This window comes from Megalobrama amblycephala, linkage group LG7, assembly GCF_018812025.1.
Source record: "Megalobrama amblycephala isolate DHTTF-2021 linkage group LG7, ASM1881202v1, whole genome shotgun sequence".
Classification (NCBI taxonomy): Eukaryota; Metazoa; Chordata; class Actinopteri; order Cypriniformes; family Xenocyprididae; genus Megalobrama; species Megalobrama amblycephala.
The window spans coordinates 37,884,161-39,011,660 of record NC_063050.1 but is presented as its reverse complement, the minus strand read 5'-3'; the positions used below and the strand labels follow the sequence as shown (position 1 = coordinate 39,011,660).

General features: G+C 36.6%; 33 protein-coding genes and 8 long non-coding RNA genes across 99 annotated transcripts in view; 15 read left to right on the top strand and 26 right to left on the bottom strand.

Annotated features, from left to right (window-relative positions):
• Nucleotides 1–36,345: 36,345 nt before the first annotated feature.
• Nucleotides 36,346–41,315, bottom strand: LOC125272527. Its single transcript, XR_007185868.1, has 5 exons — nucleotides 40,866–41,315; nucleotides 40,373–40,430; nucleotides 39,929–40,005; nucleotides 38,814–38,857; nucleotides 36,346–36,540 (listed from the first exon to the last, which is right to left on the bottom strand). It is a non-coding gene; the product is annotated as an uncharacterized LOC125272527 (long non-coding RNA).
• A 104,959-nt stretch (nucleotides 41,316–146,274) lies between these two features.
• Nucleotides 146,275–153,095, bottom strand: LOC125271458. Of its 2 annotated transcripts, XR_007185626.1 has the most exons (6): nucleotides 152,232–153,095; nucleotides 151,932–152,101; nucleotides 151,715–151,810; nucleotides 151,312–151,476; nucleotides 146,868–146,911; nucleotides 146,275–146,691 (listed from the first exon to the last, which is right to left on the bottom strand). XR_007185626.1 is itself a non-coding variant. In XM_048195516.1 (5 exons), the coding sequence occupies exons 1-5, from the start codon at nucleotides 152,266–152,268 to the stop codon at nucleotides 146,578–146,580; spliced, it is 747 nt and encodes a 248-aa protein (XP_048051473.1). In that variant the 5' UTR covers nucleotides 152,269–153,095; the 3' UTR covers nucleotides 146,275–146,577. The 2 variants fall into 2 exon arrangements, 1 of the variants encoding a protein (XP_048051473.1); XM_048195516.1 differs by having other exon boundaries at nucleotides 151,715–152,101.
• Nucleotides 153,096–177,003: 23,908 nt separating this feature from the next.
• Nucleotides 177,004–178,960, bottom strand: LOC125271457. The gene is made up of 5 exons (XM_048195515.1): nucleotides 178,923–178,960; nucleotides 178,393–178,779; nucleotides 178,000–178,152; nucleotides 177,762–177,811; nucleotides 177,004–177,666 (listed from the first exon to the last, which is right to left on the bottom strand). The coding sequence occupies exons 1-5, from the start codon at nucleotides 178,957–178,959 to the stop codon at nucleotides 177,541–177,543; spliced, it is 753 nt and encodes a 250-aa protein (XP_048051472.1). The 5' UTR covers nucleotide 178,960; the 3' UTR covers nucleotides 177,004–177,540.
• Nucleotides 178,961–189,404: 10,444 nt separating this feature from the next.
• LOC125272525 lies at nucleotides 189,405–210,606 on the bottom strand. 2 transcript variants are annotated; one of them, XM_048197413.1, is made up of 5 exons: nucleotides 210,448–210,606; nucleotides 195,925–196,311; nucleotides 195,547–195,699; nucleotides 190,506–190,549; nucleotides 189,405–190,418 (listed from the first exon to the last, which is right to left on the bottom strand). In XM_048197413.1, exons 1-5 carry the CDS (start codon nucleotides 210,542–210,544, stop codon nucleotides 190,305–190,307), a joined length of 795 nt encoding a protein of 264 aa, XP_048053370.1. In that variant the 5' UTR covers nucleotides 210,545–210,606; the 3' UTR covers nucleotides 189,405–190,304. The 2 variants fall into 2 exon arrangements, with proteins under 2 accessions (XP_048053370.1, XP_048053369.1); XM_048197412.1 differs by lacking the exon at nucleotides 210,448–210,606 and adding an exon at nucleotides 196,455–196,599.
• Nucleotides 202,742–210,410, top strand: LOC125272526. Its single transcript, XR_007185867.1, has 4 exons — nucleotides 202,742–202,800; nucleotides 207,720–207,829; nucleotides 209,571–209,669; nucleotides 210,153–210,410. It is a non-coding gene; the product is annotated as an uncharacterized LOC125272526 (long non-coding RNA).
• Nucleotides 210,607–225,231: 14,625 nt separating the features above from the next.
• Nucleotides 225,232–226,817, bottom strand: LOC125272523. Its single transcript, XM_048197411.1, has 4 exons — nucleotides 226,437–226,817; nucleotides 226,053–226,205; nucleotides 225,792–225,841; nucleotides 225,232–225,696 (listed from the first exon to the last, which is right to left on the bottom strand). The coding sequence occupies exons 1-4, from the start codon at nucleotides 226,774–226,776 to the stop codon at nucleotides 225,568–225,570; spliced, it is 672 nt and encodes a 223-aa protein (XP_048053368.1). The 5' UTR covers nucleotides 226,777–226,817; the 3' UTR covers nucleotides 225,232–225,567.
• An 11,870-nt stretch (nucleotides 226,818–238,687) lies between these two features.
• Nucleotides 238,688–244,831, bottom strand: LOC125272524. Its single transcript, XR_007185866.1, has 3 exons — nucleotides 244,686–244,831; nucleotides 239,044–239,087; nucleotides 238,688–238,950 (listed from the first exon to the last, which is right to left on the bottom strand). It is a non-coding gene; the product is annotated as an uncharacterized LOC125272524 (long non-coding RNA).
• A 5,417-nt stretch (nucleotides 244,832–250,248) lies between these two features.
• LOC125272520 lies at nucleotides 250,249–255,349 on the bottom strand. Of its 2 annotated transcripts, none has more exons than XM_048197406.1 (6): nucleotides 255,298–255,349; nucleotides 252,253–252,639; nucleotides 251,824–251,976; nucleotides 251,544–251,593; nucleotides 251,337–251,444; nucleotides 250,249–251,005 (listed from the first exon to the last, which is right to left on the bottom strand). In XM_048197406.1, the coding sequence occupies exons 2-6, from the start codon at nucleotides 252,590–252,592 to the stop codon at nucleotides 250,955–250,957; spliced, it is 702 nt and encodes a 233-aa protein (XP_048053363.1). In that variant the 5' UTR covers nucleotides 252,593–252,639; nucleotides 255,298–255,349; the 3' UTR covers nucleotides 250,249–250,954. The 2 variants fall into 2 exon arrangements, with proteins under 2 accessions (XP_048053363.1, XP_048053362.1); XM_048197405.1 differs by lacking the exon at nucleotides 255,298–255,349 and adding an exon at nucleotides 252,783–253,565.
• A 17,463-nt stretch (nucleotides 255,350–272,812) lies between these two features.
• On the bottom strand, nucleotides 272,813–275,217 carry LOC125273156. The gene is made up of 5 exons (XM_048198421.1): nucleotides 275,181–275,217; nucleotides 274,700–275,068; nucleotides 274,075–274,224; nucleotides 273,750–273,793; nucleotides 272,813–273,632 (listed from the first exon to the last, which is right to left on the bottom strand). The coding sequence occupies exons 1-5, from the start codon at nucleotides 275,215–275,217 to the stop codon at nucleotides 273,519–273,521; spliced, it is 714 nt and encodes a 237-aa protein (XP_048054378.1). The 3' UTR covers nucleotides 272,813–273,518.
• Nucleotides 275,218–284,677: 9,460 nt separating this feature from the next.
• On the bottom strand, nucleotides 284,678–286,976 carry LOC125272521. 2 transcript variants are annotated; one of them, XM_048197408.1, is made up of 5 exons: nucleotides 286,890–286,976; nucleotides 286,364–286,750; nucleotides 286,077–286,232; nucleotides 285,048–285,091; nucleotides 284,678–284,931 (listed from the first exon to the last, which is right to left on the bottom strand). In XM_048197408.1, exons 1-5 carry the CDS (start codon nucleotides 286,924–286,926, stop codon nucleotides 284,818–284,820), a joined length of 738 nt encoding a protein of 245 aa, XP_048053365.1. In that variant the 5' UTR covers nucleotides 286,927–286,976; the 3' UTR covers nucleotides 284,678–284,817. The 2 variants fall into 2 exon arrangements, with proteins under 2 accessions (XP_048053365.1, XP_048053364.1); XM_048197407.1 differs by lacking the exons at nucleotides 284,678–284,931; nucleotides 285,048–285,091 and having other exon boundaries at nucleotides 285,826–286,232.
• Nucleotides 286,977–294,730: 7,754 nt separating this feature from the next.
• Nucleotides 294,731–304,275, bottom strand: LOC125272518. Of its 2 annotated transcripts, none has more exons than XM_048197403.1 (5): nucleotides 304,182–304,275; nucleotides 297,522–297,908; nucleotides 295,557–295,709; nucleotides 295,351–295,400; nucleotides 294,731–295,248 (listed from the first exon to the last, which is right to left on the bottom strand). In XM_048197403.1, exons 1-5 carry the CDS (start codon nucleotides 304,258–304,260, stop codon nucleotides 295,120–295,122), a joined length of 798 nt encoding a protein of 265 aa, XP_048053360.1. In that variant the 5' UTR covers nucleotides 304,261–304,275; the 3' UTR covers nucleotides 294,731–295,119. The 2 variants fall into 2 exon arrangements, with proteins under 2 accessions (XP_048053360.1, XP_048053361.1); XM_048197404.1 differs by having other exon boundaries at nucleotides 304,008–304,264.
• Nucleotides 304,276–309,306: 5,031 nt separating this feature from the next.
• LOC125272522 lies at nucleotides 309,307–311,604 on the bottom strand. Its single transcript, XM_048197410.1, has 5 exons — nucleotides 311,354–311,604; nucleotides 310,861–311,244; nucleotides 310,131–310,298; nucleotides 309,762–309,802; nucleotides 309,307–309,557 (listed from the first exon to the last, which is right to left on the bottom strand). The coding sequence occupies exons 1-5, from the start codon at nucleotides 311,391–311,393 to the stop codon at nucleotides 309,426–309,428; spliced, it is 765 nt and encodes a 254-aa protein (XP_048053367.1). The 5' UTR covers nucleotides 311,394–311,604; the 3' UTR covers nucleotides 309,307–309,425.
• Nucleotides 311,605–315,609: 4,005 nt separating this feature from the next.
• On the bottom strand, nucleotides 315,610–318,144 carry LOC125271456. Its single transcript, XM_048195514.1, has 5 exons — nucleotides 317,108–318,144; nucleotides 316,597–316,980; nucleotides 316,328–316,483; nucleotides 316,031–316,074; nucleotides 315,610–315,910 (listed from the first exon to the last, which is right to left on the bottom strand). Exons 1-5 carry the CDS (start codon nucleotides 317,181–317,183, stop codon nucleotides 315,797–315,799), a joined length of 774 nt encoding a protein of 257 aa, XP_048051471.1. The 5' UTR covers nucleotides 317,184–318,144; the 3' UTR covers nucleotides 315,610–315,796.
• A 3,167-nt stretch (nucleotides 318,145–321,311) lies between these two features.
• Nucleotides 321,312–325,225, bottom strand: LOC125272517. 5 transcript variants are annotated; one of them, XR_007185865.1, is made up of 7 exons: nucleotides 325,010–325,224; nucleotides 323,571–323,661; nucleotides 323,323–323,393; nucleotides 322,786–323,166; nucleotides 322,487–322,647; nucleotides 321,809–321,852; nucleotides 321,312–321,716 (listed from the first exon to the last, which is right to left on the bottom strand). XR_007185865.1 is itself a non-coding variant. In XM_048197401.1 (7 exons), exons 1-6 carry the CDS (start codon nucleotides 325,147–325,149, stop codon nucleotides 321,820–321,822), a joined length of 906 nt encoding a protein of 301 aa, XP_048053358.1. In that variant the 5' UTR covers nucleotides 325,150–325,225; the 3' UTR covers nucleotides 321,312–321,716; nucleotides 321,809–321,819. The 5 variants fall into 5 exon arrangements, 2 of the variants coding, with proteins under 2 accessions (XP_048053358.1, XP_048053359.1); XR_007185864.1 differs by having other exon boundaries at nucleotides 323,571–323,614; XM_048197401.1 differs by having other exon boundaries at nucleotides 323,294–323,393; nucleotides 325,010–325,225.
• A 4,061-nt stretch (nucleotides 325,226–329,286) lies between these two features.
• LOC125272516 (piggyBac transposable element-derived protein 4-like) lies at nucleotides 329,287–340,233 on the top strand. 4 transcript variants are annotated; one of them, XM_048197395.1, is made up of 5 exons: nucleotides 329,504–329,697; nucleotides 330,049–330,436; nucleotides 335,627–335,820; nucleotides 338,033–339,262; nucleotides 339,591–340,233. In XM_048197395.1, the coding sequence occupies exons 1-5, from the start codon at nucleotides 329,651–329,653 to the stop codon at nucleotides 340,027–340,029; spliced, it is 2,298 nt and encodes a 765-aa protein (XP_048053352.1). In that variant the 5' UTR covers nucleotides 329,504–329,650; the 3' UTR covers nucleotides 340,030–340,233. The 4 variants fall into 4 exon arrangements, with proteins under 4 accessions (XP_048053357.1, XP_048053352.1, XP_048053355.1 ...); XM_048197400.1 differs by lacking the exon at nucleotides 330,049–330,436 and having other exon boundaries at nucleotides 329,287–329,697; XM_048197398.1 differs by lacking the exons at nucleotides 329,504–329,697; nucleotides 330,049–330,436 and adding an exon at nucleotides 332,374–334,039.
• A 1,844-nt stretch (nucleotides 340,234–342,077) lies between these two features.
• LOC125272514 (E3 ubiquitin-protein ligase TRIM39-like) lies at nucleotides 342,078–360,937 on the top strand. Of its 7 annotated transcripts, none has more exons than XM_048197388.1 (10): nucleotides 342,078–342,433; nucleotides 344,634–344,789; nucleotides 346,619–346,782; nucleotides 348,126–348,367; nucleotides 356,853–357,403; nucleotides 357,520–357,615; nucleotides 358,913–359,146; nucleotides 359,229–359,367; nucleotides 359,501–359,527; nucleotides 359,657–360,937. In XM_048197388.1, the coding sequence occupies exons 1-10, from the start codon at nucleotides 342,158–342,160 to the stop codon at nucleotides 360,202–360,204; spliced, it is 2,433 nt and encodes an 810-aa protein (XP_048053345.1). In that variant the 5' UTR covers nucleotides 342,078–342,157; the 3' UTR covers nucleotides 360,205–360,937. The 7 variants fall into 7 exon arrangements, with proteins under 7 accessions (XP_048053345.1, XP_048053344.1, XP_048053348.1 ...); XM_048197387.1 differs by having other exon boundaries at nucleotides 342,079–342,433; nucleotides 346,580–346,782; nucleotides 359,657–360,935; XM_048197385.1 differs by having other exon boundaries at nucleotides 342,080–342,433; nucleotides 346,577–346,782; nucleotides 359,657–360,933.
• Nucleotides 360,938–361,672: 735 nt separating this feature from the next.
• LOC125272515 (piggyBac transposable element-derived protein 4-like) lies at nucleotides 361,673–368,452 on the top strand. 2 transcript variants are annotated; one of them, XM_048197394.1, is made up of 4 exons: nucleotides 361,673–361,799; nucleotides 362,078–362,266; nucleotides 363,594–364,829; nucleotides 367,865–368,452. In XM_048197394.1, exons 2-4 carry the CDS (start codon nucleotides 362,112–362,114, stop codon nucleotides 368,349–368,351), a joined length of 1,878 nt encoding a protein of 625 aa, XP_048053351.1. In that variant the 5' UTR covers nucleotides 361,673–361,799; nucleotides 362,078–362,111; the 3' UTR covers nucleotides 368,352–368,452. The 2 variants fall into 2 exon arrangements, with proteins under 2 accessions (XP_048053351.1, XP_048053350.1); XM_048197393.1 differs by having other exon boundaries at nucleotides 361,718–361,992.
• Nucleotides 368,453–371,065: 2,613 nt separating this feature from the next.
• stim2a (tromal interaction molecule 2a) lies at nucleotides 371,066–399,590 on the bottom strand. 5 transcript variants are annotated; one of them, XM_048197379.1, is made up of 15 exons: nucleotides 398,880–399,590; nucleotides 398,112–398,242; nucleotides 395,955–396,069; nucleotides 395,763–395,874; nucleotides 394,693–394,808; nucleotides 394,062–394,239; nucleotides 391,783–391,960; nucleotides 391,539–391,700; nucleotides 391,250–391,350; nucleotides 390,813–391,051; nucleotides 386,725–386,908; nucleotides 373,480–379,162; nucleotides 371,957–372,106; nucleotides 371,671–371,708; nucleotides 371,066–371,554 (listed from the first exon to the last, which is right to left on the bottom strand). In XM_048197379.1, the coding sequence occupies exons 1-12, from the start codon at nucleotides 398,995–398,997 to the stop codon at nucleotides 377,806–377,808; spliced, it is 2,991 nt and encodes a 996-aa protein (XP_048053336.1). In that variant the 5' UTR covers nucleotides 398,998–399,590; the 3' UTR covers nucleotides 371,066–371,554; nucleotides 371,671–371,708; nucleotides 371,957–372,106; nucleotides 373,480–377,805. The 5 variants fall into 5 exon arrangements, with proteins under 5 accessions (XP_048053336.1, XP_048053335.1, XP_048053334.1 ...); XM_048197378.1 differs by having other exon boundaries at nucleotides 371,957–373,857; nucleotides 373,968–379,162; XM_048197377.1 differs by having other exon boundaries at nucleotides 371,957–379,162.
• A 4,336-nt stretch (nucleotides 399,591–403,926) lies between these two features.
• rbpja (recombination signal binding protein for immunoglobulin kappa J region a) lies at nucleotides 403,927–414,486 on the bottom strand. 2 transcript variants are annotated; one of them, XM_048197383.1, is made up of 11 exons: nucleotides 414,352–414,486; nucleotides 413,481–413,519; nucleotides 413,288–413,383; nucleotides 412,571–412,736; nucleotides 412,304–412,478; nucleotides 412,071–412,208; nucleotides 410,705–410,817; nucleotides 410,357–410,497; nucleotides 409,918–410,073; nucleotides 409,640–409,743; nucleotides 403,927–408,265 (listed from the first exon to the last, which is right to left on the bottom strand). In XM_048197383.1, exons 1-11 carry the CDS (start codon nucleotides 414,369–414,371, stop codon nucleotides 407,920–407,922), a joined length of 1,494 nt encoding a protein of 497 aa, XP_048053340.1. In that variant the 5' UTR covers nucleotides 414,372–414,486; the 3' UTR covers nucleotides 403,927–407,919. The 2 variants fall into 2 exon arrangements, with proteins under 2 accessions (XP_048053340.1, XP_048053341.1); XM_048197384.1 differs by having other exon boundaries at nucleotides 414,265–414,359.
• Nucleotides 414,487–414,490: 4 nt separating this feature from the next.
• On the top strand, nucleotides 414,491–427,960 carry LOC125272513. Its single transcript, XR_007185862.1, has 4 exons — nucleotides 414,491–414,744; nucleotides 422,465–422,585; nucleotides 426,602–426,778; nucleotides 427,837–427,960. It is a non-coding gene; the product is annotated as an uncharacterized LOC125272513 (long non-coding RNA).
• On the bottom strand, nucleotides 421,517–429,541 carry slc34a2a (solute carrier family 34 member 2a). The gene is made up of 13 exons (XM_048197382.1): nucleotides 429,152–429,541; nucleotides 428,013–428,076; nucleotides 427,804–427,914; nucleotides 427,298–427,426; nucleotides 426,596–426,739; nucleotides 426,188–426,299; nucleotides 425,232–425,427; nucleotides 424,903–424,998; nucleotides 424,703–424,790; nucleotides 424,412–424,579; nucleotides 424,160–424,276; nucleotides 423,342–423,466; nucleotides 421,517–422,865 (listed from the first exon to the last, which is right to left on the bottom strand). Exons 2-13 carry the CDS (start codon nucleotides 428,071–428,073, stop codon nucleotides 422,323–422,325), a joined length of 1,890 nt encoding a protein of 629 aa, XP_048053339.1. The 5' UTR covers nucleotides 428,074–428,076; nucleotides 429,152–429,541; the 3' UTR covers nucleotides 421,517–422,322.
• A 4,010-nt stretch (nucleotides 429,542–433,551) lies between these two features.
• LOC125272507 (OCIA domain-containing protein 1) lies at nucleotides 433,552–437,374 on the top strand. Its single transcript, XM_048197375.1, has 8 exons — nucleotides 433,552–433,711; nucleotides 434,067–434,151; nucleotides 434,243–434,296; nucleotides 434,371–434,418; nucleotides 434,515–434,644; nucleotides 434,726–434,862; nucleotides 436,068–436,187; nucleotides 437,269–437,374. Exons 1-8 carry the CDS (start codon nucleotides 433,565–433,567, stop codon nucleotides 437,304–437,306), a joined length of 759 nt encoding a protein of 252 aa, XP_048053332.1. The 5' UTR covers nucleotides 433,552–433,564; the 3' UTR covers nucleotides 437,307–437,374.
• A 546-nt stretch (nucleotides 437,375–437,920) lies between these two features.
• Nucleotides 437,921–446,258, bottom strand: chic2 (cysteine-rich hydrophobic domain 2). The gene is given in 7 exon segments (XM_048197376.1): nucleotides 437,921–439,382; nucleotides 441,991–442,032; nucleotides 442,034–442,051; nucleotides 442,135–442,191; nucleotides 442,994–443,149; nucleotides 444,440–444,494; nucleotides 445,911–446,258. Coding segments are annotated over 7 exon segments (513 nt in total). The 5' UTR covers nucleotides 446,045–446,258; the 3' UTR covers nucleotides 437,921–439,331.
• A 1,306-nt stretch (nucleotides 446,259–447,564) lies between these two features.
• Nucleotides 447,565–463,079, bottom strand: fip1l1b (FIP1 like 1b (S. cerevisiae)). Of its 6 annotated transcripts, none has more exons than XM_048197370.1 (17): nucleotides 462,781–463,079; nucleotides 461,832–461,889; nucleotides 459,689–459,785; nucleotides 457,161–457,267; nucleotides 456,805–456,869; nucleotides 456,577–456,684; nucleotides 456,362–456,492; nucleotides 455,287–455,402; nucleotides 455,054–455,107; nucleotides 453,299–453,398; nucleotides 453,039–453,192; nucleotides 451,465–451,491; nucleotides 451,201–451,255; nucleotides 450,447–450,505; nucleotides 450,105–450,285; nucleotides 448,800–448,946; nucleotides 447,565–447,893 (listed from the first exon to the last, which is right to left on the bottom strand). In XM_048197370.1, exons 1-17 carry the CDS (start codon nucleotides 462,857–462,859, stop codon nucleotides 447,755–447,757), a joined length of 1,677 nt encoding a protein of 558 aa, XP_048053327.1. In that variant the 5' UTR covers nucleotides 462,860–463,079; the 3' UTR covers nucleotides 447,565–447,754. The 6 variants fall into 6 exon arrangements, with proteins under 6 accessions (XP_048053327.1, XP_048053331.1, XP_048053326.1 ...); XM_048197374.1 differs by having other exon boundaries at nucleotides 450,447–450,502; XM_048197369.1 differs by having other exon boundaries at nucleotides 447,565–447,896; nucleotides 462,781–463,078.
• A 5,843-nt stretch (nucleotides 463,080–468,922) lies between these two features.
• Nucleotides 468,923–471,278, bottom strand: LOC125271455 (D(1) dopamine receptor). The gene has a single exon (XM_048195513.1). The coding sequence runs from the start codon at nucleotides 470,962–470,964 to the stop codon at nucleotides 469,780–469,782; it is 1,185 nt and encodes a 394-aa protein (XP_048051470.1). The 5' UTR covers nucleotides 470,965–471,278; the 3' UTR covers nucleotides 468,923–469,779.
• A 3,327-nt stretch (nucleotides 471,279–474,605) lies between these two features.
• On the bottom strand, nucleotides 474,606–490,716 carry crmp1 (collapsin response mediator protein 1). Of its 2 annotated transcripts, none has more exons than XM_048197367.1 (14): nucleotides 489,795–490,716; nucleotides 487,153–487,241; nucleotides 484,454–484,638; nucleotides 483,682–483,846; nucleotides 482,115–482,176; nucleotides 481,927–482,007; nucleotides 481,764–481,832; nucleotides 481,530–481,650; nucleotides 480,938–481,094; nucleotides 478,320–478,461; nucleotides 478,070–478,240; nucleotides 476,653–476,832; nucleotides 476,203–476,368; nucleotides 474,606–476,062 (listed from the first exon to the last, which is right to left on the bottom strand). In XM_048197367.1, exons 1-14 carry the CDS (start codon nucleotides 490,146–490,148, stop codon nucleotides 475,971–475,973), a joined length of 2,034 nt encoding a protein of 677 aa, XP_048053324.1. In that variant the 5' UTR covers nucleotides 490,149–490,716; the 3' UTR covers nucleotides 474,606–475,970. The 2 variants fall into 2 exon arrangements, with proteins under 2 accessions (XP_048053324.1, XP_048053325.1); XM_048197368.1 differs by lacking the exon at nucleotides 489,795–490,716 and adding an exon at nucleotides 488,103–488,612.
• Nucleotides 490,717–492,448: 1,732 nt separating this feature from the next.
• wfs1a (Wolfram syndrome 1a (wolframin)) lies at nucleotides 492,449–505,109 on the top strand. Of its 2 annotated transcripts, XM_048197359.1 has the most exons (11): nucleotides 492,449–492,597; nucleotides 494,030–494,251; nucleotides 494,450–494,602; nucleotides 495,417–495,493; nucleotides 496,583–496,727; nucleotides 496,866–497,039; nucleotides 497,591–497,668; nucleotides 497,845–497,948; nucleotides 500,823–500,960; nucleotides 501,113–501,801; nucleotides 502,731–505,109. In XM_048197359.1, exons 2-11 carry the CDS (start codon nucleotides 494,035–494,037, stop codon nucleotides 503,908–503,910), a joined length of 2,955 nt encoding a protein of 984 aa, XP_048053316.1. In that variant the 5' UTR covers nucleotides 492,449–492,597; nucleotides 494,030–494,034; the 3' UTR covers nucleotides 503,911–505,109. The 2 variants fall into 2 exon arrangements, with proteins under 2 accessions (XP_048053316.1, XP_048053315.1); XM_048197358.1 differs by having other exon boundaries at nucleotides 494,030–494,602.
• Nucleotides 501,707–523,701, bottom strand: ppp2r2ca (protein phosphatase 2, regulatory subunit B, gamma a). 3 transcript variants are annotated; one of them, XM_048197365.1, is made up of 10 exons: nucleotides 523,621–523,701; nucleotides 520,932–521,151; nucleotides 518,694–518,791; nucleotides 517,817–517,991; nucleotides 517,346–517,458; nucleotides 516,460–516,637; nucleotides 513,617–513,781; nucleotides 512,483–512,652; nucleotides 511,104–511,195; nucleotides 509,438–510,873 (listed from the first exon to the last, which is right to left on the bottom strand). In XM_048197365.1, the coding sequence occupies exons 2-10, from the start codon at nucleotides 520,993–520,995 to the stop codon at nucleotides 510,582–510,584; spliced, it is 1,347 nt and encodes a 448-aa protein (XP_048053322.1). In that variant the 5' UTR covers nucleotides 520,996–521,151; nucleotides 523,621–523,701; the 3' UTR covers nucleotides 509,438–510,581. The 3 variants fall into 3 exon arrangements, with proteins under 3 accessions (XP_048053323.1, XP_048053322.1, XP_048053321.1); XM_048197366.1 differs by lacking the exons at nucleotides 509,438–510,873; nucleotides 523,621–523,701 and adding an exon at nucleotides 501,707–501,826 and having other exon boundaries at nucleotides 520,932–521,793; XM_048197364.1 differs by lacking the exon at nucleotides 523,621–523,701 and having other exon boundaries at nucleotides 520,932–521,823.
• On the top strand, nucleotides 521,883–539,814 carry pde5aa (phosphodiesterase 5A, cGMP-specific, a). Of its 5 annotated transcripts, none has more exons than XM_048197363.1 (22): nucleotides 521,883–522,011; nucleotides 526,962–527,351; nucleotides 528,283–528,895; nucleotides 530,975–531,064; nucleotides 531,310–531,378; nucleotides 531,594–531,683; nucleotides 532,029–532,166; nucleotides 532,975–533,036; nucleotides 534,022–534,106; nucleotides 534,371–534,437; nucleotides 534,975–535,150; nucleotides 535,354–535,404; nucleotides 535,704–535,850; nucleotides 535,960–536,085; nucleotides 536,290–536,384; nucleotides 536,639–536,726; nucleotides 537,161–537,261; nucleotides 537,725–537,802; nucleotides 538,127–538,190; nucleotides 538,325–538,399; nucleotides 538,586–538,669; nucleotides 538,807–539,814. In XM_048197363.1, the coding sequence occupies exons 2-22, from the start codon at nucleotides 527,023–527,025 to the stop codon at nucleotides 538,954–538,956; spliced, it is 2,778 nt and encodes a 925-aa protein (XP_048053320.1). In that variant the 5' UTR covers nucleotides 521,883–522,011; nucleotides 526,962–527,022; the 3' UTR covers nucleotides 538,957–539,814. The 5 variants fall into 5 exon arrangements, 4 of the variants coding, with proteins under 4 accessions (XP_048053320.1, XP_048053317.1, XP_048053318.1 ...); XM_048197360.1 differs by having other exon boundaries at nucleotides 534,371–534,449; XM_048197361.1 differs by lacking the exon at nucleotides 521,883–522,011 and adding an exon at nucleotides 522,349–523,109 and having other exon boundaries at nucleotides 534,371–534,449.
• Nucleotides 539,815–540,732: 918 nt separating this feature from the next.
• On the bottom strand, nucleotides 540,733–543,131 carry cxcl8a (chemokine (C-X-C motif) ligand 8a). The gene is made up of 5 exons (XM_048197357.1): nucleotides 543,098–543,131; nucleotides 541,548–541,721; nucleotides 541,268–541,400; nucleotides 541,052–541,138; nucleotides 540,733–540,945 (listed from the first exon to the last, which is right to left on the bottom strand). The coding sequence occupies exons 1-5, from the start codon at nucleotides 543,114–543,116 to the stop codon at nucleotides 540,933–540,935; spliced, it is 426 nt and encodes a 141-aa protein (XP_048053314.1). The 5' UTR covers nucleotides 543,117–543,131; the 3' UTR covers nucleotides 540,733–540,932.
• Nucleotides 542,774–610,425, top strand: camk2d2 (calcium/calmodulin-dependent protein kinase (CaM kinase) II delta 2). Of its 13 annotated transcripts, none has more exons than XM_048197344.1 (23): nucleotides 542,774–542,982; nucleotides 566,943–567,075; nucleotides 569,510–569,604; nucleotides 582,503–582,562; nucleotides 582,662–582,716; nucleotides 587,555–587,620; nucleotides 588,129–588,201; nucleotides 588,643–588,745; nucleotides 589,701–589,784; nucleotides 590,950–591,044; nucleotides 591,244–591,366; nucleotides 591,489–591,572; nucleotides 593,022–593,064; nucleotides 594,728–594,768; nucleotides 596,910–596,969; nucleotides 599,883–599,927; nucleotides 600,021–600,069; nucleotides 600,391–600,489; nucleotides 602,255–602,275; nucleotides 605,088–605,163; nucleotides 605,440–605,534; nucleotides 605,623–605,851; nucleotides 608,883–610,425. In XM_048197344.1, the coding sequence occupies exons 2-23, from the start codon at nucleotides 567,014–567,016 to the stop codon at nucleotides 608,890–608,892; spliced, it is 1,668 nt and encodes a 555-aa protein (XP_048053301.1). In that variant the 5' UTR covers nucleotides 542,774–542,982; nucleotides 566,943–567,013; the 3' UTR covers nucleotides 608,893–610,425. The 13 variants fall into 13 exon arrangements, with proteins under 13 accessions (XP_048053301.1, XP_048053302.1, XP_048053305.1 ...); XM_048197345.1 differs by having other exon boundaries at nucleotides 542,774–543,001; XM_048197347.1 differs by lacking the exon at nucleotides 542,774–542,982 and having other exon boundaries at nucleotides 566,710–567,075; nucleotides 608,922–610,425.
• Nucleotides 610,426–612,422: 1,997 nt separating this feature from the next.
• On the bottom strand, nucleotides 612,423–698,336 carry ank2a (ankyrin 2a, neuronal). Its single transcript, XM_048197342.1, is given in 51 exon segments — nucleotides 612,423–613,388; nucleotides 615,051–615,224; nucleotides 616,827–616,991; nucleotides 617,279–617,362; nucleotides 617,841–617,930; nucleotides 618,629–621,898; nucleotides 622,258–622,330; nucleotides 622,456–622,657; nucleotides 622,796–622,936; nucleotides 623,049–623,180; nucleotides 623,255–623,332; nucleotides 624,093–625,538; nucleotides 625,541–630,466; nucleotides 632,670–632,691; nucleotides 632,810–632,842; nucleotides 632,981–633,103; nucleotides 633,325–633,450; nucleotides 633,537–633,765; nucleotides 633,848–633,944; nucleotides 634,289–634,481; nucleotides 634,970–635,181; nucleotides 636,031–636,185; nucleotides 636,637–636,735; nucleotides 638,856–639,080; nucleotides 640,938–640,973; nucleotides 641,314–641,417; nucleotides 641,890–641,974; nucleotides 642,140–642,263; nucleotides 644,939–645,011; nucleotides 645,112–645,210; nucleotides 645,291–645,389; nucleotides 645,737–645,835; nucleotides 645,972–646,070; nucleotides 650,411–650,608; nucleotides 650,701–650,799; nucleotides 651,043–651,141; nucleotides 653,071–653,268; nucleotides 653,391–653,489; nucleotides 653,899–653,997; nucleotides 654,400–654,498; nucleotides 656,460–656,657; nucleotides 657,484–657,582; nucleotides 657,848–657,946; nucleotides 660,054–660,152; nucleotides 661,522–661,545; nucleotides 663,626–663,811; nucleotides 664,580–664,678; nucleotides 664,791–664,889; nucleotides 666,899–666,997; nucleotides 669,948–670,049; nucleotides 697,442–698,336. Coding segments are annotated over 51 exon segments (15,360 nt in total). The 5' UTR covers nucleotides 697,565–698,336; the 3' UTR covers nucleotides 612,423–613,259.
• Nucleotides 698,337–699,063: 727 nt separating this feature from the next.
• LOC125272494 (histone PARylation factor 1) lies at nucleotides 699,064–709,339 on the bottom strand. The gene is made up of 8 exons (XM_048197341.1): nucleotides 709,180–709,339; nucleotides 707,579–707,750; nucleotides 706,981–707,167; nucleotides 704,992–705,090; nucleotides 704,584–704,734; nucleotides 703,750–703,837; nucleotides 703,386–703,558; nucleotides 699,064–699,995 (listed from the first exon to the last, which is right to left on the bottom strand). The coding sequence occupies exons 1-8, from the start codon at nucleotides 709,255–709,257 to the stop codon at nucleotides 699,861–699,863; spliced, it is 1,083 nt and encodes a 360-aa protein (XP_048053298.1). The 5' UTR covers nucleotides 709,258–709,339; the 3' UTR covers nucleotides 699,064–699,860.
• Nucleotides 709,340–710,046: 707 nt separating this feature from the next.
• On the top strand, nucleotides 710,047–717,875 carry LOC125272493 (protein MGARP-like). Of its 2 annotated transcripts, XM_048197339.1 has the most exons (5): nucleotides 710,051–710,223; nucleotides 712,898–713,001; nucleotides 713,114–713,186; nucleotides 713,657–713,665; nucleotides 716,080–717,875. In XM_048197339.1, the coding sequence occupies exons 1-5, from the start codon at nucleotides 710,148–710,150 to the stop codon at nucleotides 716,397–716,399; spliced, it is 582 nt and encodes a 193-aa protein (XP_048053296.1). In that variant the 5' UTR covers nucleotides 710,051–710,147; the 3' UTR covers nucleotides 716,400–717,875. The 2 variants fall into 2 exon arrangements, with proteins under 2 accessions (XP_048053297.1, XP_048053296.1); XM_048197340.1 differs by lacking the exon at nucleotides 713,657–713,665 and having other exon boundaries at nucleotides 710,047–710,223.
• Nucleotides 717,876–719,696: 1,821 nt separating this feature from the next.
• LOC125271453 lies at nucleotides 719,697–720,690 on the top strand. Its single transcript, XM_048195512.1, has 2 exons — nucleotides 719,697–720,396; nucleotides 720,557–720,690. The coding sequence occupies exons 1-2, from the start codon at nucleotides 719,697–719,699 to the stop codon at nucleotides 720,598–720,600; spliced, it is 744 nt and encodes a 247-aa protein (XP_048051469.1). The 3' UTR covers nucleotides 720,601–720,690.
• LOC125271454 lies at nucleotides 720,029–720,581 on the bottom strand. Its single transcript, XR_007185625.1, has 3 exons — nucleotides 720,446–720,581; nucleotides 720,291–720,369; nucleotides 720,029–720,165 (listed from the first exon to the last, which is right to left on the bottom strand). It is a non-coding gene; the product is annotated as an uncharacterized LOC125271454 (long non-coding RNA).
• A 2,689-nt stretch (nucleotides 720,691–723,379) lies between the features above and the next one.
• Nucleotides 723,380–749,927, top strand: elf2b (E74-like factor 2b (ets domain transcription factor)). 6 transcript variants are annotated; one of them, XM_048197334.1, is made up of 9 exons: nucleotides 723,380–723,670; nucleotides 735,295–735,415; nucleotides 737,857–738,061; nucleotides 744,383–744,496; nucleotides 744,587–744,763; nucleotides 744,861–744,941; nucleotides 745,738–745,927; nucleotides 746,075–746,437; nucleotides 748,156–749,927. In XM_048197334.1, the coding sequence occupies exons 2-9, from the start codon at nucleotides 735,341–735,343 to the stop codon at nucleotides 748,832–748,834; spliced, it is 1,884 nt and encodes a 627-aa protein (XP_048053291.1). In that variant the 5' UTR covers nucleotides 723,380–723,670; nucleotides 735,295–735,340; the 3' UTR covers nucleotides 748,835–749,927. The 6 variants fall into 6 exon arrangements, with proteins under 6 accessions (XP_048053291.1, XP_048053292.1, XP_048053293.1 ...); XM_048197335.1 differs by lacking the exon at nucleotides 723,380–723,670 and adding an exon at nucleotides 731,818–732,732; XM_048197336.1 differs by lacking the exon at nucleotides 723,380–723,670 and adding an exon at nucleotides 732,721–732,860.
• A 4,450-nt stretch (nucleotides 749,928–754,377) lies between these two features.
• noctb (nocturnin b) lies at nucleotides 754,378–769,011 on the bottom strand. 2 transcript variants are annotated; one of them, XM_048197332.1, is made up of 3 exons: nucleotides 768,820–769,011; nucleotides 758,410–758,679; nucleotides 754,378–755,497 (listed from the first exon to the last, which is right to left on the bottom strand). In XM_048197332.1, exons 2-3 carry the CDS (start codon nucleotides 758,669–758,671, stop codon nucleotides 754,638–754,640), a joined length of 1,122 nt encoding a protein of 373 aa, XP_048053289.1. In that variant the 5' UTR covers nucleotides 758,672–758,679; nucleotides 768,820–769,011; the 3' UTR covers nucleotides 754,378–754,637. The 2 variants fall into 2 exon arrangements, with proteins under 2 accessions (XP_048053289.1, XP_048053287.1); XM_048197330.1 differs by lacking the exon at nucleotides 768,820–769,011 and adding an exon at nucleotides 759,973–760,182.
• Nucleotides 768,196–828,783, top strand: LOC125272490. Its single transcript, XR_007185856.1, has 3 exons — nucleotides 768,196–768,247; nucleotides 768,681–768,783; nucleotides 828,063–828,783. It is a non-coding gene; the product is annotated as an uncharacterized LOC125272490 (long non-coding RNA).
• A 64,402-nt stretch (nucleotides 828,784–893,185) lies between these two features.
• Nucleotides 893,186–939,020, top strand: LOC125272489. The gene is made up of 4 exons (XR_007185855.1): nucleotides 893,186–893,294; nucleotides 893,365–893,535; nucleotides 938,141–938,529; nucleotides 938,628–939,020. It is a non-coding gene; the product is annotated as an uncharacterized LOC125272489 (long non-coding RNA).
• A 175,269-nt stretch (nucleotides 939,021–1,114,289) lies between these two features.
• LOC125272487 overlaps nucleotides 1,114,290–1,127,500 on the top strand; it is an 84,803-nt gene continuing 71,592 nt past the window's right edge. Inside the window, exons 1-2 of one of the 3 annotated variants that reach the window (XR_007185853.1) lie at nucleotides 1,114,290–1,114,597; nucleotides 1,115,444–1,115,601. This is a non-coding gene — a long non-coding RNA (uncharacterized LOC125272487). The remainder of the gene's footprint in view (nucleotides 1,114,598–1,115,443; nucleotides 1,115,602–1,127,500) is intronic. The other 2 variants (XR_007185852.1, XR_007185854.1) reach the window with 2 other exon arrangements.

Genomic DNA, 1,127,500 nt, shown 5'->3' with positions numbered 1-1,127,500 from the left:
GGATGCACAACCACAGAGAGCTTCAAATAATAAACTCTCTATGTTGTGGCTTTTGCTGCAGCAGGGATCAGTGAAGTCATCACCCTTATGTTCTCTAACATTCAAAGCTTTCTTTTGTGATTTCATATGGCAGGTTTTAGGCTGTTTTAACAATTCTAGATTGCCGTTTTAACCTTTTGCAATCACCAGCTGCAGTACAAAAAACATATAAAAACAAACTTTAATTTTGATAAACTGCATAACATTTATTTGGGTAGTCAGCTTGTAGCTAAGCGATACTGACACAGTACACAGAGATGCATTATGAATCATGGATTGAGATAAATCTCTCTTCAGATGTAACATTTATAGCTCAAGCTCTTCACAAAACAACATATTAAAGTTAATTAACCTCAGATGATTACAGCAGAATAAGAGTCACGAGGCAGACCAGATTCATGAAAATCAATAGTTTATCCATTTTGGATGGAGTTAGGCTTCAGTTCCAGGGTATATTTATATTGCTGCATTTTTGAAGATTATGTTAAAATGGAGCCATGCTCGCTAAAAATCAATAGCTATTAAATGCCTGCAATCGGCCTCCATCAAAAGAGAAAGCTTACATTTGTCAAGCCAAATTTAGCCTCTGTATCTGCTTCATACTATGCTGAAGTACTATAATAGCCTACAAAGTGCTTTGTATATTAAAAGAAGTGGTGATAGTTCATATTTCATTAATGAAACAAATAATTTAAATGCCTTTTAAGTAAAAACAATGTTCTAGGTACAGTAGTTTTTTTTAAGCAAAAAACAAAAAACAAAAAAAACAAAAAAACAACAGAGTTATAGAAAGGTAAAGAAGGGTACAAAATGTAATGCTCATATTAAGCTCATACATGAAACTCCAGAGTGCTGTGCTGATAGAGCCATTACATGCAATCTGCAAGCGATCACATCATTACCACATGGCACAAGCTGATTTGCCTCTGCTGATCCTGTTTGCTCAACATTTGGTTTGGTTTGCTTTGCATAATGCTGTAAGCTAGTCCTGCAGTGCGCTATCAGAGTTCCTCTGAAATCCTACACCTCCCCCAACTCCACTTGCCTAGATCTGCTGCAGGATTTATGCAGCAGCATATCTTACATGCTCACAGCAGTGTGTCTGTGTATCTATTAGTAGTAGCAAGTCCATACTTGCTCTGCAGCAGCAATAAACAGCAGCAGCAGCATAGCAGATCTAGTCCGTGATCTATGTTCCATATTCAATAACATGCTAAAACTATTCAGAGTTTTCAGGATTAACAAACAATTAGATTAAAAAATAAATAAATTGATTTTTCGATTAATTAATTTTTATTTATTTATTTATTTATTTATTTATTTTTGTGTGTGTGGTCGATTCAGTATCAATTCCCAAATGCCACGAATCAGTATTTTTTCAGTATTTATTTCCACAGACATTGAACACAATATTGATGTTAATCTTATTACTAGTATTCTCCACTAGTTGTTATCCTCTTATATACCTTGTGCGATGTTACAACAGGGACACATCATTCATTCAGTGCTTAACATGGCAGATGCAGGTGCACCTTTCAGACATTCTTTACAGTTGAAAGAACTGTCACTGTCTGTAACACAGTTCGTAAATATGGGAAGAAGGAGGCGGGAACCGGCGAACATTCAACGTAACTTTAATTCAAAATAAACAAATACAAAACTAAAGTAATGCCGGCAGACCCTCGCGGACGTCTGCCGGCCACACAAACATAATAAAACATAAAATAATATCCAGGCTTGGTCCTCTCTCGTCCTTCACGGTCGTCGCTCCTCCTTTTATGCTTCCGGAGCTCCTCCGTGAGAGACTCGAGGCGGCCGTTCCCTCACGGCTCTCGCCCGCCCTGCTTGTCACATACCCCCATCGCCCCTCGCAGGCCGGGCGGTACTCCCGAGACTGCGCTCTACTCCCCCCCGGGGCCTGTCTTGGCGGCCGCAGCACCTGGGGGTAAGGACTGACGAGACGAGAGAAAGGAGAGGGAAGCAAGGGGAGTGACAGGACGAGAGAGGGGAGAGAGGAAAAAGAGAAAAAAAAAAATAAAAAATTCTTGGTCCGGTTCCCAGACACACTGCCGCTCGGTCCTCAGCCAGCCAAGAGGCTCTTCCTCGCGGTGCCATGCGGTGGCACTGGACGCTCGGTGGACGGCCCGATCCTCGACCGCCTCCTGGCGGCCGGCGATGGCTCCTCTGGCTGAGGGCAGCCGGCAGCGAGTCCCCCGTCCCCTGCTCCTCCCCTTCATGGGGACGGCAGCAGGCTCCGGCCCACGGCGGACGGCGGCGACTCCTCCGCTCCCTCCAGGACGGCAGCCACCCCACCTCGTCCCAGGAGCACGGCATCCGGGTCTCCGTCCCACCTTTCACAAGGCTCCAGTACCACCGCCTCGGGCAGCCTCTCGCGGTCTTCACACTCCCACGCTGCCCGAACTCCGCAGCACTGCGATCCCCCTCAGCAGCGAGGGCTCTCCGACAGCATGTCCCTCCTTCCTCCCGGGTTTCGGCACCAATGTAACACAGTTTGTAAATATGGGAAGAAGGAGGCAGGAACCGGTGAACATTCAACGTAACTTTAATTCAAAATAAACAAATACAAAACGAAAGTAATGCCGGCAGACCCTCGCGGACATCTGCCGGCCACACAAACATAATAAAACATAAAATAATATCCAGGCCTGGTCCTCTCTCGTCCTTCACGGTCGTCGCTCCTCCTTTTATGCCTCCGGAGCTCCTCCGTGAGAGACTTGCAGGTGATGCTCATTATCACTCGCGCCACCGGCCTCGCGCTGTTCCCTCACGGCTCTCGCCCGCCCTGCTCGTCACACTGTCCCAATCAGGCCAGTGCTGCATACAGTAGTCATGAAATTTTATCATTTGTATCTTGGCAATTTAAACATTTAAGCACAAAAAGATGCAAAAGAGAACTCAATTCTGTACGCGTGCTCTGCGTGAGAAGTTTTGTGCGCACACAGAAAGCTGCATGTCTCAGACAGTGTGCAAATAATATAATAAGTTCTCTTTCACACCAGGTGTGTTCAACATCGGCTGTGTCTGGATGCAACCGATCGGCGAGAGCAGCCGCGTGCAGGCGGGGAGGAGCTGAAAACGGAGACGTGAAGTCGGACATTTTCTGCTTCTCATAATGACACTCACACGATGTTTGCATACTTTATCACAGGTGAAGTGAAATAAATGCAATATTTGACTAATACACTGATGTTTCAGAGACATTTTCATTCAATACTTTATGTACTGCTTACACCATCTGTTTTTACAAGAATAAAGTTGAACATAAGCATATACTATATAAAACCAAATGTAATGGAGTCTACATTTTTTATCAGTTTTATTTTGATAAACATGACACAAAATAACATCACGACTACATTAGTGGAACTGAAGGCATGAGAATAAACACGAAACACACGTGATCGCTGTCATGCGGTGAATCCGGCCAAATGTGGAACAGCTGTGTCGTCATCAGAGCTCGTGCAGCTCCTCTTGAGAAACTGCACTAGCTGACTCAGGCGGCCGATCTCGAATCGCTCTAGCGGTACTTTGAAGCCATGGCGTCAGCGCTGTCTCAAGTCGGACAAAATTTCTTACTGGCATGCACTGCTTCAAGTCAGCCGCCGATCAGTCTGTACGGCGCTGCATCAAGTCAAACAAGCCTATTGTTTTGTTCCTGTTTGCCATGTGCTTCCATGTCATGTGATTCCCTTGTTTGTGTCATGTGATCCTGCCATGTGCTCCCTTGTCATGTGTCTTATGTTTTCATCAGGGGCACGTTCAAGCTCAAACCGGTGCGCAACGTTTTGCTACGGTTTCCGTGTTAAACGACATGTTTGCTGGAAACGGTGTGCAACAGGTTTAAGATGTTTTCTCTTGTTTAGTGGGTGTGTCAGAAATGTTAGCCCAATCAGCATCACCATGCATATAAACCACGCCGTATTAAATAAACAGCTCGTAAATGTAAATAACATTAAAATAAATTCACAAGAGCATATTATTAGAGCAAGTATATTGTTTGCACGTTTATTTACATTACTGGCAAAATAACTTCAATAATAAGAGCACAAGTATAGACCTGGAACTTCTTTAAGTCCGTCTAAATATCATTTAGTAATTGGAATGTCTTCTGGTCCGTATTCTTAGGAAGGTGGGCTAGACACTGATTGTAACATAATTAAATATTATACTTATATATTTTGCTATTGTATTGTGGATACTTTCATAAACTTTCATAAACATAAAGACAAATGTTGGATCACAATAATTAGGAACCACAGTTTCCACAAATCCCTTCACTCGACTGGGATGTTCTCTTTTATTCTGGATGGCAAGGGCAGTGACTGTAACATCGAGCGTATTGCAGTATTAAACATGTATTTATACCGATTTAATCAGGCTCCGAAAATTCTTCAAAAAGAACACAACGAATGGCCTTCTCAGCTGCCATAGTTGCATCTCTTGCGTCATCAGAACATTTTTTTGATTTTGAATTCATTTAAATAAACTGCACTTGGGTTCTCTACAGCTTGCCTCCAGTGGACTAATGTTGCAGGATGTGTATATCAGTATATTGGATCCATGCATGAAACGAACCAGAGAATTTCGACATTAAAGAAGGTGGAGCGTTAGAGCTTTTTTGAAAATTGCTTAAAAGGAAACAAGAAACTGTTTAAACTGTGGATAAAGAAGTGTATTCTATCAAGTTACAGTCAGTGAGTATGTATTTTGAAGTGCACTTACAGAGAACGAGCCTAAATGCCCGTCTGATTGGCTGCGATTTGATTGGTTTTGTCGCATCTTGTAGTTGTGACAAGTTTGGTGTGGACAGACAAATTGCATATCGCTAGACATGGTGTAACTGTGATTGTGTGATGGTGAGTCATTTAGGTGACCTTGAGTACATTCTGAGTACTTGTGTGATTGCATGTGATTTGTGATAAAACCCAGAACATTCCTTTTAACAATTTTATTCAATGATACATTCATTTATAAATTGGACTGGACAGATTTATTTGTTTGTTTCTCCCACTTCTCCAACCCTTTCTAAAGTTTTAATTAATTGTTGTACAGCATTTGAAATCTAAAGAAAATCTCTAAAAGCACATCATCTCAATAAAACAGTCCCTGAAGCATTCTTGAGACTGACAGCAGTCTGATCTCAATAAAGAGCAGCATAAACAAACCTCAGAGAAAGAGTGGGATAGGAAGCCAACAACATCAAAGCGCGAATGACAACATACTGTGGTTTCAATAACATCAGCCTCAGACAGTGACATCAAACCACTTGTGAGTACATGACAGTCTCAATCACTTTGAAACACAAAATGGCATGTTTCCTGTTTTTTCTACTGAATGGTGCCATATGATCAATTATGCTAAAAGCCATAAAAGCTACAACTATAAAGTAAAAGAGTTAACTCTGTAATGAGAAATTTCTCTCTTTGGTTTTCTCACAGTACTTGTCTATATGTGTGTGTGTGCTGTTCTGTATAAAAAAAAAACAACCTCCAGCCTGGCACATCGTTGTGTTCATTCTGAATGTGTTAATTCACACTCATTTTCACTTGCTGACTACAGTACGTAGCAAAGGGGGGAAGGAGGGCTAAGCCTATGAAAACCCATGTGATGGATGGCAAGGGAGGTGAGGTGAGGTGAGGAGGGGTAGGTGGAGAGAAGAGGTAAAAGGAAGGAAATTCTCTCTTGCTCTGTTGATCCTCCCAGAAGAGGTGAAGGTGTCAGTATTGACAGAAATGCCTTTTTCATCTCTCTGCTGACTACAGAGCACAAAGCAATTAGAGCTGTCAGTCATTATTTAGGGCACTATACTTAAATAATCAGCCAATAACTGCAAAACCTCCTAAGAGGCGTGTCAGTAAGGTTTTCCCTCCATGGTTCATTTCAGGATCTGTATTAAACTCATAATTTCAAAGCACATCCATAATAAATTAACACCACAAAGTAAATTAAAGTAATGAGTTCCATGCAAACGCTCTCAGCCTGTATGGTCTCTGTGGATGCTAGCACATTATGCCTCTGTTTCTTTTTAGAAAGGACCCTTTCCCCCATTTTGAAATGGTCAATTATCCACAAACCAGCAATTCTCTAAAATGATACCAGTAGCCATTGACTTTCATACACCTGCATCAGCAAGAGAACCTACTGTGGGACGAACATGCAGGCCTGTGCATTTTCACTTTGATTAGCCGAGAGCCCACTGGTGCTTCACTGCCATGAGAGTTCGAGTTCCTGGAAAAACGGTTAGTTGCATTTCTAAAGCCCAATTGCAATCTAATGTCATTGGGGTTCAAATACAGAATCTCAGCAGTGGGACACAGCTTGTTAGGCTACTGCAATGTTCAAGCGCGCTGTTCTCCACTTCTATTATTTTACTCAAGAACTAGACTCTGTAACATTTGCATGAAGTCTCTGTTTGTAAATGTCAAAGATGGAATAAATTGGGTCCACTATGCTTTTGGTTCGGCGAATAATAGTGTTCTATTACTTCTCCCTATGTGTCAATATAAGAATGCATTGTATGAAAAGAGCTTTCATTTAACTAGCAGTCTGGATTGAGAAGTGATGGGTGACACTTAATAATAACTGCACACTATATCACTGTATGGAATGTACTGAGTTGAGTTTTAGAATGCACTGATTTTTGTTTTTGATTTGAGATATTCTATTATCAAACCATATACATTTCTAACTCTATGAATACTATTTATACTGTTTGCATGTGCTAAAATATATTATTTTACTACTATAAATTATACAGCGGGTAAAATAAGTATTGAATATGTTAATTTTTTTTTTTTATTATTATACAAAGTTCCAATGCAGCAATTCACATAAAATTTTGACCAGACGTTGGTATTAGCTCAAGAAATCAATACAAATAAGGAAATCATAACACTACAATCCATAAAAAAAACTTATGTGTAATGAAGTGAAATGACATGGGGAAAAAAGTATTGAACACACTAAGAAAAAGCAGTACACTAAGGCAAGGCAAGTCAAGAAAGCAACAGATTTCATTAAGTAGTTCTACCTCCTACCTGTGCAAATTAGAATCAGTTGGGTTAGTGTTAGGTTAGAAAAAGGCTTACCCACCTCTGAATGCAAGTATTGGACATCTCATGATAGGTAGAGGCAAAGAGCTCTCCCAAGACTTTCACAACAAGATTTTTGCTGTAAGACAATGGTACTGGTTACAGAAGGATTTTCCAACTCCTAAATGTTCCTGTAAGTACCATTGGGGCCATTTTCCACAACTGAAAGGAACATCATTCCACCATCATGCAAATGAGCTCCTCGCAAGATTTCTAATCAGGGAGTCAGAAGGTTAGTCAGAAGAGTAGCCCAAGGACCACTCGGAAAGAGGTCCAGAAAGACTTGGAGGCAGCAGGTACAGTACAGTTGTCACAGAGAAAACAAAAGGAAATGCACTACACCACCACAGCCTTCATGCACGCTCACCACAGAAAGCTCCATTATTGACGAAAAGGCATGTTGAAGCTCATTTGAAGTTTTCTACACAACATTTGGAAAGGTCTGAACTACTGGGAGAATTTAGTGTGGTCAAATGAGACAAAAATCGAACTTTTGGCAACAATACCACATGCCATGTTTGGAGAAGAAATGGCTTTGCATATGATCGTAAAAATACCATAACAACAGTGATGTTTTCGAGGTAGAAGCATCATGGTATGGGGCTGTTTCTCTTCTCATGGTACTGGCAGTATCAATATTACTGAAGGGAAGATGAATGGAGCCATGTACTGGGAATTCTTGAGATGAATTTGTTGCCTTCCACCAGGATGATGAAGATGAGACTTTGGTGGATCTTTGACCAGGACAACAATCCAAAACACACTGCAAAGGAGAGTTTGAATTGGTTCCAGAAGAAGAAAATAAAGTTGTTAGAATGTCACAGTAAATCACCAGACCTAAACCCAACAGAGCATATGTCTGAAGGAACTGAAGATCAAAATTCACAAGAGACCCCCAGAATATTTGTGATTTAATGTTTGGTCATACAAGATGTGGCTTGAAGCTGTCATTGCAAAAAAGACTTTTCCACCAACTATTAAATACAATTTCAGTTAGTGTGTTCAATACTTTTTTCCTGAGTCATTTCCCTTTATTACACATAGCTTTTTCATGGATTGTAAAATTATGATTTCTTTGTCTATGTAGATTTCTTAAGTTAATATTGATGTCAGTTCAAAATTTTATGTGAATTGAAAAATGTGTTTGGAAAAAAAACTCATTCATTCATTCAGCACTGAACTGCATACTACTGTACACCCAAAGCACTTTACAATAATTTCAGGGGGTCTCTCCTCAACCACCTCCAGTGTGCAGCATCCACTTGGATGATGCGACAGCAGCCACAGTACAACAGCATCAGTGTGCTCAACACATACCAGGTGGAGAGAGAGAGTGATAGAGCCAATTCAGTGGATAGGTATTATTAGGGGGCCATGATTGATAAGGGCCTGTGGAGGGAATTTGGCCAGGATACCAGGGTTACACCCCTACTCTTTTATGAGAAGTGCAATGTGACTTTTAATGACCATGGAGAGTCAGGACCTCGGTTGTACGTCTTATCCGAATGAAGGGTTGTCAGAGAAATCAGACACAAATACGATTTGGCATTATGAGTGTTGCCATAGAAACAAATTATTTCTAAGTTTGAGAATCTGAACAGATTTTCAGTTCTCCGCATTCACATCAACCAGTCGCAGCCTTTGCTTGGTTTCACCCATTTTACTTGAAATGGGCCTCGCAACAGAAGGGGCCTCTGTCCGCTTGTGCTCAAAAAAGAGCCCCACCCCCAACCATCACAGAAATTAACGGGGGCTTGGGGTAAAACTATTTGTACCAAAAGGTCTTCTGAATAAGGGGTAAGAAATGTTGTGTATTGTTATTGTTGTATGTATTGTGGATGTTGTGTATAGCGATTGTTAATTGTATTGCGATTGTATGGCGAGGCCAAAGACCAATTTTCACCCAACGCTGGACAATAAAGTTCAACTAACTAACTAAAAATATCCCTATGAGTTCTTGATTTTAATAGATATAGAGGATATAGAGTGCTGTTTTCCCGAATATCAGCACGATTGCAAATGTGATAGCCTATTGATTTTTTACAACAGTTCAATAAACAAGAAGTTAATGTTAGGTGACTTTCATTTTAGACTTAGAGCAAAAACAAACAAGATTCTATTTCACAACAAATCCTCAGTAGAGCCATCATTGCGCATCTCAGAGCAACTGAATGAGTCAGTGTTTTGAATGATTTGTTTGACAAAATGATTGAATGAATCACTCAATGATTTGCTGCCACCTACTAGCAGTTTCAGTTTCATTATTTTTTTTTTTTTCAAAGTTTCTTTTTCTATATTTATATCTCGTGTCCGCGGGTGATAAAATCATACCTGTGGTCCACCATGCTGTAAGAAAGACTGTCTTTACTTCCAGATGTCAACTGAACATGATGTTATGAGATCGCTGGATAAGGATAAACTTGTCAGAGCTTTTGCAGCACTCTATTATCCATTACCTCAAACTGTTTGTTTGAAATGGGCCTCTGGATTGTAAAGGCCACCTCTGACATCAACTATGTAATTCCAAGAAAACAGGATATATCAGAGACAGGATTCAAATCTGGATGACCCACACGATTGTCATGTCTTAATGCGTCAGGGCCTGCTCTACTCACTGAACCCGCGTAAGTTTACATGATACGTGTAAGAGAGAAACAGTACATCCTATGAAACAATACCACAGGAGGTGTGTTGTCTCTCTTAATGCAATATGATATAACAAGACACACTACCGCTCGTCTCTACAACAGTATCAAGTTTAGCAAATGATTATTGTCTGTTTTCACTCCACCTCATACTCTCACTATTGCACACACACTAACACACACTGTTCTCCTCCCTCTCCAGATCACATAGGTGATGATGCATCACTTAAGTCACTTTCCCTCAACGAGTGTTTTCATTTATTTATGGAGATATAAATAAATATACACATTTATTTATTGATATAAGCTGGAGAAACACTCATTTCTCATTTACAGAGATCAGTGAATCAAACGCGCCAGGAACAGGAACGTCGCCAAGTGACCAACCAATAGTGGTCAAGAGTTCGGGCCCCTGGCACGGCCCAATCCATCATGATCACAGAGGAGGCAGAAGGTAGAGGGGGAGAAAATGTGGGGAAGAAGGAGAACTGGAAGAGGCAGAGATGAGTAATAAGGGAGTCAATGGTGTTGTGTTACTCAGGAGAGAATCTTTAATAGCATGTGTGTTAGTGTCATCGATTCAGCAAGTGTGTGTGTGTGTGTGTGTGTGTGTGGATACAATGAATCTGAATTTCAATGTAATTTTTTCCATTAAAAATACATGTCTTATGCAAAAGTATAAAAAGAATTTTACCGGTAAATCATTGTGATTTCTTGTGTTGCATCAGTTTTGCCTCTCTTACCGTTATTTATTCCTGTTACGGTTTTCTTTCATCTATGTCTCATATAACAGCATCTAAATGAGAATCCTGCCATCATTTAATCACCCTCATGTCATTCCAAACCTGTATGACTTTCATCTGTAGGGCACAAAAGGTGAATTTTTGAAGAATATTCTGGTCTCTCTTTTAAGTATAATGGAAATGAATGGGGACTGTGACTCTCAAGCTCCAAATTGACAAAACAGCACCACAAAATTATCATAAAAGGAGTTCATATGATCTACTGCAGAAAGGATTTTTTTCTGAAAAATGCTTAGTTTTGGTCTGTCGCTTACACAAAGATATCTTATGGCTTCAGAATATATCACATGAGTCATATGAACCTCTTTTATCATACTTTTATGGTGTTTTTGTCATTTTGGAGCTTGACAGCCCAAGTTTCATTATATGGAATTAGAGTGGACAGAATTTCTATCTATTTAATTATTTAAATGAATGATTGATTGATTGATTGATTGATTGATTGATTGATTGATTGATTGATTGAATGAATGAATGAATGATACAGGTTTGGAATAAAATGGGAGCTGTAAAGCTGTTCATTTTTGAAAGCACTATCACTTAAACTGAAAATATGGCAAGAAAACAGTGGCAATCCTCACAGCCTTCTTGACTCATTATGCGCACTATACAAGTTAGGGAGTTAATTTGTAAAATGGTCATTTGGATTACTATTGTATTACATATTAATGAAGTTTGGCCAGAGCTGTGCCCAACCTATAAAAGAGGACCTTCAAGTGAAATTACAAGTGACCATGAGGGAAGAAACCTTTTACTCCTGAGGGGAAAAAAAGCAGACTTGTTAAGCTGTAGAACCGTTTCTTTTTCTCATTCTCTTTCACTAACTCTTCACTTGCTCATTAGAAGTTATGCAGCAGAGATGTGACCAAGGCATTCATCATTTAAACATCATTACCATAATTTGCTATTTTGTCTTTTCGAGGGCAAAGTAAGTCCAAGACTTAAACCTACTGCAGAGGCACTTCATGCTATTTTAAATTCATTGCTCTAAAATGGCTACACAGTCTCCCACTTCAGCGATTTAACGAATACATGATTGAATATGTCTATAATTCAGTCAATCATTCTGTCAATCAGTCAGTTGTTTTGTCAGTTCATTTGGTATTCCTGAACAACCATTGCCTTTGTGAGGTTGTCCAGTTCATCGTACCTCTGGCTAAAATAAGCCAAAGTAGCAGAAAACTAAAAACAAGAGAATTTTCCCCCCTTAATTTTCATCATTTATCACTGTTAGATATTTGAACAAACCAAATTAGTTCATATCTGGTGTGTAACTCATTCATTTGTGTACAGAAATGAACAATACTTCTAACCACCTAATTCCAGTCCGAGAACGGTTAGTAATCATGCCATGCTGAACCAACCTCAAGTGGAAATATAACTGGAACTGTTCCTTACCTTTCTCAGAAACATTTGCCATAATTGTGGAAATTGGCTATAGTCATATTGTCTTTAGAAAAATTTAATTTGAAGTTATGTTTTATATGCACTAATTTTGAAACCAAATAACCCAATTAACCTTCAGAAATGCACTTTGAATTTATTTCCCTAGTTTACATTTTAAATTTGAAATTGAATTTAATATTTAGTGACAGGGTAAGCGTGAAGATTACTTGAGTACTACCCATACTGGATCTCTATCAAACCACCCATGAGCACTAAACAGCAGGGTACTTCTTTATTATTAATTTATTTTATTATTTATGCCTTTTATTAATTATTTACTTGGGTGTCCAAGCTGGGTTTATGCCACAGTGAAATAAATATACTGCCGTGGTGATGAATTATGTGTAATAGAGATGTGGTCACATATTCCTTGAAGGAAAAGTTCCTTTGAATCCCTGTGAACTGCTCTTTAGATACAGCCATGTTCAAAAGTGTAAGGAACATAAAACGTGCAGGAGCGACCAGTTAATGCAAGACTCCTTCAGACTATTAATCTTCCTCCCCTCTACATATCTCTCTCTCTCTTTCTTATCTACACAAATCTACCCCTCTCTTAGACATACTTTCTTTCATCTAGCAAAGGGGCAGGACTGCAGAAGGGCCAGATGGCACTGATCCACCAAGTGCTAGAATGTACCAATCATTTGCAAAAAAACGATGAGCAAAAAAATTTCTTTATATATATATATATATATATATATACACACACACACACACACACACAGAGATAAACCTTTGACCTTTGAATGATAGTGTGTATATAACATTCAAATGTTTGGGGTCAGTACTGTTTCTTTAGCACCAAATCAGCATATTAGAATGATTTCTGAAGGATTATGTGACACTGAAGACTGGAGTAATGATGCAAAAAAAATCAGCATTGCATCACATGTATAAATTGCATTAATTTAAAATCTATTAAAATAGAAAAAATGTTTTTTTTTTTTTTTTTTTTAATGCTGTAATATTTTTTCAATATTTTGAACAAACACGGCCTTTGTGAGTATAAGAGACTTCTTTCAAAACATTTAAAACTAAATCTTACTGACCCCAAACTTTTGTATAGTTTCCTGTTAAATGTTGCCATATAATATAATATAATATAATATAATATAATATAATAATTTTTCACATTTTTGGAAAATTGTAAAAAATTGGCATGTTTCGGAAATGTCACACCCCTTATTATTAAAACCGCAAGTTTCAACACACTATGAAGCAAGTCAACCAGCCATCATCCTTTTTTTGTGTATGCCTTGGGCGGGAATTATTTAAATGCGGGATATTGTGGTGTGCACATTCTCTGATGAAAACTCAACAACTCCCTTTAGAAAGTACTTTGTGCTTTATAACTTTCCAGACCTTTTTCATGTGTAAATAGCAACATCACACACAATATAAAGTTGGAAATGTAAAAGAGGACCCATTAAACAAGCTGAAAAAACAAGATCCAGAGCAGGGTTAGCACCGCTTTTGTGGGGTTAATTACTAATCGCGAGGCCAAAGGTATACAGTGTAAAACAATGTACAAGTTGTTTAGCAACAGACAACCAATCATAAACAGCCTCTGTGCACCTTATTAAATATTAATTCACTTTGTACAGTCACAGAAACGTTCGTGCTGTGTTTGGTCTCCATGCCTAAGGGAAACTAAATTATTATTATTGCTTTATGCTTAAGACAACCAGGGCTGGTCCATGTGCCGTCTTTTCCAGAGAGGAACAAGCAGTTATTAAAACAAGTAGTGAACTCATCACATGCTGTTTTTGTCCAAGCAATGTTATTGACCTCATAAATATGGAAATGAGAATGTTAACACAAGATTTACAAATACAGGATTTACAAATGTAGAGTGAGAGATCTCAAAACCTGAATACCTAGCATTGATTTTTAAGTCAGGATAAAGTATAAACAGTGTGAAATGTAGATCAAGATAAACAAGGATTTTGAATGGAATTTCAAGTGTGAGTTAACACAAGTCCTTCCTATTTTAGGCAGATTCAATCAATTGGACATTTCTGGCCTAGCTGCAGATCTAGCACCTTTTTTGCTCTGACTCACTCTAAATGTCTTGCTACCTGCACACCCAGCACTTATTTTTTTATATACCAGCCTCTTCACTTTCCCTCTTTCCTTTCATTTTCATTTCTTTCACTCTAGAAATGTATCTTTTTGTCCCTCTAGAGGAATTTGCTGCAGCTCTCATGCTCTCCGTGTCTCACTAGCCTTGCCCCCAAGATCTCGCTCCCCTTCCCGTTTTCTGTCATCATAACCCAGATATCAGCGCTGTACTGAAGTAAGCCTCAAACCTCAATATGACACAAGGTTTAGATCACTTCCCTCTCTGCAATCACACAAACACACACACACACACACACACACACACACACACACACACACACACGCACACACACCTCAGTAAATGTAGGGCTCTTTCATGGGTCCAGTGGTTTACTGCAGCATCACCTCAATTCATCCTTTCCCTTGATCACCCTTTCTTTGCTGCACTCTCACCTTCTCTCTCTCTCTCTCTCTCTCTCTTTGGCTCCATCCTTCCTGTCTTATCTTTTCCATCTTTGAAATGCCCTGGCATTTCACTCTCCTTATCACTACCTCTATCTCTATCACACCCTTTGCTTATTTCTGCAGTATGATTCCATTTCGGCCTCCTCGGTGGACTGTCAATTCAACCTCTCTGTTCCTCTTTCTGCTGAGTTCTGCTTTCTCTCTCTCTCAGTCTCTCTTCTTCTCCTTCAAATCTTACCAACTGCTTTCCAATAGCCAACAGCTATATAACTTATTCAGTAGCACTCACTCACTCACACACACACACACACACACACACACACACACACACACACACACACACACATCCTGATATCCTGAGCAACTTTCATGTTATGGATTTGACTGTCAGTGATTCCCATAGGCTGATGCAGGCCTTGGGCGATTTCACACAGAGAACAACAATATTAACCTGGTAAGTGTTAGGAAGAAACTAACTAAAGTAGCAATACTACAAACTTAAAGAAATAGTTTACCCAAAAATAATTATCTTCATTTTTGTGCAAATATGTATTTTTTATTCATTAATTACATTCACACACACAAAACACGAAACACACGTGATCTTTGTCATGCGGTGAATCCGGCCAACCGTGAAACAGCTATGTCGTCATGTCGTCACACTGGCTGACTCAGGCGGCTGATCTCGAATTGCTCTTGCGGTACTTTGAAGCCATACGTCAAAGGCCCTGTCCCTAAATGGCGCGCTTCATGTGGACTTTCGGTCTCGTGGACTTAAATTGCGCGTGCTCACCGAGTCTACGAGCCCTTAGGCCGTCCCATTCAGCATTTTAACGCTCTGAAGTGTGCTCAGCAGTGCCCCCTTTGTACCCTTGAAGCGGTCTTCCACGAAGCCCGCATAGATGCAGGCTCCACACACTTTAACTACCCAGGAATCCTTGCGAAATGCCAATCAGACAATACGGATGGGAGGAGATTTCGCTCAAGAGCAATTGATGACATGGCTGAGAAAAAAATATTTAAGTGTAGGTATCATTACGGTTTTTATGACCTAGGTGTACATTTTACCAGTTGTTACCTACAGTTTATACAAACATTATGGTCATCGACCAGTGGTTGATATCTCAAACATAATAATAGCGCGTTGAATAATACGATCGCATTATGAATCATTAAATAAATAGAACCGAATGTCAGGGCTTTACTGAGTCATATGTAAACCTAGTATTTATATTTAAACCTGTAAATTCATCTGAAACTCACGCACATGTTTATTATGTGTTAAAATTGTAATCTTAGTTCAAATGGAATATTATGTATTATTACAACTGTATACATTATTTAAATAAGCATGTATATATTGTCTAATGCCCAGGTGGCATAAGCAAAAGCAGGCTGTGTAGTTGACATGGAGATAATATTTTGCAAAAGAAAAGAAACCTGTTCTCGATGCTAAATATTATCCCCGAACCTGCAGCTCCTGTCAAAAAACAACCAGACCGTTATTTCCGGCGTGACGATCGAGTCTGTCCCAAAAATACCTCTCGCACTAGGTCTGCACTACATGACGTCACCAAAGTGTGGACTCTGAGGAAGTCCACAAGTCCGGAGTGTGCCATTTGGGACAGGGCCACAGTCACATGGCGTCGGCACTGTCTTAAGTCGGACAAAATGTCTTACCAGCATGCACTGCTTCAAGTCAGCCGCCCATCGGTCTGTGCGGCGCTGCATCAAGTCAAAGAGTACAGAACCCAAGAGGCGACATTTTGATACTTTTTAGGTAACACCCACTAGATGGCGTTCCGGTAGCGTGGCCACCATTATGGGGTGAAAATACTAACTGGACCATAGAATCCTTCACATCTTACGCACCCAAAATCTGCGAATTTCACTGCCAAATCATAAGCGCAATAGAACAGTTTTTTAAAATTAAGTCACCAGTAAATTGTATGGCTCCTACAGTAAATGTTGTATTGTCTTATATATATGTTTTATTTTACCAGTTGTGGAATCCAACCATTCAACCATCTGAGGTAACGTAGTTAGCCTACTTTATTGAGTATTTCCATTTTATGCACCTTTACACATTTAAAGTAAATTAATAATTAATAAATTTAAGATCATCATGTTTGTAGCGAACAATATATTTCACACCTAGTGGAATAATAGTAATAATAGTATTTAGGTCTGAATTGAAATAGTCTATATTGTACATTTTAATGGATCATGCTACAAACATAATGATCTTATAATACATGATGCATTGCTGTGTCCGTTATCCCATAATTCCCACTTTTGGACACTTTCGCTTTAACGGACATTAGACAACACTGCAAAAACAAGCTGTTATATTCATATATCATATTTATTGTCCAACATTCCCATTTTTTCTGATGCATGTCCTTAATTTAATTTCATATGTTGGTAATAATTCACTGTTTATAAGCCTTTTAAAGAATTTTAACTCAAACTGACTGGGTTTCTAGAGAGCAAAGGTTTTGTGAAAAATGTGGAAGACTTAAACACAAAGTTTGTAAAATAAACTATTAAAAGGATTTCATGATCACTAGTGAATTTATTCTGTGTTTTCATCATTCAGGTTGGATTTCAGTTTTAACATATGTTTTGTTTTAATAAAGCAGCTGATATTGCCATAGAAACTAGTGGACTGGCGACTCACTTTCACCACAAAATGGCAGAAACGCAGGGTTGCTGCGGGGTGCCGGTGTTGCAATGGAACGTTTTATTGAGTGTCTCTTCTTGTTAGTGTATATTCTTTGATCAATTTGAACAAGCCTTGCGTTTGTTCATTTTGTCACATTTCCTCCTTTGTTCGGTTTTTCCTGCCATTAATTAGTTGTCAGTTATAGATTGATTTGCGTTTCAATTCAGGTGTGTCTTATTAATTATCTTGTTAAGTTCCCTTTGTTTGCCATGTATATATACCCTGTGTTTTCCCTTGGTCTCTGTCGGTTCTCTTTTGTGTATGGATATGGTTTTTCTTATGTTTCTCCTGGATAGCCGTTTTTAAAGTCTACCTTTCTGCATTCCTTGTCGTCATGAGTGTTTATCCACCATGTCTCGATACACACAGATAGCAAAGTGTGCTGTTCAGGTCTACCTGCTCTCGTGCGCTATCAACACCCGGGGGACAACGGCGTAAATGAGTGGTCATATTCAAGCATATGGAACTCGCATTGAACAAGTTTACAAAGAGTGACTGTTTTGTCCAAATTTTTGTTCTAAAATTAGCTGTTGTTATAATTGCAAAAGAACCAAAAACTACAAAGATATTGACCAAGCAAATAAATATGGCAAACATCAGGATAAAAGTGGATATTTACTTTTCCACACACATACACATAGATTTAGATGCACACAGAAACTTGCTGCCAGTGTTTCCTTTTTCAATAACCTTATAAATCTTACTTAAAAGCTATAGTGTCGAGGTGGTAACGTTGCTGTTTTTGAAGTAGTTAAATTTATATCACAACATCGCTAAAAGTAGAGGCTACTGCCAAACAAAGATGAGAGCTGCACAGATTCAGGTAATTCACACACGCTTAATCAAGATTCATTTTAGGGAATTCCCTTCTCTCAAATTGTTCATTTAAACAAGCTGGTTTTATAAAAATTGCAAATCATTGTGCTGCATCTAATATATTATGTTTATTTCAGTAATTTCACTAAATATTTACTCAAATGCTGTGGTTTGTCATATTTTTGGGCAACTTTGGTGTTTTTTTTTTTGTTTTTTTTTATGTGTTATTGGTGGTATTCACTATAATTGATCTGTTGTCTTTCATGGCTATACTGAACTATTTTATCCGATAATTATATTCAACCAAATATAGTTTAACTTCTTTAAATTATTAGTAGCTTGAAAAGCTACAGATTCAAAGTAGCTTCCCCAACATTGAAACCTGTCTTCATCACTAACACAAATCTCCAGTGAATCACACAAACACATGTTTGTGTGTTTCAGGCTGCGAGATTAAATTATGCTTAAATTATCTGATCTTCTCGCTTCGGATCTTATCATTTAGCCCAGTGATCTGTGGAACATGACTGCCTGGCTAGTGATAAGTTCTGATGAGTCTGGGAATTGAATATGGGTTTGACCCCAGTCTACAAACAGACATCCACAGGATCTGTCTTTTCATGGCTGGAACTGTCCCTATCATCACTTCTGTTCTCTGATGTTTTAATCTATTTGTGTCTGATAAGAGTGTAAATTTAACTGCCCTCCCACGTCTCTCTGTACCTGTTTACACAGAGTAATATTAGATATGTTACAAAACTGTGACAACATTTTAGGCTGTATATGCATGTTGATGTTGCAAAGGCTATTCAAAGCAAAGGAACAGTTCATACAAAATTCTGTCATTTGTGCGATCTCACCCCACATACATACAAAAATTTAAAAAAAATAACTTTTTGATGATATTCTAATTATATGACCAGCACCTTTATATTTGAATTTATAAAGTTTTATATATGGATATTTTTCTTACAAAAACACATCCCTTCGCTTCAAAAGGCCTTTATTAACCCCTTGGAGCCGTATGGATGACTTTTTTTATGGATGGATGCATTTTTTCTGTCTTCAGAATGTGGGTTACCATTCACAACCATTATAAACCTTGGAGGACTAAGGATATTTTGAAATATATCTTGGATTGTGTTGGTCTGAAATAATATTGCAATATAAACCTAGGATGGCTTGAGGGTGAGTAAATCATGGGATAATTTTCATTTTTGGGTGAACTATCCCTTTAAGCCTAGTCCCAGTCTAAAATGCAAGTTTGAGATGTTTTAACTGAAAGCAGCTTGCACTGACATACTGTTTCTTAAAATATTCAGTCATTGTTTTGTCTCAAGATGCACACCAGTAACGTTTATAAAAGCTACTAAAATGTCCTAATTGAACTAAGGTCTAATCCTGGCTTAATCTAAGCCCTGTCTATGAAACCAGGCCTTAGTATTTCAACTTTAAGTCAGCAATAAATGAAAATTCACACTTTCTATTTTCTAAATGCATAATTTGTTAAATATTTTGACCTCAAAATGTCATATCTTGAACCTTCCAGGGAAAACGACAAACTTCTCTCTGATGAAGTATGCAGGAATTCTCTAAATATTTTGTCAACTTAAACTCAAACTCTGCAAGCTCACTTCTCAAAAACCAATAAAAAAATCAATAGAATTAAACCATTTTTGAATGAATTTTTGATTAAATGAAATCCCCTTTTTGGATAATCCGTTACACTTGGTTGTACGTCACAGTACAGAAGAATAGATCTGTACCTACTTCCGAGTCATCTTAAACTTATTTCAGTTAGTTGCAAAGGCAACATTTCTAATTTTCGTTTAAGTTTTGTAAACCTAACTTTTGAAACTACATGCATTATTGATAAGGCAATCCCAGAATGCATCATGGCAAGCTCAGAGAAAATTTTCATCCAACATACAGCAGTCAAATGGAAATATTGATTATGAAAATGTCATTCAGTACTGAAAAGTATTGATAGAAAATATTTGTGAAATTCATTGAGGCATGTAGCTCAATCATTCCTTCTCCATACTGCTTATCCTCTGTAGGGTCGGAAGAGGACTAAAGCCTATTCCAGGATCTATGGGCAACACCCTGGGCAGGTGGCCAATGCATAACAGGGCTAACAACACACACAGATATAAACACATACTCTCACCTACAAGCAATTTTTTTCTCTCTTCTATTCACTTATACTTCATGGGAGAAACCAGAGCACCTGGGGGAAACCCATGTTGACACAGGGAATACATGCAAACTGCACAAAAAAAAAAAATGCCTCTTGGCTCAGCTGGGACTCAAACCAGGGACTCTTGCTGTGAAACAGTGAGCTACCGTGCCAGCCCATGGAGTTCAATCAATTCCAATTAAATACATGAACTGCTCTATTTATCAAATGTAGGCCCTTGAATAAAAGTGTTTGCCAGATGCCTAAATGCAAATAAAAAGTATATTGCAGAACTGAGCCATTAGCTTAGAAACTCTAATGGAATCAACTGACGTTTAGTCAAGTCTCTCATGTGCTTCATATGGGGATCACGTTCGTGACAGTTAACTGAGTTGGTGTCTATGAAGAGTATTTCAGATCAGTCTCTTATGAGGATTCATTTTAGTCAAGATGCTACCTTAGAAGGTTGCTGCCTATGTATTTAGTTGACAGCGAGACAGCTCACTAGGGTTTTGAAAAGAGAAATAGATGTAAAAACAGTGTGTGCCTCTGCTGAACTCTCTAAGTATCTGTGTTGGCTGTGAAAAGTGTCTCATACATCAAGATTTCCTTTACTGAACTAAGAAGACTTGCTGTTTTATGATATGCGCAACCCAGACTCACTGGACAAACACGCCTCTGGCGACATTTCTACAAAATGACTGTCACGATTCCTGCCGGTTCCTGGACTTCAATTCCCATAATCCTCCCTGCCAGTCACATGCACACATTCCACACCAATTATCAATTGCCACATACAGCTGAAGCACATTATCTGGACTATTTAAGACTCACTCACACACCACCTCATTGCGAAGTCTTGTTAACCTGTGTTACAATTTCGAGTGTTATCCTCCTGTCTGTTACCGATCCCGTCTGTTACGATTCTCCGCCGCCTGCCTTCGGACTGTTTATTGTATCCTGACTTGTGAATGATATCTGCCTATCCTGACTATGATTCTGCCTGTCCCATGCTGTTCCTGTTTGTTCCTGTTTTGACCTTGCCTGTACGACCACGCTCACTTTTAATAAAGCACTGCAAATGGATCCCTGCCTGAGTCCCGTTTCGTTACAATGATATTGAGTTGCTTCTTGCGCGTTCTGCAACACATTTAAAGTGAAATGTCCAGTAAGTGCCATTAAAAACGCATTCATTTTTATCCAAAGCAGATGAACGTCACATTTTATTTTGTTGTTGTACGTACAGAGGCAGTTTCGGAAAAGAAATGTCTATTGAGTGGTGCTAAAAGGCTGCTGTTCACATTTGAAAATAACGTACCGCATACACTAAACCCTACCCTAAACTGATATTGTTAACAAAAGCAAATGTGAGATTTATAAAAATAAAAATAACATTTGCTGCAACCATGCCATTTTAGTTTCCTTCTACAGGTCTTTATTTATAACACATTTCACAGGATTCATACCTAAGTGCTTTGCATCACAAGTGCAAAGTTGTACCAGGTGAGCTACCGAGAAACATTATTTTACAAATCCAGAAAAAGCATTTTGAGTAGTATAAGGAACAATAGGAAAATATATATTTTTTTTATTATTTGATATTTTGTAATCAATTTGTGTGAAAAGAAATAAAAGGTGTTAATGTAATACTGCCACTAGTGCTAATTTTGGCATATAACCCTATTCGGATGCTAACTGTTTCTCATGGGGACGTCTGTAAAAATAAATTTGCCTAACACCTCAGTGATAAAACTCATGCATTCAGATGGCAATTTACACATGGTGGAGGAGCAAGTTCTGTGATCTTATTAACTTGGAAACGCACTGCACACATAGTCAGCCACATGCTTGTCAACTGTAAACAAAATGCCAGTTATCGCTTTATTGACAATTAATAAATTTATATTTAATTTAATAGGAAAAAATAATCTGGTAATTATTTAATATTTTATATAATACACCCCATTTAAAAATAGGAAAATGGATGCACTATAATTTAAATAGTTTTCTGTCTTGCATTTTAACTCTCAAAATGATGGATGTCATTTTAATGACATGAAAATCAGCAGAAATAAATTAAAAGTAAAATCAAGGTAAACATTTGACCTGGCTACTTGTTTAACTATTAAAATGGTTAGCTGTGCATGCCCTAATTTATGTAAATGTATCTAATAAATATTTTTAAAAACAATATTGCATACCATATTAATGGCCCATTACAAAAGTTTGTGATTTTGTTCTCTTTTTTCCTTTTTCTTCTTAACAGCTTCCACTCACTGTATTGGAGCAGTGATGTATACACTCTTAGAAGAAAACGTTCTACATAGAATCTGAAATTAAAGGGTTAGTTCACCCAGAAATGAAAATTCTGTCATTTATTACTCACCCACATCCGTAAGACCTTCGTTCATCTTTGGAAAAAACTAATTAAGATCTTTCTGATGAAGTCTGAGAGCTTTCTGTCCCTCCATAAAGATCAAATGCAACTACCACTTTCAAGGTCCAAAAGGGTAGGAATGACATCATTATGTGACTCCAGTGGTTTAACCTCAATTTTATATTTTATTTTTTCAATTTTTAATCTTAACCAGACTCGTGCATCAAATCAACGCACAAGCACGAGTATTCACGAGAGCACCATGACACATGCCGTGCTATTATTTGGTAAATAAAGTGATAAATTGTGTTTTTTTTTTTTTTTTTGAAAAAAAGCACTCAAACAAAGCACTCACGTTGCTTCATAAAATTGAGTTTAAGCCACTGGAGTCACATGGATTACTTTAATGATGCTTTCCTAACTTTCTGGACCTCAGAGTGGTAGTCGATTTCTATGGAGGAACAGAAACCTCTCAGACTTCATCAAAAAGATCTTAATTTGTGTTCTGAAGATGAAAGAAGATCTTACGGATGACACGAGGATGAGTAATAAATGACAGAATTTTCATTTTTGGGTGAACTAACCCTTTAAAGGGTTACATAATGGAATTGTGTAATTAAATTGTATGAATTACACATCTTGCAAACATACTTCATCTTTAGAAAAAAAAAAATGAAATAACCCAGTAAACACAAAAGTATTATCCATTCATTTAAGATATTTCTCCTTATAAAACCTTTTTGGCATAAAGGTTCTTTAAATTTGAGTCAAGAACCTTAGGCTTATATATAGAACCCCACTGAACCTTTTAGCAAGTTTCCAGCATTTCAGTATTGAAAGTGTCCATATTTAAAATGAATGTACATTACAGCAAAGTGCAACATTTAATGATGCTTGAAAGTGGACAAAACAGATTTACAAAATGATTTTGGATTGATCTATTCTTGTAAACTCAGGGATGTGGATTAAAATGGCAGTTAAATTATACACACACACACACAAAACTTGGTGTTTGTCAAAAAAAAAAAAAAAAAAAAAAATCAGTAGATAATTTGGCTGGGAATTTGTACGGATGGTGGGAGAAAAACACTGAAATTCTGGATTCGGATGCCAATAAAATCACTCAATAGCCCCTGTAAATGTAAAAATTACCTTAAAAACATATGAGAAGCAATTACCATCTAAATAGGGCTTATGATATGTGTGTGTATGGGTGTGTCCGAGGCAAGCAGTATGGGCACATGTAGCCTCCTCATCCATCTCTTACACCAAAGCTATGACTGACAGCTGTCGTACTCTCATCCGCGGGGGGCTGATAAATCAGGCTGCCCTAAAAGGAACAGCCCTAGCATGATGAGCGAGTGTGTATGTGTGTGAGAGAGAGACTGAGGGATAGTCAGCATCACATTGAGGGTAGATGCGTAGGTGATTGACAGCATGCCCCCACCCGCGCTAGCTGATTCAGCTTGGTCTGGTCACACCACCCGCACCCAAGCCTTGGTTTCCCACTCAAAATAAATCTGTTTGCTCGCCAACTGACTGAGATTTAATTCACCCAATAGAGGGATGAATCACAAGACAAGATCCACTCCTCCATCTCCTCCCTCCCCAGGTCCCTCGATCCTCTTCTCTCCTCTTCTGCAGCACTGACAATTGCTCAAGGTGATGGATTTAAATAGTCTTCTGTCTCTCCCTCCCTCCCTCTCTCTCTCTCCTCTTCTCATCTCTCTCTTCAGTCCCATGGAGACCCTTTTCATGACAGAAATGAAGAGAGACTTCTTCCTCTCCCATTCGCTCACATCATTCACACACACACACACACACACACACACACACACACACACACACACAGTAACTCTAACACAGTAATGATTATTACTGTGCCAAGACAAAAAAGGACTATTATTACTGCTAATTAAAGGAATATAGTTCAACAGAATGTTTTTTTTTTCAGTGAAACATGAAATGTGATTTTTTTTATATTATAAATATTATATATAATAATAAATATCATGTAAATATAATATAAATTAATAATAGTGAAAGTGAATCAGAACTGTGCCTGTCAAGCTACAGCATTATCTAAATCGCAGCCTTTGAAATTTCCATGTCCAGAAAGGTAATAAAAACATCATCAAAGTAGTCCATGTGACATCAGTGGGTTAGTTAGAATTTGTTAAAGCATCAAAAAAACATTTTGGTCCAAAAATAACAAAAACTACGACTTTATTCAGCATTGTCTTCTCTTCCGGAATCCTTTCCATTGAATTGATTCCATTGAATTGATTCCATTGAACTGATTCCATTGAATCCTTTCATCTGTTGGTGTTGGTAATGCACTTTTACGTCGCCGTGGTTGTTTTTGAAAAACAAATCATGAAAGCGATTGTGAACATATGGATTGGTTGGATCAACCATTTTGTTCAAAAGACTTGACTAGTTTATGAATCGGATATTGTTACTTCTCTCATTAATACCCATGAACATGCTATGGAGAAAAATGGCAGATTTCAAGATTTTCATTTAATGATGACCAAAATTTCAGGCAGCTCTTCACAAAAATCTACTGAAATATACTGCAAAAGATTTTTCTTTCATATAAGAAAATCCATTTCAACCATAATAATACCTAAAATCAAGTAATAGGGCATCTCTCCTCAACAAGCCACATTTTTTAAAACAATCAGACTAACAATTTTCAGCTGTCAGACAATAAAATGAGCAAAAAGGAACCTAAATATCATAGACACTTGAGGGGCTCTTTTGACTTGGGCCAGTACACATTTATCAATTCACATGGGCGCATGGGCAGAACTGAAAACCAAGTTTACTTTCAATGCTCTCCATATATCAAATACACCTGCACACACACAGCCAAACTTTTCACTCCACCCATAAAACCCGTAATGCAAATGAATAGCGCATCTCCCCTGAGTCCCTGACCTTCCATCCAGTTGATTCAATCAGGAGTTCAGTGCCAAAAGGACAAAAGCAACTCCATTAGCATCGGCTAAACGCATGCTGCATTCATCAGCACCATCTAATACAAACTATTACTGTGATAAATCCACACAGACACTCAAGTCTGCACCACTTTATAATCAATTCTAATATACCAGTAACTGGGCAGCGTGTCGGTCCCTATCATGTAGTACGCCATGCAGTATGCCAAACAGAAGTTAAAGCTGATATTACTCAGGCCTGCTAATTCTGTCGTGGTTTCTAAAAAAGTTTGTGCAAATCAATTATTGTTAGTGTGAAATTGCTCATTTAGAATTAGCAGAGATAATAAGCAATCTGTGTTTTGGGTTTATTTTAAAAGTTTGTTTGGTCTAAAAACTGAAAACATCTCCTCTTAATGGGTTTTCCAAATTTAGGCAGCGAAGTTCATAAACATCCCTTTTAGAAGTCCAGTGATATAAACAGACTGTTGATTCGAGCTGTAATTATCACTTTTAATGTTGACTGAGAACTTCAAAAGATGCAAAAAATTAAAACTAAACTGTTTTCCCCTGGCCCTTTTTTTTGGTCAACAAATATTTAATGTTAATTACTTAAAGTAGTGTACTAGTTTTCCTTAAAAAAAAAAAAAAAAAAAAAATTATTTTCCAGCCTCATTTATTTTTAAGGAACGTGACTTCGCAGTCTGAACCACTGAGTGGAACCGTAACCAACAGAATATTTTCATTCTATGAATAAACCTCACAAAATGTACCTTTTATTCGTTTTAAGAATCACTAGGAATTGCAGACTCTGGGTGCTTCTCAATATCCCTCGTTTCCTCGCTCCTCTGTCCTCCATCCTACGACCCGGAAACTGATCAAGCTCAGTCATCTTGAAGGATATCTCAATTCTCTAATTGCACCGCGAGGAGGCGAGGAATGAGGAGTGAGGAAGCTTCCTGAGGACTCATGAGCGAGAATACACAGGTGTATCATTTGCGGAAGTCTTTCTCGCCGAGAAACGTGATGCACGCATAAATTCTCCTCCCCCTTCATATCTGTCATAATAATTTAAACATATGCTTTACTTTTGCATTTTAAATAAACTTTACATCTCACATATTTCAACAGGCATCTTGCTTTATTAATATTTATTATAATTTTTAAATAACCAAACTTTAACAACTTATGGGTAGATCCCTCCAGTGCACCAGATGACGTTTTGAAGTGGCGCTAAAGGGAGCGAGGATATCATTTCACTTGATTCAATTCCTCTGTCCTCGCGTCTTTTCCTTGTGTCCTTCCCTCGCTAAGACGTGAGGAAAGGAAGCGAGGAAAGGAAACGAGGATGCACAAATAAAAATTGAGAAGCACCCCATCTGTTGTTTTGCACTGCTTTCATCTCAGAGTAAAAAAAAAAAAATATTGCGAATATTTCTTAAAGGGTTAGTTCACACAAAAATGAAAATTATGTCATTTATTACTCACCCTCGTGTCGTTCTACACCAGTAAGACCTTTGTTCATCTTCAGAACACAAATTACAGTTTTTCTCGATTGCTTAAACACATTTCTTGAAACTATGCCTCATATTCTCAAAACAGTAAACACAAATCCATAACGTCTCGCCTAATTCCCCAAACATCCTATTTTAAGGTCAAAATGAAGCTCTACACTCGAAACCATTCACTCTTGCTGAAAAAACAAACTTTGCCCTCAGACATCACACACAAGCCCTCAAAAACACACACTACCACATAGTCTTACACACTGGTGAGATAAATTCAAAACAATACTACAAAAACCAAAAACCAGTATTAAGTTGTGTTGCTTGTGGTTCTCCCCCTCAAGGAACTTTTCACATGATGAACACATGTATACATTTGCACATTATTTATTCCTTAATGTCCTGTACAGTACAATACACCAAACAAAAATATTCTGCCCCAGCACCACATCTTTGCTCTGGGATATGCCAGAGAATCTCATCAACATCACAGGCTCTACTGGCCCTAGCCAGGCAGCAGGGGGTAAAATCCTCTTGCATGCCGGATCCACCCCTGGCACGCATCAACTGAAATGTCTAGTCAGTCTTCTTCCAATCCATCGTCTCTGTGTCCAACAAAAACAGAAGTACTGATTACTGTATCTGTAACACATCCTTTTTACAAAATGGAAGCAGACAGAAACTCTATCTGTAAGAGTACACTGAGGTACACCTACCTGTTTTCCTCTCTGAAGATTCTTATGATCGAGGCGACGGTGAAGGAACTTAAGTTTGGCTGAACTCATTGCCCAGCCTCCCTCATAGTCATACCATGGACAAGGACATGGTCAACTAGTGGCACGAATTTCATCTGAGACTCCTTGTCTCCTAGCCCCTCATCCTCACCCTCGTCCTACTCCTCTTCCCTCACCTCTTCCTCCACTCCTTACTGCTCTTGCTCATCCTCCTCCTCCTCTCTGATGTCCTCGACATTTTCAGTCACGTCTCTCTGGATCCATTGATCCAAAACTGAATGAACTGACTCTGGCTCTTTTATCTCTCTATTGAAGGTTCTGATTGGTGTGTGATAAATTTGGACTCTTAGTGTTTCCACGTGGGTAACTTTATGCTAATTGAGCTCAAGCTATGCTGACTTGAGTGAACAATATTGAATGCTAGTGCTTTCTAAATGACAACATGGTGTAGGCAATGAGAAATGAAGGGATTTGTGTCTAGAGTTTTGCAGTGACAGTTCAACAAATCTGACTCGTGTGTCAAAAAGGGGAATAGTGTTTATAGTTTAGGGAAATGGGTTTGCTTTTTGATAAATGGCATTATGGTTTTGAAATTTTAGTTCAAAAGCCTGGTTATAGTGTTTAATCAATCGAGAAAAACTAAGATATTTTTGATAAAATCTGATGGCTCAGTGAGGCTTCCATTGCCAGGAGGACAATTAACATTTTCAGATGCCCAGAAAGGTACTAAAACATATTTAAAACAGTTCATGCGAGTACAGTGGTTCAACCTTAACATCATGAAGCGACGAGAATACATTTTGTGCACCAAAAAAAATAAAAAAAATAATGACTTTTCAATAATATTTAGAGATAGCCAATTTCAAAACACTGCTTCGAAGCTTTACAAATCTTTTGTTTCGAATCAGTGGTTCGGATTGCGTATCAAACCGCAAATGTCACGTGAACTATTGAAATTCCGAAACACTAATGACGTAACGAAGCCTTGTTTACTGAAATCATGTGACTTTGGAACTCCGAACCAATGATTCGAAACAAATTATTCGTAAAGCTTCGCCATCACTAGATATTTTCGAAAAGTCGTTATTTTGTTTTTTTGGTGCACAAAAAGCATTCTTGTTGCTTTATAACATTAAGGTTGAACCACTGTAGTCACAGTAACTGTTTTAAATATGTCTTTAGTAGCTTTCTGGCCATCTGAAAGTGTTAATTATCTTGCTGGCAATAGTGGCCTCACAGAGCCATCGGATTTCATCAAAAATATCTTAATTTCTGTTTGTGTCCGATGATGAACAAAGGTCTTGCAGGTGTGGAACGGCATGAGGGCGAGTAATAAATGACAGAACTAACCCTTTAATGGGTGAACTAACCCTTTAATGTGACTGTTTCTTGCAATCTGAATGTAAATTTATTTATTGTAATTTGTAACTTTATATCCTGCAGTGTCTCTATATATTTCATAATGTCAGTTTATTTATTTATTTTTCACTCTTGCTGCAGAAACAGGCTTCCATTGTTAGTAGCACAGAAATTACATGCCTCAGCTTTATATTCTGCATTTCGAATTCTACCTACAGTCTCTTTCTGTCTTTCTCTGTCTTTATAAACACTGACACACAAAGAGAGAGAAGAGCAAAGGGACAGTGTCTGCATTTAACAACAATTTTCCTTGCTGCCATTTGTGTCCACTCAAGGACAAAAATACACATTTGCGGACGAGTTTATGTGTGTTGAGGGGAATGCTGGGACTTGTCAGTGTGACCAAGTAAAAGTGTCTTGACTGCTTTCTCTCTCCCACCCCCCACCATGCACGGCACTCATCTACTAAGGCAAAAATATCACAGGCTAAACTTGCACTGTCATACTAAAGCACTCAAAACCACACATACAAGTAAAGCTAAATACAATGTCATGCTATATGAACACCAGAGAGTAGAGACATTGTGAGATAAGGTATCCGTAGAATCAGTTGATCGGTGTCAGTCATACAGCGCAAGAACAGTTCACTGTCATATAATTATATAATGTGAATGTCTTTGAGCTCCATGCATCACCATTTGACCTCAGATTGATGTGACAGGTGCTGTCCCACCTCCCCGCCCCCAGTGCTCTGGATTTATTGGGCTCTCTCCGGAGCCATTCACCTCTCTGACAAGGGCTTGATCCTCATTCTCAGTGTGATAGATTCAGATCTCGATTTACTATTGCCAAGAAGCAAACATGCCTCATTGGCCAAATGAGCTTCCACCACATGCCAAGGAGATTACTTACAAAGGGTAAAATTGTTGTGATACGTTTACTTGGTGACACACACACACACACACACACAGAGAGAGAGATAGAAAGAGTAACCAATATAGATTGTTTTAGCACAAACATCTGAAGAAAGGCTAAACATTTCTCTGAGAAGCGAAAATGCCATGAGGAATTAAGACTTGTTTTCAGGAAATTTATTCTGCATAGACCTCACAAAATTTAGCTTACTCATTTTTTTGTAAAATCAAATAATTTAAATTTTATAATAATAATTGAATTTTTAATTTATTTAATCATTTAATTTTATAATTAAAAACAAATTCACTTAAATATATGCAGTGGTGTTTCGAATTTAAGTGCCAAAAAGGAATTCGCTAACAGTGAAGTGCATGCCCTGTCTGCTTTTTTTAGCACTCAATTCGATAAAAGGAATTATGCAAATGAGGTAATGAGTGCAAATGCATGCACAAATTTTGTGATGAATCAGGGCTCTAGACAGCGAATAAAATGGTCGCAAATGCAAATGCAAAAAAAATGCATGACAATAATTGGAAATCTCGGGAAAACAGATATAATCTTGTTAGTGTGTGCAAACGTGTTTACCGCACACATAAACACAGCATTAGTTTGGATGTCAGATTTGCAGAAAAAATTACTCTTATGAACCCATTATTTGAAATGACCCAGTCTAAAAGATTCATGAAACAGCCTCAAAACTCACAAGTGCGATAATGATTTGAATTAGACTCATTCTTTTTAGTGACTGGCCGTTACAGTCGGCATGAAACGAAAGTTGGGATAGTCTTTTCTTCCTTATGGTGATGTATATCCGAGTGAAACGGCTTCTCGAACAAAAACAAAAACTTAATTTTGTCCATCAGAAATTTATTGGATCATCATGGTTTGCTATTGCTAAAAAAATAATAATAATAATGTGCACAGATAATACTGTAAGAGAAACATTGTTCAGGTGACATGTTGGAAGTGGAACTATAAACGACTTTTTCCTTCTACGCATAAATCTCTCAAAATGTACTTTTTTTTCTTTTTAAGAATCACTAGAACTGCACACCCTGTCTGTTGTTTAGTACTCAATTTGATGCACATCAGATAATGAGTGCAAATGTAGGCAAAAGTTTTGTGTCACTTTGACAAAAATGGTCATAAGTACAAAAAAAAAAAAAAATTGTGTGACAATAATTGAAAACCTAGTCTGTTTGGGTGACATGAATCATGATCAACACATTTTAGCACTACAATGGAACAAACTTAGAAAACAGCAAATACAAATAGAAAAAATGTCCTAATTTATATGACTTATTTGTCATAGTCAGTTTACTATACTACTAGGTAACCGCTGCTAAAAAAAAAAAAAGAAGCTCAAATAACTGTTAAAAATTTTGCCTCTCTCTCTTTAAAACACCCCTCCCACACACATATACACAGTCGCTCTCACACACTGTCACTTTCCTCTAACCTTCTTCTAAAATAATGTTATCTGTTGCAAGGCGGCAGCCGGCACCCAATCTGCATGTAAATGTCAAGTCATTTTGCACTTTAATGAGAAGGACAGAGAATATCCTCTTTCCAAGCATGTCACGGCTGAGGGGCGTTCGTCAAACGCTTTCATCGATCTCAACCAGTGTGAGCGGCAGTGCGACATGCTAGGGTCAAACCCTGTCACACACATTCATCACACGAAACATACACACCAGTCAGAAAAAAGACGCTTGTCCTTAATCTTGCGGGTTTGGAGAACACAGATGAAACATTTAATAAACGTTAATGAATGAAGGTGGCGCTAATAAGGAACATCAAATATGTGTGAGACCCAAAAACAGCCAAATATGTTTAAGTTTATAAAAAAAGAGACATGCCTGTGAACATATATCAGCCCAAAAAGAAGAGACTTCAGAGATGTGTGAAGATAGTAGGCTATGTATGAAAAAATTCACACCAGGAAAGGCTTCAAATTTGAAGGTTTTAATTTTAGAGTGGAATGAAAATAGATTGGGCTGAAATGATGTGATAATTTGAAAAACATTTGAAGAGATGTTGATGAAAGAAGCTGTGCCCACATCCTTTCCTGATGTTTCTCTCTCTCTCTCTCTCTCTCCCCCTCTCTCTTTCTCCGCAAGTCTGTACATATTAATTTATAAGCTTGTCAATTTAACATGCTAATTTAGTGTGATTAATTAATGCATTTAATCATAGCCCCTTGAACGGCACATATAATGCATTTTTCTACGATATGAGCAAATCAAACCTGAAGTATCACCTTCCTATTTCCGTACATTCACAGTCAGCACCCCAGCTGCTACAACATGCAGCAAGTGAACCACACTTACTGAGAACAGACTGCAAAGAACAAGTCAGAAGTCGATCACATGGTCACGTTATTGCAAAGACAGCTGGATGAAGCACAAGAGTGGAACAGAATGTACGCATTTTCAAAAGTTTGTCTATCTACCTATCTATCTAATCATGTGACACTGAAGACCAATAGCTGCTGAAAATTCAGTTTCGCCATCATAGAAATGTTAAAATATATTTTTCTCAGTCGCTTTGGTGCATTTCTCAAATCATCGTTAAAATTTGCAAAACAGTAAGTTCATTTCTTGAAAAGAAAACACCACCACAAATTGGATTACCTGCAAAAGTGTGTAACTTTCTCAGAATCTTTAGCTCATCTCTCAAAAGCAAGTTTTTATATCAATATCAGTGCCAGTAAAATGACAAGACCTTGTGTCATTGTTCACAAAAAGATAGTCAAAATGTTTAGTCATGTTGTCAATATAACAGTGTACTCTCAATATTTTCAGATGTAAACCTTGACTACAATTTTGATTGAAAATTCACAAGACTGCACTTCTGTATTGCATTTATCAATTTTAACAGTACAAATTGATACATTACAGTATTTAGGAGAATTATTGCAAGAGACTGGACAAGGTTCACATTTACGCTTTTAAAGTTGGTCTCAACAATTACAATTTAATTGCGATATATAAAAGAAACAGACAAGACTATGCATACACTGTATACATGCAAACGTGTATCTGAGTGATAGTATGTATCTGTATAAAGTTTATGTTGTCTACTATATACTGCAAATGTAATATGCTACTGTAAGTGTAAAAATGCTACTGTAAGATGAACCTGTACACCCTTAAAAATAAAGGTTCTTCAATGGTTCAAAACTTTCAAATGCTTCAAACTTTCTTCTTCATGTCAAGAACATTTTTATTTTTATTTTGTGGGTTCTACAGTCTAACTAAACGGTTCTTTGTTGATTAAAGATGTTCTTGGTGTTTAATTATAGGTTCTTCAGAGTAGTATATTGGTACTTCAAGGCATTGTCCATTAGGTTACAGTAAGTATACAGTATTAGAGTACAGTGCACATTATTGAAATACATACCTGTTCTATGAAATTGAGAAAACGGTTGTTCTACCAACTTTCGGATGCACCTTTCAACACGCCTCGCCTCGGTCATTGTAAGGTCATGATTGATAACATGGTCTTCTATAGCAAGGCTCGACAATAAGGACTGCCCGATGGCCCGGGGCCAGTGTGAACGACGCTCAGGACAGTAGATGGAACGGTCACTTGCCCGATCGGGCCAGTGCTGTAGGTTGTGCGATATATATCGGTTATGATATCATAATTGTTGATTTAACGATCTGAAATTATCGAGTATGTCCCTCACTTTACAAAAACCAAACAAAACACCCATTCAGTGTACGCATGCACTACGTGACATAGTCTAGTAGTAGGTTAGACTAGTGCTCTTGCATAATTAGAGTGCACGATTTCACTGCATGATTTAGTCTACTAAAATGCCTTTAGAATACCCTCATAATTCAGGATAAGCAAAATTGCCCCTGTATATCTTTTATATTTATATAATTTAATATAGAAATTATATTAAACAAAGAGCGCCATTTTTCTCCAAATATCAACATGATTACAAATGTGATACTGATTTTATACAGCGTACAGTTTAATAAACAAGAACTTAATATCAAGTGACTTACATTTTAGACACCAAATCGCCTGTTTCGCTGTATTTCGCCAACGAAAATAGTTCCAAAGTCCACGGCAATGTTTTGAGTCTCTGAGCAACACTTCCTGAATGAATCAGCCGTTTGAATGAATCGGTTGAATCTCAATGACTCACTCATTAACATGGACTTGCTGCCACCTACTGGCGGGTTTAATTTCACGTTAAAAATGTCTTTTCATTTTTAAATAATTTAAAATAACAGTATTTAACTTTTTATATTTTTAAAATTTCAAAAAATTATTTATACATCTCTAACTGCTCTTGACTGATATACTTTAATAAAGTTTAATCTATAGTTATATAGTCAGCTATACATTAGATAATTTCTGTACCTGAAAATCTTCTGTTTAAACCTACATGAAAAACTTGAAAAGCACCATTTATTTCATTTATATGTTTGTTCTGTTGTATTTATTTGTTTCTATTTTATTACTTACCGTTTATTTGTCTAACAATATTTAAAATTTAAGTGAGTTAATCTAGTAGCTTTTGGTGTCATAACCATATTTATTAAGGTTGCATGTATCAAAAACAATAAAACTTTATAAAAACAATAACTAGACTTATTTTATAGGCCCATTTTCTTTTCTTTTACTTTATTCATTTTTTTTGTTGTGGGGCAAGTGAAAATTTTGGCAGGGCAAGTAGAAAAAATCCTTAGCGTTGAGCCTTGTATAGTGCTCCTTATTTCATCAGAAACATGCCTACATCCTTTGTCTTATCTACCTCTTCCTCTGCTTTGCCTCCCTACTCTTCCATAACACATCCTTACTCCTCTTTATCTTCCTGGCTGTTGACCCTGTTTGTTTCCTTGTTGCTCTTCCATTGTAAGAAATTGTAACGCTTTGTTATGCTCTGTCTATGCTTTCCAACTGAAGATTCATGACATGCATCTCTGAGCTGTTTTAGAGAACTGGTTGGGTCATTGGTTGATCTATTTCTTTACATTCCCCTGACTACATTAGTGAAATTCAGGATTCACCTGTACAAGTCATCAAATCTTACCGTCCCTGATGAATGATTTTCAATGGTGGTGTATGTCAATAAATGATATGGGGAAAAACAAACAATATTTTCAGTTGTAAATTTATATTTTCAGTTGTATTCATCTGTAATGTCTTAATTAGGGGATTTTCAGAACAAACACTGATATTGCAATTACATTTATTAATCAACTGCCCCACTATAAAATTAATCTGATTCACATTTTTACAGTTTTTCTCAGTTGCTCTGGCACATTTCTCCGATCAGAACTGAAATTCTCAAAACTACTTGTTCAACCACATCATCTAGTCACTTTGCACATCATAAAAGCAGTTTCTCATTCTTCTGAACAAATTGCAAATGCTTTAGTACATTCAAGCAATTGATTAACTACAATTGTCTGCTATTTCCTACATTATCAATTGCTAATGTCATGTACTATAGCTCAAAATGTTTTATATGGTTCTCTGTTGAATGATCTTACCCCTCAAAACATCTAGTCATTAGTTCATCGCACAAGTCATTAAATGCAAAATGGTTGACCTAGTTATCATAATGTCAAGTATATTATATATACATTTCTATTAGACTTTTGTAAATGTGTCCTGAATTGATGAATTTTGCAGGTGAATCCTTAATTTCATTAATGTAATCAGGGAAATGTAAAGCATTAGATCAACCAATGACACAACCAGTTCTCTAAAGCAGCTAAAAGATGCATGTCATGAATCTTCAACTGGAAAGCATATATAGACAGAGCACAACACAAGAGTTACAATTTCTGATAATGGAAGTACAGGGTCAACAGCTGGGAAGAAGAAGAGGAGTAAGGATGTGTGGTAGAAGGGTACACTGTTAGACTTTTTATTGTATTTTTGCGGTAACTTACTGGCAGCACTATTGCCAGTAAGTTACTGTAACTGCCCCTTTACAGTAGCTTAACTGTAAATGTGTTTTACAGTATGATGCCTTTACCGCAATTTAATTTTACAGTATGATGCCCTTACCGGAATTTCATTTTACAGTAAGATACCCTTACCGCAATTTAATTTTACAGTATGATGCCCTTACCGCAACTTATTTTTACAGTATAATAATATTACAGTAATTTTACTGTAATTTATTTTAGTTTTATTTTACATGTATGCTACAGAATTTAATAAATTCCAAATAAGTGACTTGAGTCCATGTATATCAATATATTTTTTATTCACTGTCACAATAAATTACATCCATTTTATTTATCATGATGCAACATAAAAAAAGAGACCTAGATTCATAACAAATCAAAGCAGAAATCATGACAATGCACAATAAAAAGCATGAACAAAACCTCCCAGTTGGTCTTAGCTGGTCTCCATACTGGTAAACAACTGATGGCGGATCTGAAACAAAACAAGAAAATGTGTGAGAAATGGTCATGAGTTTATTTAATCTAAATATGTTCATGAACAGATGAGGTAACAACTTGTGCAACAGCAGTTATTCCCAGTAGTGTACTGTTTGAATAGTATAGCTTTAAAATCCATTCCTCTAAAATAAAAAAAAAACAACAACAAATGTAATAAAGGCATCATAAAAATAATAAATCGAGTTGATTAGACCACTCAGTTGATTAGTTTTAAGACGCCTTTTTAGACATTTTTTTTTTATCTTTTAAGTTTCAGAGGAATGGATTTGGGATGGATGGAAAGAAACCTCTTAGGTTTCATAAAAAATGTGCTCCTCAAAATCAAAATCAAAAATCATGTATGAGCAAAGATATCACATTTAGTTTTAGTCATATGATTATTCAGGGCTCGACATTAAGGACTGCCCAATGGCCCGGGGCCAGTTTTAACAACGCACGGGACAGTAGACTGAAAGGTCACTTGCCCAATCGGGCCAGTGCTGTAGGGTGTGCGATATCAGTGTTTCCCATACATTAACTAGACTGTGGCGGCCCGCCACATTCTAATTTGTCCCGCCACAATCTCAAAATGAAACGGAAATTAGGCTTGTCGCGATATTAAAATAACCGCCTGATAATTGCGCTCTTTCATATGGCAAAAGTGGGAGTCATAGAGCAAAAGAAATAGACTAGCACCAATTAAGTTTTCGTGCACTATATTCAAACTCATCTGAAGCCATTTCATAGCTTCATGTGAGGGATAGAAGAATATGTGCATCGTTAAATTTAAGTTCACGGAAACTCGTCTTCCCTCCGCTGCAGCTGTCAATCATTCTCACAGCACGTCGTGTTCGGTAACGGCAGTCAGCAGCACGCACGGTAAAACTCTCCAATATAATATATTCCCATTATAATACTTGATATGTAGTTAAAGGACTGTGGATTTGCATAAAATGACTTTATCTTGCTAGAGTTTATTGCTGTTTCTGAATGATCATCATACTGGCTACAGGGTGTCTGTTAGATCGCACAACACAAGGACTATGAATTCGCGTTACACGCACGCTAACTGGAATTTAAAAGGGAGAAGAAACATATGATTAATAAACTGTTAACTTAGATGTAGATATAAACAGGGATTCTCTTTGTGCCGTGAACTTTTCAATGTGCAGCGCAACTGCGCACTGCGATTCCATATTGCTTCAAGCACATCATTCTGCACCCGGGATGTGCATTAGCAGTTTTTTTGCTGCTGTTTTGAAGCGTTTCATATTATCCTGGTTTTGCACACTGAAAGATTATTAATAGCCTATTTTGTTCTGTCGTATCTATAGCTTGTTGCCCCATTAAAAATCTACACAATACATTTAAAATGAATGTCTTTTAATCTTACATTAATATAAATACATATAATTTTTACATATAAATATAAAGCTAATATATATATATATATATATATATTTTTTTTTTTTTTCATTTTGTAATACAAATAGTAATTTTAAACTTTTTATTAACATTTTGTCAGTGTATCAAATCATGAATCGGATCGCGGTTCAAACCCACCAAACGGCTGAAATCACGTGACTTTGGCGCTCTGAACTGCAGATTCGACACACAGATTCATAATGCTCTGATGCTTCCTGAAGCAGTGTTGTGAAATCGGCCATCACTATATAAGTCGTTATTTTGTTTTGTTTTTGGCGCACCAAAAAACGATTAATGTTTATATTTAATGTTGAACGATGTCTTTAGTACCTTTCTGAAAGTGCAATTACGTTGCTGCCTATGAGTGGTTCAGAAACCCTCAGATTTCATCAAAATTATCTTAATTTGTGTTCCAAAGATATCGCCGGCTAAAAAGTAATTAGTAATTTGAGTAGTTTTTGAGAAGAGTAATTTGTACTTTTACTCAAGTACTTTTTGACACCAGTACTCTTACTTGTAATTGAGTATTATTTCAGCAATGTAAAAGTACTTGTCCTGAAGAATCTCAGCACCAAACGCTAGAGATTACATCGCATCTGGTAACAAGAGTACACATAATTTTAAGAACTCTAATGATATCTTTACCCCCTGATATTGCATTGGTGATATAATTCAAACATATTAGAGGCATAGAGTATGAGCAGTGAGTAAGCTGGCCAAATTTCTGTCGAAAATAACTTACATGCTTAAAGCTGTCGACCCCCTGAACCACAGTCAGCATTTATAAATAAAAAGTAAAAAATAAAAAAATACATACATGTGTACAAATAAATAAATAAATACCTTTGAGTGGAACAGTATGGCGTCTGTCTCACTAGCAAACATAACTACAAACAGACAGAGAGAAATACAACAAAATAGATTAATGACCATGATATCCTGTTATCATAATAGTTAAAGGGATAGTTCACCCAAAAATGAAAATTTGATGTTTATCTGCTTACCCTCAGGGCATCCAAGATGTAGGTGACTTTGTTTCTTCAGTAGAACACAAATGATGATTTTTAACTGTTGCCGTCTGTCAGCGGTATAAAGCTTGTGAATGGTAACACAATCTGTAAGAGTAAAAAAAACACGCACAGACAAATCCAAATTAAACCCTGCGGCTCGTGACGACACAATGATGTCCTAAGACACGAAAAAATCGGTTTGTGTGAGAAACCGAACAGTATTTATATCTTTTTTTACCTCTAATACACCACTATGTCCAACTGCGTTCAGCACTCGGTTAGTGAGGTCTGATCGCGCTCTGACAACGGCAGTGATGTCTCGCGCTTATACTTCAATGAGTGCTACACATTACTTCCATTGTCAGAGCGCAGTCAGACCTCACTAAGTGAGTGCTGAACGCAGTTGGACATAGTGGTGTTTTAGAGGTAAAAAATTATATAAATAGTGTTCGGTTTCTCGCAGAAACCGATCGTTTCGTGTCTTAGGACATCAATGTGTCGTCACGAGCCGCAGGGTTTAATTTGGATTTGTCTGTGCGTGTTTTTCGACTCTTATAGATTGTGTTACCATTGACACGCATTATACCGCTGACAGACGGTGACGGTTGGAGTTAAAAATCATCATTTGTGTTCTACTGAAGAAACAAAGTCAACTACATCTTGGATACCTTGGGGGTAAGCAGATAAACATCAAATTTTCATTTTTGGGAGAACTATCCCTTTAAATAAATGATTACAACTACAAGCATTATAACATTATACTTGTCACCTATGTTACCTCATTTAGCTGATTATTTAGCCTAAAGGCCTTTCAAGGACAATCTCACTGAAACAACCTGGGGTTAATGATTTTAAAATGTGAGACTTCTTTTTTTAAAAACATGTAAAAATCTTACAGACCCACAACTTTTCAACAGTAGTGTACTGAATGTTTGAGGTTTTGCTTACTATAGTCATCTGTTTCGTGGCCTTTGACAGGAGGTCGCTCAGCTCTGGGGTGCAGGAGGCCATCAGCATGGAAGGATCTACGAACACAACATGCAATTTGTCACAGAGCCAACAATATTTAGTATAAAATGCCAGGTTTATTACAAGGAACCAAGCTAGAGCAGAGGTGGAAAGAATAATATGCATCATATTAAAAAAAAAAAAAAAAAAAAAGAATATATATATATATATATATCTTAAGATAACAAAATTTATATTTTTAGATTTAGAATTCAGTATTGTTCATGTAGAGTGTCAGTTAAGTTTGGATGTCAAAAAGTTCTTAACTAATATATTTAAAATATATAATTTTGCAAAATAAAATTGTAGATGCATGGTGATATAGGTTAGATATATTGTGAAATAAATGCATTTTAAAGAATTTAATGAGCTTTCTCAGTTCACCTGTTTCCTCCTCCTCTGTCAGCTTCCTCTTTGTTGTAGAGGGGGTTTTCTGTCACCCCTGAAATTGCAGAACATTATTTATCCATATTTGTTTACCATTAGAGATGAAAACATGTTTGAAATAGTTTCAGTTCATTTTCGCGCTCCATGTAAGTGACGTCACCGATTAACGGTACATCAACTTTTAGGTTAAATAAATTAGTTTACTATCATCCATTAACAATTTGCCAGCAAAACCTTTACAAAACTATTATAACATCACATCTACACATAAAGATGCGATTAAAAGCCCAAACTTTCATTAAACAAGGGCTCAAAATATAGAGTTAGTTAGCCAACCGCTTCTGACGGTTGAGATGCTAACGGACTTTTTCGAAGACACTAAATAATTTCTTTGAAGTAAATATTCAACAGAAGTGTGTCGATTACAAATAAGAAAGGTATCAGGAACAGTTATATATATTATTTGTGTGATTTTTTTGACTAAACTTACCTAAAATCAGTGAAAACAACAGCGAGACGGAGTCTTGATGCTTGACGTTTCCCCGTTTCCATGGTAACTCAGATCCGCTCCAGTGTTTGCTATTTTATAGTCTCGTGTAATCTCGCGATATCTCTTCAGACCGCAAAAAAATGAAAATGAGCATATAATTTCTATTTTCTGAAATATTGACGTACCAACAAACTGACACAGAAGTGGAAAATAGGCATAATAGGGCACATTTTATACATTATTATTATTATTATTATTATTATTATATATGGTTAAACACTTGTTTTTTTAAGGTATAGTTTACGAGCTTATTTCAGCATTGATTTATAGGTGATTTTCTAAACCTATTTCAACCATTTTACATTTAATAATTTATCACTGTTGAAACATCAACTGATGTTGCTTCAACCACATTTCAACGTTGAAGGTCGGTCATGTGCCGGCTGGGTATACAGTATATGGTTGGCAGCAACTAATACTTTCTTGTTAAACACTTGTTAGGCACTTTATTTAAACTTTTCAAATATTTTCTTAATTTTTATTAAATATAAATGCCTTTCTGATTTGTGATGGGAAAAGGGGTAAGAGCGAGTTTGGCGAATCGAACCCGGTTTGATCACATTAAAAACAATTTTCACACACCACACGTTCTACGGCCTATGCCACTACGGACGTTAGAATAAATTGCGTCTTTTTAGTATTTAACTGAAAACATTCGAAGGCTAAATTATAACCTGCGTACAATAAATTGGACATATGTTGGTATTTTAAGCATGAAATGGGGTAAATTTCCAGTTTGGGCTGACACATGACAACTTACCAGCGTAAAAACTATATAAGTTTACGCTCATTTTCTTCACTCCCCTGCCACTGAGAAGCAGCCATCTTGTTTGAATTATTTTTCTGAAAGCTCCAAGCTGGTCACATGATCAGCTGCTAGCATTCTGATTGGAGGATCTCAAAAAAATTAATTTACAGTAGCACTACTGCTTTTGAGTAAACACTGTAAATTCACTGTAAATTCACATATACAGTAAGTTACTGTAAATATAATAAAAAATACCCATAATGCATTGCATATTACAGTAGTTAACCGTAAATAACCTATATGGTATTTTACTGGGATTTTTTGCGGTAAGTAACTGTAAAATTACAGCAAAGTCTAACAGTGTAGGAAGGCAAAACAGAGGAAGAGGTCGATAAGGAAATGGGCATAGGCACGTTTCTAGTGAAATGAGGCCCACTATGAGGCCCCACTATTGTGGGGAAAAACCTTTTCCTCAATCATTCAAGCATTTCGTAGACATAACAGTATTTCAGCAATGTGCACTGCACTCTAATATGGTATGCATGCTATAATCTTAATATTACATTAGCATTTTTACACTTATAGCATATTACACTTGCTTTACACTTACAGTATAGTAGGCTAAATGAACTTTATACAGATACATACTATATCACACACATACACATTAATACATATATATAGTGTATGTAAATATAGTCTTGTCTTTTATTTATCACAAGGACATTTTACAGTAATTTGTTCACTGTCATAAAAACCATAGCCATAGTTTAGGCTGCATCTGAAATATTCATCACTGTTATATTGACAACATGGCTAAGCATTTTGACTATCTTGTTCGAGAACAATGACACAAGGACTTATCTTTCTGACAGCACTGACATGTTCATTGACATAAATACTTGCTTTTGAGAGATGAACTAAGGATTCTGAGCAAGTTCCAGGCTTTTGCAGGTAATCCAATATGTTGTGCTGTTTGTATGAATTATTTCGAGAAATGAAAATACAGTTTTGCAAATTTTAAGGATGATATGAGAAATGTGCCAAAACAACAGAAAAACTGTAAACACAAATTTTTTTGATTGACAAGTTCATGCTTATTAAACATCTAACAGCCATTTCATGCCGCTGTACCAGGGGTTATTGTAGAATTTTAGTCTCAGCCTCCTGTCTAAATATGAGATGTTGCTGCCCAGAGGAATATTTCTTACTTTAAAGGTGCCCTCAAATGAAAAATTTAATTTATCTTGGCATAGTTAAATAACAAGAGTTCAGTACATGGAAATGACATACAGTGAGTCTCAAACTCATTTTTTCCTCCTTCTTATATAAATCTCATTTGTTTAAAAGACCTCCGAAGAACAGGCGAATCTCAACATAACACCGACTGTTACGTAACAGTCGGGGTGTACGCCCGCAATATTTGCATATGCCAGCCCATGTTCCCAACATTATGAAAGGCATTAGACAAGGGCGGGCACTCGGGCAGTAACGTCTGGAGCTGCACAGCCGAATCGACTTAGGTAAGCAAGCAAGAACAATAGCGAAAAATGGCAGATGGAGTGATAATAACTGACATGATCTGTGATATCATGATATTTTTAGTGATATTTGTGAATTGTCTTTCTAAATGTTTCGTTAGCATGTTGCTAATGTACTGTTAAATGTGGTTAAAGTTACCATCGTTTCTTACTGTATTCACGGAGACAAGAGCCGTCGCTATTTTCATTTTTAAACACTTCAGTCTGTATAATTCATAAACACATCTTCATTCTTTATAAATCTCTCCAACAGTGTAGCATTAGCCGTTAGCCACGGATCACAGCCTCAAACTCATTCAAAATCAAATATAAACAATATAACAGTATACAATACTCACATAATCCGACGCATGCATGCCGAACACTTTGTAAAGATTCATTTGAGGGTTATATTAGCTGTGTCAACTTTGTTTATGCACTGTTCAAGGCAAGCGCGATCTCCGTGGGCAGAGAGCGTCAGCATTTAAAGGGGCCGCACAGCATAAATCGGCTCATATTTAATGATGCCCCAAAATAGGCAGTTAAAAAAATTAATTTAAAACAATCTATGGGGTATTTTGAGCTGAAACTTCACAGACACATTCAGGGGACACCTTAGACTTATATAACATCTTGTAAAAAAAAACGTTCGATGGCACCTTTAAGCATGAGAAGTCACAAGTTCATCTTGCTCAACTGACATTTTTTAATAAACCAATTAAAATGGCATCTGTTTGTCAGATGTATATCAGTGATGGCTACATATTTGGATGTACTTTCTTTTGTGATTTAACTGAAATGATGCTGCTCATGCCTAAGCTTACCCGCCCCTCACCAGACGGAATGATAATCCCTAATCTAATAAACTTTAAACTTTTTAAAGACTGATAAGAGGACTCAGAGTGAAATAACCTAAGATAGTTTTAGCTGCTGTTTTCAGCAAACATGAAGTGAGATCGCATAGTCAGATTTTTAAGGGTGCTGACAGCTGTGTTAATCGAAGATTTAGGGGGGGGCTGCAAAGAAAGACAGTCCTCCTAAATAAGGTCTAGAATTGCCTAAGGGTAGCACTTTTTCCCTCATCTTCCTCCGTGATTACCTGCAGAGGTTACGCCATGCCTTCCCCTCCTCTTACGAGTGTGCCTGGAATGCAAGTTAGGCTTGACGCAGAGGATTATAAGAGGCACGGCAGAGACTAAGGTAGAACTTGGGGAAAAGTGCATGTGTTGGATTTTTTTTCCCCTCTTTCTCCTCTCCTATCTCTATCTTCCTCTTAGTCACTCTCTCTGTGTGGTGGGGGCCGAGCGTTGGATGTGCTGAGTTAGCTTACGGTAACGGGGCAGAGGAGTCTCAAAGGACCCAAGCTGTGAGGTCAGGACTCTCACTCAAACAAACGGCAGAACGCTGCATCATTACCTCTGCTAATGCTGAGCCGGTTGAAAGCCCTCCTCCTCACACAACTACAACTGCAGCATCATTTCTATACTGAAATTGTATAAAAGCCCCTTCTATACCACCTGCACAAGCAGTGTGTAACACTGCAGCAGAGTAAAGCCCTGTTCTCTCCGTCTGCAGTGTCTGTCGCCAGTGGCTGGCGGTGAGGTCGCGAGTGGAAGTTCCCACTACTGATTGCCAATAGTAATGTTTGTGAATGACATTTATGGATGTTATTCAATGTTGTAGACAATAAATCATTTTTTTGCCAAAAAAATGCTTACTAATGCTTAGTATTAAAAATGAACGAGAAATAGTGAGTGCTCTTCATCATTGTGGCTATTTATCTGTGGCGAAAGCACAAGTGCCAGTCTATCTGGGTTCACAAAACCATTCAGAATTTCTATTCATCAAAGAATCCAGGAAAAATGTAAACATTTAGAATGACTTAAAATTATATATGTATTATATAATTTAAATCATCAAAATGATTTAAAACGCATAAAGAGTTTTCCATTTTTAGTTGTAAACGGCTCCTAAAGTATACCAATAATTTGCTTAAAATGTCTGGATTCAGTCACAGAAAGGTGCGAGAAAGGCCTAATGGAGCCTATGCAATGCAAAGGAGCATCAGTCAGTTGGCGTGACAATCACATAGTATTGATAAATGGGTAACACTTTAGATTACATTTGACATAAACCCAGTTGTGAAGCGCAACGTGAAGCATGACGTAAGCGCACCAATAAACTCTCACAAAACGTCACGCGGATGTCGGATTTCATTATATTTTATTTTATTATTATTTTTTAATAATGCTCACAACAAAATACAAACAATAACAAATAATCACAATGAGAAACAAAAAAGACAGGAGAATAGAGACAGTTTCACAGCACGCTTATGTCACAATTCATGTTGCACTTCACAGCAACATTTCTGGGTGTACTTTATTTTCTTTTAAAGGTGCCCTAGAACTTCTTTTTAAAAGATGTAATATAAGTCTAAGGTGTCCCCTGAATGTGTCTGTGAAGTTTCAGCTCAAAATACCCCATAGATTTTTTTAATTCATTTTTTTAACTGTCTATTTTGGGGCATCATTAACTCTGCACCGATATAGGTTGCGGCCCCTTTAATTCTCATGCTCCCCCTCCCCCGGAGCCCGCGCTTGCCTTGAACAGCATAAACACAGTTTACACAGCTAATATAACCCTCAAAATGGATCTTTACAAGATGTTCGTCATGCATGCTGCTCATGTAAGTATAGTATTTATTTGGATGTATTACATTTGATTCTGAATGAGTTTGAGGCTATGCTGCGTGGCTAAAGCTAACATTACACACTGTTTGAGAGATTTATAAAGAATGAAGTTGTGTTTATGCATTATACAGACTGTGTTTAAAAATGAAAATAGCGACAACTCTTGTCTCTGTGAATTCAGTAAGAAACGATGGTAACTTTAACCACATTTAACAGTACATTAGCAACATGCTAACGAAACATTTAGAAAGACAATTCACAAATATCACTAAAAATATCATGTTATCATGGATCATGTCAGTTATTATTGCTCCATCTGCCATTTTTCGCTATTGTTCTTGCTTGCTTACCCAGTCTGATGATTCAGCTGTGCACATCCAGACGTCCTGCCCTTCTCTAATGGCTTGATCATGGGCTGGCATATGCAAATATTGGGGGCGTACACCCAATATAAATTCAATATTTAATTATAGGGCACCTTTAATACATAATACAGAATAAGACATAGGATTCCTTCTTAAGATTCATCAGTGGAAATAATGAAAATAGAAAAAGAGGAACGAGTAGGAAGAAGAAGAGAAACAAAGAAAGGGACAAAACTTGCTACTTTTAGTATTAACTTTAGTATTTGAAATGAAAAGTTAATTTTAAAAAAATTTATAAGAAGTGCAGTAAATCTTTTTGAATTAAGTTGTTTTTTTCAAATAAAGGTTTCAGAGTCAGTGATATTAGATTGTGTATGTGTATTTATTGTACTTACCCAGTAACTCCATGGAACAAGAGGGTAACAAGCACCAAATGAATTTACAGGCCGCAGATGTCACATTTACCCTGCAACTTCATAAAACAAGAGGGTAACAAGCATCACTTACCCTGTAACTACATGGAACAAAAATATATTTCCCCAGTATTTTTTTTTTTTTTTTTTAAGTTGTGATAGTTTTAATTTTACTTGCATTGAAACACGAAGACCAAACTTAATCAGTGCACTTTTACTATCAAAAAATTATAACAATAATAATAATACTGTATGAATGCACTGATATGTTCCTCGTAATTAAAAAAAAAGCCTTTATGTATTGGTACACTATTATTACAAAAAGCTACACAATGTACTGTATGTTCTCGCTAATTGCTCCCAAAGTAAGTACACCTTGTTACCCCTTTATTCCCCAAACTTTACATATTTTTTCCCTTATACCTGCATTATAGGTACACTATAATTACCGAAAGGTACACTGTGTAAATTCACTTTAATTACGCAGTTCTTTCCGGGCTGTAATCTAAGCGTTACCAATAAATGTATAAGAAACAATAATAAAGTTTTTTTTTTCTTGTTTCTGCCAACATATTCACTGCTCTGACCACAAAAGAATGATAACATTTTATTTTTAGTTAATGCAAAAATATATACAGTTTGTAATAATTTTTTTGTTCACTAAAATATTTTTTCTTTCTTTATAGAAAGACAATTTGCAACATGCTGGAAATAATAAAACTATAATGTAATTCTATAAATTCATAAACACAAAAAAAGACATACAAAAAGGAAAAACTAAGACATACAATGCAAAACATTACTAATTAGTTTGTAGTTTTCAACACATTCTTACTGATGCTTTCAAGATTATCACAGCTGCAATTTTCTGCAATTTTGCAACCCTGCTAGATACCATTATATTGGTTACAAATCAGTAATTAAAAGGGTTAGTTCACCCAAAAATGAAATTTCTGTCATTAAAGGTGCAATAAATAATATTTTTTGCAGTAAAATATCCAAAAACCACTAGGCCAGTGTTATATATTTTGTTCACTTGAGTACTTACAATATCCCAAATGTTTCCAACTATTTGTAAATCGTGATAAAATTGCAATTTTAACCAAGGCTCCGGGACGTGTGAGGAGTCGCCTGTCAACTGCGTCATACCCGCGTTACCCTCGGTTTCCAGTTTTATTTTGTAGAAACCATGGAAACACCAAAGACGCTTTAAAATTGTACACGTTTTAATAGACAAGGGAACATCTGTTTTGATATATTTATAGACAGAAAATGAGTTGTTATATAGCTCAACACGTTTAGTCTTATTATTTAAATCAATTTTACATACTACAGTAACGTTAATAATCTCATCCATGAACATGAGTTCTTCCTGACTCCAATCCCTATTCTTTTGCACCGTCCATTGAGATGGAGACCACATGTCCCAAGATTCCGCTCTAAAACTTGCCGTCATCAAGTTACGCCTTTGTTTTGAATAGGCTTCTAGCAACCTCTAGTGGACAAAATTATTACATATTGTACCTTTAATTACTCACCCTGATGTCATTCCACACCCGTAAGACCTTCGTTCACCTTCGGAACACAAATTAAGATATTTTGTGATATTTTCTTTGATGAAGAAAAGTTGTAAAAACATTGTTAAAATATTCAACGTGACTACAGTGGTTCAACCTTAATGTTATGAAGCGACAAATACTTTTTTGTGCACAAAACCAAAACAAAAATAACGACTTTATTCATCAAAAATATCTTAATTTGTGTTCTGAAGATGGATGAAGGTCTTACGGGTTTGGAACGACACAAGGGTGAATAAATGACAGAAATTTCATTTTTGGGTGAACTAACCCTTTAGGTTCACTTAAGTTTGCAGTGCATAAAAATTGATATGCAAGACCACTGAATGTACAATTTTCAATAGCAATGCATCTGAAAGAACAAATAACAGTTCCATCACTACTGGCCCCTAATGTTGATCCCTGAAGTGCATTCTAACTATAATTTAGTCTCAGAGGTAACATTTATTAAATGAAATAGGTAAAGATAATAAAGTTAAAATCCACTCTAAAATCTAAATGCAAGCATGCAGTCTTTTTACAGTCCAGTTATAATTTCCCTTATCTGCATCATGGCTTGCACACAGTGTGGAATTTAAATGATCAGTTTACATTTATAATTCTGTCAGCATGTGTTCAGTGCATCTCTCTGTTTGACATATAGCCTGCAAAGCTTAGTGACAGACCACTTTATGATTCACACTTCTAAATCCAAACAAATCTGCATCAGTCCCCTGGTCTGGGCTTTAATAATTCAGAGAAATAAATTAGCAGAAAGATTCACTCCATATGTTGAAGCCTGTCATGCTGTTAGAAGTCACACAGAGAGACCACTTCCTGTCAGTGTTCTGGGGTTGTGTTGGAAAGATGTAAAGACAAGCAAACTCTCACACATACTCACAAAGGAGCACAGCAATCACTGCTGACGACAGGTATTAATCCGAGGGCTGACTGAGTCATATAAATGAACTATTAAAACACAGAAATTTATAGCATCATATACACAACCATTCTAATTTCAAAACTGAGGTGGCATTAAGCCATAAAAGAAGAAAATTAAGGGACTTATGAAGTTTATAGCTCATGTTTGTTAGCTTTGAGGCCATCTATTTGAGAATACATTTCTAAAACTTGGTAAAATAAACTTTTAGCACTCCTGCAGAGGCATTTAAAATGTACAAAAATATCCATGACTCATGTTGTACGTAGGAGACAGACATTTCTATCCAATAAAGTGCTGTCAAGGAAGATAATGTGCTCTTGCTCTAATACCATCTAGAACTAATATCAACTACACTGAAACAATTTGGATTTTCTTTGATACAATTTTCACTCAGTAAATTTCACAAATAATTACACAGACATGGCAAGTAACACAAAGTGGAACTACTTAAATAGTATTTTTGGTAATACTTTATTTTAGGGTCTTTTAACTAGTTAGCATCCATATTACTAGAATATTGGCTACTTATTAGTACTTATTAAGCACATATTAAAGGATTAGTCCACTTTCAAATAAAATTTTTCCTAATAATTTACTCACCCCCATGTCATCCAAGATGTTCATGTCTTTCTTTCTTCAGTCGAAAAGAAATGAAGGTTTTTGATGAAAACATTCCAGGATTATTCTCCTTATAGTGTACTTCAATGGCCTCTAAACGGTTGAAGGTCAAAATTACAGTTTCAGTGCAGCTTCAAAGGGCTTCAAACGATACCAGATGAGGAATAAGGGTCTTATCTAGCAAAACGATCGGTCATTTTCGAAAAAATACAACTGTATATGCTTTATAAACACAAATGATCACCTTGCACGTGTTTCCACTTTCCGTATTCTTCAAAAAACTTATGCTGCATGTCCTATGCCTTCCCTATTATACTTATGGAAAAAAACGGAACTGGTGCCGCGTTCCATAAATTGAATAGGGAAGGTGTAGGACATGCAGCCTAAGCTTTTTGAAGAATACGGAAAGTGGAAGCACGTGCAAGGCAATCATTTGTGTTTATAAAGCATGGAGGCCACTGAAGTCCCTATAAGGAGAATAATCCTGGAATGTTTTCATCAAAAACCTTAATTTCTTTTCGGCTGAAGAAAGAAAGACATGAACATCTTGGATGACAAGGGGGTGAGTAAATTTTCAGGAAAATTTTATTTTAAAGTGGACTAATCCTTTAATGCCTTATTCTGCATGACCATATTCTTAATCCTACCCAATACCTAAACTTAACAACTACCTTACTAACTATTGATAAGCAGTAAATTAGGAGTTTATTGAGAGAAAAGTCGTAGTTAATAGTGAATATGTGTTCTATATACTAAGACATACATACTCCAATAATATTTGTTTTATTTACAATTTATATATAAAAAAAAATGTTGCAGCGTATATCAAAAACAATTAGTGAATAATGCTTTAACATTTTTTTTTATGTCAAGGACCCCCAAATACGATGATCCCTAATATAAAGACTTCAAGCAGATCTTGCCCCCCACTGACTACCATACTAGGGGAAAAAATACCATGGTAGACAATGGGGGGGGTGAGATCTGCTTAGTTACAAACATTCTTCCAAATTTCTTCCTTTGTGTACAGCAGAACAAAGAAATTTATGCAAGTTTGGAACAACTTGAGGGTAAGTAAATGATGACAGAATTTTCATTGGGTGAACTAACCCTTTAATAGCATTTTATTGATAAGAATGGAGTGTAAGTGGGATTGATCTTGATGGAAGTAGATATGCTATGCTCCTGCTGATGCATGTGCAAAATTACAGGGATTACGATACATGCTGTTGCTACAAGGTAAAGTAGGGAGAACCCAATGTAGCGAATCTAAACAGGTGGTGCTAGGGAGGAGGAGGGCTAAAGAAATTTCGCAAGGCATACAGTATTGAGCTGGACCAGGCTGGGATGGAAATAAATAAGGTTGTGTAGATAGTAAGGAGAGATCGACTGGCTGTGCTGCCGACTTAGAAGAACCAATCAACGAGCCAAGTACATTTGGATATGGGGCGGTCAGTATGGTTTCTACATTAGTTAGAGGTGAGTGGTGCAGTCAATTGTTTTTGTCTGTTCTGATGATTCAAATAATTTGTTATGTGAGTTCTGTTATTTGTACTGTTATTGTATTTGTATTGTGTAGTGGACATCTTCGGTTTCAATAGCGAAGATACTACGATATGTGTTCTAAAATAGGCTCAAAATATTAAACATGTTTTGATATCTTCTGACTGGATGGAATCATAGTCTGAAGCTAAAAAAAAAAAAAAAAATCAGAGACTTTGTCCATCATACACTATGCGATTTTCTGTGAAATTTGTCAACGCCACTGCCCAAAATCTGCAGACTGGCACAGACTTTCAGCAACTATTGTCAACTCATCTAGCCTGCAAACATCTGAGCAAAAGTCATGTGAATTCTAGCCTTAAAGGGATAATTTACCAAAAAAAAAAATGAAAATTCTGTCATCATTTACTCACCTTCAAGTTGTTCCAAACCTGTATGAATTTCTTTTTTCTGCTCAACACAAAAGAAGATATTTTGAAGAAAGTTTGTAACCAGGATGCTTTGGGCCACCATTGACTCCCATAGTAGGAAAATAAAATACTATGGAAGTCAGTGGTGGCCCAAAGCGGCTGGGTTACAAATTTTCTTCAAAATATCTTCCTTTGTTTTCAACAGAACAAAGAAATTTATACAGGTTTGGAACAACCTAAGTGTGAGTAAATGACAGAATTTTCATTTTTGGGTTAACTATCTCTTTAAGTTAGAGAAAACTGCATTCGTCAAAACCTTTTTATGGGGTCTTTAATGTTGTTTTATATCTATGTGGTGTTTTAATATACTTTAAGACAAAACATTTGCAAATTCATAAGTCAACACCATTGCTGAGTCTTTAAAACAGCAGTGATCTAAAGACAGTGTCAAAAATGTGGTTTGAAATCGCTGGTGTTTGTGACATCACAAACTACCTTGTAACCAATCACGTCAACGTGCCAGCGGACTTTAGCATATCATTAACATCCTGGTTTATTTTTCTGTTGATATGAAAAATCTGGTAGATTTAGCAATATAGTGGGTGTATTACGTTGCTATCATGGACTTTATGCCTTTTTCCACTGATGTTCTAAGCTGTTCAAAGCGTTTCTAAGGATACTGATTTTTAGAAGCAGCTGTCTGAAATGAAGAACAGGAATATGGTTTGTGTAACATTAGCAAAACATTAGCATCATCCATTGTGCAGAGTTTACCTCAGTAAGATGATCGAGTGGATCTCTGAGCTTGTGCAAGTGAGTGGGGGCGGGTCTAATTATCATATTCATGGATCCACATATACTAAATGAAGCAAGGGTGTACAGTTACATTCTATTTTAAGGCATGAAGATTTTTTTTTCCCCCACAGGAAAACGCTTAAATATGTCATTTTTGTGATCAAAGATGAGTTTTAAAGAGATAAAATTATTGAGGTGGACTTTAAGAAAAGGAAAAGAGACAAAAAATTAGAGAAAAGACATGAAAGCAAATAAACAACTATACCAAAACAACCCAATGTGATGTATGGAGTGACAGAGGGCTGGAAGGACGAATGATTGGAAGGAGGATGGATTGAGTGATCAAGATGAAAGCGAGGCCTTTGAAAGCCAGCTGCTCACAAAGACTCATCGCATTGGATTTTTAATTCTGTTAATGATGGGGTGTCATCATGGTAGGAAAAAAAACTCTAATTAAAAATCTGCACAAGATGCTTTAAAGAGTGGGCGTCCTCACTCATTGTTAAAAACTCTATTATATCAAAGAAATATCATTTTGCAACATTTAATAAAGGAGATCTTAAACATGAGTGAAAAGGTTAATAACAGGCTGCATTAATGGGATTCATTCAAGTGTGGCTTAATTGCAAGCTGTGTTCAATAAACTATTAATCAGACATTATGCTGAATGAAGCTTCTCCATCTGCAACATACTAATTGAGTAGGAGGCATCCCCTGACCCTTGGCCATGGATACTGAACCTCTGGATGGATGGGCTTGTCTTCTTCTTGTTGTGTGGTTCAATAAAGTATCAGTGACTGCAACTGCAACTGTTAGCTTCTGCTAGTATTTTCACTATGTTTTAGGAAGGAGACTATTGTTTCTGTGTGTGTAACTACAGATGAACATCTGCTTAGAGTGCTTGTGTGCAGTACGGATAAAAATAAGCCTAGATGATTCAGTTGTTTCTGTTCCTGAATATTCGTTTTGCTAGCGAAGGCACAGTGAGAGAAAAAGAGTAAAGCCTTGTTAATGGCACATGCAATTAAGCAAATGTAGGAAAATTTGTAGGTTGCGTGTTTTTAATCAGTAACACCAACACATAAAAACGCTCACAAAAATTGCAGTCTTGTTTAAATTAAAAAATAAATGCAACCCACAATTGTGTGTATAATATATCAAATGACATCAAAGACATTTTATATTATAAAAGGTTTCTTTTTCAAATAAATTATGCCCTTTTGAACTTTCTATTCATTAAAGGGTTGGTTCACTCAAAATGAAAATTCTGTCATTAATTACTCACCCTCATGTCGTTCCACACCTGAAAGACCTTCGTTCATCTTCAGAACACAAATTAAGATATTTTTGATGAAATCCAAGAGGTATACAACTCATCCATAGACGGTAAAATGATATAATGATATAATCAGCACTTTCAATGTCCAGAAAGGTACTAAAGACAGTGGTCGAGAAATACTTTTTGTGCGCAAAAACAAAACAAAAATAACGACTCAATTCAACTATATATTCTCTTCTGTGTCATTCTCATACGTTGTTTATGCCCAGTGCTTCCAGGTTCTACGTCAGAATGCCGAATTATTATTGGCCGTCTCCTGCCACATGCGGCTCATGTGATCAACTTTGGCCAATACTGAGCCGTCATTCGGACATAAACATGGAAGACTTCACTGTGCTTACTGCATCAACTGCATAGGATAATGACAGAGAAGAGAAGAGATTGTTGAATAAAGTCGTTATTTTTGTTTTGTTTTTCCCACAAAAAGTATTCTCGTTGCTTCGTAAAATTAGGTTGAACCACTGCAGTCACGTCGACTGTCTTTAGTACCTTTCTGGGCCTTGAAAGTGTTGATTATATTGCTGTCTATGGACGAGTCATATACCTCTTAGATTAAATAAAAAATATTTGTGTTCTGAAGATGAACGAAGGTCTTACAGGTGTGGAAAGACATAAGAGTGAGTAATTAATGACAGAAATTTAATTTTTGGGTGAAGTAACCCTTTAAAAAATGTTGTTTTCAAAATTGATAATAATAACAAATCCCAGCAAGCAATAGCCGTCATTTCACCGTCTCGGTTAACTAAAGACCCGATATAGTCCGGCTATGTGTAACCCACTTTTAGCCGAAATAATCTTTCATTTGGTTACATGTCGTTTTTGCCAAAATAACTTGCAATATGTATGATATTGCATTATGTAAGCAAAGTCAAAAGTGATTACAAAGTGTTTGGTTTCATATCTTTGACGTTATATTGCGTAGGCTGTGCATAGCCATGATTTAGCTCGTAGTCAGACTGGCTATTTGTAGCCCACCTACAGTCAATCCTGATTTGTTGTAGTTTTTGGACAGGAAGTGCTTGAGATGGTTGATATCTCATCATGTTCGCAATGTCAATGATTTCTAGAAGATGTAAGTGGCATTTCATGACATGGTCTATATGTAGTCACGATTTAGCTCTGAATTGGATAGGCTATGTGCAGTCTGTTTTTAGTCCACGCGGCGAAATCAAGGCAATCCATAGTCTATTTTTTATGGCTTGGCTATATATATATATATATATATATATGAATTATAATTATATACACCACACAAATATATGTCTGTAATTAATTTTAAGTTAAATAAAAATGTACAATTATCAACCACTAGATGGCAACTGTGGCTCTACTGAGACAAGACCACTGGCAACGCGAAACTTGAACGTTAGCTCTCAATCACTGTTGCCAGATCTCGCGATAAATTTTTCCGCATTTTACAACTGTTGGAGAGCAAGCAACAGCAAATGTTAAAGCTAATTTCCTTCTTTTGGTCTTGTAAGTATCTGTGTTTTTCATTTTGACATGCGTTCATTATTTATGTAGGCCTAAATCATGTGTTATTATCATGCGTAAAAATATGAGTTTTTGATTTGGCAAGGCAAGTTTATTTTGTATAGCTCATTTCAACATTTTTTAAGGTAATTCAAAATGCTTTACATAAAACATGGAATTTATGGAACCGACAATGAATCAGGTTGTTTTATGAACCAAAAAACATTGTTAGCTTTTTTTATTTAGGCCTAACTTTTTTTGTCAATGTTTTATATTTTTATTATGTTAAGTTGTAATTTTTTAAAATGTTTATTTGTATTGTATTTGTAAAATTTAATTTTTTTTTTTTTTTTATCATTGTGAATTATCTTGAGTTCTTTTTCTAAATAAAACCTTTTATATTTAATGGATATATTTGGACGGATTGTCATTTGAGAACCTGTTATATTTAGTGAAAAGAATCCTTTAGCCATTATTTTGTTGTCTATTACATGTATAGATGTAGTCATTCATTAGCTGTATATTTGATAACTAGTATATTTTTGGGTTATGGTTAGACGTCTAGATTTTCACTGACAGCCCAAATTTTGCTTTGTTTTAGCCTAGACGGCCGGGCTATGTTTTGACGGCTATTAGATGTCTATTAGGCATAAAATTGCTTGCTCGGATGTTTCTTGAGCACTAAATTAACATAGATTGATTCCTATAGGATCTTGTGACACTGAAAACTGCGTAATTGTCACTGCTGAATATTCAGCATCACAGAAATAATTACCTTTTCAAATATACTAATATAGAAAAGAGTTCTTTTTTTAATTGTTATATTTCACAATATTACTGTTTTTACTGTATTTTCAAATAAATGAGCATAAGACTCTACAAAAACTTACCAAATCCACACCTTTTGAATGGTAGTGTATATAAATAAATTCATATATATAATCTTATAATAAGTTCATATAATAATAAGTTCTTGCATCCACTGGGATTCAAACTCTCTACTGTTGTGAGTGCAGTGTTGCATGTTCATAGATACTGCCTAAGCATTCAAAATACTTTGACAGCAAGGCAGCTCACTAAGTTTTGGAAAAGACCTTTTTGTTCTATACGTGTGTGCGTGTATTTTAAAGATTTGAAAGTATGTATCGTTTGAAGGAATTGCTGATGATGCAACTGAAATTGCTTAACAGCATGAAAGCATCAGATCTGATCTCTATCGGATGCATCCTGCCTATCTGTCAGTCATCAGGGACATCCAGAATGAGCTCAGTTCTCATTCATCAGCACAGTCTTTTTGTCCATCTGTTGTCTCATTGTTGCCTGACTCACTTTCCCCACGACACCCCCCATTGTTCAGTCATGTCACCTTCAGTTGGGGAGCGCAAAACCCGATTTTGCCTTGAGCAAAACTTGTGCTGACGTGCAAATGCAGCCTCAACCCACTTCTTAAAAGAACCGCTCTGCTTCAGGGACAGAGTGTCACGGCACTCTGTTAACTGCAGGTGTTTCTAACTAATCTGACAGTCTGCGGACATTAACAAGCTGGGTTACCCTAATTCTAAACATCAGATGACCAAAAGCAAGCCTAGTCTGATCCGTGACACAGTGGGCAGAGCACTTGCTCATGCATAACAGTTGTTGTGCTTGCAGGGATGCAGGTGTGAGTCTGGCCCGTGTCATGTCCCGTTCTCATTTTTCCTACCTATTTTGCCGTCGCAATAATTAAAAAAAAAAACACACTCATGGCAACCACATAAAGCACTTTTACCATTATAAAATATAAAACATTCTAAAACAATTTTAATAGTTATTTATTTGTCCTTTACAGAGTATAATGCAGCTTATCAGGCTTATACATATTTGTGTGTTGTGGAAATGTGCTGTACAATATCCAGTGGTAAGGGGGAAAGAACAACAAAGCAAACACAAACAAACTCATTTTGTCAGGGTGCACAGCTTCCATGGACACACTGTCAATGCTAATGTATAAATCAGCAAATAAATAGACAGAGCCAAGTCCTTGTCTTTCACATCAAAAGACATCTGTCAAGCTTCAACACAAGCTTCAGGAGCACAATATTGTCAGAGAATATTAATAATGACTTAAATGTTGGTCTGCACCCCACACAAAGATATCATGCTTCTGTGTGAGAAACTTATAAAGCAAAAGAGTTTTATACACTACATTTTTCACCTACGCTGTTGCTGCTTTGACCCACAAACGCATTTTGAGTTTAATGCCCTGCAAGAAAAAGACTCAGCTTTCTAATGATATAATTATGTTTTGTTGAGATCGTATAATGATTATGTTGAGAATAATCATTTAACTTGTCTTTGGGAAAATGGCCTCTAAAGATTCCAAACCATGTCTTGACAACTAGATTTATTTACACATTTTACACATATTACAGCTTTTATTTAAAATATATTTTTGTAACAATGTAAATGTAACAGTTTTTCTGAGTTTTTTTGGGAAATGCAGCCCAATATACCAGCCTCAACGATCGTGTAAACAATAACATGGAGACTGAACTGCTAGCTTTGCTGACTTTGTGGTCCTTTTTAGCAGCCATCGTGCAGTTAAACTCTACATTTTAAAATACCGCAGCTGCCTATATGCACAAGAGAAAACTGTTTACACTTGTACGCGCATACCCAGTGTGTATGAACGGTCATGTGACATGTGACTATACTGGTGTAAACAGGGCCTTAGTTTGCATTCATTAGATTTGTGTTTTCCTTTGTTCAGTTTTCCCATTTCTCCTTTCTCCATCTACCGATATTTGATAATACGATATATCACGATAATGAATATGCACAATATTGTTATCGTGGGCACTTCAAAATACCGTGAATAATTATTTATAACGAATTATTAAAATTTTTATAATACTTTTTAAGAATACCCATCAACCATACAAAATGCACAACACCGCTGTATGCTACTTCAAAGGAACACGCACACTCAACAAGCCCAATGTGCATGAGAAACACATGGCGGAACAAGTGAAGGAGACTGAATGAAACTGCACATTCACTCTCTGACAGCAGAGGGTGCTAATGGAACTGCAGAAATGCAGCGGTTACCCCTGAAACCCCATAAACAAAGCAGCTGCACAACTGAACAGTATTTAAAATAATTCAAATAGCCATTCAGTTTTTTGAATTCGCAATTTTGTTCATCACAGCACCAAATACTTAATACTTAAAGAATTAATAAGCTATTTTCAAACTTAAACATGTTTATATTTTAATCTGGACTACAACATGCCCTATAAGGATTGAAAATGTTCTGGTTATTTTTTATTGTTAAGTTAGTGACATAAGGCTCCATTAGTTAACATGTTAATTCATTATTACCAAACTGACAATGAAAAAAACGTATAAAGCATTTATTAATCTTTGTTAATGTTAATTTAGATAATGTTAAAGTTTAATAACATTACTAAAATCAAAAGTTGTAACTATCATTTAATGGACATGAGCAAAAACTATAAATGATCAATTGTCAGTATTTTTGAAATAACATTTACAACAACAACAAAAAAAATTTGCAACTTATTTCAATATCATGATAAATAATCGCAACATGAAAATTTGCTACCGTCACATGCCTATATGGTAACTAATATGATTATGTCTCAGTTCAGCTGTATATCATTAATTATCCTCATTTGCCTTAGTACTTAAGTTCCTGTGTTTTCAGTGATTTTGATCCAGTCTCGTCTATGTATGTGACGTTTACATGACTATTGCAGTTGTGTTTGCTGACCACCATCTGTTATACTACTACCTTGTGGGTTATAATTAAAGACTGTGTTTATATTCTCTCTTCATCATTGTGTCTTCTTCTTGCATGATAACGTCATTTTTGTTCAATCTCTTTTGTAAAGTCATAGAAATGCATCTGCTAAACGCTATCTTAAAAGTCACTTAACTATTGGATCAAATAAATGTATATACACACTTTTGTTCTAGTTTCCATTCATTTCCATTTCCATGAATTAATTCAGTGCAGCTTAAAGGTCCCGTTTTTCGTGGTTTTTTGAAGCTTTGATTGTGTTTATAGTGTGCAATATAACATGTGTTCATGTTTCGCGTGTAAAAAAACACAGTATTTTTCACATAATTTACTTATCTGTATACCGCTGTTTCCACTGTCATAAAAACGGGCTGATGACTTCCTTGTTCTATGAAGTCCCTCCTTCAGAAATACGTAACGAGTTCTGATTGTGCCAGCGGTTCCTGTGTTGTGATTCGACAGCAGCTTAGCGCTCCTTGCCCGGAAAGGTCACGCCTCTTACCATAACGTGGAGATGCATGCGCTCAGTGTTATTGTAAACATGTCTTTAATTTTACCCTATCAATTTGAGCCGGAATCAGACCCGGTGATTGGACTGCAGGATGAAAATAACAGCGTTTTCGACAACATGGTGACAAACACACTCTACAAACGCAACTCTTGTGTATTCCTGTGGGCGGAGGTTAGTCAAAAAACTGTTTTAGTGACGTCATTAAAGAAGGAAGTAGAGGGATGTAGTCCAAACTGGCCGTTCGATGTAGGCGAGTTCTGTTAAATAAAATATCTCGCTTGGCATTGAACTTTGAGCTTTAAAATTTTACAGATTTTATTTATACTCTAACAACAACATTACACACTAACTAAAGTTTGAAACATGGGATCACGAAGAACGGGACCTTTAAACACCGGTTCCTTCCTATTCGGTTGTTAAGTCTGAAGTCACGTAGCAGCGCTTCCAGGACCAAACGCTCTATCTCATACCACAAGAAAACAACAAATGGTGCTAATATACACACACAATGTGGTGTAATACTTCCAAAAAATTATAATCATAACCTTTATCTCCAAATCCCAGATGGCCAGACAGTGATTCATCTTCTATAAATTGTTAAAATATTAATACCTGTGACGCTGTGAGCACGGAGACTGTTGTGTAGACTGTAAGTATTTTAAATGTTTAACTTTAAAATGTTAAATGTTTAATATGAATAAATATCACTCATAAACGGCCATGGAGATGCCATTCTCAAGTGAAACGAGTTGAGGCTTGGACCCAGAAAAGGCGTTCCTTACGTCATGACTTAACGAGCGGATATAATTCTCCTCCTATATAATATAGGAAATATCAGAGAGGTCAGGGAAAGAAAAACCGCACACACCTACACACACCTTCCTGTGTTATAAGCAGATTTTCAGTTTCTCACAGAGAAGGAAATGGTGCAGAAATTAATAGAATAGTATCTGCTCCTAATACAGATGATATGCAATCCAGAGTGAAACAATGACACACCTCCATAAACATTACAGAGTATGTATGTGTGTGTGTGTGTGTGTGTGTGTGTGTGTGTGTGTGTGTGTGTGTGTGTGTCAAGTGCTGAACATGCCTTGTGGGCATAAACAGATTGGCGAGAGTGAGTTGATAGAGAGGGAGTTGGTGGAGGAGTGGAAACTGATTTTCTACATCTTTGTGAAGCAGCAAGTTACTGAAAGACACTGAATTCTGATCTATAATGGAAAAGTGGAACATTTGGAAAATAATGTGTAGGTATTGAAGCCTTCCCTCAGATAGCCTGCCCAGCAGCACAGAAATAAACTATGTGTCATACTGCCAAATATTCAAATGCGAGATCACATCAGTCCAGCTTACATTTTCTTTGTTCATATAAGAACCTATAAACACTTAAACGTCCATAAACAAGCACCCACACCATCCCCACACATCTCTCCATCCAAGTATGCATACTCCCAGATGCACAGAATGCAAAAAGCAGTACATCAAAAAAGTAGTACTCAGTATTCATGATGCAGTAGACAAACAACACCCAGATGACCTACAGCATCTGTTGAGATTCTGAAGTGTGGCTATTCCATGAGATAGCAGAAAAATGTAATAAAAAGTACTATAAGCTGTCACTAGGGCTGCACCCTTTCAAACAGTACACCTTTGTGTCTTATTTATCCCTAAAAGGTACATATTAGTACCTTAATGGTGGGGTAAGTAGATCTCCAAAAACTCTGTTGGACATTGTTGATATTTGAAATCAACCCAAACAAACACACCCTTCTCTTCATTGCTCCACCTCCAAAACTCACCCTCCAATCCTAACCACTCTGCTCAGAGTCAGTCTCGAACCCCGGCCCAATCACTGCTGGCAGGCGAGGCGCGTGCACTAATAATGACGGTAAACACAGCATTCTCTAGTGGCCGTCAGTGTGCAGTGGTTTACCTGCACAACTCTCACTATCTGGCCTCTAGTGCAGATAATAGACGAATGACAAGGAAGCACAAAAAAATGAATCAAAGTGTTTGTTGTTAGTCGTCAACAGCGCAGCAGCTCCAGACAGTCAATGACACTCAAACCCAGTGTTACTCACAGGTGAAGCGGAATCAGAGCAGCCTCCGCATCTATTTTTTGCTGAGCGCACATTCTACAAGATAAGACATTTGTCAGACGCTTAGGCTCTGTTGTGCAATGAATTCTCCACCATGGTCTTGTCAGTCATCTCGTCACTTACTCTCATCATGTGATCAGTGAACTGTGGGCTGCGTTCAGCCCCGACAAACCTTTGCAAAAGGTTTTTTTAAACAGAAACGGTGGTGCGTTGAACACCCTGTTCTGATGACGCAAGAGTTGCAACTATGGCAGCTGAGAAGGCCATTCTTTGTGTTCTTTTTGAAGAATTGATATGCTATATTTTTACTATAAAACTCTTATGGCACACGTCTTCTAATATCTTCAATTGTTGCATATACTAAGATGCAGCGGACACATTTGTAAATGACTATACTTGCTGATTGGGCTTACATTTTTGACACACCCACCAAACAAGAGAAAATGTATCTCAAACCCCGTTGCACACCGTTTCCAGCAAATATGTCGTTCAATACGGAAACCGTAGCAAAACGTTGCGCACCGGTTTGAGCTTGAACATGCCCCTAGTTCCTGCTTCACTACGAACAGTGCCGCAGCTCTTGTTGGATGAGCTGGATGGGATTGAAGTGACCGTTATCAAACTGAATTAAATGTTTTGAGTGGTTTTTCTATAAAACGCAACATGACATTGGAGGCGTAATGTAATTGTAGCAGTTGCATACTCAGTCCTAATTTCACCCTCACACTCTGTCATGGCAATATCGCGAGACAGCTTTTCACTTCGACAAGAAATCTCGTCACATTTTAATCTTGCGAGATCTTGTGGCATGAGATCTTGTGGCACCCCTATGTGTGTATATATATATATATATATATATATATATATATATATATATATATATATATATATATATATATATATATATATATATATATATACAGTACAGTCCAAAAGTTTGGAAGCACTAAGATTTTTAATGTTTTTAAAAGAAGTTTCGTCTGCTCACCAAGGCTACATTTATTTAATTAAAAATACAGTAAAAAACAGTAATATTGTGAAATATTATTACAATTTAAAATAACTGTTTTCTATTTGAATATATTTCACAAAGTAATTTATTCCTGTGATGGCAAAGCTGAATTTTCAGCATCATTACTCCAGTCTTCAGTGTCACATGATCCTTCAGAAATCATTCTAATATGCTGATCTACTGCTCAAGAAACATTTAATGTGTACAATTGTACAAAATATTTGTGTACAATATTTTTTTTTCAGGATTATTTGATGAATAGAAAGTTCAAAAGAACAGTGTTTATCTGAAATCTAATCTTTTGTAACATTATAAATGTCTTTACTGCCACTTTTGATTGATTTAATGCATCCTTGCTGAATAAAAGTATTCATTTCTTTAATTTCTTTTCAAAAAAATAAAAATAAAAATTCTTACTGACCCCAAACTTTTGAACGGTAGTGTATAATGCTACAGAAGCTTTGTATTTCAGATAAATGCTGTTCTTTTGAACTTTCTATTCATCAAGGAATCCTGAAAAAAAAAAAAGTACACAACTGTTTTCAACATTGAAAATAATCATAAATGTTTATTGAGCAGCAAATCAGCATATTAGAATGATTTCTGAAGGATCATGTGACACTGAAGACTGGAGTAACGATGCTGAAAATTCAGCTTTGCATCACAGGAATAAATTACTTTGTCAAATATATTTAAATAGTACACAGTTATTTTAAATTGTAATAATATTTCACAATATTACTGTTTTTTACTGTATTTTTAATTAAATAAATGTAGCCTTGGTGAGCAGACGAAACTTCATTTAAAAACATTAAAAATCTTAGTGGTTCCAAACTTTTGGACTGTACTGTATATATATATATATATATATATATATACACATGTGTAGCCTACACACACATGCACATAAGATTCAATTATAATTTCTGCTGGCCAAAACATTTTTGCTGTTTCATTAATTATTCCCCCATATACTCACACATAGGCACAGTTGTGCATGTTCTCAAGGGGAAGTGAAGTGCACCGTTATTCACATTAAATCTGACAGGATGGACACTCACTGGGCAGCAGGAGGGGATTCTGGATAGAGTTATTGTAGAGAGAAAGAAAATACTATTGAACTTTAAATATTCATGAATTCACCTTGAATGAACACAAGCAAATAAAAAAAGCACTCTCTCTTTCTATCTTCCTCGTTCTTATCTCTCGCTTTTCACCCATTCATTCTTCCTGCCCAGTCAAGTGTTATAAATATGCCCTTGTGTTCCTATACAGAAAGCAATGGGCTACTTATGATACCATTTAAATAAACAGAGGTAATTAATAGTTATCACTGGCATTTCTTATGCAGTAAAGGGCCTGACAACAAAATGATTAACTTGTCATCTGTCAAAAACAGACAGCATTTCCCATGTTATACTTGCTTTTATACAACCCAGACACATGGAGGTATAATCAGCAAAATCCACCTGACTAAAACTCCTACACAACATATGGAGGGTATTTCAATTACACTTAAGAATACCAAACAAGCATAATGTGTTGCAAATTGATATCTCAAGATGAGCTAAAAGTGTTCCACCATTAACAATATGAATAAAAATATCTGTGAATTCTATACAGATGTAGAGGCAATGTGATTTTCAAAACATGCCATTCATCAACATTAATTAGCTGATTAAAATTTCCTGCCTGGGTTTCAGTGTGGATGTGACATAAACTGATTCTCCACCCACTTTCTTCAGCCTATTGGGAGCTCCACATCATGTGGGTGTATTGCGTGGACTGAGAGCGCTGATGTGTGTTTCTGAGATGAATATATCTCTATATAATATAACATCTTAATTCAGTGGTTCTCAGAGTGTGGAACCCCAGAGTGTGTTGTGGTCTTATACGGGTTGCAATCGGAGACTGAAACAGTTCACAAATCTTGTTCTCTTCAACACATTCAAAACTGGCATGTTGAAGATACACTTGGAACCAGTGGAGTTTGTGCCAAGTTACTTCTGGTGTCTTTTTCAGCTAAAAGTTTTTATTATTATTATTATTATTATTATTATTGAACAAACAGTCAATATTGAGTTTTCATTATTGACTTGATTTTTTGTAATTACTTGACAGAAAACGTGGCATATCTAATGTTGAAAGTAAAGGCATTTAATGTTTTTAAATAAATAATGCTGTTAATAATATAAATGCTGTTGTCTCTTTTGGATGCTAAAAATCAAATAATAATTTATGGTTAAGTTTAGGGATAGGCTTTGGGAAAGAATCATCAATAAATGGCTATGGGATCAATCAACCAACCTAACTACACTTGGCCTAAACATATTTTATTCTAATTTTAAACATATTTGGCATGCTCTGCCAACACTGTAAAATAATAATAATAATAATAATTCAAACAAACATTATTGGAGTACATTTACAAGAAAATATGATTTAGAGGAATCTCACATTTACTGTAATTCAATGTTTCTTTGTAATTATTTGTGAAATTTACAAGCAATTTCTGAGTGAAAATTGTTTCAAAGTAAATCCTAAAACATTTTTTATTGTAGGCAATTTAATCAAATTCAATGGGTGAAATATGCATACCAGTTGCATGTAAAATTAAGTATAAAGAGCACAGCAAATGAAAGCATGAAATATGTTACAGATATGCCACAGTTGACTGAACACATTTAAATACATAAATGTGGGCCATTTGTATGCTCTCCCAAGAAAGATCCTATTTGTCTTCTAACACTTTTTTATTCTTTTTTTTGTTTCTCTCTTCAAGACAGGCCTCTTCGCAAACTGCCACGTCAACACAAAGTGTGGTAACAGAGAGAGACGTTCGCTGTCTGTTTGGATCTTTGAGCTCCGCCAACAAACCAGCACTTAGCATACTGTTGTCTTGACAGGGCACACAGATACACTGTTCGTCAGTGGTCCACCAGCCGGCCATGACCCAGCAGTTGTGCTCTGGTGACAAGCTAACAGCTGCTGCCAGGGCTCAGAAAGACATGCTGTAGTTAAAGCAGATCATTCCAATCATAATTCCAGAACAGAGAATATCAGGTAATTATGTGTGCAACACCACACAAAACTACTGACGATGATGAGAAAAAAGAATCTTAAAGGACGAAAAGTATAGGAAAGAAATAAACTTAAAGAATTCAACACAGCATCACCTTTGTGAAATGCGTTAAAGGTGATATGTGATCTTTTTCTTCACAAACTGATGATAAGCAAAAAATCTTAAAGGTTCCAGAGGGATAAGCTATTCTAAAAAAAAGTAGGAGAAAAAAATAAACTTATTAAACAATAAAACACAACATCACCTTTGTTAAAAGTGTGAATTTTTTCCTGATGTTAAACACTGCTTTGCTTGCCTACTGGTGCCTATTTTTACTTAAAGCTGCAATCAGCCATTTTTCCTTTTTAAAAAGTTTTACCTCCAAAAAGTTTTAATTGCAACCAGAGGTGTGAAGACTACCTGAAAACCATACTTAAGTAAAAGTACAGATACCTTACAATGAAAATGACTCCACTACAAGTTACTAGACACCAGTTTCAATACCACTTGAGTAAAAGTCTTACCCACGCTTTCACAGACAAGGATTAAAGGGGCATCCTCAAGCCATCCTAGTTCTATATGACTTTCTTCTTTCAGCCAAACACAATCAGAGTTGAAAAAACGTTAAAGGTGCCCTAGAACTTTTTAAAAAAAGATGTAATATAAGTCTAAGGTGTCCCCTGAATGTGTCTGTGAAGTTTCAGCTCAAAATACCCCATAGATTTTTTTTTATTCATTTTTTTAACTGCCTATTTTGGGGCATAATTAGAAATGAGCCGATTCAGGGTGTGTGGCCCTTTAAATCTCGTGCTCCACGCCCCAAGAGCTCCTGCTTGCCTTAAACAACATAAAAAAAGTTCAAACAGCTAATATAACCCTCAAAATGGATCTTTACAAAGTGTTCGTCATGCAGCATGTCTAATCGCGTAAGTACAGTGTTTATTTTTATGTTTACATTGACTCTGAATGAGTTTGAGGCTGTGCTCCGTGGCTAACGGCTAATGCTACACTGTTGGAGAGATTTATAAAGAATGAAGTTGTGTTTATGAATTATACAGACTGCAAGTGTTTAAAAATGAAAATAGCGACGGCTCTTGTCTCCATGAATACAGTAAGAAACGTTGGTAACTTTAACCACATTTAACAGTACATTAGCAACATGCTAACGAAACATTTAGAAAGACAATTTACAAATATCACTAAAAATATCATGTTATCATGAATCATGTCAGTTCCATCTGCCATTTTTTGCTATTGTCCTTGCTTGCTTACCTAGTCTGTTGATTCAGCTGTGCACATCCAGACGTTAATACTGGCTGCCCTTGTGTAATGCCTTTCATAATGTTGGGAACATGGGCTGGCATATGCAAATATTGGGAGCGTACACCCCGACTGTTACGTAACAGTCGGTGTTATGTTGAGATTCGCCTGTTCTTCAGAGGTCTTTTAAACAAATGAGATTTATATAAGAAGGAGGAAACAATGGAGTTTGAGACTCACTGTATGTCTTTTCCATGTACTGAACTCTTGTTATTTAACTATGCCGAGGTCAATTCAGTTTTTGAATCTAGGGCACCTTTAACTTCTGCGATGTAGTACACAATGACATGACGTCCAACATTGCGCCATTATATACTACGCTATGTCCTGCTTTATAATGCGAAGTAGGCTACATCATGTCTTTGGGCCTGTTTACACCTCACTTCATGTGTTTCAAGACCAGGTCTAAATGCCCTCTGAAATGCATTCAAGACGGATATAAATCTGATCGCTCAAACCACTTCAGGAGGTGGTCTGGGACACATTCCAGTCAAAAGTGAACAGGGCTAAATGCATCTGGTTGTTGAAACCACATGTGTAAATTTAACTCCTTCCAAAAATACTAAAAATAAATGTGTGAGAGTGTGTTATAGGCTAAATAACATGTTATAGTCAGATATGACAGCGCTACTGCAGCACACGTCGCACACTGACTTTTAAATTAGCTGATGATCAATAAAATGCAGCTCATATTTGTTGCTTTCGGTGACGTGAACTTTATGAAATCTGCATTAGCACGGGAATTGAAGATCGGATTTATATCACATTTATGTGGCCAAGTGTAAATGCAATAATTTTTATAAATCAGATATATCAGCTATCCGATCAGAGAAAACGCATGAAGTGACCAGGTGTAAACAGGTCCATTGTGTGCTATGCGGAAGTACTTTGGCTTCATCATCGGCTGCAGCCATGTCCTCATCCTAAAACCCTTCGTAACTGGCACAGATTTAAAGAAAATTACAGTCTTTGGCAAATAAATAAATGATGGACAGTTACACAAGTATTACCAACATTTTATAATGTAAGAATTATGTTACCCCTCAAATGACAAAGGAATTTATAGTGTCAATTAATTATTGAGTCCACAAACTCATTCTCTCAAATGGCTTGGGTGTGTAGAGCATTTGCAGCTCATGTGGACTGTATGCTGCTTGACATAGGGTGTCGTGGGGATTCGTACACAGTGCGAATTCTGATGGTCGGAAGATCGTATGTCCATGAAAATTCACTTTAAAGAAAGGCTTACTACAAAACAAAACTTAATGAAGTGGTCAAAATCATGTCTGACCCACTCTATGTCTCCAGATGTATTGCGCATCTTATGATGTATTCTATCTTACTCATGCTGTTCACTTGTCTTAATCAAATAGATGAAAAAATAACATTATAATAGGCATATTTAAACATAAATATTGTAACGATCACCGTCTGTTCCTGTCACTCCCCGGACTACACTTCCCACAATTCTCCCTGTCAGTCACATGTTCACTTCACACCAATCACCTGTTGCCACATCCACCCTAGCACACCACACTGATTACCACACCCAGCTGCAGCTCATTAACAGGACTATAAAGGACTTCCAAACACACCACCTCACCGCGAAGTATTGTTTAACTGTTGTTGCAATTTCTGAGCGTTTCTATCCTGTCTGCCTGCTTGTTATCGTTCCTGCCTGTTTCTTGTTTTTGACCCGTTGCTGCCTGTCCTGATCCTTGCCTCGTATACTGTTCTGTGAGTGATATCTGCCTGCCTTTTGACCTACCGCCTGTACCCTGACTACGACCCTGCCTGTCCTTTGCTGCTTCCGTTTGTTCCTGATTGACTCTGCCTGTACGACCATTCTCAATGTAAATAAAACGCTGCACTTGGATCTCCAGCCTGAGTCTCCATTCGTTACAGAATACTTCGCCGACTACGATCCAGCAGCTTCTACGAGTGTGTCCAGCCTCAGCATGGACCCAGCCATATGTCTTGTCAGCCTTCATCAAGGTAACTGTACCCTGGAGGCACATATTCAAAAGTTTCTGGATATTGCCCACCTATCTGATCTACCTGACTGTGCCCTCATTGACTTTTTTATTTATGGATTAAACAAACCACTTAAGGACTATGTATTCACCAATGGTCCACGAGGGTCGTTCGTGGAGTTCTTGGACTTTGCCCTGCTCACAGCTGGTTCAACTTTTACTGTGGGGGTCGCAGAGGAACGCGACACCACGCTGAACCACATAATGGCGGCCGCTACAGACTGTGCACATAAAATGGCGGATGCTACAACGCCCCATCATGTCTCCGCTGATCGCCCAGAGCAACGTCACGCCTTCGCTGATCGCCCAGAGCAACGTCACGCCTTCGCTGAATGCCCAGAGCAACGTCACGCCTTTGCTGATCGCCCAGAGCAACGTCACGCCTTCGCAGATCGCCCAGAGCAATGTCACGTCGCCGCTGATCGCCCAGAGCCACGTCACGTCTCTGGATCAGTCAGAGAACGGCGAGGATTACGTTCCAGTGTGGTTGATCCACCGCTGATTTCAACGCGTGCGGCTGGAATTCCTAAGCATCAGTCGGCCGCTTCGCTCTCAAGCCCGGTGGCCGCTTCGCCCTCAAGTCAGCCGGCCGCTTCGCTCTCAAGCCCGGCGGCCGCTTCGCTCTCAAGCCCGGCGGCCGCTTCGCACTCAAGCCCGGCGGCCGCTTCGCACTCAAGCCCGGCGGTCGCAACGCTCTCAAGCTCGCCGGTCGCAACGCTCTCAAGCTCGCCGGTCGCAACGCTCTCAAGCTCGCCGGTCGCTTCGCAAGCAAGTTCGCCTGTTGCAACGCTCTCAAGCTCGCCGGTTGCAACGCTCTCAAGCTCGCCGGTTGCAACGCTCTCAAGCTCGCCGGTTGCAACGCTCTCAAGCTCGCCGGTTGCAACGCTCTCAAGCTCGCCGGTTGCAACGCTCTCAAGCTCGCCGGTTGCAACGCTCTCAAGCTCGCCGGTTGCAACGTTCTCAAGTTCGCCGGTTGCGACGCGTTCAGACGCTCTGGACACGATGGACAAAAGGGCTGCTTTGCCAGTGCCCTCGGGCAAGATGGCCACCCCTGCGGTGCGTAAGGATGCAGGGGGCGTTCCAGCCACTGAGTCCGCTCCAGAATCCGCTCCAACCAGTGAACCATCGCCTCACCCTCAGAAGAGGAGGAGGAGGAGGAGGAAGAAGGCGTCCTTCTCTCCTCAAGACCCAGACGCCCTTCAAGAGGCCGCTGTGGGCCTGGAGACCATTCCAGAGGTCTCTCCTGCTCCGCCCAAGCGCCTTGCCCTGCCGGCGCCACCTGTGCTCCTCGCCCTGCCGGCGCCACCTGAGCTCCTCGCCCTGCCGGCGCCACCTGAGCTCCTCGCCCTGCCGGCGCCACTTGAGCTCCTCGCCCTGCCGGCGCCGCCCAAACGCCTTGCCCTGCCGCCGTCATCCAAGCTCCTTGCCCATCAACCCCCTACATACTCCGTTGATTTCCCCAAGAACTTTTTGGGGGGGGCAGTATACCTAGGGGTGGGGAGCTTGTGGGTGGGGACCCTGCTCAACCATGGCCTTTAAGGGCCTCTGAACTACTATGGCCATTCATGGACTGTAGGCCACTAGGGCCATGTATGGACTCTGTCCTGCCGTGGCCGTCCAAGCCACCTGACCTGCCGTGGCTGTCCGAACCACCTGACCTGCCGTGGCCGCCCGAGCCACCTGACCTGCCGTGGCTGTCCGAACCACCTGACCTGCCGTGGTTGCCTGAACCACCCGACCTGCCGTGGCCGCCCAGGCCACCTGACCTGCCGTGGCCGCCCGAGCCACCTGACCCACCGTGGCTGCCTGAGTCCCTGGGGCTGCATTGGAGATCCCGTTCCCGGCTGCTGTTAGATCTCCAATGCACCCACCCCCCCCTCCCTAGCTGTTCCTTTACGTCGCGAGGACGCGCCTTCCGGGAGGGGGGCGTTATGTAACGATCACCGTCTGTTCCTGTCACTCCCCGGACTACACTTCCCACAATTCTCCCTGTCAGTCACATGTTCACTTCACACCAATCACCTGTTGCCACATCCACCCTAGCACACCACACTGATTACCACACCCAGCTGCAGCTCATTAACAGGACTATAAAGGACTTCCAAACACACCACCTCACCGCGAAGTATTGTTTAACTGTTGTTGCAATTTCTGAGCGTTTCTATCCTGTCTGCCTGCTTGTTATCGTTCCTGCCTGTTTCTTGTTTTTGACCCGTTGCTGCCTGTCCTGATCCTTGCCTCGTATACTGTTCTGTGAGTGATATCTGCCTGCCTTTTGACCTACCGCCTGTACCCTGCCTGTCCTTTGCTGCTTCCGTTTGTTCCTGATTGACTCTGCCTGTACGACCATTCTCAATGTAAATAAAACGCTGCACTTGGATCTCCAGCCTGAGTCTCCATTCGTTACAAATATGAAACTAAATATGTTTTCTTTAATGGCTACCAACATGTATAGTACAGATACATTTCATGTCGTGATCAAGAGCGGATCATGAGTCGAGTCGTATCAAGTATAATTAATTTTTTTAACCTGATAACTGGAGCTCCTGGGCGATCCGCTGTAAAATATTACCTCGGTCGACCCTGTCATGGTACACACTGCTTGACACGCTAGAGGCCTATTCAAAACAAAGGCGCAGCTTGATGACGGCAAGTTTGAGCGAGGAATCGTGGGACATGTGGTCTTCACATCACAGCCGGTGGAAAATAATAGGGATAGGACTCGGGAAGAAATCATGGATGCGATTATTAATGTTATTGTAGTATGAAGCAGAGCAGGACCGAGTGTTGTGGGAACTGAACGAGGCCGCTGGAGCGATTGCGCAACACAAGCCGTGATCAGCGGAACTTTTATTATGTCACAGTCGCTGGCACCGCTTCCGCTATTCCAGTCATGAGTATGAGGTAACGCAGCTCTGTTTATCATATTAGATACATTTGGGTGTGTTGAAAATGATGTTATAACGTTACTCTCTGCGTTCGCTCGGTGGCTGCTATGAGACACTTGTTACACACAGCAGTAAACTAGATCGATTTTAGAATATCATATTAAATACAGGATGGCTTGTGTTGATAAATTTCATGCAATTAATTTTAAAACGTATTGTATGAGGGAGAAAATTCTGTATTACTGTAACTAAAAATAAAGCAGCATCTGATTATGCTATGTTAGCTACTTGACAAAATAGTGTTTTTCTCTGAGGCATGGTAAAGCATGGTACTCGCAAAAAATCAAGAAAATTAGATTTAAACAATAAGACCAAACGTGTTGAGCTATATAACAATAATTGGTCCCACTTTATATTAAGTGGCCTTAACTACTATGTACTTACATCAAAAAATAAGTACAATGTACTTATTGGGTTCATATTGAATTGCAAAACATTTTTGCAGCTATTGAGGTGGGATACGGGTAAGGTTAGGGAAAGCTTTGGTGGTATGGGTAGGTTTAAGGGTAGGGGTAAGGGTTAAGGGATGGGTCAACAGTGTAATTATAAATGTAATTACAGAAATTAATTACAGATGTAATTACATGCAGGTGTTTTTAAAATATAAGTACAATGTAAAAACGTGTATGTACACAATAAGTGCATTGTATTAAATGATTAATTTAAATGTAAGTACATAGTAGTTAAGGCCACTTAATATAAAGTGGGTCCCAATAATTCGTTTTCTGTCTATAAACATAACCAAACAGTTGTTCCCTTGCCTATTAAAACATGTAATATATTAAAGCGTCTTTGGTGTTTCCATGGTTTTTACAAAATAAAACAGGAAACCGAGGGTAACGCGGGTTTGACACAATTGACAGGCAACTCTTCACACGTCCCGGAGACTTGGTTAAAATTGCAATTTTCTCACGATTTACAAATAGTTGGAAACATTTGGGATATTGTAAGTACTCAAGTGAACAATATATATAACACTGGTCTAGTGGTTTTTGGATATTTTACTGCATATATATATATATATATATATATATATATATATATATATATATATATATATATATATATATTTTTTTTTTTTTTTTTTTTTTTATATATATATTTAAGGACTATAGCTGCCATACCCAGCAAAATAGCTTACTCCTGGCAGCATTCAAGGGATTTTTTTTGCCCTTTAGATAGTGAGGTATAATTGAGAACATGATTACATGAACTAGCAATTTGCTGACTCACCCCTTCAGATACCCAGGAATAAAAACATTCATCATTCATTAAACATAATTCAGCTGATGCAGGTTGAAGAAATGTTTGTTTCGTACTGAGCAACAGACTAGCAAATTACATTTTCTATATTCCTTTCATATTCTCTCTCTGTCTCTCTCTCTCTATGTATCTCCTCGTTCTTGTAGCTTTGTGAAGGCAACAAGTTGAAGGGTAATTACCTCTTCATTATGTAGAGGAGAGAGAAAAGAGAGGAAAAAGATGTAGCAGTCTGTCAGCTGTCCTGGTCTGAAAGGTCAAAGTGGGAGAAGGCAGTGGGAGAGAAAGGCCAGCAGTGACGTGTCCCATTCAAAAACACACAGCACGTCACAAGTCTTCATCACTACAGAGACAGCTCACTGCACTGCTCTAACCAAACTGCAATTGCAATTCAAATTCAATCACTCTGAATGGCATCTTTCAGGCGAGTTAAATCGTCTGTGCCATTGTTCTCACAGTCATTCTAATGTGATGGGTGAGTGACTATTTAGAGAGAAGGTCAATAAAAATGCCCTGTTTTTACAATAATGAGGGGGGGGGGACGTAGGGTATTATTACTTTAAAAACAAAAGATTTTTCTTATTATGATTTCAGTATCCAAGAGTCTGCCAATACTTGATTTATCTTATGCAAACAAAGCATTGATAATTACTCTAATGAGGTTAAACTGCGCTGATAATCATAACGTCGGAGTTATAAGATATCTTTATCTTGTTGAAAAAGACTAAATGTAATTAATCTAAACATACAGAGCACTCTTATGATGTAAAAGTAGATCATCCAAATTTCTTCATAATCTTCTATGAATGTATTTAATTAACTCAATAAATCAAATGTTGTAGTTTTATTCAGGCAAAGCCAAGCTAGTAGAAAATTGGATGAAAAAAGATTCAGTTTGAAGCTAAACTAAAAACAACTGAGAGTGCCAAAAGATGCAGCTGTTATGATTTTAGCAGAGGTAAAATAGGTCACGGAGAGTTTATCTCTCTCTTACACTATCAACCATGTATCAGGAATGTCTCAGATCAGTATCTGCTGAACTAAATTAAAAATGGGCGCTTTGTGCCGTCAAGAGTATATGTGTTTCTCTGAGTGTGAAAAAGATTTTTGATTTTATTTCCTTTCAAAAAACCATAAAATGAAATGTAAAAAATGTTTTTTTTTTTTTTAAATGTAGTGAATAATATTTGCTTAATATAAATGTAATACTATATAAAAAAGTTTTTTATATTTTTTTGCATTTTGCATTGTTGTACTGTAGTATACCCACAATTACAGGTGGACCTGAAACAATTTTTAAAGGATTAGTTTACTTTCAAATGAAAATTGCCCCAAGCTTTACTCACCCTCAAGCCATCCTAGGTGTATATGACTTTCTTCTTTATGATGAACACAATCGGAAATATATTAATAAATATCCTGATGCATCCGAGCTTTATAATGGCAGTGAGTGGGAACAATGAGTATGAGCTGAAGAAAGTGCTTCCATCCACATCCATCCATTATAAACATATTCCACATGACTCCGGGGGGTTAAAGTCCTTCTGAAGTGATGCATTTGTGTGAAAAAAATATCCATATTTAATAAGTTATGAAGTAAAATACCTAGCTTGCACCAGACCGCCTTCCGTATTCAACTTACGAAGAAAGTATAAATCTCTCACAGTTCAAAAAGCTTACACAACATCCTACGCCTTCCCTATTCAACTTATGGAAAAAGCTTAACTGACATGACGCCAGTTTACACTTTCTTCGTAAATTGAATATGGATGTGGATGGAGGCACTTTCTTCAGCTCAAACTCGTTGGTATCGCTCACTGCCATTATAAAGCTCGGATGTGTCAGGATAAAATATCTCCGATTGTGTTCATCAGAAAGAAGAAAGTCATATACACCTAGGATGGCTTGAGGGTTAGTAAAGCTTGGGGTAATTTTCAATTGAACCCTTTGAGCGGTACGGTCCCACATATGGGATTTTTATTTAAGTGCCCCTGGGCGTACGGTCCCACATATGGGATTTCGAACGTTCAGCGACGTCACATAACTGCCAGATTCAAACTGCGCTTTCGCGCTTTTACTGTGAGACGGACGCGCGCAGCTCTTGTCATATATCACAACTATGCAGTGTTTTCAGCCACATAACGTTTCTTTTAAGGTTTCAGACATTTAAATATGCATAAGCACCATTAAAACAATATATTTAGAGTTTATAAAATACACACTGATGTCAGACATCAGTGGAAGGAGCAATAACAATCCATTCATATACAATTTGCCGACATTTATTCATATCAGACACACATAATGGGCCCAAGTAACTATAAAGTTTACTCTATTATTCTTCCAGTTCACCAGCCACTTACTTGCATATATTTCGGGAGAAAATGATGAATTCACCTGCTATAAATCCGACTGACAGGACTCTGCGAACTGCGGGGCAAACTAAGATGGCGGCGCCCATCTCGCGTTATAGATCAAGATAAAGATCATTTATAAAGGATTTTAAACGACAAAACACACTCCCTTACACATATTTGAGGATCGGAATATCAGATAGTTGATAACATGGAAAGCAAGTTTGTGAATATTTTAAATAAACAAGGAAAAACAAAATAATAGCGATCCACCTGTCATACAGTGTTATTGTGGCTGAGCTCAGCGCTCGTGACACGCATGACGCGTCGCTATGGAAACATTAAAGGCAAACGTTCTAAAATAACGGTCGCCTTAAAAAAACTCACTCTGGGGGGACAGTTAGAATATTTTAAACTCACGCTTGAAAGGGTTAAGAAATCAACAAAATTCTTTTTCCAGTGGTTTTGCTATAATTACAATGAAAAGGCTGTTTCCTTGCTTTTTAGCAGCTGCCGTCTTCACAAGAACCAACCTGTTCCAGCAATTTATTTGGCTGACCTGCATTTCCATGGGACTAAATCAAACAAATGTTCAGTTTCACTTACTCATACCCTCCAGATTTCAAAACATCAAAGCAGTCACTTTAATCAAACTAAAAATATTAAATTTGATTAATAAGTAAATACAGAATACAGATGAAAAGAGATCTAAGGTGTATATTCTGTCAATAATTTGTTTGAGAGTTTTATTTGGCCTCATAGTTTTACCCTTATCTCCTAAATCAATCCTGCTATGTCGTCTTCAGTCACTGGCAAGTAGAGGATCGAGAGACCTAGTGATATATCTGTTCCAGATGTCTACAAAGTATCTTCTGCAGAGGTTGTAGAGCTGTTGGTGGATCCATCACTGTCAACCACACAGAATGCCACAGCACTCTTCTTCTGTATGATGAATCCTGAAGAAAACTCTAGCATTCTAGACATGCTGCTGTTAACCAGTGAATGTAACAATTTTTATATCCTTATGGTCTCTTTTGTTTGTAAAAAGGTAATTTGTTCTTCTGAAACAAACTGGTTGCGGCCCTAACTGTGAACACGTTCTGGACAGTAAATATAAATCGCTTCGAATCGAAAGCCATAGATCCTTACGGAGTTCTGTCATTAATCTGTCTGTACCTTGAGGCCTGCCAGGGAATGGTCCTGGGTTGCAACAAGCATTTGAGCCATGATGTATGTTTCTGTGAGAGCAAGTAAATCACAAACAATTTCAGGCACTTCTGCTTCTCAAGATTCAGTGCTGCACAACTGACAGGTTTACAGGAAAATCATCAAATTTTAATTTTCATGTATTCTTTCTGACCATCCTGGAAATGTCAAATACATTTCTCACAATGTTGTTCTTCTCAATGTCAAAAAAAAAAAAAAAAAAAAAAAAAAAAGAGAGAGAGAATTATTTTCTTTTAGGTTTATATATGGTAGGGGTCAAATTTACTCTGATTGGATTCAATACAATTCACCAAATATTACACTATATAAAAAAAGAAAAATCAGGAAAAACAGTAAAACTTTAATATTATGCTTCTCATACATTAAAATGAAAAATTAACATATATTTTAACATTTTTGTTTACAAGCTGTGAATATTATAAACAATATTGTAACTACTTTTTTAATATTAAAAATATTAAACTCCCAACCAAACAAAAAAAATGTATGCCTTCAATTTAGTCTAAGCTTCTTTGATTAAAAGAGACTGTCAAATGCATAAACGTAAATAAAATGTGGTTCAGAAATTGACTTTGGGTCTGTGCATTTGCCTTTAATACGGTGGCCCAGTAGTGCACAACACAACGAAATTAAAAAAGCAAACATAAGTTCACAACACAATGGAAACAAGCCACAACACAACAAAATAAAGCCACAACACAACGGAATAAGCCACAACACAATGGAATTAAACCACAACACAACGAAATATGCCACAACACAACGGAATCAAGCCACAACACAACGGAATTAAACCACAACACAACGGAATAAGCCACAACACAACGGAATTAAACCACAACACAACGGAATAAGCCACAACACAACGGAATCAAGCCACAACACAACGAAATAAAGCCACAACACAACGGAATTAAACCACAACACAACGGAATCAAGCCACAACACAACGGAAATGCTCCCGACCACTTGGGGGCTCTCAGAGCTAGGTCAAGTCAAGTCAAATTTATTTATATAGCGCTTTTACAATTGGTAATTGTTTCAAAGCAGCTTTACATATTAGAAGCACAGAAAAAAGGGAAGTGGTTAAAAATAAGCTGTACAAACAAGCGTGGTAATATGTAACATATACAAGATGGTGCTACATTAAGCCAATGTCGGCTGACTCCCAGGGGTGGAAAAAACCCCCTAGGAGAAAAACCCAGCGTGCTAACACTGGGAAAAAAGTCCTAGGAGGGAAAAAACCCCTTGGAAGATATATATAATATATGTAAATGGATATGGAGATCAAAATCTGAATTATACATTTTTATTATAGAGATTAAAAATAGATTATATATAAATATATGTAAGCGGATACGGGGATTAAAAATCTGAATTATAGATGCAGCCAGAACTGGATCTGTAGGCCCATTGTCTCCTGGGCTACGTTGTAGTCAGGTCCAGACACAGGTTCTCCATCTGATCTGGATACGGCCTGGATCCAGCACCCGGCAAACCTCAGGATAAGCAGAGAGACAGATATTAGCGTAGATGCCATTCTTATTCTGATGTACAGGTATATCTAGTGTTATAGGAAATGTTCTCGGTTCCGGCCGACCTAATTATTGCAGCGTAACAATCCTTTAACGGATTTGAAAAATGTTAATGTATTGATAATGTGTTATGTGTATGCAAGAGCAAAGAGATGTGTTTTTAGTCTAGATTTAAACTGACAGAGTGTGTCTGCTTCCCGAACAATGCTAGGAAGATTGTTCCAGAGTTTAGGTGCTAAATAGGAAAAGGATCTGCCGCCTTCAGTTGATTTTGATATTCTGGGTATTATCAACTGGCCTGAATTCTGAGATCGCAATAAACGTGAAGGACTATAATGCATTAAGAGCTCACTTAGGTACTGGGGAGCTAAACCATTTAGAGCTTTATAAGTAAGTAGCAAGATTTTAAAATCTATACGATGTTTAATAGGGAGCCAATGTAATGTTGACAGAACTGGACTAATATGGTCATACTTTCTGGTTCTAGTAAGAACTCTAGCTGCCGCATTTTGGACCAACTGTAGTCTGTTTAAAAGCCGAGCAGAACAACCACCCAGTAGAGCGTTACAATAATCTAGTCTTGAGGTCATGAATGCATGAACCAACTGTTCCGCATTTGTCATTGAGAGCATATGTCGTAATTTAGATATATTTTTTAGATGGAAGAAGGCGGTTTTACAGATACTAGAAACATGACTTTCAAATGAAAGATTGGTATCGAAGAGCACACCCAGGTTCCTAACTGAGGACGAAGGTTTAATGGAGCACCCGTCAAGCGTTAGGGAGTATTCAAGGTTTTTTCGTGAGGAAGTTTTTGGTCCAAAGATTAGGATATCAGTTTTTTCTGAATTTAATAATAAGAAATTTCTTGTCATCCAGTTTTTAATGTCAGCTATGCATTCTGTTAGTTTTGTGAATTTGTAGGTTTCGTCAGGGCGCGAGGAAATATAGAGCTGAGTATCATCAGCGTAGCAGTGAAAACTAACACCATGCTTCCTAATTATCTCTCCTAAGGGCAGCATGTACAGAGTGAAAAGCAACGGTCCTAGTACTGAGCCTTGTGGTACTCCATATTGAACTTGTGAGCGATACGACATCTCTTCATTAACTACTACAGACTGATAACGGTCAGATAAGTACGATTTGAACCATGCCAAAGCAATTCCACTAATGCCAATATAGTTTTCAAGTCTTTTTAAAAGAATGTTGTGATCGATAGTGTCAAAAGCAGCACTGAGATCTAATAACACTAATAGAGAAATACAGCCACGATCGGATGATAAGAGTAGATCATTTGTAACTCTAACGAGAGCAGTCTCAGTACTATGGTATGGTCTAAATCCTGACTGGAAATCCTCACAGATTCCATTTCTTTCTAAAAAGGAGCACAGTTGTGTTGAAACTGCCTTTTCTAGTATCTTTGACAGAAAAGGTAGATTCGAGATTGGCCTGTAATTTACTAAATCTCTCGGATCTAGTTGAGGTTTTTTAATAAGAGGTTTAATAATAGCCTGCTTAAAGGTTTTTGGCACGTATCCTAGTGTTAAGGATGAATTAATTATATCAAGAAGTGGACCTACGACCTCTGGAAGCATTTCTTTCAGTAGTTTAGTCGGCATTGGGTCTAACATACATGTCGTTGATTTTGATGATTTGATAAGTTTAGATAATTCTTCCTCTCCTATAGCGGCGAATGATTCTAGTTTTACCTCAGGGACACTACAGTGCACTGTCTGAAGCGAAACTGTGGACGGTTGCATGTTTTTAATTTTCTCTCTAATATTATCAATCTTGCAAGTAAAGAAGTTCATAAAGTCATTACTGCTGTGCTCTATGGAAACGTCAGCAGTTGAATCTCTGTTTCTAGTTAATTTAGCCACTGTGTCAAATAAATACCTAGGATTATGTTTGTTTTCTATTAAGAGATTTGAAAAATAAGTAGATCTAGCATTTCTTATAGCCGTTCTGTACTCAATCATTTTTTCTTTCCACGAAAGGCGAAAAACTTCTAGTTTTGTTTTCTTCCAACTACGTTCAGTTTTTCTAACAGCTCGTTTTAGAGCCCGAGTGTGCTCATCATACCACGGCGTTGGATTAGTTTCCTTAATCTTCTTTAGACGTAAAGGAGCGACTGCATCTAATGTGCTGGAAAAGAGAGAGCCAATAGTTTCTGTTGCAGCATCGAGTTCTTCTAAGTTGTCAGGTATACTAAGGCGATGAAACTGCTCAGGGAGATTATTTATAAAGCAATCTTTAGTGGTAGACGTGATGGTTCTACAATATTTATGGCTGGGTGGTGGTTTTGTAGCCTTGGCTAATTGTATTATACACGACACTAAATAATGATCTGATATATCATCGCTCTGCTGTAGAATTTCAACAGCATCAATATCAATTCCATGCGACAGTATTAGATCTAAGGTATGATTATGACAATGAGTGGGTCCTGACACGTGTTGTCTAACTCCAATAGAGTTTAAAATGTCTGCAAATGCCAATCCAAATGCGTCTTTATTATTATCTACATGGATATTAAAATCACCAACAACAAGGACTTTATCCGCAGCCAGTACTAACTCTGATAGAAAATCAGCAAATTCTTTGATAAAGTCAGTATGGTGTCCTGGTGGCCTGTATACAGTAGCCAGCACAAATGTCAACTTACATAATGTTACATAAAGCACCATCACTTCAAAGGAGTTATATTTGAAATTCTTTTGAATGATTCTGAATATATTACTATAAATTACAGCAACACCTCCCCCTTTGCCTTTCTGTCGAGGATTGTGTCGATAATCATAACCTTGAGGACTAGATTCATTTAAAGTAATGTAATCGTCTGGTTTTAGCCAGGTTTCTGTCAAACACAGCAAGTCTAGTTTATTGTCTGTGATAATTTCATTTACAATAAGTGCTTTTGAAGAAATAGATCTAATATTCAGTAACCCAAGCTTTATCATTTGTTTATCTGATTTATCTGTGATTTTCATTTTTTGAACATCAATTAAATTTTTACCCTTAAAAGGTTTCGGAAGTTTTTTGTATTTACTAGTTCGAGGTACAGACACAGTCTCTATGTGATAATATCTAGGTGAAAGAGTTTCTATGTGCTGTGAATTATTTGAGTTCTGTGACGTGAGGCGGCTAGCAGACGGTCGGTTTAGCCAGTTTGTCTGCGTCCTGATCTGGGCCCTGGTTTGTCATGTTTCAGCTCTAAGACTATTTGCCAAATTTCTAGAGAGAAGAGCAGCACCATCCCGGGAGGGATGAATACCATCTCTTTTCAACAGATCAGGTCTGCCCCAAAAGCTTTTCCAATTGTCTATGAAACCTATATTATTCTGCGGACACCACTTAGACAGCCAGCCATTGAGTGATGATAACCTGCTAACTATCTCATCACTCCGACGAACAGGAAGAGGGCCAGAACAAATTACTTCTGCTGACATTGAATTTGCGAGTTCACACACCTCTTTAATGTTAATTTTAGTGATCTCCGACTGGCGAAGTCGAACATCATTTGTGCCGACGTGGATAATGATTTTAGAATATTTACGTTTAGCATTAGCCAGCACTTTTAAATTTGCTTTGATGTCAGGTGCTCTGGCCCCCGGCAAACATGTGACTATGGTGGCTGGTGTCTCTATTTTCACGTTCCGTGTAATAGAATCGCCAATAACTAGGGCACTTTCAACAGGATTCTCAGTGGGTGCGTCACTGAGTGGGGAGAACCTGTTTGATGTTTTAATCGGAACGGAAGAGTGGTGTTTGTTCTTGCCATTATGCCGCCTCACAGTCACCCAGTTAGCCTGCTGCATGGCTTCTACAACCGGAACCGAATGTGCAGTGTTTACTAGGCTAGTCGCATCCAAAGCAGTATCTAAGGCCCTTTCATTCTCACTATCCTCAATTAAAGTTTGGATGCGTGTCTCTAATTCTGAGATTCTCTCTGTCAGCCTGACAATATCCCTGCATTTATCACATGTGTAAGGCTCACTGCTGACAGAAAGAGCTAAGCTGTACATGTTGCATTTAATACACATGATAATCGTCGGACATGACTGACCGTGTGTTTGATGAACGCCGTCCGAAAAACTGCAACGCACACGGGACTCGCTGGCTGGATGTCTCGGTCGCTTGCCGGTGCCTGGGGCAAGGGTGATGTGCGGGACGCTGTACCTCGCGGTGGATCGATGAATGCCGGGCAGCAACGTCTCCACAGCTTCCCGATCTGGCGAGGACAGATCAGAATAACATACATCTGATAAATCCGCCATTAAATCGACAAGGAAGGTTGGTTTAGAGGAAAAAAGAAAGTAGACGGTAGCTAGCAGGCTATGGCTAACACTAGGTGATTACGCTGGTGGATTGCTAGTAATAAATCGTTCCGTTTAGTAATACTATGCAATAGGTTAAGTAATCTAGTGAAAAATAAGAAAGTTATATTATGTGAATAGGAATAAAGAGAAGGATTTAGGATAAACTCCACGAAGCTCCGAGCGTAGGTCAGACAGCAGGCAGGCAGCAGACAGTTGACGTCCAATAATATAGGTAATATTACTATTCCTTGCCACTGTTCTATAAAGTCGACAGTTTTACAAAGATATCAATACCATGATTAGTTTTAAGTATGTAAGCATTGTATATCGACATGGTATATTAATTAAAAATCAACTACGTTCACAATAGCTTCATATTTATACTTGTGAATGATTTGACGCGATACCACGGCGCATGATAAAGGGAACATCCACCAATTCCACCAAGTGGTTAAAACGTATAATTTGTATTCATTAAAATTACTTTTAACATTTAAAAACAGACATGTTCAAATTCCAAAGGTTGTTAGTTCCTGTTGGTAAGACTGACAAGCTTTGGAATTTGAATATGTCTGTTTTTAAATGTTAAAAGTAATTTTAATGAATACAAATTATACGTTTTAACCACTTAGTGGGATTGGCAGACGTTCCCTTCATCATGCGCCGTGGTAGCGCGTCAAATCATTCACAAGTATAGGCCTAAATATGAAGCTATTTTGCACGTAGGTGATATTGAATTAATATTTCATGTCGATATGCAGTGGTTACATACTGTTTAAACTAATCGTGGTATTGATATTACTGCCGACTCTATAGAACAGTGGCAAGGAAAACTAACTTTACCGAGCTCTGAGAGCCCCCTAGTGGTCGGGAGCATTTCCGTTGTGTTGTGGCTCGATTTCGTTGTGTTGTGGCTTTATTCCGTTGTGTTGTGGCTCGATTCTGTTGTGTTGTGTCTCGATTTCTTTGTGTTGTGAACTTATGTTTGCTTTTTTAATTTCGTTGTGTTGTGCACTACTGGGCCACCGTACTTTAACCATGAAATATTTTGGTCAAACTGTACGCGCATTAAACAACTCATCAGAGTGTCGACACTTTGCCAACCTATGACCCTAAATGAGAAAAAGTCACAAAATTTCAAGAAAAACCTAAAGGTTAAGGGATTAAATCTTGGGCAAATACTTTTTGCTCCCATTTTTACAAATAATATGTTCTTCTTCTAAAAAAATAGAAAGAAAGAAAAAAAGAAAAAAGCTGTGATATGGCTGGGCCCCCAGAGACCTCAAAATAGCACACCTCTCCTCAACAAGATTCAGAGTTATAGCACAAATAATGTTATGTTAAAAAATAATGTGTTATATGCACCAACATTTCATTCTTAAATTTAGGAGTTTGTTCCAAACTAATTATTTACAGTGTTAATCTCCAGAAATTATACTGATACCACCAAATGCAATTGGCACAGCATGAATAAAATGTTTCACTTACAGTACCTAGTTATTTTCCATTATGAAGCTGATCAATAACATCAAGAAGATCAATAACATCCTGTTCATTTCAGTATACCGATTTTTTGGACTGACAAAATGCTGTTCTTTGGAAAAATTTGCTGGTTAAAAATAGGTGGTTTATTGGAAATTCATCTTATTAAATTCAGTTTGTTGCTCCCAGCTCCCACCTCAACTGGGTTTGCCACATATACTTTCAGAACTCAAAAAATGCCATTAAAAATGTGATTGTGACAAGTTTAAGTCTCCCCCATGTAGCCCACAGACCTGAAGAACCTGTTCAGATGAGTGATAAATGTGGAAAGTTGTCTGTCAAAACAAAATGTGAAAAGAGTATTTTGTTGTTTTAGTGCTGATTTATTTTTATTTAGTAGACATTATAGTCTTTTACATATATTAAAAATTCTACAGTTATAACAGCAGAAAATGTGTCAACAATGCCAAGATCATGAGATCTATTCCCAGGGAATGTGTAATTCGAAAGCACTGAGTTGCTTTGCAAGTGACTGTCAAATGCATAAATGTAAATGCATTAGAATTAAAATGTCATTTACTGTAAACTCTGTTAACAAACTAAACTTTGTCATACATTTGTCATACTTGTATCTTTTATTTGGATGTATTTTCTATTATTCTGTTACTAATGGCATGCAGAAATATTTTTTTTTTCATCCTATTAGTCAATAAATCCTAATGCAACACCTTTTGCAACACCTCTGAGTGTGTTTTTAGGAACTGTGAGGATTTCTGTGAGGCTTATGGTGATGTCTGGCTTATGAGCTGATTTTGATTCCCAAGGGCCATCTCCTTGCAATAGTGTGTAAATTGTAGAATTTGTGTTCTGAAAAAGCTTTTTCACATGATCAGCATCCAATCTGTGATGTGCACTTGACTCTGACTAGCATAGTTGTGAAATGCCTGGCAGTAAAGTCTGTATGATGCAAAAGAAATTGGTAAGCTTGTACAATGTACGTTTTTTGCAGTGATCAACTGATGTCAGATGATGTGTTTTATGGTAGGCCTACTGGGATTTTATAAAGGAGATCTGGTGGCTTTTAAAAATCTGAAATTTGATGGAAACTTTGTTACACAAGTTCCCAGGTCTATATTTGTTGGGTTTTTTTAGGGATGTGTTAAAAATACTTCATAAAGTGACTAAATAACGTCTCGGGTTACATATGAAACCCGGTTCCCCGAGAAAGGAAGGAGACGCTGCGTTATGGTGTTGATGCTATGGGAACGCTTCCATGTGAGCTGAAGCACATATCTAAACATGCCAGTCTTCATTTTCCAAACATATGGACGTTGTGACCATAAATAGATGCCTGAAATACGTGTCAGATTCTATTTGTCTGAAGAAGCCATCAGGCATCAGTCTCATACATCCTGAAAAGTGAAGCTGCGGGCTCTTTGATCGCCCCCTGGTGGCTGGATGCAGTACAGGTCATAAACCCGCCCTCTCAATGCAGTCGAATGAGACTTCAGTGAAAACTTAAAAATAAATTCTGCTTCAAATAAAACTTTCTGAAAGATTGTTTTGGTCATTTAAGGTAGTTGTTATCACGCTGATATATATTCAATTGTTCGTTTTTGTGATAATTTAGATTTTAGCTAGCTATTTGATGCTATAAAAACAGGGCGTGTGGTCATGATTCGCATTTGCTTGACAGCTTGTCTGAGGACTGTCGGAGCTTTGAGGGGAGATTGAAGATGTATAACTAACTATTAATTTTCGATTTCTTTGTTATTTAACACCAACAAAATGAGCTATTCAGCAGTAAACTGTCCTAACCGACCTACAGGATCTGAAGGATAACTGAACTTTTTGTGGGCTTCATAAGCCAATTAATAAATGTTATTAGTTAAGATAACACACTTAATGTTAACCATGTCGGGAAAAAGCAGGTGATTGTTATCTGGCAGAACTTATTATTTTTATGGGTATAAAATAATAATTAGCAGGACAAAACTAATGATAGCCTACTCTAATTACAGCAATCGATCTCCTGTAACGTTAGTTAAACTTGATTTAAAATGGCAGGACCGTTTCTGACGATTTAGAGTTGTTTCTAGTGGCATATTATATTGAGTTTATCTACTGAATTTGCTGTTTCAAAAATATTATTGCTCTAGAAACAGAATAGCCTATTATTTTATAGGTAGAATTTTAAATTGTGTATAATTTTTATAGTCTATTTAAAATACATGAATGATGACGCAGTCGTCTGGGCGGAAGTTTGATACCGCGACTCCGCCTCTGGGCTCCACTGACGATTCCTTCTGCGCATGCCCAGGCTCCAAACTTCTTTTTTTTTTTGACGTATTGCGTAATGTGTCAGCGTCCATTCATCGGCCCATTTTGGCTTCAGTTCATTACAATGGAAGGAAGCGGCGTCGCGTCGTCCATCTTTTTTTACAGTCTATGGGCATGACCAGCACGATGCAATGCAGTATCTCGTTCCCTTTTCGAGGAACTAGATTACATACAGAACCTGAGACATTCCCCTTCGTGAACTGAACTTCGAAGTGAACTTCAATGCTGCATCATGGTGTTGACACTATGGGAACTTCAATACCAACTCAGCCATGCCTTGGGAAAAAGCTTGCTCACAAGGCTGTGTATAAGCACAAATGATCGTTGAACGCAGACCGGACTTGTGTAAGTCCCACCCATGTGTAAATATCGAATATTCCAGCTGTTTTTTTTTTCCATCCCTGAATGAATTCTTGAATTCTTGTTTATTTTTCTTTTCAAAAAATGAAAAGACAAATAAACCTAAAAAGGAGCCATTTTCTACGGAGCCCCGGACATGACATGCAGGAAAAAGATTTACTATTTTGTTCCCACGATTTATAAATCATGTGCATGATTGATAAATCGAGGGAATGAAATAGTAAATAGTAAATCATTTTAGCATGTTTTAGTAAATCGTGCGCATGATTTAGTAAATCGAGGGAACAAATTAGTAAATCGTGCGCACAATTTAATTTGTTTTCTTGCATGTCATGTCATTTTTAATATTAAATCAAAAAATGACTGAACGAATGATACACAGATTAAAACCGCCATGCTGCCTCAATAGCAGACGGACCCGAGTCATGAGGTACAGGTGGTCGACCTTCATCCCTCAAGAAAAGGGCCAAGTGGGATCAGAGCTTGCGGACAGTGAACCGATCACATGTTCACAGGCTGTTATGGTGTCACACACTTCCTATAACTCAACCCTGGCATTGTACAGGTGTCACTGTGCCATATATTCAAGATTGGCGTGTTTAGACACTGGCTCATACAGAAGCTTTCCCATAGCATCAATGCCATGATGCAGCGTCAAAGGTCACTTCAAAGGGAAGCTTAAGTTTTTTTTAATTTCTGCACTTTTATTTTAAGGTTCCTGTAAAAATTGATTAAATAGTCTGTCGAGCTGTGCATTATGCAGAATCCCTGAAATAGATTATAGCTTGTATTCTAGCCTCACATTTGTGCATGTCAAAACAACAATTAAACAAAATGCTTTGAATCACAGTTTGGATGTCATAAATGATGTGCTTTTGAAATAAATAATGTAAAAATATGTCTGACAGAGCTTTAAATCTCTGTCAGACATAACATTAGATTTGTCTGCCTTGTGTCTTTTTAATAATAAGATCCTAGCATATTAATCCAAATCCATAATTACGACTGATTCCTTAATTTAGTGTGGAGAAACAACATTTTCTAGTGTGCTAAAAAGGTGTTGAGATTTTTAACTGCCTATGTTAACCAGATAGTTGGCAGTGGATCAGGCATGAAATGGACTAGCAATGTATGTTTCTACTCTGCATTGGCAGTCAGCTGTACTATAGCAAGTAAAGTGTTACTTGTCTGAGCTGTGTATCATCGTACCCCAGAATAGACTTTCCATTTGTTGAACAGAAGGTTTGCAACTGTCCTTGCAATTTCTTCAGTCAAGATAATCTCATCGCAGATGAACAAAATTGATTACCAAATGCCAGCACAACAATACATGTTGTAATATTTCAAAATTGATAGTTTTCACCAATGGCCTCAATGTGATGCTGTATTCTTTCCCATTACATTATACAGCATTGAAGAAACAAGTCCCCTTCAGCATCTCAATGTGAGGTTCTGTATATCTAGACTGAAACTGTGGCAATGACCTTGTAATCCAGAGACAAGCTCCCTCAGTGATAGTGTCCAGTCTATTTATACTTTCGGATGTTTGTTGTGCTGGAAATAGTGACCTTGACCTTAGACGTGTTAGGACTCTTTTGAAGAATATAGCAAGTGTCCACAGACCCAACACTGCTCTCTTTTGTTAAGAAAATCGAAAAATAAATATAGTCCACTGTACATATTGCATTTACAGTAGATACAAGGTCCACATGTTTGTATGGTTTTGCAAGAAACAAAGACAAAAACATTTTTTCTGTGTATTAACTTGCACAAATTAATTTTCACTGCAAGACTAGTAATGTGCACTTGCAGAGTAAACAGGCAATTTGAATTTCATGTGGACTGGTATTTTCTGAATAACTAGTATTTTTGATACCTTGCCACAGTGGCAGTAGAAGTGGCAGTTTAGCCACAAAATTTTAAATATTTCAACGCATCCAAAGCTCAAATTGGATCCAAAAATTTGCTCATACACATTTATTCGGGACCCCGTACAACACAGCTCACAAGCCTCCGCACCCTTCTCAATTGGAAATTGGTCTGTTGTTTGTCATAGATAGTGAAAAAGCAGCTTTGTTTGTTTTTTCTCAGACAATGAAAATATTCCCACAATTTTGTTCCTGAATGAATCAGCATTTTCAATGAATTAGGATGGATAAATAAATCAGTGCCTCAATGCCTTAAAAATAATGAGGCCACCATATTGCCATAACTATGGTGGCCCAGTAGTGCACATTTAAAAACAGACATGTTCAAATTCCAAAGATTGTTAGTTCCTGTTGGTAAGACTGACAATGTTAAATGTTAAAAGTAATTTTAATGAATACAAATTATACGTTTTAACCACTTGGTGGGATTGGCAGACGTTCCCTTCATCATGCGCCGTGGTAGCGCGTCAAATCATTCCCAAGTATAAATATGAAGCTATTTTGCACATAGGTGATATTGAATTAATATTTCATGTCGATATGCAGTGGTTACATACTGTTTAAACTAATCGTGGTATTGATATTACTGCCAACTCTATAGAACAGTGGCAAGGAAAACTAACTTTACCGAGCTCTGAGAGCCCCCTAGTGGTCGGGAGCATTTCCGTTGCGTTGTGGCTTGATTTCGTTGTGTTGTGGCTCGATTTCGTTGTGTTGTGGCTTTATTCCGTTGTGTTGTCGCTCGATTTCCTTGTGTTGTGGCTTTATTCCGTTGTGTTGTGGCTTTATTCCATTGTGTTGTGGCTCGATTCTGTTGTGTTGTGGCTCGATTTCCTTGTGTTGTGGCTTTATTCCGTTGTGTTGTGGCTTTATTCCGTTGTGTTGTGGCTTTATTCCGTTGTGTTGTGGCTCGATTCTGTTGTGTTGTGGCTCGATTTCCTTGTGTTGTGGCTTTATTCCGTTGTGTTGTGGCTTTATTTCGTTGTGTTGTGGCTCGATTCTGTTGTGTTGTGGCTCGATTTCCTTGTGTTGTGGCTTTATTCCGTTGTGTTGTGGCTTTATTCCGTTGTGTTGTGGCTCGATTCTGTTGTGTTGTGGCTCGATTTCCTTGTCTTGTGGCTTTATTCCCTTGTGTTGTCGCTTTATTCCGTTGTGTTGTGGCTTTATTCCGTTGTGTTGTGGCTTTATTCCGTTGTGTTGTGGCTTTATTTTGTTGTGTTGTGGCTCGATTCTGTTGTGTTGTGGCTCGATTTCCTTGTGTTGTGGCTTTATTCCGTTGTGTTGTGGCTTTATTCCGTTGTGTTGTGGCTTTATTTCGTTGTGTTGTGGCTTTATTCCGTTGTGTTGTGGCTCGATTCTGTTGTGTTGTGGCTTTATTCCGTTGTGTTGTGGCTTTATTCCGTTGTGTTGTGGCTTTATTCCGTTGTGTTGTGGCTTTATTTCGTTGTGTTGTGGCTTTATTCCGTTGTGTTGTGGCTCGATTCTGTTGTGTTGTGGCTCGATTTCCTTGTGTTGTGGCTTTATTCCGTTGTGTTGTGGCTCGATTCTGTTGTGTTGTGGCTCGATTTCCTTGTCTTGTGGCTTTATTCCCTTGTGTTGTCGCTTTATTCCGTTGTGTTGTGGCTTTATTCCGTTGTGTTGTGGCTTTATTCCGTTGTGTTGTGGCTTTATTTTGTTGTGTTGTGGCTCGATTCTGTTGTGTTGTGGCTCGATTTCCTTGTGTTGTGGCTTTATTCCGTTGTGTTGTGGCTTTATTCCGTTGTGTTGTGGCTTTATTTCGTTGTGTTGTGGCTTTATTCCGTTGTGTTGTGGCTCGATTCTGTTGTGTTGTGGCTTTATTCCGTTGTGTTGTGGCTTTATTCCGTTGTGTTGTGGCTTTATTCCGTTGTGTTGTGGCTTTATTTCGTTGTGTTGTGGCTTTATTCCGTTGTGTTGTGGCTCGATTCTGTTGTGTTGTGGCTCGATTTCCTTGTGTTGTGGCTTTATTCCGTTGTGTTGTGGCTCGATTCTGTTGTGTTGTGGCTTTATTCCGTTGTGTTGTGGCTTTATTTCGTTGTGTTGTGGCTTTATTCCGTTGTGTTGTGGCTTTATTTCGTTGTGTTGTGGCTTTATTCCGTTGTGTTGTGGCTTTATTCCGTTGTGTTGTGGCTTTATTCCGTTGTGTTGTGGCTCAATTCTCTTGTGTTGTGGCTCGATTTCCTTGTGTTGTGGCTTTATTCCGTTGTGTTGTGGCTCGATTCTGTTGTGTTGTGGCTTTATTCCGTTGTGTTGTGGCTTTATTTCGTTGTGTTGTGGCTTTATTCCGTTGTGTTGTGGCTCGATTTCCTTGTGTTGTGGCTTTATTCCGTTGTGTTGTGGCTTTATTCCTTTGTGTTGTGGCTTTATTCTGTTATGTTGTGGCTCGATTTCCTTGTGTTGTGGCTTTATTCCGTTGTGTTGTGGCTTTATTCCTTTGTGTTGTGGCTTTATTTCGTTGTGTTGTGGCTTTATTCCGTTGTGTTGTGGCTTTATTCCGTTGTGTTGTGGCTTTATTCCGTTGTGTTGTGGCTCGATTTCGTTGTGTTGTGAACTTGTGTTTGCTTTTTTAATTTCGTTGTGTTGTGCACTACTGGGCCACCGTATATAACAATGTAAACTGCAGAAAGAGTCACAGAAGTGAAAATACCTAGTGCTGTTTTACTGTAATGAGCACACTTGAAATACTGATGAATCAGATTTTAAAACAAGAATTGTTCATTTGGTTATCAGCTTCTAAATCTTTATTATCAATATTACTTCTTAATTATATGCTGTATCTGACAACATTTCCATATTGGTTTTCTCAATTCTCACATTTCCATAATTAATGACCCTTTCACAACAAAAAGGGTGGCTTCTGGCATAAGACAAGAGATGACCAGATGCTGAGAGGGCTGCTGTGAACTGACACCACAAGTCCCTGGAAAACCTGGTTCTAATGACCTCGTCTTGATGGCCCAATTTGACAAGCTCCAAGTGCAATGCCATTGAGACAGTGAGTAAATGTTCTTGTTGACATTATCTTCACCATTAGCTTGATATTGTCAGGCACTCCAATGTCCCCTCTCTCCCTCAGCAGGAGCCAATGAGGCATCTTCTTCCAAGCACTGGGGGTCCTTGTCTTAGCATCACATAGTACTTCACTGTTTTGGTTTAAAAAAAAAAAAGAACATTTGAAGCACTTAAAGGATTAATTCACTTTCAAACGGAAATTACCCCAAGCTTTACTCACTTTATTTTACAAAAAGCACAACATTTTGTTTTTATTCTGAGTGTACACAAAGAAAAGAAGATATTTCACAGATTAAAATGGTGTATAACTCTTAATTGCACGTGCAACATTGACAGAGTATTTTGAGTCTCTTTCACATTGGTAAGAAAAAAACTGAGGTGGTATAGCCGGTGATACCTCCGACTCGAGGGAGTTAAGCCATCATATGACATTCTTCTTTCTGATGAACGCAAATATTAATAAATATCCTGACGTATCCGAGCTTTACACAGTAATGGCAGTAAGCATTACCAAATGAGTATGAGCTGAAGAAAGTGTCTCCATCCACATCCATCCATCATAAACATATTCCACACAGCTCCAGGGGGGTTAATAAAGGCCTTCTGAAACAAAACGATGCATTTGTGTAAAAAACTTTTACTTCATAACTATTTTTTACACAAATGCATCGCTTCACTTCAGAAGGCCTTTATTAACCCAAACCACCCCCCACCCCCAGACCCATGTGGAATATGTTTATGATGGATGGATGTGGATGGAGACACTTTCTTCAGCTCATACTTCTTTGGTAACGCTTTCTGCCATTATAAAGCTTGGATGCGTCAGAATATTTATTAATAAATCTCTGATTGTGTTCATCAGAAAGAAGAAAGTCATATACACCTAGGATGGCTAGAGAATGAGCAAAGCTTGGGGTAATTTTCATTTGAAAGTGAACTAATCCTTTAAATATCGATAATGTTTGTTCACATCATGGCTCTCACTAAATATATCTATCAATGTTTTTCTCATGTATTCTTGTTCTGTTACCTCCTTTTTTCTTTTATTCCTTCTTTTTCTTCAATCCCTCTCTCCAATAGGCTTTGTGTATGTGAGGCCACCAGGACTGTGCAGATAGAAGAAGCACAATGCTGACCGAGGCCGAGTCATCCATTCATCCTGTCACACAGCAGCAAGCAGACCACTATACCACGGCTCTGCTGTTTACTCTATCTCTCCACCCGATGGTGCAGCTTGAACGTTACAGGTTGAGCAGACGACCTTGTGAGACTCGAAACATCGAACAATGCCAGCACACCCACCAAACACCTTCCTACACACATGCACAAAAACCCTTCAGTGCATTATTTATGCAGGACACCATAGTGGATTAACCGAACACACACCATTCCGGCTTCATGAAAAGACCAGGCCGAAACAAATTCCCTATCACACAAACACACTCAACCTCACCAATACAACAGCAAAAAAGCATATCACACACTCTCTGGCACACAAATAAAAAAAATAAAAAAAGAAAGAAAGAAAAAAAAGGTTTTAAGGGAATGTTCCCCCAAAAATGGAAACTCGCCCTCATGTCGCTCCAAACCTGTATGGCATTCTCTCTTCTGCAGAACACAAAAGAAGATATTTTGAAGAACTGTTTGTGTCTATACAATGAAAGTCAGAGGGATCCAAAACAACTATTGACTTTCATTGTATACACAAACACACATTTGAGACATTATTCAAAATATCTTTATTTTTTGTGTTCTGCAGAAAAAGAAAGTGGTTTGTAACAACATGAGTAAGTCATGACAGAATGCTCAATTTTGAGTAAAGCATCCCTTTAAACTGTTATTTGGCCCTGGCTCTAGATCCCATGGAATCAAAATATACCCTTTTTATGGAATATTGTAGTGTTTATTGTAAATGATTTATCCATGCTCATCTTTTTTTTATGTACCCTTGGAATTTTAAACAAAAACTTTAGGTGTGTTAGACTTCATGCAGCGCTGACATTTTTCGAAATTTTTCGAAATATCTTCTCAGATATCTTCTCATCTTCACAGAATAAAGGAATTTATACAGGTTTGGAATGACATGAGGGTGAGTAAATGATGACAGAATGCTTATTTTTGGGTGAACAATACCTTTAAATTATTATTTGTCCCTTGCTGTAGTATATATATATATATATATATATATATATATATATATATATATATATATATATATATACATTTTTTTTTGTTTTGTTTTTTTTTTGGAATATTGCAGTTTTTATTATGTTTTAACCATGCTCATAATTATTGTTATTTTAATTCTGAATCTTAAACAAAAATTTCAGCCCCCAGTTTCACAAACAAGGCTTAAAGGGATAGTAATGAAAATTCTGTCATTAATTACTCACCCTCATATCGTTCCATATGCGTACGACTTTTGTTCATCTTCAGAACACATATAAAGATTTTTTTTTTTTTTTTTTGATGAAATCATTCTGTCCCTCCATTGACAGCTATGCAACTACCAATTGAGTGGTTTAGTCCAAATGTTCTAAAGAGACTCGATCACTTTATATGATGAACAGATTGAATTTAGGCTTTTATTAACATATGATTGTACACATATATAAAAATTCATCAACACATTTGGTAAATGGAAGCTCAAGCATGTTCACTTGATGTGCGAGAACTAATTAGGTTCATTCTTGTGTGTTGTGCAGTACGTTTGAGCTTCCGAAAGAGGTCTGTTCTTGAGCATCAAACACATTCGTTTGAGCTTCTGTTTATGTTCACTGATCAATGTTTATATGTGAATAAAGGATCTTATCAGATGGATATGGATTAATTTTACAATCTCTTTATGAGCTTTGTGAAGCCTCAAAGTGGTAGTTGCGTAGCTGTCAATGGAGCTCTCAAAGCTCTCGGATTTCATCAAAAAGATCTTATTTTGTGTTCCGAAGATGAATGAAAGTCTTACGGGTTTGGAACAACATGAGAGTGAAAAATTAATAACAGAGTTTTCATTTTTAGGTGAACTATCCCTTTAAGCCTAGTCCCAGACTAAAATGCCTGTCTAAGCTGTTTTAAATGAAAGCACTTGACATATCTTAAAATATGTCAGTGCCGTTGTTTTGTCTCAAGATGCACACCAGTAATGTTTATTTTATTTTATTTTATTTATTTATTTTCTAAGGCACAAAAGCTACTTAAATGTCCTAATTAAACTAAGGCCTACTTGTGGCTTAATCTAAGCCCTGTCTGTGAAATCAGGCCTAGGTGATTTTAACAAAAAAAGAAAGTCATACAGGTTTGAAATGACATGGGAGTGAGTAAATAATGACATAAAACTCATTTTTGAGTGAACTATCACTTTAAATACTCCAGCAGAGCACCAACCCTCCCCCACTTGCTCCCTTGGCCTTCTACTACAATTAGCAAACCATGATTGGTTTTAGATTTAAAGAGGAGTGACACCATAATGCACTTATTTTAAGAGCTAAGGGGGCTTTGCAACGCAAGTATATGCGCACATATTCTGTCAAAATCCCCTAACCCCAGATGTCCGTGATTTCAGCGCATCATATTGAATGTTAAACGGACCTCTAACGACCTGCTCCCCGAGGGACGTTTGACACCAGTCCGTGCATGTGTGTGCGTGTTGGCGAGAGTGTGTGTGTGTGTGTGTGTGTGTGTGTGTGTGTGTGTGTATGGGGTTGTGCCAGAGGGGTTTTACACTGGGTTCACCCACTCAACCACTTAAGACAATGAATAAATAAAGCTTCTGCCTCTCTCACGCACTCTCATCTTAGATCCTCTTTTCATTTAATCCAACAGTGATTCAGGGAACGAGCAAGAGAGAGAAAAGGAGAGGGAGATTTCATTCATGCATTTTTCATGCATTTCTTTTTGTCTTTATCAGCTGAATGGCTCTTTGCTAACAGTAAGAGAAAACCTTCCTTTGTCTCCCATGGCTCTGCGCATACGCGATTTTGCCTGACTGAACGTTGTGACACATTACACACACAGCCACGTCTTGCTATTACAAAAGAGGCATTTAGTGACTTTCGCAACAGACATTTACATCTTTCTCGTTACTTGTACTACGCTGTTTGTATTTGACCTTTATCTTTTTTATTTCCATGCAATCTTTGAAAAGGAAATTGAAATGTCTTCTGTTTTTCTTTTGTTCAGTATTTATTTTTATTTTTTTTACACGTCCTCCCTGCAGCCTGTAGTGACGTACTGCATTTAATCCAATACATAGTGGACACTTTTTTACACCCTAACCTTAAAGGTTAGGGTGTAATGTATCTTTATTGGTTAGTATCTGTTGTTGCATTATGTTGTCGATAAGCACTGTGATTGACATGAATAATAAAATCTTTAGACTTGAGTTTGCTCTAAACAGGTTTGAGAAATTAAAAGCATGCGTCCACTACGTATTGAATTTACTGCAGTACGTTATCACGCTACAGGCTGCAGCAAGGACAGTCCTGGTTTATTTGGCCCTTGTTATAGTCTCCATGAAACAAAATTGGCCATTTGTTGTTTTTCTTTTGTTTTTTTGAATATTATAGTGTTTATTATAAATTATTTATCCATGCTTATCATTATTTTTTAATTCATGTGCCCTTGTTATCTTAAAGCTAGCTTGAGTGTGCAGTTTCATAGAGGCTAGCAATAGCAAGATAGCTCTGAAAGCATACGATACATAGAGTGCTTTCCAAAGCCATGCCTCTTCCAAAATACATGAATGAGCACAACCAGAGCAGAGTCTGTAAAGTGTCACTAGAGTCTGTTGAAATACCTCATGTCTCAAAGCACATAAAATTACAATAATAATGAACTTAACTTCTATAGAGAAAATCAATGGAGTTTTTACTACTGGATTGAATGCAATGAACTTTTTTTTATCCTTATACTTCCACAGAATATATATATAGCCTGTACATTTTTATTATTTAGACAACTTCCATCATTAATTGCTATCAGGATGTGAAAATTTTCAACCAGTATAACAAAAAGTGTTTACTACCCTGACCTGAGACAGCAGTCACACCACGTCACAGTGAAGCATGCCATCGAAGTACCACAAGAGCGATTAAAGAGCAGTCAGCTTGCTCATTCTGCGCAGCTTCTCCAGCTGTTTCACGACATAGCTGTTTCATGATTGTCTGGATTCACTGATGACAATGATGACATTCAGAGAACATTCAAATTAAACTTTTCCATAATGTTCGCAAAATGATTAAATGGAATTTTCCCCTTTGAAGTGTAAATTCGACATGGTGTCTGGAGTTGATGCTATGGGGAATGCCGTTAGCATGACCGGTGTCTGAACATGTGTAACAAACACGCCAATCTATTGGCCAACAGCAGTCTATGACTTCATGAGCTGAGCATCCATGAGTAAAAAAGGGCGCCTGCAAAATACGTCATCTGCTTTTTTTGTCTTCAGGAACCGTTTGTTTTGAACACGTAGACAGCAAAATGGTGAGCGGATCTAAGATTTTTTGTTAGTGTGTTACTCCATGTAGGCGCTTCCTTACACCAGAGGACTCACTCACACAAGCTGTCTTGGCCTGGGGCACGCACATGCAGCTCTCAAGGGAGCTGGATATGCCCACTGTGACAAGTTCATAACAAAGCTCCAATCACATTTGTCTCTCTTTTTTCGAGGGGGGAGGGATAGTTGCCTGAGCCTCACGGATCTGGCCCTGCTTCTGTTGAGGCAGCAGGGCAGCTTGCATGAGGCTCACAAGCTGAGCAGGCCATGGAATTCAGGGAAGAGGTGAACATTTTCCAAAATTCTCAGGCGAGTTCAAGCGATCTGTTTGATTTAGAAGCATGCTAAGTGGGTTTATCTGATCATGCAGAAAACATGTTGCTAGCGTCATCCGGTTCTGAGGTTGGAGAACTGCATGATGATGTTTTGACTGAGTCTGGTTCTCCCACCAGTCCTGCGTACAGGGATCTACTGGATATAATGTCCCATGCCATGCACAGGAAGTTTCCCCTGGTTGCGTGAAAAACAGGAAGTTGCTCATGGTCGCTTGGACATGCACTTCCTAGTGGGACATGAACATCCTTCCCCTGTGAGCCTACCATTTCTTCCACACCTTCATACTGAGGTAGAGAAGTCTTGAAAGAAACCATACTCGGCTCACATCTTTCCTTTCTAGCATTTGAGCTATTCAGGGACTGGGCACGGTATGTGAAGATGCTCCCTGTGGAGGAACCACTAGCAGGGTATCTTTAACAGGGTGAGGCATCTTCACTTAAGGCTCCGTCCTTGCCTTCAAAGCCATGTCAAACCACCTCGTGGCTTGTGGGGAAGGTGTATGTGGCAGCGGGCCAGGCAGGTGGTGCTCCAGGTCGATGTGCTCAAGGACTTGGACCAGGGACAATGATTGTCTCCTGAGGTGGTGGAACTGCGCCAGACCATGGACCTGGCTCTCTGAGCCACCAAACAAACTGCCATTGGCCATTCTATAGTGGTCTTGGTGGTTATGGAGAGGTGCCTGTGGTTAAACCTCACGGGGATCAAGGAGAAAGATAAGTCTTTCCTACTGGGTGCCCCAATCTCGCCTTTGTTTTTGTCTTGTTTTTTGACACCTCCGCTGAGATGGTGGTCAAGAGATTCAAGGAGGCAAGGACGCAATCCACTGTCTTCAGGAGATTCATCCCCTGTAAGGCCGAGTCCAGACCCTCTGCCTCCTCTAAGCCTTCTGACCCATTACCGGGAGGTTCCTTGAGACAAGAACAGAAGGCTGGCATTGCTGCTCATACCCAGTCATGTCCGAGGAGCAGGGAGCATAAGCGTCATGCTGCTAAGAAGTGGAGGCAGGATTGATGTGTTTGGTACACGTGTTCAGACACCTGTCACACTGAGGGCGTTCTCCATAGTGTCAACTCCAGATGCTGCATCTTGTTCCCCTGAAAAGTCTGTGTATTAGACAAATATTGCACCTAATCAACTTTACCTGTGATAAAGTAAAATCACTACGGGAAGCAGAAAGTGTTCAACTTGATGTCCCTGTTTTCATCTTCTTCCCTGACTGCAAACGACAAGTCTCATAGCCGAAGTTAAAGACCTTAACTTTGCCTCCCCCTCAAAATGACATCTCTTCTTTGATGACATGTGCACTTGCACAAGGGTGGGACAATAATCCTTCCCTTTAGGCTGCCTGTCACTTACTTTAACACAATTATCAAATGAAGATCCAAAAGTCCAATAAAAATCCAATAGACAAAATCAAGTCCCATCCTACATTTTTTCTCATTCGGGAAGCCAGTCAGACATACATGACAATAGGAAAGAAAAAAAGATCCCAACTTCTGTTTTGTGCTGATGTTAACTTGTACTCTGACTGCAGGAACTCTGGGACTAAAAGTCCACTAATTAGTCCTGAGATCCAGTGAGGTGAATAAAAACAAACACGGATGCTCTATTTTCTGTCTTTAATAGAGCTGTGTGAGGATACAAGCTCTGCATTACGTTGTGGTTGAGCCATGTGTTAAACCATTTGAGATCTGCACAAATGTTCCTGACTTATTTTATAAAATATGCTATGAGAGACGAGTCGGCATGGGGCATTTGAAACAGTCACAAGCATTAAGCACAATGTATTTTTCAACAACATGTCTGGACAAAAGCACAGGGAGTTGTCACAATAACTCTCCTATTATTAATTATCTCCGCTTGTCTCAGATTTAACCTGAGGCTCTGGTCAGAGGTCTACTTGCACGCAAGCACAAACACACAGCTGAGCCCCAGGAGATGGCAGCATGCGTGTGTATGGGCCAATAATTGATCCACTGCCTGAGGAAATGTTCACATGTCTAACTTTCTTGATTTTCTTCTCAATATCTTCTTTTTTCAGCCAAGATAAACCATTATTCTCTCTCCCTACCCCTTACTTATGATCCTTTTCTCTCACCCCTCATGTTGTTATCTCTCCTTCATCGGTAAGACATAATGTGACACGGCCGTTCTTAATTAAATTATCAGAATGCAAAATTACACATCAAATTGGATTCATGTCTAACATGCCCAAAAGCCTAGAATACACACACTCACTCACACACGCGCGTACATTATCTCCCTGAACATCGTTCCCCTGCGCAAAGTGTCTACACTTGTGAGGCCTGACCTTAAAGACATGAGCTAGAGAGAACGCTCTAATTTTGGTAGCGAGGAAAAAGGGCAATCGAACAAGAATAAAAAACACCACAGGGAGCCCGAAGCATGAGAAAATTGAAATGACGATTAGGAAGAGGATAAGAGGCTCATTTTGTCTTTTTATTTCACCCTTTATCCTCTGTTCTTTCATCTTTACTTTTTGTTTATCTAATTTATATGTTTATACACATTTATGGTTCCTGTAGCTCGTGGAGTGTGCATAACACTATAGCAAAGCCAAAATTATAGAATCAGTAGAGCAGGAAATAGTCTATATATCAAAATGTAGGGGAAGATTATCTCTTTAAGAACAGTTATATGCTAAATTGTAGCATATTTAGATATGCCTTTAGCATGTACAGGATAATGATGCATCATATTATTAAGGAAAATGAAAGCTAATTTAGTTAGCAAATTGTCATCTGAATTTTTACAGAATTATCTGTAATTTTTGATTATTTTTTTGATAAAATTTTTTTTTTAAAATATAATATAATGAAACAAATATGAATTTATGTATTTTGTCAATTTAGTTGAATAATTAATGAATGACAAATTAGATGCAGGTAAATAAAAACATCTGATCTGATTACACTATATTCTATCTTAAATACAGGCCTATTTTAATTGATGGCATGTCAATACTAATAGACTATGAATTCAGATTTAAAGATTCCACTGGAAAGGTCTATAGATTGTGATGAACAATGAAGATGTTTGAATTAAATATTAAATATAATACAATAAATGAAAAAATGTATCATCATAATTATGAGCATTATATGTCGTTACATAAATAAACACATACTACATAATACAAAACTTTATTAATTAATAATATTAAAACAGAATTTGTTATAGAACAAATCTACATGAATTACTGTCTACAAATCCCCCACATTAAAAATACTTCTAATATCCAGCATACAATTTTGATTGTTTAACCTGTTCAAATGGAATAAATCTCACAAATGTGATGTTCAGATGAAAAGTCAAGATTAATAAGAGCATAAATATTCAATAAATGCGTTGTGTTGAGATTAAGTCACATCTTTGGTTACTTCATACCTCATTTTACATTCTATCTTGAATTAAAATGTCAGTTGCTCAAGGAAAAGGCATATGCTTTATGCATAAATCATTTTAGAATTTCAGTAACCGTTATGATATTTGGATTTGTGTAGAAGCTTTGATTTAACATAAGCCAATATATGACCTGTTTGACCATTCTGCATTATGAATAGAGGGTATGCATTGATGTCACTTTCCCGCCGGAACACACCCCCTTAGTCAGACTGAGTGGCAAAAGAGCCTGCTGCATGACTGGATTTAATAGGGGAAATTGCGAAAACACGTGTAAAACCAACAATTAAACCAAAGGTTGTACTCAATGTGTACCTATTACAACTTACCAAAGATCCAGTAATCCATGGATATTGACATGCAGCCAGGAATTGTGTTTCCAGACATTTATATGTGCCTGATTTCGACGCCGGGAAATATATAAAGCAAAGTTGCCTGTGAGCGCTTTATATAAATACAATATAGGTAGGTCTAAATATGGGTGATCACTTATATCAATGTTATATATATCATCCAGTCCTAAAACTTTTTTCAGTGTTTATTTAAAAACACCCAATTATGCAGAATATAAGATGGTAAATATTTAGTTGATGACTTGTCAATACAATATATAACAATACAATATATAGGGTATGATTTTGACCCAAAATTCAACATAGTGACAAAATGATAACTGCAAATCCACGTTTCGCTCACTGGACTCCAGTTGTTTCTGTGAATTGCAGTGATCCATTTGCTTCTCCTTTTTTTTAGATTTCATATCAAATATATTTGTACAGTCAATAGCAAAGCTCTTTCCTATTTTGAATGTGTTTTGTGTGTTTTTTACAGCATTTACACTTAAAACCAATGCTGCCACTCAGTCTTTTTGCCACTCAGTGGGCGTAACCGCAGACACTCCAGCCAAAGGTGACGTCATGTGCGTACCCCCTATATATACATGCTTGTGTGTGAAAGAACACACACCAATTCCATGCATCTCCTATGTCAGGTTGGTTTTTAAAGGTCTTGTATAGGCACAGCATAGCTATAGGAGAAATGATGGAAAAAACACATACATAACCAACAACTGCAATTATTATAACCAAACCAAACAACAGAAGCAGGCAACTGGCGGAGTGCCATGTACAAATTAAGTCGACATATAATTAAATTGAACTACTTTGTTTCTTGTGTTGCCATAGCACGAAGCATAAAGCTAGTTTGTGGTACCTTCAGGCTTTAGATGAGCTGACCTAGAAAACGGAAAGCATCCTTAGTGACTGGGTGAGTGTGTGCTCACTGTTTTCCCCTTAAAAGCTCAAATTTTGAGCTGCTGACATAAACAGAGCTGGTTCAATCTCAGGTAGGCGATCAAAATCCTCTCTATCACTAATGTGTACTGGAGCATGGTGCCAAATCCCACACTGCTTTAATTCAATTAGTGTACTGAAAGTCACTTTGGATGAAATGTGTCTGTAAAATGGTTTTGCAGACTATCTGAACAAAACATAGAGATTTACAATGTGTATTCCACAGAATTGAGTTTGCATTCACAAGCGAACTGTTATGTGAATTTTCAGTTACACTTTATTTCGATAGTCCACATTAGATGTTTTACTGACTATAAGTAACTTTGCAACTACATGTCAGCTAACTTACATTAAAGTATTAATAGACTGTTGGGTTAGAATAATTTGACATGTTCTTGCAAAGTTCTTTATAGTCTGACCATCAAAATAAAGTGCTAGCAGATATTAAGCATACAGTCTACTAATACTGTAATTACTAGTTGACACATGTTCCATAGTGAGGCATCAGTAGTGTGTAAATTGTGTACTTTCCTTCTCATTATACATCCTTTAGGCTGTGCTCTCTTACTCTTATTCCCCCACTCATGATGTGTGTGTCCTAAGATAACATGATGCCCACCTATGAAGGAAAATGGAAAAAAACAACACCCACACAGTGACCTGGATGTAATGTCAGAAACTAATGGAAAATGTACTAAAACTTGGTATTTAATGAGTGTTTTCACTTTGAATAGTCTACAATATGGGTCAAAATGAAGTACTTAATTACTGCTCATCCAATAGCCATTCTTATCCAAGCTCGATAAAACACATCCTTCATGTGCGAAAGCATCTGCTCAATGAGAGAACAAACTCCTGTCACAGCCCTTTTAATAGTTCCTCATGTCTCAACACCTCAGGTCTGATTGTCACTTTTCCTCAAAGAACAAATTAAACTTGAGTTAAAACTTGAGTTCAATTTGCCAGATATGTTCACTCAGTGCTGGAGTTTTGAATTACGAACTGTGAAATAACACATGATTTCAAAGCAATATTTAAAATTCTGTTATTTTAGTTTTAAAAAAAGTAAATAGTTGTTTGTTTTAAAATAAAATTCTAAATGGTTTTGGATCAGTGGGTAGTTATGATTCATTAAAAATGGTATTTGTTGTATTATACAAGAATTATCTCATATGTCCTACAGCAATGAAATGGTGCCTAATTATAGATTATAATGTATTATTAAGATATGGCTACTTTCTTATTAAGTGCTGCTGTGGTGCAGTCATTTGCAACATGGTCACCAATAAGTCAAAATTAGAAGAGATTTATTCCTCTTTTAATATTTTATTTCTTAATGCTTTTATAAAACGGTTACCACACAATACAAATATTAAAGCCAAAAATATGTATTAATGCAACTTTCATGAAGTAAACTTTCACTAAAATCCTTCCTTCCGCCGGAAAAAATAGTCCCTGACCGTGAACAGCAACAGAAGTTACATTATTACGTCATTAGATAACAGCAAAGACTGTCTTTATGAGTGTGTCAGTCAGTAGCGAAGATTTTTACATTAAAAAGACTGAATTGTTATGAACACGGAACAACTGACAAATGTTTTGACTAGCGCTGTCAGTCATGGGAAAACCCCTTAACTGTTAAAAGGACAAGATAATACATCAGATTTTTTTATTACAAACATAGGACTGACCTGAAGGAAAATGCTAAATCTGAATGCAGGTAATAAACTCGCTTACTCAATCTTTTTCTCACAATACTCTTCTACATAATACAGTAAGCTTCAATGAACAATATCAATGGACTACTTGCACTGAGTCTCGTGAAGCACATCCGGTTTGAAATATTACGGCTCAGTTGTTTCCGGTTATATATATTTTCAATGCGCCGTTATCACATAGATAACTAAACCCCTCTTAAAACGAGAGTCCTCGGGATGATTTTAAATTCCAGACATATTCAGAGACAAGAGAAGAGATTCTGATGATTACCGTGTACAGACCTTTCCAAACTCAACTGAACTTTAAGTTTTAATCCAACATAAACTGTGATTCTTTCACCACAGGGTGTCAGCGCTCTACTAGTGATTGCGACGCTGCAGTGTGAGACGTGATAAATAAGATCAGAATGAACATAATATTTTAGTCTCTATTCTGTGCCATTTTTTCTGACAACTATTTATGTAATTCACACATTTATGCCAAAAATCCTAATATTCAAGGTAGTTGCGCTGTCATTGCGTTATTCTTTAAGATTAATTAATAACACCGTTAAAGCAGTTATCACATTCATTCAACTATTTCAAACACTGGAATAAAAGAGCACCAATGCAAGCAATCGGCAGCTGCAGATGCTTGACAGTTTTAACTTTTTTTTTGTTTGTCTTGCCATCGTGATAATGCGTTGTCACCCGTAAAACAATGCACTTCCTTAAGTGTGTTTATCAGTCAAATTCATTTAAATGTAAATTTAACAGGTATGAAATATGATGACTAAGAGAAAAACACTGCTAATGAGAAGACGAGCACTTGACGGCGGAAGGTTATATTTATTTATTATTCAGAATGCGCATTTGGAAGGGAAATATATTAATAAACATTTCAGCAGGTTGAAGATAATTAATGTTAATGCAGAGAATATGATTAATTGTTTAAAAAACATTTCGCAGCCCTAAAATGTAGTAATAATCTGCGTTTTCACAAGAAGCTCTCTGTATATAAGTGCGCTGAACGCTGACCGGAAACGCTCGAGCCGTAATAAGTAGAAAGCGGAAGTAGCTGTGCAAGTAGTCCATTGCGAACATACAGTTTACGTTGCTAAGAGTGGTTGCTAGGGTGTTGTGTAGTGATACACAAAACCGTTGGGTGAAGCGGTCATGTTTTATCGTGACGAAAACACAGCTATTGACCAATCAGAATCAAGGACAGGAACTAACCGTTTTATAATTGACAATATTGAAATATTGAAGTATTTATTATAAATGATTTATCTGTGCATGTTTTTTTTTTTTTTTTTTTTTTTAATTCATGTGCCTTTGTAATCTTTAATCAAAATAACTTTCCCTCCCACTTGCAGCGACATCTCTGACGTCTAAAGATGTGTTTGCTGATGCGAGGGCAGGACAGCCTGCCACTCACATGACATCACAGCAATAACAATCCACAACGATCCAATTCCCGTTGGACAAAATCAAGTCCCGCCCTACATGTTTTCTTGTTTGAGAAGCCATTTCACTCAGATATAGATTACAATAGGGAAGAAAAGACTATCAAAACTTCTGTTTCATGTCAACTTTAAGAAAATACTAAAGTTTAGTTAGGGCTAAGTACTATAAATGAAGCATTTTCCCATGCGTCGCTGTTAGATTATTCAAGCTACAAACATTGTATTTTATTTGTAGCAGTGTTAGTCATTCTACAGAAGCATATCCACATGGAGAAACTCAGAGTTTGAATGTACATTTATAGGTCATTGGATCTAGTGAAAATGCTACTCAAGTTAAAACGCTGCTTCTATTTTGACAGCAGCCCTTTCAACCCCTACAGCACTGGATGTATAAGATCACTGTCCTCTACAATCCTTCTCTTTCAGGCTTTTGAGTGTCTTTTTCCACTATATCTTTATCCAAGACTGAATCAGAGATCAGGTCAGTTGAACTTTTCTGTGTTTGAGATGGATGTGAATTTTATATTTAGAACAGCTGTTAGGCATCAAACGCAGACGTGGTTATTTCATATACAGGTGCTGGTCATATAATTAGAATATCGTGAAAAAGTTCATTTTTTTTATTGTAAATTATTTTTAAAAATGAAACTTTCATATATTCTAGATTCCCTACATGTAAAGTAAAACATTTCAAAAGTTTTCTTTTTAGATTTTGATGATTAGAGCATACAGCTCATGAAAGTCCAAAATCCAGTATCTCAAAATATTAGAATATTTCCTAAGATCAATCAAAAAATGGATTTTCAAAACAGAAAAGTTCAAGTTCTTTGTTCATTTGTGCACTCAATACTTGGTCGGCAGCACATATTACAGCAAATGACTTGCTCTAGCACAAATTACAGCATCAGTGAAGTGTGGCATGGAAGTGATCAGCCTGTGGCACTGCTGAGGCACTATTGAGCCTTCAGATCATCTGTATATTGTTGGATCAACTGTTTCTCATCTTTCTCTTGAAAATATCCCATAGATTCAGGGGTCAGGCATGTTGGCTGGCCAATAAAGCACAGTAATATCATAGTCAGCAAACCACTTGGAAGTGGTTTTTGCACTGTGGGCAGGTGCTAAAGTCCTGCTGGAAAAGGAAATCAGCATCTCCATAAAGCTTGTCAGCGGATGGAAGCATAAAGTGCTCCAAAATCTCCTGGAAGATGGCTGCATTGACTTTGCACTTGATAAAACACAATGGACCAACACCAGCAGACGTCACGGCCCCCCAAATCATTACTAACTTCAGAAACTTCCCACTAGACTTCAAGCAGCTTGAATTCTGTGCCTCTCCAGTCTTCCTTCAGACTCTGGGACCATGATTTCAACATGAAATGCAAAATTTACTTGGTAACACTTTACAATAAGGTTCATTAGTTAACATTAGTTAACTACATTAGTTAACAGGAAATAATAATGAACTGCACTTCTACAGCATTTATTAATCTTTGTTAATGTTAATTTAAACATTTACTAATACATTATTAAAATCTTGTTAACATTAGTTAATGCACTATGAACTAACATGAACAAACAATGAACAACTGTATTTTCATTAACTAACGTTAACGGAGATTAGTAAATACAGTAACAAATGTATTGCTCATGGTTAGTTCATGTTAGTTAATACATTAACTAATGTTTAACTAATGAACCTTATTGTAAAGTGTTACCATTTACTTTTATCTGAAAAGAGGACTTTTGACCTCTGTTCACTGTCCAGTTCTTTTTCTCCTTAGCCCAGGTAAGATGATGTTGTTTCTGTTTCAGAAGTGGCTTGGTAGTGCTTTTCCTGAAGATGTCTGAGTGTGGTGACTCTTGATGCGCTGACTCCGGCTTCATTCTACTCATTGTGAAGCTATCCCAAGTGTTTGAATCGGCTTTACTTGACAGTATTCTCAAGCTTGTGGTCATCCCTGTTGCTTGTGCACCTTTGCCTACCCAATTTCTTCCTTCTAGTCAACTTTGCAATTAATATGCTTTGATACATCACTCTGTAAACAGCCACCCCATTCAGTAATGACTATCTGTGACTTACTCTCTTTGTGGAGGGTGTCAATGATTGTCTCCTGGACCACTGCCAAGTCAGCAGTCTTCCCCATTAGTGTGGTTTCAAAGAACAAGAGATACCCGGAATTTATACTGTAGGGATGGTCATTTAATGAAACTCAAATGTAAATATTCTAATATTTTGAGATACTGGATTTTGGACTTTCATGAGCTGTACGCTCTAATCATCAAAATAAAAAAAATAAAAAATAAAACTTTTGAAATGTTTTACTTTACATGTAAGGAATCTAGAATATATGAAAGTTTCATTTTTAAAAATAATTTACAATAAAAAAATGAACTTTTTCACGATATTCTAATTATATGACCAGCACCTGTATGACAATGAGACACCTTATACAAGAATGTATGGTTGTGTTCATGCGATTATCTGACAAATGACAGTCTTGTAATATTATTTCCCATCAGAGCTAAAACACACAGTGACAGCAGAGGAGAAAAGTGTCGCCAAGCCTGACAACATGTAATTGCCCGTTACTTCATCTCTTTTTTTGTATTATGCATGTATGTCTTTTGCAACACTGTCATAAAATGCTAACATCAACATGTCCAAAGAGTGCAAAGTGTGCATGTGAATGGCTGATTAGTTGGTCAAAAATAGCACCACACACACACACACAAACATACTTGTAAATGTGGTTTACTCGTATGTGGTTTATCCATCTACACTGACCTTACTCCTAAACCTACCCATCACAGAAAACTTTTGGTATTTGAATTAAAAAAAACAAAAGTGTCCTCATAAACCAAGTTTGCATTGTAAAACCAGTATCATTATACACATTTTTCAGTCTTTTCAGCTTGATAATAATCATTAAAGCTCATGGAACTACCCACAAAATACACTTTTTAAGATACATTGAATTAATTAAGTAAATCAATAAAATATATTTTTATTGGTTGGACAACAAAAATAATACAAAACAAAATGAATGAATAAACAAAATAAAGTAAATAAATAATTTAAATAAATATTATAACTATTTAAATACATACATATTATTTTTAATTGTACATTTTACTTTTTTTTTAAAATAATTTTTACATTTTAATTATTATTTTTTAGTATTAGCATTTTTGATAATGTCATTCCATATTACTGCACAGTTAAAAAATAATGGCAAGAATGACATGATGCAATCAGCGTTTGTGCCCTGCACCCATCCACCCACACCCCCCACACACCCACACCCACACACGCGCACACATGCTCACACACACACACACACACCCGCATGCTCACACACAGCATGACATCGACAGCAGCTGGCACAACCAAGGAGGAAATCATCTGTTCCTCGACTGACCGACATCGACATTGTCTATGTTTGACTACTCTGTTTTTAAGCTTGAAGAATGTCTGATATCTACTCACGTGGAAACAGAAATTAATGCCGCAAGGAAAAATAAACTTCACGCCAAATCCAAATTAAGGTCATGCTATTTTATTGCTGTTGTTTTTAGGTTTGCGTGTGTGTTTCTTGTGTCAAACTGAAGATGATATTCATTTCCCTCAGAGTCCATAGTGGCCCACAACAAATGCCACATAGAACTAATTTTTGTACATATTTTTTAAAACACGCTGATACATTTTTAGTAGGAGTTGCCTGTGGCCCATTCTGCATTGCATGGAAGTTTTACATTGTGACCCTTAGGGGTCATCCCACCTTCCAGACTCAGAGATCTAGGATGAAACTGCATACTTCCCTACTATATAGTAGGCGAAAAACAGTATGTGACAAAAGAAGTGTCAGAATTTACAGGACTCATAAAAGAGTATGCAAAAAGTACCCAGATGGCCTTCTACTTCCGGCGAGATTCTGAGGTGTGCATATGATGGACACTTCACTATCCCATGAGGCCACGGTATAGGGTTTGTGAATGGCAGTGAAGTGACGCAACAGGTCACATTATAATGGCAACATGGCAAATGTAGTACATCCGGATTACATTCATACTACACACATTCATATTAAACAGAATGTACTTTTTTAGCGGTCACAAAAGAAAAAAAAAAAATATTAAAAATATGTAGCTACTCAAGAGAGAATGTGGACGCAGCCACAGTTTCAGTGCAATGAAAAATGGACTCCCGAATGATCACTCAATGATTCATTCAAAAATGCTGATTCACTCAGGAACGAAACACCATACTGTGTTTTTTTATTGAGCTGTTGTATAAAGCTAAACAGTTGTATTCAATAAACACAAGTATAATTATATGATTGATAGTTTGTTGATCTTTATCATCTTTAAGTGGATATGGTGGATCTTTAATGTCATATTTTATGGAATGTTTTTGTTAATATTTTGAATTTGATTTCATTTTTTATTTTCTGTTTTGTCATTTTTATTAGTTTTGTTAGTTTAAATATGTCTATAGTATTAATTATCATATAGCATTAATTATTAATTTTATTCAGTTTCTATTAGTAATTTTTATTTATTTATTTGTTGATTTAGTTATTTTATAACTTCGACTTAAAATGAAACTGAGAAATGTTTCATTGGCAACTAGCTGAAATAAAAATTATTATTATTTTTTTTTTTACATTTTATTTCAGCTAACGATTAATTTATTTTACATAACGGATTTTTTTTATGGTTTTAGTTTTAGTTAATAAAAGTTTTCATTGCAGGAGATATTGTGCAGATGAGACAAATGATTGAATGGACTTAATGGTCTAAATGTCTTGTTATCACCCACACCTTATTTGCCCTTTTAATTCAACTACAAACAGATTTACTGCAATAACCCTCTAATAACTCTATAATCCAGTTTTCTCTGTCAGACTTGTATTTCTGCAAAGTGCGGAATGGATTTTTTGTTGGACTGGACAGTAAAACACTGTTGTTAAACTCCATGAGCGCCACCTACTGGTCATAGAGAGAGTGCCCTTGAATTTTTGACATTTTTTTATAGGGCCAGAAACACATATATATATATCCACATATATGCACAATAAACAACAACAACAACAATAAATGAATATGCTCCTCCCATGTATGTTCTTTTGCCACTTATCTTTAATGACTGGCCAAACACAGTTAAGGACACTGAATCAACTGAATCACAACATGAATTGATATGACACATTTATTTGATATATGACCTTCACAAATGTGCTTTAAAATATGAGTTGAATGTGGAGTTTAAAATGTTTTAGACATTTTAGGAAAAGCAAATCCACACTGCCCCCCTCAGGCCACTAATAAAACTAAATACACTGACGGCTCTGACCACCATCAGTCTCTTTCAGAAATAGCAGATCATGGACAAGTAAAAATATACATTGCCATACTATAAACATCACTATTCATTACAGTGACAAAAATAAACAGAAACATTCCTTTTGACACATTATTATTAAATGGCATGGAACTGAACATTATTTGAGTGTTCATGTGAGATGCATTGCCAAAGTAAAAATGAAAGCAAATAAAACAAATGAAATCTGCTCTTTTTGCTTCATTCTGAGAGATGCAGTAAATGTGATTCTTCCTCGTCCATCAGAGAGTCTAAAGAAAGACCGCGCTGTAAATCAAGCTTTTGCTGCATGTAAACAAACCAATTTCACCACAAACTCACCACATAAGCATTTATACACACCAGCCTCTTTCTTTCTTCTGTTTCATGTTCACACAAGCACTAAACTGAATGGAAACATTTGTGGTTAAGATTTTTATCTCTTTAACTGGAAACAAAGCAAGACCCTTCCTCAAGAAAAGACACAGACAGTGCACTTCAGTAAAACTCCTTTGAAGAACAACTCTGATGCTTTGAATATTTAAAATTTGTTTTGATTTCAATTAGATTAAAACTGTTCAAAACACAATTACAAAAAGGCAGATCTAACATGCACCAGTTCAAAGAAAAATAAGAAAATAAGAGGAAAAACCTTTACAGTTATAAGATAGTTTTAAGATAAAATATATAGTTTGAATGTTTACTTGTTGCTAACTGTCATCTAAACACACTAACCCACTCAAACACATTATGCTTCATCCGACATGGAGTATGTTTTGGGGAAAATGTTAATTAGGCTAGCTGTAAAATTGAATCAGATAAACATTGCAATTATTTGGATTAAGAATAAGTTTAACATACTGATAGCACACGTACATCTCTGGAGACATCTGTTTGATGTCTGTGTTTACATCTGGAAGACATATTTTTTATAGTGTTTGCTCATCTGCAATACGTCTAGAGGACGTTTCCTGTCAGATGTCAAATAAGACGATGTTTATGATTTAGAATATGTAAAACTGACATCTTAAAGATGTCTATCAAGATGTTTGTAAACAGCAGATGCTTTCCAGATGAAGTGATCTTTAACAGACATCTTGCAGACGTATGTGTGCTATCTTTATACTAAACACCGCTTCATGCAGGAAACCCACTTCTACAATACATCCTGTTATTCGGGTCATCATTGTGTGTCCACACAGGCTGTACTAAAACACTTTTAACAGAGGAAAACAACATTGTACTGCACTGAGGACCTGGGGTGCGTTTCCCATACAACTGCTGGAACTACTATAGTACGATGCATTGTTGAACAAATCAACTAGCTAGTCACGACTGTTTCCCACAAACTATATTGTCACAAACCTGTCGTTCAGCCATGCTGGGGTGTGTTTCCCAAAGCGAACTATGGTCCGCAAGTTCCGTCGTTACCAATAGAGTTCAATGGGACTTACGACCACAGTTGGCTAACGATGCTTTCGGGAAACACACCCCTGGTGAATGATGTCACGCAGGTGGTGGAGTAGGCCCCATAACTTCTTTTTGAAATGAATCCGTTTGAGATTGAATTAATGCTAGATTTTGCTATACGGACATGTCATCTGATGACTACTTCTCATTTTTCTCATTTATTTTGCTTTATTTCCAGATTCAATCATAGGCTCGTTCTTACGTATGGGTAGACCAGGTACAGTTGGTACACTTTTTGCTTTCACCGTTACCACACCAAAATTATGGGACTGAAAAGAAGTGAAACGAAGTGATTTTTCATATGACATTTCTTTTACTTGTCTACTAAAATATTATTAATTATTAACATCCATAAGTAGGTCATATTTTTCACAATTAGCTCATAAACACAAGAAGCTTTTTTGTTCCAACTGTACCCATGTCGAAAACAGTCAGGTACAGTTGAAACAGTACCCTAGTACAGTTGAGACACCCATCCGGAATGCTGTAAAGCTGCCTAACCAATTCACTACAAATGTAAAATACCTTTAAAAATGAGAATTTAACAGTTTTTATTTCCATTTAGTATTTTATTTTATTATTTTGTTTAGTTAAAAGTAGTCCATTTGTAAAACATTGTGCAGTAATGGCAAACAGTGATACAATATTTAATTTTAGGCCATAAATGTAATATTAACAGTTGAAAAGTTGAGTAACAGTAAAAAACATTGAACAATTGCAAACAGCAATAATAAAACAGATGAAATCTATTAATTTTAATAGATTAATAGATCTTAATAGAACTTACATCGTGCAACTAAACTGCATGGGCCACAATAGGATTCTATGGTGTGGGTATGTGTCTCAACTGTACCCCGCTGACCACCTTGAACATTTCTCTAGATTTTACGATGACCTTGTATGACACAAAGTCATGCAATATGTCAGTGTTTAGAGCACAAAATAAGGTTTACGAAAATGTAAGTTAACTTTAACAGTCACGTAAGGATGAGAAGCTATTCAATGTGGAAGCGACGTGGTGAAGTGAAAAATGTCCTTAGAAAAAAACTTTCGCCGATATCTTCGGACTGGAGAAGCGCATGTACTTCAAATTTCACACAATTGAAGAGGGCGCTAATATGCATGTGCTAAGAAAATTTCACAGATCAGACTTGTTGCGAACGCAAGTTATTTAAGGTCGTTCAACTGTACCCTATAACCAACTGTACCTGATCTGCCCTACTAGAGCACGTACCCATGCGCACTCTTCAAAAACGGTTCTTAAAATCGGACGACAAACTACAATATGTAAATGACATTTGTATATATTCAAAATAAAAGATACACATTATACTTAATGTCAGCTTGCTTATTTTGCTCAAGATAACGATTTATTAAATCCACATGTCATAAAAACAAGAAACTAGCCTATGATTCTAACCACAGCTCGACAGCTGTTGTTCCAACTTGTTTGTGAATATTCGTTTGAACTATGGTTTTGGGAAACACCAAATCGTTGAACTATTAACGATGGAAATTGTGATGTTAATTGGCTAATGATTCATTTAAATAAGTTATTACTCCACCTGTGTGACATCATTCACCAATGTGACAGGGTTGCAACAATACGGTTTCAGGAAACAGTCGTGACTAGCAAGTAGTTGATTTATTCAAAGATGCATCGTAGGCTATGCATCGTTGTACGGGAAACGCGTACCAGGGGTGCGTTGCACGAACAACGATGTAGGCCTAACTCGCTGCTGAACTATTATAGTACGATGCATCGTAGATCAAATCAACTAGCTAGTCACAACTGTTTCCCGAAACCGTATTGTCGCAAACCTGTCGTTCAGGCATGCTGGTGAATGACGTCACGCAGGTGGTGAGTAAAGGTGCGTTCACGCGGCCTCGTATCCTGTAGTGACGAGATTCTAGCTTGTTAAATGCGTTCACGTCCTCATAGAGCTCGTAATTACAGCTTGTAAAGCTGGGAGTTTTCTGAAAGCTCCCAGATGTACCACCTCACCGCTGTAGATTCATAGGTGTTGATAGTGCTGCCATGGAAACGCATAATTCCCAGTCCAAGGACGTGAACAGCTCCTTATGCCGCGTTCCAGGCAACCCGTAACCCGTGTTTTTACGACCTTCTACCCGTGAAAGTGCACTGGAACAGCAGTCAAAGCCGTGACTTCCCACCCGTGAACTCGTACTAGATCGATGTACTCCCAGTTACGGGTTCTGACGTCACATAGCCTGCGAAACATCAATGGCAGCCCCTACGGATGCGGTGTTTGTGCAAGTGCACGGTAAAATAAAAGGTATAACCGCTTCTCTTGCCTTATGCGCCGTTTTCCTCCTCCGTTTCCCTCAAATAAGCAAGGAGTAAGCACCTTTGGCGATAGAAATAATTGTTAATGAGCATAAGCCCCGTACGGTCCGCCATGTTGGTTTGTAAACACTTTTAGGCATTTTGGCGTGACTTTACTGGAACGCTACAAAGTCGTGAGTCGTGATTTGAAGTCGTGACTTACGGGCTCAAAAACCTGCCTGGAACGTGTTGTCATCTCAAGATTCCGGTAAATACAAGGTGGTGTGAACGCAGCATAACAGCTTCTTTAAATGAATCCGTTTGAGATCGAATTAATGCTAGATTTTTTGCTATAAATTACGGACATGGCATTAGAGGACTAATTCTCATTTTCCTCAGTTATTTTGCTTTATTTGCAGATTAGAATCAAATGCTTGTTCTGACGTACTAGAGCACGTACACACGAAAACGGTGCTTTAAATCTCTTGACAAACTAAAATATATAAATGACATTTGTAAAAGATATACACTGTACTGTGCTTTTTTTGCTGAAGATAATGATTTATTAAGTCCACATGTCATAAAAACAAGAAACTATGCTTCTAACCACAGCTCGAGAGCTGTCGTTCCAACCACAGAAGTTTGCGAATAGTTGAACTCTGGTTTCGGGAAACACCAAATCGTTGAACTATGTTAGTAACGATGGAACTTGCGATGTTGTCTAATGATGCTTTTGGGAAACGCACCCCAGAGTAGCAACAGAGTAAGAGTGACAGTAAGAGTAACAGCTCATTTAACAAACAAAAAAAAAGTTGTCAATGTGTGAAAAAAAAAATTAAAGTATCCAGTCACTTTTTATATCAGGTGTGTTTAACTTGTACTTGTACCATGTACTTAAAATAAAAATAAATAAAGTTAGGCAAAATGTTTATTTGTATTAAACACACTTTTGCTTCTGTTGAGGTAGGATTCGGGTAAGTTTAGGGATAAGTTTCATGGTATGGGTAGGTTTAAGGGTTGGTTAAGGTGGAATGGAAAGATCAATTATAATTATAGATGTAATTACAGATATTAATTACAGCTGTATTTACATGCAGGTATTTTTAAATTTAAGTACATGTAAAAACATGTTTAAACAATAAGAATATTGTATCACATTATTAATTTAAATGTTAGTACATAGGCTAGTAGTTGAAGACACTTAAAGTGTGACCAAATATGCAAAGTATGGAATTACATATCTTTTATACTGAGATGCAACGAAAGGACCTTGTATCATTACAGTGATGTTACATGATATTGACCTTTATCATATTTGGAAAGTTTCAGAAAGCACCTCAGTTCTATTTGAGTTCTATTGCCGTGTCTGTTCTGACCTGAGCATATGTACTGAAGTCTGAACACTGCACTCGCTTTGTCTTGCGTTGTTTTTGTCTCCTGGTTTTCACATCTAAAGATGCATAACACACCTCTTCATCTTCACCCTGGAATGAAAGAAAATATAAATTAATGAAGTTGCTTTCTGAAACATACATATATTATATTTATATGTCTTTAATGAATGTTTGTGTTTGCATTGTTCATACCTCAATGGTATTTCTACCTCTTGAAATTGTCTTTTTGATCTGTCCGCAGCATCTACAATGGATTGTTTAAATTAGAACATCACTGGTTTAGTTTATGCAATTACATTTCAATTTCTACTTTACTATCAATTTTTTATTTATTTATTTATTTTTTTTTGCAGGCTTTGCTTAAAGTACTTCTAATTGACAAAGCTTGTTTATCTGCATATTAAAGTAAAACTGTGGTAGTGCAAAAGAAGAGTGTGAAACAGTGAATGAATACCTGTAGTTTTCCTTTGACAGAGGCAGTACAGACAGATCGAGGAGAGGAGAACAGACACCGGACACACACTGAACAGCAGCGTCCAGCAGAGAACACAGTCTGATACACGAGGAGTGGAGGTGATGTTCAGTCCAGAACATGGAAGTTACTTCCTCTATATAAAATAAACATATCATTATTATTATTATTATTATTATTATTATTATTATTACAGTCATGAGGTGTGGAAGGTTCAGAACAAGAAGTCCATTGCTCAATATAAAATAAATATAAATGTATAAATGAATGTTTGTACAAATATTATGTTCATCTTTGCATTCTTCAGTGAGAAAGTGCTCCAGAATTACACAAGCAATAATGATACAATAATAACTAGCAGAAATGTTTTCTTACCTGCAAAAGAGAGACGAATTGTTCGGTTTCCATAAGAGTATACTTCATATCGGTTGGGCCTGCCTTGTTTATCTTCATATACTTTATTCTCTACTTCTGCACAGTAATACAGTCCCAGATCAGAGACACTGATGTTAGTAATATGTAGATCATAAGAATTACTGGAGCGGTTGTAGTCAGAGCTGAAACGCTGAAGTGTCCCCAGGTCCAAACTTCACTTACAATTTATTATGAGAGAGGGTTGATTTTCATGAGAGCAGTTTCTTATCCATACAAAGCGGAAACCAAAAGTTAAAGAGCGATCACAGTAGAGAGTGATGTTGTCTCCTGGTCTGACTTTCATCTCCACTTCTGCTCCATAGATTATGTTCTGACTGAACAACAAAACACCTGTAAAAGAGCAAAATAACTTAATAAAGCACTTAAATATATAAAAAAAATTCACAGTAATATTGAAATAATATTATATAAAATATTCACAGTAATATTGAAATTTACGCTCAAAAAACTCTCAAAACAGTTTAAAACTTTCTCAAACCCATTTTTTCTTACACATGAGCACGACGAGAGCAAGTCTTGACCTCTCCATCTCTGTGAGTGACTGTGAATAACTGACACTGGTGAGGGTCTTACAGACGGCAGCTCTCATCTCATTGGTTCACGTCAATGGAAAATCTTTTCTAAAATGTTTCACGTCACAGAGGGGTTGGTCATTAAATTAGGTTATCATGTGTATGTACAAAGAGAAGTATAAACCAATCATTGGTTATCCCTATAGACTTTTTTACTCTAATTTGCTCTGATTGGTTTACAAAAATGGAAATCATCATCAAACAGATATGAAGAGGAGGTAATACTTTTGTTTGTCTGATATGATAGATATGTTTAGTATCAAATAATTTTGATGCATACATGCAGATAATCATCTTCATTTGAGAAATGTTGTTCTTTACATTTCAGTTAGTCAAATTTTTTTTTAATGAAAGTTCAGCTATAAAACTCATGATGTTCTGTGTTGTAGTGGGTACAAACCAGCAACGAGTAAACATGTCAAAACAGGAAACCACAACTCTTATATTCAGACTACTTAATGCTTATGCCTTCACATTTGCTGCTGTGACATGTTGTCAAACTCTCACATCACTCTTACTTGATCACTGGTCAACAAGAAAGAATGTTTCCATTAGACCTATGTGTGGTTTTGGGTGTTGGTTAGAGTTCACACATTTGCATGAAGGAAGCTTGCTCAGCTTGTCTATACTGTGGTTATACTGACACTGACAGCTGTCTATTGAGCTGAAATTCGCTGTATTATATTCTAAAATAGAAACAGTAACACATGTTAATTTAAAAAATAAAATAAAATAATGATGCACATGGAGTGTGTGTGTGTGTGTGTGTGTGTGTGTGTGTGTGTGTGTGTGTGTGTGTGTGTGTGTGTGTGTGTGTGTGTGTGTGTGTGTGTGTGCGTGCGTGTGTGTGTGAGTGAGTGACAGACACATTTTTGGGGCTTCTAGTAAAAAAAATATATATATCAAAAAAACACAAGTTAAGTTCAACACTACTGGAATCAGATTATGGTTCACAAGGGGGAGTATTATGCATAAGTCCTGTTCCTTTTACAAAGTACACACTAAAAATGCTGGGCTAAAAGCAACCCAAGTTGGCTTGAAAATGGACAAACCCAGCGGTTGGGTTAAAAGTTTGCCCAACCTGCTGGGTCGTTTTATTTTAATCAACCATTGTTTAAAAAATACTCTATTGCTTGTTTAAAATGAACCCAAAGTATGTTGGAAATTAACATTTATTAATATATTTAACTTATTTTTATTAAAAATTATCCAAAATCAATTTTTGAGCAAGTACATAACCAGCCAGTGTTTAAAACTATCTCCTTACCTTAACCCGATTCACAATGGAAAGCTTGTAATAATGTTTTCTAATTCGAGTGGAACTGGTAGGATTCCGTGGGAAATTCGAGCATGGCAGCCGTTCGTCTTTGCGTCATTACGTCACGTCTGTTTACATAAAGAACGAGTCCCAGCTAGTAGGCTATATCATGTGAGGATGCTGCAAGTGGCAGATCATTTATAGCCTTTTCTCACAGCAGCTGGAATAATTAAACTTATCAATTTTGATGGCGGATTTTATGGTACGACAAATAAATGTTAGAGATTAAACTGTACACAAAATTGAAATCTACAGGTAACGCTAATAAACACTAAATACATGTAGTCACACAATGCTGATGTTGTTAACATTAACAATTTGAGAACAAAGTATAACAATAATAATAATTTGCATGGTTTGATGTGAAGTATACTTTAAATTTACTCTATGAACAGCTTCTTTAAAAGTTTATTACTTATTAGACATGGAAACTTTGGAAGCCTTGTCTAGAGGCTCACAGATATTTGCACATTATTAAAAATGATATAAACATTTAATTTAAATAAATGTGAAGTTGTTATATATGAAATAAATATTGTTAAATGAGGTCTGGACTCTATTGCAGCTTTCATTGGCCAAGGACTGCCAAAGAGGACGTTTGACTGACATGTAATGCAACCAATCAGTTTGTTTTGTTCCGTGTCAGCTTTAGGGGCATGAAAATGTGAAGTCGATGTCACTTCAATAACAGACTGGCAGTGTTGCCAAGTCAGCGGTTTTCCCACGGGATTGGGCTACTTTTACACTGTTGCCGCGGGTTGTTTTCATGTCCGCAGGTTGAATCGACCCCAAATAAAATGATATTTAGTCCCTGTAATGCAAATTTTACCAGGCCTGCCAAAAACATGGATTTTACCTTCCCGAGGACGCAATTTTTTTCCGTGGGACCTTAAAGCTAAAGAAGCTGAGGGTAAAGGTGATGGACTGGCCTAGCATGTCTCCAGACCTAAACCCTATTGAGCATCTGTGGGGCATCCTCAAATGGAAGGTAGAGGAGCGCAAGGTCTCTAACATCCACCAGCTCCGTGATATCGTCATGGAGGAGTGGAAGAGGACTCCAGTGGCAACCTGTGAAGCTCTGGTGAACTCCATGCCCAAGAGGGTTAAAGCCGTGCTGGAAAATAATGGTGGCCACACAAAATATTGACACTTTGGGCCCAATTTGGACATTTTCACTTAGGGGTGTACTCACTTTTGTGGCCAGCGGTTTAGACATTAATGGCTGTGTGCTGAGTTATTTTGACAGCAAATTTACACTGTTGTACAGGCTTTACACTCACTACTTTACATTGTAGCAAAGTGTCATTTCTTCAGTGTTGTCAAATGAAAAGATACAGTAAAATATTTACAAAAATGTGAGGGGTGTACTCACTTCTGTGAGATACTGTATTTATGGAGATGAGATATAAAAACCTGAAACACCGCTGCGCAGCTACATTTGAAATAACTGACTTGCCCATGGAAAAAACTCAATACGTGAACGGCCCCATATACATCAGACATCTAGCCAATCTAGGCGTGACATCTGAGGCTGAGACTAATGCCCATGTGGCTTTTACTTACTCAAACAGAAAGTACATATACGCCATCTTTCAGGATGAACATGTCTGTTGTTCAGTGTTCAGCAGTGGGAGCTGTCCAATGTGCTGAATTTATACTGGTCCTCCATACTTTACTGGTGAATTATTCTTCTTTAAAATCTGAGATATGACAAGGAAATATACATATTTCATTGTTTATAGAGAATCTATACTATTTCCCATATTGTCGTAAACTATGCAGTCAGTATTTGTTTGTTTGTTTGTTTGTTTGTTTGAGTGATGCCATAACAAAAAACATTTGAATTATAGGCTACACAAATTTGTTTACAAAAAAAATGACTATTCTAGTATTGCTAAATGAATGAATGAATGAATAAATAAATAGTGCGCAGGAACAATATGGAAAGGATAGAATCGTTTCATTTACTCAGTTGAACAGTAGTTTGTATGATTAGTGGGATATATTCTTCCCATGCCTTCCCTTCTCCCTCCATTTGAATCTGGTGCATGCAAAACTTTTTTTGTTCGTTACATAAGCTCAGTGAGCGCACTCGATACAGAGGAGGGGCCGTTTAATGCTATAGATTTAAATGAGTAAAACTGAGAACTACAGACGTACAAAGTCAGCATGAAACAGAAGTTGCAATAGTATTTTCTTCACTATTGTGACGTATATCCAAGTAAAACGGATGGGTGAAAATGTAGGGCAGGACTTGATTTTGTCCATTGGGAATTGATTGGATCATTGGATGTTTGTGGTTGATCTTACGTGAGTGACAGGTTGCCCCATCTTCACACCAGAAAACAGAGATGCTGCCACAAGTCGGAGTGGAAGGTATTTTGACTAAAGATTATGCGGGTGCATGAATTTAAAAAAACAAAATTATAATAATGTGTAAATCATTTATAATACATAGTACTGCAATATATATATAAAAAACATTGTCAATTTTTATTTCAATGTCACTAAGTTTTTTTGTTTGTTTGTTTGTTTGTTTGTTTTTTTAAATTGGTATGGTTAATTTTTTTTTTTTCATGTTATATCTTTGTATGTCTAAGGTTAAATAGCTCTTATTCTTACATTTTGCAATAGGCAAAGTCAAAATCAAAATACGATTAAAAGGGGAAAGCAAAGAATTGTAACAAACCCAGAATCAACACTGGCTTGACTTTTCGGTGAAGGCGAGATCTGCGAGATTTAAAAGGTTTTAAGATGACCCAGAGATATATCAATTATGTTACAAATTTATTTTTTTGCTTAAATTTGGCTTTGGATCAGGCAAATCTTAAACCTTTTTATCATCAGACAGATGATACTGAGGACAGTGTGTGATTTAATATTGTCAGACACAATTTTGTGTTTATTATTGCCAAATGCAAGCTGAATATGTCTTTTGAAAAAAAATAAAATAATAATAATCAATTTTTAATTATGTATGCAAGGTGCTAATTGCAGATGTGGCTCTTCTTAATACATTCCTTAATATTCAGGAAGGACAAAAACAACTTTGTCATTCAGAAATTCTAATTACATTCACTATATTCCATAATTGTAAGGTCAGCATTTGATGTGACAAGATTATGTACATTTTTCATTAACTGAACAATGTCTAGTATACATTTCCTTATCGTTCTTAAAGAAGCTTCCCCATTAAATGTATAAAAAAATTTAAAAAAAAAAACTATTAGATGTCCTTACCACTGGAATTGCATATAGAAAAATGCATGAACATGGCAATTACATTACATTCATTACAATATATATATATATTTTTCTGTATAGTTATTTTATTACTCTTAAAACTTTTCAGCCTGTTTTAATTGAAAGTTTAATAAGCAACTTTGCCTCAATAAATATTTGTATGAAAAAAAAATGTATCATTATTGTTTTGTTTTTTTCTGTGAAATGAACTTCCCTTTCGAAAGGGAACTCAGGCTGTGTCTGAATGCTAGGGGAACCTTGCATTTCTGGTAGCTCTGGGGTATTTTATCAGACAGTAGCCCTTAGCAGGCCTCACTGTGGTAAGCCCTCATTAGTGTGGATGTGGTAGCAATGAGACATGCTCCGAATAGTTGGCCCTAGTAGGCCTTCTTGTGAGTAGTCACCAGCATTTTGGGTCTTGTGACAGCTAGCAGAGGCGTTTGGCTGGTAGTCAGGCCCTGGTAGGTCTTCCTGTTAGCTAGCCCCAATCTCTTGGGGATTTTTTAGCAGCTAGCTAGACTTGCTGTTAGAAAAGTAGGCCTTAGCAGGCCGCTTGCGAGTGAGTCCCCAATGGTGCGCTAGCAGCAAGACTTGCCACTGATTGTGGCCTTAGCAGGCCCCCTGCAGGCGAGTCCCCTCTGGGTATTTAGAGCAACGTCTTGCTATCAGGTCATTGGCCTTAGCGGGCCTCCCTGGAGATGTGCTCCATCAGTGTGGTTGCTCCATTTAGCTGTGTTGAACTGGCTGCCATAGGTTTGCTTTCAGAGAGTAGTCCTTAGCAGGCCTCTCTGAGGGCGAGTCCCCAGCAATGTGGGTAACTGGCAGCTACTGAGAAAAAAGTTTTGGTCAGCTAGTGAATTTTGATATTAGGTGGATGGCCCTAGCAGGCCTCCTTGTGTATTAGAAGTCCTCCCTGTGGGTGAACCCCAGTGTTGCAGGCCTTTGGGCAGCTAGCTAGTCTTGCTATCAGGTAGTTGGCCTTAACATGCCTTCCTGTGTATTATCAGGACTCCCTGTGTGTGAGCCCCAGTGTTGCAAGCTTTAGACCTCTAGCTATCAGGATGTTGGCCTTTATGGCAAGCTAGCATCGATCTTTTTCAGCCAGTGTGTTTGAGTGGTTGACCTTAGGGGCCCCCTGGAACCGAAATTCCCATGATGCGGGTATTCTCTGCCAGTTAACCCTTAAATGCATACCTCGGGTCTTTAGTGACCCGGGACGTCATTCACTACTCTCCTCTTCGTTCATTTTTTAAAGTTAGACATCAACCTTCCTGGTATTCCTCAATTAATTAATTATAAAGAATATAACAAGAAAAAAAATCATAAAATTATAAAATAATGCCTATTTTTGTATTCATTTTTTGTAAAAATTGTATAGGTTCACAAACGACCCGAGGTGTGTATGAGTGTATGTATATTTTTCTGCACAACAATAATTTAATCTTAGATGACGGAATACATGCAATTCACCTTTATTCCACAAGGTGGCAATGTCTGATACACAATGCTGAAGTGACGACTCATTTAGACAGAAAACGAAATAATAATAACAACATGAAATGGCTCAACAATTTACTGAAAAACAAGTACTGAATGCAATCAAATATGACTGTAACTGTTACTGGATGGATCTGGTGAAGCTGTTAGCGATCGAAATATTGATTTTAAAGATTTTGAAAATTATATAGTTTTGAGAATACGTTTGAGATGGCGAATGGGCTCATATTCGTGACCTCAAACATAAAACTAGCCCATTATTTGCTGAATTTACTGTGAAATGAGCTCTGACAAGGACAGTGATGATGGCATAAAACATCTGCTCAAACGGAGCCCTTTCAAGCTCCAAAAGGTAACAAAATACGAATTTATTTTATTCTTCTGTAATTGTTTCTCTAATATCAGAGGAGTTTTATATTATCGCGACAGGTAGAGATCCTTCCGTGTTAGATATTGATCCGGGTCGATAAAGACCCGAATATGTAAGAATGATTGGCGAAACAGTCATGCATTTAAGGGTTAAGAGTTGATACCAGGTAGCTGGCCGCTGTAGGCCGGCCTGACGCGAGTCCCCTGCATTTAGGTATCGGTCAGCACATTACTACGTGTCGCTGACTTGGCTATTCCTGTTCACCTTCGTTTCCTAGCCTATAGCCTGGTCGACCTCATAGGTTGAGCTTGGGACTTCTCTCTTTCTGAGAGTAGATTTGAGTACTTAGCTCCCTAAGCTGGTCATAGGTCGAAGGCTTCTCTTGAGGCCTCCCGGTTAGATCAGGCCCCTAGGCTGTGAGCATTCCTTCACAATGGTCAATATAATATAGGGAGTTTGTTAACCTGTTACAGTCTGGTAGTGTATCAAACACACAATGAGGAAGATAATAGTTAAATAAGTCTTTACTTGATAATCCAACGGGAGAATACAGAATCCAGGCAGGAACATACACCACAGAAGTACAAACGCTATATCCACAAACATTAAATGAGACCCGACAATGAACTAAAGACAAACAGGAACTTATATACACAGATGAATTAACTAGAATGACAAACAGCTGTGATGAATGTGATTAGTGTCCATGGTAATGGATAGTGGCGGGAAATTAGAACAAAGGAGCACGTGACAAAATGAAAATCCAAAACAGACAGAACATGACGTGACTGTGACATAACCTCAAAGTCGCATTTTAAAAGAAAATCTATACCACCAACTTTTTCAAAAAATAAGATTTGTAATTATATACCATAGCTTATCTTTATGCTTAATATAATTTTTAATCCAGTTTAACTTGAAAATTGTATTAGAAGTAGCAAAATCAAGCACGTTCAATCCTCCTTGATCATAAGAATTACATAAAATATTTCTATTTAAATAGGGAAGCTTGTTTTTCCATATGAAATTGAATAATGTTGAATCATTTTTTTTTTTTTTTTAAGAAAAGATTTTTGTACATCTTATACTTTCGCAGTATAGACCCCTCAGATTTGGACAAAAGAACCGTACCTTTGAGTGACAAATCCCTCATGAGCCACATATCAAATTTCTTTTTAATTTTCAACATAAGGGGATGGAAGTTAGATTGCACTATTTCTGACTGATTTTTACAGATATTGATACCAAGACAAGTTACCTTCTCCCTAACTGGTATACCTTCAAATTCGGTTAAAGGAATACTATTGTCTTTAAGTGGAAAGAGAGTAATTTTTTTTTTTACATTTAAAGATAAACCTGAAGCTTCAGAATATATATTGAGACACTTTATAACTTTTTTAACCTGTGATATATCTTTCAAAAAAATTGTTGTATCATCAGCAAGCTGACAACATTGAATTTCTTTTTCCCTAATTTTGATGCCTTGAAAAGATATATTTGGTATATTTTATTGATTGATTCCTTATATATAATACTAAAGTAACCAAATTACGATCAGAAAATATTGAAGGTTCTATTTTGGCTTCTTCCACACTGTCTAGTAATTCATTTGAAATAAGCCAAAAGTCAATCCTGGATCTTTCAGATAAATCTTTGTTATTCCAAGTGAACTGGATGTCATCTGGATTTTTTAGTCTCCATACGTCACAACAGTTTAAATGCAGTCAGAGATTATTAAATTCTCCATAAGTGCCTCTTGAGGATCTTTGAGGTTGACAGTCTTTGGTGGGGGTCATTATGCAGTTCCAGTCACCTCCAAAAATTAGTTTAGCATTATTGAAGGAATTTGATAAAGCATTTATCTGTTCTTCAATTTTTTATTCAAAGTTTGTTATGATCATATATATTACCCAAAATGAAAATATCCTCCATAAATTCAATAACTAAAATAATTCATCTTCCTGAATCATGAACTTTTTTCCCTGAAAGGAGCCCTTTAATATGGCAACACCAGCTGATTTACTATTTCCATAAGCCATCCAGATATTATCTCCCCAATGATTTTTCCAGAAATTAAAATCTGAAGCGTGTTTCTTGTAGGAGGTAAAAATCTGCCTTTAAAGTTTTCACAAAATAAAAATCCTCAGCTTTCCTCTTAATCTGTTCTTGTATACCCCTCACATTAAGTGAAAAAAGTGACAAAGACAAGTTGAAAAATTAGAACAAAAAACTGACTCAGAAAAAAAAAAAAATTCTACACATTTTAAATACTAATTTGAACAAGCAAACATGAGTTTATAATTCTCTGACCTTTTAACTTTCAAACATGAGGTATAACAGCTGTAAGGACTTAGCCTATTTATTAGCTCAATTTAATTGTTACAGGGAATAAGAATTGAATCAACTGTAAATGATTCACTGTAAATGTTTCAGAATTAATATTTAACACTTCATCAATTATTCGTCCAGCGAAAATTGAGGTTAGAGTATTTTACCAATTCTGGATAAAATATTATTCTGCGGCCAACAGTAACAATATTTTATTATGATTATTGTTATTATTGTAATTATTATATTATAAGCAAGAGGTAACTTGATCTTTGAGTTTAAGACAGTAATTTGATACACAGCACAAGAAACTCGTATATGTGAAAATCAAAACAAGATTTATTGACTACTTCTAATGATTACAGGAAACTAAGGCTAAACACACACACACACACACACATACATACATGCACACACATTCGCGGAGTTGATGAGTTATGAAAAGTCCCAAGTTCAGTGCTAACTTAACTCATAACCTGAGGAAAATCACAAAAGCAGAGCTTTGGCTTGATTCTTTAGGTTTAAAGGAGTTTCACCAGTTTCCAGCAAGAGAGAGAGAAGTTTGCTTGTACCTGCGTTTGCTGTGACAGCTGAGGTAATCGGGTTGTTCCGTGACTCGTGTACAGCGGAATCCCGTTCTGGATTGGCTGTCTTTCAGGTGACGTCTTCTCGGGAAAGCCCTGTGGGTTGCGCGGAAGCTTTGAAGGATGCTGCTGGCTGGTGTGGTGCGCTGTTCTGAGCGTCTGGCTTGAGCGGCTCTCTTCTTGGGAGACTTTGGTCAGATATTTCACAGAGGGTTGCGGAGTCTGGATGTGACGGCTGTCGAATGATCAGCGGCGCAGCTCGTGGTTGAAATCGGGTGTTAGATGGAAAATCAGCCCCGGTCAATCAGTTATCAATGACCCATGCGACTTTTCCGCCGTGGTCAAAGTAGCGGTGTTTCGGCTACCGGCTTCTGACCGATTTCGAGCGATTTCTGACCGACTTCTGGCTTCCAGCTTCTGACCTTAGCTTGTTCGGACAGCATAGTTTTAAGGGAGCGATCCTCCAATGAGACGTTGCTACGGAGATTAGACACGCCTCGTCTATTGTCTATTGATCACATCGCGTGATATCGGCAGAACATTCTCCTGTTTTATTAACAACTTTATAAAGTTTCTTAATATTTTCCTGATACTGAATTTCAATGTTTCATTCACACAGAATTACACAGAATTATAAATTCTGCATTTAGAACTCAAACATGGCACACTTCTTACACACATATTACTAGACTGACCTAATTAAAACAATGATTACAATAATGCATTTGAAGAAAACCCACATATTGAATACATTGAATAGACATGTTAGTAATTACCTCATGGCATGTATTATTCTGTATATAGTTAATACTTTAAGTAATCGACAATTGTCCCTTTGAGATTCAAGATTGAGTCCTTAAGCATAGTTTAAACTTTGACCGGAGTCACGAGTGACCGGGTCACGGTGGACGGTCAACACAAGGGAGGTATTGATAGGACAGATTCGTCTTTAAATCCGTTGATGGGTATTTTCCTGTTCCGTCCGATAATACAAGAGGGTTTTGTGAGAGAATCAATAGATTTAATGTGATCAGATCCACGTGATGGGTTCTGATTAGTTTATTGCTGATGAGCTAAGAAGTCCTTTAGACAGAGTCCTTTGTTAAAAGAAGTCACGTCATCACTCCGGTTAAGGCTAGGTGTTTCCTGTCAGAAATGGATCTTTTGGACCAAAATGAAGCTTTGTTCAATCATGTTGTGTCCCCATTGATAAAGTCATTGGTAGGTTCTGTCGAGCAATGCCCGACAACAGCACATCACTAGATGTAATTTAGAATACATCAAGTCTGATCCATCATTACATTCTAATTTCTTTACCCTCAATGATGACTTTGGCTCTGACGAACAAGGCTTTTTTCCCTTGCTTTTGTGCCTCTTCAATCTGTGGCCACAGTTTAGTGCGTGTCTCTTTGTCCTTTGTAGTTAAGTCTTTGCCGAACTTTACCTTGTTTGTTTTGAGGAATTCCAAATTCTTTGCACATTTCCATACCTTTTCTTTGTAAATCTTGTTATCACCGACCGAATTGTGCCATCCTCTCTCTGTCAGATCCTATGGCTTACTTCAATTTGGCAACGAAAACTCTCTTCGGGGTCTTGAATGACTGCGTTGCAGATGTCAATCACACGCTTTTAAAAGTCTTCTACTTCCTGCTCTGGTAGGCCATACAGCCTCAGGTTCCATCTTCTGTGATAACGTTCCATCTCATTCAATCTGTCTTCCAGGCCTGTTATTTTCTTCTGATGATCATCACTTGCCTTCTTAACCATTATTTCTGTTTTCATGTCTAGCACTTTGTTGAAGAGAAATGATTCCTTTAAAGTCAGCATGAAATCAAAATTGACCCTATTTACTTTGTGAGCACATATTACTAGTCTTGTGGTGAACAATTAATCTGTGCAAGTTAATACACAGAAAAAAATTGTTTGTCGTGGTAATCTTTAATCAAAATCTGAAAAGCTATTTCCGGTCTGGAATGGTGTTCCTTCTCTGATGACGTCAGTTTGACGGCTTTTATTTTTTCAGCCACAAGCCTCACGATGTTATCTTGCAATTCTGAGAGTGTAGGTTCAGCTTTCCCTGTCTTTGCGATCAAATTTAACGTTTAAGGTGAGAAAATCATTTATTATTCCTTAGCTTTGAATATTGCGAACTATTCCGTCCGCCATACCCTGGCCTGCCTGTATACAGTCCCTTCAGACAATAAGTGGATGACATGTTATCTGGGTGCCCCTTATATACTTTTGGGTTGCATGGTTATGATGTCATTGGCTGTCGCTGTCAAATATGATATTGCAGAGATTGGATATGTGTTTCAGACACCTGTTCCCGCATGGGACGTTTCCCCTAGTGATCAGATGCTGCATCTCGTTCCCTGTTCTCAGGGAACTATGGTTACATGCATAACCTAAGACGTCTTAAAGTTAAATCGCCTTAAAGTTGTCCAAATGAAGTCCTTAGCAATGCATATCCACTTACAAAAATACATATTTTTTTGATATATTTACAGAAGGAAATGTACAAAATATCTTCATGGAACATGATCTTTAATATCCTAATAATTTTTGGCATAACAACAAAAAATCGATAATTTTGACCCATACAGTGTATTGTTGGCTGAGGCTACAAATATACCCGTGCGACTTGTGACTGGTTTTGTAGTCCAGGGTCACATATGGCTGTTTGATTATCAACACTCTTTAAAATATCTTTTGTGTTCAACTGAAGAAAGAAACTCATACAGGTTTGGAACATGAGGGTGAGTAAATGATGACAGAGTTTTCATTTTTTGGGTGAACTACCCCTTGAAAGTAGGCCACACTGAAATCAACATTATCCTCATAGGAAACACTCAATTTAATATGAACAAAGTAACAGTGAATCACTGAAAGTGCCAGGAACCGCCTTATACATGACATTAGAAAATACAACTGACATGAATGTGGTTAACAATACTGTAAAAGAACATATTTTTGAGCACTTTTGTGCACCTCAAACTGTACAGTATCTGTTTATATTGTATTTTTAAAAGTATCTTTAACCCTTAAATGCATGACTGTTTCGCCAATCATTCTTACATATTCGGGTCTTTATCGACCCGGATCTATATCTAACACGGCAGGATCTCTACCTGTCGCGATAATATAAAACTCCTCTGATATTAGAGTAACAATTACAGAAGAATAAAATAAATCATATTTTGTTACCTTTTGGAGATTGAAAGGGCTCAGTTTGAGCAGATGTTTTATGCCATCACCATTGTCCTCGTCAGAGCTCATTTCCCAGTAAATTCAGCAAATAATGGGCTAGTTTTATGTTTGAGGTCACGAATAGGAGCCCATTCGCGATCTCAAACGTATTCTCAAAACTATATAATTTTCAACATATTCAAAATCAATATTTCGATCGCTAACAGCTTCACCAGATCTATCCAATAACAGTTACAGTCATATTTGATTGCGTTCAGTGCTTGCTCTGCAGTAAATCGCTGAGCCATTTCATGTTTTTCTTATTATTTCGTTTTCTGTCTGAATGAGTCTTCACTTCAACATTGTGAATCAGACATTGCCACCTTGTGGAATAAAGGCGAATTGCACTTATTCCATCATCTAAGATTCAATTATTGTTTAGCAGAAAAAATATACGTACACTCATACACACCTCGGGTCGTTAGTGACCCTATATCATTTTTACAAAAAATTAATAAAAAAAATGCATTCTTTTATAATTTTATGATTTTTTTTTCTTGTTATATTCTTTATAATGAATTGATTGAGGAATACCAAGAAGGTTGATGTCTAACTTTAAAAATGAACGAGGAGGAGGGTAGTGAATGATGTCCCGGGTCACTAAAGACCCGAGGTATGCATTTAAGGGTTAAATACGAGATAATAAAACATTGGTAACACTCTGCAATAAGCTCTCATTTGTTTCATTTAGTCATTTAGCAAACGCTTTTCTCCAAAGTGACTTACAAATGAGAATAGTAGAATCAATTAAATCAACATGAGTACAAAAGTATGTAAGTGCTGTGTGAAGTCACAGTTTCATCTGTAAAGTGCTCGTAGCAAGGAATTTTTTTTTTAAATACACAAATAGATGGAAAAAGAATAGAAATCGAAAAAAAGAAGATTAAGATAGATAAGTAAGTGCTACTATTACTGGGTCAACTGTTGATGAAAAAGATATGTCTTTAGCATTTTTTGAAAATGGCTAAAGACTCAACTGCTAGGATAGAGCGTGGTAGATCATTCCACCAGCCAGGAACAGACCCGGAGAAGGTCCGTAAGAGTGATTTTGTGCCCCTTTGTGATGGCACCACAAGGCGCCGTTCACTTGCAGAACGCAAGTTTCTGGAGGGCGCATAAGTCTGAAGTAGTGAGTTAAGGCATAGCGGTGCAGAGCAAGCGGTCGTTCTGTAGGCAAACATCAGAGCCTTGAATTGGATGCGAGCAGCTATTGGCAACCAATGCAGACTGATGAAGTGTGTGACATGCGCTCTCTTCGGTTCGTTGAAGACCAGTCTTGCTGCAGAATTCTGGATCAGTTGTAGAGGCTTGACAGTGCATGCTGGAAGGCCAACCAAGAGAGCATTACAATAGTCCAGTCTGGATAGAACAAGAGCTTGGACAAGAATTTGTGTGGAATGGTCCGATAGCAAGGGTCTAATCTTCCTGATGTTGTACAAGGCAAATCTGCTAACACTAGTTAACGTGACAATGGAGATGAGCTAAAGTGCTGAGTGTCATTATGGGTTTCCTGTTTTGCATCTTTCAACTACATGGCTATTGTTTTCATTGGCCACAAGAATTAACTCTACTTTTATATATTTGTATATCAATGCATTTACTGTTAGGTGTTTATTACCCTGGGTCCTGAAATGTTGCACTTACACTTATATAATCACTTGCTTGTGGTTTCCTGTTTTAGCATGTCTAAAGTGTGTTTCAGAATTGGGAGGAGAACCTACTTTACTTCTTTGAAATGCAGCCCTTCTGCAAGACTGAACTGAATTATGAGTGAATTGAAGTGAATATTAAAACAGAACAAAAGTGTTTCAGCACCACAAACAGCTCAGTAATAACCACATCTAAACATAATACTAATACTTTGTTTACTGTGTTTGAGAATAATTACATGGTGGTACAAGGACTTTATGTGGACACACATTGGAAATAGATCATTTGAAAATGAACTAAATTGAAAACAAATATTTTTAACTTGATAAAAATATAAACTTTAACTTAAAAAAAAAACCCTGTAAAATGAAAAGGCTAAAACAACGTAAGCATTCACAAGAAGACAGTCACAAAGACCACTGGAAACATTTGTGGTTTGGACTTTTACCTCAGAAAAACAAACAGAAGGCCAAACTCTCTTTATTGCCATGACGACCTGTAAATATCACTGAATTCACACATGAAAACCACTTCTTACATCCTGTGGCATCAAAAAGCCACTGTTGCATTTTGTGATATAACACCTCCATGCAACGTCTTACAGTATATTCTGTATCAATCTGCTCAAGCAAATTACGTCTCTGCTCTGCCACTGAAGACCAATAACTGTTCAACACTATTCAAGTTTTTAAGCATAAATGGTTTAATTCAGCATTGTTTTCTTCTTGAATATTGAGCATTGCGTAACATGAATACTTACAATTATGTGGGGAAAAAAAATAATTTGAGCACACGTGTGATTTATTTTATTCAGTCTATCACTCATAAAAGCATTTCCTGACTTCTGTGTCCTTATCATGATTTGGTCCTGATGAAATGGTTTGTGGGTAAGTGTTTATGACGTCATTAGGACTAGACCAGTATGGACTATTATTAGCCACTAGATGGAGCCATTGAATTTTCACAGGCAGAATTTCATATTCACAGACACTCTCATAGCCTAATCATATTAGACATTCTGTTTAAACATTTGATAAACTTGTGTTCATTGAACTGACTGAACTTTATTTGACAATTTACACCCACATTTATTTTGAGATAAATATTCATATGATCTACAGATAAAAACAGAGACACAAAACTATATGTGTTTACTTTTATACCAGCTACTTGGAACATCTAAATAATAATACTTTTCTTTACTTTTAACATAATTCTTAACACACATGGAAAATAATTCATGTTAATATTATAAAGAATATAAAATGTAAAACCCTAAAGTAGCATTGGATCAAATAGGGGCTTAAACGCATTCCCAAAAAAATGGAAAAAACTATGCAATGCTTGAACTATGCTTTATTGTGATTAGTGCAAAAAAGTATATACAAAAAAGCATGGCGTAAGCAGTTATACGGGCTCTACTAGCAACAGCTGAGAGTGTTTGAATGAGGAAGTAGAATCACATCTTGGCATAGGGATATGAAGATGTCAGCAGTCTAAGAGACTTCAGTGTGGAGGCAGATCTTTCCAGTTTTACTCGTCTCACACTGATGTTTCTACACAGAATCTGCCTGAAATGATTTAGAGGGAAGAAGACAGAACAATCTAAACTAGTGAAATACCACATCAACCTAGTAAAACTTTGAAATATGATGCTTAATGGCATCAAGTAATAATATAGAATAGTTGAAGAACAATAGCTTTGAGTGTCTCAGCACTCATTTCAGAGCCTAAAAAAAAAAAAGAAAAGTCTGAAAAATGCCAAAATGATGGCAGTCCATCATGTAGATAGAATACAAACACTTTAAATGTAGTTTCAAACGTATGTTCGGGAGGAGCCTAAACATTCAGTCCTGTCAATCATCATTACGAGCGTATATAAGCAGCAGTCCCTGCGTCATCCCAGCAACAATTCTTTCAGCATCCCTCCTCCTCCTCCCCATCTCCTCCTCTATTTCTCTTATTCTCCCTCTACGCAGTACTGTTATAGGAGGGTTCAAATCAGAGCCTCCTTCGAGGTCAGCAAGCCAAGTTTGTTTTACCATTACCCATTCAGACCGAATGGGCAGGCGAACTTGTGAAACATACATTTGCTTTGTATTCTTGTGCTTTTAAACAGACATTGCAGCACTGTCACAAATTCATAACCAGAGGTGTAAAGTACTTGAGTAATTTTACTTGATTACTGTACTTAAGTATTATTTTTGGGGATTTTTACTTTACTTGAGTACATTTAAAAATCAATACTTTTACTTTTACTTGATTACATTTTTTGAGAAAAAAGAGTACTTTTTACTCCTTACAATTTTATTTACAGTCAAAAAGTACTTAATTTTTGGAGATCACTTCATTCTATTTTCCTTTGCTATTACCAAACCAATTGAATTGCGCTGATGACCAGTTTAATTTAAAGGTTATTTATTCAATGAGATTTATTTTCACATTCCATGAAATTGGTCAGACATGTTTATTGGTCCTTTGGAAGTGACGTCATGTTGCATCAATTACCACAATGCACAGCAGCTTGACCTCAAAGAATATACACTAACAAGAAGCGACACTCAACACAATGTTCCATTGCAACACCTGCGCCCAGCAGTGGCCTTGCATTTCCGCCATTTTGGGGTGAAGGCGACTTGGCAGTCCACTAGTTTCTATGGCAATATCAGCTGCTTTGTTTAAAAAAAAAAAAAAAAAAAACTTTTTCACAAAACCTTTTTGCTCTCAGTCAGTTTGGGTTAAAATTCTTTAAAAGATCTAGTATTAGTATTAGACTTATAAACACTGAATTAATACCGACATATGAAATTAAATTATGACATGCATCAGAAAAATTGAGAATGTTGGACAATAAATATATTAATATAACAGCTTGATTTTGCAGTGTTGTCTAATGTCCATTGAAGCAAAAGTTTCCAAAAGTGGGAATAATGCAATAACGGACACAGCAATGCATCATGTATTATAAGATCATGATGTTTGTAGAGTGATCCATTAAAACGTACAATATAGCTTATTTCAATTCAGACCTATATATTATTACTAATACTCCACTAGGTCTGAAATATACTGATCGCTGTAAATATGATGATCTTAAATGTATTAATTATTAATTTATTATTAATAAATGTGTAAAGTTTCATAAAATGGAAATACTCAATAAAGTAGGCTAACTACGTTACCTCAGATGGATGAATGGTTGGATTCCACAACTGGTAAAATAAAGCATATATAAGACAATACAACATTTACTGTGGGAGCCAGACAATTTACCGGTGACTTAATTTAAAAAACTGTTCTATTGCGCTTCTGATTTGGCAGTGAAATTCGCCGATTTTGGCTGCGTAAGATGTGAAGGATTCAATGCTCCAGTTAGTATTTTTTACCCCATAATGGCGGCCACGCTACCGGAGCGCCATCTAATGACTGTTGCCTAAAAAGTATCAGAGTGTCACCTCTTGGGTTCTATACTCTTTGTTGACCTGGAAATTATAACAGTCAGTGGAAGAAAATGGAGGAAGTCAAAAATCAGCCACAGAATCAAGAGCACCCGTGGCCAACAGTTCATCTGAAGATGAAGATTTTTTCGCTTTTTTGAAACCGACAACACATGAAGCCAGCAAAGAGTTGGACGGATATCTGGCCTGTGTTTCAGACACCAGTGTTTCAGGCACTGCAGGATTGATTTTTAGGCCCAAAAGAGCTAGGCTTGACACTCACAATATTGAAAATCAGCTTCTGCTTAAGTTAAATCTGAGGTTTTGCAACTTTGAGTAGCATGTTGCATACTGGCATTAATCATACAATTAATCAAACAGTTCTAAAGGAGGATAAAACTTTGTATGTGGTTCATTCACTTCATGTTTTTAAAGATTAAAAGCTTAAAGGTGCCCTAGAACCCCTTTTCAAAAGATGTAATATAAGTCTAAGGTGTCCCCTGAACGTGTCTGAAGTTTCAGCTCAAAATACCCCATAGATTTTTTTAATTAATTTTTTTAACTGCCTATTTTGAGCCATTATTACATATGCACCAATTAAGCGTACGTCCCCTTTAAATCTCCCGCTCCCCTGCTAAACAAATGAGATTTATATAAGAAGGAGGAAACAATGGAGTTTGAGACTCACTGTATGTAATTTCCATGTACTGAACTCTTGTTATTTAACTATGCCAAGATAAATTCAATTTTTCATTCGATGGCACCTTTAAACAAGAATCTCTAGTTTTCATTCTTGCTGTTACTTTTACTTTTTTAATACTCAAGTACAATTTTAATGTAGTACTTTTTTACTTTTACTCAAGTATGATTCTGGCCAGATACTTTTACTTTTAATTGAGTAAAATTTTCACTCAGTACTTGTACTTTCACTTGAGTAACATTTTTGAGTACTTTTTACACCTCTGTTCATAACAATGACAACAAAAATAAATAAACAGTTTAATATTCCTCCAGTTTTAAAAGATGTTTAAAGAGGAACCTTTAAAGTTAAAATATGTGCTTCTGACAGTGCAAGAGGTTTAAAACTCCTGTATGCTTTATGATTTTGTGAATGAAAAATATAGAGTTGAAGTAAGAATTTTTCAAATACCTTAAACATTTTGAATGCCACCACAACATACATCGTGCTCACATTTATTGCTTGTTGGAAAAAGCAATCAAAAAATTGTTTGTTTATTTGTTTGTTTTGTTTTAAAGATTAAGGGATTTTGTTTTATTGACCAACATGCATACAAGCAACATGAACAACAGTAGAAATACTTACTAAGCCAAGACAGACAGACGAGTTCTTCTGTTTCCATACTGGTACTGTGAGACTATGACGCCATGTACATCATTTACTTTTCTTTCATCTATTGCACGGTAGTATATTCCCTCATCAGAGACACTGACATTCTCTATATGTAGATCATAGGAGTTATTGGAGCTGTTGAACACAAAACTGAAATGTGGAAACTATTTGAGGGAACATCCAGTTGGTGTCCAAATCTATGGTGGACGTTGAATGAATGAGACATTTATATAGTGCATGTACTACTGTACACCCAAAGCACTTTACAATTATATCAGGGTCTCTCCTCAACCACCTCCAGAGTGCAGCATCCACCTGGATGATGAGACAGCAGCCACAGTGCATTTTTACAGTGATTTTTACAGTATGTACAGTATAGTGTCCCCATCACTACTGGGGCATTAGGACCCACACAGACCACTGGATGAGCCCTCCCCTGCTGGCCTCACTAACATATCTTCCAGCAGTTTTCTCCCATACAGCTGCTGCAGGCTCAAACCTGCTTAGCTTCAATGGGCAACCAGTCTTGGGCTACAGGGTAATATGGCTGTGGCAGCGTTATCGGGGGCACTCATTAAATCCCATAATGCACTGCAATAACAAGTACACAACACTCATCCTGCATTCCATTCGGAAGGGCTCATCCCTATATGCCCTAATCCCTTCAAAGGGTTTACCCTCTGGAGTGAAGAGCTTCGAAGGGATGAAGGGTGTAGGGGTCAAAAAACTATTTTTTTGGAACGCACTTCAGCGTCATCTTAATGAGACAATCAAGGAGGCGCCTTCGTCTTTTATCCCCTGGTTTACTCTTTGTATTACTCAGTGGTGGAAAGAGTACTGAAAATTTGTACTTAAGTACTGTTACATTGCTGAAATAATACTCAATTACAAGTAAGAGTAGTGGTGTCAAAAAAGTACTTGAGTAAAAGTACAAATTACTCTTCTCAAAAACTACTCAAAGTACAAAATTACAAATGACTTATATTGAATAAATTATCAAAAAATATTCAATCAAATCATAGATCTAAGTAGAAAATAGCTACTTTAAACAAAGCACTTTCACCTTATTCATGAAGTGCATGAATTAGTGGTCACAATACTGGAACTTCTAACTTCAATACAATACCTTAAAAATGATCAGTATTCAGTATCATTGTAAATACCATGGGGGAAACCACCACATACTGTATACCATAGATATTTTAATATCTAACTTTTTTGTCCATCCATTTTGTCAAGGCAATCATTATTTTCAAGCTTTAAAAAGCACAAGACTCGTAACAGTAATCAATTTAAATGGAGTGGTTTAATTCAAGTCTTCTGAAGAGACCTGTCCACTTTATATGATGAACAGATTTCGAATTACCATTACAATAATCTCACCTTTAATATTGGCTCACGCTGTGTATTTTGTGTCTTTACAATAGGGTAACTCTGTTGCAGTAGCTCACACGCAGCACAAGAAAGCTTGATTTCAAACTGAATTAAATTTACAAAAAAGACAAATAAACAGTCAGTTTATAAAATAAGAAAAAAAAAAAATGACCTAAATTCAGTTGAGGTATTCGAAATATGACAACACTGAATTTATATATGCAGTGTATCTTAAAGGGTTAGTTCACCGAAAAATGAAAATAATGTCATTAATTATTCACCCTCATGTCGTTTCACACCATAAGACCTTCGTTCATATTCATAACACAAATTAAGATATTTTTGATGAAATCCGAGAGCTTTCTGACCCTCCATAGACAGCAACATTATTACCACATTCAAGGTCCAGAAAGGTAGTAAAGACATTGTTAACCCTTTAACACGTACGATCACACCGGTGTGATCAGTCTTGGCTGGCCCCAGGAGCGTAAGATCACACCGGTGTGATTAGAACGTTCAGTGCATTACGTGATCAACTGCCAAATTCAAATGGCGCTAAACCGGAGACGGACGCGCGCAGCGCTTTTCATATATCACATATATGCAGTGTTTTCAACCAAATAATGTTCATTTCAGGTTTCAGACATTTAAATACACATGAGAGTTTGTAAAATACACAATGATGTCTATAGAAGCGGAAATAACAACCCTTTCCATTATAACTTGACAACACGTTTAATTCATATCAGATACACATTGTGAAAGTAACTTAAAAGCTTACTCTATTCTTCCCCAGTTCACCGGCACACTTACTTTCACGTATTTCGGGAGAAGTGGATAAATTCACGGGTTGTAAATCCAACAGATCCGATTCTCTGCGCGGTGCAAACTAACATGGCGGCGCCCATCGCTCATATGGCTCAACTAACGTACGCGATCGTTATAAAGCTGTTTAAACAGCAAAACACATCCACTTGCACATATTTGACAATCGGAATATTAGATATTTCATGCTATAGTTAACAAATTTGTGAATATTTTGAATAAAAAAGGAAAAATTAAATGAAAGCAGATCATCATTCATACAGTGCTGCGGTGTGTCACGTAACAAGCAATGACGCGTCACCATGGAAACCATAAAGTGATACGTTCTAAATAACGGTCGCCTTAAAAAACTCACGCTGGGGGGTCAGCCAGAATATTTGAAACTTATGTGCGAAAGGGTTAAAATAGTCCATGAGACTACAGTGGTTCAACCTTAATGTTATGAAGCGACAAGAATACTTTTTGTGCGCAAAAAATAAAATAAAATAATGACTTTATTCAACAATTTCTTCTCGTCCATGTCAGTCTCTGCATACTGCTGACATAGTAAACACAGTGCAGCACTTCCAGGTTCTACGTCAGAACGTTGGCTCATTATTGCCTGGATTCTGCATCAGCGTCACATGATGTGGTGCTCACATGAACAGCATCAGAGAGTGACAAGAAGAGAGGAAATTGTTGAATAAAATTGTTATTTTTGTTTTTTGCACAGAAATATTATTCTGTGGACAGGACAGGCATTCAGATAAACAGTTAACGTAATGATACATCAGAGCAGACATGAGCCAATAACCTTGTTTTACACTGATGTGTTTTCTGTTTAGCTTTTTTATTTGTGAGGCTTTAAAAAGTTTTTGAATAGTTTGATTAGTTTGCTTTGTTGTAATTCTGTGACTACAGGCTACTGCATAGTGTTGACAACTTGAAACAAACCTCTACAAATGTATCTGTGGCCTAATAAAAAGCTATAGCCTGGTGTGAATATTCTTGTCATGCTTAATTTCTTGATTACTTTGATATTTTCATTGTTTATCACCACAGTAAGACTTACATAGGCTACCCTTTATCAACACCAAACTACAAATATTTTCTGTTTTCTCATATTTTACTGGATATCATGACAAATTATCATTATAGTCCAACAAGTAAATGCACACTTGATGTTATTTGTCACATATTTTTGTTGCAAAGCAACATCAAATTTTTTTTTTTTGTTGAGTTTTTCACTTTCAACTGTTTTTCCAGCAAATTTCTTAACGTGTAAATATTTGTACATACAAAAAGATTCAACAACTGAGACATAAACTGAACAAATTTCACAGGCGTTTGATCAACAGAGTATCTGAAAGTCTGATGTGGCACCAGCTGCTTTACAGAGCATCTAATCCTCATGGACAGCACCAGATTTGCAGCTCTTGCTGTGAGATGTTTCTCCACTCTTCCATCAAGGCATTTCACGTTCTCAAACATGTCTGGTGGGACTTATGGTCACATGTGGTTTGGCACTGGAAGGACAATCAGCTGTCCTTCTGTCTCCCTGTAGCACTGTCTCAGGCATCTTTGTGTGTGTGTGTGTGTGTGATGGAGGGATTCCGACCGCTGTTTTGACTCCTTTACGCATTTTAGAAACATTGCAGTTTATTGCTCTGTTGTCATCTGCAGTCCTCATACCTCCTGCAGCAGGACTAAGGCACATTCACACGGGTGATCAGAGACCCTGGGCATCTTTATTCTGGTGTTTTTCAGAGTCAGTAGAGAGGTCTCTTTAGTGTCCTAAGTTATTGTAACTGACCTTGATTGACCTATAGGTGCATGTGAAATAATTGAACAACATGACAAACATTGTTAAAACCTTTTCTAAATATCTGTAATGCTTATTTGGATTGTACAAAATTATCTTTAAAATATTATCCTGAAAATTGCCTCTTTTTTTTTTTTGCAGATTTTTCATCTTTTCTTTAATTTTTTAACACAAATTCAGTTGTATATAAATATTACATTAATACATTAAATGTTATGACAAGTACAGAAGTAATTACTCTATGAATGTAACTCAAAGTGAAAAGACATTTAAAAATTCAAAACAATGTGTGAAAAGAAGCAATGCTAAATGTGAGGTTCTGAGGTAAATATTAAAACAGGGCCTTGGCACTCGGGAACAGCCTTCATGGATGTCCGGATCACACACTGCCAGAGCTATCCAAGACTTCAGCTCTCACATTCAATCTGAAACAGACAGTGACTTTACAAGATGATGAGTGTAATGTGGAAACTGTCAGACACAGACGAGGACACAGATGAGGTTAGTGCAACAGTGTTTATTAACAGAGGTTTCAGACACAGGTGATAACACAGGTAGAGAATCTTGAAACGTAGAACTGACAACTGGTGTAATATAGATAACTTTCCTTGGCAGACGAAGATGATGGCACAGGTGATGACGAAGGACTCAGGATTGGAGACGAAGATGATGAAGACAACAGGTAGGTACAATGTTCAGGTAAGACGAGGTCAAGTGACGTGTAGGAATCGGTGCAAGACCAGACAATGAGTGAATGGGACTGGCGTGCTTATATGTGGCTCTGGTGATGATGCACAGGTGTTCAGTATTCCGGTAATTTGTGAACGAGTGGGCGTGGCGTAAGTGTTCGTGTCAGAAGGTGCAGATTGTGTAGCCGTGACAGAAACATCACAAAAGCAAAACAAAACCATATGACATTGGTGATAATAACAAGTATAACATCATCTTGTAAAGTAGCTGTCTATTTTTTCTGTGCATTTGTGCTGTATTACCTCACAGAATAAATTATATGATTACAGTATTTCACAATTGCTAAAACACATTTCTTGAAACCATCACTAATTTTTTCAAAACATTAAACACAAATCCAATCTTCAAACTAATTTCACAAAACCTCTGACTCTTATGGCAAAATCAAACAAAGCTTTCAGATCATACACACATTAAGCAATATATAAACACTACAGATCATTCATTAGACACTACATTAAAAAAATGGAAAACACAACATCCAGAACATGAGGTTACAGAAAAAAAAAGTATATTGTAACACAGTAAACACATTTTGCCATTACATAAAATGTATAGAAATCACAAGTAATGTGAATGTAAAGTATGTATGTACTGCAAGTACAGTATTATATTCAATATTATATAGTATTGAATGTCTGTGTATACAGTACTTACATACTGTAAAAATACAGCAATCTAAATGCAAATGACTAAAAGGTCAAAGAAAACTCTAAATGAAAAGCATGATACAGTACACACACACACACACACACACACAAAAAAGTTCAGAGTCAGTGAGAGATTCATTCTGTTTCAGCATCACGTCTTCATGTTGGGTCCGACCTAAATCAAGTCAAGTCACCTTTATTTCAATTGCAATTTATACTACACAGATACTAGTCTAGTCTAGTCTAGTATAGTATAGTATAGTCAAAGCAGCTTTACAGTGATAACAGGTACATGATGATCAGTAATGCAAAGAGGTTTCATTTTGGCTGTACAGCTCTAAAAGAAAATAGTGTCATTGTTCAGCTGAAGTCAGTTCAGTGTTGATTCACTTACATTGTAAAGACCATCAATTATTATGTATATGACTGTAATTATTTTCCTCTATAAAGCAGTTCTGCAGAAAACAGTGATGTCATCATCTAGGCTAGCTTAGTTCAGTTCTCATCCTATAATGTCAGTGCTGTCAGATCAATAATATTGTTGAATATTATTGAATATTGTTGAGGACATTTTCCACATCACAGGCAATGTTGTCTCTTGCCAGGCAAAGGGAAAAACCTGTGCGGGACAGTGTGTTTAACTTTTGCCACATGTATTTACCATTTTGCAACACAGTGCGGAATGTGTTTTAGTGAGTAAGAATGTGTTTAGAGTTTTGCAAAAAGAGTGGATGAGATTTGCAAACAGTGTCTTAACTACCTGAACTTGTTTAAGGTTTTGCCTACAAAGTGACTGATTTGACAAATGGGTTTAGGCCACTGAGCATTGGGTTCAGAGAATGGGGTTTAGTGTTTTAGCAATTGTGAAATACTGTATTATCAGATTTCTTTTTTTTAATTATTTGACTGCTTTTGAAATTGTTTTAAATCAGGTAAATCAGGTTGTTTGAGTATGTGTTATGTTTGACACATTTCAGGGTTTTGTGCTGCAATATCCTGCCTTGTCAAACTTTAAATAAAACGAAACTAAACTATAATTTTTTTTTATCATAATTATAATATTTTAAACAAAAATAACATTTTTTAAGTAGCTGCTGGCATGAAGACTGTCATCAAAACAAAGCTCCAAAGATTTATATTCCAAAGGAACATTTTATTACCTTTTCGAAATAATCCATTAAACCGATGCGATTTGAGGAGCGTGTACTAATATTTTCAGTTCCATTCGCTTGCGCGTTGCCTCAAGGACACGCCCACAATAGGAGGATATCATGAATATTCACGTAAGCGCCACCCAGTGGAACAGAATATTTCAGGAACCGAATATATTGTAACACCTGTTAAAGGTTTGAATATTTAAATTGTTGGTGTACTCTAACGGAATGTGATTTTACAAGTAGCGAAGTAGATTAGGCTACTTAGCTTAATTTGTACTTAAGTACAAGTAAAATTACAGATTTAAAAATGTACTCAAAAAAGTACAAAAACCCGAAAAAGCTACTTAATTACAGTAACGTGAGTAGTTGTAATTCGTTACTTCCACCTCTGGTAACATTAACAATATCAGCTACTGCCGGTCTTTTACTTTAAATATAATGTATATTGTGTCTATGTATTTAAAACATTTGAATGGACTGATAAAGGAAGCTGTAAAGTATTTTTAAGTACAATGTAATTTTGACCATAATAATTTATCAAATTTAACTTGTATAAATATTGCAGTAGCATAGAAAAATACTAGGCCTATATATACATATAGGTAAAATCGAACTCCTAACCTCCTGTACCTATTCTGTGACGTCAAACAACTTCCCTGTGCAAAGGATCATGGGGGCCCAAAGTGTCCATCAGTTTTACCCTTCGAAATCCTTCATTCCGAAGGGCCCTTTGAAGTGGCCAGTTTTGAGCACTTCTGTTTGGAACAACACTTCAGTATGGTGGCCGTGATTATTTTCACTGCAGAGTGCCCTTCGGAGGGCAACCAATCTTGGGCTACAGGGTGAAATGGCTGTGGCAACATTATCAAGTGCAGTCATTCAATCCCATAATGCACTGCAATAACAAGTGCACAACTAATGTACACTCAATGGCTAGAGAATACCCATAATGCACTGTGAGGGACATGCCAAATGAATTCCCGCATCTCTCCAGAAGATGGCGCCCACAGCTGAATCATCCATCCAGCCATTTTCCAAACTGTGTGTATAGCTGACACACCAAACCAACACTCAACAGCCGACGGCCAAGTAGCACGTCCATTCTGCACCTGTATAAGTTGAAATGTTTACATTCACTCCTTCAAGTAAACTATATTAGTGGACTAATGTAGGGATTAGTGAATGAGGGTATAGGGGGCAATTTCGAACACAGCCCTAGTTTCCTAGTGTATGCCTGTTTGTTACCATGGTAACCTATTGTGTCCACCTGCCCCTTATTAATTCACTCATTTATGTATTTATACTTTTGTTTAGTTACTTGTTATTGTCTGTTATGGTGCTCTACATTTGTGTTCTTCTTCAGCTCTTTGCGTCATATTACTGAGAAGTATAGTTTTGTAAATAAAGTTCTGCCCTGATCTCGCAGTACAATTGTCACAACTGTCTGCTGGAACATCAGAACTCTATTGCATGTCTGCAAAATGTAGTTACTCACACAAAACATTTAATTCATGCTTCAAAACCTAGTTAATGTGTCAGTAAATTGGCCAGCACTTGAAAAAAACTGTATTTGACTGCACCTGAAAGCCACTAGATGGAGACATTGACTTTTGCTTTCCTTTTATAATTATTTCTTATTCAACTGACTGTTTTTAATTTAATAAAAACGAAAGGGTGTCTTTGTTTAATTCTGCACAGTAATCTAAACTGGATTATTCTATTAAATCTGTTATGAAACATGAAATTATAAATAAATATATGAAATAATAAAGTTTTTTTCAACTGTTTACATACAAAATCCTGTCACACAGTTACTAAAACCTGAAACTCAAACACCAGAACACACACCAAATCTGCAAAACCTACACTACACTAATTCTCAGCCTTGACTCCGTTTTCAATTTCATAAAGCACTTTGGCTAAACAAAGCACACAATTCTCTATGTGACACAAAAATCTAACAGGAAGTATCTTGATTTCCTTTTTCAAACACAACCATAGTTTTTGTCCAACTACACATGGTTAATGAATTTCTCTTCTTTCGTACTGTGTAATACTGTATTCAAAACCACAAATGCTTACAGTAAAATAATAGTTTGGTTTCAATCTTGCTTTCATGTTTACCGTGAATTTTTCAACATCTCTCTGCCAATTACTTTCCATCTTGTACAGAAACATACGAGTACATGAAAGAAGAGCTTTAAGTTTTGAAAAACTGTGTATATGATATATCAAAAAAATAGAATATTATGGCAAAGGTGTATGCAACGTCAGACAAATGTTTGCTTTTGAGATGTTTGCGATATTTTGAATGCAGTGCTTCATTTTACAAGAGATGTGAGGCATTTTGCCTTTTGTGTGTGCAATTATTGGATTTGTGTGTAAAGTTTTGAAAAAAAAGAGGCAAAATTTTGAAAATGTGTTTAAGCAGTTGAAAAAAACCTCTAAATTGTAAAATAAACTGTCACGACAACTCTTCACTCATATTTATTTTATTTTTTTTATTTTATTGTTGCAATGCAACAAAACTTATTTGGTGAAAATAATATTGTTTATTTTTGTTTTATACTTTATTACATGTGTGCATTAGCTTTATGCACATGGAATAGATCACATTTTAGTTCAACTGAAAATTTGTGGTTCTGTCATTTTGTGCATTTCTGTTGATAGAGTCCAGTGGAAACATTTGTGGTTGGTACTTACAGCTGCCCACAAGAAGAGAGAAAAATAAAAAAGAAAGAATGAGCTGTAGACAAATGTACACAGGAAACCCATTCTAACATCCTGTTGATAGTGTGAGAATGTAAAGTTTAAAAGATTTTTCTCATCCCTTCTACGACAAAGAAAGTAATTATGATTTTGGACCGAGAAGGAAAACAGATCTGCATTTAAGTTGTTGTCACTCACTTTAATGTTTTACTGATCAGTCTAAATTTAGCTTTTATACCACAGAAGGACATATTTACAAAAAAAAAAAAAAAAAAAAAAAAAAAAAACTGACTAATAAACAGTTATTAATTGTAATTTGCTATTATTGTTTTTTTTCTTAATATGTTTGATCCAATAAACAATTAATGTTGTTTTTAAAAAAATCAATGTTATTTCATTACAAAAATACAATTTGCAACCAGAAAATGTGCAAATAAAATGTAATAGCAATACCTTTTTTTATATTTATGTATCATAATTGTATTTGTAAGTGTACAATTATATAAAAATGTGCTGCTAGTTAGTTAGGTGTGTGCATGTGTAAATGTGGTTAAAGCAGGCTTGAGAAAAAGCGAGTTCAGAAATCATAACTGATGTTGCTGAGTACAAAAAGAGCACTAGAAAGCAGGAAGTTTTCAGTACGTTGTTTAAACTGAGCAGTAGAATCACATCTTGGCATAGGGATATGAAGATGTCAGCAGTCTATAAGAGACTTCAGTGTGGAGGCAGATCTTTCCAGTTTTTCTCGTCTCACACTGATGTTTCTCTGTAGGATCCCCCTGAAATAAATAGGAGATGCACATGAAACAAATTAAACTATTGTCTTTGACATGGCAAAGCTTAAAAAACAAGTAACATACTTGTTTATGTTAACATATAACATAAACATATAACAAATAAACAATAACATATACAGTAGATACAATTTCCTTAAAACAAGTAACAATATAGATACCTTAATAACATTTGCGGTGAGTATCTCTGCAGTCTGCTCAGAATCTAAAGATCAAGTGAAAATATGACAGTACAGTGAGAAAATAATGCAAGTCTGAACATAGTAACTTTAAGCATGTATGTGCTCTTAAATACATAAAAAAATTTAAATACATAAAAATGCAGTACCATAAACATAAATGCTACTGTATAATTGTAATACAGTTTAGTCATTTTTTACTATATAAACAACATTAAATATGTGAAACAGTTCAGAATCAGCTTCTCAAAAAAGCTCACATTAAGGCAGCTACACAATAAAAATTTTCGGTAACACTTTATTTTACGATGTAATTGTAACATGTCACATGTAATTACTATAGTAATACCAGTAAGTTATGCATAATTACACACAACTAACTCTAAACCAAACCCTAATTCTAACCCTAAGGGCGTATTCATTCACATCCGTCATTGCCTAAAAGAGTTAGTGAAACGGCCAAATTAAACTGAAGTGCAGCAACAGCTTTCTTTTCAAGTGAAATTAGCTCTCACCAACTACTTAAATATTTTCTCATTTCAGTAATGCGTATGAATGAATTTCACTAAGGTTGATCAATATTTTCACTAGTGTTTGTAAGAGGCTTTTCAATAATTATGGCCTATACGGCCCCTCATATTTTAGGTCCCTGAGTCGGGAGGCTGTTCTAGTATTTTGGTGATGGTGTTTGGAGCACGAAGCATGGATTGTCAGTTGTTGTGAACATTCACCTCACTGTGTGTGTGTGTGGTATAAGAATAATCACATAAAATACACTCCGAAACAAGAAGAATAAGTCCATCTACTGGCACCTTCTCCATTTTTTTTTCTTTCTTGTTGTTATGGAAACGACAGGTCTCGCTACTCGCTTGTCATTGGTCAGCTGTCAAAAAGGCACTTGACATTTTTTTTTCTTTTTCTTTTTTTTCCATAAAAGTTTAACTTTTTTCAACTTGAAAAGACACTCTGAGCTGCAAAAAAAGCCAAGCCAGAAAGCTTGAAGTAGTTTTAAAAGCTTGACGTTTGAAGGTTTTCAGTTTGGAGTAGTTTTAAAAGTTTGGCGGTTTTAAAGGTCCAGTCACAGTGTAATATTTAGGAGGATCTGTTGACAGAAATGCAATATACATAACTAACCGTTATGAACCGTTATGTTTTTATTACCTTAGTATGAGCCATTTCTATCTACATACCAGTGGTGGATAAAGTATCCTATACTTGAAAGCCATACTTGAGTAAAAGTATAGATATCTTACCAGAAAATGACTTTGGTAGAAGTTAAAGTCACTGTGCAGAATATTACTTGAGTAAAAGTTTTAAAGTATGTGAAATCTTTTGTACTTAAGTATGAAAAGTATTTTTTTAATATATTAAATGTACTTATATTGAAAGGAAAAGTAAAAGTACATGTAAATGTAAAATACAAAAGGAGCAAAAAAAAAAAAAAAAAAATTGTATACACAGTTTGAGCAGCAAGATTGTGTTCCATTTTAATGCTTACATTTAGTTTTCCTTGAATTAAAAAAAATGGCAAAATGTTTATTGTAAGTTTAAAATATAAAAAGTACTAATATTTTAATTATACATTGATCATTCATGTTAATTCATAGTGCATTATAATGTAAGAGACAACTTTAAACTGTTAAGATGTAAATGTTGAAAATATTTATTTAACTTCTTTTATTAACCTTATTTAATGTTACAAATAGACTTTTATTGTAAAGTGTTACCATTTCATATAAATCCAAACAGTCATGCTTAGAAACTGCCATCTTTACACACAAAGGCACAACATAGATCTATTAGCCTATATGTGTACTATCACACATTATTTGCCTTTATTTTAGAAAACTTGATTAATGATTATCAAGTCAAAATGTGTAAAAAGAACTGAATTCGAATACATTTCTGATTTGTTATGTTTCAGTCACTGTATGATGAGGATGCAATTTAAATATGCAACTTCGCTGGATAACGAATGTGTAACAGCGAACAAATGGATATAAACTAATGCAAATGAATGATAATGCTTTAAACAGATGGTGTTTTTGTCACATTGTTTTAACCACTTGAGGTACTAATGTTATAGCATCCTCTCAGCCTCAACGGCAAACATACTGCTGTTCTCCACTAATACAGCATCTAGTCAACAAACTAATTACTTTATAATGATATGAAAACATGTACTGTAGTGTACACTGTATAACATACCGTTTTTGAAGTGTCCCGTTCTGTGCAGTGCGCAGCCTCATGTCACGTGTCAAAACAAACTCTACAAGGCATCAGTGATAGCTTATTTTGCCTCTAGAGGCTGCTCTCGTACTGTATAATAGAGTACCTCAGGGATAACGCGTTTTTGTAGGCCAACCCGGAAGTTAGTGGCGCACGGGTTCCCTCGAATCGCAAGCCTATACATTTTTCCCATAGACTTTTGAAAAATCGCAAAAAAATAAGCTGTGTTTAACAAAGAGTTATGACACTTACACTTTTTGTCTATCAAGATAATCTTTACAAGTTAACACAACATTTTATACATTTTGAAGCCTAAATAAAGTCCTCAGATATAAAAGGCTAACAGTAGGCTATAAACGGACTACAGCACAACATGGTCGTGGATCAACGTCACCACCACCAAGCTTCCTCAAACTTTATTTAAAAAAACAACTTTATTTAAAAACATGCGTGCTGATTATGATCTGTGCTGTGTATAAATACTTATCCACTTTTTTCATGAGAAATGCTGTCCAAATGTCCTGTTTGTCATGATGACATCTAAAGTCCCTTTCAGCAACTTAGCAAATAAGTTAAAATAATGTTAAAATAGAGACAAGGCATTTAAAATCCTTTTTGGAGGTAGATTAGTGCCATTTGGTGATAGTAAAAAGAAAAACTTATGCAATGCGATGTTGTTACCACTAGATTCCTATAGCGCGCTATATAAAGTGGCTTATAAATTCTCTTGTGGTTTATGGACACAAACACTTATTTTTTATTAAGTATTGGATTTGGATTTATACTTAGACATTCTCAAAGACTACTTTTTGTCAAGGTTTAGATTATTAGTATTATTTTTTTTTTTTTATAAATGTTGATTTGAAGTGTCGGTTTTTGCATCAATTTGACTACAGTCAAACCTGAACACAGAGGAGGACATTTTGTCACACATAACATTAAAAATGTAATAAAAAATATAACAAAAATGAACAGGTGTGTTTTATACAGCTTAATAAATCTGGGTTTGATTTGATTTCAACCTCTTATTTGAGTTTTGACTCAATTTTACCATATTGTTATAGCCACACTGGTTCATTTGTGTGTGTATAATGGTGTGTTGTGAGCGTGTTTGTCTGTGAATGTGTGTAAGTGAGTGTGTGTTAGAGTGGGTGTTTCTGTTTTGTACTCTCTGTGTTTTAGGGGGGGTTGGGTGTGTCTATTTTGCACTCTTGGCATTTTAGAGTGTCACCCCTTCAGTGCTGTGCACTTTTTTTCTGCACAGTGTCTGATTTGTAGTTTGTACCAACAACAGATTCTCTGAGTTTTCGTATGTTTTCGCATTTCCCATTCATTTCCTATGTCGTCATTTTTGACAGAAAAAAGGTAAGTGTGACTATTTTTTATGACCCTTTAACATGTCCGAATCATGTCCTTGATTTTTTTGTGTTCATAATGCTAATGCCACAAAAGTCACCAAGTGTCATCTCATTCCAATGAAGCTACGATTTTTAATATTTCAAAATATAAAATTTTTTGTTAAAAAATGACCAAAGAGGGCCAGAGAGGGTCATGCTGTTTGCTATGGTGTTCTGTGTGATAGGGTATTGTTATGTGGTTGCTAGGGTGTTCTAGACAATTGCTAGAGTGCTGCTATGTGGTTGCTAGCGTGTTCTGTGTGGTTGCTGGGTAGTTGCTAGGGTGTTCTGGATAGTTGCTAGGGTGTTGCTTTGCTCTTGCTAAGGTACTCAGGTAATTGGGTGTTGCTATGTGGTTGCTGGGTAGTTGCTAGAGTACTCAGGTAATTGCTAGGGTATTGCTATGTGGTTGCTAGGGTATTCTGGGTGTTGCTATGGTGTTTCTATGCGGTTGCTAGAGTAATCTGGCTGTTGCTAGGATGTTGCTATGTGGTTGCTGAGGTGTTGCTATGCGGTTTCTGAAGTATTTAGGATGGTTGCTTGGGTGTTGTTATGTGGTAGCTAGGGTACTCAGGGTGGTTACTAGTGTTTTGCTATGTGGTTGCTAAGGTATTCTAGGTGGTTGCTAGGATGTTGCTAAGCTACTCAGGGTGGTTGCTAGTGTGTAGATAGATGGATTTAAAACAAATGTTTGCACACATTTATACATTGTTTGCAGCTTTGATTGCTGAACAAAGACATTGGGTTTTATATTGAGAAAATCATAAAAGTGTCAAGGATATGAACAGTGAATGAGATACCTGCAGTTTTTCTCTGACAGAGGCAGTACACACAGATGGAGGACAGGAGTGAGGAGAGGAGAACACACACCGGACACACACTGAACAGCAGCATCCAGCAGAGAACACAGTCTGATACATGAGGAGTGGAGGTGATGTTCAGTCCAGAACATGAAGTTGCTTCCTCTATTTAAAATAAACAAAATTATTATTATTATTATTATTATTATTATTATTATTATTATTACAGTCATGAGGTGTGGAAGGTTCAGAACAAGAAGTCCATTGCTCAATATAAAATAAATATAAATATATCAATGAATGTTTGTACAAATATTATGTTCATCTTGCTTCTTCAGTGAGAAAGTGCTCCAGAATTACACAAGCAATAATACAATAATAACTAGCAGAAATGTTTTCTTACCTGCAAAAGAGAGACGAGTTGTTTGGTTTCCATAATAGTATACTTCATATCGGTTGGTCCTGCCTTGTTTATCTTCATATACTTTATTCTCTACTTCTGCACAGTAATACAGTCCCAGATCAGAGACACTGATGTTAGTAATATGTAGATCATAAGAATTACTGGAGCGGTTGTAGTCAGAGCTGAGATGCTGAAGTGTCCCCAGGTACAAACTTACTATATTTATTATTAGAGAGGGTTGATTTTCATGAGAGCAGTTTCTTATCCATAAAAAGCGGAAACCAAAAGTTAAAGAGCAATCACAGTAGAGAGTGACGTTGTCTCCTGGTCTGACTTTCATCTCCACTTCTGCTCCAGAGATTCTGTTCTGACTGAACAACAAAACACCTGTAAAAGAGCAAAATAATTATAAAGCACTTAAATTTGAAATATGTATTACCATACAAAAATATTCACAGTAATATTAACATTTAGGTTCGAAAAACTGAAAACTTTCTCAAACCCATTTTTTTCTTACACATGAGCACGACGAGAGCAAGTCTTGACCTCTCCATCTCTGTGAGTGACTGTGAATAACTGACACTGGTGAGGGTCTTACAGACGGCAGCTCTCACCTGATTGGTTCACGTCAATGGAAAATCTTTTCTAAAATGTTTCACGTCACAGAGGGGTTGGTCAATAAATTATCATGTGTATGTATAAAGAGTAGTATAAACCAATCATTGGTTACCCTATAGACTTTTTTTACTCTTATTTGCTCTGATTGGTTTACAAAAATGAAAATCATCATCAAACAGATATGAAGAGGGGGTAAAACTTTTGTTTGTCTGATAGATATGTTTAGTATCAAATCATTTTGATGTATACATGCAGATAATCATCTTCATTTGAGAAATTGTGTGCTTTACATTTCAATTAAGTTTTTTATATTTATTTTTTATTTTTTATTTTTTTTTATATCAAAGTTCATCTGTAAAACTCATGATGTTCTCTGTTGTAGTGGGTACAAACCAGCAATGTGTAAACATGTCAAAACAGGAAACCACAACTCTTATATTCAGACTACTTAAAGCTTACACCTTCACATTTGCTGCAGTAACATGTCGTCAAACTCTCACTTCACATCTCTTACTTGATCACTGGTCAACAAGCACAAATGTTTCCATTAGTCTGTGTGGTTTTGTGAGTTGGTTAGAGTTCACACATTTGCACGAAGGAAGTTTGCTCAGCTTGTCTATACTGTGGTTATACTGACACTGACAGCTGTCCATTGAGCTGAAATTAGCTGCATTATATTCTAAAACAGAAACAGTAACACATGTGAAAATCAATACTTCATATGATAAATCAACTACACAATACACAAAAGTAAGGTGGGAGTCGGGACTTGATTTTGTCCATCAGGAATTGATTGGATGGTTGTGCTATTGCTGTGATGTCATGTGAGTGACAGGTTGTCCCGCCCTCACACCAGTAAACACCATCAGAGAAGAGAAGAGATGTCGCTGCAAGAGGGAGGGGAAATTATTTTGATTCAAGTGTGTGTGTGTGTGTGTGTGTGTATCACAAATAAAGTAAATTTACTCTATGATCAGCTTCCTAATAAGTATATTACTTTTTAGGAAACAAAGCTTTGTCCAGAGGTGCACAGATATTTGCACATTATTGAAAATGATATAAATAGCTGAACATGTTTTGAATAAATGTGATGTAAGTTGTTAAATATGAAATAAATATTGTTAAAGGATCTAATGCACATGTGGCTTTTTCTAATACTTACTCAAACAGTAAGTAGAATTAGTATAACCACATATTTTTTCATCATTCAGAATGAACATGTCTGTTGTTCAGTACGTTCAGCAGTGGGAGCTGTCCAATGTGCTGAATTTCTACTAGTCCTGCATTGGTCACTAGATGGAGTGAAAATGCTACTTAAGTTAAAACGCTGTATGTATAAGATCACTGTCCTCTACACTTCTTCTCTTTCAGGCTTTTGAGTGTTTTTCCCTATATCTTTATCCAAGACTGAATCAGAGATTCCCATATCAGTCAAACTTTTCTGTGTTTGAGATGAATGTGAATGGTATATTTAGAACAGCTGTTAGGCATCAAACGTAGACATGGTTATTTCAGAAATTACAACAAGACTGCTATTATTTTTAGGATTGCGTGTGTGTTTCTTGTGTCAAACTGAAGATAATATTAATTTCCAGTGAAAAGTCCATAGTGGCCCACAACAAATGCCACATAGAACTCATTTGTGTACATATTTTTTAAAACGCGCTGCTACATTTTTAGTACAGTAGGAGTTGCCTGTGGCCCATTTTGCATGTTATACATTGTGACCCTTTGGAGGCATCCCACCTTCCAGTCTCAAAGTTCTAGGCTGTGTCTGAAATCACATATTTCCCTATAGTAGGCGAAAAACAGTATGTGACACTTTACTATCCCATGAGGCCACGGATGGCAGTGAAGTGACCCAACTGACACTTGTAGGTCACATTATAATGGCAACACGGCGAATGTAGTATGTCCAGATGACAGTCATAGCCATACTACACAGATTCATAGCCTACTATAAAATGTACTTTTTTAGCGGTCGCAAAGTAAGTACTTGTTCAAAATAAGTACCTACTTAAGAGAGTATGTGGACACAGCCACAGTCTCAGCGCAATGAAAAATGGACTCCTGACTCACTGATCACTCAATTATTCATTCAAAAATGCTGATTGATTCAGGAATCATACTGTGCACATACTGTGCTTGTTTATTTAGCTGTTGTACAGTGCTCAGTGTAAATGAGTACACCCCCTTTGAAAAGTAACATTTTAAACATTATCTCAATGAACACAAAAAACAATTTCCAAAATGTTGATAAGACTAAGTTTATTATAACATCTGTTTAACTTAACATGAAAGTAAGGTTAATAATATAACTTAGATTACACTTTTTTTCAGTTTACTCAAATTAGAGTGATGCAAAAGTGAGTACACCCCACAACAAAAACTACTACATCTAGTACTTTGTATGGCCTCCATGATTTTTAATGACAGATCAGGAGCCACTGAATCACTGTCACCCTGTTCTTCTTCAGAAATCCAACAGTGGCCTTAGATGTGTGTTTAGGATCATTGTCATGTTGGAAAAGTGCATGACGACCAAGGGTATGGAGTGATGCATCTTCTCTTTCAGTATAGAGCAGTACATCTGTGAATTCTTGATGCCATCAATGAAATACAGCTCCCTGACACCAGCAGCACTCATGCAGCCCCACATAAGGACACTGCCACCACCATGTTTCACTGTAGGCACCATGCATTTTTCTTTGTATTCCTCACCTTTGCGACGCCATACAGTTTTGAAGCCATCAGTTCCAAAAACATTTATCTTGATCTCATCACTCCTGAGTAAAGAGTCCCAGTAGTCTTCATCTTTGTCAGCATGGGCCCTGGCAAACTCTAGGCAGGCTTTTTTGTGCCTGGGCTTTAGGAAAGGCTTCTTTCGTGGACGGCACCCATGCATGCCATTCCTCTGCAGTGTACGCCATATTGTGTCATGGGAAATAATCACCCCAGTTTGGCTTTCTACTTCTTTAGATAAATGCAGTGAACTTACATGCTGAATTTCTTCAACCCTTCTCATCAGAAGATGCTCCTGTCGAGGTGTTAACTTCCGTGGATGACCTGGATGTGTCTGTGAGATGGTTGCAGTTCCATCTTTTAAAATTTTTGTACCACTTTTGCTACAGTATTCTGACTGATAAATAAAGCTTTACTGATCTTCACCTTTCTGGTATAACGAAATTATTTTCTTTCTCAGGTCTGGTGACATTTCTCTTCCATGAGGTGCCATTGCTGACAGCATGAAATGGGAAGGGGTTTTAACACCATTTTATAGTCAACTGTCTGCTGGACACCTGTGTAATGAATAATTAAACTCACCTGTGGTTGAATTCTTGTTAAAATAGACATTTGTAGTCTAAAATTTAGCTTTGCTCCAGAGACTTTCAGTGGGGTGTACTAATTTTTGCATCACCCTAATTTCAGTAAAACTGAAAATTTTGTTCTCTAAGTTATAACATGAAAGTAAGGTTAATAATATAAGTTAAACAGATGTTATATAAAACTTAGTCTTGTCAACATTTTGGAAATTGTTTTCGTGTTCATTGAGACATTGTTTTTTAAGATATGAAAAAAGAAATGTGAAGTCCGCACACTAAAAATAACTGCTCCAATAAAAAAATGTATTAAATAATGCAACGTTTTCTTCTTCATCAGGCACAAACATGTGGCATACATTCAACTCTTTATAGACATCAGGTGTTCAGCTTAATCAACCTGGTGATTAAAGAAACTACTAAGCAACTTGAATCAATGAAACAGGTTTTCAAGAAGATGGAGATTCAGCTTGGTGAAATGGTGACAAAAAGTAAGTTGACAGAATTGAAAAGAGATCTTGAACGTTTACGTGCTGAACTTTCGAAAGAGATCAGAGCAATCAAGTGTACAAAGTTTGCAAGAGACAATGATGATTATCAGCAAGGAAAGGTATATTTTTGGAAGGATGGACAACCTGAGTCTAACACGGTCCACTGCAGTGGTTCCGCAACTGGCGGTTTTCGGAGGTGTCGTCAACCTACTTAAATGTCCTAATTTAACTAATGCATAATCCTGGGTTACACTAAGACCTATTTATTTCAAGCAAGAATTGAGCAATAGGATCAATATACTGTACAGCAATCCTACATCTACAAGTTTAAAAACACAGACCAAGTGATATGATTAGACTTATACTTACTGTGATATATCCAGCCCATTTCTGTATGGTTGGAGAAATTGAATCCAAAACTGCTGATTACACTATTATCATTTGAAAAGTCACAACAGTAGATTGTGATGAATGAGTCCAATAGCTGACATCATGTAAAACTGATTAAATCTTCATTCATTCTTTAAACTTTTTTACAGGTGGAAAAAAAAAGTTGCATGAAGCATGTCACAACAAACAAAAACTCCATGCAAAAAGACTGCACTGAAGTAGTGCATCACATTTAAAATTTACATCAATACGCCATTAGATGGCGGCAAAACTTTACAGGTAAATGAGGATGTTATGAAAAATTCCCATAGCTGTAAAAAGGACAAATATAAGATCGCTTTCCTCAGCAGGCATTCAAACGGACTTTTATAATGGATATAATTTTATGGACATCGACTTGAAGAATGAATGTTATGCAGACACATGGTAATAGCCTACTTGTTCAGGCGATCCCTCTCTCTCTCTCTCTCTCTCTCTCTCTCTCTCTCTCTCTCGCTTTCTCTCTCTCTAATACTGTACGAAATGCAATGAGTTTCAATGGAGGGACTCAACATTCCTTCATTTCTAGTTCTAAAGTGACGTTTTAGAATTAGTAATGGAGGCTTGGTCTTGGTCCGACTGTCAACTTGAGATTTGAATCCGTGGCGGAAGGAAGTGCTGCACAAAAGAGGGTTGTAAAGACACTCCTTTGTTGTTTTTATTTGTTTACAAACTCGTGCCGTCAAACTGCTGTATAAACGCAATATCACACTCGTAGCCATGCGATATGGCTGTATCAGCACGCTGTGATATATATAAAGACATTTTTAATATTTTTGATATATTTTTTCTAGTGGGTGCAGGACAGGATAGTTCATTCACTTCATACAGTGCGGACTACCAGTAAAATTGATACAAATTTGGAACCAAAACTTATTCAGACACTTTGACCTGATGTCACGAATCTGGTCTATGAACTTCTGTTCACTCACACCAGAGGTTTCCCGCTTATCACATGGACTCTTGCACTACACTAACTTTTGTACTTCACCCATACAGTTTCCATGATCCATTGCACCGATGACACACAGCTGTATGCACTGATTACACAGCTGATTCCCATCAGACATGCTACAAAAGCCTTGGCTACATAAGCCATGGACTTCCTCTTTCTTACTACCTAGTACTGTCTGCGCATATCCCTATGTTAGTGATAGAAATGTTACGGAGCTCTCTCCTAGTTTTTGTGTAACGTTCTAGTCCTGGTCTAGTCTTTGTTGTGTTGTGTCGTTGCCTGTTTTCCTGTTTGCCTTTGATTCTCTTGCCTTGTCGTTTGCTCGTCTAGACTACTGGATACTGTTTGCCGATCGAAGACCCACGCCAGTCCTAGGATTATTCTTTGCCTTACCTGAGATGTACTTGTGTCGTTATCTGACCCTTGCTCATTTTCTGACCATGATTCTGTAATAAAGCCTTGCACATGGATAAGCAGCTTCTGTAGCCAGGACAGGACAACAGTTCATAAGTGGGTACCATAGACACCTCTAGAGGGTCTGCAGCGGTTCAATCCGTAACAGAATACTCGGCCCCACAAGGATCCAGCGGCTTTTCCAAGGAACATTGGCCAGGTATGAATGCAGTGATTTTGCTGCTAGCACTCAAGCAGGGCACACAATCACATTGAAGGTACATTGTGAAATATTTTGTTTTGGCTAATGGCTCAGAATTACTGGACTCTGCTAATAGACTTTTTCTGTGATGTCCTTAATCAGCCTTTAAAATCAAGAGTGATTCATGAGGGTCTTCGTTCGTCACTGAGTAGTTTTTCGATTATGTTTTGTGGACTGTTGGTTCAGTGTTCACCGTGGGTGTGTCGCAGAGGAACGCGATCCTGCACTCACTAGTGTGATGGCAGCCACGCTAGAGCACGCTCACAAAATGGCAGCCACAAGTCACAGCTGATCTTCGTGAGTCAAGTCAAATCATGGCTGATCTTCATGAGTCCAGTCAAGTCACACCAGATCATCCAGAGCCTCGTCAAGTCTCAGCAGATCTTCGTGAGCCAAGTCAAGTCTCAGTTGATCTTCGTGAGCCTCGTCAAGTCCCAGTTGATCTTCAGGAGTCCAGTCCCATCTCAGCAGATCATCCAGAGCCTCGTCACGTCTCCTCAGATGAGCCACACCTGAGCCCTCAGCCGAGATGGCTGCCACTCACTTTAGCCTTTTTATTCCTGAACTGAATCCCCTGTCTGAAGTACTTCCCATAATGGTTCCCATAATTTTGGTGTGTTTGGGCTGCATACACCACCACAGAACTCCCAGAGGTGGCGGTGTCCATTATGATGTCTCCAGGAGGGACGGCTGATGCTGCAGAACCTCCTGAGGTAGTGGCGCTCACTGCTGTGCTTCACAAAGCAGTGGTGCTCGCTTCAGCCCCTTGCGTGGTGGTGGCACCCAGCAATACACTTTCAGCCTGTCATGTCACGGTCAAAGGAACCGTTGCTGAACTCTCCCTGTATTCTGATGGTACTACTGTAGAACCTCCAGAGGTGGCGGCATCTGCTGCAGATCCTCTAGAGGTGTCAGTGGTACCCACTTATGAACTCTTGTCCTGTCCTGGCTACAGAAGCCGCTTATGATCTCCTGCCTTGCTCTGAACCGGCCATGGAGGCCAGTTATGAACTTTTGCCCTGTCCCAACCCAGCCAAGGAGGCTGACTTTGAACTCTCAGCTAGGGCTGCACAACAATTAATCGCGATTAATCGTTTGCAAAATAAAAGTCATAATTATGTATATATAAATACATGCATACATGTATAAATTTAAGAAAAAAAATATTTTTATATATAAAATATTTATATGTAATATAAAGTATATATATATATATATATATATATATATATATATATATATATATAAATATGTATATTTTTACATGTATATATTTCTTAAATTTATACATTTATATGCATGTATTTATATATATATACATAATAATTATACACAGAACACACACATATATTACGTAAACACAGACTTTTATTTTGCAAATGATTAATCGTGATTAATCGTTGTGCAGCCCTACTCTCAGCCTTGTCTGTCACTTCCAATGCAGTCTGAATATCATGACTGTTTTGCTACAGCTACAAGGGCCATTCATGAAGTCTCTTCCCTACCTGTCACTGCCATGGAGACCTTAAATGAGCTTTTTGTTTGCTCTGTTAATCCTGTCATTTCCAAGGAGATTTTGAACCGTCTGTCCAGCCAGTCCAATTCACATCAATGCTTGTGATTCTGATTTGTGTGTCAATGTGTCTGATGTTCATGTCTGTCCAGTTTCCACCAATCACCCTGTGGGTGAACTGTCTGCTAGTTAAGTCCCAGTTAACGTATCTAATGTTATACCAGCTGCCAATTCTGTTTCAGTCTATGAGCCAGATTTTGAACTGTCTGTCTAGGTTCAGTCATTGAGCATGTTTATGGTCTGTCCGTCTGTCAAGTTACATTTAAAGTCCCCCTGTAGTCAATTATTTTATCACTTAAAACTCATCTTTGATCACCAAAATTCAAGTAAAAAAATGTCATACCTTCAAATAGCTTAAATGTAACTCTACACTCTTGCCTCATTTAATATACATGTATCAATGAATATGCAAAATTAGTCCCACCTCCACTCGCTCACGCCAGCTCGGAGAGTATACTGTTGCTGTAGTGATGAGCAATTTGTTGTTTGAGTTGTGGATATTTAAGAAAAAAGCTTGCTTCGCTTCGTATATTCAGTTTAACAGCTGTGCAACTGAACTGCTCGTATTTTCTGACGCTTAAATTGTGTTTAAAATTATGAATTGGTAAAATGCCTTTGCAAAACGGTCTGAATCCACTTGCATTCGTAAATTGGACTGCTCTCTCACTGAATCAGCTGAAGCGATTTCTCAGTAAAACAGACAGTATTGAGAGGACAAGCAGCCGTTTTCCTCTGTGAACATGCACTAAATGGATGTTTGACAATTTTGTTGCTTTTTGGAGTTTTCAGAAAAAAAAAAAAAAACACATTCAGATGAAATCCTGCAGCCGCCCGTGCCTTCTCCGTACATGAAATAAATGCACATCCTTGAATGAGCGTGGATTTCCAGCGTATTTACTTGAACTTATCAGGTAGGCTAATATCTATGGTTTGATTCATTCTAGAGGTGGCCAAAATCAGAATTTTTAATGGACTGAATAGCTCTCTCAGAACTTGACGTGCGATTCCAAACTGACTGACATATATGCACATGAATCACAGTCACACGCACACGCTCAGAGCAATATTGTTTTAGCTATGTTTTACAGTCTTAAAATATTTCGAAGGACAAAAAAATGAACTTTAGTGGCTTTACTTCAAGTCAGCTGTCACTTTACTTTGGCGCGAGCCCCTACGCGATCGCACACGTGGCACAGCCCTTGCGACGGTTCTGTCATTAATATGAATTAATATGATTAGCCTTTCGCTTGACTACGTTATCAAACAGCTAATAATGTGTTGCTAATGTTACACACACTGTTTCCCGTTCTTCATCTCAGACAGTCAGACAGCTGCCTTCAAACAATCTGTTCAATCCTGCTCTGTTCAATCCGTAACACTTGACCATGTTTTGCTTGTGTTATCTGACATAATTAAGATTTTTTTTTTTTTTTTTTCTGACACAGTTTAACTCTGAGATATATTTTATTACCCTTGTTTAAACTATAGTGAATAAACCGTATTAATGAATGAAATGCCAAGGTGTCTGAATAAATTTTGGTATTTCAGTTTAATTTAACAATTCATTAATTTTATGTAACGGAAATAACTTTAAGGTTTTAGTTTTAGTTAATAATAATTTAGTAGTTAATAATAACCCTGATTTTTGTTCCAAATTCTTGAATTCATTGAAGGAGATATTTGTGTGCAGTATTAAGTGCAGATGAGATACTTAATAATATATAGAATAAATAAATGATTGAATGGACTTAATGGTCTAAATGTCTCTTTATCACCCACACCTTATTTGCTCTTTTAATTCAACTACAAACAGAGTTACTGCAATAACCCTCTAATAATTCTATAATCCAGTTTTCTCTGTCAGACTTGTATTTCTGCAAAGTGTGGAAAAGATTTTTTGTTGAACTGGACAGTAAAACACTGTTGTAGAAACTCCATGAGCGCCACCTACTGGTTATAGAGAGAGTGCCCATGACTTTTTGACATTTCTTTTTATAGGGCCAGAAAACACATGCATACCCATACCACTTACACAATAAACAACAATAATAAATGAATATGCTCCTCCCACTTATGTTCTTTTGCCACTTATTTTTAATATATCTTTAATGATTTGCCAAACACAGTTAGGGACACTGAATCAATTGAATCACAACATGAATTGATATGACACATTTATTTACTATATGACCTTTGCATAAAAAAGTGCTTTAAAATGTTAGTCAAATGAATGTGGAGTGTAATAAGCATTTAAAATGTTAAGACATTTTGCAAAAAGCAAATCCACACTGCCCCCCTCAGGCCACTAATAAAACTAAACACACTGACGGCTCTGACCACCATCAGTCTCTTTCAGAAATAACAGATCATGGACAAGTAAAAATATACATTGCCATACTATAAACATCACTATCCATTATAAACAGTGACAAAAATGTACAGATAAAAGATTCCTTTTGACACATTATTATTAAATGGCATGGAACTGAACATCATTTGAGTGGTCATGTGAGATGCATTGTCAAAGTAAAAAGGAAAGTAAATAAAACTGAAACCTGCTCTTTGTGCTTCATTCTGAGAGATGCAGTAAATGTGAAACTTCCTTATCCATCAGAGAGTCTAAAGAAAGACTGCGCTGTAAATCAAGCTTTTGCTGCATGTACACAAACCAATTTCACCACAAACTCACCACATAAGCATTTATACACACCAGCCTCTTTCTTACTTCTGTCTCATGTTCACACAAGCATTAATTGGAAACATTTATGGTTAAGATTGTTACCTCTTTAACTGGAAACAAAGCAAGACCCTTCCTCAAGAAAAGACACAGACAGTGCCTTCAGTAAAACTCCTTTGAAGAACAACTCTGATGCTTTAAATATTTACATTTGTTTTGATTTCAATTCGATTTTAACTATTCAAAATAATTAAAAGCACAATTAGAAAAAATACAGACCTAACATGCACTAGTTCAATACAAGAGGAAAAACAAGAACATATCTTACTACAGAGAAGCAACTAAAGTGGGCATTTCTCTTTTACCTTTAAAGTTATAAAATAGATAGTTTTAAGATGAGATATCTTGTTCGAATGTTTGCTTGTTGCCAACTGTTATCCAAAAACAACCTACTCAAACACATTATGCTTCATCTGCCATGAAGTATGTTTTGTGAAAATTAATTAGTCTAGCTGTAAAATTGAATCAGATAAACATTGCAATCATTCCGTTAAAGAATAAGTTTAATATAAATACCTTAATCTAAATACCGCTTCATACAGGAAACCCACTACATCCTGTTATGTGTGGAAAAGAAGTTAAAGTATCCAGTCACTTTTGGGTGTATTTAACTATGTACTTACATAAAAAATAAATAATAAATAAAAAATAAAAAAATATGTTAAGCAAAATGTTTATTTGTATTAAAAACACTTTTGCTTCTGTTGAGGTGGGATTCGGGTAAGTTTAGGGATAAGTTTCATGGTATGGGTAGATTTAAGGGATGGTTAAGGTGGAATGGAAGGATCAGTTATATTTATAGATGTAATTACAGATATTAATTACAGCTGTATTTACATGCAGGTATTTTTAAATTTAAGTACTTGTAAAAACATGTTTAAACAATAAGAACATTGTATCACATTATTAATTTAAATGTTAATACATAGGCTAGTAGTTAAAGACTCTTAATATAAAGTGGGACCAAATATCCAAGTATGGAATTACATATCTTTTATACTGAGATGCAACGAAAGTACCTTGTATCATTACGTGATGTTACATGATAATGACCTTTATCATATTTGGAAAGTTTCAGAAAGAACCTCAGTTCTATTTTAGTTCTATTCCGTGTCTGTTCTGACCTGAGCATATGTACTGAAGTCTGAACTCTGCACTCGCTTTGTCTTGCGTTGTTTTTGTCTCCTGGTTTTCACGTCTAAAGATGCATAACACACCTCTTCATCTTCACCCTGGAATGAAGGAAAATTCATGAATTAATGAAGTTGCTTTCTGAAACACACATATATTATATTAATATTATGTCTTTAATGAATGTGCATGTTTGCATTGTTCATACCTCAATGGTATTTCTACCTCTCGAATGGACTTTTTGATCTGCTGCTAAGATGGCAGCGGCCTCATCAAAGCCACTGGAAGGCAAGCCTGCAACCTTTAGCTAAAAAAGCATATCAGCTAATGCTAGCACTCCGCCTCTGGCGGTACACAGGGAAGGAGACCAGAGGCTGTTTTTTGAATGGATGTCAATGGATGAGAGGCTTCACTATGTTGATAAAACAGCTTTTGTGGGGAAATAGCTAATCATTTAATTAATTGACAGCCTGTTTGCTAATTTTCAGCATGTTTTACACTAAACAATACTTTCGTTGGGAACTATATTTAGATTTTAGTTTGATAAAAATTAGGGATGCACCGATACCATTTTTAAGGACCAAGTACGAGCACCGATACTTTTTTCTAGTACTCGCCGATACCGATGCCTACACATTTATTAATCTCTCTCTCTCTCTCTCTCTCTCTCTCTTTTTTGGTGATGTTGCAGTTTTCCAAGCACAACACAGTGAGACTAATGAATGTAGGACAGCTTTTTTATTATTACTCTAATGAAAAAAGTAATAATTTTTATGTGCTTTTTATTTATATTTTTATGTGTCACAAACTTAAAAGAACAAAAATTTCACAGTGTCCAGTAACCTTCAAAGGGCATAATTACCAATATATATAATTGTTGTTATATAAAAAGAAATTTACAAACAAATTACAAACAATACAACAAATACTATAGAGATACAAATTAAATAAACTTGTTTTTCAGATACAGTAGGTTTATTTACCATGTACACATTTATTTAACATATTTTGTTGTTTTATTAACATCAATGACAAATATAGGCTATGGTCCCGTTAACACACAAGCCGACGGTCGGCCGTGGGGCAGTTTTTGTTCATCGGCCGACTAAGTTTTCTCAGTGTGTTCCGCACCGTTGGCTGAAGTTGGTCCTCGTCTGCTTTTTTTCGGCCGATTCGACATGTTGAATCAGCGTCGGAGCTCGTCGGTCCGTCGGGCCATCAGATCATTCTGATTGGCTGTTCAGCTACTGCCACCTGCTGGTACAGAAAGGCTCATCGGCTTTCACCTTGGTTATCGGCTGCCAAGCGTTGGTTTGGTGTGTCAGGCCAACTTTGGATACAGACGCTACTGACGCGAGCCAACCCCGCAGTCTGCTTTCTTCGTTACTAGTTCTTCGGCGTCGACTTGGTGTGTTCCTGCCTTAAGACCGAATCCATGGATACTGACAAATATCCTGTTTTCACCCAAATGTTTACATCCACTTAAGCCATAACCAATTGTATTTACGTGAGATACTCCACAAGATGGACATTTTGACAACTATGTGTGCATTTGACCATTCAGGCGCAAGGAGAACTGATCGCGCGCACTGGGGTCGCGCGCAAGAAAGAGAGAGAGCGCATGCGAGAGAGTGCACTTCTGGTCTGTGTCACTCAACGTGATACCGCCTATCCCACCTTCACTAATTGATAATGAACTGTGATCGATGTACGCCCCCAATATTTGCATATGCCAGCTCATATTCAAGGCATTAGACAAGCTAGTATTAATGTCTGGAGCAGCACAGCTGAATCAACAGACTTTATGCAGGTAAGCAAGCAAGGACAATAGCGAAAAATGGCAGATGGAGCAATAATAACTGACATGATCCATGATAACATGATATTTTTAGTGATATTTGTAAATTGTCTTTCTAAATGTTTCGTTAGCATGTTGCTAACGTAGTTAAATGTGGTTAAAGTTACCATCGTTTCTTACTGTATTCACGGAGACAAGACTGTCGTTATTTTCATTTTTAAACACTTGCAGTCTGTATAATTCATAAACACAACTTCATTCTTTATAAATCTCTCCAACAGTGTAGCATTAGCTCGTTCAAACTATCAAACTCATTCAGAATCAAATGTAAACATCCAAATAAATACTATATTCACATGATCCGAAGCATGCATGCAGCATGCATGACAAACATTTTATAACCCATTTGCAATCCATTTGAGGGTTATATTAGCTGTGTGAACTTTGTAAAGGCACTGTATTATAGTCGAGAGCTCAGGGGGCAGGGAGCACGAGGATTTAAAGGGGCCGCAGCCTGAATTGGTGCATTTATAATGATGCCCCAAAATAGGCAGTTAAAAAAATTTATTTAAAAAAATCTATGGGGTATTTTGAGTTGAAACTTCACAGACACATTCACGGGACACCTTAGACTTTTACATCTTGTGAAAGTTACACCTATTACATCTTGTGAAAGAACGTTCTAGGGCACCTTTAAAGGGACACACAAAAACTGAGCGTTTTTGCTCACCCTCAAGTTACAAATTTAACATGCTATAAAAAACTGATCTGTAGGGTATTTTGAGCTAAAACTTCACATCATTCTCACATCAGAGACTTATTTTACATCTTGTAAAAGTGGCATTATTCCACAATTTAAAACTGTGGTAGTGCAAAAGAAGAGTGTCAATAAGTGAATGATACCTGTAGTTTTCCTTTGACAGAGGCAGAACAGACAGATCGAGGAGAGGAAAACACACACTGGACACAAACCGGACACACACTGAACAGCAGCGTCTAGCAGAGAACACAGTCTGATACATGAGGAGTGGAGGTGATGTTCAGTCCAGAACATGGAGTTACTTCCTCTATATAAAATAAACATATTATTATTAATATTATTATTACAGTCATGATGTGTGGAAGGTTCAGAACAAGAAGTCCATTGCTCAGTATAAAATAAACACTTCAAATTGTCAGGCCCTGTCTCGTCCATTTTTATTTACCTTATTTTCTATGCCTGCACAGTAATACAGTCCCTGATCAGACACACTGATGTTAGTAATATGTAGATCATAAGAATTACTGGAGCGGTTGTGGACAGAGCTGAAACGCTGAAATGTCCCCAGGTCCAAACTTACTGCATTTATTATGAGAGAGGGTTGATTTTCATGAGAGCAGTTTCTTATCCATACAAAGCGGGAACCAGTAAAAGAGCGATCACAGTAGAGAGTGATGTTGTCTCCTGGTCTGACTTTCATCTCCACTTCTACTCCATATATTCTGATCTGACTGAACAACAAAACACCTGTAAAAGTGTGAAATAACTTAATAAAGCACTTAAATTTGAAATATGTACTACCATTCAAAAATATTCACAGTAATATTGACATTTAGGTTGAAAAAAACCTCTCAAAACAGCTGAAAACTTTCTCAAACCCATTTTTTCTTATACATGAGCACGACGAGAGCAAGTCTTGACCTCTCCATCTCTGTGAGTGACTGTGAATAACTGACACTGGTGAGGGTCTTACAGACGGCAGCTCTCATCTGATTGGTTCACGTCAATGGAAAATCTTTTCTAAAATGTTTCACGTCACAGAGGGGTTGGTCATTAAATTAGGTTATCATGTGTACGTACAAAGAGTAAGAGCAGTATTAACTAATCATTGATTACCCTATAGACTTTTTTACTCTAATTTGCTCTGATTGGTTTACAAAAATGAAATCATCATCAAATAATAGAAATGAAGAGGTGGTAAAACGTTTGTTTGTCTTATGGATATGATAGATATGTTTAGTATCAAATAATTTTGATTCAAGCAGATAATCATCTTCACTTGAGAAATGTTATGCTTTACATTTCAATTGGTCAATTTTTTTATTTAGTCAAAGTTTAGCTGTAAAATTCATGATGTTCTCTGTTGTAGTGGGTACAAACCAGCAACGTGTAAACATGTCAAAACAGGAAACCACAACTCTTATATTCAGACTACCTTCACATTGTCAAACTCTCACTTCATCTCTTACTTGATCACTGGTCAACAAGCACAAATGTTTCCATTAGCCTATGTGTGGTTTTGTGAGTTGGTTAGAGTTCACACATTTGCACGAAGGAAGCTTGCTCAGCTTGTTATACTGACACTGACAGCTGTCCATTGAGCTGAAATTAGCTGCATTATATTCTAAAACAGAAACAGTAACACATGTGAAGATCAATACTTCATATGATAAATCAGCTACACAATACACAAATTTGGTGCTGCTTTTTATAACAACCATTAAAGTTGTCATGAAACGGAAGTTGTGTTCATCTGTTTTCAAGTGAAATATCTTCTCAAACAAGAAAAATTTAGGAAATGTAAGGTGGGACTTGTTTGTCCATCAGGAATTGATTGGACGGTTGTTGTTTGCTATTGTTGTGATACCCCACCCTTATGCCAGTAAACACCATCAGAAAAGAGATGTATGCGTATGCGTCCTGTTCCTTTTACAAAGTACACACAAAAATGCTGTTTTGAAATCTACAGGTAACGCTAATACACACTAAATACACAGTCGCACAATGCTGATGTTGTTAACATTAACAATTTGAGAACAAAGTATAACAATTATAATAATTTGCATGGTTTTATGTGATATGAGCTGAGCAATTGTTAGATTTAATCACCAGCGCGATTTATTGTAATGCTTTTTTCCCAGTTGGTCAGAACAAAAGTGGCAGATTTGTTACTTACTTTCTCAGATGACATTTTCCAGTGAAAATTCTTATTTTGGTCATAGCTACTTCCAAGACTACAATCTGTGATTCTGAAGTATCTGTACAGTATCCACCATTGCAGTGACTGACAGCCACACATTCTCCTCAAAGCATTAGATTAATCCGCGCTGAGGAGCCGTGCCGATGCACAACCCACGTAAAGATGATAATTCTGCAAATAACTGCAATTGCAGGTTTCAAACAGAGATGGCGACAAAGAGGCAAAACTTACGGGATGCAGCTTTAATAAGTCTAATGAATAATAATTAAAGCTGCAGTCCATGATTTTTGGCCCTTTAGTGGTTAATAAACAGAATCTTGCAGAAGAACATAGTAGTCGGAGCTACTTTTATGGCGAGTCACGCAGTTACTGTGATACTCTGCGGCGGGTCCTACCAGTCCGGTCTGAAATAGTCAGATTATAAACACTTATTATAAGTGTACCGTAATGAATCAGGGTAAGACAAAAATGCGTTTGGAAAATGGATTCATGTTGTACATTCTCATTATACAATTTTTGCACATTTTTGAACACAAAAAAGTTGCGGACAGCAGCTTTAAACAATAAATATTTATTCAATTTTGATTATTATTGTTGCCTCTAGTAATTGTGTGTCTGATTTTGGGTTCATTCTAAGCCAGCCATATAGTAATTTTTAAACAGTAGTTTAAAAACTGCCCAGCACGTTAGGCAAACATTTAACCCAACTGCCAGGTTTGTCCATTTTCAACCCAACTTGAGTTGTTTTTAACCCAGCATTTTTTAAGAGTGTAGTGTTCAAAGCCCTGCATTGAAGCTGACTAGTTTTCCCAGTTTTTTTTTTTTTTTTTTTTTTTTTTTTTAGCAAACCTCCCAAATAAAGTATACTTTAAATTCTCTATGATTTTTACTCTATGAGCAGCTTCTTAAAAAGTATATTACTTATTAGACATGGAAACAAAGCTTTGTCCAGAGGCACACAGATATTTGCACATTATTGAAAATGATATAAAAAGCTGAACATGTTTTGAATAAATGTGATGTAATTGTTAAATATAAAATAAATAATGTTAAAGGAGCTAATGCACATGTGGCTTTTCCTTATACTTAAACAGAAAGTACAACCACATATACTTCATTATTCAGAATGAACATGTCTGTTGTTCAGCACTTTCAGCAGTGGGAGCTGTCCAATGTGCTGAATTTATACTGGTCCTCCATACATTTACTGGTGAATTATTCCTCTTAAAAATCAAACTGGTTAGATATGACAAGGAAATATACATATTTCATTGTTTAAAGGGAGTCTATATATACTATTTATTATATTATATCTATTATTATATTTATTTATACTGTAAAATCTGGCAGTACGTTTTGGAAGATCACTTTTAGTCCAGCTCTGAAGACGGACATTTCAGGATAAGAGATGGACTAAAAGTGAACTCCCACACCTTACTGCCAGATTTTGGAAGATAAATTCTTCAAACAATGGAACAAGAGGATGTGGTGTTGGTCCTTCAGGAGTCACTCTCAAGCTGTCTGTCTATAAGGTCTATAAAAACCCAGTCTTCATGTATTTTATAACACTTCAGCTTGTGATTCTTATTAAGAGCGGGTCATTTCTTAGGATTCTTTAGCTAACCTAAGTCTCTGAAATCCTGACACCTTGCACTTCTGGAGACTCCAGGTTGGTTGCAGTTCTGGAAAATGGTGGCGCTGGGGACTAAAGGGTTCCTGATGGTTTCGCACTTAATTCTTCACCTTAATTCTTAATTATTTTGCAGTAAACATGTGTCTTTTCTTTTCCACCTGTTTTTGTATGACCCCGCTGACCCAATGAGCATTTTGCTGTCCCTTGGTCATGCTTTAACTTTGCAATTTCTAGTACTGCATTAGTATTGCGTCCTTCTCATGAGTATTTAATAATTTTTGACTTTTCAGTCTGAGTTAAATCTCTTTTTTGGCTCATTTTGCCTGTAAAAGAAAACCTGCCTAATAATTCTGCACACCTGAATATAAGGCATTTTTCATTTCCAGCCTTCATAAACAATTATATATCACTTAAAAATGATTAAAAAACTATATTAATAGTAGTTATTAAGATTGATGTGGATTGGAATTGGTAAAATGTGCTTGGAAAAAAAATATGATCAGAAAATCAACTTGCCTAATAATTCTGCACACAGTGTATATCCACACATACACAATAAACAACAACAATAATAAAGGAATATGTTCCTCCCACATATGTTCTTTTGCCACTTATCTTTAATATATATTTAAAGGTGCCCTAGAACTGAAAATTGAATTTACCTCAGCATAGTTAAATAATTAGAGTTCTGTACATGGAAATGGCATACAGTGAGTCTCAAAGAGACTTGTGTCTCAAAGAGACCAGTGAGTCTTGTTCCTCCATCTTATGTAAATTTGATTTGTACAAAAGGCCTCTGAAGAACATGCGAATCTCAACATAACACCGACTGTGGCACAACAGTCGGGATCATTAATATGTACGCCCCCAACTTTTGCAAATGCCAGCTCATGTTCAAGGCATTACAGAAGCCAGTATTAAAGGGTTAGTTCACCCAAAACTATATATTTTTTTGGCACTCCAAAAATATTCTTGTCACTTTATAATATTAACATTGAATCACTGTACTCACATGAACTGATTTAAATATGTTTTTATTACCTTTATGGATCTTGAGAGAGGAAGTGTCATTGCTTCCTATGCAGGCCTCACTGAGTCATCGGATTTCAACAAAAATATCTTAATTTGAGTTCCGAAGATTAACGAAGGTCTTACGGGTGTGGAACGGCATGAGGGTGAGTAATAAATTACAGAATTTTCATTTTTGGGTGAACTAACCCTTTAAAGTCTGGAGCTGCACAGCCTAATCAACAGACTTAATGCAGGTAAGCAAGCAAGGACAACAGCAAAAAATGGCAGATGGAGCAATAATAACTGACATGATCCATGATAACATGATATTTTTAGTGATATTTGTAAATTGTCTTTCTAAATGTTTTGTTAGCATGTTGCATGTTGTAAGTTACTGTTAAATGTGGTTAAAGTTACCATCGTTTCTTACTGTATTCACGAAGACCAGAGCCATGTTGTTATTTTAATTATTAAACACTTGCAGTCTGTATTATTCATAAACACAAATTAATTCTTTATAAATCTCTCGAACTGTGTAATGTTAGCTTTAGCCCCGTTAGCATACTATCAAACTCATTCAGAATCAAATGTAAACATACAAACAAATACTATACTTACGTGATCTAATATGTTGCATGACGAACACTTTGTAAAGATCCATTTTGAAGGTTATATTAGCTGTGTGAACTTTGTTTATGCAATGTATTATAGAGTTGCGAGCTTGGGGGCGGGGAGCGTGAGCATTTAAAGGGGAAACGCACTGAATCGGCGATTTTTAATTATGCCCCAAAATAGGCATTCAGGGCTCTCAAGTGTCACGCATTGAGCGTGACAGTCACTCATTTCGGTCTTTTGTCACGCACTCCCGCCACACATTGTATTTCTCACGCAGAAAAACTATTTATCATATATTTAATATGCCGCAGCGCCCAAAATGTATCTGGCCGCGCCGCTCTCTCTATGGAACCGGGCAGGAATCAAGCGCGCCTCGAACCTGCCACTTATCAGCCAATCAAAAAAAAGAAAGAGGCTACACAATAGCCAATCAGAAAATAGCACTATTGTATCTGGGTAAGATTTAACGCAACAACCAATGAAAAAAAAGCATATCCTGGAATTGTTCACCATCATCCACGTTCACCCACAGAGGAAACCACTGGAGCTCTGAGCATCACTTTGAGCACAGAGTAAGTCATGATCTCCTGTTTTATTGTTACAACAAATTCACAACTTGTTTGACACAAACAATGACAACTTGACTGCTGTTAGATAATCAGATAATCAGCTTCAGTTTTTCATGAGTGTGAACTTAGACAACAGTTTTACAGCCTGTTCATTGAAACTTGCTCAGAACAAGTAGTCTAGCCCTAGTTATATTTTGCTATCACACGATGACTGACATTTTGTTACATTAAACATCTCTCTCTCCAAATAGTTTTAATAATTTTATTAGCACTAAATAAATTCAAGTGTATTGCATCGTCAATGTTATAGGTCACTTTTTAAATCATGTCACATTTTATATCCAGGCCATGGATCAGTGTTTCCCATACATTGACTAGACTGTAGCAGCCTGCCACATTCTAATTGGTCCTGCCACAGTCTCAAAATATGAATAAGGATATGACGCGATATTTAAATTACCGTCTGATAATTGTGCTCCTTTATATGGCAAAAGTGGGAGTCATAGAGCAAAATAAGTAGACTAGCACCAATTAAGTTTTCGTGCACTATATTCAAAGTCATCTGAAGCCATTCCATAGCTTTTTTTTTTTTCTTCCAAGAATTAGGCTAGAATACTTTTTGCTGCTGAATTATATACTCACCTAGTTTACTTATGTATTTATTGGTCAGCTTATGATTATATATTTTTATTCATTTGTTATTTTTATCTATAATGAAGTGGTGTGTTTAGTGCATTCTGGATTGGTTAACATATCAAAGAGTGACCATTAGTTCCACAAATACAGTCACAGGCTCCCACTAATAAATTAATTCAACAAAGGTAACCTATTTTGCTACATATTTTTAATGGTTTAAATGTGTACTCTACATGTTTGACAACTTACGAACTCTCATTTAGCCTACTATATGTTGTTTACATGACTAATGTGCCCAACCATCAGCAATAAATAAATTACTTTTAGAGCACAAAATTGTTTACAAGAGAACAAATTTCTTTATTGATCTAGTCACTTAATTTTGCTCTTAGAATGCACTAGATTCATGCATTTAAATTTAAAATGTACAAAATTTTCCTCGGGGGGGGGGGGGGGGGGGGTCTACAAAATCAGTCTACAGTCTCACAAAATCCTGTGGGAAACACTGTGGATGCATTAATCATTGCATCTATCTTTCAAAGGTGTCAGGTAAAAGGCAACTAATAAGCATCATCTCATTCACCCTGAGGCCAGGTTACAGGATGCTGGCCCAGAGAAGGTGGCGAAAGTTTTTTTTTTTTATGGGGGGTGGGGGGAGATGTCACTCTTGCCTGTCTCCAAAACTTGAGAGCCCTGGGCATTTTGAGCTGAAACGCCATAGACACATTCAGGGGACACCTTAGACTTATATTACATATTGTGAAATAGGGTTCTAGGGCACCTTTAATGATTTTGCTAAACACAGTTAAGGACAATCAATGGCAACATGATCGATATGACACATTTATTTGCTATATGACATATGACACATTTGCTATATGAATGTGGAGTTTAAAATGTTTTTGACATTTTAGGAAAAGCAAATCCACACTGCCCCCCTCAGGCCACTAATAAAACTAAATACACTGACAGCTCAGACCACCATGAGTCTCTTTCAGAAATAACAGATCATGAACAAGTAAAAATATACATTGCCATACTATAAACATCACCATGTATTACAGTGACAAAAATGTACAGAAACATTCCTTTTGACACATTATTATTAAATGGCATGGCACCGAACATTATTTGAGTGTTCGTGTGAGATGCATTTTCAAAGTAAAAATGAAAGCAAATAAAACAAATGAAACCTGCTCTTTTTGCTTCATTCTGAGAGATGCAGTAAATGTGATTCTTCCTCGTCCATCAGAGAGTCTAAAGAAAGACCGCCGCTGTAAATCAAGCTTTTGCTGCATGTAAACAAACCAATTTCACCACAAACTCACCACATAAGCATTTATACACACCAGCCTCTTTCTTACTTCTGTCTCACACAAGCATTAAACTGAATGGAAACATTTGTGGTTAAGATTGTCACCTCTTTAACTGGAAACAAAGCAAGACCCTTCCTCAAGAAAAGACACAGACAGTGTGCTTCAGTAAAACTCCTTTGAAGAACAACTCTGATGCTTTAAATATTTAAATTTGTTTTGATTTCAATTAGATTTTAATCTGTTCAAAATAATTAAAAGCACAATTAGAAAAAAGGCAGACATAACATACACCAGTTCAAAGAAAAATAAGAAAACAAGAGGAAAAACAAGAATGTATCTTACTACAGAGAAACAACTAAAATGGGCATTTCTCTTTTACCTTTACAGTTATAAGACAGATAGTTTTAAGATGAAATATATAGTTTGAATGTTTACTTGTTGCTAACTGTCATCCAAACACACTAACCTACTCAAACACATTATGCTTCATCCGCCATGGAGTAAAATTTAATTAGACTAGCTGTAAAATTGAATCAGATAAACGTTGCAATCGTTCGGATTAAGAATAAGTTTAACATACTGATAGCACACGTACATCTCGGAGACATCTGTTTGATGTCTGTGTTTACGTCTGGAAGACATTTTTTTTTGAGTGTTTGCTCATCTGCAATACGTCTATAGGATGTTTCCTGTCAGATGTCAAATAGACAATGTTTATGATTTAGAATATATGTAAAACTGACATCTTAAAGATGTCTATAATATGTTTGTAAACAGCAGATGCTTTCCAGATGAAGTGATCTTTAACAGACATCTTGCAGACATATGTGTGCTATCTTTAAACTAAACACCGCTTCATGCAGGAAACCCACTTCTACATCCTGTTATTCAGGTCATCATTGTGTGTCCACACAGGCTGTACTAAAACACTTTTAACAGAGGAAAACAACATTGTACTGCACTGAGGACCTGGGGTGCGTTTCCCATACAACTGCTGAACTACTATAGTACGATGCATTGTTGAACAAATCAACTAGCTAGTCACGACTGTTTCCCGAAACCATATTGTTGCAAATCTGTCGTTCAGCCTTGCTGGTGAATGATGTCACGCAGGTGGTGGAGTAATAACTTCTAAATGAATCTGTTTGAGATTGAATTAATGATAGATTTTTTGCTATAAATTATGGACATGTCATCTGATGACTAGGCCTACTTCTCATTTTTCTCATTTATTTTGCTTTATTCCAGATTCAATCATAGGCTGGTTCTGACGTAGGCCTACTACAGCATGTACGCACATGCACACACTTCAAAAACGGTGAAAAAACTGTTAAATCGGACGACAAACTACAATATGTAAATGACATTTGTATATACTGTATTTGAAATAAAAGATATACATTGTACTTAATGTCAGCTTGCTTATTTTGTTCAAGATGACCATTTATTAAATCCACATGTCATAAAAACAAGAAACTAGCCTATGATTCTAACCACAGCTTGACAGCTGTTGTTCCAACCACACAGGGTTGCGTTTCCCAAAGCGAACTATGGTCGCAAGTTCCGTCGTTACCAATAGAGTTCAATGGGACTTGCGACCATGGTTCACCAACGATGCTTTCGGGAAACTCACCCCAGGTTTGTGAATATTCGTTTGAACTATGGTTTGGGAAACACCAAATCGTTGAACTATTAACGACGGAAATTGTGATGTTAATTGGCTAATGATTCATTTAAATAAGTTATTACTCCACCTGTGTGACATTATTCACCAATGTGACAGGGTTGCGACAATACGGTTTCAGGAAACAGTCGTGACTAGCTAGTTGATTTGTTCAAATATGCAACGTATGCATCGTTGTACGGGAAACGCATACCAGGGGTGCGTTTCCCAAACAACGATGTAGGCCTAACTCGCTGCTGAACTACTATAGTACGATGCATCGTTGAACAAATCAACTAGCTAGTCACGACTGTTTCCCGAAACCGTATTATCGCAAACCTGTCGTTCAACCACGTTGGTGAATGACGTCACGCAGGTGGTGAGTAAAGGTGCGTTCACGCGGCCTCGTAATTGCTGTAGTTATGAGATTCTAGCTTGTTAAATGCGTTCACGTCCTCATAGAGCTCGTAATTACAGCTTGTAAGTTTTCTGAAAGCTCCCAGATTTACCACGTGGCCGCTGTAGATTCATAGGTGTTGATAGTGCTGCCATAGAAACGCATAATTCCCAGTCCAAAGACGTGAACAGCTCCGAATATAATGTCACGTGTTGTCATCTCAAGATTCCGGTAAATATGAGGTGGCGTGAACGCAGCAAAATAACTTCTTTAAATGAATCCGTTTGAGATCGAATTAATGCTAGACTTTTTGCTATAAATTACGGACATGGCATTAGAGGACTAATTCTCATTTTCCTCAGTTATTTTGCTTTATTTGCAGATTAAATCAAATGCTTGTTCTGACGTACTAGAGCACGTATGCACATGCGCACTCTCCAAACACGGTGCTTTAAATCTCTTGACAAACTAAAATATATAAATTACATTTGTATCTATTTGAAATAAAAGATATACACTGCACTTAATGTCAGCTTGCTTATTTTGCTGAAGATAATGATTTATTAAGTCCACATGTCATAAAAACAAGAAACTATGCTTCTAACCAAAGCTCGACAGCTGTCGTTCCAACCACACAAGTTTGCGATGCAGTTTGCGAATGTTCGCTTGAACTATGGTTTCGGGAAACACCAAATTTGGTCGTTGAACTACTAACGATGCTTTTGGGAAACGCACCCCAGAGTAGCAACAGATTAACAACAGTAAGAGTGACAGTAAGAGTAACAGCTCATTTAACAAACAAACAAAAAGTTATCAATGTTATCAAAAGTTTAAGTATCCAGTCACTTTTTATATTAGGTGTGTTTAACTTGTACTATGTACTTACATAAAAAATAAATAAATTTAAATAAATAAAAACACACTTTTGCTTCTGTTGAGGTGGGATTCGGGTAAGTTTAGGGATAGGTTTCATGGTATGGGTAAGTTTAAGGGTTGGTTAAGGTGGAACGGAAAGATCAATTGTAATTATAGATGTAAATACAGCTGTATTTACATGGAGGTATTTTTCAATTTAAGTACTTGTAAAAACATGTTTACACAATAAGGACACTGAATCACATTATTAATTTAAATTTAGTACATAGGCTAGTAGTTAAAGACACTTAATGTAAAGTGTGACCAAATATGCAAGTATGGAATTACATATCTTTTATACTGAGATGCAATGAAAGTACCTTGTATTATTATGTGATGTTACATGATAATGACCTTTATCATATTTGGAAAGTTTCAGAAAGCACCTCAGTTCTATTTTAGTTCTATTCCGTGTCTGTTCTGACCTGAGCATATGTACTGAAGTCTGAACTCTGCACTCGCTTTGTCTTGCGTTTTTGTCTCCCGGTTTTCACGTCTAATGATGCATAACACACCTCTTCATCCTCACCCTGGAATGAAAGAAAATATGAATTAATGAAGTTGCTTTCTGAAACATATATATTTATATGTCATTAATGAATGTGTGTGTTTGCATTGTTCATACCTCAATGGTATTTCTACCTCTTGAATGGTCTTTTTGATCTGTCGCAGCATCTATAATGGATTGTTTAAATTAGAACATCACTGGTTTAGTTTATGCAATTACATTTCAATTTCTACATTACTATCAAATTTTGTTTGCAGGCTTTGCTTAAAGTACTCTAATTAACAAAGCTGTTTATCTGCATATTAAAGTAAAACTGTGGTAGTGCAAAAGAAGTGTGTGAAACAGTAAATAATACCTGTATTTTTCCTCTGACAGAGGCAGTACAGACAGATCGAGGAGAGGAGAACACACACCGGACACACACTGAACAGCAGCGTCCAGCAGAGAACACAGTCTGATACACGAGGAGTGGAGGTGATGTTCAGTCCAGAACATGAAGTTACTTCCTCTATATAAAATAAACATATTATTATTATTATTATTATTATTATTATTATTATTATTACAGTCATGAGGTGTGGAAGGTTCAGAACAAGTCCATTGCTCAATATAAAATAAATATAAATGTATCAATGAATGTTTGTTCAAATATTTTTATGTTCATTGTGCTTCTTTAGTGAGAAAGTGCTCCAGAATTACATATGATACAATATTGATACAATAATAACTAGCAGAAATGTTTTCTTACCTGCAAAAGAGAGACGAGTTGTTCGGTTTCCATAATAGCACACTTTAGATTGGTAGCCCCTGCCTCGTCCATCTTCATATGCTTTATTCTCTACTTCTGCACAGTAATACAGTCCCAGATCAGAGACACTGATGTTAGTAATATGTAGATCATAAGAATTACTGGAGCGGTTGTAGTCAGAGCTGAAACGCTGAAGTGTCCCCAGGTCCAAACTTACTACACTTATTATGAGAGAGGGTTGATTTTCATGAGAGCAGTTTCTTATCCATACAAAGAGAGAACCAAGAGTTGCAGGGCGATCACAGTAGAGAGTGATGTTGTCTCCTGGTCTGACTTTCATCTCCACTTCTGCTCCAGAGATTCTGTTCTGACTGAACAACAAAACACCTGTAAAAGAGCAAAATAACTTAATAAAGCACTTAAATTTGAAATATGTGCTACCATTCAAAAATATTCACAGTAATATTGAAATTTACGTTAAAAAAAATCTCAAAACAGTATAAAACTTTCTCGAAACCATTTTTTCTTACACATGAGCACGACGAGAGCAGGTCTTGACCTCTCCATCTCTGTGAGTGACTGTGAATAACTGACACTGGTGAGGGTCTTACAGACGTCAGCTCTCATTTGATTGGTTCACGTCAATGGAAAATCTTTTTTAAAATGTCTCACGTCACAGAGGGGTTGGTTAATAAATTAGGTTATCATGTGTATGTATAAAGAGTAAGAGCAGTATTAACTAATCATTGATTACCCTATAGACTTTTTTACTCTAATTTGTTCTGATTGGTTTACAAAAATGGAAATCATCATCAAACAGATATGAAGAGGAGGTAATACATTTGTTTGTCTGATAGATATGTTTAGTATCAAATCATTTTGATGTATACATGCAGATAATCATCTTCACTTGAGAAATGTTGTGCTTTACATTTCAGTTTAGCTGTAAAACTCATGATGTTCTCTGTTGTAGTGGGTACAAACCAGCAACGTGTAAACATGTCAAAACAGGAAACCACAACTCTTATATTCAGACTTCTTAATGCTTATGCCTTCACATTTGCTGCTGTGACATGTTGTCAAACTCTCACTTCATCTCTTACTTGATCACTGGTCAACAAGCACAAATGTTTCCATTAGTCTATGTGTGGTTTTGTGAGTTGGTTAGAGTTCACACATTTGCATGAAGGAAGTTTGCTCAGCTTGTCTATACTGTGGTTATACTGACACTGACCGTTGTTCATTGAGCTGAAATTAGCTGCATTATATTCTAAAACAGAAACAGTAACAAATGTTAACTTAAAAAATAAAATAAAATAATGATGCACATGGTGTGCGTGTGTGTGCGTGCATGTGTGCGTACATACATTCGTTTGTTCGTTTGTGAGTGAGTGAGTGAGTGAGTGAGTGAGTGACAGACACCTTTTTGGGGCTTCTAGTGAAAAAATATATATCAATAAACCACAGGTAAAGTTTAATACTCAACTGGAGTCAAATTATGGTTCACAGGGGGAGACATTCAAGCACACACACTTTTAGCTCCACAAATTGCTACCTAAAGGAGAGAGCAATGTTGGAACGGCTAATGGGAGTATGAAAACAACATGTATTTTATTATTAAAGCACAGTGAAGTATTATGCATATGTCCTGTTCCTTTTACAAAGTACACACTAAAAAATGCTGGGCCTAAAGCAAACGAAGTTGGGTTGAAAATGGACAAACCTAGAGGTTGGGTTAAAAGTTTGCCCAACCTGCTGGGTGGTTTTATTTAACTCAACTATTGTTTAAAAAAGACTGTATTGCTTACTTAAAATGAACCCAAAGTACGTTGGAAATTAACATTTATTAATATATTTAATAAATTAACATTTATTAAAGCTGCTGTCTATAACATTTTTTTTGGTTAAAAATTATCCAAAATCAATTTTTGAGCAAGTACATCTCCTTACCTTAGCCCGATTCACAACGGAAAGCTTGTAAAAATGTTTTCTAATTCGAGTGGAACTAGAAGGATTCTGTGGGAAATTCGAGCAGGCAGCCGTTCGTCTTTGCGTTATTACGTCACGTCTGTTTACATAAAGAACGAGTCCCAGCTAGTAGGCTATATCATGTGAGGATGCTGCAGGTGGCGGATCATTTATAGCCTTTTCTCACAGCAGCTGGAATAATTAAACTTATCATTTTGATGACAAATTTTATGGTACGACAAATAAATGTTAGAGATTAAACTGTACAGAAATTGAAATCTACAGGTAACGCTAATAAACACTAAATACATGTAGTCACACAATGCTGATGTTGTTAACATTAACAATTTTAGAACAAAGTATAACAATAATAATAATTTGCATGGTTTGATGTGAAGTATACTTTAAATTGACTCTATGAACAGCTTCTTTAAAAGTGTATTACTTATTAGACATGAAAACTTTGGAAGCTTTGTCCAGAGGCTCACAGATATTTGCACATTATTAAAAATTATATAAAAATTTGAATTTAAATAAATGTGAAGTTGTTATATATGAAATAAATATTGTTAAAGGAGCTAATGCACATGTAGTCTCATGAAGCCAGACCTTCAGACAGACGGCAGAAGGTCTGGACTCTATTGCAGCTTTCATTGGCCAAGGACCACCAAAGAGGACGTTTTGACTGAAATGTAATGCAACCAATCACAGTTTGTTTTGTTCCGTGTCAGCTTTAGGGGCATGAAAATGTGAAGTCGATGGGTGCTTCTCAATATCCCTCCTCGTTTCCTCACTTCTGGCTGCAGACCATGAGCGAGTGGAGCTCCACTCTCAAACAGGAAATACGTCACCTCCACTTGAATAATTTTGTCTCAGCATAACAATTTATAAAATTACTACTTAGCAGATTGTGTTTTACTAACATCTACACCTACCTCAACCCTAAACCTAACCTTACAATAATGCAAATACATTAATTAAATGATGCAATATTGATGTGCGCATGCCCAGTGGCCATAGCTGTAGCTAGCTCCACTAGTGGAGGTGACGTATTTCCTGTTGAAGAGTGGAGCTCCACTCGCCCCTTAAGTCTGGAGCCAGACCCTATTGTCGCTCCTCCGTCCTCCATTCTATGACCCGAAAACCGATCGAGCTCAGCCATCTTGAAGGACATCTCAATTCTCTAATTGCACCACAAGGAGGTGAGGAACAAGGAGTGAGGAGGCTTCCCGAGGAGTTAAGAGCAAGGATACACAGGTGCATCCTTTGTGGAAGTCTTTCTCTCGAGAAACCTGACGCACGCATAAATTCTCCTCCCCCTTCACATCTGTCACAATAATTTAAATGTATGCTTTAATGTATGCAGTTTAAATAAACTTTACATCTCACGTATTTCAACGGGGCATCTTGCTTTATTAATATTTATTATATATTTTTTTAAATAACCAAACATTAACAACATATGGGCAGATCCCTCCAGTGCAGCTGATGACGCTTTGAAGTTACGGTAAAAGGAGCGAGGATATATCATTTCACTTGATTCAATTCATCCATCCTCGCTTTTTTTCCTTGTGTCCTTCCCTCGCATCCTGAAGGGGTGGAGCTAAGATGCGAGGAAAGGAAACGAGGATGCACAAATAAGAATTGAGAAGCACCCAATGTCACTTCAATAACAGACCGGCAGTGTTGCCAAGTCAGCGGTTTTCCCCTGGAATTGGACTACTTTTACACTGTTGACCCCAAATAACGTGATATCTAGTCCCTGTAATGCAAATTTTACCAGGCGCCGGAATGCAATTTTTACTGTGGGACCCCTAAAGCTAAAGAAGCTGAGGGTAAAGGTGATGGACTGGCCAAGCATGTCTCCAGACCTAAACCCTATTGAGCATCTGTGGGGCATCCTCAAACAGAAGGTGGAGAAGCGCAAGGTCTCTAACATCCACCAGCTCCGTGATATCGTCATGGAGGAGTGGAAGAGGACTACAGTGGCAACCTGTGAAGCTCTGGTGAACTCCATGCCCAAGAGGGTTAAGGCAGTGCTGGAAAATAATGGTGGCCACACAAAATATTGACACTTTGGGCCCAATTTGGATATTTTCATTTAGGGGTGTACTCACTTTTGTGGCCAGCGGTTTAGACATTAATGGCTGTGTGTTGAGTTATTTTGAGGGGACAGCAAATTTACACTGTTATACAAGCTGTACACTCACTACTTTACATTGTAGCAATGTATCATTTCTTCAGTGTTGTCACAGTGTTGTCTCACTTCTGTGAGATAGTGTATTTATGGAGATGAGATATAAAAACCCATAACCCTGCCGCACGGCTACATTTGAAATAACTGACCTGCAGAAAAGACGCAATATGTGAACGGCCCCATATACATCAGACATTTAGCCAACGGTCAGTGGGCATGACATCTGAGGCTGAGACTAATGCACATGTGGCTTTTCCTAATACTTACTCAAACAGAAAGTACATAAACGTCATCTTTCAGAATGAACATGTCTGTTGTTCAGTACGTTCAGCAGTGGGAGCTGTCCAATGTGCTGAATTTATACTGGCCCTCCATACATTATTATGAATTGTTCTTCTTAAAAATCAATCTGATTAGATATGACAAGGAAATATACATATTTCATTGTTTAAAGAGAATCTATACTATTTCCCATATGGTCTTAAACCATGCAGTCAGTATTTATTTGTTTGATGTTTGTTTGAGTGATGCTATAACAAATTACTTCCTCTGCATTATTTGATGCTGCAGTGAATCACATCCAGGTACAATAATATAAAAGCACATTCCACTAAACCAGGGAATTTATATTATAATAATGACAAGCACAAAGAAACAAAGATAAATGCTTACAACTTTAGTATTATTTGTTTGGTTAAACCCATTATAAAGGGTCATGATGACTGACTGATCACTTTACATGTTGTATGTATTGAGAATACATGCAGTCTGACCCAACCTGTTGTACCACTACAGTCTGAAGTGTGAGCTCATTACAAAACTCCATTTGACCAACATCTCTATTAGACCGTGATTAAAAATCTTTTTGTACCAGAATGGTAATAGGTGTATCCCATACTGAAGTAAAAGACTGTGAATTTAAAGGATGACTGAGAACAGAATGAAGAAGCCCAAGGGAATGTAGCGTCTGAACATCTAATGATGTTTGAGTGAGTGAGTTCGTATGACTAGTATGCATGTTTGGAGACCTCAGGTGAAAGTGATTTCACCAAGTACAACATGTTCCTTGATCAACGTCAATGAGGTGCTTCTACGTCACTGTTATTCACCTATCATTTCACTCTGATAAGTTTAGGACTATGTTTTCAAACAGGAATGTTGTTCCGGGAACATGTCTTCTTACTTGGCAAAATCACAGTGACTGGGTACCTGAAGAGGACAGCCTGGCTGTATTTGCTAAGAAAAGAGGTTCATGTTTTTCTTTTACATTTAAACTCTCCTTCACCTGTTGTTGTATGACTTTCCTATGTGTTGTCATACTCCTGACCTTTCATCTAGCATATGTTTAATCTGTATTATAATGATACTGATTGTAAAACTAAGAATATGGTGATAATTATATTTAAATAAAATGTTATCATCAGAAAATTAAAAACTTCCACAACCAAATGCATCTGTTTTTGGAGTAAATTTGTGCGTGTGTATTAGTAGGTCTGGTATTAGTGGGTTTTCGCAGTAAAAAAAAAAAAATAAAATAAAATAAAATAGACCAGTTTGAACAATTATTAGCCACTAGATGGAGCCATTGAATTTTCACAGGCAGAATTTCATATTCACATGCACTCTCATTGCATAAGCATTTTAGACATTCTGTTTAAACATTTGACAAACTTGTGTTCATTGAACTGACTGAACTTTATTTGACAATTTACACCCACATGTATTTTGAGATAAATATTCATATGATCTACAGATAAAAACAGAGACACAAAACTATATGCGTTTACTTTTATACCAGCTGGAACATCTAAATAATAAAGCTGAACACATTTTTCTTTTAACATAATCTTAACACACATGGGAAATAATTCATGTTAATATTATAAAGAAAATAAAATGTAAAACCCTAAAGTAGCATTTGATCAAATAGGGGCTTAAAAGCATTCCCAAAAAAATTGGAAAGAACTATGCAATGCTTGAACTATGCTTTATTGTGATTAGTGCAAAAAGTATATACAAAAATGCATGCCGTAAGCAGCTATATGGGCCCTACTAGCAACAGCTGAGAGTGTTTGAATGAGGAAGTAGAATCACATCTTGGCATAGGGATGTTCAGATGTCAGCAGTCTATAAGAGACTTCAGTGTGGAGGCAGATCTTTCCAGTTTTTCTCGTCTCACACTGATGTTTCTTCACAGAATCTGCCTGAAATGATTAGAGGGAGGAAGAGTGAACAACCTAAACTAGTGAAATACCACATCAACCTAGTAAAACTTTGAAATATGAAGCTTAATGGCATCAATTAATAATATAGAATAGTTACCTGAAGAACATTAGCTTTGAGTATCTCAGCATTCATTTCAGAGCCTAAAAACACATGAAAAGTCTGAAAAATGCATAGTCTGTCATGTAGATAGAATACAAACACTTTAAATGTAGTTTCAAATGTAGGTGCAGGAAGAGCCTAAACATTCAGTCCTGTCAATCATCATTACGAGCGTATATAAGCAGCAGTCACTGCGTCCTCCCAGCGACAATTCTTCCAGCATCCCTCCTCCTCCCCATCTCCTCCTCTTTTTCTCTTATTCTCCCTCTACGCAGTACTGTTATAGGGGGGTTTAACTCGAGTCTCGGGTTCGAGCCTCCTTCGTGGACTGCAAGCCAAGTTTGTTTTACCATTATCCATTCAAACTGAATGGGCAGGTGAACTTGTGAAACATACATTTACTTTGTATTCTTGTGCTTTTAAACAGACATTGCAGCACTTTCACAAATTCATAACAACAACAAATAAATAAATGAACAGTTTAATATTCATTCAGGTAATAAATTGGATGTTTTTTACAATTGAGAGGCAGTACACAGAGGCAGTACACACAGATGGAGGACAGGAGTGAGGAGAGGAGAACACACACCAGACACACACTGAACAGCAGAAAACACAGTCTGATTCAGAAATGGGGGATCTGGTGGTGGAGTCAGAGAAAGACACTGCCTCTAAATAAAACATAAGCATCAACATGCAAATGAAGTGTTACACACTGTATGTTTTAAGCACAGCAACATTCCTCCATGCAGTTTTAAAAGAGGTTAATTGAACCTTTAAAGTTCAAATATGTGCTTCTGACAGTGCAAGAGGTTGAAAATTCCTGTATGCTTTATGATTTTATGAATGAAGTTGAAGTAAGAATTCTCAAATACCTTAAACCTTTTGAATGCCACCACAACATGAATGGTGCTCAAATTTATTGCTCGTTAGGAAAAGCAATTTTAAAAAAAAATTGTTTGTTTATTTTTTATTTTGTTTTAAAGATTAAGGGATTTTGTTTTATTGACCAACATGCATACAAGCAACATGAACAACAGTATAAATATTTTCTCACCCAAGACAGATAGACGAGTTCTTCTGTTTCCATACTGGTACTGTGAGATTATGACGCCATGTACATCATTTACTTTTCTTTCGTCTGTTGCACAGTAATAATTCCCTCATCAGAGACACTGACATTCTCTATATGTAGATCATAGGAGTTACTGGAGCTGTTGAACACAAAACTGAACGTGGAAACGTCCCCTGGAACAGTAACATATCTGAAGGATCTATTACAGTTTTTCGACCATGAATGTGTGATGCAAATGGAAAGGCACAGTCAGAGTAGAGAGTGATGATGTCTCCTGCTTTAACTTTCATGTCCACTTCTGTCCCAAACACTCTTTGGTATTCACTGAACAAAACACCTGCAAAAGCAAATACAACTTCAAAGGACTATTAAAAAAAAAAAAGACATTTATATAGCGCTTTACTATGTACTACTGTATACCCAAAGCACTTTACAATCATATCAGGGGTATCATGGGGATTATTAGGAGGCCATGATTGATACAGTTATTACACCCCTACTCTTTTACGAGAAGTGCCATGGGACTTTTAATGACCACAGAGAGTCAGGACCTTGTTTAATGTTGGTGATTTTTACAGTATAGTGTCAATACTGGGGCATTAGTACCACACAGAGCACAGGATGAGCACCCCTGCTGGCCTCACTAACATCTCTTCCAGCAGTTTTCTCCCATACGGGTACTGCAGGCTCAAACCTGCTTAGCTTCAGTGGGAAACCAGTCTTGGGCTACAGGGTGATATGGCTGTGGCAACGTTATCGAGTGCACTCATTCAATCCCATAATGCACTGCAATAACATCCCTCCTGCTTTTACTCTCACGTCCACTTCTGTCCCAAACACTCTCTGGTGTTCACAGAACAAAAAAAAAAAAAAAAACATCATATTAACATAATATGAAATAAAATAATAAACATAATATAAAAAATAACATAATGTTAAAAAAAAAAAATAACAACGTAAAAATACATACACAGAAGTATAATGACTGTAACTCTTGCTTGCTCCATCTCAGTGACTGATAAATGTGAGGGTCTTTAGTGCGGATGTCAGCTCTTATCTGATTGGCTGACTGTGGTGGGAGGTGTTACTGCTGAAGTGCTTTGACCAAAACCACCAATCGATCCATTCCATTTATCTGCTCTATGCATGCAGCTCAAACACTGCACATAATAATGCATATACATAATCCTAAAGTTATTGTTTTCTGTGTTTCTACCAGCTCTTATCGTCAAGACAAGGACTTACCTTACTTGTTTGAAATGATAATAATAATGATAATAATAATAATATGTGTGTTGGGTTTATGTTCTGTTGCGATTTTCTTATTTTGATTTTAACTTTGTTATGTCCTCTGTGTTCCTGTGTTAATTTCCTGTCTTGCTTAGTTGAGCTGGGTCTGAAATTTCCCCCATACCCTTAAATAGGGCACTATTTGAGGGAACATCCAGTTGTAGTGGTGTCCAAATCCATGGTGGACGTTGAATGAATGAGGCATTTATATACTGCATTACTATGTACTACTGTACACCCAAAGCACTTTACAATCATATCAGGGGTCTTTCCTCAACCACCTCCAGAGTGCAGCATCCACCTGGATGATGAGACAACAGCCACAGTGCAGCGACTATAGGTGGAGAGAGACAGTGATGGAGCCAATTCAGTGGATGGGGATTATTATTAGGAGGCCATGATTGATAAGGGCCAGTGGAGGGAATTTGGCCGGGACACCAGGGTTACACCCTCTACTCTTTTACGAGAAGTGCCATGGGACTTTTAATGACCACAGAGAGTCAGGACCTTGTTTAATGTTGGTGATTTTTACGGTATAGTGTCAATACTGGGGCATTAGTACCACACAGAGCACATGATGAGCACCCCTGCTGGCCTCACTAACATCTCTTCCAGCAGTTTTCTCCCATACAGGTACTGCAGGCTCAAACCTGCTTAGCTTCAGTGGGAAACCAGTCTTGGGCTACAGGGTGATATGGCTGTGGCAACGTTATCGAGTGCACTCATTCAATCCCATAATGCACTGCAATAACAAGTGCACAACTAATGTACCCTCAATGGCTAGAGAATACCCATAATGCACTGTGAGGGACGTGTCAAATGAATTCCCACATCTCTCCAGAAGATGGCGCCCACAGCTGAATGATCCATCCAGCCATTTTCCAAACTGTGTGTACAGCGTAATATCATACAGGTACAAAATAAAGGTTTATACATGACATTTCCATGACAGAGTTCAAGATAAATCTTTTCATTACTGGAGCTGCCAGTTAGCTAAGTGTCTAATGATTTTTAAACAGCAAGTACAAACTACTCAAAAGCAGCCGCCCTCCCTGCACACTCAGTGTCTGAATTCACTCACTTGTTTTCATTCACTCCTTAAAGTAAACTGTGTTAGTTGACTAATGTAGGGATTAGTGAATGAGGGTATAGGAGGTGATTTTGAACACAGCCCATAGTGTATGCCTTTTTTTTTTTTTTACCATGGTAACCTATTGTTTCCACCTGCCCCTTATTAATTCACTCATTTATGTATTTATACTTCTGTTTAGTTACTTGTTATTGTCTGTTATGGTGCTCTACATTTGTGTTCTTCTTCAGCTCTTTGCGTCATATTACTGAGAAGTATTGTTTTGTAAATAAAGTTCTGCCCTGATCTCACTGTGCAATTGTCACAACTGTCTGCTGGAACATCAGAACTCTGTTGCATGTCTGCAAAATATAGTTACTCACACAAAACATTTAATTCATGCTTAAAAACCTAGTTAATGTGTCAGTAAATTGGCCAGCACTTGAAAAAAAAAAAAAAACTGTATTTGACTGCACCTGAAAGGTTCAGAGTATTAGCCACTAGATGGAGCCATTGAGTTTTGCTTTCATTTTATAATTATTTCTTATTCAACTGAAATCTGTTATGAAACATGAAATTATAAATAAAAATATGAAATAATACAGGTTTTTTTTTTCAACTGTTTACACACAAAATCCTTACAGTTTCCAAAACCTGAAACTCAAACACCAGAACCACACACCAAATCTGCAAAACCTACACTACACTAATTCTTTGGCCTTTAATGAGTTTTCAATTTCATAAAACACTTTGACAAAACACAACACACAATTCTCGATGTAACACAAAAATCTAATAGGAAGTATCTTGATTTCCTTTTTTAAACATAACCATTGTTTCTGTCCAACTACACATGAATGATGTTTTTCTTTCATAATGTGTAAAACTGTATTCACAACCACAAATGCTTACAGTAAAAAAAAAAATAATAATAATAGTTTGGTTTCAATCTTGCTTTCATGTTTACCATGAATTTTTCAACATCTCTCTGCCAATTACTTTCAATCTTGTACAGAAATGTAGGAGCTCCTGAAAGAAGAGCTTTAAGGTTTGAATAACTGTGTGTGTATGATATATCCAAAAATAGAATATTATGGCAAAGGTGTTTGCAATGTAAGACATTTTTTAATGTTTTTGAGACACGTTTGTGATATTTTGAATGGAGTGCTTCATTTTTCATTTTTCTTTCAATTTGTGCATTTCTGTTGATAGAGTCCAGTGGAAACATTTGTGGTTGGTACTTATAGCTGCCCACAGGAAGAGAGAAAAAGAAAAAAGAAAGAATGAGCTGTAGGCAAACGTACACAGGAAACCCATTCGAACATCCTGTTGATAGTGTGAGAACAGAGAATGTAAAGTTTATTTTTCTCATCCCTTCTATGACAAAGAAAGTAATTATGATTCTGGACTGAAAAGGAAAACAGATCTGCATTTAAGTTGTTGTCACTCATTTTAAATGTTTTACTGATCAGTCTAAATGTAGCTTTTATACCACAGAAGGACATATTTACAAAAAAAAAACAAAAAACACACACACACAAACTGGCTAATAAACAGTTATTAATTGTAATTAGGTATAATTGTTTTTTCTTGATATGTTAAATCCAATAAACAATTTTGAATTAATGTTGTTTTTAAAACATCAATGTTATTTCATTACAAAAATATAATTTGCAACCAGAAAATGTGCAAATAAAATGTATTAGCAATACTTTAAAAAATACTTTATTTCATTAGTATTTTATTTAAACATTTGAAAAAAAATATATATTTTTTATTTTTATGTATCATGCGTAATTGTATTTGTAAATAATTGTACAATTATATAAATGTGCTGCTAGTTAGTTAGGTGTGTGCATGTGTAAATGTGGTTAAAGCAGGCTTGAGAAAAAGCGAGTTCAGAAATCATACCTGATGTTGCTGATTACAAAAAGAGAGCAATAAAAAGCAGGAAGTTTTCAGTACATTGTTTAAACTGAGCAGGAGAATCACATCTTGGCATAGGGATATGAAGATGTCAGCAGTCTATAAGAGACTTCAGTGTGGAGGCAGATCTTTCCAGTTTTATTCTTCTCACACTGATGTTTCACTGTAGGATCCCTCTGAAATGAATGTGACATGCACAAGAATTAAACTAAACTATTGTCTTTGGTATGGCAAAGCTTAAAAAACAACAACAATATAGATACCTTAATAACATTTGCGGTGAGTATCTCTCCAATCTGCTCAGAATCTAAAGATCAAGTGAAAATATGACAGTACAGTGAGAAAATAATGCAAGTCTGAACATAGTAACTTTAATCATGTATGTGCTCTTAAATACATAAAAAAATAATTAAATACATAAAAATGCAGTACCATTTAAACATAAATGCTACTGTATAATTGTAATACAGTCATGTTTTACTATATAAACAACATTAAATATGTGAAACAGTTCAGAATCAGCTTCTCAAAAAAGCTCACATTACGGCAGCTACACAACAACAATTTTCAGTAACACTTTATTTTACAATTGTAACATGTCATATGTAATTATAGTAATAACAGTAAGTTATGCACAATTACATACAACTAACTCTAAACCAAACCCTAATTCTAACCCTAATGGCGTATTCATTCACATCCGCCATTGCCTAAAAGAGTTTGTGAGACGCGCCAAATTAAACAAAAGTGTGACCACAGCTTCCTTTTCAAGTGAAATTAGCTCTCACCAACTACTTAAATATTTTCTCATTTCAGTAATGCATATGAATGAATCTCACTAAGATTGATCAATATTTTCCCTAGTGTTTGTAAGAGGCTTTTCAGTAATGTGTATGAATGATTTTCACTAGTGTTTGTAAGAATCTTTTCAATAATTATGGTCTATACGGCCCCTCATATTTTAGGCCCCGGAGTCGGGAGGCTGTTCTAGTATTTTGGTGATGGTGTTTGGAGCACGGAGCGTGGATTGTCAGTTGTTGTGAACATTCACCTCACTGTGTGCGTCCGTGCGCGTGTGTGTGTGTGTGCGTGCGTGCGTGCGTATGTGTGTGTGTGTGTGTGTGTGTGTGTGTGTGTGTGTGTGTGTGTGTGTGTGTGTGTGTGTTTAAGAATAATCACTCTCTTTTTTTTTTCTTTTTTTCCATAAAAGTTGAACTTTTTTCAACTTGAAAAGACACTCTGAGCTGCAGAAAAAGCCTAGCCGGAAAGCTTGAAGTAGTTTTTTAATACATTAAATGTACTTATATTGAAAGTAAAAGCACAAGTAAATGTAAAATACAAAAGGAGCAAAAAAAAAAAAAAAATTTGAATAAAAAAATGGCAAAATGTTTATTGTAAATTTTAAATATAAAAAGTACTAATATATGAATTATATATATAGTAGGCTATAAACGGACTACAGCACACCATGGTCGTGGATCAACTTCACCACCACCAAGTTTCCTCAAACTTTATTTAAAAAAACAACTTTATTTAAAAACATGCGCGCTGATTATGATCTGAGCTGTGTATGAATACTTGTCCACTTTTTCATGAGAAATGCTGTCCAAATGTCATGTTTGTCATGATGACGTCTAAAGTCCCCGCCAAAGGAAGTAGTCCTTTTAGCAACTTGTTAGCAACCGCCATTTTTAAGACACAATGGTTTAAAAAAAAAATCACAAGCAGGTTATAACTGGTGAGTTTTATGTCATAGATCAAAACGTGAAAATAGGCTTTGTTAACTACAGACCTTATTTCAGGCGATTTAGCAAAAACCCATTCAAAAAACCCATAGACTTTACGGCGATGGAGCTGGAAGTCCTAAAATGCTAACTTGCTTCCGGGTTTTGCCTACAAAAACACATCATCCCTGAGGTACTCTATGACAGCGCAATCTTCTTGGCCGCTCCAGCAACGGACACAAACCGGAAAATGAAATCAACCATTGTTGTGCGAGCACTTGTTTGTATGCTTGCTTGCAGTCTGTGTTCTTACGACTTTATTTTGTAGCAAGTGAAATGCCTTGGGAAAATGTATCGGAGTAAAAGTATACATTTTATTTAGGAAATGTATTGGAGTAAAAGTTAACAGAAATATAAAAACTCAAGTAAACAACCCCTGCTACATTCACACCATTAAATGTTAAGTCGCCATTTTGTGCTAGCATGAGCGTGTTTTGTCATTATGTTGTTGTCCTTCTTTATTGGTGTTTTTTTTTTTTGTTGTTTTTTTTTTTGCTTGACTGGCTACTCTGGTGTCTCAGATGATGACATCTTTGTCCTGTATCAGCCACCGTAGCTTCTCTGTGCTTCGAAAGGGAAGGGTGAGCGGTGGACTGAAGGTCTGTTTACGCGGCCCATTTCCTCTAGTTACGAGATTCTAGCATGTAAAAAGCGTTCACGTCCTCGTAAAGCTCGTAATTACAGCTTGTAAGCTGAGAGTTTTCTGAAAGCTCCCAGATGTAGCTACCACGTGGCCGCTGTCCCACCTGACCGCTGTAGATTCATAGGTGTTGATAGTGGTGCCATGGAAACGCATAATTCCCAGTCCAAGGACGTGAACAGAATATAACGTCACGTGTTTTAATCTCAAGAATTCGGTAAATACGAGGTGGAGTGAACGCAGCATGAGCCATTGTTGCAATTCACAAACTAACCGCTAGATGCCGCTAAAATTTACACACTGCACCTACCCTCTGGCCCTCTTCTTTTAGGAGTCACACTTGCCTTCTTTATGGTCAAAAGAGACTGAAGCCTTGAAAAGTAACATTTTTGTTTTCAGGAAAACCAATGTAATATATTTTTATTCAATAATATTTCTTGATTATTATATAAAATTTTGAGGGTATTTTATGATACTATGCAATATTTATTAGCTATTTTCCCCATTGAAAATAATAAAAAAATCTAACATATTTTTTAAATTATTTTTCAGTTAAAGCAGTATTTCAGTATTTAAAGCAGTTAAAATAGAGACAAGGCATTTAAAATCCATTTTTTTGAAGGTAGATTAGTGCCATTTGGTGAGAGTAAGTCGCTTTGGAGAATTCACATTTGTAAGTCACTTAGGACAAAAGCATCTGCTAAATGACTAAATGTAAAAGTAAATATAGTAAAAAAAAAAAAAAAAAAAAGAAAAACTTATGCAATGCGATGTTGTAACCACTAGATACCTACAGAACTCTATATAAAGTGGCTTATAAATTCTCTTGTGGTTTATGGACACAAACACTTATTTTTATTAAGTATTGGATTTGGATTTATACTTAGACAAAGACTATGTTTTGTCAAGGTTTAGATTTTTTTTTTTTTTTTTTTGTGTCAGTTTTTGCATTAATTTGACTACAGTCAAACCTGAACACAGAGGAGGACATTTTGTCACACATAACATCAAAATTCAATAAAAAAATATAACAAAAATGAACAGGTGTGTTTTATAACAGCTTAAAGAATTAGTTCACTTTCAAATTAAAATTTCCTGATAATTTACTCACCCCTGTGTCATCCAAGATGTTCATGTCCTTCTTTCTTCAGTCGAAAAGAAATTGAGGTTTTTGATGAAAACATTCCAGGATTTTTCTCCATATAGTGGACTTCAATGGCCTCCAAACAGTTGAAGGTCAAAATTACAGTTTCAGTGCAGCTTCAAAGGGCTTTAAACGATACCAGACGAGGAATAAGGGTCTTATCTAGAGAAACCATCACTCATTTTCTAAAAAAAAATAAATAAATTAAAAAATAAATTTAAAAAATTATACATTTTAACCATAAATGTTCATCTTGAACTAGCTCTCTTCTTCTTCTTCTTCTTCTTCTCTATTAGAATTCCAAAAGTGTCAAAGTGCCCTCCTCAGGTCAAAGTTTGAACTAAATTGCCATAAAATATGCTAGTGCAAGTATATAACAATTAGTTCAAACTTTGACCTGTGGAGGGCAGTAATACATTTAGCAGTGTCTACACTGCCAGAATTCTAAAAGAGAAGAAGAAGAAGGGAGCTAGTTGAGCTTTGTTCAGATGAGCATTTATGGTTAAAACGTATATAATTTTTAATTTTTTTTAGAAAATAAGTGATGGTTTCTGTAGAGAAGACCCTTATTCCTCATCTGGGATTGTGTAGAACGCGTTGAAGCTGCAATGAAACTGTAATTTTGACCTTCAACCATTTGGTGGCCATTGACGTCCAATATAAGGAGAAAAATCCTGAAATGTTTTCATCAAAAACCTTAATTTCTTTTTGACTGAAAAGAGAAGGACATGGACATCTTGGGTGACATGGAGGTGAGTAAATTATCAGGAAATTTTATTTGAAAGTGAACTAATCCTTTAATAAATGTGGGTCTAATCTGATTTCAACCTCTTATTTGAGTTTTGGCTCAATTTTACCATATTGTTACAGCCACACTGGTTCATTTGTGTGTGTATAATGGTGTGTTGTGAGCGTGTTTGTCTGTGAATGTGTGTAAGTGAGTGTGTGTTTGAGTGGGTGTTTCTGTTTTGTACTCTCTGTTTTAGAGTATAACCTCTTTCTTCTGTTCATTTTTTTACTGCTTTGTAGCTGATTTTTTTATTTTATTTCACACATTTGTATAAACTTGCTCTGTCTAGTGATGCTAGTTCATATATATAAAGAGGGCCAAAAGGGGCCATGCTGTTTGCTATGGTGTTCCATGTGGTTTCAAGGCAGTAGCTACAAGTTTGCTATGGTGTTCTGTGTGATTGCTAGGGTATTGTTATTTGGTTGCTAGGGTGTTCTAGACAATTGCTAGAGTGCTGCTATGTGGTTCCTAGGGTGTTCTGGGTGGTTGCTATGGTGTTTCTATGCGGTTGCTAGGGAAACCTGGATGTTGCTAGGATGTTGCTATGTTGTTGCTGAGGTGTTGCTATACAGTTTCTGAGGTATTTAGGATGATTGCTTGGGTGTTGTTATGTGGTTGCTAGGGTATTCTGGGTGTTTGCTTGGGTGTTGCTATGTGGTAGCTAGGGTACTCAGGGTGGTTACTAGTGTTTTGCTATGTGGTTGCTAAGGTATTCTGGGTGGTTGCTAAGATGCTGCTATGCAGTTGCGAAGGTATTCTAGGTGGTTGCTAAGGTGTTGCTAAGGTACGCAGGGTGCTGGTTGCTAGTGTGTAGATAGATGGATTTAAAACAAATGTTTGCACGCATTTATAATTTGTTTGCAGCTTTGATTGCTGAACAAAGACATTAGGTTTTACATTGAGAAAATCATAAAAGTGTCAAGGATATGAACAGCGAATGAGATACCTGCAGTTTTTCTCTGACAGAGGCAGTACACACAGATGGAGGACAGGAGAACACACACCGGACACACACTGAACAGCAGTGTCCAGCAGAGAACACAGTCTGATACACGAGGAGTGGAGGTGATGTTCAGTCCAGAACATGGAGTTACTTCCTCTATATAAAATAAACATATTATTATTATTATTATTATTACAGTCATGAGGTGTGGGAAGTTCAGAACAAAAAGTCCATTGCTCAATATAAAATAAATATAAATGTATCAATGAATGTTTGTACAAATATGTTTATGTTCATTGCGCTTCTTTAGTGAGAAAGTGCTCCAGAATTACATATGATACAATAATGATACAATAATAATTAGCAGAAATGTTTTCTTACCTGCAAAAGAGACACGAGTTGTTCGGTTTCCATAATAGCACACTTTAGATTGGTAGCCCCTGCCTCGTCCATCTTCATATGCTTTATTCTCTACTTCGGCACAGTAATACACTCCCAGATCAGAGGCACTGATGTTAGTAATATGTAGATCATAAGAATTACTGGAGCGGTTGTAGTCAGAGCTGAAACGCTGAAGTGTCCCCAGGTCCAAACTTACTACACTTATTATGAGAGAGGGTTGATTTTCATGAGAGCAGTTTCTGATCCATACAAAGAGAGAACCAAGAGTTGCAGGGCGATCATAGTAGAGAGTGATGTTGTCTCCTGGTCTGACTTTCATCTCCACTTCTGCTCCAGAGATTCTGTTCTGACTGAACAACAAAACACCTGTAAAAGTGCAAAATAACTTAATAAAGCACTTAAATTTGAAATATGTATTACCATACAAAAATATTCACAGTAATATTGACATTTACATTCAAAAAACTCTCAAAACTGTTTAAAACTTTCTCGAAACCATTTTTTCTTACACATGAGCATGACGAGAGCAAGTCTTGACCTCTCCATCTCTGTGAGTGACTGTGAATAACTGACACTGGTGAGGGTCTTACAGACGTCAGCTCTCATCTGATTGGTTCACATTAAATTAGGTTATCATGTGTACGTACAAAGAGTAGTATAAACCAATCATTGGTTACCCTATAGACTTTTTTTACTCTAATTTGCTCTGATTGGTTTACGAATCTGAAATCATCATCATCAAATAACAGAAATGAAGAGGGGGTAAAACTTTTGTTTGTCGGATAGGTATGATAGATGTGTTTAGTATCAAATAATTTTGATGTATTCAGATGCTGGTCATATAATTAGAATATCATCAAAAAGTTGATTTATTTCACTAATTCCATTCAGAAAGTGAAACTTTTACACACAGACTGATATATTTCAAATGTTTATTTCTTTTAATTTTGATGATTATAACTGACAACTAAGGAAAATCCCAAATTCAGTATCTCAGGAAATTAGAATATTACTTAAGATCAATACAAAGAAAGGATTTTTAGAAATCAAGTATGAACATGAAAAGTATGAGCATGTACAGCACTGAATACTTAGTTGGGGCTCCTTTTGCCTGAATTACTGCAGCAATGCGGCATGGCATGGAGTCGATCAGTCTGTGGCACTGCTCAGGTGTTATGAGAGCCCAGGTTGCTCTGATAGTAGCCTTCAGCTCTTCTGCATTGTTGGGTCTGGCATATCGCATCTTCCTCTGAGAATCCAAAGACTGTTAGTTAAGGAGTTAAGGTCAGGCGAGTTTGCTGGCCAATTAAGAACAGGGATACCATGGTGCTTAAACCAGGTACTGGTAGCTTTGGCACTGTGTGCAGGTGCCAAGTCCTGTTGGGAAATGAAATCTGCATCTCCATAATGTTGGTCAGCAGCAGGAAGCATGAAGTGCTCTAAAACTTCCTGGTATATGGCTGCGTTGACCTTGGACCTCAGAAAACACAGTGGACCAACACCAGCAGATGACATGGCACCCCAAACCATCACTGACTGTGAAAACTTTACACTGGACCTCAAGCAACGTGGATTGTGTGCCTCTCCTCTCTTCCTCCAGACTCTGGGACCCTGATTTCCAAAGGAAATGCAAAATTTACTTTCATCAGAGAAAATAACTTTGGACCACTCAGCAGCAGTCCAGTCCTTTTTGTCTTTAGCCCAGGCAAGACGCTTCTGACACTGTCTGTTGTTCAAGAGTGGACTTGACACAAGGAATGCGACAGCTGAAACCCATGTCTTGCATACGTCTGTGCGTAGTGGTTCTTGAAGCACTGACTCCAGCTGCAGTCCAGTCTTTGTGAATCTCCCCCACATTTTTGAATGGGTTTTGTTTCACAATCCTCTCCAGGGTGCGGTTATCCCTATTGCTTGTACACTTTTTTCTACCACATCTTTTCCTTCTCTTCACCTCTCTATTAATGTGCTTGGACACAGAGCTCTGTGAACAGCCAGCCTCTTTTGCAATGACCTTTTGTGTCTTGCCCTCCTTGTGCAAGGTGTCAATGGTCGTCTTTTGGACAACTGTCAAGTCAGCAGTCTTCCCCGTGATTGTGTAGCCTACAGAACTAGACTGAGAGACCATTTAAAGGCCTTTGCAGGTGTTTTGAGTTAATTAGCTGATTAGAGTGTGGCACCAGTTGTCTTCAATATTGAACCTTTTCACAATATTCTAATTTTCTGAGATGCTGAATTTGGGATTTTCCTTAGTTGTCAGTTATAATCATCAAAATTAAAAGAAATAAACATTTGAAATATATCAGTCTGTGTGTAATGAATGAATATAATATACAAGTTTCACTTTTTGAATGGAATTAGTGAAATAAATCAACTTTTTGATGATATTCTAATTATATGACCAGCACCTGTATATGCAGATAATCATCTTCATTTGAGACATTGTGTGCTTTACATTTCAATTAAGTTTTTTTTATTTTTATTTTTTTATGAAACTTCAGCTGTAAAACTCATGATGTTCTCTGTTGTAGTGGGTAAAAACCAGTAACGTGTAAACATGTCAAAACAGGAAACCACAACTCTTATATTGAGACTACTTAATGCTTACACCTTCACATTTGCTGCAGTGACATGTTGTCAAACTCTCACTTCACATCTCTTACTTGATCACTGGTCAACAAGCACAAATGTTTCCATTAGACTATGTGTGGTTTTGTGTCTTGGTTAAAGTTCACACATTTGCACATTTTGAAGGAAGTTTGCTCAGCTTGTCTATACTGTGGTTATACTGACTATAGCTGACACTATAGCTGTCCATTGAGCTGAAATTAGCTGCATTATATTCTAAAACAGAAACAGTAACACATGTGAAGATCAATACTTCATATGATAAATCAACTACACAATACACAAAAGTAAGTCGGGAGTTGGGACTTGATTTTGTCCATCAGGAATTGATTGGATGGTTGTGCTATTGCTGTGATGTCATGTGAGTGACAGGTTGTCCCGCCCTCACACCAGTAAACACCATCAGAGAAGAGATGTCGCTGCAAGAGGGAGGGGGAATTATTTTGATTCAAGTGTGTGTGTGTATTACAAATAAAGTAAATTTACTCTATGATCAGCTTCCTAATAAGTATATTACTTATATTACAACAATTATTGTGGTTGTATATTTTGTGTACTTGTTGAAATTTATATAAAAAATAGGCAACATTTTATAATAAGGTTTTTATTTGTTAACATTGATGTATTATCTAAAATGAACTAACAATGTGCAATACATTACTGTAATTATTCATCTTTAAGTTAAAATACAGCTGTTTGTTGGTTGTTTACTTCAGTGCATTTACTAATGTTAACCAATACAACTTTTGATTTTAATAATGTATTAGTAAATGTTGAAATTAACATTAACAAAGATTACTAAATGCTGTAGAAGTGCAGTTCATTATTAATTAATGTTAACTAATGCAGTTAAATTATGTTAATGAAACCTTATTGTAAAGAATTACCAAAAAATATCTTCTGATTTAAAACAGAACAAGATCAGGTCAGATACCTAAATACTTGAAATGTGGAGATCAAATATACCACCACAGTGAATTTCTTTTGAGGTCTGGTAAAACATAACATACAAAAATACTTTAGCTATAAGCTCTTATGTATGCACGATTAATCAAAAGAACGCGATCTTATTCCTAAATGACAACGATTCTATTAAACCTTTGAAATTACGATCATACTGGAATTTTAAACCTGCTTTTACATTGCTGATGTAAGCTATATGTTTTAAACAGCTTCACAAAGTGTTTTCAACAACACACTATTGCTACTTCTGAGTTGCAAACATTAAATAATAATGCAAGTATTGCAATAACAATTTATAGTCCGAATATACACTGATTTCAGCGATTCCATGTGCAGCAAATAAGATTCCACATTGCATTTTCATGGAACCGTCATAGTCCTGGTCTAGATTTGTTGTGTTGTCTCGTTGCCTGTTTTCCTGTTTGCCTTTAATTCTCTTGCCTTGTCGTTTGCTCCTTGCCTAGACTACTGGATACTGTTTGCAGATCGAAGACCCACGCCACCTTGCCTGAGATGTACCTGTGTCGTTATTTGACCCTTGCTCGTTTTCTGACCATAATTCTGTAATAAAGCCTTGCACATGGATCCATACGTCTCCTGCTCTGTTCAGTCTGTAACAGAATACTCGGCCCCACAAGGATCCTTGGCTTTTCCAAGGAACATTGGCCAGGTATGAATGCAGCGATTTTGGTGCTAGCGCTCAAGCAGGGGACACAATCACTCGAAGGTTACATTGTGGAATATATTGCTTTGGCTAATGGCTCAGAATTACTGGACTCTATGTTAATAGACTTTTTCTGTGATGGCCTTAATCAGCCTTTAAAGGTGACCTATTATGCAAAATTCACTTTTGCATGGTGTTGGGACATAAATGTGTGTTGGCAGTGTGTGTACACAACCACCCTAGTGATAAAAATCCACCCACTCCTTTTTTTTTAATCCCCATTAATCATAAGCAGTGTCTCAGAACAAGCCGTTTCTAGATCCCTGGCAGTGTGACGTCACAACAGCCACAGGCCCCGCCCACGAATGTTGTCAGACACTGCCGTTTGAACACAGAACCGCCCTAAACGCGTTCACAGCGAGTCCGCCATTGCTGCACTGACGAGAATGTCTTCCAAGTGTTTTAGGTGTTCTGTAGCTGGATGTATTAATCATAGCTCTCTCCATTTACTCAAGGTGGATTAACTTTTTTTTTTTTTTTTTCCAGGAAAATGCTCCCTCAGTTCCGCCGAAATTCGTTTATGTCTGCTTCTGTGGCGTCCTCCCACAGGTTAAAGGTGCTAAAGAGCATGTTTTGTTTTATACATTTTTGCAATATTACTTGAAACTGTCTTTACTAACTGATAAAAGACTATATATTAGGTGCACTGAAAGTAATAATATTAATATACATCATCTGTGCATGAGGTAGGGCCTTAAAAACATCAGATTACGATGGTCGTGTAAACGATTGGCCCTCTGGCTTGTCAATCACTGCCATGACGTTCCTTGTGAGAGACGAGCGTGGCTGCGCGCTCCAGTAACTTTCCACACTCTATAGGCGCCGCATGCAATGTTTTTGTCAGGAGACAGGAGTAACAACTGCAGATTATGAGTTACCTGCGGTGAGTCCGACATAATGAATCCACTAAATGCCGGTGGTAAACACTCGTGTTCCAATACTCGTGCACGAGTTTTGGGAGGCGTTCCCTTGAAATGAGCTGTGAAGGAGGGGGGCTGTTCTTACGCATGCGCTCATTTCAAAAACTCACTAACAGTCTTTGGATTCTCACAGTGCGTTCCAAACGGGATATATCGCCCTCCGAAGGGCACTTCGGAGTGAAAATAATCATGGCCGCCATATTGAAGGGTCGTTCCAAACCAAAGTGCTCAAAACTGGCCACTTCAAAGGGCCCTTCGGAATGAAGGATTTCGAAGGGAACAACTGATGGACACTTCGGGCCCCCATGATCCTTTGCACAGGGAAGTTGTTTGACGTCACAGAATGGGTACAGGAGGTTAGGAGTTCGATTTTAACTATAAAGGTATGTATAATATTTTTCTGTACTACTGTAATATTTAAACGAGTTAGATTTGGTACATTATTATGGTCAAAATGACATTGTACTTAAAAAAAAAAATACTTTACAGCTCATTTATCAGTCCATTCAAATGTTTCAAATACATAGATACAATATAGCCTACATGCGGTAAACCTAAAATAAATAAATAAATAAATAAATAAATAATAACGTTAAACAAAAGGCGCAGCTTGCACAATTTATCCTCCTTGATTGTCTCGTTAAGATGACGCTGAAGTGCGTTCCAAAAGAACAGTTTTTTTTTACCCCTACACCCTTCATCCCTTCGAAGCTCTCACTCCGGAGGGTAAACCCTCTGAAGGGATTAGGGCATAGGGATGAGCCCTTCCGAATGGAACGCAGGGTGTGTCGACGAAAAAAATCCTCTCTATCACGTTTAAGAGATTTTAAACAAACACTGTTAATAGCTACACATGTAGTTAACCAAATGAAACAATACACATTTTAATGCTACAAAAGTGTACACATCGAGAGTGTTGACTCCATACACACCCTTGAATGAGCGTGAATTTGCAGCGTATTTACTTGAATATCTATGGTTTGATTCATTCCAGAGGTGGCCAAAATCAGAATTTATAATGGACTGAATAGCTCTCAGAACTTGACGTGCGATTTCACACTGACTGACATATATGCACATGAATCACGGTATTAAAATATTTCAAAGGACAAAAACATGAACTTGTGTGGCTTTACTTCAAGTCAGCTGTCACTTTGGCACGAGCCCCTATGCGCTTGCACACTTGGCACAGCCCTTGCGAAGGTTCTGTCATTAACCCTTTCGCACGTAAGTTTCAAATATTCTGGCTGACCCCCCAGCGTGAGTTTTTTAAGGCGACCGTTATTTAGAACTTATCGCTTTATGGTTTCCATGGTGACGCGTCATTGCTTGTTACGTGACACACCGCAGCACTGTATGAATGATGATCTGCTTTCATTTAATTTTTCCTTTTTTATTCAAAATATTCATAAATTTGTTGACTATAGCATGAAATATCTAATATTCCGATTGCCAAATATGTGCAAGTGGATGTGTTTTGCTGTTTAAACACCTTTATAACGATCGCGTTAGTTGAGCCATATGAGCGATGGGCGCCGCCATGTTAGTTTGCACCGCGCAGATAATCGGATCTGTTGGATTCACAACCCGTGAATTTATCCACTTCTCCCGAAATACATGAAAGTAAGTGAGTCGGTGAACTGGGGAAGAATAGAGTAAGCTTTAAAGTTACTTTCACAATGTGTATCTGATATGAATTAAACGTGTTGTCAAGTTATAATGAAAAGGGTTGTTATTTCCGCTTCTATAGACATCATTGTGTATTTTACAAACTCTAAATATATTGTTTTGTTAGTACTCATGTGTATTTAAATGTCTGAAACCTGAAATGAACATTATTTGGTTGAAAACACTGCATATATGTGATATATGAAAAGCGCTGCGCGCGTCCGTCTATGGTTTAGCGCCAGTTAAAGCGCGCACGCACATTTGAATTTGGCAGTTGATCACGTAATGCACTGAACGTTCTAATCACACCGGTGTGTACGCTCCTGGGGCCAGCCAAGACTGATCACACCGGTGTGATCTTACGCATCAAAGGGTTAATTCATCTGAATTAATATGATTAGCCTTTTGCTTAACTACGTTGTCAAACAGCTAATGTTCTTCATCTCAGACAGAGTCAGACAGCTGCCTTTTACAATCTGTCCAATCCTGCTCTGTTCAATCCGTAACACCTGACCATGTTTTGCTTGTGTTATCTGACATAATTAAGATTATTTTTTTTCTGACACAGTTTAACTCTGAGATATATTTTATTACCCTTTTTTAAACTATAGTGAATAAACTGTATTAATGAATGAAATGCTCAAGGTGTCTGAATAAATGTTGGTATTTCAGTATAATTTAACAATTAATTTTATGTAACGGAAATATATTTATGGTTTTAGTTTTAGTTAATAATAATTTAGTAGTTAATAATAACCCTGATTTTGGTTCCAAATTCTTGAATTCACTGAAGGAGATATTTGTGTGCAGTATTGAGTGCAGATGAGATACTTAATAATATATAGAATAAATAAATGATTGAATGGACTTAATGGTCTAAATGTCTCTTTATCACCCACACCTTATTTGCTCTTTTAATTCAACTACAAACAGAGTTACTGCAATAACCCTCTAATAATTCTATAATCCAGTTTTATCTGTCAGACTTGCATTTCTGCAAAGTGTGGAAAGGATTTTTTGTTGAACTGGACAGTAAAACACTGTTGTAGACACTCCATGAGCGCCACCTACTGGTCATGGAGAGAGTGCCCATGACTTTTTGACATTTCTTTTTATAGGGCCAGAAAACAAATACATACCCATACCGACTTACTTACACAATAAACAACAATAATAAATGAATATGCTCCTCCCACTTATGTTCTTTTGCCACTTATTTTTAATATATCTTTAATGATTTGCCAAACACAGTTAGGGACACTGAATCAACTGAATCACAACATGAATTGATATGACACATTTATTTACTATATGACCTTCACATAAAAAAAAGTGCTTTAAAATGTTAGTCAAATGAATGTGGAGTGTAATAAGCATTTAAAATGTAATGAAATTTTGCAAAAAGCAAATCCACACTGCCCCCCTCAGGCCACTAATAAAACTAAACACACTGACGGCTCTGACCATCATGAGTCTCTTTCAGAAATAACAGATCATGGACAAGTAAAAATATACATACTATAAACATCACTATCCATTATAAACAGTGACAAAAATGTGCAGATAAAAGATTCCTTTTGACACATTATTATTAAATGGCATGGCACTGAACATTATTTGAGTGGTCATGTGAGATGCATTGTCAACGTAAAAAGGAAAATAAATAAAACTGAAACCTGCTCTTTGTGCTTCATTCTGAGAGATGCAGTAAATGTGATTCTTCCTCATCCATCAGAGAGTCTAAAGAACAACCGCCGCTGTAAATCAAGCTTTTGCTGCATATACACACACCAATTTCACCACAAACTCACCACATAAGCATTTATACACACCAGCCTCTTTCTTACTTCTGTCTCATGTTCACACAAGCACTAAACTGAATGGAAACATTTGTGGTTAAGATTATCTCTTTAACTGGAAACAAAGCATGACCCTTTCTTAAGAAAAGACACAGGCATTGCACTTCAGTAAAACTCCTTTGAAGAGCAACTCTGATGCTTAAAATATTTAAATTTGATTTGATTTCAATTATATTTTAACTGTTCAAAATAATTAAAAGCACAATTAGAAAAAAGGCAGACCTGAAATGCACCAGTTCAAAGAAAAATAAGAAAACAAGAGGAAAAACAAGAATATATCTTCTAAACATATATATATATATATATATATATATATATATATATATATAAACATATATATAAACATAACATATATCAACTAAAGTGGGCATGGGGTGCGTTTCCCATACAATGACGTAACTCGCTGCTTCACTAACATAGTATGATGCATTGATGAACAAATCAACTAGCTAGTTACAACTGTATTGTCACAAACCTGTCATTCAGCCACGTGAATAATGTCACGCATGTGGTAATAAGTAATAATTTCTTTAAATTAATCCGTTTGAGATCAAATTAATGCTAGATGTTTTTCTGTAAATTACGGACATGGCATCTGAGGACTAATTCTCATTTTTTTTTGCTTTATTTCCAGATTCAATAATAGGCTCGTTCTTATGTATGCACATGCGCACTCTTCAAAAACGGTGCATAAAATCTCTTGACAAACTAAAATATGTAAATGTCATTTGTTTATATTTTAAATAAAAGATACACATTGTACTTAATGTCAGCTTGCTTATTGTGCTCAAGATAACTATTTCTTAAGTCCACATGTCAAAAAAAAAAAAAAAAAAAAAAAAAAAAACTATGCTTCTAACCACAGCTCGACAGTTGTCGTTCAACCACACAAGTTTGCGATGATGCAGTTTGCGAATGTTCGTTTGAACTGTGGTTTCAGGAAACACCAAATCGTCCAACTATGTTAGTAACGATAGAACTTGCAGTGTTAGTTGGCTAACGATGCTTTTGGGAAATGCACCCCAGAGTAGCAACAGAGTAACAACAATAAGAGTGACAGCTCATTAAAAAAAAAGTTACAAATGTGTGGAAAAGAAGTTAAAGTATCCAGTCAATTTTGATATGAGAGTGAGTAAATGATGACAGAATTTTCATTTTTGGGTGAACTATCCCTTTAATGTTAATAATATATTTATTATTGTTGTCTTCATTTCTTACAGGTCCATCTAATCTGTTCATTTTATGTAATTATTTAAGTATTTATATTAACATTGTCCATTCTATACATTTACAAACACAAATGTTTGTTACAATCTTCGTTCAAACAATTTGTTATATCTTAAAGTTCCTCGAGTTCGAACAGAGCTAGGTAAAAAAGGTTTTAAATATAATGCTTCCACTGTTTGGAATACCTTACAAAATGTCTTAAAGCTGACTGTGCTTCCATCACTAAATGAGTTTAAGTTACTTTTAACAGATTATGTGTTTTATCCTTTGGTGAATTGCTGTTGTGATCATTGATTGTTTTTTGTTTTTGTTTTTTTTTTGTTTTTCTTTTTTGTGTCTTGATGTGTATTTGTATGTCTATGTTATTGCTGCTGCTTTCTTGGCCAGGTCACTCTTGTAAAAGAGATTTTAATCTCAATGAGTTTTTTTAACCTGGTTAAATAAAGAAATGAAAATGAATGAAATGAAAAATTTACATTTATTTTTTTAAAACGATACTGTTTATCATTAGTTATTTTAACCGAGGGGCCCCCAAATGAAATTCTGCTTAGAGCCCCATCAAAGCTAGGGCCGGTCCTGGTAACGATAGAACTTGCGGTGTTAGTTGGCTAACAATGCTTTTGGGAAACGCACCCAAGAGTAGCAACAGAGTAACAACAGCTCATTAAAAAAAAAAAAGTTATAAATGTGTGGCAATGAAGTTAAAGTATCCAGTCACTTTTGAGTGTATTTAACTAAGTACTTACATAAATTTTTTTTTTTAAAAAATCAGCCAAATGATTATTTGTATTAAACACACTTTTTCTTCTGTTGAGGTGGGATTCGGGTAAGTTTAGGGATAGGTTTCATGGTATGGGTAGGTTTAAGGGTTGGTTAAGGTGGAATGGAAGGATCAATTATAATTATAGATGTAATTACAGATATTAATTACAACTGTATTTACATGCAGGTATTTTTAAATTTAAGTACTTGTAAAAACATGTCTACACAATAAGGACATTGTATCACATTATTAATTTAAATGGCTAGTAGTTAAAGACTCTTAATATAAAGTGGGACCAAATATACAAGTATGGAATTACATATCTTTTACATTGAGATGTAACAAAAGGACCTTGTATCATTACATGTGATGTTACAAGACCTTTATCATATTTGGAAAGTTTCAGAAAGCACCTCAGTTCTATTTTAGCTCTATTGCGTGTCTGTTCTGACCTGAGCATATGTACTGAAGTCTGAACTCTGCACACGCTTTGTCTTGCATTTTTTTTGTCTCCTGGTCTTCAAGTCTAAAGATACATAACACACCTCTTCATCTTCACCCTGGAATGACAGAAAATATGAATTAATGAAGTTGCTTTCTGAAACATATATTATATGTATATGTCTTTAATTAATGTGTGTTTGCATTGTTCATACCTCAATGGTATTTCTACCTCTCAAATGGACTTTTTGATCTGTCGCAGCATCTATAATGGATTGTTTAAATTAGAGCATCACATACATAAATGGTTTAGAGTTTATGCAAAGGTTCAGTGTGTTACATTTTAATTTCTACATTACCATCCAATTTTGTTTGCAGCTTTACTTACCCAAAGTACTCTAATTGACAAAACTGTTTATCTGTATATTAAAGGGGTGGTTCATTGCGATTTCACTTTTTTAACTTTAGTTAGTGTGTAATGTTGCTGCTTGAGCATAAACAGTATCTGCAAAGTTACAGCACTGAAAGGTCAAGGCAAACGAATATATTGTCTTTTAAAGAATTTCTCTGTTTTTCTGTTTAAGGACTACAATAAACGGCTGGTTGGGACTACAACAAGCTTCTTCCTCAGTTGGTGGCATCACTAACCCTAGAATTTACATAAATCCTGCCCCCAAGAACACGCAACAAAGGGGTGAGGCCATGTTATTGCATTAGTCAAGCTGCAACCTCCCCTGGTTTCTCTTGAAGCCAAGTGACTTAAACTGTGATTCATCGACTGGCCACTAGGGACAGGCTCCAAAAGAGAGCAGAATCTCATTGAGCCCCATGTTAAAATGGCCAACTTTACAGCAGAAAAAAACATGTTTACAGCCTGGATCAAATTGTGGTTTTGGTCTATACAGTTAATTTTGCCCTTCATGACAACTCTAGGGGGGTGATTTTTTTTATAACTCAACCGTTTAAATTATATTAAGCCTTAAAGTTTTCCATAATTAAGGGCGTGGTCACTTTGGTTACAGGTCTGCCGCTGCTGTCTGTGAGCCGTCACCTCAGCTAATCCCAGCCGCTGAATTTGGCATATCTGCCACGTGTGTGCTTTTTTCGGGATTATTTTATACAATTATAAAATAATAATATATACAATTATAAAATAATATGGCTTATGAACCATAATATGGTTCAGTAACCAGGCACCTCAGTTCCATCCACGTCCCGCCTCTTTGCCCATTTTCAGTTATCCGGGAGTGACGTGCGGTGACGCGCTGCTAAGATGGCAGCGGCCTCAACAAAGCCACTTGAAGGCAAGCCTGCAACCTTTAGCCAAAAAAGTAAACCGGCTAAATGCTAGCACTCCGCCTCTGGCGGTACGCAGGGAAGGAGACCAGAGGCTGTTTTTTGAATGGATGTCAATGGATGAGAGGCTTCACTATGCTGATAAAACAGCTTTTGTGGAGAAATAGCTAATCATTTAATTAATTGACAGCCTGTTTGCTAATTTTATCGGTGCATCCAAAATAAAAATTAATTTTTTTAAGAGAAGGCAGACTAGGGAATGTTGTGACTGATGTCACTGCCATTACACGATAGGCTGAGAGGTGCTGCACGTGATTAAGTAGCTGTTACGCTTTCTCCAATGGTAAGAGATACAGACCCTCTCATCTCCCTATAATATACAATCTCTGGCCTCATTTTCGCTTCAAAAATGCTCTTCAGAAATCTACGGGTGACGTCACAGACACTACGTCCATATTTTTTTACAGTCTCTGATTACAGTACGTAACACAAATGCAATAGCATGTCATAAAAGCAAGAATACAAAATGTCACGTTATAACCGTAATTAAACTAAACTATACCTGTTCTATCTTCATGAAGCATAAATTCTCTGGGTCTGTAAGCATCTTACAATAGTTCCAACATGAGTGATTTATAGATTATGATGACAGAATATGCTAATGACTTTGAGATAGTTAACTCCACATCAGCTACATAAATTCATCAAATAACCGTTCAGAAACGTCCTGTTGCATTCAAAATGTTGTCACTTCTTCTTGAGTGTCTCTATCATTGTCTGACTCCGTTTTGAACATAAAAGGCTGAACAGTGACATTTTCAGTGAGTCTGCATGAGGTCATTGGAGCTGTTAAGTGCTAACACAAGCTCTTGAAACTCTGACGAGCTCATTTGCATTTAAAGGGACACAAAAACTGAGTGCTTTTGCTCACCCTCAAAAGTGACAAATTTAACATGCTATAAAAAAAAAAAAAAGATCTGTGGGGAATTTTGAGCTGAAACGTCACATACACACTCTGGGGACATCAGAGACTTATTTTACATCTTGTAAAAGTGGCATTATACCACAATTTAAAACTGTGGTAGTGCAAAAGAAGAGTGTCAATAAGTGAATGAATACCTGTAGTTTTCCTTTGACAGAGGCAGTACACACAGATGGAGGAGAGGAAAACACACACTGGACACACACTGAACAGCAGCGTCCAGCAGAGAACACAGTCTGATACACGAGGAGTGGAGGTGATGTTCAGTCCAGAACATGAAGTTACTTCCTCTATATAAAATAAACAATATTATTATTATTATTATTATTATTATAGTCATTAGTTGCGGAAGGTTCAGAACAAGTCCATTGCTCAATATAAAATAAATATAAATGTATCAATGAATGTTTGTACAAATATTATGTTCATCTTGCTTCTTCAGTGAGAAAGTGCTCCAGAATTACACAAGCAATAATACAATAATAACTAGCAGAAATGTTTTCTTACCTGCAAAAGAGAGACGAGTTGTTCGCTTTCCATTATAGTACACTTCATGTTGATAGCCCCTGCCTTTATCATCTTCATTTACTTAACTTTTTATGTCTGCACAGTAATACAGTCCCAGATCAGAGACACTGATGTTAGTAATATGTAGATCATAAGAATTACTCGAGTGGTTTTGGACAGAGCTTAAATGCTGAAATATCTCCTTGTCCAATTTCATTATATCTATTTCCAGAGACGGTTGATTTTCATGAGAGCAGTTTCTTATCCATACAAAGCGGGAACCAGTTAAAGAGTGATCACAGTAGAGAGTGATGTTGTCTCCTGGTCTGACATTCATCTCCACTTCTGCTCCATATATTCTGATCTGACTGAACAACAAAACACCTGTAAAAGTGTGAAATAACTTAATAAAGCACTTAAATTTGAAATATGTACTACCATTCAAAAATATTCACAGTAATATTGACATTTAGGTCAAAAAAACTCTCAAAACAGCTGAAAACTTTCTTAAACCCTTTTTTTCTTACACATGAGCACGACGAGAGCAAGTCTTGACCTCTCCATCTCTGTGAGTGACTGTGAATAACTGACACTGGTGAGGGTCTTACAGACGGCAGCTCTCATCTGATTGGTTCACGTCAATGGAAAATCTTTTCTAAAATGTTTCACGTCACAGGAGGTGATCGTTAAATTAGGTTATCATGTGTACGTATAAAGAGTAAGAGCAGTATTAACTAATCATTGATTACCCTATAGACATTTTTACTCTAATTTGCTCTGATTGGTTTACAAATATGAAATCATCATCATCAAATAACAGAAATGAAGAGGGGGTAAAACTTTTGTTTGTCTTATAGATATGATAGATATGTTTAGTATCAAATAATTTTGATTCAAGCAGATAATAATCTTCACTTGAGAAATTTTATGCTTTACATTTCAATTGGTCAATTTTTTATTTAGTCAAAGTTTAGCTGTAAAATTCATGATGTTCTCTGTTGTAGTGGGTACAAACCAGCAACGTGTAAACATGTCAAAACAGGAAACCACAACTCTTATATTCAGACTACCGTCACATCGTCAAACTCTCACTTCTTACTTGATCACTGGTCAACAAGCACAAATGTTTCCATTAGCCTATGTTTGGTTTTGTGAGTTGGTTAGAGTTCACACATTTGCACGAAGGAAGTTTGCTCAGTTTGTCTATACTGCTAAAATTAGCTGCATTATATTCTAAAACAGAAACAGTAACACATGTGAAGATCAATACTTCATATGATAAATCAATTACACAATACACAAATTGTGTGATGCTTTTTATAACAACCATTAAAGTTGTCATGAAACGGAAGTTGTGTTCATCTTTCCTGTTTTCAAGTGAAATATCTTCTCAAACAAGAAAAATTTAGGAAATGTAAGGTGGGACTTGAGTTTGTCCATCAGGAATTGATTGGACGGTTGTTGTTTGCTATTGCTGTGATGTCATATGAGTGACAGGTTGTCCCGCCCTCATGCCAGTAAACACCATCAGAAAAGAGATGTATGTGTATGTCCTGTTAAAAACAAACAAACAAACAAACAAACAAACAAAAAAAAAAAAAACATTTAACCCAACTGCTGAGTTTTCCATTTTCAACCCAACTTGAATTGTTTTTAACCCAGCAACCCAGCACATGGAAACAAAGCTTTGATAAAATAAATAAATAATGTTAAAGGTGCTAATGCACATGTGGCTTTTCCTTATACTTACTCAAACAAAAAGTACAACCACATATACTTCATCTTTCAGAATGAACACATCTGTTGTTCAGTACTTTCAGCAGTGGGAGCTGTCCAAGTTGCAATAGTATTTTCTTCACTATTGTGACATATATCCAAATAAAACAGATGGGTGAAAATGTAGGGTGGGACTTGATTTTGTCCATTAGGAATTGATTGGATCATTGGATGGTTGTGGTCATCAGAGAAGAGAAGAGATGCTGCTACAAGTGGGAGTGGAAGTTGTTTTGATTAAAGATTATGAGGGTGAATGAATTAAAATAAATAAATAAATAATGTGCACAGATAAATCATTTATAATAAATAAATAGTACTGCAATATATATAAAATAAAACATTGTAAATTTTGATTTCAATGTTACTAGGTTTTTTTTATTAGTTAATTTTTTATTTTTTTTTTCATGATTTTTGCAGCGGCTGCTGCATCATTTTATTTTGGGGTTCAAGCGCGTAGCGCTGAAACCCTATTGTAGTTGTTAAATTTTCCATGGATCAGCATTCTCCCCTAAAAGTGATTGGACAGAACAAACCGTAAATCGTAGAGACTTGAAACTTTGAGGGCTGGTAGTACTCCTAGTGTCTCAAGTGCTCAAGTGTCTAATATCGATGGAATCCTTGGCTCAAGGCGGACAAGATGTATGTCTCGGATTCGCTCGTTACCCTGGCAAAATTTTGGGGTATTTTCGGAACCAAATCAGTGCAGAAGTGTCTGAATGTCAAAAGTTATTAAAAAAAAGTCAAAATTTTGGTCGCCAAGGGGCGCCAAAACGTACGATGTGGGCAGAGTCACTCCGACTAAAATGGATATAATGCAAGAAAGAAATTAGATATTTGCACCAAACTCGGTTCACGTGTGTAAGGGCTCAATCTTTGGTCACGATAAAAAAAAATCGATTGTACACTAGGTGGTGCTATAACTTGAAAAGAACATGAAAACTATGCAACCGTTAGTCCGATTGACTTGAAATTTGGCATGCAGTGTCTTGGTCCAAGGGGGCATGATGGTCTATGAGGACATTGGCGAATCTCAAAAAACATGGCCACCATCGGCCAATGAAGTTTGAGCACCTATTAGACAAGGTTAACGGAGGCCGATCGGAACGAAACTCGGTGGGCATGTTCGAGTCATGGCCCTAAAGGTCTGTAAGAATCAAAGATCCACACAATATGCATATCATTTGATAGATCTCCTCATGCTGAACAACTTTGCCTCTAGAAAAAATGCTGTCAATCAAATCGTTCATTAATTATTCGCAAATATGTGAAAAACCTACTTTTGCAAACTAGTCCTAGGTTTTTTGCCCAATCGGAACGAAACCAGTGCAGGACAATTCTATGGACTGTCTAGATCAATAATTATCAAATACAAATTACAAAATACTATTTTCTAACAAGCTAGACTGACACGCAAAATAAAAGCAGCGTTGCAAACTGGCAACGTATCCTGTGGGATACAAACATTTGAGAGGCTGTGGAGCGAGTCAGGGAAAGTTTAGGTCTCATTTTTTGGTTTCATGTTGAAAGGGTGTTTGTTGTGAATATTTAGATATATTGACTTTGTTCATACATTTTTTGTTTACTTTACAGACAGTATTTAAAAACAGCATGACCCCCTGTAGTGGGAAATCTACTCACCTTCTGATAAAAGTTTACATATTTCACATATTTACAATATTTGGAGGGGACTTACATGTTTAAAAAGTTGTTGTTGAGCGTTAGCTTATTACGTTTATGTTGAAATTTTATTAATTTAATTTATAAATTTTTCATAATCTGCCTGTAAATGTTTGTACCCCACAGGATACGTTGCCAGTTTAGGGGTATAAATCAGCTGAAAACAGAATGCTTGTTTGGCAATGCGTATTACAACATTATAGCCAGATTTTAAAAACATTTATTCTCTCATAACTTAAAGCAAACATTCTTTGTAAAATTCTGTTGAACAATAAGAATAAGGCCTATTTGTGAATATATATTAGCCTACTTTATCATAATTCATATGCAAATTTCTAGGGTCTATAATTGATCAATATCGCCAAAACTTTGCTGAAATACCTGTCGTACACAATCTACTTCATGACTTCTGTCCTCTGATTGGTAGTTCATAATTTTTTTCAAGTAACCTCTTTTTTACTCATAAATCTTTAATATTTTTTATAAAGTAAATGTAAGATAAACATTTTCTGGAATGAAGCAACATGGCTTTACTTGATTTTTCATGCCTCTTTTTTTATGTTAAAAATAAAAATATATATTTTTACATTGTTTTCACGTTAATGTAAATATCAAATATGACACAACAGGCTTTTGGGGAACATTTGTTTGTCCATCTCTCAATTATCATTGATTTGCATATATCTATCTATCCCGGTGCGAGAGGATGAATATACAGTTTGTACAGTATAAAAATCATTATGTCTACCCCTATGGAGAGTCCCCACAAAGATAGCGATCCAGGTGTGTGTGTGTGTGTGTGTGTGTGTGTGTGTATCATACAAAAAAAAAAAAAAATACAAACTTGTGTATAAATATATGTGCATATTTTTTGTTGTTGCGTTGTTGTTGAGCATCACATTTATACATCATGCTTTTATAGCTAATAGGCCTATATGCAATTTTTTGCAAATCAATGATAATTGGGAGATGGACAAATAAATGTTCCCCAAAAGCCTGTTGTGTCATATTTGGCATTTACATTAACATGTAACAATGTAAAAAGTAGTTTATTAGTATTTTAAATAGTATTTTTTAACATTAAAAAATGGTTTATGAATATGAATAATCAAATTGCTTCAGTACAGTAAATTTTTGTCTTACATTTACTTTATATGAACTATCAATCAGAGTACAGAAGGCATGAAGGAGACTGTGCTGAAGGGTTTTCAGCAAAGTTTTGTTCATATTGATAATTTATTTGCCCAAGAATTTTGCGCATTAAATATGATACAGTAGATAAATATATTAATAAATAGGCATTATACTTATTGTTCAACAGAATTTTAAGAAGAATGTTTGCTTTAAGTTATTAGAAAATAAATATTTTAAAATTTGCATTGCCAAATAAGCATTATTTTTTCAATTAATTTATACTGCCAAAGGGGTGACGTATCCTGGAGATACGAATATTAAAATAAATAAAAGTCTTTTTTTTAAAAAGAAATCATGAAAATGTGTTATTTATGACCTAATTAGATGGAAAATAGCAATAAATTATTTTTTTCTGATTTCTATTTGCCCTTTTAGGGGCTAGTATGAAATTTATCTTTCTTGCATTAACCTAAATGAGTTTTCAATATAAATGTTTTTGGAAATATTGTTTATCACTTATTCATAAATATTGTTTATCACTTATTTTTCATCTGAATATGTTACAAAGAATGTTTATTATAAGTTATTAGAGAATAAAATGTTTTGAAATATTTTAAAATGCTGTAAAAGGCATTGCCAAACAAGAATTCTGTTTTCAGCTGATTTATACCCCTAAACTGGCAACGTATCCTGTGGGATACAAACATTAAAATCTAAATTAAAAGTCATATTTTGAAAAAAATGATTAAGTTGTATCATTTGTGTCCCAATAAGATGGAAAATAGCAATAAATTAATTTTCTGATGTCTCTTTATGGTCTTGCCATTTTTAGGGTTAATAGATATGACCATGGAATATATGTATTGCAAAATCATTGCTTTTCATGCCGTTTCATTTATGTTTTGCAATTCTTTATTTTTGTTTGCAAAACTTCATTTTTTTTTCTCCCAATACTTTATTTTCTTTTGCAATTCTTTATTTTTGTTTGCAAAAAGCACATTTATTTTCCTCAATACTTTAATTTTCATTTGCAAAACTTTATTTTCTTTTGCAAAACGTATTTTTTTTGCATATATATGTGGTATTATTTTGACTCCATATTCTGTACCAGTCGAGAAAGTTCCGAGATCTGTGAAAGAATGACTGTTGTGTCTCGGTCTACAATTCTGCGTTGCTTGGGCACTGGAGACTTGCATGGGGTTTCAGGGAGACATTGAAATTCTTCCTCCGCCAGCATAAATTCGTCCGGTTCGGCATCTTGTATAAGATAGTCATGTAAATTTTCTGTAATTTTCAGCTAGCTTTGTTAGCAGTGTTAGCATTTACGCTATGATCAGACTTTCCAGCCTTCTTTCCAGCACTTTTCCTTTTTTCAGACCCACCCATTGTGGTATCCGATGACTCATATTGTCAGAGTAAGCTATCTTTCAAAGTCTTCTTTGCAACAAAAATTTTGTAAATTAAAATTTTGGGGAATGCAGAGCTCGTTAAAACACGTGCGATCAAGGAGCCATCTTGGAACCTCCTCCAGCGGCCTCATTTTCGCCTCAAAACTGCTCTTCAGAAATCTACGGGTGACGTCACAGACACTACGTCCATATTTTTTCACAGTCTATGGATTCGAGTGATTCGAGCTCTCCGCGATAGCTAATAAAACAAGTTGTTCTCCAGCATACAAATGCCTCCTTCTCTAAAACAAACTACATTAGTAGTTTTGAAATATGTATTACCATACAAAAATATTCACAGTAATATTGAAATTTATGTTCAAAAAACTCTCACCCCATTTTACACATTATCTTACACATGAGCGCAACAAGAGCAAGTCTTGACCTCTCCATCTCTGTGAGTGACTGTGAATAACTGACACTGGTGAGGGTCTTACAGACGGCAGCTCTCATCTGATTGGTTCACGTCAATGGAAAATCTTTTCTAAAATGTCTCATGTCACAGAGGAGTTGGTAAATAAATTGTTATCATGTGTACAGTACATACAAAGAGTAGTATAAACCAAGTATAAATCAATATTTTTTATTAATTTGCTCTGATTGGTTTACAAAACTGGAAATCATCATCATACAGAAATGAAGAGGAGGAAATACTTGTGTTTCATATCAATATGTTAGATATGTTTAGTATCAAATAATTTTGATGCACACATGCAGATAATCAACATTCACTTGAGAAATTTTGTGCTTTACATTTCAATTGGTCAAGTTTTTTTTATCAAAGTTCAGCTGTAATATTAATGATGTTCTCTGTTGTAGTGGGTACAAACCAGCAACATGTAAACATGTCAAAACAGGAAACCACAAAACTTATATTCAGACTACTTAATGCTTATGCCTTCACATTTGCTGCAGTGACATGTTGTCAAACTCTCACTTCACATCTCTTACTTGATCACTGGTCAACAAGCACAAATGTTTCCATTAGTCTATGTGTGGTTTTGTGAGTTGGTTAGAGTTCACACATTTGCACAAAGGAAGTTTGCTCAGCTTGTCTGTACTGTGGTTATACTGACACTGACAGCTGTCCATTGAGCTGAAATTAGCTGCATTATATTCTAAAACAGAAACGGTTACACATGTGAAGATCAATACTTCATATGATAAATTAACTACACAATACACAAAAGTAAGTGGAGTCAGGACTTGAGTTTGTCCATCAGGAATTGATTGGATGGTTGTGCTATTGCTGTGATGTCATGTGAGTGACAGGTTGTCCCGCCCTCACACCAGTAAACACATCGTCAGAGAAGAGAAGAGATGTCGCTGCAAGAGGGAGGGGAAATTATTTTAATTCAAGATGAATTTAAAAAAAAAAGTGTGTGTGTATCACAAATAAAGTAAATTTACTTTATGATCAGCTTTGTAATAAGTATATTACTTATTAGACATGGAAACAAAGCTTTGTCCAGAGGTGCACAGATATTTGCACATTATTAAAAATTATATAAAAATCTGAACATGTTTTGAATAAATGTGATGCAAGTTATTAAATATGAAATGCATATTGTTAAAGGTGCTAATGCACATGTGGCTTTTTCTATACTCAAACAGAAAGTAGAACCACATATACTTCATCCTTTGTTCAGTACGTTCTGCAGTGGGAGCTGTCCAATGTACTGAATTTATACTGGTCCTCTATAGATCTCTAGATGGAGTGAAAATGCTACTACTGTAAGTTAAAACGTTGCTTCTATTTTTACAGCAGCCCTTTCAACCCCTACAGCACTGGATGAGATCACTGTCCACTGCACTAATTCTCTTTCAGGCTTTTGAGTGTCTTTTCCACTATATCTTTATTCAAGACTGAATTAGAGATTCCCAGATCAGGTCAGTTGAACTTTTCTGTGTTTGAGATGGATGTGAATGGTATATTTAGAACAGCTGTTTGGCATCAAACACAGACGTGGTTATTTCATATATGACAATGAGACACCTTATACAAGAATGTATGGCTGTGTTCATGTGATTATCCAACAAATGACAGTCCTGTAATATTATTTCCCATCAGAGCTAAAACACACAGCGACAGCAGAGGAGAAAAGTGTCGCCAAGCCTGACAACATCTAACTGCCTGTGATCTCCTTTTTTTTTCTTTTTTTTTTTTTTTTGTATTATGCATGTATGTCTTTTGCAACACTGTCATAAAATGCTAACATCAACATGTCCAAAGAGTGCAAAGTGTGCATGTGAATGGCTGATTAGTTGGTCAAAAATAGCACCACACACACACACACACACACACACATGCACACCCGCATGCTCACACACAGCATGACATCGACAGCAGCTGGCACAACCAAGGAGGAAATCATCTGTTCCTCGACTGACCGACATCGACATTGTCTATGTTTGACTACTCTGTTTTTAAGCTGGAAGAATGTCTGATATCTACTCACGTGGAAACAGAAATGAATGCCACAAGGAAAAATAAACTTCATGCCAAATCCAAAATAAGGTTATGCTATTTTATTGCTGTTGTTTTTGGGTTTGCGTGTGTGTTTCTTGTGTCAAACTGAAGATAATGTTCATTTCCCTCAGAGTCCATAGTGACCCACAACAAATGCCACATAGAACTCAAGAGAGTATGTGGACGCAGGCACAGTTTCAGTGCAATGAAAAATGGACTCCCGAATGATCACTCAATGATTCAATCAGTGCTTGTTTATTAAACTATATATTGTTATATAAAGCAGTTGTATTCAATAAACACAAGTATAATTATATGATTGATAGTTTGTTGATTTTTATTATCTTTAAGTGGATATGGTGGATCTTTAATGTCATATATTTTATGCAGTGTTATTTTATCATTAATATACTATAGTTTTTTTTTATAATTTGAATTCGATTTCATTTTTTATTTTGTTTTGTTATTTTTATTAGTTTTGCTACTTTAAATGTCTGTATAGCATTAATTATTGATTTTCTTCAGTTTATTAATATTTTTTATTTATTTATTTGTTGATTTAGTTATTTTATAACTATGACTTAAACTAAATGAATTTTTTTTTTTTACATTTTATTTCAGCTAATGATTATTTTACATAACGGACATATTTTTATGGTTTTAGTTTTAGTTAATAAAAGTTTAATAATAGGTTAGTAGTTAATAATAACCCTGATTTTTTGTTCCAAATTCCTGAAAATTAATTGCAGGAGATATTGTGCAGATGAGATACTTTAGTTATAGAATAAATAAATGACTTAATGGTCTAAATGTCTCGTTATCACCCACACTTTATTTGCCCTTTTAATTCAACTACAAACAGAGTTACTGCAATAACCCTCTAATAACTCTATAATCCAGTTTTCTCTGTCAGACTTGCATTTCTGCAAAGTGTGGAAAGGATTTTTTGTTGGACTGGACATTTCTTTTTATAGGTCCAGAAATACATATATATCCACACATATACACAATAAATAACAACAATAATAAATTAATATGTTCCTCCCACATATGTTCTTTTGCCACACTTCTTTAATATATATTTAAAGGTGCCCTAGAATTGAAAATTGAATTTACCTCAGCATAGTTAAATAATTAGAGTTCTGTACATGGAAATGACATACAGTGAGTCTCAAACACCATTGTTTCCTCCTTATTATGTAAATTTGATTTGTGCAAAAGACCTCTGAAGAACAGGCGAATCTCAACATAACACCGACTGTGATGCAACAGTCGGGATCATTAATATGTACACCCCCAACATTTGCATATGCCAGCCCATGTTCAAGGCATTAGACAAGCCAGTATTAAAGGGTTAGTTCACCCAAAAATGAAAATTCTGCCATTTATTACTTACCCTCGTGCCATTCCACCCGTAAGACCTTTGTTAATCTTCAGAATACAAATTAAGATATTTTATTTGAACTCCGATGGCTCCATGAGGCCTCCATAGGGAGCAATGACATTTCCTCTCTCAAGATCCATAAAGGTACTAAAAACATATTTAAATCGGTTCATGTGAGTACTCAATATTAATATTATTAAGCGACGAGAATATTTTTGGTGCACCAAAAAAAACAAAATAATGACTTATTGTCACAGACACACCAGGCTCCACCATCAACCAATCACAGCGAACTCTATCACCGGAATACTGATCACATGCACCTGCACGTCATTTAAGTTCTCATTACCAGCAGTATAAAGGACTCTCATTCAGTCATGCTCATGTCCAGTCTTGTTAGAATCTGACCTGTATGCTCTCCCCATGGACCTCGCTGGTATTCCTACCTGTGTCTCCGGTTGCTACTTGTCTTCTATGTGTTACATTGTTAGATGTGCATGAAGTCCCTCAGTGTTTCGCTGTGCTGGAATATCTACTATTGTGCTCCGTCTCTTCTTCTACAAGACAAAGGACAGTATTACCATTCCATTCATCTCCATTGCACTGAAGAGTTTCCATATACTCACCTGCTTGTTGTTGTTTCAACTGGTTGTGTAAATAAACGTCTATTTTTATACATCTTGTGTTCCGGCACTTCTGTGATTGTAACACTTATTTAGTGATGGCCGATTTCAAAACAATGCTTCAGGAAGCATCGGAGCACAATGAATCAGTGTATCGAATCTGCTGTTCGGAGCGCCAAAGTCACGTGATTTCAGCCGTTGGCAGTTTGACACGCAATCTGAATCATGATTCGATACACTGATTCATTTGTGCTCCGAAGCTTCCTGAAGCAGTGTTTTGAAATCGGCCATCACTAAATAAGTTGTTATTTTGTTTTTTTTGGTGCACCAAAAATATTCTAATATAACCCTCAAAAGATCCATTTTGAGGGTTATATTAGCTGTGTGAACTTTGTTTATGCAATGTATTATAGAGTTGCGAGCTCAGGGGCGGGGAGCGCAAGCATTTAAAGGGGACACATGCTGAATCGGTGCATTTTTAATTATGCCCCAAAATTAAAGTTAAAAAATGAATAATAAAAAAATGTATGGGGTATTTTGAGCTGAAACTTCATAGACACATTCAGGGGACACCTTAGACTTATATTACATCTTGTGAAATAGGGTTCTAGAACATTTAATTATTGCTAAACACAGTTAAGGACAACTCAATGGCAACATGAATTGATATGACACATTTATTTGCTATATGACACATTTGCTATTTGCTTCACATAAAAAATGTGCTTTAAAATATGAGTCAAATGAATGTGGAATTTAAAATGTTTTAGACATTTTAGGAAAAGCAAATCCACACTGCCCCCCTCAGGCCACTAATAAAACTAAACACACTGACGGCTCTGACCATCATGAGTCTCTTTCAGAAATAACAGATCATGGACAAGTAAAATATACATTGCCATACTATAAACATCACTATCCATTATATACAGTGACAAAAATGTACAGAAACATTCCTTTTGACACATTATTAAATGACATGGCACCGAACATTATTTGAGTGTTCATGTGAGATGCATTGCCAAAGTAAAAATGAAAGCAAAACAAATGAAACCTGCTCTTTTTGCTTCATTCTGAGAGATGCAGTAAATGTGATTCTTCCTCATCCATCAGAGAGTCTAAAGAAAGACTGCGCTGTAAATCAAGCTTTTGCTGCATGTACACAAACCAATTTCACCACAAACTCACCACATAAGCATTTATACACACCAACCTCTTCTGTCTCATGTTCACACAAGCACTAAACTGAATGGAAACATTTGTGGTTAAGCTTGTTATGTCTTTAAACAAAGCAAGACCCTTCCTCAAGAAAAGACACAGGCATTGCACTTCAGTAAAACTCCTTTTAAGAACAACTCTGATGTTTTAAATATTTAAATTTGTTTTGATTTAACTTTTCAAAATAATTAAAAGCAAAATAAGAAAAAAGGCAGTCATAACATACTCCAGTTCAAAGAAAAATAAGAAAACAAGAGGAAAAACAAGAATGTATCTTACTACAGAGAAACAACTAAAATGGGCTTTCTCTTTTACCTTTACAGTTATAAGATGAAATATATAGTTTGAATGTTTACTTGTTGCTAACTGTCATCCAAGCACACTAACCTACTCAAACACATTATGCTTCATCCGCCATGGAGTATGTTTTTGGCAAAATTTAGTAGTTGTACAATTGAAACAAATAAATGTTGCAATTATTCGGATTAAGAATAAGTTTAATAAACTGATAGCACATGTACATCTCGGAGATGTCTATTTGATGTCTATTTGATGTGTTTACGTCTGGAAGACATATTTTTTAGAGTGTTTGCTCATCTGCAATACGTCTATAGGACGTTTCCTGTCAGATGTCAAATAGATGTTTAGAAGATGTCTTTAAGATTTAGAATATATGTAAAACTGACATCTTAAAGATGTCTATCAGATGTTTGTAAACAGCAGATGCTTTCCAGACGAAGTGATCTTTAACAGACATCTTGCAGACATATGTGTGCTATCTTTATACTAAACACCGCTTCATGCAGGAAACCCACTTCTACATCCTGTTATTCGGGTCATCAGTGTGTCCACACAGGCTGTACTAAAACACTTTTAACAGAGGAAAACAACATTGTACTGCACTGAGGACCTGGGGTGCGTTTCCCATACAACGACGTAACTCGCTGCTTCACTAACATAGTACGATGCATCGATGAACAAATCAACTAGCTAGTCACGACTGTTTCCCGAAACCATATTGTCACAAACCTGTCGTTCAGCCACGCTGGCGAATGATGTCATGTAGGTGGTGGAGTAATAACTTCTAAATGAATCCGTTTGAGATTGAATTAATGCTATATTTTTTGCTTTTTTTTTTTTTTTTTTTTTTTTTTTTTTGCTATAAATTACGGACATGTCATCTGATGACTACTTCTCATTTTTCTCGTTTATTTTGCTTTATTTCCAGGTTCAATCATAGGCTCGTTCTTACGTACTAGAGCACGTACGCACATGCGCACTCTTCAAAAGCGGTGCTTAAAATCGGACGACAAACTACAATATGTAAATTACATTTGTATATATTCAAAATAAAAGATATACATTGTACTTAATGTCAGCTTGCTTATTTTGTTCAAGATGACCATTTATTAAATCCACATCATAAAAACAAGAATCTAGCCTATGATTCTAACCACAGCTCGACAGCTGTTGTTCCAACCACACAAGTTTGTGAATAATCGTTGAACTACAGTTGTGAACCATGTGAACCACTTGCAGAATCTGTGAAAATGTGAAAAAATTTTAACAAAATAAGAGAGATCATACAAAATGAATGTTATTTTTTGTCCAGTACTGTCCTGAGTAAGATATTTTACATAAAAGATGTTTATAGTCCACAAGAAAAAAAAAAAAAAAGCTGAATTTATTCAAATGGCCCCATTCAAAAGTATATGAACCATTGGTTCTTAATGCTGTGTGTGGTTACCTGGATGATCTACGACTGTTTGTTTGTTTTGTGATGGTTGTTCATGAGTCTCTTGTTTGTCCTGAGCAGTTAAACTGAGCTCTGTTCTTCAGAAAAATCCTCCAGGTCCTGCAGATTCTTCAGTTTTTAAGCATTTTTTTTGCATATTTGAACCCTTTCCAGCAGTGACTGTATGATTTTCAGATCCATTTTATCACACTGAGGACAACTGAGGGACTCAAACACAACTATTAAAAAAGGTTCAAACATTCACTGATGCTCCAGAAGAAAACACGATGCATTAAGAGCCGGGGGGTGAAAACTGAAGCTTTTTTTTTTGGACTATATATAAACATCTTTTATGTAAAATATCTTACTCAGGACAGTACTAAACAAAAAATAACATGTATTTTGTATGATCTCTCTCATTTTGTTAAAATTTTTCACAGATTCTGCAAGTGGTTCACACACTTTTTCTTACAACTGTATGTTATTAACGACGGAACTTGAGATGTTAGTTGGCAAATGATTCATTTAAAGGTGCCCTAGATTCAAAAATTGAATTTACCTCGGCATAGTTAAATAACAAGAATTCAGTACATAGAAAAGACATACAGTGAGTCTCAAACTCCATTGTTTCCTCCTTCTTATATAAATCTTATTTGTTTAAAAGACCTCCGAAGAACAGACGAATCTCAACATAACACCGACTGTTACGTAACTGTCGGGGTGTACGCCCCAATATTTGCATATGCCAGCCCATGTTCCCAACATTATGAAAGGCATTAGACAAGGGCAGCCAGTATTAACGTCTGGAGCAGCACAGCCGAATCATCAGACTAGGTAAGCAAGCATGGACAATAGCGAAAAATGGCAGATGGAGCAATAATAACTGACATGATTCATGATAACATGATATTTTTAGTGATATTTGTAAATTGTCTTTCTAAATGTTTCGTTAGCATGTTGCTAATGTACTGTTAAATGTGGTTAAAGTTACCATCGTTTCTTACTGTATTCATGGAGACAAGAGAGCCATCGCTATTTTCATTTTTAAACACTTGCAGTCTGTATAATGCATAAACACAACTTCATTCTTTATAAATCTCTCCAACAGTGTAGCATTAGCCGTTAGCCACGGAGCATAGCCTCAAACTCATTCAGAATCAATGTAAACATCAAAATAAACACTGTACTTACACGATTCGACATGCTGCATGACAAACACTTTGTAAAGATCCATTTTGAGGGTTATATTAGCTGTTTGAACTTTTTTTATGTTGTTTAAGGCAAGCGCGAGCTCTTGCCTTATGGCGTGGAGCACCAGATTTAAAGGGCCACACATCCTGAATCGGCTCATTTCTAATTATGCCCCAAAATAGGCAGTTAAAAAAATGAATTAAAAAAAATCTATGGGGTATTTTGAGCTGAAACATCACAGACACATTCAGTGGACACCTTAGACTTATATTACATCTTTTAAAAAAAGTTCTAGGGCACCTTTAAAGGTGCTCTAAGCGATCCTGGGTGGCGTCCTGTTGACGTTCGAAGTGTTGTCAAACAAAATGGAGGTTAGCTAGACCCTCCCTCCTCCTCCTCCTCCTCCTCCTCCCCCTCCCCTCCATGCTTCCTGAAACAGTCATGAACGCGCATTTAAAATCATTCTTGTCAGTTATTGGCTGGAGCGTGTTTATTATGTTTCGTGGACCAGGCTGCACCAGGTAGTTTTTGTTGCCGTTTTTGGAGCTTGTGGCAACTACAGAGACCACGTTTTTTTACAGTGTGTTCAGGGGACAGGCAGCTAGCGGATAGTGAGGAGATGTTTGCTATATGTGACAAAACCATTACCATTTCATGGTATGGGTAAGTTTGAGGGTTGGTTAAGGTGAAATGGAAATATCAATTATAATTATAGATATTAATTACAGCTGTATTTACATGCAGGTATTTTCAAATATAAGTACATGTAAAAACATGTCTACACAATAAGGACACTGAATCACATTATAAATTTAAATGTTAGTACATAGGCTAGTAGTTAAAGACACTTAATATAAAATGGGACCAAATATCCAAGTAGGGAATTAAATATATTTTACATTGAGATGTAGTATCATTAAGTGATGTTACATGATAATGACCTTTATCGTATTTGGAAAGTTTCAGAAAGCACCTCAGTTCTATTTTAGTTCTATTCCGTGTCTGTTCTGACCTGAGCATATGTACTGAAGTCTGAACTCTGCACTCGCTTTGTCTTGCGTTGTTTTTGTCTCCTGGTTTTCACGTCTAAAGATGCATAACACACCTCTTCATCCTCACCCTGGAATGAAAGAAAATTCATGAATTAATGAAGTTGCTTTCTGAAACATATATTTATATGTCTTTAATGAATGTGTGTGTTTGCATTGTTCATACCTCAATGGCATTTATACCTCTCAAATTGTCTTTTTGATCTGTCGCAGCATCTACAATGGATTGTTTAAATTAGAACATCACATACATAAATGGTTTAGAGTTTATGCAAAGGTTAAGTGTTACATTTCAATTTTGACACTACTATCAAGTTTTGTTTGCAGATTTGCTTATCAAAGGACTCTAATTGGCAAAGCTGTTTATCTTTACGTTAAATTAAAACTGTGGTAGTGCAAGAGAAGAGTGTGAATTAGTGAATGATACCTGTATTTTTCCTCTGACAGAGGCAGTACAGACAGATCGAGGAGAGGAGAACACACACCGGACACACACTGAACAGCAGCGTCCAGCAGAGAACACAGTCTGATACACGAGGAGTGGAGGTGATGTTCAGTCCAGAACATGAAGTTACTTCCTCTATATAAAATTAACATATTATTATTATTATTATTATTATTATTATTACAGTCATGAGGTGTGGAAGGTTCAGAACAAGTCCATTGCTCAATATAAAATAAATATAAATGTATCAATGATTGTTTGTTCAAATATTTTTATGTTCATTGTGCTTCTTCAGTGAGAAAGTGCTCCAGAATTACATATGATACAATAATGATACAATAATAAATAGCAGAAATGTTTTCTTACCTGCAAAAGAGAGACGAGTTGTTCGGTTTCCATAATAGTACGCTTTATATCGGGTGCTCCTGCCTTGTTCATCTTCATATACTTTATTTTCTTCTTCTGCACAGTAATACAGTCCCAGATCAGAGACACTGATGTTAGTAATATGTAGATCATAAGAATTACTGGAGCGGTTGTGGACAGAGCTGAAACGCCGAAATGTCCCCAGGCCCAAACTTACTACACTTATTATGAGAGAGGGTTGATTTTCATGAGAGCAGTTTCTGATCCATAAAAAGCGGAAACCAAAAGTTAAAGAGCGATCACAGTAGAGAGTGATGTTGTCTCCTGGTCTGACTTTCATCTCCACTTCTGCTCCAGAGATTTTGTTCTGACTGAACAACAAAACACCTGTAAAAGTGCAAAATAACTTATTAAAGCACTTACATTTGAAATATGTATTACCATACAAAAATATTCACAGTAATTTTGAAATTTACGTAAAAAAAAACACTTTAAAAACAGCTGAAAACTTTCTCAAACCCATTTTTTCTTACACATGAGCACGACGAGAGCAAGTCTTGACCTCTCCATCTCTGTGAGTGACTGTGAATAACTGACACTGGTGAGGGTCTTACAGACGGCAGCTCTCATCTGATTGGTTCACGTCAATGGAAAATCTTTTCTAAAATGTTTCACGTCACAGGAGGTGTTCATTAAATTAGGTTATCATGTGTACGTACAAAGAGTAGTATTAACCAATCATTGGTTACCCTATAGACTTTTTTACTCTAATTTGCTCTGATTGGTTTACAAAAATGGATCATCAAACAGATATGAAGAGGAGGTAATACTTTTGTTTGTCAGATAGATATGTTTAGTATCAAATAATTGTGATGCATACATGCAGATAATCATCTTCATTTGAGAAATTTTGTGCTTTACATTTCAGTTGGTCAAGTTTTTTTAATCAAAGTTTAGCTGTAAAACTCATGATGTTCTCTGTTGTAGTGGGTACAAACCGTGTAAACATGTCAAAACAGGAAACCACAACTCTTATATTCAGACTACTTAATGCTTACGCCTTCACATTTGCTGCTGTGACATGCTGTCAAACTCTCACTTCACATCTCTTACTTGATCACTGGTCAACAAGCACAAATGTTTCCATTAGACTATGTGTGGTTTTGTGTGTTGGTTAGAGTTCACACATTTGCATGAAGGAAGTTTGCTCAGCTTGTCTATACTGTGGTTATGCTGACACTGACAGCTGTCCATTGAGCTGAAATTAGCTGCATTATATTCTAAAATAGAAACAGTAACACATGTGAAGATCAATACTTCATGATAAATCAGCTACACAATACACAAAAGTGTGTGATGCTTTTTATAATAACCATTAAAGTTGTCATGAAACTGAAGTTGTGTTCATCTTTCCTGTTTCCAAGTGAAATATCTTCTCAAAAAAGTAAAATGTAAGGAAATGTAAGTTGTGACTTGAGTTTGTCCATCAGGAATTGATTGGATGTTTGTGGTTTGCTATTACTGTGATGTCATGTGAGTGACAAGTTGTCCCGCCCTCACGCCAGTGAACACATCATCAGAGAAGAGAAGAAATGTCGCTGAAAGTGGGAGGGGAAATAATTTTGATTCAAGATTATGAGAGCATGTTAATTTAAAAAATAATGATGCACATGGTGCGTCTGAGCGTGCGTGTGTGACTGAGTGAGTGAGTGAGTGAGTGAGTGGCACCTTTTTTGGGGCTTCTAGTGAAAAAATATATATCAATAAACCACAGGTAAAGTTCAACACTCTACTGGAATCAGATTATGGTTCAAAAGGGGGAGACATATTCAAGCACACACACTTTTAGCTCCACAACTTGCTACCTAAAGGAGAGAGCCATGTTGGAACGGCTAATGGGAGTATGAAAACAACATGTATTTTATTATTAAAGCAGACTGAAGCAGAGTCATGTTCCTTTTACAAAGTACACACTAAAAAAATGCTGGGCTAAAAGCAAACCAAGTTGGGTTGAAAATGGACAATCCTAGAGGTTGGGTTAAAAGTTTGCCCAACCTGCTGGGTAGTTTTATTTAACTCAACCATTGTTTAAAAAAATACTGTATTGCTTACTTAAAATGAACCCAAAGTATGTTGGAAATTAACATTTATTAATATATTAAATGAACATTTATTAAAGCTGCTGTCTATAACTTTTTTTGGTTAAAAATTATCCAAAATCAATTTTTGAGCAAGTACATAACCAGCCAGTGTTCAAAACTATCTCATAACCTTAGCCCGATTCACAACGGTAAGCTTGTAAAAATACTAGTAGGATTCTGTGCGAAATTCAAGCATGCAGCCGTTCGTCTTTGCGTCATTACGTCACGTCTGTTTACATAAAGAACGAGTCCCAGCTAGTAGGCTATATCATGTGAGGATGCTGCAGGTGGCGGATCATTTATAGCCTTTTCTCACAGCAGCTGGAATAATTAAACTTATCATTTTGATGGCGGATTTTATGGTATGACAAATTAATGTTAGAGATTAGACTGTACAGAAATTAAAATCTACAGGTAATGCTAACACACACTAAATACACGTAGTCACACAATGCTGATGTTATTAATAATATTTGAGAACAAAGTATAACAATAATAATAATTTGCATGGTTTGATGTGAAGTATACTTTAAATTGACTCTATGAGCAGCTTCTTTAAAAGTGTATTACTTATTAGACATGGAAACTTTGTCTAGAGCCTCACAGATATTTGCACATTATTAAAGATTATATAAAAATATTAAATATATATTGTTAAAGGAACTAATTGTTATGGACAGAAGATTAGGAGACAACAGGTTTGCACGTAGAAGGTGGTTTATTAACAGAGCAGTTGAAACACAGATGAACAGGTAAGTGGATGATATAATGAGTCTTTGCAGTGAGGAAACTGGAATACTGATATAGTCCTCTGTCTTACAGGTTGATGGATCGTGGATGGCAGAAATCTGGGTAGTAGACTCACAGAGACAGTAGGTGAACTCACACACAGATACAATGGCACGAAGACTGGGGAAGCACACTGGAGTAGATAAGGTAGGCTAAGTAACCATAAGGTAGGCTAAGTAACCACAAGGTATTGGAGCAAAACATGGATAGTCCTTCGTATGAACAAGAACGGACACACATACTGAGGAGAGTGGAGTGATAAAGTAGTGCTGTGGTGATGAGCGGATGAATTGCAGGTGCGGGTGATTACTGATCAGGAGATGTGATGAGGAAGTGAGTGCAGGTGTAGGCCAGGGAGGATAATGGGAGATTGAGTCCAGAGCTGACGGGAACTGTAACACTAATGCACATGTAAGGTGTGTTCGACATCGGCTGCGGCTGGATGCAACCGATCGGCGAGAGTAGCCGTGTGCAGGCGGGGAGGAGCTGAAAACGGAGACATGAAGTCGGACACTTTCTGCTTCCTGTAGTGACGCTCGCGCTGCGTTTGCATACTTTATCACAGCTGAAGTGAAATAAATGCAATATTTGACTAATACACTGATGTTTCAGAGACATTTTCATTCAATACTTTATGTACTGCTTACAGCGTCTGTTTTTACAAGAATAAAGTTCAACATAAGCATATATTATTTAAATGCCAATGTAGTGGGGTCTACGTTTTTTATCAGTTTTGTTTTGATAAACATGACACAATATAACATCGCGACTACATGAAAAGAGCTTTAACTGTCATAAAAACAGATTTTTGAGCATTACTGGAACTGAAGGTGTGACAATAAACACGAAACACACGTGATCTTTGTCATGCGGTGAATCCGGCCAATCGTGAAACAGCTGTGTCGTCATCAGAGCTCGTGCAGCTCCTCTTGAGAAACTGCGCTGGCTGCCTCAGGTGGCTGATCTCGAATCGCTCTCGTGGTACTTTGAAGCTATACGTCACAGTCACATGGTGTCGGCGCTGTCTCAAGTCGGACAAAATTTCTTACCGGCATGCACTGCTTCAAGTCAGCCGCCGATCGGTCTGTGCGGCGCTGCATGAGCTCGAACACACCTGTAGTCTCACATAGCCAGACCTTCAGACTGACGGCAGAAGGTCTGTAATGCAACCAATCACAGTTCGTTTTGTTCCGCTCCAGCTTTAGGGGTGTGAAAATGTGAAGTCGATGTCCCTTCAATAAGAGACCGGCAGTGTTGCCAAGTCCGCGGTTTTCCCGTGGAATTGGGCTACTTTTACACTGTTGCCGCGGGTTGTTTTTCATGTCTGCGGGTTGAATCGACCCCGAATAATGTGATATTTAGTCCCTGTAATGCGAATTTTACCAGAGGAGCCCTGCCAAAAACGCAGGTTTTACCTCCCGGAACGCGATTTTTACCGTGGGATAAGTGTGCCTTATGCTGCGTTCACACCGAACGCGTCTGGGGCGTCAAATTCGCGCCAGACGCGTCTAGTTGGACGCTTGAACATTTTTAAGTCAGACGCTTCAGACGCGCGTAAAATTCGCTCAATTCGCGCGTCTAAACAAAGTGCGTTCAGACGCGAATTCGCGTCATGGGAGGGGCTTTCATCTCTTTCTGCACAGATCCTCTGAATAAACACATAATCTCGTCAGTTGGAAACCTGTAGCGGCAATTTAACTCGGTTATGCCGGCCGACTTTTGCTAGCTAGAAGGTGGGCTAGTATCAACGGCTAAAATCATGCAAAAAGTTTTACATCTAACCAGATTGTCCGATTTCTTCGCTTATTCTCTTCCAGGCAAGGTCCTTTTTTTCCTGTCTCGATAAAAATATAATGAGACATCATAGAGCTCAGGGTGGCCACACACACAGCGACATCTTTGTTCTGGTCTCCACCACTGATCACATCATAAACACGTTACCAAAGCAGAGTCCCTGATTGGTTAACGCGCCGCGAATTTACGCCAAAGTTCAGATTTTTCAACTCGGGCGTTTGGGCGTCAGACGCTCAATTCGCGCGTCAGCCGCGTGAACGCTCAATTCGCGCCGCGCTATTCGCGCGTCAACGGCCGACTCGCGCCGCGCTAGACGCTTGATTCGCGCCGCAGGACACCTAGACGCGCGTTTACATTGACTTAACATGTAAATCAGACGCCTCAGACGCCCCAGACGCGTTCGGTGTGAACGCAGCATTAGGGGCAGTTCACATATCGCGTCTAAAAATGCGTGGAAAGTTTCCAAAGCGCTTGCGCTCCCTTGGCGTCTGTCGTTGCTATGCAACCATGAACTGCGCTCTCCATGAGGAGCAGGACGTTTCAACAAAGGATAAATTGATTTCTAGCCCTTGTATTAGCTTTACTACTAGATATATTTATGGAGATGAGATATAAAAACCCGAAACCCTGCCGCACGCCTACATTTGAAATAATTGACTTGCCCGCGGAAAAGACGCGATATGTGAACGGCCCCATATACATCAGACATTTAGCCAACAGTTGGTGGGCATGACGTCTGAGGCTGAGACTAATGCACATGTGGCTTTTCCTAATACTTACTCAAACATAAAGTACATATACTTCATCATTCAGAATGAACATGTCTGTTGTTCAGTGTTCAGCAGTGGGAGCTGTCCAATGTGCTGAATTTATACTGGTCCTTCATACATTTACTGGTGAATTATTCTTCTGGTTAGATATGACTTTGTTTAATGAGAGTCTATACTATTTCCCTGATGGTCTTAAACCAGTCGGTATTTGTTTGTTTGTTTGAGTGATGCCATAACAAAACATTTTAATTATACACAAATTTATTTTCAAAAAAAAAAAAAAAAGACCATTCTGGTATTGCTAAATAAATGAATGAACAAATAGCCTAAATAGTGCGCAGGAGCAATATGAAAAGGATAGAATCATGTCATCTACTCTGTATTCTTCCCATGCCTTCCCTTCTCCCTCCATTCAAATCTGGTGCATGCAAAATTACTTCTTACATCCTGTGGCATCAAAAAGCCACTGTTGCATTTCACTGTTGCATTGCATTCCTGTATCAATCTGTTCAAGCAAATTATGTCTCTGCTCCGCCACTGAAGACCAATAACTGTTCAACACTATTCAAGTTTTTAAGCATAAATGGTTTAATTCAGCATTGTTTTCATCTTATCTCTTGAGCATTGCGTAACATGAATAATTACAATTATGAGGGGGAAAAAAACTAATTTGAGCACACATGTGATTCATTTTCAGTCTATCACTCATAAAAGCATTTCCTGACTTCTGTGTCCTTATGATTTTGTCCTGATGAAATGGTTTGTGGGTAAGTGTTTATGACGTCATTAGGACTAGACCAGTTTGAACTATTATTAGCCACTAGATGGAGCCATTGAATTTTCACAGGCAGAATTTCATATTCACAGACACTCTCATAGCCTAATCATATTAGACAATCTGTTTAAACATTTGACAAACTTGTGTTCATTGAACTGACTGAACTTTATTTGACAATTTACACCCACATGTATTTTGAGATAAATACTCATATGATCTACAGATAAAAACAGAGACACAAAACTGTATGCGTTTACTTTTAAACCAGCTTCTTGCAACATCTAAACAATAAAGCTGAATAACACATTTCTTTTCTTTTAACATAATCTTAACACACACAGAAAATAATTTATGTTAATATTATAAAGAAAATAAAATGTAAAACCCTAAAGTAGCATTTGATCAAATAGGGGCTTAAAAGCATTCCCAAAAAAAATGGAGAAAAACTATGCAATGCTTGAACTATGCTTTATTGTGATTAGTGCAAAAAGTATATATACAAAAAAAACAAAAACAAAAAAAAAGGCTGTAAGCAGCTATACAGGCCCTACTAGCAACAGCTGAGAGTGTTTGAATGAGGAAGTAGAATCACATCTTGGCATAGGGATGTGAAGATGTCAGCAGTCTATAAGAGACTTCAGTCTGGAGGCAGATCTTTCCAGTTTTTCTCGTCTCACACTGATGTTTCTTCACAGAATCTGCCTGAAATGATTCAAAGGGAGGAAGAGAGAACAACCTAAACTAGTGAAATATCACATCAACCTATAAATCTCTGAAATAGTGAAGATTATTAGTTATTATAGTGAAGAAACAACAACAAAATAAATACACAGTTTAATATTCCTCCATGCAGTTTTAAATGAGGTTTAAAGAGTGCGGATGTCAGCTCTTATCTGATTGGCTGACTGTGGTGGGAGGTGTTACTGCTGAAGTGCTTTGACCAAAACCACCAATCGATCCATTCCATTTATCTGCTCTATGAATGCAGCTCAAACACTGCACATAATAATGCATATACATAATCCTAAAGTTGTGGTTTTCTGTGTTTCTACCAGCTCTTATCGTCAAGACAAGGACTTACCTTACTTATTTGAAATGATGATAATAATAATAATAATAATAATAATAATAATAATAATAATAATAATAATAATATGTGTGTTGGGTTTATGTTCTGTTGTGATTTTCTTATTTTGATTTTAACTTTGTTCTGTTCTCTGTGTTCCTGTGTTAATTTCCTGTCTTGCTTAGTTGAGCTGGGTCTGAAATTTCCCCCATACCCTTAAATAGGGCACTATTTGAGGGAACATCCAGTTGTAGTGGTGTCCAAATCCATGGTGGATATTGAATGAATGAGGCATTTATATACTGCATTACTATGTAGGGGAGAGCGGGGTTGGTTGGCACACTTTTCACTCTCTGTCACATACTGGGGGCTGGTTGGCACATGCAATGGGGTTGGTTGGCACAGATGCTATAGTTACAAAGAATGAGGTGACAAATGTAAAAAACTTGAAAATTTAATTCAAAACAGAAAAACATTCAACAGAATTTCAGCCCATTTTCTCCATAGATTGTATTTAATTGAACTAAACAACAGTTTGTATGTGTGTGTGTATGCGTGGCACTGAAGACAAACTTCTCCAGGCCGGCTATTCCTATAAAACTCAAAACAAACCAGATCGTATATTTATTTGAACTAAACAGCAGTTTGTAGGCTACGTGTGGAGTGTGTGTGTGTGCATGTGTAGTATTAGGAGTAACAGAAATAATGCAGTCTCAAAACAAAAAATAGTTCTCCCCACTAAATATATTGTAGAACTGTGATAGATAGAGATATATAAAATGTAAGGATTCCAGTTTATAGAGATAGGAATCATCTATATTTTGACAGGAAATTTACAAGTTTCTGATGAGCTATACTATGTGGCTAACATCATGTCAGTAAAGAGGTGTGGATGGGGTTGGTTGACACAGTCTTTCCTCTCTCCGTTGTTCTTAAATATTTTCTGACCATTTTGACTTCTAAAAGAAAATTATTTCATACATAAGTTAGTTCATTATATTATATTGCATTATATTCATTATGTTTTAATATGTAAAATACATAAATTAATAATTTTTTTAACCAAATGGCTATGTGTCAACCAACCCCCAAATCAGTGTGTCAACCAACCCCATCCACACCTCTTTACTGACATGATGTTAGCCACATAGTATAGCTCATCAGAAACTTGTAAATTTCCTGTCAAAATATAGATGATTCCTATCTCTATAAACGGAAATCCTTACATTTTATATATCTCTATCTATCACAGTTCTACAATATATTTAGTGGGGAGAACTTTTTTTTTGTTTTGAGACTCTAAAATAGAAAAGTTGTCTCACCTCAATAGTTAGTGACAGTTGAATGATTTCAGTAAATGGGTGTGGTCTGGTCAAGAGGGCAGTCATTTTAATGTTATAGATTTTTGTGGCAGCGCCCTCTAGTGTACTTGGATTTAACTGCGTGCCAACCAACCCTTGACCCAACCAGCCCCGCTCTCCCCTTTGTCACTAGCCTGGGTGCCAGCCCGAACCCCGCCCACAACATTTTTTGGACGGGAAGTTCGGTCTGGACTCGATCCATTGTGGAGTAATTATGCTCGGCTCCCAGAAGGCCGAGCCAATCAAATTGCCAGGGCGGGCTTTAATCGATGATAGACAGGCTATCTGCGGTTACGTAACCACCCACGTCATCAAAGAGCGCTTGGGTTGAATTGGTTTTCACCAACGATGACTGCAGCTGGAGAAGTAAGATGTTTAGATTCCGCTATCACGTCGGTAATAAAAGAAATCGACAGCGCATTAATTTTAAAAGACGAACAAAGAACCGCAATCAAGGCATTTGTCGATGGGAAAGATGTGTTTGCCGTCCTTCCAACGGAATTCGGCAAAAAGCTGCGTTCACGTCACCTCGTATTTACCGGAATCTTGAAATGACAACACGTGACGTTATATTCGGAGCTGTTCACGTCCTTTTGGTCCTTGAACTGGGAATTATGCGTTTCCATGGCAGCACTGTCAACGCCTAAATGAATCTACAGCTGTCAGGTGGTACAGCGCGGCCACGTGGTATATCTGGGAGCTTTCAGAAAACTCCCAGCTTACAAGCTGTAATTACGAGCTCTACGAGGACGTGAACGCTTTTTACAAGCTAGAATCTCGTAACTACAGGAATTACGAGGCCACGTGAACGCACCTAAAGTTTAAGTACAAGTTCAACATACGTCACTTACTGCGTTGCTCTGATTGGTTGTAGGTCTATCCAATTGAGTGCAGAGTTTTTTTTTTTTTACTGGTTCGGTTAAGACACGCCCCATAATTCAAGTGCAATGGAGCAGTATCAGACTCACATTCTGCCTAGAATATGAGTATGACGAAGTCAGGCTACTTTGTCACCTCATTCTTTGTAACTATAGCATCTGTGCCAACCAACCCCATTGCAGGTGCCAACCAGCCCCATACTGGGGGCTGGTTGGCACAAGTGCACAACATGAATTAATTATGAATTTTGAAGGAAATGGGAATCATTCGAGAACATTAAATATGTCTGTTGATTAGTTGAGATCATAACCTTTCAGTTGATACTGGTTAGACTATTTTCACATATAGCATGACTGAGAAATATGACAGAGAGTGAAAAGTGTGCCAACCAACCCCGCTCTCCCCTACAAACTACTCAAAAGCAGAAGCCCTCCCTGCACACTCAGTGTCTGAATTCACTCACTTGTTTCCATTAACTCCTTAAAGTAAACTGTATTAGTGACTAATGTAGGGATTAGTGAATGAGGGTATAGGAGGTGATTTTGAACACAGCCCTAGTTTCCTAGTGTATGCCTTTTTTTTTTTTTTTTTTTTTTACAACCTATTGTTTCCACCTGTCCCTTATTAATTCACTCATTTATGTATTTATACTTCTGTTTAGTTACTTGTTATTGTCTGTTATGGTGCTCTACATTTGTGTTCTTCTTCAGCTCTTTGCGTCATATTACTGAGAAGTATAGTTTTGTAAATAAAGTTCTGCCCTTATCTCACTGTGCAATTGTCACAACTGTCTGCTGGAACATCAGAACTCTGTTGCATGTCTGCAAAATAGTTACTCACGCAAAACATTTAATTCATGCTTCAAAACCTAGTTAATGTGTCAGTAAATTGGCCAGCAGCACTTGAAAAAAACTGTATTTGACTGCACCTGAAAGGTTCAGAGTATTAGCCACTAGATGGAGACATTGAGTTTTGCTTTCCTTTTATAATTATTTCTTATTCAACTGACTGTTTTTAATTTAATAAATGCAAAACGGTGTCTTTGTTAAATTCTGCACAGTAATCTAAACTGGATTAATTCTATAAAATCTGTTATGAAACATGAAATTATAAATAAAAATATGAAATAATACAGTTTTTTTTTCAATGGTTTACACACAAAATCCTTACTTGTCACAGTTTCCAAAACCTGACACTCAAACACCAGAACCACACACCAAATCTGCAAAACCTACACTACACTAATTCTTTGGCCTTTGATGAGTTTTCAATTTCATAAAACACTTTGGCAAAACGCAACACATCTTGATTTCCTTTTTCAAACATAACCATTGTTTCTGTCCAACTACACATGATTGATGTATTTATTTTCTTTCATAATGTGTAATACTGTATTCACAACCACACTTTATTACAAAAAAAAAAAAAAAAATAGTTTGGTTTCAATCTTGCTTTCATGTTTACCATTGGCAAACATGTTTTTTCATGTTTGCCAATTACTTTCAATATTGTACAGAAATGTACATAGGAGCTCATGAAAGAAGAGCTTTAGGTTTTGAATAACTGTGTATATATGATATCCAAAAATAGAATATTATGGCAAAGGTGTTTGCAATGTAAGACAAATTTTTGTTTTTGAGATGTGTTTGTGATATTTGAATGCAGTGCTTCATTTTACAAGAGATGTGAGGCATTTTGCCTTTTGTGTGTGCAATTATTGGATTTGTGTGTAAAGTTTTGAAAAGAAAAAGAGGCAAAGTTTTGAAAATGTGTGTAAGCAGTTGAAAAAAAAACTGTGAATTGTCACGACAACAGCAACTATCTCTTCAGTCATTTTTATATATTATTTTATTGTTGCAATGCAACAAAACTTATTTGGTGAAAATAATATTGTTTATTTTTATATTCATACTTTATTACATGTGTGCATTAGCTTTATGCACATGGAATAGATCACATTTTAATTCTACTGTTTTAGGTATTAATTTATATTAATTAAACTATTTTTGGTTCTGTCAATTTGTGCATTTCTGTTGATAGAGTCCAGTGGAAACATTTGTGGTTGATACTTATAGCTGCCCAGAAGAAGAGAGAAAAAGAAAAAAGAAAGAATGAGTGGAAGACAAACATACACAGGAAACCCATTCGAACATCCTGTTGATAGTGTGAGAACAGAGAATGTAAAGTTTATTTTTCTCATCCCTTCTATGACAAAGAAAGTAATTGATTCTGGAGTGAAAAGGAAAACAGATCTGCATTTAAGTTGTTGTTACTCACTTTAACGTTTTACTGATCAGTCTAAATTTTGCTTTTATACCACAGAAGGACATATTTACAAAAATAAAAAATAAAAAAATAAAACACAAACAAACAAAACACACAAAGTGGCTAATAAACAGTTATTAATTGTAATTAAGTATAATTGTTTTTTGTTTTTTAATCCAATAAACAATTTTAAATTAATGTTGTTTTTTTTAAAAAATCAATGTTATTTCATTACAAAAATATAATTTGCAACCAGAAAATGTGCAAATAAAATGTAATAGCGATACTTTTTAAAAATATTTTATTTAATTAGTATTTTATTTAAACATTCGAAAAAATATTTTTTATATTTATATATCATAATTGTATTTGTAAATGTACAATTATAAAAAAAAAAAAAGTGCTGCTAGTTAGTTGGATGTGTGCATGTGTAAATGTGGTTAAAGCAGGCTTGAAAAAAAGCAAGTTCAGAAATCATAACTGATGTTGTTGAGTACAAAAAGAGAGCAATAGAAAGCAGGAAGTTTTCAGTACGTTGCTTAAACTGAGCAGTAGAATCACATCTTGGCATAGGGATATGAAGATGTCAGCAGTCTATAAGAGACTTCAGTGTGGAGGCAGATCTTTCCAGTTTTTCTCGTCTCACACTGATGTTTCACTGTAGGATCCCCCTGAAATGAATATGACATGCAAATGAAACAAATTAAACTATTGTCTTTGACATGGTAAAGCTTAAAAAACAAAACAAGTAACAATATAGATACCTTAATAACATTTGCGGTGAGTATCTCTGCAATCTGCTCAGAATCTAAAGATCAAGTGAAAATATGCCAGTACAGTGAGAAAATAATGCAAGTCTGAACATAGTAACTTTAATCATGTATGTGCTCTTAAATACATAAAAAAATAATTAAATACATAAAAATGCAGTACCATTTAAACATAAATGCTACTGTATAATTTTAATACAGTTTAGTCATTTTTTACTATATAAACAACATTAAATATGTGAAACAGTTCAGAATCAGCTTCTCAAAAAAGCTCACATTGAGGCAGCTACACAATAACAATTTTCGGTAACACTTTATTTTACAATTGTAACATGTCACATGTAATTATAGTAATAACAGTAAGTTATGCATAATTACATGCAACTAACTCTAAACCAAACCCTAATGCTAACCCTAAGGGCGTATTCATTCACATCCGCCATTGCCTAAAAGAGTTTGTGAGACGCGCCAAATTAAACAAAAGTGTGGCCACAGCTTCCTTTTCAAGTGAAATTAGCTCTCACCAACTACTTAAATATTTTCTCATTTCAGTAATGCGTATAAATGAATTTCACTAAAGTTGATCAATATTTTCACTAGTGTTTGTAAGAGTCTTTTCAATTATGACCCCTCATATTTTAGGCCCCTGAGTCGGGAGGCTGTTCTAGTATTTTGGTGATGGTGTTTGGAGCACAGAGCATGGATTGTCAGTTGTTGTGAACATTCACCTCACTGTGTGTGTGTGTGTGTGTGTGTGTGTGTGTGTGTGTGTGTGTGTGTGTGTGTGTGTGTGTGTGTGTGTGTGTGTGTGCGTGTGTGGTTTAAGAATAATCACTCTACAACTAGCCTACCCGGCTACGGATAAGCCTTAGTTGTTCTAGTTATTTGTTTTTGTGGTGTGAGCTGTGGTTGTTTAGCTTATTCAAGCTATACATTTGTCTGGCCTTGAGTGTTTTATCTGATTACTGTGAACTTAATAAACATTTTGTATACTGATACCTATGTCTCTGCCCTTCATGTTAATGAACCTGTGTGTCTGATTCTATCAAATATTCAGTTCCCCTTATTTTAAAGGGGTGGCATAGTCAGCATTAATAAATTTTTTCTTAAAGGTTTTGGTGTTTAGTGTAAATGATTCACTTCCTGTAGCCGCGCTACACTCTGAAACTAGTACGATAAGTCCATCTAATGGCACCTTCTCCATTTTTTTTCCCTTGTTGTTATGGAAACGACAGGTCTTGCTACTCGCTTGTCATTGGTCAGCTGTCAAAAAGGCGCTTGACATAGGGCTTTTCTTTTCTTTTTTCATAAAAGTTTAACTTTTTTCAACTTGAAAAGACGCTCTGAGCTGCAGAAAAAGACGCCGTCGGTGGCGTTTAAAAAATCGCTCAGTACTTTTTTGAAAACATGATTTATTACATAGGATAATAATGTAAAACAGACGCTTAAAAAACACGCCAGTTGTGAACATATAGCCTAACCCTATAGTAAGTGCATGTTGTTAACCCTTTCAGACCTGAAGGCTTTTTTAGAGTTTTTTTTTCTGAGCGACACACAAAAGTAAAGACTCATAACTCCAAAACTGTAGCAAGGAGAGTCAAAAGGTAGGTATCATTTGATAGAACACTTTTTAAATTTTAAGAAAATATAAATTACATTACATTTGGATGATAAAAGACAAAAAATATATACAATTATTTAAAATAATTTTTCTTTTTTTATTATTTGACATGGAATAACTCAGGAACACAAGTGAACATTTGGTGATGCTCTCCTACATGTGAGCTGCATATGGTTCGAATTTCATGGTAATAGCATAAAGTTATTTAATAAATTGTTATTCAATTTTTTCCACAGCCAGGTAGAAACGGGCTGCCACAGCCAACAGGTGGTAAACTCCGGTTTAGAGTTTTTCAAAATGGTTAGATGCATTAAAAAGATTTCTACAAATTATTCCACGTTGAAAAACGAACATGGATGGGTCCAAGAACAATGGATACACACTGCATCCCTGAAAGATGAGAGACATGTTTTTAGCCAAGTATGTTAAATCATTCCGTGAGTAATATCTTGTGATCAGCGCAATATATTATGTTGATTGTGGGTTCATTCTAATCGTGAGAATCTGCTTTAAAAATTGATGTGCAATTTTCTATGATCATTTTTCATGAAGTTATGAGCATGTGAAATATACATATTTGTATTCAGTTAGCGGCTGTGCTGTTTTTGTTTTAAATGCATATTACTCAGACTCATTAAAGGGTGAAAACAACGAAAAGCAGAAGCATGTTGGAGGCTTGATATGAAAGTTTAAAGTCTCTGGTTTGTGCTACCTATATGGAGTTTTTATTGACTCTTAAAAAGAGACGCAAATGGGAGCGCCAACGCTCCATCCGGTCTTGAAGGGTTAATTAATATTTCATTCTCATTACTTTTAACTAGATTGAAAGGTTTGTAAACAAAAGTAGTTTTAAAGTCCCCTTGAAACCAAAATGTAAGTTTTATAGCTTTAAGTACAAATATGTTAGCCTTAATGTTATGAATAAGCTGGTGTGTTCCAAAACATTGATAAAATTTGCATTTAGGAGATATAAACACTCAAAACTTACAGTCTCACACTTCCGCTAAAATGGATCACGGACATCACATCGCACTTCAGCATGAAATCGAAGCTGAAATCGGTCATTTGTTCACACATTTACTAGCTTCTACATGGTGAAAGGCACATAGTGCACTATATAGAGATTAGGGAAACAATTCAGACAGTGTAAATATGCTTTCCATTGACGCGAATTAAGTCAGTTTTCGCGTTAGTATAATGTGAACCGCCACAGTGGGAGCACAGTCTGCTCTGGCCCATGGACACGAGAGCACAGAGTGGATCATATCCGCGAGTCGGCTCAAACCACAAAAGGTATCGGACCCATTTGAATTGTGCACAGAATGCTATATTTTAAACTGATATAGAGGAGAATAGGAGGATAAACGGAGATATTAGATATTTAGATATTAAAAGGAGGCAGAGGTTTTACTGAGTTTAATGGCTCTGGCCGAGCTGTGATATAAACAAAACGCTATTGGCCTTTTTAAATAAAGGGGCGGGGCTGTTCGATATATCGCCCTGTCTTCCTGTTTCAGTAGAAATTACGTCAACACATTGAATGATGCTGCGCATTCCAAGACACTTCAGCGGGCCTTTAAAAGCTTGAAGTTTGAAGGTTTTCAGTTTGGAGTAGTATTAAAAGTTTGACAGTTTTAAAGGCCCAGTCACAGTGTAATATTTAGGAGGATCTGTTGGCAGAAATGCAATATAATATACGTAATTAACCGTTATGTTTTTATTACTTTAGAATGAGCCATTTCTATCTACATACCAGTGGTGTATAAAGTAGCCTATACTTGAAAGCCACACTTGAGTAAAAGCATAGATATCTTACCAGAAAATGACTTTGGTTGAAGTTAAAGTCACTGTTTTGAATATTACTTGAGTAAAAGTTTTAAAGTGTGTGATATTTTTTGTACTTAAGTGTGAAAAGTATTTTTATATATTAAATGTACTTAAGTATTAAAAGTAAAAGTACAAGTAAATGTAAAATACAAAAGGAGCAAAAAAAAAAATATATATATATATATAAAATAAATTTATAAATATATAAAAAAAAAAAAAATATATATATATATATATACATTTATTTAATTAAAAATACAGTAAAAAAACAGTAATATTGTGAAATATTATTACAATTTAAAATAACTGTGTACTATTTAAATATATTTGACAAAGTAATTTATTCCTGTGATGCAAAGCTGAATTTTCAGCATCGTTACTCCAGTCTTCAGTCACATGATCCTTCAGAAATCATTCTAATATGCAAACTTTTGGACTGTACTGTATATATATATATTTAAAAAATTGCTCTATACAGTTTGAGCAGCAAGATTGTTTTACTATAAGGTATCTTACATTTTGTTTTTCTTGAATGAAAAAAAATGGCAAAATGTTTATTTTAAGTTTTTAATATAAAAAATACTAATATATTAATTATACATTGATCATTCATGTAAGAGACAACTTTAAAATGTTCATATGTAAATGTTGAAATTTACTTTTTGAACAATACTTTTATTAACTTTATTTAATGTTAAGGCATAGCATAGATCTATTAGCCTATATGTGTACTATTACACATTATTTGCCTCTATTTTAGAAAACTTGATGATTATCGAGTCAAAATGTGTAAAAAGAACTGAAATCAAATACATTTCTGTTTCTGTCACTGCATGATGAGGATACAGTTTAAATATGCAACTTTGCTGGATAACGAATGCGTAACAGCGAACAAATGGATATAAACTAATGCAAATGAATGATAATGCTTTAAACAGATGGTGTTTTTGTCACATTGTTTTAACCGCTTGAGGTATTACTAATGTTAGCATCCTCTCAGCCTCGAAGGCAAACATACTACTGTTCTCCACTAATGCAGAATCCTATTCTACTTACAGAAAAAAACGAAACTGGCGCTTCACGTTCAATCTGTAAGTTATAGGGAAGGCGTAGGACATACAGTGCAAGCTTTTTTGAAGAATACAGAAAGTGGAAGCACATGCAAGGCGATCATTTGTGTTTATAAAGCATATACAGTTGTATTTTTTTCGAAAATGACAGATCGTTTCGCTAGATAAGACCCTTATTCCTTGTCTGGTATCGTTTAAAGCCCTTTGAAGCTGCACTGAAAATGTAATTTTGACCTTCAACCATTTGGAGGCCATTGAAGTACACTATAAGGAGAATAATCCTGGAATGTTTTCATCAAAAACCTTAATTTCTTTTCGACTGAAGAAAGAACAACATGAACATCTTGGATGACATGGGGGTGAGTAAATTATCAGGAAAATTTTATTTGAAAGTGAACTAATCCTTTAAGGCCATGCTGTTTGCTATGGTGTTCTGTGTGGTTTCAAGGCAGTGGCTACAAGGTTGCTATGGTGTTCTGTGTAATTGCTAGGGTATTGTTATGTGGTTGCTAGGGTGTTCTAGACAATTGCTAGAGTGCTTCTATGTGGTTGCTAGGGTGTTCTGGATAGTTGCTAGGGTATTTCTAAGGTACTCAGGTAATTGCTAGGGTGTTGCTATGTGGTTTATAGGGTATTCTGGGTGGTTGCTATGGTGTTTATATGCAGTTGCTAGGGTAATCTGGCTGTTGCTAAGATGTTGCTATGTGGTTGCTGTGGTGTTGCTATGTGGTTACTGAGGTATTTAGGATGGTTGCTTGGGTGTTGTTATGTGGTTGCTAGGGTATTCTGGGTGGTTGCTAGGGTGGTATTTGGTTGCTAGAGTATTCTGGGTGGTTGCTAGGGTGTTGTTATGCAGTGGCTAGGGTAGTCAATGTGGTTGCTAGGGTACTCGGGGTGGTTGCTAGGATGTTGCTCTGCGGTTGCTAAGGTACTCAGGGTGGTTGGTAGTGTGTAGATAGATGGATTTAAAACAAATAGTTGCACATATTTATAATTTGTTTGCAGCTTTGATTGCTGAACAAAGACATTAGGAAAATATTGAAACTAAACTAATATATAATTTCTATATATTGAGAAAATCATAAAAGTGTCAAGGATATGAACAGCAAATGAAATACCTGTAGTTTTCCTTTGACAGAGGCAGTACACACAGATCGAGGAGAGAAGAACACACACCGGACACACACTGAACAGCAGCGTCCAGCAGAGAACACAGTCTGATACACGAGGAGTGGAGGTGATGTTCAGTCCAGAACATGAAGTTACTTCCTCTATATAAAATAAACATATCATTATTATTATTATTATTATTATTATTATTATTATTATTATTACAGTCATGAGGTGTGGAAGGTTCAGAACAAGAAATCCATTGCTCAATATAAAATAAATATAAATGAATGTTTGTTCAAATATTTTTATGTTCACTGCGCTTCTTCAGTGAGAAAGTGCTCCAGAATTACATATGACACAATAATGATATAATAATAACTAGCAGAAATGTTTTCTTACCTGCAAAAGAGAGACTAGTTGTTCGGTTTCCGTAACAGTACACTTTATATCGGTTGATCCTGCCTTGTTCATCTGTTTTTACCTTATTCTCTTCTTCTGCACAGTAATACAGTCCCAGTAAGAATTACTGGAGCAATTGTGGACAGAGCTGAAACGCTGAAATGTCCCCAAGTCCAAATTCATTACATTTATTATGAGAGAGGGTTGATTTTCATGAGAGCAGTTTCTGATCCATACAAAGCGGGAACCAGTAAAAGAGCGATCACAGTAGAGAGTGATGTTGTCTCCTGGTCTGACTTTCATCTCCACTTCTGCTCCAGAGATTCTGTTCTGACTGAACAACAAAACACCTGTAAAAGAGCAAAATAACTTAATAAAGCACTTAAATTTGAAATATGTATTACCATACAAAAGTATTCACAGTAATATTAACATTTAGGTTAGAAAACTCTCAAAACATCTGAAAACTTTCTCAAACCCATTTTTTCTTACACATGAGCACGACGAGAGCAAGTCTTGACCTCTCCATCTCTGTGAGTGACTGTGAATAACTGACACTGGTGAGGGTCTTACAGACGGCAGCTCTCATCTGATTGGTTCATATCAATGGAAAATCTTTTCTAAAATGTTTCACGTCACAGAGGGGTTGGTCATTAAATTAGGTTATCATGTGTACATACAAAGAGTAGTATAAAACAATCATTGGTTACCCTATAGACTTTTTTACTCTAATTTGCTCTGATTGGTTTACAAAAAGGGAAATCATCATCAAACAGATATGAAAAGGGGGTAATACTTTTGTTTGTCTGATAGATATGTTTAGTATCAAATCATTTTGATGTATACATGCAGATAATCATCTTCACTTGAGAAATTTTGTGCTTTACATTTCAATTAAGTTTTTTTTTTTTTTTTTTTTTTTTTATCAAAGTTCAGCTGTAAAACTCATGATGTTCTCTGTAGTGGGTACAAACCAGCGACATGTAAACATGTCAAAACAGGAAACCACAACTCTTATATTCAGACCATTTAATGAATACACCTTCACATTTGCTGATGTGACATGTTGTCAAACTCTCACTTCATCTCTTACTTGATCACTGGTCAACAAGCACAAATGTTTCCATTAGCCTATGTGTGGTTTTGTGAGTTGGTTAGAGTTCACACATTTGCATGAAGGAAGTTTGCTCAGCTTGTCTATACTGTGGTTAAACTGACACTGACAGCTGTCCATTGAGCTGAAATTAGCTGTATTATATTCTAAAACAGAAACTGTAACACATGTGAAGATCAATACTTCATATGATAAATCAACTACACAATACACGAAAGTAAGTTGGGAGTCGGGACTTGATTTTGTTCATCAGGAATTGATTGGATGATTGTGGTTTGCTGTGATGTCATGTGAGTGACAGGTTGTCCCGCCCTCACACCAGTAAACACCATCAGAGAAGAGAAGAGACGTCGCTGCAAGAGGGAGGGGGAATTATTTTGATTCAAGATGAATTTAAAAAAAAAAAAAATGTGTGTGTGTATCACAAATAAAGTAAATTTACTTAATTTAATTATCAGCTTCCTGATAAGTGTATTAATTATTAGACATGGAAACAAAGCTTTGTCCAGAGGCACACAGATATTTGCACATTATTAAAAATTATATAAAAATCATAAAAAATTATAAACAAAAATGTGATGTAAGTTGTTAAGTATGACATAAATATTGTTAAAGGAGCTAATGCACATGTGGCTTTTTCTAATACTCAAACAGAAAGTAGAACCACATATACTCCATCTTTCAGAATGAACATGTCTGTTGTTCAGTACGTTCAGCAGTGGGAGCTGTCCAATGTGCTGAATTTATACTGGTCCTGCATTGGTCACTAGATGGAGTGAAAATACTACTCAAGTTACAATGCTGTATGTATAAGATCACTGTCCTCTACACTCCTTCTCTTTCAGGCTTTTGAGTGTCTTTTCCACTATATCTTTATCCAAGACTGAATTACAGATTCCCAGATCAGGTCAGTTGAACTTTTCTGTGTTTGAGATGAATGTGAATGGTATATTTGGAACAGCTGTTAGGCATCAAACACAGATGTGGTTATTTCAATGACAATGAGACACCTTATACAAGAATGTATGGCTGTGTTCATGTGATTATCCAACAAATGACAGTCCTGTAATATTATTTCCCATCAGAGCTAAAACACACAGTGACAGCAGAGGAGAAAAGTGTCGCCAAGCCTGACAACATGTAATTGCCCGTTACTTCATCTTTTGCAACACTGTCATAAAATGCTAACATCAACATGTCCAAAGAGTGCAAAGTGTGCATGTGAATGACTGATTAGTTGGTCAAAAATAGCAACACACACACACACACACACCTACACACACACACACACACACACACACACACACACACACACACACACACACACACACACACAAACATACTTGTAAATGTGGTTTACTTGTATGTGGTTTATCCATCTACACTGATCCTACCCCTAAACCTACCCATCACAGAAAACTTTTGATATATTTTGAATAAAAAAAAAACACAGAAAGTGTCCTCATAAACCAGGTTTACATTGTAAAACCAGTATCATTATACACATTTTTCAGTCTTTTCAGCTTAATAATAATCATTAAAGGTCATGAAACTACCCACAAAATACCCTTTTTAAGATACATTGAATGAAGTAAATCAATAAAATGTCTTTTTTTTTTTGATTAGACAACAAAAAAATACAAAACAAAATGAATAAATAAACAAAATAAAGTAAATAAATAATTTAAATATATTTTTTAATTATTTAAATACATATATATATTTTTAAATTGTACATTTTAATTATTATCTTTTAGTATTAGCATTTTTGTTCATGTCATTCCATGCTACTGCACAGTTAAAAAAAATAATGGCAATAATGACCCGTTTGTGCCCCGCACCCACACACACACATGCACGCTCACACACAGCACGACATCGACAGCAGCTGGCACAACCAAGGAAGAAATCATCTGTTCCTCGACTGACCGACATCGACATTGTCTAGCTGGAAGAATGTCTGATATCTACTCACGTGGAAACAGAAATTAATGCCACAAGGAAAAAACCTCACTCCAAATCCAAATTAAGGTCATGCTATTTTATTGCTGTTGTTTTTAGGTTTGCGTGTGTGTTTCTTGTGTCAAACTGAAGATGATATTCATTTCCCTCAGAGTCCATAGTATCCCACAACAAATGCCACATAGAACTCATTTGTGTACATATTTTTTTTAAATGCGCTGCTACATTTTTAGTTGGAGTTGGAGTTTAAGATTTACATTGTGGCCCTTTGGGGTCATCCCATCTTTCAGACTCAAATCACATACTTTACTACTATATAGTGGGCAAAAAACAGTATGCGACAAAAGAAGTGTGTCCAAATACACAGTACTCATAAAAGAGTAGGTAAACTACCAGTGAGATTCTGAAGTGCACATATGATGGTCACTTTACTATCCCATGAGGCCACGGGACAGGAATAGCAGTGTGAATTTGTGAATGGCAGTGAAGTGACCCAACTGACACTGGTAGGTCACATTATAATGACAACATGGCGAATGTAGTACATCCGGATGACATTCATAGTCATACTACACAGATTCATACTATATAAAATGTACTTTTTTAGCGGTCGCAAAGTAAGTACTTCTTACTCAAGACAGTTTGTGGATACAGTCTCAGTGCAATGAAAAATGGACTCCCGACTGATCACTCAATGATTCATTCAGGAATGAAACATCATACTGTGCTTGTTTATTGAGCTGTTGTATAAAGCAAAACAGTTATATTCAATATAACTTCATGATTGATAGTTTGTTGATTTTTATTATCTTTCACGAGTTCACACTTACAAATAAGTCAGATAAAATAAATCGTATACGTATTTGGCATGCTGTCCGGGAAGAGGGCTCCGAGCTCGGTAATTGGCCCAAACACAAAATACCCCCTCTCCCCTATTTTAGGTTAGGAAGTAACCAAGTGAGTGTGAGGAGACAGGGTGGTGGAGGGATGCTGAAAACTGTCGAGGATTCATGGGTGAGTTGACTGTGGTTATATATAGGCCTGTATTCATTCTGATTGGGTAGATATGTTGATTACTGATTGTTGACAGCAGGTTGAGATGATGTGATAATTGGATTGCTTATTTGACTCTGTTCCTCCTGAACTTTGTTAATAAAACTTAATTTATAAATGGATATGGTGGATCTTTAATGTCATATATTTTATGCAGTGTTATTTTATTACTGATATACTATTATAGTTTTTGTTAATATTTTGAATTCAATTTTATTTTTTTATTTTTTGTCATTTTTATTAGTTTTGTTAGTTTAAATATGTAGTATTAATTATCATTATATTATAATATTAATTATTAATTTTATTCCGTTTTTATTAGTCGTTTTTTATTTATTTTTTAGTTGTTTAGTTTTGATTTAGTTATTTTAGAATTTTGACTTAAACTAAATGAAACAGAAATATTTCATTGGCAGCTAGCAGCTATCTGAAATATATATATATAATGTAATGATAAAATAATGATAAAATAATATATAATGTAATATAATATATAATGATAAAAGTTTAATAATAGGTTAGTAGTTAATAATAATCCTGATTTTGATTCCAAATTCTTGAAAATTTGTTGCCGGAGATACTGTGCAGATGAGATACTTTAGTTATAGAATAAATAAATGACTTAATGGTCTAAATGTCTCGTTATCACCCACACCTTATTTGCTCTTTTAATTCAACTACAAACAGAGTTACTGCAATAACCCTCTAATAACTCTATAATCCAGTTTTCTCTGTCAGACTTGCATTTCTGCAAAGTGTGGAAAGGATTTTTTGTTGGACTGGACAGTAAAATACTGTTGTAGAAACTCCATGAGTGCCACCTACTGGTCATAGAGAGAGTGTTCATGAATTTTTGACATTTCTTTTTATAGGTCCAGAAACACATATATATCCACATATATACACAATAAACAACAACAACAAGAATAATAATAATAAATGAATATGCTCCTCCCAAATATGTTCTTTTGCCACTTATCTTTAATATATCTTTAATGATTTGCCAAACACAGTTAAGGACAACTCAGTGGCAACATGAATTGATATGACATGTTTATTTGCTATATGACCTTCACATAAAAATGTGCTTTAAAATATGAATCAAATGAATGTGGAGTGTAACAAGCATTTAAAAGATTTCAGACATTTTGCAAAAATCAAATCCACACTGCCACCCTCAGGCCACTAATAAAACTAAACACACTGACAGCTCTGACCACCATGAGTCTCTTTCAGAAATAACAGATCATGGACATGTAAAAATATACATTGCCATACTATAAACATCACTATCCATTATATACAGTGACAAAAATGTACAGATAAAAGAAACATTCCTCTTGACACATTATTATTAATTGGCATGGCACTGATATCTTTAGTCTCATTTGAACATCATTTGAGTGGTTATGTGGGATTGCCAAAGTAAAAAGTAATGTAAAAAACAAAACAAATTCAAACCAGCTCTTTGTGCTTCATTCTGAGGGATGCTGATGCAGTAAATGTGTTACTTCCAAGTCTAAAGATAGACCGCCGCTGTAAATCAAGCTTTTGCTGCATGTACACAAACCAATTTCACCACAAACTCACCACATAAGCATTTTCACACTCCAACCTCTTTCTTTCTTCTGTCTCATGTTCACACAAGCACTAAACTGAATGGAAACATTTGTGGCTAAGACTGTTACCGCTTTAACTGGAAACAAAGCAAGACCCTTCCTCAAGAAAAGACACAGACAGAGCGCTTCAGTAAAAGTCCTTTGAAGCTTTGAAAATGTGTTTTGATTTCAATTTTAACTGTTCAAAAGAATTAAAAGCACAATTAGAAAAAAGGACATTGCTAGGACATTGCTACATTGTATCAAAATTACAATGATACAATTACAATTGTAACAAAGGACATTGTATCAAATTATTAATTTAAATTTTAGTACATAGGCTAGTAAAAGACACAATATAATGTGGGACCAAGTATCCAAGTATAAAATTACATATCTTTAACACTAAGATGTAACAAAAGTACCTTGTATCATTATGTGATGTTACATGATAATGACCTTTATCATATTTGGAAAGTTTCAGAAAGCACCTCAGTTCTATTTTAGCTCTATTGCGTGTCTGTTCTGACCTGAGCATATGTACTGAAGTCTGAACTCTGCACTCGCTTTGTCTTGCGTTGTTTTTGTCTCCTGGTCTTCACATCTAAAGATGCATAACACACCTCTTCATCTTCACCCTGGAATGAAAGAAAATTCATGAATTAATGAAGTTGCTTTCTGAAACATACATATATTTATATGTATTCAATGAATGTGTGTGTTTACATTGTTCATACCTCAATGGTATTTCTACCTCTCGAATTAACTTTTTGATCTGCCGCAGCATCTATAATGGATTGTTTAAATAAGAAAATCACATACATAAATGGTTTAGAGTTTATGCAATGGTTAAGTGTTACATTTAAATTTTTACATTACTATCAAATTTTGTTTGCAAATTTTCTGTTTTGTTTGTTTGATTTTCCAAAGTACTCTAATTGAAAAAGCTGTTTTTCTGCATATTAGAGTAAAACTGTGGTAGTGCAAAAGAAGAGTGTGAAACAGTGAATGAGATACCTGTAGTTTTCCTCTGATAGAGGCAGTACAGACAGATCGAGGAGAGGAGAACACACACCGGACACACACTGAACAGCAGCGTCCAGCAGAGAACACAGTCTGATACACGAGGAGTGGAGGTGATGTTCAGTCCAGAACATGGAGTTACTTCCTCTATATAAAATAAACATAAACATCAATGAATGATGATTTTATTATTATTATTATTATTATTATTATGCTCATATTTTTTTCTTCATTAAGATATAGGTAAAGCATACAATCATGAGGTGTGGCAGGTTCAGAACAAGAAACTCAATGAAAAATAATCACAAATGTATCAATGAATGTTAGTAAAAATATTATTTTATGTTCATCTTGCTTCTTCAGTGAGAAAGTGCTCCAGAATTACACAAGCTACAACAATAACTAAGAGAAATGTCTAGTTACCTGCAAAAGAGAGACGAGTGGTTCGGTTTCCATTATAGTACACTTTAGATGAGGAGATGATGCCATTTGCATCTTTATCTACCTTATTCTCTACTTCTCCACAGTAATACAGTCCCAGATCAGAGACACTGATGTTAGTAATATGTAGATCATAAGAATTACTGGAGCGGTTTTGGACAGAGCTGAAACGCTGAAATATCTCCTTGTTCCATTTCGTAAAATCTATTTCAAGAGAGGGTTGATTTTCATGAGAGCAGTTTCTTATCCATACAATGAGGGAACCAAGAGTTGAAGAGCGATCACAGTAGAGAGTGATGTTGTCTCCTGGTCTGACTTTCATCTCCACTTCTGCTCCAGAGACTCTGTTCTGACTGAACAACAAAACACCTGTAAAAGTGTGAAATAACTTAATAAAGCACTTCAATTTGAAATATGTATTACCATACAAAAATATTCACAGTAATAATGACATTTATATTTGAAAAATGCTCTAAACAGCTTAAAACTTTCTCAAAACCTTCTTTTCTTACACATGAGGGCGACGAGAGCCAGTCTTGACCTCTCCATCTCTGTGAGTGACTGTGAATAACTGACACTGGTGAGGGTCTTACAGACGGCAGCTCTCACCTGATTGGTTCACGTCAATGGAAAATCTTTTCTAAAATGTTTCACGTCACAGAGGGGTTGGTCAATAAATTAGGTTATCATGTGTACATACAAAGAGTAGTATAAACCAATGATTGGTTATCCTATAGACTTTTTTACTCTAATTTGCTCTGATTGGTTTACAAAAATGGAAATCATCATCAAACTGATATGAAGAGGAGGTAATACTTTTGTTTGTCTGATAGATATGTTTAGTATCAAATCATTTTGATGTATACATGCAGATAATCATCTTCACTTGAGAAATTTTGTGCTTTACATTTCAATTAAGTTTTTTTTTTTTTTAATCAAAGTTCAGCTGTAAAACTCATGATGTTCTCTGTTGTAGTGGGTACAAACCAGCAACGTGTAAACATGTCAAAACAGGAAACCACAACTCTTATATTCAGACCATTTAATGTATACACCTTCACATTTGTTGCTGTGACATGTTGTCAAACTCTCTCTTCATCTCTTACTTGATCACTGGTCAACAAGCACAAATGTTTCCATTAGACTATGTGTGGTTTTGTGAGTTGGTTAGAGTTCACACATTTGCATGAAGGAAGTTTGCTCAGCTTGTCTATACTGTGGTTATATTGACACTGACGGCTGTCCATTGAGCTGAAATTAGCTGCATTATATTCTAAAGTGTGTGTGTGTGTGTGCATGTGTGCGTGTGTGTGTGTGTGTGTGTGTGTGTGTTGAGGACAAATTTGTATAATGACATGGGTATTGCACTGGCATTACTATATAAACATGAAATATGAGGACATTTCATGAGACCTCATATTTAAAATAGCTTTAAAAACATACTAAACAATGTTTTATTAAAGGACAAAGACAGTAAGTTGAGGACATTTTGGCCTGTCCTCACTTCTGAGACCACTTTAAAGGCCTGTTTAAGGGTCAAGACTTGGTTTTAAGGGTAGGTTTAGGGTAATGGTTCAGGTTTGGAACTTATTTGTGATGGGCAAAGTTAGCTGTGTGTGTGACAGACAGACTTTTTGGGGCCCTAGTGAAAAAATAGATTAAACATTCAGGTAAAGTTCAACACTCTACTAGAGTCAGAGCATGGTTCACAAGAGGAGACATTCAAGTACACACACTTTTAGCTCCACAACTTGCTAACTATAAAGGAGAGAACAAGAAAGACCAGTCCCTATGGGTCAAATAGGCATGGCAGTATGAAAACAACAGGTATTTTATTATTAAAGGGGAGTGAAGTATCATGCATATGTCCTGTTGCTTTTACAAAATAAAGTAGTTTCCAAAATATTGAAGCCCTGACAAGTTTCCCCATTTTTTTTTAGCAAACCTCATGAATAAAGTCAATTTACTCTAATAGCAGCTTCTTAATAAGTATTACTTATTAGACATGGAAATAAAGCTTTGTCCAGAGGCGCACAGATATTTGCACATTATTAAAAATGATATAAAAAGCTGAACATGTTTTGTGATGTAGGTTATTATGAACTGCATTTTTTTTTTTTACTATTTCATAGCGTTTCCTGAGGTGAACTTATCATGTTAGTTAATATTTTACATCCAAAAATTTTATAATTTAATAATTGTATACATAATTTAGAAAATTTAGAAAAATTTAGTATAATTTAGAAAATAAAGGCTATTTTTCTACACTGCCTTCTGGTCTGAACGCTCTGTTTGAAGAGGCACGTCTTCTGTGAGACGTCAGTGTAAACGCCCACTGCTGTGATTGGCTGACATGTTTGGAAATCTTACATGTAGAACTGGTGCTGCCAGGCAGTTAGAGATTGAACCCCCACTCTGAAAACTTTACCACATTTTTACTATTAGGGCCCAAAGCTGTTAAGATTAACTAATTATGAAAAGTGTTGATTATAGCACTATATTTAGGTCTACTCCCGCATGAAAACTTGCAGTGATTAGCATTGTAGCCGATGATCATGCGATGGCAGGCAGAGCTGGTCCTTCCTATAAGTGAACTAAGCAGCTGCTTAGGGCCCCCAAACTATGGTCCGACCATAGACCCTGACTGTGACCTGTAACACTACCCAATTCTGACTGACCTGGGCTGTGTTTCCCAAAAGCATTGTAAGCCTAAGTTGATTGTAGAACAATTGAAATACTGAATTAAAATGACTGAACTGTTACGCCCCCGGTCTAGGTCAGGACCGCAACATAAATGACATGGCTGTTTAAGTACTAATTTTTATTTTCTTAGTTGATCTTTTGATCAATCTTTTCATGCGGTAGCAGTTTTGGAGAGTACAAACAATGTCATAACGAAGAAATAAACATAAAAGAAACAAGCAAGTTATCAGGGATGAGCAAATGCCAAAACGATAAACAAACAATACTCTTCCCATTAAAGGATTAGTTCACTTTCAAATGAAAATTTCCTGATAATTTACTCACCCCCATGTCATCCAAACATTTTAACCATAAATGCTCATCTTGAACTAGCTCTCTTCTTCTCTATTTGAATTCCAGCAGTGTAGACACTGCTAAGTGTATTACTGCCCTCCACAGGTCAAAGTTTGAACTAATTGTTATACTTGCACTAGTATATTGTATATGACAATTTAGTTCAAACTTTGACCTGAGGGGGGCAGTAATACACTTAGCAGTGTCTACACTGCTGGAATTCTAATAGAGAAGAAGAAGAAGAAGAAGAAGAAGAAGAAGAAGAAGAAGAGAGCTAGTTTAAGATAAGCATTTATGGTTAAAATGTATAAAATTTAAAAAAAAAAAAAAAAATTAGAAAATGAGTGATGGTTTCTCTAGATAAGACCCTTATTCCTCGTCTGGGATCGTGTAGAACGCTTTGAAGCTGCAATGAAACTGTAATTTTGACCTTCAGCCGTTTGGAGGCCATTGAAGTCCACTATATGGAGAAAAATCCTGGAATGTTTTCATCAAAAACCTTAATTTCTTTTCGACTAAAGAAAGAAATGAACATCTTGGATGACATGGGGGTGAGTAAATTATCAGAAAATTTTAATTTGAAAGTGAACTAATCCTTTAAAGAAACTAACTTCCCTGTGCATCAAAAAAAAAAAAAAAAATACAACAATATAACCTCACTCCTTGTCTACCCAAAAACAGGACAAAAAAAATGCAAAAATAAATAAGGCACACACCCCCTAGGGCCTAAAGCTTCACACGTGGCTTACAAACATGAACATTGGAACATTAAAGTTCAAGATAAGGCTCTCACAACACATGTGGCTAACAGCACTCTGTTAGAATATAGACTTGAGATCTAACAGCATTTTCACTAGAGCTTAACACACAGACTTAACACATGGGCAAACATGATCAATCAAAGAGAGAAATACAGAGCAATGATCATAGCCAGCGTCAAAGAGAAAAGCAATCAGAGAGAAAGCGAGAGCAAGAGTGAGAGCGCCCTCCAGCGGAATTTATAGTACAGGTCTCGTCTCTGGTCCAACCACCGGCAGTCTCTCATTAAGCCTTGGACCAATCCTGTTAGAGAGGAGACAACAGGAACATATCCACAGCATACAATACATCATAGACGTAACAGAACAACATCAAAAAAAAAATGAATAACACATGCATGCGCCGTACGCGTCTTTCCCATGGTCTTTCCGCGCTCATGGGCAAAGGAGTTTCTCTGAAAGGCTTGCGCGAGACTGAACGGAACGCGGGAAATGAAGAATACAAGGGCCTTAACCGCTCGAAATTGTAATGGACTGGAGCTCACGTTCACTTTGGGAACACGGGAGCACCGCGATGCGACCGTAAAAGGCACTTTCACTTTCACGATCAAAGTGCACGCCACTGACAAGCATTGTAAATGCAGTATTACAGTATACACATACCAATTAAACGCACAGATCTCCTCTCGTGCGTCCTCCACTGGATGAGGCAATATCACTTTAGTTTCTGTTTCAGATATCTCTTTTACAGATGCCATCATGCCATCAATGCTTTTGCCTTTCAAGATGTAATTACCGAAATCAAAACAGTCCATAAACTATAAATCCTCACGAAAACTTCAGTCAAGCCAGCTCGCGCTTCAACCTGAGAGATCAGCCTCCTTACCTTAAAGTGTCAAATTTCTCGGTTTCTGAATGGACGGTTTGGCTTCATTGACAAACGCTAAAGTTCGGGCATGATTTATATACCATCAACCTGTCCTAAAACGTTAGCAAGCTTTGATCGATGGTTTGGAGATCGTGTGTTTCTCCGTTCGAGAGCGCATTTCCTGTTTACATCCGTGACAAAACAGCTGATTATTTACGAACGGAAGCTCACAAAAACGTGAAAATGGTCTCATTTGAAAGAAAATATCCTAAGCTAAAAGATGACTAATTGAAGCAGCCCTTATCAAAAGTGCGGGGGTCGACTTCTATCTTTTCAAAACAGCGGGGGTCCTGACCCCCCTGTCCCCCGTGCCAACGGCGCCCCTGATCAAAGGTGAACATTGTTACGAACCCCACCTTCAAAGAGCTCGCTAGGGAAGGGGGTAAGCAACAAAAGGACACGCGAGACAAAAAGAAACAATTTATCCGTTTATTGATGCCGCAGCACTCGCGTATCACAGGCAACTGTTCAGGTGGTATAAAAACAGCTCTCTGAAACAATGAACATAAAATAAAAAAAAACACACAGATCAACAAAAAGACAAAATAAAACAAAACAAACAGCTTCATAACATCAGCGGGCCATAAGGACGCACACAGAGCTCGTCAGGCACAACTGGCCGTCCGCGTCAGCTTACCACACGAGCCCTCTCTCAAGTGTGCGCCACGCTCACGTAGAGCTAAAGACAGTGGCAGTGGCAGTTACACGACAGGTGTTGTAGTCATAGGGAATTCCCAAGTGCGCACCACGCTCACATAAAGACGGTGGCGGTGGCGGTGGCGGCCTGGCGTCTGGAGTTATGATGGAGGCAGCACAAGTTCGACACTCAACAGCACACACCCGCGTCTAAACGCTCCCGTCTTATATTGAACCCAGCGCGTCGTAAATTAATGAGGCGCAGGTGCACATGGGCGGAGCTTACCCTCGGGGGAAGAGAAAGACACAAATTAATATAAAGAAAGAATACACACCACACTAAATAAAAAATAGGCTACAAAGGCTTTGGCCGTAACAACATGTCTAAAGGTTTGAATCCGCCTAGTAGACAAAAACAGTTTTTGCTGTTTTAAAATTTACAAAGCCCTGATGTCATTGGAACTTGCTTCTGCACTCTCATAAATGCTTCTATAATTACAAACAGTGCAAAATACAGTAAATACAGTTAGAGACTCATAACAGGAGTTTTGGAAAGAGTCCAGATAAACTCATGCTGTGTGATCGACAGCTTCAGCTATTATAAAGAGACTGTTCTTTGATCGCTGTCTGTATATCTGTAATCACAATTAAAAACATAAATACTCAGTACATATGATGTGATCTGTAATAACAGACAAATCAAGTAACCATGTAATAAAAACAATTACTCACACTTGTGTGGTGGGACATTACTGTCAGATCCAATATAGTCAGCATAGCATTGTCTTTTATTTTCAATCTTGCTGAAAATCCTGCATCGAATTGTACATTGTTTGTAAACAAATCCGTGGTAAAATGAAGTGAACAAAGGACCAAGTTCTTACTGACGTGGTCTGGAACTTAAAAATAAAGCCTTTCCTAATGTTGGGATCAGAAAAAAAGGCAATAAAGACTTATGGTTACGCTGTTATGGCGGTCATCTGCTCTGCTGTGGGGGTCTTCAGTCCTGTCAACGAGGCTGTGGTGGTCTTCTGCTCCACCATGGCAATCTTCAAGCTCATGTACTTGGCTGTGGTGGTCCTCTGCTCTGCCATGGGGGTCTTTAGTCCCATCTGACCTGCTGTGGTGGTCTTCTGCTCCACCTTGGGGGTCTTCAGTCCTGTCTGCACTGCTGTGGTGATCTTTTGCCCAGCCTGTGCCACCCTGGTCACCTGACCAACCTGCTCCACCCTGGCTACCTGCTCTGCCTCCACCTCCAGTCCCTGCTCTGTTCCATGGACTGTCCCATCCCCACTCTACCTCCCTCCTGGATTCCTGTGTCTGTTTTAGGAACGTCTGGAATACGCTCCTTAAGGTGGGGGGGTAATGTCATAATTACCAGCAGGAGTGCCTTTGAGAGCCACCAGGGGGCACACCATCACAGACTTTTTCCATTCCATCAAAGACTATATCGCCCATAATCCTCTGCCCTGTTTCATCATCACTGATTGTCTACAGCTATTACTCATTAGCCTCATTACCTGTCTATAAAAGCCTGGTTCACTCGGTCATTTATTGCAAGGTTTTGCCTAGTGTTACACTGCATCACTGAGCTTTATTTCATGTACCTTTTTATTCATGTATTTCATGTATCGTCTTTGGATTACCCCTCAATAAACACCACTTCAGCCTTCGCATCTCAGAGCAGTGGCATGACACAAAACCAGAGTGTCAGGTAAGATATTTAATTGAAACAATAGATAGCCATGTACATCTCTAATAGTTCAATGTAAATCATTATTGTAAAGGGTGATGTCTTTATGGATTGTTGTAGCGATTTTTTTATTTATTTAATTTTTTTTTGAGCAAAATGTGCAGTTCAAAAGTGCTGCTAAAAAATGAACCCAATAATATAGGAAAACAAGCATTAGACAGTTGATAAGAATAATAAGAATATTTTGGACATTTCAAAAGATTTTACAAACGCACACTGCCCCCTGAGGTCACTAGTAAAACTAAACACACTGATTGCTCTAACCACTAAATTGAGTCTCTTTCAGCCATAATCATTTCAAGGACATGTAGAATTATATTTTAAATCATTTCCATTACATACAGTGACAAAAAACTGTTCAGTAAAATGTAAATGCACCAAGAGCTGTCCTTTGGGTTCAACAACAGATTATCTACCCAGTGTTAGTTAATGTCAAAGTTGTTCTTTTTTTTTACTTCAGTAGATACATTTAATCCATTAATTGTGTAAGATAGCACTCTGGAGTTTAGTGACTTAAATGTGGGTATTAAAGTGTCAATATTTTTCTCTCATCTTGTAACTGGAATGTGTGAAGTCCATCTCAGAGCCTTAACTTCTGAAACTCACAGTCTGTGCTTCATTCTTAGATACACAGTAAATGTGATACTTTCTTATCCATCATCAAAGAGTCTAAAAAAAGCCTGCTGCTGTAAACCAAGCTTTTGCAGTCACTGCATGCAAACAAACTCACCACAAACTCACCACATAGGCATTTACACTGACAAACTAACCCCTATCTTCCTACTTCTGTCTCATATGCACACAAGCACTAAACTGGATGGAAACATTTGAGGTTAAGATGGTTATCTTTTAACTGAGAAAAAGACAAGACCCTTTCTTGAGACAAAAAGAACAAGGCAGTAAAGCTTCTTTGAAGAACAACTATGGGGGTTCAAATGAAACACTTCAAATGTATATTTTCAGTTTCATTTTAAATGTACTAAAGCAGGGGTTCTCAACCTTTTGCAAGCTGGGCCCCCCCAAAGCTAATTCATTGCATTTGGGGCCCCAGTGCGTGCGAGCATTTCACAAAAACTAAAGGAAAGCTTTAACTGTAGCCTGTATTCTGACTAGTTTATTTGTTTATATATATACAGGGTGCAATTTGTGAAAAAACCAGAGGGGAGGATGTTTTGAATTTATTTTTTTATTCTTTTTTTTTAAATTTGTTAAAAACCACAGTGCTATATACTATTTTTTGGCAGCTGTTACAGAAACATTATTTTTTTTTTAAATCTTCTGATTTAACCTTAAAATTTAAAGTAGGGCCTAGGCTTGCTAGGGGGGTACGGGGGCATGCTCCCCCGAGAAAATTTAGATTTCCCTGGTGTACATATGTGCATTTTAAGAGGTTTCAAGGCCAACAAATTGGATAACAATAGCTTTAAAACCATGTCAACATATATCGATGCATGCACAGTTTTGAGGCAGCTTTAATCGCATGTTTGGCAATTTCATTACTTCACTTACAACAGAACAACGACCATCATTGCTCGTAGTTTCTTTTGCGCTTTATTTAAGCTATAATAAAGTAATTATGCAGCGCGCGCCGGCGCATTTGCGCATGCAATTCTTGAGTGCGCTCCACTAGCACAGTATAATGCTGATTAGACAGTCGTGCTCATTTTTCTGAGTTTTACAGACATAGCCTGACAAAATCTCATCTAACCGCAATTCACTGTTGTTCAACTGAAGCTCCCTCCCTCGTTTGACTTGAGCCTGGCACTGAGAAAAAGTCGGAATGCGCGTCTGAAAAGTGTCCAGTTTGTTGTGGTGGTAGTTCTATATAAACACAGCGTTTTACTTGGCGATGTTTGAAAAAAAGATTTTTATTTTTGGTATTTTATATGCTCTGTTGGTGGTTTGTGGAGTAGCATTACCCCACCGCAGTCCCGGCGCCATGGGCGGGCATTGGGGGGCCTGGCCCGCCCTGTGAGTCACTAGTGCCCGCCCTGGACGAATCAACTCCAAGTTCCACCAACCACCAGTCCTTGCTTTTTTTTTTTTATCAATAGGCTACTATTATCAAAAGTTATCGTTTTGTATATACATAACTCCTGGATAAAAATAAAAATGTGTTTGGTCTGATTTAAAAAAAAAAAAATTTTAAACGGATTTGATTGGTTTGTCGATAGTGAGCGCGGAAAGGTTTGGTTGTGTGCTAAGCATAGCGCTGCCGCTTAACGTTAGCTGTCATTTTTTAAACAACTATGCTGGGCCATCTTGTGTGACAGTGACTGAGGATATACAGCGTTTCTTTGATCAAAGACCACCAAAGTTGGCAGGAGAGATCAGCGAGGTAATGCTAGGCGAAAGCCCGAGTGTTGCTTTGAGACTGACGCGCTTCTGCTGTGATCTTTGTTTGAACTCTTTTCGCTGCTAAAACAGAACAAAAACAGTCAATATTGCGTCTAAAATGTAAGTAAATTCATATTACTTGTTTATAGAACTGCCATATGAAATCGGTGTCACATTTTCAATCGTGATGGTATTATTCGGCACTCTTGGTCGTGTGATGTTGCTTAACTGTATCATGTCATAAATATAAAAACTTCACATTTTGATTTTTTACTGCAGTATTCAGCCGCGGCTCGTCTGTATGGGCAGGTGGGGCAGAGCCCAACAAAATATTCATCCAAACATAGACCTATATACACTGAATTAATAAAAAATTATAAATGTGTTCAGCATTCTGCAACAAATATTTTTTTCAGATTTTCTAGTCGTAAAGTGAGCAGAATATATTAAAATGTAGCACAAGGATTCGGCAGGCATGAATCATGATAAGCGGGGCAGCCGGTCTCAGAGCCCTCCCAGCTCTACAGCGCCACACAGATTTCCAATGTAAATCTGTGGTGTAAAATGGAACTGCAGCACCTTCTCGTAGAGAGCAGATTTCTGGCTGCCCCGCTTATTTCCGTGTGACGTTACCTCCGTCTATGGTTACCTCACGTAAACCTCGCTCGAGACCAAGATGACATCAGTCCGCTTCACATGTGTTTGTATCAGGTCAGTAACTAGATGGCATGTCTGTTCTTCCTATGTGGAGTAGCGTATTAAATGAATGAGAGTATAAACCTTAATTTAAACGTGCTCATGTAAATATCTTTTATATATAATTTAGTAGTTCTTTTGTGTTTGTTTTATGTTTTTCTGAGAATAGACAATTCCTACATACCTTGTAACATCCTAAAACACCATTCGGACACAATAAATGCTACATCGAGGCAATTCAGATTTTATGCGTTTGTTTGTACTAAAGTCTGTCAAACATCATTAGAGCGCCACCCTCGGGCTGAATAACGCAAGGACATTCGAATTCTGCCAAAGTGTGTCTGATGTGTTCAGCGATTAGGATATAAAGCTTACAAATGTTTATCATAAGTTAGCGCTAAGACCCAGAATCTGCCCTACCTAAATTTATGGCCAGCAGACGCTACTGGCAGGATGTTAACTGAGTTTCTTTGTTTCTGCTGCGCTCATTTGTTTCGATTTCTCCTCGAGAGGCAGCGCGAGCGCATCAACAGCGCAACGTTTTGTTAGCGTCAGTACAATACATCAGCCTATATATTATTATGCACTATCGATAATATGCTTTATCGATAATATAGATATTATTATGCACTAAGCCACTTAGACTAAATGAATGCAGAAGCATTATCGCGTTTTGGTGATTCCCTAGTCATTTTTTTGTTATTGGCGTTTTAATCAGGCCAGGCAATTAAAATTCTCTTTCACTTGCCCTTTAAAAAAATCTACTTGTCCCGGGCAATGTCGAGCCCTGCGACGTGTGTTTAGTTCTTCCTCGTTTTTTTTTTTTTTGGTCCATTTAATTCATAATTAATGTTATTATGCAGTGAGTTTGATCTCATTTGTGCCCCCCTGAAAAAAATGTAATGCCCGTCCGTGAATTTGTGTCTGGCGCCGGGTCTGCCCCACCGGGGATAAAATATTTCACCAGAGGGAGGGATACATAGACCAAGGGGGGAAATTCCCCCCATCCCCTCCTACAAATCGCACCCTGTGTGTATATAGGCTATATATATATATATATATATATATATATATATATATATATATATATATATATATATATATATATATATATAATATACGACCTCACGTTTTATACGTTTGCAGCCTATACGTTTTATACGTTTGGTTCGATTTTCGGCATTTTTCGCATCCGTAGCAAATATTTTGAGGGGTTTTTGACAATTGATCCACCAAATGACAAATATGAAAAAACGAATACGACAGTTTCGGACTCAGTCAGGTGCAAGGAGGACCTTAACCTTTTGAGGCTTGCGCAGGAGAAATCAAACAAATGAGCGCCGTTTTCCAAGATCTGGATCCGCAGCACACACAAATAAACTAAACTGACATACTGCAGTTAAATTTCAATATTTATAACATTATATATTATTTTATATTTATAACATTTGAATACAGTTCAGCAACATACATCACACGACCTGACGACCAAGAGAGCTGACAAATGACCATCACCTCACGATTGAAAATGTTACACTGATAGGACAGTTCAACAAACAAGTTAATATATTAAGTCACTTACATTTTAGACGAAATAATTACTGTTTTGGTCTATTTTAGCAGCGAAAATAGATCCGACGAATCCAAACAAAGATCACAACATAGCGCATCTCACAGCAACACTCAATCGTGTTTTGAATGATTCAGTGTTTTGAACAAATCGTTTGAGTCAAAGATTCAATGACCCATTCACAAACATCTGTCTCATTCTTAATGAATTGGCCGTTTGAACGAATCGTGAATGAACGACTCAATGACTCGCTTAATAAAACCGCTTATCACCTGCATTTGCGCTCACTATCGACAAACCAATCAAATTTGTTTTTCAAACTTTTTTTTTTTAATCAGTCCAAACACATTTTAATTTTTATTCAGGAGTTATGTATATACAAAACTATAACTTTTTATGACAGTAGTTTAGTGATAAAAAAAATTTTGCAAATTTTTTTTCAGGTTTTTTTCCTCCCATCTAGTAGCCACTCGCGCCCCCCCGGTTGAGAACCACTGTACTAAAGAATCAAAGGTTCAATTAGCAAAAGACATACTTAACATGCACCAGTCTGAAAGAAAAACAAAAAAGATAAACAGGAACTGTATCTTACTGCAGAGGAACTAAAATGGGCATGTTAGACACACTAAGATTTTCATATCAATACTTGGTTTACGTTTTACAACCCACTTCACATGGTACCTGACTGCTTGTCACCAGCTGTTATCCAAATACACTCTCCTGCTCAGCAGACCCAGAATGCTTCTCTCTCATTCAGAATGAAGATTGTTTCAGGGACATTTGTGGTCACCCATTTTAAGAGAAGTATACATACCTTAAACTAAACAGCACTTCATACAGGAAACCCACTTCTACATCCTGTTATGAAGGTCATTACTGTGTGTCCACAAAGACTGTATGGAAACATAATGACGTACTTTTTTAAAAGGAAATTGGGTTTTTATTTGCCAATTCTTGACTTTAAAGAACTGAAGAATAAAGAAAGAAGCATTATAATTCTTGCTAAATATTTTATCTATGATTTAATAACAGACAAATATATCAACCAACAGACATGCTATGACTATGAAGTTCCAATGATCATGGCACCTGCAACTTTGTGATGTATTCATTCTCTGACCTGAGCGTAAGTACTGAAGTCAGAAATTTGCACTCTTTTATTGTGCCATTTTTGTGTCCTGGTCATCAAGTCTAAAAATGCATAACACATGAAGAGGTGTGTTATGCATCTAACAGCCTTAAAGTTGGCATGAAACAGAAGTTGCGATAGTATTTTCTTCCCTTATTATAGTGTATATCTGAGTGAAATTGCTTCTCAAACAAGAAACAATGTAGAGCGGGACTTGATTTTGTCCATCGGGAATTGATTGGATGGTTGTGGTTTGCTATTGCTGTGATGTCACGTGAGTGTCAGATTGTCCCGCCCTTGCACTTGTGAACACGTCATTAGAAAAGGTATTAGTTTTGTTGTAAGAGTGAGGGGAAATTATTTTGATTACAGATAACAAAGGCACATAAATTAAAAATTTTAAATAATCATTGGCATGGATAAATCATTTATCATAAACACTGCAATATTTCCTAAAAATAAATTTTGATTTCATGGTAACTTTAAGCGTGTATGTTTGTGTATGTCGTACCTCAGCAATATTTCTACTTTTTTTTTTTTTTTCCTGACAGCTAAAGGTGAAGGCTGACCAGAGACCTCATAAGCAAGAGAAATAGCCTCGACTATACACTTGCTAACTGTCTGTTTGGACTCGGGGAGAACCTTTTTTGACAATCCAAAACAGACAAACAACTGATCAGTTTGTTTTCCTCCACAGGGCAGCTCTGTGGACATAGGTATCCAGCGCCCTCACTGGACAAACAAGATTCAGCTTTTCATGGTCCACTTCTGAGAAAGGAGGAGGACAGAAAGTTTGCAACAGATAGACCATAGTACACTGGTCGGCACCTTAGGGACACAGCCCGGTTTAGGGTAAAGAAATGCCTTGACCATCCCCGGTGTGAACTCAAGACATTTAGGGCCTGAAGGTCTCCTACTCTTTTAAGGGACGAAAGGCTAGAAGGAATATAGTTTTCAGGGTCAGAAACTTTTCTGTAACTGTATCAAGAGGCTCGAAGGGAGCTACAGATAAGCCTTCTAAAACAATCGCCAAGTCCCAGGCAGGAACCCTGGTACGAGTTGCAGGCCTCAGCCTCAAAGTGCCTTAAAGGAAATGTGTTATTAGAGGGTTCCTCCCCACAGATGCACCATCCAAAGGGACATGGTAAGCTGAGATAGCTGCCACCTACACCTTCAGTGTGGAAGGGGATAGCCCTGCTGATAAATGATCTTGCAGGAACTCCAGCACTGGACCAACTGGGCAGTTAAGTGGATCCCATTGTCACATTCCGCACCAAGAAGTGAAAACTTTCCACTTCAGGGCATAAAGTTTCTTCGTGGATGGAGCACTAGAGTAAAGTATGGTCTATGAGTTTTACCAGGTCTACCAGAGTCTATGAGTTGGGCCCCCTCAGAGGCCAAACCCACAGGTACCACATCTCTGGGCGGGGGTGAAAGATAGTGCCTCCCACCTGAGACAGAAGGTCCCTGCTAACCGGAATCTCCGAGGGAGAGCCATAGAGGAGAAACACTAGGTTTAAAAACCATATTTGGCTCATCCAGTACGGCGCTACTAGCAGTAGACTTATTCCTTCCCGTCGGATCTTCTCCAGAACTCCTGGGAGCAGAACAATTAGGGGAAAGCATAAAGACGTAGCCTCTGCCATCTCTGTACTATAGCGTGTGGTACAGAGGGGCTGGGTGTGTGAGGGAGAACCAGGACAGTGCGTGGTATCCTGAGATGTAAACAGATCCACTTCCGCTTGGCTGTAAACATCCCATATATGCTTCACCGCCTCGGGGTGAAGTCTCCATTCCCCTGGCCTCAGCTTCTGTCTTGACAGGATATCAGCTCCTACGTTTTGGCACCCTGGAATATATATGACTCTAAGGGAGAGCATTTTTCCTAGGGACCACAGGAGGATCTGGTGCGCCAGTCATGCATAGTGGACGCAAACGCAGACCCCCCTGGTGATTTATGTAAGAGACCACCGATGTGTTGTCTGTACGAACAAGCACATGATGCCCTCTCAGATCTAGGGGGAAGTGCTTCAAAACCATGAAGATTGCCATCATCTCCAGGCAATTTATGTGCCACAAAAGATTGTGATTCCTCCACAGACCCTGAGCTGAGCGACCTTCCATTACTGTTCCCCAGCCTGTGAGAGAGTCATCTGTCATGAGAGTGACTCGACAACATTGAACTCCTAACACAGGACCCTGGGACAGGAACCAAGGTTTCCTCCATATAACCAAGGTGCGGAGACATCTCAGGGAAAACCCTTTGGTCCTGAGCCACCACTGCAAGGCTCTCATGTACAGCAGCTCAAAAGGTATCACGTTGGACGCAGCTGCCATCAGACCCAGTAGTCTCTGAAACTGCCACCAAGAAAGGTGGTCCTCTGTACTGGAGAAAGCACACTCTTCTTGGTGTTCAGTCTCAAGCCCAATTTCTGCATTTGAGTGAGAAAGACATTTCGATGCCGTGCTAATATTAGCACTAATATTACTGGCTAACTGGCTAATATTAGCACAAATACTGGCAGGAAACAACCAATTTGACTGCTTTCCGACCCTCTTCAGAGGGTGCAAGCCTGACTATTGAGTCATGAACTTGCTGGCAACCACTGTGCCCCGAAGCACAGAGGGTGGCGGGGTTGGCAGAACGGCCCTCTGAGGGCAACGAAGTGGGGCGGGCACTATACTGAGGTGTACACCGCTCCACTCTGCCGGGTGCTGCCCTCAGAGGCCTGACACCTAAGGCCCAAAGCCTTCTTCGCTTGAACGGTCCTCTGATCCGGCTTCTGCTTAGAAGGCTTCAGCTAAGAGTGTCGTCCCAACCCCCAAGATTTTTATGGCTGAGCACGAGATATGACACTCTCCTTCTGTTGCGATCTATATGACGAGCTTGATGGCAGGGGCTTCTGGGCATGAGGTTGGGGACAGTGAGGGAGGTACCATTTAAATGCCTCTGCTTGCTTTTTAGCCTCCTGAAACCTCTCGATGACCGTATTTACAGTGTCACCAAAGAGGCCAGAGGGCAATAGCAGGGCATCTAAAAGGAAGGTCTTGTTTGTTTCCTTTATATTAGATAGATTTAGCCATAGATGTCTCTCTGTGGCCACTAGGGCTGCCATAGACCTCCCAATTGCTCTGGGGGTCTCCTTGGTGGCCCTGAGAGACAAATCTGTAGCCTGACACAGTTCTCGAACTGCATCAGGCCCAACCACCTCGCCACCATCCAGGTCCTTTAGCACAGCGGCCCACTAGGGGTCCTCAGTGATCCTCCAAGATAACTTAAAATTAATTTAAATAATACAATTCATTGATTTAATTATTAATACATTACATAAAAAAAAAAAAGCTAAATTCAATTAATTAAAAAATAAATTTAAAACAAGGCACCACTTCTCTCGTACATATTCTGTGATTGTTTCGGATCAGCCCAGGCCATTTCTCATCATGCTGCTGTAAAATACAGACTAAACGGTGGCTCAAAATGCAAACTCTCTCAGTTGGAAAAAGAAAAGTGTCGCTAAAAAGGTTTTGATGGATGACAATTCTGTGGTTTCCTGATGAAAATTTTGATGAAAGCCGACAGCACAAATGCTTTGAGACATTGAACTAACAGTGATTTGTAGTTGATGACCACAAGATCATGCAGGCATGTGTTTCTGAAATTGGCCAGTGATTGGTAAACACCCATTTTAGTTTTGCATGTGCACTTCTCAGTAGTCTAATCAATTCCTCCTCATAAGAGAGAAAACACAGGTGCGTCCTACACAGTAGTGTTGTTTGTTGAATGACCTGACTTCTCTGGGTTTCAAACAAAGTTGCATTATTATTATTATTATTATTATTATTATTAAGGTCTTATTATTTCTATGTTATTTTGTTTGTTTGTGCTTGCTATTTGTATTTCATTTATTGTTACTGAATCTAATAAGATTTTTTTTTTTAAATGTTATTAAAGTATTTGAATAAACCATCCATTTTTCTAAATTCTTAAATAGTGCATGCATCTTGATTTAGTAATATTTATTAGGATATATTTATTTATTAGTGCAAGTGACATGAACAGGAGCAAGAATATCATGCTTTACACAAAGCCCATGTATTGCATCTATTACTCAATGCTTGCAGATTACCTTGACTTCTTTCCTTTAATAGGAATGAAGGCAGAGGAGAATGGACAATAATAAAAAAAAAAAGAGAAGCACCCTCTTGATAAATGTAACATTGATAATACATTGAGTTGTAGTCGATAGGATCATCACCTGACCTGGGACTTGATGCTGTCCTGTACCTTATCTCCTGCTCCCTAATTACTGCTTAATCAGGTAATCATTCATATTCCTGAATCTGTATTAAATTTGAGGAATGCAACTAATCTCCTTTCTGTTTAGCCTGTTTCCACTGAAACACATTTTTTTTTAAGAAATAAAAGAAAAACAACATCTTGTGTTTGAGAAAATGAATGCCATTGCTATTTTGTGATATTTAAACAGATTAAGGTCTACATAAGGTGAATCTGCAAAAAAAAAAAAGAAAAACAGTTCTTTCATTATACAAGATTTGTATAATGTAAAACTTGTTACTTGAATGCTAGTTTCACAGAAAATATACTGAGATTTGGCCATAGTTCAGAGATATTTATTCCTCTCCAACACACCTGCCTGGAAGTTTCAACTGATCCTAATGACCTTGATTAGCTGCTTCATGTGTGTTTAATCAGAGCTGGAGATAAACTTGGGTGGAAAGATTGGACACTTTCCTATTGTGTTATTGAAGTGTTGATAAATTAAATATATATAATTTAACAGTATTATAAATATAGTTATAATATTCTCTGTTTAGTAATGTATAAAAAGTTAATTATATTGTGTTTAGCATATTAACATTGTTGACTGTGACTATGTATGGCAACTGAATTGACTTGTTCTTAATTAACATCATGCTTTCTTTTTCAGATTTCAGAGAACCCAAAGGAAAAGAGGCAGTTGTCTGATGCAAGCCAGATTTTGAAAACTTTGGACCACTTGTAGTTGATGACATAAGACTTCTGAAAGTAGTGTTATTTTTAAAGGTTAAAATACTTGTGTCCTTTTTGCCCCACTCTTAAAGAATTTAATTTTCTATCTCTTTGTCACTGAGTGTGTTAAACTGTCAAATAAATTAATTTAAAAAACCTGACTCAATTGCTGGAAAGGTGTCATTTATGTTTTAAAAGGTTTTCCCAAACCTTTGAAATGGTCAGAAATTTGTTGATGTACCATTGAAGTGTAGCTGAAATATTAATGTTGTTCAGAACATTATTTTATGTTGACATTTCAGTTCAATCAACATCACATTAACATTGATCAAACAATATTACAAATTATTATTGTTCATTTCAATATTGATTTAACAGCAGTGATGTAGAATCAACACCACAGTGTAATGCTGATTCGGTGACGTTAATCATTTTTGTTCATTTCAATATTGATTCAACAGCAGTGATGTAGAATCATAGTCTAATGTTGATTCAACAATATTGATGATTTTTTGTTAATGTCAATACTGATTCAATATCAGAGATGTAGAATCAATCATAGTGTAATGTTGATTCTATAGCAATACTTTTTTTTTTGTTCACCATTGTTTCAACATTAAATGTGGGTGCAAATGTGAAATTGAATCAACATCACCTCATAATGTTGATTCAATGATATTATCATTGATTTATTTTTGAAATCTCAACATTGTTTCAACATTAACTGAGGGTGCAAAAGTGATGTTGAAAAAATATCACTTCATAATGTTGAATCAATAATATTACCATTGATTTATGGTTGAAATCTCAACATTATTTCAACAGTGCCAAAGATGTGTTGAAAAAAACATAACTTTAATGTTTAATCAATATTATTACCATTGATTTGTGGTTAAAATATCAGTATTATCAGCTTCAACATTAACTGAGGGTGCAAGAGTGATGCTAAAGCAACATCACTTTGTAACGTTAATTCAGTGTAATTGACGTTGACGCATCAACACTGACTCAGCATTGTTTTAATGTGACCATGCTATCTGGGTTAAGAATGAATGATATTGTTGGCCAGAAATGGATTACAGTTTCCAGTGGGGTTTTTTTTCTTTTTCTTTTTCTTTTTCATTTTTTCTTCAGCAATTATTCAATAATACTCAAATCTCTCAGTCTAAAAGGTATTATCTGGATGATATCTTATATGTTGTATATTTAATTATATCTGCAAGGTGCTAATGCAGATATGACTTTTCTTAATACTTCCTTAATATTTAGGAAGGACAAAAACATCTTCATCATTCAGAAATTCTTCTGCAGATGTGGTTCAGTGGGTTCAGCACTGGGAGCTGTCCAATGTGCTGAATTTCTTCTCACCAAAAATCTTTTCTAATTACATTCACTATATTCCAGAATTGTAAGGTGTGTGATATGACAATTAACTGTGATATTCCCATTAACTGAACAATGTCTGATATACATTTCCTTATCAGTCTTAAACCAGTAACCCATTAAATGTGAAAAGCCATTAGATGTCCTTACCATTGGAAATGCATATAGAAAAAATCATGAACATGGCAATTACATTACATTCATTACATTAATAATTCACATCTTTCTTTCTTTTTTTTTATCTTTCTGTGTATTTTCCCACAGTAAAAAGAAAAATCAGCTTGTTTGAAAGTTTAATGAGCAAATTTGCCTCACGAAATATTTGTATCAAAAACAATTGTTTGTTTGGTTGTTTATTTGTTTTGTTTTTGTTTTTTGTTTTGTTTTTTGTTTTTTTTCTGTGAAATGAACTTTTTTAATAAACTAGTCTAGAATTGTTTACCGCATCTCAATGTACCTGCTACTTCAGTTAATTGTCACATTAATTCTCTAGAATTCCATTGTAAACAATAACAAAAACATCAACTAAAATTTCAAACAGCAACCTCAGGAAAATAAACTACTCTGGGCAAGGCCATTTGATTTGATTTTAAATGCAGTAAGTCAGCTGTCACAAGGGAAGCATGGCAAGTGAGATGTTGTTTGTCCAAAAGGTGGTGCTGTAACAAACCAGAAAAGACCTGTAACTACTTGATAAATGAAAATGGTTTCAGCATGACTGTTAGCAAACACCATTACAAACATAACATAACTATAGGTATATATTTAAACTCACAAAATGTTATTACGTTCAGAGGCAAGTGTTATCTAATACCATTCACAGATGAGCTTCAGTGAGAACGGCCTGGTTCATTGTGGGCGGTATTTCTGCTGAAGAGCTTTGAATCATATAGGGTTGTGTTTTTTTTTGTTTTTTTTTTTGTTTTTAAGTGAGAGTTATATTATTATACTTTTTTTTCCTTCTTTTCTGTCTGTAACTGTTCCAATACACTTACTAATGCACTTATATAAACACATGCTTGTGGTTTCCTGTTTCAGCATGTCTAAAGTGTGTTTCAGAATTGGGAGGAGAACCTACTTTACTTCTTTGAAATGCAGCCCTTCTGCAAGACTGAACTGAATTATGAGTGAATTGAAGTGAATATTAAAACAGAACAAAAGCGTCTCAGCGCCACATACAGTGAACAGCTCAGTAATAACCACATCTAAACATGCTACTAATACTTTGTACCAGGGCAAACATGGACATGTCTTATTATTGTCAGTGTAATTTGGCAATATTTTTTATAGATAGATAGACAGGCAATGTAGACAATATAGATAGATAGATGTAAATGTAAAACTCTAAAAGCAGAGCTACAGTGTCTTATGACTTCAACCAATATGGATTTTACATGCTGCAATGCAGTGCACATTTATTTTACATAGTATTTACTAAATTGGAAATAGATCGTTTGGAAAATGAATTAAATTGAAAACAAATCTGTTTAGCTTCATAAAAAATATCACCTTTAACTTAAAAAATATAAACCTGTAAAATGAACAGCCTAAAAAGGAAGTGAGCAAGACAAGAAGATAGTCACAAAGACCACTGGAAACATTTGTGGTTTGGACTTTTACCTCAGAAAAACAAACAGAAGGCCGGACTCTCTTTATTACCATGACGACCTGTAAATATGACTGAAGTCACACATGAAAACCACTTCTTACATCCTGTGGCATCAAAATGCCACTGTTGCATTTTGTAATATAACACCTGCATGCAACGTCTACAATATATTTCTGTATCAATCTGCTCAAGCAACTTACACCCAAATGTTTGAGATAAATATTCATATGATCTACAGATAAAAACATAGACATAAAACAGTATGAGTTTACTTTTACTTTTTAGACCAACTGCTTGGATTAGTGCAATGTATTTACAAAAATATGTACAAAAAAGCATGCTGTAAGCAGCTATAAAGGCCCCACTAGGAACAGCTGAGTGTGTTTGAATGAGGAAGTAGAATCACATCTTGGCATAGGGATGTTCAGATGTCAGCAGTCTATAAGAGACTTCAGTGTGGAGGCAGATCTTTCCAGTTTTACTCATCTCACACTGATGTTTCTTCACAGAATCTGCCTGAAATGATTCAGAGGGAAGAAGACAGAACAATCTAAACTAGTGAAATACCTCATCAACCTATAAATCTCTGAAGTAGTGAAGCTTATTGGCATCAAGTAATAATAGAATAGTTACCTGAAGAACATTAGCTTTGAGTATCTCAGCACTCATTTCAGAACCTAAAAAACATGAAAAGTCTGAAAAATGGCAAAATGAATGCGTAGTCTGTCATGTAGATAGAATACAAACACTTTAAACATACATTTGCTCTGTATTCCTGTGCTTTTAAACAGACATTGCAGCACTTTCACATATTCATAACAAATAAACAGTTTAATATTATACCCTCTGGTATATTATAACAACTTTATTACTCCTTACTTTAATCATTCAGATATTAAATTGAATGTTTTTACACAATGATTGTCTACAAAATGAATGTGAATGTTTGAATGAGTACCTGCAGTTTTTCTCTGACAGAGGCAGTAGGACAGGTGTGAGGAGAGGAGAACACACACCGGACACACACTGAACAGCAGCGTCCAGCAGAGAACACAGTCTGATTCAGAAATGGGGGAGCTGGTGGTGGAGTCAGAGAAAGACACTGCCTCTAAATAAAACATAAGCATCAACATGCAAATGAAGTGTTTCACACTGTATGTTTTAAGTTGTTTTGTAATAATTACAACCATTAAGCATAGCATAGCATTCCTCCATGAAGTTTTAAAAGAGGTTATTACACTTATTACACTCTCTCTTGTTACACTCACTCCTCCGCTTCACGACGGGGTCTTGCATCACCCTGTTGGGGTTTATTCTGAGATAACAACCAGCTGGATGTACATTATCCCTTACTTAATTGAACCTTTTAAGTTCAAATATGTGCCTCTGACAGAGCAAGAGGTTGAAAACTACTTATGAAGATCATTTGGGTTTTTTTGGCATATTTTAATCAGTTCTTTGTTATTGCCGAAAAAAAAAAATAGTTTGTTTATTTGTTTGTTTTGTATTTAAGATTAAGAGGTTTTATTGTTTTATTGAACAACATGCATAATAGCAACATGAACAACAGTAGAAATACTTACCCAAGACAGACAGACAAGTTCTTCTGTTTCCATTCTTGTACAGTGAGCCCATGACGCCATGTATTTTTCTTTCATCTATTGCACAGTAATATTTTCCCTCATCAGAGACACTGACATTCACTATATGTAGATCATAGGAGTTACTGGAGCTGTTGAACACAAAACTGAAACGTGGAAACATCCCCCGGAACAGGTTTATAGTCTCTATTAACAGAGATGGTTGATGCTCATGTGAGCAGTTTCTCAACCAAACGATGTGTGATCCAAGAGGAATGACACAGTCACCGTAGAGAGTGATGTTGTCTCCTGTTTTAACTCTCACGTCCACTTCTGTCCCAAACACTCTCTGGTGTTCACAGAACAAAACACCTGCAAAAGCAAATATCTTCAAAGGACTATTAAATAATTCAACACCTTAACTTAACATAACTAAACATTACAACAAAACATAATGTTAAAAAGTACACAAAAGTATACATACACAGAAGTATGATGACCGTAACTCTTGCTTGCTCCATCTCAGTGACTGATAAATGTGAGGGTCTTTAGTGCGGATGTCAGCTCTTATCTGATTGGCTGACAGTGGTGGGAGGTATTACTGCTGAAGGGCTTTGATACACTTTGTTTTCTTTTGTTTAGATCACTGGTCACTGGTTTAGTTATTAACAACCAGGTAGTTTAAAAATATAATAATATATTTTTTTTAAATGTATAAAATGTTTTATTATCATCAGCATATCACAGTCAATAACAGATCAATTGACCTGCCATTTTAAAAACTAAACTGAAATGGTGTAACTGAGGGAAATTTGCTTGAGATGTATCCTGAGGAAGTGTCAAAACCACCAATCGTTCCATTCCATTTATCTGCTCTATGCATGCAGCTCAAACACTGCACATAATAATGCATATACATAATCATAAAGTTGTGGTTTTCTGTGTTTCTACCAGCTTTCATTTTCAAGACAAGAACTTACCTTACTTGTTTGAAATGATAATAATAATAATAATAATAATAATATGTGTGTTGGGTTTATGTTCTGTTGTGATTTTCTTATTTTGATTTTAACTTTGTTCTGTTCTCTGTGTTCCTGTGTTAATTTCCTGTCTTGCTTAGTTGAGCTGGGTCTGAAATTTCCTCCAAACCCTTAAATAGGGCACTATTTGAGGGAACATCCAGTTGTAGTGGTGTCCAAATCCATGGTGGACGTTGAATGAATGAGGCATTTATATACTGCATTACTATACTGTACACCCAAAGCACTTTACAATTATATCAGGGGTCTTTCCTCAACCACCTCCAGAGTGCAGCATCCACCTGGATGATGAGACAACAGCCACAGTGCAGCGGCTCCAGGTGGAGAGAGAGAGTGATGGAGCCAATTCAATGGATGGGGATTATTATTAGGAGGCCATGATTGATAAGGGCCAGTGGAGGGAATTTGGCCGGGACACAAGGGTTAACCCTACTCTTTTACGGGAAGTGTCATGGGACTTTTAATGACCACAGAGAGTCAGGACCTTGGTTTAACGTATCATCCGAAGGATGGTGCTTTTTACAGTATAGTGTCTCCATCACTATACTGGGGCATTAGGACCCATAGGGGGTGATTTTGAACTCAGCCCTAGTTTCCTATAGTGTGTGCCTATTTGCTACCATAGTTACCTATTGTGTCCACCTGCCCCTTATTAATTCACGTATTTATGTATTTACACCCCTATTTAGTTCAGCTACTTGTTATTGTCTGTTATGATGGTCCACATCTGTGTCCTTCTTGAGCTCTTGCTTCATATTACTGAGAAGTAGTTCTGTAAATAAAGTAAGATTTCTGCCCTGCTTTCTCTGTGCCTCAGACCATAACAATGTGATGCACTGGGCATGCATTCATTCAGGGCATTTCCCTGTTTATGGTCCGAGACTCCAGATTCCACTTGGCTGTACATAGGACAGGCAGTTTGGAAAATGTGTGGGGTGCCTTACACTTCAACAAGCCAACGAGACTCTCTTAACCAGAAAAAAAGAACTTATATAGCACTGAATTCACACCTAAACAACATCAAAGTGGCACCTAAAGTCTCCCTGTCTTCAACAACAACAAGGACCTGACAAAGACTGTAGCAACAAGAAAGACACACCTAGAAGCAAATCACCAAAACATTTATAATCTCAACATTTCTGCCCCCTTGTGGTGACCCGCTTCATGTAAAATAAACAGCTATAAAGTTTATTAGGCTATTGATATGACTACTGATATGACTGGCAGTTGCATCTCATATTTTGTACTTTTTAAAGTAATATTCGATTCTTTGTTTCTTTATGTGGATTTCTTTATTTTTTAAACTTTTTTTTTCAATCGCTTTAGCACATTTTTTGTACTCACAGTCAAAATTCTCTAAACTGTGAGTACAATTGTCACAACGTTTTGCTAGAACATCAGAACTCTTGAACATCAGAATGTCTGCAAAATGTAGTTACTCACACAAAACATTTAATTCATGCTTCAAAACCTACTTAATGTGTCAGTAAATTGGCCAGTGCCACCAGAATAAAAAAGTGTTTTACTACACTGGTCAAAATGATTAGATGTTTTTTCACCATGAAATATTTGTTATACACAATTTCCATGGGGTTTTTTTTGGACACTGACTGCTTTCTATGTTATACTAGAAGATTAGTTTTGTCTGAATGTTCTTGTGTCTCACACTGAGCTTTTTAGATACAGATTCAGACAATAGGTAAAAATTTACTGGAAAAAAGTCATACTGTAGCACACAAAAATGGCAAGAACAAACACCACTCTTCCGTTCCGATTAGAACATCAAACAGGTTCTCCCCACTCAGTGACGCACCCACTGAGAATCCTGTTGAAAGTGCCCTAGTCATTGGCGATTCTATTACGCGGAACGTGAAAATAGAGACACCAGCCACCATAGTCACATGTTTGCCGGGGGCCAGAGCACCTGACATCAAAGCAAATTTAAAAGTGCTGGCTAATGCTAAACGTAAATATTCTAAAATCATTATCCACGTCGGCACAAATGATGTTCGACTTCGCCAGTTGGAGATCACTAAAATTAACATTAAAGAGGTGTGTGAACTCGCAAATTCAATGTCAGCAGAAGTAATTTGTTCTGGCCCTCTTCCTGTTCGTCGGAGTGATGAGATAGTTAGCAGGTTATCATCACTCAATGGCTGGCTGTCTAAGTGGTGTCCGCAGAATAACATAGGTTTCATAGACAATTAGAAAAGCTTTTGGGGCAGACCTGATCTGTTGAAAAGAGATGGTATTCATCCCTCCCGGGATGGTGCTGCTCTTCTATCTAGAAATTTGGCAAATAGTCTTAGAGCTGAAACATGACAAACCAGGGCCCAGATCAGGACGCAGACAAACTGGCTAAACCGACCGTCTGCTAGCCGCCTCACGTCACAGAACTCAAATAATTCACAGCACATAGAAACTCTTTCACCTAGATATTATCACATAGAGACTGTGTCTGTACCTCGAACTAGTAAATACAAAAAACTTCCGAAACCTTTTAAGGGTAAAAATTTAATTGATGTTCAAAAAATGAAAATCACAGATAAATCAGATAAACAAATGATAAAGCTTGGGTTACTGAATATTAGATCTATTTCTTCAAAAGCACTTATTGTAAATGAAATTATCACAGACAATAAACTAGACTTGCTGTGTTTGACAGAAACCTGGCTAAAACCAGACGATTACATTACTTTAAATGAATCTAGTCCTCAAGGTTATGATTATCGACACAATCCTCGACAGAAAGGCAAAGGGGGAGGTGTTGCTGTAATTTATAGTAATATATTCAGAATCATTCAAAAGAATTTCAAATATAATTCCTTTGAAGTGATGGTGCTTTATGTAACATTATGTAAGTTGACATTTGTGCTGGCTACTGTATACAGGCCACCAGGGCACCATAATGACTTTATCAAAGAATTTGCTGATTTTATATCAGAGTTAGTACTGGCTGCGGATAAAGTCCTTGTTGTTGGTGATTTTAATATCCATGTAGATAATAATAAAGACGCATTTGGATTGGCATTTGCAGACATTTTAAACTCTATTGGAGTTAGACAACACGTGTCAGGACCCACTCATTGTCGTAATCATACCCTAGATCTAATACTGTCGCATGGAATTGATATTGATGCTGTTGAAATTCTACAGCAGAGCGATGATATATCAGATCATTATTTAGTCTCGTGTATAATACAATTAGCCAAGGCTACAAAACCACCACCCAGCCATAAATATTGTAGAACCATCACGTCTACCACTAAAGATTGCTTTATAAATAATCTCCCCGAGCAGTTTCATCGCCTTAGTATACCTGACAACTTAGAAGAACTCGATGCTGCAACAGAAACTATTGGCTCTCTCTTTTCCAGCACATTAGATGCAGTCGCTCCTTTACGTCTAAAGAAGATTAAGGAAACTAATCCAACGCCGTGGTATGATGAGCACACTCGGGCTCTAAAACGAGCTGTTAGAAAAGCTGAACGTAGTTGGAAGAAAACAAAACTAGAAGTTTTTCGCCTTTCGTGGAAAGAAAAAATGATTGAGTACAGAACGGCTATAAGAAATGCTAGATCTACTTATTTTTCAAATCTCTTAATAGAAAACAAACATAATCCTAGGTATTTATTTGACACAGTGGCTAAATTAACTAGAAACAGAGATTCAACTGCTGACGTTTCCATAGAGCACAGCAGTAATGACTTTATGAACTTCTTTACTTGCAAGATTGATAATATTAGAGAGAAAATTAAAAACATGCAACCGTCTACAGTTTCGCTTCAGACAGTGCACTGTAGTGTCCCTGAGGTAAAACTAGAATCATTTGCCGCTATAGGAGAGGAAGAATTATCTAAACTTATCAAATCATCAAAATCAACGACATGTATGTTAGACCCAATGCCGACTAAACTACTGAAAGAAATGCTTCCAGAGGTCGTAGGTCCACTTCTTGATATAATTAATTCATCTTTAACACTAGGATACGTGCCAAAAACCTTTAAGCAGGCTATTATTAAACCTCTTATTAAAAAACCTCAACTAGATCCGAGAGATTTAGTAAATTACAGGCCAATCTCGAATCTACCTTTTCTGTCAAAGATACTAGAAAAGGCAGTTTCAACACAACTGTGCTCCTTTTTAGAAAGAAATGGAATCTGTGAGGATTTCCAGTCAGGATTTAAACCATACCATAGTACTGAGACTGCTCTCGTTAGAGATACAAACGATCTTCTCCTATCATCCGATCGTGGCTGTATTTCTCTATTAGTGTTATTAGATCTCAGTGCTGCTTTTGACACTATCGATCACAACATTCTTTTAAAAAGACTTGAAAACTATATTGGCATTAGTGGAATTGCTTTGGCATGGTTCAAATCGTACTTATCTGACCGTTATCAGTCTGTAGTAGTTAATGAAGAGATGTCGTATCGATCACAGGTTCAATATGTACCACAAGGCTCAGTACTAGGACCGTTGCTTTTCACTCTGTACATGCTGCCCTTAGGAGAGATAATTAGGAAGCATGGTGTTAGTTTTCACTGCTACGCTGACGATACTCAGCTCTATATTTCCTCGCGCCCTGACGAAACCTACAAATTCACAAAACTAACAGAATGCATAGCTGACATTAAAAACTGGATGACAAGAAATTTCTTATTATTAAATTCAGAAAAAACTGATATCCTAATCTTTGGACCAAAAACTTCCTCACGAAAAAACCTTGAATACTCTCTAACACTTGACGGGTGCTCCATTAAACCTTCGTCCTCAGTTAAGAACTTGGGTGTGCTCTTCGATACCAATCTTTCATTTGAAAGTCATGGTTCTAGTATCTGTAAAACCGCCTTCTTCCATCTAAAAAATATATCTAAATTACGACATATGTTCTCAATGACAAATGCGGAACAGTTGGTTCATGCATTCATGACCTCAAGACTAGATTATTGTAACGCTCTACTGGGTGGTTGTTCTGCTCGGCTTTTAAACAGACTACAGTTGGTCCAAAATGCGGCAGCTAGAGTTCTTACTAGAACCAGAAAGTATGACCATATTAGCCCAGTTCTGTCAACATTACATTGGCTCCCTATTAAACATCGTATAGATTTTAAAATCTTGCTACTTACTTATAAAGCTCTAAATGGTTTAGCTCCCCAGTACCTAAGTGAGCTCTTAATGCATTATAGTCCTTCACGTTTATTATTCAGGCCAGTTGATAATACCCAGAATATCAAAATCAACTGAAGGCGGCAGATCCTTTTCCTATTTAGCACCTAAACTCTGGAACAATCTTCCTAGCATTGTTCGGGAAGCAGACACACTCTGTCAGTTTAAATCTAGACTAAAAACACATCTCTTTGCTCTTGCATACACATAACACATTATCAATACATTAACATTTTTCAAATCCATTAAAGGATTGTTACGCTGCAATAATTAGGTCGGCCGGAACCGAGAACATTTCCTATAACACTAGATATACCTGTACATCAGAATAAGAATGGCATCTACGCTAATATCTGTCTCTCTGCTTATCCTGAGGTTTTCTGGGTGCTGGATCCAGGCCGTATCCAGATCAGATGGAGAACCTGTGTCTGGACCTGACTACAACGTAGCCCAGGAGACAATGGGCTACAAATCCAGTTCTGGCTGCATCTATAATTCAGATTTTTAATCCCCGTATCCGCTTACATATATTTATATATAATCTATTTTTAATCTCTATAATAAAAATGTATAATTCAGATTTTGATCTCCATATCCATTTACATATATTATATATATCTTCCAAGGGGTTTTTTCCCTCCTAGGACTTTTTTCCCAGTGTTAGCACGCTGGGTTTTTCTCCTAGGGGGTTTTTTCCACCCCTGGCAGTCAGCCGACATTGGCTTAATGTAGCACCATCTTGTATATGTTACATATTACCACGCTTGTTTGTACAGCTTATTTTTAACCACTTCCCTTTTTTCTGTGCTTCTAATATGTAAAGCTGCTTTGAAACAATTACCAATTGTAAAAGCACTATATAAATAAATTTGACTTGACTTGACTTGACAAAAAGAAAATGAACATTTGTATTTATACAGTGCATTTATTTTTGTAGAAATGTGTTACCTGTAAACTGAAAAATCACAGTTTACATATATCATTCTTACATTCTTATACCACACAATCTGTCTTACTATTGCTCTTCCACAACAAGCAACTGTGAATTGTCAGTTTACATGAATAAACGTCCTGTGTAAACACAAATGTATTTCTACAGTACTGCTGTAGCTGCTGCTGTTTAGGGTTGTGACATTCCTCCATGTTCAAAAATGGTAGTGATCGTGCAGGGGAAACTTTGATTGGTTTATTAGTAAGATTTTGATTCCTATTTCATTATAATGGCAAGCTAATTTAGCAGATATTACAAACATTCCATGTCAGACATTTATGTAATATACATCTGACAGATTTTGATAACTGAATGGCTCACATGATGAAAGAATGCTTAAAAGTTGTGAAGAGTTTGACAGTTTCACTAAGAATCAACTTATCACTTTAGATCAACAAGCCATGTGCATTTAGTTATTGTGCAAATTATTCACAACTGTACTTATTCTTTTGCACATGTGCCAAAACACATGCAATTTACTTATATCATTAAGAAATTTAAAACCGATGTGAACAAAAAATGAATTGTTCAGACATCTAAACTTATTGTTTTGAGAGAAAAAAAGTCACAATTGACCAAAGCGATTAAGAAAAACTGTAATAAAGAGAAATTATTGACTGCACCTGAAAGGTTCAGAGTATTAGCCACTAGATGGAGACATTGAGTTTTGCTTTCCTTTTATTATTATTTCTTATTTAATTGACTGTTTTTAAATTAATCATTACGAAACTGTCTTTATTGTTCAATGCTGCACAGAAATATAAAATGGATTAATGCTATGAAATATGTTCAAAATATGAAGCTATGAAACATGAAATTGTAAATAAAAAAAGGAAATAATAAATTGTAAAATAAACTGTCACGACAACAGCAACAATCTCTTCACTCATTTTTATGTATTTTTTATTTTATTGTTGCAATGCAACAAAACTTATTCGGTCCAAAAACTACTGTTTATTTTTATTTTTATACTTTATTACATGTGTGCATTAGCTTTGAGAGTTTTTCTAATATAATATGGAATTTCTATGTATATGGAATAGATCACATTTTAATTCTACTGAAAAATAGTTATGGTTATGTCACTTATGTGCATTTCTGTTGATAGGGTCCAGTGGAAACATTTGTGGTTGGTACTCACAGCTGCCCACAAGAAGAGAGAAAAAGAAAAAAGAAACAATGAGCAGTAGACAAACGTACACAGGAAACCCATTCGAACATCCTGTTGATAGTGTGAGAACAGAGAATGTAAAGTTTATTTTTCTCATCCCTTCTATGACAAAGAAAGTAATTATGATTCTGGACTGAAAAGGAAAACAGATCTGCATTTAAGTTGTTGTCACTCACTTTAAATGTTATAATGATCAGTCTAAATTTAGCTTTTATGGCACAGAAGGACATATTTGCAAAAAAAAAAAAAAAAAAAAATGGTTAATAAAAAATTATTATTTGTAATTAGTAGGGGTGTGACGAGATCTCGTGTCACGAGATCTCGCGAGACTAAAGTGTGACGAGATTTCTCGTCGAGGCGAAAAGTAGTCTCTGATGTTGCCATGGCAGAGTGTTAGGATGATTAGGAAAGAATATGCCACCGCTACGATTGCATTACGCTTCCACTGTCCTTTTGCTTTGTGTTTAAATAAAAACATTTAATTAAGTTGGATAACGGTTGCCGGCGCTCCATATTTAAAGAGTTATGCGCGATCGCTGAAAGTGAAAGTAAACGCGCGCGTGCGCGCGCATTCAAACGCGATTTCAATACCCCGAATTTTGAAAGCGGCTCCTTGATGAATGCAAATATCTCTCAATATGAAAGCTATTTTAGGCTGGGCAGTGTAGTTGTAACCATCTCTTAGCTCTGTATCAAAGAAAAAGTTGGTCTTATTTGCACTTTGAATATTGAGAGAGTGCGATTATGGTTTCAACTTGTAAAGTGTTACCATAAAAATGAATAACAGTTTTCTCTTAATCTTATTAAGCACAAACAATAAGGTTTCATTTGTTAACATTAGTTAATGCACTGTGAACTATCATGAACTAACAATGAATGACTATTTTTATTAACTAACATAAACAAAGATTAATAAATACTGTAGCAAATATATTGCTCATTGTTAGTTGATGTTGGTTAATATGTTAATGTTAATAAATGAGACCTTATTGTAAAGTGTTACCATTTTTATTTATACTGTTTTTATTTCTATGATCAGTTTGTGGAAAGGAGTTCAGTTAGGAGGTCAAAAGTTGTAGAAGCTCATAATTCATGTACAGTAAGGTCTGAAGAGACTGAAATCATACAGAAGAGAAGTCAGTCAGTTCAGTTTGTGGCAAAACCTTTTACTGTGCTTTAGTATTGTTGTCTTTTACTGCATATGATAATTCATACTCAGAAAGTAGAACTGAATGACATTCATTATAAGATGATTAGTTAAAACATTTCAAATACACCTGCAGAATATTTTTTCTAGTCATGTATTTCGCCATTAAGGATTTCTTAAAAATAGTGTGTAAAAATCTGGTCTCGTCTCGTGAACTCAATCTCGAGTCTCGTCTCGTCTCGTGAGATACCCGTCTCGTCACACCCCTAGTAATTAGTTATTATTGTTTTGTTTTGTTTTTTCTTGTTTTGTTTTGTTTAATCCAATAAAAGATTTCAAATTAATGTTGTTTTTAGAAATCAATGCTATTTCATTATGAAATAATTTGCAACCAGAAAAAGTGCAAATAAAATGTAAAAGCAATACTTTAAACTTTTGTTGTAAATTACATAAAAAATGTGCTGCAAGTTTGTTGCATGTTTGTGCATGTGTACTAAGTGTGGAGAAAGTGTTCAGTATCATATAGCTGACGTTGCTGAGTACAAAAAGAGAGCAATAGAAAGCAGCAAGTTTTCAGAAAGTTGTTTAAACTGAGCAGTAGAATCACATCTTGGCATAGGGATGTTCAGATGTCAGCAGTCTATAAGAGACTTCAGTGTGGAGGCAGATCTTTCCAGTTTTTCTCGTCTCACACTGATGTTTCTCTGTAGGATCCCCCTGAAATGACGTACATGAAACAAACTAAACTATTGTCTTTGGCATGGCAAAGCTTAAAAACAAGTAACAATATACAGTAGATACAATTTCCTTAAAACAAGTAACAATATAGATACCTTAATAACATTTGCGGTAAGTATCTCTGCACTCTGCTCAGAATCTAAAAATCAAATGAAAATATGACAGTACAGTGAGAAAATAATGCTGAACATAGTAACTTTAAGCATGTATGTGCTCTTAAATACATAAAAATGTTTGTACCATGTAAACACAACACAAATGCTACTGTATCCTTCTAATAAAGTTTAGTCATTTTTTACTATATAAACAACATTAAATATATGAAACATTTTTTTTTTTTTTTTTTTCATTTCAGAATCAGCTTCTCAAAAAAGCTCACATTAAGGCAGCTACACAATAAAAATTTTGGTAACGCTTAATTTTACAATGTAATTGTTACATGTTACATGTTGTAACTATAGTAATATCAGTAAGTTAAGCATAATTACATACAACTAAAGCTAAACCAAACCCTAATCCTAACCCTATAGTATAAGTACATGTTATTAATTAATATTTCTCAGTACTTAAATGTATAACTAGATGGAAAAATTTGTATACAAATTTTATGTTAGCTTGATAAAGCCTAGCCAGAAAGTTTGGAGTAGTTTTAAGTTTAAAAGTGGCCTTAAAAGTGAAGGTTTTAAGGCTATGCTGTTTGCTATGGTGTTAGCAATGGTTGCTAGGGTATTGCTAAGTGGTCACTAGGGTGTTTTAGACAGTTTCTAGGGTGTTGCTATGTGGTTGCTAGGGTACTCAGGTGGTTGCTATGTGGTGGCTGGGGTACTCAAGGTGGTTTCTAGGGTGTTATGTGGTTGCTAGGGTATTCTGGGTGGCTGCTAGGGTGTTGCTATGCAGTGGCTAGGGTACTCAAAGTTGTTGCTAGGATGTTGCTATGCGGTTGCTAGGGTATTCTGGATGGTTGCTAGGGTACTCAAGGTGGTTGCTAGGGTGTAGATAGATAGATAAATAGATTTCTAATTTACAATTTGTTTCCAGCTTTGATTGCTGACCAAAGACATTAGGTTTTATATTGAGAAAATCATAATAAAAGTTGTCAAGGAAACTAACAGTGAACGAGATACCTGTAGTTTTTCTCTGACAGAGGCAGTACACACAGATGGAGGACAGGAGAGAGGAGAGGAGAACACACACCGGACACACACTGAACAGCAGCGTCCAGCAGAGAACACACTCTGATACAGAGGTGATGTTCAGTCCAGAACATGAAGTTACTTCCTCTATATAAAATAAACAAACATATACAAAAAAAAAAAAAAACTATATCTTAAAACAATGTCTTCAGTGAGAAAGTTCTCCAGAATTCCAAAAGCAAAAACGTAATAATAACTATAGCAGAATGTTTTCTTACCTGCAAGAGAGAGACGAGTTGTTCGGTTTCCATAATAGTATACTTTAGATAAGGAGATGATGCCATTGTCATCTTTATTTACCTTATTCTCTACTTCTCCACAGTAATACAGTCCCAGATCAGAGACACTGATGTTAGTAATATGTAGATCATAAGAATTACTGGAGTGGTTGTGGATAAAGTTGTAACGCTGAAATATCCCATTGCTCCATTTCATAAAATCTATTTCGAGAGAGGGTTGACTTTCATGAGAGCAGTTTCTTATCCATAAAAAGCGGAAACCAAGAGTTACAGAGCGATCACAGTAGAGAGTGATGTTGTCTCCTGGTCTGACTTTCATCTCCACTTCTGCTCCAGAGATTCTGTTCTGACTGAACAACAAAACACCTGTAAAAGAGCAAAATAACTTAATAAAGCACTTAACTTTAAAATATGTACAACCATACAAAAATATTCACATACTATTGAAATTTACTTTAGAAAAACTCTCAAAACAGTTAACTTTCTCGAAACCATTTTTTCTTACACATGAGCATGACGAGAGCAAGTCTTGACCTCTCCATCTCTGTGAGTGACTGTGAATAACTGACACTGGTGAGGGTCTTACAGACGTCAGCTCTCATCTGATTGGTTCATGTCAATGGAAAATCTTTTCTAAAATGTCTCACGTCACAGAGGGGTTGGTCATTAAATTAGGTTATCATGTGTACGTATAAAGAGTAAGAGCAGTATTAACCAATCACTTATGGACTTTTTGGCTCTGATTGATTTACAAAAATGGAAATCATCATCAAACGAAGAGGAGGTAATACTTTTGTTTGTCTGATACATGATAGATATGTTTAGTGTCAAATAATTTTGTTTCAGACATGCAGATAATCATCTTCACTTGAGAAATTTTGTGCATTACATTTCAATTGGTCGAGTTTTTTTAATGAAAGTTCAGCTGTAAAACTCATGATGTTCTCTGTTGTAGTGGGTACAAACCAGCAACATGTAAACATGTCAAAACAGGAAACCACAACTCTTATATTCAGACCATTTAATGCTTACGCCTTCACATTTGCTGCAGTAACATGTTGTCAAACTCTCACTTTCTTCTCAAACTTCTCACAAACTTGATCACTGGTCAACAAGCACAAATGTTTCCATTAGACTATGTGTGGTTTTGTGAGTTGGTTAGAGTTCACACATTTGCACGAAGGAAGTTTGCTCAGCTTGTCTATACTGTGGTTATACTGACACTGACAGCTGTCCATTGAGCTTGTAAACTGCCTTATATAGGCTGTGTTAGCTGCATTATATTCTAAAACAGAAACAGTAACACATGAAGATCAATACTTCATATGATAAATCAACACAATACACAAAAGTGTGTGATGCTTTTTGTTTCGACATACCTTGAGAAAGGCTTTTTGCCGAAATGTTGGATAATAAAGTATTTGCAAGTGAGTGTGGTCAGATCTCATATAAATTTATCCCTCTTGACCTGCACCTCGGACGGTGTGTTTTTGTCTATGTCTTTTTCATAATGCTTTTTATAACAACCATTAAAGTTGACATGAAATGAAAGTTGTGATCATCCTTCCTGTTTCCAAGTGAAATATCTTCTCAAACAAGAAAAATGTAGGAAATGTAAGGCAGGATTTGATTTTGTCCATTAGGAATTGATTGGATGGTTGTTGTTTGCTATTGCTGTGATGTCATGTGAGTGACAGTAAACACATCATCAGATAAGAGAAGAGAGAGAGGGGAAATTATTTTCATTCAAGATTAATAAACAAAAAACAATAATGTGTGTGTGTGTGTGTGTGTGTGTGTGTGTGTGTGTGTGTGTGTGTGTGTGTGTGTGTGTCCTTTAGGCTAGCTACTTCATCACAAAAAAGTAAATTTACGAGCAGCTTCTTAATATGTAAGCTATATTACTTGATATGGAAACAAAGCTTTGTCCAGAGGCACAGACATTTGCACATTATTGAAAATTATATAAAAAGCTGAACATGTTTTGAATAAATGTGATGTTGTTAAATATGAAATAAATATGTGATGCGATCTGATCTGGGGAAACCCGTCGGATGTCGCGCTGGAACGTTTTCAGTAAAGTTTTTTTTTTTTTTTTTTTTTTTTTGTCATGTTTGTCATGTTTTTTTTTTTTTTTGTCATGTTTGTCATGTCATTTTATAACATCTTGTCTATCATCTCTGAAAATATCTTGGCAAAATTCGCCTGTTAAGTGCAGAAAAATAGTGATTTATAGGCCTAAACGTTCACACCGCCAGCGACTTTTTCGCTTCATGTCTAGTCTCCTACTGTGAAGTCGCTTGTGGGCGTTCCTAGTGCTGTCGCTGTGCCTCATACGTCCTGAAAAGTGAAGCTGCGGGCCCTAATATCATTGGTAGATAATTTGCTTTTGAAGTATTATTTGTAACCCTCATTGTCCTTTGTTCTTTGTAATTGTACTTGTTCTTCATTGCATAATAAAATATATATATATATATATATATATATATATATATATATATATATATATATATCATTGGTAGATAGAACGTCTGATCATGTCTACAGAAAATGCAATCATAAATGATATATAAAACTAAGAAATCATTCTAATTTGACTAGGAATTAGGTTTAAAATAATTAGCCTAGCTGTTAATTAACAACACAAACTATCAATGTATGAATCAAACTCACCAGACTGTCAAAAGTTTCTTTTCCACGCATCATTTTATTATATCAATGTATCATGTATGCACAGTCAAATCATATAAAACAGTGAAATCGCTCAGGAACTATTCCTGTCTGTCTTGCCTGCACTCGAGACGGTGACGTGAGCTACACGATTTCGGGGCACGTGAGGTTCCAAACATAATGCATGAAGCGGTATTCAAGGTAGTGTGGGTTTAGTGTGCACTAAGGGCACTGCACTTAGGCATTTTTTTAGACATGGGACAGTCTTGCGCACTTACTCCCTGTCGCGTGCGCGAGCTCTCAAGTGGACAAGACCGCAAGTGTGTATTTGGACAGGCGTTTCTCAATGTCAAGGATACTTCCTCGGCAGGACTTGTCCTTCCAAGTCACTTCCTTCAGAGGCTAGGCGAGGCTCCTCTTTAGCATTCGGAGAACACGTAAATGGAACAGACTAGCAAGTGCACGTCATTGCGTCATTACCCCCCGGTAAACAGCTGCTTGTTTTCTACACGGAGACGTATGAACGCCTCCATTTGTTCCTTGGTCCCTGTTTAAAAAGACGAGAAAGCCATGAATAAAGCTGTGAATGGTATAATGGTATAATATTAATGTTAAATTACTTTGGACAACTTAACTAGTTATTTATAAAAGAAATGCCGGTGACGGCAACCAAGCTAACAATTGTTAAATGACGGTCCGGTTCAGTTAGCAATCAATAACGCAATTTGTATTTGTATAATTTATAATATCAATACGGTAGTAATTTGTACTGGCATTTAAACGTTAAACTTTATTTATCTGACATATTTACTACAGTTACAAATGGTAACAAGTAAATATACTTACATTTGAAAGCATATTGCCCGTTAACGTCCGACATTTGTTTTAAATTTTTTTAACAAGATTGCAAAGCTGCGCGCATAGGATTGTGGGTGATTTGAGAGCGCGAAGAGCGTGAAGGCTACACATATGCATCCTTTCCTGTATATGGGATATTTTTCGAATGAAGGACTCAGTCCTTGTTTGAAATTCCGAGGATCCTCGACATTGGAACAGTCCTTCAACGGATGTCGATGACGTAGCATCCTCGAAATTCTGGCTTCCGAGGATCCTTCCTTGACATTGAGAAACGCCTAAGGTATTTGAAGGACGCGCCGACGCGACTGCGCGCGAGATGCGACCGAGCGCGGAAAGTGAAGTATACCCGGGGCTTTAGGCTTCTGTTTCTTTAAGAGCGGCACGCATCTAAAATACAGACACAGACACGCATCCGATTTTCTCTCAACTGATTACTTTCACTTTAGATAACCAACTGTTTATTTAAACTTTGTGTGTATTTGACAGTATTAGCGCAGATGCAAAAGATAAAGTCCACTAATCGGAAGCTGTTAGTGTGCACGCGTGCTTCTGGTTAAGAACAGCACGCGAATGAAATGTTTAACCGGCAATGCTTTAAAGCACGTACAAATAATTAACTTTTGTCATTGCAAATAAGTGCAGTGTAACATGTGATGCAAATGTACGTCGAGTTTTACAGTATTGAGACGGATGCGCGAATGCAAATTTCCCGCCAGTCCTGTATAAACTAAGGCAAGCAAAGTTTTTTTGGGGGGAGGTGTTGAAAGGCATAAATTAAAAATTATTATTATTATTATTATTATTGAATATGATGTCTACTTCATAAAATGTATGACATTATGGAAATATATGGTTCAGATCACTCAAATAAATGGAGGCGCCCTTAAATGGTCAGTAGTGGAGCTTGGGTGTCATCTAGTGAAAAGGTTTGGTACTGCGCCCAAACAAAATCTTACTGAAAGCTCATTTTTATATCAACCTAAAACTTGGAATGTTGACATTTTTGGCTTTGATTTTCTAGAAGTTTAAGAGTAAAACATGTTTTGTAATATATTATTATAAAATATAAACAATTACATTTTTACATTTTTATAAATTTAAACTCTATTCTATAACTTTTTTTTTTATCTCACTTTCATAATTTATTTCAGTTCTCCAATAATCTGACTAGTGTCTTCTTTAATGCAAGACCAACCTTAGGTCTATATTCCAAAGCATTCTTGAATTACAACCATTTATGTTTGGATAGTGCATTTTCATGTCTATGTGAAAAAAGGGGGTGACAGTTATTTAAACCTGTTTTTCTCATAATTCCTTTCCTGATAATCAGAGCGATCAGCCGACTTCAGATAACCATAACTTTTATTACAGACAAGCTATTAAAACAGATTTTAAAGTAAAAACAGATTTGGAAAGGGCTCAAATTCAGCTTTCAGATGGTATTATAACTTGTGATACGTAAAATTTCACCATGTGATGGGTTTTCCCAGATCACATCACATATTGTTAAAGGAGCTAAATGCACATGTGCTTTTCCTCATACTTAAACAGAAAGTAGAACCACACATACTTCATCTGTCGTTCAGTACGTTCAGCAGTGTGAGCTGTCCAATGTGCTGAATTTATACTGGTCCTGCATAGGTCACTAGATGGAGTGAAACTGCTGCTCAAGTTAAAACGCTGTTTCTATTTTGACAGCAGCTCTTTCAACCCCTACAGCACTGGATGTATAATATCACTGTCCTCTACACTCCTTCCCTTTCAGGCTTTTGAGTGTTTTTCCATGTCCAAGACTGAAGTAGAGATTCCCAGATCAGGTCAGTTGAACTTTTCTGTGTTTTTTAATGACATTTGGTTTACGAGGACACAGGAAGTATCCTCCTAAACCATGTTTACATTGTAATACATGTCATTATTCACATTTGTGTCCTCATAAACCACACACACACACGTCATTCTCGCCCTTAATTTATTAATGTGCAGTAGTAATAATAATAATAATAAATATATAATAAAATGTACAATTAAAAAAATATATAAATCATCTGTTCCTCGACTGACCGACATCGACATTGTCTATGTTTGATTACTCTGTTTTTAAGCTGGAAGAATGTCTGATATCTACTCACGTGGAAACAGAAATTAATGCCGCAAGGAAAAAAAACTTCACGCCAAATCCAAAATAAGGCCATGCTATTTTATTGCTGTTGTTTTTGGGTTTGCGTGTGTGTTTCTTTTGTCAAACTGAAGATGATATTCATTTCCCTCAGAGTCCATTGTTGCCCACAACAAATGCCACATAGAACTCATTTGTGTACATATTTTTTAAAACGCACTGCTACATTTTTAGTTGGAGTTGCCTGTGGCCCATTTTGCAAAAGTTTTACATTGTGACCCTCTGAAGGCATCCCACCTTCCAGACTCAAAGATCTAGGATGAAATTGCATACTTCCCTATAAAGTAGGTGAAAAAAGTATGTGACAAAAGAAGTGTGTCCAAATACACAGTACTCATAAAAGAGTATGTAAAAAGTACCCAGATGGCCTACTACTTCCGGTGAGATTCTGAAGTGCACGTATGATGGACACTTTACTATCCCATGAGGCCACGGGACAGAAATGGCAGTGTGAATTTGTGAACGGCAGTGAAGTGACCCAACAGGTCACATTATAATGGCAACATGACGAATGTAGTAAGTCCAGATGACATTCATGGTCATACTACACAGATTTATACTATATAAAATGTACTTTAAAATAAGTAGCTACTCAAGAGAGTATGTGGACGCAGCCACAGTTTCAGTGCAATGAAAAATGGACTCCTAAATGATCACTCAATGATTCATTCAAGATGGTGGATCTTTAATGTCATATATTTTATGCAGTGTTATTTTATTATTGATATACTATTATGGTTTGTAGGAGATTTTCTGCGGATGAGATACTTTAGTTATAGAATAAATAAATGATTGAATGGACTTTAAATGAAAATTCTGTCATTTATTACTCACCCTCATGTCGTTCCACACCCATAAGACCTTTGTTAATCTTCGGAACACAAATTAAGATATTTTAGTTGAAATCTGATGGCTCCGTGAGGCCTTCATAGGGAGCAATGACATTTCCTCTCTCAAGATCCATAAAGGTAATAAAAACATATTTAAATCAGTTCATGTGAGTACAGTGGTTCAATATTAATATTATAAAGCGACGAGAATATTTTTGGAGCGCCCAAAAAAAAAAAAAAATAACGACTTATTTAGTGATGGCCGATTTCAAAACACTGCTTCATGAATATTCGGAGCATAAATGAATCAGTGTATGAAGCCACTGTACTCACATGAACTGATTTAAATATGTTTTTAGTACCTTTATGGATCTTGAGAGAGGAAATCTCTTTGCTCCCTATGCAGGCCTCAAGGAGCCATCGGATTTCAACTAAAATATTTTAATTTGTGTTCCGAAGATTAACAAAGGTCTTATGGTTGTGGAACAGCATGAGGGTAAGTAATAACTGAAAATTCTGTAATTTTTGGGTGAACTAACCCTTTAATGGTCTAAATGTCTCTTTATCACCCACACCTTATTTGCCCTTTTAATTCAACTACAAACAGAGTTACTGCAATAACCCTCTAATAATTCTATAATCCAGTTTTCTCTGTCAGACTTGCATTTCTGCAAAGTGTGGAATGGATTTTTTGTTGGACTGGACAGTAAAACACTGTTGTAGAAACTCCATGAGCGCCACCTACATGTCAATCCCATTACTTTTTGGCATTTCTTTTTATAGGGCCTGAAATACATACATAAACAATAAACAACAACAACAATAATAATAATAAATTAATATGTTCCTCCCACATATATTAAAGATAAGTGGCAAAAGAACATATCTTTAATGATTTGCCAAGCACAATTAGGGACAGCTGAATGAAAACATGAATTGATATGACTAATTTATTTGCTATATGACCTTCACATAAAAATGTGCTTTAAAATATGAGTCAATGAATGTGAATGTAACAAGCATTTAAAATGTTTTAGACATTTTAGGAAAAGCAAATCCACACTGCCCTCCTCAGGCCACTAATATAACTAAACACACTGATGGCTCTGACCACCATGAGTCTCTCTCAGAAAAAACAGATCATGGACAAGTAAAATTATACATTGCCATACTATAAACATTACTATCCATTATATACAGTGACACAAATGTACATATAAGAGAAACATTCTTTTTGACACATTATTATTAATTGGCATGGCACTGATATCTTTAGCATCATTTGAACATCATTTGAGTGGTTATGTACTGAAACCTGCTCTTTGTGCTTCATTCTGAGAGATGCAGTAAATGTGATTCTTCCCCGTCCATCAGAGAGTCTAAAGAAATCACTGTAAATCAAGCTTTTGCTGCATGTACACAAAGTCGCAAACCAATTTCACCACATAAGCATTTATACACACCAGCCTCTTTCTTTCTTCTGTTTCATGTTCACACAAGCATTAAACTGACTGGAAACATTTGTGGTTAAGATTGTTACCTCTTTAACTGGAAACAAAGCAAGACCCTTCCTCAAGAAAAGACACAGACAGTGCGCTTCAGTAAAACTCTGAAGAAGCTTTGAAAATTTGTTTTGATTTCAATTAAATTTTAACTGTTCAAAAAAAATAAAAAGCACAATTAGAAAAAAAAGGCAGACATAACATGCACCAGTAAATGCAGCAGGAAATCCACTTCTACATCCTGTTATTCGGGTCATCAATGTGTTCACAAAGACTGTACTAAAACAACTAATAGAGGAATACAACACTGTACTGCAGGTAGGTAAATGTTTATTTGTATTAAAACACTTTTGCTTCAGCTTAGTTGGGATTCGGGTAAGTTTAGCAGATCAATTATAATTATAGATGTGATTACAGATATTAATTATAGCTGTATTTACATGCAGGTATTTTTACAATGTAAAAACATGTTTACAAAATAAGGACATTGTATCACATTATTAATTTAAATGTTAGTACATAGGCTAAAGACACTTAATATAAAGTAAAGTATATTGCAACAGTATCCAAGTATGGAATTACACATCTTTTACACTGAGATGTAACAAAAGTACCTTGTATCATTACAGTGATGTTACATGATAATGACCTTTATCATATCTGGAAAGTTTCAGAAAGCACCTCAGTTCTATTTTAGCTCTATTGCATGTCTGTTCTGACCTGAGCATATGTACTGAAGTCTGAACTCTGCACTCGCTTTGTCTTGCGTTGTTTTTGTCTCCTGGTTTTCACGTCTAATGATGCATAACACACCTCTTCATCTTCACCCTGGAATGAAAGAAAATATAGATTAATGAAGTTGCTTTCTGAAATGTACATATATAATAATTATATGCCTTTGATAAATGTGCGTGTTTGCATTGTTCATACCTCAATGGTATTTCTACCTCTCAAATGGTCTTTTTGATCTGCCGCAGCATCTACAATGGATTGTTTAAATTAGAACATCACTGGTTTAGTTTATGCAATTACATTACTACATTATACTATCAAATTTTGTTTACAGGCTTTGCTTAAAGTACTCTAATTGACAAAGCGGTTTATCTGCATATTAAAGTAAAACTGTGAATAATTACCTGTAGTTTTCCTCTGACAGAGGCAGAACAGACAGATCGAGGAGAGGAGAACACACACCGGACACACACTGAACAGCAGCGTCCAGCAGAGAACACAGTCTGATACACGAGGAGTGGAGGTGATGTTCAGTCCAGAACATGAAGTTACTTCCTCTATATAAAATAAACATAAACATATCAATGAATGTTTATTTTATTATCATTATGCTCATATTTCTTCTTCATTGAAATAAAATCCTAAAGCATAAAGTAATGAGTTGTGGCAGGTTCAGAACAAGAAGTGTATCAATGAATTTTAGTATATTATATATATATATATATATGAATTTTAGTATATTATATACAGGTCCTTCTCAAAAAATTAGCATATTGTGATAAAGTTCATTATTTCATAATGTAATGATAAAAATTAAACTTTCATATATTTTAGATTCATTGCACACCAACTGAATTATTTCAGGTCTTTTATTGTTTTAATACTGATGATTTTGGCTACAGCTCAGAAAACCCAAAATTCCTATCTCAAAAAATTAGATATCATGAAAAGTTCTTAAACAGCTATTAACCTAATCACTGAATCAACTAATTAACTCTAAACACCTGCAAGATTCCTGAGGCTTTTAAATCCCAGCCTGGTTCATTACTCAAAACCGCAATCATGGGTAAGACTGCCGACCAGAAGGCCATCATTGACACCCTCAAGCGAGAGGGTAAGACACAGAAAGAAATTTCTGAACGAATAGGCTGTTCCCAGAGTGCTGTATCAAGGCACCTCAGTGGGAAGTCTGTGGGAAGGAAAAAGTGTGGCAAAAAACGCTGCACAACGAGAAGAGGTGACCGGACCCTGAGGAAGATTGTGGAGAAGGACCGATTCCAGACCTTGGGGGACCTGCGGAAGCATGGACTGAGTCAGACAGGTGGACAGGTGCCGCATTCCCCAGGTCAAGCCACTTTTGAACCAGAAACAGCGGCAGAAGTGCTGACCTGGGCTACAGAGAAGCAGCACTGGACTGTTGCTCAGTGGTCCAAAGTACTTTTTTTTGTATGAAAGCAAATTTTGCATGTCTTCGGAAATCAAGGTGCCAGAGTCTGGAGGAAGACTGGGGAGAAGGAAATGCCAAAATGCCTGAAGTCCAGTGTCAAGTACCCACAGTCATGATGGTCTGGGGTGCCAGTCAGCTGCTGGTGTTGGTCCACTGTGTTTTACAAGGGCAGGGTCAATGAGCTGTATAGGAGATTTTGGAGCATTCATGTTCCATCTGCTGAAAAGCTTTATGGAGATGAAGATTTTGTTTTTTCAGCACGACCTGGCACCTGCTCACAGTGCCAAAACCACTGGTAAATGGTTTACTGACCATGGTATACTGTGCTCAATTGGCCTGCCAACTCTCCTGACCTGAACCCCATAGAGAATCTGTGGGATATTGTGAAGAGAAAGTTGAGAGACGCAAGACCCAACACTCTGGATGAGCTTAAGGCCGCTATCGAAGCATCCTGGGCCTCCATAACACCTCAGCAGTGCCACAGGCTGATTGCCTCCATGCCACGCCGCATTGAAGCAGTCATTTCTGCAAAAGGATTCCCGACCAAGTATTGAGTGCATAACTGAACATAATTATTTGAAGGTTGACTTTTTTTGTATTAAAAACACTTTTCTTTTATTGGTCGGATGAAATATGCTAATTTTTTGAGATAGGAATTTTGGTTTTCATGAGCTTTCCAAAATCATCAGTATTAAACAATAAAAGACCTGAAATATTTCAGTTGGTGTGCAATGAATCTAAAATATATGAAAGTTTAATTTTTATCATTACATTATGGAAAATAATGAACTTTATCACAATATGCTAATTTTTTGAGAAGGACCTGTATATATATATACACACTATGTTCATCTTGCTTCTTCAGTGAGAAAGTTCTTCAGAATTACACAAGCAAGAATAAATAGCAGAAATGTCTAGTTACCTGCAAAAGAGAGACGAGTTTTTCGGTTTCCATAATAGTACACTTTAGATGAGGAGATGATGCCTTTTTCATCTTTAATTACCTTATTCTCTACTTCTGCACAGTAATACAGTCCCAGATCAGAGACACTGATGTTAGTAATATGTAGATCATTAGAATTACTGGAGCGGTTGTAGACAGAGCTGAAACGCTGAAATGTCTTCTGGAACCATTTTGTAAAATCTATTTCGAGAGAGGGTTGATTTTCATGAGAGCAGTTTCTTATCCATGCAAAGTGGAAACCAAGAGTTAAAGAGCGATCACAGTAGAGAGTGACGTTGTCTCCTGGTCTGACTTTCATCTCCACTTCTGCTCCAGAGATTCTGTTCTGACTGAACAACAAAACACCTGTAAAAGAGCAGAATAACTTAATAAAGTGCTTAAATTTGAAATATGTATTAACATACAAAAGTATTCACAGTAATATTGACATTTACATTTGAAAAACCCTCAAAGCAGCTGAAAACTTTCTCAAAACCATTTTTTTCTTACACATAAACACGAAGAAAGCATTTATTGACCTTTCCATCTCTGTGAGTGACTGTGAATAACTGACACTGGTGAGGGTCTTACAGACGTCAGCTCTCATCTGATTGGTTCACGTCAATGGAAAATCTTTTCTAAAATGTCTCACGTCACAGAGGGGTTTGTCAATAAATTAGGTTATCATGTGTATGTACAAAGAGTAAGAGCAGTATTAACCAATCACTTATGGACGTTTTGGCTCTAATTGGTTCACAAAAATGGAAATCATCATCAAACAGATATGAAGAGGGGGAAATACTTTTGTTTGTCTGATACATGATAGATATATTTAGCATAAAATAATTTTGTTCCAGACATGCAGATAATCATCTTCACTTGAGAAATGATGTGCTTTACATTTCAATTTTGTTTTTGTTTTTTTGTTTGTTTTTTTGTTTTTTGTTTTTTTAATTGAAGTTCAGTTGCATGTAAAATTTATGATGTTCTCTGTTGTAGTGGGTACAAACCAGCAACATGTAAACATGTCAAAACAGGAAACCACAACTCTTATATTCAGACTACTTAATGCTTACGCCTTCACATTTGCTGCAGTAACATGTCGTCAAACTTTCACATCTCTTACTTGATCACTGGCCAACAAGCACAAATGTTTCCATTAGACTATGTGTGGTTTTGGGTGTTGGTTAGAGTTCACACATTTGCACGAAGGAAGCTTGCTCAGCTTGTCTATACTGTGGTTATACTGACACTGACGGCTGTCCATTGAGCTGAAATTAGCTGCATTATATTCTAAAATGTGTGTGTGTGTGTGCGTGTGTGTGTGTGTGTGTGTGTGTGTGTGCTTGTTTTTGTGACATATCAGGACTCAAATGTGTATAATGACATGGGTATGAAATAGGTATTACAAGAAGAGGTGACTTATGAGGACATTACCCCATGTCCTTATTTTTCAAAAGGCTTATAAATCATACAGAATGACTTTTTTTGAGAAAGTAAAAGTGTGCACAGTTTCCTGTGATGGGTAGGTTTAGGGGTAGGGGTAGTGTAGGGGGATAGAAAATAGGGTTTGTACAGTAAAAAAACCATTACGCCTATGGAATGTCCCCACAATTCACAAAAACAAACATTTGTGCATGTGTGCGTGCATGCAACACTTTTTGGGGCCCTCTACTCTACTGGAATCAGAGCATGGTTCACAGGAGGAGACATACATTCAAGTACACACACACACACACACACACACACACAACTTGCTGTGTGAGCAATGTTAGTTAGACAAACCAGTCCCTATGGGTCAAATAGGCATGGCAGTAAGAAAACAACAGGTATTTTTTCATTAAAGGGGAGTGAAGTATCATGCATATGTCCTGTTCCTTTTACAAAAGTAGTTTCCAAAGTATTTAAGCCCTGAGGAGTTTTCCATTTTTTAGCAAACCTCACAAAAGTTTACTCTATGAGCAGCTTCTTAATAAGTATATTACTTATTAGGCATGGAAACAAAACTTTGTCAAGAGGCACACATATATTTTGATATAAACTGAAAATAAAAAGCTGAACATGTTTTGAATAAATTTGATGTAAGTTGTTAAAGTTGTTATTTTAGCCCTCTGGTCTGAATGCAGACACGCCTCTTCAAACAAAGGTTTTATAATGATTATAACGATTATAATGATTGTATAGTGGTTGTAGTGGAAAGTATACTTATTTTTTTACACTTACACAAGTGTCAGCGTACACTGTGTGTGACGTAAGTTTCGTTATTGGAAGAGTACATGTGTACTGTACGCGCACTGCTGGATTTTTGTAACCGTGTGTACTTTGTATGCGCAGATCACAAGTGCACTTTTCTTTTCTTTTTTTTTTTGCTGTAATTAGTTTATATACAAAGTCACGATTCACAAGGTATTCAAAGAATAACTGCATAAACAGAAAAGACCGGCATGCATGCAAGCTACAGCAATGATGAAGGCCTACATAGACAAGAGATTGTGCGAAGACATTAGAAAGTACCTTCATTTGTACAACTCTAGAATGAAAGAATACAAAGATATTAACATGGGTTGTAACTCCTGTCGAGAGACTGCTCAAAACTACGCATATGTCGAACACCTGTATGAGTCAAGTGAAGTATAGTTTGCAAGGCTGTATGTTCGACTGTGCACGTATGCTAGTGCACGCTTTTAAAAAAAAAAGTATACCCACGGCTTTAATGCTCCCGTCGTATGCTGTGTTCAGACTTAAGTTTTGTTTGATATTTGCTACATTCAGGAAGTGTACTTTCTTGGAGCGGATAAAGTAAAAAAGGGGAGTTCATATATGTGACTGCTTATATTCATTGATGAAAATGTAGCCATGTGCAGTAATATTCAGCCACATTGGAGGGTTTTCGAGCATGAATCGCCTTTTAAAGTCATGCCACAGCATCTCAATAGGACTGAGTTCAGGACTTTGACTAGGCCACTCCAAAGTCTTCATTTTGTTTTTCCTTCAGCCATTCAGAGGTGGATTTGCTGGCGTGTTTTGGATCATTGTTATGCTGCAGAACCCAAGTTCACTTCAGCTTGAGGTCACAAACAGATGGCCAGACATTGTCCTTCAGGATTTTTTGGTAGACAGCAGAATTTATGATTCCATTTATCAAAGCAAGTCTTCCAGGTCCTGAAGCAGCAAAACAGCCCTAGACTATCACACTACCACCACCATATTTTACTGTTGGTATGATGTTCTTTTTCTGAAATGCCGTGTTACTTTTACACCAGACGTAATGGGACACACACCTTTCAAAAAGTTCAACTTTTGTCTCGTCAGTCCGCAGAGTATTTTCCCAAAAGTCTTGGGGATCATCAAGATGTTTTCTGACAAAACTGAGATGAGCCTTTATGTTCTTTTTGCTCAGCAGCGGTTTTCGTCTTGGAACTCTGCCATACAGGCCATTTTACCCAGTCTCTTTCTTATGGTGGAGTCATGAACACTGACCTTAGCTGAGGCAAGTGAGGCCTGCAGTTCTTTGGATGTTGTTGTGGGGTCTTTTGTGACCTCTTCAATGAGTCGTCGCTGCACTCTTGGGGTAATTTTGGTCCTCCTGGGAAGGTTCACCACTGTTCCATGTTTTCGCCATTTATGGATAATGTCTGTCACTGTGGCTCACTGGGGTCCCAAAGCTTTAGAAATGGCTTTATAACCTTTCCCAGACTGATAGATCTCAATTATTTTCTTTCTCATTTGTTCCTGAATTTCTATGGATCTCAACATGATGTGTAGCTTTTGAGGATCTTTTGGTCTACTTCACTTTGTCAGGCAGGTCCAATTTAAGTGATTTCTTGATTGTGAACAGGTGTGGCAGTAATCAGGCCTGGTTGTGGCTAGAGAAACTAAACTAAAAACCACAGTTAAGTTATGTTTTAACGGGGAGGTGGGGGGGGGCAAGCACTTTTTCACACAAGGCCATGTGGGTTTGGATTTTGTTTTCCCTTCATAATAAAAACCTTCATTTAAAAACTGCATGTTGTGTTTACTTGTGTTATCTTTGATTCATATTTAAATTTGTTTGATGAAACTTTAAAGTGTGACAAACATGCAAAAAAATAAAACATCTGTTGATGATCTGAAATATTAAAGTGTGACAAACATGCAAAAAAAAAAAAAAAAAATATGTTGTTCAGTACGTTCAGCTGTGGGAGCTGTCCGATGTGCTGAATTTATACTGGTCCTCCATACATTTAAAGGTGAATGATCCTTCTTAAAAATCAGTCATCTTGAAATGACCACAGAGGTTGCTCCTGAACTGCCTGTATGCCCTGAAATGACCACAGAGGCTGATCTGGAACACCTTGCCAATTTTGTTATGACCATGGAGGACACCCTTGAGCTTCCTGCTTGTTCCAACACGGCCCCTGAAGGCAATCCGAACCTCTCTTTGCTCTGTGTTTCAGTTTCGTCTGATCAGTTGTGGTGGTCATCAGCTATGCCTGCTCCACCTTGGTGGTCCTCAACTACGCCTTGGTGGGCTTTAGCCCCACATGCTTCGCTGTGGTGGTCATTAGCAATGCCTTGATGGTCTTCAGCCCCCCTGCTCCCCTGTGGTGGTTACGCTGTTGTGGTGGTCATCTGATCTGCCATGGGGGTCTTCAGTCCTGTCAACTCAGTTGTGGTGGTCTTCTGCTCCATCATGGGCATCTTCAAGCTCGTCCTCTTGGCTGTGGTGGTCTTCTGCTCTGCCGTGGGGGTCTTCAGTCCCATTTGATCTGCTGTGTTGGCCTTCTGCTCCGCCGTGGGCATCTTTAGTCCCATCTGATCTGCTGTGGTGATCTTCTGCCCTACCTATCTGTCCCATCCCCACTCTACCTCCCTCCTGGATTCCTGTGTCTGTTTTAGGAGCGGGCTATGTCATGATAAACAGCTAGAGTGCCTTTGAGAACCACCAGGGGGCACTCCATCACAGACTTTTGCCATTTCATCAAAGACTACATCCCCTATAATCCTCTGCCTTGTTTCATCACTGATTGTCTACAGCTATTACTCATTAGCTCTGTCTATAAAAACCTGGTTCACTCAGTCATTTATTGCAAGGTTTTGCTTTGTGTTGCACTGCATCACTGAGCATTATTCCTGATTTCATGTACCTTGGCTTTTTGGATTACGTCTTTGGTTTACCCCTCAATAAACTGCACATGGAACCTCAACCTTTGCATCTCCGAGCAATGACATGACACAAAACCAGAATCAACATTTGCTTGGATTTTTGGAGATGGCGAGAACTCTGAGATTTAAAAGATTTAAAGATGGCTCAGAGATGGCTTTTTTCTTACTCAACAGGTAAGATATTTTATTGAAACAATATATAGCCATGTAACTCTAACAGAGTTCATTGTAAATCATTATTGTTAAGGGTGATGTCTTTATGGATTGTTGTAGCAATATGCTGGATTTGGGTTCAGCATCTACCCAGTGTTAGTTAATGTCAAAGTTGTTCCTTTTTTACTTCAGTAGATACATTTAATCCATTAATCAAGTAAGATATTCCCCTGGAGTTACTTAAATGTAGGGATTAAAGTGTCAATATTTTTCTCATCTTGTCATTGGAATGTGTGAAGTCAATCTCAGAGCCTTAAAGGGTTAGTTCACCTAAAAATGAAATGTAATTTATTACTTACCGTCATGCCATTCTACACCCATAAGACCTTTTGTTAATCTTATCTTTGTTAGACATTATTTTCATTTTTGGGTGAACTAACACATTAACTTCTATGCTGAAACCCGCAGTCTGTGCTTCATTCTGAGAGACCCAGTCAATGTGATACTTCCTTATACATCATCAAAGAGTCTAAAGAAAGCCTGCCACTGTAAATCAAGCTTTTACAGTCATTGCATGCAAACAAACCAATTTCACCGCAAACTCACCACATAGGCATTTACACTGACAAACTAACCGTCTTCCTACTTCTGTCTCATATGCACACAAGCACTAAACTGGATGGAAACATTTGTGGTTTAGATGGTTATCTTTTAACTGAGAAAAATACAAGACCCTTCCTTGAGAAAAAAAGAACAGGGCAGTTAAGCTCCTTTGAAGAACAACTCTGGGGTTTCAAAAGAAACACTTCAAATATCTTTTCAGTTTCATTTTAAATGTACTAAAGAATCAAAGGTGCAGTTAGTAAAATGCAGACTTAACATGCACCACTCTAAAAGAAAAACCTAAAAAGGAGTAGACTGCAAAGGAACTTAAGTGGGCATGAATGTAGGTTTTCTATTTTGTTTGCAATTGTAAGACACTAAAATTCATATCAACACTTTGTTTACATTTTACAACCCACTTCACATGGTACCTGTCTGCTTGTCACCAGCTGTTATCTAAATGCACTCTCCTGCTCAGCAGTCCCAGAATGCTTCTCTCTCATTCTGCATGAAGTGTGTTTCAGGGAAATCTGTGGTCATCAATTTTAAGAGAAGTATACATACCTTAAACTAAACAGCACTTCATACTGTAACAAGTCCACTGGAGGCAAGGCTTGACGAACCCAAGTGCAGTTTATTTAACATAAATCCAAACATGAACAAAGTATAAATCAAAGACGTGCCATGACTTGGTTACATGGCTTGTCAAAACAATACATGAACAGAACATAAGCTTACCAACAGTGGTACAGGGAACAATGCATGACAAGGACACATGGCAAACACAAGCGTTTAAATACACAAGGGCTAATGCCATGACAAGAAACACCTGTGCGTAATAAAGACAAAGAACCAATCAGAACGTCACAACATAGAACACATGACAAGGGGAGCACATGGCAGGATCACATGACTAGAACATGACAAACAAGGGGAGCACAAGACATGGGAGCATATGGCAAACAAGAAACATGGCAATGAAAACATAACAAGACATGATACATAAAAAAACACATACAGGAAACCCACTTTAACATCCTGTTATGAAGGTCATTACTATGTGTTCACAAATACTGTATGAAAACATACTGATGTACTTTTATTAAAGGGGACATCTGATGCAAAATTCACTGTGGACATAAATGTGTGTTGGCAGTGTGTGTACACAATCAACCTATAATGATAAAAATCCACCCAGTGCCGGTGGATGGAGCTCTGGAGTGAAGTATGGTCTCTACAACCTTGGTTGAGAGACAGGAGTCTATGAGTTGGGCCCCCTCAGAGGCCAAACCCACAGGTTCCACATCTCTGGGCAGGGGTGAAAGATAATAATAATTTTTATTTATATAGTGCCTTTCAACACCCAAGGTCGCTTTACAGAGATATGTTAAGGAATAGGACAAGATAATCATCAAGATTGTGCCTCTTGCCTGAGAGAGAGGGTCCCTCCTGACCGGAATCTCTGAGGGAGAGCCGCCGAGGAGAGACATTAGATTCGAAAACCATATTTGGCTCGGTCAGTACGACGCTACTTATTCCTTCCTGATGGACCTCCTCCAGAACTCCTGGGAGCAGAACAGTTAGGGCAAAAGCATGCAGTCTAGAGGGGCTGGGTGTGTGAGTGAGGGAGAACCAAAGTGGCCATAAACATCCCATATATGCTTCTTCGCATCGGGGTGAAGTCCCCATTCCCTTGGCCTCAGCCCCTGTCTACTCCTATGTTTTGGCACCCTGGAATGCATACTTGTAGGAAACAACCTATTTGACTGCTTTTTGTCCCTCCTCAGAGGGTACAAGCCTGATGCAGCATCGCTGGAAACCGCTGCGCCCCGAAGCACGAGGGTGGCAGAAAGGCCCCCTGAGGGCAGTGAATGGGGTGGGTACCGTATACTGAGGTATACACTACTCCACTCCACGGGGGACTGGCCTTTGAGACCTCTTTTGGCCTGAAGCCTTCTTCATCTGAAGAACCGTCCTCAGATCTGACTTCCGCTTAGAAGGCTTCATCTGAGAGTGTCATCTCGGCCCCCAAGATTTTTGTTCTGTTGCGAACTATATGAGGAGCTTGACGGCTGGGGCTGCTGGAGACGATGAGGGAGGTATCGTTTAAATGCCTCTGCTTGCTTTTTAGCCTCCTGAAACCTCTCAACGACCATATTTACAGTGTCGCTGAGGAGGCCAAAGGGCAATAGCGGGGCATCTAAAAGGAAGGTCTTGACTTTTTCCTTTTATATCAGACAGATTCAGCCATAGATGTCTCTCTGTGGCCACCAGGGCTGCCATAGACCTCCCAATTGCTCTGGCGTTCTCCTTGGTGGCCCTGAGAGACAAATCTGTAGCCAGACACAGTTCTTGAACTACATCAGGCCCAACCCCCTCACCACCATCCATGTCCCTCAGCAGATCAGCCTGATATGCCTGCAGTAAAGACATTGTGTGCAGACACGCACCAGCCTGACCTGCTGCCGTGTATGCTTTTCCCACAAGAGCTGATGTAGTTTTTAATGGCTTAGTGGGAAGTGTAGGGGCCTTCAGGGACAATGCTGAACCGGGAGACAGATAGCTCACAAGTGTCTGTTCAACCATGGGCATCTCCCCATAGCCATACTCTTTCAACCCCCTTATATCAGAATATACATGGACTTGGAGGCTGAAAAGATGGGACAAGTATGGCTTATTCCATGATCTCGATAACTTATGGAGATCGGAAAAAAATTGAAGGCCCCGTGGTGGAGGTGTTACATTTAGAGACAGAAATTAGTTTGCTTGTCCAGTTTGCTTTTAGGATGAGCGCCTTTTTCTCGGCTGGTCATTCAATGCCTAACTTTGACACAGCGTGAGTTATCACCTCCACCAGCTCCTCCTTCGACGCTCAACACATCCCCCTCCTCAGAACTGGATAGCTGAAACACAGGGCTCTCTCCCCAGGCGGAAGAAGCCACAGAGCGGACTTCCGACACCATAGAGGGAGCGCTGGATCCCACAGATAAAGGCAAAGGAAAGGCAGCACCCATCTCAAACGCCTCTGAGAGATCCATTTGCGAACCCCATCATTTCTGTCTCTGTGCTGCCTCGGCAGCAGTGGGTCCAGAGCCATGAGGAACATGAGCCTGATTTCTTTCCTCAAAAAGTGACAGGTGGGAGCAAGGTGTGCAAAGCAGCAGCCTCTCACAATGCTTGCAGTCAGCCCCCTCAAAAACTGACAGAGCATGCTCCACTCCCAAACACAGAATACACAAGTCGTGAGTATCTCCATCCATAAGGAAATGAGGGCAAGGAGAAACACACCACTTGAATGTCTGGTTCACCATAATGTGATTGTGTACTGCACTCTATTGGGACAGGCAACAATATAAATAAGACACACAGTTTGATACAGATCACTTGCTGAGGCACAGAAGCTAAAGCCGGTCATGTATTTGCCTGAGGCAATCATGCTCAAGTAGTTCATGCACTAGGGAAAGTTTTCCATGTAGTATCCTAATAGCCTTTTAATCAAGTGTGTATTAAACTTATTATATAAACTCAATGTTATATTCTGTTAAAAACTGACAAAACATAACCATTGGAATATACCATTTAAGCACACCTGTATACCAAACAAGCCCAATAGGCTTTTAATGTAAACGCTTCACATTTAATTAAATAAGCACTTCAATTTTGATTCATTTTTAATTAGTCAGCACAGCTAATTTAAGAATGACTGACTGATATGGATGGCCAGATATGGATTACAGTTTCCAGTTATTTTTTCCATGTGATTATCAACAATATCCAAACCTCTCATCTGGATGATATTTTATATTTTGTATAATTTATATAATAATTGTTTAAATAATAATTGTTTAATTATTTCTGTAAGGTGCTAGTGCAGATGTGGCTTTTCTTAATACTTCCTTAATTTTCAGGAAGAATTCTTCTGCAGATGTGGTTCAGTGAGTTCAGCACTGGGAGCTGTCCAATGTGCTGAATTACTTCTGATCCTCCACACCAAAAATCTGTTCTAATTATGTTCACTATACTCATGAATTGTAAGGTCAGTGTGTGAGATTATGTACATTTCTCATTTACTGAACAATGTCTGATATACATTTCTTTATCGGTCTTAAACCAGTAACCCATTAAATGTGAAAAGCCATTAGATGTCCTTGCCATTGGCAATGCATATGGAAAAAATTAATGAACCTGCCAATTACATTATATTCATTACATTAATAATTCACATATTTTAATGAGCAATGTTGCATCAATAAATATTTGTTTGAAAAACAATTGTATAATTATTGTTTTGTATTTTTTTTTTTCTGTGAAATGAACTTTTTTAATGAACTAGTCCTTGAATTTGTACCTCATCTCAATGTACCTGCTACATTCTCTAGAGTCCCATGGTAAACAATAATCAAAAACATGAGATCAATATGAGATCAACTAAAACTTCAAAAAGTTTTAGTATTAGGTTAAACTGATCTGGGCAAGGCCATTTGATTTGATTTTAAATGCAGTAAGTCAGCTGTCACAAGGGAAGCATGGCAAGTGAGATGTTCTTTGGCCAAAAGGTGGTGCTGTAACAAACCAGAAAAGACCTGTAACTACTTGATAAATGAAAATGGTTTCAGCATGACTGTTAGCAAACACCATTTCAATCAAAGTTTGTTGTTGTTGTTGTTGTTGTTGTTGTTGTTTTGTTTGTTTTTTAATATTGGCTTAAGCTGTTACAGTTCTTGGATAATTGGTATAGGTATATATTTAAAATTTTATAATATTCAAAGGCTGAAGTGTCATCTAATACACAGATGAGAAAACTAATATTATATGCATATCAAAACAAACACTATCTGCTGATTTAAAATTAAATGTAGGATGTGCTATAGGTTGCTTTGCATTACAGATGTAGTTATAAAGCAAACTGGAATTGAGAGCAACCATTTTCTAATTTCCTCAGTATCTGAAGAATTTTCTGATTTCCTGGTTGAGGAAGGCCCCTTGCAGTTAACCTTTTCATATATGCTTCTTTCTGTTTTTGTCAAACAACAGTTTTTACCCTTACACTGTTGCTCATGTCGAGCATGCATATTCATGCTTGACATTCAAGGTTGACCACAAACACGTTTATGATGTTCGGCACATGTTCGGAAACATTTGTGGTTTGTATTCTTACTTTCTCAGACACTACCACATGTGTCAGCAAACTTACATATCAGCATATATATTTATATATTATTACATATTACATAATATAATGAAAATAATATTTAGTAACAATGTTGTAATAATAAAGTAATAATGTAGTAATCATTTCTGAGGTTAATACAATTCTGCAGTGAGTCAATGTCTATTTATCATTAATATATTATTACTAACACTGTGCATATAGTGTCAGTGTTACATGTTAGAATTATTCTACTATAATTAACAATGACTAATCACAGGCTATTCCACAACTGAATAAATATTTATTGTTCATTACATCACAGTTCATTTGTGTCTTTATTACATAACTTGAATAATATGGAATTGGAACTGCATTATCTAAAAGATTAGAAAAATTATTATGATGCAGTCTGCTTTTTATTTCAATTTAACTGATGTTCTTTGACTGGAATACAGCATGTCATACATCATACACAACTCCAATATACTCTTAAAAGTAAAGTTTCCAGATTTGGGAAAGGGAAAAAAAAGCCAAATGCTGCTGGTTGCCATATTCTACTATATTTTGGCAACACTTCACAATAAGTTTCCATTTGTTAACATTAGTTAATTACATTAGTTAACATGAACTAACAATGAACAATACTTCTACAGCATTTACTTATCTTTTAATGTTAATCTCAACATTTACTAAATCATGTTTAAGGTCAAAAGTTGTATCTGTAAGAGTGTGAACATCTTTATTAACTAACATTAAAGGCAAGTAAATGCTGTAAAAATGTACTGCTCAGTGTTAATATTAGTTAATGCATTTTGAAAGAACATTTATTTTTAAGTCTGCACTTTTTTGTAAATGACCTCAGAATAAGCGCTAAAGTTTGAACTCTGAACTCTTTTTTCCTTCATCTTTTTTTGACATATGGAAGGCATGTCCAATGAAGCATAACATACTTCATCACCACCCTAGAAAAAAAAAAATATATTTTATTATATTAATATTATTTACTACATGTTTACTTCAATGCGGATAAAAACACTTATATTACATTATATTTAAAATTATATTATACTGCTGTAATTTATGTAGCTTTCAACTGCCAAACAAGTGTAAATACATTTTATTTAAATCTTTTTAGGGGTGTATACATGTAATATATAATACAATACCTCATCATGTCTGTTCGGAGTCTGTGATTCAGCACCAGAACCTACAGGATATTAAAATAGCATAAGAATCACTTAATCTTGGTTCAGAAGTCTGGACACCTAAAGGGACATGGTGATGGGAAAACAATATGAGATGGGAAGAAAAAGTATAATTTTCCATCACCATGTCCTTGTAGGGACTCTGTACCACAACAAATGATGTGAGGTTTAAAACTATACTTCTTTTTTCAAAGCTCAGCTGACTGGTTGACATTTTATACAGTTTTAATAACTCTGATTGTGATGTTTTAAATATGATGACAATAATTTGAAAGCAAATCTAGAGCTGTAATAACATCAGACTGCTGCAGTTCAGGAGCGAATGATTACCTGTAGTTTTCCTCGGACAGAGGCAGTACACAGCAATGGACGAGAGGAGAGAGAAGAGGAGAATACATGCAGGACACACACCGAACAGCAGCTTGAAGCAGAGCATACAGTCTAACACAGGAGGAGTGGAGGTGATGTTGAACTGCTCTGCCGGAGGAGACACTGACTCTAAATGAAACATAAGCAGTTTTTAACCAGCCTCACAGTTTTTGATTAATATTCAATTAATATATTTTGTTTTAACATACTAGTTACACCATTTAAAATAATTTTAATATGCATGTATGTTTTGCTAAGCATAGTGCTTAGCAAATCAGTAGTTCGCATTTAAACACGTATATAAATATTTTGTGAACTGAAGTTTAAATAAACATTTAATGTACATTAATTAATGACTTAGTTTGCATTATATCCTTAAAATAGCCTAATCCTATAAAGTAGTTTTACTATTAAAACACACAATACAATTTTATAAATATAAATTAAGCCATATATGCTTAAATATAATATTATATATATATATATATATATATATATATATATATATATATATATATATATATATATATATATATATATATATATTATTTTTATTTTTTTTATTTTTTTTACTTGTAGGTTTGTGCAAGTCTTTGCATTAAGTATATTAAAAGTAAAATATAAAGAAATTAAAAGAATTTGTCAACACAAAACAAAAGCAACACAGACAATAGTAGAAATGTTTTCTTACCCAAGACAGATAAACGTGTTATCTTGTCTCCATACTCAAACTCATAATTTGCCTTGATGCCGTGTACGTCTTCAGTTACTTCTGTTTTTCTTTTCGCACAGTAATATATTCCCTCATCAGAGACACTGACATTCTCTATATGTAGATCATAGGAGTTACTAGAGCTGTTGGGCACAAAACTGAAACGTGGAAATGTCCCCCGGAACAGGTTTTTAATCTCTATTAACAAAGATGGTTGATGCTCATGTGAGCAGTTTCTCAACCAAATAATATTTGATCCAAGAGGAATGACACAGTCACCGGAGAGAGTGATGTTGTCTCCTGCTTTAACTCTCACATCCACTTCTGTCCCAAACACTCTCTGGTGTTCACAGAACAAAACACCTGCAAAAGCAAATACAAGTTTAAATTCATGAGAAAAAAGATTGTCAATCAAATCAATATGTTGTAAATAATGCAAAATTACATTTCAAATACACACAAATGGACTTACACACAAGTATGATGAAGAGTGTTACTCTTGCTCGCTCCATCTCACTGACTGAAAAGGTCGAGGGTCTTCAGTGAGAACGGCCTGGATCATTGTGGGCGGTATTTCTGCTGAAGAGCTTTCGATCACAAAGGGGTTTTTTCCCCCTTTTTCTTTTTTTTTTCTTTAAAGTGAGGGTTATATTATTCTGGTCCGCTTATTTCTTCTTTCAGAAACACACTTTGAAAGGCTATTTTGGGTTTTTACTATCAGTTAAATAACTTCTTAGTGAACTTCATTTTAAAGTACATTTTTTGTCTGAATGATTAACAGTTTATAAACTTGTAAAGTGATCGTCTTTAAAATTGTAAATGTGTAAGGCAGAGGTCATAAATTTAAACAGACAATATCACAATGACATTGTTATTATACAATGTAATGATGTTTAAGATGACAATGGAGATAAGCTAAAGTGCTGAGCGTCATTATTGGTTTCCTGTTTTGCCTCTTTCATCTACATGGCTTTTGATTTCATTGGCCACCAGACACACCAGAATTAACTATGTTTTTATATATTTGCATAACAATGCATTTACCTGAGGTGTTTATTACCCTGGGTCCTGAAATATTGTTAGAAACCTGTTTTTTTTTTTTTTTTTTTTTTTTTTTTTTTTGTTTTCTAGCTGTAACCACATTTTTGTTCCATTACACTTACTAGAGCACTTACATAATCACTTGCTTGTGGTTTCCTGTTTCAGCATGTCTAAATTGTGTTTCAGAATTGGGAGGAGAACCTACTTTACTTCTTTGAAATGCAGCCCTTCTGCAAGACTGAACTGAATTATGAGTGAATCAAAGTGAATATTAAAACAGAACAAAAGAGTTTCAGCGCCACAAACAGCTCAGTAATAACCACATCTAAACATAATACTAATACTTTGTTTACCATATTTGAGAATAATTACATGGTGGACACACATTGATAATAGATCATTTGAATATGAATTCAATTGAAAATAAATATTTTTAACTTAATAAAAATATCAACTTTAACTGAAAACAAAATAAACCTGTAAAATGAACAGGCTAAAAAGGAAGTAAGCAAGACAAGAAGACAGTCACAAAGACCACTGGAAACATTTGTGGTTTGGACTTTTACCTCAGACAAGCAAATAGAAGGCCAAACTCTCTTTATTACCATGACAACCTGTAAATATCACTGAATTCACACATGAAAACCACTTCTTACATCCTGTGGCATCAAAATGCCACTGTTGCATTTTGTAATAACACCTGCATGCAACGTCTACAGTATATTCCTGTATCATTCTGTTCAAGCAAATTATGTCTATCCTGCCACTGAAGACCAATAACTGTTCAACACTTCAAGTTTTTATGCATAAATGGTTTAATTCAGCATTGTTTTCATCTTGAATATTGAGCGTTGTCTCATCTTATATCTTGAGCATTGCATAACATTAACAATTACAATTATGAGGGGAAAAAACTAATTTGAGCACACATGTGATTTATTTTATTCAGTCTATCACTCATAAAAGCATTTCCTGACTTCTGTGTCCTTATCATGATTTGGTCCTGATGAAATGGTTTGTGGGTAAGTGTTTATGACGTCATTCTGCGACAAGTTTGAACTAGGCCTATTATTAGCCACTAGATGGAGCCACTAGATGGAGCCAAGTTCATCACTTCCTTTTTTTTTTTTTTAGATTTATTCATATTCACAGACACTCTCATAACAAAAGCATATTAGACAATTCTGTCTAAACATTTGACAAACTTGTGCTTATTACTGACTGAATATTATTTGACAATTTACACCCAAATGTATGAGGTAAAATGTTTGAGTAAAGAAAGAAAGAAAGAAAGAAAGAAAGAAAGAAAGAAAGAAAGACGTAAAACGTTTTAAAGTATTGGATCAAGTAGTGGCTTTAAAGCATTCCAAAAAAAATAAAATAAAAATAAAACATTTGATATTAATAGATTGTACAAAAAAAGTGTCATGTGCTTATTGAAAGCATGCTTGCTTTATTGTGATTAGTGCAAAAAGAATACAAAAAAAGCCAAAATAATACGTAAGCAGCTATACAAGCTACTAGCAACAGCTGAGAATGTTTGAATGAGCAGTAGAACCACATCTTGGCATAGGGATGTTTAGATGTCAGCATTCCTAGTGTATGCCTGTTTGTTACCATAGCAACCTATTGTGTCCTCCTGCCCCTTATTAATTCACGAATTTAGTCCTGTGTATTTATACTCCCTGTTAAGTTTAGTTACTTGTTGGTTATTGTCTATGTTATGGAGCTCTATCTTTGTGTTCTTCTTGAGCTCTTTGCTTCACATTACTGAGAAGTAATAAAGAAGGATGTGTATAGGGATTCGGTATAGGGTGACTAAGTCATAGATATAAGACGGAGCTATTCCATGCATAGCTTTGTATGTTGGTGTGAGAGTTTTAAAAACATCACGGGACTGAACAGGAAGCCAATGCAAACTGTAAAGCACGCCTGTGATGTGCTGACGTGATGAAACGCGTGCTGCTGAATTCAGGATACTGCAGCCATTTGATTGATTTAGCAGGTAAACCAACAAATGGTGCTTTACAATAATCAATCCTGGAATGCATGAATAAGCCTTTCAACATCAGGTAGAGTTAGGAAAGGCCTAATTCTTGCAATGTTTCTGAGATGATGGAATGCAGATTTTGCAATCCTCTTAATATGGGAGTCTAGTGTCAGATGAGTGTCAAAGATCACACTACGGTTACGAGCTTAAGTAGATGGAAGTATGACACTATCCTCCATAATCAAATTAAAATTGCTACCTTTGTGAATTGGGCTGGTGTGCCAATGAGTAGAACCATTGTCTTAGAACAATTCAGTTTTAAAAAATTATTGTGCATCCATGTTTTTATTTCCTGCACACACTCCGAGAAAATTATAGAGGTGACAGTAAGATCAGATTTAGAACTGATGTAAATTTGGGTATCATTAGTATGAAAGTGATACCCCAAACCATATTTCCTAATTATTTGCCCCAAAGGAAGCATATAAATGCTAAACAATATGGGACCCAAGACAGATCCCTGAGGAACACCATGACAGACCTGTCCAATTTCAGATTTGTTGTTTCCCAAGACAACAAACTGGGAACGATCAGCGAGGTAAGATTTAAACCAGTTATGCACATTACCATTGATACCAAGCCATTTCTCCAGCTTATTTAGCAGGATAGAATGGTCAAGTCAAATGCTGCACTGAGATCTAACAAGACCAAGATGGTAGAGGCTCCAGAGTCAGCTGAGACAAGCAGGTCATTCATAACTCAAACCAAGGCTTTCTCTGTACTGTGTCCCTTTCTAAACCCAGACTGAAAAGGTTTGAAAAGCTTGTTGAATAACAAGTGTGAGTGGAGTTGTGCCACAACACGTTCCAATTTACTTTAATAAGGAGAAATTATCGACTGCACCTGAAAGGTTCAGAGTATTAGCCACTAGATGGAGCCATTGAGTTTTGCTTTCCTTTATAATTATTTCTTATTCAGTTGAATTTTTAAATTAATCGGTATGAAACGGTGTCTTTATTGTTTAATGCTGCACAGAAATCTAAACTGGATTAATGCTATGGAATCTGCTCAAAATATTAAGTTATGAAATAATACTGTTTATTTTTATACTTTATTACATGTGTGCATTAGCTTTATGCACGTTAGATCACATTTTAAGTCTACTGAAAAATAGTTGTGGTTCTGTCAATTTGTGCATTTTGTTGATAGAGTCCAGTGGAAACATTTGTGGTTGGTACTTATAGCTGCCCACAAGAAGAGAGAAATAGAAAAAGTAAGAATGAGTGGCAAACGTACACAGGAAACCCATTTTTGCATCCTGTTGATAGTGTGAGAACAGAGAATGTAAAGATTAGTCTTATTTTTCTCGTCCCTTCTACGACAAAGAAAGTAATTATGATTCTGGACTGAAAAGGAAAATTGAGATCTGCATTTAAGTTGTTGTTACTCACTTTAATGTTTTACTGATCAGTCTAAATGTAGCTTTTATACCACAGAAGGACATATTGACAAAAACACAAACTGGTTATTATTTGTAATTGGTTATTATTGTTTTTGTTTTTTTGTTTTCTTATTTTGTTAAATCCAATAAAAGATTTAAAATTAATGTTGTTTTTAAAAATCATTGTTATTGAATTATGAAAATATAATTTGTGACCTGAAATTTCTGCAAATAACATGTGATAGCAATACTTTAAACTTTTTTTTATTTTGTTAGTATTTTATAACAAATGCATAATTGTATATGTAAATGTACATTATATAAAAATGCACTGCAGGTTTGTTGCTTGTTTGTGCATGTGTACTAAATGTGGAGTAAGCGGTAAAAAGAGAGCAATAGAAAGCAGCAAGTTTTCAGAAAGTTGTTTAAACTGAGCAGTAGAATCACATCTTGGCATAGGGATGTTCAGATGTCAGCAGTCTATAAGAGACTTCAGTGTGGAGGCAGATCTTTCCAGTTTTACTCGTCTCACACTGATGTTTCTCTGTAGGATCCCCCTGAAATTGATAGGAGATGCACATGAAACAAATTAAACTATTGTCTTTGGCATGGCAAAGCTTTAAAAACAAGTAACAATATAGAGACAATTTACTGAAAACAAGTAACAATCTAGATACCTTAATAGAATTCGCGGTGAGTATCTCTGCACTCTGCTCAGAATCTAAAGACCAAATGAAAATATGCCAGTACAGTGAGAAAATAATGCAACCTATTAATTTTAAGCATGTATGTGCTCTTCAATACATAAAAATGTCAGTACCATTACACTTGGATAACTGAGCACATTATTTTCTGACAGAAAATATTTAAAAAATATATTAAAATTTTAAACAGGCTTTAATATTGTGTACCACAGAAGAATGAGAGTATTTTTAAGTAGCTTGTGTCAAGGATGTGAACAGCGAACAAGATACCTGTAGTTTTTCTCTGACAGAGGCAGTACACAGAAATGGAGGACAGGAGTGAGGAGAGGAGAACACACACCGGACACACACTGAACAGCAGCGTCCAGCAGAGAACACAGTCTGATACAGAGGTGATGTTCAGTCCAGAACATGAAGTTACTTCCTCTATATAAAATAAATAGAATGTATCAATGTTCATGTATGTTGAAAAAGTTAAGGTAAATATCTCTAGAATTACACAAGCAATAACGTAATAATAACTAAAAATGTTTTCTTACCTGCAAGAGAGAGACGAGTTTTTCGGTTTCCATAATAGTACACTTTAGAAGAGAAGATGATGCCATTTTCATCTATATTTACCTTATTCTCTACTTCTCCACAGTAATACAGTCCCAGATCAGAGACACTGATGTTAGTTATATGTAGATCATAAGAATTACTGTAGGGGTTGTGGATAAAATTGTAACGCTGAAATATCCCCATGCTCCATTTTGTAAAATCTATTATGAGAGAGGGTTGATTTTCATGAGAGTTTCTTATCCATACAATGAGGGAACCATGAGTTAAAGAGTGATCACAGTAGAGAGTGATGTTGTCTCCTGTTCTGACATTTATCTCCACTTCTGCTCCATAGATTCTGCTCTGACTGAACAGAAAAACACCTGTAAAAGAGCAAAATAACTTTTTAAAGCACTTAAAATTGCATTATGTACTTACCATACAAAAGTACTGACAATGACCTGCTTTGTAAAAAAAAAAAAAAAATCTCAAAAACAGTATCTTTCTTACATAAAAGCACAGTGACAGCATTACTTGACCTCTCCATCTCAGTGAGTGATTGTGACACTGGTGAGGGTCTTGACATCAGACATCAGACATCAGACATCAGCTCTCATCTGATTGGTTCACATCAGTGGAAAGTTTTAATGCCTTGAGATATCTCAAATAAATAAATAAGAGCTGTGTAAACCGGTCACCAGATTCCTTTCATTTGTTTATTTTAAGCAACTGCTCATATTTATTCCAGAAGAACTTTGAGGAAAATGTAAACTGACATTGTGAATCTAATCTATATGATGAGCTAAAACAGGTAAGGACACAAACAAACCGAGAGATTGAGAATGGACAAGATTCAAATTCATTTGATTAATAGTTGTGGGTCTTCTGAAGTAAATCTGAACATGGCAAAACAGGAAATCCACAACCTTTTCATTCAGACCACTCTGAACGCACATGAAGGCATTATCTTACCTTCTGGTTCATCACTTGCCAAGCACAAATGTTTCCATTAGCCTATAAACCTATGTGGTTTTGTGTTTATGTATCTGCTTGCTTAGACCAGTTCATGCTTTATTGCGATCAAACAGTTTTTTGTTTTTTTTGTATTGTTTTATTGTTATTTTGTTGAAAATGCAATCTCCGCTATAACATCAGTTAATATGCAACGTTGTCCAAACTGCTAATCCCTTGAAATTGATTGAAATATACAGTCAAACATATACAACTCTCACACAGTCCAACCGCACAGGGGCTTTCACTGTTACGTCACTCCTGCTGTGTGATGTTTTTTTTCATGACCCTAAACCCTTTTTTTCATTGTGTTGAATGCATCTGTGCAGTGAAGATTGTGTAATTTCATATTACCTGGCTTTGGTTTCCACAAATGTTTTAATACATGAGCAATTAATAGTTCTTAAGGGGATAGTTCATCCTAAAATGAAAATTATCCCATGATTTACTCACCCTCAAGCCATCCTAGGTGTAAATGACTATCTTCTTTCAGACGAACACAATCAGAGATATATTTAAAAATATCCTTAGTCCTCCAAGGTGTCACAGTTCCCTTCATTCCCGGACTCCATTTCCCATGATCCTCCTGTTTCCACACCTGCACTCACTTCCTCGTCATCTCCCCATCATCACTCATCACCTGCACCTGGACTTGATCATCTGCACTCCCTTTATAATGGACTCACTCCCTTCACTCCTTGTCTGTTCTTAATGTTAGCATACATGTGTTTGAGTGTTGTGTTACTCCTTTGTGTCAATAAGTACCCTTATATTGTGGAAGTCCGTGAATGCCTCTTCTCTGCAGCGCCAACACGTAACAGAAGAACAGACCAAAACCGACTGGATTTCCACAAAGTTTAAAATGGGTATCTTTCTCGTTCCCGTGCCCCCAAAGAACCGTGGACGCAAACTCTCTGTGGAGCACCGCCTCTGGACTGCCAGACAGGACGGCTGCCCGCTGGAGAACTATGTGGTGGAATTCATTGAGCTTTCTTATAAGGTGAGCTGGCCAGATGCAATTTTGAACACGTGTTTTCTGAGGGGTCTGGACGTGGATACGATTCGGTATTTTGAACCTGAATGTCTCTTTTCCCTAGTCTATTAATCTGATTCTCTTCCTTAATGGTTCCGAGTTCGAAATTGAAGAGGTTCGAAAACCGATCATATTCTCCTCGTCCGGCTCCCTCAGAAACACAGGTGGCCGATTTCCTCCACCTACCGCTCCGGTGGGCATTCCCCTATGGCCATATCTAACCCTCAGCCCAAGCCGTCCAAAAGGAAGTCCTCCAAGAGGTCCAGGCGTCCCAAGAAAATGGCCACAGCCTCACCAGAGCTTCCAGTGAAGCCTGCCTCAGAGTCTGAGACGCCCACTCCAGTACCCGTAGGACTTTTGATTGAGTTTTAGGGGATGTCTTGGATCCCGTCTCCAGACCCCTCTCCAGCCATCCACGAACCCGCTTTTATTCTCCTCGAGCCCGTTCCTCGACTTGATCATCTGCACTCCCTTTATAATGGACTCGCTCCAGCCGCCGCCAAGCGGTTTAAGGTTTATAATGGTTGTGAATGGGGGCCCATGTTTTGAAGCCAAAAATAATGCATCCATCCATAAAAAAAGTAATCCATACGACTCCAGTGGGTTAATAAAGGTCTTCTGAAGCTAAGCGATGCATTTTTGTAAATATCCATATTTAAAACTTTATAACTTAAAATAACAAGCTTCAGGTGGATGACCGTAAAGTCGATTTGCAGCAGAAGACTATCCTTAGACCTGACACACAACATAATTATGAACGCGGAGGCACAGAGGATGGAGAAGAACAAATCACTGGTCACAGATTATAAATCTAAAATCATAATTTTTAAAGAGAAATGTTGGAGGATTTCAATATAAGAGAAGAGGAGCTTAAATTTGTTGCACAGCCCTATTTCTGTCAGGACCACTATCATCAAATATGATTGATGGTTTGTATTGGCGGTATGGTTCTGTTCTGGCTAAGAACTCCCTGCGCATCCATGCGGCCTAGCATGGATAAGAGCAGGGAGAGCCGCAATAATAGGGTAACAGAACAGAACCAACATATGCAGATATAATTAATGTCAGTAATTTAACATACACATATTTCAAGAATTAGTTTGATTCAAGGGAATCATAAGGCAAATCCTAACTGAAGAGAGGAGGAGCTGGGGATGGAGGAGGGTAATTTGCTCCTGAGAAATGCAATAGCTGCTGATAATACTGAGGAGCTTAAATATGGATGCTGTGATAGACGTCGTATTCCCATAGGTAGAATCACCTGGGAGTCAGCTGATACGAGCTTGACTGACGTGACCTGCCAGAACTGACGCTAATGCTATTTGTTTGAACCCGGAGAGGCATATAAGCTTGCGATACTCCTACATCCTGCATCATACATCGCATCAGAGGATTACTCATTTGGTGTAAGTTGACTTGCGCATTCTAGATAGATAGATACTTTATTTATACCAGTGGGAAATTCACAATTTCCAGCAGTATACACAACCAATAAGGCATGCAATAATACTAAAAATATAAAAGTAATAAAATTTAAATTAAAAAGTCCTGTGCAAATCGCAATTTATGCTACCGTACAGTGTATAGTACAATGTATAGTACAGTTCAGATCAGTGATAAATATCCGCCTTGACATCTGAAGTCCACCACCATCTCCCTGGTCTTAGTGGTGTTGAGGTGCAGGTGGTTGAGGTCGCACCATGTAACAAAGTCCTGGATCAGTTTCCTGTATACCTCCTCCTGTCCACTCCTGATACAGCATGATAGCAGTGTCGTCTGCGAACTTCTGCACGTGGCAGGACTCAGAGTTATATTGGAAGTCTGACATGTACAGGGTGAAAAGGACTGGAGAGAGAACAGTCCCTTGTGGTGCTCCCGTGCTGCTCACCACCGTGTCAGACCTGCAGTCCCCTAGTCGCACATACTGAAGTCTGCCTGTCAGGTTGTCCGTAATCCACGCCACCAGATGTGAGCCCACCTCTGTCAGTTTGTCTCTGAGGAGCAGCGGTTGGATGGTGTTGAAGGCACTGGAGAAATCCAAGAATGTAATTTTCACAGCCCCGCTGCCCCTGTACAGATGGGGGAGGGATCGATGTAGCATGTAGACAATAGCGTCTTCCACTCCCACCTTCTCCTGATATGCAAACTGCAGAAGGTCGAGGGCATGGTGGACCTGTGACCTCGGTGTAGCAGCACCCGCTCCATGGTCTTCATTACATGTGACATCAGGGCAACTGGCCATAATAAAACTGATTCAACTGTAATAAAACTGATTCAGCCGAAAAAATACTGTTTTATGTGCATTAGCTTTACATGTGCATTTTCAGTCTACAGAAAAATATTTGTGGTTATTATGCATTGACAGAAACATATAATTGACAGACAAATACACTCATGCATGTCTGTTTAAAGGGTCAAGTGGAAACATTTGTGGTTGATACTAAGAGAGAAAGAATGAGAATGGCTGATAGACAAATGCACACAGGAAACCCATTTTAACATCCTGTTGATCTACATTTGCTGCACAGAAGATGCCCATGTTAATGTCTTATTTTCATAGGTGTGAGGACAAAGAATGTGGAGTTAAATCCTTCCTTTATTCAGAGCTTCATTTTATTCAGATATTCACTTTTATTTAGTTTTCATGGCACAGAATGACATTGACAACAGTTATTATTTTGAAGCCTGTTTTTTTATTAGTATTATTATTTTGTTTAATCCAATAAAAAAAAAAATTGTTTTTAATGGCATCAGTGTGAATGTGTTGTGCATCATGCATAATTGCATATGTAAATGTATAATTATATATAAAAATGTGCTGCAAGTTTTTTGTATATGTGTGCATGTGTACTAAATGTGCTACAAAAGAGTTCAGAAATCAGAGCTGACGTTGCCGAGTACAAAAAGAGAGCAATAGAAAACAGGAAGTTTTCAGTAAGTTGTTTAAACTGAGCAGTAGAATCACATCTTGGCATAGGGATATGAAGATGTCAGCAGTCTATAAGAGACTTCAGTGTGGAGGCAGATCTTTCCAGTTTTACTCGTCTCACACTGATGTGTCTCTGTAGGAACCCCCTGAAATAAATATGAGATGCACATGAAACAAACTAAACTATTGCCTTTGATATGGCAATTCTTAAAGCAAATTACTGAAACAATATAGATACCTTAATAAAATTCACTGTGAGTATCTCTGCACTCCGCTCAGAACCTAAAGGTCATATGAAAATATGCCATTAAAGTGAGAAAATAATGCATGTCTGAAAATTGTAGCTTTAAATATGTATGTGCTATTAAATACATAAAAATGTCAGTTCAAGTTCTCTTCCTTGGTTTTGGTTTTGTGTTCACTGTTCAGTTGTTTGCCTGTGTTTCCTTTGCTAGTTTGTCTCTATGGTCGTTAAGTTATGCAGGTGTTCCATGTCACGTTATATTAGCCCTCACTTCAGTCAGTTCTTGTTTTGTGACATCGTATTATCATGTGGTTGTGTTTAATCTCCTAAGTTCTCCTGTGATTTCCAAAGAGTTATATTGAGACTTTTATAGCATTTCCTTCGTTGTGCATATCTTTACACCAGACACGTGACATCAGTACCATGTAAACACATAAATGCCACTGTATATTTGTAATACAGCTTTCTTTCTTTATAATAAATTAGTCATTTTGATTATATGAACAGCATTAAATATGTGAAACTGTTCTTTCATATCAAAATCAGCTTCATATGCCTTCACAAAAGCCAACAACAATAACAAGCATCTTTGATCGCTGACCAAAGACACTAGGTATTGTATTGGAAAAATCATAATTAAAGTGTCAAGGATATGAACAGCGAATGAGATACCTGCAGTTTTCCTCTGACAGAGGCAGTACACACAGATGGAGGACAGGAGTGAGGAGAGGAGAACACACACCGGACACACACTGAACAGCAGCGTCCAGCAGAGAACACAGTCTGATACACGAGGAGTGGAGGTGATGTTGAACTGCTCAGCATGAGAGACACTGACAATAAAAGAAACATAAACATAAGTACTTTTTACAGGAGGAGGCTCTAAACAAACTAATACAATAATCTTTGTCATAGTAATAATAATAACACAAATAATAAATGAACAGTTCGCATTTTTTTTTTTTTTTTACCTGCAAGAGAGAGACGAGTTTTTCGGTTTCCATAATAGTACACTTTAGATGAGTAGATGATGCCATTTTCATAATTGACCTTATTTTCCACTTCTGCACAGTAATACAGTCCCAGATCAGAGACACTTATGTTAGTAATATGTAGATCATAAGAATTACTGGAGCGGTTGTGGAGAGAGCTGAAATGCCATAATATCTCCTGGCCCCATTTTGTAAAATCTATTATAAGAGAGGTTTGATTTTCCTGAGAGCAGTTTCTTATCCATACAATGATGCCATGAGTTAAAGAGCGATCACAGTAGAGAGTGATGTTGTCTCCCGGTCTGACTTTCATCTCCTCTTCTGCTCCAGAGATTATTTTCTGACTGAACAGAAAAACACCTGTAAAAATGCAAAATAACTTTTAAAATTGCATTATTTACTTCCATGCAAACTGAAATTTACCTGCTTCCACAATCTCATAAATTGGAATGTAAATAAAATAGAAAAATAGTATAATCTTTCTTACATAAAAGCACGTCGAAAACAACGACTGACCTCTCCATTTCAGTGAGTGACTGTGAATAACCGACACTGGTGAGGGTCTTGATGCAGACGTCAGCTCTTATCTGATTGATTCACATAAATGGAAAGTTTTAATGCTTCACCACACAGGGTTTGGAATTACATATGAAAAATGAGAGCTGTGTCAACCAGTCACCAGTTTCCTTTAATTTGGTTGTATCAATGAATACATTTCATACTTTTATTCCAGAAGAGCATTTGTTGTGAAAATGTAAACTGACCTTGCGAATCAAAATTCTCATGCACAATTCAGGCCATGTAGTTCCTTTGAGATAATGAGTTGAATCAGGTATAAGGACAGATTGAGAATCACTGGGCCAGAGACAAATTCACAAGCTCTTTGATTAATAGTTGTGAGAAAAATAATGAAAAACATAACAAAACAGGAAACCCACAACCTTTTCATTCAGGCCACTCTGAATGCACATGAATGCATTATCTGAGATAAACAATTCATATCTTCTAGTTCATCACTCACCAGGCATTAAGTTTTGTGTTTATGTATTTGGCTTGCTCAATTCAAACAGTTTTGCTTATTTTTTCATTATAAAAATGCACTCTCCACTATAACAGAATCATATAACATACAGTATTTATTCCTCGACTTTTTATTGGCACAAGCACAGTTCAAGAGTGCTTATATGCAGTCCAAATGGGACTGTTTTCGTCACTCTGCTTGTCTTTGTTTGCACTTTCAGCCTGTGCATTAGTGGTGGGTCTTTTCCGTGACCCTAAACCACACATGTTCTTTGTCATAGCTGTGATATTGTGAATGCATTTCTGTAGTGAAGACTGTGCAATTTCATATTAACTGGCTTTTGTTTCCACAAATGTTTCATTTTAATAGGTGTGCAATTAATAGTTCTTAAAGGTCCCGTTCTTCGTGATCCCATATTTCAAACTTTATTTAGTGTGTAATGTTGTTAGAGTATAAATAAAATCTGTAAAATTTTAAAGCACAAAGTTCAATGCCAAGCGAGATATTTTATTTAACGGCCAGTTTGGACTACATCCCTCTACTTCCTTCTTTAATGACGTCACTAAAACAGTTTGACTAATCTCCGCCCACAGGAATACACAAAAAAGGGGGCGTGGTCTTGTTGCGCTCCCACGGAGAAGAGCAAGAGTTGAGTTTGTAGAGTGTGTTTGTCACCATGTCGTCGAAACGCTGTTATTTTCATCCCGCAGTCCAATCACCTTTGTTTGGCCTTCCCAGGAACGCTGTACTTAGAGATCAATGGTTACAATTTATGTTTAACTCGGTTCCCGAAAATTATAATCCACATGTAAAACTATGTGCAGCACATTTTGCTGAGGACAGCTTCCTCAATCTCAATCAGTTTAAGGCCGGATTCGCACAAAGATTATTCTTGAAAGATGGAGCAGTTCCCTCTTTGTCTGGAGAAGGCGTTGTTTATGGACCACAACCGGTAAGTGTATTTTATTATTTAAGTTGGTGCGTTTAACAGTTTCTGTAACTTATCACACAAAGGGCAACGCTGTTTAGCTTTGTTAACTAGATGGTAATTGAAACTAATCCGACAAAAAAAATTTAAAAAGTGTAGTAATTCAACCGGACACATCGATTGTTGGTAATTGTAACCAATTCAAGGCAACAGCCAAACGTAAAAGTATGACAACTACTAAATAAACAGCTTACCATTGTGAAACATCCTGCAAAAGCCGTGTTTGCACAGGTTCTACTCGATCCTCTTCATCTATGTTCTCCGGGTCTGATTCCGGCTCAAATTGATAGGGTAAAATTAAAGACATGTTTACAATAACACTGAGCGCATGCATCTCCACGTTATGGTAAGAGGCTTGACCTTTCCGGGCAAGGTGTGCTAAGCAGGGCTGCGTTCAGCCCCGACAAAACGTCTTCTTCTTCTTCTTTGGTGTTTATTGGCGGTTGGCAACCTAACTTATTGGTGCATTACCGCCACCGACTGGAATGGAGTATGGATCAGGATATTATTTATATACAGCAAATAATAAAAAATAAAAAAAACCATCAAAACAAATAAACAAACTAGAAAATAAAACAGAATAAATAAACAAACAAACAATCAAAACGTTATATTCTTTTGTATAATTTACTTACTTTCAAAAATTTTATAATACCATCATACAACTTGCTATCTGTTTTCCCTAATAAACCTGCCAATGTAAAGTCATGATGTTTTGCTATCTTAAGTGACTGAATAAGGTGATGTCTCTCATTGTTATATTTCATACAGTGAAAAAGTACATGCTCAACTGTTTCTTGTTGACAGCAGTATATGCATTCCCCAGTTGGATGCTTTCCAATCTTATATATTGTACTATTAAGTCCTGTGTGACCTATTCTCATCCGAGTTATAATACTTTCCTCTCTCCGATTCCTGCTCTCCCTCCTCCCAGAACCAACTTGATTTTGTATGTTATATAAGTGTCTGCCTAATTCAGTATCATCCCAATGTATCTGCCATACTGAATACGCATATTTCCTAATGTATACTTTAGCTTCCATTTTGCTTAATGGAACTTGTAGATCTATCTGTTTTAATTTTAGAGTTTGTTTTGCCAGAAAATCCACCTTCTCATTCCCTTCCACACCAACATGAGCAGGAACCCAAATGAATTGTATTTCTTTGCCTTTAACCTTCAAATTATATACCTTATGGAAAATTTCATTAATTATGTCCATTCTAAAAGATGACCTGCCAGATTTTATACTTTCCAGTGCAGAATAGCTATCAGATGCAATAACTGTGTTATTTATTTCTTTCTTCTCTAACCACTGCAAAGCCAATAATATCGCTAATAACTCTATTGTATAAACTGACAAATGATTGGTAACTCTTTTCTTGATATAAAAATCATACGTTGGAATATATACAGCTGCCCCTGCATATCCTGTATCCGGATCTTTTGATCCATCTGTAAATAAAACCACTGAATCTTGGAAAATCTCAAAATAATTCCTCACTATATGACACACTGGAAATTGTTTAGATTTATTATTTATTTCCTGCGTTATATTGAGGTCAACAGCAGGGGAGGGGAATAACCATGGAGGAATGGAGGATATTGATACTGTATTGCTGTACTGTAATTGACATAAACCTATATTCCTAGCCTTTGCATCACCTATCCACCCAAAACTTACAAAGTTTGTTTCATTATGTTCCCAGCACTCTTTCAATACACTTCTGACAGGATGCGAAACATTTTGTCCCTGGATATTAACCCAATATGTCAACATCAACTTAATTCGCCTGATGCCTAAAGGCATTTCTCCCATTTCCACCTGCATTGATGACACTGGGGATGTTTTAAATGATCCACTGCAGATTCTTATGGCTTGAGCTTGCAATACATCTAATTGTTTGAGATTTGATTCTGCTGCTGACATATAAGCTATACATCCATAGTCAAAGACAGACCTCATGAGTGCCCAGTATATATTTTGCAGAGATGTTCTACTTGCTCCTCATTCCTGTCCTGACAAACACCGAAGAATATTAATAATCTTTTTACATTTGTCCTTAATTTTATCCAAATGAACTTTCCATGTCAATTTTTCATCAAACCAAATCCCAAGAAACCTTACTGATTTGACTTGCTCCAGAGGATTCCCATACAATTTTAAAGATAGAGGTGTGACTTTATGCCGCCTTGAAAAACAAATGACCTGTGTTTTTGCTACATACAATTTAAACCCCCATTCATTAGCCCACTTTTCAACTTCAACTATTGCTTCTTGCATTTTTTTATTAATATAAGTTATATTACGACCTCTAATCCACAAAACCCCATCATCTGCGTATAAAGATTTACCAATGTTTTGTTCAATTTGAGAGAAAATATCATTAATCATTATATTAAATAATATCGGACTACATACACTACCTTGTGGTGTTCCATTCTCCACTGTATACACACTGGAGTATTCTTCACCTACTTTTACTTGTATTTTCCTGTTTAATAAAAAATCTTGAATCCAATTATATGTTTTACCTCCAATTCCCAAAGACTTTAACTTTATTAATAATCCTTCTTTCCAGAGCATATCATATGCCTTTTCCACATCAAAAAAGACAGCTATTACTACTTCTTTGTTAGTTTGTGCTTTTCTGATGTCTGACTCTAGACATAATACAGAGTCCATTGTGCCCCGACAAAACGTTGCAAAACGTTTTTTAAACGGAAACGGTGGTGCGTTGAACGCCCCGTTCTGATGACGCAAGAGTTGCAACTATGGCAGCTGAGAAGGACATTCTTTGTGTTCTTTTTGAAGAATTTGAAGAAATTTAAATCTCAGAACAGGAGTAGAAATTTCAGTCTGGACATAGGAAATCATCCGTATGCTAGACCTACAGCACAGTATAGGTGGCAGTATGCGCCTATTTATGGTCAACTTGACAGTACTCCTATAGAAGAAGAAGAGAAAGCAGAGCAGGAGAATGAACATGAAAAAGAAAGCATATGAACTGTTTGTGACCAAAGTCATTAGACAAATTCCAAAAGAAAGTGAGTTTAGCGCCCTGTTTACTCACTCCGAAGGGGCAGAGCAGGAAGCAGGACATTTGTGGGTAATAATGAAGCCGTTTGGAAGAACGCACTTGGCAAAGGAAGCAATAAAAGAGCATATAATTTCTTCATTAGCTTCAAATGAAATGTTACTACGACAATGAGAATATTATTGCTGTTAAAGGATTAGTTCACTTTAAAATTACCCCAAACTTTACTCACCCTCAAGCCATCCTTCCTAAGTGTATATGACTTTCTTCTTTCTGATGAACACAATCGGAGTTATATTCATAAATATCCTGACGCATCCGAGCTTTATAATGGCAGTGGGAACAAGTATGAATCTGAAGAAAGTGTATCCATCCATTATAAACACACTCCACATGGCTCCGGGGGGTTAATAAAGGTCTTGCGAAGCGGTGCATTTGTGTAAGAAAAATATCCATATTTAACAAGTTATAAAGTAAAATATCTAGCTTCCATATTTTCTATTATTTTCAATGAAGTGCAGGATGATGTCAGTAAGACACTTTTTATTTGTTCTGTACATTTTACGGTGGAGTCTTTTGTAAACAAGACAATTTGACATAGGCTTTGCCAAGAGACTTTTAATAAGAGGACGCTGTGCCAACTAAATTGAACTGGGGTGTCGCGATATACCGGTATTGATGATAATACATTAGGAAATAAATGAAATTAACTGTGGGAAATGTCAGCTGTCAAGATGACTGACCAGGCAGTTTAGATAGATTTCTAGTTCAGCTGAAACCTAAAGTCTGAAAGATCAGAAGTCAGGCACAAGACAGGACAAGATAATATAGAGTCTTCAGGACTTAAATTCATTACAGCAAAATAATATAAAGGTACAGTTTTCATGCTCATGTGAAGTTGAAAGGTAATGAAGAGGCAGATGCATTAGCAAAAAAGGGCAGTACAAGAAATAGAAGACATCAATATTCCTTTAGGTCAAGAATTAGATGAAAAATAAAAAATAATATTTATAATAAATGGAAACAGTGGGATATCAAAGTAAAAGGTAGACATTTGTATTTCATTCAGCCAGGATTGGGAATGTTATCAGGTGAAAGCAGAGACGAGGAGAGAATAATAACAAGCCTAAGATTGGGACATACAGAGCTTAACAGCACAATGCACTTAATAGTAAAACATTCAACAGGAATGCAATGAATAGGGAAATGAATATACAAGAGAAAGAAATTTAGATCCAGAGCCTCATTAAAGTTGCAGTATCTGGGAATTACAGGTATAAATGTATAAAGGTATTATTATTATTATAAAATTATAATATAATTATTTTTTTTTTATAACCACGGGGGCTGAATATGCACTGATGTAAAGTAGGCACACGTAAGTAGCGTGTCAATGGTCCAGTCGAGAGATAGGTGGCGGTAATGTACTTTGGTGTTGCGAACCGCCGCAAATCAAGAAGAAAAAGAGATCACGCCTCGGTATATATATCTAAAGATTTTGCCCCCTACACACTACAGTCGCTATGTTTATCTCCTTGCTAGAGCAGCTAGTAACACAAAAATGTCTCAACGTAGTAGAAGATGTTATGTTATCGGCTGTAGGAATGAACATAAAAGCATTCATTTACTTCCGGCATCTGTGCCACTGAAGAAGCAATGGGTTAACTTTATTTTTAAAGGGAATGCGCCCAAAAATATAGGTAAATACGTATATGTTTGTGCTAACCATTTTACGCCAGACTGCTTTGTAAACGAGGGTCAATACAAGGCAGGATTTGCATTAAAGTTGTTAATTAAGGATGGATCAATACCAACGGTCCGTACTCCAACTTCACGTCCAGAAGACGTAAGTATCGATATTTTGTTAACGTGTGCGTGTACAGTAATAAATAAATGAGCATGACGCAAACATAACCTCCCAAAAAAAAGTTATACAACATATATCATGTATCTTTGTGTTAGCTGGGCTTACAATATTTAGTGTGTGTTGTGAAACGGATGAAAAACTCTACAACAATTATATAATTCGCCAACTAAGCATTCAGAATCGCTCTCGTGCATTCTCGAAGTTATTACTTTTGCCGGAGACTTTTCTTCTTCAGTGTCCGACTCTGGTTCATAGACTCCAGTATTCAGTAGCAGGGAAAGCGGGTGGGCGGGAGCAGCAGCTCATTTGCATTTAACATGCCTCTTTTAGTAAACCAAAAGCGCACGACAAATGTCTCCAAAAAGAAGGAACCTATTGTGAACTGCCTGTAGTTGTAGCCGAGGCCTGGAAGAGTTTGGTTCGTGTTGTCGACATGTCGAGAAGACGCTGTTTTCTGCGCTGCAAAAGCAAAACCACGCTGCATGGACTTCCAAGGGATGAGGATGTGAAGAGTCAGTGGTTGAAATTCATTTTTACAATGGTACCACAGCAGTTTAACCCCAACCTTTTGTTATGTTCCCGTCATTTTACGGACGACTGCTTCTCAAATCTCTCCGAGGTCAATGCGGGATTTGCAAAACGTTTATTCATTAAAGATGGGGGAGTACCTACATTATTTGGGCCTTCTTGCGCCTCTGGATCAACTTTAATACAACCTGTAAGTATGATTATGATGTATATATTTTGTGGCGAGTGTTCAAAATAAGTAGTTTTGTGTTTTATACACAGCTGTAGGCCTCTGCTAACCGGCTATCTCTCGAAATAGTTGTGCTAAATCAATGATATAAACAGTAACGAATCCTCCCTAGCTGAAATTCAAAAAACACTGGCCCATCTGACCAATCAGAGCAGAGTATGCTCTCTAAAAGGAGGGGAGGAACTGTTTAGGGATGCAGGGGAATCCTTTCAATCCGAAACCGAGTAATTTTAAAGGGGTCATGAATTGAGAAATAATTCCCCTTGATATTTTGACATATGAGTTTATTGTACTTTAAAAACATCCTGTAAGTTTCAGAACTCAAAACCACCTCGTTAGTCCAAAAACATGTTATTATTCAAAAGAAAGACAGAAGATTAAAGGATTAGTACACTTTCAAATTAAAATTTCCTGATAATTTACTCACCCCCATGTCATCCAAAATGTACATGTCCTTCTCTCTTCAGTCTCTACAGAAATTAAGGTTTTTGATGAAAACGTTCCAGGATTTTTCTCCATATAGTGGACTTCAATGTAGCCCAAACGGTTGAAGGTCAAAATTACAGTTTACAGTGATACCAGACAAGGAATAAGGGTCATATCTAGAGAAACCATTGCTCATTTTCTAAAAAAAAAAAATCCAATTTTATACGTTTTAACCAAAAATGCTCATCTTGGGCTGCGTTCCACTCCAGTTTTAGACACACACTCACGAACTTCCCTGCCGCCATTTTGAAGTGCGTTCCACTTCATGAAGTGGACGAGGGAAGTTTATATGGACAGACCTACTTCATATGTACACTTCAGGCAGCTCCATAACCCACAATGCAACCCGATTATGACGTCACCGCATATTGCGTTTAATTTACCCCACCACAAACAACTCTGATATATTATTTTTTTTAAACATATAAAACACACATATATACATATAGAATGCTGTAATAAACAATTTTGTAAGGGGAAAAGAATAAATAATAAATCAGCTCCATTGCGGATTTCAAGTGATCAAGGGCTTAGAATGTTCCAGTTCAGCCCATTGCAAGGGTTCCGCCAGTAGTGGGCACTCATGCAACATAAGCAATGACGTACATCCGAGTCAACAAAACTGAGGGAAGTTAGCGAGGGAAGGGCATTTCAAAAATGAACTGGAACGCAGCCTTGAACTAGCTCTCTTCTTCTTCTCTATTAGAATTCCAGCAGTGTAGACACTAAGTGTATTACTGCCCTCCTCAGGTCAAAGTTTGAGCAAAATTGTCATATACAATATGCTAGTGCAAGTATAACAGTTAGTTCAAACTTTGACCTGTGGAGGGCAGTAATACACTTAAGTCGCGCACACACTTAACGATTGTAAGGCCGATTATGAATGTAAATTGATACTTATGACTGATCGCGCTCAAACGCGTCCAGTCAGAGCCAGTTGCGTTCAGTCCGTGATTGCATTCGGTGTTCAAATTCCATGTGTGAGTATATAAATCGGCTCCAGTCAAAGGAAACGAGATGTGTGTTCACACACATACACATATCGAGATGTGTGTTCAGTTCAGTCTTAGAATGTTTCAGCTAATCGTGAGGTGTGTCCCCGGCTTTAGCAGTGTCTACACTGCTGGAATTCAAATAGAGAAGAATAAGAAGAGAGCTAGTTCAAGATGAGCATTTATGATTAAAATATATACTTTTTAAAAAAATTTAGAAAATGAGCGATTTCTATAGATAAGACCCTTATTCCTCGTCTGGGATCACATAGATCTCTTTGAAGCTGCACTGAAACTGTAATTTTGACCTTCAACTGTTTGGAGGCCATTGAAGTCCACTATATGAAGAAAAATCCTGGAATGTTTTCATCAAAAACCTTAATTTCTTTTTGACTGAAGAAAGAAAGACATGAACATCTTGGATGACATAGGGGTGAGTAAATTATCAGGAAATTTTAATTTGAAAGTGAACTAATCCTTTAATGCCTACTTCTACGTCATTGCCTGTTCCGCCCCGCCCACCGAATCACGCATGTAGTAGGAAGAGCAAATGCGCGAGGGACCCAAACACAGGATTACTCGAGCAACGGAACGATAGAGATGCCTCTGAGGATTACAAGACGTTGTGCAGTACTAAGTTGTGGAAAAGCACAATCTTTGCATTGCCTTCCGCGTGATCCTAACGTTAGTAAAGCGTGGATGAACTTTATTTTTAACGAAGTTCCAGATAGCGTCAATAAGACACTATTTGTTTGTTCGCTTCATTTTACTCCGGATTCGTTTATTAACAAGTCGCAGTTCGACGCAGGCTTTTCAGAGAGACTGAAAATAAAAGATGATGCTGTGCCGACTATACTGGAGCCGACAGTAATGCCCCAACACACATGTGTGAGTAACAATATTTTTACCATGCGTCACTATTGCTTTGTCTTTTACAGATCGTTTGATGAGTAGTTATACGTTTTTATGCAACAACCCAGCACAGTTTCCACAAATGCACATACATGTATACGTTTTTACTTGAATTCGTTTACACGAAACACCGTTATCCTTTTGTCAGCTATAACTGGTAACTCAAATCGTGCGTGCCAGTGTTGTAGTAAAGTGCTAGTAGTGTGCTCACACTATAGTACACTTAAAATAGCCAGAAGATGCATTTAATTAACCTAAAGGCGAAGAAATGTGGAATGTTGAGAAGCTTCATGCACTCATCTGTCGCAGCTTTAATTACGTAGAGGAGGGGGCGGTGCTATCAGACTCCAATGATGAATGACAAAACCTTTTAAAATTCATGCACCACACAGTTGAGTAGTGTGTAAGTGTAGTGCGTCATTTGGGACACAACTAAAGAACTGCTTGAACTTTATTTGCTCCAGTAGCAGTGCCAGACAAGCAGCCATAGAACGGAAGTGAGGGGCGGAATTTTCTTTTATTAGATATGAGCTATTTTCACATGGATTTTGATATTTAAAAAATAATTTTAAATAGGTACTTAGATGCGTTGTCTTAATCATGTTTAAAGGGACCTATTATTATTTACTTTTATAAGGTGTTTGAACACTGTGTGTCTGCAGTGTGTGAGAACAACCAGCCTATAATAGTAAAAATCCACTCCCTCATTTGTTTATGATACCCATAAATCAAAAGCAGTTGAAATCTCTTCAAACTAGCTGATTCAGATTCCCCCTACAATGATATCATCGTAGGGAGAAGCCCCGCCTACCACCGATGACAATCTGCCCTATTAGCAAATAGACAGAGTTCGCCATTTCGGTATCCTCTCTGTAGCTGTACAATGTCTGCGCCAAAGAGGCATTACAAGTGTCATGTTTTGGGATGTAACAGTGAACATAAGAGTCTCCATAGACTTCCGCAATCTGAGTCTCAGAGGACATCGTGGTTAAATTTCATTTTCAAAGGAAATGTCCCGAAGAAAATAGTTAAAGTCTTGTATGTTTGCGCTAATCATTTTGCGCCGGACTGCTTCGCAAACGAGGGTCTTTTCAACGCTGGATTTTCACAAAGGTTGATTCTGAAATATGGGTCAATACCAACGCTTCGTCCGCAAACTTCAGATCCACACAAAGTAAGTATCACGTCATATGTTGTAAGTCCTTCCGAATTGCCCATCTGAAAGGGCTTGTGGCTGATGTTGCTAAAGCTTTCACTGACACTACCTTCACATGCTATCAGAATTGTCATAAACACAAGTTTCCTAGTTAAAAATTGCACGTCGTTTTATTGTTGATGGTATGCTGAAGCATATGCTCTTGAAGCTCCGCTCTCTTCTTGAAAGGAGGCTGGGACAGGAGCACCAGCTCATTTGCATATAATGAGAGACAAAAACAGTGCATTTTGGCTCACCAAAAGTGGCAATTTTAGTATAAAAAAATATCTGTGGGGGTATTTTGAGCTAAAACTTCACATACACACTCTGGGGACATCAGAGACATATTTTACATCTTGTAAAATGGGTCATACTAGGTCCTCCATGGATACAAACACAATGTTTGTGATATCTTATGCATATATGAACAGAAAAGTGACAATTTAAAAATATTGTAGATATTGATCTCATTAAATCATGAAAAACTGTATAAGCTCCGCCCCTCACTTCCGTCCTGTGGTTATGGGTCTGCAGCTGGATGTATCTCCAACCAAATATCTTATAAAAGCATATGTAATGTGCATAAATGTTGCTCAGTTGGCAAATATTCAAACTATAATGGCAAGGGCGTTAAATTATTTAGCTATGCAAAACAGTCGTAGCAGTGGGCATTTACTTCCACATCTTGAATGCGGCACATTTTAATCAAAACAAAGCATTTACTCAAAAACGAGAGAAAATAGCCTATTACTGTAATATTCTAAATTATGCTAACATTAAATGCAGTTCATGACCCCTTTAAGCCAGTATCACAGATACCTTTAAACAGATTTAACTAATATAGTACATATAACACTAGTACTTACTAAGCATGGTTACTACAATATTACTACAGTTAATTTATGAAAATGTAACTTACCATGAAGGTATCATTTATTAATAAGGAGGATTATGTATCATTATTAATGTTTTAAAACTCTAATTTTATTATAATACGTGTCATGTCCAGGTTTGTCATGAATAACTCCAGATGCGGTTTCATGCCCTCAGGAATGCACTGCTCCCTCTTTAAACACATACTATACTGAAAGTGTGAACGTCGTCTGTGAATGCTGACTTATCTGTATGGCAGTTTTGTCAACATGCATATAAATCGTTAGTTTTGTATAACAAGCATATAAACTGCAGTTTTAAAAAATATACTGGAACTTTTTTTTTGTTGAATATGTAAATGATGGTAATTAATGTAAATACAAGTTATATTTAAGTTTTTAATGACTTGAATTCAGTTGTTTTATGTGCTGAATCTGAGACACGGAAGATACGATAGGAGTAGTATGCTGTTCCAAATAAAAGTTGTATTTTGAGTTGGTTCTTTCAAACAAACAGTTCGAAAGAACTGATTCTCATAAACAAGTTTGATTTCCTATTAATAAAAACAGTTGTGCTGTAAATGTATAAAACTGTATTTTGGTTTGTTTATATTTTATAATTGGTTATAGATGCATGTGATAATCTTCTAGCAGACATTCCACTAACTCTTTTGTTTACCCTGCTATAATCCAGCGGCAAACCTCGACAGTGGCTGAACTTCTCGCTTCTGCTGCCGAAGCCAAGAAAAAAACTACGATTGATGTGGACAATATTATAATCAGTAGTGACGAAGATCTTGATATTTGTGATCAGGACAGTGTGGCCAGTAGTGTGGACAGCACAGCAGAGGAAATGTTTATTGATGGTCTTGACCCTGTTCTCGATCGGTGAGTTTTGTTGCACTTTTTTTTTTTTTTTACTTTTTTTTAATTATTATTATTATTATTATTATTATTATTATTATTATTGTCTGGTATGTTTACACATACAAGTAATATGTTTTGATGACACAAGCTTCCACAGTACAAACAGAATGACAGTGAAAAGACACAGATAATAAAGATAATTATAATAAAGATAATTATTATCTAAGTAAATAAGAAATAACATTATATAAAAATATTTTTAAACACAACAAGGTACAACCTATAAAAATAAACAAGATACACAATATATAAAAATTAGACGGTATGTGTAAGAACAGGTATGTTACAGGTAAGGAAATGTGAATTAGGTATTCTGTGTTAAATATAGTTATAAGTGTTGTGTATTGCACATGTATGTTTATTGCCAGCGGGGGCATTATAGGTGCAATATGTAAGATTTTCTGTCTGCTAGAGGTCTATTCAAAACAAAGGTGTAGCTTGATGATGCCAAGTTTGAGCATGGAATCTTGGGACATGTGGTCTTTACATCACCTTGGTTCAAATTGCAATTTTCTCAGGATTTACAAATAGTTGGAAACATTTGGGAAATTGTAAGTACTCAAGTGAACAAAATATATAACACTGGCCTAGTGGTTTTTGGATATTTTACTGCAAAATTCTTACATATTGCACCTTTAAAGGTGCTAAAGAGGATATTTTCTTCGACTGAGAAACCAAAGACTGTTAGTGAGTTTTTTAAATGAGCGCATGCGTAAGAACAACCCCCCTCCTTCACAGCTCATTTCGAGGGAACGCCTCCCAAAACTCGTGCACGAGTATTGGAACACGAGTGTTTGTTTACCACCGGCATTCGCTGTGTCGTGTTTGTGGTTTCATTATGTCGGACTCACCGCAGGTAACTCATAATCTGCAGTTGTTACTCCTGTCTCCTGACAAAAACATTGCATGCGGCGCCTGTAGAGTGTGGAAAGTTACTGGAGCGCGCAGCCGCGCACGTCTTTCACATGGAACGTAATGGCAATGATTGACAAGCCAGAGGGCCAATCGTTTACGCGATGATCGCGTAAACGATTGGCTGATGTTTTTAAGGCCCTACCTCATGCACAGATGATGTATATTAACATTATTACTTTCAGTGCACCTAATAAGTAATCTTTTATCAGTCAAGTAATATTGCAAAAATGTATAAAACAAAACATCCTCTTTAGCACCTTTAACTGTTCATGAGATAGATTGCCTGAGGAAAGAAACTGAGACTGTGCCTGGCTGTTCTGGTGTTTAGTGCTCTATGCACTTATGTTATGCACTATGTACACAACTGGGAAGTATATGAATTTTACAATGTTATTTTGTCATTTAGTCTGATAGCCCCTCCGACAGCTGCAACAGTTGAATGCATGAAGATTTACAGATTTTGTTTTTTCAAAGTGCATCATCCGGGTATTGAAAGTGCACTTTTTCTTTTAATTTTCAATGTGTGAACACTATTTATACTTCAAAAGGTATAGAATAGGACACAAGTATGTGAACTGGGATGCACCTAGAGTATATGTGAAAATGATCCCATAATTTACTCACCCTCATGCCTAGGTCTATATGACTTTCTTTCAGTCGAACACAGAGTTATATTAAATAATCACTTGGCTCTTCCCAGCTTTCTAATGGCACTGAATGGAGTCTACGTCATACGTCAGGTCAGAGGTCACCCTTCCGGTGGAACTCAACTCTTGAATGTGCAGAAGCCAGTGATTATAGTTCATAAAGTTTTAAATACAGTTTGTATATTTTTCTTACAAAAAGCCACAGTTTCACTTGAAGGCATTTATTAACCCACTGGAGTCGATGATGATGCATGGATGCGTTTTTTGGAGCTTCAAAAACTCGAAACAATTCAATGCCATTACAAAGCTGGGAAGAGCCAGGATATTATTTAATATAACTCTGTGTTTGGCTGAAAGAAGAAAGTCATATACACCTAGGATGGTTTAAGGGTGAGTAAATTATGGGATACTTTTCATTTTTGGGTGAACTCTTCCTTTAACTGTAGGGACTGAAGTTCTAAAGTCACAAAAATACACAAAACTGCATAAAGTTGTTTTTAAATGATCATTAAAATGGTGATTTGGCCTAACCTTGGGTGGACAGACCAAAATTACCATTTTACTTTAGTACGTTGCTAATCTTATTTTTTTGTTTTTGTGCCTTGTAATAGACCTTCATCTGACCTTTACCCACCAGAGGAGGACTGTGATTCACAGGACCACCCACAACAGAGAAAGCGATTCCGTCTTTCGTCTTCTGCTGATGGAGGTGGCAGAGAGAGTGAAAATGATTTCTCTGGTGTGTCAACAGAAAGGTGGCATAACTCGGATGAAGCAGATGATGAGCCACCTCGTATAGACTTCACTCCTGTCCAAGAACCTGGCCCTCAGATTTTACCGAATAGGTGTAGCAGTCCTCTGCAGTTTTTTCAACTGTTGTTCCCTAAAACAATGTTGCAGACCATTGTAGGGCACACAAATGGCTATGGAGCTAAGTGCCAAAAGAGAAGGGGCAAGGTGTGGGAAAACATTTGTCAAAACGACTTGAAGTCGTACATAGCACTGGTCATTTACATGGGCATGTTCAAGTGCTCTTCACTAGCTGACTATTGGAGTGTGTCCCAGCACTTCAGTCTGTCATTTCCTGCAAAAATCATGTCTTACCAGAAATTTCTGTCAATCTCCAAAGCTCTTCATCTAAGTGACAGCAGGGAGGATGAGAAGAACAACATTAGGAGGGGAACAGCAGCCTATGAACGGCTGGGTAAAATTCAACCCCTGTATCAAATCATTAGGGAGGCCTGCAAGACGTTTTTTCATCCCTTCCAGAACATCACCATTGTTGAAAGAATGGTGACATCGGAGGCTAGAACTGGAGTCAAGCGATGCATGAAAAACGAATCTCCAAACATGGGGTACAAACTCTTTGCACTGACAGACTGCACCTGCGGCTATACATGGGACTTCTTTGTTTACGAGGGGAAGTCATGTACGTCACAGAGCGAGGGCTTGAGTTACGAGTCCGTTATGGCATTGGTGGATGAAAATATGTTGGGCTCTGGGTACAAACTGTTTGTTGACAAATTTTACACCAGTCCAACACTCTTCAGGGACCTCTTGTGTAAAAAGATCTGGGCTTGTGGCCCTGTCTGGGCAAACAGGGCAGGTTTCCCAGAAACAACTGTGAACAAATTGACAAGGAACGCGCCACGCGGCACCATGCGTTGGATTAGGAACGACGAGCTCCTGTTTGTTGAGTGGAAAGACTCACAGGAAGTGCAGATGTGTTCCACCTTCCACAAAGCCTATAAAGGTGATACTGTGCAGAGGAAGGTGAAGGGTGACGCACATCGAACCCTTGTGGAGGTCCCCATTCCAGCTGTGGTGTTGGACTACAACAGGTTAGTACAATTTATTTAGGGATGTTCCTTGTAATTTTATAGTATGTGCATTAAGTCTTCAATGTTGTTTCTATGGAAGCTTGTTTCTGCCGCCAATTTAAAAAAAGTAATTGTGACTTATATCATAATCCTTTTTTTTTTTTTTTTTTTGCAATTCCAAATTATCTCTTAAATTGACCTTTTTTGGAATTCAGAGAAGAAAAGTCTGAATTGCGAGATATAAACTTGAAATTACCTTTTATTTTATTATTCCATGGCAGAAACAAGCTTTTGTAATTTACTCCATCTTTTTTTGAGTTTGAAATATACATTTTATATTTCCACTTAGGAACATGGAGGCAGTGGATCCACCTAATTGCATTACTGGACATTACAGAGCTCTACATAAACCAAAAAAGTGGTATCAATGTATTTTTTATCACTTTTTGGACATCACTGTAGAGAATGCATTCATCATGCAGAAACTAATGGCCAAGGGAAAGAACAAGAAGCCTTTGACCCGAAAGACATTCTTGGAGGTGCTTATTTTGGAGCTGGCAGAGTTGGGTCCTCAGGATTCGGCGCCAGTTTCCTCGGCTCCCTCTTCCTCAGCAGTTCCTCCTCCTTTCCACAAGCCGAAGTACATCACACCGGACAATGATGGTAGAAGGAATTGCAGGCTTTGCAACCAGACAACTCCAGTCATGTGTGTGACTTGTGATGTGATGTTGTGCTTTCAGCCTGAGAGGGACTGTTTCAATGATTGGCACGAAAAACAAGGCTTTTGATTTATCCTCCAACCCCTCTGTTTTTGGTGCATTGCTTGATTCCAATTATCAGACTATTTAAATTAAATGTCTTTTGTTTGTTACATTTGTAAAGTAGGAGGAAAGGACTTTTCACACATGACCAAATCATCATCCACAGAAATTGAAGCAATGGCTGCTTGTGCTGATGATGAAATATTACAAATAAAACATACTGGAAATGTACCTACGACTTTGTTTCATGACAGTTTTATCAACATGCATATGAAATGAGCTTTAGTTTTGAAAAAGTGACCCAAATATCGAGAAATGTGTCCCAGCAATTGTTTAAAAAAAAAAACCTAATTGATTGAATCCTGGCTTCAACAGTCTGAAGGGACTTAAGACTTTTTTTTTTTTTTATACATACTTTAGAAATTAACTTAAAAAGATTTGTTAACTATTTTTTTACTAGAATTTTCACATTACATCACAATGGACACCATGATTGAAACAACATAAAATCCTCATTTTAACCATACTTGTGTTGAGTTTTGTGAACTATGATTGAATATTTTGAAAGAACACATACTGTAACAATGAGCAATGCAATAAGAATGTAGGTAAAAAAAAAAGTGAAATGATAGGAATGTTTGGGTGGGTTGATATACTAATTATGTTTTTGGTCAGTAAAATCAAATTGTTAATATGAAGTGTATGATAAAATGATCAAGAGTATTCCAATGCTGATGATTTCACTTTTTAACTCTAGTTAGTGTGTAATGTTGCTGCTTGAGCATAAACAATATCTGCAAAGTTACAGCGCTGAAAGTTCAATGCAAACGGAGATATTGATATTTTAAATTTATGGCAGTATAATGCCTTCAATTATGACCGGTTGGGGACATCAAATGTAAACCAACCCTGCAATAGGTTGTTTGCAATCACGTGGTTCTGGTGACGCGCGAAATACCGGTGGAGGGCAAGCAATGAAAATTAGAATGGAAGAGATGGAGAAAAGTCCTTTCTGTGCTGGTTTAGAAAGGTATAAACAGAAAATCAAAATATATGTTGGACGTGATCTTTATGTTATGAAGATGAGCAACTTTTCCACTGAATTGAAAGACTTTCCTGCCATCGAGGAGGTAGATATAGAGAATGTGAAGCTGCCGTCACGCCGTGTTCAGTTCTAGTCTGGGTTTGTTTATATCGCGCTGCCTTGCTACTAGTGAAGTTAGGGCAGTATTTTGATTTTCTGTCGCGATTGTGAAAAATATCGCCATTGTAGGTCATTTATGCTGAATCGAGAATTGCAACAGGAGCTCACATCATCGTTTAAAAAAAAAACTGGACAGTGTAATACAATTGTTGCCTTTTATACATGTAAAAACCATAGACTGTAAAAAAAGAAGGGAAGCAGGTTGATGAGGTGATGGGAAGACGTCGTATATCAAATATAATAATGTCACTGATTTAACCCACTCACTATCGCTCAATAAAATAAACACATAGCTGAGTGTTTTTGAAAGTGTTGTCTTTGTTGTTGAATCGACTTCTGTCAGCTTGTTAAACATTTATTTATTTGAACATTTTCTACCATATGATGGCTAAAGCAGCATCGCGTGACACTGTTCTCATGGTAACCAGATCAACATTGTGAACGGAATTCTACAAAACTGAAGTGAAAACACCAAATTATCATTAAATGGGATAAAATAACTTCTCTTCCCTACAAATGATACCATGAAGAATGTGGATATTTAACCAAGTCAAAAACAAAATAAGGTAAGCAGGTATCCATATTCATTGCAGTATCAGCAGACGCAAAACGCTATTAAAGGCGACAACTTTTAAAGTTAAAAAAACGATATAAGTTATAAAAAACGGTATAAGTTATGTAAACGATATAAACACCTTCTGGGTTCTCGATTTTATTGATTTGAGCAACCATAAACGACGCAAAACATACGAATTTTGAGTTTTTGATAGGATTCCTATATAGAAACATCACTCCCTGCCCTCCAGACTCATTCGTGCTGCTGCTGTGACGTCATGTGCAAACAACCTATTAACATAAACCCTGCCCCCGGGAACACGCAACAAAGTGGGCGAGGCTGTGTCGCGCGGCTTCACGGAAGAGAAGGAGTTGTGGTAGTAGAGTGTTGTTGCCATGCCGTCGAAACGCTGTTATTTTCACCCCGATTGCAAGTCTTTTGTGTTTGGCCTTCCTAGGGACACTGGACTTCGGGAACAATGGTTAAAATTTATATTTAATTCTGTTCCTGACCATTATAATCCTAATTTAGCTGTATGTGCTACACATTTCACGCAAGGTAGCTTCCAGAACGTAAACGAGTTCAAAGCTGGATTTGCACGAAGGTTATTATTGAAAGATGGAGCAGTCCCCACTTTAAAAGATGAAGCTGCTGTTTTTGGGCCCCAACCTGTAAGTATGTTTTATTGTTTGTACATCTTTTAAATGTATAGTTTCTGTTGCTATTTTTGGTTACATCAAGGATGTAAACAAAGACCAACGTGGTTTGGCTTCGCTAGCCAGTTAGCTTTTTCTATTTCATACTTCTCCAACAAACTTCAATGTAATCACACCAGCGAACTTCTGTTGGCGATTCTGTTATCAGTGTACAGCGTTGTTTCAATACGGCTTTTATGTTGTTTACCCACATGCTCGTTCAGCTACAGGCATGCAAAACACGGCTCTGTGTTTGATTTGGTCAGTGCAGTAAAGGCATGGTTAGGTTTTGTAATGGGCTCATAGTTTAAGCGAAAGATGTTTGGCTACACTCTTTCTATAATGACAAAAGGTAACTGTGTTATACAGTCAGTAGCGATCCTTGCAGAAATGCACTCTGTATTGAAATACATCTTCATTACTGCTATCTGGGTCTGATTCGGGCTCAAATTGATATGGCAATAATGACGCCATTATTTACATTTCCACTGAAACACATGTAACTATTGCCTGAAATGGTAAGGGGCGTGGCGTTTCCGGATAACGTGCACTAAGCGCTTCAGCAAATCACAATACACTGGGCAAGCTAACCAATCTGAGCCCATTGCATATTTCGGAGGGCGTGGTGTCATGGAACCGGGAAGTCAACCGGTCGCTCAAATGACGATGGAGACAGCGGTGTAGAATAAAGATATAATATATGAAAAAAAGTGCGTTTTTAAAAACAACGAAGCATGAAGACATGTTAAACTGCGTTAAAAATGCTCTAACAGAGCACAACAATGTTGATTACAAGACATTGACAAGAAATCCGATGGTTTTCAACAAAAGGCCTGCATAGCCAGCAATGACATTTCCTCTCTCAAGATCCATTGATGTACTAAAAACATATTTTTAAATTAGTTCATGTGAGTACAGTGGTTCAATATTAATATTATAAAGTGACGAAAATATTTTTGGAGCGCCAAAAAAACAAAATGATGACTTATAATGATGGCCGATTTCAAAACACTGCTTCATGAAGCTTCAGAGCGTTATGAATCAGCTTGTTGAATCAGCGGTTCGGAGCGCCAAAGTCACGTGATTTCAGCAGTTTGGGAGTTTGACACGCGATCCGAATCATGATTCGATACACTGATTCATTATGCTCTTAAACTTCCTGAAGCAGTGTTTTGAAATTGGCCATCACTATATAAGTCGTTATTTTGTTTTTTTGGCGCACCAAAAATATTCTCGTCGCTTTATAATATTAATATTGAACCACTGTACTCGCATGAACTGATTTAAATATGTTTTTAGTGCATTAATGGATCTTGAGAGAGGAAATGTCATTGCTGGCTATGCAGGCCTCACTGAGCCATCGGATTTCAGCAAAAATATCTTAATTTGTGTTCCGAAGATTAACGAAGGTCTTACGGGTGTGGAACGACATGAGGGCAAGTAATAAATGACATTTTCATTTTTGGGTGAACTAACCCTTTAAGGATAAAAAAAAAAAAAAGAAGCATCTTATGATATAAATAATTTGTTGCTTTTGCTGAAATTTTACATACACAAATGTATTTTTTTTTTCAAAATTCCTCCCCAATTAATGGTAAAGAGGATTTGTTTTTTTATTTTATATATATATATATATATATATATATATATATATATATATATATATATATATATATATATATATATATATATATATATATATATATATATATATATATATATAAACATTGAGAGGGATGAAAAGTCCCAAAGCCAAGTATTTGTTTTCTTTATTGGAGGATTTTGGTTTTAGAATATAAAAACTCCCCTACTTTTTTTTTTTTTTTTTTTTTTTTTTTTTTTTGATATTTTGTGTAGAATGTGAACATTGAGTGTAATCTCAGTATTTGTAAATTATTCAGCCTTTGACTGCCTTTTTGTTGATATTCAACGAGAAATTAATAATAAAAAAAAATACTTCCGCAAACGTAAAAGTCACAGCTTGAAAGGCCCGCCCAGAGGTATAGAAAGGAGGCCACGCACAGGCAGGATTCAGTGACAGTGTAGTGCTTTCAGCATGTCGTGGAGACGCTGTGAATTCAGATGCGAAAGTATAACCCATTTGTTTGGCCTTCCGAAGACGGAGGAAATTAGAAAGCGGTGGTTACAATTTATTTACAACGCTGTTCCTGACCAGTACAGCCCAAAAGTTCGCTTGTGTGCTGAGCATTTTACGAAGGACAGCTTCCTGAACCTGGGAGAATACAACGCCGGTTATACACAAAGACTACTTCTAAAAAATGGAGCAGTTCCCACTTTGGTCGGACAATCTGGCGCTTCTGAATCAAAACGTGTAAGTAAATTTGATTATTTGTTGAAGTATCTGCTAGTGACTGTTCAAACGTTAATATGTGTGCCCAGTTGTTCATGACACACGTTGGGGCTATATTACAGAAACTTCCTATCTTAACATTTGACTTAATGTTTGGGTAAAAGTCGGTTAAAACGAAATTGCCACAGTAGGATGCTAGAATGTTTCTGTCCTATAGCCTGTGGTCTTTTAAAACGAACCGAACAATTGAACATTGTTGTTTGCTTATGTGTCTTAGCACAAGAGTTGCATACATACTATAGGCTTCAAGGTAAAGTTGTTAACGCAATAAGTTTTAATTGTCTCTAGTCAACAATGCCGCACATGCGATGCATATGCAAAGTGCTAAAAGGTAGGACATACAGAACTGGAATTTAAAAATAACATGAAAACGAGATTACAATGTTTTGTGGTTTGTTTATATTACCTAACACATGCACTAGCCACAACATATATCACGAGGAACAGAACTGGAGGGCGGAGCTTATACAGTTAAAGGGATAGTTCACTAAACTAACCATTCAATAGTGTTGCGCTACCTAAAAAATATTGCTCATTGTACATGATATCTTATGCATGTATGAACATAAGTGGCTTTATTTAAAAGTATTGTTATTATATATTGTAGATATCAATCTGATCAAAATCCATGTGAAAATGGCTCATATATAAAATAATATAAGAAAATTATAATAAAAGAAAATTACTTGAATGTGTAGCCTTAAATTATTAAAGGTGCCCTAGAATTAAAAATTGAATTTACCTTGGCATAGTTAAATAACAAGAGTTCAGTACATGGAAATGACATACAATGAGTCTCAAACTCCATTGTTTCCTCCTCCTTATATAAATCTCATTTGTTTAAAAGACCTCCGAAGAACAGGCGAATCTCAACATAACATCGACTGTTACGTAACAGTCGGGATCATTAATATGTACGCCCCCAATATTTGCATATGCCAGCTCATGTTCAAGGCATTACACAAGGGCAGCCAGTATTAACGTCTGGATCTGTGCACAGCTGAATCATCAGACTAGGTAAGCAAGCAAGAACAATAGCGAAAAATGGCAGATGGAGGAGTAATAACTGACATGATCCATGATAACATGATATTTTTAGTGATATTTGTAAACTGTCTTTCTAAATGTTTCATTAGCATGTTGCTAATGTACTGTTAAATGTGGTTAAAGTTACCATCGTTTCTTACTGTATTCACAGAGACGAGAGCCGTCGTTATTTTCATTATTAAACACTTGCAGTCTGTATAATTCATAAACACAACTTCATTCTTTATAAATCTCTCCAACAGTGTAGCATTAGCCGTTAGCCACGGAGCACCATCAAACTCATTCAGAATCAAATGTAAACATCCAAATAAATACTATACTCACATAATCTAATGTATGCATGCATGACAAACACTTTGTAAAGATCCATTTTGAGGGTTATATTAGCTGTGTGAACTTTGTTTATGCAATGATAGAGTCGAGAGCTCGGGAGGGGGCGGAGAGCGCGAGCAATTAAAGGAGCCGCAGCCTGAATCGGCGCATTTCTAATTATGCCCCAAAATAAGCAGTTAAAAAAATTAATTAAAAAAAATCTATGGGGTCACAGACACATTCAGGGGACACCTTAGACTTATATTTCATCTTGTAAAAAAAAACGTTCGATGGCACCTCTAACTATATAAGCCCCTCCCATCACTGCTGGTCTGAAACTGTATACTATTGCTAGCCACTGATTCATTCTTTGCTCTTCTAATATTCAGCAGCAAAAATCCGCAATGATTGATCTTCAGTACTCTCTTCAGTACTCTCTGATGGCTCCAAGGAGAAGTACCAAGAATGGTGTGGAGGACAGCACAGGCAGTAGTGATGAAGATATGGATATCTGTGACCGGGACAGTGTGGCCAGCAGTGTGGACAGCACAGCAGAGGAAATGTTTATGGATGGACTTGACTCGATTCTAGATCAGTAAGTTTTTCTACACATTTCTTGATAGATTTTAATATATTTTAGTGCTTACATTTATGTGGGTTGAATATTATGTTTGAAAAACTTTTTTTTTTTTTTTTTTTCTTATTACAATACAAATATACTTTGATATAACAGCAATTGTAGTAAGTGTGGGGGTTTGATGGAAATATTGTTGATTCATAGTAAATAATCCTGTAGCAATGTTCATAGTTCAGGTAAAGCCCAAAGTATACTTCGGCCATCCGTGTTTGTGCACCGTCCGCATGATGTTATTTTCGTCATCTGGAAGGCTCCGCACACCCCGTCCCAGGCCCTGTCCCAAATGGCACAGTTCATGTGCACTTGTCACACTGTAGGGTGTCCCATCTGTCATTTAAGCTTAAAGAAGGGTGCTCGTGAGCGCCCTCTTTGTGGCTGCTATGCGCCCTCGATGCACACTTCTGCTGAACCTGCAAGACTGTGAGCTACGCAGAGGACTTTACCCGGCAGTCAAAGCGGCATTACGTCATGAAAGTGCGGACTAGGAGGAAGACAGTGAGGGTTTAGGGTGCCATTTGGGACAGGGCCCCAAATTTCGAGACCGCGTGGACAGTGCGCATGCAGCAGCGCATGCACAAGCAGGACAGAAGAGTCCACTAGGTGGCAATACACATGCATATTATGCACAGTACTGAGCACAGTGTGTAGTCGTTGAAGAAGAGTGTGGAAAGAGCAATTCAAAAACAAGACGAATTTAGAAGCATGTCTTTCTCCATCATTTTTGATTCTTGTTCTCTTGGTGTATCTTCTGAACTATGTTGCAATGGTGGATACACTATTTTTCTTCTCTGATCCTGCCCAGCGAATATCCCTTTGATGACACGATGTCTGGTAGAGTATAGAAAAAAACTGAGTGAAGTGAAGTTTACTTGTGAGTTATTTGAAGTCCAGTCTCTATACACTACATAGTGCTTCATGGCCATTAAATAGATAGAGCAGCTGTTTCAGAAAGGCATCGGTATGGCGGTTTTTAAAAAATGCATATCGGTCTCGAAATTGAAACCGGTATGAACTGGTGTACCGTCCAGCACTAGTTTGACTGAATTTCTTCTCTTTGACAAGTGGATTAGAAACAAATTGCACAGCACTGCTTTGTGGATTGGGTAACCACTGTATTTCTGCTTTTCTTTACTGTCAGAAAGTAAATTTGCATGTCTATTCATCCTGTCTTCCATTTTTTGGAAAACAGACAAATTGAATACAAATTGAGCATTTGTGTTGGTGTAAACTGTCCTCTAGTCAGCAGAGTTGTGAAGTACATTGCTAATTCTGGGGGGGTTTCCTTTTGTGTCATGCAATAGACCTTCACCTGACCTCTACCCACCAGAGGAGGACTGTGATTCAGAGGCCAGCCAACAGCAGAGAAAGAGATTCCGTCTGTCTTCCCCATCTTCTGCTGCTGATGGAGGTGGCAGAGAGAGTGGAAATTATAATTTATCTGGTGTATCATCAGAAAGGTGGCACAATTCAGATGAAGCAGATGTTGAACCGCTTCAGCTGGACTTCAGTCCTGTCCAAGAACCTGGGCCAAAGTTTTTACCGAGTAAGTGCAGCAGTCCTTTGCAGTTTTTTCAACTGTTGTTTTCAAAAACAATGTTGCAGACCATTGTAGCCCACACAAATGGCTATGGAGCCAAATGCCAAGAGAGAAAGGGCAAGGTGTGGGAAAACATTTGTCAAAATGACTTGAAGTCGTACATAGCACTGGTCATTTACATGGGCATGTTCAAGTGCTCTTCACTAGCTGACTATTGGAGTGTGTCCCAGCACTTCAGTCTGTCATTTCCTGCAAAAATCATGTCTTACCAGAAATTTAGGTCAATCTCCAAAGCTCTTCATCTAAGTGACAGCAGGGAGGATGAGATGAACAACATTAGGAGGGGAACAGCAGCCTATGAACGGCTGGGTAAAATTCAACCCCTGTATCAAGTCATTAGGGAGGCCTGCAAGACGTTTTTTCATCCCTTTCAGAACATCACCATTGTTGAAAGAATGGTGACATCGGAGGCTAGAACTGGAGTCAAGCGATGCATGAAAAACGAATCTCCAAACATGGGGTACAAACTCTTTGCACTGACAGACTGCACCTGCGGCTATACATGGGACTTCTTTGTTTACGAGGGGAAGTCATGTACGTCACAGAGCGAGGGCTTGAGTTACGAGTCCGTTATGGCATTGGTGGATGAAAATATGTTGGGCTCTGGATACAAACTGTTTGTAGACAAATTTTACACCAGTCCCACACTCTTCAGGGGCCTCTTGTGTAAAAAGATCTGGGCTTGTGGCCCTGTTTGGGCAAACAGGACAGGTTTCCCAAAAACGACTAGGAACAGATTGCCAAGGAACGCTCCACGCGGCACCATGCGTTGGATTAGGAACAACAAGCTCCTGTTTGTTGAGTGGAAAGACTCACAGGAAGTGCAGATGTGTTCCACCTTCCATAAAGCCTATAAAGGTGATACTGTGCAGAGGAAGATGAAGGGCGACGCACATCGAACCCTTGTGGAGGTCCCCATTCCAGCTGTGGTGTTGGACTACAACAAGTAAGTAAAATGTATTTAGATATCAACTCACAATTGTGAGAAACAAGCTTCCATAATTTGCTCTATTTATCTGTTTAGAGTTTGAAATATGCATTTTATATTTCCACTTAGGAACATGGAGGCAGTGGATCTATCCAATTGCATTACTGGACATTACAGAGCTATACATAAACCAAAAAAGTGGTATCACTGTGTGTTTTATCACTTTTTGGACATCACCATAGAGAATGCATTCATCATGCAGGAACTAATGGCCAAGAGAAAGAACATGAAGCCTTTGACCCGCAAGGCATTCTTGGAGGTGCTTATTTTGGAGCTTGCAGAGATGGGTCCTCAGGATTCTGCACCAGTTTCCTCGGCTCCCTCTTCAGCGGTTCCTCTGTAGTTCCCTCTTCATTCCACAAGCCAAAGCACATCACACCAGACAACACTGGAAGAAGTGCAGGCTCTGCCACCAGAGAACTCTTGTGATGTTGTTGATCCCCGAGAGGGGCTGTTTCAATGATTGTCATGAAGAAAAAAAAAAAGGATTTGGATTTATGGCTTCTGTGAAAGTAAAATTGTTAAGGGTCGTTTTTTTCCACCCACTTGATTCCAATAGAGTGGTGCAGGTATGGCGTCAGAACCCAGAAGTCTAATTCGATGCTGGTTCCTTCAAGATTTTCCTATGGGGTTTTATAATGAGGTTTTCAATTTATTTGTAAAATAATGCCTGTGGTAAACATAACTTGACAGTACTTTAACATTTTGTTCTACAATGTACACTGCACACTCTCATACCCTAAGCTGTCTTATCTAGTTACTAGTAACATTTTCAAAAATTAACATAACTGCTTCAAAACTGCATTTTCGCTATATGTGTGTGTGTAACTTGTGTTGTAGTAAAACATCAAGTATAGTCAAGTTATGTTTACCTCAAAAACCTCATTATAAAACCCCATAGGAACATCTCGAAGGAACCAGTGGTGAATTAGTCTTCTGAGTTCTAATGTCATAACCTGCACCGCTCTTATCAGGAAATTACTTTTTTTTTTTTTTGTTACATTGTAAAGTGGAATAAATATGTTTTGAATGGTATTAAATTATCTACATTAAGTAGGTTGTTGGTTTACATGTATGCGTTTAAAGTCCTCAAATGGTCATTTGAAAATATGCATTGGCAAGGGAAACGTCTCATTGGCATTTGAATCAGAATTTGGTCAAATCTGTCAATTTAGTACCAATGTCATTTTGTAGGTTATTTTGAGAAATATTACAAATAAAGCCTTCTGGAAATTTATTTACGACTTGGTTTTAATACTTTTTCATTAAAACAAAAAGTTGTCTTTTGAAAGATTTAAATTAAGAAATAAGAAACCGTTATATTCATCAAAGAATCCATTGATAATAATAAAGTTCAAAAGAACAGCATTTATTTGAAATGGAATATTTTGTAACATTATAAATGTATTTACTGTCACATTTTATCAATTTAATGCATGCTTGCTGAATAAAAGTATTAATTTCTTTCCAAACAAATGTAGAAAATTCTCACTAACCTCAAACTTTTGAACAGTAGAGTGTATAATGTTACAAAAGATTTCTATTTCAGATAAATGCTGTTCTTTCTATTCAACAAAGAATCCTAAAAAAATTGTACAGGGAATCCTAAAAAAAACCCTAAGAATCCTAAATTTTTTTTTACAAATTGTACATTGAACAACTGTTTTCAACATCGATGATAATAAATGTTTCTTGAGCAGCAAATCAGCATAATATTACAATGATTTCTGAAGGATCATGTGATACTGAAGACGAGTAATGCTACTGAAAATTCAGCTTTGCCAACGCAGGAATAAATTACATTCGAAAATATATTCAAATAGAAAACAGTTATTGTAAATTGTAATATTTCACAATATTACTGTTTTTTTTTTTTTTTTTTTTTTTTTTAATCTAATTATTACAGCCTTCTTTTAAAAACATTTACTCCTGGTTTCACAGACAAGGCTTAAGCTAGTCCCAGACATGCATTATGTTTGAACTGTTTTAAGTGAAATCAAATTGCACTGTTATATCTTAAATGTGAGTGCCATTGTTTTGTCTCAAGATGTACACCAGTAATGTTGTTTTCTAAGGCATGTTCATAAAAGCTACTTAAATGCCCTAATTGAACTAAGGCCTAATCCTGGCCTAGTTTGAAACCAGCCTAAAAATCTTACAGATCCCAAACTTTTGAACGGCAGTGTAAGTTTTAAATTAGCTGAATTCTGGCTGCAACAGATTTATAACCATAAACACCTTAATGAAGAGGCACAATAATGCTTTTTTTTCAGGTATTAACCTTCATGCATTGTGTAATATAGCTGTTTGTGAACGAAAAAGTTCTGCATTGTTTAAAAAAATCAAAGTGGAAGAATAAAGGGAGTTATTGAAAGAACCGATTCTGAACTGACTGAAACGAATACTATCCAGGTACAGAACTGCAGCCAAAGGACAGAAGTGAGGGTGGAGTTTTCACATGGATTTTGATCTGATCGATATCTACAATATTTAACAATACGTTTAATAAAGTCACTTTTCTGTTCATGCATGCATAAGATATGATGTACAATGAGAAATATTTAAAAATATAGCCTATTAATCACACTTAATGTTAAAGGATACAAAAACAATAGTTTGTTAGTTTAATTATATATAAAAATATATTAATGAATGTGTAAGATGTTGTAAAGTGCTTCCCATTTGACTGTATGTGTGACCGTATTATTTCCTTCACGTTCATGTTGTTACAGATAATACTTAAAGACACAGAGTATGTGATAGGCCTATTTAATATAGAAATATGAAAAGCTGGAATGGTCAAATTATTCAATCTGTGATTGAAACACAAGACCAGAAAGAAAATTTAAGATTGACAGTCACTTTCACTTTGAGCTGCGGCACTTCTTTATCTTTCTTCTGTTTTCTTCTTTCCTGGCGGGTGTCCCTTGTTTCACACAGGGTTCGCTCCTCAGCTCCGTCTTCTCCACTTGGCTTGATTTGTGACATCCTCCGAGGTTATGTCCACTGCTCGCATGTCCCTCGTAACACTGTCCATCCACTGCCTCTTAGGTCTTTCTCGAGGTTGGCAGCCTCCCGGGTCAAAGCAGAGTGTTGTTCTTGCCACAAAGTCCTTGTAGCGTAAATACATTTTATGATTTAGTTTCCAGGCTTACCTGATCTTCTGTTTGCATGACAAAAGCCACTTTCAGTGCCAAAACTTTATTGAGCTCAATCACTTGGGCATATAAGAAAAGGTTGTAGCATATGGTACAACCAAAACTACACCAAAATGACCATATGACTTCCTTTCCTTCATGAAATACTCATCAGTTCATATAGTTGGACATGTGCATTGCCAAACAATGAATGTGGACAAATGTTAGAGATCATGGAGGTCATATTCCAAATCTTTGAACATTGCACACAAGTATGGTGTGTTATCATTGTTAAAGCTTTAATTAAACAGAAAAGGCAGGTTGTATTTTGTAAAAAAGCACGTTTAAGATCCACAGATGAATAAAATACAGGTCAATCATACAGATTTAGTACAACAAATTGATGACTACTTGTCTGGCATGTGTAATACAGCTTTTTTAGTCATTTACGTGGATCTGTGTGAACAGGGATAGTTTTGATAACGTCGTCTGAACAGAAAACGAAGAAAGAAAAAACTTTTTAGTACATTGTTGTCGTGTAAACGTACCCTATAAGTGACTTTCTTCTGTGGATCACAAAAGACATTAAGAAATACATACAAATATTTCTTCTTTGGTTCACTTGTATTGGCTATATATCAAACACTGAGATTAATCTGATCACGCCCAATACAAACAGATACTTATGAACCCAACACACCTAATACAGGGACAAATTTATATGTGTAAATATGGGTGGAGCTCTGACATCCCTGTGAGAGATTCAGAGCGAGTGAACCTTGATCAACCACAGTGTGGACGCCTGAAATGATCAACCTCTTTAAACAACAGAATATTTATTGCGAATATTCAAAGAGCCTTGTGTACACATCTGATACTCACAGGTAAGTGATAGAAATATAAGAGAGATTGAGCTGAACAGGTTTCTAATGGAAGTGATCTGGTTTAGTTGGGTTTATATCAAACTGGAATAAGTTTAAGCGTGTTAAATACACAACGACTTGAACTGTTTACTGCACTGAAATGGAATTAGAACTGTAAAATTTAAAAAAAAAAAAAGACTCATTTTGTCACTCAACAGAAAGACTAAAGAGACAAGACGTATAAATGACCTGCAGCTGAAAAGTACATTTACATTAAACAAGCTGAAAATGACTCTTGACCATATAACTTTTGTGGAGAGATGTATCTATGTTTTTTGTTAGAAAATATATCACTTGTTCTTTGTACTTTAATCTAAACAGCAGGTCAGAGTTCAGATTGTTCAATGAGGTTATGAGTCACTGTGTTTAACAAGAATGATTGTTAAATCATCACTATCAATTATTATGAGATTTAACTAATATATATTAAGTGGTCATGATCCAAATTGGTTTTAAGTTTGAAAAATACAGTTACTTGACCAATGTGTTGTTCAATCTTCAAACATATGCAAAAAGCAAACATATATTACACATCAATGTTGTACAAAACAGACATCTAACTGCACAACATGAAATGATAAAATACCAATATATCAATAAATAGGATCCAACAGAAAAAGCCAGGGAAAAAAGATGAGTTTTTAAAAGAGATTTAAATGACACCAGTGGAGGATGTTCTAATATTCAAAGGCAAAGTGTTCCAGAGCCTCAGAGCCATCATTGAGAAAACGTGATCGCCCCAAAATGTACGTTTAGACAGAGTTTTTGGTCAGAGGAACTAAGTGATCTGGACGGTGAGTATAGTTTTAACAAATCTGAAAGTGGTGCAAGCCATATAAAGATTTAAAAACAACAAAATCTTAAAAACAATCCTATAAAGGACTGGCAGCCAATCTTAAGAAGACAGAATAGGAGTAATATGGTCCTGTTTCTGAGAGCCTGTCAACTATCTCGCTGCAGCATTTTGGATAATTTGCAGTTGTGATAAAGTGGACTGACTAATCCCTACATACAGGGAATTTCAGTAGTCCAGATATGAAGACATGAAAGTATGCATCACTCTCTCGAAATCATAAAACAACAAAAATGGCTTGACCTTTGCCAGTGTTCTTAATTAAAAAAATAAACCCTGATTTTGTCAAATTTTAATGAATCATCAAGTTAATTTTAAGTGTACTTAGTAAAATTAAAATATATAAAAGTAAATGAAAGTAAAAATAAAATTCAAGTACAAACCAAATTCCAAAAAAGTTGGGATACTGTACAAATTGTGAATAAAAAAGGAATGGAATGCAATAATTTACAAATCTCATAAACTTATATTTTATTCACAATAGAATATAGATAACATATCAAATGTTGAAAGTGAGACATTTTGAAATGTCATGCCAAATATTGGCTTATTTTGAATTTCATGAGAGTTACACATTCCAAAAAAGTTGGGACAGGTAGCAATAAGAGGCCAGAAAAGTTAAATGTACATATAAGGAACAGCTGGAGGACCAATTTGCAACTTATTAGGTCAATTGGCAAAATGATTGGGTATAAAAAGAGCCTCTCAGAGTGGCAGTGTCTCTCAGAAGTCAAGATGGGCAGAGGATCACCAATTCCCCCAATGCTGCGGCAAAAAATAGTGCAGCAATATCAGAAAGGACTTTCTCAGAGAAAAATTGCAAAGAGTTTGAAGTTATCATCATCTACAGTGCATAATATCATCCAAAGTTTCAGGGAATCTGGAACAATCTCTGTGCGTAAGGGTCAAGGCCGGAAAACCATACTGGACTCATGGGGTTGCATGAGTGCGTGTGGCATGGGCAGCTTACACATCTGGAAAGGCACCATCAATGCTGAAAGGTATATCCAAGTTCTAGAACAACATATGCTCCCATCCAGACGTCGTCTCTTTCAGGGAAGACCTTACATTTTCCAACATGACAATGACAGACCACATACTGGATCAATTACAACATCATGGCTGTGTAGAAGAAGGATCCGGGTACTGAAATGGCCAGCCTGCAGTCCAGATCTTTCACCCATAGAAAACATTTGGCGCATCATAAAGAGGAAGATGCGACAAAGAAGACCTAAGACAGTTGAGCAACTAGAAGCCTGTATTAGACAAGAATGGGACAACATTCCTATTCCTAAACTTGAGCAACTTGAGCAGTCCCCAGACGTTTGCAGACTGTTATAAAAAGAAGAGGGGATGCCACACAGTGGTAAACATGGCCTTGTCCCAACTTTTTTGAGATGTGTTGATGCCATGAAATTTAAAATCAACTTATTTTTCCCTTAAAATGATACATTTTCTCAGTTTAAACATTTGATATGTCATCTATGTTGTATTCTGAATAAAATATTGAAATTTGAAACTTCCACATCATTGCATTCTGTTTTTATTCACAATGTCCCACCTTTTTTAGAAATCGGGTTTGTATATTTAAAGTATACTTTATGTAGTAAGTGCTTTACATAAAAAAGGAAATTAAAATCATAAAATAATCACAATAGATGCCTAAGAAATAAAAACATGTATAAGAAATAAAAATAAAATAGATAATAAAAAATATTAAAATTATTGCTATACTAGCAGTATACTAGTAAGTGTACTATTTCAGTACTTGGGACTAATTTGGCCCACTTGTTAGTGTATAAAAATTATACATTTAAGGGGGACACCCTACGGTCTCGTGGACTTAACGAACACGTGCACACGGCAGTGTGCTATTTGGGATTCAGCCAAATCGATTGTTTCTGCTTCTTCTTTGGCTGTGTTTTGAACCACAGATTCTGTACACTTTTAGAAGATGTGTAATAGTGCCCCTTACTACGTGAACAGTGAAACTACAGTGAAAACATGGATTGCCAAAAATTTCTGTCAATGGCATGGAATGGGTTAAGTAGATTTGAAGTAAATTCCTATGTACACTATCAGTGGGCTACGCAAAAAAAAAAAAAAAAAAAAAAAAAAAACATACTCAGAATTGGGAACATATCGGTTTTCTTTATGAATCAATATTTTCAAACATTGTATTTATAGGCTAATATATCAAAAGAGTAAACACAACTACAACCCAAGTATACTTAGAATACTTAATTATACTTTTAAGTATACCTCAAGCAATAGTCTGAGTACAAGTGTAGGTATTTTTCTGAGAAGTACTTAAAAAGTAGGCTGAAATTATACTTTCTTACTTTTAGTTTAAAAGTGTGGGTCTCGTTGTCTTGTTACCTTGTTAGTCCTTGTGTTTCTCTTGTTGCTTTGTCAGTTGATGTTTGGTGTAGCATGTGGGTGGTTCCTGTTCCTTCATTGTGTGCTTTAAGTGTGTCCAAACTTTAGACTAGTAGTGTAGAAGATTTATCATCATCATTTCTCTTTCCAGTCATGTCATCCTCCAGTGGTCCACTGACTGAGGAGCTTCAGTGCTCTATATGTCTGAACGTGTTCACTGATCCAGTCAGCACTCCATGTGGACACAACTTCTGCAGGACCTGTCTGAATAAACACTGGGACGACAACCAGACCTGCAACTGTCCATACTGTAAAGAAACATTCAAGCAAAGACTTGATATCAAGATGAATACCACACTCCAAGAGCTCGTAGATCACTATAAAAAAAGTCCTGAGAAAAAACCTGAAGTTCTGTGTGACATCTGTGAGGAAAGAAAGCTGAAAGCCCTGAAGTCGTGTCTGGTGTGTCAGAGCTCTTACTGTGAATCTCACCTGGAGCGTCATTTGAGAGAGGCAGCTTTAAAGAAACACAAATTGATCAATCCTACGAGTAATCTGGAGGACTATATATGTCAGAAACATGAGAGACCTCTGGAGCTGTTCTGTAGAGATGATCAGACAATGGTGTGTCTGTCCTGCACTGACGGAGATCACAAGAACCACATAACTGTTTTTTTAGAAGAGGAGAGTGAAGCGAAGAAGGTGATAACAAAGCTGATTTTAAAGGGCTCGTATCATGAGAAATCAAATGTTTTTTGATTTTGTGAAATAAATGAATCAATTATGAAAACATATTGTGTGTTGTTCTGTGTCTATAGACTCAACTGATGAAGACACAGAAAGATGTGCAGCAGATGATCCAGGACAGAATCAATAAGATTCAAGAAGTCAAACACTCAGCAGAAGTCAGAAAAGTGAGTTTAAATTAATTTAAATATTAATTATACATCATTTAGTTTTGATCCAACAGCACTGGGAGTTTTCAGTGTTTGTATCACTCTGTGTTTGTTCCAGACAGACTGTCTGTGTTTTAGTGGTGGGGATTTTAAAGTAACACTTTCTGCAGGTTACATTGTTACACCTGTAGGTGGCGACAAGTGACTGTCTTTGATTTGAGTCATTGATTTTGATCCAGTCACTCAAGAGATTTGTTTCATTCAGGAAAGAATTACCAAGAATTATTGTGGCTTTGTCTGAAACTCACTTCAGTGTTCGGAGCAAATACAGACAACGAAACTGGTATTAAATATTAAAAGTATTAAATTCTTGTTTATTAATTTGTTGTATAAAAGCAATAGGGATATAACACTCATAATCATTCTATATTCTGAATATCGACACGGCTGTGATTACCTTATCACTTAGTAAAGTAATATCTCTCCTCAGGAATTCCACAATTCGAGGAATCAAACGGTGCAGGACGAGTTTAATACTTTGGATGAGGGATTTCAAAAACCCTAAAAACAGCAAAAGGGTTTTAGGCACTCCGCTCTGCCTCGTGCCTAACAACGCCCCTTAGCCGTTATAAATTCACTGTAAACCACAGCTTCTTGGCGCTTATTGCTTTTTAAAACGGTTACCACACAATACAAATATTAAAACCAAAAAAATGTATCAATGCAACTTTCATGAAGTAAAATAATTAAAAGCCTTCCTTCTGCTGGAAAAAATAGTCCCTGACCATGAACAAAAACAGAAGTTACATTATTATGCCATTAGATGGCGGCAAAGATTGTCTTTATTAGCGAGTCACTCAGTCACAAAAACTTTCATATTGAAACTTGTTGTGAACACGGAACAAGAATGCTTTGACTAGCGCAGTCAGTGTCAGCAGGGCACGGGGAAAACTCATTAAATGAGGACAAAATCGCAGCGGACATTCAAACGGATTTTATTATGAACATAGGACTGACCTGAAGGAAAATGCTAAATCTGAATGCTGTTAATACACTCAGTCACTCGATATCTCTCTCACAATACTCTTCTGCATAATACAGTGAGCTTCAATGTACAAAATCAATTGAGAACAAACTTATTTTTACGGTTGCTAAGACAGAGCAGTCAGCTGTATTTTTTCGGGAATTTACAACGGCTTCGAACGCGGCTCAACCAATCAGAATCAAGGGCCGGAATTATCCGTTTTATAAAGTAACACTGATTCTTGTCTTGGCAAACAACATTAATAATTTGTTGATTGACCTGGTTGAGCAGAGAAACACAGAAAAGGAGAAAGCAGCCCATGTTGAGCTCTTCACTGGTCTCATCCGCTCCACTGAGAGATGTCAGACTGAACTGCTGGAGATGATGGAGGAGCAGCAGAAAGCAGCAGAGAAACAGGAGGAAGAGCTCATTGAAGATCTGGAGCAGGAAATCACTGAGCTAAAGATGAGAAACACTGAGCTGGAGCAGCTCTCAAACACTGAAGATCACCTCCAAGTCCTACAGGTCTGTCAACATCACTCTGATCAATGATAATGCAGTATATGACACCATTATGCTGAAGGATTTCTCTTCTCTCCTGCTGTAGATCTACTCATCCCTGTCTAGCTCTAGAAACACCAGGAACTTGTCTGAGATCAGTATGAAGACTGATGAGTGTCTGGAGACTCGGAGGAGAGCTCTGACTCAACTGAAGGACACTCTACAGGAGAAACACACGCAAAATGGTCTGTCTGTACATACATTGAAAAACATGATGTTGTGCACAAATCTTTCAATGTAACCCCAAAGCTTGTCTATAATTCCTCACATAAAAACATCTCAAAGAGCTGATGATGTTTTATTGCCCTGTCTCTACAGAGCTGAAGTGGATGCAGCAGTATGCAGGTACGGTGTGCTAGATTACATTCATATACTCACAGCTTCATTATTCTGCTACAGTATGATTAAGAACTGGATTAAACATTAAAAAATTTTGTTTTGTGAAGTTATGGTTCATATTTTCTGTTTTCTCAGTGGATGTGACTCTGGATCCTGATACAGCTCATCCAAACCTCATTCTGTCTGATGATGGAAAACAAGTGGAATGTGGAGACATTTGGCAGGAATTCCCAGACAAACCAGAGAGATTTGAAAAATATGGAGTTGTTCTGGGAAAGGAGAGATTCTCCTCAGGGAGATTTTATTTTGAAGTGCAGGTCAAAGGAAACCCTGAATGGGCTTTAGGAGTGGCCAGAGAATCCATTAACAGGAAAGGAAAACTCAAACTGAGTCCCAATAATGGATGCTGGTCTGTGATTCTGAGGAAGGAGAATGAATATAGTGCCTGTGCTAGTCCCTATGTCTCTCTGTGTCTGAAAGTGAAGCCACAGCAGGTCAGTGTGTTTGTGGATTATGAGGAGGGTCTGGTCTCCTTTTATGATGTGGAGTCCTGCTCTCATATCTACTCTTACACTGGTCAGTCTTTCACTGGGAACCTCTATCCATTTTTTAGCCCAGAACCTAATGATAACGGTAAAAACTCAAGCCCACTGATCATCACACCTGTCAATTACAATAAATGAATTTACACCCCTAATATGAAGATGAAAATGATTATTACAATTAAAAATCCACATTTAAATGCTTGTTTTAGATTTTAAAAAATTTCTACGGTTCCCACAGGCTGAATCAGTTCAATGTGGTACATAGATTGTATTGCGCCAAAACTAATTTGAGTAAAATATGCCTATAATTCTATTTTTCCAGTTTGTGACAGATGTGAAATAGAAGAGGGCTCTTTGTCATACATGTTTTGGTTATGTTCAAAACTGTTTGGACTGCTATCTTTGACTTTTTTCCAAAAGCTTTTCAAAAGGAGATCAATCCTGATCATGGCCTTGTGATTTTGGGATCCTGAGACATTAAAAACTCTTCCAAGCTTTCAGCAGCAACCTCTATTGATGTGCATGATTCTTGCTAAAAAAAAAAAAATTCTTCTGAACAGGAAGTCTTCAGACTCTCCATGTTTCAAAGCTTGGTTGCATTAATTGCGTCATACAACTGGAAGGTATATGTTCTTTAGAACCTAAATTCACAGCCAATTTCAAACTGTATGGCAGCCCTTCCTGAATAAAGTATCAGTAATGCTATTCCTGTATTAATTCCCCCATCTCCCCGCCCCTTTTTATTTCTTTCTTATTTTTTTCTTTTGATTCAGTTGATTACTGTTGCTAAGGTGATTTTGTATTGTTCGGTCACTCTTGCATTTTTTTCTTTCTTTCTTGGTTTGTATATTATGTAGAAACTCAAAATAAAATATTAAAAAAAAAAAAATCATAAATATTCAAGCCATTTTTTTCCCTCTCATCTCCATAGGACAAATTAAAATGCACCAAATTAACCAAACTATGGTCAATTGTTGTATTAAGGCTGTTTCTAAATTACAAAATGTTCTGTGATATTACAAAATGAATTCATTACCTTCACTTAAGTTTTTACACACAATTTCAGTTAGTTCATTCAAAATAAATTTGTTTAGATGCATCAACATGATTTAGTTGGTTTAGGTCAAACTAATTTAAATAAATGGAAGTCAATGGGGCACCACAACTGTTTGGTTACAAACATTCTTCAATAAAAAAATATCTTCTTTTGTGTTCAGCAGGTTTGAAACAACTTGAGGGTGAGTAATTGATGACAAAATTTAAAATTTTGGGTGAACTAGGGCCTATCTCTTTAAGACGACAGAACAAGAAGTTATAAACAAAAAACATACACATCAACATATAGGCCTACGAATTAATCTGAAAACGTAGGATCAATACAGTAAGGACGACAGAACAAATCAACAAACAGAGAACATGCACATAAACATATAGGCCTTCTAATTTATCTGAACAACTAGGCAATGACTGTTGACAAGGACAAATGTATAGTACAAAGCACAAAGCAATCTACTTATTTTTGGCACAAATGGAACCCCATATTGTTCCAGTATATACATATGGATCCTAATAAAATGGGTAAACTCTGGGTCACACTCCAATACAGTAGGTGGCGATAATGCACCTTAAAGTTGGTGCCACCCGCCATATAACAGAAGAAGATTATGCCACTTTTTGGGACTCTCGCGCGAACAAGTGAATACCGTTGTATGACATCTCTCTTAACTTAGCACGTGAGTTGTGTAAGGTTTCTTTTTTTTTTTTTTTTTTTGTGGTGTTGTAAGATTACATGCTTGGCTTATAGGTAAAGTAGGCTATACTTTACTTTACGCGCGCGTCTCTGACTGGTGCATGAGTTATTGTCGTAGTCAACAATGCCAATCATGCGGTGCATAGACATTGACTTGCTATTTTGAGTGCTAAAAGGTAGGACATTTTATGCAATATTGGAATAAAGATAACATGATGTGGTTTATGTTACCCAACACACTGGCCACTGATTATTCAACAGCAAATATCCGCAAAAATTGATCTTCGGTACTCTGATGGATCCAAAGAAAAGTACCAAGAATGGTGTGGAGGACAGCACAGGCAGTAGTGATGAAGATATGGATATCTGTGACCGGGACAGTGTGGCTAGCAGTGTGGACAGCACAGCAGAGGAAATGTTTATGGATGGCCTTGACTCGGTTCTAGATCAGTGAGTTTTTCTACACATTTTCTTGAGGGTTTTTAACATTGTGCTTTAGCACTTAAATGTATGATGTGGGTTAAATATTATCATTGATGCAAAGAAATATAATTGTATGACATCCCTCACAAAAATGTTACATTGCTTTCTTTGCTATAGTAACAGCAACTGTAATAAATGGGAGCTTGAAGGAAACATTTGAGGTCCATAATAAATAATCACATTTCTATAGTCATAAAAGCCATAGTCATAATAGCAATAGACTATAGCAATATTTATATTTCCATATAAAGATAAACACCAGCAACAACATGCCATTCAGGGCCTTCTGCCACAATTCTTAATAAGGTAGTTCACACAAAATTTTGTCATCGTTTACTTACATTTACTCATGTTATTCCAAATCCATAAAACTTCATATTCAGAACACAAATTAATATATTTTGAATGAAACCTGAGAGGTTCCTGTACCTCCAATGAAAGTCAAGGTAACTAAAAAATAAAAAAATATACAAAAAGATCATAAAGGAATCATTGAACAAAATTATATGAAGCAAATCTTGTGAAAAGATAAAATCCCTTTACTCGACAGAGTAAGACATAATAAATTTAACTAGATAATAAAAAAATGGCGATGTACAAAGCAGAGATTTTTGTTGTTGTTGTTGTTGTTGGTTTGTTACATTTTACACGGTTTAAATGCCTATTAACACAAGATGAATCTTTGGTGCGATTAAATTAATTTGAATTCATGGCTATTAATGCATCTTTTCAGATCGACATGAACATTTCCATGAAGTGTTCTTATCTTTTTTCTGTCGCACTGTGAACTAACCAACCAATAAGATTTATGCTTACAGTCACATGCCTAGAGCCACTGGGGTTACATAAAACTACGACTTGGTGGCCCTCATGAATGTGTTTTCGTTTTGCTAAGCGACAGTGAATAGCAGAGGAAGAATCCAAAACCAATACTCTTGTATTTGGCCTTATTTGATAAACAGCCAATACAATAATCTGAACGGCTGTTTGAAAACAAGTAAATACTGTTTGACTTAATTTCTTCTCCCTGTCAAGCAGAATAGAAACAAAGTTGCGCAGCGCTGCTTTGTGAACGGGGTAACCACTGTATTTCTGCTTTTCTAAAAGTGGCACCTACTGTCGGAAAGATAATTTGTATGTTCATTCAGCCTGTCTTCCATTTATTTTATGCTTTGGTCTGCGCAGATAAATCAAAAGCAAAAATCATTGTGTTGGTGTAAAATAGCCTATAGTCAACAGAGTTGTTAAGTGCATTGCTAATCCTCTTTTGTTTTTCTCTTGTGCAATGCAATAGGCCTTCACCTGGCATTTACCCACCAGAGGAGGACTGTGATTCAGAGGTCAGCCTACAGCAGAGAAAAAGATCCCGTCTGTCCTCCACATCTGCTAAAAGAAGTTGCAGGGAGAGTGAAAATGATGATTTCTCTGGTGTATCAACAGAAAGGTGGCGCAACTCCGATGAAGTAGATGATGAGCCACCTTGCATAGATTTCACTCCTGTCCAAGAACCTGGCCCTCAGATTTTTCCGAATAAGTGTAAAAGTCCTCTGCAGTTTTTTCAACTGTTGTTTCCAAAAACGATGTTGCAGAGCATTGTAGGGCACACAAATGGATATGGGACCAAGTGCAGAGATGTGGGTGACCGTTGGCTCTACATTTCTCTAAAAGACTTGAAGTCGTACATAGCACTGGTAATTTACACAGGTCTCGTGAAGTGCTCTTTGCTGACAGAATATTGGAGGGAGTCCCAGTACTTCAGTCCATCCTTTCCTGCACAGGTCATGTCTTATCAAAAATTTCTGACAATCGCCAATGCTCTTCATTTCAGTAATATCAAGGAAGATGAGATAAATGACTCGAAAAAGGGAACAGCAGCCTTTGAACGGCTGGGTAAAATTCTACCTCTGTATCAACTCATTAGGGAGGTTTGCAAAACTTACTTTCATCCCTTTCAGAACATCACCATTGATGAAAGAATAGTGGCAGCACAGCCTAGAAAGCCTGGAATCAAACTAGGCATCGAAAACAACTCTACAGATAGAGGGTACAAACTCTTTGCACTGACAGACTGCACCTGCGGCTATACATGGGACTTCTTTATTCACGAGGGGAAGTCATGTTCGTCACAGAGCGAGGGCTTGAGTTACGAGTCCGTTATGTCATTGGTGGATGAAAATATGTTGGGCTCTGGGTACAAACTGTTTGTAGACAAATTTTACACCAGTCCAACACTCTTCAGGGACCTTCTGGGTAAAAAGGTCTGGGCTTGTGGCCCTGTTTTGCCGACCAGGAAAGGTTTTCCAAAAAACTCTGTGAACAGACTGTCAAGGAACGCTCCACGTGGCACCATGCGCTGGATTAGGAATGATGAGTTGTTGTTTGTTGAGTGGAAAGGATCCCAGGAAGTGCAGATGTGCTCTACATTTCATAAAGCCTATGAAGGTGATACTGTGCAGAGGAAGGTGAAGGGTGATGCACATTGTACCCTTGTGGAGGTCCCCATTCCAGCTGTGGTGTTGGACTACAACAGGTCAGTAGAATCTCAGTGATGTTCATTTGTCTCTTTCTTGAAGTTGGTTTCAGAGGCTATCCAGGTAAGTTTGAGTTTAAGTTTAGTTTAGTTTATTTTTTTTTAGATTGAATGGTTTTAGCGTTGTTCATCACCAGGGTAAAATGCGCTACACCACTAAATTGCTCCAGAGCAGGTTTTATTCTTGGTTAGAGATCGCAAACTAAATCAGGAAAAATCAGCTGTGAGCAAAGTGATGCATCTGACACAATAAAGCCACTCCCCCTGAATCTCTTGCTCCAAAACAGCAGTTCAGAGTGCAATTATTTTAGATTAAAGGGATAGCTTACCCAAAAATGAAAATTGTCATTTACTCACCCTCAAGTAGTTTATTATATTTTGACGATTAATATCCAACTTTTAATTTAAAAAAATATAAATACGTACATATAGCCTTAAAACTTTTCAAAAATTGCTAAATGCACTTTTTTTTTTTTCTTTTAAGCTTTTTAAACCTAAATAAATTAAAGGTGCTAAAGAGGATGTTTTGTTTTATACATTTTTGCAATATTACTTGAAACTGTCTTTACTAACTGGTAAAAGACTATTTATTAGGTGCACTGAAAGGAATAATATTAATATACATCATCTGTGCACGAGGTAAGGCCTTAAAAACATCAGCCAATCGTTTACGCGATCATCGCGTAAACACTCGTGTTCCAATACTTGTGCACGAGTTTTGGGAGGCGTTCCCTAGAAATGAGCTGTGAAGGAGGGGGTTGTTCTTACGCATGCGCTCATTTCAAAAACTCACTAACAGTCTTTGGTTTCTCAGTCGATGAAAAGATCCTCTTTATCACCTTTTAAATGCATTCAGTTGATTAACTTGCAATAGTAGTGTATTAAAGGTGCCCTAGAATTAAATAATAATAATTAATAAATCTCATTTGTTTAAAAGACCTCCGAAGAACAGGCGAATCTCAACATAACACCGACTGTTACGTAACAGTCGGGATCATTAATATGTACGCCCCCAATATTTGCATATGCCAGCCCATCTAAATGTTTCATTAACATGTTGCTAATGTACTGTTAAATGTGGTTAAAGTTACCATTGTTTCTTACTGTATTCACGGAGACAAGAGCCGTCGTTATTTTCATTATTAAAGGTCCCGTTCTTCGTGATCCCATGTTTCAAACTTTAGTTAGTGTGTAATGTTGTTGTTAGAGTATAAATAAAATCTGTAAAATTTTAAAGCTCAAAGTTCAATGCCAAGCGAGATATTTTATTTAACAAGTCGCCTACATCGAACGGCCAGTTTGGACTACATCCCTCTACTTCCTTCTTTAATGACGTCACTAAAACAGTTTTTTGACTAACCTCCGCCCACAGGAATACACAAGAGTTGCGTTTGTAGAGTGTGTTTGTCGCCGTGTCGTCGAAACGCTGTTATTTTCATCCCGCAGTCCAATCACCGGGTCTGATTCCGGCTCAGATTGATAGGGTAAAATTAAAGACATGTTTACAATAACACTGAGCGCGTGCATCTCCACATTATGGTAAGAGGCGTGACCTTTCCGGGCAAGATGCGCTAAACTGCTGTCGAATCACAACACAGGAACCGCTGGCACAATCAGAACTCGTTACGTATTTCTGAAGGAGGGACTTCATAGAACAAGGAAGTCATCAGCCCGTTTTTATGACAGTGGAAACAGCGGTATACAGATAAGTAAATTATGTGAAAAATACTGTGTTTTTTTACACGCGAAACATGAACACATGTTATATTGCACACTATAAACACAATCAAAGCTTCAAAAAACCACGAAAAACGGGACCTTTAAACACTTGCAGTCTGTATAATTCATAAACACAACTTCATTCTTTATAAATCTCTCCAACAGTGTAGCATTAGCCATTAGCCACAGATCACAGCCTCAAATTCATTCAGAATCAAATGTAAACAATATAACAGTATACAATACTCACATAATCCAATGCATGCATGCAGCATGCATGACGAACACTTTGTAAAGATCCATTTGGAGGGTTATATTAGCTGTGTAAACTTTGTTCATGTACTTTAAGGCAAGCGCGAGCTCCGGGGGTGGAGAGCGCGCGATTTGAAGGGACCGCAACCTGAATCGGCGCATTTCTAATCATGCCCCAAAATAGGCAGTTAAAAAAATTACTTTAAAAAAATCTATGGGGTATTTTGAGCTGAAACTTCAGACACATTCAGGGGACACCTTAGACTTATATTACATCTTGTAAAAAAACATTCGATGGCACCTTTAATATTTTCTTTCAGCTGCCTTCTCAAAGCAGCTGTATTTTCTTCTTTGTAAATGCATTTAAATTTGTTTAAATTATCTTAATCTTCGGCAGAAATGTGAATTATGCTGACTTTCTCGTGAGATATAAATCAAACTGATGCTCTCAGTATTTAGTATGATTGGCATCCATCCATCCATCCGAACTTACTTCTATGCGAACTTCCAAAGGAAATCCAAGGCATCCAGTAGCTTATACACAAGACAACACACACTCACATTCAGAAATACCAGAAAAAAATGTGAGAAATAAATATTTATACACTGAAGGTAATAAGAATGGATAGTTAAAAAAAAAAAGTCTGTGTGTGTAAAAGTGTGTATGTATATATATATATATATATATATATATATATATATATATATATATATATATATATATATATATATATATATATATATATATATATATATATATATATATATATATACATATATATATATATATATATATATATATATATATATATATATATATATATATATATATATATATATATATATATATATATATATACATAAAACAACAATAAACAACAGTCAGCATTAAAACGTATATAGTGTGTTGTGAACCTGATCTAAACCAACTTGAATTTTTGGTTTTGTCAAAAATAAAAATACTGTGAAACTCAGAGTTTGTTCAATTTTGTGTCATTTTATTGTGCTTATGCATTTATTCACAGTTTTGAGTTTAAAATAATATCTTTTTTCTTTCTGCCCAGGAATGTGGGGACAGTGGATCCATCCAGTTTCATTACTGGACATTACAGAGTGCTACATAAACCGAAAAAGTGGTATCAGTGTGTGTTTTATCACCTTTTGGACATCACCGTAGAGAATGCGTTTATTTTGCATGAACTGGTGGCAGAGAGAAAAAAAAAAAAACCTCTGACACGGAAGGCATTCCTCGAGAAGCTTGTTCTAGAGCTCACAGAAATGGATGATGAGAACAGGTCTGACGCTGCACCAGTTTCCTCTGCTCATCCTCCAGCTCCATTGTCATCATCTCCTCCTTCTCCCTCTTCTCCCAAATCATCTGTTACTGAAGGATCCCACAAGCCCAAGTACTTCATGTCGGACAGTACTGTTGGTAGACGCAAGTGCAGGCTCTGCCACCAGAAAACTCCAATCATGTGTGGGACTTGCGAAGTGCCGTTGTGCTTTCAACCCAGGCGTGACTGTTTTAATCAGTGGCATGAAGCCGACTGATTCATGACTGTGTTCAATTTAAATGGATGTTAATTTTACCTACTTAATTTCATGACACTCACTTGAATATTCAAATAAAACTCTTTTGTTTTAAAATTAAAGAACATATGGGTAGTATTTCTATCTACTTTTACAGTCAGTGCTGCAAACTGTGTCTACTTTTGCTACATAAGTTTAACAGTCCATGGAGGACATAAATGTGTTGTGGTATGTCAGTAGGCAGGCACTTCTATTTTATATTTTGGGGTCGGTAAGAAGTTTTAAAAAGCAGTAATATTGTGCGATTATTTTTTCTATTTCAGTATTTTTTCAAACTGTAATTTTAAAAATGTAAAGCTGAATTTTCAGCAGCCATTACTCCAATCTTCAGTGTCACATGATCCTTCAGAAATCATACAGATATGCTGATTTGGTGCTCTTATTAGTATTGATAATGGTTGTGCTGTTTAATATTTTTCAAAATAAAGATGAAAAGAACAGCATTACTTGAATCTTTTGTGACATTATAAAGGTCTTTACTATCACATTTATTCAGCAAGGATGCATTAAATGGATCAAAAGTATTTATTTCTTTAATATCTCTGCAGCACAGAGAAACATTTTAATCTAATATTGTAGCCTATGCATTCATATTGTGTGACTCTCATTTATTATTATGATTATTATTATTTAGGACAGTGTGAATGTAGTAGATGATTAGTATGGACTTTTGTTTCCCCCATTTGTATATCATCCAGCATCATCAATAACAGATTGAGAGAGAACAATCAACAAATTTAAAGAAATACAAACTATTTGTCCCACCATTTGTTAAATGACATATTTGTATGACCCCTGTGGAACTACAAATTTAAGAATCTTTTTAAGATCTGCTGATCCAACATCCTGTCATAACATCACATTAAAAACCAATCAGGTGAAGTATATTGTATTTAGCATAAAGGTAAAGATGATAACATCAGATTCATTATTCAAATAAGCCGGATTATTGAGACTCGCCTTTTGTCTTTAATGGCTCTTGGTGCCCCTTTTCCATTCCAGGTGAACATGTTCGTTCAGCATTTGTTGGTGTCTGTTGTGACAGTTATTTTTCATAAAATTCTACATCCAGTGGCCAACTTGTTTTTTGGTGTTTGTTGGCATTTGTCTGTGCAATATGAATTGGCCTTAAGATGCTTTGTCTATCTCTTAAGCACTGCCTCTAAAATGATGACTTGATAACTGCAGTGACAAAAACAGCATGTTCTCAAAAATGAATCCTGCTGAAGATTCACCCGAGTCTCCAGGTCTTTGCTTCAGAGTTTCCTACACCCCCAGTCTTTAGCATGCTCAAGTGGAAACATCTACTGTATGCTTTCCTCTATTATATCAGGGGGTTTCTCCTCACCCACCACAAGTGTGCAGCATCCAGCTGGACGATGCAACGGCGGCCACAGTGCAGCGGCTATAGGTGGACAGGAGAGAGAGTGATAGAGCCAATTCAATGGATGGGATTGTTAGAAGGCCATGATTTGATAAAGGCCAGTGGAGAGAATTTAGCTGGGATACAATACTACTTTTTTTCTTTCTTTAAGAGCCACAGGAAGTCAGGACCTTGATTTAACATCTCAACGATGGTGCTTTACACAGTGTCCCCATCACTATACTGGGGCATTAGGACCCACACAGACCACAGGGTGAGCACCCACTGCTGACCTTACTAACACCTCTTCCAGCAGCAACCCTGGTTAGCTTTAGTGGGCAACCAGTCTCGGGCTACAGGGTGATATGACTAAGAAAGAAAAAACATTGTCATCAAAACTAAAAATGACAACATGCATCTGTGTGAGCGAGGAGATAGCATGTGCTTGATCTTTTTCCTTTGCACATATTTTCCTTTTCGCGAACAGCAGTGTAACTTAAAGGGTTAGTTGACCCAAAAATAAAAATTCTGTCATTTATTACTCACCCTCATGTTGTTCCACACCCGTAAGATCTTCGTTAATCTTCGGAACACATATTAAGATATTTTTGTTGAAATCCGATGGCTCAGTGAGGCCTCCATAGCCAGCAATGACATTTCCTCTCTCAAGATCCATTAATGTACTAAAAACATATTTAAATCAGTTCATGTGAGTATAGTGGTTCAATATTAATATTATAAAGCGACGAGAATATTTTTGGTAGGAATATTTTCAGGAAGCTTGGAGCGTTATGAATCTTTTGTGTCGAATCAGCAGTTCGGAGAGCTAAAGTCACGTGATTTCAGCAGTTTGGCGGTTTGACATGCGATATGAATCATGATTCGATATGCTGATTCATTATGCTCCGATGCTTCCTGAAGCAGTGTTTTGAAATCGGCCATCACTATTTAAGTCGTTATTTTGTTTTTTGGTGCACCAAAAATATTCCCGTTGCTTTATAATATTAATATTGAACCACTGTACTCACATGAACTGATTTAAATATGTTTTTAGTGCATTAATGGATCTTGAGATAGGAAATGTCATTGCTCCCTATGGAGGCCTCACTGAGCCATCGGATTTCAACAAAAATATCTTAATTTGATTAACGAAGATCTTACGGGTGTGGAATGACATGAGGGTGAGTAAGAAATGACAGAATTTTCATTTTTGGGTGAACTAACCCTTTAAGTTTGAAGGCCAAATGGTTTGTAATAGTGCTCTTTTGGCCATTGTAACAACAAGAAAGAAAGCTCAAACAGTAGACAGCGCATCAATATAAATATTTATTGTAACAATAATCATGATTACAGACTTGTTTCATGTAAAAAATCATGAGTACATTCTGACCATTACTTTACCCTCCCTACAGTAAAATAACACTAGATTTACCATTCTAATAACACAGCAATTCTCAACCCTTATGTGCATAAACAACAGCTACATTTACACAATCAGGATTAGCTCTCAGATTGAGCTGTACATACAACAGTAGACAGAAGCGGGTCAAATAATAACAACAGCAAACCAAAGTCAAACCCTTTCAAATTTGCATTAGCCTTGAGTAATGCCTGTTACCATATAATAGTAAATATCAAGACTTTGTATTGCATCTTTAAGGATTACAACAGAATCCTCTTCGGTAGTTTATGTTATTTTGGTTCTGACTTCAGTGTAAGTACTAAAGTCTGAACTCTGCACTCTCTTATTCTTCAGCATGGACGGTGTGTACAATGATGCGTAACAAACTTCATCTTCACTCTGGAAAATAATCAACATTAATATACAAATTATATATGAAGAGCATTTATTTATTTGTTCAAAATGAGAAATGTTTGATACATGGGTTGTCAGGATGTGCACAAATAATGCAGTACCTCAAAAAGTCCATTCTCAGTCTGTGTTGCTGCAGAAACTACAAGATATTAAGATAAGAGAACTTGATTCAGAAAATGAAATCAGTTTGACATTTTAAAATGCATTTCATTGTTCACTAAGCTCTAAACTCAGCTGGCCAGCCAATAGAATTTGTTTGCCTAACCGTGATTGTGATATTTTACAGGGTTCATTTTGTAACAATGATAATTCAATGCAAATCTTGTTATTTTAGAAAAAACAAACATAGCTCTGGTGAAGGAAATTAGTTCAGGAGTGAATGATCACCTGTAGTTTTCTTCTGACAGAGGCAGTAGACACAGATGGAGAAGAGGAGAACACACACTGGACACACACTGAACAGCAGCTTCCAGCAGAGGTCTGATACAGGAGGAGTGGAGGTGGTGTTGAACCTCTCAGTGTGAGAAGACTTTAACTCTAAATGAAATGAAAGCAAAAGTAACTCTCTTGTGCATATATCTAGTGCAGTCATGAAGCTGTAGATGGCACAGGCTGATTCCTCCTTTACATGGATTCTCTAAGCAGTCACACCATTACCACATGGCCTCTGCTGATCCTGCAGCCAATGAGATTACTTACTCAGCATTTAAATAGTTTGGTTCAGTGTTCGCTGTAAGATAGTCCTGCAGCGCGCTATCAGAGTTCCTCTGAAACCCTCTACCTCCCCCAGTTCCACCTGCCTAGATCTGCTACGGGATTTATGTATGTTTATTCATGCAGAAGCAGCATATCTTACATGCTCACAGCAATGTTTCTGTGTATCTATTGTCAGTGGTGATGTTCGGTTCAAAGAATCAAACTGAATCAAACTTTAGTTCCAGGTTGATGATGCAAGATGCATATCCGATTAAGTAGCACGCACACTCCTTGTGCAGCACTGAATGAGCCAATGAGCATTTATTGCATAAGCATCAACCAAAAACTTAGAAGTACAATTCAGTTTGATTCTGTGAACTGACTTGACCGGTTACCCGCTTAAAAGAATGATTCGTTCAAGAATTGAACATCACTAATTGGCAATAGCAAGTTAGTCCATACTTGCTCTGCAGCAGCAATATCAGATATAGTCCACCAAGACCAAATACATTAACATTGCTATATTCATTAACATGTTAAAACCATTTTGAGAGTTGTCATGATTGAACCACTTGCAAACAGTGGCTCCTCCAGGAAATTTTTAATGGGGTGGCCAAGGGGACACCCAAGGGGTAAAATAGGGTAAAAACTTTAACTGAAAAAAGTGGAGACTTGCAAATATTATTTCAAGGATCTATTTCTGTGCCACATGAAGCACAATATTAAGGATATGCACTAGCATGGACTAAAATAATAATAAAAATGATTGTAATTCTTGAGTATTTATATATGTCACATTAATATACTAATTAATTATACCACCATGAAATGTGTCTTTTGATTTCAAATATGATGTAAAATGTAAAACTTATTGTAATATGTGTAATATATGTAAAACATCAGATAAACCATTTGAGAAGGAAATTCTGAATAAAGAAATGTCTGCTGCTGTTGAATTTTAGAAATATTTAGTCCACATTTTTGGTTTTCTGTGATATATTCTACATTGTTGTTTCCAATTCTTTTGTATATATTTATATGCTGCTATTGCAGTGACAGAGATTTTTAAGTGTGATTTTTTTTTCTATTTTGCACTTTTTTAATTTCATGCAAAAATTTCCATTAATGATATTATCAGCATAACAATTTGACAGTGTTTTGTAAAATATGGCCAACAGTTATAAAGTTTTCCAAATGTAGAAATATTTTCTTACCCAAGACAGATAGACGAGTTCTTCTGTTTCCATACTTGTACTGTGAGCCCATGACACTATGTACATCAGTTACTTTTCTTTCATTTATTGCACAGTAATATATTCCCTCATCAGAGACACTGACATTCTGTATATGTAGATCATAGGAGTTACTGGAGCTGTTTTGCACAAAACTAAAACGTGGAAACGTCCCCCCGAACAGGTTTATAGTCTCTATTAACAGAGATGGTTGATGCTCATGTGAGCAGTTTCTCAACCAAATAATGTGTGATCCAAGAGGAATGACACAGTCACCGTAGAGAGTGATGTTGTCTCCTGCTTTAACTCTCACGTCCACTTCTGTCCCAAACACTCTCTGGTGTTCACAGAACAAAACACCTGCAAAAGCAAATACAAGTTTAAATACACTGAAAAAATATTGTCAGTCAAATCAATACTATGTCATAAAGAATGCAAAATAACATGAAAAAACACAATAATGGACTTACACACAAGTGCGATGACTATTGCTCGCTTCATTTTAGTAGCTGATGAGAACGAGGGTCTTCAAAGCGCATGTCGCCTGGCTGACTGTGATGGGAGGGATTTTTTCTAAAAAGCTTTCATGCACTTCAAGGTTGGGGATTTTTTCTTTTGCCTGGATTGAGGGTTTTATCAAATTCATTAATATTTGAATTAGCATACATTATGTTTCTAATCAAAGAAAGTTTGTAAACTGTGCACTTTCATTCTGATATAAAGTGATCATCATCTTTACCATTTTTACCAAGTATCAAATGCATTATTTTCAGCACATCACAGATCAGTTGTGCAATACAGTTCATATCTAGCTGAAGGTGAACTGATACAATCTAACTGGCAACAACATGTTGAGGTTTAAATGTCATTTAGAAGCCTTTTAGAAGAATTTCAGAGGTATCAACATTCAAGCAGGCCATAACAGGAAACCTTTTGTCACATCCTGTTTCATCAGTCACATCTAACACCCTGTGTACTTTATTCATACCTCTTTCTTCAAAAAAGGTCATAATGTTTGTTTAAATATTACAACTATTATTAATAAACAGCCTCTAACCACATATTTTTCCATTCAGGTTTGTCATCTAAACAAATCAAGCTACGCAGACTGCAGACTGCGATCATCTAAAGGTTGTGGTTTTCCTGTTTCCACATGATTCAATTTGACATGCTTACTTGAATTGTTAGGGGAAAAAATATATAAATATTATATAAAAAATATTTCTGCAGGTTAAAAATCTAACCTCAAATATGCAATTGATTACTCGTGTCTATAATAATATTAAAGTCCATACAGCTATATATTAACACACAGAGATGAGCATACAAATTCTCAAGAAAAAACACTGGAAACATTTGTGGTTAAAAACAAAAACAAAGCATGATTAACCACTTTACAAAAACCTGTGAACATTACTAAATCATCAAAACATACTGGAAACCCCCTTTTTGATAGCATCATGATTTTCTAAAATTAGTTATGGAAAAAAGCAGAAGACTTCTGACTATAACCATCTCATTTCGAAGGCTGCGTCCCCCGGAGGTCGCATTTGTTGGCTGCATACGTCATCAAGGATATCCTATTTCAGAAAAGTAACCATTATAAAATTGCCTGTTATTCCTTGTGAAGTGTAAATTGTTGTATTTTCCTAATGACTTTGGAATGTAATGGTTACTTTACTGAAATGACGCTGCCTTTATTATATATGCGGCGTACAAAAGCAACCTCCGGAGGATGCAGCCTTCAAAATGAGACAGCTAAATAAATCACACTGAAGGCTCAATATGACCCAGAACTACTTAGATTAGTCAGAATCATCTGACCTATAAACAATGTATATTTTTGTATACATGACATGACACTTAAAAAAAATCAATGCTACCAAAGTGGTTTCTCATTCAAAACAATACAGCAGTCATTACACAACTAAGAAATTAATTAATAATGTAGATGTAGTAGATGTTGTCAAAAATTCCACATATCCAAATTAGACCATATTAACATATCTCCGGAAACAACAACAACAAAACAATAGGCCTACAGGTGTCTTTGTGAATATCTTGTTTATTTGCTATTGCTTCAGATCATATTCTGGCTGTTTTTTAGGTTACAAGGATCTGTACACTCCTGACTGCTGGGATGTATATTTCCAGTAATGGTTAAACATTTGGATTTACATTTATTTTAAATGTGGTTTATATTTTATATTTGCACAAGAACATATACAGGATAAGGGCAGGATACCACAAAATATTCAAGAAGAATTTTCCTCCAAATCAAATTTATTATATTGCACACTGGAAAACAAATGTTGCCCAAAGTGCTGTACAATAAAACCAGACCGACACTTTTAAGAACTTATAATATTTACATAAAAACTGTGCACGGTCAAGGTCAAAAGTGTCAGTAGAGTCTGGAAAAGAATTGTCAGTGTTTGATGACAAATGTAACAGTTAAAATAAATACAACTAACATCCTCCTTCAATGAAATGCAACTTTTTAACTTGAGTGATGAGGACAAGAAAGAATACTAAAAATGTAATATAGTCCTATTTGATCATTACTTGACTCCAAATTGGATTAAATAAGTCTTTATTAAATAATTAATTAAAGCTTCATTTCTATTAAATCCAATATATTAAAACACACGTTTATTAATAACAGGCTCATCCTGTAGTAGATTTACAGTATATTAGTCAACCTTTAGTTAGAATTTGGGCTTGTTTTGTCTTCTGTTGCCTGCCTTCATTTTTTCCTGAATTTTTGTGCAAACAAGTCAATCAAATAAATAAGAATTAAGGCCCTGTTTCCACCTGGTTTTAAGATGCGTTTTGGCCTTTCGATCACTTCCAGAGGTAGTCAAAAAAACGCATTCAAAACACTTTTGTCGTGGAAAAGCTCATGTGGTGTTTGAATGTATTCGAACAGCCACTAAAGACCGCCTACTGACTTAATGTGTAAACATTATGGGAAGCACACTATCCAGATGGGATTTAAACTTTGTCGACTGAAGACCCAAGTTTGGTTTTAACTTTGAAGATGACAAATGTACCAAGCACAATGTTCTCTCTAACGCTATTCTAACGCACACTCACCTTGTTTGGCCAGTCTTGCGGCTGTCAGAGCAGAAACGAAAGCTGCTGCTCTCCGTATGTTTTTCCATCATCATGGGCACGTTCATACGTAAATTGCGCAAGCTTATTTTGCCCATTAGATCGAAAGATTGGGAAAAAAACATATATTTACCCGTCCATTGATATTCCCCTCAAAGAAATCAGGACAGAAGTGACGGATTAAAATACCAAGTGTAAACGGGTATTTATTTGTGATCCGATCAACTAAAACACATCTTAGGCCCTGTTTCCACCTGGTATTAAGATGTGTTTTGGTCAATCAGATCACAAGTAGATGAGGGAGACGCATACCCTTTTCAACCTGGTATTTTAATCAGTCTCTTTTGTTCACTTTCAACCATTTCTGTCCTGATTTCTTCGAGGGGACAGTCTATGGGTGGGTAAATGTAAGGGTTTTTTCAGATCTTTCGATCTAATGAATAAAATAAGCTTGCGCAATTTACATATGAATGCGTCCGGAGATAACGGAAAACATACAGAGAGCAATAGCTTTCGTTTCTGCCTTAACATACCACACCGAACGCTGTGAGGGCGTGTTAGAAATCAGAAATGGTGAAGAACATTGTGCTTGGTACGTTTTTTGTCTTCAAACCAAACGGGTCTTCAGCTGACAAAGTTTAGCCCAAATCCTGTCTGGCTAGCGAGCGCTTACCTTACGCATTAGGTCAGTAGGCGGAGAGTAGGTGGTCTTTGGCTGTTGGAACACATTTAACCACATGAGCGTTTGGGGGCCTAACGCATGAGGGCCTAAGTTAAGCATGTTGCGATTGTCTCTTCAATGCTTCAATGATCTGGTAATATGCAAACGTCTCATTTGTTCATCAGAGCAAGAATTATACACATCCATCTCATCGCAAATTATTTCAAATGATCAACACAACCGGATGAAGAAAGAAAGAAAAATGTGCAATTAAAATCTCATTCAGACAGCTTCTGTAATATAGTTTCACTGAATCAAACCTGGAAAAGTGCAGTTCTGCTCCTTTGCTTCATAAGATTGTATCCATTTAGCTGAGGGTCCATTAAAATGCTAGAATTAAATTTCTTCCTGCATATCTAAGAGAAACCTTTTGCAAGAAAATCCAAGGCCACTCCATTCAGCATGTTTAGCTTTTCTTATATTATAGTTTCTAAGGCAATTTTAGAAGAGTCTTAATTCCTACTTGTTGACCTTCATGAGTCTTTATCTTTCTCCTTATCCTTTTTCTTCTTGAACAAATTCTTGAGCTTAGAAGACATCTTGCTCTTGTCTTTACCCCCAGATTCTGAAGAAGATGAATTTGCCAGATGACCTTCAATTCCAAGAAGGCTTTGGGAAGAGCTAGACACCGAAGTCGCGTGACTGAGATCGCAAGAACTAGCCACGAGAGGGTTCTCGCAGGACTTTTCAAGAATGCCGTCGTACACTAGCGTGCTGAGCGAATCTGAGGATGGTTTCCAGAGCATCAAGGAGCTCGCGGTGAGGTCAGGTGGACCAAACTGTCCTGGGTTAGTAACCACAAATTCCTCCTGCGATATCTTGCGTCTTGGAGCTTCCACAGATAGACCCACGGTCTCTCTCTGTATTCTACCAATGGGAGTTTCCACAGAGCTGTCTATCTTGCGTTGTATCCGTTGTGTATCCATCGCAAACTCTTGCTCGTCTCGAGAGGGTTTTTTTGAGGGAATTTCCATGCGGATATCCCTGTTCTCTTTAAAGGACTTGCTTCTCTCAAACTCATCTCTTATTATGTTCCTTGAAGCAGTATCCATGGAATCTCTTTTTTTTAGTCTTTCGAAATCTGTGAAAACATCATACTCATCTTGGGACATAATTCGCGAAGGGATGTCTTTGGATAAATCGGTTTTGCCTAACATCTTAAATTTTTTTGAGCTTTCCACTGAACTATCAAAGTTGGCATCAAAGGAGTTTTCCCTAAATATTCTTCCTCGCTGGATGTTGGGTGTAAAGTCCAGGTTTTCTTTGTGCTTAATGGAAGTGTTCATTAAGGCATCTGAATATCTAGTTCCACTTGTGGCATCTAAATCCAGCTCTGATTTTGGTATAACTCTAGAAATGCTGTCCATATGATCTTTTCTGTCTCTAAGAGATCGTTGTCTCTGACTGTCCATGCCGGTCGCTGCTGGGGACATCTTTTCTGTAGAATAGTACCTCATTGTGGAATCCAAAGGCAGATCCCTGGGTAATTTCCATGAATCAATGCTAGCTTCAGATTCTCCTCGAGCCAGTTGTTTAGGAGGGTCCACGGAGGCCTCTAATTCCTCTCTAGATGTCTTTCTTGATGGAATATTGATGTCCAATTCCTCTCGCGATACTTTCCTTGAGGTGTTCACCATCAAAGATTCATCCATCTCGTCCTGTGAGATCTTGCGTGAGGGACTGTCCTCTTGTTCATCCAGAGAGATTTTTCGGGGCATTTTATCAGAGAAAATGTATTTTCTCCGAGGAGGGACATCAAGGCTGCTGTACATTCTGCTAATGGATGACCCAATAGACTCTGTGGACTCTGAGGATGTTTCCAAGGACTCCCTGTCAGAGAGAGGGACACTCAGCAAATGTTCTCCCAAAAAAAAAAAACATTTTGTCATAATTTATAAGGTGAGAGGTAAAGACTTTTACATGCTTTCTGAACTACCTATTCATGAAAGAATCCTGAAAAATATGTATCACAGGTTCCACAAAAATATTAAGCCACACAACTGTTTTCAACATTGATATTAGTAATAATAATAATAATAATAATAAATGTTTCTTGAGCACCAAATCAGCATATTAGATTGATTTATGTAGGATCATGAAGACTGTTAATGAATTGAAGCTTATTGCAATGCGTTACCAATTTTTTTTAAAGGTGCCCTCAAATGAAAAATTGAATTTATCTTGGCATTGTTAAATAACAAGAGTTCAGTACATGGAAATGACATACAGTGAGTCTCAAACTCCATTGTTTCCTCCTTCTTATATAAATCTCATTTGTTTAAAAGACCTCCGAAGAACAGGCGAATCTCAACATAACACCGACTGTTACGTAACAGTCGGGGTGTACGCCCCCAATATTTGCATATGCCAGCCCACACTTCCAACATTATAAAAGGCATTACACAAGGGCAGCCAGTATTAACGTCTGGATGTGCACAACCAAATCATCAGACTAGGTAAGCAAGCAAGAACAATAGCGAAAAAAGGCAGATGGAGCAATAATAACGTCTCGGTTACGTATGTAACCCTCGTTCCCTGAAGGAGGGAACGGAGACGTACGTCAGTAGTGACCGACGAATTGGGATATCGCTAGAGAGCCCTATCAGCTTCGAGTGAACTAAAACAAGCCAATGGAATTGGCGTGCGATATTTGCATAATGCGCACCGCCTCCGACAGGTGTATATAAATAGGAAGCAGATGCAATCGCACTCTGTTTTTCGCTGTGGAGACAACTGGTGTCCGCACAACAGCGAGGGTACAGAAACTGTGGCGATGGGACGTACGTCTCCGTTCCCTCCTTCAGGGAACGAGGGTTACATATGTAACCGAGACGTTCCCTTTCAGTCGGTCACGTTCGACGTACGTCAGTAGTGACCGACGAATTGGGATCCCAAATAAAGCGCCACAGTTACGAAACCCCTTCCAGTGCCCAGTGCAAGCTCTAGCCACCCGACGCACCAATTGGGAAGGTGAAGGGGGCGAGCTTACGCCGAGAGAGTCTACTGCTGTTCCGACATACCCACTAAGTAAACTAGACTACACTGGGGAAGCGAACCCGTAGGGGACGCTGCGGAGGCCACTACCTACCCAATGGGGGAGGAGTTTACGTGGAGAATACACATATGGACTGGCCCAGGGGGCAGTATGCATATGGAGTCCCTGGGATGGCTCCACCTGGGTAGGGGGAGACTCATCTGACAGGTGACAGCAGAGCTGGCTCTGCTAAGGGAAAGACACGGACTCGGCCCGTAGGGAGTTTTAAACCGTGGATGAATACACATATGGGACCGCTCACGTAGAGGAGTCACGACATATGGGCCCCAGCCAACAGACAGCGTCAGCGACGGATGTAGGCCTGGCATCAGACACTCCGCAATGTCCGAGCCGAAGGGGGGAGGCGGAGGAACTCGACAGGGTTCGCCAAGCGGGGAACACGACTGGAGTAAAAACTATGCACGTATCCGGCCAAGGGGCGGGAATGGCATTGCAAGCCGACACTTAGAGCGGGTACAACACGTCTACCGACTAGTGGATGCGAGTACACGTGAAGACACCGGCTCTACACGTAGGCTATAAAACCTAGCGAACGTGTTAGGTGTCGCCCAGCCCGCAGCTCTACAGATATCTGTCAGCGAGGCGCCATGAGCCAGCGCCCAGGAAGAGGCCACCCCTCTGGTGGAGTGGGCTCTCAACCCGAGCGGGCAAGGCACGCCCTGGTCATACCCAAGGCGATGGCATCCACTATCCAGTGGGCCATCCTCTGCTTGGAGACAGCCTTTCCCTTCTGCTGGCCTCCGTAACAGAAAAAGAGCTGATCTGAGGTCCTGAAGCTTCGCGTTCTGTCCACGTACACACGCAGAGCACAGACGGGACAGAGCAAAGCTAGGGCTGGGTCTGCCTCCTCCGAGGGCAGCGCTTGCAGGTTCACTACCTGATCTCTGAAGGGAGTGGTAGGAACCTTGGGCACGTATCCAGGCCGGGGTCTCAGGATGACGTGAGAATCACCGGGCCCGAATTCTAGGCACGCTTCGTCGACCGAAAACGCATGCAGGTCCCCTACCCTCTTCAGGGAAGCCAATGCGACCAGAAGGACAGTTTTTAGAGACATTACTTTCAGGTCGACTGATCGCAAGGGCTCAAAGGGATGACCCCGGAGAGCTGAGAGAACCAGGGTCAGATCCCAAGAGGGTACGGAGGAAGGGCGAGGAGGATTCAGTCTCCTCGCCCCCCTCAGGAACCTGACGATCAGATCGTGTTTCCCCAGGGACTTACCCTCAACTGCGTGGTGATGTGCAGCGATAGCGGCAACATACACCTTCAGGGTGGAGGGAGACAGCCTTCGCTCCAACCCTTCTTGCAGGAAGGAAAGCACAGATCTGACCGAGCATGATCGGGGGTCCTCTCGGCGAAAGGCGCACCATTCGATGAACAGGTTCCACTTCAGCGCGTAGAGACTCCTAGTGGAAGGAGCTCTAGCGGAAGTGATGGTGTCTACGACCGCTTGCGGGAGATCACTCAGAACCTCCGCATCCCGTCCAGGGACCACACGTGGAGGTTCCACAGATCGGGACGCGGGTGCCACAGGGTGCCCCGTCTCTGAGTCAGGAGGTCCTTCCTCAGAGGAATCGGCCAGGGAGGGGCTGTCGCGAGGAGGATGAGGTCCGAGAACCAGGTCCGAGTGGGCCAGTACGGAGCCACTAACAAGACCTGCTCCCCGTCCTCCCTGACCTTGCACAGGAGTTGTGCGAGAAGGCTCACTGGGGGAAACGCATATTTGCGTAGACCCTGGGGCCAGCTGTGTGCCAGGGCATCTGTGCCGAGCGTGCCGCCGGACAGGGAATAGAACCACTGGCAGTGGGCAGTTTCTGGGGAGGCAAACAGGTCTACCTGGGCCTCGCCGAAATGCTGCCAAATCAGCTGAACCGCCTGGGGGTGGAGCCGCCACTCGCCCGCAAGTGGAGGCTGCCGTGACAGCTCGTCGGCCGCACGGTTGAGCACACCTGGGACATGAGTGGCCCGAAGGGACCTCAGATGCTTCTGACTCCACAACAAGAGATGGCGGGCGAGTTGCAACATGCGACGGGAGCGTAGACCACCTTGATGGTTGATGTACGCAACGGCCGCAGTGCTGTCCGAACGGACCAGTACGTGCTTGTCTGACAGCAGCTCCTTGAAGCGGGCCAGAGCAAGACGTACTGCTAGCAACTCGAGGCAATTGATATGCCAATGCAGCTGAGGCCCCGTCCAAAGACCCGACACTGCATGCCCGTTGTACGTGGCCCCCCATCCCGTGGCAGAGGCATCTGTGGAGACCACAGCATGCCTGGACACTTGTTCCAGGGGTACTCCGGCCCGCAGGAACGAAGGGTCCGACCACCGGACAAGGGTGCGACGGCAGCTCGGTGTCACGGGGACACGGAGCGTGCCGCGCTGCCACGCCCATCTCGGGACCCGGCCGCGGAGCCAGTGTTGAAGCGGTCTCATATGGAGCAATCCGAGCGGCGTGACCGCGGCTGCAGATGCCATATGCCCCAGGAGCCTCTGAAAATCTTTCAGTGGAGCCGCTGTCCTGCACTTGAGCGAGCTCAGGCAGTTCAACACCGACTGGATGCGCGCCTCGGTGAGACGCGCAGTCCGTGCGACCGAGTCCAGCTCGAGACCGAGATAAGAGATCCTCTGCCCGGGGGCGAGTTTGCTCTTGTCCCAGTTGACCCGAAGACCCAACCGGCTGAGGTGAGCTAAAACCATGTCCCTGTGTTCGCACAACTGCTCTCGCGAGCTGGCCAGGATCAGCCAGTTGTCGAGATAGTTGAGAATACGAACGCCCTGTTCCTTGAGGGGAACAATGGCCGCCTCCGCAACCTTCGTAAAGACGCGGGGGGACAGGGCCAGCCCGAAGGGTAGGACTTTGTACTGATATGCCCGACCCTCGAACGCAAACCGCAGGAAGGGTCTGTGTCGAGGCAGAATCGAGACATGAAAGTACGCGTCCTTCAGGTCGATTGCTGCAAACCAATCCCGGGGATGGACGCATTCGAAAATGCGCTTCTGCGTGAGCATCTTGAACGGCATCCTGTGAAGATACCGGTTCAGGACGCGCAGATCCAGGATTGGCCGTAGCCCACCGCCCTTTTTCGGTACAATGAAGTAGGGGCTGTAGAACCCCGACTTCATATCGGCTGGAGGGACCGGCTCGATTGCATCCTTCGCCAGTAGGACAGCAATCTCCGCCCGGAGAACAGGTGCACTGTCCAACGACACTTGAGTGAAGTGGACACCCCTGAAAACCGGGGGACGCCGGGCGAACTGAATCGCATAGCCGAGTCTGATAGTGCGAATGAGCCAGCGGGACGGGCTGGGAAGCGTGATCCACGCCTCCAGACTCCGAGCCAGCGGGACCAAAGGCACCACAGACGCACCGGGGGTGGGGCAGCAAGGCAGAGTGGGACCCAACTCGGACGGCATGGGAGCGGCCCGGAGTGTGGTCAGACTCTGCGAGGCAGCAGTGCGTATGGGAGACGGCGCACGGGGCGCGGCCTGCGCCATCACACTGCCACCTGCTGGCGATGTGAGGGGGGCTGCGCGTGACAAGGCAGGGCCTCGCACGCTGACAGCCGCAAGCAGAGTACGGGGACCCGACTCGGACGGCATGGGAGCGGCCCGGAGTGTGGTCAGACTCTGCGAGGTAGCAGTGTGAATGGGAGACGGCACATGGGGTGCGGCCTGAACCACCACACTGGAACCTGCTGGTGAAGTGAGAGAGGGCTGAGAGTGGCAAGGGGGGGCCTTGCACACTACCAGCCACACCCTCTTGGACCTGGAGGATCAGATAACAGTTCTATTCGTGGGTACCGCTGGACTCCGGAGAGCCAGCGGCGGAACAGACCAGAAATCTCCACCCGGCCCTCCTCCGGGGAAAGAACTGTTTACTTCAGCTGCAGGTCACCATATCCCCAGGACCGCCTCCTGCTAACCAACTGGGTTGGCTGCGGGGAGAGCGGGCTGGGTTTTAGGCCAGCTTGTGAGATGAGCACATCGAGAAAGTGTACTTGACGATGACACATCCCAGCAAGACCAGCCAGGGGTGTTTCCGGACCACCATGGTGGACATTGTCTGGCCAGAGGCCTGCGCTATGACCTGTATCATGCGTAGCTCAACCCTGACTCAGAACTACCCACATGCAATGAGTGCTTTGGCCTACCACGGACTTGCCGGGGGCCAAGACCCATGCAGGGCAGAGGTGGTGTGCCCGTAGCACTGCGACCCCACCCTAAAGGGTAGTGAGAGAGAAAAAACTTGTAATGCAGATTATGGCCCCCTTGGCGTTCCATATTTAACACCAAAGAGGCTACAAAACTGCCAAGTTTTTCCATGCACGTCCGGGCACAGGGGGCGGGGCAAGGCGAGTGCGCGTCACACAACGCCCCCAGGGGCCCGGGAAAGCATGGTTGTCAAGTCTGAATCTGATTCAGCATGAGCACATCACGACTGTGTGACGCTCAGCATCATCTTCATTTTCAGAGCCCAACAATACTCTCTCCAATGTAGCAGTCGACATCTGATCCTCTGCTGGAGCTCCAACTAAGACGCTAGGTCCCTCATGAGAAGGACCAGCAATCCAAGCAGAAGCTACCAGCCATGTTGGACAGTGAACGTGGCCGTCCAACTGGACGACACACGGCGCACTGGGCGCCGAAGGGGCCATGTTTTATTAAACATGAACCACCCACGGACATAGTCACAACATGTTTGCGATGCACTAGAGGAGTGGGGGGCCCACGGAGAATGGCTCGGCGGGTATAGCCCCACTGTGATCCTCTGGTCACCCAGGCTTATTAACCAAAGTAGTATTTTTCTTATTCAGAAAAATAAACTAGATCGGGGAATAAGTGAGGGGACTCCACCTCATTAAAGGCGCTCGAGTCTCGACCGTGCATCTAGAGCGCCAGACGACGCGCAGGGTTTCCATGGCAACGCGCGCTGTCAGCCGGCAGCTCGACGGCACACGGCGCGCTGAACGCTCAAGCCCTTACGAGAAAGGCGAGACAAACAACGCGCCGACGTGGGCATATTCTCATAAGATAATATGAGCCACCCACAAACAAAGTCTCAGCACGCTAAGCAGACATGAGAGAAAGTGATTGTGGCCGTCAGTGAGGATAGGAAACGACCGCCTCCAGAAACGCACAGACAGAATGACGTCTTGAAAAAGACGCAGTGTCTGTCTGTGAAGCTCTTTTAGAAGGGGAAGAGTCAGCTCTCTCGTGCTGAAGCACACAGGGAGTGACGCGATGTGTTCAGGTACACCACTCCCCGAACACACCGGGAGGAACCAGCCCAAATCGCAACAGACAACTGCGTTTTATATGGGAATTCAGTTGCTGTTAAAACAGCAGTTGAGAACTTAAGCTCAGGCTCCCCGGGAAGCTCGCTGTTGTGCCTTAACGCCAACACAAACAGACGCTGAATCTCCAAGGCTGTTTAGTTTCACTCTTGTGAAGTCTGAAGCTGGACACCAACTGTTGGCTCCGAAGCGAAAGACAGAGTGCGATTGCATCTGCTTCCTATTTATATACACCTGTCAGAGGCGGTGCGCATTATGCAAATATCGCACGCCAATTCCATTGGCTTGTTTTAGTTCACTCGAAGCTGATAGGGCTCTCTAGCGATATCCCAATTCGTCGGTCACTACTGACGTACGTCGAACGTGACCGACTGAAAGGGAACTGACATGATCCATGATAACGTGATATTTGTAAACTGTCTTTCTAAATGTTTCGTTAGCATGATGCTAATGTACTGTTAAATGTGGTTAAAGTTACCATCGGTTATTACTGTATTCACGGAGACAAGAGAGCCGTCGCTATTTTCATTTTTAAACACTTGCAGTCTGTATAATTCATAAACACAACTTCATTCTTTATAAATCTCTCCAACAGTGTAGCATTAGCTGTTAGCCACGGAGCACTATCAAACTCATTCAAAATCAGAAGTAAACAATATAACAGTATACAATACTCACATAATCCGACGCATGCATGACGAACACTTTGTAAAGATCCATTTTGAGGGTTATATTAGCTGTGTAAACTTTGTTAAGGCACTGTTCAAGGCAAGCGCGAGCTCTGTGGGCGTGGACCACGGGATTTAAAGGGGCCGCAGCATAAAATCGGCGCGTTTATAATGATGCCCCAAAATAGGCAGTTAAAAAAATTAATTAAAAAAAATCTATGGGGTATTTTGATCTGAAACTTCACAGACACATTCAGGGGACACCTTAGACTTATATTACATCTTTTAAAAACATAATCTAGGGCACCTTTAAGTATCTTTGGGCTGTTCATTTCTATACAATGCAAAAACAAAACACAAAATGCCAGGCTGACATACTGTTTCACAAGAGTGGAGAATTTGATATGCTCTTCTTCCTCATCTCCATATCGGCGTGATGGAGTTCGTATGGGAATCAGGAGGTCTGGGTCAGGCGATATGATGACAGGCGATGGCACAATATGCCCAGATCGGCGGGAGCGAACCAGAGACCGTGGAGAACATTTCAGAGATGAAACTGTGACTGAAAAGTAAAATATAAGAATAATTAATGCCTGTTTTAAAAAAAATCTAACACTTACTGAAATTAATGTTGTTGTAATCTATTTTTTCAATACCATGCATAAAATGTCCCTACATCATATTTTGTTCATCAAGATAATTTCCATAAATGTACACAACTTTTATTAATTTTGAAGCCTAAATACAATCAGCAAAAGTAATAGTTAGGCTATAAATAAATTACATCACCACCACCGCAGCTTCTCCTAATCTTTTTTAAAAAATGTACAAGTTGGAAGTTTGAGTTAGAATAGTTTGCAAGAGTATGAGTATTAACTATAAAAGTGGACACTAGATCAGTTTTCCTGTTTGGATTAATGACATTTAATGTCCTCGACAACCTCTGCAGTCTCATTTAGCTTCTTCTTAGCAGCAGCCTTTTTCAAGACACGTAAAAGCTTACAGAAATCCATGAGAGGGGTATCCCTGCTGAGAAAGTTCTAAAACGTTGTGGGAACATTGATTTGAAATGTTTCTATTATATATATATATATATATATATATATATATATATATATATATTTATTTTTTTATTTTTTATTTTTTTCAGTTTTCTTGTCGTCATTACATTATTTAAAAGGCTACAATAATGTTAGTACAACATTCTCTTAACCCTATTTTTACTCACAATATAACGTTCTCTGAACGTTTAATTGTAACAATCTAAAAACCTTAAAATCTCCAGTTTTCTTGTTATTAGAATGTTATTTAAAGGTTACAATAATGTTAGTACATTCTCTTAACCTTATTTATACTCAAAATATAACATTCTCTGAATGTTTATTTGTAATATTCTAAAAATGTAAAAATGTCCAGTTTTCTTGTTGTTATTACAATGTTACTTAAAGGTTACAATATTATTAAAACATTCCTTCCTCACAAAATAATGTGTTGAATGTTTATTTGTAAAATGTTATAACATGAACAGAACTTTTGAAGCATAAACAAGAGTTAGTTGTAATAAAAACTAAGGGGACAATTTAATAATAACACTTACAATTATGCATTTATCAAAAGTGATTTACAATAGAGGAACAAAAGCAATTGCCACACAGCCAACAATATTCATACAATGCCAGGTTCATTAGAAAGCTAGACTAGGAAACAATCTAGACCAAAGGTGAAATGTTAAGAAAAATTTCTGCCCCTCTATTGACAGTTCAGGTACATTCAAAAACTCAAATGTGCCTGTATGATGAGCAAGAACCAATGAGGTTTGCTCTGCCATGTCAAGCAAGCATGTTTGAGCTTCCATTTACCATATTTGAAGTTTGAAAATTAATAGAAAATATCTTAATTTGTTTTGATTGATGATTTGAAGATGATCAAAAGGTGAGTGAATGATGACAGATTTTTAATTTTTGGGTGAACTATCCCTTTTAGTGCTTGTAAAAGAAATGTATCTTCAGTTGCTTCTTGAAGGATGTGATGGTCTCAGTAGATGTTGGCAGGTCGTTCCACCAGAAAGGGGAAAAGAGGGTGAATGCTCCACCTGTAAAGTTAACAGATTGCCTTAAGTTTACTTCAGTTCACTGTTGTAATAAGTTATAACTGAACTTGAATCATACAAGCCACAAGAAAATATCCAAATTATTCTGAATCAACCAAGGCTCAATGAAGTATTCAAACTTCTTTTTGGAATAAAGGCTTACACAGAATATTTGCTGGTGATGGTGATGTATGAAATTTGCTATACAACAGACTGTGCTGTATAAATATCACTTGCCTCTCAGATAAGGTTAATGAATTCCTAGGAGTACTTATGTCTCAACCATGAAGGGAGCCATCTTCTCTTAGTAATTTGGATTAATTGAAAAATTAATGAAATGTTCCAACAGAGCTACTAGTGATGGGCAGTTTTATTTAATTTTTTCCTTTAAAAAAATAACACTGCTAGTTATCAATAATGCATCATTCTGCATCTAAAAGGAATGTGATTGTTTCAAATAATCAGGCATTGTGTTTGAGCTGAAGCTACATAATGAACGTTACATGTACATGTAAATTTTTCCCAACAAAAAAATCATTGCTGTAAACTATACAGTGAACTCTGTCAGCGGGTACATTACTGTAATATTAAAGTTTAACATCTGATTTGTAAAGAATTGTATAATGCAGTTTTTATAATAATATCGTTATAATAATAACTTTTTAACAAGAGTAAAGATATAAAGATGAATATGTAATATAGTAAATTTAGAACTAGAGTAAATTTTTATAGTTAACTATCCAGATTATAGTCATTGAATGGCTTTCTTGAGGTAAAAGTAACATTACGTGGCATGTTGTTTTCATATCAAAAGTACATTGTTAGTGTCCTCTTTGTACCGCGATGTATTTTTTCACTGTGAGCATGAGAATATCGAAAGCCGTTGCACATAATAAACACACGTGACTGACTGAGACCGACTGCATGACAGGTATAAACTTTAAAATATACAATAAGACGACAAAATACATAAACCTAACTTGGTAATAATCAAAGAAAATAGGAAAAAAAAAAAAAAAAATATATATATATATATATATATATATATATATATATATATATATATATATTAAAAAAAAAATTAATAAAAAACTAATAATAATTTATTTTTAAAAAAAATTATGAAAAAAAATATTTATTTACACACTTACCTCAAGTGATTTCTGAGGTGAGGTTCAACCATTCTTCCCAACTGATCTTCACGGGCATGCGCGCAAAAGTGGCTTTTAAAGGGGTAGTTCTGAATAAACCACATTTGAAATATTCCATACATAGAAAAATACATCCATTTTGGATCCATTTTATTATTATGAGTCTTTAATTTAATAATGTTTTTTTTTTATTTACACTGTTTATTTTTTCATGTGGAATGTTCTTTTAATAGCATTAAAGGTACAGTAAGTGATTTCTGAGAAACGCTGTTGATATTTGAAATCACAAAAACAAACACGCTCCAACCCAAAAGGTTCACACCCCTATCTTGTTAGCTCTGCCCCTAAATTCACAAACATGTTATGCATTTTCTTCGCAGTTCACGTAGTAAACACAGTGCAGAGCTTCCGGGTTCTACACCAGAACGCCGACTCATTATTGGCCGGCTCTTGCATCAGCATCAGATGCATGAGTCGCGGTGCTCTTGTGAACTGAGCTGGCACTTTTTGGGCCCAGAAAATGGTCATTGTGTTGCAGTCTATCAGAGGCCAGAAAGCTCACGGATTTCATCAAAAATATTCTAACTTGTGTTCCGATGATGAAAGAAGGTCTTATAGGTTTGGAACGACATGACGGTGAGTACTTAATGACAGAAATGTCATTTTTGGGTGAACTAACCCTTTAACATTAAGTAAAAACAACATCATTAGAACGTTCCATGAACATTGCTCTAGGAAAGTTTTCTCTCAATATTACTAGAATGTTTTTATAACATTATATACATTTTTTAAAGAAGTCTTGTTATAACATTCACATAACCTTTACAAAACGTTACTGAATGTTGTGGGAACATTCCCTGTTACTGATGTATTTTATGCAGTAGAATAAAACGTGAAAATATCGTGAGCTTATGTTAACTACAGACCTAATTTCAGGCATTCAACCAAAATCCCATTAAAAAAAGCCCATTGGCTTTGGGACGACAGTACCATAAGTGCAAAAATTCTAACTCGTTTCTAGGTTTTAGGACTCATTTCTGCAGCATTCAATACTTGGTAAAACAAAATAAAAAAAGAACTAGAGGAGCAGTGCACCTTTTTTTACCCAGTCAGAAAACACGTAATGCTTCTTGCATGTTTGACTGGCTGACACTCTGCTTAATGGATATAAAAACAGAAGAATGAAAACACATTCAACTAAAAAATGAAAAAACAAAAGTACCAACCAGGAATCTGTGGTATGATCTGCGGCATTTCTTCCTCCATGTCCTCAACTGAAACAGGCACTTGATAGGACTGCATTGCAGCCCGGGGCATTAGCATCCAGTTGGGGTCTGGGTAGAGTGTAGCGGTGAGACTGGATAGACCCGCATTTCTCATTAAAGGAAAACCACACAAGCTCTCAATCTGCTGCCACCGATGCAGACGCTCCCGAAGACAAGCAGTCACCTCTGCTAGTGCATTCCTTTAACAAAATACAAATGCAGGTCAATGTAAGCCTATACTTTGTGTACTCATGATTTGAACATTTATTTTAAAATATATGAAATATTACATAGATACACTAGCCCCAAACATTGTTTGGACCCACATTGGAAACTGTATGAATTTTATTGCAATATTTATTCTGTTATTCAGTTTTAAATGAGAAAAAATAAATTACTTGGCCTCCAGAATTCTCTGATCAACTTGATCCAATGAGGAGCTGTGTGCAACATGTAGTGTACCCAACACCGAACTCCTTTTTTTCTTGATTTTTTCAGCCTATGCAAAAATACAGAGTGATTAAATAATTTCATGCAAGACAGTCCACAGCCCTCTCATTAGTTATACAGAATCTGTACATTAACTCAAAAAGCAAAACAATAGAAACCTGAAAACGTTTCACACTGTATTTGATTCAATGCATGGGAATGGATTTGAAACGGGTGACTCATTCATCTCTAAAATACCTCATCTTTAGCTGTGACTAGTTGTTGTTCTGCACTTTGCTTCTTGACGTTGTAGTACTGGACCTCCACCTCATAGGTGAGCTGTAGCCACAGCTGCAAAGATTCAGGAACTGCCCAAAGGGACTGCATGTCTTTCTCTGCCCTCTTTAGTGCATCACGTACCTGTATGAAGAGCACAGAGAAGCATGGGGTGTAGTGGAGCCTTGTTGGGAGATGTTTTACAGGAAGAAATGCAGATATTTACCTGTTCAAGCTCTTCTTCTGCATACCGAAGACGGCTGAGTTCACTCACAGCTCCATCTCGCAGTCTGTGCAGGCGGTTGGCCTCTTCCTGAGCACCTTGAATCTCGTCCCTCATCTTTTCTTCTAAATTCTTTTTCTCTACCGCCACTGTGCGCTTCTCTTCCTGGGCCTTTTCCAACCTTACAAAAACACACAAAATGCAGTGTTGGTTGCATAAGATGCTGAAAAAATGCTCTCCAATGTCACCCGCTCTCTTGTATATTTTGTTGGGAAGTCTAATTTTACTGAATTGGTTACTTCTGATGTAAATGACCTGGTTTAAAAAGTAATTATATAAAAACAAAATATTATATTTTTATTTAGGATATTTATGTATTAGATATTACCATTACTATAATGTTGTCAACTGTCTCAAGTTTGTTGATCATATATACAGTCAAACCAAAACATTATTCAGACATCTTTTTATTTTTGATATATTTTTACTAGTGGGTGCAGGACACTATAGTATTTATTTAAGTGAGGATAGCAAAATAAAGAAAACTGTGACATATTATACCCAAAAATTCTTTATACAGTGGACTACCAGTAAAACTGATAAACATTTGGAACCAAAAATCATTTAGACACTTTGACCTGACCATGTTTTGGTTAAGTGTTATCTGACATAATTAATAATATAACTATAGTGAATAAACTGTAATAATGAATGAAATGTTCAAGGTGTCTGAATAAATTTTGGTTTGACTGTACATTTATTTTTATGCCTTGTACATTTTTTGGATTGTTGTGATGTCTTGAACATTGTTGTTTTTGCAAATTTTGCTGATTTAAATATTGTCAAAATTAAATGTTTAAATATTACATTTTAATATTTAGAATTAGTTATAGCTAATTAACACATAATTTTATTTATACAATTATAATTTTTTCTAAAGAACACAATGTTTATTGAACAGTATAACTATATTTCTGACATTTAAATATTGTTTATATATATATATATATATATATATATATATATATATATATATATATATACACACACACACACACATATACACCTTTGCTCACCAAGGCTGCATTATTTAATCAAAAATGATAGACAGTAATATAGAGAAATATTATTACAATTGGAAAATATTCTATTGTAGTTATATTTTTATTTCTATTTTAATTTACTGTAATTTCTCTACAGTCACTTTTGATAAACTTAATGCATCCTTGTCTTAAAGGATTAGTTCACTTTCAAAGTAAAATTTCCTGATAATTTACTCCCCCCATGTCATCCAAGATGTCCATGTCCTTCTTTCTTCAGTCGAAAAGAAATTAAGGTTGATGAAAACATTCCAGGCTTTTTCTCCTTATAGTGGACTTCAATGGAGTCCAAACGGTTGAAGGTCAAAATTACAGTTTCGTAGCTTCAAAGCGTTCTACACGATCCCGGACGAGGAATAAGGGTCTTATCTAGAGAAACTATTCAAACTCATTTTCTAAAAAAAAAAAAAAAAAAAAAAAAATTTACCATAAATGTTCATCTTGAACTAGCTCTCTTCTTCCTCTCTGTTTGAATTCCAGCAGTGTAGACACTGCTAAGTGTATTACTGCCCTTTACAGGTCAAAGTTTGAACTAGATACAATATGCTAGTGCAAGTATAACAATTAGTTCAAACTTTGACCTGTAAAGGGCAGTAATACACTTAGCAGTGTCTACACTGCTGGAATTCTAATAGAGAAGAAGAAGAAGAGAGCTAGTTCAAGATGAGCATTTATAGTTAAAACGTATATATTTTTAAATTTTTTTTTAGAAAATGAGTGATTGGTTTCACTAGATAAGACGCTTATTTCTCATCTGGGATCACGTTGAACGCTTTGAAGCTCCACTGAAACTGTAATTTTGACCTTCAATCATTTGGGGTCATTTGGGGTCCACTTAATTTCTTTTTGACTGAAGAGAGAAGGACATGGACATCTTGGATGGACATGGGGGTGAGTAAATTATCAGGAAATTTTAATTTGAAAGTGAACTAATCCTTTAACCCAGACATTTGAAAGGTATAAATATTAGTGCTGTCAATCGATTAAAAAAAGTTAACTAATAATTTTTTTTCACATTTTTCACACTTAATCTATATATATAAATTAGGGGATTAAAAATAGATTGTTGGATCAGGTGTAAATCAAACAAGTTTAAAAAAAACAAGTATTTATTTTTGTGAATAATCCTGATTTAAACTGATGGTGAATGTGGAGGTTCAGGAGTCTAGAAGGTGTACTCACTGCTCCTGTAAGTCTCTGAGGCTTTGTTCAGCTGTCTGCAAGCTTTCCAGGTCCTTCATCATCTTTGAAATATGTACCTTAGATGCCTTATTCTGTACTCGTGCAAACCAGCATCCACCGATCCCCATTACTATTGACACTATCAGAAGCAGGTCTTTCATCCAGTTATGTGGAGGTCCTGGAGTAAAGGTACATGAGGATATTAGTCAGACAGCCAATGAAACATTATGTGACGTCTGTGTGTTTATTTTGCATGCTGACTGGATATCTGCTGAAATATTTTACAGCGTGAGAGAGTAATTGCACTGTGCGTTCTCAATAGACATGCGTTGATATTTGATTTCGCATGTGCTCAAATTATACACATCAGTCAGAGCTATATTTAATAGTGACATTTAAAAAGCCACAACTGTTTCGATCATAATTCATTACAGTTATTTAATGATCTGATATCCAATTAAATCACTGCCACTGAAATGCAAATGTTTCATGTAACAATTTGATTTCATAATTAATGTGTGCAAGAGATTATGTTGATCAGAGACTGAAATGTTTATATCCTAAATGTAAACCACAGAGTGATACAAAAATCATTACATTTTATGTCAATATATATGAAGCGCATACATACGTGTAGGTGGGCCAAACAGCACTACATCCAGGGCTTTGAGCTTGAGTTTTTGTTTGTGTTGCTGGTCCTGGATCTTCAGAAAAGAGCTCATAAAGGATGGCTCATTGGAAGCAATCCTGTAAGTTCAAAGCAAGAAACTGTTAGCTGTGTCACTTCATGAAGATGGATCATGGAGTATTTAATCAATGGGATTAACTAAATACACCATTGTTCAAAAGTTTGAGGTCAGTATGATTTATAAAAATAAAAGAATACTTTAAATTCAGCAAGAATGCATCAGTAGTGACAGTAAAGACATCTAGAGCATTACAAAAGGTTTCTATTTCAAATAAATGCTGTTCTTTTGAACTTTCTATTCATTAAAGAATCCTGAAAAAATTGTATCATGGTTTCCACAAAAAATATGACGCAGCACAAATGTATTCAGCATTGATAATAATATGAAATGTTTCTTGAGCATCACATTGTTCTGCTGAACACAAAGAAAGATATTTGGAAGAATGTCAGTAACCAAACAGATCTCACACCCCATTTACTACCATAGTAAGAAAAAATAAATACTATGGTAAATACTATGGTCAATGGGGGGCGAGATCTGTTTGGTTACTGACATTCTTCCAAATATCTTTCTTTGTGTTCAGCAGAACAAAGAAATTCATACAGGTTTGGAACTACTTGAGGGGGAGTAAATGACTGAATTTTTATTTTTGGGTGAACTATCCCTTTAAAGGTGCTAAAGAGGATGTTTTGTTTTATACATTTTTGCAATATAACATGAAACTGTCCTTACTAACTGATAAAAGACTATTTATTAGGTGCACTGAAAGTAATAATATTAATATACATCATCTGTGCATGAGGTAGGGCCTTAAAAACATCAGCCAATCGTTTACGCGATCATCGCGTAAACGATTGGCCCTCTGGCTTGTCAATCACTGCCGTGACGTTCCTTGTGAGAGACGAGCGCGGCTGCGCGCTCCAGTAACTTTCCACATTTCAAAAACTCAGTAACAGTCTTTGGATTCTCAGTCGACGAAAAAATCCTCTCTATCACCTTTAATTTGTCTCACCTCGGCAAGGTGTTTCCATTGACACGCAGCTCTCTGAAGCCCTTTTCATACTGAGGCAACTCAACAAACTCTCTTAGCCACCTTAAGACATCCTCCTGAGTCCAGTTATGAACTGATAGAAAGAAAGAAAGCATTTAAAAAAAAAAGAGGCAAAAAAGTGGCTGAAAGACACAATCATGGAGACCATCTTACCCTCAGAAGATTTCCAGCCCCTCCAAAGCTCCTCCAAAGTGATATGCTGGTCCTCTTGATGGAGTTTACTGTGCTTGTTTGCCTGTTGTTGCTGCTGCATATCTTCTATGATGAACTACAGTAAGAAGAGATTTAAATAAACTTCTGCACACAAAAAAATACCACCCTACACAAATACTACAAATACACACACATAAAACAACAGCTGAGTAAACATTCAAGATCAAATAAGCTCAAGTGTCTGTGAATGTGTCTTGGAATCTGGGATCTCTGCTGTAATCAGATGCACCACGTGATTCCAGGCTTCTTCGCTGCTTCAATCCACCTAAACCATATCCATAGCAACAAGGAAAGGAAACCTAATGCCAGAGACATGAACATACTTCAGGACATTACTTAGAAACTCATCCCCCTCTGCTATGTTTTCCCAATGCCAAGCCTGAACAGTTTGTCTTAGGTGCTGGATGGAAACATGTGTTCCTAAATTGACCAACAGGCTTGGGAGAGGAACTCAAGGGTGCTTTGGAATAACACTCTCGCACTTACACAAACATCACACAAACATACCAAATGTAAAGCTGATCTTGTTAGTCTGAGTGTGAATTTAGAAGATGTAGAAGTGAATGTTCACATCCTCAGACTTGACAAATACTACATTTGTGCTACTCAACCATCAGTTCGAATTAGCAACAAAAGAAGTGATTAAACAGACAAAGATTATTAAAGGGTTAGTTCACCCAAAAATGAAAACTATGTCATTAATTACTCACCCTCACGTCGTTCCACACCCGTAAGACCTTCGTTAATCTTCAGAAGATGAACACAAATTAAGATATTTTTGATGAAATCTGAGGGTATCAGCAATGTCACTGCACCTTTTGACGTCCAGAAAGGTAGTTGAAAACATGGTTAAAATAGTCAATGTGACTGCAGTGGTTCAACCTTAATGTTATGAAGCGACAAGAATACTTTTTGCGCAAAAACAAAACAAAAATAACTACTTTAATCAACAATTTGAACCCTTGTTATACGTAGTGAACTCAGTGCAGGCTTCCTTGTTTACGTCCAAATGCCGGCTCATTATTTGTTTTATTTTTGCGCACAAAAAGTATTCTTGTCACTTCATAACATTAAGGTTGAACCACTGCAGTCACATTGACTATTTTAACCATGTTTTCAACTACTTTCTGGACGTCAAAAGGTGCAGTGACGTTACTGCCTGTATGTGGATCAGATACCCTTGGATTTTATCAAAAATATCTTAATTTGTGTTCTAAAGATGAATGAAGGTCTTACAGGTGTGGAACGACATGAGGGTGAATAATTAATGACAGAAATTTTCATTTTTGGGTGAACTAACCCTTTAAGCTCTCAGTTGTGGAAAATATATCTATAGAAATTTTAAGTGTGGCTTCAAATAGAGCTGCATGATTTGGGAAAAAAGTCTAATTGCGATTTTACTGATAATAATTGAGATTGCGATTTTAAAAAAATCCAGGTTTGCTGTGCTTATTTGTAAGGCTGATCAAAGTTTATAATTATATAGCAATATAACTAAATAATAATAATCATCATCATTATTATTATTATTATTATTATTATTAAATAAATATATATATATACATTTCTAAATAAAAACAAAATAAGAAATATTACTATAAAATAATTATTTAAAAAATCAAGTATTTAAGAAACAATATAATAATAATAATGATCATTTTATTTTAAATTAATTACAATACTAATATTTTTTGCTGTCTTCGTTTCTTCATTTTCAAGCATTTCAAATCACACTTTAATAAAACATGCAGCGCATATATTTATTTAATTTATAATTTTTTTAATATTTATTAGCAACCTCTGTGATTTGATAATCACACTAAGCCATATTGTGATTTCAGTGTTATTTCAATTAATCAAGCAGCCCTTGTTTAAAGGCTTGTCATGGAAATTCTATAGATTTTTACAATTATTTTTTCTATTTATGATCACCTATAAAACATTTGCAGCTATAAGCTGCTCTTTCCTTATCCAACTGACTGCAAATTTCATGGAAATTGACTGGCCAGAAGTTGTGGAAACCCTGCAGGATTCACATTAGGGTGTGAGGAAACTTCTCTCCGACTTGTGATTGTAACATCTGTGACTGTTGATTACCTCGACACTCTCCTCCACCTCAATGCCTCCATCCTGATCGTCATCCATCTCTCTGTGGATGTGCTGAAGAGCCTCCAGACTGAAGCGGTCAGCCTCCGTCATACATGGAGGGCTCACTTGCAGACATGGATCTGTGGTGAAAAGAGGAGATAAGCAATCCAACAAACACTTGCAATGTCAACATGTTATCATTTCACTATACAGCAATTTCACCAAGAGGCATCATTATCTTTTCCCACAGGAAAGAAACATCAAAAATGAGATCTCTTTAATATCTCTGTTGTTTCTCCAAAACAGTTATGAGATTAAACGGAGAGCAAATTTTGCATAAGAAATCTTTACAATGTCCCAAATGGGTTCAGATTTGCCAAGTCAGATTTAAAAATGCATTCTGTCAACAATCTCTTTCATGACAAAATGATCTGGACAACACCGCTTTAACTTTTTTAGTTCAGTACTTTGTGACTGGTTTTAATCCCCCTCTGAATTAATAATATTCAAATGATTGTCATTATTCTAACACTTTACATTGCAGTGTCCATATTACACAAATTACATTTAAATGTTATATTTTTTTTACCACAGCAATAACACCAACATTACAGAAAGAGACTGACTAATGGAAAATTATAATAAATAATATGCATTTATTTTGTCAAGCTGCACTTTTGATATCATTCACATGATGCAGGGAGTTTTCTGAGGCTTATCAAATATTAACTTTAATACAATTATGAATATTAACATCATTTGGTCGAGCACACGTGCCTGTTGAGGTCACAGTTGTGTCCTTGTACAGCCCAGTGTGCTGCGCTTCATCGCTGGAACAGACGCAGATGATCAGCCCGCGCAGCACGAGCAGGACGGTGAGGCAGAACTTTTGCATTGCAGGGTTCAAATACCACTTACTGTCTATGATTTAAAAAACACATGTGTGTCCAAATGCAACGTTACGTGATAGTGATGCTATAAACAGCTCCAGCTCCAGCTCCAGGAAAAGGTATCCCCCACCGGTTAGAAAAGCAACAGTGTGGTCACTTCACAGATAAATCACAAAAAAACGAAAAACTGTTCGAGGTGTTTGTTTGCAACCCCAAAGGATAAGAATAAGTCACAACATTTAAAAAGTTAGATATTCCCCAAAATCAGTTTTTGCCAATGACGTTTCGCTGTTATATCCCAAAGAAATGGAGGAACAAAGTAAACAGAATAATAAACACGAGTTTGAAAAACAAATTCTAAAGAAAGAACGTTCAAAACACAGCGTTAGATAGGGCCTATAAAAATACTATGACAAAGAATAGAAGTCCTTCTGAAAGTCAGGTTCCTTAAGAATAAAGTTCCTTATGCTTCTCTCTGGGAACGTTTGGATAATGCGTGTCCATAAAGGTGTTCCAGTTACTAAATGTCACCAAACTTTGTTTGCTCGTATTTTGCATGCGTCTGCTCTTCCAAAGCCAAACGGGAATTTACTAATCCTTGAGCGGCGTCGGGCTCATGAATATTAATTAGATTGCGTGGCGCTTGCCAAGTAAACTGATTTGCTGAGAGGTAGACATTGACTTTAAATATGAATATTAATTAGTTTACGTGATTGGAAGCTCCAAGAACTTTACCAAGAAACAAGTATTAAATTAAAATAAATTATATAAAAGAAATATTCATTAACCGCTAAACGACGTGCATTTAAAACTAAATACAAATGAAATTCATACAAAAATTACTTGAATACACAAAGTATAATGAAAAGTTTAATTTGTGAATAAATTTTTTTGTATATTTTTGTTGGGATTAAAGTAAAAAAAAAATGTCTAAGAAGAAATGCTGATTAAAGTAGTTTGATATAACTACTGTTTTATTGTTGTTGATGATGCTGCTGCTTTTTATTCATTTATTTAATTTAGTCCAATGTTGTTTTGACCCTAATGGCTCCCATTGAATAGACAAAAACAGCTAAAATATTCTTAAAAATATCTTTTTTGAATTAGATTTTTTTTTTTAAATTTGGGTGAATCGGAAGTTGCAAACGACTTTTCTCCAGTGCTGTGACGTATTTCCAAGTGAAACGGAATATTGAATAGAGGGCAGGGTTTTACTTCAGCGCTCCTCCTCTTGCTCATAGCAGACTAACGGTCGGAGGGGAGTGGTTTAAGCGATTTCAGCCCAAGCCGTCAAACTGACGTCATTAGAGAAGGGGCACCCTTGCAGAGGGGAGGAGCATTTTCAGATTTTGATTAAATATTACGAAGCCAAACAATTTTTTTGTGTGCATTGACTTGCACGGATGAATTGTTCACCACAAAACTAGCAATTTGAGCTAACAAAATAAATAAGGTCAATTTTGATTTCATGTGTACTTTAAAGAAAACATTGGTTGGTAAAATGTCAGTTACTGCAGTAGCATCTCTACACTCAACTCTAGAATAATGAAATGATAGTAAGACGATCTTAAAGGTATAGTTCACCCAAAAATGAAAATTTGATGTTTATCTGCTTACCCCCAGCGCATCCAAGATGTAGGTGACTTTGTTTCTTCAGTAGAACACAAATGATGATTTTTAACTCCAACCGTTGCCGTCTGTCAGTCAAATAATGTTAGTGGATGGGAACTTCTACTATAAGAGTAAATAAAACTTGCATAGACAAGTCCAAATTAAACCCTGCGGCTCGTGACAACACACTGATGTCCTAAGACACCAAACGATCGGTTTGTGCGAGAAACCGAACAGTATTTATATCATTTTTAGCTCTAATACACCACTATGTCCAACTGCGTTCAGCACTCGGTTAGTGAGGTCTGATCGCGCTCTGACAGCGGCAGTAATGTCTCGCGCATATACTTCAACGAGTGCGAGACATCAATGATATCAAAAATGATATAAATACTGTTCGGTTTCTTGTACAAACCGATTGTTTCGTGTCTTAGGACATCAATTTGTCGTCACGAGCCGCAGGGTTTAATTTGGACTTGTCTATGCAAGTTTTATTTACTCTTATAGTAGAAGTTCTCTTATAGTATACAGTACAAGCATTATTTGACTGACAGACGGCAGCGGTTGGAGTTAAAAATCATCATTTGTGTTCTACTGAAGAAACAAAGTCACCTACATCTTGGATGCGCTGGGGGTAAGCAGATAAACATCAAAAGAAAAAATTCATTTTTTGGTGAACTATTCCTTTAATAAGCATTCATCAAGAGCCTTCAATTTGGGGGGCTTTCACAGTAAAACAAATGCTACGCATTTACTCTCTCATATAGATCCTGTACACACACACTTGATCTTGGTCTCAGAATTAAATTTAGAGCCCTATCAGATTAACAAGGTTGAAGACTCATACACTCAGAAACAGCAACAGAAAGAAAGCTTCAGGTTACATCTCAACAACCCCATAAGGTCTAAAAATAAATGTGAGCCAGCCATGAGCAAAGTGGATGCCAAGCAGTGGGGGAAACGCTTGGCCCTTAGAGCATGCACAAGTGACAGGTGTCCGTCACTGTAATTCAGGGCAAACTCACTTCAAAGTAAATGTGAGAAACTTCATCTCATTTCTGCCCCTGGTGGCCAGCATAGATGTCATCAATCTATTATGTAAAAAAGAACATTCTGTATGGTTTGCTTCTCAAATGCTGTATCACTGGGCACACAATTGTCCTGTTGCTTTTAATACATGGGTTTGGTTGTATGGGTGTAATAAGTGGACAATTTTTCTTGAGGAGAACAGGTTGTGTAGTTGCATAACCTCTGTTCTGCTGTGTGTCCTTTATGGTGCTGATGTTTCTGTCCCCCTGGTGAGCGTTTGAAGAAGAATCTATGGGATTCCACCATATTAACTGCAGAATCCCTAATATCAGTAAAGAGAATTCAGAGGTACTTCAATTATCATTTCAAGAGTCTTAGCAGTAATGAGGGCCAATTTGTTGTTGGCACACCACAATGTAAGTCAATCCACTTCCCTACTGTAAAGACTTGCATCTCAATTTATATTGCGACCAGTGAGAGTGGTAAACAGTGGGTATGTTCGGAATGGTATACCACCATACTACTACTACAGTGTTTCCTGTGCTAAGTGCACTGCATGACAGCAAAAAGCAATTCTGTAGGACAGTGTTTTCCAAACCTGGTCCTTGAGTACCCCCAACACTACACATTTTGCATATGTCCCTTATCCAGTTTTGGGGTAATGCATTACAAGTATGTAATCAGAGTTATGTAATCAGATGACTTTTTTCAAGTAACTAAAATAATGCATTACTTTTACATTTACAACAAAATATCTGAGTTACTTTTTCAAATAAGTAACGCAAGTTACTTTGTTTTCCCATGTATGGACTGACAGCTCTCCTGTCCCCATGTTGAGAGAAATTGTGAGTAATGCTGTCTTCACATGCTCTCAGAATTATCTTAATACGAGTTTCCTAGGTAAAAATTGCACATGAACACGCTCCCATTTCGAAACTTGAATGCGATGAGCTCATAATCACGACTTCAGAAGTGGGAATTATCAAATTTCTGATGAAGGCAGCATAAGTGCAGAGGTGTTGTGTGCGCTGTGTGAACATGATGGTTATTGTAGTTCTAGACTAAATGTGAACATGCATTTACTCATCTCGCACAAAAAGTCAGTAGTCCTCAAAATGAATAAAAAACTGTGAAATTCAATCTCAGAATATTGCACAATACTTGCGAGAATTAAGTATATTAAACAAATATACTTTATGTATTTAATCTCACTTTATTAACCAATGTCTTTGCTGCTGACCTTCGATGATCCAATTCAACCAATAAGCAAAAATAACTTTAGATAAACATCACATTTGTGATCAGCTTGAAGCTTATTAATTTCACTTTTGCCAGTGTGAAAGGGCATTTACATGTGAGAAAAAGTAACCTATTACTTTCCATAAAAAGTAACTAAATAAAGCAATTACTTTGTAATGCATTACTTTTAAAAGTAACTTTCCCCAACACTGATCTTATCTGAAACACTCACCTGAGGTCTTGGGCTGTGTTTAAGTCAACTTTTTTATGCTAACCTCCCTCTATCTTGTTCAATACTTTTCCCTCCATCGTCTGGATCGGGTAAGGTGTGTGAGTAAATTAATTGTATAGTTTTGCATTGTTGTCTATGGATCTACCTGAAGTGCACTCCAGACTCGTAGACTAGCTCCCTCAGTCAAAATTGAGGGGTCGAGGGTCTGTCCAAATAAACTTAACTTGTCCACTGTCCATTGAAGTTGAACACAGTTCAAAATGGTGGCAGGGATTCCCTTGAGGGGGAAGTGCTTAAGAGCGCTTAGCCTTGGAATCTTTACTAACAAGCTGATGAGTTGCATCAGTTGTGTTTGATTAGGGAGATATCTAAATTGGGGTACTCCAGGACCAGGGTTGGGAACCAATGTTGTAGTAAACACTTTTTGTAGCACAAGGTTATTTATACTGTACAACATATGAAAATTGTATGTATACATGAAGCATCAGTTAAGCATCTGACATGACTACCTCACTTTGATCAGGGTGTTTGATCAAAGATTTGTACTCAAAACTGGATTTAAAAAAAAATGTAAAATAACTGCATTTACTTTCAACTGGGTAACCCCAAATAGCTGACTTTCACTAAAACAGCCAAAACATTCTTTAAAACACATTTGGAATGGCTTGAGGGTAAGGAAACATTGTCAGGTTTTTTGTTTTTGGCTGAACCATTCCTTTAAGCACACAGTGGTCATAGAACAGTATTGCAATCTCCTTGATGGTTTTGTATCATGCACTCAATTTAACACCATAAAGACAAAAATAAACGAACAACTTGACACTTTTTGAATCTATTACAGTGTTTAGTGATCCATTCCAAAAGCAATAGATACACTGGCCCTTTAGGAGTTAGACAGCACCAATACAGTTCAAATCTGCTAGAGAGCATGCACTCGAAACCAGAATGGCTGGTAGCCATTTGGCAAAGGCTGGTAACTTCCAAAATGTAAAACAATCCGTTGAAACGGCTGAGAAAACAGACACCAATTCACACCTTTTTTTCTACAGACAAAACCGACAAAGATAACAGTGATCTAATACACTAGTTTCTGCTCAATGTAAGCACAGTGGCACATGTGACAGGTAAACTAACTAACTTATGTGATAGTAATAATGAAACTCAACATGGTTAGTCTTGAAATTAACCATTCAGATCCTCTGATTCGAACACTCTGGAAGACAAACGGGATACAAGACGAAAAATAACACTGAAAACATACATGGAAAGGTTGTGTTACCTTCACAATTTGACCTTTAGATTTGGCAGTTTCCATTTCGGCACTTCCACGTGATATGGTTTAATATTCTTCCCTGATTGAGGAATTGAATGAAATAGCTCACAATAGATACAAGTTAATGGCTTTGCAAGAATTACTGGGTTTTGGCTTTTATTTCTCCCAAAGATAGTTTCTTTGGGAAACAAGGCCTGACAGTTTAAAAAGAAATGTAAAAAGTTATTTAAAAATTAAAAAGAAATGACATACAAAAGACTTGTCATAGTAATTTTTCCTCAATCATGGAAGAAATTTAGAAATTTTAACATAACCATTAATATAATTTCATACCATTATACAATTAAAAAAAAAAAAAAATTATATAAAATGATCAATATAATATTTAGACAAACTCATATATTAATATTAGCCATGGAAGAAACTGATAAATTAAAAGAACCAAAACCATTGTGGAACTACTACTTCCGTTCCTATAAAAATCCCAAACAGTAACAAAATGCAGTCCATACCAATTGAAAGCAAATTCCAGAGCACACTATTTCATGAGTGTCTCTTTCTCTCTGATCAAACAATGCATATAGAGTTGGGTGGGGGGAAATATTTAAACAGGACAACAAAATAAGAAACAAAAGATGCACAGAAAGCAGACTTGAGATGACTTTCTCTGTGACTTGAAAAAGGTATAAAACAAAAACAATCATGCCCTTTTTACAAAAAAAGCATAATTTGTAGTGTAATATCTTATCACCAGATCCTGTAATTAAGCAGTAGTGGTTTAAGGCCTCATTTTTAGTTTGCTTTAGACTACAGCTATTACAGAAGTGAACATTTGGTACTAAACATTTTAAACAAACAAAAAAAAGAAAAAAATTACATGTGGCACTGTCAATTTAATAGGGGTCATTTTTATGTACATTAAGGCCGGGTCACTTCTGCAGTTTCATAAATCAAAACATATGAAAGGCAAGATAATATTCTGTTTCCTGTACCCTACAAACCAAACATCTTCACGCAGCAATGCGATAAGTGCTTTTTACTGTTATTTCCATTCAGCCTGACACCAATGGTTTCAAAGACAAACTTGTCAATTAGTCAGGTTGACTAGTTTATCTAGATTTTTAGTACAACCATACACATTTACGGGTGCTTTCACACCTGAGCGTCTGTTTAGGAACCTGGTGCGTTTTCTCCCTTGGTTCGGTTCATTTAGGCATATGTGAAAACGGCAATCTTGCTCGGGGAACAATCGCTCCGAGACTCGGCCTGATTGCAGATGAACTCTGGGAAGGTTCGCTTGAGATGTGAAAGCAATCCGACCCAACGGACCAAACAATATCACAATTGATAATGGGAAATGTGTTATATAAAATGCAGCAGTGTTTGATTCTGTGAGTGAGCACTTTAGTTACTGCAGTTGAAAACCAAAGAAAGCCTCTTCATCTTAAAATGTTGTGTAATTACGCTTCTCTGTGCAAGAATGCTGTCCCGACTAAGCCTTGATTCTCGCTCTAGTTGCATTATAACATTATTTATAGTGTTTGCATGCATCTCGACAGTTAGCCTACTAGACAGCATTGGGAGATCCAGAGAGAGTGTGTTTGATTTTACCGCAGCATTAATACGAATGTAGTATTTAACATCTGGAATAGTGGCTACATTCGTATCGTTGCCATGTGTCTCGACAGTTACAAATAAAGCCGCAATAAGCTCATGGAGCGAACTTGTCAATTATTTTTGATGGACGACGATGAGAAACTCTGACCAATAGGAGTACAGTTTTACTCGCATGTAATTTGCATAAACACATTTTGGTACGCTTTGAAATGTTGCTTTGTGAAAGTGAACCGAACCAAGAAGAAAATGCAACATTGTAACAAATGAAATCCCTATTTCGGAACAAAGCAATGACTTATAAGTGTGAAAATCCATTTGAGCATCTCAGTATGAGTGTTTTTAAGATGCCACATTTAGTTGAAAAGTGGTTAACTACATATATTAAAAGCAATTCGTTCCAGTTATCTAGCCGAGCACACCTTATGTAAACTCCTAAGTAAAATGTCTGATCAGGGTACGGTGAACAAGAAACCAGCCCAATTACAAGGCTTCTATAAGACCAATTATTCAACTAGTCAGTCAGGCAGGCAAACCACTAATTGGTTGGTATCTAGAAGCACTGAGAAACACCAAACTTTTCATTCCTGGACAAAAACAGTCAGGGCTACTTGTAACTGTACTTACAGAATCCCCAAACTCCATTCTCTATATGGTTTAACCACATGACAACAAAGCAGCAATTTTCCTACACACTGATTTTAGTATGATACTAATAAAAATCATGACACCGAAAGCATGAATGATATGCAAACGAGACTGGTACAGTCCTTCCCTACCACAGGATTTGAATAAACCAATTAACTAGAAATTGTTGACCCCCAAAAAAAGCAACAGAAGAATTTTGTGTGCTTATGTCCAACTAAAGGTAATCCATTTGGTGTGGGATGTTTTTTTGTTGGCAGTTTAAACATCTATAGCCAATGAAAAAGGGCCAGATCAATGGCTATGTGTATCTGATGAGTACGATATGGCACGTAAGGCGTACCAGCAAAGTCAGTTAAAGCTTTTGTGTTAAAGACTTCATATGAGAAAAGTTTAAAGAAGCAGAAGAATCACCTTCTCCCAAATACGCAAAAATGGCATCAATATTACACCTCGGTTTAGTGGAGAAAAATTTAAAAAAAAAATAAGAGAATGGGACTAATATACATGACAAAAATTATTACAAAAGAGACATGGGTCTGGTGAAACTCCAGAAGATTTAAGGCATTTGCCAAGAGGAGTAAAGGCAGCTATGAGTTCAGGCTTTCAAAACGCATGAACCTCTTCCTTCTGAGCCCAAATGCTCACAAGAAATATACAAAACTATTTGGTAACAAAAGTTTACTATATGTTATAAAACTTAAAAAGGTGAAAAATGTACCTTAGCTAAAGCTTATAAAATTATATATCAATAAAAATAATAATAATAATAATAATAATAATAATAATATTCCTTGGTCCGTAAAAACTATATTACTATGATAACTTTTCTTCCAAGCCTGGCGAAACAGTGCATTAAGCCCTTTAGTAGAAAACAACATCTCGCAAAGCCATTACTTAGAAAAGGCTTTGTTTTGAAGGTGTTTTTTTCTTTCTTTTTTTGACTGATTGTTTTTTGTTTTCATGTAAGGCTAATGCATTGATCCTGTGGCATCTTGATCCATGGCAAACATCACTTCTGTTGCCAATTCCTCTGACACGAGGAAACAGATTGAAAAAGAACCGCAACAAAGAGAGAGAAAAGAAAAGAGATGCCTTCATTTGTTCTGTCCAGTCTTTGTGTGAAGTCTTGTCTCTCTTTTGCTTCTCTCTCTGTGGCACCATTATCCATTTTTGTGATCGGTATCCCGTGAATCTATACAGGAAGTCTACGAACTGACGAATCACCATCTCTCACAAAGGTTCACTTACTCGCACACGCAAACGCGCACCAAGATTCCCAGGTTAGGAGACAGACATAGCCGAGGAAGAGGAAGATGAAGACACGCTCCCTGCTGCTGCGTATCCCGCCTGGCTGTCGATAGCCGACTGCAGCAGTAGGCTGGAGGATGAGGAAGATGAAGATGGAGAGGTGGAGGAGTTGCTGTTGGCCCGCAGTATGGCTCCCGCAGCGCTGCAGTGAGGGCGCGGTCCCGGCTCCGGCGTGTAGGTAAATGTCAAAGCCGTGGAGTAGATGATGCCGTCATTACGGACCAAAGTCACAGGAACCTGCACTGGCTGCCGAACCCAACGCCACCCCTCACGGAACGCAGAGATGTCAGGAACCACGCAGAGCACACTTTCGCCACACCTGCAGGAAACGGGATGTGTACGTATGAATTACTGACAATTACGTACTGGATATTCTCAATATATTTGCAACGCTTTTTCTGGCAATATACATTACGCAGTCTCAAAGGAAAACAAGGGGATATATACATCACAGGGTATATTATATACATATTATACTCAAAAATTCTTCATACAGTGGACTACCAGTAAAACTGATAAAAATTTGGAACCAAAAATTATTCAGACATTTTGACCTGACCATGTTTTGCTTAAGTGTTATCTGACATAATTACGATTAATTTTTTTCTGACACAGTTTAACTCTGAGATCTTGTAATATTACCGTTTTTTACCAACTATAGTAAATAAACTGTAATAATGAATGAAATGTTCAAGGTGTCTGAATAAATTTTAGTTTGACTGTATATATTAAATATGTTCTTAAGGCCCTGATACACTCTCATTTTTTATTCTTTGCTTTAGGTGTAAAACGAAGAGATCGAAATATGTGAGCAGCAGTATACTGTTAGCAAACATCCTGACATCACCCCTTGTGGACATCTGACGTCAACAGATTAAACAGATTTCGAACTGGAGAAGATTTCTATGCCAAAGGTGGCTGAGCTTCATAACACACCTACTTATTAAGTAATCGCCATGGACCGATGGTAGTTCGAAGGCGTTTATAAGCCAGAGTGAACTTTTCCAGAAAGTTTGCTTTGGCAAGCTGTTTCGAAATCCTGAAATGAACACCAAATGAAACTTCGTTTTGGCCAGATTTTGTTCGAAATGATGTCACGTTAATTCTTGGATTTTGATTTGAAGATTATTGTGGCCTTTAGTCTTTCCTTCCTGTGACAGGGCAGCCCAAAGAGAAGCTACAAGAGTTTACGTTTTGAATAACAAGATACTTTTGTTAACCAAAATACCAATAAAAAACAGCAAAAAAGATTGTGTGCATAATACTAATCCTCCTATTGCACCTCAAGGACAGCATGAATCCAACCCATTTATGGCAGTCCTGATTTAAAGGGTTAGTTCACCCAAAAATGAAAATTCTGTCATTAATTACTCATCCTCATGTCGTTCCAAACCCGTAAGACGCAGCTGATGTAGTAAACAGTGCAGTGCTTCGGGTTCTACATCAGAACGCCGACTCATTATTGGCTGCTCGTCGTGCTGCTCACATGTACAGCGTCGGCCAATACTGAGTCGGCGTTCTGAAGTAGAACCCCCGAAGCACTACACTGTGTTTACTATGTCAACAGAAGAGAAGAGATTGATGAATAAAGTCATTATTTTTGCACACAAAAAGTATTCTCGTCACTTTTTAAAATTAAGGTTGAGCCACTGCAGTGATGTGGACAGCACTGTGATTGTTGTGTTGGTTTCACCTGTACATAGTGTCTGCCTCCACATCTCCAAACCAGACTCTGAGGTTAGGTGTGAAGTTCTGTCCTGTTAGTTCCAGCATGGCAACATCTCCTCCTCCATTCAGCTACAACATTCAGGATTCAAGGTTACTTTCTTACAGACAACATGGCAGATTTGCCATGCTCTTTTAATATAAAACAACTGTAATATAGCCATTGATGTTGTGTGTTGATATTAGAAAAATGTCTGGAATTGCTCACAGCGCCTTTAAAGCCTTGAGTGTGACTGCGTGCATTACCTGTAAACTCTCAACAACAGGCACGGGTGTGACAGGTGAGGGTACAGGGCCCATGCCCTCATAGAAAGTGTACTCTGCTTTGTCTGTGCTGATGATTGTCCATGACGCCCCATCGTTGATCATTTCTTTGTTTGTTTCTTTGGGACAGGGTGTTGCCTGAGAGTAGTTCAGTGTTAAGAGAAAAAAACATTTTAATTGTTTACCATTAAAAAAAGATTATAGAGCCTAAAAATGATTAAGAGGAGAATTCAAAGACTAATTTGGAGAAGAGGGAATTTTATTTTCATTGCAATTCTAAAAGAGATGATGTTTTCATCAATTATAGTGCATTATTTTACATCTTACTCTAAATTCTAAAAAAAATAATAATAATAAAGCAAGTCTTAAAAAGATTGATTTAAAGATTTTAAAACTGTATTCATCTCATAAATGGACTGACCTGGAACTGAATTATCCTCTCCTGTGACAGGCAGAGGTACATCCTCTCTGTATCTTTAAGGTAGAAGGCACATTTATGTAGCTGGGACACAGGATCGTCGGCATCCATTAGCGCTGTCTGCTTGTCCACTTTACGAATAATCTACACACAAACATGCAACAATTCACTTTCGAAAAATACTTGCAATGTTCACAGCATTACACAAACATATTTGCACAAAGAAAATACATGACGTCAATTCAGAGTGACACAGCTACACATCATCATTCCCTGATTGAACAGGACACACTTTCTTAGCCCAGCCCTTTTAATTATGATCATGATAAACGTTAGTGGATAATAGCTTACCAGTCGGGGTAGAGCCATGCCTGTCACGGAGCATACCAGCTTCACCGTCTGACCGTAATGGATGTAACCGTCTCTGACTGTAAACTCTTCTCCCTCTGACTCATCATCATCCACTGAAATTAAAAATTACACATTATTACCAATTCATAATAAAAAATTTAAAAAAAAACAACAAGAAAAACTGCAGATTCAAAAAATTAAAAGAGAGAGATACTTTCAGATTCTGTCGTTAGATGTAATGAACTTTGTAACTGGGCTCAATGTCAAGCCTTGCTACCATTTTTAATATAGTATATTCTAGGGCTGGGGGAAAAATTACATTGATTCACACAGCAATTCTATCTTCTAACGATTTGCATCGATTCACAAATTTCAAAAATAAATTTTCTAAATTGTTACCTTTCTGTAACTTCGTAGTACTAAAAGTTATTGACACAGAGTGTTATTAATCACAATAAACCGTAAAAAAGGACTCGCGCTGATGGAACATAGCAGCTCAGATGCCGCCTCTCAGATGCATGCAATCCTAAATTCAGCTCTTTCACAGCTTATTGCGTTTGCATGGTCAAATACACACACAATTATGTCAAAATGCACATCATGTGGAGTATTCACATAAACAGTCTGTTATGTCGTACACAAACCTAAACACTTAGGAGAAAATCGGATGTGTAACAGTAAATTAGATCCGTGAATTCATTCTTAAAGGGACAGCAGCCTCAAGCGGTTGTTGTTTCATTAATGTTATTAAAAAAAATAATAACCCAAAAAAAAAAAAAAAAAATCACTGCTTTTGACTGAATCACTTTGTATCTTTAATATGAATCAATTTATATTTAATTCACACAGTGAAGACCGTTTTATTTTTACATTTGATTATTCAATTTCTGAAGAATTTCTTACTATGTTAAATAAACCTAGGCTACTGTACCTGAAAAACTTTTATTTAATTTGTATGCTTTTTCTATTGTATTTGTCCTACTGTTTGTAATGTGCTTCTTTGTTCCTGTTTTTAATATCAAAAATAAACCTTGCATTATTATTACAGAAGACATGTCATGTGTGTAATGATTGCAGTCAGCTTAAATGCCATTTGTTTTATAATACTGGGTTGACTAAAATGGGAAGAAAAACAAAATAAATGTCATGGTTCACATTTAATTTAGTGGGATTTTTAAACTGACTTATTAAACTGTCTACTGTAGTCAAAAAGGAAAAGTAACACAAACCAGTAAAATAGAATCAATTCTATGCATTTCAATCAAATCATGACCTCAAGAATTTATGTGAGTCGAATCGTGAGGTACCAAAATATTCCCACCCCTAGTATATTGTGTTTAATAGACACTTGTGGCGAATGACTCACATAGATGAATGTAGAAGGCTCCCCACTGTTGTGAACTAGCATGGAAGTTTCCCCCTTCCACATGAAGGTACCGCGTACTGACAGTCTGAGACCGCAAGCGGTTAAAGAGAGCCACCTTCGTCCCAGAAGCTATGCACACTAAGAGACATAAAAAAAATAAAAAATGAGCTGAGCAAAAAATATGGGCAAATCATCTCATTTAGCAACATAAGCGAGAAATTCTTTTGACTCACGGTCTGCATTCTTCAGTGACTGCTTCTTTTTGGAAGGTTTGGAGATGACCTTGATTCGTTTGCTGAGGAAGACACCGATATCCGCACTATTCCCGTAGAACATTTTCACCGACAGCATGAAGTGCTTACGTTTGTCCGAGTCAGAAATGTATAACGTTTTTGCTGTGCAAAAATTCTGCAGAAGCAAAGCACAAGGATAATGACGACAAGATGAAGTTAAAGAGCAGTTACAATATATGCGTTGCCGTAATAAAATCCATAAAGCACCTTGCCCTCCAAGTTGAGCTGCTGCATTTCTTGTTCACTGTTTCCAATGCCGATAAAGGCACAAGGCTGAGACTCTTGCTCCGAGCAGCCCTCTCTCTCCATCTGCTCCTTCTTTTTCTTCCAGCCACAACCCATCAGGTACACACATGGTGGAGGACAGAAGAATCTAAGAGTCCAAGAGAATTTGAACTGATTAAAGAACAATTCACTTCAATGTTTGTATAAGAAATCTGATTTTACATAACTCTCCCTACCTTCATTTACATGTAATTTTCAGACGTTATGTGTTAATTAGACCCGACAATTTATAGTCAACAAGAAATTTAACAAGAAAATTGTTAAAGGACTTGACTGGACTGTAAACAGCAATCTTTACAACCCCATTAACATCTCTACTGAGGTCTATATAAAATCACCATGAAATCAAAATAATTTATGGAATATTGCAGTATTTACTATAAATAATCTATCTGTGCACTTCATTATTTTTATTTAAATTCACGTTAATGCCAGGTGTAAACAGTGACTGTTACGTCTTAATGATATCAGACAAAAAGGAGCATTTTAAACTAAACATTTTCATCACTAGAACAATGGGCACTGATTAATCACTCACAACAAGACCATGAATGTGTATTAACCATCATGTTTACTTACTTTACAGTCTAAAACACACATCAGCTAATTATATGTTAACAGCTACAACTTATCACACACCTTTTTTCATTGCCGTACGATTTCTGTGCGACTTTTGCATGCAGTATGAGGACTGTCTGATCTCCTCTCTCCTTCAAGTAGTTGCGCATGGCCTCTCTGCAAAACCACACAATAAAATAGAAAGTTTATTTAAGCTGTAATTTCCTAATATGCATTTGATAAACTTTACACATGGACTTCACAGTGCATTTACCTTGTTAAACGCTTTGGCTGAGGGAGCTCCCCAAACTTCCTGCAAAGCAAAATTACAACACAGTCAAGACACAATTCAAACATCACTTATATAATTTACTCTACCAAATAATAACAATAATGCTGGCAAACAAAGCTGCCACAGCCTAGTGATCTGTCTACCTAGACAGCATTTTTTGGCAGGATAAACAAGTTTAAACGTGCATCAGATGCCACACTCTGCTGTCTATTTAGACAGCTCACTAGGTTGAGAGACAAAATAAAAATAAAAGTTAAAAGAAACATATGCATTTTACATATTAGTAAAGAGATACTACAAATACACACTTTTAAGCTAAAGGTAGTTTAACTGAAAAGTCTGACATGAAACAAAAGAAACATTTTGAATCCCCCAGAAAGCTCCCAGTCTCTGTTATGGACTCACTAGACTGGCTAACTTGGCTGGCTAACATCTGCTAACCTACTCTCTCTCCCTCTCTCTCTCCCTCTCTTGTACACCAACTCACAAGTTGGCTCAATTTTTATACATGTATTTTTAAGCTTAAAGTATGTTAAAGTTTCAAAACACGCAGTCAATACAACCTTACTGTATTTACGTTTAAATATTAGCTCTCCGTAGCATTCAATGTTTATGGAAAACTGCTGAAAATCTATCAGCTAACTAAAAGCTAAGCGGCTAACTGAATAAAAGAGACCATCGTTGAAAACCTCAAAAATCACACAAAAGTACGCCGAAACGGGGAACCGGCGCAGAAACAAACAACCAGTGGTGTAGAGAAATATACCAAAGCAAGTTATCTTGAGTAAACAGGCAAAACTTATTTTAGCTGTGACTTTTCCATGCCCCGTCCGTTAATAATTTCGCTGCTTACCCTGTCACAACAGGCGCCATCTTCACCAACTCTCTCTAATAACGCCAACAATCGCGAGATTTCCCCCGCTCCGCACCACATTGCAAAAGACTGCATTTAGACGAGGGGGAGGGGCACTGTGAGAAATCATGCAGGAAAGGGTGGGGGGTGTTACAGGCGTGGGAAAGTTCTGAAGTCACGCGAGAATTCCCTGTCGCTTATTATGGAAGCGTATGAGAGAGAGTCCCTTGTCATCGCGAGAGTAAGTTGCGGACGGCTGCCAGCCAAACGCGTGTGAAAGTTCTCACGATGGGAAGACAAGACCGCACCTTTTAAGCGCGGGCCGTGAGAAAAAGATTTCTGGAAGGAAGGAAGCTCGGGGACACCAGGAAATATTGATCTGACGTGAAGCAAGTATGTTGTTATTGAAAATAAGAATGGAATATTTTAAGAACATTTCAATTGCATATGTTTCAGTAATCATTATGAAAGCACTTATAAAGTACAAACCTACATAACGTAGTATGATAAATGCAATGGATCGGTAATACCCACTAAACTGTTTTCATATCACCAGATGGCAGTATTGCTTCATTGTGGAAACAAGTGTTAAAATGAGCATAAGTGGATGACTGAGAAAAGATAGACATAAAAAATATGGCTGAACAACAGGACAAAATATTCCCAATACTAGGCCACATAATAAAAGAAGTAGGTTCATATTTAAGTGGCTTTAATCTGTAATATTACATGCACACTCAAAAAAAAAAAAAAAAAAATCACTAATCTCCATTTATTACTTAACAAATACATGGTTCACTGTGAAACTGAGATGTTTTTGATGTTATTTATAAAATAGTCAATGTCAATGTCAATTTTATTTCTATAGCACAACTACACACAACACCAGTGTGCTTTACATCAATGTAAAAGACAATAAAAAATAAAAATAAAAAAAAGAATATATATATATATATATATACAAAAATGTCTCTTTAGTTTTAACTGAGTGGCACTTTTTAAACTCAAAACAACAAAATGTAGCTTAATATTAAATATATATATATATATATATATATATATATATATATATATATATATATATATATATATATATATATATATATATATATATTGCTATCAATAGCATGGTTTGTAATCAGAAGGTTGCTAGTTTGATCTGCTCAAGGAGCAAGCCATGATCGTCTGATCCCTGAACAAGGCTCAACTTGATTTGTAAGAAGCAAATTATTGCTTGTATACTGCTTGTAAGGACATTATTGCTAATGTTGCTGCTAAATGACTAGTTACATAATGATTATGTATCTTGTCTCTCATTATATGAACGACAATGAGTTCAAGAGTTCATTAAGCCTTTGGGTAAATTTTAATGACTAAAGCTACATAATTGTGTGGATATTACATTTTAAGAAAATTTTGTGGACATACATACACATTTCTACAAAATTTACTACGGAAAATTTACTATTTCTACGGAAATATCAATGTCACTACCTGGTACCAGTCATTTAAACAATACAATTCAGAGAAGTGCCCCTTAATAGCATTATGTAGGCATTTAACCTTCAAGTTGTAAAATTACTAATTACACTAAAAGATCAAAGGTTTAAGGACAGATTGTCCAAGTTTATTATATTGGAACATGATCTCTTGGATCATTTAACATTAAGATTACCTGCCTACCTAATTATTACCTTCTAATATTTTATTATCTCTAGATCTGAACAGGGGGCATCTTTAAATTGTACTAATTTTTACTATAAAAAAAAAAAAATTCTGGCACTTTGAAGATTACAAAGATGTAAGATTATTTAAATAATACAATAAAAATTAAGCTTTGTTTATAAAAATTTGGACTAGAAACCATTTAATTCAACATTTTAACAATTCACACTTAGACCCATATATTTTAATATATATATATATATATATATATATATATATATATATATATATATATATATATATATATATATATATATATATATACAGTACAGTCCAAAAGTTTGGAACCACTAAGATTTTTAATGTTTTTAAAAGAAGTTTCGTCTGCTCACCAAGGCTACATTTATTTAATTAAAAATACAGTAAAAACAGTAATATTGTGAAATATTATTACAATTTAAAATAACTGTTTTCTATTTGAATATATTTCACAAAGTAATTTATTCCTGTGATGGCAAAGCTGAATTTTCAGCATCGTTACTCCAGTCTTCAGTGTCACATGATCCTTCAGAAATCATTCTTATATGCTGATCTGCTGCTCAAGAAACATTTAATGTGTACAATTGTACAAAATATTTGTGTACAATATTTTTTTTCAGGATTATTTGATGAATAGAAAGTTCAAAAGAACAGTGTTTATGTGAAGTTTAATCTTTTGTAACATTATAAATGTCTTTACTGCCACTTTTGATTGATTTAATGCATCCTTGCTGAATAAAAGTATTAATTTCTTTAATTTCTTTTCAAAAAAATAAAAATAAAAATTCTTACTGACCCCAAACTTTTGAACGGTAGTGTATAATGCTACAGAAGCTTTGTATTTCAGATAAATGCTGTTCTTTTGAACTTTCTATTCATCAAGGAATCCTGAAAAAAAAAGTACACAACTGTTTTCAACATTGAAAATAATCATAAATGTTTCTTGAGCAGCAGATCAGCATATTAGAATGATTTCTGAAGGATCATGTGACACTGAAGACTGGAGTAACGATGCTGAAAATTCAGCTTTGCATCACAGGAATAAATTACTTTGTCAAATATATTTAAATAGTACACAGTTATTTTAAATTGTAATAATATTTCACAATATTACTGTTTTTTACTGTATTTTTAATTAAATAAATGTAGCCTTGGTGAGCAGACGAAACTTCTTTTAAAAACATTAAAAATCTTAGTGGTTCCAAACTTTTGGATTGTACTGTATATGTGTGTGTGTGTGTGTGTGTGTGTGTATAGCCATGCTGATATACAGTCATATCGCAAGGCTACTCGTGTGATATCGCTCATATATATATATATATATATATATATATATATATATATTGGCCCCCTTCCTGATTTTTTTTATTTTTTTGCATGTTTGTCACAAATTGTGGTTTCCCCCCGTGGTTTCAGTTTCTCTAGCTAAACCCAGGCCTGATTACTGCCACACCTGTTCGCTATCGACCTGCCTGACAAAGTGAAGTAGACCAAAAGATCCTCAAAAACTACACATCATGTTGAGATCCAAAGAAATTCAGGAACAAATGAGAAAGTAATTGTCAGTCTGGAAAAGGTTATAAAGCCATTTCTAAAGCTTTGGGACTCCAGTGAACCACAGTGAGAGCCATTATCCACAAATGGCGAAAACATTGGTGGTGAACCTTCCAAGGAGAGGCAGGCCGACCAAAATTACCCCAAGAGTGCAGCGACAACTCATCCAAGAGGTCACAAAAGACCCCACAACAACCTCCAAAGAACTGCAGGCCTCACTTGCCTCAGTTAAGGTCAGTGTTCATGACTCCACCATAAGAAAGAGACTGGGTAAAATGGCCTGTATGGCAGAGTTCCAAGATGAAAAATGCTGCTGAGCAAAAAGAACATAAAGGCTCGTCTCAGTTTTGCCAGAAAACATCTTGATGATCCCCAAGACTTTTGGGAAAATACTCTGTGGACTGACGAAACAAAAGTTGAACTTTTTGAAAGGTGTGTGTCCCATTACGTCTGGTGTAAAAGTAACACGGCATTTCAGAAAAAGAACATCATACCAACAGTAAAATATGGTGGTGGTACTGTGATGGTCTGGGGCTGTTTTGCTGCTTCAGGACCTGGAAGACTTGCTGTGATAAATGGACCTGGAAGACTTGCTGTGATAAATGGAACCATGAATTCTGCTGTCTACCAAAAAATCCTAAAGGACAATGTCTGGCCATCTGTTCGTGACCTCAAGCTGAAGTGAACTTGGTTTCTGCAGCAGGACAATGATACAAAACACACCAGCAAGTCCACCTCTGAATGGCTGAAGAAAAACAAAATGAAGACTTTGGAGTGGCCTAGTCAAAGTCCTGACCTCAATCCTATTGAGATGCTGTGGCATGACCTTAAAAAGGCGGTTCATGCTCGAAAACCCTCCAATGTGGCTGAATTACAACAATTCTGCAAAGATGAGTGGGCCAAAATTCCTCCACAGCGCTGTAACAGACTCATTGCAAGTTATCACAAATGCTTGATTGCAGTTGTTGCTGCTAAGGGTGGCCCAACTAGTTATTAGGTTTAGGGGGCAAGCACTTTTTCACACAGGGCCATGTGGGTTTGCATGTTGTGTTTACTTGTGTTATCATTTATTAATATTTAAATTTGTTTGATGATCTGAAACATTAAAGTGTGACAAGGGGCAAACACTTTTTCACACCACTGTATATATATATATTTATGTCATTTCATTGATCCTGTAATTGTATAATGTTGGCGGAGTCACTATATAATTCATTCATAATGTCATTCGACAGTCACTATATAATTATATCATGAGATGTCACTCAAGGTTCCCAAGGAACACAAGGGAACAAGCAGCAACAAGAATTGCTGAGATTGAAATCTTGTATATTACTAATTGTCCTTAAAGGCTTTAACCTCAGGTTACTCTCAGGGAGGCCCTACACTTGTTCAATTGTCTAAGGCTCTTTAGGTATTAGTCAACAAACTGGCAATTTATCAAATTGACGTCAAAAGGAATGTTCAGCTGTGTTTGCTAAACAGTAGGTTGAACAGTAGGTTTTTATTTAGATTAAAACTAAATTGATTGAAATAAAACATGATTATTTTTAAATTCTATATAAAATAAAATAATATTCAGAATACTATATGAAAATAATTAATATCTATATTGAAAGCAAGACTTTCAAATAATTAAACAACAGTCAATTCAAACGAGTTGAGTCAATTCCAAGAAGTTATCACATTTAATCATTAGTGATCTTTTATTATTGAGGAAAGCACAAATGACACAGCAGGATTCTTATAGGACTTGGCAATCTCTAATATTGCTGATAGACTCCACTGCAGGATAACATGTCTAACCATAAAGATATGGCCAAAAAGGGCAAAGCAGTTCCCCTTCACCTAATAGCATCTTTCTCTGACTTTGCTTTACTCCAGTTATTATCAATTCATTCCCGACTTTAACAACCTTCACCATCTACAATTTCATTTCTTTATGAAGAAGGTCTTTAAATAGCAGTGTGCCATAAACAGGTTGATAGAGGATGAAACGGGTAACAGAAAAAGCTTGAGTTAATGGCCTCAAATCTACCCACTGGCCATAAAAATTCTGATGCATCATGAGTTTGTCCGATAACGTTCAAGAACAGGGGAGATGCGGCTGATAATGAGGCTCAGAGAAGAAGAATCATTAACTATGGTAGAGGAAGAGATAATATCGAGGGGAATGATATATTTGTTTGCACAAATCAGCAAATGAGGGGTGACAAGGACAATGTGACTTGCTGAGGTTAAATAAAAGGTTGATATTTCTTTTATAGACCCAGAAAAAATGACATCTGATCAGTTTAATTGATCAACCTATTCAGCTTATTTGATTCAACTCCCTGCTTACTGGTGAAAGACAGCCCAAAATCTGTGCCCAGTTACTTCTGCACTGTAAAGTACTATCATTGGGGGTAACGCATTACAAGTAACACGAGTTACGTAATCAGATTACTTTTTCCAAGTAACTAGTCAAGTAATGCATTACTTTTAAATTTACAAGAAAATATCTGAGTTTTCAAATAAGTAACACAAGTTACATTGTTTTCCCATTTACTGACTGACAGCTCTCCTGTTCCCAAGCATGTTAAGAGAAATCATGAGTAAGTGCAGAGGATTTGTGTGCGCTGTGTAAACATGACGGTTATTGTATTTCTAGACTAAATGTGAGCAGGCAGTTACTCATCTCACTTGCATGAAAACAGATTCAGTATTCCTCAAAATGAATAAAAACAGTGAAATGCAATCTCAGAATATTACACAAACTTGCACTAATTAAATATGTTAAATAACATAACCGACATACACTCTACAAAAATAAAAGTTCTATATTGGCATTGATTATGTGTGTGTGTGTGTGTGAGAGAGAGAGAGAGAGAGAGAGAGAGAGAGAGAATCTGACTACACTTGCTGTGCTGTATTTGGATAGGTCCAGACAATACTGCTGCTCAAGCCCTGATTATTTGCCCCTAAAATCCCCAACAAACTGAATGCACTAAATTAATAATATTAATAGCCTACATACATGTATAAAATACAATAAATAAGAAATAAATAAGAAATAAATATGTTTAAATAAGAAATAAATATGTTTATATATATATATATATATATATATATATATATATATATATATATGTTTTAAATAAGCAAAGTTCAAAAACACCATTTAACATTCAGCAGGCCTACATAAAGAAAAGGCATAAGATATGTATGTATTTGTTAACTGTTAGTTGTAATAAGTGTTTTGAGTAATTCGCCGTATGTTGATGATAATGCAATGGAGAGAGAGAGTTTAATGCGCACTTCTTGTGCTCTGTAATGTCTGTTATGTTTAGCTTTTGTGGTGATTGGTTTGGAGTGAAAACGGATGCAATAAACTTAATAAAACATCAGTAAAGTTTTGGTCATCATTTGGATGTGGTCCGCTACACTTATGTAAGTTACAAAAGTTGCATAGTCAAGAATTGTGCCATCTTTTGTTATTTGATTAGCATTAAAGCTCAGACAACATTGCTAGGATTATGCAACAGTCATTATACAGCTCAGTGCCTTCACGCAGTTAATTTATAAACCATCGGTTTGTTATATCAGCCTTTTTCCTGCTACAGATGATATGCTGTCACCAATGGTTGAGCAAAAATCATCCGATAAATATCGGCAGCCGATACATCGGTGCATCCCCAATATATATATTAGGGAATTTGCAGTATTTTCGTAGCTACTAGTACTTTCACAGAAATTTTCAGTATATATCTGCAATTTATCCCAATGACAATATACCACTTGAAACAGAAGCAGGGGGAAAAAAAGATTTATGTTGTTTACACTTTAAAAATTTTAGTGTGGTTTGTAGTGTTTTCTTTACTTATAGTTGTCACACTTTTCACAGTTTTTTTTTTTTTTTTTTTTTTTTTTTTTTTACAATAGTTCTAGAATTCATCACAATTAAATTACAAAATACATTGACTTCACAGTGAACAAGAGCAGGAAATGACAAAGACATTGTCCTGTAGAATCACAACGATTAACAATAACAACATTAATTCCTCCTTGTTTATAAAAAATTATATTATTTCTGTACTATACAGTAAAATATTTGTACTGCATAGTACTAAATGATCAGACATAAAAGTCAATCTTGCTTTATCCATGTATCACAGTGCAACCAGTTGTGTTTTGTAACACTATTAAAATTACAAATACAGTAATTTACTGCAAGAAATTACAGTTTAATATTCTAAAATCATGGCAATTTTTTACAGTATGGGCCCATGTTAAATAAATAAAAGGACAACAGTAAAATGGAGAATAATGCACAGAACACTCTGATTTAAAACAGATTTTACATTAGACTTGTTTGTGTGATAGATGGCATTTATTTCCAACAAGAGGTATTAAAATAAAAGTATGCATTTCATGTTGATACATGTAAAAGAACAATCAAAAAATCTCACAGTGTGTAACATAAGATTGTATATTTAACAATAACATTTACAATGTCCTGTACAAAATAGAATCTTTGTATAAAAATGTCAAATATAAATTTAAGACTTTAAAAATAAATGGTGAAATTAAATATACTGGTTTTCTCTTTATTCTTCCTGTTAAGTCCACTGATATAACTTACTATATAACTTACTGTCAACTTCAAGTATTAACAAAACTATTCCAGTTTGAGTTGGATATGATAGGTAATAACCCATAGTGCTCTGTTAATCTCTATAAAGAGGTTGCCTTGAGGATTTCACAACTGTCTGATGTTTTCTTGGCCTCCTTGATCTCATCAGTCATTGTCGGATTATCATACATCTCTATCTTTTCATGTTTTGCCTTCTCTTCATCTTCTTCCGTAACATTGCAGCACTTGCAGCAACAGCAACAGCGAGCGGCTATTATGGAAACCACTCTATCCCATGGTTCAAGAGAGTGGGCCCAAAGAGGGAGGAAGTTCCAAGACCGGAGAGCGGAAGGAAGCCACTGAGGTTTGTGCTTCTGTAGAATATTAACAATGATAGCGAAGATCAGAACAGCCACTATGGGAACAAGAACCCCCACAAGGACCTGCCAACCGGCCAAAGAAAGGCCGAAGACGAATAGAGGTAAAGCGAAGAAGCAGAAGATGATGTAGAAGCCCGAAAACCAACGGTACTCGGCTGTTATTTGACCAAGAGCCTTTGCCATTCGAATGGGGAGACGTGTGAAAGGGAATGGGTACCACAGCAAAATCCCGGAGAGGTTGAAGAAGAGATGAACCAAGGCGATCTAATGGAGAGAAGAGTTACACCTTTAAGTTATGGACTGCACAGCAAAACCCCAGATTTAAATCAACTCTGCTCAGAGTACACATGGTCACTCTCTATATAGTGTTAAAGTAACGCTGAAGCAGAGTTAAAGTTAATGAGATAATTAAGTGATGATTGAGCAGTAGTGATGAACACCTGCTGTTAACAAGCAGAATCACTGAAGAGAAACACAAGAACTACAACTGACTTCCAGCCACAGCCTAAGATGAACTCAACTGAAGATAAAAGACATTAAATCTCTCAAGATCTGATTAAACAACTCCACAAACAGCATATTATCTCATTAACTTTAACTCTGCTTCATTGTTATTTTAACTCTATGTAGAGAGGGACCACATGTTCTCTGAGCAGAGTTGATTTAACTCTGGGGATTTTGCTGTGTGAGTGTATGAGTGATTGTGATCATGCTTGAATATATTTGCATGTCATGCTAACCTGTAATGAATTTCCAAGTGTTTCCCCTGGACTAGCCATGGCGGCTAATATTGCAGTGGTAGTTGTTCCAATATTGGATCCCAGCGAAAGAGGATATACCCTTTCAATTTTTATAACACCAATACCTGAGATCAAAAAGAACGCAAGTTTCACTTTACACACACGTCAACTTCCAACTGCTATGCTTTAAAAGTTTGGGTTGTTAAATAGTAAAATACACTCAAATGTTCTTCAAAAAAAGCAGGCAAATTGATTTCCCATTAATTTACAGAAAGATAAGTGAAACAAAAAGAGGTAATACAGAACAGAACAAGCATATTTTTGGTATTAAAGCCAAAAATGATGGTATTGTTTATTCACCCTCATGTCATTCCAAACAGTAATATGACATTCTTTTAATGCAATTGTAATCAAGTTTTAAGCTGCAAATATCCTAAACGTTTAAGACATTTATGCAAAACTAAAAGCAGTACATATGACTTTTATACTCAGTCTTCTGAAGGCATATGAAATAGTATTGTGAGAGGAACAGACTAAAATTTAAGTTGCTATGAACTTGTTCTCTTTGACACATTCATGAGATGTCCAGTTCATTAACATGAATGAATCATTCTTATGAATCATTCTCCCAAATCTTTTCATTGAATCAGTTGATCTGGTTTACAAAACAAATTTTAATGATTTGTTCACATATTGGTCTGATTAAATCAAGTGTGGGTGAGTAAATAATGCCAAACTTTGAATAACATTGCGTCACTGACAAAATGGATCATAATACCTTATTTAAAGACTATGAATAGATAAATAGTTGTACTGACCAACAAGAGGAGTTATAGCCGAGGTAAAGACAGAACTGCTCTGGACAATAAAGGTCATTCCTGCTCCAACCAGAATTGCAATGTATCCAGTCAGCCATGCAAATGGAAATGGAAAATCTGTGCATACAAAAAATGAATAACAGTCAGAATAATATCAGGTGATTAATTTACTTTTTTTTTTTTTGGCTCATTTTTACTGAAGTTAACTTCTAAATCTGCTCTCTGGTTCTAATGTATCTCAAGGATGCTGACCAGTGTTCATTATCTTCTTGATGACAACAGCAACCTGGCCCTTGAGCATTGAGTTGAGCAGTTTCACGATCAAAATTAGGCAAGTGCACAGGGCGAGCAGAGAACAAGCCAGTAGAATCAGACCCACCGCCATGTCAGAAAGGCTTGTGTTTACAAAGATGTGATTGCCTGTTTGAATAGAGAGAGACCACAGATGAGTGAGAATGTCTGCTTGTTTCTGTATCATGCAGTAGTCTTTAGTCATAATTATTACTCAATATCAGTGAAAATAGGTGTCAATTTTAAACTCACATTTTTTAATGTTTATAATTTCTGTAACATTTTTCAATTCCCAACAATAATAGTCACTGCAATTTGTTGCTGTCACATTCTGGAGAGTCTAGAAAAAAAAAAAACATAACATCAATTATCAGAAAACCCCAGTATTTTGGCAAAATATAATGCCATTTTTTTTCTTCCATCTTGCACATTGCATCGATTAGAAAAATTACCGTGTTTGAGGCTGTCTGGCACCAGACCTTGATGAGAGATTTGTTTTTGGCTTCAGGGTCTCCAATGGCGATGCCGCTTATCACAGACTCATCCAGCTGAAAATGACATTTAAAATATTAATTATTATTATTATGCTCCTAATCTCCTAAGTATTTAAGATGACTATCTATCACTCTCTCTCTTTGTGAATAACAACCCTTGTAACTTTGTACTGTACAGAAGGGCAATATAAGTGTGCGTGATGTAATTCACTCTATTCTTGTCCTGTTATTAATGTTAGCTTCTTTCAACATACCGACAGAACTCACACACACACACTCATACATACCTCAATGATAGATTGCGTGAGCGGGTCAGTGATAACATTCAGAAGGGCTGGTGCGTTTTCTCCACTCTGGATATTAAATGAAGTCACTATGAGGCCTGTGAGCCTCACCAGGTAACCTGAGGCAATTTCCAGTGGCAACAGCACCAGGACAGAAAGCCAGTTAAAGAAATCATGCACTGTGGCTCCCGCAAATGCCCTGGACACAGAAAAGTTGATTTTTTTGGATGAACTATTCCCAAATTTCTCTCTTAAAAACTGAAATCCGTTCCAGCTTCATGTAATGTTCTGCCCAGTCATGATACAATAAGTCAAGTCACTTTTTTTTTTAAATATAGCACTTTATACAATACTGTAGATAGTTTCAAAGCAGCTCCACGGTAATAAACAGGAAACTAACAGAATCAATGATGGAAACTTCATCAAATATGAGACAAATTCGAATTCTGCCTGTAAAGTCATTATATAGTGTCATTATCGATCTCAAGTCAGTTCAGTGTTGATTTAGTTCAGTTCAATAACTGTGTAAAGTTCATCAGAAATGGGTTAAATTCAGCTATAAGCAGCTCTACAGAAGTTTCAGTTGATTTCAATAACAGTGTCGATGTTGTAAAATTAGTCAGTTATGAAACTAAGTTGATTCGGCTATAAGAAGCTCTGCAGAAGAATGTCATCATCCAGCTCAATGTTCCCTATCCAATAGTATAAGTCTAGTCAAATCGATATTACTGAATATTTTGTCTTTTAAACCCCAACTAAACAAGCCAAAGGTGACAGACAATGGCAAAGAACCCAAACTCTAAAAAGACAACATAGTGTTGTTATTCAGCTGAGGTCAGTTCAGTGTTGATTCAGTTCAGTTCAATAACTGTGTAAAGTTAATCAATTATGAAACCAGTTCAGTTCAGCTGTAAGCAGCTCTACACATTATGAACTTTATATTAAAGCTTTATTCTTACCTGCGGAACTTGTTCCTGTCGCCAACTTGTGTCATGGCTACAACAGTATTTGTGACTGATGTGCCAATGTTGGTCCCCATAATAATAGGAACAGCAGTTGAGACATCCAGCACTGTTAAAAAGTAGTTTATATTTATTTAAAGTTAGATATACTTGCAACATTTGCTCTGAAAATGATTCTTTACTAAATAATGTGATCCATCAAATCTGAAATCTTGATTCAGATCAATTTGATTCAATTCTGTTCAAACATTTTGCTTCAAGAATATGCTTAAGACTCAAATGTAAGAGAAAGGACCATTTAATGTTGCAATGAACTTTCATTTTTTAGATTGATGCATTACATTTTTTTACATTCTTCATCATTTATGCCACATAATCATTCTGATAAACAGTTTTGATACTCACATCCAGAAGAGACCATGCTGACCACAATAGATGAGGAGGTGCTGGAGCTCTGGACTAGGAGAGTTACCAGCATCCCAATTACCAGGCCTGCCAAAGGGTTTGAGAGCACTTCATTCTCCTGGAAGATGTCCCCTGCTGTTTTCCCTGAGAAAACACACATCCTTGTTACGCATAACAAATTTAGTAAGTTTGTAGTTTTAAAAATGGTCCATTAAAACAACAAAAAAAGTTTGACTCTAGCCTGATCCCATAGTGGAATATTTTAAGAACTTTAGATTTTTTTTTTTTTTTTTTTTTTTTTTTTTTTTCTAATTGGATAGTCCACCCTAAAATGAAAATCCTGTCATCATTTACTCACCCTCATGTCATTCCAAACCTTTATGACTCTTTCTTCTGTGGAACATAAAGAAGATATTTTGAAGAATGTTTCTAACCAAACAGTTTTGGCTCCTATTGACCCCCATTATATTTTTTTATACACAATGAAAGTCAATGAGAACCAAATTGTTTGGTTACCAGTATATCTTCTTTTAAGGCCCACAGAAGAAAGAAAGCTTTTGAATGACATGAACCAGTGCACTGTCATGAATTTAAATGCATCACCAGTATGAACCCTATATAGGCTATACAGCAATAAAGAACATTTTTCACTCAATCTAAGAACCATTGAAAACTCTTATTTTTGTGTATTTCTGAGTTTACCTCCAACAAGCTGGAAAGCTGAGCTGAGGATGTCCAGTGAGCAAACAAACATGTAGAGCAAACCAACCAGCACAATAAATTTTGCTACTGTGATTATAACTCTCAAGATCTTCCCATTAGTGTCCAGATCTAGACAATTTACAAACAGAAAGGAGCAAATAAGACAAAAATTGTTAATCATTTATTTAACCCTGCAAAGCCTGACATATGAAATCATTTTTTAAACTATTCAAAACTATTCAACCATTGAAAAAATATAAAACAATATACACATTTACTTTATAAAAATTAGCAAAAATTTCACAGCAAGAAAACACGACTTGAATGCTAAAAGGCCTTTATTTTGTGCCAGGCATGTAGAAGATTGTACAACAGGATTTCAGCAAAGTTGTTTAATAGTTTAAAAGCCTCAGAAATTATATAGGCTTCATAAACAAAATCAAAATATGTATATTGCGTTTGGTAAAGGTCACTAAAAATCACTGCCAGCCTAACATTCAACATACCTGCCCATTTAACTCCTGTGTCCTGCAATTCAGGCATGTCCCAGGGATCATCCTCAATCAGAGCCGCTGTGGAAAGAGCAGGGGCCATGGACAGAGACTTCTTTTGGGGAACTAAGAGAACATGTGAAGCAAAGAGAGGGAAACTTTTTAAAATGGGGTTTGTTTAGATTTTTATGCACATTTTATACCCAAATGTTCACTGTTCATACCGTCAAGTGTTTCTGTTGGCTTCCCTTCAGATTCATCCTCTTGCTTTGGTCGTGGTGCCATTGTCTGTAAATTATAAATATCAATTCTGTCAGTTTTATTGACGCCTTTTCAGTTTTATGGACTAAATAGTTTGTAATGGCTTGTGACATCTTTTCTACATGGTAATGCTATCTAAGAATGCCTTTTTCATAATGCTCACATACCCCAGTCAGGTTCTATAAAGATAAAAGGGTGTTTTACTATTATAAAATTGTTTTATTGGTGTGGGAAAAATAAGATATGATATGAGAGATATATATATACTATTCATCAAGTCTTCTGTAATGGATTTCTATCATTCAGATAAATTTTTTCATTATAAGAATTATAATAAAATTTAATTTCACATGAGGTGTTTTGATTGAATCCACTTTTTGTCAATGAGATGAGTGGGAAAAAGTATCCCAGTCAACCTGAATTCACCCTATTTGGTTTTTGTAAGTGGATGCAACACAGAGAGCTTCACAATAATCAGAGCTTCCTCGATTGATCAAGCTCACATGGTTTTGTATTGATTTCTGTACTGTGCCAAACAATTTCCACACTGGCTTCCGCACTGACAATGAACAGAATGTGAATGACTATGTGACTCAAATGTAGTTAAAATCAAATGAATGCTAAAATATTAATGTATAAATAGTACAGAATTTAATCTTTTGGATATTATTGTTTAAAAAAAGCTTTGAAAAAATGGTAAAACTATCTAGTTGGAATAATAGAAAGTGTTGAGTATATTCCTAGAAACAATGAAATAATGTTGTTGCACAACATGTTATTTTAGAATGAATTCAATGACAATTATTAAGATGATTTGATTTAATAGACAATTTATATGTTATGAAGCATTTATCAGTCCTAGTTAACGTTCTTTCAACATTTACTAATACATTATTAAAATCAAAAGTTAATTTTCGTAAAGGAGTTAACTTGAACTAAAAGTCATATTTATATAAATAATTAAAAATATTGTTAGTTAATTGTTATTTAAAGTTAATGCATTAATCAAAGTTAACTAATGGAAGCTTATTGTAAAGTGTTACCATACATACATAATTATTTTTTACAGAATAAAGGCATTTTCACAGATAAAAACACTCACCCAATTGTGTAGTTTCTCAAAGCTAAAGCTGTCCAAACACTTCTGTTAGCCCACTTCACCTGCCTTTGAGTTCAGTACGTGACTTATCTCTGGTCTGAACCGTGTTCCCTCTCTACCTGTCTCACCTTAACCCAGTGCACCTTAAGGTAGTTCTTTTAGACCTCAGCTGACAAAACTACAGCCTGAACAGAGGCACTTGTCTTGAAGGAGACCACTCGATGAGACACACGTGTCCAGGTGATCTGTCCCAGTTGTGCTGTTGTTCAGAGTGGTTCAGTCCAGCCTCTGCTCGTTCAGAGGCATTTATAGCCCCCCAGCAGATCATTTAGGATTCCCCTGTCCAAGGTTTACCACGTCAGTGATAGCACTGGGCAGAGGAGTCTGTGTGTCAGTTTGTGCGTGCGTGTGTTTTTGTGTGTGTGTGTGTGTGCCCATTTATGCACATGGTGTCTGAGGGTGGCATCAGATAATATCAGATAATGACAGTCTGGTTTTAACATTTGTGATATGAAAGTCCTCATGGTGTGATGTTAGTACAATTGTCTCTGTGACTATGTACTGTGTTACGTTTTGCATATGAAAATTTTGAAATGTAAACATTATATATATATATATATATATATATATATATATATATATAATATATATATGAATTTGCATAGTCATTCAGTCAGAATGAGTGTTTGTCAACAAGGAAATTGCGAACTTCCACTAGATACATAAAACAAACATTCTGAACTATGTTATGACAGATATTTGAGAGTTTGATTTGCATGTATAGAATTTTATTCCTGATTTATTAACACATTTTGTATATACAGGAACAAAAGTGGGTATTTGCTTTCTTATACATTCTATTTAGTTATTTGTGTGTGTGTGTTTGTGTGTATATATATATATATATATATATATATATATATATATACACACACACACACACACACATATATATATATATATATATATATATATATATATATATATATATATGTGTGTGTGTGTGTGTGTGTGTGTGTAATTAAAAAAAATACAATAATACTTTGGAAATGCTTCATAAAAATATCTGATAACAAAAATTAAATTTTTTTTTTTTAAATGAAAACAGAAAATTAAAAACCTATAGGCCTAACTGTATCTCAATGATACTAAAATAACACTAAACACTAGATACTAAAAATTTGTCATATTTTTTTTTTTTTTATGTATTACAATTTAAAATAAAAAAATAATAATTCACATTTAAATTTTAAAAAGTTCAAAATTATTTAAAAGTTGTCAAAATAACTCACCTAATGTTACTCTTATAATGAGCTGAAAAACAGGAATCACTGAACAGCCCAGGATTCCCTCTTTAAAGGGATAGTTCACCCAAAAATGAAAAATTTGATGTTTATCTGCTTACCCCCAGCGCATCCAAGATGTAGGTGACTTTGTTTCTTCAGTAGAACACAAATCATGATTTTTAACTCCAACCGTTACCGTCTGTCAGTCAGATAATGTGAGTGAATGGGAACTCGAACAATAAGAGTCAAAAAAACTTGCATAGACAAATCCAAATTAAACCCTGCGGCTCGTGATGACACATTGATGTCCTAAGACACGAAACGATCGGTTTGTACAAGAAACCGAACAGTATTTAAATCATTTTTTACCTCTAATACACCACTATGTCCAACTCCGTTCAGCATTCGCTTAAGCCGGGCACAAATTTAACGACTAGCTAAAACATTCTAAGACTGAGCTCAACATACAGCAATTGTTTCCTGCGACTGAAGCAGATTTATATACTTACACATGGAATTTTAACACCGACTGTAATCGCAGACTGAACGCAACTGACTCTGACTGGACGCGTTTGAGCGCGATCAGTCATAAGTATCAATTTACATTCATAATCGGCCTTACATTCGTTAAGTGTGTGTGCGGCTTTAGTGAGGTCTGATCGTGCTCTGACAACGGCAGTAATGTCTCACGCTTATACTTCAATGAGTGCAAGACATTATTTCCGCTGTTGGACATAGTGGTGTAGAGGTAAAAAATGATATAAATACTGTTCGGTTTCTCACACAAACCGATCGTTTCATGTCTTAGGACATCAATGTGTCGTCACGAGCCGCAGGGTTTAATTTGGATTTGTCTATGCAAGTTTTTTTGACTCTTATTGTTCGAGTTCCCATTCACTCACATTATCTGACTGACAGACGGTAACGGTTGGAGTTAAAAATCATGATTTGTGTTCTACTGAAGAAACAAAGTCACCTACATCTTGGATGCGCTGGGGGTAAGCAGATAAACATCAAATTTTCATTTTTGGGTGAACTATCCCTTTAAGATATAGATTTACAGCTGTGGCATGTATGGTTTCCGAGAAATAAAATAGCAAATTGCCATCTACTGAACTACTGGTTCTCAGGAGAGTATGTGTGAATACAACTAGTGTGTGTGTGTGTGTGTGTGTGTGTGTGTGTGTGTGTGTGTGTGTGTGTGTGTGTGTGTGTGTGTGTGTGTGTGTGTGTGTGTGTGTGTGTGTGTGTGTGTGTGTGTGTGTGTGTGTGTGTGTGTGTGTGTGTGTGAACCCTGAATCTAGGGCACTGATCAATACATGAACATTCCGTTGAGCCTGTATCCGCACCAGATCACATGACAATCAGTTTCTGAATGAATGAGATCATTATTATGACAATGGGGGAAACATCTATCCATCCATCCATCCATCCATCCATCCATCCATCCATCCATCCATCCATCCATCCATCTTCCAAACTACTTGTGGATGTGAGGATGCTTGAGTCTATTCCAGCAAGGAAACAATGGACCAATGGCCAGTCCATTGCAGGGCTGTGCGGGAAACAATCTTCCTAAATTTACATATTATATGTTAGGAGCCATGTAATAAAGCATTAAATCAGACTTATCTTAGTCTTGTAATGCAGTAGAATGCAAGTTTGTACTGCAGATTTGTTCCTTGTTAGTTTTTCCCATACACCAAATCTCTGTTTGAAGAGGAAGTTGTGGCTTCAGAGTGAAACTGCAGTGCTCTCTGCTGGTTTAAAAGCACTCGTTAAGTAAGTGTCAACTACTATTTGCCTTTTGTATATAAAAAAATTTTGTAACTGAAAAAAAAAAAACTATTACTATAATTATAACAATATTAAATCATGTAAAACCAGGCCTAGTTGTCACACATTTTGCATCAAAATGATACTTTACAAAGATTGAATGTAATGTAAATATTATGACATCATCCCCGAATAGCGCACATGAATTAATATGTCACAATGGAAACCCTGGTTTCACATATTTTAAAGGTAAAATCTACTACAGAGACATAACAGACTGATGTTTTTATATAATTTGCATAGTTTATTTAAAGTACAAATAGTGTATCCACAGAACGCAGTGAAATAAAACAAGTTAGAATTGTAAATGAACAGATGACTCTTGTATAAGTTTAAATGTTTGATATCAAAATGAATACTTCCCTATCATAATGTTTAGTATATTATTCTAATATTGTTTGTTATTCATGTAATGTATTATTAGATGAACGGACAAACAGACTACACTAAAAATAAAAGTAAAAATAGAATGTTGGCTAAAAATAGTACAGACAAACAGACAGACCCTGTGACCTGAAAAGGACCAGAAGCAATACAATTCTGTTTGGAGCTGATCGATCACTACACTGAATGAATGATTTTCCCAGTTTAGACTAATGGAGCCACCAACTCTTTTCAGTCCTACGCTTCTAAAACCAATAGAGGAATATCAGAATAGCATACACAAAAATCTCTGTTAATATAATGTGACATTCACTGCCGTTTAAATGTTTGGGGTCAGTGAGATTGTCACCAAGGCTGCATTTATTTGGAAACACCCCCAACCACCCCCCATAATATTACAATTCTATTTTTAATATATTTTATTTTATGTATTATTTTTTTGTTTAATTTATTATGTAATTTATGTGATGGCGAGTCACATGATAATTTAGAAATCCTTCTAATGTGCTGATTTGGTGCTCAAAAACCTTTTAGACAAAAAAAACAAAAACAAACAGTGATTCTGCTTCAAAAGGACAGAATTGATTTTATTTTATTTTTTGTAACATCATACATGTCTTTACTATCACGTTTGATCAATTTAATGCATTCTCTTTTTTATACATAAAAGTATACAGCAGAGTGTCCACTAGGCTGCGTCCATTAGCGTCACTACCACTCACTACTACAAAGTAAGATAAGACCAATATGATGTACTTTCCAAAATTAGTTAATGTATAGCTTGGTGGTGTAAAATCTGCATTTATGTTTTCTGACTATTTTGAGATTATGCAAAAATAACAACAAAGTTGTAGACGCATCTGCTGCTATTCCATGTCAAACCGCATGGTGGCACTGACGGCTGGTCACCATGAACTTCTACGGTACAGTCGAGGAAGAAGATTCCAGTGGATTTGACATTCGTAAGCGTGACTGGAGAGCAACAGCCAAAGACATAGGATGCACAATGCCACAGCAGTCTCCATCGGACCCTGAACGGCCAAGACATGCAGCCTTGGTGTGTTTGGTAACAAACATCACCTAAAAAGACAGAAAAGGATAAATTGATGTAGCCAGGTTATGTGCCGTGTCGCTGAATGTTGTTGGTCTCCACTATAGCATCACTTAATCAGTAGACCTGCTTATGCATCATAATGCATGCTATTTGTCATCTGTCTTTCCATTATAATACCATGTTTCTGGATTTTATTATTAAATGATATATAGTAAATATATATATATAGTATGATATATAGTAAAAAAGTCCTTCAATAATAATATTATAACACTATGTGTATATATATATATATATATATATATATATATATATATATATATATATATATATATATATATATAATTTGTGTATGTAGGGTCCCGTTGGAATTGACTACATCCCCACTGAGGAGGAGAGGAGGGTGTTTAGGGAGTGCAATCAGGAAAGCTTCTGGTACAGATGTGAGTGGATGTCCAGTGTTTTTACCCATTATTATGCTTGTGGTTTTATTGATATAGTAACTGATTTACGTTTCTGTCTACATACGTACAGCTCTCCCTATATCAGCCATCAGCATGGCCTTCACTCAGTTCCTTATTTCTAGAGGTGAGTTTGTTGAGAATCTCACCGAACCTGAACCTTTAAACAATAATGTAAATGCTTTGATTTAATTCTTTTAGGTGTTCTTATGGCCTCTGGCAGATTTGGATCATTGCCCAAAGTAGCTTGTGAGTAAAATTTACTGTCACTGTAACTGAGATGGTTTATCGTTAGACTGAATGTTGAAAAATATGAATGCATTGTATGTGTTAAATATGTGTCAGTTGCTGGTGTTTGTGGGTACCTCGGAGGGAAGATGTCATACATGAAGACATGCCAGGAGAAGTTTAAGAGCTTGGAGAATTCACCACTGGGGGAGGCACTGAGACAGAGACAGCACCACCAAACACCTAAGTAAGTGTTTAATGTTTAATCTAGATGTTGTGAAAGTGTTTAGTTTGTGACATTTTAATAGTTTTTTAATATTTTTTCCAGGTTTCCTCGTGAGCAGGCGGGATTGAGTGATCCAAAGAAAGCTGATTTAGAGCCAGCCTTTCAGCTTGATGATCAGAGGGATTTCACTTACAGTAAACCCATGCATTCAGCAAACCAATATGACAACCAAATTACAGGCAAGTTAAAGTGCCGTCATTTATTTGCATTAAAAACTATTGTAGGTCTTATTACCCTTAAAGCGTTAGTTCACCCAAAAATGAAAATTCTTTCATTAGTTACTCACCTTCATGTCGTTCCAAACCCATAAGACCTTCATTCATCTTCAGAACACAAATTAAGATATTTTTGATGAAATCGGATACTCATACTCAGCAATATCATAACAAATTTCAAGGCCTAGAAAAGTAGTAAAGACATCGTTAAAATAGTCCATGTGACTACAGTGGTCAAACTTAATGTTATGAAGCGGCGAGAATATTTTTTGTGCGCAAAAATAAAACAAAAATAATGACTCTATTCAACAATTTCTTCTCTTCTCTGCCATCCTCCTGTGCTGAACCTGGAAGTGCTGAACTGCGTCTACAACGTAAACAGCATAAGAGACTGACAGGGAAGAGATTGTTGAATAAAGTTGTTTTTTTATTAATATTATTTTTTTAATTTATGAGTGAACTAACACTTTAACATTTGCTGCAGTTCTTATTACTCAGGCTATTATAAAACAGTAGAATAACACCTCAAAATTAAAATAATGCCATTCATGCCATAGAGCAGAGATGGGCAACTTCATTCCTGGAGGGCCACTGTACTGCAAAGTTTAGCTCCAACTCTAATCAAACACATCTGAACCAGATGATCAAGGTCTTCAGGATTACTAGAAAGCTGCTGGACAGTTGCTGCGTTCATGCCATGTCATAATTACTGTAAATTATGTTTTATTAAAGGATTAGTTCACTTCAGAATTAAAATTTCTATAATTTACTCACCTCCATGTCATCCAAGATGTTTATGTCTTTCTGTCTTCAGTCGGAAAGAAATCAAGGTTTTTGAGGAAAACATTCCAGGATTTGACATCGTTGTTTTACCCTTTTTGTAAAGGCCGTTTGACTTAGTCTTTGCACGATTGCTTTGTAAGCACTTGTACTTCCACCTAAGTTCCATGTGATTACATAATGCGTGCCGCTTCGCAGAGCTAGTGCAAGACGAGCATTTGTGGTTAAAAATATTAACTTTTTTTTTTTTTTAGAAAATGACCATTCATTTCACTAGATAAGACTAGTTATGACATGTCGTGAATACACCAAGTGTACCATCAGGGCTGAATTTGCCCATTGCTGCCATAAAGTAAGTGGTATTTAAAACCTTTCCTCAAATCCTGCAGAATCATCTTACATTGAGGAGGATGTCAGAAGTAAGGACAGGGAAAACTATGAAGTCACAATGACTCAGAAACCAGGCGCACTGCCGAAGTCTTCGGCTGATTCCACGGCAGCCAAGAAAGGTGAGACCTGCCAAAATACTATCCAACATCCTAACTATATCTGTCGTGACAAAGTCAATTTTATGTTCTCTAATCTAAAAGTTATGATGTACATGGAGAAAATAGAAGTTACTACTTTTGACATCAGTTAGAGAGAAAATGGGTTACACAGCACATATGTGTAGCGGAGGCCAGCTAGTAGTCGCTGTGCGAGTAAACCTCACTCCTCTGGTCTCGAGATGCTCTAGCGACTGATGCTAGGGGCTGCAGCCTTTAGCCTCCTTGTTAGAGCATCCGACTCCCATGCCGGAGGCCCAGGTTTGAGGCCTGCGCAGAGCGGGGCGAGTAGGATTTGGGTGGGTGGGTGGCTGGCTATGCTCGCCAAAGCCACATTTATTTGATCAAAAATATTGTAAAAACAGTTATATTGTGAAATATTATTACAAATTAAAGTAATAGTTTTTTTTCATATATTTTTAACTGAATGCATTCCTCTGATGACAAAGCTGAAATTTTAGCAGCCATTACTCAATGATCCTTAAGAAATCATATATAATATGCTGAAATCTTGGTCCTCAGAAAACATTTCTTATTATTATTAATGTTGAAAACAGTTGTGCTGCGTAATATTTTTGTGGAAACTGAATACTTTTTTTCATGATTATTTGATGAATAGAAAGTTCAAAAGAACAGCATTTATTTAAAATATATATTTTACTTTATAATTTAATGCGTCCTTGCTGAATAAAAATATTAATTTCTTTCTTTAAAATCTGTACTGACCCTAAAATTATTGTCTGTATTAAATAATAATAGTGGAGTCATAAAAATATAACTTCTTAACACCATTATAAGGCTGCACATGTGCACATGTGGTTTCACTTGTTACTACAATTTTATTTGTACATTTAGAATAAATTTTAGTACAAACGTTTTTGGTGAAAAGTGATTTTTTTGTGTGAAAACTTTCATACACAGATTTCATGCACAAATTTGTGTGTATGCATGCTTAGTGAATGAGACCCGGTGTTTTGTATTTAAAACAAAAACGCTTTTTTACCTACATGAAATGTATATTTATCTTCTTTTTTTTTGTAAACAGGAAAGAAGAATATATATGGAGACACATGGGAGGAGTGAGAGCTGCTTCAGCACACTGTTTCACTGTCTGTAACTGATGTCTCTTACAATATAGATGTCTAACTATATCTGAGAGATGACTGTCATTGTACCTATTTGACTTAAAAACACAACTATTTTTTAAATTGTGCACAACTCACTGCATTATCTAATAGCAGCAACTTTTTGAAATTGTTAGGACACAGTTAGGTTTTTACATGCTCTGAAGAATGTTTTCCCACTCAAAAACTAAAGCAATGGTATTTACGTTTATGTTTATTGATTTATCAGACGCTTTAATCCAAAATGACTTACAAATGAAGAATACAAAAAGCGACCGTATTTTGGGAGAGTTTTTAGCGTTACATGATAGAGGCCATCTACAATACTATGGCATGAATCCCTGATTTTTTTCGCTCATTTCATGACAGTTGGAGGAATCATTCAGTTCAGGAGCACATTTGGTGCAGGGATGAGTTACATGTCATAGTTTAATTCTTGAGATTCATAAATGCCCCAATGGGAAGACTGATCCACAATAATTGTTTAGTTAGGTAATTTAAGTTTGTTAATTTGACTTTTGAATTCAGTATATAGGCATCAAAATATAGGCATCAATTCATAAGAAACAAAAATCAAGTTGGGCATATTTTATTTCTGTACACACATTGTACATAAATACACTGAAATAATTTTTGAAAAATAAAGACGATGTCCCTGGGATTTGGAATGACATCAGACAAGAGATAGGGCATTGTAATTTCAGTATTCACACACACACACACACTTCATAAATTTCAGGTTTTGAGACCTAATAGGACCAGTTGTCTTACTGAGTATTGGGACATAACTGTTTTATTAACCTACAATTGGATACATTTACACAAATATAGTTCACTAAGAAAAAAGGCCTGCATAGGACTTAGTCTTCACACCTGACCCAGGATTGAAACAAAGATGAAAAAACAAACTAAGTGAAAAATATTAAATTTAAAAAAAATGTAGAAATAATGTTTTTTCTGTCCTGGAGAAACTCCAATATTTGTGGGTTCATATTTTAAAATCAGGTATTTTTATTTTGTTTGACTCCCAATAATTTGTTAGAATGAATTGTTTAACTTTTTCAATGACCCAACAAACCTATAAATGTTTTGATTTGTCTCACTTGTGAACAAAATGTCAAACAAAATATCTCAGGGAAAGACAGAAACAATCAGCTCCACACACAAATGAAGAGACAAACATTTGCTGCTCGTCTTTTTAAACCGAGCAAGTAAACAAGGATTAAAAAAAAATAATAATAAAATACTCAAAAGAAAAGAACAGCAAAACAAATCTTATCTGTGCTGCGTCACTACCCATTGGTGCACCTGGACCGCATCAGGTCTGTGACTTCCACTAGACTCAAAAGTCCCGTCAGAGTCTATATGGTGCGTGGCACAGTCAGTGTTTGATTGTCTTTGTATATAGATGATAATTTGTGATAAGGAGAGATGTAGAACTATGTATTGTGCATTGACCGTGTCCATTAGGCTTTCAGCCAACTGAAAATCCGTATTAATCGTTCCTACCATCCATGTTTTTTTAATTAACAGGAAAAGTTTAATTCTACAGTTGCCAATTCCTCAAGCCATTCTTCACTGGTTCGTTCCACAGTGATGGTTGTCGGCAACAGGAAGTCGCTTAGCTAGTGTGCAGACTGTGTGATGTGATTAAGGTGTAGTAGACGTTCCAGTTTGGAGCTACTTTCCGTGGCCTCCTCGCAGGCTCTGTGTAGTCATGTGACAGTAAAGGTCCCTCTGTGTGTATTCATGCACTCGCGAAACCAGATCGGCACAAACGTGTGCCTCAGTTTGTGTGTATGTGGGTTGTAAACAGTGCTTTCTCGGTGAGGAGTGCTGTGAGTGGCTCTCGGACGTGAGGCGAGTCTCTTGCTCAAGAGTGTGGAGGGAAAAGGGACGAGGCCACATGAGAAAACCGTGACAGTACCGGAGAAAGGCACCTCGGGAAGACCACGCCGCAGGGATGAGCTCTGGCCCGTCACTGCTAATCCGGCCGGAAGATGGGAATCTTGGGTAGAAACTCTATTTGGATGACCTTTAAATAGGATGGAGAGAATTGGAGGTGAATTTACACATTTCACTTTTTGGAAATAAGATTTATTCAGTAACACTTTACAATAAGTTTCATTTGTTGACATTCTGTCATTGTCCCGCTAGCGGGACGCTTGACGCTGTTTTTATTTATTGCCTTTATTTCGCATCATATATTTCAGTAATCATCATAAATTAAGTATCAATTGAAAGCGAAATTTGAAATTGATTTGAAATTGGAGTTAAATGGAACTTTAAAGGGTTAGTTCACCCAAAAATGAAAATGATGTCATTAATGACTCACCCTCATGTCGTTCCAAACCCGTAAGACCTCCGTTCATCTTCGGAACACAGTTTAAGATATTTTAGATTTAGTCCGAGAGCTTTCTGTCCCTCCATTGAAAATGTATGTACGGTATACTGTCCATGTCCAGAAAGGTAATAAAAACATCATCAAAGTAGTCCATGTGACATCAGAGGGTCAGTTAGAATTTTTCGAAGCAATCGAAAATACATTTTGGTCCAAAAATAACAAAAACTACGACTTGATTCAGCATTGTATTCTCTTCCAGGTCTGTTGTCAATCCGCGTTCACGACTCCGTTTCTTCTTGTTCTTCTTTCCTGTTTTACGGCGGTTGGCATCCAGCTTATTGGTGCATTACAGCCCCCTTCTGCTCCGCAGTGACGCTGCTGATTTAAGACGCTGCTGATGTAAGATGCTGCTGACGTGTTATCTGGTGCGCCCGAGCTTCGTTTACAGTCTGACGGAGACGCACACTGTATTCAAGCTATTCTACATTGTTTGTATTTTGGTATTGCTATATTTTTTAAAATGATGCGTAAGTGTGCATGTCGCGGATGTCCTAATTGCCAAAAACAACCACGGCGACGGATTCTGGAAGAGAATACAATGCTGAATAAAGTCATAGTTTTTGTTATTTTTGGACCAAAATGTATTTTAGATGCTTCAAAAAATTCTAACTAACCCACTGATGTCACATGGACTACTTTGATGATGTTTTTATTACCTTTCTGGACATGGACAGTATACCGTACATACATTTACAATGGAGGGACTGAAAGGTCTCGGACTAAATCTAAAATATCTTAAACTGTGTTCCGAAGGTGAACGGAGGTCTTATGGGTTTGGAACGAGGGTGAGTCATTAATGACATAATTTTCATTTTTGGGTGAACTTTAAGTGGGCTCCTCCCCCTAGTGGCCACTGTCATGTTTCATATTACAAAATTTATTTTTACTACTTTATAGTCAAAACGTATCTAATCCTGACAAAACACATATCGTCGAAAAGCTTCCATATTTGGTGCCTGTTTTGTGATATTTGGACAAATCAATTAATTTGTTACAGGAGAATGCATCAAAAAATATAAATGGAATGTGGGTGACACCCGGTGGCTTTTTTTGGTACAATGCCTAAACAAAATCTCATGGGAACTTCATTTTTGTGATACCAACTTCAAATTTGGAACACAAATTGGTTAGACATATGGCTTTGATTTTATGTCAATTTTAGAGTAAAAAAAAAATTAAATAACTTTTTAGTACAGTACGATTTACAGTAAATTTAAACTTCTATAACTTTTTCATACTTTCATTTTTTGCTTTCACTTCAGCAACAATCTGAGTGTCTTCTTTAAAACAAGACAAACGTCGATATTTTAAAGGATTCTTGAATTACAATGATTAAAGTTTGCATAGTGCATTTTCACATCTATGCTCAAAAAGGGGGTGGCAGTTAAGGAGTTAATGTATTAACTAATATAAACTAACCATGAGCAATACATTTGTTACTGCATTTGTTAATCTTTGTTAACGTTAGTTAATAAAAATACAGCAATTCATTGTTTGTTCATGTTAGATCACAGTGCATTAAAGGATAAGTCCACTTTTAAATACACTTTTCCTGATAAATTTACTCACCCCCATGTCATCCAAGATTTTCATGTCTTTCTTTCGTCAGTCGAAAAGAAATTAAGGTTTTTGATGAAAACATTCCAGGATTTTTCTCCATAGTGTATTTCAATGGCTACCAACAGATTAAAGGTCCATATTACAGTTTCAGTGCAGCTTCAAGGGCTTTAAACGATACCAGATGAGTAATAAGGGTATTATCTAGCGAAACGATCGGTCATTTTCGAAAAAAATACAACCGTTTATGCTTTATAACAAAATATTTTTTTGAACGTACTTTCCGCTTCCGCATTCTTCATAACGCTTACGCTGAATGTCCTGCCCTTCCCTATTCTACTTACGGAACGAACGCGGCGCCAGTTTCGTTTTTTTCCATAAGTTGAATAGGCATGAACATCTTGGATGACATGGGGGTGAGTAAATTTATCAGGAAAAGTGTATTTAAAAGTGGACTACTCCTTTAACTAATGTTAACAAATACAACTCTTGATTTTAATAATGTATTAGTAAATGTTGAAATTAACATTAAAAGATTAATGAACGCTGTAGAAGTGCAGTTCATTATTAGTTCATGTTAACTAATGTAGTTATAACTAATGAACCTTATTGTAAAGTGTAATCATTTAATCTATTTGCAACAGCTCATATAGTTTTAGGTGTATGTTTGTAGTTAGCTTACATATTCCATCATGTTGTTGGTTTCACACTTCCTTTTGCTGAGTCCTCCAATGCAAACACAGCTAAATGAACAGAGGACACGTAGTAAAATTAGCACCTGACAGGAAAATACAAACTGTAAACAAGCACACGACCTTCTACGTACCTTGTGATACAATCTGCTGTTTTCCCACTCCAACAGCTTCTCTATGGATCTGCGTGTCTGTTGGTAAAAAAGACACTATTCAGCACACGACAAGAGAGCCTGTTATTTATGTCCTATAATGTACATATTGTTATAATATTATTAGTATTTAATATAAATTCTCTTGTTTTAACATTTTAAATTTTAATTTATTCCTGTGATGTCAAAGCTGAATTTTCAGCATCATTACTTAAGTTTTCAGTGTCACATGATCCTTCAGAAAACATTCTAATAAGCTGATTTGCTGCTTAATTAAAATGTAGTTTTATCATTAATGTTGAAAACAGTTGTGCTGCTTAATATTTTTTGTGAAAACAGTGATACATTTTTCCAGGATTCTTTGATGAATGGAAAGTTCAAAAGAACAGCATTTATTTGAAATAGAATATTTTTATTTTAAATTTCTTTTTAAAAAAAAAAAATCTTACTGACCCCGTCTACTCACTTTGTAAATAAAAAAAAATAAATCAAGGAAGTATATGGGGCAATGAATTCTGGGTGTTTAAAAGCAGAGATGTAAAGCTTCCATTAGTTACTGCATTAACTAACAGTGAGCAATACATTTGTTGCAGTTTTTTATCTTTGTTAACTAGTTAGCTGCAAAATTGTCAATACTGAATGTGAAAAATGACACCACATTCCTAACCCATAGATTTCCACTGTAGATTAATTTCTGTAAACCTGATTGCAATTTTACAAACTGAGGAACGGGTTTAACTCATGATCCGTGTTAAGTGACAGCATACCACAAATGCTTTCGATCAAGCTAAGCTTCTTTTAAACCAGGAACATTCCTTGAGGTGACTCTGAACAAACTCACCCTCTTGCTAAGACAGATGACGGGCCACAGACTAAAGCCCAGAGTACAGCAACAGCACAGACAGCCGCACAGCAGCCAGCGCACATTCACCGGGAGAGCCTTCCTCAGACAGCTGTTCACGCGGTTTATGCTGGCTTTGAACTCCTCCGGTGCGACCTGTAAGTGAACAAATGAAGCAGGTAACTAAAAACCTATGTCAGACCTCAAATTGTGTGGCAACACAAGCTTAACAACTACTTACATGGAAAAGAGCAGCTTGAACATTCTTCTAAACATCTCATTTGTGCTCGACAAAAAAATATGGGGGTGAACTATTATTATCATTATTATTATTATTATTATTATTATTATTATTATTATTTACTTCTCACTGGGATTAGAAATGTATAATTTTACATTTAATTGTAGATCCTTGAGATGGAAAAAGCTACTGAAGTAAAGGGGTGGGACAAAATTTCGATAGGGCAATATGTTGTTGTCCTTCTCCATGTGATACAAGAATCGATGCGGTGGCGCCAAATATCAAAATTTTAATTAATAAAATAAGGCGCTCTAAATAGATTTCCCTGCTCCCAGCATTGCTACTTCACGGCACCTCGAGGTGGCGCTCAACACATGAACGAGGGAAACGTAAACAGAAGTTAACTAGCCTTAGAAAAAGATTTTTATCGGGATGGCGGACAGCAGTTTGAGTAAAATAATAGATGCCCAACCACATCTGGACCAATTTCAGCTTTTATACCACTGATGGGACAAACAAAATCGACAAAAAGTACGCAATATGCAAGAACTGCCTGGTAAAAGTAATGTGCAAAGTAGGGCTGCACAACGATTAATCGGGATTAATCATTTGCAAAATAAAAGTCTGTGTTTACGTAATATATGTGTGTGTTCTGTGTATAATAATTATGTATATATAAATACATGCACATAAATTTAAGAAATATATACATGTATAAATAAATATACATATTTATATATATTTTATATTACATATAAATTAAATATTTTATAAATAAATATAATTTTTTTCTTAAATATATACATGTATGTGCATGTATTTATATATATACATAATTATTATACACAGAACACGCACATATATTACGTAAACACAGACTTTTATTTTGCAAACAATTAATCGCGATTAATCGTTGTGCAGCCCTAGTGCAAAGGTTATACCACAAACATGCAGTCACTTGCAACACCATCACCCTAAATCTCATTAAAAATGTTTAATTTACTTCAAATGTTACATTTAATTTACAGACTAAAAAACATTTTGTGCTGTTTTCTAACAGTTTGGACTTGAATAAAGAAAGAAAACCTGCACTTAACCTTTTCATGGGCATTTTGTTTTCATAGTTATCGGTATCGTGAACCATGTATCGTGTATTGTATCGTGAACTACCCTGTGACTCCCACCCCTACTGAAATAACACTTACCTTTCCCGTAAGGGCTGAGGGAAACTCAGACTCAAATTTATTGCTCAGTCCAAACCTATAGGAAAGAAAGAAAATACTATTTAAAATCTTGTGACTTCAGTTTCTCAAACTTGAATGTCCACAAAGGCACAAGTATATTTACTGTAATTTTCTATATTTTTGTAATAGTCTATCTATGTAGTATAATTTTACTAAATCAGGGGTTTTCAAACTGGGGTCCGCATGGAAGTGCTAATGGGTCGGTTGAAACTTGAAAGTTTAGAGAAAAACGGTGTGTACATGTACAAATAATTCAATTTTTTTTTTTTTTTTTTTTTTTTTTTTTTATAGTTTATTTTTATAGCCATATCAGCATCTATGGCTATTTTCATGGTATGAACAACAATTAAAATAAATAAATAAACATAATTAGCACAGTAATAGTAAAAACAACAATTAATAATCAACTTGCATAACTATGACAAACATTATATAAGATTTTTCATTTCAATATTTGATAAAAAACTTAAGATTATTGTACAAATAATTAAAAAAAAAGATTAAAGTGAATCAAATTAAATTTTAAATAAATAGAAAATATATAATATATAGGTTACATTATTAATATTAATTAACTACATGTACTTACTTTATAGTTATGGTTGGGGTTTGGTTTAGGGTTAGTTACTTGTAATTATGCATCACTTACTGTTATTACTATAACAAGTACATGTAGTAATGTGTAACTATGTCACCTTAAAATAAAGTGTTACCAATATATAAACAAGTATGTGATAAATATATACATAAATCCTACAGTACAGTACTATAATGTGTAGAAATGTAATAATGTCACTTAACAGAAACAAAAAAAAGTCCCAAACAATACATTAGCCATTTTAGATTCACAGCATAAACTGGGTCTTTATAAAAACCTTTCACACAAAAGCCTTTTAAGGGTCCCTCACATGTAGAAGGCCAAATTTGGGGTATAAACGGTTTTATGGTTATACTCACTCTTGTGTTATTTCAAACCTCTAAAACTTACTTTTTCTAAGGAACACAAAATAATTGACAGCCTCAGTCACCATTCACTTTCATAGCATGGGGAAAAAAAGATGTATATAATGAGTGAGGCTGTCAGAAAGAAAAGGTTTAGAACAATAAAAGGGTGAGAAAATGATCACATGGCTTTCATTTTTGGGGTGAACTATCCCTTTAAACCTGCAATATATAAGCCCCCCAGACAAAACTCAGTAAGCTGCCTTCTTAGCATTTAGGGGAACTGCATGCGCATCCGAACACTCAAAATATTTTAGGTTGTTAAACTGTTTTGAGACTTGTCATGAACACTACTATTTGTCTTGAGCAGTTGTAATGATTCTTCTCGTGTGTCTGTAAATGAGCACTGAGCTCCTGATGGTATTGGTTTGATCAGTGTAGATTAATATTCTACATATGAATAGATCCAGAGAGCTGCCGGGAGTCTTACACAGTGACGTGTCCGGATCCGCGCACTACCACCGGGTCCGGAGCGTATTTGAGCAGCTGCTCCTCCGCGGCCCTGTCCTCGTCCTCCTCTTCCTCTTCCTCCTCCTCGTAAATCTCATCAAAGTCCTCCATCATCGCCCTCCGCCTCGGCCTCTATGCTTCCCGAGAGAAGCGCCGAGAAAGACAGCGTTTCGCGCACGTTACTCAAATATTGGCAACAACGTAGATCTTACGGCCTTGGTGTGAAACGAAGGTACAGAATTCCGGATCAAAACATCAACATCCGCCGAAAATCTCGTCTGGGTTGATCTCGGGATGCATCGCGAGAGTATGTAAATCACATTCTCACTGCTTGGGGCGTTCTCATGTCAGAATAAATGGGTGTATAAATAATATAATAATCTGGGTGTGACTTCATTCTTTATGACTAGCACAATCATTTGCTTTATTATCTCGAATAAAACACCTATAACTTCTCACTTCCTTCATATTCTAACTAGCACGTTGAAAGGATAACATTTAAAAACGTGATTAAAAATTTTCTCTCGTAGATTGCATTTGATATTTTCAGAGGCACATCACAAGACACAGAAAACACACATATACAGCAAGTTAATATAAAATAATCTGCTACGTTGTTTAATTAAAGAATAAATAATGCCCAGTGTCCTAGTGCTTGCAAATTTGATACGCAATTGTTGTTTACGTACATGAACCATACTATTGTAAAGTGCTTGAATTAATTGGTTGTGGTAATTCTATAGTTGCTGTAATATAACTATAGTAATATAAACAAATTACGTTACCCAATACTGTACTAAATTTTCTTTAATCTATAAGGTATATTATACTACACACTAGTTTACTGCATTAAAAACTATACTACAGTATTTATTAGTTTATCAGTTCACTATAGTTAATATACAGTATGCTGTAGCATTCATTAAGTGTTGTAATGAGATTAATATATACAGTATACTACAATTTACTATAGTATGGTTTAAAAACACTATAGTATTTACTATAAATAACTATAGTATTTTTTTTTTTTTTCACCTGGGATAATGCACCGTTCAAAAGTTTGGGGTAAGTACGATTCTTTTTTTCTTTTTTTTAAAGAAATAAACACTATTATTCAGCAATAATGCATTAGATTGATCAAAAGTGACAGTAAAGACAAGTAAATGCTGTACTTTTTAACATATTTATCAATTAATTTTAAAAACAAATGTATCAGTTTCCACAAAAATGTTAAGCAGCACAACTGTTTTCAACATGGATAACAAGAAATGTTTCTTGAGCACCAATTCAGTGTATGATTTCTGAAGGATCATGTGACACTGAAGATTGGAGTAATGATGCTGACAATTCAGCTTTGTCATCACAGGAATAAATTACATATAAAATAGGAAATAGTCATTTTAAATTCAAATATATTTGACTGTTTTTACTGTATTTTTGATCAAATAAATGCAGCCTTTGGAGCATAAGAGATAATCTACAATAGTGTATACAGTGTTCAAAAAGCTTAAAAATCTCTGAAATAATAAAAGTTCATCTTAATTGATAAATTAAGTTGGATACCCTGATTAACTATGAAAGTTTAATGCCATTTGCTGTAGTCACAATATATATATAAAAAAAGACAACAAATATTACCAAATGCTCTTTTTTAATCCAACAAATCAACATCTACATGGTACAACTGCACTGGAAAAAAACAACAAAAAAAGGAAACATGAAAACAAAAGGAAGGTAAACTGGATTATAGTATCATTTAGCATGATTTGGTTGACAACCAGCACTCTGATAAGAAGGAAGGAGAGCGAGGAAGACAGACAGGAGTTACTCCATGGCCTCCTGGTTCTCCTGGTCAACAGAATGCTCCTCGCTGGGCTCCTTGCCCTCTTTGCTCCTCTTGGACTTCTTGTGCTTGTGGCGCCGGTGACTGTCACCCTCCTCGCTGTCATGTCTCCGTCTGCTACTGCTGTGACAGAAGAGGGGCAAAGAAAAGAAAGAGGATCTTAAAGAAATGCAGAGCATTCTGTGAGTAGAGTAGGTGATTTCCAGGGGAATTTTTTTTACCGTATAAGGGCAATTTTATTAAATGTATGCATCAGCTTTTATGTCATATTCTTAACTTTATACATATCTTAAATTCAGACACTATAAAAAGACACTATATGGTTGTTACCAAACAAAATCCATCTTTGCACTGCACTGATGTGTCATTTAGATATATTGACAGACTGTTTAATGCTGCTCAGAAGTGACATGAATGTATTTACATTGCAATTACAACGGCATAAATAATGAGATTTTATTACGTTTTTAAATATGAAATGAAATTATGTAAAAAATTAAATGATGCTTTTAAATTTGAAACTAAAGTCACTGTCGCTCCTTTATTCACTGAATCACTGATTCATTCAACATGGCCGATTCAGTCACAAACTAATCAAGCGACTGTCTTTATGAATGGATCATTGAATCATTGACTCACCCAATTCATTCAAAAATGTGGATTCATTCAGTAACGAAACACCACTGTGTGCCATGGCTTTGTTTGGAACTATTTTTGTTGGCGCAATAGAGCTAAAATACACAATGTTGTCTCTAAATGTAAATTACTTAATATTAATTTTATTGTTTATTGAACTGTTTTATAAAATCAATATAATATTTGCAATCAATGCTGATATTCGAGAAAATACCAGTCTTTCTCATGTGAAATGGCTTAACAGCATTATATGTTACAAATATTAAAAACAAGAACTCTTACGGGGGCATTTTAACTCCTATATCTCAAATTTGGGGGGCATTTTTGTTAATTTTGGTGGCATTTTTTTACCCCCCAAGCCTCTATTAATTTCCAACCCTGATATGATACCTCCGTGATGACTTGTGCCTCCCCTCCTCTTTCTCTCTGTGTCTCCTCTCTCTGTGACGCTCCTCCTTCTCACGGCTCGCTCGCTCCCGATGCCTCTCATACCCTCTGTCTCCATAGTCACGGTAAGAACGATACCGTTCTTCATCACTGAAAAAGACCAAGTTTAAATCAATGAAAATGTAAAAAAAAAAAAAAGAATCAAAGAAACTAGGCCAAACATTGAGAGGGTTAAAGTCAATTCTTTCCTTTGGAATAATATTGAACTTTTTTTACAAGATGTAATATAAGTCTAAGGTGTCCCCTGAATGTGTCTGTGAAGTTTCAGCTCAAAATACCCCATAGTTTTTTTTTAAATAATTTTTTTTAACTGCCTATTTTGGGGCATAATTAGAAATGCACCGATTCAGGCTGCGGCCCCTTTAAATCGCGCGCTCCCCGCCCCCGGAGCTCGCGCTTGCCTTTAACAGCATAAACAAAGTTCACACAGCTAATATAACCCTCAAAATGGATCTTTACAAAGTGTTCGTCATGCATGCTGCATGCATACATCAGATCATGCGAGTATAGTATTTATTTGGATGTTTACATTTGATTCTGAATGAGTTTGATAGTGGCTAAAGCTAACATTACACACTGTTGGAGAGATTTATAAAGAATGAAGTTGTGTTTATGAATTATACAGAATGCAAGTGTTTAAAAATGAAAATAGCGACGGCTCCTGTCTCTATGAATACAGTAATAAACGATGGTAACTTTAACCACATTTAACAGTACATTAGCAACATGCTAACGAAACATTTAGAAAGACAATTCACAAATATCACTAAAAATATCATGTAATCATGGATCATGTCAGTTATTATCGCTCCATCTGCCATTTTTCGCTATTGTCCTTGCTTGCTTACCTAGTCTGTTGATTCAGCTGTGCACATCCAGACATTAATACTGGCTGCCCTTGTCTAATGCCTTGAACATGGGCTGGCATATGCAAATATTGGGGGCGTACATATTAATGATCCTGACTGTTACGTAACAGTCGGTGTTATGTTGAGATTCGCCTGTTCTTCTGAGGTCTTTTAAACAAATTAGATTTATATAAAGGAGGAAACAATGGAGTTTGAGACTCACTGTACTAAACTCTTGTTATTCAACTATGCCAAGGTAAATTCAATTTTCCATTCCTTTGCACCTTTAAGAATTTAATGTAAAATCTAAATTTGTCAGTTTAATGACAATTTCACACTTTCAAACTGAAAAACAGAGTACATCTGTGTAGTAAATGGGTGGGTTGACATCATCTTTCACCTGTTATAAGCCACAGAGGAGGGACTGTGGTCTCTCTCATGGCCCCGTTCCCTCTGCCTGTCCCTTTCTCTTTCTTTTTCCCTCTCTTTTTCTCGCCGAGGGTAGTAGTCCCACTGCTTTGAGTTGTCCATCAAACCGGGCCAGGGGCTAACAGCTCCTTGCATGGGTGGAGGAAACCCACCTGAAAACAGAACCACAGGAACAAACCCCAATGCGCATGATTCTTAATTGAGGTTAATAAAGCCTGGAATATATTTAAGTACTTGTGACCTGTACCGAGATCTAAATTAAATGAGTTTTTCAGGTGAATATAATAGACTTGGGAGATAGTACCACATATACCTGTAGGAAAAGGGTATGGAGCAACAGGACGCCCGTCATATCCTCCTGGGTGCCCACTGCTAAAAAAGAACACACAGGCAATTAAGGAAGTGTTAAAGTGCAAGTTAAGTGTAACATTTTAAATGGTAACAGAAAATGATGTTTCAAATGAAAGTGATGTTTCAAAAACTGCAAGTATGTAAATCTGAATACTCACTAACAGAATTACCCAAGGATAAAAGTTACACAAAAATAAACATGACGTATACAGAAATTTAGTCAAAACAGTTTTCAATCAAAATTATCTACACTACCATTCAGGTCATGGTTTGGGGTCAGTAAGATTTTTTTATGACAAAGAAGTTTAAAGAAGTGCAGCAAGGCTGAAATACAGTAAAAACAGTAGTAAATACTGTAAAAACAATAGCATAGTAAAATATTATTAATAATATAATAACCATTTTAATACATTTTAAAATGTAATTTATTTCTGTGATGCAAAGCTGAATTTTCAGCATCATTACTCAAGACATCAGTGTCACAAGATCCTTCAGAAATCATTCTAATATGCCGATTTGCTGCCTAAGAAACATTTCTTCTTATCATCAATGTTAAAAACAGTTATTTTAGTGGAAACCATGATATATTTTTCAGGATTCTTGGATCAATATGAAGAAAAGAACAGCATATTCCACAATGTTGACTGGCTGACTTGCCCAAGTTCACAAACTAAATGTTAACAGAAGTACTAGAATTGTACAGAAGCAACACCTACTTGTCCATAGTAGGTATCAGTGAAGGAGGAGGTCCTCCTGTGGGAGGAGGGAAATCTACAACAGAAACAAGATTTAGACAGTGACCAACACAATCATAGTGAAAACACAGGAATAATTAAGAGTTTTAAAACACAATCAGTCATAAAGTTTGCAATTTCAGTATTCAGGTGCTTTGAAAACATTTTAGAGGTTTTTATTGAGTTACATTTGCTATGTTTGTTTTGTTATTGCACACTCGAACATTCAAAGAAGGATTAACTTACTGGGAGGAGGAACAGTGATAGGCATCCCTGTTTAAAAAAAAAAAAAAAAAAAAAAAAAAAAGATTTAATAAATCCTTCCATATCCACATAGACAATGACAAATACATAAAAACGTGGCAGAAAAGTTACAAATGCTATGAGAAACCACTATGGAGATTGATTAATCTAATTAATCGCACATCAAATTTGGCTGAGAAATTATTCCCAAAAGATAAGTTAAAGTCATTATTGTGTAAGGCATCAAATAGACATTACAAAAAGTAACTTCAGCAGGAAAAGATTTTATTTGATTCAACACAGAATTTATTACACATACTCTTTTGGACCATGAGGGTAAATGACTGAATAAATGACTGAATTTTAATTTTTGGGTGAACTATACCTTTAATGTTTGTTTTCTCTAACTATCGAAATATGAATTTTTTTTTTATGAAATTATACTATAAATAAGAAACTAAAACTGCCTGTAGGTGGCTGTAAATGTCTTAATTAGGGCTGTCAAACGATTAATCGCGATTAATCGCATACAAACTAAAAGTTTAAGTTTGTCTAATATATGTGGGTGTACTGTGTAATTATTATGTACATATAAATACAAACACATATTTGAGAAATATTTACAAGTATATGTATTTATTTATATTTTTATATAATTTATATTATATATAAATACAAATATTTTGTACATAAATAACATATTTCTCTTAAATATATACATTAACTTGTGTGTATTTATATATGCATATTAATTACACACAGTACTCACACATATATTATGCAAACTCAAACTTTTATTTTGTATGCGATTAATTGCGATTAATCGTTTGACAGCCCTAGTCTTAATGATTAAGTCATTGAGTCATTCATTCATTCATTCGATTCGTTCAAACGGCTGATTCATTCAGGAGTGAAGTAAATGTTTCTCTTTATGAATGGTCCATTGAATCATTAGGCTTGTTTGTCTTGAAGCAGCACTGCACAGACTGGGGCTCCGTATTCTTTTGAATCGCTCTCGCAGTACTTTGATGTCATTTACTGATCGGTCTGTGCAGCGCCGCTCAAGTCCAACAATGCAGAAATGAAATGCCACTGTGTGTTGCTCTGAGTCAAAGACAAACAGTTCTGTTTCGTCTTCATATTTTCATTGGCAGAAAAACAGCACTCACGTGATATTACACTCCTTGCCAGTGTGATATAGTTTAACTATATCATATGATGTACATATGAAACAACTCAAAACGGGCATTTTTTTGTTGCATATTTTGAATTTTAGAGACATTCTAACTAAATTCTATAGGCTTCATCAGGCAGTTGTTGCCCTGCATCATATTTGTCATCAATCAACTGTATGAAATGGCAGATGACCTACAGAGGTCTGGGGCAGGGCAAGTGCGTTAATAATTTTAACGCGTTATTTCACCGTAATTAATTAATCTAATTAACATGTTAAATCGACAGCCCTAGAAACCACAATATCAAAGTGATCCATTCATACATTTTTCCTATAGATTTAAAATAAAAATAATACACAAATAAATTAAATAAAAATAAATTTCTTAGTTGTCAAGACTTACGTGGAGGCGGGATTAGAGGTGGAGCCTGACTGACAGGAGGAGGGAGGAATGGAGGAGGGGGGATGTTTGGTGGCAATGGTCCTGGAGGAAAGAAAGGTGGTGGCATCTTAGCCACTGCAGGCTCGGCCTCAGAGCTGGGATGTTCCGAGATCACCTACGAGTGTTAAAGTCACATGATTCAGTTCCCAGATATGTTGCCGGCATTTTAGTTTTACAGTGTGGAGACTGAGGAGAGCGTGAGAGCATGTCATGTGTGTAACCTGGATGTTATTCCCCTCCAGATTGTGGCGACGTCGTCCTTCCACCCTGCTAATGGTGGCAGTCTGTCCTCCAATCACATCAATGGTCCCGGGCGTCTTCCTGCAACAAAAACATACATACACATACAGCTTTAGGTTGTACGTGCATTATCCAGATGCATACATAACACACCTCAGAGGAGGGCAGGGCGATATGACTATATATACCTAGATGTATATATATTTGTGCATTGAAAACGGCTTTGTCATTTCAGAAATACAGTGCAGGATGAGTACCACACAAGTTTAGCTGGTTAAATCTGCCAGACAATCAATGTTATTTTAGTTTTTTTATATACCATTATATTATTTATCAATATTATGAATTTGTTTTTATTTTTATATTTTCAGGGTTCATTTTAATTTAATTGTTTTCTTAAGTGCTTGTAATATTTTTTAAATAAAAAATAATTTGAATTTAAATATTTATTTTTAGCTTTAATTTTAATTTCTAGTTTTTTTAATTTTTAGTTTTGTAATTTTAGTACTTTTTCCATCTAATATTAGTATTTTATTTTATTTCAGCTTTATTTCAATTAACTATTTTTAAACGGGTTTAGTTAACACAACCAATGCAAGCAATGTTGTGACCCGCAACATTAATTTATAATGAATTATGGTAATTTTTGCTACAACTTTGAAAGTGGCTCATCCAATCAGAACTTAGTTTTACCATGTTTCATTTAAAGGACTAGTGTGTTTGTGCAACTCCACTGTCTTGTGAATTTATTACATATAGTTTGGTTTGCATAAATCATGTTCCAAATCAAAAGAGAAAGTAAATTAAATATTTAATTCTTGCTTTAGCTTTATTTTAACCATTTTCTTAGACGGAGCAAAAATAGACTAAAAACAGGAAACTTATGTGTTTTAGCCATTCATTTACAAAAGAACGGCTTTTTGGGGGCCTGAAAATGCAAACTATTGAAAAAGATACCATTATTGTCTCCATGTAAACTAAAAAAAATGCAAATTTGTGAAAACGGTGACATCACGAGCATGTGTATTACGTGTTAAGTATTTACAATGTGACATCGCCAACTACTGGCCTGGCATGAATAATACAGCGTTTTTAGTCATTTTTGCAGATCCGTGTGAACAGGGATTTTTTTGACAACATTGTTGTGTGTACGTGAAAAAACGCAAAAGAAAAACGTTTCCTTTTTTAGAACGTCTGTGTCGTGTAAATGTACCCTAAAATGTAAGTTACTCAAATATTAGCTTTTTGTGCATTGAACTTTTGTATAAAAGCACACTCACAAATTGTACCTTCATTCCAAATATCAGCACAATCTTGCAATATTGTTTAATTCACAGCATGGCTGTTTAAAATATAAACCAGCAAAAATAATTATACTGTGATAAAAAAAATTAAAACATCATAATACAAAATTTTGGTCATACCGCCCACCCTACCAGAATGACATGCCTAACTAAGTAAAAACACACACATAAAATACTGCAATAAAGGCTACACAGTTCTGCAGAAAAAGAAAAAAAAACGGTCCAGTTTTCTGAGTCCGTTGTCATAACAGCAGATTTTATCTTGCCATTTTTTCATAGTGCTTTGTAGATTAAAACATCACCAACACAAATGAACTGCAGTCAGCAATAAAAATTAGAAAGGCAAAAACAAATGAAGCCCATTTAATTTCATATTTAAATGTCTACTCAGGCCTTGTAAGACAAACCACTCCCATGTCACCTCCCACTTACGTATAATAGGGCATTTCTTGAGTGGCAGGCCCTGCCCACTGTGGAGGGGATATCCTATGAGGGCATGGGTAAGGGGAGACAGGCAAAAATGAGTTACTAGTCCCCTCTCCCACATGACAGATGCGGGACAAACACTGTACATGCATTCCCAAACATGATTCTGAAACTGGAGTGTGGAAACTCTGAAACAAATGATGACTTCGACTAGTCAATGTGTGTGTGAATATGTTTACCTTGCTGGGTTGATTCCTGTTTTATATAGGTTGGATGGAGTGGAAAAGTCTGCTTTAGATGCATGAGCTGGTATTGTGATCTCCTTCTCACTGTTACCTGTACGACCCTGCTGAACCTGAAAGAAAGGAAAGAAAGAGGTAAAAAAAAAAAAAAAGTTTATTTTGACAACTGCATCTATCAAACTACACACTTTACAAGTAGTACTATTAATTAGTAATTAAATTACTACAACCATGAGATAATCAGACTGGAATGTAACAGCTAGTGTTTGAAATTGAAAATCGGTTCTTAATCAAAATTCTAATATTTTTTTTTTTTCTTTTCAGGACACATTTGAATGCAGATTGTATAAAATCATTAAAAATCATAAAGATTCACGGTCGTTCAAAAGTTAATAAAAGAAATAATACTTTTTTCAGCAAGGATGAATTAAATTGATCAAGAGTGACAGTATAGAAATTATTTCTATTTCAAATAAATGCTGTTCTTTTGAAATTTCTATTAATCAAAGAGTCCTGAAAAAAACCCCCACAAATATTAAGTAGCATAACAGATTTCAACATTGACACTAAATGTTTCTTAAGCAGCAAATCAGCATATTAGAATGATTTCTGAAGGATCTTGTGACACTGAAGACTGGAGTAATGATGCTGAAAATTCAGCTTTGCCATCACAGGAATAAATTACATTTTAAAATATATTCAAATAGAAAACAGTTGTTTTAAATTGCTATTTATATTTCACAATATTACTGTTTTTTCTGTATTTTTGATCAATGAAATGCAGTTTAAAATGAAATGAAAGCTGAGATTTATTATGTCCATAAATTCAAAAAGCAATTTTAAGAGAAGAGAAGTTACCAGATATGAAGTTGAAACTTTTTTAATTTTGTCCAAAAACTGAAGAATACAGTTTTTTTTCTGACATGAACTGAGAGTGATTAATGCAAATAATTGTTTTCCAAACATTACAAATTGCTAAGAAATCATTAAAGGACCTGGAATAGTAGAAACAGAACCAGAAATGTTCAACTTTTTGCAATTTCCATTCCTAGTAACAGCTGATTATGCTTACTGAGATCTTGCTTGTGGTGGATCCAATGTTGAGAATGTCAAGGCCCATGCGTAACCTCTTCTGCTTTTCACAGTACGCTTTCCACGTGTCCTCATTAAAACCATAGTTAAAATAGTCAGACAAGTCCGCACCTGTAAACACACACACACTATGCAGACACCATATGCAAAAACCACAAAAAGGGACTTTAAACTTGTTCAGAAGTTAATACACACCTGGCTTTCTCCATGGTTTCTCCTCAAATGACTCCATGTCCACTTCCAGGACTGGAACACCATTGATGTTGCCTGGAGCTTCGAGGTCTACGCCCTTCACTTTAGAACCTACAGAATACACTCAAACCATGTCAAGAACACACAAATGTTGCTTTGTATAAAAAGGTATCTGTAAGCAAACTGATGTATTTAAAGTTTCAGGTTTGCAACAAACATAGAATCACTCACCTGCTCCATATGCTCTGCTGCCAGCTGACTTTATGTTCAGGTTCACTGGAGTTCCCCCATATGCCCTGCACAATAAAACATAACAATCACATAACATACTACATAATCTGTCTTCATTCATGTCATGTTGTTCCAAACACATAATACTTTGGTTCATCTTTGAAAGACAAATTAAGATATTTTTAATGAAACCTGAGAGGTTTCTGTCCTCCACTGAAAGTCTAAGTAACCAAAACATAGATCCAAAAAGGTCATAAAGTGATTCTCTCTATGAATGTGTTTAATAAATACATAAAAGCCTAAAATAAATCAACGTGAACCTTACAATCTTCAGGATGCGAGAACTGAACGCTTACGTATACTGTGGCGCTCCTGTTTTGATATCTCCAATGGTGACACGGACATCATCATCGTCATCATCACTATCGCTCTCACTGTCTTCATCTTCTCCAGGTGCCTCTTCCTAAAACAGGAACAAAGTGTGTTCTATTTTATTCTATTTCTCTGTAATGACTGACCATAACTAATCAATATAAATGTTACAGATGTGTAAGTCAATCTAAAATTAGCCAATTATTAAAGGTGCCCTAGAATTAAATATTGAATATATCTTGGCATAGTTAAATAACAAGAGTTCAGTACATGGAAAAGACATACACTGAGTTTCAAACTCCATTGTTTCCTTATATAAATCTCATTTGTTTAAAAGACCTCTGAAGAACAGGCGAATCTCAACATAACACCAACTGTTACGTAACAGTCGGGTTGTACGCCCCCAATATTTGCATATGCCAGCCCATGATCGAGGCATTACACAAGGGCAGAACGTCTGGATGTGCACAGCTGAATCATCAGACTAGGTAAGCAAACAAGAACAATAGTGAAAAATGGCAGATGAAGCGATAATAACTGACATGATCCATGATATCATGATATTTTTAGTGATATTTGTGAATTGTCTTTCTAAATGTTTCGTTAGCATGTTGATAATGTACTGTTAAATGTGGTTAAATTTTATTACTGTATTCACGGAGACAAGAGAGACATCGCTATTTATAGTTAATGATGCCCCAAAATAGGCAGTTAAAAAATGAATTAAAAAAAAATCTATGGGGTACACATTCAGAGGACACCTTAGACTTATATTACATCTTTTAAAAAGAAGTTCTAGGGCACCTTTAATTAATTACACAGGGGGGAAAAGATAAAAAAAAAAAAAAAAAAATACCCAAATAAAGGCCCATTCACACCAAGGATGATAAGTATAATGATAATAAAGATGTAGTTCAAAAAAATTATTCTAAAAAATAAAAAGAACACCAGAGACCACACCACAGCTAAAAATAATCAGAACGATATTGTGTGGTGGGGTGGACGCTAATATAGTTGTCGTTGTCTTTATAGTTATTGTTCTTGGTGTGAAATGCACAGAGCTGCAGCTTTAACCACACAAAACTGACACACACTGCAGTGTAATATTGATTAGGGATGCACCGATACCGATATCAAGCTCATGTACTTGTACTCGTGCTCATAAAAATACCCCCGATACCAAAGACCAATACCTCACGTGACGTAATTGACAGAATTTTCAGTGCACAGAGACACCGGCGGCAGCAGCAGAAACAATGTCAGCTTCAGAGGTGTGGAAATACTTCAAAATTAATGATGACAACCGACACATTGCGAAATGCATGCATTCAATCACAATTCGTTATCGATTAGTGAAGGCGGTATAGGCGGAATCGCTCTGAATGACACAGACCAGAAGTTCTCCTTGCGCCTGAATGGTTAAATGCACACATAGTTGTCAAAATGTCCATCGTGTGGAGTATCTCATGTAAATACAGTCGGTTATGGCTTAAGTGGACGTAAACATTTGGGTGAAAACAGGATATGTGTCAGTATCCATGGATTCGATCTTAAAGGGACCGTAGCCTATATTTGTCATTAATGTTAAAACAACAAAATCTGTTAAATAAATGTGTACATGGTAAATAAACCTACTGTATCTGAAAAACAAGTTTATTTAATTTGTATCTCTATAGTATTTGTTGTATTTGTAATTTTTTGGTAAATTTTTTATATAACAACAATTATATATTTTGTTAATTATGCCCTTTGAAGTTTACTGGACACTGTGAAATTTTTGTTCTTTAAGTTTGTGACAAGCACATAAAAATTATTACTTTTTTCATTAGAGTAATAATAAAAAAGCTGTCCTACATTCATTAGTCTCACTGTGTTGTGCTTGGAAAACTGCAATATCACCCAAAAAAAAATTTAAAAAAAAGAGAGACAGAGAGAAATTAATAATTGTATAGGCATCGGTATCGGCGAGTACTATAAAAAAAAAAGTATCAGTACTCGTACTCGATCCTTAAAAAAAATGGTATCGGTGCATCCCCAATATTGATACAGGTACAAGTGTAATATTGATATTTACTTTTAATCCTTAAATCTATTTAAGCTCAACAGTGATCAGCGATAAGCTGACCTTAATGGGATAGTTCACCCAAAAATAAAAATTCTGTCATCATTTACTCACACTCATGTTGTTCCAAACATGCATGAGTTTTTTTTCTTCTGTTGAACACAAAAGAATATATTTTGAAGAATGATAGTAACCAGAAAGTTGACAATAGCCATTGACTTATACAGTATTTTTTTTCCTACTATGGAAGTCAATGGCTACCATTGACTGTTTGGTTACACATATTCTTCAAAATATATTAGTCTTGTATTTAACAGAAGAAAGAAACTCATACAGGTATGGAACATCATGAGTAAATGATAACAGAATTTTAATTTTTTGGTAAACTATCCCTTTTAATCAACTCCATCAAAACTGAACGAGGTTGCTTACAGTATAATTGTTTGTTACCTGACTGGCCACACCATTTCCAGTAGTGGTGGTGGTAGTAGTGGTGGTGGTGGTGGTCGCGGTGACCTCCTCAGTAACAGGAGGAGCAGAGGTCACACTGCAAACACAGACAGATCAGCGCAAGAATGAAGAAAACAAATGCAGGTGAACCCCTTATTTAACTTGAGGAGTACGGATGGGTATTATTGAGAACCGGTTCCAAATTTCCAGTGATTCAGATTTCAATTCTGCTTATCAGTTCCTGTGTGCACATTTTAATGTGATTTTAAATCACACATCCAAGTGCGCACAGAAAAAGTAATTTTAATGTAATTTTAAACCATTTAAGTGCAAAGAAGACTCGCTGTTTTCTGTGCTGTGCACACATCCAAAGTGTGCGCACAGGAAGCCACCTCTCATACTGTATAGTGCGCGATGCTGAACTGAGTTCTCTTCAGTGTACAGTGCTTCCCACACATAGACTTTACTTGGGCGGGCCGCCCACGTATAATAACAGCCGCCCAAGTATATTTGAAGATACATTTTTGCTTTATACTTTTCTTATACTTTTATATTCGCGCAAGATAATGAAACCATTCACGATCGATTAACTAGTCGTTTCATACCTGCTCGTTATGTATGCATCAGAACTGCTTACTCCCGCTGACATTCCCGAGGGCGCGCATTTTACAAAGTCACAAGGCGGCGCTGTTGCGCATTCTACAAGCTCGCGCAACAGTGCTTCAGACTGCTTCAAAGTGATTCTCAATCAATGAAAAGCGCAGATTTATGCCAAGCGATTGCTAATGAACTCAAGTTGATGAATTATTAAAAAGTCTACTTCATGGCCTTTATATAAAATGTTTTAGACGATTGTAAGAATCTGAAGGATCAGCCTGCAATAGTACAGATATTTCAAAATAAGAGTCCCGTGTATTTCAGGCTTGTTTATAATTAAAATTCACATTCACATTTTTTCTTTTGGGCATTATTGGTATTTTGGTTACACAATAAATTGTATTTAATTTGATTTCCATTTAATTCATAGTAAATTATTGTAGTCTCCCCCACAGGAAGAAAAGACTAAGAACATTATTTGACACATATATTATTCATTATATAAATTTTACTAGTAAAATCTGTGTCCTATTCACTGAGACACTATATGACAGCAAGGAGATCATAGGAAAAGGTGAACCATTTAAATGCTGTAATTTTGCATAATTTACAATGCATAATAATGCATAATATTAGTATGTAGTTAAATGTAATATGCTATGTAATTAAAATTAATTTCAATAAATAAAAATACTGTTAAAAATCACACATTATTTGTTTGTCACATGTAGTAGACCATTTTTTGCCATGGGTAATAGGAGGATTTTTCGCCCAGCTACCACCGCAAGTATATTTCAAACCTGTGGGAAGCACTGGTGTATTTTTGCACTTGGACGGAAAAGAAAACGCATAACAGTATATTGGATCCGTCCAGCTCTTAAAGTGACAGTAGCCTAATATTCCTGCTGCCTTCTCTATAATAACATTAATCAAACAACAAAAGACAAAGAGAAAATTCACTCGCTGTTCTTGTCTGAATAACTTTTGTAACTATATTTGTAATGTATAATTTATTTATAAAGTGCAGTGTTATTTTACATTTGATTACAGTTTCTGTACCTGAAAATCTTAAAACACTGTTTATTTTAATCATATCTTTGTTCAGATGTATTTATTTGTGCGACTGCTAATTTCTTTATTTTTTGTTCTTTTTTAATTACTGAGTGTTTACTTGTCTTTAATAATGTTTGAGATTTATATTAGTTAGGCTAGTTGTTTTTGCTATGGTATTTTTAAACCATAGGCAAAAGTTCCTTGTGTAAGTGTTCTTTAGCCTGTTGATTTCTGTTCATGGTATTCAGCTACAATTAAATGTTTTGCAATAAGACTTAGAATAAATGTGAATTATATCCTTTTTTTTTACCTTATTAGAATTGAAATTAGGAATCAATAAGAATTTTTCACAGTATAAATTGGGTCTTTATACAAGAAACAATAACATTTTAGGATTTGGGTCCCTCGCACAAGGGTCATCATATTTGAGGGTCTGTGAAATCTAAAAAAAATTGAAAACACCACCAACAGTAAGCAGCACGTCATATCTCACCTGATAGCTGCTGTCAGTTTGGCCTCTTCTTCTTCAGTTTCTTTACTTTCACCTTCATCTGTAAGAAAAACATTATGCATGAGTGACAAACTGATTATGGGACCCAATTTCTAGCGATAAGAAATTAGTTAAGCTGCTCCCAATATAAATATTTCATATTTACCTTACAGAATCATGAACATATTTTAAAGGTATTGTTGAACAGATTTTTAAATTCATACTACAACACAGAATACATTTGAGATTTTATTAAATTCTCTCTCATCCCCTCAGAATGAGAAATAGCGTATTTCCTAAAGTGGCGAATAAATAGAACAAAATAGAATCAAGAATGTGTTAACAGATTCGAAAGGTATTGTTGAACAGATTCTCAAATTCATTCTACAACAGAATCTGTTCGATATTTTATTAAATTCTTTCTTAATCCCCTAATATTGTATTTCTTAAAGTATTCAATAAATAGAACAAAACAATCAAGAATGCTTAACAGATTCTACCATATCTTCAAATCACTAAAGACTGCAACACCATATAGAATCTATAGATTCAAATAGAATTCTCAAAGAGAATCTAATAAGATAATAGATAAATTCTATATACATATTAATATTTATTAAGCAGAGAAGAATATGATCTCAATGTGAATAAAAAAGCGAATCTTGAACAGATTAGAAATGCAAAATCTTGAACACAATCTACCTAAACTCCCTCCGGAAAGATTTGCCTCAAGAAATTCATAAACAGATTCCATTTCAATTCACTCCTAAAGAAAAATATGTGTAAGCACGGAGGTAAACTTAAATGATTTAGTTAAGTGACAGGTATCTCATTACACTGCAGTATGAAGGCCCCACATTAATCAACATGTCATTTGTAAGCACACTTCTAAAGAGCCGTAGTGTTCAATAGCAAAGTACAGTAGTTCAGAGTAGATTTGGCGCTCACTGACCCCCGTACAGCCATTCCTCCTCCTCGTCTCCTGCACTCGCATCAGTGGTGGTGGTTTTATCCGCCTCCTCTGCAGACATCTTCTTCTCTGGCCTCTACAATGCGCTCCAGAAGCCGAAGTCAAGGTCAGATTAAAACCCACCAATCCCGAACGGGCCCACAAATATTTCGGTGGGAAAAACACAAACGCACATACGAATATAGAAAACAAACGTATTGAATTATGTTTACGGAGCAATCCACACTTCCTACAGCCTCTGTAGGATGTTCTTTCAGACTTGAGGACATCAGTTCCGGTTCATGACTGTACAAATTAAAAGTCTCTCAGTACACTACCAGCAAAGAACCAGTGAAACGTTTGTTTGGACACAATTGACAGACGTTATGTTTCTTATTTTGCTTACGCTTAAATGCGTAGAATTATTTTATTTCCAGCACAAATGTGTATTTCTTTAATGGGCTACTATTTTAAAACAGAATGCTCAGAGTTTCTGAGCTGGAATCTAGACAAAGGGTGACTGATTTGAATTGATACTACTACTATTACTACTACTACTAATAATAATAATAATAAAAATAACAATAATGAATGAATAAATAAATAAGTAGCTGAAGCAAGTAGGCTATGAATTGTTGATATCAAATTAGGCTTGGCCCAGGACTTTGTTCAAATTAAAGTTCTTGAATATAAGTTACATTATTTATGCATCTTATATAGCCTTAAACACATGTTAAATGTAAACGAAAACAGTCTAATATAGGCTAATTGTGCACATTAGCCACTAGATGTCTCTAAGCAATAGCCTAGTTCTCTTCTACATTCCCGGAGTAGGCCTATAGTATAATTTTTTAACCTACCATAACATCATGTTAATCCTGACAGACTTCTAAAACAAGCAAATCATTTTGATGGCCTGTAAGTGGAATGTTAAGCATTTGCATGTTATTCCTGAATTTGACTCATCTTGCAACACTGAGACTTTTTGATGTCAAACAGGAGAAAATGTCATCAGTGTTGAAGGAATCATTTTGAGTGCATATACAGTCAAACCAAAGTTTATTCAGACACCTTGAACATTTCATTCAATACAGTTTATTCACTATAGTTTAAAAAAAATGGTAATACACTATGACAAGATCTCAGAGTTAAACTGTGTCAGAAAATATTAATCTTAATTATGTCAGATAATGCTTAAGCTAAACATGGTCAGGTTAAAGTGTCTGAATAATTTTTGGTTCCAAATTTGTATCAATTTTACTGGAAGTCCACTGTATGAAGAATTTTTGGGTATAATATGTCACAGTTTATTTTGCTATCCTCACTTACATAAAGGAACAATAGAATCCTGCACCTACTAATATATCAAAAATATCAAAAATGGTTTGACTGTAGTTCCACATTCCTTTTGACAAATAAATCCACTAAATTAGTAATTTACCAAATATGTCAAACTGTATTTTTTCTAATGACGTAGCTAACATCTTTTTTTGCTAAATAAATAATAATAGGCTAGTAAAATATATTTTTAACAGCATATTTTAAACAGCAATATATATATACAGTACAGTCCAAAAGTTTGGAACCACTAAGATTTTTAATGTTTTTAAAAGAAGTTTCGTCTGCTCACCAAGGCTACATTTATTTAATTAAAAATACAGTAAAAAACAGTAATATTGTGAAATATTATTATAATTTAAAATAACTGTTTTCTATTTGAATATATTTCACAAAGTAATTTATTCCTGTGATGGCAAAGCTGAATTTTCAGCATCATTACTCCAGTCTTCAGTGTCACATGATCCTTCAGAAATCATTCTAATATGCTGATCTGCTGCTCAAGAAACATTTAATGTGAACAATTGTACAAAATATTTGTGTGCAATATTTTTTTTCAGGATTATTTGATGAATAGAAAGTTCAAAAGAACAGTGTTTATCTGAAATCTAATCTTTTGTAACATTATAAATGTCTTTACTGCCACTTTTGATTGATTTAATGCATCCTTGCTGAATAAAAGTATTCATTTCTTTAATTTCTTTTCAAAAAAATAAAAATAAAAATTCTTACTGACCCCAAACTTTTGAACGGTAGTGTATAATGCTACAGAAGCTTTGTATTTCAGATAAATGCTGTTCTTTTGAACTTTATATTCATCAAGGAATCCTGAAAAAAAAGTACACAACTGTTTTCAACATTGAAAATAATCATAAATGTTTATTGAGCAGCAAATCAGCATATTAGAATGATTTCTGAAGGATCATGTGACACTGAAGACTGACGATGCTGAAAATTCAGCTTTGCATCACAGGAATAAATACTTTGTCAAATATATTTAAATAGTACACAGTTATTTTAAATTGTAATAATATTTCACAATATTACTGTTTTTTACTGTATTTTTAATTAAATAAATGTAGCCTTGGTGAGCAGACGAAACTTCTTTTAAAAACATTAAAAATCTTAGTGGTTCCAAACTATTGGACTGTACTGTATATATATTCCGTTTATTGCCAGTTAAAATCTTTTTAAATGAAATCTGATACTGATGGCACACACACAAGGTTGCATAATGCCCTACCATTAACAGGTGCTCAGATCAAATACATTTTTCATCAAAAAGTTTTATTTCAACAAATTCTTTATACCATCATAAGGTCATGTGTTTGTGTGTTTTTCAATAAGCAATAATGAAATATTCAAAATTCTCACACTCACTCACACACACACACACACACACACACACACACACACACACACACACACACACACACACACACACACACACACACACACACACACACACACACACACACACACATTTTAAGTGGCAAATTAGATAATATTTAACTAGTTCTTTCACTCTCTCTTCATTTGAAATGAACCTTTTAGTACAAATATCAAAACAGAAATAACAAACCAGAAAATAATACATTGATGTACAATGAAAAAACAAAACAAAATTGTGATATTTAACTCTTCTTGAATAGGTAAAACTATATGTGAGGATCTGCAAAACAAAATTTACTTACTCATCTTCAGTATTACTTTACTATGATTGATTTCTATCACTACTTTAGTTTAATTTGAATGTTTTTTAAAAAAAAAAATACTTTTGTTAATTAAGCACACTTCATTGATTCCTGTGTTGTTTGTGTGCTCCTCCCTCAGTGACTGATCTCCTAACACCATGTGTGCACATTAACCTCACTGACCAGTTACAGGAAACTCAGAGTGCAGGCTAGCATTACTGTGAGTGTTTGATGACCAAGCACACAGAGAGAAAGATACTCTTTCTTCTTCATTAAGTAAGCATAAGCAATGGCCCCAAAAAGTATTTGGAAACTTAAGACACACTTGCTTAAAAAATCAAGTGGCATCTGCAAACAAATGGTGCCTGTGCTCCTCTTAAAACAAACCACTTTTCTGAGCCATTTTTGCAATTACTTAAACCAGTTGGTCTCAGAGTGATTTATAATGATGCATGAAGTTCTCCTCAAGTTCACACAGGTCTCCTATCAGAGTAACCACAGGTGTAGCTCATCACATTAAATATGTACATGATCCACTAACCAGAAACTGTTAAAATACCTTTAGTCTTAATTTTGATTAATATATCTGTTGTTTTATTATAGAAAACATATCAAAATTCTTTGTGTAAAATATTTAACTTCACAAATTGTAGTTGTTCTATCTTTCTTTCAAATAAACTAACTAGTTGGTTAGATTTTTTTGTTATCGATTGCTGTTAGTGACTTAAAGGGGACCTATTATGTTTTGGGGGTCTATTATAGGTTTTCATGCTTGAATTTTCAAAAAACAATTATTTTCACTTATTTTCCATTATTGCAGCACCTCAATTGTCAGTAACACTTAAAAAAGCACAGTGTGCTCTGATTGGTTGGCTGGATCAGTGTGTTTTGATTGGTCAACCCCTTACCATAATCGCCAGTTTCAGTCAATCAGTCCTCGCCTCTTTTTATGCAATTGTCTTGGGCAGGAATTATTTAAATGAGGGATATTGTGACATGTACGTTCCCGGAAGAAAACTCAGGACTACAAATGAGGCGTTTCAGGGGCTCTGTTTACACCTGATATTAAAATGCGTTTTGGTCAAGCGGATCACAAGTGGATGAGGAAGACAAATACCTGTTTACACCTGGTGTTTTAATCCATCTCTTTTGTCCACTTTCAACCCCTTCTGTCCTGATTTCTATAAGGGGAGGGTCTATGAGTGGGTAAATGTATGGCTTTTTTCAGATCTTACGATCTAATGGACAGAACGCGCCCAGAGACGACGGAAAACATTCGGAGAGCAACAGCTTTCGTTTCTCTTCTGATAGCCGCAAGACCACGCCGAACGCTGTGAGTGTGAGCTAGAAATCAGGAATGGTGAGAGAACATTGTGCTTGGTACATTTTTCATCTTCAAACCAAATATGGTTCTTCAGCTGACAGAGTTTAAATCCCGTCTGGCTAGCGTGCTTTCCATAATGTTTACGCATTAGGTCAGGCGGCGAGTAGACGGTCTTTAGTGGCTGTTCAAACACATTCAAACACATAAGCGTCTACACTTCGAAAGCAATGCGGTCAAATGCGTTTTCGACTACCTCTGGAAGTGTTCAAAAGTGAACAAGCTCAAAATGTTTTACACCCCTTTAAACCTGTATTTAATGTCGTCCACTTGTCATCCGATTGACCAAAACTCATCTTAATACCAGGTGTAAACAGGGCCAGGTATCGGAAACAGTGCCTGCTGATATCATAACTCCCATTGAAGTGGACTTTGTAAACATTTTTCAAGCTCAAGCAGCCACATTACACACTAAAGAAAGCTGAACGTGTAAAAAAGCATAATAGGACCCCTTTCAGTATCCAAATATTTTGTGACATTTTTCATTTTTACATTGTTACTCCCATAGCCACTGAAAGAAATTAAATCTGAGTTAGATAAAAAGAAGCATGAGCTTGTTCTTAGCAGCTCCATCATGGCTCTTTTTAACAATTTCAATAGACAAACATCCCTGTGGATTCCAAAATTAAAGCAAGCCTTAGGGGCTGAATGTGCTTCAAGAATGAAGACATCAAGGACGGAAGATGTATTTTTAGCTATAAGGGCCATCAATTTTAAACACTCTTCCATTCAGCAACAAATCTGAGCAGTGATTTACCCACAAATGCATTTATGCTGAGTTTGCATGTAAACATAACAGTCGTGCTGTTGTAGTTTAACACTTGTCATTTTAAAATCAACATTTCTCATTTTTCAGTTTGTTTAAGGTTATTAAGGGATTAGGCATTGCCTTCCCATGTTTTATTCATTGCTGTGAGCCAACTGAAACCTCTCATTGTGAATTAATTACATACGTAACATGCCTGCTGTGAATGCACTCTAGCCCAATGTGTCCTTAAAAGACTCCCAAGGCTCAGGAAATGCTGCTCTGTGCAACCTTTACAGGAAAACCCGTATTAAATGACTTTTGGTGCTTACAATTTGGTGCTTGCAATGAATCGTTTAATTGAACATAAATCAAGAAGAATTATGAGTAATATGTTTCATAGAAGATGTCAAACCTAATTCCAAAATCAAGACGATCAACCTGATACTGGATAGAATATACCTGATTATTATGCAGTTATGAGCGTATACAATACAATTTTCTTCAACTACCAAATCCTGCAAGCATCAACATGCTCAGTGCACTTTAGCATGCCAAACAGAATCTATAGTCTGAAAGCTCTTGCACACTGAAATGTAACATTGCTTGAGTGGAGATTGCAGCCAACTAATTATTTATGAGAGGAAGTAACGATGTGCACTCGTGCCTAATGGAAAACGATACTTGGGACTTGTCAAGCTCTTTGGCATCCGGTATATTAAAACTTCAGACCTGTTTCTGTGGCCACAGATGTTATAACCTGACCTTTGTGGTCATCTTCAAATATGTGCAAATCAGTAAACAAAAAAGTAGACAATGGGGAGACACAGGAAGTTGTCACAAGGGTTATATCTAAGAAACTTGAATGTATAGATGCAATTGGTTTCAGACACCTTGATCAAAACTGTCATAATTTAGGATATTTTTATGTATTCCATCTTTCAAATTATAGCTGTTGGGTAACACAATAGAATCACACTGGGATTATGCAAAGTGTAAATTATTTTATTTTTTTTACAAATGTAAGCAATTTATTCTGAACTTATTCTGGTGTAAGTTCACTAACACACAAGGTACAAACCATCCTTTTTTTTCTTAAAGGAATAGTTCACCCAAAAAAGAAAATTCTGTCATCATACTGATCATGTCATTATTATTCACATTACAAAAAAATTTTGGTAACCAAACTGTTTTAGTCACCATTGACTTCCACTGTGTAGCAGTTTATAAAAATATTTTCTTTTATGATCCACAGAAAATTGCTTGTAACAACATGAGAGTGAATAAGCGATGACAGAATTTTCGTTTTTGGGTGAACTATCCCTTTAAGCTCTTCATTTAATGTTGTTGAATTTTGTTGAATTAAGTATGTAAATAAATTAATTATGTTTAAATGTAGATTGGGGCAAGTTGTCCCATGTGTAAATTGTAAGCCTAATTTCATACAAACAATTTATTTGAATGTCTGTTAGCCAAAAAGTGTTTACATGCATGTTAGATGAATTGTTTAACTGTTTAAAAATGATAAAATAAATAACTAAATAAAAATACAGAAGTCCTTTTCGTTTAAATATGTCGAAAATGGCATTTTTATGTTAAGATCGAAAAAAAAAAAAAAGCATTTCCTTCAAATCATTCAATAAATAGCAGGTTTCCAGTGCGACATCATGTCCCGTTAGAAACAACATGTGTTGATGGAACTGTATCTTGTTTTCCTGGACATTTTTAAAGCTTTTGTAGCCAAAACATTAAGGTATGTGCCTGTACAGAAATAGACTTTCAAAAATGCAACCTGAGAAATATTAAGTGTGAAAACTTGCCCTAGTCTCCCTTACACATAAAAGTCATTTATTTTGACATGCATCTTCTGAGTTAATATGCTTCACCTCGCTCTCATCTCCAAGCATATGCAGCTCCACCAATGGACGTTGCATTTCGTTGTCCACCCTGTGCAAACTGACGTAACCGACCTCCATAGTGTTAACAGAGCTACCCTGGTTATAAGTGGACACTGGATCCTTGCACTGAATACCAAGAGGTGTTTTGGTGGACAGGCCATGGCAGCACAGAAGTCGAGCAAAAGCATCTCTGAAATCAGAGTTGAAAGCATAAATGATCGGGTTGAGCGATGAGTTGCACCAGCCGAACCACACGAACACGTCAAAAGTTGCTTCACTGACACAATTTGGCTTGTGGCAGAAAGGAACCGCACAGTTCAGGACGAAGAACGGGAACCAGCAGCACACAAACACCCCCATAATCACGGACAGAGTTTTAAAGAGTTTGGTTTCTCTTATCGCGCGGTGTTGGAGAGGACAGGTGCGCGCACCTGCCCTGCAGCTCTGCGCGCGCTCCGCTGCGCGCTCCAGAGAAGAGATGCTCTTGATTTGAACCTGAGCAATGCGGTAGATGCGCGTGTATGTGACCAACATCACTGCTACGGGAATGTAAAAACTTATTAGGGAAGATGATATGGCATAAGTTCTACTCAGACTCGAATCGCACATTTCCTTAGTGGTCCAGTTGCTTGAGTTGACCGTGCCCAGGTCTGCCCGGTGCCAGTTCAGCTGCACGGGCACGAATGATATGGCCACCGATACGATCCACGTCACGCTGACCATAACGAGGGCGACTCTACGGTTCATCTTCCTCTCGTACTGAAACGGGTTTGAAATAGCCCAGTATCGATCCAAGCTGATAACGCACAGGTTGAGGATGGAGGCTGTGGAGCACATAATGTCAAAAGCCACCCAGCACTCGCAGAAAGAGCCAAACGCCCAGTGTCCCGTCACCTCCGTGGCCGCTTTCCACGGCATCACGAGAACAGCCACCAGCAGGTCAGACATTGCCAGAGACACGATAAAGACGTTGGTAACTTTTCCTCTCAGGTGACGGAAGCGCAAAACCGCAGCGCAAACTGTGAAATTCCCCAAAAGCGTCCACAACACGAGGAGGGAAAGAGCAAAACCTAGGAAAATGCGACCCGCTGGCTCTCCATGAGCGCTCAGGGATGAGGTAAAGTTGTACATGTCTTTAAGTGTCACAAAAAAAACAAAAACATACCAAAATATGTTCCGTGTGGTGGACCTCGCATGTTCCCCCGCAAAACAATCCCATCTACTCGAGCGTTTTGACCTGATCTTATAGTTGACCTCATTGTTTCTTTAGACCCTCGCGAAAATGTTCTCACGACTGAACGGCAATCTGAAGTGTCTCGTGTCAGGTTCCTCTCTATAGTGCAGGTCACATTCATACCGGCGGAGAACGCCCTCTTTTGATCATTTTACTTAATAGACCCATAGTGGCCCCAAAATATATTTGGACACTTAATCCATGTCATTGCATTACAAAAAGAATTTACTTCATTTTAACACACACTTTTTAAACAAAATCACGAACATAATTTTGTCTATATAGACAATAAAAGACATGTTTTGGCTATCAAAAGTTAGTGGAACATGTATTGTTTGTTTATGCAGTATTTTATCTTTTTAACCCTCTATGGTACGCATTATGTTCTAACCATGAAATATTTTTTCAAATAAGTTTTTATTACATGAAATAGCTTCAATTATGCAAATCAAAAAAGATATTTGGGGGGAAACGTTGCCATATCAACTCTGTACCTCAATGAAAATGGCCAAAAAAACAGTTTTTCTAAAAAAAAATATGATTTTCTTTTCTATTTAAATGCTCATTTCTTTTAGAAATTGATAGATTTATATACTTGGAACTCATGCAAACCAAAAATAACTAGATCCCTATCATTTAATCCCTATAATTCCCTATCATTTGGCTAACTCATCCTCACTCTTATCACAAGAGCTAACTCTGTACTCTTTCTATTGCCCTTTCCGTGAAATATTGCTATTTTTATTTTTTGAAAAGACAAAATAATATTGTTATTTATATATAACTACAAAACACACTAATAAATAAATAACAGCAATCATATTGTTGATTCTACTATCTATAAAAAAATCCCAGTGGGGAAATTCATTACTGCAATTCCACTATGCAGAGCTGCCATATGGCAATATACCTATTTTTCCATAATGGTACAGCGTTGCCATATGGCAACATTGATATTTTCTCAATTTACAGTAAAACTATGTTGGACAAAGTTGATTTGTGAATAAAACTTTTTAATTTATTTATCAAAGATGCTGCAAAAAATCCCCCTTGAGAAGAGATGTTTAGAAATTGGGTAAATAGATCAATTTCTGGAGCACTTCTACAGGTGTCTCCCGTGTGAGGGTAACAGTGGGAAAGAGAGTTATTGAGGGACATTCAAATGTCATGGGAATTAAAAACAGCACATCATTGGCAACCTTAAGGCCTACTCTTTTAATTCCCATGCAATATTTTTTTTTTTTTTTTTTTTTTTTTTTCTGAATAACAAGGAAATGAGTAGAAATTAATTGTTGCCATATGGCAACTCTGTACCATAGAGGGTTAACTGGGTGGTCCCCCATTGTCCAACAGTTTTCGAAGGCCCCCATATATATATATATATATATATATATATATATATATATATATATATATATATGAAGAGTTTCGTAGCAAAACGAGATAAATCCGTTTTTTTAATTTTTCAAAAATCTTGTTTTTTGGTTGTGCATTCCAATTAATATCAATTCAACTGCAGTTGGTTTGTTTTGATTTAAACCTTCATAACTTAAAAAATACAGCTAAGTAGCACCATAAAACAAAATAATAACATGATAACATAATAATAAACATGTTTTGACAAAAATGTTAAAAACGGATTTATCTCGTTTTGCAACGAAACTCTTCATATATATATATATATATATATATATATTCAGAAACTGAGAAACAAACAGAAACAAATGTTATTTTTAACATTTTGATTGAGTTAGATCATTTTTTTCATAATATTAAGTTTACTAATTATAATATTTTTTAAAGCGTTTATATAGTATAATATATAGTATAAATCATTTTCATTCAAATAATTTAAAGTCAGTCTCTGGAAGTTTGCTGAGGCCCCCTAGTGGGTTTCACCTCTCTAGTTGAGAACCACTAATGTAGAGCAGTACTTCAGTTTATATTTAATTTAAAGTTTTGAAAGTATTCTGTTCTGTATGACTTATTGAACCTGTTGTGTTTGTTGATAAGCAGGTGTTTTATGAATGGATCATTTTCTATGATGTTCATCCAAACAACTTTTGCCTTTGCTAGTGGTGGAGCTGCATCTGGACGTTTTATAGTTGAATGGTCTGTTTTCTTTTTTCTTTCTTTCTTTGTCCTTCTACTCCCTCACGTTTCAGGTAGATGTTCTTGCTCCACCTCAGCAGCTGGACTGTGATGTTTATGATTGATTGGTTCATTAATATGGATTATTTTCATAAATTTGAGCTAAGAGGCAAATGTTATTTTAAATAAGAAAGTTATCTCATGTTGTAATTTCATACAATTTATTAATTGCAAATGTTGGTCAAAACAAAATAGTTTGATGTATATGTTACCTTGTACAATTTTCATTTTATAATTGCTTAACCCTTATGCGTCCTTATGGACATTTTTTTTTTGTTGTCTAAATGTTAATGCCAACTACATACATTTTGTCACAGGTGTGTATTTTTACTGGAATTTTACTATTTAACCCCCATTTCCTTTAATAAATCTAATAAGAAAATGTAAATGTCCCCATTGAAACCCATTAAAACTGCAATTTTTAATCCCAGGGCCATTTAACTATAAAATGATGCAGTCTTTGTTATTAGGCTTTTATTCTGTTGGCAAGGCTTCAATATATATATATATATATATATATTTTAAAATGTCTTAAAAAACATTTTCTCAAGTCTGGACTACAAAGCAAATACTCACTTTATTCCTGTTTTCTTCTGCAGATTAAATTATACAGCTATAATTGTGTTGGTATGTGTGTAATAAAAAAAAATGTGTGTGTATATTTGAGAGAAAAACTACTGTCCTGCAATTCACAAATCCAACCACTGTGTGTATCAGTGGAGTTTTGCTGGCATCTAATGGGGAAAATTTTGTACTGCGCCCAAACAAAATCTTACTGAAAGCTCTTTTTAAAAAAAAATATCAACCTCAAATTTGAAACACAACTTATTTAGATTTATAGCTTAGATTCTCTAGCAGTTTTAGAGTTCAACATGTTTCATAAAATATATATTTTATATAAAATAATGTTCATAAATCATTTTCATAAACTTCTGTAACTTTTTTGTTATTTCACTTTTTAAACTTGTTTTACTTCAACAATAATCTGCCAAGGGTCTTCTTTAAAAGTCCCAAGCTTCAAATTTGTATGCTTTCAGGTTTTATTTTTGTCCTCTATGGACCTATGTGTAACCTTTTTTTTTTTTAATTGACGCACAAGGGTTAATGGTTAAAATGTAGCTACATACAAAATCCTGTTAAACTTGGGTTTTTTGTCACAAAAAAGTGTGTTAAATGAACTTTATGGTTTTTTTTTTCCTGGACAATATTGGTGGAATTTTTTTTTTTGTTGTTGGCAAAACTTAGGCATGTGTCTACAAAAATATCAAAAATACAGATACCATGACAAGCCAGGAAAATACAACTACAATTTTCTTTGTTCATATCTGTCAGATTTGGTTAATTCAGAAGAAACAAATCTCGCACAAGTGAAACACACAGCAGCAGCTTCAACAACATCTATTCACAGACTTTATTTCACCATATCAAAGTGATATCATTATCAACAGTCAGTGAGTGCATCAGTGGATATCAGCCTACAGAAACTAAAATGGCATCGGTCATAAACACTATAAATACCATAGGCAATACGAAATCACATCAGGGTATGAAAGAAATATAGCAGACTTGGAATTGGCCTTGTATTGGTCCAAAAAAAAGAGGAATCAGAGGAAGTTTAGTGTTAAGACTTTTAGTGTACACAGTGACTAGGCTAGTGCCGTTTGGATGTGGAGCAATACTGTATAAATCTCACAATAGAAGAAAAAACAGGCATATGAGATGAAAGCCTTTTCAGCTCATTCTGAATGCATGTGTGACTTGCTCTTCCTGCATATATAGTTGATTTTGCATTTGTGATACTGAGGTAATGTGAATACCTTCTCTAGTCAACATCTAATCTTGCAATAAGCATAATCTACACAGCTAAGAAGAGCTGCATGCAGCCTTTTTACTAAAGGTAGAATGAAAATAAAAAGTGATATAACAAACTTTTCTTGTAAAACAATTCAAATTTGATAAGATGAAAAATAAAATTATCCTTCAAAGTATAAAGAGAGAGTAAGAATCAAAGATTAGATGTGAATATTACCTACATCTAAAAGTGAAATCATGCAATCTATCACCATTATTTTCCACAAAAGACTGATAACACAGAATTCAAAACATTTCAGTGCACAGAGAACATGAGAGTTAAAAGTGCTTGTAAGGGCAGATCTTCGCTCAGCTTTAGAATGTACTTATTAGCAGTACATCTGTGCCTAAACTGATCTCAGAACTGCATTCCATAGCACTTTTCCCTCAACATCACTAATAAGTTATCTTTAGTTCAGTAAGTTGTCCAGTAGGAAGAGCACCATTTTGTGGGATGACAGCGACAGGCTTCACAGGGCTTTATAGCAAGACATTTTCAACACTGTCACAAACACTGGGGTCACATTAGCAGAATGAGGGGCTCAATTTAAAAATATTATAGTTATATTAGCATTGTTTAAATGCTACTTTTTATAAAAGTTGTTATGGATATAGAGTATTTTATAGTGATTGTCTAGCTATCTATAAGTATTTTTCTAGGTTTTTTAGCAGTGAGTCTAATGTGCACAATGCACACAGTAATATTCACTGTGGATGGGACATTTACTGCACAGGTAAAGGTAGAGTGATATTTTGACATGCATGCGATGCACAAAAATCTGTTTATAGCATGGCCCTGTGAGAGGAGAATACTGATGATTTGTCTCACACACACACACACACACACACACACACACACACACACACACACACTCAAAGTCACTTGGGAGCTGCAGATGGCTCAACCAAGGCTGGTGATGTTTGAACGACCACCAGGGGGAGCTACAATGCGGTGGCCAGAGCGCCGAGGAACGTTGTCATCAGTTTGAGCCCCTAAAAATGTAGAAATATTACAGAAAATATATACTTACTCTAATGTGATATATAAATTGATATATTTCTCAAAAGATTTTGTGAATATTCTTTTCTACATTAGAAAGGGTAATTTCTTCTATAATCTGACTTCATCTTACCTGATAGGCTGAAGTTAGATTGATGCAAGTTTCTGATTGGTGGAGGCTGGTGTGTAGTGGGCGAGGTCTTGGCAGAGGGTGCTGGGGTTATGTATTTGGGTGTTGCTGGGACATCATATACTGGACCATCATACATCCCACGAGAAACTCCCTGCTTGGTCATCATCTGCCAAACAACAGTTCAAAGATTAGTTCACTTCAGAATTAAAATGTCCTGATAATTTACTCACCCCATCATGTCATCCAAGATGTTTGTCTTTCTTTCTTCAGTCAAAAAGAAATTACGTTTTTGAGGAAAACACTCCAGGATTTTTCAATTGGTCATTTTCTAGCAAAAGAGGCTTCTTTCAAAAATGGTAGAGTATATTTAACATTACTTGACAACAGACAAAGACTGAGGTCAAATACTCACTATTTAAACAAGCTGAAATGCCAAAACTAGAGTCATACCTTGTTGCGGTAGTTAATGCGCTGGTAGGCAAAGTCAGGGAAAGGTTTGCGAGAGATGAAGCGTCCAGTCCCCTGCTGAACCTGAAGCTTCCCTTCCTCAAACACAATCCTTCCCTGACTGACCACATACACCGGACCACCACGACACTCCATCCCCTCAAAAATATTATACTCAAGAGCCTAGAAAGAAAAGAACAGTGATAGGCTAGAAGAAAATCCATTCGATTTTTCACACATTTTCAGAGTTTATCAAACATGAACAAAATGATCATTAAAGGTGCCCTAGATTCAAAATTTGAATTTACCTTGGCATAGTTGAATAACAAGAGTTCAGTACATGGAAAAGACATACATTGAGTTTCAAACTCCATTGTTTTCTCTTTCTTATGTAAATCTCATTTGTTTAAAAGACTTCCGGAAAACACGCGGATCTCAACATAACACCGACTGTTACGTAACAGTCGGGGTGTACGCCCCAATATTTGCATATGCCAGCCCATGTTCCCAACATTATGAAAGGCATTAGACAAGGGCAGCCAGTAACGTCTGGATCTGCACAGGTGAATCAACAGACTAGGTAAGCAAGCAAGAACAATAGCGAAAAATGGCAGATGGAGCAATAATAACTGACATGATCCATGATAGCATGATATTTTTAGTGATATTTGTAAATTGTCTTTCTAAATGTTTCGTTAGCATGTTGCTAATGTACTGCTAAATGAGGTTAAAGTTACCATCGTTTCTTACTGAATTCACGGAGACAAGAGCCGTCGCTATTTTCATTGTTAAACACTTGCAGTCTGTATAATTCATAAACACAACTTCATTCTTTATAAATCTCTCCAACAGTGTAGCATTAGCTGTTAGCCACGGAGTACAGCCACAAACTCATAGAGAATCAAATATAAACATCAAAATAAATACTTTACTCACATAATTCGAAGCATGCATACAGCATGCATGACGAACATCTTGTAAAGATCCATTTGAGGGTTATATTAGCTGTGTGAACTTTGTAAATATGCTGTAATATAATCGAGAGCTCGTGTGGCAGGGAGTACGCAAATTAAAGGGGCGGTGCGCTGAAAAAATCAGTGCATAGTTAATGATGCCCAAAATAGGCAGTTAAAAAAATTAATTTAAAAAAATCTATGGGGTATTTTGAGCTGAAACTTCACAGACACATTCAGGAGACACCTTAGACTTATATTACATCTTGTGAAAAAGCATTCTTGGGCACCTTTAATACTTCAAAATTAGATTAAAAAAGATTTAGAAAAAATACAGTTTTGCGAGTAGAATAATTCAACAACCCATTACAAATGTATAAAATGCAGTATTAAATTTAGGTATAAATATCAGCAATCCAGAGATTCATTCAATATTACAGCATCTTGCAGAGCTTTTCAATCCTCACCGACTGCTGTGCTTTAGCTGTGATGGTCTTGATCTTGGCGGGGTCCCAGATAACAATATCAGCATCTGAACCCACTGCTATCCGACCCTTCCGGGGGTACAGGTTGAAGATTTTGGCTGCATTAGTGCTTGTAACTGCAACAAACTGGTTTTCATCCATCTTCCCCATGGCCTGTAGGGAATAAATTCAGTGGTGACTGATGAATTCATCCCGTACCTCAATCCATATAAACATAAACGGATGCACTTACCACAGATTTGTCCCAAACAAAACCCATTCTCTCCTCCACTCCATTGGTCCCCTCGGGTATAAGGGTAAAGTTGTCCTTCCCTATAGCCTTTTGAGAGGTGCTGTAAGCACAATGTCCACTGCCCACAACCTGCAGATCCCCACTGAAGAAAGAAGATTAAAAGGCACATAACTACAGGGGAAGAACCCGAGCTGTCCTCCAGAGCTTGCTGTGATGCTCTTTGTGACCTTATGTTTATTTAGAGGTTGCATAATGTGTCATGGTCCTACAACTATACACAACCGTTCAAAAGTTTGGGGTCAGTAAGGCCGCATTTACAATGCAGGTCTTGATGACCATTTCCAATTTGTTGAGTACATCCGATTTCTTTAATGACCAGCTTACATCTTCTTTTAAAAGTGACCCATATCCGATATCTGCATTTACACTATACTTTTGGCGAAACAACCCAAGGTAGATGTACCAACCAAGGGAAGCTTAGCCCGAAAAGGAAGTAAACACGGCGTGATTTGCAAGTGATAATACAAGCTTTTGCTTTCTGGACCATCTCTAAAGGTCAGCAAACATTGGTCTCTTAAGTGAGATGAGCCTTCATCCTCCATTGCGTCATTGAAAAGAGTCATGTGATCTCAGTTGGTCAAATTTATTTCCACATATGTATGAGGCCTGAAACCAATCTGAGAAAATTGGAATCCATGTGCTTTTTTCCTGCTTACAGGATTGTGGGTCATATCCGATCTGTGCCGCATGGGAGGAAAAAAATTGGAATTGGTTCATTTGAACCATGTAATGTAAATGAGGACTAAGATGTTTTATGCTCACAAAGGCTGCTTTTATTTGATCAAAAATACAGTAAAGATTAATATAGTGAAATATTATTACAATTTATCTTAATATATTTTAAAATGTAATTTATTCCTGTAACAGCAAAGCTGTATTTTTAGCATCAATACGGTAATCTTCAATAGCTATGTTTCCATTCAAAGTTGCAAATTTAAATAATGCACAAAATTGGAATATTTGCGAATAAAGCAGCATTTCCATCCCATGCGTTCAAGAGAACAAAACCATCAATTCCTGGAAAACTGGGCAAAATATCTGTAATAAAAATGGAAGTTGCTACAATCGGGGAAGCCACTGTGGCTCTTTTTCGTACATCGTAAATGACTGGAGTCTTAGAACGCGCAGACGAAATGAAATAAATGCTGTCATGTGTCTCACGCAAATGATGTGAGACACTTCTGTGAGGTCATTATACCAAATCATTCTGTTGTCAGACTTTGGCTCAGGCATTTCAGAATGTAGTAGTATAGCTTTTTAATGCCATGTCCATTTCAGAACGATCCAAACAACATTTGAAATGCTGTGCAATGAAATTGGTCCGCTGGTTAGTCCAGTTATCCAATCACATCTACTGTTGATTTTTTTACTGTTGAGTTTTTTGTTGTGCATCGATTTATTCTGTAAATGTTTCCATCATAGTTTATACACATGCCTTCTTATAGGATAAAGATTTTAATTGATGTGCATTGTTGGTGTTTAAATCCAGTGTTTTTCTTAATGCAATATCCCAAAATGCACATAAAAATAGATGGATGGAAACATAGCTAGTGTCACATGATCCTTTAGGAATCATTCTAATATGCTGATTTGGTGCACGTTTCATGTTATTATACATATACATATTATTAAACATATTATACATATTATTATTATATTATTATTATACAGTTGTGCTAAATAGCAAGTTCAAAAGAGCAGCAATTATTTGAAATATTTGCAATTTAAACTAAACTAGAACTAACCATAAAATTAGGACCAACTGTATTTGTTTAATATTTGCAATCCAACTAAAAAGATTATAAGCTAGAATATGCAATAGAATTAGGGTACTACTTGTAATTTATACATCCATAGTGTAAGGATATGTGTGGCCAAAAGATGCACACAATGAAATGATAAGTATCTAGACAGAGTCAATATGCTTTGAAATCCACAAAATGCAATATCACACATCTACTGAATATGACTAAAGGTTGTCTTCACAGCATAACATATAATATTTAATACTTTAAAAGAGTCTTTGATCTTTTGCTAGAATTTTCTCTCATCCTTTGGACTCTATCAATGCTAAAAATAAATGTCCTCTCTCCAGCTGTGCTGTCGCTGTGGCAGAGTCTGTGTGTGTGTGTGTGTGTCTGTGCCTACGAGGGTGTGTGTGTATGTCAAAGTATGTGTGACTGTGGATGTCAACATAATGACATCTCTCCCATAGTCTAGCAGCCTGCAAAGTCTACAAGTTGTGTGTGTGAGAGAGAGAGTGTGGTGGGGAGGGAGGAGGAGGGTGCGCTGTAACCATGGCAACAGGATATAAAAGCCTGATCTATTTTTAGAAATGGGGCCAGGAAAAGGTGTGCCTGCGGTTTGGGCGTAGCACAGAGCCAAAAGTAATCAGGAGAGTAGATAAAAAATTGGTAGAAGGTGCCAGGTATAGCACTTGCCCAAAGAATCCAGATACACTGCATCTACACTAATGATGCAAATGTCACAGATGTCTAAAAATGTCGAAATAACTTATAATATATATATATATATATATATGTAATAGCATTTCTTACCAGGCCAGTAGAGAGTTAAGGTGGTCAGGTGTTGTCTGGTCAGGGCTGAGGGGAGGGGAGGTCACATAGGCTGCTGCTTTCGCCCAGTTTTTGCTCCAATAGTGTGATCCATCTGTTGCCAAGCTGGCTGTGATTGGCTCACCAAAAACAACAGAGCCTAAAGCAAGTGCAATGAAGAGAATACATCCAAAATATTTAGAACTGACATATTCAAATTAGTTTAAAATAGCCAGTTATGCTAGACATCAGAATAAATAACTTTCTAAAAAAATATACACTACCATTCAAAAGTTTGGGGTCAGTACAATTTTTTAAAAGAAATTAATACTTTTATTCTTGCATTATATTGCATTATATTTCAAATATGTTCTTTTTAACTTTCTATTCATCAAAAAATACTGAAAAAAAATGTATCACTGTTTTCACAACTGTTTTCAACATTGATAATAATAAGAAATGTTACATGAGCACCAAATCAGCATATTAGAATGATTTCTGAAGGATCATGTGACACTGAAGACTGGAATTACGATGCTGAAAATTCAGCTTTGCCATCAGAGAAATAAATTATAATTTCACAGTGTGCTGTCACCTTTCTTCCGTGCATTGGCCACAGTATCAGCTGCACTCTTACTCATCACTTTAGTGATGTAGACAGGGCAGTTCACTCGGTTGCCGAGGGTGATGGCACGGAAAACAGCCTCCGCCTCCAGCTGTGAAACAGAGAACCAATTAAATCAGGACACTTCACTCCGCTGAAACTGACTGGATAAACAGTAGTCAGTTAAACTTCTAATTAGTTCATCAATTTGTTCATTGATCCCACCTCCTCTGGGCGACTCAGTGGGTGGCCCTCTGGACCAGTGATGCCCATTCCCAAGATTTTGCTTTGTTCCTTGAACACAAATGTTGTGGACATGAAAAAACAGTAAACAGCACCAAATTGTGTTTGAATACTGGATGACGGTATGCTCATTGTTAACAGGTACCTGTGCTATCAGGTCTCCATTCTCGGCGTGCACCAGCACCACTGCCCCCAGCTCCTTAAGGAAGGAGAACGCTTCATACAACTAGAGGAGAAAAAGAGAGAACCTATTCATTATTTTACTGTATTGCATACAGAATGTTCTATGGTTTGAAGCACAGATGGCAATGCTGCAGATGGCAACAAACTAACCTGAGAGTCAGGCATTTGGAAAAACCCTTTGTAAGCCATATATACTTGGAAAGAGTTGATTCCTGCCAAAAGAAGAGAACATTAACATATATATTAGGGGTGTAACAGTACATGTATTCATCCCGAACCATCACGGTATGAACGCCACGGTTTGGTGCATACAGTCAGACGACAAAAACGATCCACACTCCAAACCAGAAGGGGGCGTGTGGTAATGAAATGCTGTTTGCTAACCGCCATTACAGAAAAAAGCAAAGAAGAAGAACAGACTATAGATATGTTTACGTGTGATCACTCAACAAGTGTTTCACCCACAGAAAGACATCAGTAAAAAAGCTTGAAAATAGTATCTCACGTAGCATTACCTTTACCTCAGGCAAGTCATTTAGTGTCAACAGCATGTTAGTTCACTAGAAAAATGAACTCTAGAGGGGAGCATTTCACTAAATATATGCACTATATTAGCTTATATATTCATTATATTTACATTACCTGTTAGTAATGTCTTAATTATTTAATGTGTTTAAATAAATTTGTCATGAAAACAAGTTATGGCAGTTACTGTGTAAATGATTATATTTCAAAAATGAACTGGAGTAGAAAAATAATTTAAAAATTACTTTATAATTAGATTTTAGACCTGTCTTATGTGCAATTTACATGTTTATTTGTGTTAATTAATCTAAAATTAAATAGAAAACTTAATTTAATAGCTTGGGCTCTGTTGTTAATTTTAACATTTTATATTATAGTAATATGCAAGAAAAGGCTCTGTGTATATAGTTTACAGCATTAGAATCACTGAGATAGATTCCTTTTTTTTTTTCTTTTTTTTTTATTGTTTAATTATAATTGAATTTATATAAAGAGAGGGACACAATTTGTTCAATAAACCACTGTTTAATACAAAAGAAGAAAAAAGAAGCAATTTTATGTTTAGTTTTCTTTCCCCTGCTGTACCAAACCTGTATCAAACTGTGACTTCAATATCAAGGTACATACTGAACTGTCATGTTTGTGTACCATTACACCCCTAATATATATTTCTAAAGACACACTACTGTTTAAAAGTTTGGGGTCGGTGAGATTTAAAAAAAAAATGCTCTCATGCTTACCAAGACTGCATTTATTTGATCAAAAATACAGTAAAACAAGTAATATTGTGAAATATTATAACAATTTAAAATAAGTGTTCTAGTTTAAAGCTGCCATGCACAAGTTTTGCCTCTTTGTCGCCATCTCTGTTCGAAACCTGCAATTGCAGTTATTTGTGGAATTATCATTTTTACATGGGTTGCGCATTGGCACAGAATGTATCTCAAATAGAATCTTTTGTAACATTATAAATGTATTTACTGTCACTTTTTTGATGTGTCTTTTCTGAAAATGGTATCAATTTCTTTCAAAAAAGTCTTACTGACCCCAAACATTAGCATTTGGCAAATTTCAACAAGTGTCTCTGAAACATAAGTATAATCAAGATATGTAACTTTAAAAACATAAATTACTTTCAGCTTTGTAAATGTAATATGCTGAGATATTGTCACATCTTTGAATACATTTTCACCTTTTTCCTGTACCAGCTGTTCCAGCTCCTCCTTCACACCTTCATGCCAATGTGGGATATCCACATGAAGTGAATAATCACAGCAGGACTTCTTATCAGCCGCCTCCTGCCACTTCTCAAAGGCCTCCAATAGACTGTCACCGGGCTGTGGAGTCACATGGTCAACTGAAACAGAAGATGTTGGCTTCTGCTCAAAATGTTTATGAGATTATCTATATTGTATTATTTTATCAAGGATTTGAGTGATTTTTGAAAATTCTATTAAATATTTCTAAAGATTCTTTTCTATTGAAGATGCTGTTGAATTGCAGCTTTAGTATTTGATTACTGTATTAAACTCTATATGTTCCTCTGAGACTTTTTCACATGTGCACAAAGGCTCTTTTCACTCATTGTGAATCACAACAGCAAATAGCTCTAATTCATTGTAACCTCAACAAACTCTTGGCTCAGACTCCTGGATGAAACAAAATCTGATTGGCTGTAACTGACATGCAGGACATGCATTCCTAGGGCATGCCCTTGTAGCAAGCAATAACAGACATATTTGGGACACTGCTTTGCTCTCACAGGGAGATGCTAGTGAGTCCTAGTCCAGCCAATTTTTTACTCCTTTTTAGGGAAGCTGCTCCAGATCTGCATCCTAAATCTTCAACATACTTGATCCTTTGCCCAAATGAGAAAATCTTGGGATCAAATTTCATTTTAATTGCATTTAAAAAAAAAAAAAATTCATACATTTTTCACTGCTTAACAATTCATCCAGACTTACTGATCATGGTGGTTCCACCTGCCAGAGCAGCTTTGGTGCCCTGATAGAAGTCATCCACAGGTGGAGTGCCCAAGTAAGGCTTATGCAGGCAGGTGTTCACATCAATACCTCCAGGGATCACCATACACCCATTAGCCTCAATCACCTTCACACCCCCCGGCACAATCAGGTTCTCCCCAACCTGTCTGAAGGAGAGATTGAGGGTTTGATAAAGAGTAGATAAGGCCAGAGAGTCCTGGGACCAAGTACATTGCATATTATATAGGTATATCTTTTAAAATTATAACACAGCACTTGAAAAGCTTGATTCTGATTGGTCAGTAGCAGACATTCAGAGGTCAGTGACGACAATGACCGTCATTAGTGGCAATGCTGTATTATGCCCGCTCACTTGGGTATTTGATTATAAGTTTCTTTCATGTCTCTGGTATCACACCATGGACGTGCTTTCTCTCGTTTCATTCAAACGCAGCTGGTGCCATCTTGTGCCTCATTTTATTGACTGCATTTACTGTAAAATGTACCTGGAGGACTTTATTATTAATAGTATGCCTAAGGTAATATTGCTGATGTGTCGTTTTTTTGCTAGAGTGATTGTTTTGTACACTGTAATGTATTATAAGATAATAAACAGGTACGATTTAGAACTGGCTCCTTCTTAAATCAATATTTCATGTCGTCCCTGTCATTATTAATGTGGTAAAAAGCCACGTAAGAAGTGATACAAACTGGATTAGAATTGTTCTTCTTTGCAGAAGCTTTGCATTTAATGAGCTAATAAAATATTTCATCTCAAATCAATATTTTGTGCTTAATTATTTACTTTTGTGGCAAGCAGGATACAAGAATACCTGACCACCCTGCCGGGTTTATTTTGTGATAATAAAATAGTTGTACATTATCCCTTACATGAACGTTCTAAAAAGAGTGGCATACTTCATATGATTCAATATGACAGAGCTGTCAAATTTAATGTTAACTTATTAAATATGTTAATATCTAGTTAAGTCATGAAACTCTAGAGGGCACAGGCTGATAGGTCCTTTACATGAAATCTGCAAGCAAGCAAGCAATCACATTATTACCACATGGCACAAGCTGATTGGCCTCTACTTTTCCTGCAGCCAATTAGATTGCTTGCTTAACATTTAAATAGTATGGTTCATTGTCATTGTCTATTTATGCAGCAACAGCAGTGTGTCTATTATTCTGTAGACAACCGTTTTTTTAACAGAAATAAATAAATAAATATGTGTGTGTGTGTCCATCTTCAACATAAACACCAGCATATAGTGACTGATCATAAATTGTAAAATACATTTCTAAATTCCAAATTCTACTTAATTCTTTCTAAATAATTTTCCACTAACATTAAAGGGATAGTTCACCCAAAGATGAAAATGACCCCATGATTTACTCACCCTCAAGCCATCCTAGGTGTATTGACTATCTTCTTTCAGATGAATTCAATCAGAGATATATTTAAAAATATCCTTAGTCCTCCAAGGTTTATAATGGCAATGAATGGGGGCCTGCGTTTTGAAGTCAAAAATAATGCATCCATCGATAAAAAAAGTAATCCATACAACTCCAGTGGGTTAATAAAGGACTGCTGAAGCGAAGCGATGCGTTTTTGTAATATAAATATCCATATTTAAAACTTTCTCAATTCAAATAACTAACTTCTGGCGGCTGACCATATGCAGAATGCGCATGTCAACTTGCGCCAAATAAGTAATCCTCTGACTCTTCTCTGTTATCGAAATCCTCCAAAATTCCTCTATAAAAATCGCCACAAATCGACTTGCGCATTCTGCGTACGGTCGTCCGCCGGAAGCTATAGTTATTTGAATTTATAAAGTTTTAAATATGGACATTTTTCTTACAAAAACGCATAGATTCACTTCAGAAGACCTTTATTAACACCCTGAAGTCATATGGATTACTTTTTTTACAGATGGATGTAGGGCTGGGCGATATATCGCATGCGATTCTCACGCGCATTTCGTCAGTAAAGCCGGTTCCCTGATTACCTCTAAATCGCCATCACCTGCTTTAAAATGGAGCGCCTTTTAATAGACAGAGCCGTAGTTCACTGATAAGCCACGCAAAATCGGGTTCATTATCGAAGTCGATTCATCTTCGATACTGAACGCGATTTTGCGTGGCTTGTCCGTGAACTACGGCTCTGTCTATTGAAAGGCGCTCCATTTTAAAGCAGGTGATGGCGATTTAGAGGTAATCAGGGAACCGGCTTTACTGACGAAATGCGCGTGAGAATCGCATGCGATATATCGCCCAGCCCTAGATGGATGCATTCTTTTTGGCTTCAAAACAGCCCCCCCATTCACAACCATTATAAACCTAATAAGGATTAGGTTTATTGTTACTAAGGATATTGTTTTTGTCTGAAAGAAGATCATTTACACCTAGGATGGCTTGAGGGTGAGTAAATCATGGGACAGTTTTCATTTTTGGGTGAACTATCCCTTTAAGGAAACTTGACATTTTCACATTCTTGGATACACATACTAAGATGCTGTAAAGAGCATTTTAAGAACCTTTTGGCATATGACTGGTGAGGTTTAATTCATAATTCATATTCGTATTAATGATATGCAACTGCCAGTGAAAAATTGCATTGTGCTTTGGTAAAAGTGTTTATTTGCTTGCGCATGACAGTGTGCATGGTGTCTTACTTAATAAGTCCATCTTCAATGTAAATGTCCGCATATAGGGACTGATCATCATTAACCACTCTTCCACCTTTAATCAGCAGCCGCTCACTCTGAAGAAGAGAGGAAGAGAGAGAAAGAGACATAACAAGTGACTGAGTGATTCTGACACCAGTTTAAACCTTATTTTTACCTGCTATATTTGCAATTCAGTAAAGTGCTCTTACAACCACTGATAAAAGAGCCTTCTGCACAGTTTCAGCCTCACACTCAGTGAATGGGTGGGGTTCTATGAACAGAGAAGAGCAAATGTGGTAATGTGGAAAGATGTTAGGTTGCCATGGTAACCTCACATCACCCAGTTGTCAGGAAGGCACATCCTCAGCTGATTTAGGCTTCATGTTCAGAGAAAGATCGTATTAATCTAACCTAAATATGTGCACTATTCCTAGATAAACCAGGCACAGATCGCAAAGATTGCGTTAGTCAAGGATTAGGAACGCTGTAATCCATTACTCATAACTACAGACAAAATACAGCACACAGGGCACAGATTCCTCTTGCTCTTTGTCCTAATGTGTGCACTGGCATTTAAAAAAGTGTCCGCTCTATTCCAGATTTCTGCTCTTGGCGACAGACCCTGTTGCGTCTCGTCGGCTGCAAATGCACTCGCCATGATCTGTCAAAAGAAACGCGCCCAATAAAGCTACTGTATATTCATGCACTGATTCATTATTTATTCCCGCATCTATTTTAAAGGCAACCGGAGCATTCGTCGCTTCATGCACGGCAGGGATGTGTGCCTGGCTTGGACACATTGTAGCAGTAATGGTCACCTTCCCGTTGGCTGATTTCAGTGCTCTAGAAAGCGGCCTCCGCTTTGTTGGCTCGCTAAGAATTTAATCCCTTCTTGTTTCCCCCATGCGCAGGATCTGCCGGGTAGCAGCAGGGTCGCCTCGCAGCCGGTGTCTTACCGTCAAATGCGGGATGTTCTTCTTTCCCTGGTAGCCCGTTCCAGACATGTCTCCTTTATTATTTGAGGAGATGAACAATAAGCAGTCACCCGCTTCTTTGTGCCACCAACCCACTTAACAACCCAGCGCTCCGTTAGTGCTGCACAAGCGAGCGCCTCTCCCGAGGGGTGTGTGTGTGTGTGTGTGTGTGTGTGTGTTCGCTTTTCGAAGACGTGTTTTGTGTTGGAGTGTATGTTGGAGCGCCCCCCTCACATGAAACAAAGAGAGAGAGAGAGAACTGGGCGAGAATCGGTAAAAAGAATACCGGTGTTAAGGGTCAGGTCTAAGGTCTACCAGTAATTTTGATGTAGGCTATATATTGTAGTAGCCTAAATAGCCTAGATTAAAAGGTCAATGGATAAATGGACACATAGACTACGTTTCTAATTTCTAAATTTGAATTATTTATTTTTAAATAACGTTCTTAACATTAACAAATCAACATTCCTAGAATGTTAGAGCTAATACAAATTAAGTTGAAAGAACGTTGCAGAAACATTATGCTAACCTTAAAATAATGTTCCACTAACATTAAGAAAACTATACATTATTACGTTTTAGAACATTTCAAATCACCATTCCCACAAAAATAAATGAATGATTAAATAAATAAATAAATAAATAGGCCTAAACAGAATGTTTGGAAAACATCAACAATTTTTGGGGGGAAATATGCCTACACTAGTTGAGCTAATAAAGGCTGTTGGTTGCAGTAAAACGAACCAATAATAGGCTAATAAGCGAATAGAAGGTCACATGATAACTTCAAATTAATAAAAACTGCCCAAAACACAATCAAAATAACACGTGACAGATAATGCAATAAACATTCAAATGCGACTTATCATAAAACCAAGAAACTAACTCTAAAAATAAACATAATGCCCCAATAATTAGGCTATAAAACAAATAAAAAGTTGTATTTATAAAAAACATAAATGTAGTAGGCTAATATAAAAATAAACCCAGCTAACAATTTTTGGTTCCCAGAACATACAGTCTAACCTTCTCTGTTGGTTAGCCAGGAAAGTTTTCTTTACGTAAATAGAACGTTCCCTGTTGGTTTGGAAAACGTTCCCAAAACCTTTCCAGAACGTTCAAGGAACGTTCCCCTAACCTCTTTTTACTCCGATATCATTTACCCTGCTGTACGTCAGTTTTCATCCAGCATCCCGCGTCCCAAATATGGTATAAGCGGCATGGAGGACGGATGACTGAACGTTAATACTACAAACCATCTTGTTTTGAACTATTGTTTAATCAATAGAAATAATCCGAGCACATTAACCTTCAGGATTAAATAAGATTGAATTTATGATTTAATATGTAGGCCTAACTTGTATCACTAATGTAGTCTAACTTTATTTTCTCCATTCTTTATAATCGAATTCAAATTAGTTATTAGGTCTATTGATTAAAAACTTTAAGTAGGCTATTATTTTTTGTTTTCATTTTATTACAGTAGGCCTACTGGATTTAAAATGTTAGGCTAGCCTATATGTTTTTTAACGTATAAGGTTTTTATAGCCTATAGCATTTTATTTAAAACTAACATTTGCAGTGTGTTCATATGGATTTTGACAAATTTTAATCTTATGTAGGCTACTTGTAAATGGTTTAAAATTAGTGTAATGCCATCAAATTCCAGCCCACCTTCCCATTGTTTTGCTCATAACGACATTCCTTTCCAGTCTGATCCGTGATTTCACCACCCGGACGCCCGTCGTCCCTCTCGCCCGGGGAGCTGATGCACGACCCCCCGCTGATCTCATAGGCTTCAAAATCCCCATCCACAATGCGTTCCCTGCTACTGCTCCGTGAGGTCCTGTTCCCCTTCCTCCCGACGGCGTACTGGTCAAAATCGATAGTCTTGCTATCATACGCGCCCTCGACGGAGCTGAACATTCCATGAGACTTGTGACGCTGGTTGGGTCCAGTCGAGATGGGTTTAGCCAGGTACACAGGGAGCTCATCCTCCCGGTTCCACTGTCGCCTACAGTCCGACATCACTCACAGAAGGGAGATGATGCTCTTTATACGATGATGAAGCGAGACGCCCGTGCAGAAAACCAGGTCAGCCTTGGTTTGCCGGGGGATGCTGAGCGGAGGTCGCAGCTTGCAGACGGATTATGCGAATGAATGATGCTGCAATGTAGTGGCAGTGATATCTAATGACACGCTTTATTATGAGCTAGTCCGAACAATATTGCATCCTCAAATTAAGTCCCTCTGAACCCCAAACTGTAACAGTCAACGCAAATTTAGATTAGTTTTAATCGAGATCAAAGTTTTTTCTTTTTACTTTTTCTGGGAGATTTGGGCAGTGCAGTTACCTGCCATCCTCCTTCCGAAAGTGCGTGCAAGATGCGCAAAAGACTGCAGTTGCTGCACTGACTTGCATAGGGAAGTTTGGTGGGCTCTAGTGGTGTTTCAGTCGACAACGAATCTGTGTTTTGAACAAAACTTTTGAAGAAAGGAATCGTTTTAGTTTTGACTCATTAACTGAAGTTTCTCTCGTTTTAGCTCGTGACAGCTTTGGAATAAAACTTTAATATGATTGGTTGGACCCAAAATGGGCTTTCATCCTGCATGTGAAAGAACAGAATAAAAAACATCTCATTTGTGAACGAAATTTAAGGATTAGTCCACTCTTAAATGAAATTTTCCTGATAATTTACTCACCCCCATGCATGTCATCCAAGATGTTCATGTCTCTTTCGTCAGCCGAAAAGAAATTAAGGTTTTTGATGAAAACATGCAGGATTATTCTCCTTATAGTGGACTTCAATGGCCTCCAGACGGTTGAAGGTCAAAATTACAGTTTCAGGGCAGCTTCAAAGGGCTTTAAACGATACCAGACGAGGAATAAGGGTCTTATCTAGCGAAACCATCGCTCATTTTCTAAAAAAAATACAACTGTATATGCTTTATAAACAAATGATCGCCTTGAACGTGCTTCCGCTTTCCGTATTCTTCAAAGCGCTTACGCCGTATGTCCTATGCCTTCCCTATTCAACTTACAGAACGAACGCTGCGCCAGTTTAGTTTTTTTCCGTAAGTTATAGGGGAGGCGTATGGCATAGCCTACAGTGTAAGCATGAACATCTTGGATGACAAGGGGGTGAGTAAATTAGCAGGAAAATTTTATTTGAAAGTGGACTAATCCTTTAATGAATCATCTCACTCAACGAAGTGAATGAAGGCAACAGATCACTAAGGATGTTATTCAAAGTCATAACTAACCATATAGGCCTATGTCTTACAGTTGTATAAATACATAAATAAATATCTTCTTTGTTGTATTTTGTGGGATGGTTAAGCACTCTTTCTGGAATCTCTAACAAACACTTGCTTCGATCATGAACTGTGTGAATAAATCAATGACTCATGACAAAAGACGCGCACTTGTCGCCACCTACTGGCGAAAAGGCCAGGTCACACTATAATGTTTTAGGGGCTGTTTCTACAACACCATTTTCAACTAAAACCGTAAGACTTTTTATGCGTTTTGGCCGTTGATTTACATGACAACGACTTTTTGGGTGCCTGAAAACGCAAACTTTTGAAAACGGGTTTCAAAGTGCAAGGTTTTGAAAACCGTGTAAACAAAAACGCGAATCTGTGAAAACGATGACATCATGCACCATGCATATAACATGTAGTGTTTCTTCAAAATTAAATATAGCGTTATTATAGACACTATAGTTATCGTTCTTGGGAACGGGCCAACTGCAGAAAAGCCCAAGCAGTAAGTTACACGAATATTTTGTAAACAGAACAGATTCAAAAGATTCGATTCACTGATGAATCAAAATCCCTTTTCAGTCTAGCTTTGGTGCCTATGGTGTCTCCTCCTTTCAGTTTTGTTTCTCAAACAGCATGGAGTTTAATGTTTAAATATTTCAGGGCTGCAGAAGTGTCCTCAAACAACACTGCAAACTGCATCATATGTGAACCAGACATACACTATCTATGCGAGAAAAAGTTATTATTTATTGTCACTTCGATGACATCTAGTGGCTGACTATTATGTCTGACCAAGGTTCCTTCACTGGACCTTTTTCATGATTTTATCTTGATTAAGAAAGCACCGAAATAATTATTTTAATGCATTATAAGCTTACCCCCAATCTTTCACCACAGCATAACTGGAGTGTTTTGTCATGCGAATCCAAAATAAATGCTATGACAATCCTTCGGGCAATGCCACGCGCTGCTCGATTTGCATCCAATCGGAGAGCAGAACTCTTTGATTGGCACTTGAGTTTTCCAATTGAAGCTCCGCTCGCTGGAGGCATGGTGGGTTTTAACAACTGTGATTCCTTAGTGGGGCTCTGGTTTCATAGAGTGCTTATGTGTGGACACAGGAACGAAAACTTTAAAAAATAATTTCTTTTTACTGTGCTGCGTCACATAATGTTTGTCTGAAGATCGTCTATTCAATCATCTTAAACGAGTAAGTTGTTTCAATTCCGTTTTCCTTTTTTTTGAGTGTTAAAACTACTTTTAATTTCAGCCTGTATTATAAATATGTAATATGTATATATCTGGATATGTAAGTAGCTAAATTTGCATATAGGGCTATAATATATATATATATATATATATATATATATATATATATATATACAGGGTGCGATTTGTAGGGGGGGATGGGGGGATTTCCCCCCTTCTGGTTTATGTATCCCTGCCTCTGCTGAATTATTTTTATCTCCGGGGGGGATAAAAAAATATCCCTCCCGGGTGTTGCTACTCCACAAACCACCAACAGAGCATATAAAATACCAAAAATAAAAATCTTTTTTTTTTTTTTTTTTTTTTAAACATCACCAAGTAAAACGCTGCGTATATAAATAACTGTCTCTTTACGACCACAACAAACGGGACACTTTTCAGACGCGCATTCCAGCAAAAGGTGCAGGTGACGACGAGGGAGCTTCAGTTGAACAACAGTGAACTGCGGTCAGATGAGATGTTGTCAGGCTATGTCGATAAAACTCAGAGAAATTAACACGACTGTCCAATCAGCCGTTATACTGTGCTCTTGGCGCGCACTCAAGAATTGCATGCGCAAATGCGCCGGTGCGCGCTGCATAATTACTTTATTATAGCTTAAATAAAGCGCAAAAGAAACTGCAATGACCGTCGTTGTTCTGTTGTAAATGAAGTCATGAAATTACCACACATGCAATTAAAGCTTCCTCAAAACTGTGCATGTATGTATTTGTTGACATGGTTTTAAAACTATTGTTATCCAATTTGTTGGCCTTAAAACGTCTTAAAAATGCACATATGTACACCAGGTAAATCTAAATTTTCTCGGAGGAGCATGCCCCCGTACCCCCCTAGCAAACTAAATTTTGTATGAAACCCTGCGTACGGCCCTGCTTCTTTTCTATCTAATGAAATATGAGGTGTATTTCTCCAAATGTGCGCACTTTTGGACTAAAAGTTTGTATGTGTATGCACTGTGATTAAAAATAAATGGTAACAAACGCGATTGAATGTAAGTGTCTCGTTATTCTATTAATAACTACCGATTGATTTTGCATTTCTATCAGAAATTAAGAATTATTAGTGTCGTTGTAGATTGTGGTGCAAATATATAAGCTATCTAATACTGCAAATCTCAAGGTTAAATCAGATTTTTTTTTTTGTAAAAAGAAATTCTGTAACAGCAAACTTTTCAATATATATATATATATATATATATTAGCCCTATATGCAAAGAGAGAGAGAGAAAGAGAGAAAGAGAGAGATTATATATAGTTTAAGTTACACACATACACACATTTGTTTGGTATATGAGAGAAATGAGAGTAAGTGAGGAAAACCCGGTGCTCTCTGTGAACGGTGTATCTATTCATATTATGTTTATTGTCCTTTAGGTGAGATGGATGGTAATTCCAATCCACCACCATCTCCTGAGTCTCTCAAGGAGAATAGTGCAACCCACAAACATCTCAACCCTCCTGTTCCATCCACTAAATCCATTCCAGGCACTGAGACGGCTGGTCCCCCTTTCTCCAACTCTGGCAGCACAGACCGACCCTCTAAATCCCCATCTGTAACTCAAGATACTACATTAAAACACCCTAATGTTAAAACCGGTAACGTTCCAGCCAAACCAACAACAGTTAAACCAACAACAGTTAAACCATCCCCTGCATCATCACATATCTCTAAAACTACTCCAACTATGCCAGCTCCATCAACATCATCAAAATCAACACCATTAATATTATCTTCTCCCAATGACCCATCCACACCCAGCATCACCATTTCTGCTGATCCTAACCCATCTACAGCTCCTCCCGAGGGTTCATCGTCCACCACCAAAACACCTGCAGCGGGCTCCGGTAAACTCCCCCGTCAACGGAGCTTTTTGGCTGCAGCCCAAAAGGTGATGATGCAGGAGAAATTAAGAAAGGATGAGGAGCAGGACAAAGCTGAAGAATATGGTAAGTGAAGCTTTACATAATGACTAATATATTTAAAATCCTAAAGGACAACCTGATGACTTATTTATTTCTTTAAATTATACAATTTCAGTATGAATTCATAATTTCTTTGATGTATTTGACTTTTTGAAACTCAAAAAGGCTTATTTTGTTTGATATTTTTGATGGTATCATATTAATTGTGTTACTTTCTTGAAATACATTCAGTGTGCATTACACTAAAGGAATGCATCTGACCGAGGGTCACCAGTGAGACATGCTTGTGTGTGCTAGAGCTAGCTTAGGACATGAATCCTATTTTTATCATGAACCTCTGAGGAGACCAAAAAGATTCACCTTTCACTTCAAAACCAGAGGGATACATTTATTATACTCATAGTCTAGTTTTGCTTTTCTGGTTTGGTTTTGGCCTTTAATTTCAAAAGGTAATGGAGATGTCAACTTGCAATTTTCTTTCAGATGCAATTAATATATTTGGGATTCGCTATATTGGGGCCATAAATTAAATCAGTGACAAAGAATCAAGTAATACAACCCAGTTGGCAGGAAACTATTGATAAACTAAATTCAGAAACTATGCCTGTATCTTCAGGCATACTCAAGTTCTTGTTTCCATTCATTCCATTTGGATTGTTCCATAACTTTAATCATGATCAAACTATCAGGAACACATGATTCACCTTGGATCTGTAGCACGGATGAGCATAATTAATTTATTTAGAGAGAAATAGGAGGACTGTTGTGGATTCATTAAGACTTCATTCAGTGTCAAATTAATGTTAACCTAATTTTAAGTGACTCTTATCTCTCCTAGATGATATGGATGAAGATCTACCGTTTGAGGAGCTCCTGGAGAAAGCTGAAACTGGAGACCCTAGAGCACAGAGTAGAGTGAGTGCATGAAAACACTTGTAATAATTAAAATAATATTAATAAAATAGTCATAAAATGAAATATTATGACAATGTAAAATTGATTCTAACATATGTGGTGTATAAACAGGTAACATACAAGGCCATGATATCTATTAACTTCTAAAATGTAAAAGTGGACTGAATCCTGTTCGGCAACTGGATTTCTTTCTTTGAGGAGCTTGAAATTGGGTTAAGCACAAACACAATTATAATGGTTAATACCCATGAATTCACTAGTGTGTTCCTTGATTGAATGTTGTGTCATGGTTTTGGAACTGAATGTGATGGTATTGGAGTTGTGTGAAGCTGTTCTTCATTGACCTATATAATGGAGACGAGTGTTTGCAATGTTTTAAAGCTTTAAGACTTTAAACGATCTAGTGTATTTTGAGGTACAGATTAAAATCTGTAGTGATTCTTTCACTGTAGTTGACAGCGTGTCCTTTTTGGCGTGGCTATTTTCAGCTTTCTGGAAGACGAGCCCAGTCTCAATATAACTCGATTGCTTCTGCATGTACACATTCTCACACAGTCAGAGCAAATGTGTCTGCATATACAGACTCAGCTGACATACATACTGTAAACACATACTTTAAAAGCCCTGACTTTTCTTTGAGTACTTCCCCTTTCCTCTAACACGAATTCCACACATATATACCTTTTCTCATTCATATTTGATCAATTAGGATCAAGATATCAGTACATAGAGCATTATGTGAGATGGAGATATGGGCCAAACATTTGACAGCATAGTTCACTTTCTGTTAATGATTTTGCACTAATCTGTGATGGTGCTGGTAAAGGCAGACTGTAAAGCTCTTACCATGGCTTAGCATTTAGGCTAAGATTAGATATGGTTATATGACACTCAGTCTGGCTTTGAGCCTCTGGGATATTAGGCCACTTATTATTGTTCATCAAAAAATAGTACAGGGACAGATGGGTAATGTAGTCCGTTCTGTTGTGATCTAAGCAAATTGCACTGTAAACAAAAGATATTTTGATCATTATGCTCAAAAGTTTCTTTTTTATTTAAATTGTATATTATTTAATGTGTTTGCTGTAGCTTGGTAAATACTACCTTAAACTGGCAGAAGAAAAAGACACAGAGACAAATAACCATACAGCTGTTGAATGGTTGGTGAAGGCAGCAAAACAAGGTCGGAGAGATGCGGCCAAACTACTTCAGAAATGCTGGATCCAAAAGAAAGGTGAGGGAAAGCTGAGAGAACAAGGACCTCTGAGAACTTGCCTTCGATTGCAAATTATATCAATGTATTCTGAAGATATGTTGAAACGTTCTTTGATAATAATCACAAATGGATTCTTTTTGAATTCTCTACTGGCAGGCATCACACCAGAGAATGAACAAGAGGTGAGAAGGCTGTCCACAGAGAGTAAGTTTGAACAGGCAGTAAGGAGAGCAGCCATGACAATGTATTGGAAACTCAATCCTGACAGAAAGAAGAAAGTAGCTATGTCTGAGATGCTGGATAATGTCAACCAGGTCAATACTGTACCAGGTAATTAATTTCTTTATTTTATTAATTTTATGCAACAGCAGTATTTTTCATTCTTGTGTACCTTAAAAATGGAAACAAGTGGTATTTGAGCAAATGTTGATTTCCAGGATGCTTATATTGTATGTACATTACAAAAAATTCTGGGTTGTTTCAACACAAAAGTGGATCAAATATGGACAAACCCAACCATTGGATTAAATATTTAAATTTGAACCCAATGGATGAGTTTGTCCATATTTGACCCAATTTTGGGTTGAAACAACCCAGCATTTTTTAGATGCCAGCATTTGCATAAGTAATTATTAATTAACATAGTTAATAAAAATGCAACCATTCATTGTTAGTTCATGCTAGCTCAGGTCAGTGAAATAATATTAACAAATTGCAATAATGTATTAGTAAGTTAACATTAACTTAGATGAATTAATGCTTTAGAAGTATTTTTATTGTTAGTTCATGTTATCTAATGTTAACAAATGAAACCTTATTGTGTCAGTGAAATAAATTTAACATGTCTAACTAGTAGTAACTCTTAATAACTTCTGTTACAGGCGAACCTGCTGTATGTGGTGTAACACCCAGCATTCATTCTCAGAGGAAAATCCTCGAGACAATGGTGTCTAATGAATGTAAGTGTACATAAATGTGTATGCTAATACAATATATTGGATCCTCTGAGAGAAAAAAAAAAGATGGTGATAATAAAAAAGGTATATTTGTTTAACCTTAAGATCCAATTTTTCTGCTTAAAAGTTTAGCCAGATACTGGTAACTCATCAATTATGCAATCTTTTCCCTTGTATAGCTGGCTCTAAGTATGTGGATGTGGAAGATTTTGTGGAGATGACAAAAAAGTTCACAGAAGGCAAGGAGATTTTAAGGAAAAGTGATGCAGCCACATTTGATACGGTGAGGTGCTACACCAGATATATATATATATATATATATATATATATATTAAAGTTACAAATAAAACAAAGATTATTGGAGTTTTACATTAGTGGTTCCCAATCCTGGTCCTAAATACCCTTAACACGTTACATTTTTGATGTCTCTCTTATCTAACACACACATTTGAGGTCTTGGGCTGTGTCCGAAATAGCATACTAGCAGGTACTTATTTTGAATAACTTATTTTGCGAGCACTAAAAATGTATGTACTACAAACCCGATTCCAAAAAAGTTGGGACACTGTACAAATTGTGAATAAAAACAGAATGCAATGATGTGGAAGTTTCAAATTTCAATATTTTATTCAGAATACAACATAGATGACATATCAAATGTTTAAACTGAGAAAATTTATCATTTTAAGGAAAAATAAGTTGATTTTAAATTTCATGGCATCAACACATCTCAAAAAAGTTGGGACAAGGCCATGTTTACCACTGTGTGGCATCCCCTCTTCTTTTTATAACAGTCTGCAAACGTCTGGGGACTGAGGAGACAAGTTGCTCAAGTTTAGGAATAGGAATGTTCTCCCATTCTTGTCTAATACAGGCTTCTAGTTGCTCAACTGTCTTAGGTCTTCTTTGTCGCATCTTCCTCTTTATGATGTGCCAATTGTTTTCTATGGGTGAAAGATCTGGACTGCAGGCTGGCCATTTCAGTACCCGGATCCTTCTTCTACGCAGCCATGATGTTGTAATTGATGCAGTATGTGGTCTGGCATTGTCATGTTGGAAAATGCAAGGTATTCCCTGAAAGAGACGACGTCTGGATGGGAGCATATGTTGTTCTAGACCTTGGATATACCTTTCAGCATTGATGGTGCCTTTCCAGATGTGTAAGCTGCCCATGCCACACGCACTCATGCAACCCCATACCATCAGAGATGCAGGCTTCTGAACTGAGCGCTGATAACAACTTGGGTTGTCCTTGTCTTCTTTAGTCCGGATTACATGGCATCCCAGTTTTCCAAAAAGAACTTCAAATTTTGATTTGTCTGACCACAGAACAGTTTTCCACTTTGCCACAGTCCATTTTAAATGAGCCTTGGCCCAGAGAAAACGCCTGCGCTTCTGGATCATGTTTAGATATGGCTTCTTTTTTGACCTATAGAGTTTTAGCCGGCAACGGTGAATGGCATGGTGGATTGTGTTCACCAACAATGTTTTCTGGAAGTATTCCTGAGCCCATGTTGTAATTTCCATTACAGTAGCATTCCTGTATGTGATGCAGTGCCGTCTAAGGGCCCGAAGATCACGGGCATCCAGTATGGTTTTCCGGCCTTGACCCTTAGGCACAGAGATTGTTCCAGATTCTCTGAATCTCTGGATGATATTATGCACTGTAGATGATGATAACTTCAAACTCTTTGCAGTTTTTCTCTGAGAAACTCCTTTTTGATATTGCTCCACTATTTTTTGGCGCAGCATTGGGGGAATTGGTGATACTCTGCCCATCTTGACTTCTGAGAGACACTGCCACTCTGAGAGGCTCTTTTTATACCCAATCATGTTGCCAATTGACCTAATAAGTTGCAAATTGGTCCTCCAGCTGTTCCTTATATGTACATTTAACTTTTCCGGCCTCTTACTGCTACCTGTCCCAACTTTTTTGGAATGTGTAGCTCTCATGAAATCCAAAATGAGCCAATATATGGCATGACATTTCAAAATGTCTCACTTTCTACATTTGATATGTTATCTATATTTTATTGTGAATAAAATATACGTTTATGAGATTTGTAAATTATTGCATTCCTTTTTTATTCACAATTTGTACAGTGTCCCAACTTTTTTGGAATTGGGTTTGTATATAGTATGAATCTGTGTTGTATGAATGCAACACGGACATACTACATTTTCCACGTTGCCACTGTCAATGTCAGTTGTGTCGCTTCACTCCTATTCACAAATCCTTTCCTGTGGTCTCATGGGATAGTAAAGTGTCCATCATATGCAGACTTGGTCCAGGCAATCCTGGTACTTTTTGCCTGGTGTACGTATAGTACGGTGAATTCAGACATACTACTTTTCTCGCATACTGTTTTTTGCCAACTATATAATAGGGAAGTACGCAAATTCGAATGCAGCCTTGGAGTCTTTACTAATGAGCTGATGAGTTTAATCAGGTGTTTGATAAGGGAGACATCTAAAATGTGCACAGCGGTTGGTACTCCAGGACCAGGAATGAAAATACTATTTCAGTCTTTCTGCTTCAAAATTTAGTTTAATTCAATGTTGCTTGCTGTTTGTTTGTATTTGTTTTATTTAATTGCAAAATCTTGTAAATTTTCAAAATTCCTACACAGAATTTTTTTTTCAGTGTATGGAATAAGATAAGTATGTTAGAATGTAAGTGCAGACTAATTGTAGGCTTTTCATAAAAAAGCACATTTTCAAAACACTGAATATATAAATATATAAGCTATCACCATTTATTTGTCCTTGAGGCATTTAAAGAGTATCATTTCCTCACCTTGATGTTGTTCCAAACCTGTATGACCTTCTGTCTTCTGTGGAAAACAGTTTTTGACCATATAATGAAACTCAGTGGGGTTCAAACAACACTGGATCTCATTGCTTTGTATGGATGAAAAACAGATTTTTTTCAAAATATATCTTCTTTTGTGTTTTGTTTGGAAAGCCATGAGGGTGATTAAATGACATAATTTTTCATTTTGTGTGAGCTTAAAATTCCACCAATAGGAGTGTAATGTAAGTTGCTAAATATCAGCTGCTAAATGACAGCTTGCTGCTTGCTTATACATCAAAATAAAATCTTGCAATGGTTCCAAAAAGTCTGGAAGAGTAAAAAAGTGCTACTCTTTTCATACAGAAAAAAAAAGAATTGGTGCCCGCTGTTCATAAGCGTCATCGAAAGTCTAGCTGGGGAATGGGGAGCAGTGGGATGATGCTGGCTACTGAACGCAGCAGTGCAATGAAGAGAGCCCTGGACATAAAAGCCCACTTCTTGGTGAAAAACAAATAAACAAAAATTATGCACAAATATTTACTTGACACAGTCACCATTGATGTAGCTATTGATCAAATTTGAGTTGACAAAAATAACAGATTACTCTTGAAAACTGCAAATGCTGTTTCTAAAAGTCCTTCCTTTCCCTGTAGGGTTTGCAGTACCCCCTCCATGCCATTATTGAGATGAAGGAACATTTAATTGACTGGTTGACTCGTGCTGGCGTCCAATGGCTGAGCACCATCATCCCAACACAACACGTCAATGCCCTTATCTTCTTCTTCATCATCTCCAATCTCACCATTGATCTTTTTGCCTTCACCATCCCGCTCCTCATCTTCTACCTCTCCTTTATCTCCATGGCCATCTGCACACTGAGAGTCTTCCAGAGCAGCAAAGGCTGGGAGAACTTCCGTGCCTTTACTGCCCTCCTCACACGCTTCGAGCCCAGTTTAGACGTGGAGCAAGCGGAGAACAACTTTGGTTGGAACAACATGGAGCAGTACTTCTACTTCATGATATCTGTGTTCTTTGTGATCTTCAGTTTCCCAGTTGCAGATAAAGGCTGGATCCCATGTTCAGAGCTTTCCACGGTAGCCATCTTCTTCACAGTACTGAGCTACATGAGCCTGAGCCCGTCTGCAGCAGCGTACGCACGAAAGGCACTCATCATCGAGGTGGCTTCATCTTTGTGTGCCTTGACCAGCAGGTTGCCAAAGGAAATGGTGATGGTCAGGATGCTGGGACATACTTTCACAACCATCCCTCTAGGAGAATCATTGGTGTTGGAGCTCAGTGTACCTTGTGTGCTCTACGTCTACCTTCTCTACCTGTTCTTCAGGTGAGGGCACTGGTTTCAAATACACCTATTTAAAGCAATGTAGATACATTTCATTGGATTGGGTTATTATCATTAACTACAACTAAATCCAAAACTGTTAAAAACATTTTTGTTAATTTAAATAAAGCTGAAAAAAAAAAAAAATATATATATATATATATATATATATATATATATATATATATATTATATTAATGTAATGCTGTAATGCTGTTCCTCCAGCAGGAAGAGGCCGAACTCTGTCGGATATTATATATATATATATATATATAAACTCAACTAAAACTGAAATAAAAATAAATTAAAAATGTAATGGTAATAAAATAATAAAAATCATAAATGACAAAAGCACATAACAAAATGACTAAATAAACAAAAATTTAAATAGTAAATAAAATTAAAAAATAAAATACAATTCGAACATATTAATAAATACTATAACACACAAAAAATACATTTACAATTTTTTATCAATTTAAATGTATAGTTTTATATTTACATTTATAATTTTTAATGTCTAATTATTCAATTTTTATTTAAATATTTTGTTTTTATAATACCTTTTTCACACATGCATTTATTTTTCATCAAATGTTACTTTTTTGAAACAAAACTTGCAATGATAGCTAGAAACTATTAAAAAATTTTCACACTTTCTTTTCATTAAATATTACATTTTTCTGTAAAAAAAGAAATTGCAATAATCACTGGAATTACTAAATTGTACAAGAAATTACAAGAATGTTTTGCTGGAAAATAAAGGCATATAAATATATTTACCTTATAAAAAAAAGCGCTGACCCAATCATCATTTTAATGTTTATTTTAATATTATAAATTTTATTATTACTATATATTCATTTAAATATTATATATTTTGATATTGGTGTTGATCATACCTAACTAGACCTCTTTTTTGGCCTTTATAGTATGGCACGCATGAGGGGATTCAGAGGGACGTACTGCTTCCTGGTGCCGTACCTAGTCTGCTTTGTGTGGTGCGAATTCTCTGTGGTTCTGCTGCGGAATTCCACCACCATCGGTCTTATCCGCACTTGTGTCGCCTACTTCCTCTTCCTGTTCGCATTACCTGTCTTGGCTATGGGCTTGATAGCAATGCTCCTGATTCAGGTGATCAAGTGGTTCCTGGAGTTGGAATTGACTAAAATGCTGGTGACGCTGGCAGTGTGCGCCATCCCTGTGATGCTGCGGCTTTGGACTCGATTCAGTCTCTCCATTCTAAATATCTTCCGTTCCATCAACGTCAGAGGCCCAGTCAGACTGATCCTCCTGTGTATCACTTCAGTGATTTTTCTCTGCGGTGTCTATGTCTATAATGCTGAAGGTCTGAAGGTTTATAACTCCACACTCACCTGGCAGGAATATGGTAGACTGTGCGGCCCACATGCCTGGCAAGATCGTGGGATGGCTCAAACACAGCTCCTCTGCAGCCACCTGGAAGGCCATCGTGTCACCTGGACAGGAATATTCCGTCGTATTCGCGTAGCTGAGAAGGAAAACGGAGCTCAGTCTGTTATAAACATACTACCGGTGTTCATGGGTGACTGGTTGCGGTGTCTCTATGGTGAGGTTTATCCGAACTGTGAACCACAGAATAATACATCTCCGGTTGTGAATGTCACGGATGTCGTCCCAGAGCCTGTCAACACCACAATGCTGTTCCTCCAGCAGGAAGAGGCCGAACTCTGTCGGATAAAGGCCTTTGCTACGCACCAATGCCACGTTAAACGCTTCGACAGTTACCGCTTTGAGGTGACGGTCGGCATGCCGGTGGATGGGGTCACAAAACTTGACGATCCGGCAGGCGACATCCTCCTAATGGCAAGTCAGGAGTTTAAACAGGTGCTGCTGAACCTCGACCCAGGCAGCATGGTAGAGTTCAGCACAAAATTGGAAGGGAAGCTGGGTACCAAACTACCTGCATTTGAACTGAAAGCCATACATTGTCTGAACTGCAGCTCGTCATTGGTGCCTGAGGGACGACAGGTCAAGATTGAGCGCAACTGGAGGAAAACAATGCTTAAAGCCATTAAATTTGCATTTGACTTTTTCTTTGCTCCGTTTCTTTGTGCTAGGATCAATGCGTAAAAAGAAGTGGAAGGAAAGATTAGAGATGGAAATCTGAATCGCAGTCCAAGTGTTTGAAGTGATGTGTAGATAAGTATGGTTTCCCATACTCGGAATTTGTCCTCTGCATTGGACCCATCCAAGTGCACACACCTGGAGAAGTGGGCAGCCTCTCTTTTTTTTTTTCTTCCTGCGGTGCCCAGGGAGCAATTGGAGGTTAGGTGCCCCTCGCTCAAGGGCATCTCAGTTGTGGGTAATGAGAGTGGAAGAGAGTGCTGTTCACTCACTCCCCCCACCTACATTTCCTGTTGGTACTGAGACTCGAACCCGCAAACTTCGGGTTACAAGCCATTAGACTCACCATTAGGCCAATATTTTTTATGTTAGGCTGATACCCCTTTTTTTGAGCTGTTATAAAATTGTGCATGCTTTGATATTCAATTGGTTAACATCTTAACTTTCATTAATAAGTCACAAACATTTTAAAAATTATAAGTTTCATGACAGTTCTATTTTAATGTACACTATAAAATGCTTTGCATTTCATTAGCAGACTGTTAAAGAAATAGTTCACGCAAAATTAAAATTCTGTCATTCACAAATGTTACAAATTGAGTTTAAAGTGTTTCATTCCATATTTTATTCATCATGTTTTTTTTAGTAAGCTTTGCTCAAATTGGAATTCTCTGCATTTAAAATCCAACATGTGCAAGATGCTGAAAAAAAAAACAGGATATTTATGTAGAAATACAATTAAAAATCAAACGCCTTTTATGTGAAGCATCCCTTTTTTTTTGTCCAGTGCCAAAGTAGGTTAGGGCTTTGTTTGACATTTCTAGGCATTTCCTTGTTTTTACTTAAACCACCAGATTTGATCTACGAAGCACCATTTCTGACCTTTTAAATTTTTTTCTAAAGCTTCAGAAATTCAGTCTAACCCAAATGAATAAAGCACATATTTATGATTATGATCCATGTGCAATGGATCTTTATTCACATTTTTGGGTGTTTTTGTGTCAGATTGATTTTTGTCATGAATAAGAATGCATGGAATACTTTTTAGTATTTATTTTTCAGTGTGTGTTTCTGTAAACCTGAGCCTTATCTATTATTTGTTAGTTTAAATATTGTTTTTTTAATTAGTGTAAATTATTCATAAAAATCGACATACACCCACACAGCCTGTTCAAACTTCTGTCGCACTCTGATGATGTCACTGTCTGTTAAAGGTGCCCTAGAACTAGTTTTAACAAGATGTAATATAAGTCTAAGGTGTCCCCTGAATGTGTCTGTGAAGTTTCAGCTCAAAATACCCCATAGATTTTTTTTAACTGCCTATTTTCAGCCATAATTACATATGCACCGATTTAGCGCGCGGCCCCTTTAATTCTGGTGCTCCCCCCGCCCACGAGCTCTCGACTGCCTTAAACAGCATTTAAACAACACAGCTAATATAACCCTCAAAATGGATCTTTACAAAGTGTTCGTCATTCATGCTGCATGCATGCATCGATTCCAGTGAGTATAGTATTTATTTGGATGTTTACATTTGATTCTGAATGAGTTTGAGGCTGTGCTCCGTAAAGTTAACATTACACACTGTTGGAGAGATTTATAAAGAATGAAGTTGTGTGTATGCATTATACAGACTGCAAGTGTTTAAAAAATGAAAATAGCAACGGCTCTTGTCTCCGTGAATACAGTAGAGACAATTTACAAATATCACTAAAAATATCATGATATCATGGATCATGACAGTTATTATCGCTCCATCTGCCATTTTTCGCTATTGCCTTGCTTACTTACCTAGTCTGATGATTCAGCTGTGCACAGATCCAGACGTTTTGCCCTTGTGTAATGCATTGAACATGAGCTGGCATATGCAAATATTGGGGGCGTATTAATGATCAAATATTAATGATCCCGACTGTTACGTAACAGTCGGTGTTATGTTGAGATTCGCCTGTTTTTTGAAGGTCTTTTAAACAAATGAGATATACACAAGGAGGAAACAGTGGTGTTTGAGACTCACTGTATGTCATTTCCATGTACTGAACTCTTGTTATTGAACTATGCCGAGGTAAATTCAATTTTTCATTCGATGGCACCTTTAAATGGAATGTTTTCCTTAAATGTCCTATGACAAGTAGATATAAAACGTGTTTACAATATCTCTGTGATAATGCTTTTATTTTTGTGAAAATGTAAAATTGAATTAAAGAATATCAATATCACTATAAGCATGTCCGATTTGTGTGTGTGTGTTAAATAAACAGAAGCAGACAGAGAGACTGAGAAACAGCACGATGACAAAAAACAATATAATCTAAGTGGTTATACTGAGATCATATTAATTTAATCACATTCCTCCATTTGCCTCTTTTATTTTTCCATTAAGTGTCAATAGAATATGTTTAGGCATCATAGATATACACATTAGTAACACTGGATAATGATAAACATGCGTTTTTGTGTGTATGCTTGCATGTATAGGCCTATTTGTGTATGTGTGAGAACGAGTGTGTGTGTGCCCTGAAAAACTCAAGCCATTATTCCCTGGTTGCATTGTGAATGTGAGTGTGTGTGTTTCACTGCATGTCTGAGAGGAAAGCATGAGAGAATTCATAATGGCAGAAGGCCTATCGCCATGGTAACAGGATGTAAGAGAACGAAAGAGTGAGAGAGAGAAAGAGAGGAACAGAGTGAAAAAGAGCGGAGAAGCATCGTCTCAGGGTACAAAAATGATGTGAATGAACTACAAATGTAAAAATAAGAGTAAAGAGACTGATTGTAAGAGGCACAGCCTCAGTATATGTAGAGCAAAGAGTACTACAAAAATGGGAAAGGGAAACACGTGAACACCGGAAAAGACAGAAAAGGGGCGAAGTTAAGGAAAATGAGAAAGCAAGCAAGCAAGCTCGCTCGTCAGTTTGAGAGCACCCCGTTAACATCATAACACTTTAAAAATGGATTCATTAAAAGCACATGTTTGACAGTTACATTCATTCAGCCTTTTTCATATAGCAAAAACAATCACTGACCTCCGTGTCATAGTCTACACAGACAACCCAACAATTCATTACATCTACACCAAACAAATAGTCACCCATAAGGTGAATGGCACCTTAAACGAAAGATAACTCGCTGTGTTCTTTCTCACATGTACACCTGTGTGGTCACCGAAAACACAGTGTGCTGAGATTAACATTTAGAAATGATTTATCCACTTACTAGCTGGTACATACTGGAATGTTCCAGATTCAATAAAAGTTAAGCTATTTGGCATGTTGTTGATTACCACAAAACATAATTTTGACACATCCTCAACTATGTTGATGCACTTACAATGGAAGTCTAGGGAGAGTGAATGCAATTGAAATTTGAAAATTGAAATTCAAAGTTTTGAAAGTATAGCCATAAAACAACATTATACATGTTAAAAGGAAACTAATAAATCTGATCAAATTAGTTATTAACCTTGTCTGCGCAATTATACATCATATTTTTCAAGTCCTGGTCTCTCATAACCACATAAAGCTGGTAAACCTGGTAACTTTTGCAAGGACAACAAAAAGGGACAGGAATTACATTGGTAATGCATAACCAAAAGTTTGTTCTTAAAGGAACAGTTCACCCAAAAATGAAACGTTTCTCATTCTCATGTTCTTCCAAAACTGTACAAGTTTCTTTCTTATGTTGAACACAAAGAAGATATTTTGAAGAATGCCAATTAAACAGCCATCCATATTATCCATTGTTTTTTTTTACTATGGAAGTCAATGGCTTGATTCAACTGTTTGATTACCAACATTCTTCAAAATATCTTCTTTTGTGTTCAACAGAAGAAAGAAACTCATACCAGTTTGGAACAAAATGAGGGTGAGTAAGTGATGACAAATTTTTCATTTTTGGGTGAACTGTCCCTTTAAAAAATAAAGGTTCCAAAAGGGGATTTCACAGCAATGCTATAGAAGATTTGGGTTCCTCAAAGAACCTTTCAGTGCACAGTTCTTAAAGAACAGTTTTCTTTTTCTTGTGTGAAGAAGAGTTTAACAAAGAACATTTTTTCACAAGTATGGGTATCTGCAGGTAAGAGTAATGGGCGGGCTGAAAGGTCTTTATAATTGTTTGTGAAAGCTGCCTTTTAGGGTGTGGGGTGGGGTTAGGGTTTAGCTTCTGTTGTAGCATTGTGTGCCTTTTGGCACCCACATTAAGACCTGCAGGTATCCCCGACTCTTTTCCATTTCCCCCATATACAAAAAATCAAGATATTTCTAATTTTAATTCAATTGTTTGTTTTTTCTTTTCTTTAAAGAGCCACAATCTTGGAAAACCTGGATATATGAGGCCTAATTTTAAAAGTGTGATTTCTAGACCTGAAGTCATGTAAATTTCACAAGTCTTAAAACTCACTGTAATGCATATACACAAGTTCTAAAATATTTTAATCGGGTATAAATTGTAAAAAAATATTTTTAAAAATCCTTATCCAGTAAATTAACTGGAAAAAAATCATGGGTTCTTCATGGACAATTAGTTCACAAAGATTTGAGAATCACCCATATAAGCACTTCAACAAAATTAGAAGCTGAAAATTCCACTTTGAAATGCCCTACAGACTTCCACTGCAAGTACATTACTTAATTTTTTATTAAACAAACTGAGGGATGTCAGAATTATTGTTTGTTGTAAAGCTTTATGTTGTTTTGATGCCAGAATATTCCATGATTTTCCATATACACTACCATTGAAAAGTTTTATATCTTTAGTCTCTTCTGCTCACTACGGCTATTTGATCCAAAAAACAGCAAAAACAGTAATATTGTGAAATATTTTTACATTTTAAAATAATATATTTGAATCTATTTAAATATATTTTAAAATGCAATTTTATCCTGTGTTGGCAAAGCTGAATTTCCAGCATCATTATAGAATAGAAAGTTCGAAATAACAGCATTTATCTGAAACGGAAAGCTTTTGTAACATTATACACTACCGTTCAAAAGTCTAGGGTCAGTAAGATTTTTTTTTTCTTCAAAGAAAGAAGTTAATACTTTTATTCAGCAAGGATGCATTAAAATGTTCAAAAGTAACAGTATAGACCAGTGGTTCCCACCCACATTCCTGGAGGCCCACCAACACTGCACATTTTGCATGTCTCCTTTGTCTGACACACCCATTTTAGATCTCTGAGACACTACTAATGAGCTGATCAGGTGTGTTTGATTGAGGAGACATGCAAAATGTGCAGTGTTGGTGGGCCTCCAGGAATGTGGTTGGGAACCACTGGTATAGACATTTATAATGTTACAAAAGCTTTCGATTTCTGATAAATGCTGTTCTTTTGAACTTTCCATTCATCAAAGAATCCTGATTGTACACAGCTGTTTTCAGCATCGATAATAATAATAAATGTTTCTTGAGGACCAAATCAGCATATTAGAATGATTTCTGAAGGATCATGTGACACTGAAGACTGGAGTAATGATGCTTAAAATTCAAAACAGGAATAAATTGCATTTTAAATTATATTCAAATAGAGAACAGTTATTTGAATTTGTAAAGATATTTCACAATGTTACTGTTTTTGCTGTATTTTGGATCAAATAAATCCAGCCTTGGTGAAGAGACTACTTTTAAAAACATTAAAAAAAATCTTACTGATCTAAAACTTCTGAACGGTATATGTCTGCATTGTTTTATAGCCTGTGTCACTAAATTTGTCATTTATTTTTCCCACATGATTGTTTCAATTTCCTTTTTGAGGGATCCATAAAGTAGCTACAATCATAAATACAAAGGCAGTGCTTTACTGTGAGAGACCAGAGCTGGAGTTTGACCCTAACACGTGTAAGTTACCGTGCACAGCGCTGCAGGAGGCCTTTCTGAAAGCGTGCTAACAGTGTGAGGAGATTGAGTATTTTTTTGAGATTGACCAATACCTTTCACTTTCTTACCATACAGGTGTAAATGTAACCCATTATGAGGTGTAAACCGGTTAAGACAGTGTTCTGATGAAGTAGTGAAGCAATCCTTCCGTTTGAGACAAGTATTAGAATTTAAACCTCCTCCAGGTGTGAGATATAGTGATTCGGTCATAGGCATCCATGTTTCCACAAATGGTCAATTCGATGCGAAGTAAAATGAGGGCTCTTATAGCAGATGCATTGTGGGATAGGTTTTTTTGGGAAGCACGTGATAGGAAGACTGCTCAGAGCACTCTTGTTACCATGACAACTGGTGTCCATGGCAACCTGGCACAGAGGAGTGGAGCGGTCTCATTCCTAGTCTTCAGCCCAAAGGCACCACCCCTTATCCAAATCAGCCGTCAATCACGATCAGCGCAGTCAGGGATTGGCTGTCAACACCATCCATCACATATCAAAGGATTTCAGGATTGGCTGACCGTGATGCCAATCGTAAAATTCCACGTGTCGTAGCTCATTGGCAACATTCCTGGCGGTGTAATTAACCAAATAGTTATCAGATAAAGTCATCGGCTATACATAACTGCTCTCCTGGAACGGCTTAACTGCAAAGTCCATCTGTGTACTTTCAGGGTCTGGCAATTATGTCCATCTCCACAGGACCAATAATGTGTGTGTTTTAAAGGATGAATTTGATATGTGCGCATGATTTGAATGCGTGTGGCCCTGTGAAGAGCATTACTGCAACCCCCTAAACATCTCTTGTCACTGGTTTTCTGGGTTGACCCTGTCCTGAAAGATATAGAGGTTGTTAGTGGCTGCTATGGCGATGATGTTTTCAGCTGGGTGCCAAGCCATGTGCAGAATCTTTTTTGTGAAGTCCAGACTGTCCACGCCCACGTCGCCCCTTCGACGGCGGCCCCCGGTGTAAACGCGGCGAGTCCGCAGCACGGCCCGCGGTTTACTGCTCTCACGCCATGCCTCAAGGGTTACACCGCGACCGGTCTCGCGATCAAACATCCGGAAAAAACTGTTATACGCTCCTGTCATGATTACACTTGGAGGGGGGTACGGTGAGAAACAGCAAAGCATGATGGGTTAAAAACAGAATGGGTGTGTGGAGTAAAAAAAAACAAGAGAAACAAATGAGCAAATCAATAGGATAAAGACCGTAATGGATACACGAGAGAGAAAGTAGGAAGGAAGAGAAAGAGGGTATGAGTATAAAAGAGGAAATATACCTATATTGCATAAGATAGGATCATTCAAAGCCTCAGAAATGTTTACCTGTCTGTGCTGTTCCAGACGCACTCAAACTTGTCAAAGATGCAGTCATTTTCATACAAAGAGCAGAGTTTACTTCTTAGGTACTCATGAACCTTGACACAGAAGAAAAGTTTACATACATTTATAGTCATTCTAAACTTTGAACACATACATTTATACTAAATCCATACAACTAAAAACTAGAACGCACCCTATTTTATATAACAGTTAAAACAGTGATGAATAGCAGAATTTGACTAGATATTTTGCTATAAATGAAGAGTTCAGATGCAAAAACCTCTAAGTCCGTCTGAAATGTTTTCTTTTAAATGAGCATTTTTTTATCAGGCTCCCTTGTTTAGATTCAGTAATTTCACTTTAATGGCAATGAAAAGGTTATTAGTCAGTTATTACAATGCATTATTTTAAAAAAATGTCACTTTAGTAGTCAACATATTTGACTGGCCTTTGCTGCAAAACCAGCTAAAACCATGTGTGCTTTTTTCTCTCTCTCTTTGGACAACAAGACATAGTAAAACGTCAGTTTCTGTCAGTTTTACAGCAGCAAAAGGAACACTGTTGTGTTTACTTTCTACTCACGAAATCCTGTCATTGCCACTCTAACGATGGACTAAACATGATAAAATCTTGCAGCTTGGCAATTGAAAGCCGGCTCATACGCACACCGTCATTCATCTTGAAATCTTATGATTCGATTCACATCTTCCAGTTGGTTCTGGTTTGCTGACAAAGAGAAGTGGCATTTAGCAGTTTCTGCCAACGAACTGGTATTTCTGAATGGGCAGACGCTGGGATTTGAAGCTCAAGTATTTGATGAATCTCATTTTTGACGGAGGTGGCGTTTAGCGGATTTTGCATCTGAACTCTTCAAATATAGAAGAAATAAAGAATAAAACAGGGACTCAAATCTGTGGATTGTTTATTGAATCTGTTCATTTACATGAATCGTCTAAGCTGAATCAGTTTGATCAATGTTATTAAAACTAAAACTTTTAAAAATAAGTATTGTTACTTGAAACAAAGCAGAAATCAAATCAAATAAAAATATAACATTGAAAACTTAAATGAAAATTACTAAAACTTAAACTGAAATAAAAATAAAGGTAAAAATTACAAAAGCACATAACAAAATGTATAAAAATCAAACAAATTATACTAATAAATACTAAAATAGTATATAAATTAAACTAAAATAACACTGGACTTTCCAACACCTCATGGGAGAGGACCATTTAGGATTCACTTGAACGAATAAGAGTATCCAAGTCTAAAAAGTTCTTATTTTCACATGAAAAAAATCCTCATCAGCTAGAAATAGTTTAGCCTATCCTAGCATATGTGTTTATAGTACTGTGTACCAAGACCTGCATGATACCCACTTGGTAGGTCTCCACTGGGCCCTTCTCCATGTTGAGGTCCCATACTTTGACAGTCAAGTAGTCTCTGGTGAGCAGATAACGTCCACTATGGCTGAACTTGACATCAGAAACTGAAGAGATGATCTCAGAGAAGAAAGATCGATTGCCTGGATCTTCTGGCTCCTCAAAGACTGAGGAAGAGAAAACATACAGATTCAAACTGAGTTAAGATTCACTACTAATTCACTACTAATTAGAGTGGGGCAGCTTTTATCAGCATGATGAACCTCCATACTGTTTTGCTTAATTTTTTACACTCTAACTGTCAATCATCAGGCATTTTCATTTCATCAGAGTCTGCTAGGGAATGGTTTCAAAGGTTTTACAGTTAATGACGGCAATGAAACATATTTAACACTGTGGTCTGCTTGTCTTTTAATGCAGCAATAAGTGTAAATCTCACTACATCAGCTACAGTGCTAAATCCCCTACCAGCTAGCACAGCTGTTCTTCTTAATTGTTTTCACTGTGTCCCGCTGTTTCTTTTAACTAAGCTACTGCAGCTTTACTTCTGGCTTAGTAAAGAATTCCTCAAATTGAAGATTTCAAATAGGCATAAAGTCTATGAATTAAATAAAAAAAAATTAAGGGTACATTTAGATTTCATGTTGACTGTAAAAATGTGCAAAGCAATCTAGAGGAATATACTACCGTTCAAAAGTTTAGGATTGGTAAGATTAAAAAAAAAAATAAATCAAAACAGTAGATCAAAAACAGTAATATTGTGAAATAGTATTACAATTTCAAATAATTGTTTTCTATTTTAATGTATTTTAAAATGTACTTTAATCCTGTGACAGGAAAGCTGTATTTTCGGCATCATTACTCCAGTCTTCAGTGTCACGTGATCCTTCAGAAATCATTCTAATATGCTGATTTGCTGTTACAGAAACATGTCTTACTATTACTAATGTAGCAAAAAGCCACTTAATATTTTTGTGGAAAACATGATACATTTTTTATTCAAGATTCTATCTTCTGTGTCTTATATGTTTTTATTGTAACTTTTAATCAGTTTAATTTGTCCTTGCTGAATAAAAGTATTTTTTAAAAAAGAAGTGATGCAGTCCTTGTGCTTATGAAGTGTATACTTACTTTTGGAGTGCTTGTCACAGAGGGCCGACTCTCTCATGTCACAGAGGCGCAGTGTGCCTTTACTGCTGCTGTATACAAACAGGTGGCAGTGATGTGGGTGGAACTCTGCAGCTGTTATCACCTCCGTCAGGTCCTCCATATTGGCAGGCTTAATGTCCACAATGTCTGAGAAAGGGTCAAGGAGTTTTTCTCATTTACATTTCTGAAAGCTAATCTTCAATGTTTGAGACACCTAATTCTTTCATAAACTCTCATGAACGCAGATGTAAAAATGTTCAGTGAATAATGCCCTTTTAGTCAGATTGGGGTCTACTCGCTTCCCAATCTGTCAGTAACGCTCTGTAAAGCCCCTCCTTCCGAAAAGATATACTATAACGTCTTTTAACATTTAAAGGTGCCCTAGATTCAAAAATTGAATTTACCTTGGCATAGTTGAATAACAAGAGTTCAGTACATGGAAAAGACATACATTGAGTTTCAAACTCCATTGTTTCCTCCTTCTTATATAAATCTCATTTGTTTAAAAGACCTCCGAAGAACAGGCGAATCTCAACATAATACCGACTGTTACGTAACAGTCGGGGTGTACGCCCCCAATATTTGCATATGCCAGCCCATGTTCCCAACAGCCCGTAATGTCTGGATCTGTGCACAGCTGAATCATCAGACTAGGTAAGCAAGTAATAACAACAGTGAAAAAATGGCAGATGGAGCAATAATAACTGACATGATCCATGATATCATGATATTTTTAGTGATATTTGTAAATTGTCTTTCTAAATGTTTCGTTAGCATGTTGCTAATGTACTGTTAAATGTGGTTAAAGTTACCATCGTTTCTTACTGTATTCACAGAGACAAGAGCCATCGCTATTTTCATTTTAAACACTTGCAGTCTGTATAATTCATAAACACAACTTCATTCTTTATAAATCTCTCCAACAGTGTGTAATGTTAGCTTTAGCCATGGAGTACTATCAAACTCGTTCAGAATCAAATATAAACACCCAAATAAATACTATACTCACATGACCCGAAGCATGCATGCAGCATACATGACGAACATCTTGTAAAGATCCATTTGAGGGTTATATTAGCTGTGTGAACTTTGTAAATGCACTGTATGGGCAGGGAGCATGAGATTTAAATGGCCAGCAGCCCCTGAATCGGTGCATAGTTAATGATGCCTCAAAATAGGCAGTTAAAAAAATTAATTAAAAAAAATCTATGGGGTATTTTGAGCTGAAACTTCACAGACACATTCAGGGGACACCTTAGACTTATATTACATCTTGTAAAAAAATGTTTGATGGCACCTTTAAAATAACATTTTGTCAAAGTTTACCACTTAGTTATCAGTTTTCAGAATCAGAATCAGAATGTGATTTATTGCCAAGTATGATTACACACAAGGAATTTGTCTTGGTGACAGAAGCTCCAATGCACTGACAGAAAGTCAATTAGGCCATCGATCCTTTTTTTGCATATGCCTTGGGTGGGAATTATTTAAATGAGGGTTATTGTGGCATGTACATTTGTGGAAGAAAATTCAAACTACAAACGAGGCGTTTCATGGAGTTCAGAAACAATAACTTGCTTTGGAGTGGATTTTGTAACTTTGCAGACCTTTTTCATGCTCAGACAGCAACATTACACACTAAAGAATGTTGAAAATGTAAAAAAGGTAATAATAGGTCCTCTTAAAAATATTTTGGTTTGCTTCTGACACAAAGCTATTGCATGACTGAGTGCGTGAGTCATATTAACCACTTTTATGATATTTTTATGGTGATTTAATTCCCCTTTGCCTTGAAAGCTCTAGTCTCTATTCATTGTAACTGCACAAAAAAAAAAAAAAAAAAATCTGGGTTCCACAGAAAAAGGAAGGACATTTGGGTTTGGAAAGGTTTAGTTCACACGAAAATGAAAATTCTGTCATCATTTACTCAACCTCAAGTCTAAAACCTGCATAAAGTTCTTTCTTCTGTTTAACATAAGGAACTTTAACTAAAGGAAGATATTTTTAAGAATGTTGGTAACAAATAGTTGCTGGTCCCCATTGATTTTCATTGTACAGAAAAAAAATACTACGGAAGTCAATGGGGACCAGAAACTGTCTGGTTACCAACATTCTTCAAATATCTTTGTGTTCAGCACAAGAAAGAGATTAATACAGGTTTGGAACAACTTGAGGGCGAGTAAATGATGACCGAATTTTCATTTTTAGGTGAACTCTTTGGATCACACCTGGCAAGGTTTGAACCTACAACTAATTTTTGTAGGTTTGAACCTACAAATAATTTACAAATCTTCATGTAGATAGAGAGATCAAATAAGGTCTAAAACTGAAAGCACACTGACAGTGGAAGCTTATAAACTATGTATCATCAGCTCCCTGAATTTTGTAAAGCTCTACGGTTGTATGATTATTATTCTGAGCACTCGCACACACACATACATGTACATCCACACATCTACTCAGTAAGCACTACGCATCACATGCAAGCACAAACACACAACCTACAATTTTCCTGAAGGCAGCTATTATGTGTTTTAGAGGAGAGTGTTTCCTTGGTGAATTATTTAAATGTTTCCATAGATATTTTATTTCTAGGTCAGAGCCCTGCTCAAAAGAAGAGCAGCTACGCAATCTGGAACACAAAACCCTCTGCCTTCAGTACAGTCAGAAGAACACAAAGAAATGAAAGCAATCTAGTTCAGAAACAATTTCTGCACCATATTCACCCAACTGATGCAACCTTTATGCCTCTGTCCCAATTATTCGGCTTTATATATAAGGCCATTTTGTGTGCGAATAGATAGGAGGATAGACATGAAGGATACTGAAGCTTCGGTCTGTGATGTCCAGATGCCACATGTTGATCCTGAGATCATCAGCAGACAGATATGTCTCGCCATCGCTATTGACCGAGATGGAGTTGACGTGGTAGGTGTGGCCATTAGCAAAGATTCTCCTTGGCCGCACTTCAACCATCAGGTCAGTGGGCTTCAGTACCGGCACCTTGAAGGAAATTGATTTTAGCATCAGAGCTACACTTGAAATAAGGGCAATGCTGTGTAACTTATATAACATGACAGCTCATAAGTCATTAATAAACATTATACAGGATCAAAATTTCATGTACATTCAAATACGAATATAATTGTACATATTTAATTGTTTGAAAATGAATTAAAATTAATATGCAAAATTGTATCTATCTGTTTGAATGTATTATATTAACTAATGAATGTTATTTAATGTAATGATTGTTAAATGTTATCAAGTAAGGGTTCATATACAGTCAGTCAGTCATTATCACAGGGTGATTGGGACCCTGATCACGTCTTGTATCACCCTAAAGGGATTATATTTTGTGATCATAACTGCTGACTGTAACTTATCTGGTTTATTACACCACTACTTACCAAATGAATAAAAAACTAGACATGAAATATTGATTTGAGTTGTCATTATCATCATGCGAAAAGAAAAAGAGTAATATGAGAAACTAGCACAGCTACTGTGCAGGAAATTTGTTGATAATGACAATGGTCAATTATACAATTTAGAAGTCATTATACAAAAATATTTCATCCCAGGATGCATCGATCGACCAGTCAGAACAGAAACATATTCCAGAGAGCTGTGTATCAGTGACAATAACAAATGCTAAATCAAACCAGTTCTCTCCAGTGGATTGATCTAATATGCCAGCTGTGAAAATACCCGTAATGAGGTCACTGTGGAGATATCCTTTATTCGCCCTTCTTCGTCCTTCAGATTGTAGCCCTCTGGCCGCTTGTCTCTCTCGCTCACCTTCCATAGCTTTATCGTTTTATCTGTTGGAACATACCTGAGAAATTATCAGCCATTCATTTTTATAACTAAGACTTTCTATATCCCAACATTAATACATATTTCTGTGGTTTCGCAAGGCATTTTAATGCAAAAGGCCTTGAAAGTCATTGTTCATGTTTATTATACTATTAATAATGTCTTATTTGTCATACTCTTATAGAAATGTGTAATGCAACCCAGCTATTCCAGTCTAATATCTGGTATTGATTTCTTGCACTGAACAGACATGACATTTAATATAAGGCCTAAAATGATTTCCCTTTAAAATGAATGGTTCATTTTCTAATTAGGAGGATTAGACAAGTTTAAACCGTGATAGACAGGAAGAGGTGTGATTACCGTTGGTAGAGAGGAGAAAGTGGGCAGCATTTTGCTGTGGCAGCCAGCGGATCTTATTGATCTTCTCCTCAATTTCCAAACTCTTCAGGTAGTCAAAGTCCGGTTCGTGACTCTGGAACGTACTGTAGACATTATACTCACCCGATTCTCCCAGCTCTTCAGATTCACCTTTAGACTGCATTAAGAAAAAAGACCCAAATAGATATACAACGTATATGCTTATGAACATAAATAACAGACAAAATGTTTGAATTCTCAAAAGTATAATTCACAGATGTACATTATTTTAACAGTTTATGCAATATATATGATATATAAATATGAGGTCTCTCTGTATAAAGATGTAAGAGATGAAAATGTTGACTTAGAAATGCAGGAAATTCTTCTTACAGTTTTGCTTGTTGTAAATGTCGTCTAAAAGATCACATAAACAGAGGTCTGATCTTTAAATGGGTGAAAATGGGTTTCCATATATGTCTCATAATAACAATGTGTTTTGATCAGCATCTAGTTTAAAATCAGGTTAACACATGGAAAATGTCTCTAACTGTGATCTGTGTACCAGACAGCTCAATATCACAGTCGATATCTGATGGTTTGTCTTTATGAACCTGATCTATTTTAATTATGTGATAAAGCTCTTTGGGCAATGGAAATTAAAATCACCTCAAGCATATTTAGTGTCCTATGTTATAGCGCTACAAAATGTGTGTAAAAGCTAACATATCCAGTATTTTTGGTTTAGTATTTTTTAAATCAATATGACCTTTGATCTTCCCCTCTCTCATCTAATTCACCCTGCTGCTTAAAAAAACACTGCTTTAATCCCCAATTTATCATTCACACACTGCAGTGCTTTGCTCACAGTTTGACCTACCTCTGTCTCTCTCTGGAAGATGACCACTCTTCCCCCCTTATCCCCTGTGGCCAGCAGATCCCCCGTCTGGTTAAACTCCACAGTAGATATGACATCAGCTACAAAGAAAGAAAGTAGATTGTGTTAATTTATCATTTATCAATGAAAATAATAACGAGGGAAAAAAAAAAAAAAAAAAAAAAATATATATATATATATATATATATATATATATATATATATATATATACCTTTTTTTTTTTTTAAATATAGTGAATGAACTGTATTAATGAATGAAATGTTCAAGGTATATATATATATATATATATATAGAAAATATATATATATATATATATATATATATATTTTTTTTTCTCTCTCTCTCTATATATATATATATATATATATATATACCTTGAACATTTCATTCATTAATACAGTTCATTCACTATATTTAAAAAAAAAAAAAGGTAATAAAATATGACAAGATCTCAGAGTTAAACTGTGTCAGAAAAAAATCATTTTAATTATATCAGATAACACTTAAGCAAAACATGGTCAGGTCAAAGTGTCTGAATAATTTTTGGTTCCAAATTTTTATCAATTTTACTGGTAGTCCACTGTATAAAGAATTTTTGGGTATAATATGTCACAGGTTTGCTATCCTCACTTACATAAATGAACTATAGTGCCCTGCACCCACTAGTAAAAATATATCAAAAATGTCTGAATAATTTTTGGTTTGACTATGTATATATATATATATATATATTAGAACCGTCAAACGATTAATTGCATCCAAAATAAAAGTTTGTTTACATAATATATGTGTGTGTGTACTGTGTATATTATATATATATATATATATATATATATATATATATATATATTAGGGTGCACAATGTGAAGCCATATGCGCAGATGAGGCTCTTGACTAAAAGTAGGTGGCAGCACAGTATTTCTATTCTCATAGAAAATATATACAAATATATATATATATGCACACATGCATGCATATATTTAATAAAAATATATTAAAATTATACATAAAATATTTATATTTATACATAATAAATTTTATATAAATATACATGTATACATGTAAATATTTCTTAAGTAAATACATGTATGTGGGCGTATTAATATATGCTACATACATAAATATACACAGTACACACACATATTATGTAAACAAACTTTTATTTTGGATGTGATTAATCATGATTAATCATTTGACAGCACTAATATATACAGTATACATATATGTGTGTGTGTGTGTGATAATATTAATTATTATCAGATTATATTATTTTTATAATAATTATTAATAAATACTTGGAATTAAATTTTCATTTTTACAACTATTCTTGTTATTCTCTGAAAATAAAATAAAAAAAAAATTAAATCAAAAAGTAAAATACATTTTACTTTCTGTAAAAGAATGTTTGTAGATTTTGGGGATGTGAACAACTGCAGGTGGCAGCACAGTATTTCTATTCTCATAGAAAATATATACAAATTTTCACAGAATTGGAACAGATGGGTGAAGAATAACTGCACACCTGGAGCTAAATGCTAATACTTTTACATAACACTCTTGCACGAATCCCAGCCAAAAGATATTCTACGGTACAAATTACCTAAAGTAATACAAGTTCATGGGTATGTGCTAGCACAGCACAACTGTGGTTTTGTCGACGCAAACACTTTTAGTCAAGAGCCTCATCTGCGCATATGGCTTCACATTGTGCACCCTAATAGTTGATAAACGGCATGCTCCTACTCCTGCCAGTATAATGATGATGACGCTAAATAAAAACAGCCCGGCCTGCTCTTGATGAAACGTTTTGTTCTGTAACATGATTATGGCAAGGCCTGCAAAAGAAACAAATGACTAACGTGCAAGTGCTTGAATGGGAAAATTAAAATACTCAGTGATTCCCTTCAAAATCAAAAGAATATGATTTAAAATGCAAGACTATCTTGGTTCTGTTTGCACATGCATTATTCTGGATGGCTTACAGCACCCAATAATTGAATGAAAACACTCACTAATGCATGCTGTAACCCAATAACAGGTGTGTGTGGTGGGACCAGGTGACCAAAGTCTGATGAGTCAGCTGAATTAGAAGACTTTACCGCACAGCTGCTGAGATCAAGGTTATATTCAGGACTTCAGAAAGGTGACCAGGATCAAATTACAGTTGAGTACGTGTGTGTGTGTGAAGAGGGAGTGTTCATGCAGGTGTGTGCACATACCTTCTGTGACATAGTCTCGGAGGAAGCTGTGATTGATTTTGGGGCTCTCACCGTCCTCACCCATCGGAAGCGGCTGAGTGCGTAAGCGCGCCCGTCCGGAGCAGAGCCGTCCAATCCGTGCTGTCCCACCCCCCCGGTGCTTTGCCCATGCTGCTGCGGCCTAGCAGAGTGGCCTGCCGCACGGCATCCTGGGATACGGTCCGCCTTTGTGAGGAGGAAGCTGAGCGGCAAACGATGAAGGTGCGAAGGATGCCACGTACAGACAGGGAAAAGGGAGGAAAAAACGTTCAGTCAGCTGGAGAAAAGCACCTTGTCATACGCACACATGCTTGAGCGAACGTCCTGACGCTCAGCCAACACTGCCTGGCAACAAGAAACGCAGAGGAAAAAAAAAAGAAAAAAAAAAAGAGGATGTAGGTGTGTGATCCGTAGATCCGTCGTGCTGCGGTAAGTCCTTTTCCAGGCGCTCCCTGTGTGCGGTGGTCCTCGAAGGAGAGAAGAGGATAGCGGAGGAGAGAGAGACAGGTTGTCTTTCACAGGAGGGATGAGTAGGAAGAGGATAGGCCTGGTCCTACCTCACAGCTTCACGGTGTGTCCTCTCCCTTCTGCTGCAGTGTGACGGAGTGCGCGTGTGTGTATGCGTGCTTGTGCGTGAAGGGAAAGGAAAGATGAAAAAGAGGGGGGAGGGAGAGAAATAGGGAGAGAGAGAGAGGATACCGCCAGCCTGTCTTTCTCGACTACCACTGCTGCTGAGCATCTGCACAGCATCACGATGTCACAGAAGCCTCCTCCCTGCTCGGCCAATCAGAGCTCAGCTATCCCCAGCTGCTCCTCCCACTGCAGGTGACAAGAGGAATGAGCTTGGAGAGGAGAGTAGATGAGGAAATCAGAGAGAAGCAAGGGAAGACAGGCAAGAGGATCTGGGATGCGGTGGAGTCAGAGATATTCACTGGAGTGAGAAGTGTGCCTCGACGAGACTGATGGGAAATGGGGCAAGATGACATCTGAAATGGAAAGGATGGAAGAGGAAATGTAGATAAAAGAAAGCAAATAATGGAAGGACAAATATACGCTTTGGAGGTAAGAGAAAATAGATGTACATGAATGTGAAAAGAGGTTTGAAGAAACATAAGGAAATAATATGAGGAGATGCTCTGAAAACTTGTTGAGTTGCGCCCCCTAGTGTTTGTACATAGTAATACACACAGTAGCATGTGAAGTTTTTTCCTAACAAAATTATAAATCAAATACAAATTAGTTTTAATTTGATTTTTGATACAGTTCATGCTTCCCCGAATGAAAAAATTAAATTGCATTTGATTTATCATTTGAGCAGCTGTTTTGAAACTTTGATTTATTATTTGATCTTTTTAAGCATTTTAATTTTCATTTTAATTTTGTTGTTAGGAAAAAACGTCCATAGTTAGGATTGAACAACTGTCAAAACTAAATAAGCAAGCAAACATTTGGGTAATAATTGTTAGGTTATTTACAGAAACATTTCTGGTAATCTGAACTACTTGTTTAATTTGGGCATTTCTGTAGAGAAACTGAGGTAAACAAAGCAATGCCAAATAAGCATTTTAGTTTAATGAGTAAAACAATTTTTGTACTACTGCATAACTTAAATACAACCATAATTCACTATTATTTTATTATTACTTTCATTTTTAAACGTAAGTTGCCAACAATATTATCAGAATCAGAAAAAGCTTAATTGCCAAGTATACTTAGGATACACATACAAAGAATTTGTCTTGGTGAGAAAAGCTTCCAGTGCACAGACAGAATGACAGTGACCATATACGGTGGTGACTTTGATAGGTTTTTATTAATGATAAGTTGAATGGGTTTATAATCGTTTAGACAGACTCAGTTGGTTTCATGGCAAATAGCAGCACAGTTAAAAGTATTTCTAATAATTTGGACCTTTTATTGAAAGTTACTTTTACTTGTTGAGACATGCCTTCATAATTAAGCACCTTTAAGAAGCTGTGATTGTGATGTTTGAGTAGAGGAAGGCGTCATGCGCGAAATGGGCGTTTGCAAAATGTGCTGTATGTTTGTAATTCTGCTAGGTGGCACTATTGTCACAGAAACTACACAGGCTGAAATTACTTCACATGGTACAGCAGGACACGGACAAAACGAGCTCAGCTGACAGACAAGATACAACAGGTTATTTGATATATAAAACAAAGTCTCTTTTAATTTTTGAAAGTTTTATTACGAAATTCAGATTAATGCAGCGTGACAGATGAGGCGCCTCAGTTAAAGCGAAGCGGTAGCGCGCCTGAATGAACATCAGGGTGTGTTGAAAGAACCAGCACAACTTCTGAAAATTTATCATGGCTCAAGTAGTTGCTCAGTCGGTGTAAACTGCTTGCTAACAATGTCAAAAAAGACATTTAGTGCCCATAAACTGTCTAATATACTCTAGTGAGGAGCATTTTGTAAAATATAGTCTTTAAAATTCGCGTTTGAAAGGGTTGACTGGATGTAATCTATGAAGTAGAACATGTAGTAATTGCCTAAAACCTGTTTGGAAACAGACTTTAAAAAAAAAAAAAAAAAAAAATCCTTTTGGTGCCGCTAATGGCGACGAAACAGTTTAACCCTGTTATAAAACTGTAACATTTACATTTAACACCTTTCAAAAGTTACTTAAATGATAAATGTACTCTGTTACCTCGTGTTATGGAGGCTGATGAATCGGATGCAAAACTCGTCCGTTGGTACTCAAGCCAGTCATGTCAAGGCAAGCCTCTGGTTTCTACTTATTTTTAATTTCTTGAGAGTACCAATAGAGGCCGCTAAATCAAATCAATTTTCAAAGAAATGTAACGGTATTAGAGCTGTTTCAATGCTGTCTGAAATACAATGCAATGAAATGAAATAAAATAAAGACATTAATATCATACTTGAAAGTATTATACTTTTGGCCTACATAATTATATTATATGTTATACTTTAGAAGTGTTGTACTTGGTGTACTTTTGTGGACTTTATAAATACTACACTTAATTTCACTTTAACATAAGGAGCTTTGGCATTTAGAACGAGTTTATAACTCATTTCACTCTACTACTTTTCAGCAGTGAAACTTTCGTAGGGGAAGAAGATTTCTAGAAAAATGAATGTGGTTAAAGATGTTCTGCTTTTGACTGAACCACAAACTTGGAAAGTCCTGATGATGACATTCTTATGACAAATTATTTTTGGTCGATGTCATAAACTGTCAAATATATCTGAAAAAAAAAAATTATAAAAATTATAAAAATAGATAAATTAAAAAAAAAAAAAAAAAAATTATATAACCCGAATTCCGGAAAAGTTTGGACGTTTTTTAAATTTGAATAAAATGAAAACTAAAAGACTTTTAAATTACATGAGCCAACATTTTATTCACAATAAAACATAGATGACATAAAATTGTAAAATTTCTCTGTTTAAACATTTGTTCTGCACAAAATGAGCTCATTTCAAATTTGATGCCTGCTACAGGTCTCAAAATAGTTGGGACAGGGACATGCTTACCATGGTGAAGCATCTCCTCTTCTTTTCAAAACAGTTTGAAGACATCTGGGCATCACAGTAGCCTAATGATTTTTTTGGAGTTTTGGTGTTAGAATTTGGTCCCATTCTTGCCTGATATAGGTTTCCAGCTGTTAAAGGTCCCGTTTTTCGTGTTTTTTTGAAGCTTTGATTGTGTTTATAGTGTGCAATATAATATGTGTTCATGTTTCGCGTGTAAAAAAAACACAGTATTTTTCACATAATTTACTTATCTGTATACCGCTGTTTCCACTGTCATAAAAACGGGCTGATGACTTCCTTGTTCTATGAAGTCCCTCCTTCAGAAATACGTAACGAGTTCTGATTGTGCCAGCGGTTCCTGTGTTGTGATTCGACAGCAGCTTAGCGCTCCTTTCCCAGAAAGGTCACGCCTCTTACCATAACGTGGAGATGCATGCGCTCAGTGTTATTGTAAACATGTCTTTAATTTTACCCTATCAATTTGAGCCGGAATCAGACCCGGTGATTGGACTGCGGGATGAAAATAACAGCGTTTCGACGACATGGCGACAAACACACTCTACAAACGCAACTCTTGTGTATTCCTGTGGGCGGAGGTTAGTCAAAAAAACTGTTTTAGTGACGTCATTAAAGAAGGAAGTAGAGGGATGTAGTCCAAACTGGCCGTTCGATGTAGGCGACTTCTGTTAAATAAAATATCTCGCTTGGCATTGAACTTTGAGCTTTAACATTTTACAGATTTTATTTATACTCTAACAACAACAACATTACACACTAACTAAAGTTTGAAACATGGGATCACGAAGAACGGGACCTTTAAAGAGTTTGTGTTCGTCTTTGACATATTTTTCATTTAATGATGTGCAAAATGTTCTCTGTAGGTGAAAGATCTGGATTTTGGCAGGCCAATGGCACCCGGACTCTTCTACGACGAAGCCATGCTGTTGTAATAGCTGCAGTATGTGGTTTTGCATTGTCCTGCTGAAATACACAAGGCCTTCCCTGAAATGGACGTCATCTGGAAACCTTTATATACCTTTCAGCATTCGTAGTGCCTTCCAAAACATGCAAGCTGCTCACACCGTATGCACTTATGCACCCCCATACCATCAGAGATGCTGGCTTTTGAACTGAACGCTCATGACACGCTGGAAGGTCTCCCTCCTCTTAAGCCCGGAGGACACTGCGTCTGTCATTTCCAACTAGAATGTCAAATTTGGACTCATCTGACCATAGACCACTTTTCCACTTTGAAACAGTCCAATTTAAATGAGCCTTGGCCCACGGGACATGACAGCGCTTCTGGACCATGTTCACATATGGCTTCCTTTTTGCATGATAGAGCTTTAGTTGGCATCTGCAGATGACACGGCGGATCGTGTTTGCCAACAGTGGTTTCTGGAAGTATTCCTGGGCTCATTTTGACACAATCATGCCGATGAGTGATACAGTGTCGTCTGAGGGCCCGCATCCAATAAAGGTCTTCGGCCTTGTCTCTTACACACAGCGATTTTTCCAGTTTCTCTGAATCTTTTGATGATGTTATGCACTGTAGATGATAAGATTCACAAAGCCTTTGCAATTAGACATTGAGGAACATTGTTTTTAAAGTATTCCACAATCTTTTTACGCACTCTTTCACAGCTCTGCTGCTTTACTTCTGAGAGACTCTGCCTCTGTAAGACATCCCTTTTATAGCTAATCATGTTACAGACCTGATATCAATTAACTTAATTAGTTGCTAGATGTTCTCTCAGCTGAATCTTTTCAAAATTTCTTGCTTTTTCAGCCATTTGTTGGCATCAAATTTGAAATGAGCTCATTTAGTTGATAAAAGTGTAAAAATTCTGTTTAAACATTTGTTATGTTATCAATGTTCTATTGTGAATAAAATATTGGCTCATGTGATTTCAAAGTCCTTTAGTTTTCATTTTATTCAAATTTAAAAAACGTCCCAACTTTTCCAGAATTTGGGTTGTAATAAAAGGCTTAAAATGTTTTAGCATTTCTTTCTAAACAAATCTTTCATCATCATCACTCACTTTTGTTTTATAATGGTAATTTTATTTATTATTTTTATTTCTAAAGTTATTTTACAAAAATATCATAAAAACTCATTTAAATGTGTTTTTATTAATCTTTATTAATCAAACTCGGTCCACACTCATGTTCAGTATGCTCACTATGTCCTCATGCTTTGTTCCAGTCTTTAATCAGTTTGCTTATTTATCTGGATTTGGATCATGTGGGGTTTGTCTATTTATGTCCACTTGACATTTTCTAATAGCTCTCTTTGGCAGGTAGAGTGGGTTAAAGACAAGATTGCAAAGTCATTTATAGTTCTTAGGGATTTGTTTTATGTAACAGATTAGCCTCCACATCCACTGTGCAGAGTTGAGATGTTAGTGTAGCTGGTGACAGCAAAGCTTAATCCTCTGACCTGCCTTGCGACTGTGCATCTGTGCTTTTCATCTCTCTTTATCACTCCTTCAGGAAGGTGCAGCAACTTGCCTATCTGCATCTGCTCTTGGAGAGAAGAAAAAAGAGAGAAAGCATGCCCTGTCTGCACACAGAGTCCCTGCCCTCTTTGCCCGCTGAAGGCAGGTATGGAGTCACCTCAACCCGCAGGGGGTCTCAAGGGTCCAGGTCCAAATCTGGTAAAAAAGGGAAGAATGGAGAGAAGGGTGCACGTGTGGAGAGGAATGACAGCGAGAAAGAACAGAGTGTCATAACCAGTGCTGGATGGTTCTACTCACCGCTCTGGACCCCAGGTACCAAAACACAGAGACTGGGATTCAGGATGGGAAAGGAAAGCGAGAGAGTGAAGGCATGGCTGGATGATCATTCAGATTCTGCCAGGTCTTACTTTAACAGATCTCCAAGGTGAGTCATTTGGTGGTATCTGTTCTGAGAGAGTGTGAAATTATATGTGATGTGATGCATTTTTAATCATGTGTATTCATTCTCAAAATGAATTTAAAGTTTGAAAATGGCCTCAAACACCAACACAAAGTAACTATTTCAGCTTATCAGGGTTCCTTCCTTAAAAATGATTTTAAATTGAAAAATGAATACATTAACCAGTAAGGAAATGTATAATTTAAATCTATCATAAATTAACTCACAGACGTTGTTTGATGAAAAGACCACCATAGTTCAGTATGAATTTTAATTTGGTCTTGTGACAAACTATACTGGTCACCACCAGTGTTGGGGAAAGTATCTTTTAAAAGTAATGCATTACAATATTGCTTTACTCCCCTAAAAACGTAACTAATTGTGTTACTTAGTTTACTTTTTTATGGACCGTGATGCATTATGTTACTTCTGCATTACTTTTTCACACCTTGCTTGGTTGTTTTTTAATAAAAAAGTAATCTTTTGGCAAATGTAACGGCCCTTTCACATCAAAAGTGAAATAAATAAGCCTAAATCTGAAGGAAATGCAAATTCAGACCTGTACAGTAGAGAGCGCAGCTCGAACAAACCTTTCAGCTGTCCTGCCATTCTGGATTGCAGAAGAATAGTAAACAAAAAAATTAAACACATATGTAGGAAAACAAAGTAACTTGCGTTGGTTATTTGAAAAAGTAACTCACATATTTTGTTGTAAATTTAAAAGTAATGCATTACTTTACTAGTTACTTGAAAAAGTAATTTGATTACGTAACTCGCGTTACTTGTAATGCATTACCCCCAACACTGGTGACCACCCATAGTCTTTAGGGATGGCTTTAGATTATATATTTTAGCCATAGCTTTGCCCAAATTTCTAGCGGTGCCGTTTAATCTGCTCTGTCCCTTCTCTCTTTAGATATTGGTTGAACGGCTGTGTAGAAAGAGCCCAGGCAGTGCAAACCCTCATAACTGAGCCAAGGTCTAGGATGACTAGCAGACGCAGGGTGTCCCACCCTATGTGTGGGCCCTCTCGAGGGCTTGTGCATCCTGCCACAATGGAAAGACCACACTCCTGCTTTTCCCTCCATCAGATTGATAATCCTGAGAGTTTGGACCACTGCGAGGGGCTTTCCCCTCAATCACTGCAGTCTACACACTTTCCATTTTCACCTTGTGTGTCAAGGTCAAAGTGTTTGCCACATTCTCTGAGCTCCTCAAGTCCAGCAGGACAGTGTAGAAGAGGAGAGTCCTGTAACTTCATGATGCGCCTCGTTGATGGTCTGAGTAGACCTCTACAGATCAAAAACCTCTGTCTTCAGGTCCTACAACATCTCTGTGAGATCACTCAGGCTCAGCGCTGCTGTCTCTCAATGACAACGGTGGACAAAACAGGTGTGAAGTGTTTGGGTCCTGTCTTCCAATCAGATGAGGAGTCTGTCTACGGCTACACACAGGCAGAGTGTTACAAGTGCATTATGGAATATGTGGTCAGCACTGGCAGGCCTCTTAACATCAGGGATGCCTGTGAGGTAATAAATGAGGGGTATTCCATGTATAATCTGGACTTTACACATCCCCTCACAGTCAGTTCAGGTCACTGGAGAACTCTGGGCCAGGATTCCCCCGTAACAGTAACACTTAAGATTACTCGGGCACTTTAGGACTGAACCGAACTAATTCTTTGTCAGACTGAGTGTTAATCCAAGGTGCTTTAGGTTGTCATATTCAGAGCTTGCCTAGGCTTTTAACAGTTTAAAGACTTTAAATCTGGGGTTAGGGTTAAAATTAAAATAAAATGGTAAGGTTGCCAAAACACAGGTGGTGGGTCATTGACCATTGAAAGGTTATGAAAATGGAAACCAGTGTTAGTTGAACATGTTTGAAAACATGAAGATGAGGATGAATTTCTTGTTAGATAAAGAGGCTGAATATCTTATACATTTTTTTAAAGTGTCATGTGATTTAGATTTCATTATGTTATTTTTTTTAGATATGCATTGATATTAATAAACAGCCAATATTGATGAAGCAGACTGATGAAGCGATAACCAATAAATCGCCAGTAAATTTCTATCCTATTTTGTAAATAAATTAAAATAAAACACTAAAATGTAAAATAAATCATTTTAAATTCTATAAGTTATTTTAGGCAGCACAACAAAATACTGTACAGTAGAAAATAAGACATGAGCAGACAAACCGATAACCAATAAATGGCTAATATTAAATTTCTATACTTTTTCTGTCTAAATAAATTCTAATTAAAACTCTAAAAACTAAAATAAAATAAACAATTGAATTTAGGACTCACAACCTATTACAGAACAATATGAAAAATGGTTATTTATTTTGAGGTTACATTAGATTACATTTAACGGTGTTATTAAATGATAAGTGTTTTAAAGATTAAATTTAAGAGCATTAGGTAATCTCAATGTAAAATTAGGGGAAATGAGCATGCACAATTAAATATTTAATGATGACAGATACGGATAAATTAAAAAAAGAATAACTTAGATATACTTATTTGATACCAATATATAAAGCATCTTTAGATTTATCGGAATTGAGTATGCGTGGGAAAAAATGTGAGATTGACTGTACTTTTGAGTCTTTATACGCTTTGGGGCATATGAGTGGGACGGAAAATCCTTCCCTGCTCTAAGCTTTAAACCCTGTTTTGGCACTATGATAGCTGGCAGAATGTGAGCAGAGAAGAGAGAGAGACAGAATGAATAGCAGAGAAATTTAACCTGTACCTCTCTCAGAAACATGCCACTCAACTCTCAACTTTCCCCCACTTTAAGTGGTTGATCCCGTTACGCCTCTGAAATTTCTCACGTTTGACTGTACAGACAGTCATAAAACAACATACACTGTCATCACCTCAAATATAACAGTGTCAGGGACGTGCACAGACATTTTGGGGGCCACGGGCTCAAGTGGAAAAAAAGGGCACTTCTAATAATTATTTTTTAAAAACAATAATAAACAAAATGTTAAATATATTAATTTAGCTCTTACTTCCTGTTTTTGGCCAACCAGCATAATTAAAAATATAATATTAGTTATTTTATCTTTTTTATGACATAAATGCCACAGCCACTGTAATGTCTTGAACAAGAATATGTGGACATCAAAACATGCACACTCAGAGGGAGGGTTTAAACTTTTATTGATGTATTCTCCTGTGTAAGCGTAGATTTAAGAATGATAGCATTATGCAATGCTGTATTAAATGGTTGTAATAAATCGTGCATCCTTAGAAAACTGTCTAATAATGTGGTTCATGAATTCGCGTCCATGGAATGCTCCTCCTCCGGTATTCACAGCCCTACAGATATCTTTATCACATTAAAATAATTGAAATTATAATATGATAAATTGCATTAGTATCAAATCAGGCAGATGTGTTGCTGGTGGTCAAATTATTGACGTGGCGTTAAACGTATAATCTCACCCTTAAATAGCCAGGAATTTCATATATTTGTGAACATACATAGGCTACCTGAAAGAGATGCACAAGATTAATCTAGGGCTTTTTTCTTTTTTGCTTGATGTGTTGTACTGAATAACCTGAATAAGTTATTTGAACTATCCTTTTATAGGATCCAAGATTTCAGATTGAACCGTATGAGAGGGAAGAGGACAGACCAAAGAGTATTCTCAGTGTGCCCATCCTGAACCACAAAAAGGAGGTTGGACAGTTATATTATATATATATATATATATATATATATATATATATATATATATTTATATATATATTGTCGTTATGCTATATGTCCAGCATTGCATTAGTACCACTAACAAGATTGGTTGTATATTTTTATATATTATATTATTTATGTCTGTAATTTGAATCTGTAATCTATACCAGTCAATTTTTGTAGTTATGAAGATTATTATTATTATTAATCTGTCTATGGACTGATTTTGTCAGGTTATAGGTGTCATCATGGCTGTGAACAAAAGCAGGCCGGGCAGCTGTTTCTCTGAGCAAGATGAGAAAGCAAGTATTGATCAATATTAAACATAGCAAACATTTTGCTTTTCAAAAATCTGAAATTCAGTAATGCAGAGTACATTTTTGTTAATCACATATGAAAATTGAATATGAATTGTATGTGACGCAGGCCACATATCTCTAATAGATAATGAAAGCTAACTTTTGTCATGTTATTTGAATGAATGAGTCAAAGAATGAGACAGCGTTTTTGCCTCTAGGTGCTGTCGTCACACATGGTGTTGTTCGGACTGATCCTGGAAAACAGTCAGCTGTGTGAGAGTTCTGAACAAGAGAGCAAACGCAACCAGGTAAATCACACAGACTGTATTCATTTATTTAGGCACCTTTATCTAAAGTGACGTACAAATGAGGAATGCAACAATATAAGTGATTTCTCTGAAGGAGACATAACATGCTTATCACAAAGAACTAATTCAAAATAAGATATTTTGACAATATACAGTACAATTTGCACTTAAATTTTTACTTGTACTAACAGTAGAAAGTAAATAATACCATGGTACTATGATATATATATATCATAATGAATGATTAATCCTACATTGTACAGATATGTTACTTTAGGGATTCATCTTAAATTCACCGTTTTTATAATTTACTGTTGTTATAATTGTGGTGGATTTGATTTGCAGGTACTTTTGGAGTTGGCCCAGCTGGTGTCACATGACTACCCCTCTGTGGATGACATGCTCAGCAAAATGGCTGCCATCATCCTGCCAGTGACAAAAGCACAATACTGTACTGTTTTCATCTCAGATGACAACTCCACGGTAGTACAAACATCAATAAAAGTTTATGGATAATTAATTCATTGTTAAAACAAAAAAACTGTAAAGAGTTGTTTTTTTTCTAGCTTAAAGGGTTAGTTCACCCAAAAATGAAAATTCTGTCATTAATTACTCACTCTCATGTCGTTCCAAACCCGCGAGACCTTCGTTCATCTTTGGAACACAAATTAAGATCTTTTTGATGAAGTCTGAGAGCTTTCTGTCCCTCTGTTGGCTGTCTTCGTAACTGAAACTTTGACGCTTCAAAAAGGTCATAAAGAGGTCATACAAATTTTCCATATGAACTGAGTGGTTTAGTCCAAATTTTCTGAAGAGACACAATCGTCTTTATATGATGATTGAATTTAGACTTTTATTCACATAAACATTCATCAACTCATGCATCAGTTGTGGTAAACAGAAGCTCAAGCAATCGAGTCTCTTCAGAAAATTTGGACTAAACAACTCAGTTCATATGGATTAATTTTACGATCTCTTTATTAACTTTTTGAAGCATCAAAGTTTCAGTTGCCTAACTATCTATGGAGGGACAGAAAGCTCTCAGATTTCATCAAAAAGATCTTTATTTGTGTTCCGAAGATGAACGTCTTATGAAAGTCTTACATGTTTGGAATGACATGAGGGTGAGTAATTAATGCCAGAATTTTCATTTTTGGGTAAACTAACCCTTTAAGTCATTCACTTTCATTTAATTTCTTGTAAAGGTTAAAAAACAAGCTCATGAAAAGCTTTTGAAACTGAACTACTAAAAACGGCTTGATAAGTTGATACTGATAGATCTGTTTTTTAGGGGCCTTTTTCAAGGATGGTCCATATTGAAGACACCAATGGCTCTGTCCAATGTTCCACAAGGTAAATAAATGTACATTTATAATTTGATCATGACACAAAATAATATTTACTTTGATTTGTTTAAGCACGTAATGTTGAAAGCCACATAATAACAGTGTTCAAAATTGTTCACTTTCAAATGAAAATTACCCCAAGCTTTACTCACCCTCAAGCCATCCTAGATGTATATGACTTTATTCTTTCTGATGAACACAATGGGAGAAATATTAATAAATATCTTGACGCATCCAAACTTTATAATGGCAGTGAACAGGGGTCATGAATATGAGCTGAAGAAAGTGATTCCATCCACATCCATCCATCATAAACGTACTTCACATGACTCTGAGGGGTTATAATAAAGTCCTTCTGAAGTGAAGCAATACATTTGTGTAAAAACATATACATATTTAACAAGTTATTAAGTAAAATATCTAGCTTCCACCAGACTGCCTTCCATATTCTACTTACGAAGAAAGTGTAAACTGGTTTTTCCATAAGTTGAATAGGGAAGGCATAGGACACAGAGTAAGCTTTTTGCGAGAGTTTTACACTTACTTCGTACATTGAATACGGAAGGCGGTCTGGCGGAAGCTAGATATTTTACTTCTTTATTTTACTTTTTTTTTTTTTACACAAATGCATTACTTCACTTCAGAAGGCCTTAATCAACCCCCCTGAGCCACATGGAGTAACTACACGTCTATGATGGATGGCTGCACTTTCTTCAGCTCATACTCGGGAACCTGTTTACTGAGATTATAAAGCTCGGATGCTTATTAATATTTCTCTGATTGTGTTGATCAGAAAGAAGAAAGTCATTTACACCTAGGATGGCTTGAGGGTGAGTAAAGCTTGGGGTAATTTTCATTTGAAAGTGAACTAATCCTTTAATACTTAAGTAAACAAAAAAGAAATAAAACATTCTGTATTCATATGTATGCAATAATGTTAGCATGTTTATGTCAGGTAAATGTAAAATGGCAGGTGTAACTGTAATCTTCAGGGATTGTGACACTAGTGACACCAGCTGCATGTATGCTGTTGATGTGCAAAACTCTATGGAGACGCTGAACTTTGCCAACAGGCCTGTAAGTTGATCTGATCAATTCACTGATTGTCACTCTGCTGTTTATATGTAATCTTACCAATAACACCTATTTATATCTGCTGGTATGAATACTTTTTCTAATGTAGTGATTGGGATCATTTTGAAACCAATGATATATTTTTATAGTCTTTCTTCCTTTTTTTTTACATATAGGGAAAAACATATCATGTGACCAAAAAGTACCTCTTATCTGGGATTTTCCCTATATGTTTCTGACATACGCTGTTATTGTGTGTTCTCCAAGGCCCAGATTTCCAAGGTCTCTCAGATTAGAAGTTTGATTGGCACACCTCTGAGAGGCAAACAGAGAGGTAACGTCATAGGTAAATGTTTCCCCAGTCTCGTATTGTTCCATAGAACCAAAACTCTCAGTTATCATGCTTTTCCAGAGTATTTATTGTTACAGAAGAGATGATGTTATATTATATTACATACAACAAGAGTATACAGTTCTAAATTTAACATGGATAACAATTTGGTTTTGGTTTGGTATTCCAAAACCAAATGTTCCAAAACATTTGGTTTTGGAAGAATTTGTTGACAAATTTTTTGAGTTCATACAGAAAAATCCCATACTTTGAAAATCAGCACAGTTTGTGATGTTGTTAAGATCATTTTTTATACTGTTTAAAGAGGTGACACATCTCCTCCAGGGTCAAAACTCTTCATTTGCTCCCTTTATAATGTCACTGATGCAATTAAAAAGATCTCATTTGTGATTTGCCTCAGTTCAGATACAGATATTACAGCCCATTCTGTTAATCTCCAAAGGAATTTAGAGAGTTGACAACAATACTGGTATGAAAATACTCTGTTTAGACAGTATACATATTGCTTTCTTCATATAGGTGTGTGCCAGCTAGTCAATAAAAGAAACATGGCCCGCTCTGAGACAGAAGTTTTTAGCCGAGCTGATGAGCTCCTCCTGGAGGACTTTGCGGTGTACTGTGCTCTAGGATTGCAGAAATTCAACACGCAGCAGAAGGCAGATAAAACCAGAGCCAGGCTGGCTGTTACTAAAGAGGTAGGAAATGCCATCATCACATTCCTTTTGAGTCACTGGAAATCACTTCATATTGTAAGAATAATGAGCAAGTGATTTGACTCAACAATTACACTAAACCAGGATTGATTTACATAAGAAAATCTAATATTTGATGATCATACATTGTTTTTCTTTTTCATTTCATGCTGTGTATGTACATGTGTGTGTGTTTGCACCTACAGGTCTTATCTTATCAAATCTCTGCTTCACAAGAAGAGATTAATGACTTAGAGGTAACGTTCAAAAACTCTCCTTTTAGTACTTCCTTTTATTTTTCTTGAAAAGTACCTCTAATCCTTCTACATCTGCACATGACTGGATTTAATCGGTCATTATTGTGCAACAGTGGTAAAGTCTGAAATTGTTGATGAGATCAAGGAACATGCAACTTTCTGTGGATAGGGTCTTTATTGTTGTGTGTGTTTGTGGTTTTGTCAGTTGCACCAGTCAACTCAGGACATTTTTTCAGTGTGTCATATGAAAGATTCAATCAATCATTTCCCCATTTGCCCTCGCTTTCCTTCTCTCCCAGGAGTCCGTCATCCCATCAGCAGATGCTCTCTGCCTACTGGATTTTGGCTTCAGTGATTTTAATATTTCCCAGGCTGCCATGACTCAGGCCGTTGTGCGCATGTTCCTGGATCTTAATTTGCCCCAGCATTTCAACATTGAGTACAAGGTTTCTGGTTTAATCCTGCTTGGCTCTTCTACTAAATCACAATAAAGCTTTGAGTAATACTTTTGTGTAAGCTATGGATTTAGAATTGGTATTTCTCTTTGTTTTTCAGACCTTGTGTCAGTGGGTTTTGAGCATACGGAAGTGCTACAGGAATAATGTGGTCTATCATAACTGGAGTCACGCATTATGCACTGCCCAGTGTATGTTTGCCATGCTGCAGACAAAGGACCTACAGGTCAGAATCATAGTCTGTCGATAAGCAACTTGTCCTAATCGTTTAAACTCAGCATTGCACATGTAATAAGTTAAAACGTTTATAATTAATCTATGTCCTCCCAAATCTCTGATATTGCCCTCACATTTGGTGTCATTCCAAGCTTACTTAATCTTTCATGTTCTTTCAAATCTGTCATTAATTACTCACCCTCATGTTATCCAGAGTAATTTTAGCAGTCTGGAGGTTCTTGCTCTCATGATTGCCTGTCTGAGCCATGATCTGGACCACAGAGGTGTGAATAACTCCTATATAGAGAGGTAAACTACACTGCTCCAACCCCACTCTGCTAAAGAACATCTCTGACTGTGATGGTATTATAAACATCTGTCTAAAGCTCATTAATGCTATGCAGCTACATAAGCCTGATAAGTATTTGGACACACATTTAAACACTGTGCAAATTGCCTCAATATTTTGTTCTGGTAAATAAATAGATGCATTCTTACAGTCTGTTGTACAGCTTTGTATTCTCTTTCTCTCTTTCCCCCATCTTTCTCTCTCTGTGTCTTAGGAGTAACCAGCCTCTGGCACAGCTGTATGGCCACTCATCCCTAGAGCACCATCATTATGACATGTGCCTTTTCATTCTCAACAACCCCGTAAGAGCACATTCCATCCATCCATCCATCCATCCATCCGTCCATTCATTCATAACACCATCCATCCATCCATCCATCCATCACATAAACTATCCATCCATCCATTCATTCATAACACCATCCATCCATCCATCCATCCATCCATCCATCCACCACTCATCACATAAACTATCCATCCATCCATCCATCCTCTCATAACATAAACTATCCATCCATCCATCCATCCATCCACTCATAACATAAACTATCCATCTGTCCATTCAACCACGCATCTATCATCTATTCATAACATAATTTATCCATCCATCCATCTATTCATAACATCATTATCCATCCATCCATCCATCCATCCATCCATCCATCCATCCATCCATCCATCCATAACATCATTTATCTATCTATCTTTCATACCTCCCACCCTTCTTCTCTCTCAGGGCAGTCAGATTCTCAGCTCACTCTCACTGAAGGAATACAGGGCCTGTGTGCAGATGATTGAGAAGAACATTCTGGCAACAGACCTTGCTATTTATATAGAGTAAGCTATAATCATTTTCCAATTCAAGCTGTAAAAACAGTTCAGTCAGGACCACTTAAGTCAAAAATTACAAGAAACAAACTTTTTAGGCAATTTTTTATTGGCATATTTTGCTAAAGTTACATTTTGGCTCTGTTCTAAATTCCCCATCCTTTTCATGAGCTCCATGAAAGCTAAGACCGGGAACAGCAGCAGCTTCTGGGGACAACCTCCCATTTTTAACTGGGAGAGAAGCACAAAATCCCCTTTTGAGAACAGAGCATGCATCAATGACAACAGAATGACACTGATTAAGTTAAACACAAGTTTGAGATATGGTATAGGTTGGAATTTGCGAATCAGCTGATAGCGGAGCTTGACTACGAGGCCTGCCTGAACTAATGCAGAATGCTTGATGTGTTCACACAAAATACGTTAAAACACAAGCTAAAATTAATGTCTGTTTGGGATTATTTATCCATAGGAAGAGAACTAAGTTCTTTAAACTTGCTCAGAATAACAGCTGTCTTTGGAAGGATGAAGGACATAGAGAACTGCTGAGGTAAAAAATATCCAAACATATATTTTGAAGAATATGCTCATTAATGCACAATATTCACACATTTATAACAAAAAAATAATAAATAAAAAAATACATATTTCACCTGATGCACATTCTCACATACAGCGTAACCCACCAAAAATCTACATATATTTCTTATACTTCTAACAACACGTACACATGTGAAATATTTTGTTTCCTTTTTTTTCTGCTGTCATTTTATCTGACTGCAGAACAGTGCAAGAACAGGAAACACTCACCACATTTTGTTTGCTTGTGACCACTTCCTGTCTCTGTATTAACTGATGTTCATGATCTAAATAGGTCAATGCTAATGACAGCAAGTGACATATGTGCAATAACCAAACCATGGCCAGTTCAGAAGCAGGTGAGCATCTCCCACACACACATTTGCATGCATGCAGATACACCACAACCACACATGCATGCAAGCACACACATTGAAACGCACACTTATACACGCACATACAAAAATTTCCTTTTCTTTCTCTTCGTCTACAGATTGCTGAACTTGTAGCAACAGAATTTTATGCACAAGGAGACAGAGAAAGGTGTGAATTCAACACTCAGCCAATTGTAAGTCTAGTGTTATGTGTTAACTTCCTCTAATTTTTTTACTTCACTTTTGTACAGGAAGATAAATTTAAGAGAAAGAGAGGCACAGTATTTTACAGTTTCCAAAATATTTCTCTTTTATACAAATAGTTCAAGTTATGTTGTGCAATTAAAAGATGAATCACACTTTGAATCTCTTTCTCACAGGATTTGATGGACCGTAAAAACTCCGCTCGTTTACCTCACATGCAGGTTGACTATATCGACGGGATTTGCTCTCCGCTCTATGAGGTGAGGGCCTGCCCGCACACATCCTGTTGCAAATGTGTGTCAGTGTGTGTGTGTTTAGTGAGTAAGAGGCATTTCTGCTGCAATGCTGTGTCTCTGACGTGCAAAATAAGTATTTCGTCTTTTACATTCTTTTCCAGGCCCTGGCCAGCATTTGTGAGTCCTGTTCTCCTCTGAAAGAAGGTTGCAGAAGGAACAGAAAACACTGGCAACAGCTGGTGGACTGCAGAAAGGAAGAAGAAAGGATAAAAATGAAAGGACAAAATGGAGAAAATGAAGAAGCAAGTTAAAGCAGAACTCTCTCGGGGGACCATTCATAGAGTGGACCAGCAAGAGAGGAAACAAAACTCAAAGTCGCATCTGATATTCAGATTATTACTATATACTATATACTATATATTTCTCATTTTCTAAGATATGATTATTAACACTCACCATCTGGTTTAGAGTCAACACTAAAACAATGAAAAGAGGGAAAAACCTAACTAGCTAGTAAAATAAAGTAAAAGAGATGGACTTGAAAGAGATTGATGCTGGTATAATATATCACAAGTTATGCCATTCTTGATTATCAAATACGCCACAGACTTTATATGGGAAATATTACAAATTACACAAGACTAGTTCTTGGCTGGCTTTGTCATACTAATGAATAGTTACTCAATCATTGGTTGCTCTTTGTTTTACAGTACAGTGTAAATATCTAAGAAAATACTGGGTAATATAAGGTAACTACAGGGGTTAACATTAGGTTTAAGGGTAGGTTATTACCCAGTTATTGTAATTACTGTAATAGTGCATGGGGAATAGGACTGTAAAATAAAGTGCTACCAAATGATTTTATGAATTTGGTAACACTTAATTTTAAGGTGGTGTAGGAACACGTTACTACTTGTACTTACTTGGATAAGTACAATGTAACTACGTCACCTTAAAATAGTGTAACCATGAATTTTCTTTAAAAATACATACGTGTTAAATATTTGTTGAGTTGTTTTAGACAAGAAGGCACAACTTTTCTGTTCGTTCCTCAAAAGGATTCATTTTAATTAAACTCGTGCTGGTTCAACTGAAAACATAAAAACATATTGTTGATGGAGTGATTTCTAATAATACAATTATTTTGAATATAAAACATGAAAAACAAATGAGTCTGTTATGTTTTTTTGGAACACACTAACAGTGTTGAATTTAATTGATTTATTACTCCCACATTGATTATTACATGTTGACCTGATAATCTAACATCACAGCCATAAATATTTCCTGTAATATAAAGAAATACTTGCCATTGTTCAAAGTGCAACGAAATTAGCGGCAGATAATGGGGGAGTGCCTGACGGTGCAACAGAATGGTGTTTTCTCTTGATGTGGCCACAAGTCTTCACGTGATCTGTGGCAACATGTGCAGTCTTGTATAGAAACAAGTTTGCCAGATGTACCTTTCTAACCTGCTCAGTTTGCAGGTCAAGACTGACAGGAGAGCTGCTCAAACACAGATCAACTTTCAGATTTTATACAAACTTTAAATCCACTTCATCATTACCAGGGCAGTTTAACTAAGTTCTAAATATCACTTGTAATCATTTTTGTAATTATATTTTATGAAATTATAAAGTAAAGGAAAACACATTCTAGTGTTTTCTTCTTATAAGGACCCAAAAACATCCAGGAGTCAGAGTAAATTCTCTGTTTACAATGATTAAAAGATTTTTCTTGAGCAATCTTCAAGCCTCATGTTATATTTCAAAGAAACATTCAAAACAATTGGACTTTGTATAAACAATGACCACAAATTTTTTTTTGGAAGTGACTGAAAAGAGAGTGGTTTCATTTTTCTGGTTTAATTTTTCTTAGGAAGAGTCAGGAGACTCTTAGGAAGAGCCAGGAGAAAGCTCATTGCAGCCATCTAATCATAAATTCTAATTATATATTTTTAATATATATATATAAATGAAAATTGTGAGTTTTGTGCATCTTTTTTTTAGCATAAATAAAACTAAATAAGTAGCTAATTCTGTCATTAAATATGTAAAATATGAAAAAAACAAACAAATGTCATTAAATGTAGTATAAAAACATTTTATTAAAAAATATATAATAAATAAATACATAAATATATATATATATATATAGAACAACAGTTGACAAAAACTAAAACATTGAACAAACTGTTTTAAACATAACCAAGCAGAATGGTGCCCATCAGTACAGGTTAAAATATAATGCATATCGTCTGGCTCAACATCTCAGATGGTTCAGATATTCACGGTGCTTTGCTGCAAAACAAAAAGACATTTATTTAGAGGCATTATTTCCATGACAAATATGATGAGACCTTATAATTTCTACTTTTTCATCATTATTATCCCAAAACAAACTTACTTGGCAAGGATCTTCTCAATGACCTTCTTAACCCAGGGAGCAGTAGGGTCCAGACAGATCTCCTGCTTGGTTTCCTTCAGGGTGGCACTGTGTTAAAAATAAAGGAAAACCAGTAAGAACCATATTTTTGATTGAATCATATTCAGTGGGTCATTATGGATTCATTCTAAGCTTGTAATATGTAAATGGTATGCCATTATTTAAGTGTAAACTCACATGATCTCTGTATCTTTACAGTGAGGGCTAGGAGGGTAGAGCTCCACACTCTCTATGAGTTTACCAATGCGTCGACTCTCTGTTTTAATGCAGCGACAGCGTAGATCTACACCCAGACCTCTAAGACTCATTCCTGAAAGCAAAATCACAAGAATAAGTTAATATTGTGTTATCACATACATACATGCATGACTTACTAAAGTGCATATGTACTAACTATGGTTACTGATTAACCTGAAAAACATTTTTATAGCAGAATTTGGTTTTGCAATTCACTTACCCTCAGTAATGGTCACAAATGCCACAGCAACAATAACAAAGACTGAAAAGATTTTGTAGTTCATTCTGCCAATGAGAAGTACAAGTATTGTTGATGCTCGATGCTGTAGGTGTTCAGCTCTGTTGGTGAATTGTGTGCACATTGTGGAGCTTGCAGCTCTTTTAAAGCTCTGTCCTGGAAATGAGTCAGAGGGAGTTGCGCAATATATCAGTTTGGGAAAGTTTGAGCTGATGTCACGCGTATGTGAACCTTCTCGTGTCACCCTCTGTATTTCATGTGATTAAGAAAGTGACAGGATACTGAATGAGCTTCAGGAATTTTAGAAGTGATCCACATTGACGTGGGTAGCCTCATGGCTTAACATTTGGTGTTTTTCAGCAATAGAAAAAAATAATACATACAATCACATTCATATCACATTTATCACATTTGATAAAAACATGATTCATTATTGAATTCTTCAGGACAGTAATGCAATGAACATAAATAATGTTGATTATGCAGATAGAAATTACACTCACTCTTAAGTACTGCACCAAATAAATAAACAAACTGAGTCAAAAGCCAGTTATAACTTATTAGTTAAACTAGACCTTTTAGAAAAATGAATTAAGGGTTTTCAAACTGGAGTCCAAAAAACCACAAGCAGGTGAGATTTCGCAAAATGTCTTTTACCAATAATAAAACTCAATATACACACAGATAGGCCTTCATATTTATTTATTTATTTATTTATTTATTTACATTCATCTGGCAAAACCCCAGGATCTCTTTTAGCCACCAATAAAAATAGTAAATATTAATATAACTGTAAAAATAGTAACCAACAGCAGAATGTAATTAAATAATATATTATTTTTTTAAATTATTATAATAAATAATATTATTTTGTATATGGCTACAAAAAAGAATGTGTAAAATGCAGCACAGAATTTTGTATAGGGACACAAATCTATTAAATATGTTGTTAAAATTAAATATGTAAAATATGAAAAAACCATAGGAAATATATTAATATAACTGTGTAAAAATAGTAACCAACAGCAGAATGTAATTAATATATTATTTTGTAAAATTATTATAATAAATATTATAATATTATTTTGTATATAGCTACAAAAAAGAATTTTGCACAGAATTTTGCATAGGGACACAAATGATTCTATGAATCGTTCATTCAACTGGTGGATTCAAATGAGTCATCTGATTGAACCGGTTCACATGATTTGGAATTTTGGACTTTCCAGAGGAAGTGGACGTATAACGTTAGGCCAACACGGCAGATGTGGCGTTTTGTCACATTACTGCTACTTTGTTCGGAAAAGTAGCATATTTCTGGAAAGCCACAGTATACTTTTGAAATTGAAATCAGAATCGTCGCTACTTTCAGTTACTCCACCACAAAACTGTCATGAACTCCAAACAAGACTCCAAGGTAACCTCCTCACTCACAGGTGACAATCCATTAACTTTGCCTATAAAGTTTGTAACACAAAGTTACTGATTTGTATAATGTACCTTCCACCAATATACCTTCTCTTTTCTCTCACCTCTTTCTCCTCCTCTCATCTGTCTTAAAGCATTAGCATTGTTTGCAGCGAATAATTAGCTCAGCACTAGCCTATGTTTATACAGTACATGCCGAGGTTGTCACTGGTTATTGTCAGTTTTGCTTATTTGCGTAACGTTACAGTGTGAGAATTGTTTGTTATTGTAACTGAGAAAATGTATAATTTATGACTGCTAGTGCATCTACTTGAACACATTGCACAATATGCTGTTGAAAATGAACCTATGAGAATGCATTAAACAGTCAAATATAAACTAAAATGTTGCATTTTCTGAAGACAGTAGAGTAGTGTGAGTGGTGTTAGGCAATGCATAAGTCACTATAGTGTTATAGATAGGGTGTTGTGGGTAGTTTTCCAGGGCATTGGCTTTTTTTTTCCAGGGCATTGGCTTTTTTTTTTTTATTAAACACTTGCAGTCTGTATAATTCATAAACACAACTTCATTCTTTATAAATCTCTCCAACAGTGTAGCATTAGCTGTTAGCCACGGAGCACTATCAAACTCATTCAGAATCAAATGTAAACATCCAAATAAATACCATACTTGCGCGATTAGACATGCTGCATGACACTTTGTAAAGATCCATTTTGAGGGTTATATTAGCTGTGTGAACTTTGTTTATGCAATGATAGAGTCGAGAGCTTGGGAGGGGGCACAAGCAATTAAAGGGGCCGCAGCCTGAATCAGCGCATTTCTAATTATACCTCAAAATAGGCAGTTAAAAAAATTAATAAAAAAAAAAATCTATGGGGTATTTTGAGCTGCAACTTCACAGACACATTCAGGGGACACCTTAGACTTATATTACATCTTGTTAAAAAATGTTCGATGGCACCTTTAACATCAAGCACGTCCTGTGCTTTATATTCTCATTCATGCATGTTTCTTTATCACTGTAACGTGTCAATAATTTTAAGCAGTCCTGCTGTAACAGATGGGACGGGACAATGGAGTTGGAGATCCACGTGCAGGCTTTATTCATAAGAGCGTAGTCGTACAGGCAGTAGGTAAAACACCAGCGAACAGAAACAGGAAGGCAAGGCAGAAGAGTAGTCCAATACACAGGCAAAGGTCAAGGCAGGCAGCAAACGATCATCAACAAGGTATCAGTCCAGGGTCAAAAACACAGGCCAGGCAAGGAACACGGAACACAGAGACAAGGTTGGATACAAGCCTAAACAATACTCAGCAATGTGTGTGTGTTTGAGTGCAGCTTACAAAGTGTCACTGATGGGAAACAGGTGTGAGTGCACTCTTTAAAACAGATGTGTAAAAAACAACACAAGTTTTGTCTAGTTAAGGACAACACATTTTGTGTTACTTTTAACTCAACCATGTGTTATTCCTGCTCATTTTCTACACACTAATGTGTTATATTTACACAAATTGTGCCAATTATGTACACAAAATGACACAAAATGTGTCATAAAAAATAACACACAAAATGTGTTATTAATTAACACATCTTTTTTGAGAGTGTGTGTGATTAGTTATATTAGTCCATATAATGAGAATAGAGCACAGACCCAGGGCACATGTAACACCTGTGCTGCACAGATATATAAAGTTTGGTATGGCCAGTGTGCCTGCAGGGTTGAGTTGAACCTAGAAATCCTAGACCAAAACCTAGAAACGAGTTAGCATTTAGCACTTCCGGGTCCATAGTCCTGAAGTCAGTGGGTTTTTTTAATTGGTTTTTGGTTAAATGCTTGTGGTGGTCTGTGGTGAAAACAAGCTCAAGATATTTTCACGTTTTATTTACTGACATAAAATACATCAGTAATACCCTCTTGTGAATTTTTTGCTTTTCTTGTAAAAGGTGGTTGCTATCAAGTGGCTAAATGGGACTACAGGGTAGTCGGGGACATTAACTCATCTTCTCACTAGTCCGGTTTCACAGCTTTGTTGTGTTTATAATCATGATCCAGATTATTTAAAGGATTAGTTCACTTTCAAATGGAAATTACTAGGGGTGTGACGAGATCTCGTGTCACGAGATTTCTCGTCGAGGCGAAAAGTAGTCTCGTGATGTTGCCATGACAGAGTGTTAGGATGATTAGGAAAGAATGTGCCACCGCTACGCTTACATTATGCCTCCACTGTCCTTTCGCTTTGTGTTTAAATAAAAAACATTTAATTAAGTTGGATAACGGTTGCCGGTGCTCCATATTTAAAGAGTTACGCGCGATCGCTGAAAGTGAAAGTAAACGCGCGCGTGCATTCAAACGCGATTTCAATACCCCGCATTTTGAAAGCGGCTCCTTGATGAATGCAAATATCTCTCAATATGAAAGCTATTTTAGGCTGGGCAGCGTAGTTGTAACCATCTCTTGGCTCTGTATCAAAGAAAAAGTTGGTCTTATTTGCACTTTGAATATTGAGAGAGTGCGATTATGGTTTCAACTTGTAAAGTGTTACCATAAAAATGAATAACAGTTTTCTCTTAATCTTATTAAGCACAAACAATAAGGTTTCATTTGTTAACATTAGTTAATGCACTGTGAACTATCATGAACTAACAATGAATGACTGTTTTTATTAACTAAAATAAACAAAGATTAACAAATACTGCAGCACATATATTGCTCTCATTGTTAGTTGATGTTGGTTAATACATTAATGTTAATAAATGAGACCTTATTGTAAAGTGTTATCATTTTTATTTATACTGTTTTTATTTCTATGATCAGTTTGTGGAAAGGAGTTCAGTTAGGAGGTCAAAAGTTGTAGAAGCTCATAAATCATGTACAGTAAGGTCTGAAGAGACTGAAATCATACAGAAGAGAAGTCAGTCAGTTCAGTTTGTGGCAAAACCTTTTGCTGTGCTTTAATATTGTTGTCTTTTACTGCATATGATAATTCATACTCAGAAAGTAGAACTGAATGACATTCATTATAAGATGATTAGTTAAAACATTTCAAATACACCTGCAGAATATTTTTTCTAGTCATGTATTTCGCCATTAAGGATTTCTTAAAAATAGTGTGTAAAAATCTGGTCTCATCTCGTCTCGTGAACTCAATCTCTCGTCTCGTCTCGTCTCGTGAGATACCCGTCTCGTCACACCCCTAGAAATTACCCAAAGCTTTACTCACCCTCAAGCCATCCTAGGTGTATATGACTTTCTTCTTTCTGATGAAACACAATCTATTATATTAATAAATATCCTGAGGCATCCAAGCTTTATAATGGCAGTATGCGTTACCAAACGAGTATGAGCTAAAGAAAGTGTCTCCATTCACATTTGTCCATCCATCCATCATAAACATATTCCACATGGCTCCGGAGGGTTAATAAAGTCCTTCTGAAGTGAAGGTAAAAAAAATCCATATTTAACAAGTTATGAAGTAAAATATCTAGCTTCCGCCAGACCGCCTTCCATGTTCAAATTACAGAAAAAACGAAACTGGCATCGCATCCGTAAGTTGAATAGGGAAGGCGTATGATGTACAGCGTAAGCTTTCTGAAGAATACGGAAGGCGGTCTGGTGGAAGCTAGATATTTTACTTCATAACTTGTTAAATATGGATTTTTTTTACCTTCACTTCAGAAGGACTTTATTAACCCTCCGGAGCCATGTGGAATATGTTTATGATGGATGGATGGACAAATGTGAATGGAGACACTTTCTTCAGCTCATACTCGTTTGGTAACACATACTGCCATTATAAAGCTTGGATGCCTCAGGATATTTATTAATATAATAGATTGTGTTTCGTCAGAAAGAAGAAAGTCATATACACTTAGGATGGCTTGAGGGTGAGTAAAGCTTTGGGTAATTTTCATTTGACAGTAAACTAATCCTTTAACAAAAAGAAACAATTTTTTTTCCAGATGTAATAATTTTACCATTTCTTCCAGCCATAATTTAACAGAGGGGACTTCAGTGTTTTTCTGAAACTTTAGTATTCATTTTTTTGCAATAATAAGCCCATAAGACAACAACTGTTGGAATGAGCTGAGTTTATCTGAAGCACTAAATATAACCATAAGTGGATGAGACTCTAACTCAACATGTAACATATCAGACAGAATCTATGTAGTTTTGTTTTAGCATAATAAAGTTAATGAGTAATCCTAAATTGAATACGTCAGTGCCTGGAGTTAACAGAGGATGTATAATGTTCTCTAGTGCATTGACCCAGAGCTTGTCACTGATCTCCTCCCCTACTTCATGCTCCCTTTGTAATCTTACTCTGTGTAGAAGGAAAGTTTTGGATAATAATAAGGTATAGAGTAAAGATATCATGTGACTGACCCTATATCTAAGCCCTAAAATTTCATCGAACATAAGCCCTATTCGGACGGGACTAGTTTTCCAAACGACGTTTGAGTAACAATTCTTATCAACCTACGTCTGTGATTTTATGTACGGATTCGGACGGGACTAACATCTCCGTGTTTATTACCGAGGTAGGAGTGTCTGTGTTTTACATGTGGGCATTTCAGAAGATCACGTGTTCAGAATGCACTTTGAAATATAAAGTAAAACGTCCTAACACATTTAGTGTTTTGTAAACATTTTATAAAAATTGTAGTGTGAAAAAACTAAACATACATTTATCATCATGATTTAATAGAACTGGGTTCTTATAATAAACCCACTGGAATAAAAAGTTTGAACTTATATAATTTACACGTTATGTAATTAAGTGCAGAAATGATTCGGACGGGATTAGATTTCTCTGAGGACCGCCGAGTTTGACGAAAAACAGTAGGTAATTTGCTCTGGAATTTTTACAGAGGTCGTGTGAGAAAAAGACAGACATGGCAGATTCAGACGGGATTAAAATCTCAAAGTACGTCTGTGAAACAGAAATTTCTCTAACGTCCCCCTGTGAAACTAGTCCCGTCCGAATATGGCTTTAGAAGGACAAGCCCCATCGAGACAAGGTTAATGCTTCCTAAAATAATCCCTGATCTGCAAATACCTAAAAAACGTGTTTTGTGTCTGCACCAGGCCAAAGTCCCTTTCAAGGAAAGTCTGTTCACTCAAGGGCCATATTTGCAACGCCTCCTGGCAGCTATTTCAAGCATTTCGTGCCAAGATCAAGTCCTATCTATTTGAATGGAGGAATCCTGAAATCTCAAAAACTGCTTGGCGAACTCACTATTAAATAACATATTTCAAATCAGCAACAAAATCTGACATGAACTGTTCCATAAATGTTGTTTCTTATGATCAAATAGCATTAAAAGCATATTTTTCAGGCTGGATGAGCAACTACACATGTGCAGTCCTAAGTGTGAGTCTCAGGTTTCTATGGGAACCGGAGTTTCTATCGGCAGCTGCAGTGACGCAATGACTTTATCAATCAACGATTGCCTCTTTTACTTAGAAGGCAGGATGTAATTTTGCGTGTTGCAGTTTCTCCTATTTTAACTAATAGGAGTGAACTGTCTTTCTGTATCTATAGTCTTTGACCTGGCTAAAGGAGGTAAATAAATCATCAATGAATAAGTCACCAATGGTTTGGATACCTAAATCTCTCCACTATATGAAAACGGAGTCCATAGTACAGGGGTCATCAACTATATTTGTCCAAGGGCCAGAATTTTTCACTGCAGACACTGTAAGGGCCAGATACTCGTAATATAAAATAAAATTCGAATTGTATCCTAATACTGTATGTTATTATTTGATATACTAATTCTAATTCCAAATTTATGTTATTTTTTACATATTACCTGTACTGCAGCAAGCCACCAGGGGGCGATAGCGATATTTTAGGCTTCATATTTGTGAGGCTTTCAAGCTGTCCATCACTGTAACGCAATTGTGCGCAAATCCCAGGCAAGGAAAATTTTGACATTTGTGAAAAAATGAGCACGTGAAACAATAAAAGATGTTCAATGAGAGAACGCGTTTATCGTCATTCTTGACTGAAGGCAGGCTATGGCACAAGCTACTTTTCAGAAGGCTTTTTGTTTCGTTAGATTAAAAATAAAAAACGGTTCTCATTCCCCCTTGAATAAGGCCGGCGACACACTGGCTGGGTGAGCGACTCAGCTGCGTGGCGTGTCCGTTTTTATTTCGGCTCCCATATTTAACAGGTTGGAGTTTGCACACTGAGACACGCGTCTCAGGCGCGCTCGAGCCACGCAGAAAACGCGTGCATGCTAGAAATAGAACCGACGCGTGTTCCAGCAACGGGAGTGTTCTCTGGCTAGAGCGCAGAACAGCGGAGTTTGTGCATGTCTGAGCTTGTGTTTTGTTGCTTTGACATTGTGGAAAATAGAATAATAGACAAAATGTATTAGCATTTTTACCCGTTATTATCAATCTAAATTAATCTCGTTTTTAATTTAACTTAATTTCGTTTTTCTTTGTTTAAATTTCTGTGTCAATTTGTTAGTCAGAAAATTATTAGACTACCTTAAAAGTATTGCTTAATTTAACAGACCTGTGTGTGTGCGTTTTATATCACTAGTGCAGTGTCCGTTCTCGGAGCATAAGCCCTGCCCGCGTGAGGTGCGCCGCTTCCCGCTCGCGCTGCTCTAACTGTAGTTTACTAAAAGTTTATTAATTCTGAATGTGTCGCGTCTCGCGTGTCCATCTATATTGCACCAAATGCGACACTGCACTCCCGGTTCTCGAGAACGGTTCTCGAAATAATAAAAATGCAAACGGATATACAGACACAGATTCCTGCCTTTATTAGAGAGAAAAATATGTTCAGCCCCTCTCTCCGAAGCTTCGAATAGTCGATGTTCATCAAAAAATGGTATTCGGACCAGACCTAAACTTTTTCCTCTTACAAGGCTATTCCTGAATTCAGTATTATTCTGGGGGCCGGATGGAAATCTCTGGCGGGCCGGATTTGGCCCGCGGGCCGCCAGTTGACGTTGCATGCCATAGTAGGAGTAAATGAGGGGTTCCCTCTAACTGGTAAGAGGAAATATAAGGACTTTATTTCAAATTTTGATTTGATCTGCTTCCAAATGCGAATAGTACTGTGAATTATACCGTTATGATTATAGACTAACTTCGCCAACAAAGCTAACTTTTTGGGAGACAAGATCACTGCCCCGATATCATATGGACTACATGCTTCTCTTTCCATTTGGATCCAAGTGGAGTGTGTAAATGTGTGGTCTAACCACATTATAATTGTATGGAGAGCACAAGCATAGTAGTAAAGGGAGAAGTAGTACCTGGTGTGTCTTTATCTTACACCTTTAACCCTATGATTATTCAGGTAGGATAAGGATAGTCAAATCTAGTCTAAACCATAAAGCACTCACCTGCCCGCAGGTTAAAGTTCTTCAGGAATGACATAGAAGACTCCTTTGTGGTTGTTCTTTTTCAGGCTCAGTTTGTAGTTATATGTAAAGTCTCTCAGACAGGAGTCAATCATAACAATAAAAAAACTTATTTTATTAATTAAAATACAAAGCAGTTAATGCAAAAAATAGGGCTGGGACTATAAATCGTTGAATTGAGAAATGATGGGCAAAGAGGAGAGACGTGGGTGGAGCTGAGGTGATGTGACGGCAGCAGACAAACAGCTAGTGGTGACAGGAGCGGCAATCCACCTGTCACTCAAGTGACCACGCCCTTAATTATGCAGAACTTTAAGGCTTAATATAATTTAAATGGATGAGTTATAAAAAAATTCACCCCCCTCACAGTTGCCATGAAAGGCAAAATTAGCTGTATAGACCAAAACCACAATTTGTACCAGGCTGTAAACATGTTTTTTTCTACTGTACAGTTGGGCATTTTAACATGGGGCTCAATGAGATTCTGCTCTCTTTTGGAGCCTGTCCCTAGCGGCCAGTTGATGAATTGCAGTTTAAGTCACTTAGCTTCAAGAGAAACTGGGGGAGGTTGCCGCTTGAGCCGAAAGCACGAGCACTCTTCTTCGTTTGCTTTTGACCGTGCAGTTAAAATCTAGCCTAGAGCGCCATCTTTTGTTCAAAACTGAGCTCAGAATCAATTCGACAGAAAATCAGGATGTATTCTCATCTCGATCCACGAATCGAGATGAATCGATTTATTGTCCCAGCTCTACATAAAACTTAAAATCAGTTAATAGCTCTGTAATTAAACTAAACAGCAATATTGGATAGGGCTGTGACGGTGGCATATTTTTTACTACCGCGGTGGTAAATGACCAACAACCGCCAGTGTTATTATTATAAAATTGACTTAAACTAGCTCGTCTGTGTGTAAACAAGCGCACCGTTTTCATTTTATTCTGGAGACTGAACTCGCGCTCTGCTGCCACACTGGAGCGCACTCACCACCTACTTGACAGCGGTGGGAATTACAGTTACAAGCTACATAATCTGTCAAAATGACGGACGGGCTGCAGATTTTTTCCGTCACTGCTAAAAATATATATATATATATATATATATATATATATATATTTATAAATAAAACACTACCACCAGTGAAACTTGGAGATTCTGTTAAGGGTTGTCCTTTTTATACTTTTTTGAGTGGAATTCCAATTCAGTATCAATCTCTGTGACTCATGTCCAATAGTCGGATGTCCTTCCGCCTTCTCCTGTGCTATTTGTCATTTGTCTTACACTCTTCTCCTTCTTAAGATAAGATAAGATTGACATTATTGCCCCGAAAGAAATTTGTCTTGGCAAACATACAACACACATACACATACAATACTGCTGTTTAAATACAAATAACATACGACATACATACAATTCCTAATCGTAGTCTTCGTCATTTTTATCTCTGCATGTATTTTTAAAACCTTCTCTTCACCCCCGTGCATCCTCTCGTTAACCTTTGTGGATGGTTATAAACACTAACTTCATAAAGTCAGTTATCACAACTCATTTCATCCTGTTTTACATCATAAACAAAGGAAGTACAATATCATATTAAGTTTTACAGGTACTTTCCAAGTAAATGGCATTCAAGCATTTATATGGCATTAACTTAAAAGAAAGCAAAATAGCATTTCATTGAAACGAGTAAATATGAATATCAAAACAGATGATGTGTTTACTGGCACAAATGCAGGACAACCTGTCACTCACATGAGATCACAGAGAGAGATGAGATTCGAAAAGCCGTTTCACTCAGATATACGTCACAATTGGGATGAAAAGACTATTGCAACTTTCGTTTTAATGCCAATTTCAATGTGTTACAGCATGCACAACAAAAATAGGCTCATAGCCATAATCTTACTTGCTTTTACCATTAAGAAGGTTTACATTTACTGTTGCTCAGTGAAATTTCAAGGGCAAAATTCAGTCATTTCAGTAGGAATCCACATGATAGGGAGTTTTGCATAAAGGCAGAAATTTCACTTGTTCCAAGTTGGTCACACAAATTTGTCACGTTGACCAACAAAAAGCTGCTTGGATTTAAAGTAAGATGTGGGTGAGTGGTGCTCTATTGATAATTAACCTTTTTGACCACATCTTTAGCAGTCTGAGTCACATGATAAATACATGCCATATGGTTTTTGTTTACTTCACCAGAAATCTCATCTTAAGTGTTTTCATTTCAATGAGCAGTGCAGAATAAGAAATGCAGAAAAAAAATACAGACTGGTGCCAAACCACAAATATCTCTCCCTTGGGAAAGAGTTTATCCAGTGTTGCAAAATGTCTGAAAAAAAAATCTCATTTAGATCTGAGTCTATTCTTTTAAAATAACAATGGTAAAAAGTTGCAATGTAACAAATGATTCTAGCAGAGGCACCAAAAAAACAACAACAACAACCTTGGCTTGTAGGAAGCCTCTGATGTGCAGGCTTCTTGCAGTAATCGGAAACAGACAATCTATAATAATACGGTCAATTATTGTAAAATAGTGTTCTAATGATGCAGTGCTGAGAAAGTCTCAATGGCACTTTGAACAAAGAAGTAGTTATCGCCTACCTACTGTAAATCTAAGAAAACTTTTAGTCTGAACCTAAAACATGAACCTTTATCTCACACTTCATTTTGATATTAAAAGGAGGTTGGGGCAAGTTGTCACACTTTTGTACTCCAGGGAATATTTCTCATGCATGGTAATATTTGGAAGTCAGTTTCTGTAGAGACACTTTAAAAGAGACCATATTGTATTCCCAAAAAAAAAAAAAAAAAAAAAAAAGAAGTTTCCACCTTAATCAGTGTAGATGCCATATTGAATTTACGTGGAGGAAAGCAAGGCTATGTGTCACGGTCGCAGTCACATTCAGTTTATTTTGGTTGTCATCTGTCACATGTGCTCCTTTGTTCCGTTTTCCCACCACAGTCTAACATCATGGACGTTAACGAGATCATCACAGCTCTATGTCATTTTAGTTAATCATCTGTGTATTTAAGTTCCTGTCTTCCCTAAGTTCATTGTCTGGTTTCTAGGGGTGTGACTAAAATGTGACGAGATTTCTCGTCGAGGCGAAAAGTAGTCTTGTGATGTTGTTGCCATGACAGAGTGTTAGGATGATTAGGAAAGAATATGCCACCGCTTCGTTTACATTACACCTCCACTGTCGTTTTGCTTTGTATTTAAATAAAAAAAACATTTAATTCAGTTGGATAACGGGTTGCCACCGCTCCATATTTACAGAGTTACGCGCGATCGCTAAAAGTGAAAGTAAACGCGAGCGCGCATTCAAACGCGATGTCAATACCCCGCATTTTGAAAGCGGCTCCCTGATGAATGCAAATATCTCTCAATATGAAAGCTATTTTAGGCTGGACAGCGTAGTTGTAACCATCTCTTAGCTCTGTATCAAAGAAAAAATTTATCTTATTTGCACTTTGGTTGCACTTATTGTAAAGTGTTACCATAAAAAATGAATAACTGTACAGTTTTCTCTTAATCCTATTAAGCACAAACAGTAAGGTTTCATTTGTTAACATTAGTTAATGCACTGTGAACTATCATCAACTAACAATGAATGACTATTAACTAACATAAACAAAGATTAATAAATACTGTAGCACATATATTGCTCATTGTTAGTTGATGTTGGTTAATTAATGTTAATAAATGAGACTTTATTGTAAAGTGCTACCATTTTTATTTATACTGTTTTTATGATCAGTTTGGGAAAGGAGTTCAGTTAGGAGGTCAAAGGTTGTAGAAGCTCATAAATCATGTACAGTAAGACCTGAAGGGACTGAAATCATACAGAAGAGAAGTCAGTCAGTTGAGTTTGTGGCAAAACCTTTTACAGTACTTGAGTATTGTTGTCTTTTACTGCACATGATAATTCATACTAAGAAAGTAGAACTGAAATGTCATTCATTACGAGATGATTAGTTAAAACATTTTAAAGACACCTGCAGAATATTTTTTCTAGTCATGTATTTCGCCATTGAGGATTTCTTAAAAATAGTGTGTAAAAATTTTGTCTCGTCTCGTGAACTCAATCTCGAGTCTCGTCTCGTCTCGTGAGATACCTGTCTCGTCACACCCCTACTGGTTTCGTATGTTTTTGTGTTGTGTTGCGTTCATGCCAGTACCTGTTGGATTTCCTAAGTAAAGACATATTTGATTTTAATCTTCTTCGTGTGTTCCTGCGCAAGCAACGCGTTACACTATGAGGGATAGAAATGTGTAACTTTTTTTTGTAAATGAACAAGTTGTTAAACAACAGTACAAGCCTCATTTTCATTACTATCAAAAATTACATATGGCTCTACACTGACTAAGATCTATTGCACAACAAAAAGTTGCAGTTTATTTTAGGTCAACCATTTTGGGTCAAAAGGTATAGTTCACCCAAAATAACAATTATGTCATTATTTATTCACCCTGAAGTTGTTCCAAACCTGTATACATTTCTTTGTTCTGTTGAACACAAAGGAAGATATTTTGAGGAATGTGGGAAACTGAACAGTTCTGGGGCACTATTGACTTCCATAGTATTTTTTTTTCTACTATGGAAGTCAATGGTGCCCCAAAGCAGCCTGGTTACAAATGTTCTTCAAACATATCTTCCTTTGTGTTCAACAAAGCAAAGAAATTTATACAGGTTTGGAACAACCTGAGGGTGAGTAAATGATGACACAATTTTCATTTTTGGGTGAACTATCCCTTTACTCTATCCCTTATCCCTTAATGGGGATAAGCTGTCACATTGGAATAGAAACCTGCTATTTTTTTTTTGACAATGAATTATAAAAACCTATCTTCAAAGAAGGCATAAGATCATGCCTATGTAAGAATTCATGACATTTCCATAGCAAGGCTATTTAAAGAGGTCTTGGTATGGAAGCTTGTTTCCATCATGAAATTCTGAAAAAGAAATCAGAATTGACAATTTTTTTTTTTTTTTTTCTCACAATTGTGAGGAAAAAATGGCATAATTGTGAGGGGAAAAAAGTCAAAATTGGAAGTTTATATCTCACAATTGCGAAAAATAAAGTCAGAATTGTGAGTTGTAATCTCACAATTGCCTGTTATAAAGTAACAATTGTGCGTTGTGAGATATAAACTTCCAATTCTGACTTTTTTTCTCACAATTCTGACTATTTCTCTTGCAATTGCGAGATATAAACTCACATTTCTGACTTCTTTTCTCACAATTGTGAGATATAAAATTGTTATAAAGCCCAATTCTATGGAAAAAAAGACTGAATTTTTTTCTCAGAATTGTGAGTTTATATCTCACCATTGTGACTTTATAATAATAATAATAATAATAATAATAATAATTCTGACTTAACTCACAATTGCATGTTATAAATTCAGAATTGTGAGATATAAACTCATAATTCTGAAAAAAGGCAGAATTGCGAGTTTATATCTTGCAGTTTTTTTTTAAAATATTTTTATAGCTCGCAATTGCGAGCTTATATCATGAAGTATATATTTTGTATATCAGTAAAAAAGAGGTGACAGAATTGCAAGATAAAAAGACGCAATTATACATTTTTTATTTTTTTATTCAGTGGTGGAAAAAAGCTTTCGTAGCTTGGTTATTGCAAATATACAGAAATCAGATAATTTGCTAACATTAACGATTATGGGCAGTCATGGCCTAATGGTTAGAAAATCAGACTCGGTAACCAGGAGCCGGATTCACGAAACATTCTTAAAAATAAAATTCTTCTTAACTGCTAATTTCTTCTTATTTTCAAACTTAAGTAAAAAGGTAACTATTTTGTATTCTCAAAAACTTCTCTTAAGAATGTTCTTTTCTTTTTTTCATAAGATTAAATTTAATAAGTGTTTTTACTTCAGTTTTGTAGAATTCCATTTACAGTGTTGATCAGGTTACCGTGAAAACAGTGTCACGCGCTGGGCACGTGCTGCTGCCTCAGCCATCATATGGTAGAAAATGTCCAAATACACTTGTAAGGGTGTAAATGTAACTGTAGTTTTAATATTTTCAGCAGACAGACACCCTTTTTTACAGTCTATGACATGCACTGTATGTTTTTTTTGGGGTGTTTTTTTGTACAGTAGTCAACGTTTAAAGTGGATCAAAAAAGTTCATCAGAGTTGTCCTAAGAACTGTTGTCCTAAGAAGAAGGTTTTAGGACAACTTTGATGAAAGGTTTTGATCCACTTCAAATGATGACTACTATATTTATTTCAACCAATGACAACCAAAATCAAACCCATAGAAGCTTGTGAACAGTTCTGAAGTGGCTGAGTGCAAGCTACAAGCTGAGTGAGAGTCATACTCGCAAATATAATGTTAATTATTAAACCAAACAAAATACAACACTTTCAAAAACACTCAGCAATGATAGGCAGTGGGTTCAGTCAGTGACATTATGAGTTTTTATATATAGCATTTTCCCGTCACCACCTCAACCTGCTTCCCTTAGTGTTTTTACACATAGAAAAAGCGAAAATTGTATTACACCGTCCAGTTTTTTCCCTAATGGATGATGTGAGCTCCTGTTGCAATTCTCGATTCAGCATAAATGACCTACAATGGCGACATTTTTCACAATCATGACAGAAAATCAAAAATACTGCCCTTAACGTCACTAGTAGAAAGGCAGTGCGATATAAACAAACCCAAACCTCAAGACGGCGTGATGGCAGCTTCATCTACCTCCTCGTTGGCAGTCAAGTCTTTCAATTCAGTAGAAAAATCGCTCCTCTTCATAACATAAGGTTCATGTCCAAAATATGTTGTGATTTTCTGTTTACACCTTTCTAAACCAGCGCAGTACGGACTTTTCTCCATCTCTTCCATTCTTATTTTCACTGCTTGCCCTCCACATTAATTCCGCGCGTCACCAGAACCACGTGATTTCAAACAACCTGGAACATTCTTAAGAACTTCTTAGAATTTATCTTAAGAACTTCTTTCTTAAGAAGATGTCTGTGAATCTGGCCCCTGAAGTGTATGGGTTTAATTCTCAATACCGGCAGAAAATGACTGAGGTTCCCTGAACAAAGCACTTAACCCCCTGTTCCCGAGCACCACAGCAAAATGGCTGCCCGCTGCTCCGTGTGTGTCCACGGACTGAACTGTGTTTGTGTGTGTGTTCCTTTCACACTGCTCCTACTGTGTGTGCACTAACTTGGCAGGTTTAAATACAGAGGACAAATTCCAAGTATGGATTACTGTACTTGGCCTTCACATCATGTCACTTAATAATAAATGTTAATAATAATTTTAAAATACCATTGACCTGAAAACAGTTGAGATTAAAATCTTACTAAAGATAGTGTGACATTTCTGAAGCATTTCACAGTGTGTTCATTTATAATGGATATAATTTAATATAATATAATTGACCTGTTAGAGAGCACGCCTCAAGAAATCTGTCAGGAAGACTTCCAGCTTGATGATCTGACCGCTAAGCCTGAATCCTGTTATTAGTGTTATTTATCTCTCTCTTTCATAAGTTTGCCATGATGCCAGACAGGAAATGATAGGATTAACTGACAATAGGTGTGGAACTGTCTAGTGTCAACCTGCCATAAATCATGTTATTTGATATAGAACAAGAAGATTTAGAGGCTTTCCCAGAATCGGGCCATTTTTTTCTACCCAGACACTTGAACAATAATATATTGATTACATGCTGGATTAAATTTATGAGATGCCTAAAAAGGTCAAAAAAAGTTCATAATATAGTCATGTAAGCAATAAAGTGAGACTGTTCAGTTACTTTTAATTGTATGTCTTATAGAAGGCAGAAATATTCTCTCTCTTTCTCTTTTTTTGTGTCTGCACTTTACAAAGACATTATTCTACAAGGAAGATGTGCATGTTTTCCCCTGTCAGTAATCGTCATTAAAGGAAATGGGAAGTTTTTCCTAGATAATGTCTTCAGTTAGAGTGACTCACTTGTTTAGTGTGGGCTGGTGTGTGTAAGCACATGTGCTTAGTGTCACTGTTTTCTTATCATGACGAATCTGCACAGTCGAACGTGAGTGTGTGCAGTCATTTCTACCAAATCCAATTCAATCCAAATCAGTTTAAATATAATCCATTTGATTCAGTATTTACAATAAGATGTCTGTCCTGAGTGAAGCCATGAAGCACCTTTTGTAGGTTATTAAACAGAAGATTAGAGTTGGGTAATTGCTTTCTAGGTGTGGGAGCTTTTTTGTAAGTGGTAAAATGCAGGAAGTATGCTTCAGATGTTTACTGTTTAACAGAAGCGTACTCAGATTTGCTGTGTCAACCATTTGAACACTTCATGCCATCATCTTCTTTCCAAATTGTGGAATCCTGGAATATTTGTTTGGGTGATGACTCTGGTCATTTTTAAAATGGAGAAGTGATACTGACTCTTACTTGACATACAAATATCCTTCTTTTCTTTTGATTACACAAAGACATGAAGCGCATACCTGAAGTAATTGCTTCTGTAACATTTTATAAAGATACATCATTTGTAAAGTACATTATTGAGGATATCAGCGAGGACATGGTGGTGTCAGAGTTGTCTGTAAACATTTGGCTCAGAGTATTTAGACACTTAAACCATGATTAAACAATGCCTAAGAGCATTAACTTTTCCCAGAACAAGCTTTTCTGAGACATTTTGGCGTTTTACTTTTCTGGTTTTTCATGATTTTCAGTTTCTTTCCAGTTCGCATTAACTATGAATATGTTCCACTAACTGACAACCAGGAAGTGTCCAAGTACTTTTTACCTTAATTTTAAACAGTATAGCTATTATTTTCTAATTTAAACCCTTACAAACTTTTTTTTGTGAAATGTTTTTGCATAAAGAATGCTTGTGCTACATTTCATTAAAATAAATGCCACTTGGTTTGATATTTTTCAATGCAATACTGTTTAGTAGATACTAATTTTGTTTGAAACTTTGACCATTAAAAAGTATGTTTGTTTTATATAGTATGAATATGGGTAGTATGAATGAAAATCAAACTTACTACATCACTGTCACGTGACCCACCAGTGACAGTTGCTTCGCTTCACTGCCGTTCACAACTCCTCTCCCTTGGCCTAATGGGATAGTAGTGTCAATCAGATGCACATTTCAGAATTTTGTCATAGTAGATCATCCAGGTTCTGTTTTATAAATACTATGTATTGGGATGTAATACTACTATATAGTAGAGAAGTATATTTAGACTTTAATGGTTCTTTATTCTTTTTTGGTTCTTTTATTCTTTATTTGCATCTGTGGTTCCATAAAAAAACATCCATAGAACTTTTAACTAAAAAGTTATTTTATAGTTGAAAAAGGTATTCTTCACACTAAATTGTGCTTTTTAAGAACTGTTCACTGAAAGATTCTTTGGGGAACCAAAAATAGTTCTTCTATAATAGCATTGCAGTGAAAACACCCATTTGGAACTTTTATTTTTAAGATGGTTGTAAAGTTCAAAATTGCGTCTGTCTACCATGACTAAGGGTATACCCATGATGCATTACTTATCTGTTCAGTCAGGCTTATATAGATACTCTCTTCCATATTTGGAAGAACACCATCACTAAAATAGTTGTTATAGCTAGTTATTCCTGCAGGCAGAAAGCTGGACGTAAACCATACAGAAGGAATATTCTAGTAAACGCTTGTCACAATGCTTATTTTATCAAGGCCAAGATATGCTTGTGGTATTGTTTTATTCCAGTTTGAATGTGTACTTTCTTGTTGTAGGCCAATATTTCCCTTTTTTTCTTCTTCTTCTTTTTAGAGAACTTTATCTATCCATCCATCCATTCATCCAGTTCTCAAGCTTGCCTATCATTTCTATCACTAAAACAAACTGTTGAGTTTATACAGTTTTGGAACAGAGATGATAAACACTTGTATGACTCACTGTGTAGTGGTGAAAGTGGTGAAATTGATATTGATTGATTATCTTCAATTTAATGTTGTTGAGATTAGGGCTGTGACGGTAGGAATGACAACCGCGCTACCGCGGTGGTGAAGTTGCCACCGCGGTCGTGGAGTGTCACCGGCGGTAGTGTGACATTTTATATATAAGTACAATGTATAATATCAGAGGTAGCGTTAACTGAAAATTTTCCGTCATTGATGGATTTTTTTTTTTAGCAGTGACGGAAAAAAATTTGCAGGCCGTCCGTCATTTTCACATATTATGTAGCTTGTAACTGTAATTCCCACCCCTGTCCAGTAGGTGGTGAGTGCGCTCTAGTGTGGCAGCAGAGCGCGAGTTCAGTCTCCAGAATAAAATGAAAACGATGCGCTTGATTACACAGACGAGCACCCAGATTAAGTCTTTCATTTTATAATAATAAAGTTAATTATGCTTACTTACATAATTGTTTTGTTATTTTTCTTGCTGACTATAAGTTCATGGTCAACGAATGGCTTTTCTGAGGTATAATGTTACGTGATATTTTTTGCAACACTGATTGAACGTAATGCAGATTTCGGTAAGATAGTATCTTTCAACTTATTTTTTTATTTTCATTCATTTTTATTTCGTTATGTACAGTAGTAAAGAGGAAAGGATGATCGCATTCACTCACAATCTGTGACGTGTTCAAGATGAAAACTGAAAGTGAGGCAGTCTTTGATCAACTTTCTTTTCATAATATAAATAAATGCATAACTAGGCCCATTTGCTTATCATGTAAGTTCGTGAATAAAAATGAAAATGTGGACGAAATCAGAAGCTATTAAATGACTTATCAAAATATAAAACGATCCTGTCCATCAAAATGACGGCGAAACGCAAGTCTAACGCAACCTCTGATGTATGCCTGTATATATATATATATATATATATATATATATATATATATATATATATAAAATACAACCCCCCCCCCTTTTGGACCCCACCACCGCAACACCGGCGGTTGTTGGTGATTTACCATCCCGGGAATTAAAAATTTGCCACCGTCACAGCCCTAGTTGAGATGCAAAATAATCTAGGATACATGGTCAGTTCTATTTAAGGTTGAACAGGCACTGTTAAAGCAGTTTACTTAAAATCAGCATGAAGTCTTTTCTTCCCTATTGTGAGTGAAACTGCTTCTCAAACAAGAAAAATGTAGGGCGGGAATTGATTTTGTCCACAACGAATCAATTTGATCAATGTTGTTTTTTTTAATACTGTTATCTTGAGTAACAGGTTGCTCCACCCTTGCTCCTGTAAATGCCATCTGAGTAGAGAAAACACGTCACTGGAAGAGGAAGGGGAAGTTATTTTAATTAAATATTGATAAAATAAAATAAAATAAATCAAAAGATAATTAATTTAAAATGAATAATGCAATATTCCTAAGAACAAGAACAATGTCAACAACAAAGAACAAGCAGGTGTGAGAAGGTTTCAGAATTACTATTGCAACACTGGAACATGGATGATTTTACACAGGCATGCTTTTACTGAAGATGGGAAATGGCTTTTCCCTACAAGGTCCACTATTCTGTCATAGCGTGATCAATGTCAATTTCCTTGTAAGCATGGCAGCCATTCAAGATAGGTGTTAATGTTTCGGTAATCTGTTCTGTAGTGTGACAAACAATGAGGAACCTGAGTTGTAGACCAGATGGAAAGTAAACTTGTAATCTGGCTTTAACTGTGAAAATGGCAATGTCCTTACTGAGTGACTATATGGACTATCTCTCTCTCACACACACACACACACACACACACACACACACACACACACACACACACTTCCTCACACACACATACACACACACACACACACACACACACACACACACACACACACACACACACACACACACACTCTTCTCACACTCACTCACTCTCACACACATACACACACAACAATTTTAATTTTGGAAAATTTTGGATGTTCCAATAGACGATTTATTACAAAAAGAATATAAACATAATTGTGCTGCATAAACAAAACAAAACGCTGCATAAATCCCGCTGCCCAGATATGGCAACAAGGCCTCTTATCCCAAACTCATACACGGTCCACAGGTTCAGGAAATCAGTTCTACCAGAAATACTCAGGAAGCAAGAGAACGTTTGAGTAATATTTATTTAACAGTTATTATGCAAATTAGTAACATAAAGATGAAATGATGATGGGGTTATGTGACAAGCAGGGCGGACCGAGAGCTGTGAGGGAATGGCGGGAGGCCAGTGGCGTGATTGCTATGGAGTGTCACCTTCGCACTGCACCGGTCTCGTATTTCTCATGGAGGAGCTCCGGAAGCATAAAGGGAGGACCAATACAATTAAGAGCTATACACTATTTTAATCTGTGGAATATCTTCTTTTATTTGTGTACACTCAGAGTAAAAACAAAATATTATGCTTTTTGTAAAATAAAGAAAACTAACATGATGCGTGACCTGTTGTCTCCCTCTGAACGAAGTCCAATCTGATAGTTCTCAGAAAATGAACTGTATCTTAGTGAATACTAATGACAAAAAAATTAGACTTATGTCTAAAGGAACATTGAAATGTCAGGTTTTAAATCGTGTAAATCAAATCGAAAACCAATATTCTCTGTTTATGTAATCTGTATGAAAATAGAGCCATGTCAGAAGTCCATAATTCAGCTCATTATCCGCTAATGCGGCCACGCCCACGGAACGAGCGCTATTCAGACACAAATTCTGAGCAATACATGCATACATCATCGCAATCGGGTATTTATTGACTTGAAAAGTGTTATCTGGATGTTAAAGCGATCTCTGGAAGCTTAGTTCCTGGATTGTCACATGATATATGATGATATATGCCTCTTCTTTTACTGAGGCAATTGTGGACTAAAGGGCAAGAGCGCCCTCCGGCTGCAAGTATGAATTGAAAACACAGTATCCAGCGCTCACAGTGATAACAATAAATATACAGTAGAATAAATATTACTCCTCTGTATAGAAAATTGATATAAACATATGAGAATCCATCAATATTTCTCCAAATGTGCATGCTTTTAAGCATATTAAGAAATTACGGTCAATATAAGATTTTAAGAGTCAAAATGTGAATCTTGAGTCTTTGATCTTTTTTAAAGATGTATAGTTTGTCAAGTGCACATTAACATTTAGGCTATATAATATAACAAATATAGTAGCCTATATGAAATGCCATAGAGGTAGGAATGTTCAGACGCTTCGCATCACAGAAATACATTATATTTTAAAGTATATTAAAATAGAAAACCATTATTTGGTTAGAGACTTAATACTTTAAAAAAAAAAATGTGTCTAATCTTTTGACTGGTACTGTAATCTAACATATGGCTATACAAAATTTTCTTCACATCATGTGCAATAATACGTGCATGCATGAGATCACAAAATTTTTTTTTTTTGTCAAGAGTGGACATTAATCCTGTTATCAGCATGATCACAGAGGGTTTTTTCACAGCCTACCTGACTGAAAGGCCTAATTAATATTCAAGTCATTACAGGTCCTTTTGTCTTCTCAGGTGAGAATCACCCATTATTCATGATGATTCACGCCTCCACGCATACTGTGTTTCTTGACAAAAAGTGTCTTAGAAAATTTAAATCTCTCTATTGTATTAGACTATATGAATGAGTCAGCATAATAATTTTTACATCATTCTGAAGCAAAAACTCTAGTCTACAACCTCAAATACCCAGAAGTCTTGTGAACACAGATTTAATATAATTTTTTTTGGCTTTATTTCAGTGACATAAGTTTTTTTTGTTTTTTCAATAACCACGCATAAACGTTATTCCTTCAAAAACACAAACATGTACATACATGTTCCTCACATATTATGGTAGCCTAGTTTGTGCTGAATACAGCGAAATGACACTTTTGTCATTAATATGTTTTTGAACAACTGAAAAAAACGCAAATGTCAGGGCATGTCAAAACTTCTCCAGGGCCCCAAAAATCCTCAGACCCCTGAGGGTTAAAAGAAATGAACAGCTTTACTCAGCTCCTACTCAGTCTACTTGCTACATTGAAACTGCCCCTCCCCTCTTCTCCAAACTCTTGGAGCAGCAGCTTGCTGACATGCTAACCATTTGGGCTGTGAGTGTTTAATTTCCCCAGTAATTTACAAGAAAGCTGAAAGACTTATCCATCCACACTTATCCATCCTCTATGGGTTATAATGTCTGCTATGACTGATGTTTCAATGGAAGATGGAGATGTAGCACAGTAAAGTTTGCAAATTAACTACAGGGAGAGAATAGGACACACAGACCAGTGAGGAGCCCAGGGAAGAACCGAAGTGCAAAAGGCCTTGGGGGCCAACCCTGTGGTGAAGACTTCCTCATAGGTTTCCCCATCTCAGTACTTTATCCCCACCTTACTGGTCTATAGGTGTCAAACTGATTAAGACTAGGTTAAGAAAAAGAAGAAAAAAACCACTATACGATCACTGGAATTTTATTATGATAATAGTTAGACATACGATACGATCATCAGAGGTCTAACATACTTTTGTAGTATATAATATAGTCAATAATCAAGTGTATAATGTCAATAAAACAGTATACAGCAAATAAAAAAGTAATGTATTAAATAATAACAACGTTTTGTTCCGTATCTCAAGAATCAGTTCCTTAAGCAGCCTGTTAAATGGCTCACAGTCTCAGACCCTCTCTAGGACAGCAAGCCATTCAAACAATAGAGGAGTGTGAACTACGTGTGTTTATGGGCCATTGCAGTTCTTGCTCCAGCCTACAGGGGTGCTGCTGAGTATGGGCTTAAACACCTGTAGGTCCCCACTTGGTCAAAAATGAAAAAAATTCACCAGAGCGTTTTTTACTTGATTTTAACATGATTTAAAGCATGACCAAGTGGGGACCTGAAAAATGTCCCCGTTTGCTCGGTGGTCCCCTGTTCGTGAATGTGTTACGACACCAATGTCCCCTGTTAGGTAGACAAGCACACACACACACACAGACAGGTTTGTTTTTGTGAATTGTGGGGACATTCCATAGGTATCTTCCTTTTTCAAACACAACCATTTTTTCTGTCCATCTACACATGGTTGATGTATTTGCTTTGTTTTTTCATACTGTGTAGTACTGTATTCACAATCACAAATGCTTACAGTAAAATAATCTCTCTGCCAATTACTTTCAGTCTCGTACAGAAATGTACATAGGATCTCAAGAAACTGTGTGTATATGATATATACAAAAATAGAATATTATTGCAAAGGTGTTTGCAACGTAAGACAAATGTTTGCTGTGTTTGTGATATTTTGAATGCAGTGCTTTTTATGTGTGCAATTCCTGGATTTGTGTGTAAAGTTTAGGAAAAAAAAATAGGCAAAGTTTTGAAAATATGTGTAAACAGTTAAAAAAAAAAAAAAAAATATCTATTATAGCTTACTGATTAAATGTATGTTTGAGTCCACAGTAAGCCAGTTGGATATTTTTTTCAATCACGGCCTGTACAACAGCGCCCCCGTGTGTTCAATATATAGAAGTGCACAAGAGATTAGACACAGCACATGCGCATGCGTAGAAATGCCAGCTGTGAATGTGCGTCAGAACAGTTCTGCGCTCTGGCAGCATATCTGGGCTTTGATGTTATGGATTCTTGTGTTTAAAGGTTCCATACTTCGCTGACCTGTCGACATACAGTATTATTTACATAATTTAGATCATGTCAGTTCTATATTTTTAGTGAGGCCTAAATGGTTGCATTTTTTTACTATACCTAATTAATTTCTGTTTTTTTTTTTTAATCTTTTGCCAGAACAATTATTATTACTGTACTGTAGCCTACATTACTACCATGTTTTTTTGTACAACTGTAATACCATGGTATTCTTGGAGTATGTAAAAAAAAAAAGGGGGTTGAAATGCACAACCATATTCCAGCATGCAGCAGTACTTTCTGGCAATGCTGTTTCTGAAGACAATTATCATTATTAGTAGTAGTAGTAGTAGTAGTGGTAGTAGTAGTTAAAAAAACGAAGAATTTCAATTTCTCCAATGAGAAACCTTGAAACTTTGCCCGTGACGTCACCTTTTATCATTTTGTGCAGTTCATTTAAATAGTTTAAATAGTTTAGCACAAATGAGTGGTCACTTTTTAGTAGATCAATGCATTTGCATTAATTAAAATGAAACGTGTTTATAGTTTTAGATGGCGCTTAGCATGTGGCCTTATATAGGTTATCTAGATCAATTATTCATTTGACCTTATTGCTATTATTGCCATGACGAATTATTAAGTATGAATATGAAAACTCTCCAAGTGCATGATGTTTGAGAGGGCGGGGCATGGCTTTGAAAGGGAGGGGAGAAGGGGGGCGAGGTGCTGTATGCAAACACGTCCAAGAGAGAGATGGCAACGTCAACGCGCATAATGATGAGCCCATGGAACCGTCGGATGTGAACGCGCTTCTTCCTCCCCTTGGTGATCGACCCCTAGGTTTACATATCTGATCATCTGACATTGATCGGCGCAGCTCACTTCAAGAGACGAGGAACCGAAGCAGAAGCTCAGAAAAAAATCATTCAGGTGTTCTCCTTTTGGTCTACAGGAGGGACGAGAGGAGACTGACTGCGCTTCCCCGCATCATCCTCTTCCTCGCGCTGCCGATTCCCCATCACAATGGCTCTGACCATCTGCACCAGATTCACGGATGAATATCAGCTTTTTGAGGAGCTCGGAAAGTAAGTGCTGGATTTTTCTACTGCAGAATCATTGCATTCCTGTGCATTTAATATGCACAATGAAATGATGGGGTTGCGACGCGTCTTCTGTTTGACAGCTCCGCTTTAATTGCAGCGAACGCTTATAATAACCTTGCCGTGAGCGCTTGATTATATAGTCTCTGTCCCACAGCCTTGCAAGCTGCCAACACAGACGGCATTCTTTGATAATCACGGGTGCGTTTGGAACGGAACGTTCCAAACGTGCCCGTGATGCCCAAAATTGCAGTGTATGTAGCCACCGCTCTAGATTTTGGAACGCGTCCATTGTGATCATCACGTCAGATATCCGAACAGCTGCTATAATGTAGCCTACGTTTTGGTGGGCTCGGGCTTTTTCCCTCGGAGACAGGAATACTCATGCCAATGCGACAACAGTGCAGACACACATTCCCGTGCCGTTAATTATCGCTTTGGGGATTCCTTGCGTTGCGTTTGACTGTGGAGGGGGAGGGTGTGCAGCAGAGGCCACATCGGTGGTCCCTATCTGAATGGGTTTCAGGAGATACCTTATACATTTCATTAAGCCTGTGACTGTGATATATTTATTCCGTCGTGAGGGGTCGTCAAAAACGACCCGTACTGAGTCCATTTTTAAGCCCATTGGGACTTTAAATTGAAATCTCTCGAATATCAGTCCGTTCAAAATATGATGTCGAAACGTTTCCGCGCCATCTGCACGGTGGCATCATGTATATAAATATTGGGCACCAGAGCTAGGCTCCCTTTTATTACATAGAGGTGCCTATTCCTACCATTTTTGATTATGCACTGAATTATTTATTTAGCCACCTTAAAAACTGGCAGTTGAACCCCTCCAAAAGAGGTCGAAACAAAAGGTTTGGGGTGTATGAATAATTTTTGCATACAAGTATATGCAAAAAAATAAGTATACGTTGTAACAACGTTTCTAAACAACGTTTCACTAGCCATTAAAGTAAGATTACAAGACAGTGCGCAAAATAGACGCTCGCGAAGTCGCTGAGGAGGTTACTATAGCAACAATACACTGCTGAGCACATTCCATTATACCCTCAGGTCAATAATTTCTTAAACATAGTCTATTGTCATTCATCTTCACTTTATTATAGAGTTGCACTTCACAAATATATCACAAATATCCATTTTGTTTAAAATGTTTTATTATTATTATTATTTTTTTATAAAAAGTAGACCATGATATTATAGGTCTTGTGATAACAGGTTTCACATGATTTATTTCATTAAAATCAGCCTTTCCAGCATTACACTTAAATAATGCAGTAAAACATTATTTTCTGTAAATAATACAAAATGCAACATAAAACAATTCAGTGTACGCTCTAAAATAATGCTGGGTTGAAAATGGACAAACCCAGCGGTTGGGTTAAATGTTTTATTTAACTCAACTATTGTTTAAAAATTACTATATGGCTGACTTAAAATGAACCCCAAATAGGTTGGAAATTAAAAATCAGACACATAATTACTAGAGGCAACAATAATAATCAAAAGGTAAACATTTATTAAAAAGCAATTTAATAAATGTTTATTGTTTGTTATTCATTAAACTTATTTATAATTGTTCATTTTTAGTATATTAATAAATGTTATTTCAAACCTATTTTGGGTTCATTTTAAGCAAGCAATACAGTCATTTTTAAACAATAGTTATTAAATAAAACTACCCAGCAGGCTGGGCAAACATTTAAATCAATCGCTGGGTTAAAACGACCCATTTGCTGGGTTTGTCCATTTTCAACACAATTTGGGTTATTTTTAACCCAGCATTTTTTAGAGTGTACAAAAATAAGATGAAACTAACATTTTAAATATAATACAAGCAGATGTGATGGTTTGCACAGGGAATGCACTTTTCCACATAAATGATAAGGTGATTGAGATTTTAATAAATTATTATTATTATTATTAAAAACAATTGCAACAATATATTGTTGAAAAAGTATATCTACTGACTTGCTACATACACATTTATATAATTTTTTTTATTTATTTATTTTTTTCAAAATTATTACAGTTTTATTACAGTGAGATTTGGCTAAAAATGCATCATTCCCTCATTCTGTTTGAGAGAAGAACAAACGCACCAAAGGGGACATTTAAGGTGAGGTGTAATTAACCCTCTCATTTCCAGCGAGCGCATAGACGGATTTGGTGTGCGCATGTGGCCAGCAAATATGCCAAGCAATTTCAAAACGCCCACACGCGCTCATCAAACACACACGGACAAACATCCATGGAAAATCATAGTTGTGTAACCTTGGAAGCGCTCAGGCTGTGCCTCCATCATGGCACAGATTCTGCTCTCCATGCCATATGCTCTATCTGTTCGGCATCAGGGCCTCGTGCCCATTTTTTTTCCTGACTGTCTTCTCTTTTTTTCCCTCTTCTTCAGGGGCGCGTTCTCTGTCGTGAGGCGATGCGTGAAGATATCATCCGGCCAAGAGTATGCGGCCAAAATCATCAACACAAAGAAGCTGTCAGCCAGGGGTAGGTGATTTTTATTTGGTGTGCTCCTGTCAGGTGCGGGGCAGGATTTGAGTAGAGTTAATGGAGCGTCTGTAGCCGAACATGGCTACGTTCTGATGTTCTGAAGAGCAGAGCAGCACATCCGGTTAAGCCGGGATAACGGAAATATGCATCTGGGTCTCATCTGGAGCTCTATGCATGTGTTCTGACGTAACAGCTTGTGTCTAAGTGTAGCTGTGAAGAAGTTGAAGGGATTATATGCTTGAGAATCACATACATCCATTTATCAATCTGAACACTGTATTAATGAGTCTCTGGATGTAGCAAGTTGAGTGTTTTGTGTTCTTGTGTTTATAAGCGCAGTAACAGGTGATATGTGAGGATATTTGTATGTATATGTGTGCTTTGAAAGGCTTTGGCTGGTCTTATCCCCTGTTGGAAAGTGTGGGCATAGAGCGACCCAGTTCTTTCAGATCCGTCAGTGTAATTGTTGCTGTTGGCCTGTTTGCCTGCAGGCTCTGCTGCTATAGGGCAAAACAACCAATCAGCCTCCTTCCCACCCTCAGAACAACCAATCATTTTGCTTCTCCCACAGCATCTCTCCTCCTAAGAGCCAATCATATGACACGTGTTGGCCGTTTCTATGAAACAATTCCATCTTTTTGCTTTAAAGTTTGCCTTTTTGAAATGTAGGTTTTGGAAGGGAAAACGAGAATATTTTCTGGATCATTAGGATCGAATTACACTCCCCCCCTCCCCTTTCTGCACAGCCGGATTGAAATGGACACCTAGATTCTGGGATCAGTATCGCTGCACTGGTGCATGCTGGGATACCGTTTCCAAAAATACAGCATCGGGTGGTGTGGCAGTTTATGTTGTATTCATATCTCTTTCTCTCTCTCCCTCTCTCTCGCCGAGCACTGCAGTGCTCCGCTGCACTGGATGCTGGTCCATGTCAGAGATGGTCTTAACCTCTTTCTGCGATAAGCCCAGGAATTGCGATTCTATGAGCACAAACATGTATATAAATGCCACTGCACACAGACACACATATAAGCACATCGACACTAGACCCTTCCTCGCTAGTGGGATCCTAACCTCCAGTCCTAGATTAACGCAGGGTAAAAGGTGACATTTAAGGAGATGAGGCGATTACTGACAGGCCAAAAACCTCCGTTTTTTTTTCTTTAAAGGCACATGATGTAAGATTTCTTGATTAAAATATCCAAAAACCACTAGAACAATGTTATATATTTTGTTGACTTGTGTACTTACATTATTCCAGATGTTTCCAAGAAAGAGAGAAATCCAGAGGAAAAACACAATTTCAACCAGGACACAGACCGTGTGTGTCGCCAATCAATGATATCGTATTCGCGTTACCCACGATTTTCTGGTTTTATTTTGTAGAAACCATGGAAACATCAAAGATGCTTTAATATGTTTTATTAGACAAGGGAAGAACAGTTTGGATACATTTATAGACAGAAAGCTAATCTTTGTTATATAGCTCATCTCGTTTAGTCTTATTGTTTGAATCTTGTTTTATTGATTTTCCGTGAGTACTATGATTCTCCTACGCTATTTTTGTTGCAGTGCTTCCAGGTCTTAGTATTGGCCGACGCCTGTTCACGTGAGCAGCGTGACGCATGCGTGTGATGCTGACGCCGGAGCCGGCCAATAATGAGCCGGTGTTCAGACGTAAACACGGAAGCGCTGCGTTCACTCAGTCAACTGGGTCAATTTTGGGTTCCTTAAAGAAACTTTTTAGTGAACTTTTTAATTAATAAGTAATCTAATTATTGTGATTTAATTTTCCATGAAAAGTAAAGTAATGGATTACTCTTAATTTTTTTGTAATTTAATTAGTTGCATTAAATACTGAATAGACTATACAACAACTCTGTATAAAACAATATACAGAAATATACAAATATTTAATGTTAAAATGTATGCTTTTAATATAACCTTCTCCCTTTACACACTTGGGTTAGTTCAAGAATAATTTATGTAATTGTATATTGTTCATTATTAAAAGAGCATTGTTCAACTGGTCAAGGTTGATATGGAATTTAGAAAGTAATGCAATACTTTTTAGAGAGAGTAATTAATACTGTAGTCTAATTACTGAAGATGATATTAGTAGCGAGTAATTAATTACTTTTTTAGAGTAACTTACCCAACACTGCTCCCCATATTCATACCATATAGAACATTTTGGACATGCAGCATGCATCTTAATGTGCTTCTTGTGATAAACATTTAAATGAAAAATTACAAAATTGTGAATAAATGTAGTATTAAAAATATACATTTTTAAATATCTGAATCAACAGTACTACATACATTGACAAAATATATATATTTTTAATTGTCAGATTGCATAAAAATAGATTCTGAAGCTTCTTAAACTGCAACTTTTTTTCCCCCAACACTTTTTCTAAGTACAAGAAATGTATATAAGTATATTTCTTATTTTAATTCACCCACCTAACTTTTATTATTATTATTATTTGGAAGAATTAGGATTTCCACTGTCTTCAAAAACCTGGATATGTGAGGTAGCATAATTTCAAAAGTCATGAAACTGAATAAAATCTTAAATACCACCACACCCCATCAATACGGCTCAAATACTCACCATAAAAACCAAACCAGAAATGTGTTTGTCACCAGCAAAAACATCTCTATTCAGTGAGGATAATGCTTAAAGGGATAGTTCACCCAAAAATTAAAATTATTCCATGATTTACTCACCCTCAAGCCATCCTAGGTGTATATGATTACCTTCTTTTAGATGAACACAATCGGAGATATATTTAAAAATATCCTTAGTCCTCCAAGGTTTATAATGGTTGTGAAGCCAAAAATAATGCATTCATCCATTAAAAAAATAATCCATACGACTCCAGTGGGTTAATAAAGGCCTTCTGAAGCAAAGTGATGCGTTTTTGTAAAAAAAATATTTTTACGACTTTATAAATCCAGATAACTAGCTTCTGGCGGACGCAGGATGTAGTATCGTAAGCTTAGACGCCTCTCACGGTTCAAACAAATAGGGCTGTGCAACAAATTTAAGCTCCTCTTCTCTTTTATCAAAATCCTCCAAAATTTCTCTTTAAAAATGATCGTTTTAGCCTTATAATCCATGACCGGTGATTTGTTTTGCTCTATCCACTGTGCCTCCACGTTCATCATTACGTTGTGCGTCAGGTCAAAGGAAACCCTTCCGCTGCAAATCGACTTGCACATTCTGCGTACGATCGTCCGCCAGAAGCTAGTTATTTGAATTTATAAAGTTTTAAATATGGATATTTTTCTTACAAAAATGCATCGCTTCGCTTCAGAAGACCTTTATTAACACCCTGGAGTCATATGGATTACTTTTTTTTATGGATGGATGCATTATTTTTTACTTCAAAACGCAGCCCCCATTCACTGCCATTATAAACCTTGGAGCGCTAATGATATTTTGAAAAATATCTCTGATTGTGTTCGTCTGAAAGAAGACAGTCATTTACACCTAGGATGGCTTGAGGGTGAGTAAATCATTGGATAATTTTCATTTTTAGGTGAACTTTCCCTTTAAAAGAAGGGATTTAAAATCTGCCATTAAAAATAAAATAAAATATTATGTTCAAAATACACAATAATCTTTGAAAGCAAGTGGTTTAATATCATATGGATTTTGCTTCTCAGGTAAATTTGTCTTGTTTTCAGGATGTTTAGATCTGTGTATGTGTTTTTGAAGACAAAGATGCTGGTTAATAATGAGAAATATTTGTTGTGTAAAAATAGAAAAACGCAGAGGAGGATAAAGACTGTAATCTAGAGAACTGGAATAAGAAAAGAGGCAAAAGAGAGGTCAAAGACAAGCTGAGTACAGATTGTGCATTACGTAAGGCAAATGCCATGCAGAGGCAACAAAATACAGAAAAGAACAACGAGAAGAAGGATAGTGTTGGAGATAGATAAAGAGGAAGGCGAGAATGAGAAGGCAGAAATGCAGTAGACTGGTGTCTGACAAAACAACCAGATGGCCGTTGTCCATGTTGATGCTGCTACTGTATGTGTTTATAGTAAACCAGATGAATGTTGAAAGAATCTGCTAGTTTATTATGATTTAGTATCTTGTGTTGAAGAGAACTGGAAAAAAACAAAAAAACACTCTCTGACCTCATCTGTCCTCATTTAGTACTCCTGAGCATTGCAGCGCTGTGCTCAGCTGTACCTCATTTTATAATCATTGCTTTGATATACTATGAATCTTAGTGATGGTAGACGCTGTATTTTTTGTGAAGAATTAAAAATATAGTCTGTTCAATGGTTTGTATGCTTGTGTAATTTGGTGTTGGTCATTGATGTTGATGAGACAAATTAGAATTGATTATAGCACTATCTATATAAAATAATCACATTTATTATTATACTATATTGCAGCAAACGTTTTTTAGAGCAAAGACATTTCACATTTTTTTTCATTCAATGTTCATAGAGAGCTTATTTGGCAGAGCAGTCTGTTCCATCGCATATGCCATATTTGTTGTATTCTTTCACACATATTGAATTCATAATGAATATTTCAAATTAATATGCGAAGTTAGATATTTCTGCATGCATATAGGCAATAATTCAGAGATGATGTTAATGAAGAATTCACATGAGCCCTTGTCAGAGCTGCTGTTCAAGACAGAATGTTCACTACCTCTGAATCTCCTTGACCTACGTTGAGTCATTCACTCATGGTGTGCGAGAGAGAGACTACAATCACATGAGAGGTTATGGTGCTGCAAAGCTAAAAATAAACTCATTGGTTTCTCAGACAGACAGCACCTCATACACAGCCATACAGTACACGCTCTCTCTTTCTCTCTCTCTCTCACACACACACTCACACTCACACACAAACACACACACACATATTAAATGGAGATGGAATTTGTGAACTGAACTCATAGGAAATGGAATGGAAATGGAATTTCTATTAAATACAATTAGTGGCATTTAAGAGTGCTTTTTTGACCCACTTATGTAGTAATTACTTCATAATTATATTTCATAATTTCATAATTCCATTGTTTTTGAAACAGGTTATAGTTAATCTATCCATTACACTGTGCCTCGTCTGCAAATTAAAGGGTTAGTTGATCCAAAAATGAAAATTATGTCATTAATTACTCACCCTCATGACCTTCGTTCATCTTCAGAACACAAATTAAGATGTTTTTGATGAAATCCGATGGCTCAGTGAGGCCTCCATTGCCAGCAAGACAATTAACACTTTCAGATGGCCATAAAGGTACAAAAGACAGTTCATTTGAGTACAGTGGTTCAACCTTAATATTATAACGTGACAAGAATACTTTTTGTGCGCCAAAAAAACAAAATAAGACTTTTCAATAATATCTAGTGATGGCCGATTTCAAAACACTGCTTCGAAGCTTTACAAATCTTTTGTTTTGAATCAGTGGTTCGGACCGCGTATCAAACTGCCAAAGTCACGTGAACTATTGAAATTTCAAAACACTTGTGACGTAACGAAGCCTTGTTTATATGACATTTTCATATGCAGTTCATATGACATTTTCCCTGCATTATGTTGATTATTAGGGACAAAAAAAATTATTTTGTCAAATTCAAAGGACGTTTTTGTGTGTAATTCCTAGTCAAATTAGAATATATTAGTTTTTTTTTTTTTTTAGTTCTTTACTATCCCATGAAGCCATAAGAGAGGAGCTGTCATATTGGTAAATGGAGTGACCTGGGCTAATGATGTAGGTCACATGATAATTCCAACATGGCACATGTGAGACTTTATTTGTACTACACACATGCATATTTATAGAACATACTTTATTAATAGTCATGAAGTAAGTTCTTTCAAATCAAATGCAGTACCTATTACACAGTACACAAATTTGGATGCAGTGGAAATGTATATAGGAGAATTTGGCTTATATTTCTCAGATATTCTGGTCTATGCTCTTTCTTTCTGGCCGCACCTAAAACCTGAAGGAAGATGCTTTGTGGCCAAGATCATACCTGCAAAGACAGCATTTTTCAGTTTCAAATGCAATGTCTTTCTCTGTTCAGGCTGTGTGCAAAACTAGTAGGTCAGTGCTCCGACTACATAGTGTAGCATAGAGAGAAACTCAATGCCCACTTTAATAAACTAGGCCACAGAATTCTGAGGAGAGATAGCTAGGGCACTTTTAATTAGAGACACATTCTCTCAGTTTCCAGTCTCTCTTTTTTGCTCTCTGACCAGTAGTTCAAATTCTCTCATGTCTGAGGACTTTAACTCATTGGAGAGTCTGTGGTCTCATTGGAGCTAAAGGGTCATTTGCCTGAGAGACATGGAGGATCTAAACATCATCACAGTTTGCAGAATAGTCTGTGTAATATTTCATGCTGTACCATATTTCCATCGAGAACTGAATGTTCTGTTCTAAGCTCTTGTCTGGGTGTTTAATGTTGAACATCCTCAGCGTGTCCTTGAATTGTGCATGTGTGTAGGCAATCTTTTGTAATGTTTTTCATATTCTGACAGGTCAACAATTTGGATTGAAATCATCTTACCAAAAGTGATAGATTGATACATCAACTAGGCCAATAAATCAGCTATTTTGAGATTATTGGCCTCGCTTGGCCAATTAACAGAAGCATGATCTCTCCCTGATGTCTCCTTAACGTCTCTGCTAGTGTCAGTTTCAAAATCGACCATCAGTCTAATCAATGAATAATGGAAGATTTCTCTTTGAAATATTTTTAGTGGTGTTTCGGAAGTAAAATTCCCATTCACTTTCTCCATATAGCACTATTGATTTTTAACAGTAATGTATAAATCTCCTACAACCATGAACTCTGAAATTGCTTATTTAGAAGCCGCAAGTCCATGTGATTAGTATAATAGCCTAATTGCCTGTGAATAGCGACGCTACACACAATCCTGCAGCGGCCAACGGCTTGGATCCACAAAGAATCAGAATAGTAACTGTTAACATGATAAAAACAAGAAATGCAGCTCAACAGCAAACGCCCATTCCCACAAATCATTGCAAATAATGTAATTGAAGTTTTAAAATTTCAAGCAACTTACATCCATTTGACTATTTTGCGATAAACTTTAAAGGTCCCGTTTTTCGTGGTTTTTTGAAGCTTTGATTGTGTTTATAGTGTGCAATATAATATGTGTTCATGTTTCGCGTGTAAAAAAAACACAGTATTTTTCACATAATTTACTTATCTGTATACCGCTGTTTCCACTGTCATAAAAACGGGCTGATGACTTCCTTGTTCTATGAAGTCCCTCCTTCAGAAATACGTAACGAGTTCTGATTGTGCCAGCGGTTCCTGTGTTGTGATTCGACAGCAGTTTAGCGCATCTTGCCCGGAAAGGTCACGCCTCTTACCATAACGTGGAGATGCATGCGCTCAGTGTTATTGTAAACATGTCTTTAATTTTACCCTATCAATTTGAGCCGGAATCAGACCCGGTGATTGGACTGCGGGATGAAAATAACAGCGTTTTGACGACATGGCGACAAACACACTCTACAAACGCAACTCTTGTGTATTCCTGTGGGCGAAGGTTAGTCAAAAAACTGTTTTAGTGACGTCATTAAAGAAGGAAGTAGAGGGATGTAGTCCAAACTGGCCGTTCGATGTAGGCGACTTCTGTTAAATAAAATATCTCGCTTGGCATTGAACTTTGAGCTTTAAAATTTTACAGATTTTATTTATACTCTAACAACAACATTACACACTAACTAAAGTTTGAAACATGGGATCACGAAGAACGGGACCTTTAAATATATCATGTTATACTTTTAATAAATATCAATAAATCAAGAGGTTTATATTTTACTGTCTTTTATTTGATTACGCCATTTTCAATGCTTTGTGGACTATGTGGTTAAAAGCTTCATAGAGTGGTTTTCTCAATCCCTATGGAGAAAACGAATGGGGAAAAATACCTCACATATCAAGATTGCTGAAAAGTATGCGGTCACTGTTGTGCTAATAATGCAAACGTTATTTGTGAACATCATAGCCTATAGCAAATATATTTGCTTTATAGTTATCAGTATTGGCATTAGGGCTGGGCGATATATTGCATGCAATTGTCACGCGCATTTCGTCAGTAAAGCCGGTTCCCTGATTACCGCTAAATCGCCATCACCTGCTTTCAAATGGAGCGGCATTTAATAGACAGAGCCGTAGTTCACTGACAAGCTACGCAATATCGCGTTCATTATCGAATGCGATTCATCTGCGATAATGAATGCGATGTTGCGTAGCTTGATTAAAAACCATATCAGCTACTCAATGATCACTCTTACCAATCTCGCCCATGTAATGGATAATGAGTACTAGGCATCTTAGTGTGAAAAAATTGGCAAGTGATGATGGAATAAGTATCCGAATAATTATGATAAAGTCAACCTTCCAGGTCCTAAGAGTGCGTCTCCCCCAAAATACAAATATATGCAATTTTGCAATACAATTTGCAAATATTTTTGAATTTTGTCTTGACTATACTTGCATATACTTACAACTGTTACCATTGGTCTATTTTACTGGTGGTGCATGTAAATTAAGCTGTTTCTGGATGATAAAGAAGTCAGTGAATTGGTGAATTGGTTCTCTTCTGGTCTGAATATAGGCAGCTGGATAAAGATCATAAGATTTTGAACCGTGTTATTTATTTATTTATTTATTTATTTATTTATTTATCAAGCATGATTGCTATAGCCAAGTCAAAGGACTAGGTTTGGTCATTCATTTCAGAGGTTTATTGCTTCTCTCTCTCCATCTCTCTCTCTCTGATGATCTCAAATCTCTCATTAATCTCCTGGAAAAACAGCATGAAACATGAAGGAATACTCACACACACACACACACACACACACACACACACACACTGCTGCAGTGCGGAAGGCTTCAGATAGCAAGTAAAAAAGAGAACAGCAGAAAAAAGAGGAGAGGAGGCAAGACTGTCAAATGTAGGCCTTTCCTTGCTACTGACCGGACTGCATTTTACACATACTGTACTGTTTATATAGTGCACAAACTGCTCTACTACTAACAAGCCTGATTCATACCAGTAAATAGTCCAGTACAATACTTTATAAACAGTCCATGTGCAAATTATGTCCTGTCACACACGTCCAGGCCTTTTTATGGTTGAGATGGATTTTTTTTTTTTTTTTGCTCCAAACTGATGCCACAATTGATAGTCTAAGTGTTTGTCCTAATGCATGCCAGTGGCTAGATGATCCATAATTCTGGTCTGCGGCATTAATTGTTTTATTGCAGTTGTCCAATAATGAAAGTGTTATTTATGATAGTGGTTGTTCTTGGTCCAGATTCATGGCACTGATATTGTTCAGATGTATGAATTAGCCATCTGCTTCAGTCTAAATCTGAGCATGTCTTGGGAATGCACATGCACATATTTCTTGTGCCGAAACAGTTTTGTTTAAATATGTGATGTGAGAATTATGTAACCAACTGCGTAGTCATGATAAGATGGTGCTATAAATATAGATTGTTAAGAACTATTTATTGACTTGTTGTCTCATTTGTCTGAGGTGACAGGAGATGGTGTTAAAGTTTGGTGCACAACTTTGAGAGTTCTGCTGTAATTGCTCCGGTTCTATGGGATCCAGAGGGTTCTGATATTTGCATGCAGGGCTGGTTCCACTGCAGAGAGGAAGAGAGGCCTTTGCGTTCTGATTGGTGGAGGAGTTGCTAGACAACAGATGTCTGGCCGGTTGGTAGGTGGACTACCTGTGGAGCTGGGGGTGGGGGTGGGTGGGTTGGGGGAGTTGATTAGTAGTTGATTAGTTATAGAAAGAGAGAGTTGTGTAGGGCTGAAAGAAGCTTGTGAAATTGAGAATAAACTGCCAAACCTGAGATGACACCTGATAAACTGAAATATACTGATTCTCATCTGTAAAAATGGGAAGTTGAGTGATTTGAGCTAATGTGCATGCTATTTTATCCCCCTCACCCCCTTTACAACTTAATTTATTCCCTCCATCTGAACAAAAATGAGAGAAGGATCTGAATGTGGCCAAAGGCTGCACAGACATGAGCTATTCATTTATGATCTCAATTCAAATTCAAATGAATCACCTTTTCATATGATTCACCAGGCTTCATTTCACTATGAATCAGCTCTAACTATGTGCAGAATCGCATACTAGCATGCATTTCATGCTATTTTCGCAGTTTTTATACTGTGCAGTACACATAAAATACCAGTGTGACCTTTTCCAAAATGTGCAGTATTCATTTATTTTTAACCTTCCATTTCCTATGTAACGAATTACCCTTTATTTTTTAAAAGTCCTTCTTCTTAAAGACCACCTGTGGTGAACAATCAGTTTTTAATGTTGTTTATGTGTCTGTGTGATTTGTTTAATATGCTTAAAGAAAACCATGTGCAAATTCATAAGTCAACACCATTATTGAGTATTGTCTGCTTAAAGGGATAGTTCACCCAAAAATGAAAATTTTATGTTTATCTGCTTACCCCCAGGGCGTCCAAGATGTAGGTGACTTTGTTTCTTCAGTAGAACACAAATGATAATTTTTAACTTCAACCGTCGTGGTCTGTCAGTCGTATAATGCGTGTAAATGGGAACTCCATCTATAAGAGTCAAAAAAACACAATAGACAAATCCAAATTAAACCCTGCGGCTCGTGACGACACATTGATGTCCTAAGACACAAAACAATTGGTTTGTGTGAGAAACCAAACAGTGTTTATATAGTTTTTTACCTCTAAAACACCACTATGTCCAACTCCGTTCAGCATCCGGTTAGTGAGGTCAAAAAACACGCTCTGATGACGGAACTGATGTCTCGCGCTTTGCTTCAATGAGTGCGAGACATCACTTCCGTTGTCAGAGCGTTCAGAAATCACTAACCGGATGCGCAGGGAAGTTGGACATAGAGGTGTTTTAGAGGTAAAAATTAATATAAATACTGTTCGGTTTCTCGCACAAACCGATCGTTTCGTGTCTTAGGACATCAGTGTGTCGTCACGAGCCGCAGGGTTTAATTTGGATTTGTCTGTCGTGTTTTTTTTTACTCTTATAGATGGAGTTCCCATTTACACGCATTATTTGACTGACAGACTGCAACGTTTGAAGTTAAAAATCATCATTTGTGTTCTACTGAAGAAACAGAGTCACCTACATCTTGGATGCGCTGGGGGTAAGCAGATAAACATCAAATTTTCATTTTTGGGTGAACTATCCCTTTAAAACTGCAGTGAACCAAAGACAGCCTAAGGGGCACTTTACACGACACCGTTTTCAACCAAAAAAGGTCAAACTTTATGGGTTTCAAAGTGCAAGTTTTTGAAAATGTTCTCCAGGTAAACAACATAAAGGTGAATCTGTAAAAACGATGACATCATGCACATGCGTATTACATGTCTATAATGTCCCATCGACATCTAATGGCCTGACGGCAGAATACAGCGTTTTAAGTCGTTTTCGTGGATCAGTATGAATAGGGATCATTTTAAAAATGGTGTCGTCTGTATGTGAAAAACTGAAAGGGAAAAACTTTTTAAGCATATTGTTGTCGTGTAAACGTACCCTTTGAAATCTGAGTCCCCCAAAACGCCGTTGTCATATAAATGAATGACCAAAACGCATAAAAAGTTTTCCGTATTAAGTTGAAAACAGTGACATATAAACAGCCGCTAAAAGCGTGGTTTAAAATCGCCCTTGTTCTTTATGTCACAAATATGTTGTAACCAATCCCGTCAAAGTGCGGGGTTGTCTTTAGCATATCATTAACTATGCTGAGAAGCAGATTGGTCTCAAGAGGAAGCCAGGTTACCCTGGTATATATTTCTGTTGATTATGAAAAATCAGGTACATTTTAAGAATATAGCAGGTGAATTATGTATATGATGTACTGTATATTACGATGTTATGATGACCGCCTTTCTCCACTGACGTTTTAAGCGGTTCTAAGGATACTGATTTTTAGAGGGCAGACTTGAGATGGCAAATGAGAACATGGTTTGTGTAACACATTATTAGCCGTTTGATAGCGTAGTCAAGCAAAAGGCTAATCATATTAATTACCACTACATGTCCGACGTTGTAGAGCAATACATAAAACAATACATACATTACCATTCTGATAAAATTATTGATTAAAGGGGGACCTTAACTTATTATTTCATCAGACTGCCAAACTTTAAGGTATCATTACACAAAAATAAATAAAAATGCAAAATAATCCTTTCTGAGAAGATAACTCGGCACCACTTGCTGAATTTAACACATAACCTAATGAGGTCAAGTGACAATGTTGAAGCATTTTTAATTGCATACTATGCAAACTGTTTATTTTATATATATATATATATATATATATATATATATATATATATATATATATAATTAGTAGGCTATATATATACTATACACTATGCAGTAAGGAGCATTTCTGAAACAAAATGTGCTTTCTTTGTTTGTCTTTTCCTTTGTGTGTTAATGGCTTGTTAATTGATTGTAACGCCAATTGTTTAAAGGGTTTTTTGAATCATGTCACATGATTCTTTAGAGAATTGTGTTTTTTCTGCTTGCGAGTTAAGTTTAGTATGTTTTTTATATGGGATTAGTACAGAAGAGAGAAGAGCGCATGTGGTTATTTATAGTTTTCTGCAGGTCAGGGTGCCATCTGCCCCGCATACACACTCACAGGCATCAAAACACTGTCCTCTGGTGGTGATTCAAAGATATGCAGTGCTCACATAGAAACATTAGACATGAAAAAGCATGGTTTTATGTACAGATCTGCCTGCTGTACCTTGTCAGTTAAAACATCTCCAATTTATCAGCTACAGTTTTTTTTATTATTTTATTTATTTTTTAATCTGTTTCAGATCACCAGAAGCTGGAGAGAGAGGCCAGGATTTGCCGTCTCTTGAAACACCCGAATATTGGTAATGGACTCAGTTTTTCCAGAGACATTCTACCAGAGATCTGTATTACCTAATGGTAACTAAAGATGAGGAAATGACGGAGCAAAATTCTCTTTGTAGTTCGACTTCATGACAGCATATCGGAGGAGGGCTTCCATTACCTAGTCTTTGATCTGTAAGTATATATATATATATATTAACTTAATCTCCTCTTTTTCTCCACATTTCTTAATAGGCTTTCTTTTCTATCTTTGCTTTCTCAGAGTCTGTGTGGTTAGTATTAGACTGCCCCATTTACAAAGTACTGCTGATATTTATGTGATAGCAGGACAGTGCCCAGAGGGCAGCCTTCGGCAAACCAGTGAGCCTACTTTCAGCATTACTTTATAGAACTGACTTATAGAATAAAAGACATTTCTGGCAATGTTCACACAGCAGATGAATACAGATGTCAGTCCTGTTTTAGAGTGTTAAATAGTTACGTTCACAAACAGTTTGATTATAAACAATCATGACAACTCCATTCTTACAACAAAATTACATAATTATATACTATTCAAGAGTCCGTTTGTGGGAACGTTCTCTGAACTCTAACATTGTGGCAAGGCTTTCTCAAAGTTATAAACAAGAGTTCTTCCAGTAACATTAATAGAATGTTTTGTTCAGAGTTATTTGGTCTTTAATAATATTCTCAAAAAAAATATTATTTATACATTGTTCATGGATTTTTTTTTTTTTCCCTGAAACGTTTTAGTTCGTTTAACGTTTTTAAATGTTGCTGCTTTTTTTCAGAATGTTCAGAGAACATTTAAAAGTAATGTTCTTATAAAGTTTGTAGAATGATAAAATGGAATAATCCCTTAACATTGGTATGTTTTTTTTTTTTTTTTTTTTTTTTTTTATATATTTAAAAACCTTGATGCTTTGAACTTTTAGAGAACATTTAGAAATAACGTTTTCAAACACAAACATGGTGGTTCGGTACATACCTCGGTATTGAAGTCATGGTTCGGTACGGCGGGAGGAGAAAACTAAACATAAAAATGCTTCTTTTTTCTTCCTTTTTATTAAACTGTGGTTTATTGAGCAAATTGTGTCTCTGTTTTTAAATAAATTCAATTATAAGTAACATTTTTTTAAGGAAAAAAAATCTCTCACCTAATGCTGTAAACCATACCCTTCTTGCACATTACTATAATATTAAAGATTACAATTAACAACAGAGCCAAAACTATTAAATTCAGTTGCTATTTATTTTTAGATATAATAATAAACACTCAAATAAAAAAAACAAAAAACATGTAAATTGCACCTAAGGTACGTTTTGTACCAACATGTCCTCCAACCAATACGACCATATAGGTCGTTTGTCACTTTCCTGAAATACGACCCATAGGAGCGTTTACTAAAGTTGCGCTCCTATCGACAGCAGGACACTTTTATTTTAATTCATGAAATACGACCCATAGGAGTGTTTGCTAAAGTTATGCCCCTATTGACAACGGGACCCTTTCATTTTAATGCATTATTCCCTTTTATCTGCGTCTTATTTCGGGTTTCGCATAGCTCAATTGGCAGAGCATTGCAATAACAATATGCAATCATGTGATCATGCAATCGTGGGTTCGATCCCAGGGAATCCATGTGCTCTTAAAGTGTATATGCACTATAAATCACCAAGGGTAGGTTTAGGGGTGGGGTAGATGTAGTCGTTAATAAAAAAAAATGAATTTTGCTAAATGGAAATAGGAGAAATGGTGTAAAAGTCCACACATTGCATTTAAATGAACACGCATTTTGATTGGTAACGACAGTTATGCGTCATTTCATGACGACAGATGTAACACAACACTGTCATTATTTTTACGCCAAACGTAAACGTAAACATTTTTTTGGAGGACAGTCTCTTTTGTACATAAGGCAGATCAACTTCTAAATCTAATTATAAAATTATTTTTCAATTATTTTTCTACTCTAATCCGTTTTTGAAATATAATCATATACACAGTTACTGTCATAACTTGTTTTCATGACATATTTATTTAAACATATATTAAATAATTAAGACATTACTAACAGGTAAAGTAAATATAATGAATATATAAGCTAATATAGTGTATATATTTAGTGAATTGCTCCCCTCTAGAGTTAATTTTTCTAGTGAACTAACATGCTGTGGACACTAAATGACTTGCCTGAGGTAAATGTAATGTTACATGAGATATTATTTTCAAGCTGTTTTATTGTCTTTCCGTGGTTGAAACACTAGTTGAGAGATTACATGTAAACATATCAAAGCATAGATCATTTGTTGTTCTTCATCTGCACTTTTTCCTGTTGTGGCAGTTAGCAAAAAGTGTTGCATTACCGCACATGCCCCCCTGCTGGATTGGAGTGTGGATCTCCTTTAACTGACTGTATTCGTCGTCTGACTGTATACAATGATGTTTCGGGACGAATACATGTACCGTTACACCCCAAATTAAAACATATTTTTGTTAGTTGGGTGGTTGTCAATCTTAAACACTGACTGTGTGAGCATAGCCTTAGAAATAGAGCAGACCAGTGGATTGTGCTGACTTCTGTCTGTATGACATCAAAAAATGGCTTATGATGTAGTTCTGCTAGTAGCTGATGTTGCTGATAGGAGAAAGGCAGACAAACAGAGAGGAGAACACAAGGACAAGCAAGTGGAGAAAAACAAGTAGAGAGACACAAGCTGTCATATTCAGTGATATTCAACTGTTTGTGACCCAGATTCACACAGTCTGACAAATGCTTGCACTGCTATTTTTGAATACTGCCAGCTTTTGTACGAATAAACATACAATGTTGATTTTTAGTGTAGTTTTTTTGAGTAGAGTTTAACAATACAGTCCACTTTATCATTGGACTAGCCTCCAGAAGGACCAAACATCTCTGACATGAATAGCAAGTATTACACAATGTTATACAATATTATACGATATTCACAACATTTTAAGGAATACTAGCGGGGCTTGACATTAACACCCGCCAACTCGCCAAATGCGGGTGGATTTCGGCAGTGGCGTATAACGCAGTCCCTCCTACTAGCTACTTTGGCGGGTTGAAGTTTATATACGTTTTTCATTTGTAGTCTTTTAAAAAGGCATCTGCAAGAATAAAGTAAGTGCAATGTAGAGTTGTCAAAAAGATTTTTTAGAGACATTTCAATACTGAAAAATTTGAAACGCTTCCAATGCTCATTTTCCACAGAATAGATACATGAGACCAGCTGCGCTTTCTCACTCTCTCATCTCTCCAACAGCGAGTTGACACACAAACCCGCCTCCCCTCACTCACTCATTTCATTTGCTCTGGATGAATATTGTTGGTGTTACAGGACTTGAATTTCGGCGTGGGATTGAGTGTATCATGTATAATTTTACTATAATTCCCACAGATTTTTTTTTGCTCACACCCAAAGTGTGTGCACATAAAGCCACCTCTCAGTACTAAATTGAGTTCTTTTTCGCTGTTTATTGCACTTAAAGGGTTAGTTCACCCAAATATTTTGATGAAATCTGATGGCTCAGTGAGACCTCTATTGCCAGCCAGTTAATTTACACTTTCAGTGCCCAGAAAGGTACTAAAAATATATTTAAAACAGTTAATGTGAGTACAGTGGCTCTACCTTAATATTATAAAGCGACTGGAATACTTTTTGTGCACCAAAAAAACAAAATAAGGACTTTTCAACAATATCTAGTGATGGGCGATTTCAAAACACTGCTTCAAATCTTTTGTTTCGAATCAGTGGTTCAGAGCGCCAAAGTCACATGATTTCAGCAGTTTGACACGCGATCCGAACCACTGATTTGAAACAAACACTTCAAAGCTTCTTGAAATCGGCTATCACTAGATATTGTTGAAAAGTCGTATTTTGTTTTTTTTTGGCGCACAAAAAGTATTCTCATTGCTTCATAACATTAAGGTTGAACCACTGTACTCACATGAACTGTTTTAAATATGTTTTTAGTACCTTGCTGGCAATTGAGGCCTCACTGAGCCATCGGATTTCATCAAAAATACCTTAATTTGGTTTCAGAAGATGAATGAAGGTCTTACGGGTGTGGAACGACATGAGGGTGAGTGAGTAATGACATTATTTTCATTTTTGGGTGAACCAACCCTTTAAACAGTCAAATACGCACAAAATAATGTTAAAAGGCTGGTCTCGGCGAGTATTCACGTAAACACAGTAAGTTATGTTTTAAGTGAACGTAAACAGTTGAGAAAGAAAACGTGTAACAGTATAATGGATCCATGCGTCAGGTCTTAAAGTGACAGCAGCCTAATATTCCTGCTGCCAAATTATGAGATATTATTTAAAATATCTATATGGCAGTTTTTCTCCTTGAGGTCGATGTCAAAATTGTGGCCAGGGAAAATGCTGAGTGGCTAGTAACTTTGGAAAACCAATAGCCACAGTGGCTGGTGAGCAAAAAAGTTAATGTCAAGCCCTGAATATTAGTATGAACTACTTCTAAAATAAAGCATTGTGAATGATGTAATAGAATAAATCATTTAAAACATTTATTTAACTGTAAATAACAATGTCCGAAAACATTATTCAGTTCACATTTTTATATACTCTTTTATATGAAAATAATTTTTCTGTGATAAGTAATAATCTGCCTTTCCTTCAAGTGAAAGGTCCTTCCTACAGCCGCTATATTGAGTGTTGCCATAATGGTTTGTCTGCCCCACCTTATAATGTCTATTGTTACTCCACTTTACAGTCTAACTGTCTACCACTATCTTGCAAAAACTTCCCACTGTGGAAATTATGGTAATTCCCTGTTTCTATGGTAACAGTGACTTCTTTGATTAGTGAATCTGGCTTCAGGATTGCATATAGAATAGAACTCTTTAAGGAATGAACTATTATAAAATAGCATGTAGCATTGTTTAAAAACCTCAGAAAAGAACAGTTTCTCAGTGGAGGTTTTCAATAGCTTTTGATATGCAATAATTTACCTTTGACCTCAGGGTTACTGGAGGTGAGCTGTTTGAAGACATTGTAGCAAGAGAGTACTACAGTGAGGCTGATGCCAGGTAAGAACATGCAGACAGACACATTACAACAGTAGCACATTAGTACATTCATTAGCGTCAAGTTTGTTCTACATAAAATATGCTTACAGACAGTTCTTTTAGGTCACATGACTCTTTTGTGAGCCTGTTTCTCTGTGTGCAGGTTATTTATACTGATGATAAATTATACACTGCTTCTCTCTACAGCCTCGCCTCCCTGAGTGTAATTTTGCATGTGTAAAGGAAAATGTGCATGTGTGTCTTCAGAGCTGGACAAGAAAATGTGCAGCATGTTATTTATAGATGATTAATGACTGCATGCGATCTCATGAATGTATAATTCTATGTACAATCCTGCACAACTGCATTTTTACTTCATAAAAGGCTGATAAAGTCCCCATTATCTCTATTTTCCTCTAAGTTCCCTCTTTTTACTGATTATGTTACTTGATATTTTTACTTTTGTTCCTTTGGTCACACTTCCCCTCTGTCTTACCTTTCTCTTTCACCGTCTCTCTCTCTCTCTCAGTCACTGCATTCAGCAGATTTTGGAGAGCGTTCATCACTGCCATGTTAATGGGATTGTCCATCGGGATCTGAAGGTCAGGACACGCGCACACACTTAGACACACACACTCGCACTTCTCCAGACAGTGGCGCTCAATGTAGCAGAGTCCAGTGCCAAATTTAGCACAGTCTGACGTAGCCGGATCTCATATTGTCTAACAGAAAATAGCCTTGCTAGATAGAATCTAATTTTTTTTTTTCCTTTCTTCTTCTGAAATCTTCACAAAGCCTTTTAGCTAGTGAAAATCAATCCACATTTGTGCGGATACAATTCAGACTTTGACAGATTTTAGCTTTTGTGTTCTTCTTCCAAAATGTCTTTCAACCTGCTGAGGTGGAATGAGTCATCATAGCATGGCTGCTATTAAAACAGTCTTTTATTCAATCAATAGCTGCTTTTAGAAAAGCCATTACCTAAGGGAGAATTAAGAACGTTTAGTGATATGCTTGTGTGTGTCTGCATGCTTTTCTCGAAGCCTGAGAATTTGCTGTTGGCCAGTAAGATGAAGGGGGCGGCAGTTAAACTTGCTGACTTTGGTTTGGCCATAGAAGTCCAGGGCGATCAGCAGGCATGGTTTGGTAAGTACTTTATATACATATATGTGTGTATATATAAATATATAAATATATAAAATATAAAAACAATTCTATCCTCTTACAGTATATCTGTAAAGCAGTGTTTCCTGCACCCCGTTTCAGTGGTGGTGCTTTGCTGCTATAAAATAAATTATATTTTACCTGAGTTGCGAGTTTGAATTTCATTTTTTTGGGTGAACTATCCCTTTAAAGGTGATTCGAATGAATCACCTTTAAAGGGATAGTTCACCCAAAAATGAAAATTATCCCATGATTTACTCACCCTCAAGCCATCCTAGGTGTATATGACAATCTTCTTTCAGACAAACACAATCAGAGATATATTTACAAATATCCTCGCTCCTCCAAGCTTTATAATGGTTGTGAATGGGGGCCATATTTTGAAGCCAAAAAAAAAAAAAAAAAAGTGCATCCATCCATCCATCATAAAATAATCCATATGGCTCCAGTGGGTTAATAAAGGCCTTCTGAAGTGAAGCGATGGGTTTTTGTAAGAAAAATATCCATATTTAAAACTTTATAAATTCAAATAACTAGCTTCCGGCAGACACCCGTACGCATCGATTTGCGATGGAAGAGAAATCTTTTCACTGTATTTTTGATCAAATAAATGCAGCCTTGGTGAGCATAAGAAACTTCTTTCAAAAAAATTAAAAAATCTTTACCCCAAACTTTTGAACAATAGTGTATTGTTGTAAAGACAATATTTAATTAAAACAAATAGGCTACAAACATAATTCTGTTTTGTTTAGTACGTAATTAGGACCAGCAAAGGCTGCAAAAGCGGAAGTCTATAGGGAACACTGCTTTATTAAACAATTCTGCATGACTAAGCTTTTACAAGCCAACTTGGCAAATAACACTTTTTAGTATTCTAAACAATAATTAAATGCTGTAGAAACTGTTCCTTTATTCCTCTAAACTGCTCTTTGTTCAGGTTTTGCTGGTACTCCAGGGTACCTGTCCCCGGAGGTCTTGAGGAAAGATCCTTATGGTAAACCTGTGGACATGTGGGCCTGCGGTAAGGAATGAATGAGCCACAAAAATATCAGCCTCATAAGTGAGTTGGTATGATGGATGTCACTGTTGAAGCTCATTAACTGATTATTAAATTATTGCAGCCTGAGTTTTTAAGCAGCGTTGAATCTAATCAGCCAAATGGAGTGTCCCTGGTAAATTGTCTTTCTGTTTTTAGGCTTAAAACTAGTTAGTCCAACTCAAGCAGTTGAATGAATGTTTCAATTTAGCCTTGATGTAAAAACGATTGCACAATTATTCAAATTCACCATCAGGATGTTCTTCCCGCATACGAGAAGATGGACCGATGGTAATACCATGGTACTTTGAGATATAGATTCAAAATGGTACTGAATGATTACCATATTCATGCACCATAGTATTTAAATGGTATTGTCTCTCTTCAAAGAATATCCTGGGACTGTCACCCAAAATAAATTACCCTGGTAGATGTTCGAAAACATACTTCTCCCCTACTCTGTGTGCTATTTGAATAAAGCCGCATTTCCACCGCAGGAACTTTCCCCAGGAACTAGGGACTTTGGGGTGGTACTCAGTTTCGACCGCAGGGACCAGGGTCTAAATGAAGTTCCACGTAAAAATTTCCCCCTCAGAAAGTCCCTGCTTGCGATGTAGTAAAGTTCAGGAACTATTGGGGGTGGGCCTTGGGTGCTAAACATGCTGATTGGTTGAGTTCACACAGCATTTTGATTGGTTGACTCCAAGGAGAATTTTATCTCAACCACCATTTTTAAAAGTCTGTTGCGATGTATGCTGTAAGAGTTTGCAATTCGAATCAACAATGGAGTTTAAAAAATACGACAGATGGACCGATGACAAGGTTCAGGCTTTATTAAGCTTGTATGCGGAGTACGAAATCCAGCGGGAACTGGAAAATCACCTACAGTCCTACGTCATAGGACTAATTTGCCTAATCTTCATAGTTCTTTAGACTGCGATGGAAACGCAGACAGCAACAGGTCTGGGGAAAAGAAAGGAAAAAAAGTTCCTGGGACAAATTGTTCCGAGTAATTTGGGTGGAAATGCAGCTTAAGATTGCTTGAATACAGACATTATCCTAGTTTATGCCAAATGTATTTCATATTTGAGTGTTTGATTGAAGAATATTTCTCTCTGAATGTAGTTATAAAAAGAAATGTGTTTCATAGGTGTGATTCTCTACATTCTGCTGGTTGGATATCCTCCATTTTGGGATGAAGACCAGCATCGCCTCTATCAGCAGATTAAGGCTGGTGCTTATGACGTGAGTCTGAATTTCTAATGATTTGACACAAAGATGGGGTGAACACTAAGAACACACTATTAGAGCTACAAATGTATCTGATACTAGTAACCACTGAGTAACTGATGATAAATTGATGTCATCCTCAGTTCCTTGGGCTTCCAAGGATTACAAAATGATTAAATGACACATTATTGTGTTGTCTTATCTCTCTGTGTAGTTCCCTTCTCCTGAGTGGGACACAGTGACCCCTGAAGCTAAAGATCTGATTAATAAGATGCTGACTATCAATCCTTCCAAACGCATCACAGCTGCTGAAGCCCTCAAACACCCCTGGATCTGCGTATGTGTTTCAACACACAAACACGCACTAACATGCATTCTTCTTTATTATACAACATAATAATTTCCTAATCCTCAGTAAGGACTCTCAATCACTCTGTCTTTTTTTTTCTCTTTCTGTAGCAACGCTCCACTGTAGCCTCTATGATGCACAGACAGGAAACCGTGGAGTGCTTGAAGAAATTCAATGCCAGAAGGAAACTCAAGGTTAGTTTTGGTCTGTTTTTCTTCAAACATCTTCTACATGTCTTTTGACCAACCTTTAGCTTTCTTCACACCTTGAGAGTTTTCTTCACATGGATTTCGACATGCATTTACCCACTCACTACATGCAAGATCTAGATATACAATGTTGCTTTTAAATGTAATGTGTTAAATTATTGCATTACTCCCTATCTAATTATACTATCTTATATTACATTTGTCATTTTTTATGGAAAGTAAGTTAGTTATTTCTGGATGATGATAGCTGTGGGTAGGGTTGGGAATTGAAAATCGATTCTAATTCTGGAATTGGATACTTAAGGTCAAGAATTGGATACTTGTTATAAAATTAAAATTTTGATTCCTCTTATTGATTCTTTTGTGTGCATTAAACTGAATTTTAATATGACTTTAAACCATACAAGCGCATGAAGACCCACGTGCGCACTGAAAGCCGCCTCTCATACTGAATAGTGTTCGAGTTCTTTTTATCGTCTTTTTGCACTTGAACGGACAAACGCACAAAATATGTCAAAATGTCCTCGTAAACAGTCTGTTATGTCTTAAGTGAACTTAAACAGTTGACAAAGAAAACGCATAACGGTATATTGGATCCGTGCAGCTCTTAAAGTGACAGCAGCCTAATATTCCTGCTGCCATCTCAATTATAACATTAATCAAACAACAAAAGACAAAGAGAAAATTTGCTCGCTGTTCTTGTCTGAATAACTTTTGTAACTATATTTGTAATGTTTATTTTATTTATAAAGTGCAGTGTTATTTTACATTTGATTACAGTTTCTGTACCTGGAAATCTTAAAACACTGTTTATTTCAATCGTATCTTTGTTCATTTGTATTTATTTGTGCGATTGCTATTTTGTTTATTTGTTATTTTTAATTACTGAGTGTTTACATGTCTTTAATAATGTTTGTTTAATAATTTATATTAGTTAGGCTAGTTGTTTTTGCTATGGTATTTTTAAACCATAGGCAAAAGTTCCTTGTGTAAATGTTCTTTAGCCTGTTGATTTTTGTTCATGGTATTCAGCTACATTTAAATGTTTTGCAGTAAAACTTAGAATAAATGTGAATGATATCCAATTTATTTTTTTATTTTTATTTTTGACCTTGGAATCGAAATTAGGATCGATAAGAATCAATAAGCGGAATCGGAATTGATAAAATCCAAACGATGGGTTATCTACCAGCTGGGAATAACTGGACCAAAGTGATAATGTTATGGGGAAGGAAGAGTTTTACAATACAATGATGATTTGCAATGCCCAAAACTGGCAAGATATTCTAGAAAATTAGGCATCCTCCAAATACTTAATAAAAATGAGGGTATACATTGCTCCTGCTGTTGCTTCTGTACTATTCTTTCTTTCATTTCTCTCTTGCTTGTTGTTTTTTCCTTTTCTTTCATTTCCAAAACCTTTTTTGCAACTAGGGTGCAATTTTGACCACTCTCCTGGTCACAAGAAACTTCTCAGGTATGTCTGGCTCTGCTGACCTGTATGTATGAATGTGTTTGTGTTTGAGTGCGTTTATCCTACAGCTGTGTTACACTCCTGTTACACTTTATTTGGATAGTCCACTTTAAACACTAACTATAAGTAACTTTGCAACTATACATGTCAACTAACTCTCATTAGAGTATTAATAGACTGTTAGGCTAGGGTTAGCGTTAGTAGAATAAACTGGCATGTACTTCCAAAGTATAGTCAGTGCAGACCAAGTGTTAGCAGATATTAAGCAGACAGTCTGCTAATACTCTAATGACTGATAGTTGACACGTAGTTGCTAAGTTAAAATGTCTAAATTGGACTATTAAAATAAAGTAATACCTAGACTCCCTTTTTTATCTTCTTATATATATTGTGAATTTGATTCATAATGCTATTTTTTTTCCATATATCATTATTAGTTAATTTGGTTTAAAATTTATTATTTATAAGGCTGTTTTAAAGTGAGGTGGTACAGTACCCCCTTTTCAGACATTTTATTTAACATTTCTTTCCTGTTCATCATTGCTTTATCTCTTTTTGGGGGGGTCCTGTGTGTCCTGTGAGGTAAGAGTCTGATTGGACATAAGAAGGGGATGTGTTTTTACTCTAACCAGTGAGCTGGTTTGCTTGTTTGACACACTTCCCTGTTACTCTGAGCTACTAACTACCCTTGTTTGCATGTAATCAAACAGATTACATTCATAACGTCAACTAACATTTAGTCTACATGTAATTTTTAAAACAAAATTGCAAATACACATATTCAATAGTATAATAACAAACAGTACTTTATGAATGTAATCATGATAATAATTTTGAGTTACTGGGGGAGTAGATGTTTCCTGTCTTGCTTATAGAACAAGTATCTTGAATGCTTGCTCATTTTCTGGTTATATTTGCATCTGGATATGTTCATGTACATTCTGGAATGTTACATTTATAAATAAGGTATAATTAAAAGTTTAGCATTTTTTTCATACATGATGGCTGTTAGCAAAATGTAGTTGGAAACATGTTATAATAGAACGATAGAAAAGCTTTAATCTAATGTAATAGATGTGTGTTCGTCTGCACTTAATTTGTGATAAACTGTATTGTAAAGCAGCTCTTTCTTCGAGGACAAATGTCTGCACTTTAGGTTCAAGAAATTTGAAGACTGTAAACTATATTTGCAATGCTAGATTGCGAAAAGATTATATTATATTATATTATATATGCACATAGAACATAAACAGTTCAATAATCAAGACATTATGAAGGAAAAGTAAAAGGGATGATTTCTGACAAGTGTCACTTTTTTTTTCTTGAAATTGTCCAGTTTACAGTCATAGGCAGTGAGAAAATTGTACAGCATATCATTTTATTTTTTTTAACACAAACACACATCCTCTAAGAATAGAATTGCTTACTCTGGTTTTGATTGTGACATGGGTTTAATCTTTTTGATCCCATAGCCTTGCATTTGTGTATCAAGAGTTCCTATCCTAAAAATGAATGATTTGTATGACTGTGAGTTGTTTCTCCTGCCCGAGGTCTTGTGACACAATAAGGAGAACAGTAATCCCAGAATGCCTGCTGCATGTGCCTTTATGGATTTGTAATGTAATACATAATTATTCATGGTTCTCTTTTATTTTTCATCCAACAGCAGCCAAGAGCTTGTTGAACAAGAAGACAGATGGTGTGAAGGTGGGTTAAATCTGTTTCCTATTCATCTTTTGGCAAAACTAAGATGTATAAAGAACATGAGTACTTGGCAATGGCTGAGAATTATCTTGCAGCAGAACATTGTGTATCCTTCAGGTTGTTTGTTGGTTGTTTGTCCAGAAATTCTAAGGTCTTTAATTGGATCAGTTTCCAATTCAACGACTATATAGTTCATATTAGAGTGATGTGTGGCATTTTGATCAATTCCATTTCAATTCCAATTTTCAGGTTTTATAGGAAATATATTACATTTTGGTTATAAAAATCTATTTTGACCTTTCAGCCATTAATTAAATGCTTAGTTTAGTTAATTCCCTGAATTTGCTGGAAATTAAATGGAATTACCCATCATCCTCACTTTTATTTGTGTTTCAGTTTTTCAGTGTTTCAATATATATGGTATATTATATAAAGATTTCTTTTACTTAAAACACTATGGGGGGAATTCACTAATAATGAATTGTGCTCACTGCAAATTGTGCAAATCATCCAATCAACCTCTAAAATCTTTTGCTGAGTGCAGATAACTAAAAATAAAGTGCAATCAATAATAATCTAGAAAGCAGTGCTTGTTTCCTAATGCAAATGACAATTGCTTAAAATGCCCCATTATTACATTTTATGCAGTGTGTAATATATCTGTTTGTGAAGGTAAGATCTGCAAAGTTTTAAAGATCAAAGTGCACAACAAATAAAGTAATTGCCTCCTAAAAGAAAGAGTCGATTCTGAGTCTTTTAGCAATTTCAGTCTCATTTCCTGTTACATACCTATGTAACAACAAAGTCCCTTTCAAGGAAAGTCTGTTCACTTAGCAGCCATATTTGCAATGCCTCCAAGGCAGCTATTTCGGGCATTTAAGTCCTATCTACAGTATTTGTATGGGGGAATCCTGAAATCTCAAAAACCGCTTGTATGTTATTTAAACTCACAATTAAATAACATATTTCAAATCAGCAACAAAATCTGACATTAACTGTCCCATTAATGTTGTTTCTTATGCTCAAATAGCGTTAAAAAGCTTATTTACCTGGCTAGACGAGCCATATGCAGTCCTAAGCACGAGTCTCAGGTTTCTATGTGAACCGGAGCCTCTAACGGAAGCTGCAGTGATGCAATGACTTTATTAATCAGTGATTGGCTCTTTTACTTAGAAGGTGGGACGTATTCCGCCATATTGCATTTTGTCCCATTAATAACTAATAGGAGTGAACCGTCTTTCTGCATCTGTAGTCTTTGGTAACAATGTAACAAATTTGTATAAATTTGTACAAATTTGCCCGAGAAACGACGTCTATTTTGACCCACCTTCAAATACTGTATTCGTAGCTGAGGCCTGGAGGACTCTGGTTCGTGTTGTGGTCATGTGGAGAAGATGCTGTTTTCTGCTCTGTAAATCCACTTTGCAAACCGTTTTCAAACTCTTGCAATGTATATTATGAGAAAATGAAAGTGTTTTTTGACCTTGAAAGCATGTAAACCTTTTGTAGGAGACCTCTAAAATAGCATAATAGGGACACTTTAATTCAAATATACATGGTGCAGCACTACGCCAGAAACTCCAATAGATGCCAGTTTTTGTAAGTGTTTAGTGAATTCACCCCATCTACTTTTTTCTGTATCATTTCTTGTCTTATTTTATTTTCTGATCTAGATCATATCATCTAAAACAATAGTTAAGAGCTTTCTGACATGAGTAACAAAAATGTGATGTTGGTTTGTTGCACGATTCCGTCACTCATATGTCTTTTATGTCTTTAGCAGATTTTATATAAGAGAAAATGAAATAAATTTCTAAGTTAAAAATTAGTAAATACATTTACAAAACCCCAGGACCTTTAATTTAATGTTTTAATTATCTTATTATCTGTGGCACAGTATATGTTCAGGCTTGCGTCCTCCATTGTTTGTGAGTTGCTGTATTCATCAGATCATACATCATCAGATCCCTCCCATGTGTATCTGTGCTTGTCAGTATATCTGTGAATTCCTAGTTGTGGATGCCTTGTCACAGAACTCCTTTTTTCCCCCGGTCTTGTGTAATTTTGTATCCCTAGTGTGATGCAGTAGACCCCGTCAGTGTGATATTTTGTAATGTGTGATCTGCTCCTCATCCCACTTACAGGTTAACAACAAAACCAACCTAGCCAGCAGCCCCAAAGACACAGGCCCCGCCCCAGCACTGGTACCCATGACAACAACCCCGCCCCCTGCACGACATCACCCCAGTAGACCCTCCCCTTTTAACCAACGAGCCAGATTTGCTTACCTTTTTACAACAATACAATAGCTCTGTTCGAAAACCTAAAAGCTACCTTGCTGTGTAATATCTACATAGGTAGCTAGTTTTAAGGCAACATCCTAAAAGTCAAGCAATCTCAGGTGATCATGCAGGAACAAAACATAGCATTCATCACAAAAAGCACATGACAGACAGAATTCACCTTTGATTTCAACAGAATTTAATGTTAGCATGTTGCTAACCTAACAATACAATAAAAAGAAGTGAAATTTTGATTAGATTATACTGTTTTTTTTGTTTTTTTTTTTTTATCAATATGTTTCAGTACATATGTGTATTTTCAGTCAACATGGTCTTATTAGGCATTGCATTCTGGGATTGGTTTATCTGAAAAGGATATATATTATGCTGCCTTAGGATTCTTCCTAATGTTGCTGCCTACATTTTAGAACGGCTTTCACATTGTTTGTCTAGATTGTCAATGATGCATTAAATGCTAATAAGCTAATGCATCACTTTTATGCCTTAAACTATGTATAATTTGTAACTAAGATCATTTTCATTCAAGCAAGATATGCAAGGAAAACCAAGGGTTGGTAAATCTGGCGCTGTTGGTGTGTCTACCCAAGTTCCGCGAACCTTGCATGACTTTATTCGCCTTTCATGACGTCTTTGTCACACGTGATGTTCTTCCATTTGAACTCTTAATTCCAGGAAATTTAGGGTTGTATTCAATCGAATTGTCTTTGAAACATCAAAAGCGACTGCTGCTGCTTGATGTTTTGTAATGAAATAGTTTTATGCCATCTCAAGCACAAAAATCCATATAACGCTTATGGTTTTTGCTTGCACAGTAATGGTGTATTATCATTGGTCTACTATTTTTGCCCATTTGTATTTCCCATTTGTTTAAATCTAAATCTTGTATAATCAGAGTGTCTTTCTCTTGTAGATGCATAATTTAAGTACTTGGAGTGAATGCTTTGCAGTGCATGGCTGATGTTAGAATTGCTTTGATAGCTCTTCGCTGTGTGTAGCTTGACATCATTTGCCATCCATATTGACGCAGACATGCACGCAAACAAACGTCTCAGACTGACGACACAGTGACGCACTCATACTGATACACATAGACTGCTTCTCTCTGTCACACACACACACATGCACACTCAGAGGGTTTCTTAGACAAGTGACAAGCATGCATATGTAATCTTTTCTAATCTGGTGGTGATTAGACAAGACATGATCAATTCCGTTCAGTCCTGCTCAAAGACCACCAGGCTGATTAATTACATTGTATCTGTCAGTGCATATGTGTTTGACCTAGGGATCACCCCATTCCGGTGATACACTGCCTGTTTGTTAAAAAAAAAAAAAAGAAGCCATTTCTAACCCATACTGCAAGAGAAAACTGATCCAAAATTTGTAGAATTTCTTGTGATTTATTTAGCAATTCCCATTACAGAAATCAGATATATGGCAAGCAATACATGTAAAACGCATATACATATACATATGTCCATGTATAGTACAGTTAACACAACAATGAAAATATGCATATTTGTACTTGATGTATTTTAAGCATACACTACCAGTCAAGAGTTTGGAATAATTAAGGCTGCAATTATTTGAATGAAAACAGTAAAAACAGTAATATTGTGAAATATTATTACAGTTGTTTTCTATTTTAATATATTTAACTTTATTCCTGTTATGGTAAAACTGAATTTTCAGCAGCCATTTCTTTAGTCATCAGTGTCACATGGTCCTTCAGAAATCATTCTAATATTCTGATTTGGATTTAAAGAAATGTTTCTTTTTTTTTTTTTTTTTATCAATGTTCGAAACAGTTTTAGTTTTAGTTTTTCAGGATTTTTTGATTAATAGACAGTTCAAAAGAACAGCATTTATTTGTAAGATAAATCGGTAACACTTTACTTGAAGGGGTGTGCATAAGACTGACATGACACCTTCGTAATCTTAACATGACACGTGTCATGAATATGAAGGAGGTTTTATGCATGTTTATGACAACTGTCATTAAATGTCATTCGCTCAATGATGTCTTTTTTAATGTAAAGATGACATTGTTTGAGATGTCTTTGTTACGATAACTTGACATAAACCAACACATCATAACCTGTCAGTGTCTTTGTCATGACAACTTGACATTAGCAAAACATCATAACCTGTCATAAACATGACATAGCAGATTAATTATCAAACTTAAAAAAAAAAAATAATTAGCTTTATGGGTTAACATTACATTACATTATTTTGGTAACACTTCAGTATAGGGAACACATATATAAACGATTAACTATGACTTTTCCCTCTCTTAATTTACTGCTTATTATAGTTAATTGTTAGGTTTAGGTATTGTGTAGGATTAAGAATGTAGAATACGGTCATGCAGAATAAGGCATTAATATGTGCTTTATAAGTACTAATAAATAGCCAGATCTCGCCCCCCATTGACTACCATAGTAATTTTTTTTTAATACTTGGTTACAAACATTCTTCCTTTGTGTTCAGCAGAACAAAGAAATTTATAGAGGTTTGGAGGGGAGTAAATGACAGAATCTTAATTTTTGGGTGAACTATCCCTTTAATCTCCATCTTGAGCAGGAATGGGAGGAAGAAGTGTGTTTTAGACTCCATTACACTACACATGATAAATCACCAATGAGATGCTGTTCTGATAGTCTTGTTATGCTGGTTGATTGAAAACAAAATCATTTGCAATTCCATGCATGTTGTGTCTGGTACACAGCCATTATCTGCCATTATGCTGCTATCAGGCTTACTTTTCATATACACACAATAATGTATTTCCTCTCCCTTTCATTCTTTCAGGAGCCACAAACTACCGTGATCCACAACCCAGTGGACAGAAACAAGGTAATAGGACATATTTCTGTTTCAAGTAGATGCCATGAATGCAACTGTCCAGTCTGAAAAGCGATTCACAAGGATCCTTTCACATTTCTCCAGGAGTCTACAGAGAGTGCCAACACGACTATCGAGGATGAGGACCTTAAAGGTAAAGCTTGTCGTCTCTCTTCCGTGTGTCCGTGTGTCTGCCCGTAGACCTGCCGTTTGTTGCTGTTTTCCCTCCTCGATATGTCTTCCATCCGTGCTTCTCCTCAGTCATATGTACATTCTTTCTTGTTTACTTTCCTCACCGAATTTGTACTCAAGTTCTGCCTGTTGCTGCCATTCTCTCCCCCCCTTCATCCTTCGTTCGTTTCCCCGCTTAAGGGTGTCTGTTTCAGTATTTCTTGTCGAGTGTGCTATTTGAAATGTCTTCTTTTTCGTTTGTCCTGCTCCTGTTGTTTCTTCCTCTCATTGGTTCAATGTACAGCCAGACGCTTTGGAAACCTCAGCATTAATTCAATCTGGCAACCCGCGGGCCGCCCGCAAAACTCCGAGCCCAAGCAGGCGCCCAACTCCTCGGTGCAGAGTAAGTCCGTAAAGGGCAGGAGACAAAATCACCCCGTCCTCCCCTAACGTCGTTCAAATGCTTCGAACCCCCTTGTATGAACGAGAGGCCACTCAACAACTAAGGATATTCTTTAATTTACAGCTTCATTCTTCATCAATGCTCCGAATGTTTTAATCCATCCAGCTGCTTCTATCAGACACACGTTTGTGTGTGCCTTTTCTTCATGGACTGATTGTTAAGACTTTGAAAGGCCAAGAAAATCATAAATCACAGTAGTTTTAGAAGAAACGTCAGATTCTAATTTAACAAAGCATTAAAAACGCATGAAAAAACACACAAATTCCAGTCTCTGAAGGAGAGGGAGACATAGACGTGTGTAGCATGTGTTAGAAAGGCCTGATGGATTAAAAGCAAATCTCTGAATCAATATGAGAGATGCTCAAGTAAATGGGAAATCGGGTTTTAATGTGTAAGTACCAGAACATTCTTTCAATGTGCTTCTCATGAAAGGACACCCTCTCAATGTCTCAAATGTCCTCGACGTGGGAGAAAGACCCTTCTTTTGCCTTTAGTGCTCTTCACTCATGACAGAAAACCACCTGACTGCCTTTTAGGTGCTTGAGGCCTTCCGGTTGCACCACTAACAAACCTCTTCTTACTCAAAAGATTGTTCAGTTGACCTTTTGCCCCTGTGTCCTATTCCTAATATGGAGAGATCCACTGCACTTGCTCCGTTATCCCATCCTGCTCCATGCCTGAGAGCCTGATGTTTGCTCCTCCTTTTTAGTATCTTTCCCCCTCCCACCAATCCAACCTGAAAAAAAAAAAAACTCTAACCCTTTATTCAGACAAATAGAATCACTTTGGATTTGTTCAAGCTCAGTAATATGGAATGGACCTAAACCAGTATTGGAAGGACAATACGCTGTTTTTCAACGTCAGATTCTGTTTGCACTTTATGTTGACATGACCATATGACAAAATGCATTTTGTCTAGAGTCTGTGTTTCACATGATGATAAAAATTGTTTATATTATTTTTAGGGCTGTTAATAGATTTAATTTTTTACATGGTTCAATCAGATTTGTTAATTATAATCATTCATATTTTCTGAGAAAGCCCCCAAATTATTGTGAAATCGTTGAATAGACAGTTCAGAAAGTGGATTAATAATTTTTAAATACTGAATTAACACAATTTACGAATGACAGCCCTAATTCTTTTATTGTTGTCATGGTTTTTAGACCAAAACCATTTTGATATCTTATGAAACACAGAGGAGAATGGTGTCTCCACATATGCTAACAGTGGCATTATGCTGAATAATGAAAATGATGTTGAAAAAAGGTTGAAGGCCCCATGTTACAAAGCATGTCCATTGTTAGAGAAAACAAGCATTAGATGGAATGCTTTTCGGAAGAAAAGTAAAGTCCTCTTTTTCTCGTTTGAAAGCCGCAAACCCTTTTCCATCTCATTTGTCATTCAGTGCCTTCCGGGCGAAAGACATCAGCTAGAAGACGTATCCATTCCTTTTTTTCTTTTCATCTATTAATTTGCAGACACCATAAACTCAGTGCTGGAGAATGATATAATTAATATTTCACATTAAATGAACTGTTAAATATTAAAAGTACAAAGTACATTTAACGTCTTTTTGCCCGGTGGGCTGGAGTTATTATGTCATCATCAGTAGACGTAGATACATTGCACTAGTTTTATTTGGTGCTTTCATAAGAAATTGCCTTTTTGACCAATTATGAGCCATCTTTTTGCTGTCCCTTAGCTTGCCAAGTTATCAATAAAGGTAATTTTAAACTTTAATACTTTGAATGAAAGTGTTGCCTGTGATTTTTCTACCAGTAAACACTGCTCATTCTGAAACTCATCGTAGAACACTAGGAGTGCTGGTATACGCTTTCCTTTGGGTGCCCTTTGTTTATCGAGTGTCAAAATTGCCTCTTTTTAATAATACAGTAAACGGAACTACTACAGATTGTACATAGACATATACAATTCAAACAACCTCTCTGTAAGCTAATTAGGGCTGGGCGATATAAATAAATGAAGCCAAAAAATGTGCATTTGCATGTTTATATACAGTATTTGCTCTGAAATGGCTTAAAAAAGGGTTAGTTCACCCAAAAATGGCAGTTATTCCATGATTTACTCACCCTCAAGCTATCCTAGGTGAATATGACTTTATTCTTTCAGTCAAACACAATCGGAGTTATATTTAAAATATTCTTGCTCTTCCAAGCTTTATAATGGGAGTGAAAAGTAACTGTGATTTTGAAGCCCCTATGGTTCCAGGGGGTTAATAAAGGCCTTCTGAAGTGAAGCAATGCATTTTTGTAAGAAAAATATTCACATTTATAACTTTATAGACTATAATCGCTAGCTTCCGGTAATGTCCGTCCACACATTCACAAGAGAGTCCAGTTCTGCCGTATGATGTAGGATGTAGAAGTAAGCTTAGGTGAGAGTAGATGCCTCTCATTGTTCAAACAAATAGGGCTGGGCAACAAACTCGAGCTCCTCTGACATTTCTCTTTAAAAATTTTCATTGTAGACTTCTAACTTGTGACCAGTGTTTTGTTTTGCTCTTTCCTCTGCGCTTCCCCGTTAGTCAATGCGTCATGTGTCCGGTCAAAGTTCACTTTTACGCCGGAATCAAATCGTGTTCGGAACCCAGATATTCTAGTTTATAAAAGTTATAAATATAGATATTTTTCCTACAAAAACATCACTTAGCTTCAGAAGGCCTTTATTAACCCCCATGAGCCACATGGATTACTTTTATGAAGGATGGATATACTTTTTTTGGGCTTCAAAATCGCGGTTACTATTCATTCCCATTATAAAGCTTGAAAGAGCCAAAATATGTTTTAATATAACTCCGATTGTGTTTGACTGAAAGAATAAAGTCATATATACATAGGATGGCTTAAGGGTGAGTAAATTATGGGATAATTTTCATTTTGGGGTGAACTATCCCGTTAAAAGGACCCCCCCCCCCCCCTTTTTTTTTTTAATTAATCAAAGCAGGTGTTTCACTAAATAAACATAAGAAAAACTATATTTAGTTTTTATTTAAATGCATCAATATATCAATAATTTACTTACATTTATTATGCAATGCAGGAATTTCCTTTGAACATCTCCGGGTGATGGTCAGTTTGATCTGATTCATTGCAATGACTCAAAATGATCAAAATCAACATTTTGTTTCTTAAGTTTTAATCAGAGACACCATTAAAACCTGTTAACTGTCACTGGCCCACCAGTGGGCCCACAGCCAAAACAGTAATATCCTATACTAAACTAATCTTGACAAACTATATATCATTTGAAAGTTTACAATCTCTACTTTTCATATTTCATATTTGGTGATTTTCAAAATAAATTACAGAGGTGCAGTAATTTATCAATTTGCAACAAGAATATTTTCATACTCATAAGGCATGTTCAGACCTTTATTTTGAAATAGTGATGAATATGAAAAATCATGATTGTTTTTGAACATGTTTGTTTTCATGCCAAGAGTTCAAAAGATATCATCCATTCAGTTTTTTGAGAAAAAAGGTCTGAAAATATTTTAAATAGAAAAAAAAAATATATATATGATTGTGGCAGCAAGCTATAACCCATATACATGTTGTTTTTATATTTATTAGAGGTTGAATTCATATCAAACTTCCCATACTACTTCTATAAAGGATGTCTAATTCATAAATTGTATGAAAATAATGGAAATATATGGTTCAGATCACTCAAACCATATATGGAAATGGAGGCACCCTTATATGGTCTGTAATGGAGCCTGGTTGTCATCTAGTGAAAAAGTTTGGTACTGCGCCCAAACAAAATCTTACTGAAAGCTCATTTTTTAAGATATCAACCTAAAATTTGGAACACAACAGATTTTTGGCTTTGATTTTCTTGCAGTTTTAGAGTAAAACTTGTTTTGTAAAATATATATTTTATATAAAATATGTTTTGTAAAATATATATTTTATATAAAATTTAAAATATTATACTTTTACATTTTACTTTTTTTTATATAAATTTAAACTTCTATAACTTTTTTTCTGTTTCACTTACATCATTTATTTCACATCTACAATATTAAAAATTTCATTTTTAAAACAAGACCAGCCTTATGTCTATATTCCAAAGTATTCTTGAATTACAACCATGTAAGTTTGGGTAGTGCATTTTCATGTCAATATAAAAAAAGTGGGGGTGACAGTTAACAGGTTAAAACACTCTTATATTCATGAATTGTTAGACAAAAAAGAATTGTGAAACTTGTCACATCATCTTTAATACGCTTTTTATTTGGCCATTAAGTTTCTTAAAGTCATTACAATTTATATAATTCATTGCAAATATTCAATATATCACCCAGCCCTGAAGCCAACTAATAACTGAAAAGACAGAAACAATAAAGGTTCACTGTAAAAAACTTTCTGGTGCTTTCTAAACAAAGGTTTGCATTTTGTGGATTGCATAAATTCAGTCAAGCTTTGAAATGAGTTGGGATGTTAATTAATAATTGTGATTTTCGTGCCGCGAGGATATCTGACTCACACGCTAGACGTCTCTGTGTGTTTCAGCTCGAAAGCAGGAGATCATAAAGGTGACCGAACAGCTGATTGAATCCATAAACAACGGCGACTTTGAGGCTTACGCGTGAGTGAACACACAAACCCTTAAGAACACTAATGCATTGCTTTATTTTCTCTTGATTACTGAGGTTATATTTAACGTCACCTTTTCACAACAGGTGCTCCGTCTTTAATTAGAACCAAGCCTCATTTAATTACACCTTTTGATTGGCAGATTGGAGATCAGAAGGAAATTCAGATGATATCAGTGACCACATACGTTCAAAATTGGAACGTTCCTGGTGTTTTTGTACCCACAAAACAAGACTTTTAGCTATACTTTCTGCTCTTTTTCTCACAGAAAGATTTGTGATCCTGGTCTTACTTCCTTTGAGCCAGAAGCTTTGGGAAACCTGGTGGAGGGACATGACTTCCACAGGTTCTACTTTGAGAATGGTATCTAGACCAATATCTTGAAAACAATATCTGGAAGAGTTTTACAACAGTATTTTGATCACTGTATTATCTTTGTATTTTCCTTTAGCTCTGTCCAAAGGTAATAAGCCTGTACACACTATCCTGCTGAACCCCCATGTGCACCTGATCGGGGAGGATGCGGCATGTATCGCGTATATCCGTCTGACCCAGTACATGGATGGCAGTGGGATGCCACGCACCATGCAGTCAGAGGAGACCCGCGTCTGGCACCGTCGAGATGGCAAGTGGCTGAACATACACTTCCATCGCTCTGGAGCCCCCAGTGTGCCCATCAAGTAAGACTCATAGGGTTTCTACTGTTTAGTTTATATAGTTTACAATGATATTGATCGCAAAAGGGTCATTCTAATTCTAATACAAAAGATTTCTATTTTAAATAATGCTGTCAAATCAATTCATCGCAATTAATCACGTCTGTACATTTACAAATTTGTTAATATATGTGTGTGTGTGTGTGTATATATATATATATATATATATATATATATATATATATATATATATATATATATATATATATATATATATATATATACACACACACACTAAGAATAATAGCAGGTGATTCTTATTCATTTGTGTCCCGATTATACAGGTCAGTCAAACAAAAGATTTTTATGCTCACCCAGGCTGTTTTTTGTTTGTTTGTTTGTTTTTTTCAAAAATACAGTAAAAACTGAAATATTGTGAAATAATAATTTGAAATAAATTTAAAATGAACTGTTTTCTATTTTAATATATTTTAAAATATTTATTCCTGTGATGGCAAAGCAGAATGTTTAGAAGTCATTAATCCAGTTTCACATGATCAACTCAACTCAACTCTACTTTATTTATAGAGCGCTTTCAACACTACAAGTGGAACCAAAGTGATGTACATAGAAAGATAAAAGATAAAATAAAAACAAAAACAAAAACAACAAAATATTGACACACACAGCTTACAAAGCATGTTCAAATGCTAAAGAAAAAAAATAAGTTTAAAGCGCACTCTGAAATGCCTCCAATGCAGGGGGAAGATTTTACAGACAGAGGAAGATCTTTCCAGAGCCTAGGAGCTGCAACAGAGAATGCCTGATCACCTTTAAATTTTAAATGAGATTGCGGAACCATAAGGAGCAATTGATCATTTGAGCGCAGAGATCTACTGGATTGACAGAGACTGATTAAAGGTGCCCTAGAATCAAAAATTGAATTTACCTTTGCATAGTTGAATAACAAGAGTTCAGTACATGGAAATGACATATAGTGAGTCTCAAACACCATTGTTTCCTCCTTCTTATGTAAATCTCATTTGTTTAAAAGACCTCCAAAAAACAGGCGAATCTCAACATAACACAGACTGTTACGTAACAGTCGGGATCATTAATATGTACGCCCCCAATATTTGCATATGCCAGCCGATGTTCAAGGCATTAGACAAGGGCAGCCAGTATTAACATCTGGATCTGTGCACAGCTGAATCATCAGACTAGGTAAGCAAGCAAGGACAATAGCGAAAAAATGGCAGATGGAACGATAATAACTGACATGATCCATGATTACATGATATTTTTAGTGATATTTGTAAATTGTCTTTCTAAATGTTTTGTTAGCATGTTGCTAATGTACTGTTAAATGTGGTTAAAGTTACCATCGTTTCTTACTGTATTCACGGAGACGAGAGCCTAAACACTTGCAGTCTGTATAATTCATAAACACAACTTCATTCTTTATAAATCTCTCCAACAGTGTGTAATGTTAGCTTTAGCCAAGAAGCACAGCCTCAAACTCATTCAGAATCAAATGTAAACATCCAAATAAATACTATACTCACATCATCCGACGCATGCATGCAGCATGCATGACGAACATCTTGTAAAGATCCATTTGAGGGTTATATTAGCTGTGTGAACTTTGTAAATGCACTGTATTATAGTCGAGAGCTCGGGGGGCAGGGAGCGCACGATTTAAAGGGGCCTCAGCCTGAATTGGTGCATAGTTAATGATGCCCCAAAATAGGCAGTTAAAAAATTAATTTAAAAAAATCTATGGGGTGTATTTTGAGCTGAAACTTCACAGACACATTCAGGGGACACCTTAGACTTATATTACATCTTGTAAAAACTGGTTCTAGGGCACCTTTAAATCAGTAACATACTCTGCTAGGCCATTCAGAGCCTTAAAAACATACAACACTTTGTCAGGAATTCTGTATCGTATGGGTCCCAGGATACAACCCCAGGCAGTCATAAACCTCCTCTACACACCCCTTATTACCAAATAAAATCATCTCTGTCTTATCCTCATTTAATTGGAGAAAGTTATTCACCAGCCAGCACTTAACCTCAGTCAAACATTCACGCAGGGACTGAATGGCACATTTATGCCCATGTTTCAGTGGCAAATAAATTTGAGAATCATCCGCATACAGATGATAGTGAATCCCAAATGTCTCAAAAATAGAACCTAGGGGGAGCATATAAAGGGAAAATATAATTGGTCCCAGGATAGAACCCTGAGGAAACCCCCCACACAAGAGGAGCAACAGTAGGAAAATAATCCCCTATACTAACTGAAAAGGTCCTATCTTTCAATAGGAAGAGGACCATTTCAGTGCTAACCCCTGAATACCAACCTGATCCTTAAGAAATGGGGCAAAAACTACTCGTCAAAGGGGTCTAAGCTTCTTTTTTTTTAAGAAGGGGCTGAATAACTGCATGCTTAAAACTAGCCGGAACAACACCAGATGATGACAAACTAAGATTCATAATAGACAAAATACTTGGACCAATGAAATCAAGTGATCATTGGTGACCAAATCAATGATCCTTCAGAAATCTTTCTAATATGCTGATTTGGTGCTCAAAAAACAACTTAATTTTGTAAAATTATTACAACAAAAAAACAAATCAGCATATTAGAAAGATTTCTGAAGGATCATATGGTACTGGATTTTTGACTTCAGCTTTACCATCACAGGAATAAATAACCATTTAAAATAATTTTAAAATAACTGTTTTCTATTTTAATACATTTCAAATGAATATTTCTTAATATTTCTGTTTTTACTGTATTTTTGATCAAAAATACAGCCTGGGTGAGCATAAGAGACTTCCTATAAAAGTATAAAATCGTACTGACCTCAAACTTTTGAATGGTAGTGTATAATCAGGACACAAATGCAGAACTAATGACTTAAGAATGACCTGTTGTTGTTATTTTTAGTGACTTAGTCGCGCTACATAAAGATATATCGGTCAGAAACATTCATTCGTAATTTAGTGGAATTTAATAATACTAATTTAATGTCATGCTTATTTCTAGGTTTTGCTGATGTGTGTTTGTCTGTGTATATTGTTGTAGTTAATGGAATATTAAGCTTCAATATTTCCCCAACTGAGGAGAAACCATCAGCAAAAACCCAACCGTCTGTCAGTCAAGCTGAAGGTGTGTCTCCTAAGCCACACCTTCTTTCCAACAACCACGCCCCTCTCCCTTCCCCCTTGAGGGTCGTTTACATGTTATCGCACATGGACCAGAGAGTTCAAGCGTTTTGCTAAAGGTCATCACGTACACCAAAACCCGTGGGCCATTCGCATATATGGACATTATTAAAAGGAGTGTATTTTTAACATTTTATTTTCTTTCTTTTTTTAAGCTGTTTTGGTATGCATTTTAAATGTATAGATATGTAAAGAGAATCACCTTTCCCCAAGTCTGTACTGTATTTTTATGTCTATTTATGTGTGTGCAATATATCAAATTTTGAAAGATAAGAATGTTAATATTGAGCTTGCTATTGTTCTGGTGATGTACATATGTCGTGATCGTTCAGATAAAAAATGATAAAATAAAAAATCTTTAAAAAAAAAAACAACAACAAAAAAACTTTAAGAAACTTTTAAAAATACGTACATTAAATTCTGGCTTACAGCAAAATTAAAGATTTTAGTAACCGCTGTCAAAAAGCTTTGTTTATATTCGCTAGCTTACAATGTTTGGCTCCTTGAAGATTCTGATTTACTTTACTTGATTTAAGAAAACTGCAGAATACTAATAAGGACTGTATGTTTACCTTTATGTCATAGAATATGAGAAAAAAAACACAATATCAATGAGAATGTAGCATATATGATACATCAAACTGACAAGCATTGGGTAAATGCATGGAGGACTATTTTTTGAATGACCATGCTGTTTTTTTTTCTTTATTTATGTTGTGTAATTCATGGTTTCCTTATCAAATTGTGTTTTATTTCTATCAATATCATAAGGATTTGATACAATAATGATGATAGTGAATATCATCATTATGATCCAACATATCTATAAGTATCACTATCACCCTTCCTTCAGATCTATGTAGCTTAATTTTCCTATACTGAGTGGCTGTGAAAATATCCTTTGACTTTATATCATGGCTGTATGAGAAAAATAAATATAAGTAGCTTATGAGAAACTACATGTATCATTTTCACACGACGTTTGTGATTTTTATTTATCCCGACATTATTTTCGCCAAAAGCAAGACGAGTGAAAGTGAGCTGAGCCTGATTTACAAGCATGCACACTGCCCCCTAGTGGCGACTTTCTGTCTGTGCGCCACTCAATCGGAAGATGATGTTTTGTCGGAATGGAACGGTCTTCCGTGAGGAAAAACCTCACAACTACTGGACTATGCCAACACAGTACTTTCCGTTTTCTCCATGTTCCTTTTTCTCTTCTTAAAGACATTTCCTCTGCTGATACTTACAAAACCTCGACGCCAATATGAGGATGTGAAGAACTACATAATTTGTTGCCATGGTGGCGCTAGCAAATCAACATATTTAATGAAAACTACAATAAAGGTGTGATATGTACTGTATGTTTGACGTCATGTGTCAGCTTTCTCTCCACACACAACCAAAAATAAACACAACACGAAGCTTATGACACTTATACACTTTTATTCTCTTTCAGCCATATACACACACTGCAGCCATGGTATAGTGTTTAAATGTCTTTTTTAAAAGTCATATAGTAAACTAATACATGCCTTTTTTTAGGATAGATAATTATGTACCATATATATGCATATTTTTATCTCCACAGACATAGAATGCGGATTCAGTAAATCAAACGTGGGCCAGTCACAGTGAAAGTAGTAGCAGTGTTCAACTTAATGACATTGCTTTGATAAGAGGATGGCTTTTAATGCTGTTCCAGGGCCAGTTTCCCAAACCCAAATTAATATAAGAGAAACAAAGCAGAGCTGGCCTCAGATCAGCTTTAAAAAACAACCTCTGCTAACACTATAAATCTGCAGTTAAAAAGGCAAAGTAATTAGAATATCTCATGGTACACTCTTCTTCCCAGCAGTCTCAACTGAAGCCAACCTGTGATTTGGTGAATCAGAAAGGGAATATCCACTCGGTTGCATCTGTTTGATGACGCACATAAAGTATATAAATGTAATACATTAAAATAAAACATTCTTTTTAAAATCATACATCCATTATGCTCACTTCCGAAACCAATAGCTTATTTTACCAATCGTAAATACCTCAGAGCAAGATTTCCCAACACATACTGATATTGAGCATTATGTACAGAACAAAATTAATATACTTTGAAAATAAAATATCACATTTCCATTTTCACACTCAACCACACATACTCAAAGAAAAGAATAAATTCAGATTGAAAGTTTAAAAATAGAATCATATGTGTAACATTTAACTGATCATTTAAAATTGATTCCACCTTTGCTTCCTGAGTCCCTCTTGAAACGTCTGCCAAAATAAGTTTAAAACTATAAAGCGTGTGTTAATATGATCTATTATAACAAAAAGCTGCAATGAAATGTTTAAACTCCAGTGATGATCATGATGATAATGATGACGAAGACTAGAATTGCTACAGATCACAGACACAAAGAGAGGGGTGAGACAGAAAAATGACCATAGAAAGGATGTTATTAATACAGTAAGTGTCTGCTGCTAGCTAAGCATGCCTGCTAATATCCTTACAGGTGGCTAATGTGATCTACTGTCATTTTAAAAATGCATATTATATATACTCTCCATGGACAGAATACACAGACACACAATACCCCAACAGCTGATAAAGAAGGCAAGAAGTTTTCAGACATCTCAACTGTTGAGATCAAAAGAGCTTGTCATGATGTGGCGATATAATGCAATGATATTCAATAGTCGTGGTAGGCAGTGCAGCACAGGTTCTGTTAGTTCGAGCTTAAATGTTCTGAGAATGAACGACCAGGACTTTTTTTCTTTTTCTGTTTTGATAAAAACATTTTGGTTATTGTGATTTTTTTTTTCTTCTTCTTTTTTTTTTATGTGAGTGAGTGTATTTGTATTCGTCATTTCATAATTGAGGGATTTAAAAAGCAAAGGAAAGGAAAGGAAAGGAAAGAACACCCTTTGGTCACATTGAAAGACGGATAAACACTCATGGTGAACTGGGGAAAATAAGGAGCGAGAAAATATAGTCCATTGACATAAATTGGGCAAACATCCAGTTTGACTGGACAGGAAGACTGGAAGTGGCAGGAGTGAAGTGCACTCTGGGATTGCATGAGCATGGTGCATAGGAGTGGTTAGGAGGGCGGACAGGCTCAAAGAGAGGAGCGATGGAGATTGGGAGAGGAACACGAAGGGGGAAACCATCACTCTTCAGCTTCCTCCCTCTCAGTCATTTTGGGCACAGTAGTGGTGAATGAGGTGATGGAGGTGATGCTGTAGGTTGTCATGGGGCTCAGATCGATCGTCTATCTGCTCCACGCACACCCGCTTCTGTCCCCCAGCATCCCTCACTACTGACCTCCTGTGGGTCCTAGACTTCTGCATCCTCGTCCTGTGAGTGAGAAAGAAAGATTGATCAGCGTCTTAAAGGGCAGAAATTGATGTTTTAGGTCCTTACAAAAGGTTCCAAGTGGAAAAAACATGGAAATCCCATAGTACTTTTGTGTAAAGTCAGAATACTTATAGAAAATTGTTATTAGAGAAATAAAGATGTAAAGACATGCTTTGTTAACAAATATACACACACTGATACCAAATATAGAAGTTCTACACTCAGTCTCTATAGAACATTTCCATGAACATTACATACACTACTGTTCAAATGTTTGGAGTCAGTTAAACTTTTGAAAAATTATTACTTTGATTTAGCAAAGATGCATTTAATTGATCAAAAGTGACTAAAGACTTTTAAATTGTTACAAATTAAATGTCACATTGTTACTAAAATCTGTTCTTTTGAACTTTCTATTGATCAATGAATCCTGAAAAAAAAAAAAAAAAAAAAAAAAAATCACAGCTTCCACACAATTATACAACAGAAAAATAATTTTCAACTGTGATAATAATAACAATAATAATAATAATAATTAATAATAAATAAATACATATTTCTTGAGAATCAACCCAGAATTTTAGATTGGTTTCCATATTAGAAGGATCATTTGACATTGAACACTGGAATAATATCTGCTGAAAATGTAGTTTTGCCATCACAGGAATAAATTAAATTAAAAAAATAAAATTAAAATATGCAAAAACAAATATTACTGTTTTACTGTATTTTTGATCAAATAAATGCACTGATGAGCATAAGAGACTTTAAAAAAAATATAGTGATATTGCAGATAAAGGTTTTTTCCTTATACTTGCTCCCCCCCCCATACACACGGTCACACTAATATGCACACAAACGCCATGCCTGTCTCTCAAACCTCCTGATCACAGATCCATCAGGCTGCAGTATTTCCTGCTCTACCACTCGAGGGATCTGCACCTTCCTAAAACCTCCAAAGTAGCTTAGAGCCTGAGGGAATGAGGCACACACTACATTAACAGTAAATGAGCCCTGATGAGAAAGAGACACAAACATGATGGAGAAACTACAGTATTTGGGTATGTTGGACTGTTACAGCAGAAGGCGCCTCAAAAGTTAATGACTGAGTTCAAAATGACATATACACAGAATTATTTCTGCAGTATTTACAACTGTACAGTATGTGAATTTTCTGTATGCATTGAGTACCTGGATGACCTACATTTGCAAGGAATAATGTATGATAATGTATCATGCACTCGACTTGTGTGATGAAAAAAAATGACTCATTAATATTATTATTATTATTATAAGCTAACACATTTTTACACAAAATTTGATTATTTGTTTGTAAAAAAATAAATAAATAAAAATAATAAATAGTCAGATTAAAAAATGTTATATATACACTATTATTGCCAAAAGTATTTGGACACCCCTACAAATCACTGAATTCATGTGTTCCAATCACTTCCATGGCCACAGGTGTATAAAATCAAGCACCTAGGCATGCAGACTGCTTCTACATACATTTGTGAAAGAATGGGTCGCTCTTTTAGGAGCTAAGTGAATTCAAGCGTGGTACCGTGATAAGTTGCCACGTGTGCAATAAGTCCATTCATGAAATTTCCTAACTACTAAATATTCCATGGTCAACTGTTAGTGGTATCATAACAAAGTGGAAGCAATTGGGAACAACAGCAACTCAGCCACGAAGTGATTGGCCACGTAAAATCACAGAGTGGGGTCAGCGCATGTTGAGTCGCCAACTTTCTGCAGAGTCAATAGCAGAGTCAAACTTTGTGTGGCCTTCAGATTAGCTCAAGAACAGTGCGTAGAGAGCTTCATGGAATGGGTTTCCATGGCCGAGCAGCTGCATCCACACCTTACATCAACAAGTGCAATGCAAAGCGTCGGATGCAGTGGTGTAAAGCACGCCGCCACTGGACTCTAGAGCAGTGGAGACACGTTCTCTGGGGTGACGAATCACGATTCTCTGTCTGGCAATCCGATGGATGAGTCTGGGTTTGGCAGTTTCCAGGAGAACGGTACTTGCCTGACTGCATTGTGCCAAGTGTAAAGTTTGGTGGAGGGGGATTATGGTGTGGGGTTGTTTTTCAGGGGTTGGGCTTGGCCCCTTAGTTCCAGTGAAAGGAACTCTTAATGCTTCAGCATACCAAGACATTTTGGACAATTTCATGCTCTAAACTTTGTGGGAACAGTTTGGGGATGGCCCCTTCCTGTTCTAACATGACTGCACACCAGTGCACAAAGCAAGGTCCATAAAGACATGGATGAGTGAGTTTGGTGTGGAGGAACTTGACTGGCCTGTACCTCCTGACCTCAACCCGATAGAACACCTTTGGAATTAATTAGAGCAGAGACTGCATGCCAGGCCTTCTCGCCAACATCAGTGCCTGACCTCACACATGCACTTCTAGAAGAATGGTCAAAAATTCCCATAAACACACTCCTAAACCTTGTGGAAAGCCTTCCCAGAAGAGTTGAAGCTGTTATAGCTGCAAAGGGTGGGCCAACTCCATATTAAACTTGTTGAAACACTGCAATTGTTGGAATCTTTCCCTCAAAATAATGCTAAGCTTAAAAATCTAATGTTATAAAGATGTCAGAAATGAGTGTTTGGCAGCTCACCTGGGTGAAGTCATCCTGGGCAGAGGGCAGGTCTGTGGCGAGGAAAGTATTCCCCTCATGCTTTTCCAGCTGTTCTCCATGTACCACTGTTGTTTGGACCACCTGTCTGACCTCTTGACCTACAGCAGACTCCCCCTTTGAAGCTGACATGCCGTCTTTGTCAAGGAAAGTCACCTGAAATTAAACAAAAGACACCTTTTTAATTCAGCAGAACTCTTTAAGTGCCAATAATTGATTAATTTAACTAAATTAAGTGTAGCGTCTAGATCGATCAAACACACAATTGTAAAAGTCAATCTTCACAACATGCAGACTCCATAATGTCTGCAGAACCAGATGCTCCTCAACCGCTAAGGATATTTGCAAGTATCGTACATTTGAACATTAAACGGCGATTTAGTATTAAATTTATATATATACGCTCAAAATTATTCATACCCTTGGTAAATATGACCAAAGAAGGATGTGAAAATAAATCTGCATCGTTAATACTTTTGATCTTTTATTTAAAAAATCTACAAAAATCCAACCTTTCATTGGAGAATAATAATTTTAAATGGGGGGAAAATCTCATTATGAGACAAAAAAAAGCTAATTTTTTGCTTCATCTGACTATAGAACCCATCCCGTTTCAAGATCCAGTAGTGTCAGTTACTTTTCAAATGTTCTATGGTCAGATGAAGCAAAAAAATTAGCAGCAAAAAAAAGTGAAGACTCAGTGAGCGAGTCTCAGAGCTGAAGACTCAGAGCTGTTATCTTGGGAAAAGGAGGTTGCAAAAAGTATTGAATAAAAGGGTATGATTAATTGTGAGCAGTGTGTATTAGAGAAAAACATTTCTCTCATAATGAGATTTTCCCCCCATTTAAAATTATTATTCTCCAATGAAAGGTTGGATTTTTGTAGATTTTTAAAATAAAATATCAAAATTATTAACGATGCAGATTTATTTTCACAGCCTTCTTTGGTCATATTTACCAAGGGTATGAATCATTTTGAGCACGACTGTATATATAAACCTTGCTACGAGCACTTTGCTGGTGAAACTGGGACTTGACACGGCACGTGCATACTGTTGCATTCACGTTGATTTGATTGCTTCTACTATTCTCAGTTGTAAGTCGCTTTGGAGAAAAGCGTCTGCTAACTGTACTAAATGTAAATGTATTAAGTTTAAACCCCTTTGTTAACAAAGGTGCTTTAGAGTGAGAAACGAATGGTTCTTCCAGCTCATTAAATGACTCTTTCATAGCTCCTTTCCCCTGTTATGCTATGGTTCAAATTCATTTCCACTCTCTCATTTCCCATGTATGCGTGAATTGTATGCCTGTGTGTGTTTAGTCTAGCTACGTTTTCGTGATTTAGTTAAATAAAACTTGCGTGCATATTCTTGCGAGTTGATTCTGATCTGCTTATAAAACCAAAGTCTCTGATAACGATTACGATCACAGCTACATGCTAAGAAAGCGCTATTTTTCTGTGGCCAGGGAAAATACCCTTTCTGAAGAGTTGATAGACGATCAATACTGAGTGTTCGCTGGCCGAACAGATTAATTGATTGTAATATTAATTCAGCTACATCAAGTTAATTCGATAAACTGATTCAAATATTTATAATTAATTATAACGAGTTATGATTAATTATTCATATTTCCGTTTTTAGCTAATTCGCTAAACAAGTTAACTGTAATCAGAATTACTTTATATTAAATTTAGGTTAAGTCTTTTATTTTATTTTTTTTATCTTGTATCTCATGATGAGTAGCAGCATCACACACCTCTGTCTCATGTCCTTCGCTCTTCAATACTGTCCTCTTCATTACTTTCGAATATCCATCACCTGGTGCCGCCTTGACAGGCTGCTGAGCAGAGCCCTCCACCCTCACCTGCTCTGTCTCCACCCCATCAGATGACACACACCGTCGAATAACCTTCCTGGTCACCTGAGTAGGTAAGAGAGTGAGGTAAACACATTTGAATGGAAATAATGCATTTGACATAAGTCCTTCTGGATCAGTTGCTCTTCTCTTGAATTGCACCTGCACTCAGAGTATCACATTGACAGTGAAAGCAACGAAAAAGAAAAAAAAAACATTTTAAGTAAATAAAAGTAAAATAAAAATGTAAGACAGAGGTTATCTAGAGGACATTAACAAGAAAGTTCAGATTATGGGTGGATGGAAGGACTGATGGAGGGACTGGATGGATACTGCGAATCTTGGATGTTTACCTTCTTCACAACCACGTTTCCCTGTGCGTCTATGTATTGCTCTTCTGTTACCGACTGTGGAGGAATATCTGGAACATCATCACCCTGTAGAAGAAACCAGACACACATTCAATACATGTCACCTGCTAAAGCAGTGTTCGCCTTAAGAGGAAACAGCTGCCCTGGCTTGGGTAAAGGTTAGGGTTAGCAAAAGAGGAATAATAAAGAAACAGTGATGAAAATATTTATCCAGTATAGAAAGAACACATCATGTAGAAGTTGTCCATTTTATGATGATCAAGGGTCAACTACTCCATCAGTATAGTATATGGGAAAGCATACAAGGCTCTTAGTTTAAAATGGACAAGTTCTACCAACAATTAAGGAGCAGGGAGGTTAAGTCACAGCTGAAAATGCAGGATTTTAAAATCGTGTCAGTTTCTGAAATAAATTGTAGAGCTGCATGAAAAACCATCGCACAACAGTTTGGCACCCAACGTTGCAAACCAAGTGTTTGTTAAGAAACTCTGCTTTCACACTGAACCTCAAAAATAGAGCAATCAATCCTTAGTTACAGATGTACCTGAATAATTACTCTCCTTCGCACCACTCTGGTGGTCAGCACATCCTCATCAGAGCTATCCGACAGCACACCTAATGCATCATCAATCTCCTAACCAAACAGCATATATAAAAATCATGCAATAAAATAAGATTAAAATGTACATGAAATGTATAAAACATAAAAATGTTTATGTAAATACATTTAACAAATTAATGTAATGCTGCCCCCTCTGCTAAAGTAGCATAAGACCAAACATTATTAGAATCTGTCAAATGGCAATTTTTATTTATTTTATGTTTAATCAAAATCACGATGGAAAACAAGAGAAGGGGCAACAAAACGTTGACACAACATGCACCATTTTTAAGCATACTTCTTATATGAAACAATTATCTGGTAAGCAAGTCACTTCTAAATCCATTGCTTAGTTGTTCTAGTTCTACATATCTATGGAAAATAATTTAATTGTTATGTATATTATGATATATTTATGCTTTGCTCGCAAAATCCTGCATATTTAGACTATATGACCTTATAATGTCATAAATGTAGTACATGCATTAGCATTATCATTAAACAAGCTGACAGCGATTTATGATGGTGTTAAGGTATGAATGTGACATGATCATGTTTTTAATTTTTGAGTAAAATCAAGTTTTTCAGGTTTTACAATCCACCTAATTAGTGAAATTGTTAATTCAAAGAAACCAAACACCATCCCTTCAACATACTCATTCAGCGGGAAATGGATTAGGGTAGATCAGAGAAGGATGGGGGGAGAGGGAGGTCATGCTGAGGATGCTTACCCTCCTCAGATCATCATCATCATCATTATATTCAGCCCCTCCTCGAGGAGGAAGCTCCTGAGGAAACTGTGCAGAAGATTCAAGACTTTTCTGGCTTAAAAAGACTTTCTCTTCTTCATCATCATTGGGTTCTTGGATGATGAGAGAATCCTCAAAATCTTCACTGTCTGATGACCTGACTGACAGACGAGGGCTCTCATGGGATGATAGTGCTGAGGCACTTCTGACATTTGGTTGTTGTTGCAGTTCATGAATAGTAGACCTCAAGACTTTATTACTAAGTGCCATGGTGCCTTTCCAGGGTTCGTCGTCTTCAGAATAATCTGAGGTGGTCTGTTTGCAGTCAAAAAAAGCCTCAATATCAGAGTCATCATGTTGATGATCAATGCTTAGTAAGTCTTTGGGTTTTGGTTTTTCAGTGTTGGCAGGTTTTGGAACATCAGTGCCTTCTAATTCCTTATGTTCACCCAGATCAGTTTGAGATGTAGCTGACTCCATTAATGTTTTTTCAATTGATTGTAGTTCCCCTGTAAATTTGTCTTGGGATACACCAAGAATTAATGAAACACTCACCTCAGAGTTGACTGGTTGATCAGATAATGGCTGTTCTGGTTGAACTGTTTTCTTGAGTTCCTCAAGCACTAAATTCATATTAAACACAGAGGGTTCAGAAGAGTCAGAGAGACAACGGTCAGAATGTTTTTCCTCTGATTGTTGGGATATTGCACCAGACATAACTGAGTCTGACTGTAGCCGTTTGAAATCTTTGGAAGGTAAGGCCTTGTCACTGCCATCCTGAGAGTGTGGTAAATCTAGTACTGCCTCCTGGGAAACAGGTTTCTCAACTGCTGGATTCATGTTCCGAGTGAGTACCAAGGGTTCAGAAGACTCAGAAAGACAACGGTCAATATGCTTTTCTTCTGACTGTTGGGTTGCACCAGAGATAAATGATTCAGACTGCGGCCGTTTTAAACCTTTGGACACCACTGCCTCTTGTGCAATAGGTTTCTTAGTAGTTGCTGATTCAAGTTCAGAAGACTTCTCCCTGAAGTCAAAATGATGACAAGCTATGACTGTTTCTGACAGTAGTTGTTCAGAATCTTTGGAAGGTAAGGCCTTGTCACTGCCATCCTGAGAGAGTGGAAAATCTAGTACTGCCTCCTGGGAAACAGGTTTCTCAACTGCTAGATTCATGTTCAGAGTGAGTACCAAGGGTTCAGAAGACTCAGAAAGACAACGGTCAATATGCTTTTTTTCTGACTGTTGGGTTGCACCAGAGATAAATGATTCAGACTGTGGTCGTTTTAAACCTTTGGGCACCACTGTCTCCTGTGCAACAGGTTCCTTAGTAGTTGCTGATCCAAGTTCAGAAGACTTCTCCTTGAAGTCAAAATGTTGACAAGCTATGACTGTTTCTGACAGTAGTTGTTCGGAATCTTTGGAAGGTAAGGCCTTGTCACTGCCATCATGAGAGAGCGGTAAATCTAGTACTGCCTCCTGGGAAACAGGTTTCTCAACTGCTGGATTCATGTTCAGAGTGAGTACCAAGGGTTCAGAAGATTCAGAAAGACAACGGTCAATATGCTTTTCTTCTGACTGTTGGGTTGCACCAGAGATAAGTGATTCAGACTGTGGTCGTTTTAAACCTTTGGGCACCACTGTCTCCTGTGCAACAGGTTCCTTAGTAGTTGCTGATCCAAGTTCAGAAGACTTCTCCTTGAAGTCAAAATGTTGACAAGCTATGACTGTTTCTGACAGTAGTTGTTCGGAATCTTTGGAAGGTAAGGCCTTGTCACTGCCATCATGAGAGAGCGGTAAATCTAGTACTGCCTCCTGGGAAACTGGTTTCTCAACTGCTGGATTCACGTTCAGAGTGAGTACCAAGGGTTCAGAAGACTCAGAAAGACAGCGGTCAATATGCTTTTCTACTGACTGTTGGTTTGCACCAGAGATTATTGATTCAGACTGAGGCCGTTTTAAATCTTTGGACACCACTGCCTCCTGTGCAACAGGTTCCTTATTAGTTGCTGATCCAAGTTCAGAAGACTTCTCCCTGAAGTCAAAATGTTGACAAGCTATGACTGTTTCTGGTGTTTGTGGACTGAGGTCAGAGCTACAAAAAGAAGAAGTTTGACTCAGGTGTGCAGTTTCCCTTTGAATCCACAAGTCTGGGTCAGTCTCAGATTGGGACAACAATTCTCTCTTAAAGCCATGACTGTCATCTATGAAAGGTTCAATGGTTGTATCCAATTGGGTATTTACATTTCCTGCCTCAGGACAATATATATCTTCCTCATCACCAGAATGGTCTCCTATGGTTTCTGGCTTTTGCTCTGGAGACTCTAATAGTTGCAGATATGGTTCCTGTTCACAGGAATCAGTTTGTGGTCCTATCCTAGGATCAACTTCGGGCTCTGAAGGTTGCTGTGGGGAGCTGTTGGTATCAGATTGTACTTGATTTAAAATTGTGATCTCATAATGAGTAGGTGACTGCAGTATTGCAGAGTCAATTGTAGGAGAGGATTCAACTACATTTTGATCAACTACTCTAAGGCTTTGCAATGAAGCAACTGGATCCAAATCACTAAACTTTTCTGGGGTGAAAAAAACCTGATCTGATTCGGGAGAGTCCTTAATGAGGTCTGGAGTCACTCTTGAAAGCCCTGGATTCACTTCAACACTGTGTGAGAGAGTTTCATCAGTCTCCCTCACAAAAGCATGAGGGGAAAGTGAAGGACTAATATTTTGGCCTAGTATTTGGTTGCTCTCAGGAACCAATCTATCAACTTCACACGGTTTGCTTTCATAGTATGAAGAAGACTGTATGGTGTTTGAAGTTTTACTAGATTCAAAGAGTTGTGCCTCTTTGAATGTTTGTAATGATTTTTCATTGCTTTCTAAATCACTTTTTTCATTGCTTTCTAAATCACTTTTTTCATTGCTTTCTAAATCACTTTTTTCATATACAGGTGACACTTGTTCTTGGATTTGATTTTCTTCTTCTTGACTCACTGGTGAAGTGTGTTGCAGTAGGTCGGGTACTGTGTGTCCAGGTTCAACTGCTGGCAAAACAACTGAATTTTCACCAGACGAAAATCTTGTAATAGATACCTGACTGAAATCAAAGGCATTTTGAGATCCCTTGTTTGTTGATTGTTGGTGGAATTCGGACTGACTCTTCAAATTGACTGGTGATGAAGAGAGACAAGCATTTTCATTGTCTGAAAGGTCACCCTGAACTTGATTTTCCTCCTCACATGCTGCTGAAACCTACGGGATAAATTATATGAGGTATGGAAAAGTATGAAATGGAAAAAGAGATGATATTGAAGGGATATTTACAATCAGAGACAAACAACACAAGCAATGACCATCAGTTCATTTTAGAAACATATCAATGTAACCATTCTGTAATAATTTCTATTCAGGCAGGTCAAGAGAGCGGTCTAGAATCATCAGTTGAGTAGAGTGTGTTTCTTCCTGGAACAACATTCAACTTTCCTTTTTTCTCTCTCTATCTCTTTTTTTTGTCATCTAGATTCTAGAAAACTAAGTCCCTATGGAAGGATTCTTGTCAGTAATGGGTTACCCTCATATTATGCATCAAATGCACAATGCCATTAACTTACTTCTTCATCTGCAGATTCCTTTGTAGATTCTTTCCTGACCTCTTGAAAAAGCCATGGATTGGTGAAGCTTTCCCTAGGAGACATTGAGATTGGAAAGTGAATGACCAGGTGTTGTACTACCAGCAGTCTGATTAACAGATTAACGGTAATTATCACTGTAAATGTCATTTCAGAAAAGTAGCTCTGTGAACCACTCACTGATTGATCTCTAGTTCCTCCATCAGATCCCCATGAATGCTCTCTGAATGAGTGTTTCCCATTGTTTCAGCCCATGAGGGAATGTCAAGGAGAGAGGCCACAGATAAGTCTTCTTCTGACACAGCTGGAGGATGCCTTTGTGAAGTCTCCACTCTCCGCACAACACGAAGACTGTCAACATCCTCTTGGACAGATGAGAGAGCTACAAAAGACAAAAACATCCAATTTGGCACTCTAAGACTTTAGACTAAGACAATACGTCAAGACTTCTTTTTAAGGTTTACATCTTGCATTTCACATCTATATGCAAAACAAGAATGTGCTTAATGCATTGTCCTACCTTCGCTGTGGTCTAAGGTCCTTTCAATCTCTGCATATGTTCTTGAGGTTTGCTCCTGGACTGACTTGTGCATTTGAATCTCAATAAGATGGACAATGTCCATGCGATTTATTTTAGTTAGTCTTTTAATCAATGTATCTTCTGTGGAAGTTGAGACATAATTAGAATCTATTATTTAAAATGCATTTTAAGCATTTTATACATTCTATGATTTTCATTTTGACTGATAAGAGTGAATAAGAACAGGACTCACCAGTTGCATGCTTTCCTTCTCTCTCTACCCAGCGCTGCAAAAGGGCATGACTCTGCTCTTGTAGTGAATTTGGGTTTTCAGCACGCACTTGCTGAATCTCATCTTCATTGAACTCCAACTCCTTGGCCAGTTCTGAAAAGAAATGTCCACTTATGTATTTGCATCTTGTTGTTGATTTTCTGACAACTTCATACTGACATACTCACCTGTCCAGCTAAAACCTAGAAGGTCAGCAATGATGGCCAAAGTCTCTTCTTTCCTATCTGCATCATCATGCCAGTCCACTATAAACATCAAATTATTTTTCATTAATATTTAATGATAGAAATGCATTCAAAACTGAAAAAAAATTAATTTGCTATATGAAGTACTTTGACAGCTAATGGACTATTTATGACTATATTATGGGATGTGCACTAACGGTATTTGAGATATCACATAAATGTGTGACTAGAGTTGTTAAGTCTTTTTCTCTTTGTAAATTATTTCCAAATTCATTTAAACTTATATTAGAGGCACTCAAAGAGTAAAAATGGTAAAGCTGGGTTGTAATTTTACATATTTCTTAATAGTATGAATGTATGGACAACAGTGACTGAAGATCTATATAATTACTGTATATATTATATAGATCTAGTTATATAAGTTATTTAATATTAAATACTATCATATATTCTTTTGAAACTTTTTACACAAAAATGTGCCATTGTGATGGTTGTTTTATTATTCCTCAGATGACACATGCAGTAGTGGGCATGCATTGCACAATTGTATTATTATCAAACAAATGTAGAGACAGTCAATCTTGAGATTTCAGTTTTCATGTACACACCGATATGCAAATTAATAAAACATGACACACACAAAAACACAGAAAACATTGAGATGAGACAAAGTACAGCACAAAACACCACAAACAAAAATCACAGGACAACACAGAACAACAAATAAAATAAAAAACAAAACAAAACAAAAGAGACTTGCATGAAGTTAAGGTCAATTTTGGAGCAAGTAATACGGGGGGCAAGTGCCAAGTAGAGGTACCTTTACTTTGGTCTGGGGTAGTGCTGTCTGAGATTCTCTGCATCTGTGTCTCCACACAATCCTCCCAGTAGGTCCTTGACTCAAAGACTTCATCGCCTACGGATGGGGGTCGAATTGCTTTCAAACTACTTTCTACCCCTAAATCAACAGATGCTCTGTCTCCTTTTGTTTCATCGCACTCTGTGTTCCTTGAAGGATATAATTCCTGAAAGATTTTGGCAGGAAGTTCAGGTTGACTGGATGCAGAATACTGTGGAGGAGCCTGTGTTGGTGAAACAGGCATCTGGGAGGATGAAGTCTTTGGTTTGGTGTAGTTGTTTTCTATATTAGTGTGATCATCCACAACAGACATGGACCATTCTGAGACACCAGTATCTGCCTCAGATTTAGGCCTTTGATTCTGCTCAATGGAGTCCCCTTGTCCTAAAATTTGGTCAAAGCTGGCTGCTTTCACAGCAATTTTTGGCTTAGATGTTGTGTCTTCAATTTCAGCAGCAATGCCTTTGAATGGAATGAATATTGAAGGTGATGTCTGGAATTGCTCTTGACTAACACTATGAGCTGAGGCACTAGGGGAAATCGTTGATACTTGGGTGGATATGGGCATTTCAACAACAGAATGCTGTTCATCTTCTACTGAGGAGTCTGAGGATTCCAGGTCTTGCTCAGAATAAACTGTTCGTGTTACTGTATAAGTGGCAGTGTCAACATTCGGTATCAGTGTGTCTTCATGGATTCCATTATCCTCTGTGGGGCTCTTTGGTTCATACTGTATATGGAATTCAATTGGTTCTGGATGTTCTGGATTAACAATCTTGGTTTCAGTTTTACTAAAGCCATCAGACTTTGCATCAGGTTCATCAGTATACCTATCTTGATGCACTGAACCATCTGCAGTCATCTCAAAAGAAGCTACTGCAACAGACTCACTAGCATTGAAACTGACGTCAAATTCTTCACTTGGATCTTCATTTATCGGGAAAAAGACTAATCTTTCTTCCTCTTCCTCGATTGTCCTTTTTGTCATGTCAATGGCTCCACCTCTGGTCATCTCAAATAGCTTACCCTCTTGGAAGAGGAAAGGATTTGGTGTCCCCTCTTCAGTAGGGGTGCGTCCTGGAGTTGTGTCAGGTGTGGTTCCATGGGATTGTCTGTCTGTACACAAAGCCAGCATTTTCTGCTCCTCAGCCTCAATTTGTGCATCAAATGCCTCGTAATCTTCCACTTCAGCACTCCAGGGAACCAAGTCTCTTGGAATAGATGCTGAAATTTCTTCTGGCTTTTCTTCATTGTCCTCTTCATAAATACAAAAATCTGTCTGGAATTCATTCTGCACTTCCTTTGCTGCAGTAGTAGTACCTACAATATCAATAGGAGAAACTAGTTCTAGCACTTTTTCAGAAGTTGGGCTCTCACCAGGAGACTTAGAATCAACACACCAACCATCTCAGTGCTTGTTTTGCTCTCTGCTGATGTAATAATGAGATCCTCCTCAGGTGTAGTCTCACCGATCACGATACTATGGTACTCTGAAGGGAACTGTTCATAGTCTTCCTCTTTGTTTACATGTGTTTGCAAAGATAGTATGTCTGTGCATGTCTGTAAATCCACAGTCTTTAAGTGGGTATGATCCTGCTCATCTTTGTCCATGGTTTCTAAAACCTCACTGGGTACTCCTGAGACCTTGTGAGGTGACTCATCCAACTCAGGCCTGTCATAATCATCATCAGACCATGAAGATTGTAAAGGTAATACTGGGCCAGATTCAGTCAGATTCAAGTACTGCTCATCTGATTCTTTTGTTGACATTGTGTTGAAGTCTACTGGACTTTTATGTGGTGACAGCACTTCTTCTTGTAGTTGTTTAGAATCACAATCAAAATCAAATTTTACCTTTTTAACTTTTGCATCCTTTTCCATTTCATCAAATGTTTTGATCTTTGCAGCCATCTTAAACATCTCTTCTTCTGGAGTGAATTGCCTTTGTAAAGCATCAAAATCCTCACTATCAAGTGCTTCTTTTTGCTCCAGGGTCATGGAAAAGAACTGCATATCTGGGGTCTCATGGGACCCTTGGGATGACTCACATTCTTGTTCAGAAATGATTTCTTTTTCTACATTTTCCCTGGAATCAGAAACGAAAGCCTGACTTTTTGAAAAGATCCTGTCAATATAACTTAATTGTCCATATTCCTGCCCAGTGGGACTTCCCTCTAAAGAGTCTTGACATGGGGACTCCTTGTTTGGGCTTGGCTCAATAGAGTCTGGTGTTTTTTGAGATGACCTATCTTCTCTGATGGGAGTAGTCTCAAGTGAGTCTGTTCTACCAAGAGTTTTAGAGTCACTTATTGTTGCAGGCTGCAGAGAATCCAAACTAGAAGGTCTATCTAGTGCATTCTCTGCTCTTTCATGTGATGTCACCAAAATTGATTGGCAAGGTGTCTCCTTAGCCTCTTGACATCTGACTTCTGTTTCTTCAGTAGTTGTACTGGAAGACAAGACAAGGATTTCAGGACTACTTTGAGGGGTTTCAGCAAGTCCCTCATGCTTCTCACTGTCACCTGTGCTGGAGTGAGGAGTCCTAGTCCCTATACTATTGCCAGGAGAGTCTACCAAGGCCTCATGTTTGTCACTATCAGGACTTTCTTTAGATGCTCCATGTATTTCACTTTTAAGTAAAGGCACACCTTGCACCATTGCAGTAGCAAATGCAGTAATTATATTTGATTTACTTGGATCCACAGCTACCTGGTGTATCTGCTCCTCATCGTCTGAAGAAAGGCCATCAATGCTCATTAAATAGTGTTTACTTGTTTCAGCTGATCTCCGTCTAAAGAGTAGATATTCAGGACTGTCCTCAAGTTCTGCCTTAATATCTGCACTGAAGTCCTCTGATGGTTTCCTGTCTGGGCTGATCTGAGGTTCCAAAGACAATTTCCTGTTCTGGCAGAGGTTATTTTCATAAAACATTTTCTCGGGTAGCAGCCCTGGGTCTTCATTTCCTAATAGCTCAGAAATTTGTTGTTCCTCAGTCTCAAATTTGCCTTGTTCCTGAGATGGTTTTCCATTTTGGTCAATTGTTGTAAGCTTAGAGATCTGGTCTTCTGGAGAGCTTTCCTTCTCAAAGTTAAACATAATGTTGGAAGTTACAACTGGATCAATTTCTTTATTTTGTGTGGACAAAGTACTGTTTAAGGTTGTCAATGGTTGTTCATTTAGTGTTTCACCATCATCGATCATTGGTTTATGTTGAATTGTGTTTGGGTCAAAACATGATTCTTGAATGATCTTGTTTTCTACAACATTTTTTTCTTGTAAATGTTGAGTTGTTACTGTCATTTGGTTATCATATGTTGGGAGAACCTGCATCACATCAGAAGTTGCTGCTTCAGAGGTCACAGTTGTAATTGTTCCTTCTTCTAAATCTTGGGTTGTTACTGTCAATTGGCTGTCACATGTTGGAGGAATCTGCGTTACAATAGGACTTGCCGCTTCAGAGGTCACAGTCGTAATTGCACTTTCTTGTAAATGTTGAGTTGTTACTGTCATTTGGTTATCATATGTTGGGAGAATCTGCATCATGTCAGAAGTTGCTGCTTCAGAAGTCACAGTTGTAATTGCACTTACTTGTAAATCTTGGGTTGTTACTGTCAATTGGCTATCACATGTCGGAGGAATCTGCATTACAATAGGACTTGCCGCTTCAGAGGTCACAGTTGTAATTGCTCCTTCTTGTAAATCTTGGGCTGTTACTGTCAATTGGCTGTCACGTGTTGGAGGAATCTGCGTTACAATAGGACTTGCCGCTTCAGAGGTCACAGTCGTAATTGCACTTTCTTGTAAATGTTGAGTTGTTAATGTCATTTGGTTATCATATGTTGGGAGAACCTCCATCACATCAGAAGTTGCTGCTTCAGAGGTCACAGTTGTAATTGCTCCTTCTTGTAAATCTTGGGTTGTTACTGTCAATTGGCTGTCACATGTTGAAGGAATCTGCGTTACAATAGGACTTGCCGCTTCAGAGGTCACAGTCGTAATTGCACTTTCTTGTAAATGTTGAGTTGTTACTGTCATTTGGTTATCATATGTTGGGAGAATCTGCATCATGTCAGAAGTTGCTGCTTCAGAAGTCACAGTTGTAATTGCACTTTCTTGTAAATCTTGGGTTGTTACTGTAAATTGGCTGTCACATGTCGGAGGAATCTGCGTTACAATAGGACTTGCCGCTTCAGAGGTCACAGTCGTAATTGCACTTTCTTGTAAATGTTGAGTTGATACTGTCATTTGGTTATCATATGTTGGGAGAACCTGCATAACATCAGAAGTTGCTGCTTCAGAGGTCACAGTTGTAATTGCTCTTTCTTGTAAATCTTGGGTTGTTACTGTCAATTGGCTATCACATGTTGGAGGAATATGCGTTACAATAGGACTTGCCGCTTCAGAGGTCACAGTTGTAATTGCTCCTTCTTGTAAATCTTGGGTTGTTACTGTCAATTGGCTGTCACGTGTTGGAGGAATCTGCGTTACAATAGGACTTGCTGCTTCAGAGGTCACAGTCGTAATTGCACTTTCTTGTAAATGTTGAGTTGATACTGTCATTTGGTTATCATATGTTGGGAGAACCTGCATCACATCAGAAGTTGCTGCTTCAGAGGTCACAGTTGTAATTGCTCTTTCTTGTAAATCTTGGGTTGTTACTGTCAATTGGCTGTCACATGTTGGAGGAATCTGCATTACAATAGGACTTGCCGCTTCAGAGGTCACAGTCTTAATTGCACTTTCTTGTAAATGTTGAGTTGTTACTGTCATTTGGTTATCATATTTTGGGAGAATCTGCATCATGTCAGAAGTTGCTGCTTCAGAAGTCACAGTTGTAATTGCACTTTCTTGTAAATCTTGGGTTGTTACTGTCAATTGGCTGTCACATGTCGGAGGACTCTGCGTTACAATAGGACTTGCCGCTTCAGAGGTCACAGTCGTAATTGCACTTTCTTGTAAATGTTGAGTTGATACTGTCATTTGGTTATCATATGTTGGGAGAACCTGCATCACATCAGAAGTTGCTGCTTCAGAGGTCACAGTTGTAATTGCTCTTTCTTGTAAATCTTGGGTTGTTACTGTCAATTGGCTGTCACATGTTGGAGGAATCTGCATTACAATAGGACTTGCCGCTTCAGAGGTCACAGTCGTAATTGCACTTTCTTGTAAATGTTGAGTTGTTACTGTCATTTGGTTATCATATGTTGGGGGAACCTGTATGACATCAGAAGATGCTGTTTCAGAGATTACAGATGTAATTGCTTTATGTTCAAAAAGTCCAGACTTGCTTTTTGATGGATCTTGGCCAGTCTGAAATGCCTTCATCAGCTCTCTTACAGACATGGTTTCCTCCAGTCTTTCTGTCTGTGACTTCGGAGATTTGGGGGATTTTGGAGGAAGCTTGTTTGATTTTTCTGTCTCTGTGTCATATGATTTACTCTGGGAAATATTCACTTTTTGGGATTTCCACTTTTGACTGTCCACCTCCTTTTCTTCTTCAACCTTCATCTGCAGTGCTTTAACCCTGTCTTTAATGGATCCAATTGGAGTTTCTACAACTCTAGGAGACACAGGAATAGATCCAAAGACAGGTTCAGATCCACCAATAACTGCATCTTCATCAAGAGACTCCTCAGACTGACTCCTACTCATCCTTTCCAGGTCATCTTCAGAACTGCCACTTGCAAACTCCCTCTCTTTACGCTTTTTCCTTACTGGCTTTTTGATTTCTGCTGGACGGTGTTTACCACGGGCAACAAATACCTCTTTAAAGCTTTCTTGAACAATCTCTACATCTTGTGGATGACTAAATGGTAAAGGTTCCTGCAGGCACTGTTCTAAGTCACTGCTGAGATACGAAACCATACCTGACATATCCTTCTTAGGAGAAGAACTTGATTTAGTGTCTCTTGTGATTCGAACTTCCTGAATGAGTGTCTCTTGGACTTCAGTGATGTTTTTGCTTTTGGATTCCTCAACATCTGTCTCACTAAGAAGTACCCACTCCTCATCATCAATGGTTACAGATATCCCAATAGCACCTTCTCTCTTTGTTTCATCCAGTGTTTCCACACGGAGGATCTCTTCTACCTTTTCTAAGTCTTCTTTCACTTTTTCAACAATTTCAAATGGCTCATCCTCTTCGTCATCCTCAGTCTTGTCTGATCGCTCTCTGGCATCCAAGGAGCTCTTTTCAGAGGTCAGAAGGACTGACACTTTAATCAGGTCCTTCTTCATATCGGACACCTCTGAAAGCAGATCTGGACTTGCAAGTGTGGCAGGATCATGCATAATTTGCATCATGGAAAGCTCTGTTGACTCAGATCCATCATAATCTTCCATTTTAACAGCACAAAGAGTTAAAAGAACAGAGGGGGAAATGAAGAGGACAAAAGACATTGGAAAACTAGTCAGGGCAGGAGCAATACAAACTGTCTTCAGTTTAGATGATGAGGAAACTACTTGACAGAATGACGAACATCGCTAAATTTATCTAGATTTGGATCCAAAGGATTTGGGAAGGCATGGGAGCAGTTAAGCAAAGCAAAAAAGAATTACAGAGTGAGGGGAGGAAATGGGCAGGAAATAACTTGCTTAAACACATTATATTGATTCAAGTATCCACTCATACACTTACACAAGAGGAAAAGTATAAAGAAAAACAAAGAGAAAGTATAAGTAATACAGAAACCTGTGCACAAAGAACAAATGGGGAAAGTAATCATAACACAGAGTGGAGCTGTACCAATGAGGCATCTCAAGATTGTTCTCGACATGAAGAACTCATGTCAACACAAACACAGAAAGCATGTTCGAAACATGTTCAAAGCCCTTAAAAACAGCACTGAGATACAATCAGAGGCTTTTCCCATAAAACACTTTCGAATTATCAAATGCTATGGCTTTTTTAGTTATGCAGATCTTTGAGTCAATCATGGAGTTGTTTAACATATGGGAATTTGTTAAAAGACTGAGGTAAAAGGAAAATTTAGTAAAGCAAAAAAACAAACAAAAATAAAAGTGAATCAAATCAAATAATGTGAATGACAGGGATAAAAAAAAAAGTCACAAATTATGCGTATTTTCAAAGAGATTATCCACGCAAACAGGCTGAGCAGACACACTCACACACATACATATACGATAATATAATATGTGTAAGTCAAGTTATTTCCATGCAAGGGAAATGATCCATGCAAAGGTGACTTTTGGCAAGCAAATTATGAATTATGTGGTTTCATTACAGGCAAAATAATATGTGCCTGGACAATGTGATTTTCTTTTCAGGGAGAGTGATTTGTTTTCCAGTATCTTTTTTGGCATGTAACATTTTATTTTAAACTCATTAAACATTTTAGAAACCAACATGCCAGAAGTAAGATACCATTGTGAGAGAATATAATTGAATGTAATGTTTTATGAGAACAGCAGACCATAAAAATAAAAATGGAAGAAGGGATGTTTATCAGCCATAGCACAGCAATCAGGGATCCACAAATACAATTTCAGTTAACATCACTTATAAAATATGTTTTCTATAATATTTCAATTACTTACAAGAGTTATGGAGGTTAAAATTATGTGAGAAAACGCTGTATATACACTCCTGGGCATAAAGGAAAATATGGGACAAGCCACATATGGCAAAATATTTAGTGGTCTTTTAATGGTCTTAACCATTTTAATCACAAATCACTGGTCAGGAAGTTAGCAAGAATTGCTCAAACACTGTAGATAAAGTAACTTAGCACACAACAGCCTTCCCCTTTGTTTTCTTTAAATGTTTAAGCTGTGTGAATAAACTTGCAGACAGCTTGTTACAGGAAAAGTCAGTGTTGTTTCACTAAAAGTTAATGGATTCAAACACTTCATGAGTAGTTAAAAAATGTCTCTCACTTCATTTGAATTTAATGTGAGACCAAATATTCACTATAGGCTTCAAATCTGGACTCTGACCAGGCCTTGGTTGTCTTTGCAATTTGGGAAGGAGCACTGTCTTGTTGAAAAATAACATCTGATTATTCCTCTTTAGATAACAACTTTTCATTTGTGGGAAGCAAGCCATTCTGCAATATTCTCCAGTACTCCAAAGCATTAAATGACTTTTCACGGTGAAGTAGCTCACCAATGCCTGCAGCTAAAAAGGCTCCCCAAACACTCTTCTTCCATGCCTCATTGTGGTAAAGATTCATTTATCATTATATTTCTCACCAGATTTTCAGAGACACCACCCTGGATCATCACCACGCAACTCGTGTTTCATTGTGATTCTTCACTTCACAAAACTCTGCTGAACCACTCCGAATCAAACTTACCATATTCTGACAAAAATATGGGAACATCTTTGATGTTTTTCTGAGACAGCTATGGCTTTTTAAGTAGTGCATTTGCGTAAATTTTGCTAATTTCCTGGCCAACAATTTGTGGTTAAGACAATTAAAAGCTTAGTGTTAAGCCATTTTGGGCTTGGCCCCTTTTTTTTGCCCAGGAGTGCACAATTTTCATTTTAATTAAACTAATGACTTAAATATTGCTTACATTTCTCATGTGTCTTCTCACTCTATAAAGAAATTAGATTGAAACAGAGAAAGTTAATAACATTGAAAACATAAAATATTCCTTTTTGCAAAGAAAACATTAAAAATAAATTGTTTTTAAATGTTAAAATATGAATTTACCTCCTCATCTGCATCTTGGTCAGAATCAGAATCCTTAAAAAGAGTAAGAGTAAAAATCATATTAAACTTGGCTAAACTAAATGTAATTTGAATAAAAGATACTGTCTTTTTTGTGTCTGTATGCATATGTATATTTGAATTAATATGATAGTTGAGTGTGTTTAAACTTACCTTTGAGTAGACAGGTAGGCAGATGTTCAGATTGCATATTGCATTGTGGTTTAGACTGCGATATGTTCTTGGCTCTTTTGTAAAAGACAATCTGCCACATGGTTCTTGAGTGCTGTCACGAATCTGTTGAAACAACCAGTCTGTGACTTTGCTGAACACCAAGTGACATTTGCACAATACTGTGGAATCATATTTCAACTAGTAAGGGGCAACATGAAGTGCTGTAACACATTTGTTTAAAGATTTGTAACTTGGTGCCTTTTTGTGCTATGTGTCTCAAATTTCAAAATATTATCCCCCTAGTTATCTACTATAAATAGTCCTTCAAATAACAAAGTACTTACTTTGATAAATAGAGAAAGACGGTTTTCCTTAAAGGCATAGAAACTGAACACATGGTGTTGTCCACTTTTGGTCAGCGGGACCAGATTTCCAAAGCAGTCGGCAAAAATTGGCTTTCCCTCTAGTACCTGTAGAGATAAATATATCACCATGTAGAAAAGGTTCTTCTCAATGGCACTTTTTATTGTGACAAGACTAGCTAAACCACACTTACCTCGACATCTCGACTACGAGCCACCTCTGTGAAGTTCTCCTGCTGCTCCAGAGTTTTGTCCATCTTATCATCCGTCATACAGAAGCAGCGGAGTCGTGCTTCAATGGGGTCTAAAGTCTTGGCGAATATGACAAACTTGGCCATATAGGGAACACAGATGATCTCACGATACAGCTGACTGGAGAAGTTCACAGACTCCTGGATCTGACGGCAATCTATGAGCCAGAACCTGGGAGAAAAAAAAAACATTTATTTAACGATTTGTCAAATGAAACCTGTCAACAAACAGTTGTCACTGCAACAGAACTCACCTTGCTGATACATTGGTGGTAAATGAAACACACTGGTTGATGAATGTCAGAGGTGTGGATCCAGTAATGTCCTCCCACTGTGCTGGAGTTGTCCCTCCTGGAAAAAGAAAATTATTAGAAATTAAGTTAATAAAATGAAATATTACATAATAATAAAGAGAATAGATACAATACATTACAGTAATACAAATATAGAGAAACAAATATACCAATAGACAGAATTATGAATGTACAGATTTGCTATTTACAGATGTACAATCCTGAGATGTGTTATGTACTGTTCATGTGGAATATAGCCTGAGAGAAATAGATGTTCTTATGCCTGGCTGTTCTGGTGCTCGGTGCCCAGTTCAAAGAGTAAGTGGGCTGGATGTGAGGGTCCAAAATGATGGACAAAACTGGATAAACTGGGATAAACTCCTACTCTTTATTCTCACATACCAGTAATGCTACATAGCAGTCGGAGAGTGGGTGTACTGTTGGTTCCATCACTGGTTGGGCTTTTAGGGACAGGAATAGTCATGGTGATGGGCTTGTGAAACTTGCGTCTTCTGGGTTCCAACGTAACAATTGGGCTGAACGTAGCCTTATTACCCAGGATCTTCCTCACCATATCCTCACTGATGGGCTGGGCCTAATGAAGGATGAGATTGAGATGCGAAATTCAGGATGGACATCTCACTTTATTTTTCAGTTCCCTTCATCATTCTCCCTGCCTCTAAACAAAGTAGGAGTAATACTATATATTGCTAAGTAAATGTTTCAGAGAAGAGCGTAACTAGAAAAAAAAAAAAGAAATTATTTATTTTACCATAAAATAACACATTTTAATATTGATATTTTGCAATATAATGCATTAGTATTATTTTTGCAGTTTATTTATAGACCTTTTTTTTTACCTTTACTTTAGAAAATTGCTGCTGTATACAGCTCAATATCAAGTGAATCAGTTTTAATGGCACAAAGAAGCTTGTTTGTTCTATCGATCTAGAGTAATAAATCATCATAATAATTGTATAGTGTTGCCCTCAACATAATTTGTGTGAAAATGGTCTAGCATGTCAAAAGCAAAATGAGAAATCGATTCTTTATACATTGTAAGGTCATTGTAAGGTGGATTACCTGTAGTCCCACGCGTATCCGTTTAGTCAGTGCTCCCTCTGGGAACACAGCCTGGACCTGTGGAACAAGTGTGCTGCTTAGCACCCCGCCTTCTGGACCAATCAGGTGACTGTCCTGCTTAATGCGGGACACCACAGCAAAGTATTGTGGGAAATCACGAGTGATGATGCGGCATATTCGTCTTTTCTCCAGCTCCTCAGGACTGTCCAGTTCTGGTGTGAAAATCACAAATAATATCTCATAGCCAAGTTTTGCAATTTGTCCAATATAAAATTAGTCGACAAGGGAGATTATGAGGATGATTTTCATGCATTAAATTACACTACTTAGGGTTTATACAAATAAACGTATTTGAATGGGGAATAATTATGTTTGTGTGATAATATCACACACAGAATACACTTCCAATATAATCCAATCCAAACCAGTAGTTCTTCCAAAGGACCAAAGTAGGCATTACCAATTCACCTAAATCACCTTTTCAACTAAAGATGTTAAGTGTCACAACTATACTACCGTTCAAATGTTTAGGGTCAGTAAGATTTTTTTAAGGATAAATGAATGCTTTTTAAAATAAATTATTCAGCAAAGAGGCATTAAATTGATCAAATGTGACATCAAAGACATTCGTAATGTTACAAACATTTCTGTTTCAAATAAATGTTCTTTTGAAATGTTTATTCATCAAAGAATCCTGAAAAAGAATGTATCATGGTTTTGACAAAAATATTAAGCAGCACAACTGTTTTCAACATTGATAATAAGAAATGTTTCTTGAGCATCAAATCAGCATATTAGAATGATTTCTGAAGGATCATGTGACACTGAATACTGGAGTAATGATGCTGAAAATTCAGCTTTGCCATCGCAGGAATAAATTATGTTTTAAAACAGAAAACAGTTCATTTAAATTTTATTTTTTAATACTACTGTTTTCACTGTATTTTTGATCAAATGCAGATTTTTGTGCGGCACACCACTGGCTGAGTTTGATTTGAGTGTAACAGCAAATTCAAGATGTGTTATGTTAATCAAACAAGTGTCATTCTGGACACACTCACCTTCGTCCATGCCATTGAGTATTTGATTCAGCTCCTCTTCTGTATGCTCACAGTGATGTTCTCTCCAGCTCTCTCCCGTCTCACTGCGCAGAATCACTAACTCTCTCTCTGTCCCACGCAATGCAGCAAAGTGGGGGATCTCCACTATTACAGGCCTGCAAAATAAGCGGTGTCATTTCAGACAAATTAATGTACGGCTTTAGACTGCTTAAAGGGAGGGTTGTTGTTCAGAAACAGATATTGCATCTGTGGAGGACGACATAAAAACAGGAAAATGCAGCATGCAGCAAGGTAGAAAAAGAGAGTAAACAAAACAATGGATAATGCAATATACAGCATACACACAGCACATGACAAATAGAATTAGAATTACAAGAAATATCAAATTTAAAATCAAATGATATCCAAAATGTAACAAGGGAGGAAAAGGTAAATTCATGGAACACCTCTATTTCGGAATGATAAAAACTAACTCACAAAATTATAAAAAAGGACAAAAAAAAAAAAAAAAAAAAATGACATCTTGGAGATGGAGGTGTATTTAAAAGAATTAGGGGGAAATGTGACCGGTATCCACAGGATATTTGGCATTAGGGTCTCTCCTACCCGAGGAATTTGGTCCCGGGTGGACCCAGCTGCAGAATTCTGCTGACAAGACTTTCACCCTCATTAAGAGGAGGAGGGGCTGTTGGGAGGTGGAGTTTACTGTTCCGATCGCAGCCATTAAAAAAAGATGTAAAAACAACAAGGCACAATGTGAACCTGATTTACTGAACTCGGACTTAGTGAGAGAGGAACACTGCTGTCATTCCTCCAAACTAAGAGATGACAAGTGTCCTAACCAGGTGGGATGAACCCTAAAAGCTAGACATTAAAAGCATGAGTTTTTGTCATACACATTTGTTCATCGCTTGGTCTCTATTTCAGCATTATCATGCCCAGCAGTGTTGGTATTGTTTAATTTAAACTAAAACTATTTAAAAAACCACTAAAAGATGATTCATTCATTTTTCATTCAATTATTCAATCATTTCTGTTAATTAAAATAAAATATAATAAAATAAATATTAGATGAAAACTTAAAAACTATAAATTCTGTTTTTTAGTTTTATATATATATAGGGTGAATTCAGATTGGAACACATTTTGCTATTGAGATGACTGGGGAAAAGTGTCCCAATCAACCTGAATTCAACCTGTATTTATACAACAGTTTGTTCTGGTTCCTGAATCTGATTGGCTGAGAGGTCTTTCCAGCCATGCGATATTCTACAAGTAAAGGAATGTAGTTTCAAGAGTTTTTTTTAGGCGAGAATATAGTTGTTTACACCTCAGATATGCGACATAGCACCTAGATGCTTGTTTAGACGCTTTCAGAGATGTGAGCTCCAAGCCGTCAGCAACTGTTCAGCGCTCATGTACCCGCCGAGAACAGCTTCATCTTGGCCAGTCCTTCAGAAATTTGCCGCTGACTCTTATGTAGATAGTGTTTAAACATGAGGTATAATTTGTTTTGGGTAAATCAAATGGGCAATCATTGGTCTTATTAATCTATTACTTGTTCCAGAGCTAATAGATTGGGCTTATAAGGGCTATATTAAGTTTCATAACTTTATTTACATTGGAATTAAATCCTGCACCAACTACAGCACTGCTTTTGTATATTTGACTGAACTGTTTGCTTGTGTTTACTTCCTGTTTTACTTCTTATACTGTTATAATGGCTATTGTTGTTAATTGAAATATTGTTAAAAAAAAAAAAAAATATATATATATATATATAAATAACATGCCGTATTTTTTGGTATTGAGAGAGTCCATTAGTGATTTCGACTTCAGTGAAAGTTACACTAATACGCCATTGGAGGGCGGAAAAGACTGTCTTTATGAGTAAGTCAGTCAGTCACAAACTTTTATATTGAAATGGGCTGAAACAAGGAAACAAGGACATCGTTTTTACTTTAAACAACATCTTACGAGATGCAACTGACAAATGCACTGAATAGCGCTGTCATGGGAATGCCTTAAATGTTAAAAGGACAAAGACAAAGATATTGCTTTCCTTAGCAGACATTCAAACTGATTTTGTGATTATGATTGACCTGAAAAATATCAGCTAGATGCAGGTAATGCACTTGCTTAGTCGATCTCTCTCTCATAATACTCTACTCAATAAGTTTCAATGAAGCGACTCAACGTTCCTTCGTTACAGCCATATCGTACAGCTACTCGTGTGATATTGCTCATTTATATATATATATATATATATATATATATATATATATATATATATATATATGTATATATATATATATATATATATATATATATATATATATATATATATATATGTATATATATATATATATATATATATATATATATACACACACACACACACACACACACACATACATACAACTATATAAAACAAAATTACTAAAACTTAAACTAAACTGAAAATATAAAAAATACAATCTAATTCAAAATATGAATAAATATTATAATTATATAAATATATACTGAAGCCCCATTCACTGAATCTCACTGGTCCAAAATTCACAAAATAAACATAAAATATTGTCTTATTGGCTGAAATTACATCATACTGCACAGCTGATTCAGTGTAGACAAACAAATTGATTGTCGCTGGAAACTAACATCACTCCTGGTTAGGACACGTCGAACATGTTGACATATTGTTCTGCTTTGTCAGTCAAGACAAGACAAAATAGAGAACATATAACTGCACCATACACACACAAAAGTAGACGAAAATGTTCATGGTGATACAGCATAAATATTCAACATTTGCAGCCCCTTACCCAAGAAATTGGGCTCCAGTGGGTCCAACTTCAATGATCTTGCCAGCGAGCCCTTCTCCCTCCACCATAGGGGGCATAGAGGCCAGTCTGTGCCTCTTCACCAGACGACATGTGACCCGTGTAGGGGCTGAGCACTTTCTAGGTGGCACAATAATGCGTAGGCCATTGTGCCGACAGCCACGCATGGCTCCACCACGAGCATCCACCATGAAACTGACCAGGAAGCTGTTTATATATATAACAACAGCAAGTGACAATGAAATAATGCTACTTAACTTCTTCATTAAAACCACCCAGAAATGAAATACTACAAAAGTGTGTAAATTCTTGTTTCTAAACCTATGGATGCCACCTCGGCCATGCATTATTACTTTTCTGTCTAATTTCCCAAACTTATTTTATAGGCTCTGAGGGCTTCCATATGTTTGTAAACAATCATCAATTTTGCAATTCTCTTTGATGCCATTAGAAATGTTCCCGGTTTCCATTGTTTTCTGTTTCAGGATTAAAGGGTTAGTTCACCCAAAAATGAAAATTCTGTCATTTATTACTCACCCTCATGTTGTTCCACACCCGTAAGACCTTCGTTAATCTTCAGAACACAAATTAAGATATTTTTGTTGAAATCCGATGGCTCAGTGAGGCCTGCATAGGGAGCAATGACATTTCCTCTCTCAAGATCCATTAATGTACTAAAAACATATTTAAATCAGTTGTACAGTGGTTCAATATTAATATTATAAAATGACGAGAATATTTTTGGTGTGCCAAAAAAAAAAAAAAAAGCAACTTATATAGTGATGCCCGATTTCAAAATACTGCTTCTGAAAGATTCGGGGAATTATGAATCAGCGTGTCGAATCAGCGGTTCGAAATGCAAAAGTCACGTGATTTCAGCAGTTTTGAAATTGGCCATCACTAGATAAGTCGTTATTTAGTTTTTTTTGGCGCACCAAAAATATTCTCGTCGCTTTATAATATTAATATTGAACCACTGTACTCACATGAACTGATTTAGATGTGTTTTTAGTACCTTTATGGATCTTGAGAGAGGAAATGTCATTGCTCCCTATGCAGGCCTCACTGAACCATCGGATTTAAAAAAAAAACATCTTAATTTGTGTTCTGAAGATTAACGAAGGTATTACGGGTGTGGAACAACATGAGGGTGAGTAATAAATGACAGAATTTTCATTTTTGAGTGAACTAACCCTTTAACTCTTGTTAAACCCAGAACACTCATTTTATTATTTGACTGCGTTGCCATTATGTGTTGTAAAATTAAAGACCAACGTACACTACCATTCCAAAGTTTGGGGTCTATAAGATTTGCTCACCAATGCTGCATTTATTTGATAAAAAAATACAGTAATACTGTGAAATATTACTACAATTTTACTACAATATAATAATATTTTAAAAGGTAATTTATTCTTGTGATTACTAGCAGCCATTACTCCATTCTTCAGTGTCACATGCTCCTTAAGAAATCATTCTAATATGCTGATTTGGTGCTCAAAAAAAAAACATTTCTTATTATGTTAAAAACAGTTGTGTTCCTTTTTTTTGTGGAAACTGTGACACATCATTCATTTTTCTTTTGTAACATTATAAATGTCTTTAATGTCAAATGACTTTACTGATCAATTTAATGCATTCTTGCTGAATAAAAGTATTCAAAAATAAAAAATCTTACTGACCACAAACTTTTAAGCAGCATTGTTTAATGTTATGTTTTGCTCATGAGGTTTCTGGAGAAAGTCTTTATTAGATGAGAAAGAATGATAACCCTTGAACATGCTCAAGAGGCAATGGGGAAAATACTGTAAGAGTTGAGAAACACAATGTGTCCAGTTTCATACCACCCATGTGAGAAATATTGAATAATATTAAATATTATTCATGGGGTTCTCTATGAATACTGAGACATGACTCACTGTGTTCATTGTCAAAACATGCTTATTAAAATGTTAATAGGCTCATTTGAAAAGCGGTCAGCTGTTAAAAATACATGCAATGATGTAATAAAAGTAGATGAAGAGAGGAAGAAAAAGGGCACAAGGAAGAGAAGTGAAGGATCACCTGCTGTTGTCATGGTCAAGGCATGGGGTAGATTGGCTAAAAGCAGAGCAAAAGACACAATCACGAACAGCAGAGAGAGAGAGAAGCCGAGTGATTTAGGGAGATGATGTGAGTGTAATAAAGGGAAAGAAAGAGAGCAAGAAAGAAAGAAAGAGAGCAAGAAAGAAAGAAAGAGAGCAAGAAAGAAAGAAAGAAAGAAAGAAAGAAAGAAAGAAAGAAAGAAAGAGCATGAATAACAATCATTCATGGTTCATAAGAGTGGCATCTAATGCAATGCCTGCTTTGACTAAGGGTTTTGACGTGGCAGGCAAGTGTATGTGTGTGTGTGTGTGTGTGCGTGTGTGTGTGTGTGTGTGTGTGTTTGAAACCTACTAACCCTGACTGCAGAAGAGTGCTGGTTAGTACCACATTATCCAGATGTTCAGCACCCCAGCTCAGTCGATACGAGTCCTTCTCATGCTCTCGAGAGAACGCTGACACCTGACAAACAACAAAATCAGACTATAACATATCATGAAATAAAAACATAAAGACCATTTAGTATTATTTACTATTATTAATATTCTATTACAGTATTTATTAACATTTTGAATTAGCATTTATTTTTATATTTTCGGTTTTCATTTTAATTTAATTTTTTGTGATTTTGTTTGTAATTTTTATTATAATTTTTTAAATATCTCTATTATAGTATTTTTATTGACATTTTGAATTAGGTTTTATTTTTCAGTTTTAAATTAAGTTTTAGTAAGTAATTTTAGTACATCAACTTAAATGTATCAATTTCGGTTAGTTGCCAAGGCACCATTTCTAATTCTAAGTTTTAATTTAATATTCATATTTTATTTTATTTTATTTTATTTTATATTTATTTCAATGTTTAATAACATGTTGTTTAATAACACTGGCCCAAAAGTTGAATGAGATGTGCAAACGAAGTGCGATAGTTCACCTTAGTAAGCTGGTGGCTGGAGATCATTTCCTCAATCAAGATTCCTTCACTCCTGTAAGCAAGATGACTGGGGGTCTCGTGGGACCTGTGGCAAGCAGGTGGGCAAAACAGCATTATGTGTGTCTCACCCAATGGTGTGGGTTTGGGGGCGAGGCTAACTGTAATAAGCTGTTTAGCAGGAATTAGCTTGTGTGTTGAATGTTAAAATATTGTTTTGTCTTTGTGTTAATGTGCCTGTGGGATTTTTTACCGGTCTAGGTTGTGGGTGTAGCTCATGCCGTCCAGGTAGTGTCCAGGTAGAGAGTCATCACCAAGTTCTCTCAGGTCCTCTGCTCTCAGGTACTCCCCTCCATCACCTGTCATTGTGTCCTCACCTGCTCATACACACATTTACAGTATGGATTGATTGATACTGTCAATTTGACAGACTAATGAACTGAGTATGAGCTGATCAAATGACTGACTTGATTAAATGATTGATTGACTAGTCTATATAGCCAAAATCGTGACTTTATTTCTATTTCTTTGGACATGCTATTCTCTCTCATTCTCTGACCCAATATAGATGCAAATGAAACAGAATCCTTTTAAAATTCATATCAAATAACATTTAATATAAACCTTCAGGTTTGTGATGGTAAAGATTAAAGAGAGAGAGAGAGAGAGAGAGAGAGAGAGAGAGACAGAAAGGACAAATAAAACCTATAAAAACTGAAAATTGAACTGAAAGTGATCTATTTATCTTAATTTATATTTAACATATTAATTTGCTTATTTATTCTGTCATCTTTGAAAGAATGCAGATGAGTTACTCTGCTAATATTAATAATACGGTAACAGTTTAAAATAGGGTTCCATTTGTAAACATTAGTTAACTTAAAGGGGCTCTATGTAGGAATGACACCCAGTGTTCAAAATAGGTACTGCAGTCCAAATTCAAAATATTGTTTGGCCCGCCCCCTCGTTCAAAGACGCGGGTTGCCAGCTTTTACAGCATATGGTTGCCAGCAACAATAGGGAGCGCAATTGACAATGAAAGCTGAGGAAACTTAAACACTGTAAGCTGATGAGTTTGATTTATCTGTTTTAAAATGCTGTTGTTCATAGAGATATTTAGATGGATTCAGAGGCTTTTTAGTAGAGATGCACCGATTGCAATTTTCTTGCCTGATTCCGATTTCCGATTTTCTGTTAGTGTGATTGGCCGATACATATTTTTTACCGATTCTGATTTTCTTTCTAAGAACTATAATGACAACATATACAAACAAAAAACTACTTTTCTTCAATGCAGAGTTTTATTTTCATTAAAAAAAACAAGTAAAAGTCAGTAATAAAACATAAACAGCAAATAAATGCAATAGAATAAAGAGAGCTATGAAACTAAGTTTTTCGGGTTAACTGGGTTTTTATTCAGGTAAGAAATACTACAGAAATTAAAGTAATCAAATGTAAAATAACACATTGTGTTATTTTGCATTGGTTACCTTAATTTCTGTAGTCTTTATTGCAAATAATTCTTACCATTAAAGTTATAAAACATATTCTGTCAAAAGCAGAAAGTGATTTTCTTTGTCTTTTGTTCTTTGAATAACATGACAGACAGCAGCAGGAATATTGGACTGCTGTCCCTTTAAGAGTTTATGAACAGTGTCAAACAGACCCAATACTGTTACACACGACATGGGTTCATTTTCTTAGCTATTTAACGATTCAAAACTGACAGTGTTTATCTGTATACTCGCCAAGATTGCCTGTGCCGCTGGTTTTGACATACTTTTTTATGTATTTGACAGTTTAAGCGCAGGAAGGCACTTATTTTGGTACTTGGGACTCTGTTTGATTTCTGTCTATGTTTGAGACTGAGCGTGGCTTGTTCGCTTCAGATCAGTGGTGCGCGCGCTTTTAGTGTGACCGCGAAACCTGCGGGAATGACTAAAATTTATGCGCAATACAAACACTACTTAACCGGAGCGCACATTTTCAAAGAATATCTGGCTATAGCATTGTTTATTATTGTTCAAACATATTAGGATATTTTTATGCTTTATTAAAGTAAAAATCTTACATAGAGCCCCTTTAACATGAACTAACAATGAAAAATACTTCTAAAGTGTTTATTAATCTTAGTTCAACATTTACTAATACATAATTAAAATCAAAATTTGTGGTTTTGGACCTGGACCTGAGCTTTCATGAACTAACAAAGAAAATTTGTATTTTTATTAACAAACGAAAATGTACTCCCCCTCAAGTTGTTCCAAAACTGTATGAGTTTCTTTCTTCTGTTGAACACAAAAGAAGATATTTTAAAGAATGTTGGTAATCAAACAGTTGATGGTAGCCATTGTCTTCCATAGTAGGAAAAAAAAAATACTATGGAAGTCAATGGGTACTGTCAACTGTCTGGTTACCAACATTCTTTAAAATAAAACTTTTACAGGTTTGGAACAACTTTAGGGTGAGTAAGTGATGGCTAAATTTTCATTTTTTTATGTGAACTATCCCTTTAATTAATGCAACCTTACTGTAAAGTATTACCAACAGTATTGGGGCTAGGGTTCTATTCTAATCTCTTACTCTAAATAGTAACAGTGATGACTGCCATAACAAATACCCCTAACTCATTATGTAGGTATTATTAATTAAAAATACTCAGTGTCCCACAGATATTATGTATTCTCATTTTATGATTTTAAAAATGTTCCCCAGATTAGCACAAATAACGCAGAAGAAAGTTAGTTTTCACAGTTTTTACATACAATAATCATGCTGGTTCCAGTTAGCACACAAACTGCAAACCACACTTTGGAATAGATACAGAACGAACTGAACAGATTTTTGGCAAATGTAGTAAGTGTAATGTTAGTAAAGGGGTCAGTTTTGTTCACTCTATATCTATACCCTTTATACCTTCGATCTCCATAGAGACTTCAGTAAAAAGCTCCTCCTCCATCTGATGCTGGGCTATAGAGGCACAGCAATTTTTACACAGACTTATGAAATCCTGACTATGCATAATAAAAATGAATAAAACACAGTATCTTACCCTCCTCATCAGACACATCCAGAACTTCTGTCATTGTCTCTGGAACGTTCAGTTTGTGTTTCTCTGTCACAGTCTACAGTAGTTGAAATAAACAAGCATTCAACATATACACTGTACTGTTTATGCACACATCAAAAGTTCTTAATACTGTATGTAAAGTCAAGTATACGTACGGTTGTTGTTGTGACTATTTCCTCAGTAACAACTTTCAGAGTGTCCACCACTGAGATGTACCCCAGACGTTTAGCAATAGAGAGTGCTGTGTTTCCGTTCTGAGAGAGAAAGAGTGTGAGGTTAGAGGAGTATGATTCAGAAATAATATCATTTCTGCGAGTACGAGTTTGTCCCTCACCATGGTGACGGCATTAGGCTTGGCCCCATGCTGCAACAGGACATTGATAATGTGTGTATTTCCCTGCTGAGCAGCTTGGTGAAGTGGCGTGTAGCCATTCTAAAAAAAAAACAAACAAAAAAAACAGCTCCATCAATACAGTATACAGATCAGAAATAACAATTATATGAAAAATCAGTATGCAATGCAAAAAGCTGAAGAATGTCTGATAAAATTTTCTAGGATGCAAAATAGAATATTTATCTCATAAATGTAAAAATATTATATATATAAAGAAATAATAATACAATAATATAATAGATAAATAACAGCATGCTTGTTGTGTATAAATTAATTCATAAAATATAACAATTACAGTAGTAATATGCTGATTCGGTGCTCAAGAAACATTTCTTATTATCACATTCAAAAATGATTGTGCATATATAACAATATAAAATTCTTACCTTAGTTTTTGCATTGACGTTAGCGCCATTTTGCAAAAGGAAATTAACCATTTTTACATTTCCATAGTGACAAGCAACAATAAGAGGAGTGTAGCCCAACTAGAAGAAACAACCAAATTTCACATTAGCTGAAATGTAACACATCTTGAAACTTTCTTTCCAAATTATTATTTTTTTTGTAAATTAAAGTACAGTAAAAGAACCACAGTAATATAAATCTATGAGTCCTGCTTACTTTGGTCTGCTGGTCTATGTTTGCATCGTTTTTGACGAGTATTTCAGCCACCCGCACTCTGTCCTCCTGAGCAGTGAGGTGAAGAGGTGTAAGACCACTCTGAAAAACAAAAAGAAGAAATTATGAACCAACTCATGTTTATCATTACAGCAGTCATGGCCTAATGGTTAGAGACTGGTAATCCGAAGGTTGCGGGTTTGATTCTCAATACCGGCAGGAAATGACTGAGGTGCCCTTAAGCAAGGCAACTAACCCCAATCACTCCCCTAGGTGCCACAGATTGGCCTGCACATGTCACTTTCACTTTTTTCACTATTACTTGGCTCTCTGGAATACTTCTTTCTGACTGGTCACTTGCTGAATTCTACAGTGGCCCCATTATATTAGCAAAGTAAGGAGCCAATAGTATGGTTTCTAGGAGTCAGTAATGATCTAATTTGCTAATGCACAAGTGGACTGAAGATAACAGTCTACAGGGAAGCTGAGTAGCACAATCTGAATAAAAAAGTCACATGTAACCACATCCGATTGAAATCCGATTGGCCAAATCCGATTGAAATTTCATTCGGATGGTAAGGGGTGGTGTAAAATTTTGTAATCCATTCTATATAAACATATAAACACTTGATTGGACTGAAAACTGAAACTGTAAATTTCTGTGCATGTGCAATGATTTGGAAATGGTGTAATGACGTTGACGAGCTAAACGAGCAGCTGCTGTTGTTGAATATATGAGCAATATCACACTTGTAGGCGTGCAATATGGCTGTATATCAGCACAACTACGAGTGTGATATTGTGTTTATACAACTGTTCGACAGCACAAGTGTGTAAATAAATAAGAAACAACAACAACGTCTTTAAAAACACACTTTTGTGCGGAACTATTTCCTTACGAGTAGAGCACAGCTAAAAAGAGCTGACTGACTCTCTAGCGACTGACGCTAGAGACTGTGGTCTTTAGCTTCCTTGTTAGAGCGCCAACTCCCATGCTTGTGGACCCAGGTTCGAGTACCGCTTAGACCTCATTAGGCAGTTAGAACAGGAGGGGTTGCAGTGGTGCCATGACCCGGATGGGTGTGAGGTTTAAGGGGGGGTTAGTGTAACAGACGTAGGCTAGTAAGAGCTATGTGTGTAAGCCCCACTCCCCAGATCTCAAGAGGCACTCTAAAGACTGTGGTCTTTAGCTTCCTTGTTAAAGCGCTTGACTCCCATGCTGGCGGACCTGGGTTTGAGTCCCATTTAAGGCTGGAATACACTACACGATTTTTAAAATCTGAACAGATTTTTAAAACACTAGGCATCATACACTTGCCGACTTTGTAAATGGTTACAGAGAAAAGTTGGGCATCATACACTACCAGACTTTACAATCGTTCGGAACACAAACAGAAACATGCGCCTGGTTGCTATAGGAGACACATGACAGACAGGCGAAACAAATGCAGGAGATTTATGCATGTCGTGCGCGAGCTCGCGGCTCCATCTAGCGGCTGTAAGCGGTATATAATAGTGTCTCAACATGATTACTCTTCAAGCGCCATGATTCGTGAGCTGAATGAGGTAAGTTTTTCCTTATCACCTGATCTTGTACAGTAGTCTCATTTTTTTCTCGATCTTTGTGACTTCACACCCTTGATTTGCATTGCTTGGGCAGCGTATGACTGTACCGTGTAACGTTATACTGTATTTATTAGCAACACATATTGTTCACTGATATGTGTTCTAAAATCGGCTCAAAATATCAAACAGGTTTGATATCCTCCGACTGGATGGAATCAAAATCTGAAGCTAAAAAATCGGAGACTATGACTGTCATATACTACGCGATTTTCCATAGAATCTGTCGGCTCAAATCTGCAGACTGGCTCTGACTTTTGTCAACTAGCGTCAACTTGTTCAGACTGTAAATCGGGGGGGAAATCGGGGCAAAAGTCGTGTAGTGTATTCCAGCCTTTAGAGAGGGTGGTTCGAACATGAGGGGTTGCAGTGGTGCCATGACCCGGATGCCAGTGAGATTTAGGGAGGGAGTGTAACAGACGTAGGCCTCTACATCTGTGCATGTAAGCCTCACTCCCCTGATCTAAAGAGGCACTCTAGCGGTCTTTATCCTCCTTGTTAGAGTGCCCCACTCCCATGTCAGCGGACCAGGGTTCTAGTCCCGCAGGCAGCGAATGTCCACTGAGGACAGTTAACAGCTAAGGGGATTTCCCATGACAGCATTAGTCAATGTATTTGTCGGTTGCATCTTATGGTTGTTTAAAGTAAAAACAATTTCCTTGTTTACAACCTAGGTTCAGTCCCTTTCAATATAAAAGTCCTTGTGACTCGCTCATAATTACAGTCTTTGCCACCATCTAATGGCGTAATAATGTAACTTTTAAAGTTGAAGTCAAACTACCATTCACTAACTAACAGACCCTTTCTCAATAACAAATATGGCATATTTGTTATATAAAGTATTCTTTATTGAACAATAATATTTAAATTAACAACAATAGCCAAAAGTATAAGAACTTTGTACAATAGGAAATAAACACAACCAAACAATTCAGGCAAAATTCCAAAAGCAGTGCTACAGTTAATACAGGATTTAATAAAACGAAAACAATTTGCTCTGGAACAAGTGATAGATTAATAAGACCAAAGATTGCCTATTTTATATAACCAAAATGAATTAGACCTCATGTTTAACCACTATCTAAATAGGAGCCAGAGGAAAATTCCCGAAGGACTGGCCGAGACGAAGCTGTTCTGGGTGGATACATGAGCACTGAACAACGGACGCTGACTGGAGCTCACATCACCGAAAGCGTCTAAACAAATTGTCAAATAGGCGATATGTTTAGATATAAATCACATATTTGAGGTCTAAACAACTACATTCTTGCCAAAAAAAATTTTAAAACTACATTCCGTGACAATAACAGTAATAATATTGTAAAATTATAGTGGGTTTGCTCTTACGACAATATAGAGATTATAGATCCGGCAACAAGTGGAGTGATACAAATTGTGAAATGGTTCCAGTGCCGATACTGGGGGAATATCGCACAGCTCTCAGCCAATAAGATTCGAGAACCAGAAAGAACGTTTGTATAAAGTGTAACAAATGACTGTCGTATCATTCTAAAATTCTCATTCCACTTATCGTCTGTGCAGTACTGCAGGAGAACGTCGTCCCAGTAGTCCTTGCTTCGGACTCTCATCCACAGATGTGAGAAGTGGCGGTTTTACAGCTTGATAAATACAAACAGCACGGCACAAAGCTTCATGTGCTCTTCGTCTCCTAACCAGGACCCGAAATAGATTAATATTAATTCTGCTTTTTAAAACAAAGAAAAGAAGCGATGGCAGGATGGATGGTTAGTATGCGCCAACAGCAGGATACTCTGTATATTTGTGCAGTGTGTGCATGTCAAAAGATCAAATCCGATTTGAAACACATCAACCCGATCACTTAATTTAGCGTTCGAGTAAACATTATATTCGGCTTCATCAATTGGAATGATTTAATTACGATCGAAACAAAAAGTGTCCATGTAAACATAGTCAGTTTGGATGACAAAAATATGTTTTTAAAATGTAAGGCTTTTTTAAGACCTGCACACATAAATTTAATACCATATGGGTGAGGTAGGGCAATGTCTATGGTAGCATAGACTCAAATAATACAAGCTTTAACAAAAACAAAGTTTTATAAAATGATAAACATTTCAGCCTTTAAACCATTTTTATAAATGATATTATTTATATATATATATGATTTTAATTATTTATTTCAGATTTAATTAAATCATAGTCTTTTAAGCCATATTGCGATTCCAGTTTTTCTTTCCCTAAATTTGAAATGATGATTAAGACTTTTCTTATACCATTAAAGAGGTTTACAACTTTTTACAACTTTTTATAACCATAAATTCGTAAAACTTTGACCATGATGTTATGTTTATGCAGGAACATTAGCTGAGGCTCCTTGCTCTAGACACAGATATATATATATATATATATATATATACACACACACATAAATGCCTCATTAGTGTCTGTTTCTATGGGCTGCCCGTCCATCATATTGGAATAGTCAAATCTGGTCAAAAGGTCAAATCTAACCTAGTTATTCATAATATGAATATTTATATCTACAGTAGACATTAGCAGATGATTTTCAAAGTATTTAGTTTATCATTAATGTATAATTCTGCATATGGATATTGCATATTGAGTTATACATAAAAATATAAACCAGCACATATCCCATTTAGTCTGGAATTTATAGCTCAGTGGTTTTTACAGCTGAAAATTCATTGATTTGTTAGTTAGTGTGAGTGATAAACAGCATCATGTTAACCGTTCCAAGATGGTAGATGCATTGACGTGTCTGGAGCGGTCGATGTGGCATCTACGTATACATATCTATGGCTCAATCTAGATCTTACCTTAGTGCCAGCATTGACGTGTGCACCCCTCTCCAGCAGTAGGGAGGCCATCTCTGTGTGCCCCTCCTGAGATGCCAGGTGTAAAGGACTCACACCCTGCTTGGTCAATGCATTTGTCTCTGCTCCATACTGAAGCAACGCAGAGGCGATCTGAGTCTGGTTCTTCTTTGACGCAATGTGGAGGGGTGTATAGCCATTCTGCACAGAAAGAGATTAACACAAACCATCAGGTAATACATTTATGTCGTTTTGCTGGATGCAGTGACAGTCTGATATTTGTCATCTTTCACCTTAGCAGTAGCATGAGGTGAGGCCCCTTTATCCAAGAGCATCATCGCCACCTGCTGGTTATCATAGTGAGCAGCTACATGCAGAGGTGTCAGACCGTACTGTTTCAGAAAGACAAATATAGAAAGAAAATGGCAATAGTGAACACATATTTAAAAAAAAAATACAGTCATTAGAGTATTAGTAGACTGTAAAGTACCTTTGCAAGTATGTCAACTTATTCTACTAACCCTAACCTAACTGTCTACTAATACTTTAATGAAAGTTAGCAGAATGTCTAAAGTAGATTATTAAAATAAAGTGTAAAATTGTAATTAGTAGGTGATTAAAGTTTTGACGTTCACCTTTCCAGCATCATCAAGAAGTGCTCTTCGCTGTAGGAGGAGTTTTGCCACATCCAGGCTTCCATACTTAGCAGCAACATGTAGAGGAGTAAAGCCTTTCTGTTAAGGGAAGGATATTTATCTTTAGTTAAATACAGACAAATACAGTGCTCAGCGTAAATGAGTACACCCCCTTTGAAAAGTAATTTTAAACATTATCTCAATGAACACAAAAACAATTTCCAAAATGCTGACAAGACTAAGTTTAATATAACATCTGTTTAACTTATAACATGAAAGTAAGGTTAATAATATAACTTAGATTACACATTTTTCAGTTTTACTCAAATTAGGGTGATGCAAAAATGAGTACACCCTACAACAAAAACTACTACATCTAGTACTTTGTATGGCCTCCATGATTTGGATGCTGGGTGGAGAATGATGCTCATCTTGTCTTCAGAATTCCCCATAGGTGTTCGATTGGGTTCAGACCAGGAGCCACTGAATCACTGTCACCCTGTTCTTCTTCAGAAATCCAACAGTGGCCTTAGATGTGTGTTTAGGATCATTGTCATGTTGGAAAAGTGCACGACGACCAAGGGTATGGAGTGATGCATTTTCTCTTTCAGTATAGAGCAGTACATCTCTGAATTCTTGATGCCATCAATGAAATGCAGCTCCCCGACACCAGCAGCACTCATGCAGCCCCACATAAGGACACTGCCACCACCATGTTTCACTGTAGGCACCATGCAGTTTTCTTTGTATTCCTCACCTTTGCGACGCCATTTAGTTTTGAAGCCATCAGTTCCAAAAACATTTCATCACTCCTGAGTATAGAGTCCCAGTAGTCTTCATCTTGGTCAGCATGGGCCCTGGAAAACTCTAGGCGGGCTCTTTTGTGCCTTGGCTTTAGGAGAGGCTTCTTTTGTGGACGGCACCCATGCATGCCATTCCTCTGCAGTGTACGCCATATTGTGTCACGGGAAATAGTCACCCCAATTTGGCTTTCTACTTCTTTAGATAACTGCAGTGAACTTGCGTGCCGATTTTCTTCAACCCTTCTCAGCAGAAGATGCTCCTGTCGAGGTGTTAACTTCCGTGGATGACCTGGACGTCTCTGTGAGATGGTTGCATTCCATCTTTTTTTAATTTTTGTACCACTTTTGCTACAGTATTCTGACTAATAAGTAAAGCTTTGCTGATCTTCACCTTTTTATGGTGTAAAGAAATTATTTTCTTTCTTTTCCATGAGGTGCCATTGCTGACAGCATGAAACGGGAAGGGGTTTTAACACCTTTTTATAGTCAACTGTCTGCTGGATACCTGTGTAATGAATAATTAGACTCACATGTGGTTGAATTCTTGTTAAATTAGACATTTGTAGTCTAAAATTTAGCTTTTCTCCAGAGACTTTCAGTGGGGTGTTCTCATTTGTGCATCACCCTAATCTGAGTAAAACTGAAAATTTTGTTCTCTAACTTATATTATTTACCTTACTTTCATGTTATAAGTTAAACAGATGGTATATAAAACTTAGTCTTGTCAACATTTTGGAAATTGTTTTTGTGTTCATTGAGATATTGTTTAACATGTTACTTTTCAAAGGGGGTGTACTCATTTATGCTGAGCACTGTACATACTATTGTACAAAAATGTGTGGTCTGTAAGATTTTATATATAGATAGATTTTAAAGACATTAACACTTTTATTCAGCAAGGACACTTAATTTCACACCATTTCAAATAAATGCTGTTCTTTTTTACTTTTCATCAAACAACCCTGAAAAGAAATGATTTCTGAAGGATCATGTGACACTGAAAACTGGAGTTGTTATTTGAATTTGTAATGATATTTCACATTATTACTATATTTTTGATCAAATAAATGCTGCCTTGGTGAGCTTAAGAAAAACATAAAAACATCTTATCGACTTCAAACTTTTGAATGGTAGTGTACAAAATAACAGGGTTATTGAAATAATATTTGACAATATATTTGAATGAGGGTCTGTATTTGTTTCACAGATATGCCTGCAGTCCCACCTTCGTGGTGAGCGAATGAGATGCTCCGGCCTCCAGCAGCACTGCAGCCGTGTCCACCTGCCCTTCACGAGCGGAGATGTGCAGAGGTGTGTATCCATTAGTGGTGGAAGCATCAGGGTGAGCCATGTGCTGCAGTAACAACTGCACGATCTCTATCTGACCTAGACGTGACGCAATGTGAAGGGGTGTCTGATCCTCCTGGAGGGAGAAATCAGATAGAAAAAGTAAGAGAAATACAGATATAGTATATTGAAATCTGTATTTGTAGTCATTAATATCTGTATTTTCGCTTTCTTCCATAAGTGTTTTTATTGACTCACTCTGGCCATGGCATCCACCATAGCGCCGTTCCTTAGCAAACATCGCACCACCTCCATCTGTCCTGCCCTTGCAGCCATGTGCAATGCCGTCTCGCCACGCTGATGACACACGAACACACAACTACGGTCAGTATTACAGGAAATGCAGGCTTTTGTAGACTTTTTTGACTCAGAGGAGAGTATAAAGGACAGGAAACGTGCCACAATGTGCCAAAGCATGAGCTAAGCCAAGGCTCTAACACTAGGGTGTGCGATATATATTGCGATGTGCATTTACTCTTTAATTTAATAATCTACTTGAATTTATTATCACGCAATGTGAATCGCTGTCCATTTTGCAAGCAATTGTTGATAAAGAAAAATGTCACTTCACAATATTGAAAATATTTCCATTTTAAACTATGAAGACGAGCCAGTGGATATCACACAACCAATGCGCAAGAGTGACTGTCGGTGAAGTCTTAAACCCCAGTCAATTATTCACAACAGAAAGTATTACTGTACTCACAATATTACAGACATCAGGAGAGGCTCCATTCTGTAGCAGCAGGAGAACGATATTGAGGTGCCCCATAAATGCTGCAACATGGATTGGGGTCAGGCCGGACTAGGGAGAAAGAGAGGAAAGAGTGATACAAGAGCTAAAATACTGAGCAATGAATGAGCAAGCAGTGGTTGAGTCAGCAGGTCGACAAGAGGAACAACTCCCCAATAAATGTAAGCAGAAGTGATCCACTCTTATTTGCATTCATATTACATTAGCATATTTGGCAGACATTTACATTGCATTCAATGTATACATTTCAGCAGTTCATGCATTCAAGCCCAAGACTTTGGCATTGTTAGTGGCATGTTCTGTTTGAGCTACGGTAATAATCAGACTCAAAACAAAGTTTAATTATTAAACTGTAAATAATTAAACTCCACAAAGTTACATGGAAATTTAGATATTATTCATCCTAAATAGTATGTGAAATGGGGCACAGTCACAGACTACTAAGACTCTCACCTCAGTGATGGCCTGGATTGAGGCGCCGTATTTAACCAGCAGCTCCATGACTTTCACTCTGTTCTTCTTGCAGGCAATATGCAGAGGAGTGAAGCCATTCTAAAAGAAACAAACATATTTACTGTATATACAGTACATCTCTATCTATGTCTCAATTCAAAGTTGCTTATTTAACCTATGCGCAAATTTGGAGTGTTGTAGTCAAACCACATAAACTGAGACCAAGTCCAGAGTGTGTTGAGATCAAGACAAGAACAAGACTTTGTAGGGTTGGGACCAAGACAAGACTAAAACCTAGACAGGGCGAGACCTTGTCAAGACCAAGTGCAGGCCAGCACTCCTTAAATTCATCTAAAAGATTTACATTTACTGCCTGAGAAATGTCTTACATTTAATCAATAAATATAATTCTATTAATGAGACTGTATAGAGCTGTTACCAATATACCACAAAAACAAAATTAATCTTTGCACTGCCAAGGTGGCACAGAAGTTGCTGAATTGGTACAATTAGGTTAATGTTTTAAATTATATTTTGATACTTTAAAAATATGAAACTAAAACCAGCAGTAGGTGGCGGCAAAACACTTAGCAAGTGAGTCACGGAGTCGATTCATTCAAAGCAGCTGATTCATTCAGTAAAGGAAAACCGCTGTGTGTTGCTTGGAAACGCACAACATTTTCGTTATGAATTTGTTTGGAACTATTTCCGTTGCCAAAATAGCAAAAACTTGTTTAAAATTGTGTCTAAAATGTAAGTTACTTAATATTAACGTTTGAAAACTCATAATCGTGAAAACAGCTATCTTGCTCTTTTGATATTGCTTAATTATATCATGCTCTAATATACATATATATATATATATATATATATATATATATATATATATAAAAAGTTCTTATACAAGTACTTTTTTGCAATCATATCTTGAATTATTTTGGGTGTTTGTACTAATTTTGGAGAGTTTTTTTAGACAATAACCTGTTAATTTCTGACCCAGCACAACAGTGACAAAAGAACTCAAATTAGAAATAAGTGATTGATTGTATTTGAAGCAGGAAGCTTTACATACATTCAGTTTAATGAATCTAACAAATAAATAATGCACCAGCAATTTAATGATATCCCCACAAGTTGTGATCTTGACCAGGAATGAAATAAAATCCTGAGTCCTTTTAGTCTGAGACCAATACACGACTGAGCAGAAAAGCGGTCGAGACCAAGACTGAAAACTTCAAAAAATGGTCTCAAGACCGGTCTCAAGTACTACAGCACTACATTTGGGAAACAAATTTGGATACCAACTTAGTAAAATTGGTACTAACTATAGTTGGATACCAACTTACAGTTATTAGAATGTCTAAAGTATTAAATAAATTGAAATAAAAAATAAAGTGTAACCAACATTTTGCAAATAAAGAACCATTTCCATCAATGTGCTTAAGAGAACAAAATCCCAACATCCTAGAAAATTTGCACAAAATATCTGTAATAAAAATGGAAGTTGCTTCAATTGGGGAAGCCACTGTGGCTTTTTTTCATAAATGACTTCGGCCTCAGAGCATGCAGACTAAACGCAATAAACACTGTCATGTTATCTTGTGTTCCGAGGCAGATGCTTGGTGTTTGGGAATGCAATTGTGTGAGACAGACATTTCCAGACTTTGGCTCAGGAATTTTAGAATGACCAAACATTTGAGATGCCGTGCAATGAAATTGACTCACTGGTTAGTCCAGTTATCCAATCACATTCTCTGTTGAGTCAAAGTAACGTGTGTTTTTTTTTGGTTGCGCATCAAGGGATTTATTCTGTAAATGTGTTTCCATTGTAGCTTACACGGATGTCTTCTTAACAGATAAAAAATTGTCCACCTCAATTGAGTGCATACCTTTTTTATGCACATTTTTTAAATTTATGCACATCTTGGCATATCCATTTAGAGTTTTTATGTGATAAACCAAAATTTGCATAAAAATATGTTGTTGGAAACATAGCTACTAATACTTGCTGATTAACACAATGCATATTCATTTATCGTCTATCAGAGACAAATAATTACCAGTGCTCTGGCATTAGGATTCGCTTTCTTATCCAGCAGTAATTTTGTGACTCTGTAGTGACCACAGTGGGCGGCAACATGAAGGGCGGTCAGGTAGTCCAGTGTTACATCATCAACCGGTGCCTTGTGCTGCAGCAGGTGTTTCACACACTCAACGTGATCACCCTGAGCAGACATGTGCAGCGGGGACAGTCCATTCTGTGTGTGGAAAAATAAAGAAAGAGAGAAAAATAGATCAGCCTAAGATCATTTAAGTGCTTTGGTGGTACCATGGAGCATTCATACTGTGACATGATACTGTGGTATTGAATTCTTAACATATTCATGTAGCATAGTACTTTTCAAAAGTTTTTTTAAAGGAAATTATTACTTTTATCAAGCAAAGATGCATTAAATTGATCGAAAGTGATTCTGTTTCAAATGAATGCTTTTTTATTTTGACCTTTCGATTCATCGAAGAATCCTGCAAAATATATCACGGTTTCCATAAATAAATATTATGCAGCACAACATTGATAATAATGTAACAAGAAATGTTATTTGAGCACAAATTTAGCTTATTGTAATGATTCACATTACACTGAAGACTGGAGTAATGATGCTGAAAATTCAGCTTTGCCACCACAGGAATAAATTACATTTTAAAATATATTAAAATAGAAAACAGTTATTTTAAATTGTAATCATATTTTACAATAGTACTGTTTTTACTGCATTTTATAAAAAAAATATTTATTTTTTTATTTATTTTTATATATTTTTTAACTGCTTATAAATCATACTAAATGATGCTTTTTTTGTTTTGTTTTGTTTTTTTAAATGTAAAAACGCGTGTTTTTAAGGTTAGAATTAGGGGATAGAATATATAGTTTGTACAATATAAAAATGACTATGCTTATAGAAAGTCCCCAAAAAACATGGAAATCCAAAATGTTTGTGTGTGTGTTTGTGTGTGTGTGTGTTTACATAAGCATAAGCATTAACAGTTTTTAGAAAGCACTTAGAAACGTGTGGTTCCATGTACCTTGGTCCGTGCCAGTATGGGAGCTCCTTTTTCAAGCAGTATTTCCACTGCAGGGTCATGTCCACTTCTGGCTGCACAGTGCAGTGGTGTCAGCCCATCCTGTTCAACAGAGAGAAGACAGAAACAGACAAACAGCACATATGAAAAAACACACATTATAAATGGACATTCACAATGTATTATTAAAACAACTTGCACAAATCCACAAACATAAAATAAGATACCCTAAACAGTCTGAATCAGCAATCATAATGCATTACTCACAAAAAGCTATTAATTTCTTATATTGAAGTAATAATTCTTTCTCTGTGAACAGTAGAGGGCGCTTGTTTTACAGTATTTTGATGGTACTATTGATACTCACCCTTGTCTTAGCATCAATCTGAGAACCCCTATCTAGCAGCAGAGCAATCATGTTGGTATTCCCTCGTTTGGAGGCCACATGGAGAGGGGTAATACCATTCTAAACAAAACAGTACATCTTTTAGGATAATGTATTCAAACTTGGAAAAAAAGTGATTGAACTAAACCATTAAACCAAGACACTATCTGCTGAAATCCAGGGAAAGTAAAAGATGAACTGAATATATATACAGGTGCTGGTCATATAATTAGAATATCATCAAAAAGTTGATTTATTTCACTAATTCCATTCAAAAAGTGAAACTTGTATATTATATGCATTCATTACACACAGACTGATATATTTCAAATGTTTATTTCTTTTCATTTTGATGATTATAACTGACAACTAAGAAAAATCCCGAATTCAGTATCTCAGAAAATTAGAATATTACTTAAGACCAATTGAAAAGTATGAACATGAAAAGTATGAGCATGTACAGCACTCAATACTTAGTTGGGGCTAATTTTGCCTGAATTACTGCAGCAATGCGACGTGGAATGGAGTCGATCAGTCTGTGGCACTGCTCAGGTGTTATGAGAGCCCAGGTTGCTCTGATAGTGGCTTTCAGCTCTTCTGCATTGTTGGGTCTGGCATATCGCATCTTCCTCTTCACAAAACCCCACAGATTTTCTATGGGGTTAAGGTCAGGCAAGTTTTCTGGCCAATTAAGAACAGGGATACCATTGTCCTTAAACCAGGTACTGGTAGCTTTGGCACTATGTGCAGGTGCCAAGTCCTGTTGGGAAATTAAATCTGCATCTCCATAATGTTGGTCAGCAGCAGGAAGCATGAAGTGCTCTAAAACTTCCTGGTATACGGCTGCGTTGACCTTGGACCTCAGAAAACACAGTGGACCAACATCAGCAGATGACATGGCACCCCAAACCATCACTGACTGTGGAAACTTTACACTGGACCTCAAGCAACGTGGATTGTGTGCCTCTCCTCTCTTCCTCCAGACTCTGGGACCCTGATTTCCAAAGGAAATGCAAAATTTACTTTCATCAGAGAACATAACTTTGGACCACTCAGCAGCAGTCCAGTCCTTTTTGTCTTTAAACGCTTCTGACGCTGTCTGTTGTTCAAGAGTGGCTTGACACAAGGAATGCGACAGCTGAAACCCATGTCTTGCATACGCCTGTGCGTAGTGGTTCTTGAAGCACTGACTCCAGCTGCAGTCCACTCTTTGTGAATCTCCCCACATTTTTGAATGGGTTTTGTTTCACAATCCTCTCCAGGGTGCGGTTACCCCTATTGCTTGTACACTTTTTTCTACCACATCTTTTCCTTCCCTTCGCCTCTCTATTAATGTGCTTGGACACAGAGCTCTGTGAACAGCCAGCCTCTTTTGCAATGACCTTTTGTGTCTTGCCCTCCTTGTGCAAGGGTCAATGGTCGTCTTTTGGACAACTGTCAAGTCAGCAGTCTTCCCCATGATTGTGTAGCCTACAGAACTAGACTGAGAGACTATTTAAAGGCCTTTGCAGGTGTTTTGAGTTAATTAGCTGATTAGAGTGTGGCACCAGGTGTCTTCAATATTGAACCTTTTCACAATATTCTAATTTTCTGAGATACTGAATTTGGGATTTTCCTTAGTTGTCAGTTATAATCATCAAAATTAAAAGAAATAAACATTTGAAATATATCAGTCTGTGTGTAATGAATGAATATAATATACAAGTTTCACTTTTTGAATGGAATTAGTGAAATAAATGATATTTTAATTATATGACCAGCACCTGTATATATTGCTTCATAAATGTAAAATCTGATAGTATATGAAATTCATGTTATACTAAACGATAATTCATTAGATCGACTGCACCAAAATTTGGATAACTGTGACATGCACATTATCCCTGTACAATGATAGTTTACCGAAAAATGATAATTGTGTGATTTCAGTGAATAACAACTGAAATATCACTCAATTCCTTACAGAAAGCTATTGCATGGATTTAAGACTTATATAATATTTTGCCTAATTGTAAGTAGTGCATCCAAAATCCTAGTACACTAAGTCAACCATGCTTGGACAGTATATTCTATTTATTCAAGAAGAGGTAGCATGAAACTGTCCTATGACACATTTAGAAGTATGTACACTTGAACAAAAAGTATGCTACTTTAGTCAATATAAGTTATGATCAGTATATGATCATACCCTGGCTGTGAAGTCTACAGCAGCCCCTCTGTTGAGCAGCAGCGTGGCCACATTAACATTACCGTAGTGAGCAGCAATATGCAGAGGAGTGAAGCCACTCTGTTAGAGGAAGGAATAGTATTGGGATAAAAGAAGGGATAGAACAAGAGAAACAGAATGAAGGTAAATTTGCAAGTGCTAGTCTTCCAACTAATTTTAAACATCTGTCATCCATGATCTACCATGCAGCATTCCAGTGAATCATCACATTTGTGCAAAAACTTAAAAGAAAAAAAAATAATGTAAAAGTAATGTCTGGATTCTCATCTGCTACCAATGGATCCAACCATGCACTAGAGTGAAGGAAAAGTAAAAACTTTGATGAAATAAGAAACAGAAAGGTTAGATTTGTGCATGTTATGTAATATATGAGCACATTCTCAGTGTCATATGAGAGAGATGAGAAGTTTCTCAGTGACAATGAAAGGGAAAAAAAAGATGATAAACAAAATATCTGAACAAACAAATGTTATTCAGCAACTACTCACTACATATTGCTAAAGGTGAATGTATAGATAGAAAATTGGCATTGTCTGTCTTACTGAGTTCGTTTGATGGTGCCATTTTTTCTTACCTTTCCATTCTGACAGACATGGTGCAATTTAAAAAACAGAATTAACAAAAATGTGCAGCAAAATGTGACCGAGAGACTTCTACACAGACAGTGAGAGTGACAGCATGAGTTCACATGCACAATTAAGAGTTAAACCAAAGTCCCTTTAAGTCATTTCACTCGGCGGCCATCTTTGAAACGCCTTTTGAGTGGCTATTTCAGTCATGCAAGTGCAGCTCCTATTTCTTTGAATGGGGAAACATAAAATTCTCCAAAGCTGTTCACCAAGCTTAAATTTCATATTTGAAATCAACAATAAAATGTGTTTTCTTATGCTCAAATAGCGTTAAAAAACCTCTTTTTTAGGCTGCAGCCACTGCGTATGCGCAGTCCTAAGCGCGCGTCTCGGAACACTGATTGTTTCTATAGCAATCGGAGCTTCTAACGGCAGCTGCAGTGATGCAATTATTTTACCAATAGATGATTGGCTCTTTTATTTAGAAGGCGGGACTTTTTCTGCCATATTGCGTGTTGCATTTTCTCCCATTCATAGTAATACAAGTGCACTGTCTTTCTAAATATTAAGTCTTTGGTTAAACGTCTGTTTAATCTGTTAGTAAAATCATAAGTGGTATTAAATAACTTAACGAACCCCTAATTCCTGCTCAAAACAGAGCATAAAACATGTTGATGAGCAAGAAACAACCATACATTTTGAGAAAACGGTGTTGCTACTAAAATAAAAACAACAATGTGTCATGCACTACAAGACTCTACTCTTCCCATGCACTGTAAAAGAAAGATTCAGTGTCAAGTAGCACATTAGGCTTAACAAGAGTTGAGAAGAATGCAGGATTCTGCTGAGAGTCTTAATACCTCTGTAGTCCTGTTGACCATCATCTGAGGGAATCGCACATGAGGAAAAAATATGGCATTTTTATTAATATGGCATTTTTTTTATGTTTTTACATTTTTATCTTAAAAGGATCTTCCAAAAGTATGACTATAATTCTGTGAAGATAAAAAAAAAGCCAAACAAGTGTTCTAATATAACTAAAATTGTTCAAATTTAATTAATGAATCAATACATTATATGTTATTGAACATATTTATGTGTCCGCAGTGTGTGTACAGCCACCCTATTGTGGTAAAAATCCATCAGGATGTATGCGCTCAGAAAACCATATATCAGAAGGTTAATCAGATATGGCTTTAAAACACATAGGGATACTAATCAAAACCAAACAGATGTATCCGAGGCACAAGCTGTAAATGCAAAGCACTATTCTGGATAGGGGGCAGGGAGCAGCAGCTCATTTGCATTTAAAGATACATGCATGAAAACAGCATGTTCTTGCTTCCACTCAAAAATGGGCATTTATACGGAAGAGGATTAGGACCAAGCGATAATAAAAAAATAAAACCATCTTGAGATTAAAGTTGTTAAATTTCAAGAAAAAACTTGTTAAATTTCGAGAAAAAAGTCGAGATAAAATGTTGAGAATAAACTCGTTAAATTACGAGAAAAAAACTCTTTACATTTCGAGAAAAAAGTCGAGATAAAATGTTGAGAATAATGTCATTAAATTACGAGAAAAAAGTTGTTAAATTACGAGAACAAATTCATTAAATTATAAGAAAAATTATGTTAAATTTCGAGAAAAAAGTCAAGATAAAATGTTGAGAATAAACTCATTAAATTATGAGAAAAAAGTCGTTAAATTTCGAGAAAAAGGTCGAGATAAAATGTTGAGAATAAACTCGTTAAATTACGAGAAAAAACTCGTTAAATTTCGAGAAAAAGGTCGAGACAAAATGTTGAGAATAAATTCGTTAAATCACGAGAAAAAAACTTGTTACATTTCGAGAAAAAAGTCGAGATAAAATGTTGAGAATAAAGTCATTAAATTACGAGAAAAAAGTCGTTAAATTACGAGAACAAATTCGTTAAATTATGAGAAAAATGTCGTTAAATTTCGAGAAAAAAGTCAAGATAAAATGTTGAGAATAAACTCATTAAATTATGAGAAAAAAGTCGTTAAATTTCAAGAAAAAAGTCGAAATAAAATGTTGAGAATAAACTCGTTAAATTACGAGAAAACAACTTGTTACATTTCGAGAAAAAAGTTGAGATAAAATGTTGAGAATAAACTCATTAAATTATGAGAAAAAAGTTGTTAAATTACGAGAACAAATTCATTAAATTAAGTTTTTTCTTGTAATTTAACGAGTTTATTCTCAACAATTTATTTTGACTTTTTTTTAGAAATGTAACGAGTTTTTTCTCGAAATTTAACAACTTTAATCTCAAGATGGTTTTATTTTTTTATTATTGCACATTTACAATATGTTATTATAAATGATCTGTGTGATATTTTGAGCTGAAAATTCACAGACACATTCTGGGGACACCTGAGACTAACATAACATCTTGTAAAAAGAGGCATAATTGGTCTCCTTTAAGTGACAAGATTAATAAATTAAAAATAAAAAAATGTTCTGAGGTACTATGATACAATGACTGTATAACAACATGTTTACCATATTGATATACTATGATACCACAAGTTCAAAGAACACCATGGCACAATGATACTGTACATGTATCATACGGAAATAAAAACACCATTACTATGCTAAATTTTCAAACAACACAGGATACTGTCATGACACCATGTCTAAAAATGGCACTGTCATGGTGAACATCCTCAAAACCATGTTATTACAAAAATATACTGTACATGTCCAAAAACCATATTAAAAAAAAAAAAAAAAAAAAAACGTACAAAAGCTGTCAGCTGTCATTTAGGTAGTTATATGTACTCCCTAGGTACTAATATGAACCCTTAAGAGGTAAATAAGGTACAGAGGTGTACCTTTTGAAAGGTTACTGCCCAGTGACAGCTTTTGTACCCTTTTTTCTGAGAGTGTAACTATAGTGCCATCTTTAAAAAAGTCCTTTACTCCTTTACTCCCTTACCTTGGACTGGACATCAGCATTATGGTCGTTCTGGAGCAGCAAAGCAGCAGACTTGGTGTCATCCTTGCGGGCAGCGATGTGGAGTGCAGGCAGGCGGACTTTACCTTTCGTGTCATGTTCCAGGAGCAGAGAGACCACCTGATTATGACCCTGCTGCAGAGCAATGGCCAGAGGAGTGAAGCCATCCTAGAAATGGAGAGAACAGATAGACAGAGATTAACAAACAGAACCAACTCTTTGTTCAGATAGAAAAACCATAACCAGATGAATGGTTTCACTTCCATTCAGATTTCACTTCCATTCAGTTTTAGACAGTCTTTAGCTTGAATGTTTGATAAACAATATCACATATTTAGTGTAAAAAAAAAAAAGAAAAAGCTTTTTATGCTTGAATGTTCAAAAAACTTTTGTGAACATTCAATGTGAAATATGTGAATTTTTCACATATTTTACGTTGTTGCAGCACCTCTATTCCCAGTCTGTCAGTAACTCCTTCCGAAAAGCACAATGTGCTCTGATTGGTCAGCTGGATCAGTGTGTTGCAATTGGTCAACTGCTTTGAGCATGTTTTGGAAATGTCACGCCCCCTTACCATAACCACAAGTTTCAACACACTACTAACTAACTCAACCAGGCCTTGACCCCTTTTGGGAATTATTTAAATGAGGGATATTGTGACATTTGTGTTCGCAGAATAAAACTCAAGACTACAATCAAGGCGTTTCAGGGAGTTCAGAAACAGTGCTCATTGATATAAAGAATAACTCCCTTTGGAGTGGACTTTGTGCTTTGTGACTTTGCCGACCTTTTTCATACTCAAACAGCCACATTACACACTAAAGAAAGTTGAAAATGTAAAAAAAGCAGGTCCTTTTTAAGAGACACCGATACTTGTATGGGCATGTCGGAAAGAATGGAAACACACACACACACACAACACTTGCAATCCCAAACCTCTGTAGCCGTGCTCTGGTTTCCACCATTCTCCAGAAGATATCGCACAACATCCAGGTGATTCTCTTGAGCAGCCATATAAAGTGGAGTGAAGCCATTCTGTAGTAACATACATGTAGAGTAAAGCTTAATATTATAACAATTTATTAAATTATAAATTAATTTGCATTAAATTTTATATTATCATTACTATAATTTATACTTTTCTCACCTGCGATTGGGAGTTTACATCTGCTCCTCTTTTCACCAACAACTTTGCAACTTCTTTCTGCCCAGCCAGACAAGCAATATGTAATGCAGTGTTCCCTTTCTGAAGACGAAAGGGAGATACATATTAATTGTGCACTTGTTTGTGTATGAGTATGTTAGTACTTGTGTGAATCACAAAGGGACAACACTGAAAAAAGCTGGAAATAATATATTTAACCCTTTGAGCGGTACGGTCCCACATATGGGATTTTTATTTCTGTGCCCCTGGGCGTACGGTACCACATATGGGATTTCGAACGTTCAGCGACGTCACATAACTGCCAGATTCAAACTGTGCTTTCGCGCTCTGGCTGCGAGACGGACGCGCGCAGCTCTTGTCATATATCACAGCTATGCAGCGTTTTCAGCCACATAATGTTTCTTTTAAGGTTTCAGACATTTAAATATGCATAATCACCATTAAAACAATACATTAAGAGTTTTATCAAATACACACTGATGTCCGACATCAGTGGAAGCAGCAATAACAAATATAATTTGCCGACATTTATTCATATCAGACGCACATAATGGGCCTAAGTAACTATAACGTTTACTCTATTATTCTTCCAGTTCACCAGCCACTTACTTGCATATATTTCGGGAGAAATTGATGAATTCACCTGCTGTAAATCCGACTGACAGGACTCTGTGAACTGCAGCGCAAACTAAGATGGCGGCGCCCATCTCGCATTATAGATCAAGATAAAGATCATTTATAAAGGTTTTAAAACGACAAAGCACACTCACTTACACATATTTGAGAATCGGAATATCATATAGTTGATGACATGGTAAGCAATTTTGCGAATATTTTAAATGTAAAAGGAAAAACTAAATAATAGCGATCCATCTGTCATACAGTGTTATTGTTGCTGCGTTCAGCGCTCGTGACACGCAAGACGCGTCGCCATGGAAACATTAAAGGCAAACGTTCTAAAAATAACGGTCGCCTTAAAAAAACTCACTCTGGGGGGACAGTTAGAATATTTTAAACTCACCATCGAAAGGGTTAAACAGCAAACTATATTTCAGAAGCAACAATGTATAAGATTGTATAAGTATTAGGACTTATCAAAGAAAAGTATCCCAAGTATCATTTTCTTACCCCCAAAAGCAACTTATGAACTAATCTAACACAACTGATCCTTCACCGGGGGTTTGATTGACAGGCGATCTAACCAATCATAACGCCAAATCTGCCATATCCAGCAAAGCATCAGACTCTGTGGACTATACTTGAAAATGGTGTGTACTGACGTCTTTCCGCGGTTGTAACAACATTCCTTCTGATGTTCATTCATGTTTGATGCTATAAATTAACCAGTAGGAAGAGATGATCTGTTTAAGAACCGCTTGAACTGAGGCACTACAGCGATCTGTCATGACACATTAAAGAGCCACAAAATGGTATTTATTGTTTAAATTTCTTATAAAATTACAAAATATTAAAATTTGAGACTTTGTTTAATATCATAATAAACCTGCTCAGTCTTGTCTGTCACGTTGTTAGTGTCTTCTTTGCTCCGAGATATATTTTTCACTGCGTGAGAACATGATGTGTGGCATGGTTTGTCGGACATAGCAACAGTAACTTAAGCAGGCGGGCCTTTGCAAACGGATGCTTATGCTTGAAACAAGAAAAGCTATTTGCCAATGGAGACTGCAGGAGACATTTGACCTGATTCGCTCACTGCTTGCATGAAATTGCAGAAATCTTATCAGGCAAAAAGGACTTTTACGAATCTAGTCCATACTAAAACAAATGGTATGCAAATCACTAAAACAATCACATTTCTGCCCAACACAAAGTCTACCAAAGCTCTTGCCCTTGCAGGATAGAGCTCTCTGCTATCTGTGTGATTGCTGGTCATTTGTTTATAGTCCCTGGCTTGTGTGGGTGTGTCTGTTTGGCTCTGTGTGTCAGATGACAGGAGTCAACAGAGTCCAACTGTACTCATCATATCACAATGCTGGATGACTGACATTCCATCAGATTTACTCTCTCTCTAGCCATTTGGGAATCACATAACCCTCTCTTCACTTTGTGAGTGTTTAAGTGTGCTTAACCTTGGTTGAAGAGTCCACGGTCGCACCCCTCTCCAGAAGTTCCTCCACCAGCCCCACATGACCCTCTTTGGCTGCTAGATGGAGCGCATTGAGCCCATTCTAAGTGCAGAGGTAGACATTTTCTATCAGTGCAAATTTGACAATAAGCTACGATGCAAAACAAGACAACAGCACATTTTGCTAATGATAAATAATAGCAATACAGCCTTTTTTGGCAGAAAAATGTGACAGGGGTAACACAAGAAAAAAAATAAATACTCTACACTAATAGATCACCCATGTGCATTTTCTAGATTGATTACTAAATATAGGAAATTGTTGTGTATATCTCTAGAAAAGATGAAAGAAGATTAAACGATTAAAGATTATGGTTAATATTTTAAATATATTATAAATATATATATATATATATATACATATATATATATATATATATATATATATATATATATTTGACTTTCTTTTTTATATTATATTTATTAGATTATTTTATATTTTTTGTTTTGCTTTGCTTTTATTTTATATTTATCTTAACTTTTTCCCAAACCCCAGTTAAATCCCTGATATAAAGAATAGTTATAACAGATTTTACTATGGCCAAATTTGCCAGTGCAATGATCATTTTAGTCATTGTAAAATGTGTAATTCATTATATCATGTCAAAGTCACTTGTCATTAATAAATCAAGCTTACAAGTTAAACGTGGAATTTAAGTGTTTAATCTCTTTTTCTGGAGCTGTAAATAAGCATTCCCTTCATTCAAACATCACCACCTGTCTTAATTTACTAATGCACCCCATTCTGTATTTGATGGTAAATCATGACAGCTCTTGTGTAACAGTGTGGCTAACATTCAGACACGTCAGTAAGAGCAACGAGAATTAACTAGACTCTAATCTCATTTATTTGGATAATGAAAGCTGGAGGAGTTTTTGCATCTGGAGAGAGGGATTCCGGTCGGGGGGGAAAAACAGATAAAACATGGGCAGATTATATTGCAATATCACTCAGCGAGGATTAGAAGAGTGGATTTTGGAGGAAACAAAATGGAATGCCTGTTCATTGTTGTGCTGACATGCTCATTACTGGTCGACTCCAGATGACATCATAATGGATAAATGTCATGGTAAAAACTATCATACGCTGGAGCAGTGGCAAATTCAGCCCATTACATAATAAAGGGGTCACAGCAACCCTATGACATTTGTCTCTGATGTAATTTCAGTCCATTTTAATTGGAAATTGGAATATCAAACAAAATTGCATTGCATTGGATAAAATATCACACAGTTGCATTTAATCCATAAAATTAAATAAATAAATAAGACAGCACAATCACACTTTTCAAGCAAAATATGTAATAAAAATGTTAAAAAAAAAAAAATCAGCAGATATGCTATACAATTTGTATATACTGTGACTGTCAAATTTAGTGAAACATCTTCTACATTTTTTTTCCTACAGTCTTGTTAAACCAATGTTAGTGTAACATTAAGGTACTTAAAATGCTATAGGGGTGTAACAATATACTGTGTCACAATATATCGCAATACAAAAATGCAACAATATGTATTGTGGATAGTGACAATATGTATTGTGTATAGTTCATCCAATAAGAAAATTAGTGTGTGAGAAAAAAAATTAAGTTTACAGAGTTTTAGTGAATGTACTACATTGAACTACTATATAATGTCGAATATAATGTATAATAATTCAATAGGGGGAATATCTGTAGGTCCTGATAATGCCAAATGTCTTGTGGTACCAGTAAAAAGTGGCCTATTTTAAATATATCTAGTCAATGAAGCATATCTGTATTTTCAGCTTCAGAATCATGAATATTTTTATTCTGGTATTAACATTGTCCTGTGTATTGGGTTAGCAGCACCGAATCCAAGCCTATACTTCCACCCCCAGTGTAATACCAAATTTAGCATTTTAGTCAACAGTTAATTTTTTGATAACATTTTATCATATGTCTTGAAGTATCAGCATAATATGTGAGTTCAGTATCATGATATGAATCGAACCATGAAATGAGGATATCATTATATCCCTGAAAAACACAGATTTATTTTCTCTTTTTTCCCCGGGTTGGTCATGGTGTATTTGTTTGCTAGTATAATGACCTCAACACTCAGTACTACATTTGCATCATATTTATGTGGTGATGGTTGACAATTTTGTAGCTCGTGCCTGTGCCAAATCTCGTTGAATGGTATTTTGCATGTGTTATCTTCTGTTCGTTGATAAAAGTTGACTTTATTGTATATCTGACTAGAAAAACTGTTTTATTTTATGTGCATATTTGAATTTTAAGACTGTTCGATTTCAAGCTAAACCATTTCACACATTTTAAGATTATAGATCCATTTACCTTCAATATCTATTTGGTGATGTCAGTGCATTGTTATGCCAGGGGTAATTTGTAAGGAATGGTTGAACACAGCAGTGCTGTGACAGTGGGAGGGTTTGGATATGCAGAAGGTACAGAAGGTCAGGAGTGTGAACAGCTGCCAGAGACACGCATGAGTAAAAAGCCTTTGATATACTAGAAAGTACTGCCTGGCAGAGAACTAGCTGATTATGTCATGATGGCAATGCAGCATTTGTTAGGAATAAGTATCGCTTTCTAACATCATAATGTAATGTGTGCTAAAAAAAAAAAAAAAAAAAAAGCATACATTATTTCTAATAATCAGGATTATCCTTCCCTCACAAAGCACAATCTACTAGGACTTTCTAAAGAGTGTATAGCTAACACACAGTTGGCAGAATATGTCTCTTAAGCTGGAAAGAAGTTTATGACAACCTGCTTCTTGGAAAACATAGGCCTTCAAATTCAGCATTACCCAACAGACTTTATCTCTACAGATTAGATTATATTCATAAATACATAATCTAAAAACTGTGAAATGTCACTGTTTACAAAACTTCCAGTTGTTGATATTATTTGAATTAAGTTGAATTATTGCAACAAAAGAGTGAAATAGAAACAGAATGACTTGTTTTTTGTAACGCTGAAATCCTAGTTCATGGAAAAAGTTACCTGGTTGCATGTAGAAATATCCTGTCCGCCCTTGAGGAAATCCAGAACCTTTTCAATATTACCTGCTCTGGCTGCTCTCAGGAAGCTGGTGTTACTGTCCGACTGTAGAAACAACACACCAAGAAAAACATTAAGAAACATCAGTCCAGCTCTAGTAAAACACTGAGAAATTACAATGCAATATTCAAGTGATCAAAGTCAATGCATCTCATTTTACTTCTGTAATAATATGACATATGACATAAAGTGAAATAAGATATTAAACAAGAACAAATGCTGGGTGAGCTCATATTTTTTTCAATCAGGATGGTCCATTTGATAATGTACATTACCATTTAAAAGTGTAGGGTCAGTAAGATTCTTTTGAAATAAATTAATATTTTTATTCAGCAGTGATGCATTAACTGCTCAAAAGTGAGACTTTTACATTGTTACTTTCTATTCATCAACGAATCCAACCAATTTGAGCACCAAATCAGCATATTAAAATGATTTCTGAAGGATCATGTGACATTGAAGACTGGAGTAATATGCTGAAAATTCAGCTTTGCTGAATAATATTAGTTTTAATGTATGTTTGACAAAATAAATGCAGCATGGGTAAGTATAAGAGGCTTTTTTTTTCTTTAAAAACATTAAAAAATCTTATTAACCCCAAACTTTTGAACAAGTATTTGTTATTTCAGGATTCATGAAGTTTGTGCTGTGCGTTTATGTGCGTGTATGTGAAGTTTTTCATTTCAGTGGGTGTATCTCCTTTTATCAGAATTGTCTGACAGTGACTCTGCTAAATATAGACAGAAAAACAGAATGAAGGCAGCTGACATGACACACACACAGAGATCTGAATGTGTGTACGGTTATGCACTGAAAGTCTTGCCATGCGAAGAAGAAAATTAATGTTAAGATCAAATTTCAGATTTGGCATCATTCAGCGAACATGTGTTTGTTTGTACTGCTAGAGCAATTCCTTTTAAAGTCCTTGGCATAAGAGTCACAACTGTGACAATAAAACCTGCATGTGAAATTCCAACACAAAATCCTCAATGTATTTTTATTAAAATATTAAAACCTTTAAAATTCCAGAGACCCCTTTTATGAGACTAAAGTCAAGCTTTTTGATCAGTCCAAGCTAGCATTCAGGTATTTATTTTATTTTGGTTAAAATACAATTGACAAGAGCATTGACGCCAAGCTCTGGCAGCAGTATTTAGAATGCTATTGAATAAATCAGTACCTCTCAGGTCATGTAGAACGTGAAGCATTAATGTGTCAGGCCATCACAGGCTACTGACCCAAATGTTCAAGGCATGACCTCTGCTCCTTTTGAGGTTAAGAGGTCACATTTTAACACGTGTGGGATCTGAATAAGACTTAACCATTGGAAATAGGCCCTATACATTTGTTCATGAAATTGTCCTGCACACATGCTACACTATTTGAGCTCATATGGGCAAGAAAAGTTCAAATCTGGCTCGCTACACTTCCTGATTCCATTCCCCCCTTAAATTCCCATAAATTACACCTTCTGTAGCAATAAAAGAGACCATAAACAAAAACTTTTGAAACTGTTAAACATATACATCCCTAAAATAACATTCTGAACAATAAAAAATAAAAGAATAACATTGCTAATGAAGGTATCTGAAGGTACATAAATGAATAGGTTACTAAAAATCAAGTATAAAAATGAATGGAACACCTAAAAAGTCTAAAAATACTGACTATTACAACTTAGACCAGCTTGCATTTCCAGCAGGTTTATATAAACACCAAAATATTTTTTTTTTTTTTCATCATTTACATTGTTCATTGAAGATATTTTGAAGAATGTTGGTAACCAAACAGTTTTGGTGCCCATTGATTTCCATTGTATGTACAAAAAACGTTGACATTTCGCAAAATATCTTCTTTTATGTTCCACTGAAGAAATAAAGTCATACATGTCAGAAACAAAATGATAAATTATTTATTTTTGGGTGAACAATCCCTTTAAAGGCGCAGTACGTAATATTGGCAGCTAGTGGTTGAAATGGGTACTGCAGTCCAAATTAAAAATATTGGAGAGAGTTGTTTGCCCCGCCCCCTCCACCTCAGACTCGAAGCTCACGCCAGATTGAGGATACGAACAGGAGAGCGACGAGCCAGACAACAGAAGTTGATTAGTTGATTTATCCACGTTTTAATATGCCTCCGGTCATAGAGCTTTTAGGATGGATGCCGAGGCTTTTTAGGTTGGGAAGATCTGCGATCTCTGACCTAGTTCAATTGCTGGCTTCCATGGCTGCAATACGCTGTTTTCCACCAACTGGCAACCCAGGGGGGGCGAAATACTATTGGGTAAAATGGCAGTGGGCGAGATCACACGAACCAAAACAAAAACAGAGATTCCGACACAGAACGCACATTTCAAACTAGAATAACTGGCTGTAGTTTTCGAAGAAACAAGTATGTAAACCTAGCATGATTCCTAAATATCTGCAAACATATTATATTGTATGCTTTACTACATTCAAAAAAAAAAAATTACATACAGCAACTTTTAAGTAAGATCTAAACATTTGAATGTTCCAGTTGAGATCTTGACTGCTATCGCCATGTTTACAAAAAGATTGTGAGTTATGTTCTGTTTTATGACTCCAACATCCCAAGCACAGCATATGCTGGTCTTTTCAGCAGGAAAATCACCTCAACAAACCTCTATTGAACCAAGATATCATTAAGGTTGCCTTACCATGGTATCTGCCACAGAGTTGTAGTAACGGTCCAGATATGGATCACTTCCAATAGTCCGCAGGCCTTTATCTGAACCACACGCCCTACACATAGCCGCATTGCCCATGCTTTGCAAAAAAACAGCACTACACTTTACATCAATGTCTGGATCTTTCGTAAGATTCCGCACTTGCTGTGTCTTTTCCAGTGATAACCAACCACTGAACATCAAATTGCTGCTCGGAAGATTGATTCCGACTCGCTCACATGCACTTAGCTTTATGGGTTTGCATTATCCTCAGTCTTCAGGTAGTACCCAGGAGCCCATTCAATTATCAGCATCAGAGCATCTATCCAGCTAATGCAAAATCCCCCAAACTTTCATGTCTATCTTTCTCCTCAGGTCCCGAACATCATCTCTTATGTGCTCTCTCTGATCCCTGCCCCGCGTCTTCTGTGAGAATCTGTGTCCCGTATTGGCACTTGTCTCCGCTTCTTTTCCAGTCTTGTCTCTCTTCCCGCCTGGCTTTGTGACTGACAACTGCGGCCGTAAACGTGTCTCCCATTGCTATATCAGGCCGAATATCCGCCCTGTCCGGGATCCAGGGCTGGGTTATTTTTAACCCTTCCACGCTCAGGCAGACAGAGCAAGGCCCAGCAAAGGGCAATCCTGCTGGGGAAGAGCCAGCTGGGAAACCTGTCCTTTTCCTCCTGAGGTCCAGGAATGTGCATCCACCGGGACAACTGAAGTCAAAAAATCTTGACTGGAGCAAGACGGTGTTATTTACAAAAACCTTTGGTTGTCATACCATCTATAGCGTTTAAAATGCAACACATTTGCAAGACTACGTAAAGCATGGAGCATCATCTAAAAGAGGTTCTTATCCTTGAAGAATATCAGCTTCTCAATTCAGTGAAGGCTCTTGCAAAGCAGTTTAACACCACCATCCATGAGGAGTAAAACCGAGATTACACAGCTATAGTAATGCCTACAGTGAATCAGACCGAATGGCATGATGGGATCGGTGTCTGTGGGTCATCTCTGGCCCCGAGGTGGTCAGCATTGATCCAGCACTAGGTACACTTCCACTACAGACATATTGACTTGCCATTGACTGCCCTGATCAATGTCATGCCCCCAGTTAAAGGTACACTCTAAAAAAATTTTGGGTTTTTTTCAACACTTGTTTGGGTCAAATAAATTTTTAAACCCAACGGGTGGGTTTGTCCATATTTGACCCAATTTGAAAAAACCCAGCAAAAAAATTGCTTACCCTACCTTTAACCAATGTACATATGGGTTTTACTATAGTACTGGAGCTATAGTGAACTAAGCATAGTGAACTCTGTAAATGTATAAGTACAACTGACTTTATGAAGAATGTAAAAAAACTGTATTTAAAGCTTTTATATTTATATCACTACATAAATAGTTAATTTTCAGGAAAAAGTATAATTTGTCTCCCCATTAGTCAAATTATCTGATAGATTAGGCAATATATATATTAATGTAAACTAAATATTGCAAAAAATATTAACAATACTGTTCAAAAGTGTGGGTCAGTACATTTTTTAAATAAATTTAAAAATGTAAATTATTCCTGTGGTGCAAATTATCCATTAATTCAGTCTTCAGTGTCACATGATCATATTAGAAATGATTTTAATATGCCTATTTCCTGTTAAAAAAACATTTCTTATTATCAATGTTGAAAACAATTGTGCTGCTTAATATAGTTGAATAGAAGGTTGATGAACAGATGAAAAAATGTAGTATTTGTTTGAAATATGTTTTTTTTAATTTACATTATGTCTTTGCTTTTGGTACACATCCTTGCTAAATAAAAGTAAACTGTCCACCCCACCCCCCAAAAAAGCATTTTTTTTTACCAAAAAAAGAAATATTAACATTAAAAAACTTACTGACCCCAACAGTATTTTAACAGTAGTGTATTATATCATTATGCTTTAATTTAAAAAATAATAGCAATATGTTTGAGTAAATAACATTATAAACACATAAAAACTGTAAAATTGTACTATATACATGTAATTGACAATATACATGAAAGTTTGCCACATGCAACTTGTAATTCTATGTAAACATTCTCAGCTCTGGTCCTTATAAGCAGGTTATCTCAGTTATGATAACCAAGATTTCTAGTTTCAAAAGCATTTGAAAACATTGTAATGATGACACTGCCAGTCAAGCTGTTATAGGCTGCAGCAGGTCGCAGGTCAAATTAACTGAGGGACATGTTTTATGACACATCTGTGCTGACAAACACTTTTAGTAGTGATGGTGAATGATTCATTCACTGCTTCTGTCACGTGATGAATGATCGAAATACTCTGGAGGTGAACTAATCATTTGTGTTTCTCATAACACATCTTTTGGCTGCATTATAATGATTTCCTTACTTGGAATATGATCAAAAATTATATGTGAATGGAGAATGGGGAATTTGGCTATTTAAAATATAATTTTTTTTAACATTCATTGAACAAAATTACTTGAATAACGAGTTGTTATTTTACTGAAAGAGAATGAACAAGAGAATTCGCTACAAATCACACTTATATTTTAATTAAACAAAATAAAATGAATAAATTAGCAATAAAAAAAATCTTTGATATTGTAAAACATTTTCAAAACTGGTAAGTGCATGGCAGATTGCAAGCTCAAAACTAAAACACATGAGTTTTATCAAAAAGTTATGTCATCGCATATGTAGCCAATGAGATTTTGTGCTCTAGAGACATATTTGCATAAAGGATGATCCTATTTCCTAAGCCTCTTCCAGTATCTGAAACAGGTGCGGAACAGCTGACTAGGATTTTTCACAGAGCTCATCTGCAGTATATAAATGCTAGAAAAAAAAATGCTGTATTAATTATTCATACTGCAAGTAACAACTCTCTATCCACGGATGAGAATTAAAAATAATAATAAATAAAAATATATATATATTTTTCAAACAATAATTAAATAATATTTTATTAAAATTAAAAATAAATATAAAGCAAAAAATATTATATATTATAGATGTTACACAAAATGTCACGCATATATTGTCTGACTTGGAGCTGCTGAATCATAACATTTAAATGCATTAGAAAGAGACTGTACAAATGATTAATCATTCTTAAATTATGTATATGCATAACATTGAGGCAGAGCAGGACAAAGTTTACAAAGCACTCATAATTTCATTGATATTGCTGGGCTTGCACTTTGTCCATATATGACATCACACCCCCTGACCTCTATAAACATGTGAATTCTACACAGATTAACTCTCATCACAGTTACTTTACATCCGCTAACACTAAAAGCACTAGAATTAACAATTCACAAAGAATAAATAACGATTAAAATATGGAGAACAACATATATATATATATATATATATATATATATATGCACATTATAAAAGACACTGACTATTTTAAATACTATAAGTGCTGTCTGTGTTCATTCTTACTATGATACTTCCAAAAACATTTTGACACTCACACTGTTAAATTAAATAATGGTAAATTTGAAGACTTCAGATGCAAAAGCCTCTAAGTGCCATCTGAAATGTTCTTATAAAATGAGCATTTTTATCAAGCTTGTATGTTTATGTTCAGTTATTTCACTTTAATGGCAATGAAAAGGACCTATTCATTGCCATTAAAGTGAAACTACTAAACCTAAACATACGAGCTTGATAAAAATGCTCATTTTAGAAGAAAATTTCAGATGGCACTTAGAGGCTTTTGCATCTGAAGTCTTCATTTATTTAAACATAACAGCATGCACTCCTAAATGTGACCAAAAGGTCAAAAGGTCAGCTGTATCTGAGCTTGCACGGATGAATTTGAGGTAAAAATGCTGTTGTTAATGGTTCGTAAGTGTCAATACCTTGCGTTTGCGCTCTGCTCTCTCTCTGTGTCTCTTGCGTCTCTCTCTGGCTTTGGCGAGAGCCTTTATCTCAGGAGGTTGTTCTAGTTCCCGTGCCTTTTTCAGGTGTGCCGCTGCGTGTGCCATGATGCCAAACCACAGAAAACCGAACACAGGTACTCCTCTATCACTTCAGATGTGGAACACTCCCAGAAAGTTTATCATATTAATGTAAAGCAACGGATGAAGTCCTTGTTCTGCTTTTCCCTATAGCTCTTACTAATGTGCCTCCTCTGAATAAGGTGATAACAAACGCTCTGTGCCACAGTCCTCCCACAATTCACTCGGAATAACTTAACTACTCTGATCCACTGTGAACTGTCTCTTCAGTGCAAACAGTTTGTCTCTTTTTCCCCCCACTGAGAGATAGTCTGGTCCATTGGTTGACTGAAGAGAGAAAAGCCTCACTCGTGGAATCTGAATTTATATCGCCTTGTGTGAACCAGGGACCAGAGAGAGAAAGAGAGAGAGAGAGAGAGAGAGAGAGAGAGAGAGAGGGAGAGGAAGAGGGCTGACCTGCCTGTCCAGATGTAGAGGCATCCAGCTATAGTGTCGAGTAAAGCTTAAGGATTGAGTCTATGTGAGTGTGCTTCACAAATGTGTGTATATAAGTAGAGGCACAATAAAAAAGCTTTTGTTTCAGAGAAAAATATGTGATACTGATAATAGCGAGAGCATGACAAACAGCTGGTCTACAGAGACACCTGTGGCACATTGCGTGCTCATCGGAGCTGGGGAGGAGTTTGGGGAAGACCACAGCGGAGGCTGTCAGGGGACTGTGAGATGAATACACTAGGGCAACAGCAAGTTACATATTCAAATCCACCTGGAGGGGAAAGGTATGCTCCGACATACAGCTAGTGAAATCACAGAGCCAACCTGGTGAGGTGTGCATTGTGGTAAATGCCCAGGGCTGATTATCAGAGGGTCAGCAAGGAGCATTTGGCATCACAATTGTGCCATTAAGAAATACACTTAATCTGCAGGATGCTGTAGGAAGGTTTGAACTATAAATCCCCTTGGATCTGAAGGGGTCTGCGACTACTGCAGATGCTATGAAGAAAGAAATCTATATTGTCACTATTCCTCAGTAAGGATCTCACTTGATTCTCAGAGACAGGAGAGTCTCAGAATAACTACACTGGGGTCAGTTTTTTCCAGAAAGGATGCATTAAATTGCTCTAAAGTTACTATAAAGACATTTTATAATGCTACAAAAGATTCCACATATACAGAAATATTAAGCAGAACAACTATTTTCAACATTGTTAATAATAATAATGTTTCTTGAGCAGCAATTTAACATATTAGAATGATTTCTGAAGGATCATGTGACACTGAAGACTGGAGGAATGATACTGAAAATTCAACTTTGCCATCACAGGAATAAATTACATTTTAATAAATTGCTTATTTCTCAGCATTACCATTTTTTTAATTTATTTTTTTAGGAAAATCTCCACATTTTTAAACTATTCTCTTTATTTGCAAAATAAAACAGCAAAGTTTCAATCAATAAAGATCGTGCACAAGCACCTTTATTCGAAACATTGCTGTTTTATTTTGAAAATAAAGGTAGTTAAACAGTGTGTGGATTTTCCTTTTATCTTTTCTTTTCTTTTTTTTTTTTTTCTTTTTTTGATCTTGCACCTGTTGGAGATCATTCGGAGGGGCATATTTTTTTTTCCCTGTTTTTCTATGTGCTTTTGAATAAATGCAGCCTTGGTGAGCACAAGAACCTTCTTTCAAAAACATTATTAAATCTTAGCGACCGCACACTTTTAATCGGCAGTGTTAATCCTGTTTACAATGCATAACCTAATTAACATTCACAATTTACACTTCACAAATTCAAAATTTGATCAAAATGCACACTACAACATTAACAAATTCAAACAAATACAAATATATTTAATTATAAATATATTATAAATAATCCTGTTTTTTGTTTTAATTGTGGAATACAGTATTAATCTTTTTAAATATATTGATCAAAGCATTTGTGAAAGTTGATACATTTACAGTATTGTTGAATTTGCATTTGATATTTTTTTTCTTGGTGAACTGAATTGGATTTGCAAATGTTTTGAGATTTTCTGTCAGGTTCACAACAATATTTTTTAATAGTATATCTTCTTAAATTAGCCAATCGAATGCATCAACTCTATGGCTGCATTTGAATGCATCCAGTTTCACTTTCTCTCACAAGGATTTTACAAATTAGTGTCACTATATTACTGAGGAACACATTAATTGACCTTACCTATCAGTTTTCAAAATGTTCCTCTAAGTTAGTGAGGATATTTCAGAAATTTGGCCCTTACAAGAAGACAATCCACAGAAAAAGGCACATAGAGGAGACCAAACACTATATGCATTTGATGTTTGCATATAGTTGACAGGGCTCAGTCTCAGTAAAAATACTTCTACACCACCTTTTGGCCCCCAAAAGTAACTACACCTCAGTGAATTAGACATCAGCACACTGACACCTGGTGGTTAAACTTCACGCTATAGTGGTCATCCAGGAGATAGATACATGTTCCCTTAGCAGACAAACTATAAGACAATACAGAACCTAAGATCTCTGAAAATGTACCACAGTTAGTGAATTGTAACCATAGTTTTGGTGGTATTTGTTGACCAAATAGGAACAAGTATAACCATTGATGGCACCTCACTAACATGGATCAATGGAACTATGCTTTCTACAAGACAAACTATAACATTTGTTATAGAAGAGAACATGTAAAACAACAAATAAATACATTTGTCTACCAGTAATTGAATTTACAGAGGTCAAAAAAGTGGAAAAAAGTACAATTATATTAGACCAATTTGATTTTACTTGTCAGTATTAGTCCCAAATTGTCGTAACAAATAATAATAATAATAATAAAAATGAATAAATAATTATATATATAATTATATATATAAATATAAATCTTGAAAAAAATAAATAAATTCCTATTTCCTATTCATGGTAAGTGCCATTCCAACACCTTTATAAATTATTTCATATGAATAGAAAAGATTTTCTTTACTACAGATGGTGTTACAATCCAGTAAGGGATTCTCATCTTTAACAAGTGCATCTCATGTTATTTATTCATGTGCAAAAAAGCAACAGACTGAACAGAAGCAGATTCTGTTCAGATGCAGAAAAAAAAAAAAAATCTATAAAACATTGATCCTTTATGACAACTGATAGTCTCCAGAGCAGAGCAAGAGCTGTGTAATAAAGACACATAGACAGAAAAGCAGGGCAAAATGGAAGATCAATTAAGTTCCTTCAACCTGCTTTTTGGTTTTCAGTCAATTAGTCCACAATAAGCTATTTCATTGTTAAATACTCAACATACTAAGTCTGAAACAAAGTTTCTTCCACAATGCTAGAGAATTGTGAGTCGCCAGGATGTTGCGATGTAGTTGCAGTTGGACTTCATGATAAAGCAGATAAGAATCAGGCTGTAAAACTGTTGTAAATATGTTTAAAACACCACACAGCAAGAAAGATGTTTGACATATGGCTATTTGAGCTTGAACAGGTCTTGTCGTGCTGATAAATGGACAAGAAGAGGACAGAATCAATACAGTGATAAACATGAGCAGTGTATGCTGAGGCGCCAGGTCTCAAATATCCATGCGGAGAGAGCAGTGATCCCAGGGGACAACAAGTTATCATCATCTCCACACTTACTGAACATCATTATCCAGGATGCTTGTGTTTCACCCATCACAGCTGCTAAGGATGGCAAATAGTGCTGTGTCAGGGCCCTGCACTAAAAACAATGAGAGCGTTCTGCATGTATACTTTAATAATTTCACAGGTGCTTTTTATCTAAAGAGACTTACAGTAACTTATAAGGGATGATATATCAACACTATTTGTAGTACTAACCTTGTAATGACAGCCTGAGAAGCCTGGATGTAACTGTGCGGTAAACATCTCCACTGAAAGTGAATGATAACAATTCAAGTCTTAAATATAAGAGTATGAGTAAATATAAGTTTATGAGTCTAGTGTGTAGATGTAGGCAATGAATATGGTCTCATAGCTGAGTCTGCACTTTTCAACTTACATCAACTGTAACCTATTCGGTCTTGAACCTCTTACAGTGTTTGTTATTAAGCCATTAGTCAACACATCGATCTTTCATAAAAGCTCACTCACAGTCAACCCTCAATCCTGTTTCTCTGCACAAATCCATCATTCTAATGCACTAGATGTAGAAGCAGGAATGCAGCAATATAGAAATTTTGGCCGATACGATAGCCAGTAATTATTTTGTTATGGCCCATAATTAATATTTTAAAGAAAAAAGGTATTTACAATAAAGAATAGAATGATTTCTGAAGGATCATGTGACTGAAGACTGGAGTAATGCAACATTGCCATCATAGCAATAAATTAAATTTTAATAGAAATATATTAAAATAGAAAACAGTTATTTTAAATTGTAATATTTTACAATATACTGACAATGAAAACTAGCATAAAGAAACAATATACTATTTACAAGCCTTAATATTATCTGCTTTCAACAAAACCAACACAACAGGGAAAAAAACAACAACATGAATATTGGCTAATGCAATACGGTCACAAATATGTCTTCCATCCCTGTTTAAAAGCCTTGGTGTAAACAAATCCTAATTTTAAAGACTCAAAGTCGGACACACACAGAGCCACTCACAAACACCTGGCACAACCTCAAAACTTAGTGAGCTACCAGACAGCATTTCTGCCACCATATAGGCACACTCCCAATATCTGAAACTGCAGCCAACAAATTATGCAGCCAAAAATCAGAGACAGCAACTCTATGGACAAATATGCGTTTATAATGCAACCCACAGTGCTTTTCAAAAAGCTCAACCCCTCAAAAAAATTTCCCAAAAAAATTTGGATTGTCATTTTAATTTAGTAGACTCCTATTTTTCACAGCATTTATATCATCAGTTCTCTTATCTTTATTCCTGGATCTTTTCAATTGTGTTGTATGCATGCTCATTGATTAATTTATTTATTTCTGCTCTTAAATGGTTAGTTCACCCCAAAATGAAAATTCTGTCATTAATCACTCACCTTCATGTCGTTCCAAACCTGTAAGACCTTCGTTCATCTTCGGAACACAAATTAAGGTCAGAAATCCTAGAGCTTTTCTGACCATTCTGACGTAGAACCCGGAAGCACTGCACTGTGTTTACAACATCAACAGCATAGGAGAATGACAGGAAAGAGAAGAAATTGTTGAATAAAGTCATTATTTTTGTGTTGTTTTTGCGCACAAAAAGTATTCTCATCACTTAACATTAACGTTGAACCACTGTAGTCACATGGACTATTTTAACAATGTCTTTACTACCTTTCTGGGCCTTCAAATTTTTTTGATGATGCTGTGTATAGGGAGATCAGAAAGCTCTCAAATTTCATCAAAAATATCTTAATTTGTGTTCCGAAGATGAACAAAGGTCTTACAGTTTTGGAAGTGTAAATGTCATGAAGCGCGCAGTGAAACAGCCATGCACACAAACACAGGCCTGTAAAAAAATCCCACTTCTAGAGAATTATCTATACATTTCTTAATTACATGACCAAGACACTGGTCGGAAACTTCTCTCAAGCTTTCAAATGTCACTGTAGAAATAAATAAATACATTTTTGCAAACTCTGTTTAGAGACCACACCCAAACACACACTGACAAATGCAGAGAGAGAGAGAGAGAGAGCATTTGTTGAGGAAGAGCGAGAGAAAGACCCATAAAAGGCAAGAGATGAAGGCAGGAGTGTCATGAGAGAAACAAGAAAGTGAGAAAACAGACAAATGTAGATGCACTCTAGAGAACAACACCCTTGCAAAATTCACATTGCTCGAAACAACACTATGTTCTTGCAGAAGACATAATTTGAACATACAATATCTGCCCTACTAACGAATTTGTCTTTTTTGTGGCAATACCATGTCTTTTTGTGCAAGCCATAAAATATGTAAATTTACATGCACTCATTTTCATCCAATGAATGAATCCAGTCCGATTTCAGATTCTGAAAGTTCTATGAACCCTGAACTTTGCGATCTGATTCACATATTCATTTACATGTGAATTACAAAACAAAACCTGCATGCGCCCTGCATTCGCACCAGAGAAAGCCACTATGATCATGTCACTAGAGCTATCATGAGTATAATTTTCATTTGTCCAAGACAAAGGACAAAAATAAGTATAGGCCTGTTCATAAGACATAAAACATATGTAAATATACGCATTGTACTGTGCAAGGTATTTTTGAATACTCTTGAGAAGATAGTGGGATTCAAGTGTTAAATGCTTAATTTTTCCCCCTATTGATCAGATTGTTTCTGGTGTACACACCATCCCTTAAAAATTCAATCAAATTTAATTCCGACTGAGCTCAATTGGATTGATTTAGCTATCAATCTGACTAAAAAATGTATATATTATACATCCCCCATAGGGATGACCATGATAAACCATTACTTTGTTATCTACACTAACAGAATACAGTACATGATGATCCATTCACTCACTGCTTTAGTGTATGAATCATCTTACATTAACTAGAGTGCCTGCAAGAAAAGAAACACATTTACGGAAATCAAATAGCGGTAAGCCTGGTGACTAAATCCAGAAGCTTCTTATTCCTCGCCCAGCTCATTTTATTCTGCATGTACTCTGGTGAAAAGGACACGTGCGATGAAAATGAGTGCAGCTAGAAGATGAAACTGCATGAACTCTAATTCATTTTGAAGACTGGTGGATAGTTTATGGTTATGGCCTCTATTTAGCTTAGTCTCTTGCTGTCAAATCAGGTGCTTCTTGGCCAGAATAAGATACAAAGTGGACTCAAATTTATGCAGAGAGTCTGGATAATTGTTACTAATGTCTTAATGACCATGTCAGATCAGTTTAGTAAGAAGCTATAAACACAAGGTGTCTTTTTAGCTCTGATATGGCGAGAGTTGAAAACAGCCTATCCACAAGTATGTTTTATCACTTGATTTGCATGATGACTATTTCTTACAACATTACCACATTTTAAGAATTGTATTTCCCAAAACCATGGTATAATATCTTTCAAATGTTTCACTCTAAAAAATTCTGGGTTAAAAACAACCCAACTTGGGTTAAATATGGACAAACCCAGCAGGTTGGGTCAAAGGGCACCTATTATGCCCTCTTTCACAAGATGTAATATAAGTCTTTGGTCTGGTCAAGTTTCAGCTTAAAATACCCCACAAAAAAACATGCCTTTTACTATATGTTACGGATCCCTTGTTTCCCTGGACTCCATATCCCAAGATCCTCCTGTTCTCCTCACCTGCACTCACTTCCCTTGTCAGTTCCTCATCATCACGGATCACCTGCACCTGGACTCTATTGTCAGCACTCCTATATATTGCACTCACTCCCTGCACTCCTTGTCCGTTCTCTGTTGTGTTAACGTGTATGTTTGGTGTTCCTGCCTTGGTTTATTCTAGTAAAAGTATATGTATTGTGGAAATCCGTATCTGCCTCGTCTCTCTACACCAGTACCGTAACAGAAGAACGGACCAAAGAACGACCGGATTTTCCACAGGGAAAAAAAAAAAAAGAAAAAAAATGGAGACTTTCACCGGCTCCCTGGATTCAGCTCCTCCAACGCCTCTCACCCTGACAGCCAGCGAACGCCTTATCGGGCTCCTGCAGGTAGGTCGTTCGCTGGCGAGGTATGTGGAGGAGTTCGTAGAGCTCGCTTATGTGTCTGACTGGCCTGAAGCAGTTTTGATCTCCCTGTTTCTGGATGGACTAGATGATGACACCATCCGTTTTAGTGAACCCGATTATCGTTTCTCCTTAAGCAAAACCATAAATTCCATTTTATGGTTAAATGATTCCAAATTTATCGTGGATTGGGTTCAGGATGGGTGTCTGTCTCTAGTCCATCCAGAAACACGGCTGGCCGGGCCAGTCAGTCAACCTCCGGCTTCCTCCGCATACCCCTCCAGCGAACTCCCTGCCTGCCCCACACGGAACCCACAATCCTCAACTGGGTCCCGTAAGCGGAGGAGGAGGAAGCAAGCCGCTCCAGTCTCTCCAGAGCCCGCTCCAGTCTCTCCAGAGCCCGCTCCAGTCTCTCCAGAGCCCGCTCCAGTCTCTCCAGAGCCCGCTCCAGTCTCTCCAGAGCCCGCTCCAGTCTCTCCAGAGCCCGCTCCAGTCCCCACAGAGCCAGCTCCAGTGCCTGTGGGGATTTTAATTGTATTTGAGGGGATGTACGAGCCTGCCGCTCCAGCCGCCGCCGCCTACGAGCCTGCCGCTCCAGCCGCCGCCGCCTACGAGCCTGCCGCTCCAGCCGCCGCCGCCTACGAGCCTGCCGCTCCAGCCGCCGCCGCCTACGAGCCTGCCGCTCCAGCCGCCGCCGCCTACGAGCCTGCCGCTCCAGCCGCCGCCGCCTACGAGCCTGCCGCTCCAGCCGCCGCCGCCTACGAGCCTGCCGCTCCAGCCGCCGCCGCCGAACCAGCCCCTATTATGAACTTTGTGGTTGAAACTACATACAGCCCTAAGACTGTTTACCCTCCCTGCCTCCCTCTCCCACCTCCATCCATTTGTGTTTACACTGAACCTCCACCTCAAGCCCCCTCGCCCAGATCTCCACCTCGGACCTCTGGGCGATTACCTACACCCCGGCTCCAACCTCCCTCTGCTCCACCGTTGTCCAGCAGTCCACCAGTGTCACCAGTCTCCATCCTGCCCCCGTTCACACCTTGTTCCTTCGTCGGCCTGCCCTCACTTCTGGACTGCACTCCTCCGTCTTGGCTCCGTCACTCCGTCCCTCAGCTCCAGTTGGCCTCCTCACTCTCCCCAGTGTTCACTTTGTTGTATGTCGTCTGTCTTACACTGCGGCCTTCTGGAGCCCCGGCTGCGCTTCGGTCGGCGGAGCCGCTGGTTCCGCCATCTCCCGCCGGTCCTTCTGCGCCGCCTGGGCACTACGGCATGAAGCCTTCGGTCCCTGACCCGCCATGGCGGCCCGCTGCACCTGACCCGCCATGTCTGCCCGCTGCACCTGACCCGCCATGTCTGCCCGCTACATGTCTGCCCGCTGCACCTGACCCGCCATGGCTGCCCGCTGCACCTGACCTGCCATGGCTGCCCACGGTTCCTGACCCGCCATGGCTGCCCACGGTTCCTGATCCGCCATGGCTGCCCACGGTTCCTGATCCGCCATGGCTGCCCACGGCTCCTGACCCGCCATGGCTGCCCACGGCTCCTGACCCGCCATGGCTGCCCACGGCTCCTGACCCGCCATGGTGTTTGAGCCTGCCCTGGAGACCTCCACTCCAGTCTACTCCTCCCCTTGCTCCGGTTTGAGGTCTCCAGGGCGCCCGCCCCCCTCCCGGTTGTTACATCTACGGCGCGAGGACGCGCCTACCGGGAGGGGGAGGTACTGTTACGGATCCCTTGTTTCCCTGGACTCCATATCCCAAGATCCTCCTGTTCTCCTCACCTGCACTCACTTCCCTTGTCAGTTCCTCATCATCACGGATCACCTGCACCTGGACTCTATTGTCAGCACTCCTATATATTGCACTCACTCCCTGCACTCCTTGTCCGTTCTCTGTTGTGTTAACGTGTATGTTTGGTGTTCCTGCCTTGGTTTATTCTAGTAAAAGTATATGTATTGTGGAAATCCGTATCTGCCTCGTCTCTCTACACCAGTACCGTAACACTATATTACTATATTGCAGGCTAAAAAATAAATCCAAAATTGGTTGAAAAAAATGGCTGGGTGAAAACAACCCAATCCCTGGGTTTGTCCATATTTAACCCAGCATTTTTTAGAGTGTTGGGGTCAGATTTTCTGTAAGATTTTTTATATGTTGAAAAAGAAATGAAACTTAAGCTCAACATGATTGCATTTATTTAATCAAAAATAGTAATATTGTGAAATATTATTACAATTTAAAATAACTGTTTTCCATTTTAATATTTTTTAAAATGTAATTTATTCTTAAATTTTCAGCAGCCATTACTTCAGTTTTCTATGGAAGAGGATTAGGGCCAAGCAATAATAAAAAAATAAAACCATCTCGAGATTAAAGTTGTTAAATTTCGAGAAAAAGGTCGAGATAAAATGTTGAGAATAAACTCGTTAAATTACGAGAAAAAAGTCTTTAAATTACGAGAACAAATTCGTTAAATTATGAGAAAAATGTCATTAAATTTCGAGAAAAAAGTCATTAAACTACGAGAACAAATTCGTTAAATTATGAGAATAAAGTCATTAAATTACGAGAAAAAAGTTGTTAAAATACGAGAACAAATTCGTTAAATTATGAGAAAAATGTCATTAAATTTAGAGAAAAAAGTCGAGATAAAATGTTAAGAATAAAGTCATTAAATTATGAGAAAAAAGTCATTAAATTACGAGAACAAATTCGTTAAATTACGAATTTGTTCTCATAATTTAACGACTTTTTTCTCGTAATTTAACGACTTTTTCTCATAATTTAATGAGTTTATTCTCAACATTTTATTTCGACTTTTTTCTCGAAATTTAACAACTTTAATCTCGAGATGGTTTTATTTTTTTATTATTGCTTGGCCCTAATCCTCTTCCGTAGTTTTCAGTGTCATGATCCTTTAGAAATCATCCAAATATGCATATCTAATATGGTTTGGTGCTCAAGAAATATTTCTTATTAGCTGTGCTGCTTAATTTATTTGTGGAAACCGTGACACATTTTTTTCAGGATTCTTTGATGATAGAAAGTTCACAAGAACAGCATTTATTTGACAATTTTTGGTAACAAAAAATCTTACTGAAACCAAACTTTTGAACGATACTATATCATGGAGACTATTGGTGTCAGTTGTTTCTATGATCTGCTTACAATGCTTTTGGGAAATGCACCCAAAATCAGTTGCTTGTAATATCTGGAATATATAAAAACTGAAATTTGATCAAATTCAATACATTCTGGAAAAAAAAAAAAGAAAAGAAGTAGTAGTAGTACTAGGTATCAAAACAATTTTACATTTATTTTGGATGCTAATATTGGCTCCAAAATCTTACAAATCAATAATTACAGCTTTAACATGACATTGATCTTTGGATACAATCAAATGTTACACTAATGTATCAAGAATTTAAATGACTGAATTTTCAAACTATATCTTTTTTTCCTCTCCCACTGTCATAATGTGATTTAGATGCAGAGAAAATGTTCTGCAGTCATGCGAGGCGGTTACTAAAACATCAGATCTATTGTTCGGTAGAAAGAGCCGCTCCCTAAAAGAACTGATAAATAATGAATCATCTGACAAATTACGTGCTTTGCCAACTTAATTCTGCCCGATAATGACCAAGTAATAACTTCAGCATCAATTAAGGATGTACCTGAGAGTTTTGAGAGGAAAATGGAAAAAGTGAAGGTGCATATTGAGTTATTGAAAAAAAGAAACAAGTGGGAGAGAGATAGAAAAAGAGGACGGATCAATAGAATTATTCAGACAGCAGACGGGACAGCAATCACATCAGAGCATCAGCAAGGCTCCGTAAACACACTCTACTCAATTAGCTCTCTGGGAAGGGCAGGCTATTGTGTATGCATGTGTGTGTGATGAGCCATTCTGTCTGCCCTATCCTTACAGATGCTTTCAAGTAACATGCAGCACAAGGCATTAACCTTGGCAGACATGCAAGTTTTGGGAAGCTTTCCAGTTATTAAGGTGTATGAGGTGAGCTGACCCTGTATTTGACGTGTGCACCGAGTATTTTCGTCAATCTTTATCAGGAGAACTGACCTAAAGGCTAAAGCACTGTGTCTACCGATTTAGCATCCTTCAAAGGGCATGGAAACCATTTGATATTTCTTTTTAGGTGACATGTTAATGTATCCACCACATCTTTCAAATTGTTCCTAATCCATCCACCCATCTGTTTTTCACCCGTCCTTAAGTCATCATTGATCCATTTTCCACTGTTGCGGGAAGTCCTGATTGGTTTTTCATAAATATTTTAAAGTATGACATGCATTTCCCATACTCCCACCCTCACCTCTCAAAAAAATAAGGCAAGGCATTACAGGCAAAGCTATTGGGTTTTTTTAGCCACTGGTCAATTTTGAGATTGAGGCTAATTTGCTTCCATATGTGTTCTTTCAGACTAGTGGAAAGAAAACATCCAAAATACACATTTAGAGCTAGATTTACTAAATGGAGCAAATTAGCGTGAGAGCGCAATTCCACAAATACGCCAATGGGTGTGGCAAGTTTTGTGCATGATCTACTGCTGACTCGCAAATTAAAGAACACAGACGCAGTCAAATCATTTACAAAACGACAAATGCAATCTACCAAGAGCAGCACAAATTAGCGTTGGGTCGCAAATAAGCAGAGCTGATGCTCATCAGGTGCAGGTTGACACAGGTGCAATTTGTTACATGTAATATGACAAACACGTACGCATAATATAAAGGCCAACATTACTTGGCAAACGATATGTTCGGATAGCATCTTCCTCTGGCATTCCAAAGAAATTAATACGAGTGGAAAATATTTTCTCCCTTCTTCCACGCGCTCTCTGTTCTCTGCGGTGTCTCCTCCTAGCAGCAACAATTGCAGCCATGTCGCAAAATTCAGGTTAAGACATGGTTTTAAATAATGGCCTACCAGTAAATTAGCGCAAACATTAGTAAATCGTGTCGCGTGATTCATTTAAATACTCTCCTCCCATAAATTTTGCGTCTGAAAGGGAAACTCCTACAAAGGCATATGCAATAAGGTCAGCTGCAAAAACAACTCAGTCCACGCCTTTTCAGTGATAATTTTGCACTGCGTGTCTTTAGTAAATCCCGACAGTAGTTTTAGGGTTTGTGTCGGCGCAAGCTGTTAGTAAATCTGGTCCTTAAAAACCTGTAGTCTAAAATGTCAACAAAATAAAATGGCTTTGCAAATGAGTGCATATTTAATTACATAATGTTTAATTTGCATATTTAAACATTTCAGAAAACTTGTAATACAAAACAGTTATCATAATATACTGTGATGAATCAACTGGCTAAAGTATGGTGATATTAGTTAGATTATTATGAGTATTGCGTATGAGTTTTACCCTATTTACCTGTAGTGTCCTGCCTTAAACTAGCCAGACCTGCTGATTTAATACATTTTCCAATTAAATTAGCTTCTCATGTCATTTTTCAGTACATTAGCATCCAACCAAATTCAGATAAACAACATCTAAAACCTCCATCTCAGCTATTATTTGTCAGGCATTAATATCTATATAAATGTGTAATAATATTATGCTCTGCCTTCTTATCTTGCAAAGCTGACATGAACATGAACTTTTTTCTACATACTGATTTTTAGTTTAATCGGTAACACTTTACAAAAGGTTAGGTTTGTTAACATTTGGTATCACAAACTAACAAAGGACACGATTTTTTCCCCCAGTCAGTTTAGAAATATACAATTGTTCATTGTTAATTCATGTTAATTTGAAATACATTAATGTTAATTTGAAACACATTAATGTTAATTTATACAGCTTAACATAGCAAAAAAAGTGTTACCAAATAATCTTTAAAAAGTACAACTATCCAATGTACTCTAACTCTAATATAAAAAATTATTTAGAAAAGTGCTACTTTATGTAATTTTAAAGTAATTGTATTTCATGCCAGCTCCCCTTCACTGATTATTGTCAAATGGCATATGTGAGGACTAATACATGTTTTTAAAGGAGCATGTTACGCTATAATCTTGTAATAGACATGATAATACTAAAATTAGTGGTACCAAGAAATGGCAAACTACCATACAGCCTACTGCAGTTTAGCAAACATCAACATTTACAGCTTCTGTGTAAACTTCCGTATGGCATCAAAATCATAATGTGTGCAATGATGATAATGGATGATCACGGTCAATAATGATGATCATTAAAGTTTTAAGTTGTGTGTAGACAGTGCTGGACAGCGAGGTTGCTATGGAAACAGTCCTTAGAGGGCAAGCCTGGCCTGGCACCCATTACCCACAATGCACCAGCGTGCAGCTGTATAATGCAATAAAAATCCTTCTGCTCCATTACAGTCTCCTTCCTGTACATCACATCATACTTCCCCCACAGGGAGGAGAGAGAGAGAGACTGAGTGAGTTATGGACAAATAGAGGACAAGAGAGAAGAGATGAACTGAAACAGCCAGCCGCTGAAAGACCTACACATTGGACAGTACCTGTTCAGACAGTTTTGGCTGTAAAATGAGCCACAGCTGAAAGCAGTGGCATAAATTATTGAGTATAATACATGAATTCACACAGGGAACAGCAGGATGTTGGCAACGCGGTGATATATTAATAAGAAAACTTCAAAGGCATTAAGCCAGATTGATAATTCTCCTCTATTCACTATGTATGAGAACCTCAAGCGAATGCAGTATGAGTGAATAAATGATAGAAAAGATGAGGCAGAGCCCTCTGAACACTGGATAGGCATATATTCCATTTACAGAATTATTTCTCATGGATCTAAATATTTATCAAATAAATTTGATATGAATACAATGACAACTGGTAATAGTTCATGTTATTTTTCTCAGCCTCTGACAGCATGTCCATTGGCCAGCCCACATTCTGTTTACTGACCACCTGATGCCTATTACACACAAAAATAGCAAGACCTGGCCGAAATCACAAGTTCCAATCTGGTTCGTAAACAAATTCAAGAAGAACTGATGCACCTGTAATTACAAGATACTATTATAGTTTTTATTAATATTCACTGTATAATAATAAATTATTATTTTCTTTTTTCATTCTAATTGTAGTTACAATTTTAGCAATTTTTTTATAGCTTTTATTTATTTTTATTTCAGTTTTAGTTCATTTTAGTGTAAACGGAAATGAGAAATGTTACTAGCTGAAATAAAATAAGGTTTTTTTAATATATTTTAATTTATTTCAGTTAAAGTTTATTTTATTTCAAGTAACATTTTTTTTTTTTTTTTTTTTTTTTGTGGTTTTAGTTAACTATAACCCTGCACCAGGAACACTTTCGAGGAACAACTCCAAATTTAATGGTAATACTGGTAATAGCGCACTTTCGAGGAACAACTCCAAATTTAATGCACTTAATGCCAAGTAAACTAGATATACATTAACAGGAATGTGTGTGAAATAATCAAGCTTTATTATTTTTTAGAGTTTTCAGGTTTTCAGTTGCAGGTCGACACTGCTGTACAATCTTTTGAATACATATTATTGTGGTATCAACCATTTCAGATAAACCCACTCCTAAACAGCATATATAAACAATTTAACTGTGGCCAGATGGCATATTTTGCAATAAAAATAAACTACATTGATTCTATATACATAATCAACATCTTTAAAGGTGCTAAAGAGGATGTTTTGTTTTATACATTTTTGCAATATTACTTGAAACTGTCTTTACTAACTGATAAAAGACGATTTATTAGGTGCACTGAAAGGAACAATATTAATATACATCATCTGTGCACGAGGTAGGGCCTTAAAAACATCAGCCAATCGTTTACGCGATCATCGCATAAACGATTGGCCCTCTGGCTTGTCAATCACTGCCGTGACGTTCCTTGTGAGAGACGTGCGCAGCTGCGCGCTCCAGTAACTTTACACACTCCACAGGCGCCGCATGCAATGTTTTTGTCCGGAGACAGGAGTAACAACTGCAGATTATGAGTTACCTGCAGTGAGTCCGACATAATGAATCCACTAACACGATACAGCGAATGCCGGTGGTAAACACTCGTGCTCCAATACTCGTGCACGAATTTTGGGAGGCGTTCCCTCGAAAGGAAGGGGGGTTGTTCTTACGCATGCGCTCATTTCAAAAACTCAGTAACAGTCTTTGGTTTCTCAGTCGACGAAAAGATCCTCTTTATCACCTTTAAATAATATCTTTTTTATTTAGATTGTCATTTGCAATGCTTCATGGTATTGTAGTTCTTCCCCTCATTAAAGGTGCAGTAAGTGATTTCTGAGAAACACTGTTGATATTTCAAATCAACCCAAACAAACAAACCCATCCCCTTATTGCTCCGGCCCAAAATGCACGAACACAATGTAAAAGTGGATGTCTCTTTATCTAGCTGACGTGAAGCAAAAAAATGCTTCTCAAAAAATAAAGCGAAGATGACAAATGAACGACAAGGAAGAACAAAAAATGAACATACAGTACACAAGAGTATATACAAGCAAGATTTAATTGTTACACCGTGTCCTAACCAAACGCGATGCAATAAGATTCCAGCAACAAGCAATTTATCTGTCCACACTAGATGTGACGCGACTATGAGACGCGATAATGCCAATCAAAAATCACAGCCAATCAGAAGAGCGTGAGGGCGGGCTTTCTCTGCAAGCTCCTGGCACTCGCAACAAAATGGATATGTACATAATCAAATTCATGAATATTACACCACTTTATCATTATTAAAAATACATACTGAGTTATTGAAACAATCTTTGTCATAGAATACACTTGTCTATTCACAATGAGTTGACACTTTGAATGTTCTTATTTTTTCCTTTTATTTATTTTGAAAATCTGAGGTGAAGTGTCCATTGTTGCTTTCAGTATGGCTATAAAAGACAAAATGATATTCAACACACATTAGAAGCTTTTAACATTAAATAAAGCACATAAACAGTACTTAAGATGATCATTTTCATACTTTGTGTTGTTGTTTCAGCCACGATGTAACAGAAAAACAGAAACCGTTTCTAAAATAGACTCATCGTGTGTCGCGGTCACAGCTAGATGGTTAGGACACGGTGTTAGTTGCCAGCAGCACACAGCAATGACACTCAAAACTGTCCTGTTACTATAGCTAACATTACAAAAACAGCAACATCTTAGTTCTGTGAAACATACCATCATGAATGTATACGCCGCCATTGCTGATCGGCTACATGTGTGTTGTGGCACTCGGTCCAATCCACTTTCAGCAGCATTTCTCAGAAATCACTTACTGCACATTTAAAGGGTTAGTTCACCCAACATTTAAAATTCCGTCATTAATTACTCACCCTCATGTCGTTCCACACCCGTAAGACCTTTGTTCATCTTTGTAACACAAATTAAGATATTTTTGATAAAATCCGATGGCTCAGTGAAGCCAGCAAGCCAGCAAGACAATTAACACTTTCAGATGCCCAGAAAGCTACTAAAGACATATTTAAAGGTGCCATCGAACGTTTTTTTTACAAGATGTAATATAAGTCTAATGTGTCCCCTGAATGTGTCTGTGAAGTTTCAGCTCAAAATACCCCATAGATTTTTTTTAATTCATTTTTTTAACTGCCTATTTTGGGGCATCATTAACTATGCACCGATTCAGGTTGCGGCCCCTTTAAATGCTCATGCTCCCCGCCCACGGAGCTCACGCTTGCCTTGAACAGCATAAACAAAGTTTACACAGCTAATATAACCCTCAAAATGGATCTTCATATGCAAATATTCGGGGCATACACCCCGACTGTTACGTAACAGTCGGTGTTATGTTGAAATTCGCCTGTTCGTCGGAGGTCTTTTAAACAAATTAGATTTATATAAGAAGGAGGAAACAATGGAGTTTGAGACTCACTGTATGTCTGTATGTCATTTCCATATACTGAACTCTTGTTATTGATGGGTGATTTCAAAACACTGCTTCATGAAGCTTCAAAGCTTTACGAATCTGTTGTTTCAAATCAGTGGTTCGGAGCGTGTATCAAACTGCCAAAGTACACTGAAATTTAGATACACTTATGACGTAACGAAGCCTTGTTTAATATAATCACATGACTTTGGCAGTTTGATACACACTTCGAACCACTGTAGTCACATGAACTGTTTTAAATATGTCTATAGTACCTTTCTGGGCATCTGAAAGTGTTAATTGTCTTGCTGGCAATGGAGGCCTCACTGAGCCATCGGATTTCATCAAAAATACCTTAATTTGTGTTCTGAAGATGAACGAAGGTCTTACAGGTGTGGAAGTGCATGAGGGTGAGTAATTAATAACAGAATGTTCATTTTTGGGTGAACTAACCCTTTAAAGCTGTCAAGTACACAGCCTTGTACCTTTTTCTTTTTGTCCAATTTTCAAACCCTTTTTTTGTTTCAAATTAAAGTTTGATTCACCTCGTAGCTGGTTGGTTTAGTTCAAGGCTTATAACCATGACTTTTTTGAAAATAGTTATGATAAAAATGAATGGGAAAAATACTTCTGAAATGAAGGTTCTTAGTCAGAAAAAGCTGTAAGGTGGACCAGACTTTATTCCGACAAAGACAATCATGTTATTACCTTATAAAAGGTCCATTCTTTGAGTATATTTATGCTATATATTTAAAAATAAAATTTGCCTATACTCACACAAATAGCTCAAACATCCTAAGTACACTAACACACTTTGCCCACTACAATGTTCTGTACAGGAATGTTTATGACACTCTTCCATCCGCTAACAACTGGTTCCATGTAGTTGAAGTGCCTGCCCAACCAGCCCTGCAGGTAGAAATAAACTACCCACTCCTGAGGGGAACCAGAGTGTGGCAGTAGAAATGACTAGACTGATGGTAGCCTATTTTTAGACCTGCAACACAAGCACCATAACATACTAGGCCCGTTGTTCTCGGACCACTTCCCACCTCCATTCATCCTGCTTGGTTTAAGAAGTTGGTGCACAGAAATTAAGAGTAGATTGCACCTTAAATGAATTAGACTATGCAATATTACTTCCTATATTGACTGCTGTAAGTACATCCAAACAAAGATCGTGCTGCATTTATTATACGTATATGTGGCACAATTGCTAGACTTCCACATATTGAAACAAATGTTGTTTTAGCCAGTGTACAAAGACTAGGAGTGCCAGTAGATGGTATGCATGCACTAAGATGACGCCTGTGTGTATGTGCCTGCAGTGCTCGGTCCATTACTGGAATCTAATTACCCAGAGAGACCCTGACAGCACTCTCTCATATCATAACTCAGGATCCAATAGGAAACTGCATTAGTGTGTTTGACAGGAAATAGCTTTAGAAAAAGACTTCTGCTTAGTCTTTCAGCATATGGACAACAGGTAACAGGATATTTTATTTGAGCAGTGCATATTCCATATCATCTATAATCTATATTCAATACAACATTCAAAGCATTGTCGAGGCTGAACGGTTTCATTTATACCAGCTAAATCTTACAAGAGCTCTTGGCACAGGGCGTGACCATGATGTCAGAGCGCAAACAGTGAGAAGACCGATTTAGGATACATCACAATGGAGAGATGAAAGGCAAATTTAGACCCAGAGTTTAAATGTAGTTCAACAGACCATGAAGAAAAACCCGCCACAGGCACTACGCCTTGACAGCTCTAAAAGTGAAATGATAAAGAAAAATAGGGTGGAAAATATCTTTGGGAAAGCTCAGAGCAACAAATCACACAAGCTACACCTTTGAGTGACACGGAAGGGCATCTATGCATCCATGCAGACAAGCTAATGCCCTACATGACTCAGCCAGGCCATCACTTATTTATGGCTGGTTTTTATTGATGAATTGGGTTGCAATAAGCATATGAGCAGGGTGAGTGAGGCTAAGATTGGTATTGTAGGGCTCTTAAGAGGGTGTGACAGAAAAACCACTGTTTGGATATTCTCTTTTTTATATATTTAACAAGCTCTGCTCAGCTGTGAGTTCATGCGTAAAAACACCACGGTTAATAAATTGAATCTCAACATGGCAAAATGCCAGAATGGTACCATCGACCCCTAAGGATCTAAACAATGCTGCTCTAACTGAGCAGTTTGTCAGGTGTGAACCTCGCTGGCAGTCAACACACACAGTCACTACAGCATCACGTAGAGGCTGGCCCGAAATTAAAAGCAACTTCATTACATAGAATGGGGGTAAAAAAAAAAAAATAAAAATAAAAAATCATTTAATGGGTTTACTTACCATAAACAAGACTTGTGTTTTGGGAAGTATATGAAAAGTATGAATTGTAACTTTATGGTTAAAATGTACATTATATTCAAGACAAAACATTTTGTAAGTAAAAAAAAAATATATATATATATATATATTATAAAAATAATACCTTACAGGCTACATAACAGCAAAAAAGAAACAATAGGAATGAATAGAAATGAATAAATACGAACATTGGCTATGGTTTATAAAAAACTTTGGTTGTTAATGTATTTTTACATCAAATTTATGACAATTATTTACTGTAAATTTAGCAGATTTTTATGATAGATAAAACATTTTGTAAGTAAAAAAATATATAATTAATATTATAAAAATAATACCTTACAAGCTACATAAAAGTAAAAAATCAACAAAAAGAAAATCTGAATAAGGATTAATACATATGAATATTGGCTATGGTTTATGAACAGGCTTGTTATGATAAACTTTGGTTATTAGTGTATTTTTACATAAAATTTATGGTTATTTATTTACAGTACATTTAGCAGATTTTTTATGATAGATAGATAGATAGATAGATAGATAGATAGATAGATAGATAGATAGATAGATAGATAGATAGATAGATAGATAGATAATTGCCTCAACGTGCCCATGTATTTACAAAACAACGCTGCCATGATGAAATTAATCAGACTACATTGCTATAGTCTACTGATGCTTTAGAAGGATTCGGTAACCAGGACAACGCCTCATCCTCCGCATCATGGACCACAAGACTGCGAAGCACGGGTGTTACGCTCGCCCACACACAGGCTGCTGATTATCAGAAAGCTGAATGTTTCGTAAATTTCACACACGCTCACACTGACCTGGCGGATGCGGTTCTGGTGGGGTGGAGAGCCTCCTTCGGGTGAGGTATTGTTGGAAGAGGCCATCCTCACGTCTCGGACGGAGCCGCCCCTGCTCTGACTTTCTGCCGAGCTTTTTGACATTCTGGCTCAGTGCGTGATGATGTCCACGAAACGGTATCTGGCAGTCCGGATACTGCGGTTGTCGAGACCTGTGCTCCGGCCTCAGATGAGAAGGCTGAAGCTCCGACACATGTTGTGGTTGTATTCGAGAGTAGGAGAGAGACGAATGTCCTGTGGCGTGACGGTGCGGGTCTCGCGCGCGGTGTCCTGCGGCACTCCTGCTGCTCACATGTACATGCACCGATGCTGCAGTGATGAAACACTGACCGAGATGGAGAACGAATGAGGGTAATTAACGATAAGCCTGAGATAGATATACGATGGTGTAAGAGAGGCGCAATAAGAGCGATGTTCTCATCGCCGTGTTGAGTAGCCCCCTCCCGTACTCCCCCTCTCTCTCTCTCTCTCTCTCTCTCTCTCCCTCACTCCCCTCCTCCATAAGCCAAACCTCCACTTACACATGACGAGGCAAAACCAAAATGGATTTAATAGCTTAATAGCTGTATACAGTGGACCCAAAAAGTATTTGGACACTAAAGTCTTATCTAAAACGTACGAATTTCATAACTGCATTGGATAGCAAAATATCAAACCAAGTGGCATATGCAAATAAGTTATTATTCCATACCTCATCCGAGAGCTAACTCTTTTTTTCCCCCATGTTATTTAATGGCAAGTTTCCATTGTGACAGCTTACCCCAAACAGCAGGGCATGTTATCACAAAACATGGTGTTAAATGAACTTTATCAGCAGAAATGATCAATGGCTTTCTAGCCAAATACATTTTCACAAGTAAAAAGTGACAATTATCCCCAATCTCTCCAATTTGTATTGTTTTATTAAAAAAAATAAATAATATATATATATATATATATATATATATATATATATATATATATATATATATATATACTTGCAAAATCCTAACTGGTTAACTTGCCATAAAACAAATTTAGGGGAAGTATGAAAAATTATGATCTGTACATTTTATGGTTAAAATTTACATTATGTTCAAGACAAAACATTTTGTAAGTAAAAAATAAGTCATTTTGTAGGCTACATTATGAAAAAACTAATGAAATGTAAATATTAATATATATTTTTTTTACTGAAACTGGTTGTCAGTGTATTTTTGCATCATATTTATGGCGATTTACTACTGTACATTTAGCAGAAAGAGAGACAGAGAGAGCTAAATCTTTTTCTTTTAAAAAGAGGAGGAGGGGGGGGGGTTGTCTTCATAATATTTCATCTAAATAAAATGATCTGCTCAGCATTACAAAAAAGTCCTTCTCTACATTTTTCTTAACTGAATATGCTGTTTTACTCTGCTTTAAATGGGTAGCAAATGTTGTAAAATATACACGCTAAGCGACCAAATATCTTTGAGGACACTGAACTCCACAGTATACTAACAACACAATTTTAGATTTGCAGTGCAAGCACAATTATAGCAATTGAATATATTACAGATTCAGTTTCATTTTCACACAGCACAGGCAATAAAAAAGATAGAACATAAAAAATATACACTTTATTAAACATCTACTTTGGAACAGTACTGGGCGACAATAACGGAATTATAACAATGGTGAACAGAGACAGTAATAACTTTACACTAAAAAAAACTCATTTTCTCAGTACAGATTACTTAAAGTACCATTTTAACAATCAAAACCAAGAATCAGCTGCTTATTCTATGTATTGTACATTCTGCTTTCACAAACATAAACTTCAAACTCAAGACTCACTGCACAGATAAACTGGTAAACTGAAGGACCTTTTGATTTCAAGCAACTGGGTTATGCAAAATATGTTAATGGCAATGCAGAAAGCGTAATCGTAAATAATATATGTAACATACTGAACTCTCATCTGCTGTAACTCATTTCTCTATGGTTGTGAATGAAAGAGAATCAGGTTTTGGAAAGGCACAGTGTTAATCACAAAATGTTGATTCTCATGATGTAGAACCTGGAGAGGAAAACTCAATTTGATTTCACTATTAGTTTAAGGCTAAACTTAAGTGAACACTGAGTTACTTAAAAAAAACACATATGTGCCAATTCATTCGAATTAAGTTAAACCAATTACATGTATGCAAAGTGAAATGCTTATATTTAATGATCCAATACATCTTTTATAAAAGTAAGAGTACTTCAGGTTTAAGAAACTAACCTTTCATGGGCTTTGTAGCATTTTCAATGAAGCAGCAGTACCTAACAGCGTAATTTAGTGCAGTGTAATCTGTCTCTGACCCCACCCCGACACCATTTACAGGAAGTCATTATGAATAGCTTATCCTCTCAATATACGTCAGACAGCAGCGAGCTGGTCAAGGTTGTCCTGGGAACGACTGGCGAGGTGCGCCTCCAGTATCTCTCCAAACAGACCTCTATTCAGCAGATTGTACGCCATTGGCAGTAGCTGACGTACCACTTTATTGAAATACTACCGAAAAAAAAAAAAAAAGAAACAAAAGGCAATTGGTCAGTTGTCCAGGAGAACTCTATATCATAAGAAACCTGTCAGAAATGGCTATTACTGTGTCTGCAAATTGCAAGGACACACCACCTGGAAGACGGCCTTGGATGGAAAGCAGAAACCTATTAAATGTAAACAGCTATGCAGGCATTAAAAAAAATTCTCTGGACACAAACGCTGCATTTTCCTGCTAGGTTTAAAGGTTAGTTCTTCTCCGGAACACAAATTAAGATATTTTTGATGAAATCTGAGAGATTTCTGTCCCTCCATTGACAGTCCATGCAACTACCCCTTTGACACTTCAAAAAGTTCATAAAGAGATTGTAAAACCAATTCATATGAAGAGACACGATTGTTCTATATGATGAACATATTGAATTTAGTTTTTTTTTTTTTTTTATTCACATATAAACATTGATCAGCAAACATAAACAGAAGCTCAACTGGCTTGATGTGCGAGAACAAACCTTACTGGTTCTTGCAGAAGCTTAAACATGCTGCATAACACACAAGGATGAACCTCATTGGTTCTCGCACGTCAAGCAAGCATGCTTGAGCTTCCATTTACCATAAGTGATGTATGCTTTGATGAATTTTTATATGTGAATAAAAGCTTAAATTAAATCTGTAAATGAAATTAAAGTCCCTGTAAAGTCATTTTAAAAAGTATGTGTTCTGAGTTTGTCACACCACAGAAAAATGTGTTATTAACCACCCAGCCAAATTTGAATGATTAAAAAAAATCTGCAAGTAAATGAAATAAGTTATCAAAATCTCGAAAAAATAGGCAGTGCTCTCTGCGCTCAAACGCTGGGGGCGTGTCCGCTGTCGGAGCTGAAACCACACCCACTCGCGAGAGCTGCCGTCTCAACTTACTTGTCTAATGAGTCAAACATACTGATGCATATAAACAAAAGAATCACGTTAGAGGGTTGCACTTTTTAGTAGTTACTGTGGACTACCTACTAATTATAACATAAGCAAACTCGGCAACTTACACTCATTGGTGGGCACGTACTGCCGGACTGTTGTTGAGTCGACAAATGACGGTGCCGCGAGACGGGAGGATGAAGGCCGGGACGGGAGAGACTCTGTCCGGCCCCATATATCATCGGTTATCGTCGGGACGGTAAGAAGGCCGAGGCTGGAGGGGGGGCCGAGGTCTGTTCAGTCACATTCACCAAAAACAGCGGATTATCTGTGAATCCCAGCTGTCTGATGAAAGTTTGTAAAATTATCCGGTGTAGAACGATCACTTTAGAATCCTTCATATCATCGTTTTAGGAAATTTAAATAAGGAGACCGATAATATTGTATATTATAACAACCATGTAACATGCATTTGCGTGACGAAGGCATTACTAGCTAAATGTGCAAAGGGGTGTGTAACTGTAATTGACACTCGAGATTGAGCGAGTGAACCGCTGTACAGTTAGAGGCGGCGCCACGCTCGGTGCGTCATCGACAGTTATATAGTGTTAGGGGCGGGGCTATGCTCGGGGGACGATGTGCGTCATCAGACCCCCGTTATAACTCCGCCCAAAAAATCCAGTGAAAAACTGTTTAACGCTCTAACTTCACAATTAAGCATTACACAATTCACAGACTTTGTAATGTGTTTCAGCAATACATTTGTAACATTTATAAAGTGTTTAGAAATAATTCTCAGAATTGACTTTACAGGGACTTTAAAAGTGATAATTTCTCTTTGGAAAATTTGGATTAAGATCACTTAATTCATATGGATTATTTTGACGATCTCTTAATGAACTTTTTGAAGCGTCAAAGTGGTAGTTGCGTAGCTGTCAATGGAGGGACAGAAATCTAAGATTTCATTAAAAATATCTTCATTTGTGTTTTGAAAATGAACGAAATTCTTACAGGTTTGTATTTTTGGATGAACTAAACTTTTAATGCACTGTACATACTGAAATTTAAATAAATACATTTATTAAAGGGGTCATGAACTGCATTTAAAAAAACAAAATAAAAAAAATCTATTGCCTTCTTTGAGGTCCATCTATAATGTTAGCAAGATTTAGAAGGCTATTTTCTATCCTGTTTTTCACCCTCCCTTTCAAACACTCCATTTTGAGAGTCAAGAAATTCAGTTAGAGATCAGAGTCTGATCCTGAATCAGAAGACAACAAATCTACACCTCAAATACCAAGAATACTCCAGTCTGTGACAACATGGTAATCAATCATCTTTATTTATTTTTATTCCTTATGTATTTGTAAGGTAGTATTGTGTTTTATTACATTACATTAGTGTACAGAAAGGTGTTTATCATTAAATAGTTGACATTTGCCAACTGTGAAACATTTATGTGCATTACATATGCTTTTCTTGGTTGTGGCAAATAAAGTTGATGTACTTGGAGTTACTACATTAAACAGGATAATTTAGGGTTTTTTTGTGTAAACGAATTATGAATGAATGTACCATTGTTTGTCACACTGTCATTCTTGTATTCATAGTTCATTTTCAGTAAAGTACACATCAAATGATCTGTAAAAGACAAAGCAATAGTGACAGTGACTGTTACGTATTCACTTCGACATGAAGTGCATTCGCAAAATCTCAGAATCATTTCTTGATTCTCAATGTATTAATTTATTGTCCCAGCCCTAATGCCCTACTGATGATGTAGAAGTAGGCGTTGATCTTCTTCTGTAGAGGCGGTCTTTTGTCGCACTATTACATCATACTGAGACAAAATCCAAAATGAGTCATTTTGGGACCTTGGTTTCAATAAAAGCTGTTTTTGGACTAACGAGGAAGTTTTGAGTTCTGAAACGTACAGGATATTTTTATAGTACAGTGGCCTCATATATGTGAAAAGATCAAGTAAAATTTTATTTTTCAATTCATGACCCCTTTAATGTAAACAGTCAGTTATATATTCAGTGAATGTAAGCAGACAGGGAACATTATATCTTGCTATGTAAATCCAGTCTTAAAGTATAATAGTATGGTAGTATGGTAGTATAACCGGAAGTATAATATCCACTTATCAAAAAAATCTTCTATTGCTTGTGATTTGTTTCTTTGTGCTTTATATTATTACTATTTTATTTTATTGTATTATTTTATTACTTAAAGCAATTTTATTTAACTTAAAAATACTTTTGCTACATATTTTTGTTTTTATTTTTGATTATTCATTTGCATTAATATTTACTATTTTGAATAGATGAACCTGTGGTAGAACTAATGCAATGTAAAGCAAAGACAACTGGAAAAAACACAGAAAATACTTCAATATAAATGAGTATAAATATAAATGTGTGCAGTGCACGTATTTAGCGTTGAACTTTTGACTGAATATTGGTTGCATGTGTGCGTTTATCTTACATGTGAGCCATAACAGAACAGGTCTATCCCAAGCTCATAGCCCATGCCGTAGTCACATTCATCATTGGCAAACTGAACGAAGGTGATCATTTCCTGAATGGGCGCGAAAGCTTTCATCCTCTCCTCATCATCTTTGGCCTCTGCAATCGCTTTGCAAATTTTCTTCAGACTTGCTACAGGTAAACAAATAAAAGTAGGGAAACTGAAAACTGAAGACTTCTTATTGTTTTGTCTCCCATTACAAATTTTAATATTGATGTTGCATAATGCAGTGCAACTGCAGAATTATTTCAACTCTTGCCATTGTTAGTCAACACTAAAATGCAACAACGTTAAAATGGTTGAATGAGATTTTCAGGTTTACCATCGGTTTCTGGCAATTCTCTATATCCAACATCATTTTTATCCACTGGAACCACAATTCCTGCTCCATGAAATGTCTTTGTGACCACCTGCAGAAAAATAAAAGGATTGGAAATTTATGTTATTACCTTTAATACTCCTAAAAATGAAAATTCAGCCATAAATTACTCACCCTCATGTCGTTCCAAACAAGACTTGCTCATATTTGAAACACAAATGAAGATATTTTTTTTTTTTATGAAATCCGAGAGGTTTCTGTCCCTCCACTGAAAGTCTATTTACCCAAAACTCTGACTCTTCAAAACATTCATAAAAAGATGGTAAATTAAATCCATATGAATCGAGTAGTTTAATCCAAATCTTCTGAAGAGTGACAATCGCTTTATATGATGAACAGATTTAATTTAAGCTTTTATTCATATTTAAACAATGATCAGTGAACGTAAATAGAGCAAATGAACTTTGTAAATGAAAGCTCAAGCTTGACTGCTTGATGTGTCTCTTCAGAAGACTTGAATTAAACCGCTCGATTCGTATAGATTTCTTTTACAATCTCTTTATGAACATTTTGAACCATCAGATTTGTGGGTGAATAGACTTTCAATGAAGGGGCAAACATCTCTCAGATTCAATTAAAATATCTTAATTTGGCTTTTGAAGATCTTGTGGGTTTCAAACGACATGAGAGTGAGTAATTGATGACAAAATTTTCATTTTTGGGCAAAGTCTCCCTTTAAATTTCAAAACATGCCCGTTATCTCCACACAAGTTTTATAAAGAATATGATGTGGTTCTGTCATTTTAAAATCATTTTAATTCACATTATAAAACATACCTTTCTCTCTCTTTGTTTCATTGCTTTAGTTTTCTGCTCTAGAGGCAAATCCAACCTCTCTGCCTCTCGCTTCAAATCTTTTTCTAACCTGTCCAAAGCAGCTTCGTTCTTCTGTTGTCCCCTCTCCTTTCTTTTCTTCTGCAAAAACAGCCTAGGTTGGTGTGCCAAGAGAGAGATTGTGCAAAGAGAAATATGAAAAAAATTATGCTATCCCCCATTTAAAATAAATAATTATTTTCCCATTTTAATTTTATTCTAATCAATTTATTTGTCAGTAAGGCAAGTTTGTAAGGCAACAAAGTTATTAAAAATGAATGTAAAAAAAAAAGAAAGAAAACTTGAAACTTAAACCTAAAATGGTGAAAGCATCTATTTTCATTTTATACTTTATCTACTGAAGACACTTACAGAACTGCTCCAAAGATGTTGTCCCCCATCTGTGTGATGGTACAGCCCTTCTTGGCTTCATTCTCCCCAATGAACACAGGTAAAGCATCAGGCAAATCTCTGAACAAGGAGACAAGTACAGTTACAGAACCACACAAACACCTCATTATTATAGAAACAACCATTATGTTTTAAAGTTAAAGAACCATGAATTTGTTGTGTTGCAGTCTGAGGTGCCAAAATTTGCTTTTGCAATCACCCTTGCAACTATTTTTTATACCCAATTACAAAAATACATGTCATTCACAGACTGGGTAGTAACAGATAAGTAATCAGGATTACGTAATCAGATTCTAAGAAAAAAATAAATACTTGTAATTAGATTATATTACATGTTAAAATTCTTTATCAGAACAGTTTATTGACTACACGATGACTTCTTATTCACAAAATGTCAGTAAATTATATCCCTAATTCTTCTTTTATCTTTTAAATTTTCCTTTCTCAAGTTTCCTTTCTCTATGGAATTGTACACACAGACCCACCACTAGTCAGGTGACTATAACTACATGGAAAATTGAGAGGCTGTACAGCATAAAATAAAATATTTAAAAAAAAATGTTAAAAGGCACAGTATGGTTTTTTTTCGCCGCTAGGGATCGCTAAACTCTTCAAAACAATAACAAAGGCGTAGATTGACGACGCAGTAAATGAGCGTGGAATCATGGAACTTGTCGTCATGCCGATAGATCTAATAACGTTTATAGGGAAACAATGTTTTTGGATGAGTGAACGCATTCATGTTTTTAATATGACTGTGGTATAAAGCAGGGAGTGGTCGAGAAGACAGATATCAGTGCCACACGCGAGTCCCAGTGGATATAAAGGAATGAGGACATTTCATTCTACCGAACTACTCGCAAGTGCTGAAAAACTACTAATGCAGGTCAGTTTATTTGACAAATTAAAGTTGTGAAGTAACGCAGCACTGTTTCACTTTGTCTAACGTTACACTATCATACTAAACTGCATTTGAGTGTGTTGAAAGTTGTAATGTTATTCTATGTATTAGTTTGTTGGCTGTATGAGACTAACAGTAAGCTAGATCAACATTAGAATATCATACTGATGATATTCTAACATTTCATTGTGTTGAGCTATATAAAATTGATTAGTCTTAAGTAGCCTACATTTGCTTACCTTGTCTAATAACGTGCAAGAGCGGAGTCTCTGTCAAGTCAAAGTTTGTCGCAAAGCTCTCGCCATCTCGGAAACGCCACGCCGATATTGATCCTCGTTTTATTTCTCCTTTTGTCCCAATGTTTGCTTGCCATGGTCCATAGTGTTTGAACGAAACAACAACAGCGTGCCGCTAGATGTTAAGCAGCTGTCCGTGTGTTGCCATGGTTACTATGCAGTACAAGCGGAAACCAGGAATAACATAGATATTACGTCATTGACAGGCGACAAGTGACAAGGAAGGGACGGGCGCTATTAAAATTGTGAATTTCTCTGAATTTACAAATTCTTGGAAACATTTAAGATAATGTAAGTACACAGCTGAATTAAATATATAACACTGTGCAAGTGGTTTTTGGATATTTTAATATAAAAATCTTACATATTGTGCCTTTAATGTTTTTTTTTTTTTTTTCATTTTAAATGAAAAGAAATGTTCATGTTTTTTAATTATTTATTTCATTATTAGATTTTCACAAATTTATGAACCCCCTGAAGTTTCTTTTCCAAACCCCAGTTTGGGAAACCCTGATATAATGTAATGTTTAATTCAAAAATGAATTTTTTTTTCTTTCTCTTTGTATTTATCAATATGATTATACTATTTAAATCAATGTTCTAAACAAGTTAAGTCAAAAATAATCTAAAAGTATCCAAAAAGTAGTCTGATTATATTACCTGAAATGTGTAATGTAATAGATTATGTTACTAACTACAATTTTTATCACAAAACTTGTATTCAGTAATGGACTATAGGAGGTAAATAGTCACCTAAAGTAGCCCATGTGGTGCTGGGTGTCTACATTGCCCAGTATGATTGTCTGGAACTCTGGGGGATCATAGAAATGACGCCAATGAAGGTGAAAGTTGGGCTGAGAGGACGACGAGCTCTTATGTTTTTTGGACAGGATATCAAACGGGCCAACAAGCCGAAGCCCAAGTGTTTCCTTTAGGGCATCTGTAAAGCACACAAAAACACATGCAACGATTAAACAGTGCAACAAAACATGTAAAACACATAACTGTAATTAATATTCATTTTAATATATTTATAATAAATTTGAAGATGCTTATACTCTTAAGAATAAAGGTTCTTTAGCATTGATGGAACCTTTAAATTCCATAGAACTTTTCTACTGTAAAAAAGGTTCTTTATAATGTAAAAAGATTCTTTAGAGTTTTAAAATATTCTTCACACTAAGAAAAAAATGGATATTTTAAAGAACTGTTCATTGAAAGGTTCTTTGGGAAAGCAAAAATGTTTCCTTTATTGCATTGCTACAAAAAACCCTTTTGGAATCTTTTTAGTGCAAAAACATGCATGAATAGTGCTGGTACGGATATAGAACCATCAATATAACACAGATACCTTGTGGACAGTCAGCACGAAGACTCTTGCAAAATTCCCAAAACTGGAAAAAATCATCAGGCATGCGTAGCTTGTACAATCTTTCTACTTCTTCTTTCATTTCTCCTGCAACAGTCTTCTCATCCCTTTGCCCTTCTTTTGCTTTTTTCACCTCCCCGTTTGGTGTTTCTGTCTGGAACAGGCAAAATTGAATATGTTACATATTCAATAAAATATTAAATAATAATTTCAGCAATAAAATAATAATAAAAAAAACTTTTCTAACATTTGAGCACGTCTAGCTGGTTTAAGACTACGGAAGAGGATTAGGGCCAAGCAATAATAACAAAAATAAAACCATCTCGAGATTAAAGTTGTTAAATTTAGAGAAAAAAGTCGAAATAAAATGTTGAGAATAAACTCGTTAAATTACGAGAAAAAGGTCAAGATAAAATGTTGAGAATAAACTCGTTAAATTATGAGAATAAAGTCATTAAATTACGAGAAAAAAGTCGTTAAATTACGAGAACAAACTCGTTAAACTTCGAGAAAAAAGTCGAGATAAAATGTTGAGAATAAAGTCATTAAATTACGATAAAAAAGTCGTTAAATTACGAGAACAAATTTGTTAAATTACGAGAATAAATTCGTTAATTTAATTACTTTATTCTCAACATTTTATCGACTTTTTTCTCGAAATTTAACGACATTTTTCTCATAATTTACCAAATTTGTTCTCGTAATTTAACGACTTTTTTGTCGTAATTGAATGACTTTATTCCCAACATTTTATCTCGACTTTTTTCTTGAAATTTAACGAGTTTTTCTCGTAATTTAATGAGTTTATTCTCAACATTTTATCTCGACCTTTTTCTTGAAATTTAACAATAATCTCGAGATGGTTTTATTTTTTTATTGCTTGGCCCTAATCCTCTTCCGTATAAGACACTAGACTAGAAACAAGCTTTTTATTATTTTATTTCAGCAGGAAATGCATTCAAATAATGCATCTCCTCTTCATAATAATAATCAATGCTAGATAAAATTGCTCTGTTATAATTTATGAAAGACAAATTAACTCTTTAAAGGAATAGGAAACCACTAGGTGGATTTGTTTTTTCACCCACAACACTGAAACTAAATAATTGTAATAATGAAGAAACACTCAGTACAGTACAGAATAGTTGAGCTAAGAAAATATATGTGCAAGGTGCAGATTCATATTTATAGTGGTCATTACGATTAAAGAAAAATCTATAAACTGTTACAAACTAATGTAAGTTGCTGCATACATAAATTGTTTGGCAACTAATAAGATGTTCTGATACTATTGCTAACACAATATTTTGGGTCATTGTAACAGACTGCAGCTAAAGAACACTGAAGACACAAACAGATTCACATATTGATTACTTACATAATATTCATTAGCACTGACTATACTATACTGATTGAACGTACAAAAAAATAACAACTGAGGAGTAAGTGGATGCTCAAGGTATAGGAGTCACAATCTTTCACAAACGAGCAGCACATAACCTCTCAATAAATACTCATCGTTAAAGGATACCGGAACACTATACTCTAACTACTTGTAAAATTATAAAGATTATACAAAGTACCTGCGGCGAAGACCTGGGTTTTCTTTTCCCGCGCCCCGCCATGCCTGCTGTTTTTTTTCCTGCAGTCTCTCTCCACATAAAGCGCTACAGCACCAGTAGTTCTGAAGTTCTGAACATCCGGTGGAGATTTCAAAATAAAAGTAGTGACTCTTGATTTGTTGTTATCAGTACATGTCTATGGTACATGTATGCTTTTTTGTTGTTTTTTTTCTGAACATGCACAAACGAAAATGTATGTTTTTGTTTAGAATTTTTCATACAAGCGATTGTATTTTCATACAATATGAGCAGTGTATTTGATTCATTTGCAACAAAACGCTAATATGCTTGTTTATTTGAATAGCACTTATATATAAATATAAATAGATAAAATATATGACTAATGACAGCCAGGTCAGACGTGAAACTGAAAATGGAGTTTCAAGACAAAATTTTAAAATAACATGGCTACTATGAATTACGGCTGTTTAGTCATGACATGTACATAACTTGTGAGCTTTTTAGAATAGCGTTTTTGGGTTTATATTCAAGTTTGATAAATATTTCTTGCTTAATATTTAGACTAGAATTTAAATTTAGATTATTCATATTATATTCACACATAATCATAAGTATATGAACATACAAATAACAATAATAATTTACAATGTCAACAAAGAATTTAAGTAGGCCTATACAATTATATTTATTTTATTTTTCAGTTACAATTATATACTGTAATAGAATAAGTAGTTAACTCATTTATTATTATTATTATTATTATTATTATTATTATTATTATTATTATTATCCAGAATAACCGGAGACGTTTTGCATTCTCCGGACCACGTGCACATGATGCATGACGTGACACAGAAGGAGGTGACAGTGGGAGTTTAAAAGGACCAGTTTGTGCGCGAGAGAGGCGTGTGGAGAGTAAGTCTGTTAGTGGAAGTTTTCAGTAAGATTCCAGGTTCACAGCAGGAATAATGATGTTCTGCAGAGCGGCTTGGCAAAGACTTGCACCTCTGGCACGCAAAACACTCTCTCCTTTATCCAGCAATGGTAAGAAAACATCATTCAATCAAACAATTCACCAGTCTACACTTCACAGTCTAAAAGAGAGAGTGATGTTACAAAATATGCATAAACTGTGAAATATGTGTGTGTCAGTAGTTTACGACTTTTACCCCAATCCAGAACATTGAGTTCTGATGTTCATGTTATGTAACAAGTGAGATATGCTGATTATAACTTTAAGTCTGTTTATAGGGATTTCATAAAGTATATCAAAATTAGTATTATTCATATTTGGGCTATTACACATATTTACATAATGGTTGGTTAGAAAGTGTGAACGAATAGATTATTTGTGCAGCTGTTTTTTTTTTATTTATTTATTTATTTTTTTTATACAGTGAGTTCAAGACTTTTTTTTTGTTGGCAGTAATGTTTAATTTTGTTTTGTTTCATTTTTTTGTTTTTGAGTTTGTTTTTAATGCAGAATTTTCCATAACAGATAAATGCGACATATAAACCCTTCCCTGCTCCAGTGCATCTGTGGGAAATAGCTGGGTTTGATCTGTTTAAAGTTAATTTCCTGTCAAAGGATTCCCTCACTTTGAACTGTTTGCCTGCTGTTTTTTGCCCCTTCTTTATTGTTTTAAAATATGAAGATCTTCAGTCCATTTTAACTTTGAGGGCTAATCAGTTTTTCTGCTGACTCAGCATTCTGTGCATGATTGAACTGATGTATTCACAAAATCTGCTCAGGCATTTCCTAAAACTACCCAAATATTTGAAGAGGGCCCTATGCAGGCTCTCTTCCAACATGAATTTGCCTGGGGCTCTGCACATCAACATGTTTGCTGGCAGTATTCATGTGTGCAGCTATCAGAGATCATGATTCTGCACACATTGTTTAGGACACCTGCTGGTTTACCTTCACCTTAACAGTCCGTTGACACAGCCGTAAATGAGATTAAATGTATAAATGAGGCACAGGCCACCTTGGTGCAGACAGTCATCTTGTTATTGCAGTCGTTCTTGAAATTAATGCTTTGTTCTAGTGGATATAACTATTTAAAGTCTGGAGTTTGGATCTGGATTTTGTGACACTGTATTTTTGCACAGACCCAGCATGTCCAGAACATGTGCTCCTGCGGGATGAAATGCTCTAGAGAGAGGGTGGGAGGGGCAGTTTCACAGTTGGACATTGTGTTCCTTTCTGCTGCTTCACTGCAGCTACACAGAGGATGTGTGTTTGCCTAAATATATGCACAGACACAAAAGCCTGAAACGCAGACTTGCTGTATCGGGTTTGTCTGGTCCCCTGTAACTGTGCATGCTACTTAAAATTTCCACTCATTAAACTCATCCAGTTAACTTGATTAGTACTTAATAGGGTGCAATAGTGCCCGCCTCCTTTTTCAGCAGCGCTGGTTCCGGAAGTATATTTTTCCATTAATTTTTCCCATAGGGATTTTAAGGAAGTCTTTGTTAAAGAGTTCTACGCCATGAGCCAAGACAATCAGCTACAGGGCGAATCACAATTTACAAACTTTGATTTGTAGCAAAAATGTTTTTGAAAATCGGACAAAAAAAAAAAAAAAAGCAGGTAGAAGACTGTGTACTTGACTACAATCCCATGAAGCTTTGCAAACAGCATAATCAAATTAAAGACGATGAAGAAATATAAAACTACTCTTTTACAAATGTTGATTTTATATTGAGAGCATAGAGAGATTGACATCATTTGCTTCATGCAAGTAGGCGGAGCTAAAAAACTATTTTGGTGTGTGTTGCTTCTTTTGACTCTGATTGGTGTAATTTTCTGTACAGCATCATGGGTAATGTAGTTTTTCACCAGGAATTGCACCATTAAAGTCGGCATGAAACCAAAATTGACCTAATTTATTTTATTAGTGCACATCACGAGTCTTGTGGTGAACAATTCATCAAAAAATTGTCTTTGTAATCTTTAATCAAAATCTCAAAATGGCCTTCCTTCTCTGACGTCAGTTTGACGACTTCGGTAGAACATTCGCTCCAACTGTCAGTCTGCTGCGAGATGACAGCAAGCTGAATGGAATGCCAACTTTTCTAGATCCAATCAATTCCCAGCAGGAAAAAAACAAACCACAATCACAATTTTTCTCATTCAGTATTCTGTTTGACTCGGAAAATACGTCACAATACTGAAGTAAAATCAGTCTTGGTCTCAACGTCTGGATTACGGTGATTTTAAACACAATTGTTTTAAAAAATAAGCTGCAATAATGTGGACTGAGACAAATAACATGGATTAACAGCTTCATAGCACACAGTAGCTCTGTCTTTAAAGTTATCATTCAAAATCAGTTTCCCTATGGAGAAAATGAGTTCCAGAACACGACTGTTGCACTTTATTGATCCACAAATGATTGAAATAACATCACAACTGAGGGACAGTACTAATTTTTGAATGATTTATATCAGTTTTACATAATAAATATTGAAATGGTTTGATACTCACTCTTTTTTTCAGAAAAACAAAGCAAAGTTTTGGTAATTCAGAGGCCTTAGAAATATAATACAGTAGGCTTTCTATAGGGTTAATAATAAAACATTGTGGATTTTCATATTTTACAATTGTATTGATGGGTGGTGAAGGAAAAACTTAGCTAGCTAATTATTTTACACAAAAAATACTTCATAAGTTTGCATGTACTGATACATGTCTCCCTTTATCTTTCAATAGCTGTTTTCCCTACACGACAGATGTCCTTTGGGCTACCTGCGTCCGGTACAAATATAGCTTACTTGGTGATTGGTGGAAGCTCGCTTACTGCTGCTCTCGTTTATGTATGTATTTTTACTTCCTTCATCCTGTTTTAGAAAACTTTGGAAGTGTTAATGACAATAGCATCCATTTATCTTCATCTAAACTCTGTTTTGCCCCCTTTTCCTCCTACAGGCTTATAAGACAATAAACTCTGACAGTGCAAGATATAATGAAAGAATCGCTCAACTCGAGGCCAGACCAAAAAGTAAGATTTTATTTAGTTTTTACTATTTATTTTATTTTATTTTTCAAGATATGATGAAAGAATCGCTCAACTCGAGGCCAGACCAAAAAATTTAATTTTATTTTGTTTTTACTATTTATTTTATTTTATTTTAACTATAGTGATTTATTTTTTGTCTGTGAATACCTGTTTTCAGTTTGCCTGTTAATGACCGCAGTTAATCTTTTAACATCAGTAAAGCGGAATAATTTACACAGACAGCTGGGATTAGATTCCCATTCAGAGTTCTTTTATTCCTGATTCATTGAATTGATGGGTGCTGTGAGTCAGGCCTGTTCTGGTATGTGTACGTTACTGCAGTTCCTCAGGCCTGATCCTCTTTCTGCAGTTACTCAGCAGCCACTAAGCTAGCTACATTTAGAGCAGCTTTCACTTGTTTACTTCTCTTGTTTGCGTGCTGTTAACCACTTTACTTTTTATTCTCCCATCAGGTGAGGAGGGTGAGTATAAATTTAGCCTCTGTCTTCACAGCATGTGTCTGTGTTTAAAAATGCACTCAGTAGTCAATAACAACTTTTCTATAAATTCTACAAAATCTTCTTTCACTTATTTTGCATGCAGCAACATATATCACACATCTCATAATACAAGCACTTTTCCAAAAGTTGCAAAATTTGTGAAGTTTTGGCACTTCAAAGCAAGCGTGATTGATGACATCACTTTCATATTATCAGAGTGACTTTTACTTTTAATTAGCTTATACTACAGTTCAAAACGTTTGGGTCAGTACGATTTTTTTTTTTTTTTTTTTTAAATTTTGAAAGAAATTAATACTTTTATTCAGTTAAGATGCAATAAATTGATCAAAAGTGACACTAGAGATATGTAACAAATAATAATGTTAAAAATCATTTCTATTTCAAATTCTTTTGAACTTTCTATTCATCAAAGAGTCTTGTAAAAAAAAAAATAGTATCATGGTTTCAACAAAAAATATTAAGCAGCCCAACAGCTTTCAAAATCTATAATAATAATAATAATAATAATAATAATAATAATGTTTACATAAATTATGTAATAAATTACATAATAAATAGAGAACAGTCATTTTAAATTGTAATAATATTTCACAATATTACTATGTTTAATATATAATAATGTTTTTTTGTTTTGTTTTTTTTGTTTTTTTTTTCAGAAATGTACTCATCAGTAAGTTTATTCTTTCAGAAATTAAAAATCTTACTGACCCCAAGCTTTCGAACAGTAATGTATGTTCAACATGTATCATACTGTATATGGCTTCATGATATTGCTTATAATAACTGTTTATTAAAGGAATAGTTCACCCAAAATGTTATTCCAAGGCCATATAATTTTATATACTTGTATGAATATAGCTCATCTTACTTCCATGGAGCACACAGATACATTTAAAAAATATATTTTGTCACTTTGTATGTCTTCAGAAACACTTGGAATAGAGCGCATTAGCTGTATGCTACTTTTTTCATTCCTTTATGGTACTTCTGTGTCCTACTTGGAACTTGATAGCTCTATTTCCCATTCATTGCATTTGCCTAGAAAAAGTGACTACCACCATCTTCATACTTTCTTCCTTGTTTTTTATTTTTGTGTGAACCATTCTTTTAAAGGTGCCCTCGAATGAAAAATTGAATTTATCTTGGCATAGTCAAATAACAAGAGTTCAGTACATGGAAATGACATACAGTGAGTCTCAAACTCCATTGTTTCCTCCTTCTTATATAAATCTCATTTGTTTAAAAGACCTCCAAAGAACAGGCGAATCTCAACATAACACCAACTGTTACGTAACAGTCGGGGTGTACGCCCCAATATTTGCATATGCCAGCCCATGTTCCCAACATTATGAAAGGCATTAGACAAGGGCAGCCAGTAACGTCTGGATCTGCACAGCTGAATCATCAGACTATGTAAGCAAGCAAGAACAGTAGCAAAAATAACTGACATGATCCATGATAGCATGATATTTTTAGTGATATTTGTAAACTGTCTTTCTAAATGTTTCGTTAGCATGTTGCTAATGTACACTCTTAAATGTGGTTAAAGTTACCATCGTTTATTACTGTATTCACGGAGACAAGAGCCGTTGTTATTTTCATTTTTAAACACTTGCATTCTGTATAATTCATAAACACAACTTCATTCTTTATAAATCTCTCCAACAGTGTAGCATTAGCCGTTAGCCACGGAGCACAGCCTCAAATTCATTCAGAATCAAATGTAAACAATATAACAGTATACAATACTCACATAATCCGCCGCATGCATGACGAACACTTTGTAAAGATCCATTTGAGGGTTATATTAGCTGTGTAAACTTTGTTTATGCACTGTTCAAGGCAAGCGCGAGCTCCGTGGGCGTGGAGCACGAGAATTAAAGGGCCAGTAGTCCTGAATCGGCTCATTTATAATGATGCCCCAAAATAGGCAGTTTAAAAAAATGAATTAAAAAAATCTATGGGGTATTTTGAGCTGAAACTTCAGACACATTCAGGGGACACCTTAGACTTATATTACATCTTTTTTTAAAAAGTTCTAGGGCACCTTTTAATTTTTTCTTGGTGATTGGTCTGCATTATCTTGAGCCAATCAATAATCCATGCAGGTTCTTGATAAACAAATCTGACCTATTCTGAGCTATTGGGCAAGTATGGTTCACTTTAAACTCGTAATAAAGTTTCTAATGCTAACTCTAAGAGCTTAGACTCGAAGTCAGTTGAGCCTGCTGCTAATCTGAATGAATGATTTCTGCTATCTATCCTGTTCTCATAATCTCTAATTTAATATAAGAACACTTTTCCTAAGCCTGCTTTATATTTTTAATCACACCTGATCTTGCATTTTCTTTGGATCATTTTGCCTTTTCTTAAAGTCCATATAGGAGCAGTGGCCAACGTTGCCCCGGTAACAGAAGCGGCTGCGATTGTGGAAACCGCGATAGCTGAAAACACCACTATTGTTGAGGTCACAGCAGCAGAACCTGTCATAGAGGTGGTTGATGTGGAGGCTGAAGAGACCCCAGAACATGTGGATGCAGCAATGGAGGTTGAGGCAGAAACTACCATTGTACAGGCAGTAGCAGCTGATGCTGAGGAACCTACTACACCTGTTGTTGAGGATGTTGCTGCTGAGGCTGCTGCTCCTATTGCCGAGACAACCGGTGAGGCATCTTCTGTTGAGGAAGCAGCCTGAATACTGAGCAGTCTAGATGTAAACCCTTTGTGAATCTTCCCAACCCACCTTGGAACGCTCCATTAAGTTGTAGAGACTCCTGCTGTTGTGCTCCTTTTAACTGACTGTCTGTGTCCTCTGAAAGAAGTGTCCTTTTTCAACTTGTGAACTCCACAGGGTGGTAATCCCACAATGACAGTGAGGAGGAGAGGTTGAGGATGTCCAAGAACAAGTCTTGAAGATTTAAGAAAAAAACATAAACATGGCAATGCACTTAAATTGCAATTGGCCTTTTTATTATTCCAGTCTGTGTTTTGAAACTTGAATATCTATAATGTATTTTTTTAACCTCTCCTCCTCATGACATACCCTCACTCATGTGTGTGCAGGGAGACATTAGTCTTAAATAACTCATATTGACAATGTTGTTTTTTTTGACAACAACAACAACAGGCAAACATTTTATGGACACGTGCCAGGGTTGTGCGTCATTCAGAACTTAATTGAAAATGCTTTTTAAATTCCAGTGGTACTTTTAAATTTCCAGTTGGTAGTTTTGAATTGAATTTGAATTAAAATATAAACACACACATACCATTCCAGACTTAATGTGGGGCGTGGCAATTTTTGAACATGTCTGACCTATTTTGGAGTCTTTCTATACATGCATTCCAAACCACCATGGTCTTATTAGCAATTCTTCAAGGGAGATCTTTTTTATGTTGTATAAATGTTTTTCCACCTGTGAATGTGGACCTCTTTCAGATTTTGGGATGGAGACAGTTAATCATCTCTGTGAATATCTCTTAACCCTCTGGTCCTCCTTGTGTGGTGGTCAAAAATGCCTTTTTTTTTTTTTTTTTTTTTTTTTTAATGAAATGAATGTACTATATTTTAGTTCAATATTTTTTTTTTTTTTTTTTTTTATATTTTGTATTTTTAAGGGGATTTTATTGTACTAAATTAGATTTATGCAGTAGTTATAATCCATTTATTCACTTTTTGAGAATAGACCTGAAAATGAAAGATTTTTCATTTTGAAGGAAGATATTTGGAAGAATGTTTGTAACCAAGCAGATCACGCCCAAAGATCATGCACAAAAAACTTTTTAATTTTTATGTGAAATATATATTTTCAAAACCATGTTTTATTCTAAAACTACAAGGAAAATCAAAGCCATAAAGCCACAAATTTGAGGTTGATATCTCAAAAAATTAGCTTTCAGTAAGATTTTGTCTGGACACAGTACCAAATGTATGTGGTTTTTTTTGGTCAATAATGACCGAAGAGCACCAGAGGGTTAAAATGTGAAATATCATAAGGAAACATTGTGCTAGTATCACCTACACATCATAATACTTGACACTGGAGACATTTGCTCTTATTCTCAATGCTGTTTTTGGAATTAAGGCTCGACCAACTCCGAATTTATGTTGATTCTAGTTTTTAAAACTGACAAAATATTTGTATCCCCTAAATAAAGTGTTTAAAAATAATAGATTTGGAGTCTGAATTCAGTGCCATTTTAATTGCATTTTTTTTTTTTTATCCCTTACATCATGAACTGTAAATTAAATGAAAAATAATGAACAAAACATCTTTTTTTTTTCTGTGCTGCAAGTATATTGACATTATAGTTTGTATTTCTGTATATTGTGTACTTTTGTAGAATCGTGTTTTCAGTCAGCCTTGCTTAGATCATTTGCTTTAAATGTTTAAATACATGCAGATTAAACCCCACTTGCTTATGTTGGCAAATGCATCCCAATTGTTCACTGCAGTTTGCATACTTGACACAAATGTTTTCAAACTGGCTTCATTAATGACTTTATTCAAAGATGCTTTAGGCATCTCTTACAGTTAATCTGGGTAAATCTCTTTTATGTGTGTTGATTATTTAATCCCTAATCTTAGAGATTTATGCCACTTATGGTGTCTTAAGCAAGGAGATTTCCTAATGGAACCACCTTCAAATCTTTCCATGCCATGTCCTATCCTGTGCTTCTCAGCAAAAGGGACACAGCTGCCCCCTGCTGCTCTGGGTCAAACTACATATAGTCGTTTTTGCAGATCTGTGTGAAGGGGGATCGTTTTAACAACGTTGCCGCCTGTATGCGGAAAAAGGAAAGGAAACGTTTTTGCAAAGTTCTGCAAGTTTTTGAAAACGATACTATTATTGTCTGCGTGTAAACTACAAAAACATGAATTTGTGAAAACGGTGACGTCATGCACATGCGTATTACGTGTTCGATCTATAGGCGTGTAGTGTTTCTTTACAAAGTGACATCGCCAACTACCGGCCTGGCAGCAGAATTTAGCATTTTTTGTCGTTTTCGCTGTGTGAACGGGGTCATTTTGACAACATTGTCGTCTGTATGCAGAAAAAGCAAAGGAAAAACTTTTCCATTTTTAGTACATCGTCGTGTAAACATACCCAAGGTGCAAGTTTTTGAAAACAATACCGTTATTGTCTGCGTGTAAACTACAAAAACTTAAATTTGTGAAAACGGTGACGTCATACCCATATGTGTTCAATCTACAGGCGCGCATGATGTTTCTTTACAAAGTGACATCGCCAACTACTGGCTTGGCAGCAGAATACAGCGTGTTTAATCATTGAACCATGTGAACGGGGATCATTTGATCTTTGTCATCTGTATGTCAAAAACGCATAAAGATGCACGTTTCCAGTTTTAGTACATCATTGTCGTTTAAACATGCCCTAAATATTCTTGACTCCGTGACAAATTGCTTATGTTCTTTTTTGTAAGTCGCTCTGGATAAAAGTGTTTGTTGAACGCATAAATGTAAATCAGTGCTATTTTTGAATCATTGAGACCCTATGCTATTATAGATTTTTTTTTAAATACTTGAATTAGATTTTATTTTTATATTTTCTGTTCATTTTACAGTTTTGCAATTTAATTTTTTTTTTTGCAATTTTGTTCTACATTTTTATTTTATTAGTAGTTTTTATTAAGCTTTAGATTTAGTTTTAGCTTATTTAGTTATAATTAATTTAGTGCTTGAATATGAACTAAATAACTAGCTATATATATATATATATATATATATATATATATATATATATATATATATAGCTAGTTATTTAGTTCATATATATATATACATACAAATAAAGTATAAAGTATATAGTGTGTATATATAAAAAATATACAAATCTTTAGAATTATGTAGAAGAATAGAATAAAATAATATTTATAAATATTAAATAGTAGAAAATGATCAAAAAAGTCCATATACTTATTGCACTTTTACATATATTTCTGAAATAAACTGATCTTGTTGCAGTTATAATGTCTGATCTACTGAGCACTGTGAAAATCCTGGCTGGATCTACAGCGGAGATTGCAGCTGCTTCAGTTGGTGATCAGCGCCTGGTGGCCGCAGTGAAGTTGGATGAGGAGAACAATTCTGTGGAGATCCTCAATGGGCTGAAGGTTGTTGATGTTAAAGCAGAGGTCTCAGTAGAAGTGCCTGAGGAAGCTGAGGTAGAGGAGGCCATGATCGGTAGGTCCGATCTGAAAATTGTAGGTGAAGAACTGGAGGAATTGTCTTCAGCACTTCATGCAGTAGAAGAAACCACTGTTGAAGTGGCAGATGACCATGTCAAGTCTGAGGCAGACAGCCCTGTTGTGGCCGAAGTTTATGTTGAAAGCCCTGCTTCATCAGAGGAGGCCTCTGTTCCGGAGATGGAGAGTATTTTGGAATTGGAAGAGTCAATGAGCCCTGTGGTGATGTTGTCAGAAGATGATACCTCTGGACCTGCAGAGGTGACATCACAAGCAGTCAAGGCAATAGGTCAGGGAATAGAGGAAGATATAGCATTAAGTCATGAGCCAGCTGCTACAGAAACAGAACATGCAGATCTCACAGCGCCACCAACAGACCTGGAGGAAGCACTACAGGGCACAACAGAGGCTGCAGAAGAAGTTGTCGTGGAAATGATGCTGGATGCTGTGGAGGAAGCTAAACCAGAAAAGGTGTCAGAAGAAGGTAATAAAATTATATTACCTTAATGAATCTCTTTAGACCAGGTTGTTACCCAAACAAGTAATCTGATGTAGAAATCCAAAATTCCACATAGGCCATATGTCTTTATAATTGGACATCTGTTTTGAACATTCAGTCATCATGTTTACTTCTTTTTCCACAGCTGTTGAAAGTGGAAATGTTACGATGACCATGGCACAAGCCTGAAGTGAATGTTCCAGAACCTGAGACACAGAAAGCGAGTGAAACCCAATCTGTAACATAATACATACAGTGAAGTTAACATGCAGTGCTGTAATCATGAAACAACTTTAATCACCATTTACTTGTTGTCGTTTGCACCTGGAAAGTGTAAGTTAAGATGGGGTAAGATGACCCTTCCAGATTATTTTTCTATGGCTCGAAATCTCATCACAACACATTTTGTAAATGGCTATGCTCTTCTTAATTTTGCTATTTCATCTAAATATCGATCTTTGTGAGATTTAGTCAGTCAAAACAGTTTTGAAGTTATCTAATTTTGTGTCTCTGGAAAATAGTGATCTGTGACATTGTATATGTGAATATTGAAAGTTTATGAGGGATTTGTGGACACACTAATGTTTTTAGGTTTGTGGAGTAAAAAATATTGTTTCAAAAACAAAAGATAAAATTGGACCCTCAGAATTGAGACAGTTAATTAATTTATTCCTGTGATGCAAAGCTGAATTTTCAGCATCGTTACTCCAGTCTTCAGTGTAACATGATCCTTCAGAAATCATTCTTATATGCTGATCTGCTGCTCAAAATTACTTTGTGAAATATATTCAAATAGAAAACAGTTATTTTAAATTGTAATAATATTTCACAATATTACTGTTTTTTACTGTATTTTTAATTAAATAAATGTAGCCTTGGTGAGCAGACGAAACTTCTTTTAAAAACATTAAAAATCTTAGTGCTTCCAAACTTTTGGACTGTACTGTATATTAATGACACTTTAAATAAAAATATAAAGTAAATACACACTGTTCCTCCATCTTACCCTTATAATCACACTTATAAACACACACACACACACACACACACACACACACACACACACACACACACACACACACACACACACACACACACACACACACACACACAAATACAATATAGCCATACAGATTATGTTTTGCTTGATCATAGTCTGAAGTCATGTTTTCTCTGTTTTTTTTTTTCTTTTTCAGAATCAGTGCTGTATTTGTCACATCCACACCCGTAGTTCATCTAGTTCACCGCCAGAGGTTCTCATAAGCTTGTGTTGTTCATCCCCTTTTTTGTCCTTGAATCAGTGGTTTTGGCAACTGATTAAGACTTTTCAAACATTGACAGCTATGATACAGTGTATACTTCATTGTACTACATGATTTAAAGAAGATTTGTCTAATTCTTGTATAATTATTAGCATATATATATATATATATATATATATATATATATATATATATATATATATATATATATATATATATATATATAGCTATATGCATTTTTTTAAATAAACAGACTTGCCTCTTTGAAATAAATGAATAGGCCTATACCTACCAATCACTCTTTCACTCATTCACTGTATACTACAGTGGTGAAAACCACATAGGCTAGTTCACTATTTTGAGAGCCAGTGATCGAAAGCAAATACAGACATTCATGTAATGATCAGACAATCATTACACTGTCGAAACATTGCTGATAGGAACTACCATATAGGCTATTATTTCAGATATTAGGATTACAATAGACCTCTTCATGTCATTTTTCAAAAAAGTATATGCCTATTACTTTGACTGACTGAAATAAAAATCAACTGTAAAATAGTTTTTCAGTACTCATTTCATTTTATGAATTTCCTGGTCTCAGAACTTGAAATATCATGCGTCTGTTCTGTAGCCTATAGCTACGCCTATTACTAATGATATAAATTACCTTTTCTTACATAAAAGAATTTGAATTTGACATCGTCTTCATAGGAATTATATGAAGAACCAGTCACATTTTAGTTTTGTCAGTAATAAGTTATATCAGAAGTCAAACAGCAGAGGGCGCTACATATATGTAGTAGGTCTTTCTAGTTGTACAAGAAAACATATGCAAGCGATATATGAATGAAGTTAACAATTGGGTTCTCTAAATTAACTCAAATAAGACCAAGTTCATCTACATGTTGCTTTAAACGGACTACATATTGTCCCAGACCCACAGTGAGCCCAACAAAATTCAGTTTTGTCCTATAATAACCATGACTATTAATGTATAGCTATTCATTTTCCCTGCAACCTCTCCTAGTAACACCTGCATTTTACCAGTTTCTGACAATCTAGGAAAAATTGGGATGATTTTGTTTTAAGTATTTTGCTTTACAATATGCCAGTCTGTGCCTTTTTAAATTCCCAGTTGCAGCTTTAAATATACATTTTTTATATAGTTTTGATTTTGGTTTGTTTTGTTATGGAACAAACTAACAAAGGACTCAACACTTAGGTTTTAAAAGCTCGACAGAGTGGACCCCATTTTATTAAAATAATAAAATTAAACTTTTTTTTTTAACCAAATTGTAGCAGGAATGTCTACTTTTCCATTTATTTCTTAACTCTAATAAAATACTTTATTTATTTATTTATTGCTTTAACTCTAATAAAATACTTTCTTGGCATGGTTGTGTTTATATACAATATCTCCAAAGCATATACACCAAAAAGATAATGACAAGAAAAAGAACAATAACAAATAACAATAAAAATTAAAATAATGTTCTAATTAATAAAAAAATGAAATAAACATATGCCTATATAATATAAAACAGACATCAAGACATTATGAAAAAAAAGAACTAATGTAATATATATGTATATTGATAGTCTCTGATAATGTTGATCAAAACAGTCAATTAGTAGTTTCTGAGGGTGCATCTTTCTCTTTATCCTCTCCTCGTCATTCTACATCATGACTCTGACCTGGATCTACTGTCTGCAAACACAACCCCTCCATGTCCTCTCTGCTCGATCATTGTAAGGGACTGATTTGACTTGGGCTAGTAGGTCTTGTGTTAGAGGCCCATGAGTCAGTGTAGTTCAGTGTGTCTTGTTTAGACCCGCATATGTATGTATGTGATGATCAGGTAGAGCTTAGCCGCTAACAGCCACAGTGTGACGGGCTCTAACCCACCACAGCCACCAAACTCTCAGCTTCTTATGCCCGTGTAAACCAAACAATCACAGAGTGTGGGTTTGATTCGGAAAATCAGCTTTTCAAGGTAAGAAATCTACTTTTACGCTTTCCATACGCCGAAGAAGCATTAGCAGGGACTATGCGGTTATATTAGCTTAGCTCTATGTAACGAATCTAATGAGGCACTTTATAGTGCTTTTTAGTGTCGCTTTACAGTATAAAGAGTAACCCCGACATGTATACAAATGTTTTATCGTTTATTTGTTTAAAAGCGGCTATATTTCTTGTGTTGTGAGCTCCTCTGTGTCGTATTTGCTGGCTGGCTAAGCTAAATGCTAGCAGAGAGTTGACAACTAACCATTTACGCTTCGCTGTTCATATCTCTCTGTTGTCCTGAGAAAAATGGGCTTTTTATGGAAGTAAAGTGTTTTAAAAATTCTAACTAGCTTGTTACTTTACTTTTTCAGCATTGAAATGTACCGCTGGTTTGTTAGCATTGGGGATAATGTCAGATGATTCACTGAACATAGTATTGGGTTTATGCTCGAGGAAAGCTGTTTTTATTCCTTCAAAAAGCACATGAATTCTACAAATAATGGTTTTCCTTTTAAGGAACTGAGATAACATTGGTGTGTGGTATTTCCTTCAGTGTTTATATTGTAACGCCCACTTATTTGGAGAGAGTACAGCAGGAATCAGGGCTTTGTTGTAGTCACTGGTGTAAACACTGATTTTACACGCACTCTCATGGTAAATGTCAGGGTTGTATTTGCTGGCATGTAACTGTTACAGTGAAATGCAAACCTCTGATAAGATCCCATATGTAAGCGATTACTTTCTTCTATTCTTCTAAGTTTGACTGATTCTCTTGGCAAGGTCACTTATCCTTACATTTGGACCAGGGATTTATTTATTTACTTTTTAATTGGGGTCCGGGACACTAAGGAGTCCTTAGATGATTTTAAATTTTAAAATGGGGGTCATTTGCATGAGGATTATTATATTTGTGGCATTTAAAATATTGAAAACCCTTAATTTTGACTGCTGGAAGTGAGGGAAGCAATGAAGTCAACAACAGCGGACTTTGATCTACCAAATCAGCAGTTGCTGATTTCAAATGATAAGGTCTTTGAAAGGTACAGGCCCTAGAGCAGATTTCTTTGCTTCATTAGGAAATACATGTCCAACATGTCTGCTTCCATGTCACAATATGATGATACATATTCTTAAAGCCAAGGAAAGATTGGTTATTGAGACAAATGTGCATGCAAGGACAGGTTAAAGATTGGGAAGATTAATTCATATGAGGGTGAGCGTAAAAGTATGTTTGTGTGCGATGGATTATGACTTGTACGCGGTCGTTGCAGGGTTGCAGATTGAATCCCCATGAGTAGGGTGAGTTTCTGTTCGTGCTTTCATTGAATTTAACTGTTTTGTTTTTTCCCGCAACCCACATCTCAGTGTTCCAGTACTGATTTGGACTTTATCGTAGGAAGATGTTTAAATGCAAATAGGCATTGCAGATGACATATTATGTTGTCATGGAAGCAACGTGAATGAATGATAACTAAAATTTACTTTCCTATGCTCTGAAAAGTCCAAGGTCATGTGTAAAGAAATTAAGTAGGGTAAACAATTGGATTTCATGTTGACTTAAAAATTAAGATGGAATCAAACTGGGTTTCCCTGCTTTTCCAGATGCTCAGAGATCAATAAGCGGGGTGTGGTTCAGTGCTCTTTGGAACCAGAATTATTTCATGCGAAGCCTTTACTCCCTCGGGGTTGCCATTGGCATTGTCAGTTTACAGCTGTGCCATCGTTGTTCCATTTCTTAATTTTTAACTGTTCTCTGAGGGATGTATAGTGACTGATCTTCTTGTATCTATTTCCCTGTTTGTCAGTTACTGAAACGCAGGGGAATACCAGGGTTTTTCCTGGGTCCGAAATGGGCTTCGGTGGTGGCGGGTGACAAACATAGTCATCCCACACACAAAGTACAAAGTACCCTACCCATGTGAACTGTGAGCCCAGTCCTGACAATAAATGCAAAATAAATGCAAAGAAATGGTTTGTAATATTGACTTAGCCTATTTATTCATGCATTAAAAAAATAATCAGTGTCAGGACAGATCATAAAACAAAGTGCTTAGAACAATTTTATATTTAAAAATCTGTTAGTTTAAATGTATAAAGTCACTGAAAGTTAGTAATAAAATGAATGACAAAGTAACATAGCAACATAGCAAAAGTGGCAGGTCTATTTATTTTGCATTTACCTTAAAGTTTTAGTTCACCCAAAAATAAAAATTTCTGTCATTAACTTACCCTCATGTCGTTCCAAACCCGCAAGATCTTTGTTCATCTTTTGGAACACAAATTAAGATATTTTTGATGAAATCTGAGAGTTTTTATTTTTTTATTTTATTTTTTATCTCCCATAGAAAGCAAAGAAATTACCACATTCAAGGTCCAGAAAAGTGGTAAAGAAGACACAGTGCAGTGCTTCCGGGTTCTACATCAGAACGCTAACTCTGTATTGGCTGGCTCCTGCGTCAGCATCACACGCATGCGTTGTGGTGCTCACTAGTGGTTAAACGGATCGTTGTTGATCCGTGATCCGTACAGATGAAGCCCCATGGTTCGGCACACGTGTGATTCGCAGATCAATTGCAAGTTTAACTCCAATAGAGTGAAAGGTTATCATTTGGATGTGTTTTTTCTTGCTAGTTTACACATTAAATAGATCTAAAACCATTCCAGCACTAGCAGAGGCAAAATTCGGTATCGCATGCTACGCTTTTATCGGTGAGCACAGACGCACATACATACAAGGCTTGCACGCAGACAGAGAGAGAGAGAGGCACGTTTCAGATAGCTTGCGAACTCCAAATTGATTTCTCTTTCACGTCCTCAATGCACTTGGATGGACATATACATGCATTATGTCAGTCAAAATACCCCTCTAGGCAAGTATTCTCGTAAACACATTCGGTTATGTCTTAAGTGAACGAGGTAAGAATTCGGATGTGTATATCGGATGTGTGCGTATATGGGGTCTTACTCTTAAAGTAACAGCAACCTGCCGTTGTCTGTCATATAAATCAAACAACAAAACACAGCTTTAACAAAGATTAATCTATATTAAATTTATACAGTGAAATTTTACATTTAATTATTGCATTTCTGTACATGAAAATTAACACTACAGTTACTTAGACCTTATACTTTATTTGTAACTTTGTTGTATTTATCTATGCTTGTAATTGGTGTACAGTATTTGTTCTTTTTACAGTCTGTTCACTTGCCTTTAATAATGTATTAGTTAGGCTAGTAGTTTCTGCTGTGGTATCGGAATAGTTAAAGTGGCCTAAGTAATAAATGCAAAGTTACCCCCCATCCCCCAATTTTTTTTGTGCTAATCTGAAAAATGATCCGATCCGTGACTTAAAGGTACTAAAGAGGATGTTTTCGTCGACTGAGAAACCAAAGACTGTTAGTGAATTTTTGAAATGAGCGCATGCGTAAGAACAACCCCCCTCCTTCACAGCTCATTTCCAGGGAACGCCTCCCAAAACTCGTGCACGAGTATTGGAGCACGAGTGTTTACCACCGGCATTTGCTGTGTCGTGTTAGTGGATTCATTATGTCGGACTCACCGCAGGTAACTCATAATCTGCAGTTGTTACTCCTGTCTCCGGACAAAAACATTGCATGCGGCGCCTGTGGAGTGTGGAAAGTTACTGGAGCGTGCAGCCGTGCACGTCTCGCGCAAGGAACGTCATGGCAGTGATTGACAAGCCAGAGGGCCAATCTGCGCACGTCTTTCAAAGGAACGTAATGGCAGTGATTGACAAGCCAGAGGGCCAATCGTTTACGCGATGATCGGCCCTACCTCGTGCACAGATGATGTATATTAATATTATTCCTTTCAGTGCACCTAATAAATAGTCTTTTATCAGTTAGTAAAGACAGTTTCAAGTAATATTACAAAAATGTATAAAACAAAACATCCTCTTTAGCACCTTTAATAACCGCGATATGATCCGAACCGTGAGTTTTGTGATCCGTTGAACCACTAGTGCTCACGTGAACAGCGTCGGCCAATACCCAGCTGCCATTCGAACATAAACACAGAAGCACTGCACTTGGTTAACTGCATAGGAGACTGACAGGGAAGAGAAGAAATGGTTGAATTAAGTCGTTATTTTTGTAAGTATTTTTGTCGCTTCATAACATTAAGGTTGAACCACTGAAATCACGTTGACTATTTTAGCGATCTCTTTACTACTTCTCTGGACCTTGAATGTGGTAATCTTCCTTGCTTTCTATGGGAGATAAAAAAAGATCCCTCAAAAATAACTTAATGTGTGTTCTGAAGATGAACGAAGGTTTTGCGGGTTTGGAACGACATGAGGGTGAGTACCTAATGACAGAAATTTAATTTTTTTGGGTGAGCTAACCAACACATTTGACATACAGTATCAGATTGATTTTTTTTTTTTTCTTCGTCCATTGCTATTGTTATGATTGTCTATTGGATTCAATCAAGCATTTAAATATGGTTGTCAATCCAGAAACTTTTCAATGTGTAGTTAGCAGTATGAAAAATATAGCCTATTTTATATACAGAAAGCGAGCAAAGATCGCTGCCGTTATGGTCAATTACCATGCGAGGTACACAAAGAGAGTGCTACAATCTTGCAAAAACTTCCATTATTATCAATATAATTAGTTGGTTATAATGAAAGGATTCGTGAGCATGTAGCAATCGTGCTGAACAAAAGCTCTGCCATTTTGTGCGGTGTTGAGCGGATTCTGACTTGTGTATTGAAGATGAGCAAAAGTCTTACTGTTTTGGAACAACAGGAATGTGAGTAAATGATGACAGAATTTTGGGGTGAACTAACCTTTTAACTAACGCACACACCCCTTACAAGATGACTGCTGTGGTGGATTGTGGGAGGCAATGTGACCATTCCCAGAACATAACCTGCCATCATCATTTTTAGTCATCAAATAGCTGCGTTTGAATGCAGAGAAATTTGTCTGCTTTGTGAACCAATTTTACAGGTCAGTCAACATTTGCTGTGTTTGGCTCAAATATTTGACCCCCACTGACTCATGCACAGCTTCCCCTGTTTGCCATCTGCACTTTTGTGTGTGATTCTGTACTCGGAGTCATATAAAAAAAAAAAAAAATGGAACTGCCATCTTAAGTACAATTGCCATATATTTTAGGAGCAGTTTGTTTCTTGTTTGATTGAATGAAAGGAACAATTCACCCAACATTAAAAATTATGTCATTATTTGCCCACCCTTGTGTCATGTATGATTTACATGTGGAACACAAAAGGAGTTGAAATTTGCTTAAATGTAACAAATTATGATATTTTTTTTTAATAAATAAAAATTAGGGCTGTCACGATTATTTATATATAAATATATATAACGATTATTTTGGAAATTAAGTAATTGGTCGATTATTTTCACGATTAATCGAGTAATCGGGATTTTTTTATGTAATAAAAATGGCAAACCCAAGCAAAAGTCCTTTAAAATGACTTAAAATACATATATAATAATAATGAGGCAATAATATTTGGTTCAAATAAAGTATCAAAAGCAAGTGAAGTAATCATATGGCTTTATAGAATAATACTGTTAAAAAATACATAATATAATATACATAATATAAACAATCAACTTATGTATATTATGTATTATAACAAATTCCTGGGCCCTCATTTATCAACAGTGCATAGAAAAGGTTCTATATTTTGTCCTACAAATTAAATTTAGAATGTGCCTAAGTTCAAGAAAATCTGTATTTATCAAACGTGCGCACAGGTAAATTGGAATTTAGGTTTTTTTATTTGAATGTATTGGATGTAATCAAAGAATCATGACGGCTCTAATAAAATCACCTGACAAGTTTATAATATATATTACATCAGCAAATGAGAGTCAAATTGGACGACTACAGGGACTCATCTCTAGATCGCTCATTTAACAGTTCATCTATTGCCAAAATTCTGTCTCAACCAACACATTGAACGATGTTCACTAACCCAGCAAAGTTTTTCAATTGTATTGTCATTAATTCTCTTTAGCATGCAATTTGAAGTATATCTGTTCCCTGATCACTCCAAATCAATTTCTGCAAGTGAAGAACAAATTTGTACTCGCGTGCGTTGTATTACTCACATTATCGTCTCTGACAGACAGAATGTTGAAGCCAGTCAGGCCGCCATTTTCACCCTCTTCTTGTAAAGCGATGATGACGCATTCAAAACATCGATTAGTGTTGGTTTTCCAGTAAATGTATGTACTCCCTGGACTTCTCGTAAATATTACTGTGTATTGTCTATTGTGCACGTTATTTTTTGACAGACATCGATGTTATGACATTCAAATGACGTGCATTTGAAAACTGATGGATGGTAAGGTAGTAATTATTTATTTCTTAGGGTACGTTTACACGACAACAATGTACTAAAAATGAAAAGTTTGTGTTTTTCGTGTACAGACAACAATGTGGTCAAAATAATCCCCATTCACATGGATCCGAGAAAACAATTAAAAACGCTGTATTATGCTGTCAGGCCAGTTGTTGGCGATGTCACTTTGTAAAGAAACACTACGTGCCTGTAGACTGAACACATAATACGCATGCGCATGATGTTGCTGTTTTCACATATTCACGCGTTTGTAGTTTACATGGAGACAAAAACGGTATCGCTCTCAAAAACTTGCAATTTTAATTCTGTTTTCAATAGTTTGCATTTTCAGTCACCCAAAATGGGAGACATTTGCCGTTGTCATGTAAATGAATGGCCAAAACATATAAAAAGTTTTCCGTTTTTATTTGAAAGTGGTGTTGTGTAAATGGCCCCTGAGCCGGCCAGTATTCAATTAAGTGATTCATGAGTGTGTTATGTGGATGTTTTTTAGTTCTTATATTCCAACCGACAGACAGTAACTTTTTCTTAAGCCTAAGGATGTGATAACATGCGTGAGGGGTGAACTGTGTTTTGATTTTTGGTTAATTATAAAATGTGCTGGAGACATTTGAAATGCCTGTTGCATAGTTCATCATACTTATTTTACGGAATTAAGTTTATTTCATGGCTTAAATAAATTAGGCCTACATGTTAATCAGAGACGGACAAGTTTGGCTGACTTTTGAAAATCAAGTAAATTTTTTTTAACAATGCAGATTCTGTTGTAAATAATAGTGAAAATCACTTTTTTGTTCCATTATTACTATTATTATTAGCAGATTTTGGGCAGAATGTTCATGCTCTACTGTTTCAGATAATAATACCGTGTCTACACCAGACGCGACTGTTGCCGCGTCGCATCGCGCCGCAAAGCTGTCTACGCTGAACGTGACAAACCGACCGTTGCAAAGCGCTTGGACCAAGTGAGAAACAGAACGGGGAATCCGTTTACTGTCAGGAATTTGTTGTCGTGCTGCATCCAGTGTAGACGTGGTGTAAGGTAGGGCTGCACGATATATCGCATGAGATTGTCACGCGCATTTCGTCAGTAAAGCCGGTTCCCTGATTACCGCTAAATCGCCATCACCTGCTTTCAAATGGAGCGGCATTTAATAGACAGAGCCGTAGATCACTGAAAAGCCACGCAATATCGCGTTCATATCGCAGATGAATCGCCTTCGATAATGAACGCGATATTGCGTGGCTTTTCAGTGAACTATGGCTCTGTCTATTAAATGCCGCTCCATTTGAAAGCAGGTGATGGCGATTTAGCGGTAATCAGGGAACCGGCTTTACTGACGAAATGCGCGTGACAATCTCATGCGATATATCGTGCAGCCCTAGTGTAAGGTCATTTAAGCTCCAAAAACATTAAAAAAGTCTTGTAAAAGTATTTTAAGTCTTTGGTGTGTTTTTATTCACTACACATCTTGCCCTCTGCTGCTGTTCTCAAATCACATTTAGACTTTAATGTATATTCACACTTTGTTTGTAAAAGTTGCAGCAGGTTTGACATCACAGTGATGCCAAATGGAATTGGTTCTGCGCATCCCGAAACCAATTGCAATGTGACGAGATAAAATATGCAAAAACTGCATGCAAGATTTGAAAATTACAGTTTTTATATCTTGATTTTCAATGATTAACAACTTGCATTATGAGATCTTAGACTAATAATTTGTTGCTAAATAACAATTTAGAGTATTAGAGATTAGATTTGTAATCTGTATTTTAAATTGTTGGTCTATTTAATGCTGATGTTCTTTTTTTGTAACAGGAAAATGACAATTTCAGTGTGTACCTCACAAAAAGGCTTTAGAATATAGTGCAGTCATACTTTTATAGAGCCGGAAAGCCCTTTTTCATTGTATGCTTTTATTTTATGGTTAAGAGCAGCATAAACATTGTTTAAAAGATCTCCGCTTGGGTTCCATTGAAGAAAGATGTATGGCTACAGAGTTAAACTGAATCTAGAAAAAACAGAAGTGGGTTTTTGTCAGTTAGGTGATGTGTTTTTTGACAGAAGGCTTGAGGGGAGTAGATTCTCATTGTGGAATAATTTGTTGCATCTGGAGGACTGTTGGGTGGAGGCTGGATTTTGGCATCCCTTGCGTGTGTGTGTGTTTCTAAAGGTGGGACGTTGCATCACTGGAGAGTCTGTTGAGGACACAAAAGCAGCGTTGTGCACTGGTCATGTGATGCCTGTTCGGAAAGCTCCGACCATGTGATCCTGCCTCACAGAATGCTGAGTCGAACTTACAAATGCTGCCTCACCCTTGAGATGTGAGCATGTTAGATTGAACGAATGACATGAGAAAGATACAGCGCCATTTAAAGATTGAAGACATAGAGGAACAGGTGTGAAGGACAAAACAGGAAACGAAAGCAATAGTGTGCCAAACGCTACGGTGCAGACTACGTGCACTTCTCTCATTCGGTCCTTACTCACTGTTTCCCTGATGGTGCTGTGGGGAAAGTGGCTGTCTTCTGTCGAGTCATTTTGTTGGAATGTGGAGATTTTACAAGGACAAGAAGCGATGGCTGAAGTCGACCAGAAACGTCTTAGAATGTGTCCTAGGAAATTGGAATACGGCTTGGAATGGAAAAGGAACACTGTGGAATTCCACAGCTGCACCAGGAACAATAGGTTGGAAACAGATGAATTACTGCTTGAACTTCCTTGATGCTATCTAATAACATGGCTTGTACTGAATTGCAACATACCCTTCAAGTAATAGTACAATCATCAAGCTATTCAGCCAGAAAGTGTAGATGGTGAGTGAGGCTATGCAGAAATTCTATATAATTTCTTTATATTTAATGAGCTTAAAGCACAAGTTGTTCTTTAGCAGCAGTTATAGGGAAAGCACTAATGGGGAAGCTGAAAGAAACTTGTCATTTTGTGATTTGCGGATAACATGATCCAGATGCATCTGTGAGGAAGTGTGTGTGTCACATTTAGTTACCACACCCCTCTTCACCCCTGCGCAGACCTTGTGACTGCGTTGCTGTGGCAATTGGACAGGGAATTTATAAGATCACTTTAACAATCTTAAGTGTCTGTCACTATGGTGTTCTTTATTTACTCTTTGCGATTAATGAGAGGAAATGCAAACATCCGTGGTGCCATGAAGACATTTCATGCAGTGTAAGTTCAATTCTTTCATTTACTCTGGCTCATATGAGTTTAGCAGAATGTTCATTCTGTTCTTCATACAGTGCAACTGAATGTTTGATCTCCAGAAAAGCACCATAAAAGTATATATTGCAGCGCAATCGGTTACCACAACACACATGCCATTATTTGGGTGTACATGAACTTGAATGAGTTTTGAGAGTTGTGGTGGAGGGTACAGTTGTAAATGACTTAAATTTTAGTCTCACAAAGCTATCGTATGACTCCAGAAAACTTGGAATATCGCACACAAGACTTATGTTGTGATGAAATGACAACATAAGTCATTTTTAGCCATCTTGGCTAAAAATGGATTTTTGGGACAATTTAATTAGCCTTTGATTGTGAGCATTTGCTTTTTCTAACATTTTCTAAGCGATTACAATAGTTTTTTGAGATATTGCCATTATTTCTATGGCATCTTCACTCTGAGAACTTTTAAAATCTTTAATGTAATATTTTAAAAACTATGCAATATGGAAGCTTGTTTCCGCCACTGAATAAAAAATAAAAAAGGTAATTGCGACTTTTTATCTAACAATTATGACTTTTTTTCTCCGAATTAAGTGATATAAAGTCTCAATTGCGTGTTATAAAGTCAAAATAAAGACTTTATTTCTCGCAATTGTTTATATCCCGAAATTCTGACTTTATAACTCACAATTGCGATTTTATATCACAAAATTTTCAGAATTGCGAGATATAAACTTGCAATTGTGACTTTTTTTCTCAAAATTGCAAGTTTTTATCTCACAATTCTGAATTGCGAGTTATAAAGTCAAAATTGTGAGATCCCCCCTCCGAATTGGACGTCATAACTCGCAATTATGAATTTAAATCTCACAATTCTAAGAAGTCAGAATTGTGAGGAAAAAAAGTCAGAATTGTGAGATATACACTCACTTGCACGAAAAAAGTTCTCTATAATTCTGACTCTATAACTTGCAATTGCAACTTTATATCACAAGATTCTGAGAAGAAAGTCAGAATTTGCAGAAACAGGCTTCCATAATGCAATGTATTTATGCATATATTGACTTTAAAAACTGTTCAAGATAGAGATTTAGCTTTTTTCACTAACTACTACCAGTGAATAGTAAACGGAGTACTAACAGTGCTGTTAAGTGGCTAATATAAACATTTATGTACTCTTAAACAACAAGCTGCTTTGCCTTTTCAAAAGAGACATTTTTTTTTACTGTTCTTTTTTTTGTATTGCATGAGATTTCATGCATTCTGCTATTTCTCGGTGTCAGTGTTTTTGTTATCTGATGTTCAAGTAATGGTTTCTATTCTTTCTGAAAACTGAAAATGGCAATTTAGGTTGATAATTTTCAATAACTAAAATTTTTATGCATCATTAGTCATATGGAATACTTTTATGGTGCTTTTTTTTGGGTCATTTTTGGATCTTTACAGTATTTGCCCCCTTTCACTTTTATTGCATTAAAAAGAATGGCGAGAACATTCTGCCTAACCTCGGTTTTTGTGTTTCACAGATAGAATAAAGTCATACAGGTTTGGAAAAACTTGAGGATAAGTAAATGAGCAACAGAATTTTCATTTTTAGTTGAACTCTCCCTCTTGTTTTCAGTGGTCTAAGCATGTGCATGTTGTCTCTGTCACTTTAGCTGTCTGGAGTGCTGTAGCAAAGTCACTCAATAATTCAGCTGCTTGACTGTCCCACTGAGGCTTCTTGTTTCTCTCCCTTTCTTTTACGAAGGTGGATTGAGAAAGACTTTTAATCTGGGAGCATTTTGCAGCTGTAATAGTTTTCATTTCAGCTCCACCAACAAAAGCATGTTGGCTGTTGCCATGGCGTCAGTGTTTCACAGGCAGGCTTCCTGTTTTGGTGGTCTGTTACTTAGAAAGAGTGAGTTTCCTGTTGAGCCAGACTGAAAGAAAAGGAGAGTGGCTCGCGTTGGCTCTGCGCATGAGGTTCATGAATGTTTGAGATATGTTGTTTCTTTGGAGTGCCAATGAAAATGTTTTCACTTTATGTCTTTTGTCTCTTGTCGTGCTGTCCGACTGCAGTCCTGGAGTTTGCCACAGGGAGTCAGCAGAGTGTGGGGTATGAGTCATGACGTCTGTGGTGCTTGTAGACAGTGGAGGAACAGTGGTGGAGTATGTTACAGCAGTGGACGACCATTTACCGGTAAGAATTTCACAACTACAAAACTTTTTTTATTTTTAGTTGTTGCTAGTCTCGCATCTACAGACCACTCGTCTGATGTATATTCCACTCAAATATAGCAAGGTCCAATATGATTCACTGGCATTACACAATTTGCAGCAGTCAGACTTGCCATAGTCATATTTTTGTCTACTGGCATGGAGTTTGTCGACTTTGTGGTTTATTCTGGCAGGAACTGACCAAAGATCAGCTAATCAGATTAGAGCTTGTCAAACCATATACGATGAGTGAGATGGAACAGTAACGTCATGTGCTGAGAGTGGGTTGCTCCTTTTTTGTGGCACAAACAAGTAAATGAAAACTTCTGGAGATCACCAGGTTACTCAGCCTTTTCCCACAGTTACATCTGAACTTTGGTTCAGTTTTGTGACATGACGTATTTTTAAACGGAATAATGAATAAGAAAAAATCAGATGGCACCTCCTCACCATTTCCTTATTATTAGAGAAGGAACACCATTACTTAAAGGATTAGTTCACTTCAGAATTAAAATTTCCTGATGATTTACTCATCCCCATGTCATCCAAGATGTTTATGTCTGTCTTTCTTCAGTCGAAAAGAAATTTTTGAGGGAGACATTCCAGGATTTTTTCTCTTTTAATTTTTCTTTACCAATGGGTTGAAGGTCCAAATTGCAGTTTAAATGCAGCTCTCACGATCCCAGCCAAGAAATAAGGGTCTTGCACTAGCTCTGCATGGCGATCATCACGTTGGAAAGGTCATGTGTGACGTAGGCGGAAGTACCGAGCAAGTGTTTACAAAGCGAATGTGCAAAGACTAAGTCAAACGTCCTTTACAGAAAAAGGTAAAACAATGTTGGACGATTTTTATGTTGGAGGAGAAAATGAGATGGAGGTTTTCGCCCTACCGCGATACTTCCGTCTACGTCACGCTTGACCTTTCCAACGTGATTGTCGCATCGCAGAGCTAGTGCAAGATGAGCATTTGTAGTTAAAGTACATGTTTTATTTTTTTTAGAAAATGACCCATCGTTTCCCTAGACAAGTTCCTTATTGGGATCATGTAGAGCCATTTGAAGCTGCATTGAAACTGCAATTTGGACCTTCAACCGGTTGGTAACTGTTGAAGTCCACTATATGGAGAAAAATCCTGGAATGTTTTCCTCAAAAACCTTAATTTCTTTTCGACTGAAGAAAGACAGACGTGAACGTCTTGGATGACATGATGAGGTGAGTAAATGATCAGGAAATTTTAATTCTGAGGTGAACTAATCCTTTAAGTGGAAGCAAATTTTCAGATTTTGACTAAAGATTATGAAGAGAAATTTAAACTTGCACAAATGAATTGTTCACCACTAGACTAGCTTTTATTTGAATATTTTCAGTTTTCATTTTAATTTTAGTTTAAGTTTTAGTAATTTTATTATGGGCTTTTGTTTTGTTGTTATTAGTTTTATTTATTTTTTATTTCTATTTAGTTTTAATTGGATTTTCTAGTTTTAGCTTTAGTAATTTTAGTACTTCAACTTATTTGTTTCAGTTTTTAAAGTAAGTTTTTCATCTAATTTGTATTGTTTTATTTCAGCTTTATTTCAGTTACCAAAAATTTTAAATAATTTAAGTTTTAGTGAACAGTAACAACACTGATGTGCACTAACAGTAAATAGTCATGCGAATTTTGATTTCATGTGGACTTTAAATTACTTTAAATGTTTAAAAAAAATCTAATTGTTGGTCAGACCAAGTTTTCCTGTAAAAGTGAGCAGTTTTTAGTCAGAATAAGCTGCAAAGATGATCAAATAGTAAAAATTCTGCCTATGCAAAGCTATGTTTGTCACGTTCCCTGAAAATCAGCTTATGATATTTAGTTTCCAAAATATGTTAAGGGATGATAACTATAGCAATAACTATAATTATAAAGTTTTAATAATCATTCTGAATTGGGAGGTCCACACCACAGCTATAACAACACAATATCATTGGAATCACTTTCAGAAAGATTTTATCCAGCTGATGATTGATAATTCAGAATCAGAATCCACCTGACTTTAAAGAGCTTGAGCATTTAAAGCAGTATACAACTGCAGCACGTGCTAATAATAAACAGAACCATTGGTGTGGACGCTAATATATAGTGGTCGACCTATATATAGCCAAAGCTGATATATCAGCCGATATTTGGCATTTTTTAATTGTCATCATATAGTCCATTGGCCATCAAAAATCAGTATTGATCTGATCGGCCACTGCTAATATAGTTATCTTTATAGTTTCTTTCTAATGTGAACAACCCTTTAAAGTTTTGTAGAACTGTCGAAAGTCTTGTTCATTATAATGCAGTAAAACTTTACAGCAACTCTTGAAATCTTGATCTGTTAGAATTAATGTTTAGAATAGTATTCCGTTTTTTTCTTGATCATGAAACCTCTGTTCTCTGTCTAGGAGGAGGGTGTGTATGAGGTTGAGGGAGAAATGGAGGGAGAGGTGGAAGGAGAGGCGGAGTACCCTGCGGTGATCGTGGAGCCAGTGCCCGGTGCGCGGTTGGAGCAGGGCTTCGCTGCTCAGGTGCTGGTGTACGACGATGAGACTTACCTGATGCAGGGAGTGGCTGAGGAGCAGGAGGTGGAGACTGAGGTGCTGGAGACAGGTGAGAACACATAACGACTCTTCTCTCTTTCTCAGCTGATTCTCACTCAACCCTATGAGCACACCTGGCCAGGAAATTCAAAGATATACACTCTTTCATGCTTCAGCAACACTTAAAGGTGCTAAAGAGGATGTTTTGTTTTGTACATTTTTGCAATATTACTTGAAACTCTTTACTAACTGATAAAAGACTATTTATTAGGTGCACTGAAAGGAATAATATTAATATACATCATCTGTGCACGAGGTAGGGCCTTAAAAACATCAGCCAATCATTTACGCGATCATCGCGTAAACTCACTAACAGTCTTTGGTTTCTCAGTCGACGAAAAGATCCTCTTTAGCACCTTTAATGGACACACATTCATAGTCTTTAATGAATGCACTCTAAACATAAGTGTTCACAATTACACTACCTCATAAGGCCTCATATATTTTTTTATTGATTTAATTTTTTATCATGATACTAGAATAAAAAATACTTACCATTTATAATTATAATATATTTATTATTATATAATTATAATATATTTATTGTTATATAATTATAATATATTTACTTTATAATTAATCATTTATAATTATAACTTATTAATCATTTATAAATACATTATTATTATTGTTGTGTAGTCATATTAAATGGGAGGGAATGCTTTCCTTAATCTTTGTTCTTAGCTGATCACAAGACTATATAAGAGACCTGTTATATATAGTTATATATATATAGTTATATATACTGAACAGCTAGAAGTTGACTTGTAGCATTATGATGAACAGATACAACAGCATTTTTGTTAATATGCATTTCAATAACTAGCAAATAATATTTTATATATATATATATATAATGCTGTTGTATCTGTTCATCATAATGCTACAAGTCAACTTCTAGCTGTTCAGTACACTATTTTCACACATTTACCACAGCTACCACTGTTACTTAATGTGCTTTTGTTCACATGTGCTAAATGCTCTCTGTTCTAGTGACTGCATGTTAACATATTTTGAATCCTGAGTTTTGGCAGTGAGACTTTGTGAAGCCACCGTTTGGAAAAACATCCGATTGTGCATCCAGCATTATGCATTTGTAAACCTTAATTGCGCAATACTTCATGGTGGCCATTGATGCACATTAAATGCTGCAGACTCAGACATGGGGAGAGAGTTGACTATAACAGTTAAGTCAGTGGTTAGGTATCCTGTTTTTTTGTGCATGCAGACTCTTGCTTGTTATTATATGTCGTATATAGAATGCCAATCATAAGGACTGGGATTTATGGGCTTTTAGTGATGCATCATTTCAGAGGTTAACCACATAAGCATGCTATAAAATCAACCATGTGGCACAAAGATAGCTTTCTTGTATTGGTTACAGTTACTAGCAGCCAAACACAGGGTTGCACTATTTTTACAACTAATTTCTGTAATAGAATTATATTTTACTGATCTAGCAGAGATTGCTACTTTAAACGGACAGTTCACCCAAAATGAAAAATTTGTCATCATTATTTGTTCACCCTTATGTTGTCCAATCCATAGTAGATTCATTTGCAGAATATTAAGAACTGACCGTCTCATTCACCATTCACTTTCATTGTATGGGAAAAAAAAACAAAAAACAATTAAAGTGAATAGTGACTGGGTCTTCTTAGTATCTAATTTTATGTTCCACATAAGAAGTAAGCAATACTTGTTTGGAGCAACATGAGGTTGAGTAAATCATGTATATAATCGTGTTTTATATAGATTTGGTGCCAAGGCCGTGTCCTGTGATGGATATCTACTGCCCTCTTGTGGACATTCTTTAAAGTTCTGTCCAGAAAATGGTCATTCCTCACATTATAATACTTTTTGTATTATAAAAATACTTATTGTAATACTCATGACAATGTTTAAGACACTTATAACAAATTATATATTTTTGATATCACGTGACATCATAATACCCTCATTTTATTTTTCAGAGACTTTAAGATCAGTTGAAAGTGCTAAAAAGAATGTTAAAACATTGCAAAAAATAATATGGAAAAAAGAAACTTATACTTGTCATATTCGTGTCTATTCAGAACAGTTATTATTTATATATATTTCAGATACTTTGAGATGACAGTTGAAAGTGCTTAAATTACAATAGGAAGCTGTTTAAGAACATTTTATAAGAAAATGCCCTTCTAGATAAGAATAAAATAAAAAAGACGCTAAAAGGATATAGAAATGGAAATGCCTACTGTCATATTCGTGTTACGTTATTCAGAACTGTTATTTTCATTTATTTAAATTCGTTTTGTGGAGAAAGTTATATTTATTGTTTTGTAAAATACGTATGCCGAATGTGATTTTTAAAAGATGAAATAAGTATTCGTTTACAAAATTCTTTTTCTCCGCTGTTGACGTAAATCGAACGTAACGCAAGAGCGCGCGGAGGATTTCCTGTGTTTGGCGCGGAAGGATCTGTGCGCGCTGTTGAGTTTGTGGAGATTTCCTGTGGAGGCGGAGTGATCTGCGAGTCGTGCGTCTCTAAACGCTTTCAATGCGAGTCAATGTGAATCTGCACCTCTGGACGAAACATGGCGACGTCGCTGCATGAGGGACCCGCTAACCAGCTCGATCTACTTATCCGAGCAGGTAAAAAGACCAAAGCGCGTGTTCTGGCTCGCCAGCGTGGGTTTGTTTGGGGCGCAGCAGAGCAGTGCTCGCGCCTCAGCGCTGAGATCCGTGAAGTTGTGCTCTAAAGTAATGGAGGGCATTTCAGGAAGTGATCACCTTGGTTGGCAACCTGCATGGCGTTGCCTAATTTTCTTATCTGCTTTCTTGGAGTGATGAAAAGTAGCGTGAAGATGTGCATGTTGTGTTATGCGCGATCAGCGTGCACAGTGTTTAGTTTGCACGGCGCTGAGGGCGTTTTAAATGTGGAGTGTGTTAAAATAACGGGTTTCTCTGGAGGTGGTGCGCTGCTCTGAAACCAGGAAGTGGGAGAGATGTTGTCTTTCCTACGTCTTTGCCACGCTGTCTGGAGTCGGAAGGGCACTGAGTTTTATTTTTAACTCTTAAATACAGCCTTACTAAACTGTGAATTCCCGTTAATCTGTTGAGTGAATTGTTTTCTTTTGAAAATAGCGTCTGAGAGCTTTACGTTTGTCGGTTGGTTTATTTTGATGCCTCATCTTCAAAGGAAATGTGGCATAACGGAGGAAAAAATACACGCTGAGCAATTACATTAAAACTACATTTAAAAAAAAAAATAATGTTAAGTTGTATGCAAAAACATTGAGTTTGAGTACTAAAATTCATGTTTGCTTTATGTCGCAGATGTCCCGTTATCTAAACGTGGTCGCTCTGCTTTCTGCACAGTTTAGCGCTGAATGTTAAGCAACATTTAACGCTTATTTATTTCTTTAAACACCACTTTGTTTTGTTTTTTCTGACATGTAATGTGTTGCTGCGAAAGTGTCGAGTGGATATTTTGACTTCTTTTCATGTGAATGTTTGGATTTTAGAGCTAATTTGATGGCGGAAGCATTGTTATTCCACGGGGCTGTGTAAATTATGAGTGACAGCACTCGTCGTCCAATAGTATTCGCGCTGCGTTCGAAATCCTACACCTGACCAATCGTCTTGTCTGTTTGTTGGGGCGTTGATTAGAGAACCGCCCAATCAGATTCGGGGCGGGGATTGAGTGGCAGGAAGCTCGGAGAGCGTCTTCAGAAAGAACTGGAGGGAAAGCTCTGACGACTGTAAACACGGAAGTGAGGAGGGACAGCACTACTTTCTTGTGGACCGCTATTTTAGTGATAGAAAAATAGTACCACAATATTCGGTCTCCCGTGTCAGTTGTTCAGCTGAATCATTATTACTAATAATGATTTATTTATTATTATTATTATATGAATGTTAACAATGACGCGATTACTATTTAGAAGCTGTTGTAGTATTTTGTATTTCAGCGAATCTGTATTCATTATTCATATTGACATAAAGCATGCTGTATTTTCTGCTTATTTTTAGAGATTTTAGTGTTGCTTTGACTTCAGTGTTTTGGTATTCGGTATTACAGATCAAATTTACTTTTGAATAATCAACATATCTCTAAAGAAGTTGTTTGGACTCTTTTTAGGGTAGTTAACTCAAAAATAAAAATGCTCAATTCTTCACTCTCATGTTCTTAAAAAAGTAAATAATACAGGTTTGGAACAACATTAGGGTTGAGTAAATTACATAATTTTTGAATGACCTAACCTTTTAAATGTACAAGAATTTTAAGAATAAAACAAAAAAAGCTTTTTTTACGAGAGTAACTTTATTTTTAATTTGTACTTATTGTTTGAAAGCACTCTTATTCTTAGTTTTGAAGTGTTGGCAGCCATGTGCATTTTCAGTATTTTCTGTTAAATAACTACACATTTGTGTCCTGTCTCCAAGGGCAGATCTGTCCGAATACAGGAAGTAAATGCATGCAGGGTCACCCATTCTAGAGGACACCGTGTGTATGTGTTTATGACTGGGACTGCCTAAAGATAGCCCCCGTGAGCAGCAACAGACAAACATAGCCAAACATGGGCATGGTCAGGTTGTAATGGGACTTGAGTGACGGCTTGGATAGACTGGCACAGGTGCTGGTTGCTCTGAATGTTAATGCCAAAGAGAAATGAGGCTAGAGGTTCCGTCCTATATATGCATGAACTGCTTGTCTGAGATCAGCCTCTCTGCACCTGTTTCTAAATTAGAGCGTCCAAGGAAGTGACATGTCAGTTAGCAGATTCTTTTATCTGAACTGTCTTAGAGCACACTAATTGGGCTTTGAGTAGACTGATCGCAGGTACGACTCCTGTGGATCTATTTAGGTCCAAAGGCAGGATTTCAAGAAGTCTGCAGTTGCACTTTTGCGGTAATGGGTCCTTACGGGATTTACGCTATATGTCCTCTCACACCCATTTATGTTGGTTATATTAAGTGATTCAAAACACTCATTCTCAGAGTGCTGAACTTATATGGTCTCATGTCAGCTCTCTTTGACTTCCGATCACTGTCTCTACGATCTGTTAACTGTCAGGTAGTGTTTTTGTCAGGCAGTAGTTTAAAGCGCATAAGTACCATATTAAAGTGTCAGTCACACACTTAATTTAGTCTACTTATTAAGTGAATGCCATCAAAGTAACTTATACAACCCCAAAGACTTTACAGGAGCAAAAAATGTTGATTTTAATTGTTTGATTAAAAAAAAAAGTTTAATTGTAATATATTTTCTTTTTTTGACGTATAGCTGTTTCTAGACCAGTTTTTGTCACCCATGCCCAAACATGTCACTCGCTCTGTGGGGTTCAGTTGTTTGATTTTTGAATATGATTTTGAGTAACCATGAATGGTTTTCCACCCAATAGCACCCTCTATTGGCAGTTCAGTGTGCAAACATTCAATTTGAAACATGAGGGGTTTTTTTGTTCCTGCGGCCCTCATTGTATATAGCATTTATTAATTTCATTACTGTCCAAAAGTTTGGGGTCAGTAAGATATTTATTTATTTATTTTTTGAGAGAGAGAAATTTAATATTTTTATTTATCAAGAACACATTTAATTGATTGAAAGTGACAGTAATGTTACAAAATATTTCTGTTTTAAATGAATTCTGTTCTTTTGAACTTTCTATTCATCAAATAATCCTGAAAAAGTTATCTTGGTTTTCACAAGTAATATTAAGCAGCAAAACCGTCTTTAACGTTAATAATAATAATAATAATAATAATAATAATAATAATAATGATGATAATAAATGTTTCTTGAGCACCAAATCAGCATATTAGAATGATTTTTAAAGAATCATGTGACACTGAAGACTGAAGTAATGATGCTGAAAATTCAGCTTTGCCATCACAGGAATAAATTACATTTTAAAATGTATTCAAATAGAAATCAGGTATTTTAAGTTGTAATAATATTTCCACAATATTACTGTATTTTTGACCAAATAATTGCTGCCTTGGTGAGTAAAAGACTTTTTTTCAAAAACATTTCAGACCCCAATCTTTTGAACTGTAGTGTATATGTCAACATAACTGACAGATCAAATGATTAACCATAAGAAACCATTCAATTGAGGAATGTAATAAAGCTGTTTGTCACAGCGTTAACCAGTAAGTTGTATTGAAGTGTGCGTTCTTTTTTTAGATAAAGGCATCATTTTAAATGCTTGTGTAGACACTTTGCTGTTAAATAATGTCGTAAAAATGCAATGATACTTTTTGAAATTGTAATATGCACCCAAGAAGTTTACAAACCAAGTTCAGAAGAATATTAAGTTTTGTTTGTGTGTTTTGTCTGTTGCAGTGGAAGCATCAGTTCATGGCTCCAGTGTGCACTGCTCTGATAAAACCATCGAGGCTGCTGAAGCTCTTCTACACATGGACTCTCCCTCCAGCTTGCGTGGAGACCGGAGCCCAGGTGAACAATGCTTTCTCTTCCTCCTTCAATTTTAGCTTTCACATTGCTGTAAACATAATTTCTATAATGATTTGTTTTTCTGCTGTGTAGAGGTGTTTGTGCCTCCATGTATCAATACTTCGGAGTTCCTGCATGCTGCTATGCGACCTGACGTGCTGACAGAGACGGTGGTGGAGGTCAGCACAGAGGACTCGGAGCCCATGGAGGTGGTTACAGTTCTTCAGGAACCTGAGATGCTGGAGACGGAACCCAACAAGAGAAGAAAATGTGAGAACATTAGCACATATTCAAAGGCTTTTTTTGTAAAGGTTACTCATTTTTTAACAAGCTTTTTAACTGTTGTTTATGCGTTTCATCCTTTCAGCTGGGCGGAAACCCAAACCCCATCACATTTCAAACGGATCTCCAGATCTGGGCATCAAGAAAAAGTCTAGGGAAGGGAAAGGTACATCCTATACGTTGTGTTATTTGCATACGATATGTGTAATTTCACTCCAAAAAATATCAAAAGTACAGATCATAAGGAAAAAGTAAATTTGCACAAAATTATGTGACACTGTAATGTGATCTCATTCTCATTACCATATGATGTATTATTGTTGTACATTGTGTACATCACGATAGTATTCATTGTTACTGAAATAAATAATTTTGGATGATTTTTCATTACTTTAGAGACACTAAACCATTTGAACAATATATAATTGTTGTTATAAAAAGTAGAATTACACAGCTGATCAAATATTTGGCATCATATATAAGAATGATGCATTTAATTTCAAACTTGACAGTAAAATAATAAGACAGTAAAAATAAGAAATGTTACTTGAGCACCAGATCAGCATATTAGAATGATTTCTGAAGGATCATGTGACACTGAAGACTGGAGTAAAATTCAGCTTTGACAACACAGAAATAAAGTACATTTTAAAATAAATTAAAATAGAAAAGTTATTTAAATTGTTTAAATTTTGATTATTTTTGATCAAATAAATACTGACCCTGGTAGCGTTACATGCGTATATAATTAACTGTATTGAATAATTTAGTGTATATAGCAAATTACTATATGATTGTGGAATGTTCTTGACAGGATTCGTAAGATCCACCCCAATATTATTTAGTTATTTTTAAATAGAACTTGTTAGATTATCAGTCGTGTTTTGCCAGTGCCAGTGGCTGTTAATTGGCAAATATTGTTTAGATTGTTGAACTTATGCCATATTTGTGTTTTCCTCCAGGAAGTACATACCTGTGGGAGTTCCTGTTGGACCTGCTGCAGGATAAGAACACCTGTCCCAGATACATTAAGTGGACACAGAGGGAGAAAGGCATCTTCAAGCTGGTGGACTCTAAAGCTGTGTCAAAGCTCTGGGGCAAACACAAGAACAAACCTGACATGAACTATGAAACGATGGGCAGAGCGCTCAGGTGTGTGCAAATGTCGTAAGATATTGAAGATGGGTTTTGCAAGACATTTCACATGGCTGGAATGCCATATTGACCAATTGGCATCTATAACTGGAACAATCCGATGTATTATTGTATATTTAATTGATGTCTCTGTTTCTCTCTCAGGTATTACTATCAGAGAGGTATCTTGGCTAAAGTAGAGGGTCAGAGGTTGGTCTATCAGTTTAAGGAAATGCCTAAAGACATTGTTGTCATCGATGACGATAAGTGCGACCCTGGCGATGACGTAATCGGAGAGAAGGCCTATGAGCGCGTTCCTCCCTCATCTGACACTCTATTGACGACTGACCTCTCCAAATCCCCTGCCATCTTGAGAGGGGGTGGCAGGACTATAGTCCACCCAGGCTCCCCAAAAGCTAAAGCTGCACTTACTGCAAGTCCCGTTCAGCGCATCGTAACAGTCTCCACGACAACGGATCCATCACAGCAGTCTCATGCCACCATTATTCCTAATGCCAATGCACCCAGGTAACAAGACTTAAAGGGACACCTATTATGCTTTTTATTTGACCTTTCCTTTAATATGTAATATGCATGCAATATGTGCATGTAAACGATCTGCATGATTACAAAGCACAAAGTCTACACTGAAACTGGCCTGAAATGCCTTGTTTGCTGTCCTGCTATTTATCAGTGCCAGTGTTAAATTTAATCATTTTTTATTTAGTCTTAATCTTCAGACGAAAATGCTTATTAGTTTTAGTCACGTTTTAATTGATGAAAAGTCATTGCATTTTTTTGTCAACTTTTAGTCAATTTTGGTTGCTCTTTTATATGTAGTTTTTAGACAAAAATAGTCATTATAAATTTTCTTTCTTTAGACCAATTCAATTAAGCTTATGAGAAATTTGAATCAAGGCAGTATTGACATTGTACTCTTAGCAGTAGCACTTGTGCAGTTCTACATATTCCTTTTCCTAAGTTGGATATCAGCCTGCACCTTAGTTGGAGCAAATAGTTTGTGACAGAATACAGACTAACTGAAAGACACTGTCATTTAAGCAGAAAAATCTCAAATAAAGAGGAACACTCAGGGACATGACGTAAAATTAGAACAGCCTTCTGTCTGTACCGCCTTGACTTGATTCTCGTGCTTCGACTCGTTCTCTAAACTGAACAGCCAATCAGAGTTTTCTCTTTTTCCCGACGGGCCGACGCCAATTGCACAAGTTAAATCGGCCCAAAAAGACCTGACGTCGTTCGACTAGAGCCAACGGTACAGAACACACTGGGAAAACTTAGTCGGCCCAGTGTTGCCCCATGGCCGATTGTTGGCTGTGTGTGTACCAGGCTTAAAAGAAAGGCTCTGATTGGGGAATTGAAATTTTTGAAATCTGGCAAATATAAGCAAGAAAGCTCCTAAAAACAGTAATGTTTTGTCTCCTTTATTCAACAAAAAAAACAAAGTGATTTTGGTCAAGGTTTTAATTTTTTAAACCACATTTTTTTCGTCTTTTTTCATGAACAATATTGATATAGTCACCATTATTGTTGAAAGACGTTGGTGTCGTCTTGTCATTGTCTCATGTTAGTCATGAAAAATAAGGTTGTCAACGAACATTTTTCGTCATAGATTTCGTTAACGAAATTAACACCGTTAGCTACATCACCATGCTACACATTTGCATAATGCACTGGCTGCTTTTACCAATCCTCAAAAAACAATTGGCTTGGTGTGTCCCGGGCTTAAAGAGACAGGAACTAAAAGAGCGTTTCAGGCAGAAGGTGAAAAGAGGTGCTGCAGCAAAGTACATTATGAGAGAAACAATGTTTTCAAATCCTTAAATCATGTTAATGTATTCTAGCAGACCCCAAAAATTATAGTAACGAACTTGTAAATGAGTATAGTGTGGGCACTTTTTAATTTTCTGAGACAACAATTGTTGAAAGCAGTCAATTTTTTTGACATTGTTTTTAAATGTAATCTTGTGTCCAGAACTGTGCGGTTTGCTATGCTAAAATAAAGTTATTTTAACTTGTAATAATATTTCACAATATTACTGTATTTTTGATCAAGTAAATACTGACCCTGGTAGCATTACATGTGTATATGATGAATGATATTGAATATGTAGTGTATATAGTAAATTACTATATGATTGTGACATGTTGACATGTTCTTGACTGAAAATTATTGAAAGCAGTCAATTTTTCGACATTGTTTTAAAACGTAATCTTGTGTCCAGGACTGTGCGGGTTGCTATGCAAGTGCCGGTGGTTATGACAAACTCCTTGGGGCAGAAGATCTCCACAGTGGCCGTGCAGTCAGCAAACCCTTCGCTCTTCACCACAGCGCCCACCAATGCCGGCTCACCGACTGGAGTGAACGCACCCAAAGTCCTAATCCAGACCATGCCAACGATGGTGCCCGCCACAGCAGAGAATGGTGACAGGATCACAGTTCAGCTTGCCAAGATAATCACCATCCCTGCAACCCAGCTCACGCAGTGCCAGCTTCAGGCCAAACCAGGCACCCCCACAGGCATCAATCTGATGGGCGCCCCCCTCGCCGTCCGAGCCCTCACGCCCGTGTCTGTGGCGCCGGGGACACAGGTGGTCAGACTGGCGGTACCTGCCCAGCAGAGTCCGGCTCAGGCGAAGACGCAGGTTCCCGTTTCAATCCAGACGCAAACTCAAGTCCCAATCTCCATTCAGACAACGTCTACTCCGGTCACTGTACAGAGTCCGGCGTCAGTCCCAGTTCAGATCCAGGTTCAACAGAGCCAGCTCTCTCCAAAAGCGAAGAGCACAGCCCAAACCTCAGAGTCCAAACCCGACAGCACTTCTGAGCAGGACAGTCTCGCACAGGAAGCAGTAGAGGTGGTAGAGGAAGATTCAAAACCACAGTTCGCAGCAGAGAGCTGAAGAGTGATGCGCTTTGTCGGCCATGAACAATTATAAATGAATTTATAATCCCCAGATACTATTCAATCACATTCTGGGAATACAAACTGGAGTTGTACAGTTTCAAGTTCAATTGTGGTTTCATTTTATATATTAAAAAAAAAAGGCAGGCAAAGACTCCAGCCTTTATCGAAGCCCCAATTCTCACATCATGTGAACTAAACCTGGATGTCCGTCATTTCAATTATGAGTTGTTAAAGGGACCAATGTAAAGAACACTACAGTTCTCCAAAAAAAAAAACTACTTTGACACTAATGACAGCTAAGCAGAACACTAAGGAGCGAGTAGGTGTAGTAGTCAAATATGTGAACTTTTGAGGGAGTATAAATTCAACTTTTTATAACTTGTATAAAGATTTTTTCTTTAACATTAAAATTGCAAGGCAAAACCAGCAGTTTCTTTTGACGATCACTGTGAGTCACGCTTCTGCCCGTGTTTCACAGGAACATGTCGATTCTCCCTCCATCTCTACTAAGAGAAGTAATGGACTTTGTATATAGGAATTATACAGTTTACTGAATTTATAAAAAATGCAGCCTTAGAACAGTTTTTTTTTTTTGTCTTGTCTTTTTTCTTTCTTTTTTTTTTTTTTAAATCAAGCTTATTAAGCTTTTGTGTTAAGCTCATGTTTTGTTGTTGTTGTTGTTGTTGTTGTTGTTGTTTTCTTTCCTCACACACTGTACCAAGCACAGTATTATTGGCAAGCAAACTGCAAAGCATTTTTTGCATTCTCATTTCAATCTCTTGGATAAAAAAGGCCATACTATTTTGGTGTAATCATATCTGGGTCCAAATTCCAGAACAATGGCAATTTGTCAACACAAAAGAGAAAAAGAAAGGTCAATCGGCAGCATGTATCCTCGCTGCAAATACATTTCTAAAGCGTTTGTTTTCTTTTGCTTTTTATTAGTCCTTAAAGAGGGAGAACAAGATGTTTGTGTTCAGAATAATCTAGTTTGTATATTCAACATTTGAAGTATATTCTATTTTGTTGTACTCTTGTTTCAAAGTGTACTCAAGTAGATTTTACTCAAATACAAAAATATTCCTGAATTTGAGTGGTGTTGTTTTTGATACATGTGTCAGCTGCTGAACTGTTCTTGATGCATGGTCTTTGTCACCTTTTCACTATCTCAGAAAAACTTGACAAATTTGACAGAATTTGAGCTTCGGATGCATTGATATATGCGATTTCCCCCAGACCGGATGTGATCTAATCTAACCAAAACTATTGAAAAACAAAGTAGGAATTACCAATATTCCAGTAAAATGATATTCTTTAAACAGTATTTCTGTAAAATGGATAGCTATGAATAATTTTGTCCGAAATAACTTTTAGAATTTTTAAAGGTGCCCTAGATTCAAAATTTGAATTTACCTTGGCATAGTTGAATAACAAGAGTTCAGTACATGGAAAAGACATACACTGAGTTTCATACTCCATTGCTTTCTCTTTCTTATGTAAATCTCATTTGTTTAAAAGACTTCCGGAAAACACGCGGATCTCAACATAACACCGACTGTTACGTAACAGTCGGGGTGTACGCCCCAATATTTGCATATGCCAGCCCATGTTCCCAACATTATGAAAGGCATTAGACAAGGGCAGCCAGTAACGTCTGGATCTGCACAGCTGAATCATCAGACTAGGTAAGCAAGAACAACAGCGAAAATGGCAGATGGAGCAATAATAACTGACATGATCCATGATATCATGATATTTTTAGTGATATTTGTAAATTGTCTAAATGTTTTGTTAGCATGTTGCTAATGTACTGTTAAATGAGGTTAAAGTTACCATCGTTTCTTACTGAATTCACGGAGACGAGTCGTCGCTATTTTCATTTTTAAACACTTGCAGTCTGTATAATTCATAAACACGACTTCATTCTTTATAAATCTCTCCAACAGTGTAGCATTAGCCGTTAGCCACGGAGCACAGCCTCAAAATCATAGAGAATCAAATATAAACATCAAAATACATACTTTACTCACATAATTCGAAGCATGCATACAGCATGCATGACGAACATCTTGTAAAGATCCATTTGAGGGTTATATTAGCTGTGTGAACTTTGTAAATGTGCTGTAATATAATCGAGAGCTCGTGTGGCAGGGAGCACGCGAATTAAAGGGGCGGCGCACTGAAAAAATCGGTGCATAGTTAATGATGCCCCAAAATAGGCAGTTAAAAAATGAATTTAAAAAATCTAGGGGGTATTTTGAGCTGAAACTTCACAGACACATTCAGGGGACACCTTAGACTTATATTACATCTTGTGAAAAAGCATTCTTGGGCACCTTTAAATTTATGTTGATTACATAGATGTATTGGCAGTCATTTGTTTTATGTGCATATGCTCACACTACATTCATTATTTATTCATTAATTTTACATAAGTGGAGGGGAACGACTACCACTAGGGGCTGAAATGTGACAATTGCATCCGAATGTTGGAAATAGAGAAAATGTGGCTTTAGGAGACCAACATCTTACTTTAATTATAAACTGCAGAATATTTACAACTAGAAAGAACTACATGTAATATATTTAGAACAGAATAGGAAGCTATATGTTTGGTACCGAAAAGACAAGTTAGGCCTGCACTTATACGAGGCACAAATGGAGTTACATTTCATTTCATACACTAACATTAGTAGTACATTCTTTTCTTCCTTTTTTATTTTGCATACCAGCGACAGGGATTTCAATGGAAATCTACAATCATTAAGTCACCGTGCTACAGTCTGAAGCAAGAAGTTGTATTTCTTGGCTCTGTGCGTGCAGTTATAAATTCAGTCACTAGGGGGTAGTGTAGTGTGCTTTCTCTATATTTTCTACACATTTGCTGGGCGACCAGGTTCCACTCACAGGCTATACCGGAATCTCAAAGCCTGTCAATGTCAAGCTATCCTGGTCACGTTACAGGGTTATTATAGAGGGATATATATACATACACTTTTTATATAAAACAATTGTATATTAAACAACAACAAAAAATAACTAAAACGTTCAAAATGGAAAATAGATAAAAAGGCATTCAAAACTAAAAGAGTATCTGAATAATACTAAAGTAACATTTAGTTTTAACCTTACATCAAAAAATATAAAATATCTACATAAGGGTTAGGGAGCACCAAAATCTCTTTAGTCTACATATCTATGTAGTAAAATGGGCTAGTGGTTTTGCACACTGCGCTCACATCCATTATGGAAGGGATTGAGTTGCATGCTCTTCCTGCAGCAGTGCCCTTTAAAGGTGCAAAAATGTAATAATGCATGACTCTATTAAATGAGGAGCTTATGTGACGGTACTAATAGTTTAACTGTCTGCAATTGATCTTGTAGACTGTTGAAACTAGCTGTGAAATGACCATTTTGAGGATGTTGCACAAAGGAAATGATTCATTAATTAGTAAGACTTCTCTCACTTGTGCATGAGTGTGAATGATACACAATGTTTTTACTAAAGCAAGTTTATGCAACATTTGACACCTTCCCAAACACGCTTTATTAACAGTCTGAGAAAAAAAAACACCACAATGCAATAGTTTTATTTGTGTAAATGGTCATGTTATTACCAATAATAAGAGCAAAAAAAAAAAAAAAAAAACTATTTTTTTTTTGTCACATATTAAAGGGATAGTTCACCCAAAAATGAAAATTTGATGTTTATCTGCTTACCCCAGAGCATCCAAGATGTAGGTGTCTTTGTTTCTTCAGTAGAACACAAATGATGATTTTTAACTGCAACCGCTGCCGTCTGTCAGTGGTATAATGCAAGTCAGAGGGAACTTGGACTATAAGAGTAAATAAAACACGACAGACAAATCCAAATTAAACCCTGCGGCTCGTGACGACACATTGATGTCTCAAGACACGAAACGATCGGTTTGTGCGAGAAACCAAACAGTATTTATATAATTTTTTACCTCTAATACACCACTATGTCCAACGGCATTCATCACTCGATTCGTGAGGTCTGATCGCGCTCTGACAACGGCAGTGATGTCTCGCGCTCATTTAAGTATATGCACGAGACATTGGAGACGGTTGGAGTTAAAAATCATCAATTGTGTTCTACTGAAGAAACAAAGACACCTACATCTTGGATGCGCTGGGGGTAAGCAGATAAACATCAAATTTTCATTTTTGGATGAACTATCCCTTTAAGAAATAAAAATAACACTTTGCTTTTAAACCTAAAAGAATAAGGGTACATTCACACAACCGATGTATGTACTAATAACAGAAACATTGTTTTTTTTCATGTACAGATAAAAACGTTTTCAAAACGGTTCCCGTTCACATGGATCCACGAAAACGATTAAAAACGGTGCATTATGCTGCCAGGCCAGTAGTTGGCGATGCCACTTTGTAAATAAAAACTACACGCCTATAGACTGAACGCGTAATACGAATGTGCATGATGTCACAGATTTTCACAAATTTGCGTTTTTGTAGTTTATACGGAGACAGTTACGGTATTGTTTTCAAAAACTTGCACTTTGAATCCTGTTTTCAGGACCCCAAAAGGCCTTTGTCGTGTAAATGGCCCCTAAATCATACAAAAACGAAAATTCTGTCACCATTTACTCACCTACAAACCTGCATTTCTTTCTTTTCTGTGGAATACAAAAGGAGATATTTCACTTAATGTCCAAGTTGCTTAATGTGCTTAATTTCACTTAATATCCAATAAAAACGGACATCAATTTACGGCACCGTAAAAGTAGGAACAATGATATTTAAAGGGATAATTCACTCAAAAATGAAAAATACCCCATGATTTACTCACCCTCAAGCCATTAAAGGTGTATATGTCTATCTTCTTTCAGACGAACACAATCAGAGACGTATTTAAAAATACCCGGCTCTTCCAAGCTATATAATATTAGTAAAAATAAATGCATCCATTCATTGTACAAGTACTTCACACGGCTCCAAGAGTTTAATAAAGGCCTTCTGAAGCAAAGCGATGTTTTTTTTTAAAGAAAAATATCCATATTTAACACTTTTTAATCTAAAATAAATAGCTTCCAGCAGACGACCATACACATATTGCGCAAGCAGACTTGCACCACAAGAGTAACCCCGACGCGATGTACGACGTAGATCTAAACAAATAGGGCTGTGCGACAAACTCAAGCTCCTCTTCTCTTATATCGAAATCTTCCGACATTTCTCTTTAAAAATGATTGTTTTAGACTTCTAATTTGTGACCGGTGTTTAGTTTTGCTCTATCCTCTACGCTCCGTGTTTATCATTGCGTCGGGTCAGGAGTTACTTTTCATTTTTGGGTGAACTAACCCTTTAAGTTATTTCTTGAACACCTTTCCCCCATCATAGCTCTTAAATATCAAACACTGAATTTCACCAATAACATTTGCAGTCACTAATGTCTAACAACTTTTGAATGCATGTTTGATTTTAAAAAGCAACAATGGAATAGATTTCACACAAAGCTATCATGTTGTATGGACAAAATGACTACTTTTATGATGAAGTCTTTGCTTTATGATTTTATTGTGCTGTATTGTCTTAGCAAATGAAAACAAATCTCCTTTAATGTTCCACAGTACAAAGGAAATCATACATGGATTGACGTTTAGTGAATTCTTTTTTTATTTGTATGAACTATCCCTTTCAGGATGTACTGGCTGAAGTGTTAATTATTCATGAACAACAATCAAAATATGTAGAAATGCTGTGCCAGCACAAGTCTCGACTTGTAGTAAATATCTTGTGAAATGAGTCAGTAATTACTGGGAAACAAGCGTTGGATCCTTGAAGCTGAAGTCACAGACGAGAGAGAGGTGATCTGAAGGGTAATTATAGGAAGGCAGCCTATTGGGTCCAATTTGTTCGGCTGTAGGAAAGTCCAGAACCGCATTAACATCAAACGCTCTGTGTGAATACCACACGTAGTCCAGTGTGTGGCAGCTCTCGCCACTGGGCCGAATCTTCCACGTTGTGTAAGGTGGCTCGGTTTTCCCGTCCGTACTCAAGTGCTTATACGCACTGTCCAGTCCCAGACTAGATGTTGCAAAATTCCTATAGACATCTTCTGCCGGCTCGGCATTAAAATCGCCACATACTATCAGAGGAACGTTGGCATCTGCTTTTTCTTCGGCCTCTATTCTCTGTGCAACGTTCCGCAGGTTGCGCAGGAGATCCGAACCCTGTGCGCTGCGTAGGACCTCCCAACCGCTCCGTGCTTTTAGATGCGTTACCGCGACACAGAAGGCCCGACCTGTTGTTCGGCAGCGTAGAGCGGCGATGATTGCCACCTGATTGGTCTTCAACATCATGGCGGACAGTCGAAGATGTGTTGTGTTTAGTGACTGGAAGCGTTTGTGATTGAAGAACAGAGCACAGCCATCAGGGCCGTTGTTGTTCTCCACATCCAGACATGGAGACCATGGTTTGGGGCAGAAGCTACTCTGGTAGCCCAAACTTGCCAGGACGGGCTGAAACATGTCAAAGTAGTGATCAACTTCCTGTAGGCATAGGATGTCAGGTCTGTAGGTTAGGATCTCCTCCAGGATCAAATACTTCCTTTCAGCCCAGTTCAGAGCATCCATGGGGCACTGCACAAAACTGTCCATGCCTTCACCTAATGCTGCAACAGGACAGAGAGAAGTTGGATTGTTTTTAAAAAAATAATCTCTGTAAATCATCCCAGTTAGAACTTTATAAAGTAAAGATTTTTACATTTTCTCAATAAAATGTGACATTGTGGCAGTGTAATTTCAGTATCATTGAGATACTTTTATAGTTTTATTAATATATTGAGTTGGTTTTTATTTTTATATTTTCCATTTTCAATTTAAGTTAAAGTTTTAGTAATGTTGTCATTATTATTATTATTAAATATACTGGGGGTCTTTATCGATACAGGGCTTTATTCACTATCCTCCCCCACATTCATTTTTTAAAGTTAAACATCAACATTCTTAGTATTTCTCAATTCATTCATTATAAACAATATAACAAGAAAAAATTATAAAGAATGCCTGTTTTCTAATCAATTTTTTGTAAAAAGTGTAAAGGGTCATTATGACCCGAGGTTTGTAATAGTCTAAGGCACTGTTTACACAACACCATTTTCAACTAAAAATAGAAAACTTTTTATGCATTTTGGCTGTTCATTTACACAACAATGACATTTTGGGGGCTTAAAAATGCAAACTTTTGTTTTTGAAAATGATAGCGCTATTGTCTCTACAGTAAAACACAAATTTGTGAAAAGAGTGATGTCATGTATAACATGCAGTCTATAGGCACGTAGTTTCTTTTTACAAAGGGACATCGCCAACTACTGGCCTGGCAGCATAATACAGCGTTTTTAGTCATTTTCGCAGATGTGTGTAAATGGGAATCCTTTTGACAACGGTGTCGTTTGTACAAGAAAAACTTAAAGGAAAAATGTTTCTGGTTTTAGTTACATCGTTGTCGTGTAAACATACCTTAAGTATATTTTTTCCCCGCAGCAATAATTGAATCTCTGATGACTCAAAAAGTGCAATTCACTTTTATGTCAGAAACGCAATGATGATGTGATGTTTCACTCATAATTATAGCAGGCATAAAACAAAAGAATATACAAGTATCATCGGCAAAACTTATAATAGCTTAGCAATTATACTGTGCGCATTTGTGTCACTGTCACTGGATCTAGTGAAGAAGCTGTCAGCGATCAAAATATTGATTTTGAAGATGTTGAAAACGCTAGTTTTGAGAATATGGTTTAGATCGTGAATAAGAACCAGATGCTCAACCAAATTTCCAATTTCCGTCCGAGTTCCAATAGGTAACAAAATAGGATACATTTTATTCTTTTGTAATTGTTATTAAAACATCAGGAGAGTTTTATACTATTGCGGCAGTTAGGGAGAAAAAATATAGATATAGATTGGCAAAACAATCATTATTACAATCAAAGTTTAACTACAGTATTTTAGTGCATCAAGTTAAACTATGTAAGTGTAAGGGTTAGGTTGTTAGTTAAGTATTTAAGTTTGTTTTTTTATATTTTATTTTATTCAACATTTATTATATAACTAACAAAATTGTTTTTTTTTTAATGGTTTTAGTTAAAGGTGCTAAAGAGGATGTTTTGTTTTATACATTTTTGCAATATTACTTGAAACTGTCTTTACTAACTGATAAAAGACTATTTATTAGGTGCACTGAAAGGAATAATATTAATATACATCATCTGTGCACGAGGTAGGGCCTTAAAAACATCAGCCAATCGTTTACGCGATCATCGCGTAAACGATTGGCCCTCTGGCTTGTCAATCACTGCCGTGACATTCCTTGTGAGAGACGTGCACGGATTGGCCATCTGGCTTGTCAATCACTGCCATGACGTTCCTTGTGAGAGACGTGCGCGGCTGCGCGCTCCAGTAACTTTCCACACTCCACAGGCACCGCATGCGATGTTTTTGTCCGGAGACAGGAGTAACAACTGCAGATTATGAGTTACCTGCGGTGAGTCCGACATAATGAATCCACTAACACGATACAGCGAATGCCGGTGGTAAACACTCGTGTTCCAATACTCGTGCACGAGTTTTGGGAGGCGTTCCCTCGAAAGGAGGGGGGGTTGTTCTTACGCATGCGCTCATTTCAAAAACTCAGTAACAGTCTTTGGTTTCTCAGTCGACGAAAAGATCCTCTTTATCACCTTTAAATATAATAACCCTACCTAGTGGTCTTTATCCATACAAAACTCACCACCATGATGCTAGTGTTGCTATGCATTGCTTAGGTTTCCTGAGGGGTTTTAGCGAGTTGCTATGTGGTTGCTTGGTGGTTACTATTATATGTTTGTTAGTAATTATATTTCATTATTACCATTTGCCCATTTTATTCCTGAATCCTGAAACTTTCAGGTCAGTCAAGAAATGACTTTTATTTAGCAAGGATGCATTAAATTAATCAAGTGACAATTCTATATTGTTACAAAAAATATATATATTTCAAATAAATAATAAAAATAAATTCTATTCAAATAAATTCTATTCATCAAATAATAAAAATAAAAAATAAAAATCACAATTTCCACAAAAATATTAAGACAGACAACAGTTGTCAACATTAATATTAAAGCAACACCATGGAACTTTTGGCACTCTAGCGGTTAATAAACAAAACTGCATGCGTCTTGCAGAAGAGTAGCCTGTTTACATGTATCAGGAGTGTCCAATCCTGCTTCTGGAGGGCCACTGTCCTGGAAAGTTTAGCTCCAACCCCAATTAAACACACCTGAACCAGCTAATCAAGGTTTTTAGGTATACAGGAAACTTCCAGGCAGGTGTGGAATAAATTACATTTAAAAATATATTCAAATAGAAAAGAGTTTTTTCTCATTGTAATAGTTTTACAAAATATTTTTTAAATCAAATACATGCAGTCTCTTGCATATCCCTAAACTTTTGAACGGTAGTGTATATTATGTTAAACACAAGTAATATGTCATTCAGTGTCCCCTCTTTATGAAGATGAATATAGGGTTTAGGTTTATACCTTGTGCTAGTACATTCCACTGCATAACTCTGATCGTCTGTCTGGAGTCTCCATGCCCCGTCTGAACGAAAGCTCTCTGCAGTTGGGCTGGCCGGTTTCTCAGAACCTCTCTACATTCCTGCAACAGCTCCAAAGGGTCCGCCGGGTCTTGATCCAGATCCAGATCGTTACCCGGAGTGTATGTGGAGTCACACGGGCAAGGAAGAGGAGGTCTACTGACAGTCTTAGCCAGGACACTGTAGAGACTGGAGCTGCTGCCCATGGAACATGCTAAGGGAAACAAAACAGCCATCACATAAGGATCGTTTCAGGAATTTTATCACCAACCCTAAAGAACAACACCTGGTTGCGGTGTTGCTGCAAATAGCTATCAGTGTGAACACACCTTTACACTGAGCAGATGTGCTGAACTAAATCAGGCTTTGCCATCTATTTCCACTTTAATTCACTCTATCCTGTATCTTCTTCAAACAGGACAAGCAAACACATGGTTAATCCATTTATACTGAGCGCAGCAAGTAGCACCGGTTGTTAAAGACACGTCAAACACACCCAGAACCGAGAGGCGTTCATGCATGTAATAGCTCCATTGATCTCGAAGTCTCAGTAACTTGCAAGTTCACAGGTGTAGACTTTTTCAATTCAAAGGAATGGCTTGGTTGGCTACACAAGAGCTTTATGTTGGTCTACAGTTTCCTGGTAATCCATCTTGGCCTTAATCAACTAAACATGCCTTGATTAATGCCTGGTTAGCTTTTAACTCAATTGCCTCTGAGACCACTGGGGATTTTTGATGCTCACTGTTGTTAAAAAAATACATTTTAATAATAAAATAAATAATAAAAAATATGTTTTCATTCAAATAAATCAGTAATAAATCAGTTTTTTGTGCTGACACTTAACAGTGCAAATGTTCCATCTGTTACTGATGCAACTGCAGAAATGAGCCATACGATTTCTGAAGGATCACGTGACACTGATGGCTGCTGAGAATTCAACTTTGCCATTACAGGAATAAATTACATTTTAAAATGATTTCTCAATATTACTGTAATTTTGATCAAATAGATGAGACTTCTTTCAAAAACAAAAAGATTTTTAAAAAAATCTTACATATCCCAAACTTTTGAAAGATAAAATATTTTTCAAAAGGAATATTCATTGCTGTATACGTAAAACCATTATAATCAGGATAAAGTGACCAGATGATATTTCGAGTTCAATGTAATGGGTATACTATATTTACATACAAGTACCATGGTATTGTTATCTGATGCCATCAATGCACTATAGTATTTTTTTTGCTAAACACAGAGAACCACATAAAATAGACTGTTGTGTTCATTTTCTAATCAAAAATGTTACCCAAGTTTAAAATCAACATTCGCGTTTCAAAACTGTCCACTTATAAGTTCACCTCAAGTCCTCCAAACACACATTCGAGTTATTATACAAAATCATTAGTGTTAAATCCAAGTGACATAGAACAGCAGAAATTAAGCAACCATTAAAAATAACATTTTTATTAGAACTGAAGGAGTTACATGAATTTGTTTATCTTACCAACCACCTCCATGATGTAAGGACTGGATTTTGAGTCTGTCCTACAGCTGAGCATGTGTGTGTTTGAGTTGTGATGTTGTGTGAGCGATGTTCAGCAGAAATGCACCACTGGCTCTGTGTGTTAAACTGCCTCTGACAGAATGAGATTACAGACTTGAGACGTCAGGAGACCATATGGACGCGCACACACACAATCTGAGTACACAGGTCAACAGGATGTTCCAGGCTACATAATGCAACCATGTCACCACATGAGCATAAAGCATGTTACATTATACCCAAAATACTGACGTTAACGAAACTCACTGTTGGCCAACAGACGAACCACACCAATTTTTTTCTTTTTTTTTTTTTGCAGAAGTGTGATAAAATAACATGGTGTAATTCTTTTAAAGTCACCATGAAATCAAAATAGACAATTCTTGTTTTTATGGAATATTGCAGTATTTATTATAAATAATTTATCAGTGCACATCATTATTTTTTAAAATTCAAGTGCCCTCGTAATAACTTTCCCCTCCCTCTTGCAACAACATCTCTTCTCTGATGACGTTTACAGGACAACCTGTCACTCACACGAGATCACAGCAATAGAAAAAGATAATGATTCAATCAATTTCTGATGGACAAAATCAAGTCCTGCTCTACATTTCTCTCAAATATACGTCATAATATATTTGAAAGGACTATCGCAACTTCCTTTTCGTGCAAATTTAAATCATAAATGTCACTCAGGAAGCTAGGCAAGGTTACAACATAAGCGGTTTGTACATTCATAGCAACAGTCATTTACTTTATGGCACACTTTTGATATTACAAAAATCAGCATGTGATCATGAAATGCTTCAAAACACAACCTCTATTTAACCATCCTAACATTTTTTTTTAACTATATCTTACATTATGGAGTTACTAAAAAAGGTAATATTAAAATCTCTAACAAACAGTACCATGGTTAAGTATACCGTTTAAAAGTTTGGGGTCAGTAAGATTGAAAAGAAATACATTTTTAAAGAGATTACGTTAATACTTTTATTCAAAAATATTAAGCAGCACAACTGTTTTAAACATTGATAATAAAAAGAAATGTTTCATGAGCACCAAATCGACTGGATTAATTACTAATGAAAATCCAGCTTTGCCATCACAGTTATAAAATATATTTTTACATATATTCAAATTATAAAGTTATTTTAAAGGTGCCCTAGAACTTCTTTTTAAAAGATGCAATATAAGTCTAAGGTGTCCCCTGAATGTGTCTGTGAAGTTTCAGCTCAAAATACCCCATAGATTTTTTTTTAATTCATTTTTTTAACTGCCTATTTTGGGGCATCATTAACTATGCACCGATATATAGGTTGCGGCCCCTTTAATTCTCGTGCTCCCCGCCCCGGGAGCTCGCGCTTGCCTTGAACAGCATAAACACAGTTCACACAGCTAATATAACCCTCAAAATGGATCTTTACAAGATGTTCGTCATGCATGCTGCATGCATACGTTGGATCATGTGAGTATTGTAATTATTTGGATGTTTACATTTGATTCTGAATGAGTTTGATAGTGCTCTGTGGCTAAAGCTAACATTACACACTGTTGGAGAGATTTATAAAGAATGAAGTTGTGTTTATGAATTATACAGACTGCAAGTGTCTAAAAGTGAAAATAGCGACGGCTCTTGTCTCCGTAAATACAGTAATAAACGATGGTAACTTTAACCACATTTAACAGTACATTAGCAACATGCTAACAAAACATTTAGAAAGACAATTTACAAATATCACTAAAAATATCATGATATCATGGATCATGTCAGTTGTTATTGCTCCATCTGCCATTTTTCGCTATTGTTCTTGCTTGCTTACCTAGTCTGATGATTCAGCTGTGCACATCCAGACGTTAATACGTCCTGCCATTCTGTAATGCTTTGAACATGGGCTGGCATATGCAAATATTGGGGCGTACACCCCGACTGTTACGTAACAGTCGGTGTTATGTTGAGATTCGCCTGTTCTTCGGAGGTCTTTTAAACAAATGAGATTTATATAAGAAGGAGGAAACAATGGAGTTTGAAACTCAGTGTATGTCTTTTCCATGTACTGAACTCTTGTTATTCAACTATGCAGAGGTAAATTCAATATTTAATTCTAGGGCACCTTTAAATTGTAAAAATATTTTACAATATCACTGTTTTGACAGTATTTGCCTTGCTCAACATAAGAGATTTATTTAATATAACATTAAATACTGCTACCGACTCTAAACTTTTGTTTGTTTGTTTATTATACGTTTTTAACGGCATGTTAGCATCAGGGCTACTTGCATGGCAAACAAGGTCAATAAAATTTTTATTATAATAGAAATCATTTCAACTTGACAGAAGATAGAAAATCTAAAATACATTCAGGTGATACATTCTGAAATATTCCATGTAAACATGTTTCTGAATAAAAGCGTTTCTAGCAGTATTCCAACAGAATATGTTTAACAGTCAAAGGAACTTGACACGAGAGACATAAAGGAGGAATTTCATCTATCAAAAGAGTAAGTCTTGAGTGGCCCAGTCGGCACCTAGTGAAGACGACTTGAAGTTATGGAAGACACTTCTTTTTATACTGGAGTTTATCTCATACAGATTTTCATTTTTATATCCATCCCATTCCTTCTGCCACTTGTAAGTGATGTATAAGGTAATTAATGGTCTAAAGTCAGAAAGTGGTATTTGAAAGTCAGATATTTCCAGGTCAAGTGCATCCCTGGCAACCGTGTCCGCTCTCTCATTACCAGTCAGTCCAATGTGACTTGGAACGCAGCCAAAGATAAAGTTTTCCTTCTTTAAAAGATCTAATTTAGTTAAAATTTTGACAATTATGGGGTGGACAGTCTTTAAGGATTCAAGTGCTTGAAGACAAGACCTTGAGTCAGAGGCAATTAAAAAGTTTCGTTCTTGACCCTTCTCAATATTTTCCAGAACCAGGAGTAATGCTCGAGCCTCAGCTGTGAAGATAGAGCCTTGGTCCGGAATTTAAATGCCATGTTGTTTATCTCCTATCACTGCTGCTCCCTAAACTTTGGAATGATAGTTTAAGTATTCTGGTTTCCATGGAAAAACTAGAAATATAAAAGGGAATTTTAAAATTGTGATTTACAGGCCTGGAAAAGCCATGGAAGTTAATAAAATATTTAAGTCACAAATAGAGTGGTGCAGGGATGACGCAAACAGAGTGGTGCAGGGATGACGTATTATTGTAGGCCAAAACCTGGAAATGAGTTAGCATTTTATCACTTCATGTTCCGTCGTTCTGAAGTCAATGGGTTTTTGAATGGGTTTTTGGTTAAATGCTTGAAATAAGGTCTGTGGTGGACACAATCAGGGATGGGCAGTATTTAGGATACATGTATTTCAAATACAAAATAGTATTTTGTAATTTGTATTTGATAGGGTTGATGAAAATGGCTTTGTATTTTGTATCAAAATACTTTAGTGTTTTGTATTTTTAAAATACTGTAAAATACTTTGTAAGAAGTCTACATGATGATATCATAAAATTGCGGCCTCTGATTGGTGACTACTCAGTAGTTTGCAGAGACTAGTTGAGATCAGAACAGAAAATTGATCCATATGGGAGAAGGTGGTCAAGAAACATGCAGGCTGCCAGCTTTCCATCAATTTTTAGCATGAATTGCTATAATTTTTAACAGCCATGTTAAGTTTCATGTTCATTTTGGGCAGCCCCCTATATTTATGATTAACAATCAAATGATTAATTGGTTAAAAACTAGTTGCTATGAATACAGGTGCCGTCAGTTGTCTTCTTATAAATGAGTTGTTGTCATTGAGTCAGTGTTGCTGATGCAAAGTAGGCCCTTCATTACCAAACACCATGTAACTAAATTAGGATACAGTTATGAGTCATTTGCAAACATTATACTGTTGGTTACTTTAAAACTAACCTTCATCTGGGAGATCACAGGGATATGTGAATATTTGATCTGTTAAAGCCACAATATGTACATTTTCGCTTTTAAAGATCGCTAATTCAAAACAAAGGCAAAGCTCGATGACACCTTGATTTCACAGAATCATGGGATGTATTGTTTTCACGTCTACAGCTGGTGGAAAAAAAAAAAAATCGGCAGAAATCTGGCCCTTAATGTGTTAAGCAATGAGTTTTCTGTCGATGAATGTATCCAAACAGTTGCTTCCCTGTCTAATAAAACTCATAATATACAGTACTAAAGTGTCTTTGATGTTTCCATGGTTTTTCAACAAAATAAAACGAGAAATTGAGGGTAATGATGTCATTGATAGGCGACACACAGACACGGTGTGTGTCCTGGTTAAAATTGCTTATTTCTCTAGATTTAGAATTTCTTGGAAACATTTGGGATAATGTAAGTACACAAGTCAAAAAAAAAATATAACATTGTTTTAGTGGTTTTTGAATATTTTAATCTAAAAATCCTACATATTTGTGCCTTTGACTGGTTGCATATGTCAGATTTATTGCATGACTCGGGCAAAGAAAAGCTGTTGCTATTAAACATTGTTTACTTAATCAGCTGAGTCAGTGTAATGGTGTAGAGATAGATCAAATGGGCCAACTGATGGAAGGTTTGTGAAGAAATTTCATGCTCCCTTGTAAAAGTATTTTGTTGTATTTTCAAAATACAAAAATACAGTAGTTTATTTTGATACATGGTGTGGCTGCTGTATTTTGTAGTTTATTTTGATACATTTAAAATGAAGGTATTTGGTATTTTATTTTAAAATACATTTTGATGTATTTTTGCCCATCCCTGGACACAATTATGTTATAACACAATTACAATTTTAAGCTGATTTTAAGCTTTTACATGTCTTGCTATCAAGTGGCTAAATGGGACTAGTCAGGGATATTAAACGTCATCAGCCAAACAGGTAAACTCATTTACTCAATAGTCCACTTTCACAACCTCGATGTGTTTATAATTGCGCTATTGGAAACTATTATAACTTGAACTTTTAGGAAAAATGTTTCTAAAGACTGAAAGAGTTGACAAAAGCTTAGTGTTGATGATGTTGAAGTCATAGTCTACATTTAGCTTTTGACTTGTAGCGATTGTATTTAAGCTTCAAAATTCATAAAAGTTGTGTTCATGTGTGAAGATTATCACGATGAACAAAATGTATAAGAATCATAAGATTTTGTTAGTCACAGACCTTATTTTCTGCAACAATCCAAAAACCAATGGAAAAATCCTTTTGGGTTTTTGTTGAGGGAACCAGGTTGATGCTAACTTCCAGGTTGGCCTACAAAAACACGGCATCCTTACACCAATCTATTATATAGTGAATAAACATTTCTGTAGTTGCACAGCTAAATTGACTTTTTCTGTAAAATCTATAAAATTATATTTAAACATCCTTTCTCAGTAATTACAAATAATTGGAAATTACGAAGATTCACTGGTTGAAAGGTGCATTGCCATGGAAATACCATAGTATATGAATACAAAATGGCTTCAGTATATCATACCATAACACTGCAATTTGACACCATCACTCTACCATGGTACTGCCACAGTACATTTTGGAAGGGAATGTAACATGTAAGGGAGTATCATATCTTTCAGGATAATACTGTGCTAATATAACTCAGTGTCACTAAACTTGAAGTTTAAGGTCTAAGGTCATGATTAAAAGTCACAGATCAAAAATAGCATCATCAACACAAACAGAATGAGGGGAAGCACAGCAACACCATTATTAGAGGTGCAGACCAGGGGCAGATCAAAATGACTCCACTATAAGGGGGTCAATATGGTACTCTAAAAACGAGATCCTTCATATGGGCTGTTGGGCGTGTTGTAACAAATGAAGATGTTGTAATCATGAGATTAATCAGATCTCCTGCAGTTTTACTCCTAGTTAACCTGCTTATCTGTGCCATAAAGGAAGCTGTTCCGTGAGTGACAACTGAAACAGACATGGAAAATTACATAAGATATAATGAATTTTGTGTGCCAGAGTACATAAAAGGCTTGTTAAAACTTGGCCACATCTTGCATTTTCACTGATTTGATAGCTATTCAATCATATAAAGACCATGGATGCATCTGAATATGCATAAATGTAGTATATATTGTCTATATAGTAGTCGAAAAACATTCCGTGAAAAGAGTTGCATGTCTGAATTTATAGTATTCATAAAACAGCATGCAAAATGTACCTGGATGACCTCAGGCAATATTTCAAAGTGCGTATCTGATGGATACTTTACTATCCTATGAGGCCACGGGAGAGGAGTTGTGAATGACAGTGAAGCTGACGCTGTCATGTCAAATGACAATGACAACATGACGAATGTAGTACGTCTGGATTACATTTATACTACGTACATTCATACTATAATAGATCATAGTGTAAATGGAATGTGTCAACTCAATTGGCTAGCAATCCGATGACTCAAGGCGCATAAAATGACCAAGTGTTAATACCCTCTAAACTTGTTATGATCTAAATCAGTGTGTATTATTGCTTTCATACAGCATATGTATAAACAATTATCAAGTAGGCTGAACTTATGTTTCAGATCAAATTTGGACTGTTCGTTTGTATATATATATTTTTTCTGTTAAAGGAAACTAGTTTAAAAAAAAAAAAAAAAAAAAAAAAAAATCAAGCTTTGTGTCTGCCAGGGTAACATGATTTCAGTAAAAAAGGCTCCGTTACATAATAAGTGTATCGAAATTTCAATGGTTCACCACTGGGGGGCGTGACTTTGGCAATTTGATACGCGCTCCGAAACGCTGATTTGAAACAACAGATTCGTAAAGCTTTGAAGCTTCATGAAGCAGTGTTTTGAAATCGCCCATCACAAGATATTGTTGAATAAAGTCGTTATTTTGTTTTTTTGGTGCACAAAAAGTATTCTCGTTGCTTCATAACATTAAGGTTAAACCACTGTAGTCACAGTAACTGTTTTAAATATGTCTTTAGTATCTTTCTGGGCATCTGAAAGTGTTAATTGTCTTGTTGTCAATGGAGGCCTCACTGAGCCATTGTATTTTATCAAAAATATCTTAAATTTTGTTCCGAAGATGAACGAAGGTCTTACATGTGTGGAACGACATGAGGGTGAGTAATTAATGACAGAATTTTCATTTTTGGGCCCTTTAAGGCCCATTCACAGCCACACCAAGAACGATAACTATAACGATTTAGTCTAAACATTTTTCATAATATATTCTATGTTCCGCAGAAAAAGTAAATCATGGAAGATTGAAACGCCATGAGGATAAGTAAATAATGACAGAATTTTCATTTCTTCATTTCATTTTTGGGTGAACTATCCCTTTAATGGTGAAAAGCGGGGTTACATTGTTACGCCAGTAGATGGCAACATCTGTATCAAGAGCGAGTCATTGAATCATTAATGCAAACGATTCATTAAAAAACAATTCATTGGGGAACGAAACGCCATTACTGTGTTGCAAGGAAACGCTTAAAGGGTTATTTCACCCAAAAATGAAAATTCTGTCATTTATTACTCACCCTCATGCCGTTCCACACCTGTAATCTTCGGAACACAAATAAAGATATTTTAGTTGAAATCCGATGGCTCCATGAGGCCTTCAGCAATGACACTTCCTCTCTCAAGATCCATTAATGTACTAAAAACATATTTAAATCAGTTCATGTGAGTACAGTGGCTCAATATTAATATTATAAAGCGACAAGAATATTTTTGGTGCGGCAAAAAACAAAAACAAAATGACTTATCTAGTGATGGCCGATTTCAAAACACTGCTTCATGAAGCATCGGAGCATAATGAATCAGCGTATCGGATCGCATGTCAAACTGCCAACGGCTGAAATCACGTGACTTTGGCGCTCCGAACAGCAGATTCGATACACTGATTCATTTGTGCTCCGATGCTTCCTGAAGCAGTGTTTTGAAATCGGCCATTATTTTGTTGTTTTTTGACACACCAAAAATATTCTCGTCGCTTTATAAGATTAATATTGAACCACTGTACAACTGATTTAAATATGTTTTTAGTACCTTTATGGATCTTGAGAGAGGAAATGTCATTGCTGTCTATGCAGGCCTCACTGAGCCATCGGATATCAACAAAAATATCTTAATTTGTGTTCCGAAGTTTAACGGTCTTACGGTTGTGGAACGACGAGGGTAAGTAATAAATAACAGAAGTTTCATTTCTGGGTGAACTAACCCTTTAACACTTTATCCTGCTTTGACATTGTTTGGAGCTGGCAATATTGTGTCTAAATGTAAGTTACTCAATATTATATTCATTGAACTGTTTTTATAAATCAATATCACTCACGCAGTAGTGATGTTGTGATTACGAGCGATCTGATATTTGCTACGACATCATTGCTATAATGTATATATCTACATGTAATATATTGTATGATAATGTGTAATTGTCCATAATAAAGATTATAGGCATAGTTAAAAAATAATATCGAAGCATCACTAATTGTATCATTTGATTATTCGTAGTTGGCTCGAGTTTAAATGTATGTATTGATTCTTGAATACAGCGTTATGTGAATGATATGTTTATCGACAAGTCAAGTGGACTGAAGGCATTGGAGTACCTTTCTTAAACAGAGACCATCACAGCTATTGGAGGACATGCAGCACTTATACATTATTTGTGATTTCTGAACTTCTCCTAGGTTACGATTCATTACATAGTTTGGAGAACAGTCTGAATCTATAATATGCGCTGCTCAGATGAAACTGAAACACACAAATGCAGAGAAGACATCAAGGACGACAGACAGCGCATACATTAAAGGTAAAGTGGCTATGCATAGTCGATTTTGTTACTCACCAGATTGGCTTCAATACTGAATATTCCTCGTTTATTGTGTGTATCGATGCGATCTGAGTCCGTTTACGTGTATTGCTTGTATCGATGCGATCTGTGTCAGTTTAGAAACATAAGTGACACCCTCAAGCATACACGCTCTACTAAAAACAGCTGTAAACCAAAGCAAGGTCATAGGACTGGTGGTGATTCCTGATCAACGGAGTTACACTGCCCTCTACTGGGTTGAGGCGGCATTGCATATAAACATAAAGGATTCCTCCTCAAGGGGGCGCCTGCATTCATACCTGGAGTTTTTTTTTTTTTTGGTCTTATGGCACAATATGTGGCCAAAAGTATTGGAAGTAACATAAATTTTGTTTTGGAAAGCACAATTTCTGTGTGTTTCTATGATATACTGAAAAACAACTATAAGCATTTCATAAGTTTTAAAGGCTTTTATTTGCAAAATCTTTATGCAAAGTGTAAATATTTACATATTGACCTAAATATTGACTCTTCTTCATAACCTTTGCAATTTGCTCTGACATGCTGGATGTCAAATTCTGGGCCAAATCTTGACCGATGACAATCCATTCTTGACTTATTAAGTGCTTGGAGTTGATCACAATTTGTGGGCTTCTGCTTGTCCACTCACTTTTTGAGGATTGAGCACAGGTTCTCTATGGGGTTAAGATCCTGGGAGTTGCCTGGCAACAAATCCAAAATTTCAGTGTAATGATCTCAGAGCCATTTTCATTGTTAAACACAAACAGTATGCATCCAAGCAGCATACAAAGAAAGATAAATATATAAAACTAAAGAATATTAAAATGAATTAGAATCTTTTTGGCTTGAATTTTTTTTACGTTTTAACAAATTCCTAGTAAACCAATGTTTCATATGCATATTGATTAAATTGCTATCTGTGTTCCATACATTTTATTTAACTTTTCTGCTAATTTAAAAAAAAAATGGATATTATGTAACTGCTTGGATATTATGATAAAAGTCATTATCATAATTATCAAAGTTTATATCTCGCAATTCTGACTTTTTTCTCGCAATTGTTTCTCACAATTCTGACTTTTTTCTCGAAATTGCAAGTTTATATTTCGCAATTCAGATTTTTTTCTCGCAATTGCAAGTTTAGATTTCGCAATTCTGACTTTTTTCTCGCAATTGCAAGTTTATATCTCGCAATTCTGACTTTTTTCTTGCAATTGCAAGTTTATATTTCGCAATTCTGACTTTTTTTCTCGTAATTGCAAGTTTATATCTCCCAATTTTGTTTTTTTTCCCCGCAGTTGAGTTTATATCTCCCAATATTGACTTTTTTTCCCGCATTTGAGTTTATATCTCGCAATTCGGACTTTTCCCGCAGTTGTGAGTTTGTCTCGCAATTCTGTTGTGAGTTTATATTTCGCAATTCTGATTTTTTTCTCGCAGTTGCAAGTTTATATCTCACAATTCAGATTTTTTTCTCGCAATTGCAAGCTTATATCTTGCAATTCTGACTTTTTTTCCCGCAATTGAGTTTATATCTCGCAATTCTGACTTTTCCCGCAGTTGTGAGTTTGTCTCGCAATTCTGTTGTGAGTTTATATCTCGCAATTCTGACTTTTTTCTCGCAATTGTTTCTCACAATTCTGACTTTTTTCTCACAATTGTTTCTCACAATTCTGACTTTTTTCTCACAATTGTTTCTCACAATTCTGACTTTTTTCTCGAAATTGCAAGTTTATATTTCGCAATTCAGATTTTTTTCTCGCAATTGCAAGTTTATATCTCGCAATTCTGACTTTTTTCTCGAAATTGCAAGTTTATATTTCGCAATTCAGATTTTTTTCTCGCAATTGCAAGTTTATATCTCGCAATTCTGACTTTTTTCTCGCAATTGCAAGTTTATATTTTGCAATTCTGACTTTTTTTCTCACAATTGCAAGTTTATATCTCGCAATTCTGACTTTTTTCTCGCAATTGCAAGTTTATATTTCGCAATTCTGACTTTTTTTCTCGCAATTGCAAGTTTATATCTCCCAATTTTGTTTTTTTTCCCCGCAGTTGAGTTTATATCTCCCAATTTTGTTTTTTTTCCCGCAGTTGAGTTTATATCTCGCAATTCTGGCTTTTCCCGCAGTTGTGAGTTTGTCTCGCAATTCTGTTGTGAGTTTATATTTCGCAATTCTGATTTTTTTCTTGCAGTTGCAAGTTTATATCTCATAATTCAGATTTTTTTCTCGCAATTGCAAGCTTATATCTCGCATTTCTGACTTTTTTTCCCGCAATTGAGTTTATATCTTGCAATTCTGACTTTTCCCGCAGTTGTGAGTTTGTCTCGCAATTCTGTTGTGAGTTTATATCTCACAATTCTGACTTTTTTTCCCGCAATTGAGTTTATATCTCACAATTCTGACTTTTTTTCCTGCAATTGAGTTTATATCTCACAATTCTGACTTTTTTCTCGCAATTGTTTCTCACAATTCTGACTTTTTTCTCGCAATTGCAAGTTTATATTTCGCATTTCTGACTTTTTTTCTCGCAATTGGAAGTTTATATCTCCCAATTCTGATTTTTTTTCCCACAATTGAGTTTATATCTCCCAATTTATTTATTTTTTCCTGCAGTTGAGTTTATATCTCGCAATTCTGACTTTTCCCGCAGTTGTGAGTTTGTCTCACAATTCTGTTGTGAGTTTATATTTCGCAATTCTGATTTTTTTCTCGCAGTTGCAAGTTTATATCTCACAATTCAGATTTTTTTCTCGCAATTGCAAGATTATATCTCGCAATTCTGACTTTTTTTCCCGCAATTGAGTTTATATCTCGCAATTATGACTTTTCCCGCAGTTGTGAGTTTGTCTCGCAATTCTGACTTTTTTCCTCGCAGTTGCAAGTTTATATCTCACAATTCTGACTTTTTTCTCGCAATTGCGAGTTTATATCTCACAATTCTGACTTTTTTTCCCGCAGTTGAATTTATATCTCCCAATTCTGACTTTTCCCGCAGTTGTGAGTTTGTCTCACAATTCAGATTTTTTTCTCGCAATTGCAAGCTTATATCTCGCAATTCTGACTTTTTTTCCCGCAATTGAGTTTATATCTCACAATTCTGACTTTTTTCTCGCAATTGCAAGCTTATATCTCGCAATATTTACTTTTTTTTCACGCAATTGAGTTTATATCTCGCAATTCTGATTTTTCCCGCAGTTGTGAGTTTGTCTCGCAATTCTGTTGTGAGTTTATATCTCACAATTCTGTTTTTTTTTCTCGCAATTGCAAGCTTATATCTAGCAATTCTGACTTTTTTTCCTGCAATTGAGTTTATATCTCACAATTCTGACTTTTTTCTCGCAATTGTTTCTCACAATTCTGACTTTTTTCTCGAAATTGCGAGTTTATATTTCGCAATTCAGATTTTTTTCTCGCAATTGCAAGTTTATATCTCGCAATTCTGACTTTTTTCTCGCAATTGGAAGTTTATATCTCCCAATTTTGTTTTTTTTCCCCACAGTTGAGTTTATATCTCGCAATTCTGATTTTTTTCTCGCAATTGCAAGCTTATATCTCGCAATATTGACTTTTTTTTCACGCAATTGAGTTTATATCTCGCAATTCTGATTTTTCCCGCAGTTGTGAGTTTGTCTCGCAATTCTGTTGTGAGTTTATATCTCACAATTCTGTTTTTTTTTCTCGCAATTGCAAGCTTATATCTAGCAATTCTGACTTTTTTTCCTGCAATTGAGTTTATATCTCACAATTCTGACTTTTTTCTCGCAATTGTTTCTCACAATTCTGACTTTTTTCTCGAAATTGCGAGTTTATATTTCGCAATTCAGATTTTTTTCTCGCAATTGCAAGTTTATATCTCGCAATTCTGACTTTTTTCTCGCAATTGGAAGTTTATATCTCCCAATTTTGTTTTTTTTCCCCACAGTTGAGTTTATATCTCGCAATTCTGATTTTTTTCTCGCAATTGCAAGCTTATAGCTCGCAATTCTGACTTTTTTTCCCGCAATTGAGTTTATATCTCACAATTCTGACTTTTTTCTCGCAATTGTTTCTCACAATTCTGACTTTTTTCTCGCAATTGTTTCTCACAATTCTGACTTTTTTCTCGCAATTGTTTCTCACAATTCTGACTTTTTTCTCGAAATTGCGAGTTTATATTTCACAATTCAGATTTTTTTTCTCGCAATTGGAAGTTTATATCTCACAATTCTGACTTTTTTCTCGAAATTGCGAGTTTATATTTCACAATTCAGATTTTTTTTCTCGCAATTGGAAGTTTATATCTCACAATTCTGACTTTTTTCTCGAAATTGCGAGTTTATATTTCGCAATTCAGATTTTTTTCGCGCAATTGCACGTTTATATTTCGCAATTCTGACTTTTTTCTCGCAATTGGAAGTTTATATCTCCCAATTCTGATTTTTTTTCCCACAGTTGAGTTTATATCTCCCAATTTTGTTTTTTTTCCCCGCAGTTGAGTTTATATCTCGCAATTCTGACTTTTCCCACAGTTGTGAGTTTGTCTCGCAATTCTGTTGTGAGTTTATATCTCACAATTCTGTTTTTTTTTCTCGCAATTGCAAGCTTATATCTCACAATTCTGACTTTTTTCTCGCAATTGTTTCTCACAATTCTGACTTTTTTCTCGAAATTGCGAGTTTATATTTCGCAATTCAGATTTTTTTCTCGCAATTGCAAGTTTATATCTCGCAATTCTGACTTTTTTCTCGCAATTGGAAGTTTATATCTCCCAATTTTGTTTTTTTTCCCCGCAGTTGAGTTTATATCTCGCAATTCTGATTTTTTTCTCACAATTGCAAGCTTATAGCTCGCAATTCTGACTTTTTTTCCCGCAATTGAGTTTATATCTCACAATTCTGACTTTTTTCTCGCAATTGTTTCTCACAATTCTGACTTTTTTCTCGCAATCGTTTCTCACAATTCTGACTTTTTTCTCGCAATTGTTTCTCACAATTCTGACTTTTTTCTCGAAATTGTGAGTTTATATTTCACAATTCAGATTTTTTTTCTCGCAATTGGAAGTTTATATCTCACAATTCTGACTTTTTTCTCGAAATTGCGAGTTTATATTTCACAATTCAGATTTTTTTTCTCGCAATTGGAAGTTTATATCTCACAATTCTGACTTCTTTTCTTGCAATTGTTTCTCACAATTCTGACTTTTTTCTCGCAATTGTTTCTCACAATTCTGACTTTTTTCTCGAAATTGCGAGTTTATATTTCGCAATTCAGATTCTTTTCTCACAATTGCAAGTTTATATTTCGCAATTCTGACTTTTTTCTCGCAATTGGAAGTTTATATCTCCCAATTCTGATTTTTTTTCCCACAGTTGAGTTTATATCTCCCAATTTTGTTTTTTTTCCCCGCAGTTGAGTTTATATCTCGCAATTCTGACTTTTCCCACAGTTGTGAGTTTGTCTCGCAATTCTGTTGTGAGTTTATATTTCGCAATTCTGATTTTTTTTCTCGCAGATGCAAGTTTATATCTCACAATTCTGATTTTTTTCTCGCAATTGCAAGCTTATATCTCGCAATTCTGACTTTTTTTCCCGCAATTGAGTTTATATCTCACAATTCTGACTTTTCCCGCAGTTGTGAGTTTGTCTCGCAATTATGACTTTTTTCCTCGCAGTTGCAAGTTTATATCTCGCAATTCGGACTTTTTTTCTCGCAGTTGCAAGTTTATATCTTGCAATTCGGACTTTTTTCCCCCGCAATTGCGAGTTTATATCTCGCAATTCTGACTTTTATTCTCACAAATTGTGTTTCTCACAATTCAGACTTTTTTTCTTGCAATTGTGTTTATCTCACAATTCTGGCTTTTTTTCTCGCAATTGTGTTTCTTACAATTCAGACTTTTTTTCTTGCAATTGTGTTTATCTCACAACTCTGGCTTTTTTTCTCGCAATTGTGAGTTTATATCTCACGATTCAGAATTTTCTTGCAGTTGCGAGTTTATATCTCACAATTCTGACTTTTTTCCTTGCAATTGTAAGTTTATATCTCACAATTCTGACTTCTTTTCTCAGAATTATGAGATATAAACTTGCAATTGCAAGTTTTTGTTGGGAGAATTGGGATTGGGAGAAAAAAATGATGTAAACTCACAATTGCAAGAAAAAAAACTTGGAATTTTGAGATAAAAAGTCGCAGTTACCTTTTTTATTTTTTATTAAGTGGTGGAAACAAGATTCCATGTTAATAAGTAAAGGAGGCCATTAAAGAAGAAGCCTTGTTGTAGTAGATGTAGTAGTGGTTTTGTAATCTATAAAGGCAGGAACACACCAAACTGACGGTCGGCTGTCGGGCAGTTTTTCTTCGTCGGCCAACTAAGTTTTCTCAGTGTGTTCCGCACCGTCGGCTGAAGTTGGTCCTCATCGGCTTTTTTTCGTCTGATTCTAAATGTTGAATCACCGTCGGAGAATGTCGGTCCGTCGGGCCATCTGATCATTCTGATTGGCTGTTCAGATACTGCCACCTGCTGCTGGTATGGAAAGGCATTTCATTTCACGCAGGCGCAGAACTGACGTGCTACTTGGCCGTCGGCTGTTTAGCTTTGGTTTGGTGTTTATTTGTTTATTTGAAAAGGATCCCCATTAGCTGATGCCGAAACAACAGCTAGTCTTCCTGGGGTCCAAACAATACATACAACATCCAATAATTACAATCACAGTTACTACAAATATATCACATAAAATAAAATAAAAATAAAAATACACAAACAACATAGCACACAATCCAACCTTACTCAACCACATTCAGTGTCACATGTGTCAGGCCAACTTTGGACACAGACGCTGCCGACGTGAGCCAACCCCGCAGTCTGCTTTCGTCGTTACTAGTTCTTCGGCGTCGACTTGGTGTGTTCCTGCCTTAAGACTGTAATTGTAGAGGATGTGAAATATGATCGCCATTATAATATCAAATGCCCCTGTTGCTCTTCCTAACATCTTGTGGCTTTCGGTGATGATGAAACAAAATATTGACACCTACAGTTATGGGAGCAGGTGGTGCTAAGTGTTGATAAAACCCAGTTTTCAGTTGATCTGATCTTCCCTCAGGTCCCTTCGGCAGACACATGGGGCCTTATTCATGAAACACGAGTGGAACGAATTTCTGCATGAATCGTTCATAAATCCATTTGCTGCAAATTGTTGCGTTCAGTTCAATAGGACAGAGGAAGTACAGGTATTTTTCACAGATATCCATTCTGCTCGTGTTTTGAGAATAAGGCCCATGATTATTACATATCGCAGATCAGCAGCAATCTATACATCCCTCGGTTTTATTAGCAAATATAAGATTTACAAACCAATCTGACATGCTTGCACAGGTATAGGGTCTTTGGATTCAAATGTGCCTGTAGCTTATGAGGTTTAATGATGCATAAATGCAAGATGGAGCCAGATTTGTAAGAACAGTGAGCAGTATGATGAATTATAACACATTGATTACCTAAAGGATCATTGTAGTAAGATGAGGGAATGAGAATAATAAATGTGTGAATTAGGAAAGGAAATGACACTAGAAAAGAAAAATAATTCAGGTCATAGAATTTCAAAACAAAGACATAAAACCTTTCAAAAGTTTGGGGTCAGTAATATTTTTACTTATATTTTAACATTTTACAGATGTTTTGAAAGTCTCTTATGCTCATCAAGGCTGCATTTTATTTGATCAAAATTAATTTGATGGCAAAGCTGACTTTTCATCAGTCATTACCCCAGTTTTCAGTGTCCCATGATCCTTCAGAAATCATTCCAGTATGCTGATTTGGTGCTCAAGAAATATTTATTATTATTATTTTTGTTGAAAAACAAATTGTGCTGCTTATTATTATTTATTTTTTTTGAAAAACTGACATTTTTTCCAGGATAGTTTGATGAATATAAAGTTCAACAGCATTTATTTAAAAAAGAAATTGTTTGTAACATTATAAATGTGTCCTTGCTGAATAAAATAATTAATTCCTTTAAAAAAAATCTTACTGACCCCAAATGTTTGAACTGCATATATTTCCCTTTTATAATTCTTTTATGTATTTTATATTACGTCCATCTTATGTGGATATGGTTTTGCATTGCATGCATTGTGCTGCTGACATGTGCTGCCTCATTTAGAATAATGTGGGTTCATCATCATCATCAATAAGAATACAAACAAATGTACTTGTGCATATGAACCAAAAGGTCAAAGTTTAACTTGTTAGTATGGTTCAGTTTGCCCCCTACTGGTAGATGTTGGAACTACACTGTTTAAAGGTCAAAAAACACATTTTTCTCTTGAAGGTCATTCAAAAGTAGCCATTTATTCAGAAAGAAATATCTTTTTTTATGCAAGCAATGTATAAATCACAGTTACTTCATTATAGTATAGCAAATGTTTCACCAGTGTTTTAAAAAGCGCTTTTAAAAGCATGAAATAGACTTTCCCCCCCGTCTTCTGCCTTTCATGTCACCGCTCCGGATAGTCGTTAGTGAAGGGCTTGCGATTGTGAGATGAATGGGAATGTTAACAGATGACTCCAGGTATTATAGACCTCCTGGGTATGCACCTGTTTTTTTGTGAAAATCTTCTCCGCACACATAAGAACACTTCAACACATTTGTCAGTGAATGGAGCCCATTGAGAGCTGTACATGTTCGCACTGTTCCAAAAAGCCATGAAGGCAAAGTGAAATTAAAAGGAATTGAATTGGTGCCAAAAGGGCGTATTATGCAGCGAAATTTAGTCATCTTATGATCTCTTAATTACTCAAGATTGACTTTTCCCCTTTAAGGAGCTGTCTCCTTGACTCTTTTGAGTTTAGTTTTTCATCTTTGAGGTATCCAATTTATTTGGCATGTTGGAGGTTGAGATTTTGTCTTGTTTTTGAAAGGTTTCCACTTCATTGACCCGGATCACGCTGACTCATTTTAAACTCAGGACGGCCCAAGGTTGTCATTATTCATGGCTAACTTAAGACTCTCAGCTGGAATTCAGTAGAAGATCATGGTCAAATTCAGAATCGTGGTGAATCTGCTCTCTGATTTGATCCCCCCTCGGGTCATCACTGTCACTGGACTTAGCTTGGTGCTAGGCTAATGAGTAATGCCTGAGGCGGGTTGGCAGCTGGGACATGACCTTTTTGGCGGCCCCTCCGTTCTCCCCTCTCTTTCACGCTTCCTATATTCCTGTTCTGTTTCATCTGTAATCCTTTTCTACAGACATGGATGACAGGAAGACTGTTAGATTTTTCTGAGGATTGGTTGTTTTTTAACCATGAATGACAGAAAGGCGTATACATGACACTCAAAAACATGTTCTCTCTCCATAATACACAAATATATATGGTATTAAATATATCAATATTATCTTTAACATTTTCTGCAAGTTCTTAAGTACCATAGTATGTTTTTATGGACATGATACCACAATAGTAATTCCATGTTTGGACACTACCATGATGGTATTATAGTCTTTGAGTACTATGTAAACATCATGGTATCATTTATCAAGTATCAGGGAGGGTTTGGGGTTTCCGCTTCCACTGGAACAACTGTGCCTTATATGATCATTCCTGAACAAAAACTCTTTTGCCTCGTTGTTGGAAGACGTATGACAAATTAAAACGATTGTGTTCTAAAATCGGCTCAAAATATCAAACATGTTTGATATCCTCTGACTGGATGGAATCAAAGTCTGTGCCCAAAATTTGCAAACTGGCTCCAACTTTGACCAACAAGTATTGACTCAAATTAGTAGAAGAGAAATACATGTGTACATTCACAGAAAAGGGGTAAGCATGTGTATACACATAATAGAAATAAGGTATTAAAATGAAATACAACAACGACAACAAAAAGTATTGCAAAATCAAGGAAATGTCCTGCATGTCCTGATTTGTCTGAGTTAGACACGTTCCTGGGTCATCATATTTTGTTGATCTTGGAACAACATTCCTGTCCAAAAATTTAATCATAACCATATCCCTACCTTTAACCCTAACCCAACCCATACGTAAATCAGAGGGAAATGATTTTGAAATGATGATAAGAGAGTACCATAGTTTAGGAGTGAAATGACTAAAGGCCGACTCACCAATTTTTATCCATTTTTGTACAACCAACAAATTATGGCAAAAATCTGTGTAAAATTAATGTAGTGTATTTCAGCCTTTAATTTCAATACTGTTTTGGACTGGAGAGGATGTTTTGAGCTCTGAAAGTTACTGTAAAATATGTTTTCACAGTACATTGAACACTTTTATCTCTGAAGATCAAGGAAATTCAGATTCTTTAAGATCTGACCACTTTACATTTATTTAAATATTCAGTTGAAGAAAGCAACACAGAGAGAGACGAGATGAGTGTAGAAGAGAAACTGAGCTATTGATTCTAGAATCCCTGCGGCAAAGACCACAACTGATCACCAGCAAATGCTATGCTTTGGATCCAGGGGCCAGTTGCATAAACTTAGCCACTATGTTAAGACTGTCTTAAGAACTAGTTTGAATAACTAGCGGTTAACCACGGTATAATCAGGCTTACTTTTCCTATTTAAATTAGACCGATCTACCTTTTTATTTAACTGACCTTAAAAAGTTAGTCTTGAAGGAAAAAATTGGATGACTAACTTTTAAGACTAGTTTAAGCAGTTTATGCAACTGGCCACTGGGTGTGCTAGTGTGTCCCCTTGATCAACCAGCAGAATGGCTATGCTAACAGTGATGCCAACTGCTTTCATTAAAAGTAGCTAAAACTGGTAGCTAAATGTCACTATACATCATAATGGTAAATTAATTGATCTATATAAATATGAATATAGATCAGTGGGCAAAATAAGAATATAGATAATGTTTGTCCAAGAAGTTGCTAGATTTGTCTAGGGATGGGCATATCGATTTGAAGTGTTGATATATATATCGATACTGACGCTGAGTATCGAAAGTATCGGTACTCTGCTCATCTGAACATACGCAAATGTTACAAGTCAGAACCAATCAATCACAGAAAGCGTTCACTCACTGCCGACACTACATTCAAACAGGGCTGCGTTTAGTATCGTAAGAAACCATTGTTGCTTTTGGGAAACGCAGCCAGGAACAATGCTTAACAGAAGACAGAAAAACATAATATGTTTGAGTTATTTCACAATAAACAAAATGAAATAGTAGCATACATAGTTTGTGTAATCACATTTATTTAAATTGAACGTTAAAAGTTCATATTGATGATCTATTCTGTAACTAATGTTGATACACTATCAGAATACAAAGGTTGCATTTTATGGGTGCAACAGCCTGTTGCTTATGAAAATAAACCATTACTACAGTCACCATAGTTCAGATAGGCCTATAGTGTTTGTAGATTTCCATGGTTACCACTTCAAGTAAACATTTTAACCACGTGTAAACAGAAATATAATCTAATAAATTGCAATTAAGGCATACTGAATGTTAAAATACCTTTCAAATAATATAATGTTAATTGCGTATCATTACCAATTTTACTCAATTCAATTAAATTTTAATTCAATAATTTAAGAAATTTTAAAATCTATAAATTCAGATTAGAGGTATCGTATCGGTATCGTATCGGAAACAAAAAAAGTGGTATCGCCCATCCTTAGATTTGTCCCTAAAAAAAGTCTCAAAAGGGGCAGGGAAGTCACTAAATCTAGTGACAAAATCGCTAAATTGACAAAACTGTATGCTAAACCAGCAAAAAAACAGCCTGAACCTGAATCCCACGATCCACAGCCGTTGGCTACTAGACGATATACATCCATCTCAATTAGAGGTACAAAATCTGCAGTCAGTGTCTACAAACAAACCGTTTTGATCTTGTCAGAAGTAGTTTCAAAACCTAAACAATTTCTGATCTTTTTTTTTTTTTTTTTTTTACTTCTTGTATCGATCATTTAATTCCGACTAAAGGAGTGAAATCATCACTGGAAATGGAGGCTGTGCAGACAGAGAGATTTTTGTTCATGCTTTTTACTAAAAAGTATCTTTGCTCACTTTGCAGTTTATCTCTCTCTGTCCTCAAGTAAAATAAGTTTCTTTCATCGCTGTCCCCCTCCTCTCCAGCCTCAGCATCGCTCTCTCTCCTTGTCGCTCACGCGCTTGGATGAAAGAGAGCGCGGGGGCCATCTGGTCATCCGGATTTAGCAACGGTGGATCAGGGAGGGCGGAAACGAAAGATCACAGATTACCTCCAACTCGGACGCACACCCTTAGAGAGCACTCGTAGCGCTCCATCTCTCTTTTTTACTCTGTCTATGCTGGTTAAGTCAAGTTCCTCTTGTCTACTGGCACTGCATTATAAGTAGTTCACTTTATCCATTGCATGCCAATCAAAAGTTTCTCTCTCGCGCATTTCTTTTCCTCTCTGTATCGCCGTCGCAATTCCTCTGGGTGGAAATCGATATATGATGCTGTTGCCACTGGCAATAACAGCTGAGCTTCTAAATAAGACTGCTGTGAATGTCTGTGTGTACGTAACTCTGTTTTGACTTCCTCGTGTCACTAGTTAAACCCTTGTCCTTCTCTCAAGGATGCAGTAATTGACTGGGGTAGAAGCACGCGCACATACGCACATTTAATTTCTCTTTTTCGCTCTTGAATGACAAGCCTTTTATTTTCAAATTCAGCCGCTCATGTTTTGGCATTTTCTTGCCCGAGGCTAGCCGCCATTCCGAACCGACGCACATACGCGCGCCGACAGGCCCTCAGGCCGGATTAGAGATTTTGATAAACGGGGTGTTTAATTTGTCCGACATTTAAAAGACAAACTGAGTGGAGTGATCTAGAGCTTAACTAAGTTGTATACCGGCGGAGACATCTTTTTTTCTTCATTCCTTTCATCTGCTAAACGAGCTGATATAAGCTGCACAAAAATACATGCGTTCAAATAAACGCTCTTTTCCATTATTGCACGCTGTGTAATTAGTTTGCATTGTTCGGTCTTGATACCAAAAGCCTTTTGTGTGGAACCAAAAAGCTTTTATTTTAAAATAAGTCACTGCTGACGTTGCTTTGGAATCTGTGTGAAATGAAACCGCAGGGTGGTGAAATCTATCGGGGATTGTTTTCTTTTTAACTCTTCATTAAAAACAGCCGTCCTGTAAAGAAAAAAGGCTTAGATCTTTTTGCTCTTTTGTCATTTTATCGTTTATTTTTTTTATGTATTTATTTTTTTTGACAGAGATGCACCCAACTGCTTTTCGTAATGCATTTTCTTTCTTCCTATAGAGGGCACTGCAGGCTTACAAAGAGTCTCAACCTGTTCATATCCTACCTGTGCAATCCCCTTCTTCCTTTGTCATTAACTACTCTTTCACTGTAATTTATTCAGTTCAGTAAGCCTTATTGCGGTGTCTCAGTGACCCTTATATCTTTCATCTCTCTTCTTCTCTTATACCCGGCCTCTCCTTCTCTTCTACTCGTTTTTCTGTCATTAAAACTTTACACTGTCTCTTCTGCCCCGTGTCATCTCTGCTTCCACCTTCAAAGCAGCTAGATGTGTCATTCTTTTTCTGCCCAATTTTCCATTATTCTTCTTCTGTCTCCTCTATCTAACCCCCATGACCTCTCTTTGGCCTGCTTTTTGATGTACTCCTCTATCAGTTTGTTTTCTCTTGTGTGTTTGTCAGGCTTACATGTCACTTTTCCTTCATACTGGGTATGTCAGGATTAGAACATTTACGGATGACTCAAATAAATTAGAGTCAAATGTTTTAAATGCTATATTTTTATGATTTCTGAAGAAAATGTAAGTGCTGATTGCAGTGCAAAAGTTGAAGGTGTTGCTATGTGGTTGCTAGGGGGTTTCTAGGTGATTGCTTACAGGCCCAAGTTAAAAAAGAATAGTAATCCAACTGGGAGTTCATATGAAATGTCTCTTAATTTATTTATATATATATATATATATATATATATATACACACACACACACACATTAATCAGCACAACTGTTTTCAACATTTGATACTAATATGAAGTTTTACGTGAACACCAGCATATTAGAATGATCTGAAGGACATTGAAGACTGGAGAAATGGCTAAAATTACATTTAAACTCTAAATTAAATTTATTACTGTCTTTACTGTTTTTTTAATCAAAGAAATGCTTCCTTGCCTTGGTGCAAATGAGAGACTTATTTCAAAAACAAACAAAAATGACTGAACTTCTACCGTGCACATAAATCTCTTAATCTAGTAACACAAAAGCAAAAAAACAAAATTGTGTACTGTCTGAGTAGGTACTAAATTTGAATTTAAATTTACTTCACGACCGTTGAAAAAGTATTTTCTATATAGTACGAATGCATGTAGTATGAATGAAATTAGAAAATTGTCCGGACATACTACATCCGCCATGTTGTTACTGTCACATGACATGTTAAGAGCTACCAGAATATTATTACGTCAGTTACATCCCTTCAACTCCATTCACAAATCCTCTCCCATGGCCTCATGGGATAGTAAAGTGTCCATCGTATGCGCACTTCAGAATCTCACCGTAAGTAGTAAGTCATTCGGGTACTTTTCACCTACTGTTTTTCGAATACTATGAATTCGGACATACTCTGTTCGCATACTGTTTTTCATATTCTGCATAGTAGAGAAGTATTTGATTTTGGACGCAGCTAAAGTGTGTGTATACACACAAAGTCTATGCATGATTTGTAATACAGGTTATTTAAAGGTGCCATTGAATGAAAAATTGAATTTACCTCGGCATAGATGAATAACAAGAGTTCAGTACATGGAAATGACATACAGTGAGTCTCAAACACCATTGTTTCCTCCTTCTTATGTAAATCTCATTTGTTTAAAAGACCTCCGAAAAACAGGAGAATCTCAACATAACACCAACTGTTATGTAACAGTCTGGATCATTAATATGTACACCCCCAATATTTGCATATGCCAGCTCATGTTCAAGGCATTACACAATTGCAAAACGTCTGGATGTGCACAGCTGAATCATCAGACTAGGTAAGCAAGCAAGGACAATAGCGAAAAATGGCAGATGGAGCAATAATAACTGACATGATCCATGATATCATGATATTTTTAGTGATATTTGTAAATTGTCTTTCTAATTGTTTCGTTAGCATGTTGCTAATGTACTGTTAAATGTGGTTAAAGTTACCATCGTTTCTTATTATATTCATGGAGACAGGGCCGGATTATCCATAGACGGGATTGGGCGAGTGCCCTGGGGCACCAGCCAATAGAGGGGCACCACGTGATTAAGATAATGATTTTTTTTTTTTTTTTTTTAAATCATGTTTTGTATTTAGCTGGAAAGATACGAATACAAAATTAACAGTTAATGATACAATATATACAGAGAGAATATAAAGAGCCCTGCCTCTTTGATCGCGAAAGTGAAAGTGCCCAGTTTGTGGTCGCATCGCGGTAGAGATCCGCGGGACCCAACGCAACAGAGTGCGGCACGGGCGATGAGACACTACTCGTGTGCGGGTTGCGGGAGAATCAAATGATTCCTGCGGGAAGAGGGCGGGCGGGCGCGGGACTGAAAAATCCGTCCCATCCGATTTTTCAGTCCTACATCGCGGTGCCCCCATGTTCCCATTTCTGTGCATACCGCTGCATGGAGGACACCAGGTTTATTCTTGCCTATTTATTGGGAAAATCTTATTAAAATCAAAATTATAGGCCTATGTAGTGTCCCATGCACTGACAACCATATAAACATTCACAGTGTTATCTAGATAGTCCGGTGGCTGACGATTCTGTTATTTCGGTCAAATGCAGGCAAATTTCGCTGTGTATAAAACATACAATATGCTTCAAATGATTACACATATATGTAAATGTTCATGTACAATTTATTTTACCTAGGAAGCTCGTATTTATGATAATTCCAATGGCACGTGAAGGCAGAATTAACGATTTTGCATGCACAAATTCTAGAAAAAAGATTTTCTGCTTATTTACCATTATTTCTCGGCAAATATGTGACGCTTTTGTCGATTTGAAATTTTTTGAACAGGTTTCTCTTTTAGATGGTTACTTAGATGCTTGTAAAGTTCAGTGTGTGTGTTTTGCTGCTGAATTCAGCTGTTATGATTGCTTGCAACCGTCTTTCTTGGGCTTGCTTTTTTTTTTTTTTATACATATGGTTTTGCATGTAGTCTATAATATATGCCTTTTATGATGGAAATAAAGATATTTAGTATGATATGTTCATGTTTCACTAGCATAGGGGGGGCACTTCAAATGTGGTCACCCTAGGGCACTACACTGTGTTAATCCGGGCCTGCACGGAGACAAGAGAGCCGTAGCTATTTTCATTTTTAAACACTTGCAGACTGTATAATTCATAAACACAACTTCATTCTTTATAAATCTCTCCAACAGTGTGTAATGTTAACTTTACGGAGCACAGCCTCAAACTCATTCAGAATCAAATGTAAACATCCAAATAAATACTATACTCACAGGAATCGATGCATGCATGCAGCATGAATGATGAACACTTGGTAAAGATCCATTTTGAGGGTTATATTAGCTGTGTGAACTGTGTTTATGCTGGTCGAGAGCTCGGGGGCTGGGGAGCGCGAGATTTAAAGGGCCGCGCACTGAATCAGTGCATATATAATTATGGCTCAAAATAGGCAGTTAAAAATATTAATAAGAAAAAATCTATGGGGTATTTTGAGCTGAAATTTTTACAGACACGTTCAGGGGACACCTTAGACTTATATTACATCTTGTTAAAACTGGTTCTAGGGCACCTTTAAGTATTTACATTTTTTTTTTTTGGGTGTGTGTTTTGTATGGTGAAAGTGGAATGGTTTTGCAGTACAGATTAAGATTTTCTCTGTCTGTGATTTAATCTCTCACATTTTGATGTTTGGACCAAAAGTATTTTGAGAGCGAGAGGACAGGGCCATCTTCTGATTGGTCATTTCTTGTCTGCCAGCATGTGTATTGCTGAGGACAGACTCTGGGTCTGATCCCAGGACTGACAGCTGGCGTTTACACACACACACACACACACACACACACACACACACACACACACACACACCCTCCGTTTTTCCTTCTCCTCGCTCTCTTCCTCTCTGCTCAGAGCTGGTCATTTCTGAGGTTGGCAGCTTTTCATTCTGCAACTGCTCTGAAATTTTATTGCTTAGAGGTTGCTCTTTCATAACTGTCAAAGTTTGTTTCAGATGTGTCTCCTAAAGTTCCTTAAAGGTATCCCACCTCAATTTTTTTGATTACGCTGTTGGACATTGTTGATATTTAAAATCAACCTAAACAAACCCACCCCTCTCTTCATTGCTCCGCCTCCAAAACTCACACTCCAATACTAACCACACTTCTCCATGTCGGTCTCGAACCCCTGCCTGATTGCTACTGACATGTGAGGCGAATGCACGACCAATGACCCTAAACACCGCATTCTCTAGCAGTTGTCAGTGCGCAGTGCTTCACTTGCACAACTCTCACTAGTAGCTAGCCACTGTACAGCCTGGGATACACTGCACGATTTTAGCAATATAAGATCATTACAAATCACACTGTGCGACATGGATCTATTAAACTTGGGTACGACATGCATGTAGACTGTTTGATGATGACACCTATTGACTGTTAGGCTACGATGCAAGTTTCTATAGAAGAATAAAATATGAAAAGCACGAAAAGCGGGTTCAAAGAAGCCTCGGCATCTGTTTTCAGGCCTTCCCGCTTAGCTCTCTCCAGTGCTGGAAAGCTTTTCTAAAATTAACACAGGTCCTAAAACACTTGCCCAGTCATAAACCTTCATTCCAGTGATATTCTTTTGAGCTGTTTTGTATTGTCTCATAATTGCTCTTTCTGCGTTTTTTCTTTTTTTTTCAAATCTCCCTCTTGCTCGTTCTCTCTCCTTGACCGTCATACGCCCCCTAATGCTGATTGGTTAGATTTTTGTTGTTGGTATCGGCCCATCTAACTTCCTAACAGTGTAGCAGAAAACGGACACCCCACCTTTTAAGAGAAACAAAAATAGAACAAATAAGACCATTGTTGTCATACTGCAAGAATATAGAGATATAAAATGAGTGAGGATAGCATAGCTCAGATTCTAGATATATCTAGAAATTAGAAATGCTTAAGATCTCTCACTTTCAATAACAGTTTTTAGTATCTTTCAAATGTAGGCACAATTTGAAACTCTAAAGGAGATACATGAAATTACTGATATCTTTTTCACAGGATAAATATCTAAACTCAAAACTATATAGGAGCAGTGAAATAAAATAAGACATAAATATTAAATGGAAAAAAACTAAACTTATTTTATTTCAGTTATTTGGCTTTTTCTTTTTCTTAATTGACTAAAACTTAAACCAAATAAAAATTAAATTAAAGATAAATTGAAATTTCTAAATATTTGTATTTAAAACTAAAAACAAAAAAAATAAATACATAAACACATGAATAAAAACACAAATTAAAATAAAAACTGAAAATATAAAAACAACTAATTCAAAATATTAATAAATACTATAAATACTATACTATAAATAATACTAACACGGTCTAGGACAAATTATAGAAAAAAAGATTTTTCTATATGGATGTTTTCTTTTTTTCTTTCTTTTTTCTTAAACCAACAAACAAAAAACTGGGGTCTAGGTACCTTGGAGACAGTAATGAGGGAATTTTACAAAATGTATTTTTAAGACTGTCAAAGTTATCATGTTAACTTAAAACATTAATTAAGTGTGTTTATTTATACTTGCAATAATTTAACTCATTTTCTGAATTATTGTCAAATCAACAGCCCTAATTTGTCACAGTAAGACATAAAAAGCAAATCTAGAGTCTTGTATTAAAATCACGATTCAGTTATTTTTTAAAGATATTTTTCCCACACAGTTTAAATGCATCTTTATACATGAAAATATATAGCTGTTCTACAAAGGGAAAATCATCATGTTTGGTGGCCCCTGCCATAAAAAGTTTGAAAAGCCTTCTTTTAAAATATCCTCCTCACCAATAACTCAGCTTCTTCACACAATCTTTTATGATTAAAAGAGTTTCAATGCTCAAGCATCACAGGTGCGAATTAAAGAAGAGTGATCAGTAGCCAGCTACAGGTGTGCGATATGATACGCAGCCAACCGATCAAGGATCAGTTGGCTTTGTAAAAAAAACACGTACGAGGCACTAAAAACAGGTTTTGTACCAGCAGGCCAGAGTCATATCTGTCAACGCTTTGTTGCTGTGCTGTTAGCAAACAAGAACTTCTCCTGAGAGTCTACTTGAAGAAGCATCGCTCTGCCAACAAATTAGCAAATGCCTGGGCCGCTTGGCGAGCATGTGTCTGTGTGTGTGTCTTGACAGAATTCATTTATGGAAGTGTTTTGTGACGCTGCATCGGTGCCAACATCTCAGCGAGGCTTTTGGCAGTCTAAAAATGTGTGTGTGAGGGAGACAGAGTGGAAGGATTTTTGCTTGGCTCTCAGGGGAATATGCTCATGGCCGTTTGTATCTAGAAGTATGTGAGAAGCGGTTTGCCTTTGTGTGTGTGTTTATTCTCCATGGAGGAAGATGGAGGTGGCAGGGGTGTTGGTGGATTGTGTAGGTTGGTGTTGTTAGGTGGAGGCATACAAACAAACACATAGTGACCCAACCATCTGCTTTTGAGCTCCTCAAATAAGACCAAGGCTTTTGTGTGTGTGTGTGTGTTTGTTGCACCACCACAAACGGTTCGGTGGGAATCTCTGTGGCTCCAACTTCTCCGCCTTAGGCTACAGATCTTTCCCCCTCGGATTTCGCTTTTCTCTGTCACCGAAATACCTTCATTTTTACACTTGGTTGAGACACAAACACCACACACTCTCACATGAGCATTTTTCATTATTGTTGTTTTGTCTGATGTAGCTGTTGCTTTTCCTTGTAATTGGTCTCTAGGTGAGATGTTATTGGTATTTACATTTATGCATTTGGCTGATGCTTTTATCCAAAGTGACTTAAAGGTACACAATTACATTTCCCTGGGAATCAAACCCATGACTTTGGTGTTTGAGCTTACCTTTATTGGTTTTTCCCACTATTACCCTCTTCACCATTGTTCCTCTTATATCAGTCAACCTTAATGCCACACTTTAAAGGATTAGTTCACTTCAGAATTAAAATTTCCTGATAACTTTCTCACCTCCATGTAATCCAAGATGTTTGTCTTTCTTTTTTCAGTTGAAAAGAGATTAAGGTTTTTGAGGAAAACATTCCTGGATTTTTCTCCATATAGTGGACTCAAACAGATACCAATGGGTTGAAGGTCAAAATTGCAGTTTTAATGCAGCTTCAAAGGGCTCTACACGATCCCAGATGAGGAATAAGGGTCTTATCTAGCGAAACGATCAATAATTAAAAAAAAAAAAATAAATAATTTGCACTAGCTCTGCGATGCACCACGCACAGGCTTGGGAGGGTAACCTTAAAAATGTATTCCGTTACAGTTACAAATTACTTCATAAAAAACATATTCAGTAACGTGATCCAAGTACCACAATATGAAAGTAATGTAATTTGATTACTTTTAGATTACTTTAAGGTCACACATATACCAGTTCTGAAATGAGGAGGAACATTTTTTTTAATGAATCAATGTAAATTCATGTGCATTACTCTTAAAGTTGACACATCTTCCTTGTTAAATGATTACTTTACAGTACATCAAAAAAGAAAAAAGAAACCAAATACAATTCTATTTTGTAATTTTACATTAACATTGTATTGTAATAAATGTTATCAAAACCAAGTCAATCTCATCAAGTTAGTGTTTTAAGCATTTCTACATTCATTCCAAAATAATAACTAAAGGCAATAATAATTTAAACAGTATATTTTATTTGTGTATTGCGGTTTTTCTTTTTAATTGTCAACTTTTAATTGTCAACTTTTATTTTGGATCATCAGTCATGCTCCTTAAACACCGTCTGTCACAGACACGAATTGTATTTTTAATTTCACCAAGCTGATTGCACGAAAACCCCCCGCAGTCATCATGTTTTCAGTCCATTTCAAGTTTGATTTTGACGTGACAAAGCGGTGATATCTAACTGTGATCTGTTTACTTACTTTTCAATTAGTCTTCCGATTGACGCCATCATTTGTTTAGTCAAATCAACGAGCAGAATGCGCACGTCAACGAGAGGCGGGATTTATCACACAAACCAATCATATCCAATCATAACCAATTACATCCAATCATAGCGCGATGGAGACATTGCCTCCTCTCACGTGACTTTCCCCCATTCATTCTTAATTACCCCCCACAAAACCCGGGAGTCTTATGATTTTCTATGGATTCCTATGAGAGGAAAGGGAGGCATGACTCTTACTGTAACTTTACCTGCGGGTGTCGCTGTTGGGCAGTGTTCCTTAAGAAATACGCGTGACTTGCGCTCTTTTTAATGTCATAATTTGTAATATTTGTGTTGTTTTATATGTAATATGGATTATTTTCTCATCCTATTTTTAGAAAGAAAGAGAAATTTGGGGGGAATCAACTTTACTGTAAATAACACATTTTTAAATTTAATTTGAATTATTTCTTCTCAATTTCTGCAAGTTTTTAAATGTTTCACGTTCCACACTTTTGAATGGGTCTCAACAATAAAAATATTTTACAAATCTGATAAATTATTGCAATATTATTATCATCATCATCGTTGTTGTTGTTTAGAGCTTAAAAATATAAAAGTCACATCGGATCATAAACAAACTAAACAAGCTTGGAACAAACATTTCTGTTTATGTTTGTTCTGCTTTAATTTTAATGTTTAGCATTTTGGTTACTTTTAAAACCTATTAAAACTAAGCAATCATGTCTCATTTCCACAACTTGGAAATACACAGCCCTGAATATATACAGGTGCTGGTCATATAATTAGAATATCGTGAAAAAGTTCATTTTTTTTTTTATTGTAAATTATTTTTAAAAATGAAACTTTCATATATTCTAGATTCCCTACATGTAAAGTAAAACATTTCAAAAGTTTTTTTTTTTTTTTTTTTTTTTTTTTTTAATTTTGATGATTAGAGCGTACAGCTCATGAAAGTCCAAAATCCAGTATCTCAAAATATTTCCTAAGATCAATCAAAAAATGGATTTTCAAAACAGAAAAGTTCAAGTTTTTTAAAGTATGTTCATTTGTGCACTCAATACTTGGTCGGCAGCACATATTACAGCAAATGACTTGCTCTTAGCACAAATTACAGCATCAGTGAAGTGTGGCATGGAAGTGATCAGCCTGTGGCACTGCTGAGGCACTATTGAGCCTTCAGATCATCTGTATATTGTTGGATCGACTGTTTCTCATCTTTCTCTTGAAAATATCCCATAGATTCAGGGGTCAGGCATGTTGGCTGGCCAATAAAGCACAGTAATATCATGGTCAGCAAACCACTTGGAAGTGGTTTTTGCACTGTGGGCAGGTGCTAAAGTCCTGCTGGAAAAGGAAATCAGCATCTCCATAAAGCTTGTCAGCAGATGGAAGCATAAAGTGCTCCAAAATCTCCTGGAAGATGGCAGCATTGACTTTGCACTTGATGAAACACAATGGACCAACACCAGCAGACGTCACGGCCCCCCAAATCATTACTGACTTCAGAAACTTCACACTAGACTTCAAGCAGCTTGGATTCTGTGCCTCTCCAGTCTTCCTTCAGACTCTGGGACCATGATTTCAACATGAAATGCAAAATTTACTTTTATCTGAAAAGAGGACTTTCGACCACTGTTCACTGTCCAGTTCTTTTTCTCCTTAGCCCAGGTAAGATGCTTCTGACGTTGTTTCTGTTTCAGAAGTGGCTTGGTAGTCCTTTTCCTGAAGATGTCCGAGTGTGGTGACTCTTGATGCGCTGACTCCGGCTTCATTCTACTCATTGTGAAGCTCTCCCAAGTGTTTGAATCGGCTTTACTTGATAGTATTCTCAAACTCGTGGTCATCCCTGTTGCTTGTGCACCTTTGCCTACCCAATTTCTTCCTTCTAGTCAACTTTGCATTTAATATGCTTTGATACATCACTCTGTAAACAGCCACCACATTCAGTAATGACCATCTGTGACTTACTCTCTTTGTGGAGGGTGTCAATGATTGTCTCCTGGACCATTGCCAAGTCAGCAGTCTTCCCCATTAGTGTGGTTTCAAAGAACAAGAGATACCCGAAATTTATACTGTAGGGATTGTCATTTAATGAAACTCAAATGTAAATATTCTAATATTTTGAGATACTGGATTTTGGACTTTCATGAGCTGTACGCTCTAATCATCAAAATAAAAAAAAAAAAAAATAAAAAAACTTTTGAAATGTTTTACTTTACATCTAGGGAATCTAGAATATATGAAAGTTTCATTTTTAAAAATAATTTACAATAAAAAAAATTAACTTTTTCACAATATTCTAATTATATGACCAGCACCTGTATATGTAAAGGGCTATTCAGACATCTAGTGGCTACAGTATGGTATTACAGATTATTTTTTAGTCCTTTGATAAAGAAAGTGGTTTCGTAGTTGGAAGGCAGAGTTTGCACTGTACAACCATGTTGTTTGCATTTTCTTCTTTGAAAACAAAATAGCGGCGAAATTTCCATGAATTGAAAGCATTTTTCCCCGCGGACAGCATCGTTTCAACTAGCAGCAGTGATTCAGTCTGCATCTGAGGAGATTGTAGACGGGTGTTATTTGCGCATGCACCAGCTGGTGACTTATGTGAGTCATCACTGGCAACAGAACCAGGAAATACTGTATAATCAATCAGCGCTTAATATGTGTTATTATGGCAAAATAATGATTTATTTAGTTGTAAATGAAACGACTGTAATCCTGATAGTATCCCCCCTTTTTTAAAAATGTAATCTGATTACTACGTTTTTTTGACGTAACTGTAACAAATTACAGTTACTGGATTTTTGTATCCTGATTACGTAACGCCGTCACATGTATTTCGTTACCCCAAAAACTCCAACTCCAACTTCAAAATTCTAAGGAAATTCTTATTCCTGAAGTGAACTAATGCTTTAAATGTCTTTATGGAGTTCACCAAACAGGTTCTACTTTTATTTCTGTTTTTATAACCATCCTTGTTCAGTAAGTATTTTGCTGTACCATTATCAGGGTGTTTTGTTTATAATTTCACTACATTCCCCTTTTTTCTGCAACATTTTTTCCCTGAATAACAAATGCCTGAAAGCCTGATGTTTCCAGACTCCACAACAGAGAATTGAACAGGTAGACAAGAATATAGATTCATCCACTTCTTCACCGAGCTCATCAAAAATGGCTCTTTTCAGCCAACTAACCCCCAACAATTTCCTGACTATATTTTTTCCCCCTCCAAACAATAAAGTACTGAAGTGATGATGTATTTTTGTAGGCCAACCTGGAGTTTAGCATCACCCATGGTTCCCTCCACAAAAAGCCAAAAGGATTTTTCCATTGGCTTTTGGATTATTGCACAAAATAAGCTCTGTAATCAACCAAAGTTTATGATATTTTGTTCATCAAGATAATCTTCACAAATGAACACAACTTTTATGAATTTTGAAGCCTAAATACACCAGAAAAAAAAAAAAAAATAATTGCTTTAATTCAGTGTCACCACCAGTAAGTTCTTTAAATATTTATTTAAAATACAAGTTGGATAGTCAGAGAATACTTTGCAAGAGTGTGAGGCTGTAAAAGTGGACTAGTGAGTTAGTTTAACTGTTTAAATGACGTTTAATGTCCCAGACAGCGTCTATAGCCTCATTTAGCCACTTGTTAGCAACCACCTTTTTCAAGACGTGTAAAAGGTTACAAAATAATGAGTGGGGTATCACTTATGGATTTTATGCCGTAGAATAAAACATCAAAATATCATAAGCTTGTGTTAACCACAGACTTCTTTCAGCGTTTAAAATGCATTCACAGAATCTATTGACTTCAGACAATGGAACCAGAAGTGGAAAAAGGAAACTTGTTTCTGTTTTTTAGGACACATTCCTGCGACACTCTCTACAGCATGTCGATTCTTTTACTATCTGTCACATCTGCTATAAATGGAGAAATGCTGTTGCAGAGCTAAACATGATCACTGCTTTAGTACGCACTCACAGATCCTAATTTACATGAAGGAGAGTGCAAGAAAAACTAGATTTTTACATTTAGTGTCACTTGTCTGTGCAAACCTCGTCAGCATAATTGAAAGGGCATTGCAATGCAGTTTCTGAGGTGTTCTGGGTGGTTTTTAGTGTGCTGCTGTGTGGTTGCTCTAGGGGTGGGCGATATGACGACTTATATCACAATATGAGTCATTTTATTTCATGATAACGATATATATCATGACAGTTATTTTTGCTTTAAATAAGGTTTTTATATCATCAACATTTTTGATAATGAAATTTCATAACGTTTGTCGCCAACTTCAATATCACAAAAAAAATATTCTAGCTTATGTAAAAAAAAAAACCCTCAAGCTTACTGAAGACAAGTAAACAGTCATAAAATAAGAACTAATTATAAGCAATAAGACAGCAAACAGCAATAGAACAAATGAAGAGACCTACCTGAAAAACTTCAAGCTCTAGAAATAAGAAATACTAGCTTACATAAATTGTTTTAAGTAATCAAATGTATAATAAAACAGGGTGTAAATTAAATGTACATTCATTCTTTTGAAAGTGAGACAAAAGTGATTCAGCATTGAGAGATTTTTCTCTTTTTTGTTTGATTAACGTTAATGACACAGATGATTACTTTAAGACCAAATGCATGGATCCAATATACTGTTGCACATGCATTTTCTTTCTCAGCTGTTTCAGTCACTTAATACATAAATGACTGTTTATGAGGTTACTTGCAAAGATGGGCATTTTGACACACAAGAATGTGCATTTAACCAATGAAGCCCAGTTAGGTGGCAAAAAGAATTATGAGCTCTATGAGCAGCAGCTTAATGTGTGCGCATCTCTCAGAAAGCGCACGCATATAGCGAAATGAGTTGTCTTTCACTGCTTATTGCGTTTCAAACGCATGCAAACTATGCAATTTGAGCTGAGATGACCACGCAGCACTGCAACGTCACATGAGTGTAACCGTGATAGAGACGATAGTCCAAAATCTCTGTCAGTTGACAAATTTCTACCCATTAATCATGTCTACCGGTATTGCCGACCCCTACTGTTTGGTACTGTAGGGTGTCCTGGGTGGTTGCTTGCTGTAACCAAAACTTTTTGGTTACCAACATTCATCAAAAACTCTTTTTTTAAGAGTTTTTCCAAATCCTTAGTCTGAGCAGTAGTAGTAATTGTGATTCTCGCCTTGGAGAGCGCATTTACTTCTGTCCCTGTATAGTGTCTGTCAAGCATGGCATTTTCCACGCTCCTGTGAAACGGAACAAGCCAATCTCATTCTGTAGCTGATGTAAATTTATGTGAGCGGTTGCACAGATGTGGATATACATAGAGCTGATAGAGAAATACCAGCTTGTTGGAGATTTGAGAGCACTTTTGGAAGAGTAGTAGGGTGAGGAATCAAAAATACATTAGAACTGACCAAATAAACTTTAAGGGTCAATATTTGTCCCCTGGAATTGATCATCACACAAGCTGTTCATTATGATACTTGAATTAAAGGTGCCCTCAAATGAAAAATTGAATTTATCTTGGCATTGTTAAATAACAAGAGTTCAGTACATGGAAATGACATACAGTGAGTCTCAAACTCCATTGTTTCCTCCTTTTTATATAAATCTCATTTGTTTAAAAGACCTCCGAAGAACAGGCGAATCTCAACATAACACCGACTGTTACGTAACAGTTGGGGTGTACACCCCCAATATTTGCATATGCCAGCCCACGTTTCCAACATTATAAAAGGCATTAGACAAGGGCAGCCAGTATTAACGTCTGGATCTGTGCACAACCAAATCATCAGACTAGGTAAGAAAGCAAGAACAATAGCGAAAAATGGCAGATGGAGCAATAATAACTGACATGATCCATGATAACATGATATTTTTAGTGATATTTGTAAACTGTCTTTCTAAATGTTTTGTTAGCATGTTGCTAATGTACTGTTAAATGTGGTTAAAGTTACCATCGTTTCTTACTGTATTCACGGAGACAAGAGAGCCGTCGCTATTTTCATTTTTAAACACTTGCAGTCTGTATAATGCATAAACACAACTTCATTCTTTATAAATCTCATTAGCATTAGCCGTTAGCCACGGAGCACTATCAAACTCATTCAAAATCAGAAGTAAACAATATAACAGTATACAATACTCAAATAATCCGACGCATGCATGACGAACACTTTGTAAAGATCCATTTTGAGGGTTATATTAGCTGTGTAAACTTTGTTTATGCACTGTTCAAGGCAAGCGCGAGCTCTGTGGGCGTGGACCACGGGATTTAAAGGGGCCGCAGCATAAAATCGGCGCGTTTATAATGATGCCCCAAAATAGGCAGTTAAACAAATTAATTAAAAAAAATCTATGGGGTATTTTGATCTGAAACTTCACAGACACATTCAGGGGACACCTTAGACTTATATTAATCTAGGGCACCTTTAAATTAGTCATTTGAAATAAACTGAAATGAAAACGTAATGTTTTTTTGCAAGTAAAAACTATGAATTACAGTATAATTTACAAACAGTAAAAGGACTTTTCTAGAAGTCTCACATGACATATCACATGTGATATATAATTTTGTTTCTTGTTATTTTTGTTTTCAGTAATGTACATTAGGGTGTTTTGTGTTACATTTTCTGTTAATTAGTTAATGTTTATTTTATTTAGTGTAATGTGTGTTACCCTGTTGGTGTTTTGTCTTTGTGTATGTCCCTGTGCACCGTCTGTATAGGAGTGCTGGCCATATTTTAATGGACAGGCCGCTTACAATGAACTCTGATTCATCACATGACTTTCTATTGGACCACTTGGATTATCATGGTGGTTATCAGTACATTTTAAGGTAAAAAGATGATTTTGGTATATTGGTAGTAGATTGGTGTATTAATGTTATGTCACTTGATGAAATAAACAGGCTCCAATAGGCCATCCCGTACCTAAAAACATCATCATTGTTTTTTATGGTTCATTTCAGACAACCACAGCTGCCATTTTATAGTGTAAATTTAACAGGATCTTTTTTAAAGTGTAATAGAAGCCTGTTTGCACCTTTACAGTAGAATTTTGAATTAAAAGGTAATTGAGACTTTATATCTCACACTGGCACTATTTCTTGCATTTGTGATCTTATATCTCAGAATTATGACTTTAAAATAAGAAATACATTTTACCTCACAATTAACCTTTTCTATTTATTTTTTTTTTTTTGTAAACACTGTGTGACAACACAATTGAAATAACTATCTGGTACCTTCAGGGTTCCGACCTTAAGGTGGGTAGTTCAACTCTAAGGTTTTTTTGAGGAATGAATGCGTCGACACCCTACTAAATTGCAGTTGCAGACTGTATTAAATAGATTAAGTTAGCTTATTGTAAATAGCTACGAATAAGTGTCTGCTAAATTGGAAATGAGACAATATTAGGATATTTGCCAACCTAATACAATGCATGTGGAAGGCAAAAACTTACAATGAGGTTGTGCTTTGTGTGTGTGTGTGTGTGTGTGTGTGAAAGCAAAACACATCCTAGTGTGTTGGTACCTAATCCATCCTGAATCCATTCGCAATGGCATCTTTCTTTCACTCACTCTTTCTAATCTCTGTTATCCATCTCTTAATTAGCCTCTACATCCCGACTGCTCTGACAAACACGAAGACTTGATCTCATTTTATGCTTTCTTTCTTGTTTTTTCATCCCTTCTCTGCATTTCCCATTTTCGTCTCGAAGCCGACTCTCCAAAGTGCCGTCCATGCGGAGCTGTGCCAGCTCCGTCGGGGCTGGCTGATGGGGAACGTGGCGTCGTTCCCAAGGACAGTTTAGCCCAAGCGCGGATCATCCCGCTCACACGGTCTCGGAGCACCACAGTCACCTGGACAGAGACCAGAGAAACAGATTTGTCCCTTTCTCTACCGCTCACCGGCCCTTTTCTCCTTTAATGTGCAGGCTTCCCGTGAGCCTTCTATGTGCGATAGAAACCACAAGAATGCACATGCCAGGGATAGATGGGAACTCTAGACTATAGATGATGCATTTTCCTGTCAAGGTGCTTTAGCAGACACACATGATCACTCTGCGCCGAGAAACTCCAGAAGAGAAGTGAGTATTATTGCTCCGCGGATGCTTTTGCACAGAAAGAGCGCGAGCTCAGTAGAGGGAGCGGTAATTAAGTGTTGGTCTGATGGCTGAGATACAGTAATGAGGTAGTGTATGGGGAATATAGAAATGAAGAGGTGTTGTCTCAAATGATCACACACACTCCGAGCGCAGACACAGAGTCGTTAACTAAGGCCCTATGAGACCACATTTGAGCCTAATGATAACATTATATCCCACTCTCTAGCTGACTCTCTCACTCTTTTCTTCTTAGCCCCTCTCCGTCATATAATAATATTTTATTTTCGACTGCTATTTTTGCGCCACCCCCATCTCTAACAGCCTAAAGGGCAAGTAACGTCTACAAACATACACCCTGTAGATGAGCAAACAAGTCGTTCACTGTTATTTATCGATGAGTGTGGTGTTTTTGTTTCTATGCGTGTGATATTCTGGTCTGTGTTCTCTCGGGTGTCTGAGATTTTTTTCTGCTTTCTCCGGTGCTCCTGCTCTCTATTAGAGGTTCTACACTTCAATCACGCCAACTTCACAAGGAAAAGAATCGCCCTCGAATGCCGACCCCTTCAGCTTTGCTGCTTATGCCCTCTCGAAAACGCCTCTATTACTGCCAGAGAGAGAAACAGACTTATTTCCATCTTTCAAGGGATAGTTTGCACAAATTTAAATGTTCTGCTCATGTACTCGCCCTCAAGCTGCTCAAACTTTGTATGAATTTTTCCATAGAACAGAAAAAGGGATATTAAGCAGAATGTCCACTTTTTCTTGCAATTAAAAAGTAGAGGGTGACCAAAAAGCTCCAAAAAGAACAAAAAGCACTAGAAAGTATAGGACTGGGAAAATAATCGAGAAATGATTCTGGACCGATTCTCGAATCGAATCGATTCTGAGCTTAGTTTTTAGTTAGTTTTCATAAAAGCATTCTGAGGTGCAAGTACATTCTCAGACTCAGCCGAACACACGAGTAGATATCATTAGTCGATATAGGGCTGAACGCCACAGATTGTACAGACTAGCCTATATATACATTGAGCAGTGTAACTTTGATTGACTGTATTTTATTTTGATAATAAACAGGCTGTGATGTCAAGTTAAAAATGTGAGAACTGATAGGCTATGTTGTGTATGTGCACAAGGCGCCGGCGCGATTTCTCCATTCAAGCGCTGCGGGTACGTGACGTGTGAATACTCATATTCTGTTGTTTTATATGCCGTATTTGCACATGTATAAAACTAAAGCCTTGAAAATAACATTTTGGTATTTTTAATGGGTCACACCGAAATGAACATCCCTAATTTTAATCCAATTCTCACTCTTCCAGCTGCTGCGCTGAAGGTGCACTCTCTGCTACACTAAACATGAGGACGCGCGCACGCAGCCTCAGAAATGAGACGCAGTTATGGTCTCATCATGTTTCCGCCAGCACAGCACTATATCTATGCATGTTTGTTTTACCATCATCAGCTTCTCATGGTTTATTTTATTTAATGGATGTCCAAAGTATTAAAAGGAGGAGAAGCCTAAAACAGGCCCGAGGCCCAGCCCGCCTCTGTGCTATGACGTGAAAATCAGCCCGAAGCCCGGCCCATGGGCCGTAAATAAGTCGGGCCCGTCGGGCTCGGGCAGAAATGCAGGGCTCTACACACGAGTGCACTTCTTCATGAGCATTTGAGCATGTAAAAACTAAGCTCAAAATTGATTTGCGAGAGAATCGTGATGCATTTAAAAAATCTCAGAATCGATCCAAGAATTGAGAAGCATTGTCGCAGCCCTAGAAAGTAGTCTATATGACTTATATGACATTAGAAACCATATGATCACTTTGTGTGAAGAATAGACCGAAATGTAAAGGAGCAGTTCACCCAAAAGTCCTGTTATTATTTATTCACATTCTCATGTTATTCCACTACATATCACATTTGTCAACAACAACAAAAAAGCCCATTTATTTTAAGATGTTATTAATTGACAATCTTCCCCTTCACCAAAGATCTGAAATGGACTATAAAAAGTTGGATTGCCAATGCCAATTTTATGGCATTGACGTTATTTCATTTAGAGACTTTGGTAAGATTATCAATTATCATAAGATAATTCATTTCCAAGAAGACATTTATGGTGTTGTCCTTTTTGGAGCTTAACAGATGCATTTTATAGAAAAGTTGTCTTTTGTGTTCCACAAAAAAACAAAAAGCAAAAAGAATGATATAAGGGTGAGTAAATAATGATTTTTAATTTTTTGTTTGAACTATTCCTAAACTACAGTTTAAAACCTTGGAGTTGGATGTTTTAATGTTTTTGAGAGAAGTCTCTTATGCTCAGCAAGGCTGTATTTATTTGATCAAAAATCAGTAAAAACCATAATATTGTAAAAATATTATCTATTGTAATATATTATAAAATGTAATTTATTCCTGTGATGGCAAAATTGAATCTTCAGCTGCCATTACTCCAGTTCTCAGTTTCACATGATTATTCTGTTATTATTCTAATATGTTGAAGAGTCGTGCTGTTTAATATTTTTGTGGAAACCGTGACCCCCACCCCCAGGTTTCTTTCATTAACAGAACAGCATTTATTTGAAATATAAATATAGTAATATTATAAATACCTTTACTGTCACTTTTAATCAGTTTAATCAGTGTGTCCTTGCTGAATGAAAGTCATCACTTTCCAAAAAAAAAACATCCTCCTGACCCCAAACTTTTTAATGCTAATATATATTGATAAGGAGTGGTCCATGTATCCGAATTAGAAATCTTAACCTTTTCCAAGTAAAAAGGAAAATGCCCAGCCAGTATCTCAACCTATCAAAGTGCCTAACAGTATAAAGTACCCCCATATCTCAACGTCTTAGTCTTTCCATTTTCTCAAATGGAAATTCTACCCATGTCCTCCAGCAGGGGTCAGATTCAAGATCAATGCTTTCCTACTCAACCCACTGCACAATTGTGTTCTGTACTTCGCAGAACATCCAGAGGATTGAAACGTGCCTTGAACAGATATCATCTATCTTGACAGCAGAGCAAAGTAATATTAGCTACATGCAGTAACCCAGACCTCCACATGTGGCTTTGGTAACATATTAATGAGTGCTATATAAGTTACATTAAGTACAAGGCATGCTAATGCTACGGCTGTCCATCAGAAAGGTAAGCTTGAGTGTGTTGTATTGCAGCATTGTTCATTTCATATTCTATTTGCATTCTTTCTTGATTTAACAATGCAGGGCTTTTTTTTTTTTTTTACCTCTAGGATTTACTCTTGAGATGTAGTATATATGCACTATTTCTGTTTTTAAGAACTGTTCAGCATACAGTCTGACCTTATCAAAAACATTTATCTTAGAGAGTGGGTGCGAGTGTTAAGGGAGAAGTGAATAAAATGACTTACAAAAACGATTTTTTTTTTCTGTTCGCCCTGAGCTGCTTTGCAATGCTGGAATGATTCAGAGAGCAGGAGGAATGAGACAGTAAGTGAGAGAGAGAGGGAAAAGGGAAAAAAGGGGGAAATGAAAGTACTCTATCCCTGCTCTGTGGAGACCAGACTCTGTTTGGAGGTCTGTGGTTAAACCCTTTGCCTCTCTCGCTTATCAGCTTAAACTATTGACAGCCATTTTCACTGCACACACCAAATAGGATTAACAGTCTAGAGAGGAAAGAGGCGGCCGACTACACAGATGCACCAACAGTCCCTTTCTCTCTCACTGCCATAATACATCTATTCAGAAACATGAATAACGTGCTGCTATCAGAGTCCCTTTCATTTCTGTTGCGGGCATATGCAGACTTGGAAACTCTGGAGTCAAGAACCGCTGGAGGTTTCTTTTGGAGGACCAGAATAGAAGCCAGTAACACCATCTCATAAGCAGTCAAATGTTTGAGATCACACTTAATAGCTAACTAATCAGACGACAAAACCTGAGCAAATATCATTTATTTGAGTCAACCGTTTGAATGAATAGACTCTTCACTGTAATGATTGGCTGAGAGGGACTTTAAACGGGAAGTGATGGATTCTGACAAGGCCGTGTTAGGGCAGCTTCCCTTAATAAACTCCGGGTAAACATCATGGAAATTAGTCGATAAATAATTTAAGAAAAATTCATAAGTCATTTGAATCCGGTTAACAAGGGAGAAAGATGAGCCACAGGCACAGTTTCCGGACAGCAGGAGGAGCTCTTGATACGTGAAACGGTGCCAATGCCTGAGCGAGCAAGAGAGAGTGAGAGAGAAGGAAAGCAAGAGAGGCACTTCCAAGAAATGAGTGCTAAAAGCTGTTTTGAAAGAAGACACCCTCCCTTATCGGAGAGGTTTCGTATGCAGCGGCTTTAGAGAACGGTTTGGGTGTTGTTCACAGCCTTTTGCTCTGGGTGTGTATGCGAGAGAGAGAGAGAGACAGAGCAGAGAGGAAGACAGGCCGAGAGAGAGAGAAAGAGGGCAAAAACGGATACATGTCTGTGGCCATTTCTCTTCAATATAGGAGTAAGAACAATTGAGTTTGTGATTTGAGAGTTTGTTTGTGTCAGTGAGAAAGAGAGTCTCCTGCGTTGTGTGTATGCTTGTGGTTAGTGGTCAGTCGGCTATAACAAGGCAATTCTTTTTCAGTGTGTGGGCAAATCATTACAGAATCCCCACATACAGCAATTGCACAGATAAACACCAGCCAAACCCCCAAACACACCCGCACTCACATTAGAAACTCGTAAGGCCACCTATGAGCAGCATTATGTTCTTTACCAACTTTTCACTAGTACTCTGAAATTCCCAATAACACCTAAAATGCCTGTCTGTCTATTGGTCTGTTGTTCTATCTATCGTTCTATGTCTTTCTGTCTGTCTGTTGTTCTGTCTAAGGCCCCGTTTACGCTAGTGCGTTTTCGTTTTAAAATGTAAACGATCTTCGTCTACACTGGCGTTTCCACAGCATTTCAGAAACGATCTCCGTCTACACTACACGACCGAAAATGCATGTCACATGACCATTCATGTACACTGGGCATGCGCGTAGAAGTGTAAACAGTTTCCGTTTGCGCATGTAGCTAGCTGCAGTATTAAAAAAATGCTGAGTTTAACCAAAGACTATAGAATAACACAAGACATGTCACTCGTATTGTTTTGAATGGGAGAAAGTGTAACGCACAATATGGCGGAATAAGTCCCGCCTTCTAAATAAGAGCCATCGTGTCACTTCAGCGGCCGTTAGAATCACTGGTTTCTATAGAAACAGTCAGACTCGAGCCTCCGAAGAGACGCGCATTTAGGTCTGCGCATGCGCATTAGCTTGATCCAGCCTGAAAAATACATTTTTTTTTGTCATGATTCGAGCGTTTAGAAACTAAATTTATGAGCCGGTTGTTGTTAGATTTTATTGGTGATTTCAAATATGAAATTTAATCGTAAGGTTGGAGTTTTGGGGAATTTGATGTTTCCCCATTCAAAGAGGTTGCATGATGCCCAGGATGCCCGAGAGGCGTTTCAAAGATGGCCGCCGAGTGAAATGTCTTAAAGGGACTTTGGTTTAACTGCACAATGACAACAAAGCCAGCAAAGATTGCAGTTCAGTCTCCATGTTATTGTTTACACGGTCGCCAAGGATACGCAGAGTGAACATTGGCAGCCATGCCATCATTTTCAAAAGTCTCAGTTTATTCTGAAATGCAACCCTGGCGTTTTCAAACTAAAACGGGGTCTGCGGCATTTTCGAAAGTCTCAGTTTTCGAGGTTCGAAAACGCCGGCATAGTGTAAACGACAGGCATAACCGTAGCAAAACGCAGTAGTGTAAATAGTCTATGTTTTTGTTCTGTTTTTTTTTTTCTGTCATTCTGTCTATCTTTCTATCTATCTGTCTGCTGTTCTATCTATCATTCTGTCTGTTTGTCATTCTAAAGTTCTGTCTGTCATTCTGTCTGCTGTATCATTCAGTCTATGTCATTCTGTCATTGTTCTGTCGTCCTATCTGTACGTCTGTCATCCTTTATATTTTTAGTCTGTCATTTTATCTGTATGTTTGTCATTCTATTTATCTCTGTCTGTTTGTTCTATCATTTGTTTTATCTGTATGCTTGTCGTTCTATGCCTTTCTATCATTCTGTATGCCTATAGTTCTGTCTAACCTTTTATTTGTCTGTCATTCTGTCTGTCATTCTGTCTAAACTTCTATCTGTCTGTCATTCTGTCTGTCCTTTTATATGTCTGTCTTTCTATCATTTTGTCCATCTGTCATTCTCTGTCATTCTCTGCCATTCTGTCAATCTGACATTGTCTGTTGTTCTATTTTTCTATTTATTGCTCTGTCTGTCTGTCATTCTAAAGGTCTGTCTGTCATTCTATCTATCATTCAGTCTGTCATTGTTCTTTCTATTGTTCTGTCTGTCGTTCTATCTGTGTGTCTGTAAATCTTTCTATTGTTAGTCTGTTGTTCTATCCGTATGTCTGTCATTTTTTTCTATTGATTTTTTTCTCTTTCTACCTGTCTGTCTGTCTGTCTACCTATCATTCTGTCTGACTGTCATTCTGTCTAACCTTTTATTTGTCAGTCATTCTATCTCCCATTCTTTTTCTCTTGCTGCCATTCTGCCTATCCTTTTGTCTATCCTTCTATCTATTATTCTGTCTGTCTGTCTCCATTTCTACCTATCTTTTTGTCTGTCATTGTCTGTTGTTCTGTCAGTCTGTTGTTCTGTCTGTTGTTCTATTCTATTTTTCTTTTTGTCATTCTATCTGTCTGCCTGTTGTTCTATCTATTTTGTCTGTCTGTCTCTTTTTGTTTAAAATAAAGATCGCGACTCTCCCATGATTCCGAATAGACAACTATAAATAACATGTAATTTCTGAAAAAAAATGTTAATTACTGCAGTTTATTTAAAAAAAAAAAAATGTAATTAATTAGAATTAATTAAAAAAAAAAACTGTTTGAATGAATGATTCAATGACTCATGCATAAATACTTCTTGTTTCATTACTGGATGGATCATATTTTTTTGAACAAATCTCTTAAATGATTCAATGAAAAATATTTTTTTTAACAGTCACTTGTTGCCACCTTCTGGTGTAACAATGTAATGATACAGTCTTTATTTGAAGCGTCATTACTTTCAAAAGGTGATTTGCTTTTTTGATCAATACCATAGACATCAGTGTTTATATCCAAACTATAAACTTTTATCTGAATGTTCGCAGTGATCGCATTGGTTAAAGGTTTAATAGACATCATTGTCATTTAGGAATAAGATCGTGTGGGCGTTTGAATCGAGATTGGGATCTTTTATCGATTAATCGTGCAGCTCTTATTTGTAGTATGGATGAAGTGATAGATTTATAGTTGATCTGTTTCTTGTAATCCACCAATCTTGTGTTTGGTGGAGTTATATCAGTGGACATCTCATGCACACACACAGACACTTTCTTTCGACATTTGTGTGTGTGTTTGTGTCCATCCCCTCTGCTGCTCCTGTCTCATTTTATAGGGAATTCAAACAAACCCAGTGATAAATGGACTACATATGGCAGCCATCAATCCTGTGGCTGACTACAACTCCCAGAGTGCAACGCATCACTGGTGCGAAGCAGGAGATTACATGCTCTGTAGATCCAGGCACTTAATTACAGTATTGCACTGCAGCTGACAGACAGGCTTGGACACAATGGGATAATACCTACAAGAGCCTGCTAATAATTTACCTACCAAATTGACTACCGTTACCTGTTGGCTTCTTTCCCACAAGCTGTGACTCTGTGCAATATGCACACCTCGTATTAATTCCAACCATCAAGATCTCCACAGTGACAATACCTGCAAACAAATTAAGACTGGCAGTATATTCAGAATGGCATGCCAGGAAATATTATTGACAAAGTAGTATGCAGAATGTATGCTGTGCACAGTATGCAAATGTCCTATGCGTAGAGTACCAATACGTATACATTTTGCCTAAATGTGCAAAGCGCAGTGTTGGATACTGTATACTAAAATGCAATGGTTTTAATTGGAATTTTTAATTTTCAGTGTAATGAATGAACAGGAAGTGACTATTTCTTTTCTAGATGTTAACTAGACGACGCTCGCTGAATTCAACATGAAGCGTATTGATATTGTGACGATTGTTTTTTTGTGTGTGTGTGTTTTTTTTTTGCATACTTTTTTCTCTATTTGGAAAAAATAGTATACATTATATTCATAATTTTTACAAACGTTTTAAAAATAGGATGCAATGCTAAATTGTAGTACTAGTAAACTGTATGCAGTATACAGCCATTATCATTGAATATTGTTTTATAATTTTTCTACGATTGATACGAATTTTCTATAATTGATACGTCAATCAATGGTTTAAAAAATTATAGTAAAATAGTATGCAGAGTAAATAGTGTTATGCAGAATATATCTTACGTAGTATGTTAAAGCTTTTTGTTTGACATGCTACTTAAAAAAAAATTGTATGCAGTGAAAAAAAAAAAAAAAAGGGCCAAGCCAAAAATGGCAAAATATTTAGTGGTCTTTTAATGGTCTTAACCATTTTAATCGCAAGTCGCTGGTCAGGAAATCAGCAACAATTGCACAAATATTGTAGATAAAGTAACTCAGCCCAGAATAGCCTTCCCCTTTGTTTTCTTTAAATGTTTAAACCATGTGAGTAAACTTGCAGACAGCTTTTTACATGAAGAAGAGTCAGTGTTGTTCCACTTCATGTTAATGGCATCACACAGTTCATGAGTAGTTGAAAAATGTCTCTCAGTTCACTTGAGTTTAATGTGAGACCAAATATTCACTATATGGTTCAAATCTGCACTCTGCTCAGGCCAAAACATGAGCCTGATGGACTTGTTCACAAGCCACTTCTTGGTTGTCTTTGCAATTTGGGCAGGAACATTGTCTTTTTGAAAAATAACATCTGATCATTCCTCTTTAGACAACTTTTTATTTGTGGGGAAAAAAGCATTCTCCTGTACTCCAAAGCATTAAATGACTTTTCACAGTAAAGTAGCTCACCAATCCCAGCAGCTAAAAAGGCTCTCCACACAATGACACCTCTTCCTCCATGCTTCACTGTGGTAGAGATGCATTTAGTATTATATTTCTCACCAGATTTTAGAAGCCACCGCTTTAGAGCATCACCATGCCACTCGTGTTTCATTGTGATTCATCACTGCACACACATTCCCATATTCTGACAAAATAATATATAAGTAGTGCATTTGCTTAAATTTTGCTGATTTGTGGCCAATAATTTGTGGTTAAGACAATTAAAAGCTTAGTGTGTAGCCATTTTGGGCTTTGGCTTTTTTGCCCAGGAGTGTATAATTTATACTGCACAGTATGTAGTATGCTAGTATTCCATAAACACAGTCTCACTCTGGAGCAGAACAGAAGAAAATCAAAATGGATATTGGAAACTGTCATGACAGGAGCATGACAGTGTGTAACCCTGCCTAATGTTACAGTCTGTGCACTCTGCAGATGTTTTAACAAAAGCTTCTGACCCGATTAAGCAAAGAAGAGTGTATTAAGGTAAACTAGAGAAGACATGTTTCAATCTGTCTTCTTCTGAGAGATCTGAACATCCGGCTGCCTCACTGACAGTGATTCTCCAATCCGATTTGCTTGGATGAAATGACAGATGAAACTGAACAAACAAACTCTTTTTCTATGGAGAAGAACCAGATGTTTATGTAAGTTCAGTGATGCAGATTCAAATACTACAAACATCAAACAAATAAATGTTTTAGCATATCCAATCAAGCGAGTGATAAAATTAGCAATGTTTTTTTTAATAGTATAAACAGTTATTGCTGATAATTTCTGTGATTGCCATATATAGTTAAAGAGTCAGTTCACCCAAAAATGAAATCCCTGTCATTAATTACTCACCCTCATGTCGTTCCAAACCCGCAAGACCTTCGTTCATCTTTGAAACATACATTATGATATTTTTGATGAAATCTGAGAGCTTCTGACCTCCCTATACACAGCAATGTCATAACCAATTTCAAGGCTCAGAAAGGTAGTAAAGACACAGTGCATTATTGGATGAGCCGGCGTTCTGACATAGAACCCGGAAGCGCTGCACTGTGTTTACAACGTCAACAGCGTAGGAGACTGACAGGGGAGAGAAGAAATTGTTGAGTAAAGTCATTATTTTTCTTTGTTTTTGCACACAAAAAGTATTCTTGTCGCTCCATAACATTAAGGTTGAACCATTGTAGTCACATGGACTATTTTAATAATGTCTTTCCTACTTTTCTAGGCTTTGAAAGCTATGACATTGTTGTTATAGGGAGGTCAGCAACCTTTCAGATTTCATCAAAAATATCTTAATTTGTGTTCCAAAGATGAACAAAGGTCTTACAGGTTTGGAACGATATGAGGGTGAGTAATTAATGACAGAAATTTAAATGTTGGGTGAACTTACACTTTACCGGTAAGTGACTATAATACACTAGATGTCTACACTGACATTTGTCAGTGGTTATATATATATATAAGGGATCTTGACTGTCTTTCAGTTTTTTGTGAAGTGCACTCTCTCTTTCTTTCCATGTACAGTATGAGTTTGTTACACCTGTTAAATTGAGCTGGATGGAATTTCTGTTCAGTAGGAAAGAAGGTCACTCTTCTCATATAACCTCCTACCAGATACACACACGTGTGTGTGTGTGGGCACATATATTAGATGTCTCTCACAATACCCAGTGTTGTATCTTGTAATTGTCATATTGTGGACTATCCAAACACAGTGAATATCGCCTGATATCCTCTTTAGTGTGTGTCATATCATTACATTTATGTCATATGGTTTTTAGACTTGTATGCTCTGTTGCAAAACCTAGTTAGGTTTGCTGTATACTGTCTATATAGGCAGCCTATATAGCTGCCTTAAAGGTCCCGTTTTTCGTGTTTTTTTTGAAGCTTTGATTGTGTTTATAGTGTGCAATATAACATGTGTTCATGTTTCGCGTGTAAAAAAACACAGTATTTTTCACATAATTTACTTATCTGTATACCGCTGTTTCCACTGTCATAAAAACGGGCTGATGACTTCCTTGTTCTATGAAGTCCCTCCTTCAGAAATACGTAACGAGTTCTGATTGTGCCAGCGGTTCCTGTGTTGTGATTCGACAGCAGCTTAGCGAACCTTGCCCGGAAAGGTCACGCCTCTTACCATAACGTGGAGATGCATGCGCTCAGTGTTATTGTAAACGTGCTGTACATAGTTTTACATGTGGATTATAATTTTCGGGAACCGAGTTAAACATAAATTGTAACCATTGATCTCTAAGTACAGCGTCCCTGGGAAGGCCAAACAAAGGTGATTGGACTGCGGGATGAAAATAACAGCGTTTCGACGACATGGCGACAAACACACTCTACAAACGCAACTCTTGCTCTTCTCCGTGGGAGCGCAACAAGACCACGCCCCCTTTTTTGTGTATTCCTGTGGGCGGAGGTTAGTCAAAAAACTGTTTTAGTGACGTCATTAAAGAAGGAAGTAGAGGGATGTAGTCCAAACTGGCCTTTCGATGTAGGAGACTTCTGTTAAATAAAATATCTCGCTTGGCATTGAACTTTGAGCTTTAAAATTTTACAGATTTTATTTATACTCTAACAACAACATTACACACTAACTAAAGTTTGAAACATGGGATCACGAAGAACGGGACCTTTAACTGACACCTGTATCTGATTTGAAACACTGTATAGGCATGAGCCACAAACTGTGAAAATCATTTTCTTAATCTGATGTTTTGGACTTGTATTCAGGAATAATATTTAAACATCCTTTACACGAGATAAATTAACTTTAATATAAGATAACAGTGTATTGTCTTGCTGCCTTGAAATTTGGTATAATTTGGTTTTCTTTGTCTAAATACAGGCTAAAAAAGCCTTTTTTTTTTTTTTTTTGGGTTGTCGTGAAGTAGTGATATACCCCAGCACTTTAAGGGGTATATGGATAACTGTACTTAGCGGTAGGTTAGCATCAAAATGGACGAATGTATCTATGTGGAAAATGGTCCCAATCAAAGCAACCAGAATTTCATCTGGCCTTCTGATGGGGGGGATGATGGAGAAAAAGGTAAAAGGAAAGGCGCGAGAAGACACCAATGTCCCAGCACTCAGCGAAAAATAATGAATGCTGTTATAAGTTTATTGCCCCAATTCTAGACTTGCTCAGAGAAGAAAAAAGGAGCAAAAATTCAATCAGTTCTGCCTGGTGAGTTCCTCTCCCACTTTGCAAGATTAAAAGATCCAATTCTCCCAGCCCAGTCCAGCTCATCATACGCATCAGTCGTGTTTCAGGCGAGACGCGTTGCGCTAAAATGCACAGGTCTGCTGGGGTTTCCAATGAGGAGAGAGCGATCCGTGTTTTCTTCCTCCGCGGGCCGCATGCGAACGCGATTCCTGTCCTCGTGGCCAAGGACGAGGATAATTAAGCCTGGATGGTTTCTTCTCAAGGAAATGATAAAGTTGCAGGCTAACGTTCATTTACTGAAAGAACACGACATTCCTTTTTCACACTTTTTTTCTCCTCACACTTTTTTCCCTTCCTTTTTGCCTCTCACTTCTTGACTGGTCTCAGTGCATGGTTTTCTACCCACTAGATGAAGTGTTTTTAGGTGCTAAAAATAAAGCACTCCAAAATCTACTGTCAGTCAGAGCACCCTGCAGCTTGCCAATCATGTACCCAAGCCAGTTTCTTTTCCATGGCCTTGTCTATTTCTTCAGGCTAAGTTAATGTGATATGTTTTTCCTTCTTTATCACTGCAGCAGTGAATGGCTTGGCCTTATATTAGTTCAGAAACCCATAGGGAGCAGTTGCTCAGTGATTCCAGACTGTGTTTCTTTTTTTAAGGTAGATGTGGATTTCACAATCCACTGTGCTGTACTTCTGCACCAGTTCATTGTGTTTCAGCTCTAATAATGACTAAAAGTGACTGCGTTTCCCAGGACCTTGTCACATTTTATTTAGCAGCATTGTAGAGACACTATATAAGTTATTTGACGCCCTTCCAAAGTTGAGGCTCAATGAGAACCTATTTTCTACTGAATATTAGCTTTTTTCATTATTCTACTAAGTGTGTTGGTAGGTGTAGGTGTATTCTGTTGCGATGGATGGAGAATACTTTTTGTTCGAGGCTTTTAGGGGTTTATTGGAGAGCTCTTTGGATTGAATAATGTTTTTAAGGGTTGGAGTCATTGGCTACGAACTTTATAATCTTTTTAGACAGCACAAGTGTAATTTCTGTAATTTTTTTTTTTTTTTTTTTTTTTACATCAACAAAAGCCAGCAGTGTTGTAAAAAAGTACTTGAAAGCCATACTTGAGTAAAAGCATAGATATCTTACCAGAAAATGACTTTGGTAGAAGTTAAAGTCACTGTTAATAATATTACTTGAGTAAAAGTTTTAAAGTATGTGATATTTTTTTGTACTTAAGTATGAAAAGTATTTTTTGATATTAAACGTACTTAAGTATTGAAAGTAAAAGTACAAGTAAATGTAAAATACAAAAGGAGCAAAAAATTGTTCTATACACAATTTGAGCAGCAACATTGTGTTCAGTTTTAACGCTTACATTTTGATTTCTTTGAATTAAAAAAAATGGCAAAATGTTTATTGTAAGTTTTAAATATAAAAAATACTAATATATTAATTATTGATCATTCATGTTAATTCATAGTGCATTATAACTAATATAAGAGACAATTTTAAAATGTGTTGAAATTAACAATTAACTTTTATTAACCTTATTTGATATTACAAATGGACTCCTATTGTAAATTGTTACCATTTCATATAAATCCAAACAGTCATGCTTAAAAATTGCCATCTTCACACACAAAGGCATAGCATAAGTCTATTAGGGCCTATACACTTTCACACATTATTTGCCTCTATTTTAGAAAACTTGATGATTATTAGTGGTTAAACGGATCGTTGTTGATCCATGATCTGTACGGACAAAGCCCCACGGTTCGGGACGCATGTGATTCGCGGATCAATTTCTTTTTTTTTTTGTGCTGTTCCAAAAAATGATCCGATCCGTGACTTAACCGTGATATGATCCGAACCGTGAGTTCTGTGATCCGTTGAACCACTAATGATTATCTAATCAAAATATGTGTTACAATGCAAATAATTTTTTATTTATGTTTCTGTCGCTGCATGATGAGGATACAGTTTAAATTTACACCTTCGCTGGATAACGAATGCACAACAGCGAACAAATTGATATAAACTAATGCAAATGAAAGGTAACAATCGTGACATTAAAAAGTTGGTATTTTTGTCACATTGTTTTAACCGCTTGAGGTACTAATGCTCAGCCTTGACAGCAAACATACTACTGTTCTCCACTAGTACAGCATCTAGTCAACAAATGAATTACTGTGATATAATGATATGAAAACATGTCCTGTAGTGTACACTGTATAACATACTGTTTTGTTGTCTATGTTTTAAATCCGTTTTTGACGTGTCCCTCTCTGTGCAGCGCGCATCCTCACGTCAATTGTCAAAACAAACTCTACGAGGCATCAGTGATAGTTTTATGTCGCCTCTAGAGGTCGCTCACGTACTGTATAATGACAGAAATCAACCGTGGTTGTGCCAGCACTTGTTTGTATGCATGCTTGCAGTCTGTGTTCTTCCGACTTCATTTTGTAGTAAGTAACGAAAATTCTTTGGGAAAATGTATCGGTATATATTGAGTAAAAGTATGCATTTTATTTAGAGAATGTAGTGGAGTAAAAGTAAAAGTTGACAGAAATATAAAAACTCAAGTAAAGTACAGATTCTCCCAAAAAATACTCAAGTACTGTAACAAAGTATTATTACTTCGTTACATTACACCACTGAAAGCCAGTCACTTAGTTTAACTTTTGGTACATTACTTTTAAAACACCACTTTTGAATGTGTCCGTCTCAGTGCAAGCTGTAGGTTTAGCTGACCTTTTTGCGAGTGGTACTGGGCATCAGAAAATGCTGGTGGGACCGAATCCAACTTGGTATTTGAGACTGTAACAAAGCTCAAATGTCACATCGTTCCCTAGTAATCACTTTCACGCTTTTTCATTGCCTATAAAAACTTATGTTGTTTCAACATCTCTGCCTGTGTGAGAGTGAGAATGAGTGAGAATGAAATTTAGGTTGGAAAATGGCCATGCTAAAGCATTTGATCTTTTAAATTGAAGTCAGATGAAGAGATGGTGCCTGCAGTTTTTCAGTTAATGTGGGCGCTGCTGCTTAACCTGTTGGTGGCTGTTATCTACGCAAAGATAAGTCATCTCCAAATTGCTATCTTTCCCTGGCATCCTGGGCCTAGTAATCAGGGGCAATTTTGTGCATCTTCCCGTGGTTCCTTTTAAGTTCTTGAGATTGGAGGAGGAGTGCTCGTGTGTTTTAGAGGTAAATGCAGAGCAGTAGGCCTCAATTTGCCCAATCGCTGTTGATTCTAATAGGCCGAAAGGTGCTAAAGGGTAGGAAATACGTTTGAGATTTTGTTCACGCTACACACATTCACACATACTCTTTGCTGGGTCAAGCTCTTGCCTGTGAGGGATAGATTGAAAGATCAAATGGAGTAGTGCAGTAGAGCACAAAGTGGCTGTATGCTTTCTTTTCCTCTCTGGGACTTGATTGATTGTTTTTGTTGTCTCACAACTAAAGGAGGAAGATCGCTGTTCTCTGCTAGGCCTTCCTCAAGTGCTGACCAAAACAAGCCTAATACAGCTCTTCCTCTTCTACAAGCTGCCTTTAGCTTTTGTAGAATGGTGGAGAAATCAATAGAGTGAATAGAGGAACCGTTTAAGAGTATTGGCTTCTTTCGGAGAGAATCTGGACTGACATAGACATCAGGAAGCATCAAGTGGACGTTGGCAGCAGATGTCAACATCGCAATGTCAATTAGTCCTAGATGGAGAGATCAATAATTTGAATTTTCAGTTTAAATAAGACCAAACACAGTAACCATTAGGCCGCAGAAATTATGCTTTTCAAAACAGGAATGTTTGCTTTACTATGTTTACCTTTGCTGTCAGTTTCTACATCTTTATTCTCCATCAAACTCTATTTTCAACTCATCTTTCTGTAGTTTTGGCCCAAATCATAGACATTGTTGTAAGGCATCATAGCTATACTATTGATTTAAAGGCTGTTCCAAAGGGTAGGCATGGCATGCATATTTGTGCCACCTTCTAAGATCTTCCTTTGGCCAGTGAAGCTATGCATTCGAGAGATATAACTTTCACCAGTTAGTTGATTAATGTTGTTGGAACTGCAATATAAAACATGATTTGAAACACTATAATTTCACCCTTGCTGATGAAAGTGATTTACACACAGTCTTCTACAGAAAATATCTGTTGTGACTTGCACTTCTTCTTTTATCAAAAAGTTGGCTACTATTAAAAGTTAGCACAGGATGCCTGATTTTTCTTTGTTGAACTGCATAAGGGTTATGTGCAACAAACTTCTGTATTCTGTAAAACAGATTGCATTTTTTTTTTTTTTTACTAAAGATGCCTTCAAATAAGCTATACCAAAGAGGCATACTGCAACTGCTGTCCATTGCATATGCAGATTAATATCTAAAAGTTTATTTTTATTTTTATTGACTAACTAATATTGGGATATTAAAATTTAATAAAATGCCAACAATAAAAACAACTAGCTTGGTTAGATGATTAACTTAAGAGTCCATGGATATTGCTCAGAACCTGTTTTCGCTAAGTGCAACATGTTCCAGGATCAACATCTTTGTTGATCCTGAAACAACATTCCAATCAACCAATCAGATTTGAGGCAGAGTTTGTCAAGTTTAGGCTTACAACCAGGGTTGGGTGCTTCTACATCTGTGTTATCCACCTAACATTTCCCTCTGATTTTAGGGATAACTTATGGGTAGGTTAAAGGTGCCCTAGAACCGTTTTTCACAAGATGTAATATAAGTCTAAGGTGTGCCCTGAATGTGTCTGTGAAGTTTCAGCTCAAAATACCCCATAGATTTTTTTTTTTAGTAATTTTTTTAACTGCCTATTTTGGGGCATCATTATAAATGCACCGATTCAGGCTGCATCCCCTTTAATTGCTCGCGCTCCCCGCCCCCGAGCTTGCGACTCTATAATAGATTGCATAAACAAAGTTCACACAGCTAATATAACCCTCAAAATGGATCTTTACAGAGGGTTCGTCATCAGATCATGTAAGTATAGTATTTATTTGGATGTTTACATTTGATTCTGAATGAGTTTGAGGCTGTGCTCCATGGCTAACGAGCTAACGCTACACTGTTGGAGAGATATATAAAGAATTAAGTTGTGTTTATGCATTATACAGACTGCAAGTGTTTAAAAATGAAAATAGTGATGGCTCTCTTGTCTCTGTGAATATAGTAAGAAACAATGGTAACTTAAACCACGTTTAACAGTACATAAGCAACATGCTAACAAAACATTTAGAAAGACAGTTTACAAATATCACTAAAAATATCATGTAATCATGGATCATGTCAGTTATTATTGCTCCATCTGCCATTTTTCGCTATTGTTCTTGCTTGCTTACCTAGTATGTTGATTCAGCTGTGCACAGATCCAGACATTAATACTGGCTGCCCTTGTGTAATGCCTTGAACATGGGCTGGCATGTGCAAATATTGGGGGTGTACATATTAATGATCCCGACTGTTGTCACAGTCAGTGTTATGTTGAGATTCGCCTGTTCTTCAGAGGTCTTTTAAACAAATGAGATTTACACAAGAACGAGGAAACTACGGTGTTTGAGACTCACTGTATGTCTTTTCCATGTACTGAACTCTTGTTATTCAACTATGCCAAGGTAAATTCAATTTTCAGTTCTATGGCACCTTTAAGTTTAGGGGTAGGGATAAAGTTAGGACTAAATTTTCGGTTGTTCCAGGATCAACAAAATATGATGACCCAGGAACGTGTCTAACTCTGCAAAATCAGGATGTGCAGATATTGCAATCAGTTCATAGTGCTGTTAACACTTTCTCAGACAAGCGGATGAGACCTGTTTTCCTGTTTGTTTGTATGGCATAAAGCTTATTCAAATATGTCTTCAGATGGAGACTGGCTCATCTTGTACATGAAAAAAGTTAAGTAATCAATTTGTCAAAGGAACAAAAATATGTTTTAATAATAGTAATGGTAATAATAAATATAATAAATTAAATATTTGTGAATATTTATTAATTTACAAATAAAATAAAAGTATAAGATTTTTTTTGTATAAATATTGCTCAAAAGTTGGGTGTCTGTAAGATTTTTAACTGTTTTTTCCAAAGAAGTCAATTATGCTCAGCATGGCTGCATTTATTTTTCATCAGTTTAATGCATCCTTGTAGAATAAAAGTATTAATTTCTTTTAAAAAAATACTGACAAACTTTTGAACAGTACAAAAAAAGAAAATCAATATTTAATGAGACATTAGTGAGAAATCCGTTAAGTCTCTTGAGTTTTGAAAGAGTAACCACTGAGAAATAACATTTTCCTTTGGGTATTTCATGTAAAAGTACAATTTATGTATTTTAATGTCTGTATAGTCATTAGCTTAGCAACTGTACTGAAATCCACTGTGAGTCGATTTGAAAGTTGCTGTCTAAGTAGAGTGTCTCAAATGATATTTCTGTCATTTGTGATTTCCCATTTTAGTTAGGATACTGCCTTAGAAATCAGTTACCTTTGTAAGCAACAAGGCAGCTCTCTAGGTTTTGGAACAGAGCAGTCTTCCTTTCCCAAATTCACCCTCTCTGATTTTGTCTTGAGGGCCTTTCCCTCTCTCTCTCTTCTGCTGGGTCTTACCTCCACTGGGACAATCCATCGTCATCTTTCATCTCCCTTGCATACATTAGCTCTGTTGTCATGGTGCTGACCGGTATGCGCTTGCCGTAGGGACAGACTACTGTCTCCCAGACCCTGAAGCAGGTGATCAGTGAGTGACAGAAGCCCCCCAGGACAGGACCCCCCATCCCTCACACCGGGACGGAGCGATAGAGATGAGGAGAACTGATAAACAACAGATGTTTCGACAAGGGAGGGAGAGAGAGAAGGATTGTGTGGAGACATGAAGGAGAGGGAGATAGAGCGTGAAGGGAGAGGAAAAGGACTGGAGAGGTTTAAAATAATTAAAGAGGGTGGAAATCCCTGGAGAGACTGAAGCAGAGGTGTTCCAGCTGCTGAAGGCAAAGTGCTGCCACAGCACCATGAAACTTCACAAATGTGTAAAACAGTTGGACACTCATGGACAGAGGAAGTCTAAGGCCTCATACAGCTACTAAATCCAAAAGTTGAAGTCTAAGTGAGAGTTGGAGGAGCACTGCGTTCACATTAATATCCCCAGAGGAAGAGAGGTCACATAGGCTTTGTTCAGACAGGCAGTAGAAATCCGTTTTTTGGCTTATCCCACTCAAATCTATTTCGTTCTTTGTAGTATGACCTGAGGGGTCAGGGTTTGACTGGTTAGCATGACCCTGTTAGCCCCTGCTTCTACAAGTCATAACTACACCATCTGGCAGAGCATCTTTGCTCCACCGATGCCTAATATTCTGACGGAATGCATTTTTTTCTTTTGGGTTCCATAAATATAATATTTATCTAATATTTCATTACATACAGTAGATGTTTAACCAGTGACCGATTCTTTCTGGAGGGCTCTTAAAAGTGTTTATCCTGTCTGTTTCTTGTCACAAGATTGTTGTTTTATGGAAAAGATCTATGTGCAGATTCTTCGAAATTCTCATTTTGTGTTCCATTTGTCAGTCATGAGAGTGAGAAAATAATAATGACAGAATTTTCATTTTGAGTGAACCATTCCTTTAATTCACTTACAATGGAAGTCTACATTGTAAACCCGAATAAGTTGGGTTAACTAAAAAAAAATTAGTTAATCGGTTACATTAGTCCATAGTTACCAATTTTAAGTAAGCAGAACTATCAAGTTTTGAGTTTGTAGTACTTGTGCATGTTAATTGCTCCTAATTTGTAGTACTGAGTACTGAGTAAGCTAACTCATACATTTTAATAGCAATTAACATAAATGATTTAGTTAATTAACTTTTTTATTTTCAGTTCTTGCAAATAAAATGAGTTATTTACTTCACTGTAAACCCTAATAAGTTGTCAGAACTCCAAAAAGATGAATGAGAATTTTTTTAAGTTAAGAAACTTAAAGGGTTAGTTCGCCCAAAAATGAGGGTTAGCTCACCCTCATGTCGTTCTACACCTGTAAGACGTTCATCTTCGGAATGCAAATTAAGATAGTTTTGATGAAATCCGATGGCGCAGTGAGGCCTCCATTACTAGCAATGTCACTGAACCTCTCAAGATCCAGAAATGTACTAAAGATGTATTTAAAACAGTTCATGTGAGTACAGAGGTTCAACCTTAATGTTATAAAGCGACGAGAATACTTTTTGTGTGCCAAAAATCAAACAAACAAAATAACTGACTACATATATGACTTTTCAACAATATCTAGTGACGGTCAATTTCAAAACACTGCTTCGAAACTTTACAAATCTTTTGTTTCGAATCATTGGTTCAGATCTCATAAATGAATCCTCGTTTACTGAAATCACGTGACTTTGGCACTCCGAACCCCTGATTTGTAACAAAAGATTCGTAAAGCTTTGAAGCAGTGTTTTGAAATCGCCCATCACTAGTAATTGTTGAAAAAGTCGTTATTTTGTTTTTTTTTTGGTGCACAAAAAGTATTCTCGTCAGTTTATAATATTAAGGTAGAACCACTGTAGTCACATGAACTGTTTTAAATATGTCTTTAGTAGCTTTCTGGATCTTGAGAGGTTCATGGCAATAGAGGACTCACTGAGCCGTTGGATTTCATCAAAAATATCTTAATTTGTGTTCTGAAGATGAACAAAGGTCTTACGGGTGTAGAACGACATGAGGGTGAGTAATAAATGACATAATTTTCATTTTTGGGTGAACTAACCCTTTAAGTAAGAAAGGAAGTTTAAGTAAGATTTTTATTTTGCACTCATTTTTGCATACATTTTTATTCTTAACTTGAAATATTTGATTACACTAATTTATACATTTGTGACCTTGGACCAAAAAAACAGTCATAAGTCACACGGGTATAATACATGGGTCAAAATTATCTATTTTTTTTATGCCAAAAATCATGAAGATATTTTGTAAATTTCCTACCGTAAATTTATCAAACATGTATTTTTGTGAGTGGATATGCATTGCTAAGGACTTCATTCGGACAACTTCGGACAACTTTGATTTTTTTCAGTGTTTTGATTTTTTTTTTTTTTTTTTTTTTTGCACCCTCAGATCCCAGATTTTCAAATAGTTGTATCTCAGCCAAATACATCAATGGAAAGCATGGTATTGCACTTACTGAATGAGTACAGCTTAAAACATGTAACTTACCTACTCTCAAACCAATCAGCATGCGCCACTTGTCACCATGATGGTAACTCTACAAAAACCCTTCTAACCCTTCTAACAGAAACTCTTCTATTAGCATAACAAAACATTAATCACTACTAAATCTCCCTTGCCATTAATCTTGCACAAAAAACATTATATAACACTTAATTTTAGCATTTACTCTCCCTTTCGAGTGCCAGGGGCAAAATATGCTGGGAAATAAAAAAATCCCAGCTCTCAAAACAATGAAACAGTTCAGTTTATTTGAAATATGTCAGTGGTGTGAACTCAAAAGAAAAAGAAAGTTCTAAATACTCATAACAGTTAATTTAACTGAACTAATTTGTTTAATTTAAGTTTGTCCTACTCAAACCAATTAAGTATTTTGAGTGTTAAAGGGTTAGTTCACCCAAAAATGAAAATTATGTCATTAATGACTGACCCTCATGTCGTTCCAAACCCGTAAGACCTCCGTTCATCTTCGTAACACAGTTTAAGATATTTTAGATTTAGTCCGAGAGCTTTCTGTCCCTCCATTTAAAATGTATGTACGGTATACTGTCCATGTCCAGAAAGGTAATAAAAACATCCTCAAAGTAGTCCATGTGACATCAGTGGGTTAGTTAGAAGTTTTTGAAGCATTGAAAATACATTTTGGTCCAAAAATAACAAAAACTAAGACTTTCTTCCGGAATCCTTTTCATTGAATTGATTCCAATGAATTGATTCCATTGAATCCTTTCATCTGTTGGCGTTGGTAATGCACTTTTACGATGTTGTTTTTGGCGATTAGGGCATCCGCGACATGCACACTTACGCACCTTTTTAAAAAATATAGCAATACCAAAATACAAACAATGTAGAATAGCTTGAATACAGTGTGCGTTTCCCTCAGACTGTAAACGAAGCTCGGGTGCACCAGATAACACGTCAGCAGCATCACTGCGGAGTCGTGAACCCGGATTGACAACAGACCTGGAAGAGAATGCAATGCTGAATAAAGTCGTAGTTTTTGTTATTTTTGGACCAAAATGTATTTTCGATGCTTCAAAAACTTCTAACTAATCCACTGATGTCACATGGACTACTTTGATGATGTTTTTATTACCTTTCTGGACATGGACAGTATACCGTACATACATTTTCAATGGAGGGACAGAAAGCTCTTTTAATTTTTGGGTGAACTAACACTTTAAGGTTTACAGTGGGACAAGGCATTCTGGAAGGTTTACAAGAATAAACGTGCAACTCATATTTCTCATGCAGTTTCTCTTATGCTTAGCAAGGCTGCATTTATTTAATAAAAGTAAAATGGTAATATGTGAAATATCATTACAATTTACAATAACTGTTTTCTATTTAAATATATTTTAAAATAAGATATCAATTTGATGGCAAAACTGAATTTTCAGCATCATTACTCCAGTTTTCATTGTCACATGATCCCTCTGAAATCATTCTAATATGCTGATTTGCTGCTCAAGAAATATTTCTTATTATTACAAATGTTGAAAACAGTTGTGCTGCTTAATATTTTTGTGTAAACTGTGATACTTTCCCCCCCAGAATTCTTTGATGAATAGAAAGTTCAAACAAACAGTATTTATTTTTAATAGAAATGTCTTCACTGTCAGTTTTGATCAATTTAATGCATCCTTGCTGAATAAAATAATTTCTTACAAAAATATACTTACATATATAAACATATCCTTGTGCATATTGTGTGAAATATATTTATATGGTTTGCAGGAGTTAAAAGATTGGCTAAAACTTTGCACAGACATGCAATTTTATCATATTTGTCTCATGTTAACACCTTGCCCCATACTTGCATTCCCATACACGCATTTTCCCTTTGTTTTTGTTTTACTGAGGCACAAATCGAGAGTTTAATTAGTTTTGAACCCAGAACATTCTTTTAACAGTGCCAACAGCAAAATGATAAAAGAAACCAATGTTCAATAAATAATTACATTCATTAATAATGATAATCTCAATAAACAAATCTTCTGCCAATACAGATCGTGCGTCTACTGTAACTGTAGGCTACGGTTTCCAAGCGCTGTAACAATCAAAGATAATTCTATGATCAAACATTTGGCATGATAAAATAGAATTTAATTCATGCTCAGTCACAGGTGTGTGTTCACAACAAAAGGGTCTGACATCCAATCAGATGTCAGAGCCAGAAATGTGTTTTCAAATACATTTTTTTTTTATTTCTTTGTGCAAAATACAATTAAATACTTGACCATTCCCACTCAAGTAAACGTTTCTAACACCACAAATACAATAGCACTGTGTTTTTATATCACTTTGCTGGAACTAAACTCAGTTTTATACTTTGTATTGCTTTTTGTCCAGATTCTGTGCCAGAAACATTAAAGGAAATGTAAATACACAGCCTACAGTGAGCGTTTGTGTGCGTATGAGCATATGACCAATTTATGAAGTTATTTTGGATTAATCAGATGAACAGCAGAACATATTCTCACACTTAGCGGAGGCTCCAGAGGCTCCACACTTGACTTATCTTAGATAAGATGTGAGTGGGTTTGTGTATGTGTGAGTGTGTGTTTATGAGTTGTAAAGTAAGACATGCCTGAAGACACATATACATAATTCATACATATTCAGAGCTCTGGGGCTTTATTAACAAGGGTGGTGGGATTTCGTTACCAGTTTTTTTTTTTTTTTCCCTCTCTCTCTCTCTCCTTGCTGTTTGTCTCTTCTCTTAGAGAGCTTAAAGTGTGCATGTGGATAGTTTGGGTATGTCAGGATGCTTCAATCCCATAAAGTTGACCTCTCTGCTTTGCCTCTAAGCCACACAGATTCAACAGCTTTATGATTTGTGAATGTGCATTTCATTTGGGCTTTTGTGTTTTCGTTTGGGCTTTAGTGGCCGTATAGATTGAGTTTAGCGCGCATGTCAACACAGACGTACACGCTGTACGCGCCATTCTCCACAGGCACATTCATCTATTTCTGTCTCATTTCCACCAATAACATATTCTTACTGCTTATGTAAAATGTCACACTTCCACCTAACACAGCTGAGCAATCCACTTTTCACAATCTCTCTCCCACCAGAGGGTTTAGAAATTATTCCAATATGTTTGAGGAGAGAGCTGGGCACAGGGCTTAGGTATGGAATACAACGGGGTGTTTTATGCGTGTGTGAGAGAGGAAACGCTTTAGGTGTTAAGTTTGAAGTGTTAAGCTTTGGCACAAAGGCGTTGGTCTCCTGTGTTCAATTAGAGAACTGAATCGGCTCTTGATGATTCCGTTGTCACATTTGAAACTGTGAATGATAAAGACACTCGATATGAAAGGAAGAGTGAGAATTAGCCTTGGTGTACTGTATGTTACAAAGGATGGATTGGTCCGCTCTCCTGAATGACTTCTCGGCGCCGCAGGTTGTTGGCTTACAAGTTGCTCACCTTATGGAATAGTACATAGTGATACATTTTTCATTGTCTCCCTTTTGTATAATCCTGTTTTGAACAGGCATATTGTTTTTGAATCTGCAATATCTTGAGCTTGCAAAGGGAGAACAACCTTCAAACCAACCCTGATGAGCAGAGAGAGGCATTGAGTTTTGAAAAATGTGTTTGAGATGAAGACTCCAGTCATATCAGTAGCATAATAAAAGCTGGTTTATTTTCCATGTAGCAGGTTGCCTTATGGGGGTGTCATGTTGAGCTCCCATGACCAACAGGATACAGAGCGCTTTTTTTTTGGTAGCTGTGCACAAGAATCAAATTTTGAGCATGTTACACTGTGCTATATTACAAAGTGCATCTTTTCAAGATGTACATGGCACTTCAAATTGCAGTGTTAAGATGGCTAATGAAAAGAAGTCCACTTAATTTCTGTGAATCAAGTTCTTTTCATAGATACGCTACCATACACGTTTTTGGTCTGTAAGATTTTTTCCATTTTTATGAAAGAATTTTCTTAGGCTCACCAAGGCTGTTTTTAAAAAAAATAAGAAATACAGGAAAAATTATTTTGAATTTGAAGTAACTGTTTTCTATTTGAGTATATTTCAAAATGTAAATTATTCCTGTTATGGCAAAGCTGAATTTTCAGCATCATTGCTCCAGTCTTCAGTGTCACATGACCCTTCAGAAATCATTTTAATATGCTGATTTTCTGCTCAAGAAAAATTTCTTATCAATGTTGGAAACAGCTGAAACTGTGATATATATTTTTTCAGGATACTTTAATGAATAGACAGTTCAAAAGAACAGCATTTATTTGAAATCTTTTGATCAATTTAATGTGTCCTTGCTGGGAAAAAAAAAATCTTGGGGAAAAAAAACAACCAAATTTTTGAATAGTAGTGTAGATACTTAGAAGAATTTAATAAATATTATTGTGCTCATTCAATAAAAACTAAGGGGGGAAAATATATTGTGCAACATATGCTTTTTGATCCAAATTACTATTTTATATATATATATATATATATATATATATATATATATATATATATATATATATATATATATATATATATATATATGTATGTATAAGGGCTGTCAATAGATTACATTTTTTAATCTTGATTTATGGCACCATTTTGTGCAATTAATCGCATACTTATTGTTATATAATCACATACATATTGTGAAATTAACCATACATCATTTATCATGTTTAACACTATAATTTTGTTATCATTTGCTTTATCCAGCAAAGTAAACTATTAGATTGAAGGATGATTCTGACAAAACTGTATTTTATGCAAGCTTTTTTTCATGGTAAATGTATGTGTCTTTCCAAAAAAGGACACCAAATAACCAAATAATTTGAGGAATCCATATAATTCATATATTTATGCACATCAAAGCACACACACACACACACACACACACACACACACACACACACACACACACACACACACACACACACACACACACACACACACACACACACACACACACAATTACAGAAAAAAACTTTTAAGAATTCAGTGCAAAGGATGTGTACAGTGCAACAGCAAAGAGCTTGTTTATAGCTTTTTAGACTCATAGAAGAGATGCCAAAAACAACAACAACAACAACAACAACAACATTATAAAACCTAAACCAACCATCTTGACCTGACTGCATTATATGCCTACTACAATACACACTACACAGAACTATTCAGATTTACTAAACACTGCAATATACAGTTGTGGCCAGAATTATTAGACCCCTTCATAAATATGATCAAAGATGACTGTAAAAATAAATCTGCATTGTTTATCCTTTTGATCTTTCATTTATAAAATTAGCAAAAATCTAACCTTTCATTGAAGGAAAAGAATTGAAAGTGGGGGGGAAATAACATTATGAAATAAATGTTTTTCTCCAAAACACGTTGCCCACAATTATTAGCACCCTTTTATTCAAAACTTTTTGCAACCTCCTTTTGCCAAGATAACAGCTCTGAGTCTTCTTCTATAATGCCTGATGAGTTTGGAGAACACCTGACAAGAGATCAGAGACAATTCCTTCATGCAGAATCTCTCCAGATCCTTCAGATTCCAGCTCCATGTTGGTGGTGCTTCTCTTCAGTTCACTCCACTCATTCTCTTTAGGGTTCATGTCAGGGGACTGGGATGGCCATGTCAGAAGCTTCATTTTGTGCTCAGTGACACATTTTTGTGCTGGTTTTGATGTTTGTTTTGGATCATTGTCCCGACGGATGATCCAACCACAGCCCATTATAAGATTTCTAGCAGAAGTGGTCAGGTTTTGATTTTTTATCTGTTAGTATTTGATAGAATCCATGATACGGTATATCTGAACAAGTTGTCCAGGACCTCCAGCACAAAAATAGGCCCACAACATTAAAGATCCAGCAGTATATTTAACCGTGGACATGGGGCACTTTTTATCCATGTGTGCAGTCTGTGCACCAAATCCATCTGGTGGGTTTGCTGCCAGAAAGCTCTTTTTTTAGTTTTATCTGACCATAGAAGCCGGTCCCGTTTGAAGTTCCAGTCTTGTCTGACAACTGAATATGCTGGAGATTGTTTCTGGATGAGAGCAGAGGATTTTTCTTGAAACCCTCCAGAACATCTTGTGGGGATGTAGGTGCTTTTGACTATTTTTTTTAAGGCTTTCTGAGACTCAAGACTCAACTAATCTCTGCAATTCTCCAGCTGTGATCCTTGGAGAGTCTTTGGCTACTCAAACTTTCCTCCTCACTGTGCATTAGGATGATTTAGACACATGTCCTCTTCCATGCAGATGTGTAACATGTTTAGTTGATTGGAACTTCTCAATTATTGCCCTGATAGTTGAAATGGGGATTTTCAATGCTTCAGCTATTTTCTTACAGCCACTTTCTATTTTGTGAAGCTCGACAATCATTTGCTACACATCAGAACTATATTCTTTGGTTTATCACAATGTGATGAATGATTAAGGGAATTTGGCATTTGTGTTTCTTCATGTTTATACTCCTGTGCAACAGGAAGTCATGGCTGGACAATTTCATGTTCATGATCACCCTGGTGAGCTAAAAAAATTTAAATATGAATGGGAATATACTTCAGAGATATTTTACTCATAAAAAATTCTAGGGGTGCTAATAATTGTGACCAACGTGTTTTGGAGAAAAACATTTATTTCTTAATGTTATTTTCCCCCCACTTTCAATTCTTTTCCTTCAATGAAAGGTTAGATTTTTGCTAATTTTATGAATTAAAGATCAAAAGGATAAACAATGGAGATTTATTTTTAGAGTCATCTTTGATCATATTTTTGAAGGGGTCTAATAATTCTGGCCACAACTGTACACATGACAGATAAAAAAAATTATCCTGAATGAATGTAGAAACAACGTGAATGTACTGAAATGTATCTGTGCATAAGTACAGTGTGCGATCAGTGCACACTTGATTGTGCATCATTAAAACAGACTCACGTGTATTTATTGTATGACTCTTGTACGTCACTGCAATTGTCTTTACCTTGATTTGAATCACTATCCATCAAAACTTAAGTAGTGAGTAGGGTTGCAAAATTCTGGGAATTTTCAAAGCTGGAAACTTTTCATGGGAATTAATGGGAATAAACAGGGAATTTGCAAAATTGCAGGTTACCCTATAACAGGGTACTTAAATGTAGTTGGCAAAAACATCTTGCAGCATAATTTTGGTTTAAACAACCAGATTTAATGCAATTTCAGTTTATTTTTTTTACCCTGCAAATTCCTCAATAACATTCACACAGCACAGTACTTACTGCAGGGCTATTAAGGCCACACCTCCTGCATGCACTGCATTCCCCTAGTCCATAATATGCACATTTGATCCAAAATACAGAAAAAAACGGTAGTATTGTGAAATATAACTACAATTTAAAATAATGGTTTTCTATTTTAATATACATAAAAATATAATTTATATCTGTGATGCAAAGCTGAATTTTCAGCATCATTACTCCAGTCTTCAGTGTCACATGATCCTTCAGAAAATTGATACTCAATTATCAATGTTGGAAACAGTTGTGCTGCTTAATAACCTGTGATACTTTTTTTCTGGATTTTTGATGAATAAAAATTTAAAGAACAGCATTTATTTAAAATGGAACTCTTTTGTATCAAAATTTTGGGGTCAGTGATTTTTTTCTTTCTTTTTTTGAACAAAATGAATACTTTTATTCAGCAAGGATGTGTGAAATTGATAAAAAGTGATATTAAAGTGATATTGTTAGAAAATATTTCTATTTTGAATAAATTGTTCTTTTTAACTTTTTATTCATCAATGAATCCTGAAAAAAGTCTTACAGGTTCCAAAAAAATATTAAGCAGCACTGTTTCCAACATTGATAATAACTGAGTATCAAATCAGCATATTACAATGATTTCTGAAGGATCACGTGACACTGAAATAAATAACACATAACAATTGCTGCAATAAAAATATATTTATTTTACATATTTACTAAATTAGAATTAATTGAATGTGAAAAATAAATATGACCAAAGAAAATGTTTATATTTATGCTTTTATATGATACATTTTATATAAATATACATTTATAGAAATTTCCCAAAAATTTCCAATTAATTCCCATAAATTCTCATAAATTCCCACAAACTCCCGTAAATTCCTGTTGAAATATTTCCAAAATTCCCCAGGTTAAGTTCCCGTGGAAAGTTTCCGCCCCTTTGCAACCCTAGTAGTGAGACGTTAGTTTGTATCTAACCAAGAAACTCAGGAAATTCCATTCAGTCTTTATTTCACACAGCGCTATACGTAAGTTAAATTACGTTAATGACACCATTTCACGTGCATCAGTAATTTAGTTGCGTTATTTGCGTTAAATTATTTATAATTTATTTTTTTATATTATTATTTTTAATAGTTTATAGTGCCTCTGATGCTTTAAAGGCACCAAAGTGTTTCTTATTTGTACAAATTGCCATTATAGTTGTGCTGCTTTAGTATGGAGAATTCTATGAATCTTTTCATTTTGCCTCGTTTTCTCCTTTAACACCAACGTTCACTCACTGTCTTTCTCTGCGATTCTTATTCTTGCATTTTTTTCCCCCTCCTCCAGGTTCAATTGCTCCTGTTCTTCAGAGCTCCCTCTTTCTCCACCCCACTTCAATGGGTCAGCTCGCCTCTATGCCCTTGACTGGGATGTATTGGAACATATTGCCGTGCTAAACGTTAGCGACAGCTCTGGCTGATTTACTGTTCCGTGGGACCTCCTCTCCACCCTCTGATGCCCCCTGTGAGTAGCCCTGGTCTCGGGGAGGAGATGAGTTTGCGTGCTCTGTCTGGTTTACTGAGCTCCAGGACGACTGGGGCTAGCTAGGCATAGAACCAGGACTCCATTCTCTCACACACAGACAGGTCCATTGATTCTGCTGTCTGCGCTGTCTCTCTTCATAACGCAGATTACCCAGAAGCCTGACGCCTGCTCTTGCTGTCTTCCCGGACCCTTTTCTCACTCGTTCTCTCTCTCACCGACTTCCTTCTAGTTGGGCCACGTTCAGTTTTGCATTCTAGTCCTGACCCATCCTTTTTCATCTTTGCTTGTCTATTTGGTGTCTGGTTCTTTTTCAATGTCCCACAAACACTTGTCAGTTCCAACCCGCTGTCTCTATGTCTCTGTCTTTCTATCTGCCTCTTCCAGTCATCATCTATCATTCCAGATTCTCAATCCCAGTCCTGTGCCTTCCAGAATCTCATTCTGAAATCAGTAAGAGAGAGCTTTGATCTACTCATTCAACAGCTCATTTCTTTGTGGACGGTGTGTTATTTTAGTATTATTTATTATATTTTATTTATATTTATATTTAATAATAATATATATTATTAATAATATTTTGAATTTCCTTTTATTTTTATGTTTTCAGTTTTCATTTTCATTTTTTGTTACATTATTGGAAATGTTATGTGCCTTTGTAATTATTTTTACTATTAAGATTTATTTATTTTTTTATTTTTATAAGTTCAGTAGTTTTTATTTATTTCTAGTTAGTCATTTTAGTGCTTCAGCTTAAACTTATTTCATTTAGTTTTCATCCAATATTTTATTTTATTATTTTATTTTATTTTATTTTATTTTATTTTATTTTATTTTATTTTATTTTATTTTATTTTATTTTATTTTATTTTATTTTATTTTATTTTATTTTATTTTATTTTATTTTATTTTATTTTATTTTATTTTATTTTATTTTATTTTATTTCAATTTAAAACATATAAAAAAATTGAATCTCACAAAAGTTGTCAAGAAATGTTAGGGAATTATTTCACCCCAAAATCAAGAGTAAGAGGAAATAAAAATTTTATTTTGCACAAAAAGTTTTTTTTTTTTTACATTTTAATGTTATTTTCATGATACAAGTCTTTAACAAAACAAAAAGAAAATCGCATACTCATAACTGAAACAATAAAAAAGTATATTTGTAAAGAATTTTCATTTGTAATTAGGCCTACACATAATGGCAATATTTATTACTGATTTTAAATTAAAATGTAATTGAATATTTGCTCATTTTTAGGCTTCCAAATCTAATGGATCTTAAGTTCTATTAGCATAAAAAGATAATTTAGATATTGGAAGCCTAAGATAATCACAGAGTCAGGATATTTATTTAACTTAATTGCAATGAAAACAATGTCACAATGCAAATTAATAACGGTCTCAACAATTGACTTGACGCAAAATACAATGTCACAATTCATCCAAAAAAAGAAAAAAAAAAGAAGACATTTCTCCTTAGGTAGCAGCAGTAGCGCTGGCAATGGTGACACATATGAGTCACAGTGTTCCCAGAGATGTATGTTCAAGTTTGGCCGGCATCACATTCTGATCCCATTCTCCCATCTGTCTACCTTGCTGTCAAATAAAGGCAAAATCCCATAAAAAACAAAGTGACATTTCCCTTTGAGGGAAGAAATGTACAATAAACACTTCAAAACTTATGGAAGAAGCTTTTATATAGATGAGCATTGACTTATTACAGTAGTATGCAATTATAGTTACATAGTGTTGTTTGTGTAATGGTCTGCACAGTGTTTGTGTAAATATATTTCGTCTATAATACGTGCGAGTGTGTTTGTGATTAAATCCACTGTAATCATTACCCCATGTCATTGTTACACAGGGTAATCACATGCTGTATCATTTGCATAATTACAGGTGTTGTGTTAAAATATGTGCCAGCACGACAAGCAGATGTTCATTGTATCCCATAATGCTCCTCTGATGGCATTGCATAACGTAACGAGTCACATGGAGAGTAATTACAAGACGGAGAGAGTAACAATTATTTCACAGCGACAAAAGAGGCAGCTAAAAGCTAAGTACTTTTTGGTGGCTTTTGGCAGCTCACTTATTTGGTTCTGCTTCTGAGATTTGTACAAGATCGTTATGTTCACATTAGTATTAATGAGGTCTTAAAGGCATAGTTCACTCAAAACTGAAAATTATGTCATCAGTTACTCACCCTCATGCCATTTGAATCCCAATTGATTTCTTTTTCTTGGAGGACATGAAAGGAGATATTGTGAAGAATCCAAGTTGCCATCTTCTGCACTGAAAAAGTAGTAACTGTGGCAGTCAAATAAAAAATAAATCACTGAAAAGTAGCCCGTTTGCACTATAGTCTTCTGAAGCCATACGGTACCTTTCTGTGAGAAACAGACCTCAATTCAAGTCATTATTCTCAGAAAATCTCACTCTTAATTCTCATTGCGCTTCCACATCTTCAAACTTTGCGCACCATGGTCAGTTTTAAGTAGGGCTGTCAATCGATTAAAAATTGTAATCTAATTAATTACATACTCTGTGAATTATTAATCTAAATTAATCGAATACATAATTTTAGCTGTGAAGGTATTAAATATTTCAATTCGAATGAATCAATGCAGGGTTTTTCCTGGGTCAAAAATGGTCTTCGGTGGTGACAGACATGGTCATCCACACAAACAGTAAAAAGTGCCCTACCCATATGATCTGTGAGCCCGATACTGACAATAAAGTACCCGTCACTCTCACTGTAATTCTTTCTTGCCCTCTTTGCAAAAAAAAAAAAAAAAAAAAGTGATTTTATAGCTTTGTAAGAGAAGATGCTTTTTTGCTAAACCTGAAAAGTATTAAAAAGTAGCATTTTCACCTCACTCCAGTCTAAACTAACTGATTTTATAGGTAGGCCTAATTTACTACACATTGTCATTGAAAATATTGTGGATTATTAAGGCTAATTTTACTAACCACTCTTGCTAAATGGGGTAAGCACACTTATGTTCTCATTTCAGAGTTGTTCGAGTAAATGATTAATTATAGACCATGTGGACAGATCAGTTGTTGTCATGATTCATTAAAATGAATCTGTTCAAATGAGTCATTAGGTCGCGAATTGGACATTAGCGGACGTTGACGCGTTGCGTACGAATCGCGACTGTTATTAGGATATCGCAAAAGATTTGTCAACATAGAAAACACTTCACCACTGGATAGGATTTTCTTTTTGTTTACTGAAAGTGTGGTTTCATGTGCAGGGCGCCTGTCAGAGAAGATGAGGTCACGTTCTTTTGAGCATTATTCACACCCAGCGGTTATTCAGGAAAAACATTCTCCGAATGTGCCTCGTGAAACATGGATTCGGTCTTACGAACTTTTAGCATTGTGTCAGTTGATTTAGATTATTATGTGTGAGGTAGAGAGAGTGCAAAGACGGTGCTTGTTTTTGAAGACAGAGAGAGCTCGGCTCCAGGTTCAAAGGTCAATACGGAATGGATTAATCTGCGTTATTTTTTTTAACGCGTCATTTTTTCTCAGATTAATTAATCGAAATTAACACAGTCCTAAATTTGACAGCAAGCCGGTACTGAAGTTTTAAAAATGTGACGATTTGCAAACATCTCTGATTGGCCGTTGTGTTCATGCACTCATCAGATATGTCAGTGATTGGCTACAATGATCAACGCATCAAAAACATGTTGTAAATAGACATCAATGACTCTCTTCACCGAGCGCTTACTCAGATACACACGGAAGCATTTGAAAGCAGGCGTCTATCAGCGGACCGGTTCGTTGATAGACGCCTGCTTTCAAACAATCCCACTTTCAAAATGCGTTCAAATTCAAACACCTCTTTGTGCTTTCAAACACTCCTGTGTGTTGATCATTGTAGCCAATCACAGAAATCACATCCGATTAGCGTGTCAACACAATGGCCAATCAGAGGTGTTTACGAATCCACTCAACAGTGCTCAAAGCATCACTTTTTAAAAATTTCAGTTTTGACAACACTAACATGAACAATGACATTTTGCACAGAGTTTCTTCATGCACATTTCAGGACTGAAATGTCTTAGAAAGCAAGCTCGAAAGCAGCAAATAAAGATTGATTAAGGAATTGGGATAGAAATAAAGACAGAAAGGAAATGAGAATGGCCTCTAAGAGTGTGAAGCTTCATGTAGTCTTTTGTGACATACTTTAGAAAAGTAAGAAGCTATGGAATTGGGAGTAAAAGGGTGCATTAAGAAACCATGGAAACACAGCATGCAAGGTTTAGAAAGAGAAATTACTCTCATTCCCATCTCTCCATTTCATTCTTCATGAAAGAAATGGCACAGAAGGTACTGGGAATGAGAAAAAGAGAATGAAAGCAGTAATGGGGAGGAGGAGGACAGAAAGAGAAGAGAGTGAAAAAGACTGGTCGAGTCAGTATAACAGTCACAGCTCTTGCTGAAACCATTAATGTTTTTCAGCAGGTTGTTAAAGCCTTTATTGTGCTGCACTTGAGATCATTGAAGAAGGCCACCAGCAGTGTTAACCCTGCACTCCACATCTGAACCAAACATGTCTTCGCTTTAGTTGATCTGCTCTCCCTTCCAATTAAACCTCAAATCCAGTGACAATCTCCGGACAGTATGTACTGTATGGTTTTCAGTGAATATACTTAAACTTCGTTTTGTTCCCTGATAACACATTGAGGTCATTTTTGACCCGGAAAAGATTGTATTAAAACTGGATAAAAAATGCAAAATAAACACTTTGAGATGACACCAAATTAAACAGTGAGGTCATGTGACAGAAGCAGCACTTGATAGTGTTTCACATACTGCTAGACAGTATTATCGACATTATATATTGTGCAGTACTAAACACAGCCAGTGTTCACCCTCAAATGATGTGCTGACATTGTGTGCAGTCATCATGATATTGAAATATATAAACTTTTATGGTGACTTGCATCGTTACAGCGAATTATATTCGTAGTCAGACATTTTGTTTTTTGGTCCTCAGGGGAACACGCTTGACAATGTGACAAGGACGAAGAATCTCATGACTTTTATGCGGCGATGAGCAGGACCTTCATGCCTATATGACAAAACAATTATAGGCAAGGCAGCAGTTGTTCAAGTGAGGAGAATGTTGAATAGTACATATAGTTCCTGAAAAGATCTCAGAAAATGAAGAAAAGATATGACATTGAGAGTAACACATTGAGAGACAGTGGCATCATGTGACACTGAAGACAGGAGTAATGGCAATGCTGAAAATGTGTCACAGGAATACATTACTTTAAAAAAAATATAGGCTATTATTAATATAATTGTAATATTTCAAAATATTTTTGATAAAATAAATGCAGCCTTGGTGAACATAAGAGACCTTTCAAAAACATTTAAAAAAATCTTACTGATCCCAAACATTTGAATGGTAGAGTACTTCTGTGGACTTTATTACTACATACTGTTGTTTAGAAATGGTTATTAATAGCAATTTTTTTTTTTTTTAAGATCATTAGCCATCAGATCCTTGGTAAATATCGCAAGTATACTGAGAGTGGCAAGTACAGAAAAGCACCTTCAGATTATTTGCCAAAAAATGCCTCACTCAGACATCATTTCGCCTTTTGATCATGTGAAAATCAGTGACTTAAAAGTGGTGATGTCTGAGTGGGTGAGTTGTTTACTTTGTAATTATTCTGTCCATCTTCACCAGTTTGACACATTCAGTTCAATTTGCATGTTATGCTGTTGACAGCATGATCAACCAATCACAGTGACAAGGATGAAAACTCCTTCTGAAACGTAATCTTCTGATAAAATAGTGTTTTAGAGACATTTATTTGATCAAATTATTATTATTATCATTATTTTTTTTTGTACTGGCTCTCAGAGAAAACCCTGATGGGAGTATGAGTGAGTCTAATGACATAGCACAGTGTATACTGGTTAAATGCCAGTGTATCCCCACCATCAGTCAACTGATGAGGCCGTCAATGGTGAAATTTTAAAATAAATGGAGAGTTTATGATTCAGCTCTTGTACAGGCTGTTAATGGTTGGTTAAAGCTGTTATTTTTGTGCATTTAAGGAGTCAGTGAAATGGTGTGATGAATACAATTTTCTTTCCATTGTTGACACATTTCTTATTATAAAACGGGTTGGGAATATTAAAGAGATTTTTTTTTTTTTTTTTTAATATCCAATAGCCTTTATTTTATGCCACAGCCTGGCAAAATCAGGGATCAAGATGTGGCTACCACATGGTCCAACATGGTTTCAACCAATCGTTGAAAGTCATTGGGGTCACACTTTAGATTAGGGTCCAATTCTCACTATTAACTAACTATTAACAGCAACTTTTGCCTCAATAAACTCCTAATTACTGCTTATTATGATTGATTATGATGATTAATCATATCATATTATTATTATGATATGATTGATTGATTATTATGATTAAGGGATGTAGAATATGGTCATGCAGAATAAGGTTCTTTATAAGTACTAATAAACAGCCAATATCCTAGTAATATGCATGCTAATAAGCAAATAATTAATAGTGAGAATTGGACCCTAAACTAAAGTTTTACCGTCACTGCAGCTGCCGTTAGAAGCTCCGTTTGCTATAGAAGCAGTCTGTGTTTGCTTATGACTGCACAGTATGCGCCATGGCTGGTCTAGCATGAGAAATAAGCTTTTTAACGCTTTTTGAGCTTAAAGGTGCAATATGTAAGATTTTTGCAGTAAAATATCCAAAAACCACTAGGCCAGTGTTATATATTTTGTTCACTTGAGTACTTACAATATCCCAAATGTTTCCAACTATTTGTAAATTGTGAGAAAATTGCAATTTTAACCAAGTCTCCGGGACGTGTGAGGAGTCGCCTGTCAATTGCGTCATACCCGCGTTACCCTCGGTTTCCGGTTTTATTTTGTAAAAACCATGGAAACACCGAAGATGTTTTAATATTTACATGTCTTAATAGGCAAGGGAACAACTGTTTGGTTACATTTAAAGACAGAAAACTAATTGTTGTTATATAGCTCAACACGTTTAGTCTTATTGTTTAAATCTAATTTTCTTGATTTTTTTGCAAGTACCATGCTTTACCATGCCTCAGAGAAAAACACTATTTTGTCAAGTAGCTAACATAGCATAACCAGATGCAGCTTTATTTTTAGTAACAGTAATGCAGAATTTTCTCCATCATACAATATGTTTTAAAATTAATTGCATGCCATTTATCAACACAAGCCATCCAACATTTAATATGATATTCTAAGATCGATCAAGCTTACTGCAGTGTGTCTCAAACAAGTGTCTCACAGCAGCCGCCGAGCGAACACACAGAGTAACGTTATAATATAATTTTCAACACACTCAAATGTATCTAATATGATAAACAGAGCTGTGTTACCTCATACTCATGACCAGAGAAGCGGAAGTGGCGCTGGCGAGTGTGTCATAATAAAGTCCCGCTGCTCATGAGGCTTGTGTTGCGCAATCGCTTCAGCGGCCTCGTTCAGCTCCCACAACACTCGGTCCTGCTCTGCTTCATACTACAATAACGTTAATAATCGCATCCATGAACATGATTTCTTCCCGAGTCCTATCCCTATTCTTTTGCACCGGCTGTGAAGTAAAGACCACATGTCCCAAGATTCCGCGCTCAAACTTTCCGTCATCAAGCTACACCTTTGTTTTGAATAGGCCTCTAGCGACCTCTAGCGGACAGAAATCTTACATATTGAACCTTTAAGAAACAACATTCATATCAGATTTTGTTGCTGATTTGAAATGCTATTTTTGGCAAGAACTCACAGGATTCTCCCATTCAGGTCATTCAATTGTGGGATTGGTCTTGGATTCCGGAGGATTTGCAAATACGGCCATGTCTTTCCTAAAAAGGGACTTTGTATTGATTGATATTCAGTATTCATGATTTTCCCTTAGTTTTATCATTTAGATTAAGTGAGTGATAGATAATAGCAAAGGTAATGTTTACTTTTAAAAACACTAATAAACAAATAATTTGAATAAATTAGATTTTTAGCAAATCACTTTTTGTTTCATACAATTATACACTTAATACAAAACACGTGTGTGGGCTATTTTATTTTATTTTTTTCTTTGAAAGAAAGAAATAAATTTACCTACAACTTTTATTCAGCAAGAATGCATTAAACTGTATGTTAGCATTAGCAATAACAGTATGTTATTGCTATTGGATTGCAATATCTGCCATTTATTGCTTATCAGCCATAACATGAAAATAATTATCAGATTTTCTGTATTGCCCTGAATTTCAACATTTGTGCACCCCTGTAGTTTGATTATTGGTTGCATTTCCTGTAACATAGAGTTAAATGATAAACACAATGCCTCTGATAGGAAATCTCAGCATTTATCAGTTCAGCTTTATCAGAGCTTCGAAGCACAGGACACACACACACACACAAACACTTGTCTATGTAAGTGTGTCGAACAGCCATTAGTCCTCATTGATAGAGTGAACCTTTACTCTTTCCAGTGTTGTGCTATGATTGCCCTTATATGGGTGTTGACCTTGGCTGTCTCTTTCCTTTAATGGATGGATTTGTTCTTTCAGGTCATGAGGGAGTGATAATGCTCTCTCTCTCTCCCGATCTTATACTTCCTGCAGAAAACACTCAAATTTCTGCTTTTATAATGTGACATGCTGTATAGGTCAGATCCCCAGGATCTGTTCTTTTTGAAAAATTCATGTTGGTTTGTTCAAAGACAAGGAGCGAACAGCAAAAACTCATTTATATGTTATTATGTTTTTGATTTTTTTGTTTATCTGTTTTTTAGTTTTGACAGGTGTTCTGCATCTTTGAGTATATTTATTTATTTATTTATTTTCTTGTGGTTATCGTTTGCATTTGGGTCTATAGGGGTGGTGAAGACTTAAGTAGGAGGGCAAGCTGCTATCACTATTGGATGTTTGCAATCTTCATGATGATAAAAATCGTTGGTACCTTTTACAATAAGGTCTCATTTGTTCAACATTAGTTAATGCATTAACTAACATGAACTAACAATGAGCAATATATTCTTACAGCATTTATTAACCTTTGTTAAAGTCACCATGAAATCAAAATTGACAGTTCTTATTACTTTACAGAATGTTGCTAGCAGGGTTGGATGCAGCAATGACAGTTGAGGTTGGATCTAATTGCAGCAGTCACTTCATTAAACAATTAAAAAATAAATAAATAAAGGGGTAAAAGTAACCAACATAACATTACCAACTTAAAATAGATGAGAACGGACAAAGAATGACTAAAACTAAGGGCTATAAATACACAGTCTCTGCGTCTCATTTTGGAGGCTTTGTCCTCACATTTGAAGGCTGCATACATCATCAGGATGTTTTATTTAAAGGTGCCCTAGAATTAAAAATTGAATTTATCTTGGCATAGTTAAATAACAAGAGTTCAGTACATGGAAATGACATACAGTGAGTCTCAAACACCGTTGTTTCCTCCTTCTTATATAAATCTAATTTGTTTAAAAGACCTCCGATGAACAGGCGAATCTCAACATAACACCAACTGTTACGTAACAGTCGGGATCATTAATATGTACGCCCCCAATATTTGCATATGCCAGCTTATGTTCAAGCATTAGACAGGGGTAGCCAGTATTAACCTCTGGATCTGTGCACAGCTGAATCATCAGACTAGGTAAGCAAGCAAGGACAATAGCGAAAAATGGCAGATGGAGCAATAATAACTGACATGATCCATGATTACATGATATTTTTAGTGATATTTGTAAATTGTCTTTCTAAATGTTTCGTTAGCATGTTGCTAATGTACTGTTAAATGTGGTTAAAATTACCATAGTTTCTTACTGTATTCACGGAGACAAGACTGTCGTTATTTTCATTTTTTAAACACTTGCAGTCTGTATAATTCATAAACAGATCTTCATTCTTTATAAATCTCTCCATCAGTGTGTAATGTTAGCTTTAGCCACTATCCAACTCATTCAGAATCAAATGTAAACATCCAAATAAATACCATACTTACGCGATTAGACATGTTGCATGACGAACACTTTGTAAAGATCCATTTTGAGGGTTATATTAGCCGTGTGAACTTTGTTTATGCTATTTAAGGCAAGCGCGAGCTCCGGGGGCGGGGAGCGTGAGAATTTAAAGGGGCCGCAGCCTAAATCGTCTCATATTTAATGATACCCCAAAATAGGCAGTTAAAAAAATGAATAAAAAAAAAAAATCCATGGGGTATTTTGAGCTGAAACTTCACAGACACATTCAGGGGACACCTTAGACTTATATTAAATCTTTTAAAAAGACGTTCTATGGCACTTTTAAGGAAAGTAACCATAATAAAAGTGACTGTTATTTTTCGTGAGGTGTAAAATACTGTTATTTCTTTCTTGCTTTGCAATATAATGGTTATTTTTCTTAAATGAGACCGCATCAATGACGTATGCAGCCTTCAAATGTGACCTCTGGAGGACACAGTCTTCGAAATGAGATGCAGCAAGTGTAACAAAAGAACTAAACAAGGAGCAGGTGGATCAATCAATTAAACAATGAGTTGCCATGACAACAAATGAGAACATACATGGAAACAAAAAGGAAACACAGGAAACACAATCTACAAACTATAAAAGTGCATGAAAATGAAACAGAAATCAAACTGAATGTAACAGTTGCAATGTTTATTATAAATTATTTTATACTCATAATCTTTAATCAGAAATGTTAACCTCCCCTCCAAATGACATCTGTTCTCTTCATGACGTATGTCTCAGTGGAGGGAGGGACTAATATCCTCCACAACTGACTGAAAACGATCCAACCAATTCACGAGGACAAAATCAAGTCCCGTCCTACTTTTTTTTCAGAAGCCGGTTCACTCGGATATACATCACAATAGGGAAGAAATGACTATTGCAACTTCTGATTCATGCCGACTTTAATGTTAGTTAACAAAAATTTTATTGTTAATTCAGTGTAGATACATGTTTGATCTTAATAATGTATTAGTAAATGGTGAGATTAACATGAACTAAGATTAATAAATGCTAGAAGTATTGTTCATTGTTAGTTCAAATTAGTTAATTAATGTTAACAAATGGAACCTTATTGGAAAGTGCTACCAAATCTTTTTATGGTGACTCATGTTGCTTCTAAAACACATTATTTTGATGTTTAGACTTTTTTTTTTTTTTTTTTTTTTCTGACCCCACATTGCATTTGTGAATTTTTTCTTCATTTATTGGGCAGTATTTCTTTCAAAAAAAGCATTACATCCCTAGTGAAAAATAAATATACCAAATGTACTTGAAATACATTTATTTTATGCTAAATATACTACAATTACATTAATATATTGATATACTTAAAGTCCCTGTAAAGTCAATTCTGAGAATTCTTTCTAAACACTTTATAAATGTTACAAATGTATTGCTGAAACACATTACAAAGTCTGTGAATTGTGTAATGCTTAATTGTGAAGTTAGAGCGTTAAACAGTTTTTCACCAAGTCTCTGCTCAGGATTTTTTGGGCGGAGCTAAAACGGGGGTCTGATGACGCACACCGTCCCCCGAGCATAGCCCCTCCCCTAACACTATATAACTGTCGATGACGCACCGAGCGTGGCACCTCCTCTAACTCTACAGCGGTTCCACTCGCTCAATCTCGAGTGTCATTACAGTCATACAGCCCTTTGCACATTTAGCTAGTAATGCCTTCGTCACGCAAATGCATATTACATGGTTGTTTTAATATACAATATGCTCGGTCTCCTTATTTAAATTTCCTAAAACGATGACATGAAGGATTCTAAAGTGATAGTTCTACACCGGATAATTTTACAAACTTTCATCAGACAGCTGGGATTCACAGATAATCCGCTGTTTTTGGTGAATGTGACTGAACAGACCTCGGCCCCCATCCCGCCTCGGCCTTCCTACCGTCCCACCGATAACCGATGATATATGGGGCCGGACAGAGTCTCTCCCGCCCCGGCCTTCAGCCTCCCGTCTCGCGGCGCCGTCATTTGTCGACTCGACAACAGTCGGCAGTTCGTGCCCACCAATGAGTGTAAGTTACCGAGTTTGCTTATGTTATAATTAGTAGGTAGTCCACAGTAACTCTACTAAAATTTGCAACCCTCTAAAAATGATTCTTTTTATATGCATCAGTATGTTTGACTCATTAGACAAGTAAGTTGAGACGGCAGCTCTCGCGAGTGGGTGTGGTTTCAGCGCCGACAGCGGACACGCCCCCAGCGTTTGAGAGCAGAGAGCGCTGCCTATTTTTTCGAGATTTTGATAACTTATTTCATTTACTTGCAGATTTTTTTAATCATTTCAATTTGGCTGGGTGGTTAATAACACATTTTTTCTGCGGTGTGACAAACTCAGAACACATACTTTAAAATGACTTTACAGGGACTTTAATATAAATACCCTGCAATTGTACTTTTGGTATACTAAACTGATCGGAACAACCAGTTTTGTACTAAATGCACTTTAGTTATCCTGAAATAGTGCTGAGGTCCAACTGAAGATATATTTAAGTATATTTAGATTTTTCTAAAGTGCAACTATTGCAAGTATACTTTAGGTACACTTTAAATATCTTTCATTTAAAGATCATACTATCCTTACTAATAGTGATAATAAAACACATTTTAGGGTTAATATTAAGAATTGTGCATTGTACAATAAAGAAGTACTCCAAATAAAGTCTCAAGCAATATGTCAGTAAATGTGCTAATGGATTTGTAGTATACTTAGTATAAAATAAATGTATTTTAAATACATTTTGGTATATATTTTTTTTTCACTATAGGGATGGTTTAGTTGTGTAATTGGCAATACAGTACAGTCTGCATTAATAAAACAATGCAACTACATTTACACTTTTTTTTTATTTAGCAGCTGCTTTTATCCAAGCAACTTCATATAGCTTTTTTCTTTATTCATAATGTGTTTCTTACAGCCATTGAAATGCACAAGGGGTGTTGATTTGTTATCCAAGAACTTACACATGACATATGTAGCCACTGAACAGCAGCTATGTGTTATATAATATGCCAGACTGTTTGATTATTAGCTTGTAATGTTGGTGTTCAGCTAATTATCAGCTCATTATTTGTGTGAGACATAATTTAAGTCATTAATAATTAACAGGGTAACAGGTTTAGAGAGCATAATAGCCCTACACTAAACAAATGCAGATATTTTCCAGTAATTTTGCCACATTGTAGTATGCAAGTGCATAAGTCTTTCTCACATGCATGCAAAGAAACATATTCATAAAAGCTCATATTGTGGCTCCATCTGCCTCATCTGTGTGTGAGTGTCAGTGTGAAAGTGACTGTAATAGAAATAGAGATGTGAACAGGTGGCTGGACATGTTGATTAGTACTACTGACAGTTTGGAAGTTAAAATGCAAATTTAGCAAGTGTAAATGAGAGAACCTTAACAGCACATCTGTGTGTGCAAGTGTTTATATGAATCGGTAATTACAGGAGTTGAAGCAAATTGATGTGACTTTATTAAGATTTGAAGTGACCACGGTCAATTTTAGGGTTGAGTGTTTTGGCAGTGTTCAGTAAACACAGGTGGTCGCAAGTGCTTCGGCGGTGAAGATGTGGTAAAATCTCTTTACACTTTAATCATGCTGTGACTTAAGATTTAATTTTTTTTATGCATCTTTCATCATGCATTCTAACAGTAGTTATCTTTATTGTTTCTGAGCTAGTTCTATATTTTTCCAACCGATTTGTGCATTTGTGCCTGTGTAATTCATTGCCTTCTGTGATTTGAATTGCGTTATTCCTTTTATAGAAATAAACTACTGCCAGTTTTGTAAATTATGAAAAAACTTCAGGATATATTGTAGCTCAGGCACTTTATTAATTCAGGTTTTTTTACACAATAGCCATTGTTCTGTGACAGACTGACAGCTACACACACACACACACACACACACACACACATACACATATGATTTTAATTTGAAACAGATTTTACTCAGAAATTGCTGGTAAGTTTCACAAATAATTACATAGAAACTGCAAGTAACATTAAACATGAAATTTTCATGTAGAAAGACTGGAATAGTATTTTCTAGTAAAATGTACAAATTTTTGTCGAAAAATATTTTTTACAGTGTAGTTTATATGAGCGTGTAATATTTTTTTTACCATGTTTTGAAATGGATTATTACATATATTTTTATAATTTTATCTAACATGATAGAGTGTGAGACAAATAATATTACAAAATATCACAACATTCATAAAATTGATTGCTAATACCTGATCATGTTTATGCTCTTGTTTTCCCACCAAAAGTTATGTCATTAAAGGTGGACTCAGTAGAATTTCAAAAACACTGTTTGGAAGTTAGTTAGGCCGATACCAACAACAAATGTGTAACTAACCAGCATTAGGGGGCGTATGACAGTCGAGGAAAGAGAACGAGCAAGAGGGAGATTTGAAAATAAGAAAAAAAAAAAAAAAAAAAAAAAACTGCAGAACGAGAGATGAGACACAATACAAAAGAGCTCAAAAGAATATCACTGGAATGAAGGATTATGACCGGGCAAGTGCTTACACACTACACACACACCAGTGATGCGCGGGTCAATGTATAAACAACCCGCACCCGACTGACGTTTTCAACTAAACCGCCCACAACTCGGACCGCAAAAAAAAAAATATTGTACGCGACCCGCTTCCTGACCCGCATTTTTTTAAAAGTAGTAAATGCTCATTGTAGCGTCATTGGGCCATAGATGTAAGAAATAGGGGTGCGGGGGGGTGTGGCCGCCCCCCTCCCATACTCCCCCCATCAGCCTCCCTGGCCAATAATATCCATTAATCCAGCCTGTGGAGGAGAGAAATGTTTCAGGACCTGACGTGGTGCGCTCAGAGGTGCAGCGGCGAGAGCAGGCAGTTCTTGAGGCGGCCCATCATTTTCCATTTCAGCTGTCTAGATGCATATTATTGATGAATGCGATGTTTATGTTTTGACCCTGCTTGAAGAATTAATCAGCAGGTCAACTGAGAGAAGGCCCACTTTTGGAAAAGTGTGAAAGCCCTTAGGAGCGCAAACTGTTCTTTTTCTGAATGTTGTATGATATAGCCTAGTGTTATGTAATAAAGGCTTGATTTATTCATTTATTTCGTTTCATTTTCTCAACAATTAAGATGCTGCATGTGTTTATCCAGTCTAATCGAAGTGTGCGTCTCTCCCCCGACTTTCCCAACAAAAATCCCCCCCCCCCTCAGAAAATACATAAAACTGACATTAATGAGCTATATGCGTTTAAAAGTAGCCTATTAAAATGGTACAATGGCATTGCTCAGTTCAACGTGTTGGGAAATCGGGCATTTTGTCCCGCGTCAGCATTTATTCAAAAGTTAATAACGCTCAACATTCAAAAGGTAAATAAGGATTTCCCACTTGTATTAGTAGGCTTAGGCTATTTCGCCATGTGAATGCCCAATTGAAGCTCTCACAAGCACAAAATGCAGGGATAGAATATGTTAATAAAGTATTTATTAACGCATTTTAAAACGAAAAAAAACAGGTAGGCTAAGCCAAAGACTGAGGCTACAATATCCATAAATAAATGTTCACAAATACCCATGAAAGTAAAACTGAAACCTTTACTAAGTAAAACTGAAAATTACAAAGGTTTAATTGGCATCTTTATTTCAAACGACCCGACCGACCGCGACCCGAATATCATTAAAAATATTTTTGGATGACTCGTAACTCGTAACTCATTTTGGATCAACCCGCGCATCACTGACACACACACGCGCGATTTTAATCTGAAACAGTTTTTACTTAGAAATTGCTGTTAAGTTTCACAAATAATTACATAGAAACTGCAGGTAACATTAAACATGAAATTTTCATGTAGAAAGACTGGAATAGTATTTTCTAGTAAAATGTACTCCAATAATTATCTCCAATAAGTTTAAAAGAATATCACTGGAATGAAAGATTATGACTGGGCAAGCGCTTTAGGACCCGCGTTTATATTAGAAAAGTCATCTAGCACTGGAGAGAGCTAAATGGGAAGGCCTGAAAACAGATGCGGAGGCTGCTTTGATTCCTTATCATGTAAGTAACACTGAGTTTTGATTGTCTGGAGTTGCTGTGCTGTTGGCGATTAACAACAAACTCTTGTTTGTATTTAGACTCTTGTGTACTGTACATTCATTTTTTGTGCTTCCTTATCGTTCGTTCATCATCTGCGCTTTATTTTTCGTGAAGCATTTTGTTGTGCATCAGCTGTGATAAACAGACATCCACTCGCATTTAGTGTGTAACAGCGGCCAGATAGTGAGAGTTGTGCAGGTGAAGTACTGCGCACTGACGACCGTAAGAGAATGCGGTGTTTAGGATCATTGGTAGTGCGTTCGCCTCGCATGTCAGCAGCGATCGGGCCGGGGTTCGAGACCGACTCGGAGCAGGGTGGTTAGTATTGGAGTGTGAGTTTTGGAGGTGGAGCAATGAAGAGAGGGGTGGGTTTGTTTGGGTTGATTTCAAATATCAACAGTGTTCAACAATGAATTTGAGAAATCGCATACAGCACCATTAAGGATCTGGCTTTTTTTTTTTTTTTTTTTAAAGGAAATTTAAAAAATTTATCAGGATAGAAAGTAACAGAACACAGGGAACAATATAACTTGAGTGCAAATTAAAAGAGAAAGGGAAAAAATTAAGAAACACCTTATTATCTTTCATAACTTACCAATTTTTCATGTTAGAAGTAGGGTCATGGCCAAAATTGCAACATGTGAGCAAACTAAAGTAGTAAGATTATTTAAAAATGGCCTTGAATTGTAATTTTGTAACAAAAAAAAATATATAAAAAACTTGTATGACTAAAAAATATGTTGCAACTGCCATGCGGAACTGATTAACATGTACATGAAGCATTTCGTTCAAGGCAATTTTGCTTAAGGAATTGCTACCAGGTGGGTCCAGAAATGTCTTTATACTTTATAATTACTGTTTTTTTTTTTGTTTTTTTTGCTGGAAGGGTTCTTGTACAACAGGGATTATCTCTGAAGAGAAAATCAAAGCTTTGTTTTTAGAATACATACGAGTGTATTCTTCATTCGGCTATATGCTATTGCTGGAAGGTGTTTGTTCATGTACAACACTAATGGCCTAGCCGTTTCAGATGGCATCTTCATCTCTTGAGGAATGGACTGCTTTCAGACCAAATATCACGCATGTAGGAGTTTGTTATATACACTGCTGTATCCACACACACACACACACACACACACACACACACACACACACACACACACACACACACACACACACACACACACACACACACACTGTTTTACGATTATTTTGTGTGGGTGTTTGGTTTAACAATTGCAAAAGATGCTTTTGAACATTTTGCCAATTAGTGTGTAGCACTGTTTAGTGGTTGCATCCACAAAGGAGAAATATAATACTTAGAAAACACACGCACACACAAGCACTCAACTTTTGAAACTTCATATTAAAACTGAGAGGAATTTTAATAGAGTTGAATAACTCGCTCACAGTATTCAGCAACACATCACATTAATTTGACCGATCAACAGCGAAGATGAATGCACAGACAAGAAGAGGGAGGCAGATGTGACCGAGTGGTGTCACAACAATAACATGGCCCTGAATGTCAATAAGAAAAACTCATTTTCGACTCCAGTGCACCCAGACAGATTCTCCACCCTAATCATCACTAATGGGGCCACAGCGGAGACTGTGAACTGCCTGGGGTTACTTGGGCTGCAAATTTGAAATTGTCCTTCCCCAGACCCTAAACACCAAAAGACATTCCCATGAAAATACAACACCTCCAGTTTCTGGAGTGTTTTAAAAATATCATTTCAAATTCTGGTGGCAGCTCTGTCTGGTATCACTGTGACAAGAGAGGCAGTGTTGGGGAATGTTATGCTTATTGCATTATTGCGTTACTCATATTAAATTATTTATTATTTTAATAATAATTTATTTATTTTTTATTTTTTTGGCAACGCTGTGCTTGGCTTGCAGGTGTTTTGTAAGTTAAAAGTGGTAAATTTGAAGTGTTTGTCTAAATCTGTGGGATTACTTCATAAGGAAAGGAGAGGTATGCAAATGCATTTGTCAGTGAATACATAAAATTAATAGAACAGTGACACATATGACTTATCACTTTAATAAGTAACTCAGGTATTATCTTGTAAATTCAGCAATGCACACATTCATGTCTGGATTGCAACATTTCTTGATTCTGCTCTTTCTTTTTCTCCCCATTTTTTCCTGTTATTTTTTCCTAAACTATTCATTAAGAAAGTGGAAAAAAGGTTGAAATTGAGATTTTTTCTTTATTTAAGCAAATTTATTTCTTTTTATTTGTTTGTTTGTTCTATAACAGGCCAAACTGACCTTAAACAAAAAATATATGTAGCCATTTGAAATTAGAGGCAACAGCATTTTAAAAACTAAGATGCTACACATGTAGCATGAGCTGTTGTTTTTGATTTAAATTAGATCATTTCAAGATTTACAGCAAAAACAGTTTGGTCTGACTTTAGCTTTGTGAAATTATGCTACATAAGACACTCCTGCACAAAACAAATGTTGAAAATAGCACACGGAATGAATGAAAATGCAAATTCACCCTCTGACAGTAGGTGGCGCTTTTGGAACAGCAGCGCACTTAAATAGGCTACTTATTCAGAGACAAGAGGAAAAGAACATACCATTAAACATACCATACCATTAAAAGTCAGTCAGTTCCCCTTTCATATAAAGCCCAATTCAATTTTTATATTTTTCTTTCTATATTTCGCGAACAGTGAGCTTGTGCCTGTATTGTATTGACAGCATTGACCAGGCATTTTAAAGTCACCAGTCCATGTCTGCCCTGGTGTCCAAAATTGAAATAATATTGCACAAACCCAAGTATGCTCATCTGCTAATGTTGGTAATGTTATACAAGAATTAATTTCTGGAATAATTTGGCTGGGCAAATCTTTAGACCTGACATGATGTAATTCTGATAATAATTTCTCTTTCAATTTGTTCTTCTTCAGGCAGCCATTGTATAAGCAGTCATGCTGCAGGACTGCTAAAAATTTCTGACACTAACTTCATCCGAGACTAATATACAAAGCTGACATTTTTGCCCTGCAATGAAATAAATCTTTTATGATCCCTGTAATTTGTCTTCAACAGTAAATCCAGCTTTACTCAGGCATTATTGGTGTACAGTAGTTAACGTGAACACCAGACACAAACACATCTGCTGCTGGTTTGTGACATTTTAATTCATTTAAGTGTGGAGTGCCTAATTCACAGTTCTTATTAATGGTAACAGCACCACTGTGCAATGTTATGATGCCACAATCATAGGTTCTGTACATACTAATATTCTGAATAGACACCAGCTGCATTTATGGACCATAATAATACGTTTGTAGTTGGACCAGTAGCCAAGTCCGAAAAAAAAAAAAGTCACATGTAACCACATCAATCAGAAATAATTGGCCAAATCTGAAATGCACTTGTACAATGATGTCGAAATGACGTATGATGCATGGAACGAGCTGGTGTTGTTGAAGCAAAGATGTCATTCTAAAAATCTCCTTCCACTCCTTGCCCCACCAGTCCTTGCTTCGGACTCTCATCCACATATGCCTTGTTTTGGATTTGAGAAGGGGTGTTTTTACTGCTTGATAAATACTGTATTCCTATGTGCTCATCCTCTCCTAATTAGGACCCAAAATAGATGAATATTAAGTCAAAGAAAAGAAGCAATGGTAGAAGAATGGCTAGAATGCACATCTTGAAACAGCTGGAAACTCTGTATTCGTGCAGCATGTCAAAAGTTCAAATCTGATTTATAGCTTGTGACATAAATGCATGTATAAACCTGATCAGGTTCGTTAGTGTTCATTAAAACACTAAAGCTGTGTCTGAAACCGCGTACTGTTGAGTAGGTACTACATTTGAATTTATATTTACTTCACAACCATTGAAAAAGTATGTTCTATATAGTACGAATGTGTGTAGTATATATGACGTACTACATCTGCCATGTTGTTACTGTCACATGACCCACCAATGTGAGTTACATCCCTTCAACTCCATTCACAAATCCTCTCCTGTGGATTGTAAAGTGTCCATCATATGCGCACTTTAAAATCTCACCAGAAGTAGTCATTCGGGTACTTTTCGCCTACTGTTTTTCGAATACTATATAGTAGAGAAGTATTCGATTTCCGATGCATCTTATGTTCGGATTCATCAACTGAAATAAAATGTGTCCATGTGAAAGTAGGTACTGTTAGAATGAAACTCCATAAGAAAATTGATGTATTCTGACGGGATGTGGTAATAGCCTGCAATCTTTACCAGATGCCGTCAAAAGACATCTATTTTGTCTGGTATCCAAAACTGTTTGAGACCCAAAATCAGTTAACAAAACTGTATTTTGTCTCATACTCAAAACTGTATTAACTAGAAGTATTCTATCAGCCTGAGATGTTGAAGCCAGAAAAGAGCAGAAAGCAGGAAACAAAGTGATGATTATACAAAAAAATGAGCAGGATTTACTGAATAATCCTACTTGTGTATGTTCCAGACTTTGTCTGACCAGCACAAATTCAACATGTCATTATACCAAAGCAAAGGCAATGGAAAATAACTTCTTTACAACATTGTCCCGAGACATTGAAAAAAACATTGAAATTGAGACATTTTCTCATTCATGAGGACAAATATCGCTTGAAACCACACAATCAAGTTTAAACAACAATAGCAAGCATTGCAAGAGCAAGGAAAATAAATAAAATAGTAATATAATAAAAATAATGAATGATTGATTAAATAGAATCATTAAATGAAGCAACACACACTGGGTGAGAATCCTTAGATCCTTCAACATCCTACCAGAGAATGAAATAGTGACTTTTGCAGTTATATTTTTTTAGTAGCAGCACCATGGGGATTATAATGGTCTTGCTGTCTCTGATGTTAAGTTAGAGAGGCTTAGTAGCAAGCTTGAAACCGTAGGTTTCAGAATAAAGCTAATTAGCTATTTAAGAGCACTTGAGTAGCACAATATCTTTCATCGACTTGAGTTTGTCTTTCCTTTTAGAAACAGACATTATTTTGTCGCAGCTTTATTCTCAGCTAGCCTTTCAGCTTCATTCAGCTCCTATCATATTCACAATGAGAAAGAAATAGACGAAGATGGTCTGTGAGCCACAGGTGTGTAACTTTTTTTCATCCTTTATTCAGCAGGCTTCAAATCAGCTTGATTGTCTCATCTCAAAGTAAGAGCTTTCCCCAACTGACCTCGAATCAGTTTAACAATCTTTATTTCTCTCAAGTTCTAACATCCTCCTACACACAACCTCAAATCAAACTCAATGGCTTTTTATGCACTCCACGTAGCTTCTTCAAACTGACCTGAAATCAGTTTTTATAGCCTTTGTTTACTGCTCGCCTGGGCTGGAGGACTGCTATTGCGTTGAGGAATGATGTCCATGCCATCAGAGGGCTTTTAATCATGTTCGTAAGGTATAGGCACTTTGAATTCAATCAGTAACTGCGCTGACCTGCTGAAAGACTGACATGCCAGAAATGGATGCCTTTAGTCTAAACAGTCCATTAAGAAATTACTGGCTAATCAGCAACTAATTACTAACTGCTGCTGATAGGACAAACTCTTAAATAAAGCACATTATTTGATAAGTTCTTAACCAAGCAACTTCTAAACATGCACAGAAACTTAAATACAACAACAAATCTGGGGTTTTATGCCAGCTCCTGCGTCAGCATCACACGCATGCGTCGGCACAGCGTCAGCCAATACTAAGCTGGTGTTCGGACGTAAACACAGAAGTGCTGCACTCCGTTCACTACGTCAACACAATCATTTAAATTAAATGGAATCAGTGTGAACAAAAGCCATCTTTGGCACACGCTGCATCTAGATGTATTTTTAATCTTGAATCTTATTTACAAACTGTCTAAAATCAAAATAAATCTGAACACCTCAATATTGGAATCAGTCAAGGGTGACACCTAAGGCTCTTAAACGTCTACAAACATAGTCTTTCAGTTAAACAAGTGCTGAAAAAGGGCATAAGTAAAGCAATATTCTTCAAAATGTCTCTTCAATGTAATGGATAAATAAAATAAGTAAAATGAAATAGTCATGCACTGAACATGCTGTTTCTGCCTCTTCACCGGCTGCAACCATGTCCTCATCTTATATATGAAACACTTGCCATTCAGCAACTATCTGCTAATGCATTCGCATGAAGTAGCCTAGTTGGAAAGATTGGGTCAGTAAGGGCGAAAAACACAACATATTGTACCTTTAACGCCCTGTATTTGATACTCAGTAAAAGTACAAAGTAGCCAAAAAGATACTTAAGTACAGTAACTAATTACATTTACTCAAATACTTTACACAACTGTTGTTCGCATACCCCCTCTGTCACCTCACGTACCCCCCGTGGTACGTGTACCCAAGTTTGGGAACCTTTGGTATACAGTATACTCTCTCTACAGTAAATTGCTGAGCCATTTTAGGGTTAAAATATTAATTCTGATGTCATTTGCTTGATGTTGTTCCTAACCAATATAATGCACTGCAAATGCTGTTTCTTGCTGTCTTTAAGGTGACAAGATGTTAGAGAATCAGTTGAGTTCCCATGGCATGTACTTGTAAAAGTGAACCTTTAATGTACCCAAGAATCTGTGGATGAAGAATCTGTCAAATGCATAATCCACAGACAAGGGATTTGAGTAGCCCAATCATTTGCACACTTGTTGCCTGGAGGAGGTGATGGACTCATGTAGTGTTTGGGCGAAAGCCAGGAGCCAATGTAAAGCTATTCACAAGCAACCATTGAAGATAAGAGTGTGCATTTGATTTCAAGTGTTACCTAAAAGCAGCATCCCAATACCAAGAGACTGCAGCTCCACTGATAAGAAAAAGAAGACATGATTGCTGCAAACACTCCAACAAAACACTCCAACAAAAGGGCTTAAAGAGACACACACTTCTATCTAAATGAAGACACTACAGACTGTTGTTTGTGGCTCAAGTCACAGCCAATCAGAACATATTTGATGCTTTATGTAGAGTTATGATAAAGGGAGATTTTAGACCAATGAGATTCCACAGTGAGTGGGCTACCCTTTACTTATACAGTGCTTGGAAATGGAATATATATATCTTGTATATATATATATATATATATATATATAAAACCAAAATTTATTCAGACAACATTTCATTCATTATTACAGTTTATTAAACTGTCAGAAAATATTAAACTTAATTATGTCAGATAACACTTAAACGTATATATACATACATACATACATGCTGGATTACTGAAAAGTGACTAAAGACATTTATAATGTTACAAAACATTTATATTTTAAATATTTGCTGTTCTTTTGAACTTTTAATTGATTTATTTTATTGAAAGAATTGAAAAAAAAACCTTGAAAAATATTATAAAATATTAATTATTGAAAAAAAGGATCATGTGACACTAAAGACTGGAGTAATGATACTGAAAATTCAGCTTTGCATCAATAAATTACATTTAAAACAAATATTAAAATAGAAAACAGTTATTTTAAACTAATAACATTCAACATTTTATTATTCTACAAATGTTTTTGTTTTTATGTATAATTATTTTTATTTATTTAATTGTTTTTATTTTCAGTAGAAGATGTCCACACATGTCCCCAGGGTAGGTTTTGCTATAGTTTAGGGAGAAATTGTCCCCCAGTGCTAAGTAAACACTTTCTTTCACTCCCTCTGTCTCTCTCACACACACATCTATTCTTCTGTGAACCTCCTCTGTGGACAAACAACTTGTTTGATTCATACCAAGGGGTGAAACCACGTCTGGTGTTTTTGAGGTGTCTGTATATTTTTGCTTATTCTTTTTGAGGTTTGCACAGCAGTAGGGAAACCGTAGCCCAGTTGTTGTTGTTCTTTATACTGTCTGTCATTTGTTCTTTCATTCTGCTGTTTTTCGCTGAAAACGGCAGCACAGCTTGTGGCTTACACATGAGTGTCTGTGATTGCATGGCACCAAACCCCTTTGATTGCTTTCTTTTCTCTGGCCAGGGGGAGGAAAGACTCTCTCCTGGTCTTTCTCCTCTGCTTTCTTTTCTTTTCTCATGCTGTGAGGGAACAAGAGATGACCAGCTGAGATTTTTACTTTGTATTAGAGTATATTTGTGTGTGAGAGAGCTAATACACTCCTTTAAATGCCACGTAGTTTGAATTATTGGTCTACATCACAGTTGTCACATATTCTTTCTCATGTTAATCATCAGGTTGTTCTTGTTTGTGTGTGTGTGTGTGTGTGTAAGACTGTATAAGGCTTTATTTATGCTACTTGTGACCAGGTTAGTCCAAGTGCACACTACAATCCTTAAAGACGTAGTCCACCCTAAAATTAAAATTCTGTCATTATTTACTCACCCTCATGTCGTTCCGAGCCTGTGTGCATTTCTTTCTTTTGCGGAACACAAATATTTTGAGATTTGAGAATGTTGGTAATCAAACAAATTTGGTTCCCATTGACTTTGACAGATTCTTAAAGGTGCCCAAGAATGCTTTTTCACAAGATGTACAGTAATATAAGTCTAAGGTGTCCCCTGAATGTGTCTGTGAAGTTTCAGCTCAAAATACCCCATAGATTTTTTTAAATTAATATTTTTAACTGCCTATTTTAGGGCATCATTAACTATGCACTGATTTTTTCAGCGTGCCGCCCCTTTAATTCGCGTGCTCCCTGCCACACGAGCTCTTGATTATATTACAGCACATTTACAAAGTTCACACTGCTAATATAACCCTCAAATGGATCTTTACAAGATGTTCGTCATGCATGCTGTATGCATGCTTCGAATTATGTGAGTATTTATTTTGATGTTTATATTTGATTCTCTATGAGTTTGAGGCTGTGCTCCATGGCTAATGGCTAATGCTACACTGTTGGAGAGATTTATAAAGAATGAAGTTGTGTTTATGCATTACTTGCATACAGACTGCAAGTGTTTAAAAATGAAAATAGTGATGGCTCTTGTCTCCGTGAATACAGTAAGAAATGATGGTAACTTTAACCACATGCTAACGAAACATTTAGATAGACAATTTACAAATATCACTAAAAATATCATGCTATCATGGATCATGTCAGTTATTATTGCTCCATCTGCCATTTTTGCTGTTGTTCTTGCTTACCTAGTCTGTTGATTCACCTGTGCAGATCCAGACGTTACTGGCTGCCCTTGTCTAATGCCTTTCATAATGTTGGGAACATGGGCTGGCATATGCAAATATTGAGGCGTACACCCCGACTGTTACGTAACAGTAGGTGTTATGTTGAGATCCGCGTGTTTTCCGGAAGTCTTTTAAACAAATGAGATTTACATAAGAAAGAGAAAGCAATGGAGTTTGAAACTCCATGTATGTCTTTTCCATGTACTGAACTCTTGTTATTCAACTATGCCAAGGTAAATTCAAATTTTGAATCTAGGACACCTTTAAAATGTATGCCAGGAAATTAGCTTCTAGCTTTCACTATCACCGACAAATGACAAGCTGGAAGTCATTCATTTCCAATGGAGAGCAGTATGGGAACTGTGTGGATTTCATTGTTCATTAAATTTATCATGGCGAATAAGTAGAGGATAATGGCTGCTTTACGACCAATTTAAAAGTTCCATGCAACTGCCGCTAGTAGGCTAAATGTGACAGAATGTTAGAGATAGTGGAAAGGTGGCTTCAGTCTTGTAGTGTGCATTACCTTAAGAACATTACAACATCAATCAAAATCGGAATGCTTTGCTTGCTTGCTTTAAAGTTCATGTGAAATGGAACCTGCGACGGACTTCAGGATTGTAACACATTTCTGAGTGAAACAGGATATTAAATGGGCAAAACAAGAAGACGGGGCTTGAATTTAGTGCAGCTCTTTGCGATTTCCAGCTCTCAGCAGACCGGAACTCGGGTCACCCAAAACGCAACAGCGCTATATGTTGGCGCTGCCCACGTGGCTATCAGTGCCGACATGAGTTTTATGTTTAAAAAAAAAAAGTAAAAAAGTAATTTACCTTGTTTTAAGGATGTTTAGGTATTTTACTTTAAACACAGAAAAAGTTTTTTTTACAATGTAACTGTCCTCCTATTCACATCATATTGCCATGACAGCTCTGAACCTCAGAAAAAATCTCTTGTCAGGTATAATTGAAAAGAGAGTTAAGGCTTAGTGATTGAAAAACATTCGGCCAACCCTCCCCTGCCTTACAATAACCACACCACAAATCTCCTCCTGGGTTATGACAGTCATCTGGCCACTGTGCTGTAGTTGCCTGATGATAGTTTTTCTCGCTCTTGCTCTGTTTTGCTGCTCTCTATGCTGTCCAGAGTTGGAGTGTGAAAAGAAATTGCTGCTTTAGCCTTGGGTTAGGCTCTGTGACAGGTTAACACACACACACACACACACACACACACACACACACACACACACACACACACACTAAGGTTCTGTTAACTGTACGCTGTCAGAACAAACACAGTCATATTTCAAAATGACCGCTACCTCTCCTCTCTCCCTCTCTCTGTCGTTCTTTCCCACCTCATCATCTTGTTCTCCTTCCCTCTCTCTCTCTCTCTCTCTCTCTGTCCCTCCCTCTCTCTCTTTTGGTTCCTTTCCAATTTGTGTGATTTAATTGGTGAGTTTAGTGGCTGGAGCAAGGTGAGGGGTTGTCTGGGAGAATTTAAGGCGGCTAGTTTCTGTCAGATGGACTGAGCTTGGTGATCTCTTTCATAGTCACCTAGCTCTCTCTCTCTCTCTCTTTCTTTTCCTTTTCTCGCTATCTATCCATCTTCCTCTCTTGTTCTGTCTACCACCTGACTTGTTTATGTGGAAGTTCAAACCATTCTGGGAGTGATAACTAATCTGAGAAGAACATGTCTCTGATGTAAAATATGAAACTGCAGTGAAGAATGCTGCCATATTGACCCTCCCTTGCAAACGCCTCTCCTGTCCTGTCCTCAAATGAGCCATGGAGTCATTTACAACTTAGTTACAGTAACAGCTTTAAGCATAATCATTTTATAGTAATGTTGTGAGATATTTAAAGCTGCAGTGTGTAATTTCTAGGCCACTAGCGGCACCAAAAGGAATTGCAATCTGTTTGTTTGAGCGACCTGATATAGCAACATTTGATCAACCAATGAGATGAGTTAGGGGCGGGGCTACCTTGCTGAGCTTTCATTTTATTTTTTGCAAATTCTGTTCAGTGCCATTAGTTGTAAAGACGTTACACACTGCAGCCACTAGTGGCACCCAACTGAACTGCAAAAATAATGTCTGTTTCTAAATAGGTTTCGTCATCTGTCCATCTGTTTGGACAAAAACAGATAGTTCCATCCAATAATCATGCCATTAGTTAAAGGGATAGTTCACCCAAAAATGAAAATTTGATGTTTATCTGCTTACCCCCAGCACATCCAAGATGTAGGTGACTTTGTTTCTTCAGTAGAACACAAATTATGATTTTTAACTCCCACCGTTGCCGTCTGTCAGTCAGATAATGCTAGTGGATGGGAACTTCTACTATAAGAGTAAATAAAACTTGCATAGACAAATCCAAATTAAACCCTGCGGATCGTGACGACACATTGATGTCCTAAGACACGAAACGATCGGTTTGTGCGATAAACCGAACAGTATTTATATCATTTTTTAACTCTAATACACCACTATATGTCCAACTGCGTTCAGCATTCACTTAGTGAGGTCTGATCGCACTCTGACAGCGACAGTGATGTCTCATGCATATACTTCAATGAGACCGAGACATCACTGCCGCTGTCAGATCCGCAGGGTTTAATTTGGACTTGTCTATGCAAGTTTTATTTACTTTTATAGAAGTTCCCATCCACTAGCATTATTTGACTGACAGACGGCAACGGTTGGAGTTAAAAATCATCATTTGTGTTCTACTGGAGAAACAAAGTCACCTACATCTTGGATGCGCTGGGGGTAAGCAGATAAACATCAAATTTTCATTTTTGGGTGAACTATCCCTTTAAACCAAAATGACATGTTGAGCTACTCAAACCAAGTGGTCAATATTTGCCTAGTTTACATGATCCATTTACCCCAAAACAATTTAAAAGTAGCTATATATTCTGATAAAAAAAGTTTTTTGTTTGTATATTTAATAATTTTCTTATTATTTTGTATGTTTTACCATTTATTTATTTTTTTTTGTTGTTGTTTTTGGAGGACTTTTAAAGGTATGAAATTAACTTCACTAACTGTACAACTCAACTCAAGGGCTCGGGACTGTGTGTTTTCTATGAAACCTGCATCTGCTGAACAACCACCATGATGATGAATGGGATCGCTAACAGTTAGCTTCCTCTTTGTATTAAAGCAACCTTGGCTCTTTGGAAAAAGTGAAAGTATCCAGTAAGTAGCACTAAAAGTGCATTCAGTTGTATCTGAAACTGTCATGATCACCAGTTGCCCGTGAAATCCTCCAATCTGAAATCTCTTGCCTGTTTTTTGACTTTGTTTTTGGATTACCCTTCTAATAAACTACTGAGTGTGGATCCTCAATCTTCGAGTCTCGGGGCAGTTCATGACAGAAACAGATGAAAGTGAATCTGGCAACACTTTATGTTGGTTGTTGTAAGTATCGCGGCAGTTCCAAAATGAAATATGGTGAAATGCTCTGTTGCATTTGGGACAAAAATAAATACTCCAAACCTAAATAGTGTTACCTATAATTTGACATAAAAATACTTTTGCTGAAACAACCATGTCTTTGTGACTTGAATTTCATAGGATTCGTACCCAAGTGCTTTGCATCATGTGCGCAGTGCTGTACCAAGTGAGCTATTGAGCAAGTTTACTACATAAATGCCATACATATGGAGCTAGTAATGCATTATAGTAAGTGTTTATGAGGTCCAGTATTGGGAAGGTTACTTTGGAAATGTAATAGGTTACAGATTACAAGTTACCCTATTTGAAATGTAATAAGTAGTCTAACTATTTCAATTACTTTATTAAAGTAATGTAACAGATTACTTTTGATTACGTTTCTAAATTTCTAACGCATGTTTTCAACTGTTAATCATTTTCAAACATTTAAACCAGGCAGGGTTAACCTTTCATTAGTGCTCAACACTGATTACTGTCAGACTTCTCAAAATCCTTCATCAGTTGAATTAGAGATTATAATTAATTTTAAAGCACAGCCACCACAAAATCAGGCTTTAGCACCTCTTTTTACTTTCAGATCGTTCTGAGGTTAAAAACAGATTTAAAATCAAAACAAGAAATAGTTTAATAGCTATGATACTGTTTTTGAAATCAAATCTTTGCAAATGGAAAAAATGCCTTGGAAAAAGCTTTTAATCTTAAAAAATAAAGCATATACATAAACCTAAATAAAACAGTTATTAAATAAGCACGTGACCTATTCTGTGTCCTAAACTCCTGAAACATTGATGTCATGTTTTAGAGCAGTCAATGCAATATGGGAAAGAAATCATTGAAACAAATTAATATTATTCAACATATCCTTTGCTTTTTGCAGAAAATATTTTAGATGTAAACCCCTTTGTAATCGTTAACATTTTCATAACTAATTGTAATTTAATTACACATTTTTTCTCATTTGCTGTAACTGATTACAGTTACATCTATTTTGTAATTAAATTACATAACGCCGTTACATGTAACTAGTTACTCCCTAACACTGATGAGGTCATAACAGTGCTGTGCAAGGAACCGCACAAAACTAAGACTTCATTAATCGATAATCTGTCCCGTAATCATAATTTGTGTGAAAAAGAATAAAAGTTGTTTGTGTTTTACTGCCACGTACGTCCGTACGTTTTATGGAGTTTTGCAAAAATGCAGATAGAGGCACAATTTTTTTTTCCAATGAGCAGGTTGCAACAAAGACTTCCTTTGATCAAACAAACATAGAAATCTTGAATGCTCCACAGAGTCAGAGTGTTTACACTTTTCAGTTAAATCGACCTAAGAGTGGCTTACTTATAGCTGTCTCAGCTGGGATAGGAGAACATATTTTTATACTGAAAAATTATACTCTTTTGTGCGAATGTGGCCCATACATCACAAACACCGAATTCCCCCCACACAAATCCTATAGTAGTAGTAATGTAGGAAGTGTAGGTAGCATGTGTGCTACATGTTTAATTGAATATACATGTTCATGGTCATTCATCTGAAGCATAGACACAAAGCCTATTTCATACAGTCGCTCTCTCTCTTTCCCTCTCTGATGATTTATTTGTTCTCTTCCTGTGCAGCTGCCCCAGAGATAAGTGGCTGTTTATCAAATTGCCTGTCAGAAACACTCGGCAGATTAATCCACAGCTCTTATCGCCGCGCTGAGAGAAAACTTCCCAGTGCTTTTAATTCACTGAATTGGATTACAGTATTACACAAGCACCTCTCGCGACTGGAGTGCACAACTCGTTTTAATACAAAAACCCTCTCTTACACCTCGTTCAAACTGGAAGCGAGAAAAAACTACAACGTTCCTGTTATAGTCAATGAAGCAGTTTAAACTGCAAGTGAGTGAGTTTTGTGGTGACAGAAGTGCAGACATTGGTGCTTTTGTGATTCACTTCCTGAAACCGCTGTATACTGCAGGTGAGTATAGGAAAGCCTAATGAAGTAACTCAGTGACTGACCTCTTTAAAACTTAGTCTTAGTTCCAGAAGTATTTTTCCTGTTCACATTTTCTGTATTGAAAATGCTTCATTAAAGTCGGCATTAATTCAAAACTCACTCTATGAAATTTGTAAATATATGTTATTGATCTTATTGTGAACAATTCCTTCATATACAGTATGTTTCATTATTTTTTGACCTCTTAATGTTCAATCAAAATGTCAACGCTACATGTCTATAATCTGTTACACTTAGATGTACGTCACAATACAAAAGACATGATTTTTTACAGACACATACCAGTATTGTTACTGTTGACTAATACTAACACTATTACAAAAAATCTTCAGTGATTTACATAAAGCTGATATAAAATAAAATATAAATGGGTCAATGATGTGACAAGTCTTTTCTTTTTTTCTTTTTTTTTTTGTCCAAAGGCCTTAATAATAATAAAAAAGGTAGTAAAACTTGATCTTCTTTTATTGAATCCATAAGATTTTAATTATATTTAGCTACATATAAAGGTATTTTAAAGATGTAAATGTCATTCGGTTTAATCGTCCAAATTTCATTTGTGAATAAAATATCTTAAAATGTAATAAATGTATTATTTTTGTATTCTGGCATGATTTTATAACATCATATATCAACATAGTGCAAATGGTATTAAAATTATGTGTAGAAGTCGTTGCTTTGTTATGAGAAAGAATGTCCGGAAAAATGAATTTCAGTGATGTCATTCGGAGTAACCAATATACCGTTTTGATTCAAGTCATGCGGTCAGTATCATGTGACAGGATGTGACATCATTCAGACACCTGCAAAGGACCACATGGTTGTGAAGCAGAGTAACTAACTCTCTCTTAATTATTTGAAAAATTCATGTTTTCACTTGCTCATACGCATGTCCTGAAATATCATGTCATTCGGTACAACTGCAATAAAACATGGAAAATGTTGTAATATTTTAAAAACTTGTACTAAATATAAAATGTTTGATTGTCCTTTTGCTAGCTAGCTAACTAGATATCAGCCTGTTAGCATTGTTTGGAAAATCGTCATTTGGTATAACCAAGTGTAATAAACCAAATTTGGTTAAACCAAATTTTGTCCTTCTTGTAAAAAAAATGACAAAAGCAGTGTTAATTGATTATAAAACCCACATAATCTCATTGTTAACATTTATTAAAACTTCAAAATTAATAATATCTCCAATATGTTTTTTTAAACTTTAAAAACCCTACCCAAATATTAGATGAAAAACAAAAAAATACAAATGCTGAATTGACAACAAACTGAAATAAGCCAGTTTGTTTTAAATTTTATAAAAACTAAAACTGGAAAAAAATTATAAATTAAAGCTAAATAGAAATATTAAAAACTAATACAAATTAAAAAATAAATAAATAAAATTGTAGCGATTTAAAATTAAAAGCCAATTCAAAATATTAATAAAAACTATAATAGTCTAAAAATTCTAAAATAACTGGCTTATATGATCAAAGACTATAGATATAGAAAAGACGGTTCACTCCTATTAGTTATGAATGGGAGAAACTGCAACGCGGAATACGTCCCGCCTTCTAACTAAAAGAGCCAATTGCTGATTGATAAAGTCATTGCGTCACTGCAGCTTCCGCTAGAGGCTTTGGTTCCCATAGAAACCTGAGACTCGCGCTTAGGACTGCACATGCGCACAGGCTCGTCTAGCCTGACAAAAAATATTTTTTAATGCTATTTAAGCATAAGAAACAACATTAATGGATCAGTTCATGTCGGATTTTGTTGCTGATTTGAAATATGTTGAGTTGAGTTAATTGAGTTTGCCAAGCAGTTTTTTAAAATTTCAGGATTCCCCCATTTGGTCTTGGATGCCTGAAATAGCTGCCCGGAGGCATTGCAAATATGGCCGTCGAGTGAACAGACTTTCCTTAAAAAAGGAGTTTGATATGATGCAACAATGTTTTGCATAATTTTAACTTCATTTATTCAAATTAGCAGCAAAATGATGCCAACTCACATGACAACCAGTGGGAGTGAAGATCATGCCTTCAGATACAGATACTGCTAGCCACTATATAACAGTATAGCAACTTAAAGGGATAGTTCATCCAAAAATGCATTTCTTCTGCATAAAATACAACAACATATTTTGATGATCATCATTGTAACACTCAGATTTTTTTTTTTTTTTTTTTTTTTTTAAAGAATATCTATCTTTTGTGTTTCACAGAAGAAAATAAGTAATGCAGTTTTGAAAGTACATGAGAGTGAGTAAATGATCACATTTTTGGTGAAATGTCTACTGTCTATCATTTTAATTCTTGAATGTCTTTATTTTGTCACTGTGTATTTCTAGTGTCGTTGTATTGTGTCATTCTCTTGCAGTGTAGTTATATTGTTGAATGCTTTTTGGTTTTGCACTCATAGCTCAGGTCCTGATGGAATTACGTTGATAGAAATGGAAATAGGTTGTTTTAAAGAAAAAAGTGTGGAATGTTAAATAGGAAGTCCGGGTCCAGCTTGTCTGATGGGGTGCCGTAACAGTTGCCGTTTCAATCCGTAGCTCTATATGTAAAGTAACCCCATGGGACAGCAGGAAAGGGGGCTCTGCTCAGCCAGATGAGTGATTGAGGAGATTTAAAGGCTGCGTGGTGAACGGATAGCGAGCGAGATGGATGGAGAGATGGAGAGAAATGATAGATGTGGTAGGCGTGTGTGAAATGTCTGTAGGAGGCTCAGGTGTCAGAGTCCCGACAGCTCCCTGCGGACTGTAAACTTCTGAACTTTGCCGTCTGTTTACTCACTCGCAGTCTCGTTCGCTCACTCATTGAGGTTTAAGGAATGGGCGGGGCAACCCGTTGTCAGGGCGATGACTGACAGCCAAGTGCTCCTTTAGTTCATAAATACTTAACCCTCTGGAGTCTGAGGCTGATTTGGGGCCTGGAGAAGTTTTGACATGCCCTGACATTTGTGCTTTTTTCAGTTGTTCATAAACATATTAATGACACAAGTGTCATTACATTGTATTCAGCACAAACTAGGCTACAATAATATGTGAGGAACATGTGTGTACATGTTTGTGTTTTTGAAGGAATAATGTTTATGCGTGGTTACTGAAAAAACAAAAAACTTAAGTCACTGATATAAGGCCAATAAAAGTATATTAAATCTGTATTCACAAGACTTCTGGTTATTGGAGGTTGTAGACTAGAGTTTTTGCTTCAAAATTATGTAAAAATTATGCTGACTACTCTTTCATTTATAACAATATACTGATTTAGTTTTTGTAAGACACTTTTTGCCAAGAAACACGGTATGCGAGGAGGCGTGAATCTCCATGAATAATGGCTCATTCTCACCTGTGAAGACAAAAGAATTGAATAGTAATGACCTGAAAAGACTTGCATATTAATGAGGCATTTCAGTCAGGTAGGCTGTGAAAAAAAACTTCTGTGATGTCTCAAGCTCATCATGGTATATGAAACATACAGAAAAATTTTATTACAATATAAAAGAATGGTTTTATATTATACTTTAAAATATAATGTATTTCTGTGATGCAAAGAGTCTGAATATAGGCCTTTAGTTTAAAAGCATGCACATTTGGAGAAATATAGGATTCTCATATGTTTATGTCAATTTTCTATACAGAGGAGTTATTTTTTATTTAATATTCATTGTTATCTCTATGAGCGCTGGTGTTTGCAATTCATACTGCAGCCGGAGGGCGCTCTGTGCATTTTAGTCCACAAATTCACCTAAGAAGAAGACGATATTCCATGAATGGTGTTTACCAATTCATACTACAGCCGGAGGGCGCTAAAGAAACAAAAACTCACTTAAAACTTATCAATAGAAGAAAACAAACAGGAATTTACTGAATGTCTTCCAGAGATCGCTAACCATGGCTTTTTCATCCAGATAAACAATTTTCAAGGCAATAAATACACGATTGAGATGATGAATGCATGTATTGCCTCTGAATTTGCCTGTGAATAGCGCTGGCTCCGTGGGTGTGGCCGCATTAGTGGGTAATGAGCTGAATCACGGACTTCTGACATGGCTCTCTTTTCATACAGATTACATAAACACAGAATGTTTGTTTACTTGCACGATTTAAAACCTGACATTTCAACGTTTTGTTAGACATAAGTATGAATTTTTTGTGATTAGTATTCACTAAGTTACACTTCATTTTCTGAGAACTATCAGATTGGACTTCGTTCAGAGGGAGATGAGAGATCACGCATCATGTTAGTTTTCTTTATTTTACAAAAAGCACAACATTTTGTTTTTACTCTGAGTGTATACAAATAAAAGGAGATATTCTATAGTTTCAATTGATGTATTACTTATGTCTCTATGACAAAAAATGACAGAGTATTTTAAGTCTGTTTTGCTGCAATGTGAAAAAAAACCTGCAAAACGCGCCGGCGCATTTTTAGACCTCAGAGTGTTAAAGAGTTTTAAATGAACCCTCTAAGCCATGGCTAGGTCTTACCTATCTACAACAAAACTTAGTAACAATCTTTCTTTCTTTCGTTCTTTCTTTCTTTCTTTCTTTCTTTCTTTCTTTCTTTCTTTCTTTCTTTCTTTCTTTTCTTTCTTTTCTTTCTCTTTCTTTTACAGATTAATTTCTGTTTTGTTTTTTTTATATTCTGGTTTTCATTTAATTTAAAACTTAATTCAGTTTAATTTTCAAGATTATTAATAAGACATTGGTCCACATAGTGAATGTGAGAGTAAATTCTGATTTTAGGTCTGTTTATTTTATTTTATTTTATTTTATTTTATTTTATTTTATTTTATTTTATTTTATTTTATTTTCAGTTTATTTGTTTGTTTATTTATTTTCTTTCAAGATGACGATGAAGACATTGGTCCACACAGTGAATCTGAGAGTAACTTCTGATTTTATTCCTGTCTTTTTTTAATTTAATTTAATTTAATTTAATTTAATTTAATTTAATTTAATTTAATTTTATTTTATTTTATTTTATTTTATTTTTAAGATGATGATGAAGACATTGGTCCACACAGTGAATGTGAGAGTAAATTCTGATTTTATTCAGGTCTGTTTATTATTTAATTTAATTTTCTTTCATTTTAGTTTATTTATTTTCTTTCAAGATGACAATGAAGACATTGGTCCACACAGTGAATCTGAGAGTAACTTCTGATTTTATTCCTGTCTTTTTATTTATTTTATTTTATTTTATTTTATTTTATTTTATTTTATTTTATTTTATTTTATTTTATTTTATTTTATTTTATTTTATTTTATTTTATTTTATTTTATTTTAAGACATTGGTCCACACAGTAAATCAAAGAGTATATTCTGATTTTATTTTGGTCTGGTTATTTCATTTCATTAGCCGTGTGCAAAATGTAAACTTGTAATCTTGACTGTAAACTTGCAAACTTTGCCATCTTTTTACTCACTTGCTGTCTTGTTCACTCACTTATTGAGGTTTAAAGAGTGGGTGGGGCGACCTGTTGTCATGGCGATGACTGACGACCAAGTTCTCCTTTAGTCCATAAAGACTAATAGAGTTTTAAATTAGCCCTTTAAGCCCATGGCTAGGTCCTACCTATCTAAAATTCATCACTTCTTCTCATTTCATGCCTTTTACATTCATTTTTAACTAGCTAGACCAGTCAACCGATAAACGTGCGCAACAATTACACGCGGGTGTTCGCCGTGTGCAGCTGTATGTTTAGCATGCAGAAATCTTCATTCCAGGTTTAAGTTGGCTCTAAAATCCCAGTTTTTGGCCACCTTGAGATTTTAAACTATGCAGTCTTGCTAAATGAGATCCACTGTGTCCCCCAGCAGTGTACATGACCAGAGTTCTCTACACCCGCAGGCTTATGGGCATTAAAGTGCCTCAGTGACGCCAGGAATCCATTACTCTGCTATTTTGAGCATTCTACAGATTGCTCCCTGTGCGGAATAACAAGCAGCTGGGAATGGTCAGGAAGCTAACGGAAGGTCCGGATGACTGACAGGAGATCAGTGGGAACAGCCCGAGAACTCGGCCCGGGCCCGGTTAACTGACAGCAGATCAGGGCTGATAGGACAGGGGGAAAATGAGAGTGCTCTGAAACCGCTTTGCTGGGGGCCAAAAGCCTGCCACAGCCCGGGTGTATGAATGGAGCCGGGGACCGGAGGAGACAGCAGCGGAGGGAGAAACGCAGACCGGTTGGACAGAGATAAGCATAGCTGAGGTGCGGGAAAAGAGAGGAGGTGATGAACACTTGGGGAGACAATAGTTAAGGGCAGTTGGAGGTGATGGAAGAGGGTTGATGAGAGGAGAAGATGAGGATGTGAGTGTATGAAGGGAGAGTTATGGACTGATGAGGGATGCAAAGGAAAAGAGGAGAGGTAAAAGAAGTGGGGAAAAGGTATTTTCATTCCTTTCAAATCCACATCAATGTACACACAGTTGTCCTGCTGTGAGCTCCCTACCGCGTAAATGAAGATGATGATGAAGTCATTGGTCCAGACAGAGAATGTGGGACTCCTGATTACGTGTGTGTGTGTGTGTGTTTGTGTGTGTGTGTGTGTGTGTGTGTGTGTGTGTAAAGGCAGCTTGGAATGCCCAAAAAAAGGGCTAAGCGGTTAGCAAGGTACTGTGCTCTGTCTGCTATTATAGGCAGCCACCATATATGGCGGAGGCGTTGTTACTTATACCCATAAAAGTTATGCTTAATATTGTGATGATCTGCTGTATGCTACTGGTCCATGATTTTGTACATGTATTTGACTGCATCTATAATATTTATGTCCCTGTGGATTATTTCTCTTAAGATAAGATAAATTGTTAAAATGTGTGTGTGTGTGTGTGTGTGTGTGTGTGTGTGTGTGTGTGTGTGTGTGTGTGTGTGTGTGTGTGTGTGTGTGTGTGAAGGAGAGTTTGAGAAAATTCAGATTTTATTTTATTTTGTATTTTTTTGTATTTGACTAACAAAATAAAATCTAAAATAAAATTAAAAGTAAAATTAAAATAAACTATAATTATTTTAATTTTACTTTTAATTTTATTTTGTTAGTCAAATACAAGCTTTTTCTTAATAACTCTTTTATATTGTTTTGTGCTCAGTGCTGTATAGAAGAAGCGGTTTTAATTTGCCTATTTTTTTTCTTTTCTGCATTGAAATACCCAGAGCTGTAAAGTATTTGAGTAAATGCAATTAGTTACTGTACTGAAGTATCTTTTTGGCTTCTTTGTAGTTTTACTGCGTATCAAAAATATTAACTAGCATGACTACATTTTTGAACAAGTATACCTGTATGTTCCATAGACTGTAAAAAAAAGATGGACGCCACAACGCCGCTTCCTTCCATTGTAATGAACTGAAGGTAAAACATTCGACGATGGGCATTGACATGTTACGCAAAAACGTCAGTTTGGAGCCTGGGCATGTGCAGAAGGAATCGTCAGTGGAGCCCAGAGGCGGAGTTGTGGTATCAAAGTTCCGCCCAGACGTCTACGTCATCAAGATCAGATCACCTATTTGTTTTATTATCTATTGTTTATTATATTTTTCTTTTCCTCCTTCCTTTTTCATTTGGCTTAATTACATCTGGCAAAGAGGAATTTACATTTATTTGAATGTTTATTAATGTACATTGTTCGTTTTCAAATAAATGACTAGTTATAACAACAATACATTGGGATAGGTCAAAACAACATATTGTAATTGATATATTTTAAATATATAAATTATACACAATTTAAAATTCCACCTGTAAAATAATATTCTGTTTCTACAGCAATAATATTTTTGAAACTCAAATTCAGTAGATAAACTCAATAATATGCCACAAGAAACATCTCTAAAATGTCAGAAACGGTCCGGTCATTTTAAATCAAGTTGAACTAACGTTACAGGAAATTGATTGCTGTAGACAGCACTCTATAATTAATTAGAGTAGGCTATCCTTAGTTTTGTCCTGCTAATTTTTATTTAATACCCATAAAAATAATTAGTAACTGCCAGATAACGATCACCTGCTTTTTCCCGTCATGGCTAACGTTAGGCGTGTTGTCTTATCTTAAAAGCTAATAACATTTATTAATTAGCTTAAAAAGCCCACATTTAAGGTTACCGAAAAACCTGTAGGCAGCATGAGATCCTGTAGGTCGGTTAGTACAGTTTACTGCTGAACAACTCAATTTGTCAGTGTTAAATAACACAGAAATCAAAAATTAATAGTTCGTTTTATACCTTCAATCTCCCCTCGAAGCTCCGGAAGTCTTCAGAGAAGCTGTCAATTACAACTGTCAATCATAATGACGCGCCCTGTTTTTATAGCATCAAACTGCTAGCTAAAATCAAACTTATCACAAAAACGAAGAAATGAACATATATCAGCGTGATGACAACTACCTTAAAGGGTTAGTTCACCCAAAAATTAAAATTCTGTCATTTATTACTCACCCTCATGCCGTTTCACACCCGTAAGACCTTCGTTAATCTTCGGAACACAAATTAAGATATTTTTGTTGGCTCCGTGAAGCCTCCATAGGGAGCAATGACGCTTCCTCTCTCAAGATCCATAAAGGTACTAAAAACATATTTAAATCGGTTCATGTGAGTACAGTGGTTCACTATTAATATTATAAAGCGATGAGAATATTTTTGGAGCGCCAAAAAAAACAAAAAAAACCCGACTTATTTAGTGATGGCCGATTTCAAAACACTACTTCATGAAGCATCGGAGCACAAATGAATCAGAGTATCGAGGAAGTGTCATTGCTCCCTACGGAGGCCTCACGGAGCCATCGGATTTCAACTAAAATATCTTAATTTGTGTTCTGAAGATTAACAAAGGTTTTACGGGTGTGGAACGGCATGAGGGTGAGTAATAAATGACAGAATTTTCATTTTTGGGTGAACTAACCCTTTAAATGACCAAAACCATCTTTCTGAAAATTTGATTGGAAGTGTAATTTATTTTTTTATTTTGACTCAAGTCCCATTCGTTTGCATGGAGAGGGCGAGGTTTATGACTTATACTGCATCCAGCCACCAGGGGGTGATCAAAGAGCCCACAGCTTCACTTTTCAGGACGTATGAGGCACACCCGGTATCTCTTTACTCCAATACATTTGTGATGAGCAGTTACACTTACATTTTGCATGACACCTAACTTTTTCTGCAACAGTTTATTTCTGCTACAAAATAAGTAATATTACCATCTACAGGGCATTTAAGGTACCATCTTGTGCCTTTTGCCCTTATCCAAACTTGTCAACAAGGTTACTTTATGTGAATGCGAGTGCATTAGCAGGTAGTTGTGAATTGCAGATCTTTGCAGTTCATTTTGCTTAACATTATTTTATTTATACCTCATATTGAAAAGACCTTTTGAAGGATAATGGTTTACTTATGCCCTTTTTGAGCTTAATTGACACTTGTGTTTGTAGACTTTTAAGAGGTTGTTGTGTCAACATTGATTTATTGCAATTTTGAGGGGTTCAGTTTTATTTTGATTTTAGAAAATGAACATGAGATTGCTCTCCTTACAAATCAGCTGTTTCTTGTTTTTCACTGGAATTCCTCTCAGGTGTTGAGGACTAGTGCATCTTTGAGCCTACATTCAGTATGAGTAAAATACTTATGTACTGTTAAAATCAGATACTCTTAGACTTTTACTCAAGTCCTATTGTAGTTGGTGACATGTAACTTGGAATTATTTTACTTTTACTTTTACTCAAGAATGGTTTTCAGGTACTTTTTATACCTCTGGTAATATCACTATTATACTGTATCTCTTGTCATTTATGCAGTGTAATTTCTGTCACTCCCTCTATTTCTTAAATCATCAACTCTTTCATTCTTTTCTTCCTCTTAGGGCTGCACGATTTATCACGATTAAACCGCACGCGATTTGGCAAAGGCTGCAATTATACGCAGATTGTCAGTGCTGTACGGCTCTGTGATCAGTAGTAAATGCTTCTCCATCTGAAAGCCAGAGGGCGCTCTTGCGCAGAAACTCTAAATATGCCCTGCAGCAGAAGTAGATAACACGCATCATATTGCTGTAGCTGAATAAACAGAAGATTGAAACGCTTTGATTAATAAACACATGACTGCCCTACTCTGTGTAAGAAGCCACATCATCTTACAGAGGGACGCTCAGCTGTCGTTATGAAGTGAGTTTGGAGTAAATACATGTTATTAAATGTTGTCTTTTGTTGTACAAGATGTTAATAAATGATTCTCATGTCTGGAAAGATGTTTGACGCATGTTGCTCTTTCAGATGTCTCCGGCGAGAGCGGCGCGGCGCGTCTTGGACGGTGAGAGTGTCGAGGAGAGTTGAAGTCAGGTCATCTTTATGGTAATGAACTATGACGCGGTTCAGCAGCAACCAATTGGTACGTAGAGGTCATCGCTTGAGAGGATTCCGATTGGTTGCCACAACTTGTCATTTACTTTGACCCTCCCGCCGGCGGCGGTTTGAACGCACAGTACAGTGTTGTTGCAGGGCAGCCAAGGCGAATTTTGACGCTCTCGCCAGCGGCGGTGTGAACGCACAGTAAGCGACTCAAACTCGCAGTGCTTTCAGATGGATTCGCATTTGGAGCCATACTTCATTGACAAGCTACGCATAAAAAAATAATCGCAGCCTTTGCGATTTCATAACCACACTAAAAATCGTGTTCAAGTTCAATGTTATTTTTCGTATCTAAAAAACTTCCTCTCTCATCTCTGTGTGACCTCTTTCTGTTCTTTATTCTTCCTCTCTTTATTCTTTCTTCTCTTCCTTTATTCTCCCTCCGCTTGGTCTCCACTCGTCCTTGGCTATTCAATTTATCTTGTTTTTGATTAGTGTTTATTTCCTTTCCGTCTTCTAATTTCTCACCTGCCTCTCACTCTCCTCAACACAATCCTTTTGCATTTTTCCCTCTTCTTCTCTCTCTGTCTCTCCCTCTCTTAATCCTGACTGTGATGTCTTGTTGTTATTTCTCACAGAGATTGGCCTGTCATAATCTATGCCGCTGAGTAATCAGTGTTGGGTTGCGTTCTGCTAAAACGGTGCCCGAAAAAGTATGGCCGGAAAAATGGCCCATCCCAGAAAGGTGATATCATCCTCTCTGCCAAAGAAAGATGACGGCCATCACACCTGGAGTACCAACCTGAGCCGCATACACAGACCAAATAGAAGATGGAAATTGTGGAGGTGTGGTGGAGAGAGGCTGAAAATTGACTTTCAACAGCATCCATCCTAATACCATGACTGTTTACTGTCAAACTTCATCCAATAACTATGATTTGGTAGTGAGGGAGACAGATAGACATTGGGAAAAATGGTTTGTTCTGTCCTATGTGCTGTAATGATGTTCTAGAGTAGGACAAATGGCCAGCTTTGGGCCATTTGCGTACTTTTTATTGTATCCATTCTCATATTTAGCCATGATTCATGGGTAATTATGAGAGAATTGATTATTTGAAACTAATTAACCTCCATTAGAGCAGTTCTGGCTTAAATATGAAAACAAACTATCCAAATGTTGGACTTTGTTAGTGGGCACGTTCAAAAACAAAAACGCTATTTTATTTCGCTCAAACCTGTCCGTTCCTCTCCACCAATCACACGCCTTTAATCTGTATATGCCACCCACTACATCTGTCTGCATGAAGGGCGGGTGTGTTTGGGAGTCATTAGGTCTGATCAGTTCATTAAAGAGATTGAGCGAGTTGCACTAATGGCCACTTGAGTGGTACCATGCCGTGGAAGATCGTCATTCGTTATTTCTCTCCTTTCCATTCTCTTTCTCTCTTCTTCTTCTCTTCGGTGGTCTCAGTGGGATTAATTGAAGGAGGAAAGCAAGAGGGAGCGAGAAGTGGAAAGATGTGAAAAACAGGAGAAACATGGAAAAACAATCTATTGCATCCCTGAGGGATGGAGTTAGGTAAAGAACTCGTCTAAGGGTGTGTTGAACAGGACTGCATCCACCTGAGTGAAGAGTCAAGGTCATACACAGGCCACGATTCATCAACATCAGCCCAAATCACAACTGAGCTTGTGAAACACAGAAACACATATGTTTGCAGAAAGCATAGTGAAACTACACAATTTAAAGGGATAGTTCACCCAAAGTTAGTTAGGGATAGTTCAAATTGTGTCATCATTTACTCATTCATTTTATTCAAAACCAGTATGACTTCCATGCTGCGATTTTACAAAAGCAGATGTGACCAAGTGGCTTTCAACCACCAATATAGACAATAAAGCACCATAAAAGTGGTCCATATGACTTATGCACTATATCCAAGTCGTCTTGTGTAGAAATTTAAGTCGTTATTCACTATTCATGTTGCCCTCCGCAGTAGCTCTTAAATCTCATTCACTCAAGACAGCTCAGCTAGTTAAGAGATGGGTCACCTGATGTGACAGGCAAGCGCAAATAAGTCATGACCAGTGTTGTTATTGTTAACTAAAATTAAAAACTGCTAATTGAAATAAAGCTGAAATAAAATAAAATGTAAATATTAGACATGTAAAGGATTAGTTCACTTCAGAATTAAAATTTCCTGATCATTTACTCACGCCCATGTTATCCAAGATGTTTATGTCTTTCTTTCTTTAGCCGAAAGAAAATTGAGGTTTCTGAGGAAAACATCCTCAAAAGGATTTTTCTCGATAGTGGACTTCAACAGGGTTTAACGAGCTGAAAACTGCAAGCTTCAAAGGGCTCTACACAATCCCAGCCGAGGAATAAGGTGTCACAGACACGTCAGGTTCCACCTCCATCCAGTACCCACGCACACAATCACCTGAGTACTAATCACCGCCACCTGCACGTCATCAACTCTGCCATCACCACCACCTTAAATACGCCACACTCACACACAGTCACTGTCCGGTCTCGTTTGTACTACAACTCCATGTGTACTTACCTTAAGGACTCCAATCTGCTACTTACCTGCTTCCATCATCTCCAGTGTCTCCAGTCTCCCCCGTGTGCTTCTCCAACTGTGTGTGAGTGTTCCCAGTCTTCAGTCTCCAGCGTGCTTCTCCACATTCCATCTGCAATCAACAAAAGGACAGTATCACTTCTCCTATCAACTCACCAAACTTCCATCATTGCTTCATACTTACCGTTTACTCTGCTGAACCCAATAAAACATTGTACTTGCTTTTACATCTGCCTCCGAGCCGTCTCTGTTGTAACAGAAGACCGGACCTTAACAACAGGATTTCAGCATGAGTTCCCAGGACCCATTCCAAGAGCTCATTGACGCTTTGCGCCAAGCACTCACCCCACAACCACCGTCACCGTCACCATCACCTGCTGCCGCTTCCGCCTCCACTTCTTCCACTCCTCCACCGATGATGCACGCCAGTCCCATGACCCGACCAGCGCCCTACTCTGGATCGATGGAAGATTGCAGCGGTTTCCTCCTGCAATGTGAGTTGGTCCTGGAGATGCAACCGCATCTCTACCCCACCGACACGGCTAAAATAGCGTCTCGCTACATATGAGGATTCCATTGGCCTCGAACGCTTCATCCAACTCGCCATCCGCTTAGGCACTCGTATGCAGTCGTGTCTCGATGAGCACCAGGGCCAGCCACTCTCCACCATCTATTCCTGCCGATCCGAACCCGTCAGCTCCCCAGAACCAGCCAGCGAGCCCATGCAAGTGGATAATTCCCGTCTGTCTCCCTCAGAACGGCAAAGAAGGCTGACCCTGAACTTATGTTTATACTGTGGATCTCCGGGGCATGCAATCTCCGCATGCCCAATTCGTCCTCCTCAACCTGTGGTGAGTGCCATCATTCCCTCAATTAAGAAGATGAAACCACTCACTACTATTGTAAACCTTACTGCTGTTGATGTATCTGTTCCAGTGGTGGCGCTCCTCGACTCAGGGTCAGCAGGAAACTTCATCTCAGGCTCCCTCTGTCGACAACTCAAGCTCAAAACCTCGCCCTCTCCGACCATCTACCAAGTCCACTCCATCACGGGCAAACCCCTGAGCAGGAAGAGGATCAGTCGCTGTGTGGGACCCCTTCAACTCCGTGTAGGTATCCTACACGTGGAAGACATCCATTTGCTGGTTCTGGAGGATTCCACCGCTGACGTGGTTCTAGGGCGCCCGTGGCTCGAACAGCACAGCCCCATCATCTCCTGGCGCACGGGCGAGATCCTGAAGTGGGGCAAACACTGCTTCTCCAGTTGCTTCTCTGAACTTGCTGTTCCCAAGTCTCCATGCTCCAAGAAGATCTCCATCTGTACTACTTCCATTGAAAACCCCATAGAGAAACGCTCCACCGAGATTCCATCTTGCTACGCCCCCTTCAGTGACGTCTTCTGCCCGCGACGCGCCTCCAAGCTTCCTCCACACCGGCCATGGGACTGTGCTATAGATCTGTTACCGGGTAAACCCGTGCCCAGGGGAAGGATCTACCCCCTGTCTGTGCCGGAGGAGAAGGCGATGGAAGAATACATTGAAGAGGCCCTTAACCAAGTATATATACGCCCGTCTACTTCCCCTGCTGCCTCAAGTTTCTTCTTCGTGGCAAAAAAGGACTGAGGCTTGCGGCCCTGCATAGACTATCGCTCCTTAAACAAGATAACTGTCAAATTCCGGTACCCACTTCCCCTCGTCCCAGTGGCCCTGGAACATCTCTGTGGTGCCACTGTGTTCACCAAGTTGGACCTCCGCAGCGCGTACAACCTCATCCGGATACGCGAGGGGGACGAGTGGAAGACCGCCTTTGTCACGCCCACCGGCCATTATGAATATCTGGTCATGCCCTATGCCCTTCCAGGACTTTATCCATGAGGTGCTCCGGGAGTTCCTCCACAAGTTTGTACTCGTGTATATAGATGACATCTTGATTTACTCCTGGAGCCTGGCCGAACATCGCCACCACGTTGCGGAGGTCCTCCAATGCTTACGGCAGTATCATCTATTCCTCAAGGCAGAAAAGTGTTCCTTTCACCAGCCCTCAGTCCACTTCCTGGGATACTTCATTGATCACAGTGGCATCCGGATGGACGAGGGGAAGGTTGAAGCCATCAAATCCTGGCCAGCTCCCACAACCATCAAAGAACTTCAATGCTTCCTCTGCTTTGCCAATTTCTACCGTCGCTTCATCAAAAATTACAGTTCCATCGTCCACCCACTAACCAACCTCCTCCGTCATCAGCCCAAGTCTCTGTCCTGGTCCGAAGATGCCACCAACGCCTTCGAAGCCCTCAAGGAAGCCTTCACCACCGCTCCCCTCCTCGTCCACCCGAACCCTGACCTGCCCTTTGTCGTCGAGGTGGACGCCTCCACCACAGGAGTGGGAGTGGTACTCTCCCAGCAGCAGGGGAATCCAAGTAGACTCCACCCATGTGCCTTCTTCTCCCGCAAACTCAACCCGGCGGAGGTCAACTACAACATCGGTGACCATGAGCTCCTGGCCGTTAAGCTTGCGCTGGAGGAATGGAGGCATTGGCTGGAGGGAGCCAATCAACCTTTTCAAGTGCTCACCGATCATAAAAACTTGGAATACCTCAAAGCTGCCAAAAGACTCAACCCTCGACAAGCCCGCTGGGCCATGTTCTTCTCCAGATTTGATTTCACTATCTCCTATCGCCCCGGCTCCAAAAACATCAAAGCTGATGCATTATCCCGTCTCCATGCTCCAGAGGAAAAGAACGAATCTCCTGAAACCATCCTTCCAGAATCCATCTTCGTGAACCCCATCCAATGGTCCGAAGAAACTTTACCCTCCTCCAATGCCTCCTCCTACGCTCCGCCGGGTTGTCCCCAGGGCCTTCAGTACATCACCCGGACACGTCGTACTCCACTGGTACACTCTGCTCACTCATCACTTGGCACTGGTCACCCGGGGGTCAATGAGACCCTCTCGCTGCTTAAGGAGTGCTTCTGGTGGCCCAACATGGCCAGGGATGTCAGAAGGTACGTGCAGGGCTGCAGGGAGTGCGCCATCGCCAAGAGCCCTCGTCACCTGCCAGCCGGCAAGCTCTCTCCGCTGCCCGTTCCTGAGCGACCATGGTCACACCTGGGAGTTGACTTTATCACGGATCTCCCGGGATCGGACGGTCACACCTGTGTGCTCGTGGTCATAGACCGATTCTCCAAGGCCTGCAAAAATCGCCATTTTGCGTCATCGGAGGCTTTTTTGGCCAGAGGCTTAAAACTACAGCCAGTAATAGCAGGTAGTTCCGCATTTTTTCACCACGCCCATACATATGCGCGTTTGAGGTTACTCACGGACATAGATCAAAGATTTTATCAAAAGTGGGTGTCAATTATATTTTTAAGCTTACAGTAATTAACATTATTTTGTTATAGTCTGCACTACATCAGTGGTTCATCTCGCAAATTTATCGGTCTCTGCAGTCATCTCAACCAATACAGCAACAGGCTTTTGTGGTAACGTTAGCATAAATAGATAAATAGACTAACTCAGTTTTACAGAACAGTGGCTTTACTTTGATAACAGTCAACTTATATGCAACTTATATGTAATTGTCTATCTAACGTTACTTTGCTAAGTTTGCAGTTTTACTGCTACCTACAACACTACATATAGGCTACTGTGTTATCAGTCTAGTATCAGCGAGTCTTACCTCTAGGCGAATACGCTTAGTACCAGATGCCCAGGCTGTTCGTCCTCTGGGAAAGTGAATATCGACGGTATCGCGATGTCCTTCAGAATGGTTCTCTTCATTGCAAGGATATTTGGTTCGTAGTCCTCGTGCTTGAAATGGAGACTACATATTCTGCGGTTTTTTAGGTTTTCTATAACGGTGTCATCTCCAAACTTCGGGTGTTTGATGGCCCGCAGCCACTGTTTACATCGCTCCAAATCTTTAACTTAATCGGAAAATGATGGAAACTTACTTGTCCTTTCCTGGTTTTGGGTGTACATCCAGGTACAAAGCAATTTAGCACCATTTCGCTGTAAATGTATGAACTAACTCACGAGTTATAGAATTAAAATATTAACAAAGCAAGCCTAGTTGTTTGAATTTTCCTGGTAATGCCGCCTGTAACCGATAGGCGTGGTTTGGGCGTGGCCTCGCAAGGGCAGCAAAACAAGTGCATTCTGGGAGTTGTTGTCTTTCATCCACATTAGTCAAAAATACATTTTCTGCCTTTTCTCAGTCTAGAAAGCTCCAAATTCAAAAATAATTTCACATTTCTACTACATAAATGACCAATTTTAAATACACATTCATCTTTCCAGGAGTGAAGAACCCCTTTAACTACAGCTGAGCTCATGTTCAACCACGTCTTCCGATATTGTGGAATCCCCGAAGACGTCATATCAGACCGAGGGCCCCAATTCATCTCCCGTGTCTGGAAGGCCTTCCTGTCACTCCTGGGTGTGACCGTCAGTCTGTCATCCGGCTACCATCCTCAGACGAAAGGGCAGACAGAACGGAAGATCCAGGAGATTGGCCGCTTCCTGCGTACCTTCTGTCATGGCCACCAGAACTCCTGGAACCAGTATCTGGGTTGGGCCGAGAACTCTCTCCGCCAACCTTCCACCGGTCTAACACCCTTCCAATGCGTACTCGGTTTCCAACCCCCGCTGTTCCCCTGGGACGGGGAACCCTCCAATGTTCCCACAGTCGACTACTGGTTCCGGGAGAGCGAGAGGGTATGGGACTTAGCCCACCATCAACTGCAAAGAGCCCTACGCAGACGCAGGATGACAGCAGACCTTCGGCGCTCCAGTGCCCCATCCTACCAACTGGGGCAGAAGGTCTGGCTGTCAACCAAGGACATCCGGCTGCATCTGCCCTGCAAGAAGCTGAGTCCTCGCTTCATTGGCCCATTCACCATCTCCAGACAGATCAATCCCGTCACGTATCGTTTGCAACTTCCACCTCAATACAAGATTCATCCAACCTTTCATGTCTCCTTACTGAAACCTCACCACCCTTCTGTTTCTCCCTCCACAGAACCTGACGTGGCAGCCACCGAATCCCCCCTTCCACTCATCCTGGACGACGGTGCTGCTTACGAGGTTCGCAAGATACTGGACTCCCGGCGGCGTGGTGGTCTACTTGAATACTTGGTCGACTGGGAGGGCTACGGCCCCGAAGAACGCTCATGGATGCCTAGAAACGATATCCTCGATCCCAATCTTCTACAAGCATTCCACGCCAACCACCCTGACAGACCTGCCCCACGCCTTAGAGGACGACCACCACGACGTCGGGGTCCTCGGCCCTCAGGAGCGGGCCGTGGGAGGGGAGGTACTGTCACAGACACATCAGGTTCCACCTCCATCCAGTACCCACGCACACAATCACCTGAGTACTAATCACCGCCACCTGCACGTCATCAACTCTGCCATCACCACCACCTTAAATACTCCACACTCACACACAGTCACTGTCAGGTCTCGTTTGTACTACAACTCCATGTGTACTTTAAGGACTACCTTAAGGACTCCAATCTGCTACTTACCTGCTTCCATTGTCTCCAGTGTCTCCAGTGTCTCCAGTCTCCCCCATGTGCTTCTCCAACTGTGTGTGAGTGTTCCCAGTCTTCAGTCTCCAGCGTGCTTCTCCATATTCCATCTGCAATCAACAAAAGGACAGTATCACTTCTCCTATCAACTCACCAAACTTCCATCATTGCTTCATACTTACCGTTTACTCTGCTGAACTCAATAAAACATTGTACTTGCTTTTACATCTGCCTCCGAGCCATCTCTGTTGTAACATAAGGGTCTTATCTAGTGAAACAATCGGTCATTTTCCAAAAAAAAAAAAAAAAAAAAAAGATAAACTTTTTAACCACAAATACTCATCTTGCACTAGCTCTGCAATGCTCCACGCATGATGTAATCACGTTGGAAAGGTCACGCGTGATGTAGGTGGAAGTACCGAGCAAGTGTTTACAAAGCGATCTTGTAAAGACCAAGTCAAACGTCCTTTACAAAAAAAGGTAAAATGATGTCAGACAATTTTGAATTGCAGGAGAAAACGAGATGGAGTTTTTCACCCTACCGCAATATTTCCACCTACGTCACACGTGATCTTTCCAACGTGATTACGTAATGCATGGCACATTGCAAAGTATATATATTTTTAGAAAATGACTGATCGTTTCGCTAGATAAGACCTTTATTCCTCTGCTGGGATTGTGTAGAAACTGCAATTTAGACCTGCAATTTAGACCACTATATGGAGAAAAATCCTGGAATGTTTTCCTCAATTTCTTTTCAACTGAAGAAAGAAAGACAAACATGTGTTATGTTGAGATTCGCCTGTTCTTCTGAGGTCTTTTAAACAAATGAGATTTATATAAGAAGGAGGAAACAATGGTGTTTGAGACTCACTGTATGTCATTTCCATGTACTGAGCTCTTGTTATTCAACTATGCCAAGGTAAATTCAATTTTTAATTCTAGGGCACCTTTAAAATTATTGTTGTCCTTTACTCACAATGTTTGTGTGAAATGGGCTGTTTGGAGATAGAGCCACTAAGAAAATGAAAACAGCACAATAAAGAGATATTGAAGATCTGAGAAGCTTTGGGCTATAGAGCCTCAGATAGCCTCTGAAAATGTATGCGTGTGTGTGTGTGTGTGTGCGTTCTTATCTGCATGTCTGTGTGTTCTCACAGACACCTGTACTTCAATAATGTATTTAAAGGCCCATTACCCTTTTCCATTATTTACATAACCCTTCCGCTCCCTTTCTTCCCCCCCATGGCAGAGAGATATAGAAGGATGGGGGAAATAAGCACGATTTTGGCTGCAAGCAACAGGCAAGATCGAATAATTTTTTCTGAGGAAATTCCCCCTCTGGCTTTCTGACGCATGAGCAAACAACAAATAAGATAGAAAAATAAATATTGCGGTATCTTTTTTTTTTAATTAAAAAAAAGCGATATTAGATATGACGTAAATCCATTCTGAGACTTGTGTTTTGAAATACCTTGCTCAAACTGCTGGATAACATCCTGTAACTTCATTTTTGCTTTCTGTTTGTAAATAATTGAGGACATTTTGGATCACCACCTATTGTTGCAAGCAATCTCTGGATGCCACAGCAGATGTTGCAGCTGATGGTAATTATATGAATATTACTTTGTAAAGGTCATTTGTTTCCATAGAAATCCTGCAGATGCTATCTGAAGTAAACTCTAAAAAGCTCTGGAATCCCATATGACCCCTGGCTTGCACTGAAGTCCTCCCAGCTTAATGTAATACTCTGACCAGAGATATCCGCACTGATATTAGCCCTTGTGCCTGTGTTGGATTAATAGGGTTCTTCTAATGCTTGTGTATCCTCAAATAAGACAAATGTATCTTCCAGCATCCATAAGGAGACTAGTTCCTTTAATGGAGAGTTTTTCAGTAAGATGCACTTGGGTTCAGAGTGACAAGGTTTTTCAGCGTGCACGTATTCGAGTAAACTAAAGCCCCGTTGTTCCTTCAAGGACTCTTGAGTCGATGTCTGTTCCTCTTACCTCTCGCTTCCTGTTTGCTTCACATTATGAAAAGAGTTGTTATTTGGTCTCCTGGTTTTTGTTATCTTTTATCACTTAAGGACAAGTCTTTCTGCTATTTTTTCCTTTTTTCTTCTTTCTTTTCTTGCCTTTTGTTTCTTTCTTTTTGGGGGGCACTTCAGGTAAATAGGCATGATGTGCAAATGCTTTTTAGAGAAGTTTCTGAATTCAGGTCATCTTGACTCTTAAGCACTCTCATCTATCATATCTTATTAAGGCCAATTTTCCTGTAAAGGCAGTCAGTGCAGCAAGTAGCAACATTTGAATGTGCATGGACATATTTTAACATTTTTCTTTTATAGAAGTGTTTAGTCTGAATAGGTTGAACTAGCTGTCAAGGCCTGTTCAGAGCAAAAAAAAAAAAAAAAAAAACCTACAACAAACAACTCTTCAGCGAATTTCTGAATGATATAAGTATCACTTACTGTAGGATGAAGACGAGGCAACGCACAGTGGATCTAAATGCAGCGTAACTTTATTAAATAAAACAAAAGGGTGATAATCCAACATTAAGAGTAACATAACTGATTAACTAAGAATAAAAAACTAAAACGAAATACAAAAGGTAAAAACTAAAATTAAATCGAAAACACTACAGATTGTGACGCACTCCCTTTAATGCGAATCAAAACCCTTCTGACAAAACTAGGTGATCTCATTTTTATTTCTACATACTGTATTTATATGTAAATGTTGAAATTAACATTAAGTAAGAAGAATAAATGCTTTATTTTTGTTAGTTCATGTTAAACAATGTAGTTAACTAATGTTAACAAATTTAATCATATTGTTACCAAAGCACATATGAAAATGACTAACTTAAACTAAAATTAAAACTGAACATTTTAAAAAAATACCTAATTAAAAATATGATTAAATACTATAGTATATAGGCAACCTTCAAAAAAAAAAAAAAAAAAAAAAAAAAAAAAAAAGTCATTCAAACCCTATCAGACACTAATGATTTCATTCCTTTAAACAAAATACAATCCATGTGATAATACAAATTTCACAGGATTTAATGCAGTGATATAATAATAGTGTATACGAATATATTTGTTACAATAAAGAAGGGTCGAAGACAGGAATTCACAAACAGGGATGTTTATTGATACCAGCAGAGTGAAACAGCAGTGCAGGTGAATATAACTCAAAGCAATGATGATGAATGAAGTGCAGATAAGTGATACTGTCCTTTTGTGGTTGTAGAAGTGGAGATCTTGAAAGACACTGGAGAGACTTGACGTTGGAGACAGGGAACACTCACACACAGATGGGAATTCACACAAGGAGAACAGGAGACGCTGGAGACAGGTAAGTAGATCGCTGGGAGTCCTTGAGGTAAGCATACAGTTAAGTCTAGATGCAAACAAGACCGGACACTGGAGTGGTGTGTGTGAGTGTTCTTTATACTGTGGATGATGAGGTGCTGATGAGGTGCAGGTGATGGTGATCAGTACTCTGGTGATTGGGTGTGCTGTGATTGGCTGATGGTGGAGCCTGGCGTGTCTGTGACAATATTATGGTATAATGACAGTAATTTAAGTTAATTTTAGTAAAACAAGGTACAACAATGATCTATGTAAGTTTACTTTAAACATTCATCAAACATACTTGTTTGTTGCCAGAACTTTGCATACTATTTAGAGGGTTAGTTCACCCCAAAATGAAATTTCTGTAATTTATTACTCACCCTCATGTCGTTCCACACCCATAAGATCTTTGTTCATCTTCAGAACACATAAAATCCGATGGCTCAGTAAGGCCTCCATTGCCAGCAAGATAATTAACACTTTCAGATGCCCAGAAAGCAACTAAAGACATATTTAAAACAGTTCATGTGACTACAGTGGTTCAACCTTAATGTTATGAAGCGACGAGAATACTTTTTGTGTACCAAAAAACAAAATAACGACTTTATTCAACAATATCTAGTGATGGGCGATTTCAAAACACTGCTTCATGAAGCTTCGAAGCTTTATGAATCTTTTCTTTCGAATCAGTGGTTCGGAGCGTGTACCAAACTCCCAAAGTCACATGATTTCAGTAAACGTCATAAGTGTTTCGAAATTTTACTGGTTCTTAATTTGTGTTCCGAAGATGAACGAAGGTCTTTCAGGTGTGGAATGACATGAGGGTGAGTGATTAATGACAGAATTTAAATTTATAGCTCCTGGAGAACAAGGATATCTTGGAGAAAAAAAATCTTTTGTCAAATTTCATCCTTGGTGTGAAAGTCCAAACAAATGCATTATTTTTCACAGCAAGGCTATCTCACATTGGGATTTGGCTTTTACAAAGCTTGAATCATTTGTCTGAAGTGTTTTCAGAAAGATTTAACACCCGATTATCATCAGGATATTATATTATATTATATTATATTATATTATATTATATTATATTATATTATATTATATTATATTATATTATATTATATTATATTATATTATATTATATTATATTATATTATATTATATTATATTATATTATATTATATTATTATAAAGACCAGACTGAATAAATTGCAGCCAACTTTCAGTCATCTTCAGAGATGCTTCAAAGACTGAAGTGCTGACTTAGTTGAAACTGTGGCCTTCTGTTAACTCATTCCCCGTGATTGTGTGAAGGGTTTGATAACAGAATAAAGCGTTGATTAGTCTATTGAGCAAGTTCTTTCATCTAAATGGGTGTTTTCCTTTGACTTTGAAGCACTTGTGTTGCTTTAGTTTTCCAGTTTTATTCTTGGACGGAGGCATTATTTTTGCACAGAGTTGGCCCAGTCATTCACACACTGCTGAATGGCGAAATCTCGGTTTATTGTCTTTGAATCTAATACAGTGTCTTTGTACCTTTGCGTACCGCTTTTTAGTGCTTGTGAGTGAGTGAGGGAATGTGAGAAAGAGTAATTTAGTTTTCTTTTTTCCTATTGTGTCGTAGTTCCATCTTGTTACATTTCCATCTTCTCACTTTGCCAGTGAGAGGGAACAAACGCCTCAGACCTCCCTAATGAATCTGTGAGCAATTTCTTGCTTATTTCCGCGTGTTTGCCTGGAGTAGACTTCAAGACTTCAATGCAAGCATTCTGTCTCGATATTGTGTTTGAAGCCACACACGTCACATAACACGCAGCATTGGCACAGCAGGGCAAGACATGTTGACCCACTTAGCGGATCTTCCTTATAGTTAACACACCCTCTGTGCATTTACACATGCATAAAACATCTGTTTGTCCCTTGTGAATATGTGTGTGTGTGTGTGTGTCTGTCTGCACACAAACACGCTTAGGGATCTTATTTTCTTACTCCTTATCAAACTCTGATCAACAGAGCATCGTATGAAATTATAATTACAGTGACATTCTGCTCCCCACTGTTCCCTTCACTACCGTAGACGTGTGCACACATACACACTGCTTCAAGCCCACATAATGTTTCCCACTGTGCCACAAAAACAGACATCACTAGTCGCTCAGGGGAGCTTCATCAATCCCACATAGAGAAAAGGGAAGACGCAAACACTGCAGCCCACATGCAGAGAGAGCAGCAGTCTCCTAAACATGCCTTAATTAACATGCCTTTGTGTGAGTTTGCGCTTGGGTCTGCGTGACTCTGATCTCCTGGTGACCTTTCTCAAAATCATCACAGCAGTCTTCGTAATGCTTTCTCTCTCTTATTTTCTCTTTTTCTCACTTTGTCATTCTGACCCACCTGCACAGAGCTGCATAATGTTAAGTGTCTCTGCTGAGAAGACCAGCAGATGGTCTGTTTTGGATGCTTGTGTGCTGCTTAGGCTTCTTGGCTAGAATAACTAGCTAGAATTCCTTGTTCTACCAGCTGCATTTTGCTATAGTGAATAGTATATCAAATATAAAGTGCATATTTCATTATATTAAATATATATTGAACTATAAAAAGTAATATATGTAATAACATATAAAATCCAAAATACAGTATTAACAGTAGGGGTGTAATGGTACATAGAAGTCACGGTTCGGTACGTACCACTGCTTTGGGGTCACGGTTCGGTATGAACAATGGTTACGTTGACTATTTTACCAATGTTTTTTTACTACCTTTCTGGACCTCAAAAGGTGCAATGACATTGCTGCCTATGTGTGGTTCAGAAACCCTTGAATTTCATTCAAAATATCTTAATTTGTGTTCCGAAGATTAACAAATGTCTTACGGGTTTTGGACGACATGAAGATGAGTACTTAATGACAGAAATTTCATTTTTGGGTGAACTAACCCTTTAAGCCCAACCCTCCTATACTTAATTTTACACGTTCCACTCCATTTCAAAGCCGCTTCAAAGCATTTCAAAGTATTTTCCTTTGCCCATGAGTGCAGAAAGATGCATTTGACGCATGCACACTATCTAGTAGACTTTGTTCTCAAGCACTTAAGTCATTTCCGTATGCGCTGCTCTTTTTCCTGTGCTGGTTAGCAAACAGCGTTGTATTACCATATGCGCCCCCTTCTGGATTGAAGCGTGGATCACCCTTGACTGTATTGGTCGTCTGATTGCATGCACTGAACCGTGACGTCCTTACCGTACGGTTTGGGACGAATACATGTACAATTACACCCCTAATAAACAGTAATAAGTGTTTTAATTTATTCCTGTAATGGCAGAGCCATTAATCCAGTCTTCAGTGTCACATGATCCTTCAAAAATTTCAGGATTCTGTGATGAATAGAAAGTTCAAAAGAACAGCATTTATTTATTAATATAAAAATCTTTACAATCAATTTTGATCAATTTAATGCATCCTTCCTGAATAACAGTATTGACTTCTTCCAAAAAAATTAAATTCTGTCATCATTTTTTTACTCACGTGTCTTAGAAAAACCATAGCTGTCCAGAAAACACATTTTAAAGGCAAGATTTTCTGTGCTTAGCAAGTTGTTTTAATCAAAATGCTACTGTGTGTCATCTGAAAGTTTGGAATATAGTAAAAAAAATAGAATACTGTCACAGTTATTCTTAGTTTGATGTGTTTTTGGTTTCGTTTTCAAGGACTTTTAGTATGTTTATCTTTTTTCCTGTTCCTTGTTCCTATGTTCCCGTTTATTATCAGTTACCATGGTTTTTCATTATCATTAATTAGCGCACACCTGTTCGTACTTTAGTTCATTATCCTGTGTATATATGCCATCTGTTTCAATTCCACATTGTTTGGTGTTGTTTGTGTTTCAATACAAATTGTTGCTTTGATTCTTTTATTGTGTAAAGTTACTATTATCTATTTTGAGCTGCTTTTCTCATCATCATCTTCGTGGACTACCTGTGGCAACTTTTATGCGATTTTTATTTTTATTTTTATTGTCCTTATGACTTTGTTACTTTCATTATAGAAAAGATCAGCATGAACATTCTGCTAAACATCTACTTTTTTTTCTTCTTTTTTTTTTCTGCAGAAACTAATACGGGTTTGGCAAAATGCGAGTGAATGATGACAGAATTTGAATCTCTTTAAAGTATTTATTTGACATCTAAACTAAAGTCAGTGTTTTTGCTTCCTTCCCATTTTCTCTCCAACCATCCTTCTCTCATGCCTTTCTCTGTATCTGTGGATGATGCCGTGATAACGCCCAGGTATATTAGAGAAAGCAAAAACATGTCACTGAAAACAAAACACTGGCGAGGGAGATAGCAAGACACGGGCAAAATAAAAGCAGGAGAGATGCAGAGAGAGGAGGGAATGGAAAGGTAGAGATTGGAAGGGGGTCGAAGGAAATGAAACATTAAATTGCAGCTGTGGTTAAAGAGACCCCAGTGCATTCTGGGGAATATGCATCCTGCTCTTCGCTGTGGCAAGCAATCTCCTGTCGGTTTTGGTGTGTGAGTATGTTCGTATGCTTGCATGTGTAATGGATGCCACAGGAGGATGACAGGATAGAGGGATGCTGTCTTGGGGAAGATCCAGGCGAGAGCTTGCTGGGGAGAAAGTGATTTCGAGGAAGCAGTTCTCAGATATCAAGTGAATGTGCAATTGTGCCTCTGCCTGAGGCAAGCAGTGTGGACAAGACAGAGACAGAGAGAGCAGCATTACAACCTGACCCGGCTAACAAAATATGTTTTTCTCTCTCATGCCCTTTTTTTTCTATCTGTCTTCTGGTTTGTCTTCACATTTTTGGATTTCTCTCATCTTTCTTGTAATACTGCTCCACTTAACAAGAAAACATCAGCACTATAAAGCATCTCAGTCTAATCTTCTTCAATTTTCTACTTTAAAGGTGAAGTTAAAATAGAAGGTTCTTCTATTCCAGTATAGACAACGATAAGTAAGCCATTTGTTGGTTGATTGATCTATAGTGCTAGATCAAAACAAATTTTGAGCATCTTGACTAGCCTGACAGCCATTTTTCCCATTATTTTGAAGTATCGGGGGTGCGTTCAACTCCACTATTAGACATACCTGCAAACTTCCCTAAGTATACCCTCAAGGGAATTCAACTTTGTCAAGTGAGCGAAGGATGTTTATTTGGATGGACCCTCAACCCCTCGATTTTAACTGAGAGAGCGAGTCAACTCAATATGTACACTTCAGGCAGATCCATAGACCACAGTGCAACATGACTGTGACGTCACAGCAGATCGTGCTTAATTTATCCCCAGCCCACTCAACTCTAGTGCATGAAATTGGAGTTATTTTGACATTTAACCACATAATACTTGTAGCTACCTTAAAAGGTTAGTTCACCCAAAAATGAAAATTATGTCATTAATGACTCACCCTCATGTCGTTCCAAGACCTCCGTTCATCTTCGGAACACAGTTTAAGATATTTTAGATTTAGTCCGAGAGCTTTCTGTCCCTCCACTGAAAATGTATGTATGGTATACTGTCCATGTCCAGAAAGGTAATAAAAACATCATCAAAGTAGTCCATGTGACATCAGTGGGTTAGTTAGAATTTTTTGAAGCATCAAAAATACATTTTGGTCCAAAAATAACAAAAACTACGACTTTATTCAGCATTGTCTTCTCTTTCGGGTCTGTCGTCAATCCGCGTTCACAACTCCGTTTCTTCTTCTTCTTCTTTCCTGTTTTACGGCGGTTGGCATCCAGCTTATTGGTGCATTACCACCAACGCCGACAGATGAAAGGATTCAATGGAATCAATTCAATGGAAAGGATTCCGGAAGAGAAGACAATGCTGAATAAAGTTGTAGTTTTTGTTATTTTTGGACCAAAATGTATTTTTGATGCTTCAACAAATTCTAACTAACCCACTGATGTCACATGGACTACTTTGATGATGTTTTTATTACCTTTCTGGACACGGACAGTATATCGTACATACATTTTCAATGGAGGGACAGAAAGCTCTTGGACTAAATCTAAAATATCTTAAACTGTGTTCCGAAGATGAACGGAGGTCTTACGGGTTTGGAATGACATGAAGGTGAGTCATTAATGACATAATTTTCATTTTTGGGTGAACTAACCCTTTAAGCTGACTGTTATAGTTTATTGGCCGCAGTTAAGGACTAAGTCCTTAACTGCGGCCGCATTAGTGGATTATGAGATGACTCACGAAGACTGGCATCTCTCTCTTTTCAAACAGATTACATAAACAGAGAATATTTGTTTTCGATTTGACTTACATGATTTAAAACCTGACATTTCAACATTTCTTCAGACACAGGTCTCATGTTTGTGTGATAAGGATTAATTAAGTTAAAGTTAATTTTCTGAGGAGTATCACAATGGACCATTCAGAGAGAGACAAAAGATCATGCATCATGTTAATTTTCTTTATTTTGCAAAAAGCACTAAATTTTGTTTTTACTGTGAGTGTACAAAAATAAAAGAAGACATTCCACAGTTTTTAATAATGTATAACTTTTATTTGTGTGTCCATAATTGGAGTATTTTGAGTCTCTTTCACACTATATATTTTAGTATAGTGTAGCTTAGCATAGTATAACTTAACATAGAAAAGCAGAATAGAAGAATATTCGATATAGTAATCAGAATTGGATTATATATATATGTAAGCATTGTATTTTGAGTCTCTTTCACAATGGTAAGAAAAAAAACTGAGGTGGTATCGCTGGCCCGACAGCCGACCCCTGAGTGAAAATGGGGCCCCAGACCCCTCAGACCCTTGAGGGTTAAACACATTGCAAGGGTTGTGCCATTAGTGGGCACTTGTGCAACGTAAGAAATGACGTACATCCCAGTGAACGAGACGGAGAGAAGTTAGTGAGGGAAGGGCATAAAAAATTGGACTTAAACGCAGCCCTGGTCTAATGAAACATAAAGGATGCTCCTAGGGATGAAAAGTGAAGGAACAGGAAGAAAAATAAAGTTTTAAAGTGCCCTTGCGAAAACCAATTTGGACATAGATGTAAGTGAGGATTAGGGGAGTGTAGTCCGGTGGAATAATTCATGAGATATTGTTTATTAAAATGAGTGTCCACATCACAAGGCCAATGTTTGTTGTCTTGTTCACATTATGAGAGCAGAATAAAAAGAAAAAGCTGAAAACTCACAACAAAGTGCTTGGACTAAAAAGAGCTCTAGCCACAGAAATTCTTGTGATATTCTCATATAGTAATAAGAATTTGGGTATATTATAATTATGTACTCATCATGAAAATTTGATTTCCATAACCAGATTTAGCCAATATTCCATTATCTGGAAATCTGAATAAATACCCCTCCGTTAATTGCTCTATTAATTAATGCATGTCTAAACAAAAGCAACTGCAGATGATATTAGATACATTCAGTTTGAAAAGTCAAACAACTGAAGAGCATAGTATAGCATGGTGTAGCTTATAGAATGATGTAACTTAGCATAGTAGGCCTATAGTTTAGTAGTATAATGTAGCATAGTATAGTATAGCTTTGTATATCATTTAGTATATCTTAGTATACTGCATCACTGAACTGTACGTATAATTCATTATATTTCAAACCTACAGTTGGACTTCATTTTACTGCAGTTCTACTTCTTTGTACTGAGGTTTTACTGCTGTTGTACTTCGGCAGTTATTTTTTGTAAGGGATAGCATAATATAACTAAGCATATAGTAAAGTATTGTATATATTTTAGTATAGTGTAGCTTAGCATAGTATAGCATAATGTAACTTAACATAGAAAAGCAGAATATTCGATATAGTAATCAGAATTGGATTATAAATATATAAGCATCGTGTGAACCAGATTAAGCCACTTTTCTTTTTTTAAAATCAGAAAAAATAGAAACAACTTGTATTTTAAAGTATAGTACAGCTTAGTGTAGATTAGAATAGTATAGCACAATGTAACTTAGTATTATTTAGTATACTATAGTATAGTTCAATAGTACACTATAGTGTAGCTTAGCCTACTGGGTTGCCGACTTTGATTTCCTGACCGAAATAAGATTTTGATGACATGGGCTGAATCAATGACATGCCATATTTGAGGTTTTAAGGATCCAATAATTATTTTTTTAATGCCTTCCTAACCATGCCAATTACCAAATACTTAGTCCTAATCTTGTACTAGATGCAATTTATAGAAACTGTCCTTATTAACTTTATCTACCATATGGTGAGCTGGTGTGTCATATTTCTTACTGAACAATTTATTAAAAAAAAAAAAAAAAAAAAAAAAAAAAAAGCTTATTTTCATCTAAATTATTGCACTCATTTCTATGTTCACTCCATCTGTTTGATCCAAATCTCATTCAGACTTTTTTATTGCAATGGCAAGTTTGTCATAAATCTGAGAAAAAAAGCCAGAATTGCGAGTTATAATGTTGCAATTGCCTTTTTTAATTGTAAATTTATATTATTTATATTATATTTATATTTCTTAGAATTGTGATATAAACTCATTTGTGAGAAAAAAGTCAGAATTGCAAGTTTATATCTCACAATTCTGACTTTATTTCTCACAATTTTGAATTTATGACTTGCAATTCTGATATTTTGTGAGATGTAAACTCATAATTGCAAGTTATAAAGTCTGACTTGCAAGATATAAACTTGCCATTTTTTTTTTTTTACATAGCCTCCATAGCCTTGGCAACCAAAATTGCACTAATTGCTTGCCAAAATCTATTGTAAAACAGTATATTATGTAATATAGTATAATAGTAGCTTAATGTAGCCTATTGCATAATTTAGCGTAACAGTATAGTATTGTATGTAATATAATATAGTGTGGCTTAACATTGTACTGTAAAGTGTAGCCTAGCAGAATATAGTATAGTATTGTATATAATATAGTGTAACTTAAATTAAAGTAGAATAGTACAGTGTAGCTTAGAATAGTATGTTATTGCATAAGTGTAGCTCAACATAGTAAAGCAAAATGCATCTTAACATAGTATATAGTGCACCTTCAGTGTTTCCCAATTTTTACATTGTTTGATTTCACATTGAGCAGCTACTGAGTTCTGTAAAGTCTTCTTGAAAGTCTTCTGGAAGAGTAATAATAGACTTCTGTCACACAGTTGTGTGTTAAATGCAGGAAACCTGATAGAGGGAAAGTGCCTCCAGCATCTCACAACTAACGCTGGCAGATTAATGGATCCTCTCATCAGCCTCGTCTCCAGCATCAGATTATCCCCTTAACAGCATCAAGAGTGCTTTAACTGCCAAAGTACGCGTGTGGATCTTATCTGCGATTCTGTAGAACCGCAGTGAGGGAATTGTTTACAACAGAGAGCTTGTGTGTAAACACAATAACGTTTTTCTGCATGTGATTCCAGGTCATGTAAATTTCTCTCCCGGTATGAATATGTATGGAGCCCAGGCTCTGATTAGGGAGCACTGAGATCTCATGTAACATTTATCGAGCGCAGGAAGGACAAATACAGCATGTTCCTCATGAAATATGTACGTGATATGTTAATATGCACGTGTCTGTGTGGACGCGCATCTGTGTGCATATCTTATTTAGTCACGCCACTCTGAAGTCCCTCAGACACTGACCAATATGGTTACAGTTTGCTGTCCCCCATGTAGATTTGATCCATAGTTGTGGGTTATCATATAGATACTTGTAGCATCATAATCACAGAAGGCAAAGTCATCATGCATTAGCATCATGTCTCTTAAGGAAACTTCTAATGCAAACAGTCTCATGATTATGGGATTATAATGTTTTAATTATCATATAGATATCAATTGTAGACCCTATTACAAACTTCTAACTTTATTTGCTATCATTCATGCTTCTTCAAACAGGAAGGAGATTATGTCTTTAAGCCGCAGTCTTAATTAACAATCAGTTTGTTTTTGCATTTTCACCCATACAGTCGTGTGATGTTCTTGTTTGCATCCCCGGTAAAGGAGCTCAACACTGAGAGCTTTTACTACTCTTTGAATAATGAACAAAATAGCCTCTCATATAGAACAAATGACGGGAAGGTATTATGGGTTGCCCGAGGCTACAGTGTTAAACAATGTACATAATTAGGGTCCAATTAAGGCCCTGTTGTTTTCCTTAGGATTTTTCTTTTTAGTCAAGGCTTCGGGGGCGCCCCCTTGAATGGAATCTGAAATCTTGGATACATACTACCACGTATATGTATGAAACTCGGTACACATATGGATATTTTCCCAAGTCTCATATATTTACATAATCATTTTATATTCACCCAATTTAAATGCATATTGCCCATCATGCACAGTTGCCCTAAAGCCACCGTGGTGGCGCCGGGGCTTGGGCCCATCATCGCTGCTTGCAGCTATATTTATTTCTGGCTTCTTTCATGATCTTTTGTTCATTGGAATTCATGGCATCCGGTCAGACAGTCACATACTGTTTATTCGCACGAGTTGAGATGTTTCGATGCTTAAATCAAATACTGAATACTGAAAATCTAAATGAAATTCTTTAATGCCATGGACCCACAAAAATGATGACCCCCTTGTGAGGGATTGCCTTCTTAAAATATAAAAGTTGACCCTGCTGTGACCCTGGACCACAAAACCAGTCATAAGCATAAATGTTTTTGAAATTGAGATTTATACATCATCTGAAAGCTGAATAAATAATCTTTCCATTGATGTATCAAAATATTGAGAAAATCGCCTTTAATGTTGTCCAAATGAAGTCAATGCATATCCACTCACGAAAATAAATTTTTTATTTATGGTAGGAAATTTACAAAATATTTTCATGGAACATGATCTTTACTTAATATCCTAATGATTTTTGGCATAAAAGAAAAATCGATAATTTTGACCAATACAATGTATTTTTGGCTATTGCTACAAATATACTGACTTATGACTGGTTTTGTGGCCCAGGGTCACATATATTTTCAGGTACAGTATAACAACCCATTAATATAGTGCAAGAAAGAAGAATTATAAATATGTATAAAATGTTAACTGGAATATATTTACTTATTAAATGTTTAAATTGAATAAAATAATTTAATAATATATTTAATTAATACAATTAAATTAAAGAATATTTACTTTTTACAAAGCAAAATTATTATTATTATTAGTAGTAGTAGTAGTAGTAAATCAAAATATTTAAATGAAATGAAATTAAATATTTTAATCTTTTTCTAACCACCATTGAGTATAAACCTGAAGGAAAAATTTTAAAACTATGGCAATCATTAGACTAAAATAATTAAGATTTCATGTCAAGACTTCTAAATTTATTATTGTATGTGACCTCTATGTATTTATTATTATTTATGCTCTCGTTATTTTTCCACAGGCCTGGCAATTGATGTCATCAATACAAATCTTCCTCACAAACCTGAAAAAATCATCCTCACAAATCTTGCGTTAAATTAGTAAGCTAACCATCAAAACCTAAATTTTTCCTAATCTTTATGATCATCACTTCAAAGTTTTTGAATTAGTTGTACAAATACATTTTGTTCTATGTTTTATCAACATTGACACTCTGGTGACTGCTTGTACCTCAACCCTTTGAATAATTCAGCCGCAGTATGTTTTCTCAAGGAGAAAGAGTATTTCTTGCTGAAGGTTTCCCTGTTTCCTGTTTCATTTTCCAAATAGGCTTTGTGCTTTCTTGTTCATTGATAAATGGTGTATCTTGAATGTGTGTACCCTTTGCGTTAACACAGAAATTGTGGGCTAAAGTTCGCCCCAGATTGTCCCACAGGTCGCTTTTGAAGGTTATTGCAAAGTTTCCGTTCAAAGTTACAGTAAAGTTAAAACCACACACAAACCACAGCAATTCTAGTTGCAATTTACTGTTTAATTGCAATTTCAGCCTTGGCTGACCGGCTGTGGCCCTACATATGGATTTGAGGCTGCGGAGCTGAAGTCTATCATCAGTTACCCACACTGTCCGCTCCGTGCTGTGTGTGTGTGTGTGTGTGGAGGTAGAGGAGTGCTCTCAGATACTGGATAATATGCTCTTCTGTTGCCTGAAAGCACTGCTGCTTTTAGGCTCAAAATTAGAGTGCTCAACTGCCAAACATGTATCCGTGGTCTCAGACCACCACAGAAACAGACTGGTTACATTTATGCGATCTCAAGAGCCTCTCTGCTGCTGGCCAACAAAACACTAGATGCCACAAAGGGGAGTGAAACTCATTTGAAACATCTTATTTTGTGTGTGTAGATGTGTCTCACTCTGTTCCTCTAGGAGCCCGGAGGGAAACGGCAGTTTGGACACACTGAACATATTCTCTTCGAATGCGAAACCTCTTTTAGATACGCAGAATTTGGCTCTGGCCACGAATTTTGAATTCCCATGGACAGTGGTAATTATGTTAAGTGGTATTTGTATCTGCGCTCCCTTTTTCTCTGCCTCTCACTGTCTCTCTCTCTCAGATGCACACACTTTTGCTGTGGAAAGGCTGTGCTGCAGGTGTTCGGGGGCCGACGGAGAGCTTGCAGAATGAATCAGAGGTTTATTAAACAGCAGCCAAAACCAGAGGAGAGGAGATGAGATGAGAAGCGAACAGAAATTGGGAAGACGAGATGAAAGAATCTGTAACGCAGGTTTGAAAGCTTTTGGCAGCTGCTTGTGACATTTGCATTAGCAGCCATTTTTCTTAGGGGGGTGGGGAGGGGGGTCCGAGAGAAATCAGGAAAAATAGAGATTAATAAAATGAATACATTTATTCCTGCAGCTGAAGATTTCTATATTTACATTACAAAAGGGTTTTCCATCAATTCTCATGTTTTCTGATGTAAACGTAGCATCCATCACTTGGCACAAATGAAAAATTCAACTTCATCTCAGCCAGAAGTTTGCAAATGAAATATTACTGCTGTGTCAGGGTATAACTACAGCCAAACATAAACACTTTTGGTAAACTAAAACTCCCAAATTGAGGGCAATGTTGGCATAATCACAAAGGGTGTAGTATGGGGCATCTAATTGAGTCTCGAAAGGAAAGAAAAGTTTACGTTTTTACATTTTGTGAAGAAAATGTGAGCTAGGATGTCTCAGTGATATTCTGGTCCTCAAATAAAACTTGTGTCCCTCCATTTGAGGTACGCAACAAAGTTTAATATTCGTTCAAACCCAATCCTAAGTATAAACAGTTATAATAGTAATGTTCATATTACCAAGCACCATTAATCATCCCATGCATAATGTATTCTGAACCTTGAGATGCCCTTTTGGAGGAGAAGCTTACAACAAAAAGCTCATGACCATAAAGAAGATAGATTCTTTTTAATGTCTCAGTTCTCCTTAAACTTCTTAACAAGCAGAGAATTGACATATTCATGATTTAGCTCTTTTAATGATAGCCGAAAGCACCTCTCAGCTCCAGTGCCACTGCCTGGGGGCTGTAGAGATCACTGTCAAGCCACTGTCTAAAAGAAGCCATACCATTTGTGCTGATAAGTGAGTGCATTGTGGATTTAGTCATTTAGCACACACTGTTATCCAAAGTGATTTGCGGTGGGGCAGTTAAAGGGCATTTCGTCTACTTCGCTCATAGAAACAACTGTGATGAAGCAGAATTTGAGCAGATATTAGTAACTTTCCCTTGACTACTGACTTCAGCCACTTTGGGAATCAACGTTTTTTTTCCTTTTCTTTATTTTGGTTAGCATCCAGCTGAAAAGTATATGTTGTAGGTCACATCCATCCATCCATCCATCCATCCTATAGGTTAGGTGCTGGTTTGGTGGCTACCATCTTGTGAACAACATGCTAATTTGACAACTAATTGGTTTCAGGTGTGTGTGTGTGTTTAGGTTTGGCTATACTTTCGATGGGCAAATGTTCTCATTTATATAGTGAAATATTATGACAACCATTTTACTGGTCCTAAAGAACGTTAAAAGGCTTCAAATTCCATTGTTTTCTCTTTCTTATGTAAATCTCATTTGTTTAAAAGACTTCTGGAAAACACGCGGATCTCAACATAACACCGACTGTTACGTAACAGTCGGGGTGTACGCCCCAATATTTGCATATGCCAGCCCATGTTCCCAACATTATGAAAGGCATTAGACAAGGGCAGCCAGTAACGTCTGGATCTGCACAGGTGAATCAACAGACTAGGTAATCAAGAACAACAGCGAAAAATGGCAGATGGAGCAATAATAACTGACATGATCCATGATAGCATGATATTTTTAGTGATATTTGTAAATTGTCTATCTAAATGTTTCGTTAGCATGTTGCTAATGTACTGTTAAATGAGGTTAAAGTTACCATCGTTTCTTACTGAATTCACGGAGACAAGAGCCGTCACTATTTTCATTTTTAAACACTTGCAGTCTGTATAATTCATAAACACAACTTCATTCTTTATAAATCTCTCCAACAGTGTAGCATTAGCCGTTAGCCATGGAGCACAGCCTCAAACTTATAGAGAATCAAATATAAACATCAAAAGAAATACTTTACTCACAGCATGCATACAGTATGCATGACGAACATCTTGTAAAGATCAATTTGAGGGTTATATTAGCTGTGTGAACTTTGTAAATGTGCTGTAATATAATCGAGAGCTCGTGTGGCAGGGAGCACGCAAATTAAAGGGGCGGCGCGCTGAAAAAAATCAGTGCATAGTTAATGATGCCCCAAAATAGGCAGTTAAAAAAATTCATTTAAAAAAATCTATGGGGTATTTTGAGCTGAAACTTCACAGACACATTCAGGGGACACCTTAGACTTATATTACATCTTGTGAAAAAGCATTCTTGGGCACCTTTAATAACTAGAATAGCACGTTAAATTGACCGCCTTAAAAATACAAAAGTGTACCATTTATAAAACAATTAATAACATGCATAATCTTGTTCTGGATGTGACCATTGTAAAATCTTAACACTCTGCCGATAAATTACATATTATGCCTGTGTTAATATGTAAAAAAAAAAGTAGTTTATAGTGGAAATATACTATAAATTTACCCGCTGTTCAGTGCATTGACCTCAGAACACGCAGTTTACTGCCTTATGGGCATGCACACGAATATTAACCGTCTGTCTCTCCCTCTATTTCCCTCGCTAGTCAATCTCTCTCCTCCTCATTCTCTCTGAGTCAGAGTTTTTTGGCATTTGATTAAACAGAATTACAAGCTCCCACCCTGGAGACTGTGAGCTTCAGCACATGCGTGTGTGTGTGTGTGTGCGCGCTCATGTGTACTCCACCCACACGGGTGATAACAGGTGGGAGGAGATTTCTGACTTTGATTTAGACTCTCTGTCTCTCTTTCTTTCTCTATCTTCTTTACATCTCTGGCTGCTAAGTTGAGAAGTGATGGGTAAAGCCAAGATGTCAGATTTGAAAGTATAACAGACTTTGAACATCTCTAAATAATCCCCACTCTCACCCCATGATTTTAAATCATGATCTTTAGGACCATCTTAATAGCATTGCTTTTTTTCATCACTTTTTGATATATATATGTAGGAGGTTATGTGGCATCATTAGGAACTGTCATGACATAACAATGGAAAGAGTATATTCATGAATTAACATTAACCAATAAGGGCAAATGTGTGAAAAAAAGATATTTATTCATTAATGACACCTACAGTAATTTAGAGTGTAATAGTATTAGTAATGTATTCAATTATGTTGTAAAGCGTTATAAAACCCTGGTGTAATATATAATATACATAGCTATAGCCTGACCAATCAGATTAAGTATTCTTTACATTATTATGGCTGTCCAGTAGATATGGCTGCAATTACTTCTATATATTACCAGCTTCCTGGATCAAAAAACAGTATAGACGTAACTACCTTCTATGTCTTATTTATTAGGCATATTATGGATAGCATATCACTATTTAAATTAGCAGTGTACACATATGTCCAGCACACACATAATTACCCTGAAACTAGTTGGAGAACTCTTTCTTTCTCCCTTCGATTGCCCCACTTTCTCCTGTGATTGTTCGATGTGATCATATTTTCTTTGCTCTAATTAATTCATCTACGCTTGACCCATTGACTGTGACATGATATTTCATGTTTATAAGCACACGCAGGCACAGGAGTTTATTGGGAACAGGTGAAAGCAGTTGTAATGACCCCATAAATAACTGAAAAATTATCGAGTGTTTCTAGTTGATCGTTTTTACCGAGCATACACTTCAACGCAACCCCAAATAAAAGCTGGACATGCTTAATGATGGCGCTCTTAAAAATATGTGAACAGACAAATGATCTTTATAAATAACTGCACGGAGAGGTAATACAAACTAGTAAAAAATTCTAATTTGTGCAGGAGTCACTGTGTTGTGTATGTATGTGTGTTATCATAATTAACAAGACAAGTAAATCACTGTGAAGTTTAAAACTTGAACATTAGTTGGTGTAGCACTTGACTAAATGACTCTCCACCTGTGTCATTCATCATGTCTGGGGAATGACTGGGCTTTAGGTAATAGTTTAACAGTGAGAATGTTCTTTGGATGGTATTTAATCACCAGTGTAGTTTTTGACTCATACGTGGGTGTTTCTTCAACTATGGGCACTTTTGCCCCTGAGGATTTCTGGAAAATAAACACTTTTCGCACTCTCACTACAGTAGTTTATTTAATTTGTCCTTTAACAATTTCCAACATACAGAGTATATACATATATCACAGGAGAATTCTGTGAATTTCCCCCTCTGAAGTAATGAATATTTCAACTACAATGTAATTTCCATCGCATCTCAAATAATATATTGTTTGCTCTCTGTGATGGAAAAGATATTTATAAGATTTTGGATTAAGATGGGTAGCTACTTTGTCTTGCTAGGTTTTTTTCAATGTTAGTAGGTTAGTTTTTTAAATGAAATTATTAATTTTATTTCATCAAGGATGTGTTAAATTGATCAAACTACTTTTATGTTATTACAAAAGATTTCTATGTCAAATTTAAGAATCTTTAAAAACGTATCAAGTTTTCCTCAAAAACATTAAGAGGCACAACTTTTTGCTCAATGTCACGTTTTTTTTTTGGTTTCACGTTCATGTTTTCATGTCTCTTATTTTAAAGTTTATTTATAGTTTCTTGTCATGTGATTCCCTATTCCATTCATGTGATCCACTCATGTGTTCTTGCCATGTGGTTCATTAGGGCTGCGTCTGAAAACTTAAGGCCCTGATATACTTCAAACAAAGTTCTTTTTCGTTCTTCGTTTAGGGGTAAAACGAAGTTCGAAATGCGTGACCAGCGATATACTGTAATCGAACATCTGAGGCCACCCACACTGCTGAGAGTGGCATTTAGATGAATATGTAAATATGTGCCATGCACTTTCTTCTCAGTAACAAAATAAACACAACAAAAATGAGAAAACAGCAAGCATTTTTTATAGAAAGCATAAAAAGCGTCTGCAAATTAGCACTCCAATTGTGTTTATTTATATAGCACTTTATTCAATAGATTGCTTAAAGGTGCCCAAGAATGCTTTTTCACAAGATGTAATATAAGTCTAAGGTGTCCCCCTGAATGTGTCTGTGAAGTTTCAGCTCAAAATACCCCATAGATTTTTTTTAATTAATTTTTTTAACTGCCTATTTTGGGGGCATCATTAACTATGCACTGATTTTTTCAGCGCGCCGCCCCTTTAATTCGCGTGCTCCCTGCCACACGAGCTCTCGATTATATTACAGCACATTTACAAAGTTCACACAGCTAATATAACCCTCAAATGGATCTTTACATGATGTTCGTCATGCATGCTATATGCATGCTTCGAATTATGTGAGTAAAGTATTTATTTTGATGTTTATATTTGATTCTCTATGAGTTTGAGGCTGTGCTCCGTGGCTAACGGCTAATGCTACACTGTTGGAGAGATTTATAAAGAATGAAGTTGTGTTTATGAATTATACAGACTGCAAGTGTTTAAAAATGAAAATAGCGACGGCTCTTGTCTCCGTGAATACAGTAAGAAACGATGGTAACTTTAACCACATTTAACAGTACATTAGCAACATGCTAACGAAACATTTAGATAGACAATTTACAAATATCACTAAAAATATCATGCTATCATGGATCATGTCAGTTATTATTGCTCCATCTGCCATTTTCGCTGTTGGTCTTGCTTACCTAGTCTGTTGATTCACCTGTGCAGATCCAGACGTTACTGGCTGCCCTTGTCTAATGCCTTTCATAATGTTGGGAACATGGGCTGGCATATGCAAATATTGGGGCGTACACCCCGACTGTTACATAATTATAGTTATGTTGAGATTCGCCTGTTTTCCGGAGGTCTTTTAAACAAATGAGATTTACATAAGAAAGAGAAAGCAATGGAGTTTGAAACACAATGTATGTCTTTTCCATGTACTGAACTCTTGTTATTCAACTATGCCAAGGTAAATTCAAATTTTGAATCTAGGGCACCTTTAAAGGCAAACAGATTTACAGTATCAAACATGAAAAACAGTTTCAGTGCCTCATTTTATCAGAAGCACAACTTTATTTTGTTCTATAAAGCGGCTATGCAGTGTGTTCATGTTTTCACCCGCAAAGCTCTTACCTCAACAAACTCATACACACGAAATGAGTCAGAGAAGAGTTCCACGCGAGTGAAGGCGGAGCTTCAGCGCACACCTCCTGTTACGTTATTGTCACTGACCAGTGGTAGTATGAAGGTGTTTTGCAGCTGGAGCGAACTTTTCCTGAAAGTTCGCTTTAGCAAGCCGTTTCGACCTTCCAAAAAGAACACAAAATGAACTTCGTTTTGGCCTGATTTTGTTCGAAATGACGTCACATGAGTTTGTTCTTCAATTTCGTTTGAAGTATATCTGGGCCTTTAGGCAGCTGACTTGTTCGTACTTCGTAGGCAGCATTTGCGCATGAAGGCACCTCACGAAACTGATTTTGGGCAGACTTTTGAGGCAGCATAATAGTTTAATAATCTAAAGGCAAAATAGAGTAAGCTTTGGTGGAAACTAAGGCTACATCCACACAAAGCCAGAGCTTTCCCTGTCCGATCTTTTTTTTTTTCTTGGTCTCAAGAAATATCTGCATACACAGACTACTACTGAAACCGACTCAAAACAATGTAGTATACATGCCAGATCAGTATGTGGCGCTGTAATTCTGCCACAGGGATACACTAAAAATGGAGGATAAGACTTGGAGCATGCGCATAAACCTTGCGCGCTGTTTACAAACCTTAGTAAAGCTTAGAAATAATGCTTTATTTTGGCTCAGTATCTTCTGCAGCACGAACAGTATTTAGTCCGCTATTGTTGTTGTTGTTGCTGTTTTGTGCTGTTAGCGGTGTCTGACTAGGGTCGATGCGTGGGGTGATGACATCGTTTCACAAAGTATATGGATAGGCTGTTCAAAAAATATTGATTTCACCTTCTGAAAACGCCGGATCCATCTGGACGAAACGCCTATATGATACAAAAGTCATGCGTTACAGCTAAACTCGTCTCCGTGTAGATGGGCGCTAAAGCTGCTTTTCCACCGTCGGGCTGAACGGTTTTTAGAATGGTAAGGAACAATTCCAGTTGTGTTTCCACTGGAGCCTGGTATGGCACGGCACGATTACAAACCGTTATCGACCTGGAATTCTTGGCACGGTTGTCTCATCGTGCTGGTAGAACCCGTGAAGTGACGTCACCACTCACAATTGCTCACGTGTCTGTCGCCTGGCTACCAGTTTCTCTGTATCTGGCTAAGCGCTCTATTTAAGCGACATAAACAAATTAATAATAAAATTAAAAGAAATATCTAATCATCTTCCATAATGCGGTTGTTATTTACATCTCATATCGTAAGTAAACCGTTACGTTACCAAGGCAACGACAGACGCTTTTATATTACATTCCAAAGAGCGGCCGTTAATCAGCCCCACAGTGGAAAATGAAACCATAACTGTAACAGCTGGTTCGGATCGGCACTTTTCGGCCCGATGGTGGAAAAGTGGCTTGAGTGAATATTTTCTCACCAAGAATGACTAAGAAGTGGAAAATCAAACCGCAACTTTCAGACGCCATCTTTATTTTTTAGCTTAACTGTCACAGAATGGAAAGCACAGGATTGTGGGAAATCAAAGGCAGGGATGGATACATCTATGCTGCCTTAAAAAATCGATCAGATGAAGGTATCTCAGAAGACAGGAAGTGGTTTGGACATGCCTGGATGCCTTCCTACCTTGGAATGCATCCTCTGAAGTCAGCAATTTTAAGCTTGCTGACACAAGCTAGGTGTGTTCAACTTGAAGTAGTGCTACGCAAACTCTGTTACACTCATTGATAATAATATGGAATGTTAATTAAGGGGGGACACTACAGGCAAAAACACTGTTTTTTCATGCATCTGTCAGTTTTGAGATTTTTGGCTTTTCATAAAGTGTTTTTTTTTTTTTTTTTTTGGACTGGTGGAAAGAAAACATCCAAAATACAATTTTAAGTGTATATTTTATAGCACTTTATCTATTTGCATCTGTAGATTTCAATTACAGTAAATATCTTTTCTCCTGCTCTGAGTCAGAAATCTCCACTTCAGCAAAACTTACATACACCAAACTTTACAGTTTTATTCATATCTATTTTCTGAAGGTTTTTACAGACGGATTTGTTGACATTCCAATACTATACTTTTGAATAAAAGTGTATGCTAACTACATACAATTAATTAATATTTTCACAATTTTGCATATGCATAACAGCATATTACAGCTTGATTGGAAATTACACTTTATAAAAATATTCTGTGATATTTACCTTTATCTTAAGCATGATCTTCACTGTTGTCTCCTTAGCTAACCAGTACACTTTACCAACATTGTTGTGAAGATCATGCTCCAAATGTGGGACTTTTTGTTAAAAAAGGGATATAAATATTTTTTTACACAGTAAACATTGAAATGGTTTGTTTGTGGTTCTCTTTGTTTAGATCAGGGTATAGGGAAATTGTTCCCTTCTGTGATGAAGCCAAAGGCGGCAATGGAAATGTCTGTTGAGTGCTGTTTTCTCCCCATAAGGCGATTAATAATACGGTTTCGTGGTTACTCCATCCATGTGTTTCATCCATGATTGCTTAATCACCTGTGGATTGTGGGGTTCAGAAAAACCTCCATATGCTGGCATTAGTTTATTTAACAACAAACAGATGCATTTATACTTTCTCAAAATGCATCTTATGTGCATTTCAAACCACCTCTGAGGTCCAGAATTCATTCTGGAGGACATTTACAATTTCAGTTTTCATGATCAGATAATTACCCAGTAAAAACATTAACCCACAGTTAGTGTAAAAATTCTCAGTCACATTAGCAGATGGGAAACAGGCCAGCTGAAAAGAACACTTTAAACGAGGCCGGGGTGGGTTGCTGATGATTTAACTGATCTCCAAGCCTGATCTGCCGAAAAGTTTCCAACATGCCTCTAAAACCAATCCAATCCCCCCAGGGTTATGAGAGGTATACTGTGCTTCTTATCACATGAGGTATCATAGTGCAAAGAAAGAGCTTCTGCCGGTGAATTCTGAAACAATATATTCTGACACCTTTTGACACACAGTAAATATACATGCGAACAGATTCGATCTAATACATCAAATGAACTGCCTACCCTTTCTCAAGATAAGGAGACACGTAGTAAAATTTTATGTCAGACAAGTTGAAAGGCAGACATTAAAACAGAAATCTCAATGCAGGGAATCTGAAGATTAAATGAAAGGTTAGTTTCTTTTTTTAATTTAAGACTTCCTTTAAAGAAGGAGATATATCGCACTGAAATATCACATTTTGTTACTGAATTATACCCAAATCCCAGTTTAATGTCCTGTAAATGTTGAACTTTGTCTTAATTGTCTCTCTTAAAGAAATGAAAATGCACACAAATGAGACTTGCACCTTGACATGCATGAGTTCCTACTGAGATTTATGACACTGAGATTTGTTCAGATCTTTTCTGAAACAAAGCATGTGTGAGATACAGGAGATTTTTTAACAGGAGACTCTATTCAGTTAAGGACAGGGGTGGTCATCGACCAGTGGTTGATATCTCAAACATAATTATAGCGCGTTGAATAATACAACCGCATTATGATTCATTAAATAAATAGAACTGAATGTCAGGGCTTTACTGAGTCATATGTAAACCTAGTATTTATATTTAAGCCTGTAAATTCATCTGAAACTCACGCACATGTTTATTATGTGTTAAAATTGTAATCTTAGTTCAAATAGAACATTATGTATTATTACAACTGTATACATTATTTAAATAAGCATGTATATATTGTCTAATGCCCAGGTGGCATAAGCAAAAGCAGGCTGTGTAGTTGACATGGAGATAATATTTTGCATTGATGCTAAATATTATCCCCGAACCTGCAGCTCCTGTCAAAAAACAACCAGACCGTTATTTCCGGCGTGACGATCGAGTCTGTCCCAAAAATACCTTTCAACGCGCCCTCGTGGACTCGCGCCAAGGGCCCTATAGGTCTGCACTACATGACGTCACCAAAGTGTGGACTCTGAGGAAGTCCACAAGTCCGGAGTGTACCATTTGGGACAGGGCCTTGTGCGCGAGCTCACAAATGTGTGTCATTTTTAATGTTGACTTGTATTGAATGCCAATAAGGCCACATTACAGACTATTTTTGTCATAAACTTTTTTGTGGCAGTTTTGTGCATTCGTATTTATTTTAAATGTGTTTATAGACTAATACCTTAAAGCCATTCTAGATATAGAAACAATATTTTTACTTTTTACCATGTAGTGAGGTGCCATGTGTGGTTCTACCTGCGGTGATCTAATTAGAGTACTTTTAATTTAAATAAGACTAGAGTTCAAACTCCGTAATAATATTTAAATTTCACCCTTTAAAAAAAAACAAGGTTAAGTTTTAGAGATATTATTTGTGTATTAAATTTGAATCTGTGTCCTATCTCAAACTACTCGTTTTCAAGAAACAAAACATGTAGGCCTAATATAAATTTTATATAATATATATTAATATATAAATAAATAGAAAAGGAACCGGCCCCCAGATGTGTCCACGACATCGAATCTGACCCCCTTTTAAAGTTTGGACACTCCTGGTTTAGGAGAAACAACAGAGATATTATGGCAATTTAATTTGCGATGATGACAGCTATAGAAGCCCTGCATTATTTTCTTTTTTTTCTTTTCATGATTACAGCTTAACCCTCTTGTGATCTCAGCATAACAAAAGTTATGCTTTTCAAATGCAGTTGCACATTACTTGTGTGAAAATAAGGTTGAGATTCTAAGAAAACAACTTTTGTTATGTCGAGATCACAAGAAAGTTGTTAACGTGAAAAAACAATGGAACAAAAATAACACTGCATAGCTTCCATATATAGCCATTTAATTCTCAATTATTATTTTATGGCATGACACCACAGGTATATAGAGTAAACCAGATATCACCATACCTCACCAGCTAATTTATTATATTCAGAATCGTGAATCACAAACAGTTTTAGTATTACAAGTTTTCTGAAATTAAAGTGAGGCATTTTCCAATTAAATATGCACTCATTTTTTTACATTTCCAGAACAGAAATCTGAACATTGAATAAAGCCAGGTTTAAAATTGTTTCATTTTTGTGAAACAGTGGAGTTGAATGTTTTTACAGTGGGGATTTTAGATATGTTTTTTTTTTTTTTTTTTTTTTTGTATCACTCCATAAATCAGAAAATATTGTCAACTGCAAGAAAAAAAAAACGTTTTTAGGAATAAAATGTATAAAATTAGGTGCATGATAAATGAACAAACCCTTTGGAAAAAATTTCAGATTATAGATAATTAAAGGTGCTGTATGTAAGTTTTCGACTGTACTAAAGCATAAAAATACCAGAAAATGCTTGCAGATATTTAGGAAACATGCTGAGTTCACATACTCGTTTCTCTGAAAACTAATGCTACAGCCAGTTATTTTATTTTTAAATGTGCGTTCCATGTCAGAATGTCTGTTTTTGTTTTGGTCTGTGCAAGGCCGCATTTTGCCAGTTTACCCAATAGTATTTTGCCACCCCAGGTTGCCAGTTGGCGGAAAACACATGCAGCAAATTGCAGCCATGGAGTCCAGTGAACAAACTGGGTTAGAGGCTCATCATTCTTACATACCACAGCTTTAAGTGCTATTGAGGTGCATGAGAAAAATCTCATTTTGAGAAAACAGCCTTTAAACATATGTATTGTAATTGAAATCTATGGAAGCTTGTAAAAATAACAAATAAAACATGTAATTGCGACTTATCTCACAATTCTGACTTTTTTTCTCATAATTGTAAGTTTACATCTCACGCTTCTGACTTCTTTTCTCAGAAATGTGAGATATAAACTCCCAATTCTGACTTTTTTTCTCGCAGCTCTGACTTTTTTCTTGCAATTGCAAGATATAAACTCGCAATTCTGACTTCTTTTCTGAGAATTGTGAGATATAAACTCGCAATGGTGTAAGTTTTGCATAAAGTCCAATTCTGAGGAAAAAAAGACTGACTTTTTTTTCTCAGAATTGCACGTTTATATCTCACAATTCTGAATTGCGACATAAAGATAACAATTGCGACAATAAACTTACAATTCTTGGAAAAAACTCACAGTTGTGAGTTTATATCTTGCAATTCTGACTTTATAACTCAATAAAATAAACATTTAAATGTGTATTTTGGATGCTTTCTTTCCACTAGTCTGAAATGCTTTGATAAGCCATGTTATGATAAGCCAAATAGCCCAAAATTTCAAAATTGACCAGTGTATGAAAAAAACGCTTTTGCCCCCCCCCGTAGGGTCTTGATTTAAACCGAATATAAGGACTTATTTGTAAGTAAAACTACAACTATAAAACAAGCAAGGCAAAATAAAATAAATTAAAATAAAATAAAAAAGCAACAATAAACAGCCTTGACTTCTTGAACCCCTGGTGTTCGAGACTTGATCTCACAGTGAAGTGTGATTGAGTGCAGCACAACAGTCACACTGCAGGTGAGATCTGCAATAAGTAAGGTATAGTCAATGCCCTCAGGTGAGCGCACCTGTCCTCCCACCTCAGACACAGAACTCTTCTGGTGCTAATTGAAACACTATATCAAGACAAGAATGCATTTCTAACCCAGTTTTCTCTCTCTGTGTTTCTTAAGGCAGCTCTGGGGAATTATGTGTATCACTTCTGTCTCTGAAATCCCAGCAGCCTTTTTCGTTTTCTCACTCTATAGTATCCTATGACGTTTACACTATAGAAAATGTAAAAGAAAGTAGCAAGAGTAATTTTAACTTCCATCTGTGGCGACAAAACATATGTCACTGGCATATGACAGATTAACACTTCTAAGTCAAAAGACTCAACAGAAGTTATGCGCCACATGCCGTCTTTAAATATCTGTTGAAGAATCGCATTTAACGTTAAAGCAGGTGTGAGACTCATGCTCTCATTTTCATTTGAACAAAATTCTGATTTAGAGTAGTAGTTTGAAATCCAGGGATAGACATGTTCATGTGCCAAGTATTTGGGATGCCATTGGAAATTATTTATCTGTTTCTTGATGCTAATGCCAAATGGACACTCTTTCTAATTAGCGGTGTCGGCTATCCCGCTGCCAAGACAATAACCCATACAGAAGAGCTAAATGACTTTCAGCATGGCACCTCCATAGTATGCCACTTTTCCAACAAGTAATTTTGTTACATTTCTGCCTTGCCAGAGCTGCCTGGGTCAACCGTAAGTGCAGTTATTGAGAATTGGACACATCTACAAGCAGCAACAGCTGTGAAGTATTAGGCCGCATTAGCTTACAGAACGGACAAATCATGGCTCGGGTTCTGGAAATGGGATTCCAGTGGAATATCACCATGAACCATTGAATGATTTGGCTGGAGTGTTTCGTAAAACATAAAACATTCTCTAAAGTATGGTTTTCTGGCACACAAATGAAGGTTTGCAATTACCAGGAGATGCTCATCGCCCAAATGTGGTGTGCCAACTGTCAAACTTTGTTGATGATGAATAATGGACTTTTTTTTCCTGCATAGTCGGGCAGGGCTCTTAGCATCATTTCAAATTCCCAGTATTGTGGAAGCTTTTTTTTTTTTTTTTTTTTTAGATGATTCGTTCTTGTTTCAGCATGGTAATGATCAAGTTCACAGGTCTTTATAGAATATGGATAGTTAAAATTAGCGAGAGAAAGCCTGACTGGCCTGGTGGGAGCCGTGACCTCAACCCAATCGACCACATGTTGGATGAATTGGAGCTCAAAATGGCAAGCTAGCTATAATTGGCCAACATCATCGCTTTGATATGATCTTCTGGTTCAGTGAAGGTCGTGGTTTTATATAGCATGGTAAAGATATTCTTTGAGCTGCCATCTACTTATAAATCAATAGTTCTCAACCAGGGTGGCAGTGTCCATTAGTGGGCCTCAGCAAACTCAAGATAAATTATTTAAATAAGACAATATATTTGTAATGTCTGTTCTTGGTTTGAGTTTTGTTTGATTTGTTATTTTGTTAGTTTTGCATTGTTCAGTTTTCTTTGGCTTTGTTCATCTATTACAATAGTTTTTGATTTTTTCCTTATGTGTCACACCTTGAGTCTCGCTTTGCCAGACCTTCAAACTGACGGCAGAAGGGCTGGACTCCTGCAGCTTTCATTGGCCAAGGACAGCCTAGAGGCTGTCTGACTGACATGTAAAGCAACCAATCATAGTTTGTTTTGTTCTGTGTCAATTTTAGGGGTTTGAAAATGTAATGTCGATGTCCCTATAACAGACCAATGTGTAAAACTCTTAGAAGTATATTAAAGAGTATATGCCACAAACTTTACATACTTGACATACTTTAAAAATCCAGCATTAAAATAAGCCTGAACAACTAAAAATCAAGATATGTCTTACTTGAATTCACATCTTAACAAGAGTCTTGAAAAACCTGGATATAAAAAGAAGCCTAATTTTCAAAGTGTGATTTCTAATCCCGGGCTTTGGAGTCAAAAAGGTTGAGATCCATTGTCATAAATGACTTTTCTCCCATGTGTTTGCAAGAATATTTCAAGTAAATGTCATATTCAGCTTCTTAACTTTGAAAATGTAGCCTGAGTGTTTTATTTGACTAGATTTCGTTTCATTTCTTCATTTTTTTGATCCAACTGTTCTGTTTTCATCCATTTAGGCCCTAAATATATATTTATCTAACTATTCATGTATCCTTTTCATCAGTCCAGTCCTCTCCCTTTTTTCCCCGTTTTTGTATGTTAGTTTTGTGTGTTGTTGCCAAATGGATGCACATCTCCACTCCTCATTGTCTTGACCTGGCAATGAGTGCTTCTGCCTGGCTTCAGTATCTATCCATTTATATGGCTTCTCTTTGTCTGATAATAAAGAGTCACGCCAACAGAAGCACTCTGAAAGGCACATAACAGTGATTACCAAAAGAGGTTGTAAAGGGAAGAAAAAAGGTAAGTAAACACATGAAATGCAGTTTTGAAGGGCACCGCTGATCCACTATTTTCTTTGATATGACTAATGTTATATATTCTCTTTGGCCTCATTGTTTTCTGTCATACTTTTGTTGCAATATCTAGCAGATGTTGACGTTGAATTATTTCTAAATATATAAATATTGCTCTTTATGTATAATTGCCATATCTGCAACTTATCCAGTGGCTTTCACAATTAACATGAAATCAAAATGACCTTATGACCCTGTTTACTTTCATACTAATGTTGCACAAAAAGCATATATTGGTTATCGGCCAGTATTATTATTATTATTATTTTAGACCCTCCCTATGGTGAAAATCAAATTTTAATGTTGTTTATATGTCTATGTGGTGTTTTTAATATACTTCAAGACAAACCATGTGCAAATTCATGTCAACACCTTTGCTGAGTATTTTCTTCTTAAAACTGCAGTAAAAAGATTTGAAATCACTGGTGTCTGTGACGTCACAAACTACCTTCACGTCAACGTGCCGGCGGGCTTTAGCATATCATTAACAGCAAACTAGCAGGGGAGTCTCGAGAGAAGCCAGGTTATCCCGGTATATTTTTCTGTTCATATGAAAAATTGTGATTTAGCAATATGGCGGGTGTATGTTACGTTGTTATGATGAACTATATGCCTTTCTCCACTGATGTTCTAAGAAAGTTGTTAAAGCGTTTGTAAGGAAACTGATTGTTAGAAGGCAGCTGTCTGACATGATGAATGGGAACATGGTTTGTGTAACATTAGCAACATATTATTAGCTGTTTGATAACATAGTCAAGCAAAAGGCTAATCATATTAATTACCGTTATGTGTCCAATGTTGTAAAGATTCGTTACCATTGTGCAGCGTTTACCTCAGTAAGTTGACTGAGTGGATCTCTGAGCTGGCGTGAGCGAGTGGAGGCGGGGCTGATTTGCATATTTATTAATCTGCGTATATTAAATGAGGCAAGGGTGCAGAGTTACATTCAAGCTATTTTAAGGCATAAAGTTTTTTTCACAGGAAAAAAAAAAGTTTAAATATGTAATTTTGGTGATCAAAGATGAGTTTTAAGGGATAAAATTACTGACTACAGGGGGATTTATTTATTATCAGAAAACGATGAATACTTCATAAATGCTTTTTTCCCCCTATTTTTACATTTAGCCTATAGATTATCTTCTCACTTACTTAAAAAAAAAAAAAAAAATATCAAACATCAAACATCATAGTGCCTAAATTCAATTGTTACATTTAATACAATTGATTTTGGTTTTAAATGTTTTATTTTTATTGCATTTAGACAACATAGTAAATGTAACAATGAGCTGTAGCTTAAAGGGATAGTTCACCCAAAAATGAAAATTTGATGTTTATCTGCTTACCCCCAGCGCATCCAAGATGTAGGTGTCTTTGTTTCTTCAGTAGAACACAAATGATGATTTTTAACTGCAACCGCTGCCGTCTGTCAGTGGTATAATGCAAGTCAGCGGGAACTTGGACTATAAGAGTAAATAAAACACGACAGACAAATCCAAATTAAACCCTGCGGCTCGTGACGACACATTGATGTCCTAAGACACGAAACGATCGGTTTGTGCGAGAAACCGAACAGTATTTATATAATTGTTTACCTCTAATACACCACTATGTCCAACTGCATTCATCACTCGATTTGTTTGGTCTGATCGCGCTCTGACAGCGGCAGTGATGTCTCGCGCATATACTTCAATGAGAGCGAGACATCACTGCCGTTGTCAGAGCGCGATCAGACCAAACAAATCGAGTGATGAATGCACTGACAGACGGCAGCGGTTGCAGTTAAAAATCACCATTTGTGTTCTACTGAAGAAACAAAGACACCTACATCTTGGATGCTCTGGGGGTAAGCAGATAAACATCAAATTTTCATTTTTGGGTGAACTATCCCTTTAATCCAAAGATGATGCAGATCGAATGATCAAGAATTACTTTAATAAACACAGACGATAACACAACTACCATATTTTATCATGAGATAATGAACAGAAGGAACAGAGTGATTAAATACGCAGATGGAGATCATTAATGGAACAGGAAACAGGTGACAACTAATTAGAAACCATGACAACTAATAGTGAACTACAACTCAGGTAAATGGTGGCAATGAAAACTGTGACTAGAAACAAAATTAAACAGAACAGGACAATGAAACAGAACATGGCTATGTTCACACTGTCAGTCTAAATTCAATTATTTGTATATCTGATTGGAATCTGAACAAAATTATTGTTTCCTATAACAATGTCTGACATATTTACGTTTTACCTGGCACGGAAGTAACATAAACCACACGAAATCCGAAACGGATCTCCAGAAATGCGATTTGAATAGGATTTCAAACAACATATGAATGTATATGAATTCCAATTAATTCCTTATGGACAAAATCAAGCCCTAATATCTAATCCAAGGTAGAATTTTTTAGCTATGTTGGATAAACTTAACTGCATTTCTGTTTAAAAATGCCTGAAACAGAGATTTAGAAAACTTTAGCATATTGTTTCTGACTGTGGCCTGGTTTCAGGCTATTTTTTATTAGAGCCGGTGTCATTTCTTTCATAAGACCAGGCAACTCTGTTGAACTGCTACCCGATGTGTCTGTCTGCCTTCCACAATAAAAGGATGTGTGAGAATCTTCCCTCCGGTGCTATGTATCGATTTTACACGTAAGGATCGTGTACTGTTCTTCAACATTCTGTTTGAGCCAAAATGGCTGTTTGTTTGTCAAAAACAGGGCAAAGTTATATAGAGGGGGTCAACTGACACAGTTGTGTTTTTGAAGCTTTACTTCTGCAGCTGTAGATGGATTGTGCTTCGGGGACCTGGCAGCGTTCACAGGATAAATGAGCGTCTTTGTGAAGTTTCAAGGAAAGGTCCTCAATAAATCCTTTGCAAAATGATGATGCTTGTGGATTTGTTCTCCTTACCTTCCTTGTTCCCCTCAGTTTAAAATCTATCAAGAGACTGTCTCAATGCTTTATTGACAGAAAGTCTCTGGCTCTGGGGATTATGCCCCATTCATGCGGTGGTCAATAGTCCGAAAGGGTTTTCTTGTTTACAGGTTAGTATACAACACACTGTTTTGTTCCTTTTGTGTTGACTGTAATCTTTGAATGTCTGGAAATTGAAGGTTGTTTTGTGCACGGAGAAGTACGTCGCTGACTTTATTGAATCGCAACATAAAACCTTTAAATTCTCTCTGTCTCTTTCAAAGCTCATTTGTAGACAGTTTTACACTATGTGCCAACTGAATTTGCATGAAAATACAGTTAAAGCCTGCAGTGCCAGCTAATGCCACAGATTCCTCTCCCACTCTGTCCTGACTGGTTTTTAGCTTCTCAACTCTGACTGAATGTGTTCCTAAGTAGGACAGAAACATGTTTTTGTACAACTCAGTGTGCTGTAAGCCCTTAAAATCATCCTACACCAATATTTGCTAGCACGTTCAAGGTCCAATTGTTGAAATGCTGAACCTTAGTGTGCGTGGGGGCGATTTATAACCTTTTCTCTTTCAACTAGTTCATTTGGCTTGAGAGTGCCAATGTTTTAGTGTAGGAGTTTGTTTGGGCATGTTAAGCAAATGCATGGGGCTTTAAAATTTGCTTTTTCAACATTGCGTCCCTTGAGAAAGACAATAGCTGGCATATAGCTGGCATAACTCATAACTGAGGGAGCATATTGGAATTCTTATGGCAGAACAAAAGTTCCATCAAGCTCCATCTGAGGAGCATCCAATGTTTGCTCTCGCTGAAGTCCTTCCCAATTACTTCCATCATATTTAGCTATAAATTAGCAACACTTTTTGCTTTCTCTCTCTTTCATCTTGGGTGGTATTGACTCGCAACTCTCCGATCTGTTCATTGTGGCATGATATTAGGTGATTAAGAATCAGCGTCTCAGAGATTCCGCCGAATGAAACGAATTTTATCGCCCCTCACCTGAGGTGAATATTGAAGAGTCTGTGCGGCATTTATATTCAAAACAATTTTACAATCTGGAGGATCTATAATAAACAAGGAAACAAATACACAACTAAACAAAGCAGACAGAAATAATAGAAGCACCTCAGGAAAGCGGGGACCCCTGGTGACACAAACTAATCTACTAACCAGAAGTGCTCTGAGCTCCAGTGATTATACCACACACATACACACACTCTGGCTGTGTTTAAATGGAAGCTCACAAATCCTTCTGCGATTGATATAACAAATTCTTTTTATGAGTCCGGTCAGTGCTCAGTCTGACCTTGTGGGTCATAACAAATGTTATACATCATAAATTAAAAGCCTGCTAAATTATATTTAGATTTTTAAGGTGCATTTCCTGTGGCACTAAACCAACTCCAGCAAGCCTTCCACACTAACTCAAAATGACAAACGTACTACTCTGACTGCAAATACTCCATATAACAAAATGTCAGCGCCCTGTTCCTGACCGTAAATGCTGAATATGGTTCAGTGTCATGACAACATATCCAGGTCACCCCAGTATTATTTATTTATTTTCTTTCACAGCAATTAAGCACATTTTCCCCAATAAGTCCTTTTTTATTGATTGATTTTTTTTGGTAACACTACTTAAAGCATTCTTTATGTATAATGCATTATAAAGGTATTCATAGTGTATGTTATAATGCATTATATCTTTTTTTATATTTGCAGATTATTGTTACATCTGAAATTGATTTTTTGTCATGTGTTTTAATGCATTATACTTTCTAAAGGTGTGTTCAATGAATAGTTAAGTGGTTGTAATTATTCACGTCAACATACATTATAAGGTGATAATTAATGCATTACAAGTACTTTTGTAATGTATTATATATAAAGGCTTTAAAGGATTAGTTCACTTTCAAATTAAAATGTCCTGATAATTTACTCACCCCCATGTCATCCAAGATGTTCATGTCTTTCTTTCTTCAGTTGAAAAGAAATTAAGGTTTTTGATGAAAACATTCCAGGATTTTCCTCCATATAGTGGACTTCAATAGAGCCCAAACGGTTGAAGGTCAAAATTACAGTTTCAGTGCAGCTTCAAAGCATTCTACGTGATCCCAGATGAGAAATAAGGATCTTATCTAGAGAAACCATTGCTCATTTTCTAAAAAATTTTTTAAAAATGTATACGTTTTAACCATAAATGCTCATCTTGAACTAGCTCTCTTCTTCTCTATTAGAATTCCAGCAGTGTAGACACTGCTAAGTGTATTACTGCCCTTTACAGGTCAAAGTTTGAACTAATTGTTATACAATATGCTAGTGCAAGTATATATGACAATTTAGTTCAATCTTTGACCTGTGGAGGGCAACAATACACTTAGCAGTGTCTACACTGCTGGAATTCAAATAGAGAAGAAGAAGAGAGCTAGTTCAAGATGAGCATTTATGGTTAAAATGTATAAAAATTTTTTTTTTTTTTTTTTTTTTAGAAAATGAGCGATGGTTTTTCTAGATAAGACCCTTATTTCTCATCTGGGATCGCTGTAAACTGTAATTTTGACCTTCAACCGTTTGGGCTCCATTGAAGTCCACTATATGGAGAAAAATCCTGGAATCTGGTTTTCATCAAAAACCTTAATTTATTTTCGACTGAAGAAAGAAAGACATAGACATCTTGGATAACATGGGGGTGAGTAAATTATCAGGAAATTTTAATTTGATAGAGAACTAATCCTTTAATTAAAGTGTTACTGATTTTTTTATTCACATAATTCACAGTTATTCTCATTAGACATTTTATTGTTTAATGTATTACAGTAAAAATCTTTGCAAAAATCAGACATTTTTATTTAAATAAGCATACATTTAAGGTGGTACAACATATTTAACGATAAATATGAGTGTTTATGAATATTGATATTCAGTTTTTAGTCTTTCTTTAAACATTGCATTACAGTAAATTATACATTTCAGAATGAGAAAGTATTAAAAGTCATAAATACTTTTAAAACTAAATATTTGTCATTTATTTGTTGTAGTTTTGCGATATTCACATATAGAAAATTAAACTTGATTATAGACTGTTTTGGTCAATGGTTTGATAAAGGTTATTTGGTTGATAGGCCAAAATAACACGTCTTATCTTATATATGACTTCGGATCAGATCAGATGGGTACAGAGAAAACTCAAAATTAAAAAACAAACCAACAAAAAAAATCACCATTTGATGTAAATATTGTGCTACTCTGATCTGGGCGAGCGAGAGTTTTTTTTCCCTCACATTTGCAATTTTGACTTTATAACTTGCGATTTTGACTTTATATCACGCAATTCTGACTTTTATAACTTGCAATTGTGAGTTTATATCTCGCAATTCTGAGAAAAAAGTCAGACTTTTGAGATATAAACTCGCAATTGTGACACAAAAAGACAGAATTGTGAGATAAAAAGTTATAATTACTCTTTTTATTTCATGGCGCAAACAAGCTTCCATATTAATTGATTTTTTGTCATGTTTTAATGCATATACTTTCTAAAGGAGTGTTCAGTAAATAGGTAAGTATTATAATGTATTATAACTGTGGTTACAATTATTAAAGACAACACTGGAGTGCATTACAAGGCATAATTAATGCACTATTCTCATTAGACATTTTATTGTTTAATGTATTACAGTAAAAATCTTTGCAAAAATCAGACATTTTCATTTAAATAAAAAGTATTTATAAATATTGATATCCATAAACAGTTTTTTACTCTTTACATTGCATTAAGGGGGTGAGGGGTTATTTAGTTGATAGGTCAAAATAAGACATCTTAAATCTGACATCAGATCAAATGGGTGCAGAGAAAACTCAAAAGTATAAAAACAAGGCAAATCACAATTCGTTGGAAATATTGTGCTACTCTGATCTAGGTGAGTGAGAATGAGGAGGGTGAAGCTATCACATAGAAGCCCAATCTCTGAGGAGCTATAGGAAGTGAGAAGAGAAAAGGAAATGTGAATGTGAAGGAGAGAGAGAGGAGGTGGAATCATTCGACTTTGTTCTTATATTAATTAAATCCACCCAAAGTACCTCTGACGATGGGAGAGTGTCAAGACACAAGCCCCCTAGAGGCTTCTCTCCCTCTTTGACAGGAGGTGCATATTCCACCCCTGAACATTCAAAAGTCTTTCTGCACCTTGGCCCTCATTATGGTCTTTCTTTTTTCAGCACTCTTTTAACTTTCATCCCTTCCTTCCTCTTATCTGCTAAGGTTGAATAGCTTCAGAACTTTGAAAAGAGAGTGGGACTTCCACTCCTGGGCAATCCCTCTTGTTTTGCCCCCTTTTTAATGTGTGTCTCTTGTCGTCCCCGTCTGTTTTTTTTTTCTCCTTCTTGCTCGTCACAATTGAAATGGATTACATCTTCAAACAGGGCTCAATCAAGCATCAAATCAAGCCAGTCTGTTCCCGTATGATCAACTCTCTTCCTGCGTCTTACCCCAATGGCCACGATGCTCCTTGAATGTGAAATCGACTTCCATGCTCTCTTCTCCTCTCCTGTACATGTGCAGTAGCCTATTTAAGAGGTTAAAACCATTTATCAGACATACTTTATTTTTCAAACACTAAGGCCAGTAAAATAATTGGCCCATATTTATCCATATTTAAACAGTCGGACAGACTGTGATGAAATTTGTGGTAATTAATCCAGAGTTCATTAATTGCATTTGCCGGAGCCATGACTCAATATGGTATTATACTCAAACTGGAGTGCTAGTTGGACTAATAACTTGGTGCCTTTGCATGATAAAAATCGCTAATTGTGTTTTCTCCCTCTAAAGACTAAGAGAATGCATCATAAACAATATTAGACTGCATTTTAAGTACAGTTTTGGCCAAACTATAAGGAAACAGTGCATGTATCATTTGAGAGAGTGCAATCCCAGAATATGAGGTTAAAAACATGTGCAATAAATTATTACTGATAAAAATCAATCAGCTAAAGGACTATTTTACCCAAAACTCGCAACGCAACTCATTGGAAAAACATCCAAATCTCTAAAAACGTACCTATGTACATACAATTCATGACAGTTTCCAGCTGAAATGAACAATAGTGGCAGTAAAATACAAATAACTTTTATTCTTTTCCACGCAAATTATGATTACAGGGTCAGATAATCAATTAATAAAGACTTATTTTTGCGCAGTTCCATGTACAATACTACGTTACGACCTCAAAATGCTTTTTACCATAGTGCATGATTTGTAAACTGATACATTTTGATGTTTTCATCACATTGCATCTTCATGTGCATGGCTTTTCTGACATAGTAAATTTGTTCGGTAGCCCATCTGGTGCATTATTGCTCTTGCGATGTGGAGTGCTTGGGTATGAGTCCCGTAAACCGTGTCATAATAAAACAGCTCAAAGACTTGAATGGTGTAGTTTCTTCAGCAAATATGTACTTATCTCATATTTGCTTTTGTAAACACTATCAGTTTGTTTAGGGTAGGGATTCGAGTTGATGGTAATTTATTTTCAAACGCGACAGAGCATTAACCTTTTAGTGCCACTCAACAGGCATTTCATTTCCAAACTGCCACGATACGTACAACCAACCAAGTGCCACTCACTGGATATTTTACATTAAAAGTTCTGAGAAGCATTAAAGAAGCATAGTGGAAATGATACAACAGGTAGCCTACATTTTTTCCAATGAGCCTGGGTTAAAAATTTGTGCATGTTATGTATTTTATGCTTGTTAACTCTTTCCCCGCCACTGATGTTATTTTCTGTCATTTATGAGACAACACTTCCCCGACATTGACAGAATTTTCTTGCTTTCCATGTTTTCACTGTTATGGTGTAGGGAGCGCTATAACACAACTTCTAAAAGAGTATAGAATCTCCAAAGCAAAAGTAGTCTTTGAGAAAAAAACATTTTTGTTCAAAATGTTCCTTTTAAAAAAAAATGAAACTAAAGCCCTGGGTGTACTTGTACTGGGTTTTTTTTACGCGTACGCTATAGTATGTGCACAGTCGAACGCATATCCTTGCAAAGTATGCTTCATTTGATTCATACACATACACAGGCGTTCGACGCATGCGCAGTTTTGAACAATTTCTCGCCACGAGTTATAACCCATGTAAACATATTTGTATTCTTTTATGCTTGAATTTTGCAAATGAGGGTACTTTCTAACCTCTTCACAGAATCGCTCGTCTATATAGGCCTCCACGGTCGCTGTAGCTTGCATGCATTCCGGTCTGTTCTGTATATGCAGGTTTTCTTTGACTATCTTGTGCATTGATGCCCCCAGGGCATGGTTGTCACCTTGTGGATAAATTAATTACTGCAAAAAAAATTATGATGAAATTTGTGTTACGCGCATAGTACGCTGACCCTCGCGTATGCATACAAAATGAACTATACTTTGGGCTTTACCCACATTCAAGTGTTGATAAAAAAAGAATGCATGACGCTAGAATAAAACAGGATTTTTCAGAGATTTTTCAGCAGAGGCTCTATTCTTTCTTTTGATATACTGCATGTTCAGGTATTCATAGAACAAAATATTCTGGGGGCCATGAAAGTTTTCTGAAAATTATCAAAAATGCTGGAGGTGGCTGTCAAAATGCTGGTGGGGAAAGAGTTAGAGTATTTTGTTGTTAGCTTAGCAACATGCTAATGTCAACCTCTATATGAATCAATTGTTTGTTGAGTCCTGTGTGCTTCATGCAAAAAGCAGTATTTGTAGAGTGTTGATCATTGTAGATAATTCAAAATCAATGATTTATGAGGTTCCATTGAGTTTTCGGAAGCTACTTTACCTAGAAATATTACACAGCAAGGCAGCTCTAGGCTTTGGAATTGGGATAAGTAACATTTAACGTGTAAAGAATAGAACTGATTTCACCTTATCCACCTTATTACCTATAGCGGCTATTACAGAAAAGGAAGTCTTGCACATTTACAAGAAATAGAATAGAATAGAATAGAATAGAATAGAATAGAATAGAATAGAATAGAATAGAATAGAATAGAATAGAATAGAGGAAGATTTAGTCTCCATCTGGTCTTGTCTTTCACCAGGAAAAAAAGGGATGGCTCCTCAGAGATTTCTGAAGGACCAGAGGGAGAGAGTAACAAATACATCTGACAGACCCTAAATCTTCTTTACGTTACACTTTTAAACCCTCCCCCTTCAGTTAATGGAAAAAAAGAGTAAACAAGTTAGAGAAATGGTGAGTGAGACAGAAAAAGAGAGAGACCTTTCTGAATAGGCATGTAGTCGTACCAATGGCTGATGACACTTTAATGAGAGAAATCTGCTTTTAGAAAAGCTTGAACTCTTCCTGTTTATTTAGCTGAACCCAGAACAACCTTCCTTATCCCTCTGAGTGTTCCTGCAAAATGAGGTGGGGAAAGTAACAGATGGTTCCTCCATATTTTTTTCACAAATACAGCTACAGACCAAGAGACATTTCTGAAAACCCATTTGAGTGTAGTATACAACACCAGAGAGATTAAAAGCCGAATCAGCCTGCTTCACTGTGCTCGAAACAGAGCACGCAGTCCTGCAGATGTCATGTTGTTTTCGGATCAGCTACGGAAGAATAAAATGATCCCAGACAGAGAGGATAGACTGTTCCTCAAGCTCCGAACCCTGACACATCTCTCCCGTCCTCGCACCCCATCTACAGTGTGAGTGAGCAACACAACAAGACTAAAATGCTTCTGTTATAATCAATAAAGCTCTGTTCCAAAACCTAGTGAGCTGCATCACAATTGAAACAGAACTATGCTTAATAGACCTCATAAATAACATTTCTTACATTTCTATCTATCTATCTATCTATCTATCTATCTATCTATCTATCTATCTATCTATCTATCTATCTATCTATCTATCTATCTATCTATCTATCTATCTATCTATCTATCTATCTATCTATCTATCTATCTAAAGGGGTAATATATAAGAAGCATAAAAATGCATAGCATGCGTAAATATTGGGCAAAACCCAGACAACGTTTCCTTAGAATTAACTCTTTTAATGGACACTTTACTGCATTTAAAATCACAATGTAATGGATTTAGCGAAATATCATTTCTTGCGCATTTTGACGATCCAAAGGAAACCAAAATATTCAAATATAAGTATATATGTAGGACAGGGACTTGATTCTATCCACTGATTGTTGATTGGATGGAGGCAGATATGAACATGAACTTGTAGTTGATTGTAAGAAAGGGGCAGGGTTTTAGTGAACTAAATGATTGGAGAAGTCTGTCATCTCACTGGAAGATCAATTTGACATTTTGATTAAAAATTATGAAATCAATTTAAAGAAATGCAACATGCATGGAAGAATTGTTCCCTGTTATTCACTATTGTATCCTAAACTCGGCATGAAACAGAAGTTGCGATTGTCTTTTCTTCCCAATTGTGATATATATAATCGAGTGAAACGGCTTCTCAAATAAGGACAAATTAAGGACTGGACTTTGTCCCTCAGGAATTGATTGGACTGTTGAATCGTTATGGTGATCTCATGTGAGTGACAGGTTGTCCCGCCCTCGTGCCAGTAAACACGTCATCAGAGAAGACAAGAGATGTCATCGCAAGAGGGAGGGGAAATTATTTTGATTAAAGATTAAGAGGGCACATTCATTTTTACAAAATAATGATCTGCACAGATAAATAATTTATAATAAATAAGTGTTTAAGTGAGAGTGAATCTGCAAGATCAGTTTTAATCTCTTTCCCCAGGTTACGTCACATTTTGTTCAGTATGGCATTGAGTATTGAAACATCCTTCATCAGTAGCATGCCTAAGATGCCTTAATATGCTGTCTAGGTAGGAAGCTCACTACTGGATCAGTGGTGCAGTCAATGGCTTGAGCATTTGCAGTGTAGACAGCTTTGGTGGTTTTAACGTGAACATTCTCTTTCATAGTTCTACACTGTCTGAATGATGTGTTTTATGTTTCCATGCGCTCAGATTCAACTCTGTGTTTGAAACCAGCAGAAGTTTGGTGGTGTGAGATTGAACTGTAGGGGGCAGTGTTGCTTCACAGAAGATGTCCTGATAGGCACTGTTAGAGAGAGAGAGAGGGAAGGAGGAGATGCTGGGGGAGGGGTGGAGATGATGGGGTGATGTTACAGGAGGAGAGAGGGGCTTCATCTTGTCATGACTGTCATGTCTGAGTGGCCCGACTGCACCATCTGACATCACATTCCCTCCTTAACTAGCCATCTCTCTCTTTTCTCTCTCTATATACCTACACTTTCTTTCTTTCTTTTTTTTTGTTCTCATTCTTAGCTTACACCTCTCTATCTCTCTTTGCTACCTCTTTGACTTTTTGCTTTTGTTTCACTTCTTACTGTCTGGGGAAAGACAGACGTAGAGAGAGAGAGAGAGGGAGGACAAATTCTCTAAACAATTGCATTACAGCGCAAAAACCTGCATCTTATCCAATAGCCTTATCCAGTTTGACCAGGCGCTAAATGCGCTGAAATAGCATCGCACCGTGAGTATTTGAATTAGGTCATTTTTCAGCACAAATGTGCCCCATTCATATGCAAATTATGCTCATTATTGATTATATGATTTGCATAATTATACATATAAGTTTTATCATTTAATTTATTATTTTAAAACTAACTCACATCCCCAAACCTCCTTATTTTTCAGCCCCTCCCCCAGTTACCCTTCACATAAATATCGCTTTTTACCATCCGATTCATTCTTAATGTATAAAATGAAGGTAAGCCGCGCACTACTTTCTTTTCTCATATCCTGTTACAGTTGGAAAACATCAAGTTAATGGGTTGTGAACACCGTCTCATGTTGACTTTAACTTCAGAGAGAGACACTGGAGGATGGATTTCAGTTTCATATTCAGAGATTGTATGTGTGTGAGTGTGGGAGGAATAGTTCAGAGAGACTATAATGGGAAATCCAGGTGTGGAGGCCACCCATGAAATTTCAGTGAGTGTTTCTGCACTCCACTCACAGGTGTTGACATTCAGACATTTCAAATGTAACCAACAACAACACTTATTTAGCTTGTGTTTGCATGTCTGTTTGACTAAGTGGGCATTTACACAACAGATACAGGTGCCAAAATGGAGCTATTTACATTTACTGTTTCACTTGCTTTCACGGCGGACTACAAGTGTCTGTGTTTATTTAAGTGCAAGTGAACAGCTCTTAAACAAAATACAGGTGTGAATAAAGATGCATTTCGCAGGTGTTTTCATCCACACAATGAGAGTTGTTATTCACTGCTATCTGAACAATATTGCCATCTCAAAAATTCAGCATCGATTCCACTTCAGAGTTTTACAGTTAGGCTTGTTTCAACACTGAATACACTACAGCAGTCGGTTTGGCAGACATTCCATATGTGAGCATTAGAAACAGAGCACAACTGCCTTAGAATGTCAAGTACGCTTACAGCACTTTTTCTTATAAAATCCTCCGGTGGTAGTGTCCATATCCTGAATTACGATATTAGAAGCGGATGACATTTTCAGTGACATTTAGCATTAATCGTTATCGCTACTGAAAGAATATCGTTTTAGCGATTTCTTTCGTGAGGGACGGGGGGCTGAGTTCAATCAGATCATGTTTAAACAGGTAGAACTTGGTTTGACGCTTACGTCCCACACAGGAACGAATAGCCTTGGGCTACTGCCTTGAGCACTGACAGAGGCCTCTACTCATGTGTAGATCACACCGCTGACTGTCATGGACAGCTATGAGACAGTCTCAGTGAGGGAGTCTGTGTCAGAGAGGCTTGATTGATTGACAGGTGCTGTATAGGTGGGAAGGCACACAGAGAGTTTACGTGTATAATGATTCCATCTGCTCAGTTCGGCAAGATAAATGAGCTAATATCTCTCAGCTGGACTCACACCAGTGCATTTGGATTTTTTTCTGTATGTGTGAGCTGCAAGCGAGCAACACATTGACAAAAGCAGAATGCTTCCATTAAGAGGCATTCACACTGACGATTTGTCACCGGAAGTCATTAATTTTCATGGACAGTTGTTGGGATTTGTTGATGATGCAACAAAGTTGAGTGGAGAACTTAAAGGGTTTGTTCGCCCAAAAATGGAAATTGTCATCATTTACTCATCCTCCTGTTGTTCCAAACCCGTAAGATTTTAGTTTCTACTTCGGAACACAAATTAAGATATTTTTGATGAAGTCCGAGAGCTGTCTGACTCCTCTATACACAGCAGTTTAATTACCACTGTCAAGGTCATAGTAAGCACAGTGCAGCGCTTCCGTGTTTACGTCTGAACGCCGGCTCGGTATTGGCAAAAATGAAAATTCATCACAAAATGAAAATGATTTACACACACCCTCCTGTTGTTCCAAACCCGTAAGACTTTCGTTCATCTTTGAAACACAAATGGAGATATTTGAATGAAAACTGAGAGAATTGACAGTCCACACAACTACCACTTTGATGCTTCAAAAAGTTCTTAAAATCGCTTAACACCTCCATTAAGGGGCGATCACACTGATGATTTGCCACCGAAATCATTAATTATCAAGGACAGTTGGTGGGATTAAGTTGAGGGATAGTTCACCCAAAAATGAAAATTCTGTCATTTACTCTCCCTCTTGTTGTTCCAAACCCATAAGACTTATGTTCATCTTCGAAACACAAATGAAGATATTTTAATGAAATCTGAGAGATTCCTGTCCCTCAATTCCAGTTTGATGCTTCAAAAGTTCTTAAAGAGCTAATCCACATGAATTGAGCGGTTTAAACCAAATTTTCTGAAGAGACACAATTGAGGATTATATGATAAATGGATTTTATTTAGGCTTTTGTTCACATATGTGTAATTAAATTATTATTATTAATATTATTTTTTTCATTTTTGGGTGAACTAACTCTAACGCAAATGAGCAGCAACACAATGACTAGCCATGATAGTGCAGACAGGATCACTTGCAATGTCAGTTTGATTTTATGAAATTGATCATTTTAATTATTATTTATATTTAACATAAATTCATATTATTAATTAATATTTACATTTTTAACATATTTCCAACTTAAAAAAAAAAAAAAAAAAAAAGCCAGGATCTATGGTACTATATAGATTTTTGGTAAATTATTGGTATAAGTTTATATTCATATATAATTATGCATGCTCATTACCTCTTTCTTACTTTTAGATTACCTTTGTCATCATTTAAAAGTGCAGTCAAAATTTTGCTGAAATGTCACAGGCAAAAAAAGGTCCATTATCTGCTGTCAATAGTGCAGCAATGCATGAAGCACAGCTTACAGAGAAGTCACTTTCAAACCAAGCAGCTTTATGGTAAACACAGAAAATTTGTGAAATCTGCGTGGGGAAATCTTTCATCCTCATGTGAAATTTCTGATTGCATGGATTCCTTTTTAAAATGACTATTTCGCCCACAAAAATTCGCTGAACAACATTTGCTGCACCTTAAATGTAGAATTCAGAAACCCTTGTTATTAGTGACACCGGTGGCCATTAAGTGAACTGCAGCCAGCAACTTATTGCGCGTGCGTGCACTCGTACACACGTAATCTACAGTACAAGAGCCTGAACCTGATTCAAGTCCCCAAAATACTCACAGCAAAGTTCTTTTTCATTCTTAGCTTAGAAGTAAAAAGTTGGAAATGTGATATATTGTTAACGAACTGTACATTGTACAGAATTTTAATACCAGCTGTTTATCGGTTATTTGCCATAACATGAAAATAAGAAAATTGTGAGAGTGATTTTACTATAGTAGAGTATGTAAGAAACAGGCCTCACTGTGGTAAAATCATTGTAACACATGGCCTCCCATGGCTTATTGCTTCATAAGGCCGTAGTTTCATGCTATAGATATTGTGAGTGTTAACTTCTATTATAATGCCTTGAGAAATACATGTCAATTAGTGTATTTGTTTGCAGGCACGCGTTTATGCGCTTGTTTTGTTTAGAAAGGGCTTTGATATTGCATTATGAGAGCCATTATGAAGCAATTATCAGATTTTCAAAGAGAGACAGACAGTAATGAGTTGATGACTTTGTCTTCCTCTTCACTCTTTCTCCCTCACTCAAATTTAAATTCTCATCATTTGTTTTTTTCCCTCTCAGATAAATTGCTTGTCACCACACATCTGAGTTTGTCAGATACTATAAAACCCTCTTTTCATATATTCCTCCATTTTAATGCATCAGTATGAATACAGAGAGCAGCAATTCTATGATCATTAAAAAATAAAAGACAATTTCTCTTTTGTCCTTTAAAAAAAGTTAACCCTATTTTAATTTTTTTTTTTTTTTTGGACATAGTACCATGGTAACACCAAGTGTACTACCATAGCATTCTTCATGTACCACGCAATCACATAAATACTATGGTAAATGAATATGGTAATCATACAGATGATAATGAAAACTGTCTAAAAATATGACGAACATTTGTATAAGTAGTCCTGGTCTGTCTTATATCAAAGTAGCATCTGATACCATTACTGTACCTTGGTTCTCTTTCATTTTTTTGTTCTTTAGTATTTCTATTACATGTACAGTTATGAAGTAAGACCTTAGAGTGCATTATCATTTTTTTATTGGTTGATAGTTTCATTCGGGGTCAGAAAAGTAATCATGAGGGTGAATTCAGATGTTTTAAAACTCCTTTGAGCATGTGTGTGTGTATGTTTCAGAGAAGGTATTCTTCTATGTACAGTATATTCGAGTAATCTAGATATGGATTTTGGGGCCAGTTTGAAACTATTACTCCCAGCAGCAGTAGAGTGGTTTGATTTACAGAAATAACTTGGGTTTTTTCCAGAAAACCCATTATCTCTTACAAATAGACACACACACACACACACACATACACACAGGTTTCCATGTTTTACTGGGACTTCCCATAGACGTAATGATTTTTATACTGTACCATCTGTATATCCTAAAAATGTCCCCATAAGGTCAAAATTTACTGGTATACTTTCCTTGTTGGGGACATTTGGTCCCCATAATGTAGGGAATACCAGATACACACACACACATGCATGCACAAGCAGAGCAAGAAATTTAATCTCACATTTATACATTCTCTGTTTCTTTCTTGCACACACATACAAACGTATCATGTTGGACCCTCACTTGTAACCTTGTGAAGTGTGTATATACAGCAATAACAGCTGCTTTAAATGGAATTCTCCAGTCCAGCTGATTCATGAAGTGAATAGTGGTACATGCAGAGAGCTGTTAAAAGGAGAGATGGATTAAAGACAAGCATGTGGAGAGTGGATTGAAAGGCTGTTCTCATCAGTGTTAACTTTCTCTAATGCACTGCCATAAAAAAAAAGCCTTTTCACTCATGCATCACATGTGAAATCACTCTTTGTGCATTGACTTCACAAATCTAAGAGTAAAGAATTCCCTTTTTAAAAAAAAAATAATAATAATGATCATAGAGCAAGGACAACAGAAAGAATCTGAAGTGATTAATGATAAGTTAAAAGAATTTGTTTCTGCGTTTTAGCAATCAAAAGCGTTCTAATTAGTTTTCTGATGGGTTTATTTTATGCTTTGCTTTCTTCTGTAGAATATGGTATTAATGGTAGTCAATGGAAGTGTTTTAAGATATATGGATAATTCTTCTTATTAATTTGTTTTTAATTTTTTTTTTTTAATTTTTATTATTGTTTTTATTGTTATGACTTTAAAGTATTATATTTGTATGTTTTAACCTTAAATCTTGATATGTCTGTGTAAGGGTTAGTAAGATTTAAAAAAAAAAAAAAAAAAATGTTTTTGAAAAAAAGTCTCCAAAGCTGCAATTATTTGACTGAAAACAAAGTCCCTTTAAGACAAGTCATTTCACTCGGCGGCCATCTTTGAAACGCCTCTCGGGCATCCTGGGCATCCATGCAGCTCCTGTCTCTTTGAATGGGGAAACATCAATTTCTCCAAAGCTGTTTGCCAAGCGTTCAATTAAATTTCATATTTGAAATCACCAATGAATTCTGACAACAACAATCTCATAATTTTTTTTCCCAAACACTCAATCATGACAAAAAAACTGTATTTTTTAGGCTGGATCAAGCTAATGCGCATGCGCAGACCTAAATGCGCATCTCTTGTGCCTCATTTCGGAGATGCGCGTCTGACTGTTTCTATATAAACCAGTGCTTCTGGGGCGTAAATCGCGGGGGGACGGGGGGGACATGACCCCCCCTATCTGAGTGCTGTCCCCCCCCCAAAAAAAACAGTGTGATAAGAATATGTGAACTGTAATAAGGCTAGTAGATTTACTGTTGTGTGTTGGGTTTTGCTCAAAGTGTATTCATCGTATTTTGGTGACTTGGTTGTAAACAACTTCAAAAATATTCCAATATATAAATGATTTTGAATATTTTGGTCAATTTAGTCAGTTTTTTTATTGAACCAAAGAGAAACATTGAGCATAATGGCAGTCTACATGCTACACTAATAATAGTAGTAAGGTTTTCTTCTGTGTAACATTACATATATCCAGGGGTTAAATTGGGATTTCTTATGTGGGGGGCTCTGTGGTTTCAGGCTTTCGAGGAGTGCACGTGTATGCAAAGCCTACAAAATCTTATCAATTGACAAACTAAAAATAAGTCGACAGAGCCCTCTGCTAGGAACACTAAAATGCAGATCAAAATCATTCTAGATGCTGGCAGTGTGCAAAGCTACATCTGATAACAAAGTCTTTCTGTAGGCCTAAAGGAGAGCATATCAATACAAAATACAGGGTATTGTCCTTTGGACAAGTAAATTGGTCACTTGTTTGACCAAAAAAGTTGTCTGGAAAAAATTGGATTTTTTTTGGTGTAAATATAATTTATTCTGAAGCTATATTCTCAACAGTGTTCCGTCAGCTTTTGCATATTTATATCTGCATATTTGTGATATTTACCCCAAGGGCATTTTTTCCCCTTATCTTATTACATGCTTCATCTTTTATTTCATTTTTTTTTTTTACATTTGATCAATAAATTCAATAAGAAAAATAAAGCAGGACTGTTATGAATCAAATTAAATAATTTACACTGAAAAATTGCAACTGCATTAAATAATGTTATGATATTTTTTAAATATTTTTGAATATACAAATAAGAAATGTTGGGAAAATTTAAACATGAAACTGAACCGGCAGTAGGTGGTGGCAAGAGACTGTCCTAGTCATTCATTCAAACGATTTGTTCAAACGGCTGATTCATTCAAGAATGAGGCAGGTGTTTTGGAATAGGCTATTACTGAATCTTTGACTCAACCGATTCGTTCAAAATGCTGAATCATTCATTAATAAATAATTTATTATTAAATATTTATATTATCCATTATCAATCGCCACTTACACTAAATGTAATAGAATCATGCTTGCGTTTTGGTGATTCCCTAACTATTTTTGTTATTGATGTTTTAATCAGGACAAGTAAAGCTCTCTTTCTCTTGCCCCTTCAAAAAATTAAGCGTTAATGTCGAGCCCTGATAAGCCTATGTGCCGGGGCTCAGCCCCGGACGGCCCCGGCCCAATTTAACCCCTGCATATATCCTTTTATAAGTAAAATTTTGGCTGTATTATTTGTGTCCCCTTCAAAAATTGCTCTTGAGAAATTTTATGTTTATTGTCCCCCCCTACTGTCCGATGAAATTTACGCCCCTGCTTCTAACGGCCGCTGCAGTGACGCAATGACTTTACCAGTCGGTGATTGGCTCTTATTTTGAAGGCGGGACTTATTCCGCCATATTGCGCGTTACACTTTCTCCCATTCAAAACAATACGAGTGACATGTCTTGTGTTATTCTATAGTCTTTGATGAAAATAAAGTAAAAATTGGAATATTATAAAATATTATTACAATTTAAAATAATTGTTTTGTATTAAAATATATATTAAAATGTAATTTATTCCTTTAATGAAAAAGTTTTTATCAATGTTGAAAACAGTTGTGCTGTTCCTAATACTTTTTTTGGAAACCACAACTTTTTTTTTTTTTTTTTTCAAAATTCTTTGATGAATAGAAACAACAGCATTTATTTAAAATAGAAATCTTTTGTATCATTATAAATGTCTTTACTGCAACCTTTGGTCAATTTAATGTGTTATCAAAGGTACATTTATTTTAAAATGAATATTTTTGCTAGAAAACAAAAATAGGCTACTGATGAAGATTAAAGAAAATTATTATTATTATTATTATTATTATTTTTTTTTTTGCAGTGAATATGACACCATTAAGATTTAATTGGGATTCCAGTGTTTTGAAGTTTTAATTTAACTGCATAGAATGCTCTCCTTTCTCTTGTTTTGCTCTCTTTTCTTCTTTTTCTATGAATAAGGTTACAAAGCTTTTTAATGAGTGTGTACACTTTGCATGTGCATGTGTGACTTACTGAGAGGCCAATTAAACACACATATACTCAAACACAGGCTTTATACGATTCCACACACACGTTGTGAGGTTGAATAAAAGCCTCTCGGTAAAGGTGGAAAGCAAGATGATGTATACACTCTTAATCTGCAGGCGGTTAGATACAGCAGACCTGTTGCTGGCTAATGGAAACAAGCTTTTTATACACTAGGACATGGCAGGCAAATGGAGCAGTTCACCAAAACAAGACCATTGGGAGTGAGTGTGAAAAAATCTTTGTTGTCTCCTTTGAGCTCATTCTGTTCTTACTGAAATTCAAAACTGATGTTTATGAATGGCGAAATATTGGCAAAAAGTCATGTGATTCAGTGTGTCCCTTTGTTGCTGGGATTGGCTGATAACCCTGTCTGTGGATCAGTCACACTCACAACTGAACAGATCAAAAAGACTGACTAATTATGGAGTAAACAACTCAGAGATTCTGACATTACCATGTTTAGTCACATCATGACACCTGCTGTGTTTACTGAGGATTTGTTGACTAATGGTCTGAAAAGAAGGTGATAAGAACTGACTTGAGACTCCAAATTGGAGACTTGTGGAAAGACAAACACAGTCTTTAGGTCTAGACTAATATTAAAATATGTATTCTCAGAGTTATTGCTAAATTGGGTAATTAAAACTTGGCTGTCTATGCAGTAGAAAAGCATTTTTAATCAATGGTTCGTGACTAGAGAAATCAGAGAAAAAGGGCTGTGGCATTTCGTTTTTCATTCATATATACTACCACCATTGTCATTTGTAACAATACATACAATACAAGCTAGCTGAAAGTCAGTGAACTTGTCCTCTCAGTTAAAAGGAAAAGTTCAAGAGAGATGAAATTTAGTCCAACCCATGACTAATCACTAACTGTATCCCTCTATAATTGGACTGAAAAAAATATGAAAGGCCATTACTGCCACATGAGAAAAAAAATGCTTTGGTTAATCAAGAATTAAAAGATAAAAAGGTCATAATTTCAACTGTCATTTTATGTCATAAACATTAATTTTTATGTCAATTTTGACTTTTAGTCATAATTTCAAATTTTTATGTCAATTTTGATTTGTCATTATCATGCCATATGTTATCATTTTGACTTTTTATCTCAGAATTATGACTTAGTATTTCATAATTTGGCTTGCAAAAATCTGAACCTACATACAGTGGGTACGGAAAGTATTCAGACCCCTTTACATTTTTCACTCTTTGTTATATTGCAGCCATTTGCTAAAATCATTTAAGTTCATTTTTTTTCTCATTAATGTATACACAGCACCCCATATTGACAGAAAAACACAGAATTGTTGACATTTTTGCAGATTTCTTAAAAAAGAAAAACTGAAATATCACATGGTCCTAAGTATTCAGACCCTTTGCTGTGACACTCATATGTTTAACTCAGGTGCTGTCCATTTCTTCTGATCATCCTTGAGATGGTTCTATACCTTCATTTGAGTCCAGCTGTGTTTGATTATATTAATTGGACTTGATTAGGAAAGCCACACACCTGTCTATATAAGACCTTACAGCTCACAGTGCATGTCAGAGCAAATGAGAATCATGAGGTCAAAGGAACTGCCTGAAGAGCTCAGAGACAGAATTGTGGCAAGGCACAGATCTGGTCAAGGTTACAAAAAAATTTCTGCTGCACTTAAGGTTCCTAAGAGCACAGTGGCCTCCATAATCCTTAAATGGAAGACGTTTGGGACGACCAGAACCCTTCCTAGAGCTGGCCGTCCAGCCAAACTGAGCTATCGGGGGAGAAGAGCCTTGGTGAGAGAGGTAAAGAAAAAGCCAAAGATCACTGTGGCTGAGCTCCAGAGATGCAGTCGGGAGATGGGAGAAAGTTGTAGAAAGTCAACCATCACTGCAGCCCTCCACCAGTCGGGGCTTTATGGCAGAGTGGCCCGACGGAAGCCTCTCCTCAGTGCAAGACACATGAAAGCCCACATGGAGTTTGCTAAGATGGTGAGAAATAAGATTCTCTGGACTGATGAGACCAAGATAGAACTTTTTGGCCTTAATTCTAAGCGGTATGTGTGGAGAAAACCAGGCACTGCTCATCACCTGTCCAATACAGTCCCAACAGTGAAGCATGGTGGTGGCAGCATCATGCTGTGGGGGTGTTTTTCAGCTGCAGGGACAGGACGACTGGTTGCAATCGAGGGAAAGATGAATGCGGCCAAGTACAGGGATATCCTGGACGAAAACCTTCTCCAGAGTGCTCAGGACCTCAGACTGGGCTGAAGGTTTACCTTCCAACAAGACAATGACCCTAAGCACACAGCTAAAATAACGAAGGAGTGGCTTCACAACAACTCCGTGACTGTTCTTGAATGGCCCAGCCAGAGCCCTGACTTAAATTGAGCATCTCTGGAGAGACCTAAAAATGACTGTCCACCAACGTTTACCATCCAACCTGGCAGAACTGGAGAGGATCTGCAAGGAGGAATGGCAGAGGATCCCCAAATCCAGGTGTGAAAAACTTGTTGCATCTTTCCCAAAAAGACTCATGGCTGTATTAGATCAAAAGGGTGCTTCTACTAAATACTGAGCAAAGGGTCTGAATACTTAGGACAGTTTACTTAGGTCTGAATACTTATTTCAGTTTTTCTTTTTTAATAAATCTGCAAAAATGTCAACAATTTTGTGTTTTTCTGTCAATATGGGGTGCTGTGTGTACATTAATGAGGAAAAAAATTAACTTTTATGAATATATGTCAGCTTTCATTTTAGATATGTCAAGACAAAAATGGCAGTTATGTTTGCAGTAGCTCAGGTGAATTTTTGTTCTAAATATATGTAATGCACATGTAAATTACAACCCCAAATCAAGAAATGTTGGGACATTTTGCAAAACGCAATAAAATCAAGAATCTTTGATCTGTTAATTCTCTTGAACCTTTATTTAACTGACAAAAGTACAAAGATTTCCCATATTTTCACTGGCCGACTTAATTGTATTTTGTAAATATAAACAAATTTTGATTTTGATGGCTGCAACACACTCCAAAAAAAAGTTGGGACAGAGGCAAAGTAAAAGTATGAAAAAGATAACAGAATATCCAAGTTAAACGGTTTTGAAACAGCCCACAATTAGCATGTGAACTGGTAATAGATGTAGGTATCGTGTTTGGGTATAATAGCAGCATCTCAGTCTTTGCAAGCAAAGATGGGTCATGGCTCACCACTTTCATATCATGAGAGAAATGTCAAACAATTCAAAAATCAAATTTCTCAATGCAAGATTGCAAAGTATTTCGGTATTTCAGCATCTAGCATACATAATATTGTGAAACCTCTGTTGAATGTGCGTGACCTTCGAGCCCTCAGATTGCATTGCAAGAGAAACCTGTGTCACTGTGTCACTTAGCACAGTCTGTCACTGCATCAAGAAATGGCCCCTGAATATCTCTTACCCAAGGAGAAAGCTATACATCGATTCCAAACAGAGATGCTGCTGAGTTTTTTTTTATCTCAGATGGTCCAAAAGACAGTGGAAATGTATGCTCAGACGAGTCCACATTTCAGCTTGTTTTTGGGAAAAAAGGACTTCTCAGTCCTAAAGACGAAAGAGACGATCCATGATTTCATCAGTGGCAGGTGCAAAAGCAAACATTTGTCATTGTATGGGGGTGCATCAGTGCAAACGACATGGGTGACTTGCATGTGTGAAGGTACCATTGACGTGGAGATGTATACTGGGATGTAAAGAGACATATACTGCCATCAAGAAGACATCTGCAATCCTGCAATACAATGCCAGGCCTCATTATGCATCTGCTACAACAGAGTGGTTCCTAGACACTCTACACCATAGAGTGGATGTGCTTGACTGGCTTTCCTGCAATCCAGATCTGTCATTTACTGAAAATGTATGGCCCATCATGAAAAAGAGAACCAAACAACGATGACCACAGACTGTTGAGCAGCTGTCTTATATCAGGCGAGAATATTCCACATTTAAAACTGCAACAATTAGTATTCCCAAGCATTTGAAAAGTGAAAGGTGATGTGACACAGTGGTAAACATGCCTCTGTCCCAACTTTTTTGGAGTATGTTGCAGCCATCAAAATCAAAATTTTTACAAAATAAAATCAAGTTGGTCAGTGAAAACACTGACAATCTTGTGCTTTTGTTATTTAAATAAAGATTCAAGAGAATTAACAAATCACAGATTCTTGATTTTACTGTGTTTTACAAAAACTTTTCTTGATTTGGGGTTGTAATAAGTAAATCAAATTGCAAACAGAGATATACAAATCTGAAATCGAATTGGATTCATTCATATTGATGGAAATTATTGCATTTAAACATACTGACTCATTCATTCAACCAATTTATCCAGGATCCAATGAAATACCACTACCGTGTGATGCTTGGAGATGTGCAGTGGTTATTTCTGCTTTGAATTCGAGAGAATGATTGATCGAGGTAGAGAAAAGGACAGAGCAATAGATAGAAAAAAGAGGTAGAGCATCTCTATCCATGCTCATATATAAAAATAGTTTTACAATATATTCATTGTTCACTCTTAGACAAAAAGGTTCAGTGAGATTCTATATAGGGTTCTTGACTCAATTTTAAAGAACACTTAATGCCAAAAAAAGAGAGAAATGTCTAAAATAATTGCATAATGCGTTCATGTTTTTCAGTTTATTTTTCTACTAATAAAGTATGTTTACAGGCTGTTTAAATCATAAATTAAAAAATTAAAATGAATTAAACTAAATCCATAAAATGATCCCGTGATGAGAACCTCTACTATACAGTATATGAAGCGCCTGACAGAACTACAGCACACTCTATACAGTGTATAAACTTTTCTTGTAAGAGTGTTCTATATTTGGTCATTCACAAATCTTGAACTGGGAATCGTGTCAGAAATTGCATTTCACACACTTCCTTTTACTGTTCTAGTCATTAGAATGCTTGCTTATATTACTGTACTGTATACAGTAATGGCAAAGTGACTTTGACTTCATCATAGTCCATCACCCACAGAGTATCTTCCTCCCCGAACATCTGAAATAACTCTGTTCTTGTGTCTTTATTTGTAGTTACAACTACTTCCCGTGTCGTGGGAAATGCACCACTTGCTGTGCAATGTTTGCCTTGATATAGCCAAGCGTGAAGTTTAATGAGTCCAGCGCTCTGATCTGGATCAGGTCGCAGCTTTTCTCTTACGCTGAAACTTTGGGACTTGCAACACTTACACTCTCCGAGTATCAAACACTTGTATTCAAAAACATACATAGACTAACAGCTCCTAATGATCTCCAGCAAAGCTCAGCTTACTTAGTCTGTTTAAAAGACACATAAAGGCAGTAAACAAGGAGAGTAACGTCTCTATTTACTTCATGGATAAACAGATTTGCTGTAAGCTTGTCTTTGACTTTTTTCCTTTTTTTTTATGCTCTTTTCAAGGCTTAAAGTATATTCAACAACCTGGAAATGTAAACGAATCGCTGAATGATTGTGCAGCAAAGTGGATTGACTATTTTAAATTGTTCATCATTAACAGTCCACTGTAACAGAGAGTAATGAGTGGCACTGGACAAAAATCAATTGTGTGATTACAGTCTACGGAGTATAAAACACAGTGTACTTTACCTATGATTTATCATTGGCCTTTGAATTTGGGAGAAGGGCTATGTATAGGATTGTTGCCACATAAACCAGGTTTTTGCAAAAAAATTGTCTCCTTTTCAATTCAAAAGTGTGATTTTGAATTGAATCTACCACACCCAACAGGAAGTTGGGTATTTATGTCAGTATAGTTAGAATGAAATGGTCATTATTTGACTACTGCTTATTTTGTATAATCAAACACTTCAAGAGTTTTTATTACTCTAAAGTTCAGAAAGAGAAAAGAAAGAAAAAAATGGTAATTTTGCCAGCCTTGAACAAAATGACACAATCCCTAGTGATTTTCTGGTAGAAAATTAAACGGCTTAACCTTTAGCCAGAAAGATGGCAGAGCAAGACAAATAAAGTGACACTTCTCGCTGTGTCTTTGAAGCACTTTCTTTTCCCTCATTCCCTCCTACTAAATGAAAGAAATAAAAAGAGAGAGAAAACAGATAAAAGTGTGACAGGTGTGAAAACAGACTTGGAGTAGGGAAGATGGAGAGTGTGAAAGAGATTAGAGGAGCAGATGACGAATGACAGAAAGAGATTGTAAATGCTGAAGAAGCAGAGAGGTTGTACTCAACGAAATGTCTGACAAGTGGGGTGATGGTCATACAGATGCCCACACTTACATTCATGGTCTGACTCTGATCACGGTCAAGATGTCATTTTTGAAGTGTGGTCCTTAGTATGTAACAGCAGAGACCGTATAGGAGAAATAAATGTGAGAAATCATAACTTTTTCTGTTAATGACCCCAAAAGTCACAGAAAAATTACCCACTGTGCTTGTCATTTTTGTCTAATGCATTCTGACTGATAACATCAACTGTAATCATCATCATTTTTTACAAAAAGGTAAAAAACAAAGGTACAAAATGTGCCTATTTGGATCCGTCAAGAATGAATCAGGCTTTAAAAGTCCTCAAAAGCTTTGTAGACCCGCTTTGAATATTTTACGACGCAATATACTGGCATCATTGAAAGATGACACATCCATGCTTAAGGCAGCTTTTCTGACTGATGTGACATGTCAATTGAATTCACTTAATTCAATTTCAGGGGGGAAAAAAATAATGCTGGTGATGCTGCATGATGAGGTTGCATTTGAAGTGAAACTTTAAAGCAATTTTATGAAAAAAAATTACATTCATTTTCTACAATTCACAATCAACCCCAGGGTAACAATCAGGTGTATTTTCACCCACCCATACTATTCATTAACTTGACATGCTTTAAATCCATGCTGGCATTCGCAAAGTATATTTTAAAAGATGCCCTAGAACTTTTTTAAAAAAAGATGTAATATAAGTCTAAGGTGTCCCTTGAATGTGTCTGTGAAGTTTCAGCTCAAAATACCCCATAGATTTTTTTTAATTCATTTTTTTAACTGCCTATTTTGGGGCATCATTATAAATGAGCCGATTCAGGGCTACTGGCCCTTTAATTTTCCTGCTCCACGCCCACGGAGCTCGCGCTTGCCTTGAACAGTGCATGAACAAAGTTTACACAGCTAATATAACCCTCAAATGGATCTTTACAAAGTGTTCGTCATGCATGCGGCATGCAAGCGTCGGATTATGTGAGTATTGTATACTGTTATATTGTTTACATTTGATTCTGAATGGATTTGAGGCTGTGCTCCGTGGCTAACGGCTATTGCTACACTGTCGGAGAGATTTATAAAGAATGAAGTTGTGTTTATGCATTATACAGACTGCAAGTGTTTAAAAATGAAAATAGCGACGGCTCTTGTCTCCATGAATACAGTAAGAAACGATGGTAACTTTAACCACATTTAACAGTACATTAGCAACATGTTAATGAAACATTTAGAAAGACAGTTTGCAAATATCACTAAAAATATCATGATATCATGGATCATGTCAGTTATTATTGCTCCATCTGCCATTTTTCGCTATTGTTCTTGCTTGCTTACCTAGTCTGATGATTCACCTGTGCAGATCCAGACGTTAATACTGGCTGCCCTTGTCTAATGCCTTTCATAATGTTGGGAACATGGGCTGGCATATGCAAATATTGTGGGCGTACACCCCGACTGTTACGTAACAGTCGGTGTTATGTTGAGATTCGCCTGTTCTTCGGAGGTCTTTTAAACAAATGAGATTTATACAAGAAGGAGAAAACAATGGTGTTTGAGACTCACTGTATGTCATTTCCATGTACTGAACTCTTGTTATTTGACTATGCCAAGATAAATTAAATTTTTCATTCGAGGGCACCTTTAAAACCAAAACACGTGATAACAAAAGCAAAAATAAACTAAAAAGGGCCCTTGTCACATCCACAAGTCTTTTTCCCTTCAAAATCTCTTCAGCTCTTCACAGCACAACCACAAACCACTTCTTCTCACCCCTTTTAACTTTGTGCATTTAATAATACAGAATAACTCTGGACTAGAATGAACTTCTTCTCGGGTTAGTGACATCACTAACCCTAAAATTGACATAAACCCTGCCTCCGAGAACACTCAACAAAGAGGGCGAGGCCATGTTGGTCTGCTTTAGAGAAGAGGAAGAGTTGTTGTAGAGTGTGGTTGCCAAACGAGGGTCAATTCAAAGCTGGATTTGCACTAAAGATTAACATGACGCCACATACTAGTCAATGAGTTGAATCGACTCCACAGCAACTACATAAATGTATCCACTAACCATTCAGAAATGTCCAGATGCATTCTAAAAGTTGTAACTTCTTCCTGAGTCTCTCCATCAGTGTCCGGTTTGAACAATGTAAGGCTGAACACCGTTACTGACAATCGTCATTTTGGCTCCGTGAGATTCACAAAAATGGTGTGTTTTTGCTCACACCCAAATAGGGGCAAATTTGAGAAGCTATAATAAATGATCTGTGGGGTATTTTGAGCTGAAACTTCACAGACACGTTCTGGGGACACCAGAGACTTATATTACATCCTGAAAAAGGGGCATTAAATGTAAGTCCCCTTTAAATTTTATATATATCAAAGAATCCTGAAATAAATGTGTCATGGTTTCCGTAAAACTATTAAGCAGCACAACTGTTTTCAACTATGATAATAAGAACTATTTCTTTAGCTCCAAATCAGCATATTAGAATGATTCTGAAGGATCATGTGACACTGAAGCCTTGAGTAATGGCTGGAAAAAAAAAAAAAAAAAACAGCTTTGCCTTCACTGGAATAAATTCACAGAGTATATTTTAAAACCACAACATATGATAACATAAGCCAAAAATTAACCAAAAAGAACCCATGTCACATCCCTATGTCTTCTGTAAGCACTTATCTCAAACCACAACCACAATTCCTTAACACAGAAACCACTTCCACCTCTTTTCTCTTTTACTTTTCTACAGTTTCACTTCTGCTCTAGCTTCCTCTAGAAGCTCAGCATTGCGGAATAGCAAGTATTGTTGGCGCTTGAATGATAAATTGCTTATGATGCTCCTCATTTGCAAGCGCTTTGGATAAAAGCATCTACTTAATGTCTAAATGTAAATGTAATGTAAATTTATTCAACTTTATAGACCAACATGGCCTATAAAAATATATGCGCATTTGTAGGACCAAACAGAAAAATAAATTTTTTAACCTAATATGAGCTAATAAAGAAATACTGATGATACCATTAATGTAAGATGAACTGTCATTTCTGTCTTTCCTCTTTCAAATAGATGGAAGCTGTACTCGTGTGACTAGAAACCATCTGTCCAGGGATTTTACCAAGATGGCCACCGAGTGAAGAGACTTGCTTCAAATTTGGAATTTGGTTATAGTCTCTTTTTCTGTCAATACACTATTAGCATGAAACGTATTACCAGTATGATGGCAATTTTATAAGCTTGTATCACCTTTTAAAATACAAGCAAAACAACAAGGTACTTTTTATGTGGTGCTGGAGAACATGAAAAAAAAGGAGCATCGCTCTCTCTCTGTCTCTGCAGTCATTTGTCATTGCCGTCGGTTTGATTGACAGCTGGTATGGATGAATGAGAGCTCTTCCTGTCCACCCACCAATCAGCCACCTCCTCCAAGCCCTCAACATGATGGCCGAGGGTCGGAGGTCAGTCTCATGCTCTCAGTGAGTGACTCTTGATGAAGACGCTGATGGAGAGATGCAGTTCCTCTCCTCCATCATCTGTCTTTCTCCGTGTTTTTCAGCCTGAGGTCCTTCCACCCGTCTCACAGCAGACCATCCATCTGCCTGTCCGCGGCCACCACTAATCAAAGCTGCCAGAGGGGCGGCCCCATAAAGCTCTTCACGAGGAGAATGCATTTTGTTTGTGTGTGAGACAAATGAGAATTAATGTACTTCACATCAAAATTAATAAACGTAACATACTGACATACTGATTTGTTTTACCCATGTGCATGCATAAAGAATTATGTTGTATCTCAGCGCAACACAACTAGAGATACATGGAGATTTTTGGGGATCATCAGTTATTTCATTAGCGCACTCACAGGCAATTATAACTGAAAAACAATGAATCATCACATTTTCATTAAGAGCACTGCTCTATCTATCTATCTATCTATCTATCTATCTATCTATCTATCTATCTATCTATCTATCTATCTATCTATCTATCTATCTATCTATCTATCTATCTATCAGCATAAATGAGTACACCCCCTCTGAAACAAATTCAGCGATTACTCTTTACTTAGAAGACATGTTAGGGTTCTTTAGAGATATAATGTTCCAGCAAGTCTGCTTGATCAATTACCAAAGAAGCATGTCAAAATTATTCAGAAAAATAAGATTTTCTTAACAAAGTGATCAAATGTTGATCAAATAAGTACACCCTCCAGAAAGTTACTGAATAAAACTTAATAAAACAATTTTCTGGTGTAAGTTTAATGTAATTTTTGAAGAACAGGTAAGTTTGTTGTACCAAAACATTTAAAGCAAAGTAATTTCTTGACAATTAAAAGTGTTTATATAGCCCAATTAATCATTCTCAGACTTAAAGGGTTAGTTCACACTAAAATGAAAATTCTGTCATTAATTACTCACCCTCATGTCGTTCCACACCCATTGCCAGCAAGACAATTAACACTTTCATTGCCCAGAAAGCGACTAAAGACATATTTAAAACATTGGTTCAACCTTAATGTTATGAAGCGATGAGAATACTTTTTGTACGCCAAAAAACAAAAACAAAATAATGACTTTATTCAGCAATATCTAGTGATTATTTCAAAACACTGCTTCATGAAGCGTCGAAGCTTTATTAATCTTTTGTTTCGAATCAGTGGTTCAGAGCACAAATCAAACTGCCAAAGTCACATGATTTCAGTAAATGAGGCTTTGTTACGTCATAAGTGACTTTGGCAGCTTGATACACGCTCCGTGTAAGCACTTAACTCAAACCACAACCACAATTCCTTAACACAGAAACCACTTCCACCTCTTTTCTCTTTTACTTTTCTACAGTTTCACTTCTGCTCTAGCTTCCTCTAGAAGCTCAGCATTGCGGAATAGCAAGTATTGTTGGCGCTTGAATGATAAATTGCTTATGATGCTCCTCATTTGCAAGCGCTTTGGATAAAAGCATCTACTAAATGACTAAATGTAAATGTAATGTAAATGTATTCAACTTTATAGGCCAACATGGTCTATAAAAATATATGCGCATTTGTAGGACCAAACAGAAAAATAAATTTTTTAACCTAATATGAGCTACTTCAAAACACTGCTTCATGAAGCGTCGAAGCTTTATTAATCTTTTGTTTCGAATCAGTGGTTCAGAGCACAAATCAAACTGCCAAAGTCACGTGATTTCAGTAAATGAGGCTTTGTTACGTCAAAAGTGACTTTGGCAGCTTGATACACGCTCCGAACTACTGATTCGAAAACAAAAGATTCGTAAAGCTTCGAAGCTTCATGAAGCAGTGTTTTGAAATTGCCCATCACTAGATATTGTTGAATAAAGTTTTTTTTTTTTTTTTTTTTTTTTGCACAAAAAGTATTCTCGTCACTTCATAACATTAAGGTTGAACCACTGTAGTCACATGAACTTTTTTTAAATGTGTCTTTAGTAGCTTTCTGGCCATCTGAAAGTGTTAATTGTCTTGCTGGCAATAAAGGCCTTACTGAGCCATCGGATTTTATGAAAAATATCTTAATTTGTGTACTGAAGATGAACAAAGGTCTTACGGGTGTGGAATGACATGAGGGTGAGTAATTAATGACAGAATTTTCATTTTTGGGTGAACTAACCCTTTAATGCTGACAATAATGGAACCGCTTGGGGGAGAACTGTCAGAAGACATATTTCTAAGTGCAAAAGAGGACAGTGGTGCAAGAGGATTACCAAATCATTGTTTTAAGTGCTGAAATAATCAGGCCTTCATTTTAAGCTTTCATTCAGTGATGAGTGAATTTTTTTTTTTTTTTTTTTTGCTAGACAAAGAGCAGGAGAAGTAATAAGCGAGTGCCTCGGAGCCAGCAAAAGCTAGGTAAAGAGTGACTGTCTATCTCACAGTGTAAGATGCAGCCTGCAGAAGTGACATGCATGGTTGTTGTTCTCACTGGAACTACCTACTGTAGCCAAAGCACAATAAAGTCAGTTAGCATTTTCTAATGCCCATATTTACAAAATATAGATTTCTGGGAATCCATACTCTGGTCTCTTGAGACTAAGTTAATAATTTTTGATCTAACAGCATCCAAAATGTTATGGTGTTGCTAGAGGAGGAGTACAGTGAGATGTGCCTGGTTCCCACAGTAAAGTTCAGTGGTAGTAAAGCTCTTAAATAGGGATGTAAAAGTGCTGAAGGTGTGAGGGAGTTGTGCTTTATCAATGCCGTCATGAATTCACAAAACTTGAAACAGAAGATGCTACTTTCTCCTCCTCATTATCTGCATTGTTGGGCATTTTTTCAACATGACAATGACGATATGCATTCTCCCAAGGTCAAAAACCTTCTGTGGACATGTATTGCACTCAATCTTAACACTCTTGAGCACCTGTGGGGGATTCTGTTGAGACAAGTTGAGCAACACTCCCCATTAAAGATCAGGGCATTTAAGGAGCTCATCATCCAGGAGTTAAACAGGACAGATGTGACAATTTGTCATGAACTTGTACACTCCGTGTCAAGAAGGGTCAAATCCCCTCGCTCACTTGTATCATTTGCTCCAGATGAATATTGTTGGTGTTACAGGGCTTGAATTTCGGCGTGGGATTTGGCATATTGCGCATAATTTTACTCATTCCCGCAGCTTTTGTGCTCACACCCAAAGTGCAAGCAGTCTCTCAGTACTAATGTACTAGTAGTACTCTCAGTACTACTCTTGTTGAGTATTCACGTAAACAGTCAGTTATGTTTTAAGTGAAAATAAACACACGTGTAACAACATAATGGGTCCGTAGGTCTTAAAGTGACAGCAGCCTAATATACCTGCTGCCAAATTATGAGATGATATTAAAAATATCCTATAGCAGTTTTTCCCCATGGTATTAATGTCAAAATTGTGTCCAGGGAAAATGCTGAATGGCTAGTAACTTTGGAAAACCAATTGCCACAGTGGCTGGTGAGCAAAAAGGTTAATGTCAAGCCCTGGTTGTGAGAATGACAGGATCATCATCTGACTTCTGCTTATTTTGTATAATATTTCGAGCATTTTTATTACTCTAAAGTTCAGAAAAGAAAAAAGAAAGAAAAAAATAGTAATAGTCTTGAACAAAGTGACACAATCCATAGTAATTTTCTGGATTTATTACTATCTGATTTATTATTTATTTCAATATAGTTGTGAGAGTGGCAGAACCACTGTTTGATTACTGTTGTATCTCAGTGCAATACAAACTGGAGATACGTGGAGATTTTATGGGATCATCAGTTATTTCATTAGCGAACTCACTGCGATAATGTCACGTGAAACGTGACATTTTCATTAACAGCATCGCTTTTAAGCTGGTCTCAGTGAGGCGTTCAGCACACAAACACGCTAGTAAGTAAACACTCAGATTCCTCCAATCACAGTCCTGATAAACATACGGCGCTTAGCAGTCTCCCACAAGAGTCAAGAATTCTAATTAATACAGCTTACTCTTTAAAGAATACACATACTCTCTTAATGCCTGTACCCAAACACACACTCACAGTTCTGGTGATGTGCTAGCCCCCAAGTGTGAACAGCCCTTAATAAAAATGTTAATTGAATCTTAGGAAGTCTCTAGGCCCAGGTTTAGCCTGATTTTCCACAGGCTTCTCTCTTGTGCACACACACTCGCACACTTCACAGCATTTACACAGGCACTCAGCTGTTTCTGTGAAGGCACAGTCATTAATTCTTATCTGTTCAGATGGACCAACTGTAACATCACAAATCTCAGAGAGAGCAGGGATGGGTAGGTGGGTGAAGACCTGTCATCATATGGTAGAAAGACTATTTTTCACAACCAACCATGTTTTTTTAATATATATTTTGAAGCAAGGTTCCAAATTAGCTCAAATAATGAAAATCTAATTGTAATTTGTAAATCTAATTTAAGGACACTAAAATCTCTTGTATGTTTTTTTTTTTTTTTTTTTATAAAAAAGCATTCACATCCCATTTTACTTTCTTTTCAGAGTGAAATAGGATATTCAACAAGTAAAGGTGGTGCTTATGTTTTGTGGGTGGTTGCCACCAACTATTTACCAAAAGTTGTTATGGGCCTAGGTTAAAAAAGCTCAGTTTCTATGATATGATATTTGCTTAGCTTATTATTGTGTGGTGAAAATATGCTTACCATATGCTTATCCATCTTATTATTTTATAAGGTGGACATTATCCTTATTATTATCCACCTTATATGCTTGCCTTTTTATTTTTCAATGCAGAAGCAAGCTTCTGATTCACTAGCTGCTGTAGGTAGAAAAATAACAAAGTGCAGTAAACAGTAAAACTATTTGCATTACAAACCATCATGAAGGCACATGATGGCTAACAATTTAAATGATACATTAAAGGTGCCCTAGAACTTTTTTTTTAAAAGATGTAATATAAGTCTAAGGTGTCCCCTGAATGTGTCTGTGAAGTTTCAGCTCAAAATACCCCATAGATTTTTTTTTTTTATTACTTTTTTTAACTGCCTATTTTGGGGCATAATTAGAAATGAGCCGATTCAGGGTGTGTGGCCCTTTAAATCTGGTACTCCACGCCCCAAGAGCTCGCGCTTGCCTCAAACAGCTAATATAACCCTCAAAATGGATCTTTACAAAGTGTTCGTCATGCAGCATGTCTAATCGCGTAAGTACAGTGTTTATTTTTATGTTTACATTGATTCTGAATGAGTTTGAGGCTATGCTCCGTGGCTCTTGTCTCCGTGAATACAGTAAGAAACGATGGTAACTTTAACCACATTTAACAGTGCATTAGCAACATGCTAACAAAACATTTAGAAAGACAATTTACAAATATCACTAAAAATATTGTGTTATCATGAATCATGTCAGTTATTATTGCTCCATCTGCCATTTTTTGCTATTGTCCTTGCTTGCTTACCTAGCCTGTTGATTCAGCTGTGCACATCCAGACGTTCTGCCCTTGTCTAATGCCTTTCATAAAGTTGGGAACATGGGCTGGCATATGCAAATATTGGGGGCGTACACCCCGACTGTTACGTAACAGTCGGTGTTATGTTGAGATTCACCTGTTCTTCGGAGGTCTTTTAAACAAATGAGATTTATATAAGAAGGAGGAAACAATGGAGTTTGAGACTCACTGTATGTCTTTTCCATGTACTGAACTCTTGTTATTTAACTATGCCAAGGTAAATTCAATTTTTGAATCTAGGGCACCTTTAAAGGTACATAATGTAACTGTAACGGTTAAAAATCATTACTGCATGCATTTTGCAGAAGAATATTTTGGTTGTTCTCCGGCTTTGTGTGACTCTGTGGATGAATATTGTTTGTGGAGAAAACAAATATAACAGTTCACCGATTTGAGTCTACATATTTTGTTGATCCTTGAACAACATTCCTGTCCAAAAATTTTGTAAACCCTATCCATACCCCTAAACCTAACCCTACCCATAACTTATCGCTAAAATCATAGGGACATGATAGGTGAATAACACTGATGTAGGAGCATTTAACCCTGGGTGTAAACCACAAGCCGCGTTTCCACCGAAATTACCCGGAACAATTTGTCCCAGGAACTTTCCCCCCAGACCTATTGCTAGCTGTGTTTCCATAGCGGTCTAAAGTACCTTGAAGATAATTCGGTGACGTAGGACTGCGCGCAACTTTCCAGTTCCCACTGGATAGAGTACCTCAGAGATGACGTGTTTTTGTAGGCCAACCCGGAGGTTAGCGGTGCACGTGTTCCCTCGATCGAAATCCTATGCATTTTTCCCATAGACTTTTGGAAAATCACAAAAAATAAGCTCTGTTTAACAAAGGGTTATGACACTTACACGTTTTGTCTATCAAGATAATCTTTACAAGTTAACAAAACATTTATACATTTTGAAGCCTAAATAAAGTGGTCAGATATAAAAAGCTAACAGTAGGCTATAAATGGACTACAGCACACCATGGTCGTTGATCAACGTCACCACCACCAAGCTTCCTCAAACTTTTTTTAAAAAACAACTTTATTTAAAAACATGCTCGCTGATTATGATCTGCGCTGTGTATGAATACTTATCCACTTTTTCATGAGAAATGCTGTCCAACTGTCCTGTTTGTCATGATGACGTTGAATGTCCCCGCCAAAGGAAGTAGTCCGTTTTAGCAACTTGTTAGCAACCGCCGTTTTTAAGACACAATAAAGGTTTAAAAATCACAAGCGGGTTATAACTGGTGTGATTTATGTCATAGACCTTCATTCAGACCTTATTTCAGGCAATTTAGCAAAAACCCATTCAAAAAACCCATAGACTTTAGGGCGACAGAACCGGAAGTCCTAAAATGCTAACTCGCTTCCGGGTTTTGCATACAAAAACACGTCATCTCTGAGGTACTCTATTTCGTCCTTCGCATATAAACTTAATAAAGCCTGAACCTCGTCGTCAGTCCAGAATCTACCATGCTTTAAAGAGCTTGAGTATTTAAGGTGACAAACGACAAAACTGCAGCCCATGCTAATAATGAACGGAATGATATCATGCTAGTTATCATTATAGTTATCTATATAGTTATCATTCTTGGTGTGAATGGGCCTTTAGACAGTAATTATTTGTGGAAGTGTGAGAGGGGAGTTCGAAATCAAAACTTTAGTAGTTAGTAGTTTTGAATAATTATTCGATTCAAAAGTGAATAAAGGCCACGTTTAATTTGATATGATTGGAGTGTTCACCAGCCTGTATCCATCCCTGTCTCTTCTTAGCCAAATCAGCCTTAACAAATCCATTTCTTATGCAGATTTCTTGTGCTCTATAATTACCTCCTAAGCGAGATCACACAAAAAGCAAAGGATGACACTTTTTCCGCTAACTGTAGGTACAATAATTAATGATAGCACTGTGTTCTTTCTTGGGGCAGATATTTGTGTTAATGGTGACAGGAATGTGGTGTTCTGAATAAATAAATAAATAAATAAACACCTTAGTTTGTGAGTTTTAAAATACAACAGAGACTTAAGGGTAGTTATTTATTTATAAAGCACATTTGAAGTTGAAACCAAAGTGCTGTACAAGTAATATAGTGTAAAACAGATTTATGAACAAAACATTTCAGTATAATGAAAGTATCCTTTCAATTAGGATCAAGTTGATTCAGCAAATGATTCATTCACAAATCAGAGTAGATCTGGTTCTCGTGTTCAGTTCACTCATTCGATCCAGTTGCAGTGGTTATTGTATTTTATTTTTTTTCTTCACACACATACCTATTGTATGGCTTTGAAAGACTTATAATATAACCCATATTTTCCATTTTATGATACATTTTATGTCCTTTTTGAAGCTTAACCCTTTGATGCACAACATGGGTCAAAAATGACCCGGCTGAGTTTTTATTTTCTATATCTTTGCAAGAAATTAATTTCATCATTAAGTATTCCAAGTATTCTTCAATTAACTTGTTTTTGATCATCACAAATCCTCATTTTCATTTTTTCTTTCTTACTTTTTTAATAAAAATCATTTTTGTATCACTACCCTTCTAATGCGCAACATGGGTCAAAAATGACCCGTATTCATTTCCTATGTAATTTCAATAACGGTTGAGTGTTTCTTTGCTGAATCTTTAAAAGAAATGTATTTTATCATTCATTTATTCCAGTTATTCCTTAAATATCTTGATTTTGATTGTAAAAAATCATTATGTTCATTTTTTCTTTCTTACTTTATAAACAAACACAGTTTTTGTTTGTCTACATCAATTTTACACACATGGGTCAAAAATGACCCGTATTCATTTCCTATGGTATTTCAATCATGACTGAGTGTTTCTTGGCTGAATCTTTGAAAGAAATGTATTTTGTCATTTATTTATTCCAGGTATTTCTTAAATATCTTGTTTTTGATTTTCTACAAATAATTATGTTTATTTTTTCTTTCTTACTTTATAAACTTTAAGAAACACAGTTTCTACATAAATTTTACACACATGGGTCAAAAATTACCCATATAGAAATCTTTAATATTTGCAAATTTTTGCAAGTAGGAACATATTTACTGCAGACAACTGTTCATCTGCCACACATTTCACATCTTAACAAGGCTACTTATGTATATTTGATGGATGTAAGTCTTATTATATTTAATATATTAGGCTATATATTTCATAATTTTTAATTTTTTGTCATAAATCAATGCAATTGGTCATCCTTTAAGTCTGTCAGTGTTCCTGAAAAGTAACAGTTTTGGACATATACAACATGGGTCTAAAGTGACCTGAATGAGTTATTACTTTCTATATCGCATATATTACAATAAATTAATTGTATCATTCATTATTCCATCTATTACTCAATAAACAAATCCTTATTTTAATTTTTCCTTTTTTTTTTTTATGAATTTTTTTTGTGTGTGTCATTACCATTCTAAAGGCCAAAGTATACTTGAGGATATGTGAGGCTCAGCATACAGATTTTTGTAACTTTTTATAATTTCCGCCGGATTTCTGTAACTGTGTATGTGCAACCTGCACATACACATTTAAATTGCGTTTGTGCGCAAAGTATACTTTCAGCTTTTTTTACAGTGATGTCATCATCCACCTCAGTTCTGTTGAGGACCAGCCACTACCACTCTAGATAAAGAAAATCAAAAGCACAATAATATTTTCAAATACACATCAAACCGTTGATCGATACACTTATTATATATTTTCACTGTTGGACAGAAACCTTGTTCAAAACTGTTACTTTTCAGGAATACTGATAGATGTAAAAGGTGACCATTGGTTTATGACAAAAAAATACAAATTATGAAATATAATATATAGCCTATTATGAAATATAATATGACTTTCATCCATCAAATATACAAAAGCAGCCATGTTGAGAGGTGAAATGTGTGGTGGATGAATAGTTGTCTGCAGTAAATATGTTCCTACTTGTGAAAATTTGCAAAGGTTTCTATATGGGTCATTTTTGACCCATGTGTGTAAAATTGATGTAGAAATACAAAAGCTGTGTTTGTTTAAACAAAAAAGAAAGAAAAAATAAACACAATGATTTGTTAAAATCAAAAACAAATATTTAAGGAATACCTGGAATAAATAAATGATAAAATACATTTCTTTCAAAGATACAGCAAATAAACACTCAGTCTTGACTGAAATACCATAGAAAATGAATACGGGTAATTTTTGACCCATGTGTGTAAAATTGATGTAGACAAACAAAAACTGTTTGTTTATAAAGTAAGAAAGAAAAAATGAACATAATGATTTTTGTCAATCAAAAACAAGATATTTAAGGAATACCTGGAATAAATAAATTACAAAATAAATTTCTTTCAAAGATTCAGCAAAGAAACACTCAGTCATGATTGAAATAACATAGGAAATGAATACGGGTCATTTTTGACCCATGTGTGTAAAATAGATTTAGACAAACAAAAACTGTGTTTGTTTATAAAGTAAGAAAGAAAAAATGAACATAATGATTTTTGTCAATCAAAAACAAGATATTTAAGGAATACCTGGAATAAATGAATGATAAAATACATTTCTTTTAAAGATTCAGCAAAGAAACACTCAACCGTTATTGAAATTACATAGGAAATGAATATGGTTCATTTTTGACCCATGTTGTGCATTAGAAGGGGTTTTCATAGCTTGTGCATCAAAGGATTAAATTGTAATTGCATGGAAACATTTTGCAAGACATTTCTTCTCATCTTCCACTGAAGAAAGTCTTGAGCGTATCCTTTAAATTGATCATTAATTGTTGAATGTTATTGTACAATTATTCTGCAATAGAAAAAAACTTGGACTGGATGGTTTGTTTCCAATCGACTAGTGTCTTTGACACTAACTTTCACCTCCTGTTAAAAATAATATTATACTGTCACACAGAGAGCTTGTTTACTGTATACTGTTGATTATGTTGGTATACTTGTTAACTATAAGTGCGCTTTTCCATATTCGTGGCCTGACTTGACAATGACACTGCTTTGAAAATGAGTTTTCTATGTATCATCATCCATCTGAATCTGTATGCATGGCGTACTCATATGTGTTTGTATGCAAGATGCTTGATATCACTTGCGTGGTAATTAATTTCTTCAATAGAAGCACAGCAGCTCTGCTGGAAAAGAGACAGGTAAAAACTGCATCCCTGTGTATCCTCCTGTACACATCCAAGAAACCTCACTTTGGTGTGACACCTGCAGTCTTTCATTTAGCAGCCCTCATCTTGGTATGGGAGGGAAGATATCCTCACACACACACACACACACACACATGCACACACACATGCCGTTCAGGCTGACATGAGATAAATATGAAAGAATCCGGGCCTGGCAGCTTGCTGCAGCTTCCAAGCGGCGAGCTACTGCTTTGGCAGTCTTTCACCACAGAGATTTTCCCTCATGGGGAGTGTGTGGAACCTCTGACATTGATAAGTCCTTACGGACAAACTTCACAGTGATGTAGAATAAAATGAGGCATCCAGTTTAGGTCTCATAATCCTAGATATCTGTATACGTGCGTGCGGACCCCGAACGGTAGAGTAATTGAGCGATTGACTAGATGCTTAGAGGGCAGATGAATCCCGGTAGGAGCCGGATAAACCCAGGATGAATTCTCCACCCTGTTTATCATCCTTATTTCTGCTCCTATCCATCACTTTCCTTTCAAATCGAACGTATTAATCTGTCCTTTTTCCATGGCAAATGAGAAAAAGCACCAAGACAAACACAGTGACTGTGTGCCGTGTTTTGACCATTAAATTTCATTTGTGCATCAATAGAATATAAATAGGTGGAGGAAAATCTTTCAGAGAGTCAGCATCAGTGTTTAAATCATCATTCCGGAGAGAAGAGACAAAGGAAACCAGACACAAAGTGACATTCCTTTTTGTGACTGAGAGAAAGAAAGAGAGAAACAGAGAGTGGGAGAGGGAGAGAAGAGATGGAGAAGCGACACAGTGTGTGGTTGAAATGCAGATATGCGGAGGAGTTTGCTCATTTCTTCTTTGAAAGTTGTGAAGTCAGAGTTTCTGTGAAGTTCTGAGGTTTCATCACACAGTGCAGACATCTCAACCTTGTGTAGGAGAAGAGGAGATATCAGATGATCCGACTTTTCTGGAAGTCCCTTTTCATCAGCCTCAGATAGCGCTAATATCAAACAACCATCAGACAGTATGGAATAGAGGGATTTCACATTCAAAAAATTTTAAATTTCATCTCACTAGGTCATGAATGAGAAGGTTAAACTTCATACGGCTTTCTGAATATCACTTAGATGTTCAGGATATCTTTCTTGACTTTAAAGGGTAATATTTCCAATATTAAAATATGTCTATCCCTCAGTAAGCAATTTGTTGGTCTTACCCTGAAAAACATTGTTTTTTGTTTACCTTACAATGCAAAGATCTCTGTTGGCCCCAGATTACTGTTATGTACATTCACTGCACGCTATACTATGACATTCAGTGCTGACAAACTGTGTATCATTAGATGGATTTAATGATTAGTTCGTCCTGATAAGCTCCACACAGCAACATTGACTTTTGGGATGGGACTGTTTGGTTTTTAACCAGTGGCAGATGGGGGAAGTGTTTGGGTCATTAGTGGTGCCTGGTTAGTCTCGCACAGCCAGACCTTCAGACTGACGGCAGAAGGTCTGGACTCCATCGCAGCTTTCATTGGCCAAGGACTGCCCAGAGACTGTCTGACTGACATGTAAAGCAACCAATTACAGTTTGTTTTATTCAGCGTCATGTTTAGGGGTGTGAAAATGTAAAAGCAAAAAATGTAAAAGTCGATGTCCCTACAATAACAGACTGTCGTGTAAAACTCCACTTCACAAAACAAAACTTCACATATTTCACATATTTTTGAATATCCAGTTGTAAACGTGGCGGCTGTCTTCTTCTATGAGGGGGTTTTGTGTCATGACGGCTTTGTTTCCAAGTGGAAGGTCAAAGAATGCATCACACATGTCTCCTGGAAATCCTATAGAATTCAACCAATTAGATTACAACTTTCACACTCCTGAAGTTTTTCCAAATTTGTGTGCCATATGCATCAAACAGCCAACGGTCCGTGAGCATGACATCTGAAGCTGAAGCTAGTGACTGGTAAGCTAAGCAGCTGGGTTACGGAAGTAAAAATCCCATTCATTCTATTCATTGGTGGATTTTGAACAATAACTTGTACATCTTTAAAGACAAACCTACTGTGAGCTATGAGGTTGTTAATGGATGTGCTTTTGTAGAAGCCATCATGCATTATTTCATCTTATTTTCATAAAATAGTTGTGTTTAACAGCAGAATTCCAGGAAAAAAGCTATTACCCAAGATACCATGGAGCACTGTGAATGACACGAGTTTCCTTAAAATATACTATATATTGATAGTTATATAATAGTTAAAGGTAGGGTAGGCAATGTTTTTCATTAACACTTTTTGTTATACAAGTTAAAACTCTCTTCACATCCTGATTGCATTCAATAATAGAAGTGGTCCAAATTTTAAAATAAAATGTACATATATTTGGATGTACATATAGGTGAAAGTCTCAGGACCAAAAAATGTTCGTCCAATCATTGTATTCAGTTCGAATGCAATGATAGGATATCCTACCTGCCTGCCAACCTATGTTTTTAGTGGAAATTAATTTCTCTGCAGAATCATGGGTAATGTACAAACCCGATTCCAAAAAAGTTGGGACACTGTACAAATTGTGAATAAAAAAGGAATGCAATAATTTACAAATCTCATAAACTTATATTTTATTCATAATAGAATATAGATAACATATTGAATGTTGAAAGTGAGACATTCTGAAATGTCATACCAAATATTGGCTCATTTTGGATTTCATGAGAGCTACACATTCCAAAAAAGTTGGGACAGGTAGCAATAAGAGGCCGGAAAAGTTAAATGTAAATATAAGGAACAGCTGGAGGACCAATCTGCAACTTATTAGGTCAACTGGCAACATGATTGGGTATAAAAAGAGCCTCTCAGAGTGGCAGTGTCTCTCAGAAGTCAAGATGGGCAGAGGATCACCAATTGCCCCAATGCTGTGGCGAAAAAGAGTGGAGCAATATCAGAAAGGAGTTTCTCAGAGAAAAATTGCAAAGAGTTTGAAGTTATCATCATATACAGTGCAAATTTTCATCCAAAGATTCATAGAATCTGGAACAATATCTCTGTGCGTAAGAGTCAAGGCCGGAAAACCATACTGGATGCCCGTGATCTTCGGGCCCTTAGACGGCAATGCATCACATACAGGAATGCTACTGTAATGGAAATCACAACATGGGCTCAGGAATACTTCCAGAAAACATTGTTGGTGAACACAATCCACCGTGCCATTCACCGTTGCCGGGTAAAACTCTATAGGTCAAAAAAGAAGCCATATCTAAACATGATCCAGAAGCGCAGGCGTTTTCACTGGGCCAAGGCTCATTTAAAATGGACTAAGTGGAAAACTGTTCTGTGGTCAGACGAATCAAAATTTGAAGTTGTTTGTGGAAAAACTGGGACGCCATGTCATCCGGACTCAAGGGGGCAAGGACAACCCAAGTTGTTATCAGCGCTCAGTTCAGAAGCCTGCATCTCTGATGGTATGGGGTTGCATGAGTGCGTGTGGCATGGGCAGCTTACACATCTGGAAAGGCACCATCAATGCTGAAAGGTATATCCAAGTTCTAGAACAACATATGCTCCCATCCAGATGTCGTCTCTTTCAGGGAAGACCTTGCATTTTCCAACATGAAAATGCCAGACCACATACTGCATCAATTACAACATCATGGCTGCGTAGAAGAAGGATCCGGGTACTGAAATGGCCAGCCTGCAGTCCAGATCTTTCACTCATAGAAAACATTTGGCGCATCATAAAGAGGAAGATGCAACAAAGAAGACCTAAAACAGTTGAGCAACTAGAAGCCTGTATTAGACAAGAATGGGACAACATACCTATTCCTAAACTTGAGCAACTTGTCTCCTCAGTCCCCAGACGTTTGCAGACTGTTATAAAAAGAAGAGGGGATGCCACACAGTAGTAAACATGGCCTTGTCCCATTTTTTTTGAGATGTGTTGATGCCATGAAATTTAAAATCAACTTATTTTTCCCTTAAAATGATACATTTTCTCAGTTTAAACATTTGATATGTCATCTATGTTGTATTCTGAATAAAATATTGAAATTTGAAACTTCCACATCATTGCATTCTGTTTTTATTCACAATTTGTACAGTGTCCCAACTTTTTTGGAGTCGGGTTTGTAGTTTTTCACCAGGAATTCTGCTGTTAAACAATTATTTTGTAAAATAAGTTGAAATAATGCTCAAGCAGACATCACGTCATCAGCATGTTCCATGGGCTATGCAGAGTTGTAGACAGACAGTCACCTTTTATAGTTCCTTCTCTAACAAAACAACAAGCTTATGCTACATTCAAAGTCTCTGCAGGTCTCTCACGACGATGTGCAGATTCTGCTCATGGCTGCCAATAATAACCAACTGCAGAACCACAGAGCCATACCATCCCCTTGGTATTATATGGTTCTATCTGCATTCTGAGCAGTTTTGAGATATTGAGCTTCAAAGACTTTGCATTCCATATAGCAAAAACTATATGGGGAACAAGTTTCTTTCAATCATGAAAATGACAGGGACCCTAAATGTATTCTAAATATACAATATCAAAATCCTCTCAAATTTGTAAATGGGGATTTTTGGAACGGGTCAAATGCAGATAGAATCTTCTAATTCTAAAAAAAAAAACACTTTTCACTTGGAATTATAAGGTTCTATCAGCCAAAAAATTAATTGAAGCAATAATTTTCAAGAAACAAATAGTTTGCTTATAATTTGTTTTAAAACATAAAATTGTTGTAACAATGTGTTGACATGCATGAGAAAGGTAAATTTAATGGTTTTTATGACATTTATTTTATATTCTAAATGAATATTTTTTTCTTGTTCAAGTTAAGCATAAAAAGCAGTGCTAAATCTTTTGTCCAGTGCAGATGTTAAATTTAGGTAGGGATATTATGGATAACACATTATTGCAGGAACCATTTAAGTTTAATTTTCCTTTTGTTTAGACAGAAAGCAGCTACTGTAATACATCTGAGCAGGACTTTATTCCACAGAAAATAGGACAGGTACATTGGCTTTCTCTCTAGACATCAGTATGGCTGAAATAACATTTTAACGTTTATTGTTGTAATTAAGACCCCATCAATTAAATTGTTGAATATTTGACCTTTAAGGCTTAATATTATAAAATTTAAGACATTCTAAGACTAAAAAACTATAAGAAAGCAGTCAATGCTTCAGCAAAGTTGTTTAACAAAGTTTAATAAACTTTGAAAAAAACGAAACTGCCGCCGCGTTCGTTCCGTAAGTAGAATAGGAAAGGCGTAGAACATACAGCATAAGCGTTTTGAAGAATGTGGAAAGTAGAAGTACGTTCAAGGTGATATTTTGTGTATATAAAGCATATACAGTTGTATTTTTTTTCGAAAATGGCCGATCGTTTCGCTAGATCGTTTCGCCATTATTCCTCGACTGGTATCGTTTAAAGCCCTTTGAAGCTGCACTGAAACTGTAATTTTGAGCTTCAACCATTTGGAGGCCATTAAAGTCCACTATAAGGAGAGTAATCCTGGAATGTTTTCATCAAAAACCTTAATTTCTTTTCGACTGACGAAAGAAAGACATGAACATCTTGGATGACACGGGGGTGAGTCAATTATCAGGAAAAGTTTATTTAAAAGTGGACTAATCCTTTAAATGAAGATTTTTTTTAAATCCCAATTGGAAAAATGGCTTAGGATGGAAACCAAGACTGCTGAAAAAAAAGTGGGTGGGCACTGTTGAATTATTCCATCCATCCATCCATCCATCCATCATAGGGTAGCAGGGATTTTGGATCCTATTTCATTATCTCTGGCTGAATGTATAATAATAATGCATGTTTTATTGTTGCAGTCTAATGATCATTTAGTCATTATTGTGGTAATAATCAGAAAATAAAACAATAATTATATTGTATCATTACATTTTGGGTTGATTTATCCCTTTAATCTAGTTATTTTAGTAATTAGTTTTTTATATATGTATTTGTTTGGTGTTGCTATTGCCACAGAAATGACATGCTTCACCTTTAAGAAACAGTAACAGAATGATATGGCTGCAGTATGATGTGAACAAACTCTTATGAGGATAATAATTTTCTTTCCACATGCTCATGGGTAATTGCAAGGAACACTGTTTTGTTTACCGTTCACGGTTCTGTTTGTTTTCCTGCAGCAGTACATTTGGACAAATGAGGGTATTCACTGAGCAGATAATGCTCCAAAGGTCTTGCTTAAACACGATGACAGTCATTATGGCTTGAAGTGCTGGACATAAATGATCGTTCAAAGTATGTGTTGAGAAATGTGTAATTATAAGCACATTTACAATGTTGATCGTCTTCATTCAGTGTGTTAAGACACAAATCAACGGCACATAGTGTTTAAAAAGTAATTCAAAGCTGCTAATGGAGTGTTGAGTTTACAATTGACCGCTCTTTAAGCATGAGTGGATTTTAATGGTTATTTAAAGGCAAAAAAAGACCTTGACAAGCAATTTGTGATGAACTGACAATGAAGTTTAATGACACAGGTGATCATTGTCTTTTTCAGTTAAAATTGGATAATCAACAAACTATGCTCTAAGTAGTTATTGCATTATTTGCTATGTCAGTGTGGTCATGTTCAATAACATGTCGAGTGTAGATGTCATCAAATCATTGAATTGTTAGTGCCACATTTTAATATTTAAGACGCCTTATCACAATCTTTATCATTCTCACCCTTACATTGTTTTGAGGTTGACTTTCCTTGCTGTTTGCACCTAGATTCATTTCAATATAAAGCTGTTATTTTTTCTTAAAATGTATTATTGTTTTCTTCTGACCTAATTAAAACTCAGCAGGTAAGTTTAAATTCTCTACAGCCATGCATGTCAGAAAGCTATATAGGCCTATATGTGAAGACTTCAGATGCAAAAGCCTCTAAGTGCCGTCTGAAATGTTCTTCTAAAATGAGCATTTTTATCAAGCTCGTATGTTTAGGTTGAGTCATTTCACTTTAATAAAGGTAATGCAAAGGACCTATTAATTGCCATTACAGTGAAATTACTGAACCTAAACATACAAGCTTGATAAAAATGCTCATCTTAGAAGAAAATTTCAGACGGCACTTAGAGGTAGAGGTCTTCACGGGTCCAAAAATTCATACCCGAACCCGAAGAGACCCGTAAATGTGCTACACGGAACCGACCCGGCCCGACTATTATTTTGAAAGTTGGACCCGAACCCGTGCAGAACCGAGAAATGCCATAAATGTACTACCCGGACCCGTCTAAGCTGGACCCGAACCCGACCGGACCCGTCTGGACCCGATCGGCACATCTATTCCACAGCAAATTGCTATTAATAAGTCAATAAACAAGTTGCGAAAATAAAACGTGTTGTCTTACCTAATATTAGTAGGCTATAGCTTTCTCCTTTGTACCTGACTGTGATGCACTTGCCAAGAAAGTTCATCCGTTATTCCTCTCTTGCCGATTGAAATGCTTAATCCACTCATTATTCCAGCTTTAAAAGTTCACTTGCTGTCACGATGACAAATGCGACTTTGCAGTTTTGCATTATTTCGTTGTATCTCGAGACTCGAGTCAACTCACATAATAAAATAACTTTGACTGTTTGCCCTTTTGAACTATAATAACGATTGCTTGTTCAGTGACATGGCCGCTGACGTTAGCATTACTTATTTACGGTCATTTCTGTGCTTTCTGAACCGAGTCTGACCAAAACTTTAGATAGGCCTATAACAAGACGGCATAATGTTATTATAAAAACAGGAGAAAGAAAGTGCGCTCGCATGAGACATGCGCGTTAGCTGGAGCAACCTGAAACATAAGCTTTAAGCGTCACAGAAAACATTCGTGTGATAGTTCATATTTTGTTAATGATTTGAAATAGGCTATGTTATTTAAATGCGAATGTGCAAGGCTACAAGCAGTTCTTGAGATTTGAAGTTTGTTTGCATTACTGTTGCACACGATAGGAATAATAAAACTCGATGATCGCCGTTCGCTTGCATTAACTCCGCCCGCTCTGCTTCTGAAGGCTGGGGTCACTCGTGTTTTTTCACCTTATTTCCCGGCTCATACTTTTCAAGTTACAAAACACGCACAGCGCTGACTGACTCCCAACACGGCCGGGTGATCTCCGAATCAAATCGGCTCGGGTATACACACAATGTTAATCAGACCCGGGAACCGAAGTAATAGATTAGGACCCGACCCGGACCCGGCTGACCATTTAAAATATAGTCCCGAACCCGTACGGGTCCCGGGTCGGGTCCCAGGTCCTCGGGTCTCGGGTCTTCTTTGTAGACCTCTACTTAGAGGCTTTTGCATCTGAAGAGTTCATATACATAAACATACTTGATTTCACAGAAACTTTCACACTCTGTATTTATTGTCAACATCAGTGTCAGACAGAGACGGCAAACACGCTCTGCATTTTACCTCTATTTCTGTGTCTTTCTTTTTAGAAGACAACCACAACGGATTTACATACTGACATTTCCACAGATAGACAAGCAGTTAATGAAACAGGCTGTGTAAGTGTCGCATGATGTACTTTTTTTAGTGATTTCATCTTGTAAATATGCAAATAAGAATGGTATTTATTTACAGGCGTTAATGATTGAAATCTCATCTGAAAAGCATGGATCTTCTAAAGATAACTGCATAATAATCACATTTATTATTTTTACCTAAACCTAAGATTAGGTACTTGTGCAAATTTTGCTTCATAGTTTATTCCACGATTCCTCAAATCCGGTCCTGGAGCTCCACTGCCCTGTAGAGTTTAGTTCCAACCCTAATCAAACACACCTGAACAAGCTAGTCAAGGCCTGTGTCTCGATGTGCATACTATCCATCCTAAATAGTATGTGACATTAGTAATATTCAGTGCTATTTAGGGTGGATAGTATTCACATTGGAATGCATTGAAGGTCTTCAGAGTTACTAGAAAATTGCAGGTAGATGAGTTTGATCATGGTTTGAGCTAAACTCTGCAGGACAGATTTGGATTTGAGGAACCCTGGTTTATTCTTTGCAGGAACCGTCCATACATATACGAATAGCTGTTTGAATGGTGTGTTAAAACACCAATCACTCTGCGCTTGATGTTACACCATTATACTGGCTACTTGACTCTTGTTTACCCATGACTGAAACAAAATTTTGAGATTCCGATTCCACGAAACTTACAAACTCGGCTAATTATTTATTTTCCTTTCAAAACATTATTCAGTCTTAAAGGATTAGTTCACTTTCAAATGAAAATTACCCCAAGCTTTACTCACCCTCAAGCCATCCTGGGTGTATATGACTTTCTTCTTTCTGACTAAGACAATCAGAGAAATATTAATAAATATCCTGATGCATCCGAGCTTTATAATGGCAGTATGCATTACCAAAATGAGTATGAGCTGAAGAAAGTGTCTCCATCCACATCCATCCATCATAAACATATTCCACATGGGTTAATGTGGGTTAATAAAGGCCTTCTGAAGCAAAGCAATGCAGACCGCCTTCTGTATTCAAATTACGGAAAAAATGGAACTGGCGCCACACTGTAAAAAAAATCCCAGTAAAATTTACAGTAAAAAACCGGCAGCTGTGGTTGCCAGAATTTTACCGTAAAAAATACGGTAGCAACGTAAAAAAAAAAAAAAATCTGTTAAATTTACGGTAAAATAACATATTTCATTAACTGATGTTAATGTTAATTTACCAACCTAATGAAGTACTTATATCTGTTTTGTACCTTTATAATACACTGACAATCACCAAACACAGTGGTGATGAGAGTCACATGATGAATCAAAGTTCATCACAAGCTGAGAAGGACAACACTAACATATAGAAGGTGCACACAGTGTCATTCACACACACACTAAACACCATCATGGTAACACACATGACATTTTAAAAATGCAATAAACCTTAATTTAACAACATTAGATGTAACATAAAACCCTAATGTACATAAGTGATTCGAAAAAAATGAGAAAAACTAAGAAGAAACAGAGTGTGAAGTGTCACGCAGGGAATTATGGGAATGTCAATTTACGGTTTTTCACTGTAAATTTTACAATGAATTATTATTTTCACTTCCAAAAACTATGAATTTAATGGTATTTTACCGTTAAATTACATTAAATGTACCGTTAGATCTATTACAGTTATTCACCGTATATAGTACGGGAACTTTCTGTAAACCAATTAACAGTTTTTCACCGCAGCATTTTTACAGTCTTTTACTGTTAAAATCACGGTCATTTTTTACAGTGCACATCAGTTCCGTAAGTTGAATAGGGAAGACGTAGGTTGTACAGCGTAGGCTTTTTGAAGAATACGGAAGGCGGTCTGGCGGAAACTAGATATCTTACTTCATAACTTGTTAAATATGGATATTTTTTTACACAAACGCATAGCTGTTGCTTGACATAAGACATACCAACAATAATTGTGAAAAATTTTTTACTTTTAGGTGTTGTTAAATAAGTACAATTGAACCATGAGGAACAACTTTCCTGGTAACCAGCACTTGTCTGTCAAAAAACCTGCCTGCACTCCCATGGCCCACATTTCAGTCTTAGCAAATGCAGGCCATCCTAGTATAGTGCGCCTACGGTTTCATGAATACTGCATATCTGGACATCCTACTCATTGTCTGTATTGCTTTTTGAAATTAGTACGGGGGTGTGCATATTTGGTGAGAGAGTGTAAACATCCGAATATGTGTTCGACCTCATTATGTTCTAAGGTCACTGTCACAGAATAATATATGTGCTTTTTAAATTTTAAGAAGTCGATACTATCTTTGCCTCTCATTTCAAACAGATAGATTTATTTATGATGAGAGGAATTTTTTTAAGCTCTTGCGGTGCTTCATGAGCACCCTTTTTTACTGTATTTTGTCTCACATAACTGTACACATATTCACTATGTAATTTCACACAAATGTCCATTAACTTGACTTTTTATAATTGAGGTCTTTCATGCCGTCTAAATACTAAATAGGTCCTCTGATACGGTCATAACAGACATCATTAAAGCCGGTGTTTTGATAAAGATACTGTAACTCATAAACCGTGCCTCGAGCTCTTTAATTTCAGTGTCCGCTAACGGATTCTTTTACAGGTGCGCACGCTTCCCTCCTAATGGCCAATTAACCGCCTCAACCGTGCGGGAGGAGAAGGTGTCGCAATTTGATTGTTTGATAATTTGTCAATGATCTTAACTGCCTCGGCATGCACTTGAGTGGTTTTGTAAGGGATTTCTTATATAAATTAGCTTTATTTAGTTTTATGTTAACATTTTCATCAGCATTCAGTGGCCTATTATGAACAAGGAGTTATTCATGAGTTCAGTCCACTTCCAAAGATGACTTGACAAAAAATTTGCTCATGCATTTAATGAGGACATTACCGCTGAGTTTCAGGAGTGACGTATTGTTCAAATCATGTAGCTTTGGTCTGCCGGTCCGTTCCAGATTGACGTGATCTTTAAAGCTAAGGTCGACCGAACTCTCAATTTCCTTTTGCGGTTACTGTCCTTTGGATGAGGAAATTAAATTGAACACATATTATTTCAAGTAAAATGAGGTACAGTTGCCACATTTACTCGGCTTTCTCTCTCTCTCGCTCATCCACCTGCCCTTTTCCTCCATACCTTGTGTTAATTAATCTAGTTGTGGTATCCTGAGCAATAACTCCCTTGTTTAATGAGATGAGCTGTGTGTGAGGTTTTATTGTTCAATGGGGAGCAGTGAGCCATATTTCCAATTTGTCCTCTCATTACGATGGCAAATGTGCATGGCTTCAGTCATGGGGTGACAGTAGCAGGCACTGAGCTTGAATAACTCTTCTGCATTAGAGGTTAATATCTTTTTCCTTGTGACAAGTGCTGGTTATAGTCCTATGAGGCTGTGTGAGCGCTGGTGGAGATGCTGTCTACATGTGTCAGACTCACTCTGTCACGGGATGTTGAAGAGATGCAGTACGTTCCTATTCAATTCCAGTGACTGATACATGACATTTCAAAATTCTATCCACTGTATCTAGCAGGGTTGTGTGCCATTCAGTACTGAAATGCAAATACCTTTCACATTTCTGTTTCAATTCTTGAAATAATGTTACAGAAAGGAAGCAGAATTAAGGATATACAGTATATACATGTAGCTGCTTCAGTGTAGTTGTCAATACATTCATTGTTTTGATTCACATATAAACACAAATGTTATATCCAATCTAATTCAGTCAGTAATATTTTATAAGAAGTCCCTTGTGCTCACCAAAGCTGCATTTACTTGATCAAAAATACAATAAAAATGCTAATATTGTGAAATATTATTAATATATTATTGTTAATTTTCTATTTTAATATATTTTATTCAAAGCTTTAATGCAAAGCTGAATTTTCAGCATCATTATTCCAGTCAGTGTCACATGATCTTTCAGAAATCATTCTAATATGCTGATTTGCTGCTCAAGAAACAAATTCTGTTGAAAACAGTTGTGATGCTTGATATTTTTGTGGAAGCTGATATAAACTTTATAAATGTAAATTCTTTATTAACACTTTTGACTTTTTATCTTTCAGCCGAACACAATCTGAGATATATTAAATAATATCCTGGTTCTTCCAAGCTTTGTAATGACATTGAATAGAGTTTTTGAAGCTCAAAAAAAGCCAGTTGGTGAAGCGAAGTGATGGGTTTTTGTAAGAAAAATATCCATTTAAAACTGGATTCCGGCAATGGCCGTACACGCGTTCATGAGAGTCGAGATCTGACGGAAGGGTGACCTCTGATGTAGGTCGTAGCTCCTCTTATATCGAAATCCTCTGACATTTTTCTTTAAAGGTCCCGTTCTTCGTGATCCCATGTTTCAAACTTTAGTTAGTGTGTAATGTTGTTGTTAGAGTATAAATAAAATCTGTAAAATTTTAAAGCTCAAAGTTCAATGCCAAGCGAGATATTTTATTTAACAGAAGTCGCCTACATCGAACGGCCAGTTTGGACTACATCCCTCTACTTCCTTCTTTAATGACGTCACTAAAACAGTTTTTTGACTAACCTCCGCCCACAGGAATACACAAGAGTTGCGTTTGTAGAGTGTGTTTGTCGCCATGTCGTCGAAACGCTGTTATTTTTATCCCGCAATCCAATCACCGGGTCTGATTCCGGCTCAAATTGATAGGGTAAAATTAAAGACATGTTTACAATAACACTGAGCGCGTGCATCTCCACGTTACGGTAAGAGGCGTGACCTTTCCGGGCACGGTGCGCTCAGAGCTGTCGAATCACAACACAGGAACCGCTGGCACAATCAGAACTCGTTACGTATTTCTGAAGGAGGGACTTCATAGAACAAGGAAGTCATCAGCCCGTTTTTATGACAGTGGAAACAGCGGTATACAGATAAGTAAATTATGTGAAAAATACTGTGTTTTTTTACACGCGAAACATGAACACATGTTATATTGCACATTATAAATACAATCAAAGCTTCAAAAAACCACGAAAAATGGGACCTTTAAAACTTCTTGTTTTAGTTGTATAATTTGTGACCGGCATTTTGTGTTGCTCTATCCTCTGCTTTTCCACATTTGTTAATTCTCACCTAAGTTTACGCTATGCCTACATCATACGTCCTACATCATCAGTGCTGGGGAAAGTTACTTTTAAAGTAATGCATTACAATATTGCTTTACTAATTGCGTTACTTAGTTACTTTTTATTAAAAATAATACGTTTCATTACTTTTGTGTCACTTTTTCTTACCTAGGCTGGGCTTGCTTGTTTGTATTTTAATAACAACAAAAAAATGTAAAGGCCCTTTCACAGATTGCATTTCACTGTTTTTATACATTTTAAGGAATACTGAATGTTTTTGTCCAAGTGAGATGAGTAAATGCATGTTCACATTTAGCCTAGAACTACAATTAGCATCATATTTACACAGCGCACACAACGCCTCCGCACTTTATTTATCCAAGCATCGGGACAGGAGTGCTGTCAGTCTAATGTTATATCACATTATTTTCAGAAGTTAATTTGGTCCCACTTTATATTAAGTGGCCTTAACTACTATGTGCATACATGTAAATGAATCAATTGATATAGTGCACTTATTGTGTACATACATGTTTTTACATTGTACTTATATTTTAAAAACACCTGCATGTAATTACATCTGTAATTAATTTCTGTAATTGCATTTATAATTACACTGTTGACCCATCCCTTACACCTTACCCCTACCCTTAAACCTACCCATACCACCAAACCTGTCCCTAACCTTACCCGTATCCCACCTCAATAGCAGCAAAAGTGTTTTGCAATTCAATAAGAACCCAATAAGTACATTGTACAAGTGAGTAGTTAAGGCCACCTAATATAAAGTGGGACAGTTCATTTTCTTTCCTGTCATTCCAGTTCAACATTCTGTAACCAATTCAACTCATGAATGGAAAGCCTATTGAGAATTTTGCCCGACTTGGGCAATCTAGGTTACTAGGCACACACAACCACATACCATGACAAACAAGCGTGCAATAGTTCACAGCATGTGTCCTTGTAGGATATCTTCATTGAACACTGTCTGTCTTTGGTTTTCCTAAGTCCTCTTTGCCCTCTGAGCCCCATTATTGTCTGATGTATCAGAGATGCCGTCGCAGTGAGGGTGAGAATAAGTTTTCTCTTTCTCCACATGTTTCAGGGTGACACAACACCGCTGTACCTGCTCTCTCTGTGTGTGTGTGTTTGTTTCCTGACTTGGAAGCAAAGAGTTTGTTACAGATCGCCCTAGGAGATGCCTGGGGAAAGGTATGCGTGAATGTGTGTTTTTGCATGCTTGTTTGTGTCTATGTGTGAGACGCGTCAGCAGGGTTCTTTAGCAATCAGACTTTGTGCTGGTCCCCTGTCAGTCGCTGTGTTTCATGTGAAGAATGCCCATGCATACTGATTTACCCATTCTCTCCCTCTCTCTCCGTCACTGTCTCTTTCCATATTCCCCACTTAATTTTATCTGTCTATCACGCTCTCATTTAACCTCTCCACCTCTTCTATCCTTTCAATTATTATTCTCTCATTCTGTCTTACTCGCTCTATTTATATTTAGTCTTTTTCTAACATTTACCTCTATTTCTGAGCTCTTGTTCCGTCTCTCATATCGTCACTGTAAACCTCTTTCTTTCCATTCTCTTTCTCTAGTTTCATCATTTTATCCTCTCTCTTTCTGCATCTCCATAAAGGTTCTTCAGTACCCAAATTGCTTGAATCGCCTCGCGGCTCTTGTTTCAAAGTTTCGAGTGGTCGCTGTATTTCATTCATGCTCTGAAAAGCAGATGAGGGTTTCTGAAACATGAGCAACAAAATGACATATAAATGAAAGCATATGAAATGGAATTGAGTCCTGTCAGAGCGGAGGGAGAAAGCGAGGGGCGATCTTGTTAAATTCATTCCTGATAGATTCTTATAATGCGCACAGTTGATTAGCTGTTACATGTACTGCATACTTATGGCTGGTAAGTATGCTGCTATGTTGCCACAAATAATGGGCAATCTTGGCATGTGATAATATGTAGATTGGTGTTTTTGCTGCCCAAGGTGAGATAGCCTAATGGCTTCTATGCCTTAGATATTTATTATATGTGATAGCTAATGTGATAGTCTAAATTTGATAGCTTTGACACTGACATCATTTTTCAGAGGGGCCACCCGGAAGTAAGCTTAACTAGTCTACTCGACTAGTCTAAAAAGCTTCATGCGAAATCAGTTTTGCACTTATAGTTAGTTATAGTAAAATATGTCAGCTACACACTTTTTAGACCTTTCAAACTTTAAATTATGCTTTGGTCACAAATAACCCAGCAATTAAATTTGGTAAATAGATGTGTATATACACGTAATTTACACGAGGTTACGTTTATAAGTGAATCAAGTTTTCTGACATTTTCTGCCAGTCATTGCATTTTCATTGTTTATCAGTGTGACTAAATAGTTTTAATGCCTCTATATTGGCATCTGCATGTGGGATGTCTTCTCCCACACAGGCACACAGGTCAGATTATTTTACCGCATAATTAATGCTTAATGATTCTTAATGACAATTATTTCTTTTTGATGATTTTTATTTTATTTTAAGCATTTTTTTTTTCTTCTTCTAGTTAAACCACTGTTTTTATTTGTTATTTTTTCAGTTGCAGGCATGACCGTGTAATGTTTGCACCCCAAAGCCCCATGTTCCACAGATCTAGCCTTGCTACTAAATGGTCATTTGTAGCGACAAAGTAATTGAACATAATTCGTTTTAACGAAAGTTGGAGATTTCTGGCAAGAGCAGAGCTCAACATTATGCAAATAAGCAGTAACATGATTCGCCGACTACCTTTGGGAGTACAGAATACAGGTGTATTGATACAGTTGGATACTGTGGCAGACTAGAAACCAACAGCAAAGTGAAATGGTGACTGTAAGCATTTTAAGGATTCAAACATAAAAATATTAATAAATAATTTCTCATAATGAAAAGTAGCAGTAAATATAATAAAAAAAAATGCAAATAAATATGCATGCTTAATTTGTTTATGATGTTTTAATGTCTTTTAGTATTACAACTGCTTGTCTTTATTGCACAATCATTCATTTGCTTTTGTATTTTTGAATTAATAAACTGATAAACGATTCCTTCATTTTAATTAAGTGCTCCTAGTTTGAAGCACATCGGAGACTGAATCCAGTAGAATTCGATGTGTTGCTGACCTAACAATGTCATACAAATAAATAGTGCACACAAACAACAGGTAAAACAATCATTTTTAATTGATATAACTTTTTTATTTACACATGTATTTGTATTCCACTTTTCTTTTATCATATCTGCAAACTTGAATGATTCACAAAGGATAAATGCATTGCCTTAGAATCCGGTTGAAATGAGACACCTTTGAAGGCAGAGATTAGAGATTGTTCTTACGATGCATTTGTTACAAACTCCTCTGGCACACGGTAAGAAGATCCAAATGCAGCTTTATTAAGGGGAATCCACAATCATAATCTACATAACAGGCAAAAGGTCGAAACCACAGGGCAAATAATCCAAATATCAACAGAGTCCAAAGCACAGCCAAACAGGGAAATCAGGAAAGCAGGCAGAAGATCAGAACCATAACACAGGAAACCAGATAAAGCTCTCAGAAATGCAGTGTAACACAAACAAGACTTCGCAAAGAACTAGTGAAAACACAGGGCTTAATAGGCAGGCAATAACAAGATCATGAGACACAGGTGGAAGTAATTAAACATAATGAGTCCAGGTAATGGGTTTGAAGGAATTGAAGTTGATGATGGAAAAACACGGGAGTCGAGAGGATTGCCCTCTGGTGGATATCATGGGTACTCCAGTTGGTGGATGTAACAGCACAATGCTGGGTACACACTAAAAGATTTTTAAAATCTTATACGATTTTCAAAATGTGAGAGACCACAAACATGAGGACAAAAAATTCTAGATTTAACCGTTTTGCTCCTATAGTGTGTGATGTGCCATGATGTTACAAAGACAGCACACCACACACAAACAGATTTTCAACCAGAGTCCTGACTGTGAATCATGGAAATCTCACAAAATCTCTCAAGACTTCAGAATAAACATGGCGGACGATAGGCAGGAAGGAATTGCAATGATAGTGTTTTGACTGATTTTGGTATGTTTTTCAGGACACGTTGTATAAACACTCGTACTGTTGCCATAAATCGACAAGCTGATCCTCCATCTCTGCTGTCCAAATCCATTTAACTTTGTGCTGTGCCATGACTGCATTTGTTATGCTTCCGTCTTCTGTCAGCTTACTTTCTGATTGGATATTGTTTAGTTTCATGTGATAATCTCCAAACATGCACGTGTTTGTCCTCGGGGTTCCCCCCACACATCAGGACTGAATCTGCTGGGAAGAAACTTGTAGCCGCCTCGATCAAGAATTATAAATATTCAAGATGTTGAATATTTACGATTCACAGTCGGGGCGGCTCCGACATTCCATTCAGTCACACTTAACACACCTCACACCACAGGAAAATCTGATAAAATAATCTGTAGAACCATCAAGATAATCGGGACATTACCTAGGATTGACGGAATGGGAGAAATTGGCCCAAAATCATCCCAATTATCTTGTGGTGTGTACCCAGCATTAAAATCTAGGTAGATAACTCACTAGTTTTGGAAAAGAGCTTGTTTTCTTTTCTTTCTTTTTTTTTTTTTTTTTTACTGTTTGTATAGCTTAAAGTCAGCATGAAATGGAAGTTGCGATAGTCTTTTCTTCCCTATTGTGAAGGATATATCCAAGTAAAACGGCTTCTGGAACATGAAAAAATGTAGGGCGGGACTTGATTTCGTCTTCAGGAATAGATTGGATTGTAGGAAGTTTGGTTAATGGAGGCAGTAAATGCAGTTGTGGAGGATATGTAGTCCCTCCCTCCACCAATACTTACAGTGGGTACGGAAAGTATTCAGACCCCCTTAAATTTTTCACTCTTTGTTATATTGCAGCCATTTGCTAAAATCATTTAAGTTCATTTTTTTTCCTCATTAATGTACACACAGCACCCCATATTGACAGGAAAACACAGAATTGTTGACATTTCTGCAGATTTATTAAAAAAGAAAAACTGAAATATCACATGGTCCTAAGTATTCAGACCATTTGCTCAGTATTTAGTAGAAGCACCCTTTTGATCTAATACAGCCATGAGTCCTTTTGGGAAAGATGCAACAAGTTTTTCATATCTGGATTTGGGGATCCTCTGCCATTCCTCCTTGCAGACCCTCTCCAGTTCTTTCAGGTTGGATGGTAAACGTTGGTGGACAGCCATTTTTAGGTCTCTCCAGAGATGCTCAATTGGGTTTAAGTCAGGGCTCTGGCTGGGCCATTCAAGAACAGTCACGGAGTTGTTGTGAAGCCACTCCTTCGTTATTTTAGCTGTGTGCTTAGGGTCATTGTCTTGTTGGAAGGTAAACCTTCGGCCCAGTCTGAGATCCTGAGCACTCTGGAGAAGGTTTTCGTCCAGGATATCCCTGTACTTGGCCGCATTCATCTTTCCCTCGATTGCAACCAGTCGTCCTGTCCCTGCAGCTGAAAAACACCCCCACAGCATGATGCTGCCACCATCATGCTTCACTGTTGGGACTGTATTGGACAGGTGATGAGCAGTGCCTGGTTTTCTCCACACATACCGCTGAGAATTAAGGCCAAAAAGTTCTATCTTGGTCTCATCAGACCAGAGAATCTTATTTCTCACCATCTTGGAGTCCTTCAGGTGTTTTTTAGCAAACTCCATGTGGGCTTTCATGTGTCTTGCACTGAGGAGAGGCTTCCGTCGGGCCACTCTGCCACAAAACCCTGACTGGTGGAGGGCTGCAGTGATGGTTGACTTTCTACAACTTTCTCCCATCTCCCGACTGCATCTCTGGAGCTCAGCCACAGTGATCTTTGGGTTCTTCTTTACCTCTCTCACCAAGGCTCTTCTTCCCCGATAGCTCAGTTTGGCTGGACGGCCAGCTCTAGGAAGGGTTCTGGTCTTCCTAAACATCTTCCATTTAAGGATTATGGAGGCCACTGTGCTCTTGGGAACCTGAAGCAGAATTTTTTTTTGTAACCTTGGCCAGATCTGTGCCTTGCCACAGTTCTATCTCTGAGCTCTTCAGGCAGTTCCTTTGACCTCATGATTCTCATTTGCTCTGACATGCACTGTGAGCTGTAAGGTCTTATATAGACAGGTGTGTGGCTTTCCTAATCAAGTCCAATCAATATAATCAAACACAGCTGGACTCAAATGAAGGTGTAGAACCATCTCAAGGATCATCAGAAGAAATGGACAGCACCTGAGTTAAATATATGAGGGTCACAGCAAAGCGTCTGAATACTTAGGACCATGTGATATTTCAGTTTTTCTTTTTTAAGAAATCTGCAAAAATGTCAACAATTCTGTGTTTTTCTGTCAATATGGGGTGCTGTGTGTACATTAATGAGGGAAAAAAATGAACTTAAATGATTTTAGCAAATGGCTGCAATATAACAAAGAGTGAAAAATTTAAGGGGGTCTGAATACTTTCCGTACCCACTGTATGTCATGAAGAGAACAAATGTTGTTTGGAGGGGGATGGGAGTTACACGTTTTTGATTAATAATTACGAGGGCATATGATTTGTAATTTTTTTTAATAATGTGCACAGATAAATCGTTTATAATAATCACTGCAACATTCTGTAAAAAATAAGAATTGTCAAATTTGATTTCATCTTCAGTTTTGATTTATGTAGCCCCACCCCTTTTGAGCACTGCACTCATTGTGTTCTGTCTTCCGGTTTGTATTTTCACAGCATGAAGGTAAGATCTTACGGATTTATGAATAAACCGCTCGTTTTAAAATCTATCCGGCCTACTGACATTATGACATCCGCTTCAAACATTACAATGGTCATGACAATGTTCGTTAACGCCACAATAAGTAAATCCACTTCACCAGCTAATTACTCTTCGACAGCGATGCCATAGAAATGTACAGAGCTACCGCAAAAACGGAAGTTCAACCACAAAATTCTAAAGATGGCTGAGCACATGTTTCTCTGCTGCATAATGTCTATAGCGTTCTAGTTTGTAGGGTACCGGAAAACACGTCTAGTGACATCGCTAGGTTTTCTAGGCCACTTTAAACCTAAAAACTGATGGGGCTCTCGCAACATCCCTGAACATGACAGTATGATATAGACATTTTTGTGAATATGAAGGCAGACAGGTCTCACTAAAGGGAAAAAAAAACCCTTCCATTTGAAGAAAGCCAAAGGGTCAGCAGCTTTGCCTCTAGTGTGCAGCTTGGCAAACAGAACATTTTGGAGGAGTTTAACCTCCTTGAAGCTTTGTATTGCATAACCTTCACTTTACTTGTCTGATAGAGGGCTTAGGACATGTTCAGCTGTCAAAATTCACACGCAACTGGAAAGTGTCAGCTGGAGAGGAGGTGAGAGAGAGAGAGAGAGAGAGAGAGAGAGAAAAGAGAGAGGGCCCACCTGACAGAACTGAAGCTATTTGAAGTTCTGCCTGTGTTACTGGCACACAGATCAAAGTGTTGAAAGACAGGAGGACGCCTGTAGGAGAAAAATAGAGAGAGAGAGAGAGAGAGAGACAAAATGACAGAGCAAAGAGAAGGTTTAAGTCATTCACTTGACATTAACTTTGTTTTATGTGTATATGTGAGTTTGTTTCTTTATTTTGTGCAGTATGAATACATATTTTGGAGTGAGACATGACCGTGGTGGCACAGTGTTGGGTTCAAATAAATATTTAGTAATATCAAACTTACTTGCTTGCGCTCTTTCTCACTCTCTCTTTTTCTTTCTCACTCTTCCCACGTTCTTCTCACTCTTGTTTTATTAACAGAGAGTTATGCTGTATTCAACATGTTTTTTTTTTCTTTACTTATTTTTTGATTTTTTTGATTTTTGTAGTGGTGACATTTTAATTAGTGTGCTGACAGCATGCCCATACAACGCACAGTGAAGAAGTGTTAAATTCATTCATTTAGTTTAAACCACTTCTGTTAGAGCCATACAGATGGATGTATTTCTCCATTGTGTTGCGACTCGCACTGGGTTTTGAGCATCTTGGTCAATGAGCGATAGAGCTTTTATCAATACACATTTTTAATTCAAGGTTCACAAGCTATCAGTTTGATTCCATTTTACATTCAGTTTGATTTGATTCTGATTATTTTGAGAATATTTCAATTATAAAGTCTATTTTTTTCTCATATGAAAGACATTCACAGCAATAATACATTAATTAATTAATCATCAACGGGGTCAAACCATGCAGTTGCAATTTATTTAACAGATTTTGTAAGTGAATATTTTATTGGAATGAGTGAGTCAAAAGTTCATGAAATGATTCTGCTGGACTTCAGTAGTTTGCTGGACTTCAGTGCTGTATGTTTCTGATTCACTACAAAGAATTGGTTCATATGAGTCTTTTGTTCATGACTTGGGCTAGCTTTGTCATGCTGTATATCACATGCAGCCCAGGAGATGTTATTTATTTACATTATTAAATTCATACTTGTGTAAAATATGACTTTTTTGCCTGTGAGAAACTTATTCGATTGGATAAGTTCAACACAAAACCAGCCTATTCGCTCAGGAATTCCTTCAGATTGATTAGTTGACTAGTCGGTCAGCCATCCCACAGTCTAGTGGATCTTGAAAATGTCACTAGTACTGTTTGATTATATTCATACTGTGATAATTGGGTGATACGCCAGTGAGCTTCACTAGAATATTATCCCCAAAACTATTGGTATTAGTAGCGAGTTAACAAACAAACAAACAAACAATCAAAATCATGATAATACAATTAGGGCTGTCAAACGATTAATCATGATTAATCGCATATAAAATAAAAATTTGAGTTTGCCTAATACATGTGGGTGTACTGTGTGTAATTATTATGTATATATAAATACAAACACATTCATGTATATATTTGAGAAATATTTCTCAAGTATATTTTCTAGTATATGTATTTATTTATATTTTTATATAATTTATATTATATATAAATAAGAATATTTTGTACATAAATAACATATTTCTCTTAAATATATACATTAATTTGTGTGTATTTATATATACATAATAATTACACACAGTACACCCACATATATTAGGCAAACTCAAACTTTTATTTTGTATGCGATTAATCACGATTAATCGGTTGACAGCCCTAAATACAATGTAACTTTTTGGTAAGTTCCTAGGGCCTTGAAAACGTGGTCGGAATCGCGGAATTCTGTCATAAAAATGGAATTTACAGTATAATGCGAAATGTCACAAAATTTGGCAAATTTTGGATGAATAAATAAAAAATAGGGGGTTATGAATTCAATTGATTTGACATGCTTTTTGTGTCAGGGTTATGTCTTGTTTTATCTGTGTTTGAGTTTTACTATGAGTTGGTTTTTGCTCTGTTTTCTGTTTCATTAGTTCCATTTCCCCGCTTCTAGTCAGTCTCCATTGTTTCATTAGTCATGTCAGATGTGTCTTGTTTCTTTGATTAGTTCACTCTGTTTTGATTACGTAATGCATAGCACATCGCAGAGCTAGTGCAAGATGAGCATTTGTGGTTAAAAAGTATATAATTTTTATTTTTTATTTTTATCTCTTTTTGCTAGATAAGACCATTATCCCTTGGCTGGGTTTGTGTAGAGGCCTTTGAAGCTGTACTGAAACTGCAATTTGTACCTTCAACCCGTTGGTAACTGTTGAAGTCCACTATATGGAGAACAATCCTGGAATGTTTTCTCAAAAACCTTAATTTCTTTTCGAATGAAGAAAGAAAGAAAGACATAAACGTCTTGGATGACAGGGGTGAGTAAATTATCAGGAAATTTTAATTCTGAAGTGAACTAATCCTTTAAAAAGAATCCAGACAAATTCCAATGGATAAAATGGTATTTGGGAGAAAAAGCAAACAGAATTTGGGCAAAGATTAAACAAATTTCAAGTTGGATGTGCTCTAAGACACCTTTTTGCTGCCTATAGGTGAGTGCAAATTGCCTTACTAGAAAGTATTTGAGTAAATGTAATTAGTTACTGTACTTAAGTATCTTTTTGGCTACTTTGTAGTTGTTCTGAGTATCAAATATATTAGCAACTTTTACTGTCTACTTGACTACATTTTTGAACAAGTAAATGTACTTTTTACTCTACTACATATGTGATGCGTAATTACACATTACATTTTGCATGGCACCTAACTTTTTCTGCAGCAGTTTGTTTCTGCTATAAAGAAGCGATATCGCCATCTAAGGGCATTGAACGCACTATAGCTTGTGCGTTTTGCCTTTACTCACCCAAACTTGTCAGCAAGGCTACTTTATGTGAATGCGAGTGCATTAGCGGGAAATGTCTGAATTGCAGGTGTTTGATTTAGGAGATGAGGTAATGACTGCAGCCGGTGGTGAGGACGAAACCAGCACATCCAATGCAAACAGACGTTGACTATTTAATTTTACTTAACATTATTTTATTCATCCACTATTTTGACCTTTTTGAAGGATATTGGTTTACTTATGGCCTTTTTTTGCACTTGAGCTTGACTGAGACTTGAGAATCTGTAGACGTTTAAGAGAATATTTTAACCAGCATGTCTCTCAGGTGTCGAGGACTAGTGCATCTTTGAGCCTACATTCAGTATGAGTAAAATACTTACTCTTTACACTTCTGCCACTCAGGATGATAGGTGAAACATCCTATTTCATAAGCAAGACCATTTGCCTTTGATTGAATTTTATCAGACGTGGAAAGTGGAGCCTGTTAATTTACAATGGTGTAATGGCATTAGAGTTAATGTACCATAGCTTAGTATTTGCATTAAGTGACCACTGTGAGTGTTGGCAAAAGCCCTGGGCAGTGTGCCTTCAGTATAATATTTTTATATTCACCGTATGAGCATTCTACATCTCAAACTTGCCTACATTGCAAATATCACACTCTCATACACAAACACGCATAGCCAACGGAGACACAAGACGGCTGACGTTTACATTTCTGTCTCTTTATTCATTATTTAAACCTCGCTGTCTGCAACCTTTGACCCTGAAGATATTATGCTGTGACTTGCTGTCTTCTTTGATTGGCCTTGTTGCCGACACACAGCTGTACTCGCTCAGACTGTTCCAAGTGCTCCTTTAGCTGTGTTTAGAGTTCATGCTGACGTTGTTCAGCTCATAGCTGTGCTTTGATTGGCTGTAATTGTTTCTTTTTCCATATGAAATTGTTTGAAGGTGCACTGCAGATCGCGTTGTGTGACTTTGCACTCAACCATAATGTTTTTCTGTATTCTATAGTGTCGTCGCTGTTAGCTCTGTCATCTACTCTGTAATGAAATTGCTAATACATATTTCTGTTTTATCAGTGCATGTTAATAGATAAGATAAAGATAAAAGGATGTTTGTTTCTTCAGCTGATGTCAACTATCTTCAGTAATTTATATCATTGCAGTGGTATATAGTTTCAAGAAATGCTATGTGATCATTTAATTTGATCTATCTACACAACCGTTCAAAAGTTTGGAGTCAGTATGATTTTTTTTTCAAGAAGTTAATGCTTTTATTCAGCAAGAACACATTAAATTGATTTAAAGTGAAGTAAAGACATTTATAATGTTACAAAAGATTTCCAAAAGATTCCAAGTAAATGTTTCCACAAAAATATCAAGCAAAACCATTTTATAGTTATTGTACAATTGTACATTTATTAAAGAAATGTAATAATATTGCACAATATTATTGTTTTCACTGTATTTTTGATCAAACAAATATTTTAAAGAAGAAATCTCACCAACCCCAAAGGTAAAACAGTAGACAAATGCATTTTTAGAAAAAATAAATGTCTAATAATTTTACAATACATTTAAGCCTTTCTACTGTTATAACTTTTACTTTATAAACTCTTTATAAAATTTTCTTTTAAAAGAGACCACAATTCTGCCTGCAGTGCGATGAGTTTGGAGCTACAGCCATTGTAGTTTGGGTATTTATGTCTTGGCATGTTTAGAAGGAGTATGATTATTTGGTTATTCAACAAACATTCAATAATGTTTTCGCATCTATTTTGAAAACAGGGTGAACTTGACCTTCAGTCTTTATATTCTCGTTTTTCATTTTACTCTTTAAAAGTGAGTGTTGGTGGATTTTCAATCAACTGCGAACTTGCATTCAGGTTTGGCTTATGAAACACTTACTTTTCACAAGCCAGTCAACTGCTGATGGATAAAATCAAGTCTTATCCTTATTGTTTTTTTTTTCTAGTTAAATATCATGTTTCACTTGGAAATAATATTACATTACAGAAATGTTCACTTTAAGGCAAAATCTCTGTTCTTTTGCAGTTTCTCTATAGCTCTGGGTGCTCTGTAAGCATGCTGCGTTTCTTTGCTTTATGGTGGTGTCTTATTGCTTCTGTGTTTGGCAACAGCTACTCTGTGTCCCCTGCATCTACACGGTGTAGTTAGTCTGTGTCTCTGTGTGCTGTGTCTTTATGTTCTGTGCTCTGCTGTGTCTCGTGCAGTAATAAATAAGAGTGTCCTCACTGATGGGGTTGTATTAATCATTGGCTTTGCTGGCAGCCTGCAGATAAGCAGATTGATCCAAGGCCACCCTGGGACTGCAGCCTGGCACCATCCCATTCATCTCTCTCTCTCTCTCTCTCTCTCTTTCACTCACACACACACACACACACACATCTGGAGCAGAACCAACCCATATTGCCTATTCTGCTACTAAGTGAGTAGCAGTGCAAGGACCCACCAAGAGAAAAAAAAAAAAAATGACCGTCTCAGTTCCCAAAATGTATGGGAGTCCAGGGCAAGTTGTCACAATTTTTTATTTATTTATTTATTTTTAATTTCATTGAATATTTCTCAAGGTAGCTTTATTTTTGAAAGTCAATTTCTGTACAGACAACAAAAGAGCTGTTGAACATTCCCACCAAAAAGGACACATGCCATTGAAAACATATTGATCCTACAGCAGGGCATGTTGCCATGTTGTCACAATGGGAACCTTGCATTAAATAGATTATTTAATGTTTATAGACTTATCTGCAAAATTTAAACATTAAAACATTCACAACATTTAAAAACATTCACAAAACTATAAAAATGTAATGCAAAAATTTCAAAATGTTGTTTGGTGCAGAAGAAATTATAATTGTCACTTGTGCGACAGCTTGCCCTGTTTTTAAATTTATGGAAAAATACTCTTGTCCTAAAGACAGTTTTTTTTTTTTTTTTTCTATTTTTTGTCATGCAGTAGTTGAGTTTTGCCTGATTGTATGCTATATTCACTTGTTCACCCAACATCTATTTAAAAAAAAAAAAAAAATGTTGATTAGAAATAAAATGGGTACTTCACGGCTGGCAAAATGGGCTTTCAATGGCTGCCTATATACAGTAGAAAGGCAAACATTTTTTGATCCAGATGGGAGACTTATCATTATCAATGCTTCCATATACAATAACACATATACACTAGCTAATATCTATGGTCCAAACGATGATGACCCATCCTTCTTTCATAACTTCTTCTCATTACTACGTGACACAAATAATATTGTTATTGCTGAAGATTTTAATACCGTCATTAACCCACAAATGGACCGATCAAATTCAACTAACTGTTCGAGAGTCTCCCATTCTACCGAAACAATAAAACAATACATGACTAATCTCGGTCTTGGCGATAGTTGGAGAATAAACAACCCTTCACTTAGAAAATACACCTACTTTTCTCCTCTTCATCAGTCTTATTCCCGAATTGATCTCTTTCTCATCAGTAATTAATTTATCCAACATGTAAAAGAATCCATACAATTATAATTAGTGATCATGCTCCAATCTCCCTTACGCTAAACTCTCCATCTTACATTAAGTTTTCTAGCAGATGGCGTTTCAATACTTAATTCCTTCATGACCCTGACTTTGACAGTTTAATAAGGAGAAAGTGGGCCTTCTTTCTGGATATGAACGAATCTCCAGAGATCTCACCCTCACTATTATGGGAAACAGGTAAAGCAGTAATTACAGGTAAAATAATATCATACTCATCATACAAGAAAAAGCAACAACAGCAATTAAAAATTAATTTGGAACAGAGAATCAAACATCTTACTGATATTTATTCTTCTAACCACAGTGAAACAATACTAAGCGAACTGAATAATCTTAAAGCAGAACTTAACAGCATTATAAATAAAAAAACTCAATTTATTATCCAACAACTTAAATATCAACAATATCAATATAGCAATAAAATTGGTAAATATCTAGCAAATCAGTTAAAGCGGAAAAAATAAAAAGCAATTATCCCATCCATATTAACTGAATCAGGTAAAACAACTCAGAACCCACAAGAAATTAATAACATATTTCGAACCTTTTATTATAAATTATATTCTTCTGATTATAACTAAAATTTTTTAAAAGAAATACAACTGCCCACACTGTCAAAAGAACAGGCAAATGTATTAGATGCACCTCTCACACTAGATGAACTCTGTAAAGCCTTAGACAATATGCCTAATAATAAATCACCGGAACCTGACGGTTTACCAGCTGAATTTTATAAACACTTCTGGCAAATTTTATCTCCACTATTTCTCAAAGTAGATGCAGAAATAAAGAGTACATCTACAATACCGACACATATGAACACAGCCGCTATGACCCTTTTGTTAAAACCAAATAAAGATCCAATGCACCCTTCTAGTTATCGCCCGCTTTCATTAATAAATACAGATTTAAAAATCATTACTAAAGCGCTAGCTACAAGAATTGAGTCAGTCATTCCGACACTAATTCATCACGATCGAACTGGTTTTATTAAACACAGGAATGCTTCAGACAACATCCGTAGATTATTCAACTTGATTAACCTTGCCCAACAAAAACAAACCAAAACTATAATTGTATCACTCGATGCTGAAAAAGCATTTGATAAAGTTAAATGGACATTCTTATTCAACACTCTACATAGATTTGGCTTTGGAGATTCGTTCCTTCAATGGATAAAAATATTATACCCAGGGCCACAATCACCACAAATGGAATCACGTCAAAAAAATTCACACTTCATCGCGGTACCAGACAGGGGTGCCCACTCTCTTTAGGTATCGACATTTCCTCCAGACTGTCAGAGTTATTTAGTCTTAATTATTCACCCCTTTTAAAGATAATTACAGATGATCTCAAACGCTGGACTATCCTTCCATTATCACTCATTGGCCGCATTGCTACAGTCAAAATGAAGATTTTACCACAAATTAACTACCTGTTCTCAATGCTCCCAATAACACCCACAGATAAATGGTTTAAAACATTAGATACTTCTCATTTTTATTGGAAAAACAAAACACCTAAAATATCTCTAGCAAAATTGCAGAAAACAAAACCACAAGGAGGCCTAGAAGCTCAACATTACTGTTTAGCAAACCAATTACAATACAGGTGCTGGTCATATAATTAGAATATCGTGAAAAAGTTCATTTTTTATTGTAAATTATTAAAAAAAATGAAACTTTCATTTATACTAGATTCCCTACATGTAAAGTAAAACATTTCAAAAAAAATTTTTTTTTTATTTTTTTTTTTTTTATTTGTTGATTAGAGCGTACAGCTAATGAAAGTCCAAAATCCAGTATCTCTAAATATTAGAATATTTACATTTGAGTTTCATTAAATGACCATCCCTACAGTATAAATTCCAGGTATCTCTTGTTCTTTGAAACCACACTAATGGGGAAGACTGCTGACTTGGCAATGGTCCAGGAGACAGTCATTGACACCCTCCACAAAGAGAGTAAGTCACAGAAGGTCATTACTGAATGGGGTGGCTGTTTACAGAGTGAAATATCAAAGCATATTAAATGCAAAGTTGACTAGAAGGAAGAAATTGGGTAGGCAAAGGTGCACAAGCAACAGGAATGACCGCACGCTTGAGAATACTGTCAAGTAAAGCCGATTCAAACACTTGGGAGAGCTGCACAATGAGTCGAATGAAGCTGGAGTCAGCGCATCAAGAGTCACCACACTCGGACATCTTCAGAAAAAGCACTACCAAGCCACTTCTGAAACAGAAACAACGTCAGAAGCATCTTACCTGGGCTAAGGAGAAAAAGAACTGGACAGTGAACAGTGGTCGAAAGTCCTCTTTTCAGATAAAAGTAAATTTTGCATTTCATGTTGAAATCATGGTCCCAGAGTCTGAAGGAAGACTTGACAGGCACAAAATCCAAGCTGCTTGAAGTCTAGTGTGAAGTTTCTGAAGTCAGTAATGATTTGGGGGGGCCGTGATGTCTGCTGGTGTTGGTCCATTGTGTTTATCAAGTGCAAAGTCAATGCAGCCATCTTCCAGGAGATTTTGGAGCAACAATATACAGATGATCTGAAGGCTCAGTAGTGCCTCAGCAGTGCCACAGGCTGATCACTTCCATGCCACACTTCACTGATGCTGTAATTTGTGCTAGGAGCAAGTCATTTGCTGTTTTATGTGCTGCCGGCCAAGTATTGAGTGTACAAATGAACATACTTTAAAGAACTTGAACTTTTCTGTTTTGAAAATCCATTTTTTGATTGATCTTAGGAAATATTCTAATATTTTGAGATTTTGGACTTTCATGAGCTGTATGCTCTAATCATCAAAATTAAAAAAAAAAACTTTTGAAATGCTTTACTTTACATGTAGGGAATCTAGAATATATGAAAGTTTCATTTTTAAAAATAATTTACAATAAAAAAAATGAACTTTTTCACGATATTCTAATTATATGACCAGCACCTGTATATGATTAAATGGATTAACAAAAACACTCCCACTAAATTATGGATAGATCTGGAACAAAATCAATGTAATAGCACACCACTAGCAGACCTTCCCTTTTTACCTACTTCAATAAAAAAAAAAATGCATTTTTTTTTTTTTAAATATTACAATCACTTCGACTCTGACAGCCTGATGGAAAATAAATAAAATTACTAATTCATCACTAGCACCTTGTAGACACACCCCAATTTGGCACAACCCTGATTTCCAACTAAGTAATAAACCTATATATTTTCCTTTATGGCAACAAAAAGGAATCACTCATCTCAATCATTTATTTCAAGAAAATAAATTGGTACCATTTAAAATATTAGCCCAGAGATATGGTCTTGGGGGAGAACAGTTCTTTCAATACCAACAAATTAAACCCATAATTAAATCAAAGATCAATATAACTAATAATCCACTTAATCCTTCTCAGTTAATGGAAGAAATATTAAAAATCACAACATTCAAAAAATTAATATCCAGACTTTATAAACTTTATCAAACAACAATGAGATAATAGTAACACTGATGGCAAAATGGGAAAAAGATTTAGATTTCTCCCTCGATACCGATCATTCCACACATTTTCTATGACTACCAATACAAATCTCCAACTTATACAATACAAGATTCTACACAGAACACATATCACTGAAAGGAAACTGTTTAACATGGGTTTGTGGGACACTGATATTTGCTCGCAGTGCACATCGGGAAGCACAGATGACTACTTTCATGCCACATGGTCCTGTCAACCTGTTCATTCATTTTGGATATCTATCACTAAGAAACTCTCGACTGTTTTGGGCTGTAGAATCCCTCTATCTCCATCACTCTGTTTACATGGCAATAGAACAGAAATAGATAATCTCCCAACTAAATATAAAAATACTCTTCTTATATATATATATATATATATATATATATATATATATATAATGATATTGTCAATACATTAGTTTATAAATATATGATCATAATATACATTGTTAATTACAATGGAATCAATTATTTAACTAGTATTATTACCATTATTATTATTATTATTATTATTATTATTATTATAACATATTGGAATCTATACACATCCTTATACTCTCCTCACTCTTCTGTCTAATTACTCAATTGTTTATTTTGGATTATTTAAAAGAATATTATTATTATTACTTTTATTTTGCCCTTTTCTTTATTTATTTAATAAATTATATTTATTTTGTTCTTCTTTCTTGTCTATCCTTTTTTTTTTCTCTCTCTCTCTCTCTCCATCCCTCCTTTCCCTCTGTCCCCTTCCCCTCTTCCCCTTCTCCTTCCCTTTCCCCCCTGAACCGAGACCTACCATGGGGCTCCCTGCGAATGGACAGCCTGGATAAATGGGGTTAAAAATATAACACTACATTGAACTCCTTAATAAACTGACTCCCCCCTCAGGGTTTGGGAGAGGTTTTGTAGGAATTCATTAAGTAGTGTGACCACCACCTGTATGGGGCTCACTGAGAATGGACAGTGTGGATAAACCAGGCTAAATAAATTTCATAAAACTCCATAATAAGCTAACTCCCCCCTCAGGGATTGGGAGAGGTTTTGTAGGAGTACCTTAGCCTTGGAATATGCCATAGTGATACCTCCTGAACAGTGGACAGATTAATCTGTACCACCTGAACATCAAATAGCCCCATGTAAATCCCCATCGGGTTTATATCCCCATATCCATATCCCTCACACCATTGGTGCTCGGGCCCTAAAATAGCTGTTGTCTTTCCTTTTGCCAAATAGGTAAAACTTCAACATCCATAATGCACCAGGAATGTTGCCGTCCAAGGCCACTCGCACCAGTCTGCTATGGATACACTTGACCAGAGTCAAATACCGCCTTACTTTAGTAGGAAATACTTCTTAGCAAACATTTAGTCATGATGGTACGGAGCCCCAAAGGGACATGGTAATGGAAAAAAATATATGAGATGGGAGGAAAAAATTATATGTTTTATTATATCTATATCTTTTATATTATATCTTTTGCATTCCCCCAAGAAACTTTGCATTCACTTGCAAACCTTGTTCTTTGCGAGCTAACTCAAAATTACTCGGGGGAGTAAACTTTTTTGCGAGGTAACACAAAGGTTTTGTGAGCGAACAAATTTTCTCAGGGAATGCAAAATGTTAGCAAGAGAATGAAAAAGCATTGAAATATTTTTTTCTCCCTTCTCATATTTCTCATATGTTCTCTTAGAGCAGAGGTGTCAAAACTCATTCCTGGAGAGGCACTGTCCTGCAAAGTTTAGCTCCAAATTTCCTCAACACACCTGCCTGGATGTTTCTAGCATGCCTAGTAAGACCTTGATTAGCTGTTTAATTGTGGTTGGAGCTGAACTCTGCAGGGCGGTGGTCCTCCAGGAGCAGGATTAGACACTCCTACTTTAGGGGCTCCGCAATGGTGTTGACTTGTATCGTTCCCAGAATTCAAAGATTAAACGTTCAGTTACTTTCGTTTTCACCAAAACCCTGGAACCGTCAAAAGTTCATCGGATGATGCAAAACACGTCCTCCGGTGGACTTTTGACAGTTTCAGGGCTTTCGCTGACAAATAAACACAAATTTCTCAGTCCAGAACGAGAAAAAATGCACGACTCTGTGACAATACAAAGAGAATACACTTTAAATTTGACCGATATAGCTTATATAGAGTTTTGAAGATACGTGACAACTAGCTGCGGTTTTGCCTACACTACTGTTCAAAAGTTTGGGGTCAGTAAGATATTTGTTTTGTTTTTGAAAAGCCTGTTATGCTCACCAAAATAAAGTGAAGGCAGTAACATTGTAAAATATTAATACAATTTAAAATAACTGTTTAATATATTTTATAATTTATTCCTGTGATGGCAAAGCTGAATTTTCAGCATCATTACTTCAGTCTTCAGTGTCACATGATCCTTCAGAAATCATTCTAATAAAACATTACTTATAATTATCAATGATGAAAACAGTAGTGCTGATTAACATTTTTGTGGAAATCATGGTACATTTTTCATGTATTCTTTGATGAATAGAAAGTTCAGAAGCATCTTTTATTTAAAATACAATTTTTATTTGTAACAATGTAAAAGTCTTTACTGTCACTTTTGATAAATTTTGTTACCTCCTTGCTGATTAAAATTAATAAAAAAAAAAATCATACTGACCCCAAATTATTAAAATGAAAAGGGTCATACCACTCAAATAGGAATCAAATATTCATTGATCTTTTGACATAAAATTGCTATGAAAATATACTGTAATTTTCAGAATTTTCAGTTTATTAAAAAAAAAAAGTATGATATGAGTCCTTCAGTTAATTAAAAACTTTCTTTTCATTTCTCTCCATAAACAGTACAAAAACATAATATTTTCTAATCTTTGAAATATTTTATAAGTATACGTAAACAAAAAAGGACAAAATGCCTTGGTAACACAGCCTTGAAATTTAAAAGGGATGGATGCAAGAAACCTGGTTGCCATGGGAGCTGTTACTATACAGATATTGCCATTTGAAATAGTAGTTAAACGCTGCACTGTTGCCTAAAACATTAATCAGTCAGAACATTTCCTCAAAATATGTAAACATAATCTAAATAGTTCTCCTGCTTTTGAATGCAGGGAAGGTTTTTAATGCACTCTGAAAAAATAATGTTAGAAGTTACTTTTGGCTCTACGTAATAGTAATGTATCAGCTGTATTGAACTGACATTGTTTTCATTTTCATTTCTGTCTGCCATGTTGGTTTCATGCTCTCGTTTCACTGCCTCTCACAGCATATATATTATTTACACTTCTTATAACAACAGATTTACTGTAATGTGTTTTGCTTCTTTATAAGTCTGTTTATGTGGTTATGTTATTGAAATAATGTTTGAGTGCTCTTCTCTACAACAGCAGAGAGTGAAGCCATTATTATTATTATTTTACGGTATATAGTCCTATTGATCTAAAGTATCACTCGCTCTTACTTAAAGGGATAGTTCGCTTCAAAATGAAAATTCTTTCATCATTTACTCACTCTCGTGTTGTACCAAACCTGCATGCATTTTTTATTCTAAAGAAGTTAATTTTGTCGAATGTTGTCTGGACCTCAATTATTTTATTTTATTTTATTTTATTTTATTTTATTTTATTTTATTTTATTTTATTTTATTTTATTTTATTTTATTTTATTTTATTTTATTTTATTTTATTTTATTTTATTTTATTTTATTTTATTTTATTTTATTTTATTTTATTTTATTTTATTTTAAAAACCCAGTGTATGTATGGACATTATTTACTTTTATATATTTAAAGCATTTAATGTGTCTAAGATGTTGTACAGTGTGTATATGTAGGTTAAAATGTAAGCACGGAATATAAACAGTAGCATGGGAACAGATATAGGTGTTATTGGACATAAACTAAAGTGGAAAAGTAAAGTGAGGAAGTTAGAGGTAGCAAAAGTGACAAATCTTATATGGATAAGAAAAGATTGGAAAAGATGTCAGTGCTGGTTGAGATCTTCACCCAGCAGGATAACAATATTACCCCCTAAGAAAACAGAGAGCACAACAGAGATAAAAGAAGAAAACGATAGGTTACTGTCATTTTCTGTTCATTTTTTCTTTTTTTAAAATGTGAATTGCAACTTGAAACATACAAATTGGCTATTCAGTGGACCGCAGTTAACCCCCACTGTACTACAGATGGAGTGACAATGAGCAGCCCCAAAATTGCATACCTCACACAGCAGGTTTCAGCCTCTATCAGCAGCTCTGTAGGCCTACGGATACAAAATGCTCCGTTTTGAAAGGGGGGCTCTGACTAAAATGAATTTCTTTGTAAGAATATATTTCAAATAGTATTACTGACTTTAAATTTGAAGTGAGAGAGAGTGAGAATAGATGGAAATTAAAGGTTTGTATGTTACTTCCAAGAGCTCATTTCAGGCTTTTTATACTCTACTTTCAGGAGCATTTGATCACTTCTTCTGATCTTTGATTCCTTTTTTCTTGCATTCACACACAAATGAACAGGTATATATCATTGTCTAATACCAAAACACACTTTTAGTATAGTATTTGGTGCACCGTGTATGAAGATAAAATATCCACCCAGCATAATTAGTGTAAGTAGTGCTGAAATATCAACAGAGTTGACTGCACTGTCCATGGTGCTACAATCTCTGGCAGCTTCTGCAATGACGGTGCTGTCCAAGGTACTGAAATCCTGACCCGCTTCAGTGGTGATTGCACTGTCCGTGGTGCTGAAATCTCAGATGGATTCTGCAGTGACTGTGCTGTCCATGGTGCTGAAAGCGCCAGCTTCCTTTGGGTAACTGCACTGTCCAAGGTGCTGAAACCCTGAGTTGCTTCAGTAGTGATTTCACTGTCCATGGTGCTGAAATCCTCTGTATATCTTGACAAACAGCTTGGCTAAAGCCAAGCGCCCACTGCAAGATTGTTGCCCAGCATACAGACTTTAACTCATTTTAGATTCACTCACAGCGTAAAAGCATTTATCTTTGTCCAGACTTAAGGCTGTAGACATAATCTCATCAGATTTGAGAAGTTTACCTTTGTTGTTCTTTGAATTTCAGTATATTTGTTCTAAGCTCTAACAAGGAGAAACTCTTACATCCAAGATTGTTTATATTGATTTCACACCTGTTAAACATATTTTCTCATAGTTTCTGAAGCTCAAGGATTGCTAAGAATAGATTGGCCTTGTTGTATCTAAGGTATTCTGTCGTCTTCTTCTGTTACTTGCATATTATAATGCTAGAGAGCTAGGTGCATGTAAGGAATTCCTGTCTATCTATCTCTCTTTTTCTTTCACCATTTTCTATTTGTTTTCTTATATTCTTTTATTCTCTCTCCCACTGCCCTACTGCTGTCCTTACTAAAACCCCTGAATACCTTTGCTTCCAGGCCCCTCCCTATCTGTCCCAGCCGTTTTCTGTTACCGGCACACAAAAGCTCTCCGTTGCCGCAGTAATGGAGTTGTGAGATGTGGGATGAAGCCGTTCCGGGAGAGCGTGTGCGATTACTAAAATGAAAAAGTGGAAAATGGAGTCTGATTTAGCGTCTCCCTCCTTTTCTCTCCCGCCCTGCAGTTCAACATCCTGCCCCCTCTATATTCTGTCTGTCGTGTTTTCCTTTAGGGGATAATTCGATTTTGGAGATGATCTACGGTGCCTCAGAACTGATAATATCAAACACCCCCTCCTGTTTTTCACATTACAGTGTGAATGCTATTGCATTTCCTCTCCGCTTCCATCTGTACCTTCTCGCTTCTTTTTGCTGCATACTTTTCCCTTTTCTCATGCTTTCTGCTTTCTTCTTTTGTTGCCAAGTAGAGGCAGCCAAGGCATGTCTGCATATGGGTAACTACTCACTTTTTGTCTTGTTGCACTTTGCTCTCACTCTCTCTCTCTCTCTTATAAATAATATGCAGTATGAGGTACACGGATGCAGACAGAGTTACAGGGTTTCTTTCGTTTTAAGGATTGAGAGAATGAATCTGGATGTACTCTTTACAAGTGATGCTTAAATATATGATTTTCCTGTATTTGAAGCACAACACCAAACAATATATGGAGAGTGCGGCCCAGCTGTCTTATGACATTTTTGCCAAGCAATTTATTTTCACTCTGTGAATAGGGAAAACTGTGGCAATTTAAAGCCATTCAACTGCAAAATGGAAAAGAAAGCTTCTCCTTGAACTAAATAGCATATTTTCCACATAACATTTGGGGACTTCACCCCCTCTTTAGGTCATGGCAGCTGGTGTGGAGATCTCTGGTCAAATCGGAGCAGCTCTCTCAGTTGGACGGCAGATAGGTCCCAGTGGGGGACACACTTTCCATTAGAGCCCATTCATAAAATGCTGATGCCTTAATTCATTCAGAGCAACACACATGAGCAAGCCACTTGGTGCACATATAGGAAAACAGATTTTTTTTTAGCCTTTTAAAAAGCTATTATGTATCAGAAAGAGCAGAGTGTGCATGTATGTTTAACCAATGCGCTGAGGCAAGAAAGAAACACTAGAAATAAAAAGTTAGTGGATTTTGCCTTGTTGCTGTACCACCGTTTGACAACGCAAAGTTACCATAAGTATACTCCCTTGTGACATCACAAAGAAATCCCAGCATCTGACACTACTCAACGGAGATTACATCAACCACCAGCTGTTTTAATAATGCACTTTACCTTTAAAGCAGATAGTGTATCTACATGGGAAAAGATTGGAATGAAAAGCAGACTAAATTAGAGATAAGCTGAATGCATAACAAAATGGCATAGATTTCTTCAGATTTTCAAGCATCATTAAAAAAAGATAAAGAAGAAACAAAGTGGTATTGTAATGCGAGCTGTTTGCAGATGCTGCAGTTGGCAAGACTTCAATGGAAGTGCAACAACAAAAGATTTCAAACATTCCCACATACTTCTACATTGACTTAACTACTTCACCATATTTGTAGACACAAAATTTGTTTTGTGCCTCAAAGCATACAAGCTGCATTTTAAACAAGTGTTTTTGAATTCAGCTGTTTTTGTGAGCGCATAACTCTAGATAAGATAATAAGACTGGAAGGTAACGCTAAACAATAAGGTTCAATTTGTTAATGAATTGGGTGACATGAACTAACAATGGACATTTCTACAGCATTTATTAATCTTGGTTCATGTTAACTTACTGTTGTTCGTTGTTAATTTATGTTCATTCATAATACATTAGCTATTTGAAATGTTAAATATGTATTAGTATATGCAGATATTGACATTTACGAAGATTAATAAATGTTCTAAAAGTACTGCTCTTTGTCGTTTGCTCTAAGTCCCCCTGTAGTCAATAATTTTACCCCTTAAAACTCATCTTTGATCACCAAAATGACATACTTAAACGTTTTTCCTGTGAAAAAAAAAAAAAAAAATCGTAATGCCTTGAAATAGCTTGAATGTAACCCTTGTCTCATTTATTATACGTGGATCTATGAATATGATGATTAGCCCCGCCTCCACGCACTCACATGAGCTCAGAGATCCACTCGGTCAACTTACTGAGGTAGACGCTGCACAATGGTATCACTTTAATACTAAATCTACCCAATTTTTCATATCAACAGAAAAATATACTGGGATAATCTGGCTTCTTTTGTGACTCCCTTGCGCGGTCAGTTAATGATATGCTAAAGCCCGCCGGCACGTTGACGTGATTGGTTACAAGGTAGTTTGTGACGTCACAAACACCAGTGATTTCAAACCGTGTTTTTGAAACTGTCTTTATAGATCACTTCAGTTTTAAAGAGAAAATACTCAGCAATGGTGTTGACTTATGAATTTGCACATTGTTTGCCTTAAAGCATATTAAAAAACACCACATAGGCATATAAACTTGAGATTTGAGCGTTATTGTAAAGTGTTAGAGTGGAAAGCCATAATACGTTTTTGTTATATGCATATCTTATAGTTTATATAGTTTATGCAAGAGTTTAGCACCATTAAAGCCAAAGTCTGTGAACTTTTACAACTGTAGTACTATTACTATATTTAAGTAAAAATGAAAATAAAAACATTGCAAATTGTACTTTCAAAAAGTATTTGTTTTTAGAAGGGCTTCTAACTCCACCTCTGGCTCATCAATTTCCAAACCTAACACAATCTTGCCTTTCAGAATAAGGTTGCTATAGCAACTCGAACCCCAATCAGGGCTTCGGATGTAATGATACAGAGAAGGGGAGAGGCTGAAACATTATTTTTCTTTATTATTTCATTTTAAAATGTTAACAGGTTGTTATATGGGCTGCGCTGATCAAATACGTGTTGGGTTTTATGAGACGAAGACTCCAGTGACTACAGCCAATGATATATTCATCACCCTGCACAGAGTTTAGCTTATTAGCAAACAAGACAGAGAAATGTTTTTGTTACCCTTCATAAAATCGCAGTTGTTTTCTTTCTCATTTTGTTATGCCCTAGATAGATGCATATTCAAATAGGATTTTGTTGCTGCAGTGACATTTGCTAGTAAATTCAGAATGCAGTCAGAGACTGATTATTTGGCTGCAATGGTGTGAAAACACAAAAGCTGTCAGAAATGAATTGAGTTTATGCTCTTGCGCTTTTAATGAGGACAGAACTGCACTATATAAAGGCCACAGTTATGAGGTCAACCCAAAAATAGATGCTGCTCACCACTTGTTAGAGCAACACTTGTTGGAATAACTTATATTTCACAAGAACAGACCTTTCATTCCTAATAATTTGGTGATCAAGCTTTTTTGGCCATGTACAGTCAAACCAAAAAATATTCAGACATTTTTTATATTTTGTTATATATTTTTACTAGTGAGTACAGGACACTTTACTTCATTTATGTAAGTGAGGACAGCAAAATAAAGTAAACTGTGACATACTATACCCAAAAATTCTTCATACAGTGGACTACCAGTAAAATTGATGCAAATTTGGGACCAAAAATTATTCAGACACTTTGACCTGACCATGTTTTGCTGAAGTGTTATCTAACATAATATGGATTAATTTTTTTCTGATACAGTTTAACTCTGAGATCGTCATATTTTATTACCATTTTTTATTATAAATTGTAATAATGAATGAAATGTTCAAGGTGTCTGAATAAATTTTGGTTTGACTGTACCTTTGTGAAGCTATAATAATATTAATATATTTATGTTGATATTAATTACTATTATTGTTGTTGTTGACAAAAATAATACTTATTATAGCTGACTGTAAACCTATAAAATAAGTTGGCAAAACTCAAAAAAAATGAGGTAATCAGTTACATCAAATTTTTCAAGTTAAGAAATTCAAAGTTTAAGCAAGCAGAACTGGCAGATTTCAGTTGTGTACTTATACATTTCAATTGCTCTTAACTTGAAAATTTTGAGTAAGTTAATTCATATATTTAACTTATCATGTAATCTCAATTTAAGTATTTTTAGAAGTGGAAATTTGGCTAGCTACAACATAAACTCTAAACTAGAAAAGCATTAAACACTACAAAATCTTCCACTGAACATTAATCTTGCACAAAAAGACAAAAAAACAACAAAACAAAACAAAAAAAAAACACTTATATAACACTTAATTTTAGCATTTGAAGACTTCAGATGCAAAAGACTTTACACTGTTAGCCCGGATAAGTTGAATTTACTTAAAAAATTTGAGGAAACTGGTTGCCCTAAAAAAATTAAGTAATGTTAACTTAATAATTCGAGTTCATTTAACTTAAAATGTTTTGTAATATTAATTACTTTGTAGTTATTACATTTAGTATATTTAAGTTCAATGCCACCAATCAAAATTCATCCATGCCTCCCATCATGCATTGCTGCATGAATAAATTATGAGCTGAATTGTCTTAGTAATTTTCTTTATTCTCACTATTTACATTTTGCTGTTTTTTCTGTGACTTTTTAGTAGCTTGTTTTCTAATGTTCAGAGTTGATCTGTTTATCAGAATAAATGTTCCAACTGCTCATCAACAGCTCCTTGAATTCACACACACCATGACAAAATGGCGTCATTACCTGCCGCAAACCAGTGTGTAGGAGGCGTGGTCAGGAGAAAAACTTCATAATTTAAGTGCATTTAACTTACATTTATTAACACATTCAAATACACCCACAAATTAGTAGAATATACTTATATTTTATAAGTAATGCAACCAAACTTAAATATTTTAAGTATATTGTAATTATATTTTTAAATAAATATAAAATCCGGGCTAAGAGTGTAAGTGCCGTCTGAGATTTTCTTCTAAAATGAGCATTTTTATCAAGCTCGTATGTTTAGGTTCAGTAATTTCACTTTAATGGCAATTAATAGATCATTTTCATGCTTACAAAGCTTACATTTTGTGGTTTTAAGCAGAGCACAGTTCAATTATTGAAATGTTAATTCACATGAACTCTCTTACATTTCCAAATATAAAAGCAAAAGGACATCCCAACCCCAAGTGAGTCTGCCCATATTAAAAAAAATAAAAAAAATAAATAACAAAATGTTTTTATTTGGTCAGGTTTGTGAAATGCATTGTGAAATCTTTTTACAAATACCTTCAATTTAAATCCAATTCAGTTTACTATTTTCCACCCACTGTGCCATACATGCAGAGGTGGCCCAGTGTTTCTCAAAACCCAAGAAGCAGCTGTTATTAAATCACACTTGTCATATTTATACCAGGAGTCAGCGTTCCTCCATCCTATTTCCTTCTGCTACTTCCTTGACGTGTGCACTTATAATAGGTATTTTAATGGCTCTATTATTTCTTGCCAGCAAATGAGAAACAGAAGGGGTTGAAGGACACTCAGCAGCTTAGAGGACACTTAAACTTACTCCTGGCTATGTTTTGGCACTGGGTGGTTATTTTAATTATGCAAGATCACAAACTTTTAATTATTAAACACTAACACTGGATAAAAATGAGAAACATTTTTGTGTACTGTCATTTATCATGCTATTCATTTCTGTTCTAAGACACGTGACTTCATCTAATGTGTGTCTGCGATAATACCATGAATCCCTGCTTCATAAAAATGATTTCTAAATGAGCTCTTCAGGACTTCTTTTCAACACCAGGAGACTGGACCATCTCCATTCCCCCCTCCTCCTTCTATCCTGGATAAATCCATCATGTGCTTGTGCCTCTGATGGTTTTGTCTTTGATGTATTGTTCCGAGCTCAGGCCCCTGCAGTGTATATGTGTGTGTGTGTGAGAGAGAGAGCATGTCTGCATGTGTGTGTATAAGCGTCCTTTCCCCTGCAGAGAGTGTGTTATTGGCTACATTAGCTAGCACTGTAGGGAGGCCACTATGAGGCCCCAGGCTATAAAGACAGGCAAAGCCAGGGCCAGCTATTTAGATTAAAGGATCTCTTAATAGACAAGAGAGCACATCTTTAAACATGAGTAACACTGCAAATCAGACAGACCAAAGCAGTCAATCACAGAAGATTCTTTTGTAGGGGAGGCATATCAATAAGCTGTAGTACATTCTAGGGCTTTTCACACTTGAAATAGTTAACCCTGGGTCATTCTAAACCCCGGGTAAACGGAGTTCTGGGTTATCTCTTGCTTCACGTTTCACACTGCTCATTATTTATCCGGGGTTAACAATTAATCCTGGGTATTCATAAACTGACGTTTCACATTGTGCATTCCTAAACCCTGGGTTAATGTTCTTATTTGCATATTTGCAGTGTCATTGTCTTGGATAAACGCAGTACGCGACCTGTTCACATAGCTCTGGCATTGCGCATCCTCGTATTGCCGACTGTACTATCGAGTTTATATTCAATGGGCATTTCGGACTATAAAGGTAAGAATGAAACGGTCTCTTCTTCACTCAGTTTTTCATGTTGTCTGTCAGCATTTGACATTTTTCCTCTCAAACGCTGAATTTACTATTTGTATACAACTTGCGTTGTTTCTGTGACTGTCTAAAGCAGACAAATATGAGGCATGCGATTGGTTGTCTGTTGCAAAGTGTCTAGCATAACACTCTAACACCGCATTCTGGATCAGGGTTTCATAACCTCGCTGCTAACCCCGCTTCTGAATTACAAGTGTGAAATGTTCCTTTACTTGGGGTTAAAAGCGATGTTTAGAATGACGATAACCCTGGGTTAAGCACAGTGTGAAAAGCCCTTCTATCACTCAGCTGATTTAAAAAGCAGATTCTAAACTATACTTATTAAAGGATTAGCCAAAAGCCCTTTACAAAAAAGGTAAAACAATGATACTGGACAATTTTGGAGTTGGAGTTTTTCGCCCTACTGCGGTACTTCCGTCCTACGTCATGCATGACCTTTCTAACATAATTGGCAGATCGCAGAGCAGTGCAAGATGAGCATTTGTGGTTAAAAATTCTATACACTTTTTTTTTTTTTTTAAATTACTGATCGTTTTGCTAGATAAGATCCTTATTCCTCATCTGGGATCATGTAGAGCATACGGAAGAGGATTAGGGCCAAGCAATAATAAAAAAATAAAACCATCTCGAGATTAAAGTTGTTAAATTTCGAGAAAAAAGTCGAGATAAAATGTTGAGAATAAACTCGTTAAATTACGACAAAAAACTCGTTAAATTTCGAGAAAAAAATCGAGATAAAATGTTGAGAATAAAGTCATTAAATTACGAGAAAAAAGTCGTTAAATTACGAGAACAAATTTGTTAAATTATGAGAAAAATTTTGTTAAATTTCGAGAAAAAAGTCGAGAAAAAATGTTCAGAATAAAGTCATTAAATTATGAGAAAAAGTCGTTAAATTACGAGAACAAATTCGTTAAATTACGAATTTGTTCTCATAATTTAATGACTTTTTTTCTTGTAATTTAATGACTTTATTCTCATAATTTAATGAGTTTATTCTCAACATTTTATCTCGACTTTTTACTCGAAATTTAACGAGTTTTTTCTCGTAATTTAACGAGTTTATTCTCAACATTTTATTTCGACTTTTTTCTCGAAATTTAACAACTTTAATCTCGAGATGGTTTTATTTTTTTATTATTGCTTGGCCCTAAACCTGTTCCGTAAAAAACGCCTTGAAGCTGCTCTGAAACTGCAAATTCTGGAATGTTTTCCTCAAAAACCTTAATTTCTTTTCTACTGAAGAAAGAAAGACATGAACATCTTGGATGACATGGGGGTGAGTAAATTATCAGGAAATTTTAATTCTGAAGTGAACTAATCCTTTAAGCTAATATAATAATAATAATAATAATAATAATAATAATATAAAAGAGCACACCGGTCCCATTTTAAATTAGGTGGCCTTAACTATTATGTATTTACATAAAAAAATTATATGTACAATGTACTTATTATGTTCATATTGTTTGCAAAACACTTTTGCTGCTATTGAGGAGAATTCAGGTAAGATTACAGACTGGTTTGGTGGTATGGGTAGTTTTAAGGGTAGGGGTAAGGTGTAAGAGATGGGTCAACAGTGTAATTGTAAATGTAATTACAGAAATTAATTACAGATGCAATTTGCAGGTATTTTTTAATATATAAGTACAATGTAAAAACATGTATGTATATATAATACAATACAATAAGTGTATTGTTTCAAATGATTAACTTAAATGTAAGTACATAGTAGTTAAGGCCACCTAATATAAAGTGGGATCAGCACATCTTTAAACATGAGTAACAGCGTAAATCAGACCGAAGCAGGCTCCAAAATAACTCTGTTATAGAGGATCAGCAATATCAAGTAAAGTGTAACACATTCTGTGAATCTGATGATTAAAAACGGATTGTTGAATGGCAGAAACCTGTTCTACTTATAGAGCCAAATCTGATGGAAGCATCGCAGAAAGGAGAAGTAATGCCATCCACTTCAGCCTGAGAGAAGAGATCTGAAATTCTCAGCAGACTCAATCTGATTAACAACTATAGCAAGAAGGTAAAGCTTAACTAACCTAATTTAGTGCAAAACTGATCAACATGAAGATCAGAATGTCCAAGTAATAGAACTCAGGGCATTGACTGCTACTCAGACTATTCAGGTTTCATCAAGCCAAGAAAACCAATGGAACCACAATAAGTGCCAATCTGATTAGTTGGGTTTGAGGAACATAAGAGGAGCCAAAGAAAAAACTACCAGCCTTATCAACACTTTCATCATAATCAGGGCTGGATGAGGCCCGATGCCCAGAAAAAAGTAGCCTGGTGTCTTAAAACTTATTCACAATATGCTGCAGGGCTGAAAAATGGAAAGTGCCATTTGGGAAAATTAATGGGCTATAAAAGTAGGAGCCAACTTCCTGGACACACTGTACAGTTTGCCAGGAAAAGAAATCGATCACAAAGTGTCAAGTTGTAGAACATTTACTGAGTGTTTCAAGTTTGTCAGGAAAAGCAGTAGCTCAAAGAACTGCTCTGAGCTGATGTCTACCTTGCTGATATGCACTGATGAAGACCCCTTAAAGAACCAGGCCTTAAACTTGCAGTAAGCAGTTTCTGAGAAATGCTGTTTATATTTTAAGTCAACCCAAACAAACACACCCGTCCCTTTGTAATACACAAACACGCAATGCAAGAGTGAATGCCTCTTTATCATAGCTGAAGCGAAGCAAAATAAAGCTTTGCTAAAAATAAAGCAAAGATGACGAACAAATGACAAGAAAGAACAAAAAATTAACATACAGTACACAAGCATACAAGCAAACGTTTGTTGTTAGTCGCCAGCAGCACAGCAGTTCCAGACAAACAATGACACTTAATTCTGTCCTGTTACTATAGCTAACATTAATACAACAACAGCATATTTTGGTTCTGTGAAACATAGCAAAACCAATGTTACTCGTATGCAGCAGAAACAACACAAAACCTGTGTCCCTTTTCAGGCCGTCCTGCTTCGGTCTCTCCAGCCCTGGAGAGCTTTTCTAATATTAACGTGGGTCCTAAAGCTCTTGCTTTTTCCAGTGATGTTCCTCTGACTTTTTCTCTTTTGTAATGTCTCTCGGCCATCACTCTTTCTACAGTCTTTCTTCAATTCTCCCTCTTGCTCACTTTCTCTCCTCCCCCATCATGAGTGGACACGCCCCCTACTGCTGATTGGCTACAAGTGTGTCGTGTTCAACCTAATCTCATTGAAAAACGTACCTGTAGGAACATTTTTGCAAAATGCAAAATATGTACCAATATGTGCATATCGCTGCAGTTTTCAACAGAAATGAACACTAGAGGCAGTAAAACAGCAAGCACTTTTAATACACGTTTTCATACACAGTTATGATTACAGGGTCAGATTATAGATTAATAAACATCTCCTTGCACAATATTACGTAATGATCTCAAAACACTTTTTACAAAAGTGCATGATTTGTAAACACATTTTGGACTTTGCATCGCTTAACCAGCTCCATATGTTTCGCTTTTCTGAAGTAACAAGTTTGCTCGGTTGCTCAGCTGGTATGGAATTGCACTTAGGATGCGGGTGCCTTGGGTACGAATCCAGTGAAACATGACTCACGATAAAAGAGCTTTAAAAAGCTCAAAAAACAAGCTAAAATGGCATTATCACGAATGCCTTTAATGGCACATTTGCTTTTGTTAACACGTTATTTTAAAACAAAATGGAGCATTAAGTTTAGCACCAATCACCAGACATTTCAAATCAGAACTGCAGTGATACATATAAAACAAACGGAATAAAAATGTACCATATTCACGTTCATCTGTTTCGGAAAAAACTCGCTTTTAGCACCACTCAGTGGACATTTTACATTGAAACTGTCACAAAACGTACATGGTGCTATGTATTTTCATTTTGCAAAAATGTTCCCATAGGTACATTTTTCTAGTGAGCATGGGCTGGTTATGGTGCTCAGTTCAATCCATTTTCAACAACTGTTCTCAGAAATCACTTACTGCACCTTTAATTCACCCCCAAAAATGAAAGTTGTCATAATTTATAGTAATCACCATCATGCTGTTATTGTAAATTACAGTTGATCAAGCTATTGATTATTATGTTTCTCTTGACCAGTCATGATGAGGCCAATGATAATGTTGTGAATGAGATTTAAAAGCTACATCTGATTGGATTTTCCATTAATGACTTAAATTTCATAACAAATATATATTAGAATTGAAATATTGGCATTTTATGGACTATTTTATGTTGCTTTTTTCTTTTTCTTTTTGGGTCTTTGACTGTGAATCACCGACCTTTTTTGTTGTGTGGAAAAGAGCTGTTTGGACATTCTATAAAATAACTCCTTTTGTGTTTTACTGAAGAAGAAAAAAGTAATAGGTTTGGAGTAAAATGAGGGTGAGTAAAAGATGACAGAACTTCCATTTTTGGATAAACAATCTATTTAACCCAAGTGATAGCGTAAGCAAAGAATAACACTTGCACATACCTTCTTTTTTTTTTATTGTCTCTTGTGTGTCTTCCATGACCGTGTGTAAGTATGTCTTTAGATGAGACCCTCCTCCTCAGATTCCTCTGTAATGCTGAGATGATCTTTGTATTGATCTCAGAAGGCTCATATGGTGAGCTCTCACAGCCTTTGATAACTATAATAGCAGCATTAGCTGCTTCAGAACATACACTGGTGTATCATAAAACCTCCAAACATGTTCCTTCATGTTGTTTTATTACACTCTCAAAGCCCATTCGTTAATGTCTGTGTATGTGTGTGTGACTACTGATTAAAAACCAAGGCGAGCAGACTTTAAAGGTGGCATTCATCATAAACCGCTGTTTTGTGAATGTGCGGCTGTGTGCCGTGGAGCAGCATTACCCATTTTAACACAACCGAGTAATGTGTTGCATTAGTTCTTAAATTACCACCTTTATCCGTACTTCACTTAGAGGCCGGCGGCTAATCAAGCTAAGATTGAAGACTACCTCTATTAAGTGTAGTTAATGCATATTGGAAATTCAGAGGTGTGAGCCTGTGGGCTGGCCAGGTGATTGGCCAATGTGTGTGATTGTATCAACACTAGAATTAAATGCTTTCCATATTAAATGGTAGTAATGCCCACTGGAGATGCTGCTGAACAGCACCATACTAGAAAATCTATAAGATGATAATTAAAACTGTAAGATGGTTTACATCATTTCTAGCAGAATTGGAGTCAATATCAGATGATCAAGACCAATACCAGACCCCCTTAAAACCCAGACCCAGACAAAGACCTAACCTCAAGACCAACCTGTCCATTTTATTGAACTAAAATGCTCTGTAATTTTTTTTTAACTAATTTGTATGGAAAATAGATGGTAATAATACAGTCAACAAGCAAGTTACCTTATAATATACGTTGAAAAATTACAAATGGTTTAACATCACATTATATATTACTGTAAAATACACTACAATGTATGGGTTTGGATGTAAGTATGATTTACCATATAATTTATAGTTTAAATCTATATAATGCTCAACAAGAAACAATTTTACATTAAATTATTGTTAAAATTGTATTTTTTTTTTTTTTACACCTTATAATCTAGTGGAAAACATGACATTTCCAGAATTTAATATCAATAATTTAATATCAATATTTACATTACATTATCAATATTTCACAGTGTACAAAAAATCACAAATGGTTTAACATCACATTATATATAATTTTACTGTAAAATACCATAAAATGTATAGGTTTGGAAGTAAAAAGTATGATTTACCATATAATTTATAGTTTAAATCTATATAATGCTAAATAATTTATAATTTCTAGTTTAAATCTATATAATGCTCAACAAGAAACAATTTTACATTAAATTATTGTTAAAATTGTATTTTTTTTTTTTTTTTTTTTTACACCTTATAATTTAGTGGAAAACATGACATTTCCAGAATTTAATATCAATAATTTAATATCAATATTTACATTACATTATCAATATTTCACAGTGTACAAAAAATTACAAATGGTTTAACATCACATTATATATAATTTTACTGTAAAATACTGTAAAATGTATAGGTTTGGAAGTAAAAAGTATGATTTACCATATAATTTATAGTTTAAATCTATATAATGCTAAACAAGAAACAATTTTGCATTAAAGTATTGTTAAAATTGTATTTTTTTTTGTTTTGTTTTTTTGTTACATCTTATAATTTACAGTGGAAAACATGACATTCCCACAATTTTAAATGAAATATTTTTTATTTCTTCTAATGTTATTAAGATAATATCAATATTTACATTACATACAATATTTTACATTGTACTTACTCAAATAAATACTGAGCAATATTAATTAACTAAATGTACTTACAATATAATTATGGCTAGGGTTAGGTTTAGGGATAGTTAATTGTAATTATGCATAATTCACTGTTATTACTATAATAAGTACATGTAATAACATGTAACTACGTCACCTTAAAATAAAGTAATGCCTATTTAACATATATTTTTAATTATTTCATTATTTGAGGTAATTATCATCTTTTTTAAGTTGGAAATATATTGCAGAGCCAGTCCAGGACACTGACCAAATCTGAATTCGTGTGTTCTTGACTCCAATTTTGGTTTATAGCACTTCCAAGGAAATCTTTTTGAGCAGTTAACCATCAGTCAAGTTGGTTTAAGCTAGTAGACCCCCTACTTTGTTTTAAAAACCAGCTTGACCACCTGGCTTTTCCAGCAGGGAAAACAAATACAGTACATCCCATTTCGGTTTCATCAATCTATTTTCCAAATGTGCTGTCAGAACTGGACAGCCCTAAAGACAAGACACCTGTTTTCTCCGGCTACAGGAACGTTTTCCAACAGGGTGAGATTGAACAGCTACAAACTCATCCCGTTCTGTTCGGCTTCACCAGACTGTTTGCAATCAAAGGTGAAATGTGCCATAAGAGGCGGGTGCCACTGAAGACAAGACAGGTTTTCTCAGGTGACAGGAAAATGACTCTGCTGAGCAGTTTTTAGTGAATTACATGTTAGAGTATGTGCCGGCTATATGTATAGAGGTGATCGACAGTGTTCGTGTGTGCAAATGCCAATGTGCTGTATTAGAATCTCTCTCTTCTGGCTGAAGTCTTCTAGATGCTGAACACCGCTGATATGGATCAACGCTTTAGTATTCAGCCTGTAACAGCTCCGCTCAGCATGCCATCACTGAAAGAGATGGGGGGAGAGAGAGAGAGAGAAAGCAATAGGAAAAGGACAGAGGGATGGTGAACAGACAGAACAAGGACAACATGAGGGAGAAAATGAGAAAGATGGAGAATATGAGCCAATGAAGGGAACAAGCAAAAGGACCTGAATTGAGAACTGAAGAGAGCGAGTTAAGGCTCAAGAGGGGTAATTTGTGAACGTGTGCTGCTTGAATTGGTGGTATAATGATGGTGTTTGTAATTACGGTACAGATCTACACTCATTCCCGCACACACTCTCCTTTCCACACTCGTGCTTGTGTGTTTTATTCATTACAAATGGAAGAAGTTAAGCAAACTCACACACTACGTTGTTGTGCATTGCCTAACTCTCTCTCTCTCTTTTCTTCTATGCGGTCACACAATCTGACACTCATTGCAAAGCATTCTCTCATTTACACCCCTCTTGTTATTTCCGAACTAGTCTTTCTTAAAATAATGAGTGTGTGTCAATTAAACCAGTTCAGTGTGTGCTCTTCAGATTACACCAGCTAAATAAGACTTAACGCTTCCCTGTCGTATCACTCATTACCCATTGAGGGTGTGTGTGTGTTCTTGTACAGTTTACATTTATGCTCAAAACCAACGCCCTTTCATTCAAATGAGAATAAAAAATGAAGAGAAGAAATGATTATATCAGTTTGGCCTGCTGGTGGCACTGTTGCCTCATTTTAGAATGCACTGATGGAGCAGCCCAACATAATGACACACATTCACATGTGCGCGCACACACTCTGAACGGACAGTCTTTTACAAGAGTGGTGTCAGCCCAAGCCACTGCAGCTGCCACTGGAATGAAAGCAGTGAGGGCCCAGAGCCACGCTGAATTCATCTGATTACCTCTCCTCTTGCCAGAGCTCCTTCACTCTTTCACACATTCTTTCTGTCCTTCTTTGATTATAGTCCTTCAGTCTGCCTGTCTTCTGCTTTGGTTGTAAAAGAACTGCTGTTACTAAAATTTTAAATTCAGTTTTATACTGAGCAAATGATATGAGATTTTTGTCAACCCACAAAGAGACCTTTAAGCACTTTGCATCTTAATTTAGACATACATATTTACATGTTATTGGTCATATTTACATGTTTTACATATTTATTGGTCTTATTACTGTAGAGAAATTGGCCATGATGGATATATCAACACACACAGTGACAGCGGGGTTGGGCAAAATGTAAAATTTCAAGAATCTGTTTTCTTTCAAGTCATGAGTTTGAATTGAATATGTTACAGGATGTTGAATGGAGATGTTCAGTCATGATGTCAGTTTGTAGGCAAACCCAGAAGGTTAATTTACGGTGGCCCAGTAAGTGCACAAAAACAACGAAATTAAAAAAGCAAACATAAGTTAACAACACAACGAAATCAAGTCACAACACAACGAAATTGAGTCACAACACAACGGAATAAAGCCACAACACAACGAAATCAAGCAACAACACAATGGAATAAAGCCACAACACAACGGAATAAAGCCACAACACAACGAAATCAAGCAACAACACAACGAAATCAAGCAACAACACAATGGAATAAAGCCACAACACAACGAAATAAAGCCACAACACAACGAAATCAAGCAACAACACAACGGAATACAGCCACAACACAACGAAATAAAGCCACAACACAACGAAATCAAGCAACAACACAACGGAATACAGCCACAACACAACGAAATAAAGCCACAACACAACGGAATAAAGCCACAACACAACGAAATCAAGCAACAACACAATGGAATAAAGCCACAACACAACGGAATAAAGCCACAACACAACGAAATCAAGCAACAACACAACGAAATCAAGCAACAACACAATGGAATAAAGCCACAACACAACGAAATAAAGCCACAACACAACGAAATCAAGCAACAACACAACGGAATACAGCCACAACACAACGAAATAAAGCCACAACACAACGAAATCAAGCAACAACACAACGGAATACAGCCACAACACAACGAAATAAAGCCACAACACAACGAAATCAAGCAACAACACAACGGAATACAGCCACAACACAACAAAATAAAGCCACAACACAACGAAATCAAGCAACAACACAACGGAATACAGCCACAACACAACGAAATCAAGCAACAACACAATGGAATAAAGCCACAACACAACGGAATAAAGCCACAACACAACGAAATCAAGCAACAACACAATGGAATAAAGCCACAACACAACGGAATAAAGCCACAACACAACGAAATCAAGCAACAACACAACGGAATAAAGCCACAACACAACGGAATAAAGCCACAACACAACGAAATCAAGCAACAACACAACGGAATAAAGCCACAACACAACGAAATCAAGCAACAACACAACGAAATCAAGCAACAACACAATGGAATAAAGCCACAACACAACGGAATAAAGCCACAACACAACGAAATCAAGCCACAACACAACGGAATAAAGCCACAACACAACGGAATAAAGCCACAACACAACGAAATCAAGCAACAACACAACGAAATCAAGCAACAACACAATGGAATAAAGCCACAACACAACGAAATAAAGCCACAACACAACGAAATCAAGCAACAACACAACGGAATACAGCCACAACACAACGAAATAAAGCTACAACACAACGAAATCAAGCAACAACACAACGGAATACAGCCACAACACAACGAAATAAAGCCACAACACAACGAAATCAAGCAACAACACAACGGAATACAGCCACAACACAACAAAATAAAGCCACAACACAACGAAATCAAGCAACAACACAACGGAATACAGCCACAACACAATGGAATAAAGCCACAACACAACGGAATAAAGCCACAACACAACGAAATCAAGCCACAACACAACGGAATAAAGCCACAACACAACGGAATAAAGCCACAACACAACGAAATCAAGCAACAACACAACGAAATCAAGCAACAACACAATGGAATAAAGCCACAACACAACGAAATAAAGCCACAACACAACGAAATCAAGCAACAACACAACGGAATACAGCCACAACACAACGAAATAAAGCTACAACACAACGAAATCAAGCAACAACACAACGGAATACAGCCACAACACAACGAAATAAAGCCACAACACAACGAAATCAAGCAACAACACAACGGAATACAGCCACAACACAACAAAATAAAGCCACAACACAACGAAATCAAGCAACAACACAACGGAATACAGCCACAACACAACGAAATAAAGCCACAACACAACGGAATAAAGCCACAACACAACGAAATCAAGCAACAACACAACGAAATCAAGCAACAACACAATGGAATAAAGCCACAACACAACGGAATAAAGCCACAACACAACGAAATCAAGCAACAACACAACGAAATCAAGCAACAACACAATGGAATAAAGCCACAACACAACGAAATCAAGCCACAACACAACGAAATCAAGCAACAACACAACGGAATACAGCCACAACACAACGAAATAAAGCCACAACACAACGAAATCAAGCAACAACACAACGGAATACAGCCACAACACAACGAAATAAAGCCACAACACAACGAAATCAAGCAACAACACAACGGAATACAGCCACAACACAACGAAATAAAGCCACAACACAACGAAATCAAGCAACAACACAACAGAATACAGCCACAACACAACAAAATAAAGCCACAACACAACGAAATCAAGCAACAACACAACGGAATACAGCCACAACACAACGAAATAAAGCCACAACACAACGGAATAAAGCCACAACACAATGAAATCAAGCAACAACACAACGAAATCAAGCAACAACACAATGGAATAAAGCCACAACACAACGAAATAAAGCCACAACACAACGAAATCAAGCAACAACACAACGGAATACAGCCACAACACAACGAAATAAAGCCACAACACAACGAAATCAAGCAACAACACAACGGAATACAGCCACAACACAACAAAATAAAGCCACAACACAACGGAATAAAGCCACAACACAACGAAATCAAACAACAACACAACGAAATCAAGCAACAACACAATGGAATAAAGCCACAACACAACGAAATAAAGCCACAACACAACGAAATCAAGCAACAACACAACGGAATACAGCCACAACACAACGAAATAAAGCCACAACACAACGAAATCAAGCAACAACACAACGGAATACAGCCACAACACAACAAAATAAAGCCACAACACAACGAAATCAAGCAACAACACAACGGAATACAGCCACAACACAACGAAATAAAGCCACAACACAACGAAATCAAGCAACAACACAACGGAATACAGCCACAACACAACGGAATAAAGCCACAACACAACGAAATCAAGCAACAACACAACAGAATACAGCCACAACACAACAAAATAAAGCCACAACACAACGAAATCAAGCAACAACACAACGGAATACAGCCACAACACAACGAAATAAAGCCACAACACAACGAAATCAAGCAACAACACAACGGAATACAGCCACAACACAACGGAATAAAGCCACAACACAATGAAATCAAGCAACAACACAACAGAATACAGCCACAACACAACAGAATACAGCCACAACACAACAAAATAAAGCCACAACACAACGAAATCAAGCAACAACACAACGGAATACAGCCACAACACAACAAAATAAAGCCACAACACAACGAAATCAAGCAACAACACAACGGAATACAGCCACAACACAACAAAATAAAGCCACAACACAACGAAATCAAGCAACAACACAACGGAATAAAGTCACAACACAACGAAATCAAGCAACAACACAACAGAATAAAGCCACAACACAACGAAATCAAGCAACAACACAACGAAATCAAGCAACAACACAACAGAATACAGCCACAACACAACAAAATAAAGCCACAACACAATGAAATCAAGCAACAACACAACAGAATACAGCCACAACACAACGAAATCAAGCAACAACACAACGGAATAAAGCCACAACACAACGAAATAAAGCCACAACACAATGAAATCAAGCAACAACACAATGGAATACAGCCACAACACAACGAAATAAAGCCACAACACAACTGAATAAAGCCACAACACAACGAAATCAAGCAACAACACAACGGAATACAGCCACAACACAACAAAATAAAGCCACAACACAACGAAATCAAGCAACAACACAACGGAATACAGCCACAACACAACGAAATAAAGCCACAACACAACGAAATCAAGCAACAACACAACGGAATACAGCCACAACACAACGGAATAAAGCCACAACACAACGAAATCAAGCAACAACACAACAGAATACAGCCACAACACAACAAAATAAAGCCACAACACAACGAAATCAAGCAAGAACACAACGGAATACAGGCACAACACAACAAAATAAAGCCACAACACAACGAAATCAGGCAACAACACAACGGAATACAGCCACAACACAACAAAATAAAGCCACAACACAACGAAATCAAGCAACAACACAACGGAATAAAGCCACAACACAACGAAATCAAGCAACAACACAACAGAATAAAGCCACAACACAACGAAATCAAGCAACAACACAACGAAATCAAGCAACAACACAACAGAATACAGCCACAACACAACAAAATAAAGCCACAACACAACGAAATCAAGCAACAACACAACAGAATACAGCCACAACACAACGAAATCAAGCAACAACACAACGGAATAAAGCCACAACACAACGAAATAAAGCCACAACACAACGAAATCAAGCAACAACACAATGGAATACAGCCACAACACAACGAAATAAAGCCACAACACAACTGAATAAAGCCACAACACAACGGAATACAGCCACAACACAACGAAATAAAGCCACAACACAATGGAATAAAGCCACAACACAACGAAATCGAGCCACAACACAACGAAATAAAGCCACAACACAACGGAATAAAGCCACAACACAACGAAATCAAGCAACAACACAATGGAATAAAGCCACAACACAACGGAATCGAGCCACAACACAACGGAATATAGCCACAACACAACGAAATCAAGCAACAACACAACGGAATAAAGCCACAACACAACGGAATAAAGCCACAACACAACGAAATAAAGCCACAACACAATGGAATAAAGCCACAACACAACGAAATCGAGCCACAACACAATGGAATAAAGCCACAACACAACGAAATCAAGCAACAACACAACGGAATAAAGCCACAACACAACGAAATCAAGCAACAACACAACGGAATAAAGCCACAACACAACGAAATCAAGCAACAACACAATGGAATAAAGCCACAACACAATGAAATCGACCCACAACACAATTAAATAAAGCCACAACACAACGGAATCAAGCAACAACACAACGGAATATGGAACACGGCGAATGATGAAGGGAACGTCTGACAGTTCCACCAAGTGGTTAAAACGTATCATTTGTATTCATTAAAATTACTTTTAACATTTAAAAACAGACATGTTCAAATTACAAAGCTTGTCAGTCTTATCAACAGGATGTTGGAATTTGAACATGTCAGTTTTTAAATGTTAAACAAAGTCATTGTAATGAATACAAATTATACGTTTTAACCACTTGGTGGAATTGTCAGACGTTCCCTTCATCCGTGGTAGCACGTCAAATCATTCACAGGTATAAATGTGAAGCTATTGTGGACTCAAGTGATTTTGAATTAATATTTCATGTCGATATACAACGTTTACATACTTAAAACTAATCGTGGTATTGATATCTTTGTAAGACTGTCGACTTTATAGAACATTGGCAAGGAATACTAATATTAACAAGCTCTGAGAGCCCCCTAGTGGTCGGGAGCATTTCCGTTGTGTTGTGGCTTTATTCTGTTGTGTTGTGGCTTTATTTCATTGTGTTGTGGCTTGTTTCCGTTGTGTTGTGGCTTTATTCTGTTGTGTTGTGGCTCGATTTCGTTGTGTTGTGAACTTATGTTTGCTCTTTTAATTTCGTTGTGTTGTGCACTACTGGACCACCGTATTAATTCACCATGTGTTTCATTTTTTAGAATAGCAGATTTAAGTAAGTAAAAGTCGTGTGTAGTTAAAGGGATAGTTCACCCAAAAATTTAAATTCTGTCATCAATTACTCACTCTCATGTCGTTCCAAACCTGTGAGACTTTCGTTCATCTTCAGAACTCAAATGAAGATCTTTTTGATGAAATCTGTGAACTTTCTGTCCCTCTGTTGACAGCTATGCAACTACCACTTTGATGCTTTATAAAGTTTATAAGGAGATTGTAAAACTAATCCATATGAATTGAGCGGTTTAATCCAAATTTTCTGAAGAGAATGGATCGCTTTATATGATGAACAGAATGAATTTAGGCTTTTATTCACATTTCACAAATTAACATTCATCAACTTACACATCAGTTACTGTAAACGGTGCTCAAGCAAACAATGAGGTTCATTCTTGTGTTACGTAGCACGTTTGAACTTCCGCAAGAACCAGTGAGGTTTGTTCTTGCATGTCAAGTTCGGTTTAGCTTCTGTTTATGTTCACTGTTCAGTGTTTATATGTGAATAAAAGCCTAAATTAAATCTATTCATCATATAAAGTGATAGTGTCTCTTCAAATTCAATTCACATTTATTTGTATAGCGCTTTTCACAATACAAATCTTTTCAAAGCAGCTTTACAGAAAATGCATGTTAACATTACAGTTTAGAGTCATCTGTTATTTCAGAAATGTACATATACAAATCATGCAGTTAGATAACAATGTATTCATTTAAGGCAGAAACAATGAGCTCATTGAAGTAATGAATACATGGTAACAAATGATGAGGATATATAGAAAATGTTTGCATTTGTGCATGTTGATCCAGAGTTTGCGTCATCTGAAGTCTTCATAAGAGGCTGGATCCAAACTGGAGCTGATGTACTCTCTAGTTACCTTGGGATGGGCATCCTAAGATAAAACAGAAAAGCAAATGGAAAATAATTAGCGTAGCTGCTGCATTTGATCTGATATAACTGGAGTACAAGGATATGAGATGCATTATGTGAATGGTTGACAAAAAAAGTTGCATCTTTATGCTAGATTTAAACTGGGAGAGTGATTCTGAGCCCCCAAAATTATTAGGAAGGCTATCCAGAGTTTAGGAGCCAAATGTAAAAATGCAAGAAAAAATGTTCTTTTCTTTAGAAAATTTGGACTAATCCAAATTTTCTAATAATTGACTAATAGAATATATATATATACACTGAACAAAATTATAAAATGCCCCCATTTTTCATGAGCTGAACTCAAAGATCTAAGACTTTTTCTATGTACACAAAAGGCCTATTTCTCTCAAATATTGTTCACAAATCTGTCTAAATCTGTGTTAGTGAGCACTTCTCCTTTGCTGAGATAATCCATCCACCTCACAGGTGTGGCATATCAAGATGCTGATTAGACAGCATAATTATTGCACAGGTGTGCCTTAGGCTGGCCACAATAAAAGGCCACTCTAAAATGTGCAGTTTTATCACACAGAACATTGCCACAGATGTTGCAAGTTTTGAGGGAGTGTGCAATTGGCATGCTGACTGCAGGAATGTCCACCAGAGCTGTTGCCCGTGAATTGAATGTTCATTTCTCTACCATAAGCCGTCTCCAAAGGCGTTTCAGAGAATTTATACATCACCTGAAAGCTGAATAAAATCTCCATTGATGTATGGTTTGTTGGGATAGGACAATATTTGGCCAAAATACAAATATGTGAAAATCTGGAATCTGAGGGTGCAAAAAAATCTAAATATTGAGAAAATCACTTGAATAAAGTTGTCCAAATGAAGTCCTTAGCAACCATTTTTTCTTACAAATATATATATCTATTTATATATAAATTTACATTAGGAAATTTACAAAATATCTTCATGGAACATGATCTTTTCTTAATATCTGATTATATGATTTTTATATATGATTTTTGGCATAAAAGGAAAATTGATCATTTTGACCCAAACAATATATTGTTGGCTATTGCTGCAAATATACCCATGCTACTTGTTTTGTGGTCCAGGGTCACACACACACAAACACACTGACACACACAGACATTCTAACAGGTTTTAACTGTCGCATTTTTTAGTTTTCTCCCTTTTAAAGATTATAAACTTCATTTACAATGAATATACACCCAAACATTGCTTAAATAGCAGTTCTAATGCTGCATCCTATTTGCTACCTCAATTAGGAAAAAAAAACATTCTGTATTTATTTCTGACAACTGCACAACCCTGACACACACAGGATATTGAGAACCCTAATGCATTTGTGTATTCATTAGTGGTAGTTAGTGTGTGTGTTCATGACAGAACACAAATTTGTATGTTAATTTGTGTTAAGTGTGTGTGTATGTGTTTGTGACATGCTAATTGTGTTCATTTGTATGTGTATTTCTGACTCCAGCAGCAAATCATCCTTCCTTCTCTCCGATTCCTCTCCTCCTCCCGGATGCCCCGAGCCTCCTCCTCCTCTTCCTCCTCTTTCCCTTCCTTTCCTCCTGCTCCTCCTCTCCTGTTCTCTTCCCACAACCCAACAGCTGTTGGACACATGCCCCCTCTTCACCCAGACACCTGTCCATCTATTATCTGTTCTTTCTCGCTCTCCCTCTTCCTGTCTGAGCCATTGGAAATGAATGCACTGACATGAAAAGGTTTGACCAGCCTAATAAGCTGTCATCTTTTCCCAGAATTCTCTGCTCTAGCATTGTGGAGCCTTCGCCGTGTTTACCATCAGACTAATGACCACATGACAATGCTCAGATGGACCGAGGATATGATCAGTCATGATAAGGAACATTATTTTCGGACATGCAAATAACATCTTGTTACAGCCATTATATTCCCAGTATTTGTTGGCTGCAGCTGTTATGGCACAGACCAGAACATGTTTTATCGTTTTGTCTCATTAATGGCAAACAGTACAGACAATTTACTGCTATATCATGATTTGTTATCTCCACATCACTCAGTTTTGCATATATTTTAAGATGTGTATATGACATTGTATAAAATAGCAAGTTCTAAATGGAGAGGTCTTATTTTAAATGGCCATTATTGCATATCAGTGTCTTGCCATCTGTTATCTGACACTCTCATTCCTATCATAAATGATGCAAATGTGATGTCATTTCAACTGTAATAGGAAAATATGTTATGTGTCATAACTTGCGTGCCATTAGCCAGAAAGAACATCTCAAAACAAGAGGCATATGCATATAATATCAAGAGCTTCTGGTGTTTAGCATCCTCTGGCATTGATGGAGACAGAATAGCTATATAAACTAACTCTTAGAGTTGATCCTCCAGGTTGAACTGATGTTTATATTGAAGAGTACTTGCATTATCTCCACTGAATATTCATATAGAATATGTCGTACCTGCATTAAGTATGTTCATAGAATTATGTGCAACTGGAAATGGTTGTTTGCAGTGGATGAATTGAAATCACTGTGGATGTGAAAGTAAACATGGGTTTGAAGAAAAATCTAATTGGTGATCAAAATGTTTATGGATGCAAAGATATACCGGCAGCTCTACGGTCAACTGGACAATGTGCAAACATGTGCAAATTAGAGGACCTGAGCCCATGGGAACAGAAAAGCTGTTGGGTTTCAGGTCAGGTTTGAGTCTTTTCTTCAGGTATAACTTGGAATTTGTGTTGAGTGTTTGAAATAATTTTCATTTGGTATCTGAATTGGCTTCTTATCACAGAATGAGGCAGTATATTATTTTGAAGTATTCTAATAAATTAATGCAATGTCGATTAGAGTTGCATAATAAATATACATTATTCTTATGAAAATATCCAAGATGGCTTGAAGAACACAGATAAACCATATACTCTCGCAGATTGTGTTTATTGTCTTCATATTTAAAATGTGAAGATTTAAAATGCGTGATTTTTCCCCCCAAACGCGTTCAGTGGAAATCCTGCCCTGCAATCAATTTCATTGGCTGAGGTTACAGTGATGGGTAGACTTAGGGATCAGTGTTTGGTGTAGGCAATCGTCACTTTAATTGACAAATTGGCCAATGAAATCTTTAGAATAGGCTCCAGGGCAGGATTTCCTCTGAACTGGTTTGGGGAAAAAAAATCACGCCCTTGAACGGCATGCTATTTTAATTCTGTGAGGCATATTTGGACTTTCTGTGCAAGGGCGCCCTCCGGCTTCCAGTATGAATTAACATTCATAACATTTATAATGATTTATAGTTATATGCTGCCTGCTTTTCTCCCCCCAAAATAAAAGTTTTCTGTAAAGTAAAATTGTTATTATTATTATTATTATGCAGCTCAAGTAGGCACAACAAACATGGTGTTCTTTATATTTTTTGTGAATTTTAAATCACAATTTTAACCAGAAAAATCACAATTAGATGCAGCCCGTGTTGCTTCTGATATCAACATGTTCACGATTGTTTTAACATGTTCATAGTTGTTTTTGGTTTTTTTGAAACTGTTCTTCTCTGAGAGTGCTGTACCAACATCAGCAAGCTGCACTAAACAAACATGGTAAAATGAAAAAAAAAAAAAAAAAAAAAAAAACACCTTGGAAATGACAGGTATGTTAAACAGGAACTGTTTCAGAAATGGCACAAAGGTGTGTGACTGTTCAAGCCTCTGTCTTTAGATCAGTTTGCCTTTTTGGTCTTTGTTATGTATAATTGGATTATGCTGTATTGTAAATAAAATACATTCAAAAAGCCATTTTTTTAATCTCCTCACATTCTTTGTTCTTGTTCTCTCACAGTCTCATTCAGCTGACAGGGCCATTAGGGGAGGGTCTTTGTCTTCCCAGGTGTGAGAAACATCATTATTCATGATCGTTCAGACCCTTCACGCATACAGCCTTCTGAGACAAAACATGTCATACAAATTTTAAATAAATATATTGTTTTATGTGAATGAGTGGGAAGGATGATTTTCACATCGTTTTGAAGCAAAAATTCTAGCCTACATCATATATTATATCATAACAAGTCTTTTTGAACAAATATTCAGTATGGGTTTAATGGCCTTATTTCAGTGACTTAAAAAAATTCACAAACCACGCAATGTCATTTTCTCCAAACTACAAACTTTAACATACATGCTGCCCACATATTATTGTAGCAGAGTTTGTGCTGAATACATTCTAATCAGACTTCACCCATAACAATTTTAAAAGTAACAGAAATAAGCACAAATGTCAGGGCATGTCAAAACACCTCCAGGGCCCAGAGGGTTAAACACACCTGAATCAGCTAATCAATGTCTTCAGGATTACTATAAACTTCCAGGCAGGTGCTTTGGAGCTGGTTGGAGTTACCATCTGCAGGACAGTGGCCCTCCAGGAGTGGAGTTTAACACACATGATCTAGACAAACTGTAGCCTTTCGTGTGGAGAGGAAAGGTGCTAGGTGACCAAAACTGATCTTAACGGTCAGTCTGGAGTGCTTGGTTTCATGACGGATTGAATGTAATGCAGTGTCAGGCCATTGGCAGCTGTGTCAGACAGGAACTGAATTCTAGCAGGAACTAGTGCAGCTTGTGCAAAAGTGTGACATGAGTGACTTTATCGAAGATAACAGCAACTCGAGCAGCAGCATTTTGGATATGCTTAAGGGGACATAAGGAAAATGCATGATGACTAGGAACTTGGAGCTGAGTAACTGTGATGTCAAGGAAGCACTTTTAAAATGTTATACATACAGGCATCTGTATATGGCAGGGGTGTCCAATCCTGCTCATGGAGGGCCACTGTCCTGCAGAGTTCAGCTCCAACCCTAATTAAACACACCTCAACCAGCTAATCAAGGTCTTACTAGGCATACTAGAAACATCCAGGCAGGTGTGTTGAGGCAAGCTAGAGCCAAACTTTGCAGGACAGTGTCCCTCAAGGACCGAGTTTGGACACCCCTGGTATAATACCAAAATTTCAGTACTCAGTACCAAAATCTGTAAAATTTCACAGTTCTCTGTCCCAATTTAGGTACCATAGCAAAACCTCTTGTAGCTATTTTATTTTAATGTAACTATTTTACTGAGCATAAAGCGCTCCATTTATAATCAATCAAGCTCATATCACTTTATATCACTTCTGTTCTGGACCAAAAGAACCAAGAGAACCAAACTACAAATGTGAACACACCCTTAAAGGTGCCCTAGATTCAAAATTTGAATTTACCTCGGCATAGTTGAATAACAAGAGTTCAGTACATGGAAAAGACATACATTGAGTTTCAAACTCCATTGCTTTCTCTTTCTTATGTAAATCTCATTTGTTTAAAAGACTTCCGGAAAACACGCAGATCTCAACATAACACCGACTGTTACGTAACAGTCGGGGTGTACGCCCCAATATTTGCATATGCCAGCCCATGTTCCCAACATTATGAAAGGCATTAGACAAGGGCAGCCGGTAACGTCTGGATCTGCACAGGTGAATTAACAGACTAGGTAAGCAAGAACAACAGCGAAAATGGCAGATGGAGCAATAATAACTGACATGATCCATGATAGCATGATATTTTTAGTGATATTTGTAAATTGTCTTTCTAAATGTTTCGTTACCATGTTGCTAATGTACTGCTAAATGAGGTTAAAGTTACCATCGTTTCTTACTGAATTCACGGAGACAAGAGTCGTCGCTATTTTCATTTTTAAACACTTGCAGTCTGTATAATTCATAAACACAACTTCATTCTTTATAAATCTCTCCAACAGTGTAGAATTAGCCGTTAGCCATGGAGCACAGCCTCAAACTCATAGAGAATCAAATATAAACATCAAAATAAATACTTTACTCACATAATTCGAAGCATGCATACAGCATGCATGACGAACATCTTGTAAAGATCCATTTGAGGGTTATATTAGCTGTGTGAACTTTGTAAATGTTCTGTAATATAATCGAGAGCTCGTGTGGCAGGGAGCAAGCAAATTAAAGGGGCAGCGCGCTGAAAAAATCAGTGAATAGTTAATGATGCCCCAAAATAGGCAGTTAAAAAAATTAATTAAAAAAAAATCTATGGGGTATTTTGAGCTGAAACTTCACAGACACATTCAGGGGACACCTTAGACTTATATTACATCTTGTGAAAAAGCATTCTTGGGCACCTTTAATGAATCTGATCACTAAGTTCATACACTCATTAAACATGACTGTAACTGGCTGCAATGCTCAACACTGCAAAAACAGGTTGTAAATAGAGACCTTTGACGGTCTTCACAGAGCGCATTTGAAAGCAGCAGGTACCAGATTGACCCAGTACTCTGTACTAATAGCACAGCAGAGACAAAAGTATTGTTATATGTTAAGGGTCGTCTTGTTACCAAGTAATGGTACTTTTGACAACACTACTGAAAAGTAACCCAAACTAAAGACAAAAGTTGTCTTTCTCTAACTTGCTCTCAAATGCAAGTTTACATGCATTCGTTATTAATTATCAAAGATACAAAAAGGTTTTTGGACGTTCAAAATATAGAATGTGCATGTAAACTTATACCTGTAGTCTCCTTGTACACTCTCACTCTCTTTCTCCCTCCTCTCTCTCTTTTTCTCAGAGTGAAAAGCAGGCAAAAGGGCAGGTTGGGTCTCCTTGTGCTGATAAATCTCAGTGTTATGGTTATGCTGTGATTACGTGCCCAATTCATCGCCTAGTGTCACACTTGTATGAGTACATCTTCAGGGACTCAGGTGACCTTTCCCGCGTCTGTTCCAACGTCTAATACAGTACTGATGGTGTGCGTTTTCACCCTACCTGCCTGTACACCCTGAAAATATGGTCACACAAGCTCATGGAAGAAATATAGTGTGGTGTTTTGCAATCAGGTGGAGATGTGAAGCTAGGCCTGTCTCAGTGTCTCTAATTTTTTCTCTTTAGACGCAAGCATTACTTCTGACAGTTAGGCATGATCATAAATGCAATAATTATTCCACAGGGAAGATTGATATGATAAAACATAAATGTCTGATATAATTACCTGCCATACCCTCACATTGACATACACAGATGGAAAACATTGTTCTTTGTATCTATGAGCGAAAACGACATATGCAAAACAACTAATTATGCACAAGCGTTTGACAGAAGAAATTATGGAAGTGCTTTTATAAAATGTTAAGTTTCACATTTCTGCATTTATACCCTTAAAAATATTATTTCTATTGTAAGTGCCTCATGATAACCTCAATTTGTATGAACGAAAGCCTTTTTTTTCATATTTAATCAACAATATGTAACCAAAGCTTTAGATTGAGCTCAATTTACAAAGCGCAATATTCCTTTTTTATATATGCAATTGAACACAATTAAACTGATAAATTATTCAGCACATAATGTAATTAATTTGATTAAAAATTGAAGAAAATATCTAGTTCACTGGTTCTCAACTTTTTGATTCCAGGACCTGGTTTGCCCACAACTATACTTGAAGGCCCTATGACATCTTGATTTTTAGCTCTTTTGGTTTATTTTAATGACTGTTTGTCTTATTTTAAATAATTTTAATTTATCCCCCTGGTTTAGAACCACTGATCTAGAAAATGGAGTTAACCTCACTAAATGATTGACATCGACTGACCCATCTCTACGTACAGTGTGAGTAAAGATGGTCACATGTATGTGTGTGTGTGTGTGTGTGTGTGTGCGTGTTTGGATGCCGGATGCGGCGTAATGGGCTGATAAATAAATGAGCGCTGCCGTGCTGTGTTAGGAAGATGGTAATCACACAGATCTGACAGTCTGGAACAGCCTGAGGGTAAACGCCTGGAGACACACACACATGCACACATACACACGCACACACTCATAAACATGCACACCTCATAACATAAACCAAATGACAGACGAACACATTCCAGCTCTGACTTTAAAACTCACATACAGCTGCTTTATAATTTTCCAAGCACACAGTGTACTCATAAATCCGCCTCTCTCACTGAATGTCTCCAACGTTTCTCAGGGCGTTTTTCAGTGCCACAGTTCATATGTCAATCACTCCCCCATCCAGGACTCAAATATGTTTTTCATAATTGTGTTTTTGTCTACAGCCCCCCTACTGCTTGCAAAGCCCACAGTCAAATTTTGCATTTACACATTCTGTTGAAAAAAGAAAAGAAACTTTATTTCTGCACTTAAAACTTCTTGAATATAAACTAAAATACAACATATGCCTTCTGTGAACCTTCAAACAGCAGACAGCTGCTAGCAATTTAAATACAAATTCACACAAATGGGATTTGGATTTTTTTTAAGGGAGAGGAGGAGGAAGAGAGAAAAAGACACAGAGAGAGTGTGCGTTTTCTCTTCTTTAATAGGAAGGCAGAAGGTGATGGACCCGCTGGGCTCTTTTCAGTGTTCATACCGTTGAAATGATGGCAGCTTTTAGGTTCATCCCCAGCAACAGCACAATGATGCTTTAAATAAACTCGTAACACTGTGTCTACACTATCAGTGAGAGGCCTGAGGTCATATATTTGCTAGCAATGCTTTGTTGCTTTAAGCTTTGTTGATTGAAATTATTCTTTATATTTTTGTAGAGGCTTGTTGTTCGCTTGCTGATGACACTGTGGTTTTGCACTGCTTCGATTTGAATTGACAATGACTTTTAAATTCCAAGTCAGTTCCTGAATTTGAATTGAGGTAGCATTGTAATTTGAACTTATGCGAGTAGAATCGCTTCCTGGTCTCCCAGCCTGGTCAGGTTCAGATCAGGTCTGATTTGCAGATTTTAGAGTGATTTTGGCCACTTGACCATGTGGCCATACAGCTAAACACCATTGTGGCCAGGTTGGGAGAGCAGATAGACCATCTTAAACCAGCTAAGACCAGTCAACAGTCTTAGGCTGGTTTAAGATGGTCTGTCTGCACTCCCAACACTAGCCAACAATCTTAGGCTGGTTTAAGATGGTCTATTTGCTTTCCGAACACCAGCCAACAATCTTAGGCTGGTTTAAGATGGTCTATCTGTATCTGCTCTCCCAACACCAGCTAACAATCTATAGCTGGTTTAAGATGGTCTATTTGCCCTCCGAACACCAGCGAGCAATCTTAAGCCCTATTCGGACGGGATTAGTTTTACATGGGGAGGTGGAGTAATGCAATTTTCCCTCAGCACGTCTGTGATATTAATTGGCCAATTCACACGGGACAAGACATCTCAGTAAAACTAGCAGAAGTGGGAGGGGTAACTCGATTTACGCACCGCCGTCACTTCCCTGTCGTCATGTGGGTATATGTCTATTTCTGATACCATGTGCGCAAACACATATAATCTAAATATATATACTATATATAACAGTTAGGTCCGATCAAATGACTTATTAATTAAATTCTGATTGGATTGTGATGATAATAGGCACTTAGCTAAAGATAAAATTAGTTTTGTGCCTCTGACAAGTGCTTCGATCTTCTTTTTGCTCTGAATGGTATGTAGAAAATACTTGAGGTTTGCAACAGACTTGTCCCACCACCTACAACACAAATTAATGTTTCTTCAAGTGGTTCCATGCTTGAAAATGCGCAGAAAACTACTTTTAAACAGGAAATGACGGAATTTTACTGTACATATTTACAGCGGGTCTATTCGAACGGGATTAGTATTACCTGAGGTAATTTTTCCGGACCTTTTTACAGAAGGTAAAAGTCACCGTAATCTTTACTGACATTGTCCGTAATGATTACTGAGATGGCACATTCGGACAGGACTAAAATCACAGAGAAGCTCTGGTAATAATTACTTTACCCCCACCTCCCCATGTAAAACTAATCCCGTCTGAATAGGGCTATAGGCTGGTGTAAGATGGTCTATCTACTCTTCCAACACCGGCCAACAATCTTAGGCTAGTTTAAGATGGTCTGTTTGCTCTCCCAAAACCAGCCAACAATCTTAGATTTGTTAGATTATACTTTTAGTATATAAAAAAAGTATAATCTTAGATTATACTTTTATAAATATACTTTAAGTATATCTCAAGTCCAAGTATAGGACAAATATGCTTAGACTTTTCTGTCAGTATAAGTCAAGTATACTAAGTGCAATTTTAAGTATATTTCTCAGAAGTAAATAAAGTATATTTCTCAGAAGTATATAAAAAGTAGACTGAAAGTATACTTTCTTATTTTAGTTTAAAAGAAGTATACTAATAGCACACTTGAATAAACTTCTTTTTCGGAAGGGTAGATACCCCTGGTCTACTGTATCTGCTCTTCCAACACCAGCCAACAATCTTAGGCTGGTTTAAGATAATACGTTTATTTTATATAGCGCCTTTCTCCAGACTCAAGGACGCTTTACAATCATTAATCCATTAACATGGCAGCAGAAATAAGGATAGGAATACATATACACTGAGTATAGAGAACAAAAAAAAAAGCACAGCCAGATCAAGAAACAGGAAAAATTAGAATACATATACAAAGCAATTAGAGTACATATACTGTACACTAGGATACATATGTGACCAGTCACGGAAAGTAGGGACACAAGTCGGTTTTGGGGCATTTTGAGTTATTCACAGATTCTGAAAGTGCAGTCTCCAAGCTTTCCAACGATGTGTGACACATGGAAATCTGATAATATTTGGAGAAGTTGTGGCCATTTGAAGGTAGGCAATCAAGAAAGCTCTATAGGGAGAAAAACGCCTCTAAAGTTGCAGTTCTCGCCTGTTCTCACCTGCTGGGAGTGACAATAGGGCTCATTTACATCTCATTTAGATAAGCCATACCCCCTGTAAAGCTGCATGGACCGCATACTATTAATAATAAAGGTTAATGTGCATTGTAAATGTCAGTAATTTATCTTTTTTGACTTTTATAAAAATGATTTAGAGGCTGAAATATGTGACTTTTTTGTCAAAACTCTATTTGAACTTGTGCATTGTAGATAACATGTTGCAAGACACTCCTTTAAAATCTGCCCATCATTTTTAATGTTATTATTTTAATGTTTATGTAAAGAAAAAGTACATATTGATGCTAATTTTATTTTTTATTTGCTGGTTTTCCACATAAAACTTGGTGAATTGACTTTTTGAACAGGATTCTGTGATAACCGTGATCATTTTGGTCACTATAATCATGAAATGAAATGTTCTCACCTGAGAAGCCTGTTAAAGAAGAATAGGCAATCCAGGAAATAACTGGACTAACAGAGAGGCCAGAGATCGCTAACTATGGCTATTCAAAACACTTTTCAAGTCAATAAATACACGATTGAGACGATGAATGCATGCATTGACTCAGAATTTGCGTCTGAATAGCACTGGCTCCGTGGGCGTGGCCGCATTAGCAGATAATGAGCTGAATCACGGACTTCTGACATGGCTCTCTTTTCATACAGATTACATAAACACAGAAGGTTTGTTTTCGATTTGACTTACACATTTTAACTCTTGACATTTCAACGTTTTTTCAGACATAGGCTAAGTATAATTTTTTTATGATTAGTATTCACTAAGTTACAGTTCATTTTCTGAGAACTATCAGATTGGACTTCGTTCAGAGGGAGACGAGAGATCACGCATAATGTTAGTTTTCTTTATTTTATTCAAAAAGCACAACATTTTGTTTTTACTCTGAGTGTACACAAATAAAAGAAGACATTCTATAGTTTCAATTGATATATTACTTATGTCTCTATGACAAAAAATGACTGAGTATTTTAAGTCTGTTTTGCTGCAATGTGAAAAAAATCCTGCAAAATGCGCCGGCGCGTTACCCGACTCCAGAGAGGTAATGTCTTATTATGCCGCTTTCATCGTCGCTCAGATCGTCTTCAGAATCAGTGAGCGCTTGTTCATAAGCATCCGGCTTGTCGAAGAAGTACTTCAAAACATTCATTGAATTTTGATATCAGCTAGAGCCGGCCAGAGCGCTGCATAGTAAGTAGCCACGCTTCCCAGTATGGAAATACACACAGACAATGACACGCCCCTACTGCGTGCTAGAGTCTCTGAAAAACAAGCCGATTTCAACCTCAAAATGTACGCTTTTAAATATACCAATACTGCTATCTCAAACACGGAAAGGCTTCTTCATGATCTCAACTAACAGATTCTGCAAAAAAACGAAAATCACCAATTTTGAAAAAAAATGCTTCTTTCTCATTTTGCTCGAGAGTTGTGCTGCCGACTTGTGTCCCTGGTTTCCGTGACGGGTCACATATACATAGAGTGTAGTGAACACACACACACACACCAATAAATAAATAAATAAATAAGATGGTCTATCTGTTTTCCTTAACACCTGCCAACAGTCTTAAGCTGGTTTAAGATGGACTATTTGCTCTCCCAACACCAGCCAACAATCTTAGGCTGGTTTAAGATGGACTATTTACTCTCTCAACACCAGCAAACAATCTTAGGCTCTTAGTTTCTCATACTTTAAAAACTGCTTGGATTCAGATTGGATTTCATTCCTTACGGTTTTACCTTTAAAAAGTTCAATTAAGAACAGCCAGAGATTCCACATCATCTGTAGCACAAGGGGTTATGGGCAATATTTACTTTGAAAAGACACCAGAAATAATGTGCCATCCCTGCACCTTAGGCATACAATTTTCAAAGTACAATGACTGAGGAAGCACTAATTCAAATCTTGCATACTATTTATGACAGATAGTTTGCAAATTGGGATGTAGCCACAGTGTAATTCTGACAGCACAAGCGAACACCTGTGAACTACAACCTCAGACTTGATTACAATTCCAGCTTCTGCTAAGAAAACTCTTCCCTGGGTTGCTCTTTGTTTTTGTCGTTATTTCGAGCCCTGCTCTTGAGAAATTAAAACAACAGCACCTTTGCTAACGTGTTGGGCAGGAAATTGTCTTTTCCTCTTGTTTATGTTGAGGAACTAACCATGCAGTCATATCCTCGGGCTGACCTACACACAGGTTGAAGCACACTGCCAGCATATTGTGTTTCTATTTACTCTCTCTCCATCTCTCATGCCTTCTCTATTTCTCCAGTGAATGTTAAGGCGTCGGATGCAAGGATGGATGGATAGATGAGACGGATGGGCGTGCCAGATTGAGGAATGAAAGGAGGAATGGATGCTGATAGAACTGATGAGAAATTTAGATGAAGGTATGAAGGGATGAAAGTCAGATGAGGGCTAGGTAAAATAGAGCTCACATAGAGAAAATACATAAAATTGTGTCACAATGTCTTTCAACAACTGATAAGATTAGAGAGGCTGAATAGTTTATCTAGATTTTTTAATCTACTGTGTTTGTGTTTGAGTAGGAATTTATTTACTCAAAAACAGTTAAAAACAGTAATATTGTAAAAAAAAATATTAAAATTTGTTTCCTTTTTTAATATATTTAAAAATATTTTAAAAATGTGACGCTTTGAGCCCTGTTGAACGGATTCGTAAACACCTCTGATTGGCAGTTGTGTTCACATGCTTATCATATATGATTGGCTACAATGATCAACGCTTCCGTCCTTTGATCATTGTAGCCATTCACAGGCATATCTGTTGAGCGTGTGAACACAACTGCCAATCAGAAGTGTTTACGAATTCGCTCAACAGTGCTCAAAGCGGCACATTTTTAAAATTTCAGTACCGACTTGATATCATGGTTTCATTTCATTTCATTAACGACTTGGTATTGCGGTCGGTACTTTTGACAAAACTACTTTGTACGTGCTTGTTGGTGCCAGACGGGCTGGTCTGAGTATTTCACAAAGGGTTTACAGAGAATGGTTTAAAAAAGAGAAAATATCCATGGAGCTGCACTTCTATGGGTGAAAATTCCTTGTTGATGCCAGATACCAGAGGAGAATGACCAGACTGGTTCCAGCTGATAGAAGAGCAACAGTAACTCAAATAACCACTTGTTACAATCAAGGTCTGCAGAAGAGCATCTCTTGAAGCAGAAGAGCTACAGGAAACTGAGGCTTCTCACCAAAATAGGACAATAGAAGATTTGAAAAATGTTGCCTAGTCTGATAAATCGCTATTTCTGCTGCAAAATTCAGATGGTAGGGTCAGAATTTGGTGGTGTGATGATGTGGTAGATATTTTCTTGGCACACTTTGGGCCCCTTAGTACCAGTTGAGCATTGTTTAAATGACACAGCCTACCTGAGTAATGTTGCTGACCATGTCTATTCCTTTATGACCACAGTGTACCTATCTTCGGATGGCTACTTCCAGCAACATGCAAAAAACACAAAGCTCAAATCACATCAAACTGGTTTCTTGAACATGACAATGAGTTCACTATACTCAAATGGTCTTCATAGTCACCAGATTTCAATCAAGCACCTTTGAGATGTGGTGGAATGGGAGATTCGCAAAAGGGGGTCCAACTCGTTACTAGCGAGATGTACGTAATAATGTGGCCAGTGAGTGTGTTTATAGTTTTGTACATCCTCACAATAAAAACACTGACTTAACAGAGGTGGAGTGAGAGAATCCAGGAATTATTCATGGCATAATTTGTGTGTTGGGGGATACTGTTTGATGGTGTTTATATGACAAATATCATGTCCTTTTCATAAGGCATTAAAATTCTCATTACACCATTAGCGATCAGTCGTTGCACACCATGCATCATGAAAGGGTGAAATTGACAATAAATGCATAATGCATGGAGGACGCGTCTGTGCTATGGTCTCTGTAAGATTATGCTTCTCAAACCTGTTGAAAGGACAGACTCTTTTTCTCAAACACTGTCTGTTCCTGTTGCTCTCAAAAATAAAGGCTCCATTATAGGCAAAAAGGGTTTTTCTGCCTAAAGCTTGAGGAAAGTTCCAGAAGGAACAGTTTATTCTGTAGTTCTTTCCAAATCCATCATGTACTGGTGCTTTAAAGCAATGATTCCCTACTGTTTTCACTTCAGGACCCAGGTTTTACATTGGATATTAAACAGTAATTCAGCACATACCACATTTTTTTTTATTATAAAAGAACACAAGGAAACGGGTCATTGGCGAATAAGGTTTTTAAAAGTGTCAAAAAATATAATGGAGATATAATTAATTTTGAAATTTTATTAAGTGTTAACAATGAGATTATGTGTTTTTTATAATCAATTAACACTGCTTTTGTCATTTATTACAAGATGGACAAAATTTGTCACCAAAAAAGTCATTCGGTTTAACCAAAATTTTGGTTTTACCAAATGACACTTTTGGTTATACGGATTGACTATATTTTCAAACAATGCTAACAGGCTGATATCTAGCTAGCTAGCTAGTTAGCTTGCTAGATAAAAGGGACAATAAAACATTTTATATTTAGTACAAGTTTTTAAAATATTACAACATTTTCCATGTTTAACAGCGGTTGTGCTGAATGGCCTGATATTTCGGGACATGCATATGAGCAAGTGAAAACATGAATTTTTCAAATAGTTAAGAGAGAGTTGGTTACTTTGATGTCACATCCTGTCACATGATATTGACCACATAACTTGATCCAAAACGGTCCCTTTATATTGGTTACTCCGAATGACATCAATGAAATGAATTTTTTCCAGATATTATTTCTCATAACAAAGCAATGACTTCTACACATAAATTTAATACGATTTTGCACTATGTTGATATATGATGTTATAAAATCATGCCAGAATAAAAAATATATACATTTATTACATTTTAAGATATTAGAATCACAAATAAAATGGCTGTATTGGCCTTTGGACCATTAAACAGAATGACTTTTTGACACTTCAAAATCTTTAAAATACCTTTGTAGCACTAGCAAAATATAATTAAACATTTTGAACTCAATAAAAGAGATCAAGTTGTATTACCTTACATACTTTGGATGTCATATCTTTGTTTTTTTATTATTACTGAGGCCTTTGGACAAAAAAATGACCCATCACATCACTGACCCAAACACAAATGTCCTTAGAAATCTGTTTTTCAAGGATGAGGGCGTGCCTGCTAAAGTGACAGATTAAAATGCATAGAGTTTGATTGGATGCACAATTGGATGCATTTAACATTATACACCTATAAAACCCATCAGGACATATCTATATTTGGGTCACAAAAACATTGGAGCCAAAATAAAAAAGTGCTGATATAAGGAACCTATATAATGTAATTTAACTTTAAATGATTAGTTTAAAGGTGTCTTTTTAAAATATGTAATATAAGTCTAAGGTGTCCCCTGAATGTGTCTGAAGTTTCAGCTCAAAATACCCCATATATTTTTTTTTTATAAATTTTTTTAACTGCCTATTTTGGGGCATCATTAAATATGTGCCGATTCAGGCTGCGCGGCCCCTTTAAATCTCGTGTTTCCCCTCCCCCGGAGCTCGCGCTTGCCTTAAACAGCATAAACAAAGTTCACACAGCTAATACAATCCTCAAAATGGATCTTTACAAAGTGTTCGTCATGCAGCATGTCTAATCGGGTAAGTATGGTATTTATTTGGATGTTTACATTTGATTCTGAATGAGTTTGATAGTGCTCCGTGGCTAAAGCTAACATTACACACTGTTGGAGAGATTTATAAAGAATGAAGTTGTGTTTATGAATTATACAGACTGCAAGTGTTTAAAAAAATTAAAATAATGACAGTCTTGCCTCCGTGAATACAGTAAGAAACGATGGTAACTTTAACCACATTTAACAGTACATTAGCAACATGCTAATAAAACATTTAGAAAGACAATTTACAAATATCACTAAAAATATCATGATACAGTATCATGGGTCATGTCAGTTATTATTGCTCCATCTGCCATTTTTCGCTATTGTCCTTGCTTGCTTACCTAGTCTGATGATTCAGCTGTGCACAGATCCAGACGTTATTACTGGCTGTCCTTGTGTAATGCCTTGAGCTGGCATATGCAAATATTGGGGTCATACATATTAATGATCCCGACTGTTACGTAACAGTGTTATGTTGAGATTCGCCTGTTCTTCGGATGTCTTTTAAACAAATGAGTTTTACATAAGAAGGAGGAAACAATGGTGTTTGAGACTCACTGTATGTAATTTCCATGTACTGAACTTTTGTTATTTAACTATGCCAAGGTAAATTCAACTTTTAATTCTAGGGCACCTTTAAAACATCACAATCCAAAAGTGCATGCCTCTCCAGAAAGATCCTGTAAACTTTCTGAGTAATTCTACCACTTTAAAATCAGGAATGGAAATATCCAGTAAGCTAATAAGATGACCACATGTTAGGTTTTAGTCAGAGGGCTGATGATTAGAGAATTGGATGAGATTGTTTTGATGTTAGACCTTCAGAAGATTATTAAGGCTTCAGTTAAAACTCAAAAATAAAAGGTCTTCTATTCACTGGTATATTTTCATGTGTGTTATTTTTTTTTTTTTCTTTTTTTTTTTCTGGGCTAGAGACTTTCAGCTTTGTATTATTTTTGAATTTGTGAAAGCACTAATGGTTTCTCACATCCATCACATTAGAGTCACCTAATGTGCTTACAAGTTTTATATTATTCATATTAGAAAGGCCTCACATGCTTATTAGAATCTAGATTATTTATTCAGAATAATAATTTGTGAATAAGTAAGAGCATCTTTGTAACTTTCTCTGTCTTTTCCCTCTGTGTGTATGTGGTTTGTCAAAGTTGCCTTAAGCACCTGACAGCCTTCTATGCATGTGATAGGAGATAAATAGAGAATTGCAAAGCGTGAAGGAGATGAAAATGTGAATTGCAGCTCTACTTTACACATTACAAGAATGTGAAGTCTGATTTTCACAGGTATGAAAGTCGGGTGGGTGATTTATACTAAGAAATCACAATATTACACAATTTTGGTCTATAATGATAAATAGCAAGATATAAGCATTTTCACAGAAAAGGTTATTCAAAAATTCATGGTTTAAAAAACAGTGAAATGTCTCCTGTAGATGTAAAACAATATCTACTGTAAAGATATGCATATATCACACATTTTAAAATGTTGTTATTTGAACTGTATGTACTGTACAAAAAATATAGAAAAACATTCTAAATTGCAATTAAAAAAAAAAAAAAAAAAAAAAAAAAAGCAAATCTGCTCAGCAAGATTCAGAAACAGTTTTTAGTTGAACATAAATGTATCTAAACCTCTCCCTCATACATTTTGCCCAATTTCACGATCCAGGATATGGTCTTTCATGGCATACTGGTTACAATTATTAGATATGCATGCATGGTTAATCCACATATCATTTAATAATCACTAAATCACTCAAAATGTAATAAATCACTTAACTGCTTCTCTTCTCCAATCTCATTTTGTTGGGATTTGAGGAATAACTGTCAGTGCTTTGTTTTTGTTTTCTCCATTTATCTTCTGTCTATCACACTTTTCTTATCATGTAGTGCTGTTTTAATCTAAAACAATGGTTAAATGAATTTTCCATTATTTAGTTAGTTTGTGTGTTGTTTTGTTGGTTAAATAGCTTTATTAAGACATGCCTTTGAATATCTAAATCTAATGCATTTGTTTACATGACATTGATCTGCCTCTAATAGCCTCAAATGTCATGCTGTTCCCCAAAACAAATGTCTGAAAACATCTATATCACGCTGACTAGTAGATGACACAACATTCAAAGCTTGAAAATGTGTTAATTCACTCCACTCCCCATTGTGTTTATACGTACAATGGCCACAGAAAGTATTAGGACACTTAAGCCATTTAAAATGCATGATTTCATTGGATTATATAACAAATGAAAACAAACGACAAGCATTGTTCTCACATCTTTGCTTTTCTTAGTCATTCTTAGTGCTATCTTTTAATAAAAGTAACTTGTTTAGATATTTTTTCTGACTAATGCAATGCTATTCATTGATTTGTACACTGTAAAAAAAATCCCAGTAAAATTTACGGTAAAAAAACGGCAGCTGTGGTTGCCAGAACTTTACCATAAAAAAAAATACAGTAGCAACGTAAAAAAAAATCTGTTAAATTTACTGTAAAATAACGTATTTCATTAACTGATATAATGTTAATTTACCAACCTAATGAAGTACTAATATCTGTATTGTACCTTTATAATACACTGACAGTCACCAAACACAGTGGTGATAAGAGTCACATGATGAATCAAAGTTCATCACAAGCAGCTTTTCCACAAGCTGAGGAGAACAACACTAACATATAGAAGGTGCACACAGTGTCATTCACACACACACTAAACACCATCATGGTAACATGCATGACATTTTAAAAATGCAATAAACATTAAAGGTCCCGTTTTTTTGTGTTTTTTTGAAGCTTTGATTGTGTTTATTGTGCAATATAACATGTGTTCATGTTTCGTGTGTAAAAAAACACAGTATTTTTCACATAATTTACTTATCTGTATACCGCTGTTTCCACTGTCATAAAAACGGGCTGATGACTTCCTTGTTCTATGAAGTCCCTCCTTCAGAAATACGTAACGAGTTCTGATTGTGCCAGCGGTTCCTGTGTTGTGATTCGACAGCAGTTTAGCGCATCTTGCCCGGAAAGGTCACGCCTCTTACCATAACGTGGAGATGCACGCGCTCAGTGTTATTGTAAACATGTCTTTAATTTTACTCTATCAATTTGAGCCGGAATCAGACCCGGTGATTGGACTGCGGGATGAAAATAACAGCGTTTCGACGACATGGCGACAAACACACTCTACAAACGCAACTCTTGTGTATTCCTGTGGGCGGAGGTTAGTCAAAAAACTGTTTTAGTGACGTCATTAAAGAAGGAAGTAGAGGGATGTAGTCCAAACTGGCCGTTCGATGTAGGCGACTTCTGTTAAATAAAATATCTCACTTGGAATTGAACTTTGAGCTTTAAAATTTTACAGATTTTATTTATACTCTAACAACAACATTACACACTAACTAAAGTTTGAAACATGGGATCACGAAGAACGGGACCTTTAATTTAACAACATTAGATGTAACATAAAACCCTTATGTACATAACTGATTAGAAAAAAATTAGAAAAACTAAGAAGAAACAGAGTTATTTCAACGAAAATATATCAAATGTGAAGTGTCACGCAGGGAATTGTGGGAATGTCAATTTACGGTTTTTCACTGTACATTTAACAATGAATTGTTATTTTTCACTTCCCAGAACTGTGAATTTAACAGTATTTTACCATAAAATTACATTAAATGTACCGTTAGATCTATTACAGTTATTCACCGTATATAGTACGGAAGCTTTCTGTAAACCAATTGACAGTTTTTCACCGCAGCATTTTTACAGTCTTTTACTGTTCAAATCACGGTCATTTTTTACAGTGTATGACTTAAATACTTCTCTGGACCACTGTATGTGAAAATTAACAAAATCAATCTATAATATTTAGATTTAGATCAGGCATCATCAGTCATTTCTGTTTTTGTGAATGCTTGATCAATGTACTGCTTCAACAGGATGTAGTTTGGCATTCATATAATTCTCTCTCTCCCATAAAGTAATCATTCAAAGGCACTAACACACTCAAGGCTATGGGAAACAGGGGTTAAATCACCATACCAGACCACTGAAGCCCCCAAAGAGTGAGAGTTGGAGAGTCTTTATGTGTGTGAGTGTAAGAGAGAGGGGTTATTAATTGGTAGGAGTGTAATGGGTGTTCAGTGTCTGGGAGCTCAATACTCATTTACTCCCAATTAATCAGAACAGGACCTGAGAGACAGCTGGGCAAACTGACACATACACACTGGATGAAAGATAAATGCATAGACATACACAGCTACCTGGCCCCGAAGAGACTCCCCGGCCCCCTTACTGCCAGTCTGCACACATTGGCGAGCTCTCGGGCTCCCTTCAGTCAAGGAGAGCATTAGGACCTGATTAAGATGTGTGGAGTTAATGGAAATCAATTCCACCCAAAAGGAGAGAGTGTGTGTGTAAACAGAATTCAGACAGCATGTGCATTCCATACAGTCGATAAGATCAAGTAAACTTAGACTCTCTTTCCTGCACTTTTGTGCTCACTCTGTCTTTTACCTCTCTGTTTCTGTTTTATTTCCTTTTCTTTCTCTATTCTATCACTCTTTTTTTCCCATCTACCTCTTATCTTTGATTTTTTTTTTCTTATTCTCTGGCTGTTTGCAGGTTGAATCTTTGCTTCCTGTGGTTCAGGCTGATATAGAGAGGCGGGAATTGGGGTGTTCAGATATCTTCCTAATAAAGGCATAGTTCACCTAAAAATGAAAAATCTTTCATAATTTACACACCCTCGTGTTGTTACAAACTTGTATGGCTTTCTTTGGAACAACAACAAAACTGAATCCTCATTGTACCTCATTGACTTCTTATTGAATTGACAAAAATATAGTATTTTGCATTGCACAAAAGAAAGGGAAAAAAAAACATACAGGTTTGGAATGGCATGAGAGTGAGTAAATGATTGCAGAATGTCTTTAACACGATGCTGTAATTGAAGTTAAAAGGTTGAGGTAGTCATTACCTGACATTCATAATCATTGTTTGCTGGGCTGGAAGTTGAAGTAGTAGCTAGTATCTTTGAATTATGCAATGAGCCCGTTTTGAATGTAGGATGTTTACATGTTTCACACATGTATGTAGGCCTTAGAGAAGGTGTGTTGACAGATACTTTACTTCCACTAGCGTCAAACAGAGCAAAGATTATAATCATTAACAACTTGGTGACATCTGCTCTCTCTGGCATCAGCTGGCTTGCATGAGTCCCTATTCTGGGCTCCTAGCGAAGTTGCAATCTATTATTTCTGGCTTCTTCTGGAACCAATTTAATTTGGGGCCTTAGGGCTTATTCTTTCTTCCAAAGAAAGAGGGAGGGAAGGTATTGGTGCATCTAGCTAATATGGGGTAACATTGCATCTTATTTACTTAGAGGCTTTTTTACATTTTCTTATTATTTTTATATGTTCGGAAGTCACTCCAGGACTAGCTTCAAAATCACACACGTGGTGTATTGCACACAATGTTGGCAAGGCCAGGCTACGTGCTATGAGTCAGATCTTTTATCGGTCTACTAAGAAGTCATGTTAAAAAAATCCCATGATGATTCAATCAGTGATTCTTGGAAAAAACAAGTCATTGCTTTAAATTGATAGTGCAAGGTTCAATGAAGTTGCAGGTTCATGGCACAAAATCTAATATATTAAGAAGGATTTTCACAAATATGTTCTGTTAATTTTACTTTCATGGACTTTTAGTTTGTTTATTGTCAGTTTCCTGCTTCCTTTGTTCTAGTTTCCCACCATTCATTAGTTTCCATGGACACTCATTAATTATCACAGCTGTTTGTTATTAGTTCATCACCATTGTGTATTTAAGTTCCTCCTTGCGCAATCTTCATTTGTCTGGTATTGTTTGGGCTTGCACACTGTTTCATGGCGTTTGCTTGATTACCTTATTTTAGTTATTTAATAAACCTTGTTTTATTTTGATCTTTTTGGATATCTCTTCATCATCTTTGAACAAAACGTGACAAAGATGGAGTTACTTGGTTGCAATTAAATGAGATATTCTTGTGGGCGCATGTGTATTTTTCTTTGTTTCTCAAGGTCAGTGTCGTCCAAAGGCAACGTGAGATTTTATAAAGAAGAAATCAGCAGAATTCCTTAAAATAAAATAAATATATATGAATTCAGGCAGAGAAAATGCTAGAACCAAATAAACAATGTCTAAACTGCTCTAATTGGTCTTTGCTCTGCTCTGCTACCCCATTTGCAATCAATCTGTTAAAGTCCGCTGACCCAATAAAGACCAAAAGAATAAGAAACCTGGGCCAATTTAAATCCAGTAATCAGGCATCACAGCTGCCAGAGAGGCATATTTTACTGTGATGTGGATATATTACCATTATTATGTAATCAAAAAGAAAATTATTGTTTACTCTACTTGGAGATCACTATATATCTGATTTCAGATTTACCCAAGCCTAAATGCCAAATGCGAAAAAAAAAAGTGAAAATATGTGGTTGGGTGCTTCACTGACTCTTGTTGTCTAACTAGGTTGTTCTTGGCCAGAATAAGTTGCAAAATGTACTTGACTTGATATGCTGATAGTCAAAAGTCTGGTTACATCAGGACTTAAACAACTGTATTTATTAAATCTTAGTAAAGCTAAAGTAGTTAATACACAGGCAGCGAATAAAACTCTGGCACTATAAGCAGCATTTGAGATCAGAGGAGTTATGGGCCTTCTAAAACAACAAATGACATTGCTTAAAGATTATTGTGGTGCGACAGCTTTTGAGGGTATTGTATAAATCACCATTAATAAAAAGGTCAGTTGAGCTTCAATAGAGTATTTTGCTTGTCGCAGTTGCCTTTAATGCATTTGTTTCTGTCATTAATCTCAACGTACACAATGCATGAGAAAAAGCAGTTCCACAGATTTTGTTTGTTTAAAGGGATAGTTCACCCAAAAATGTTAAAATTTTATCATCAATTACTCACCCTCAAGTTGTTCCAAAACCCATATGAGTATTTTTATTCTGTTGAACACAAAAGAAGATATTTTAAATCAAACAGTTGATGGTAGCTCAATCAAATATGTAGGAAGTCAATGGCTACAACTGTCTGGTTACCAACATTCTTTAAAATATCTTCTTTTGTGTTCAACAGAAGAAAGAGACTCTTGCAGGTTTGGAACAACATGAGTGTGAGTAAATAAAACAAAATTTAAAACCAGAACTCTGACTTCTTCAAAGCCATAATAGCGAGAGCTTATTATACGAAAGGTGTTATTTGTACGGAAATGGAAAATGGAAAGGAAATTCATGTTTACACTTGTGTTAGAGTAAAGCTTGTATTAAGAGCTACAGGGTAGAGAGTTTTGTTGGAAATGAATCATTGTATTTGTTGGTTGTATTGGTTTATTTTATATATTCTCTAATCATGATAATATAATCTATTTAGCATGAGTTGTCTAGCTGATTGAACTGCACATTTGAGATGAAGTGGTTCACTATATAGACGGAATTAGATTTTCCAACTCTTCATAAAAAAGGACCGTTTAGCAGAGCACAGTTAGTAGTTTTATTAATAAAGTTAGCTATTCCCCAAAAATGGTTATCATTTCTCCTATTGTGTATATTTGTGTGCGCAAATGCCATTGACTTCTCAACAAACGCCAGAAGTTATTAATACTTAATAGCTGCATTCTCCTGTTGGTGAGAACTAGCAATCTGAAAACAGTCTGAGCTTCAGCTTCGATCCATAAACAGTCAAAATTCTCTCCTGTAAGATTTTCATTCCACCAATCAATCAATCTTAAGAAGTCCCAGTAATGAAGCGGTATTGTCACAATAGGCGCTGGATTCAATAACGTCCACTGAGATCTGACGCTAGCACGCTAACTGCCGTCGATAGCTTAATTACACGCATTAGCTCTTTCTCTCACCCACCGAAGAGTGCATTAGCCTCTTTTTTTTATTCTTGCCAAGAAAGTGATTCATCAATAAACGCTCTCACAGACTTGGACTTGCTCACGTTAGCTGAAGACAGAGCCTGGAGTGAGGACAGGAACAGAATACACTGTTGTTGAATTTCCTGTATAAGTGGGCACTTCCTGCGGATATGGCCACAGGCTTTTTTCATCCTGAAAGAAAGAACAAAAAAGACTTCCAAGAAAACTGCTGTTGTAATATTTCTCTAACTTTGCCAGTGGCAGCCCTATTTTAGAGGAAAAATACAGAGGAGAGATTTGGTGAAAAAAGGTTTTCCTTGATCAACAGTAATATTATTCATGTTACAAACACGGGTTTACATTCAAACCTCAACTCTCCAATGAAATTATTCCATCAAACTGTCACGATCAGATCAGTGCCATTTCCAGATTCAAGTTTGTTGAAGTTATTTTATTTACATTTGACACCCAAAGGCAATACAGGCAATGAGTTTCAGTTATCTCGGCCTCCAGGTGGGATGCAGATCGTGAGTCCTTCTTTAGAAATTCAATATGCCCCAGTCATGTCATAGGTTATTTCTATGCCACTCTACAACTAAATTAAAAACTAATATTCTTCAAAGCCTTCTTTGTTCCCCTCCAAAGCCACTACTCTTTGTATGGTATAAAAAACATAAAAAAAAAACAAAAACACTACTTTGCAGTGGTACCTAAACATGGATTACGACAATGGCTAAATTAAACTGTCAGTGGTGATTTGCCAAGTGCTTGTTGTTGTCATTGTAGACTGCTGGTCTTAAACTGTGTCCTGAAACAGCTCTTCACATAAGCAGAAGCGGGTGGAAATGTCTTCTGTTACTGCCTTCTCATGCTCCTTATTGATTCAACTAATTGAATTGAACTGCAGGTTGTCATGGGACAACAGTTCTCTTGGTCTTGTGCCTTCGAGGCCAATCATCAGAGGCCATTTAACAAGTAGTACAAAAAATGAGAAGTGATGTTTTTAACAAGACATTGTTTTTCCTCAGAACCAACACTTGACATTTGAATGGTGATTAGACAAAAATGTCTCAAACAAAAATTGTGCCTTTTCGCTTTTTTATTATTATTTTTATCGGCATATATGGTTCAATGATGAACTTTTAACATTCACGGAACCTTTCCAGAATGCAAAGGTTTCTTTATAGTGAAAAAAGGGATACTGCCCCAGTGACAAGCTGTTTTGCTCCTTTTTACACTCATTTATTCTGACTATGAATACTAAAATTGTTTATTGTACTGAAGTGACAAAAATGTCCTTAAAATTGAGCATTGAAATGTATTAATATTTTCCATGGACAGAATCAGCCCAACAATATGCAAGTTATGATATTGACATAGGCTGATTGGAAAATTTGGATTTCAAATGCACAACAGCAGCAGAACATTCACAGCAGAAGTGTGATTTGGCAACCTAACACATAAATCAACACTTGGTTCAATACTGGTACTGATATTATCAAGTGACATGCATTTCTACAAAAATATTGTATTGCAGTTTGATTTGAAACCTTTGATGACAGCAGGAAAAGATGTGGGAAATGTATTTCCTCCCTTTTAAAGATGATTAAGCCCATATGCAATTATTTGGGATTGTAGGATTAGTTGCATATTAGCTTTTAGATTTTTGTTTTTTTTCTTTTCCCTGGTTTCCTTATTAGAACAGGTCTGAGACTTGGATTTAAACTAAGCAATTGATCCAAGTGTCAAAACACTTGGAATTGTTTTGTTCAGCAGTGTTTCTTTTGGTAACACTTTATTTTGATGGTCCACTTAAGAATTATAGTCTGAAGTATACTTAGTATCTTATGGATACTATAAGTATATTTGGATAACTTTGAAGTAACTTTGCAACTGCATGTCAACTAACTCTAGTTAGAGATTTAAAGGGTTATTTCACCCAAAAATGAAAATTATGTCATTAATGACTCACCCTCATGTCGTTCCAAACCTGTAAGACCTCCGTTCATCTTCGGAACAAAGTAGTCCATGTGACATCAGTGGGTTAGTTAGAATTTTTTGAAGCATCGAAAATACATTTTGGTCCAAAAATAACAAAAACTACGACTTTATTCAGCATTGTCTTCTCTTCCGGGTCTGTTGTCAATCTGCTTTCACGACTCCGCTTCTTCTTCTTCTTCTTTCCTGTTTTACGGTGGTTGGCATCCAGCTTATTGGTGCATTACCGCCCCCTTCTGCTCCGGAGTGTGGTTCACGACTCCGCATTGACGCTGCTGATGTAAGACGCTGCTGACGTGTTATCCGGTGCGCCCGAGCTTCGTTTACAGTCTGAGGGAGACGCACGCTGTATTCAAGCTATTCTACATTGTTTGTATTTTGGTATTGCTATATTTTTTTTAAATGGTGCGTAAGTGTGCATGTCGCGGATGTCCTAATCACCAAAAACAACCACGGCGACGTAAAAGTGCATTACCAACGCAGACAGATGAAAGGATTCAATGGAATCAATTCAATGGAATCAATTCAATGGAATCAATTCAATGGAATCAATTCAATGGAAAGGATTCTGGAAGAGAATACAATGCTGAATAAAGTCGTAGTTTTTGTTATTTTTGGACCAAAATGTATTTTCGATGCTTCAAAAAATTCTAACTAACCCACTGATGTCACATGGACTACTTTGATGATGCTTTTATTACCTTTCTGGACATGGACAGTATACTGTACATACATTTTCAATGGAGGGACAGAAAGCTCTCGGACTAAATCTAAAATATCTTAAACTGTGTTCCGAAGATGAACGGAGGTCTTACGGGTTTGGAACGACATGAGGGTGAGTCATTAATGACATAATTTTCATTTTTGGGTGAACTAACCCTTTAATAAACTGTCTACTTAATATCTGCCAACAATTTATTTTGATGGTCCAACAGACATTCTACTAACTATAGTGCTTTGCAACTAGTATAATGAACTTAATCTACTAACCCTAACACCTAACCCTAACTTAACAGTCTGCTACAGTCTACTAATATATGAGAGTTAGAGTAGACATGTAGTTGTAAATGTACTTATTTTTAGTGGACCATCAAAATAAAGCATAAATAATGCATAACCCCATCTACACCACAAGTGAGCAATATGGCAAAACTAGAAATACTCCCTTTATCAGTGAAGCTGTCTGCACATCAAGTGTGCAAAGTTTGTTGGAATTTAATGTTATACTTTAACAGTGTAAGTGAGGGGAGCATCTGTAAAGCTGTTTGAACGGTTAAGAGCTGTTCGTCACTGGTGTACATTTACAGAGAGTGCAGTTTTTTTTTTTGTTTTTTTTTTTGCAGAAAAGTATGATTAAAGACACTAGGCTAAGAGTATTCCTGACTAATGTTCAGACAGCCATGTTAAGACACAGGGATTCTATTAAACAGACTACTGATGCACAACCTCTGCTGACTTCACTTCTTTACACATGGGGATATGCACACACACATAGTGAGCTTCATTGGCATGACAAATAGTGGTACATTTGTATTGCCAAAGCATTACCGGATCAGAGTCCCAGCTTTAAAATATAAGCCATGGGTTTGCCAGGCTGGGCTGGAGGGGTTGCACAGTTTAGCACAAGGTTGATGACTAATAAAAACCTATGATTTTTCTAGGGAAATTAAGAGATAACGAAAATTTGTCAATTCTGTGGAACTGGTTTTCAGGAATAAAATCGGTTTAGACAGACGGACAGATGTACTTTTCTGGACCTCTAAAGGTGCAATGACATTGCTGCCAATGTGTAGTTCAGAAACCATCAGATTTCATCAAAATATCTAAATTTGTGTTCTGAAGATGAACGAAGGTTTGGGACAACTTGAGGGTGACAACAAACACTTTAATAACAAAAATGTTCTCACAGGTTTCTAGTCTCTTATTAAGTGCATGTCAGTTAAATATAAGTGCAATGCAACACTAATAGCTTTAATTTGTCCTTTTTTGAAGATTTTTAACAACACTAGTTCCATAATGCATCACCCAAGGAAACTGTTTTCCAATTACAAAAGAATGAATAAATTAATGATGAAAGTTGTGAATAATTCATCAAACAGGTAAACAAATAAACAGTAATAAAAACGTGAAAAGCTGCAGGCTGGATTTAAATAAGGGTGGTTAGTTTGGCAGGGTTAGGCTGTGAGAAGTTTGTGCATTTGTGTGCAAATGAGGAAGTGTGACCTTAAAGGTGAAGTATGTAATTTTGATGTTTGAATACATTCTCTTATTAAAGTTTATTGTGCAATAACAAATAAAAGTAATTTAAGTAAACCATTGGTAGTCTAATTTTGTGGTGCCATCAAAACACCGGTTTGTCATTTATAATTCAACTCATCCAGACAAACACAGTGATATATTTGTTACTCTGCTGTAATTTTGAGCCATCAGTACTTTTTTTTTTTTTTTTTACTCTACTCACCCAGATTCTCTAGTGGCCTAGAAAAGTGTGTGGTTTATTTTCAGACTTGCTGTATTTTTCATGATGTACTGTAATTTATTATTAGTATGTAATGTGTATGTGTGCTATATTCACGAGGAAGCTCCTAGTCTCATGAGGTTGTTTTTATTTCATATGCTGCTTCAGTGTAAGGGAAGCTGCTTTGAAACTGCTTTCCAAGTTACAAGCTAGTTGTGATTTAAAATAGTTCAACTACTGTTTGGCTGTTCTTTTGAAAAAGCTCTTCTAACAAAATTGTATTGAAGCTCTTTAAGGGGGCAATATCAGATAATTTCATTGAATATTAAAGTCAGATCTGGCTAAAGATTAAGATCTCAGAGTAACAGCATTAAACTTAAACTAATAAATTTTGTAGTAGAGATTTTGATTCATCCCACTCAAATAATTTTACATAAAACTAGAAACAACTTATAACATAAAAAAACAGAAGCATTTAACTATTTTGTTACGAAAAGACGTAAGTAAGCAATAAGGTACGAGAGGCTGTGCTCTATTGTGAATAAGTCATGGCTGAAGGGCGTTGTTAGGCATGATGCAAAGCAGAGTTACCACGGTTACCACACAATACAAATATTAAAGCTAAAAATATGTATCAATTTAACTTTCATGAAGTCAAGTTTCACTAAACGCCTTCCATCTGCCAGAAAAAATAGTCCCTGACCATGAACAGAAGTTACATTATTACGTCATTAGATCAGGCAAAGACTGTCTTGTCTTGTAAGTTTGTCAGTCAGTAGCGAAGACTTTAACATTGAAAAGACTGAATTGTTGTGAACACAGAACAACTGACAAATGTTTTGACTAGCGCTGTCAGCCATGGGAAAACCCCTTAACTGTTAAAAGGACAAGATAATACATCTGACATTTAAACAGATTTTTTATTATCAGGACTGACCTGAAGGAAAATGCTAAATCTGAATGCAGGTAATAAACTCGCTCACTCTATCTTTTTCTCACAATACTCTTCTACATAATACAGTAAGCTTCAATGAACAATATCAATTGAGAACATACAGTTTACGTTGCTAAGAGTGGTTGCTAAGGGTGTTGTGTAGTAATACCAAAGTCCCTTTAAGACAAGTCATTTCACTCCGCGGCCATCTTTGAAATGCCTCTCGGGCATCCTGGGCATCATGCAATCTCTTTGAATGGGGAAACATCAAATTCTCCAAAACTGTTCCCCAACCTTACGATTAAATTTCATATTTGAAATCACCAATGAAATCTAACAACAACCGGCTCATAAATTTAGTTTCTAAAGGCTCAAATCATGACAAAAAAACTGTATTTTTCAGGCTGGATCAAGCTAATGCGCATGCACAGACCTAAATGCGCGTCTTAGGAGGTGCGAGTCTGACTGTTTCTATAGAAACCGGTGATTCTAACGGCCGCTGAAGTGACGCGATGACTTTACCAGTCGGCGATTGGCTCTTATTTAGAAGGCGGGACTTATTCCTCCATATTGCGCGTTACACTTTCTCCCATTCAAAACAATACAAGTGACACGTCTTGTGTTATTCTATAGTCTTTGGTAATACACAGAACCGTTGGGTGAAGCGGTCATAGGCATGTTTTATCACAAATTATTGACCAATCAGAATCAAGGACAGGAACTAACCGTTTTATAAAATACCACATGGGCAGTTCTGTTGAAGGAACCTAATAATTAAATGAATCAAATTTATGATTTACTTTTGGAAAAGGTATATTTTGTAAAAGTAATGATTCAGTTAATCAAACGGGTGACTTTTTTTGTTTTTGTTTTTTTCTGTGTGTGTGAAAGGAATCAAATGATTCAATGAGTCAACTTGGTTAATAATTTTTTAATGTGTTCATGTACATGAACAGTCTGAATAAATGATTCATTAAACTGAGTCTGACAGCTTTCAATCATGCTACATTTACATGTATGCATCTGGAAGATGCTTTTATTCAAAAAGTGACATGCACTGCATTCAATGTATACTGTATATATTAAAGAACTGATTTTATCAGTTCATGTATTCCCTGGGAATCGAACCCATGACATTGGTGTTGCTATCACCAATGCTATACTGTTTGAGCGTTAGGAATGTGATGCTACAACTGCTACTTCTTTGAAAAAGTAGTTTGTTACTGGAAAGACATCAGCTCAAACAGTAGAGCATGATGCTAACAATGCACTTATAGGTCATGGGTTTGATTCCCAGCAAATGCATGAATTTAAAAAATGTACATCTTAATTGCAATGTAAGTTGTTTTGGATAAAAATGTACTCACTCCACTGCATTCCGCTGAACAGCTCATTTGTTTCCATATGAGTTGACTGTAAGCCTTCTAATACTCAATATTTTCTGTTAATAACGTGTACACAAACAACCTCGAGTGCGATTACACAAACACGCACATTTAGTCTTAGGCTACATAATTATCCTCTGCACTGTGTTTATTGTCTATAAGCCGATGTGTACTGTTATTAAAAGGTCTGTTGCACCTGCAAACACTGCAGGCTCTTACTCACCGCTCTCTGATCAATTAAGCGGCATTATTCATCACTTTACAATTTGGTGCTTAAGCTGTATTGGGGGATGTGAATGCAAGAGAGAGAGAGAAAGAGAGAGAGACTGACATTATAACCTACCATATTTCTATCAGTTAAGGTTTGTAGCAGATTGTTTAAAGGCCAGATGTCGTTTGCAGTGATAAGCAAGTATTTACGATATTCTTCTGGAACATATTGATGGGTGTAGGCTTTTAAAATTGAACAGAGCTGCCTGTAATAAGGGGTTTTATTTTTTTATTTTATTTATTTATTATTTTTTTCATCCTTCCATGTGAACACCATCTGCACAGTCAATTGCATTTGAGCTGCTGTTTCAAGTGGAATAGCTCATGGTCTGCTGTCCTCATGGTCAAGAACACAAGCAAAAAAGAAACAAAGCAACCTTTTTTTTTAAATGTAGTTCTGAAATCACATCATTTTGGGGTCAGTACGATGTTATAATATCTCATATACTCACCAAGGCTGGATTTATTTGATCAAGAACACAATAAATTTGTTAATATTGTAAAAATTAAGTAAAAAAAAAAAAAAAAAAAAAAAAAAATACAATTTAAAGTAAACTGTTTTCTGTTTTAATATCTTTTAAAATGTTATTTATTACTGTGATGACAAAACTGAATTTTCAGTATCATTACTCTTCAGTGAATCATTCTAATATGCTAATTTGGTGCTCAAGAATGTTGAAAACAGTTGTGCTGCTTAATAATTTTGTGGAAAATGTGATACTTTTTTTTTTCTCCACAGTTCTTTGATAAATAGATAATTTAAAACAACAGCATTTATTCAAAATAAAATCTTTTATTACATTATAAATGTCTTTACTGTCACCTTTTTTTTTTTTTAAATATAGGCCCGGTTTCACAGACAGGGCTTAGCCTAAGCCAGGATTAGTCATTAGTTCAACTAGAATATTTAAGTAGCGTTTATAAATGTACCCTAGAAAGAAACATTACCGGTGTGCATCTTGAGACAAAACAATGGCACTGACATATTTTAAGATATATCAGTGCAAGTGGCTTTCAGTTAAAACAGATACAATATGCATTTTAGTCTGGGACTAGCTTAAGCCTTGTCTGTGAAACCGGGGGTTTGTGTCCTTGCTGAATTAAAGTATTACATTTAAATCTTAAAGAAAAAAGGAAAAAAAGATGAAGAACAATATTGGTAGCATAATGCTCACAAATATAACAAGTTCTCTTAACTTGTTATATTTGTGAGCATGGGAATCGAACCCATGACCTTGATGTTGCTATCACCAATGCTATACTATTGACGTTGCTATCACCAATGCTATGCTATAATGTTAGTACCAATTAGTGCAAATTTCATGTTTGTGATTATTAAAGACACAATATGTAAGATTTTTTGGATTAAAATATCCAAAAAATCACTAGTACAGGGTTATATATTTTGTTGACTTGTGTACTTGCATTATCCCAGATGTTTCCAAGAATGTTTAAATCCAGAGAAATAAGCATTTTTAACTAGGACAAAGATGATTTCCGGTTTTATTTTGTAGAAACCATGAAACCCCCAAAGATGCTTTAATATATTATGTTTTATTAGACAAGGGAACAACTGTTTGAATACATTTATAGACAGAAAACTAAGCATTATTTTATAGCTCAACACATTTAGTCTTATTGTTTGAATCTCGTTGAATAGGCGACCTCCAGGGGTGAAAAAATACATGCTGTGCCTTTAAGACAAACTTTTATTTTGTTAGTCCTATTAAAAAATATGAAATTTGAATTTAAAATATTACATTTTATCACAACTCTTATGAAACCACATGATAGTTTAGGAGTAGACCAACATTTAGATTGATATTAACTAAAAAAATTCACAAAGGAATGAATCACATGAACTAATACTTCTTTATTCTTATTAACAAATTGACCTGTTTCAAACCATTGTTATAGTTGAGAAATACAAACCGTAGTATTGCATATCTGTTCTTTTTATGTTTTTAGTCCCCATACATCTTTTTTTTTGTTGGCATGCACAGACACTTAACCAGTTCTCAAAAGCGGCATGTTCATTTAATGTGTTTTTGTACACATCTAGCTGTTTACCCATCATGCACATCTGCACACCCACAAGCACACCCATGGAAACCGAGAAGTTACTCACTGATGCCTCTTAACGGTCATGCCGTCTCCATGGTGATTACAGGGGTCGCCAGGTTAACCATCCCTGAGAGATTAATCCGGGAGGTCAAAGTCAGGATTAACCCCTGCGGCTACACACAGAATGAAAATTACCTGTTCAATAACACCTTCTGCTCTTACTGTTTACTCCTGCTGTTAGCATTAAATACTTCCACTCATCAGCTTGAATGTTTTTCTGAAACAGCCAAAGTTTATGGCATTCTCATCTGTACAGGTGACCTTACTTTTCAGTGGTAAAATACTTGTCTGATGATGAATCCTACCTTGAAAATGTTAGTCAATGTTGTTTAAGAGTGTCCACTTAAAAAAAAAAAAAAAACCTTTTAAATATTGTTTAAAACACCTTTTCCCCCCTCTTAGACTGTTTCTTAGTTCAAAGACATCTGCTCTTGTATTCATATCGGTTATAGGATTTTGAAAACCCTTTTCATGAAAGGTTTAATTTTAATGACACATGTGGTTTAACTGTCAAGTAAACACCACATTTTCCCAGTACACATATATTTAAATATATTTTTCAAAGTAAAAAAAAAAAATTGTTTATTTATTTTACACAAATGTCATGAATTATTAATTCATATATCAGTACATAATTTGGGGTTGCACCGCATGACACCTTACAACCTTAAGTACTGTAACCTGGCCTTGTCATAAAAATGTTAAATTATCTGATATTTTAAAAGACTTACTATATCACAAATTATTAATTCATAAATATCAGTACATTTTTTGAGGTTGCACAGCATAACATCTTACAACCTTAACTACTGTAACCTGGCCTTACATAAAAATGTCAAATTATCCAACACTATCTCACATCCAATTCATACGTATTTTACGAGGTGGTTAATTCGTACAAATTCATACAATTTGTCTATACCCCAGTGACGGGTAGGTTTAGGGGCGGGGTTAGAGGTATGTCATTCTTACAAATTCATATGAATTTGGCAACTCGTAAAATATGATTTAGCAAAAAACTTACGAATTCACACGAGTGAGGTCGTATGAATTTGTACGAATTAGCCACCTCGTAAAATAAGTATGAATTGCTGTGAGATCAGGTTTAATTATCTGATATTTCAAAAGACTTACTATATCACAAATTCATAAACATCAGTATTTTTTTTTGGGTTGCACCGCATGACACCTTACAACCTTAACTACTGTTACCTGGCCATGCATCGCAAAATATAAAGCCAAACACCATGTGGCATTTATTTAATCAGATAGACAACAGTACCTTCAACAGTAGAGCATGGCACTATTAACGTCAAGGTCATGGGTTTGATTCCCAGAAAATGCATGAATTAGAAAAAATGTATAGCTTGAATGCAATGTAATTCACTTTGGATAAAATCATTTGCCAAATGCATAATTGTGAATGTAACACGATGTTCATGCAAGAGCCGCTTTAGATGTATAAGAGGTTGCAAATTCCTGGGCAGCCTTATTTTTCTACTCTTAAACCAGACGTTTTCTTCCATTATGTTGCTACTTTTTCATCCCTGGCCCCTTATACCCTTTCTAATCTGTTTTTCAGACACATGCACACACTCTCAGCATGAAGCAAAAATGTTGCAGCCATAAAACTAGGGGTGCACAAAAAATATGCATTAAGTTAGTGGCACCAAATCAATTGTTCAGTCAGCTGCACAAGTATACACTCATGTAACCACGCATCAGTACACTTTCCCGGTGACTTTGCTGTTTGTGCATCTCAGCAAAGTGTTAGAAATGGTACCTGACAAACAAGAATTAGGATTCTGGAGAGAGGCAGGAAAATGAGTGGAGAAATGAGAAAAGATGAGAATGTGAAGTGGATTTATCATCAGAGATGCGAATTGCATGAGAAAAAAAATGAGAGAATGAGAAAGAATAAGAGCTAGAGCTTGTAAGAAATAAGAGAGATATGGCACAAATAAAACAAAAGATAGAGGAAGACCCAAGGACGTGAAATGAAAAACAAATAAATGCAGTCTCCAGCCTGTGGTGACTGTGTTTGTGACTGTGTGGATGTGCTTGCTAGTGTGTATAAAGGATGTCAGTCGCCACTCTTTCAGACTGATTAATGCACTCACACACACTGCAGGTAAATGATGGACTCGAACGCTCCCTGCCGCCACCCCCACCACCCAACCTTATGAACACACACTCGCGCACACTAGAGCTAAATGATAGAATGAAATGCTCCACCTTGCACTGTCACACATCACAGAGCCCTGCAAATTACCTGACTCCCAAACTCAGACAGACGGAGGGAAAGGGAGACAAAGAAAAAGAACCCGAGGGGTTGGGTCACTGTGTTAATAGCAAAATAATTCCTTTTGCTTAGTGATTGTAGTCAGATAATGCATCTGTCGTTAATATTCAGATAAGAGAAATGAGGCCATTTATATGTTCAGTGTACGAATTGAGCACAAGCGATGATGTCATCAAGTCTTTATGGTATCCCTTGATTTTCCTACTATTGGCGTTCACGGATTAAAGCTCAAGTGTGTCATTTTTTTCAATGTTAAGATACGTTCTCCTATTCCATTGCCTTATCTACCAGTAACTCTTGGATTGGCCTTTGAGGTGGGACTTTTAGCAATCAGAGGGCAGGAAAGGAAGGGTTAGTTAGAGTTTTTTGGAAACCTGTTTGGAAACAACAATTAGGCCCTGTGTAATTATATTCAGTACTGAAAGAAATCACAAACTGTACCTTCAACCGTGAACTCAACCAATGCATAAATGAATAGGAAATGCAGAAAAATATAAATAGAGAGGTTTAGCATGACACAACAAGAACATTTCAGTAGATCTGTGTGGGACATGCATACACAGATGTAGAATGTATTTTCTGTAATCTAGTCTAATTGCTGTAAAGAGATACCAACTCTTCCCCCTGTTTGCTAATTATACTTTTGGGAATTCATACTGGAATGCTGACGACAGGTATGAAATTATGGTAATGATATAACAAAGAATAATGAAACAAACAAAATGTTTTCACTTTTGACCCGTTTAGACCTAGCCCACTAATTTAAATGCAGCTAAGAAATTAGTTTCCTGACTGTGGGCATGTCTGACTGTCTTTTGGTAGAAGTATTACAGAAAATTGAGCACATCCAACCACAGGTGCAGGTTCAGGACGAAAAAAATCCAGTAAATGTCCTCACACTGATAGTATTCTTTCTAAATTTTTTTTATTTGTATACTTAAACTACATGTCAACTACATGTCAACCAACTCTCATTAGAGTATTAGTAGACCATAGTAGCCTGTTAGGTTAGGTTTAGGTGTTAGGGTTCGGGATAGTAGAATAAGTTGACATGTATAGTTGCAAAGTTACTTATAGTTAGTAGAATTTCTAGTGGACTATCAAAATAAAGTGTTACCTTTTCTTATCTTATCTAACTTTATCTTACACACAATATTCAAAAGCTATAATAATCTTGAATCAGACAGTCATGCCATTTTATTCATTTTGCATCTACTCAAAATTCCCCATTGGAGCGTCCAGATTTGACCTTCATTCCAACCAGGTGTTGGGCACACAGACAACACAGATGTCATTTTCCATGTTTTTCCAATTAGAACATCTTTTGTTGATCCTAAAGAACAACATTCTTATCAAACTAGCATAATCCCAATCTTTAACCTGAACCCTAACCATTAACTACTCCTAAAACCATGGGGAATGATTATTTTGATAGGATTGTTGTCCAAAGTATATCATTGGGAATAACTGCAATCCAAAAAATCTGATTGATCGATAGGAATGTTGCTCCCGGATCATAAAGGCAAAAAATACCATACTGCAATATATAGAGGTTCTATATATGAGGTTCAATATATAAAGGTTCTGTATATGTTTGTCTAAACAAAAACTTCATAAATATATTCAGGAGTCATTAGTGCTTTCTTGATTACAAAACTGATTAGAATTCATCATCATATTTTCACAAATGACAAGTGTAGGAAGAGGAGTGCATTGCATAAATAAGCAACAGCTTTTAATTAGGCTCTGTATCTGTAAAGCAACTAGGAGTCTCTGGAGGCAGCCAATCAGAGCTTCTGTATTTAAAATATTTTATTTGATCTGATGCTCATAGTCTTGGGTAGTGTCTGCATCTACGTCTGCCATTAAAATGGCTCTTGCATCATGACAGTGATGGTCATCATAACTTTGCCACAAAAGCCATTTCATTTGACAGAAAGCCATACTGTAATATTTGAATCTTGGTGCTCTGGTCTTGTTTTCTGATTCTCACTTTCTTTCTGTTCTTTTACTGTTTGTGCTTATTGAAGAAGTACAAAACTGGGTATATACCATGATATATATATGTATATGGTAATAATATAACACTATGCTACTTTTTGTAAGCATTTCTATTGTTCATTTTTGTTGAATGAGCTGTACACTCTTAAAAATAAAGGCTCTTTATTATCATTGTTGGTTCCATGAAGAAACTTTAACATCCATTGAAACTTGCCATTGCACAAAAGATTCTTCATAGTGTACAAAAGTTCTTTAGATTGTTAAAACAACACAGAGATAAAGACAAAAATTGGTTCTTTTAAGAACTGTTCACTGAAAGATTCTTTGGGGAACCCAAAATGGTTCTTCTATGGAATAGCTGTGAATACCCCCTTTGGCCTTTAGTCTATATTCAGACTGCCAGCAAAAATCTGATTTATTGCATATCCAGATTTTACCTAGATGGGTTTTTGAAAGTCAATCAATCAATCAATCAATCAATCAATCAATCAATCAATCAATCAATCACATGAAATCTAGTATTTTTTTTCCCAATCTGATTCAAACCACATTTGGGGGTGATGATTTTTACAGTTGTGTCTCAGTCTGGACGCTCTGGCTGCTCAAACAGAATTTCAAATTTTCTTTTGCATCACTCTTAACATGACACACAATGTTAACGTCAAAACTGGTGATGGAAATGCTGAAAGTATTTATAAGTTATTCAAACAGTATGTCCAAAGATTTCAGCTGTGACTACAGCACAGAACATCACAATATATATATATCATCATCTCAGTCTCTGAGTTTTTCATGAGCAACGAAGGAGTTCTGCACCACGACTCTACAGGGCACTTATTTGGAGAGCGAGATGATGCATCTCAATTTTTCTTGCATCCGTTTTGAAAGCGTCACATACTTGTGTACGCCTATGTTATTACAAAAGCAGCTAGGCTGGTTATGTCTGGACACACAAATCTTATTAATCACTTGCAATTAATAGTGCAGACAGTCTGCCTGAATAGATCTGATTTGAGAAAAAGTCAGATTTGCTTGCAGTCTGAACATAGCCCTAGTTTTAAGACTGTTGAGCCTTTCCATCGCACAAAAGGTTATTTATATTTGAAAAAAGGTTCTTTAGTTTTTCACACTGAGAAAAAAAAAATTGCTCATTCAAGAACTGTTCTTTGAAAGATTCTTTGGGGCATCACTGCAAAAAAAAAAAAAAAAAAACCTTTTAAAAAACTTTTAAAAAACTTTTAAAAAAATTTTAAAGAGTGTTGACAACCATTTTGGCCTCTGAGATCTCATCATAAATACACAATAATGAAGTAGTTTGCTGACTCACTCTATTGTTTACTGTGGTAACCAGAGTGATTTTTTTTTAAACGTGGGTTATGTTTACCCCTTGTTTTCTCTCTTTTTTTAGCCGATGGAGTTGCAGAGTCATGAACTGCATGTCCACACACATATTTCAGAGACTGAGCATGTGTATTAGATGGTATGTGTGAGAGTGTTTGCGTGTCTGTGATTTATTAGACACAGCACTGAGGGAGATGGACTGATTACATTTCACAGCACACTGCCTTCACCCGTCCCATTGCCGTGGAAACACGGGGGCGGCAAATCAGTCGGCTGCGAGATCATGCGCCCATCTCTTCGTCTCTCCCCCCTCATTCTGCTTCCTCTCCTATTTGTTCCCCCATCTCTACTCATTAACTTATTTTTCTCTACCTCTGTTCCAATCTTTCTTCCCCAGCATCTTGTCTCTTACTCCTTCACCTGATCCTACCTTCTCTCCCAAATCCCTCTCTGCTCGCCTCTGCCATCTCTCTTTAATTCTTTCACCCTAAAACCTAGCTAGAATGCATTTGTTAAATGATGAGTTTTCATTTTTGGGCAAACTATTCCTTTAACTTTGTATGAGTATAAAAGTCATATGTCCTGAAAGCACAAATATGTATGTCTATATCATCTCTGCTAATTTTACCCTTGTGAAGTTCCTCCACCTGCCACTGGGGGGTGCTGTGGGATCAGTATCCAGCTGTGTTGTACAACAGGTGCAATCAATTGCTACACTGATGGGAGGAGTTGCCCACACATGCAGAACAACAGTCATCTTTCCTTCTTTGTCACTTTCACATACAAACACACCTGTTTGTGATCCCTGCCAGCGCCACCCAGCACAACCTTCTTTTAATCAATTACTCCCGCTAATAAGCTACTCCTTCTTGTTCTTAATGGTTAACATCTGGCGTCTATAGTCTCGGTTACCTAACTATGGTTTTCAGTTGTAACAGCTGATGTAAAATGTCAAGATTTTCTGTTCATTAAGTACAGGAATTCACTAAGAATGAATCACAGTTACTGATTGTTTTGTTTCTTTGTTGTTTTAGCTCTTGATTAACTCAAATAATTATGCAAACCAGGTAACGATGCATATTCGGCCAAAAAAACGTGTTGAGCACGATTTGCATATGCGATTCATCATTTTGAGGGTTGGGTATAAATGCTAGGCTGCGGAGGATGCAGAAGACTACCGCAATTTGGCACGCTTTGCTGGAACTCTACAGCATCTGTACAAATCCAGGCACCTGTATTGCCTCTTTAAAATGCCAAATGTGCATTTGACTAAACAGATCTGAACATCTAATTAGTTATAATGCTCTTCTCTCTTATTTGATCATTATTTGATGAAGAACTATTGCCATGATTACTAGAAATCACTAGACACAAATGTCTCTTAAAAATCCAGTTTACCGCCTGCTATCTTAGTGCAATGAATTAACATGTTTGTTTGGGTTTTTTTTTTAAATAAAATGCAGTCTTAAAACCGGTAAAGATTAATAAAAATGCAAACTTTTAAACAGTATACATTTAGCACAACTAATCTTACTATGGATTGCTACCAAGATTGTGTTACTGATTTGACTCAGATCAAGTACTTGAGTAAAAGTACAGACACCCTAATAAAATAATTCTCCAGTAAAAGTATTAAGTACTTGTTTTCAAATTTACTTGCATAAAACTACAAAAGTACTGATCGATGAATGTTTATTTTGCAATTCCATCCTACTGCTCAAGATATGTGGGGCATAGACACACAGATAGAGCTTAAAAAGGTTACAACTCAGTCTTACATCATGAATGATTGTGAATTGTCAACTAGCCAAGATTATGCAGACACTTAATATGTATTGATCTGCAAGTAAGAAAATGTTTTATTTTATTACCAAAACTTGTCATACACTGATAACTACTACTGATAATCAGTAGTAATAACTATTATTGAAAATTTGTAGTAATTCAAGTGTGCAAATAACAAAATATGTAGGCAAGTAATGAGGAAAAACAAAATGTGTTGTAAATGTGTTGACAAATAAACATACAATATAAAATTGGGGCATCACATATAGGGCAAAATGTGTTAAAATTTTAAGAAGAATGCTATGCAAACATATAGTTTTATATAATTTGAAACTACTACTACAGTGGGGAAGATACATGGGTATTAATTTGTGTTATTTTAACGTTGTGTTTAGTTTTTACTTAAAACATACCCCGTACAGATGGTGATTTTATAAAGTGGGCTTAAAGCTCACCCTTTTAGTGAGCTGTTTAAGCAGATTTATTTCACAAACAACTGACAGTCGTGAGCTAAATATGTTTTTCATTTACAATAATAAATCCTAAAATTGGCATTAGTAACTTAGTTTTTGCACCATCAGTCGCATGCACGCTCAAGCTCTGAGGATCCCCCGTTCTTGGCTCATTTTGAGTCAGACTTGTTAATTCAGTGAACTCGAGAAGAACAGATGCAAACGGATTGGTCCAATTCATTAATTCAGTGCAATTTGCGAACTGATTTAAAAGGTTAGCCTAATTGAAAAGAATTAGCTTGTTCGCGAATATCACATCACAGAGCAGGTGACAATTTCTTTAAAGGTGCCCTAGATTCAAAAATTGAATTTACCTCGGCATAGTTAAATAACAAGAGTTCAGTACATGGAAATGACATACAGTGAGTCTCAAACTCCATTGTTTCCTCCTTCTTATATAAATCTCATTTGTTTAAAAGACCTCTGAAGAACAGGCGAATCTCAACATAACACCGATTGTTACGTAACAGTCGGGGTGTACGCCCCAATATTTGCATATGCCAGCCCATGTTCCCAACATTATGAAAGGCATTAGACAAGGGCAGAACGTCTGGATGTGCACAGCTGAATCAACAGACTAGGTAAGCAAGCAAGAACAATAGCGAAAAGTGATATTTGTAAATTGTCTTTCTAAATGTTTCGTTAGCATGTTGCTAATGTACTGTTAAATGTGGTTAAAGTTACCATCGTTTCTTACTGTATTCACGGAGACAAGAGCCGTCGCTATTTTCATTTTTAAACACTTGCAGTCTGTATAATGCATAAACACAACTTCATTCTTTATAAATCTCTCCAACAGTGTAGCATTAGCCGTTAGTCACGGAACACTATCAAACTCATTCAGAATCAATGTAAACATCAAAATAAACACTGTACTTACGTGATTAGACATACTGCATGACGAACACTTTGTAAAGATCCATTTTGAGGGTTATATTAGCTGTTTGAACTTGTTTTATGTTATTTAAGGCAAGCGTGAGCTCTTGGAGCATGGAGTGCGAGATTTAAAGGGCCACACACCCTGAATTGGCTCATTTATAATGATGCCCCAAAATAGGCAGTTAACAAAATTAATTAAAAAAAAATCTATAGAGTATTTTGAGCTGAAACTTCACAACCACATTCAGGGGACACCTTAGACTTATATTACATCTTGTAAAAAAAGGTTCTAGGGCACTTTTAATTCAAAATAACAAGGAACGCGTTTTGCTTTGTAATGTAGTGAAGTAAAAGTAAAAGTTTTCCAAAATATAAATACTCAGATAAAGTACAGATACTTGTTGACATGTACTTAAGTAGCCTACAGTAATGAAGTAGAAATACTTTGTTACTGACCACCACTGGATATGGTTAGTGTGATCATTAAGAATTTCATGCTGGTTATCCTGGGGCCTTGTGAGGGCCAGGAGGATCAGTATGGAGACTGCAACTTGGCCTCTCGCAGTGCTCTTATCATTCCTGCCAGGCTGTTTCAGGATGTTTCTGGTTGCGTTCTAGGCATGCTTTGAAGACACAAAGAAGCAGGTGAAGTCTTTGAAAGATTGAGTGCAATTTGGCAGACGTCTTCAAATCCTCAACCACTTTACAGATCCGCCACCCGTCCCCTCATTCTAAGAGGCTAGTGCTTCAGTGTTACAGTAGTTCCCAATTCACAGTTCCATTCTTGAGAGGTGTTGTGACCATTTAGATCAAGGAGGAAATGTTGCCACTTTGGTGATTGGCACAAATGCAAAATGCATTGATTGATTGATTGATTGATTCATTCATTCATTCATTCATTTCCATTTTATTCTGTTTAGAGCCCTTCAAAAAATTAAGCATTTGTGAAATATCTAATATAATCGAGCCACATGATTTGGGGAAAAAATCTAATCACTAACCCTCTGAACCCCTTCATTTTTGGGCCACACTTGGTACCTTCGCAGTCAAAAGTGACTAAAGCCTTGAAATGTAACTCTTTTTTTTCAGGAAAATCAATGCAACATATTTTTGTTCAATAATATTTTTTGATAATTATTTAGAATTTTGGTGGTATTGCCCCCTTCTGTGCTCACTGTTGATCGGCAAGTCCTGCAGACTTGGGGTAATTAACGATTCATTTTCGCGGAATCCAAAAAAAAAAACTACCACACTGGCAAGCTAACTTTTCTGTGCACTGTGACTGCTTGTGTTTTATGACAGATAGCAACCAGCATTAAAGTGCAATACCGCCACCTACTGTGCATTGGGATGTCAACCAGATACTGGCGTTGGATTGTTTACATTTTATATTATCATATCTGTACTATTCATTTTAAATATTACGGTTAATATTACAGTACATTGCAACACCCCTAATTAACACAATAACGATATTTCTTTTTTTTTTTTTTTTTTTTTTTTTAAATACCATGATTATCGTCAATACCGGTATATAGCGACACCGCTAATTATAACACAACCAATCAGAGCATATTGTGTTTTTTCAGAAGGAGGGGCTTCATAGAGGCCAAAACCAAACAGCGCATTACGGGGGACGCGAGGTGCTGCAACAATGTAAAATATGTGAAAAATATTGAGCATTCAAGCATGAAACCCTACTCTAGTAGACCCCAAAACCAAAATTAAGACTTTGAAAAAGGGCATAATTCACTCTAAAAAATAATGTGTTGGCTCAACAAAAAAAGAATTAACACAACAGTTTGCATCAATTTTGAGTTATGACAACTTTGAGTAAATTTAAGTTCAACCAACAAGCTACATTGAGTTAGAGGAACTTAATTATTTGTAGCATAAACACAAATGTTTAAGTTGATTACTCAAAAAAATTAAGTCAGGCCTACCAGAGTTGTTGCCCTGGAACCAATTAATCTTATCTATTTTTGTTCAAATCAACAGCTGTTATAACAGATTCAGTTTCATTCTTTATTGTCCTCGTTAGAGGAAATTTGTTTTCACTGACTATACCAACAACATTCAACATACACATTGTAACGTCGCTTTTTTAGAAGATAGCACGTTGGATCCAGATGCAGTTTAAGAGTTTATTTAAACAAAACAACAGAGGTAAATCCAGGTAGAAAACACAAGAGTCCAGGCAACGAACAGGTTAATCCATAACAGGGAACAACAAGAACTAAAACAAATGCACATGATACATCCGAGAAGGACAACACCAGACAAAGAACATGATAAACACTGGGGTATATATACACAAGGGGTGATTGGCAAACAAGAAACACCTGGGAGCAGTCAGAGAACTAATCAACAAGAAAAAACTACAAAAGACTACAAAACATGGCACTAGGATAGGAAATACAACAAAAGTCAGGGGAACACAGGCTGGGATCATGACACACATATTACACTGAATACACATAAATAGACATAAAACAAAAAAAGCTTTATACATTAGCACATGCTAACATAACTTATTTAACATGTATATTTAATGAACAAGTAAAATAGGGTAATTTCAGGTTGATTGGGACACGTTTTTCAAGTCATCTCAAAGGCAAAAAGTGTCCTACTTGTCACTAACATTGGCGCAGTCATTGCTTATAGATTCAATGTAGTGTTTAACTTCATGCATACTCTTCAGCACAATGGTAACCACAAAATTTTCAACATTACAGAAACTTTTAAATGTCAAACATAACAGCATTAAACACTAAAAGGTCTTTCCTTTCACTAAAAACAAATAAATTAACACTTAATTTCAACATTTATTCTCCTTATCCAACTAGAACTAGAAATCCACTGCTCAATTTCCGATATTATCAAGACAATTTCATTAAGTTACTACAACCTATTTCTTTTTTTTTTTTTTTAAGTCAATTAACACAGAAATTTGAATTTAAATTACAGACGATATTAAGCTGATGTATGATCAGCATTATAATGTCGACAGAACTCTACAAAATAATGTTTGCAACTTAAAACGTTTAATTGAAATATTTTAACTTTAAAAATCCCCTTTAAAGCATCTTTTAACACCGTCATTCATGTGTTATTTGATCAGTGGACTATGGAGGTTACATCCATGACTCTTTTTGTGCAGTTTGTTGTTTGGATGTTATCAGAGCTAGTGTCTCTCCATCAAGTCTTATAGCCACCTTCTAAATCATATATTTGGTTTCAGTGGGGAGCTGGATACAGCGAGTCGTCATAAGATTTTGAGCTTTCCTGCTTTGTTCAACTGACTTCACTATAATGTTGTCGCAAATGCATCGACTGAACGGGTACAACACAGCTGGGTCCCACTTTGCCAAGGGATCGGTGAAGATCCGCACTAAGCAGGTGAAGTAGAACAGGAGACTCTTTTATATACGATTGACCTCCCGCTGTCCCTTTTCAGTCTATCAGGTTTGTACCTTGTTTTTCTTTCCTTGTGGGAGCAGTAGTTATATGCCCAGTTAAACATTCATTGCACCGCATTGACTAACAAATCATAAAGCAATTCATTACCGTTTCTGATATGAGAATTAGCTGTATAATGAGTGCATTTTGCTAAGTTAAAAGGCTTTTAGAAATCATTTCTGTTCCTGACAGCACTAAATGGGCCTCAGACATGTCATGAAGCAGCAGCCATTTTCTCTGCTGTCATTAGTGTGTGAGGTGAGGGCCTGTCACAGTTCAGTGTTTGTGTGTGTGTGAGTGAGTGAGCAATCCCCTGTTGTATTGATTTTCTCCAGCTGGTTTCTGATTGAGCAGACTGACTGAGACGGCGCTTGCAGTGCGCAGTCTGAGCTTCTAGCACATTCTACACAGTAGGATTCACACAGCCTGCAATGGGCACACACATGCTTACCTTCCTCATCACTCTGCTCTTCTCTTTCAGCCCATCACTCCATTTTCTAGAACATTCTACCCAGCAGGACAAACCGTGTATGTAATGTGCTCACACAAAGAGACTGCAGCTCAGAAGACAACAGACAAAGAGAGAGACTCTTAAAGACCCATTAAATCAAAATGCAAGTTGTACTTTATATTAGACTTGAGTCTACTCTAGTGAAGTTGACAAAATATAGCAAATATGTGCATTTGAAATGTGCATTTCTCTTTTAGGGAGCTGCAATTGAATTAAAATGTTGCTAAGTTAATGGAGTGATACGGTAAAGCTACCTTTTCACTAGCTCTGACAAACCAGAAGTCATTCTTTTCTAAAAGAGAGTATTACGGGAGCTCGTGCTTTAAGTCAGTAAAATTACATTTCTTTTTAACTTTTTATTCATCTATGAATCCTGAAAAAAGTATCACAGGTTCCAAAAAAATAGAATGATTTCTGAAGGACCATGTGACACTGAAGAATGGAGAAATGGCTGATGAAAATTCAGCTTTGCATCACAGAAATAAATTATATTTTAAAGTATATTAAAATAGAAAACCATTATTTTAAATTGTAATAATATTTCACAATATTACTTTAATAGACTTCTTTCGAAAACAAAAAAAAAATCGTCCACCATCTTGTTTGAGCTAAATGTGACGAAGCCTTCTGGGACTGCCTTCCCCATGACCCTGCCTTATAATTTGGCTGAAACAACACGTCTTAGGAGGCAGTATAAATAAGACACCTACCTTTTGGAAGAACCTTTGCTTCCCGATGCCTTAAAATGCCGTCGTAAACAACTCACTTGGTTTTGGAACAGAGCATTACTCTTTGTCTTTCATCTCATCACTCCATCTTCCAGCAATCAACAACGCAAGACACATTCTCAGCTACCTAATCATTCTGTTGTTCTCTGTCATTCCCTCATCACTTCATCTCACACTGACATCATTTCCCCCTCACTGCTGCCTCTCACTCATATGTTTCTGGTGAAACAGTTTACCCCATAAGTGTAAAGTATGCTTTGTGTTTAATCAAACTGTTTCACTAATTATACATACTAAATGATGCATGAATCCTCTCTCTTATTGCAGTTTTAGCATTGATGTAATCAAATATAACATGGATTTTTTTTTTTTTTTTTTTTTGATAATGCAAATCCTGCTGGGAGTATTTTCAATGACTGTTTACATGCACATTAATACATTATTTAGAATGTGGTCAGAATTCGATTATGTAGTCACTTTACAAAAATGTATATTGTCTCCTTTGGAGTTATAAGGTTGTATCTGACATTTTTGTCAAAATTGAGTTATTCACATATTCTTATTCTGTGACAACTTATTTACATTATGCGATGTGATGTGTTTTTTTTTTAGTGTTTTTTTTTTTTGTGTGTTTTTTTTTAGTTTTTGGGACATTAAAAAAATGTTTCTATGTACAAAGGAGTATGGAATGCAAAAACTCAATATCTCATAACTGCTCAGAATGCAGATAAAACCTTTCAGATTCTAAGGTGGTGATATTTCTAGAAACTATAGTATTGATTAAATTTGGCAATGGCCAGTGTTGGGGGTAATGCATTACAAGTAACTTGAGTTAAGTAATCATTACTTTTTGAAGTAACTATTTATGTATCGCATTACTTTGTTAATTTACAACAAAAATCTAAGTTAGTTTTTCACATTTATTGACTGACAGCTCTCCTGTCCTCATGTTGAGAGAAATAAACATGAGAGAAACAGAAGTGTTGAGAGAAACAGGTGTTGTGCGCACTGTGTAAACATGACGGTTATTGTAGTTCTAGACTAAATGTGAACATTCATTTACTCATCTCACTTGCACAAAAACATTCAGTATTCCTCAAAATGAATAAAAACAGTGAAATGCAATCTCAGAAACATGTGATAATTAACTACATTAAATTACACAAATACACTTTATGTATTTAATCTCACTTTATTAACCTATGTCTTTGCTGCTGACCTTCAATGATTTAATTCAACCATATAAGTCAAAAAATGACTTTAGATTTAGAAATAAGAGTGTTAGAAAATTAGAAATAAGAGTGTTAAACTTTCTTCTCCTACTGTATTCTTCTTTAATCCAGAATGGCAGCACAGCTGAAAGATTTGTTTGAGCTGCGCACTGTAGCAAACATTACTGTACTGTACAGGCATATATATATATTATATTAACATTTGCCAAAAATATAACTATTTTTGTTGTTATTAAAAAAACAAACAAGCAAGCCCAGCCCATGTGAGAAAAAGTAATGCAAAAGTAACTAAGTAACACAATTAGTTACTTTTTTTAGGGAGTAACGCAATATGGTAATGCATTACTTTTAAAAGTAACTTTCCCCAACACTGGTTATGGCAATCAGATTTCATGACTTTTTACATTAATAAATTCTGATTAATATCAGAATATTTCTGATGATGATTTATCACATAATGTAGGAACAGTAGATCCTACATTATGACCAGTTTTGTGTCTATTTCTGAATCAGGTCTTAACCAGAATTTTGAGCTAAATGATGAAAATAATGCATGTCACTGACCTTTGTGAATCCATGAATGTATGTTGTTGTACTCTCAGAGCTCAAATTAACTTATTTACATTATATCACAATGTCTGTTGGGCTGACATAAAAAAGAACATAATTTTCTCATTCATCCTAATAAGTGATAGTGTTTTAATACAGTATGCCTATATGTTGTTAATATGAAGATATTTTACTCATATTTTGAAGTACGCATTGCAATTGCATTGGGTTGTGTTGTATTTTAGGATTGAAGGAAATGTCTGTAAACTTAAAAGAAAACGTGCTGGTAATTTTCTGCCTTGACATTGTTTTTTTGTTTTTTGTTTTTTTCCTACAGATTTTGTTGCTACAGTGTAAAAATGTCACACATAACATATATTAAAGGATTAGTTCACTTCTGAATGAAAATTTCCTGATGATTTACTCACCCCCATGTCATCCGAGATGTTTATGTCCTTCTTTCTTCAGTCGAAAAGAAATTAAGGTTTTTGAGGAAAACATTCCAGAATCTTTCTCCATATAGTGGACTTCAGTGGGGTTCACTAGGTCGAAGGTCCAAATTGCAGTTTCAGTGCAGCACAATCCCAGACGAGGAATAATGGTCTTATCTAGCGAAATGATCAGTCATTTTCTAAAAAAAATAAATAAAAATGTATATACTTTTTAACCACAAATACTCATCTTGCACTAATTCTGCGATGTGCCACACATTACATTGAAAGGTCACACGTGACGTAGGAGGAAGTACTGCGGTAGGGTGAAAAACTTCACCTAATTTACCCCTCTAACTTCAAAATCGTCCGATATCATTGTTTTACCTTTTTTTTTTTGAAAGGGCGTTTGGCTTAATCTGTGCACATTAATTTTGTAGACACTGGATCGGTAAGTCACGCATGACCTTTTTGTTTCGCCCTTATTCCTCAGCTGGGATCATGTAGAGCCCTTTGAAGCTGCGCTGAAACTGCAATTTGGACCTTCCACCCAGTGAATCCCACTGAAGTCCACTATATGGAGAAAAATCCTGGAATGTTTTCCTCAAAAACCTTAATTTCTTTTTGACTGAAGTAAGAAAGACATGATCATCTTGGATGACATGGGGGTGAGTAAATTATCAGGAAATTTTAATTCAGAAGTGAACTAATCCTTTAACTGTGCAATTCTCTCCAGCTCTTTCTTTCTTTCTTTCTTTCTTTCTTTCTTTCTTTCTTTCTTTCTTTCTTTTCACACACACACACACACACACACACACACACACACACACACACACATACACAACCTCTAACACAGCCCTTTATACGTTTCCTCTCTCCAAATAGAGATGTAATGATGATTATGTATTTTCCTCATTCTATAAATAAAGGCGGGAAAGCGGAAGCGGTCGCTGCATCTCCAGAGGGTTTGCAGCTAAATTCCCATTCTGAACACTTCTTAATGCTCTTCTTAAATTATTCCACTGTAAGGCAGTGAGCTAATTTACTGAGATAATTACCTTCTGCATTTGCAATTAGACTTATTTTATGAGCTTTAACTCTCACTACCTTGTTATGAATTACTTTCCTCTCAAGAGCCTCTCCTGATGTTGTCTGAATTTTTGGTGTTTGTATTTAACTAATAGCCTTTTAAGAATTCTGTGGGTGTATTAAAATTCACTAAAAAAAGTTTTTTTATACTATAAAAAATAAAAATTGTATGTGCATTGTTCAAGTCTTGATGTAACAGCATTTTGTATATGTGGGTAATTACAGTATGCAGTTTAGTTGTTTTTTATATTTTTTTTAATGAAAAGGTGAGTCATGCTTGCCCATGCAAAACTCATCTTGAAGATGATAGTGTGGGTGGTTGCCAGTTGCTAAGGTTTTCTGAGTTGTTGCTGCTTTTTGTCGTGATGTTCTGAGTGGTTCCTAGGACACTGGTTTGCACTTTGTTTCGATAGTCCATTCAGACGTTCTACTAGCTATAAGTAACTTTGTAACTGCATTAATTTACAACTACTGTATATGTCACTTAACTCACTTTAGAGTATTAGTAGACTGTTAGGTTAGGGTTAGTAAGTAGTTTCAAAGTTACATATATTCAGTAAAATATCTGTTGCTGGACCATCAAAATAAACTTTTAAGAGGTATAAAGCAGACAGTCTAATACTCTAATGACCGGTAGTTGTAAAGGTACTTAAAGTTAGTAAAATGACTAAAATGGACCATCGAAATAAAGTGTTACCTAATTAGGGCCCGAGCACCGATGGTGTGAGGACCCTATTGGAATTGCTCAGCCAATTATTCTTCTTCTCCAAAATGAATCGCATTTTTGAGGGCCTAAACGTTCTCAAAAACTCATGAAACACACTTTGCACATTGCACACGCGTCAGAAGTGGTGAAAATTTACATCTGATATGGGTTTCAGAATTAGGTGTGGCAAAATGGCTCGATAGCGCCACCTACAAAATTTCAATTAAGCGCCCTTCGTGATACGTTTCACGTACAGTTCTGAAATTCGGTAGACAGATGTAACAGCCCAATACCTACAAAAAAGCCCCAGGGTGCAAAGTTTGTAAACCCAACAGGAAGTGAGATATTTTGAATTTTCTCTACAAAATTTTGGCAGTTTTTGCCATTTCCACATGTTGTACTGTGACGAACTCCTCCTAGAGCTTTAATCAGATCAATGTCATATTTGGTCAGTCTAATCTAAAGGCCTTTGAGACGTTAAATTGCGAAGATCTAGAGTTTTCGCTGAAGGGCGTGTCCGTGGCGGCCTGGCAAAGTTCGATGTTTCGCCATGAAACAGGAAGTTGTTGTAACTCGGGCATACAATGTCTGATCTGCCCCAAACTTCACATGTTTTATTAGAGTCCTGACCTGAAGACATTTATATGACAATATTCAGTTACAGTCATAGCGCCACCTGGGGGCAACAGGAAATGACATGTTTTTACACTGTGATTAACTCCTCATAGAGATTAAACCAGATCAACATCATATATGGCCAGTCTAATCTTAAGGCCTTTGAGATGTTAAATTGCAAAGATCTTGAGTTTTCGTTGAAGGGCGTGTCCGTGACGGACTGACAAAGTCTGATGTTTCGCCATGTAAGGTGAATCACTTTTTTGAGGGCCGAAACATACTCGAAAACTTATGAAACTTTGCAGATGCGTCAGAAGCGGTGAAAATTTACGTCTGATATGGGTTTCAGAATTAAGTGTGGCAAAATGGCTCCATAGCGCCACCTAAAAAATTTCAACGAAGTGCCCCTGACACTACGTTTCACGTACAGGTATGAAATTTGTTACACACATCTAACAGCCCAATACCTACAAAAAAGTCTCTTGGAGTGAAATCTGAAAACCAGCTAGAAGTGAGATATTTTGAATTTTCTTTGCAAAATTTGTGCAGTTTTTGCCATTTCCAGACGTTGTACTTTAACGAACTCCTCCTAGAGCTTTTATCAGATCAACATCATATTTGGTCAGTATAATCTAAAGGCCTTTGAGACATTAAATTGCGAAGATCTAGAGTTTTCGCTGAAAGGCGTGTCCGTGGCGGCCTGGCAAAGTTCGATGTTTCGCCATGAAACAGGAAGTTGTTGTAACTCGGGCATACAATGTCTGATCTGCCCCAAACTTCACATGTTTTATTAGAGTCCTGGCCTAAAGACATCTATATGACAATATTCAGTTAGCCATAGCGCCACCTGCTGGCAACAGGAAATGGCATGCTTTACACTGTAATTCACTACCAGATTCACGTTTCATTATGCCACGAAGTACCAAACATGCTAGAAACACGTTAAATTATGCAACACTTGGCTGAGTGCTAATGTTTGCAAATAATGCCACGAAAGAAACAGGAAGTTGTTGTAACCCAGGCATACAATGTCCGATCTGTTTCAAACTTCACATGTTCGATGATAGTCCTGGCCTGAAGACATCAACATGGCAATATTCAGTGACGGTCAAAGCGCCACCTGTTGGCCACAGGAAGTGTGGCATTTTGAAATGACTTTGGCATAATTCTCCTGTATTCACTCGCTTACATGCATGTCGCCCACTGTTCACTGTTTTCCTAAGGCCAATGGGTGGCAGTGAGCCCAGGTGCGAGGGCCCTTTCATCGCTGCTTGCAGCTTTAATTTTTATTTGTAATGCCACAGGAACAGCATAGTCGAACGATCCATTAGACAACTTTTGAGGGATACGCACATTCAGTGAAACACACACACATTCACACTGAGTGACAGCACCAAGTGTCTCTCTTCTATTTTTTGCACCTGTAAATCCAAATGACACAGCTTTACTGAAACAGACACAGTCCAGAAACCAGCAGCCGTGGAAAACAGAGCTTGAGTGAGTGTGTGTGGGATTTGCTCCCTCTGATGCAGAAAGTACAGCTCAGAGACACCTGTTTTTTTTTTCTCCTTCTTTCCAGGTTTACCTTTTTTCCCTTCTTACTGAGATTCCTGAGATTTTTCTGAGAGGCCTGGGGGTTAGTTGGTCCTCCAGAGGGCACATGTTGAATATGTACGACTCTTTCCATGCTTTGACTGTCACTCCTTTCTTGCTCAGAATAGCATCAGGTGTCTCATATGAGCTGAGATAAAAGAACAAGATTTATTCAAAAACAATCGCTTGCATGTAAAGAGGGTAAAAGGTCAGAATGTATTAAAATTCTATTGCTGTGATTGTATGACAGTTGTCATCTCTAAAGTCTGGCAGTTTAATCTTGTGCATTTTTATAGGTTAATGCTATGGTTGAAGATGAAAGGGTTAACCAAAGCTGTAATTGGATGTCCTAGACGTCACATAAACTCACTACTGTTTAGAAATATAACATGAAGCCAACAGAAAGCAACATCAATGCAACAAATACACACACATAAATAGGTGTTTTGTTTTGTTTTCTGTTGATTTGTACACAGATTCAGATATGGCTTTTTTTGTTTTGTCTCTTTTTTTTTTTTAACAGCAGTACAACTAGGGATGGGTCACAATGATCAGCTAGTCATTCATCTAGTCAATTAGTGAGGTTGACAAGGTCAGGGGTTTTCAAACTGAGGTTTCACAATAAATATTAACGTGGAAATGTTATTTAAATAAAATATTAATTAAATGTGGAATATAATTTGAATATATTTTTATAATACTTTTTATAATAACTTTAAACACATTTACTGATTTTGATAGTAATATAAAAAAATATATATAAAAAAATAAAAATTATTTATTTGATATTGTCACGATGAGGAAGACAGACTTGCAGAATAAAAGTGAATCGATGTTTAATAAACGATGAGCAGACAATGTGTAACGCAAACTCAAAAAACAACCGACAATGAACTCATGAGACAAATAAGATAATTCATCAAACACAGCTGATGACTGTAACAATATAAAGAGTGGCGGGAAATACAAACAAAAGAATGCATGTGACTAGTGAAAACAAACTAAGGGTATGTTTGCACGACAATGATGTAGGCTACTAAAAATGAAAAAGTTTTTTCTTTGTACAGATGACAATGTTATCAAAACTATCCCCTTTCACACAGATCCGCGAAAATGACTAAAAACACTGTATTACGCGATGTCACTTTGTAAAGAAAGACTACGTGCCTGCGCATACACATTCTTTAAAGGCGAGCATACACTGTGCGATATCTGTGCGATTTCAGCAAGGTTACCAACTCACACACGATGGAAAGCCAAAACGCACGATTTATGTGCTCACACTATGCGGTCCGATGGTCGAGACGTGACTTGCCTGCTCACACTATGCGTTTGAAATATGCACGATAAACCCACGTACTGGGATGCGCCGATAGACAATATGTTTCCAGAGATACTGTCAAAAGCATCAGCTATGGATATCAAGAGGATTTAGCATTTCTAATTCATATATTAAATAATAATAATAATAACAATTAGCCTATTATTATTATTATTATTATTAGTAGTAGTATTAGTATTAGTAGTAGTAGTAGTAGTAGTATAGGGTAGGCCTATTTAATATTAAATTGATATTAGCTACAATTCATTTGGCCCGCAATATTTCATAGCGCATCACCGCATAACTGACGCGCTGCGAGGATAATAAAATATTTGATTAGCTTATAATTACTCCTCACTGAAAATTATTTAAAGACATTTATACAATGAATTAAAGGCATATAATTAAAATTATTAACAGTAGCCTATGTGTTCTGCAATAATCAGTCAATGAATAGCAGCTTCACTTCAAAAACAACCTGTTTAATACGAAATACTTCTCATTTTTTCACCCACTACATACAGTTTATGGGCCACAAGAGAAATATTAAGAAAATAAATTAAGATATATAGCCTACCGTTATCAGGTTGAAGTGGGATTTATCTCTCGTTGTCTCTGAGAGAATATGCACCGAAAGCTCGTCGGTTTTACTTTTATTTTTTTTAAAGGCTGGTGAATAATTGACAGGGGATTGAGACGTCTTCATCGGCATAACTCTCGCGCAAAATTTGCACATTGCTTGTGTAATATAAAGTAGACACTGACTCGCCTTCCTGGTTTAAAATGGAAAAAATTCCTATATGAGACGTGACATTTTTCTTTATCACCAATTGCCAAATGATGGACAACAGTTCACATTTCCGCATTTAATAAAATTAAGTGAATATTAAATAGACTACATGAGTAAATAGAAAGTGAAAAGCGAAACATATAAATTAATGATCAAGTATTAATACAAGAGGCACCGTGGGTTTATCCATCATGCAACACGAACTGGAGGTAAGCAACATTTTGCTAAATTGCAGCTAGTTTGATAGCTACAGAACTTAAAGATCTCCCTCTTTTCGTTTTCTTTCTTGCTGCATTAAAGATTGGTTTAATTTCTTTTTTCGCGCAGGCGCAGTGGGGGAAAAACACAGAGTTTAGGCAAGTCGGTTCGTAGCTCTGCTTCAACTGTGCGATATCCTCACGAGGGGCGACCAAATTTCTGACATGCCAGAACTTCATCCGACCATGCGATTGCCAGTCGGGGGAGGTTTATCGCCTCTCGTTTCCCCGTGTACACTGCACGAACACTGCACGACAAACGACACAAAATCGGCCCGACTCAAAAAAGAGTCGCACGAGTCAGAATTCGGCTCAAAATCGGACGAAAATCGCACAGTGTATGCCCAGCTTTACAGAGCACTCGCACCAAGGGTCCTATAATACACCCGGCGCAATGCGACGCAAGGCGCAGCGCAAGTGTGTTTGCTAGTTTGCGTCCGGCGCCGTTCGCGTTTTCCCGTTCAGCGCCACGTCCTTAAATTAGTAAATGCATTTGCGCCAGTTAATGCGCCCATGGGCGTGCTGGTCTAAAAAAAGAGGTGTGTTCAGGCGCATTGCTATTTTAAGGAGCTGAAAATAGACTGCGCCATAGACCAACTCAAACCTGGTCTAAAGTCTAAAGTCAATGGCGCAATATTTTTTTGTTAGAGAGCGTTGGTAGAAACTGCGCCTCTGGGCGCGTCCACAGTGCGCGTTGACTTTGCTTATTACACACAGGGATGCGCATCACGCAAACATGCCAAATATTAAAAACAAAAGGATTACAGTGTAAAAGAATATTATTGTGTAGGCTACATAAATATAAAAATGTAATGATGAATAGTCATTGCATGTATTAGAATTAGGCTACCTATTTTCAATTTAGCCTATTACTACTTATAATGAACGAAATTGGCTAATTAATTGAACAATCGTGCCAATACACACACATATATATATTAACTGACTCATCGTGTGTATGCCATGTAAATTGCAATCCGCCATGGCGCGAGCGCATCTCGCTCTTAAAGGGAATGGGAGATGACACTCTGATTGGTTTATTGAATGTTACGCCCATTACTTATTAAGAGAATAGGGACAACCCATTTCAAAAATGCGCCCGGCGCACGGACCGTTTTTCCGTCGTTAAAATAGCAAAACACCTTATTTCCACATTGAAAAATAATGGATAGACTAAACACATAATACACATGTGCATGCCGTCACTGTTTTCACAGATTTGCATTTTTGCAGTTTACATGGAGATGATAACGGTGTCTTTTTTTAAAACGTCCACTTTGAAACACGTTTTCAAAAGTTTGCATTTTCAGGCCACCAAAACGCTGTTGTTGTGTAAATGAATGGCCAAAACGCATAAAAAAAATTCTGTTTTTAGTTAAAAATCAACAGCCCCAAAAACTCCATGAAATCTGAAACTAACTGAATATAAGTGCGACAGATATATTAGTGTTTTTGTTGACTGTTATACAGCAGAATCAAATATGTTAATAATTTTTTAACCCCAGTACAACACGGGTCACGATAATCAGCTAGTCATCCAACAAATGTCTATTACTTGCCAAAAAGCTAAAGCTAATGCCAGCATGACTTACCTACAGTATGATGATGACTTGACAACTGTGTGCGGGCATTTCACATGTTGTGACATCAACGTCATATTTGCATAGGTTGTAGCTACTATTTGAATTCATTATTGGTGCCAAATTAAAATATTAAACAGAATGATAAAATAATGTTTTTTAACCAGTTAATTTCAAATACGCGTTTCTGTTCAGAACGATTAAACTTGATTTCTTTCTTGTTTTTGTTTTGTTCCTGTTACAATTTTGTTTGTTTCTGTTCATTTTTTTCTTTCTTTTTTTTCATTCTTTTTAGGGTGGTGTGTAAAGTTAAATTCAGTTCCATGACCCTACATTCTGTTCCAATCCATCTGTTTTTGAATGTAAGATCTGAACGATTAGTTGTTCGATAAACTTTGGTATTCCATTGTTGAAAATATAAGTCTACACATCCCTAAATATAGCTGCTACTTTTCAGACATTTCTGTGTATATGTGTGTATGTGTTTCTCTTACATATTTCTATTGTATCCAAGAGCAGAACAGTTGAAGACCTAAAGATCAGGTTCAAGCCTGGGGTGCTCCCTCTGGCCAATAAGAATCAAAGACTCCTGCCATAGCAACATCACTTCCATTTTTTAACCATCTTAAAATGGACATCTGTGTGTGAGGGGACCTTTTTCAAGCGGAACATTTTTTAGTCCTCTCTGCTCTCAGAGGTTATGGTTTGTGTATGGGTGGGTGGGTGATTACGTTGGGTAAATAACACCCTTATCTTAATGGCGATGTGACCCAGAATAAGACCTGACTGTGGTAAAATTACCACTTTAAGGCCACTGGCTGAATTCATTCACTGTGACTCACAGAACCAAAAACTGAGACATTACAAGAGAGAATGAGGCTAGAAAAAGACTAAAATTGAGCTCTAGAGATAGACTCACAACTTAAAAAGGTGATTAAGCTGAACGAATTTAAATAATAATGTGCTGGATTTACATTTTAATGTTTTTGACATTCATTCAACATACACTGCCCGGCCAAAAATAAAAGTCACTGTTTGGATTTAAATAGGCAGATGCGTCTATGATTGAATCATTATTATTATGTAATTATTATATTTCTAGCATGTTATATATTTTTATGGTGTGTGTAGCTTTTCATTTCACAAGATCTTGACCAAAAACTGATGCACCTCTTGATAGAAATAAATGTTGTGATGGTATTTCCATCAAAAGGGGCATCAATTTTTGGCCAAGATCTTGTATTGACAATGCAAGAGGTGAGCACTCTGTAAAGTCTCCTCCAGCACATCCCAAAGACCTTCAATGAAATTAAGGTCTGGACTCAGAGGTGCCAATTCATGTGTGAAAATGGTTCTTCATGCTCCCTCCCAAACATTCTTTCACAATTTGAGCCTGATGAATCTTGACATTGTCATCCTGTAATATGGCCATGATGGGTTTTCCTACATGGTTGTTTAAGAGATGAAAAACTACACACTTCATCAGTTAGGGTTAGAAGAACTGTTGCCAAACATATAACATGCTAAAAACATAATAATCACGGCAATAATGATCCAATCACAGACTCTTAAGCATTTGCCTTTTTAAATTCAAGCAGCAACATTTTTAGGTTTTTTGCGATTGAACTTAAATTTATGGTGAACATTTTTTTTTTTATTTCATTAAAGGTGAAATGTGTAAATTTTAGCGGCATCTAGCGGTGAGGTTGCGAACTGTAACTAACTGCGCACACCCCTCCCTTTCGGAGAAGCTACGGTGGCCGTCTGGCCGACACAACACAAAGATGTCATCGTCTGAGACAGCAGAGTAGCCTGTGTAAAGCAATGAGGTTTCTTCTTACTTCTAACAAAGAACGGTCTCTGCTTCTAATAAACCAGACGACGACTACTACTTTGTGCATATTAAACTTTAGTGACGATGCAAGCTTCCTCTAAAAACACGGACGATTTAGAGGAACAACATAGTGATGAAACATGCTCTGTATAGTGTATGTCCGTTTAGGGCTGCTGTAGGACCCGCGGTGTATCAGATGGCTCATTTTAAGATAATAAAAACATAGCGGTTCATTATGTAAGGTCTTTATGCACCACTGACAATATGTATATTATATTGCATTTCTGTCATTAGATCCTCCTAAATTTTACACATTGCACCTTTAAATTATAGAATGCTAATATTACATTCTACTATTCTGTTTTGTATCTTGATAGCTAGCCTACTATAATAATAAAGGCGATAAAAGAGACTCGTGATGAGTTAGGGTTGATTCACACAGAACACATTTTTACTGTTAAAAACAGGAGACGCAGGTCAGTAGAATGTCAATGAATGTGAGTAGAGATGCATTTTTTTTTTTAAAGTTTAACTTCAGCACAGCATTTTTAGAATGCCGTGTCATGCACAAGATGCTGCAAAAGACAGGAGAAGTGAGCGCAATGGTTAAAGGCATCTGTCTAGCGCATGTTTACATTGAAAAACAGTGGTAAAATAGTGCAGTGGAATGAAAAACACATTCTGTGAACGGCCTCTGAGAATTCTTCAAAAGCAACCTTTTTTTCACAAGCTGATGTATATGTTAATATACAGAAGGTACACACAGTGTCATGCACACAATTACAAAACACCATGATGCAACAAACATTAATTAAACAACATAATATGTAACACAAAACACAAATGGGCAACATAATTGATGACAAAAACAAACAAGAAACATAATTGTAACAAAATATCATCAAATGTAATGTCTCAATCAGCGAATTGTGGGAATATCAGTTTATGGGTTTTCACTATAAATTATAAGTTGACTGTTCATTTTTACTTCCAAAGTCTGTACATTTTAGGGGCCGTTCACACAGAACGCGTCTTTGCGTCTAAAAACGCAGCGCTCAGGAGTGGTTTTAAAAAAAGCGCAGCATAGAAAGCGAGTCTCGAGAGGCGCCTTTGAGACGTGATGCAATAACGACAATAACGGAAATAATAGAAATAGACAAACAGCAGAATTGACAGATACACGTTTTGACATTGAAAAAAATTAAATAAGATAATAATGAGCGCCTCCTCCGCCATGTTGCCGTCATATAAAACAGTTGTCATGCCAACTCGCAACACTTGCCCCGCCTCCGAGTTCTTCTGATTGGTCCACTGTTTTGGAACTGACATTGATGAGCGGCGCTGTGTGTAAAAGTTGAAATTCTTTTAACTTGACACAGCGTCTTAAAAACTCGGCGCTCATGTGTGAGGCGCTGCAAAAGACGCGAGACGCAAACGTAACGGTCATGCACGTCCGTCAAGCGCGTGTTTACATAGAAAAACAATGGGAAAGTACAGTACAGTATTTTACTGTAAAATTACTTAAAATGTCATGTTGTTTTCAGGTGAATGACTGATCTGTCTCTGCAAATGTTTGCTAAGTTTTTGAAATTTTGACAGAGTGATGGTTTTTATTTGCTTAAAAGTGAATATCATATACAATTCCAAAAATGGCACCATGTTTGTGACATTATATACTTGCGAGTTCAACTTCAGGTGCGGTGAACTAGCGGTTAGCTCACATGATCCCACTCCACCCTCTTTTTCCATTTTTCTATCCTCTTGCGGTGAATGAAATATAGCAACAAGGTGAACAATAAATAAAAGAGCTGTCAGCTCTGCTAGTTTAGAGCATGTGCTAGTTTCGGGTGACTCGTGAATTACTGGCCATTTAGGAGACGTTTTTTATATGAGGCGACTTATAGCTTGATAATTGCAGGTATAGTCTCTGTGGAAAGACCCGGGGTTAAGTGCTTTGCTCAAAGGCACAATGGTGATAAAGCAGGATTGCGATATCACTAAAACTCAGTTCCATGGACTGAATTGGTGTTAACAACTTTTCACCTAAACCATTCAGTTATCATTTCATCCAAAACATATGAAACTCTTGAAACATGAAAAGTGTACACAGACTACTATAAAATAGTTTCATTTCTACTTCCATGCAAAATATTAATAGCCATAGAGAGGAAGGACTTTTTTTTTTTTTTTTTATTCCTACATACCTTCCAGACAGAAATGATTCAGATTCCCCCATGAGGCAATGTATGACCTTACTTTTTGTTTTTTTTTTCATTCAAAAATCTCTTCAAACTTTCTTTGTTTAGTGCTATTTTCTTGCCTGCAATGTTCAAAGTCTTTTTCTTGGAATATCTATGCGACAATACAAAAATGTCAAAGTAACCTCTTTCAACAAAACTACCACTGTAATAGTATCCACATTAAAAAGCTTAATGTCCTCAGGAAATGCTGCTGGCTTTTCTTAAAAATATAATCAGCACAGCAATCTTTTGTCTGGTAGCTTTATTAGGAACTGCAACATAACGTACGGTTTATAAATGCGGGTAACTCTAGTGGCTGATATTGGTACCGCGAGTTATAAAACTCTCTCCCATGCTTTGAGTATGTGAAAACAGCAGACAAAAATTTTAATTTAAACTAATGTATGCCTCTGACATGTATGTATCACTCCTGGTATCTATCAGGATTTACATGAAAAAGAGTACACTTTCTACTTTATCATGTCGTAACCAGTTAAGACATGGTGTAAGACTCTTGAATTCCTGCTTATTCTGCTTCCTATGAATTTCTGTAACTTTCTCATAGTGAAATGATGTGGATTTTATTTGACTGTAATTGCAGTAGTTTTATTTATCTCTCCCTATGTGTATTCATAAGCATATCTGTGCCTATTGTCATCCAGTAAAACAGAATTTAGCTACTCTGCAACAATTCTAGAAATGTAAGTAACTCTGAAGATGCAGAGAGGAGGGAAGATAGGAAGTTATTTAAAAACAAACAAAAAAAAAACAAAAAAACAGACACAATACAAGGGCTGTTCCAAACAGAAAGCACCTAAATTAGATTATACCATTTATAAAAACTTTTTTATTGTTTTTAGTACTGTAAACAATCAAGGCTTTGGAACAGAGCTTATTTTCAAACTATTTTCACTCTCTTGCTTCAGAATACAGACTCTTGTGTCACTTCTTGAATGCAGGAAAACTGTGTTTATCATTCAGCTCTTGTATACGTTTTCTGGCATTTAAAATGCTGGATGGTCTGCAAATACAGTCGTCATGCTTGTCACACACACTGACAGAGAGATGCATGGCAAGCCTTAATAACCAAAAACAAACATCTGTATTTTTAGAGCCTACTACTACATAATAGACTCAGACCAGTATTGTCTGACTTATTTTACATTTATTGAAAAAAACAAATATATATTCACATCGAACATTTTTTTATGCTCACCAAAGTCACACTTATTTAGTCAAAAATACAATAAAAACAGTAATATCTTGAAATATTACTATTTAAATTAACTTTATATGCCATAATTTGTTCCTGTAATTCCATTGAATTACTCCAGTCTTCAGTGTCCCACGATCCTTCAAAAATCATTTTAATATACTGATTTGGTGCTCAAGTAGCATTTCTTATTATCAGTGTGGAAAATGTTTGTGCTGCCTAATATTTTTGTGGAAATGTGATATATTTTTAATCAGGATTCTTTGATGAATGGCACAGGAGGGAGGAGCCATGGAGCGATGAACACAGGAGCCGCCATGGGGACGACGGAGACGTCAATGATGAAGCCCACAGCGAAGCCAGAGAGCCGATGAAGTGGAGGGACTCCGAAGATCTAGGCGGCTGCTAGATGATGGTAGAGATCCGGGGGGGCTGAAGTCGAGCAGGAGCAACTGAGGGCGGAGGTGGAGCCTGAGGGAGGGATGAGCCGGCCAAAGACAAAGGGGTGGAGGGCCGGAGCATAGCGACAAGCCAGTAAGTCTGTGGCGTAGGTGTAGCGATGCCCGACCCAGGTGGAGCCAACGTACTGAGGGAGACCTGCGAGGCTGAAAGTCCGATGGTCTCTGCCGGCATCGAGGGAGGAAGGAGCGTAGGCGCAGTAGTTGGGACATCAGATCGAGGAGGACTGGAGCGTGCAGAGGCAGAGGGCTGAGCCAAGGGCTTCTCACAGCTGTGACGAGATGACTCCCAGAGGGCCTGAGGTGTAGCCTCACCACTGAGAGGAGGCGCTGAGGGACTGATGGGAGGCATTGATGATGGGGTAACAGGAATAGCTGGGGACTGGGACAAACACTGTGGAGCAGAACACAGTCCAAAACAAAACAGAGTCCAAGGTTTTTTGGAGAGGTAGTGGATGAGGGAGGTTGGGAGGGAACACAGGGCTGGACAGAACCAGCAGGGAGACGGACAGTTCAGGGCTGGATGAAAACAAACAGTACGAAACATGACAGACTGACTCAGGGGATAACAAAACCTCTCCATCAAAATAAATTCTCCCCAGTGCGGTGGCCGAACACTCACTCTCAGTGGTGGGGGTTGGGCGGGGCTCGCTTCCATCCCGTTGAACTCCACCAAGACTTCCTCAGCGATGGTAGTGGCAGCCGGCTCACACACCTGGTCAGGCACGCGTTGCTCAGGCTCCGTGGCAATGTTCAGCTCGGTCGCTCCTTTGTGCGCTGGCGTGTACATCGCGGCGGAGTGGCTCTCGTTGCCTGCGGTGGGCTCGGGCTGTCAATCCTCGCAGTTGGGATGTTGTTGGCTGGGCACTGGGTAGCTAGTGCGGCTGGTGTCAATGATGTTAACGGTGAGCAGCGAATCACAGGACACCAGCACCCACTCGACGTAATCCATGAAGCTCCCTCGAGGCCCCTCCCCGGACAGCAGCGCTTTGGTGGCAGTGTTTAGGCCAGCATATAGAAAGCTGCAGAGACTGCTGTCCGGGAAAGTGGTAGATGGCACAAGATGGATGAAATCCTCTAGATGTGCCTCAAGGGAGCAGTCCTTCTGCTCAAGGCAAATCAGTTTAACGGAACAAAAGGAGTCCATGGTGCAGAAAAAACAAAAGACAAAAAAGACAAACTCACCAAAAAACATGGAATAAACGAAACAAAACAGTGATGACAAATAATACCGCAACTGTTTTGGTCAGGTCTTCTGTTACGTAACGCTAGTAGAGCAAACACACGATGAGGTAGAGTAAAGTAAAGTAAAATAAGTCTTTACTTGATAATCCACAAGGAGAAACACAGAATCCAGAGCAGAACACACACCAACACATTACTTGTACAAACGAGACCTGACAAACAACTGAACACAGACAGGAACTTAATACACTGACAAACAAGCTTAACAAGTTAACAAGGGGCCGTGGTCCAATAAGTGTCCATGGTAACTGAATGTGGCGGGAAAGAAGGAACATGTGACAAATGAAAATAAACAAACTGAAAGTCCATGTGAACGTGATATGACAATTACACAGTACGAAAGAAAAGAAATACACCAGCCATGTGTGGTTGGACAAAAACAATGGTTGTGTTTGAAAAAGGAAATCAAGATACTTCCTGTTAGATTTTTGTGTGTTACATAGAGAATAGCGTGTTGTGTTTTGCAAAAAGTGTTTTATGAAATTTAAAACTGAGTCGAAGGCCGAGAATTAGTTTTAATGTTAATTAATGTTTTAATAATGTTGCGGTGTTTGTTGTTAGTGTTTTCAGAGGAAAATAAAAAAGGCTTTTCATGCTCTATATAACATAGTATTTGTTACTTTTATAATTAAAAAGTTAATAAACCCAAGAATAAAATGTATTGTATATCATTTTCATTTTCTGCATGTGTGACTGTTGTGTTAAAGGTGCCATAGAATGGAAAATTGAATTTACCTTGGCATAGTTGAATAACAAGAGTTCAGTACATGGAAATGACATACAGTGAGTCTCAAACTCCAATGTTTCCTCCTTCTTATGTAAATCTCCTTTGTTTAAAAGACATCCGAAGAACAGGCGCATCTCAACATAACACCGACTGTTACGTAACAGTCGGGATCATTAATATGTACACCCCCAATATTTGCATATGCCAGCCCATGTTCAAGGCATTAGACAAGGGCAGGCAGTAACGTCTGGAGCAGCACAGCTGAATCATCAGACGTTGTGCAGGTAAGCAAGCAAGGACAATAGCGAAAAATGGCAGATGGAGCAATAATAACTGACATGATCTATGATAACATAATATTTTTAGTGATATTTGTAAATTGTCTTTCTAAATGTTTTGTTAGCATGTTGCTAACGTACTGTTAAATGTGGTTAAAGTTACCATCGTTTCTTACTGTATTCACGGAGACAAGAGCCGTCGCTATTTTCATTTTTAAACACTTGCAGTTGCAATTCATAAACACAACTTCATTCTTTATAAATCTCTCCAACAGTGTGTAATGTTAGCTTTAGCCACGGAGCACTATCAAACTCATTCAGAATCAAATGTAAACATCCAAATAAATACTATACTCACGAACATTTTGTAAAGATCCATTTTGAGGGTTATATTAGCTGTGTGAACTTTGTTTATGCTGTTTAAGGCAGTCGCGAGCTCGGGGGCGGGGAGCGCGAGGATTTAAAGGGGCAGCAGCCTGAATCGGCGCATTTTTAATTATGCCCCAAAATAGGCAGTTTAAAAAAATTCATTAAAAAAAATATATGGGGTATTTTGAGCTGAAACTTCACAGACACATTCAGGGGACACCTTAGACTTATATTACATCTTGTGAAAACGTGTTCTATGGCACCTTTAAAGGGTTAGTTCACCCAAAAATGAAATTTCTGTCATTAGGTACTCATCCTCATCTCATGTCATCCTAAACCCAGACCTTCGTTCATCTTCGGAACACAAATTAAGATGTTTGATGAAATCCAAGGGTTTCTGAACCACACATAGGCAGCAATGTCATTGAATTCTTGTAAAAGTATTCTCGTCATTTCATAACATTAAGGTTGAACGACTGTAGTCATGTTGACAATTTTAACGATGTCTTTACTACCTTTCTGGACCTCAAAAGGTGCAATGACGATGCTGCTTATGTGTGGATCAGAAACCCTTGAATTTCATCAAAAATATCTTAATTTGTGTTCTGAAGATTGTAGGGACTCGTTCGACAGACGTTACCAAATGGCTTTATCAGCCAGAGGCATGATTGAACAAAGCTTCATTTGGTCCAAAAGATTCATTTCCTGACAGGAAAGACCTAGCCTTAACAGAAGTGATGACGCGACTTCTTTTAACAAAGGACTCTGTCTAAAGGACTTCTTAGCTCATCAGCAATAAACTAATCAGAACCTATCACGTGGGTCTGATCACATTAAATTTATTGATTCTCTCACAAAACCCTCTTGTATTATCGGACGGAACAGGAAAACACCCATCAATGGATTTAAAGACGAATATGTCCTATCTATACCTCCTTTGTGTTGAGCAATCCATTTTGACTCCGGTCACTGTTCAATGACTTTATGCTTACAGACTCAATCTTGAATCTCAAATGGACCATCATTAAGAGATCATTTTAAACTATATACAGAATAATACATGCCATGATGTAATTACTAACATGTCTATTCAATGTATTCAATATGTGGGTTTTCTTCAAATGCATTATTGTAATCATTGTTTTAATTAGGTCAGTCTAGTAATATGTGTGTAAGAAGTGTGTCATGTTTGAGTTCTAAATGCAGAATTTATAATTCTCTGTAATTCTGTGTGAATGAAATATTGAAATTTGGTACCAGAGAAATATTAGGAAACTTTATGAAGTTACTGATAAACATGATTATGTTCCACGGACATCACAATCAATGGACAGACGGGGCGTGTCTAGGGCGTGTCATTGGAGAAACACATCGGGGGACGGAGCTAACTTCCTCCTTTAAAACTATGCTTTCTCAATAGCTAGTGGTCAGAAATCGGTCAGAAATCGGTCAGAAGTCGGACTGAAGCCCAGTAGCCGAAGCACCGCTACTTTGACCACGGCGGAAAAGTCGCATGGGTCGCGGTGAACTACCGCAGTAAAGATAGTTTGCGGTTTGATATTCAGATTTCTTTTGGCTATAAATACGCAGTGCGCTGTCATAGACATGCAAATAATACCGAATATCGTTCTCCATGATTTGTGAATTAAGGTGACGCTGTCCTTTGGGCCGAAATCAGGGTTTTTTTTTCGTAGCGACTCTTAATTTTATAATGGCTATAGCTCCAAATGTTGGACACTTAGAGGAATGAAACTGGTGTCATCTTCACCAGCTTGATCTGTGAATTTTTTCACAGCAAAGCTCTTGTCCGTAAACCCCTTGGTAAGTCCGCCAGTAAGGAATGTGAAATAAAGGCGTTCTTCATGTTTAACGTCTATTACCAATGAACACGCAGACTGCTGGAATAAAATAACATTGTTTTAGGTCGAGCTCGATTTGTGAAAACTTTCACAATAGCATTTTATCTCGTGGTCGTGTTTCTCTTTGCTCTGCCCCCCGTTTTTTGTATAATATGATAAATAAATAAATAAATATATATATATATATATATATATATAGCCTATATCTGTGAAAACTTTCACAGTTCAGTACGGGTCAGCTGACCCATCCCAGGGTCACTAGAATCACTTTTCTGATCTGTGAAAACTTTCACAGTTCAGTACGGGTCAGCTGACCCTTCCCTGGGTCATGTACATAACTTTTCTGATCTGTGAAAACTTTCACAGTTCAGTACGGGTCAGCTGACCCTTCCTTGGGTCACTAACATCGCTATTCTGATCTGTGAAAACTTTCACAGTTCAGTACGGGTCAGCTGACCCATCCCTGGGTCACTAGCATCACTTTTCTGATCTGTGAAAACTTTCACAGTTCAGTACGGGTCAGCTGACCCATCCCAGGGTCACTAACATCGCTATTCTGATCTGTGAAAACTTTCACAGTTCAGTACGGGTCAGCTGACCCATCCCAGGGTCACTAGAATCACTTTTCTGATCTGTGAAAACTTTCACAGTTCAGTACGGGTCAGCTGACCCTTCCCTGGGTCATGTACATCACTATTCTGACCTGTGAAAACTTTCACAGTTCAGTACGGGTCAGCTGACCCATCCCAGGGTCACTAACATCGCTATTCTGATCTGTGAAAACTTTCACAGTTCAGTACGGGTCAGCTGACCCATCCCAGGGTCACTAGAATCACTTTTCTGATCTGTGAAAACTTTCACAGTTCAGTACGGGTCAGCTGACCCTTCCCTGGGTCATGTATATCACTATTCTGACCTGTGAAAACTTTCACAGTTCAGTACGGGTCAGCTGACCCTTCCCTGGGTCACTAACATCGCTATTCTGATCTGTGAAACCTTTCACAGTTGAGTTTTGGTCAGCTGACCCTTCCCTGGGTCATGTACATCACTATTCTGAACTGTGAAAGTTTACACAGATCAGAATAGTGATGTACATGACCCTGGGATGGGTCAGCTGACCCTTCCCTAGTGAAAAAAAAAGTATACTAAGTATACTTGCAGCAAGACTAATTATTAGTATATTTCAAGTGTGTTAATGATTAGTTCATTTAAAGTGTGTTATTTTGAAACAACTAATTTTGTACTAAGTATATTTAAGTTGAAATTAAGTAGTATTAAAATACAACTTTAAGTATATTTAGTATACTTATGTGTACTAAATTGGAACAACTTCAAGTATACTTAGTACACTTTAAGTATATGTCTGTGTAGGGACTAATTACATGCTTGATTAGTGATATTAAAGTGTACTTAATTTTTATTATAAGTATACTTTATTTGTGTTATAAGTATATATTTTTTTGTTACAATATAAGTTGCATTATAAATATACTTTATTTGTGTTATAAGTATACTTTTATTTGTGTTATAAGTATACTTTATTTCTGTTATGAGTACACTTTGTGTTATAAGTACATTACAAAATAATTATGAGTGTCTTCACCTTTGGCTTATTCCAAATACTAAAAATTACACACTTTGCAGTCAATAACAATACACTTTGTTATTACTTATACTTTGTATAATATAGTCAACATTTAAAGCGGATCAAAACCTTTAATCAAAGTTGTCCTAACTTTTTTGATCCACTTCAAATGTTGACTACTGTACTTTGAATTACATAATCTCACACAATACAGTTGTGCTACTATTTAAAGAGTTTAACACATTTTCCCAAAGTTGAATGCATTTGTTTTCAAGGCCATTCAATTAAATAAAATATAAGAACATCACTAATGAAGAGACATTTCATTGACAAATCCAATAGTTTTTATTTAAACTTAATATAGATCCAGCATAACTTACCATGTTTTTCATTAAAGAAAAAACAAATATTGGACCATGGTGACCCTCTATACACAAATACAAATTACACATTATATTCCATTTTCTGATGAGCTTCTCATTGTGTCTGATAGCGTGAAGAACAGCATCTGTTGACAGAATATACAAAGATATAAGACACTTTATGTTCAACCCTTTATTCACGTTTACAATAGTCTGTCTAAATCCTACATTGAACCAATACTATTTTTGAACAGTAAATGAGGATTAGCAGCAGGGAACTGTATCAGAATGGCATGTCAATATTGTTTTCGGTACATAGTCAAGCATAAAACACTTTATGAATTAATATCGTACAGAATACGGGCCGATTTGACCAATCATATGAATGTTTTGGTGCTGTATACAAACATGTGCCATGAACCACCACATAAAAACTCAAAAAGGAGATATCAAGCCGAAATATCGCTCTCCGTTTGTTAAAGAAAATAAAATAAAGTTTGTTAACTGGTAGACTAACTCACCTCCCAATAGCAGCACTTTTATCCGGTTCTTTCAGGATCGCGTAGGCCATTAGATTAGCCGGTTGTCGTCGCCATCACGGTCAGGCTGCGATGTCACTTGATTGAACTGGTCAGAATCCCCAAGATTGAGCGATGTATTGCACTTTCAGTGTTTTATTAAATAAATTATACATTGCGACATTATACTTCACCTGAGTGACTGAGCGAGTAGATTCAGACGACAACCGTGACGTCAGCAGCTCTGATTGGCTGAAGGCAGTGAGCAACAAAATCTGATTGGTCACAGACCAAGTTGAAGAGACATTTGAATTCCGATAAGTTTAACCACTCGACATATTTTTTCGCATTACTTGTGCTGCTGGTGTGTTGTTTAATATAGATTTGTGTGTACGATTGTAAAATGATTCTGCCAGTGTAAACTTAATAAACATTTACACATATTTGGAAATTATAGGCTACACTGCATTTACTAAATGGGCTTAATGCATTCATACTGAAATAAATAGCACAAGTAATATAATGAATTCCAAGGATGAAGAAGTAAACTTAAAAAATATACTCAAATTTAACATTAGATACACTACAACTTCAGAATATTAAATAATGTATTTTTTAAATATACTTTCAGTGCATTGTTACAATGATCATTTTCAGCACACTGTTAAAATATACCTCAAATATATTTTTATAAAGTGCAAATAAATACACTTTTAAAAAATAAACTGAACTTACACTTCAAGTATATTTTTCTAAAATATATTTTTTAGAAAATATACTAAAGTACAATTATTTTAAAGTGTGTTAAAAGTTGCATTGTGAAAATATGATACTAATATACTTTTTATATATTTAATGATAGTACATTTTTTGTTAGCATATTTGCAGTGTACTATAGAAAAAGGGAATATATTTAAAATACAATAAAGTATACTTTTTTTTCACTAGGGTTACTGAACTGTGAAAGTTTTCACAGATCAGAATAGTGATGTACATGACCCTGGGATGGGTCAGCTGACCCGTACTGAACTGTGAAAGTTTTCTAAGATCAGAAAAGTGATGTTAGTGACCCAGGGAAGGGTCAGCTGCCCAAAACTCAACTGTGAAAGTTTTCACAGATCAGAATAGCGATGTTAGTGACCCTGGGATGGGTCAGCTGACCCGTACTGAACTGTGAAAGTTTTCACAGATGAGAATAGTGATGTACATTATCTGTACAAGGTCATTTATATAATATATATATATATATATATATATATATATATATATATATATATATATATATATATTATACAAAAAACGGGGGGCAGAGCAAAGAGAAACACGACCACGAGATAAAATGCTATTGTGAAAGTTTTCACAAATCGAGCTCGACCTAAAACAATGTTATTTTATTCCAGCAGTCTGCGTGTTCATTGGTAATAGACGTTAAACATGAAGAACGCCTTTATTTCACATTCCTTACTGGCGGACTTACCAAGGGGTTTACGGACAAGAGCTTTGCTGTGAAAAAAATTCACAGATCAAGCTGGTGAAGATGACACCAGTTTCATTCCTCTAAGTGTCCAACATTTGGAGCTATAGCCATTATAAAATTAAGAGTCGCTACGAAAAAAAAAACCCTGATTTCGGCCCAAAGGACAGCGTCACCTTAATTCACAAATCATGGAGAACGATATTCGGTATTATTTGCATGTCTATGACAGCGCACTGCGTATTTATAGCCAAAAGAAATCTGAATATCAAACCGCAAACTATCTTTACTACTGAGACCGCATTGACCGGGGCTGATTTTCCATCTAACAGTCGCCGACTTCAACCACGAGCCGCGCAGCTGACCATTCAACAGCCGTCACATCCAGACTCCAAAACACTCCGTGAAATATCTGACCAAAGTCTCCAAAGAAGAAAACTGCTCAGAACAGCGCGTTTCACCAGCCGGCAACAACTTTAAAGCTTCCGCGCAACCCACGAAGGGCTTTCCCGAGAAGACGTCACCTGAAAGACAGCCAATCCAGAACTGGACTCCGCTGCACGCGAGTCGCAGAACAACCCGATTACCTCAGCTGTCAGAGCAAACGCAGGTACAAGCAAACTTCTCTCTCTTGCTGGAAACTGGTGAAACTCCTTTTAACCTAAAGAATCAAGCCAAAGCTCTGCTTTTGTGATTTTCCTCAGGTTGCGATGTTTAGTTAGTATTTGGGACTTTCTTCATAACTCATATCAACTCCGTGAATGTGTGTGTGGGTGTGTGCGTATAAATGTGTGTGTGTGTTTAGCCTTAGTTTCCTGTAATCATTAGAAGTAGTCAATAAAGCTTGTTTTGATTTTCACATATACGAGTTTCTTGTGCTGTGTGTCAAATTACTGCCTTAAACTTAAAAGATCAAGTTACCTCTTGCTTATAATAATAATAATAAAATATTGTTACTGTTGGCCACAGAATATATTTTATCCAGAATTGGTAGAATACTTTAACCTCAAATTTTCACTGGACGAATAATTGATGAAGTGTTAAATATTAATTCTGAATCATTTACAGTGAATCAATTACAGTTGATTCGATTCTTATTCCCTGTAACTTAATTCTTTATACTTAATTGAGCTAATAAATGACCTAAGGTCCTTACAAGATGAACGAGGGTCTTATGGGTTTGGAACGACATGAGAGTGAATAATTAATGACAGAAATTTTATTTTTGGGTAAACTAACCCTTTAACTGTGTGTGTGTGTGTATGTGTGTGTGTGTGTTCTTGTGTATATATAGTTTATGAGGACACAAATGTGACATGGGTGTGTGTTTGCCTGTACTTAAATGGAAGTCTATGCAATGTCCTCACTAATATAGTGAAACAATCATGTTTTGTGTGTGTGTGTGTGTGTGTTATCGTTTCATGTGTGTGCTTTTACCCCAGCCTGTCAAACTACTTGACAGTGTGAGTTTTCTCAGCCAGCGACTGTGTATGGCAACCTGTGCAGAAAGCGCTAACACAGCCTGACGATCATGCACCTCGTCATAATCATACATCCTGTTTATTAAATAGGATGTGTCCAACAGAACAGGCATAACCAGATGGTGCCTGTCGGTCGATGGTGGATTCAGCATGAAATAACCATAAAATAACCTTCACGGTGATAATGAGGGAGTTAAGACACTGCACACCCAGGCGGTGATTGATTTTTATATTTTATATCGTTATTTGTTTATTCATAGAGGGTTCAAACCCTCATCCTGACAGTATTTTCTACTACTGTCGAACTCACATAGACACACACACACACACACAAATATACACAGACAGACAAATAAAAATTACTTCCAATAAAATGGAAAGGTCACGCTAAACACACACACATGCATACACGCCTCATACAATATGAATTTCCATTTGTTTAGCTCACTAGCGCTCACTTTCTCTTCTCTGGGATCCAGGTGTTGCTTTATTATTAATGAAGAGTTTAACGTCTCCTTCAATTCTCCTTTATCTCTTTCTTCCTTCCTCTGAAATGAAAGAGTATCAGTTTTGCTTAACACTTCTGAAAATCCCCCATAATGCAGAGCAACTCCTGTTTTTTTGCATTGGCATTGGCTTTTGAAAAGCCACCCACCCTCGCTATGCTTCCTTTCACATGCGTATTTCCTCTCTAGCGAGACATATTGCTTTTCTAATCTTGCTGACGAACAATATTTGTGGGTTATTTTTCCTTTTTCTCTCGCGCAGGGAGAGGTGTGGTGCTGTTTTGGATTCAGAGGGTGCCGTGTATGTCTGCGGGTGCCTGTGTTTTGCTGTTTTAGAGGTCAGAGGAGACGCACTCTCTCTGTATAATGAAGAAGAGGTGGTTGCTGGGTCACTGCTAAGTGTAGGCAGTGTTTCGTGAGCTTCGTCTGCTTCACCCTCCTTCTGGAAGCATCTAGTACCCTGATCATTCACACTCCTGCACAGGTGCCTTCTGTCGTTCCAGCTCACTAAATTTTACTATTTAGTTTAAACCCTTACAAATCGTACAGTGATGTATCAGATAGTAAATTTATGATACTCTGAAATATACTATGGTACTGAAATTCATGTATCTTATTATTTTTACATGATCGTTCCAAAAACCATAATGATACCATGGAACAGTAGAAGGTAGAAGGAAATGAATTTAAACTTCAAATACTTGTACCATGGTACATGTCCAAAAAATATGGTAAGACTGTGGTGCTATGGTACGGAAGAGGATTAGGGCCAAGCAATAATAAAAAATAAAACCATCTCGAGATTGAAGTTGTTAAATTTCAAGAAAAAAGTCAAGATAAAATGTTGAGAATAAACTCATTAAATTATGAGAAAAAAGTCGTTAAATTATGAGAACAAATTCGTAATTTAATGACTTTTTTCTTGTAATTTAATGACTTTATTCTCAACATTTTATCTTGACTTTTTGTCGTTAAATTTCAAGAAAAAAGTCGAGATAAAATGTTGAGAATAAAGTCATTAAATTACAAGAAAAAAATCGTTAAATTATGAGAACAAATTCGTAATTTAATGACTTTTTTCTCATAATTTAATGAGTTTATTCTCAACATTTTATCTTGGCTTTTTTCTCGAAATTTAACGACATTTTTCTCGTAATTTAACAACTTTTTTCTCGTAATTTAATGACTTTTTTCTCAACATTTTATCTCGACATTTTTCTTGAAATTTAATGAGTTTCTTCTCGTAATTTAATGAGTTTATTCTCAACATTTTATCTCGACTTTTTTCTCGAAATTTAACGATTTTTTTCTCGTAATTTAATGAGTTTATTCTCAACATTTTATCTCGACCTTTTTCTCGAAATTTAAGGAGTTTATTCTCAACATTTTATCTCGACCTTTTTCTCGAAATTTAACGAGTTTATTCTCAACATTTTATCTCGACATTTTTCTTGAAATTTAATGAGTTTCTTCTCGTAATTTAATGAGTTTATTCTCAGCATTTTATCTCGACCTTTTTCTCGAAATTTAACGAGTTTTTTCTCGAAATTTAACGAGTTTATTCCCAACATTTTATTTCGACTTTTTTCTCTAAATTTAACAACTTTAATCTCGAGATTGTTTTATTTTTTTATTATTGCTTGGCCCTAATCCTCTTCCGTACTATGGTAATATACACCACCATTTAAAAGTTTTTTTTAAAGAAATTAATACTTTTATTCAGCAATAATGCATTAAAGGGTTAGTTCACCCAAAAATTAAAATTCTGTCATTTATTTCTTACCCTCATGTTGTTCCACACCCATAAGACCTTCGTTAATCTTCGGAACACAAATAAAGATATTTTAGTTGAAATCTGATGACTCCCTGAGGCCTTCATAGGGAGCAATGACATTTCCTCTCTCAAGATCCATAAAGGTACTAAAAACACATCTAAATCAGTTCATGTGAGTACAGTGGTTCAATATTAATATTATAAAGTGACAAGAATATTTTTGGTGCACCAAAAAAAACAAAATAACGACTTATTTAGTGATGGCCGATTTCAAAACACTGCTTCAGGAAGCTTCAGAGCATAAATGAATCTTATTACGTAACTCAAGTTAATCGCAATGTGTTTCCCCCAACACTGCCAATGGTTTCCGATGGTAATACCATGGTTAATTTTTTGCAATGGTCACAATTTTTTGTCCATATACTATATAGTAATCCTATGGAGTACCATGCATATATCATAGTAAAAAAATGACATAGTACTACTATGGTAAATGTCTAAAAAAACTACAGTAGTACCGTAATACACATTCAGAAGACTTTTGGTTCTTGTTAATGCAGTACAGTATCTCACTCTTTTTTTTCCTGTGGGTGTGCAGTATTGTCCATAGTGAATCAACGGTCTCTCTAGGCTTGACCCTGGCTCAAGAGCTTGACATGCTAACACACACACACACACACACACACACACACACACGCGCGCGCACATGCACACACACACACACACACATACACAAACTGCTCTGTATGACGATCCTTCTGACTTTGCCTTGCATCAGAATCTAGAAATTCCTAAGAAGCACATTCATTTACTGTGTGTGTAGGTGCATTATCAGGTCTGCTTTCAGTCATGGTGCTGAGATTCTCATTCTCTTGATATACAGAGAAATGAATTAAATGTCAGTCCCCTGAAGTGAGAAAATGGAATGTGATTGGCTTTGACGGGAGTTTATTTCATTTGACCGCAGTCCAAGCGAAACATGTATACCTGACTATATTTCTGCAAATGAATGCTAATGTGTTCAAGAACACCCATCCATTCAGAGATAGAGAGAGGTACAGTAGAGTATCTTTTTGGACCTTTTGCATTAAAATCATTCAATAAGTTAAACAAACTCCCTTTGTTTAATCTATCAGGCACTGTCATTTTTCATTATTCAGTAACAGTCTTCCTTAAATTTTTACGTGGTCACTCGGATCTCACAAAAAAATATTAAAATTATTTCGGCAGCATTGTCAGAGTTTGCTGTTTAAATATTCGCCAGTGATTTGATTTTATATTCAGTGTTGATTTGAAAAAGCCTCTTTACAGCAACAGTTCTCCGCACAGAAGAGCGCCGAGAGACCGGCCTCAAATTGATGATGTCCGGTAAAGTTGTTCTTGTGCGTCTGAAATATTAAGCTTCCGCAGCACCGTTGAGGGAGATACTAGTATTGCGGTATAGATATCGATTGCTTTTAAAACAGTTTATCAAATTCTTAAGAGCTGAGGTCTCACGTGTCCTCTTCCATCCGACGGTACCTGTAGTATTAATACACCTTTGCCAGATCTGTTTTCACGACCTTTAAATATCAAGGACTGACACCGCTTCCAGCATGAATGCACTTTTAATATGCAACACATATTTTATTAGGACCATGAATACAGAACAGCCAAAAGGAATAACTGTTGGTTTGAATTATGAATGAGCTAGTTGGAGCATATAGGCGTTTCAAATAAGGTCAGAGATGTAAAGTTGAAAACACAGTTTGCTTGCATATAACAGCAACCTTGAGGCCTGTGTGACCTGAGGGGCCAAAACTTTGATGTTAGGACATTATGTCTAACTGCATGTGGAGTTGGTTTCTTATAAACATTAAAGCATCGTGTCTCACATAAGATCTGTGATTTGGTATATTCACTCTGGTTTAATGCATAATAAAGTCCCGTCTGGGCTGTATTTGCATGCATAGATATGAGAGGTTAACGTTACACATCAAAGGGTAAATTCACTATCCACTCACAATCCAGCTGAATGTAGGTGCTAAATTAATTGAAAAAGTAATGAATTCAAAAGTAAAATAATAATAATAATAATAATAATTATATTATTATTATTATTATTATTATTATTATTAACAATAATTATAATAAAAAATAATAACAATTTACTTTTACATATTTAAATTATTTTAATGTTTATAATGTTTATTAATTAATAATATTTAATATATTTATATAAAATGTTCATTATTTATATTATAATTTTGTAATTATTTCAATATTTTTGTTTAGAATTCAAAACTAGTATTATTATCAATAATACAATAATATTAATATTAATATAAAATATAATAATAATTATGTATACTTTCATTTTTTATTTTTTTATTTTTTTAATTACATTTTTATTTAGATTCAAAACTTCTATTACTATTATAATAATAACATTAACTTTTATTATTATTATTATTATTATTATTATTAATCATAATAATAAATAACTAAATAAATAATAATAATAATCATCATTATCATCATTGCCATTGCCAAGCAAAAACAACCCCTTTTATATTTTGAGATACATTAGGCATGCATTCAGACTTGCGTTAGATGAGAATAAATATCCTGACGTATCCGAGCTACATAATGGAGTGAACATGGTTTATGAGTATGAGCTCAAGAAAGTGACTCCATCCACATCCATCTACCATAAACACATATGGCTCCAGGGGGTTAATGATAGCCTTCTGAAGTAAAGTGATGTGTTTGTGTAAAAAAAAAAAATCCATATTTAACAAGTGTTAAATTAAAATATCTAGCTTCCGCTAGACCGCCTTCCATATTCTACGTACGAAGAAAGTGTAAAACTCTTGCAGTTCAAAAAGCTTACTCTACGTCCTATGGCTTCCCTATTCATCTTATGAAATAGTGATACGACGGCAGTTTACACTTTCTTCTTAATTTGAATATGGAAGGCGGTCTGGCGGAAGATAGATATTTTACTTCATAACTTGTTAAATATGGATATATATTTTTTTTACACAAATGTATCACTTCACTTCAGAAGGCCTTTATTAACCCCCCGGAGCCGTGTGGAGTATTTATGATGGATGGATGTGGATGGAGGCACTTTCTTCAGCTCATACTCGTGAACCCTGTTCACTGTCATTATAAAGCTTGGATATGTCATTATATTTATTAATCTACTCTTATAGATGGTGTTCCCATTGACATGCATTATACGACTGACAGACTAAAACGGTTGGAGTTAAAAATCATCATTTGTGTTCTACTGAAGAATCTTGGATGCCCTGGAGGTAAGCAGATAAACATCAAATTTTCATTTTTGGGTGAACTATCCCTTTAATACAACTCTGATTGTGTTCATCAGAAAGAATAAAGTCATATACACCTAGGATGGCTTGAGGGTGAGTAAATCTTGGGGTAATTTTCATTTGAAAGTCAACTAATCCTTTAAAGAGCCAATTGCAGTGTTTGAATCACATTGATGGGGTGAAACTGTGCAGTCCATCAAAGCATTCCAGACTGCATCTTCTGCATCTTCCATAACCCGACCCGGCCTGCAAGATGGAGAACTGCATCTTGCATTTTGCATTCAGCACTTATTTTTGGGGCTTGTATACAATGTTATCTGATTTGCATAATTCCTTTAGTGAATGAGGTGATAAAACAATCCATCTATCCTTCTATCCATCCATCCATCTGTCACAAATCCATCCATCTGATGACAGTTCTGTGTAATTTTAAATTTGACTCCTGCAGCTAATTATGTTATCTGCTAAATTAAAAGTTCCCATGCTGATATCCTCAACTGTGTGAGGGGGAGGAGAGGCCTCCTGTGGATTTCTGGGACTGCATGTTTGCTTTTAGACTCAATTTTTGTCCACCATATCGATACATGTATACTTACTTACACAAACATGCTCTCTCTTTATTTGCAAGTTCACATACACACAGATTGCTGTTGGGAGAAAAAAAAACAGATAAAGAAAGAAATTTGACTGAAAAATTTATTCAGTTAATTAAGAGATTGCGTTATTAGATTTACATTCTGTAAAAGAACATTTATATCATCATACTTTTTATTTAATCTACAGCTAAAATTCAATTTAAAAAAAAAAAGTTCAGTTGCTGCCTTAAATTTTTAAGCAGTGTTACAAGTTACTTTTAAAAGAAATGCATTACAATATTGCGTTACTCCCTAAAAAATAACACATTGCATTATTTAGTTTTTTTTTTTTTTATAAAGTAATGTTTTACATTACTTTTGCGTTACTTTTTCTCATCTGGCTAATGTATGTTGGAGAATAATATTTTGTAAATAAAGTGGTAATATATATATATATATATATATATATATATATATATATATATATATACATTTTATATATATAATTTTTTTTTTTTTTTTTGCACAAACAAAGCACTTGTGTCGATTCATAAAATTTGGGATAAACCACTGGAGTCACATTGGATTACTTTTATGATGTCTTTACCTTTCTGGGGCTTGAAAGTGGTAGTTGCTTAGGCTGTCAATGGATGGACAGAAATCTCTCAGATTTCATTAAAAAGATCTTCATTTGTGTGATGAACGAAAGTCTTACGGGTTTGGAGTTTGGAAATTAATGACAGAATTTTCATTTTTGGGTGAACTAACCCAAAGTAATGAAAAAATATACATCACTGTGACTTCTGATCATTTATATATATATATATATATATATATATATAAAATATAAAAAAAAAAAGTTCTATTTCAGTTAAGTATTGACCCTAAAAATATGTCAGTCAGTCTTGTTTTTATAAAATCTGTCTGTGAGTCAGAAGGATCATCATGCAGAGCAGACCAGGTGTGTGTGTGTGTGTGTGTGTGTGTGTGTGTGTGTGTGTGGTTCAGGTATTCTCTATGTTGTGGGATGGCAATACCAGAAATCTATCACCTTGTGGGGACATTTTTATTTATTTATTTATTTTGTCCCCATGAGGAAATCAGCTTATAAATACACTAAATTCTGTTTTTTGAAAATGTATGAATGCAGAAATTTTTCTGTGACAGTAGGTTTAGGGTTAGGGGATAGAATATACAGTTTGTACAGGAAAAATCATGTCTTCCATTATGTCTATGCACTGTAAAAAAAAAAAACAATAAGTAAAATTTACTTAATTTTTCTTTTGCAAGTTTTTGCACGCATATTTTTTTAAGTAAATTTCAAATATGGAGTTAAGTAACTCTAACTAAGTTAACTCAAACAATATAACACTGAATTAAACCATGCTTTTAAAGTGTACGCTTTGCTTAGAAACATCTAAGTAATTAATACAATAGATACTGTGTAGACACCATATCTACATTTTAGAAGGAACGCGGCACCTGAACACAGAGACCTCAATACTTGGTACACAATACACAATGACGGTAACATTCGATGGATTGTTTTTGAGTGTGAATGTAGCATTTTGAGTAGAAAGTGTCAAAAAATGGCAAGTTACTAAACATAACCACAAAAGCAATGATAAAACAGTATTAATCAAAAAATATTAATCTCATAATATTAAAATATAAATCTATTTGTGAGATTTTCAGAGACTCCAGACATACAATATTAAATAATAAAAACTGTAGAAATATTGCTATTTGTTTATCGGTTGTGGGTATAATATTATACTTTTACATATAGTATAATATCAGAAATATCTGTATACAAAGAATATCCATCTATCCATTAATTTTTATGTTTAATTTATTTAATTTTTTTTTTTTAATCAAATTGACCCCGTACAGAAGCAATGTCACTAAAATGGACACATACATCATTGGCATCAATCTCAACTGAGCACGAGGGTTAAGTTGTATTCACATGCAGGGTTGTGTGTGTGTGTCCCTGAGTGCATGACCTTTAAAACAGTAGGGACACAGCGACACACTGCTGTGTTCAGAAATGCATACACACTGCTGATTTCACGCCTCCATGCATCCCACCAGTGCAAAACCTCCAGTGTGTGTGTGCGGGTTTGAAGATGTGGATGAGAGTTTGGAAAGAGTGATATGTGAAAAAAATGAATGGGATGGAACGAACAGGTAAAAGAAGTTACAGTACACATAGAATAGAGAAAGAAAAAAATAGGGTATGAGATGAGCAGAGGGAGATGTAAAGACATCGAGAGGTAGTGTAATTATTCTCTCTCTCTTTATGTGTGTGTGTGTGTGAATAATTAAACTGCGGGCCCATGGGGAAATGGTTGAGGGGTGTTTGCGTTTGGCTAACGCTGCTTTTCCCCCACTGCTACTGTCACACTGCCAGAGTAATTTCACACTGCTTTCCTCTCTCCCAGTCTATCTCTCTCTCTGTTACTTTCTATGTCCTTCATAAACAGTGTTCTGCAGTCTACCTGCTGAGAGCGCTCACATCTCCTTCATGTCTTCTGCTTTTTCTATCAAACAGGATTTCAGAGATCTAAACTGATCTGCACTGTTTATTCTCCTTTTATGTGCTCTTAGTTGCATCAGTCAGTGTGTGAATTCTCGTTCTTTGGAAGATAAATATATATTGATTGCTGATTTCTGTTTATCAGAAGAGGGAAGGATAGAAAGACAGACGTTTCGAAAGATTGTGTCAGATGTGAGAGTCAAACTTGAATCTCCTTTTGCAAATGCTGTTCCGAGAATTCTTGCATTTCGATCTCAGATTTTACATCACTTTTTTCATCATAACATCTACTTGGAATGTAATTCTCACCTTGGAATTGTACCAGTTACATTTTTAAAAGTTTTTTTTTTTTTTTTTTTTTTCTCTCTCTCCCAAGGAAACATCTTCATTGGTTTACCTTTAAATTACTTTTAAAGATGCACTCTGTATTGTTCTTCTTTTTAAAAAGGTTTATCCCTGTAATGACATGAGCAGTATTTTGTTGAAAATCATGTACACATACAGTGGGTACGGAAAGTATTCAGACCGCCTTACATTTTTCACTCTTTGTTATATTGCAGCAATTTGCTAAAATCATTTAAGTTAATTTTTTTTCCTCATTAATGTACACACAGCACCCCATATTGACAGAAAAACACAGAATTGTTGACATTTTTGCAGATTTATTAAAAAAGAAAAACTGAAATATCACATGGTCCTAAGTATTCAGACCCTTTGCTGTGACACTCATATATTTAACTCAGGTGCTGTCCATTTCTTCTGATCATCCTTGAGATGGTTCTACACCTTCATTTGAGTCCAGCTGTGTTTGATTATATTGATTGGACTTGATTAGGAAAGTCACACAACTGTCTACATAAGACCTTACAGCTCACAGTGCATGTCAGAGCAAATGAGAATCATGAGGTCAAAGGAACTGCCTGAAGAGCTCAGAGATAGAATTGTGGCAAGGCACAGATCTGGCCAAAGTTACAAAAAATGTCTGCTGCTCTTAAGGTTCCTAAGAGCACAGTGGCCTCCATAATCCTTAAATGGAAGACGTTTGGGAGGACCAGAACCCTAAACTGAGCTATCGGGGGAGAAGAGCCTTGGTGAGAGAGGTAAAGAAGAACCCAAAGATCACTGTGGCTGAGCTCCAGAGATGCAGTCAGGAGATGGGAGAAAGTTGTAGAAAGTCAACCATCACTGCAGCCCTCCACCAGTCGGGGCTTTATGGCAGAGTGGCTCGACGGAAGCCTCTCCTCAGTGCAAGACACATGAAAGCCCACATGGAGTTTGCTAAAAAACACTTGAAGGACTCCAAGATGGTTAGAAATAAGATTCTCTGGTCTGATGAGACCAAGATAGAACTTTTTGGCCTTAATTCTAAGCGGTATGTGTGGAGAAAACCAGGTGCTCATCACCTGTCCAATACAGTCCCAGCAGTGAAGCGTGGTGGTGGCAGCATCAGGCTGTGGGGGTGTTTTTCAGCTGCAGGGACAGGACGACTGGTTGCAATCGAGGGAAAGATGAATGCGGCCAAGTGCAGGGATATCCTGGATGAAAACCTTCTCCAGAGTGCTCAGGACCTCAGACTGGGCTGAAGGTTTACCTTCCAACAAGACAATGACCCTAAGCACACAGCTAAAATAATGAAGGAGTGGCTTCACAACAACTCCGTTACTGTTCTTGAATGGCCCAGCCAGAGCCCTGACTTCAACCCAATTGAGCATCTCTGGAGAGACCTAAAAATGGCTGTCCACCAATGTTTACCATCCAACCTGACAGAACTGGAGAGGATCTGCAAGGAGGAATGGCAGAGGATCCCCAAATCCAGGTGTGAAAAACTTGTTGCATCTTTCCCAAAAAGACTCATGGCTGTATTAGATCAAAAGGGTGCTTCTACTAAATACTGAGCAAAGGGTCTGAATACTTAGGACCAGTTTTTCTTTTTTAATAAATCTACAAAAATGTCAACAATTCTGTGTTTTTCTGTCAATATGGGGTGCTGTGTGCACATTAATGAGGAAAACAAATGAACTTAAATGATTTTAGCAAATGGCTGCAATATAACAAAGAGTGAAAAATTTAAGGCGGTCTGAATACTTTCCTTACCCACTGTACATAAGATGAAGAATTCTGTCATATCCAGTCATAAAAAACTATTTTATTTTAAACCGAGCTAGATGCTTTATGGAGGTAGCCATTTTGAGATCACACGAACACCTGGATACTACTGGTGTTTTCTCAGTAAGCCCTCTGTTAATGGACACTTTCACACACACACACACACACACACACACACATATATATATATATATATATATATATATATATATATATATATATATATATATATATATATATATATATATATATATTCCATCAGATAATTTTGTTGATCTACAATTACAATTTAACTAATATTCTGAAAAATCTGTATCGTAATTTAAATTTGTCCATCATGTTTATATGTCAAAATTTAATCTGATTATATAAAAAGACCTCAAAAATGACTAGTTTTAAACATTATTTAGGCTTACTATAGTTATAGGGTTATCACGATATCAGATTTTTACTACACAGTTATCATGGCCAAAATCATTCACACTATGTGTGTGTATATATCTTTTGTGCAATGAATCACACTCAAAATATGAGTGTACAGTAGGGAGGCGGAGGTTTGTAACCATGACTGTACAAGCACACAAAAAGAACTTAGCGCTGACCTCATCTTTTTAACAGAATCCCAAATACTCCCTTTTTTCAGGTGCCAGTTGAGTGTTTCGGTTTCGTCTGTCATCTCTTCTGACATGATTTTGTGCAGCAATAGTAGCTACATACTTCATCACTGTATTCATTTTTTTATGACGGGATGCAACCAGTGTGGCAATGGTGAAATTCTGGCACCTACTACTCTATGTTGGTATGTCAACCAGATACTGGTGGTTGGATACAACTACCGTTACTGGCATTGGATTATTTACAATATTATTATATGTGTAGTATTATCATGATATTGGTATTTACATACTGCACTGCAGCTATTGTCAATACTGGTGTATTTTGACACCCCTAATTATCATTAGGTACCATTTTTACCTAAATATTAATAACAGTACTGCCCTAAAACTAGTCACAGTGTTAAACACTGTTCTCCTATAAAAACACAAACATTTAATTCTGTGTGTAAGAAAACTTAAGCCATCATTTATCATGTCACAGGAATCTTTAGGCCTGTGTGTTCTTGTATATATGGTTTATGAGGACACAAATGTGTATAACATGGGTATTACAACTTCCTGTGTCCTTGTAAACCAAATGGCTTAAAAAAACATACTAAACTGTGTGGGGTTTTTTTAATTCAAAAAATGCAGACAGTTTCCTGTGATGGGTAGGTTTAGGAGTAGGGGTAGTGTAGGGGGATAGAATGTACAGTTTGTACAGTATAAAAACCATTACGCCTATGGAATGTCCTCACTTTGATAGCAAAACAAACCTGTTTGTGTGTGTGTGTGTGTGTGTGTGTGTGTGTGTGTGTGTGTGTGTGTGTGTGTGTGTGTGTGTGTGTGTGTGTGTGTGTGTGTGTGTGTGTGTGTGTTTATGGGGTTTATAATACACACACTGTTCAATTTTTGTCATGATTTTGCTATCTGAGACAGATTTCGGAATTGTACAAAAATTCTCTCATCGTTGGGCAAAATCTGGAATCTTGGATCACAGTGTGACAAGCTCACTGACGTAGGATTAATTGCCTGGTGGTGTTGGACGTTTTCAGGCACAGTCCTGCAGTGTGACTGTTGCTACGATGGCCGTCTAATGAAGAACCAACTAGAGCACAGCAACTGACTGACTATCTGTGAGAACCCAGACTGTGAACGCTTTTGCTCAGACATTTTTTTCTTTTCCAACACATTTCCAACATTGACATAAAAGCTTGTTTGGGCAACTCGGCTTTATATCTCTGATAATAAAATCTATCTTCTGGCATCAAAACCCCAAGACTTTGAGAGTGATGTTTCACAAAGGTGTCAGAAGCCACGACAAATTGGTAAACACAAAATAATATATTTTAAAGGATGTCAGTAACCAAACAGTTGATGGTCCACATTGACTTCCATAGTACTTTTTCCTTTACTATGGAAGTCAACGGGTGCCATCAACTGTTTGGTTACCCATATTCTTCAAAATATCTTTGTGTGTGTGTGTTCAACAGAAGAAAGAAATTCATACAGGTTTGGAACAACTTGAGGGTGAGTAAATCATGAAAGACTATTAAAGTGTTCGTCTTGTTGCTTGATTGATTGTTTTGAACAGTATAATGGATTATAAGATAATAAATTGAGAAATTTCTTCTCAAATCAATATTTCATGTCCCCATCATTACTATATGATGAAAAAGCTGTGTAATAAGAGATACAACTGCACATTATCCCTTAAATGTCCATCTTGTTTGAACGTTTTGTTTCACCCTTCAAGGTGATATAAGACCTTTCCACTTCGCATCGGTGTCCTGATTTATTTTGTGATAACAACCAGCTGGATGTATTATCCCTTACCCAAAGGGATCATACTGTTAAATCTGATAAAGCAATTGCAAAGGACAGAAAAAAAAAAAAACAGTGAAAGAGAAAGACCAAAATAGGGTAGGAGGAACGACGATAGAGTATTATGACATGCAACGCAATGGTTTGCCTGTTGGCTCCACACCCCGCTTGGAGTCCGCAGCAGATGGATGCTATGCTAATTGGTGTCAGATCAATGGACATGCAGCTCTAGATCAGCTCAGAGCTCAACCCTCCTTCCCCACTGCTCTTCCCCAGCCATGTCCACCCATTCTGGGCCACGTGTGGCAGCCATGCAGCCCCCCTCCCAGCCCTGGAGCCTGACCCTGCCTAACAAGTCAGTGCTATTCAGGACACAATACAGCATGAATACAGAGCGCTGGAGAATTGGCCTGCATGCTCTTCCTGTTGGTCGTCAACAGATTGTGCTCCTCTCCCTCTCTCTTTCTCTTTGTATGGTCCAAAATTTGTTCTTTGGCCTTTCCTGCCTTCCATTCTTTCCTCCCAGCACTCTTTTCATTCTGAGCTCCGCCCCTCCCTCTGTTTTTCTCTCCCTGTCTTATCCCCTTGGTCGGAATGAGGCAATCGTGGTGTGCAGTGAGGGAATGCAGTTTGAATTATTCAGCCTTGGCATTTTGGAGCTCGGCTAGTTTTCCCTGGCCAACCTGTTTTGTGTGTTTGTTATTATTTGATGGTGCCTGACGCGATGATCCATTATTCATTCCTTTGGAAGGGCACGATGGGCCGTTCATGACAACTCACCCACACCCTTCTCCTCCTCTAATTGTCCCCAATATCCAACTCCCTGCTACACACATCATCACACACCAAATTATCAACCCAAATTTATTGAGTTTTGGCTGAGTTTCAGGCTACATTTGACCATTTTGAGAAGAATTAATTGAGTTGAAACAAATCGCGCAATTCATTTTCAGTGTTGGACAAATAGCTCAATTAGTTTAATGTACTTTATAGGGACACACTGGTCTTTTATCCAATGAAGTAGCAGGAACAATTTAGGCTTGATGAGAAGTGCATGGTGACACTGGTCAGTTTTGCTCATATGATTTTTGCTAAATAAATTTGAAAAAGAAAATTATGATAGAGATACATTTAGCAAAGACTTCTGCTTGGTTTTAAAATCATAATTTTACTTGGCCAACGAGTCTATATAAAAAGATATGGTAACACTTTAGTTTAGGGTACAACTCTTATTAATTAGTTGCTTATTACCATGCATATTACTAAGATATTGGCTGTTTGTTAGTATTTATAAAGCAAATCTCAATGCCTTATTCTGCATCCTACCCAGTTCTTACCCAATACCTAAATTTAACGGTCCCACTTTATATTAAGTGGCCTTAACTACTATGTACTTACATCAAAAAATAAGTACAATGCACTTATTGGGTTCATATTGAATTGCAAAACACTTTTTCTGCTATTGAATAGGGATACGGGTAAGGTTAGGGAAAGCTTTGGGTAGGTTTAAGGGTAGGGGTAAGGTGTAAGGGATGGGTCAACATTGTAATTATAAATGTAATTACAGAAATTAATTACAGATGTAATTACATGCAGGTGTTTTTAAAATATAAGTACAATGTAGAAACATGTATGTACGCAATAAGTGCATTGTATCAAATGATTAGTTTAAATGTAAGTACATAGTAGTTAACGCCACTTAATATAAAGTGGGTCCAATTTAACAACTACATTACTAATAAGCAATAATTAGGAGTTTATTGAGGCAAAAGTCATAGCTGATTGTTAGTTAATAGTGAGAACTGGAACCTAATCTAAAGTGTTACCAAAGATATATACACTATACACTTTGGGTCAGTATGATTTATTTTATTTTTATTTTATTTTTAAGAAAGTAATGCTGTTATTCAGCAAGGATACATTAAATTGAAAAGTATCAGTAAAGACATTTATGTTACAAAAAAAAAAAAAGATGTTTCAAATAAATGAAAAAATAAGTAATATAGTTTCCACAAAAATATTATTAAAAATACAGCATAACTGTTCAACATATGTTTCTTGAGCATCAAATCAAGTATTAGAATGATTTATTAAGGATCGTGTGACACTGACAGCTGGAGTAATGATGCTGAAAATTTAGTTTTGCCATCACAGGAATGAATTACATTTTAAAATATATTAAAACAGATAACAGTTATTTTAAATGTTAATAATATTTAACAATATTACTGTTTCTACTATATTTTTTGATCAAATAAATGCAGCATTGGTGTGTGTGTGTGTGTGTGTGTGTGTGTGTGTGTGTGTGTGTGTGTGTGTGTGTGTGTGTGTGTGTGTGTGTGTGTGTGTGTGTGTGTGTGTGTGTGTTTGTGTGTGTGTGTGTGTGTGTGTTTTAAATGGGATAGGAGTCATTAGATAAACTGAATCAAAAATATATGAAAATTGCAAATTGTGAGTACTGATTAATATAAAATTAATCAGTACTCACAATTCAACCCTTTATAATCATACTGACAAGTAGATATCACTTTATATAACTTCACATTTAAATTTAAGCAGGAACCCAATTTTGACATTATATAGTCTTCCTACGCTCGCATTTCAGTCTCTAACATTTGGTTTCCCTGTGTGCATTTGGGTCTGATCTAAGAAACTGATGTTTTAGGCAAACACACTCTCTCTTTTCTAATGTCCCACAGTCAACATTCAGCAGTATGGCTTATTTTACCTCCTACTTTCTATGAATACAAATGACTTCTCTCAGCTTTGAGTAAAACCCAGCAGTATGTTTTGTATTAATTAAACAATTTCAATTAATTGTCATTTAAGTCACTTAATTTGAGGGGAGTTGCATGTTCCTCTGTCCCCCACACTTTTTTTGTAAATAATTTGTCACCTAATTAATAGGCTATTCATGAGGCAAACTGATACATTTTTAATTGCTTGATTTATGTAATTTAACCACACACATTTAGCTACAGCAGTGACCTGCATGCACAACCAACAACCTAAATTATTCTCCTGATAACTTTTGAGGACAATGGGAACTGAACTGATCTTTGTAAGCTCTTTAAATGACACCAATTAATGTGCCAGCCACAGTTATGAGTGCAATTTAGCTTCAATCTCCTGTTTTCAGTGACTTGCCAGTGTCTTTTGAGTAAAGACACAACAGGTACAAATCTAATTAAAGCCCACAATCCCTTCTGCTGTACTCTTTTGCTTTTTCACTCAATCATCAGCCTGGGGAAGTGAAGGAGAAATAGATCTGTTTGGACGTAAATAGACAAGTCTAATAATCAAGATTCATATTTGCTCTTTTCTGTAAGCTGGAAAATAACATTGATATTGAATTTTCTGTGTTCTTTTTCAGATGCTAATCCCTTTAAAATTGCTTGCTGTCAAAGATTGTCAGAATTTCAGAGTTGCCGGCATTAGCCAATAGTTATGTCTTGTCAGTGACATCTGTTTAAAAGTGCTTGCTGGCACTTTGTGATTGATGTCGCTGACATACTCGACAGGCTAGTTTAGCTCTTTCTCCCACGAGACGTGCACAGCTAGCATGAAACGGCCATATTGTCACAGCTGTTAGCTTTAGCTTTGACAGCTTCTCACACCGACTCAAGACAGACAGCAATACTTTCTGTGCTGTACCCACTAAAAATGACATGTTGCGATTTTGTGGCCTGTATTAGTGTCCAAAAATTTTAATTAATTCATCTCTACCCTTTCGGATTTTTATTTATTTATTTATTTATTTATTTATTTATTTATTTTTATACGCATTTTACAGCACTTCTACACCTGCTAGCTTGGCAGTAAAAAAGCTAACTATTAGCTTTTTCGCTAACAAAGTCATTCTATCCTCTGTGCTCGGCCAGTTGGCAGTGCTGTCACTCCTCTCTACCCAGTAAACAGAGTCAGATTTGGGCAGCAGATGAGGGCTCTCTGCTGGCCAGATGGTTCTCACTTCCAGCCGTCTGAACACTAGTCTCCGCCAGACCTAGCCATATGAACCCACCTAAATTAAATATGAGCTCTTTCTGGATACAGAGGATACTCATAACACACTGCTGTCTGAAAGCCAATGCTCGAGCGAAAGAACTCTCTGGAGAGTGTAGCAGAGAGTTTATTTGCGTTCAAGTGTGTGTTAAAGCCTGGTAGAAATACCTGTGTAAATGTACCTGTAAATAATCCCTATCATCGCCTCAAAGCACTGCGTTGGAGGTCCGCTTTCCTCCATCTGCTCAGAAAGAACTGCTGGCCGCTATGCCAGAGCTAATTTACAACCACTGCTTGTATTTGTATTTGAAACGCTAACATGCCAGGCTTTTGGATCATAATAACTATGTGTCTAACTGTCACTCAGCATGTGTGATAGAGGTATCCAGCCATAGATTTTTATTTAATTGCATGCAAGAAAGCCTTCTGGACTGCTTTCCTGTGATAATTAGAATTAGCTTTAAATTGCTTGCATTTATTGAACACATGTATAAAGAGGTTGATCTTTTAGTGTTCAGGAAACTATGTTTTCAGCTATAAATTTAATGTGGATAACATAGATTATTATTTATTTATGAAGAATGAAATGAGAAATGTTGGTCTTGTTTTCAGAAAAAAAAAAAAAAACAACATCTAGGTAACTCCGCCCACAATGAAATTTCAATTTGCCAATGAGTTTGTATAAATTGTATTGTATATATTATATAAGAAAAGGTAAATATAAGAAAAGATATATTCTTTGCACAATTGTACATTGTATTTTGTATTATTTACTATTTAAACAGATTTTTTTCCGCACTTTTGTAAAACTTATTTGAATATATATTCTCTGGAATCAGTTTTCAGTAAACTATGCAATTCTTATTAAAGGTAAAAAATTAAAGGTATCTTGTTTTAAGGATGTTACTGTAACATAGGATGAAAATACTGAATTTTTTTTTTTCCAGTTTTTCCCATTGAGATCCATTCTGAAACTTTAGAAGAGACATGTTAAATTAATTGGACCTTTTTCTCAGGAGGAAAACCTAACAAGACTTAATTTAGTTGTCTCTTCATTTAACTTAAATCTAAATTTTCCTTCAATTTAACCTCATTGCTGTCTAGAAGAAACAATAGAGACATTAAAGCGAGAATGTGGGTTTTTCTTTTCTAGGGGTTATTCTTAGTCCGAGCAGTCTCTTATCTGTTGGGTGTAAAGTCACAAGGTGAAGTAATACCACTTCCTTGTATACTCTCCTGTTGGAGCAGATTGAGTCATCTGGTTCTCCCAATCTCTGCAGGCTACAGTGCCTGTGGCAGGCCCTATTCTCTATGGCACGGCGTCAGATATACTATGTGCTTATTAGAGACAGAGCGCCTCTGAATCTGCTGTGTGTGTGTGTGTACGCGTGTTATACCAGTAAGTCTCTGTTTTCAGAGCTGGCGCTTGAATGTACAGTGTGACATTGTCTAGTTGAGGCTGACAGATAACACAATGTCTCTCTCTCCCTCCTTCTCTCACTTTCATCATTTTTGTTCCAGACAGACAGCCATTTCCAGCATGTCTATAGTTGTCTTTCTCTCATTCCCCCCATCTCTTTTTTAATTGAAGGCAGTGCTGTCTGGAGTGTCAGACAATGTGTGGAGCTCCCAACGGCAGCGGGAAAAGCCTGGGATGTCCATGGCATCTGCCGCCTGACACTTGGCCCACAGTGGAGATTTTTTATCCCTGCTCCAGCATGTGAGTGTGTTTTAAGTCTAAGTGGAGTGGCACTGGGAGGTTTGTAATCTGTAAGATAAGACAGTTTGTATGGTGCTTTCTTCAAAGATAAAGGCAATCGTGAGTGTGTCAAAGTGATGGCTATCAAAAAGTGAAAATTCTATCATTATTTACTCACACCCATTTCGTCCAAACCTGTATAGATTATTTTTCTTCTATGAAACACAAAATGAGATATGAATAAAATGTGTGTAAATAATGATAGATAGATAGATAGATAGATAGATAGATAGATAGATAGATAGATAGATAGATAGATAGATAGATAGATAGATAGATAGATAGATAGATAGATAGATAGATAGATAGATAGATAGATAGACAGACACAACTTAAAATACTCTGTCATTTTTGGCCATACAGGTAAGTGTAATTATAAACTATAAAGGGTCTACTTTTATTTGTGTACATTCACAATAACAACAAAACAAACATTCTCTGTTTATGTAATCTGTATGAAACCAACCAGAGGTACAGTCTTCCCTGCTGATGAACAGGAAATGTTGCAGGAATGGCACAAAGGTGTGTGACTGATGTAGATCAGTGTGCTCAATAATGAACTTCATTATGTATATTTGGATTATGTATAAATAAAATACAATCACTTAAAAAGCCATTATTTTAAATCCCCTCACATTCTTTGCTCTGGTTCCCTCACAGTCCCATTCAGCTTATCTTTGTCTTTCCATGTGTGAAACACATCATTATTCAGGATCATTCACACCCTCCCCTCATACAGCCTTCTGACACAAAACATGTCTTACAAATTGTAAATCAATGTATTGTTTTATATGAATGAGTGGGCATGATGATTTTCACATCGTTTTGAAGCCAAATTTCTAGGCTACAACATAAAGTTTTAAATTTTTCTAAAGTCTTGTGAACAAATATTCAGTATGGGTTTTATGGCCTTATTTCAGTGACTTTAAAAAAAAAAAAACACTCATAAACGTCATTTTCTCGTCAAATTTTTCACATACATGCTGCTCACATATTATTGTGAATCATTTCAAAAGAGTCTGCACACTCCACCAAAGATGAAAAAACAACAAATTTCAGTAAATGTTGTTCTTTGTCTCACATTTGATGTTTTTTTTCTTTTTTGGTGGCGTGTGCGGACTCTTTTGAAATGATTCATTATTTGGATATTTTTGTCTACTCACCTCATTTGGACTTGTTTGAAGGCATGGTGAGTTCCTGACTACTCTTCACATATTATTGTCACATACAGCCTTGAAAATGCTAAAAGTAACAGAAATAAGCACAAATGTCAAAACACCTCCAGAGCCCAGAAAACACCTCAGGCCCCAGAGGGTTAAAACCAATTGTAAGTCAAGTTCCCCTATATGCACTTGATATTAGAAGCACTATTATTGAGGTCGGCAAACTTGCTGCCTATGATTGTAGGCCCACACAGAGTCTGCCTGAACTGGAAGTTCCATAGATTTACGCAGATTTGGAATGTTGCACATTCCAAAGTCCATTTCACCTTCCCCTTATGTTTTGTTTAAATATTTTCACTAATATGATCATGTTTTCAGCTAATCAGAGTGTAATTATTCTCAGTTCCGTTTAACTGATTGTACCATGTTTAATCCACATAATTCCACAGATTTTTCTCCAAAATCAACACAGAATATGCTTATGAGATTTTGTGAGGTTAGAATGATGTCTTAGAAGGCAGCTGCCTATGGAGACAGCAAGACAGCTTACTAGGTTTTGGAACAGAGCTTGTGTACTCTTGTGTTGGCTGGCGAGCAGAAATATGCTGTAATACTGACAGGTCAGTTAAGTGATCAGTAATTTTCTCTTTTTCTCTCCAGAACGGGAAGAGGAAGCAGCCAAATGCACTGCGGTCCAAGTTTAATTGACTGTGTGCTGGAGTTCATTGAAGTTGCTATGGCATATGGAGACACATTTTTCAGTTTTCTTTTACTCACGCATATAGACCACCGCTCATCTCCACCACAGTTAGGACATGTTGAGGTAGCCTAGTTCTTTTGTGTGTCTCTGTATATGAGTTCCCTTCAAAGTATTGTAAAGTCACCAGACTGCTCCGTTTCAGGCTGTCCCCACGGCAGCCATAGCTGGGGAGTGCGATGTTGGCATCAGCAACACTAACTGAGCTCCTCAACAGCTGAATGGCATCACTGCCCTTCACTTTGCCAAAAAGGGGGGTAGTGTGTTGCTTGGTAACAGTTCCAGGATATTCAGATGAGGTCTGATATGGCAGTCGGCTGAGGATTGAAGAGCAGAGAGGGGTGTAGAGCTATTTATTCATTTAACCGGCAGCTGCTAACCTTGGATAATTATATGGAATTTGAAATGAGCGGCATTTTCGCATAATCCTTAAGCTCCCTCACCAATCTAACCATGAACTTTGTCACACCGTTGCTGGGTTTTATTGTCATTCTGAATGAACCGTTAACCTCTTTTGTCTGCTCCTCAGTGCTCGTAACCTACCTCGTACATCAATGTACAACTGTCGCCAAAACTAATTATGGCATTCCAATGAAAATGTGGAGTCATGAATCAGGGCTTAATCATGGCAGAGCAAATATCAGGTTGGTTAGAGCAAAATTCATACGATAAACTGAATTCGCCCACGTGAATAAACAGTTGAGTGAGTTTGGAGCTTCTGAAAGAGTTCCAGACATAATGGCTCAAGAGCAGTGCTAAGTAGTAATGCTACTGTAAAACTAGGGTATAGTTCAGCCAAAAATAAAAATTCTGTCATCATTTACTAACCTTCATGTCTTTCCAAACCTGTCTGACTTGCTTTCTTCTGCACAACACTTGCTTTTTGTGACCATTAACTTATATACTATATGGAGAGGGGGAAAAAAGTCTCATAATATCTTCTTTTGTGTTCTACAGAAGAAAGATAGTCATACATTGTTGAATCAACATGAGGGAGAGTAAATGATGACAGAATTTGCATTTTTGTATGTAATTTGGGTAAATTTTCTCTTTTTGGTCACATTGCTTGCAGCCTACAGTCTGAGTTCCTTTTGATTTTATTTTCTGTAAATATTTAGTATAAATATTTAAATATATTAATGGTATTTAGTTTAGCCCTGTTATTTATCATTTATATAAATTACGATATTTCTTTTTTATTTTTATTTCATTACTTGCATTTGTGCAGATTTATTTAGTTTAATGCTTTCACCCTAATTGAAAAATCTATAAAATAATAATTATTTTGTGACATATATAAATAATTTTATGTGGTTAGTTTTTGTGCATAACTTGAAGTGTAGCTAACTATTTTTTTTTTGTTGTTTTTTTTTTTGTTGTTTTTTTTTAAAGCAGTAACTTAAAGGGATAGAGCAAGCAATTAAAATTTTGTCAACATTTACTCTCTCATTTCTTTCTAAACCTGATGGCATTTGAAGATACACAAATGAAGATACTGACCTGAAGAATGTTTTAACTGTTGTCTAAAAGTTAATGGGGTCCAATGGAGAAAACAAAAAATCTAAATATCTTCTTTTGTGTTCCACGCAAGAAAAAAAGTTGTGCAGGTTTTGAGCGACATGAGTAGATGAAAGAATATTATTTTTTAGGTGAATTGTCCCTTTAACTGTAGTTAAACTACTGTAGCCTGAGAAGCTTGGGATACTGGAGTTTCAAATTAGCTTTCCCAACACTGCTGAATTGAAGTGATGTGCAACAGCAATCCTAAAAGTTTGTGATCCCTGTAGATGCAGAGATCTGCTGTGTCAGTACAGTAATGTCCAGTAATGATCAGGCTAACTGCAAAGTGCTCCCCTTTCCCTCCTCAGCAGTGTGATTTAATTCATTTTGGCAGGTCTAATGAGCTCCACACCCAAAAGAGCAGCAACGCTGATGAGACACAAAGCACCTAATGACTTCTGATCCCCCCTCTGCTAGGATTTATGTATATCTGACTCATAATTTCTCTGCTTATTCTCATTTATTGAGGAAGGAACTTGTGGTTTATATTGTTTTAAAGTGTTTTAAGTGTCGTCGTCCCCCCCCCACACACACACACATTATGAGGACTTTTTGGTTGCAAGTAGTATTGTGTATCCAAACCAGGGGGCAGTTTTAGGCACTGTGATTAGATGGATGGATGGATGGATGGATGGATGGATGGATGGATGGATGGATGGATGGATACTGTAGATGGATAGATAGTTACTATGGATGGATGAAGAGAGTAGATCAATGGATTGATGGAGTCCCAGGTGAAAAAAAAAAGTACTTTTCTGTAATATACTTAAAGTGCTCTATTTTTGTGCACTAATTTTGTACTTAATACTAAAAATTCTTCTTTAGTACTTCTTAAGATCATCTTAAGAACATCTAAGTGTATTCAACTGTGCTATTTTGAGACAGCATGAAATATGAACTTAAATGTGCTTTTAATATACTATCTCTGTATTTTAAAAAATGTATTTAGATACCACTTATAGTAAACACATTTTTTTAAATACAGAGATAGTATATTAAAAGCACATTTAAGTTCATATTTCATGCTGTCTCAAAATAGCACAGTTGAGTACACTTAGATGTTCTTAAGATGATCTTAAGAAGTACTAAAGAAGAATTTTTAGTATTAAGTACAAAATTAGTGCACAAAAATAGAGCACTTTAAGTATATTATAGAAGTGTACTTTTTTCACATGGGGTAGATGGATGAAGAGAGTAGATGGAAGGATGGATGGATGGATGGTTATTGAGGAAGGACTTGTGGTTTATATTGTTTATATTGTTTTAAAGCCTTTGAGGACTTTTCCCCCACTCCCACAATATGAGGACTGTTTGGTTGCAAGTAGTCTCATGTAGCCAAACCAGGGGTCAGTTTTAGGCACTGTCATGGATAGATAGATAGATAGATAGATAGATAGATAGATAGATAGATAGATAGATAGATAGATAGATAGATAGATAGATAGATAGATAGATAGATAGATAGATAGATAGATAGATAGATAGATAGATAGATACTGTAAATGGATAGATAGTTACTATGGATGGATAAAGATACTAAAGATAGTTACCATGGATGGATGGAGAGAGTAGATAGCTGGAGAGAGTGGATGGATGGATGGATATATAGATAGAATGGAAGTATGGATAGAGTAGATGAATGGATCAATGGATGGCTGGATAGAGTAGACAGATGCATAGTAGAAGGATGTATGGATGGTGGACACATAGAGAGAAATATACTATGGATGGATGGATGGATGGATGGATGGATGGATGGATGGAATTTTATTTTAATTAATTTTATTTTCCTCAAATCTGAATAACAAACTTAATTTCTTTCTTATTTGTTCTTGTTAGTGGTAACCAGGGCTTGACATTAACTTAATTGCTCACCAGCCACTGTGGCTAGTGGTTTTCCAAAGTTACTAGCCACTCAACATTTTCACTGGCCACAATTTTGCTGTTGGGAAAATTACATTTTATATGATTAAAGTTGACTTTGGCATGCTTAAATTACTTGATTTACAAGATTTAAAACCCTTTTAAACTTTCAAATAAAGATTGACCTCCAAAATCAAGACTAGGCTACATTGTATATCAGCTGGTATGTACAGTTATTTTTGTTTGGCTATATAAAAAGAACAAAGCAAATTACAAATAGTAATTGAAAAAAATCTTTTTTCAGATACATAGGTTTATTTAATATGTATACATTTAATCAAACAACAAAAGATGTTAAATAACATTAATGACAGACAGGTATTTATTTGGGGCTGCTGAATGCAATTACGTAATATACTGACACATATTCAGTTTTTTACCCACCTGTTTACGTCCACTTAAGTCATAACCAACTATATCCACGCAAGATACTCCACACGATGGGCATTTTGACATCTATGTGTGCAGATATTTGACTATTAAAGGGATAGTTCACCCAAAAATGAAAATTTGATGTTTATCTGCTTACCCCCAGCGCATCCAAGATGTAGGTGACTTTGTTTCTTCAGTAGAACACAAATGATGATTTTTAACTCCAACCGCTGCCGTCTGTCAGTCGTATAATGGCAGTAGATGGGAACTTCATCTATAAGAGTAAATAAAGCTTGCTTAGACAAATCCAAATTAAACCCTGCGGCTTGTGACGACACATTGATGTCCTAAGACACGAAACGATCGGTTTGTGTGAGAAACTGAACAGTATTTATATCATTTTTTACCTCTAATACACATAGACAGTAAAAGAAATGGACACAGCGACCCCATTGGAACTCAATTGAGACAAGTGAAGCCCATTTTTAGCGATTTTTAGCACTTCCGTTTCTGACGCGCAGACTCAAACTAAGCTTGATGACGTCAGCAACCTGTCTGACAGATGTAAATCTTCTAGTAGCTGTGCGTGCAAACTGCCATCGTTAATCTTGCAGAGACGGCGAGCTTGAGCGGGGAGTTCTTTGGCGTGAGTGAGCAGGAGTAAGTATTCTGATTAATTATTTTGTATAGTATTTTAAAATGTAACGCCAGTACGCCATATTAAGTTAATGCATACTATTGCCTGCGAGCTTCTCCTCCTGTCTGTACGGTAATTTCTCTACTGTGCGACAGAGAGTCGAGTGGTTATGATGCAATCGTTAGCCTATTTTTACAAAAACTGTTTCTACGGGGCCATAATGTAACATAGAAGGTAATGAATCCCTTTATACATTGTCGTGTATCTTTAGAAATAAATAATGGACAAATGGAGTCTTTAAACGCCTCAGATGTATAGTTATTCGCTGTCAAAGTGACGCCAAAATGAATGGGAGTCAATGGGATGCTAACGCAAGTGAAGTTCTGCTACAAGATGGCGGCACGCGGCCGACTTCAACTTCCGGTCGACTTCCTTGGGCACTGCTAATACACCACTATGTCCAACTCCGTTCATGACTCCTTTAGTGATGTCTGATCGCGCTCTGACAGCGGCAGTGATGTCTGACACTCATTGAAGTATATGCGCGAGACATCACTTCCGTTGTCAGAGCGCGATCAGACATCACTAAAGGAGTCATGAACGGAGTTGGACATAGTGGTGTTTTAGAGGTAAAAAAATGATATAAATACTGTTCGGTTTCTCACACAAACCGATCGTTTCGTGTCTTAGGACATTAATGTGTCGTCACGAGCCGCAGGGTTTAATTTGGATTTGTCTAAGCAAGCTTTATTTACTCTTATAGATGAAGTTCCCATCTACTGCAATTATTTGACTGACAGACGGCAGCGGTTGGAGTTAAAAATCATCATTTGTGTTCTACTGAAGAAACAAAGTCACCTACATCTTGGATGCGCTGGGGGTAAGCAGATAAACATCAAATTTTCATTTTTGGGTGAACTATCCCTTTAAGGCGCAAGGAAAACTGAGTGCGCGCGCGACAGAGAGAGTGCGCACGCGAGAGAGCGTTTCTGTTGCGTCATTCAGCGCAATTCCGCCTATCCGCCTTCACTGCAAGTTAATCGATAGAGAATTGTGATTGAATTGTAATTTTGTGATACAAAGAGCTTGGCTACCTTTCATTTGGCTGTAGGCTGAAATTATATTCAACCCGCCAAAATGGCTAGTGGGAGTGGCTGTCTTACCCCTATTACCTCTGTTAATGTCAAGCCCTGGTGGTAACATATGCATAGAATGATCTCTGCAGAAGAATACATATAATCAAGATATTCAACCCATCCATGTACATGATCCTTAACATTCCACACACCAAACACAATGAGTGTGACACTCCAAATCACATCATTAAGGGAAGAAGCACACTCTAAGTTACCACCACTTATAGCAACTAGCTCATATATAACAACAAAAAAAGCAACACCAGTGCAAATAATTCTGAAAACAGTAAAAATAGGCAACAGTGAGACAGCAATTTGCATGATTTATTCATGCTGTGGTGTATGCTGTGTGCGACGGAAAAGGAGGGGTGATGTGGCACAGTAATTAACAAGAAAAATTAAACAATTGCTATTTGTGTCAACAAGGTTGCAGACTCCTGCTTTTGACTATCAACATAAAGTCTGCTCCACCTTGCAGTTTAAAGTGGCCAAGAACTGCCCACATACTGCAGACAGGAAGAATCTGTCTAACTGATGCATACAGTTTCTTACTACTGATAATTTTTTGTGTTTGTTGGTCTTCTCTAGTTTACTGCTAATAAATGTATAAGTAATATTTAATTTAATGTAATTGAAAATTGGCATACAGTCTTTTCAATGGGTTGTATTGTTGTATACTTTGGTGTCAATCATTCAGATGGGTGGATGGATGGATGGATGGATGGATGGATGGATGGATGGATGGATGGATGGATGGATGGATGGATAGAAATGCAACTCTTGGGAATTACATAAATCCAGCCAGTCAGATTGGAGCCTGAAGTTTTGATAAAGCTTTTGTCATTTTTATGCGGAATATGCATCAAATAGTTTGTGGACATGACATCTGCCCGGAAGAAATGGTTAAAAAAACTTGTGTTTTAATTTGCACATGAAATAAACAACCTGTATCCACATTAGGGACCATTCTGGTGCTTCACCAACAGTTAACAGTTTTAGCATGCATGTTTTTCATGCGCTAAATCACACAAACACACATATACCCCAAAAAGTCCCTCAGAGTTCGCTGTAATCCTCCACTTGAGAGCCCAGTGTTTCAGCTTGACTAAGTCCACCTCTACACACACACACATAACCAGACTTATCCAGTGAAGCACTAATCCATCCGGAAGTTTCCTGGCTGAGGTAGTCGGTACACGCGTCTCTTTATTTTCCAATTTACACGCTTCTCAGTTTATGTTTGTGCTACTGAGGAAGCAGCTACATCTGACAGATGGTGGTGCATAATTTATCTGCCCCCCCACCCCCCCACCCCCATGGGGACCTGACATATAAGAACTGTGCATGGTCTTAATATTTTACTGAGCTGTGTCGCCCCTAGCGACTGATCTATTTTTCATCGAGCACTGGGCGGACGGACCTGGGGAGCATTCAGGCCGACGTAGCCCCGGGCAGGACCGAGAGCCTCAGAGGACAGAATGAGAGAGAGTAAGATATCTAGATGTGCCTTGAGGGAAAGTAAGTGCAAAGATAACATAGAAGAGTGATAAATCTGGGTAAAAAGGATGGAGAGAATGAAAAAATTAAAGATGAAAGTAAATGTGGAGGAAAAGTGTGTTGGTTGGTACCCTTTAAATAATTAAGCCGGCCACAGCAAAGCAAGGGGGCATTGACGTGTTTCCCTCATCCAGACATAAGAGAGATTTGCTTTTTTCCTCTGTGTTCAGACTCTAGGTGTCGTCGTCAGTCCAGACATCAGTCATGCTGTGATATCACTGCAACACACACAAACACACTCAATGCATACATACTGTATGAGCTTAGGATACAGTATACTAATACATGCCAAAACATTGATGTTTAGCCAACTGACTTATGATTAATGACATATAATGATTAATGAAACTTATAAATCAGACATGAAAATTTTCCAGCTAAAATGTGTATGTGCTGCATGATCTAATTACATATGCAAGCATCACTATTGATATTTCTCAATAATCGATATTAAATAAGGTTTTATTTTTTTTTATTAATTGAAGCTGCTGTCCAAAACTTTTTTTGGTTAATCTAAAATCAAATTTTGAGCAAGTACATAACCAGCCAGTGTTCAAAACTATCTCCTTACTTTAGCCTGATTCACAATGGTAAGCTTGTAATAATGTTTTCTAATTCGAGTGGTACTGGTAGGTTTCCGCAAAAAAAATTGAGCATGCCGCCGTTCATCTTTGCATCATTACGTCACATCTGTTTACATAAAGAACAAGTCCCAGCTATATCATGTGAGGATGCTGCAAGTGGCGGATCATTTTTAGCATTTTCTCACAGCAGCTGGAATAATTAAACTCATAATTTTGATGGCGGATTGTATGGTATGACAAATGGACAGTTAGAGATTAGACTGTACAGAAACTGAAATCTACAGGTAACGGTAATACACACTAAATACACATATAGTCACACAATGCTGATGTTGTTAACATTAACAATTTGAGAGCAAAGTATAACGATAATAATAATTTGCACGGTTTGATGTGATATGAGCTCAGCGATCATTAGATTTTAATCACCATTGTTAACGCGATGTATTGTAATGTTTTTTTACCCTCATTGGTCAGAACAAAAATGACAGATTTGTTACTTGTTGGGATGACATTTTCCGGTGAAAATTCTTATTTTGGTTATACTTCCAAGACTACAATCTGTGATTCTGAAGTACCTGTACAGTATCCACCAGTGCAGTGACTGACAGCCACACATTCTCCTCAAAGCATTAGATTCATCCGCGCTGAGGAGCCGTGCCGATGCACAACCCACGTAAAAAACCATAATTCCGCAAATAACTGCAATCGCAGGTTTCGAACAGAGATGGTGACAAAGAGGCAAAACTTATTGTAGCTTTAAGAAATTAATACTTTATTCAGCAAGGATACATCAAATAGATCAAAAATATCTCAAATCATGTTTTTCAAAATTTCTTCAATGAATTCTGAAAAAACAAACAAACAAAAAAAAAACACTTCCACACCACGGTTGTGGATTGGATGGAGGCAGATATGAATAGGCTTGTTCGATATTGTGTATTATATATATATATATATATATATATATATATATATATATATATATATATATATATATATATATACACACACTCTAAAAAATGCTGGGTTAAAAACAACCCAAGTTGGGTTGAAAATGGACAAACCCAGCAATTGGGTTGTTTTAACCCAGCGGTAGGGTTAAATGTTTGCCCAGCCTGCTGGGTAGTTTTATTTAACTCAACTATTGTTTAAAAATTACTGTATTGCTTAATTAAAATTAACCCAAAGTATGTTGGAAATTAACATTTATTAATGTTCAATGAATAATTATTAAACAATAAACATTTATTAAATTGCTTATTAATAAATTTATATTAATAAACTATTAAACTATTAAATTTATATTAATAAAATATTAAAGCTTACACTCTAAAAAATGCTGGGTTAAATATGGACAAAACCAGGGATTGGGTTGTTTTCACCCAGACATTTTTTTTCAACCAATTTTGGATTTATTTTTTTAGCCAGCAATATAGTAAAAGGCATGTTTTTGCTCGCCCCCAAATAGGGGCAAATTTGTGGGGTATTTTAAGCTGAAACTTGACCAGACCAGAGACTTATATTACATCTTGTGAAAGAGGGCATAATAGGTGCCCTTTAACCCAACCTGCTGGGTTTGTCCATATTTAACCCAACTTGGGTTGTTTTTAACCCAGCATTTTTTAGAGTGTATTAATAAACATTCACCTTTTGTCTATTATTGTTGCCTCTGATTGCATCTGTTTTTTAATTTCCCAACTATTTTGGGTTCATTTTAAGCTAGCCATATAGCAATTTTTAAACAATAGTTGGTTTAAATAAAACAACCCAGCAGGTTGGGCAAACATTTAACCCAACCGCTGGGTTTGTCCATTTTCAACCCAACTTGGGTTGTTTTTAACCCAGCATTTTTTAGAGTGTATATATATATATATATATATATTGTATATATTAATTGTGTGTTTTGCTAAGAAGAGGTATGCTGTTATTTGCGTGTGCTATTTTTAAAGGAGGGACCATTAAAATATAGTATTAAAAAGCCCCCTTTCTCCAACCTGTAACAATTCTGCACGTTTCCACGTCAAAAAAGACAGTTCTAGGCTGGAAAACTGGCACAGCATTGGCCCCAAAAACCTGCTGGACGGGAAGCAAGAACCAAATATGTCAGGGGACAAAGGGCAGGAAACTTTTTCATCACTTGGAAAAGTTTTCAGAAGAACAACATCTCAGTTTGGCATGCATCACACTACAATCTACAGTGCAGTGAGGAGGAATTTGGGGATAAGCAACCTCCTAGAAAAGCCCTAGCAACAACCCTCAACACCCTAACAACCACATCGCAATCCACTAAAAACACTTAGAGTACCTAGGAATCACTGCACACACATTTTCTTTAAGAAAAACAACTAAAAACCAAATTCATTTTAGAACAGGCGAAACAGATAATTGTATATTTCAACGAGGTCGGCACAGCCTTGCCCAGTTTACTGCACTGAGACAGTGTAGCAGCCCTGACAAATGAGAGGGATCGAGCTAACGCCTTCAAAATAAAGATTACCGCCTTATTCAGTAAACATTTATTTTCCCCCTCAAAATTACTACTCTTCGCTGCATACTGCGTGCATGTGTGTGTGTGTGTGTGCTTTAGGAGGATTAAGCCAAGATTCAATTAACTCCACTGTGAAATCCAGCACCGGGGGAAATCAGTGTGTCTGAATAAACTCATCATGTCAAATGTCTCCATATAACTGTGGGTAAACAACACACACACTTTTACAACAGAACTGTAGGTGTCATTTCCGAGAGAACTAAGTTCACCTCTCATTATGTGGTAATTTGAATGTATGTGACAGTAGAGGATAGGGAACATTTACACTTTTTAATGAATTTCTAACAAACAAACTTTCCCTGCTCAGGCATGTCTGGGTTGCAGCACTGGGTCCACCTGTTGCTTCATCACTTCATGCAAATTTTTATTGTTAATTTAAGAATTGCTTTTCCATTCCTCATTAAACTCACTATATGATAATGCTAATCCTGCAATTCCTGTCTGACATAGGAAATTACATTCTGAAAATGAACCTACAGTAAACGAAGTATGAAATATCAAACCTCAATCTTGAGCTATACTGTCTGGCATTCTTCAAAGTGTTTGGTAACTGTTTGGATACCAGCATTCTTCAAAATATCTTCTTCTGAGTTCCACCGAAGAAAGAAAGTAGGCTAATACAAGCAATGACATGAGGGTGAGTAAATAATGACTGAATTTTTAATTAATAAAATGATTTGTTAAAATTAAATTAGAATATTTCTAAGTACTATAGATGCCTATACTTAAAAAAAAATAGGTGTGTTCAACTTGAAGCAGCGCTGCACAGACTAGTCTATCCGCTTGTTAAGTCGTATATAAGGAACATAAGGAACACAGTTTCTGGGTCCAAGCCTTGACTCGTTTCACTTGAGAATGCCACCTGAATGGCCGTTTATGAGCCCTAATTATTCATATTAAACATTTAACATTTTAAAAAGTTAAACATTTAAAATACAGTCTACACACAACAGTCTCCGTGCTCACAGCATCACAGACATTAATATTGTAACGATTTATAAAAGATGAATCACTGTCTGGCCTTCTGGGATTTTGGTATGGAGATAAAGGTTATGATTATATTTTTTTGGTAGTATTACACCACATTGTATGTGTATATTAGGACCGTTTGTTGTTTTCTTATGGTATGAGAGAGCGTTTTTTTTATTTATTTATTTTTATTTTTTTTTTTATTGCAAGATTGAACAAGAACAACTTAATCATATCAATATAATAATGGATGACATCAAACATAAATAATAAGGAAGACACATGCATAAAGTAGTGAAAGGAAAGCAATCAAAATAAAGAAAGAAAGAAAGAAAGAAAGAAAGAAAGAAAGAAAGAAAGAAAGAAAGAAAGAAAAATACAGAGGTACTAAAATAATTTACGTAACATTCATCAGATCATTATACAGATTTATAAATTTGACACTTTTTTGTTGTTAATTTTTTTAGTGTTAGCCTATAATTAAATAGTTAAGGTCACAGAGAAAGTGGTTTAATTTGGGCACTGTTGAAGAAAATGTACATTTATGAATGTATATTTTGACAACAAAATAACTAAATTTCCTATATATTCTATATTTTGTGTACAATGTGAAAAATAACAGAATATATCACACATAGTTAAATCAATGACCAAATTAGATTTCAAAGCCAAAAAATTTGCCAGATCGGAGGGGGCATTTGAAGAAAAGATGATCAATTGACTCAATACTAGACTTACAAAAATGACAATTCAAACTAGTGTTACTAAATGTAGAAATAATTTCATTAGTGGGGTAGCCTATATATTGTGCAAAATTTTTAAATGTAGTTCTTTAACTTTATTGGAGACACAAAATTTATAGGGTAATTATAGGGTAATTTATATGCTTTTTTCCAATTAATCTTATCTAAGAATTCCAGAAAATGTTTCCCCTTGCTCTTTTTCTAGACTGAAATACATTTCTTATCATTTTGTTACTACATTTTGGGTCATAAATACTCCTGTCTTCAACCAAAAATTTCTGTTCACTCTTTACAATCTCTTTAAATGATAAGTGACATCTCATTAAATGAACAAGACCATTAGGTATAGCTTTTATCATTGTAAAAAATTCGTTATGGACAACCGGAAAATTGTGTTTAGACATGAAATCATAATAAGAATAAACATTCCCATGTGGATCTAGCATATCACAAAGATAATCAATACCTTTCTCATGCCAGTTCTTAAAAAAAAAAAGACTTGTTCTTAACTAGAATGCGACGAGACGAGAATATTTTTGGAGCGCCAAAACCCCCCAAAATAACGACTTATTTAGTGATGGCCGATTTCAAAACACTGCTTCAGGAAGCATCGGAGCATAAATGAATCAGTGTATCGAATCTTCTGTTCGGAGCGCCAAAGTCACGTGATTTCAGCCGTTGGCAGTTTGACACGCGATCTGAATCATGATTCGATACACTGATTCATTTGTGCTCCGAGCGTCTTGGCTACACTTTTTTTCACTCCTCCCCTCACTTCAGCCACATACTCTACTCTTGCCTAAATTTAAGGGGACGTGAGATGCATCTCAAACGAGCCTTATGACTTAAAAGCACCTCGAGAGCGAGAGCAGACGGCTACGGACCCATCTTCGAATCGTTCTCGCGCGGTACTTTGATGTCACCGATCGCTTCAAGTCGACTCCACCTTGAATCTCTTCTGTTAAGAATCCGAACAAGCGATGAATTCAGAATCTGTGAATTAGATTCGAAAAATCAATCCTTTGAGTCGATTCTTTCAGTAAGTAGGTCAAACAGGGCAGAGTTTCCCAAAAGCATCGTAAGCCTAAGTTGATCAATGATCAACTTTAGCTTACGATGCTTTTGGGAAATTCTGCCCAGGGCAGCGTTTCCCAATAGCATCGTAAGCCTAAGTTGATCGTAGCTCCATTGGTTTCAATGGAGCTACGATCAACTTAAGCTCACGATGCTTTTGGGAAATGCTGCCCAGACAGGTTAGTAAAAGCTCCGAATCGGTTCGCGAATTGGGATTCAGTCTAAATCATTTGCACAGTTCACACGTGCACTGAATCGTTTGGAGCCGTTTCTCACAAAGTAAAGGAACAACGCGAATTGTTTGTTGTACTATTCCTGATATTAGCTTCGAAGGTCAATGTGTCTGCAATACTTTATTAATCAGAGCGCAGTACAATGTAGAGATTTACTGACAAAATGTCGACGACCAAAGCTTCAAATGTGAAGATAATAGTCTTTAGTTATTTCAACACCTGGACGTGGCGCTTGTGAAGGTATTTTCATTTTGGGTAATTTTCCTATAGGCTAAAAAATAAACAAAACATGAAAAGTATGGCATTGACACCTACATTGCAGTAGCATTATAGATAGGCACTGAATTGTGCATGAATACTGAAATCATTCAATATATCGTGGTATTGCTAGCTGATACTGTCACAGAAGCTACTGGTTACCCCAGCAAATTTGTCTGACAACATTCATATGGGTCTATGGCCTTTAATAAACGATTTTTTCCCCGTGTATCTTTAACAGAGGCCTTACTATTACTTGGTTTAAGGAGAATGGCAATGTTTTATATTTATGAATCAAGGTCATATGATTCTTCGGGTGTTATTATATAATATATATTAATAAAAAGTGTCATGAATACAAAGGGGTGGTGGTAATGTGAAATTTATGGAGCAGGGCTGTTAACACAAAGGTTGCAAGGTGAAATGCATATGAGGAAACTCATGAAATGAGGTTAAAGAGATGCCACCACTGCTTAACCCAGATTGCTCCAGAGGGACTGTGACAGATGAATAGTGGGATGTGCTAAAAAATAAAACAGTTTAGTCAGCATGACTATTATTATTATATTATATATTATGTTATTAATAATAGTATGATTTATTACGTCTCTATTTGTTTCATGTAGAACTTAAGCTGACATGAACATGAAATTTGTTCGATAATTCATGTTGTGGTCTTATGAAAGCAAGAACATGTGAGATTTTGTACACTGTCAATGTGCAGATTCTTGCATTTGATTAGTGACCTAGACATATTGCTAATAACAAGTCTTAATTATTTCTTCATTTTATTAAACTTCATTTTTTAAAAACATTGTTTTATTCCAGATATAAATGAAGGAAATCCCAGTTTTTCAATGCGATTTCTGAGATTTGGACTCCTACGTATACTGACCTACAACACACCAGCAGATCAGCATGCCTTGCTGGGAATCAGCATGCAAAACACAAATGCGGGTGATCGGCACTGATGTCTTTTTCAGTAGGTAAGTAACCACACACCTCTATAATATGCCTGATTCTGTTTCAGTTAGTACTTTCAAATAGATTGATAAATTGCAAATGGTTCCTCCCGTCGCAGTGATATTTGGTACAATATGTTAAACAGCAAGATCAGACCAGTGTGCCCATGCCATAGTGGCCAATGTTCAGAGGAGACTAGAAAATTTCGCTTTTCAGCTCTCAGCTCTGATGTACAGGCCTGAACAAGAGTATGGATATTCACAGTGCATTACTTTCTAATCACCGTGACCATGCGTGGTCATTAGGTCATTTACAGCATAACATGGCATTATTGTTCATAGGCAACATGGGTTAATTAGAATGGCTCTGCATTGTTTGTGTGTGTAATCATTTGAAATGAATTGGCCAACACCCACAGGATGTTGAATTGAAATTAAATCACAGTACCACAACAGAGGAATTTGGTCCAACACAAGATTAGTTACTTTTTGACTAATTTACATAAATTTGTAAATGAATGTCTTCATATATTGAATTCAGTTTACTGCAGTTATATGACTTGTAGTGAATTTTATGCTTCCATTCTGGTTAGTGCCTCAAATTCAAAGTCAAATTTTGCTCTGTTTTGCTTCATAGAGTTGAATTCAGAAGTTTTAACATTTCTGTATTCTATTCCTGTATGGCTAACAACCCTGGTGTGTGTGTGGTTTTCAAGAGGAAAAGGAATGTAGTAAAGAGGTGAAAAATCCAGTCTAAAAATAAAGTGTCGGCCTGCTTTTTGAAACAGAGGCTTGGATGTGCAGTGATAATGTCCCTGAGATGTGTGAAATTACATCTGTTTGATTCGTTTTTACCTACATCTCTCTCCTATTCTGTCACCCTCCCTCTTCCACTCTCTCTACCACTCTCTCTATTGCTTTATTCTAGTGCTATTGCTTTTTAATAGGAAAAACACAAAGAAAATGCCCTCTAGATATGCATTTGATGTGGAACTTGAAAAGATCCTATTATAAGTAACACAGTTTTGTGATATTAGAACACTCCCTTGAAAATCAATAGTTCTCTATTGTTTTTGTAAGTGCATACGCCTCGTTGTGTGCATGTATTTGGCAGTGTGTGTGTTTACATCATGGCTGTAGCTACTGGCCCTTTGCTTTAAACCCAGCAGTAGGTGGGAAAATCTCTGTTTATTGCGTTTTCTCTATTCTGTTCATTAATGGAAAACTGAGCAAAAACTTTTATAGTAGAGCAAAACAGCACGCTTCATTTGTGAGGATATTTGTCTCACACTGTGTAGTTTCCGTAACTCTCTGATTGTTTGAGAAAAAGCCAAGCAAATCTTTATGCATGGAGAATACGAAACACGGGTTTCAAGTAGTAGATGAGTGGTGTTTATGTGATTTTTATATACTCTGTATATGAGTTCAGAAGTTTTACTGTTTTTGAAAGGAGTCTCTTATGCACACCAAGGCTGCATTAATTTGAGCAAAAATACAGTAAAAACATTAATATTGTGAAATATTATTAGAATTCTCTCCCCTAAAAAAACAAAAAACAAACAAACAAACAACAGCCATTTTTAGGTCTCTCCAGAGATGCTCAATTGGGTTTAAGTCAGGGCTCTGGCTGGGCCATTCAAGAACAGTAACGGAGTTGTTGTGAAGCCACTCCTTTGTTATTTTAGCTGTGTGCTTAGGGTCATTGTCTTGTTGGAAGGTAAACCTTCGGCCCAGTCTGAGGTCCTGAGCACTCTGGAGAAGGTTTTCGTCCAGGATATCCCTGTACTTGGCTGCATTCATCTTTCCCTCGATTGCAACCAGTCGTCCTGTCCCTGCAGCTGAAAAACACCCCCACAGCATGATGCTGCCACCACCATGCTTCACTGCTGGGACTGTATTGGACAGGTGATGAGCAGTGCCTGGTTTTCTCCACACATACCGCTGAGAATTAAGGCCAAAAAGTTCTATTTTGGTTTCATTAGACCAGAGAATCTTACTTCTCACCATCTTGGAGTCCTTCAAGTGTTTTTTAGCAAACTCCATGCAGGCTTTCATGTGTCTTGCACTGAGGAGAGGCTTCCGTCTGGCCACTCTGCCATAAAGCCCCGACTGATGGAGGGCTGCGGTGATGGTTGACTTTCTACAACTTTCTCCCATCTCCCGACTGCATCTCTGGAGCTCAGCCACAGTGATCTTTGGGTTCTTCTTTACCTCTCTCACCAAGGCTCTTCTCCCTGATAGCTCAGTTTGGCTGGACGGCCAGCTCTAGGAAGGGTTCTGGTCGCCCTTAAACGTCTTCCATTTAAGGATTATGGAGGCCACTGTGTTCTTAGGAACCTTAAGTGCAGCAGAAATTTTTTTGTAACCTTGGCCAGATCTGTGCCTTGCCACAATTCTGTCCCTGAGCTCTTCAGGCAGTTCCTTTGACCTCATGATTCTCATTTGCTCTGACATGCACTGTGAGTTGTAAGGTCTTATATAGACAGGTGTGTGGCTTTCCTAATCCAAGTCCAATCAGTATAATCAAACACAGCTGGACTCAAATGAAGGTGTAGAACCATCTCAAGGATGATCAGAAGAAATGGACAGCACCTGAGTTAAATATATGAGTGTCACAGCAAAGGGTCTGAATACTTAGGACCATGTGATATTTCAGTTTTTCTTTTTTAATAAATCTGCAAAAATGTCAACAATTCTGTGTTTTTCTGTCAATATGGGGTGCTGTGTGTACATTGAGGAAAAAAAATGAACTTAAATGATTTTAGCAAATGGCTGCAATATAACAAAGAGTGAAAAATTTAAGGGGGTCTGAATACTTTCCATACCCACTGTATGTTGCTTTTATTTTGATGGTTTAATCATACTTGTAGGGTCACTAAAAACAAATATCCCTTCAGGACATCACTTTTGGCCCCTATTGTAAAGAAATGGACTGAAAACAAGTCGGTTTGATTTGTGCACTAAAGTTTTACTGTAATCTCAGTCCTGCTTGTATGCCATTGTGCCCTTGAGCAAGGGGGATGCTCAAGTGGGACTTCCCTGTAGTTAGTTTTAGTCATTTTCAAAGTAAAGTCACTTAGAAACAAGTAATAAATGCACATTGTCTTGTGGAACTTGCATTTGTCTCATGGAATTAAATTTTAAAGGGGTCATATTCTGCACTTTTGAATCATTTTATCCCTGAAGTCCACTTACAAATATTAGTCAAGATTTCTTGTACCAAAATCTGTTGTAATTTTGTTTTCAATTTTCCACCCTCTCTCTGACCCTTGTGCTGTGTGTTCCAGACAACTTTGAACATAAAATTCTCTTACCTTCTACTTCAAAATAATCGCTGAAATGGGGCTTATGGTCAGGCATCTGACTTAAGTCAGGGCAGATCGATCAACCTCAATTTCAATGAAAAGCAACATTTGACATTCACAACGCACAGAGGGAAAAAAGTTATAAATATTAGTATGTATTTATGTAAAAGTAATAAAAAAAGTGGAAAGGAAAACAGGAAATCTGGCAACAGCGTTACAGGGAAACAGTGATGCGCGGGTCAATGTATAAACAACCCGCACCCGACCGACGTTTTCAACTAACCCGCCCGCAACTCGGACCGCAAAAAAAAAAAAAAGGAAAATATTGTACCCGACCCGCTTCCTGACCCGCATTTTTTTAAAAGTAGTAAATGCTCATTGTAGCGTCATTGGGCCATAGTCGTAAGAACTAGGGGTGCGGGGGGGTGCCCCCCTCCCATACGCCCCCCATCAGCCTCCCTGGCCAATAATATCCATTAATCCAGCCTGTGGAGGAGAGAAATGTTTCAGGACCTGACGTGGTGCGCTCAGAGGTGCAGCGGCGAGAGCAGGCAGTTCTTGAGGCGGCCCATCATTTTCCATTTCAGCTGTCTAGATGCATATTATTGATGAATGCGATGTTTATGTTTCGACCCTGCTTGAAGAATTAATCAGCAGGTCAACTGAGAGAAGGCCCACTTTTGGAAAAGTGTGAAAGCCCTTAGGAGCGCAAACTGTTCTTTTTCTGAATGTTGTATGATATAGCCTAGTGTTATGTAATAAAGGCTTGATTTATTCATTTATTTCGTTTCATTTTCTTAACAATTAAGATGCTGCATGTGTTTATCCAGTCTAATCGAAGTGTGCGTCTCTCCCCCGACTTTCCCACCAAAAATCCCGCCCCCTCTCAGAAAATACATTAAAAACTGACATTACTGAGCTATATGCGTTTAAAAGTAGCCTATTAAAATGGTACAATGTCATTGCTCAGTTCAACGTGTTGGGAAATCGGGCATTTTGTCCCGCTTCAGCATTTATTCAAAAGTTAATAACGCTCAACATTCAAAAGGTAAATAAGGATTTCCCACTTGTATTAGCAGGCTTAGGCTATTTCGCCACGTGAATGCCCAATTGAAGCTCTCACAAACACAAAATGCAGTGATAGAATATGTTAATAAAGTATTTATTAACGCATTTTAGACGAACAAAAACAGGTAGGCTAAGCCAAAGACTGAGGCTACAATATCCATAAATAAATGTTCACAAATACCCATGAAAGTAAAACTGAAACCTTTACTAAGTAAAACTGAAAATTACAAAGGTTTAATTGGCATCTTTATTTCAAACGACCCGACCGATCGCGACCCGAATATCATTAAAAATATTTTTGGATGACTCATAACCGCGGGTGACCACAGGCACCCGCTCATTTTGGATCAACCCGCGCATCACTGCAGGGAAACAACTGGATATAAATGTAACCTATTTTTTTAATCTATAGAAATATAAGTAAAACAGAATTATAGTGCTTTGCATTGTTGTTCAGTTTTTATGTGTGTGCCATAATTGATAAAGAAATTGAAATGATCTTATTAAGTCATGGCAACTTTTTTTTTTTTTTTAACATTTGTATGATTGATTGAAACTCTTTTAACTCTTTAAAATGAGGCAAAGCTCGACAATAAGGACTGAAGATTGCCAGGGGCCAGCATCAACAATGCACAGGACAGTTGGCAGACATGTCACTGGCCAGTACTGAATTGTCACAAAAGTTCATCATTTGCGCGTTTTAAGCCTTGCCAGTTTAAATATTCAACACATCCACAGCACAGGCCCAGAAAGCCGCTTCTCAAACAGCATGCGAGTACTGAATTGAGTTCCCTTTCACTTCTTCACTAGCTGTATACTAGATCCATGCATTAGGTCTTAAAGTGACAGCAGCCTGCTGCTGTCTGTTTTTAAGGTTAAACAACAAAGGACAAAGAAAAAAAAAACACTCCTCTTTACTTAATAACTTTTGTGACTTTAGTAAGGATTAATCCATATTTAGCTAATTTATACAGTGAAGACTAAGCAGTGTTAATTTACATTTGATTACTTATATTTGAAAACTGTTAGACCTCCTGAAAATCCTGAAAAGCACTGATTATTTCATTTGTATATTTGTTCTATTGTATTTATTTGTGTTATTGCTAAGTTCTTATTTTATTACTGGCTGTTTACTTCATATTAGTTAGGCTAGTAGTTTTTGTTGTGATATCAAAATTGGAATCAAGAATTATGAAAATTACTGGCGTAGTACACACTGGCATTCTTTAGTATAAGCTATGCTGCTAAATACCAAATTTGTGCTGATTTTTGCAGCATGGATTCCATAAATGGTCTTTTTGGACTGGGCCCAAAGCTTTGGCTTGTAAACATTACAGTAAAGTAAAAAAAAAAAAAAAAAAAAAGAAGCTTAACACAGTCAGTAGGCTATATCATCGCTGTTGGGCAGAAACCTTGCATTTTTATTTTTTTTTCATTAATTATTATTTCTGTTGGTCACCCTTTATGTCTGTCTATGGTTTTTGCAAATATTCAACCAATGAGAAGTATTAAAAAGAGCTTGTGTCTCTAAACTTCATGACTCCAATGGAGTTAAACATTAAGGAAATATCAGCGGTAAGATTCTGAAAGCGAAAATAAGTATATTTGATATTTTGTAAAATTGACAGCCCTATATGTAAAAACTTTAGCTGTCTCTCCAAAGTTCAAAATCCCTCAATAGGACAGCTAATTATTTTGGACGCCTCTTCTGCCAGCTGTCTTTTTATGCTGTACTGTATACAGCTGCACTGAAGAGGCCTGTCTACTGCATTGATTGTGTAAAGATTCGGAGTTAGATTGTGTGTGTGTGTGTGTGTGTGTGTGTGTGTGAGAGAGAGAGAGTGAGAGAACGAGAGCATGCAATATTATATAAAGATCATGTGGATCCTCATGTGTCTGTGTATATTGAGGGTCAGGTGTAGTTCAACTCTCTGTACGCACTTCACGTTTGTTCTTTATCTCTACTTCATCAATATGGAAGATCAACCCTAACATCCTAATATCAAAGCTATGCGGGTGCTGTACTGTGTAAGTGTGTTTGTGTGGACAAGATCAATAATAAGATCGGCCCTCCTGCCCCACTCTCACAGATATATAGTCAGTCTGTTCAGTCAAGGGGCAGAGATGTGAGATTGAGTGAGTTGACCCCTCAACCCACACACACACTCACCACATATTCATTGTTTATATCAGAGAAGCACACAGCAAGCTTTATTTCATTTATTGGCTTATATGAGTGATTCAGCTTTGAAAGGTGTACTGAAGATTGGATTAAACGTGTTGTAGATCAATGAAGCCAGCGTGCTTGGGGAACGATAGTACAACAGTTGACTATAGTTACTTGCATGTTTTTATAAAATACCTGCAGAAATAACTCCGCAGACAGTTAATTACCACATCACATATTTGGGCTTAGATATGCTGCAATGATAAGGATGAGGAGGTGGATTTGTGTGTGGATTTAAGGAACTTAAAGTCTTTTTCTACTTATTTAGGTTTAGCTTTGTACTTCCCCCTGTTAATCCTTCTATATCCCAGTATGTAGTTGCTGTGTGTTTCCCCACCTCTGTAGGGCTTTTTACACTGTGCTTAACCCCGGGTAAAGGAACGTTTCACACTTGTAATTTAGAAGCAGGGATAGCACCGATTTTTACCTGGGGTTAAGAAACCCTGCTCTGGAGCAGTGTTTAGGGTTTAGCACAGCTTTTGCAGTGTTAGCCCCACATTGTGGTGCCAAACTTGTATAGTGTCCCACATGGAAAGAACCTATATGTGGATATATGCGCATATATGAAACCTATATGCAGTGTATATGTACATATATGCTGCATATATGCACATATATGATAATATATATGCTGCATATATGCGCATATATACTGCATATATGCTATATATGCTGCATATATGCGCATATATACTGCATATATGCTATATATATATGCTGCATATATGCGTATATATACTGCATATATGTGTATATATGCCACATATAGGCAAAATTGAGGTGCATATATGTGCATATACAGGAAATATAGGTCTCCTGTATTGCTTCTTCATATCCATATATATGCCCTATACATACAAGATATGTCTTCTATATAGCTAATGGCAGGATCTGGTCATTTTGTAGCTCATATCTCATTTTTGACTGTCATACATGATGCCTAGCTCATATTTTCTATTATCAAGGCAAAAACTAAGAATTAACGAAAAAAATTATGCAAGAACTTATGTATGTGCGAATGTAGCAGTTATGTATTTAGACAATTATTTTGTGATTCCACTTGCCATGACCATATTTGGGGTTTCCTGCCGCCATGCTGACTTGGGGTGTTGACGCACTTTGCTGCTTCCCAGTCTGCATGAGACATCACAGCGGTAGGTCGCACAAAGTTTTTGCGGTGATTCAATTAAGGCCATGTTTCATGTAACAGCTGAATTCACATGATATATTTGTATGATTGTAATCCAAAACCCCTCTGTGATGTACATTCAGATGTTTCGTTGATTATTTTTCTTTACTTAAGTTACTTTTAATATCTCTCTTTCTCAGCGTTGTGCGTTGCTGCCGCATGCTGTTTGTATGCTGCACAAGTCCTCATATATTGCCATTTGTGTTATACAGAATAAAGTGAGGACCTGATGGCAAGATTTTTCGCAGTCTGTCTTTGATTACGACACAACGCAGAAAACACACCGCTACACGAACACGTGAAATTGGTCCCACATGGAAAAAACATATATGTTTATATAGGTTTTTTCCATGTGGGGTGAAACAATGCAGTGTTATATATGAAAGCTAGACACTTAGCAACAGACAACCAATCGCGTACTCATATTCGCCTGTTTTGGACAGTCACTGAGACACTGCGCATTGTATATAAACAATAAATTCAAAGTTTGAGAGGAAAAATGTCAAATGCTGACAGAAAATGCAACAATTTGAGTGAAGAAGAGATTGTTTCATTCTTACCTTTTATAGTCCGAAATGTCCATTCAGTATAAACTCGATAGTACAGTTGGCAATACGTGCACATTGCTAAATCTATGTAAACGAATCGCATGCTGCAATTTATCAAGTCAGTAATGACACTGACACTGCAAATATGCAAATAAAGTTAACCCAGGGTTTAGGATTGTACAGTGTGAAACGTCATCTTATGAATACTCAGGATTAATTATTAATTTTGAGCAGTGTGAAACGTGAAGCAAGATACCATAGGATTACATTTACCCAGGGTTTATAATGACCCAGGGTTAACTATTTTAATTGTGAAAAGCCCTTATGTCTTATTAAGTTGGACTTTGGCAACATATAAAGGCTTTTCACACTGTGCTTAACTCTGGGTTATCATCATTGTAAACAATGCTTTTAACCCCCGGGCAAAGGAAAGTTTCACACGTGTAATTTAGATGCAGGGTTAGCACCGCTTTTTACCCAGGATTAACTTCATAGTGCAGTCAGTCGGCAAATTCTGCAATATATAATATGAGGATGCATAATGCTAAAGCCTGTTTGTAAACATACCAAGTACTGCGTTTGTCCAATCAGTGACACTGACACCGCAAATATGCAAATAAGGATGTCAGCCCAGGGTTTAGGAATGTACAGTGTTAAACCTCAGCCTTGGATCAGTCCTCGCCTGGCCTTAAAGGGTTAGTTCACCCAAAAATGAAAATTATGTCATTAATTACTCACCCTCATGTCGTTCCACGCCTGTAAGACCTTCATTCATCTTCGGAACACAAATTAAGATATTTTTGATAAAATCCAATGGCTGAGGTAGGCCTCCATTGACAGCAAGTTAATTTACACTTTCAAATGCCCAGAAAGATACTAAAGTTTTACTTAAAACAGTTCATGTGAGTACAGTGGTTCAACCTTAATGTTATGAAGCGACGAGAATACTTTTTGTGCACCAAAAAAACAAAATAACGACTTTATTCAACAATATCTAGTGATTTGAGCTATGGAATCTTTTTAAATGAACAAGGATTTTACATTAAAACACCTTTTAAGTAGTCTTAATTTATGTGTCAAATACTACCTTTGTTCAGGTCCTCTTCCTGAACCATTGCATGTGTGTGCGAGTGTGCTCAGATATCCTTTGTGGCACCACAGTGGATTGATCTGCCTCCAAAAGCATTTGGCAGATAAAGTTGTGTCTAATGTAGACTACCCCATGAGAGACACCAAACACTAGCAAAACTGATCCTGAATCAGTCACAGTTTGATCTCCAGAGGGCCCGAGAGCAGGTGGAGCGTTATGAAACTGATCTCAGTAGAGCGCTAGAGTTGTTTGTTTATAGACAGTGGCCTTGATGATGGAACCTTTAATGACTGAATGGGTCACGGGGGTAATGCATTGAACAAAAGGCAGAAACAGATGATGGATAGAGTTACAGCAAATGAGAAGAAATGAAGAGGGAAGGGATGAGAATATTAAAGTGGTGGAGAGAGAAAGAAACAAAGTTTGATATATTTATCATCATTCAGGAATGAATGATCCTGGGAGAAGAGGAGGAGGCGTTTAGCATTCCACAGTTCTACAGGTTCCTCTCTCTCTCTGTCATTCTTTAGGATAAACTAGGCTTTTAAAAACAGTATTGAAGGGCAAATGATAAAGGTTTACTCAGTTTGAGTAGTGTAGATAAATGTATGTAAGTGTAAGTAAGGATATGAATGTTTGAAATCAAAACAAGGAGAAATTGATACTACAAAAAAAAAGAACAACTTTTTAAATATTTTTTAGAGTTGCCATTTAGCTACCCGTTCCCAACCATTTTTCTTTTTTTAAAATATTACTATTTTTTAAAGTAAATTTTAAATCTCATTTTACTTTTGTTAATGGGTGTGTGTGTGTGTGTGTGTGTGTGTATATATATAATATATATTCAAATTCAACTTGAACATTTCATTCATGAATGTCTGAAGAATTTTTGGTTCCAAATTTATATCAATTTTACTGGTAGTTCACTGTATGAAGGATTTTTGGGTATAATATGAATACATAAATGAATTATAGTGTCCTGCACTCACTAGAAAAAATATATCAAAAATATAAAAATGTCTGAATAATTTTTGGTTTGACTGTATATGTATAACTTGTATATGTATGAACTTAATGTGCTCCCAAGAGTTAACACAACCTCAAATACCTTAAACGAGAGCTCACGCTTAGTAAATTGTTAGCGTGCTCTTATTACCCACTAGAAATATGCTGTATATGTTTGGGCCAGAGGTAGGAGTAGTACTCTTTATGCAGAATGACCTTGGTTCAATTGCCATGCTAGAATAAATAATTAGATTTTTTTTAATAAATCAAGTAAAATTGCAGCTCAATGCCAGTGGATGAATTTTAACTAGTGATTTCACTGATTTGATTAACTTGACCTCAAAGCTGTGATGAATCACTATTTTCTTTTTTTTTTTCTTCTTTTTCTTTTTTGTGTTGGCTTCACTTGAACTTAATCACGCACTAATTGCTACTGTTAAAAATTACTACTAGTGTATTATAAATGCATTTGTTTTGAACAAAGTTGACACTGAGATAATTATAGTAATTTAAGTGTATGAACAATCTTTAATTACTGAAGATTTGCAAATGTACCCTTTCAAATGAGTATCGAACCAGCACTGAAAAGTTAAGGAAAAAAGACAATCAGGACAAAACTTTGACAGATTTCGTTTTAATAATAGTTTTATTTAAATTATTATTTTTTTTTTATAACTAGTATTTAAAAATATATATTTATATTGTTTGGTTGTTAATTCGATTAGGCAGCTTATTTTTTTATAGATATAGATAGATATATAATGTTATATTATCCATTTTCTAAACCACTTACTCCTATTCCACTCTATATGATAATTTAATTTTAAAATTATTTTTAAAGTAAGTATTTATTTTTGTTCTTCTGGGGTTTCTTAAAGGGATAGTTGACCTAAAAATGAACATTTGATGTTTATCTGCTTACCCCCAGCGCGTCCAAGATGTAGGTGACTTTGTTTCTTCAGTAGAACACAAATGATGATTTTTAACTCCAACCGTTGCCGTCTGTCAGTCGAATAATAACCTGACAACACAAGTAAATTGCGTTTACATGACTTTATTAATAAATCAGGTTATTTCCCGGTAGTGACATCAAAAACATAATAATTTTCATATCTGATTTAATTTATGTCGGTTGTGATATTTAAAAAAAAAAAAAAAAAAAAAGCATTAAAAACCAAAGAAGATATTGAAACATGTCAGAGGGAAACTTGCATCTCATATATTATCCTCTCATGCAGTTACAGATGCAGCATTTTGACTGTACCACTTCTACTTCTGCTGCATGAGATGAAAATTCTTTGGGTCAAGAAAGAGTCTGAGTTTGCGGTATATTTCCTTCTCCCTTACTGCAAATCATTTGCTCCGTCTGGATGCGCTCAAATCTGCAGTAAGGACCCGTTCCTGTCACAAATTACACAATACTTTTATTGTATACAATTACTTCAATAAACCAACAGAAAGAGGGTTAATGCATTTACATGATGGGCGAAA

Bases quoted from the DNA above. Each gene is read 5' to 3' on its own strand.
- LOC125271458 (XM_048195516.1), bottom strand. From the start codon at position 152,268: ATGGAGAGGTCAAGACTTGCTCTCGTCGTGCTCATGT. The intron at 152,102-152,231 runs GTAAGAAAAAAA...GCTCTTTTACAG, and splicing joins TGCTCTCGTCGTGCTCATGT to GTGTTTTGTTGTTCAGTCAG. The intron at 151,477-151,714 runs GTAAGAAAACAT...TATTTTAAATAG, and splicing joins AACTCGTCTCTCTTTTGCAG to AGGAAGCAACTTCATGTTCT.
- LOC125271457 (XM_048195515.1), bottom strand. From the start codon at position 178,959: ATGGAGAGGTCAAGACCTGCTCTCGTCGTGCTCATGT. The intron at 178,153-178,392 runs GTAAGAAAACAT...TATTTTATATAG, and splicing joins AACTCGTCTCTCTTTTGCAG to AGGAAGTAACTTCATGTTCT. The intron at 177,667-177,761 runs GTATGAACAATG...CTTTCATTCCAG, and splicing joins GAGGTAGAAATACCATTGAG to GGTGAGGATGAAGAGGTGTG.
- LOC125272525 (XM_048197413.1), bottom strand. From the start codon at position 210,544: ATGAGAGCTGCCGTCTGTAAGACCCTCACCAGTGTCAGTTATTCACAG. The intron at 196,312-210,447 runs GTAAGAAAAAAA...GCACTTTTACAG, and splicing joins TGCTCTCGTCGTGCTCATGT to GTGTTTTGTTGTTCAGTCAG. The intron at 195,700-195,924 runs GTAAGAAAACAT...TATTTTATATAG, and splicing joins AACTCGTGTCTCTTTTGCAG to AGGAAGTAACTCCATGTTCT.
- LOC125272523 (XM_048197411.1), bottom strand. From the start codon at position 226,776: ATGAAAGTCAGACCAGGAGACAACATCACTCTCTACTGTGATCGCTCT. The intron at 226,206-226,436 runs GTAAGAAAACAT...AATTTTATATAG, and splicing joins AACTCGTCTCTCTTTTGCAG to AGGAAGTAACTTCATGTTCT. The intron at 225,842-226,052 runs GTATCATTCACT...AATCCATTGTAG, and splicing joins CTGTCAGAGGAAAAATACAG to ATGCTGCGACAGATCAAAAA.
- LOC125272520 (XM_048197405.1), bottom strand. From the start codon at position 252,819: ATGGAGAGGTCAAGACTGGCTCTCGTCGCCCTCATGT. The intron at 252,640-252,782 runs GTAAGAAAAGAA...ACACTTTTACAG, and splicing joins GGCTCTCGTCGCCCTCATGT to GTGTTTTGTTGTTCAGTCAG. The intron at 251,594-251,823 runs GTATCTCATTCA...AATCCATTATAG, and splicing joins CTATCAGAGGAAAACTACAG to ATGCTGCGGCAGATCAAAAA.
- LOC125273156 (XM_048198421.1), bottom strand. From the start codon at position 275,217: ATGGAGCAAGCAAGAGTTACGGTCATCATACTTCTGT. The intron at 275,069-275,180 runs GTATGTATACTT...TTGCTTTTGCAG, and splicing joins TACGGTCATCATACTTCTGT to GTGTTTTGTTCTGTGAACAC. The intron at 273,633-273,749 runs GTAACTATTCTA...GAATCATTTCAG, and splicing joins TCAAAGCTAATGTTCTTCAG to GCAGATTCTGTGAAGAAACA.
- LOC125272521 (XM_048197407.1), bottom strand. From the start codon at position 286,926: ATGGAGAGGTCAAGACTTGCTCTCGTCATGCTCATGT. The intron at 286,751-286,889 runs GTAAGAAAAAAT...GCTCTTTTACAG, and splicing joins TGCTCTCGTCATGCTCATGT to GTGTTTTGTTGTTCAGTCAG. The intron at 286,233-286,363 runs GTAAGAAAACAT...TATTTTATATAG, and splicing joins AACTCGTCTCTCTCTTGCAG to AGGAAGTAACTTCATGTTCT.
- LOC125272518 (XM_048197403.1), bottom strand. From the start codon at position 304,260: ATGGCATTAGCCCTTGTGTATTTAAACGCTTGTGTTTGCCATGTGTCC. The intron at 295,710-297,521 runs GTAACTAGACAT...TATTTTATATAG, and splicing joins AACTCGTCTCTCTTTTGCAG to AGGAAGTAACTTCATGTTCT. The intron at 295,249-295,350 runs GTATGAACAATG...CTTTCATTCCAG, and splicing joins GAGGTAGAAATACCATTGAG to GGTGAAGATGAAGAGGTGTG.
- LOC125272522 (XM_048197410.1), bottom strand. From the start codon at position 311,393: ATGGAGCGAGCAAGAGTAACACTCTTCATCATACTTGTGT. The intron at 311,245-311,353 runs GTAAGTCCATTT...TTGCTTTTGCAG, and splicing joins ACTCTTCATCATACTTGTGT to GTGTTTTGTTCTGTGAACAC. The intron at 309,558-309,761 runs GTATTGTATTAT...TTTTTTTTCTAG, and splicing joins CTCCGAACAGACATGATGAG to GGTGGTGATGAAGTATGTTA.
- LOC125271456 (XM_048195514.1), bottom strand. From the start codon at position 317,183: ATGTCAAGACCCTCACCAGTGTCACAATCACTCACTGAGATGGAGAGG. The intron at 316,075-316,327 runs GTATCTTGTTCG...TTTGGTCTTTAG, and splicing joins CTGTCAGAGAAAAACTACAG to ATTCTGAGCAGAGTGCAGAG. The intron at 315,911-316,030 runs GTATCTAGATTG...TATCAATTTCAG, and splicing joins TCACCGCGAATTCTATTAAG to GGGGATCCTACAGAGAAACA.
- LOC125272517 (XM_048197401.1), bottom strand. From the start codon at position 325,149: ATGCATGCGCTCAGTGTTATTGTAAACATGTCTTTAATTTTACCCTAT. The intron at 323,662-325,009 runs GTAAGCTGTTTA...TCTCTGGCCCAG, and splicing joins TTGCAGGATGTTTCACAATG to TGATTCTCAATCTGTCCTTA. The intron at 323,167-323,293 runs GTAAGAAAGATT...GCATTTTTACAG, and splicing joins TGTTTTCGACGTGCTTTTAT to GTGTTTTTCTGTTCAGTCAG.
- LOC125272516 (XM_048197395.1), top strand. From the start codon at position 329,651: ATGGATCAATACCAACGGTCCGTACTCCAACTTCACGTCCAGAAGAC. The intron at 329,698-330,048 runs GTAAGTATCGAT...TGCCTCTTTTAG, and splicing joins CAACTTCACGTCCAGAAGAC to TAAACCAAAAGCGCACGACA. The intron at 339,263-339,590 runs GTTAGTACAATT...ATTTCCACTTAG, and splicing joins GTGGTGTTGGACTACAACAG to GAACATGGAGGCAGTGGATC.
- LOC125272514 (XM_048197385.1), top strand. From the start codon at position 342,158: ATGCCGTCGAAACGCTGTTATTTTCACCCCGATTGCAAGTCTTTTGTG. The intron at 344,790-346,576 runs GTAAGTAAATTT...TCTAATATTCAG, and splicing joins GCGCTTCTGAATCAAAACGT to CAGCAAAAATCCGCAATGAT. The intron at 359,147-359,228 runs GTCTGTCAACAT...CTCCTGCTGTAG, and splicing joins ATCACCTCCAAGTCCTACAG to ATCTACTCATCCCTGTCTAG.
- LOC125272515 (XM_048197394.1), top strand. From the start codon at position 362,112: ATGGATCCAAAGAAAAGTACCAAGAATGGTGTGGAGGACAGCACAGGC. The intron at 362,267-363,593 runs GTGAGTTTTTCT...GCAATGCAATAG, and splicing joins CTTGACTCGGTTCTAGATCA to GCCTTCACCTGGCATTTACC. The intron at 364,830-367,864 runs GTCAGTAGAATC...CTTTCTGCCCAG, and splicing joins GTGGTGTTGGACTACAACAG to GAATGTGGGGACAGTGGATC.
- stim2a (XM_048197377.1), bottom strand. From the start codon at position 398,997: ATGCAAAAGTTCTGCCTCACCGTCCTGCTCGTGCTGCGCGGGCTGATC. The intron at 391,961-394,061 runs GTGAGTACACCT...TGTTTTTGTAAG, and splicing joins CTCAGAGACTTACAGGAGCA to GTTGGAAAAGGCCCAGGAAG. The intron at 391,351-391,538 runs GTATTTTAGAGA...ATTTTTGCATAG, and splicing joins TAGTCACAGCTAAAGATGAG to GCTGAAAAAATCAAGAAAAA.
- rbpja (XM_048197383.1), bottom strand. From the start codon at position 414,371: ATGGCGCCTGTTGTGACAGG. The intron at 412,209-412,303 runs GTGAGTCAAAAG...TATGTCTCTTAG, and splicing joins GTCACTGAAGAATGCAGACC to TGTGCATAGCTTCTGGGACG. The intron at 409,744-409,917 runs GTAATGCACGCA...TGAATGTTGTAG, and splicing joins CTGTTGTTGAGAGTTTACAG to CTGAATGGAGGAGGAGATGT.
- slc34a2a (XM_048197382.1), bottom strand. From the start codon at position 428,073: ATGGCACCACGACCAAAGCAAGAGGATGAATCTGAAGGGAAGCCAACA. The intron at 426,300-426,595 runs GTGAGTATCAAA...ACTTTTTAACAG, and splicing joins CAGCATGGTCTCTTCTGGAT to TGCTGGATGTCTCAACTGCT. The intron at 425,428-426,187 runs GTAAGAATAAAG...TTCTGTGTCCAG, and splicing joins GACAGGAACAAGTTCCGCAG to GGCATTTGCGGGAGCCACAG.
- LOC125272507 (XM_048197375.1), top strand. From the start codon at position 433,565: ATGAACTTCTACGGTACAGTCGAGGAAGAAGATTCCAGTGGATTTGAC. The intron at 434,419-434,514 runs GTGAGTAAAATT...AATATGTGTCAG, and splicing joins ATCATTGCCCAAAGTAGCTT to TTGCTGGTGTTTGTGGGTAC. The intron at 436,188-437,268 runs GTGAGACCTGCC...TTTTGTAAACAG, and splicing joins TTCCACGGCAGCCAAGAAAG to GAAAGAAGAATATATATGGA.
- fip1l1b (XM_048197369.1), bottom strand. From the start codon at position 462,859: ATGTCTGCAGAGGAGGCGGATAAAACCACCACCACTGATGCGAGTGCA. The intron at 451,492-453,038 runs GTAAGTCTTGAC...TTTTTTAAACAG, and splicing joins ACCTCTAATCCCGCCTCCAC to GGATGCCTATCACTGTTCCT. The intron at 451,256-451,464 runs GTAAGTTAATCC...TTTCTGTTGTAG, and splicing joins TATCACTGTTCCTCCTCCCA to ATTTCCCTCCTCCCACAGGA.
- LOC125271455 (XM_048195513.1), bottom strand. From the start codon at position 470,964: ATGTACAACTTTACCTCATCCCTGAGCGCTCATGGAGAGCCAGCGGGT.
- crmp1 (XM_048197367.1), bottom strand. From the start codon at position 490,148: ATGTCGGACTGTAGGCGACAGTGGAACCGGGAGGATGAGCTCCCTGTG. The intron at 481,651-481,763 runs GTGGGATCAATG...TCTGTTTCACAG, and splicing joins CACTGAGTCGCCCAGAGGAG to CTGGAGGCGGAGGCTGTTTT. The intron at 478,241-478,319 runs GTAAGTGCATCC...TATTCCCTACAG, and splicing joins TTGTTTGGGACAAATCTGTG to GCCATGGGGAAGATGGATGA.
- wfs1a (XM_048197358.1), top strand. From the start codon at position 494,035: ATGGATGGTAATTCCAATCCACCACCATCTCCTGAGTCTCTCAAGGAG. The intron at 494,603-495,416 runs GTAAGTGAAGCT...TATCTCTCCTAG, and splicing joins GGACAAAGCTGAAGAATATG to ATGATATGGATGAAGATCTA. The intron at 497,040-497,590 runs GTAATTAATTTC...CTTCTGTTACAG, and splicing joins CCAGGTCAATACTGTACCAG to GCGAACCTGCTGTATGTGGT.
- ppp2r2ca (XM_048197365.1), bottom strand. From the start codon at position 520,995: ATGGGTGAGGACGGTGAGAGCCCCAAAATCAATCACAGCTTCCTCCGA. The intron at 517,459-517,816 runs GTAATCACACCT...ATGTTCCAACAG, and splicing joins CTTTCTCCTCTCTACCAACG to ATAAAACGATAAAGCTATGG. The intron at 510,874-511,103 runs GTAAACATTTCT...CCCCCCTCCAAG, and splicing joins GTCTGGAACAGCACAGACAG to TGTAATCATGACAGGAGCGT.
- pde5aa (XM_048197360.1), top strand. From the start codon at position 527,023: ATGCCCTGTCTGCACACAGAGTCCCTGCCCTCTTTGCCCGCTGAAGGC. The intron at 533,037-534,021 runs GTAAATAAATGT...TGTAATCTTCAG, and splicing joins TCTGTCCAATGTTCCACAAG to GGATTGTGACACTAGTGACA. The intron at 535,405-535,703 runs GTAACGTTCAAA...CTTCTCTCCCAG, and splicing joins AAGAGATTAATGACTTAGAG to GAGTCCGTCATCCCATCAGC.
- cxcl8a (XM_048197357.1), bottom strand. The intron at 541,401-541,547 runs GTAAGTGAATTG...TTTTGCTTTCAG, and splicing joins ATTTGTGACCATTACTGAGG to GAATGAGTCTTAGAGGTCTG. The intron at 541,139-541,267 runs GTGAGTTTACAC...TTTTTAACACAG, and splicing joins TGTAAAGATACAGAGATCAT to TGCCACCCTGAAGGAAACCA.
- camk2d2 (XM_048197344.1), top strand. From the start codon at position 567,014: ATGGCTCTGACCATCTGCACCAGATTCACGGATGAATATCAGCTTTTT. The intron at 569,605-582,502 runs GTAGGTGATTTT...AATCTGTTTCAG, and splicing joins AAAGAAGCTGTCAGCCAGGG to ATCACCAGAAGCTGGAGAGA. The intron at 587,621-588,128 runs GTAAGAACATGC...TCTCTCTCTCAG, and splicing joins TACAGTGAGGCTGATGCCAG to TCACTGCATTCAGCAGATTT.
- LOC125272494 (XM_048197341.1), bottom strand. From the start codon at position 709,257: ATGTGGAGAGAGACTGCAGGAAAAAAAACAGCAGGCATGGCGGGGCGC. The intron at 704,735-704,991 runs GTAAGTGTCTTC...ACACCAACCTAG, and splicing joins AACATCTTTGGAGCAGTTCT to GCTGTTTTTGCAGAAGAAAA. The intron at 699,996-703,385 runs GTAAGATAAACG...TTTTTTCGGTAG, and splicing joins TGTTCTGTTATGGCTCACAT to TATTTCAATAAAGTGGTACG.
- LOC125272493 (XM_048197339.1), top strand. From the start codon at position 710,148: ATGATGTTCTGCAGAGCGGCTTGGCAAAGACTTGCACCTCTGGCACGC. The intron at 710,224-712,897 runs GTAAGAAAACAT...ATCTTTCAATAG, and splicing joins CTCTCCTTTATCCAGCAATG to CTGTTTTCCCTACACGACAG. The intron at 713,002-713,113 runs GTATGTATTTTT...TTCCTCCTACAG, and splicing joins TTACTGCTGCTCTCGTTTAT to GCTTATAAGACAATAAACTC.
- LOC125271453 (XM_048195512.1), top strand. From the start codon at position 719,697: ATGTCTGATCTACTGAGCACTGTGAAAATCCTGGCTGGATCTACAGCG. The intron at 720,397-720,556 runs GTAATAAAATTA...CTTTTTCCACAG, and splicing joins AGAAAAGGTGTCAGAAGAAG to CTGTTGAAAGTGGAAATGTT.
- elf2b (XM_048197334.1), top strand. From the start codon at position 735,341: ATGACGTCTGTGGTGCTTGTAGACAGTGGAGGAACAGTGGTGGAGTAT. The intron at 735,416-737,856 runs GTAAGAATTTCA...TTCTCTGTCTAG, and splicing joins CAGTGGACGACCATTTACCG to GAGGAGGGTGTGTATGAGGT. The intron at 745,928-746,074 runs GTGTGTGCAAAT...TTTCTCTCTCAG, and splicing joins ACGATGGGCAGAGCGCTCAG to GTATTACTATCAGAGAGGTA.
- noctb (XM_048197330.1), bottom strand. From the start codon at position 760,027: ATGCTCAGCTGTAGGACAGACTCAAAATCCAGTCCTTACATCATGGAG. The intron at 758,680-759,972 runs GTAAGATAAACA...TGTTTCCCTTAG, and splicing joins TTACATCATGGAGGTGGTTG to CATGTTCCATGGGCAGCAGC. The intron at 755,498-758,409 runs GTATAAACCTAA...GTCCTGTTGCAG, and splicing joins GTGGAATGTACTAGCACAAG to CATTAGGTGAAGGCATGGAC.